This window comes from Mirounga angustirostris, unplaced genomic scaffold, assembly GCF_029215605.1.
Source record: "Mirounga angustirostris isolate CCGP_5_RB_7025 unplaced genomic scaffold, mMirAng1.0.hap1 SCAF_9, whole genome shotgun sequence".
NCBI lineage: Eukaryota > Metazoa > Chordata > Mammalia > Carnivora > Phocidae > Mirounga > Mirounga angustirostris.
Window position 1 is genome coordinate 38,208,211 of NW_026991717.1, and position 1,153,433 is coordinate 39,361,643.

General features: G+C 45.5%; 9 protein-coding genes, 6 long non-coding RNA genes and 1 other non-coding gene across 43 annotated transcripts; 3 read left to right on the plus strand and 13 right to left on the minus strand.

Annotated features, from left to right (window-relative positions):
• Positions 1 to 109,423: 109,423 nt before the first annotated feature.
• Positions 109,424 to 113,138, minus strand: LOC135361557 (uncharacterized). The gene is made up of 2 exons (XR_010404976.1): positions 112,495 to 113,138; positions 109,424 to 111,183 (listed from the first exon to the last, which is right to left on the minus strand). It is a non-coding gene; the product is annotated as an uncharacterized LOC135361557 (long non-coding RNA).
• A 238-nt stretch (positions 113,139 to 113,376) lies between these two features.
• LOC123862547 (U6 spliceosomal RNA) lies at positions 113,377 to 113,483 on the plus strand. Its single transcript, XR_006795251.1, has one exon. It is a non-coding gene; the product is annotated as a U6 spliceosomal RNA (small nuclear RNA).
• Positions 113,484 to 118,239: 4,756 nt separating this feature from the next.
• Positions 118,240 to 145,355, minus strand: SKOR1 (SKI family transcriptional corepressor 1). 2 transcript variants are annotated; one of them, XM_064570248.1, is made up of 9 exons: positions 145,244 to 145,355; positions 124,982 to 127,181; positions 123,783 to 123,870; positions 122,757 to 122,864; positions 122,142 to 122,213; positions 120,660 to 120,734; positions 120,352 to 120,426; positions 119,774 to 119,839; positions 118,240 to 118,993 (listed from the first exon to the last, which is right to left on the minus strand). In XM_064570248.1, exons 2-9 carry the CDS (start codon positions 127,169 to 127,171, stop codon positions 118,899 to 118,901), a joined length of 2,769 nt encoding a protein of 922 aa, XP_064426318.1. In that variant the 5' UTR covers positions 127,172 to 127,181; positions 145,244 to 145,355; the 3' UTR covers positions 118,240 to 118,898. The 2 variants fall into 2 exon arrangements, with proteins under 2 accessions (XP_064426318.1, XP_045757844.1); XM_045901888.3 differs by lacking the exon at positions 145,244 to 145,355 and adding an exon at positions 127,402 to 129,137.
• MAP2K5 (mitogen-activated protein kinase kinase 5) lies at positions 145,329 to 391,324 on the minus strand. Of its 16 annotated transcripts, XM_045899805.3 has the most exons (23): positions 390,474 to 391,320; positions 384,062 to 384,110; positions 369,330 to 369,397; positions 354,234 to 354,303; positions 350,239 to 350,279; positions 349,227 to 349,294; positions 342,561 to 342,609; positions 335,480 to 335,544; positions 309,676 to 309,715; positions 299,831 to 299,899; positions 299,652 to 299,733; positions 289,539 to 289,600; positions 284,254 to 284,302; positions 259,414 to 259,487; positions 258,386 to 258,436; positions 249,050 to 249,121; positions 229,237 to 229,266; positions 209,140 to 209,166; positions 208,796 to 208,828; positions 185,369 to 185,430; positions 182,357 to 182,402; positions 176,038 to 176,088; positions 145,777 to 146,229 (listed from the first exon to the last, which is right to left on the minus strand). In XM_045899805.3, exons 1-23 carry the CDS (start codon positions 390,606 to 390,608, stop codon positions 146,125 to 146,127), a joined length of 1,398 nt encoding a protein of 465 aa, XP_045755761.1. In that variant the 5' UTR covers positions 390,609 to 391,320; the 3' UTR covers positions 145,777 to 146,124. The 16 variants fall into 16 exon arrangements, with proteins under 16 accessions (XP_064426325.1, XP_045755761.1, XP_064426320.1 ...); XM_064570255.1 differs by lacking the exons at positions 145,777 to 146,229; positions 176,038 to 176,088 and adding an exon at positions 145,329 to 145,456 and having other exon boundaries at positions 390,474 to 391,319; XM_064570250.1 differs by lacking the exon at positions 229,237 to 229,266 and having other exon boundaries at positions 390,474 to 391,322.
• Positions 378,020 to 378,511, minus strand: LOC123861061 (cytochrome c oxidase subunit 6B1-like). The gene has a single exon (XM_045899810.3). It carries the CDS (start codon positions 378,433 to 378,435, stop codon positions 378,175 to 378,177), a length of 261 nt encoding a protein of 86 aa, XP_045755766.1. The 5' UTR covers positions 378,436 to 378,511; the 3' UTR covers positions 378,020 to 378,174.
• A 15,768-nt stretch (positions 391,325 to 407,092) lies between the features above and the next one.
• CUNH15orf61 (chromosome unknown C15orf61 homolog) lies at positions 407,093 to 415,923 on the minus strand. Of its 3 annotated transcripts, none has more exons than XM_054513455.2 (3): positions 415,531 to 415,923; positions 410,631 to 410,751; positions 407,093 to 410,532 (listed from the first exon to the last, which is right to left on the minus strand). In XM_054513455.2, exons 1-3 carry the CDS (start codon positions 415,874 to 415,876, stop codon positions 410,418 to 410,420), a joined length of 582 nt encoding a protein of 193 aa, XP_054369430.1. In that variant the 5' UTR covers positions 415,877 to 415,923; the 3' UTR covers positions 407,093 to 410,417. The 3 variants fall into 3 exon arrangements, with proteins under 3 accessions (XP_054369430.1, XP_045755767.1, XP_054369431.1); XM_045899811.3 differs by having other exon boundaries at positions 410,622 to 410,751; XM_054513456.2 differs by lacking the exon at positions 410,631 to 410,751 and having other exon boundaries at positions 415,531 to 415,920.
• Positions 415,924 to 415,997: 74 nt separating this feature from the next.
• On the plus strand, positions 415,998 to 537,903 carry LOC123861064 (uncharacterized). 4 transcript variants are annotated; one of them, XR_010404977.1, is made up of 5 exons: positions 415,998 to 416,132; positions 420,523 to 420,666; positions 503,699 to 503,860; positions 535,208 to 535,448; positions 537,220 to 537,903. It is a non-coding gene; the product is annotated as an uncharacterized LOC123861064 (long non-coding RNA). The 4 variants fall into 4 exon arrangements; XR_008508008.2 differs by lacking the exons at positions 503,699 to 503,860; positions 535,208 to 535,448; positions 537,220 to 537,903 and adding exons at positions 433,518 to 433,600; positions 438,692 to 438,771; positions 439,336 to 443,408 and having other exon boundaries at positions 415,999 to 416,132; XR_008508010.2 differs by lacking the exons at positions 503,699 to 503,860; positions 535,208 to 535,448; positions 537,220 to 537,903 and adding exons at positions 438,692 to 438,771; positions 439,336 to 443,408 and having other exon boundaries at positions 416,000 to 416,132.
• LOC135361470 (IQ domain-containing protein H-like) lies at positions 534,305 to 565,543 on the minus strand. Its single transcript, XM_064570265.1, has 5 exons — positions 565,426 to 565,543; positions 550,429 to 550,508; positions 548,123 to 548,161; positions 535,157 to 535,708; positions 534,305 to 534,436 (listed from the first exon to the last, which is right to left on the minus strand). Exons 1-5 carry the CDS (start codon positions 565,541 to 565,543, stop codon positions 534,305 to 534,307), a joined length of 921 nt encoding a protein of 306 aa, XP_064426335.1.
• A 7,366-nt stretch (positions 565,544 to 572,909) lies between these two features.
• On the minus strand, positions 572,910 to 634,705 carry LOC123861063 (IQ domain-containing protein H). The gene is made up of 6 exons (XM_064569719.1): positions 634,609 to 634,705; positions 625,757 to 625,879; positions 624,278 to 624,372; positions 615,467 to 615,584; positions 599,369 to 599,485; positions 572,910 to 573,035 (listed from the first exon to the last, which is right to left on the minus strand). Exons 1-6 carry the CDS (start codon positions 634,657 to 634,659, stop codon positions 572,910 to 572,912), a joined length of 630 nt encoding a protein of 209 aa, XP_064425789.1. The 5' UTR covers positions 634,660 to 634,705.
• A 138-nt stretch (positions 634,706 to 634,843) lies between these two features.
• AAGAB (alpha and gamma adaptin binding protein) lies at positions 634,844 to 688,995 on the plus strand. Of its 2 annotated transcripts, XM_045899814.3 has the most exons (10): positions 634,844 to 635,000; positions 652,216 to 652,406; positions 652,548 to 652,644; positions 652,982 to 653,071; positions 655,996 to 656,079; positions 680,631 to 680,713; positions 681,582 to 681,678; positions 685,934 to 686,038; positions 686,505 to 686,554; positions 687,223 to 688,995. In XM_045899814.3, exons 1-10 carry the CDS (start codon positions 634,928 to 634,930, stop codon positions 687,298 to 687,300), a joined length of 948 nt encoding a protein of 315 aa, XP_045755770.1. In that variant the 5' UTR covers positions 634,844 to 634,927; the 3' UTR covers positions 687,301 to 688,995. The 2 variants fall into 2 exon arrangements, with proteins under 2 accessions (XP_045755770.1, XP_045755771.1); XM_045899815.3 differs by lacking the exon at positions 652,982 to 653,071.
• On the minus strand, positions 661,207 to 662,286 carry LOC135361558 (uncharacterized). The gene is made up of 3 exons (XR_010404979.1): positions 662,151 to 662,286; positions 661,784 to 661,867; positions 661,207 to 661,465 (listed from the first exon to the last, which is right to left on the minus strand). It is a non-coding gene; the product is annotated as an uncharacterized LOC135361558 (long non-coding RNA).
• On the minus strand, positions 663,780 to 664,909 carry LOC135361559 (uncharacterized). Its single transcript, XR_010404980.1, has 3 exons — positions 664,795 to 664,909; positions 664,007 to 664,173; positions 663,780 to 663,911 (listed from the first exon to the last, which is right to left on the minus strand). It is a non-coding gene; the product is annotated as an uncharacterized LOC135361559 (long non-coding RNA).
• A 5,592-nt stretch (positions 688,996 to 694,587) lies between the features above and the next one.
• On the minus strand, positions 694,588 to 965,918 carry SMAD3 (SMAD family member 3). Of its 5 annotated transcripts, XM_054513459.2 has the most exons (11): positions 965,765 to 965,918; positions 953,583 to 953,700; positions 857,877 to 858,165; positions 719,082 to 719,275; positions 718,770 to 718,901; positions 717,350 to 717,424; positions 714,526 to 714,576; positions 705,934 to 706,146; positions 703,807 to 703,944; positions 701,283 to 701,427; positions 694,588 to 698,823 (listed from the first exon to the last, which is right to left on the minus strand). In XM_054513459.2, the coding sequence occupies exons 3-11, from the start codon at positions 857,882 to 857,884 to the stop codon at positions 698,700 to 698,702; spliced, it is 1,080 nt and encodes a 359-aa protein (XP_054369434.1). In that variant the 5' UTR covers positions 857,885 to 858,165; positions 953,583 to 953,700; positions 965,765 to 965,918; the 3' UTR covers positions 694,588 to 698,699. The 5 variants fall into 5 exon arrangements, with proteins under 5 accessions (XP_054369434.1, XP_045755773.1, XP_064426332.1 ...); XM_045899817.3 differs by lacking the exons at positions 857,877 to 858,165; positions 953,583 to 953,700; positions 965,765 to 965,918 and adding an exon at positions 808,896 to 809,667; XM_064570262.1 differs by lacking the exons at positions 717,350 to 717,424; positions 857,877 to 858,165; positions 953,583 to 953,700; positions 965,765 to 965,918 and adding an exon at positions 808,896 to 809,668.
• Positions 965,919 to 1,027,557: 61,639 nt separating this feature from the next.
• SMAD6 (SMAD family member 6) lies at positions 1,027,558 to 1,104,211 on the minus strand. 2 transcript variants are annotated; one of them, XM_045899819.3, is made up of 4 exons: positions 1,101,418 to 1,104,069; positions 1,093,822 to 1,093,878; positions 1,089,984 to 1,090,061; positions 1,027,558 to 1,029,364 (listed from the first exon to the last, which is right to left on the minus strand). In XM_045899819.3, the coding sequence occupies exons 1-4, from the start codon at positions 1,102,229 to 1,102,231 to the stop codon at positions 1,028,823 to 1,028,825; spliced, it is 1,491 nt and encodes a 496-aa protein (XP_045755775.1). In that variant the 5' UTR covers positions 1,102,232 to 1,104,069; the 3' UTR covers positions 1,027,558 to 1,028,822. The 2 variants fall into 2 exon arrangements, with proteins under 2 accessions (XP_045755775.1, XP_045755776.1); XM_045899820.3 differs by lacking the exon at positions 1,089,984 to 1,090,061 and having other exon boundaries at positions 1,101,418 to 1,104,211.
• A 1,725-nt stretch (positions 1,104,212 to 1,105,936) lies between these two features.
• Positions 1,105,937 to 1,111,123, minus strand: LOC135361561 (uncharacterized). Its single transcript, XR_010404982.1, has 3 exons — positions 1,109,152 to 1,111,123; positions 1,108,716 to 1,108,963; positions 1,105,937 to 1,106,990 (listed from the first exon to the last, which is right to left on the minus strand). It is a non-coding gene; the product is annotated as an uncharacterized LOC135361561 (long non-coding RNA).
• A 60-nt stretch (positions 1,111,124 to 1,111,183) lies between these two features.
• Positions 1,111,184 to 1,135,921, minus strand: LOC135361560 (uncharacterized). The gene is made up of 6 exons (XR_010404981.1): positions 1,135,771 to 1,135,921; positions 1,132,869 to 1,132,975; positions 1,130,868 to 1,132,739; positions 1,127,582 to 1,127,683; positions 1,112,964 to 1,113,132; positions 1,111,184 to 1,111,899 (listed from the first exon to the last, which is right to left on the minus strand). It is a non-coding gene; the product is annotated as an uncharacterized LOC135361560 (long non-coding RNA).
• Positions 1,135,922 to 1,153,433: the final 17,512 nt, after the last annotated feature.

The following is a 1,153,433-nucleotide window of genomic DNA, read 5'->3' on the forward strand; positions in this document are numbered from 1 at the left end:
GCAGACACGACCAAACAATCACAGCACTCTTTCTCACCGAACCAGCCTACTCCCACACAAGCCTCAGTTCATCTCCCTGGGCAGCCGCCACAGCTCAAGCAAAACAATTGTGATGAAACCTATTTCCTATCCTTGTGTGATGGGAAGTATGTTGGACAGCTAGTCAGAAGACCTGGGTTCTGGTTTCACCTCTGCCATTGACTCACTGGACTATCTACAAGGCTGTTTACCCTTGTAGACCTGTTTCTTCATCTGTTAAATGAAGTGGTTGGGCAGGTGATTAATTGGTTTCCAACTTCCAGTCAAGGCTGAGTGGCGTGGTGATTTGGGTGAGGAGGTTGGAAGAGTAGGGAAAAGGAAGGGGGGGTCCCTAAGTTAGCAGGGATCATGCCAAACCTGACGGCCGCGTTGCAATATGCAGGAGGGATTAGACCAAGCAGGTCTAATCAGCAAAGGCATGGAGGTGAGAAAGGACTGAACAGGGAAAGGACCATAAAAATGAATAATGATCTCATAGCTTCCCGTGCTAGCCGCATGCATTCACTCTCTCAGTGAATGCTTCCTGCATCCAACCGTGTGTCAGGCATTGTTGTAGGTGCTGAGACCCTGCTGTGAATAAAAGACACATGCAGAGCCATAGGGCTGTAAGCTGAGTGTGTCCCCAAACTGAAGCAGAGAGAGGACAGGGAGCAGCTTGCCGTGTGGCCCCTCCAGAGGCGTAAGGACATGCGTTTTAATGGCTGAGTGAGTACCTAACTGCTCTCAGCATTTGTGGAGAAGGTGAGGGAGGCATTTCATGTAAAAGGCATTTTGTAAACTGTAAAATCCTCCACAGATGTTGTCTACCAATCACAACTATAACTAATAACAACAATAGGATAAGGTGCTAATGGTGGAATTTCAGGCAAGGGCCCTCAAGTGGCGGAAAGCCCGGAAAACCCTCTGGAAACCAACTCATCGGAGTAAAGCCAACATTGACCCTTGCTCCCTGACCTTCCACCTTCAATGTTTTGACCCAGTTTAGGCTTCCCTCTTAAAAGCACGTAGAAATATTTCCTCACTGTAATTATAGGCAAAGCGCAGGATCTGTGTTGTAAGTAGAACTGGTAGAAAAGGGCCAATTAACCAAGGCACATAATTGAAGGGTAGATAAATATATCCGGTAGCAGATGAAGCCCCTTCCTATTGGATACTATTCCCAGTATCCAAGGGCAAAGATAGGACTGTGCTTCATTTAGACCAGAGATGTTGAGCACTTTATTATTAAGGGTTCCTGTCAAGAAGTGAGGTGTGTGTCAACGTGGGCATTGGGGACTTCCGGTTCCTCCACAGACTGAGTCCACAAGCTCCAGTCCCCACCCGGAGGCTTTCCACGCTGCCAGCAGTGGTTCCATTGAAAAAGTCTGCTAATCATGACATTGGAGGGAACATTTGGAGCAGAGACACTGTGACTCCTGTCACTGAGTGGGACAATGAAAAGTTCAAAAATAGTAGTATCCACTGGTGGAAAAACCAATAAACATATAATTTCCAGGTAATTACTATCATATAATTAGCTCTCTGCTTTTATATGTCCCAGCGGAAACTGGGTTGGGGAGCAACTATCTCACTGTTTAATAATCACAGTACATTCCATGGCAAGATGAAGACTTTGTGTCCAACAAAAATTAAGGGCCAGAGAGCACCAAGACTGGCTGAGTCCAGGCCCAATTCATACCAACTGGTGAGCCAGGTTCTTGGGGCGATACAAAATGGACTCTCGACTAGGCATCAGAAGAACTGGTTTTCATTCCAGTTCTGCCGCTGGTTCTACATCCTTCTACTCTGTACAATGACGGTGTCAGACTAACTCATGCATTCTTATCACACCCAGAGGAGTGACGATTGGTTTGGGGGGAGGTGAAAAAAAATCTTAGCTTTTACAAGGGTTTATGGCTCTCCAAAGCTCAGCCCTATCAAGCAAAATCTTATTCCTTAGTGTTCAATTGATTTCTCTCATCGGGTTTTCTTTGGCATCAAATGAACAGCATTGACATGAAGTTCATGGAAGATGCACAAAACCCATGCAAGATCAGTGCTGTGCAACTATGGTGGACGGAAGGCTGTGTTTGGGAGACTTCCTCTCCGTCACTTGCTTCATCAATAAGTACTGTCGCAAGAAATGGCTCGTGTGTGCTTACTGGCTGCCATTAGCTGCCTTGTGGGTATTGGTCATGCTTATTTCAGACCTTTTGTGTGTGACTTAGGCTTTGAGAATCAAATAAAAATAGTTTATATTTTACCATTTCATTCCAGTAAGTTATTTGATCCATCAATAATTATGTCAAGTACTGAAAAGAAAAAAATGTCAACAATATCTGAAAGACTCTCTGGCCAAGCGTACACACACACACAGTGCATAAATGGATATACAGTATATCTGTCGTATTAAAATTTTATGGGGCAGTGATTAGCATAAAAACAGTCTTGTCAGACTTTTGGGAAGGTAACAACAGGTTGAGAACACTGCATTAGATGATTTTTTAAAAAGATTTTATTGATTTATTTGAGAAAGAAAGAGAGCATGAGCAGAGGAGAGGAATAGAGGGAGAAGGAGAAGACTCCCTGCTGAGCAGGAAGCCTGATGTGGGGCTCCATCCCAGGGTCCTGGGGTCATGACCTGAGCCAAAGGCAGGTGCTTAACTCTCTGAGCCACCCAGGCACCGCTGCACTAGATGATTCTAAGAGTTCTTGCATCTACGAGATTGTGCAGGTCCATGTTTGAAAATTGCCCTGTGAGTTGGTATTCACCCCGCATAGCAAAGTCATCTATGTCTTATGAATTTAGGAAGGTTCCTTAACCACTCTGAGCCTTAAATTTCTCATCTGCGGAGAAGGAATGCATACATGCATGAATAAATAGCAACATCTTCCTTCCAGGGGAAGAGAAGTAAACCAGTTTAGCCAGTGTCTTAATTTGTGTTCTCCTAAAAGTAGAGCCTGAGATAAGGACCCAAGTGCCGGCAGTTTGGCGGGGAGATGATCCCAGGAAGCAGGAGTGAAGGAATGAGAAGAGTAAGACAGGGAACAGGAGAAAGCCAGTAAAGGGTGTAAGTCGGTTACTGCTGTGGGCAGGTGGGCTTCAATCCCACTGGAGAATGTCTGAAGAATCACACAGGATGCATCTCAGAAATGCTCCTTCGAAGGATGGGAGGCTGGGGCATTTAAGCCCTGATTGTCATCCTCTATGGCAAAGGGTTAACCCTCATGATATTGACGCCTATGAACTTTGTGGCTGCCCTACAGTTAGGTTGAGTGAGTTTCTGCAGCTTTGGAGAAAGATCTTAGGCAGAAAAAGGGATGAGGCTGCCTGAGGTGGGGAGCATTGTAGATGTGCATGGAAATATTCACTAGGGCTGCAGTGGAGGCACGGGGTACCCAGAACCTCTGCCACTGCACAACAAAATATGTATTAAAGAGTAGTCTTTCCCATAATATCCATCCGTGCATCCGTGCACGCACCATCCATGCATCCCTCCATTCATACACCCATGCACCCGTGCATGCATCCATGCATCCATCCATGTACCCATCTGTCCCTCCATCCATTCATTGTGATCCTTCCTTTATTTTTTTTTTTAAAGATTTTATTTATTTATTTGAGAAAGAGAGAATGAGAGAGAGCACATGAGAGGGGGGAGGGTCAGAGGGAGAAGCAGACTCCCTGCCGAGCAGGGAGCCCGATGCGGGACTCGATCCCAGGACTCCAGGATCATGACCTGAGCCGAAGGCAGTCGCTTAACCAACTGAGCCACCCAGGCACCCGTGATCTTTCCTTTATAAAAAAAAAAAAGGAACCACCAACATGTGCTAAGACTGTGGGCAAGTCATTCCCTCTTTCTGGGATTGCCTTCTCCGAAAAAAAAAAAAAAAAGGAAAGATGGCTGGGATGGCCGATCTTACAGCCACCTGTCAGCCTTGTCTTCCAAACTCTAATAAAAACAAGGGTTGGAAAGGCAGGCGGAGTTTGGATTGTTAGCAGCCCACCACAGCTGGAGAGATGAAGCAAAGATGTGTTCTGGTGAGGCTGGCTGGTTGTCCAGAGAGGAAACACCCTGGTGCAGGTCCTTCACTCCAGAACCTGGTCCTCCACACCAGAGCTTCAGACGCTTGATTATGGAATCTGGGTGTGACTGGGCCCCGGAGATGGAGATGAAGATTGTCAAGAGAATCGGGACCTTTCATGGGCTGATCAGCACATTCTCTCTGTACAGGTGAGCTCTATGGGAAGTTAGATGCTACACACCGGCCTACCTGGGGAGTCTGGATTCAGAGTCCTGGGAGGGAGCAGGTGGTCTTCATGGCAGATGTCACTGAGCCATGAGAGTCTGATGTATCCACTCCCCCTTTGAGGGCAGGCTCACAGGGGGACTTATGGTGAGCCTACTTTCTCTCCTGACCCGTGTTGAGACACATGGCCAAATTCTGCTCCCTGAGTCCTCTCACCCTGGCTGTCCATATTCCTCCTGGGAGTTCTTACAACTCCGAGATTGAGTACAATGCAATCAATTTTCAAGTAAGTTCCTTAACTGAAATCGCATTCCAGTTCTGCTTCCCGGGAATGTCATCAAAGCGCTGTGGCTGGAGTCCCTGGGGCACTCAGCCCTTTCCTTCACCTACCACGCATGGCTTTAGAGTGGCCGATGGCATCCATCACCCACCATCCATCATGTGTAGGTTTTTCTAGTTTGGCCCTCAGACAGTGTGTTGGCTTACCACCCCCTGCTCAGACACACACCCTACCCAGATCTATTCTAGGTCCTGCTCACGCCCCGAGGTCTTCCTCTGTGGTTGTACCTCCCACCCTCTTTTGCCAGTTCACTTCTAGTTGGCGGGAGATTGGGGACAGGAAGAGATATGGGGCAGATCTTACTCTTTGCCTCTCTCTCCCTGTGGTGATGGCCTGTCCTGGGCAGTGGCTGCTTCCCTCCATGGATATAGCTCCTGATGGGCAGCCCCTTCTTTCAGGGTGAGCCCATCCTGGGGATCCAAGAACACTATTTATTTCTCTTGTCCCTTCAGGAGTAAAGATGGTACCAGCTTCCCTCCTTCCCTCCCTCAGATGCTAGCCTCTGAGTGCCTCAACATCCCTTTGTTGTTCCCTAAACTCTGCTGATATCTAAGTATCTCTTTCTGTCCAGTGTTTTCATTTGAACCACCTGGGGTGAATTCTACTTCTTGCTAGGACCCTGATCATTACAGAGGTTATCCTTATTCTCAGAGTCTTGGCAGGCACCCATAATCATTTCCCTTATATTTGCAAGAAGGGCTTTATGTTTTCACGCGACAACATGTGTTAGTGTAAAAGCGAAAGCAATTGACATTGACAGGTTTAGAAACCCTGGACAAGTAGAAAGTGTCTCGCGAAATGTCTCAGCCGGACAGCAGTAGCACATTAAGAAGGAGACAGCTATGACCATCAGTGACTTTCTCAATGACAAACCATGGAGGGTGTGCCTGTCCTGCAAGTAACCCCATCACATTTCACTTTATGAGAATATGGAGGTATCAGGTTTAGAAATTAAATAGCTTATCAAATTTTAACTCTCAATCATGGATATTAAAGTTATTAATTATTAAAATTCTAATCATGCATTAAGGTACTTTAAACATTTAAAAATACACTGAGCTTCTAACAAATTAAATTTTACATAAAGGACATTGGTTGAAATGAACGGAAGCTGATTTCTCTGGGCCTCCCTTCTCCCTTTAGTTCAGCAGAACAACTTTTCTTCTCCTTCTTACTCGTTTAAAAAGACTAAGATTCCATGATCCCATGTAGATTCATTCTGCCCAGCAAAGTATCAGAGACTCACCTTCTTAGCCTTTCTTCAACTTATTTGACAAGCAACACTGTTGCATAGAAAGTAGGTGTGGAACCCACCGAAGGGAGGACTTTGTCCCACGCCCAGGTCTGCTTCGAGTCCCGAAAGCCCCGTCTGGTACCCTGACCACAAGAATCTCACCCCTCTTCTCCTTGTCAACACTCAGAATTTAAACCACACAGTTTGGCATCTGACTACATGTATTTTGTTCTCTAAATTGAACATTGCTGGGGCGCCTGAATGGCTCAGATGGTTGGGCATCTACCTTTGGCTCAGGTCATGATCTCCGGGTCCTGGGACTGAGCCCTGCATTGGGCTCCCTGCTCAGCAGGGAGTCTGCTTCTCCCTCTCCCTCTGCTTCTCCCCCTGCTCATGCTTGCTTGCTCTCTCTCTCTCTCTCAAGTAATAAATAAAATCATTAAAAAATAAAATAAATAAATTAAACATTGCTGGTAAGGCTAAAGTCCTCTTGGAGTTCCTGACACAGTACCTTCTTCACCATCTCTGCCTCCCCAGGGTAAACTATTATTATCAGTTTGGTGTGTAAATTATATATATATATATTTTTTTTCATATAAATGATTTCATATATATTTATCTCTATATAATTTCATAATCTATATTAAAATTTATATGTAATTTATATATTTCATATATAAAATATAATTTCCTAATTTAGGAAACTTAAGAGAGAAAAGGTATCATACGGGAAATATCTTTATTGAAACTATACAGGGGCTCCTGGGATGGAGCCCCGCATCCAACTCCCTCCTCCACGGGAAGCCTGCTTCTCCCTCTCCCACTCCCCCTGCTTGTGTTCCCTCTCTCGCTGTGTCTCTCTCTGTCAAATAAATAAATAAAATCTTAAAAAAAAAAAAAGAAACTATACAGCCTTTAAGCAAATAGAGAGCTCATGGTACCCCAGTAGCTCCCAGCTACTTTCACTTTTCTGGTTTAGTCTCTGAGTACCAAGGGCTTTCAGGCACTTCCAGGGCAGTGGACACACTTCGTGCCAGAAGGATCAATGTGTAAGAAGGAAAGGTCCTTGGAGAGCACTCCCAACTCCCATCCTCCAGATGGGTGTATCAAGGCCCAGAGAGGAAGAAATGAACTTCTAAGGCAACCCAGCTGGGTAGTGGCAGGCCTGGGTTCGAAACCCAGACTTCCAGGTTCCCAGTCCACACCCTCATGCCCAGTGTCTGCTTTCCCTTTGGGAACTTTCCCACACACCGACCTGTGTGCAATCTCTCAGAAGTGATCATTTAACACTGAGTCCACTCTTGTACATACACTGTGCCCATTGCAGCGGATGTGGGAAACCATGACATTGAAGGATATTGTAGGGACGTTGTTCATTCATTCACTTCTCCCGGTGTTCACAGAGCACCTTCTCTATGCCAGGAGCTGGGATAGGTGACATGGGGATACAGAGCTGTGTCAGACCTGGCCCTGCTCTTCAGGAGCTCACAGCCTAATTGAGGACATATAAGAGCTGAAGTGACACTTCTTAAGTGCCAAGTGCCACGGGAGAGGTAGAGAAGGCAGGGAAAGCTCAGACGCCATGGCACCTGAGAGTGCGGAGTCAGAGAAGGCTTCTTGGAAGAGGGGACATCTGAGTGGGCCTTGAGGGATGATTAGGTTAGATGAGGGGCGATAAGTGAAAGGAACTCCAGGCATAGCAAAGTACTGTGGAAGAAGGGCACGGAGGTCTTCAAGGAAAAGGTGGAGCTCAGGTTTCACGAGGATGCTTATAAAGGGTGCTGGGGCTTAAGTTTAGCTCACTCGCTTTGCAATCATGAGGCACACATCTTGTTGACTTCCTGAGAGTATATGCCCCCAGGGGAAAGACAGCTGGCCTCATTTCTCTGCATCCTCTTGGTGCCTGGCAAAGTCATGCATGCATTATATTATCATGGTTTATATTACGGTAATAATGAGAATATACAACATTATATTAAATGTGTATATTATATGTGTATATACACACACCCACTATATTATATACACATACATATATTTAGAAGGGAGGAGAGAGGGAGATGTGAGGAGGGAAAGTGGGGAGTAAGCAAACAAACAGGCAAGTAAATTGCCTCCCCCTGTCACTTACTCTTTACCCTTCCCTGGGGATATTGTGTTTCCTCGTTCTAAGAGTCTAAATAAATTGTCGACTCAGTCTTGTGTGGTAATGTGCTTGCGTCACAAGTGATTTGACTCCGTGCTCTAGTATGGTAATCACTATTTATTACTTCTTAGAAGTTACAAACAGCTTTGCTATTCTCGCCCCCAAGAGGAATGTGTGACTGTCACAAATCCCCCCAGGAACCAGAAACAAACACAAAAATCATATTCATAGGGAGGTAGAAACATCCTCTCTAAAGCTTAATGACAATTAAAACAATATGAAATATCCCTCTTCCCCCTCAAATTAGCAAAACTTTTAAGTGAATGAGAATATGCATGAACATGATTGAGTGATTCCAATTCACAGGAATCAAGCATGTTTTGAGAATCTTAAAATGTTCACCCCCACCCCCACCCTGCACAGTGATGAACACTTCCATGGACTTATCCAAAGGAAGAAATCTGAAATGTGGCAGAGAATTAAATATAAGGGTGTTCGCTTCAGTATTATTTATCATTGGGGGAAATTAGAAATAATAGAAATGTCCAATTTGAAGGCCTTGATTAAGTAAATTACAACACCTCCCCCCTCTCAGCGGAGTATCATGCAGGCCCTCCAATGGATGTGTTTGTGAAAGAGGTTTTGTTTTTTTTTTTTTAAGATTTTATTTATTTATTTGACAGAGAGAGACACAGCTAGAGAGGGAACACAAGCAGGGGGAGTGGGAGAGGGAGAAGCAAGCTTCCCGCAGAGCAGGGAGCCCGATGCGGGGCTCGATCCCAGGACCCCGGGATCATGACCTGAGCCGAAGGCAGACGCCCAACGACTGAGCCACCCAGGCGCCCCTCGTGAACGAGTTTTTAATGGCATAAAAATTCATGTACGTGCGTGTGTGTTTGTGTTGGTTTGTTGATCTGTAAATACTTCTCTGTGTGTGTTTTTTTTCCCTAAAAACAATGACTTTTTTTACATAGCAATAATCCAAATCAGGAAATTAACAATGAGATGATGCCATTACTTAATCCACAGACATAAACATTCCACCACCATCCCAGTAATATCCCCTAGAGCAAAAGGGAAGAATGTTTCTTCTGCTCCAGGACATTGTCCGGGATTACACGTGGCATTTGGTTGTTATGTCTCTTTAGCCTGCCTCAGTCTGGAACAGTGCTTCACTCTTTTCTTATCTTTTATGATTCTCGTACCTTCAAACAGCACAGGTCAGATATTTCGTAGAATGTCCCTCGACATAGGTTTGTCTGATGTTTCCTCATGATTAGATTCCAGCTATGCATTTTGTCGGAAACAGGACAGAGGTAACGGTGTGTCCTTATCAAATCAGGAGGCACGTGGCTTCTTGTCACATTACCGGTGATGTTAACTTTGATCACTTGATTGAGGTGGTGACTGTCAAGCTTACTACTTTTCCCTTTCAAATTAATCAGCACCTTGTAGGGAGATGCTTTGAGACAATGTTAAGTAACTTGTTTCTTGTTAAATTTTTACCCACCGGTTTTAGCCTCTGTTGATGACTCTTGTTTGACAATTATTACCAAGGTGGTTGCCAAACGGTAGCTTTCGGATTCCATCAATCCTTCCTTCCTTTCTCTCCCACTTGCTTATTTATTAATTTTTCATATCAGCCTCAATTCTTATTTTATTTTTCTTCTATGAGTTATTATTTGTTTTATCATTATTTATTTTCATGCTCAAATTGTTCCAGATTTGCCCAGTGGGAGCCCCTTCAACTCATTCCTATGTCCTTTTGATAGAACCCCATCGGGTTCTTTTTTTTATTTTTTTTTTGGCACTTCCATACTATTTTATGCAATAGTATGTTCCAGTCTTATCTTGTACTGTCCATGCTTCAGTCCTGCAATCAGTCATTTCTCCAAAGCAGTTTTTTTTTTTTTAAAGATTTTATTTATTTATTTGAGACAGAGAGAATGAGAGACAGCATGAGAGGGAGGAGGGTCAGAGGGAGAAGCAGACTCCCTGCCAAGCAGGGAGCCCGATGCGGGACTCGATCCCGGGACTCCAGGATCATGACCTGAGCCGAAGGCAGTTGCTTAACCAACTGAGCCACCCAGGCGCCCCTCTCCAAAGCAGTTTTGATTAAGTTTAGTGGATAATAGTATTTAGAAACCAAAATTTGGGCCATGATTATACTCTCTGCTACTAAAGTGTGATTGCCCTTAGGCCCTGTCAGTAATCACAGCTAGGAAATACACACACACACATACTTATACTCACATATCTGAAAAAATATTTTTAATACAATATCAAGTGCAAAAACAGACTTATATATATACTATATATATAATATATAAAAAATCTATAAATAAATATATAATTATATAATAATAAATTGTTAAATATTATATATATAATTCTGTGTTTTTGTACTTGATATTGTGTATATATATGTATATGTATATATATATATATGTGTATATATATATATATATATATATGGCAGACTGAGTCCACGCCCAGCCTTAGAAAAAATAGTAGGAAAAGATACATGTTTAAAAATGAGTAGGGGCTCTCTTTATGATCCAAAAGTGTGAGCAATCTCTGCAGGACTGAAAGCAGACAGAATTGGACTCGAGGGGAAGGCATCAATAACTACAGTGGAAGTGAACCTCCTAGAAGAATGGGAGAAACACCAAGATGTTCCATGTCTAGAGGTGATGAGAGAGAGCTGTAAACAAGAGAGTACCCATGGGAAGTTGAGAGGGGGGATGATTTGGGAAACTGTAGCAGGAGAAGCCAGGCCTACCCACTTATTTTTCTCCATGTATCCTGGGTGTATGAACTTTGGGGGTAGGTTTTGGGGTTAAGGAGAAAAGACCATGTACTGAGTGGCTGTCAAAGTCTGGAAGGAATGAGAAACATCCAAGCCTAGAAGACCGGCTGCCGAGGCTCCCACCCAGCAGCAGGTCCTGCCCATCATCATGGTCTGGAGTGCAAGTCCCAACAGCTGTTTTGCCACTCCGTAATAGCAAACCGCTCAACCAGAGGCAGCCATCAGCCTTATAAGACATTGCAACTGCAAAAATGAAGAATTGCTAAATGTTTGAGGTGTGCAATATTCTTTTTTTTTTTTTTTATATGACAGAGAGAGACACAGCAAGAGAGGGAACACAAGCAGGGGGAGTGGAGGAGGGAGAAGCAGGCTTCCCGCGGAGCAGGGAGCCCGATGTGGGGCTCGATCCCAGGACCCTGGGATCATGACCTAAGCCGAAGGCAGACGCTTAACCATCTGAGCTCCTGGTTAAGTGACTGCCTTCGGCTCAGGTCATGATCCTGGAGTCCCTGGCGCCCCGAGGTGTGCAATATTCTAAAAAAGAGATTCCCCAGGCACCTGGGTGGCTCAGTGGGTGAGGCGTCTGCCTTCGGCTCAGGTCATGACCCCAGAGTCTTGGGATTGAGCTCCTCATTGGGCTCCCTGCTCAGCAGGAAGTCTGCTTCTCCCTTCTCCTCCAGCTACTCTCTCTCTCTCTCCATCAAATAAATAAATAAATAAAATCTTTTTTTAAAAAAGAGAGAGATCCTAGATGTAAGAAACAGATAAATATACATCTGAGGGAAGAGAGTTAATAGGGTAACCAGAATTAGACTTAAAAATAAATATAATTTGGGACTCCTTGCTGGCTTAGTCTGCATAGCATGTGACTCTTGATCTCGGGGTCGTGAGTTCAAGCCCCACACTGGGTGTAGAGATTATTTAAAAATAAAATCTTAAGAGAAAATGTAAATATGGGGCGCCTGGATGCCTCAGTCGGTTAAGCATCCAACTCTTGATTTCAGCTCAGGTCATGATCTCAGGGTTGTGAGTTCAAGCCCCAGTCATATTACATTTAGGGCCCATCCTACTCCAGTATGATCTCATCTTAACTGGATTACCCCCGAGTTTAAGATTCTTTCTCTCCTCTCCCTCTGCCTCTCTCTTTCTCACTCTCTAAAAAAAGAAAGAAAGAAAGAAACCACAAATGTAATTCTAATGCTCAGAGATAAGGGAGAGTATTTCATTCATGAAACAGGAATGACTGGTTGTAAAAAAGAAACAATTAGAGATCTTGAATAAAAGATAGAATTATTGAAACTGAAAAACAGATGGGCTACTAGCATAATGAACATGGTCAAAGAGTGAATCAGGGAACTGGAAGATGAGTCCTAAGAGTTCTTTTGTAGAATGCAGCACTTTTATTTTTTATTTATTTATTTATTTATTTTTAAAGATTTTATTTATTTATTTGAGACAGAGAGAATGAGAGAGACAGAGAGCACACGAGAGGGGGGAGGGTCAGAGGGAGAAGCAGGCTCCCTGCCGAGCAGGGAGCCCGATGCGGGACTCGATCCAGGGACTCCAGGATCATGACCTGAGCCGAAGGCAGTCACTTAACCAACTGAGCCACCCAGGCGCCCTAGAATGCAGCACATTTAATAGAGAAGGGGCACCCGGCTGGCTCAGTCAGTAGAGCATGCAGCTCTTGCTCTCAGGGTTGTGAGTTCAAGCCCCACGATGGGCATAGAGCCTACTTAAAACACACACACACACAAAGTAATAGAGATGGTTAGTAAAAAGAAAACTTAGAGATATGGGGGATAGACTCAGAAGTGCTAATATTATCTAATAAGAGTTCCAGAAATATCTGGCAGAGATAATAGGATATAGTATTTAAAGAAATAATAACCAGAGATTTCCCAGAATTAAAAAAAAAAAGTAAATCTTCATATTGAAGAGATCAACCAGCTACCAATAGGATAATTTTTTTTAACCCACATCTGGATTCATCATAGTGAAATTTCAGAACATCAAGGATAAGGAAAAAATTCCAAGTTAAACACTCATAGAAAAAAATCAAATTTACCTACTATAAAAAAAAAAAATTGGCTGTTGAGATCCAGTGGACAGTCCTGGTAAGAGAGAGAATGGAGAATCGCCATGTGAGCTGGTTCTAGAAGTGACACCTATGACTTCTGCTCACATTCTACCGGCCAAAGCTCAGTCATAGGGCCATATCTAATGGCTAGAAAGTCCAAGAAATGTAGCTTTGTGGTGTGCCTAGGAGGAAGGTGGAAACAAATTTGTTTATCAGTTACTTAGTCTTTAACACAGAAATTAACCAACTGTGAATTTAATGAATCCATGTAGAACTCTGAACCCAACTGAGATTGTACATTATTTTCAAACACAATTAGATTATCTACAAAAATGGTCTAAATACTAGGCTGTACAGTAAGTCTCCATAATTTTTAAAAATTAATGTAATACAAAACATTTTTTGATGACACAGAAATAAAATTAGATGTATAAAGATAGTAGAAACTTACACATGCCTAGAAATTTAAAACAGAGGTCTAAATAATTCATGGGTTGAAGAAAAATCATAATAAAGTGAGAATTAAGTGCAGTACTACTTTGGGAAGTAAAGTGGTTTTTGGGGCACTGGGTGGCTCAGTCAGTTAAGCGTCTGCCTTCAGCTCAGATCATGATCCCAGGGTCCTGGGATTGAGCCCCGCATCAGGCTCCCTGCTCAGCAGGGAGTCTGCTTTTCTCTCACTCTGCTGCTCTCCTCCAGCCCCCGCTAATGCTCTCTCTCTCTTTCTCTCTCAAATAAATAAGTAAAATCTTTAAAAGAAAAAAAACTAAGTGGTTTTCAGGGGAATACATAGATTTACATGTAGTTATTATAAAACAAGAAATGCTAATGATGAATGAATCTAGCTTTTGTATTAGGACAGCTGTAACGAATTACCTCAAACTGAGTGGCTTAAAACAATGATTTCTCGCCTTATAGTTCTAGAGGAGAGAAGATGGAAACAAAGGTGTTGGCAGGGCCATGCTCTCGCTGAAGGCCCTCAGGGAGAATCCTTCCTTGCCTAACCTTTAGTGATTGCAGGCAAGCTTTCACACTCCTTGGCTTGTAGACACATCATTCCACTCTGTGCTTCCGTCATCACATGGCCTTCTTCCCATGTGTCTGCCTCTGGGTCCAAATTTCTTTTTTCTTCTACAACACCAGTCATATTAGATTTAAGGCCCATTCTACTCCAGTATGATCTCATCTTAACTGGATTACAACCGCTAAAATACTATTTCTAAATATGGTCACATTTATAGGTTGGACATCAATTTGGGGGGGGCACTATTCAACCCTGTCCAGCTTCCAATAAAAAATGAATTGAGGGGCACCTGGCTGGCTCAGTGGGAAGAGTACATGACTCTTGATTTCAGGGTCATGAGTTCAAGCCCCAAATCGGGCATAGAGATTACTTGAATAAATAAATGAACTTTAAAACAAACAAATAAGTAGAAAAAAAAAACCCTTGCAAAATATAAAGAAAATAGAATAAATGAAAATAGTAAAGACTGAAGTAAAAAGCAATAAAATAGGCAGGGAAAATGTTGATTAATAAATAAAAAATGATTCCTTAAAAAGACTTAAATAGGCAAACTTTTTCAAAGTTAATCAAGTGAAACATAGGGAGGAAGGCAAATTAACATTATGCAGACTGACCAAATCGTCAAACTACAAACTCAGAAGAGATTTTAAATTTATAAAAGGCTACTAAACAACATTATTCAAATAAATATGAAACCCAGATGAAATGGAAGCAGGAAAACATAAATTATCAGCCATTAAAGAAATTAAAACAATAGGGGCACCTGGGTGGCTCAGTTGGGCACCTGAGAGGCTCTGTCTTCAGCTCAGGTTGTGATCCCAGAGTCCTGGGATTGAGCCCAAGTTCTGGCTCCCTGCTCAGCAGGAAGTCTGCTTCTCCTTCTGCCTCTGCCCCTATCCCCCCACCTTGGACTTGCTCTCTCACGCTCTCTCTCTCAAATAAATAAATAAAATCTTAAAAAAAAAAAAAAAAGAAATTAAAACAATCGTCAAAGATCTATCTACTAAGAAGATAACTGGTCCATGTCCATATGGTGAAACTTATGGTTTCACCATAAGTGAACTTTTCTGTATAACACAGGGAATTTTCATCTTCTATAAACGTTTTCAGAGAAAAGAGAAAGAAAGGAGGCTAGTCATCTTATTTTCTTGGTGAATGTTCTGTGTGAACTTGAGAAAAACGTTTATCCTACTATGTTGGATGAAGTAGTCTACAGATGTCAATATGCCCAACTGATGGTGGTGTTGAGTTCAAGTATGTCCTTAACTGATTTTCTGCCTGCTGAATCTGTCCTTTTCTGACAGAGGAGTGTTGAAATCTCTAACTATGGTAGTGGATTCATCTATTTCTCCTGGCAGTTCTGTTTTGGCCTCGTATGGCTTGATGCTCTATTGTTCGGCACATACATCGCAAGAATTGTTATGTCTTCTTGGAAAATTGACCATTTTATCATTATGTAATGCCCCTCTTTATCTCTGATAACATTCCTACTTTGAAGTCAGCTCTGTCTGAAATTAATATAGATACTCCTGCTTTCTTTTTGATTCGTGTTTGCATGGTGTATTTTTCCTCTATCCATTTACTTTTAATCTGTATGTGTCTTTATATTTTATATACAGACATATATCTGTATATGTCTTTATACTTTTAATCTGTATGTATCTTTATATTTTATAATCTGTATGTGTCCTTATAGACAACATGTAGTTGGATCGTGTTTTTTGATCTACTCTGACAATACCTGTCTTTAGAAAGAAAGAAAGAAAGAAAGAAAGAAAGAAAGAAAGAAAGAAAGAAAGAAAGAAAGAAAGAAAGAAAAGAGAAAAATAGTGTGGAACTGGCATAAAGGGTAGACATATAAATCAGTGGAATAGAATTGAGAATTCAATTTTTTTAATATGGTGTGAGGTAAGATTCAAACTTCGTTCTTTTGCATGTGGATATTCGGTTTTCCCACCGCAATTTGTTGAAGACTCTCTTTTCCCATTGAATGGAATTCACACCCTTTAAAAATCAGTATGGGTTAAAAATCAAAAATGGGTTTAGTCCTGGATTCTCAATTGTCCCACAGTCCTTAGATATTCTGTTATGGGTTTTTTTCCTTGTGTTCTTTGCTTTTCAGGTTTCAAGGATTCTATTGCTATATCCTCTGCCTCAGAGATTCTTTCTTCAGCCATGTCCAGTCTACCAATGATCCCATTAAAGTCATTCTTTATTTCTGTTACAGTGGTTTGGTTTTGTTTATTTTACCTCCAGCATTTCTGTTTGGTTCTTTCTTAGGATTTCCATTTCTCTACTTACATTGCCCATGTGTTCTCACATGCTGCTTGCTTTACTTTACCTATTAGAGCCCTTAGCATATTAGTCATAGGTGTTTTAAATTCCCAGTCTGATAATTCCAACATCTCTGCCACGTCCGGTTCTGAAGCTTCCTCTGTCTCTTTAAAGTTTGGTGTGCTTTGTAATTTTTTTCTCAATGGCTGGACATGACACACCAGGTAAAAGGTAATGTTTTAGTAATCATGAAGCAAAATTATTTTTCAATTGCAATATAATATACTCTGTACAAGGAAAAAAGTATGGAAGAAAGACTGAAAGGAAATGTACCACGTTGTTGAACAGTGGTTTGCTCTGAGGGATGTGCTCATGGGTGATTTTATTTTCAGCTTTTCTTTTCTCTGTTTTCTGTACTTTACACATTTTCTGGAATGGCCATGTGTTAACTTTATAATTAGCCATGAAACATGGAAAAGAGATATAAAGGTCCTTTTAAAAAACCCACTGTCAAATTCAATCTTTAAAGAACAGTGTGCTTCCTCCCCTTTTCCCTGACATTTAGAGACAATATAAAACACTCTGAAGCACCATTTAATCCTATTACTCTTCTGGACCTCTCACAAACCAGGGGATGATCCTTTTGGCTCTTTAAAATAAATCTCCCAAGGTCATGGGGCTTGTCTATAACAGAGGGGGCTGAAACTCCCAGGCCAACGCCCCTCCCTCTGCACCATCTGGCACCTCCGGGTTTCATTAAAGACTGCATGAGCTAGCCAAAAAGCCAAATGTTCAAATTCATCTTCTTTCTAAGGGAATATTACTCCCTTTTAGAATTGCTCCACTCATAAGTTACTGCCCCTTCTCTGGGCCTCAGTTTCCCTCTCTGTGAAATGAGGGCATTGTGGTGTCCCAGCAGATTTCAGGTTCTTAAGGCAACCTGTGACCCCCTCCACCACCACCCCCCATCCCCACCCCGCCGCTGCCTTCCCTGCTGCCTCGAGAGTTCTGCTTCTTTCTGCTGGTTCTGCAATGGTCCTGGGAAAGCCAGTTCCCATCCTGTTTCTGCCACAAACCTATCTGCTGAGTGTCCTTGAGCAAGTCAGTGCTGTGGGGGATCTCCGTTCTCCCATGTGTACAAGGAGGGTTTGGGTCCAGACCAGATTTTCACATTCTGGGTGTTGCAACCCTAGAGTCCTGGGGAGGGTAAGGTGAGCGGCCCTCTATGTGTCTGTTTTACAAATTGGGGTTTGGGGTAAGATTTCTTTTGAAACAAGGATGTGTTGCTACAAACCTATTTGAAAACCAGTGGGCCAGGAGACTTTGCAATCCCTTTTCCAGGGCTCACATTCTATTTCTCCAAGAAAAAGAGTGGCAGAACACTGAGTACCAGGGTAAAAGAGTGGGGAGGGAAGACTCCCCTGGGCTCCGCCAGCCTGCCTTCTCCCCAGCAGGGGCTGAGCTATTAGGAGCAGAAGAAGCAAAGATGGATACTACTAGATGGTGTTAGGATCGTGATGCTCAGATAACTCAGCCCACCCAGCCACTTCTCCCTCTTCCCCCCCTCCTCCACCGGCTCTCTCCATCACCTAGGCAACCAGGCGGGGCCTGGGCCTGCAGTTCCTCCTTCCCCCTCCCTCCCACCCACTCAATCTGCAGGCCGCATTGCCACCCCTCTGTCTGCCCACAGCTTCTCTGGGTCTGGAGAGGAAAGTTCCACCTTCAGGGGCTGCCTTTTGTGAGCATGGAAACCATATTCCAAGCAGGAGGCCCCTAACTCCCAAAATAAGCCTGGTTTGCATGCTGAATTTGACTGTTTTCCTGGCAGGCGTGTTGCAAGCAAAGGGTCCGACCTTGCCAGGGCAGCTTGTGCAGAACGCTGGGAGGTCTGCAATGGGGCTCATTGGTGCGGGGGCAGGGAGACCAGGGTCTCCGGGAGTGGGGGCGGAGCAGAGGCCTTGGCAGCCCCTGGTGGTTCTCTGCTCCAGGTGGGAGGTCAGGGACAAAGGGTCCTGGGGTTTAATTTACTGCAAGTTATCTCTGCCTCCAGCCAGCCAGAACTGGGGGTCAGTGTGGGAGTCCGGCCCAGCTCTTGATAATAGTTAAATGGGGGCAAATGGGGTGGGGGGAAGACTGGGGAGTTGGAAGCGAGAGACAGGAGGCTTTGTAGAGGGAACTCAATGGAATTTGTCCATGAAAAGTCCCGGGTTCAATTAGGGGAGTGAACTGGAGTTCTGAATCCTAAAGAGAAAGCACTAAGCTGGACCAAAGCTCAGCCATAAGGGGTAGCAAGACCCTAGCAAGTCCCAGCTACAGGGCATCTTCAACAATTAAATGTGGATGAGAGAAGGTGTGTGGACTAGAGCAAAGGTCAAATATTAATAGGAATTGGAGCTAATAAATTCAGCAAAGTTGCAGGGTACAAGATCGATATGCAAAAAATCAGTTTTATTTCTGTACACTAGCAATTAACAACCCCAAAGGAAATTAAGAAAACAATTCCATTTATAATAGCATTGAAGAAAAAAAATAAGAGGGTACATTGGAGCTCTCTGTACTTCCTGCTCAATTTTTCTGTAAACCTAAAACTGCCCCACAAAATAGTCCATTAATTTGAAAAAAATTCGGAATAAATCATAACCAAGGAGATGCAAAGCATACACTGTAAACATTGCTGAAAGAAAATAAAGATCTAAATAAATGGGAAAACATTTCAGGTTCATGGATCTGAAGACTTAATATTGTTAAAGAAATCGTATGCAAAGCAATCTGTAAATTCAATGTCATCCCTATCAAAGTCCCAAAGGCTTTTTTGCAGAAATGGACAAGGTGATCCTAAAATTCATATGGAATTGCTAGGGACTGCAAGCAGCCAAAGCAATCTTGAAAAAGAACTAAATTGGAGGACTCACCCTTCCTGATTTCAAAACTTACTACAAAGCTACAGTAATCAAAACAGTATGGAACTGGGGTGTGGGGCTGGCTCAGTTGGTAGAACGTGTGACTCTTTTATTTATTTTATTTTTTTTGAACATGTCACACTTGATCTCAGGGTCATGAGCTCAAGCCCCAGGTTGGGCATAGAGTTTCCTTAAAAAAAAAAAAGGAAAGAAAAAGAAGAAAGAAAGAAAGAAAGAAAGAAAGAAAGAAAGAAAGAAAGAAAGAAAGAAAGAAAGAAAGAAAGAAAGAAAAGGAAGGAAGAAAGAAAGAAAGGAAGAAAGAAAGAAGAAAGAGAGAGAGAAAGAAAGAAAGAAAGAAAGAAAGAAACAAAGAAAGAAAGAAAGAAAAGAGAAAAATAGTGTGGAAATGGCATAAAGGGTAGACATATAAATCAGTGGAATAGAATTGAGAATCCAGGACTAAACCCATTTTTGATTTTTAACCCATATTGATTTTTAAAGGGTGTGAATTCCATTCAATGGGAAAAGAGAGTCTTCAACAAATTGCAGTGGGAAAACCGAATATCCACATGCAAAAGAACGAAGTTTGAATCTTACCTCACACCATATTAAAAAATAAGCTCAGGGCACCTGGGTGGCTCAGTTGGTTAAGCATCTGCTTTCAATTCAGGTCATGATCCCAGGGTCCTGGGAGAAACCCTGCATTGGGCTCCCTGCTTAGTGGGGGTCTGCTTCTCCCTCTCCCTCTACCCCTCCCTCCCGCTCATGCTCTCTCTCTCACTCTCAAATAAACAAATAAATAATCTAAAAAAATTAGCTGAAAATGAATCAAAGACCTAAATGTGAGAGCTAAAACATAAAATTTAGGGCATGTGGGTGGCTCAGTTGGTTAAGCATCTGCCTTTGGCTCAGGTCATGATCCCAGGGTCCTGGGATCAAGTCCTGCATCAGGCTTCCTGCTCAGCATGGAGTCTGCTTCTCCCTCTCCCACTACCCCTGCCTCGTGCTTGTGCTCTCTCTCTCTATCTCTCTCACAAATAAATACATAAAATTTTAAAAAATAAAACATAACACTTAGGAGGAGGTAAATCTCCATAACCTCAGATTTGGTGGTGGCTTTTTAAAAAATGACACCCAAAACACAAAGAATAAAAGAAAAAAGTGATAAATTGGACTTTGTGAACATTAAAAACTTTTGTGCCTCAAAAGACACTACCAAGAGAGTACAAAACAGTTCATAGAATGAGACAAAATATTTGCAAATTGTATATCTGATAAGGGACTTGTATCCAGAATATATTAAAAACTCCTACGACTCATCAACAAAAAGACAAACCAATTAAAAAATGGGCAAATGATTTGAATAGACATGTCTCTAAAGAAAATACACAATGGCCAATAAGAACATGAAAAGATGCTCAAGATCGTCAGTCATTAGGGAAATGCAAATCAAAACTGTGGTAAGATACCACTTCACAACTTCTAGGATAGCTGTAATTTTTATTTTATTTTTATTTATGTTTTTTTAAGATTTTATTTATTTATTCATGAGAGACAGAGAGAGAGAGAGAGAGAGAGGCAGAGGGAGAAGCAGGCTTCCCGCAGAGCAGGGAGCCCAGTGCGGGACTCGATCCCAGGACCCTGAGATCATGACCTGAGCTGAAGGCAGACGCTTAACCTTCTGAGCCACCCAGGCACCCAGGATAGCTGTAATTTTTAAAACATAAAAAATAAATATTGACAAGGATGTGGAAAAATCAGAATACTTGTCCATTGCTGGGGGGCATGTAAAATGGTGCAGCCACTATAGAAAACACTTTGGCACTTCCTCAGTAACTTAAACATATGACACAATCATTCCTCTGCTGGGTGTATAACTAAAAGAACTGAAAACAGGTGTTCAAACAAAACCTTGCACACAACTGCTCATGGCAGCATTATTCACAACAGCCAAAAGGTAGGAACCATTCAAATGTCCATCAATGGATAAACAAATTGTGGCATATCCATACATGAAATATTATTCATCCACAAAAAGGAATGAAGTACTGATATTCTGCTACATCAAGGATGAACCTTCAAAGCATTATGCTAAGTGAAAGAAGCCAGCCACAAAAGACAATGTATTGTATGATCTCATTCATATGAAATATCCAGAAGAGACAAATCCACAGACACAAAAAGTAGATTAGTGGTTGCCATGGACTGGGGTAAGAGGGTAACAAGTGATTGTTTAATGGACAGGAAGTTTCCCTTTGGGGTAATGAGAATGTTCTGGCACTTCATAGTGGTGAATGTTGCACAGCCCTGTGAATGTACCAAATGTCACTGACGGTAAATTTCACACTGTACATATTTTACAATAATAATAAATGTTCAATGGATTATTTTCCAAAAGAAAATGTACTCCCTAAAATTTTTGCTCACCTCTCCAAAAACAAATAACTTGTTTTATTTATTTATTTTTTTTAAAGATTTTATTTATTTATTTGAGAGAGAGAGAATGAGAGACAGAGAGCACGAGAGGGAAGAGGGTCAGAGGGAGAAGCAGACCCCCCGCTGAGCAGGGAGCCCGATGCGGGACTCGATCCCGGGACTCCAGGATCACGACCTGAGCCAAAGGCAGTCGCTTAACCAACTGAGCCACCCAGGTGCCCCACAAATAACTTGTTTTAATCAAAGCACTGTTTTGTTCAAGTATGAGCTTATGCAGAAACTCCGTATCTGAAACAGACAACAGAAGAGGCTTGGGGCAAAGGGGAGAGAGCTGTGCCCTTTTCATACCATATGGAAGTCTCTAGGCAACTGGACAGCTTCTGAAATGCCTTTCCGCCTTGGTCTTCTGAACTGGAGGGGCTTGGCAAATGCATATTGACAGAATGCTCTGCAGAGGCCACCAGGATTAAAGGGTCCTGGATTGGTGACCATGCCAAGGTCTCAGCTCTGGTCTAAGTCCGCTATGGGGTTCTGGCCAGAGCCTGCTGAGCCTAGCACTGGATGGAATTCTTTGAAAAGGTGGCAAAATGAACAGGTAGTGAAATCCCAGAAAAGGTCTGGATAGGGAGTAGGTAGGTGTGGTGCGTGAGTTGGGGGCTCTGGAACCAATCTGCTGAGCTTTGATTCCTGCATCCATACTTATTAGCCATTTCCCGGAGGGTAAGTTTTCCAATGGTCTGTCCATCAGAAATGAATAATACTATGTATGGCGTGATGGTAGTATGAGCATTAAATGCATTAACTGGAGTAAAGTGCCCAGAACAATGCCTGGCACATAGAAAGCCCTCAATAATTAACCTTATTTTCATTCCAGAACTAGAGTGGTCACTTTCGTCATCTGACTCAACACAGTCAACCCTATGGTGACTGAGAATCTCTCACCCAGGAGGGTCCGAGATGGTCCTGGACCACAACTTGCCCTTCCTCCTGGTTTCTCCTATAACACACATGGCTGAGGCAAACTGAGGTGTTATCTCCAAATTGTCTGCATAATTCCATTGTTTCGAGTGTGTTTCGAACAGCTGGTCTTAACCCACTGGTCTTGAAACGAACTGAGAGGGTTGTGAGCAGTTACAAACATTTCAAGAAACAAAAAATAAAAGAATAGAGGGCGCCTGGGTGGCTCAGTTGGTTAGGCGACTGCCTTCGGCTCAGGTCATGATCCTGGAGTCCCTGGATCGAGTCCCGCATCGGGCTCCCTGCTCGGCAGGGAGTCTGCTTCTCCCTCTGACCCTCCCCCCTCTCATGTGCTCTCTCTCTCATTCTCTCTCCATCAAATAAATAAATAAAATCTTAAAAAAAAAAGAATAGAATGGAAAACAAAGTGCATCGTAGATAATTAGGGTTAAGTATTAAGTATTGTTTGCTGAAGCTTGTTGCAGCGTGTTGTGCGCGTGCGAGCGCGCTCCTGCGCACCTGTGTACTGGGCTGTGCTATGCATTCCTTAATAAGGGTTGCAGTAAAAAAAGTGTGAAGGCCATGATCTGGTAACACCCAAGGACTTTCCCAAAAGCCGCTGAGCTGAGCGGAGAAGGGCTGCCTGCCCTGGGACTGCAGATCTGATTTGGTGGGCAGGACTGAATGATCTCAGGCATTTGCCCATCCCCCAGCAAAGCTGGACCAGGGACCTGCACGGAGGACTGGAGTCAGGAAAGCGGGAAGATGCTTTAACTGGAAGGTGGGGAGATGCAAAGGGTGGGAAAGGTGCCCTGAATCTTGAATTAAGTCATTGGAACTCGAAAGACCCCCGCCCCACCCTTGCCCCCCCTAAACACACTCTGGGATCGTTTAAGCACAAACCAAGGCATTTAGCTGTCTCTTCCAGCATATTTTGTATTTTCCAGGGTACCGTATTCCCCAGAACTGTTTTGTGGCTGCAGAAGTACCCCCCTTTTTCTTAATGACCCATGCAGACTCACTTCAGAAGCACTGCTCCCCTTAACCCCTCCCCTCTCACATGTCACCTGCTCCCTGTTTCAGTTCCTCCTGGTAGCCTCGGCCCTATGCCGACTTCTCCTTCCCCCGACTCCAGCGTGGAAGACTAGCACCCCCTCTCTACATACTAACTTAGGAGAGAAGGTTTAGACTCTTCAGAGGCCTGGAATCATTGCTATAGCCTGGGCAAGGGCTGCCAGCTTTGTGGAAGGTGGCTTCTGGAGACTTCCCAGCTGGGGATGTGTCCTGAGAAAGGGGGTGAGGTGGGCAAGGTGAGTTAGAAGTGGTGTTGAGGGACTCCTGGGTGGCTCAGTTGGTTAAGTGTCTGCTTTCGGCTCATGTCATGATCTCGGGGTCCTGGGATGGAGCCCCACGTGTGGTGTCAGTCTCCCTGCTCAGCGGGGAGACTGCTTCTTTCCTCTGCCTGCCACTCCCCCTGCTTGTGCTCTCTCTCTGTGTCTCTGGCAAATAAATAAAATCTTTTTAAAAAGAAGTGATCTTGAAAAAGTGGGCAGATGATACACCTAGACTACCCTTTAGTATTGCTTAATCCAGGATTAAGTGGATGGGAGGTGAAGTTGCCTTCCTGTGCTTGGGACTGCAAAGCCCTGCTCTCCCTCCAGTCTCACTTGGGTCCCTGGCTGGACCAGTGTGGCAATTCTCTGAAGCTAGGACATCAAAAGCCAAAAGGAAGGAGACTTGACCTCAGCTGGGGAGGGGTAGGTTTGGGATTCGGTTTTCAAAGACCATTATGTGCCTCATGGCAGTTCATCAAATTGGAGACTTTAAATCCAGTCCTTATAACAACACAGGTGTAGCCTCTGTGGACTGCGCCTTCGCTGTGAATTCCCTGTAAGCCATGACCACAACCAAGGTCTGTGGACTAGACACTTTGGATCTTTAAGTTCCATCTTCACCTGCAAAAGGGTTCTAATAATGTCTTTCCTAAAGGGCTGTGAGGATAAAATAAATACCCTGGTACAATGACTAAAGCAAATAAGCATGCGGCAGATCAAGCAGTTCTTACAAACATCCTTACGATATTGCATTCTGTAACCTGGTTGAAAAATTCATGAAAGCACACAAATCGAAACCACCCATGACCCAACGATGCTTAAGAGGGAAACTACACAAAGACTCACAAGACCCCCCTCTCAACTTCCCAGATTAACAATTTGCTGTGTATTCTTCTTTATTTTTTCCCTCGAGTTTAGATGGACCCACCCATGGATCACTCTCTCTCTTCATGCGTTTTTTATAATACAGAAATTGAATCATGTTATTTATCTGTCTGATTTTTCAATTTGCTTTTTCACTTAATATATCATGAACGATGTATGGGCACAGCCATTTCCTTACTCTGCACATCTGTCTTTTTAGTTTTTTTTTCAGTCTAATGGGCAAAAAATAGCATTTCGTTGTTTTCTGTTGCATTTCTCTGACTCAAGTAAGATTCAAGCATTACCTAATGTCTTTTGGAGATTTGTGTTTTCTTCTTTGTGAATTGCCTATTCAAACCTTAACCTATTTTTTTACTGGGCTTTTCAAATTTTTTCTTTTCTTTCTTTTTTTTAAGATTTTATTTATTTACTTATCAGAGAGAGAGACAGAGACAGAGAGACAGGGCACAAGCAGGGGGAGTGGCAGAGGCAGAAGGAGAAGCAGGCTTCCCTCTGAGCAAGGAGCCCGATGCAGGACTCGATCCCAGGACCCTGAGATCATGACCTGAGCCGAAGGCAGACACTTAACCGACTGAGCCACCTAGGCGTCTCTCAAATTTTTTCTTATTAATTTGTAGAGTGCTCTTTGTATAGGAAGGACATTTACCTTTTGTCTGTCACATGTGTTGTTTTCCCCACTCTGTCGTTCACCCTCTGACTTCACTTATGGTATCTTTTGCCATTGCAAAATTTAAAATATTTTACATGGTCACATATGTTCACTTTTCCTTTATGGATTCTGGATTTATTTGGAGTTTTCTTAGGAAGCCTTTCTTTTTTGGCTTTCCTGGGCCCACAGCTATGTTCTCCATCCTTTCCCAGGGACAGCTGGCAATGAATGTCCTCACTGAGCCCTGCTGGTCCCTCATGCCAGCACTTTGGGTTCCTTATCTATTAACACGGTGTAATAATGTCTGGTGCTGGGAAAAGTTACATTGTTTCGGAAGAACATGGAGAAAGGAAAGAGTGAGGAGCCCAGACAGTCTGAGAAGGTGGTGAAAGTGGGGAGGGAGCAGGTGGAGCTGAAGGGTTGAGGAGCAGAGACGAGGAGGAATCCCGTGACCTTGACTCCAGCACCTAAAAGCCACCCTAGCTGATAACTCTGCGTAGGAATTTTAAAGCCCACAGCGTCCTAGAAAGGAATTTCGTTTCACTTTTGCTCAAAAGCCATTCCATTCTTTACAAGCACTGCATAGTGGCTGGTCCCCACACCTGGGAGGCAATATAAAAACCTCCTGCCAGACTCGAAGTGAAAGGAAAAGAAATTGGAAAATAGAACCTCAGCTCAAAAGTATGTCTCCTCTTGAGTGAATTTTAATATATATTCCAGGCCCCGTAGATCAAATGCTTAACATTTAAAAAAGATGGAGGTCAAGAAAGGAAGGATACTTTGGTTAGAGTGAGCCTGTGTTCCTCACCTTGCAACAGTTCACCTTCCTGAATAAACAAACAGAAACAGCCACATACACGAGAGAGCACCCACTCTCTCTCCTTTAAAAGCCCTGGCGGCAAACGGGACTTGGTTTAGGGGCTCATGCAGCTCTGATGTCTGGAGCATTGGCTAATGGCGCCAGGCAGCCATTGCCCCTGACCCCAGGGCCTCTGCCATTACCATGCCTACAGCCTCACTCTACCTTGGGACTTCCGGCCACTGCCCTCTCTTTGCACCTCTGTAGGCTTCTGCCTCCTCCCCTGCTTCCTCGGCATGAGGTGCTCTCTTGAGACTCACACTCAAACACTCCAAGAGAGAGGGTCTGAGGGGTTCAGGGAATTGAAAGGTGTCTCGCTGGTGACTGGTCAATCCACGGCTGGCTGTCCTTGAGTTTGTCGCCCACTCCTGCTCCATGGTGGTGGGGCCAAGCAGCCAGCTTTCCTCAAAAGGAGCCCCATGTGGGCACCTAGGTCCCCCAAAAAAGTAAGAGGCTTTCCAAGACCCACTCCTAGCAGCACAGCCAGCTGCAAGATTTGATGTCTGGCTCCCCGGTGTAGTGTAGATGAGCAGCAGTTAATAATGAAGAAGGGAAACGGAAGATGAGAAAGCACTCTCAATCACTAGCCAAACATTATTTTTATGTATTTCTTGTTTTGGCAGCTCGGTTTTATTGCAGGGAAGCTCAGGAGGAACGGGGACGTGAGGGTCCCTGCAGGAACTCCCACTGCTGAGCAGGAAGGCCAGGTCCCTGTCTGTCTGGAAGCCAGAAGAGGATCAGCATCATGCCCCCTTCAGGCCATTGGGCAGGCTGGGACCTGGGCCTTCACGAAGGCTGAGGTGGGCCTTCCTGTTTTCCTCCAGGGGCTCCAGCAGCGTCTCCCCTGTGCTCAGAGTCAATTCACACCTTCTTGCTGGGCGGGTCAGGGTCAGCCTGAGCTCCTCCCAGCTCACTGAAGACTGGAGTGACCAAATTAGAGCAGTCTTCACAGGTCATGTCCACGGACAACTGGTGCTTCCTCAAAATCCTGATTCGTGAGCTACGGAGTTGTCTCAGGACCACCAAGAACTCTGATGTGGGGGGCCTCCCACCCTCAAGTCAAACATTATTAATCAACCAATATTTATTAACATTTCAATACATTTCAACAACATCAATCACTTTTTTTTTTAAGTTTTATTTACTTATTTATTTGACAGAGAGAGAGCAAAGGTAGGGGAGAGCGGCAGGCAGAGGGAGAGGGAGAAGCAGTCTCCTCACTGAGTGGGGAGCCCGATGCGGGGCTCGATCCCAGGACCCCGGATCATGACCTGAGCCAAAGGCAGACGCTTAACCGACTGAGCCACCCAGACACCCCCAACATCGATCACTTTCTAAGCAATAAGATGTGGTTGCTAAAAGCCTACACTGAGGGAACAGGCTAAAAATTATAATAGAAAATGTATAACTGAGATATAAGCCCTCACGAAGCTACCAACTTGTACCCTTCGGTTACCCCAGTCTTGCCCTGTTCTGCAGTACTGAATAATACTTGAGGTTCAGAATAAACCGGCACCATGGACATGATCGGCTGGTTCTAAAGACGACTCAGTGCTTAAGAACAGCTGAAGTTTTTAAAAAATTTTTTTTATTGTTATGTTAATCACCATAGATTACATCATTAGTTTTTTTTTTTTTTAAGATTTTATTTAGGGCGCCTGGGTGGCTCAGATGGTTAAGCGTCTGCCTTCGGCTCAGGTCATGATCTCAGGGTCCTGGGATCGAGTCCCGCATCGGGCTTCCTGCTCCTTGGGAGCCTGCTTCTCCCTCTGCCTCTCTCTCTCTCTCTCTGTCTCTCATGAATAAATAAATAAAATCTTTAAAAAAAAAATTTTATTTATTTATTTGAGAGAGAGAGAGTGAGAGACAGAGAGCATGAGAGGGAGGAGGGTCAGAAGGAGAAGCAGACTCCCCGCCGAGCAGGGAGCCCGATGCGGGACTCGATCCCGGGACTCGATCCCAGAACTCCAGGATCATGACCTGAGCCGAAGGCAGTCGCTTAACCAACTGAGCCACCCAGGCGCCCTACATCATTAGTTTTAGATGTAGTGTTCCATGATTCATTGTTTGTGCATAACACCCAGTGCTCCATGCAGAACGTGCCCTCTTTAATACCTATCACCAGGCTAACCCATCCTCCTACCCCCCTCCCCTCTAGAACCCTCAGTTTGTTTTTCAGAGTCCATTGTCTCTCATGGTTCATATCCTGCTCCGATTTCCCCCCCTTCATCCCTCCTCTCCTGCTATCTTCTTTTTTTTTTTTTCATAACATATATTGCATTATTTTTGTCGGAGGTACAGATCTGTGATTCAACAGTCTTGCACAATTCACAGCGCTCACCATAGCACATACCCTCCCCAGTGTCTATCACCCAGCCACCCCATCCCTCCCCCCCTCCCCCCACTCCAGCAACCCTCAGTTTTGAAGTTTTTGATTACTGATCTGTCATTACCCATTCATGCCACCGCCAAAAGTCATCTACTGGCCAGTTTGTATAATCTTTGGGCGGACGTCAGGCTTTCAATGCTTTTTCATAGTCTATCCCAAGCACTCTTGGGACTGCACATTAGGCCAAGGGCTCCAGCCCTAGATATGAAAACACATATTCCTGGTCCGCACCCGGCACCTTCCTGACTGACTACAGCGTCTGCTGTTGAAATAGTACCTACTGGTGGCTACACTGTCCCTGTGGGCCAGGACAGCTGCTGAAGCCTTGAGGGGTAGCCAGGCTAGGAAAGGAACAGCACTTCCAGATCAATCCTCCAGGCAGGTTTGGCAGCCGCTGACCTGGGTGGCTCCCGCTCAGGCTCTCTCCTTTTTGTTCCCCTTAAATTTTTACAAAGTTGTTTTTGTTGCTATTGTTGAAATTCCAGGAGGGAGCATTAAAGGGAAGCAGGAGCAACCTGTGGGCTGGAGGGGTGAAACCGAGAGTAATAACTGTCCCCTTGTCCCCTGTCCCCTTCGGGAGCAAGGTCAAGGCTGGGCCAGCCTCCTTCTCCCCGACTCTTCCTCTCTCTGCTAACTTAACCCTGCAAGCCTCCTTCCAGAACTACCTGGGAGGTCCTGGGTGTTGCTTTTATGAGGGAAGCAAGGTTCCTTCCATACCTACAGGCAGGCATTGGCCGGAGAATTCAACTCAGGATATTTAAACAACCATTACTTGAGATTTTTCTAAACTCAATCTTCTATCTATTTGGATGCTCAGCAATCTTTCAGATTATGCGATGGTATTTTATCCAGGATCATTGTTAAAAACAGCCATAACTAACAATTCTACATCATTTCTGAGCTATGTGTGTCACTCAAGACCCCTGCAAGGGGATCTCTTGATTTGAGGAGAGATTAAAAAGGAACCATAGTTGGGGCACCTGGGTGGCTCAGTCATTAAGCGTCTGCCTTCGGCTCAGGTCATGATCCCAGGGTCCTGGAATCGAGCCCCACATCGGGCTCCCTGCTCAGCGGGGAGCCTGCTTCTCCCTCTGCCTCTGCCTGCAGCTCTCTCTGCTTGTGCTCTCTCTCTGACAAAGAAATAAATAAAACATTTTTTTTTTAAAAAAGGAACCATAGTTGATTCTTGAATGACATGGGGTTTTGGGGCTCTCACCCCCCACACAGTCAGAAATCCACAGATAACTTTTGACCTCCCAACCCAAAACTTAACTACTATTGACCAGAAGCCTGACTGACGACGTAAACAGTTAACATATATGTTGTAGGTTATATGAATTATATACTGTATTCTTAAATAAAGTAAGCTAGAGAAAAGAAACTGCTATTAAGAAAATCATAAGGAAGAGAAAATATATTTCCAGTGCTGTGCTGTATTTGTGGGAAAAAATCCACGCAGTTCAAGCCCATGTTGTTCAAGGGTTAACTATATTTGCAGAAGTATGAGGGCAGAGTTTAGGGAAATTACTGGGGGCAGAGCTGCACCCTGGGGCTAGCAAGGTGGGAAGAAGTTACCACCCCCTGGACCCAGCGGGGGTGGGGAGGAGGTGGTGACCAGGACCCAGACGGGGATGTGTACAGAGAGGTAGGGCACAAAGCCAAGCCATGGTGACCCAGCAGAGAGGAAATCAAGGAAATATATCCCTTTCTTCACTTTCCTCAGACCCAGCTACCTCCAGTATTTCCCATTTGCCAGAACCTACCAGAAGCCTGAGTGCAAGAGATACAGCCCACAGGGGCAGTCTCCTGGGGCATAAGATAGGGCAGAAAAGATGAGGGGTGGATATAAAGGGTCGAGAGAAGATGTCCAGTGCTTCTGTTATTAATGACAACAATATTAATCACATTAATATTATTTTATTAATGCAAGAACAACAATATTAATAATAGCTTTCATTTGAGCCCTGCTTTGTGCCCTTCACACCAATTTTGCCTTTTACAAATAAAGCAATGATGGTTCACAGGTTACGATGTCTTCAGTGTCCCTGTAGAACAGAAGTCGAGATTACGCTTTGAGAAGGAAACTGTTGAGAATGAAAACAAAGAAGGATGATCTCAGCCACCTAGGGGTATATCAGTTATCCATCGTTGTTCACAAATTATGCCTAAACTTAGTAGTGTAAAATAATAAACATTTATTATTTCACATAGTGTCTGTGGGTCAGGAGCAGCTTGGTTGGGAGGTTCTAGCTCAGGGTTTCTGGTGAGATTGTCGAGAGGTTGGCCAGGCCGCAGTCATCTGAGGCTCGATTTGGGCTGAAGGATCCACTCCCGGTGTGGCTCACTCTCACCTTGCAAGATGGCGCTGGGTTCTGGCAAGAGGCTCCAGTTCCTCACTGAGGACACTGAGGACACTGCAGTTGGCTTCTCCCCAAGTGAGTGGTCCTGGTGACCAAAGCAGGGAGGAGCCCCAGTGCCTTATTATGACCTAGTCTCACAAGTCACACACCGTCCCGTCTGCCACACACTACTGGTCAGAAACAAGTCACAAGGAGGAGGTGGGGAGGAGTGGGGGTGATGCAAATCCATCCCTTCAAGAGAAGATTCATAAAGAATTGGGGAACAGGGCGCCTGGGTGGCTCAGCCGTTAAGCGTCTGCCTTCGGCTCAGGTCATGGTCCCAGGGTCCTGGGATCGAGTCCCGCATCGGGCTCCCTGCTTGGCGGGAAGCCTGCTTCTCCCTCTCCCACTCCCCCTGCTTGTGTTCCTGCTCTCGCTGTCTCTCTGTCAAATAAATAAATAAAATCTTTAAAAAAAAAAAAAGAATTGGGGGACATATTTTAAAATCACCATTCATCGCAATAACAATATCTCAGGTGTCCTGGTTATATAATTGAAGAGTTTGGGGAAGACCTGACCGCCAAGGAAGTGAAATCTCCCAGGCATGCTCTGTGTTCAGTCTGAAGGAAGTGCAAGTTCACAGGAGGGGGCTTGTTTCCAAGGCATCAGGAAAAGATGGCCCAGGAAATGAGCGTGAGTACCTCACTATACCTAAAGAATCGCTTCCATTTTATATCAATTCATGCTAATTCTGGATACCCCTCAGTGTCTTCTGAGGGTAGCTAACGTGAGGTGGGCCTGAGCATTTCCACACCTGCAAAGCTGTGGAGAATGAGACCCACGGAAGGAGAGAGCCACGCTGCAGGGTAATCACCACTTTGCGTGGTATCTGTATCTTGCTTTGCTTTTGTCATTGCGGAGCCCCTTCTAGAAAAATCCATGTCCTTTTTGCTTCTTTGCACCCCTGACAGCAAGATGATCACCTGTGAAAATTCAGCCAGGGTTCTGGCTCTGCTGCATTGGCTCACTCTGGCACGGACTGATCTGGAAACAGCGTCTCAATAGGAGCCAGTCATGTTTCTGTCAGTACACAGAGGACATAGACTCTGTCAGCTTGGACTAAACGATCTTCCTTAGGGAGAAAACAAGATGCAGGACGTGCAGACCCGTATATCGAGTATGTTACTTCTTGTGATTGAAAGAGAAAGAAAAAACATATTTATCTTTGCGTGAATTTACACAAAACCAGTGAAAGGGTAAATAAAAATGGGTGCCTCCTGGAGAAAGGGAATAGGGTAGACGGGGATGAAAGTGAGACTTTGCAGTGTATACTTTTTTACATTATTTAGATTTTTAAGCCATACAAATGTATTGTCTACTCAATAAAATAGAATAAACCAAAACAAAATAAAACTTTAAAGATTAAAAAGGGGAAAAAACATCCCTGCGAGGAAATCCTCAGCATTGAGTGTTAAGAATAGATCTCTCTCTTTGGGTGTTCATTGACTTCCTGCTGTTGGAAAAGGCAAGATGTCTAAATTACTATGTTTCTTTTTTGCCTGAGTTGTCTGGTGGGGCAGAGCAAAATTTAATGCTTTGCTACAGTGTCTTTCACTTATATAGATTTCTTTTTTTTTTTTTAAGATTTTATTTATTTATTTGACAGAGAGAGACACAGCGAGAGAGGGAACACAAGCAGGGGGAGTGGGAGAGGGAGAAGCAGGCTTCCCGCGGAGCAGGGAGCCCGATGCGGGGCTCGATCCCAGGACCCTGGGATCATGACCTGAGCCGAGGACAGATGCTTAAAGACTGAGCCACCCAGGCGCCCTAGATTTCTAATATAAATCTACCCGCCTTCCTGCCCAGTCCCAATGCTTACCTGGCCTTTGTTAGTTCATTTGCTTTTCTGGCTTTCATAGTAGGCCCACTCTGATCCTTTCTGAGGCAAAAAGAGTAGAAGGGAGAGAGTAAGCATAAAATACTTGATTTAAGAAGACCAGAAAGAGGGCACTCGCACTTTTTTTTTTTAAGTAGACGCCATGCTGGGCTCAACACAGGACTTGAACTCACGACTGTGAGGTTGAGACCTGAGCTGAGATCAAGAGTTGGATGCTTCACCGACTGAGCCGCCCAGGTGCCCCTTGCTCATCTTTGATAAAAGTTTAAAATGACACAATCATTTCAGAATGTAATTTGGAAGTGTCACCTAATTTGGTAAATGTACATGTCTTTGATTCAACAGTTATTCTGCGAATCTGACTTACAAAAACACTTGCAAACGTGTGTAAGACGTAAGTACAAAAGGCACTCATTGTTCATTACAAATATTAATGAAAAATTATAACCAATCTAAATGTCCATCAATAGGAGAGTGGATAAGTAAATTCTGAGAAAAGGTGCAATAGCTAAAAGGAGTAAGCTAAAGCTGTGTTTATTGACATGCAAGAATGATCAAGTATGGAACCATCCGTAGAACAGCAGTTCTTGAACTTTTTGGTCTTGGGACTTTTTTATACTCTTATAAATTAATGAGGATCCCAAAGAATTTTTGTTGTATAGGTTTCAATCAGTTTATTAGTATTCACCATATTAGAAATTAAAACTAAGAAATTTAAAAAATGTACATATTCATTTATTTAAAGTAATACTAATGAGCAGCACCTGGCTGGCTCAGTCAGTAGAATGGGCAACTCTTGATCTCGGGGTAGTGAATTCGAGTTCCACGTTGAGTGTAGAGCTTACTTAAATAAATAAGAACTTAAAAAAATAAAGTAACGAAAATGAACTCATTACATGTTTACGTAAGTCACATCCTTTTTGTGAACATGAACTATATCGAGACATAATTTAGTGAGAAAGCTGGCATTGTCTCACACTGTTGCAAAAGTATTTAATGTCTGCCTTAATAGAAGATAGCTATATTCTCACCCTCTCCCTCTGCCCCTCCCTCTCTCTCTCTCCCACTCTCTAATAAAGAAAAAATAGGAGATAGCTGTATTCTCAGATCTGCTTCTGCATTCAATCTGTTGTGATATGTTGTGTTGGTTGAAGTACAGGAAAAAAATCCAGCCTCACACATATGTGATTGGAAAAGGGAAGATTACTTTAATAGCCTTTTCAGATCATTGTGGATATTCTCCTTGGATAGTTCACCTAAATTCAGCAAGTGATGATTTCTCAAAGGTTAGTTGCAGTGTGGATTCTGAAACCCTATCAGTGAGCTTTTCCTACTCTGTTACATTAAAATCCATTGGTCTGTCTTCCACTTTGAATGATTATTTCATCCCGCACATGATTTTGTAACATTGGTCACTTGAAAAAGATCAGTTCACGGAGTTATACAGATCTTTCTAATATTGACCATTTTATTAATAACATCAAAAATCACATTTGTTACTATCACCACTGATCTCATCACTCAAGTCTTTAAGGGTTGGAAAGCTATCCAGCCTCAAGATAACACATAGAAGTCCTAGAGCACCCTTTGAGAACCGCCGATGTTGTGAATAATACCTTTTTTGTTTAAAAAAAAATCTAACTTTTGCTTGAAAGTTTGAATTTCATCATTAGTAATAAACACTGTCAGTTTCCCCAGAAGTGGCAGGCTCATTTCATCCCTTTTGGAGAAAATGTCTGAAAAATTCTCCAACGTGAATCACCCTCGATGGCCTGTTAGTTATTATTTCAAGTAAAAATGGTGTCCCATGAAAAAACCCAGTTGAATTCAGTTTGCAAGTCAAACAATTGCAGATGCCCTTCTCCCTAGCCGGTCATTGTACTATGGAATGCGGCTGAGGGGCTGAGGGTGGACTTCTCATCGCTTTCTACAGAATCTTTTTTTTTTTTTTTTAAAGATTTTATTTATTTATTTGTGAGAGAGAGAATGAGAGACAGAGAGCACGAGAGGGAAGAGGGTCAAAGGGAGAAGCAGACTCGCTGCCGAGCAGGGAGCCCGATGCGGGACTCGATCCAGGGACTCCAGGATCATGACCTGAGCCGAAGGCAGTCGCTTAACCAACAGAGCCACCCAGGCGCCCACAAGTATGTATTTCTTAAGTAATTAAAAACACTAAAGAAAAAGATTAAATTAAATTTAAATTATAAACAACAATTACAACACACTCGGAGAACGTAGAACACCGGTAGAACTATTTTCACATGGAAAATATGAAGAGATTAGATACATAAAGCAGGGCTTAAATGATTAAAAAACAAAACACGACAAAACAGAAACCTCACCCTGAGAAATACCTCATTTCCCACAGCACTGGAGGAAGGAAGTGCCACTGTGTGTGAACGTTGAAGGCACCCACCAAACCCAGGTAGCCGAAATGAGTGAGCCTGCTGATACCTTTAGATGCAGTTTGAAAATAAATCTAAAACACATTCTCTCTGGAAGGCAACAGGATTAGCCTCAAAGAGTGATTTGACACTTTGGAAAGTTCACCGCTTCCTTCCCAGAGGAAGGAGGAAATCAGGCACAGGACCCAGGGCCTACAAAGGAGCTGGCGTGTTTCTCTTCGGTGGGTGCTGTACGCCTCCCAGCCCTGTGCCCTCCTCCTTCCAGACTGAGCCCCAGTCACCTTGACAGAGCAGGTCCGGGGCCCTTCTGATCTCCTTTCCTCTGCCCCCTGCCCCAACCTCTTGGTGTCAAAACACTATGATATGAGTCATCCAAGCCCTAGCATAAACGAATCTCCATTACCCCGCTCTCTCCCTCCCTGGGTGCCTTTGCTGGTGAAACTGATCTCTGATGGCGATAGACAAGGTGGGCTCCCATACGAGGCAGTTTAGGTTCATCAGAAACTGGTGGGGAAGGCTCCAAAGTGGAAATCTCTTCCCCGGGCTTCTGAAATCCTGCTCCGTGAGTGGCTGCCTTAAGCAAAGCTGCTCCTTGGTTGTGCTGGGTGACATCAAAGAAGTGACTACCCCTTGGGGCGCCTGGGTGGCTCAGTCGTTAAGCGGCTGCCTTCAGCTCAGGTGGTGGTCCCAGGGTCCTGGAATCGAGCCCCACATCAGGCTCCCTGCTCGGCGGAGAGCCTGCTTCTCCCTCTCCCTCTCTCTGCTGCTCTGCCTACTTGTGCTGTCTCTCTCTGTGTTAAACAAATAAATAAAAATCTTTAAAAATAATAATAAAAAAGAAGTGACTACCCCTTTCTGGGCTCTGTAAACGGAGTGGGTTGCACTTAGGGACCTCCAAGGCGGCCACTGCTCTGGAATTCTGGGACTGAGCTCCTTTAATGCAGGGTGGCGGTCACTCAGGAGGCTTTGGGAACAGGCATCTTGTTTTCAGTTCCTAAATTAAAAGAAGATCCCAAGGAAGCTTCACACACTGTTCCCTGCAGTCAGCCCCCCGCCCCTCCTTCTCTTCCTCATGACCTGTGTCTCCAGGGGGAAGATCAAACAAAGAGGTTGCAGAGGTTGGTGGAATGCTGTGTTTGGTTAAGTCCCAGGCTGGATGTGATTACAAAGGTCTGTGACTGGGGAGACGTGATGGGGAATGTGGAGGGAGGGATTCAGATCTTGGAGAACCAGCTCCTGCACACCCCCCACTCCCGTGCACACAACACATGTACACGTGACCCTCCCCACACAACTGGGAGTTGCTGAAGTCCGTGTTCAAACGCCCACCTAGTGTGCACCCCCCACCTCCTTCAGAAGTCTTCTTATAGGGATTTGCTTTCTCCACAAGGGCTGTTGGAAGAGTGGAAAACTTCCACAACATAAAGGGATAGAGAAGTGACTTCCTGCTATGGTTGTGTCTCAGTGTCTGTGTTCCTACGCCTGTGAGCTTGTCAAGGGCGAGAGTCTTTGCTGGCTCCTCTCCCTACCCCTCTCCGTCCTCATTGCGCCCTGCACGTTTTTGATGCCTCAGAAGATGTTCTTCCATGGATGGATGCATGGATAAATGAACGAATGGAAAAATGAATGCTTCCACTAAGGTCGGAAAAAATGTTTTTAAAGGTAATGGGTTATTCCCCATCAGGTGTCACCACGTCATTCATCTTGTCTCTATTTCCTTCGCCATCATTCGCAAAAGACCAGCCCTGGAGGACTGTTCACGTGAGCTAAAGAACACAAGAAAGCCCGTGTGCTGGTACTTTTAGCTGTGTGATACTAAGATCACCCTAGCCCTCTCTGGACCTGATTCAACTCAAAAACAAGGTTCAAAATACCAGCCTTGAGACTATGGGGAAGCTATGAGACTCCCAGGGAGTGAGCACCATTTGTAAACTGTGAAGTGCATTGCAGCCCTAATTACCACCAAACCCTTATCCTAGGTCTGCTTTAGGGAGATCTAGGTGAGGACAACTCCCTCCACGCTCTCCAAGCAGAGAAATAGCTAGAAGGACAGAGTATCTTATCCACACAGCCATTGGACAAATCCATTCACTGGGCAACTTCCTCTGTGCATCTTCTTAACCAAGGCTACTGTATTAGATGATGTGGATGCCGAGCTGAAGCTGGTGAGCAGCTCAGCAGCCACCTGGGCCGTTGGTTTGGCCTCAATCCCCAGTCAAAGCAGCTCTTTGAGAGGCAAGGCCAGGTCAAGGCCTTCACGGAGAGCCAGGAGAACAGTCTCCAGGGCCTGGCTGGTCTATTTATTCCTTCATCCACTCATTCATCCCAAATTTTTGAGAGCCAACCATGGGCAAGGCCTTGTGCTGGGTGCAAACATGCAGCAGGGAGAAGCAGGGACACAGCTCCTCCCTCCATGGGGCGTCCATCAGCTCAGGACCTGCCGGCCATAGCGGTCTTGGACAAGCTCCTTTCCCTCTCCGGGCTGAACTAGACCATCCCTAAGGGCCTCTCCAAGCTGGAGCGCCTGCATATCTAAGGCAGAGCTCCCGCCCTCCAGCAGCAGAAACTCTAGTGATGCCCCCTGGGCCCGAATATCCCTCTGTGGGATCTTCTGCACAGCATAAAGTATCAGTGTTACAGTACACAATGGGATTTGTTCCCTTAAAAGAAACATATAATGAAAAGGAAGTTTAAAAAAAAAATTCTAAACTTGGCAGGGTCACCTGGGTGGCTCAGTTGGCTAAGCTTCCGACTCTTGACTTGGCTCAGGGTCATGAGATCGAGCCCTGCATCGGGCTCCATGCTCAGTAGAGAGTCTGCTTGAGATACTCTCCCTCTCCCTCTTGCTTGCTCTCTCTAAAAAAATTTTTTTAAAAATTTGAACTTGGCAGTAAAATAACCAACCCTAGATTCTTCATGGGGAGGGCACCATGATCCCAGATCCCCCATGTTTAGGATCAAAGTATTCAGGGCCTAGCTACAAGGGACGTCTGCCCCAGTGGCCTGAGCACAGTGTTACCAGCCCGTGCTGCACAGGACATCCTGGGAAAGCTGACAGCAAGAGACAACACTCTCATCACTAAAGGGACCTCGGCAAGGAGCAGTCACTACCGTGGAGTGTCTCCAAACCCAGGAGACAAGTAATGGTGTCCTTCAGTCCTGGCCCCATGCTGGGTTCCCAAGCCAGAGGTGTTAGGGGAGAGGCCGGAGCAACTGCAGGCTGGACCCTTTGGATCAGGATGAAGTAGCGAGAGTGAGTGGCCAGGCAGTAAATTCGGCCAAGGCGAGCCACCAGGCCCAGCCGTAGCCCCTTGCCATCATCTCCTCTGTAACTAGCAACATTCTGAAGAATGCTTGGGCAGATGTTGTGAGAGGTGTACAGCTTCCATTTCTCTTTGCAAAGACACCAGGAACAGAGTTGGCTTTGAACCCAACTGTGGCCTCTGGGGGTCTGTGGCTTGATGGTGGTGGTGGTGGGCTTCCCTCCCTCTGCACCCCCTGTCCCATTCCTCTTATCTATACAATGAGTAAGAGAGTGGAGTCTCAAATCCATCCCTGCTTGTCCTGAAAGGCCATGATCTTAACCTCTATGGTACAGGGTCACTGGGGGACATGATCTTCAGGCCCCCTCCTCTCTGTGCCTCTCTCCAGCACCCCCAGCCCCCGATGGCCAGGGTCCTCTTGGTAAGCAGAGGCTTCCCATTAGGAGGGAGGAGGCAGACAATGAGCCCATTCAGACTGGAGTTTTGTGGATTTACTGTGCTCCCCATTCAGGCCATGAGTGCACTCTAGGAAGGGGAGATGGAGCAGGAATGATGTTTAAGAAAAATGGCCTAATTAGCCATGTGACCTTGGGTTACTTACTCAGCCTCAATGAGCCCCAGTATCTTCATCCATACCATGGGAATAATTCCATCTTTGCCTTGTGGTTGTAATGATTAAATGTAGAAAATGCCCAGAAGATAATAGGAATCTATATATTTAGAATCTTAGTCAAAACAAAAGAGAGATTTGGGTTTTATTTGCTGACTTCCTTCTCTTCCATCATAAGACCCACCACACTGATTTTAAGCTTCCTGAATTTACTCATGGAAGGAGGGGCTCTGTCTTTCTTTGGTGAGTGATTTTTAACAAGGTTGCCCATTTTTAACAAGGTAGCAGTAATGAGGGTTTGTGAAAAGATGTCAGGGATAACAGGACTCTTAGAGGCCCCCCACTTGTAGCCCAAGCCTGAAAAGAATCTGAGGGCAGAAGGAGAAGGGGACCTGGATTAGAACAGCCTGTATGGTTTCATCAAAGCTCCCCACACCATTGGTCTGTGTTTCTCTAAATTTCTACCAAAGAACTCTTTATAGTTGCAGAGAGGAATGTGTACTGCCAAGAGGTTTAGATATGCATATGGAATTGGCTTTCTGCCAGTAGGAAATTTCTTAGAACACATTTGTGTTCTCATAAAAATTCCTGCAGATTTTATATTCTACGCCAAAATATATATGTATTTAATTTAAAAATTTTTTTAAAACTGTGTTTCCTCCACCCCCATAAAATCTTCAAACTGGTGCTTCTAGAAGATGCAGTGTGCTCAGCCTTTGGTTTCAGGCTCTGCCTGTATCTGCCACAGGTCCCCTTCCATGGCTGCGCAGTCCCAGTTCGACAGCATGGCTCAGGGACTTTAGTTGACCCTACCATCCCTCTTAGCTCCTAATACCCACCCTGGCCTGCTCCACGGCATAAATCAAACACAGCCAGTGTTAGCAAGACCAGCCACAAAATGAAAAGCCTGAGCCACTGGGGAGAAGATGGGGCTTGAGGGACCGAGGAGGCATGGGTGCCATATTGGTCAGAGGTCTTAGCTGGTAAGCCACAGAAATGGACTCTGGGTAATTTGCTCTGCAAGCACTTCACCTGAAGATTTGAGACAACAGAGAACTGAAGGAAAATCCGCAGCAGCCCCAGGCTCCAGAAAAACCCAGAGGAGGACACCAGGAACAGAGTTGGCTTTGAACCCAACTGTGGCCTCTGGGGGTCTGTGGCTTGATGGTGGTGGTGGTGGGCTTCCCTCCCTCTGCAGCCCCTGTCCCATTCCTCTTATCTATACAATGAGTAAGAGAGTGGAGTTCCAGGAAATCTGGGAAGCAGACCCCAGAGGGAAGTCATCAGAACTAAGATAAATGAGCCCCAAACACTTTCGGTGTCTGTATCATTTGCTCAAGATCCAACTTCCTAGGAGGAGTATCTGGCGGCATCACTGGGATGACACGGCTCATCTTCTGGCCAGGGGAGGTGGGGTCCCTGATGGGCTGTCCCACCAAAACTACGTCAAATGAAAGAGGGGTCAGTTGCTAAGGCAAAATTGTGCTGTCACCAGAAAAGTGGGCATCGGCTGCTGAGCAGGAGCAATTCATGGGTCTTCACTGCAGACCCTCCAACGTGACTCCAAAGCCAGCCTGGCTGTCCCACAGGGACTCACAGGTCATCTCTAGGGAGAGTGTGCCATCACGTGCTGCTGCTGGGGGTTCTTTTCTCAGGACACAGAGCTCTCGCCTTGAGCAAGAAGGTCCAGCATAAGGCACAAAGCCCCCAAGGAGTAGAAAAGCCCATCTGGAGAGAACTTCATCCTCATCAGGATGACCCACAATCAGAACCAGAGCCATTCAAAGGAACAGGTTGCAGTAAGAGCGGGGAGGGGACGTGCCCACAAAAGGAGAACCCAGGAAAAGAGGCCTCGGTTCCTGCAGGCAGCCTCACCACCTTCAGCCTCCCCATCTTGGCCAGAGGTAGGTGCTGGCCTCAAAGTCTTTACTCGAGAAGTCTCTCTTGAGCCAGGCCTGGCTTGCCAGCCAGAGTCTTCTTTCTGCAATGTCAAAAGAAAAAACAAGGAAAGAGAGAAAATAAACAGCAACAGCTCACATACAATCTACAAATCACACATGTTAGCAAACATTCAAGTCGTGCAGCACTACACGGAATAAAACATTAAAGTCTGTAAAATGACTCTTGCACTCCACTCCCCACCAACGCCCCAACATGCGCCCCATTGAATGGAACCTCCAAGTACCTGCTTCCCCCTTCTCAGTGGACAGCGAAGAGAAGCCCCTGGACTGAAGGAACAGAGGACACAGGGCAGGGACATTCCCACGGCGGTTCTAGACCCGAAGCCAGGGCTGAGAGCTGGGGCCCTGCACACAGCAGCTGCCATCCTCTGGGCACGCTGGCAAATAAGGAAGTGGTGGAAAGGGAGGAGGCAGGGAGGCACAAAGCTGAAGTTAAAGTTCCCCTTTACTTCCCCATTCCACCCATCTTACTCCCCCTGCCCCCCACCCAGAGGTAATAACTGTTACTAGCCCTTCGATACTTGTTTACTTATATATGGCAGATAATCAGGTGAGAAATTAACTGAGTGTTCTTTTCCCGTAGGCTCTTTATGAAAGAACAAGAGAGTATTTTGCTTCTCCTCCTCTCAAGAAGGCCAGTCGGGTGGTGCCCTGGAGGACCAGGGCTTCCCCGTTGTCCTGTCCCATAGAAAGGAAACCCTGCAGGGCGGGAGTTTTGTTGACTTTGTTCTGGTTTCTCCAGCACTTAGAGCAGAGCTTTGGCTGTGGTAAGTGCTCAGTACACTTTTGAATGAATGATGTCTTCCCTCTTCTTGGATGCCAATGAGATTCCTATTTAACAACACCCCCTCCTTCTGATTCAATCAAGTTTGAGTGAGTTCACTGTTCTTTCCAATCAACGACCACCAGCTGGAGCCCCTGGTCTTGGTCGTGCACTCTGGGATAGGGAAGCACATTACAGCACTGGAAAAACAGGGCTAAACTTTTTAGGTTTGGAGTCAGTGCCCCTACCTTTGTGTTCCTGCCCAGCCGCTAGCGTGGGCACCCAGAGAAGTGTCGTGGATGCTGTGGGGCATTTTTTTTTTTTTTTTTAAGATTTATTTGACAGAGAGAGGGAGAGAGAGCACAAGCAGAGGGAGCTGGAGAGGGAGAAGCAGGCTCCCCACTGAGCAGGGAGCCCAAAGCAGGGTCCCATCCCAGGACCCTGGGATCATGACCAGAGCCGAAGGCAGACGCTTAGGGGACTGAGCCACCCAGGCGCTCTGTGCTCCTTCAGGGCTGAAGTGGTGTTCCCCCAGCAGCTGGAAGTGTTGGGAGCCTGACAGTGCTCAGCTGAGTCCCCCGGAGGCTGGAAAGGACCACCTCTCTGATGGTGACCTCCTTTTCCTGGGGCAGCCCAAAGGCTGCCTCCATGCTGGAATATAAAGGCTCGGTCCCCTCTCATCAGCAGGGGACACCTCTGCAGAGCTGCCCCAGCTCCCGAGCAACCTGTGGGATTGTCTGAAGCCTATATAATGGTGCATCACAGTCCAACCTCCTTCTCCACCCAGTCCTGCCTTCTTCACTCTCCCCTTCCCCCACTCCCCCCCCTCCCCGGGGGTGCTGCTCCTGAGAGCACTTCCCAGCAACCTTCCTGCATGCCAATCCTCTCCGAGCCTGCTTCCCCAGAACCCAATACCTAACAAGAGGCCCCCTGAGCTCTCTGTTCCCAGGCTCCTTAGCTATACCACACATTAAAGAATGTAGGCTTTGAAGTCAGAGTTAGATTTTAATCCTAGAACCACCACTTGCCAGCTCTGTGTTTGGGGGCAATTTATTTAACCTCTCTGAGACCTAGTTGCCTCATCTATAAAATGAGATAGAGAAGACATCTCTGGAGCCCGGGGTCTCATCCCCTCCAGCTGCCTGTGAAGAGAAGCTGCAGCTGCGGGCTCAGTTTCATGCAGGCTCAGACTCACTTGTGCTGGCCATGTCCCACCAGGTGTCCCTTACATTCGTTACTTTGGAGGGGGTGTCCCCAGGCCCACTGATTCTCTCTACGCTGCACTGACGCGTCTTGGCCCTAAATCTGGGTAGGATTTATTTCCCACCCTCTAGAGTGAATGCATCGTACTTATCCCTTCTTGCTCATTCGGTCTCATTAACAGAACGTCATTGATAATGGTCCACTACGGCGACGTTCTGCAGAATCGCCCAGTGTTCTAGGTCCCTTCAGACTACATCAGGATGGAAGGCAGAGAGTTAACGTGGCCCTGATGCAAGACACCAGCGGGTCCTGCCCCCGCTCCATGTGATGTGAACTGTTCTCGATTCTCCTTTCTGATACAGGGAAGGAGGCAATAAAGAGATCACGATCATGCACCACGTCCTGGAGGCCATGTCAATCTGCTCCAGCAAAGATAGCATACTTAGCACAACAACAACAATCGGGGCTACTACTTAGTTAAAGTTGTGGTCATTTATGCTCATCAGCCATTATATACAGTTTTGTAGTGGCCAGGCTGGGCAATTACAAGGGGAGGTGACGGAATCCACCACCTCTGCATTCTTTCTTCCTGGAGAGTGGCACTGAGTTCTACCATCACCCCTGGGACACAGTCATGTATCTGTCCTGGCCAGGCAGACGGGCAGTTTTAGACACTTCCAGTTGGATTTCCTTGCTATACTGGCTCTTATTCTATAGGTCGAGGAACCAATAGCGGGGTTCTACCAACTACCAAGTATGTCCATTCCCACTATTCACTGGGGCACAGGGATATAAGCACAGTGCACCCATGGACCCCAGTGAATTCACTGTGAGCATGCCTCCGTTCTTACCTGGCTCCCGTACCCCTCACTCCGATGGTGCAGGGGTAGGACATCACGGCACTTGGGGTCACCAAATATCAGTGTCAGTTCCGACCCTGTGGCCAACAATTCTTCAAGTTCCTTGCTAGTCCCCCTTTCTCATCCTCAGTTACACGAGTAATGACCATGGATTCTTTTGGAAAAGGACTGGCAGAGATACCACCAAATACATTCGCTGTAATGTTGCAGGTCTTCGGTCAATGGCTCAGGTCCAGAAATAGGGCAGGGAATCACAACCTTTTACGGGAGGCGGCTGTCTTAGCCCCCTGATCATCCATCCTTGATTTCTTCTCATCATCTCAAGTCGGCAATACACTGTTGGCCACCCATCTATCTTACCTCTAGGAACACTGTGTTCTATTACAGTCTCCAGAGCCTCTGTGGGTCAGGCCCTCCTGACTGCCACGCTGATTTTGCTGCTTATTGCCATAATCACGCCCACCTGGGTTCTAAAGTTTAGGCACCACCACCTGACCTCTATTACTTGGGGATCCCATAATCCCTGTGGGTATCAGGGAGCCCAGTTCTGCAACAGCATCTCCTACTGTCCGGAAAGCTGGTGCCCCCCTCACCAGCTCATTCCTTATTGCCTCAATGAAGAGAGTGTTCTCCAGGGCCTCCCCCAGAACAGCGGGCCAGTGGGTCTTCCCAGCCCTGGGTGCTACAAACACTCTAGCTTGCCCACTGCTCTGAGCCCTTTGAATTCTTCCGCCTCTAACATTTCTACTTCACGTGGAACACTGCTTTTCCTAATCTTCTAAAATCCATCTTGAAAGTGTGTTAGCACTGTCCCCTGGGTTCCTTGCCAGGCGTTAAATCCTGCATGACAGGAGAATACTTTCATATCAACACCTGCTCTTATCCAGCTTTATTTTCCTCTTCTCTTGATCTGGCCCCTCAGGATTCAGTTCTGTGCCTACTTCCTGCCTGGAGGTATCTGCCAGATCCGGTAGCTCCTTCAGGGAATAGTCCCTCTCCTCCCTTAGCAGGCCCTGCACACTTGGGATTTGACTCTTGGTGTCCATCAGATAGTCAGAAGGGAGGTGGAGGCCAGTTCTGAGGGAGATGAGCATTATCTTGTAGGGCACCTGCCTCATTTAAAACTGCATGTGATCTCCCAAAAAGAGGGACCACTCTTTGTCAACAAGAAATGAGCCACTTCTGCAGGCCCAGTGGGTTCAGAGAAATCTGAGTTTAAGATTCTCAACTGCAGGGGCACCTGGGTGGTACAGTCGGTTGAGCGTCGGAGTCTTGGTTTCTGCTCAGGTCGTGATCTCAGGGTCATGAGATCAAGCCCTGCGTCGGGCTCCACACTGAACATAGAGTCTGCTTGAGTTTCTCTCTCCCTCTCCCTCTGCCCCTCCCATTCATGCTCTCTCTCTCTGTCTCTCAAATAAATAAATAAATCTTAAAAAAAAAAAAAAAAGATTCTCAACTGCATCTACTCCTATATCCCCAACCCGAGTATCGGGATCCCACCTCTTTGCTAACAGGCTCTCATCTTGGTACACAAGGCCTGAGAATTCCACCTTGTCTGGAGCTCTGCTACTCTTAGCATGAAGTCCTCAGCCTGGCCCTCCTGTTGTGGGAGGGATTTCCTTAAATGTTGCCCCGGAGGCCCTCTGGCTTGTACCTGGGTGATTTTTCACTTTGAGACGGTCATTATCCGTCTTTGGAAAAATCTATGGGCTCAGCTACAGTCATTCATTTCCATAGTGCTTCTACTCACCACTTCCGTCAGTGGCACTAGCCCCTGTGACTGTCTCCACCCGTATCTCAGCCCAGACCCCCGGCAGTGAGTTTTAATAATCATGAAGTTAGAGCATGCCAGGCACTAACCTGCCTTCTACACCAGTGATGGGCTCTTCACTGACACCCGGAGGGCAAACGGCCCCTTTCCCACTTCCCACTTCCACTTCCTGGGACCACTTCTAGCACCAGCTGTCCTGGTTTAGGTTCCCTGAAAGCAGACGCTGAGATGGAGCAGTGTCTGCAGAAGGTTCATCAGGCAGTACTCCTAGTAGACACACCAGAGATGGCCTGTAAGCAAGCGAGAGGACAGGATTGGGAAGGAGAAAGCTGACCCCCAGGGTGGGTGCAGCTGGGACCTCAGCTGATCCTACAGGGAGCTCTGAGCGGGGATGGCCCTTCAGAGGGTCCCAAAGTGAGGCAAGGAGGCTGGGCCTTTATAGTCCCACATTAGCCAGTCATGGGCTGCCCTCTGAGGCTGGGCCTCACCTTGGTGGAGGCAGCAACTTGCGGCCAAGGACAGGTCCCAGCGAGGGAAGGAGCTGAGACATGCGTAGCCAATATTCCCAGCAGCTGGGAAGAGGTGTGAGGGCCCTGAAGGGGGACCCGGGAGGAATGCTGCCATTACCACCAGAGTACCCATTTCATAGAGTTCTTGCGAGAACTGAATGAGATAAAACATGCTAAGAGCTTAGCAATATTCCAGGCACTTAAAAAAAAAGGGCCTATGATCGTTGTTATTTATGATAATAATTATAGTTGTGATTTGTATAATACTATTAGGCTGAACCGTATACATCGCCAACCTTTAACCACATTTGACCTATAAATATGGAGTTTCATATGGCTCATCCTTGTAATGAATAAGAACAGTTAATCTCTGGGGCGCCTGGGTGGCTCAGTTGGTTAAGCAACTGCCTTCGGCTCAGGTCATGATCCTGGAGTCCCGGGATCAAGTTCCGCATCGGGCTCCCTGCTCGGCGGGGGGTCTGCTTCTCCCTCTGACCCTCTTCCCTCTCGTGCTCTCTGTCTCTCATTCTCTCTCTCTCAAATAAATAAATAAAATCTTTAAAAAAAAAAAAAGAACAGTTAATCTTACGCTTGTTCTACATATCTTATAGGATTGAGGATCAACTCGAGATGGCACATGTAAAAATGCTTTATAAAGGGGCGCCTGGTGGCTCAGTGGGTTAAGCGTCTGCCTTCGGCTCAGGTCATGATCCCAGGGTCCTGCGATCGAGCCCCGCATCAGGCTCTCTGCTCAGTGGGGAGCCTGCTTCTCCTTCTCCCTCTGCTGCTCCCCCAGCTTGTGCTCACTCTCTCTCTCTCTCAAATAAATAAATAAATAAATAAAATCTTTTAAAAAAATGCTTTATAAAGTGAAAAGTTCTGTTAAAATGTTGACACACTAGATTATTCATATTATCTATTATTCTACTGCAACATCTAATAGAATGGCTATATTCAGCCTTCCCCATGATAAATAAACTGTTTTACTCCATTAAATACTCCAATTACAATTACTTTGAACCCTACTGGCCCACACGAGAGCTCAGTGCCTGCAGAGTGCCCGGAGCTATTTTGGAGAGCTCCTCAGTGCTGGGCTATCCCAGCCCCAGAGCTTCCCCTCCAGCCTCCTAAATAGGTCCCACACCCTCTAGGACTCCCACCCCGGGAGACATGTAGAGTCGATCCTCTATGGGTGGCTGCTACCCCTGTGCTCCCAGTCTGGCCTTGTCTTAGCCACTCAACTCCAAGCATAGCTAGGGCTCTTTTCTCAATGCATCATCCTTAACAGAAATCAGGTCTGGCTTCTAGCAGGAGCTTATAAGATTTAGGGGCCATAGAAGAAGAGTAAAATAGAGCAATACTCACAACCTTGATTCGTGTGGTTTTTCTCAGATCCCGCAGATCCCACCCTGGTCCCCAGGTGATCTCCTAGGGCCGCCTACCCACCCAGCCCCAGCTTGCTCCACATGGCAGGGTCCATCTCAGCTCCATCTCTAGAGTTGCATGGAGCATGTCTTCCCTCACAGGGCAGACTCTACCTTCTTAAAACAGAAAAGAGAGAGAGAGAGAGAGAGACTTCTCTGTCATCCCAAAGGCCCACATCCTGAGTCCTCAATTTCTGCCCCAGGACAGTCTTCCTCTTGGGATGACTGGCAATGGGAACTTTCCTTTGGTGGAATTTACCCCCCTCTTAAGGTCATGGTCTTGCTCTCTGTGAATGGCAGGACGATACAGAAATATAGAATGGTCCAAGATCAGTCCAGGCTAGGATATTGAGTATATATGACATGTGTCCAGCCCAGCCTGGTCCAGGCCCTTTTCACAGTTTCTCTTCCAAGAGACAATCATATCTGAATGTACTTTCTGCAGTCCTCTAGATTGGAGTCCCCAAATCTTTCAAAACATCTGGGCAAAGTACCCACAGTTCCTTAAAGAACAAGCAAGAGTTTATTGTCCAGTGTACTCTTGACTAAGACAGAACTGAGAAACTTTTGTCTACCCTCAACACACCCAAAGGAGCACAGTATTAGCTGCCTGCCAGCTACATACACCACATACACAAGACCCCAGCTGCCGTGAGCTTCTCAACCAGTGGGGGTGAAAGACATTACCTCGTCAACCCATCAGTAGAGCCCTGGTTGAAGGGACAAGGGCCCATCCATATGATGGGAGGTTGGGACAGACTGAGCATGCTCGCCTTTTATTCGGTACTGCTAGGGAGCTGTGGTCTACAGCTTTTGTAATGGCTCCCAGTGATCCCCACCTCCAGGTATTTACACCCTTGTGCAATCCCCTCCTCATGAGTGCATGTGTGTGGTGGCCGGGACAGAGGTGGGGGGCAGCTAGACCTAATGCTGCCCCTGTTCTCCTAACAACTCAATTATGCAAAGTAAGGGACATTGCTTCCAAGATTAGGCTCTAAAAACCCAGGACTTCCAACTTGCTTGCTCTCTTCCTTCTCAGCACACTGCTGCACTGGAATGCCCATGTAGCCAGGTCCAACAGCCCCCAAGGAACTGAATCTTGCCAACAACCACATGAGTGAGCTTGGAATCGGATGCCAGTGAGCCTTGAGATGACTGTGGACCATAGCAGCACCTTGAGGACAGCCTGTGAGGGACCCTGAGCAGATGACCCAGGTTAGCAGCACCCACACTCCTGACCCACAGAAACAGAGATAGAAATGTGGTTGTGGCCAGCCACTAAGTTTGAGGGAAATTTGTTATATAATTAAGATAGGGATCATCTTCAAGATATATTCTTTTTTTATTGTTATGTTAATCACCATACATTACATCATTAGTTTTTGATGTACTGTTCCATGATTCATTGTTTGTGCATAACACCCAGTGCTCCATGCAGAACATGCCCTCTTTAATACCCATCACCAGGCTAACCCATCCTCCCACCCCCCCTCCCCTCTAGAACTCTCAGTTTGTTTTTCAGAATCCATCGTCTCTCATGGTTCGTCTCCCCCTCCGATTTCCCCCCTTCATTCTTCCCCTCCTGCTATCTTCTTCTTTTTTTTCTCTTAACATATATTGCATTATTTGTTTCAGAGGTACAGATCTGAGATTCAACAGTTTCAAGATATATTCTTTTTTTTTTTTTAAGATTTTATTTATTTATTTGAGACAGAGAGAATGAGAGAGAGAGAGAGCACATGAGAGGGGGGAGAGTCAGAGGGAGAAGCAGACTCCCTGCCGAGCAGGGAGCCCGATGCGGGACTCGATCCAGGGACTCCAGGATCATGATCTGAGCCGAAGGCAGTCGCTTAACCAACTGAGCCACCCAGGTGCCCCTCAAGATATATTCTTAAGTAGAGAAGTCAAGATGCAGAAAAATGTGTATAATACATCATTATTTGTATAAAAGGGGGGAAGTAAATCCCTATTTGTGTGTCTGTGTCATCCATATATATGTGTATCCATATATATTTATTTGCTTCTACATGTATAGAATATCCCTGAATACATTATAATCATAATTCAGGTTGCTTCCAGAGAGGCGACCTGGTGGTTGGGGGAGGGAGAATTTCCACCGTATTCCTTTTTTATCTTGACTTTGTATCATGTGAAAGGGTTGACTATTCAAAAATAAGCACAATAGGGGCACCTGGGTGGTGCATTCGGTTAAGCGTCTGACTCTTGATTTCAGCTCAGGTCATGATCTCAGGGTCTTGAGATCGAGCCCTGCGTTGGGCTCCGCGCTGGATGTGGAGTCTGCTTGAGGTTCTCTCTCTCCCCCTCTGCCCCTCCCCCCTTAAAAATATATAAATAAGCACAATACACATTAAAAGAATATAAAAGAATCAGTCAATAAACCACCTAGGAAAAAGAAGCTGAAGATAAAACTTTTTTAAAGCACTAAGTAAGTCTCAAACTGAGACACTTTGTGGATTTGTGCCTGCCTTCTAGTCCCCATATCCGAGTGCTGTCAACTCTACTTCCCACCTCTCCCCATCTCTCCTGTTCCTGCCCTGCACCAAGCCACAGGCATCTTGGACCCGGACTCTTGTAAAGGCTCCATAACCATTCTCCCTGCCCCCACTCCTGCCTCCTTTCCTGATCATGCAGCCTCTAGAGGGATACCGGAAAATTAAAAGATCAAGTCACTCCCCTTCTTCAAACTGGAGTTTTCAGACCAAATTTTCACTTTCTCTTTTAACATATTTGGCATAAGGGATGGCTTCCAATTTTAGAAATGCTCCTGAAAAAACAAAGGGAGAGAAGAACTAATACATATCAGGTGCTTACGTAAAGCAGACTTTGTATATATATACTGTGCTGTTTCCTCTTCGTAACAGCCCTATAGTGGGGGCACAATTGCTGTCCCCATTTTACAGATGAGGAGAGTCAAGGTCAAGAGGCTCAGTACGTGTCCATGGGAATTGTCTGCTCAGTATTCCTTCTTCTGGAATTACCTCCCCTCGGCTCCATCCACTTGCTTTATTGAAAGAGCTGCCATCATCTGCAAATGTCCTGCCTCCTGACCACAGCTGATTGGCTCAAGGGCAGGCCTCTGGCTCCGGGTGGGCAGCAGAGCCCTCCCTAACCTGAGGGATTCCTTCTCCGGCTGCTAACAGCTGCAGAGAGACTGGTGAGCTAGAGCTGGACAGGGGCCTGTGCCGACCATCACTCTCCTCCGAGGAGATGCCGACCTGTGGTTTGGACCAGGGAACCTGGATACTCCTTCCACTTCAGCCCTGAAATTGAGTTTGTCACTTTTCCTGTGCCTCAGTATCCATGTCTGCAAAATAACAGGGTAGGGACGAGTGGGGTGGTTTGGATTGGACCCTGACTCGCTGTTTGAACTTGGGAATTCTGTTTCCCAACTTTGGGCCTCAGTTTCTGCCACTGTAAAGTGAGAGTTGGGCATGGTAGTGGGGAGGTGGGGAGTGGTTGAGGTGATCTCTGGAAGCATTTTCCAGTTCAAAAAAAATCACAGGGTTATCCCGTCAGGGGTAAGAGGCTGCCTCCCTTCTCGGTAGGAGATAGATCTTTCCCCCTAAGTTTTTGGCCAAGCCCCTCCTGGCCTTTTTAATGAGAGGGCGGTGGACCTTCTGATCGGGGACTTCTGACTCAGAGGGGGCCTAGCTCACCCAGAACAAATGAACCACAGAGACGAAAACCATCTGTGGTATGGTGGAGATCCTGCCAAAGGCCCCTTAGCAGCCTGCCTCTTGCCAAGACCCAAGCCCCCCCCCCCCCCGCAACCCTCTCGGCACCCCTTCTCCCCCCAGATTTGATTAAATGTTACATTTCCCATCATGCACTTGGCCCTCCTGCTTAGAGGTTACTAGCTGCTGCTCTTAAGAGTTCTTTATACAACTCCACTTGGGCTCCCGGCCACCAAATTCTTCCTGCTCATGCATTACTTAGATTAGCTAAGGATGTTGGCATTCAGAGCCGAACTCCAGCATTTATCTCAGAAGGCGGCCTCATGACTGTTATTTCAATGCGGCACTTCTCGGCAGGGATTGTTCTTTGTGATGTGAGGTGTTCTATAGGCTCTAAGTCTGCATATTTTTACAGTGAGTGGGCTCAGAGCACATTCCACTGTTGACCTCACACATGCAATCGGTCTAGGGTCTAGGAGATGAGGCAACAGATCCCAACCACTTTTGTTCCCTGGCTCTTCTTCAGAGGACCCCACCTTGCCTCTCCGCTGAGGTAGAGCCTGCCTCGTGTCCTCCCCTGCTCAGGATGCTGAGAGGCCCTCACACTTGTATGACACTCGACAGTTTAGGAAACATTCACTGGTACTGCTCATCCTTCTGGTACAGATGAGGAGACTGGGTCTCACGGAGGAGACCTTTGTCAGCTCTAACACAAAGCACAAAATGGTCATTATTTTCACTAAGCAGTCAAACTTCTTAGCTTTGAGTCTAGGGCTTTCTCTACTGTACCACAACTGCCTATTGTTTTTAAAAAGGAAAGCAACTTTGAGAAATGGATGCCCTCACCAAGAGGGCCCATGCCAGATGTTAAGGCAAGGCTGAGCTGCTGTAATGACAAGATCTGATAGAGCCATGGCCCATGGAGCAAAAGGATTAATTTTTGCTCACACAGTCTGCCAAGCCCCAGGTTCCTTCCAAGCTGTTGCTTTCGGCCATCTCCAGGGCCTGTTTATGGTCTCCATGACTGAAGCTGGGTTTGCAGCCAGCTGGTTCCAGGGTTTCAGCTGGTGGGAACAGAAAAGAGGAAAAGACATTCCATGATCTTAAGGCCTGAGTCCCCAAATGTCATACGTCATGACCACTCACACTCCACTGGAGAGAATCTGGTCACATGGCCACCCTTAACTACAAAGGGTGCTGGGAGATAGAATCTAGCCATGTGCCCGGGAAGGAAGGGAGCTGGATTTGGCTAGGTAACCAGCACAACTTCCCACACAAAGCTTTGAAAACCTGCAACCTTTGTACTCTCCTTGACCCGCACCCAAGAAAATAGCTCTTTCTCTCTCTCTTCTCTGTCTCTCTCACCAGCCTCTCTTGTACCTGAAAACCAACCATTTAAGGGCCACCTTCAGGTTTTGAAGGCCCTTTGGTCTTCTACCGATCAGTATTTGAGTATTTTTTCATTCTTTCAGTTACCATCCATCCTCTATACTGAGTACCTAATAGCATCATCTTTTTTTTAAAAGATTTTATTTATTTGTTGAGAAAGAGAGAGAGAGTGAGAGAGTAGGGGGAGGGACAAAGGAAGAGGGAGAGAGAGAATCCCAAGCAGACTCCATGCCCAGCGCAGAGCCCAATGAGGGGCTCAATCCCATGACCCTGAGATTGTAACCTGAGCCGAAATCAAGAGTCGGACGTTCAACCGACTGAGCCACCCAGGTGCCCCAGCATCATCATTAATCCTCAAAATACCTCCATTAAGAGAGTCCCTTTATCCTCCTTTTATAAGAGAAGAAACTGAGACTCTGGAAAATGGAGTGTGTGATCCAAAGTAGAGTCAGAATTTGAACCTGGTTCTGTCTGACTCCAAAGCCCAAACTCTTCCTGCCACATCATAATGATCGCAGACTTATGGATTTTCTTTGTAACTATAGCTTTCCTTTTTTTTTTTAAGATTTTATTTATTTATTTGACAGAGAGAGAGAAAGAGAGAACACAAGTAGGCAGAAAGGCAGGCAGAGGGAGAGGGAGAAGCAGACTGTCCACTGAGCAGGGAGCTGGACACGGGGCTCAATCCCAGGACCCCGGGATCATGACCTGACCTGAAGGCAGCCACTTAACTGACTGAGCCACCCAGGTGCCCCTATACCTTTTTTTTTTTTTTATCCAGAACTACCTTCTGAAGATTGGGTGCTGGTCTAAAAGCAAGGTCTGCGGGACCCCAGGAGACAGGTCGGTGAGGGTTCGAAGCCTCACTGTAGGCCTCCTGCATTGTCACTGGAATGGTGTCCCCCCCACCATCCCAGGGGAGTTGCACATTGGGAGCATCTTTTCTTTCAGGACTATGTGGCAGTTGCCATCTGGAAACTCTCCAAGGTTGTGACCCAGACTCTTCACATTAAAAAACAATTCTTAGCAAAACCAAGGCACATGTTTTGGTTCCAGATATTGTTTTATAGAAAAGACTAATCTAATAAGAAAAAATTTTTTTTCAGAATCCTTGGAAAAGCCCACTTCTCTCATAATCCGTGGACCAACATGATTTTCCTTGTGTTTTGGGGCAATCTTGTAATTAACTTCTGGGATATCAATCCTGAGCCCAGTGGTAAGGAGGGGCAGTGTGTTTAATGTCTGGATGTGACAAACTTATTCTCTGTCCACATCAGTCAGCACAGGCAGAGAGTCCCCAGTTCTAGAATAGAGGAACACGACAGTTACCTAGAATGAGGCCCATGCAACACTCTCCTTTTTTTCCTCACAGTATACACACCCCCACCTTGGGCTCATTCACTGGCTTGTCACCACTGTACCTCTGGGATGTTCAGGAGGCCCCAACATTTTTCTTTCAACCAAACTGACATCTTTTTCCTGAAAACGTTCATCTGCTGGCCCTGCTGTTCCCTCTTTCATCATCTAAGGCAAATCTAATTCCTTTCCCATGTGACAGCTCTTTACAAATCTCAAGATAAAGCCCTGTTTCCAGAGGCTTCTCTTCCTCTGGGTGAACATCTTAGGTCCTTTAACCATTTCCTGGATAACACCTCTGAGTTTCCTAACCCCACAAACAGCTTCTCTATCCACTTTCCATTTTACCCATTTTCCTTATATTGGACAGGAATCTTTTCATTAGCTGGTAAAAGAAATCTAATTCAAATCAAGGACTAACAAGCAAAAGGGGAGGGGTTGAGAATTTATTGGTTCACAAAGATGAAAATTCCAGGAAATGGATCTTTGCCTTCAGGCATGGCTGGATCCAGGAACTCAAAACAATGTTATCAGGATTCAGTTTCATTTTATCCCTTTCTTAACTCTACTTTCTTCTGTGTTGTCTTCATTCTCAAACATAAGCTTTCAAAGCAGTGAGTCATCATAACTCTAGGCTAACATTCTTCTAGTTTTGCACTCTCAGTGGAATGGCTGCATTTCTTTCCCTGTGGTTACAACTGAAGTCCCAGACTTTTTTGGGTCTTATTTGCAGGCCTGGGTTGCTTGTGTTTCCTTGAAGCCAGAGGATAAGATAGATCACTCAGAACCATGTAGACTGAGAGGAGGGAAGGAAGACTCCCCAAAGGAAAATTCCATTGCTATTATCAGAAAAATGGGAGTAAATGTTAGACAGGAAAAAAAAAAAATGGAAACAGATATCTACTCCATCATCCTTACCCTCTTAGCTATATCTGCTTCACTGTCTTATCTTTCTATCCACCAGAGTGCTCAGCACAGCGGGGGCCAAGAATTGCTTGCTGAACGGGCAAGTCCTGTGCAGAGAAGGCTAGCTCTATGCAAAGAAAGAAGATTACTCCAATGGGAGGCAAGTTACTCAGTAAATCTTTATTGAATGCATATTCTGTGCCTAGGCACTGCTCTAGATGAATGAGCAAAACAGACAAAGCTCTTACTCCCAAGAACCTTACCTTCTAGTGGGGAGTGGGAGGAGAGACAATAGCGATAATAAGCAAAGGAAGATATAAATATATAAAATGGCAGGAGAGGCAAAATTCTGACCCGTGTTACAACGTGGATGAAACTAGAAGACATTATGCTAAGTGAAATAAGCCAGACACCGAAGGACAAATATTGTATGATTTCACTTACATGAGGTCTGTAAGATTAGTCAAATTCGTAGAGACAGAAAGTAGAATGGTGGTTGCCAGGGGCTGGGGGCGGGAAGGAGGAGTGGAGAGCTAGTGGTTAATGAGCACAGAGTTTCAGCTGGGGAAGGTGAAAAAGTTCTGGAGGTGGATGGTGGTGGTGGTTGCACAGCTATGTGAACGCACTTAATGCCACCAAATTGTACACTTTAAAATGGTTAAAGTGGTAAATTTCACATTATGTGCATTTTACCAGATTTTTTTTTTAAAGGCAAGTGATAGGGGCACCCTTCTGGCTCAGTGAGTGGAGCATGCGACTCTTGATCTTGGTGTCATGAGTTCGAGCCCCATCTTGGGCATAGAGATTACTTAAAAATAAAATGATTAAAAAAAAAAAAGGCAGGTGATAAAAAATGCTGCAAAGAAGCAAAAGCAGGTAAAGTAGAAGGGGAAATGTTGTGGAGAAGAGGGGAAGTGTTATTTGTAAGCGAAGTGTCAGAAAAGGTCTTTCTGATCAGCCCGTGTTGAAGCTGGAGTCCGGAAGGAGGCAGGGGTGCCCCACTGACTATGGGGGCACAGGGAGAACGTGCCAGGTGGAGGCAATGGTAACTGCAAAGACCTTGAGGCAGCAGTGATGGGCTTGGTAAGAACAAGGAGGAGGCTAGTGTGGCTGGGGTCCTGGGAATAGGGCAGAGCAGCAGGGACTGAGGTCCAGGGGCAGCTGGGGTCAGATCCTGCAGGGCCTTGAAGGCCATTGTAAGAGCTTTGAGTTTGGGGCACCTGGGTGGCTCAGTTGCTTAAGCATCTGACTCTTGGTTTCCACTCGGGTCATGATCTCCAGGTGTCAGGCTCCCTGCTCAGCAGGAAGTCGGCTTGAGATTCTCTCTCTCCCTCTCCCTCTGCCCCTCCCACTGCTTGCGTGCTCGTTCTCTCTCTCTCTCTTTCTCAAATAAATAAATTAATTTAAAAAAAAACAGCTTTGGGCTTTACTTTAAGGAATTGAGAAGCCATAGAAAGGTATGAATGGCAGCACATATACTAAAAAAAGTGTCAAACATGTAAAAGTAGGGAAAGCAGGATAATGCATAACTATCACCTGGATTTAACAATTAACATTTTGCCATGTTTGCTTCATTTTTTTCTTTTTGCTGAGTTTCTTAAAAGCAAATTTTCAGACATCATGATATTTCATCATAATTAAATGTGCATCCCTAGAAAATTAAAGACATTTCCTACACAACCATGACACCATGCTCATCCCTAACAAAATGGATGATTCTTTCATATTGATATTCAAATTTCACCAAGTGCCCCAAAATGTCTTTTTAAAGTTGGTTTGTGTAACTCAGGATCACATATCGCATTATGTCTCCTAAATTTTTCCATCAAGGACAGTCTCTCACCCTATCCCAGCTTCCTTCTTCATCACACTTCGACTACCAGAGAGGTTAGGGCAGCATCCTATGGAATATCCACATTCTGGTATCGTGACTTACATTTTAAAGGACCCCACTGGCTTGTGTATGGATAATAGACTTTAAGGGACAAGGATGGAATGCCCTTGGGGGGCATTGCCATAAGAAAAAACTCTTAGCTCACAAGGACAAGAGTGCAAGAATGGAATCCATAGGGGGAAAGAGTTGTCAACATTCTGGGAGGATGAAAACCTGATAGAAGAATCTAGTCTGTCTTCCCAGAGTAAAAGCTGACTCCTAAGAGACTGTACTTCAGTGATACCATGAGAAGCGAGCCAGAATGGCTCAGGGACTGGGGGCACCTGGTAATGCAGAAGGCGAAGAGGAGGCTAAAAACAAGAGGCTTGGTTGATAATGACACTTAGGGGTTTCCTCCAAAAAACACTCTCCCTGCTCTGTCTCCTTCAGTGAGGCCCACCTGTTGACAACCTTCTCTATGAAAACAGAACTTCCATGAAGCTTTTCAGTGTCTTCAGTAAGAATAGGAAAGCCTCCAACACTATAAAGACAGAATAAAACTAAAGGAAAACGGGACCTTGGAGGAAACAAGGACAATGCAGGCAGCAGAATAAAACTTACAAATAAAAAAGTCCCATCCATACTTGATATCCTCAGAAGAGCACCAGAAGATACTGTGAACATGTAAAAAGAGCATGATGCTATAAAAAGCAACAGAGAACAAGACAGAGCTTCGAGAAATCAAAAGTATGGTAATTAGTGGGGCACCTGGGTGGCTCAGTTGGTTAAGCACCGGACACATCCAAAAATAAAAAGATAAAGGCAGAAGATAGAAAGAAAAAAAATTTTTTTTAAGATTTTATTTATTTATTTGTCAGAGAGAGAGCACAAGCAGGGGGAGTGGAAGTGGGAGAAGCAGGCTCCCCACTGAGCAAGGAGCCCGATGCGGGGCTCGATCCCAGGATCCTGGTCATGACTGGAGCCGAAGGCAGATGCTTAATGGACTGAGCCACCCAGGCATCCCAAGAAAATTTTTTAATTAAGGGACAATCCAAGAGATCTAAAAGCCAAGGAATTGGAGTTTCAGAAAGAAAGAACAAAGAAAATGGAGGGGGGGAAATTTCGAAAGAAATATTACAAAGAACCTTCTCAGAACTGAAGGTCATGAATATCCAAATTGAAAGGGTCCGCTGAGTGCCTGGCATAATAACTAGAAATTTTAGAACATTAGGAATAAAGAGAGGAGCATGAAAACTTCTAGAGAAGAAAAAAGATTGCATACAAAGAATTAAGAACCAAAAAGTATCAGACTTCTAACAAGCTGTATGTCTCAAAATATTGAGAAAAAAAAATGATTTCTAATCTAGAATTCTACACTCCGCAAAGCTATCATTCAAGAGTGATGGTAGATTAAAGACATTTTCATATACACCAAACTTCGCAATTCTATCTCCCATGTATCCTTTCTCAGAAAGCTTCTAGAGGATGTGCTCTAGCAAAATGAGGAAGTAAGTCAGAGAAGACCTGGGATCTGGGAAAAAGAGATCTGACACAGGGGCGCCTGGGTGGCTCAATCGTTAAGCGTCTGCCTTCGGCTCGGGTCATGATCCCAGGGTCCTGGGATCGAGCCCCGCATCGGGCTCCCTGCTCCGCGGGAAGCCTGCTTCTCCCTCTCCCGCTCCCCCTGCTTCTGTTCCCTCTCTCACTGTGTCTCTCTCTGTCAAATAAATAAAATCTTAAAAAAAAAAAAAAAAGAGAGATCTGACACAGAAAAGGGATCAAGTGGAGAGGGGAAGCTCTAGGAGAAGAGCTGAGGCCAAACCAGGAGGAGGCTAGAGGGTGAGGAGAGACTCTGGTAAAACAATGGCGCTGAAAAAAAGAGGCATTGACACATTATCTGTGTAACCATGTAGAAAACTGTCTGAGAGGCTGTTGAAGGTCAAAGAAACCACTCGAATGAAAGAATGAAAGACTTATCACTGTCAGATAAAAATAAAACCTACATGAGAAAGGAAATGTCACATGGTATACAACTTGACTCAGTAAAGAACACTATTTACTCGGTCATAATAAGCAAACATTGAATACTGATTTCACTGATAATTACAATAGGACTTGATTAGGATGGCTTACGAGGATAAATAACTATAGAGAGAGGAGCTGTTTAAGAAAGGTGAATTTTTATCTAGCACAACAGAAAGTGAATAGGTAATGCCTAAAATTACACACCAAGAAAATGAAGGAGCAGAAGTTTAAGCAATTAGAACAGGTGTCAACAAATGATATCCCACAGGCCAAATCTGCCTCTGTAAATAAGGTTGAACTGGGATATGTCCACACCCACTCATTTACCTATTGCCTAGGGCTATTTTCTAGCTCTGAGGAGAGCTGAGCAGTTGCAACAGGCTGCCCCGCCCACAAAGCTGAAAGTGTTTCCTGTGTGGCCCTTACGGAAAAAGGTTGCACTTTTACAGAAAAAGTAAACCCCTGATGTGGAATAATGGAGATAAATACATAAAGAAAGAGCCGGAAGGGTTAAAAATGGTTGTTCTCGGATGTTATCTTCTTGTTATAAGTCTTCAAATATTAGTTGGTTTTTTAAACTATGTGCATGACTACTTTTGATGAAAATTTTAAAATTACTGTTTTTAGGGCGCCTGGGTGGCTCAGTCGTTGAGCGTCTGCCTTCGGCTCAGGTCATGATCCCAGGGTCCTGGGATCGAGTCCCACATCCGGCTCCCTGCTCGGCGGGAAGCCTGCTTCTCCTTCTCCCACTCCCCCTGCTTGTGTTCCTGCTCTCGCTATCTCTCTCTCTGTCAAATAAATAAATAATCTTTAAAAAAAATAAAAAATTAAAAAATAAAATAAATAAAATTGTTTTTAAGGAGTTGTCCTGATGCCCCAGAGGGAGGCACTGGGCTGACTTCAGGGTTCATGCCTGAGCCTTGCCCTGCTGTCTGCTGCTCTTTGCCAGCCACCATCCCATCTAAATGGAGCTGAGTGAGTCAGAGCTGCCTGGCTGGAGTTTCACAGGACCTGGAACCAATTCCTGATAGCAGACTTGGAAGGAGCTGCTCTGAGACAGACTCCTGACTCAAGCCATCATTCGGTGTTGTCAGTATCATTAATGAGGGGCAACGTAATAGCGCCGTGGTTTCAGCCACTGTGAGTTCTACTATGAGTTGCCTAGCTTCATAAAATCCAGGCTCCCCCTCGAATTTGCCTCTGAGCTGCGCAAGTTCTTTAATCTCACCATGCCTCAGTTTTGTCAGTGATAAATGGGACTCATGAGAGCTCCTTATGGGGTTGTTGTGAGCTTCATTCAACTAATGCATGTGGAAACACTCGGCACGGCAGCAGGCACATAGAAGCCTACTGAATGTTCGCTCTTAGGACTCCCGCTTCCACAGATGACGCAGATGAGGTCCAGAGAGGCAACGTGGCACACACTATGTCACACAGCAGATTGGGAGCAGAGCTAGGACCAGCGCTTGGGAACTCTCTGCAATACTCTCTCCCGGCACCACCCTAAGCTGCTTCTATGTGCAGAAAGCATCTCTGGAAAGATACGCAAGAGATGAACAGCAGTGGTTACCTAGGGGTGGGTGGGGCCAGAGTGGAAGGGGGAGCTTATTTTCACTTGAAAATTTTCCAACCACGGGACTGTATCCCTAACACAAAAACCAGGAGACACATAGATTAACTAAATACGTGAGATTGATAAGGCCTTTTTCATGGTGGAGATCCAATCAGATAGCAGAAGAGAAAGTCTTTTCTACACCAAAGTGGTGTCTGGAAGTAAAAGGTTATTGCTAGCCATCGTGGTGCTTTTTAGTAAAAGGAGACTTTGCTCTGGAGTTGGGACACAAGCTGTGGGAAGGGGCATACATTTCACCAGCCAGGGTTTCCTCTTTGAAGGCAGAATGGGTTTCCTTGGCCACCGGTGAAGCCATCTTGGAGTGCAATGGAAATTTCCACTTTGGCACCTTGCAAATGAAAGGCCCCTTTTCCCCCCAGACTGGCAGTCCCACATGCAACACTTTGCATCCAGGCCCCCAGTTGGACAACTCTTCTGGAAAACATGATTAAGCCTGCAAAACCTGGGGGTTTTATTGGGGTTGACAGTGAGGGCCACAGTTTGTTTTTCAAGGGAGGGAACTAAGTCCCGAAATAGCTGAGCCTGAGATGGCAGGCGGCTGGTAAGGAGCAGGAGGCTCCGGGGCAACGCTCCCAGGCCATGTTGACTTTGGACGGGCTGCTTGAGCATTGTAAACAATTGCAGAAATGATTTCCTACCCTGGCAAAAGTCTTGTTTGGACAAGGGGCTCCACCCCCTTCTTTAAAAGGCAGTTTTATCATTTGTTTGCAAAAATGCTCAATCCCCTCTTTCTTTTCTTGTTCCCTCTGTGGCTCTGGTCTCCCCCAGAGCCAGATGAAAAATCTTTGTGTTTCTTTAATGTTAACCAAACCCCCATTCCTCCTTTTTAAACTGTTCCAGGTCTGTTGGACAAATACTCCCCAGCAACAGGACTTACAAGGGTCTGTTAAGGATTTTGTTAGGCTGGAGTCTTTAGCCAGAGTGACTTAAAATATTTTTTTTTCTCCTTGTTTATTACATTTTAAACTCCTAGCACAATAAAAGCTGCACACAAGGATTGGGAAAGCAATAAAAATGCAACTCATAATGTCTTGGCCTGAACTAGCTAATGCTCCATCTAGACACTGGTGTAACAGATTTGGTCTCACACACCCTCCCAAGATGTCAGACTAGGAAATAAAATGGGTTGTCTATAAGGAAGAAAGCCGAGGACCCGACTGTGAGCCTGTCGGATTGCTGGCCAGGGTGAGGCTTCTGAGAGGCTGGGAGATAGACTGCACATTCTGGAAATCAGCCAGAATACTGAGTCGTTCAGAAAGAAGGAATACTCTGTTCCTGACCACCCAGGGATGAGGGCAACCACAGACCAGATGAGGAGTGTGATATGCTAACCTACATACCGCCTGTCACCTAGCTCCAAATGGGAGAGGATGAAAAGAAGAAGAAAGAATAGGGAGGAGGTAGGGGAGGGAGGGAGAGAGAGAAAGGGGACAGGAGGTAAGGGGCTTGTGGAGGAGAGGCCCACAGTCCCAGCTAGAACAGAAGCTGGCTCAAACTGGGTAAATGAGGGGAATTCAATGAAGGGAAAATTGACAAGGTTTAGGCAAGAATTGAGGGCAGCCAAAAGGGACGGAGCCACACCCCAGAGCTAACAATGGCAAGGAGCTGTCCCATCCCCAGGCTGGAAGGGCCCCCCTCCAAAGATGTCACTCAAGAAGTAACGTTCTTCTCATTCATTCTATCAACAGGAAATCTATCACTCTATTTGAAGACATGAAAAAAAACAACCAAAAGATGAATCCAAATTAAGAATTTACATAGGAAGAAACTGAGGTTTAAAAAGACTCATGGTAGGCATTATATCTATTTAAACATACAATTACACATTTAAAACTACAATGATTATGTTGCCCAGGAAAATAATACAATTGTTAGAGTTAAAAAAAAAAAAATCCACCCTACAAAATGTTTTGTTGTTGTTACTGTTTCTTGTTGTTGATAATAGGTTATGGGAGGAAAAAAAGTCCCCAAATTGTCATAACAAAGGAGATGGGTGGAAATAGAAGAAAAAGAAATGGACGTTTGTTTGTTTTTTAAAGATTTTATTCATTTTTGCAAGAGAGAGAGAGAGAGAGAGCCCATGCATGAGATGGGGGAGGGTCAGAGGGAGAAGCAGACTCCCCACCGAGCAGGGAGCCCAATGTGGGGCTCGACCCCAGGACCCTGGATCATGACTTGAGCCAAAGGCAGATGCTTCACCAACTGAGCTACCTAGGCACCCTGTTTTTTTTTTTACTGTAGTAAAATATACACAACATAAAATTTACCATTGTAGCCGTTTTTAAATGTATACTTCCGTGGCATTAAGTGCATTTACTTTGCGGTGCGACCATCACCACCATCCATCCACAGAACCTTTTCATCTTCCCCAGCTGAAACTTTATATGCATTAAACAGTAGCTCCCCACTCCCCCTCCTCCCAGCCCTGGCAACCACCACTCTACTCTCCGTCTCTGTGTACTTGACTCCTTTAGGAATCTCATATAAGGGGACTCCTACAGCATGTGTCCTTTTCTGACTGGCTTCTTTCATTTAGCATAATGTCTTCAAGGTTTATCCATGTTGTGGCGTGTCTCCGAATTTCCTTCAGTTTTGAGGCTGAAGAATATTCCATTCCATATACGTCCCACATTTTGCTTACTTAATCATCTGTTGATGGACACTTGGGTTGCTTCTATCACTTGGCTACTTTAAATAATGCTGCTATGAAAATGGGTGTTCAAATATCTGTTCAAGTCCCTGCTTTTGCTCACTTCTTTTGGATATATACCTAGAACTGGGATTACTGGATCATCTGATAATTATTTATTTAATTTTTTGAAGACTTGCCAGACCATTGCCACAGCAGCTGCAAGGGAAATTGTTTAAATCACTGATGTCCTTATTTTTCTTAGGAGAGAGAAAATGGCATTGTTTCTTTTCTGAAAATGATAAATTGAGAAATATCGGTTAAACATATTTAAAATGACAAAGATAACTACCAGGAGAACTAAAAACAGTCTGACTATCTTCCAAATTGCCCGAAAGCAACAAACAGAAACAGACCACACAGAAGCATAAATATTACCGAAGTAGACTAAATCTATCTGTTATAGGGATGAATAAAACTAGTATAATCTCACTTTTCACAAGAAAATGAAAGCCAGTTATATGTTATCAACAAGACAGAGGCCTAAAACAAAAGAACCGGAAAGGTTGAAATTAACTCAGGAACAAACATATTGCAGGTAAACACAAAAAGTACGCAAGAGTTCTGTTAATAATAATAGGCTGACATCAAAAAGAATCATGAAGCCTTGCCATTTGCAACAATGTGGATGGAACTAGAGTATTATGCTAAGGGAAGTAAGTCAATCAGAGAAAGACAAACACCATATGATTTCACTTATATATGGAAGTTAAGAAACAAAATGGATGAACATTTGAGAGGGGGGAGAAAGAGAGAGAGGAAACAAATCATGAGATACTGTTCAAGATAAGAGAACAAACAGGGTTGATGGAGGAAGGTGGGTGGGGGATGGAAGAGATGGCTGATGGATATTAAGGAGGGAACTTGTGATGAGCACTGGGTGTTGTATGTAAACGATAAGCCACTGAACTCTATTCCAGAAACCAGTATTAAATTGTATGTCAACTAACTAGAATTTAAATTAAAAAAATAATAATTAACCGGCTGAATTCAAGCCAATAAGCATTTTAACAAATAATAGCATTGAAATACATAAAGTAAAAATATAAAAATTATAAGGACTAATTAATATAATACAATACTGAAATAAATACAGAAATAGAATTGTAATAAGATGCTTTCACTGACTTCTCTCAGACCTTGACAAACCACATAGACAAAAAGTTATGATTCTGACATTCTGAGTAACATATTTAATAATGCTGATAATAGATAGCTATCTAACTGACTAGACGGGTAAATAGGTAGATAAAGCATATATATATCTCTATATATAGAATCTGAATCTAGAGACTCTATCTTATTTTCAAACCTCCAAGAAACATTTATAAAATTTGAGAGTACAATAGGCCATAAAGAGAATGATTTGCCAAAAAATGGAGGGGTGCCTGGATGGTTCAATCAGTAGAAAATGCAATTCTTGATCTCGGGATTGTGAGTTCAAGCCCCACGTTGGGTGTAGAGCTTACTTAAAAAAAACAAAATCTTAAAACAAAAACAAAAACAAATGGAGATAGAATCAGTCACATCCTTTGACTATAGTGCACCAAAACTGTCAATGAATAATAAAAATAGAACAAAAATTAGAAAACCATCTCTTCAGTGACTTTTTAAGCTTCTGAATCAAAGAAGAAATCGAAACAGTAACTGTAAAATATTTAGAAAATAAAGAAAACACTATATATAAAAATCTATGACCTTGAAACAGGCTCAGTGATAGATGCCAGGCACAAAAGGCAATGTACTGTACGATTCCATTTATATAAAATATCCAGAACAGGCAAATCCATAGAGACAGAAAGTAGATGAGTGGTTGCCCAGAGCTGGGGGAGGGAACATGGGGAGTGGCTATTTAATGGATGTGGGTGTTCTCTTGGGGGAGATGAAAATGTTCTGGAACTAGATAGTGGTGATGGCTGTACAACAGTGAAAATGTACTAAATGCTATTGAATTGTACACTTTACAATGGCTTAAATGATAAATCGCATGTCAATGTATATTTCACCACAATGGGAAAAAAAAAAATCTATGGAAAGAAGGATTTATGTTTCCATCGATGGTAGACTGGAAAATGCCGACCAAACTGAGGACAGTTTGAAAATCTGGACAGAATATGAAATATATCTGATTGGAGGATTGAGGATTTTACAAGGCAATGAAAAAATGACAGGGTCAAAATTCAGAAAAAAGAAATCTAGAATTTGCCTTTCCATAGTGGGCATCAGATGGGTCCACAAGATGCCGTTGAGAGGTAGAGAAGCTGAGTGCAGTATCTAACAGCCTTTTGGGGCTGGGGATAAAAACTGGAGTCTGTTCTGACACCAACTGGTCTACTGCAATACAGTTCAGATGATGACAGCCTGGAATTTGCACTAAAGTCCATTTCAGACACCAGCCACACTTTGGGGGTCCCCAGGCCACCTGCATTTCTGACCACCTGGCTATGTATTCAAGGGTTCCCATGACTCCTTTAGGCTCAATATTTTCTTTTCTTTTTAAGCTTTTATTTTTAAATAATCTCAACACCCATCATGGGCCTCGAACTCATGACCCTAAGATCAAGAGTTGCACGCTCCACCGACTGAGCCAGCCAGGTGTCCCAGGTTCAATATTTTCACTCTACCTATGATTGCAGTTCTATTATAAAAGAGCAGCCAATGAAAAGACACAGAGGCAAGGTATGGGAAGTTCCCAAACACTGTGCTTCTGTGCCCCCTCCCCGTGGCATCAGCACATTTCACTCTCCCAACTCATCAGTGTGTTCACCAACCAGGATGCTCCAGAGAGCTTCAGTGTCTCGAGGTTTTGTTGGGGTTTCATTAAATAGGCATGCTCACTGAATCGCTAGCCATCAATCTGCAGGCTCCATCTTCTCCCTGAAGGTTGGGAGGTTAGGCTGACATCACAGCTCAAGTCAGTCCCTGTCCAAAGCTATCAAAAGGGCTCAGCAGGATTCAGCTCACTAGCATAAACTCAGGTGTGATCCAAGGGGCTCATGAATAACAAAGACATTCTGACCACTTGGGAAATTCCAAGGGTTTAGAAGCTCTGTTCCAGGAATTCAGGATAAAGAAGAGGCATATTCTTTCTTATAAATTCAGGGCACTCTCGGGTCTTTGGCCATGGTTTCCTTATAACAAAATGATCGACCCTGTCAGTACCTACATTTGGTATAACATTTATATAACATATACAAAACAATAGCCCAACATGATTATACCTAACATTTGGAGGAGCCATTGTGGGATAGGGATGAGAGGCTTTTAACTCAATTTCCCAATACATCTGACTGTCAAGATCAGCATTATAATTTTGCCAACGTTATATCATTATCACACTTATGGTAGATGTAACCAGAAAAATAAGAGTTAAAAGATATCGGCATATCACTAGAGTCCCCTTCGTTCAGGTACTAATCGGTAGCCCAGTCCATCATCATATCGTATGACCAAAATGCATTCCAATGCAATATCACTCAGGTTTGGAGGTTTCCATTTGATCTTGTCAGGTTCCAAAAGAGTGGTCTCAGCCATGTTGGCTTGCCCTTTCAGGCATCTGGTATAATCAAGGTAAGAGTCAATGATGTATCTCTTGCTCTGTGCCTCTTACGAGGTGTTAATGTAATACTCAATTTCCCTCATTGCATAACACATTCATTCATTCCTTTGCCCTCAGCTACTAATTCCTCTTTCCATTTATACCCAAGTCTTTCCACCTTTGGAAGGGATGGTAGGCTTGACCACTGTGCTGGTCTAAACCACAGGCAATCATGCTAGTCTAGCAAGTACCTCCCACTCCCCATTCCAATTCCCTGTTAAACTATGACTCTGAGGAGGAGACCTGTCTGCCCATTGTTGGACATCATGGGCTGTAGAGCATGTTCCTTGGTCTGAAGAAACGTGACCTGGGGTCCAGACTGATGGGATGTCTTCAGTTCCAGTTTTTCTGTAGCACTCTGAGCTGAGTATGCAAAGCCCAGCCCAAGTGAGTGTTTGCACTTGCCAGGACCCATTTGCAGCCTCCCCGGGGCCACCAGCGTCAGTCCCACTTGGCACCAATGTTGAGGGCGTTCTCCCCAGGAAATCTTCCCCACAGCCATCTGCAGTCTCTGCCTCTCTTGTTGGCAGATGGAACAGTTCTTACTGGCATGCTCACCTCAGAGGGTACAAAAGGAATAGGTCTAAATTCAGCCCATATCTGCATTGTTGCAGCCTCCCATCTCCATTTATTTCACGGACCCACGTGGCTACCTCACATGAGCACACCCAGATAGCTACTCACTGACTCCGATGACCTTCTGATCCTGAAAGGGAGTTCTTCTAATGGTGTTCAAATTGTGTTTTCTTAGACTCCGTATTTGTCTGCTGGGCACGCATTAATCTCAGGGCCAAACTGACAGCCCCAATTGTTTACATCTCGCCTGCGACCTGGATCCCATAATCTGAAGCCCTCCTTATCTCACTCTGACACGCCACACCAACATCCCCTGCCCCGAACCACCCAGGGCCAGGGACCAGACAACTAGGGACAGCCCCTGTACCCCGAAGCTCATCTGAACTGTTCAAACTAGCCAACCCGAAGCCAGTCACCCTGCCTTGCCTCACCTTCCCCATGGAACCTCTAATAAAGGCTGTGGCCTGTGCCTTCCCTTCCTTCCTCTCTGCCTCTTGACCAGCACTCATGCTTCTCCATATAGCCCTATGTGGTCTAACACGCCCCTCTCAGGATATGTAAGTGATGAAAATCTTTCAGTGGCCTTAGCCTCCAAGTGTCATTACTCAGTCACTTTTATAAATTACAACCCAGCACAAATAAGATGGACACTGACATATTCTACTTTAATGCACCCCTCACATTCCCTCAGTTGGTTAAGCATCTGCCTTTGGCTGAGATCATGATCCCAGCGTCCTGGGATTGAGTCCCTCGTAGGGCTCTCTGCTCATTGGGGAGTCTGCTTCTCCCTCTGTCCCCTCCCCCAGCTTGTGTGCATTCTCTCTCTCTCTCTCACAAAATAAATGAGATCTTTAAAAAAAAAAAAAATCCCATGGTGGCTTCCACAGGGCTGTGCCCCAAGGGGGCTATCCCTCTATTTTATTTTTTTTTTAAGATTTATTTTTTAAAGGAATCTCTATACCCAATGTGGGGCTCCAACTTACAACCCTGAGATTAAGCGTCGTGTGCTCTACCAACTGAGCTAACCAGGCACCCTAAACATCCCTTTAATAAGCCAGTTTCTCGTTGCCCTTCTGCCTGATCATATGGCTAGGCCATTGATCACTGCCCCAATGAGTTAGTAAAAACTCAAACAGAGGGGCAAACAGCATGTAACTCAGTCCACTGAGCTGATTTGTTGTTCTTTTTTTTGTTTGTTTTAAGTTTTATTTATTTATTTGAGAGGAAGAGAGAGCTTGTGGGGGCAGTGTGGGGGGGAGATGAGCCAGAGGAAGAGAATCTCAAGCAGACTCCCCACTGAGTGCAGAGCCTGAGGCAGGGCTTGATCACCAGACCCTGAGATCTGACAGGAGTCAGAGTAGGAGACAAGAGTCTGTCACTTAACTGACTGAGCCACCCAGACCTCCCTGAGCTGATTTGTTTTTAACTGTTTTTAATCAGAGTGGCACCTTCCAAACAGGATGTTGTCCATTCACCTTGGAACTTCCATCCATAAACCAAGAAGCTCTTTGTCGGTTAACAGAGAGCTTGTTCACTGCTTAGGCACTGTCCATGTTGAAATAGGTTCCGACAGCTCCTCATATGGTTCCAAAGTCAGTCTTAGGGCAAGAGTCTACCTGTTTGTGATTATGCCAAGTAACTGTATTCCCTCAGAACTTCATCAACCAAATAGAAATTCTAGATATGAAAAATACCATAATCGTAATGTATGGGGATTAACATAAGAATAAAAAAAAAGAAAAAGAAAAATACCATAATCAACAAATAAGAACTCAGTGTATGGAATTCATGGCAGAGGAGACAAAGCTGAGGAGAGAATTAATGTACTAAAAAAACAGAACTGAAGAAATATCCAGATTGCATGGAGAGTCAAAATTCAATAAAATATAGAAATAAAACAAACAATATAGAGAAGTTCTAATAGACATGTAATTGGAGTCCCATACATAAAGGAGAAAGAAATCACACAGAAATGTATCTGAAGAGACAATGGCTGAGAAGATTCTAGAACTGATTAAAGATACCAAGTCACAGATGCAAGAATCATACAAACTCCCAAGAAGATGTGAAATAGAAAACCACAACTAGACAAACCACAAACTCAGACACAAAGAAAATGTTAGAATAGAAAATAGACAGATTTTGGGCGCCTGGGTGGCTCAGTTGGTTAAGCGACTGCCTTCGGCTCAGGTCATGATCCTGGAGTCCCTGGATCGAGTCCCGCATCGGGCTCCCTGCTCAGCAGGGAGCCTGCTTCTCCCTCTGAACCTCCCCCCTCTCATGTGCTCTCTGTCTCTCTCATTCTCTCTGTCTCAAAAAAAAAAATATATATATATATTAAAAAAAAAAAGAAAATAGACAGATTTTGGGAGTGCCTGGGTGGCTCAGTCGATTAAGCATCTGCCTTTAGCTCAGGTCATGATCTCAGGGTCCTGGGATCAAGTCCCACATTGGGTTCCCTGCTCAGCGGGGAGCCCACTTCTCCCTCTGTCCTTCCCTCCACTCATGCTCTCACTGTCTCTCTTTCTCAAATAAATAAATAAAATTTTTTACAAAAAAGAAAGAAAGAAAATAGCTTTCCTCTGAAGGAGCAGTATTAGAATGACATATAAAATCTCAAAGAAAACACTGAAGTCCAAAATACAATGTGATGATATCATCAGAGAACTGAAATACTACACCCAACAGAAACACACTTTAAGACTGAAGATGAAGTAAAAACATTTTCAGACAAATAAAAATTCAGAGACTTCATCACCAGCAGATTTGATTCAAAGGGAACCCAAAAGGGTGTTCCTCAGGCAAATGGAAAAAAGATATCGGATGGAAATACAGAAATGCAGGAAGAAATGAAGAGCAACAAAACAAGCAGAAAAATAGATAAGTCTAGTTGACTACTGATTGCTAAGAAGAAGAAAAAGAAAAAGGAGAAGGAGGAGGAGGAGGAGGAGGAGAAGATCTTGTGAAGTTTGAAATATATATGGAATTAAAATGCATTTAAAAAATCACATTGGGGCATCTGAGTGGCTCAGTTGGTTAAGCGTCTGCCTTTGGCTCAGGTCATGATCCCAGGGTCCTGGGATCAAGTCCCGCATCAGGGTCGCTGTTGAGCAAAGAGCCTGCATCTCCCTCTGCTTCTGCCTCTCTCTCTGTCTCTCATGAATAAATAAACAAAATCTTTATTTAAAAAAAAATCACATTAGCTGGGCAAGATGATAAATGGACTTAAATTCCTTACATTATCTGGGAAGAAGGTAAAACTATCAACTAATATTAGACTTTGGTACATTACTGATTCATTTAATCATTGGGGTAACCACTAATAAGATAATAAAAAAGGATATAAATTTCAAGTTAATAAAAGGTAGAAATAGAGGGGCGCCTGGGTGCCTCAGTTCTTAAGCGTCTGCCTTCAGCTCAGGTCATGATCCCGGGGTTCTGGGATCGAGCCCTGCATTGGGCTCCCTGCTCCGCTGGAAGCCTGCTTCTCTCTCTCCCACTCCCCCTGCTTGTGTTCCCTCTCTTGCTGTGTCTCTCTCTGTCAAATAAATAAATAAAATCTTAAAAAAAAAAAAAGATTCTCTCTCCAAAAAAAAAAAAAGGTAGAAATAGAATGAAAGAATATATCACCCTAACATAGACAAATAAACCAATAAATAGATATTTATTTGGTCACCTAATTTATAGCTAAGGTAACATGGCAGTACATTGGGGAAAGAAAATATTTTACTATATGGTGCCATGATAATTGGATGTTTATATGGAAAAAAGAATTTTGTTCCCTATCTCAGGTCACACATGAAAAATAATTCCAACTGACTGCAGAACTAAATTTAAATGGAAAAACAAAAGCACTTTTAGAAAGAAACATAAGAGAACATCTTCACAACCTTATATAATGTAAGGAGTTTTTATTTATTTTATTTTTATTTTAAAGATTTATTTATTTATTTGAGAGAGAGAGAGAATGGGGGAGGGGCAGAGGGAGAAGGAGAGAGAATCCCAAGCAGACTCCACGCTGAGTGTAGAGTGCCATGCGGGGCTCAATCTTACCATTCTAAGATCATGACCTGCGCCGAGACTGAGAGTTGGATACTCAACTGACTGAACCACCCAGTTGCCCCTGTAAAGATTTTTCAAAATGGGACCAAAATACTGGGCACCTGGGAGGCTCAGTCAGTTAAGTGTCTGACTCTTGATCTCAACTCAGGTCTTAATCTTACGGTCATGAGCTCAAGCTTCGCACTGGGCTCCACACTGGCTGTGGAGCCTACTTAAAAAAAAAAAAATAGGACCAAAATAATGGGCTGATATATAGGAAGAAAGGATAGATGGGACTATATTAAGAATGAAAGTGGTTGCTAGTCAAAAGATGGTAAAATGGCAAACCACAGTGTGTAAGAAGATCTTTTTAACAACAAAGGATGTTTTTGGTTTTTTTGTTTGTTTGGGGTTTTTTTTTGTTTTGTTTTGTTTTTAAAGATTTTATTTATTTATTTGAGAGAGAGAGAATGAGAGAGAGCACGTGAGAGGGGGGAGGGTCAGAGGGAGAAGCAGACTCCCTGCCGAGCAGGGAGCCCGATGTGGGACTCGATCCAGGGACTCCAGGATCATGACCCTGAGCCGAAGGCAGTCGCTTACCAACTGAGCCACCCAGGCGCCCTGTTTGTTTGTTTTTTTAAAGATTTTATTTATTTATTTGACAGAGAGAGACACAGCAAGAGAGGGAACACAAGCAGGGGGAGTGGGAGAGAGAGAAGCAGGCTTCCCGCGGAGCAGGGAGCCCGATGTGGGACTCGATCCCAGAACCCTGGGATCATGACCTGAGCCGAAGGCAGACGCTTAACGACTGAGCCACCCAGGCGCCCAAACGAAGGACGTTTTTATGTGGCCAGAATAGATTTAAAACCCCTACGAAGCAACAACAAAATGACAGAAGATGGACAACCACTTCACAATAAATCATATTCCAATGGCCAATAGACACAGAAGTGGTATTCAACTTCACTAGTCACTAAGGAAATGCAGATTAAAATCCTATTTCAAACTACCTCCAGAATTGAGTAGAAAAATGGAAAAAAGATCAGATAATAGCAGGTGTTGACAAAGATGTAGAGCAAACAGAACTCTCAGAAACTGCTGGTAAGAGTGTAAACTGATGTATGGGAAAAATGTTTGTCAGTATCTAGTAAAGCTGAAAATAAGGACCCAGTAATTCTTGGTATATATATCAAACAGAAATGTTTTCTTTTAAAGATTTATTTATTTGAGAGAGAGAGAGAGACCTGGGGGAGGGTGGGGACGGGGGGGAGGAGGGACAGAAAGAGAGGGAGAGAGGATCTCAAACAGACTCTGCCCTACTCAGGGCTCGATCTCACGACCCTGAGATCACAACCTGAACTGAAACCAAGAGTCAGCGCTTAATGCACCACCCAGGCGTCCCAATATATCCAACAGAAATGTTTAATGTTCACCTAACAGATACAGAATGTTCATAAAGGCACTATTCATATACCCTCAAACTATGGAAACTAGCCAAATGTCCATCACCAATAGTACAGATAAATAAAACATGGCATACTCACACAAAGAATTTTTTACAACAATGAAAATTAACAAACATGCAACAAGATCGTTATGAACTGAATTGTGCCCCCCACAAATTCGTATGTTGAAGTCCTAACCCCCAATGTTACTATATTTGGAGGTAAGGTCTTTAAAGAGTTCAGTGAGGTCATAAAGGGGTGGGATCCTCTTCCAATAGAATCGGTGTCCTTATGAGAAGAGGAAGAGATGCCAAGGATGCACAGGAACAGGAGACAGTGAGAATGTGTTGTCTGCAAGTCAAGGAGAGGAGCCTCAGGAGAAATCAAACCTGCCAAATCTTGATCTTGAACTTCCAGGCTCCAGAGCTGTGAGAGGATAAATTTCCGTTGTCGAAGCAACCCAGAATATAGTATTTCGTTATGGCAGTCCTAGCAAGCTAATACATCATGGATATAACACATTTTGTTTTTCCATTATCAGTTGGTGGCATTTGTGTTGTTTCCACTTTGGGGCTATTATGAATGATGCTGCTATGAACATTTATGTACAAGTTTTTGAGTGAACATATGTTTCCATTTCTCTTGAATATATTTTGAAGTGTGTGCTGGGTCATGTGGTAACTCTGTGTCTCAACAAATTAAATGTTTAAAAGTATAAAGGAATCCATAAAGATAAGAGCAGAAACTCATGCAACAAAAAAATAAAATACATAGGATGATCAAAGTCAAAGGACAGTTCTGGGTTTACATTAATAAAATGTAAAAGCCCTTAGGAAAACCAATAAAAGAAAGAAGGCATTAATTACCAGTATTAAGAATGAGAAAAGGACAGAGCTACAGATCCTACAGACGTTATAAAGATAATAAGATGATGAACCACCAATGTCTTCAAATACATTGAAAATCTGAGTTTGAGAAAGATGCTACAGAACCACAACTTACAAAAACCAACAAAAGAAGGAATAGAAAATCTAAATAGTACTATGTCTATTAAATGAATGGAATTCATAATTTAAATCTTCCAACAAGAAAACTCTAGTCCCAGATGGCTTCACTGGCAAATTCTAATAAATATTTAAGAAAGAAAAATATCGTGATTACACATACTCTTTCAGAAAATAGAAAAGAGGAAACATACCCAAGCTCAAATTATGAGGCCAGCAAAACCTTGTTACTAAAACTTACCATGGATGGGGATGCTTGGGTGGCTCAGTCAGTTAAGTGTCTGCCTTGGGATCAGGTCACGATCCCAGGATCCTGGGATCGAGTCCTGCATCGGGCTCCTTGCTGAGCTGGGAACCTTCTTCTCCCCCTGCTTGTGCTCTCTCTCTCTCACTCTGACAAATAAATAAATAAATCTTTTAAAAAAAAAAAAAGCCTACCAAGGATATTAGAAGAAAGGAAATACGTAAGTCAATCTTGCTAATGAATACAGATGCAAATAAAGTCCAAAACAAAATAACAGCAAAGTGAATTCAACCATATATTAAAAAGATAATGCACCCTCAAAGTTTGTGTTATTCTAAGAATGCAGGGTTGGCATAAATTTGAAATTAATCATTTAAACTTACGATATGAACAGAATAAAGGAGATGAATCATATAATCAAATGATAGATTTTTCAATTTAAAAAGTAAATTAAATTCAAAATTAAAAATTTTAAAAAGTAATGAAAGTCAACCTCCACTGATGGTCAGCCCACACGTAGACTCTTAGGTACTTCCCTTAATTTAATCCAATCTCCCGCTCTTCCTAACTTCCCCATTCTTCCACTGCGACCTGAACCTCAGGATCGCCCTCAGCAATATGCCCTCAATAAACAATAAATCTTGTCTGCAAACATTCATTTTCCCTCCTTGCTTTCACTGAAATCTGGTTCTGCCTGAGAACATCACTCTTCTTAGAGCCCTCTCATGCAGCAGCTGGGCTTTCTCCTATCCCCCAGAGATCACAAGCCCAGGGGTGGGCTAGGGGTCCTCCTTGCTCTTCTTTGACTTTTCTAGACTAGTTATCTGTCTTTTTCTCTACAAAACCACTGTTTCCTTGAAGTCTGTGTCCTTAGACTATACCAGCCCCTATTCTTATTGAAGCCTTCTACCAGCTGGCAGGCTACTGTCCCTCACTCATTGAGGAGTTTCTTTTTTAAGATTTATTTATTTATTTGAGAGAGTGAGAGAGAGAGGAGGAAGAAGAGCAGAAGAGAGGGAGAGAATCTCAAGCAAACTCCCCGCTGAGCGTGGAGCCCACACGGGGTTCGATGTCGAGACCTCGAGATCACGACCTGAGCCGAAACCAAGAGTTGGGGCGTAAGTGACTGAGCCACCCAGGTGCCCCTCATTGAAGATTTTAGAGCCTGGCTCTCAGCCTCTCCCTTCACCATTAGTACTTCAACATTCTTTGTGACTTCAACCATCATCCGTCAAAGACTACACAACACTCTAGCTTTTCAGGTTCTGTATTGCTTGTCTATTACAAGAGCTACATTTTGACTATGGGTTTATATGTGCCAGGTTCTAAACTATTCTAAACACTTCACATGTATCAACTCATTTAATCTTCACAATAAGCACAATTATTATTTCCATTTCACAGATTAGGAACCAAATCATAGGGAATTAATAACTTTGCCTCAAGGTCACCCAGTAAGTAAGTGACATGCCTGGGGTTCAAACACAAGACTTAGGCAGCCAGGCCTTATCTACAAGATACTATCAAGTGTAGACCAACTAGTTGGGGCAGAATCAGAGAAAACAAGCTATATGTTTAACAACAGGGGCTGGTTAAATAAACCGATAGAATCTTACGTAGCCACTAAAATGATGATATAGATCTATATTTACAATACTGAAAGCCATTCATAATGTGACTGAAAAAAGCAAGCTGGAAAACAGTGTAATAAATCTGCACATGAACGTTTATAGCAGCTTTATTCACAACTGCCAAAAACTGGAAGCAATCAAGATGTCCTTCCAAAGGTGAATGGATAAACAAACTGTGGTACATTCATACAATGGAATATTATTCAGCATTAAAAAGAAATGAGGGCGCCTGGGTGGCTCAGTTGGTTGGGCGACTGCCTTCGGCTCAGGTCATGATCCTGGAGTCCAGGGATCGAGTCCCACATCAGGCTCCCTGCTCAGCGGGGAGTCTGCTTCTCCCTCTGACCCTCCTCCCTCTCATGCTCTCTGTCTCTCTCTCATTGTCTCTCTCGCAAATAAATAAAATCTTAAAAAATAAAAAAAAAAATAAATGAGCTATTAGGGGCACCTGGGTGGCTCACTCGTTAAGCGTCTGCCTTCGGCTCAGGTCATGATCCCAGGGTCCTGGGATCGAGCCCCGCATCGGGCTTCCTGCTCCGCGGGAAGCCTGCTTCTCCCTCTCCCACTCCCCCTGTTTGTGTCCCCACTCTCACTGTGTCTTTCTCTGTCAAATAAATAAATAAAATCTTGAAAAAAAAAAAAAAAGAAAAGAAATGAGCTATTAATCCATGAAAAGACATGGAGGAACCTTGAAAGCATACTGTTTAGTAAAAGAAGGCAGTCTGACTTAAGGAAGCCAGCCCTTAAGGAAGGGCTACTTACTGTATGACTAACTATATGACATTCTGGAAAAGGCATAACTAGAGGGACAGTAAAAACATCAGTGGTTGCACCAGGTCCCATGGGGAGTGATGAATAGGTTGAGCCCAGGGGATTTTTAGGGCAGTGAAACTATTCTGTATGATTCTGTAATGGGGGACACATGACATTATGCATTGTTTTAAAGATTTATTTATTTACTTGAGAGAGAGGCAGAGAGAGCACACAAGCACAGTGAGGCAGAGGGAGAGAATCTCCAACAGACTCCCCGCTGAGCACGGAGCCCAGCTGCAGGGCTCCATCCCATGACCCCAAGATCATGACCTGAGCTGAAATCAAGAGCCCCGGGGTTAACCCACTGAGCCACCCAGGCACCCCGTGACATCATGCATTTATCAAAACTTTGAACTTTACAGCACAAAGAGGAAAGCTTAATTAAGCTATGGGCTTTATTAATAATAGTTTATCTGTATTGGTCCATCAATTGTGATGAATGTACCACCCTAACGCTAGTCGTTAATAATAGGAAAACTGTGAGGGTGGGAACAGTAGGTACATGGGGACAGGGGGTACATGGGAAGGAACTCTGCTCTATCTCAATTTTCTGTAAACCTAAAACTGCTCTAAAAACTAAAGTCTATTCATTTAAAAACAACAGTACAATTGCACGATCCCTTTCATGTTAATATACATGTGTGTTTTGTGCATAGGGACGTCTGGAAGGACATAATCAAAATTAATAGCAGTTGTCCCAGAGTGGTAGGATGCACGGAAATCTTTTTCCTAGTTCTACTTGTCCTATTTTCTTAACAAAAGCACGCATTAATTTCTTATAAAGGAGTAAAGTGAGGCCGTGGGGGCCTCCGGGCCAGAGCCCAGCGCGCCCGGAGCCAGGGCTGCCAAGCCGGGGCGCCGTGGAGAATGCAGCTCGCAGCCGCCCGGGGCCCACGCCATCCTCTGCATCTGCTTCGCCCACCGCGTCCCTCGGCCTTTTCCGAGTCGGGTCGGGGAGGTTAGGAAAAGGAAGAGCGAATTCCTCCGGTGCAATCGCGTTTGCCCGCGCGCCGGGCGCTTAGGCCGGGAGGGCCCGGGAGGGGCTCCGTGGGGCTCGGCCCGGGGCCGCGGACGCGCTGCGCAGCTCGCGGGGCGCGGCCGGCCGCCCGCCGGGCTTTCAGTGGGCTGGAATGTTCCCGCGGCGCCGCGTACTTTGTTCTGGGGCTGGGGGAGGGTGCAGCGGGGGCAGAACTCCAGGGCCCCTGGGACTTGGAGGACAGCCAGCTTTCCGTTCCCAGGGTGCCTTCCCCGGGGGTGGGGTGGGGAGTGGAGGGAGAGGAGCTGTCGAGTTCCCAGGCTGGCCAGCTGCGGGGCACCGACGGAACCCCTAGACTCCGGCTCCAGCCCTGCCACCCACTAGCCTCATGCTTCTGGGGTCAGGTCTCAATCTCTCTGGGCCTCACTTTCCTCATCTACAAAATGGAGATGATTAGCAATAATAATAATAATGGCGCACAGTTAGTGCCTGGCACTATTGTAAAGCGCTCTGCAAGTGCTCATGCCTCATAACTACCCTTTGAGATAGGTACTGTTAATAGAATACCGTAATTATCCTATTAGTAGAGTAGGAGGGTCCCGGGAATAGGCAAAGGCCCTTCGGACAGCTCAGATGCTCTGGCCCAGCCTCCTTCCAGATACTGAAATGTGCACCATTATTGGTTTCACTTTTTTTTTTTTTTTAAGATTTTATTTATTTATCTGTCAGAGGGAGAGAGAGCACAATCATGGGAAGCAGCAGGCAGAGGGGGAAGCAGGTTCTGCACAGAGCAAGGAGCCAGCTGAGCCACCTAGGTATCCCTTACTATTTTCACTTTAAAAATGAGGGAAGAGGGACACCTGGGCGGCTCAGTCGTTAAGCGTCTGCCTTCAGCTCAGGTCATGATCCCAGGGTCCTGGGATCAAGCCCCACGTCCTGCTCCCTGCTCAGTGGGGAGTCTGCTTCTCCCTCTGCCTCTCCCCCCTGCTCCTGCTCTCTCTCTCTGTCTCTCTCAAATAAATAAATAAAATAATTTTTTTTTTTTTAAATGAAGAAAGAGAAGCTTAGGGAGGTTAAGTAACTTGCCCAAGGGCACACAGCTCCTAAGTGGCCTTCCTGGATGCAAACACAGGCAGACCGGCAGAAAGCCTCCACTCTTTTTTTTTTTTTAATTTTTTTTTTTTTTAAGATTTTATTTATTTGACAGAGACAGACACAGTGAGAGAAGGAACACAAGCAGGGGGAGTGGGAGAGGGAGAAGTAGGCCCCCCGCCGAGCAGGGAGCCTGAAGCGGGACTCTATCCCAGGACCCAGGGATCATGACCCAAGCCGAAGGCAGACGCTTAATGACTGAGCCACCCAGGCGCCCTGAAAGCCTCCACTCTTAACCTCTACAGACACTGCCTCCCTACTGCCAGTCTCAGAAGGCTCTTAAAATCTGTTTATTTAGACATACTGCAATCCATGCAACAATCTGAAGGAAGCATTACTAATAATAATTACTTCTAAGTAATGATAATTATCACCAACCGAGGGCTGTAATTCTCACAACACCCTATGAGGTAAGTGCCATTATTATTAATCTCATTTTAGGGATGAAAGAATTGAGGCCCTGGAAGGTCACTCTAGTTCTAGGAGACGGAACTCATTCATCCTGAACCCAGAGCTCCACAAAAGCTTAGCTCTTCGCTACTTTCCAAGTATTATATAGGGAGACTGACTCCTCCAGACTCTGAACATAGAGGCTAGCTTGGAAGGACAGTGCTTCCTTCTGCAAATGTTGGGAGAGGCAACTTTGCCTGGTAATCTGAGGAGCTGTGGAGAGTGTCATGAGTCTCAGAGGATACCTAACACCAGCTAGAGAGCTGTTCCTCTCTCCTGGGTTTGCTAGTTCAGGAGCCCAGCTGCCTAGTGCCTGGAACCACCTCCACCCAGAATCCATAGCAGGATCGGTCCGTTTTGTGACTGAACTGCATAAACTCAATTTGTTTGAAGTTTGCTATCTAATGTTTTTTTTTTTAATTTTTTTTTTTTTATTTGACAGAGACACAGCGAGAGAGGGAATACAAGCAGGGGGAGTGGGAGAGGGAGAAGCAGACTCCCTGCGGAGCAGGGGGCCCGATGCGGGGCTCCATCCCAGGACTCCGGCATCACGACCCGAGCCGAAGGCAGACGCCTAACGACTGAGCCACTCAGGTGCCCCGCTATCTAATGTTTTAAACCAAATCATTCACAGCGTTTTTGATAAATAAGACTTAGTATTTGTTAATGGGGGTCAATAGGTGAGCTATTTTATTTTCTTATGTTTTGAGCTCTTTTATTTATTAACAACTATGTTTTCTCATTAAATGAAACAGAAAATTCCATCCCTTGACTATGTTCTTGCCATGATCTGCATCCTTGATTTTCTCTTTATTAGGAGGAATTTTCAAAAATTTGTTTAAGGGGCGCCTGGGTGGCTCAGTCGGTTAAGTGTCCAACCCTGCGTGAGGCTCCTCGTTGGGCATAGAGCCTGCTTAAGATTCTCTCTCTTCCTCCCCTGCTCTTTCTCACACTCTCTCTCTCCAAAAAAAAAAAAAAAAAAAAACTTGTTTAAGTGGCCTGAGAAAGAGAGGAAGATTTTGAATCTCGTTCCTGGGAGGGGAATGAAATCTGCTGGGTTTCCTTGGTAGTCACCCCACCTCACCATAGCCCTCGAGAATTAGGGGGATACACAGCTATGGATGACCCTTAGTTCTATCACATCACAAATGACTACTGAAAACACTCTCCCTCTCTGCCTGCACTCCACTCCCCCCCCACCCCCCTTGGCTGTCTGTGGACTGGCGTCACATCCGACTCAGGAGAAGTGGGAGGGACCGCTTGAGAAAAACTAGTGACTGTATCATTTTTCTTATTGAGGAAAGTCTAAAAATATGCACAAAGAAGCATGTATTCTGTGACTTGAATCTGAAATTTCATTATATGGCATGTGTGTGATGATCTTGGCGTCTGTTAACATTGTGGTAAAAAAGTGCCTTCTGATTGGCTTGATTCTAAGAAAAAGACGTCAGAACGGGCTCTACATAACTCTCTGCACACAATCACTGCAGGGTCCTCAGGAGCTGCGAAAGAGAGAGGGATGGCTGAGTGGAAGAATGAGTGGTGGATGAGAGATGAATCTGTCTGTGGATGAGTGTGAATGGCTGGACAGCCATGCTTGGATGGACAGGGGAGGGGAGGGAGGCAACTGCATTTGCTGGGTTCCAAAGGTCCTAGGCCCACCACAGCACTGACCATACCACTCCAGAGGTATTTGTCTACCCACTGGTCTTCCCCATGAGGAGATTTAGAGCTCCTTGAAGGCAAGAAGATAATTCTTTTTTTTTTTTTAATTTTATTTATTTATTTGACAGAGAGAGAAACAGCGAGAGAGGGAACACAAGCAGGGGCAAGTGGGAGAGGAGAAGCAGGTTTCCCACCGAGCAGGGAGCCTGATGCGGGGCTCGATCCCAGGACCCTGGGATCATGACCCGAGCCGAAGGCAGACGCTTAACGACTGAGCCACCCAGGCACCCCCAAGAAGATAATTCTATCCTTTTTTGCTTCCTGGGCCCCTACCAGAGTGTGTGGTACATTCATGGAGGCAGTAGTTAGGATGTAGTCTTGGCCACTGTTACATGCAGCATCCCACCTGCATGAGGAGTACAGCCCACAGAAGGGCAGGCACCATGTCCTCTTCAAAGACAGGTCCTGATAGTTGTAACTATCACCCTGGCTCACATCACATAGGCCAGAACTTAGTCATATGGCCACACCTTACCGAAAGGATGCCTAGAAAATTTGTCTTATTCGGGGTGGCCTTGGGTCCATTTATTTATTTTTATTTATTTATTTTTTAAGTAGGCCCCCCACCCAGCATGGAGCCCAACAGGGGGCTTGAACTCATGTCCTTGAGATCAAGACCTGAGCTGAGATCCAGTTGGAAACTTAACCAACAGAGACACCCAGGCTCCCCACCTTCTGCCCATTTAAAAACCAGAGGTTTTAAAACTAGCAGAAACGGATATTGGAAGGCAATTAGTCTCCCTCTGCCACCTAACTGAGCAGCACATTCTTATTTGTTAAATGAATAAAAAGACATAAATGAATCTGACATTGCAAGTCTATTCTGAGAAGAAAAGCATGTGGAATCACATAGTTAAGTGAAAAAAGCCAAGTAGGATTGGCAGATATAGTAGGCAATTATTGCTGTCCTTCTTTACCAAGAGACATTTTGTTGAGAGCGACAGTGGGCCCAGATTAGATATTCCGCTTCGCAGACTCTCTCCACGTGGCCATGTGATGCCATGTGGCCAATGAGATATAAATGGAAGACAGCTGGGAGACCTCGGAGAACATTTCGCTTTAATACAGGCATACTTTCCCCTCATTATTCCTACTTCTTGGTTTCTGAAGTGCAGATATGAGAGTGCATCAGCCAACTCATGAGACAACCCGCGAGGAAGCGAAAGCCACACATTAAGCGTAAGGGAGAGGAAAGAGGGGCATGGCCAGACATCGTTGCTTCCATGACCACGCTGACGCTCTCGTGCCCATGGGGCCCGACCATGCCTGCCCACCTCCAGACTTCTCGCTCACGAGAAATGGAAACTCCAACCTGGTTAAGCTAGGATAGTGGCCTTCTGTTGGATGCAACCTGACCGATGCATATATATATGCTGATTGCATCGAGTATCTCCAGAAGGATACTCAAGAAACCAGAGTCATAACTGCTTTCTCCTTCCAGGGGAAGTCAGGAGTTGGAGGACTGGGGACAAGAAACTTATTTTTCATTTATAGGCTCCTAATTTTGAATGTTGAATTGTTGGCATTTACGTACTCAACCAAAAAGTGTTGAAGTGACAACTTACAATGAGGAAAGTCAAAAGACATTGTTCATTCATGAATTTGATGGCTCAGGAAATACGATGTCCAGCAGTCATATGATTGTATCACTTTGTTACATTGTCGTCAGTGGTACAATTGTCCCAGGACATTAATCACAAGGGGTGGTTCAAGAACTGAATTTTGAAAATTATTTATTTGTTACAAATAGATTTCCATATGTATGCCGCATGTCAATAAAAGTGGGACTGGGGGGGCTTCTTTTGGCTTGTTTTATCTAAATCAGAGAGACCTAGTTGTCTTCAAGTTTAATCGTATCTCTAATGTATCTATTAAACTAGGTGGTGAGTATACTGTTCCTTGTCTTATCACTCACTGTATATCTTTGATTGGAATATTTTCTAATTTGAAATTAATTAATTATGAAAACTCAGGGTGCATTCAAATATAACCAAACGCTCTCAGTCCCTTGAATTACAATGCTCTTTCTTGAGAAACAGAAACAGGGCTGATATAGAACTACCGAAATAGCTTTCATGACCCACAATATATCTTATCTCAGCCTCAGCTAGTGGAGATTACCCCGGCCAGTGGCATCAAAGAGCGGTGGGGATTATGAATGATCCCGGTGTCTGGGAATCATGATTCTTAGGTTTACTTTCATTTTCTTCTTCATTTTATCTATAGATAAATTCTTAATAGGGAAGGAGGCAGGGGGGACGAATCAAACTGGAAGACTACATCCACCTCTAGCAGGCACACAAAAGAGCATGACCCTACTATCATTTCTATTAGGAGCCACATGGCAGTGATGATGACCAAATCGAAACCAAGCTAATGGTGCAAAGGCGACATGTCGTATTCATAGTCACATAGATACATATGATTGAATTCTGTGACAATTTTAAACAGTAGAAGAAGATTAACTCATGTTTATTCTGCAACAGCACGTACTTGTTCCTTTCCTAATATTATCTATGCTACAAAGACATGGAAAAAATAAAATTTATTAGGGGACGTATTTTTAATTTAAATACAGTTTCATATTTTAAAAATTAAGTTGTTTATATTTATGTACTTTCCCTTATAGAATGACAAAGTGTTTAAATGTCCTTTAAAGGGCTGATTTTACCACTCATATGTTTATAAAATGCTTTTGTAAATATCATGCCAAAGAAAGTATGAGGGTTATTTATTCTACTTCTCTACAAAATGTTTAACATTCCTCAAAAACGGGTTATGTCCATGAGACTGTGCTTGTACGTGAATGTTATTCACTATGTATGTCATGGGGGTAAAAAAGGTTGAGAAACAAAAGAAAAATCCCACATTATCAACAAATTCTAATAAAACTAATAATAAGATCAGCTGTAATTCAAAAGGGTCACTGAAGAAGATCAAAACTGGACTTCTGAGTATCAGTATGTGTGATAAATTCATATGTGTGATTTATTTATATTTATTTTGTGCCAAGTCCAAGATCCTTAGCATGCTACCCCTTAAGTAAAAAAAAAAGGGGGGGGGAGAATTCTGTATCATCTCATTTGAAGGTGACTTGCTAAGGGACAGATACAAAGAAATATATTTTTTTAAACACTGATATTTTGTTATGCTATAAATAGATTTGATAACAAAAATGTGTGGGTCTTTTTGAAATAAAAACATATTTTTAAAAACTTAAACTCTATAGTAGAATTTAAAAATAGGATATCTAGCTTCCAAATCACAGCAAGATAAAAGCAAACAAAACACAGTCTGCATAATAAAAGACAGGAAAAAAGTAATTAGAATGATAAACAAGTATGACTCCTAAGCAAGATTACCAAAACCAAAATACATAATCTAAACAATACGTGTAAATGACTTAAATCCTCTATTAGAAGACAAAGACTCACAGTTGGGGTTAAAAAATCAATCAGGGTGCCTGGGTGGCTCAGTTGGTTAAGCGTCTGCCTTTGGCTCAGGTCATGATCCTAGGGTCCTAGGATTGAGCCCCGCATCAGGCTCCCTGCTCAGCGGGAAGCCTGCTTCTCCCTCTCACACTCCCCCTGCTTGTGTTCCCTCTCTCGCTGTGCCTCTCTGTCAAATAAATAAATAAAATCTTTTTTAAAAAAAATCAATCATATACCTCTTATAAGAGACATACCCAAACCAAAATGATGCAAAAAAGGTCACAAGGACACACAATGCAAACATTTAAACCTAACTTTATGGAAGTTAGAAAGGCAACCCTGTTACTTAATTTTCAGTGTTGGGGGTGGTGGTGGTAAACAGCTTCTAGTAGGACGCCAGACCATAATGATTCAATATGGACTAGATTAGCAAAATGTTCATGCTAATCCTCTCCCTCCCTCCAGACTGCCCTATTCTCCTCTATGTGCCCAGGAACCCAGCGTGTGTGTTATGTGTGCATGCTGGTGGAAGGGGTGAGGAGAAGGGTGCTGCTCACTTTTATCTTTTGCACTATAACCCCAACTAGGATACATACCCTTGGGGCCAGAGAGTGCCATAATTGCCAAGCAGACTATTCCAGAATAGACTGGTGGGCCCCCAGGACACCAGACCAAGAGCTATTGTCATAGCTGTTAAGAATGAAGATCATGGGGCGCCTGGGTGGTTCAGTTGGCTAAGCAGCCAACTCTTGATTTTGGCTCAGATTGTGATCTCAGGATCCCGTGTCGGGGTCCCTACTCAGTGGGGAGGCTGCTTGAGGATTCTCTCCCTCTCCATCTACCCCTTCCCCTGCTCACATTCTCTCTAAAATAAATAAGTCTTAAAAAAAAAAGAAAGAAAGAATGAAGATCATGGAAGGATGGGTTGGGAAGGGTTGTTCTTAAGGGCAGAACAGTTCTGGATGTTACTCAGCCCCATTTTATCCCTGCTTTGATAGGTCCCACAAATACTGATGCAGAGCCTCACCTTCCAGGAAGGATGGTCTTATTTCCTCTGTGCTATACTTTGCTCCTCAAAGTCATGCAGGGACCCAGATGGGCAAGGAAGCTCTGCTATCTTCAATATATGGTTTTCCAGATTGCTCCAGTTGTGATCATTTCTGATGAGGAAGGCAAGGAGGATAAAGCACAGAGCAAGTATCTTTAAGAATATAAAATTGGAAATTGCAGTCACTTTCACTCACATCCCATTGAGATGAGAACTTAGCCCTGTGGCCACAAGTAGGTAGGGGGGGCTTGCAGGAAGCTGGGAAATGTAGCTCCTAGCTGAGTGGCCCAGGGTCCAGGAAAAAGGAGAAAACAATTCAGTAGCAACCATCAATTGGCCAAAATTATCATCAGTGGTCCATGCAAGTCCCCTCACTTGTTTCCATTCATTCATTCATTCATTCATTCACTCTCTTTTAGAGTCATTTCACACACCCTCTTATATACGTTGACAACCACTCTATTGTGTCTAAAGTACATGCTTTTGTTTCTATTTCTGACAAATATTTATTTTTGTTTTGTACACACGTATTTTCTTTCAAGTCAATTTTATTGAAGTAAAATTTACATTCAGTAATAGTTAACTGATCTTTGACAAAGGAGAAAAGGCAATTCAATGGAAGAAGATAGTCTTTTCAACAAATGGTGCTGAAACTACTAGAAGTCCATATGCAAATAAATAAAGCAGGAATCTAGACACAGACTTTCCACCTTTCACAAAAATTAACTCAGGGTCACCTGGGTGGCTCAGTCAGTTAAGCATCTGACTTCAGCTCAGGCCATGATCTCAGGGTCCTGGGAACGAGCCCCAAGTCAGGCTCCGTGCTAAGCGGGTAGTCAGCTTCTCCCTCTCCTTCTGCACCTCCCCCCACTCATGCTTTCTCTCTCAACTAAATAAAGTCTTTTTAAAAACTTAAAAAAAAATTATCTCATGATTGGTCATAGACCTAAATGTAAAGTACAAAACTATAAAACTTCTAGAGGAAGACAAGAGAAAATCTAGATAACTGTGGATTTAGCAAAGAATTTTTAGATATAACACCAAAAACATGATTGGTTGATTGATTTTTAAAGATTTATTTATTTATTTTAGGGAGAGAGCGCACACCCAAGTGTGCTCATGAGTGGGGAGAGGGGCAGAGGGGGAGATTCTTCAAGCAGACTCCCCACTGAGCAGAGTTGGGCTCAGGCTCAATCCCACGACCCATGAGATCATGACCTGAGCTGAAACCAAGAGTCAGTCAATTAACTGACTGAGCCACCCCGGTGTCCCTAAAAACATGATTTATTAAAGAAAAATTGATTGGTTGGACTTTATTACAATTAAAAACTTTTGCTCTGCACAAAATACTATTAAGAGAATGAAAAAGTCACAGACTGAGAGAATATATTTACAAAACACATATGTGATATGGGACTTATATCCAAAATACACAAAGAACTCCTAAAACTGAATGGTAAAAAACTAAGCAACCGAATTTTAAAATGGCAAACAGAAATGTCTGAACAGACACTTCACCAAGAAGATAAACAGATGGCAGATAAGCATACAAAAAGATGCTCAATATCATTTGTCATTAAGGAGCTGCAGATTAAAACTATGAGATATATTCGTAAGTATATACTTAACTTTATAAGAAATTGCCAAACTGTATTCCAAAGTGATGAACCATTTTGCTTTCTCACCAACAATGTATGAGTTCCAGTTGCTTTGCATTGTCAACAGTAGTTGGTATTGTCAGATTTTTTGATTTGAGCCATTTTGTGATGTAGCAGTATGTCATTATGGTTTTCATTTGCAATTCTTAATGACTAAGCATATTAAGAATCTTTGTATGTACTTATTTGCCATTCATAGATCTTATTTGATGAAGTGTTTAAATCTTTTGTTCATTTTTTTTTTAAAGATTTTATTTATTTATTTGAGAGAGAGAGAAGGAGAGACAGAGAGCATGAGAGGGAGGAGGGTCAGAGGGTGAAGCAGACTCCCTGCCGAGCAGGGAGCCCGATGCGGGACTCGATCCTGGGACTCCAGGATCATGACCTGAGCTGAAGGCAGTCGCTTAACCAACTGAGCCACCCAGGTGCCCAAATCTTTTGTTCATTTTTTAAGTGTGTTGTTTGTTTCATTTCTTAGTGAGTTGTGCAGGTTTTTTTTAGATGTTTTGTGTATAAGTCAATATCAGTCAGGGTCCAGTCAGGAGAATTATTAACAGGAGATTGAAATAATGGAGAATTGGCTTGTAAGAGTCAAAGAGAATTCGGACGAATAGCAAATACAGGGTCGGCCACGACTGGCAGGGCTGAGATCTAGTTGCCTGAGAAGAACCTCCAGACCTGTTGGAAAGAGCATAGCACGGCTCACCGGATGGTGAAAGAGACACTGAGATGGCTCACCAGGGGGAGTCTACCCTTTGGGGGTGGAGGATATTGTCCACAGGGAGGTGCCATACCCTGGAACCTGATGCAAAGTCACCTGAGGGGTGCTGGAGGAAGTGGCTCACAGTCAGCTTCACTTGCCAGTGGCACACCACTTGAGAAGGTGTTGAGAGAAGCTTCTAGCAGCTGGGCCCTGCTGGTTGCCCTATGCTATCAAATCTGGGAGCTGGGGAAGCTGCCCTCTGCAGGAGTCCGGTTCAAGAGAGCCTGCATTCTGCAGGACACTGGAAACAGAAGAGAAAATTCCTTCCTCTGTCAGAGTCCCTCCAGCACCCCCTACTGGCACAACATCATTCCAAATGGCACAGGTGAAATATCCACCCGTCCCACCTCCAGGGTCACAGAGCAGGCAAAGAAGGGTGGATTTGGAAATGCCAAGTAATAAGCTGTTGACTGGCACAAAATCCTTTATCATATGTGTGTTTCTCCAGGCTGTGGCTTACCTTTTATTTCTTAACAGTGTCTTTTGAAAAGCAGATGTTTGGGTTTTTTTTTTTAAGTGGTTTTTTTTTTTTTTATTAGAGAGGCTGAGAATGAGTGATGGGGAGAGAGAGAGAGAGTGTGAGAAGCAGACTCCCGTCGAGGAGGGAGCCTGATGTGGGGCTCGATCCCCGGACCCAGAGATCATGACCTGAGCCAAAGGCAGACACTTAATCAACTGAGCCACTCAGACGCCCCTGATGATTTTAATTCTTGATAATTCTCTTCATATGCCTGTTTGGGTTACCACTTTTATAAATTGCCTATTGACAAACTTTGCCCATTGTTCTATAGGACCTGTTACCTTTTGCTTACTTCAGATTTAATCTGTACTTCTTTTTCTAGTTTCCTAAAATGGAAGCTTAGATCATTGATTTTAGATCTTTTCTAATGCATGCATCAGTGCTATAAATTTCTCTCTGAGCATTGCTTTTGCTGCATCATACAATTTTTGATTAGTGGTATATTCATTTTTATAGAGTTACTCTCAAATTTCTCTTGAGACTTCTTCTTTGACCCAGGGGTCATTTATAAGTGTGTTGTTTAATGTCCAAGTATCTTGGGACTTCCCAGCTATCTCTGTTATTGATTTCTAGTTTACTTCTGTTGTGGTCTGAGAGCAGACATTGTATGATTTCTATTTTTTAAGTTTGTCAAGTGTGTTTTATGGCCCAGAGTGTGGTCTATCTTGGTGAGTGTTCCATGTGAGCTTGAGAAGAATGTGTATTCTGGCATTGGATGAAGTCGTTTATAGATATCAGTTCTATCCACTTGATTGATGATGCTGCATTCCACTGTGTCCTTACTGATTTTCTGCCTGGTAGATCTGTCTATTTCTGAGAGAGGGATGTTGAAGTCTTTAACTAGGAGAGTGGATTCTTCTCTTTCTTCTAGCAGTTCCATCTGTTTCACCCCATATATATTGACACTCTATTGTTAGGCACATACATATTAAGGATTGTTTCATCTTCCTGGAGAATTGATCCATCTATTGTTATATAATGCCTCTCTTTATCCCTGAAAACCTTTCTTGCTCTGTAGTCTTATCTGGTTGAAATGAATATAGCTACGCCAGCTTTCTCTTGATTAATGTTATCGTGGCATATCTTTCTCCATTCCCTTACTTTTAATCTATATATGTCTTTTTATTTACAGTGGGTTTTTCCATAGATGACATAATTGGGTCACATTTTTTCATCCACTCTGATAATCTGTCTTCTAGTTGGTATATTTAGACCATTGACATTTAAAACGATTATGATATACTATAATTGGATTAATATCTACCATATGTATTACTGTTCTCTATATGTTATCCCTGTCCTTTGTTCCTATTTTTGTCATGTACTCTTTTTCTGCCTTTTGTGGTTTTAACTGAGCAATTTATATGATTCTACTTTCTCTCCTTTCTTAGCATATCAGTTATACTTCTTTTTTTTTATTTTACTTTTTTAGTGGTTTCCCTAGAGTTTGCTATATATATTTACAACTAATCCAAGTTCACTTTCAAAAGACACTACAGTTTCATGGAACTGCAAGTACTTTATAATACCCAAGCATTCTTAATTCCTTCATCCCATGCGTTGTGTCATTGCTGTCTTTCATTTCACTTACACATAAGCTATAATCATTGAACACATTGTTGCTATTATTATCTTAAGCAAACTGTTACGTATTAGGTCAATTCAGAATAAAAAATAAATAGGGGCACCTAGGTGGCTCAGTTGTTAAGCGTCTGCCTTCAGCTCAGGTCATGATCCCGGGGTCCTGAGATCGAGTTGGGCTCCCTACTCAGCCGGAAGCCTGCTTCTCCCTCTCCCACTCCCCCTGCTTGTGTTCCCTCTCTTGCTGAGTCTCTCTCTGTCAAATAAATAAATAAAATCTTAAAAAAATAAAAAATAAAAAATAAATAAAAGTGTTTCTTCTGCCTTCACTTATTCCTTCTCTAACACTCTTCTTCCTTTCTTTACATGGATCCAACTTTTTGACCAAGACATTTTCCTTCTCTGTGAAGAACTTCTTTTAAAATGTCTTGCAAGGCAGGTTTACTGGCAACAAATTCCCCTCATTTTTGGTCTGAGAAAGTATTTCTCCCTCACTTTTGAAGGATAATTTCCCAGGATACAGAATTCTACGTTAACAGGGTTTTTTCTCAATATTTGAAATATTTCACTACACTCTGTTCTTATCTGCACGGTTTCTGAGAAGAAGTTGAATGTAATTATTTTTTTTTAAAGATTTTATTTTTATTTATTTATTTTAGAGAGAGAGCATGAGCAGGGGAAGGGGCAGAGGAGGAGGGAGAGGGACAAGCAGACTTTGCGCTAAGCACAGAGTCCAATGTGGGGCTCCAGCTCACGACCATGAGACCGTGACTTGAGCCAAAACCAAGAGTCAGATGCTTAACTGACTGAGCCACCCAGGCGCCTCTCCAATGTCATTCTTATCTTTGCTCCATCATAGGTAAGCTGTGTTCCCCCCTGGCTTCTTTTAAGACTTTATCATTGATTTTTTTGCAGTTTGAATATGATATGCTTATTGTGGGGTTTTTAGGGGGTGGGGGTGGATTTATCCTACTCGGTGTTCTCTGAGCTTCCTGGATCTGTGTTTTGGTGTCTGACATTAATGTCAGGAAATTTTCAGTCATTATTACTTCAACCATTTCTTTTGTTTCTTTCTCTCATTGTCTAGTATTCCCATTATGTATATGTTACACCTTTTGTAGTTCTCCACAGTCCTTGGATATCCCATTTCGTTTTTGCAGTCATTTTTTCCTTCACTTTTCAGTTCTGGAGGTTTCTACTGACATATCCTGCAGCTCAGCAATTCCTTCCTCAGCCACGTCCAGTCTATTAATGAGTATATCAAAGGCATTCTTCATTTCTGCTACAATGTTTTTTATCTCTACCATTTCCTTTTGATTCTTTCTTAGAATTTCCATCTCTCTGCTTAGATGACACTTCTGTTCTTGCATGTTGTCTATTTCATCCATCCGTGCCCTTAGCATGTTCATTATAGTTATTTCAAGACCTAGTCTGATCATTGAAACATCTCTGCCAGATTCGAGTCAGCTTCTCATGCTTGTTCTGTCTCTTCAAACTGTGTTTTTGCCTTTGAGTACTCATTGCAATTTTCTATTGAAAGCCAGACATGATGTGCTGGATAAAAGGACCTGTAGTAAGTGGTGTGGTGGTATAAGGTATATGCGGGGGAGGAGGAACCTCGGAGCCAACGATGAGTTCTGAGTCTTTTAGTATAAGGTATATGCGGGGGAAGAGGAACGTCGGAGCCAACGATGAGTTCTGAGTCTTTTAGTGAGCCTGTACTTTGCACTGAACTTCATAAGTGCTCCCCAGTTTTTTCCCCTCTTTAAGTGGAACAGGGTGGCTAAAGCTGGCTGGAGATGGGTATTTCCCTTCTTCCATGTTGGTTAGGGTCTGATAAAATCACAGCAAGCCAGGCTCAGGAAAAATAGTTTCTCCTGAGGGCCCGTGTTAAGAACAAAGTCCTCTGGCATATTTCAAAATGGTTACTTTTCCCCTCCTCCTGCTATAAGTGTGAATAGATCTGTCTCTGACACTTGCTGTGAGAACCTGGTAGAGCTTCTGGAGGTAAAGTTCACAACAGTTTGGTGCCTCTCTCAGACTGGGCACCCTTGGAGTTCCTAAACCTCAGACTTGTTCACACTGGCCCTCCAGAAATCTAAGAAGTACAGTTTTCCCACCTAGCACTGGTTCCCCTCCCTACCATGCAGGGAGGTTCCTGCTCTGGTAAGTTGTGAGCATCCATCTGTCTGTATCTCCAATTTTTGGAGCAGTGGTTTGCCCTGTGTCCTCAATTCTTTGGCAGATCTAAGAACAGTTGTTTATTTTCAGTTTGTTCTATTTTTACTTGTTAGGAGAAAGCGTAGACTTCCAAGCTCCTTACTTGCTGGACCAGAAACTAGAAGTCTCTCTTTTGCTTATTGGTTTGCATGAGTTACTTGTATGTTCTATTTTTTTTTTTTTTGTATATTCTATGTATTAATTCCTTATCATTTTTATTTATTTATTTTTAAATGCCTTATCCTTTTTAGATTTACAAATATCTTCTCCCATTCTATCAAGTATTGTCCGTGGTATCCTCTCTTGAACAGAAGTCCTTAATCTTGACATCATCGAATAAATCATTTTTTTCCTTCTGGTTTGAGCTTTTGAAGTTTTTTTTTTTTAAAGATTTTATTTATTTATTTGAGAGAGAGAGTGAGAGAGAGAAAGAGCACAAGAGGGGGAGCGGGAGAGGGAGAAGCAGACTCCCTGCTGAGCAGGTAGCCTGATGCGGGACTCGATCCAGGGACTCCAGGATCATGACCTGAGCCGAAGGCAGTCGTTTAACCAACTGAGCCACCCAGGCGCCCAAGCTTTTGAAGTTTTATATAAAGAGTCCTTCTTCCAACACAGGTCCCAAAGATGCTCTCTTATATTTTCTTCTATTAGAGTTTTATTTTTATATTGAGGTCTTTTGTAATTCAGAGTGTATCTTTTTATTTGGTGTCAGGCAGGGATCCCATTTATTTTCTCCATGTAGTCAGCTGGTTTAATCTGTCTCTTCTTTATTGATTTGTGATGCCTCTCACACATATACTCCTGGTCTGACTTTGAGTTTTCCATTGTGTTCCATGATCTATTGGTCTGTTTTTGTGCCAAAACAATGTTGTTGTTTTGCTTTGTTCAGCTTCGTATGTGGCTTTGTAGTGTGCTGTCCTTTGCTTTTCTTTTGCAAGGTTGACTGAGTCCTGTTTGTCCCTATACATTTTAGAATGAGTTTGCCAACTTCCTGGAAAACACACCTGGAGTTTTTATTGGGATTTCACTGCACATGTAGATTAACTCACGAAGAACTGATGCCTGTGTAATAGTAAGGTGTTCTATCTAAGAGTGTGAGATTTCCCTCCATTTATTCAGGTTGGTTTCTATGTCCTTTATTAAAGTTTAAAGTTCTCTCTGTAGGTTTCTTGTATATTCTTAGTCAAGTTCATTCCTAGACATTGTACATGCTGTTTTGATCCCTTTCTCCCAGAAGTTGGTTACTGCTGGTGGAGAGAAATGTTATGGATTTCTTTTCTTTTCTTTTTTTTTTTAGATTTTATTTATTTGAGAAAGCGAGAATGAGAGAGAGAACGCATGAGAAGGAGAAGGGTCAGAGGGAGAAGCAGACTCCCCACCGAGCAGGGAGCCCAACGTGGGACCCGATCCCGGGACTCCAGGATCATGACCCGAGCCGAAGGCAGTAGCCCAACCAACTGAGCCACCCAGGCGCCCCCTTTAATTTTTTTTAAGATTTATTTATTTATTGGAGAGGGGGAGAGAGAGAGGTGGGGGGAGGTCACAGAGGGAGAGGGAAAGAATCTCAAGCAGACTCCTCACAGAGTGCCAAGCCCCACAGGGAGCTTGATTTCACAACCCTGAGACCATGACCTGAGCTGAAATCAAGAGTCCAACGCTTAGCCAACTGAGCCACCCAGGTGCCCCAAGGATTTCTTTTTTTAGGTTAATCTCGTATCTAGTGATTTGACTGAACTCTTTTAATAGGTTTAACAATCTGTCTGTTGATTCTCTTTGCGTTTCAAGGAAAATGAAAATACTATCTTTATATAATAATCGTTTTTATCTCTTCTCATCCTTATATCTCTTATTCCTTCTTCCCTGATCCTTTTGTCAGGAATGTCCATTATTAGGTACCGAATAGTAGCACTATAGTTGGATTCCGTATTTCATTCCAGATCTTAAAGAGAATGCATTTAACGTCTCTTCAATAAACAAACGTTTGCCTTAAGCTTTTGCCATATAAGTTTCACCAGGGGCACCTGGGTGGCTCAGTTGGTTAAGCGTCTGCCTTCAGCTCAGGTCATGATCTCGGAGTCCTGGGATTGAGCCCGTCAGGCTCCCTGCTCAGCAGGGAGTCTGCTTCTCCCCCTCTCTCTGCCTGCCATCCCCCCTGCTTATACTCCCTCTGCCAAATAAAAAAATAAAATCTTAAAAAAAAATACTATATTAAAAAAACCCTTCACCAAGTTAAGGATGTCTCTCCTATATCCATAAATGAGTGATGAACTTTATCATATGTTTTTTCTTCATCAGTGAATTGAGATAATTGTATGGTATTTGTCCTTTATTCATGGGGTGATTTCTGATGTAGAGCCAACTCGGAATTCCTGGAATAAATCCTACTTGATCAAAATGTATGTTTTAAATATATAATTGGATTAGTCAGCTGATATTTTATTTGGGATTTTTATATTTACATCATAGGTGAAAGGAGCCTCTTCTTTTCACTGATTGCTTTGAATCCAGATTACAATGGTTTCATAAAATGATCGGGGCAGCATTTGCTCTTTTCTGGTTTTCTGGAGAAACTTGCATAAGATAGGAATTAACTGTTCCTTGAGAGTTTGGCACAACTCCAGAAATTCATCAACTTTTATTACCGTGACCCCGCCAGCCCCACTGTTCTAGTGTTTACCACATATTTTGAAGAAGATGGTTTAAATTAACGAAAACAGGGGTGCCTGGGTGGCTCAGTCAGTTAAGGTCTGGCTCTTGGCTTCGACTCAGGTCGTGATCTTGGGGTTGTGGGATCAAGCCCCTGTTGGGCTCCATGCTCAGCGTGCAGTCTGCGAGCTTCTCCCTCTCCCTCTTCCCCACCCCCTGCCCATGTGAATAAATCTTTAAAAAAATAAAACAAGTTAATGAATACAAGTCTTACTTTCCCCAGGTGGCTGCACACAGTAGAGAAAATACACACAGCCCCTAAGAATAGTGGCACCACATACGGGGTTGAACGTCTCGGCCCAACTGTCAACCCTGTCGGTCTCTGTAGATAAAAGGGCTGCATCTTTTCCTCAAGTCCCTCCATCCTCAGCCCTCCTCAGCCCTCCTCAGCCCTCACCACATAGCTTTGAATTCAGCCTCCTGTTTTATTGACAAAAGGAAACCCCGAGGGCCTAGTTCCCTTGAATCACATCTACCTGCTCACAGTGACTGCCTGTCCACATCCAGTCATACCTCTTTCCCCCAGTCTCAGAACATTGTGCCCTTCTGAGTCCAAGGCATCCCTACGAATGTGCCCCCTTGCCCCCTCCCTTTCTCCCAGGAACCGCACTCTTTTAGACAATCCCTCTCTCTCCTGAAATTCCAACTCTCTCTCCCTACAGGGCTTCTTCTCCTTGGTCCAACAACATAATCAAATCTCACCCATCCCCAAAAAAATCCCTCCTTTGTGTGCTGTAGGACCAGCATTCTCACACGCTGCAGGTGGGAGTGTAAATTGGCAAGATCTTTCTGGGAAGCAATTTGGTAACCCGAATCAAAAGGCTGAAAAATATTTGCACCCTTTGTCCCAGTAATCCTGCCTCTAGAAATCCATCTAAGGAAGTAATCAGAAATGCTGACAAGGAGAGATGTTTAAAGATGTTAATCTCACTGTTATTTTAACAGCAAAAACTGGAAACAATCTAAAGGTTCAACAACAGGGGATGGGTCCAACAAATTGAACTTAAATATAATGCCATTTTGTGCAATCACTAAAACTATAATTTTTAAAGGCTGGTTGACATGAGAAACTGTCCATGAAAAAATAAGTGAAAACAGCAGTGTCTGAACAATATATATGGTCTGGTGCTGAATTTGTTATATAGAGAATCAGCTAACACGCCTGGAATGTTAGCTATTGTATACATTCTCTCAATCTTCACAACGTTCCTGAACAGTTAATACTGTTATCCATGTTTTGTAGAGAAAGAAACCAACCAGAAAGAAAAACATCAATATCTTGGGGGGGGGGGGGGCAGGGGAGGAACATTACTGATGAATGTTATTTTTTCATTCCCTTCCGTATTTTCCAGTACTTTAACAAGGAGGTGTTCCTTTTTGTCAAACAGAAATACTGAATCATTCTTCTTCTTTCTGTGTTATATATGCTTTATACGTAGAGTAGTGAATAATTTCAATGATACAGAGAAAATGAAAATCCTCCTCCCACTCCTGTTATGTCAACCACCAGAGACAGCCACTGTGGACAGTCTGGCTTTTGTATTTATATTTGCTGTGAAAATGTGTATGTAGACACATATATACTGAGAAAAAGCAAACGTGATCATCCTACCATGTCAATACACAACACTGCACAAGCTGACTGGTCCCAGCAGCTGCATTTGGCTCTCTGCCCCAGAGGTGCCCAGGGCCCCTTTCTGCAGGAGGCTCACGTTTAATTTTGCCAAGGGGAAAAATGGACTGTTCCCTGCCGCCCTAAGGGCTCCAGGTTTGGGGCCTGGAGAACTGGGTTCCTGTCCCAATCCTGCTATTTGTGAGCTGTGCGACCAGAGGAGAATCACTTTTTCTCTCTGGGAGCCTGTTTCTCCCTCTTTCCGAGGGAGTAACCGTTTTGCCTTGCTCACTTTAAGGGGCCATCGTGATGCTCCGAAGTGCTGATGGTGAAGTGCTGTGCCCAGAGCTTAGGGTTCCCCACATCTTTTTTTTTTTTTAATTTATTTATTAGAGATAGAGTGAGAGAGCGAGCGCAAGAGGGGCAAGGGTTAGAGGGAGAAGCAGACTCCCCGCCGAGCAGGGAGCCCGATGTGGGACTCGATCCCGGGACTCCAGGATCATGACCTGAGCCGAAGGCAGTCGCTTAACCAACTGAGCCACCCAGGTACCCAGGGTTCCCCACATCTTACTCTCCTCCCTATTTCCCAGCGGCAGGGAATCTTCAATGTGTCTCCAGTGGAGAAGGGGGCCAGAGGGCCGCGAGAGGGAAGAGAGAGACCTTGTCACCAGACAAGCACTGGAGGCCTAGAGACTCCAGGCTGGCTTTTGAGCTCTCTCCAGCTCACTCAAGAGTCTTGGGATAGGCATCAGCGGAGGAGGACTCTCTGGGTGCGGGAGCACAAAGGGGGCGCCTGGAGTGAGGTGAGGGGAGGGGGAAAGCAGTAGAAGAAGCTGGGGAAAGCGCTGGAGGCCTGAAAACGCTGCGTGGCGTCCACCTCAAAGCGCATTCTAGAGGCTCTGTAGGAGCTAGCCGGTGCGGAAGTCACGGCCCTCCTCCGCGGAGCCGCCGCCCTCTGGTGGCGGCGTGCAACAGTTACAGCTGCTCTCTCGGCCCCACCTCCCTGCGCAAGGCTCGAGGGTTGAGTTGCCACTCAGGCATCCTGCGAACAAGAGGCCCTTAGCGAGCTTCCACAGGAGACCCGAAACCTGCCAAAGGGGAACTCAGGCTTGGGTGATCCAGGACTGGAACGTGGGACTCTGGACAGCCCTACCAACTGATGCTTCCAGCAACCTCTGGTGATTGTAAAAGCAAAAGGCACCAGACAATGAAGATTTTATTCAGGCTATTGCAATAGACAGAATGTTCATTGGTGAGGACCATCCCAAAGAAAAGGGAGGGGCCTGGGGTTTTAGAAAAGTAGGTAAACAAGGGAGTCATCAGCAAGTCTTATGGGAGTAGTCAGAAAGGAGGGAGATGGTTCTCTGTGTGTCTGTGTGTCTCTGACTCCGGGGCACCCACTCAGTTACCTTTCCCCACCCAGCTTCCTCTCTCTCCCACGATCTCCACTCCCCTGCAACTTCAGCTGGCCCCTGACCCCTCATGGCCATCCCAGCCCCTGAGCCTGCTCAGCCTCCTGCCATAGAGCCTGTCAGTTAACTGCAGGTTCATCTGAATCTTTGAAGACACAAAAGACAGGCCCTGTTTTCAAGCCAGACCATGAGTCATCAACTGCAGCCCGCCTATGCCCTGCCTGGCCTCTGGCAGGCGGCCCACCCCAGCCCCTCAACTGGAGGTGGGGGGCTTCCATGATCTGCTTCTCACAGGGGCTGGGGCACGACAGTAGCCTTTGCAAGGGTCAGGAGCATGGCATCGAGCCTAAAGGAAATGAGAAGTGAATTAAAAAGACTTGGCATGTGTCATGGAATGCCATGCTAGGTGTACCGCTGGACCTCGGGGCGTGTGGACCCATTGCTCAGACTTTGCACAGCCTGGTCTTCTCACTCTCCTGACGCCCTCTGCACACCACTGCCATGACAGGCTACGGGCTGGATCTTGGGCCATCAGAGTTGGGGGAGGGACAGCCTGACCCAAGTCCAAATATCCTGGAGAAGTGGGCTCTGATCGGCATGTTCAGGTACCCACCCGACAATAATAATGTGCCCGTCTTTCCATTGAACAAAATGGCTTTCTGGTAACTGGGGAAGGGGACAGGTGGGGCACTGGAGGTAAAGGGACAGCAATGCTAGAATGAACGTCCTTACTGTACTTCTCTGCTATTTCATGTTTACCTCTCTGCTCAGGCTCTTCTTTCACCCTGACTGCCCATACCTCACCCACAACCCCTTCAGCAGGCTGGCTCTTCCCCTCCTTGGAGACTCCAGTTGGCGTCACCTCCAACTGGAAGCACCTCCTGTCCCTCCCCTCCCCCGCAGCACCCCTTCTTTCTTGCTTCCATCCCACCAGCTCCTCCCAGCTCTGAAGTTACTGGAAAGACTCAGCCTGTCTTACCCTGAGAGCCTGGGACATGGAAGTTTCTGTAACTGATTCCTGGATGAACCCAAGTTGAGGGCTTGGGTTCAGCACTGGGGTTGATTTTTCAGAAGTGGATCCCAGGACTGCCTTTCCCATGTTTCTCACATGACGCAGGGTATCCAGGGGGTTAGCCTGAGTTTCCATTCGCACTTCACCACATGCTCGTTGGACAAGTCACCTAACCTCCTAGTTTCCTAACTCCCTCAGTTTCTTCATCTGTAAAATGGGAATACTGGTAGTACCTACTTCAAAGAGCTGTTGCGAGGGACCAGTTAGATACTGCTTACCACAATTCCCGGGACAGTACGTGCTCATTATTTTATTTTTATTACTATTACTATCATCATGTGCCCCTCCCCCCACAGAACTCAGTGCTGCCCCCAGTGGCTGTGCGGAGGATGCCGCTATCGAGCCCTTCGAGATGCATAAAACAATCATCACACCATCAATAAAACAAAGGCTTAGACTTTAACCTCACTGGGATTTTGTAACAAAGGTACATATTTTAAATTTTTTGGAATTTGATAATAAAAAATATATCAAGCAGTCTAACACACTTTGGTGTATTTTTCCAGTCTTTTTTTCTTAAGAATGTTAAATGTAGTTATAATCACACTGTACATACATATATGAATTCTATTGCCCATCAGTAGCATTATATTATGCTTGCTGTGTTGTCATAGATAATGCTGAATACACCATTTCTCAACTTTTCAGGAAAGGACAAAGGATAATCTAAAAAGGTAAAACCTTTCATTTGTACAGATACAAAATGAACATGTTAAACATTGTATTTAACAGGTTATAAATCAGAGACCCAGGAAGATGACAACCAGTTTAAAGGAAAATGCAGGGGTGCCTGGTTGGCTCAGTCAGCAGAGCATGTGACTCGATCTCAGGGTCATGAGTTCAAGCCCCAGTTTGGGGTTGGAGCCTACTTGATTAAAAAACAAACTTGTGGGGTGCCTGGTTTGGACAAGTTGGTTAAGCGTGGGACTCTTGATCTCAGCTCAGGTCTCCATCTCAGGATTGTGAGTTCAAGCCGCACATTGGGCTCCACACTGGGCAGAGCCTACTTAAGACAATCTCAGGTAGGAATATACCAGATCCAGCTGGTCAGGCTACCCACCATGACTGCCAGGAGGGAACAGTTCACTTACAAAAGTGGGGTAGAAAGGGAATCCACTCTCTCAAGCAAAAAAAAAAAAAAAAAACCAATGTGGATAATACCATCCTATTTGAGAGTAATAATAACATATGCTAAAGTGTATATAGAAAAATGTACAGGAATATATACCAAACTGGTAACAGTCTTTATCTCTGGAAGGTAAAGCTATGAAGGATTTTCATTACCTTCTGGGCTTTTGCGCAACATTTGAATTATTTACCATGAACTTGTATTATTTTTATAATTTTTAAAATAAAAAAGGAAATGGCAGTTTCACATGCCACACGTTAAGCCTCTCTGGATGATTTCAGATATTCACTTAGCACTTTTCCTGAAAGAAGTACTCAAATACATACACCCAACTGCCTGAAACATAAATCAAAATCAAGAATTCAAGGAAATTGGGGCACCTGGGTGGCTCAGTCAGTTAAGCATCCGACTCTTGATTTTGGCTCCGGTCATGATCTCAGGGTCGTGAGATCGAGCCCTACCATGGGCTCCAGCGTGGAGCCTGCTTAAGATTCTCTCTCTCCCTCTCTCCCTCTGCCCACCCTCCCCCTGCCCGCTTGCACACGCTTTCTCTCTCTCTCAAAAAAAAAAAAAGAACTTAAGGAACTGCAGTGTGGCTGATTGTATTTTTCAAAGATGACCACGCCAACATATATATATATGTATGTATGTATGTATATGTATATATATATGTACATGTGTGCATATGTGTGAGCATCCCACATGTTCATCTTACAGAGTGATATTGACACATTTCTGTTGAATTTAGGAGGATGTTTGTAATGGCCCCAACCACTGGATACAGCAGAAGTGACTGAATGATTTCTGAGGTTTGGTCATGAAAGGCAGTATGGCTTCCCCTTGGCTCGTGAGCTCTCTCTCTCTCTCTCTCTCTCTCAGGGTATGCTGGCCCTTGGAACTCAGCCCCTATATTGTGAGGAAGGCCAGACTACACGAGAGGCCATGTGTGGGAGTTCTGTCCGATAGCTCCAGCCAGGTCCCCAGCTGGGTGACATCACCAAGCATAGGTGAGTAAGCCCTCAGATGATGAAGCCAAGCTAGAGACTCAAGCTTTTAAGTCTTCCTGCTGAGGCCTCAGACACTGCAGAGGAGAGACAAGCCTTCCTCACTGTAATCTGTCTGAATTCCCAATGCACAGAAACTGCAAGAGACAGTAAGGGGTTGCTGTTTGAAGCTATTCAGTTTTGGGGTAATTTGTGCGGCCGTAGTAACTGGAACATGCGGTATATGTGGAGGCCACTTAAATATACAGAATTCAACTTAAATAATTATCAGCAGTGTTAACATGTGAACATGAAATTCATAACCAATGTTTGAAAAAAGAAGACCTATGGGGGCACCTGGGTGGCTCGGTCGGTTGGTGCCTTCTACTCAAGTCATGATCCCGGGATCCTGGGATGGAGCCCCACATCAGCCTCCCTACTCAGTGAGGAGCCTCCTTCTCCCTCTCCCACTCCCCCTGCTTGTGCACGTGCTTGCTTTCTCTCTCGGTATGTCAAATAAATGAATAAAATCTTTTTTAAAAAAGAAGACCTATGTAGTCTTTGAGAAGAGAGATATGGTCATCTGAGCCTCTGAGGGAGAGGCATGCAAGCGGGGAAGCTCCTCACCTTATCTGGTAAGGGAGGCAGAAATGACGGATGTATCTGGAATCTGACAGAGAAATGTAGATTCAAAGAAATGTTTTACAATCTTGAAGGTGTCGAAGGATTAAAACAACAGGCTGTATGCTTTCCAAATCACAGAAGATAAAAAACAAATGAATCATGGTGCGTATCACAGAAGGCAAAAAAACCCCAAAACAACAACAAAAAGAAACACAAAAAAGAGAAGACATAGGCCAAAATATGAAAACAAAGCCCAAACATGAAAAGAAGACACAACATGCCAGAATGAAAATACAAAGGTATTATGCTCTCCTGATGGAAAGCCAAAGGCCCTCCAAGTGGATTAATATGAGTGACTGACTACAATGCATCTGTACGATTGTGTGTGAAGTCCAGCTATTGGAAACTGTCCTGTTGGTGGCGCCCGCGCAGTAGACAACCTCGCCTTCCCGACCGCCCCTCGCCAGTCCCGCTCTGCTCCCGGCCTTCTAGGTGCGCCGTGCCCGGCTCCAGATGGACGTGGGCAGACGCATCTCATGGAAGGGCGCAGCGAGGACAGTGACAGCCTCCGAGAGCTGTCCCTCCGGGACAGGAGGTGCTGCCCCGCGGTCCGGCTGGAGCAACAGTGAGGGAGGGTCACGCCTTCCTCCTACAGGCTTTCTGTCCAGAGGTTCTGGGTCAGTTTGGAAGGCAGGGCACACACGGGCCACAGATCGTGCCACTCTGCCTGGCCCCACTGGCACGTCATTAGGGAAAATTCCTCCCAGACTCCTGCCAACAGTTTGGCACTTTTTCTGGAAGGTTCTCGGTTTGTTTTTTGTTTTTTTCTTTTCTTTTTCTGTGTCTTAATTAGCTTTTAAATTGGAAAGTTTGGAGATGGTATACCAAGGAAGGTTGGCCTAATTCCATCTACATCAACTCGAAAATCCTACTATCTGTCATTGGTAATAGCAGAAGCTTTTTTGGAGAAATGGGTGTGTTAACATCAGGTGCTATGCTACAAGCTAGGAGGACAATAAGGAAGAAAGCCTGGCGCCTTGTCCTGGGGAGGCGCTCAGGGTCTGGTGAGGGGGTGCTGGGGAGGCAAACAAGTAAACGACTAACTTTAATACAAAGCAGAAGAAAATAAGCGCTAAATATAGGAACTGGGTGGCAAGAAGAGGGGGAGGGAGCCATGAATGCTGATGGAGGAATGAGAGGAGGCTTTATGGCCAGTTTGCAGGGCCTCGCTCTGCACTGCAACAATAAACTATAGAGGGCAGAAACTACCCACACACCCGAAGTGCTGTCAGCCCGCAGAGCCTGGCCCATCCAGGGGTAGCCGAGCCACTCTGAGGGGAAGAAGCTGTGACCCTCGGCAGGGGTATGGGGAGAGGCCACATGAAACGGGTCACACTGGGTCCTAGGGAAAGCAGCGGCCCAGGATGAGGCATCATCACGTGGGAACCCCCAGCCCCGGGGACAACCTGTGCGGTTACCTACAGTGAAATGTGGCTGATGATCGGAAGGGGTGAGCTGTGGGCATTTTCTCAGTCCCAAGTTGGGGAGGGGGCGGTTGAGTTCAGCCCCAGGAAATGTGGCTGGGTGGGTGGGTAGGTCGCAGCTAAAACGGAAGAAAAAACTAGCATTTATTGAGTGCCTTCTAAGTGTCAGCATTACAGAACACTCTAATCTTTGTAACTCTGCAAGTATTTACTGAGCACCTACTGTGTGCCAAATAGTATTTCAGACATTGGAGATAGAGTGGTAAATAAAATGAAAATCCTGGGACGCCTGGGTGGCTTAGTTGGTTAAGCATCTGCCTTTTGCCCATGTCATTATCCCAGGGTCCTGTTTCGAGCCCTGCTTCAGGCTCCCTGCTCAGCAGGGAGTCTGCTTGTCCCTCTCCCTCTGCCCTCCCCGTTTGTTCTCTCTCTCGCACGCGCGCATGCATGCTCATGCTCTCTCTCAAATAAATAAATAAAATCTTTTTAAAAAAACTAAAAAAAGAAAATTCTGCTCCTCCTGCACAAATAAACTAATATTTGACATAATTTCAGTGATAAATACCTATCACCAGTATTAAGCACTAAAAAGAAAAATAAAGGGAAACAGAATGAAAGGAGGTGCTATGGTCAAAAAGTGGTCAGGGAAGACCTCCTGGAGCAGGTGACATTGAGCAGAGACCTGAATTAGTGAGAGAAAGAGCCTTAGGACATTTAATGGGGCTTCCCCTGTCTAAAGATGGAGAAACAACCCTCAGAGAGGGGCAGTGGCTTTCCCTAGATTACAAAAGTCCTAAGATTTCTCTAGGGGAGGATGTTCCTCCTGAGATTCCGGGCTCAGGTGTTGTACTCTGAGACAGCGCCGCCTTCAGACCCTCTATTTACATACCGCTGTGGTCTCACAGACCCTTACCCCAACCCACTTGGTACCGGGTCAGCCCATGGGTTCCTTTCCTCACCCCTTTCCTTTTCTCCTTCTCCCCCCTCCCCTCCTTCTTCTCTCTCTCTCCCCCACCTCCTTCTCCTTCTTGTTTTTAGAGTTTTTTTGTCAATATACACTGAATGGTACCTAAACATAAAGGGTCAGGTGGATGAATAATTAGAGGGAGAACGCCTGAGTGGCCAGCACCCAAGCGAAGAAATGGGATGTTGCTGTCACCCCAGAAGCCCTGGTGTGTCCCTTCCCACTTCCCTGTCCTTTATAGCAATCCCTTCCTTGCTTTTCTTACCATTTCACCATCTACCTGTGTATCCCTAAACAATATAGTTTTGTCATCACAACTTTGAACTTTATATAAATGGTATGATTCTATACATGTCTTTTGTGCCTTGCTTCTCTCCCTCAGCATCAAGTTTACAGGTTCCTCCCTGTCACTGAGGGTGCTGGTCTGCAGGGACTGCTGTAACCAAGTACCACAGACACGTGACAGAAACAACAGGAACATAGCTTTTCACAGATCGGGAGGTTAGAAGTCCAAGGTCAAGCATTAGGAGGGTGGCCTCCTTCCGAAGGTCGTGACACAAGGATCTCTTCCAGGGCTCTTTCCTCAGCTTGTAGGTGGCTGCCTTCTTCCTGAGTCTTCACACTCTCTTCACATCCAGGGGTGGACTTGTCACTGTCTGAATTTCCTCTTTGTATAAGGACATCTTCATATTGGCTTAGGGCCCACCCATATGACTTCACCTATGTGAAGACCCCGTCTCCAAATATGGCCACACTCTGAAGTATGGGGGTTAGGACTTGTACATAAGAATTGGGGAGGGATACATTTCAGCCCATGACCCGGAATGTAACATAGTTCACTCATTTTCATAAGCATGATTTTCAGTCCTGCAAAGCATGAGGACAGCATGAAATACTGATCCAATCTCCCGAGGATTGGCACTTGACTGGGGCCATTACAGATAATGCTGCTTTGAACATTCTTTTGCCTGTAACTTGGTGCGCATGTACAAGAGTTTCTGCAGGCTTTACAGCTAGCAATGGAACAATGGAGTCATGGAGGAAAGTTTGTCTTCAGCTTTAGAAGCTATGCAAACAGTTTTCCAAAGTGGTTGCACCAGTTTCTCCTCGATCCAGCCCCAGACTCTCCCATCTTCATCGCTCTACTTCCTCAGCCACACTTGGTATCCTCAGACTTGTCTGCGTTAACTGGGCGGTGGTCTATTTTGCATTTCCCTGATGACTAGGGGGATTGCGTATGCTTCTGCATGGGGCATCTGAAGCTCCCATTTTGTGAAATGCCCATCCAAGTTTTACTGGTTTTAACTTATCTTTTTAATCTCTTAATCTCTTCACTTTCTACGACGCTCATGGCAATTTTATTTTAAAGGCACAGTTACCACTTTCTTGCCACTGGACTTTGGTTCGTCCTATCTGAGTCACCCCACAAATTTGTAATAACTTGACTCTAGGAGAGCAAGGCTGGGAACTTCATCCCTTCCTTCTCAGAAGTCTCTGGGCTCTTCATGCAAACATTCCCACTCTCTCCTCCAACTTCCCCCCTCCACCTGTGGACAGAGCTTCACCCCCAATTGCAGGTTCTCTTCCTACTTGATCTGTTGCTCTGCTGTGCACACAAGGTTATGATAATTGAATGAGATGATGTGCAGATGTCCAACATGGTCCCTGGAATCCTGCATGCTCTTAGAAAATGTTACTTCCTTTCCCTCTTCTTGATGCTTTGCAGGAAAGGAAGTAGAGTAACAATTACTGACTGCTACCTGAGTGCCGAGAGGTATGCCAAGGACCACTCACTGCCCGTTCATTATCATTCTCTTCTTTCTTAGTTACAAATCTTATTTAGGGCAGTAATATGCATCCTTTGCTTTTCCTGCCTTTCTCTTTCCTGATGCCTGGAACTTGGAGCTCCAGCAGCCATTTTGGACCATGAGTTGTTGCCCTAAATGGTAAAAGAGCCAGCTCTGGAGCCATCCAAGCAGACCTTGAAAGACATCTTGTCTCATGCGACAGAGAAATTAACCTCTGTCACCTTAAAGCAATAGTGATTTGGTTTTCTGGGCGCCTGGGTGGTTCAGTTGGTTAAGCGACTGCCTTCAGCTCAGGTCATGATCCCAGGGTCCTGGGATCGAGTCCCGCATCGGGCTCCCTGCTCTGAGGGGAGCCTGCTTCTCCCTCTCCCACTCCCCCTGCTTGTGTTCCCTCTCTCTCTGTGTCTCTCTCTGTCAAATAAATAAATAAAATCTTTAAAAAAAAATAGTGATTTGGTTTTCTATTATATGAGGCAGAACCTAAGTCTGATACTTAGGAAAAGCACATTTTTTTTTTGCTTGAGCTAAATTTTCCTGCTTAAAATTATTTTTGCTGGTAAGTAAATGATAGTATCTTTAAGTCTCTCCACTCAAATTTATATTTTTCAAACAGCCCATTGGGTCAGTATTTTCACACTGATATGAGTAATTGAGACATGGCATCTCAAATAGCCAAGAAGTTAGTATTCCCTATGATAAAAAGTATTCCTTACTCTTTAAAAGAAGTTGTCTTGGGGCGCCTGGGTGGCTTAGCTGGTTAAGCGTCTGCCTTCTGCTCAGGTCATGATCCCGGGGTCCTGGGATCGAGCCCCGCATCGGGATCCCTGCTCGGCGGGGAGCCTGCTTCTGCCTCTCCCTCTGCTCCCCTGCTGCTGCGCTCTTGATTGCTCTCTCTCTACCTCAAATAAATAAATACAATCTTAAAAAAAATAGGAAGTGGTGTACACATGCGTATGCACACCCATACACACACACTAATGAGGCAGCCATGTGTGATGTAAGGGCGAACACTATGGATTCTGATTGTAAGGCCTTGGATGATTCACTTGATCTTTCTGAGCCCGTTTCCTCATCTGAACATGGCGGCCTATAACACGCCTGTATTATAGGCCATTTTGAGGACAAAATGAGAGAAATGGATATAAAAATGCCCACCAGAAACGAAGCGCTCAGTAAATGGTAAAGAAGGTGGGTGTGGTTTAATTTTTTTTTAAAGATTTTATTTATTTATTTATTTATTTATTTATTTATTTATTTATTTATTTGACACAGAGAGAGAGACAGCAAGGGAGGGAACACAAGCAGGGGGAGTGGGAGAGGGAGAAGGAGGCTTCCTGCCGAGCAGGGAGCCCGATACGGGGCTCGATCCCAGGACTCTGGGATCATGACCTGAGCCCAAGGCAGACACTTAACCATCTGAGCCACCCAGACACCCCGTGTTTTAATTTTTGACAATAGGCTAATTTGGGGCAAAGAAGACTGATCTGTCCCTTAGGCAGAAGACCTTACTCCTTACTCCAGTCACTTGAGTCACCCTCCAGCCAGGCTCCCGGGGGAGAGGCCACCGACGCCCTGACCCCGAGGCCCTGGCCTGGGGTGGGTGCTGGGGGCCCCCCACCTCCCCAAAGGCAGCAACATTCGGCAGCAGTGAAGCCCGGAAGAGCTGGGTGTAAGTACAGACTCAGTTTCAGTTTTTATTTAAAGATCCTAATTTCTGGACGTTTATTTGGGGGATTACAGTGGTGGCTTAAGCTCCTTTAAGACATTCTAAGTTGAAGTCTTTCCTTCACTTGGCTGCTGAAGTTTAATTCAGTCTAATTATTTCATATGGCACCGACTATAATAGTTTCATAATTTCTAGTATATTAAGCACTTAATATGTTGTGTCATTTGAAATCACATATTAAATTCAGCAAAGCACATTTTAATGAGAGTTAAGTGGTGTGAAAATATTAATACAATGTGATGGTTCATCTTGGCGCTCATACTTTGTAGGTCTGTTCCCGATGCACAGATGCCTCGCTCACCAGGTAAGGGAAGCATTTAACTACCTGAGGCTGGGATGGGTGTCTGGCGAGACAGCAGTCATACCTTTCGCCATCTAGCACTTTACAGTGGGATTTCCCGTTGGGCCTCAAGACCCTATAAAGCAAGTAGGGAAATCCTTACTTCCATCTTTTTTTTTTTTTTAAGATTTTATTTATTTGAGAGAGAGAGAATGAGAGACAGAGAGCACGAGAGGGAAGAGGGTTAGAGGGAGGAGCAGACCCCCTGCTGAGCAGGGAGCCCGATGTGGGACTCGATCCCGGGACTCCAGGATCATGACCTGAGCCAAAGGCAGACGCTTAATGACTGAGCCACCCAGGCGCCCTCCTTACTTCCATCTTGAGAGGAGGAAACCGAGGCTCACTGCTGGCCCTCGTCAATATGGCCCTTCTTGGCTCAGAGAAGGTACACCTCCCTGTGCTGTCAGTATGACTTGGGCTGGGGCAGGGGGGTGGGGGGCCGGGTGGGGTCTGGACTCAAGGGAGGGCAGCCAGCATCCGGAGGACTTGTGACTTCTCCTCCCATCTGCAACCCCACATGGAGAAACTGACAGAACCAGGAAGTTGGCAGCCTTCATACTTGGACTTGGAGATTCTCCTTGCACCCTCTTTCCTAGTGTCCCTTCCACACCCTCAACCTAAGCACCCTGTGATCTTAGGCTACCCTGGGAATGCCAGAGAAGAGGGTCTTGAACTAATCACAATGAACCCTTCAGACAGCCACAGCTCAGCATAAGGATGCTTCAAAGGCAGGAGTTAAGGCAGAGAGAGAGAGAGCCTCCCAGAGCCTCCAATGGGACTCCTTTATTCCATCTGGGTGCTAAGTTAGCCCTTGGAGCCAGAGAGATTTGGGAGCAAATTCCAGTGTCACTGACTCGCTGTGACACTTTCCTCTCCAGGCCTAGGTTTTCCCCATCAGCAAAAGAGGAGCAACGCTCCCTTGTGCTTATCTCTGCGACATGAGAAGGAAAGAGAACATCAGAAGAAAGGGCAAGGGTTCACGCTAAGCTGAGTGAACAGGAGTGAGTGAGTCAACATTCTGTTTCCCCTCCCAGAGACACAGCTGCAACCAGGGCCTGCTACTATCAGACCCAAAGCACTGACGCCCTCTGAGTGAAGACAGTCCTCATCACAGCTGAGAAAAGGAGGGGTGGGGGAGAAAGCGAAGAAAAGGAGCACTACGACAAAAATGTTACTGTAGCAAAGAAACAGTCCCTGCAGTAGCTTTAAAAAGAGAAGCTATTTTCACTTTTTAAAAGGTTTGATTTATCCAGACAGTTACAAAATTAAGGAAAGAAGACCAAAGAAGAGTAAGGAAGTGGTTATACACTGGATATTTTTTTTTTTTTTTAAGATTTCTTTATTGGGGCACCTGGGTGGCTCAGTCATTAAGCGTCTGCCTTTGGCTCAGGTCATGATTCCAGGTTCTGGAATCGAGCCCCGCATCGGGCTCCTTGCTCCACGGGAAGCCTGCACTCCCTCTCCCACTCCCCCTGCTTGTGTTCCTTCTCTCACTGTGTCTCTCTCTGTCAAATAAATAAATAAAATCTTAAAAAAAAAATAAAGATTTCTTTATTTTAGAAAGAGAGAACACAAGCAGGAGGGGCAGAGGGAGAGGGACAGAGAATCTCAAGCAGACTCCATGCTGAGTGCAGATATCCACCCCACGACCCGAGACCACGACCTCAGCTGGAACCAAGAGTCAGATGCTTAACTGACTACGCCACCCAAGCGAACCTACACTGAGTATTTGCATACCGACCATGAACTTCCCACATACCCAGGGCCTATTCCAAACACTGCCCATGAAGCTACTCCTCTAAGGTGCTCAGGCCATTTCACATCAGCCCTGCCGTTGCTGTTCAAACAGCCCTGCTAGGCTCACAGCAGAGTCACCATCCTACAGGTGGGGAAATAGCCAGATATTTACAAAGCTCCAGGCGCCAAAAAAGAGATCTGGGGGAGAGTGAAAAGTGTGGCCTGGGCTGTGGTCCCCCCACTCCCTCCAAATGCAAGCTGGGAAGGGGCAGGATTCCAGGGCAGCACTGAGGTCAGGCATCTGGGATGGATTAGAGCTGCTCTGACCACAGCAGGGGCCAAGCCAGAAGAGCAAGGGCTCCCAGCACACAGGGATTAGGAGGCTTGGAAGGAGAAACTCCCTCTGGCCACAGCTGACCCTGCCTTTTCCCTGAGGCCACCCTCTGAGCTGTCAGCAAACACAGATCTTCTTATACCTGTCCCCCACCCCCACCCCAGCCCTGGCTTTCTTTATTGGGAGGCAAAGAAGGAAATATGAAAAAACTCATTTACACTGGAGTGTTTAGGTGGGAGAGCATACTTCAAAAGAGATCTTCCAAGAACAAGGTTTCAGTCAGAGCAGGCATTGCTCAAAGGGATTTCTAGGGCCTGAGGGGTGGATCCTTCTCCACACTCAGACGCCCTGCAGCCCCATTCTGTGTCTGGGGCCTTAGAAGCTTCTGGGCCAGGCCTGTGAACTCAGCACTTCCCTGCCCTACAATTCTGGGTAACACCTGGATACCACCAACGCCCATTTGTCCCCAGGGTCCCCAGCACAGAGGAGGCCACGGCTTCTTCTCCACATCCCTGCTTCTTCCTCCCTCTGGTGGGGTTGATGCGAATCCCTGGCTCTTCTTACTTCAAATGAATGACATATGGAAACACTCAATGCTCCCAGACTTCAGGGGAAATACTATAATAATGTTAGAGAATCCTAAGATCTCATGTCTTCACCAATATGTTTTCAATATGAAACAGCCCATTTCTTCATTGATCAAAGTTTAAAGTTGGCTCTGATCTCTCCCACTCGGAGTGGTGTGAAGCTCCACCTGACAGGTTTGGGGGAACCACTCTGCATCTCTTGAGGTCCTGCAGCGTAGGACATTCAGGGAAGACTGTCGGGACTCAGGCCACCTCAGGTCTCGGAGTAGAGGGAAGACAACAGCTCTGAGAACTAGCAGGAACTGGCTTCCCCTGAAGCTCTGAGACCACCAACCCATGCAGACATGTACTTGTTGCCTTTTAGTGTCCATCCCCTTGGGGTCTCTGGGGGCAGGATCCCCTTGCTTCTCTCCGCACTAAGTCCCTCCATCCATCTGTCCTCCAGCTTCATGTCACATCCAATCCATCTCTGCCCCTCTCATCCCCACCCTCACGCTTCCTCCACACTGGGCCTTCAGGATTCAGGGATGAGTGCTGCAGGGTTCCGCCGGTCCCAGACCCTCGGTCTGCGGCAGCCCCTGTCGGCTGTTCTCGGGGTCTTCCATGACCCAAGGATGAGCAGAATTCTCCACCCTTCTAAAATAGAAAACAAAAAGGGTGGAATGTTTCCATCTTTCTAATTATAGTCCAAAAAAGTCCTTCAGTTACCCAGTTACCAAAAAAAAAAAAAAAAAAAGGAAAGAAATCACAGCATATCAAAGCTGAGAGAGATAGCAAAGATCATCTCTAGGACAGTTTCGTCACTTTGCAGAAGCTAAAACAGGACCAGAGAGGTCCAGGGAGTTGGGCAAGGTCACAAAAACAGATGCAGGAAGGAATGGAAGCAAGAACTCAGATGTCCCTCCTCTGTGCTCAATAAGAAAAACAGACCAAAAAAACCCCACCTCTGGCTCAAAATAACACATGCCCGTGTAGCCAGAAATGGTGAACAACTTGGTCCATCTCCTGCTGGTTTTTGCAATAAGGCAGTTATGAACCCACGAGATGTACCTGTCACTGTGACACGTGTGCGCATGGACTGCGCCGAAAAGGCTCTTCTTCTAAATAAATGAATAAAAACGTGGATGCTAATTGAAGATTAGCATCATCTCCCATCAACGCTAATACGCTTTTTGGTTATTTGCAATTCCCTTTTGTAAATCTGAGGGAAACATCATTGCCCAAATTAGCTCTTTTCACTCAATAAAGGCCATATTAGCATTCTGAGGTTTGTGTTTGCTTACTGCTTATTTAGAGAGAGGTCAGATGAGAAGTTGGGCAGCCTGCACCTGATTTCCATTTCACTGAAAACAGGTGGGGGAGGGGCTCCAAAGTCCCCAAGGGTCAGGCCAGGTGCTCCCTAGCTGTGGCTTGAATCAGGCTCACAGCTGAGCCAGAGCAGGCCCTCGGGGCACCAACTACCTCCACAGTGGCCTCTCCTGCCTGAAGGACTTGCCCAGATGCGTGAAACTGACTCAGGTGGCTCCGAGGTCTTCCTCTGCCTGGTACTGCCTGTCCTGTCCTCTCAGGACTGCATCCATATCAAGTGACAGCTCAAATGTCCCCTCCCCTCCTGCCCACCTTCATGCCCCAGTCACTATCTATCCCCCAGGTTCTTCCCTTCCAGTCCGTCTCAGCACTGAACTGAGAATGCTCTGACACGTTGGCCTGGCTCCCTTTGCTGGAACCCAAGCGCCCTGCTTGTTGGCCCCGCAGCCCCGGCGCTGACGTCATAGGGGCTTGGTATTTGGTGAAGGAATGAAGGCAGGAAGGAAAGTCTGAGCTGATAAGGCCTTGGGAGCATTGTCTAGGTAAGAGAAAGGGGAGGTGCCACTCCTGGTCCCAAATATTTCCTCGCTCGAGTTCCCCTGGGAAGAGGAAATGATCGGGTTTTGCAACCAGACTTGCCTCCAGAGCTCAACTTCTTTCGCAACTGGCAGGACAATTTTGGCCTTGATTAACCAACCAGAGCTTGTTTTCTAACCTGCAAATCGAGGGGAAGGACACGGGTCGGGTTAAGGGCCCGGCCCAGTGCTGGACCAAAGCACGGTGACCTTTCCCAGGATGCCACACCCCGAGTCACACTATGGAGAGCCTGGGCCCCAAAGCATACCCCCCGCCCTTGGCTCCAAGCACGGGGCGCGGGTCCCGAGCACCCCAGGGGAAGCAGCGGCGCACCGTGGCCCACCCCGCCGCGCTGCAGCCCTCGGCCACCCTGCCCAGCCCCTTCCGGTTCACGGTCCGTGGTTCCAACTCTCGCCGGGGTCACGGGTCCCGGAGCGGGGACGACCCGACCGGCCGCTCGCAGCCGCTTCGGGGCCCCGGACCCCGAAGTTCATCATGGTCCCTCCCCTCCCCCCTCGCCCCCAGCCAAAGGCCCTGGCTCCGCCCCCGTTGTGTCAGGGGCCACTGCGCCACCGCGTTCGCGGAGGAGCCCGGCGCGCGACCCCTGGGGGCCCAATCCGGCCGGCGCGGAACAGGCGCGCGAGCCGCGCGCACCACGTGACCGAACGTGCTCCCGGCGCCCTCCGGGGGCGCGCAGAGGTCGGGCGGCCCGAGGGCCAATTTCCCATGGTCCCTTCATTTGCATACACAACGTTGGGAGGTTAGGGACACAATTAGACTTAATTTGGCCGTAATCACAAAGATACCATTACTGTATGTACGAGATACAAACAGTCATAATGCCTTGAATATTTGGGGTTTTGAACAGCGCGCAGCATAGTCACCATAACTGTAAAAGTATCGCGGTTCCTAGCTTTATATACTATCTGAGAAAGCTCGGGAATCGTGCTCGCTTCGGCAGCACATATACTAAAATTGGAACGATACAGAGAAGATTAGCATGGCCCCTGCGCAAGGATGACACGCAAATTCGTGAAGCGTTCCATATTTTGCACCAGAGTTTACCTACCCCTGGGTGCAAACACTTTGAACCTACAGGTTTTATCTTTCCTTTCACACAAAGGAAGCTGTAGTCCCAGGAGATAGAATGAGAGGAGGTGGGGCTTAGATTCTCCCTTTGCCCTGCTTTTTACGCCTGACCCCAGGCTTTGATCTTTCCCGGTGTTGCCCCTGCTTCCCCCTGCACTATCCTGAGTCCTACGGAACCTTACACTTAAGGAAACGGATTTGCCAAAGTTAACCCGCTTCAGGTCCAAAACATAACAGGACCCTAGTGCTCAAATAGACCCGAGGGGACTGTAACAGGACACGTAACAAGCAAGACTCCTCATGCTGCCTCTGAATCTTAAAAACATAATAATGCCCACTCCTTCTTAAGCATCTACCATGTGCCAGGGGCTTCCAATAGCTCAGTATTCCTGACAGCCCTGCCTTGTGAGTACTATTGTCAGCATTTTACAGGAGACCCCGGGAGGTAAAGCACCCTGGCCATGATCATATAATTAGTAAGTGGCTGCCGCAAGGCCCGACGAGACCTTTGGAGGCACAGGCCCGGAAAAGATCGGGACCCTGCCCCCATGTAATGATTGCAAAAAGTACAGTCCTACTTAGTAAGATGGGAAGCGGAGGAAAGTCCAGTAAAGTTCAGATTTCCTGCGCTGACTTTATCAATGTGTTTTGAAATAGAGGTTTCTTTCCGGGAGAAAAAATGTTGGTGCACATGCTTTGCTGGTGCCTGAGCACACTCGTAGTGGGCCCCCCGGTCTCTGCAGCCGCTGGGAGAGCAGCTGGTCTGCCTCCAGGGGCCGCACACCTCCCAGGCTCTGGGCTCCCCACAGTTCGGGCAGGCAGCAGACGCCTAGCCCCAGAGCCGCCCCAAGGCAGCGGAGGGTCCTCTCCCGGCGGGCGCTCGGAGCTGCCAAGCAGCGTTCCATCAGGGATCCATTTCTGTTCCCTTCAGTGAGGTGAAATGATCCTTTCCAGGTAACAGCCGAGAATGGGGGTCTGTGGGACCTCTCGTTGCACCTTCTCCTCGGCTCACGGCCTCCAGTGCATGGAGTCGGAGGACAAGCTTTGGTTTTCCTTTCTTCCCCCAAACATGCCTGGTTCTTAGGAGGAACTTGGGTAATTGGATGAGCAGTTTTCAAAGTCTCCTTCTGAGATGCCAAACAAGGAAAGGACCAATGTTGGCGTGACTCACTCTCCTTCTAAAGAAACTTGTTATTCCACTTGGTATGACCCCTGGTCTTGGAGCAGAGATGAGGAAAGACAGGCAAGTCTTTGTCCTGGAAAAGCCAGAGACCTGGCTGATTTTCCTGGCTCTGCTCAGTTCTGTGAAGTAGATACCCTCTCCCGCCTTCTGTTACAGATGGGGAAGCTGAGGCACAGAGAGATTCAACAACTTGCCTAATGTCACACAACTAGTAAATAACAGAGAAGGGGTTGAGACCCAGGAAATCTGCCTAGAGAGCTTGTGCTCTTAACCAAACACTACACCACCTTGGATGGTAGAGAGTGAGAGATAAAGCTGTTTAGAATGAATGGAAAGAGCATAGGGGTCCAGTTCTGCTTTTGCTGGTGTTCTGAATTCAAGGGCAGGGGTTGTATTTTTGCAAAGGTTCAAGGTTATACTTTAGATCAGGGTAGCTGGAAATAAGTGGACAGGTATGTGCATGGTGAACTTGCAAAATGTGAAGGAGTGAAGGAGCACCCTCTTTGGGACACAGCTGGAAGAGGAAGAAAGTTTTCCTAGGCTGACAATCTCTTACCAGACACCTGCCCCCCCAAATAATCCTATTGATGAAGGGTCATCTGAGCAATAAACTTGTGCTTTATTAATATAAAGCAAATGAGCTCAATTGCCTCCCAATAGCTGTTGTCCAGAAGCACCTAGGGACTCCTCCCCTCGGACATTTCTAGCACCCAGAGGAACCAGAGTTGGAATCCCTTCCTTGAGACATCTGTTGAGCTACTGGGATGCACTGGGCCCTGTGTTGGAGATCACAAGGAAGAGCAAGACGTGGCCCCTGTTGCCAGGGTACTTACAGTCCTAGGGGAAACAGACACACACAACCAAGGAGAACTCAGAGACATGAACACCCCCTGAGTTTCATTAACCAAGTGCCACAGGAATGAAGAGGTTAGTCCCAGGAATCCAGAGATCTTCCAGCTGTTTTTGTTTTGTTTTGTTTGTTTTGCCGACAGGTCACCCAGATTTGCAGGATAGACGGAGTTGGGGATTTCCTCCCAGGGGGGTGAAAAGTCAAGCCATGTTTGCCTGCTTCTTTCTTAATCCCCAGACCCTGGACTCCAGAGCCGGACCTCTTGTGGGCACCTCCCGAAGCCAGGAGTGTGAAACCGAACACCTCGGCGGAACACCCAGGAGAATGTTCTGTGCTCCACAGCCCTCTAGCAATTCCCCAAACCCCACTTTTTCTCCCTAAGACAAGTCTCCCTAGTCTGGGGCCTTCGGACGTTGGCTGTCGTACCTAAATTGTGTCGCAAGGTGGCAACGTTGTGGCGAGAAATAGACTTTTTAAAAAATCCTGGGTTGTTTTTTTCCCCAAAGCATATTTTCCCTATTAATGTTTCATTTAACTTAATTAGAATCTGGTAAACTAATTAAAGTAGCTACGAGCCCCGCAATCAGCAATAATTCGTATAATTATTGATAATTACATCCATACCAATCGTTCGGTTATTAACATTTGGGGGAGAACAAACCACTTCTGAAGGGACGAGGAACCCAGGAGGGGTTTGCGACAAAGCTTTCTGGGTCGGATCCGCCTACACCTCCAATCTGCAGGGATTCCGGCCCAGATGGGGCGCCCTTTCGGAAGAGCCCCAGCTGCCTACGGCCTTTCTCCCTCCCCCACCCCTCCACTTCGGGGGAATTCAGAAAGGGAAGGTGAAAGGAATATTTGCTGGGCTCCTCTGTGTGGGCCGCGGCCACGGAACTTCCTGCCCGGGTAGTGCCTGTCATTCCCGTTTCCCCGAGAAGGAAGTGCGGCTTCCAAAGGCGTGGCCATGCCAGGGGGTAAAGGCTCGTGCTCTCCAAAACACCTGCTCTTGCGCGCATCCGCCCGCCGCTCGGCCCCCGCACGCCCTGAGCACGCAAGTCCCTTCCTCTCCGCCCTCAGTGTCACCGTTGGTGCAGTGGGGAACTGATCTGGTTCATTCCACCCTAGGAAACGCTCGCGCGTAGGGTGTTCCTGCTGGGACACCGCGCCTCCCGAGGTGACTTCTTCCCCGGGCGACACCTCACGGCTTAGCCGGAGCCCTCACCGCCGTTATTTCTGTCGTGTCCTCTCTGTGACTGGCCCTCGGAATATCCCGGGACTGGAGGAGGGCTGTGAGCCCCAGCCTCCGGGGACCCGCCTCCTGCCTCCGCCGCGTGCGCGCGCGGGCTCCTCGCCCGCGCCCCATCCCCTCGGCCCGCCGCGCGCCCCCTGCTCGCCGCCCCGCCCCGGGCCCTCCAGACGCCCCGCCACCAAGCTTCCTGGCCCGCGCAGCCCAGAGCTCCCAGGCCCGAGGGGCTGGCCCCGCGGCGGGGGGCCGGAGAAGCGCACGGAGATCCCCGGGATGTCGGAGGGCCTCGACCGGCGGCCCTGCGCTCCGCTCCGCTCCCCTCCAGAGCGCTTCCCCGCGCGCCGGGGCAGGAGGCCCGAGGGTTATTCTATGTGGGCCAAAACGGAGGCCTAGAGGAATAAGGGGAGCGACACAGCACCCTTGCGAGTCAGCCGAGGAGGTGAAACTGGAAGCCAGGACCGAATGAGCCCCAGTACCCGGCGCTTTCCCGCTCCGAGCACACTCTTCCCCCCCCCCCCCTGCCCGAAAAAGTGCGCTGCAGTTTCCATCCTTTACCTGTAGCCTAACCAGCAGGTGCGCTGTGGAAACTGAGGCCGATGAGAGGCCTGCAGCAAGCTGAGGCCTCATCAACCGCGGCCAGGAACCTACCCCTGTCACACACACCCTGACACCCCTCATCCCCCAGTGGAGACGACCTGATTCCAGCACAGGGGGGCCTCACCTGGCTCCTTGCGCTGCTCCATGTCCGCGCACACTCTCGGACTGAAACGGACAGAACATTAAAAACTGCCAGCTCCCTCCGTGGGGGTAGAGGAGGGACAGGCAGGAGGACATCTGTGCACGAGCACGGAATCACGCCCTTCCCTTCCAGGCGTGCCCAGCCGAGGTCCCCCCGACGTACCTCGTCCCCCGCCCCCGGCCCACCCCAGCTCCCCCGGGCCAGGTGGGCGGTGCCCGTGCCTCCCGGCAATTCTGCTTGAACCTAGGCTTCCGGGCGGCGTCCCGTCCCTGAGAGAACGCTGGGGGTGACTTCCCGGTGGGGCAGGCGTGGAAGTGGGCACGACTAAACCCTCGGCCCTGGCGAGAGCTCCAGGGAAGAGTCGGAGACCATGGCACCCAGGAGGCCGCCGTAGTCCTCCTATCCCGGGCCGAGAGGCTCTAGGGAGGGTCCCAAACGCGGGGAGAGGGTGGCCTGGGGGGCAAACTCGGTGTGCCTGAAGGACTGGGAGAGAGGTCGGGGCGCTCGCTGCTGCCCACCCGAGCCCGGTGATTCTCAGCCCGGGCGCCCCAGAACTCGCGCCTGAGGTCCTGGAGCCCCACCTGTTGCGCAGCCCTCAGCCCGCCGCCGCCCACGTTCCCCCCACCCCCGCACTCCCACCTCCACAGCCCCAGGAAGTGACAGGTTTCTTTTTTTATTAAAAACAAAACAAAAGTCACGGATACAGGGTGGTCTCCCCAAACAGGCTCAAGGTGGTCTCCATCTCGTGAGTCAGTTGTTGCCCTTTTTAAAGTGCTGTTACATCAAGAGGTTAACAAGAAAAAAAAAAAAAATAGACAAAACAAAACCCAAAGGGGAATGCAAAATGGGACTGGAAGTAGGTCCAGGAGAAGGAAGCAAAATAATTTACAGCATAAATCAAACGGAACCCAATACTGAACCAAGAGAGACTCACAGTACATTTATATCCATTGCACATAGCCACTTTGTCATTAGGAACAAGTTTCAGAAGTGGACGGGACGGGGGAGCCGCGGGGCCAGCGCCCGCGAAGTTGCTACAGTGTGTACACAACTGGGGATCCGAGGCTGTGTGGGGCGGGGGAGGCCCCCCCTTTCCCCTTTCTTACCCCCTTCGGTCCAGTTAACCCCATGAGGTCCGATGCCCTGGAGTTCAACCGTGGGGCGAGGTGGTATTTACACTTGGAAACGGAGAAGGGGCCCTGGGCCGAGGCGCCCTGGCGGAGGGCGGGCGGGCGGGAGGCTGTATGTACATCGGTCGTATCCGAATGGCTTGTTCCTCGCTCTCGGCCGCCGCGGCCGCGGGTATTTACAAGAAGAGAGCAGCATGGCTTGAGGGCGCGTGGGCGCGGCCGGGCCGGCCCTAGGGCAAGAGCGGGGGCTTGAAGGAGCAGTTGCCCGTGCAATGGCGGGGCGTCAGCATCTTGCAGGAGAAGTGGTGCAGGGCGTCGTGGGCTTCTGGAAAGACAGTCCGGCGGGCCAGGTTGAGCACCTCGCTTGCCTAGCCTCGCCCGCGCGGCCTACCGGCTCCGTCCACTCGCCCCGCCCTTCCCCTGCCCTCCTGGAGTCTCACCCACCCCCTTCTGGCTCAGGGGTTCTCAAGTGAACGGATCAGAAAAAGGTAGGCGGGTAAGCGAGAGAACCTGGCGATTTAGAACCACTGCGCTGGTGCAGTAGCCCCATTATGCAGAAGAGGAAACTGAGGCACAGAAAGAGGGAAGTCAATCTGCCCACGGCCAGATTTGGATCCCACGGCAGATTTCCCAATGCCCAGGGCTCAAGGGGTTCTTTCTCCCTATTCTATCGTTCTAGAATTATTTCCCCATTAAAAAAAATCGCCATTTCGGGCGCCTGGGTGGCTCAGTTGGTTAAGCGACTGCCTTCGGCTCAGGTCATGATCCTGGAGTCCCAGGATCGAGTCCCGCGTCGGGCTCCCTGCTCGGCAGGGAGTCTGCTTCTCCCTCTGACCCTCCTCCCTCTCATGCTCTCTATCTCTCATTCTCTCTCTCTCAAATAAATAAATAAAATCTTTAAAAAAAAAAATCCCCATTTCCCTCCTCTTGGCTTCTGATCTAGGTAGACCTGGTCTTCCCCTCTCACTGGCCCCTCCATTTACTCATCCATTCATTAGCTCATTCACCATCCACTCACTCATCCGCCATCATTCATTCACTCATTCATTCAGTGGCACAGCCAGAGCCTGGCAACAGTCCTATCTTTGTTCCCCAGCATCCGCACCTTTTAATTTCTGCTGGATGGCATAGCGCGCCTTCCGCTCTTGGTCGAGTTCGTTACACAGTGTGTCTGGAAGACATGGGGAGGGGCCGGTGAGGAAATGAGACCACCCTCCAGCCGGCCAGGGTCATAGCCCGGGCCTCACCCTCTCCCCAGCGCTCAGCCCCTCGAAGAAACAAATCCGGGAGACCGAGGGAGGGAGCATCAATGCCCCAAACTGCAGCCTGGAGGAGGGAGGAAAAGGCCTGGGATGGCGCTTAAAGGCAGACGGATCTAACCAAAATTAAAGCAAACTTAGGCATTACTTCCCAGGTAATTTTACGCCTCGATTTTTAATTTAGAAACCACGGAAATTGCCGCGATAAGAAGTTCAATCACTCCATGTAATGATGCCTGCAAGCCGTTTGCTGGGCTCGCTTGCCATTCTGAGGCTAATCAGAGTATACAAAGGATATTAAATAAAAAAAATAATTGTTAAATTACCTTCAATTTAAATCCAAATGACTGAGCCAACATTGCGGCTCCTGCCAGACGAGAGGCAGTTACGGCCCGTGCACGCGCTCACCTGACTCGCGTCTTACCTCTGACGATTTGCAGCTGCTGCACCATTTCTTCTCGATAAGCCAATTCCCTCTTCATTTGATCCTGAAAATTATCTGTGCAAATTGATTAAGTGGGGGCTGTGCGTCACAGCTCCCTCGGCCCCATTTCCCCACTCCCCATTCCCGCCCCCACCCCTTCGGTCTCGGGCCTGGCGGGAAGCCCCGGAAAAGCAGGGTTCGGCGGCTGGTGCGGGGCGCGCAGCCGCGGCTGCCTGGCCTGGGCTCCGGGCGCGCACGAAGAAGGCTCTCGTGCTGAGTTAGGGTGAGGTGGGTCGGGGTGGGGGTACCTTTGAGACTCTGAAATTCTCGCTCCAGTTTCTTGCGGAGCTCCATTTGCTCCAGGAGCAGTTTTTGCAATTCGTCTGTGAGGGGGCGAGAGTGGGAGGTAAAGGAGGGTGCGCGGGACTCAGGCGTCCCCCACCCCCCAACTACCAGCACCAAGGTTCTGCAGGTCCTGCCCTAGCCGGGAGACCCTGAGATGGGAGTTGTGGAGTGGTGGGGCCAGGAGGTAGAGGCCCTCTACACTGTTTTCCCATTTGCTTCCAAAGGATTGGGGCGAGGAAACAAGTTGCCCAGGGGAATTAAATTCAGGATGGTGGAAGCCATATTGGGCTTCTAGGCCCTGGCTCCAGGCGCTAACCAGCATGGCATCTGCTTTAAGTTGTTCCCAACTCCCTAACCTTAGAGGCTGGCCCAGGACTTGATTTACCCCTCCAAATGACACACCTAATCCCTCTCTTCAATTATACGAGCTGGGTGAATCTGGTCAAAGACTTGGACCCCTGCCCTGAAAAATACCTGTACGCACAACAGCTTGTTCACAATTTCAGGGGGTCCCAGGCCCCCAAATCCATACTAAGAGCTCTTATATAAAGGACCAATGATGTTGAAGGTAATTGCATATCCTTTATAATCTGTGACTAGGAAGAGTGAAAGACCACCAATTCTTCTTCCCCTTCCCACACCACTTTCCAAGCCCATCCCTGGGCTGGTTGAGGGCAGTGTGGTGGATAGCAGGTGGATGTGGAAAGCCCCGTCCGTGCCCTCAGAACCAGCTACAGAGAGATGGCAGGGGCTGCCCTGACCATGGAGCTATTGGGATCTGGGTCCTCCTCCTGGGGAGTCTCTCTGAGAAATCCCACCCTGAGCAGGTGCTGAGGAAACACAGAAATGGGAGGTAGAGGAGCAAAGTGGGGTCAGAGGCTCCCGTCCTCTGTGTCTCAAGGCACGCACTCCCCCTGCAGGTGGAGCAGCAACCCCAGGATCCCATTCTGAAAGCAGGCTCTATCCTCACCCCATTTAGGGCACGCTGTGTGTGTGTGTGGCGGGGGTGGTGGTGGTGGTGGTGGTTATGCATTAATTCCAGGAAAAAATTAACCTCTCAGACATTCCTAAAATAAATGCCTTCTTGCAATCTTGCTTTTCAGAAAAAGTCCTGTTTTCCAGTGAGGTTGGGAGACCCAGATTGCCCTATCTGTCACATGCATCAAGTTCTGAGGATCATTACTCATTGCTCTCTTTCACTGGGCTTTTCAGATAGGCCAGCCTTGGGAATCCAAACTTCTAATGAACCTCTAGGGGTTTGGTTCACTTTCCCCACTCCCTCCCACCCCACACCTCTGTGCCAGCATCATGTGCCCAGAGGATTATCCTTTCCACTCAATGAAAATTGATTCCCCAAGAACCCTGTCTTCCCACACACTCCCCTACAAGAATGGTTCATCTCCCCCCAAGCAGGGTGTAGCCCCATTTCACAGATTTAACCTCACCTCTGGCCAGGTTCTCGATATCTTTCTCCACTAGCTGAGTTCCTGTGATATCCAGGGTGAGCCCATCTTCACCTGGGATACAAGGGCAGGTAAGAGGGGTTCTATCCTGGGAGAGGCCTTGGGAGGGGAAGGGTGAGCTGCTGGGAACAGTGCTAAGTCAGGGAGCTGCTCCAGATCTTCTGCCTTTAGAAGAGACAGTTACAGGCATCGAGTACCATCTACCTTCCAAGCTATCATTTTAGGGGTGTGGCCCTCGTTTTACAAAGTGACCCACTGAAGAAGGACAATGGACTCAGGGAAGGTAGGCTATCTTAGGGCCGGACCTGCCCTCTGACTTGCTTCATGTGGGTGATGGTGTCTCTTATTTCCTTTTAGCACAGCCCCTTCTCTTACCCGGAAGAGCCCCGAACCCACTAAGGAGGAAAGCAACTCAGAAAACCTAGCCTGCACCTCTCGCGCGCGCTGTTTAAATATGTATCAGCCAGCCGCACGAGAGGACCAGCAGCCGCTTACGCTCGATCGAAAACCCCTTTCGCAAGCAGAAACGGTGGGCACCTGGGCGACCTGGGCCCCAGCTTCCGGGTGGGGTTGGTGCGCGAGGGTCCTAGGGCTCACCTCGGTCTGTATTTGCGGGACTTGGTTGGGAGATACTCCTTTGGTCTGGATAGGATTTCCTCGTTTCCAAATCGTCGGCGGTCGAGTGATTGTCTTCCTTATCTGGTTCTTAAAGGCAATAAACCGAGTTTCAAGGAGAAGCAAAGAAACCGTGACCCCGATACGGCCAGAGCTGCCACGGTCGGGGCGCCCGAGCCCTAATTAAAAGCGTTGTGGCCGCCGCTGGTTCCCGGCTGTGCGCCTGGGCTTGCACCCTCAGGCTTTGGGCCGGGCACCCCCTCCCCCGCGCGCGGTCTGCTCATCTCGCGCTCCACGCCCCCTCCCCAGCCCCTCGGAAAAGAACAAGACGAGCAGCCGAGCCCACCAGGGACGAGCGACCTACATCGCGCGCAGATACTGGGGCACCGCGAGCGCGCGTGGCCGCCGGGTCTGCCTGCGCCGCTCCCGCCGAGAACGCGGCCCAGGCGGCGACCCGCGCAGGGTGGCGGCAGGGGAGACATCCTTTCGGGCTCGGCCTGCCCGGATTTCCGAGGCCCTCCGCCCCTCCTCTTCGAGCCACTGGGGCCTGGCGCACGTGAAGGGCTCCCCCCGGTTGGGCCGCAGCTACCCGGCGCTTCAGGGGTGTCCAAGCGCGCAGCCGAGCGCCCGCACCCTCCGCCCTAACCCGGCCTGCCGAGCAGGACGTCGAGGCCAAAACAATTGCTGAATAAATGAGAGGACTTGAAAGAGGTGCCAGGCGCGATTTTAAAAAGGATTGAAGCCAGTGTGTGAGGTGCACGTGAGCGTGTGTATGTGTGGTGGGCCGGGAGGTTTGTTGAGTGACCAAACGATGGAAGTTATTGGGAGTTCTTACTTAGCTTCCTTTTCCTTTATTTTTCTTTCCCTCTCTCGCTTTCTCTGCCTCTCTTTTTTTCTCCTCTCGTCTTCCCTCGCAGGACCGCCCCCCCCCCGCCCGCCCCGGCCCTCCGCCCGCGGTTCCCACGTCACATTGGCCAGCGACCTCGGCAGGGGGGCTGGGGGCGTTACCGTGGGCCTCGGGGGTGCAGAGGTAGGAGGCCGCGGGCCCCAGCGCCGCCGCGCTCTTCACATGCTCGTCCCGCTCTGGCGCGTACACCTGCGGCGGCCGAAAATGACAGGCGGTTAGGGGGGCGCTTGAAGCGGCTCGGGGGCCGTTCGGCCCTGCGCCGCGGCCGAGAGGGAGAGCTGAGAGGGGAGGTCAGCTAGCCCGGGGGACCCGAGCGCCCCCGGCGGCTATGAGGCACGCGGCGCAGCCTGGCGCCCTCGGAGGCCGCATCACCGTTGTAGTTTCAGGGTCATTATTAGCGTCCTCGATAAATTATCAGAAAGACAAAGCGGCTCTCAAGCCCAAGTACTGTTCACAGCGGGCCACCCCCCCTCTTCGCCCATCTCCTTTTCGGCATCTTCCACCAGCCCTCACCCAGTTCCCCCATAAATGACGCCTTTCGCATCCAGCTAATGATTCGTGTTTTAATGGACCTAATGGAAATGTACAAGTATGCGCACCCACTTTCAAATGGCCAACGAATTCGGCTTAGTTGCACAGCCCCGACCCGAACCCGTGGCCCAGCCAACCTGGGAGCCCCTCTCCCGCCCCGCAAGCCGTCTGGACAGCTGCCTACCAGGAACCCTGCGGTTCCCAAGGCCGGAGTTCAAAGGGACTCAGAAAACTACGCGTTGGGGTGGAGGAAGACTCCGGCACCGGTCCTGCTGGGGCCCCGCTTGAGGGAGACGCCGTCCTCTCCTCTCCCCATCAGCTTGTCTTCCCCGGGGCCCTGATCCGCATCTGGGTGCGTGTGCCATGGCCCAGCCCCGCACGCACTTTTCTCTGGCGTTGGGTCCCTTTCTCTGCTCCGCGTTCTTTCTCCAGACCCCTTTTATTTCTCTCTTTCTGTCTTTGTTGCTGAAGGTCTCTGCCTGTCTCCACCGCCCCTCCCCCCACCCAACAAAAAACGTAGCACACCCGTTTCTCAGGCCTGCTGCGCCCCCACACACCCCCGGATTTTCCGAAACCCTCACTCAGAGGTCCCGGCAAGGCCCGCAGCGCTACCGAAGCTGGGCCTACCCAGAGCAGCTGGGGCCTGCCGCTCGAACGCCGGCTCCGAACACAATTCCCGTCCCTAACTTGGCCAGTGCCTGCCCCACATCCCCGAGGTGCCGAGGGGTAAGCGGGGAGGCGCCACCAGCGAGGCGGGTGCGGGGCTCACCTTGGCCGGCGCGGGGCCCCCCAGCGGCCCGCAAGGCTCTCGCAGCTCATAGCCGCCGCTCGGCGGGCTCCTCTCAGGTCTCCGCACCCCGTCGTCGGCCGCCAGGTCCCCAAATGTTGACCGGCTGGCTGCTGGCAGCCCTGGGCGGCGCCGGGGACGGGGGCTGCCGCTGTCTGGGGAGTCTGTGGGACCGTCGGCGCCCGAGGAGGTGGTAGACGGGGGCCCGGCGGGCTGGTCGGCGTCCGGGCCGCCTCCCGCGCTGGGCGCACTGGGTACGCCCGGCTCGGCGTCGTCTGGAGCGCACTCATCGTCGGGGAAGCGGTTGGACTCCACGTCCACCTCGGGCTCGTCGGCAGTGTCCACGTCGGGCGAGGCGGAGTGGTAGCTGGAGCTGCCCTCGCTCAGAAAGTCTGGGCTCACGTAGCCGCCGCCGGCCCCCGCGCCCGGCCCCGGCCCCCGAGCAGGCCCGGCGCCGTACGCGTCGCGGGCGCTACCGTAGAGCTTGGCGATGCTCTCGGCGTCCTTGACCACAGGTCGGAAGGCCGACACGTAGGAGCCTTTGCGGGCGGGCGGAGGTGGCGGGGGCAGTGGGGCCAGAGGCGGCGGCAGCGCCTCGTCAGCGCCTTCCTCGTCCAGCGGCCCGCGGGACAGCGCGCTAGGACAGCGCTCCTCTGCGCCCAGGCCGCCCTCCTTGGCCGGCTCGGCACCGTCCAGCGACTCAGGGCCGCCGCCGCCGGCAGCCGCCGCCGCCGCCGCCGCCGCCGCCGCCACGGCGGCCGCCACGGCCTTGGCTTGGCTCTGCGCAGCTGGATAGGGCGGCACCGGGAGGCTGCCTGCCGCCGGCCAGAACATGGGAAACGTCGGGTACACGGTGGCGGCGGCGGCCGCTGCAGCCACGGCCGCTGCGTCCTTGGCTGCCCCAGAGGGCTGGTGACCCCAGAACATGGCGCCGCCGCCCGGGCCAGGGCCTGACCCGGGGGGCAAGTGGCCGGATCCGGGCCCGCCCGCGCCTCCGCCAGGGCCCGCGCCCGCGCCGCTCCCGGTGCCTGGGCCTCCCTTGGGCTCGCCCGCGCCTAGCACCGGGTCGTCCTTTTTGGGGCAGAGGCCGAAGGCCGTGGGGAAGCCATAGGGATGAGGGAAAAGCGGCGGGGGCAGTTTCTGCAAGAGGCCAAAGCCCTTGCTGGGCACAGGGATCACGGGGTAGCTGCGTACGCCGGCGCCGCCACCAGGCCCTCCAGGGCCCGGCGGGCCGCCGGCTCCCGCCGCTAGACCAAGTCCCCGCTGCGGATGGGGAGGAGGCGGCCCAGGAGGCCCGGTGGCCTCGTCTTCGCCACAGCGCAGGGTTTTGTGGGGCGGCGGGCCTGGGGCCATCTCTGCCCCGCAGCCCGGGCCGCCCCCGGCGCCAGCACCCCCCTTCCCCTGCCCACCCGACCCGCCATTAGCGCTGCCGCCGCCTCCTTGCAGCGAGAAAGTCCGCTTGCGGGTGCCTCCGTTGAACATGGCCTTGACGTCCTCCCAAGCGTGGCTCAGTTCGTCTGTGGCCGACTTGTCACTGAGTTTGAGATGACGGCGCCACGAGTTGAAGTTGGCGGCGTCGGGCTGCGTGTACTTGGCGTCGGGTGTGCGATGCGAGTGGAAGATGAACTTGTTGGGCGAGAAGTACATGCTGCAGTAGCCGCACTTGATGCACTTGGCACGCGAGCTGTTGTAACGCGCGGGGATGAAGCTGCCACGCGAGCCCCACGCGCACTCGTGCACCACATCGAAGGCGAAGTTCTCGGGCAGCTTGGGTGGCTTATGCTCTCCCAGGAACGACTTGCACAGGCGCTCGGCCTCGCGCTTCGTGATCATACCGCAGCGGCGCGAGGAGATCGGCATGGCCCCGGCCCGACGCAGAATCTCCAGCTGCACTGGCGTGCACTGCACGCACGTGATGCCCAGGGCCACCCGGCGGTTGTGGATCTCATTGTAGCTGTAGTTCTTGAGGAGAGTGTTGGAGATCTGCGCCAGGCAAAGGCGCTCCTGGCCGTCGATGACCAGAGACACGATAGGCACCCCGTACAGCGACGTCTCGCCCACCTGGTTGGGTTTGAGAGCGCTGGAGCCCGAGTAGGGTTGCAGCTCCTGCTTCGAATTGGGTGAGGAGTTGCCCTCGCGCCCCGGCCCCAGCTGAGTGGTGAGAGCCTCCATGCCGCCGCTCCTGCGAAACAGAGAAAGTAGAGAGCAGATGAGCCATTTTCAGCGCCACCGTGGCTCGGCCCGCCCAGCGGGGTGCGCCGAGTTGGGCGCGCGGGGAAACTTGGCTATGGGGAGTCCAAGCTCATTCGTCCCCTGGACGGGAGCCTTTTGTTATTCAGACTCGTGCTGGCGCCACAGCAAAAGCCCCCGGGGTTTGGGGGAGAAGAAGGGGTAATTGAGACCTCAAGAATGCCCCGGCAGCTAGGAACCCAATTTTGTTTTCGGATTGTGGAGGAAGTGGGGCCCAGAGACGGAGAGTGACTTGCCCAAGGCCACACAGCAAAGCCATTGCCTAACCCAGGCTTCCCAACGTCCAGATCCGTGCGCCTTTGGCTACCCTCGCAGCCTGCCCTACCCGCCCGGGTCCTGAAGCCCGGACTTCGGGGACAGGCTGCCCCTCTGCTCAGTCGCGCATGCACGCGGGCGGGCGGGGGAGGCGCTGGGAGGGGTACGGACAGGGGAGGGGCGGTCACTGCCCATCTCCAGACAGCAGGGGGCGGGGGGGGCAAGGAGAAGGAGGAGGGTCTCGAGGCCGTGGGCGGGGGGAGGCGGGGGGAAGGAGGCTGAGACGACCGCTGTTCGCGGTGCTGAACCCGGCTCTCCAAAGCACTCTGCGCGCGCCTAGCCCCAGGGCGGCCCCCACCGCACCCAGTTCCGTGCCAAGCCGGTTCCCCGGAATAACAGCACTGGTTTCCACAAATCCGAGCTTCTCCTCTCACGCCCTGAGCCTCGCTTTCGTTGAGCAGAAAGATTCCGGCTGGAAATACAAACCGTTTTTTTCCCCAGCCATCAGTGGAACCAGGGTCACGCAGTTCCTAACCACATTTTCTGCATTTTTAGCTGCGTTCCGGACCAAAGCCGGTTTCCATCCGGGTTAGCGCGTGGGGACAGAGGGGTTCTCGAGGAAGTTTCTCAGGAGCCACTTCTTTGCTTCTAACAGCCCATTCCCTAAGTTTTCCTCCTTCTTCAGATATGCCTTTCCTGCTCAGGCTAAGTGCAGTCTCTCCGGGCTCTGGGCTTCCTCTTTTGGGGGCGTCTCCTCTCTGAGTATACTTCAAGCCGGGCTGTCCCAGTTCATACGGGTTGAGAAGAATCCTGGCCGGTGTCCGAAGCCACAAGGCTCCAGGTCAAAAGTTGCTGCCGGTCCCACGCTTTGATCTCTGGCCCAGGCAGGGAGGCAGCCTCTCCCGAGGACCTCAGCAGCGGGAGGACCCAGGGACTGATGTTTGGGGCCCTCTAGGTCGCCTGGCCCTGCCACGTGTCCTCAGACACCAAAGGCTCTCATCTGGCCCACGGCTGCAGGCGCTCCTGAGGCCCAGGCAGCTCAACCCCGTGGGCCCCTCCCCTAAACTCGTCAGGAAAGGCAAATCCATTTTCAGAGGGGCAGCTCCTGCGAGACACGGGATCCGTGTTCAAAAGCCTTCATTGAAGAGACTGGGCTCCTCTTCTGTCTGTCTCTTCCCCTCCCTGTTTGTCTAGGTGCCCCCTCATCTGTCGATCTTATCTGTCCCTGAGCTGCCTGTCTCTCCCAGCTCGCTCCTCTTTCTCCCATCTGTCTTCATACCTTCTTCAAGTATCAAGCTATTTATCTGTTATCTGTCTGTTTCATCTTCATCTCCGCGGATCGAATTGAAACAAGTTGACCCTCCTTTCACGTTGAAGTCCCTTGTAACATCTTAGGAGGCAAAAACACTGTCCTAACTCCCCAGCCGACGCAAGCCCTGCACCCCCCTGAAGAGCTCTCAGGTGGGCTTGGGGAGGTGACGGGGGGGGGAGGGCTCCGCGGCTCTGGGAAATGACGATGTCTTCTCGGTTTCCCGAAACCTGCAAGTGTGCCCTGCCCGCATGCAGTGAAGGGTGCTCCTCAGGGCAGAGCGCGTCCTCTCCAAGCTGCGGGTCTGGGGGCCCCGCGGGCTTTTCCGGAGTGGAGGGGGCTCTGGGCCCCAGAGCCAGGAGAAGGGGGGCCCTAGGAAAGGAGCCGAATTTCGAGGGCCAGAGCGGAAAGCCCGGGCAATGAGCTGTACGCAGCGGCCAGGAGCAGCCGCCAGGGCTGCTTGCGGGGCCCTCTCCGGCTCCTGGGGCTTGAGGGGTGAGCTTGGAGAGGGCGACGAGGCGGGAGGCGGACAGCAGTGGGAGTGAGGCGATGGAGTCTTTAGGTATAATAATAAAAACAACAGCCGCTAGAACCCAAATCGGAACTAAACGAAAAAAGCTGTAGGGGCAGGGCGCGGGGGCTGCGGGCGACCGGACGCGGGTACTCACCGTGCGGCGGCGGCTGGAGCCGGGCGAGCGGTGAGAGGAGGTGCGCGGCGGGCGGAGCGGCGGGCGGGAGTCCGGGATCCGCCGGGCTCTCCGGGTGACGGCGCGGCCCCTCCCCGCGCGCGCGCACAGCCGCGCTCCCGGGCTCCTCGCGCTCACACCCGCGGCCCCGCTGGCCCCTCCCGCGCGGCGCCAGCTCTCAGCGGGCGCGGGACGCCAGGGCCCCTTGAGCGAAGACTTGTGCCCGGCGCCGCTGCCCCCGAGGCCCCGGACGGGCCCGGAGCCGAGGCCGAAGCCTGGAGCGCATGGCGCGGCGACGGGCACGGCGCGATCACAGCCCGAGTGGCGAGGCCGGCGCGGAGCGGGCGCGCCTGACAGCTGCGAGCCGGGGCGCCACACCCACCGCCCGCGCAGTCACTCGCGCCCTCCCGGGGTCCTCTAGCCCGCGGGCCACGCGCCGCGCCCGCCGCCTCCTGCAGCTCCCGGGTCTGCGCGCCCCAGGTAAGCGGCCGCACACCTGCGCCCTGCGCCCGGCACCTGCGGCCCACGCTCGCCAGAGGGGACAGGAGGGAGGAAGGGCCTGGGGCCGCAAAGTTTGCCTCCCTGAACGAAGTGGGGAGGGCCCAGCTCTCCGCGCCGAAGGGCCAGGAGTTGTCTGGGCCAAGGCCGGTTGACCGGGCTGAGGAAGGCTCTGGAAGAAGGGGCGTGAGGAAGGGCATCGCACTTTGGGGCCAAAGCAGTGGATCCCGAGAGTGGCCCCGGGGAGCCAGTTGGGTAACCAGCGGCCAGCTGGGGCAGAGATAAGGGTGTGGGCTATGGGGGCTGGGTAGCTGGGAAGGGGCAGAATCAACTTTCCCCACCGCTTCTGATTTGGTTGGAAGGCGTCAGGACAGCTCCAGCCTGGGGAGGGGCGACTCCTTCACTAAGCAGTGGAATTGGATTTGGGCCACCCCTCCCCCCCTTGATTGCCTCCCTCCACCAAGAGCGACCTGCCCAGGGTAGGCACTAAGTCATCGCTGGGAGATACCCGGGGTCAACTACTTTCTAGGTGGCTGCTAGAATCTTCTCCAGCTCTCCTGCTACCTCAGTTTCTCCGAGGTAGGGATTTAGCCCCCTGATGCTACAGACACCCCTTGGCATCTTCTTTCTTTGCAAAGCTCCATTTCTCTCCACCCTTCTCTCCCCTCTCTGCCTGTAGGTTTCTGTCTTCACTATTCTTTCCCCACACTACCCCTTTGGGTCACCGTGTTCTCCCTTTCAATCTCCGTCTCGACTTCATTCGAGTTACCAGTCTCACCCCCTCCCTATTTGTTCATACCCGGGCGCCCCCTCGAACCCCCCCATGGCATTAAGTGTCCTTAATGGACACGTTAATTAAACTGTAATTAATCATACTGTCCAGCCTAAGTTTGAACAATTACCCTAATCAAACAGAAGTTAATAATGGCAGGGATGGCCCGGGGCGCGGCGGGCCGCCCGGGCAGGGGACGCAGCGGCCACTGCGGCTTCCGACGTTGGCAGCAGCGGCTAGCGCAGCCCGCCCTTGGAACCCGAACGGCGCCATAAATCTTCCGCGGCCAGCGGCGCGGGGTCGCCCTCGCCCCCGCCCCCTCGTTTTCCCTTTCTCTCTGGGTTACAGGCCCTCTCCCCTCCTGCATTCCGCCTCCTCTGGGGTTCGTCACTCCTCCTTCATCAGTCCACTTCTCTCCTCTCGTTTTTCTCTTCTCCCCTGGCTCGCAGGGACCCTGGGAGAATCCTCTGGGGGAGCGAACGGATGGCCCAGGCCTTGCCCTTGGAGAGAGGGGGCCCGGCCTGACTCGTTTGTCACCTCCTCCCCTTGGCTAACGTGTTATCTGAAGCCTCAAAAACTACCCCCAAGTTTAAGGGTTCTGTCTGCTCTGCGGGGTCCCTTCTAGAGTGGCCTCTTGCTCTTTCACCTCCCTCGGTTTCCATCTTTCTCTCTCTTGGACCTCCTTGCCTTTCTCTCTTTTCTCTCAGAATCTGCTCAGTCCTTTTCTCTGCCTCTGTTCCCTCCATTAATGTGTCTTTCCTAGGCTTTGCTTCTGTCCCGCTCTAACTCTACCTCTCTTTACCCTCCCCCGCCCCGTTACACTTCCCTCCGAGGTAAACAGGAACCCATTTTCCATCCCAGTCCGAAAGCCACCCCCACCCTCCACCTGCTCATCCCCCTTCCCTCTGCCCGGCCTCCCCCATCCCATAATTACAATCCCGTTCGGTAATTATTCTTAGGCTCCTAATGATTTTTTAAAAGGCATCTCAGAATTCGGTGTGGTAGTGACAACGATCGCAGAGCCAGGACGCCCCCGGGGTAGTGGGGAGGTGGGAGTGGAAAGAGGAGGGGCAAAGCCTGCCTGTCCTGCCTCTATTGTACTGTGAGGGCCAACAGCGCCTCCGGGCCGACCTCTAGGGCGTTTCCGGCAGCCGGGCCCCAGGGCCCCCGGGGACTTCTCAGACAAAAGTTCCCTCCCCGGGTTGTGGCACTGAGGCGGTGCAGGGGTCGCGCCTGCGTCTCCGTTCAGCACCAAGCTGCGGACAGCTCCCTGCACCCAAGACTGGCTTCACAGACCCACCCAACGCTCCATCCAGGATCTGAGCTGGAGAAAGACGGCAGGCGCGTGGAGAGAGGCTGGGGAGGTGACATCGCTCTCTTGGGGGGTAGTGGTCTCCAGTGAGCGGGTCTCGGGGGTCGGGTCTGGGCTCTTCTCTGGACCAGCATCCGGTTGGTTAGTATCACCATGAACCGCATTTTACAGTTGCACAGCCGGTTCTCACAGTGGCCGTGGGAATAGGTAGGGATCATTTATTCCCATTTTACAGGCAGGAAACTGAAGGTCAGGAAGTGAAAGCCAACCCACCCAGATTCCCCAGGCAATAAGGGACGCAGACTGATTTCCCAGACGCCAAATGTAACTTGCACGCTGCTGGGAGAACCTCACTTAGTGATGGGAAGATAAGGGATGTGCAGGACCGCGCAGCTCAGGAGGAGCTTTTATTATCACACAACACGTCGTGCAGAGGAAACAGGCCTAGCAATGCCAGGTCACTTGCTCAGGTTCAGGCAGCCAGTGCGGGGCAGCGCTGGGGACTTGAACTCGGGCTCAGACGGGGGAGGATGGGACCCGTCTTCCTCAGAGGGAGCTGTGGATCCTGCAGCCCAGTGCAGAGTCTGGGAAGCCCGCAGCACTCAATGCCCTTGGTCTTTCTGACCCCCATTAGCGCGGATTCTCTCTTTTATCCATCGCGGGGTGGCACTGAGGTCGGAGGGCCGGACTCCGATCACGTGCTCCCCCACCCCCCCACCCCCGCCGGATCCGCTCTGCCTCCGCGTCCCGGGCGTCGCGTCCACGCGGCCTGGTGCCCGGGAGCCCATTCCAGCTCCGGCAAGGGCTGGGGCTGGGCGGCCGCGCCTTCTCCACAAACACATATCTTTTACCAGTTGAATTAACGGCAGTTTTCGTCAGTTAATTAGGTTTAATTTACATAATTAGTACAGTATAAAGAGGATTGGGGATAATCATGGGGTACGTAGCGCTTACTGTGTAAACACGTATTCTGAATTAAAAATCAGATGTAATTAAGGCGCGCAGGCCCTGTTTAGGCAGGGTTTTAATTGTAATGAATTTCTAATTAACACTCAATGATTGCCAAATGCAAAGGGCTGTAAAATTTTCTTGTAGTTTTGCTAATTTATTGTTTACTTAATATCTGGATATTAATCCGACGGCCAGATAGACCCGAACCCCGCCCGGCGGCCTCAGCCCGAGCCAGTGAAGGTGGCTGGGCGGGGCCTGCTGGGCCGCAGTCGGAGAGCAGTTACCAGAACCAGCGTAACTGTGCTCGGAGCTACCCGCCCACCTCGCTCTGGGTGCGGCCGGGAGGCCTGAGGCTCCGGGAGGGCTGGGACTTGCCAGAGGCTGCACACTCTGGGTTTCTGTCGCCCAGACCTGGCTCTTTGGAATCAGAGGCCAGGCCAGCACTCCTCCCAGCGGAAGCCTCCCAGCTCCTGGTCATCGGAAAGAGCAAGGGAAGTTGAGGCCCAGAGCCAGTTGTTCTGTTCACCACTTGAGTGACGTGGACCTTCACTTGGCTTCAGTATCTGTCTGCATCTATAGGATGGGCACACTGTCCAGCACCTATTGAGAGCGAAGGATTGACCCACTCAGGAGGCTCATCTCTCTTCTGGAGCCCTGGGGGGGTGGGGAGTGGGACCTAAGCACCTGGGCTAATGTAGATTCCGGAGCCAAGAGGCTTTGGGAAAAGTTCAAAGGTCATAAGGCCTGGTTTTGCTCATCCTGGGGTTTGCTCTGCACTTGGGGAAGCAAGTTAGGCTGGGATGGCCTGAGTGGGGAGCCCAGGACCAGATTTCTTTGCCTCAACCAGACATAGAAGCCTCCAAGACCTGAGCAGAGGTATATGGAAAGAGGGTGGGTGGGCAAGTAGCTGGGCTGGCCCCAGGGCTCCCTCTCCCTCCAGATCTCTAGTTTGGGTCCCTGCTCATATCCCAGCTACCCTCCCCTCCAATGGCTCCCCTCTGGTCAGCGCCAGCTTAGCCACAAGCCTCTTTCCAAGGTCCTTAGCATGGGGAGACTGTGGGCACGCAGAAACTTCCTACCAACTGGAAGAAATACACCAAGAAAATTCAATGGCATCTAGAGACTTCTGACCCACAGAGCAGACTGGCTTCACTTCTGTTTCCAGTGTCTGCCTTTCAGAAGTCTCAGAATGCTCTCCTGGACACAACACTGGGCCTCCTCTAAGTCTGCCTCCTTCCCTGGGCCCGCATCCCTCTGTCTCGTACTGTTTTGTTTTCATCATTAGATTGCTCACCAATTAATACTTCCCAAGTAGTTATTTATTTGTGAGTATTTTCTGAATCTCTCCCTGGAATGTTTTATTTGCTATTGTATTCCCAGGGGGCCTAAAACAGGGTCTAGCATACAGTAGGTACTCACCATATTTGTTGATTGAATGAGTGAACAGCATTTTAGCGTAAAGGCTGTGAGCCCCAGCCCAAGTCCCAGTTGACTTGCTGGCCATAATGACTGAACGGTACCCTTGGTGTCTAGTGGCCAATTGGTTCTTCAAGAGTAGAAGGTTCTGTGCTCCCTGGTGATGTCTAGGAGGTCCTGGGATTCCCACCATCCTCACAGGTTCAGGCAAGATTCCTCAGGTAGAGCCCCCAAAGGCTTGCTCTCTTGAAAGGTGGGAATAGGGGTGCCCAGGTGGCTCAGTCGGCTAACTATTGGTTTCAGCTCAGGTCAGGGTCCTGAGATCAGCCCTGCCTCCTGAGATCAAGCCCCACCTTGGCCACCTCGCTCAGGGTAGAGTCTGCTTGAAATTCTCTTTCCTTCTCCCTTTGCCCTTTCCCCAGCACACACTCTCTCTCTCTCATTCGCTCTCCTAAATAAATAAATAAATAATAAAATCTTTTCAAAAAAGAAGGTGGGGATAGGTACTGGCAGGCAGGTGGGGGAACAGCTGGTGGGCTTGCTGAGCTCTCCTTGGTTGTAAGGGGCTTCCTTCCCAGGGCCTCTTTCCACTCAGCGTGGATGGGGAGGGCTGGAAAGAGGATGGACTCTGGAGCCAGCAAGACCTGGGTTCAAATCCCAGTTCTGCTCTGAGTCTTCAAACCCGCATCAATGGAGTAGTCATAAGGGTGTTACGGCGATGTTATAATGATTAAATAAGCTGCTGGGTGTATGGCACATACCCAGATCTGGGGCTAGAGGGAGGTGCCTAGGGTGCGAAATTTAAGGAGACATTTTCTTTCTGGGTCCTGAAAATCCTTCCCGTAGTCTCAGCCTGCACAAAGCACGTGACAGAGTGGATGCTCAGCATACGTGAGTTTTCCCCTCCTCGACAGCCTCAGATCACTTCCAGACAGCTGCCTGAGCATTGGTGGAGTCCAGGGTGCTGGGACAGGTCAAGATTTACTAAGGTGTAATTCACATACCACACAATTCACCTATTTAGAGTGTACAATTCAATGGTTTTTGTATATTCAAAGAGTTATGCAACCATCAATTTTAGAACATATTTATCACCCCAAAGAAAAATCTTGTACCCATTAGCGATCACTCCACAGCTCCCCACCCTCCCAGCCCTAAGCAACCACTACTTTCTGCTTCTATATATTTGCCAATTCTCAACATTTCATCTAAATGGAAACACACCATGTCTTTTGTGTCTGGCATCTTTCATGTCACATAATGTTTTTAAGGTTCATCCATGTTGTAGCTTGGATCAGTGCTTTATCCTTTTTTATTGTCAAATAATATTCCTTTGTATTGGTATCCTTTATTTTGTTTATCTGTTCATCCATTGATGAATATTTGGGTTGTTTCCATTTCTTGGCTATTATAAATGAGGCTGGTATGAACATTCATGTGCAAGTAATTTGTGTGGTTGTATGTTTTAGTTGTGTGTGTGTGTGTGGTTGTATTTTTTAATTTCTCTTGAATATACATCTAGGGGTAGAATTGCTGGGTCATTTAATAACTCTACACTTAACCTTTTAAGAAACCATCAGACTTTTTCCAAAGCACTGCAATTTTACATTCTACCAGCAATATATGAGGATTCTGGTTTTTCCACATCCTTGACAACACTTATCATCAGCTCTCTCTTTTAAAAAAGATTTTATTTATTCATTTATTTATTTATTTAGGGCATGCCAACATGTGTGTCAGGGGTGGGGAAGGGCAGAGGGAGAGAGAGAATCTCAAGCAGACTCCCTACTAAGCACAAAGACCTGATACAATCTCACGACTCTGAGATCAGGGCCCTGAGATCACCACCTGAACATTAATTGGCACCCTACTGGCTTTCCTGGTTGGGAGAAATGATTATCCTTCTTTCCCCAGGAGAGATGGGGCCTCCCCAGAGAAGGGCTCCATCAGCCTCCTCCCTCTGCAGATGCAGATGGATGTTCACCATAGTTACTCAAGAATTAAGAACCAGTCATTCTGAGTCAAAACCAAGAGTCAGATGCTCCACCGACTGGACCACCAGGTGCCCCATCGTCTCTTTTTTTTTTCTATAACAATAGCTATCTTTGTGGGTGTGAAATAGTATCTCATTGTGGTTTTGACTTGTATTTCTCTAGTGACTAATGATTTTGAGCATCTTTTCATGTGCTTATTAGCCATTTGTACATCTTCTTTGGAGACATGTTTGTTCAAATCCTTTCCCCACTTTTTCAATTGGGTTATCTTAGTTTTATTATTGAGTTGAAAGAGTTCTTTTTTTAAAGATTTTATTTATTTGAGAGAGAGAGAAGGAGAGAGAGAGAACACATGAGAGGGGATAGGGTCAGAGGACGAAGCAGACTCCCTGCCGAGCAGGGAGCCCGATGCGGGACTCGATCCAGGGACTTCAGGATCATGACCTGAGCCGAAGGCAGTCGCTTAACCAACTGAGCCACCCAGGCGCCCGAGTTGAAAGAGTTCTTAATATATTCTAGGTACAAGTCTCTTGTCAGATACAGGTTTGGCAAATATATTCTGTGAGTTGTCTTTCCCCCTTTCTTAAGGGTGTCCTTTAAAGCACCAAAGTTTTAATTTTTGATGACACCCTATTTACTTATTTATTTTTTAAGATTTTTATTTATTTGACAGAGAGAGAGAGAAAGCGAGAGAGGGAATGCAAGCAGGGGGAGTGGGAGAGGGAGAAGCAGGCTTCCCACTGAGCAGGGAGCCCGCTGCAGGGCTTGATCCCAGGACCCTGGGATCATGACCCGAGGCAAAGGCAGACACCTAATGACTGAGCCAGCCAGGCGCCCCAATGACACCCAATTTATTGATTTTATTTTTTCCTGCTTGTGCTTTTGGTATCATATCTGAGAGCTTTGCCAAACCCAAGGTCGTAAGATTTACACCTAACATTTTCTTCTAAGCTTTATAGTTTTAGCTTTTACATTTAGGGCCATGATCGATTTAGAGGTAATTTTTGTGCATGATGTGAGGTAGGGATCTAAATTCATTCTTTCGCATATGGATATCCAGTTGTCTCAGCACCATTTGTTGAAAAGATGACTCTCTCCCCATTAAATTGTCTTGGCACCCTACTGGCTTTTCTGGTTGGGAGAAATGATTATCCTTCTTTCCCCAGGAGAGATGGGGCCTCCCCAGAGGAGGGCCCCCTCAGCCTCCTCCCTCTGCAGATGCAGATGGAGTTCACCATAGTTACTCAAGAATTAAGAACCAGTCATTCTCCAGCAAATATCATGGAGGCTTTCCCCCTTTCCCACTGATAATTCACTTCCCCAGCTGCCTTCTGGTGTCTGTGGAATGTGCCTCTTCTACTACACCGGCCTGGGATGGAGTGACTACGGGGTGTTCTGTCTCTCTGTTACTCTCTTGGAGTAAGAGTCCTAAGAGAACATAGCCCGCATCTTACAGGGGGCAGTTGTTCCTGAGGGAGCAGCTTGCACTTTAGGCAGGTATGGGTGTAAATCTTAGGGCTACTACTTCCTGGCCATGTGGCTTTGGGCAAATCACTTTGCCTCTCTGCACCTCAGCTTTCTCGACTGTGAAATGGCATCATTGGATTGGCATCATAGGATTATTGGGAGAACTAACTGAGATGAGATAAGCCAAGGGCCCAGCACCGAGCCTGGCATATGGTGGGGGCTCAAGTTTCCTTAGCTGGTACCACTGGAAGTGGGAAAGTGCCCTGCTCCCAACAGCACGGCTGCCCCCCCAGCCCTCATCCTCTGGTCCTTTGCCCTGCTTTATTTCTTCACAGCAATTGCTCTCACCTGAAGTTATGGTATTCTTTCTTGTCTGTCTGCCCTGCCGGAACGTGAGCTCCAGAGTGCAGGGACTTGCCTTGTTCCTCACTGTGTCCCCAGCTCCTGGCACACACGAGGTGCTGAGGAAGTATTTGATGAATAACAGTGTCTGCAGTGCCTGCAGTGGGTACTGCTGAGGATCCAGGGAAGCCCCGGGGCGTTCCCCGTGCCAGCTGGTGCCCAGGATGGCTGAGGTCCTGTAAGGGCCCAGCCTCCAAGGCTCAAGGAGGGGAGTGGAGCTGGAGGTCCGAGGGAGCCTGGCTCTTGAAGGATGGGTGTTGGTGGTGCTGGGTGCATGGTGCTGGGAGAGAGCGTGAGGGTGCAGGTGGGTCAACGGGGAGGACCACTGAGGACGGCAGCCTAGAACCTGGGCTTTGTAAACTGTCAAGGGATATATACATGGGTTTGTTCCAAAGGCATTTGGGCAGCCTGGGCTGGAAATGAAGAGGAGACATTGTTTTAGTTTCTGCTGCTGCTCTAACAAATGAGCACACTGTTTTAAAACAGCAGATTTATTATTTTACAATTCCGGAGGTCACAAGTTAGAAGTGGGTCTCCCTGGGCTAGAAGCAAGGAGCTAGCAGGGTTGTGTTCCTCCTGGAGACTCTAGGGAAAATCCGTTTCCTTGCCTTTTCCAACTTCCAGAGGCCACTTATATCCCTCGGCTCCTGGCTCCTTCCTCCATCTTCAAAGCCAGCAGCCTAACAGCCTCAAATCTCTGACTCCGCTTCTCTCCTGCCTCCTCTTCTGCTCTCAGGGGCCCCCATGATCACACTGGGCTGACCTGGACAATCCAGGATAATCTTAACTTAAGATTAGAGGACAGGTGATTAGCAACCTTAATTTCCCTTAGCCATGTAACATAATATATCCATCATTTCTGGATATTAGGATGTGAATTTCTTTGGGGGGGCGGTTCTCTTATTTTGCCTCCTACAGATGGAGGGAGGCAGACAAAAAGTGGGGAGTCACAGGGACTGAGGAGTGGCTGTGTGGGGGTGTAAGTGGGGTGGGGGGAGGGGCATGACCTACCTGTCCTGGTCAGCATCAAGGATGACTTAATAATGACATCAACAACCCATGAGGTGGTACTGTCATTACCCCATTTGACCAATGAGGGAACTGAGGCTCAGAGGGGCTAGGCATCCTGCCCAGGGCCACACAGTCCGTCAGTGGAAGAGCCAGGACTTGGGTCCAGGTTTGTGTGACTCCAAGCCCATTTCTTTCATTGCTACATTCCACCATCTCCCCCACTGGATTGCCAAAAAGGGACCCTGGAGGCCCCAGGAGAGGAGAAGGGCTTCATTTGCGCGTCAGAAGACTCACACCGAAGGCTGCCTCTCCCACTGCCTTGCTGACTAAGGGATTTAAAATATATATTTTTAATTATTATAAAAATAAGGAAACTGAAGAGCACCTACGCCCCATGGCTCCACAGCATTAGGATCTTGTTCCCAGAGGCAGGAGGACGAGGCCTCCTCACTGAGTTCGCTGTAGCCCCACCCTTCCCCCCCATGTATTTATCTACACGTCCCCCCCCACCCCACCCCAGCATCTCTCCTGAATGCTTGTGCTGCCCCAGCTCCTGCCTTCCTGGGCCCTCACTGGAATGAGGCAGATGGATGGTGTAAGAAAACAAATCAGGACAGCACAGCGAGGCCGGGCAGTGACCGGGGCTCTGGGGGCATAGGTGGACAAGTGTGCCCATCCCCCCCACCCTACCCCTCCCTCCCCAGAACTGCATTTCAGTCTTGGAGGATGAGTCGGAGTTAGGAGGCAAAGGGGTGGCTGGGAAAGGTGTCGGGCTGAGAGAACTGCCTATGCAAAGGCTTGGCTCATTCGGGGAGCAGAGCATCACCTCCTGTGATGGAAGCTGGGAGCGGGAGACAGAGGGGGGCTAATCATGCTCCGCCCTTGCAGGGGTGCTGGGAGGGCCAGAGGAGGTGAGGCTGCAGGCAGCCTGCCGGGCCCAGTGGATGCTGCAAGAAGTATTATTTCTTTTCTTTCTCAGAACGAAAGTGATCTGACCTGGGCACTCTGGGTACCCGTTTCCTCTTTCTCCATTCTGCCACCCTTGCTGCTTTTCCCAGTGTGTACCCCCACTGACTTCCCTACTACCACCCTCCCCCCCAAAAAAGGGGGGGATAAAAAGCACATCCCTGGGAAGAACCTGTGGCACAGCCTGACTCCCCCGACTTGAATGCCTTTAACTAAGTCTGTGGACAGGAGAGACTTTTTAATCCCTTGCAAGTGAATGCAAACTGTTAGGGAGATAAATACAGGACAGGGCTGCCGATGGACTGTTGGGCTCAAAGGAGGGAGATTTGTCTCACTTTAGAAGAGGGACCTGGAGGGCTCAGCCCCATCGACTCGTTCATTGTGCTCTTATCTGCCAGAGACGTGGTGACACCACAGCAATTAAGACAAACTTTAGTCTGTAAGTTCGTGCCTGCAAATCTCTGGCTTCAAAACGAGACAAATGATAACGCCAAGGGAGGAAACAAAGTCTTTTTCAGACTGTCCGAAGCCACAGCCAATATTTGTAGTTGTTCAGCACAAAACTTGTCATTCCGAGGCCCGGGCACCCCCGCCCCACACCGGAAGCCTCTCTCCAGGTCGCCACGCGGCCTCCCGCGGAGGAGCCCCGCCCGGCCAGCTGAGGGGGGCCTCCCCGTTTCCGATCTGCCCACCGGAAAGGAAGCGCCCCCAACCCAGCCCCACCACTGAAGGCTGGCTGACTTCCTCCCACTCTCCTTCTGCTGCCCCCACTCCACGCGAGCAGCCAGTGCCCACGAAGGGCCAGGCTCGGGGACTTGGCCCTGAACCATCCTCTGCCTGCCCCGGGCTCCCCCGCCGGCCCCTCCCCACATCGCCACACACCCCTCGGGGCTGCTGCTGGCCGCGTCCCACCTGCTTGTAGTGAAAACACCCTGACCCTCCGCGTGCAAGTTAGGACCTGGTCCAGAACAGTCTTGGGAGTCCACCTGCCCCAGTACCGCATCAGAAACTGCTGGCTCCCTGCTTGCCCTCCTGGCCAGCTTGCCTGGCACGCCCCCCACCGCCGCCCCCCCCCCAGGACGCAGGGCCCCGTGTTCTGTCCCCCCTACTCCCCGCTACACTGAGAACAGAGGCTCCCATCTTGATAGGGCCCAGACTTAGCTAAAGGATGAAGCTCTCATGGGGAACGTGGGCGGCAGTCAGTGGGACAGGGGCCGCCTTTGAGGCAGCGTCATGGCCTCGCTGGGCTCCCCCTGCCAATGTGGAGGTGGCTGACCATCCCCTTCCCACCGACCTGTGTGACCGAGAGGGTCCCGTCTGCCCAGCACTCCTGGGACCCCACGCTGAGGTTATACTCTGGCCTTCAGTCTTGAGTGTGTATAGATCTGGAAGCATATGTTCAGCAGGAGCACAAGGCTCTAGGACCTTGACCTCCAGGCAGGGCCCCTGCAGCCTTCCCTAGCCAGGTTAGAGTACTCAGCCCACCTGGCACTTGCCTACCATCCCCCCTGAGCAGGGCCCCAGGCTGGAGGCTCTGGGTCAGACTGGTCTGGGCCACAAGGACTCTGTCTAACCACACCTGGGGAACAAGGGTCCCACTTTCCTCCCTCTGTCCCCAGGGCCTTTTTGAAGGATCTCCAAAGCTCTGGGATTCTGTAACCTTTATTTCCCATTTGGGAAAAACCAAAGGACAGAACTGGGAAGGGACAGTGGGCTGAGTGCCAAGGGGCCTCCATGCCTCCAAGCCAGGGCAGTACCTGCTCCCCTGTGTGACCTGGGGGCCCCGTGAGGACGCTCCTGTCCTAGAAACGCTCCCCTTCAGCTCCCCCTGAAGTTCTGAGAGGACGGGAGCTGCATCTCACGGGGTTCACGTCTCCAGGAGGCTCTGGTTAGGAGGCAGACGGGCTTTACTGTGGGTTGGAGCATGAGGCCAGGACAGGATAGTGACAAGTCCTGGGAGAGGGAGCTGCTCCAGGGGCCTGGGGCCCAAATGCCCCCTCCTTCCATTCTGTCAGCCCTCCCTGCCACACCTTGGAGCGCCTTGCCCCTGCCAGCCCTGGCCAGGCCCTGCGGAGAGAGGAGTAGGACTCATCCCTGCTCTGGGGGGGGCTCACAGTCTGTACCCAGAGAAGGGAATAAAGAAGCTTCCAAGAAGAGGTGCCATTTGAGATGCCTGATGGGACATGTGGGGGAAGATGGGTGGGGTGGCATTCTGGGCAGAGGAAGAGCTCACTCCTGCCCTTTGTGTTCCAGGTCTCAGCCCTCCCGTGGCCCCTGAGCAGAAGAGGGTCTTGCTCTCCAGCCGGGGGCGGGGGGGGGGGGTCTTTGCAGGAGAACTCCTCAGTAATTGCCCAGTTCCCCATCTTTCCAAGACTTTGAATAGAAGGAAACTTAGACCTTGGGGGCCACCCCAAAGCAGGGGCTTTCAACATGGGTTCCATGAGTGAGTGGGCTCCAGGGGTTCCAAACCTAGTTGTGAACAAAACCCCATGTGTGTGCATGTGGGTGCACATAATTCTGGGGCAAAGTGTGTCACTTCTGTGGGATGCTCATGGGGGTAAACCCTGCTCCAGAACATCAGGGCTGGGAGAAGTCGCAGGGCTCCTTGAAATTGACGCCTGCATCTACTAATGAGGAAACTGATGCTCAAGATGGACACATGCCCAGTCCGAGGTCAACCTGGAAGCCAGACCCGGTCTACAGTGTGCCCTCTGGAGCAGTGTCTCCCAGTATCATTGGGGGGCGCTCTGCCTGTGTGTCCCGGGGGCTGGTCACAGAGCAGATCCCTGGGCCCCATTCCCACAGATACTGACACGGCATCTTTGCACACCAGTGTGTGCGTGTGCAATTCTGTGCTAGACAGAGGATGGGGCACGTGTGTGCAAGTTCACAAGCACATATGTATGTTTGGGAAGCTGACTTCTGGAGCTGTGGTTAAAGGTGGGGTTCGGAGTTCCAAAGCAACCTTTGCTACTTACTCGCTGGGAGACCTCGGGCCATGTCTCTTGGTCTCTCTGTGCTTCAGTTTCTCCATTTGTAAAATGGGCAGATTACTACTACCACCTACCTCATGGCATTGCTGTGAAGATGAGAGTCGAAGTGAGCCCTCAGCACGGGGCTGGCCTGGAATACCTGCTCGTTTGCGCTCCCTCCCCTGGCTTGGGATTTGGGGATGACAGGCTTGCTGGGTGCAGCTTCTTGAAGCAAGGGTAAGCATTACATCTGGGTGGTGGCTGCCTCACATTCTGGGGTAGGCAGACCCCTCTGGGGAGGCCCCGAGCTCTCCCCGCTCCCTGAGTGCCTCTTCTCCGGGGAGTCCGCGCTCCATGCTCCTTGCAGCCCTCCCTGCCCTGAGCCCTGACTTGATGGCCTGGGCCTCATCCAACTCTGCGACCTTCCCAGCCCCAGGCAACAGCACCTGCTCAGTAAGAAGACGAGCGCGCTGTTGGAGGCCGAGGGGGCAGCTGGAAACCTGTACCACCTGGAAAAGTGTTACTAAAAGCAGGAGGACTCCAATCCTGCGGGAGAAAACAAAATGATGCCTCACGGAGGGCGGCTCCTTCCTGGGCAACAGTCCGAGCCCAGGCTGGGACTCACAGCCCCGCCACCTCAGCCATTCAGCCAACAAACATTTATTGGGCACCTGCCGGGCCGGGCTCTGTTCTTAGCACGGGGGTTACCGTGTGAAGAAAACAGACCAGAATCCCCGCCCTTGTGGGGAGTGTACATAGGGGACAGGAAGCGAGAAGACAGAAGACAGATGGTGAAAGGAGTGGTTTGTCACATGGTAACAAATGCAGTAAGGAAAACGTGTAGGTAGGGAGGTGTGGAGGCTGCAACTTTAAACAATGGTCCGGTCAGAACTCACTGATATCTGAACACAGATCTGACGGGTGTAGAAGTGAGCCACGTGGCTACGTGGGTGACAGGGCTCCCACCCCAAGTACAGAGGCCTGTGTTAGTTGGCATGATACCTGGCTGCCAGTAACAGATCAGCAAAGGAATTGTGTTCTAGCTCAATGCAGCATGAGCTGCATCCCTCCACGTGGTGACTCAAGGATTCAGGCTCCCTCCATTTGAGGCTCAGCCTTCCCCAGCCTTCCAGCACAGCCAGGAGAAAGTAGAGTGGAGAAGGCACATCTGCACCTTATGCTTCTTGGCCTGGAAGCAACGGACCATCTGCTCTGTCCTTCCATTGACAAGCACTAGTCACATGGCCCCCTTAAATGCAAGGGGGTCTGGGGGATGTCCTCCTGGGCTGGGCACTGACTTCCCGCAACCGCCCTTCACGATGGAGGGAGTGTGAACCTCCTGGCGTCGGCTAGATGTCTCTGCCGTGGCCCTCAGTGGGCAGTGTGCCTGAGTGTTCAAGGGTCAGTGAAGATGCCATGTGGCTGGAGGGAGCTGGGAGTGATAGGAGTTGAGGTCAGAAAATAATGGGGGCAGAATGTAAGGTCATACAGGCCTACACACAGGCCTATTGTTGGGTCTTCGGCTTGTCCCCCGAGCCAGTGGAGCTCCGCTGGAGGTTCTGAGCAGGAAGGGACCATGACCACCTGGCTTTAACTGGCTCCCTCTAGTGGCCGTGGAGAAGAGAATGCGGGGGCAGGGCGGGAGTGGGGAGCCTGGTGGGAGGCTGTTGCGGTGGTCCAGGCGAGGGGCCTTGGAAGAAGACAGGAGTGGTGGAATCAATACATTTTGAACGTAAAGACAACAGGTCTTCGAGGTGGGACAGATGTGGGGTGTGAAGGAGAAAGGAGTCAAGGCCGAGTGCCAGTACGTTAGCTTGGGCACTGGGAGGATCTCCCATCTCCACCACTTACTGAGACGGGAGAGCGGTGGCATCAGAAGTTTGCTTTTGGATATGTGGAGATGCCACTTAGACCTGCAAGTGGAAACCCAAGCCTCTGTGAGCCTCAGTTCGTCACCTGTAAAATGGGCGTGACCACACTTACCTGGCAGGATTACCAGAGGGCGGCTGTGAATGGCCGTGATGAGTGAGGTTCGCAGGTGTGGGGTCAAAGGCAGTGAGAGGCAGCTTGCTGTGGAGGAGCCGGAGGTGTGGTGTGGGAGTGGGAGCTGGGAGAAGGGCCTCAGAACCGCTTGGGGCCTTTTCCAGTTCCTCACCTGCTGCTCCAGGACAGATCACTGTGTCGGAGTGGGCGCTGCTGTCGGGATAGACAAACGCTAGTCCAGCACGGAGCATACAACAGGGATTCTGAGGTCCTGGATCTACTGCTGGCTCAGCTATTCCTTGCCATGGGACTTGGTTCGGGGACCTGCAGGCCTCGGTCTTTCGTCTGTCAAATGGGCTGGGCTGGGGTCCTCCTTACGGCACATCCGGAAGCACTGGGGTGCTTGCCGGTGCCTGGGGAAGGGCAGCTCGGGCACTGCCATCCATCCTTGCTGAGGGGAGGTCCCGCCCCATCCCCACCTCCGGGGGGGTAAGACGCTCCCCACACAGCACAACCCTCATGGGGGGAGGCAGTCACGTAGCAGTAATACTTTTATTCCCATCAGTGATGCTGATGGGGCCTGACCCTTTACAAAGAAAAATGTTAGGAAAAAAGAAGGAGAGGGGCACCAAAGCCTCTGTTCTCGATACCCCCACTCCTCTGCCCAACCCCCGTCAGTGCCTCCAGACGAGAGGGGGCAGGGGCTGGCCACTCTGGAGGGCTCCCTGGGCTAGGCCATCTGCCAGCAGAGTCGAAGGTGAGAGGAGGGCAGCTGGGCCCAGCAAAGCTCTTCTGGTGCAGACGGCAAACAGAAAGGGGGCGCAATGGGTGGGTTGTCCCCTTGGTGACCAGTCCTGGGCTGTCAGCACCCCTCTGTGGCGTCACGGGGACCCCTGCTGGCTCCGCCTCTCCTCCAGCGCCCTGCACACCCACATGGACACCACGGCGGCGTTTCCGTCATTGAACTGCATGATGAATGGATGGCCCTGTGGGGGGGAGGGGAGGAGAGGCTGTGACACACATTCCCCAGACTCTGCACTTCATTACACTTGCCAAGGCCTGTTCTCGGCTTGGACCTTCTTTCTTCTCCCCCACTCGCCCTGCGAGGGAAGGAGGACACCATCAACCCATTTCACAGCCACTCTGCATAGCTCAGATTCTGTCCCATGCTTGACCACCTTCTCCTGAGAGCCCCGCCAGCCCACGGGTGAGGGCCTGTCGTCTCTTCACGCCGCCGGGGCCCTCCTCACCCTGCACCACTCCAACAGCGGGCTGGCCAACGCCTGGCCCCTGGGTTGCCAGCGCCCCAGTCCAGCTGCTGTCCACAGATCAGAGAACCATCTCCTCCGAGGCTACATCACTCCCTTCCGGGGTTCTTCTTTATCTAACGCTCTCTGAATAAGTCACCATGTCCGAGTGGAGGGAAGGCACACATCGCAGGAGAAGGAGGGACATACTGATGGGTGCAGATCCACTCTGGTTCCTGGTGACCAGGTTGGGGCTGGACTTTGGAGGGGCCGGGACTGTCTCCATGTGGCCTGTCTCGGGCTCTAACCTACTTAGCCCATAAGGCAGGCTATGTTATATTTAGCCAGTCCCCTCCCCTGCGGTCCTGAAGAATCAAGATTCCCATTCACAGTCTTTGGGTCTCCTGGGAGTTCCCAGGGAAGGTCAGAAAAAAGCAGGGGCAGTCAGAGTCACCCTGACCACAGGTCAAAGGGGAAAGGGAAACTGAAAAGCATTCTCTTCCCTCCTCCTCACCAAGTGGCTTCTCGGCTGAGAAATGCACACATGGCAGCTTCCTCCTCTACCAGAAACGTAGTCTGAGACTCAGGGAGCCACAGTGGGTGAGTGTGGGGTGGGGGGTCTCTCTGCTTCCTTCCCTTCCCCCCACCTCCTTCCAGCTCCAGCTTCCCTGAACCCTCAGCTTTTTTTTTTTTTTTTTTTTTTAAGATTTACTTATTTGAGAAAGAGAGAGAGAGAGTGAGCATGTGGAGAGGGAGAAAAATCTTCAAGTAGATCGCCTGCTGAGCGCCAGAGCCTGACACAGAGCTTGATCCCATCACCCATGAGATCATGAGCTGAGCCAAAACCGAAAGTCGGATGCTCAACTGACTGAGCCACCCCAGTGCCAGTGCACCTCCAGCTTTCTGATCCCTTCTTGGGCTCCGTCTCACCTCCCTTCTGGTGTGAGCTGGGCTCCCAGCACTGCTTTCCCAATATACCCCAGTCTTGACCAGCAGCTCTGGGGGATAGCCAGCCACTGGCCACCTGCTCGCAGCTCCAAGCTGCCTCAAAATGAGTTTATCACATGGCAGGAGGGATGTGGGCCCGGGGCTCGCATGCCCTGGGTGCCCAGATCCCAGTGTCTGCAGGAGCGGTCCAAGACCAGGCCAGGGTAGGTAATGAGGCTGCTTGGTCAGACCTGATGTGTTTCTGGGGATAGGAAGGAAAACCATCCAGGCTTCCTTACCCTGGACTCCTGCTGCATCCCCTTACCTGGCTTTCTCAATTCAGGCAAGGAAAGCCATTCCCAGGAGCATCCTGCATGGTCTAGCTCAGAGGCATACAGAACACTGGAGGAGAGCAGGGAGGGAATAAGCTCAGCTTAGGGGGTGCCAAGGCCTCGACTCACCGAGGCCATCATGGAGCTAGGCCTGGAGCCCATCTGGGCACCTCCTGTGATCTGCTCATGGCATTCCACGGGGCTCCTAACACACCTGTGGGACTACTGGGGGGAGCAGGTGCCCCTCGCAGACTGCCACTGGGTAAGGGGGGTTGGAGGCCAGGTTGGGTTGGTGTCTTGCAGGAAGCTGGGTTGGGGGATGGGGCAGGAGAGACCCAGGAGGGCCTCATCTTGACTCCCATACGCAGTTCTCCCCCCTTATATGTGTCTACCCTACACCTGCCTTCCTAAATCGCTGCCTACATAGAGGGAATTCTTCCTAAAGTCCGAGCGTGCATATTTCCTTTTCAGGAGGCTCAGGAGAGGCGACCTTGCGCCCTTGTGAAGAACAAAGGGAGAAGCTGTGCTCAGAAGCCGATGGGCCGCCTCCCCCCAAGCCCGGGGTAGCACAGTGTCACTTTCCCAGAATGCCCGGTGACTTTGGGGCCCATATGCTGCATCTCTGTTATCATCTGTTCAGGAGCAAGCAGAGCGGAACTGCAGGAGGGGAGAGTGGAGGCATTCCTCCAGTTATGGGAAGGCTGATGGCTGCACTGCAGGGAAGCATTGTGCCCAAGTGCCCTGGGAGGCTCTAGGAGGAGAGGGTCAGCATCCACTGCTCTGGCGGAGACTCTGCCCCCTTTCCTGCCCTCCTTGGCTGGGAGGTGACTCTCCTGTCCTGCGTGTCCCTGATGCTTTACACCTGCCTGAAGGGAGGGACCTGGACAAGTGGTCTTGTCCCCAGCTATTGTTGATTGGCTCCGGAGAGAGGAGTGGGGGAATCATAGAGGGGCGCAGAGAGTGGACAGAGACAGATAGATACAGGAGGGAGACCCCAGCCTCTCTAGGCAGCGGGGCCTGTGAGGTGTGAACTTGGGGGCCATTGGCGGTGTGGCCCATGGTATGACTGAACATACCGAGAGAGCCAGCATGCAAGGAGGGAGAGCATAGAGAGCAGCCGAGTGGGGCAGCAGCGGACCCCCAGGGCCATGATCCCTGGGCCTGGCAGCAGCTCTGCCTGCAGGGCCCGTGAGCACTGCCGGGGGACAGGCCCCACGTCAGAGGTGGGCACTAGACTCTCCACTTTACACATGAGGAAACGCAGGCCGCAGGCTCATGGCTGACCTGCCTGGGCTCCCAGGGCCGAGGCTGGATCACTAGTCTCTGTAACCCAAGCCCACGGCCCGGGCCTCTCCCGGACTGAGTGGGAAGCGGACAGAAGTGGGAGAATCAATAACCAGATCGCAATTCCCCTCACCTTTATTTTTGCCCCATGATTCAGGCCCTTCCGGACAGAGGTGACACGGACGCTGTGAGCCTGCATTGCCCCAGGTCCTGACTTCTGTCAGCGCCGTGCTTTGGACACTCTGGGCGAATGCCCGCTCTGTCATGGTGGCAGGTCACTCTCCCTCGACGCCCCCTACCCTCATCAGCCTGTATGGGAAGCAGGGCATGTATACCATCATCCCATTTTCCAGAAGAGGACACTGAGGCCCAGGGAGGGAAGCGACCAGATAACAGTGCTGGGGACAAACTCAAGTCTCCTGGTTTCTAGACTGTGCATTCTCAGGGCTGGACTGTGTCCCCTGGGACCCTGGCAGGATGTGTTGTTCTCCCCTTCCTCTCTAGACAGCGACACTCCTCCAGCCTGGACATGCACGGTACAAGAACCCCTCACGAGTTTAATAAGTAAACAAGCAAAATCCGACAGACGATTCTAGAGAAAGCATGAGAATCACTCAGCCACTCCAAGGTGCCTGGGTTCCCAGGAGGCTCCGGACAGGCCTGAGCAGATGCCGGAGATGGATGGAAACTACACCCTACATAACACTAATACAGAGCCCAGCACCACGGAGGAGTGCTGTGTGCCAGGCACTTGCCGAGGGCTTTGTCCTGATTTTCCCAAGGAATCCCCATGCTCACTCTGGAGGCACACACAGCCATGTGTGTCTACCTTCCAGATGAGGAAACAGACACTTGGGGCCCTGTCCAGGGTCGTCAAAGCAAGTGGCTGGGCTGGACCCCAACATGGGGCCTTTGACTCCAAATGCTCTCCTGCACCTGCAACCAGACAGCTGACTTGGCAGGCCTCTCTTCGGGTCTCCACGAGGCCCTGGAGGGTTCGAGCCTCCTGCAGCGCTTGGGTGAAGTGCCCGTCCCTCCCCAGGAAGAGGAATCCAGACGTGGACACGCCCTCGTAGCCCCCATCATGCTGCAAGGAACAGAGAGGGTGTGCTGGGCTCCACCCGCAGCTGGACGCCCCCCTGCAGCTTGTCAAGAGCATCCCAGCCCGCCCCACGGTGGCTGCCCCGGGTCCCCGGGCCTCTGTCCTCCAGCCAGAAAGTGTGTTCGCAGCCACTCTGCCGAGGCTGGAGCTGCTGCTGACCTCGCTGGCCTCACCACCCGGCAGTGGGAGCCGCTCTCCTTTGCTGCATTCTCTCAGTTGCAGCAATTGCAACAATTAAACCGGCAAGGCTTGAAGGAGTAGGGTCCACAAACTTCGCCACAGAAGGTGGAGACACAATGAGGGGAAAAGGATGGGACTGCAAGAGGCAGGAGGGCTCCAAAGTGGGACGCGGGGGAACACGAGAGGGATGAGTCCACAGCTGCTGAAGACGGTTGTGGTCGCCTGGGGCAGCCACGGCCATGTGGGGCTAAGCGGCAGACCGCGCTAGCACAAGGAGGGGCCCTTGTGGAGACTGAGAACCTGGGAGGAGGAAGTGCAGTTCTCCCTCCCCTTCATCTGGGCAAAGTGACCGGCAGTTCGCTAGAGTGGGACTCTCCTCTGTAATAATGTCTCTAATTTTTTCCCATCCATTTCATCGTGACAAGATGCCTTCCTGACCAAAAGAGTCCCTCCCACGTGGGCAGCGCTCTACCCTCTACCGGGGGTGGGGGAGACAGGGAGATGGGGGGTTAGTGCACCCACTGTGCAGGCAGGAAACAGAGCTCCGGGCCCGCTGTAGTGCTAAGCGCTGCCCGAGGCTCACGGTCTGGATTGCTCATGCTCTGCCCTTTAGTTGGGTTTTGACTTTCTTCCCAAATGGGAATTGACCTACTTGGGGTCTGCATACTTCCTTCTCTTGCATAACTTCCTAAAGAATATCATGCATCTGCATCATTAATAATCTACAGATGTGGCTGCCAGGCTGGCACATAGTAGGCCCTCAATTACCTGTGGCAGGACAAAGCCATCTGCGCATTCTGTATGTCTGCAGCTACTCACCAAGCACCTGCTGTGTGCCTTCCGGCTGCCAGATATCTGCCTGTGGCCTCGAACCCTCCCAGCACCCCTAGTTTATAGACAAAAGGAACTGAGGTGCCAAGAAATGGGACCTGGGGCAAGGCCATAGAGCTAGAAAGTGGCAGACTTAGGGTTTGAATCTAAGACTCTCTTTTGTCATGGAGGACATCAACTACTGTGTTCTCTGAGGTCAGGCACAGTGAGTTCTAAAGTTCCACTTTCGGGGAGCCTGGATGGCTCAGTCCGTTAAGCGCCTGACTCTTGATTTTGACTCAGAACACGATCTCAGGGTCGTGGGATGGAGCCCTCTGTTGGACTCCGTGCTCAGCAGGGTGTCTACTTGAGGATTCTCTCCCTCTGTCCCTCCCCCCACCTGCATGCATGCTCACTCTAAAATAAGTAAATCTTTAAAAAAATTAATTTCTACTCTTTAAAAAGAGTATCCTTGTATATCATAGGTATACAAATTATTTTTTTAAAAAGATTTATTTATTTGTGAGAGAGTGCATGAGCAAGCGTGGGGTGGGGAGAGGGAGAGGGAAAGAATATCTTTAGCAGATTCCGAGCTCAGCTTGGAACCCGATGTGGGGCTTGATTCACAACCCTGAGATCATGACCTGAGCTGAAACCAAAAGCTGGACGCTTGGCGCACCTGGGTGGCTCAGTTGGTTAAGTGTCTGCCTTTGGCTCAGGTCAGGATCCCAGGGTCCTGGGATTGAACCTCATGTCGGGCTCCCTGCTCAGTGGAGAGCCTGCTTCTCCCTCTCCCTCTGCCTGCCGCTCTGCCTACTTGAGCTCTATCTCTCTGTCAAATAAATAAATAAAATCTTAAAAGAAAAAAAAAAGAGTTGGATGCTTAACCGACTGAGCCATCCAGGTGCCCCCTCAACAAGTGATTTTTAACTGTTAACTGCAGTTAGGGTGACAAAAAGGCGTATCTTTGTCCTCCCTTGTTCAAAGTCCTATGTGTTAGGCACTCCTATTCAAATAGTTTATTTAAAATCAGTAACTCTAAGTATTATTATCTCCATGAGCCCCAGGCCACCAGGCACTCCTCTCCCACCAAGGAAGCTGCAAAGGCCTAGCACGCTTGCATTTTAGCCGAGTCAAAAACAAGTGAAGAGTCCAATAGGCTGTTCACACGAGCTGGCAGGGCAGTCCTGTGATTAGGTGGTGCCTGTAAGGGGTGACCTGAGAGGTCGAAGGGTCCCCAGTGTCAACGCTCTGCCCACCACTCCACGTTTCCCTGCTGGGCCGGCGAGCCTTGCCTGAAGGCTCTCCGCACGTCCCCTATAGGGTTCCAGCCCTAGTGGCAGGGCTAACACTTCAGCTCCTTCTCAGCAATAACGGAGGAGTGGGAGGACTGGAAGGGACCGCAGAGACCAGCAGAGCCACAGGATGTGAGGTGTGTTGGGGCTTCTACATGTTTGATTCAAGTTGTCAAGAAATATTCTAACTATATGTGTAAAAACCTAATTAAAAACTAATGTACATACTCATCTGCTTAACTCAACATGTCACACAGAATACTGGCAATCGTTACCCTGCACAGTGATATTAACTTATTTTTTGCAGCTCTTGGAGCAAAGTCAGTCCTGCTTGTTAGATCTGTGCATGTTATTGAACTTCTTCTCTGTGGGGGGGGACAGATAGGAGGGCTGTTCTGGCGCACAGCCATTTGAAAGAACTCAGGGCTGCGATGTGCACTCACACCGTAAGGACACAGAACATGGTGAGTGCCACACGGGAGCCAGGTGCACTGAGCCCATGAAGTCCGTCTGCCCAGTGGCTGCTCCGTGATGCCCAGCCAGGGCTCTGAGGGTCAAGGCTGCTCTGAGTTTCTGATGGTGTCCGTTCCAGCAAGCTCTGAGGACTTCTTGTCTGACCTACAGATTTACCATAAGCAACTCATGGGAACAGTTGCTAGTTACTGTCAGTGACTAAACTTTGAAAATAAAAGTTTTCTGCTATTCCCTTTGCAAAGCTTCTCTATGGGTTTTACAGATGCCTGAGCTGAGCAGGCAATGGGGTAAGTCAGGATTTCCTTGACTCTGTGTTACTGAGACAACAGCAGAGGGAAGCTGAATGCTTATGGAGATACGACTGTAACTCTCCCCTACGAGCCCAGCTCTTGGATTCTGTGTCCTTCAAGAGAGGGCTCATAAATGACTTTATAAAGAAGTGTCCACAATGAATACTAATACATTCGTGCTAAAAAGAAAACACCCTTTTTTCCTATCTTAATATTAAGGTGCTGCGTTAATGTTACATAATAGAAAACATTCCACGGCTTAAGGTTCAAAACTGCTAATTGAATCCCTACTTACCTAGGTCAGTCAGATCGGAGAGCGAACTGACTTATAAAAGGATGCACAGATGCCCAACGTCTGCTAATCTCTGACAAGTGGCAGGGCGCAGGCAGCCTTTATAATATTAATTACATGACATGAGAAGTCATAATCACCCCTGGGGTCAACTCTGCCTTCCAGGCTAGGTGTGCCAGGCTGGTCACCAGGTGGAGCTGGGGAAGGAGGTGGCTGGAGGGGAGCCCCCACGAGTGGGGACTCAGCAGGGAGAAGCTGAGGCCCCTCCATGAAAATCCTCCTCTCTGTCCTGTGTGGGGTAATGCAAGGAGCCCCACACAGAGTCAGCAAACCTTCCTGGTGCTATCCCAGAGTGATGGCTTGGGAAGGGCCATGACTGCCTCACTGTAAAGGAGAGAATACTCCAGGGGGCACCTCCATTCCCCAGGCTTCATCACTCTTCATGCAAGGACTTCTGTTGTTATTATACTCCTGAGCTCTGCCCCCAGGGAGGAGCAACACAGGGAGGAAGGATGGAGCAGGATGAGCTCAGGGGTCTCCTGCCCACGGGGAGGGCGCGTTCTGGCCCGCATTCTGGCCTGCCCTCTTGTGCGGAAGGCCTGAGGTTGCTCACTCCTGGGACTCAGGAAATTCCCAGCAAGACAACGCGGGCCACAAGGTAAGCGTGTCCTTTAATCTAGTTCTTTATAGAAATAAAGCTGATATTTGCTTTCTATCATTTCCTGAGTCTTGTTTCTCAGCTGGTTTTGAACATGGGGACAATGTTTGCTGATCTCAGTCCCACTGAATACCACTGCAGTCTCCTCCTCTTGGCGGGGGGGGGTTGTAAGGACCAAACGAGACCACCAGCCCACAGACAAGGCTTCTCACACACAGGTGGGCAGTGTGAGGGGTGGTTATTACTCCTCCACATAGAACACTTTGGGGGTGCAACAGTAAGATGAGGGTGCGAGGCTTGTCTCTGTGCCACTAGTGTGGAACCTGCCTGTCTACCTAGCTTGGCTTTCTAGAATGTGCTTTCTTGGCCTCTGATTTCTAAAGCCTTTCCCTGGGTGGGGGTGGAGGGGGTTCCTTCTAGCCCTTCATTTTCTTTTAAGACCTCAGAAACAGTCTGCAGCTGTGACATGCCACTTTAATCAACCTTCCTGAGTTTATTCTTTACAATTGCTACAGAAATAGATGTTTCTCCCCAAATATTCAATTATTAGCAGCAAATTGCTTACCTCTAGCCATCCTAGACTGTACACAGGCATCTAAGGGGGTCAAGGAGCTCTCCACCTTTCATCTGAGCAGATCTATGTGCTCCTACACAGAGTAATTGGTCAGAAAATGGCCCATCGAGAGAACAAGATATTTCTAGAGGTCTCTGTGAGTCATTCTAGGGCTTGTGCAGTGTGGTGCAGGGAGGGGGCACAGGGTGACTTCAGAGGGCCACGGTAAGGGGGCTACACATGTGGGATGCCAGCATTCATGAGTCTGCGCCAGAGGAAGCTGCCCTGTGTGAGTGGCAGAATGGTGCCTCTTGACCACTTAAGGGAGGGGGGCTGCCTGGCAGGGAACTCAGATGGGACCGGGGAGGATGCTGGCTCCTCCAGGCAGTCTCGGGGTGGGCAGATGCCCAGAGGAGTCGGGATCAGAGGGTGCCAGAGGCAGAATGGGGGTCTTGCTTCAATAATGCTGAGAACTCTTGCCTGACAGGCTGACTCTGCAGCATGTCCAAGTAGTGAATATGGGGCCAGTTACCAATGTCCAGATGGTCAAGGTTCGTCTTGTGGGGTGATGGCTGTATGGTGGTGGAGGTTTAAAGATGCAATGCTCAGAAGGATGGATTTTCTCTCCTGCCTTTTTTTTTTTTTTAATTACCTCTGAAGTTTTGATATTTGAGCTTGGAGACATTTGCTGTATGTGTGCATGTGCTCATGTGTGTGGGTATACGTGAGACTGTGAGTGTATGAAAGGCAGGGGGTAGGCAATGAGAACAGCACAATTTCTGGCACACAGTGGGAGCTCAGTATGTTTGCTGAATACAATAGAATGGAGTGATTCTGACAGTGAGTCAATGAAGAGATGATGAGAGACTAAGGCAGTCTAACAGCCTTCCTTCTACATGGCCCTCGCCATGGCAGATAAAATGGAAGTTTTAAAAAGCATGGCTGGACTCATAAGAAAGAAGAGGAATCCATAAGTGTTACCAAGGAAGAGGGAGCTGAAAACCAGAATTAGTGAGTGGGAGTCTTGTGGCTTTACAGGGATTACTGGTTCCAGGAATGCAGTCCTAGAAAGTATGAAGAACTAAGCAGAAATAGGACACAAGGTCCCTCAGGGAGCTGACCCTGAGACCCTGAACAAAGCTGGGTTTATAGAAGGGGTAAGCTATAAAAAGTCTGCCCATCAGCAAAGGGGACCATAAGGTGGCTCTGAGGAGAGATGCCTAAGAAATACAAAAACAGGGTAGAGCCCTGCGCAGTTTAGGACCCAGTGTACTACCTCTGTAGTCGGAGATCCTCAGGCTGATAAACTAATATATGTTGATCTTGATCTAGTGTTACTCTGGAATGTCTGTCAGAAGCATACAAAAAACCATTCTGAGACAATCCTTCTGAAATGTAACCATTTCCACAGTAATAAACCCCAGTCAGTATGAACTTACAGTAAAAATTCCAAAACATGTAAGGATATAATTCACCATGGACAAGAATGAGCAGACAAGATACACACAGGAAGATGAGAGTTCTCAGAACTGAGATAATCGAAAAATAATTGGGAGGGAAAATGTAAAAAAGTGTACATTTGAGAAGATTAAAGACATAAGAAGAAAGTGAAGTACTAAGAAAAGAACAAGATATGATGAAAAAGAGAACACAGAGATTTGAAAAAGAATTTAATGTAACTTGTAGAAAATAAAACAGTCACTGGAAAAAAAACAAAAGAAATTGTGTATGGATGAGCCAAACAGCAGACTGCATACAGCTGAAGAGAGACTTAGTAAACTAGAAGAATAGCCTGAGAAGATCACCCAGAACAGAGTAGAGAGAAAATTTTCTTTTAATGTGAAAGAGAAAGGCCCAGAAGAAACACCGAGACAGACTGAACACACTGGGGAGGGGTGATATCTAGAGACAAGAGCTGAGCATTTTGAGAACTGATGAAAGATGCGAAGTCTCAGATTAAAGAATCACAATGATCTCCAAATAGAATAAATATAATGAAATCTACACCTAGACAAATGGTAGGGAAAGTACAGAGTACCAAGGACAGAGATGTACTGCCTACAAAGGGAGGTGCAGATTCTCACCAGCAAGAGTAGAACAAAAGCTCAGTGGTTCTGCCACCCACAGACACTCCCTGACAGAACTCTTAATGGAGGAAGCACAATCCAATAGCAACAAGGAATAAACAATTGGTAAACCCACGCATAAACCTAAACAAGTGCTGATTATATATAAAAGGATGATGATAGTAACGACTGATTCTGAGGATCTGAAAACAAGGTGAAAATGAAATCCTGGACTGTGAGGACATGAAGAAGGGATGGATGAGATGCTCATAAGGTCCTTATTCTGGGGGGAGAAGGGCTGTGGCAGAGAGTGCTGGTTGCCTCTCAATATCTCTTCTTTCTTCCTCCTTACTGATACAAATCCTGATTCTAAGGAGGAACACTGTTACCCAGCAAAGCAACTGCACGCCCTGCCTCCCTTGCAGCTAGTTTTGGCCAATGCCGTGTGAGCACATATACTGTGTGCCAATGTCCTGAAAAGAAGGGCAAGCTTTTCTACTGCCCTTTCTCACTGCTGCTGGCTGGAGCTCAAATGCCCCTTGGCTGGTAAACGGAAGGAGCTACTGCACTAGTCTGGGCACCCTACTCCTGCCTTCTTTTACATGAGGGGAAACACCTTGTGATCTTCTCTAAGCTGCTTTTCTTTTTTGATCATATGTGATTTAAATAAATTCTACCTAATATGAAGGTAAGACATGGAGTCTAAGGCTGCATATTGTTTGGGAGGGTATATTTATTAACTAACCTTAGGCTTTGCTAAATTAGATGAAAAATTTAAGGATAATCCATGAGAGGCCAGAAATAGAATATAATTCCTACACCAATGGAAAGAATAAAAGGGAAGAAAAATAATTAACCCAACAGAATAGAGAAAGAAAAAGTAAAAAGAAAAATATTGTAGAGAGAAAGCACAAAAAAGGATAGTAGAAAAATATTCAAATATACCAATAAGCAATAAATATGTAATTAAGCTAATCAATTAAAAGAAAGTTGGATGAAATTTAAAACACCAACCACAAAACACAGAAATTCATTTACAAGAACACAGAAATGGTGAGAGCAAAGGAAAAGTAAAACACGTAGTAGACAAATACGAACCAAAAGACAGTGCAGGTTTATTAACAGCAGACAAAAAGAAAAATGACAGCAAAATATATTCCAGATTGAGGGCATTCACGTAAAGGTAAAAGAAACACTTTGAAATGAAGATAAAGTCTTTTGGCACAGGTACCTAACATCACTGCATAAAGCAAACACAGACAGAACTGTAAGGAGAAATTAACAAAGCCACACTAATCGAGGAAGATCTGAACACAGCTCTCTTAGTGACTAAGAGAGAAAGCGGGTAGAAAATTAGGCCACAAAATATTTGGGTCACACAATTGACAAGTTTGATCTACAGGATGTTAAAAGGATACTGCATTCAGCAATGAGGGAATACACCCACATTCCTTTCAAGCAAAGAGAACACCGGGAGAAAAGCCAACCATGTAATAAGGGAACTTCAACAAATACCGATCTGATACTGCACCAACCATGAATGCTGACCAAGATGCATGGAAAGCAGGTAACAATCAAAAGACAGCAAAACACCTGAGTGCAAATAAAAAAAAAAATACTTCTAGGGGCACCTGGGTGGCTCAGTCATTAAGCGTCTGCCTTTGGCTCAGGTCATGATCCCAGGGTCCTGGGATCGAGCCCCGCATCAGGCTCCCTGCTCCGTGGGGAGTCTGCTTCTCCCTCTCCCACTCCCCCTGCTTGTGTGTTCCCTCTCTTGCTGTGTCTCTCTCTGTCAAATAAATAAATAAAAAATCTTTAAAAAGAAAATACTTCTAAACAATTCATGGGTCAAAAAAGAAATCGTAATTGAAATTAGAAATTGCTTAGAACTGAGTGACAGTAAAAACACTACATATAAATATTTATGGAATACAGCATAAAATAATATTTAAAAGGCAGTTTACAGCATTATATGGGTATATGGGGGGAAGATTGGAAGTTTATGAGCTAAGTGTCAACAGAATATAAACAAATTGTAAACAGAACAAAAAATAAATCCAAAGAAAACACAAGAACACAAAGGGATTAGACAGAAAGGTATCAAAGAGATGGTCAATTCAATAAAATAGTGGTCCTTTAAAAAATTATTAAAGCAGACTAGCCTCTGACAAAACTGATAAGGACAAAGCACACATCACTAGGGATGAAAATAGGATACATAGCCGCAAATCCAGAAAACAAAATAACGACATTCCATATGAATGTTATGAGGCCAACATATTTGAAAATGCAGAGTGATGACCCCACAGCAGACAGAGTGGGTGGGGGGATACAGACAGATATATGGTGGGGGCAGTGGGAAAGATGGTAAGGGTGGTAACTGGGAGGTGCCCAAGAGCCCTGATCAGACATCACCTCGCTACGTGAGCCCCGGGTTCTGAGCCCTGGTATCCCACTTCCAACTTTTAAAAGAACTTCCTATTCCATTGTCTCATCTTATTTCAAGAAGCATCCAATTAAGTGAGGGCTGCTACTTCTTAAAATCCATCTTAGTAACTAAGCAACTGGGGTACCTGGGGCGCCTTCAGCTCAGGTCATGATCCTGGGGTCCTAGGATTGAGCCTGGTGTCAGGCTCCCTGCTCAGCAGCGAGTCTGCTTCTCCCTCTCCCTCTGCACACAACACACCTTCGCCGGAGTGGGCGCGCTCTCTCTCTCAAATAAATAAATAAATAAATAAATAAATAAATAAATAAACTAATTAATAAAATCTTTAAAAAGGGGGATAAACAACCCTCTGCATGAAGACTGAACCTAAAGGGGACATTTTCTGGTGCTACCAAATCAACAAAAAACACAGAGGAAAGAAAATTGCTAAAGACACTGGATGTCGAAATTCTGGGTACACAACTAACTGAAGTGCCATCTTTTTTACTGTTTTCAGCTGTGATGTCCCCGACTTCACTGAGCCTCACTCAATTCATTGGAATGGGTTACTACTGTGGTGAGTGTGGGGGAGCTCAGGGGACTGGTTGGGGCAACGGTTTTGGAAAATTTGAAGTCAGAGCATAACAAAGGCCAAAGCTGTCAGGCCTAGTCTACAAAATACAGGATTGAAAACGACCAGTTAACTCTAGCATTTCTGCTATCAGCAACCAATGGTTTCCATTAGAAACTGCCCCTCTTTTTCTTTTTTAAAGGATTGCCACAAAAAAGGAGCAGCCACTTGAAAATTCTGATCATTCTGTGTCCCAGCAGCAAATAAAGATCATCAATACAACCCACTTTTAGCCTTGAGCAATATTTTCTAAAACAAAACACAAAGAACCTGTGGTACTTAACTTTTCTGTTACTGATTTACTGTGGTTTGCAAGGTAATGTTGAAGAAAATTAAACGTACGGAAGCCTGAAATGCGTTTTCTGTGGCGGTGAACAGTGTGGCCTGTGTTTTCTGAGGCAGTGTCGTTGGTCATGTGCACAATGAATGACTAAGGGAGCACACTTCATCTGGTTACAAATAAGCTGGCGGTCCTCACTGCAGAGCCCTTTGAAACCAAGCCTGTTTTCACTGGTAAGAGGGACAAAGTTACTTAGTTACAAGTTTGCTTCTCCTGACACTTACGCTCCAGTTTTCAATCAAATCCAGTATAGATGTATGGAAAGGCTTCTGGCTACCTGACCCTAGATCTGGTTTTTAGAGCCTGAGCACTGCCTTTGGCATAGTCATGGCTTATTCGGTCCCTTCAGAAAATAGCAAAACTTCCACACTTTGAAGTCTACCCTAATTACTGATTCAAGAGCAAAGCGGTCATATTGTTCCAGACGCGGACATTGACATGCAACATTATCAAGTGGTGTATTTCCTACTTAGACAAAGGGCCTTGTTTTCAAATCCGGGAGCACTTGACATATCAACAGGCCACTATAATTTGACACCCTTATTTAAGATGAAGAATCTGCAAGTTCAACGAAAACTTGATCACTTTTAGCTCGTCACTCAAGCCTTTATTCAAGCCAGTTTTCTTGTATTGCAGACTTAGTGCTAACAAGCTTAGTATCCGGTTTCCCAATCTAAAGCACAAAAGAAATAGTCAAAGCGTAGAGGAAGAGGTGAGGGCTAAGTGTTGAAGGGAAGAACGAGGACAGGTAAGAAGCAAGTAAGAGTAAGAAGTGCCAGGGATTAGCAGCACTAACACAACAAAAACGGAAAGCCAGCTTGGGGTCAATCAGGGCAGGGACAAACGGCCTTACACATGTTAATATCGGGAGACACTGGTGCAGCAGAATACAACAAAGGAACAATGTTCATAGTGACAACCTAAAGACATTCTTTTAAAAAACTACATCTTGGGGCGCCTGGGTGGCTCAGTTGTTGGGCATCTGCCTTCGGCTCAGGTCATGATGCCAGGGTCCTGGGATGAAGCCCCACATCAAGCTCCCTGCTCAGTGGAAAGCCTGCTTCTCCCTCTCCCACCCCCCCTGCCTGTGTTCCCTCTCTCGCTGTGTCTCTCTGTCAAATAAATAAAGTCTTTAAAAAAATAAATAAAAAGCTAAATCTTGATGTACATATCTGTTTTTTTTAATTCATATTGGTATGGAGTTGCGAATATTTACTTATTTATTTATTTTTAATTATGTTATGTAGGAAAGAAATGTAGAACACACTGTAATCTATTTTTTTAAAGTTTTGATTTTATAAAGAATAAGCTTCAGTTATCTGGATAGTTTCCTTATATGGAGCAGCTCATTCACCAACAGAAGGTGCGGTGCTGCTCTCTGAGCTTTAGAATGTCAGTGTTAAACATGGCGAAAGCTCTCACTCTGCCCAGCGCCTTCCTTCAGGGTGTGATGTCACAGGGCAGATGAGCCCTCAGATCATCTGAATTCAGTGAAGACATATGGGGCCACTCAGGGCCCAAGTTTATCTCCGCTGCCTTCGCAGAGAGTTTGATTACTTCTAAGATTTATGGTCAAAGCGGAGGGAAAAGAGAAATACTTCACAAGAGCAGATTTATAACCTCATCTTGTTTTTTAATAACATTAGGGATGACATCCTATGACAGAATCTTGGAATGACTGCCGGGCAACTTGGAAACTCAGTGGGAAGTTTTATATTTTGGGGGTTTGGAGCATTTTGTTCTTAGAAAGGTCAGGTAGGAAAGGACCAGGGAAATGAGCCAGGGAGACGGTCAAGAGAGTGAGTGTCAGCTGGTTTAATTTTCTGTGTCAACTGTGAAAATTAGATAAACAATGACAAACCAGGCTTTTTAAATGAACTTGTCACTTCTGGTTTTCTTGATACATGGTAACATTTTTCAAGTCCTGGTAGCCCTAAAGACAGATTTAACCCCTGAGAGGTTTATGTGTAAGTGTTCTGAAGTCCGCACATCTGAAAACAAAAGGTTCAGTCCAACTCTGTAACCCTTGAAAAAAAACTAATTATCTTTGAAACTTAAATACTCTTCTCCTAACAATTAAGGGGACTTTGCTACAGCCAAAAGGTTCAGCCCTTTCAGGACAGTCTCAGGAACTTCGGCTTTTTTTCTTTCCATCATCTTCTTGGCTTCCCAGACCAGTTCAGCCCATTCAACATGGTCCCTTGGTCATCTGACTTCTGTTCTAGGTGATACTGTCTACCTTGAGCCAGTGCTGGTCTCTCCTCCCGCTAACTCAGGGGAGCACAGACACTGCCCCTGCTCCCCTGCTCTGTTGTCATGAAGACGTCGGATAAAATAACTGCCCTTCTTTGGGCTTTGTAGACTTACTTATTGTAAGTCTACACTTCTGTGGTGACATGCTCCCTTGTGGTGGTGGTGGGGGGGGACACCAGCGAGGCGTTTTAATAGCTGCCCTTATTGGCTCCACTATAAGGATATTTATTCAAAGATAACCCAGTTTGAATATGTTGATTTGGAGAGAGAAATACAGATATTTATTTATAGATACCAGCATTTGAGTGGGGTTTTTCATTCCACAAAGTGCTTTCAAGCTCATTATCTAAATCCCAATGTTGCAACACACCCCCATGAAGTAGCGGGACGGCATCACTGTTACCCCCTCCAATTTGTGGATTCAAAAATTAGGTTCAGAGTTAAGTGACTGGGTTAAGGTAGAGCAGGGATTTGAACCAGACGTCAGCTCCAAAGCCTGTGCCTTTTGTTAGAATATGCTATAGCAGTAACATAATTGGGACCGTGGTGAGCTCTTACCCGGGCCAGGCACTGATCAGTTGCTCTCATGTACGTTACCGCATGCCACCTCCCGCTGAAGAAGTAGATGCCAGCCTGTTTATTAACGAGGACAACGGAGCTCCGAGGCGGTAAGGACTGCTGGGGGCTGAAGTCTCAGGGCTGGCTTGACCCCAGGTGCTCGGATGTCCCGGGTCACTCTTTCCCCACACCCTACAGCTGGTAGAACCTGCACCCCCTTAACAAAGTACAGACACCATGGTCTGCCCTGGATCAAAGTATGAAATTGGTGATTTTCAGTCCTCCAATCCCAGTCTTGGCTTCATTCCTAAATTCCAATGTCCTTTTCTGATGTAGAAGAGTCTCCTTTTCCAGGGTCGCAAGTTCAAAATCACCTCTGCTATCAGCTAACCGCTGAGAAGAAAAATCACCGGATTAAACCAACTCATAGGAAGGTGAGGATAACTAGCAAGTGCACCCGGACTACGTGTGTTTGAAGAGAGGGCGCTTGCTCAGCACAAGTGCATCTCTGACCTCTTGGGAGGGCACAAGCACTAGTGGGAGAGGCTCTGTCTGTGCCCACACAGGGGGCTCTCCTTCTCTGCACTGCAGCTGTCCCCCCAGCTCTGTGAACTTTGTCTTCCATCAAATAAGGAGAAGAGAAGCAACCTCTCAGGGAGGCTGAGCGTGAGGCTCCCAGCACGGAGACAGGTGTGCAGTCACGATTATCCATGACTGAAACGCGGCAGTGCTTATCATACTTCTTTTTTTATACCACCTAACATATGTTTAATGCTAAGTGTAGAAGACACTAGACCAGCTCCCCTGACAGTGGCACACCTCGTGGGTGGATAGGCAAGAGAGAATTAGGGAGAATTAGGGACCTTGCCAATTCTCCAGTAAGGAAGAATGTATTAAGGACCCTCAACTCTCATCAAGCAGCCCCTCCCCTGAGCCTCGGGCCTCAAGCCCCGACTCGCTCCCTCATTTAAACCAAGAACGAGCAGACTTCCCTGGGTTCAGAATTCCGTGTAACTAAAACACAAAATAGAAAAGAGGCATCCCAACTGTTGCACTCGCGCTCAGCCTATAGACAAGACAGCAGTGCCCTCAGACAGCATTTCAAATACAGTTTATTAGTGTGTGATATGAAAAGGGTATTTTTATTGCATGATATAATGCAATGGGACCTTGGGCGCTCTGTGGAAAGACCTCACACTCAGAAGTGTAATGAACCCGTAGTCCCAAAAACATTATACTGTACATTAACCTATCATTAATGGCACATTAGGGCTAGGGGCATTGCACGCTTGCTGGTCAGGGCTCCATCAGGACAGTGGTGAGAAAACCACACAGTCTTCCCAGGCTTAAAACAAATAGAGAAAATAAATATTCCTGATGTCTACAGGCAGCTTTAAAGGAAGTTCAATCCCAGCTCTGCCTTGTAATTTCCAAGCCTGCTTTTCTCAGAGAGGAAGATACAACAACTAAACAAAAGAAGAAAACAGCCCTCTTGCAGTTTACCCCCAGCTACTGGCTATGCAAGCTCCATGCTGGCTCGGCAAGGCCACGATCAGATGGGCGCTTTTGTTAGCAGAAAAGCTGCCCAAAGGACAGCTTGGATCCTGGATCCTTGGGCTGGGATTCCAGACCAGAGAGGCAGAAGACGCCTTGGAGGTGGTATGTCCACCACTCTTGCTTTCTAGATGGGGCAGTCAAGGCTCAAAAACATGACGAAGGAAGAGACAACCTACCCAACAGAAAGAGGGGCAAAGTATGTGAAAAATATCACAACTGGCCGATAAATGCAAGAAAAAAAAGTGTTCAACTTCCTACTTAATAAAATAATGCAAATTAAAACGACTATCACTGATCAGATTGGCAATGATTCAAGTCTGGTAATTCAGCATCAGGACAGGCAAGGGGGAGCTGGAATTCCCATATGCAGCATACAAAGATGTGTATAGAGATGGTCGCCTTCTTAACAGCAAAGATCTGGAAATGGTCCAGAAGTTCTATGACAGGGTCCTGGTTAAACACATATGGTACATTCATATTATGGATTACCATGCAGCCATTAAAAAGAACGAGGTAGACTTTTATAGGATATGGAAAGATTCTATAGATATAGTAAGTGAAAACACAAGGTGTGGAACAGTAACATCAGAAACTACTACTAACAGTGTTTAACTCTGGAGAGCGGGGCTGGGGCCGTGGGAGGGGTTGGGAGAACACGAACGTCTTATCACATATCCCGCTGTGCTACTGGAAATTATAACCATGACTTAAAAACTAGTTTCAGAAAAGAAATGATGAGGATAGGAGCAAATATTTTCAGGAACGTCTTATTTTCCAACTCCTACGCTATCTGCTTTATATGCTTCACCTTATCTGGATTTTCACAGAAACAGTCACTATTACCCTCCCTGCCATGAAATGGGGATTGAAGTCTTGAGGGGTGAAATAATTTGTTCAAGGTGACCCTCTTTTCATCTACCTTCAATAACGAAACAGAGTATTTGTAAAATAGAGAAATTCTGCCCAACTCTGGTGCGGCCCCCAGCCATCTTCCTGAGCTGGGACAGTTTGCCTAACCCAGTGGTGATCCAGGACGTGGGGGAGAAGGCAAGGAGAAGAGGCTGTTCACTTAGGCGGAGGTCCAGTCAAATTTCTGGAAATATCTTATCCCCATACCATAAAGGGCGGTGGATAGCGACCCTAGGGCTACACAGTGTTCAAGTAAATAATGCTTGGCAGCCAGGGCTCAAACACATGAAGGGAAGTACTGCCCTAATTAAACATGAACTAACTTCAAAGGAAACCCAGTTGCTGTTCCATGGAGAGGCAGCTGCCTCAGACCAACAGAGTTGCAAGGTGACAGTCGGGGCCCGGAAGTCTCTGGGCAGCCCCACAACTCAGGATGGTCTGTGTCAAGTTACCCATTGGTGCAGAAAGTTTGCTCTGTTTTCTCATCCCTCTGTCCTTCCCAGTAACAGTCTTGCGATTTTTGGATAACTAACTTTGCAGCGATATTTTAAAATGCTAGATTTTATTTGTCCTAGGGTCTGCTGGCACATGCTGTAATTAAAATGTTGATTAGTAAACAGTTTAAATATATGACAGACAATGCAGTTAAAGCCTACAGTTAGGTCAATATGTGATTTAGATTTGCCATTTAAAAAATCTCATTTAAATTTTGCATACATTAATCACTACCACACTTCAAGGTTCTGATATCCACCTGACTACAATATTAAAATAAAACTTGCTGCCCCAGGGAAATCCTACTTATTCTTAATTGTTTCGAGGCTTTGATGGGCTTTTAATCTAAGATTAATTTATGCAATTTTAAATAACTCTTCTTATGATTAATAAGCTTGAAAATTAAAAGGAGTCTAAAGCAATTATAATGAGCATTTGGTCATAACCTCATTAGAAGAAGGAGTGAAGGATACAGCTCTGGAATTCTTACAAGACTACAATTTAAGGTTACTTTTAGAGAAGTCAAACATAGTTCCTGAAATTGCAAAGGCAGGTTAGCAAAGGTCAGTGTTAAAATGACGGCTAGCTAGATTAGCATACTAATGATTTTCCCTGATGGTGACAGAAAGGACACTGAAAAGAAGCTGCAGAAAGAGAGACAAATGACATGCTGCCAAGAAGCTACAGGCTCTGAATTCAGTTTTCTCTTCTTCTGGCTGGAGACCTTCATGGAATTTCAGAAAGAGCCAGAGGGTTAGGACATTCCTACTGAGAAGCTGGTTCCAGCCAGAGTCTGGTCCATGTGGAGCAGGCAGAGACCAGCACTGGGTGGTCCATCTGCCTGTGGAGGGGTAGCCTCACCAAGATCCTGCGCTGCTCAGGAACCAACAACAGCTTCGTGCACCCACGGTCCTCACGGGTGTGCAAAGCCCTCCTAGATCAGACCCACCCCGCCCAGCTAACCTCACTCCCTTCGTTCCCAGCGGTCTTCTTCGCTTTGGCCAGAAGGCAAAGGGTTCCTCACCGTCCCGTGCTTCCTCTGCTCTCAGCTTGTGCTTTTCCTTCTTCCAGAAACCTTTCCCTCTTGTTATTAGCAGTGATGGTGATGATAGCGACCACCATATATTGAGCGCTCATCTTATGCCAACCACCGTGCCAGGCATGTAACATACTTTTATCTCACTTAAATCTCCAGCTTTGTGGGACTCCGTTTCTAAGAGTAAGGAACATGAGGCTGAGAGAGGGCCATGCCTGACTTCGAACAGCTAGCGAAGGAGGGGTGGAGGGATGGGAGGGGTTGGCCTCCCCTGAGCTCTCACACCAGGCAAGTCAGCAGCACACAGCCCATCCTGCCCTCTCTGAATGTCTCCTGTGGATGTGTCTCATATGCTCCTCCATGACACAACTGTTTCTTATATTCTTTTTGAATCCATCACAACACCTCAGAGATACAGAGAACAAATACTTGTTGATTAACTGTTTCACAATAATTCCCTCCAACAAGATGCTCATTACATTCTACTGATAACAGAAGACAAAAAATTAAGCTTTCTAATGACTGGGGAGGAAAATTCACAGGGGTCTGTCCACCCCCCAAGAAATTACCAATTCACTGGACACTTGCTGTGAACATCCAACACACATTTACTTCATTCTAACTCACAGTCAGCTCCACTAAACACATTAGTCTTCCAAGAAGCTACTAGTTGGAAATGCCCAGAATATTAGATGGACGAGGAAATCACGACCCAAAGAGGCTAAGTGATTTAGTGCTTCACCTGTGTCTAGCACTTTACAGTTTATAAGTACACTTTCACAAAACTCTCACCTTGTTTAAATAAAAACAACAATACTTTAAGATTGGTATCACCACCCCCATTTTACAGATGAAGAAGCTCAGATAAGCTACCTAACTGTTGACTCCCCAGTTACCGAGAGGCAGAGCCTGTACTTGAAATCAGATCAATGTTCTTTCCAGTTTACCATGTTGCTTCTTGTCCACGTTCACGACAGACTCATTTTCAAGATCTAGAGCCCATCTTTGGCCTCTCCAGACTTCACAGACTGAGGACAGAATGTCTGCTCGCTGTCTGGCAACAAATCTTTCCACCTTTCCAATTCTACCATAACGGTTATAGAAGTGAGCAAGGTCATGGCTCCATGCTTGTGCTCCTGCTGTTCCGCTCCCCGGAATGCCGACATTGGACAGACACTTGTGTGCTGTCTTCCCAGCCTCAGGTTCCCTTCTACCTTCTTGACGGACCCTGATCTCCATCTGGCTTCCTATTCTGTGTGACCTAACTACTTTGTTCACATGTCTCCTAAGGCACTCACGGTTTGGCTTCTCTTTCATTAAGTTCTTACCCCCAACTGGTTTTATTGAGATATAACTGACATATAACAATGTATAAGTTTTAGGTGTACGGCATAATGATTTGACTTACATATATTGCGAAATGATTACCATAATAAGTTTAGTTAACATCCATCTTTTAAAAAAATATCCATCATCTTATATAAATAAAAAAGAGCAAAAGAAAAAATGGTTTTTTTTCCTTGTGATGAGAACCCTTAGGATTTACCCTCTTAGGAACTTTCAAATATGCCATACAGCGGTGTTAACTATAGCTATCATGTTGTCTGTTCTATCCCTAGTACTTATTTATCTTTTTGTACCTTTTGTACACACATTTATCTTATACCTTTCTGACCACTCTCATCTAATCCCCCGTACCAAAAATCTATTTTCTATGGGTGTTTTGTTTAAGATTCCACATACAAGTGAGATCATACAGTATTTGCATTTCTGTCTGACTTATTTCACTTACTATAGTCCCCTCAAGGTCCATGCATGTTGTTGCTAATGACAGGATTTCCTTTTTATGGCTGGATAATATTCCATTGTACATATATACTATATCTTCTTTACCCATTCATCAGTCAATGACCCTTAGGCTGTTTCTGGACTTGGCTATGTAGATAATGCCATAAACATGGGGTGTGCAGATATCTCTGACATAGTGTTTTCATGTCCTTTGGATATATTCTCAGAAGTGGAACTGCTGGATCATATTGTTTATTTTTAATTTTCTGAGGAACCTCCATACTGTTTTCCACCGTGGCTGTACCAGTTTGCATCCCCATCAACAGTGCAAGAGGGTTGCTTTTTCTCCACATCCTTGCCAATACTTGTCATCTCTTACCATTTTGGTGAGAGCCATTCTGACAGGTGTGAGGTGACAGCTCATTGTGATTTTAATTTGCATTTCCCTGAGGGTCAGTGATGTTGAGCATCTTTTCATGTACCTGTTGGCCATTCGTATATCTTCTCTGAAAAAAAGTCTATTCAGGTCCTTTGTCCATTTTAATTGGATTGTTTGGTTCTTGCTATTGAATTGTATGAGTTCTCTATATTATTTTGGATGTTATCTCCTTATCAGATATATGGTTTGCAAATATTTTTCCCATTCTGAAGGTTGCCTTTCATTTAGTTCTTTTTGACCATCTATAAATAGATTACTGAACTGCTCCTTGGTGTCTTGTATCAGGCCAGCTGTACCCCTGGTTATTTAAATGCCCCACTTCCACACTGCATTGTAAGCTCCTCTGATCAGCCTCTGTGTTCCCTGCAGCTGTGTAACTCAAGTGGTTGGTCTGGGAACTACTTGCTACTGGCTTGCTACAAGATAAGGAACTACGCCACAATGTCAGTCGGCACGCAGCTTCCTTCACTGACAAAGTTTTCCTACAAACAAACGTCAGCTGAATTAAACAGAAGCTTTGAGTCATGCTTGATTTATATTCTGGCACAAACTCCTTATCTTGTGTTCAAGAAACAGTTCAGATGCTACTACTAGTCCACGGTCCATATTTGAGTAGCACTAAATACAGCATCTAGCAATATATTCTGCACATAGAATGGGCTCAGTAAGTTTGCCCAGTCAAAAGAAATTTCTCCCAAACTCAAGAACAGTATGTATCTCTTGGAAGTTGCTTCTTTCTGCAACCATGATGGTAGAACTGAAAAGGTTTGAAAAGGTCCTCGGTTTCTGCAAGAGGTTGACAACACCAGAAAACAATGATAACGCATAGATTCTCACAGCTTCCCCTCAGATAACCAACTAGCAGACTAAGTGTGAATTTTCTCTCTTCCCGTTCGGTTTGCTTGCACTGAGGTCCAGGCTTCAGCCAGGCACCTGCTGCTGTGTGCAGCCACCAGCTCCTTGCCTCAACCATGGCCCGGCAGCTGCAGGACGAGGCCAAGGTCGGGGGGGGGGGGGGGACCATAAGGAGTGAGCTGAGCAATCATCCCAGAGGGGCATTTTGGCTTCACAAGCACACTGCTGAAATCCTACGTGTTTCTTTGCAGGCTATTTGTGCTTAGTTTTATTTTTGACTGCAAGAAACAGTTTGACTTCACTGAAATTCTCACAGCCACTATCCCCTGTCCACTGTGCACCAGCAGATACAGCTTTAAGGCAGGATGGTCCCATGTCCATCCTGGCTGTGTGGCTCCAGGCAAATCAATTAACCTTTCTAAGCCCTGGTTTAACACATCAGTTAAATGGGAATAAGAATAACCCTTGTAGTGTTTGTGTGAAGGTCAAGTGAGTAATTTATATGAAAGAACTCTGTAAACTCATGTGTTTAAAAAATGGTATTTGTTTAGATTAATTTCTCTCTCTACAATAAATCTGCCTTTTTTAAATGTTAAAGAGCAGAAGCCTTTCTGAATTTATCTGTAGCTCCAAGATGCATGCAATCCTCCTTCCAACTGCTTTCAGGTAAGTTCAGAGAAAATAAGTTGTAGTATGGATTCTGGCTAGTGCGTATATTAGAGGGTCTGCTACTTTCCCTTACGATTCAAGCTGTGTTCCACGTTGTGTGCAGAAAGTAATAAGCGCACGTAAGTAAATGTTCTGCGAGGTCTGCCTTACTTGTCACCGGTTCACAAAGCCTCCCCAGAAAACCCTGGCCGGAAGAAATCTTGCCTTCTGCAGAAAACATTTTACCCGTTAAATTCATATCATTTCAATTCAATAACTATTTAGCGAGCATTCTACGTGAGGCTAGGGACTGGGCTAGATGCTAAGGATACTCAGGTAAATAAGACATGATGTCGTCTTCCAGAAACTCGTAGTCTTGCTTATGGACTGTTACCAGTTGGGTAAACAAGTTCCTGCCACAAAGGGTGAAAAGTGCACTAACAGAGGGACTTGCCAGGAGGAAGGATGCCGTACGACAGCAAGTCAGGAGCCCTACAGAGGCAGGCCTGGGAAGCTTCACAGAGGCTGTCCAGTTAACACTCATTTCCCATCGAAAGCTACTTGTAATCCTCAGCAAGTTTTGGGGAGCTCTTGCAGTGACTGGAACTGCAGGAATTCACCACGTGGACGCAAGGAAAGAGCACGAGCGAAGACACGACCACGCGAGAATGCCCCATGCACCTGGGCGCTGTGAGAGCATTAGAGCGCAGGGCTCGTGCGAAGGAGCCCCGTGAGGTGAAGCGGGGCAGGTGTAGGCGAGGGAGGGCCTTGGCCAGTCTCACATTCTATCCAGTGCGTGGCTGTTATATCCCCATCTTCCCGGCTAGACTGTACGCTGGCTGAGGTCAGGAATCAGGGCTGCTATACGCTTCCTCGGCATCAGGCGGGATGCTCTGCGCTGAGCAGATGCTCGACAATTAAAAACGGCGAGAGCACACTTGGGATGCTCAAGGTGTGTTCTCGCCATCAAACAGGAGTAGAACGGGCTTCTGAAATCCGTGTCCGTACCAGACGTGCAGTGGGTTACGATTTCGCCAGCCCTCTAAACCTACCCTTCTGCCTTTCTTTGGTACTTAACCCACTTTCCACATGACATGGTGCCGATGCCTGCACAGGAGAGCTGGACTATTCCCACAGGCAGGAAGGACAGTGTGCCTAGCCCCAGCTCTGCTGACCTCCCTGACGGGGACGAGACGCCTGCTTTGGGGAAAGAACTTTCCAGCCTGGGAGCTGGTGCCTCGGGCCCTGCACACACCAGCATTGCAGGGTTGCCGATTTGCCTTCCGAGAGTTAGAGCCAGGGTATTCCAGAGGCAAGGCTGTGGCTTAAAAAAAAAAAAAAAATCATGTTTAATTTAAAAATTAGAAACTGGAGCAGGCTGTGAGCACAGGGGTTGATTGAAACAAAATTTAAATTCCTGTCAAGCCCATTTAAACACGGGGGCCCTTCATAGACAATTAGCTGCTCCCTGTGAATGCTGAATAAACTCAGGCCTGGTCACTGCGAGAAGACAGGCACCTACTGTGAGGCACTGGAAAAAAAATTAACTAAAATCAGGCTGTATGAAATATTTCGCCTTTCAGTATATCACAGGGGTTTGAAAGTGTAAACAAGACAAAAATCGATTCCTTGGTGCCCTCAAATCAATCCCCCAAAATGGTTAGGGCATCTGTTTCTGCTAAATTTTGTTTACATCGGCAGATTTGCCTTAATTGCAGTTGTTTATCTCTCATCGTCCCTGGGGCCCTAATCTCCCGATTACTAATACTTAACACTCATTTCACATCTAAAGCTACTTCTAATCCTCAACAGGTTTTGGGGGCTCTTAAAATTATTGAAGTCACAGAGGCGGGAGACACAGCCTCTTTGTGAAAGGGACATTTTCTTATCTGCTACCAGCTGGGCCCAATCATCACCAGGGATGGTGACAACAAAGGTGCTAAAAGGCTCTTCCACAATCACTGTTGCTCCACTGGGGATTCAGAGGATAAAAAAGGGCTTTGATGGAAAAATCCGAACAAGAGGCGAGAGCAGTCCAGCCAAATAAAGTTACTGTCATAATCAAATGCTGTCAATCACCATGGAAATCCAATTAAAAATGTTTCAGCACAGCCCTCTTAAGTGGAAAAATGTACCCTATTTATACAAATTTTTGTCAACTCCACACCAGTCCCACAATTAGAAAGTCCTGCTATTAATTGAATCCCCCTTCCCCCCACCAAGTTTAAAAAGAGACGCAGGCCACCCAGAAGCCTTCTGAGGGAGGTGAGACACACGTAGGCTACTGGTACACAATTGAGAGTTAATCGGGTTACATTTGAAAATTCCATTTTTATTTGTGCCAAGGGAACCTCTGCACTAATAAACGGATGCTACCAAGCCTCCTACTTCAGAATCAGTGACCATTTACATTGAGAGAACAGAGAAACGGTAAACCAGGATACTGGAAAGAAACTAGTCCATGCTCTGGCAAATGTCTCTCGGTAGACCAAGACCTAATGTTTAATTCTAATCTTGAAAATTAAATAGAGGACAGAAGGCCCAAATGTCTCTACTGCCTTTAGGCAGTCTCTAAATGGCCACGTGAACCTCAAATTATCTGCAGGCCGATCTGGCCCCCCAAATAACTCTGTGTCTACAAAAGGCCTCACTGAAACCACGAGACTCCCGATCCCCAAAGGTCTCTCTCAAAACTGCTACAAATTAAAAAGCAAACAACCCATTAAACAAATCCAGCTGGTTTCAACTGTAAATAGGAGGCTTCTAATATTTTTCCAGCCCTTGAAATTCCTGGTTAGACTCATTAATTATTGATAAGAACTGCATCTATTTATTGGAGTGTACTCCCAGGAAAACAAGTTCGCTGCCTTCAACAGCAATTCCCAAATCACAGAGACTAGGCTTCAGATCTTTTTATATTTCCCCCACAAATGGCTAAATGTCTCTGGTCTTTTTCAGCTTAATCCATTATTCCCAAGAGCTAGGGGTTGTGGGGGCATGCATCCGATATGCTGATAGATAAAGACTGTGGGCCGCCCCCTGCCGTCAACCTAACCAAGCAAAGTAGGTGCTGGCCAGGTGATCTCCTCTAGGTCTTGGCTCTCTGATACCTCTTGTTTTGGAATTAAATGTCGGAGGTGAATTTGCAAGTGGTCAGAACACATGCCAAAGATCACAAGTGCTGCTGAGTAGCACCAGCTTAACAATGTCTTGCTCTTCCCATATCCCATCCCAAGGTGGGGTGGCCAGAACCCTGGTGCCTGTTCTGACTGGTCACACCCATGTTGTACTGGTTGTTAAATAAATTGAATGTTATCCCTGCAAACACTGCAACATCCCCAAATGCCTTTATTTTGGCACCAAATTATTTTACCCAGATCACCTCTGGGTTGAGTCAAACAAAACCCTTTAATTGGACCATGCATTCTAGTGTGGTCAGCCTAACTTATATTGTACGTTACAATGTCCAGAGATGGCTTGTTCCTGGGTCAGTTTCCTCATCTTTGCTGTGTGAGTTCTTGGAGAACAAGGGACATATCCTGTTTGTCTATCCATTTGATGTCCAGTACAGGGTTTCACTGAACTGGATGAGAGAGACTGGCACATGCAAAAAGAGTAAGTGATAGTGAGTTCTCTTCTCTTCTTGTAATTAGATCAGAGACTCGCCTGAATGTCAGTTGTACAGAATGATGCCAGACACTGAATTAGAAGAGCACGATCCTCCTTCAAGGCACTTACAATCTAGTTGGAGAAAAAAGGCATTAAACTAGTGAGTTTCAACTCCAGCTGCTCCTTGTAATCACCTGGAGAACTTTAAAAATCAAAACAGTGCCTGCTCCCTGGCCCAAGCACCAAAAATTCTTTAATCTGGGCTGGGATCCAGGCACTTTTTTGCCTTTTATTTTTAACCTACTTGGTTGATTCTGATGAGTTGCCAGCATTAGGAACCACTGTACTACATGGACCAATTTGTGACTAGAAGACAAACACGTAATTTTGTGTAGTTAAGTGCTGTTCCAAGTTAGTGACGGTAAATTCTGGAGTGCCTCAGAGAAGGGGGCAAGCCCTGTGATGGGGAGGAGGATGGAGACCTCTGAGGACGGGGGTGGGGGGGTAATTCCAAACTGAGGCCACCACCCAAATAAAAGAAACTGCCAACGGGCTGAGTGGTGTCAAATGAGGAACTAATGTGCAACACACTCCCAAGACCCAGCTTAGCCCCCTGGGAATATGGCGAGACACCGCAGAGCAACCCCAGTGATCCACTTTACTGCGTCCAGGATAACCAAACTATTTTTGCGGTCAAGGCACCACAGCCTCATTGTGCTGTGAAATGCGATGCTGGGGAGATGACAGTAGGCCCAGGAAAACAAGAAAGACGCATTGCAGGCAGGAGTTCAAAAAACCGCAATCTTAAACAGGCAAATCATCACCATATTAAGAGATCTGACCTGACTGATGGAGGAAAAAAGTTATCCTTAACTGAGAAATTAAAACTGTTAGATCACCATGATCAAGGAGTGACAGATTTTATCTATCTGTATCTCTCTTGCTATGCGCGTGTATATAAATACGCACAAAGACACACACACACATTTATCTGCTAAAGTCTCGTGAAAAGATTAAGCAGTCACGTCTGTGGAAAAACAAAGCTTGTTTTCTGGGGTTATAATCTCTCTGTTCTTGCTGAAGTGCTAACGTGTCATCAAAAATTCAAATTAAAGCTGTCTGATTTAGTGTGATCTCAAGCATCCAGGCAGTGATTCTGCCGCTGTAATTATGTGCAATTAAAAAGCTAAAATCAACTTCTGACTAGTGGATTCCTATTTATAAACAGACACAAACAGATGATTTTAATGGCCTTCAGAACTTGAAAATAATAATAATAAAAAAAATAATTCCATGGTTGTCAATTGGACCGTCTGTGGAGCCCCCAGGCTTCTGCGATGCCATCTGTGCCTGAAGGAAATACTTAGCTGAAGTTACAACCCCAGCCAGGGATTCTCCCTGCAAATTCTGGGTGCCTTAGCTAATGAGCTGATTTGTAACTCCAGATGAATAACCAAAAGCAAAAATGATGTCTGCAGGAATGGGTGGCCAGACACACATAGGAGGCTGGCCCTAAGGGTCTGTTTTAAAACATGCTCTTTAAGACACAGGTGATAGCTAGATGTTGTAAACGACAACCAAGTTCATAATTACTCATTAAATCGTTAGTATCTTAAAAAGTTTAGATTGCAAGTAGAGTGGGTCCATGAACACTATGCAAGGGGGCTGCTGAAATGTGCCGTTCCTCCTATTTGTGTTTAGGATACAAGCAAGCTCTGGATCAAAAGAAACTGAAACTCACCTTTGGTCCATTTAGTAGATTGTGGTGATAATGTTGAACTTTATCTGAGCCCTGCGCTCCCAGAAAGAAATACAAGATGAGAAATCTCCCCACTCATTTGTTAGCCACAAAGGACCACCCAGCTTTCAAAGAGAAAAGACCCTTTTCCATCCTTCCTCCTGCCTTCCATAAGACTGGTTGATGACTTCCTTGTTTACCTGCCTCCATAACCTTGGCCTACTCCCTTTGACACATTCCTCATTAATAAACATTCTCCATATTGCAACAGCCTGAATAAAATCATTTTTTTTTTTTTTAAGTAGGCTCCATGCCCTGCGTGGAGCCCAGGGTGTGGCTTGAACTCACGACCCTGAGATCAAGACTGGAACTGAGATCAAGAATCGGAGGCTCAATGCACTGAGCCACCCAGATGCCCCTAAAATCTTCTTAACTGTCTAGTGCATTCTGTCTATCCCAGTGATCAAAAGGTTTGGGTCTAACAATGGCAAATGAAACCATTTGGTATAAATCCAAAAGTTACACTGGAATTGAAGTGCTGGAGAGACAAAAATCTAACCTGGTGATTTCTTCAATTTCTAATGCCCAGTTGATCACATCCCCTGATTAAGTGAAAGAACAACCAGCCAAACTATCTGAAAATGTAATTACAATCAGGTTTGGGTACACAGAAAAGCTACCAGTGACAATTTAATAGAGAGGAGTTAAACAAGTTAACAAGTAATTAAATGTTTAAACATTTTTCTGGAGCAGTTTGGTGTTTATTAGCCCCCAAACAATACCACCTCTTATACATGAAGCCTCTTCTGAGAAATGAGATGCCTTCAAGTTTGCAGCTGCTGGGATTTAGATGAAGGGAAAAAAATCTAAAAGCACTATTTTGATTGTAACTGACATCCCTCCCCCAAGATCCACACCTGCTTTTTAGATTTCGAGTCCCAAGATTTGCTTGCTTTCTAAGCAAAATGTCAAATTCTGCCCTCTGTGTTTCTTCTTAGTAGCCTGAATGGAAAACCAAAAAAACCAAACCTGAGAAGATACTGAACGAGGACGCCCTACTCTGGAATGTACCAGGAAATGCACAAAATAACAGGCATTATTAGAACCTAAGGAGAAATCCCATGTTTTTAAACAATTACTAAAACAGTATAGTAATAGCATAAAGACAATTTCTGCGCCAGCTTGTTTCTTTGAAATTCTCTCTGCCACTGAACAGCTAGAACAGATAATAACTATTAGTAAATCAAACTCCTCTGCAATATCCAGCTGTGCCTCACGCATTTACATACAGATAGAATGGGTATATGTTTTTAATATGTATGTGATCCGTACTTTTACCACAGCTGAAGTGCATGCTACAAAGGAGGAGGAGAATGGGAATCAGATCAGCATGAGATAATAAAGTGGCCTAGATAAAGTATTAGCCAGCGATTGATCTCAAACCGGGATGCTGCTTCTTCTGACCTGATTACTTACTATGCATAGATTCCATTAAATAGAGCTTAGACATGGGAAGCTTCTGGAAATACTCTAAATGCATAGAAGGATCTACAGCACTCTGAACCCAAATTGTAACTGCGGAGGGGTGCCCACGGCCCATACCCTCCCTGCCTGAGTCAAGGCCCACATTCAGGATAGGCTGGGAGGTTAATGGGCCACCTGCCAGCTGGTGGGCGGCCCTGCTGAGTCCCACAGGGAGGGCCTTTCCCTTCCCTCCCCTGCGCCAGGCCAGCACCCTCTGAGTGAATGCCTCCCTCCTGAGCTGCTCATCTGGTCCTGGCTGCACTGCACTATCTAACAGAATGAAAAGGCAGTGAGGGGGCTTCACAATCATTCAGGGTCATGGTCCTGTTTGAAAAACTGATGACAGCCCCGGATTCCTCTTTTCAGAAAAGAATGCAAATCTCCACCTGCATACACGACGTTGGATGTAATTTCAGGGGCTCTAACAGACTTCCTTAAGTCAGGGACCCGAGGTCAAGGACTGGTGATCTCGTCCATCCCCTCCGTTTTGCAGATGAAGACACTCAAAGCTGGCAGGGAATGGGGAGCTACTGACAGGGGAAGGGAAGTGTGGCAGCTTCCCTGCTAAAGCCCAGCCTGACCTTAGCTACCAGAGAACCCTGCAGGAAGACTCACTGGGCAGAAGGAATTCTCTGTGGCTTACATGAGCAAGGGTCTACCCAATAATGTTCCTCACCGTATTCTCTATTCAAGAACATAACAATTTGAATAGCAAAGCCAGATCTGAATGTCTCCATCTCAAGCCGTCTGTCTCTGAATTTAGGAGTCTGATTTTTATTTTTTTGCATCCTTCAATTGAATTATTGACATTCTGGGAAAAGGTCTCCATCACCCTTGGTTTTATCATCTTCTCCCTCCTTGCCATGCTCTCGCCAATCCTTTCTGACGGGCAGCAGCTGTCCCCTACTCCACAGAAGCCGAGACATCTCCGCTGCGTTGTCTGAAGCCTGCTGAACATTCTGCCTGCCATCTCCACAGGGCTTCCACAGCCTGGAAACTTTTTTAAGTTTCTGAGTCCTACTTCACAGAGCTGGGGTGGTGCTGACATAGGTCTTTCCTGCGATTTACACCAGGGTGATTTAAAAGTGGGTTCTTTAACAATGGACTCATTTTATTAGGAGAAGAAAGAGTGTGTGTGGGGTGTCAGCATGTTGGATGTTCTTGGCCACCTGCGTGGCTGGATTTCCTTTGTTGGGTTTAATGCTGACTCCCGATTTATGCAATAGCTCTCAAAGGACTGAAGGATGAAGGGTTTGCCTATATTTGAATGGGAGTCCACTAATGAAAAAAGGGGTGGGTGGGTGTGTTGCTTTCATTTCAGGTCCAAGTTTTCAGACTTGGACTAGGGTTTCTTCTCTAAGAAGAAAGGGTTTCTCCTATAAGAAGTGGAAATTTTTAACAGATCACCTAGCTGGTGGTGAACATGTTGCCTATCTGAACTCCCCCTTTGTGGGTCTGGGACTCCACCAGGCCAATGTCAAAAGGATTTCTGTTCCAAAAGGCACTAGAGGTCTCACACTGCTCTGAAAGTCTGGAGCCTTTATACACTCATGCTTTGCCCAGCCTGTTTCCTTTGCTTGGAATGTCCCCTTGAAAACTCTCTACTAAAATTCAGTCCAGGGGCGCCTGGGTGGCTCAGATGGTTAAGCGTCTGCCTTCGGCTCAGGTCATGATCCCAGGGTCCTGGGATCGAGTCCCACATCGGGCTCCTGACTCAGTGGGGAGTCTGCTTCTCCCTCTCCCTCTGCCTCTCCCACTGCTCATGCTCTCTCTCTCTCTCTCTCTGTATCTCTGTGTCTCAAATGAATAAATAAAATCTTAAAAAAAAAAAAAAAAAAAGATAAAATTCAGTCCATCCTCCAAAGACCCTTTTCAAATGCTACCTTCTCCAGGTAGCTTTTTCCATTTCCCCCAGTGAATCCCCACAGAACTCTGTAGTTCTGAGTTACTTTATTTTAGCAATTTGCATACTTGCTGTATTCTCTGCAGGACTGTATGAATGTGGCTTATTCTTCCTTGTATCTTCTGTTGAGTCTAGCACAGGACTTTGTACATCACGGTCTATAAATATCTGCTGAACTGAATTGTTTATCTGGTTCTGAGATTTCCCAAGATGATGTGGATGCTACTGATGAGACTTCTGAATGAGTTCTTTATGTAGCTTAATGGCTACATGCCAGAAACATGTATCAGTTCACATGAACCCTGGACTCCCCAAAATGTGAGCGTTAAGGGAATTTCTTGGTCCAGCTTTAAAATACTTCCACTTAGAACACAAAAACTGATAACCATCTCAGGAACAACCACACAAGGTAGAATCAAACAACTAAACACCTAGATGAGTCCTAACACTGGGATTTTAGTGACTTCAAGAATCTAAACTTGAGTTTTACATTTCATCTTTAAGACTGACATGGTCAAAAATCACAAAGATGATGGTTTTAAGACTGGGCTATTCTGGATATAAGGTAACCACACCAGATAAAAAGACAAAAACTGCTTGCATGCCCACTGTGCGCATGGCCCACCCCTCCCTGCAGTCTGATTTACTTAGGCAGGGCTTGCTGTGTTCACCGGTGGTCACAGCCACACCAGAGTTCCCTGGTGATGAATCTGTAACTCTCAGTGTTTCCACCCAGGTCCATTTCTGATTTCCTTCCTTTGGTTTGGACAGTCCTGTAGGCCTCACAGTCGACGTGGCCCGGGCTGTGCAGACCACCACATCAGTGCCCTGCTGGCTGGTGCTATGGTGCTAGGGAGATAAACTGCTCTTTTTTGTGAAAGGCAGGCCCTCATGCACAGTGACAAATGTCCTCTCCAGTTCATGCATTCCAGAGGATGTTCTCAGCTTCCAGATGGGAGTACCATCAAATAGGTTGTAGGCGGAGAGGGAAAAGGAAAAATTAAAGCCATTAATAGGCAGGAAGAAATAAAGAAGCTGGTTCCTTAAGACTGGGCTCCTTGGACGTGACTCAGGTTCCTCAAGCCAGGTACAACCTACTTTCTTTCCCATCCCCTATTTGGCTCAATACTGTGGTCAGAGGCAGGCAGGGCCCTACCCTCTTGACCCCAGGAGCCTCACACACGTTCCAGGTTCTCTGCCTCCTCACGGAGCCCCTTCTAAGCCAGGGTGCCTCATTAGGTACAGCCAGCGCTGTACCTAAGGGGATATGTTCATTTAAATCCAACTGCGAGCAGTACTAAAAATGTTAAATTAACTATACGATGGTGCTTCCTGTGACTGAATTTTTCACTGTACTTTACTGATTTATTGATATTTATTAATTAAAAATGTGGGACAGCACATACCAGGGTGTACAGCTATAAAGAGAGATATCGAACTATGTATCGCTTGTCTCCCCACCGCCACCCCCCCCCAGCCTTATATACACTTCCTTCTCAGGCACTGAAAGTGCTCACCCTTTAGCCTTGTCTTTATGCCTTACCACCCCGGAGTTGTGTTCCTTACTAAGACATACATCCATATGCATTTATGGGTGTATGTGCGTTCCGCAGTGTTTTATTTATACGTGGCCAACTCATTGCAGCACTGAAACATGCATTTACAAACAGGTATCTGTTTTATGAAACCCTATTCCTTTGTTTTAATAGCTGAGCTATCCAGCCATAGCATAATAATGTACAAGGTAAATGGGTTTCCATCTCTAGAACCTGTTCCAAGTTTTCTCAAATGTGACTAACTGCAAGAATTTCCCAACCATCAAAGAGACGCCACTGCCAAAAGACCAGTTTATTCCAGACATGAAACCTGCACAGTTATAAATTGCAGAGGTTTTTAGGGGTGAACTTTAACTTGAAACTACCCTGAAAATGGAGATTTGCTCCAGGGGTAACGCGAGGGAGAAAGCTACCTTCCTGGAAAGCACTCATGATGCAAAAGGGAAACATCCTGTTATTTTATACTCCGGGATGAAATCTGTATTGTACAGAAGAAGTTTGGGTACTTAGGGTGTTTATTAGGATGGTGTACAACAGATGAACACCTCTGAGCTGGTACCTGTAAAATGCTTATTGTTTAAAGTGGTGAAAGAAAATTGGTCGGGATGTGCTCTGAGTGCAATAATCTAAAGACAGGGAATGGTATATACACAAAACATGAAAAGAACAGACTATAATTATTATTTACTAATGCTCGATCCTGGCATTCTTCTAACAGCTTGTGCATTGTCAAATCAACAATCTGCACTAAATAAATGACCATTTGGGAATTGCTAGGGATCGTCTCTGTTCCTCTCCCTGCTCGACTAAAAACTGTCATTTGCAATCAAAGAAAGCAGCCTTGGAGCTGAGAACACAGCACCCGCAGCCTTATAGTTGTCTCTTTCTGAGGAAAGACCAAAGATTCACATTAACTTGATCTTTTGCAGCCAATCTAATTTCATTCTGCATGAGTCCAAGAGGACTCCACGTCACGTTCAGAATCTCCTGCAGGACTGTGCTAAAAACTTAAAATGCTGACTCACTTTTCTGTTACCAATCCTCTGGATTCTGAGAGGCTGTAACAGCAAATGAGGACAAGGAGTAACCCAGATTAACTTGTGACCCTTGAGTGTGAGGCGAAGGAAGAGAGTTCTGGCTTAAGTTTCAAAACGATGGTGGGTTTTTAAAAAGTAAAAACTACTATCTGAGCTTCAAAAACACCTACCCAAATGGAGTAAGTAATTCGGCCTCTCTAGAGCCTGTGGATGTTTTAAATGCCATTCTGGTTCTTTTAACAGAATGTTAAGCACAGATAGATGACTAGAGAATGCTCATGTAACTAAAAAAATGTACTTACCATCAGGTCCTCAGGTGCTGGTCTTTCTTTTGGTTGTTTTCGCATGCTGTAAGAGGAAGAAAAGCTCATCATTACCTAGATCACTTATGGATTTGTGCTATACTTTCCACTATGGACTATTTTCCCTGGAATCGGAATGATTTCAAATTCATCATGTTCAGTTCTTGGCCAAAGTATCAGCATATATTCCCTTTCTTTTATTTGGGCCTTTAATTAATCAGATTTGGGGGGAATCTCATGAATCAGAAACACAATTGGGGGGGTTGTTATTCTCGCACTACAGATGAAGAATGAATTTAAATTTACCTAATTCCATTTTTGAAATAAATGTGGGAGAAAAAAAGGAGCAATATTTCTTCCTGACTCAGTTTTCAATTTATTTCAAACTTAAATCTAGGGAACAATAGACTTCTTTTTTGGTAACTGGGATAAGGTAATAATAAGAAAAGAAACATGACTATCAGGTCAAATGAGAAAACATTTTATTCCTTCATTACGACTCTGAATAACAAGTAATACATAAAAGAGGTTAGGAATCTAGATAATGCTACAAAATTACAAATGGGCTGTTACATTAGCTCAACTTTTATTTATTCTGGCTATGATGCAAGTTGATATTCATTAAACAGCTGGGGAGGAGTTAAGTTTGTTTAAGCTGCTTAAAGACTCATATTCCTCATACAAAATATTTCTTGTCTTACATGCAATAAGTATCATCAGTAGCTGTATCATGTACAAAGCTACATGATGAAGCACTCACATGGGGGACTGATGTGACTATGAGTAGCTACCTATTTGGTGGCCGTATCTATACGAAACTCAAGAGTGTCTATGGGATGAAGTCATGAAAAGAGACTGCTTCTTCTGTTACTTCAAAATCACACAGATGCTTTTTCTTTATACAAGGCAACCTCTAACAAGCACGAGGAAAACCCGTCATATGATCCCTGCATTTGCTGACAGTATTTTTTTTTTTTTTAAGTAGAGACTTAATGATCATTTGGTAAATAAGAACCATAGTTATGAACCATTAATGACATCGAGGACATTTGCCTTCCCTATAAATAACCATATGCACCTCTCAAATACTGCATCCATTAGCAAGTAATTCAAGCTGTCTTGCCAGTGGAGTTGGTAACAGTCCTAATCTGACATTCCAAAGTAGCTGTATCTCTTGGGAAAACAAGGCTATTACCCACTATCATTTCTGTTTCGGCTTGACATCTGTGGAAATTTCAACACAGGTTATCCCTCCCCCTGTCTCCATAAAACTTTTACATAGCAGCTGATTAATTTTTTGGACAGAAGGAAGGCAAGGCCTTATCTGTTTTTCCCTGTCTGCCCAGAACCTGCCCCACCTCCAAGTGGGTCTCAGGCCACACAGTGAGCTGCAAAGCCATCCCGTCACAAATCCCACAGCGTCGGGCGGGTGATGCCCAAACCAGTGTTCCGGGCAGCTTAGGAATGGCACCATTTATTTTTCAATTTCTGCATTTCAAAATGGGGCATTCCCATGATGTGCTTCTGAGTGTTTCTAGGAATTCCATGTAAAGGAAATTAAGAGAGATTAATACGAATTTCTGGATAATGGCTCTATATTGTTGATGAGCTCAGGATTCCAGTGTTCAACCGATATATATATGGTTTTTCCAACATGGCATGCTTTGGAAATAAAATGTCTGCAGGGTAAAAATAGTTTTTAAAAGCTACAGAATATTATATAAGTATTTTAAATAAATAGAAACAGTGTTAATAAAATTTTTAAAGTCAAGGGGAAAAAAATCTCTTCCTCACATATTTTTCCATGGAGTATAAACCATATGAGACATTTTTATTAAGAGGTAACATATTACACTTAGTCAAAAAGGTGATAAAGCTTGACATTTATATTAAGGAATATTTCTTGGCTTCACTTTAGTGCAATCATCAGATGGATCATGGTGGGGAGGGGAAGGGGACAGTGCACAACCAGTTTGGTTTAGCAAGGACTCCCGATTGCACCATTTCAAGGCACCACAGGAACGAAGGGTTCATTTTCCACCACTGAATGTGACTCTAAAGGGGTGATGAAATGGAATTTGGTGGATGAGGGGAAGGAATGTAGAGGTGGTTATAAGAAAGTTCCAGAATGTCCAGAACAGTTTCTGGCTAGTTCTGTCTCCTGCTTTGTGGTGATCATTGCTAGGCTCCCAATTTCCTTCTCTCTCTCCATCTCCTTCTCTATGCTAGGGCGAGGGAGAGGGCAGGAGGGCAGTGGAGCAATGAGGCCGTCCATGGCCACCTGGGTGCTGCTGGGTGGGGAAGAGGCAGGTGGATGATGTGAAAGGGGGAACCTTGTTCTACTGAGGGGGAAAAGGCAGAGGGCTGGCAAAGAAAAATGCCTGTTTCCTCAGGTGTAAAATGACCCGGGGTTGCCTGGAGGCTATGAGGGCCCATTTGGTCTGAATCCTGTGGTTCTTCCCAGTTCTTTAATGGTTCAAGTGGGCCTAATGGAACCCTGTTTTCATAGCCTTTCAAACATCAAAATTCACTGAAATGGACACCAGTATTGTGTTTAACATATAACCAAAGATAAAAGTTATTTACTGAAAACCCAATGGATTAATAAACTATGCTGCTTCCACTAAGTGACAGACAGTTTTATGGGTAACTGGAGGTTACATTAATAAAAATAAGCTTCATATGTCTGTTCAATAGGGGCTATAAAACTGTGTATTTCTTAAAAAAAAAATTTGATAGCAACAGTATCTGTGCTCGAAGAAGTAGCCCGATTCTCAGCAGTTTATTAAAACAGGAAAAAAGCCTCTAAAGTACATTTACGACCCTTTGTGTAAATAACGTTTACATAATTTAAACAATTTCTTCAGATTTGCTGCCCCATCTGCCCAAGGCCCCGAAGTCCCTCCCGTCTCCAAGAGGAAGCAGGGAGAGCCATAAGGTCTCACGGAGCCGCAGAGTTAATGGCATGTATCATTTACATTGAGGGCATGGCATGTTTGCAAACGGGCTCACCACTGAGTGATGAAATGTACAAATGGCTCGGAGAACTCTCCAACCGGAAGGACGGGCGAATCCTGGGATGGAGGAAAAACAAGTCACCAAAAGTCACAGCAATTCCTTTTCTTCCTTTATATGCACCCCCCCCCCCCACCGTCCCCCAAGGAGCAGGATAAAGATGAATCTATAGCAAGGATTCACCACCATGTGGAAAGGAAAATAAGGCCTCATCCAATTAAAAAGGCTGTCTACACCCTCTCCCACATGTTTACGTAAAAATGCCAAATTTAAAGCCACACACATTTTACAATGGTGAGAAACACGAGAGCCAAGAGGGAGGGGAGGTGAAAACAGGACAATGATAGCCACAGGGTAGGAAAGAAGGTACGAAAGTGTAAATGAGAAATTAATGATTATTTAAGTAACACACAAATGGTCTTGTAATTAACAAAGAGCTGTGAAATTATTCTTGTGTTGACCTTTGTTTCTTTTACTGGATTTGCTATTTATTTACATTTGTTTGTATATTCAACTGCTCTTAACTGCTTGCTGAATCATTTGGGTCAGGTTCGTTTTGTTTTTGTTTTTTATTTTAATAGAAAGGCTTTTATGGGGGAAGCTGTTTCCTAAAAAGGAAGTTTAGCCTGTTTGCCAGTCTGGGCAAACTTGTCATGTGAGAGAGGCAGTGAATTAAGGACACAATGAAAAACTCCCACCTTGACCACCAAACAGAACTGGGGTGGAGGTGGGAGCCACTTAAAAGAGCAGGAAACAACACGGCCACAAATGACAACCACTGAGTAACACAGGGAGCAAACCCCATTACCATTTGCAAAGGAAGGCTTTAAGAATTTAGGAGTTTTTCCAAGAATGACAGAGAGCGCCACTGTGTTTATAGTGTAGCGGCTCAGGATGTAATGAAATTACACTGCAGAGTACTTTAACAGTCATCTCATTAGACCTCCAGTTGGAACAAGACAGCCACATAACGTAGGCAGCTGCAAATGACTCCATTCCCATCTATTCTCATTTGCTATTAAAAATACCTTTCGGCGGCTTTTTTCCTCTCTGACATCCCTACACAAAGTGCCCTGCAAAGTATGATACATGCACCTATTTAAATTAACAAAGGAATGACTTATTTTAATCTCACTGTGCTTTGGAGTGCTTTGGCCATTTGGATGAGCAATATATCATTACATACAACCTTCCAGCGCTGCAGGCAAGAAACTCAGAGCATGCAGCATTTGGTGGGAGCCAAACAATTTCTCTAGCACACAACTGTGTCAAATGCATGCATGTATTCATTATTGAGAACGAGAGGAAATAGCTTTGATGTAGTGGAAAAAAGAAGATGATAAAAGCACCTCTGCAATATGCGTGTCATTATCAATGGTGGCAGATAGATACAATTGCACAGCCTCCTATGTGATTAGTAAATATACATATAATTGCTGTGGCCAATTATCAGAAAAATGAGATCGGTAATTACAAGACAGAAAATTAACTAGAACTCTTATTAAGGCTTTGTTTCCAATTCAAACAATTGGAAACTGCTGGAAAATACAATTAAATCAAAAGGAACTGAGGTGGTCAAAGCAGCCAAAAAAAAAAAAAAAAAAAAAAAATCCCAAAGAGGTTAAAAGAAACTGAATGTGAACAAAATGATCCTTAGACTTTGCCTATCTGCCTCTTTGAATTTACTCTATTCATCTAGAGCAGGAGAAGGTTAGTAATCATGAACTTAAAATTCTCATCAGTAGAGAAAGGCTTCCAAGAAGAAAGGAAAACAAAGGAAAATGGGAGTGAAATAAAATCTTGCCAAGTTCAAAGGATTACATGCAGGCATTACACAGAGAGGACATGAAAAACAGGGGGCTGATGAAACCGTCCACTCAGAAGAAACAGGCATGCGATAATATGACGAGTCCTCGATAAAGGTACTATAAAATGGTCACAGAAGTCCCATTGGTTTGAAGAGCAAAAATAAAACATGATATCAATTTCAGCCCGGCCTGTTTTAGGAAAGCCATATATATATCACTGTGCCTGCAAGATTCTACAAGGCCCAGTTAAAAAAAAATGACATTTCACTGTCTCAGAAACTATTAGTAAAAAAATGGTTCAAAGTCTGAGGTGCCAAAACTATGGACTCTGATCAAGTAGTTAGTCCTCCAAGTTATCATTTCCGAAATTCTTTTGGAGGCTCTAGTACTGGAAGTGTCTGAGTAGTAGTTGATTTAAAATGCAACGTTTAGGAAGATAAAAGCCTACTGCCTTAATGTGGCTGAATATTTACTAAGATGGTTAAAATTCTGGACCGGTTTTCTACAAAGATCCTAGTATAAAACATGATGCTAATGTGGGCCTCATTTCAAAGTATGATACCAAGAGTAAATTAATGAATTATAGACTAGGCAACTTGATGAAGATGTCATTTTAACATGGATGAGAAACAAAACGAGGCAATGTGACATCTTTGCATGGGTAGTTAATTTTATTTAAGACCTGATATTGTAGCCTGTTAAGTTCCTCATAATATAAAACTAAGGAACACTGGGTGGTACCCATGAATAATTTATTTCACTTTGAAAATGCCAGCCCAAGTCGACTTTACAGAACCGCAGAGAGTGGAGTCTCATCTCAGGGGTGCCTGGGAAGAATCACTCATCAGAGATGTGGGGGAAATTCTAATCTTAATGCATAATGCCAGATATTTCTTTTCCTTTTAAAATCCGTGTCTCTTGCATACCTCAAAGGAGAATTTTCTGAGACACAGAAGACTGACTGGTGGGGGGCAAGGGGGAGGTGGTCAGAATGTCACACATAAACATGGGGCGGAGGGGTGAGCAAAGGAGTCCTTCAAGAGCCTCCCATTCCACAAAAGCACGCAGGCTGTTAACACTCCAAAAGAAAACAAATGAAGAGACCTGACGGTGTTCACCACACTGGGAGGATTTTAAAGAATACTTTTCTCATTTTTAAGCAAGTAAAATCAGAAGTTTGTTTAGGAGAGCATTGTAGAACACCTCCGAGAACCTGCCTGTTTCTTGATGGAATTCAAATCTGCGCGAAGGAGGGAGGGAGGCTGAGTGGAGCTGTCCCAGTTTCCCCCGCAGCTCCCAGGGAGGGGGAAGCATCCAGTTACCGCTGGGTTAGAGGGAGCCTGAGGACCGTGTCAAGGGGTTCAGGGATCTAGTAAAGTCCTTGCTGCTACTCATCACAAACGTGTTCTGTGAAACATGGGTTCAGGGAAGATGAACAAATACATTTCAAAAATATAAACACGAGCTGGAGAAGCAGTTACACTAGTAAACTCTCAGGCCTGGCTGAAACCGACTCTCAACTCTTAATAAAAGTCACTCTTTTTAAGACCCTAGGTGCCATACTTCACCTTAAGGGCTTTTTTTGGGGATGCTTTTCTGTTGAGCTTTCTAAGCACAGAGGTATGGAATGAAACAGTGGACACAACCTTAACCAGAAGCCTTAACCTGAGATCCTAGTCCCAAATCAACTTTAGAGTCCTGCTAAAAGGACACAAGCTGGATCTTGTTATCGAGCCGGCAACTGTTACATAAAAACAGCTGCCGTAAACCATTGCAGTAAGCAATTCTGGTCATCAAGGAGGACAGTCTCCAAGTCTCAGAGGTTTCAGTAACTACCTGGTCAGCCCCTTTTGCTAAACAACTGGAACACAAGCACGTGGCATGCTAGAGAACAGCGAAGGACAATGGGAAAAAAGTTTGAGTGATGCCTTTGCCTTGTGAATAATGAACAGTTCAGGAAGGTCAACCCATTACAACTGAAACTGTTTAATTATTAATTATGCACAATCTATGAGCAAAAGGACAAGTTCAGAATGTTTAATGTATGCTAACTTCAACTGGACTCTCTCTGGGTATTTTGTTATTAGCACTTGTCAGCAAGGTACTCAGGCATAAAAAAAGGCAAGCAGCAGAAAATCTGAGAGCGTGTGTGTGTGTGTGTGTACCTACACACTCAAAGAGCAGGGGAGGGGAGGAGGGAGAAGGAAGGCTGATTCCAATCACTGCTGTTGCTAGTTCACTTGCAGACTAACTACGCCAATAAACACACTTTGTGACCTTGAGAGCAGGCAGATAGGCTGGGTACTCCAGATACAGAAAATACAGATGAGGCAAACGCTTTTGAAATCAGTTACTTAAAAGAGAGATCATTATTTCAAAGGCTTAGTTTTTTTGTTTTAAACTATGATGTTTCTTGGCTTTGGAAAGACCCAGGACAATGTTTGTGCATGTACGTGCACCCACATGTGCAGCACATGCATGAGTGCATGGAAAATGGGTAGAATCTGAATTCAGCGGATTATATCAATGTCAATTTCCTGGTTGTGATATTGTACTATACTTATAAGCTATTAACACTGGGGGAAACTGGGTGAAGGGTAAACAGGCTCTCTCCATAGTAATATTATTTTTAAATTATTATTATTGGTTGTTTTTTTTTTAGAGAGGGAGAGGGGAGGGGGAGAGGGAGAGGGAGAGAGAGAATCTTAAGCAAGCTGCATGCCCAGTGTGGAGCTTGATGCGGGGCTCGATCTCACGACCCTGAGATCCTTATCTGAGCCACAATCAAGAGTCAGATGTTTAACCAACTGAGCCATACAGGCGCCCCTCTCCATATTATTTCTTACAACTGCATATGAATCTCAAATGATGTTGAAATAGGAAGTTTAAAAAGAAAAAGGTAAGGAACTATTTTTAAAAACTCTGATGAGGTCCAGATTCTTGGCGAGCTTAGCTTTGTGTAAGGGGAAATGCTCATATAACTACTCGATAGAATAAAGTTAAGGGAACTTTGTCTGAAAAAATATACCTGCGTATTTAACGTTTGCCTTTAATTCCTAATTACAGATAATAACAAAACCTGACAAGGATATGGTAGTTAATTCAAACATTGATAGGGCATAGACATAAAGTGCTATATAATAAAGATGATAGTCATTCATTGCTTATTTACTGGTTTGTTCATTGAGTAATTTTCTTGACCACCTACCATGCCAAAGGCTCTGAGCCTGGCATTGTGGGATGATTAATAATTAATCCATAACCTTAAAGAATTTGTGTACTATTCAGGGGGACAAGATGTGTACCACTAATAAACAGCCCTGCAAGATGGAGGAAATGGCCAAGTAAGAGCTGGGCATTCGGGCTGTATTGGGGGGCACCACGTTTGGCTGGTACACATGAGTTCATAAAGGAGTGACAGAGAACAGAGTATGAGTCTGGAGGGCTGTAAGAGACCTCCTTTGCCTTCCTACCTTCTTCCTTCCTCACTTCCAGAGAGCACCTTGGGAGGGGGATGGGAAGGTACCTTGAACATTTTCATCTATGTCCTGTTCCCTTCTCTTTGTACAAAACAGAAATTCCTTCAAACCAAGATTTTATACTTACTAGCAATGAAAGAAGGAAGACAGAAGAAGGGCAACTTCTCAAAAATCTCTAGGTGTTGGCCACACTGGCGAATTCTAAAAGTCAGTTGTGATGTGATTAGATTAAACCAGCCTGGCAAGTTAAAAAGAATATGGCAAGCCTTCTAACATTTTTTAATAGCTTATTTCCAGATTTCATGGTGTCAAGCCATCAAGTCAACAGGTAGTTAAAATCAGAGAATCACCTAGAGTCTGATCAGTATCGAGTTAATGCGCTAACATTTTAAAAATAAAATTTCTAATTCGAGTCTGATGTTCCTTTGGCTTGGCCCAAGGATTTTGGTTCCCACACACTGGGATTCACACTAATTGCCACAGCTCTTTTAGACTGCTCCACTTTTGTCCACAGTGTTGGGATCAAAGGTCGTTTGTAATTCCAGTGGCTTCATGTCAGGCAGAACAGCATTTTGCCTTGTTAGACCCCAAACTGGTTTTTGATTCTCCACTGTTCACTACCTTAAAATAGCACTTTTGTGAGACAACTGCAGAATCCATAGGACAAATCTCCTCTTGACTGAGGAGGAAACCTGGTTAGTTGGGGAAAAAAAAGGAAAAATACACACACACACACACACAAACTGTACCCTCCCCTTTAAAGATCTCCACAGAGGGGCGCCTGGGTGGCTCAGTCATTAAGCGTCTGCCTTTGGCTCAGGTCATGGTCCAAGGGTCCTGGGATCGAGCCCCACATCGGGATCCCTGTTCTGCGGGAAGCCTGCTTCTTCCTCTCTCACTCCCTCTGCTTGTGTTCCCTCTCTCGATGTGTCTCTCTCTGTCAAATAAATAAATCTTAAAAAAAAAATAAAGATCTCCACAGAAACTAATCTACAAACCAAAAATCTATCTGTCCAAAGTGCAATCCAATGGTAGATCTTGGGAAATTAGCTCAGTTTTAATATTTTGAAGGTCCTCAGTGTTTCTAACTGTAGGTTGCTGCTCTAACAGACTGTAGTGGGGGTGGGGTGGATGGGGAGAAGGCAGTCACATCTTGTCAGAGAGAGAAAGGTGGGAACTAGATGGACAGGTGCTCCAGGTCAGCCAGAGAATGAGACAACAGCTTAAAATATAAGTGAAACATAATTACACATCAGAGTTGTACAAGTTCAGACAGTGCTTCTTAAATCACTCACTTAAAAATGTGGTTACTCTGTGAGGAAACGATCAGCATTTTGACATTATGTGTATTTTTGATTTCACAATGCAGACAGAACTGACCGAATCTTTGGGGTGTTAGGAGGGACAGTGCTGGGAATGAGGGTGTGAATTTAGGAAGGCTTGCAGATGGACGTCATCAGAACAGAAAGCCTTTGACCCTTCTCAGCTGGAGACCAGAAAGCCCTCCTTTTACTCATCCCACTCCACATCAAGCCCTGAGCAGAGAAAGTGAAAGATGATTCAATTTCCACACTGGGTCACCCCATACTCTGGGTTGCCAGATGTGACAAATTACATGTGTGGGCACTTTGGTTTGAAGTTCTGTCCACTGGGTCTGGGCTGACAGTAGCAGCTCATTTAACTTGTCTCAGAAGGACCTGGAACCAGGGGCAAAAGGCCTGAATTTTTGCCACTTAAACACCCATCTGACCTATAAACCCTTAAATCAAGGGAGAACCAGCTGTTAGCCAAATGAACATCACAACCAGATGGCTTATAAAAAAACACAAAATATAAATGAACAGGTCTAAAGGAATCTGTCTGTAGGTAATTGGGACTGAAGATTTCTATGAAGAGTTTTCCTGTTTTTTTCTCCTAAACATGTAGAAGTTCTTCAGTACTGAGATAAAAAGAAGAGGAAAAAAAACTTTGTCATTAATATCAAAACTAACCCATCATTTAGTCTACAGTTTGTTGGTCACTTAAAAGATTTATATTTACTTAGAGATTTTCTAGACCTATGGCAAAGATCATGGTGTTTTATTAAATTCCTTGAAAAGAGGTAGAGAACTGGAACGTGGATTAATCTTTGAAACCATATTTACAGTTGCTTTCTCTCTGAAGCTAATGAACACATTTTTCTCTCTCTCTTTTTTTTTTAAAGATTTATTTATTTGAGAGAGCGAGAAAGTACATGAGAGGGGGGAGGGTTAGAGGGAGAAGCAGGCTCCTCGCCGAGCAGGGAGCCTGATGCGGGACTCGATCCAGGGACTCCAGGATCATGACCTGAGCCGAAGGCAGTCGCTCAACCAACTGAGCCACCCAGGCGCCCCATTTTTTTCTCTTTTTATCTATGTCACTTGTTGGTCATAGGCTATAGGTCACCGTATCATTTAGAGGTGTCCATATGAACAGTACACACACACACACACACACACACACACTTGCATACTAACATCCACATATACCTCCCTTTTTCACGGTGTGGGTAGAACAGCAAAACATGCCTGTCTCATACCAAAGGGATTGCATTTACAAAAGTAAAACCAGTTATTGTCCTCTCTGTAGCCTCCCAATGCATTTCCATTGCTTTTCCATAAAACATTGCTGCAAATAATCAAGCATGACCATTGACATCCACAAGATTGAGTTTTAGGAACCATTAAATGAGCTCACCCTCGTGGGAAGCCTCCTGCTCAGGCTGGTCTAAAGGTAATTATTCAGCAATTCCTACCTGTGGTTTTACCTTGTCCCTATACAGTGTTTGAATTTCATATGCTGGTAAGGTCAATTTTTTTTCCTCAGGAAAAGTCCAGCTACACATGTTTGATCCAGGACTTAAATTATAATGTTAATATACACACTTCACCAGGTTCTATGTGCAGAAGTGCTGATTAAAAGCCATCTTAGATTAAAGGGAGATCATAAACTATATTAAACAAAAACGAAAGAGGAAAAATCTCAGGGAGAATAATAACCCTTAACAGATTCCGAAATGAAAGGAATTACTCCACCTCTTTCCATAGGTAAGGGGTTAACACAGAGATATCTGAACTACATGCACACACCGTTCAAGGGCAAGAACCTGGCAGGTCCGTGTCCTGAAAAATCAACAAGCCATAACACTATCAAGTCAGACTCTGAGAACTCACTGAAATCCAAAGACCACATCGTCACACTGTATGTCCTCCTGATGTTCACTCGACTGTTAGTTAAAATAATTACCGCCATTTGCCACCTGCACTGCAAGCTACGGAGAAGGGGAAAAACAGAACTTCCCGGGGCTGCACAGTGCAGGAGTGCGGGTGGTATTTGCTTACCTATTTTTATAAACAAATTCAGAGGCGATGTGAGCTGTGATTCAAAGGCTGAAAATTATATGTGAAATTGTGCTCTACCTGGTTCCAAGCAATAAACTCAGAGAGAAGGGAATTTAAAGCTGGGTAAAGAAGATCGCGCATCCGTTTAAAATTAGTCAATATGAGAGGAACAAAGAGAGGGAGACAGGGAGGGAAGAAGGGGGAGGAAGTGAAAAAAAAAATAGAACTACATACTGTGAAATGAACAAGTTCAGTTAGAATGTTCATCAGGATTTGGAAAATCATAATGCCATCTGCTACTCTGGACCTCAGAACATCAGGGATCTCGTGGGCCCAGACGCTTCCATTTCCAGGAGGAAGGAAGGAACTCATACTCCCTGGAACGTTGCCTCCGTTCTGGAATGGAGGCAACACCCCAGCCGACCGGTTTGGAATCTCTTTTGAGAACATTTGCACTGTTCACATATGCGTTTTCCCTGGTTTAGGGAAAATGAACGGCAGGCAAAATGATTACAGCAACTCGGCAGTGAGGCGGAGCGGTGCCCCAGCCCGAGCTGCTGGGTAGCTGACCCTGGCATCCAGCTTGGGCTCAGGGTGTGCAGGTCCCATCATGGTGGATTAAATGAGCATTGTCCTACGGCTGGATAAGACTTCACAATAGAGCAACACATGTTAAATGACAGCAGCCAAAATTGGCCCCACCAGGCAACTGCCCATTCACAGAACACTATTCATAGGCCTCCACCACCAAGAAATTAATTCATTAATAATACATCAGGCTTCATGGACAATTCAAAGAAAACAACACAAAACTACTTGTTCAATGACTGCCTAAAGATGCAAAATTTTTCCTGGTTAAAAAAACAAACAAAACCCAAATCTAATTGACTTGCTGAAATCTAAATCATAGTGATGTTTATGCTAATATTTTGGTTAGTAAACAAGAAGAAATGGAGAAGGTCTATCCACTGAATTCACTCAGTGCCACGAGGAAATAATAAAAATACAGATTTTTCTTCAGCATTAGCTAATAAAATCTGAATTTATATAAACTGTGTATTTAAAAAAAATTTTTTTTCCATTTAAATGACTTTGTACATCCTTCAGACTATCAGGAAAAATTTTGCTTTTAACTTGTTTCTTCTGTTACATTTTTTAAACTCACTTTCTTTCTCCTCCCTCCTGACAACTCATAAATATGAATTAAATATAATTATAAATGAACAGAACATTAACTTTTGGATTACTGCTGGGTTTTGGTAGAATGTTAATGTCATTTCTAAAGAAACAGTTATTACCAATAGAAAAAGTAATTACTAAAGGACTCATGGCCTTAATGCTAACCTATTTTCAATCTTCAAACCAGCCAAACTGCATTAATTTAAACATACTGGACTTTTCAAAGAAGGTATTAGATTTCTAAAGGTTGCCTTACATAAAAGAGAAGTATCAGTTTTCAGGGTCCCAATTATATATTCCCAACACTATGGGATACAGGTCTAGTTCACAATATCGCTGGAGGACAAGACTATTGTGTATCCACTTGTATTAACTTACCAAGTTACTAATGCCTCGGTCATTAACTCATACAAGTTACAAGCATCATGGAATTGTGTATCAACACTCATGTACTTGAGTCCTAAGAGTGTTAGCCCCTGCGGTCAGAAGCTCGGGCCTGCACAGGTCGTCAGAGAGCTCAGGCCAGGGAGTCTTGTCTCAGGGTAAACTGCCCACAATTTTGTGTCCCGAAAGGAAAAGGCCAGCCTTTGGATGCTGGGAGCAGGAGAGATGGGCATGTTCTTTTTACTTTTTGCTAACTTCAGAAGCCAGAATTATGGCAAAGTCCCCCAGGCAAAAGAAAAAAAAAAAGAAAAGATATTATTTCCTCTGGGGTTGGCTAATACCACTTTTTGAATTCCAGGGAGGTTTCTTTAGGCAACCACTTTCACCCCCACTGGCCACCCCCAGAGAGCACCTGCTATGTCCATAGCCCAGTAGCTTCTCACTTAGCCAGCTCCCAGTAACCTGTCTGGGAATGAGTGATTCTGCAAGAATGATTTTTTTTTAAGATGACAGAGGGTTTAAGAGCCAAATCTTTTGTATATATAAATCTTTCTAAAAGGAGCCAAGCTCCTTTCTGCCAATTTAAACAGATATGCAGAATAGAATTCAATTTTTTCTTAAAGACCCGGAGTCATTCTTTTTTTTTTTTTTTTTAAAGATTTTATTTATTTATTTATTAGAGAGCGAGCGAGAGAGAAACAGCATGAGAGAGGAGAGGGTCAGAGGGAGAAGCAGGCTCCCTGCTGAGCGGGGAGCCCGATGCGGGTCTTGATCCCAGGACCCTGGGATCATGACCTGAGCCGAAGGCAGTCGCTTAACCAACTGAGCCACCCAGGTGCCCAGACCCGGAGTCATTCTTAGAGACAGCGAAACTTAACTGTGTTGCAATAGATCTATGCCCTTGGGGCATGTCTGCAATGCTTTCTAAGTTGTTTTCTTTTATAGCTTTTAAAATAATCTCTCCTTTTGATGCCAGAATGTTCAGCTGTCACTTTTTGCTTCCATCAAGGTCAGTCATAGGGTAGTAAGTGGAAAGAGCCATACCCTTTGACTGCCACTCAGTTTCCTCATCTGTAAAATGGAGTGTTAGGGGAAGCAACATGTTTCCTTGGGGAAACATCTTGTAAATCATAGAAGTTAAGCCTAGACTTCTGAATTTCGATAAAGGACCATGTAAATTAGCTAAGTACCTTCTCTTCGTATACTCTCTTACTTTTTTTGGATTTGTTTTTCTGCAATCTTGAAAAAACAAGTAGTAAGTTCTTACAATTATGCATACACTTCATTCAACAAATATTTGTAAGTGACCACTACACGTGAGGTGCAGCAGTATGAAGATAGAAATGAAAAGCCTAGGAACTTAGAGTCTAGTTGATAAACTATGTATAATTGGGTCTGGAACAGGAATTAATAATACAGTTTTTTTTTTTTTTAAGATTTTATTTATTTATTTGTCAGAGAGAGAGAGCGCACAAGCAGGGGGAGCGGCAGACAGAGGGAGAAGCAGGCTCCCCCTGAGCAGGGAGCCTGATGCAGGGCTTGATCCTCGGACCCTGGTATCATAATCTGAGCCGAAGGCAGACGCTAACCGACTGAGCCACTCAGGCATCCCTAATAATACAGTTTTTGAATGAGGTTTGCGGTATCATCCTATGAACAGAATGCTAATCATCTTCTTCCCGTAAACATGCCTTTCCCTCTGTGTGACCCATGTCAGCGAGGGCCTGACTGCCCAAGCCACGTGCTTCATCTCTGACCCCACCTCTCTGTGCTCCCCTACAGCCAATTACTCGCAAAAGTCAGTTTATTCTATCTCCTAAATACTCTTCAAACATGCTCAGGCTAATTAAAAGCCCTCGTAATCTCCGATCAGAACTATGGCTTCCTAACTGCCCTTCCCAAACATCTTCCACAACCCTGTCAGTGATTTTCCTGAAACAGAAATCTCGTTCCGTTGATCCCATTTAAAACTTTCAGAGCCCTCTCCCCGAAAGTGCCTTCAGGCGCATTGCGTAGAGATCCTCTGAAATGTGGCCCTTGTCTCATCTCTGGATACTTTGCCAAGCACTGCAGCCATGCCGAACTCTGTAGGGGCTTCCGGATCTGAGACTAACTGTTAGTGGCCCTTTGGAGTCCCATTCTCTGTAAAAGACCTCTGGTACATTATCATCTCCTCTATCATCAGCCGTCTTGTCTGTAGTTCCCAGCACCCTGTCCACACTTTTATTAGAGGAGTTATATAGATACAAACATCATTAAAAGCCTTATCATAAATACCTATTTATGTGAGTCGTTAAAATGAGACTCAGTGTGGTCCTCTGAGAGCTCAGTCCAGCAAGTCTCATACCACTTATACTACCTCCAATTTAGTTTAAAGTGATCTGTTTATATCTGACTGTTTACTAGTCCGCCTCGTGGACTAGAGCAGAAACATTTTAATGGCGGCAACTGCATCCCTATCCCCAATACCTAGCTCTGGGATTAATACAGGTTTACAGAATGACTGTTTGGGATATAATCAGTGGTTTTCATACTATAATCTTCGAACTTTAAGAACTTTTATGAGGGTGCCAAGGGTGGGGGTAGGGATAGGGTCGAGGTCTAAGCCTCCCACCCTCTGATGAAATTAAAATGGCTTTAAAGTCCAAAAAAATAAATTTAAAACTTTTGTGTGCCAAAGAAGACCAAGAAAGTGAAATGACAATCCACTGGATGGGAGGAGATATTTAGAGTCTTGTATCCAGAATACCTAAAGAATTGTTACAACTCAATGAGACAAATAATCCAATTTAAAAATGGACAATGGAATTGAACAGACCTTTCTCCAAAGAAGATATTCAAATGGCTAATCAACATATGAATATATGTTGAACATCACTAATTACGAGGGAAATGAGAACCAGAACCACAAGGAGAGACTGCTTCACATCCACCAGGATGACTATAATTAAAAAAACCCCCAGAAAACGCAAGTGCTGGCAAGGGTGTGGAGAAATTTGAACCCTCATGAACTGCCGCTGGGAACAGAACATAGCACAGTTGCCATGAAATACAGTTTGGAAGTTAATCAAAAAATTAAACAGAATTTTCCTGTGACCCAGCAATTCCACTCCCAGGTACATATACGAGAGAGCTGAAAACATATGTCCATGTAAAAACTTGCACATGGATGTTCATAACATCATTATTCGTAATAGCCAAAAAGCAGAAACAGCCCAGTGTTCATCAACTGATAAATAAACAGAATGTGGAATAGCCATACAATGGAACATTACTTGGCCATAAAGAGGAACAAAATACTGACAAACGGCTACAACATGGAAGAAAACATGTTAAATGAAAGAAACCAAACATACAAAACCAGATAGTATATGGTCCAATTTATATGAAATGTCCACAACAGGGAAATTCACAGGGATAGAAAGCAGATTAATTAGTGGTTGCCAGGGATTGGACGGGACAGAGGAATTATAAGTGACTGCTAACAGGTACTGGGTTTCTTTTTGGAGTGATGGAAATGTTCTGGAACTGAGTTGTGTACTTTAAAGGGTGAATTTTATGTCATGTAAATTATTATTTCAATAAAAAATTTTTCAAAGAAGCAGAGAGAAATGAATTTCTCTAGGCTGGTCTCTGTTCTTAGCTGCTGTGTTATAGAACAGAGGCCCTTTTCTGCTAGATAGCATGGACCTCAGTAGAAGAAAAGACAAACTTAGACCACATTCTGTTTTGTGTAGGACTAGCCCTGCCAGAAAAATCTGTTTTTTAGTTTACTCCAAGGAGCATTTACTGAGCCCCTGCTTGGGCCATTATCTCTACCAGGTGTTGGGACAAATCCCTGTGCTGGATGACTCCATGATCTAGTGGAAGACAAACTCATGAACTAAATTTGATTCCGTATGATAAAAACTGTAATAAAGCTTTTGTAACCAACGCTATGCTGGATGCTGCCTAGCATTGGACAGGAGCGTGGTAGGATGGAAGAGTGGGAAGGTAACAGGGACAGCTTCAAAGAGGAGATGACATTTGAGCTGAGCTTTGGAGGATGCTTAGGGCATGGACCAAGTGAAAAGGTAGAGGAGGTCATTCCAAGCAGGGGGAGGGGCACCACCACATGTGTGAAAGAGTGGGGCAACTCTGAAGGTCACTGGCTGACCCACAGTGAGGCCGAAAAAAATATGGGTGAGAGTCTCAAATGCCGTGCTAAGAAGTTTAGATATTATCACTGGAAGGTTTGAGAGGTTAAGATCTGTATTGTTTTTTTTTTTAATGTATAAATTATTTACTTATTTATTTTTATTATGTTATGTTAATCACCATATATTACATCATTAGTTTTTTTTTTTTTTAAAGATTTTATTTATTTATTTGAGAGAATGAAAGAGAGCACATGAGAGGGGGGAGGGTCAGAGGGAGAAGCAGACTCCCTGCCGAGCAGGGAGCCTGATGTGGGACTCGATCCAGGGACTCCAGGATCATGACCTGAGCCGAAGGCAGTCGCTTAACCAACTGAGCCACCCAGGCGCCCTACATCATTAGTTTTTGATGTAGTGTTCCAGGATTCATTGTTTGCGTAAAACACCCAGTGCTCCATTCAATATGTGCCCTCGTTAATACCCATCACCAGGCTAACCCATCCCCCCACTCCCCTCCCCTCTAGAACCCTCAGTTTGTTTCTCAGAGTCCATAGTCTCTCATGGTTCATCTCCCCCTCCAATTTCCCCCCCTTCATTTTTCCCTTCCTACTATCTTCTTTTTTCCTAAAAAGATAATTCCATGGAGATGGAGTGGTAGGAGAAAAAAGACAGAAAAGCTTAGAAGCTTTTTAATAATGTGCTTTCGAAAGCAGACTCTTCCCTCCTTTCCTTCCCTCTTTCCTGGTCCTCAATCTTCTCATCCCCTTCTTCGTGTGTCACCCTCTGCTAGAACAGAGATGTTAGTTGCCTCTTGGTTTGCCCGGTTCATGTCCAAGTGTCTAGCCGTGTGATTAACCTCTACCCTCTTCCGTCAAGTGGGTGCTGGCAATCAAACGCTGTTTTCTTTTAGCACTGGACATGTTTGCCGGCATTTCTAGAAACTATTAGATGAGCCTCATCTAAGTGAAGAGTTCTTGTGAGTTCAGGTGTTTGGTGGGGTGGATGACTGTCCCCATTCATAAGGACTCTTTCTTTTTTCTTAAGTAGGCTCCAAGCCCGGCATGGAGCCCAACGCAGAGCCCAGACACATGACCCTGAGGTCAAGAGGTGAGCTGAGCGCACCTGGGTGGTTCAGTTGGTTAAGCGACTGCCTTCGGCTCAGGTCATGATCCTGGAGTCCCGGGATCGAGTCCCACATCGGGCTCCCTGCTCAGCGGGGAGTCTGCTTCTCCCTCTGACCCTCCTCCCTCTCATGCTGTCTCTCATTCTCTCTCTCGCAAATAAATAAAAAATCTTAAAAAAAAAAAAAAAAGAGGTGAGCTGAGATCAAGAGCCAGACACTCAACGACTGAGCCACCCAGGTGCCCCTTATAAGGACTCTTTTTAATGCCACTATAATGATGTGCACATGCGAGTCAGGCAGCTAAGTAAAGAGTGGAGGCTGTCATGTCTTCATTAAAATTTATGGTTAGACAGAGTCCTAAGAACTCAGTGAAGGCACAGACTTCTTATAAATGGAGGTTTGTAATGATGGGCTATTAATTATTACTGTTATTATTATTTTTGGCAACAGTCTGTTCCCATCTTAAGCTTTACTTGACTCTTTATGGACAACCCCATAGCAACACCCACACCCCCTCCAGTTCTTGCCTATCACTCAGCTGGCCATTTGTTCCCATCCTCACTGTGGCCTTCTTGTCCAGCCCCCCTTCCTAGCCACAGACCTTACAAGGGAAAACATCACCTCCCCTACTTCCCACCTGGAGGCACACAAGTCTCCTTTTTAGAGCTGTGGCTTGCCACCACTCTGACTCTTGGCCTGTTGCAGTGATTCTACTTCCTTGATGGCATCCTTTGACACACAAACATTTTACATTTTGATGAAGTACAGTTTTTTTCCTTGCTTATGCTCTTGGGTGTCGTATCTAAGAAACTGTGACCTAAAATCACGGTCCTGAAGATTTACATCTATGCTTCCTTTTAGGAGTTTCATAGTTTTAGCTCTTACATGTAGGTCTTTGAACTCTTTTGAATTAATTTTTATGTATGATGTGATCAGGAGGGGTCCAAATTCATGCTTTTGCATGTGGATATCCAACTGTCCCAGCATCATTTGTTGAAAAAATGATTCTTCCACCATTGAATGGTCTTGGCGTCCTTGCTGGAAAACAACTGAGCATGGATATATGGGTTTATCTCTGGATTCTCAGTTCTATTCCATATGTCTGTCCTTACGCCAGCACTATACTATCATGTTTATGGCAATTTTGGGGTTTGAGGTCAGGAAGCATGAATCCTCCAACTCTCTTTTTTTCCCCCCAAGACTGTTTTGGCTATTCCAAGTTCCTTGCATTTCCCTATGCATTTTGGGATCAGTTCATCCATTTCTGCAAGAGCCCACTGGGATTTTGACAGATACTGTACTGAATCTGCAGATCAATTTGGGGGGTACTGCCACCTTAACAATATTAAGGCTTCCATTCCCTGAACATGGGATGTTTTTCCATTTATTTAGGTCTTAAATTTCTTTCAATAATGTTTTGTAGTTTTCCACTTTCATTAAATATCTTCCTAAGTCTTTTATTCTCTTTGATTCTTTTGATAACTTGAATTGTTTTAATTTCATTTTGAATTACAAGTGTACAGAAATACAATTGATTTTGGGGCACCTGGGTGGCTCAGTTAGTTGAGCGCCTGACTCTTGTTTCGGCTCAAGTCATGATCTCATGGGTCATGAGATCAAGCCCAGCATTGGGTTCCACACTCAGGAGGGAGTCTTCTTGAAGATTCTCTCCTTCTGCCCCTCCCTCATTCATGTGCATTCATGTGCGCACTCTCTAAAATAAATAAATCTAAAAAAAAAAAAGAAATATAATTGATTTTTGTGTGTTCTTGTATCCTACAACCCTGCTGAACTCATTTATCAACAGTTTTTCATGTGTGTATTTTCTAGTGTTTTCTGTATATAATATCATGTCATCTATAATACAGTTTTGTTTCTTCCTCTTCAACCTGGATGTCTTTTTTTTCTTGACTAATTTTCCTTTGTAGAGTCTCTATACAAAGTCAAAGAGTAGTGGTGAGAGCGAACATCTTTGTCTTTTCCTGATCTTAGTTGGGGGTGGGGGTGGGGTTAGCTCTCTGGCAGTGTACTGTTTCTATATATTTGTATTTTCCTTCTATCTTCTTCCTCCTGAGCCCCTTGGTTCCTTGGCCAGCTGTCCATTTAGTATCCATACTCTGTCTATGCCACTGTCCTCTATCAAAGCCCTGCTCTGCATTCATCTTCTTCAGAAAGCCTTCTTGGAGTAAGCAGAAGGGATAAACTCTACAGCAGACCCACCCAGATGTTCTACATAGAGTGCTATGCCATGACATTCCTAAGACCAAGTCCTTTTTCCTTTCTATTCACAGCAGGGAAGAACAGTCAGTGTATCTCAGAATTATTGAGGTAGCACCTTCAACAATCAAGCCTATTGTTTGTCTACACACCTGGCCCAATTACAGCCCATTACTGACCACTAAAAGTTTGTGCTTCTATTTCAGAATATAAATTTTGGAATTTCACAAATCTTGTAGTTTTTAAAAAATTTTTTTACTTGAGTACAGTTTACACACAATGTTATATTAGTTTCAGGTGTACAATACAGTGATTTGACAACTCTATACGTTATGTTATGCTCACCACAAGTGTAGCTACCATCTGTCACCTACAATGCTATCACAGTACCACTGAATATATTCCCTATGCTATAGCTTTCATCCCTGTGACTTATTCACTCCATAACTGGAGGCCTGTACCTTCCAGGGCTCTTCACCAATTTTGTCTCCCCCCCGCCCGCCCCGCCCAAGCTCTGGCAACCACCAGTTTGTTCTCTGTATCGAGGAGTCTGTTTCCACTTTTATTTATTTGTTTTGTGATTTTAGAGTCCACATATAAGTGAAATCATATAGTATTTGTCTTTTACTGCCTATTTCACTTAGTATGATACCCTCTAGGTCCATCCATGTTGTCACAAATGGCAAGATCTTATTCTTTTTTATGGCCGAGCAACATTCCACTGTGTGCGCGCACACACACATACACATCTTCTTTATCTATTCATCTATCAATGGACACTTGGGTTCTTTGATATCTTGGCTATAATAAATAATGCTGCAATGAACACAGGCACGCACACACCTTTTCACATTAGTGTTTTTGTTTTCTTTGGGTAAATATGCAGTAGTGGAATTAGTGGATCATATGGTAGTTCTATTTTTAAATTTTTGAGGAACCTCCATACTGTTTTCCACAGTGGCTGTACCAATTTGTATTCCCACCAATAGTGCATGAGGGTTCCCTTTTCTCTATATCCTCACCAATACTTGTTATTTCTTGTCTTCTTGATTCTAGCCATTCTGACAGGTGTAAGGTGATAGCTCATTGTGGTTTTGATTTGCATTTCCCTGATGATTAGTGATGTTGAGCATCTTTTCATGTGTCTGTTGGCCTTGTAGTTCTAAGAAATCAAACCTTTCATGTAGAAGATATTTTTGATCAGGTATAAGCATGACTTAAAAGAATTCACTTTTTACTAGTAAAGTGAATAAACAGAAGTCTAAATCAGGGATTTGCTAATTGTCTTGCTGAGCACCTACAGATGTTAGATAGGAATTTATTTTTAGCCATAATATGTTTGAAACATATATATATATGTATGTATATATATATATGTATATACACATATATATATATACACTGAAGTAATAATCCATTTTTCTGGTTGTCATATTTTAGACAATCTGAATATTCTGAAACACATCTGTGAACTTAAAAATGATTCACAAGAAGGATTCAAACCATTCTGCCTGACATTTACTTTTTTCGTTTCCTGACCTGGGAAGCTCCTAGTCATCCTTTAAGACCTAGCTTAAATGCCACCTATCCTGAGGGGCCTCTCCTAATCACCCCCAGAACAAACCCTGGGTCCCTGGGTTCTATAGACGCACCCTACACTGAACCACACTATTCATTTCCATGTCCATATCTTTTCCAAGGCTGTGAATGCCTTAGGGGCAGGCTCAAGGGTGAGGTTCTCACTTCCATCACTGCAATTCCTAGCACTGATGTCTGATGTCCACTAGTTGACTCCAGCCAGCCTGGGATTTGGTGACCCAGAAATCATTGTTGTATCCCCACCTGCCACACCAATGTGGCCAATCCTTTGTTGCCAGCCAAGCTGGAACCCTAGGCACTGGGGAGAGTGTTAAATGGCTATGCAGCTTCCTGAGTGCCAGCACATTGTATTGGCTCAGGACGTGGGACTGTGCTTCTGCCTTTCTACTTTCACTTACACACCTAGTTTGCAGTTGGCCTGGGTACCTTGCCAGAAACCCAGTTTCTTTCTAGGCTTGGAGGCTGTCCTCACCATGGTCTGCTCAACTTGGGCTATCAAAGAGCAGGAACTTTTGATAACTATCTGCTGAATGACTGCACACAAGCCCACCCATTTTACTTCATTAAAGAGAGGCACAAGCCTCTATCTTTCTTTTCAGATGAGCTTTGACCTTACACATACTAGTTGGGTTTCTGATTTCATTTGGTACCTGCTAGTTTTACTAGGGTCACTATCAGGAGAGCAAAGACTGAAGACAAATGGTTAGATCACTGGGGTAGCAGGTAGTCACTGTCAAGAATGAAGAGTGACCAAAGAAACCAGAGGTGATTACAAGAGAGAACATGGGAAAGCACCAAGAGGAGCCACGTAAGTCTATTTGGCCTCAGAACAAATGATTTTATACACCTCAAGAGGCCCAAGCATATCACTGAGTGCCAAGGTCAAACACAGGCAAAGGGTTGGTAAAATTCAGTGAAAAAATAAGGTAAGCCCCACACAGTTTTATAGCCCTAGAGGGCATCAATACATCAAAGTTTAGTTCACTATCATGTTAGTTCACTATCAAGTTTAGTTCACATCAAAGTTTAGTTCACTGTCACTAACAAGGACCTGAGTCAACAAGAAAAGGTTAAATGATATTCATTACACACTGTCAACAGGCTGCTAAAACAGGCTGTTTTAGAAACACTTCTTTCCTAAAATGAAAATTTCTCATTGATGTCAGAGCTTAAAGTGGTAAATCTCAGTTATCTAGACAGTAGGGGCTGTCTTATTCCCCACAGATATTGGATGGCTACGGCATCACGGCATACATAGACACTTATCACTTAACAACTAATCAAGTATTCAAATCACAGGTATTTGGGGCCTAGAGAGGGCCTGATTATATAACAGTTTTAAAATAAGAAGTTCTTTTGAGAGAAGCAAGTCTGAGGCATTGACAATATCATTAAGATATCACTCATATCCTGAGTTAGCCTGATCTAAGCCAGAAAAACTCTGCCTACCAAAATTAAACTGGATTGCCCTGATTTCTGATTGGAGCTTCTCTTATTACCTTGACTATCCTTCCAGTTCCTGATCTGCAGTCCAAATTTCATGTTCATGGTTCTTACTCGTGTTTAACTTTTGGTGTCTTCTGTCTGGACATCTGGTAGCTAGCTGGCTTTGTTCCATGATTTTACTTCCTGACTCCCGCCCTGGCTCTGACATTCACCTTTAGCCACTCCAGGGCTGGCTCCTGCCCACCTGGCCTTGTTTTATTACTTCTTCACTGTTTACCTGGCCATGCAAGAGGTCAAGCTGGGTATGCACATAATAATGAAGTATGTTACCCTGTGCTTTACTTAGCTATTTTATATACGACTCTGAATACATCCATCTTGTTTGAACTAGGCTCCTTTAGGGGTGGTACTTTTTCATCTGACTTATCTCGAACAGTACACACTACCACTGGATACACATTTCAAAATGGGGCATATCCCACACTCAAGGAGTAACATGGCTCAAATCCTAGCTGGTTATATTCACACAGGAAAAGAAGCCCTAAAAGTCAGGTACAAATGAAGATAGATGACTCACAGCCCTCTGGGATCTAAAAGGGCAGATTAGCCCCGAAACACATTACAGAAGAGGTTCTCAAACCTGAATGTGCAGAGAGCTACCTAGGAAGCTGGTAAAATGTAGATTCCTGGGCTCCACACCTAGAAAGCCTAATTCAGTGATCTGGATCCAAGAATCTGATGCAGTTAGCCCCAAGACCACTCTTTGAAAACACTGTACCACAGCAATGAGAAGTCTGACAAACATGAGACAGGCACAGTAATTTACATCCCCCTCCCCATCCTTTCTTTCTTAGAAGCCCTTATGCCCTTTGCATAAAGGCAAGTCATCTGGACAATTGTTTCCTAATACTCATCACTGAACAGCAGCTCAGTTCCAAGATCAATTTATGTTTGTTTTAGTAAATGCAATGTGAATTTCCCAAGTTTCCATAAGGAAGAATATTTTAATATGTCTTTCGGATAAGTGGGAAGAGGTGTCTAAGTGATATTTTTCTCTCAACTGAGGAAGAAATGCTATGAAGAAAAACATACTGTTGAAGTTACATGCTCTTGTCCTCCCCACATACCTACCCGCCTTAGAACATCTCCTTAGGATAATTTCAAAAGTCTCAGGATGTTGCCCAAATCAAGCAAGTAAAAGATCTTCAATTTAATAGCAATCACTGCTATTTTAAATAAGGAATGGAAATATCTATTTGATCCAGAAAAGCTCCCCGGCAATACATATACTGCTGGTGAGGAGTATCTGTACCTGAATGTTCTGATACCCAGGAGCCTGGCAGACCAGCAACAGTAGAGTCCAGAAAACTCGGCAGGCTGTGCATTTGACCGGGTAGGCCAAGTTTCCCTGGGCCTGGCCCTAAGAAACCCTGGAGGGGGACCTCAGGAAAATCAGTTTAATTGGGAGGGTTCTGATGGGGATAGGATGCTTTTGGATTCTAAGATGACAGAAGATATTGATGAGCTATTAGATCCAGGGGGCCTGTCTGATATTTGAGATAATGCGACCTCCATTTGTTTCAAGACGATGCCTTCATTTTTGTACTAACATGGTTTATGGCTTGCAGGGGATATATGGACTGGCGGATGCAACCATTAAGGATGTTAGAGCCCCATTCTTACTATTATTGTGATATGTGTGTGCATTTGTTTTTTTCCCTGGAGGATCTTTATTTTTTCTCCCAAATCTCATAACTGGTTATACAGATGTTTAATTGAGAGGAATAATTATGAATTACGATTTGTTTTTTTCTTTCAAACTTTCCTATCTGAATCATTTATCGCCTTCATTACAAGTGTTTTAAATATTGTAAAATTAAAGTTTAAAAAATAAACATTGCTGGTAGGCAAGCCCAAGCCCAGAAAAAGTCAGTTTTTAAAAAACATTAATGGTTCCTCATTGAGAGCTTCATGCACTATAAGCCTTATGTTCTGCTAATTTAGAGAAAAACAGACTTTAAATTCAGAATAAGGAGTAGAAAAAGTAGATTGAGAAAGAAAAGCAGGTAGATTAATTCCATGAAGGCAAAGGACAATGGAACTCAATGGATAAGGATGATCAGAGGTAGGATGACTTAAAATGTGAGGATTCTTGTTAAAAGCACAAGAAGTTAGGAATGTATTCTAGGGGAAAATGGCTAATTAGGAAATTAAAGCTAAACTGTTGACCTAGAGCTCTGGAACATTGTTATCACCCTGCTATGCTTTGGGTAAATAAAGCAAGGAAGACAAATTTTATCCAGCTTATGTCTGCTGTTCAACTCTGACCCTTGTCTACTGGAATGACTTTAAATATCTGCTACGGAAAACAAAAAAATGATACCACTTTAATTTCCGGCTCCATCCCCATCTGGCTAGGGAGATGATGAATTAATATTATCCTGTTTTGTCTTTAGGGCTTCCGATACCCCTGAGGACCAGCCTGTGGGACAGTCTGTTTGGGCAGGGATTCTGGGCCAGAATCAGAAGACTGGGATTCAGGACAAGGCCAGTCCACGTAACACAGCTCAGAGCCATACAACACAACTGGCTCCGAGGATGTTGGGCATTGTGCTTCATTAGGAAACAAAATATAAGCTTTCCACACCATTAGGAATGACTTTAGGAGTGAAAGCACATAAGACGATGCCTCACCTCATCAACAATGCACTGCAGAAGCTGGAGAGGCTGCAATGGGAAAGAAGAAAGGAAAAAGTATTAGCCTCTATGCAATATCTTTACAGTGGAGTGGAAAGAAAAAATCATTAATGCAATAAAATATAGCAAGATTAATCAACAACAGCAAACTCTTATAAAAACATTGATGCTCAGGATGTTCTATTATTTCTAATGGTACCTAATCTAATACAGGCAGTTAAAGGTTTGCATTTTCTTCAAAATGCAATTTGCTAAGTTTAAAACAAGGCATTCAAGCATGCAAAGGAAGCAGCCATCAGGAAAAAGAAAAGTGAATTTTTTTCTGAACTCATAAAGCTTACCATTAAAGATCCCTGGTTTTTCTGAATCTGAAAAAAGGCAATATGTAATTAGCATGTCATAATCAAAATGACTCACTTGGACACATTATGATCACTGAGAGAAAATTATTGCATTGCTGGTGGCAATTTGTGGGCATGTGTTAACACAATTTACATAATGAAAATACACAAATGTTAATAGCTCGCTTCTCATTTATAGGCAAAAGTCAGCAGAATGTTAATTTCACACAACACTTTTTAGTACCCTCCAGGTTGTATTAGAATAGGGAGAAAAACCATAATCCATTTCAAAAGGCTGTTTACGATTCAGATATAAATAATGTTTTATATTGCTAGATTGTGAACACTGGGCTTAATGTTGCAATCATTGCTAATGTTATGAAGCTCACTCTTTTTAAATTAAAAACCGATTTATTTAAAATTGAAATTAAATCATAGTCAGAAATTAGAATTTTGGATTCCTGCCAGTGTCTGCTCACAATCCCCTATTTTGTGAAGAAAACTTTAATTATGTGGTTGAAGTATTTGTCTTTAACTCCAGAGTGGGGTGAAGACTCCACCTTTTCCAAAGTTCCTTCAGCCTGCTTCCTGGGAAGCAATACTCTCTGGGAAAATCAAATTCATGCAAGTTTTACACAGTTTTTCAGGGAATAAAAAGCAGAGACAAGTGAATGCCTACTCCTAATCAACATTGTGAAGGCAGGTTGCTCACACATCTAACATGGATAAGTCATCTCTCTTAGAAAGTTAGTAAAATGTGACACCAAATTAATAACACACCCAGTGTGTTACCGAAGTACTAAACACTTCAACCCCCCCACCCCCACACAAATGACTGCAGTTATCACAAACTCATGAAAACGGAGTCCCAGGTACTAAATTTCCTAAGAAGGAAAATTTCAGGAACCAAATACGGTATTGATGGGTCAGTTGTTTGCTGAGATAACTGAGCTCCAACCAGCTAGTAAAATATAGGGAATATAGTAATAGGACAGTTGATCAATGAACAATGCAGGGGTTAGGGATGCCAACATCTGTGCAGTTGAAAATCCATATATAACTTTTGACTCCCCAGATACTAACAGCCTACCGTTGACCTAAAGTGTTACCGATAACATGAACAGTCGATTAACACATATTTTACATGGTATATGTATTACATGCTGTATTCTTATAATAAAGTAATTTAGAGAAAAAGTGCTATTAAGAAAATCACAGGGAGAGAAAATACATTTATAGTTATACACTGTATTTATCCAAAAAATCTGCATATAAGTAGACCCATGCAGTTCAAACCCATGTTGTTCAAGAGTCAACTGTATTTTTTAAATTAAAAAAATTTTAATGGTATTTTAAAAAGTTCTTCCATGGGGCCCCTGGGTGGCTCAGTCAGTTGGGCATCTGGCTTTGGCTCAGGTCATGGTCTCGGGTCCTGGTATCCAGTCCCGCGTCAGGCTCTGCGCTTAGGGGAGAGTCTGCTTCTCCCTCTCCCTCTTGTGCTCTCTCTCTCAAATAAATAAATATTTTAAAAAAGAAATAAAATAAAAAATAAAAACTTCTTCCATGTATATTTGATCTGCACAACCACCCTGAGGTTGGCAAGGATGATCATTTCTTTTTTTTTAAAGATTTTATTTATTTATTTATTTATTTATTTATTTATTTATTTATTTATTTTTAAAGATTTTATTTATTTATTTGACAGAGAGAGAGAGACAGCGAGAGCAGGAACACAAGCAGGGGGAGTGGGAGAGAGAGGAGCAGGCTTCCCACCGAAGAGGGAGCCTGATGTGGGGCTTGATCCCAGGACCCTGGGATCATGACCTGAGCCGAAGGCAGACGCATAACGACTGAGTCACCCAGGCGCCCCAGATTTTATTTATTTATTTATTTTAGAAAGAGGAACAGAAGGGGAGGGAGAGGGAAAGGGAGAGTAATCTCAGATTCCTCATTGGGCGAGTAGCCCTAAGCACGGGGCTCAATCTCATCACCCTGAGATCACGACCTGAGCCAAAACCAAGAGTTGGTCGCTTAACTGACTGAACCACCCAGGTGCCCCAGGGATGATCACTTCTATCCTCTGATGGGAAGACTGGCCTCCCAGAGGATGGGGCAGGCCCAAGGCCACAGGAACAGTGATGCCAGCGTTTCTCCTGTGCTCCTTTCTTTCCAGCGTCTGTATTATATCTGTTGACAGTCACAGCATTATTTAAAAACAACTGGATTTGTATGTATTTATACTTGGTGTGGTAAAGTTGATAAATCACCAATTTTTGGCGGGTTCCTCTGAATTAGACTGCAAGCTTCTCAAGGGCAAAAACTATGTTTTCATGTTTCTTTTGCATCCATATGGCTTATCAGCAGACCCTTCACCTAGTGCCTGAGTGTTTTAAAAGCACTTTCCTGTGTATTATCCCAACTGAACATGGTGCCTACTCACCCCTGCTCTCCCTGGTCACCACTCCCTGAAACCTCTGTCCCATGCTGACTAGCTGGTAGTCTACTTGGATAGTTCCCACTTAATGCTATGCTGAATCACTGCTCCTTCCTCTAGTCAATGAGTACTTCTGCGTGATACTCTCATGGTAAAGATTTAGTTTAAAAAGGAAGACGGGTTAACCACCCCGGAGTGGTTAAGGATTTTGGTAACAAGCCACACCACCTTTCAAAAATCTTGAAAGGCCCAGGTCACTTCTACGATAGGAGATCCCTTTGGTGTTTGCTTTTATTTTTTCCAGGTACACATGCATACTATTCCCCCACCCTCCATTCTTCTCAAGATATATCTACTTCAACAGGAGAGGTACTTGTAACAAACCAAGAATCAGAAATCCATTTCTGGCAAAGAGAATGTTTTTCACAAATTTCCAACAGTCAGGGGAATTACAACATTCTCTGAGGAAAAACATGAGGCAAACGTTCTAAGTGAGATGTTTCAAAATAAATTCAGGAATAAATTGTACAACATCGTTTCCAGCAACACATAAGTTGTGTGAAATGAGCTCAGGGGAGAACATTTCCTCATGAACCGAGCGAGCTCTTAGAGGTCTCCACTTTGCCCTATTCTGTGGGTAAAAGAAACCATGGTTTAAGACAACTTAAAATTTTACCGTTTTAATGCTTTCTCTTTACTATGAGACAGAGAGAAACAACAACATCAAAGTCTTTTTTATGATCTTATAACTATACTATTTTTCCCAGGTTCTTAAAGAGAGATGTTGTTACCAGGTTTTATTACACGGCTTTGATAGCTACATATTATATGAAATCATCTTCATAAATTTTGTATTAAGGTAGCAGTGCTAGTACCTGAAATTGATTCAAAATGCTTAAGATACTCAATTACTTTTTAACACTGTTACACAACACAGTGACTTATATCTTCTATTTCACAAGAACTTGATGATGCAACATCATTGTAATTGATTCATTTTCTCAATTAAATAAAGCTACTGTGCTTTTCTTTATATGAATGCCACATAGACAATAGAGTTAGATATATTCTTTTCTTTCTCTGTCTCAGATATATTGCCTTAAAGGTTATATTCTGTTCCTCTGTTTAATTCCACCGAAAATTTAATGCCACAGTCATATTTTTCAAATTCTGAACTGCCATGGACTCGACTGTATTTATATTAGGCCTATTTTTCACTGCTAAACTCTTTGTTGTTTACCTTTTTCAAGATCACATTGCTGGACAGGCACAGTGCCCATAAAACAGACCGCAACAAAGTCAACCTCTAGTCATTGCCTCTGCTTTTGCACACAGTTCAGGAAAGAGTGAAGCCCCTCATTTTACAGCACATTAAAAGTGGTACTAAGGGTACTCGATAGAAAATGTTAGCTTTGTGAATGTCTCTCTTTATTCTAGGTCTGCCTTCCAAATGCTTCGCTGCGAGAGCAGAGTTCAGAAGAACACAATAACATTGTTAGGGCTGATGAACTGCCTGTCCCTCACAACATATGAAATGCCGTTTGTAACTAACTCGTCCAAGTCCAGAGTCCTGCCGGCCCACTTTCCTGAGTTGGGTTTCCTATGTGTAACTAGTACTCTGGGACAATGAACAGAACAATAACTGCTCCGATCATTACACTTTGCTAATCAGTCTCCAGAACTAGTAGCATTTGATAAACTAATTAGATGACCCTCTTCTGTCTTCTGGGCACAGCTTTTTTTTTTTTTTTTTTCTTCTTTTCCCAGCCCTTAGCTACAAGACTTTAAGTGACACTAAGCGGGGACAGTTAAGCCTCAGTCTGATGTAAGACAGATCTTCATGTGTTTAAACGGGGAGGACTGACTTTATAACAGGCAGGCCTAAGTATAAGTTATGGGGTGTTCTTGCTGTAACACTTATCATTTATTTCCTTGCAAGGACCATGTAGTTGGCAATTTCAAAAGCTCCTATAACACGACTAATGACTTTGGAAAATGATCCTTGAGAGGAAACTGCCAATGCGAAAGTTTGCTTGTGGGGCCTCAACTTTGTAAAGTCCACGACTGGTGAGAAATAGCAACTCTGGGAGCCCCACGTTCCATTTCCATCTCTGTGGAGGCGCTTTTTACACACAATGGAAAAGACTCTGCCACCAGCCCTTTTACATTATGTGCAGAAGCACAATCAGAAAACTAAAATGATCCACCTATGTAACTGCGAGAAGACACTGGCTAGACCTTTCATTTTCTCTTTTACTCTCTGAAATTATGGCTTGCCCTGCAGCCCTTGTCAGAGAGATTTATGCGTGACCGAGGTCAGGTCTTCCAATATCAGTTGACAAATTTTCTCTTTACATATTTACTGCTTTTCAAGCTTGTGTTATTTTCTCTTAAGTAGAAAAAAGAAATATGAAATTAAATGATATGGTTGGCATTTTTTAAGTACACCAGGGGCGCGTGTGCGCGCGGACTGGCACCGTTCCATGTTCAACTCTATTCTTACTGTACACTTGTTTTATGTTTTAGCAACAATAGCTATTTTTTTTTAAAGATTTTATTTATTTATTTGAGAGAGAGAGAATGAGAGAGAGTGAGTACGTGAGAGGGGGGAGGGTCAGAGGGAGAAGCAGACTCCCCGCCGAGCAGGGAGCCCGATGTGGGACTCGATCCCGGGACTCCAGGATCATGACCTGAGCCGAAGGCAGTCGCTTAACCAACTGAGCCACCCAGGTGCCCCAACAATAGCTATTTTGCAGACTCTCTTCTCAAATCAGATGCATTAAGCTTAACCCTGCCTAATATAAACCAGGATTATGGTAAACTGAGACTTTTATATTACAAATGAAGAATAATAACCTAAAATTTTTTTTCTTAATGAAAAGTAGCTGCAGGGATGGTCTACTTCAATCTACTCATTTTGCTATTAGGGATACTGCGGTTTAGAGGGGCGCAGTGTCCAAGGTCACAGATACAGCCTGGCCTAGACCTGACTGCTGACTCAGGAGGCTGTCTGGTGTGGAGAAAATGCATATACGCTGGAGTCAGAAAGACCCTCGGAATTCCAGTCAGACCCCCATCGCCTCAGAAGCTGGTACTGGCATTCGATCTAATTTTATCTGGCATGGTGCTGGGTGCTAAAACTTAGGGACACACCACCTCCAATCAGTTACAACTTGCAAAACTGAAGTGCCCAAATCTCAAAAAGGCTTCAACAAGAGAAAAGAAAAATTATTTCCACATGACCACAAGCTAAACACATACTGCTTAGCACCACTACCTTACTGTAAGATTTCCTAAACAAAGGACTGCTTAAAAAAAAAAAAAAAAAAAGAGTAGAACAAAATGTACCCTATCTAACCATAAATGAGAATTCTGATAAACTGATATTTTTAGATATTGAATGCAGGATGAGACAAAATAAATGAATAATATATAATTACTAATAATATAAAATGAACAAGTATAATTCACTTGTGCCATTGTATCTCTCCTGTTTATCAGCCTTTGTCCTTGTTCAAGTTCTTATCATGCCTGTAAGTCTATTAGCATATCTTATATAAAACAAAAGGAAAAAATAAGTCACGAGAATTAAACAACTAAGGACTTAAAACAAAAATAAGTGGCAAGAAGATTTAGCAAGGAGCTACTCAACGGGATATGAGAGAGTCACTAGGATTCCCACCTTCTAAGATCTACTCATGGCACCTTCTCTCTGCTGCCTTCAGGAATGACCAGTTTTGAAAAGCTAAAACTAGATATCCCTGAATTTCACAAACAGCTGGGTGGGACAGAAAGGCTCTAAGATGCCTAGAGGAGGGCTCAGCTCAGATGGGACCAGACAGAAAATCATCAAAGCCATAAATTAGATCACTTGGCTCTTACTGCTTCCCGAGTATCAAGGACAATGCATTTTCACACAAAACATAGCAGCTGGAGCATCAAGGTACAGTATAACATTATTCATTTGCTGGGTCTGCCAGTCAGTGAGCAGGAAAGAAAGGACCTGATTGCCAGTCTCCACTCTTTTATCCCTTGTGTATTTAAAATCGACATAGCTCATGTCCCATTCCACATAGGTATATAGGAACCCTAGTAAATCATCCTCTGGGCAAATGTGAATTTAATATTTAGACCTGAATTTTGTGAGAAAAGCAGGGGCTCAGAAACACAATTTAAAATGATCCATGTGAATTATAAAATTAACCTTCTCCCTAATGTCTCTAGGCCTGGCCAAGATGTCCATTAAGCACTTTCCTTTCAGATAAGATTAGGAGATTTTCCCTTTCAAAGAAGATACATTTGTTGTATCAAACTTTTCTCTTTTCTTTGTTCCAAAAAAGGGTGGTCTTATTTCAGAGTCTAGCTTAGAACATCAGTTATGTGTGTATGTGGGGGGAGGCAGCAGGGAGAGATGTGGCTTTTTTGTGGCTTTATGGTCAAACAAATCTGCTGTAGCAAAAGATTTTTAAGGTGTCAAAATGTCTCACAGGGTTTTTTTCTGGAGCTCTCATTTAGTCTGTTACCTCTATTAGCTTCAATCCTCCACATGCCATAGAATACAGAACGATGTTAGAGGTCACCTGGTCCAACTCCTTGCTCCATGTGGAAATTCACTTTATGATATTCCTGACAGGCAGGTATCCTGTGTTTGCTTGAAGACTTCCAGAGATGGGATTCCAATGATTCTATCCTGGGTGGCTTAAATTGTTAGAAGGTTCTTTCTTTTTATGAGTTCAAATATGTCCTCCTGTGAGATGTGCCCATGGTCTGGAGCTGTAGTGATTATGTCTAGTGATGGCAATTCACATATCTGAAGATGGTTGTTTCTCCACCATGTTTTCTTTCCTGAGTGAACGCCCTGTTTTCCTCCTCTGATCATTTGCTATGATTGGTTGTCTTCTATTCTTCCCCCTTCAATTAATAATGACACTCAAATCCCATTTCCCTGCCCCTAAATAGCCCATGTGCTTCCCCCACCAGCTACTTCATCATCAGCTTTATGGGTGGGGCATGTGGTTCAGGCTTAAAGGAGTCAGCATCATCTAAATCCCCCACGCTTGGGGAGCTAAGCTGATCCAATCAAACTGAAGCCTAGGGCCTCCGGTTGCCTATAGGAAAGAGAGACCTGCTCTTCCCTTCTCATTGGGAAGCCGGTAGCCCTGGAATTCCAAGAGCCAGTCTTTTTTTTTTTTTTTTAAGATTTTATTTATTTATTGGAGAGAGAGAGAGTGAGAGAGAGCACATGAGAGGGGGGAGGGTCAGAGGGAGAAGCAGACTCCCCACCGAGCAGGGAGCCCGACATGGGACTCAATCCTGGGACTTCAGGATCATGACCTGAGCCGAAGGCAGTCACTTAACCAACTGAGCCACCCAGGCGCCCACCAAGAGCCAGTCTTGGTCTGTGAAGGAAGAAGCCCACCAAGAACAGAGCCAAAAGTGACTTGTTGGATCAAGTTCTACCGAAAACCAGCAATACTTGATTTTTGGCCATGCAGTTCAATCAAGTCCCCTTGCAGTTGAGGCAACTTGAGTTTGCTGTTACCTGAACTGGAAAGCTGCCTGGAGGGGTAGGCAGGGTTTCACATTCTCCACACTGTGATGGCTTTCTTGGAATGTGATGCCATGGGCGCGTGTCCTCATAAAGCAGGACACCCACACCCGCACGTATACCTCACATTGACTGGCTCAGTCACCTCGTTCTGGACATTATACACCATTCAGTAGAAGAAACTCCTGGAGGCTCTAAGTCCATTCATGTTTTTGATAGCCATCACATCGTTGGCTCAATGGAGGGAAACACGGAAGTTTATAAATCTTGGACTGAAAAAGAATTACTTCTTTCCTATACTCTTCTATCTCTTATGTGTTTCATACTGACAGAGTATTCGAGAGTCAAAATGAGTACATGATTCAACCAAGTGAAGAATCTAGACAAGTCTGATTTCTACCTGTTGCCCCTCCCCTGCAACAGATAGGAAATACATAATCAGCCTTTTGGCTCTGGAGAGGCCTGTCCAACACTGAAGTTGAATCATAGACTCTTGGGGCCTGGAAGAATCTTAAAAGTTTTTTAGTCTGACCCACCTCTCTCTGATCCCTGAATCCCTTCTTCATGACGCTCCTGGCTGACGGGCCTTCTGCCAGGATGCATACAATGATGGAGAGCTTATGTCTTCTGACTGTCCATTCTACCTCTCATTCCAGTTCTATGCTCCTGACAGTACAGATCCATGTCTTTTCTTACATAAGAACCCTCCAGTATCTTAAGACAACTCTTTGGAAGCTTTTATCCTTTGGGTATTAATGCTGGCAGGACAGAGTGGAAATACGGACACAGAAGAAAAGGGGACAAAATTATTAATCTAAAGCCTAAAAATGTGTATTGATTCTTAGTTCCTTCTAATTCTAAAATCTGCTATGCCGACATGTAAAAAAGTCAAGTCAGACTAAATCACTAACTCATTGATTCGTATACCTTTATCAAGTATATACCAGGCACTGTACTGGAGTCTAGGGCCTAGAAGATGGACAAGCCACAATTGCTGGTCCACAAAAATGAGGGATTTATTTAAGGTCACTGAAAATTAGTGACAGAGCTAAGACTTAAGCATAGAGCTTGTATTCTCCTCTAAATGCCACTCAATATTTGGACAAAATACAATTTGTTAGATTCAAGGTGCTGTAGATTTCTAAGACAGTGTCCCCCCAAAAAGGGATGTTTTCAGGCATTTTAAGGAATTCTTTCTTTGTGGGCTAAGACTCTACATATTGCTGCCTTTTTTTTTTTTTTGCTACGATGTATTTGACAACATTGTTTGGCCTGCTGAGATTTTGCGATAAGCGGCAACTGCTGCCAATACATGTTTCATATGGAATTAGGAAGGAAAGATTCTTGAAATACAGTCACATGTAACCATGTTAACTCACATGTGTCTTACTGGCTTGACTGTGAATGAGATTCAAAACAGGACTTAAAGAAAAGAAGTCATGGATCTAGAATGAACTGAACAAAGCTTGATTTCTGTTTCAGAGTTGTAGGGCACACCTCTCATACTTTGATACAAGTGAAATCCAGTTCAGTGGAGTCCAAGAGCGTACCTGGGGAGACGGTGATGAGAAAGGTAGCTGAAGGTGTGGAAAAGAGGGGGACACTGCTCATACCAGATAAAGGAGACCACAGAAGGATCTGGGACAGCGTTTTTCAGACTCTGTGTTTACCAAAGTTCACATAAGATATTACTTAGACATATTAACAAAAATTAACAGAGCAAACCAGAACTGCTCTGGTATTTGTGTGTGCATGCATGTGTGTGTGTGTCCAGGAGTAAGTTCCCACCGACTTCATGTCCTGTCTTCCCATCATTCTGCAAATCACTGACCTAGCACACCTCTATCCTTTTCCAGATGAGAAAACTGAGATCTGTGTGTGGGGTGGGGTGGGGTGGGGGGATAAACCATAATCTGACAATGATTTAACTTGTCACCTGCTGGGTGTGTCACTTGTTGCCTCCGGATCCTCTCTGCCCTGAGTCAGTGAGCGTTTACGGCTGCCTCGCTATGGTGGCAAAGGGCTGTCCAAAGAGCAGGGGCTGGAGGAAGGCTTTTAGTCGGCAACTTTCTCTTGTTTACTGTATTTTTACCACATTAGAACCAGGACTACACTCACGGTCTCCTCATGCCCAGAATGGTGCTCTTTGCAACCTGTTTCTGAACAGAAAACAAGACAAGCTTCATTACCCTCTTTGATCTTTCTTTCCTCCTCTGGCCTCCTTTCCTCATAAGACCATTCTATTCTCCAGCTTTTCTTTCCCTCTCCCCATGGCAGTCACTACCTACAGACTTTGACAGAGTCCACACTTGGTTCTGCTTGGTTGCCTCAGTTTCCCATAATGTGTTGGAGCTGACACCCTGACTGTGTGCATACACAGACAACTGCCTCCCTTCCTAGCTCCTAGCAGCCCTTGGGACCCTCTTTCCACCTGGTGTGTCCCGGGCAATCTCCAGTCCTAAATCGAATCAGCTCTTTGCTCCTTTTAGACAACTCACTGAGTTTTCAATGAACTTAGCTTGTCCATTTTATTGGCACTAAAGAGGGTTGGGTTCTTAGCATCATTAGCATTTTAGCTGAGGAAGAATTCCCAAGCCGCCCCTGGGCATTAATCCAGAACTGCTAAACATCTAAAAAGTAATCTGTGCTCAAACAAAACTTGGGCGGGTCTGCCCCCTTTTTAACTTAGAGCCCCAAATCTACCCAAGTTTTCTATACTGAAAATAGTGATAAGTAAAACACTGGAGTACAGTAAAAGCTGATGTCTTTGTTGCTGCTGTTACCGCTGCTGAGGACCACATTGCCCCCAGAGATCTGTACCCATCAGCAATTAACTGGCAGACAGGGAGCATCCTGGGACAGTAACTTCCAACTCTGCAGACACACCAGTTCGAGGCAGTACTTGAGTGGATGGTTTTGTAAAATAAAAATGGCCATCTGGGCTCTTTCTCCCCGCACCATCCCTCTAGAGTGGGAACCAGTCTGAGCGTGTGGCTAAATACCTGGTAATCATGAGGGAGTCACCAAATGGCTATTGGAATCCCATTTCCTCCTCTATAAAATAAAAGAGTTGGAGGAGATCACTGTAAGATCTTGTCACATTCTGAAATTCTCTGATCCCATGAAGTAGCAGAAGAGCACGAATAAAAACCAAAGGGGAAACAGTGCAAGGGCTCCCAGACCACAGACCCCGAGGGGGACAGAAGATGGCAAAGTGGCCACCTGAAAGCCAGATTGGGCGCCAAGTTCATGACTTCAAACTTCAATTCTATTTCTGGGCTAAGCTGATGATTTAAAAATCGTAAAAGAATCAGGGTCCCCAGTTACTGAACTAAAAACGACTAGGTTCTGTATATAATTCTATATATTATGATTGTGATTGTGAATGATAAATTGTAAGTCGAAAAAGAAAGACTGTAAAGGAAGGCTCTTGTGGGATCAGAAAAGTAATTCATTTTAGTCCTACCTGGTGTGAGACATGAGACATGGTCATATATTTTCAGAGTTACATAGGTAAATCCCTAAAGTACTTTCTGGAAATATAAATAATACTAATATTACCTTGCTCTTGTTTACCCTCTTATGTTTTTCAAAGTGTCCTCTTAGGCATTAGCTCATCTGAGCATGACAGCTCCCCACCTCTGAAAGTCTAGAAAATGTCCTGTGATGTGCCAAGTACCTTGGGGGCAGAGATCTTAAAATGTAATGATTTCCAGCCTCAGACTGGCTCCCAGTCATCTCAAAGGGATTCACGAAAATTCTCAACCCCGATTTCATTACCTGGTCTCTGCTGCACTTGCTACCTCCATCCTGACATACCACTTCTCTCCTCTACCACTCTGCCCTCCCAGTTCTTCCTTCCCTCCCAGTGCTGCTTTAAAAGTCACCTAGGGAAATTCCTAAACTGGTAGGAAGACAGAAGGAACAGCAGTACTGTACCCTACTGAATTGAAGTCCTGGAAGGCTACTGTATACAACATGCTGCTTCAGACCTTTACCTTTTACCAGATGAGTCTCCTTCTGGCTAGAATGCCTGGAAAGTTCTTTCCCACCCTTTTAGCCTCAGAGCCTCAGCTCCAGCATCACCTGCTCTGTGAAACCTTCGCAGCTTTCTAAAGTGACCTCTTCCTCTTGAGGCCACTGCATACCACATCCTGTAGGGTTCCTTTTGCATCAACTGCCATGTGTTTGTTTTGTATTTTTCTTTCCACTAGACTAGACTCTTTGAGGGCAGGGACCACATCTGTTTCATGTCTGTACTTCCGGTGTTCAGCATAGTGCCAGGGCAGAGTACCTGTGATGATAAATACGTGTCAAACTGAACTGAGATGTATGCCATACAATAATTTAGTAGGAGTTGCTATAAAATCAAACCAACATGGGGTTAGTGTTTTAAAAAAGACAGGGTTCACTAGCTTAGCTGGCTAACTGCATATACCTCAAATGAGGTATTAACGAGTAATTTATCTTTAATGAAAAATGTCATGTTTCTAAGCTACCCACATTTTGGGAGTTCTTTTTATTCCATTTCTGCTCTATTTTAAAGACATACTAGGAACCCACTTCCTACCTTTGCAATAGGCTAAGCAAATACCATTATGAGATCTCTTGATAAGCATGAGATAGATAATGAGAGAAGAATCTGACATTGGCAGTTTCAAAATTCCTGGGGAGAAGCAAATGTATATAAGTGAACATCTTCCTTAAATTTTAAAGGAATTAAATTTTACCTTTGCCTTTCTTTTTTTTTTTTTTAAGAGAGGGAGAGAGAGAGAGAGAATGGGTGTGGGGGGGCAGAGGGAGAGAGAGAATCTTAAGCAGACTCCACGCCCAGCATTGAGCCCGACATGGGGCTCGATCTCACAACCCTGAGATCATGACTTGAGCCGAAATCAAGAGTTGAATGCTCACCCGGCTGAGCCACTCAGGCGCCCCTCACCTCTGCCTTTTATGGAACATGAAATCTTTTTTTTTTTTAAGATTTTATTTATTCATTTGAGAGAGACAGACAGAAAGAGCACAAGCAGGGGGAGAGGCAGAGGGAGCGGGAGAAGCAGGCTCCCCACTGAGCAGGGAGCCCGATGCAGGGCTCGATCCCAGGACCCTGGGATCATGACCCCAGCCGAAGGCAGATGCTTAACCATCTGGGCCACCCAGGCACCCCTGGAACATGAAATCTGACTTTGTATGACTTTAAACATTACTATACGTTATTATTTATTTATGTATTGTTTTCATGGGGCTTGAACTCATGACTCTGAGATACAGACATGAGCTGAAATCAAGAGTCAGGACACCCACCCGACTGAGCCACACAGGAGCCCCTAAATTTTAGTATACTTTAAATGTCTATATCCTAAATAATGAGAATGAAAATAAATAATGATTTAAAACATGTAGGCTAGAAATCTGTTTAGCAAAAAAACTGCACACACATTGCTCTTTTAGACTTTTGCTAATTACAGGTGAGTACCTGAAGTTTAGGGTAATTACCTACTGCTGGTTTTTTCCCTGTGACTAGACACCTCACACAAAAAACTGGATACATATGATTCTGTAGAATCCTTGATGTTCTGAACTTCAAAAAACTCATGTAACAAAGGATAAATTCCAAATACCTCTTTTCAAAGAAGGTCAACTTTTTAGGTATTATTTTGCAATTCTAGGTTGCTCTCGTCATGATCAATACATTAGTACATAAATATTAAAAGCTATGATCTGAATTTAACATTGAATATAAAACAATATTAAATTATCAAAATTAGGACTAGTAGTAGCATAGTCAAAGGCTTTTAAAACATGAATAAAATTAGGTATAAAAACTAGAATTTCAGCACTAGCTTTAGAAAAGTGTTTAATATTTTAAAATAGTTTTAAGAACATATGCTTTCTACTCCATTATGAGACAAATGCTCTATCCAGAGCACAATTTATTACTACAGAATAAATGAATGTTTAAAAGACAGTCTGTCAATTGAAAAAAAAAACACACACACATTAAAATAGCAGGTTTCCAAGCCAAGTTAAATAAAATATTTTCTCCTTGACAAGCTGCTTACATTTAAATGAAAACAGGGCAAATTTGGTCAATAATATGGATTGTATATAATAAAAAGGACCTTAGATCATGTTAATACAAGGATCAGAAAGCAGTAAGTTCAATTAAACCCACCCAATTACTTAGCAAACTTTCAGATACAGCAAATAAATTAATCTGTTTTAAATGAAAGTGCTCAGATAAGTAGGTTTTTGACCTGAGTAAGTTTCACTAGCAGCAATCACAGCAAAGCAAGAATCTGCTCAAGCAAGGCAAAGCCCCCAAATCAAACAAATGGTATTAGTAATCAAAAAGCATTTGCAAAACGTATTTCCTTGGCTAGTAGCAGAGGGTTCTGAGTAAACGCCACCTACAGCTTCCCTCATACTTTGACAGATAGTGCACAGGGGATGAACACACATTCCTTTTACCCACAAACAACCAGGGTATTCTGCTTTTAAAAACAGGGTATTTCATTTCTGTACCATCTTATGAAAAAGCCTGTTGTTATACTATTAAGAATGCATGTCTTTCACTTAAAATCCTCTATTATCCACTTACGTTGAACTTGTACTGGGATTTAAGAATGCCTCTTTACTGAGACAAGTAATATGTCATCATTTTGTTCAGCTAACAGGCCTGACAGACCTTGTCTCCTTGAGTTAAGAACAGTAGATCTCTTTCGTACATTGGTGACAAAAGCTAGCAGAATAAATGAGAATTAGCCAATTGGTAGTAAAGGTTTTTAATCCCAAAGATCCAGACTTTCCTTCTACCTTAGCCTTAATTATTCTATTTGGCCAGATGATGGTATGTTCTTTTCAAGAAAAAGGATCTCTAGATATTACAATAATTTATTTGAATGCCATTCTTATGTATTTTTAACAAATAACGTCGCCATTCATTATATCTCTTATGTTTTTGATCCTTTTTACTACTTATCATCTTCTTTATTTGAAGCAGATTTTTAACAGATAATCTTGATCGTTACAACAATATCTTGCTCGCATTTTATTCAAATAATTCTTAAAAACAGCTTAAAAAGCCGTTTGGAATAACATCAAGCTTGCCATCAATCAAATGAAAAAATTCCGCTGGCGGTTGTATAAACATCAGATCAAGTCTGATGTCTTCAAGGATTTCAGAGTGAACCATAAAAAACTCCATTAACTTCTGACAAAGAATGCAAATTAATCACAACATGGGGTGAAATGAAATTAAAGGCTCTTTTCTAATCAATGACAAGGCGGGATGAAATATTTGTTACTCTCTCTGCACTCAGACTGCCTGGGATGTTTGCGCTTCCCTCGCGAAGCCCCAAATGTAAGGTGTGAGTACAGATTCACCCGCAGTTGCCGTACAACCCTCCTGCCCCCCCAGAGCTATCTGCTTACAAGTCGTGGAGATTCACAAAACACACTAATCATCTGAATCTCAGGTGCATCCAATTTGTTATTCACACTCTCCCATGCCAGTGAAAAGCCTGGCGCAGACAGATGCACCAGGAACCCTAAATGACAGTTTTGGCCTCCAGAAGTACGATCACTACAACAAAATCTAGTACAGCCTCCAGGTGAAATGTCTGGAGCTCCATATGGAGCAGGGAAAATTAACAACAAGATGAAAATCACTGCAGCAGCGGGGAGTCGGAATTTTTGAAAAAAAAAAAATGAAATTTAAAGATGAAGAAAGAGAAGTAATAAATTAATGGGGTGTGAAAACATTCAAAGCTTTACAATACCAGGGGCACTATTTGCTCAGATTTTTTCCCTTTTTTTAACTTCAGGTCATTTTGATGTAATTTATTAACCAAGATCAGGAATTGTAGCCAAAAGAACAACAACATTTTTATACATACAAAAGTACTTTAAGTACATTTATATCTGTATTACCTTCACTTTCCTGTGGCATCCTGCTCACCAAATTTCCAAATGCCAGAGCTGACACACCCCCTGAGAAGTCTCCTTAATGGACTTACTATCATCCTAATGCAGGGCACTATTGTAAAGTTTGAATGAAGGATGACAATTTGTAGCAGGCAATCTTTTTCATTTCTCCTAAATTATGGTGTCATTAAACAAACCATTGCCCACCATCATGTTTTTTAAGCCTTTTAAGTCAACTGAATTTGGATCTACATGATTAACTATACACAGCTCCAGTCCTTGTCCAGACCTGCACCTCTTTCCAGATTACTGTTAATGCTAAATTATTCAAGAAATGAAGATACTTTTTTGGTTGCGAGACATTTAAAAACACAATTTATCATGATCCTACTGCTTCACAGGCACCCAGAATTTAATGGTACTGGGGTCAGGGAGAGCTCTGGAGCCCTGTGGACCCTCCCGTCCCTCTGCTAAACACACAGTAGGAAAAGCAAAAGGGCTCTAGGGAATGGCCTTGTCATCATCTACCATGGCATGGCCCCTGGTGTTTGGCATTTCTCATCCACATAAGAGGCCTCCTGGAGTGGAGAAGGCAAACCAGGAGGAGGCCTTGGAGGGGCTCAGTGGGCAGAAGAAGAGTGGTACGAACAGCCAACCACATTCAGAGTCCACAGAGCCCAGGCATTTGGTTTCGTTGCCTGCAAGTTCTGGGTCTAACTGCACCCACTCAGCCCTGAGGCAAGGGGCCTCACCTGTCCAGGCCTCCGTCTGCTCACCTGGAGGTTGGGAATAACAGCCTCTGAGGGTGGGATGTACAGTCTGAATCAGGTAACAGGCCGTGATCTGAAGCTCGATGTCTGAAAGGTGCTAGATGGATCCAAGACATCGCTGTTGTTCTATCGTAAGTTGTAGCGATACAGCTGTGTACTTACAGTGGCTCCTAAACTTTTGTTCTATACAGTCCAAAACTGCATGCCAATGAGGCTATGCAACTTTGAGGCCTAAAGGAAAGGAAACTAGACAGTGCTTCCCAGTAACAAGTAAAAACCTAACGCACAAAACAATGAAGTTCCTACAGAATGATTATCTCCACAAAAATCCAGTCCTCTAATCTTTATGTTGGTCCCCGGCCACCAACTCTCCGTGATACCTTCCTGACACCCTTCCCTCACCTGCATCCCCACTGGATACACACTGTGTCGCCGGTGGGAAGAGGGGCCGTTAACGACATTGTCAGCAGCACTGACACTGGGCCGGTGGAGGGACAAATCTCCAAGCGTGCCTCTCCTCCCTGCTTTCTGCTTTGCTCAGTTTATGCTCTGCTCCAGCTATAGCTTGCAGGTTGCCAAGCACATCCTTTTGTGAACTTTGGCTGACGATTAGAAATTCTGTTCTGTGCTACGGCCCAACATCAGGGCCAGTGGGTTGGCCCTTGGTACTTTTCAAGTGTTTCAGAGCACATTTGCAGACTTGCTCTAATCAGATAGGAAAGGTAGGTATCAGGAACCGCATTCTAGATTTAAGGAAACTAAAGCCCCAAGGAGTTACAAAGCAAGAATTTAAGGCCTATGGTGACCACAGTTTGTGGGAGAGTTGGGTCCCTATTCTCATCTTTTGCCTCCTGGTCCGGAGTTCTGTCCAATAGGCCGGTCTTCTCAACTTGCCATTAGTGAAAAGCTCAGATCTGGTGCCCTGATCAGACTTTGAGTTCAAAGTAGCAGTGTGTTGGGATTGTCCCCAGCCCTGGACAGAAGGGATGCAAAACTATGTGATCATGAGGATCTATGAAAGGCTTTCACGTGTTCAAGGACCAGACCAGCAGGTGACAATTAGGATGAAGCAGTCAGTCCTTAGCTTGGTAAACAGAACCCTGCTTTGACTGGATGGCTGTTTATAAAGTAGTGAGTTTCCTATCACTTGAGGTATTCAAGCAGAGTGTGGATATCTGTTTCCAGAAATATGGTACAGAGGTTTGATTTGATGATGTCTGTGATTCACTCCTGCCTACTGCACTTGGGATTCCACAGAACCAACCCCACTGCAGTTCAACACTGAGCAAATCAACCATTCCGTATGCCCCATTTATGAGGGGATGCCATCTCACAGAGTAGCTTGGGGTTCAAATGAGATACAATGGGCCAAAAAGAAGATTTTATTCATAATCCAGCGTCTGGAATACTATGAAAATGAACATTGTTCCTCATGTACTTTCAGGACAAAGTGAAGGGCAGGAAAGACACCGATACGGTACCCTTTCCCAGTCTCCAGTCTGTCGTACAACACGAGTAAAATAAATGCCAAGTCCACCAAACGTCATTGCTGATTCTAGCCAACGAAGCACAGAAACTTCTGTTGAAAGATCTGGGAAATAAGCCTAATGGCATCAAAGCTGCTTCTATTATTTCAAATAAAAGTCCCAGTTTGGTGACAATATTCTATCACGATTCAGGGAATATGGCTTTATCCCCACTCTGGCATAAAGGTTATTGCTAACTAGGGAGTCCAGCACGTTAGAATTTTCCAGCTTCCACTTGACTGATCAAGTAAATGTATACTTAAACATTCGAGAAAACAGAATTGCAAAGGTGTACAGCCTCTTCCCAAATCTGACCAGAGCATCCAAATGCTTCATTTGTCAAACACGACAGCAATCCGTTTCTTAGACTCATCACTTACCAAATCTCACTGGTTAATACTCGACACATGAGGAATCTAAAGAATATAGCTATGTTCTCAATCTCTGGCACTTTTATGAGATGGCTTACAAGTTTTCTACTAAGGCTTCTTTGAGAGATACACTGTAACAGGGTTTCTGCATTTACAAAATTTTAGGGGATTGTATAAATTGGCCAAACAGTGAATTGTTTAAAAATTACTGACAGAATAAGAGGCTTACCAAGATAAATATTCTAATGAGCTATAAATCCTGAAAATGTGATTTTAATTTGATGGGCTACCTAGAGCTAAGCAGCAAGACTGTATATCCTAAAATCTGACTAAATGCTAGCATGCATGCCAAGCGATTACATTTTAGATTTTCTCTTTAAGGAAAAGATTATGTTTAAACAAAGAAGCCCACAAATTTGACAAGTGAGTGTAACACTCTTGAACCTAATAACTTAGATGATTTCTCTCCCACTCATCTGATGGCTTTAACTGTAAAAGAAAAAGGATACAAAAGACACATTTCAGCAAATGAAGGGTCTTTAAATGTCCACATGGGTACCAGGAGAATTCACTTAAAACAGCTTATAAAGATGGTAGAGTGAATGAGCCCCATCCTATTATTCAATAACCATGTTTGTGATGCATCTGCATAATCTAACCATGCATAAATTAGTATGTGTAATACAACACTTATTTGCATAATAATAGCAAGTTAATAGATGCTTAAAGAGCAGAGACCAACACCACCTTTAAATCAGACATGCCTCCAGGCACTTTGGCCTGTACAGACCAAGATGCCAGAAAAACAGGGAGCACCAACCAGAGGAAAACAGTCAATCCATGCATTTTTCATCCCTCTAGACATTTCACTTATTTTGCCCCCTGCACACTGGGGAATCATTTTCAAACCACAAAACAGCTTTATATTTTAAGTGCTAATACCCTTCTAAATAAAAATCTTAAAGAAATTATAAAGATTATCATCAGCAATGGTAATATAATGGACAGTTTGTTTTCTTACAAATGTGGATAGGAATGGGCAAATTTTTTAAAAATTAGTGTTTTCAGAATCACACCCCCATAAAATCAGGGGCCTGACTATTTGCTTAGCAAAAATAATGATCTAGATCGGGTATTGTCACCCTTCATCTCAACCCTTTATTTGAAATAATTTTAACTGAAACCAAAAGCTCAAACAGTGTATCAAGAAAAGGCTGTGCCTCTCCTCTAACCTCAGTATGAGCACATGGCACTGGGCTAGGATAAGGAAAAACATCACCAATGTCACACAAAGGAAGAGCATGATGATGCCTTTCAACCTTTAACAAAGAGAAAAAAAAAATCTGGAGTTTAAAAAAAATCAAAAATCAATAGAGACTTCTAAATGACTCTTTTAAGATATCACTTTTCAATTTAACAGGACAGATTTATTTGTATGTGGCTCAAATGTTCACAATTGCTCCCTGCACCTTCATACATAGGAATGAATGTCACAGTGGCAAACGGCAGTAATGAACAATCTTACCTGAGGATATGGAAACCTCCCAAGAGCAAGCTGGGAAAGGAAATAATATTTGTCTAGTTATAGATTTGCATGCAGGGCAGATCTCCTTAAGACAGACAAGTACTAAACTTCAGAACTATACCCAGCAAATATAAAAAGCTCTCAACCCCGGATGCAGGAACTAAACTACTGCTGTAATTACAGTAAAAGTTGCATTTAGAATGGACATTTTCAATGGGCAATACTGCATCCCTGATTAAATATTTTAATTTTAACAACTAAACATTACCATTATGTGGTTTCTCTTAGGAACATTCTCAGCTCTATGGGCATTATTCACATTTACCTGTGTGCGACAGTTTTCATTTAGACAGAGATATAAAACCAGAGCAGACCGTATTGTTCCCAGCCCACAGTTCTGTAGAGTTTTTAGTAACAAGTACATAGGCATTGTTGTAGGAAATGGGGAATGGGCCATATGAAATAGAAAATTTTGCCACTATTTTCATCTATTTATTTGTTTTTTCATTCATTTTTCTATCCACAGAAAAAAAAGAGTTACCACTAGTAGAAAAGTGGCTATTTCAAGGCTGCGAAGTCAGAACTATAGGTCTAAGTCTGAAATCAGGAACGTGGATCTTTGGAAAGCTTCCAATTTTGCTTGATTCGTAAACTGCCATGTGTTTCTAGGCCAGTCACTTAATTTTGGTCTTGGAATTCTCACCTGTTAAAACTCAATGATTCAACCAGGAATAGAGTTGATATAAAGTAATAAGATAAAATTTACCAAATATACCGTAACATATTTTAAGAAAATAGCAGCAAAACTTTGAAACTTCGTAATGTAGCCTATCCTCAGGCCAGAAATCCTTTATATGTATTTGTAACTACTTTCAAAGTAGAATTGCTGTATCAGGGAACTTTGAAGCTGGAATGAATCCAAAAGAGCATCAATCCACTTCACAGATTAGAACCCAAGAGTGCCATTGAAGAAGTTCCCACACATTTCATCAGGAGAAGCCTGGGGCCTGACCCTAAGCCTTGCAACTTAATCCAGTGTTCTTTCCAGAGTTTCACATTGCTTTTCTACATCTTGAGAAGTTGTGCGTTTATTTCAAAAACAAGGACACTATGGAAACATTGCTGAACTCTTTTTTAGAATCATTTCAAATAACAAAAGAACACCTATTTCATTTTATTAGAACTGCATTTTATCTTGGCCTTAAAATTATACACCTCAGCTTTTTGATCATGTAAATTATTTGTTGACTAAGGTTTGAACGGCCTGTGGGTATTACCAAAACCCAAAGCCACCTTTGAAGAATAAATATTTTGTTCCTTAATAAGGATAGACATGAAGATACTGAGTTAATTTTTAAAGATTTAAAACCAGTCAGAGCAAAGCAATGTAATAAGGAATAAACCATATGACTTTGTAAGGTGACTACTTTGAAAAGGCCAACACTCATTTGGATGTATATTTATATATGTATGTGTGTTTTGCAATGCCTAGTCAGTTTCATTACCTTGTACTCATTCTTATATACTCAGAGTTCATTGATTTTCAAGGTACGAAGTTATACTACCATTATTTCACTTAGTATCATTAATCAAGGGATTAGTATAAAGTACAGATAGCAAAAACATCACAAGATGGCAGGATGGAAAGAGAGTGTGGATGTTAATCAAATGCCCTCTCAGGTTCATGTGATTATGTTTGTTGTCTACACACTGTTTTAAATTAGGAAGGGGAGAGACTCAGCTCTCCACTCCCTCTACTCTAATCCTACCCAATACAGGCAATCCATTTGCCTTATATTTTGTAAATACAGTGTGTTTCTGGCCAACGAGAGTGTGCACATTGATTCAGGGGGAGCTGCTGTGGTCTACACGGCAGTAATGATAGGCTAAGCGTTTGCACCATTACATTGACCTGACCGGCAGTGACAGCTCAAGAAAAGCTGTCACCTATCATCACACTCATCGGTGGATGACAAGTTTTGCACATCCTTCCATTTGGAATTATCAAACTACCAAGAGGAGGATCTCTCATCTAAAAAAGCTAACAACTTAATGACTAGTAGACAACATTTAGAGTATTTTATCTCAAGCCATTCTATAGGCCCTGTGCCACTCACTCGGGTATACGGTTCACGTACCACTGAGGACTGTGGAAGAATTCTGTCCACATGGCTTACCGGCAGAAGAACTTGCCCACGACACACACAGTTAAAATCTAAGTTAGCTGGCTGGTACCGATATGGGACGCTGGTTTTTGCTGAAGAACTAAATAAGCAATGATAAAAGGAAGGCTTAAAAAAGAAGTGGCGTAAAATGAAAAATATGAATTCTTTCCACTTGAACACAAAGCCTCAAATTCTCGACTTATTATTGTTCTATGGAGAGGCCAGGCTACAGTCAACTTGGGAATGTGCACTCATCTACTTGGTGCCCCCTGTCATAACTGGTACGATGTACTAAGGATGGCTGCTATCATTCCTCTACCCTGTAATATACCACCATGCACACAGAGAGAAAATTCAGTGCAGGCTGGTCAGCTGGGAGCCTCTCTGTACCAGTCTGCTTGGAACCAGGTGGCTGGCAGTGCTTGAACTGGTGAACTCATCATTCCCGGGCCTGGCTTTGCTTTGTGTGTACTTTCCTGACATCCTATGAAATCTCAGTCCTGTCAACTACATTCCTGGGAGAACTGCTCTAAGGCATCTTGCAGCTCTGACCTCTTTGGAGCCAGAGGACACAGGATGGTTCCTCGTCCTTGACCAGAGCGGCACAACCGTTATTTCCTCTCTCTCGCAGCCTGTCACCACCGCGCTGCTCCAGCAGGAGGCCAAGGATTCCAGTTCTGCACCAGCGCAAACTGGCAGCAGCACCAGTAGGCTGGCACCAGAAGCAGTCATTTTAAGGCCCCGGGAGAGGAAGCTGCCTTCCACGTACGTCCCTGTCGCTCTAGGTTTAACGTAACTGTGGTGTTTTTGCTCCCCGCTATTTGTCTTGTGGCAAAATAGAAGGAAATATATAGCCAGGCCCCAGAACCTTTTTATCAAGTTCAATTAGGAGAAGGGAAGAAAGGAAAAGGTCTCTTAGCAGATATGGCTGCATGAAGAACAGGCTCCTCACGAGGCTGTCAAAAGTCAAAATAAACACTGAACCCTTATGAGGAAGAGGGAACACATACGCTGTGAGTGAATATTTCAGAGACAGACGGACCTGGGGCCATTCTGTATCTTTTACCCCTACTGGTCTATTAATCTACTTGCATTTCCCCAGTTTTTATTGTCAAGGTATTATAAATTAGGAAACTTACAAAAGAGAGTATGTAATCTTCTCTGAAATGGCCTGCAGATATGTCACTGTACTAAATGTGTTTCAGATTTAATGAAGCTTTAATGTCCTTTTTAATTTTGCCTGTTTCTGTATCACCAGGGGTCGGGCAAGGCAATCAGCACTCAAGAGGGTGGTTTGGTTTAAAACTAGGAAAAAACTCATTTGCTTATGAGTTGCACTGTATTTTCTTAATTAAATTTACTGAGTAAAATGGTTTAAGTTCAGCCAACCAATGACCTTTGTATGTAGATTTAGATTTATAAATAGGTTAACAGTTAAAGGAAAGGGGAAAAAAAAAAGAATCACAACAAACCAAACAGATTAGGACTAAGCCAATAGAAATCTTTGCTCTCTTTATCATCTTTACAAAAGAAGCATTTAAATATAGGCAGCTTAAGTCCAGTTAAAAAAAAAAAAGTATATTGAAAAATGTGGATGCACATAAGCGCCAGCAATTCATCAAATGACTCTCACATCCTTTTCATTCCCAGGAGGGGAGCGGCCTGTGTTGTAAAAGATTTGGAAAAGCTTTATTTATTTTGGGGGGGGGGGTGGTGGTGGAGGGAGAGATGGGGGAGGGAGAGGATTCTATTTAATGTTAAAGAAAAAAGTGCATTTTGAGTCCAAATACTTAAGATTCAGCAAACTGCTAAATACTCTGTTCGTTGTGGGAAATTCACTATGTAAAAGGAAGAAAAAGAATGCTCTGAAAACATTTACCATCGGGAATACATTTTAATAACAGTAAATCACTAACATTTCACTGTAAAACTAAAACTGTTCCTTAGTGTCATCTTACTGATCTTTGATTTGTCCAATCATAACCTATGAAATACTCTTGAGTTAGCCTCATTTGAATATGTTGGATTTTATAATTTAAATAATAAATATGTGTATGGGGGTGTGATCATAACGACTGCCAAATGCATAGCAACTGCATAATAGAAACATCTATATTTTAACAAAAAGAAGATATTTATTTACAAAGCAACAAAAATGGCTTCTGTTGGTAACACGAATAATTATGGTCATGAAGTCACAAATGATAAAGAGAAAAAATACACTGTAGCAAGAAAGCAAGTGGGGAATACAAATTCAGAATATGTTTTTGGTGAATCAAGTTTCTTAGAATATCAACAATGTGCTAATAGTTTTAAATTTACAGTTATACTGAAGAGCCCTGGATTTTTTTTTTTTTTATTCTTAATTTAGACATACTCTGTGTTTCTCGGCATAACTGCAAATTGAAAATAAGCATTTTCAATATAGCCAGTGATCTAGCTGAAGGAGGACTTTATAGCCTGAAATGTTCTAAAATTTGTTCTTAATTACCTTGTGCACATTTTACACAATTAAATTTCCATCTAAGGATCTTGCATTTAGATTGTGCACTGCAGTTAAACCTTCATTTTATAGAAATGCAGCAGTCACTTTGGAACATTCAGACACGGGGAAACTTTAAAAAATCAGACTTAACTACTGGATTACATAAAATTCCCTAGGTGAGATTTCATCCCAAGACCAATTTACACAGTCCTAGAGAGAGAGTTTAAATCATCTGAAACTATGCTGGTGAAGAACCATAATAAATATTAAATACCTCAAGATCTACCCTAAGATTTGACTTTTCTTCCCATGTATCAATTTCACTATCCCCTTACTGAATGGTTTAAAAACAATCCAAAGGATATAACAGCAATTTACCAGTGTTAAAGTGCTTTGGAGGTTAAACTGACAACAAAGAACAGAGAAACACAAAGCGTCTTGAAGTAGGGTTTCAATTAAATGTGGAGGATTTAGTAATGCAGGACCAAAAAAAAAAGAGTTACAAATTAATTTAATCTTCTGCCTATAGTTTGCAGCTGCACTCCAAAGTGTCTAGGGCTTAAGAACAAAGCCTTAAAAGGCCTCGGAGTGAGGAAAGCTTCAATTTTTAATGTATAACGCCATTAGCTGATAACTTGTGGAATCTGCGACCCCTGCGGAGGGGCATAAGTGCGAGTAACAGAGACTGATGAAGTGACATATTTGTTCGTGTCTAGAACTATGAGGAAGAGGGTTATTACTAACACCATCAGGCCCAACAGAAATATGCCCTAATAACCTTAGGGACCCTCCACGTTATCAGTTATCCCTACATCAAATATATTAAAATCAAAACCTAATTCACTTTAATTAAAGACAATTAGTTTGTTTTACTATTATTGTTTTAACTTGTGTGATATTATAATACACTGCAAATTAAAGATGGGATAATAAATGTAATGAAAGCGCCAAACTAGGTACACCTTTCCACCCTGCTTGGAGAAATAAGCGTACCATTGGTGTCTATTTTAAGGAAATGCATGGACGCCATCATTAAAAGTGGTGCAGAAACATTTCACTCTATGATGAAATACAGTGGGACCCTGCATATCTCTTCCCTATTCAATTTATACTTTTCACATAACACTTTCCTATAAACTGTAAGGATTTCCTTAACACAAACAGAATTATGGCCCAATGGAGGCACCAGAAGCTTAATTAATTTGCCCAAGGTCATACTGCAGGTTGGTGGCAAAGCTTGTTAAATCACTAAGAACTGTGGGCTCTACAGATGTTTTTGGCAATGGCAAAGGACCCTGTCTGCAAAGGCCTCAGAGACTTCCAGTGCAGTGGGTGAACCACGACAAATAACTCATTACGGCTGTACAAAAGTGCTAAGTGCTCCTGAGAGCTCGCAAATAACATGTTTTCTTTGTGTCGAAAGAGCCTAAATGTGAGGCTCCCATCAGGAGGGCTTCTTAACATGTGCCAGTATTTAAAAAAGAACTACTCATCCTCACTCGAGTCCATGGATAAAAAGTAAATTTATTTTAACTGAAGGAGGTCAAACGCGGTAACACAAAGAAATAAATCAAGTCCTTCCCCATCATTCGGAAGGTCCTCCATTCTATCCCACAGATTACTAGTAATAGTGGAGAAAAGACAGCATTACAAATAAATGTTTCCAATAGAGTGTGGTGGTTTTTTTTTTTTTTAATTAGAAATGGGCTTATTACAGTGGACACTTAAATGGAGAGAGGGCAACGGTAATTCACAAGTACAATATCCTAGTGCTGTTCCATTAATTGCTTTATTTGTTTCACGGTTAAAAATGATTGCTTGCTGTAGCCTAACCGTGGATGCTGAAGAGCATGATACATTGAGGTCTCAACCTGGGCAAACTGTACCTAAACTTACACTTTATTGCAGCTTAGTTCACAGTCTTCACCTAATAGAGGGGCATATCCCAGTGCAGCAGCAGGATAAATCACCCTGGAATATTACTCCGGCGAAGTTTAGCTGTGACTGCAGCATATGTGCTTTCGAGCCACTGAAGCAAAGGCCCATAAAATACACTAATTACTGGAAGTTATGGTCACTGAGTGATTGATAGCGCTCTGCAAGGCAGCTTCCTCATTTTCAGCTCTTCTGACGGGCTCGTCCGCCACATAGCAATTATTAATTCATGACCCACCCCTCGGGCACCAGTACCTTTACTTCTAATTCTCCTGCTACCAGACTACTGCTACGGCTGGACACTGTCTTTCTTCATTCTGATGGCTGGGTAAGGATGATAAAAAGGAGATTTCATGCTAAATGCTATTGTTTTGAATCTTTAAACGTTGCTCGGTCCTTCTCACCCTGCTGTCCCAACACATAAATTCTCCTTCCTCTCCCACAATGCTATTTCACTTGCATCGTTTTCTTTCAGACTGTGTGTGTTTGTATATGTGTGTGTATATATCTATCAACCTATCTATACTACACTGGAGCAAAAACTTTGAATAATTTTTTGCATGAATATTACCGTTTAAATGCAATACACAATTTCAACTTGGCCATAGTAAATATGAAGCAGCTGATTAAAAAAAGAAAACCCTCTCTATTTGAAGAGACCCACTTTTGTAGTGGGTCAGAGGATTGTTCAATCAGAGGATTGTTCCAAGTTGATTTCCACCGGTATCTTTACTCAGAACAATGCTAATTGGGTAATATAAATCTCTAAAAGTCACTGAGAAACAACTGCAAAGGTCTCTTTTGATGGTGTCTTGTGCACTGAAAGGAAATTCAGTGAGAAACTCTAAATTAAAAAGAGATAACGTCCAGTCATGATGGCTGAAAGCAAACAATTTACTTTTCTAATAGAAAAATGAACTTCAAATTTTTGCACAACTCAAAATGCAATACTGGAGGCAGTTTCTCTATCTGGATTCTAAGATGGTGTAACAACAGATGAACAAATGGAAGTCCGGGTTACCTATCCTTTCAGGACTTGGTTCAAATTACTACTCCTTTTCTGCTGGGAGTTAATCCCAGAACACAATTTTGAAGACAAAATTCCTATCACTCCCTGTCCATACCATTCACTGGGCAGCGGAGCACATCCTAGCTGGTGACATTTCCTAGTGTTCTACATCTTCCTGTGTCTCTAAGGCCTGGTAAATTTTGAGTTTTGTTTAAGGGCAGACTCTTAAGTCATATACTTTTGTGTTCTTCATGACACCAGAAATGGTATTTTGCAGTCGGCTGACAATAAGCATTTGTTGATTATGATAAACCCCCTGATGGTGAGGTCTTCTAGAGCTTACCCAACCTGGCAGTGCATGTTAGTTGTTTCTATGCTATGATACCTTTTTTTTTTTTTTTAATGTAGGCTCCACACCCAGCATGGAGCCCAACGCGGGGCATGAACTCATGACCCTGAGATCAAGATCTGAGCTGAGATCAAGAGTCGGACGCTTAACTGACTGAGCCACCCAGGTGCCCCTCTGCGCTGCACTACTTTAATGAACATAGTATACAAACTCTTCAGTAATGTGGGTTGATAGTTTTAACTGACAAGGCCCTCTTACACATCACTGCTTAGAATAATCACTTTGACATATTTAAGCATTATGATTAATTTAAATGGCTTATTTCTTATTAAAGACTTAGGGGTTGCAAGCAGGGAAAAAGACTGGAGTTAACTGTCCTTCAATCCATCTCGTGTACTTTCAATAACCATTTTAATCTTCACAGTGAGAATTAAGAAATGACACCCTTTCAATATGTTTGTATAATGCTGACCTGTGTCCTCTAACAGTACACAACTTCAATCATGGTAACAGTCCCTGCAAACCTAGCTCTGGGTATGGGGCAGGGCATGGGGGGGTGTTTCTCCATTTCTAAATTGCTCACTGGAGTCATGCAGCTGTGAGTAGCTGAGAAAACATCAGTGCTGGGGTATAGTCCACTGGTTCAACCAACTCTACACTTCTGTTTCTAGACATTTCAAAGTCAAGGGAGTCATCATTGGGTAGTATTCTCATACTTCTAGCATCTGTATGCTGCTCCTAGGAGAGAGAGAGAGAGAGATGGAGTGCCCACTCCCACCAAGGTGCCATGCATGCAGGTGAAATCATCTTGGATCTTCCATTCTTTTTTTTTTTTTTTTTTTAATATTTTATTTATTTATCTGACAGAGAGAGACACAGCAAGAGAGGGAACACAACCAGGGGGAGTGGGAGAGGGAGAAGCAGGCTTCCTGCCGAGCAGGGAGCCCGATGCGGGGCTCGATCCCAGGACCCTGGGATCATGACCTGAGCTGAAGGCAGCCGCTTAACTGACTGAGCCACCCAGGTGCCCCTTGGATCTTCCATTCTTAACCACCATCTGGCTGCACCCTCACCGGAGCCCCTGTGGATACTGCGTCTAATGGCTGAGCCCTAAGATTCTTGACCCATAGAATCCTGTAAATAAAGGGTTGTGATGTTAAGCCACTAATGTTAGGTGCTTTATTAAGAGTAATAGATAACTGAAATGCTTTCCTTGACATCGATGTTAGCCCTCCCTCTCATCTGCCCAGTCCTATGCACTTCCATTGCACTTTTATTTATCTTTCTACCTACTAGTCAAAGAGCTCCTGAGGGCAAAGTTGGTATCCTTACTGCCAACACAGAATAGCATTACATAAATATTTACCGATTAGATGGAATTCTCACCTACGCACTTCCTAACAGAGCAGATACACTGGAGATTAGGTTAATTTTTGTATTTCTTTAGAAACATAAACTAAGGGGCGCCTGGGTGGCTCAGTCAGTTAAGCGTCTGCCTTTGGCTCAGGTCATGGTCCCAGGGTCCTGGGATCGAGCCCCACGTCGGGTCTCTGCTCAGCAGGACCCTGCTTCTCTCTCTCCCTGCTGCTCCCCATGCTTGTACTCTCTTTCTCTCTCTCTGTCAAATAAATAAATAAAATCTTTAAAAAAAAAAAGAAAGAAACGTAAATGAGGTATTAGTTTCTGAAAACCAATGGTACCTGTACACTCTGAAATATGGTAACGCTGAAGCAGCTATAGGGAGAGGGTCACGGTGTCGGTAGGAAGCCTGGGAAAAGCAGTCTTTTTTTTTTTTTTTTTAAGATTTTATTTATTTATTTATTCATGAGACAGAGAGAGAGAGAGAGACAGAGGCAGAGGGAGAAGCAGGCTCCCCGTGGAGCAGGGAGCCTGATGCGGGACTCGATCCCAGGACCCTGGGATCATGACCCGAGCCGAAGGCAGACGCTTAACCAACTGAGCCATCCAGGCGTCCCTGGGAAAAGCAGTCTTGACTGACAAGCAGAATCACAATAAACCAGTCCTTTCCTTTATCTAATTTCCTGCTCATTTACGTTTACCATTTCTCTCTTCTCTTCCCAAACTACTTGATCTGCTTATTCTCTATAGCATAATGAGAGCAGCAGAGTCAGGGGACATGACTGCCGCTGCCTGGCCAAGTCACTTAACCTTTCTAAAGAAGTCCTTTAATTTCTCTAGATTTCAGTTTCCTTACTTGCAAAATGGGAGCTTTGATGCTTATATGGTGGAACAATCTTGGGGTGCCTCAAAATACTGATTTTTCAGTCATTTCCCATCACAGTGTAGGGGAGCCTAAATGAGGTAATATCAAGTGGTTCTGTTAAGTGTTAGGTACATGCAAAGTGTTATGTTGTCACCCTTCTTGTGAGAATGACACGGAGCAAGAAGACATCAACAACTGCAAAAAGAGGACAGAGCACCAGACTTGACAGCAGAAGTCCTAGATTCCAGTCCTCTTCTGCACAGGACTGGCTGCGTGCTGTCACCGTGGGCAGGTCCCCTCCCTCCCCTGGCCCCCAGCTTCCTCACCGGTACGAGGAGATATCTGATTTAACAAGTTCTAAAGACTCTCTTCTAGTTAAAAAACATGCTAATCTCTAAGTACAAGATAAGGTGTGTAAAAGAATTGAGTACATACATGCTATAAAAATGTTGGAAGTTTTTATTAGCCAGTTCAAAACCAAAGTATGTGCTATGGTCTGTAGGATCTTCAAGAGGATTTTTAAAGCGATTTCCAGGTCCCTGGATTTGAGTATTGACACAATTCTAGGATCAGTGCTTTTTACCACTGGACATCTCAAGGGAGCGGCCGTGGTTCCCTAAATTATCACTCACAGAATTTAGAGTTGACAGATGTCACTAGAAGACTGGCCCTTATCATTTAGATCTCAATTTAAGAGATCTTAATTTACACACCACACCACGCAGTTACTCCTATCATATAACACTGCTTGTTTCTGTCTAATGACTTGCTGTTGTCAAACACCTTCTTTAAAACGGAGGTTCCATGAAGGGATTTTATCAGTTTCATTCACAGCCATGTTCCCAGTGACTAGCATGGTGCTTGCCACATACTAGACACTCAGTAAAAATTCTGAGTGATTAATGAATAAATGACTGCACCTTATCTAACCTCATCCCTGTTTCTTCTACAAAGCATTTCTTCTTAAGAAATAAAACAAAACAAAAACTTGAGACATGGCATGTGGTTATTCAGTCACTATGTAAATGTGGCATTTTTATCCCTAAAGGGATTCCACTGTAGAGTAGGGAAGGATATAGGGATCTATCCATTAGAATTTTCTTCTTTATATTGAATAGAAAACCATGAGTTTTTTGGGTTTTTTTTTGGTCATGTTAGCTTCAGAAAGTTCAGCCTGCCAGTCATCGAGCAGCAGCTTGCCCCTTTTGACAATCCTTCAAACATCTGAATATGGGTTGTCAAATGCTTGCTTTGTCTTCTCTTTATTTCTTTATTCTTCACATGAAGACTTTGTTGACTTAATGTTTTTTTAGATGTCCAAATCATGTGTGTTTGTGTGCACACAAACACACAATTTGGACATGTGCTGTTGGAAAAACTTTCAAACCAGTCTGAAATCCATCAAAATAATAAAATGCTTAGCTGGGACTGCTAGCACCTGTTCCATCTTGTTTTGTCAATCTCATGGTTGTTCAGATAGCTCCGAGCACAAAGCCAGCTCAACAATGCCTCATTCAGCGAGAAACACTCACTTTGTCTGCCAGTTGCACATTCACTGAGATCACTGACAACCTTGGAAAATGCACATTTAGGCATGGTAATCTGAGACAGCTGGATCCCTTCACAAACCTTGCAGCGGACTGAACTAGTCAATCCATCATCTCCCAAAGGTCATTTTAATGGCTCCTTTTTGCAGTAAGTTGCAAAAAGTTTTAGATTTAAAAAATGACAATGGAAAAAACCAAGTTAAGACAGAATTACAGAAAGGGGAGTTAGAGCAGGGGAATGAGTGGTGGAAACTGTTACATGCTCTTTTTCTCAACATTCTTCAACGGAAGGGAAGGAGGCCCATGACAAGGACTCCAGACCATACTCCTGCCCACTTTTCTATACAGTCTCCACTGAAATTTCCTTGTTGTTTGGACGCTTCAGCTTTGATCCTTTTGCCTTCTGACGGTTTTCAGCAGAAACTTCTGATCAACAGGTAAGATGTTTCACTAGATGGAGCAGCAGACCAAATATATGATAAGATTCAACTTCCACTCATGTTCTTAACAATAATTATAAAGAAAGGAGAGGAGAAAATGTCAGTATTTAAGTAAAGCACAGCAAAGGCCAAGTTTTATGGTCTAGAGAAGCTGACAGCAGCTGCTCATAGGGTACCCAGAGCCATCCGTCACCCCTCAGACCAGGTTCATAATCACCAAGGGCTAGAAAAGCAAACAAAGCCGCAGCTGTAGACGACTAGAGACAGCTGTGTCTCTGGGTGTTTTTATGTAGGGGGTGGGGGCAGGGATGGGTTCTTCCATATAGTTAGGGGCAGGAACCGAGTCTGGATAATGTTCCATAATTTCTGTCACTTGGCAAAACCACCTAATACATAGATGAGGATGTTATTTCAAAGAGAGGCTTACTCTCAAAATAACTCTATAGGGTGGTTATTATTAAATGAAAGTGTTTAGAGAAGAGCCTAGAATACTGAAAGTTCCTGCTTTCAAAATGTGTTTATTATTGTTTATCGTCTGCCTCCCTCATGTTGTAGGTTCAACAAGGAAAGGGAACGTGCGTTTTATTTACGAGTGTACCCAAAGCACTTCGTAAAGTATGTGGAGCATAAAAGGTGCTCAATAAATATTTGAGGAATGAATGAATTCTAAAGTTATCTTCATTTTACAGATAAGAAAGTGACACTTGGCGTAGCAAAATGACTGGGCCGAAATCACACTGATTGCAAGTGGTGGTGTGAACGTATCTAGTTAATCCAAAGTCTGCGCATGTTAAGAGTTCAAGAATTAGGATGGCAGCCTTTGAATCTGAAAATCTTCTCATAGAATGAAAATTACGCACTCTTCATCAGACCTCCAGAGGCTTCTGTCAGGGGTACTGGGCTGCGTGATCTATGCCACTTTGTTAATACTTTTATTTTCATTATAGAGCTTTCTGTGTTTGCTTATAAATGGAAATTACATTTCATTTTCTTGGTATCTAATGAGTCTTATCTAGCATCCATTAAAAAATATATATATATATACATATATATAAAACCAATATGTTAAAAATGGGATATGTTCACAGTTTTTAACATTTCCATAAAACAAGGTGGTTCTATCCAACTATTTTTACCTTTAAAAAACAAACAAGATTTACTTATTTTAGGGGTGGTGCAGAGAGAGAGAGAGCCTTAAGCAGACTCCCCGCTAGCACAGAGTTGGATGCAGGACTCAATCTCATGACCTGAACTGAAACCAAGAGTCAGACATTTAACTGACTGTGCCACCCAGGCACCCCAACTATTTTTACTTTCTATGCTAAATTTTCCTCGGGAAAAATTCTATTGTAGATTATCTATAGAAAATTCAAAAATTTTACCATTCCCCAGTAAAAACTCCGTTTCTCTGGGCAAAACCATTGGCACGTATCATTTAGAAAAAAAAGTTAGGTTTTGTTTTTTGGGTTTTTTTGTTTGTTTGTTTATAGGAATACTAAAGAGGAGGGCAATCTCAAACAACATATAAATATTTATCTCGTTATAAAATTAAAATGAAAACATTTTCTCTGGTGATTTCTTCCCGTTTCATCTACTCTTTCTTCCTGAAACTTCTGTTTTTCACATTAGACTTCCTGACCTGGTTCTCGAATTTTCATTTCTGTTTGTTCTTGTTGTTCTCTGAAAGTTCCTTTGTTACAGCAGCCTCTTCTTGTCTCCTGAATGCAGTATTTTCTCTTACCCCTCTGAGAATCCTACAGGAGCTCATCTGAATTCTTCTTCACTGCATAGTTTCCAAGGCCCTCCAAGTTGCTTTTTTTCCCAGTTATTTTAGGTCTCTGTCCTAAAGGCCTTTCTCACATGTCTTGCTAAGGGTAAGGCACTAAAAATCTGTCCTAAAGGCCTTTCTCACATGTCTTGCCAAGGGTAAGGCACTGTGCTCATTGGTGGAGCTTGATGACTGACATAACATGATGTAACATGAACCCCCAATGTCTGGATCTTTAAGACTTCTTGGTCAGATTTCCTTAGCCAAAGTCTCTTCTGCCTGAAAGGTAATCTTGGCCGCCGGTGTCCTAGGAACAGGGTGTGTTAGGAAGGCTGGGAGGTCTCAACATTTATCATTCACTTAATGCCTCTGTACTTCAGGAATGAGACACAGTCTTCTACAGTGCCAGCTATCACTATTTTACTCTTTCCAAAAAAGACCTCTACTTTCTTGTGTTGAGGTTGAGGAGTGACAACTGTGCACACATGCTGAGTTACCTGAAGAATCTGTGGGTCAAATGGATTTAAAAATAATTCTCTTCTCTTTGGTCCCACCTTCATGTCTAGTTCCAGATAGCTGGTACCACCAATTCCCGAGTCTTTTTGATGTTCTACAGGAAGTGGGGTGCTTGTCACTTTCTTTACAGCCAGCTTAGGATTTCAGCATTCTCAGCACTGCTAGGTAGTTTGCCACTGTCCATCTGTTTCCCCACACCCAAAATTTGGTTGTTGTAGTCTCCTTTCCCTTTTGCTTTGTCTTCATGGTAGTATGTCTTTTTTTTTTTTTAATCCCTTTATGGTTATTTTTAGTGGAGTTTAAGTGAAAGTGGAGGGTACGGCATGTTCTGTGTTCCATGCTTTAACCTAATTAGTGGCCTTTTTGAAACAAATAGAAGTATTTCAAGAGGTAATTCCTTTTATTTTTTATTTTAAAGATTTTATTTATTTATTTGACAAAGAGAGACACAGTGAGAGAGGGAACACAAGCAGAGGGCATGGGAGAGGGAGAAGCAGGCTTCCCGCAGAGCAGGGAGCCCGATGCGGTGCTCGATCCCAGGGCCCTGGGATCATGACCTGAGCTGAAGGCAGACGCTTAACAACTGAGCCACCCAGGTGCCCCAAAGTAATTCCTTTTAAAGAGAGGGGATGATGGCTTAATTTTCTCATTGTGACCTTTAGCCAGAAGCTCTGAAGTAAAGCTTCCATCTAAAGATGAGGACCCTGAGGCCCAGAGATTCAATGACTTATCCAAGGATCTACTGTTTATACTGACAGAGGTGGAATTTGAATCTAGGTCTCTACTCCGGCAAAAGAAAACTCTTCTCCACATGCAAGACATTTGTGATCTATTCAGCAAACATTTATGTGTGCTTATGTTAAAGACTCCATCAAACTTCAAACTCTGATCTTTATTTTCAGAAATGGCTTTAAAACTATTAGAAAAGTATGAAAAAACGGAGCCAAAAAGATTTCTTGAGTGCCCACTTAGGGACAGTGGAATTGTGCTAGAGATTGTAGGGGGTTTTGAGAGTATCAGATTTGAATGCTGTCATAAGGAACTCTGACATGCCTAGAAATTATTATAGCACAAGGTGGAAAAGGCAGATGCCACAAGGAAGATGTAGATGAAGGTCAGAAGAAGAAGGTATTATTTTTTGCTGGAGAGATCAGAGCAGGCATCATGAAGGATGGGTATTTTAACTGTATCTTGGGGAGATGAAGAAAAATGATATTCCACGTAGAGTGAACACCGTATTTTTGTTTATTTATTTATTTATTTATTTTTAACTTGGTAAAGGATTTATTTTTAACTTGGTAAAGGTGATTCTAAAACTCACAAGAAAAACTCTCTTTATCAAAACAATAGAACTCATAAAAATCTTCAGAAGATGGGTGTTACTTTGATGACAATGACCTTGTGTGGCTCTCTGAATATGTTCTTCACCTATCTAGAGACGTTTTTCTAAGCCATGGACCTTGCTTTCATCATTTAACACATCATTCAAACCACTTCAATAAAACAGGGATCATGCTGAAGAGGGATCTCAGAGGACTAGATGACACTCCAATTAACCAAGCACATCGAGCCAGATTGTTCTATGCCTCAGACTCAAGAGACTGGCAGAGAGAGGAGGCAAACAAAGGCAGAAAGAGCGAGGACCCAAGTGAAAAGAGCAAAATGCATGTGTTAAAGATGGGCTTTCAGTCTGACTCCTGCAGAAAAACCTGTCAGAAGATTATACACCACCAACCTTAATAAGGTTTATAATAACTTGCCAGATAGAATCACAAACCAGAACATGTACTTGTAGAGCATACTCAGTGAGAATAAGAACATTATAGGACTGGCCTGGTGCCTTTTTAAATGTGTATGCATTGCTCTGGGTACTGCAAGTGCAAGGCTGGAAGAGGGTGTATGCTGTCTTCTTTTTTGACCCAAGGAGGGCCAATGGAAAAAGCCAGCTTTTGCAAAAATGTCGTGACTTAAATGACCCAAGAATATGAATGGAATAATTAATTAGTGAAAACAACAGTGGGGCTTCTCTCCTCAAGCCATTCTGTGGGAAGAGAGATACACACTGGGCTGCCTGTGAAATTAAGAAATTGTGCCCAAAAATGTTTTGGGTATACTCCTCTCCCCTAAGGATTAGATAACATCATCAAACTTGGTAAAACAAATCTCTTATTATGGACCAATTTTCATTTTAAAGTCTAGCCCTGAAGTCTTGAATGGCAACTGCCAGGGTGAATTGTCCGAAAAATCACCGAGTTAACTGAATCATCACGAGCTTCCTAGAAGAGTCAAATATTCTGGGAAGCAAGATTAGTTCTCCTAGTTTGTCCTAGTTTAGTTCAGGAATTTTGTATCTTTGTCAGTGTGTCTTACTTCTTTTTTTCTTTTCTTCTTCTTCTTCTTCTTTTTTTTTTTTTTTTCATTTCCACTGATTTCTGTCATGAAACTTCAAGGAAGAAGGGCAATTCTACGTGGATTCTTTTTCCCATTACAAAGTGAGGCCATACAAACCCTGCACATGGTAAGGGACTTTATTTGGCTTCATAACTAAACCACATGAGGAGAACTACAACACATTTAAAGATCTGAGTTGAAAACCATAAACAAAAAAACACAGAAAAGGGGCCAAATTCTTCTCATCTAGTAAAACTGCCATGCTCTAGTGAAGCTGAATAATCTCATTTTTTCCCTTCTTAAGGGTAATCTCCATGTTTATGTTATTTCTGCCAACTCCAAATACTACATACAGCTGACAAAATCCTCAAAGAGACCCATCTTATCCCACAGGGACGCTGAACGGAGAGGAGATGGGGCAGTTCTGGCCCTGGATAAAAGTAGTCTGATATTAAAGATTCTTTGCTTAAGGCACAAATGTACCTGTCTGTGACATTTTTAATGGCACATTTTAGTGGCATGTAGCATCATCTTTTATGAACAAGTGTGTGAGAGGCCTTGTTATGACCCCCATGGGGACTGTGACAGCACATTAACGAGGGGAGAGCAGTATGGAGAAGGCAAGCAAAGGTGAACCTCGCTATTTTAGGAGTTTAAAACAATGAAGGCAACTTCTGATTCCTGCATCACCAAACCTCAGGGAAGGATTGAGAGTTTATGGGACTTGCAGGGGGCAGAGGTAGAAAGGATAGAAAACTCTAGTTCCCGTTTCGTCTCTAGTTCATTCTTGTGTAATTTCAGAAAAATTCCTTTGCTCAGTTTCCTGTATTTTTATCTCATCTGTTTCTTTACCACCAGTACCCTAGGGGAATAAAATGACTCAAAACACCTTGAGGAAGGTACCCACACAAATAGGAAGTGAAATGGCCTAGGGGAGACCTTGCAGGCTCTGACACTAGATCTCTCCTGAAGTGTTCACAGAGATCTACCTTAGAATGTGCTCGGTGATGAGGAGGAGTTCTTCCCTCTTTTTCTTCTTTCTCCCAGTGGCAAACTCTTCAAGACCAACCCAGCTCAACTGTCAACTCCTTTGAGAAATCCTGCCTCTCCCCTAGCCCTGGGGCTCAGGGTCCTCTGGAAACAGCTTTACTGAAGATGCTGCTCTTCACCTCATGTTATGTCACACTAAGGTATATCATCATCCAAGTCACTCAGCTCTAGAGTTGATGTAGAAAGTTAAAGAAAGATAATAGACTGCTTAGAGTCATAGAATGTTAGTCTGGAAAGGGGCTTAGAGATCATTATCTTACAGAGGAAGAAATGAGGCCCAGTGAGGGACACTGGCTTGCACAGGACACCTAGAAAACCAGTAGCAAAGGTGAAATTGCTCTCTCTGTCTTTCATTCCCAATCTGGGATTCTTATCTCTATACCACGTACTTCTCAAATGTTCTACATTCCATCTGGTCGTTTATTAAATGCATTCAATGACAATGATTTAAACATGCAAAGGAAATTTATGTAACGGCAAGGCCTGAGCTCCACAAATCAAAAGTACTAGTTTCCTCCGAAACAAGTTACCTGAACAAGCCCTTCAGGATTCTGTTGGGAAATTCTGTTATGGCTTCTGTCTGCCGTTATTGCTAACCTCTCAGCTGATGCACACATATTATATTTCCTCTTAGATTCTCTTTTATGAAGAAGCAGAAGAATATGGTTTAACAAACACTGACTACTTTATTTTTGCTTTCTATAGTGCGGGTGAATTGAGTCTAAAGATATTTCCTTATAAATTCAACTGCATTCATGCATTACAAAAATCACAGAGAAAGTATTTGACCCCAAAAAAGGTGATAAAATCATGATTGCAACTCTGTCTGTGATCTTATTTAAGGAATCCTTTCTAGTTTTTAAAAAGCCCTCCTTTCTCTGAATCAATGTATGTGAGAAACAAATCTTGAAGTACTGGTGAGTATCCAGATTCTATACTAGTATAATTCAGCCAGATGTCCTTTTTTTTTTTAATTTTATTTTCTTATGTTATGTCAATCACCTTCTTTTTTTTTTTTTTTAAAGATTTTATTTATTTATTTGAGACAGAGAGAATGAGAGAGAGAGAGCACATGAGAGGGGGGAGGGTCAGAGGGAGAAGCAGGCTCCCCGCCAAGCAGGGAGCCCGATGCGGGACTCGATCCAGGGACTCCAGGATCATGACCTGAGCTGAAGGCAGTCGCTTAACCAACTGAGCCACCCAGGCGCCCGTCAATCACCTTCTAATGGAAACTGTATACATTTCCTTACAGATCAATAGTCATTGTACAGAAACCTTAGCACGGAGTTCTACCGGGGCTACATGTAGCGCACTAAGATGAAGTCCATTCTAAATACAGCTCTAAAGAGTAAAGACATTAAAACTGTGCTAAATACATACCCTTCATCCTCCCCCAGATCATATCATGCCCCATTCCCCAACACACGAAATGACTATATTGGAGCAAGGTGGTTTCTTCTTTCTAAACATACAGTACTTATACATCCAAATGAGTAGGGCTATATTCTTTAAAGTAATCACCTTTGGAAGTCATATATGCTTTCCAACAAGGCCACCATTACACAGAACTTCTCTGGAATCTTTCTTTTATTATAATGCAGGCTCTCCAGATTTAGTGTGCATAAGGATCACCAGGGAACATGTTAATAATGCAGATTCTTAGAGATTTGGATTTAACTAGTTTTAGAAGGAGTCTGGGAACCTATATTTTTAAGAAGCTCTCCAGGAAAGTTTTATACAGGTGATGTGTGAGAAACAGCACCTCGGAATAGTCTGCACAAGCCATTCAAGGATATCAAAAGGATTCTGGAGTTAAACTTGGTGTACACATACACATAACACATTGGAGGTTTATTATTATTTTTTTCAAAATCTTCATTCTTCCTGGTATTAGGGCAGATATACATAGAAGCATCTATTTGCAAACAACATACCTCCATGAAAGAGATTCCTAAACTCCAGACATCAGAATGGATTCCATACTGCTCCCCTGAAATTCTTTCAGGCTGTAAGAAAACAGAAGCTGGTGAGTTGATGTGAGCTACTCCAGGAAACACTAACATGAGCTCAGCTAAGGCAGAGAGCCACCAACATTTTGTGGCACTTTATGAAGCACAAAACAATTGTGTGTGTGTGTGTGTGTGTATGCATAGGTGTATTATACAGGTAACATACAGAAACGATATAGGTAATACGGATAGATACCATCTCACTGAATCCTCACAAAGTCCCTGTGAGGAAAACTTTATTATCTCTGTTTTACAGATAAAGAATATGGAGGCTCAGATTGGTGAAATCATTTAGGCAAAGTCCTCATGAGCTGAGACTTGGACCCAGGTCCTCTCCCTCCAAATTCAGTGGTCTCAGCTGTGAAGTGACAAACTACACAACATTATATAATGTTATCACTTATTTGCACTTTAAAAAAAAAATATTTTATTTATTTATTTGACAGAGAGAGACACAGTGAGAGAGGGAACACAAGCAGGGGGAGAGGGAGAAGCAGGCTTCCCGCCAAGCAGGGAGCCCGATGCGGGGCTCAATCCCAGGACCCTGAGATCATGACCTGAGCCGAAGGCAGATGCCCAATGACTGAGCCACCCAGGCGCCCCTTATTTGCACTTTTGAGAGATGGGTCTGGATCACTAGGGATTCTATTTTTATTTTTTTAACTTTTCATTTGGAAATAGTTTCAAACTTACAGGAAAGTTGAAAAGCTAAGATTAATACAAAAGACATCCGTATTTCCTTTGTCCAGATTCACCTATGGTTCAACATTTTATTCCATTTATCAGGGTTTCTTTTGATATGAACCGTAGAACAGTTTGAAAGGTCCATTTGGGACAACTGGTTCTCCATTCAAGACGTGTAGCAAATACCTGGTTTAGAAAGCCACAACATGCACACTCTCTACTTCAACATGAATAGTTTCATAGTGAAGTGGGTGCTGTCTGGTGTCTCTATCCCACCAGGATCTAGCATTCAGTATCGTACTTCACAGAATCTTTTGAATGAACACAGGAGCACACGAATAAGAGAAACCGAAGTCTCACGGCGTTGGAATGGTCGCTCAAGGTTACAGAGCTAGACGTGGCAGGGCTGGGATCATAACCCATGCCTCCTGGCCCTCAGGGCACCATTCTGTTCATGGGTCCACCCCTGGAGTTCCTGGTGGCCACCGCTGGCATCAGCCTTCGGGAGCTTTCATGGGAGCCCTGAAGAGTACCTGGGGCCAGGATCAGCCTGGTCCACTGCACATGGGGGAAGTAGGCATCCACCACTCACCAGCAGGGGATATGCCAGGGGAGTGGAAGATGTAAACCTGGTGCTCTCAGGTGATTGGCACAGTCCTACATCCCGGTGAGTTGGCTTAGCTGGGACCCAGAACTTTGTGATCTACTTTCTGCCCACACCTATCAGGCTACCTCAATATACTTATTGCCTTCTCCTGGGACCACTTGCCCTAACATTACATAAAGCCCTGTCCTGAGGTAGCAGGATGGATCGTCTTATTTCCCTTCCTTTATTTATTTCTTTAATTTATAAAACCACTTTCCCACCAAGAACAATTCTTCCCAAGGGCCAAATGTCATGTGACCATCTCTCCCAGTTGCTATAGACACAGTCATTCCAATTCCCTAGTACTTTTACGTTCAAATCCCCTACACCATCATTTTGAAGTTCTTGTTCATGCATGAATGAACCCATTATCCAATTCCACTTAGTTCAATAGGTACTAGGATGAAAGCAGCCAATTAGTTACAGGAGTATCATCATCATCAACACCATCATCATCATCATCAACAACAAGACTACTGCGTGCATTTACTGAAGAATTTCCATATGCTTGGCATTAAGTGCTGTTCATGCATGTCTCATTTCAGATTCATAAACACCCATATTAGATTGGTACTATTACCATCCCCTTTTAACAGATAAGGAAAAGGAGGCATAGAGAGGTTTAGTTTGCACCCACTATATAAGGACAGTAATAGCTATCACGTAATGACCAACGAGTATACGCCAGACACTGGACTAGATACTTTGCATCCTCTACGCCTTGGGACAATCTTGCAAAGTTAGATATTATTGCCCTTGTTTTACAGGTGTAAAAAAAAAGATTAAGTGACTTGCTGAAGTCTAGAGCTGTGGGTCAGCATTAGGTGTATTTGTTTAGGAACACAGCCAGGATTCAAACCCAGGTATGTCTGAATGCAAAATCAGGGTTCTTCTAGTGTGTCACACTGTCCCCAGAACTAGAAGTCAGAAGAGCCACACACTAATCTCGATCTGGTCAGTATTTCTCAAAATACAGCCTTCAGTATTCATTTAAAAAAATAATTTCTCTGGGTGACTCTTTGGTATACTCAGCCTCAGTCCCTAAACATTTCCACATTCCCTGCAGAGGCAATGACCTGTCTTACTCCTCTCTGCTTAGTGAACGTTGCTTTTATAAAGGCCCTGCTCATGGACTACCTGTTTGGTGAAATGTTCCTCTACTTCTCAGGAAGAATTACAAATTCTTGCCTCTGTCCTTCATGAAAATGTTGGTTGTATCTTTAATATTAATTCATTACACTGTGATGTAACCATCCGATTACTAGCCTGTTTCTCCTAAGAGGCCAAGAGAGTGTCTTATTCATCTCATACCTAGTACCACGGCTGACACACAGCTGGTAAGCAGTCAAGGTATTTTGCCTTGAAGGGATGCAATACATGTTTACTGCACATTTGGTTTAAAGCATGTATCAATTATTAAGTCCCCTGGAGTGTTCTACTAATATAACTTCCCCAGTAATATTGCTATCCATGCCCATCAAGAACATCCAGCAAACATGAAAATCCTAAAATCTGCCAGAATTCTTAAAGAAATAACCAAATGTTGCCTTCTTCCCTGTTTCTTCTCTCCTTACTCTCTCCTTTTCTTCATTCCCCTAGCTGACAGTTATCACTATCTAGCACTCATGCAGAGTACAGGAGTACACAACAAGCAAACAAATGCAAGTGGAGCCCAGATACAAAATATTTTGGCAGGATCAACAATAAGATTAAATATTAAATTCATAATATTTGCCCACTGAACTATCAAAACAAATGTAAACTGGAAGCTGAAAATAAAGCATAAAAAAATCAGGGTACCTGGGTGGCTCAGTTGGTTGAGCATCTGACTCTTGGTTTTGGCTCAGGTCATGATCTCAGGGTCATGAGACTGAGCCCCATGTCAGGCTCCATGCTGGGTGTTGAGCCTGCTTAAGATTCTCTCTCTTCCTCTCTCCCTCTGCCTGCCCTCCCCCTGCCAGCTCGTGCATGCTTTCTCTCTCTCTCTCAAATAAAATAAATCAATCTTTAAAAAAATAAAGCATGAAAAAATTAAATTAAAAAGAAAAAAATAAAGTGATAATGGTCACAGGTGGCAAATAAGAGGGCTCCTTAAGGACGAGATTCTGATAACCTCTCATTGGAGAAATAGTTCTTGCAATAAGCTAATAAAATGAGATCACTGTTGTGATGCTGTGCTCAAGCATGAATGCTCAGTGAAAGTAGGTAGCCAGCTCTACGGGTCTACCTGAAGAACTGGTACAGTAGATAAAGACTGGGAAATGCGCCCAGGCCCCTGAAACAGACACAGGCACAAGATGAGCCCCAATCCACTCTGAATTTAGGGAGCCAGGACTTGATGGCCCGAGGCTGCACAATTCAAATCTGTTCTCACACTTGAAGCCAAGGTGGCCTGCCCTGTCCTCTCCCGTCTAAAACAAAACAAAACAAAACAAAACAAAACAAAACAAAACAGAAAACCAACCACCAGGTACCACGTTACTGACAGAAGATCTGTGATGGACATTTTGCAGTTAAAAATCAAAAGCTGGGTTACTTTCTGACATGGCAGCAGTCACCAGTGTGGAAAGCTAAATAAGAGGAATAACATGACTCCCGTCTCAAGCACCTCTGTACTGAGGTTTAAGTGTAGGGAGGGAAGATTCTGGTCTGTTCTTAATGAGAACAGTAGGGAGTGGTGATGGAATAAAAAGCAGAGTTTATAGAGGATCTGAAAGGGCAGTAGCTCCAAGCTGCACAATGCACTCCTTCCAGCTACACTCTGTGACTTGTTATTTATCCAGGACCCCTGTTTAGCTGGACTCCCTCCAGAACTGTCTAGGTACAACAGGATTCACTTGTCAAAAGCAGGAAGATAGCAAGGGACATCCCTTATCTCTTCTGATAAAGAATTTCTGCTCAGGGTTACACAACTCAAAAAATTAACAAAGTATGCACAAATACTTGAGGTTAGTAAATAATCAAAATATATATTACAAACAATGGGGAATTCTTTTTTTTTTTTTTTTAAGTTGGCAAGATCCCTGTGGGTAGTAAAGCATACTAGTCAGACCAGGGTTCTGGAGTCATACTGCTCTAGCTTAATCTATCTTCCACGTCATGAATTCTCTCTTCTGCTATATCCCATATGCTACCAAGTAGTGAGTTTTTACATTTTAATCTAGTAGTTTTGCTTGAGATTTTCTCCATCTACTATGTCACTTTTAAAATCTGTGATCTGAAGTCTGTGTGTATCTGTTGTTCCTTCTGGTTCTTCTTCATGTTGTCTTGTTTCCTTGTGTGCCTGGTTTCTGTTGACTACTTGCCAGGTTTTGCTCTTGAAAGCATTTTGGAGAGATTCTCTGGGGCTTAAGGTAGATGTGCCTACCTCAAACCAGGTTCTTAGCATGAAGCTCCTTTTCCAACTCAGGCCATGAATATAAATACTTGGTGCAAATCTGTGTCAGAGTTAGTCTATGGCCGCAACTTTCCCCCTTTTCCTTTTCCCTTGCTTCTCTGCTTGGCTCTGAGAGGCCTTCTTTTTTGTTCCTTGGGACTGGGGGAGGAGGAGGAGCAGCATCTTTGGCTCTGGTTCACTCTTCACACTGAGGGCGAGCCCTTCAGATTTCTAACATGATATGGAGAAAATCTCCTCTGAGATCGATAGAGAAGATCTCCTCCTCCTCTGAGACCCTCTGCCTTAGGAGGACCCCCAGAGCATTCACAGCTGTGGTGCTCCAACATTCTGCTTTCCCCTCTGTTGCAGGATTCCATCTGAAAATTGTCCTGGGGGATCCCCTTTGTCTTTTTAGCTCTTCAGTGAATTTGAGATGAATTTTAAAGTATTTTACCTAGCATTTTTCAATTGAAGAGGTGGTCCAAATAGCCCAACCTGCTGTTACCAGAAACTAGAAGGTGGTGTCCTAATTAAATCTTGACTCTCACTACTTGGTCCACTTGAGACCCTGGGATGAATTCACTTCACCTTCAGTTTCATTATCTGTAAAATGAAGACAATAATAATATGTATACTTCATGGGGCTGTGTGAAGATTAAGTGAATCCACTCGATGTGCTTGATTCAGTACCTGTCACATGGGAATGCTCAGTAAATGCCAGCTTCCTTCTGATCACCAACACTGCTATGACCATCACTGCATGAACATGGCCAATGTCGCTGTATTATGTCATCTGTATAGGTTTCATTCTGGGTAAAGGTAATTTCCCAGGACAAGAACAGCCCAGGTGGGAAAAATGTTCAGGAGATAAGAACAGTCATTTTGATGCACTTTCTTTTTAAAAGACTTTATTTATTTGAGAGAGAGCGAGAGAGTGTGTGTGCGCATGAGCAGGGGGAGGGGCAGAGGCAGAGAATCTCAAGCAGACTCCATGCTGAGCATAGAGCCCAACGCAGGGCTCCATCTCACGACCCTGAGATCATGACCTGAGCTGAAATCAAGAGTAAGACACTTCGCTGACTGGGCTACCCAGGTGCCTCTTGATGGACTTTCTGATCACAAAGCACAAATATTTGGGTAAGATTTTAATTTTAAAACTATTCATAATAATGTCAAACTTTTATATTTGATCAAAATATTATAATAATAAACAAACCACAATGACTGAACAATGGGTTGAAGTTTTAGGGACTTCTAGGTTTAAAATAGACTAAAATTTTTAGTAATTAGAATATCTGAGAAATGGTTTAATGTGAGCCCCCAAAGCCTTCTCAATTTCTCTTGTAATCCTGTGGGATGAGGTCTTTTTAAAATGTAGCTGAAAATCTTTCTTGCTTTGGCTTACAGTGTCTACCAAACCTAAATATCTGCCCCTAAAATATAGTATGTTCTTGGACTTGCCACTCCACTTTCCGATCTTGTTGGTCAATGAGGAGGTTGGACCAGATGAGTTTCCAAGTCTCCTACAAGTTCCACCCCTTAACATGCCCATAAGTTGTTAATTAGTATTATTTTTTCATGACTTAGAATCTTAAGAAAGCTGCCCTGTCTTTGTCCTAGTTACCATTTTCCTATACCTTATACTTTAGATTACAGAAGAATGAAAGTGAGATTGCACATGCAGGGCTATTTCTTTGCTTTACTTTCTTTTCAATATTTGGCAGCCTAGTTGACTGTGTTTGCGTAATTTGGGGGTCTTCTATACCTTATAATGCAACTGAGATACTTAATATGAAAAGTTAAATAAATGCTCTGCTTATAATTAGTAAATAAGTCATTCTGGGAAGGCAGCTTTCATGAACTAAATCATTCATTTAGCCCTGTGTGAAGGACCAGATATAGAGAATGAGAGAATAAACTCTGCCTCCCCGAAGATCACAACCTAGATTGGGAGAGACACAGACATAATTTGGACATAGTGAGAGGCACAGCAGTTAAAAGTTTAGTCTCTGCAGACTGATGACTTAGGTCTGAATCCTGACTCCGCCACTTACTATATGTATGAACTTGAGTAAGTTACTTAACTTTTCTAGCCCTGTTTTTTCAGCTGTAAGATGAGAATGATATTACTTACCTCATAGAGTTGTTGTAAGGATTTAAAGCATTTATATATGTAAAAGTTTAAAAGGGTGACTGGTGCATGGGGTTAAATATTAGCTATTATGAGGGTATCATACCAGCTGACCTCTAACTGTATATTCCCACAACTTGTTATTTGTCCTCTGCCCCACATCCCGACCCCAACAATGTCACATTATCTTGTATTTCTAAGTCTTTGCTCATCTCTCCATAGTGATCTCTTTTAGTAAGTAATCCTTTTCACCTACTGTTAAATCATCAAATTCGTACACTGTATCCCTTCTTACTTGAGTGGTTCTGCCGTAACCTGGCTAATAGCATGGAAGGTGCCCAGTAAATACTGGTTGATTAACCGAAGGTACTCAGTGTCAGATACAGCTTTCACTGGCATAGACCAGAGGCTGGCAAACTTTCTCTGTACACGGCCAGAGCATAAATATATCTCCCTCTGTGGGCCATATGGTCTCTGCTGCAACTGTCACAGCGACTCCACTCTGCCCCTGGAGCGCCAAAGCAGCCAGAGACAATACGCAAACAAAAGGGCGTGGCCACGTTCCAATAAAACTTCCGTTTCTTACCTAATTTTTTAATTTTGAAATACTTATTGATTCACAAGTTGAAAAAAATATATACAGGGAAGTTCTGTGCACCCTTCACCCCTCAATGGAAGTTCTATAATACAATACCATGGTATCTCAGGCAGAGATTAAGACCCGTAACAGAATGATGTTATTTCCATCTTCTCCTACTCCCAACCTCTGATCTCACACCAATCAGGTAAGTATGTGGCCAACGAGAGTCTGCTGAATTGAGCGAAGCTCACTATCGGCCTGTCACTCTGGGCTTTCTAGGTCTCTTACGCTTTTTACAGCTTGAACTATAAAGCTGATGACTAGAATTCACTCACCCAAGAAGCAAAGCAATTTTAGCTGTGCCAATCTGAGCTAACATTTCATAATTTTAATCCTCACATATTCAATTAACAGATGGACACATCACATTCATCCATTAACCAAAAGGAAAAAAGGTAATTTCTTTAATGTACACCTGGGAAAGACAACTGTAATCTAGATTTGTACATTCAAACATAATGCAATTTCATTATTAGAGCAATTTAAAGCTACTAAAAACATGATGGGTAGATGAAAAGTTGTTTCATTTATAGTAGTTTTGTTTATTTTTAAATCACAGTGGTCCATAATTCTTTCATAGACTGAAATTGTGGCATTTGGTAGGGATTTATTAATTGTAAAAGTGGCTCACCAATCTCAGCTAACCTGGTGGGGCCAAGAGGGTGATTATGTTTTATATAAACAAATATGATGGCTTTAGAGGTTAATTTTTTTTCACATTACCTAGAAAAAGGAGAAAGAATGAATTTTCTTTAAAAATCAGGCAAGACAAAAATGAACTATTCTGGTATCTCAATAAGAAAAAAAAAAAGGGCTTGTACTGTTCTGAGAATAATATCCAGAGTTCCATCCATATTAACATCTTTTTATCAAGATAATATATAAACTGAGATTAAGAGCCAGGGTTCCATCCATGCTAAATATTGTTTAACTTCCTATAAAGACTATTGGAAGTAAAACAGACTAACTGAATAAATCCAGAATGCTCATTTAAAAAAAAAAAAAAGGCCTTCAGGTGTTAAAACAAAACTTGGTTCCAAAAATGACACTTGATAACCTCCCTACTTGTCTCTCCTGACCACCCACTATTGAAGTGACTGTGGAAACTAATAAACAAAAGATTTGTGCCCCAAATAACTTCCCTTACTTAAAAGGTAGGAAAAAGAAAAGGTCGAAGCCAAGTCTACACTGGGTCTTTGAAACAGTTCTATGCTTCTAATTTTTATATGTGGTGAATTTATTTCAGAGGAATTAATAAGTTATCTTACGACAGGCATGAACCCAACAAGTGTACAGAAAAAAGATGTACAAGTTCAAAAGAAAATTTCCTGCCTAACCTTTACGTTCAGAGATCCATAAGTAAGAGTTGGTTGTGTCAAAAATTTAATTTTGATCAGGTGACAAAGCGTGTTTGTATTCCTAGGAAAAATAACCAATCTTATTGACTGATATTTTGGGATACTTGAGGGTTAATTAAATAAGCAATGTGGGAAAGTGGTCAATGTGCTATAAGGTGCAATTTTTCTGTAGGATTAAACTTCAAAACTCAGCAATTTCACACTCGAACCAACTAGTTAAGTCAACTAAGCAGATAAGTTGGCAGCTCCTGTAAAAACCCCAATGCCTTTTAGAAGGATTTAAAAATCGGATCATGACTGGATTGACTTTGTAATTTATGATCTGTTAGGATAAAGCTGTTGAATTAATTCAAGAATTCTACATTACCAAGTACATAAAGATAAAGATGTTGGTTTTAAATGTTATTTTTGCATAAGTTTACTTACCGCCATATAAGCATTTGTTCCAACATACGTCTTGGCTATAGAATTCACCAGCTATGAGACAAAACAGTCTGTTAGAACAATATAAAGATAATGTGGAAATAAAATGGGCAATTATTCCTCATTTAACCTACAATCATCATTTCTATAAATCAACTAAAAATTATGTAAAAGGGAACAAATTTATCTACAAAGGCATTAAAAATGATTAAATCTCTCTTTTCTTTTGAATGTGATTTCCAATTTAAACAAGCACAGCATTACAGTTTATAGCAGATAACCTTAAACAATTCACTTAAGCAGGATGCTTATCGCTTTAGTACCCCAAACCCGCCTGATATAAAAAGTCAATTTGAAGTAGAATTTGAACACACTCATTTTTTAGTCAGATGGCTCAGGATATGAATGAAGCCTGTGCATTACGAGAATGGAATGAACACTAAATACGCTGGAGGGATAACAGACTTTGACAGCCCATAATACAACGATGACCTTCGCTTTGGTCTTCGTGTTTGGCTGGGAGTAAAGGTGGCTGCAATTCAAATCAACATCACAGCACGCTCATGGGTCACTATCACCGGGGTTCTCAGGGGAGGCCCAAAATGGAAATTAATTAAAATTTGTGCTGCACATTGTAATGGCCCTCCACCATTGTTGCTCCCAATATTAATTTTTATTGTGGGCCAGTTGGGCTCCCCAGGCACAGCTCCCACTCTGCCCTCCCTTTTGTCTGGTCAAAACGCTTTCATATCAAAGCTGCATATCAATGAAGTTTGCTATTCGTAAGTAGTAATTACAATATCAGCAGTTTTTACTGTCATTAAACAATGAACAATCATATTCTGATGAAGGAAACTCGCTCGGAGATTAAAAATGAGTAACAGACTCCCAGACGAGGAGAAGATGCAGAGGTCTGTTTGTCTGGCAGCTAGGTGATTTTTCAATCCAAAAAGTAGACTGAAAATAAAAAGTGAATGTTGCAGAAAGGAGAGCAAACGGGGGGGGGGGGGGGGGGGGGGGAAGAGACCTACCTGAGTGCTAACTCCAAAATCGCACAGCTTGACCTGTCCTCTTGTGTTTACTAGCATATTGGAGGGCTTCACATCTAAAAAGGGACCAGAAAAGTCCACGTGACTAATTCCGGATCTATAGCGCCATGTTTTAAAAAAAGCACACATGCACACCATACCATATTGCAGAAATGACATCATCTGTTCAACCCGGAATTCTAATCACAAATTTAACGCAAAGCATTTTATCTGGAGGCAAAATGCAAGGTCCTAACTCCTTTACTTCCAACTATTTCTGGTTTCTATGGAAGCAAGGGTTCATTTCAAGTGAAAGTCAAATAAAATCTTGGCTTCCCACAACAGTAAATACATCCATCATCCTATCACCAGGCTTTCAGGAGAAGTAGGTGGATTAGAAAATGTAATCTTCTTGCAAAGAATTTGCACAAAAAGGTTTAGCTTTGCTGTCGATGTGAAACTATTCCTCCCACTTAAGAAGCAGTAAGGCCAAAAGGAAGCCAACAAGAAAAAAATCATTCCTATGCTGCTGGTAACAGGTCATATCTGAATGAAAAAGGACAAAAAGAATGCAGTCTTGTTATCTTACTGGTTTTATGTGACAAACGCTGTTTCTTAGAAATTGGTCTAAAAGGCATGTGGATGTGTGTGCATATATGCACGTATTGATCTTTGTTTCATTTCTCCTTCTCTTCCCTTACATCACTTTTGACTGCTGTTATAGTTAACAAAAGAAGTGACATAGCTTTTGCCAAGGCAGTCGGTTGCAAATAATGACACAAAGGGTTTCTGTGAAGCATCGTCAGTGACAACAATGAGCCATTTCAGGAATTCAGGGAGCCCACAAAAACCATCCGAGCAGGACAAGAGCGCGCCACTGTTGATGGTACAGAATAGCACCTGCTTCAATGTCTTATCTTCAATGGCAAAAGTGGTCTGGAACAGACAACTTGTTATATTTAATATAGCCGTAACCTGAATTACCCCCAAACTGAACAAGAGACTCAATTTTTTATGCGACATTAAAAAATATGTGAGTTAATCCACCCCGACCTTCCATTTTGCAAAAGGTACACCAACAAAAGTATCTTGCCAATAGCAGGTACTTAATTTAAACTTCAAGTTCAAACTCAGTAACCAACAACTATTGAAGCCTACTTCCTATGTGATAGGTGATGTGCCAGGCACTTTCTCATACATGTGCTCATTTCACGTTGCCTGACTGACACGAGAATGTAAATGCCAAGAACGCAGGGACTTTGTTTCTTTTATTGACTACTGTATTCCCAGCCCCTAGAAGAGTTTCAGGGCTGTAAGTGCTTAATAAATATTTGTTGAACAGGGGCACCTGGGTGGCTCAGTTGGTTAAGCGACTGCCTTCGGCTCAGGTCATGATCCTGGAGTCCCTGGATCGAGTCCCGCATCGGGCTCCCTGCTCGGCAGGGAGTCTGCTTCTCCCTCTGACCCTCCTCCCTCTCATGTTCTCTGTCTCTCATTGTCTCTCTCGCAAATAAATAAAATCTCAAGAAAAAAAAAAAATTTAAATATTTGTTGAACAGATGAGAGAATAAACGAATGGAAACCATACACACAAAGTATGATTTGATGTTGATCATTGTTTCAGTGATCAGGGGTAGGCTATAGAACAGGTCTCAGCAGCAGCATGCCCTTCACACAAGACATACTATATACTTCCTTTAGGGGCACTCTCTGGATACAAGTTAGGATGCCTAGGCTGGTATACGTTCTTTTACCAGCTAGTCTCTCCGTCTCCAACTTTCCTCAATTTGAATTATAAATCTTATATCACCATCATATTAAAATTACCATGTTTACTACGTCATCTCTCTCCTCGATGAGGAAATAAAATAGTCCCTGACCTCTGCTAACCTAAACGTGAACTCCGAGTTAGCCCGATACATAGGTATTGTAGATAGCCAGAGTAGATACTCAATAAATGTTTGGTGAACTGAAAGAAATGTTAGACTCCACATAGGCTGGTCTTATTTTCCAAATCCAATTCTCATTATAGGCCCTCAACTTTGAGTATTTTTCTTTTGGACAACCTGCTCTTTTATATATTGACAGCTTTAAACCACTCTTAAGCTACCACATCAGGTGGAGACAGTTAATAAGCAAATATTTTGAGCTCCCGGAAGAAGGAGCTGCCTGGAAATCACGAGGTACGCCAAAATTAACAAATCTTTAGCTTTAATCAGATACACTTTTGACTCAGGTCAATCAATAGAGAGAGGAGCAATAAAACGACAGAATTGCTAGATTATACTCTAAAAGGCAAGGTGTAAATAAGAACTTCATTGAATTTTTCAGCTCTCCAACATCTTTTTTAATTTACATGCAAGCTTGCTCTGTGACTTTTGCACATTCACCTCCCAGCCTAGTTCTTCTCAGGGAAAATTTCATCTATGAAAGTAGTAAACATCCACTCATCCTCATATCCTTTGTATTCCACCTGGGCTGTTCTGATCATTGTCTCAGAAGAAAGAAAACACCCCATCACCAAGCCCTTGTTCATGCTGTGTGTTCCTCTCTCCCTCCTGCCTGTCCCTAGGTTGAGAAACCCTTCTGCAACATTTCCTGAATGAATCCTGCCTATACTTCAACTCAAATACCCCGCCTCCCTGTTGCCTTAACTACTCAGGCCAAGAAAGTCTCGGCTTCCTTTGACCTGCTAACGCATTTACTGTCTGTGCCATTTCTTTGGAACTAAGTATGTCACACGGTTTGACTAGCAGTTATTTACCATATTTACTGGTGTAGGTATTACCACCCCAAGTAATAAGTTCACAGGGTAGGAATATGCTTCACACATCATTGTGTGTATTCTGACAACTGTACCTTGTTCACTGGTTAATGGCTTTTTAAACAATATGCTAAATTTGCTAATAGAAGTACCTCCAGCCCCTGCCCAGTAGTATCTTGAGACAACATTTGAACATAAGAGACCTCTTTAACATAACATAATAAAATTTAAAAAAAAAAATCAAAGAAAAAAAATAAATAAAAAGAGACCTCTTTAAACAAAAACAATGGATTCAGGCTAGGAGACAGAGGACCGGCATTTTGGTCCTTTTGGCCCAGCCACAAACTTGGCATGTGAATTTCACAAGGCAGGTGACGTTTTAGTTTCTTCCACTGCAGGGAGACAATAATAGCCACTGTGTCAATTTTAAAGAACTGTGAGGATTAGATGAGATAATGAATGTAAAATTGCTTTTAAACTGCCAAACACTCCATAACTATAAGGTATTATTATCTACTGGTAATCAATGAAACTGTTATACAACAAAAAGTGGTATATTTTGGTATATTTAGGAAGTAATTTGTTGTTGTTGCAGCAAATTTTAGCTGTATTTCAGTAAAATACTAGCTAAAATAAGGTAATTCCCAAAGTGCAATAAGTAGAACTATAAAAACAATTTAATGTTCATGAGGAGGCATTTTTGTCAGACCATGTGCACATATTCCTCAACAAGGCTACTGGTCTCCCTGTATTTATGCTTCCTCTACCACAGTCTGTGTTGAACACAGCAGCTAAAGTGATCCTTTTATTTATTTTTAAAAATTTTTTAGAGTTATCCTTGTAAAGCTAAATCAGACCATGTCATTTTTCTGCCTAAAACCTCCAAGGGCTTCCCAGCTCAACACAAAAGCAGCCCTCACAATAGTCTATGAGGCCATCTCTGAGCTGGTCCCCACTAGCCCTGTGCTCACACCCTTCCTATTCTTTTCTCTGCCCAGTCTGCTTCAATTCACTGGCCTCCTTGCTAGACATGCTCCTGCTTTGGAGTTCCATATCCCTGGAATACTCTGCTCCCATATATATGCATAGCTTGCTCCTTCATTTCTTTTTTTTTTTTTTTAAGATTTTATTTATTTATTTGAGAGAGAGAGAATGAGAGACAGAGAGCATGAGAGGGAGGAGGGTCAGAGGGAGCAGCAGACTCCCTGCCGAGCAGGGATCCCGATGCGGGACTCGATCCCGGGACTCCAGGATCATGACCTGAGCCGAAGGCATCGCTCAACCAACTGAGCCACCCAGGCGCCCCTCCTTCATTTCTTTTAGGTTTCTATTCAAATGTAATCTTGATAAGAGAAGGCTTCCCCAGTCACCCAGTAGGAACAGCAGTACCTTCCCATCACAGATGTCTATATAAATCTGTTGGCTCAGTTGTCCACTCTTGAAGGGAACCTCCACAAATGCAGGGACTTATCTGTTTTGTTCACTACTATATCTAGAATGGTGTCTGGTAGTGACAAGAAACCATATTTGTTGAACAAATGGTTAATGAATGATATCTCTTCTAAACAGATGGGGAAATGTGCTCATCCAGAGAATTTGACCCGAGAAGGAGCTGAATCTTCCCCACTTAATGGCATATACTTCAGAATGAATACAGTTCACTATTAATGAACACATTTTTAAATGACATTTTTCATTCTGGAAAGAATCCATAGTCATTCAAAAACATGTATTCAACAAGTATTTACTGACACCTTAGTATGTGCCAGATATAATGGTAGGTGATGTGGAGAGAAACATGAGTAAGACCTTGTCTCTGCCCTTCAGGCAAATGCAGGCCAGGGACCTGCTGGCATATTTTTTTTTTTTAACCAAAATACAGCACGTGAGATTTCAGGATAACAACACTGGTTATGTATAATTGAAATGGAATTCTCTTCCTGAATAATTGGCATGCTTCCTATAATAAAAACAATGAGAATCATGCAACTAAAGAGCTTCCCAAACTTGGCTGTGCATTTAAAAACAACAAAAACCAAACCAAAACAAAAACCAAAAGCCAACTTTTGAGTTCCACCTCAGATCTACTGAATTAGAAGCCAAACTAACAAAGCCTGGTCTTCAGACCAGCATTTAGAAAAGATTAACATAACTTCCTGTATTGCTTCTGATTTAACTACTGTCCAGTTAAAAATATCTGAAGAGAAATTTCTTCTCTTATTTTACTTTTTAAAATCAATTTATTCATTTAAAACACCAATTTTATTGCAATCATTTTGAACGTATAGTTTGATGAGTCTGACAAATGTATACATCCATGTATCCACACCACAATCAAGATATGAAACATGTATGTGACCCCAGAAAGTTCTCTGTGCCCTTTCATAGTCAACTCCTCCCTGACCTCTGGCAACCACTGACAAGTTTCTGTTTTTGCCTTTTCTACATACATTATGAATCCTATAATAATTGGTGAGTGTTTAGATGGTATATCTACCATTAATATTCAAAGTTGATATGCTGAAGACAGTACGCAGTTGGGTCTTGTTTTTTTTAACTAGTCTGACAATTTGTGCTTTTAATTGGAGAATTTAGACCATTTACATTTAATGTAATTACTGATATGGCTGAGTTCAACCTTACCATCTCATTATTTGTCCCATCTGTTCTTTGTTTCTCTTTTTCTTTTCTCCTTGCTTTCTTTTGGATTAGTTGGGTTCTTTTTATCATTCCACTGATCTCTACTATGGACTTCTAAGCCAGAGGTTGACAAACCTTTTCTGTAAAAAAACATATTTCAGGCTTTGAGGGCCATATGGTTTTTGTTATAACTACTCAATTTTACTGCTGTAGTGCAAAAGCAATTATAGGCAATACATAAATTAATGGGTATGGCTGTGTTCCAATAAAATTTTGTTTATAAAAATAGGCAGTGAGCAAATGGCCTGTGGGCTAAGGTTTGCCAGCCCGTTTGAAGCTTTTTTTTTTTTTTTAACGGTTGTTTTAGGATTTACAGTATGTTTCTTTAACTTCTCAGTTTACTTTCAAGTAATATTTGGTGTTTCATTTGTAATGTAAGAACTTACAACAATACACTTCCATTTTCTTCCTCCCATCCTTTGTGTTACTATCACATATCTTTTCTCTACATATGCTATAAGCTCCACACTACACTGTCTTTAATTTTGCTTTAATCTTTTAAATTTAAAAGTGAGAAAAATTTATATATGTCTACATTTTTACCATTTCTAGTGCTATTTATCCCTTTGTGTAGGCCTAATCATCCATTTGGTATCATTTTCCTTCTGCCTCAATAACTTCAACATTTTTTTTTATAATGTTGGTCTATTGGCAATAAGTAAAATTTTCTTCTCTGCTTTGTTTGCCTGAGGAAGTCTTATTTTGCTGTTATTTTTGAAAAGTATATTTACTAAACATAGAATTTTGGATTGATAAGGTTGCCCCCTACACACACAACATTTTAAGGATGTCTTTCCATTATCTTGTAGTTTGCATAGCTTCAGACAAGAAGTCTGCCATCATTCTTCTTCTTCCTTCTTCCTCTTCTTCTTTGTTCTACTTATTTTGTTTTCTCTAAATATTTTAAAGATTTTTTAAATCACTGGTTTTTAAATTTTTTATTCTGTTGCACTTTGGTATGGTTTTGTGTTTATCCTGTAGGGTTTGTTGAACTTCTTAGATCCACAGGCTTATGGGTTTCATCAAATTAGGAAGGTCTGGAGTCTTTATTTTTTTCAAATTATTTGTTGTTCCTTTTTCTCTCTCCTTTCCTTCTGAGACTCCAGTTACACATATATCCTAGACTTCCTGATACTGTCTCAAAGGTCACTGAGCCTGTGCGAATTTTTTTTTTTTTTTGGTCTCTCTTTTCTTTCTAGTATTTTTGGATATTTTCTGTATTTCTAACATCAATATAATTGATTTTTTTTTTCTGTAGTGTCTACTCCACTGTTAAATCTATCATGTGAAATTTTTATTTCAGATATTTTATTTTTCATCTCTAGATGTTCCACTTGATTCTTTATGAACTTCCATTTCTCTCCTCATAGTGCTCATGTTTCCCTTGAGATCCTTGAATATACTTGTAATGTTTATAACAACTGTTCTAAAGTCCTTATCTGCTAAGTCCATTATCTCATGGTGTGTGTGTGGGGGGGTGAGGGGTCCTGTTCATATTGATTTTTTTTCCTCTCTTGGTTATGATCTTTCATCCATTATCAGAAAAATTCTTTGTTCACCTACTAATTCTTATTTGGATGCCAGATATTGTGAATCTTACATTGTTAAATTTTGAACTTATTGTAATCCTTTAAAGAGTGTCAAACTTGATACTGGCAGGTAGTTAACTTATATGCAGATAGCCAGATCATTTTGAAGCTTATTTTTGAGTCTTTATTCATGGAGAGCCTAGAGTAACCACTACTGTAGGGCTAGTTTAGTCCCACTATTTACCCTTCTAAAAAGTCTCTTTTGAATACTCCAATGTATTCAACAAGGTCTCTCCACTCTGGCTAACTCGAATTAAAAAAATTCCCAACCCTGTAAAAGCTTTGGGAATTGTTTAGCTTATAGTTCCCCAGAAATATTCTTTCCCAGACAGTAGTTCTTTGTCTAGCTTTGTAAGACTTCACCTATGAATGCAGAGGTTGATATTTGGCTAAAGACTTAAGGAGACTCTAATACAGCATAATTCCTGCCTCTTTAGGGCTCTGCCCTGTAACTTCTAGCCATTTTGGCTTTCTTGATCTCCAAACTCTGTCTCTTCAGCTCAGTAAGGCCTCTGGGCTCTGTCTGGGTCCCCTCTCCCCATGCTGCAGTCCAAAAACTGTGTCAAGGCAGAAAGCTTGGGTGATTACAGAGTTCACTTCATCTGTTACCTTTTCTCAGGGATCATAGTCCTGAAATGTTTGTAATGAACAGATGTTTAATAAATTTTGTCCAGTTTCCTAGTTGTTTTTGGTGGATGACAAGTCCCATACCAGTGATTGCTTCCTGGGCAGAAGTGGGAATATCTCTTTATTTTAAAATTCTTGTCATTTATCTTTTGTTCATTGTTTTGACCTGATATCATAAGCTGCCTAAAATCTTTTTTTTAAGTTTATTATTATTATTATTTTTTAGTAATCTCTACACCCAATGTGGGGCTCCAACTCACAACCCCAAGATCAAGAGTCACATGCTCTTCTGACTGAGCCAGGCAAGCGCCCCTCAAATCCTTTTTTGAAATAGGGTATAATATTAAGGCTCTATTTAGTTAAGCTAAATCTTAATTCATTTGGCAGAATTTGAAGCAAATGGGATTTCATTTTTTTTAATCATAAAACTTCATTTATTTATTTTGTGATTTTAGGATTTATTTATTTTTTTGTTATTGATATAAATTTTTTAATTAACATATAATGTATTATTTGTTTCAGGGGTATTGGTCTGTGATTCATCAGTCTTACACAATACACAGCACTCACCACAACACATACACAAATGGGATCTCTTTTAAACGTTGGAATGAGTATGGCTCCTTCAATTTAAGTTTTACTTCATCTAAATAAAATAGTCCAATATATATATTCCTAGTATATAGCCACCGAACTTATTACTTCCAAGTTTTCATTTAAAACATGCAAATTCTACAACTCTTGAGACCCACTCCAGGAATACTGAAGTGTTTTTTTCTGGTTTGTTTTCAACTTCACTCCAAGCCATAAACATGACAGATTAGGCAGAAAGTTTCTTTTAAGGAGTATTTATGCTTATTTTAATGCAGTCTCAAGTTATGGAAAACAAACAGCAATTGAAAGCATATAGTTTTTTATTCAGCTTACTTAAAAACACCATAGCCCTTCTTCTATAAGCAAAGCACAAAAAAGATGAGTCATTAAAGTAACTGATTATAAATGGCAATCATCAGGGCAGATGTAAGTCATTTTGGTTTAATCAGGCCATTAATTATTAGGGTTTATCAATTAGTTTTATTGAAGGCAAGGGAGCTTAAATGAATAGTAGGGCATTGATTTTAACTGAGACATTTTCTCAAAGAAAATACAAATGAAGTGTGCAAAATTACAGGTCCTCTTCATACCACTAAAAAGAAATAAGCTTCATCTAATGTAAAACATAAGGCTTTCGTGAAAAACCAAATTAACTCTAACGCTGTTTGCATTACATATAAAATATGTTTTGGTGTTCCCTAACTCGCAGCAGTCTGATTTTAATCTATCTTGGCCAAGAGGTCAATATCATATTGGAGAAACTGAGATAAAGGTACAATGCAAAGTGACCCATTTTTAAATCAGGTATTTCTTATCTTTTTTCATTTTAGAAAAAAATTTAGTCATTTTATGCAGATAGATTTTTATGAGATTTGGAATGGATTTCTGTGGTCAGATCCTGTCAGAGGAAACAGAGATGACACGGAAAGTGTGCAACTGTACATGTGTGCATGTGCTCAGGTACATATGATGTATAAGATTATGGGTGATATCTGATCTTCTTACACTGACAAGGTTGTTAGGAAAACTGAGTGGGACTGCGTGCTTAGCAGTGCCTGTAACAGAGCTGGACCTCAACATATAAGCTAAAAGTAGAGAGTTTTCTACAGGAGCCTCTAACTGAATAAAAGTCAGCCTGAAAGTGTCTTTAAAAATTAAGGAGGGGCGCCTGGGTGGCTCAGTCGTTAAGCGTCTGCCTTCGGCTCAGGTCATGATCCCAGGGTCCTGGGATTGAGCCCCACATCGGGCTCCCTGCTCATCGGGAAGCCTGCTTCTCCCTCCCCCACTTCCCGTGCTTGTGTTCCCTCTCTTGCTGTGTCTCTGTCAAATAAATAAATAAAATCTTAAAAAAAAAATTAAGCATAAACTTACCACATAACCTTTGTGGTCACTTTCCTACTCTTTTTTTAAGAGATTTTAATTTTAATTTATCATTTAGATTTTGTTTATTTGAGAGAGGGAGAGAGAGAGAGAGAGAGAGAGAACACAAGCAGGGAGGGAGGGGCAGGAGAAGGAGAAGGAGACTCCCCGCTGAGCCAGGAGCCCGATGCAGGGCTCAATCCCAGACCCTGAGATCATAACCTGAGCTGAAGGCAGGTGCTTAACCGACTGAGCCACCCAGGCACCCCATATTTTATTTATCTGAAAGAGAGTCAGAGAGAGAGCATGAGCAGGGGAGGAGCAGAGGGAGAGAGACAAGCAGACTCCATGCTGAGCATGGAGCTTGATGTGGGGCTCAATCCCATGACCCTGAGATCACGACCTGAGCCGAAATCAAGAGTTGGATATTTAACCAACTGAGCCACCAAGGTGCCTCTCTTTCCTATTCTATCCTTAACAAAATATGAAACATCAGTTAACTACAATGATCATAAACTATGGATCAATAGTAAAATGGTTATTCCTTCTCAAAAGTGGTATGTACCAGATGACCTGATTCACTGATTACAAATATTTAAAGATAGTAACCACCTGCACATATCTACTCAAGAGATATGAAAACAGAGAACCAAATAAAGACTTGTATATGAATAACAGCATTATAATAGCCCCAAACTAGATACAATCCAAATGTCTACTAGCAAATGGGTGGATAAAATGTGATCTATCCATACAACAGATTATTATTCAGCAATAAAAAGGAAAGGATGACATATGATACCATATGATACCACCAACCTCAAAAACATTATGCTAAGTGAAAGAAGTGAGATAGCAAAGATTTTATATTGAGGTGCCTGGCTGGCTCAGTTGGTAGAGCATGCAACTCTTGATCTCAGGGTCATGAGTTCGAGCCCCATGTTGGGGATAGAGTTTACTTAAAAAAAAAAAATCTTATATTGTATGATTCTGTTTTTATAAAATGTCCAGAAAAGGCAAATCTATAAAGTCAGAAAATAGATCAGTGGTTCCCTGGGGCTGGGAGCAGGGACTGATTGCAAATGGGCATGAGGACTTTTTTGGGGTGGTGGAAATGTTCCAAAATGGATTATGGGGATAGTTGCACAATTCTGTAACTTACTAAAAATCCCTGAATCATACACTTAAAATGGGTGAGTTTTATGATATGTAAGTTACAGATCAATAAAACTGCTTAAAAAACCAGCCTCAAAACACAATTTGACTTACTCTCCACAGTGTGTCAGGTGCTTTGTGGTCACCGTGGTCACTCTCCTACTCTACTGATAACAAAATATGAAACATCAGTTAATTACAATGATCATATACTATACACCAATGGCAAAATGGTTATTCCCTCTCAAAACTGGTATCACTAGAAGGCCTGATTGTGATGATAAATATTTAAAGACACGAATTTTTAAGTGTCACTTCTGTGTGTTTTAAGACTATTTCCCCAAATGACTAAGGCTATGTATACAAAATGTGAAAACAACTGGTTCAAACATGAAAAATTTGGTCAACCAACCCTGGTTGCCTCAAAGACCTCCAGAAACTGCTCTGATTTTCAGGCTGGACTGACTCATTTTTTTTTTTTTTTTACTGACTTGACCAAATTGACTGTGGAAATTGGTATCATGTTGAGACAACCCATGTTGCCACCCATAACCGCCTCATGCAGGAAACTATCTTGACACATGCTGCATCAATTAGCCATTAAACAATCCACAAAAACAGCATCAAGCTGAAGCCTGCTAATAAAGACCGGAGCCCACAAGAGCATGTGCTTTCTGCAGCTCTTCACAAAAGGCCCTGCCGCCCACAGCCCAGCCCCAGCTCCCAACACAATCAGGGGTCAGAGTGGGAGGCTACCCTCAGTCACAAAACGGCTGGGTGCCAAGGGGGCTGTTCAAAACAGATAAATAAAAGCACTTCCACTAAACTATAGTTGGAGTTCCCCAATGTGCTTTGTATAGGGATCTACGTGTCAATTTTCTGGTAAGATTAGCTCCAAAGAAAATGTTGACTTTGTACAAGCTACCACGTTTTCTCCTGTCAGAAAAAGAAAACCACACAAATCGAGGATTCCCTTTTTGCTGTGATCTATTCATATCAAGTGCTGATGGTATCTGCTACTTCTGTTCCCTTTTGGTATCTGTTCTTGTTTTATACTTAAAATATTTAATTTGCTCTATGCTTTCATGTGTAAGCTTCACTTTTAGAAATACGCATGGTTACAATTTACGTGGTCTCAGTTTTGAAATATGGTACGTGGCTCTGTTGTGGATGACATGAGAGCAGAAATAAACTTCTCTTCAACTTCTTCCCTCCATAAAGCAATTACACGGTTTTGCCTGCATGCCAGGAAGCCACTCTCAGTTTGCCAGGAGCCAGAGGACACATTAGCAGGTCTCCCCTCCTGGTACCCTCTCCTAGCACTGTTCCAAGGGTGCTGCAGGAACCTCCTTTCATTATGTTTAATTGTCTTATGAAAAGACAACAACTAATGTATCTATCTAGTTATTTCTTGGGGACTGCATTCTAATGAATGAGAACAGCAGGTACAATATAGACTATGCCGACATTCTGCATTACAAATTCATCTGTGCACAACAGGAACGCACATAAGAGAAAACCACAATGCAATATAAAAGTTATTCTAATCACTCCATCACGTAATAAAGGGTAGGTCATCCAAAGATTCTTGCAAAGCCTTAAATAAAATTAAGCAGTATAATTAGCTATCTGAAATGGCAGCTATTATCTAGAGTCTCATGATTCCGTTCAGAATGGAGACAACAAACCTGGTTTTCCCCTTCATGTATGAGAAAGGCAAGAGACACGCAGCATTTACAAGGCTGGTACCAAGGGCAAAACGGCTGTTGCCTTCCCTCAATCCTTTCACAGTAAGTAAAAGAGGTTCCCTTCTAGCATAGTGTATTTTAGATTCCTACCTAGCAATATGTACATATTCTGGTCAGTGTGTAAGAAAGAGCAGGTGTGGAAGAACAAGCTCCTGAGACTCGGAAGGGACATATATCCTGCCCCAGCTCTGGAGGAACCTACTTCCCCATATCTAAGACACCACGAATTCTAAGACTCCTACTGACTACAAAAGCTTTTCAGTGAAAAAGGAAAGAAAGCAATGGAATACTACATTAAATGCATAAATAAACTGTAAGATGCATTTTGATTGTAGACTTCACTTGAGGCAGCATGTCCACAAGACCAACTCTAGTAAATTGTTTAAAAGAAATTAAAAATTCTAGGGGTGCCTAGGTGACTCAGTCGGTTGAGCGACCAACTCTTAAATTTGAGCCCCATGTCAGGCTCTGCACTGAGTGGAGCCTGCTTGAGATTCTCTCTCCCTTTCCCTCTGCCCCTCCCTCCCCTAAAAAAAAAAAAAAAAGAAAAGAAATAAAAATTCTAGCAGCTAATACCTCTGTGGTACTTGTATATGTCAAACACTGAGCTAAATGCATTATCATCATATGCATTATTAACTCATTTAGTTCTCATTATAACCATTGAGATAAATATTAGCTCCATTTTACAGATGAATAAATTGAGGCTCAAATTAATAAAATTACTTGCCTAGGGCTACACAACTAGAGTCTCCAATCCTAACTCTTTTTTTTTTTTAAGATTTTGATTTATTTATTTGAGAGAGAGACAGAGAGCACATGTGGGGGGGGAAGGGCAGAGGGAGAGGGAAAGAGACAAGCAGACTCCTCTCTGAGCAAGGAGCCTGATGGGGGGCTTGATCCCAAGACCCTGAGATCAGGACCCAAGCCAAAGTCAGATGCTTAACTGACTGAGCCACCCAGGTACCCCTCTAATCCTAAGTCTTAAGCCTTAACAAACTGTACTACATTTATAAGATATACTGCAACTGAATTTATCGGCTGGACTATTATCCCAGCTTTGGCACTGAATAGCTGGCTGATCTTCAGATGTTTTATTTTAGATTTTTCCACTTCTCACAGAAAAGCAGAGAAGGAGGAAAGTCTGGGGAAAGTTCTAACTATTCTCCCACATAGCGTCTTGCTGCTTTTCTTGTGAAGCGTTATTTGAACTATACAATAGCTATTATGTACGAGGCACAGTGCTGTGACCTCAAAGAGTAAGGAACTGATCCAAGGTCACGTAGCAAAGTTGAATTAAGAGGCAGAAGCAGAACTTAAACCTGGGTCTGACACTAAAACCAGAGCTCTTCCATTAGACCACCAACCCAATTGCCTTTTTTCTGACTAAATTCTTTAGCCTTATTCAGCCTTAGTTTCTTTCTTTCTTTCTTTCTTTCTTTCTTTTTTAAGATTTTATTTATTTATCCCAGCGAGAGAGGGAATCCAAGCAGGGGGAGTGGGAGAGAGAGAAGCAGGCTCCCCGCTGAGCAGGGAGCCCGATGCGGGGCTCGATTCCAGGACCCTGAGATCATGACCTGAGCCAAAGGCAGACGCCCAATGACTGAGCCATCCAGGTGCCCTGAGCCTTAGTTTCTTCATCTAAAAATGGGGATACAATGATACTTTTCTTGCAAGGCTATCACGAAGTTCGAATGAAATAATATACACAAAAGATCTAATACAGTAGTATATGAAGGCATTCGGTGAATGATAATTATTGTTGCACGCAGTCCAGAGGGAACTTAATACTCCAACAGCAAAATAATGGACTTGACTTCCATGGGACTGATCACCTCAAACTAGGTCTTTGGAGAAAAGAATAGGTGTGAAGAGGTCTTGTAACTGCTCAACATTCTGGAAGAGTGTTCTGAGGATAAATCTCTTACTTTAATACTAGAAAGGGCAAACAAAAAGGATAACTTCCAATGAAGCTACATAAAACTACAGTACAATTTTTTTCTCATAGAAAAAATTCCCGGAGAAAAACATTATTCCCAAAAAGCTATGATTCAGTTTATTCATTTCATAAACAGGTGGTGGCATACAATCAGTACCACACATTAACTGTGGCCTCCATCCTCTCACCAACAGAAATGACCATCACACAGGTGTTCTCCGTCTTCCTCTGATAAGCTACTAAACTTCATGGTCTGCCTACAAGACAAAGCTATGATCAGAGCTGCCTGAGGGGCTTGGTGAATCAAACATGCATCAGGCCTCAGACAGAGTGCATCCTGCTGGGTGGTTGGACAGGGCTCACCATAAAGGCCAGGGGCTCCCTTTAGGGTACTATAAAAACCTGTGAATCAAAATACATAGGGATCGAATAATTGACACTAAATCCCAACCCCCAGCAAGGTAGAAGGACTTTAGGGGAGGTGACAGTGGGACTAACAACCCTCTCCCACTTGTATTCCTTCTCTGTATGGCACATGATCTCTTCTCTTTCCTCGAAGGCTTCCGAGGCTGCTCATTTCAGAAAGGGAGGGGGAAGTGGCCTGCATGGTATTTCCCCTCGGTTCTTCATCCTGTTAGAGATGTCCTAACAGGGATGACTCTGCTATGATAAATCCTATCACAGATGCACAGGAGAAAGAAAAACTAAGTCCAGAACAACTCTCTTTGATTAAGTAGACCACCCACACAGACAACTATAGAAAGATCACATATTTCTTCTAATTAAGCTTTTTATTTTCAGATCATTATAGATCGACATGCAGTTTAAGACACAACACAGAGATATCCTTATACCTTCTATCCATGGTAACATTTTGTAAAACTACAGTACAATATCACAGATGGGGTCCTGACACTGACGTAATCAAGACAGAGAACGTGTCCGTCATCACACTCTTTTCTAGCCGCACTACTTCTCTCTGGCCCCGAACATTCTCCTCAGCTCCTGGTAACCACTAATCTCTTCTCCATTTCTATAATTTGTCATTTGAAAAATATTATAAAAATGGAATCATACTGTATGTAACTTTTTGTGCCTGGCTTTTTTTCACTCAGCATAATTCTCTGGAGATTCCTTTTTACTGCTGAGTAGTATTATACAGTATAAATGTACAGCATTTAATTATTCACTCACTGATGGACATCTGGGTTGGTTCCAGTTTTGGGCTATTATGAATAAAGCTGCTATGAACATTTGTGTACAGGTTTTTGTGTAAGCCTAAGTGTTCACTTCTTTGGGATAAATGCTCAGGAGTGCCACTGCTGGGTTGGGTGGTAGTTGCATATTTAAATTTTTAAGAAATGCCAAACTGTTTTCCATTGGGGCTATATTATTTTATATTCCTATCAGCAATGTGTTAGTGATCTAATTTCTTTGCATCCTTGGCAGCATTTGGTGTTATCTCTATTTTTAAATTTTAGCCATTCTAGTAGGTATGTAGTAATATTTCATTGTGGTTTTAGTTTGGCTAACGATGCTGAACATCCTTTCATGTGCTTATTTGCCATTTGTATATCCTCTTCAGTGCAATGTGTCTTCATGTCTTTTTTACTGTTGAGTTTTCAGGGTTCTTTATACATTCTAGACACATATTCTTTTAAAAGAATACGTTTAAGTAATGTCATATGGGGTTTCCTGTCTTTTGAAGATCATTGCCACAAATACAGAAATTCCCAGTGATTACCCGTGGCAAAGAGAATGAATGACCAACGTGGGGAAGGAGGCTTAATTTGTAGAGACGTTCATTTGTGTGGATTGTCAGAGCTGGAGAAAAACCAACAACCCACAGTCTTTAAGCTAGTTTGTTTACCTCAGTTAATGGGCTAAGTCTTTCTTTTTCTCAAAAACACAAATGTTCGTGAGTTATGATCTACTACAGCATTGGCATGTGATTAATATTCACAGCTAAAGGACAGTATTTAAATGATTTAAAAACAGGAGCCAAGGTAACTGTGCTTCTGTCACTAGCACTCACTTAACACAACTGCCCCTCCAGACACATGTGACTGAAGCAGTCACAGAGCTCAGGGAAGGAGCCTCCACACCGTGGCTCTCTCAGCCTCTCAGGTTCAACATAAACACAGCTGAAGAGGATTCCTTTCTAAATGACTTGGGTTGCTCAAACACCAAGCAGTTCTTTTAAAAAAAAAAAACAGCTGTGTCTGCCTGTCCAGATAGCAAAAATATGGCTTAGGTCAAAAGCTCATTGTAACCTATGAGAAAGCACACACGGAGTACATCTCTACAAAAGAGGCTGCTATGAAAGTTTTGCGCACATTTTTCCTAAGTTACTTAAAATTAACCAGGTTAGTTTTCAACTTTATCCAGCAAATGATCATTCCCTAATTCGTTTCTGCCAAAAATCCCAACTTCACTATCCACTAAGGTATTAACACTGCCACCTTGACATCAACATTTCTTTCCTAAGGAATTCAAAGGTTTTACTTCTACCATCTCATTTTCTTCTCTCATTTAATAAATAGAATAATTTGAGGATGTAATACAAATATTCTTCTAACATTTTTTAGATCTTAAAGTTTACACCAATCTCGTGTAAAAGGCATTCGCAAATATATATAACATTTACCTGCCTATACTCTTTTGGATTACCAGCCTCCAATTCTCTTCCAAATTCCTTCCTTAAAAAGAATACCCTTGCATGGAACCTTCTTGTACCTTTTTCGGCAACTTCCTGTGAATCTATAATTATTTCAAAATAAAGAGATTTAAAAAAATTTTTTTTTTCCATCTGTATTGTGTCTCAACATGTTCTTTTTATAATTCTTTGTTAGTGAAAATACTTCATTTCAGTATACTTTATAGTCGAAAAACCCTTTCCCCTTAAAGATGTCTTTTGATTTTATTATACCAGTCTGGTTTAGAAAGCACCTATTTTCTTTTTTTATCTTTTTAAGATTTTATTTATTTCAGAGAGAGAGAGCTTGGGCACGAGCTTGAGCATAAGTGGGGGTGGGGTGCAGAGGGATAAGCAGACTCCCCACTAAGCAGAAAGCCTGACATGGGCCTTGATCCCAGGACCCTGGGATCATGACCTAAGCCAAAGGCAGAAGCTTAACCAATTGAGCCATTCAGGTGCCCCCAAATCATCCATTTTCTTAGCTAAGTCACACTGCTTTAATTCTCAATTATTTGTTTGCATTTCACAGTATCTCATCTTCAGTTCTAAACGATTTCATACTTCCTGGAATACCCCACTTTGAACACAAAATAGTCTAAACAAATCAAGCACTTAGGGCAGTGTCTGCTACAGAGTAATGCTTCATAAATATTCATTATTATTACTATTACTACTCCTACTATTATTTTCATAGCATAATTCACTCTCGGGGATTCCCGATCTTTTCTTTTTTTCTCCCATATACCTCTCTGATTAGCCTTATTCCCTTACCTCACTAGCCTGTCATACTTCCGTCTGTCCCGGATCACAGAATATGGAATCCTGGTGCTTGAAGGAACTTGAGTGATCACCTAGCGATCCCTTCAATGTATATAAGAGGAAACTGAGGCCCAGAGAGCAGGAGAGATCTGCCTTTCCAGGGTCACACAACGAGGCAGTCAATCAGTGTGACTGAACTGAGAATTCAAACAAAGCTTTATTCCTTCTTAGAAATTAAGCTTTTTAAGTTGTTTAAATTGGGCCAAGTCAGTGCTGTATACTTGAAGTTCTTTACTAATATATAAGAGAAAAAAATGGCTTAACTAAGGAAAGAAAATTTTGTCCAATTTCCAGATGCTCCCAATTCCTGGTCAACGACAACAGCTACTTTTAAGTTTCTCTCTCTCTCTCTTTCTCTGACATTGCAAATGTCTTTTAAATCATCAGGGATTTTTTTTTTTCAACCTACTGATTTGCTAGACCAAACATAGATAGGATTTTTCAGGAACCATGAGGTATGGTGATAATGACAGAATCACCGAAACTCTTTGAAAGAATGGTTTGCCTTTCTGGCAGGGGAAACTTCTTTCTAAAGTACTGTTTCCACCACACTGATGAGAAGAGAATTCCTTCTTTCTCTTCCTTTTTTTTTTTTTAAAGTCTGATTCACTGCAGTAAAATTCACACTTTCCAGGTGTATAGATCTATGTTTGTTTGTTTGTTTGTTTTCATATTTTATTTATTTGAGAGCAAAGCAAGAGAGATCACAGAGGGAGAGGGAGAAGAAGACTCCCCACCGAGCAGGGAGCCCAATGTGGGGCTCGATCCCAGGACCCTGGGATCATGACCTGACCTGAAGGCAGATGCTTAACTGACTGAGCCACGTAGGCGCCCTAGATCTGTGTGTTCTAACAAATGTGTACAGTTGTGTAACCACCACCAAAATCAAGATATAGAACATTTCTAACACTCCTCAAAATTCCCTCACAGCTTTATAGTCAACCTGCCCTCCACCCTTTGGCAACCACCCATGCATTTTCTATCCATATAGTTTTACCATTTCCAGAATGTCGTACAAGTGGAATACACAAGAGGTAGCCCCTTGAGACTGATTGCTTTCACCTTGCATAAAGTCTTTGATATTCGTCAGTAGTTCGTTCCCTATTATTACTGAGTAGTATCCCATTGTATGGATTAACTACAGCTTGTTTATTCATTGTCTAAAAGACATCTGGGTTGTCTCCAGTTTGGGGGGGACTGTGAATCAAGCCACTGGGAGTGAGACTGCTGGCTCATGTTGCAGGAAAGTGTCAAACTGTTTCCCCAAGCATCTGTACCATTTCATGTCCCTGCTAGCAATGCAGGAGAGTTTCTGTTACTCCATATTCTTGCCGGCACTTATATTGTCTCTTTTTTCTTTAATTTTAGTGAAGGGCTCCCTTTTAACAGAAAAAAGTAGCAGGAAATATTTTTCTGCACACTGAACTATTCACTGCTGAAACTTCAAGCAACCCTGCCTCCTTTCTTTCTCTTAATACCCGCAAGCAGTCCATTAGGAAAGTCTATTGATTCTACACTTAAAATATGTCCAGAATCTGACCACATCTCCCTATCTTCAAAACTGCCTCCCTGATCTGAGCCTCTGTAACTCACCTGGATTACTGCAACAGTTCCCAACTGGCCTCCTTGCTGTTCTGTGAACACTCCAGACATATCCTACCTGGTGTCTTCTGCTCTATTCCCCCATATACCTACTTGACCAGCTCCTCTCCTCCTCCAAGCCTCTGCTTCAGGCTCATCTTCTCTCTGAGGCCTACCCAGAGAACACTGCAACCTACCCTTTGGCTGCCCCAAGCTTGATCTACTTTTTCTTTTCTCCATATTACTAACCATCTTCTAACACACTGTATTTACTTTTTTATGTTTATTATTTATGGGTTGTTTGCCAACCCTGTTCTACCCCTGCTAGAATGAGTTCCATGAGTGTAGGAATCTTTTTTTTTTTTTTTTTTCTTATACTAATGTATTCCAAGTACTTAGAGCAGTGTCTGGAACATACCTGGTATTAAATAAATAGTTGCTAAATGACTGAACCAACAACATGACTTTGGAATCTAAGGTAGCACCAATTAGATCTGTGTGAGGCCAGATTTATAATAAGTAAAGCCAGGGGCAGAAGATAACATGTTGAAACCACAAGACTTAGTTTCTCTAAACACAAATCTATTTGCATAGCATTTGCCTTCAGAATAACATAAAAAATATATAGGGGCGCCTGGGTGGCTCAGTCGGCTAAGCGCCTGACTCTTGGTTTCAGCTCAGGTCATGAACTCGGGGTCTGAGATCAAGCCCGGTGTCAGGCTCTGCGCTCAGTGCAGACTCTACGTGAGATTCAATCCTTCTCCCTCTGCCCTTCCCCTGGCACGTGTCACGTGTGCTCTCTCTCTCAAATAAATACATAAAGTATTTTTAAAAATTTAAAAAATATATTTATCTATAATACAAAAACATTAAAAAACTCTCCTATTAGAGAAAGCAGATGAAACGAACCAGGTTCATATATACAAAAAATGTCTTGGGACACCAACTATCTAGGTTTTTTTCTTTCTAAAAACTTCTCCATCTGTGTAAGATTGCCCAAGCCGGATTGCCAATTTTATTTTCTTAATCTAAGCTCTATTCTCATTACCCTTCCATTTCTATTTTTTATCCTCAGGGAAAGAGAGAGCAGTTACTGCCAGGGCATTCTCACATCTTCCAAAGAAATGACACAGGTGTTAATCTTGTATTTATGTTTGATGTGGGTAATAATGGCTATGGCTGGAGCTGCAGGTTTATTAATATGCAGGGCTCTCACCTCATTAGTGGCGATGTGTGTTTTGAAGTTAAGCTGCAATGTTTGCTGTAATGTCAAATCTGGTCTGCCAGACTTTTTCACTGTTCATTTTCTTTGTTTTTACCCAGTCAGTACATGCTATGCTTACAGGGCTCACACATGTGCTATTTAATAAAGACAATTTTCCATAGTAGTTAATCCTGGTAGAACTTTCAAACATTTTTAATAATTATGTCCTCATGTGATACCACATGTCTATCTTAGAGAAAAGGTTTTCATAATTTTTGACCCGGTAATGCAAAGAATAATAAACTCTCTTCCTGGCTTAATCTGGAAGTGATATGTGCTTAAACTGGATAAAGTGATTAATGCATAGTTATTATATAATAAAAACTTGTGCTCATTATTAGCATTTGCATATATATCTCAACCAAATCTTTACAAGAACAAAATAAACAACAGTAAAACCTTACTGATGGGGCACCTGTCTGGTTCAGCTGGTTAAGTGTCTGCCTTTGGCTCAGGTCATGATCTCAGGGTCCTGGGACTGAGTCCCACACTGGGCTCCCCACTCAGCAGGAAGTCTGCTTGTCCTTCTCTCTCTCCCTCTGCCCCCCCCATGCTCTCTCTAATAAAATCTTAAAAAAAAAAATAAAATTTTAAAAACCTTATTGAATATAATATTTGATAATCCATTATGAACAGCAACTGTTATACTTTAATTCATAAAAAAAAGTCCAGTGGACATAATACATATCAAAGGAACAAACCTGTGCCAGACTAACAAGCCTTGTGGGATGGGTGGTCTCACTGCGCTGCTCAGAGTTCGTTCCACTCTACGGTCCTCACTGAATATGCGCTGCAGGAAAGACTCTTAATTTTTACCAGCTTGTCTGGAAGTCATTAACTGTGTTTTATAAATTCCAAAAGATACTATTTATGCATTTATGTTTTACGGCTAAAAATCCAGGACCACAGTATTCCAAGGAAGCCATTTAAATGTGAGAAACAGTATTTTTCTCTTCTCATTAGGTAACTGAACGCATCTCCGTTTCTTCATCTTTTAAAATTTGTGTTCATAAGTACAAGACCCTGGCTCTAGGGGCAGCATTTGTAGGGAAAGAAATGATGATCGAAGAACACAGGTACTTAGACTAAGACAAAGGAGAAAGAAACTTAGATCACTCATGAGCATTTCTCTGCACCATCTTCCGTTTACTCTGTTCTCACAGTACCTGTAGCGCCCCCCCAAACCCGGCCCCTACCCCCGCAGAAGGACCACTGCCTTTGATTTGACAATGTGACACATATTCAGCTAGAATTCCCATCATCATTCATTTAGAGAAAGTAAAAATGAGTACATGGGCTTTTAAGAAGGTACAGCAACAAGCCTATATAGCAAAAGTGTATAAACAAGTATATTACCTATTTAATTGCCTTAGCTGAACTTGGAAGCTCTGATCTTTAATTGCCTGATTGAACTGATCTAAAAAGCTATAATTTTTTAATCAGGGAGAAAATTAAATAGCTTTTTGGTAAATAAAAAGGCATCTTTAATCTTATTTTTATGGAATCCAAGTTATTAAATATGGACAAAACCTCTAAAATATTAAGTTAAGTTAACAACTACTCAATCTAGAGTAAATTTCTCATTACAATGCTTCACAAAAGTCTTCAGGGACACCTGGCTTCTTCCACTCTTCAAATAAAAACACATGCTTTTAAATCCAGAAGGTAAAAGTTTCCATGAATAACCAGGAAACTCTAAAGCTAAGCATATAAATATATTTAATGAGGTGTATTACCACAGCATATTATTTCTTTAGTCGAATACTCATAATTACTGGGGAATAATTGTTCACCTGCACTATAATTCATTAGTCTTTCCATCTGACAGATGCAGATGCACATTGACTCACTGGTATTTATTTAAAACCCAAATCCCTTGGGAGGGTTTGTTGTACCACTATCCCCACTCAGCCCCTCACGGATATCTTCCCTTAACTAGGAGCATTTTACAATGGGTGATGCTTTAGGAATTCAGCTGGCCAGCAAAGACTGAGAAGAGAAGTACAAGTTCAGGATTCCTTTTTGAAAACTTTATGTCCTCAATCAGGAAAGCCACTAAGGCCACCAAGGTATGTGAAGCACTCTCTTAAGGAACAGTGTATGATGATATCTGAAATGTTAGTAAAAGGAAGGGACGCAATTGTATAGAAAGTGAAGGCTTCCGCAGTAACTGACCAAAGAACCTTTTCTTAGCTTAAGCTGCATCCAGAGCTGGGATGGACCTACTTGCCTCTGAGAGGCTCTGGTCGACCACACTTGCCCACAGTGATTACAGATGGTTGTTCTGGGAATCTGACGTACACCCTGTACTTTATTTTTAGATCCCAGGCATAAATCCACTTGAAACATGTATATCAAGATCCCACTTCAAAGAAAAATTCAATTTTTTCTCCAAAACGAAGAGTAAGACTAAAACCAATGATTGCAAAGAAGAAAAAATAAAAACAACTGCAGAATAACTAAACAGTATTTCCCTATCCACTATGGTTTTAAGTGCTTCTAAGATTGCTCACAGAAAGTTATGACTAGGGAGAATTCACTATAAGCCAGAAGTATGGTGTATTCCCAGAGTATAGGATGATCCTAAGGATCACTTTAATAGTAACATCTGCATTTCCATGGCAAGGTCCTTTTAATGAAGGCTTTGCTATTGAGAATTGATGTCTTCCTTGAGTTCCTTTGTCAAAAGGATAGCAGATGTCCATAAAAATCAATAAAATGACAAGAACTGACCACTGTGTTAACTCCTATTAAAATGGCCATTACCACTTCATGGGTTGGTGAGTGTGGGGAGGTAGGAGTACAGGGAAGAGAAGCAATACAGGTCATATTATGTTAAATACCATTCTCTCTCTAAAAAAAAAAAAGACAAAGAAAAAGAAAAAAAAAAAAAGAAATACCATTCTCTCTTAACCTTGGTCGTGAAAATGCTCCATTCTTTTCTCACCTACCAGATGCGTTCACATGATGACTTCTCCCCAGGAAGAGTAACACTAACACAGCTCACTCCCCCTATGTCTACATTTTGCACCAACTATACTCTAGAAATAGACTGGACGAGCTTTAAGGGAAAATTTGGTTCCTGATTCCATTTAATCCACATAAACACCTTCAAGAACTACAAGTTTTACTTGCCAAAGTCACACCTCCTCTTCAAAAGAGGACGAGGGATTTAAGAAGAAATCTGAAATCACTAGGATATTAAAACCACACAACAAAAAACAACCCCTAGGGACCAATGTGTTACTACAGTTGAAGGCATCAGTTGTTTACGTGCTCTCTCAAAGCTTATACCTTTTTTAAAAAAAACTTTCCTTTAATCACATCCAATGTGTATGTTGTTGCATTCCCCAAATGTGCATAAAGTGGGGCTGAGCAGATGTGTTAAAATCAACCAGTACTGTTAGTAATAGGAGGCCCTGAAGTTACTTTGCTATAGTCTGTTTCTCACTTAATAATTTGCTCCAAATGAATTCATGCATTTTGGGAACACTGAAAAATTCAAAGGGAGGTTCCTTTCACAACATTCAAGTTACCTGATTATTCTTCTCCAGTGTTCTGTTAATAGACTGGGAGACTAATTTTTGATGCATTCACCAACTCCTTATTTAAAGCTTTACTTTCAAGGTATGTGAAGCAATCTTTTAAGGACCAGTGTATGGTGATATCTGAAGCATTAATAAGGGATGCAATTGTATAAAAAGTGAAGGCTTTGCAGTAATTAGAGTTAAGGATTAAAAATCAGATCCTGTTATTTTCAAATACTATGAAATACCTTTTTACATGTTTGGTAAATATCCACAAAAATACCATGCCTATAATCTAAATCAGAGTAGCTGAAGGAGAAAATAAGCAAAATATTTATAAAGCAGGCATCTTTTTGACTACCAAATATATCAGCTGGCTTAAATATCAGATCATTTATTTTATTTAAAAAGCAAGGTATCTGGAGAGCTCCCCACCCAACCTCACAAATTAATTCAGAGCTCGTAAGCACAGTACATACCTCTATGTAAAATCTTTAAACTCCACAAATAGGTAAGGCCTTTAACAACCTAAATTTAAGAAAGAGAAACAGTCCAATGATGATTTTTTATCAGAAATTTTCCACATTTAAACATATAATCATTATCAACCATAATTCTTCCTTTAAAACTCTGAAAACCAATAAGTGTTTATTACATATCTCCCATTTCTGTGCCAGGCTCTTTGAGGATGCCAAATGTGTAAACTACAGCCCTCCTTCCTTTAATGGGCTTACAATGTTCTGAAGATAAGCCACGATGAATGAAAAAAAGGAAGGTATGTGCATGTAACATGACCTGGAAGTATATCTACTAAGTTCGCAGTGGTGGTGTGGGCAGGGAGGAAAGGCTTTCCCTTCTTATACTTTTGTATGTGGATTTTTTTTTTTTAAGTCGTGACATTTGTGACTAAGGAAAGACATTTTTTAAAAGCTAACTAATGAAGACAATGGGTGGAACAGAGATTGCTTTTCCTGCCCATAATCAGGAAGGCTTTACCAAAGTGCTGAGCTCTAAGTAACAGATTCAACTGATGTGAAGGAAAGAGAAGAAGGTGTTCAGGACAAGGTAAAAATATACTGTCCAAGTGCTGGGGCCATATACTCTTCAAAAGATCAAGGTCAGGAAAGACAAAGAAATGCTGAGAGACTGCTCTGGGTTAACAGAGACCAGAGACATGACAACTAAATACAATATATAATCTTAGACTGGATGCTGGACCAGGAATGTTTATTCTTTTGGTCTAGAAAGGGTATTCCTGGACAACTGGCAAAATCTAAGTTAGGACTGCTGATTAGATAGCAGTACTGTACCAATCAATGCTCATTTCCTGATTTTGATCAGTATACAGCAATGATGTTAGAAAATGTCCTTGTTCTTAGGAAATATACACCTGAAGTATTTAGGGGTAAAGGGCCATTGATGTCTGCGACGTACTCTCAAATGTTTCAGGAAAAAAACACATACCAAATGTGGTTAACTGGTAACAACTGGGGAATCTGGAGGAAGCATCTTTCAACTTTTCTGTAAGTTTAAAATAATTTTTAAAAAATATTTCCAAAAAATGTTTTAAATGATATTCAGGTAGGAAAGATCAAAGTATATCAAGATGAGCAGCCTCACAAGCCAAGCTGGTGGATGCAGGCATATGTATGGAGTCATGTAGAAAACATTGAAAGCGCAGGTCAAAAAAATAAAGGGAGAAAATACAAACATTCGAATTAGAATGGGTTTTTGATTGAACAGCCTGTGTTAAGAATAATCAGTCAAATAAGATTCTGAAAAAAAGATGTTTCTAAGACCCTAAGTACATGGGTTACAAGTGCTGCCTTCTATGTGAGAAGTTTAATCACTAAACACTTTAACAATCTTTACATAGAAATGGTTGCAAAAGGGGATGCACATGTTTTTATTCATACCCACTGATGCTGTATGCACATGACTGTGAACTTGCCAATTTCAAGGTTGACTATTCATAATTATGTATCATATACAATGAATGAACCACTATCACTCAAAATTTACTTCCAGAATTTAGAAGTGCCCACCATTACAGAAAATTTTAGATGAGTCAGGACTATAAAAACAAGGAAACCTGCCATTATGAGGAATAACTGAGTGATTTACATATTTATTTTGAAAATGATGAAAAGAAGGTTGGGGCTAAATCTGGAAGGATTTTAGTTGATCAATTAAGACTAAGAGCAATACTAAAAAGAGAAATGCAAAGAGAGAAAACCAATTTCCAAATACTAAAGATTTAGAAGAAGGTAAAATCTATATCAGTTAATGCTGAGCAGAGATTAACATATTTTAATTCTTTTCTTAGAGGGGGATGTACTCCTGAAAGATTTGCTAGCAAGGTATGATCATTTCCACAGTAAGCTTATATGTTTTAAGAGAAGAGAATACATTTTTATAGCAAATTATTTTTTCTAGGATTTGGAATAAGTGGCATTACAATAAAACACATATGTTCTAGACAGTAAGATAGTAAAAAAAACAAAAAGAAAAGAAAAGAAAAAATCAAACTAGTAATAATGATAACCAACAGAGGAAGGAAACAGGCAAAAATATTGCCTTAAAAATCAATAATGAAAACAATTTTCTCTTTGGGTAGTAGGATGAGGCCATCTTATTTAGCATGGAAGTAATCACCTCCGAGTTCTGAAATTAGGGTTAAACTTCTCAATTTATAACCTTACTTGCATATTATAAAACCTTCCCATTAAAGATGGTTCACCATTAAAAATTGGCCCCACGAAAAATGAATAACCAGAAAACACACAAGGGGAAGGCAATCCATATATTCAGATTATCAGGCAGAAAAAAAAGTAAAACAAATACTGATTTTGTAATACTTACTAAAATTACAAATCTTATTAGAGCTTCAAAAAGAATGTACGGTTCTTCCAACTTTGTCAAAATAGATTACGTTTTCCTTTAGAAGCATATAAAAAGCAGTGTACAGAAATCTGTCCATTGAAACTCTAGAGGGTATTATTGGTATTCAGTAGGCTAGGTTTCACAACAATGACTTGACAAAGCCTTGACACTGAATGTACTTGTATCTGCTGTCAATCACTCACTCCTTGACATGTCAAGTGCACATCCTTTCAGCGACAACTTCAATCAACATTAGCACTCAAAATACAGCACACAGTGTCACTGCTTCAGAAATGAGAGGAAAAACAAAACGTGCAAGCATGGCAGGGAATGGCAGGAAGGCATTCCTCTTTCTAGGAGACCACATTCAAATGGAAAGTGGATAAAAATCACTGAGCAAGTTGAAAGGCTGAAATCAGCCAGTTTATGTGAATACTTTTTTTTCCTGGGAAAATATTCTCTTGCCATATACCCTATGAGAGAAAATTCAAACAACACATCATATAAGTTGACAAGGGTCCATCCTGTAATGAACCTTGAATCTTTGGACGTCAACAGCATGCCAGGTTATTAGAACCTGGGATATAAAGCTAATTGGGAGGAGGAAGAGATGCCTAGATGTCGTTCTATGACATGAAAGGAATCTGAAGCAACTGTGTCACTCCACTCCTTTCTCATATACTTCTCTTTTTTTTCTCTTTTTTTTTTTCTCTTTAACCTTGTTCTCCTTTTCAGGCCTTCCTCTCCTTTTTTCTCATTCTCTTAGGAAAGCAGAGTGAAAGCATGGGGCTTGGGGTAAAACAGCGCTGGGTTCAAATCTTCACTGATTAGTTATAGATAACTTTAATTTTTCTAAACCTCATCTTGCACATGTATAAAATATGATCAATAACCTACAATCTACAGAGTTTGCTATAAAGATTAAATGACATAATATTTATACATAAAACACTTCATCAACATTGGCACAACGAGGTAGTCAATATACACCTATTTCTCTCCTCTCTCCTCTGATTCTGTTGCTTCTGACGTGGCAAAGAGCACCCATATGCTTTTCGGCCCCATGGAGAGAACTCAAGGGAACAATGTTGATCTGTCTTCAGAACAGTAGAGGAGAGATGACCTACAAACATCAATTTGCTAGTCTTATTTTGATTGGGGGAATCCTTCCACTCGTGTTTGTCAGCTGCAACAAAGACTTATCCAAGTTTGTAATCTAATCAAATTACATTAAAAAAATATGCTTTGGAAGCATTATATAAGCTTAGGCCCCAGCAGAGTTTATAAAAAGTGGCAGGTGAAGAGCAAAATTATCAAAAGCATTTCTTTTACTCTGGCCACAGGCAGTTTTCATTACTATGACCTGATGAGCCATAAAAGCTAAAGAAATTGGACACATTTTAGGGGGGGGAAACCCTAATTTTTAAAAAAATGTAAGGGCAAATGTAACTAATGCTTTGGGCTGGCACTTATTTTAAGTGCCTTTCACTGAAATAATTTTTGTCATACTTTTGATTAACCAATAGGTAACCCTGGTATTTGAAGCCCGATTATTATTATTATTTTTGCTGACTCCATTCACTTTGCAGGATTCTCACTCCAGTAGAATTGAAAAGACCAATGGCCTTGTGTGGATGCTCTACACAAGATGGAGGTAAGATTTATGAAGTCCAGGAAGAGCACACTTCTCTGACTGAAGGAAGCAGATTCCTATTTTAGCCAAGTTCAACACATAATTGAGTATATAGAACTCATATACTTTTCTTTTTCAATTGGTATTCTAGCCTTTTTTTGCCCTGTATTATACGTGTTATTAAACTTTAGAGCCAAGAACTGCCAAAAGCCACAAAGCATTCATTCCCCTCTGAGATTAAAAGAGGAAATGAAACATTTTTATTTTCATCTAAAATAGTGATTTAAGTACTCAAATTTCATACTAAACTAATCTACCTAAACATGTAGATTAGAAGCTACTTAGCAATAGCATCAGAAAAGAAAGTTCTCATCACCCTGGGCAGTTCACACTAATAATTAGAAAGAAAAAAGGAAAGCTGTGAATTACAATGAACTAAGACTAAATAAGTGTCCATGTTGGATTAAAGGATTTGAGTTGTCAGTTTGATGTATAATGAATGTGAAAAAGAGCCATTTAATTAAATGGTACATGGTATAATCGCTTTGTTCTGCATTAAACTGCTTAAGTTATCAGAGTGCCTTTAGTTTAGCAACTGTTTACCATTACACCACCCCATGACTTCTCTTAGACACTGTTTAGCCTGCATTATTCCAAATTTCAAATCTGGAGCTTATATAGTAATGTTAGTCTAGTTGAAATATTTCATCAATTTATATATGAATGCAGAAAACAGGAAAACTGCTTTTAATCACAAAGGGAATAAATTCCTAGATATCGCTGGTAAAAAAATTAAAAACCACACAAAAAGTCTGCAGAAATCTTTAAGAATAAAGTAGTGTTTTCTTATAAATAGTTTTATTTTAATAATTTGGCTTGAAAAGTATTTTCTAATCATAAGCCTATAACTACAAAATATTCCCCAAACAGCTTTCTTGCTGAAGAACCTGGAAATGTTACTGGTTAGCAAGTGTACTACAGTCTCTGTAAACACATGAAAGCAGAATAGGTCACAGGTCACAGGCCCCATAAGCCTGAAGCATGTCATGTGACTATGTTGTTACTGTGGGTTGGTCTATGAAAAGAAGAAAATGCAAAAATGACAAAAGAAGAGAGTTGAGAAGGCCCTGGCAGTCAACAGGGATTGGAAAAAAAAGAAAACAACATCATGAGGATATAAGGGGAACAGATTTGACTAGAAAGATTCAATCACCCCAATTTCATAAGGTTGAAGCCATATATACTCACTGCTATTGCAATTCTTCCAAGGACATGCTCTGGAATTTTTCTATATACATCCAAGGATCCCCCTGTAGAGACAGATATGTTGCATTATTATAAATAAAACTACCAGAACACTGCATTGGGCTCCTCCTCTGCGCATTCACTGTGAGAATATTTTTTTTCTTCTCTTCCTCTTACATTGTGCATTGGATATCTAAGGTCAAATTGGTTTTTAGTCCAATTTTACTTATAACATAATATCACACTACCAGATGAAGCATAACTAGATATTTCCATTTTATTTCCAAGTGTATTACATACATGTAAAAACTGAAAGAAACTAGTCAAGGGTAGGCCATGCCTCTCCACTTTATGTAAAATTAAATACATACACAAAACTAAAGATAAACAGGTCAACCACATTTAGGTATCTACCTTGTGTAACAGTTTTCTCAAATGTAAACCAGGACTCTGTCTTAGAATTTTCAAATTAACTAAACAAAAGGCAGTGAATATAAGGTCCAAAATACACATAAAAAACTAATAAAGTAAAATAGTAATATTAACATCTATCTAAATGAATGTTATCCTTCAAATTAAGACAAGAAATCAACCTATTCCAAAGATACTCGGTTCAAAATGGTTTGGATTTTATTTGTTTTAAAAATTCTCTTTGATACCACTTCAAAAACCACTTTATGAACTAAAAAAGAAAAACCAATCTCCTTGTATCATAGTATTTTTCACTAAAATGGTATTCACTAACATCCTTCATCTTTACTAAATCCAGCTTTTAGCAGTTCCAAAAACCGAAACCATTAGACTGTAAACAGAAGGACAGAGCCACATTGTTTACTGGTTTTAAGTTTTCATCAACCTAAAAATGGGCATAACTAGCAGACAGTAGCTATTTGATAAATATCTGTCAAATGAATCAACAGATAAACTAAAGTCCACGTAAACTTCACCAGATAGGTATAGTTGCTCTGAAAGCAGTTTCAAAACAAGGAACCACAGCAATAGTAACATTGCTGAGACTAATTTGCACAGCTTTCCCAGGTAACTATTTTAAAGGAACCAATATTCACTTGGAAGTATAAATTTGGGTATGGTTGTCACATTTTTCAATCTCACACAAGTAATGTAAGAATTTCAGAAAGATATGCAAAGAACCACTACTTCACTCATATTAACAATATAATTCTATGAGAGCTATAAAACAGTATGCAATAACCTTTCTTTGAGTCAAGTTGAGGTGTAGTCTTTCCGTTCTTTTTTTTTTTTTTCAGATTTTATTTATTTATTTGAGAGAGAGAGAGGGAACACAAGCAGGAGGAGGGGGAGAAGGAGAAGGAGAAGGAGACTCCCTGCTGAGCAAGAAGCCCGATGCGGGGCTCAATCCTAGGACCCCGGAATCATGACCTGAGCGGAAGGCAGAAGCTTAACTGCTTGAGCCACCCAGGCATCCCTAGTCTTTCAGTTCTATAAAGGAATTATCCAGAATATTTGAGAAATAATGTCCATTTCAATCAGAGGCTAAAAATTCATATTTAATCACTTTACTACTAGATGATTTGTAAGTATGCCTCATATGATACTAAAATGGAGGGGCGCCTGGGTGGCTCAGTTGGTTAAGCGACTGCCTTCAGCTCAGGTCATGATCCTGGAGTCCCGGGATCGAGTCCCGCATGGGGCTCCCTGCTCAGCGGGGAGTCTGCTTCTCCCTCTGGCCCTCCCCTCTCTCATGCTCTCTCTATCTCATTCTCTCTCTCAAATAAATAAATAAAATCTTTAAAAAAAATAAAAAAATTAAAAAAAATTAAATAAAATGGAGCGTGTTATTCTTTTGAAATGAAGGTAAGTGCATTTCACAAATATGAATATTTTTATGTGTCAAGTTTTCCTAAAGCTGAACATCAGAAAAAAATTATTTTTCCTATAAAAACAAATGATATCTATTGCATACATATAAAGCTACTGACTTTGGATTTATCCTGTTTAACGCAGAAAAATCACTTCTTTAGGTAACTCTGACGTGTAGTTTCCAGATTCTTACAATAAGCTGGAAAACCACTAAATGGTATAACTTTATGCTTTGGCTCTGGGTGCTACCCGGAAGATAATGAAAAAAAGACACTTCTGCAATGAACTGAACCATCTTTATTTACTAAAATAGCACTTTTATTATAGATGCAATAAAAGTGAAAATACAGTAAGAAAACATTTCCTGTTCTCATTGATCTTTCAAATGAATTGGCAATTGCAAGAATAAACAGTCAAGAAGATCAAGCTTTACGTGCTGGTATTTGGAAGACTGACAAATGCAGTGTACTGGACCAATCCCTTGTGAAGTGAAGGGAAGCTTGAGTGGCTCAACAGTAGGACGTGCAAATCCATTCACATACACTAGTAAGAAGTCCTGAGATTTTTTTTTTTACATAAGATGTAAATCAGGGTTTAATTAGCTAAACAGACAATCAATAGTCAATAAGCTAAATGGAAACGCCAAAGATTACATTACTACCCTTATTGGTAGAACAAGCCAAAAAATAATCTCATTTTGAGGTAGTTCACTGGTTTTTGTAAATATCCATTTGATTTCGGTTATATCCCACTCTCCTTAGCCACCCACATGAGTAAATCTTTATATACTGGCTTTGTGTCATCATCCTGTCCTTGACATAATCATTAGAGATAACTCAAAGGCAAAAAAAAAAAAAAAAAAAAAGGATCTGGCAGATCCACTCAGAATCAAGAGTTCCTATTAAGCTTAAATACGTTCTCTTTGTGCGATTATGTAATTCTCAGGCTAAAGATGAAAGATTTTCAGTTGAACTGGTACTGAGTTTTACTATCACTTCTATCTTACAGGCCTATCCCAAAAAGGCAATTCTTAGACTCATTAAGTCACCCAACATTAGTGCTAGAGGGACATTAAAGATCAGTCCAATGACTTTATTTGACAAATGGGAAAAACTGAGTCCCAGAAAGGTAAGTTTTCTAGTCATAGCCATGAGTCAGCTGATTGGTAGAGCTCAGGTAAGGTCTCATCAGCCTTTGAAGTCCTAGAACTGCAAACATTTAAAAGGTTTCCCCATAACATCATAGAGCTTAAGAATCACATGTGAACTTTTTTACAGTTTAATATAATGTGATATTACCATTACTCAGATAGTTTAATCTTAGTTGAGACATTGGTATTCAAGGCATTTAGAAACTCATTTCTATGTTGCACAGTTGGTTTGAACCTTTTATTCATGATTCTAAGGGGACATCACTGGTTTGCTCTCTGTGACCTGTCATTTCTCTGTGTTCCCTGGCCTCAGACCACCCCTCGCCAGTCATTTCATTGCACACCACTATCCACCATAGGAACCAGGAGAAGAGTGCTAAAAATAGATTAGCAAAAAACCCCATCTCAACTGCCAAACCATATACTTCTCTTGATGAATTAGGGCTATCATTTTCATGGAACTAAGCCAAAAGGATTCATGGCATAAGGTCTGTGCTTAACCTAATATGGGGCTAAAATATAGTGTCTTGCATGTAGGATAAACACAAATATGTAGTAAATGAACTTCTCAAGAAGCAACAATACTGTCATATTCATCCCAAAATTTTCCTTAAAATGGCCATGATTATTATCAATACTAATTAAATTAAAATCTGGAACTATAAGCAAAAATTTCAGAAGAAGCCCTTTTAGCTTCTGTTAGATGAAAAAATAAAGAACCCTTTCTTTCAAGTACTCAAGGGAGTACTTGATCCTCCCTTTCTTTCTCTACAACATGGGTTTTTGGGGAAAAAATGTTATTCCCAAGATGGCAATCCAAAGCCATAGGCATATATTCTGAGATGCTATATTTGAGCATTTCTGAGGACATTGTTTTACTCAATGAGAAGGCATATCACGTCACTCCCTTATTTGAATCCTTCCAATGGCACCCTAATTCAGACTGATACACAACTTCCTTACATGGCCTACACAATCTAGCTTCTGCTTACTTCTCTGGCCCCTTGTCCAGCCCCAGGGCCTCTCATCACTACTCACTAGTCACTCTGGCCTTCTTGAGGGGCCTTGATTATATCAAGTTTGCTCCCACCTTGATGCATTTATACTAGATACTACGTCTTCCTCGAAGATGTTCCCCATGACCTTCCCTGAGTGGTTCATTGACATTAAAGTCTCTGCTAAAATGTCACTCCCATAAAAAAGCCATCCTTGCCCATCCTCTCTAGCTCCTCCTCTCCTATAGTCATCATCTGCCCTGCTTTATATTCTAATGAGACTTCTCCCTCTCAGAGAATGTACTGTGTGTTTCTTCTCAGCCTCCTGTTCTAGAATTTAAATGCCATAATGACAGGAACTAAGTCCTATTCACTACTGTATTCCCAGGTTTAGAACAGTGTCTGAAGGAAAGTGCTCAATAAATATTTGGAAATAAAGGACTAATATGAGGTTAAAATAGTGAGAATCTACACTAAAGGAAAAGTACTAGGGTTGGGAGAAAGTTGTCAAGAAGTTTAACTGCAATGGGAAGGGAAGAGAAGAAATGATAGAGGGCGGTACATAGTTTTTGGTCCATATATTTTTGGGGTACATTTTGCTGTGTTATAGAGAAGGAAGATCCAAAAGAGAGAGGTTGACTGGTGGAGAGAAATCCACTGAGTGGATGCGCATGTGGAGGGACTGACCTCGTGCAGCCCTTCATGTGCAGGGAGGGTCAGGTGGGTTCACGTGTGGCTAGGCTACAGGTGGAAGCACAAGGAAATGTGAGAGCTCACATCTGAAAGTCTACGTGATCTCTGAGGGAGAAAGGAGGAGGTCAGATCTGGGAAAGGGTAATAAAATTTTAGGATAGTTGATGTGGTAAATAACAGAAAGATGGGAACTGGAGAACAATCTGCAAAAAGTGGGAAATTTTAGTGTTCAGGGACTGATTAGCATGGAGTAAAGGGAAGCTGCCAAGGAGCAGTAAGAGAGGGGCTTTAGGCAGCTCAAGTCTAGAAAGGAGTCATCTCAAAAAAGACAGTTAAATATAGACTGTAAAGTGAATGTTTTAAGGTAAAGACTTAAAGTATTAAAAATATGTCATCTTTGGGGTGCCTGGGTAGCTCAGTCGGTTAAGTGTCTGACTCTTGGTTTTGGCTCAGGTCATGATCTCAGGGTCATGAGATCGAGCCCCACATAGGGCTCTGCGCTCATCCTGGAGTCTGCTGGAGATTATCTCTCTCCCTCTTCCTCTGCTCCTCTCTCTGCTCTCTCTCTCTCTTTCTCTAAAATAAATATATAAAATCTTTTAAGAAATAAAAGGGAGTCCTTCAGACTGAAGGAATTTCAGAGGAAAGTTACTAGACAGTAACTCAAATCCACACAAAGAAATACAGTACACTGGTAGAGGTTACTATATAGGTAAATACAAAAGACAAGATACATGTATTTTTTATTTGTAAGTCTTTTTCTCCTATCTGATTTAAAAGAGAACTGCAGGAGCACCTGGATGGCTCTGTCATTGGGCGTCTGCCTTTGGCTCAGGTCATAATCCCAGGGTCCTGGGATTGAGCCCCGCATCGGGCTCCCTGCTCAGCCTGGAGTCTGCTTCTCCCTCCCCCCTCCCCCTGCCTGTGTTCCCTCTCTTGCTGTGTGTCTCTGTCAAGTGAATAAAATCTTTTAAAAAAATAAATAAATAAAAAAGAGAACTGCAAAAAACAGTAAGTATAAATCTGCATTAATAAGCATACAACTTATAAAGATGTAACTTACATGGCAATAACAGTATAAAGGAGAGGGAAAGAATGGAGCTATATAGAAGCAGTGTTTTTATATACTTGAAAAAAAGTTGATATCGATTGGAACTAAGTTGTTACAAGTTAAAATGTTAATAATAATCTCTAGGAAATCCAAAAATATAACTCAAAAAATATAGTAAAAGAAACCACAAGAGAATTTAAGCAATACATTAAAAAATATCTATTTAACATAAAATAAAGCAGTAATGGAGAAACAAAGGAACATAAAAGATGTAAGATGTAAAGAAAACAAGTAGTAAAATGGCAGATATGAATCCTACCTTGCTGGTAATTATATTAAAGATTTAGTTATTATTTGGGGGTGGCAGGGCAGAGGGAGAGGGAGAGAGAATCCCAAGCACACTCCACACTGAGCACAGAGTCTGACATGGGTCTCCATCTCATGACCCCAAGATCACGACCTGAGCCAAAACCAACAGTCAGACACTTAACTGACTGCACCACCCACGCACTCCTGATAATTATATTAAATGTAAATGAATTAAATACTGACAGATTGGCAGAACAGATTAAAAAAATGACCCAACTCTATGTCTACAAGAGATGCACTTTAGATTCAAAGATTCAAATAGGTTGAAGGCCAAATAGCAAAAGATATAATAAGCAAATAAGAATCAACAGAGAGCTGGGATGACCACACTAATATTAGACAAAATAGACTTTTAGACAAATACAGTGACTAGAGACAAAAACATTTTATAACGATAGAAGAGTCAATCCATCGTGAAGATATAACAATTATAAACACATACGCACCTAACAACAGAATAACAAAATATTTAAGGGGACATCTTGGGGATTGGATTATTCTCTTCTTTTGTTCATATATTTCTATAGTTCTTTTTAAGACTCTTCTCTTAAAGATTTATTTATTTATTTGAGAGAGAGAGAGAGAGCATGGAGGGGAGGGTCAAAGGGAGAGGGAGAGAATCTTAAGCAGACTCCCTCCTAAGCACAGAGCCTGACGTGGGGCTCAATCTCACAACCCTGAGATCATGAGCTGAGTTGAAATCAGGAATCGGATGGCTTAACCAACTGAGCCACCCAGGCGCCCGCATGATCATTTCAACAAACACAGAAAAACCACCTGACAAAATCTAATGCCTTTTCATGATAAAAATACTCAACAAACTTGGAAGAGAAGGGGACTTTGACAACCCAATAAAGGACATCTACTAAAAACCCACAACTAATACCACACTTAATAGTGAAAGACTAAAAGCTTTCCCTCTAAGATCAGGAGCAAAATAAAGATGTCCGCCCTCACCACTTCTACCTGACACTGTACTGAAGGCCGTAGCCAGGGTAGTTAAGCAAGGAAGAGAAATAAAAAGCATCCAGATTGGAAAGAAGAAGTAAAACTACATCTATTTGCAGGTGTCATGATCTATATAGAAAACCCTAAGGAATCTACGAAAACCTATTAGGGTTAAGAAACAAGTTTAGCAAGGTAGCAGGATACAAGAACAATATACAAAACTCATTTATATTTCTATACACTAGCAATGAACAATTAAAAATGAAATTAAAAGTTCAACATATAATAGTATCAAAGAATATTTAGGAATAAGTTTAACAAAATAACTGCAAAACCTGAACACCGGAAACTATAAAACACTGAAAAAAATTAAAGAGGATATGAATAAATGGAAAGACAGTCTGTGTTCATGGAGTGAAAGACTTAATATTGCTAAGTTGGCAGTACTCCCCAGATTGATCTATAGATTCACTGCAAGCTGTATCAAAATCCTATCTGGACCTTTTTTGGTGTGTGTGCAAATTTAGCAAGCTGATTACAAAATTCATATGAAAATGCAAAGGACCCAGAATGGCCAAAATCACCAAGAAAGAATAAAGTCAGAGTGCTCACACTTCTTAATTTAAAGCTTACCACAAAGCATCTAGAATAATAAAGTAAAAGCAAGCAAGTGCAGTCTGGTACTGCCACAAGGATGGGCAAATAGATCAATGGAATAGAATCAAAAGCCCAGAAATATATTTCATGGTCAATAAGTTTTTGACAAGAGTGCCAAGAAAATTCAATGGGAAAGAATAATCTTCTTAACAAATGGTGCTAGGACAACTGGATATTCACATGCAAAAGAATGGATTTGGACTCTATACCATATACAAAAGTAACTCAAAATGGATCAAAAACTTAAATGTAAGAGTGAAAATTATAAAGTTCTTAGAAGAAAGCAGGTATAAATTTTCAACAGTTTCTCACATATGACATCTAAAGCACAACAACCAAAGAAAAAACAGACGAACTGAACTTCATCAAATTTTAAAACTTTTGTGCTTCAAAGGACACTATCAAGAAAATTAAAAGACAACTCACAGAATGGAAGAAAATATTTGCAAATCACACATCTGATAAGAGTCTAGTATCCAGAATATAAAAAGAATTCTTACAAACTCAACAATAAGAACACAAGTAACCCATGTAAAGATAGACAAAGGATTTGAATACACATTTCTGCAAGGAAGATATACAAATGGCCAATAAGCACATGGAAATACTGTCAACGTCATCAGTCATTAAGAAATCTAAATCAGGGGCGCCCAGGTGGCTCAGTCGTTAAGCATCTGCCTTCGGCTCAGGTTGTGATCCCAGGGTCCTGGGATCGAGCCCCGCATCAGGCTCCCTGCCCCGTGAGAAGCCTGCTTCTCCCTCTCCCACTCCCCCGGCTTGTGTTCCCTCTTTCGCTGTGTCTCTCTCTGTCAAATAAATAAATAAAATCTTAAAAAAAAAAAAAAAAAGAAATCTAAATCAAAACTAAAGAGATACCATTTCTCACCAGGCTATAATAAAAAAAAACACAGTAACAAGTGTTGGCAAAGATGTTGAGGATTTGGAACCCTCATACATTGCAGGTGTAAAGGCAAACTGGTGTGAAATAGAATGGAACAGTTTGGCAGTTCCTCAAAAAATTGCACATAGAGTTACCATATGACCCAGCAATTTAACTTCTAGATATAGACACTTAAGAGAACTGAAAACGTATGTCCACACGAAAACTTGTACACAAATGCACAGAGCAGCACTATTCATAACAGCCCAAAAGTGGAAACATCCCAAGTGCCCATTAACTGATGAATGAATGAAGAAAATGTGGTATGTCCATGCAATGGATTATTATTTGGCCATAAAAAGGAATAAAGTACTGATACATGCTACAACATGGATAAACCTTAAGAACATTATGCTAAGTATAAGAAGCCAGACACAAAGGCCACATACTGCATGATTCCGTTTACATAAAAAGTCAAAAATAAGGAAATCTAGAGACACAAAGTAGATTAGTTGTTGCCACAGATTAGTGGAATTAGGGAAGAGCGAGCGGCTGCTAAAGGCTAAGGAGTTTGTTTCTGGGGTGATTAAAAATGTTTTGGAATTAGTGATGATGAGGTTGCACAACCTTGTGAATATACTCAAAACCACTGAATTGTATACATCAAAACGGTGATTTTTTGGTGATTAAATATGCCATCTCAATAAATACATATTTTAATGAAACTGAATTTAGAACACATGATATACCTTATTATATTATCAAGGTACCAATGTTGGCTTATTAAAAAGTCTTGCAAGGCATGAACTAGTTGCTTTAGTAATATACTGAGAATCCCCCAGATGAACTAAGTATATTAAAAAAATGTTGAGTTTTAATGAGCTAGACATTGAAAAACTGATATGTAAAATCTAAAGATTGCTTTGATTTAAAATGGGTAACAATGATGACATCATTTCAGGGATAGGGTACCAAGAAATCTGCATTTTGCCAAAATATTCAGATCAAGAAAGAGTTAGCAACATAGAAATGAATGAAAAATACAGATGAAAGGAAAGGGCTAGAGTCCAAAGAAAACTAAACGCATCTTGGCTAAACAGCTGTGTTGAAAAACAATTTCTTATCTTGCAATTAAGAACCGATTTCTTTCTAAAAGACACAGGACATTGGGTTAATAGATTTCTTTAAAAGAAAATCTGTTTTGGCTATTGAAACATTAGAAGAACAGAACATCTGTAAGGACAGACTGTATGGAAGAATCAAATATCAAACCACTGATTAGACCAGCATTTAATCTGTTCTATTTAAATTTTCAATAAAAGTAAATGAAATTACATTCTTGAAATTAGACCTCAGCTGTAAATATTTAACACCAGGAACCTCTAACACTGAGATGTTTAGAGTATAAAGGAGGTAATTATTAGTATATTTTAATTATTTTTAATTCTACTTGACATCTATATCAGAACCAGGTTTTAAAGTACTCTACCTTCCGAATCATTTTTAAAATATTATAATAGGGAAAACTCACCATCCATGAATTCTGTACATATTGAAATCCTGTTTTCTACGAAAAACGCACCATAAAACCCTATGATATATGATGAATCACACTGTAACAAAAATAAGACAAAGGTAGTTAAAAACAAACAAACCTGCAAGCCAATACCGTAAGATGCTTTATGAGAAAAAATGACCAAGAAAAATTACCTTATAAAGAATTTCCAATTCAGACATAATTTGCTTCTGAAGTTCCAGTGTAATATCTAGCAGTATGACCTAAATACAGAAAGGAATCAACATTTACACATATATTCACCTTTAAATTAAATATAGCTATACTCACTATGAAATATAAAAAGGAAAAAATATGGTGTTTCCTCTTTTCATTGCCCCCTTTTTATCCTCTCCACTACTCTAACCCTCAGGAATACAAACTGTACCCACATCTGCCTAACCCTTTGTATTGGGGGAGGTGGTATAGAAGTGATTGATGGGACCAAGGAAAAAGCCAGGTCTCAAAGGTCAGTATTATTGGCTTTAAAAGTCAGTTAAGTTATAACACCCTTAATTTATATACCCTATTTTGGCCACACTGGTTATTTCCAGAAAAGGAAGAAAGGAATGACCCTGAAACCGTTAAAAAAAAATTGTCTTGTAATTCAGACACTAGGTGATAAGCAGAGAGGATGATGAGTAAAAATGACATTTAAAGTAGGTTTTTTAGCTATGAGAGAAATATGGAGTTTTAAAAATACATCATCTTTTTATATTTTTCAAAGTCATGTTTCTTTGCTAATACTATAATAAAATGCTGGAGCTTGAAGGAGCCACAGAAATGATTTCATCTAATTCTCTTGATTTAAAGGAGGAAAGCAAGGTGCTGAGAAGCCACATAGCCTGGCAATGTCAAGGTCCCTCCCTGACTCCCAGATACCTCTTAGAATGTCCTGGTGGTTTATGGTTTTTCCTTAAAGCATCAACCACTGAGGAAGATTGGTAACATGGAAATGTAAAACAATTTACAAACTTACTTAGAATAAGTTCTAGTTTATTTCAAACACTTGTTTCTTAGGAAAGGAGACTGTCAACTGTTCAAATTTTACTTAACAGTTCAGTGAAGCCAATTCAAGGGAAATTGTTTTTACTTAAAAAAGACAGCGCTGTGGGGTGCCTGGGTGGCTCAGTCGTTAAGCATCTGCCTTCGGCTCAGGTCATGATCCCAGAATCCTGGGATCGAGCCCCACATCGGGCTCCCTGCTTTGCAGGGAGCCTGCTTCTCCCTCTCCTTCCCGCTTGTACTCTCTCACTGTCTCTCCTCTCTCTCTCTCTCAAATAAATAAATAAAATCTTAAAAAAAAAAACAGTGCTGAGAATAAAACAGGTGAAAGATAATTTTTAAGATTTGTGGCAGAGTTTCTGACTCTAGACATTTCTAGATAAAAACTTAACATTCACGATTACCATGATAGTGCAGTTATACACCATGCAACACTGAAACAGATTTTGTATTACAACCTCAGAATATATGCACTCACAGTGGGAAAAAAAAAACCCATAAATTATGAATTGCAAACTGCTGACAGAGCAAGGAAAGAAAAGGATAATTTTAAAACACGTTTTATAGTACTGACATCCATTTGGGGGAGGGGAAAGTGAGGGGGGAAAAGGCATGGCCAGTTTCTATCAAGAGTTTTTGCTTTAGGGTTATTTATAAAAGCTCTCACTAAACTAGATTGTAAGTGTAATACAAAACTGCCGAGAAACATTTAAACATTTCTCTAGATCAATAGTCATTTGCCAACAATATTCACTAACATTTTTGTTCCTGTATAAAACTTAGTGACAAAATAAATTCATCTAGTGTTGTTTCAATTCCATGCCATAAAATATCAGAACTATTCACACCACTATGTCAAGTGTAGGGACTCTTTCACCCCAAAAATCTACGAAAAGGAATGAACTTATTATTTACCTCAGACCAGTTGTTCTCAACCCTAGCATATTATTATTACTTTTATATAAAGGTATTTATATCAATACATGAGGGTACTTTAAACAAATCCTGGTGCACAGGCCTTACCCCAGAAGAATGGAATCAATTGTGGGTTGGGCCCACGTCTTGATATTCTTAAAAAACGCTCCACCTGATTTCTAACCCACAGTAAGTAAGGTTGAGAACCACTTATCTAAGTTTTCGAAAATGTCATTTATTCAGTACTCTGTATGATTACTAAGATATACTGCATCTCCAGGCCCCCAATCCAGAAACGGCAGGATTCCACATAGTGAGCCAACACCTTGCAATTAACCCCAAACTACTGGCTGTAAACATATCATTCCCTTGATCGAGAACCTTAATTAGGGGCACCTGGGTGGCTCAGTCGTTAAGCGTCTGCCTTCGGCTCAGGTCATGATCCCAGGGTCCTGGGATCGAGCCCCGCATTGGGCTCCCTGCTCCGCGGGAAGCCTGCTTCTCCCTCTCCCACTCCCCCTGCTTGTGTTCCCTCTCTCGCTGTCTCTCACTCTCTCTGTCAAAATAAATAAATAAAATCTTTAAAAAAAAAAGAACCTTAATTAGGTGTCCATGGCCTAACATAACATTAAAACTATAGCACAACATTCAAAGAATCCTTCCACAATCTAGTTATTCCAACTCCTTTTCCCACTGCTCCCCACTGCAAACCCAATTCTCATGTGAAGCCAGATGATATGAAAGGCAGCTACGCTCACCACCATACCACCAATTCAGACACTAGGTGCTTTGTCCTGGTGATCCACACACAGGTCCTGTGCTTTCCCCACTTTCAGTCTTCGCTCTTGATGTTCCCTCCACTGGAGGTATGCTTCCTCACTCCACCCACAGTTACTAATCATAAAACCTTTCTTATCTTTTGGACCCAGCTTGAATGACACCACCACCACCTCCATGAAGCCAGCCCCAAAGCCCTCTATCAGAATTTATCTCTAATTTTTTTTTTTTAAGATTTTATTTATTTGACAGAGAGAGACATAGCGAGAGCAGGAACACAAGCAGGGGGAGTGGGAGAGGGAGAAGCAGGTTTCCTGCTGAGCAGGGAGCCCGATGTGGGGCTCGATCCCAGGACCCTGGGATCATGACCCGAGCTGAAGGCAGATGCTTAACGACTGAGCCACCCAGGCGCCCCCAGAATTTATCTCTAGCTCTGGCCCTTGACAATGAATGCCCCTTCTCACATTCTACCTTGGCATTCATGCCTATCTCCCTCCTAAAACCACAAGCCTAGAGAGTAAAGTGGTTGTAAGCCCCACGAAGGAAAGCACTGGGTCTTGGGCATCTTTCTCTGGTCCCCCTGCCCCTACAGCCAGCACCCAGCACAGGGTCTTTCTTACAGCAGTGCCCATTAAGTGATGTGGGATTTAATTAAAGTGCTCCTTACAACCATAATCCTCTAAATAAGAAGCTGTTTCTACACAGGAAGGAGGTGGATTGCTTGATTTCTACAACTGAATTTAACACTGAAGACATAAACACCAAAATAAATAAAAGTGCCACACTGACCTAAAATGTAGCAAGTAATACTGTATTTGTGGGGCCAATCCACTGCATTCTAGTGGGTCTTGATCATTCCCGGTATTTGTTATGGGCCAGAATAGCGGAGATTCCATAATGGTGCAAAAGTGAACAAAGTGATTTCTGGAACTTAAGAGGGAAAGTAAAATTCACCTTAAAATAACTCTACTGAAATGCTCTTCTATTTTCTGGGAGACTTGGCACTCTAGGTAGAAGGTTAAGTCTCCTTCCCTTGGGCATTCCTGGGAGTGAGCTTTTAAACTGCTAAAAATAAGTCCAATTCCTTATTTGAAAGCAATGGAAAAAAGCATGGCAAATTCTAATTTTCTTTTTAAAGTACAAGGAAAGTATGGACTCTCTGAGTCTTCATTATTATTGTGATTTTTTTTTCCCTCCTTAGGAAAAGCTCAATTTTTCAAACTGGAAAGGATCTGCACATGAAGCATTTCAGGAAGAAAGGGTTAAGTGAGAAACTGAAATACCTGGGTGCATTTCTGCTGCTCTCCACTACACCTCCAGGACAAATAAGGATGAGTTGTCAAGTTAAATATAAGCAGTCAAGTGACTGAATTATAATTTACTCTGTGCTCAATTTAAATTAGTGTGAGGCTATTAAAATATACAATATAAATACGGCAATTCATCACAAGCTGTCATGGATGACTTCATTTATTTGCTGGAGTGGCATACACTCCACTAAAGGGAAGGAAAGCAAAATCACAGGTCAAATTAAGCTTCTATTCTGTTTTAATTCGCTTATTTAATCTGTGGCGACATAATTGTCTTTTACAGTATGTACAACTCAGAAAGGAAATTTGGGAGGATTACAGTCAGTATATAAATGATTAATCAAATGGTCCATTTAAATGCTAGTTTAAAAGCAGGAGAAACCCAAAGCAGTCAAAGAATGATAATCAGCACATGCTATATACAAGCTAAGAAATTTCCTCTTAGGTGACTTTTTCCCAATTAGAAAATAAAAAATATTAGGAAATCTGTTAGGCTGTACTTCAAAAGATTTTATAGAATACATTTATGATACAAAAAGGGTTCTGTTTGCCAAGATGGTTAACATTATTTTTATTTGTTTTCTGCTCTACTTGTTTGCAACTATCTTGCTTACCTCCACCCCCGTCCCCCAATAAAGTGAGTTAGAAACACATTTCATGAATTACAGTCATTATCAAATGGTTATCTTTAGTTAGCATTTTTCAAAATGTTCTCTTGAAGGTAGAAATTTTTCTAAATTCACTGGTATAAAATAAAAATCCAAGATATTTCTGTTCTTCCCCAAATTCAACTTGCTTATTAAAATATCTGGTGATGTTTTCCCACCTTTGAAGTTTGAAAGGGGAAACACTAAAATATTCTTTTGTTATTCTAAAAAAAGTAAGAACATTTAGAAGTACAAAAAATAGAAATATTTTGAGTAGGAAAAGAAAAGTAATGGATTTTCAAGGACTCTCATCTAATTACTCCCACAGACATTCAAAGTGTTGGTCCAACTGACCACTTGGCTTGGAAAATTAAATTTCCCTCATCATTCTATGCAGGCGTCAGAGCCCTGCAGGTGATTCTGTTTAGACAAGGACTGTGATTTGCTGCTCTTCACAATCCCTCTGTGACATGAGGTAGCCCCGTTCCACAGCTGAGGTCACAGAGAGGTTCAAGTGACATGCTTGAAGTCACACAAAAGTCAGGAGAGGGTCAGGAAAAGATCAAATGCACTTCTAACTCTTAACCTTTCATTTCACCCTTTAGTATAAAAAAAAAAAGCTAAGAACTACTCAGGGTGAGAGCAATGGTCCATACAAAGAACACTATGGTTTCTTTTGTATGTGAGCTGAACCTGCTTTCAAGATGCTGCTTCAGAAGATGAATGAATGAAGAACAAACGGAAGAACCAAACTTATTTATTTAGTCATTCAACAAATTATGTGTTGAACATCTAGTTATTACATGCAATCCTCTAAGCCCAAATGCAAGGTTCTGCATGATTCAATGAGTAAGACAAGAAGATAAATAAGATCTGTTCTCTACTTACAAAGAGATTTGAATGTAAGGAGAGAAATGCACATGTATATTAATAGCAAAATACAAGGCAGTATGTGAGAACATCCGTAAGAAACACATACAGAGAATTCTAGAGAGGTTCAAAGGAGAAAGTGAGTGAGTGAGTGATAGACCATATGTGACAGGATTTATCTACGTAAGTTCAATAGAGGAGTGGGCTTTGGAGCTGACCCTTGAAGGGTGTTAAGAATTTTGATAGGTAGAGACATGGGTGAAGGCATTCTAATTAGAGAAAAATATGTGAATCAAAGTGTTCAAGTGTGAAAGTACCTGGGTTCAGATAAAGCAAAGAGTTCAACTTAAAAGAAGCATGGCATTCAGACACATAAGATAATGCTATAAAAAGTAGCTGATGACATACTGTGCAAGATCTTGAGTTTCATCCTGTAGAGTTTTTAGTTTAGTTGGGAGTAATATAGAGCCTTTGAAGATTTTTAAAAGGGAAGAGATGTGACCAGAACTATGCTTTAGGAAGCCAAATCTAAGGACAGTGAGCAGCAATATAGTACACAGGTTGAGAGCATGAACTTGGGGCAAGACTTTCCTGACTTCAAATCCTAGTTCTATTAGTTGTGAGACCTTCAGCAAGCTATTTATTAATTAACTCATAATTAAATGAGGAGAGGGTATGTAGAGTGCTTATTAGCACAGTATAAATGATCAATAAATAGCAACTTCCGTTTCTGAGAGAACACTTTAAACTCTGTTCAAAGTCTGACAAGAGACAAAACAAGCATCTGGACTGGAGAGGTGACAAGAAAGGAATAGATCCAAAATAAAACCAAACCAAACCCAGAAAAATTAACAGGTGTCCAGACGTTGACAACAGTTAAAACAGGATAATGATCCTTGAGAGATGGAAAACAAATAAGAGGAGCCCTATGATTTGTCTAGCTTACTGACTAGAGAGTGTGCAGGCTCCTGGACAGGCTGGGAATTCCAGGCAAAGCTCAGCCATCTCCCTATGTTGAGGAGATGGAACTGGGGGTCTGAGGAAGCCAAGGCAGCAAGAGCTCCCTGGCAGAAGACCAAAGGGATTCTCTTTCTCCCTCTTCCCCTTCCCCAACTTGCTCACTCTCTTTCTCTCCTAAATAAAAACAAATCTTTAAAAAAAATAAGAAAATATAACCCAAAATGAGGAGAAAAAGCAATCAGTCAAAACTGACTCCAAATGACGCATATGATGGAATTAATAAACAAAACCATGAATTCAGTTAATTATATTCCACATATTCCATAACTACATTACATATATTCAGGAAGATAGAAGGAAAATTGAGCATGTTAAGTAAAGACATGGAAGATGTAAAAAAGACCCATAAACTTCTAGGGACAAAAAGTTCAGTGTCTGAAATGAAAAATACAATGGACGAAATTAATAGATTAAACAATGCAGATGAAAACTTGAGTATTTGACAATAGAAACTACCCAAAAATGAACCATTAGAGAGAAAAAAAGACTAAAGCAAACAACAGAGCATCATTCTGCTGCAGGACAACTTCAAGTAACCTAATACATATGCAATTTAAGTTCCGAAGTTGGGGGAGGAGGGAGATAATGGCTAAAATTTTCCCAAATTTGGATGAAAGCTAAAAATCCACAGAGCCAAGAATCTCAACAAATCCTAAGTGTATGAATCAAGAAGAAAATTACATAAAAGCTCATTATCATCAAACTGCATAAGACTAGTGATAAAAAAAAAAATCCTAAAAGCAGCCAGAGAAGTCAGTTCTAATGTGCAAAATAATAAAGATTTTAAATGACAGTAAGCTTTTCATTGGAAAGAACACAAACCAGAAAACTGTGAAACAAAATCTTTCAAATGTTGAAAGAAAAGGGTGATCAACCTAGAATTCTCCATCTGGTGAAAACATCTTCCAAAAATGAAAGATCAAATATACATTTTTCAGACATGCAAAAGCTAAAAGAATTCATTACCAGAAGACTCATGCGCTATAAGAAATGTAAAAGAAGAGAGTCCTTCAGGCAAAAGAAAAGTGGTACCAGATGAAAGTCTCAATCTACACAATTGAATGAAGAGCACTGGGGTTGGTAAAAACAAGAGTAAATATAAAAGAAATCTTAACTTACTTTTGAAATGTCTTTAAAAGACAAATAATTGTCTAAATAAAAAATAATAACAATGCATTTTGGGGTTCATAACATATGAGAAACTAAAATGTATGATAAAAACAAACAGGTTGAGGATGAGGGAAATGAAAAGTATACTATTACAAAGTTCTCATACTATAGATACTGGTACAATATTACTTGAAGGTAGACTATGATAAATTAAAGATATATACTATAAACTCTGAAGCAACCACTCAAGAAAAAGGACATAAAGACAGAATAGAAAATTAAGAGCAAGATGACAGAACTGAATCCAGCCACAGCAATAATCACATGAAATGTTAATGGTCTAAATGCCCCAATTAAAAAGCAGAAATTATTAGAATGGATTAAAATACAAGACCCAACTGCATTCTGGCTACAAGAAATTTATCTCAAATAAAAAGACACAACAGGTTAAAAGTAAAAGGCTCTATCATGTTAACATAAGCTCCAGTAGCTGTCTATATTAATATCAGACAATGTAGATTTCAGAGCAAAGAATATTACCATGGCTAAAGAAGGGTCACTTTTGTAATGAAACAATAAAGGTGGCAATTCATCAAGAAGACATAATAATCCTAAATACATCTAATAGATCTTCAAAAAACATGAAGAAAAAAAATGATAGAACTGCAAGGAAAAAAAATAGACAAACCCACAATTATTGCTGAAGATTTCAACACCCATCTTTCAATAGTTGACTGAACAAGCAGATAAAAAACAGTAAATATACAGAAATTTTGAACACTGTCAGTCAGCTTGATCTAATTGACACTTATACAACACCCTATACAACATTTTTTTCACGTGCACAGGAAACACCAAAATAATTAATGTTTTGGGCCATAAAACAAATCTCAATACATTTAAAATAATTCCAATTATACAAAGTATGTTCTCTGACCACAACAGACTTAAATTAGAAATCAATAATGAAAAGATATCTGGAAAATCTCCAAATATTTGGAAACTAAATAACACACTTTAAGATTTTTATTTTTGTATTTTAAAAGATTTTATTTATTTATTTGACAGAGAGAGAGAGAGAGAGAGCACAAGCAGGGGGAGGAGGAGAGGGAGAAGAAGGCTCCCTGCTGAGCAGGGAGCCTGATGTGGGACTCGATCCCGGGAGCCTGGGATCATGACCTGAGCTGAAGGCAGATGGTTAACCATCTGAGCCACCGAGGCACCCCACTTTAAGATTTAATTTAAAAAAAAACAACTGCCTGTTTTGAAGAAATGTGCCATTTCTTTCTCTCAGAGCATGACTATTAAATAAGTAACATGGTTTTTGCCTTGGCTGCTAAGAAGCTCAGGGCTAAACAAGAAATTTATTTTTATTTAAGATTTATTCATTCATTTTAGAGAGAGAAAGAGAAAGAGCACGAGCAGGAGGGGCAGAGGGAGAGGGAGAGAATCTCAAGCAGACTCCATGTGGAGCGTGGAGCCTGATGTGGGGCTTGATCTCAAGACCCTGAGATCATGACATGAGCCAAAACCAAGAGTCAGATGCTTAACCAACTGAGCCACCTAGGCACCACTAATTGTATCTACTCTTAAATCATTCATTCATTTAACTCAGATGAAGTTTAAACACAACAATCATACCTACTCTTAAATCATTCATTCAACTCAGTTTAAGCATCTAGTATGTCTTACAAATTTTATAGAATCTAGGGATATAAAGTGATTACAGTATAGTCCTCGTTCTAAAGCTCAGTTTTATGGTCAGGTCTTAGTACAAAGTATATTTGTAAACACCTACTGTTTTCATTTATTCAAAGTCTCTAACAGCTTTTTTTTTAATGTGTCCTTTCTTTAAAATTGCTTTTAATCGTATCTAGAATTAGCTGGTAGCACCTTGCCATACCCAACTAAATAATCATGCACAAGAATTTTAATATTAGCCTAGGTTAAACATAATTCAAAATGTATGAAATTATGAGAAATTATAATGCACTTGCAAGGCCAAATAGTTGTTTTTTAGATTATTTATAGGCATGCTCCCTTCTCTACAAGTGAATAACCTGAAGTTGACTTTCTTTAAATCTATTACCGGCAACAATCTAAGAGTTATGATATCTAAAGGAACAAATAATAGATAGGAAAGCAGTGCTTGAGGTGGTGAAGGTACCCTCTGAGAGAGGAGGGGCTGAATATCACAACAGGACCATAGCTTCCATAACCTACCATTCAAAACTTAAACTATTTTATCTCCTCTTTCACGATACCTCTGACTCAAGCTAACAGGGGAAGAGAAAGTAGTGAGCATCAAGAATTTCAGGAACTTCATAAAATTTATCCAGCACTTACCTTAACAGCTAATATTTTCCCACTTGGGACATGATATGCTCTATGGGAAGAAAAAAATAACAAAATCACTTGAGATACTAAACAACCTACAGAATGGTTAAGGACATAAATGTGAATCTGAACATATCTGCAGTGATGGGATATATACTTTCAAAGAACACTAATAACATTAGTAGTTCATATTTCTATTGAGCTTCATGGTTTAGACAGTGATTCATTATACATTACCTTAATAACCCTCTGAGGTAATGCTGGTACTATTATCGTCCTCTTACAGATGGAGAGCGCTGGTGTACAGAGAAGCTAAGCAGCCTTCCCAATGGCACCAAGTCAGTAAGTGGCAGAACTAGACCTCAAACCCAGACCTCTTCTGACTCCAGACCCTTACAACTGACCAGCACTGTGTGTGGGGAGGAATCTTCTATAAGTCTTCTGCTAAGTACTGTATAGAGTCATATAAAGTGGGAGGTTTTCCTTTTGTTGACTTCAATGATAGAACAGATAAATTATATCCCTACATTTCATCAAAACAATATCAAAACACGTGGAATTAGCTATGGCTTAAGATATAAATTCATATAAGAAATCACAGACTTGGGGCACCTGGGTGGCTCAGTCGTTAAGCGTCTGCCTTCAGCTCAGGTCATGATCCCAGGGTCCTGGGATCGAGCCCCACATCGGGCTCCCTGCTCCGCGGGAAGCCTGCTTCTCCCTCTCCCATTCCCCCTGCTTGTATTCCCTCTCTCGCTGTGTCTCTCTCTGTCAAATAAATAAATAAAATCTTTAAAAAAAAAAAAAAAAGAAAGAAATCACAGACTTATCAGGCTCAAGTATGTGGTTCACCTTTTCCTAAAGCTGGCATCTCTCAATAGTAAAAAAGCTTTAGAAAAGAGACAAGCTCAAATGATCAGATACAGTGAAATAACTAGTTTAAATCAAGGATTAGAAATACATTCTTTTATGAAAAAGAGTAAGAGAACAAGGTTTGCAGAAATAAGATACCATTACTTCTCATTAAGACCTTTTGTGTTTAAATGACATGTGGCCTTCCACACACGTTCTACAAGGCCTGTACATTCTGACCATTATCCGGGGACAATCTGTCTTATATAAAAATGTCTAAACAAACCACAAAAAATAAACAAGCACTGCTATTGCAAGTCTATAAAAGTATAGACTTGCACATCAGCCAAAATCAGAGTGTTCTTCCTCTCACCCAGCTGTGTTAAGATGTGATTGGATAGGGAAGATGTGGGGGAATGAAAGTTAGCTTCTTGGGAATTCCCTGACTTTACCTGCCAAGTTGCAAAATACATTTATCAGGCTCCCAATGATGACTTGGCATTGAGTCAGTAGGAAAAACTGCCCATTTCTTAAGATAAAAACAAAACATCTATTCTCCTACGATAAAACGAAAACATCATCTCTGTTGTTTTGGCAGAAATATCTGTGTGGTTGCTCTGACAAATTTTTTAACAGCTTTGTTGAGGTGCGGTTATATATGTAAAATTCACTTGTTTTAAGTATGATTTTTTAGCAAATTTACAGAGTTTTTGCAATCGCTGACAAGTGTTTTTTAAGTGACTGACTTATAGAAATGGTTTAGTTATTAAGGACCTGCAAGTATTTTTCACATATGAAATGTTATAAATTCAGGTAAGACTAGAAAAAAACATATATATGTATGTACATATCTATAAATATTAGTGTTATAAGAAATTTGTTCTGCTTTTCCTATTTGAATAGACAAAGGTCAAGTCAACTATGGAAGGTAAACTTAGCCTTTAACAATTAATTGTAAAGAAATTCAAGTATATCATATTTAAAGAAAGGCAAGATTATAAAAATTAAGTGGCAACTGTTCATTTTACTGTTTTGTTTTTTTTTTTAAGATTTTATTTATTTATTTATTTGACATAGAGAGACACAGTGAGAGAGGGAACATAAGCAGGGGGAGTGGGAGAGGGAGAAGCAGGCTCCTGGCTGAGCAGAGAGCCTGATGTGGGGCTTGATCCCAGAACCCCGGGATCATGACCTGAGCCGAAGGCAGATGCTTAACGACTGAGCCACCCAGGCGCCCTACTGAAGTTTTTTTAATCTGTAAGATGTCTAAAGACTTTCTGTAATATCAACCTCCCTAGTATATATAAATACTATTACAGTTATAAAACTTCAATTATTTAAAAAATTTTTACACTTTATATAAAGTGGTATACATTTTATAAGTGGAACCCCTATATTATACCAGTTTTAGAACAAATTACCATTTAATTTACTATGTATGTTAATATCACACTTTTACAATGTGAAACTACATTTCAGGTCATGATATGATTCATGATATATCTGAACTCATATAATATACTGGTATATAATGACTAACACTATTTTTCTCACTGCCTGACAGAGTTGTTAGACTAAGATAATCTGAAATGTAATTTGAAGGAAATTAATAACCTTATTCTATGTAAATATAGTTAATATAATATGTAAGATTTAATGATATATTATTTTTCCCCTGTACACCATAAATTCTTCCAATTTCAACTTTTAAAAATTCTGTATATTAGAATTCCTAACCAAGGACTGAAATATGAAGATAAAACAGTTGAAATCATACAAAAGGATTCAAAATTTGCAAAAAGAATAGTGGTTGTTATTTTGGACAACAAAACACCTGGACGTTTGAAATCAACAGTGGTGATAAGGAGATGACTAGAAGATGGTCTAATGTGTATACCATACTGGACAGTTTGGCAACTTAATAAGCTTGTCAAGAAAGCTTTTCCAAAAGAAAGGTCTCCTATTTCCAAGTGAATCAAAAGGGAGAGGCTTGATGATTTAATTATGATGCACGCTAATTCATCCGTGGAAGTTTGGGTTCGATTTCGAGCAATAAAGATGCTGTGAGGTTTGGTTTACAGTACAATGACAGTGCTGGTTTAACATTTAATTATCAAGGAGAAGTGGATGACAAAGGCAAGGCCAGGCATGAGTCGAATGTGTCCCTTAACTTTGCAAATGGCATCCTACCTGGAGAAAAGGAATTTGTTTACTTTCAACGGATACTGCATCTCAATTGTCTTGACCTTCCCCAACACAATTAACTATAAAGTGATTAATGAAGTTTGAATGGAGGCTCTGGTTACACCAAAAGACAACTATACACTTCTGCATTGTCTTAATTAACAGCTAACACTTCAAATTAGTTTATTGTTGCCACAGTAATTACCTGTTCCAATGAGTGCATGAAGGAAGCATTTTTATGTGATATTTTTAGTGCTGAGCCCTTGAGTGTTCTGCTTTGTTTGTGACCAGCACAGACCTTCTGGGAATAGTCCCAGCCTTTAAAATTGAGCACACAACATATACACTTCAGGATGGTGTGAACCAGTAGCCTGGTATAAATTTTTTGAGTACTTAAAATAACAAGGAGATGAGTAGAAGACAGGAACACTTACTACCCATACTTTCTTAAATTATTTTTTCATTTGGAACAATAGGTTTTAGATGACTGGACAAAAAGTCGGTATCAACCTTTAATTTTTGTACAGAATCAGATAATTTATTGAGCTTGTAGGTCATACAGAGAATTGTCTAATCTAATCCCTTCTTTTTACATTGGAAATACCCAAAGGCCAGGCTTAAAAAACTTGTCCAAACTTACAGCCAATGACAAGGCCAAGACTGTAACCTTGGCACAATACATATATTTTAGGACCTTAAGGAAATATATGGTGATGTTTAAGTTTTCTTAACTGCATTCCAGGGCAGGGAAACTTGTAATTCAAAACTTGCAAGGGTGCTACCTATTTCCATCAGGCTAAGGACCAACACATCTGAATCTTTCCCGGCAAAGAAGCATTCTGCAAGCACTGCTATCTATCATGGGAGGCACAAGAGCAAAGGATGTAGGCTCTTAAGTCATTGACCGGGTTCTGATCCCAGCTCTGCCACCACTTTTTTTTAAGTTTTTATTTAAATTCCAGTTAGTTAACACACAGGGTAATATTAGTTTCAAGCATACAATACAGTGATTCAACATTTCCAAACAACACCCGGTGCTCATCACGAGTGCACTCCTTAATCGCCATCATCTATTTAACCCACCCCCTTACCTACCTCCCCTCTGATAACTTATTAGTTTGTTCTCTACAGTTAAGAGTCTGTTTCTTGGTTTGCCTCTCTTCCCCCTCCACTTTTGTTCATTTCTTTTGTTTCTTAAATTCCACATGAGTGAAATCATAAGGCATTTGTCTTTCTCTGACTTATTTTCTTAGCATAATACTCTCTAGCTCCATCCATGTTGTTGCAAATGGCAAGATATCATTCTTCTTTATGGCTGAGTAATATTCCATTATGTATATATACCACATCTTCTTTATGCATTCATTAATCAATGGACGCTTGGGCTGTTTCCATATCTTGGCTACTATAAATAATGATGCTATAAACATCAGGTGCAGGTATCCCGTTGGATTACTATTTTCGTATTCCTTGGGTAGGTACCTAGTAGTGTGATTGCTATATTGTAGGGTAGTTCTGTTTTTAACTTTTCAAGGAACCTCCATACTGTCTCCCATAGTGGCTACACCAGTTTGCATTCCCACCAACAGTGCAAGAGGGCTCCTTTTTCTCTACATCCTTGCCAAAACTTGTTGTTTCTTGTATTGATTTTAGCCATTCCAACAGGTGTGAGGTGGTATCTCATCGTGGTTTTGATTTGCATTTCCCTGATGGTGAGTGATGTTGAGCTTTTTATGTGTCTCTTGGCCATCTGGATGTCTTCTTTGGAAAAATGTTCATGTCTTCTGTCCATTTTTAAACTGGATCATTTGTTTTTGGGATGTTGAGTTGTATAAGTTCTTTATATATTTTGGATACTAACCCTTTATCGGATATGTCATTTGCAAATATCTTTTCCCATACCACAGGTTGCCTTTTAGTTTTTGTTGATTGTGTCCTTCACTGTACAGAAGCTTTTAATTTTGATGTAGTCTCAATAGTTTATTTTTGTTTTTGTTTCCCTTGCCAAAGGAGACAAATCTAGAAAAATATCGCTACAGCCAATGTCAGAAAAATTACTGCCTGTGCTCTCTTCAAGGATCTTATGTCCTTAATCCATTTTGAGTTTATTTTTGTGTATGGTTAAAGGGAAGGGTCCAGTTTCATTTTTTTGCATGTTCCAGCTCTACCACGTCTTAATGCTAATCTGAATTGTTGGAAAACCTCACTGTGTCTCAAGTCTGGATAGGGGATATCGGTCCTTATGCTATAGAGTTGTGAGGATTCAATGAGATAACGTAGGTAGAGCACTGAGGACAGGGCCTGGCACACAGTAAGCATGCATAAAATGTCAGAGTCCTGGGAAGTTTTCAGGGTAGCTAGGTGGTTTACAAGTAAAACCTGCTAAAACTGACTGAAAGAGTCCTCTCTATGCTTTAAGAGTCAGGCTGTGTGCTCTACAAATGAAGGCTAATAAAGCTTTAATAATGAAGATGGGCAAAAGGCTGCACTGCATCATTTTCAATTAAGAAATGCAAGTTGTATTATTTCATGATGAACCAACTTGTTTAAGACAAAAAATCAGTCATCTGAAACACTATGGCTATACCGAGATGCAAGGTCTAGATTTCTTACTGTTTTTAGCTCTTGTCCACTACCAAAAGGTACAGACAGGTGTGGTAAGTGCTGCATTTGGTGTTCATCTCAGCAGAAACACCACCTGACAATCGCTGTTGCTAAATGAGAAGCCTAATTTTCATTCTCCTTGGTTTAACAGGAAAGCTATTATTAACTACTATTAATATAAGCTACCCTTTAAAAAAATCTATATACCTTCTTTCAACATACACCCTCATAGATGATAATTATATAATTATAATGAAAATTTGAGGCCTCTCCGAGTCTTCAGATGTCAGTATCACCATCCTAGCATACACTGCAGAAAGATTGTTTATATCTATCTTCTGTACTGGGCAGCAAACACCACCATGTCTTAATCATCTTTGGGTTTTTTTTTAAGATCTTATCTATTTATTTGACAGAGAGAGAGACACAGCGAGAGTGAACACAGCAGGGGGAGTGGGAGAGGGAGAAGCAGGCTTTCCGCCGAGCAGGGAGCCCGATGCGGGGCTCGATCCCAGGACCCTGGGATCATGACCTGAGCCGAAGGCAGACGCTTAACGAGTGAGCCACCCAGGTGCCCCTAATAGCTCATTTATTTTTATTTTTATTTATTTTTTAAGATTTTATTTATTTGCGAGAGAGACAATGAGAGAGAGACAGAGAGCATGAGAGGGAGGAGGGTCAGAGGGAGAAGCAGACTCCCCGCTGAGCAGGGAGCCTGATGTGGGACTCGATCCCACTGGGGGATCGAGATTCTGGGATCATGACCTGAGCCGAAGGCAGATGCCTAACGACTGAGCCACCCAGGCGCCCATTAATCATCTTTGTATTCTTTACACTTTGCACAAGTCCTAGCATGGTAGGTGCTCCATACTTAATAAATGTCCAACAAATGAATACTACTTCTGGGTGGAAAGAAAATCTATCACTTGGATAGAGCTTTACAAAGAAACTCTACATGCATTTAATTAATTGATCCTATAATCTTATGAGGAGAAATTATTTTTCCCCAGCTTTGAGATATCATTTGACATATAATACAAGTAGAAGTCATTATCATCATCCCCACTTCATGGGTAGATTTCCAACTGCTGAATCAAAAGTCCTTATAAGGATACCATGAGCTGGCCCTTGGTTACTTACTGATCTCTGCTTCTGCCAGTCTCCCTTACCCACAGTACTCGCTCTGCTCCTCCAAACTGCCTCAGGCCCTTTGCACATACTCCTCAGGCCTGGAACACTCTTCCTTCAAAATCCATTTGGTTTGTTCCGTCACTTCCTTCAGGTCCAAAGTTACTTCTTTGACTATCCTACATAAAACAGCTCATTCTCTCTTTACTCTTCATAGAATTTATCAACACCTAACCCAGTTTATTAATTTATTATCTGTCTGCTACCATTAGAAAGCAAGCTCCATGAAAACAGGCACTTTCGGTTTTTTATTCACTACTTACCTCCAGTGCTTAAAACTGTGCTGGGCACATTTTATAAATATTTGTTGATGACTGGATACATTTCCTTAATTGGTATAGGTCTAGCTTTTTTTTTTAAATTTTCTTTAGGCAGTTTAAAGTTTGATACTCTTCTATCCAAAAGCCTTCTGTGGCTTTGTATTAGCCAGCAAATTGGGTACAGCAAAATTTCAACAACAGTAATAAAAGCTGAAGGGCAACAGTGTCCTTAAAAGACAGAGAAAATATTTGTCTCAGTTAAACTGTCACTCAAGAGTGAGGGCAAAATAAACACATCTTCGGAAATGAATATAAATGTGTGTGTGTGTGTGTAGGCAGAGAAAGAGAGAGAAAGATAAATAGGGGACGAAAGAGGGTTAGTTTATTACTGAGAGAGTATGATTCGAACTTAATTTTAAAATCCTTACTCTGGCTGCAGGTTACCACAAAAAAGGAGGAGAAACCAGAGAGAGAGGAAAGAGTACACAGAAAGCCATTACAGTAGTCTATGCAAGAAGTGGTGAAATGAACCCAGGTAGTAACTGTGGATATGGAAAGGGGGAAAAAGATACAAAAGACTTTGGCCAGAGAGAATTTATAAAATATGGGGATGAGCAAAATAAACCTAAAATTTCAAGCTGATAGAATTATAGTATTTATTCACAGAAATAGAGGAACTTTACCCAGTCAACCTTACACTATATAATCCTGTACTTTTTAGCTCCATGAGAGTCAACAGGATTTGTGGGTAAGTTTGGTGGATGGTCTGTGAGGAAATGAAGGATCAAGAATGAATGCAAAGTTTCTGTCATAAGCAACTTGTAGAATAGGGTTTCCATTTACCAAGATTGGAAAAACTGTAGAAGGAGCAGCTTTCAGAAGAAATCAAGAGTTCAATTTTGGGCAATTTTGAAAGCCCTAAAAGACATCCAACTGGTACTTAGATAGGAGTTTGAAGTTTAGGACAGAGGACTGGGTAGGAGATATCCTTTTGGGTTTCACCAACATATAGATGATATGTAAAGCCATGGAACTGCAAAAACTCTCTTAGGAATTAAATTAAGTAGAAACAAGGTCTGAGGACTGAACATGAGGCACTCCAAATTCAGAAGTCAGAAAGATGAGAAAAAAACAGTAAAGGCGATGAAACAGTACAGACAGTAAGCCAGCAACAGAACCCAGAGGATGGTGTCCCTGGGGCCCTGAATGTTGGTGTTACCTCCCACATTGCAAGTGCAGTACCTTGCCCAGAGTAGGTATTCAAAAAACCACATGACTGATTTCAAAGCAATACTTGGGGACAAATGCAATTAATTCTATTATGTGCTCTTTGAAATTTTAAAGATGGGTCTAGTACAATATATACAAGGCTAAAAGGGTAGACTTACCGTCATCTAAATCCTAATGAGAATTTGTTAAAAGATAAATCAGTCCGGGGAATAAAGTGAATTTCTATAAGAATTTTTAAAAGTGTGTAAAGAAAAATTTCAAAACAAAATGTTAAAAAGTCCTATATTCACATAAGGACATAAGGGAGAAACAACCTGTGTTCACATTCCAACATCTGGACTCCCACACAAATTTATGTCATGCATAAGATCAACTGCATCTGTATTTTACAATGTTTACTAAAATTATTTATGCTTAGAATTTTAAGTTCTAGGAGAACAAAAAAATATGAATCATCCCAGCTGACTCCTGTTCACAAAATAAATAACCTAGAGCTGATCATATATTTTCTGATAAAGCTTGTATAATCTCATACAATTAAAGTAGGCATCTAGTTTCTATGGCACTATTCTGCATATTAATTTCTATATACTCTCTAATCAAATTATTTTAAATTGCGAGCAGAAAAAAATTATCATAGGGAGTATCTGTGCTTCTCTACCAATTGTGAGGTAGAATGTAAGTTAAGAATCGAGGGGCTGACCTAAGATCTGATGGTAAATATTTCAAAGTTCAGTAAAACTGATAATATATGTTATAAATGCAGATTTCTTGGCAAAATGGTCATCAGAATGAGTAGGGAAACACTTTTCCCTTTTTTCCCCTCTTGGAACAAGGATCCCAAGCATGCACAATAACTTTTAATCACAATGGCAAAACAAGAACTGTACTGCCCCGGTCCTGTGAAGGAGAGAGGCACTTCTTTCCTACACCACGTGGAATAAATGCCATTGATGTAAGTTCTACTTCTCACATAACATACTTCAGAGAAGGTTGGTGAAAAGGGGAACACAAATACTCTGTGAATTATTTATAGAGTGCTATCAGTTGTTGGAAAATTCTCTAAATGGATGGGAAACCTAAGAAAACAATCCGGTCGTTAAAATGGTGAAAGTAATACTTAGGATTTGGCTTAAGAAGTAACCAGTAATCAAAAAGGGATGGTCTTATTTTAGGTAAGCAAGAAAGAAGAGGATGTTTATCTGTGTTGCTCCCCGGATCTCTTAGAGGATAGGTAAAAGGCGAGAAAGAAAGTGAGTATATAGGCTGTTTTAAATAAATAAAAGCTACAAATGCATTTGCTGTTACTAGCTCGCCTCAGACCTAGTTATGCCTTTTCTAAACAATAAAATCGGATTCTGTGTTTTTCAGGCAAAGATTTCACAGCTTGTGCGATATACTGGATTCCCTGCTTCTCTGTTCTTTGAATGCCATAGAGATTTCCAGGACTCCCATCAGAGGCAGGGCAGAATAGAGGAGACAAGGTGAAAGAGAAACCTCTCTGTGGTCTCAGTCATTATGACAAAAAGTATGACTGGGAGGAGACAAACCATTGTCTAAAATGAAATTTTTGGGGGGCGCCAGGGTGGCTCAGTCGTTAAGCATCTGCCTTCGGCTCAGGTCATGATCCGAGGATACTGGGATCGAGCCCCGCATCAGGCTCCCTACTCCACAGGAAGCCTGCTTCTCCCTCTCCCACTCCCCCTGCTTGTGTTCCCTCTCTCGCTGTCTCTCTCTGTCAAATAAATAAATAAAATCTTAAAAAAATAAAATAAAATAAAATGAAAATTTTTTTATTAGTTGTCCATTTTAATGATCTATGCAACTCTTAATTCTCATTAGCATAAAAAGTTAGAGTTGGCCATATTCAGATTTAATTACTGAATCTATTTCTTTATTTAAAAAATTGGTATCTGTTAAAGCCAATACCATACCTCTTATATCTTAGTCAATGTGAGATCATCAGTTTCCATACTTACAGATACTGTTTCCTTGCTTGTTATGTGATATTTTATTCATTGACCAAAAAAAAAGTAACTCTGATTTTATGTAAATTTAGAATAAAAATGGAAGTCTTTTTCCAACTCAGAAGTTTTTCCATCTCAAACTCTTAATAGCCAGGCGCCTAGGTAGCTCAGTCGGTTGAGCGTCCAACTCTTGATTTCGGCTCAGGTCATGAGGTCACAGGTTGGGTTGTGCACTGGATGTGGAACCTGCTTAAGATTCTCTCTCTCCCTCTGCCCCTCCCCCGCTCATGCTCACTCTCTCTCCCCTAAAAAAAAAAAAATCTAATAAATAAATAAATAAAATAAGGAACTGAGCGTTGATTGTACTACATTATGCCAAAAGATTATAAGGCTGAATGATTCTGCAGCCCACACTAAACAAGTGAAAAACACTTCTTTGCCTTCACAAAAGCCAAGTGCATAAATGCATGTGAGTATATACATAAATACAAAAACTTCTTGTTACCTTGTGAGATTAATTTTTAACAGCTCTGGGTATCATCTTTTAATTCAGTGACACGTTTTCAGTAAACACATGTAAATTAGCTGTGGTTCAGTTAATGAAAATTTTGTTTTATTGCTTGATCTTTTTAGAGATCTGTTCTCATGGTAGACTTCTTTGGGGATAGATTTTACCAATATGTCACATACTAAAATAGCCATCCACAGGAAAAAAAGAATCAAATAGTTTCAGGGAAATCAACACTGACAATTGTTGTCTTCCATAATAGATAAACACATTAGCCAGGCTCTAGCTGTTAAAATAGGAAATCCAAAGTAAACAGCAGTTGTAAAAAGAAGCTTTTATGTAAACTGTACTAGTTCAAATAGCAGTCTACGCCAACCTTCCTTCTGCCTAAAACCCATTACAAATGCTTGACTACTGATTTTAAAATAATTTGTGGTTAAGCAACACAGCCCCCAAGACTGTGTAAGTATCAAATCAAACATGTTATTAGGTTATAGATATTAACAACTGTTTCAAGATGCTGATCATCCATAGGGCATACTAGTTGCTAACCAGGATATGGGGAACCTGGCAGGGCTGGAAAGAGTTCTAGTCAGAGAAAAGCTACTGGGACCCTACATTTGGTCCTTTCTTATTCTAATTACTCTGGTTATATACCCTTTCTGCTCCCACACCTGCCTCAGTTAATGTTGTCACCACTGCCTCCATATTTCTTCCATAAGTTGATGCGGCCTGGTTCAAGCCTTTAACACTCCCCACATCAACTAGAGTAATGTCTTTTCATATATGGTCTAAATAGCTTAGAGATCGAGGAAGCCACAGTCACAGTGATCTCTTGATCAAAGGTTCAGAAAGAATGTGATAGGCAAAACAGAGAGGCAAGAAATATAAAGCCAAATGATGACAATGAAAGAAATATAGGACTGAGGCAATACGCATGGGAAAAAATAGGAACACCTTGAGGATTAACTACCTGGGACAACTCTCCCCTGAAATGACTTGATTATAATGTAGTATCTGTGCAGCATGGTTTCTTTGTGGAAACTAACAATAAATCCCTTTCCAAAAGCAGATACAAAAATGGATATTTCAGAAAACCTCTATAAACTAGTAATATTCTACTGTGCTTTATAGTTTGTACTTTTCATACAGAAGCGATTTGATTTGCACAAAAGTTTCTTATTCTTAAGCTCAATGGGGTTAAGAACTGCTTCAAGATTCTGATAAGCACTGGAGGATTCAAGTCCTTTGAAGTCAAATCCAATATGCGCCCCAATAAGCCTGAATGAACGCAAATGCGTTGCTTCTAGATCCTCTAACTCAAGTTATCTTCAAGGTTCTCTGGATATGGTCTGTTTTGATTTTTAAAAAGCAATAGGGAAAATCGATTGAATGACTCACTTTTCAGAGCTGCATTAACTTTTTCAGGCCACTGGGGTACTATTTACTAAATTACCTCTCCTAGAACACTAAATAGTACCCTAGTGGGTCAAAGAGTAAATGCACCTCTGAAAAGTGAGCCATTTATTCCCTTCTTCCCTGTAGTACCAGATGCAATATGTCCCCTATGACAGAAATATTAACCTGTTTCCATTAAAAACTCAAGAAATTGTCCCACACTAGAGAAAATGAGTATGAGGACACTTCCCAAAGCAAAAATCTCTCTTTATAACCCTGTCCACAATACTGTTGAAAAGTCAACATGTACTTATATAACAATACTTGTTTTTTATTCACTAGAGATTGATTTTTAATCAAGACCTCAAAAAATATATAAATTAGAAGCTGATGGTTTTCAGCAGAGAGATGCATAGGGTATCATGATAGCTAGTTTTATCTTGTACTTCAGTATTTTAGAAAATCAGCTCAAGCACTCATCTTGCTTATGAAATAAGATCTACATCACCAACAGCTGTTCTTTCACATATCTCATTACATTACAGGTTATCCCTTTGCCAGAAAAAAAAAAAAATCCCTTGAATAGCAAGTAAGTATATTATTACTTGTAATCTCTATAAAGACCAAAGCCTCTGAATACATTTTTGAGTTGCTTTAGCAATAGCTATTGAGTGCTTTCACACTTGTGAGATACCTCGACAAAGCAAGACTTTAGGTTTTCAGCACTGTTAGTCCCTTACTCTTCTGGAAGATGGCTATGCAATGAAAACAAGACAACTTTAATTTAAGAATCATCCAGCTTCTAATTAAACTGCCATAGGCAGCTGGCTGGATAAGTTTTAATCAGTTTCAATCACCTATTGATTGGTATACTGAAGCCTAAAAAATTAAAAGTAAAAGATGATTGGGGAATTGTCCCATCTCAGAACAACAGTAGAGGCCTCTGTAAATAACTCCTCTTTTAACCATCAGCTAAATGAACACTTCAATACTGCAGTACAAAGTCTTCTGCAAAATTACTTTAACTAACAAGCAGAAATTTATCAGCTTCAGCCAAAATCAATGCTGAAATCAATTTGAACACTGGTTGTGTCTAAAGGGGCTCATTGGCAATTTAGGGAAATTACACCATGTAAATGCCTGTGCTTTAATTGAACAGTTTCATCAACTAGGCTGTGATTGCTGTCCATTCATTTATTTACTTTCGCTGCAGCTACCATTTGTCAGGCTGGAGAGAGGCACTTTATCTTCATTTTGTGCACTTTTGTGTATAACAGACTTCATGAAACGGGCCTATCATGACTAGGGTCAAAACAAACCTGAAGGGACTTTTCCTTTCACATAAAAACTGAACAACACCCAAACTACCATCATACCTTCCACCATCCAGGGACAGTCATCTTTAAACCCAGTAACAAGAAGGAATTTGAGTGACTTCCCTGCACATGGCACTGTGTTTCTGTATTGAGAAGCTACGTTTTGGGCCAAAGAAGGAAAAGCGTTTGGATTCTAAATTCAATTCGACCACATTCTTTCTGAGGTATCTTTAGTGACTTCCAAAAATATATAAACTGTATTAGATCATTCTCTTCAAACATGAAGCAACATTGTGTTTTATAAAGTCCTTTGAGATTAGTCAAGAGAAAGTGCTATTCTCAAATCCATTCAAGAGACTAAGGCTTAAAGATGTCACATAGACTTTTAAAGATTAAGGGGAGGAGAAAGGGAGAGGAGTCTGTGTGGGAGGAGAAAAACAAACTTCCTTGTAAAGACCAGCAGCCAGAGACACCAACAAGGTCCTAAAAATGATTTAAATGCACACACACAAATGCACTCATAAAATCACGGACAAGAAAAAACCCAAAGATATAATTTCTGGAGAATCCTACGCTGAAATGACTCAAATTTGGAAAGCATTCACATTTTTGACATTGGGTTAATTCAGATTACAAGTTCTAGGGAAGGAGAGAAGAAAGAAGACAGCGGTTCATTCACATGGGTCATCTGTAAGGTACATGTGTCTGATGCATAAAGTAAGTACAATTGTAGTATATTTGTTAGAATACGCCAGCAGAAATTCTTAGGCTTGCACATTCTTAGTTCTTCATAGAACCAAATGGAATTATTCACAAGGAACGGCACCAGGAAGGGACTAATGGATAAGAAAGGATAAGAAAGTTTCAGTGGTGGGTGCCTGGGTGGCTCAGTTGGTTAAGCGACTGCCTTTGGCTCGGGTCATGATCCCAGGGTCCTGGAATCGAGTCCCACATCGGGCTCCCTGCTCCGCGGGAGGCCTGCTTCTCCCTCTCCCACTCCCCCTGCTTGTGTTCCCTCTCTTGCTGTGTCTCTCTCTGTCAAATAAATAAATAAAATCTAAAAAAAAAAAAAAAAAGAAAGTTTCAGTGGTGATTCTATCCCCATCTTGTTTTGAATCCTCAGGGAAATCCATTGAGTTTGGTGCTTCAGTCTCTTCACAGGGTCAAATGAGGACAGTGACAACTATTCTACCCAGCTATATTTCAGTGCTGCAGGGGGCTAAGCCGGGCATGTGATGGTGGCCTGGTTTGGAAACAGAAGTGCAACCACTATGATTCTGAGCACCTCCTGTGCTTGAGTATGATGGAGGCAGGCAGGGCCTTGAAACCTTCTACTGGGGCTGTAAGGGATGCAGGGAAACTTCCCATTTGTCCTTTTAGTAAGTGACCCCAGCTGTTGTACACCACACTCACTAGGAATTACCTTCAGTAAAAGTTAGAAGGGAGAAGAAATAAATCGTGTCCAGAAACTTAACTCAGTACATGTTCGTGGTAAAAATTCATTCTGGAATTTAATCCCATGTATGCTTTTCTCTGCCACTCTAAAGTTTCACTGGCTATCCATCTTGTTGCTGAGACAATGTAAAAATATATTTTATTCACAGTTTTTAGATAACTTTTCTGAAATTTTAATTATGGTTTAATCGAGTTTTATGTTTATTGACTAAGTATATTGTTACATTTTGCTGCTGTAGTTAGCAGTTGTAATAGAATCAGAATGTTTGAGAACCTTATACAATATGTATTTTCCAAATACACTAAGCTTGTTAAAATGCTATATTGATTGTGTCCTAAAGCAAGTTCTAATTTTGTCTGAACATTTTTCACTTCGTTATTTGAATTCAACAAACAAAAACCATGAAATCTGCTTTTAGCAATAATAACTGAACATTATTTTTCTTTCTTTTGCAACACCGACAAGGAAAAGTATAGAAATTTTAGGGTTAAGAGGATAACGTAATACAAAGTCACACTTAAGAAACAAATTAATGTTTAAAGAAACTTTATGCTTAACTCTCACAACCAAAGCATCTATTGCTACTTCCCTTCTAATTTGGTCATCTGTTCCTCCGATTTAGCGTTAGTGCACAAATCAGAACCGAAACATGTTTCACTCTGGTAAGGTGGTCATTTAACAGAAACACGGTCTCTTACATCTAACTAACCAACAACAGAGCAATGAGGGAAAAAAAAAACAAAACTGTGGCAGAAAGTTATACACATTAAATGCCTTTTGGACTTTACAGTGAATTATTTTCCCAAAAAAGCAATTTAAGTAAATACCCTAGATGCTATGGTGTACAAATATTTGCTTGTGCTATATGCCAACCAAGAGACTACATTTTTCTAACACATCAGATACTGTAAAATACCAAAAAAAAAAAAAAAAAATTTTTTTTAATGTGTTTTATAAATCAAGAAATGTACCACCTCCACTAGCATAACCATACAATTAATCTAGGGATTCAATTATTAAATTCTAAGTTTTTGATAAGGAAAGAGACCCAAAGGTAGAATAACAACTAATGATGCAACAGCACTATCAGCCCAGAAATGATTGTTTTAAAACATCTATTAAAAAGCCTCTAAAATTAACTAGAGATGGTAAATCACTGACTTTCAGAATTATATGTTTATATCTTATATCCAAAAATAATTTGGATTAAAAATTAGGAAACTCAGAGACTGAATGGCAAATAGAAAACCCCTGGCTTGGGGCACCTAGGTGGCTCAGTTGGTTGAATATCTGACTCTTCATTTCAGCTCAGGTCATGATCACAGGGTCTTGAGATCAAGCCCCATGTCGGGCTCTGCACCCAGCACAGTCTATTTGTCCCTCCCCCCCACCCCCCGAGTCCCTCCCCACGACTCGTGCTCAGGGGCTCTCTCTCTCCCTCTCTCAAGTAAATAAACAAATAAAATCTTAAAAAAAAAAGAAAACCCCTGGTCTGAGTTCTAGTCTTCTAAAAACAGTATATATTTAAGATGCATGACTCGATGTTTTGATACTGAGTTCTAGGCTTGATCTGACCTTGGGCATGCCCTTAACTCTTCCAAGCTTTAGCTTTCTCACTGGTAGAAAGGGGGTAACCTTCTTAAAAAGGATTCAGCAAGGTCTGACAGATCCAGCATGATCAAGCCTCTGCCCATGTCTCTGCTCTCCCCTGAGCTCCACTCTACTATGGCCACACTGGCCTAGACACGACATGTTCATGCCCATCTTTGGGCTTTCACCAGAGTGGTTCCTCCTGCCTGGAAGGTTCTTCTCCCAGATTTCCCCACAACTGACTCCTTGCTGTCCTTTAGGTCTGAGCTTAAATATCGCCTCTTCAGAGAAGCCTTATTGAGCAACTATTTTACATTCTTTACAGCACCTGCTAGGTCTGATATCATCCTACTTGCAATCACTTCCTTGATTACTGTCTGTGTGCCCCATGAGTGTGAGCTCCGGGAGCACAGGGAACTTGTCTTATTCACTGCTGGCCTGCAAGTGCTCAGAGCAGTCCTTGGCACAGAGTGACAGTAAGTACCCTAGACCCTAGAACAACATGGGGGGTAGGGGCACTGAGCCCTGTGCAGTCAAAAATCTGCATATAATTTCTGACTCCCTGAAAACTTAACCACCAATAGCCCACTGTTGACTAGAAGCCTCACCAATACATGAACAGTTGATTAACATATTTTGTATGTCACATGTATTTATATTATATTCTTACAATAAAGTAAGCTAAAGAAAAGAAAATGTTATGAGAATCATAAGGAAGAGAAAATACATTTACAGTGCTGTACTGTATTTACTGAAAAAAAAATCCACATATAATGTGGATCCGTGCAATTCAAAACTGTGTTGTTCAAGGGCCAACTGTATTTATTCAATGAATCAATGAATATACAATAAGACAAACTTTTAAAGAACAAAACCAAGCACCATGTGATATAATATTTTTACAGCAGGTGAATGCTGAATTAATTCTGGAATGTTAGCCTTGGGAGTGACATCACGTCACATCAGTCACATCACGTCCAGGTCTAAGTGGAAATTCTTTTCTCAGTGGTTCTGAACACCAGCCATATTGTTCTGCTTAAGGTAAGAGGGTTCACACCTCCCAGAGCCACGCAGCAACAGAAAACACTCGGTGTCCATCCCTAGGCTGTGAAGAGTCTGCCCTTGCAGGTTAATTCCTAAATTGCTGACCAGGTTCCTGTAATAGGTGCGGTGCAATGCAGGTGAGGATGCCCACCCAGATTCACGGGACACAACTCTCCTCCAGGGAGGACAGTCCAGTGGGAAGAACAGGAGGACGAGTACATCACTCACTCTAACCAAAAGTAGACTGTCAGAGATAGTCCAGATGAGCAATTTGAGGCTAGCCTTCAGAAACACACAGAGCAAACCTATTCCTCAGTCGACAGGAATGCTTTTCTGACTTTTTGAAAAGTCAGCTGTCATGGAGGTTCTTAATCTCCTCTTCTTCAGGTAAAAGCTGGCCAATTCCTTCAACCACTTCTCAACTCAAATACCAGTTCCTCCATGAGGCCCTGACCTGATTCTTCCTGAGGAAAGAGCTAACACTCACCACCCCTTCCATAGCCCACCACACGGGGCCTGCATACAGGCCACACATACAGATATGCACTCTAGACTGTGAAGTCCCATACTTACTTCTTCATCCATCTGGACACGGTCCGACAAGAGCCAGGCTGCCCCCACCAGCCAGCAGGGTGCCATCCACACAGCATGTACTCAGAATGAGACTGTTCAACAAATGTATAAAGGAGGATTGGAGAGGCACCATTCCCAGGCCCCCTGACAATTCTCCTCATGCCTCTCTGGCTGGTCTCTGAACTGTCCACATCTCTCTGTAGAAACTCAGTACCCAGAACTAGACACACGAATCCGAAAGTGGCATGCTACAGGATGAAGTCAAATCCCAATGTTGTACCCTCCTGATGAAGCCAGAGAAAGGAAAACTAGATCTCCTCCACCCTAAAAAAACACAAGTGTGCTAATGTTTATCTGGTCACAATCACTTCTGGTTGGGGACTTCCAATTTCTCTACAAAGAAACATTTTTACTAAAATAAAATATTAGAAAGAAGTCTTGCCACTTTAAAACTATTTTTCCCTACAAGGAGATGGTGTTGAAATACTTCGATTCAGCAAATTCTTACTTGAAATATTACCATAATGTATTGATTTTTACCAGACTCAATTGACTGAAAAGTTGTTTGTATAGCAATATTGGCCAAACCAATATACTAGAACAATTTTGTTACCCATAGTAATCAAGTGCATTTCTGAAGTCTAATTATACTGTCATAAAAATAAAGCCAAGATACCCTTTTCCAAGCAATAAAACAACAGGGGCTATAAAACAGGAAGAAGAAAAGGCTAAATAAATGAGATTTTTTAAAATTAAATTTAGTGTCTTTTAAGAACACCTCTGCCTCCTCTTCCTTCCCTTAAGCCAAGGTTAGCAGAAAATGATCAATACTTCAATCTCAATAAACTATTTCAATAATAGTTAATTCAGGTGGAAACAGAGTCTGAAAATCTCTGCTCAGTGACCTGTAACATCCTGTCATGTTGGTTGTATGCCAATAATCCATCATTGCCATAATGGATATGAGCACATGTGAAGTTATAGGAACATAGAATGGGGGGAGCAAAGGTGGGAAAGGTGTAGAGAATCACAAGCTCAGGTTCATTCTTTAGACTTTAATCAATACAATATACATTATTCTATGAAACAAACCTCTAACTGTGAATGCTGAGAGAGCGAAAGAGGGAAACATAATTAATTTTATTTGACAAACACTCACTGATTTTCTGAAAATATTAATATCCTTGCTTGTCACATGATACTTTAACACAATCCAGCCATACGTAAGTATTTAATTTTGCATTAAGATGATATCTTGTTTGCTTGTTTAAAATATGATCTTGGCTGCAAGGAAAAGGCTCTTCATTTGATTGGAAATTTAAAGTTAAAATAAATCAAACAATCATGCTGGCTCTTGGGTCAATATCAAAACCACTTAAAAACTACTCTTAATTTACAAGATGTACCTCAGGGAAAAAATATAAAGGAGTGGGGTCACTGATGCAGTGGGCAGAGAAGCAGGGGTCAGACCTACTGCTGATTTGGTTTGGCGCCTTCAGATTGGCCAGTGAAAGAGAAGTGAGAGCTTCCTGGGTACTATGTGGTTCCCAATATTTTCATCAAGGACTCTTCTTTATTATGTTTTTCCCCTCAGGAATCCCATGTTTGGGCATATTTTGTTTACTAAACAGCATTTAATTAGACAGCAATTCATGTGTTTTCTCATTTTACATAACTGACCACCAGAGCTTCTAATTTTCATTAAATACCTCATGTTACTGTAATGAGTTGATATAATTCCAGCTCCAAAACCACAAATGCAATGTTTTATTTGGACTCTACAACCGTATTACAAGGGCAGAATACAACTTAATAGTTCATGTGATCTCAGTCACTCTCTCCAAGGACCATTCTCACCCTTCTGCCCAACAAATATCTCATAAAATGGATAAGACAAAAGAGAGAAGGAGAGACCAACCCTTTGAGAATTATTATCCCATCCCTCTTCTTGTTGTCTCTGGATGAGTCAAATTAATTCTTAAATAATGGTTTATATCCAATCTTCAAAACACCATGTCGGCAGCATTTAAGCTATGCATTATATCACTGAGAAAATCCTACCCCAAATCCAGGTTTGACCGTTAATGTACTGTAGGAAGGAACTGGAGGCAGAAAATTCATTACTGTTTTCAAACACTTACACACTAGAATACATGACCAAAAAGCTGACAAAGCTGACTAATTTGTATTAAAGAAAAAAATAAAAGATGATCCTTACATACTTATTGGCTAACTGACTTATTAGCATGACTTAAGTCCTAAGAGTTAAATATTACTTTATTTCTGGACCCAGAGCTTAAGCAACTCCATCTAACAATGCCCCCAGGGAGCAAAGAACCTGAGTGACTGGCCTTCATTATCACAGAATGTTTCCAAAGTAAGTGGGCCTGTTAATTACTTTCATTTCAATGTGACATACTATCCAAAAAAAGAGGACAGTAACTAGTATGTTGGGTTAATGGATACTAAGTACTCAGTTTTAACACCTGAAAGAAAATTAATCATTCAAATACATGCCCTTAGTTTAGAAATTCCTATTCGTCTAGGTGAATGTTCTAAAACAATTATGCAGGCTCTAAACCTAGCTAGATATGGGGAGAATCCAATTAAAGAGCCCTACTAAAACCTGCTTGGGAAAAAAACCCCACTTGCCTCATTCTCATTTCAGCCAACATGTATAAAGCATCTTATTCTATCCTTAGGACTGGGCTGAGTACACTAGAAAATACAAGGAAACACAATGGACTCTGCTTGACCTTGAGAAACAACACCGCCTGGGGGAAAAATGCAGAGAGAAGAGGAGAGACGCTAGAATTCTGGCTTTGCCACTGAGTGGCCACATGACTGTGAGTCCTAGCTGTTTCCAGTGTTAAAATGGGCTTAACATTTTACTAGGTGTCCTAGAACAATCTGAAAATAAACTATGATAAAAGAGAAAAATACTCTGGAACTTCTAAAAAATCACTATATGTAAGATACAATAAATCATGACACAACTAGTAAATAGCAGGAAACATAGAAGTATACTAAGTACCATAATATAATACAGAATTTCTTAAAGTTAGTTAAACACAACTCTAACACAGTTCAACATCTGTGAGATGTTTGTAGATGTTCCTCAAAAAAAAAAAAAAAAAAGAGCCCCATGGTCAAGTAAGTATAGGGGACACAGGGCTTAATGATTTTTCTATTATTAGTACTACCATTAAGAGTAGCTAACATTTGGGCGCCTGGGTGGCTCAGTTGGTTAAGCGACTGCCTTCGGCTCAGGTCATGATCCTGGAGTCCCTGGATCGAGTCCTGCATCCGGCTCCCTGCTCGGCAGGGAGTCTGCTTCTCCCTCTGACCCTCCCCCTCTCATGCTCTCTCTCTCTCTCTCTCATTCTTTCTCTCAAATAAAAAAAAAAAAAAAAAAGAGTAGCTAACATTTGGTTAGGCAGTCATAGTGCTGTGCCTTTTCTATGCAACATCTCATTTAACCTCACAACAACCTTATGAGATGTTATTATCTCCATTTTACACATGGGCAAACTGAGGCAGAAGACATTATGTAACTTTCCCCAGGTCACACAGCTAGAGGTAGATGCAGGATACACTTAACCATAACACATATTGTTCTCTACTTTCTCAAGGTTTCTGAAATTCACTGTGAATCTCTTAGAGGGGGACAGAATATGTGTCTTTCCTGAATTTGGGTTTTTTTTGGAGCAACATGAAGCATTTTGGGAAATGGAGCAATAATGAAAGTGCATTCATTTTCTTTTCCTAAATTATTCTTCTTCCTAGGCATAAGGTCTACTTTAGTCTAAAGTATTTCCTTTATAATCCATTTCGCCCAAATTAGTAATCCAAGAAATACCAACTTAAAATTACCTGCCTAGGTCATTATCATAATACAGAGAATAACTCAGCAGGGGACTATGCACAGCATCCACAATACCACTTGGTTTAAATGTTTGGGCCCAGAATTTCATACTGTATAACTGGGGAGATATCCAGGCTTAAAGGGCAAAAATGTGATCAACTATTAAATAATATATATTGCAGTTACACATGATGTCCTATCCCTTGAAATTCACAACATCCCATCAAGTAAAGCAAATAAGAAAGAAATATTAAACTTTTGCTTTGCATTTATTAGCTTTATTATACTTTATAAGAAAAAAATTAAATAGGCCCATTAGGCATTTTTGTTACCAATGAGTGGATTTTCCAATATTTTCTTCATCTAGTTTATGTAGCATAGCCTATAATGTAATCATTTTGTTTGAAAAAAATCACAATTTTTATAGTCAACACCATTAAGGTAAATAAACTTAGTGTAGGATAAAGTCAATCATAACACATCAGACAGTTTTATAGAGACTTTAGTAAAGTGGATTCTCATTTCTTGATGATTATACCATTTTTTTTTGTGAGTGTGCTGAACTAAAAGCCACGGATATAAGAACAATATAACTGAAGCCCAAGCAGAAATGGAGACCAATATGAATGACAAGTGGTTATGCAATTTGGTTATCTTTACATTCTCTCCTTTTAAGAATCACCTAAACAATAAGATCAATGAAATGTCTTCTTTGTATAAGAAATATACTATGTAAAATAAAGTCCTAAAATGATCATGTTACTGCCACTCACCCTCTAAAAACAACCACTGTCAAAAACATATTAAATCTTACAACATGCGGGGCACCTGGGTTGCTCAGTCAGTTGAGTGTCCAACTCTTGAATTCAGTTCAGGTCAAGATCTCAGAGTGGTGGGATCGAGCCCCAGGTTGGGCTCAGCGCTCAGTGGAGAGTCTGCTTAGGGATTCTCTTTCTCCCTCTCTCTCTGCCCCTCCCCCTGCTTGTGTGTGAGCACACATGCACACTCTTTCTCTCAAATAAATAAATCTTTTTTTAAAAAATAAAAAGTTAAAACTCTTCCAACAATCATACTGAGCACTAGCAATGGTAGATAAATGAGATCAGGATAAGTTGCATGTTAACACAGCATTCCAGCAGTTAAAGAACTTGTGCTAAAGATGTGTAAGATAATGTGGCCCTGATGAAAGGAGAACTTCTAGCCATGCTTCTTAGCTAAAAACAAGAACAAGGCAAACAGGGAGTTACTGTTTAATGGGCACAGGTTTCAGATTTGTGAGATGAAAAGAGTTCTGGAGATGGACGGTGTTGAAGGTTGCATAACAGTATGAATGTGCCTAATGCCACTGAACTGAAGGCTTAAAAATAGTGAAGATACTAAATTTTATGTTAAATGTTCCTCACCATAATTAAACAAATAATAAAACATTAACATGATCTAGGGCGCCTGGGTGGTGCAGTCGGTTAAGTGTCTGACTCTTGGTTTTGGCTCACGTCATGATTTCAGGGTCGTGAGATTGAGCCCTGCATCGGGCTCCACACTCAGCGCAGAGACTGCTTTTTTTTTTTTTTCAGAGTCTGCTTAAGACTCTCTCTCCCTCTCCCTCTACCCCGCCCCCCCCTCTAAAATAAATAAACCTTTAAAAAGACAAACAGAAAAAACATTAACATGATTTTATGCTGTAATTTTTCCTTGGTAGATGGGCATGTTATTTCTATTTCTCTGCAACCTCCCCTTTTTGTTATTAACCTATGTTTTAAAAGAAAAGATTAAAATCTTAACATCTGGGATATTATTTCTAATAAAAATCATCTGCTGGAGTTTGGTGGTCTTATGTTTCCCCCCTGCTAGAATAAACCAGGACAGTAAATTCACAAAAGGACTTCAAATTAAAAATATGAACATGCTTGAGAGTTAAACATCTGGTTAAACAGAACACATGAATCGGCTAGGCGTCTAAAGAAATGATTTTGGATTCCATCTGAAGTCAATAAAAGGAATCCAGAGAGTTGAAGAGTTGCTAGAAATCTTTCCTGTTTTATTATATCTGGCTATAAGCATAAAAGCATTAGTAAAAGCAAGGTTGAGGCTTTGAAAATTGCTCCCTCACAGGGAACTCAAGAGAAGCAAATCAGAGTATGCAGGTTCCTTCTTCTTTCCTTTCAAAGGGCATCTGAACCCAAGAACCTTCAGAACAGGGTAAAAATTCAAGTCAGATAAGAGTAAGAAGGAGAAGAGTAAGATGAAGAAATGTTTTTTATGCAGTACTGGCGCTGCTTGGGAAGGAATGCTAGTATATCCAGGGAAAGACAAGAGTGACTCAAACCCATCCGATGTATTAGGCATAAGAACATTTTAAGGGCATGGCCTAAGGAATATGTAAGCAATATGCTGTTATTTAATTCTCTGAATTATCACAGTGGAAGCACTTAACTTTAAGACCAACTACTCACAGTACCCAGACACAAGAGAGGGAACAGAAACAGGGGAAGTGGGAGAGGGAGAAGCAGGCTTCCCATGGAGCAGGGAGCCCGATGCAGGGCTCGATCCCAGCACCCTGGGATCACGACCCGAGCCGAAGGCAGACACTTAACGACTGAGCCACCCAGGCGCCCCTGAACGTAAGTTCTTAAAGGACTAAACTCAGGAGAACAGACTCACATCCTGGCTCTACCTGCAGAGAAGACCGAAGCCCTGAGTGGGTGAATGGGTCAGCTGACTGAGAAGAAGCTTCTAACCCCGAGAAACCTAATTCTATGCCAAGCCTGCATCTGTGTGTGGAAGATGTTCTGGGATTTTAGGATGTGACCCTTCATGGTCACAGGGCAATAGGGCAATTTTTATCTATAGTCATGTGGTTAGCAAACACTTAAACTTCTAAGAACATTAGTAACCAATTATAAATTGTTTCACAACTTTGAAGATATGTATTAATATCAACATTAAAACATCTAAGGTAAAAACACAATCATAATGTGATGCAGAGTTAGTGTATATGTGGAAAACAGCTCTCTGGAGGAAAGCTTTATTATTCCCTCAGGGCTTTCTTACAGAGTATGGATTTTTTAATTCCTAGTGGAATATTTTTCATACACCATTGCAGACTATTAAGTACCAGATATTACATTATGTAGTTTAAACTTTGCACTACTGCATGAGAAAGACTTCCCTGTCGAGAGAACTATTTTTTACGGTTAGCATTTTTTAATATGAAAATGAACACTCCTTTAGGGTAAGATCACTGCTACTGGAATTTGGGAGAATTTTATAACTTAACATATTCATCAATGTGTAGAAATTCTCTCAGGGGACTCGGGTGAGGAGAGAAGGAAATATAAGAGGAAGAAGGCTTGTTAATAACTTATGGTGTCAACACAGGGCAAAGCAATGGTATTTATAAGGGCTGTCTTCCACTGGGTGCAGCTGTAAAAGGGCAGGGGACTAGCACAGGGTGCCAGCAAGTTTAAAAAAAAAAAAATGGTGTGAAAGAGTGAAGGAAAAAAATGCATTAAACTTCAGGCCAGTTAAAGGTACGCTTGCTAATGGTGGACTATTAACTGCTCACCCAGGAGAGATGGAGACGCAGAAATATTAAAAAGGCAATATAAATGCACTTTTCCAAGCAATTCCTGAGAAAATAGATGCCTTGCAGAATTTTGGAGTCAAAAGTGGAAATAAAATCTAAGTGCTGGTCATTTAAAAATCTTTGCCACGGAGAACTTGAGTACTCACATTTGGCTAAAGTGGATAGAAAGTTTAAATGAAATCGACTACTCACTTGTAGACTGTGCCTCCGTTGCCATGGCCAAGAGTGTCTCGATACCGTATGTCTTGTTCATTCATCTCCACGAGAAAGGAAGAAAAACAAAAAGGGTGTCATGCTGTGGATGGAAATGTCAAGGAAAAGCAACTCTGGGCCATAAACAACAAGCAGTCTGGGTCATTTCAAGTTCAGCTGCAAGAACGAGAAGATCAATACAACATTTGCTGTCCAATTTATAAAAGACGATACCAAGGGACAAAGTGATGGAAAGTTTAATGACAATTTGTTTGCCTGGGTCATTTCATTAAAGTTTGATAAAAGGTGTCAAAATGGAATGATATAACATAGCTCAAAAGGGTCAGGTCAGAGATACTGATAAGAACACAGTCTCCAGTACTACACATAACCAATGCCAATAGCACATAACCAAAGTCAAACTTGGGAAGACAACACACACACACACACGCGCCCGGTAATCTAATGCACAATCTGTAAATAAATCAGTCAGGTGACCCCATAGCTAACATTAAACAAACTAACTGAATAATGTTAATGATTTTCCTAAAGGAGATACAGCTTTTCTTTGGAAACAGTAAATTAGTATACAGCGGTAACTGGGTAGAAATAATATTATGCTGATGGAAAAGTGCCAAATGAGTGCACTTTCAAATGCACACACAAATATCGTAATGCATAAAGGGAAAACATATAAGCATGTGATTCCTATAAACTAAAGTCATTTTCATAATTTAATATGTTAAACAGCATGCACATTTTCCCTGGTTCTGTAAAACTATTACACCACAAATACTACTCTCGTTTGTATCCTGAATAGGAGTCAATTATTTTAGTGCCCACAAAATAATGTTTTAGAGTTTTAAAGAACTCCCTAAATTATTTATCAAATGACTTTAAGACCAGTCAGATTACATTTGATGCATTCAGTAATTTTCTACACACTGGTCCAGTTGCTTAAAAATTAACTGCCAACTTTATTCACTAAATGGATTCAATAAAAGTGTTATTTTCCATATAGCTAAAGCTTGGGAAAAGCCATAGTAAGCCGTGGGAAAAAAAAAAAATCAATTTCCAGGGAATTGCACTGCCTTGCATGGGCAGAAAATGGATGGAGTTTTTAATTCAATATCACCTGGAAAAAAATAGTTTGCTTTCAGACCATTATAGTAAAGCTTTAAATATTTTGCTCTAAACATCCACCAATTGAATAAAGCAAGCCTCCATTTATCAAGGGAAATATTTTTCTTCTATACATTTCTGAGGTTGAAGCTTCAGAGAGCTGTGATAATTAGGAGTACAGCGCAGGTACCAGAAACAGCTTCCTTTCCAAGCCATTCTGCCAAGCCCTAAAAGAATATTGACAGATTAATGTGTAAAGGCCAATTCAACACCCAATTTAATTGTAGTACAACCTGATTGATGCAATTTGCAATCAGCTAATTACTGTCTTTAGGGTCAGAGGTAAAATGATAGACAAGTCAGAAAAACTGGCAACTATTTTCCTCTTTGAGGGAAATTTTGTTCTTCATTACCTTTATATTACTAATGCAGAAAAAAGAAACCATATTTTAACCTATATAAAAGATGGAGCATGAAGAAAAGAAAACTTCATTACTCTGGACCAAATAATAAATTTTAAAACAGCAGGAAGAAGAGCAGCATACGAAATAACTTGAGATGCTAAGGTAGCAGAGCTGTTACTGGGTTTACTTGGATCAATGGGTATGAAGGACACACATGTAAATTGCAGTATCTATTTGCCAGTACGAATAGGCTAATTCCTTCAAAGCATTTCTCAAGGCAGTCTGAACAGCACTCTAAACCTCATTTGTACCATTAGCTTGCCTAACAAGCTGCACCCTTATCAGGGCCCAAAGTAAATTTCTAGGAGAACAAACCTTGAAGAGTATATATAGGATTCAGGCTCTAGAAGGACCACACTCTGAGACTGCACCCCTTCCACCACACCATCAGGGCCTTCCAGATAAAAGAACCAGTAGTTTCCTCTCAGAAAAATACACATGCCGAGACATATTGTTATTACACATTCCAACAGCACACTGGGATGGACCTAGGCCTTTGCAGGAAGTTGGAGGAAGAGAAGGCAAAGGACTAGGTATGGCATGTCTCTGAGCAGCTTCAACCATTATAATCCTGACATTGTAGTTTTTTGTTTTTTTTTTTACCTCTAATACCCAGGAGGTTGAGAAGTGCAGCAGCCATCCACCCCACATCCCCAGCATTCCAACCTGACCAGGAGTGGTAGGCATCCAACAGGGAACAGGTTGAGAGAGGTTGTATATTGTGTGTCTGTGTGTGTGTGTGCGCGCGCGCGAGCACATCCATGTGCATATGCTAAGCACTGGGTAAGCAAATTCAAGGATAGAAATTTGGACTCCCTCAGACAATAAGACTGTAAGAGCCTCATAAAGATAAAAGTGGTTTTGGAGTGAAAATTCTAAAACCATCTCACTTAAAAAGACAGTATCCATAAAAAGGTAGTTAAAGTGTTTCTACAATGTTTTAAAGTTTTATAGACCTTTGTCCGGCCTCTGAAGTGACTGATAGATTTTTATATTAAAAAAATCAGATTCTTTTCCTTTTTGCTCATTTGGATTTTCTAATTTTTATATAGTATGCAAATATTATTCACGTAAAAAAACATTTAAAAGGAAAACCATCAGAGCCAAGCTCTTGAACGGATTACAACCAACCTTTTGAGAATCTCTAATCTCCAATCAAAATGGGTTACTTTAATTGATTTTAACTATGAAAAAATCACTAACAGGATCAATTAACAGGTGAAAACATTGTTGCCTTTTTTCTTTAGATAAGCATATTAATTCAACTTTTCTAAATGAAGCACAGAAAGAGTGTTCATTTTGATACAAAAGTGGGATTTATATGCCTACAGCATACAATATTTAAATATTACAGTTGGGATCAAGTATCACAAAAATCACAGAACTGTACAGCATTTCAAATGCACAGCCCAACTAGGTCACAAAACTAGTCAATAACAACTAGTCAAGGTTAGAACTCAGTCCTTCAGTATTCTCTGCTCAGTGCCATTATCTTAGCAGCTGATGTCCTGGCTAAGTATGGAGGGACATTCTCTCCCATCAGGCTCACTGGCCCACAGGAAGGAAAATAACCAACGGAAGGGCACTAACAAGTTAAAAGCAATTTCATTAGCTGCGGTTTTTGTTTTTAAAAAGAGAAATGTTTCAAAGATCACATAGCTCTTTATAGAGAAAAGAGGTGCAATAACATTTTTATTCAATAGAGATACTGAATTATTTTTAAATATAGCTATTTCCTTGTTTTGACTAAAAAAAAAAAACAAAAACAAATAAGGGGCGCCTGGGTGGCTCAGTTGTTAAGCATCTGCCTTCGGCTCAGGTCATGATCCCAGGGTCCTGGGATTGAGCCCCGCATCAGGCTCCTTGCTCAGCCAGGAGCCTGCTTCTCCCTCTCCCACTCCCCCTGCTTGTGTTCCCTCTCTCACTGTGTCTCTCTGTCAAATAAATAAAATCTTTAAAAAAAAAAAGCAAATAAAAGGCAGAATACTAGATGTGAGAGAAGAAAAAGAAAAAGCCATTAGAGTTACAATTACATGTCAAATGAAAGACAGCAAATGACCTGGGAGAAATGACAGGCACTGGGGCTCTGCTCCTGCTGAAGGAGTCAGGGGCTGGGAAAGAAACATGGACTAGACAGGACAACCCACGGGTCATGTCCATGTGGGTAGGTAGGGGAGAGGGTCATGCAGTGTGGACTTCCATACAGTCTCATTTATGTTTTAGTCTTCATATGGGATGGAAGATGAACCATAAGAATCTAAGAGTTTTATATAGTGATCTTAATACAGCTTTTAAAGCTAATTTTACAGTAGAATTCCTATTTTTCCTCCTCCTCCTTTTTTTTTTTTGGACCACAAAAAGTTTTCCTAAAGGCATCTGAAGTTCTCAAAATAACCAAACATGCAGCAGGATCAGAATTAGTTCTAGGATCTGTGGCTTCTCAGTACATTTAATACTTGATTTATCGGGAATAGGAAAACAGTGTTACAAAATCTAAAACACAGAAAGAGGGAAAACAACTTCAGAGATGCAAAGGTCAAAGTCATTCATCCTTGGAGTAACTGTGTACTTTTTTAATCCTTTAAATTGACCCACTGGGCCATTTCTAATCAGTTTCAAATCAAGGGCCAATGTTAAAGAGATGATACTGTACTAAAACTGAAGTAGGAAAAACACATCACAAAAACACACCAGTGGCACTGATTTATAGCTCTCAATGAAACATGCCTAAAATAGCTTATGATTTGGCTTTTTTTAAGCTAGAAAAAAAGGAATCTTCCATCATTAAGTGGTAAAAGAAAACAATGTCTCCATTCCAAGGACTAAATGTTAAACTTTAAAACGTGCTTGATTTAATATAATAGTAATGAAATTAATGGGAAAAATGAAATGGAATTCAATTATGGATCAGCAAAGAAAATATTCTTTGTTTATTGCCTGCCTGTGTTAAGAAGAATCAGTACCTATCGCTTATAAATCATTAAAATAAAAATGCTCAATTAATCCTTATTTTATATGGAAAGGTCTGACAGAAACTAGTCCTATCACTAGACCTTTGCTTCACAAATCGAAGCAATAATGGTTTCAGAAAGCAGTCACACTCTATGAGCAGACAATTGGAGAGATTTAGTAAATCCCACTTTATAGAGCAGAGACTAATCGGAAAACACAAGCCAGTCAAATGTTTCTTATGAACTGTTGACACTATATCAATGCTGAATCAATTGGTGGCATTTACTCTGAGTGACAGAAAAGAAATAAATATTTATATCACATAACCTATATCAATGAACCCAGGCAGAAAGCTATTTCTAACCTGTCAATATTTGATTATCTTGAAGAATCATGTCCCTTTCTTTTAATGATTAATATGAATTCCTTATTAAATCTAAGTGGAGGATAGTGGAAAGGCAAATCATTATTAATGCTTGAGAGCATAAACCACTAAAATAAAAAACTATGCTCAAGTGTTAAAGTATCGTTAAATGTGACTTACATCTTCCATATCAAGTGGTGTCCGTGTTCAGCCCAGAAATTTGACACCTCAGCTGTGCACGTTACCTCACTGCAGAGTGATCTTGCTCACTCTTTAGTTACCCTAGAGCACCACGGAACTGAGAAATTAGTACAAGGAGTAGGTATTATGAGGACTTCCAAAGGTGGGTTTTTCTGTTTTGTTTGTTCTTGTGAATGAAAGTAAATACAATAAAGGCTGCTCCTTGACAGAAAGAAAATGTCACACTGTTTAACACAGGGGTTATCCCATTCCCAAGGGAAAACAATAAACTATCTTTAAGTGTCAAAAATCATTGTTGTGACAATCTTCCACCACTGAGAACCTCATAACTGAGACCACTACGATATTTGTGGTACTAGGTCTGTTGTCAAAACAGTAGGAACATTTCAGAACGCTTATTTTTTTGCACTAGAAATAAACTGTTTTTCATCTTTGAAAGAGGAATCTATGACAGGTTATTTTCCATTGCCTGGGCTGAACAAATGTAGTTAAAGCTTCTTAATTTATGTCAATTTTGAAATATATTTTCCAGTTAAAGAAAGCAAGTGACTCATACATAAGTTACAATTAGTAACTAGAACGCAAACGTGCTGAAGAGACATAAACATCCCAGGCTCAATGTTTCTGCTTTTCGTCAGGTTTTGTCTCGTACTGGCTCTGAACACGTTCGGGGCACTAGGCGCATTTGTGGACCTCAATCCAAAGAAACCTCTGGCTGCTTGAAGTCAAAAGTATTAGGTAAACACTCTCTAAAATTTTGAGGCCGTCAAGATGACACATACAATACCAGGTTCTCATTAGCTATAAACAGAATACCTAAGGACTAGAATTCACACACTGGATGACGATCAGATGTCAGAACCAGATCAACCTATTTTTTCCAACTGTATTCAAGCAACTGTGCTAAAGAAGCAGGGCTTCAAGAAGCACTACCCACCAGTCACCACTGTAAGGCATGCGCATCTATTAGGCCACAAAGTTACAGGTGATATTAAAGGACAAGCACGAGGACCCAGCTTTGTCTTCTTGACGGGCTCCGCTACAAGTACTTGATTCATGAAATGCCAATGAGCCTTGGAGAGGTCAGCGTGTGAAGGCACTGAATAAGCATCTGAGATAATTAAGATTTCAGCCTTCGAAACATGGACGGGAAGTGAACAGCAGTTAAGAAAATCAATAAGAGTCTTTTATTTGCAGTGACACAGATGTCTCAGTCAATAGAGCCTAATAGGCAGGCTTGATCGCAACGGACAGGCGCCTGCCTCCAAGGCTATCAAAGGGCTTCCTCTATAACAAACATTAAAACGCATTTATGTTGCTATTGAAGAATCGAGGACCCTGTAGGTAGCTTAATTTGCCAGTGTATGTTTAAAAGCACTATACTATTGCAGATGTGTCCATTTACTTGAATCAAAATTAGTGAGAAATACGTGGCCTGCAGGCCCGTCTGTCCCTCTCTGGCTGGGGTAGGTCATTTGGCTTTAGAGGGCCAGTTGACCGGGCAAACCAAACCAAGGGCTTCTCAAGCCAAGGAATTTTAAATGCCAAAGGTCAGCTGTTACTCTGTTTCCCTAAAAAGCCAGCGTTCCTTTCGGGACAAAAGAAGGAGCCAAGGTAAGAAAGGAACGGTTTTTCCTCTTCTCCTCAAAGATAATGAAAGCAGCAGACACCTCCCGAAGCAGGGCCATTTCGACAACCCATGGGTTGACACACTTGTTCAGAACTGATTAACTTTTTTTAGACTGAGATGGCAGCAGGGTGTGTGCATGGTACTTCAATCTGCTGGGAGTGAAACCCATTAGCACAGTTTGAAAAACGTGCTGCAAATTGTTCTGCCAATCAAATTAAGCCACTGTAATTCATTTATGACAGGGACACGTTCGCGGGCTCTTTATCTGTTTATTAAGTTTATGGATACAAAAACTGGACAGTAACAAGTTACTGCTACGTGAAAATCTTAATATGTAATGACACCTACCTGGCCATTGGCTAATATTTTTTTCAGTTCAGCAGAAGACTTCTTTAAGCTGAAAAGGGAAGACATGATTTTTAATGGCAAGATCATGGACACCTTGGAACACCATTCAGAATTTTGCACTAAAATACGCCTTTGTTTTAGGTGTAGACATGGACTACACTCTTTACAACCTTCTTTCTACATAAAATTTTTTCCAAAGTAACTGGCCTGATGGAAAAGGTATTAATAAAATCCTGAAACCCTAAAGCAACAAAGAAGCCTACAGTCACCATGAAGCAGACTACCTTATGGATTACTTCAGTGACCTTTTTTTGGCTATTAGTCCTGCTGCCTTTGGGTAGCCTTTCAGTGGCTATTTTATGTGGACTCTGTCATCTGCTAAATACAAAGTACTTAATGATGCATTCTTTGGATGTTTACAGAAACAAGAAAAGAGAACTTCAAAAGATAAAACAGATAGTTTAAGTCCTGATCTTTTACTACAGTTAAGAGTTATAATTCAGCTTGCTGAGAAGCAAATGTGCAGCAGAAATCAATTCTGGGACTCACTAGCTGTGTGAACTGGGACAAGTCCGTTACTCATCCTCTCTGAACTGCAATGTAAAATGGGGGAAATATCAACTTTATAGGGTAATCAAGAAAATTAAATATTACAAAAAGCTCATGCACATAGTAGATACTAAATAAATTTCAGCTGCCTTCTCTTTCCTTTTCTGTCCTATAAGTGGGAGAGCCGGCTTCCACAGTTATTTAAGAAATATGAAAATGTTCTTCTCTGGACATATATGGCTATGTAAACACCTATGGAAAAGTGGCCAGGGGATGCTCTGAAGCCCTTCTAGCTTTAAAATGAGTTAGACCCGAAGATATCCACCCAGTTAGCAGAGTGGTGTACAAAATAGCACCTCATCTCATCAATGTTCTAATTGGAAATTTAAAGCTTGTTAACTCTATTCTTTATCTACTCAAACCCTCTACCCATCTACCAAATTAGCTCTCCTCCCTTGTGTTAGTGATCTGTGTAGATGCCTTTCTCCCCACCACACCCACCCTAAGACTGGGAGATCCCCAAGAACATGGACCACATCTTGATCTCCTCTATACACTCCCTTCCCTTCCCATCCTTGAACGTAGCCCAGTGACTTGGCCTGTGCTAAGTGTTCGGTAAATGGTGGTCGTGGTTCTGGTTGTGATTTATCATACAGCAGTCACAGGCACACATACACACACATGCATTTGGTACCTTTAGTAAGTTATAATCAAGAAAGATCTCAGACTTCAAGTTTGACCATACTTGCTATTTCAAGTTATGATCATTCTTCTTTCTAAATATTTCTTAAACTCCTGCTATGGTCAAATGCAAACTATGGAGCCCCAGTCCCTACTTTCTACAGATTTTATAAAACATGCCCTCCACCAAGGATTCTAAACTTTTTTTTTTTAAGATTTTATTTATTTATTTGAGAGAGAGAACGAGCGAGTGAGAGAGAGAGCATGAGCAGGGTGAGGGGCAGATGGAGAAGCAGACCCCTTGCTGAGGAGGGAGCCTGACTCAGGGCTTGATCCCAGGACTCCGGGATCATGGCCCGAGCCAAAGGCAGACACTTAACCCACTGAGCCACCCAGGCACCCCAGGATTCTAAACTTTAATAATGTCCTCCCAAGTTGAAGAATTCATGTACTAAAGTGGCAGTTAAGAATTATGTAGAACAAGGGGCTCCTGGATGGCTCAGTTAGTTAAGCGGCTGCCTTCAGCTAGGGTTCTGATCTCAGGGTCCTGGGATAGAGCCCCATGTAGGGGTCCCTGCTTAGCACGGAGTCTGCTTCTCCCTCTCCCTCTGCCCCTCTCCCCAACTCATTCTCTCTCTTTCTCAAATAAATGAAATCTTAAAAAAAAAAAAAAAGAATTTTGTAGAATGAGACTGAAGTAGAAACACATATCAAAAAATAAACTGCCAAAATCAGTCCAGTTAAGAAAATAATAATAGCAGCTATCATTTATTGGATGATACCATGTGCCAGGCATGGTGCTAAATGCTATTACTTATTTTCCTGATTTAATCCTCACAGTAACTATAGTCCTGTGGGAATAATTTATTAAGGAAACTCAGGTTCAGACCTCCTCAGTCTGTCTCTCTTACACACACACACACACACACACACAGAGTTTTTTCCTTGGAAACATTTAGATCCTTGTATTCCCACAGATGACTCCCAATTTAACAGTTACGATTATTGTAAAAACAGAAATAACCAAACAATGCCCAGGCAAGACTTCTCCACAGATACCCATAACGTCATACAACTTGAAATAATAACATTTTGATTCATTGCATTTACAAAACACCTTTCATCCAAGAAACAAAGTGTGGTTCCTTAATACAGCTTCATCAATCTTTCTAACACTGGAGGTAGATAGATGAAAAGTTTAATCATCCTGATTTTACAGAAGGAGAAAGCCACAATATTTAGGAAAGGCCTTGACTTGGCAGTGGGACTTGAATTCAGTAATTATGGCTTAGCAACACCATGTGGCTTAGTAAGCTCAGTCTAATAAACAATCATCCACCTAAGGCAAAGACCAATTCATACTTTGAGAGTAACCGAGGAGAATGCTGATTTCATTCATTATGCAACGTCTGACTACCACTTGGTCTCATTAAAAGAAAAATTCTGGGGGTGCCTGGTTGGCTCAATCAGTTAAGCGTCTGCCTTCAGCTCAGGTCATGATCCCAGAATTCTGGGATTGAGCCCTGCGTCAAGCTCCCCACTCAGCAGGGAGTCTGCTTCTCCCTCTGCCCCTCACCCTGCTTGTGCTCTTTCTCTCAAATAAATAAATAAAAAACTTAAAAAAAAAAGAAAAGAAAAATTCTAGCAATTTTCTTTGTTCCTCAGTTTATTCAATATTTTGTTTATTTGTAATGGTCACAGTGACTTGGGCTATCCAAAAATTAAAAAAAAAACAAAAAACCATTTTAAAATTTAAATGTGATGTTATTGTAAATCTGCTATGACACTTTTCTTTAAGAAGACACTGAGACATCTAAAGAAGAGGAAACGGGTGAGGGGACAAGAAATAATGTATCAGAGAGGCTTGAATGAGTTGGGAGAATTTAAATCAGAGACAAGACTTAGAGGGAATATAAATTTGTTCACCCACTCATTCACTCAAGCATTACTGACTATCTCCTATGTGCCAAGCATCATATTGGGAATTGGGAATTCAATAATGAATATGCTACAGTCATGGCCCTCAGAGTAGAGAATCTATCGGGGACAGAAGCGATTGTAATACAATGTGCTAACTGCCACAGTAAAAGCAGGCACCAGGGGATTAGGGAAATTCATAGAGTAGATACCTGGTATGGACTAGGAGGTGGGCAATCATCAGAAGAAGGTAACAGCTTGGTTCCTCAAAGATGACCAAGGCTGGCCAGACTGGAGATGAAAGAGGGAACAAAAAAAAGGAAGAAAAGCAGGAAGGGCCAGGAGTAAGAGAAAACATGATCCACTGAGGGCACCATGCATTCATCAGCAAAGCTAGAACATCAGGTAGGAAGGGGCAGAGTGGGCAGGGGGCCTACATGTGAGAGGCTGTTGCTCACCTGCAGCCAAGGTTGCATGCTGTCCTGAAGGTTCTGAGGAGCAATGAGCAGCTATAAAGGGTAATGTTGGGCTCAGCATGCGTGTCAGCAAGATCGCTGTGGCTGCAGTGTAGAGGAGGGACTGTACAGGGCAAGACTGGAGGGAGGAAACCAGCAGGTGACTGCCACAGTCATCTACAGAGCCTGAACTGCCTCGGCAGCATCGGGGCAGCTTGCCAGTGGATGGACTCCAGTGGGACTCAGAGGGACATACGTAGGGACTGACAGGTGTGGCGCTGAGGGAGGCCCAGGAAGCAGTGAAGAATGCCTGGCAAGTTAGCAACTGGGTGGGTGTGGGAGAATTTGCCAAGACAGGAAATCTACAAGAAGTACGTTTGGAGGGAAGACGACGGGAAGAGCTACCTAGAAGAAGGAACAGCTCTGTTCTTGAGGGCTAAATGAAATCTTTATGAGTGGGCGCTAAAGGGAGACCCATCTCAGCTCATGACAAAGAGTGTTCTAAGACAGCGCTCTGTGAAAATGGACAGGCTGCCATGGCCAATAAAGTGCATTCATGCTGTAAGGGATATTCACGAAGGGCCTGGATGACCATTTGGCAAAGGGTGGGGAATCAAGCACCAAAACAGCAGGATTAGATGGGTGCTTCTCTGACTCGTTCCCCACAGCAGAGGGTCTTTTATAAACACAGCTGGCCACGGCACTCTCCTGAAAGCCATCTGATAGTTCACCAATGCCAATACGCCAAGAGGAAAACTCAAACAACAAGGCCCTGCCGATCTGACTGGTCTACCTCCTTCTCTCCTATCACTCCAATGGTCTCCTCCCCTCTCTCCACACCCCCCAAACCAGCACCCTTCCCTGGGGTCCAGCCAGACTGGCCTACTTATGAACATACTGAGCTCCTTTTCCACCACAGGGCCTTCCGTGATGCTCTCCCCTCCCTCTGAAATGCCCTTCGCTGGCTCTTGACATGGCTAGGCCCTTCCCACGCTTCAGGCCTTGACAGAATGTCACTCTCCTCCCAAGAAGTCTTCCCTGAGCATGCTGTCCAAATCTAAACATATTCCTGCCCAGTGTTCTCTCCCTTCAAAACCTGCTTGCTTCCCTCATAACACTAATTATAAAGTGTGATTGTTTGTATATTGGTTTGTTTTGTTTTGTTTTTCTGTATGTCCACTAGATAGCAAGCTCTAGAGGATAAGAACCACATTGTATTTCTAGTGCATAGAACAGCACCTACTGAATAGGTAGCACTCAATAAATACTTTTGATTAGTTATCAACATGGGACACAGAACATGGCCAACCTAGGGTGGCATATTAAAATCTATGGTAGGTCTCTTTCAAACTGAACTCCTCCCATAACAGAAGTCACTACTGGAGGAAACCACCATCACTAGCTGGCAGGCTGTCACTTCCCTAAGGAAAGACGCTGCAACAAAAGGTTAAGAACCACTAGATCAGACAGTCTTCAAATTTCTATCCAACCCAAAAATTTTATGATACTCTGTGAATATACACAGCAATTCTTTAAAAACCAAACTAATTTATTCATGCTATTAAAGCTAAATCTCAGAGAACTGAAAAGTTATCCTTGCCCCTTCTCTGCCTTACCATTTTTTTCAACTCTATCCTCCTTTTAAACCACGATGAAATGGGACCTAAAATACCAGAGAAGGGCTCAGGATGAGTCTGTCTGAGTAACAACTTTTCTGAAAGTAGTGGTAAAAATTAAATGCCGGGCCTTCCTTGAGCTGAGTGTAACAAGTGACCCCAGCCCAGTGCCTCCACTCTGTGGGGCACGGCTCACAGGCCCAACAAGCGTGAAGAGAGAAGCTGCAAAGTATCACATGGCAGGGCCAAGCCCTAGAATGAGGACTAAGAGACCTACCCCTCGTGCCCACAGGACAGATGAGCCTCCGGTGAATAACCAGGCTAAGTGTATTTTAAGACAGAGTAAATTGCTTAAGAAGGAGACACACTTTAAAAGTCGTGTGTTCACAGCAGGAAAGCTGGTGAGTAGATAGACTGACCCTATAGTAAAGTAATCGAGGAAGTGACTTCTGTGGGGGGAGACAGGAGAGTAAAAAGAGAGTCAGAAGGAGAGACTTTAAATTACCTCCAGGAAAGCCCTCTGGCAAAAGAACCAAGACTCTGGGTTAAGGAGGGGCAGGGAAGGAAGAGAAGAAACCCAAACTACATCTCAGTCAATAAAGGGCAATACTGGTTACAGCCCTAAACCCAGAAAAGCCTGGGCACAGAATGGAAGGGTGGCTCAGTGCTGGCTTTTCAGTCACCAGCATGAATACTCACACACAGAGCATCACCTCCACAGTGTCATCTTCACGTACAGTCATGTGATGTTTACTGGCTGAATAACCTCATGGATAACCAAAATGACCCAGAATGCTATCGGCTTAAGCAGGCCACTCCTTCTACCTGAGGATGTGATAATCTGGAAGTAAATTCTCAAGCTTGTCAGAGGAACACTTTGAAAAGGCTCTCAAATCTTTAGTACCCCATGCCAGTGTGGGGTACCGTTAGCATGAATTAACGAAGATTATCTTCCTTCTATAAGTAGCTTCAATCTTCGGTATGACCAAAGATATAAGAAGAGCAACATGGTGGGTCAATCTAAATTTCCCTACTTCACTCTTCCCTTGCCTCTTTCCGGTGAACATGTCAGGGGATAACAGTAGTGCCAGAAGATGGGCAAGCAAGAAAAAAATAATGAGCATTATACAATTTACGAACCAGATCAAGGCATGAAAAGCACTGAAGTCAAAGGCACTGAATTTTCTGTACAATTTGGAGACTGAAGGAATACCCATTCCACAGACCAACATTAATAGTTTAAAATGTCTCATTCCATTCTTCCTCAGTGAGGCCTTTTCTCTCTAGTCAACACATAGCTATGGTTACCCAACTGGTCAAATTTCTTCTCAGCCACATACACATTCGCCTGGTCCTACAGAAACGATGGGTCATCCCACAGGCCTCTTCCCCACCCCCACGCTATAGAGAAGCACGCTTACGGGCACACTTCACTAGCTTGCCCTCACCTATTGCTTGGAAGTGAATCAGAGACTGCTGGGCTGCCGTGTTGAGAGGGTCCAGCCCGGGTATTCACCTACAAGGAAAGAAAGAATCTCGATCAGTCTTGTATTCTGAGGACACAGTTCCAATTAACCTATAATTTGCCACAAATTTCTCATTTCACTATGAAGGTTAATTAGCTTGTTGCTAGATAGACCCACGGTTGGCGTCTATTCAGTATATAGGTTACAGAACTGTACAACCCGTATATTACATAATACACTTTTCCTGTCATTATTCAAATACTTAAACAGCATTGAAAAAAGGAGAGCTAAATGGGAAAATTTCAATTCACTGTCCAGAACTGAATTCAGTTCACTGTTTTGTTTTGTTTCGTATACAAAACAATATGTCCAAAAAAGAACATTAAGAATAAACAGAGGTTAATGGTGAACCTCAAGTTTTCATATCCTTCCAGCTCTAAAGCCAAACAGAACACTAGAATGTTCCTTATTCACCGAAAAACGAGGTCCAAATAATTAATTATAAAATGCTTGAATCTAAATACAATAGCTTTTCTTTCAAATGTAAAGCTATAAGCAGAAATCCAGAATTCAAAAGACACAGAACAATGAAAAGTAGATAAGTAGATATGTTTCTGGCATAAATATGTCAAAAGAAGAGGAGAGTATTCTGTGTGCAATATGCTTATGTGCTTAATCACTGAAATGTAGTCTATATTTTCATCCAAATATATTGTTGCGGACACCAGTACCTAAAATCTTCCTGAAGAAACAGACCAACAAAAAATTCCAAATAATAAAAAAATATGGTACCAAAACCCTTCTATCCAAATATGTACATATACTGAGCAAATACTACAGATGAATCCCCCTCCACATCCTGTTTAAAAAAAAAAAAAAAAAAGAATCGCTTGTCAGAGCTTGAGAAAGTGCAGTTTTATTTGACATTTCAATAAGTGGAACACAGCATTACAAATCCATCTAACTTTACTGAAACAATTATTGAAATTCGTACCTTCAGGCCATGTATGTTCCGTTCCCCAGGAGGCTTGCAGGCTGAAACAGTAATTGACTAAATTGTAGAACACATCAGGGCCATTTACAAATTTGCTCAAAATGAATCGTTTAAAAAGAAATGAGGGTGACACCAAAATTAGCAGAGAGAAATGATTGAAAAGTGGCTCCCAAGACCCAAAGTGGGAATTATGAACCAGGGTTTTTAACTTGCAGGAGTGAGCATTTATAAATGCAAAGAGCTTTCTGACACTACCTCATATAAATTCCAATTTCTGCTTAAAACATATAAAAATCAAGTTAACAGAGCTAAAATGATTAGATTCCTTTCATAATTCAAATTTCTGCAATCTTTCCTCAACTCTATTACATTGTATATCTGCTATCACTTAAACTACTTTGAAAATATCTAGGTTTTTGGGGGAGGGCGGGTAGTAGGAAAAGAGTATTTTAATGCCAGAAAGATGGTTAGAGATTCTAAACTGGAATATTCAAGTTTGAATACCAGTTTGCACAGCAATAAGTAGTCAAATTTATTAAAATACAGAGATATCACTAATTTTACTATATTTTTTGCAAATCTTGACATCTTCTAATATTTAAGTCTAAAGATAAAGCAGTGCCAGGAAAAATAATATTAATTTCCTGACACCACCCTGAGTTACAGGGTAGTACTTTTCCAATTCAGCAAATGCTTCTTCATCAAATGTTGAAAATACAAATGTTTCCAGCCCATTTTATAGGCTGCTTCCATCTGAAAACTACAGTGCCCTACAGATCGTATGTTAAGGGGCTATCAATTGTGATTGATTGTTTGGGGAAGGATATATTTGACTTTTTTCTCCTCTCTCAGATGTACGTGTATTCTTCCTCTGTTTCTGACAACAAGAAATAAAACTGTTTAATAATGAGAAGATGTGGGTAATAATTACAAGGCATATCAGTTGCTTTAATTTTATATATTTTGAGTATATTCAAATTTATTGTTATTTCCTAGAAAATACCTCTAAACCTTAATAAAGAACTTTTGTTTTTCCTAAAATACATTAAAATTAGGACTCCAAATCTTCTTTCTGTAAAATGGAAATTAACTTTTTGAACAAAACCAAAGTCACATACATTTGATGCCTGGTCCTTGAGGGGCCATTACTTCCTAAGACAACACTTCAGAGTATTTCCACTTAAGTACCCAGTACATTCATAAACTTCATTTAATAAGAAAGTGGCTAACCAAGGAATTAGAGACAGGCATCAACTCTTACCTCTTACCTTAACATCTGCCTCATTACTCAATTGGCTTCTCAAACCTTTATGATTGGAAATCTAAAAAGTATTAAAAAAAACCCAGTAACCTCGTATTTCCTAAAGTTATGGAGCCAGAAGTTACATAAAGCTAGTAAGTTTTCATACTTATTAATACGTAACATGTCTTTTAACTACAGAGAGCAAAGCCATGGGGTGGGAGTTACCATCCAAGGCAAATGTCTTACCTGGAATGAGGAGAACATCTGATGTTAGAACAAAATCATTTTCTCCTACCTTTCTCACTTGGTTCAGTCTAGAGATTCTTTTCAGCAGGGGACCTGACCAAAGAAACTAAGGTCTGGGAGCCTCTAACCAACCTATTAACCCAGGCAACCTGCCCAATACATCTATATCCTTGTATAAGTTTACATAATCTCATTTATGTATATAAAATATAGATAAGTAAACAAAAAGCAAGACTACAAAAAACTAAAAAGAGTTATACAGGGGTGCCTGGGTGGTTCAATCAGTTGAGATTCTGACTCTTGATTTCTGCTCAGGTCGTGATCTCAGGGTTGTGAGATCAAGCCCCACATCTGCTCCTCTCCCTCTCCCTCTGCCCCTCCCCCCATTCACACATGCACAAGCACGCTCCCGCTCTCTCTCACTCTCTCCCTCCCTCTAAAATAAATAAATCTTTAAAAATGAATAAATAAAATAAAAATAGTTTTACAATAACATCCAAGAAACCATAGAGATGGGGGGGCTGAGTCTCATATTTTAAAAAATTCAAATCTGGCTTGGAAGAACTTTATTAATAATTTATTGGAGCCTGATAGGTCTGTTCTAGGACTACATGTGACAATCACATCTCACATACCATCTTCTTTTAAGTATCTTCTCCCTATAATATACCTCTACACTCCTACCAACCCCTCCAGACTACCCCCAAGCACACTCCATGAATATTTTCATTTATATGCCCTTCCACTTTAAGCAAATTATAATTTAAACAAAATTCTTATTCAAAGTGTATACTAACCACTTATAGGCTGTTGTGGACTCTGAAGTTACTTAACCTCTCTGAACCTGCATATTCTCATCTATACAATGGAATCAATAGGCAGAAATATCAGGAGAATGAGAAATGATAACAGTTAAAGCAATATTAATGCCCACAGAGCAGATGTCTAAAACCGGTCGTTACTCCCATGAGAGGCAGCACAATGGTATGGACAAGAAGACTGCAAAGGACTGCTCAGAAAATAAAAGAAAAAAGACAAAATTGGAAAAAATTTTTGGATGAAGAAAAGTAAATCTTTTATTGGGGGGAGGGCCACAACCCACAGCATCAGAACTAATTTTCCAGGTCACTTGTATTAGAGTTTGCTACAACAACAGACTTGTAGGGAAACAATGAATGGAAATTTTCAGCTGGTAAAAAAAAAAGTATTCTTTGTGGAGAAACAATTTTGAAACTTGCCCAAACTCTCCCACCATTGAAGATAACAAGAAATGATCTGCATCCCTTGTTATTGGTCTAATGTATAGAAATGGCAACATTTGCTTTTCTTTTTTTCTTTTTCTATTTTGTTTTTAGTCTTCAGATACAACAAAATTGGATTAATTATAATTTTTGTTTCAGACACACTATCAATGGCCCAATTTTATTTACCTACTTAGCTCTTTGATACATTATTAATAATGTACTAAGTACTCCCAATCCCACTGTCCACCTTAATGCTAGAAAGGCATTACTCTTGAACCCAGACCTTCTTGTGGGCTAGCCGAGTCAGCTGCCCTTGGAGACTTGATTAGTGTAAATAAGAATCTACTGGTTAATTGAGCCACTCAACTTCAGAGAGTTACAGGTAATGAAAGTCTAAACCGTTTAATTGAAAAACCCATACCATGATTATTTGTACAGTATCAGTTAACAAAGGTAAGTTTAACTTTTAATGATTTCAATTAAGTTATTTCTAGACAAGTTACAACATTTCCTTATCTGCTCCATCAGTTAGAAAATATGAATTCCAAGTGTGGCAATGTATAGTGAGGGAAAGACTTAACGGTTTATGTTAAATGGTTGAGTTGTTCTTTTTTACTAATCTTCAAATTTTGAGGGAACATTTATATACAGTTGATCAATCGTATCTGATACAATGCTAGTTCTGCCCACCTAAAAGGGAAAAGGAATATTATTTGACTACGTGATTCACCAAAACTTACCCATAAGCTAATATTTTTGGAGACTTGACAATTCCCATTTATGAAGATTTTCCATTATCTGGAAAATGTCATCTCCAAAAACCAAGCACCAAACATTATCAATTCTCTCCTAAAACTGTGCAGTAAATCTTCGCCTCTGTACCAGCTGAAAGCTTTCTCCTCAACAGCAGCTTTGGCTACCATCATGAGTCACAATTTATAAATATCCAAAATTAAAGTCATTCATTTGCCTTGGTTTAGGAACCATGTGGACCCCCAAAGAGTTCTTTAAGCGAATGTAAGTACGTACTTCAAAAACAAAAAACAATCTAGTTAGTTTAATTTACTCCAGTAAATTAGATATTTTATCTGGTATAGCTATAATGTAGCCTGCAATCCCCACAATGATGGAATACTGCTTTTGTTTTTTCAAATTAAGAGCTAAACATCATGTTATGTGCATTTAAACCTTTGGAAAACATAACTGTTGATGAAACAGTTTACTGAAATAATCATTGTTGATTAGAATTTGTTTAACATTACCTCTTGGAAATATCTGCAGAGGCTCTATTAACTGTCCATTTACTTGCTGTTCCATTACTGTGGAATAATACTGCAAAGAGATTATAGAAAGAGATTACTCAGTAATGTATGAATACTGGAACAGACACTTATGGGTTGTTTAATTCATAGTACTTTTGTAAATTGCTGGTATACACATATCAGCCTCGAGAATACTTTTTCCTATTTGTACATAAAAATGACTATAATGATATATTCAGGATTGAAAGTCCAGTATAATGTTATCCTCCACACTGTCATTTATCTTTAAAAGTAAAAATGTTGATTAAGATTTTAGTATTTAATCTCTAGAAATATTTTGAAAATGACATGTATTAAAAATAACACAAAGCTTTTTAGTGGAAATTTCTCAAATTGCCTCTTGTTCTTTTCTCTGGGTTTTGCAAAGCAAAATGAAAACACTTAACATTTAGCTTGGGCCTATGTACCAGGTAATAGATCAAACATTATACATATTTGTGTATGAAATGTACAGATAATGGAAATCTAAATCATAGAGACTGTGGAACAAGCAAACAAGATATGATCCATCCAAAGATGACAGGATTAATATGATAAAAAGACAGGTCAGTTTTAAGCAAACATCTTTTATACTTCACTTTTATAAACACGTTAGTAAGGAGCAAATTTCATTTTAAAACTCTGGGCACAAAAAATGAAGTTCCAAATGAAAAAGCTTTCATGCTCCTTCATAAACACAAATTCATTCACCAGGTTGTATTATGGTCTGATACCCATTTTTCCTTAATTTGCTAAGTGGCGAACATACGTCCACCTAACCTGGAGATGGCTTCTGTGCCCTCACTTCTTTTAACACTTGACAAACAACAAAGTGATGCTCTTGGTGGAAAAATATCAATGATGAAAACCACCAATTTTGTGTTTTGAGGCACTGTCACACGCACAGAGCAGAACTCTCCTTTAGTTCTTGCTATTTCTATATTTAAAACACGTATTATCTAACCGCCACCTTTCTGGAAATTCTTCCTTGATAATCACTATTTGCCGACATTCCAAAAAAGTCTTTTTTTAGAAGATACAGACATACATCTTCCTAATGCCTTTATGCATATTAAAATTATCACAAAATCAAGGGGGGTTTTTTTGTTTGTTTTTAGAAATAAAGGGGAGCTATGTAATTCTACATCGTCTTGGGAATTACAAACTAACAGTCTAAGGCTCTTTGTCCTAAAAACAAATCAAGTGGATTTTTGATAGCTATGGACTGATACGAGTGTACCGCACTCTCCAAGGGCTTCCAAACTGTAAAGGAAACTGATCCTCTCCTTCTATGGACGTAGAAGCCTATATACATACGGCATAAACATGTGTGACACACTCTGGAATACATACTAAGCCGAATGTCTTTCAGGAGACTATATTCCTTAAAACCACAGAAATACACTGCTCGCCATTACTCAAACAGTGATGACAAGTAAATGAAATATCCATCATGTAGGCTGTCAACCTTTTGGGACAGCAATAACTGTTAACAAGTAGTCTGGAAAAATTGTCCGAAAATGACTTGTCCTCAGCACACAAGTATTCGAGGTTTCCATGGAAAATTAAGATGCCAGTGGCTATTTGGAACATTGCTCAGGTATTCTTTTTAATGGGAAATTTGCCGGTTATTGATCCACAGCATGTACCCCCTTGGTTCTGGAAGGCTGCAAGCAACTTTCCAATCAGTGGCTGTCAAAAAAATTACTGCCTTTTTATACTGATACAAGACAACAGCCGTGGTGGTGTTCTCCTCTAGTTAATGCTTTTCTTTAATTAACTGCTATGTACAATAGGTTAGTCATTTCAGTTTCTACTTCACTACAGTCCTAGAAATCAAAACAAATAAAATATCCCTATGTTTTATCTAACAAATTAATTATAGAGTTGTCTGAAACTGGTGCTTGGGGTCAAGTTTGAAAACAAATAACCTCAAATGTAAAGGGTCAGCACAGGAGCAATGCATTTTTTCCTACTATAAAACCTTGCATGCATGAAATTGACCTGTTTTCCAACTTTATTTATTTACCTCACAAAATAAATAAATGTGGTTTCCCTTTCATTTCAGATCTGTGCCAAATCAACTGGCAAACTATATCTGCTTTTATAATCATTGTACAATTTTTTTTAGCCATCTATCAACATCTCTTTATGCTACCATTAACACGGTCACAGTAATGACATTAAGTGTGCCACTTGCCAGTATCTCTAAAGCAAGCAGTTAGCATTTGTCTTTTGCTTTCTACAATTCTTCCAAATCCAAGGGACCTTTTTTTTTTCCTGCTGAAATACTGGGCTTGATCTCTGTTTGTATTACCAGAGAATCTTGTGATCCATATAGCAAAGGGTGGTAATTAATAAACCCATGGCTTGGGCCCACTCTAGGCAAGTGGCTCTGACGAGCAGGCCGTGTGCGGGCCGGCTGGCTGCCAACGAGGCACCAGACCCAGGAGCTCAGGCTGCTGCATATGTAGCGCTCTCTGTGGAGTAGGGATACAGCGTGAGGCCACGCAGCCTTCCTGGCACACAGCAGTCCTGACAGGCCACAGGCCTGTATCACCCAGTGAGACAAGCAAGGAACGTGGGGAGTTAGAGGAAGGACCCCAGTGCGGGGGCCCGAGCACTGGCCATTCCGCAGCACACAAGCTCAATGAGGAACCCCTGGCTGCCCCTCGGGTTACTCCTGTAAAATGAAGATGCTACACAGCCAGAGGAGCACCATGAGACTCACGGGAGGGACAGAAGTGAGCCCCGAAGCTGCAGAGCAAGCTGTTTCTAGATCCCGGTAGTCTCTCAGTGTTTTTAGAAATTCTCTCTTTAAAGAGAGTCTTTCCAATTTTGTCCTAAATAGTGATAAAATAAGCAATAATGACTTCCACTAGCCCAAAACAAACTGGAGAAAACAAACAAAAACCTCAATCTTGTATGCCAAGATACTTAACATGGCTTGGACAGAAAAGTGACCAAGTGACCATGATAAATTAATGGGGCCATAATTTGAAGCTATCCAAATAATTGCCCAAACGCAATCTCAATAATCCTATCCCGGCTTTTATTATCCCTAACATGGAGCCCTGCACACAGTAGGGGTTCAATAAATATTTACTGACTGAAATGGGGCCTAATTCTGATTCTGCTACCTATTACGTAGCCAGTCCACTGAACTTCACCGAGCCCAGTTTCCTCCAAATGAGAGTAAAGCTAGCTAGTCTATTACATAGGGTTGCCGTGAAATCAGCCTGCAGCAACAGTGTTTGTGAAGGCACTTTGTAAACTGTAATGCATTACTGGTGGTTGAAAAATTAAAAAGTGAACCTCCTACCACTAAAACAACAGCACTTTCTGAATAGGAGTCTTCCCATATTTAAAAATACAAAAATCGTTAGGTACAAAAAATACAAAATATCGTGCTCAGACTGAATACATAAGCAGCAGTAATAAAATGTGTTTTCCGCTGGTATTCCTGGCAGAATCTGTTATATGCAGTAATTGCAGCAATAATCAATAAGCTAACTGAGTAAAAGATTAATCAGTTTTGTGATTGCTAATGGAATCTCCAGTACCAGACTCAGATTAGTTTCAGAGTCCCTCTGAGATGTTCTTCAAAATCCTTAAACAATTTTAATAAGGATGTGACAAAGTTTAGCACAGTTATCCAAAAATCTAATTAATTTGAAACAGAGGGCCAGATTCAATGAGGGGATAGCAAGTACAATTCTTGGCTTGTTTTGTTTGCAAGTTTATCAGTGTTCCTATTTGTTATGAACCTAATTCTAATTCTAACAGCACAATTCAATCAATAATTACATTTTTTTCTTCATGGAAATCTGCCATATAAAAAACTTGAGTTCTAAAACAGCACAGTTTAATTTTACAAGGTACCAGTTCTCCATTAAGAGAGAAAAGAGAGACAGAGAGATACACACACACACACACACACAACTACTTACTACCTACTGTGTACTAGGCTCACTACTAGCTATTTGTTTATTCACTTAATTTCTCACAATCCTATCCTATTCTGCAAGTATAATTCACAGATGAAGCAAACAGTTTATCAGTGAACCAAAAAAAAAAAAAAAACAACTTCTTTAATTCTAGTCCATGTACTCAGAACATAACTCTGTAAGAGTCAAAAGGTAAGTTATCTCTTATTTCTCAGACCTCAAAACGTTTAAATAAACCAGGCTACTGGGCAGCCTGCTGAGCTGGTGGGAGCATGGCTTCTTCAGTCAGACCCTGTGTAGGTTAGGCCATGTCACCGATCTTTCACAGACTAGGGACGCATGGCACCGCACTGATAGGTGACCTCCCCCCTCCTTCTTCAGCGCCCCCCTCTGGTTTTCCTCCTCCCTCCCTGACCATTCTACGCAGTTTCCTGTAAGTGGTTGTTTCCTCACCCCTTCTTTAAATGTTGGAGCTCCCCATGGTTTTTCATCAACCTTCTCTTCTTATTTTATACTCTCCTTGAGTTAACTTCAGCCACTTCAAAGGTTTCAATTACCAGAGGAGTCATTGAGACTAATTAGGAGCTGATGAATCACAAATCTTTATTTCCAGCCCAGATTTCTCTCCTAAGATTCGGAACATACCCAACTGGTTGTCCAGAGGCCCCTCAAATTCAACAGGTTTCTACCTCTCTCACCCCTCCCTCATGCCCTAGACCCATCTTCCGCCACCCAGGCTCACTGTTTCAGTGAATGACATCACAATGACCTAGTTTCCCAAGCCAGAGAGCTGGAAGGACGCCAAACCACTCTTCCCTTCTTTCCCACACTCAGCCAATCACCAGTTTTATTAACTCTACATTTTTCCAGCTTCTCAATTCCTTCAAGCTAGGGCCCTCCATGATATAGTCCACCTTCCTTCCCAACCCCATCTCATACCCTCTCCTGCCCCCCTGTCCATACCACTGAATCACAGGGAGCTCCTCCTGAACACACCAGTCATCTTTACACCAGAGCTTTGACATACTGTTCTCTCTGCCCAAAACATCCTTCCCAGTCCCTTTGTCCTACCTTATTCCATCTAGACACTACTCTCTTCAGGAAGCCTTCTCTGTTCCCGAAGCTACATCAGGTACTCCTTCTTATGCTCACAGAGCACCTAACGTTTGAGCATATTATAGCATTTATCACTCTGCCGGTAATTATGAGCTTTCATATCCTCCCACACTGAACACTGGACCATGGGCCCCTTGAAGGAATGAACTATATGTTCATTATACCTGTGCAACCCAGCACAGCACTTGGCCACATAGTTGCTATCCCATAAATATTTAACTGTATGAATCTGGCTGTACAAATAAGTATGCACATCAGTGTGTGAGTGATCTCAGGTCCTAGTTCTACATTTACTAGCTCTGTAACCTTGAGAAAGGCATGCAATTTGTATCTCAGTAATCTCAGCTATGAAAATGGGGAATATAGGGACTCCTGGGAGGCTGTTGGTTAACTGTCGGACTCTTGATCTCAGCTCAGGTCTTGATCTCAGGGTCGTGAGATCAAGCCCTGCATTGGGCTCCACGCTATTTTAAAAAAAAAAAAAACTGGGGAAAATGCCTGCTTTCGTCACCTCATAAAGGTATTAAGAAGATCAAAATCATCAGGGCGCCTGGGTGGCTGCTTTTGTCTCGGGTCATGATCCCAGAGTCCTGGGATCAAGCCCCGCATCAGGCTCCTTGCTCAGCAGGAAGCCTGCTTCTCCCTCTCCCTCTGCCTGCCACACCCCCTGCTTGTGCTCTCTCTCTCACTCTCTCTCTCTGTGTGCCAAATAAATAAATAAAAAATCTTAAAAAAAAAAAAAGATCAAAATCAAAGGAGCTGGTATAAGGGAAACCTTCTATAAAGTACTTGAAAAAAATCTTGAAATAGGGCACAGGGCTATGAATCTCCCACTTCCAAGCAACATTATATAGAAGAGAAGGGTTCATAACAAGAGGGTAATATAGAAACCCCTAAATAAGGTCACTTTTAGACCAAATACAGAGGTAGAATTTAACTGTTTATCAAAACTCAGTTCCCTTCCCATTCCCTCAATTACTACAGTACTACAAACAATAAAATAATTAAAAGGGTATTATAAGGAATATTGTCTATTTTTCTTCTGGAAGTTCATCAAGGGCAGGGGCCCTGTCTTGTGTATTTTATTATCTTGTATGGCAGAGGTATTAAAGTGGAGTCTATATGAGTCTTAGGAGAGCCTTCAAATTCCTGAAATTACATGTGAAATGCTGCATTGTGTGAATTTTCTGGGAAAAGAATAAACAACTTTCCTCACATTTTCAAAAAGACCTGCCACCCTAAAAACCTAAGAAATCACTGCTGTACAGTGCCCAGCACTGGGCCTTACACATAATAGTGCTCCACAAATATTTAAGGGAAGGAGGCAGGTAAGAGCTGATGGAAACATGGTAACTACTCTAATTGCTAGTACCTTCTAACTTTCTCTGGCAAGTCTTACATATCAAATCGCATCAAATCAGGTTTATTTATTCTTCTTCTATACACATAACAGGACAGTTGCCTAAACCTCTCCTTAACATGCCTCCTAACAGACTTAATACAGTGTTTCCAACTTATAAGGAATAAGCATGCTGGTTTTTTCCTACTAATGATAAAATTTTCAAATTCCTGTTCAGTCAATATTGCAAGCATACCCCATTATAAGAAGCCCAGTCAGTAATTACAGCAATAATCAATAACCTAACCAACTATTTGCAGTCCATCGTTAATTTATTAGTTTTCCCAGTGAAGAACCCAACAATCTGAACTCTGTTAAATGGCTCCAAATTCAATTAGAACACTGCTTAGTGTGTCCTCAGTTATGCTTTCTTTCGACTATTTCTTATACTTTACAATGAGAGGCTTTTGCTTCTATGACGCTGACCTCTTACACACGCAACTGCTCCCGTAGTCAAAAACAACATATAAAGCAAATCTATTTTGAATACCAAATTAATATCTGCATTTACTTATCTGGTTTCAGATCCCCCCACTTCTCCAATAACTCACTGCCCCTACCTTGAGGTACTACAGAGTGCACATGCTCTTGCTTGAATGTCTCTAGACCAAGGATCCACATACGGTCATGGATTGATTTGAGAAAGAAAAATCACAGTGAAAAGTCTTCCACTGAAAAGGTCAACAGGGAACCACCCTGGGGCCTGTTTATAGGCTAATGTTATTGGCTAGATGTATTTATTAATGATTTGGAAGTGAAAAAGACAGTAAGTTGGCCGTGCTTAACGATAACACTATTTGGATAGTAAGACCGTAAGGGCGTTAGGGAGCTCCAGATGGTCTTAATACAGGTTTGGGCAGCCAAAGGCAAATGAACTTCAACTTGGCTAAGTGCAAGGTAATGTGTGTTGGTGGAAGGGGTTTAAATTTGTATTCAGCAATGGGTCCAAAGCTTGTAGGATCCTCTCGGCTGAAGCTTTCAGAGTCATCACCATGGTTAGGTTAGCTTGGGGCAGTGTCTACACTGACCTTGCATCTGATTTCTAGGCGGCAGCAATTCTGTTATACTTCTAAAGGAGAAGTAGTCCCCCCTTATCCGTGGTTTTGCTTTCCATGGCTTCAGTTACCCGTGGTTAAAGGCAGTCTGGAAACAAATGATCCTCCTTCTGACACGTCATCAGAAGGTCAACAGTAGCCTAACACAGTCACAATGCCTATGTCACTCACCTCACTTCATCTCACATAGGCATTTTATCAGCTCTCAGCATCACAAGAAGGGTGAGTATAGTACAATAAGGTATTTTGAGAGAGAAAGACCACATTCACATTACTTTTATTGCAGTATATTGTTATAACTGTTCTATCTTATTATTTTGTTAATCACTTGCTGTGCCTAATTTATAAATGAAACTTTACCACAGGTATGTATGTATAGGAAAACACATGGCATATATAGGGCTCGGTACTATCCATGGTTACAGGCATGCACTGTGGGGAATCCTGGAACTTATCCCCCACAGGAAAGGGGGGACTGCTGCAGTAGCTTCAGGGAACCTGCCACTTAAATAAAATAGGACCATCAGGCCATGCAGAGAGCAGGCCAAATGTGACATTCCCTTACGTTCTATTTAGCTATTTCCAATAGTGCTTGATAAAGATCCAACCTACTGCTCAACTTCTATTAAAAAAGGAATAAATAAAAAGGCAATGAGGAAAGAGTAAAGAACATATAAGTAATAGAAAAACATATATTTAGAAAGAAGCACTTGTTTTGAAATTTTCTATTACTTCAATTTATGCCTTCTTGGACATATTTCCTAGGTTGATAATTTACTGAATTTCTCTAACTTTATTGTATTGTAGTATATTTACATTCACCTTTCAGATATATGTAGAAAATACCCCTCTCGTTTCCAGTAAGACTGGCCTAAGAGAACAGAGGCTCACTAAGAGCTGCCAACAAGTGCCCAACAACCTGGTTATGCCCCACAGCAATCCTACTGCTGGAGGTCCAACATTTCCCTGCAGCCCACATCTCCTCTGAAGACAAGCTCCTAGCCATAGTCCCTATGGGGCTAACTGAGGTACCACACATGGCTCGACTGCCTCATGCCAACTGCCTCAACGTAGGACCCCAGAGGACCCAGCCTCCAGGCTACACTGAGCCCTCCATAGAGATGGAGCTCAACTGGAAGCACAGCCACGTTAATGACAAAATACTGGTGGTCCAAAGCACCCCAGAGTGCCCCGGTGTCACCTGCCTGAGGCCTGCTTGTGCTTATCTCCTCCTTTGCTTCCATGAGCCACAAAATAAACCCTCTGTTCTGATGCAAACTTTACTATGCTTCTGCTCCTTACAAGCAAAGATGCCCCAAGATATTTCACAACAAGGGCTAAATATGGGTCTACCACATTTTTGTCACTATTTCACGGGCATCCAAATGTCCAAGGCAACACAGAGAAGGGAATTAAAACAACCTGCCTCTGAAAAAAATGTTTTATTCTTTGACTAGGATGAGAAAACAAAATAAAAACTTTACTTACAGCTTAGAGCATGTGATTATTTGAGTTAAAAAAAAAAAAAAAGAGTGATTTCCCAAACCATTTATTTATTTCCTTCAGCTTACCTCTCCTTGTGCCATTTTTCCACCCTGCCAGAAGAGAATATACTTCATTATCAGCTGTTCAGGTGAACTGCACTGAGCTGATTTTGCCACATACAAAGTAAGTTCATAGGTGAACCTATTTAATATGGAGCACATTTAAAAGCACCATATGGAAAATGAGCTTCCAATCTCTTGCTCTTTGATGAAAACTTCCTAATAGCAAAGGCCCTGGGGCTGTTAAATATTCAACTCCTAAGTAGGCAACAAATTCTGTGGTAAAACTCAGTCTTGTAGATAAGGACAAACACCTTCACAATTTCAAAGGCCCAGGGTTGCTCATTCAGGTAAGCATCTGACTCTTGATTTTGGCTCAGATGATGATCTTAGGATCCTGAGATGTGGCCCTGTGTCACGCTCCATGCTTAGCACAGAGTTTGCTGAGATTCTCTCCTTCTCCATCTCCCTCTGCCCCTCCCCTCACTCACAGGCTCTCTGTCTCTCAAATAAATAAATAAATAAATAAATAAATAAATAAATAAATAAAATATTTAAAGTTTCAAAAACCCACAAAGTATTTTTTACATTCTTATTCACATTCAGGTACACTAACACTCTAGTCAACAGCATTATTTTTTTATATCAGAAAAAAGGAGTATTTGCAAAGCTTCCTCAGCAGGACCTCAATAGATGCCAAAACAAAAACATCATTTCAAACCACCAGAAGTAAAGAGACTGGGAGTCAAAAGATGTAGGACCGTGTCCAGGCCTTTCCATTCATTGGCAACGTGACCTCTGACTGAATCTGCCCTCTGAGGGCCTCAGTTTCCTTATCTATAAAATGAAACTGCTGGACAAGACTTCTAAGGCTTCCTTCCAACTCTACTTGAGTACCTGTATGATTTTAGAGGCAATCTCCAAGTTATGTGTACTAGGATAAAGCTAATCATATTCCAATTTACAAGGTGCTACAGAGGTCAAGGAGTATCTTCCCTCATGGTACCCAACATGTAAAAAGTTACACAATGGTCAAGTATACCAAAGGGAATACTTATCCTCCACTAAAACACAAGGTCTCTGCCATAATGGGAGGCATTACAGTTAAACTCATCCCATACTCTTCTGGCAATGTGTAAAAATGGTATAAAGGCAGAGAATGGGCAAAATGAAGAAAATTATTCTTGTTAATACTGTGTTCCACTCACACAAGCCTCTCAGGATCGAGAGAACCAGGTGTAATAAATCCTGTACTAGACACGGGATTTAGCAGAAACAAATATGAATCCATTTACAAAAGCAAGATGTACTGCTGAGTTTCTTAATGAAAGGTCACCCAAAAGCCGAGGTTAACATTAAAATAACCCCTCCTATAACTCGGTCTCAGTGATAGATAAAGCTTATGATTAATCAATAAACAAGGCCCAGCCCTGTTGTTTGGTGCTGAAAGGAAATGAAGCCAGCACTGCTAGACAATGAACACAAAAAGACAGGAGGAGAAAAACAACACACCATCTTTAATCTTCCAAGAAAATGAGAGGGGGAAACAAGAACATCAACAGAAATGTAAACTATATTAAGGGAATATTTAACAGGGTCCTTTAAATAATTAGCAATGATCAGGTATTTAGTTTTCAGAATATGTAGGTTGGGTGTACTTTTTTTTTTTCTAATAAAGCATTTCAGATTCTAATTAAAAAAATACTTTATGGAGGAATGAAAAAGATACAATAGTGTCAGAGGAAAAGCCATGATCCCAGAAGTGGAATATTCTAACAACATAACTTACAAGAAACTACGCTATAAAAACAGATTGTTGATTAACACAAACTCATAACAAAACGCAGAGAGCGATCACAATGGTGCTGTAATAACACTTGGCTGCTGGATTCTCTCAATACATTAAGTATCTCCTTGGAGACCAAATTACTTTACATTTTCTTAAAAGACAATTTATTATAGCTTTGTTTTCTTCTCGTTATCTCTTAAAAATATATCTAATGAAGAAAAGAATACAATTTCTAAATAACTTACATAAAACAGTACTAATGTGTGACAACAGACTTTGGTTTAATATGTTGGTTATTATCTAACAGCACACGACAACTTACTGTCATGACAAATCCCTACTACGACGCGATATCCACGTGTCACATGTATCAAAAGCCACTGTATGCCATTATTATTATTATGGCACACATAAAATTAACAGCCTAAGGCTGCTAGCAATTTAAATAATTGATAAGTTTTCAATTAAAAAGGCAACATTTTCAGGTCTAATACGAAAATCTATTTAAATTACTGATAAAAACTTATGTTTCTGTTGGCCCAAAGCCAGAAAATACTTGCGTTCAAGGGGGAAAACAGTAATTCTGCAAGTTGCAACTCAGACGTTGCATATTTTCTTCTTAATTTTATGCAGAGATCCAGGCTGTTTATTCATTTAACCTTTGTAATCAATGGAAAAGAATGATTAAGGGATTTCCAGTAAAAGTGTCTCTAGTTTTGCTTTCCCCATATGGATTCTAAAGAAATAATAAGGGGACTGCAAATTTATTAAATTTGACATGAGAAACTAAGCTATTTTTTACAGTAAATACAGGGTTACCTGTCAGTATCTCGGTATCTCAGTATCTTCCCCACCCCACCACCCAGATCCTGGATTCAAAAAGTTTTCAGTCAAAATGAACCTAAAAAATAAAGACCATGCAGCTTTTTCATAATAGATCAGCAACTAAAGGCGATCAACCACAATCTATGTGAGATTAGGTCCAAATGGTTCTCCTTATGGCAAAACTGGAACCCTGAGGAATTTTAATCATAAGCACCAAGACAGATCAGGGGCGCCTGGGTGGCTCAGTGGGGAACATGCTTCTTCTCCTCCCTCTGCCCCTCCCCCCAACCCCGCTCATGCTCTCAAATAAATAAAGTTTTTTAAAAAGAGCCAAGACAGATCAAAATGACAGCCAACCAATTTTATGTGTGCTTTTTGAGGAGGAGATTCCCCTACTCTTTACTTTTTAAATGTTTATTCAGAGCCTGACTCTACATAAACAACGGGTATATGATGGTAGGGCTATCTCAACAGGTAAGAGGAAAAAGAAATCCATTTAGGCTTTAAATGACTTAAAGCTTGTTATCTCTCGCCGAGATATTTTCATTTAAAAAGATTTTGCTCAAACATTCAGAATCAGAAGAGTGGAACTAAGTTAAAATTCTTGGGGATTTCAGGTTCCCATCTATAAATATTTAAGTGAATTAATGAGAAAGCCTGGACCTGATCAGACCACAATGTATAGACCACTGCCAATTCATAAAAAAAGGCTTCACCATCCACTGCAAATTGATAAAAGTAAAGAATATCAATTCACTATGCGGTACACCTGAAACTAACATAATATGTCGACTGTACTTCAATTTTTTAAAATGAGGTAGGAAAAGAATGTAGTGAGTTTTACATAAAACTAACTTTACTCACTTTATTTTTTTTAATTTTTAAGTAGTTTCTACCCCCAACGTGGGGCTCAAACCCACAACCCTGAGATCAAGAGTCGCACACTCCACTGACCGAGAGCCAGCTAGGTACTCCTAAATCTACTCACTCTAATGGTCACCTTTCCTTTTGAGATTATGTACTGCCCATCATTTTTAATCTTTAAATGACTCTCACTGTTTTTCTTTGTTAGTAAAATAATAGTGAACAGTAGGTAATTTTTATTATTTACTTATTTTATTAACGTGTTTATTTGGCAAAATAAAATGTCACAATGCCTATGTCCTCCAATCTAAAAGTGAAAATTGATTAATGCGTGAAAGCCACATATTTGGGGATCAATGAGCTAGATGATCTCTTTTCAGACTAAAAAGTGGTCCTATTGAAATCTCAGAAACTTGTCAGTTTAAAGACAATTACATAACTCTTAATGTATTTTCCTACAACACAAAAATGAACACTGCATTTGAGAAAAGAAACATAAATCATAGGGAATATATACTACAGATATCTCAACTGAGGTATTACATACACACAAATCACCCAGAATGTACTGATGGTGATGACACAGACAACTCCCCAGACACTCCTTAATGTGCAAGGAGGTAGATGGGAGAGAAACAGCAAAAACAGCTTGGATAGCACTGGCTATCACACCAGGAGTGGCTGAACTTAACTCCATGCTCACATTCACACTAGCCCCAAGACCTTGGGCGTATCTCTTAGCCATGGCTTCCTCATCTAAAACATCGGGATGATAAAATCTACCTCACCGAGTCATTATTAAAACCACAGAAAATTAGATACCTTTCGCATCTAGTATATATATATATATAGTAGTCACTTAGAAACGCGAATGATTATTATCACTATGATGACACGCATTAACATTTCTCAAAAAGCATAATTTGTCAGAACTTCCCAAAAGCACGTTTTTGAAAGCACAACTTTGTGTGTGGCTATGTCAGAGACATAATAAAAGTACAGTGATGTCTAAGTAATGTACTCTCTGCAGTGGATGTATGTTGAAAAACTAGAATCCATCTGTGTGTGTGTGTGCTTCCTAAAAATAAGCATCTCACACTCCCAGGAGAGTTAGGCAATCTATCAATACTAGTGCTAGACCTTTCAGCAGACAATCCTCCTCTGCCTTTCAAGGTACTGATGAGCCCTGCTCTAAATTCTCAGTGCACAAAGACTCTCAAATAAGTTAATGGGAAGTCAATGGGAAATTGACTTTTCCTACTCTCTGCTGGTCTGAATGCAACGCTCTGTTAATCATGCCATCCTTCTTGTTCTCTTTCCTCCTACCCTAAATTAAAACTATTGGCGGAAACCCTTACAGATATTTCAGTTTTCATTACAATGAAACAATATCCTGGTTGAAGCTGAGGTCCATCAGAAACCTACGGATGTTGTGTTGGCTATGAATGGCGATGGGGACCAGCAGGGGCCCTGAGTCCATCATTTCCACCATCATACCACTTTGCATTTGTATAGAACTTTTAACTTCTCAAAGGGCTTTCACATCTATTATCCCATTTGATCACTACAATGATCCTATGCAGTAGAAAGGACAAGTGGTATTATCCACAATGGACAGATGAGGCAGCCATAGCACAGAAAGGTTAAGTGATCTGCCTAAGGCCAGCGACCAGAGGAGAGCTGAGTCAGAGACCTGAGTCCAGGGCTCTCTCTCTACCCAGCCCCTAGAAAAGGTTTTGTAAACAGATTACAAACTCGGATAGAAGAAAATAAAATGAATAAGAAGAAATAAAACTCAATGAGAGGACAGCACAAATCAGGGCTCAGGGAAGTTACACCTCTTCATCATAGTTGGATTTGTCAGGCTAAGTATTAAAGTTTTAGATATGTACCCTTTTGTCTTATCTTGCTTATCTACTTTAGTCCCAGATAAACGGCTAAGGCAAATTTCCACTGAAATTTGAAACACAAAAGAAAAGTCATTTCAGGATATAGTCAAATCACTCTGAAACAGTAAGTAACCCTGCAGTTCATTTCAGGGTGGAAAAAAAGGGGGTGGTTAGTGCATAAAATAACCGAGAGTACATTTTAAAATCGCGTATCCATACTAAGCCTGCAGCTACATTATAACTACAGTCTGTTTGGAAGGGTGAAAGAGATCTCCAGTTGAAAGTAGATTTTGAAAAATTTTTTAGAGCCCAGGGGTTCATTTTTAATGAGCCGTTACTTTAAGTACTGCATAAAAAATACAGGAAATTGATAGTCCATTTAGTCTGCACCATACCTAATGCAAAAGTCATTAAGACGCATTATTCTTAATGTTCATGATATGATCAGTAAGTGTCTTTTGAAAAGAACGCCCTTAACTTTAACGTAAGGAAATCCTTGAAACCCTTATGCATCCTACAGAAGAATGTTATGGTAGCTGTGATTTATTTTTATATCTTCAGCATGCCGAGAAACAGTGCCCACGATTACATTAACACATTACAATAGTCCTCATTTGTGATAGACTTACATAGGACAGCATGGCCTTCATTTCTTCATCGCTCCTCACTGTAATTCGGTCACCATCTTCATCTTCATCTGTTTCAAAGGCAACATAGTGCGAGTGGTGAGATTTGCAGTTTTTAAATGCACAAAAATCATGTCAGCTGGGAACATAACACAACTTCTTTTCACAACTTGAGAGCCAAATCTTCAACACCATATTTTTGAGGATGTCGAGGTTATTGGTTTGTTGTTTTGTTGGGATTTTTGTTGTTCAGAATATGAACAGTCCCGATAAAGAGCCAAAAATTTCAGGGACAGCTGAAAATTAAAATACTGCTTATGTCGAGCCTGACATGTATCTAGGTTAATGTGTCACTGGAGTGTGAAGAAACAGATTTGGTGTGAAGAACGTTAAACACTGAAGGAGGCCAGTCTTGTTCTACCATCAGTACTTTCCTTCTTTCCCACGCAGCACCCTATCCTTTATTTGTCTAGTCTTCCTCTCTCCCAGACAAGCTATCGTGTCACAGTGGCATGATCAAAATGGCCCACATGTATTGAACATGACTACACACAAAGTACCATGATTCCATGCTTCATATACCATACCTCCTTAAGAACCACGCAACGATCCTATGATGTGGACAGTGTGACTTGATTATTACTATTCCCTTTTCACTGAAGAACAGGGAGCCTATATAAGGTTAACTTACAAAGCAACTCTAACACAGTTATCCCCATAACCCATTCTTATCTGGTAGCTCGCTTGCTCTTTCTGAACAGTTTCATTTCTATTGGGTAGTCTGACTATAATAAGCTTCATATGGCTATTCATGTGATTTTGGAAAAAATCTGATAGTCTTAAAACTGGAGGATAATTAGACTTTACAAAATACACAACCAGAATGTATACATTTGAATAAGTGTATCATCAAAGCGGCCACATCCAGAAACTTATTTCCATGATGCTTCTCCTGTTCAAAATAGTTTTGAAATACCTCTTTGAAAACTGCTTTAAGATCCCAAAGATAGCATGAAAACATCAGATCTCATTTTTTTGAAAGATTTTTTTTTTTTGAAGTAAACTCTATACCCAAAGTGGGACTCGAACTCACAATGCTGAGATCAAGAGTCACATGTTTTACCAATGGAGCCAGCCAGATGCTCCTATCAGATCTCATTTTTAACCCCAAATGGAACTGCCTGCCTGGTCACTCACCTACGCTATCTGCAGGCAGGACTCAGAATGACTTTTGTTTATTTCTAAATATTTAGTTAGTTATTTCATCCCTCTAAAAATAAAGATCTGTCAACAAAACAGCCTATGTGATAGATTCTAAATATATGGCTGAAAGAAAAATGCCAAAAACATTTTGAGCAATATAGGGTTGTTGGAAGAAGTACACAGCCTCCCAGGGGACAACTTGGAAGGGGCAGGCTCTCTCTCAATTTGGATGCCTCAGCTCTGATGCACTTGTTAAACAATCAGTGTTGTTATTTATTTATTTATTTATTTGAGGGGGTCATTCTTGAGTATCTAATTGCTCATTTGATCAGATGCGGAGAACCTGATTCCAGGCCTGGAGAAACAGACAAATCTCAGGTCATGAAGAGAATAAGCTTACACGACATGCTCTGGGGACTCTTACTGAAAATACAGGGGGAGTTCAGCTCATGGATCTTCGCCCACCACACCCCAGCGGCCCTCCCTCCCATCCAGCTGCAGTTCTGAAGATGTCCCCCTGCTCAGTGGCCAGGCCATGGAAACCCTAGGAGGGAGCTTGTATTCTCTCCTAATTAGCCCATTTCAGAGCAAAATGCTACTTTCTCTCCCAGCAGCCAATAGCAATCTATCTGACAGCATGATAGAAACCAGCAGTTGAGCCAGCCCTGCTCAGTGACCAAGCCAACTGCTCTCACTGGGGTTTCTCTCCAAAGCATTTGTTCCTGGATCCTGGATCATGTCACTCCCAAAGAGTTCCCGAACTCAATGCAAATCAGTATCATCAAGTCACACTATTTAAATATCTATATAAATAAGAGCTGTCCAGAGTCACTACTGTACTATTCTACTAAGAGCTCCCTGTTCTCAGTATAAAAGGCACATAGTAGTCACTTTCAGTAACACGAAGACAGCAGAGGCCTAAGAATATTACATATATAAGGGACTATATAGGAATCTAGCTCTTTCTTTCTTTCTAGGTGTAGACACTATAAAGTCAAATTGGAGAAGAAAAAGAAATGCCATTCTAGTTTTGGAAACAAAAGGGAGTGTCTACGTAAGTTCTGGAAACCAGTATTTTCAAGGGTAAGTAAAAAACTTTTCTTACAAATGCAGGAAACAGGGAAAAAACAGATACAGTATAAAGAGATATAATGTTACATACTAGCACACATGAAAACACTTTACATTTTTATTTTAAAAGCAAGTCAAATTCTCTGTTTAGATGTGGGCTACAATGATTTGTTCTTCATAAAGTCATGAACTTGGTAAAATTTCCAGCCTGAATAAAGTAGCTTTTTGTAACTCTCACTTCTACACCAGAACTAGCTACAGAGACAGTGGCTACAAAGGAATTGTTTATGTTCAAATTTCAAAATACACAAGACCCCAATAAGATATCATTCTCATGGGATGAGGAAGTGTTTGGAGTTTAATAAAACAGGTGAAAACCCTTCTTAGAATTTGTGAAGAGAGGGCACAGATTCCAGAAAAATCATTTAAATCGCCGTCTCTCTCAATCAGGAACAACACAATAGTAAGAGTTCTCTAAGCTCTCAAAGCCAGAGCTTGAACCTTTAAGGTTTCTTAAAACAGAAGATTTGGAATTCCATGAAATCTCTGAGGGATTATTTCAGGAAAAAAACAAAAACAAAATAAAACACCTGTGATGGAAGTCAGCTACCAGAATAATTTCTTGTCTAGCAGTTCCATGAAAAGCAGCTATGAAACACTATCAGGACACTTGGCTTTAAGTGGACAGAAAACTGAGGCCAAAAGGCCCGAATAGCCAACCTAGTGGTAAAGTCTTGATGCTGTTCCATAGGGGTCTGACTCCAAGAGAAAGATTTTGGTTAAGTTGAAGGAGGCATTGTAATAAAGCCTGGGGATAAAATCAGACTTACACGACACAGTGATTAATGTTCTTATGGATTATTAAGAGACTCCATTTTATGTAGGTATTGGTTTTCTTTACAAATTGCTCTTTGGGGGACTGATAGACTCTTTGCTATTTGTGATCAGTAGTTTTAATGAAGACTCCTGTTCTTGTCAAAGAGGAGACTGAGTTGGAAAAGTAATCACACCTATGAGAAGACTGATGATTCTGGCCAAAACACAAAACCCAAGCTATCTATCCCTGTGATGACAGTCAAACCATTTGCCTTGACACTTAAGTGAGAATACACTTCTCTGTAAAGACAATAAATTCCAAAGACATCCAGATGGCCAAGAGACACATGAAAAGATGCTCACCATCACTCATCATCAGGGAAATGCAAATCAAAACCATGATCTGCTATCACCTCATGCCTGTCAGAATGGCTATCATCAAAAAGAGAAGAGATAACAAGTGTTGGCGAGGATGTGGAGAAAAGGGACACCTTGCGCACTGTTGGTGGGAATGTAAATTGGCGCAGCCACTGTGGAAAATAGTATGGAGGTTCCTCAAAAAATTAAAAACATAACTATCATGTGATCTAGCAATTCTATTTCTGGGCATCTATCCAAAGGAAACCAAATCACTCTCTCAAAGAGATATGTGAACCTCCATGTTCACTGCAGCATTATTCACAATAGCCAAGATACCACTTACGTGTCTACCAACAGATGAATGGCTAAAGATGTGCTATACACATACATACAGTAGAATATTACTCAGCCAAGAAAAAGAAAGGCATCTGCTATTTGCAACAACTTGGATGAACCCTGAGGAGGGCATTATACTAAGTAAAGTAAGTTAGAAAAAGACAAATACTGTATGATACCACTTATATGGGAAATTTAAAAAGGCCAAACTTAGGGGCACCTGGGTGATGCAGTTGGTTAAGCATCTGACTCTTGGTTTTGGCTAAGGTTGTGATCTCAGGGTCGTGAGATCAGGCCCTGCATCAGGCTCTGTGCTCAATGCACAGAATCTCCTCAGGACTCTCTCCCTCTCCATCTGTCCCTCCCACCCCCCAAAACAAATAAATAAATCTTAAAAAAAAAAAAAAAAGGCTAAACTTAGAGAAACAGAGTTTGACTATCAGGGGCTGGGGTGGGGGAAAATGGGGAGCTTTTGCCGAAGGGTATAAATTTCTAGTTCCAAGGTCTGGGGATCTAATGTAGAGCATGGTGATTATAACTAGTAACACTGTAACATACTTTTTTAAAGATTTATTTATCTGTCTTAGAGAGAGAGAGAGAGCATGTGCACACATGCACGCATTCACAGGAGGGCAGAGAAAGGGGGAGAGAGTCTTAAAGCCGACTCTGTGCTGAACACGGAGCTCGATGCAAGGCTCAACCCCACGACCCCGAGATCAAGACCTGAGCTGAAACCAAGATCTGACATTTAAAGGATGACCTGAGCTGAAACAAAGATATGACATTTAAAGGACTGTGCCACCCAGGAGCCCCAACACTGTACATATATTTGAATATTGCTGAAAGTAAATCTTAAATGTTTTGACCACAAAAAAAGAAATGGTAATTATATAACAGGATAGTGGTGTTAGCTAATGCTAGGTGGAAATCGGCTTGGAATATACAATTGTATAAAATCAGAAGATTGTACACCTTAAATTTACACAATGTTGGGTGGGGTGGGAGGGATGGAGTGACTGGGTGATGGACACTGGGGAGGGTGTGTGCTCTGGTAAGCGCTGTGAATTGTGCAAGACTGTTGAATCTCAGATCTGTACCTCTGAAACAAATAATGCAATATATGTTAAGAAAAAAAAAAAGAAGAAGAAGAAGAAGGTAGCGGGAGGGTAAGAATGAAGCGGGGGAAATCGGAGGGGTAGACGAACCATGAGAGACGATAGACTCTGAAAAACAAACTGAGGGTTCTAGAGGGGAGGGGGGCGGGAGGATGGGTTAGCCTGGTGGTGGGTATTGAGGAGGGCACATTCTGCATGGAGCACTGGGTGTTGTGCACAAACAATGAATCATGGAACACTTCATCTAAAACTAATGATGTAATGTATGGGGATTAACATAAGAATAAAATTTAAAAAAAAATTTACACAATGTTATATGTCAATTATATACCAAAAAAGCTGCAAAAAACGTCTTAAAATAAAAACAATGAGGGGCATCTGGGTGGCTCAGTCGGCTGAGCATCCAGCACTTGGTTTCAGCTCAGGTCATGATCTCAGGGTCGTGGGATCAAGCCCCAAGTCAGGTTGGATAGTCTGGTTGAGATTCTCTCCCTCCCCCTCTGTCCCTCCCCCTACTCATAAGTGCTTTCCCTCTCTCTCTCTCTCAAATAAATAAATTGATAAATAATCTTTAAAATAAAGACAATGAATTGACAGGTATTAGAAGTACTGAAGGATAAAGTAGAAAGACATACCAAGCAATTTAGTGTAACAGTAATTTAAAATACTTCTCTGTTAAAAGTTGGATACACAGAGCCAGTCTGGCTGATTCTGGCTATTTGCCTATCAAACTGGATTAGCTATAAAATGAACACTAAATGGAACTGTAAATCATAAAAACTTACTAAAGTGGCACAAAGAGTTTCAAGGTTATAAATATGTTGTTGAAGAACACCAGAAAGTAGTGGTACTAAGTAAAGAGAAATAGAAAAAATAATTTGAACTTTTGTCTTATACATAGAGGTTCTTTACCATCTGACCAAAAAAGCATTACTAGATATGACCAAGGGGGGAGGGTGCGGTGCATGCAATAGATCTGATACACTGGTTCACAATGAGAATTCCAGACTTCTCTAGTTGCCTGGAGCATAGTAATATGATTTTCCAGCACATTAGGGAAGCAAAAGTAGAACCAGAAAGTCTATGTACTGGCTGGATTTTGTTAATGTCACTTAAAATGGAGGAAAAAATCCTAGCAAGATACCGAATAGAGTGCAGCAGATGGTAAACAAATATTATGAAGCAATCTTCACAAAATCTGCAGTGTGTCACAAATATACAAAATGGCAGAGTTTGGGAAAAGAGAATCATAACAGGCCATATGTTGTTAGCAATTTTGTTTGAAGCAACATGCAATCCGAAAGAGAAACCAAGACGAGGAACATAAAGGCCCAACAGAGGAGAGGCAGCCTCAGGTAAGGGGAGGTCAGAATGGCAAGCACAGTACCTATCAGGGTAAACAGTACTCAACCAGCAGACGCCAGGGAGCTCTCAGCCAAACAGCACCCACTGCAGCGACAGGGCTCAAGTGGGCTTTCGAGAGAAACAATCTAGCTTCTACAAAGAGCAACAGAAAGTTAAGGCAATATATTATGTCATTTGTCACGTTCCTTCAGCGCCAGGTGAGTCAATTAGGACTACAGCAAAGGCTTTTTCCCAAGACAAGAGGAAAGAAATGCAAACACAACTGTAGAGGTTAGAAAGACATTCAACAAGAAATTATCCAGAAAGGCTGTCAAGTTTATAGAGCCCTTCTTAGGTATGACAGCTAAGATCTGGAAAGGACTAGCAGTCCCAGTTTCTTTTCTTTCTTTTTTTTTTTTTTAAGATTTTATTTATTTATTAGAGAGCGAGAGAGAGAGAAACAGCGTGAGAGGGGAGAGGGTCAGAGGGAGAAGCAGGCTCCCCGCTGAGCCGGGAGCCCAATGTGGGACTCGATCCTAGGACCCTGGGATCATAACCTGAGCCGAAGGCAGTCGTTTAACCAACTGAGCCACCCAGGCGCCCCGCAGTCCCAGTTTCTATGGCCAAATCTTCTCGGCCATGAATTTTAATCGTGCTCCATGCCCCTGCCTCCTGATTCCTTCTTCACTTCTTTGCTCCCTTCCTCTCTCCAACAAATATGAAAATGCCCACTATAAAAGCATTGCCCCCTTGGAGCTTACACTCGAGACTGAAGGGATGAGGTGGTGGGCTCCACAGGTATCTGGGGAAAGGTGTTCCAGGCAGAAGGAACAGCTAATACAAAGTCCTTGACGTAGAATCCCTGGCATGTTCAAGACACTGAAAGAAAGGCAGAGTAGCTACCACAGCATGAGCGGTGGGAGAGAAAGAGAAGAGTTCAGAGAAGCAGCTCTGTTGCAGAGTTGGGGGCAGATGAGAAAAATGCAGGACCTTGTAGGACATTTTAAGGACTTGGCTCTTACTCCTGAGTAAGATGGAAACCACTGGAGGGTGCTGAGTGTTGTGATCTCACTTCTAAAGGATCACTTTGGCTGCTGTGTGCAGAACAGGCTGTGTGGAGGCGAAAGCAGAAACAGGGAGACCAGTTAGGAGACCACCATCACAGACCAGGTAAGAGGTGATGGTGGCCTAAACCAAGCTGAGATTCTGAGCAGTCATCATATGCTGGATATATTTTAATGCCAGAGCTAATGGGATTTTCTGATGGATGAGATAGAGAAGGCTTGTCCTTCATTCCTTCAACTATCCATGCGTTCCAGAAACATACTGAGTGTCTACTATGTGCCAGGTACTATGATAGGGTTTCTAGAGACTCAAGAATGAGCAGTATTGTCTAGTGCCCTCAAGGAACAACTAGTCTGGTTCTTGAATAAAGGACTTGAACTTCTTAATTCGCATGCAAAATAACAAGACTACTAATGAGCAGCTGTTCTCATAAGACTAAAAAGGATCTGGACTTTGTGCATGGATGATACTGCAAACCAAAATTTTAATAAATTAAAACTCTCTTCAAATAGTCTCAAATTCTAGGATGCATAATTAACTCTTACCTGTTAAATAACTTTTAGACTGTATACTATTGTGAGATACAATTTTTCATTAACCCACCTAGTTTTACTTATAAGCAACCACTTATCTTTTACACACACTACAGTTTAAGAAAATGAAATTTCATTTTCTCCAAATAATTTATGATTTCCAAATATTTTATAATTTAGACTGTTCTCCAAAGCAAAAAGGGGTTCTCACCCAACTATTCTTAAGGACACTGTCTTTGCTGTTTGGACATGAAGGGTATCTTCTACAGGTATTTCTCCAGTAATCAGCTATATTGATTTTCTATACTGTAAGAATTTATGACTTATGGGTGCCTGGGTGGCTCAGTCGGTTAAGTGTCTGCCTTCAGCTCAGGTCATGATCCCAGGGTCCTGGGATTGAGCCCCACATCGGGCTCTCTGCTCAGAGGGGAGCCTGCTTCTCCCTCTCCTACTCCCCCTACTTGTGTTCCCTCTCTCTCTGTGTCTCTCTCTGTCAAATAAATAAATAAATAAAATCTTTAAAAAAAAAAAGAAAGAATTTACAACTTATATAATTTGTAATTTTGCTTTAAATGGTCATACTATGCCAAATTTAAAATGATGAACTGGGGGCACCTGGCTGGCTCAACTGGTAGAATGTGTGACTCTTGATCTTGGGGTTATGAATTCGAGCCCCATGTTGGGTGTAAAGATTACTTAAAAATAAAATCTTTAAAAAAAACGATGAGCTGGTTTTAAAATTTCCACCCAAAATAATCTTCCAGAAGTTCATAAAACAACTGAAATGAGAAGCATAAAATGATCATGGTTGAAGAAAAACATAAGTAAAATAAAGATTTATCCTACAACCCTATCTTTTTTTTTTTTTTCCACTTTTCCAACGAGTATTTATTATTAGTTAAGCCATGATTCAGAATCCCAGGGTGGGGATCACCATGCACCCAGGTCCCCCTTCACCTCCCTGGGAGAAGGAGGGAGGACAGAGGAGAGGTGGGTAAAGCCAGTTCAGATCTTCCCAGGAAATGTGTCTTCTGCCCGCCGGTCGTCCCAGGCTGACACCCAGGATATGGGGCAGAGGGACTTGTACACACGACGGTACCATTCGCACACGGAGACATCACCCCCTTTAGCAGTCATTGCCTTCTCACAGCGGGGGAAGTCCACGTAGTTCTGCCAGCAGTTCCTGGTCTGGTTCTGGTTGGGGAAGCGGCTGTCAAAAGGGGCAGTCTGGTAGTTCTTGATTTTGGTCTTGATGTCTTCTGCCATGGTGCTGATTCTAAATACACCACAGCAACACCTCGCAGCTCAATGTGACCCTCAGCACCTACAACCCTATCTTATGAACCAAAACTCAGAGGCACAACTTGACAAGTGTGAAGATACTTATGAAGGCTACAGACCAAAATATGGGAAGTCAGAGTGCCATGGGAAAGTGGGACCACGTGGTATTTACAGGTATAAGTCAGCACTTGTCTACATAGACTTACAGTGCATCTTTCAAGTCGCCAGTAAGAACTTACCACCCAGTGCCTCCAGCCCAATAGTCACTCTGCAGCAGTCACCTGTCTAGACACAATCCAGGAAGAGGAGTACATGTGACAGATATGCACAGGAAACTCATTAGTGGGCACAGCTGATTTGTGTCGCCCCGTGTGTTGGTGTACTCATTAATCTGTTAATGAAACTGTGGAAATCAGCAGGGGTCTCTGGGCCTGTGTGAATGTCAAGCTCCTACAGAACATGTAGGGCCCACACATGCAAACATTCAAGCCTTTTTATGGTAATGGAATTTAGCTTCGTCTCAGGAGTGTTCTCACATCTGGGGAAAGACAAATTATTCAGTAACTGGTACAGAGTCAGCTGTCTATGTGCTTGAAAAATAAACTTGGATTCCTCACCTGACTCCTCCTTTCACCAAAATAGACTGGAGATGGTACAAATATTTAAAATCTTCTGACATTTGTAATAAAAATGCAGGCACTTTTCAGAAAAAAAACCCCACACTAATACACATATGAACGTACGTATTTATATACATACCTAACGTGTGTGTGCTTAACCCTATTAAAGTAGAGCAAAAAAGAATATGGATGAATGCTTTTTCAATATCTGGAATGTGGAAGACCTTCCTAAGAATGACGAAAACCCAGAGGTCACAAGGGCAATATGATAAATCTCACCATGTAAAAACTTCACCTTCTCCATGGAAAAAAAAGGAAGAGGGAAAAAGACCAAAGCAAGCTGAAAGCAGTAAACTAGACAAAAATAGCTCTAACATGTAAGACAAAGCCCCAGTTTTCTTAATATTGGAAAGCCCTTAAATCAATTTGAAACCTACAACCTAAAAGGAAAATGGGCAAAGGTGACAAAATGGTTCACAGAAATTAAATACAAATAACCAAAATACACATAAAAAGATACTCAAGCTCATTTATAATTGATACAAAATAAAACAATAACATAGTAATCTCTTCCACCTTTCAAACTGACATTGACTAGGAAGTTTGCTAATAAAAAAAATACCCAGAGTTGGTGAGGGTAGAGAGAAATGGGCATTCTCAAACATTGTTGGTGGGAGTGTAAATTGGTTCTACCCTTTAGAGAGCAACATGGTAATAGCTATTAAAATGTAAAATAGGGGTACTCTTTGTCTCAGTAGTTCCAACTCCTGGGAATTTACCCTACAAATATATTTCCACAATGTGGAAAGATATAAGGCGATGCCACTGACTGCAGCATCTTTTCTAATAGTAAAAAACTGCTAACAACTTAAGATTAGTCTATCAATAGGTTAAATATATTAAGCCATGGCCATAAAATGAGGTATAATGTAGTCATCTGAAGGACTGAAGTTGATTTGTGCATGCTGATGTTGGAAAGAGGTCCAATATATACTATAAATGGAGGCAAGGGAAATTAGTTGCAGTATAGTATATATTACATACAGAGAAAACTTCCATAAGGATACAGAAGAAACTGTTAAATGGTGAACTAGAGAAATGGGGACTTTTAGTTTTCCTTTCAATTTTATGCTGCTTAAATTCTTTTTTAAAATCACCTATACCTTCTTAATTAAAAAAGATATCAAACACTAGATATTGGAAAATATTGTTATTTGCACTCAAATTATAAGGGGAAAAGGACCAAAAAGGGGTAACATGAAAAAGGTCTAGGGCCGTCAGTCCAAGAGGTGAATTCAGCATAAATGCGTCTGCCTCCCCTCATCCAGCCTAACTCCCCTCGGAAACATTATTCCCAGGAACAGAAACCGGAAAGAATAGAGTCACTGTAGACCCTCTGCCTTCTCAGGACAGAGGGCTTAGTCAAGTGTGGGAATTTGAATTTGGAGCCTGACTGGTCCACCACCAGCCAGTTTATATCCCGTGCCTGGACAACAGCACAAATAATCCAAAAAAGCAAATGATTTACTTGGCTTTAGGTCACATTAATTTTAAAATTCTCATCTGAATATGGACACACAACATTCCATTTTATTCAGCAAGGATGTTCCCACAAGGCACTAAGCTAAGTACTAAGAAGAGAACAAGAATGAAATAAAACATGGTACCTGTCATCAAGTCATTCAAAATCTAGTGAAGAAGGGAAAAACGCACACAGCTCATCAGAAGGCAGGCCCAACGCTCTAGCAAAGGTGTGGAGAGAGATTAACCCCATCTGGGCGGGGGTGGGGTGGGGGGGTGGGGGGGTGGTGTCAGAGGCCTCAGCCAATAGACAGCACTTCTCAGAACTGCAGAATCTGTACCATTACCTTTCTCCTCCTTTCCACTTATCAACTCATTTCCTTGATAAATTTGACAACACCCTTTCTCTTGTTGCTTAATTCATATCACTAAATACAATACCATCTCTTTTGCAAAAAAAAATCAACTCATGTTACGTATACTTTTCAATATTAAATATATTACCATAAATACATCTTTGTTCAAAGTTTTAACTGGGAGTTGTTCCATCATGGCTATACACTACTGAAATAGCTCAAAAATGTCAGCAAATTAGCTTACAAACTACACTTTTCCAAATATTTCCTCTACATAGATTCCATTTATTAGTTCAGATCTTTGGGTCAGAACACAAAGTCATCCTAGAACAATCATGAAAAAAGCCAGGCTAGGATTTTAATCTAAGCTAAAGAAACAAAGACTATTACTATTTTGTCTATGTTTTGGGGTTTTATTTTTGGTTTTGGTTTTGCCTAGAACTGGTCAAGACACAGATAGGTATAGAGCTGCTACCCTCTTCTCGGTAAAGAAGGAACAACATTTCTGAGAACTTAAACCAAGGTATTTAAACATTTTTTCTCTTAGTGTTAGATATACTTTTCAGTATTAAATATATTACCATAAATATTTCTTTGATTAAAGTGTTATTTATTCAAGAGCTGTTCCATAAGCCATGAAAACCATACTTAACAAACTTCATAGGCTTTTAACATACTTGGTTATAAAGAGTGCATGTTTCACAGTCAAAAACAACTATGTTTTAATCTGGTTCCACCACATTGATGACTTTGGTAATCATTTCCTGTTTCTGAGCCTCAGTTTCCCAAAGGTATAATTTTCCTACCTCACAGAGTTTTTGTAAGGATCAGCAACAATCTAGGTAAATCATCGAGTCTGCTGCCAGGCAAAGAGCAAGCCATCAATAAATGACAGCTAGAATAATCGATGTTATTACTATGAATCCTAACTCTGGAAGCCAGTGGGGCACAGGTACATCAAGCCACTTTGTGGGACCCAGAGGGCAAGAAGTAGGACGTAGAAAGTAAGCTTCTTTTCTGCTACATTTATGAACAATCAGAATAAGTGACTTCAAGAATGATTACAACTTGCAGAACAGTGTCAAAGTGGATGAGAATGTATACATGCCCTGGAGTCTACATGAGAAAGTCCACTTCACCACTCACTAGACTTTGAGCAAGCTGCTCAGAGGAGATGTCCTTTCCTCAACTAAAATGGAGCTAATAACCATAAGAGACACTTAATCATAGGCAACAGACTGAGGGTTGCTGGAGGGGAGGGGGGTGAGGGGATGGGGTAACCGGGTCATTGGCATTAAGGAGGGCATGTGATAGAATGAGCACTGGGTGTTATATACAACTGATGAATCACTGACCTCTACCTCTGAAACTAATAAGACACTATATGTTAATTAATTGAATTTCGATAAAATTTAATTTAATTTAAAAAAAATAAAAACAAAAACAAAACAATCCTTTGAAGTACTTCAAGGGGATCTTGCGAAGGTTAAATTAAATGAGATAACCATGGAATGTTCTTAGTACAGCACCTGGCAACAGTGACAGATGTTTACTATCGGCCTGTCCATGAAACCCTTGGCGCCACCAGGGACTTCCCAAAAAGGGTCTGAAGAGCTTGCAACACTAATATGTACTTCAGATACATGTACCATTTTTCAACAGTATATAGACTCCAATGTGGTTAATAAAATACTAATTATTTTAAGAGTTCTATGCAAGTGACTTTTAAATATATGGAATGATTGTCGAAAATATTCAAATAATAGAGAAAGAGAGAAAGGAAAAAGTGTGCTCATTTAGCCAACCATGCCCCATTCTAACCCTGAAGTCCACTTTCCAGGGGGAACCACTGCAAGGCACTGTGGTGGGCACTCTTCAGATCCTTGTCTCTCAATATAGACACGAAGCAGGGAGGCACAGGGATTAGCTATGTTACAAAATGGGGTCATACCATACATACTATTTGTTTATTCAACAATGTATCATGGAAATCTATTCCCATGCCAATGCATTAAATCCTTACTCATTCTTTTTAGCTGCTGTTCAATTGGTTGCTGCTTCAGATAATGGATAACTTATGAATCCACTATTCTAGGCATTTAGCTTTCCTCTAATTTTCTCCGATTAAAAATAATTCCACAATGAATATTTTGTTTGAAGGGCATTCAACACATGGGCAGGTATCTCTGTTGAAAAGCTTCCTAAATGTGAAGCTGCTGAATCAAAGGTTTTGCACATTTTATATTTTGGTAATAATACTGGTAATATATTGTCAAATTGTCCTCCTAAGAGAACATAAATAAAAGAGAGGACACTGTACTCACTGTCATTAACCATCTGCTTAAAAACCAAGAACAACAAATAAACTATAATGTGGAGAAACCGTACATTTTCTCAGGGAAAAAGGGCTCTCACCTTCAAAAGAAAAGACAGGAACCACAACTAAAAATCCTACTCTATCCTTCTCAACACCAGAGCCCCTTTCTATGAACTAAACCCTCATCTTAACATTCCCAAACCCTAACATCCCCTGCAATGACCTGGCTCATGTCAAAACTAGTTTTCTAGTCCATCCTGCCCCTCCCAATCCCCAAGCCAACTGCGGGGGGGGGGGCGGGGGGGGGCGGAGGAAGGGGTGGGAAGGAGGAAGGACTCAAGACCTGAAGGGGTACTGTCATCATGTACCAGCCACACCAAGCCCCACTAAAACAGAATTATTCCATGCAATGCTCACTTAAAGTTCTAGTCTGTTGCTGTTTTAAAGCAGCAATGGATTACAATTTCTTAATCAATAATCACTGGCCTACAGGTAGTTTACACGTTTCATTTTGTCCCACAATATTATTACACTGAGGAGCAAGAGCAGATAAAGGTCATGTTGGTAATTAAAGCTATATTATAGAAATATGCACACCCAAGATATGATTAAATAAGAAAATATTACTCAGTTCAGTATCATCATTAAACTTGCATTAATTTATAAATATTTAAATGTACCATATGATGATCATAAATAATCTGTTTTTGTCAGTTTCTAAAGTAATGCAGCCCATAAACCCTTTGAAAAATTACTGCAGAAAGGAATAGTCAAGAAAGTATATAAGCCAGACTTACATTCAAATGCTGTGGTTGTTGCTTCAGGCAGAACCTGGCCTATCACATCCTAAACAAAGAAAGAATAAAGAAACACAATTAGCCATCTTCTTTATTGCTAACATGTGGCAAATCCTAGAGGAAATATGAGAACCTGAAAAAGATTTTTGAAATGTTGGCATAAACTATAAAAACATTAGCTCATAATCACACTTAGCCCAGCGATGTAAGCCCAGAGTTTAAATCTCTATTTGGGGACTGGGGCGGGGGAGGTGGTTCTTTACCAAATCTAGTCTGTATTTTTTTTTTTTTTTAAGATTTTATTTATTTTTTGACAGACAGAGACACAGCGAGAGAGGGAACACAAGCAGGGGGAGTGGGAGAGGGAGAAGCAGGCTTTCCGCTGAGCGGGGAGCCCAACGTGGGGCTCGATCCCAGGACCCTGGGATCATGACCTGAGCGGAAGGCAGACGCTTAACGCCTGAGCCACCCAGGTGCCCCTCTAGTCTGTATTAATATCATAATCTTTCACTCTTGATTCAACAGCGTATACACACTGTGTATTTAAAAAACACACAGTTTGTTCTATGGAAGGCTGTGGAATATACTACCAATAGAAAGGTGTTTAGGAGTCAGACTAGGCTGGGTTTGAATCTCAGCTCTCTACTTACTAGCTGTGTGACTGCAAACAAATTACTTAACCTCTCTGAGCCTCTATTTGATTATCCTCCAATATGGGTCTAGTAATACTCACAGAGGTAATGCAATTAAATAATAAGCAGAAGTTAGCCTAGCACATTGTAGACAACAAATGTAGTTTCTGATAGTAACTAGCAACATCTCGCCTTGTATTCATAGTGCAGAGAGTTAAAAAAAACAATTTTCCATGATATATTATTCCAATGATGATATTAACCTATAGCACTACATTTGATACAATTTTTATCAACCTTTACTCTTAAGCAACTGGAAAACATACATTTAATGACACCAGACGAGTTAATCTAGCCTACAAAAAAAATTTTGTTTAAGGTATATAATCTGATATCCATGTTTAAATGAACCCATAAAGTTGCAATCTTGAAAATCAGTCTACAGAGACAGCTTAGTTAGAGAGGCATGGAACATCTTCAAGAAATAGCCAGTTCTGGGAAAAGTGACCCTCCATACGTCCAGCTTAACCCAAATGGTCTGCAAACCTCACTGCTCTCGGGGAGCTCTGCCACAGCGTCCCTCCTGGACTCTGCCAGGAACTGGCACCAGGCAGCCGGCTGACAAAGCGGCTTGCAGTAGTTCTCAGCAGGGAGCCCACAGCCCTTCCAAGTGGGGCACTTAGCAGAGTGGCGGCTGCAACTTCCTTCCAAAGGCAGTTCTTTAGAAGCTTTTGCTGCAGTGGAAATTTGCATAATAGCCTTGCCTCTACAGTGCCTTTTTTTTTTCCTGAAAAATAAATCTGTGCATATAAAATTGATCAAAGAGAGCTATCTGAGGCAGCCCTCACTCATTAGAGCCAAAGGAGGTGATTTTTTTCCTTCTGATTCTAGTCTTAGCAAATGAAACATCAACTCTGAGGAAGTAGTTCTAAAAAATTTTAGTGTTAAAGAAATCCTACACACTTATAGGCAGAAAGTATTTATTGCCAGGTAAATGGAAACTGTAGAGCGAGTATGGAATATACTATACAGGCAGCTAGCGTAAAGCCTGACTATGTGGACTAGAGCCGAACTGCTAAGGCTGGACCTTGGCTCTGCCATTCAGTAGCTGAGTGACTGAGTCTCTCTGCGCCTCAGTTTCCTTCCGTGTAAAATGAGATCGTAACTGTACTTACCTCATAGGACTAAATGAGTTCAGATTTGTAAAGTGCGTAGAAGAGTGTCTAGCACGCGGTAAGCGCCACATGAGTGTCTATTAAATAAAACAAGTCACTGATGACTGGAACGTCACAAAGCTTACCTCACAACGAAACCCTAAATTTCAGCACCCAAGGATGGGTGGATGGTCATTCATTCACCTACGTCATCCTTTGATAGCCTTTACTGAGGACCTTTTCTAGCTGGGTGTGTAGTTAAAAACAAGCTGGGGGACTCCACCCTCAACCCTCCAAGTTGAGGTTACCTCTGGTTACTTCAAGGGAACTCTGACCACCTCAATCTTGAGATGTGAACTCTATAGTAATCGCAACCTAATTTAGGATCCTTCCTACTTATGAATAGCAGAATCCATCAAGCAGCAAATTTCTAATGACTAGCTGAAAACCTTGCTTGGCAGCAATGGCATCCTTTGCGCATCAACATAATCAAGGAGCCACATAGGTTTTACACCTAATGTGGGGAAAAGGAGAAAGAAAAAGCAAACTTGCTTGAGAGAATCATGAGAACCATGTGAACACAACCAACAATCTTATTTTGTTAAAGCAAATAAAGTGGGGCTTATCATAATGCCAAAGAGCTAAAAAGCTTCAAAATTAGTTAATACCTACTGGTTATTTCTAAGCAGGGCACATTTAATAATTTTACATAAATTTTCCAGTTATATTTTAAGTGACTTATTCCCCCCCCAAAAAAACACCTGTCTTATTCCCAAAATAACATTTACCTAAAGAAGGTTTCAAAAGAAAACTTAAATTTAAATATCTTAATGGTGATCATTTCTTGATCCTTTTCTTCTCTGTGCTTTTAATAAATCCATCAACTATATGATGGGCCAAAAGTATAACTAAGCATCTACAACAGGCCAGGAGCATAAAGATCACAAAGCGGTAGGCTATAGAAGAATAAGATTTAGAAAGATGCTAGTCTGGTCAGAGATAAAGACAAACCTAAAAGAGTAACAAAATAGAGCACTTATAGTATGATAAGAGCAAACAAAAGACATAAATAGCAAATAAGTATTTGCTAACTCAGGAGCAGGAAAAAATCAAAGACTCAGTTTAGACAAAAATTTCACAGATGAGAGGAAATCTGAGCTGGGACTTGGGAGACAGGATTGATAATAGCAAGAAGAATAAGAGGAACATTCTCTCCTCCCACTGAGTAGTTGAGATCTCCTGCACAATCTTCCCAAAACTGGGGGCTGTGTCTACAAGGAACAGAACACAGAACAGAAAGCTGAAAAACAGATCACCAAATGTCTCTGCCCTCGGAGACCAGCCAGTCTCTAATTATTCAAATGCAGGACAAAGACCCAGAGAGGCCGAGTGACTTCTCAAGGGTCTCCCAGCCATTTGATGGAGCTGTGACAAGAGCTCTCAACTGCAACCCCACATCCAAAACATGCTCAGGTACAGATGACTCAGTGACCACAAACTGCTTCTGGCTTCTGTTTCTGGTGTGGCCCAAAATGAGCTGTGTGGCTTTAGCACTTTCCCCCTCTGGGGTTCATGCTCCCTCATTTGAAAACTGGGGTGAAGTTATATTAGATGAAGGGGATGCTTCCAGATTTCAATGGGCTTTAAATTTTAAGGCTCTAAGCCAAAGATGCTGATGTATCTGTGGTTTTTGCCAATTTCTTGATGAAAATGAGGTGACCCTAGAGAAGAGATCACAGGTGTCCACCAGGATCTGGGCGTGCAGTTCATAGAGCCTGCTATTAGGAGCATAAGAGATAGCACAGCACCCATTGCTAAGAGACCTTCATCAGGCCTTCCTGCAAAGCATGCTCCACCTGGGCTTACCTGTGCATGCGCATGTGAGAAGACACATGGCACTCTGAGCTCTAGATGGTGGGACCATTTGTGCAAAGTTTGCTTTAAGGCCAGTCAGCCTGGAGCCAAGGAATCATTGAGAGATGCTTGAGAAGCAGAAGACCCAGGCCCTGTCCCTTATGTTATAACAACAATACTTATAAAGCACTTACTACATTCCAGATTGTTCTAAGTGCTTTATGTATATCAACTCTAGTAGTCCTCATACTCTATCAGGTGGGCACGATTTTTATCTCCCACTCTCCACTTTTTTTTTTTTTTTACAGATGAAGAACTGAGACACAGAAGACACTTGCCCAAAGTGAGTCTGGTAAGGCTTGCAATTTAAACCCAGGGAGTCTGGCCCAGAGTTTGTGTTTTTAAACATCTCACCATTCTATTTTTTTTTTTTTAAATAGTTTATTTATTTGAGAGAGAGACAGCGAGAGAGGGAACACAAGCAGGGGCAGGGGAGAGGGAAAAGCAGGCTCCCCACTGAGCAGGGAGCCCGATGTGGGGCTCGATCCCAGGACCCTGGGATCACGACCTGAGCCGAAGACAAACGCTTAACTGACTGAGCCACCCAGGTGCCCCTGCACCATTCTATTTTAAATAATACCTTCTGTTATTTCAAATGAGCAAAGTGAAAGAAAGCTCACATCTTTCTCATCACAGGCATGATCCCACTTAATCTTTGCAAGTCTTGAAAACAGGTATAGTCCCTATTTTACAAGTAAGGAAACTAAGGCTAAAAGAGGCAGAGTGACTTGCCTAGTTAGTGGGACTGCCTGCAATTAAACCCATGTTTCTAGATTCAAAACCCAGGAGCCTGGTCCACAAAACCATAACTGCATGCATCTTCTTTGAAGCTCCCTTTGAAATATTTGAACAAATATTTCGGGGGGCGCCTGGGGTGGCTCAGTTGTTAGGCTTCTGCCTTCGGCTCGGGTCATGGTCCCAGGGTCCTGGGATCGAGCCCCACATCGGGCTCTCTGCTTGGCGGGGAGGCCTGCTTCTCCCTCTCCCACTCCCCCTGATTCTGTTCCCTCTCTTGCTGTGTCTCTCTCTGTCAAATAAATAAATAAAATCTTAAAAAAAAAATTTTTTTTTCAAGATGCTATGGAGCTCCAGAGACAGAGGGGAGACAGAAAAGTCCATCTCCTCCAGAAGTTTACCATTTCAGTGGAAGAGATAGACAGACAAAACTGACAAAACCTGTGACCTCTGCTGGAGCAAAGCTGTGGGAACACAGAGGATGGGCACATAACCAAGATTAAGGTAGAGGAAAAGTGAAGCTGGGCTCTGAATGGCAGGTAGGAGTTGGCCAGCTGAAGAAAGGGGCTGAGTGGAGACAGCCTGGAAGAACTCAAGGTTAGTTCTATGTACCTGGAGCACATGATCCTCCCAGGGGTGTGGTGAGAGATGGAGCTGGTGCCAGGTAGGCACAAGCCAATCCACGTGGGCCTAGAGGACTGTGCTAAAAAGTTTGGGCCTTGTCATGAGGGAGGAAATCTATATGTATGTGAGTGTGTGAACTCAAAGGGAAGGGCAACATCTGGTGTACAAGATTGGAAGCTGCTGGCTCACTCCAGCTTCGGGACTCCTGGCCCAGACACCTGAAAATCTGTTATGTTCTGCGTGGTCAGTAAAATCTAGAATTCAAAATGTAGGTACAGGAATCAAATTTTGATTGAGTCACCTACGACTACCAAAAAAAAATCACATCAGAAATCTCCCTCCTCCCAAGAACCTCTGCTCCGCCCCATCTTATCTTGCAGGTAAGATACACCACAGATTTGGTACCTGCAACATGCTTCTGGGTATGTCAGTTCTGCTTTTCATACCTCAATCATTCAATATATAAAATGGGCACAATGCACTCTGGCTATCTCAAATGTGTGCTAAGAGATGAGAAGTGGCAGCGCAGCATGTGGGAAAAAATTACTAAGTAAGGAAATCTGAGTTCTGGTACTGACTCTCCCACTCAGGAGCAACACAGTTTTGGAAAAGCCATTCCGCCTCACTGCTCCTCAGTAACTATCTCAAAAAAGGTAAGAGGTCTCAACAGGCCACCGCCAAAATTACACTCTGCTCTTACATCCCATGATTTTATTTGAAATATGTTCCGAGTATCCTGAGAGTAATGACACAGCATTGATTCCAAGATGTACCCTTTCCCTCAACGCTAGCATCTCTGAAATTGGGCTACTTTTGTATAATGTGCAGCAGGTCACAGTTAAACGGGCAGTATTTTTTCTGAATGGTACATAAAATAGTATCTTTAAAAAATGACACCTTAGGTTTGCTGAAACATGGCAAATTCAAGCTGCCTAGTTTCCCTTTCTCCAGGAGTCAACAAGTTCAGGGAACTCGGTAGAAAGGCATGGCTGGAATCTGGCCAGGGACATTCTGAGAAACACTTCGGGGAAAAAAACTTCTAGACTCAGCTTTTTGCATCCAGTTGGTTGCTTCTGTGTGTACGTCCCAGTCCAGGCTGTGAGCTCCTTGAGGGCAGGGGTTCAATCTGATTCATCTCTATTTCCCCAGGGCCCTGCACAATTGCCAGATTTCAGTACATGCCATTAATCAATGCCGGCGTTGAAGCAATAAAACTGCCCTCACAGGAGGCCAGCAATGGCCACCGCCACTAGCTCGGGCCACCAGGCTCAGACTCAGTGGATAAGGTGCTGACTACCCCACAAATCCCTGCGCCCTCCTCAATGGGATTTGAAGACTGAGATTACCACTCACCAGCACATCCCTGAAGAGTAACTGCGGCCCGGAGTGCACGGTCCAGTCCACCGCGCCACTATTTGGAATCTTGATACGAATCACCAGCACCTGGTTCTCCATGGCATGGAAGGGGCCAAGGGCCAGCCACAGCATTACACGTTACAGGGACTCACATCCTGGGGTAGGAAGTACCCCCTGGATCCTGGTTAAGCGAGGGCTCCAAGAGGTGACAAGGGGACCGAGGGGAGGAGGACGGGGCGGGGGGCAGTAAAGAGAGAAGGAGGGGTCTGGAAGGCGCCCGCAGGCACCGAGCCAGACCCAGGCTGTAAGGGGTCGCAGCTGCCTCCCTGTGAGCGTGGACGGAGCAGGAGGAAGGGGCCGGTAGGAACTAGCGGAGGTTAGAAGGTTCTGGAGTTGGAAAACTGGGCGAAACGGGATCGTGAAGCTCTCTGCCGTCTGCGTGGGCGTGAGGATCCGACCCCGTTTTAGGGAGGCAGAGCGGCAGGTGTCCACTCCTCCTTAGTGGGGAGTGGAGGGTCCCCGACTGGACGGGACTCAGTCGGGAGCTGTTTGGAAGGAGCCCCGGAGCCCCCAGACCACGAGAAAGCTGAGGAGGGCCTTCCGCGGGAGGGTCGGGAGCCAGTCCTGTTCCCCACCCCGACTGGGAGGGCGCGGCGCGCACGGGCTCAAACCCGGCCGCCCCAGGCCGAACGTTCCGGCTGCGGCGGCAGCGGCGGCGGCAGGAGGAGGAGGAAGGCGCGGCGAGGGCACTGTTACTCCGGAACCAAAACGCACGGCACCGGAACCCGGGAGCCGGCGAGAGGGACCCGCCTCCCGCGGCGCCATGTTGGAAGAGGGCAGCTCCCGGCCAGCCCCGCCCCCGCGGGGAGTGCGCGCAAAGTGCGGGGACCCGCATGAGGGCCGGCGGGGCTTGCCTAGTCGGGAGACCTCCGTCGTCCTGTGGCCGCCCGCGGCGACCGAGTGGCGGTCCTTGCCTTTCCCGACCCTCGTTAAAGGCGGCCAGGTGAAACCATCTAACAAACGAAGGACGAAACTGAACTGGGACTGGGTCCGCCAAAAGCCAATTGACGACACAAAATTGCGTACCGTTTGCGGCAGCCCCAGGAAGAAGTGCAGCGCTCCTTTATCCCTACTTTGTCAAGCCGTCTACCTTGACGGGGTTTGTGCATCAAATTAGCAAGAGCAAGGCAAGAACTAAAAAAGTGCTTGTCTTTTTCTCTTCCTTCTCCCACGCCACACATGCGGAAGGTCATCGTCTTCCTCTCGTATTAGCCACGAGTGTATGAATTCTTTTTGTTTTACCCCACGATTGCCCTGAAATGGTAAACATCCCTCTGTTCAAAAGCCACAGTTAAGAAAACCAGGGAAGAGTTCAACTGCCAGGGGACAGCTGCAGTAGTGGCATCATGTTCTATTATTAAATCGTTGCAGAAAATATCCGGTCTCGTCCATAAATTTTCAACTAGATAGCAATGTTTACGCAATCGGTGAAACCTCAGGCCAGTAGCAATAACCCTGGGTTGTTTTTAAATGCCTTGTTAACCTCATTTTAAAGTGCATAATTGTGTTGATCTATGGTCCCTAGATAAAAGTTTGTTTACAAATTGCAACGTGTAGGTTGGTCCATAATCTGCTAATAAAGGGGCACATGTCGCTTTACTTTTGGGTGCTGAATTTTGTATAAACTTCGTGGGAGAGGAGTGGCAGTTTCCCCCTAACACTCAGTTTATTTACGCGCGAGAAAAAAAAATTTAAATGTTGATTAGTTTCAGTATAATACCAAAAAATTTTGTGCATAGTTTTCTCTGTCTGAATTTCTTTTAAATTTAATTTGAAAGTCCGTGTAGGAGATAAATTATCTCTTTTTAGTTATTGTAGATTAATAGCTTAGGTAGAAATTCATTTAATCAGATGCTCCAGATATTCTGAAATTGCCCTTTTCCACCTGCACCTCAGTCCCGTGAAAGTAAACAGTGTGCCCAAGGTCCCCATGTACGTTTCATTGAAAGTTCATTTCCTATTATTTGAGAAAATAGACCACAAAACTAGAAATTTTCTTTTTTTTTTTTAAGATTTTATTTATTTATTTGAGACAGAATGAGAGAGACAGAGAGCACATGAGAGGGGGGAGGGTCAGTGGGAGAAGCAGGCTCCCTGCCGAGCAGGGAGCCCGATGCGGGACTCGATCCCGGGACTCCAGGATCATGACCTGAGCCGAAGGCAGTCGCTTAACCAACTGAGCCACCCAGGTGCCCCAAAACTAGAAATTTTCTATGAACCTATCATTTGTTAAACAGCTTTTTAATTCATAGTACTATGGGGAAAACCAACTCAATTTGTACTTTCAATTTTTCTGGATAGGTGTGTACCCAGAAGTGGAATTGCTGGATCATATAGTAATTCTATTTTTAATATTTTGAGGAACCACCATGCTGTTTTCCACAATGACTGCACCATTTTGCATTCCCACCAGCAATGCACGAGGGTTCCAATTTCTCCACACCTTCACCAACACTTGCTATCTTCTGTATTTTTTATATTAGCCATCCTATTGGATGTTAGGTGGTATCTCACTGTGGTTTCAATGTGCATTTCCCTAGTGATTGGTGATGTTGAGCATCTTCTCATATGCCTGTTGTCCATTTATATATCTTCTTTGGGGAACCGTCTATTTAATTCCTTTGCCCATTTTTAAAAAAAGATTTATTTATTTGTTTGAGAGAGAGAGCAAGATCATGAGCAGGAGGGGCAGAGAGTGGGAGAGAGAATCTCAAGCAGAGCCCATGCTGAGTGCTGAGTGCAGAACCCAACACAGGGCTCTGTCTCACAGTGCTGAGATCATGACCCCAGCCAAAACCAAGAGTTGGACACTTAACTGACTACACCACTTAGGCTCCCCTCTTTGCCCAGTTTTAAAGCGGGTTATTTATGGTTGTTGTTGTAAAGTGATATTTTTTTAAATGAGGAAAATCCATTTTGCTATTGTAAATCACAGAGGTTTTCTTTAATCTCTTCCCCCCCCCTTTTTTTATTCTTATGTTAATCCCTATACATTACATCATTAGTTTTAGATGAAGTGTTCCATGATTGATTGTTTGTGCACAACACCCAGTGCTCCATGCAGAATGTGCCCTCCTCAATACCCACCACCAGGCTAACCCATCCTCCCACCCCCCTCCCCTCTAGAACCCTCAGTTTGTTTTTCAGAGTCCATCATCTCTCATGGTTCGTCTACCCCTCCGATTTCCCCCGCTGCATTCTTCCCCTCCTGCTACCTTCTTCTTCTTCTTTTTTTTTATCTTAACATATATTGCATTATTTGTTTCAGAGGTACAGACCTGAGATTCAACAGTCTTGCACAATTCACAGCGCTTACCAGAGCACATACCCTCCCCAGTGTCTATCACCCAGTCACCCCATCCCTCCCACCCCACCCCCCACTCCAACAACACTCAGTTTGTTTCCTGAGATTAAGAATTCCTCATATCAGTGAGATCATATGATACATGTCTTTCTCTGTTTGACTTATTTCACTCAACATAATACCCTCCAGTTCCATCCATGCCGTTGCAAATGGCAAGATGTCATTCCTTTTGATGGCTGCATAATATTCCATTGTATGTATATACCACATCTTCTTTATCCATTCATCTGTCGATGGACATCTTGGCTCTTTCCACAGTTTGGCTATTGTGGACATTGCTGCTATAAACATCGGGGTGCACGTACCCCTTCGGATCCCTACTTTTGTATCTTTGGGGTAAATACCCAGCAGTGCAATTGCTGGATCATATGGTAGCTCTATTTTCAACTTTTTGAGGAACCTCCATACAGTTTTCCAGAGTGGCTGCACCAGCTTGCATTCCCACCAACAGTGTAGGAGGGTTCCCCTTTCTCCGCATCCCCGCCAACATCTGTCGTTTCCTGACTTGTTAATTTTAGCCATTCTGACTGGTGTGAGGTGGTATCTCATTGAGGTTTTGATTTGGATTTCCCTGATGCTGAGCGATATTGAGCACTTTTTCATGTGTCTGTTGGCCATTTGGATGTCTTCTTTGGAGAAATGTCTGTTCATGTCTTCTGCCCATTTCTTGATTGGATTCTTTGTTCTTTGGGTGTTGAGTTTGATGAGTTCTTTATAGATTTTGGATACTAGCCCTTTATCTGATATGTCATTTGCAAATATCTTCTCCCATTCTGTCGGTTGTCTTTTGGTTTTGTTAACTGTTTCCTTTGCTTTGCAAAAGCTTTTTATCTTGCTGAAGTCCCAATAGTTCATTTTTGCCCTTGCTTCCCTTGCCTTTGGCGATGTTTCTAGGAAGAAGTTGCTTCGGCTGAGGTCAAAGAGGTTGCTGCCTGTGTTCTCCTTTAGGATTTTGATGGACTCCTGTCTCACATGGAGGTCTTTCAACCATTTGGAGTCTATTTTTGTGTGTGGTGTAAGGAAATGGTCCAGTTTCATTCTTCTGCATGTGGCTATCCAATTTTCCCAACACCATTTGTTGAAGAGACTGTCTTTGTTCCATTGGACAGTCTTTCCTGCTTTGTCGAAGATTAGTTGACCATAGAGTTGAGGGTCCATTTCTGGGCTCTCTATTCTGTTCCATTGATCTATGTGTCTGTTTTTGTGCCAGTATCATGCTGTCTTGATGATGACAGCTTTGTAATAGAGCTTGAAGTCCAGAATTGTAATGCCGCCAGCTTTGCTTTTCTTTTTCAACATTCCTCTGGCTATGCGGGGTCTTTTCTGGTTCCATACAAATTTTAGGATTATTTGTTCCATTTCTTTGAAAAAAGTGGGTGGTATTTTGATGGGGATTGCATTGAATGTGTAGATTGCTCTAGGTAGCATTGACATCTTCACAATATTTGTTCTTCCAATCCATGAGCATGGAATGTTTTTCCATTTCTTTGTGTCTTCCTCAATTTCTTTCATGAGTATTTTATAGTTTCCTGAGTACAGATCCTTTGTCTCTTTGGTTAGATTTATTCCTAGGTATCTTATGGTTTTGGGTGCAATTGTAAATGGGATCGACTCCTTAATTTCTCTTTCTTCTGTCTTGTTGTTGGTGTATAGGAATGCCACTGACTTCTGTGCATTGATTTTATATCCTGCCACTTTACTGAATTCCTGTATGAGTTCTAGCAGTTTTGGGGTGGAGTCTTTTGGGTTTTCCACATAAAGTATCATATCATCTGCAAAGAGTGAGAGTTTGACTTCTTCTTTGCCAATTTGGATGCCTTTGATTTCTTTTTGTTGTCTGATTGCTGTGGCTAGGACTTCCAATACTATGTTGAATAGCAGTGGTGATAGTGGACATCCCTGCCGTGTTCCTGACCTTAGGGGGAAAGCTCTCAGTTTTTCCCCACTGAGAATAATATTTGCTGTGGGTTTTTCATACATGGCTTTTATGATATTGAGGTATGTACCCTCTATCCCTATACTCTGAAGAGTTTTGATCAAGAAAGGATGCTGTACTTTGTCAAAAGCTTTTTCTGCATCTATTGAGAGGATCATATGATTCTTGTTCTTTCTTTTGTTAATGTATTGTATCACATTGATTGATTTGCGGATGTTGAACCAACCTTGCAGCCCAGGGATAAATCCCACTTGGTCGTGGTGAATAATCCTTTTAATGTACTGTTGGATCCTATTGGCTAGTATTTTGGTGAGAATTTTTGCATCCATGTTCATCAGGGATATTGGTCTGTAATTCTCCTTTTTGATGGGGTCTTTGTCTGGTTTTGGGATCAAGGTAATGCTGGCCTCATAAAATGAGTTTGGAAGTTTTCCTTCCGTTTCTATTTTTTGGAACAGTTTCAGAAGAATAGGTATTAATTCTTCTTGAAATGTTTGGTAGAATTCCCCTGGGAAGCCATCTGGCCCTGGGCTTTTGTTTTTTGGGAGATTTTTGATGACTGCTTCAATTTCCTTAGTGGTTATAGGTCTGTTCAGGTTTTCTATTTCATCCTGGTTCAGTTTTGGTAGTTGATACATCTCTAGGAATGCCTCCATTTCTTCCAGATTATCTAATTTGCTGGCATAGAGTTGCTCATAATATGTTCTTATAATTGTTTGTATTTCTTTGGTGTTCATTATGATCTCTCCTCTTTCATTCATGATTTTGTTGATTTGGGTCATTTCTCTTCTCTTTTTAATAAGTCTGGCCAGGGGTTTATCAATCTTGTTAATTCTTTCAAAGAACCAGCTCCTAGTTTTGTTGATCTGTTCTACTGTTCTTTTAGTTTCTATTTCATTGATTTCTGCTCTGATCTTTATTATTTCTCTTCTCCTGCTGGGTTTAGGCTTTATTTGCTGTTCTTTCTCCAGCTCCTTTAGGTGTAGGGTTAGGTTGTGTACTTGAGACCTTTCTTGTTTCTTGAGAAAGGCTTGTATTGCTATATACTTTCCTCTTAGGACTGCCTTTGCTGCATCCCAAAGATTTTGAACAGTTGTGTTTTCATTTTCATTGGTTTCCATGTATTTTTTTAATTCTTCTTTAATTTCCTGGTTGACCCATTCATTCTTCAGTAGGATGCTCTTTAGCCTCCATGTATTTGAGTTCTTTCCGACTTTCCTCTTGTGATTGAGTCCTAGTTTCAAAGCATTGTGGTCTGAAAATAGGCAGGGAATGATCCCAATCTTTTGGTACCAGTTGAGACCTGATTTATGACCTAGGATGTGATCTATTCTGGAGAATGTTCCATGGGCACTAGAGAAGAATGTGTATTCCGTTGCTTCGGGATGGAATGTTCTGAATATGTCTGTGAAGTCCATTTGGTCCAGTGTGTCATTTAAAGTCTTTATTTCCTTGTTGATCTTTTGCTTAGACGATATGTCCATTTCAGTGAGGGGGATGTTAAAGTCCCCCACTATTATTGTATTGTTGTCGATGTGTTTCTTTGCTTTTGTTATTAATTGCCTTATATAATTGGCTGCTCCCATGTTAGGGGCATAGATATTTACGATTGTTAGATCTTCTTGTTGGATAGATCCTTTAAGTATGATATAGTGTCCTTCCTCATCTCTTATTACAGTCTTTGGTTTAAAATCTAATTTGTCTGATATAAGGATTGCCACCCCAGCTTTCTGTTGGTGTCCATTAGCATGGTAAATGGTTGTCCACCCCCTCACTTTCAATCTGGGGGTGTCTTTGGTTCTAAAATGAGTCTCTTGCAGACAGCATATCGATGGGTCTTGTTTTTTAATCCAGTCTGTTAGCCTGTGTCTTTTGATTGGGGCATTTAGCCCATTTACATTCAGGGTAACTATTGAAAGATAGGAATTTAGTGCCATTGTATTGCCTGTAAGGTGACTGTTACTGTATATTGTCTGTGTTCCTTTCTGGTCTATGTTGCTTTTAGGCTCTCTCTTTGCTTAGAGGACCCCTTTCAATATTTCTTGTAGGGCTGGTTTTGTGTTTGCAAATTCTTTTAGTTTTTGTTTGTCCTGGAAGCTTTTTATTTCTCCTTCAATTTTCAATGACAGCCTAGCTGGATATAGTATTCTTGGCTGCATATTTTTCTCATTTAGTGCTCTGAATATATCCTGCCAGTCCTTTCTGGCCTGCCAGGTCTCTGTGGATAGGTCTGTTGCCAATCTAATGTTTCTACCCTTGTAGGTTACATATCTCTTCTCCCGAGCTGCTTTCAGGATTTTCTCTTTGTCTATGAGACTCGTAAGTTTTACTATTAGATGTTGGGGAGTTGACCTATTTTTATTGATTTTGAGAGGGGTTCTCTGTGCTTCCTGGATTTTCATGCCTGTTTCTTTCCCCAAATTAGGGAAGTTCTCTGCTATAATTTGCTCCATTATACCTTCTGGCCCTCTCTCTCTTTCTTCTTCTTCTGGGATCCCAATTATTCTAATGTTGTTTCGTCTTATGGTATCGCTTATCTCTCGAATTCTGCCCTCGTGATCCAGTAGTTGTTTATCTCTCTTTTTCTCAGCTTCTTTATTTTCCATCATTTCATCTTCTATATTACTGATTCTCTCTTCTGCCTCATTTATTCTAGCACTTAGCGCCCCCATTTTTTATTGCACCTCATTAATAGCCTTTTTGATTTCTACTTGGTTGGATTTTAGCTCTTTTACTTCTCCAGAAAGGGTTTCTCTAATAACTTCCACATTTTTTTCAAGCCCAGCTAGTATCTTTAAAGTGATGATTCTGAACTCTAGATCTGACATCATACTTATGTCCATATTGAGTAGGTCCCTGGCAGTCGGTACTACCTCTTGTTCTTTTTGTTGAGGTGATTTTTTCCATCTCGTCATTTTGTGCAGAGGAGAATAGATTAATGAGAGAACAAAATGCTAGCAGAGTAACCACGTCCCCAGAAAATATACTCTAAACAAATCAGAAAAGACCTGAAGCAGTGGGATAAGAAAGGGAAAGAGAGAGAAAAGAAAAAGAAAAAAAAAAAAAAAAGAAAAAGATAAAGATAAAAACAAAAACAAACAAAACAAAACAACAACAACAAAAGAAAAACCAGAATGTGATCAAATATGATCTATATGGTATATAGATCAGTGCCACACACTAGATTTGGGGTGTATTTTGGTCTTTTAGAAGAAAGTGCCTCCCAAAATTTTAAAGAAAGAAAAACATATATGTACAAAAATAAGGGTTGATATGATGAAGGGATGGAATATGACTATAAAAATGGAAATTATAAAAAATTTTATAAAAGGAATTGATAAGAAGTTGTTTGAAAAAAGAAAGAAGAGGATTTAAAAAAAGAAAAAACTAAAAGAAAAAAAAGGGAGAGGATGTGATCAGGCAGGGGAATAGAAAACAGCATATACTAGAGATTTAGGGTATATTTTAATCTGTTAGAAGAAACTATCTCAAAATTTTAAAGAGAGAACAACTTATATATATAAGCCAAAAATATGGGTAACTACTATGAAGGGATAGAATAGGACTCTAAAAATGCAAAATAAAATTTTTTTTTTAAAAAAAGGGATTGATAAGATGTTGGTTGAAAAAGGGAAAAAGAAAAATTCAAAAAGAAATAAAAAGACTAAAAAGACAGTTAAAAAAAAATTAACTTTAAAAGACTAAAGAATCATGGTAAAAAAGCCGTGAATTCTATGTGCAGTAGTCCCCTAGCGCTGGAGTTCTGCCGTTCTCATTGATCGGTAAATTTGGTCTTGGCTGGCTGTTCTCGCTGATCTTCTGGGGAGGGGCCTGTTGCCGTGGTTTCCCAATGTCATGTCCCTAGCACCTAAAATAGTACCTGGCACACAGCAGGCACTTTAATAATATCTGTTGAGTGAATGAATGGATTTTGAAGGCAAGGTGGATTGAGTGATAGGAATGCAACTGCCATGTACATTTCTTGCCTATCATAAGCCTCACTTGCTCCTTTGCTTTGCTACCACCACCATCAAGAATAACAACCATTATGGACTCCCAGTGAACTACAAATTTTATAGCAAATATTGATTCCCTCCTATGCTCGAGAATTCCACTTATCTCCTTCAGGGCCTACTGTGGCCCTTATATATAACACTCAAATAGTTGCTGACTAATTTTGATTTAAAAGAATATGACATGGGGCGCCTAGGTGGCTCAGTCGGTTAAGCGTCCCACTCCTGATTTCAGCTCAGATCATGATCTCAGGGTCATGAGATCAAGCCCCATGTTGGGTTCTGCGCTGGGGGTGGAGTCTGCTTAAGATTCTCTCTCTCTCTCTCCCCCTCTGCCCCTCCCCCCTCACATGTGTACACACACACTCTCTCTCTCTCTCTCTCTAAAAAAATAAATAAAATAAATAAAAGAATATGATTAGAACAGAGGATGAAAACTCTTAACTTCCCAGTGGAGAAACCTAGCAGACACCATCTTAAACAAGTGATCAAGGTTAACTTCCCCAGTAATAGGTCATGTTGGTATCATGTGCTCTCTAATATGAGGCAGTAAGAAGGGCAGTTGACCTCTGTGGTCTTCTCCCCAAAACTCATAGCCCCGATCTAATCATGAGAAAAACATCAGACAAACCCAAATTGAGGGACATTCTACAAGGTACCTGACAAGTACTCCTTAAAACTGTCAAGGTTGGGGCACGTGGGTGGCTCAGTTGGTGGGGTCATGATCCCGGAGTCCCAGGATTGAGCCCCATGTCAGGCTCTCTGCTCAGCAGGGAGTCTGCTTCTCCCTGTGACTCTCCTCCCTCTCATGCGCTCTCTCTCTCTCTCTCTCTCTCACTTTCTCTCTCTCTCAAATAAATAAATAAAATCTTAAAAAAAATCCTGTCAAGGTCATAAAACACAAAAAACAAAGAAACTGTCACAGACCTGGGAAGACTAAGAAGACACAATGACTGAATACATTGTGAGACCCTCAGTGGAATCCTGGAACAGGAAAAGAACAATAATGAAAAACTGGTGAAGTCCGCAGTTCAGTTAGTAATAATGCACCAATGTTGACTTCTTTGACTTCTTAGTTTTGACAACTAAGTTATGTAAGGGGCTAACATTAGGGAAATCTGGGTGAGGTATCATATATAGGAACTCTGTAATACCTTTGCAATTTTTCTGTAAATCTAAAATTATTTCATGGGCACCTGGGTGGCTCAGTCAGTTAAGCATCTGCCTTTGGCTTAGGTCTTGATCTCAGGGTCTTGGGATGGAGTCCTGCATCAGATTCCCTGCTCAGCGGGGAGTCTACTTCTCCCTCTGCTCCTCCCCCAGCTTATGCTGTCTCTCTCTCTCACTCAAATAAATAAAAAGTCTTTTAAAAAAAAATAAAATTATTTCAAAAAAATTTTTTTACAGTAAGCTGTGTTTCTACACACAGCAATAATGTATTGGAAATTTTAATTGTAAAAAGATATAATTGTACAATTTATAATAGCAATAACAACTAAAAAATAAACATTTTCTTCATGTTGCCTAATATCCTTTAGTTTTTAAAAAAGAAGAATATGAAGAGGCATGAACAAAAATGAGCACAGATAAACCCCTGAACATCCATTATGTGACAAAATTGTCCTATGCATTATAGGTTCAGACGATGGACTCTGTAGACAGACTGCAGGGGTTGGACTAACACTCACCATGTGTGACCTTGGGTAAAACTTCTTGGTTTCCACAACTAAAACATAGGCATGCCTAACTCACTGGGTTGTTAAGAGAGGATTAAGTGAGTTAATATGTATAGAGTGCATAGTCTAGGACCTGGCACAAATAAATGCTATGTAAGTGTTCGATAAACTCCTTATTGTATACATGAAGACAGTTAAGATTTAGAAAGCTCTAATTTTTCTCTGTCATTTAACTGGTAATGGTATGACAAGAACTTAAACCATATATTTTATCTTCAGAACAAGGTCTTCTGTATTACACACAGTAGAACAGCAATAAACACCAAATAAATAGCATGATTGGGAATCAGAGATAGGCATGCAAGAATGAAGTACAATTTCAGAATTAAAGGAAACTTACAAAATCACCAATCCAGTTCTCAGTCTAATTCAAGAATTCTCTCCATGTCTACCTAAGGAATTGTCACACAGCCTCTCTGAACATATCCAACAGCAGGACTCACTGCCTCAAGAGGTAGCCCATTTCATGTTTGGCCAAGTCAATTGAAATGTTCTTGTCTCCTAGTTACCAACATATTGTTTATAGTTCTATTTAAATGAGTAAGTCTAACTGATCCTAGTACTTTCTGTTTAATGTTTCACTTCATTTACTTCTGCATATCATTTCATTTGACTTTAAAATGAGAAGACAGACAGCACCTTTTGAAATGCCTCAAAAGGATATTACAAGATTCAAGTCTTTCGTTTTTCAGAATACATAGAACAGTGTACGTTAATTCATTACATGTGAGGTATTTCAAAACTTGTTGCTGTTCTTGCAAATAATTCATATTATCTCCAGGTACGTATCCTTTTCTTGAAGCTCTTAAAGATGAAAACAAGTTTTATTTATTTTTATTTAATTTTTATTTTTAAAGATTTTATTTATTTATTTGCGAGAGAGAGAATGAAAGACAGAGAGCATGAGAGGGAGGAGGGTCAGAGGGAGAAGCAGACTCCCCGCTGAGCAGGGAGCCCGATGCGGGACTCGATCCCAGGACTCCAGGATCATGACCTGAGCCGAAGGCAGACGCTTAACCGACTGAGCCACCCAGGCGCCCGACAAGTTTTATTTTTAATTTTGAATATCACACATTCATTCCACACAAAGTCTTCATTATATGATAAATGTTGTGAACACAAAATTAGTAAGATGTAGTTCTCATCCAGTTATGTACAGAAGCTGTTTTTTTTTTTCCCCCAGTATGGCTTGAACGGACCCTGTACATAGATTCAGAACTGCTAGATTTTGTTGACAAGTAAAATTACTAAAATTTGCCTTCAACGTGATCAATGCAAAAGTATTTGGAGGATGAATGAATGACTATTGATTTTTAAATGTAATCTAAAATTAGGTGACACTATTTAGATTTATATGCCAACTTTAAAATTCTTGGTTCCTTCATTTATAAATCTGGAGAACTGAAAGCATAAGAAACTATAATTTTGGCTTCATCTCACAGAAAGGGCCTTAATATCATGTGTAAAGAAAGGTTATGAGATAATCTCCTATCTTCATGGACTTTCATTCACTTCTTAAATCTTTTTTTTTTCCTTTAAGATTTTATTTATTTATTTGACAGAGAGATAGAGCCAGAGAGCACAAGTGGAGAGAATGGCAGAGGGAGAGGGAGAAGCAGGCTCCCCACTTTAGCAGGGAGCCTGATGCGGGGCTCGATCCCAGGACCCCGGGACCATGACCCAAGCCGAAGGCAGACGCTCAACCATCTGAGCCACCCAGGCGCCCCTCATTCACTTCTTAAACGTATTTATTTTTTGAAATAGAAATATCCATTTTTATTAAGTGGAGTTAAAATTAAAAAAATTTTTAATCTATTTACTGGAGTATTGATTTTCATTTGTATTTTTTTTATTCCTCCTTTAGGGTAGACAACTTTTTTAGGTCTGATTTTAAATTATGCACTTATATGAAAATAGAGCAAAATGAATCACTTTGTGGTTAATAAATTCAATGTTCTCTTTACAGACAGATTGTTATAAAATTACTGATATATTCTAGCAGAAACAGTAAAGGTTATGTCAAGTAACTACTAAAAAAATCATACTACATAGTGTTAATGATGTTACCTTAACATACCAGCTTCAGGGGCTGCATAATTGTTTCTGCCAACCCATAAATTTTTGAGTAACAACAAAATTATTGTGATTTTTCTTACTAAATAATTCATACATTACAAAGCATGTATGTAACAAGGTCCATGAATCACTAAAACATATAATGATCATATATCTAATGACATATCTCTTTTCATAAGATGAATTCAAATAGATTTATGTATTTAGGTTAACTAAAAAATACTGAGTTTATAAGGTTCATAATTCTATCATCAACAACAATACGAAAACTTCAAATCTCTAAGAAGTACAGCTCCCATGATTTGCTTTTAAAAACTGGAAGCTTTTGTTTATCAAAATCCTTGTGTTTAAGCTACTTTTCATGAAGTTTTACTGCTTTTAAATTGATACTATAAATATCACTGAAGATAAAGTAATAATATAATGGAGTAGTACAACGTTCATAAACTGTATTTAAAATGATATAAGTGCAACTAAAATAGCTATAAGCAATACTGTATAACACCTCATACTAGTAGTAGCTAATATTCTTTACCCAGCAACTAGGATCTAAAAGAGGATATTTTCATTTACTAACATTTTACATGTTTTTCTTTGGTCTCATCTTAAATAATCTCAAACCAAGTACATCTTTTTAAAACAACACATCTCTTGGGGCGCCTGGGTGGCTCAGTCGTTAAGCGTCTGCCTTCGGCTCAGATCATGGTCCCAGGGTCCTGGGATCAAGCCCCACATCGGGCTCTCTGCTCAGCGGGAAACGTGCTTCTCCCTCTCCTACTCCCCCTGCTTGTGTTCCCTCTCTCGCTGTGTCTCTCTCTGTCAAATAAATAAAATCTTTAAAAAAAAATCTCTTTGTGCATGTGTATATGTATTTTTATATTGAAGAATAATTGACCTACAACATTGTATTAGTTTCAGGATACAAGTATATAATGAAGATATAAAAGTATATCCTTAATGCTACTAAAAATGATCCCAAATGAGATTTCATCTACTTAATTAAAACTAGGTTTCACAATTAAAATTTTTTAAATTCTAAGACTGCAATGTCTAAAATGATACTAACATGTTTTACCTCTTATAATCTCTAACATGTTTCTAAACTCAATTATTTTCTATAGAAATCATGTAATCAGTTGTATTTCATTGCAGTAATATTAAATCCTTTACTAAATTTTAAAAATTATTTTTATTTGCAGTAAAATACATATAAAACAAAATTTACCATGTTAATAATTTTTTAAAAATGATTTTATTTATGTATTTATTTATTTGAGAAAGAGAGAGAGTGCATACTTGGGGAGGAGCCGGAGTCAGGGGTAGAATCTCAGGCAGACCCGGCGCTGAACAGAGCCGGCTGTGGGGCTGGATCCCACCACCAGAGATCATGACCTGAGCCTAAACCAAGTCTGAATGAACCACCCAGCCACTGCACCATGTTAACCATTTTTAAGTGTATAGTTCAGTGGTATCAAGTACAGTCACATTATCATTCACGTTATTATACAACCATTGGTACCATCTGTCTGAGATCTTTTTTCATCTTGCAAAATTGAAACCATATCGCATTAAATACTAACGGCCCATTTCCCCTCTCCCCATTACTAATTTTTTAAGTTTCATTGAGAGATAATTCACATGCCACACAGTCGTCCATTGAGAATGTACCATTCAATGGTTTGAGTATAGTCGCAGTGTCGTGAACCACCACCACAATTTTAGAACAGTTTCATCACCCAAAAAAGAAAATCCATACCCATGACATGTCACTGCCCATTTCCTCCCAACCTCCCCATCCCTAGACCATCACTAATTCACTTTGGCTCTGTAGATTTGCCTGTTCTGGGGGGCGCCTGGGTGGCTCAGTCGTTAAGCGTCTGCCTTCGGCTCAGGTCATGATCCCGGGGTCCTGGGATCGAGCCCCGCATCAGGCTCCCTGCTCTGCAGGAAACCTGCTTCTCCCTCTTCTACTCCCCCTGCTTGTGTTCCCTCTCTCACTGTGTCTCTCTCTGTCAAATAAATAAATAAAATCTTAAAAAAAAAAAAAAAGATTTGCCTGTTCTGGACATTTCATATAAATGAAATCATGTAATATGTGGTCTTTTATGACTGCCTTCTTTCACTTAGCATGATGTGTTCTAGCTTTATCAATCCTATCATGTGTATGGGTCCATCATTCCTTTTTTTGACTGAATTTCATTGTGTGAACATGCCACATTTTATTTATTCATTCATCAACTGGTAGCTATTTGGGTTGTTTCCATTTTGGGGCTAAAATGAACAATGCTGCTATGAACATTTTCATACAAGTTTTTGTGTGAACATATGTTTTCAGTTCTCTACAGTATATACCTAGGAATAGAATTGCTGGGTCATATGTTAAGTTCATGCTTAATATTTTGAGGAACTGCCGAACTTTCCCAAAGTTGTTACATCATTTTACACTCCCACTGATAATGCATGAGGGTTCCAATTTTTCCACATCCTTGGCAATACTTGGTATCATCTGCCTTTGTGACTATAGCCATCGTAGGAGGTATGAAGTGGTATCTCATTGTGGTTTTGATTTGAGTTTCCCAGCAGTTAATGTTGAACATCTTTTCATGTGCTTAGTAGCAAAAATTTATATAACTTATTTGGAGAAATATCTGTTCAAATCTATTTTTCAATTGGGTTTTTGAGTTATAAGAGTTCTTTATATATTCTAGCTACAAGTCCCCTATCAGATACATGATTTGCAAATATTTTCTCCCATACCATCAGCTGGTTTTTCATTTTCTTGATAGTATCCTTTGAAGCATGAAAGTTTTTAATTTTGTTGAAGTCCTACTTATTTTCAGTTTTCATTTCCCTTTACTAACTTATCCTTTCCCCAATTAGGAGAATTTTATAGCAGGCTTTACACAAAATTAATTTCTTTACTAGAAAACTAACCGAAACTTTGGAAACACACTAAAAACAGTCTGGATTTATTTTATCCCAGTTGTATTAAAGGTATTCTGAATTAGCAGAATAGAATTCCTAGAAGTAGCTGGATGGCCAAACTTATGTCAGTGGAAACTATTTTAGCCACATTTTCGTTTAAAGAAGAAATTTTTTCTCAACATCTCTTCTCTAATTTATATTACAAAAATACTCTGTGGACCACGGTCACTATTAATAACACTTCTTACTGTTGGGAAAGCTCTTGTGAAACATTTGTCAAGCATATAAAATAGTATAAAAGTGAAATATAGTAATTAAGATTTGTGTTCTATCAATTGTGTAGCTAAAGTAATTTTTCATTACTAACGCAAGATTTAATAAGTATAAGTAGTTAAAGATTCTGACTTGGCACTAGTCATTAGCATGTGATTGAACTAGTAAAAAAATCAGTTAAAGCTGTGTTGATTACCACCTTATCTTTGAAAGGCAATTAAAGACCTCAATCATTGCAACAAGATTTGATTGTGCAGCCTTTATTGGACATTGATCTTTCAGCAAAGTGCAGTTACATTTTCCATTAATTTACAGTAACACAGTTTAACTTTGATACCCTAGACTGTTGACCCAGGTAAGATGTAATGCTAAATACTTGTTTAGGTTAAGATGCCCTCAAACATCATTACTGTCTGAATGGTAAGTGCTGAAAAAAAGATACCCGATCTACCAGCTTTAGGATAAGGTTTCTGTTATCTGCATTAGCTTTTAAATGAAATGAAACCAAGATCCTGTCTTGATGTCACCCCACCCATTTAAACATCATTCATTCTTTAAAAGAATTAAGAGATACTTCATGAAGCATTATAGATGTTCTTGCTTAGAGTTTTGAGTGAATATAAATATAAATGACAAGAAATAAAATGTACACTGTAAAAGAAATATGTATGGCTTTTAATAATTAAAAATGTTTCATTTTTTTACTGAAGTCAACAATTAGCAAAATCTTAGTGACCAAATATGTGTGATAAAAGAAATAGCTATTTGTCATTTTGGTATGATAAGACATTAGCACTGAGAAACTAGGGATTTTTATATTAGCCACCTCATCCATGCCAATTCTTATTGTATCTTTATGGTGGTTCACAGTTCACATAGGAACTAAAAATTTTGACCAGAAATTTCTTCCAATACTTGATAACTGATTTGCATAGAAGTAACAATAGAAGATTTCTAAAATTTTATACTAACACTCATCTTCATTAAAAAATAGTTTTGCCTGGATTTTTTTTTAAGACAAAATCCCATCAAAGAAGTATTGGCAGAAAAGCTGTGTTTGGTTGTTTCATCAACTAAGAATATTCCTAATATCCAGAATGGCAGGGTCAACTTGGAACCCTGCTTGCCATCTCAGGCATTATCAGCTCTCAAGCAGGCAACCATACAATGCCTCAATTTGTCTCCTCCTTTCTTTCTCTCCCTTATTTTTAAAATCCTTCCGTTAATGAAGTTCTTTACATATAAATACATATGGAATGGAAGAATGAGGACTACAAAACCAGCTTTTACTGAAATAAAACTGACATTTGCTTACAAGTATATTTATCATACATTTTAAAGTAGAAAGGTTCCTTGTTTTGTTCTTCTCAGATTATAGGTGGAAAAAACTAAGACACAAAGGAGTAGAGTTATTAGCTTGAGGTCAAAAAGTAATACAGGACTGACACTAAAATAGAATCAATCTCCTGACTTCTAGCATTTATACTTTATCCCTTTTAGACCACAATGCTTCCATGTCATATTCAACTTTAAAGGAAAAACTTAAACCATTACTGTTCAATGGGGAGCATTTTTAGACTAAAAGGTTCACTGTTAAGACTTAATGAATCCAATGAATGGTATTTTAATATTTGAACTATGCCCTTAGCCATCGTTGAGTTCATCCTTCACCATGATCAACTCCATGAGAGCAAGAGGTCTATTGATTTTCATGTAATACAAGAAAATATTACATTTGCTTAATTGTTACACAGCGAGCGCATGAGACAAGAAATCAAGGCTCTATTTAATGCTGCAAGCAGCAGAGAATTACAGAGATCAATAGGGTAGTTTGTCAAAGATCTTCTCCAAGGAGACTTACCTATCACCATATGGACAAGAAGTCACACTGACTGTAGCTATTGAAAAACAGGTAAGCAGAGTCAGCAGTACAAATTATCAGAAATCAAACAGGCCAGTGTGAAAAGAAGTGCAACTCTACTGAAAAGCTGTATTTATAGTCTAGTAATTAAAAACCATTTTATCGGCCTTGTGCTGGGACCAAACCTTTACAGCAAGTATTGACAAGACCAGCAGCAGTGAATGAGCAGTATTTGACTTAAAACTTATGAGCTATAGTTATTTAACTTTGCCCATTACAGGGGAAATCAGTTCTAGCCTTCCTTGCAAAATGCTAATAGTCAGTTTTATTATTAATGAAGCTTAATGTAACACTATCTCCTTCGTGTAAGCCATTCATTTAACTAGTGTCAAGTATATTCTTCTGGACTAAATATGAGTACTTCTTTGATTAAAGTGTTATTTAGAATTGCATTTAGACAAGTGAACACTACATATATTTGAAGAACAGCTCACTTTATGCAGCTCATTTAAAACAACTACCTTTAAAGAAGTCAGTTTGTATTACTTTATTCTGGTATTTTCACCTCAGTCACTGCCACTCACTTTCTCTAAGGATTGGCCAGAAGCAAGCACCCAAATGCTGTATTTTATAAAATATTTTGCTACAATAATGTGTGAATGTTGCAGAGTATCAGCAACACATTAACATAAAATGATATATAATGTATGTTTGTAATTATGGGAGAGATCATAAATCTTAAACACCCATTGGTTTAGAAATTAAATAGTTCTACTTAGTTCTCCCTAAATTACTCCAAATTTCTGAAATTTACCATTCATCTGGGTATTTTGTAACTACCCCCAAGGATAAATTTTTTTTAATGACTTTGCCTTCAAAAATGCAATTAACTTAATAAAATCTTAACACAAAACTGCTATCAGGTCTTTAAAATTTCAGCCCATTTCCCATCACCAAGAAGTGTATGGATATTGTACCATTTCAGCTAACTGCTTTTATAAACAGTCACCAAATTTATTCTTCTGGGTCTTTCTAGATCTTAATTGTTCTTACAGCTTTATCAGCATGCTATTTTAACTTTTAGTAGGTCTTAATTTCATTTGTCTTGCTACATTTACATTAACCAGAGTCATTATTTTTTAGAAAGTAGTATGGTATTGGATGTTTAGGCAGTAAGAAGTTTCAACATTACATTTAGACCTCTCATCTAGGTAAATGGCACAAGGGCTTTAAGACATTCCCACTGAAAATCCTGGCAGCTGAATAGTTTAGATTTCAGATTACAATTAGAATCCACCTGGAATTGCCAATGGTATTATCTCCACATATATCCTGAAATCCTCTACTTCTTTTTCCAGTGTCCTATAAAAGATCCATTTTCTCCTCAAAGAATCGACTTGAATTGTTAATACCTAACTATAGAATATATGTATGTTATAATCATTTTTTATCTGTAATTTACCCAATTCTAGGAAAAAAAATTGGTATATGCTTCATGCATCTGTAGTTCCCATTGGCTAAACAGAGCACGCAATATATAACAATGTATGAAAAGCTTTGCCTCTTGAGGGCAATGATTCATCTTAAAGAACCCGACACCGTAGAAAGAAAAAGGTGTTTACAAAAGTTTTGTTTTAAAGGGTCAAAAATGGGGCGCCTGGGTGGCTCAGTCGTTGAGCTTCTGCCTTCGGTTCAGGTCATGGTCCCGGAGTCCTGGGATCGAGTCCCACATCGGGCTCCCTGCTCTGCGGGAAGCCTACTCCCCTTGCTTGTGTTCCCTCTCTCGCTGTGTCTCTGCCAAGTAAATACAATCTTTAAAAAAAAAAAAAAAGGGTCAAAAATAAACATTGCATATACACACAAGAGAAAATCCACTGATATTTATGTTCTCCGATGCACACCTTCAATACCTGGCACCTTCATCTTCTTTATTTAGAAAATAAATTGTTATTGGTCCATAACTGGTATGTACAGTCTCTGTGACTCTAGCAAATAACCAGGAGCCAAGTCCATATAATAAGGTTGGAATACCTAGAAAACAAATGAATATGTTATTAATGAACATCAATGCTTATTAATCATGCATCCATGTATTTGTCATGGTACAAATCACAGAGCACTCTTCTGCAATGTCAACAAATTGTAAAGTTATGAAAATATAAAGATATGAGTACAGACTGATTCTAATTATCTAAGAGCTCAATTTCATCAGTTTGTGGAATATGGAAACAACTGTGTGAGCCTAGAGATTTTTAAAACTATAGATAAGGCTGGTTTAAGTTTTAATTCAAGGCACTTTAGGCACTAATTCGTCACTTCCAAGTAATTATGAAGTAATTCTTTTTTTTTTTTGAAAGATTTTATTTATTAATTTGACAGAGAGAGACAGAGAGAGAGAGGGAACACAAGCAGGGGGACTGGGAGTTGGAGAAGCAGGCTTCCTGCTGAGCAGGGAGCCCGATGTGGGGCTCGATCCCAGGACCCTGGGATCATGACCTGAGCCGAAGGCAGACGCTTAATGACTGAGCCACCCAGACGTCCCAATTATGAAGTAATTCTATATACTTTTCACAAATAAGCAAATAGAATATTCATTAATTTAGTTGTAGATGCTCCGGATTGGTGGCCTTAAGCTCAAATTACTAGGTCAACTTTACTGTGCTTTACATCAAACAGTAACACTGATGGCTAAAGTAATTTTTTGTACAACTTAAAAGAAACGGGGTCAAACAGCTGTCTTCGAAACCTAAGGAAAACCGTAATTCTAAGGAAGATTTTAGTATAACAGGTATGAGAAATATTCCCATGAGTATTTTTACAACTGATTTGAAAACAATCTTGTTTCAACCTATTTGAAATAGGTATACAGTAGGCTCCAACAACATGTTTCTTCTTTGGAATATTTCCATTTGATAAGATTTTGCTGTTACAGTTGATATTAGTTGCCATTTGCGATACAGGAAACTAAACATATACTAACCAGAGATAATGGATTAAGCACTCATGCATATGGCACTATATTGGACACAAAATAAACTTTCACAGCTCCTATCTTTTTTAAAGCAACTATTTAAAATCAGTGAGTATTAACATACTAAAAACATGTATAAAACCACAGGCATATGAATCAATAATAAATATTGTATGCTCTACAGAAGTATTAATTTTATTGTTCTTGTGTAGGAGTTGGACAGAAAAATGACAATTTAAAAGAACAGCTGTACATTTGGGAAATCCCTCTTTCTAGTTAATAGGGAAATCACATGCTCAGGACTGATCCTATTGCTAGATTTTTTAATTTTTCTGCAAGAATATATTTGCTGTATTATGCTTGTTTTGAGTGTGTAAGTGCATTGGACTACTTTGTGCTTTTTCCCTGAAGCTGCATTCCAAGCACTGTGATGCCAGAGATTAATCAGGAGAAGCATCACTAGCTGGCAATGAGAACAGGCAAAAATGCCCATTCAGGCTGGCACCCCTCTATTTTTAGGAATATACTGGGTCACAGTTTGTCACCATCACAGGGTTCCCTGGAACTCTCACGAAATCTTTGACAGTATATTTGCCTTCTTTGCCTTGGTAATACCCAAAAGAATCTCTAAATGCTTCAAGGGAATGTCACAAAAAAGCCACAAAAACTAGCATCATAAAGCTACTTATCAAAAAGAAAAAAAAAAGAAAAGGGAGTATGGGTAGGGAAGTAGACAAGAAAACAGGCAGGAGTGAAGAGTAGAGGGAGAAGTTGAAATAAAAAATAAATTTAAAATACAGTATCACAACTTGAAAGCTGAAAATCAATGGAGGAAGAACAAAATAGGTTCTAGAAACAATTATTAATTTTCTAAATATACTGACAGTAAAATATATAAAATATGCCTTTTTAAAAAATAAAATATGCCTTTTAAACCAATGCTAAGGATATAAATTTAAGGAATGGCTGGTGAAACTGAAATCTTGTTTTACAGTACTTATCAGTTTTCAGTTAAAATATTGACACGTTTTAAAAACCACACAAATCAATGATCAATATTTTTTCAGCTAAAATGGGAGAACTGACCAAAGATTACTAGCTTATAATAACTACATTATCTCTTTTAAGAAACAGCTAGGAACCACTATCAGTGATGCTGTTTGATAGGGGATTGTGCTGTAATACAGGAGTCAGAAATTGTCTATTTCTTTTTTCCTGCAGTTTACTTAATGTAGTCAGGCTAAAATGAGATTTGCTACTTAAACAATTTAAACATAAAAAAATAATTTTCTTTATCTATAGCACATATGCTATAAAGTCTATAAAATTCCATGAGAAATTATTTTTTCCCCAGACTGAAACATAACATCAAAATGAACATGAATGTCAGTTCTTTGCGTAATAATTCATTTTGAGTCAGCTGAACAGTAGGTAAACCACTGTCAAATTAAGCACTTAAAAAAAATTAGAACTTCTTAGCAAGTCTCCAATTACCCATTCATTCCAATGGTAAGTTGCTTTTCTTAAATCTCAATCTACTTCCCAGCAGGATACCCAGACTGATAAACCATCAGTAAAATGTCAGCTTCCATTGAAGGGAAGGCAGAGGAGAAAGGGAACAAATGGTACAAGAAAAATCTTTATTATTTATAAAATGGAAAAATGAATTACTCTGATAATTACTAATTTAGAAGGGAATAAGAGGAATAAGATCCTAAGTACTTTTATTAATAGAATAGGTATTTGATGATCCAGAGGGGGCATCACAGAACCGGACAGAATCTATTATCTAATTCCCTACCTTAAGACAAAAATACAAAATAAACATTACCAAACTGGTGAATACATTGCTCTTTAAAAAGTCCAGAAAAGGGGCGCCTGGGTGGCTCAGTCGTTAAGCGTCTGCCTTCGGCTCAGGTCATGATCCCAGGGTCCTGGGATCGAGTCCCACATCGGGCTCCCTGCTCGGCAGGAAGCCTGCTTCTCCCTCTCCCACTCCCCCTGCTTGTGTTCCCTCTCTCGCTCTCTCTCTGTCAAATAAATAAGTAAAATCTTAAAAAAAAAAAAAAAAAAAAAGTCCAGAAAAAAATTCCCTTTACCAGTAAAAGCCAATTCGTATTAAAGCATGCATGAGCAGAAACTTTTCCCTTTTTTAACTTAAAACTCTTATTCCGGTTTGGGCAGGATTTTTAGAATTTCCAAAGACCATTAAATCACTCTTCAGCCTTCTCTTCCACATAAAAAAACTACAACTGTTGTTTCTTTCCACAAAATGTGTCACTTCTTTGTGTGAGAATGTTCTGGGTATCCTACTTTTCTTTGGATTTCTTTGCATGTATATTTAAAAGAGAAGCCCCTAGTCATTAAGGTGTTCTTAAAGTATTAAGTTTCAAATGAAAACTTTCTTTAAAAGGCATTTGGCTCATGGTTTACCTATTATCCTCCAATTATACTTTTCCTAACCTGTTACTCTTTACATTTGGGATGAATGGCTGATTCTGAAAATGCTAAAATAAACTTCTTCCTGAAACTATTCATCATTCTAGTCTTTGGAATCGAATCTTCTAAGTGAGCTTACCCTTCAACTTCAACCTCAAAATTAGAGGGTATGCTCTATGTAGTCCATCAGCCAAATGGACAAATTTTTAAAGAATTACACATTGCTAATTAATTATCTTCTCCTTGGGTGGACTGAACCCAGAACAGTCCCAGTAGACCAATGGTTCAAAAATCTCATGACTGACGTGAGTTACTATAAGCAAAAATACATAAATACCATACTTAAATTAATAAGCCATCAGATTATATAATACCAATGCAGGTGCACAGGGGTTTAGCTTTCACTCTGGTTTAAAAAAACCGGTTGGGTAACATGGTTCAGCTCCCACGTCTAGATTTTGAATTACTAAAATCTGGATCAATGTGATATTACCTATTAATAGGTTCAAAACATCTTGAGGCCTCTCGATAAAGATACAAACGATATACTTATGTCAATGTTCATGCCTCTTCCCTCATTAGCCAAAAGAAAATAAGCATCCAGGAAGAGTAAATGCTCTCCGAATTAGAATATTCCCATGAAAACACAGAAATATTAAAGAGGCAGAATATTTTGGTACCTTTTAGGCCTAGCACCTTAGGAAGCTGCTATGACCGGTGAAAACCTTTAGTGCTTTTAGTTAAACGCACTTGCTGGGATTTCATATAAAGAAAACAATGAAACTCAGAAAGTAGTTCCAGTTTTTACAATACCGAACGCACCCAAGAAAATGATGGTCATGGGAACGAATCCTGCCATGCAGTAAGACATTTCTTAACTTCAGAGCCACTTTGCAGTGGGGTCGTTTCCTTACACCCTCATTCTTACTGCCCACTGTGGGGGTCCGGGTCCTCCCAGTCAAGAGCTGCAGCAGGTGAGGATGGCATGAAGGTCTCCTCCCCAGGGGTGACGCAGTGTGGTCCCTGGATATAGGTCTGGGATAAAGCCCGACTTTTCTGGGAATGACTCAGTAGCAACTACTCAGCCCCGACAAGCATGTACGGGGAGGGATTGGGGGGGGTGGGGGAATCCAAAACACTAGGGCCAAGGCCAGTCCTAGAACGCCGCAGAGCGGGTGAGACGCGGGGGCAGGGCCTGGGAAACCCAACAGCGCGGGCCGAAGCGTGGCGAGCGCGTGCGCCCGGGCGAGCCTGCGCGGGGCCGAGGCGGGGCTCCCCGGCGCTGTCGCGGCCTGACCTTGGGGCCGGGGTCTCGGCGTCTGAGCGACGTTCGTCAGCGTGCTTTGCAAACAGTGATCCCACTGTCAGCGGGACGTGCTTCACAGGCCCGGGCCACTCACCCAGGTTGACGACCTTGAGCGCCGTGAAGAACCGATCCTGCCCGGCCAGGTCCTGCCAGGGGGCCTTGGAGCAGTGGTACTTGATGTAGGGGAAGCAGCCGGTACGCAGGACGTGGTAGTTGGCGTCGTGCACGGGCCAGTTGAAGTGCGAGAGGCCGAACTGGTCGTTGCGGACGGCGCTGTAGGGCACGCAGAAGGAGGTCCAGTGCGGCAGGCGTCGCTGCAGCAGGTGCCGCGTCAGCACCTCCGAGGCGCGGGGCTTCGGGCGGGAGGCGGCGCCCGAGGCCCAAGGCCGACACAGCAGCAGCCGGAGCGCGGCCTCGTGGGCCCTCCGCAGGGGCTCCATGGCCGGCCTCGCTCGCGTCCCCGCCCCTCGGCGGCCGTGGGGCGCGCGCCGCTGGGGGCGGGGCCGCCGGAGCGCGCGCGCGCCCGCGCCCCGGGGCGAGCCGCGGGGACGCCCAGTGGGCGCCGCGCCAGTGCGCGAGAGCGCCCCGGGGCGCAGCGGCGCGTGCGCACGAAGGTCTCGCGGTCTCCCGCGAGGGGGCCGAGGGGCGGGCGGAGGGCCCGGCCGGGGTAGTCCGAGGGTCAGCCGCGCAGAGGAGGTAATTAAATCGTCACATGTGACCTCATGTAGGCGTTAACAACCCTGGGGCGCCGGGGGCTGGGAGCCGGGGTGGGGATTCGGGGGGGTTATCGGTAGGGGTGTGAGGAAAATTAAGGCTTAAAATAAATAACCTCCGTAGTGAGTGGCAGAACTGACACCCAGAGCTCTCTTCTAAGCCTTGGGCTCGAGTGAGATGCTTACATGGCGTTGCTGAGGAGACACTTGAGAAGGTGCCTTTGGGGAAGCGAGTTAAACGCAGAGTCCACAGATTTGCACTGGCTGGTAAAGTCGGGAAGCACTTTTATGTTTAGGTCTTCTCTGTCATGTTCACTGTTTAGGGTAAGCCCCAGATAGTTAATAAAAAAGTTTATAAATTCTAAAAACAATAAAATTTTAAAGTTTTTAAAAATGTCCCACATCCCTCCGTGCATTGCCCAGATGCGCACCTCTACCTCCCTCCTAAGCTCGGTGAATGTCAGACCAGGGGTCTTTTAGTTATAAGCCTTTATAATCCTCAGCCACCCATTATCAGTCTATTACTTTAGGAAAACCTTTTCTCAAACTTCATAGCCACTTGAGGTAATATTTTATATACACCTGCTTTCTAAAGAAGCATTTCTTCCTATTTGTCCTAAACTTGCCTTGTTTGGAGAAGCCATACATAAATAAGATGATATGTCTGGAAAGCATTATATGTAAATGAGAGAATTAGGTGTAAGCATCACACACCAACTAATTTTTGAAAGTCGAGGGAGGGATGTAGGATAATGTGACCAGTTTTTACATTTTTCAGTTTTTAATGACTCATTCAACAAACATTAAGTACCTGTTACCATGTGCCAAATTTTGAGGGGACTTGTAGTCCTGCACATAATTTGAACTTTACCTTATAGGATTCCCTATTAGATAAAAGTTTTTAAAAAGATTTTAGATGGAGGCATGATGTGGTTAGACTTGCAAGAGAAATGGCTGAAGGGAGGCTAAGACAGGAGTCAGGGAGGCGATTTAGTACTGTGATTTTCAAATTAAATTTTGAGAAGTATTGGAGTCTTTTTCACACAAAATCTGTCACAGAACCCCAACATACAAAGTAGATGAAAACTTGTGTTTTTTTATTAAACATAAGTTCAAAATTTTAATATTAACTTTATAGGTAAATTTTTTTTAAAAAAGAGGCGTGTTGTTTTTGTTTTGTTTTTTTTTTAACAGACAAGGAATTTATTAAACATAAGTTCAAAATTTTAATATTAACTTCATAGGTAAATTTTTTTAAAAAAAGAGGTGTGTTGTTTTTGTTTTGTTTTGTTTTGTTTTTAACAGACAAGGAATTTATCAGAAGGAAATTGGGTAGCTAAAGTAATAAATGGGAAGTTGGCAGAACCACGTTCAGAAAATGGGAAGGAACCAAGGGAGTCTGTGGGCGGCAGAGACCAACAGAAACTAGTCTGGTTAGGGTGCCGTGATGGCCTCACTGCCACTGAAGTCTTGACTCTGCTCTTTTATGCTGGAAAACTTCCGAAGTTGGGGGTTATGGACAACAGTTGCAGTTAGGACAGCTACAAGCAGCCTCAGGACAGTTTCTTATTCTTCTGTTTTGATTGTACACTATCAAGAATATCCTGATCCATCCAGAAAAGTAGATACAAATTAGAATGGTCTTAATGATTTGCGTTGAAATCTTGGACATATGCTTCAAGTATAAAGATGGCAGGAGGAGATTAATTCTGAGATCTACACTCAGATGATTTAACCTCAAATTAACGTGTAGGCAGTTTGCAGTGTGTTAAATTTTGGCATTATATCCCTTAGCAGTATGAAAATCAATTTTAAAAAGTGAAATTTGAATCAAACATTTGTGGAACCTGAAGTATGTCTGAGAAACTCTAGGTTCTGTGGCATCTATAAGATACCATGACTATCTCTGTCTTCTATTCTAAGGTAGGAAATTACTTCAAAGAAAGCAGATAGATAGTGGATCACACTCAGGTATTAAGGAGTTTTTGAATGAAATATTTTCTTAACCTAAAAATACAGAGCTGGAAAACATGACTTCTAGCTATCTCTTCTGACTTTAAGATTATAACAGTGCCACCACCATAACTGAAATAAGATCATTTCTTAAAAATCCACAACTCAGATCAGTTCCAATTCTTGATGGCTGTGAAACAAAGGGGCTTAGAAATTGGCATTCAAAAGCATAAGTCAATGTTTAAAAAACATTGTGTCCAATAATTAAGAATTAATGCCATAAACACATAAACACTTAGTTTTACACAATACATGGAGAAATGGCATACCCCTTTAGAAGGAACCCCTTAAAAATAACTATGAAGAGTGATGCTGTGTATAGCATTTAGCTTGTGTATGGATATGATATTACTCCTAGAAAGAAGGGATTTAGCCTTATTTTTGTCTTAAAGGCACCTAGGATGCTATAGGTGTTCAGAACATGCTAAAAATTAGTTCTTGGGGTGCCTGGGTGGCTCAGTCAGTTAAGCATCTGCCTTCTGCTCAGGTCATAATCTCAGGGTCCTGGGATGGATCCCAGGCTCAGCCAGGAGTCTGCTTGTCTCCCTCTCCCTCTGCCCCTCCCCCCGCCCCTGCTCCTGCTCTCTCTCTCATAAATATATAAAATCTTTTAAAAAATGAGTTCTTCAAAATTGATAAATTGGAATATATTAAAATTAAGAATTTCTGTTCATTAAAAGGCACTATTAAGAGAATCGAAAAGTAATCCATAGTGTGGGAAAAGTATTTGCAATACCTATCTCTGACAAAGCACTTGGTATCTAGAACAAATCATTTAAAAAAGACAGTCCAGTAGAAAGATGGACAAAATATTTGAATGGACTCTTCAGAAAGCAATATCCAGATGTCCAATAAACATGGGAAAAATTGCTTAATTTCAATAATCATCAAAAAAATGGAAATTAAAACCACAATGTAGTACCATTACACACCTACCAAAGTAGCCGAAGTAGAAAAGATGGAAAGTTCTAAATGTTGGTGAGGATATGCAGCAATTAGAACTTTTATATACTGCTGGCAACCAATTTGGAAAAAATTTTGGCAGTATATATTCAGCTGCATATGTAATGTATGTAATGTTATGATCAGCCATGTCACTCTTGGATATATATTTGTATTAGTAAGGCTGCCATAACAAAATACCACAAATTGGCTGCCTAAACAACAGAAATTTGTTATTCACAGTTCTGGAGACTAGGAAGTCTAAGATCAGGGTGCTGGCTGATTGGATTTTTCTTGGACAGAGTTCTCTTCCTGGCTTATAGCTCCTTCTTAGTATATCCTCTCATGGCAGACAGAGCTAATTCTGGTGTCTGCCTTTTTCTCTTCTGACAAGAGCACCAGCCCTATCAGATTAGGGTCCCACTCTTATGACTTCATTTAACTTTTATCACTTTTTCAGGGACCCTATCTCCAACTACTGTCACATCGGGTGTTAAGGGCTTCAATATGTGAATATTGAGGGGATGCAAACATTCAGCCGTAACAATGCCCCACAGAAATTGTGTGCACATATTCTCCAAAAGACATGTAGTAGAATATTCATAACACTATTCATATTTGTGATATTCAACCTGGAAATTACTCACATGCCTGTCAATAATAGAGCAGATAGACAAATTGTGGCATTCACTTGATGGAATACTATATAACAATGAGAAGGAATGGTCCATAATTGCACACAGCAAGCATGAATCTCATGAACATAAGGAAGAGTGAAAGAAGTCAGACTCTAAAGTACTTATAATATGATTTCATTTCCATGAGTTATGAAAACTGGCCAAAATTCATCTTTGCTGTTAGGAGGCAGGATAGTGATCACCCTTACAGGGGTGGAGATCTAGGGGAGTCAGGACTAGGAGGATGAGGGGACATCTTGGGGATTGGATTATTCTCTTCTTTTGTTCATATATTTCTATAGTTCTTTTTAAGACTCTTTTTTTTTAAAAGATTTTATTTATTTATTTGAGAGAGAGCAAGAGAGAGGGAGAGAGAGAGAGAGCGTGAGCAGGGGGGAGGTGCAGAGGGAAAAGCAGACTCCCGGACGATTAGGGAACTCCCACATGAGGCTTGATCCCAGGATGCTGGGATCATAACCTGAACCAAAGGCAGACATTTAACTGACTGAGCTACCCAGGTGCCCCAAGACGTTTTTTCTTAGAGTAATTTTAGGCTCACAGAAAAATTAAGAGGAAGATAAAGAGATTTCTCATATATCCTCTGCCCCACACATGCATAGCCTTCCCCATTATCAACATCCCCACCAGCGTGATAGATTCGTTATGACTGATGAACCTGTGATTGATCTGGTCCCTAGTTAAATGGCTGTAGTCAATTTGTGAAAAAAAATTTCTTTTAAGTAGGTTCCACGCCCAGCATGGAGCCCAATACAGAGCTTGAACTCATGACACTGAGATCAGGACCTGAGCTGAGATCAAGATTCGGACGCTTAATCAACTAAGCAACCCAGGTGCCCCGAAAATTCTTCTAACTGAACATGTATGGTATGTGCATTTTCTGTATGTATATTATACTTCAATTAAAAGCTTGAAAAAGAATAAATTCTACAGGTAGTATTACATATTAACACAGCCTATTATCAGTGTTTATTAAGAAATACATATAGAGAACATAAATAATGGGCATGACCCAAACGTGACCTTGTACATATATAGAATATTTATTCTCACATTGTTTTTTAGCACCTTGCTGTGAGATTATGATTTACTCATATATTTCTAATGGTGTGATTTAAAAGAAAGTAAAGTAGACATGTAGATTTTAATTCACTGCTGTTCTCAGAGGGAGAACTATAGGCAAGATAGTGGGTGCATATGTCAGCCAGTTAGTAAAAGATAAAGGAATTATGAAAAAGGGATATAAATGTTTACATTTAGGATTTCATTGACAAATTCCACTTTGAGGCTTAAGGACTTTTGGTTCAAGGAAAGAAGGACTATGGAGATGATGCTGCCTGATTCATATTCCAGTGTGCTTTGGAACTTAAAAACAGATACCCCCAAAGAGCCACTGACCAGGCTCTCCTAGGAACCCAAATCTCTTTAATGGCTCAGCGCCCTCTAAGCCAAGCTCAGCACCAGAGGAGGTGGCTTGAGTTACCCCTACAGCTGGATGAATGCTCATTAATTCTCCCCACTCCCATTAGTGGTGAACTTTGCTTGCTGCTCCATTCCTGTATCCTTGTGTCGGCCCTGGCAAGGACAGTATACATTGGCTTTATGCAAAATTATCCTCATGGAGGTACTGAGTTATGGCAGAAGTCATTAGGAAAGGAAAGAACTGCTGTATACTTACCTAGATCTTGAGTCCTGTGGGAAACTGATTGATGTTCTGAAAGCCTCCAAGGAGTTGGCTGGCAGCTGGGGCTGCTGCTACAAAGAGTGGCAGGAAGCATTACCCTGGTAAAACATGTTACTGTGAACACAGAGGGTAGAGAGATCTCATCTAAACTGCATGTTGTGTCTAAACTACTCTCAAGCTCTCCCCCCACTGGAATGCAAACTTCCTAAGGCCAGGGACTTATGCCTGTTTTGTTAATCTTTGTGATTCTAGCACCTAGGACAGTACTTGCAATATGGTAGGTACTCAACATCTTGAAAAAATGAAAAAAAAAAAAAAAAGTGAGCAAAGTGAATACAATTAGTATGTTTGAGGGATGTTAGAGAAAAATTGTAATATGTAGGGTAAGTGGTTTTAATTTAATTACAATTTTAATTTTGGTAGTTAGAGAAATTAAACTATAGAATAGATAAGAAACTTACCCAAGATCATATACTAGAATCAAGAATCAAAATTCTGACCTTCCAACTTTCTGTGAACTTTTCATTAGGAAACATTTCTATTTCCTTCTCCTGCGGTGGATGCTAGAATCCAGTGGCACGGAGACATATTTGTGACTTTTTGAAACCAGATAGCGATTTATGCTAATAGAGAACACAATCCATTTTATGGGCATGTTCCCAATATTGCAAATCCTATCTAGTCAGTTTGGGGAAGCATTTGAAAACATGGCCAAATAAATTTACCTTGTCATATGGGTCATAGTTATGGTCCCAGCCTTGTAAAATGAACTTTGTTTTACTAACAGATACATGCATGAAAAGCATATGACATTTTTTAACACAAATCATATCTTCATACTGAATTCCAAAGATGTTTTGGCTTTACTGATGATCTTCATTCGACAGTGGCTTTTAGCACTTCAGCTGAAGTCTTTATGCCCCCTCCCTAGTCTCCCTGTCAAGTAGTTAATGATCTATAAACAAATACTGAGATGCCCTAAGGGGGCTCTCCATTTAAAGGGGCCCTGAATAATTTGATAATAGAAATACAGTAGTCCACCCACTGATTTATTTATTTGTCAGTTTATATTTTTGAAGTGATGTTCCACTGGTATTTCAGATGGGAGAAGTTTTTAATTTTCTGTGCAGTTAATATTAAATTTTAATCCAATTTTTCCTTTCAGGAGAAAACTTCCAAAAATGTTAATTTACATTTGCAGTTTCCATTGTGTGAAATACTTTTTTATTTGTGTGTGCTTAGGTGTGTACATTTCAGTTCCATAAGCTAAAAGTGGCTGCAGAGGGTAATAATACCAGCAAAATGGTATCTACCAGTTCCTGAGTGTTTCTTCCTGCTAGGTAGTTTACACCTATTTTCTCATTTAAACAACACTCCAAAGCAGGGCTTCATTTACCTCAATTTCAGGCTGAGAAAACTGAGTATCAGAAGTTAGAGAAGTTAAGATAGTTAACTGCAGTCACAGAGCAGGCAGCTGGGATTTGAACCTTCATTGACGGTATGCAAAATCTCATACTTTGAACATAGTTACAGAGTCAGGTGATGCCAGACTCAGCGTAAATGTTGCTGACACAAGTGAACATCCCTTAGATGTTGCATTATCAGGAAATAGCATTGTACCAAAATATGGCCCTTCTAGCCTAGAAGTCTATCTGCCTCAAAGGAAATTTGGGGGCCTACATGATGACTCCAAAAAAAATAAAAAGGTTTTCAAAACTAGATCACTTTGCAAAATTTGTTGTAAAACAACTATTTCTATGTATATTGAAAATACTTCTAAAATATCTTGAAAATTTAAAACCTGCCAGGATGTTTGGGCACCATCAACAAAGATCCCAACTCTAAGCCAGTTATCGGGCTCTGAAAATTGGGTTTTATTTGGGGACCATGAGTAAAGCATATATGGAAATGTGTTGAACTATTTTTTACAACTTCTTGGTTAGTCTAAAATTTTATTCAAATTAAAAAGTTTAGTTTTAAAAACTTTGCATCTGGCCATAATTTGAATGGGTATGAGTAATACCACCACTATGCATAATAGGCACATTTAGTCCAAGCCAGCATTTCAGTGAACCACAACTTGTAGTTCAGCTTTTTTTTTTTTAATTCCTTGTTGCTATTTCTAATAAAGCAAGATGTTAAAGCTAACTACATGCTCTATTAATTATATGAAGGTGAACTTGAGTCATATTTGTTACTGAAGATGATTAATAATTACCAGCTCTACACACGTTTCTGGTGCATTTCAGTAAATAAACAGGGTACATTGTTGGGTAGTAATTGATTAATTAGCACATTCATCCTACACAGCTCAGTGGTCTAAGGATGCTGAGTTTGAGATATTGCTCATAATTATTACAAGAAACAAATCTGTTCCATTTTTCAGTTTATTTCTTCTGTATGCTAAGATTTTTTTTTCTAAATCGAATGTTTAATGGTTCAAAACCTTATAGGTTTTATTCAGATAAATCAACTCATGAAGAATTGCTAGTCATAATCTCCAGAATCTTGTTTTTGTGTGAACTAGGGTGAAAACTTTTACAAGGCTAATGTTAACATTAGATCTTGCTGTTAAACTGGATCAAATACTGTAAATATAGGGCACTTCCCCACCATGCAGGAAATGCTCATTGAGCACCTATGTGCAACAGGGGTACTGGAATCTCATTTGCTTCCCAACCACATCAAATAAGCTCAGGATTGCAAGTGTCATCAGGTTGGCACTTCGCAGCACCAAGCAAATACGCTGTGTAATCTTCAGAGAAGTATAACAGCATGTATTGTTTGCTGATTTGACTACGCAGTAATTTAGGATTTTTTTCCCCCTAATTTATTGAGCCAGCATGTAGTTGAAAGAGCTTTGGATGGGGAGTCAGGAATCCTGGGTTCTGTTTTATCTGTATTCTTTCTTGAAGAAGCTGTGTGATTCTGGGCACATCACTACTCCCTTCTCTAAGCATGGATCGCTCATCTGTAAAATGACATTGTCAACCAGGGACGATGAGGTACATGAGGAGCCTAAGCTGCAGAGACAGACAGAGCTAGGTTTGAGTCTGGACCCCCTATTACTGGTTTTATTATTTTAGGGAAATTATTTATTTAACCTCTTTGAATTTCTGCTCTGTTTACTTTGAGTTTTTTGTAAGGATCAAGGGAGATATGAAAATAGTTTATAAACTATAAAGTACCTGTGAATATAGGGCATTGTTAATATTATTATTATTTTTTAAAGATTTTATTTATTTATTCATGAGAGACAGAGAGAGAGAGACAGAGGCAGAGGGAGAAGCAGGCTCCCCGCGGAGCAGGGAGCCCGATGCGGGACTCGATCCAGGGACTCCAGGATCATGACCTGAGCCGAAGGCAGTCGCTTAACCAACTGAGCCACCCAGGTGCCCCTGGCATTGTTAATATTATTAATAACTATCTTACCTCATTGACCTTAATTTGTATTTGAAGGATGCATCAGAGTGCCCATGTACTGGCCTAACAATAGGGGTTATTAACATCCTTTATGCCGTTAATAAAATCACATTGGATAGGAATTTCTGATATGTCTTCATAGTTTATTGCCAAATGAAAAATACAGTCTGCAAAACAGTATGTCTGGTATAATCCTATTAAAAATTATACATACAAAGATAAAAGACTCTATATAATAGGAACTCAATATATATTTGATAAAGAAACAAATACAATATATGTATTAATTGAGCATCTCTTACTAGTGATAGGTGTACTGTTCTAGGAGTGGGGCTATATCTTTACACTTACAATCCATTTGGTGAGACAGATAATAAAAAATAAACCTATTTTGTAATACCACTTATGGTTAAGTGCTCTAAAGAAAAATAAAGCAGAGAAGAGGATAGAGAGTAAGGATGGGTGCTACATTAGGCAGGGTCTCCCTGGTCTACTGACAGTCGAGCAGAGACTGAATACAGTAAGTAAACCAGGCAGACTTCTGGGAGAAGAGTGTGCCAGGCAGAAGGCATGGCAAATCCAGAGGCCCTACGTAGGAATAATAGTAGATGTCCCCCCAGATTTAACAGTAGTTCTCTTTGGGTGAAATAATTGTTGATTTTTTAAAAAAGACTTTATTTTTAAGTAATCTCATAACCCCGAGATTAGGAGTCTCATACTGTAACAACTGAGCCAGGAGGCGCCCCCCCCCGCCACTTTTTTAAATGTTGATTTTTAAATTTCTTCCCTGCACATTCCTGTTTTTCAAAAGTTTTTTTTTTTAATTATTTGTTTAAGAAGCCATGTGATACTTATTTTTTTATCATGAGCGTATGTTTCTGTAATTAGAAAAATTTAAAAACGCTACAGGTATCCTGAAAGACAAAGTCATCTTAAGAAAAATGTTTATAAGTAGTTTTCAAACCTTACATCATCTGTAAGTTTTTGTTTTCATGGTTTTGGTACCAAGAATCTAAGTTGTTAGTGAGAATAACGGAAGCAGGTGAACTTTATTTATTTTAAAGATTTATTTTAACCATAACAATCATTGTGGGCTTCATAAAGGGATAGATAATCATCGTACTCTCAGCTCCTTGTTCTAGCTCTTGTGTGTGGATGGCAGAACACAAGCCTGACCTAACCACTTATAGACATGGCCCAGGAAACAGTGCATTTTAGGAGGTCTTTAAAATATGGGATTAAAGGTGCCAGGTGAAATTAGTTTCAGGGTTTTATGTCTCATTTATGCAGTTCATCAGGGACTACATCTGCTGTACAGCAAAATGGAGTGTGGCAAAATACATCATCCATCTCTTTCTGAGTCCAGGTACAAATTAAAGAAAAGCTCAGAGGCTGTACTCCAACTCTCCATACTATCCCTGCAAAGCAGATGTAAAAAGGAGATATGCTTTGGGCTTACAGAAACAAAAATGCACATTTGAAGCTTTGATTCTCATTTCTATCCCATCTATTTGCACCAAGATCCTCTAGTACAGAAGGTATACATTAAATCAGTTCGGATAAAATGCTTTCAAAATAAAATGTGTCCATTACTATAGGTGAGAAGCAATACCGGAGAAGAGTGCAAGCAAAAACCCAAAGAATGAAAGACATGATCCCAGTCTAAAGGATATATTTGGCTTGCTATTGTCTTTAGCCTAAATAATTTCTTCTGAGAGAAAACTGTTTGCATCTCAAGAAACTATCATAAAATTATAACATTTGTAACTATTTAAAATCACAGCCATTTTGGACAGTAAATAGGGAAACAAAAGAGGCTGTACAAAGTTAGAAAATATTATCCATGATTTCCAGTAAATGGAAGAAGAAAGCTACAAGTCACGTCCTTGTGTGGTATATATGTGGTTTTGCCCTTTTGATACTTTGATGATGCTTGGCATAGAATTCTTAGAGTTGGCAAGAAGTTTAAATATCAGTTCAACTTTATTTTATATATAAAAAAATGAGGACTAGAGAGGAGAAGTTACTTGTCCATTAAGGAAAGTGCTGGAACTAAAACCCATTAAGACTTTTAAATCTGGGGCCTCTGGGTGGCTCAGTTGTTAGGCATCTGCCTTCGGCTCAGGTCATGATCCCAGGGTCCTGGGATCGAGCCTTCCATTGGGCTCCCTGCTCCACGGGGAGCCTGCTTTTCCCTCTCTCCCTGCTTGTGTTCCTTCTCTCACTGTCTCTTTCTCTGTGTCCAATAAATAAAATCTTAAAAAAAAAAAGATTTTTAAATCTAAAGTAAATGGGGTGTGTGTGTGTGTGTGTTCCATACCTGTTTAGAAAAACTGCAAATGCCACCTAATCGCTGTATGTCCCTCCAAATATTTGTAGGTAAACAGAAGCATTTACCCTTTCATGCATCTCTGTTTGCATGAGCAGATACAGCACTAAAGTCTTAGTCTGGTGTGAATTCTCAAATATTCAGACTAAGGGTATTAAGCTTAGAATGAAACTTGCAATCGTTACATGCCATTACTATCTGGTGACAGCTTTGGGAGCTTTGAGGAGGGAGATAGTTACGACATTTCCACTCCATGCCCCTAAGTTCATTATCACTTTTGATAGCAAAACTTATAACGAAGACCTTCATATATTTTTCTTCCCCAGACTCCCCCAAATTAAGTTTTGTTTCATTTGCTTCATTAATTGAAAACAGGTTCATTATAAAATAGAAAATACAGAAAGAAGAAAACTCTACCATTAAGAAGTAGCCACTGTTAACATTTTGGGGGCTATCTTTATAGTTAGTTGTGTGTGTGTATGTGTATGTATGTGCACGTGCACACACATATATGTACATATTTTTAAAAAGTTATAACTGGAGTCCTAGTCTTCATGCTGTTTTAAAATGTGCTTCTTGGGAGCACCTGCGTAGCTCAGTCAGTTGGGCGTCTCACTCTTGATTTTGGCTCAGGTCATGATCTCAGGGTTGTGAGGTCAAGCCCCACATCAGGCTCTGTGCTCAGTGCAGAGTCTGTCCTTCTCCATCTGCTCCTCCCCTCCTTCACTCCCCCTTTCTGTCTTTCTCTCTCTAAAATACATAAAATCTTAGAAAGAGAAAAAAATAAAATATGCTTCTTAATAATTAAATATCATTTCATTTTCTTATATTCTCCTAATTTCATGATTTTTTAAAAAGCTTTTTGAGGTATAATTGACCTTCAAACAGTGCACATATTTAAGGTGTATAGTTTGATAAGTTTTGACATATGTATACATCCAAGAGACCATTTTCACAATCAACATAGTGAAGCTATCCATCACCCCCAGAATTTTCCTTCTGCTCCTTTGTAATCTTCCTGTTCCTCCTCACCACCTCGCCCCCAGCTTCCCACCCCTAGGCAACCACCGATTTGCCTTTTGTCACTATAGTTTGTATTTTTATTTTTTAATTTAATTTATTTTATTTTTTTAAAAGATTTTTATTTATTTTTTGACAGAGAGAGAGACAGCGAGAGAGGGAACACAAGCAGTGGGAGTGGGAGAGGGAGAAGCAGGCTTCCAGTGTAGCAGGAAGCCCGATGTGGGGCTCGATCCCAGGACCCTGGGATCATGACCTGAGCCGAAGGCAGACGCTAAACGGCTGAGCCACCCAGGTGCCCCTATAGTTTGTATTTATAAATGGATATGTACTCTTTTTTGTTTGGATTTTTTCATTCAGCACAAATAGATTAAGATTCATTCCTGTCTTTGATTTTATCAACAACTTGTTCCTTTTTATTGCTGAGTAGTATTCCATTGTAAGGATATCCCATAATTTATGCATCTACATGTTGGTGGACATTTGCGTTGTTTCTAGTTTGGGGCTATTACAAATAAATTTGCTATGACGATTCATGTATAAGTCTTTGAATGGACATACACTTTTTTCTCTCTTGGGTAAATAATGCCTAGGAGTGGAATGGCTATATCATACAGTAGTTATAGTAACCTGTGATTTTCTAAGTGGCTATATAGAGGTCTTTATATAGCTATTCCATAATTTTCTTATTTTAATTTTTTTTTGAGAGGGAGAGCACGTGTTCATGTGTGCATGCAGGGGTAGGGATGAGGGGAGGGGCAGAGGGAGAGGGAGAGAGAGAATCTTTAGCAGGCTCCATGCCCAGTGTGGAGCCTGACTCAGGGCTCAATCTCACGACCCTGAGATCATGACCTGAACCAAAATTAAGGGTCGGATTCTTAACCAACTGAGCCACCCAGGCACCCCCTGTAATTTTTAAGTAATACCTTATTGTTAAATGTTTAAACCTTTCTGATTTTTCATTGTTGTTGCAAATGAGCCTAGTTTTTTGGCTTCAAAATGTGGCTATGGATATTCAACTTAAAAAGAAGATGAGTAGAAAGACATTGTAAAGGAAACCTAGAAGTCATGTGTTGTTAGATCATTTTAAATATTTCAGTGATTGCAAAATAAGTATTTTGTGTCCTCTGCTGGGAAGCAAACAGCATGAATCTTTAAATGAACCAGAATTTGAATTTGAATTTGAAGTTATTTTACAACCAATGGAAGTTCTGCTGTTTTGTTGTTAAGTTTATGGGACCATGATTTTTTTTTTTTTTTAAGATTTTATTTATTTATTTGATAGAGAGAGTGAGGGAGCACAAGCAGGGGGAACAGTAGAGGGAGAGGGAGAAGCAGGCTCCCCGCCAAGCAGGGAGCCCGATGTGGGGCTCGATCCCAGGACCCTGGGATCATGACCTGAGCCTAAGGCAGACGCTTAACCATCTGAGCCACCCAGGTGCCCCATGGGACCATGATTTTATCATAACATTCCTTATGAGGAGACTGCAATAAATTTGGGTGTGGCCTTGCTTTCTGAGAGCGATAATTAGCTATCTAGTATACTTTATAACATTTTGTTAAATAAAAAAATTCTTAAAATGTATTTTACTTATTTTCTCTCTTACATACATGTATATGATATATATGGTAGCCACTGTAGGGGTAAAACAAAATGTTTACAGAATGGCAAAGAAATGCTTGGGAAGAAAAACCAACGTCAAACCCCACCCCCAAACCCAAAATGCTATTTTATGCATAGATGCCAAAGCTATATTTTTCTGTGCTATGTTTAGGTTCTTTTTATAACCAAACAAAAGTTGTTTCTACCAACAGATTTTTAAACAGCAGGGACATGCTTATTATTTACTGTTTTGGTATCTTTCCCTCATTTACATAAATACCCCAGCAACCAGCAGTTTAAAACTAATAAAAGCCAGGGTCCTCCATCAAGTGCAATAAAGTTTCACAACCATGAGTTAGACTCTTGGTGAAAACTAAACCTATATATGTGGTTATGAAGGGTTTTTTTTTTTTTGAAAGTATAATCACATTTCAAAGTTAGAACTTCCATTTGAAGTAGCAGTGCAGTAATAATACTTAAACATTTATGTAGAATGCTTCTTCTTGGAAACGCTCTCCCAACATTGGCCAGTTAATCTCTACTGCTTCCCCAAGGAGCAGGTATTACTGTCATTTTTCTAGTTAGAAAATTGAGGAAGGTATGATCAGCCCAGAAAGAGTGAGGGCTGGGGAGACAAGTTTTGGGCCCTTATTATTCTGTGACTCTTTGGGATGCAACTCCTAATAGAATGCATCCAGTTTCTGTTCCACTTTGATAAAATCATCAGTAAAACAAAGATGTACATAGTAGTTCAATCTACCTCAGGCTTATAGATACAGCCCTTACCCTCCTGAGGCTCGCCTTTTGGAAAGAATGGGATACAGAAAGGATTTGGAAGATCCACAGCACATTTCATCTGCATTTGCAATGGACTGGACCAAACTTTTTCCAGTGAGAAAAGCAGTCATATGCTTCCCCCCAGCCACAACTTCCATTCTCCCATTATCTTAGCAATTTATAGTTTTCCAGATAAGATTTACTATGATCAGTACATTTAAAGAGTTGAACAAATCTGTTATGCACATTGAAGCCAGAGGAACAGTAAAAGGAAACTAGTGAACATTTACATTTTTGGAAACATAATGTATGCTTGAGAAATTCTGAAAGATAAACATTTAAATGTTAAAATACTTATTACCTTCCCCATAGGGACAGTGTTGGGAGTTAATGAGATAACAAATGTAAAGTGCTTTGAGCTCTTTAGAAGAAAGGTGCCAGATGCATACAAATGATTATTAATTGTTAAAGCTATGGGATGGTTACTAATATATTACTTATGATAAAATATATATTTTTATACCTGAAAAATAGGATGCTTGCAATTCTTAGGATGATATAGCTGAAATAATGCTCCATCTTTATCCAAGTTATTCTCTGTCTTGTTGGAAGTCCTTTCTTAACCCTTTCCCAGTTTCTTGACCTTATACCCCTTTTCAAACAAACTACGGGGCATGACTTCCCAGCTTCCAAACTCTCCTGCACCTTCCTATTGTCAGTCCTCCACCGAAGTCTTACAGATCCAGCACCATGGGAGAATTCCACTGACACCACCTTCTCTTCTGATTTCTTTGATTACATAATTGTGATGCCTCATGATACTGTCAGTTGTGCAAGTTGATTTTATTAGCAGGAAGCATAAGTGAAATTGTCTCTTAAGCAACACTAGAATTTGTTATAAAAAAGTGCAAGTCTCTTGTGTGATCTGGGATAAGTGGAATCTGAACTTTCTACTTTACACAACATGCTAGAATTTGTGGTAAAAGAGCAAAGCCCCAATTTCATTTGGTCTTGAGACATACGCTGAGATACCTCCACTAAATCTTAGTGGAGGTATGTATGTAAATGGGACATTGGGTTGTTGGACAGGTGCAATAAAAGCAACATAAGGTTGGGTTGTTGGACGGGTGCAATAAAATAATGTAGATAAAGCTTCTAGTACGGTATATACTTAGCCCATAAGAAGTGTTCATTAAAGGTTAACATAAGTAGGTTACAGAAGATAAGTAAGTAGATAGCCGTTTGTCATTAAATATCACCTATTTGGTTTCTTTAAAATCAATATAAAATGGGTAATATGTAAAGGGACATCCTGTTATCAACAAATATTTCATTTTCCTATTTAGAATGGTAAAAGCTCAATTTTTGTTTAGGATACTTTATACATTGTGCACATATATGTGATTTTTTTTCAAACTTACCTTAGTTTACCAGTAGCGCAGTATCTTTGCTACATATATGTGCTAAAAGATAATGGACTATGCTTCTTTTCAAATGTTCTGTAATTAAAACATTTCACTAATTTAATCTGGTCCTCTGGCTTCTTCCACTTAATTACTTGAAGTGATTGTTTTATTATACCAAATTTTTTCCTTTCATTTTGAGGCTGTAGGTTTTTAGGTAGAGAACCTTACTCCCGATTATTTTCTGAATCTGAATATAAGGCCTCAATTTGGAAACAGGCATTCTGTGGTGTATGCTAATGAGAGATGCAAAGAAGCAAAGTGCATTGTTTGAGAAAACCAATCATGGTGGGTTAAAAAAAAACAAAAGTACAGGAGAGTGAACTCATTTTACTATTGCCAGCAGCTTGAGGCTTGAGAGTGCTAATCAAAATGCACATACAAAACTTCCCTCATAGATTTAACAGTTTTGTACTGTTAAGGGGGTTCTCACCATGTGAAAGATGCACTGCTGTGCTGAACAAAACAGAGACAGTTTTCTTTTAAAGTCCAGAGCAGATGAGAGCCATAAGGAGACAGAGGGTTTCATTTACTCTCAGGACACGATTGTGCCAATGAACTAATGAGTCTCTTGGACCTTATGTTGCTCTGGCTTCAATTGAGGCGAGACTCTAATGGGCATGTAGTACTTCCTATCCGTCAAGTGTCTGGACAATGGGCCCCTCATATGGATTAGAATGATCTGGCAAGAAAAAGAGGTCATCGTTGTACCTAGCACAGGCAGGAAACCTGGCTAATTAATGTATTTCCAACTATAGCAAAACAAAAGCTGACACACACAAAGATGTTGACTTTATTGCAGGAACTCTTAGCTTGTGGCTGAGGCACTGTTAAAAATTACTGAAATTCCATACATAAAACCATACTCCTAGTTTCCCCAACACATTCAAATATTTTTAAAGATACAAAGGTTATTCTTTAAAACAACTATGTGATTTTGGTGTTGTGACTTGCATATTTCACCCTTCTGTAAAGCTGGATGATTCTGAAATATTTTGAACAATTGAGAAGCGAATGCTAAGAGTTAGTGTCAGTGCTGCATAATTTTAACAATTTGTACTTTAAAGGGTACTGTTGAATTATGATTGTAAAAGTCCTACTGCCATGTTAAATGGAGAATTTGAGATTACAAATGTGTATTAAAGCTAGAGGGCTCGAGTTACGCTGTATATTAAACTAAGAGCAGATACTGCCACCTAGATAAATTCTGATGCTTTGGTTAACTAGATGTTGGCTTACCTTACTTTTTGAGAAATGGCAACAACAAACAATAGTGGCTTGGGACAAAAAAAAAAAAAAATACAATGAATGATAAAGGGTCACTTTAAAAATCCATGTAAATGTAATTTTCTTGGGGAAAAGAAGACCTATTTTGCCAAATAGCAATGATTAAGCCTTTATTCCATTTCTTAAATGCAGAAGACTAATTACTCTTAGAAACAGGAGGAGAAAACTTCATAAGGCATGAACAAAAGCTCCATAATCCTGAAGTTCATAAAGAGGTAGGTGCAGAAGTGATATCAGTAACTTGTAACTTTCTTGTGAGATTATTTCTTCCTGAGTTCTGGAAGAAGAAGCGATTGTTCGACACTCTCAAGTAAAAGCACAGATAGGTTTTAATTTAATAAGCAAAATAAGATCACTTAATAAATTTTTTTTAAAAAAGAGCATTCATTACATTATGATCTGTTTGATACATCTAGCAAACAAAGCAAACTAACTCCACTCCCCACTTTTATTCCTAACAGCAAAAAGAATGTTGCCTTTTTTTGACTCCAGATTAGAATCCAAAATCAGCAATGTATTCCAGGAACATTCATTTATCAGGTTTAGAGAGGTTTTTATCATCTTTGGACTGTTTTAGCTCTTCTTCAAATCTTATTTTGTTTTCCTCTGTTACTCCTAGAATGGCTTCAATGTCGTCAATGGCCGTCTATAAATGAACAATAAAAATAATATTCATTACTTAAAGACCTCTTACAACTCTTTCCCCCACCCCAATTATTTGCTCCATTTTGGAATTGAGTATAATTTAGACCAGTTAAACTCAAGGCGTGTTTTGCCAACTAACACCCATCTACAAATTGTGTCATCAGTCCTGAAATGAGTAAAAAAATTGAGAGTAAGAACTTGGAAACCTTTATAGAAATTTTTATGGCTGCTAAATCAAATGAAAAAAATGGGCTATTTTATACGTCTTTAATTTTTTTCATTTCATTTTTCTAGTAATTCATTTTTGTTGTATTTTACAAAAGTACTGATCCATGATAGGTTGGAAAAAAACAAAACTTCACCACAGATAATTTGAGAAGCACTGATCTAGTCATCCTAAAATGAGGGCTGATGGGAGTATTGACTTCCATTGGTTTTTCCATTAGGTAGAAAAATGGCACTTTTCTCTTTTATTTTATTTAGCTATTTTTTTATTGAGGTAGTCTTCAAATACCTTAAAGTGAAAACCCTTACAAAGAGTTCAACTCAGTGGTTTTTAGTATATTCACAAGAAACCGTCATTACTATGTAATTCCAGAACATTTTCATCACCCCAGATAGAAACTCTATGCCCATTAGCTGCCTTTCCTTATTTTCTCCCTCCCCTAACTCCTGACAACTGCTAATCTACTCTCTGTCTCTATGGATTTGCCTACTCTGGACATTTAATATAAACGGAATCATACAATATGTGGCCTTTTGTGTCTGGCCTCCTTCACTTAACATAATGTTTTCAAGGTTCATTTGTGTTGTAGCATGGATCAGAACTACATTTCCTTTTTATGTCTGAATAATATTCCATTTTATCTATTATCTATTTTTACTTTGGTTGTTTACACTTTAGGTATCATGTCTAAGAAGGCGTTGCTAGCTACAAGGTCATGAAGATTTATTTATATCTGTGTTTTCTTCTAAGAGTTTTATAGTTGTGGCTCTTACATTTAGGTCTTTGATCCATTTTTATTTAGTTTTTATATATGTTGTAGAGTAGAGGTACAACTTCATTCACTTGTATGGGGATATTTGTTTTCTCCAGCACCATTTGTTAAAAAGACAATTTTTTTTCCCATCCAATTGTTTTGGCACTCTTGTTGAAAATCAATTGACTATAAATGTATGGGTTTATTTTGGACTCTCAATTTTATTCCATTGATCTATGTCTATTCTTATGCCAGTACCACACTGTCTTGATTACTGTAGTTTTGTAGTTAAGTTTCATTTATTTATTTTTTTAAAGATTTTATTTATTTCTTTTAGAGATAGGGAGACAGAGGGAGAGCACGAGCCAGAGGGAGGAGCGGAGGGAGAGGGATAAGCAGACTCTGTGCCATGTGTGGAGCCCAACACAGGGCTCAAACCCATGACCCTGAGATCCTGACCTGAGACGAAATCAAGATCAGATGCTTAACTGACTGAGCCACCCAGACACCCCATTGTAGTAAAGTTTTAAAGTTGAGAAGCATAATTCCTCTTTGTTGTTCTTTTTCAATATTATTTTGCTTATTCTGGATCCTTTGCATTTCCACAGGAGTTGTAGGATCATCTTGTAAATTTCTGCAATAAAGCCAGCTGGGATGCTGATAGGAATTGGTGTTGAATCCATAGATCAATCTGGGGAGTATTATTGCCATCTAACAATATTAAGTCTTTCACTCCATTTATTTAGATCTTCTTTCTTTTATGATGGACAGATCTTGTACTTCTGTTAAATTTATTCCTAAGTATTTTTATTCTTTTTGATGCTATTGTAAATGGAATTTTTAAAAACATTTAAAAAATTTAAATTTTAAATTTTAAAAATTATTTTTTTAAAGATTTTATTTATTTACTTAGAGAGAGAGCATGAGAGAAAGTGTGAGAGAGAGCAAGAGCACAAGCAGGGGGGAGGGGCAGAGGGAGAAGCAGACCCCTCTCTGAGCAGGGAGCACAACGTGGGACTCCATCCCAGGACCCTGGGATCATGACCTGAGCCAAAGGCAGACGCTTAACTGACTGAGCCACCCAGGCGCCCCCCAACAATTTATTTTTGGATCGTTCATTGCTAGTGTATAGAAATACGATGTTTCTATATTGATGTTGGGTCTTGCAACCTTTCTCAACTTGTTTATCAGCTCTAACAGGTTGTTTCTGGGTTCTTTAGGATTTCCTAAATACAAGATCATGTTATTTGTGAATAGAGATAGTTTTACTTCTTTCTTTCCAGTCTGGATGCCTTTTTATTTCTTTTTCTTGCTGAATTGCTCTGGCTAGAACCTCTAGTACAGTGATGAATAGAAGTGGTGAGAGAAGACATCCTTGTCTTGCTCCCGATCTTAGGTGGAAAGCTTTTAGTCTTGCACCATGAACTATGATGTTAGCTATGGGTTTTTGTTAATGCCCTTAACAGGTTGAGGAAGTTCCCTTCTATTCCTAGGTTGAGTGTGTTTAGGAAATGGTGTTAGATTTTGTTAAATGCTTTATCTGCACTACCTTCCATTTTTATTCAGTCTTCGTAAATCCTTCTTTACAAATTGAAAATACTTACTAGAATGTCACTAGGGTGGTAGACAGAAAATATTACTAAAAATGAATCTAGAGGCGCCTGGGTGGACATAATTCAGTCCATAGCACCATTTGATTCTGGTTATTAGTTATATTTGGATAGACTAAACTGATCATGTGCATATAGCTCAGAATTTTGCACATCGCAGTAACTGATGAAATTATGCTAGCTGACAATAACTTAGAATATAAATGAAGAGATAGATCCTTTAGGACCAGTGAAAATCAATGCAACACTGGGCCTATTTTTCATTGAGTCTGCTTAGTCCTGTTGTAGGAAAAGCAATGGTCATTCTTCCAACTCATAAAATCACATTGAAGAGGAAAGCATTATCATTATTATTACTGTTACTAGAGAGACCAGGCCCTAGTACAAGGAAGATACATTCAAAATTTACATTTTTTACAACAGCTTTTGTTGGGCTTTCCAATTAAGAGAAAGATCACATGCGGTTCCATTTGAGTCCTTTGAGTTACTTGACCTGTTCAAACATGATGAAGGCCCATGCTGGGAATCAGATGCAGATTTTGGTGATCAATACCAAGTGTTCACAAAAACAGATGCAATGATCAATGGAACAGAATAGAAAACCCAGAAATGGACCCACAACTATATGGTCATCTAATCTTCAACAAAGCAGGAAAGAATATCCAATGGGAAAAAGACAATCTCTTCAACAAATGGTGTTGGGAATACTGGACAGCAACATGCAGAAGAATGAAACTGGACCACTTTCTTACACCATACACAAAAATAAATCCAAAATGGATGAAAGGCCTAAATGTGAGACAGGAAACCATCAGAATCCTAGAGGAGAACACAGGTAGCAACCTCTTTGACCTCAGCCGTAGCAGCATCTTCCTAGACATGTCATCAGAGGCAAGGGAAACAAAAGCAAAAACGAACTATTGGGACTTCATCAAGATAAAAAGCTTCTGCACAGTGAAGGAAACAATCAACAAAAGTAAAAGACAACCTATGGAATGGGAGAAGATAGTTACAAATGACATATCTGATAAAGGGGTAGTATCCAAAATCTATAAAGAACTTGTCAAACCCAACACCCCAAAAAAGAAATAATCCAGTTAAGAAATGAGCAGAAGACATGAACAGACATTTTTCCAAAGAAAACATCCAGATGGCCAACAGACACATGAAAAGATGTTCAACATCACTGATCATCAGGGAAATACAAATCAAAACCACAATGAGATTCCACCTCACACCTGTTAGAATGGCTAAAATTAACAACACAGGAAACAACAGATGTTGGTGAGGATGGGGAACCCTCTAACACTGTTGATGGGAATGCAAACTGGTGCAGCCACCCTGGAAAATAGTATGGAGTTTCCTCAGAAAGTTAAAAGAGAACTACTCTGTGATCCAGCAATTGTACGACTAGGTGTTTACCCAAAGGATACAAAAATACTGACTTAAAGGGACATATGCACCCTGATGTTTATAGCAGCATTATCAACAACAGCCAAACTATAGAAAGAGCCCAGATATCCATCAACAGATGAATGGATAAAGAAGATGCGGTTTATATATATACAATGGAATATTACTCAGCCATCAAAAAGAAATCTTGCCATTTGTAATGACGTGGTTGGAGCTAGAGTGTATTATGCTAAGTGAAATAAGTCAGAGACAAATACCATAAGATTTCACTCATATGTGGAATTTAAGAAACAAGATAGATGAACATATGGGAAGGGGCACAAAAAAGAGAGAGGGAGAGAGGGAAGCAAACCATAAGAGACTCTTAACCGATAGAGAACAAACTGAAGGTCGATGGAGGGAGGCGGGTGGGGGATGGGCTAGATGAGTGATGGGTATTAAGGAGGGCACTTGTGTGATGAGCACTGGGTGTTAAATGTAAGTGATGAATCAATAAATTCTATACCTGAAACCAATTTTACACTATATGTTAACTAGCTAGAATTTAAATAAAAAATTGAAATTAAAAAAATACCAAATGTTCATCTCTGGCCTGGGTTTCAAAAACTCTTGTGTGGATCTTGCTCCTGTTTTCTTGCTCTTGTTCATATTTCTACAGTTTGGAGACTTCTGATCAATTACATACAACTGGCTTTCATAGACCAACATCTTTAAAGGCCATTTGGAAGCTTCAGACAGGTTAGTGATAAAATTTCTGCCCCACTTTGGAGAAACAGGGTGGGGTACATGGCCCATGTATATGCTGAGGGCTTTTTCTGTTTCTCTCTACTACACATTATCCTTCCTGGGGCCTCAGAACTCCTCTGGTTCTAGAAACGAGGCTTCCCCAGGAATCCTTGGCCAGACACTGCATTATCTGAAATGTAACTAGGTTACATTCAGGATTTTTGGTGGTGACAGTCTCTGTTTTGGTTTCATTGTGACACTTCAGCTTCACCTCTGATCTCAGAGAGCCGTGTTGTCTTGTAAACTGGGTTTGAAAATGGCAGCAACTTAAAACAAGTCTACTATATTTCAAAGAAAAAATTTCAAACTATTAAATTTAACTAACAGGTTCAGTGGGAACCTTATAATATTGACCCTGTACATTATAAGATATGTACTGCTTCACAATTAAAAAAAAATGGTTTAGCACTTGTTTACAATACAGCATGAGGTATTTTCAGTCCTTGTATAGAAATTAACCAGAATCGTTAGTTAATTAACACCTCACCTTAAAATTGGTCTCGCCTTGCATATTAGGTGCTGATATTTCTTGATGGATGATGAAGAGATTTCGAGCAAAGGTCATGAGGACCCCCTGGAGATCTTCACCGATTGTTCTGTTAATGATATCCAAACAAATGAGTTTACCAACGATTCCCCTCACATGCTTAAAAACAATCACCCTCTCATTTGTGCCTGTCTGGTGGTGGAATTTAATGAGTATTTTCAATCTCACAAGGTGGCAATCTTCAGGGAGATATGAAAGATGAGGCTCCATTTTAACTTGTCAACAAAGAGGATTTGTGTAATAAATATTTTTTATTAATCAACTTAGCAGAATATAAGAATAGCTTCAGTCATTCCTAGCAAAAGGCTACCACTGAGCTAGGACGATAGTATTAGCTCATTTAAAAAATTGTTGAAATCAGCTTATAAGAGAATTGTTGCTAAATATAATTCACACCTAACGATTTTCTTGCCTACAGAGATATTTGCACCTCAGTATTCTGGAGACTGGGGCTTATTTTCTATTTCATGTATACAAGCAGTTCCTGTTATTTATGAGTATGCTCCATCCATGTTCCTAGGAGAATGTGTCCCATTCCTGAACAGCCAGCTTTATAAAGCTTTATAAAGCTGAACACACACTTGAAGGTTTCAGAGACAACACTGTGGCCAGTGAACATTCCCAAACAACAGATTGTTGTAAGTTTTAGCTTTGCAAAACTTTGCAAAACTGCAGGGTTTATCTTCTAGTTATTTTGTGAACTTTCTGTATCAAAGGGGAAAAAATGGATTAAATGAATGGATTGATTTTTAAGAATTGTTCTGTCTTGAGGGTATGAAACTAAAGAGCTGCCTCTTAAGGTAACTGCAAAGAACTTTGGGTTACTTCCTTCCCTGTTGTTGCCTGTAAAATAAGTCATTTCGGAGTGTAAGGCTTAAATGCTTTTGGAATGGCTACCTTCCAGCCTGATTGGGCTTTCCCATAGGTCAGGCTGGGAGCAGAAAGCTTCCCAGGCCCCAGGCAGGAGACTGTTTGTCCTGCCACTGGCGGTGTGACTTTGGGGAGAAAGCTACTTAAGCTCTCTGGGTTCTTCATTACTTTTTTTCTGAAATGAAGGGATTGGATTGGATTAATGTTTCCAAACTTCTGGAGTTACAGTCCCCAGTCCAAGGACTGCCCACCCTTACTTCTCATAGTTACTGAACATTAGTATCTATTGCCTCTTTTAAGAGAATAATAGCCAAAGGCAACTTCAGTCAATAATTTTTAAAAGTGATTTGTACTTTATTGCCACATAATCAATATGTCAGTATGTATTGGACCCTGGTGCTTTTTTTTTTCCCTTAAAGATTTTATTTTATTTTATTTATTTATTTATTTATTTATTTATTTATTTATTTATTTATTTAACAGAGAGAGCCAGAGAGTACAAGCAGGGGGAGTGGCAGAGGGAGAAGGAGAAGCAGGCTCTCACCTGAGCAAGGAGCCCAATGTGGGGCTTAATTCCAGGACCCCAGGATCAGACCTGAGCTGGAGATAGTAGCTTAACCAACTGAGCCACCCAGGTGCCCTAGACCCTGGTGCTTCTTAAAACAGCAGATTCCTAGGGTCTACCTCAGATCAACAAAATCAGATTCTTTGGGTTTGGGATCCAGGAATGTATAGTTTCACTGAAATCCTCAGTTGATTCATATATATGTGTGTGTGTGTGTATGTGTGTGTGTGTGTGTAAATGAATCCACCACCATATGTGTGTGTATATATATATATGATTGAGGCCCATACTTAAAAAAATTAGTGTGTTTGTGTGTGTGTGTATGATCCTGGGTCCACACATGGATTCATGCCCCCCTTGTCATCTCTCCTCAGCTTCCTGGGGTCCATGGTCCCCAGGTTGTGAACCAAGAGGCTGGATGGACTCTAAGTCCTCTACCCTATTAATTCATTTCTAGAATTTCCTTCATTTTTCCTTCCTTGAAATTTTTTCCTGAATTCTGCTAGTCCCAGAAATCTGCCAGTATAAATGGAGCCAGTATGAAGTGATCCCGGCAAAGCCACACCACAGAATTCTGGTCTGTAAGGTCAACCCTCTTGGAGCCCTCCCCTTTGCTGAAGAGGTAGCTGACTAACATCTTCGCCTGATGTGAACTGATGGTAACAAAGCCAAACAAAGCCCAGCCAGCTCATGAAAAGCCTCTCCTTAAAGCTCTAGAGAAAACCAACACAAACAACACAAAGAAGAAAAGTTTATATTAGCTCATCTTTTCTCGTTCAATATGAATTCTAGAAAACAAAGACTCTGTCTGGTCATTGTCTATTAAATCATCTGTTCTCAACCTCCATGTGCATGTGTTAGTGCAATTCCTGATGTACTAACTGTAATTCCACCCGTTTATCGCACAGTCAAGAAAGTACAGCTGCATGCAAGTAAGAATTTTGGGGATAATCCCGAATCCTACCTAATACTCAGAAGAAGTAAATTAATAAAGTTGGTACAAACTTGCACAGGTAGTGATGCAGTTCACAGAAGGATGAGAATCTCTTCCATAATAGGGTTCCCTACATAAGGTGGCCATATGGTATTGGAAAAGCACACCAGATTCAGGGTCCAGAGACACAAGCTACTGTGTGATACCGGTAAACCACAGCCCTGCTTGAAGACCCAGTTTCCTTTCTACACCATGAGAGTCTGTTAATCCTCAGGGTCCTTCCTTGCTTCAACATTCTCTGGTTCTGTGGCTGCAGGAAGGGATGAGAAGGATGATCTAGGAAATAGTAGACAAGGCTCCAGAGTCTTCAAGAGACCCATGTCAATCAACAGTGCCCTTTCTGTAGGATATGTGAGTAGCAGTACCATCTAGAAGGTACACCATTAGGAGTATTGCCACCAGCAAAGCTAGCCTGCGGGTCAAGGCATTCCTGCTTCAAATCTCAGGAGCAGGATTAAGGATGGTTGGGTGAGCTCCTCTTTGTCACCAGTCTAATTATTCATTCTGTAGGCTTCAGCATCAAACCGACTTTGCTGCTCCATCAGTTTGATGATTAGGGAGTTACTTTTTCACGTAAGTCTCAGAAGTCTCCCAAATTCCCTGATGTTGTCTTCTTGCCTGTCTCCTCTGTGCCCAAGTACCCACTTGGATAAGTCTTCCTGTGGCCCCTACTGTGGGAAATCGGCCTCTGCCCTGTTAACATTAATTATCCCTGTCTCACCTGTCAGTTCTAGGACACAAATTCTTCTCCTGAAAGTCAGCCTCTGCTGGGTTCTGCTTCATGCCGACAGGCTTTCTTCGTGCCATCCCCTTGCTGGCCTGGGTCTGTAAAAGCAGCCTCTTTTTTGAGCTCCTATAGTTGTGCTCCCCACAACTAACTCTCTGGATATCCTTTCACTCTTTGTAATTGACCTTTCCTGATGCTGTGAGCTGGTTGCTCCTTGGGATGATCTCCTGGCACCTGAACTCCCTGGGTATGTGGTTCCCTGGCTGCTCTTGTCCCTCCACCTGAAGGGTCCTGTCCCTCTCAGCCTGATTCCAAGCACATGAGGGGTTGTGTCTTTCCAGTCCTGGCCCAGCTTGTTCTTTGCAGTTTACCTTTCATGCCAGCCAGTACTGGTAAGGTAGGGTTCATGTTTCTGTGTTCTCATTTCTAGTTCTTGTACTTAACTAACCCATCTGTCTGAATTCCTGGGCTTAGACATGTACTTGGACCTGGAACTTTACCTGCTTAATTAGACTCTTAATTCTGGAAAATACAAAGTTCCTATCCCCCAGCTTGCCAACTTTAAATCCACTGACTGCTTGGTTCTCCCAGTCTCGGTAACTGCCTGGTGGCCTATGTCCTGCCACAGCCCTGGGCATATTAACTCATTTACTTATTTACTGACTGTCCACCCACCACCACATCAGCTTCATGAGAGCAGGGACTTGTCTTTTGGTTCAGTGCTATATGCCTAACACTTAGAACTGTTCCTGGCACACTGATAAAATGCTTTTGAATTTTCTGATAGTGAGGGTAGGGCAGGGAGGGGGTTGAGGGATAGAACATCACTGGGAAGCAAAGGGTAGCTCATTCCCTGCACATGCACAGAGGTGTCCCTGGCTCTATTCTCCTCCTGGATGTGAATATCCAGGCAGAGAAGATGAATGTGTACTTGTTGGGGTGCTCTGTCTCATTCCTGTTGCTCTCCTGGCAGTATAAAAAAAGAGTGGGGAAGAGAGCCTAAAATAAGCAGTGAAGGGACTCTTCTGACAACCCAGTAAATTTTACATGTTTATGGGGTCTTGGGGAAAGGTGGGTACTGGAGGGGATGACTCAGCCAACCAGCTCTCCACCCAAGTGAAGAGAAGCATTTAAGACTGTAAACACTAGATTAAAGTGTTAGCCACATTAGGGCTACAAAGGGGGAAGAAACCAAAACATTTGCATGAGTTCAAAGGGATGGATGAGGCTGAATATGACTGCACTGAGGATGGCCTGTTGTAACAGACAATGCTGTGGTAAAACAAAGGACGGCACTTTGGAAAGGGGAGTTGAGACCTGTCCTGTGCATATCTTTGCCCATTTCAGTGTGCAGCTCTTGGGACCAGTTTCTAGGGGACTGAGCACCTAGGGGGAACTGAGGCTGCTCAGGACATTGATGCTTAGTAGAGGAATTGGCTCTTATTTGGTGTTTCATGAGACCAGATCTTAGTGTGTATAATCCTTTCAATGTGAGGCCGCAGTGTCTACACTAGTGTGGAAATCAGAAGGACAAGAAATACAGGGCAGAAACGGTTTCTCAGTAAGTTAAGATAATTTAAAGATGTCTAACGGCCATATTCCAAGATATGAAATAAGATTATGTTTCTAAAGTATGAATCCTAGATCAGAAGACAAATTTGCTAGCTCTCCAGATTATGCTGGGGAGAAATTTGCAGGAAATAGGAAACAGAGCAGCCTCCTGAGTGCTGCTAGCAGGACTCTTCTTAGCATATACATGCATCAGGGCTGAAATTGGAGCTGAGGAGGAGCTATAGACCCTGCCTTTTGGGGGAGCATCTTGCCAAGTCACCAGAGCACTTTTCTAAGCATGCCAGAATGACAACTGCCCTTCTACAATATGGATGTTGGAGCTGGTTCCTCCTCAGTCAGATTTATTGTGCCTTGTATGTGTATGTGTTTCGGTGTAGTATGTTGTTGGAACTAGCCTCTTTCCCATCAATTTTGGATAATTAATCAGTTATATTTATGAACTCCCACTGACACATCTAAAGTCATTTTATGAAATACTTAAAGATCTAAATAAAACAAGATAGACTTCCAATAAATCAGGATGCTGATTAAAATGCATGAGAAGCATCATTCTTATTGGTTGTTATAGTCTATTTTTGTAGCTTATCGCATCTCATAGATGCACTTCATACTCACAACATTCCCAACTTGTCTCTCTTCAGGTGTTCATATAATATAAAAATAGTTCCTTGTCTGTCCTAGAAAATTTGAATGGGGAGAAAAATAGCATATTATCTTAGAAGCAAAGAAAACATACTGCACTAAGACCACTGAGACTGATTGGAATTAAAATCCAGAGCTACCTTCAAATATTATGAAAAGCACGTTTGGAAAAAGCTGTCTCCAGAATATGGAGTAGATATGATCTGGGATGGTGTTGTTGCTGTTGTTAATTGAAATATAATTTATATATAACATTGTGTAAGTTTAAGGTATACAAAGACCTCGATATGATACATTTATATATTGTGATATAATTACCACTGTAGCCTTAGCTAACACTTCTATCACGTTTTATAATTATCATTTCTTTTTTGTGGTGAGGACATGTAAGATCTAGTCGCTTTGCAGTTTTGAAGTATTTAATACAGTATTGTTGACTATATGACTATGCTGTGCATTAGATCCCCAGAACTTATTTATCAACTAGTTGCAAATTTGTACTCTTTAACAGTATCTCTGCAATTTCTCTACTTCCCAGTCTGATAACCGCCATTCAACTCAGTTTCTGAGCTCAGCTTTTTTAGTTCCAAATATAAGTGATATCATACACTGTCTTTGTTTGGCTTATCTCACTTAGCATAATGCCCTCAAGGTCCACCCATCTTGTTGCAAATGGCAGGATTTCCTTCATTCTCATGACTGAATGATATTCCATCATATATATATCTATCACATTTTCCTTATCCATTCATCCATCAGTGGACACTTAAGCTGTTTCCATGGCTTGGCTATTGTGAATAATGCTGCAATGAACATGGGGGTACAGATATCTCTTTGAGATACTGATTTGGTTTCCTTCAGATATATGCCCAGATGTGGAATTGCTGGATCATATGGTGGTTGTATTTTCAATTTTTTGAGGGACCCCTACACTGTTTTCCACAGGGGCTGAGCCAATTTGTATTCCCACCAACATTCCCAAGGGTCCCCTTTTCTCCATATCTGCACCAAAACTTGTTATCTCTTGTCTAGGCCAGTGTTTTTTTGAAATACGATCCTCAGAACACCTGCATCAGAATCATCAAGTGTGCTTGTTAAAAAGGCATTTTCATAGGCATCATCCAAACTCAAGATCTTTGGGAGAGAATCTGCCTTTTAGCTCACTTCCGGGGTGATTCTCCTGCAAATCAAAATCTGAAAACCACTATTCTGAGAGCAATGGGTAAAAATACAGAGGGAAGCAATTTGTTGTGTGGAAAATAATTTGTATTTCAATGGAAAACTGTATGTGGTCTATGGCACACCCTATTGCCTTGATTCTGTGGGAGATATTTACAACTCTGTAAGTCCTAAGTGACTGAGAGACAAATTCTCTCCAGTCTGGGAAAGGTTCAGTTGATTTTCCTCACCTGCTCCCCTTGTGAAAAAAACAGTTTTCTCTCCATTTGCATATCCATTTCAGTATTCCTGACCTATAAAGGTGTCTGGGTTTTTTGGATTCTTTTTTATACTGGTTATAACATCTGTCTAATTTCTCTGTTTAGTAAAATACCATGTTTTTATTTTTTGCATCTGTATGAGAGGCATGATTTTATCTTTTTTTGAAAACTATTCTTTAAATAGTTTTTTCCAAATAAACAAAAAGTTAACACTGGAGTTGTCCAGTAGTGGAAATGGCTGCCCTGTGAAGTAGTGAACTCCTCATCATGGGAAGTCCAAAAAAGAACTATTTTTGAGATTTGATAAAAGAAATTACATGCCAGAATTAAGACTGCTTATTGACTCCTCATTTTGTCAGGAAACATGGGCATTAGGACAGACATTGGATTACAACAGCTGGCTGCACATTAGAAGCATCTGAGTGCTTTAAAAAATATAATGCCTCAGCCCTACCTCCAGAAATACTGGAGTGGGCTTTTGAAGTACAGTGTCACGCTGAGCCATATTTGAGCCTCAGGCAAAGGAAAAATTAGTATGTTTTAATTTAAAATTATGATATTTTGTTGGCCATGGATTTTTTTGGCATTAATTTTGATTTTTCAGACAATGCATTACAATATTTTTATCTTTATTACCGAGTATTTTTTGTGCTCCCTTAAATTCTGTGCTCTGAGTACGGGTCTCACTTGCCTCATCCTAATCCCAGGCCTGCTTGGGCATCTGTACTTCTTAAAGCTCCTCACTTGGGTCAGTCTAATGGGCAGCCAGAGTTGAGAACCACTGACTAGATGATCTGTAAGGTATCCTGCATCTGTTTCCGTGCTGCCCAATATGGTAGCCACTAGCCACATGGGACTACTGAGAACTTGAAATATGAGTAGTCCAAAGGCTGGGTATAAAAAAATGTAAAATATGTCATTAATAACTTTTATACTGATCACACATTGAAATGATACTAGTTTTCTGTTTGGGGAGCATCCTTTTCTTGATACTGATTTCTGAATCAATCAGCTAGGCTACGTGATGCTGCAATAATTTAAAAAAAACGACTCAATTCTTAGTTGTTTGGAGAGCATCCTTTTCTTGATACTGATTTCTGAATCAATCAGCTAGGCTACGTGATGCTGCAGTAATTTAAAAAAACCGACTCAATTCTTAGTTGTTTATAACAACAAATGTGTGGTTCTTGCTTGTACCCCATTTCCTACATGAGCTGGCATGGGTCTCTGGTCACTGTTGGTACACCCAGGGACCCAGGCAAAGGGAGCTCTGTCTCAGTGTGCTTCCATGATTTCTAAAGCAGGAAAAAGGACATGACGACTCATGAAGTGGTTCTTGAAGGCTTCTGCATAGAAAGGACATGTATCACTTCTGCTCATAGTTCACAGGCCCAAGTAAGTTACATGGCCATAGTTGACTTCAGGGAGAGCGCTGAGGAAGTATAAGCCTGGTATGTGCCTAGAAGGAGGAGAATCAGAACATTTGTGAAAAGTCCTAATGATCACCACTGTGGCAGTACCCTGGCCTGAGGAAATGATCACTGGTGGTTGTGGAGCTATTTAGGACCATGGCACACTGCCTATGTGTGTGTGAGACCAGCCCTGCCCCACACTGTCGCCGGCAGTAAACATGACACTTTTCTCCACATGGCTTTTCATTACAACTTCATTTCATTAGGAAACCAGTGGGGGTATTCTGTCGCATTACAGAAATACCAAGAACGAGACCCACCAAATTGCTTACAAACTCCGGAATGCTTCCTTCCAATATTCAGCAAGGAAAGTACACTCGTGAGATGTTGTTATTTCCCTTTTATCCCCTTCAGAGTTTGGACGAGAAACAGTGGAAATTCTGTGATCATAATGGGAAGAAAGAGAACAAGGACTTTGGAGGATTCTTTTGGTAATATTGACAATGATGTATTATTAACGTTGCTTCTTTTTCTGGAAAGAGCACCCACATTAAATTTGACCAAGAATGGCAGCTGGTAGCAGAGGATACACTCGTCTTTTTAGACTTAGCATAACTCATGGAGGCAATAATGGTTTAGAGAAGTTAAGTATTAAGCACAGCTTTCCCCCCCTCTTTTGTAAGGTAGAGAGAGTTGGGGGCTACAGAGAAGTTTGTGCTCCTTTAGCTGAAGAATACATAAGGGGTGCCTAGATGGAATATTTATTTGAAATTATTCCCAGTATTCCTGGACTGGATTGGTAATAATATTTTAGAAATACAAATAGTTCTTAGGGGGGGAAATATACATAGAGGACACCCTTGGTGTAAGAGAAAGAATCATGTTTGACTTTATGGATTCAAATGTTAGTTCCACAAAGTGCCTGGCTATGTGATCTTGGGAAAGTGCTGACACTCTTTGAGCTTAAATTCCCCAGTGTCATCTGGCAGAAATAATAGCTTCTTACAGAAGAGATGGGAAAGTTGAGGTGGTAATGAAGTTAGTGCTTCGCTTGGTGGCCAGCACAGAGTGGGTGCTCTGCAGATGCCGATTTATCACCTGCCTCTTCAGGAAAAGGCAGTTAAGAGAACAAGAGGACAGTTCAGACCAGGAATGGATCTTGGGATCGGAAAAGTCGAGAACCCGTATCAGGAAAACTGGAGCAAGGATATTGTTGGAGAATTTCCAATGACTCCTTTACCTCACCTTAGAGTTTTAGGACGTCATGTTTTTCTTTTCTTTTCTTTTTTTTTAAAGGTTTTTTTTTTTTTTTTTTTTGAGAGAGAGAGACTGAGAGAGAGCACATGAGAGGGGGGAGGGTCGGGAGGGTCAGAGGGAGAAGCAGACTACCCGCCGAGCAGGGAGCCCGATGTGGGACTCGATCCGGGGACTCCAGGATCATGACCTGAGCCGAAGGCAGTCGCTTAACCAACTGAGCCACCCAGGCGCCCAGGACATCATGTTTTTCATCTCTGACTCTTTTCTTGTACTTTTTTCTTTTTCTTTCTCTTTGTCCGCACCTCCCCCTTTTGGTAGATTCTTTCTGCGTTTGGATTTTATCCTCTCTGTTTTCTTCTTCATATTGTTCTGTCCCTGCATTGCCCCCGGTCCATATTTCTCTTTCTTCCCCATTTCCACTCTCGCCCTTTGTGGGGTGGGTAGCACAAGCGACCTAGAGACAGAGCCAGTCATGTTGTGGGCGCCTCTCTGCTCCTTTCTGGCATTCTCCTCACCTTCAGTGGAGCCCCTCCCCCTGCACCATCCGCTGTTCCCCTGGGGTCATAGCAGTCTGTTTTTTGTACTAAAATTTGTTCTCAGAAATGAATCTGGTCGACTGAGAGCCACAATGGTGTAAGTAACGTATAAAATCTGGTGCTTTATTTTTCCCAGAAATACTGGAAACTTCAATCAGGTAGAAAGCCTTTAGCCAAAGAAATAAATCTCTAATAATAATTTCAGGAAATAGAAAAATTATGGAGGATATTTTCTTCTGGGCAGGAGACTTTCCCTGCCAAATATGCCTATTCACAGTGCTTGTTCTGCTTTGATATTTTAGAAGAAAATGAAATAAAATAGATTCTGAGAAAGCTAACATTAGATTTAGCCACCTTCTGGCATATGGAAGTGTTTCGGTCTAATCAGTTTGGGGCTAAAAACTATTTAATTCCAAAAGGATTCTGTAGAGCAGATGTAACAATTAATTTCAGGTAAATCAGTTCAATCTGGCTTTTTCATTCTGTCTTATATTTTACCAATTTTAACATAATTTGTAAGGGAATATGAGCTCCTTTATATTTGTTTGCAAACAGCATGAATCAATCTAACCCAAGAGCCTTATGCATTCTGGTGGTGCCCTGCAGTGTGGTGGGATTGCCCAGTGGTAGCTGGGCCATTCTATTCACTGTTGGCCTTGTGCCTAAGGTCTACATGCTTTTCAAGAGCCTATAAAAGAACTGATCCCTAAAAAATTGTATTTGTTCTCAAGTACGAGGAATGAAAATTAATAAATGTAGAACTGAATGTCTGCAAATTAAAACATTTGATCACTTGGTTGTTGCTCAATTCTGTCATTATCTACAAATGACTTTTAATATGAGAGGTGACTATATTTTAATATGTGTGCTGTCATGTGGAATTGGTCTTCCACAACTAAGAGTGCATGGGTCTCTTAGCCTTCAGTGTCAGAGATTTGAAAATCTGAATCAAACTGCAAAATCACAAAACTTCCTCAGAGTAACAGGAGTCTCTAGGCACAAAATGGAGGTTCTCATTTAGGTAGGAGATATTACATCCCGTTTGCCCTCATCCAGCTACATTAAGGATGAAGCAGCTGGAAAGGAACCATCAGTATCATTTAGGTAGGAGATATTACATCCCGTTTGCCCTCATCCAGCTACATTAAGGATGAAGCAGCTGGAAAGGAACCATCAGTATCATTGACAATAGACCAAACATGGGAACAACTGTTTTTTTGTTTTTGTTTTTGTTTTTGTTTTTAATCAGAACTCCTCCTGGGAAGAAACTACTATATGGAGGTTGAAGGATGCCATGGACTGAATTGCGTGTCCCCTCAGATTCATATGTTGAAGCCCTAACCCCCATGTGACTGTATTGGAAATAGGGCCTTTAAGGAGGTGATTAAGGTTAAGTGAGGTCATAAGGATGGGGCCCTGTTCCAATAGATCTGGTGTCCTTATAAGAGAGGTTACAGAGATACCAGAGATCTCTCTCTCTCCCTCCGCCATGTTGGGGCACAGCAAGAAAGTGGGCATCTGCAAGCCGGAAAGAGTGTTCTCACCAGGAACCAAATTGGCTGGGTACCTTCTCCTTGGACCTCCCAACCTCCAGAAAGGTGAGAAATACATTTCTGTTGTTTAAGCCACCCAGTCTGTGGTGTTTTGTTATGGCAGCTCAAGCAGACTGAGACAGAGGATATTCATTTATAAGCAGCTCTGAGGTCAGGCAACTCAGGACATGCTTCAGGATCAAGAGATGGTCCCCCAAATGTCTCCTAAGTCAGGTGAGCTACAGGGCTTTTGCTTTACCAAGGTGGGACCGAGCTGAACTTCCCAGGACCAAGAGCCACCCCCCTGTGGAGCTGCCTCAGGCAGCACTCAGCCTTCCTCTAAATACAGGTTAAACTAATGTTTCAAAAATATCTGTCTGAAGGGACACTGAATTACTAGCTGCCTAGATCACCCCACCTTGGCCAACCATCAGCTGCATACCTCAATGTCATAGCCAATGCCATGGGCCTTACACATTTGCAGGAAAACATAGTGGAAAACCAGCGAGAGATTGTTGTGCTTCAGTTGGGTAGTCATCACTGCATAGCGAATGCTTGCCGATGCCTAGAAAAGACCACAACTGCATATACGACTCTTTATAAGATATGTAAGTAAGCTCTTAACTTTAGAAAAGTTGTAGGTTAACAGGAAAGTTGTGAAGATAATACAGAGGGTTCCTGTCCCCCTCTTGTTGACATTGTGGTACGTTTGTCCCAGGAGGAAACAAATTGCCTCATTACTGTTAACTGAAGTCTGTTCTTTATTTGGATTTCATTAGTTTTTCCTAAATCCCTTTTTCTGTCCCATGATCCCATCCAGGATACCACATTGTATTTAGTTGTCATGTCCACTTCGGTTCTTTTGGGCTGTGACGACTTCTCAGACTTTCCTTGTTTTTGATGATCTTGACAGTTTTGAGGAGTACAGATCAGGTATTTTATAGAAGATCCTCTTTTGGTATTGTCTGATGGTTTTCTCCTGACTAGACTGGTGTAACATGTTTTTTGAGAAGAGGACGCCATAGGATCACTTCATATCAAGGGTATATGTATCAACATTACTTACCATCGACGATGCCAATTTTGATCTCACCAAGGTCGTCTTTGCCAGGTTTCTCACTATAAAGTTACTTTTACCTGTTTCTGTACTATACTCTTTGGAAACAAGTCACTAGGGGAGTCTGCCTTCTTGAGAGAACCAATGTTAGAATTTTGATGCCAGTTGCTTTCTTTGTTTGAGAAAGTGCCATTCTTTATCTTGCTTGCCTATCAGTGGGAGCTATCCCGAAGAGACTGGTCATGTTAGGCCTGAAGCATTTCAATTATAGTATTTCCTAAAAACATTTAAAATTGAGTACATACAAAAGAAAGTATTGGATCCTGGCAATTTTGTAGCATGTCCTTTGTGAGATGTGATGTTTGTCTTTGAAAATCAGCTACATTTATCCTTGGAGAACTGGAAATTTGGAGAACAGCATGTAGGGCTGTGGCCAACCTTAGGGCATAGAAAGTGAAGGTACCTGGCACAGATTTTGAACTTTGGAGGTCCTTGGGTGCGGGGGCAACCAGATGCTTGCCCTTGTGCAGTGATTTGGAACAGGAGAAGGAAAAGGAGGTGCTGTTGGTCCACAACTGGCTGCAAGGATCATAATGGCCTGACATTGTCTGTTGTGAAACGTCAAGGCTTGCCCTCTCTATCTCTGAGATAATGCAAGGAACTAGGGCTGACTGAGTGCCCAACAGAAGATGAACATGTTTTCCCTGTCCATATAACATGTAAGCATATACACACTCTTTCTCTCTCTCTCTCTATCAGATTTCACATTCACCTTCTGTGACATATTTCCCCACATATATTGTCTTTTCCTTCAACACTTGCAGAAAATACTGTATCTGATGGTAATGTTTTCAGTACTATTAAGCCTGTTCTTCCCACGTATAGGCAGAGTCCACATCTATAAAAATATTAGGCTCCCACAGGCTAATGCATCTTGAGTTGTACATCTCCATTAGTATTGTCCCATTTGTAGCCACTGGGCATTTTATTTGTGCCGAAAAAAATCTACTGAACCCTCACATGCCTCACAATTTTACCTTGTGATCACTCTGACCTATCATGGATTGTTCCCCTGGCTGCTTCCCTGACATGACGGGAGTTCTCTGAAGAAGGCAGGCACTGTTTGGCTTCCGAATCCCCAGGCTGGATGTGATGCCCCACAGAGCAGGCATTCAGTGCTTCCTGAACGGAAGAATGGATGGATGCATGCATGTAGTAAGGTACGTCTATAGCACTTCCCTCTGACTGAAGAGACTCTTCCAGTGTAATTCAGGGGATGTCCAGTCAGTGAGTGCTTTGGGGCAGAAGCAGGAAATCCCCGGACAATGACAGCTCAGGGCGGTCGTTCCAAGCCTGGCCCCCAGTAGGCTATCTTTTGGAGGACAGTGTAGCTCTGGTGGACATGGTAGAGTTATTAGTGGGGTAATAAGAACTGGCTAAGAGAAGTGCTGGCTCAGCTGTTCAGTCAGTCTGGAGGAGCGTGACCACCAGGCCTGCGCACCCTCTCATGGCAGGCTGCGCCATGTTCCTGCCTTCACAATGAAGGCCCAGAAGCCTGAGCTTTTGCATATGGAAGAGAACTGTAAATACTCTGGAATTCCATTGTGGTTACTGAGCATGTAATTGCGTGGTGATTACCATGAATTCACAAGATAGTTCCAAGGTTATTTTTGTCTTTTAAACTTGTCTTATGCTGCCATAGGATATAAACTAGCAAGCCCAAGACTAGGCCCCAGTCAGTGAGGGAGAGAGGTAGGCAGGCCTCTGGCAGCAGGAGCCAGCTCATCGCTGTGTATCTTGGCTCCAAAGCTCACTGTCTAGTATTGCTGGACAACAAATAAGGACAGGCCATCCTGAGGTGTCTTCTCTACAGAGACAAACTGCAGTTCCCCCTTCTCCCAGACCTGGGATTAAAATTCATAAAGAGTCTGAAAGAAAAGCCAGGATATTTGCTGTATGTCTCCAAGCTATGTCTTTTCCATTACCATTGCCATCCTACTCCAGAGCTTTATGGCATGGACAGCTGCTTCTCCTTCCTACTTGGGAGGCGGGAATGCAAGCAGAATTCTGTGGTGGAAAAGTTATATGGAGTCAGAAAGACTGAAGTTCAAAACCTGAATGACCTTGAATGTGTCATTTAACTGCTCTGACTTTTGGTGATTAAATAAGCACGTAGCATAGCACCTGGCACCTGATAAATGGTAGCTATAAATATTGTTGCTCTTTCTTTGAAAGCGTCTACAGGGCTCGGAGCATTTTGGACCTCCACTAAATGTAATTTCCTAGGCTGTTCCTTCCCCCCGCTGGTACCTGGGATTCTAAGCATTACCACAAGATTGTTTCTCAGACCCAGGTTGGTCAGTGCTCAGAACTCTTCAGTGTCTCCTCCCTGCCTTCAAGATGAAATCCAGACACCTGGCTTTGTGTGCAGACTCTCCCACACCGGTTCAGGGGATTGCTCCAACCATTTCTCCCACTTCGTCCTTCCCAAATTCTCTGCCCCAGCCCACCTGGTTCATTGCTAGCTCCTCACAGACCATGGGCTCTCTTCAGCCTTTGTCTCTTCTGCTGAGGAGGTCTCCTTTCCCTCATCACTTAGTGACTGCCCTAGTCTATGAGGCCAGGCCAAATTCCCTCTTTCTAGTAAGTGTCCCCTGTCTCTGCCAGTCCCAGTCCACAGTCCTTTCTCCTACGAACTCCAGGAGCAGGTTGAGGGGCTATCACTCAATGGTGCTGAAATGAGGCCTTGTGGTTTTCCTTGTGTATGTGCTATCTACTTTGTATTTCTTTTTAACTCCTCGAGGACAGGGACTTTGTCAAATGTCTTTGTATCCCTGATGCTTGGTGAAATTCCTGGCTTATGTTAACTGCTTAGTAAATGTGTTATAATAATGCCAATGAAGATGAACATACGTGATACACCTACTCTTCTTAGACTTAAGTAACTCCACAGTTTCTACAGGGAAAAACTGTTGATAGTCTAGGGTTGTCTTTTATTCAGTCTGATAGCACAGGTATGACAGTGTTGTCGTGAGGATTAGATGAGTATCTAAAGACCTTAGAACAGTGCCTGGCACAGAGGGAACAGTAAAAAAATGTTAGCGCTTATTATCATTTGTTAAAATAATTTCACAAAGAAGTTATTTAAAATAAAAACCAACCAACCAACCAACTTTTTCATCAGAAAGGGCCTTGAATCAGAATGCTTGAGTTTTGCTACTTATTTAACTTTATGACGTGGGCAGCTCACTTAACTTTGCATAGCCTCAGTTTCCTAATCTGTAAAATGGTTATGATAATTCCTGCCTTATCTATTCCTTGAGGTCATCATGGGGATCAAATAAGCTCATGCCAATTTAAAGGATAAAACATTATGCAAATAGAAAACATGTTTTTAAAAGGTTGATTTGTATAATCAACTCTCTTCTGATGGTATAAAATCCATTTAGGTTTGCCAAGGAAATCGCAACCTAAATGGATTTTACAGCAGGAGAAGACTCCTCCGTGACCATCTGTCCCATTCAGTGCTGCATCTTGGCCTAGCTCAGAGCAGATTAGAAGCATAATGGCAGTATGCCTGGAAACAACCTCATCTCAGAGGGAGACGAAGCTTCCTTTGGAAGAAGAGCTTTCTCTATGGCCTCAACCAGAGACTTCTTTAGGGATGAGCTTAAGCTGTACTCTGGGGCCAAATCACTGACTCTCAGCCAGTGCCAGGCAGGTTACTCTGAACAGTGGTCAGACACACAGGCTTTAAAGTCTGGCAGGCCTGGGCTTAAATTCTGGCTTCCACTTTTGCTTGCTGAGGGACCTTCCACAAGGTGCTTGACATTTCTTAACCTCAGTCTTCTTATCTAAAAATGAGCATAATAGCCTGGGCGGCACAGCCTGGATGGCTCAGTCAGCTAAGCATCTGACTCTTGATTTTGGCTCAGGTCTTGATCTCAGGGTCGTGGGATTAAGCCCCAAGTTGGGCTTCATGCTGGGTGTGGAGCCTGCTTAAAATTCTCTCTCCCGGGCGCCTGGGTGGCTCAGTCTTTAAGAGTCTGCCTTCGGCTCAGGTCATGATCCCAGGGTCCTGGGATGGAGCCCCGCATCGGGCTCCCTGCTCAGGGGGAAGCCTGCTTCTCTCTCTCCCACTTACCCTGCTGTGTTCTCTCTCTGGCTGTCTCTCTCTGTCAAATAAATAAATAAAATCTTTAAAAAAAAAAGAGATTCTCTCTCCCTCCCTCTGCCCGCACCCCACTCCCCCCCTCAACACAGCACATGCTCTCCCTTAAAAAAAAAAGGTGAGTATAATAACAACACCTGCCTAGTATATTGGGTTGTATAAAGATTCATGTAAAGCACTTTGTTACAGTACCTGGTGTAGAATAAAGGCTTAACACATTTTGGATGTTATTATCATGTTATTATATGTATTAGAGTTATTTGTTGGCCTGTCTGTGTCTTCTGATAAACTTGGAGCTCTTTGCTGCTTATCCTTACATCCTTTGTGCTTAGGAGAGTACCTGACACAGTTTAGGTGTTGAGTAAGTCTGCTGAATTTACTTCTAGTTGGTGCTTGTCAAAAGTATTAACTGATAGCTAAAGTGATGGCTGATGAGGACTTAGGATGAGACTTCTCACAACAATATTACTTATTTCTAAAAGATTTTGCAGGAAAAAACCTTTTAATGAAAGACTGCAGTAGGGAGGGATGGGCCCTTGCTGTGTCCCCTTACAGGAGACAGTGAGATGCCCCCCTCAGCACCCCACTGTACATGAGGCTGCCTGGGCTAGGCTTGATACAGAGAGAGACCTATTTAACAGGCCCCATGAAATCGAATCCCTCAAGAGACCTTGGCAGTCACTTAGCCCTCCTTTATTTTACAAACGAGGATACTGAGGCAGAGAGCGATCAGAATTTATGATCTGTAACTTTCAGACCAGTGCTCTTCACTCCAAATTCCCACTGGCTACATTTGGAATGTGTGGACATTTCAGAGGCTAGCCTTTTCTGGTAAAACGGGGAAAAAAATAGAAGAGAAAATATTATTGGTAGAAGAAATCACAATCTAACAAGAATGCTTCAAGCCAAATAAAGGAAGCTCGAGATACTCCTTTTCACTGGAGAATATAATTTTGCTTCAGCCACAATTTAAATTGATTTAGTTCGGAGCACCAGCACTTGAAGTGTGGAGCATATTCTATTTTCGCCATGATGCTTGTTTTGACAGTGATGCATTTCAGTTGACATAGTTGAAATCCTTATGTAATAAATCTCTGCCTGAAAATTAATCATGTTTATAGTATTCTGAGAATTAATAACACCCATTGCTCAAATCATTAACTTAAAAAGGAGCTTCCAAAATCTGTTCTCGGCAGTGAGGGACCACAAATAAATGAATGTTTGATAAAATAATCCAAGTAGCAGTTTAACAAGCGTAAACTTGAATGTGGTCGCAATAACACAGAACTATTGTTTAAAGGTTGGCAGAGGCTGATGAGGTTCTTATTTCAGTTATGAAGCAGGCATCCACATGCATAATGAACTGCTCTCTGAATTATTAATGTGTTGCTTATTTAGCCTCATCTGTCTAGAAGATAACGTATCCTAACTCTAATGAGTGATTGGTTTTGTACATAATTACAGTAGCAGCAGTGGGGAAATGTGTGCCTTCAAAGAAGGAGTTCTAAAAATAAAGTCATCACATAAACTCTGTTGTTGTGGCATTCTATCAAAATCAAACCCGAAGCATTTGAGAATTCATAATAAATTACAGGAGACAGAATCATTATTAACATCATAATTTAACACAAAAGGTTTTACTTAATCATTCATTACAGATCGTGTGCTGTTAAAATGCTTATAAATGACGTGGGTTGTTTTAAGATGTTTGCAGGTATGGTCCCTTTTGGCCGCTCGCCCACCTGTAGTGCGGAGGGTCCACAGAGAGAGAGGAGGAGTAAAAACAATCGAAAAGGATAGTGCTTTATCCTCATTCTGACAGAATGTTAATTAAAAGTTTAAAATGTTGTTAGGTAACTCGTTTGCTTTTCTAAAACATGCATGTCTGGGACTCATCTGACTTGGTTTCTGACTTCAAGTGGTTAATTGTGGAGGACACTGGGGCAGAAGGCCATGAACTTGGCTCGACTGGCTCTAGATGACAGTTCTTTGCCACCTGTTTCTGACTTGGGACAAGACCTCTTTGTAGAGCCCAGAAGAGTCTTTGCTTCCCCCCTGCACAGCAGATTATTTAAAGGAATAGGCTCAAAGCAGAAGCATTTTGTAGGCATTAGTCCTGAATGCGCCCTCTTTATCATTGTGGGTACGTCAGTGCCTTTCCTTTTTCTTCAGTCTTCAAAGGGGGCTGTCAGCTGACTGATTATAAACCTGATGGCATCACAGCCTATTCACACCTGTTCAGGAAGCTTTGGTTTGGTTGTAAATTGCATTGTGTGTGCAAGTATGGATGCTTCTTTTAAAAATGGCCTATCCCGTGTGTACGCATGCATGGGAGCCCGCGCATGCACACATGCACAGTGGCACCAGGGTGAGAACATCATTTATCTTTCTAAAGCCACAAGCACTTTCAATTTATCCGTACATCAGAAAACCTGCATAGCTTTCCTTTAGTAGTGACTGTAGAGACATTTGAATTATTGAAGATCATAATGCTTCCCTCTTGAGTGTAGGCAATTCCTAGAAGTGTTTAAGACTCTTGATCACAGGAGAATTCCCGTATGTTGCCTGTAGCTAGGATTGAAACCTATAGGCAAGATGGGGAAAATGGGAGAGTGCTTCTAATTCAGAGTACAACTTCTGCTTATAGCCTTCTGAAGCAACATACTTCAATGTAGCAAATTGTCTTGGAAAGTCTTGAATTGAATACTAACTCAGCTTCCAGCTTCCTTTTAGAAATGGTATGGAGTTAGGTTTGCTAGGCCACAAGGCTCAAGTTTTACTGCTGTCCCTCCATCCAGCATTGAACTTAGAGTCCTGTAGGTCCCTTTAGTGAGGATGGGGGCCACAGGTGGAGTTGGACCTGGTTGATTCTCAGCGAGGTCCTGGGACCTAATTAAAAGGGACCTGTTCTCCCCCGTCCAACTCTGCTTCTCTCTCTTTTTTAAAAAAGATTTATTTATTTATTTGAGAGAGAGAGAGAGAGAGCATGCAGGCAGGGGGAGGGGCAGAGGGAGAGGGAGAGAGAGAATCTTCAGTAGGCTCCAGGCCCAGCACAGGGCCCGATGTGGGGCTCAATCTCACAACCGTGACACGAGTGGAAATCAAGAGTCGGATGCTTAACCGACTGAGCCACCCAGGCGCCCTCCCCCCCTTTTTTAAAAAAGATTTATGATGTATTTATTTATTTGAGAGAGAGAGCATGCACACAGGGGGAAGGGCAAAGGGAGAGGGAGAGACCAACTCTGCTTCTCAATAAGCAAAGAGATCAAGGGAATTCCAAAGAGGCTCAGCAGAGAGGCAGGAGATACTGCTCTGAAAAAGTATCTCTAGGGTGCTAGTGTGGGTCCTATTAACCACTGAAATTCCTCTTTTATCTGTTTGATATATTAGCATCTCAAGTAGATGTTCATTTGCCAAAAGGGTATGAAGCCCACTATAGGAGAGGCGGAAGAAACCCTCTGGCAGCAGTCAGAGCATCTGTAGCCTGAGTCCCTTTCTGCTTCCATATTCCGTGTATATGAAGGGCCATCTGTTCCACTAGACCCTTGTTCTCCCTTCCCAAAACAACCTAGCCCACTGTCTCCATGGAGATTTGTATTTTGTTGCCCTGGGTTCTAAGGTTGGTAAACCTCAACCAGCCCCAAGACTGCTGGCTCCAGCCACCCTAGCAATAGGGCTAGTGATGAGATGGGAGGTTGGGGCCGCAGAAAGAGGCAGATCATGAAGGCCCTCCTTCACGCAGCTGGGAAGTTGGGATTTTCCTGAAGATGACAGGAATCATTTCAAAATCGTAAGTAGGGGAGCAACATGCTCAGATTTGCTTTTCACCTTGACCATCTTGGCTGTATGTATGGTTAGGCTGAGGGGAGGGACAGCAGGCAAGGAATCTTAGTGAAGAGCAAAACTAAGGCAGTGTCTCTGTGGAGGGAGAGAGGGGTCAGAGTCGAAGCTAGCATCAACATGAGTGTTGACTGGATGTGGGGGCGGAGGTGTCCCATCAGCCTCTGGCAGGACCTACCATGAGGAAGTACAGGGGGAGGAGAGATGATGAATGCAGTTTGAGACAGCTTGACCCTGAGGACTCTAGAGAAGTTCTGTAGAATGGTGAATCTGGGAGTCTGGAGCTCAAAAACAAGATTGGAGCTAGAAAAATACAGGTTTTGTCAGAAGTTGCTGGTAGTTGAAGAACTTGTCCAGGGCTTGGAGATGAGAAGAAATGGAAGGAAATGTCCCAAGAGACCCACCCTTGGAAAACCCCATGCTCTTTCATCCCTCCAACACGGTGCCTTTCCTTTCTGGAACACTCTCTCCCCTTTCCTCTGGCCAATACACTTGTACTCCAGAAACCCGTTTTGGAGAGGCTAAGTGACTTGCCTGAGGTTCTTTCTTCTCTCTATACTCAAAGAGTTGGGCACATAGCCAGAGCTCAGGAAGCGGTGGTTGAGTGTTGCTGAACACCATGGGGCATCAGGAAGCATCTGTTGCTTACCGGCACTGAGAGGGCATTAAGGCAGCTCATTTTCTTCTCTTTCTTGGGAACAAAGGGCACTTTCAGGGTGCTCAGACTGCAATCCAGATGGCCGTTGGTCAGGTATAAGGTGAGCTGAGTCAGGGCCAGCTGGTCACTGTATGAGAGGCTGAGGCCTGTTGCCCACACCTGATTAAAACAGGAACCACAGAAGTGAGGGTGAGATCAACAACCTGGAGAGAAAACTCCAACCAACCCTAACCAGCCCAGACCATGTCAGACCCAACCAAACCAGTGCACATGTGACTGAGTGGAGTAGATGTTTTTGCTTCTGTTTCTGCTTCCTTCAACTGAAGGACAGAGCCTCCAATCTGATTCTAATTAGAAGATTGAACATTCTTATGGGAAGTTACAAAAATTAAAACACCCAGCCAAGGTAATCTGTTGGAGATGCCCCATTCCAAAAGGCTCATGGGGACTTTGATTCTCCCCCCTATGGTTTGTCATTTTTAGGAGAAGGAAGATGACACTGGTCTTGACCCAGCCAGTCCTTACCCTGTATGAGTTCCCCAGTTGTGCAGTGTTTTCTGTTGAGAAAAATGAGACTGGACAGAAGCTTCAGAGGATGGGGAACTAAAGAGGAGCAGACAGAGGGGAGAAAGAGGGAGTGAATAGGAGAAAAGGTCAGTTTGCTTTGATTTCAGAAAAAGCAGTGCCAGGAAATCTCACTATGAAACTTTAGGGAAACTCATGATTGGCCTGTAAATCTTAGCGATCCCCCCATTTGTCACGAGTGTGGGAAAGTCATTTTGCCACCCCACGGTGCCACAGTATCCTCAACTGGGAAATGAAAACTGTGGGAACACCCACCATAGCTGAACAGCAGGGCTATTAGAAGAATACTATGATGCAATAAAAATTAAAAGGCTTTGAAAAATAAACATATGTGAGCAATACGTTACTGTAAGCCACTCAATAACTAAGTACGTCCATTAATTCCTTTGACAGATATTTACTGAGCATCTACTATAAACTGGAGATGGCAGAAGTGGGTCATGTGCTACCTCTTTCTTCTCCTGAGGCAGACCATCATCCCTAATTGCCTGTCACCACCCACCCCCACACTGAATACAGAAGCACCCCCAGAATTATCCTCAGTTCAATGCTCAAGGCTAGTGAAGGCAAGTTCAAGGTGATTGTGCCAGTTACTGGAGAGTCAAAGGTAGATGGGCACAGGTCCTGCCGCCAAGGAGGGGAAGACAGATACATACATATTCAGTCATTTACAACACAGTGTAATACATGATATAATAAAGGGAACAAAGTACTACTGAGGCAGAAAGGACAAACTGAGTTTGTCTAGCGAATTTAGGGCTGCATCATGGAGAAGGTGAAATCTGAGCTTTGACAAGCAACACAAATATGACTGGCTCCCATGTATCAAGTCCCAAGTGCCAGGTGCTTCCCAAACATCTCAGATCTTTATAATAACCTAAAAAATAACAGTCCCATGTCATAGATAAAAAAACACAGGTTCAGAGAGATACCTAGGTCCACACAGTCAGGAAGTGGCAGTGCTGGGATTTGAATCCAGTTCTCTCTGGCACCAAGTCCATCCTTTTCCCATTCCCTGCTGGCAGAGACGGCACTGATCTGAGCCCAGTCATTCCTCAACTGTACTAGTTTCCCAGTCACATTAAAAGCTAAAGTTGCAGAGGGTGAAAACATGCCCTTGTTTACTATAATCCATGCCATGAAAGTGTCTTGTGGAGAAAACATGAAGTATTGTATTTCTGGAGTATGCTGTAATTAGCAGTAACGCATTTTCACTGTAGGAAGTTGGAAATGAACACATTTTCATGAAGACTTGATTAAACATTTTTTCCTCTTAGAAGGCCTCCATGTGCCCCACACACCAACTCTATATGTTAAAATACATAGTACATCTGCCCTAGAGTGGACTCCTCTCAAACAAATCTAGCAGTGAGTGACTTGAGTAAGCATTGAATGTAAATGGCATCATTATAAGGATATTAAGAGGTCAAGCTGTCAAGGCCCCTTGCTAAACTGAAGCTAATTTCAGGAGTCATATTTGCACAGTAATGCCCTTTTATAATAGCAAATAAATCACATTTGCAACAATTGTTAAAAACTAACTGCCAAGTATCTGTTGCAGTTGTAAATATCCTATTTGTCAACTTAAATATTTCCTGCTGTATGGCATAAAATGCAAATCAGATGGGGACAGTTACTTTTTCTTAGTAGGAGAAGGTAAACTTGCTGTTCTTGCATGTCAGGCATTTTTTTTTTTTTTTCAGAGCTTCTCTTTTGATGTTTTCATGTCCTTGATAAAAGGGAAATGTATATAACAAACATTAATATTTATGTTAATAATATTAATGTTTTGGGGATGAGGATTTTTTAAAACTTAATTCCAGTATAGTTCACATACAGTGTTACATTAGTTTCAGGTGTACAATATAGTGTGATTCGACGCTTCCATTCATCGCCTGGTGCTCATCATGACCAGTGCACTCGTGGTGATCAGGATTTTAATGGGAAGGCAGCACAGTGTAGAGGAAGAGTGAGAACCAAGGAGTAAGCCTAACTCTGGCCCTCACAAATAGTGTAAATTTGACCAAGTTATTCAAACGCCCTCAATCTCAGTATCCTTGAGTGCGAAAGGAGCAAATGATAATACCTACCACACATACAATACCTACCACACATTTACTTTGAAAACAAAATAAATGCACCTAAAATTGCCTTACAAATGATAAAGTTCAGTACAAATGTTATTTCTGATTACTAAGCATTTCCTTGAGGAGTAGGATCTTAGGAGACACATTTTCAGTTGCCTGTGTGGCTATTAGATTGCCCCATTTAATAACTGTTTTCCCCATCCATGGTCGATGTACTCAAACTCACAACAACTCAGTCCAGTGGGTGGTTAGATTTGGGCAAGGTTGGTATTACTCTGTCTCCATTTGACCAATGAGGATCCTGAGATCAAAAAGTGACTTCATGGTTTGCTTAAGATTATAGAGCATGGGTCAGAACTCTGTTCTTTCTAGAGCCCCAGTACATTTGCTTCCCTAGACTGCCCTAAACCCTTGGTTCACAAAAGAAATAGTAGAACAAATTTCGTTAAGCCTTTTCCTCAACAGCAGGCTTGCCTGAATTGCTCAGATAATTGTTCTGTTCTCCATCTGGTTTTTCCATTGAAGACACCGCCTGAGGCATGTTTGTTTTGAGTATAGGGGTTCCTGTGTCCTCCTGTAGACTGTCAGCCCTTTAGGGGAAGATGATGAGTCTTTGTCTTCCCACAGCATCCTGTGGCTGGGGCAGGGCTTGGCTCACAGTAGGGCACATCACCTCTGATGCCTCATTGTGAACGCCACTCCAACTTTTAAGGAACAGGGTCTAGGTGGGCCTCTAGAAGCTGGTTTCAGATTGCAGTGTAGGAAATATGTACTGAGCATCTCCTCTGTGCCAGCCTCATGTTTTCTCACATACCTCATTTAATCCTATTCTTGATTTTGGATTTCACTGTTAACTTTAGAACCTAATCTCTGTCTGCACTCCATACTGTCTCACAATTTAGATGAGCAGTGATGGTGGCCTATATAAGGGGCACTGTGAGTGGGGACGGAGATAAGTGGATGGATTTTTAAATGTTAAGAAGTGCCTTTGATGTGACTTGCAGGACTTCTAATGACTAGCTTGACAGGTTAATTGATTAGCTATGATGGTGAGGGAAAAACATCACTGGAGGTTAGTGTTGGAAAGACCCTTAAAAATCATCTAATACAATCAGTTTACTTTATAAATGGAGTGAAGTGGTTTGCCCTCGGTTTACAGAGCAGGGTATCAAAGGTGTGGGATGAGAAAACAAGATGCCTCAGCTCCCAGTCATAAATCACTAGTTGATGATTGTTTGACTTCCTGCTGATGTAAAAATCATTTTGTTAAAAATGACTAGAATGCTAGAGACATTTGCATCAAGGCCTTAAAAAGAATACATAACATGAAAATATTCATCTCAGCATTACTTGTAAGATTGAAAAACTGCAGCTGTCCAACATTTGGGTATTGATTAAAAAGATTCTGACACATCCAGGTGATGGGATAGTCTATGATATCATCACAAAAGATAAAAATTATGGATAACTTTTGATGGTGTAGGAAGATACACAAAAATAGCAAGAGAAGGATGTAAAGTCATAAAAGCAACATGACTTCAGCTTTGCAAAAATATTATACATAGAGAAGACTAGATGAGAATATAACAAAATGTTAACAGCCAGTGGTTAATATTAGCAGAATATTAGCAATAAGTGCAAATTATATTTAGACTTTCATGTATGTTCTGGAATATGCTATCTGATATGGTAGCCACTAGCCACTTGTGGTTATTGAGCATTTAAAATGTGCCTGGTTCAGGGGTGCCTGGGTGGCTCAGTCAGTTAAGTGTTTGCCTTTGGCTCAGGTCATGATCCTGGGGTCCTGGTATCAAACCCCACCTTATCGGCTCCCTGCTCAGTGGGGAGTCTGCTTCTCCCTCTCCTGCTGACCCTCCCCTTGATCAATCAGTCTCTCTTGAATGCACACTCTCTCTCTCTCTCATAAATAAATAAAATCTTAAAAAAGAAATGTGGCTGGTTTAAATGGAGATGTGCTCTAAATGTAAAATACTAGATTTTGAAGACTGAGGAGATAAAAAAAGAACATGAAATATCTCATTAGTAATATTTTATACTGATTATATGTTGAAATGATAATATTTTGGTTATGTGGGGTTAAATAAAACACATTATTAAGACTATGTTCGGCTATTTTTTGGTTATATTTTTAAACAAGGCTACTAGAAAATGAAAAATTACATGTGGCTTACATTCTATTTCTATTGGATTGATTGCCGAAAAGCCCGTTGTAAGCTCAGCAAGAGACAGGGCCGGGTGTGGTGCGGGAATACTGCAGGGGCCCCAGCTCTCTGCTGCTCTGACAGGCCCTCCTGCATCAGGAGACCTGGGACAAAGCGGGCAGAACACAGGGCAGGAGGCAATTCAGAAACTATGACAACCTCATCAACCTTCAAAAAAGCATGTGAGAGGCAGAAGACAGGATCAGGCAGCAGCAAGCTTGCCCACAATTGTCCCCTTCCCACGTTCTGCCTCCTGTTTGGGCCACAAGCTTTGGGATGAAAAGGTAACATGCTCCCGTGAGGAAGGTACGGGAGAGAGGCCCAGTATTGAGCCCTTTTTGCCTTGGGTGCTCCACGCAGGTGACGGCTGCCTGGTCGCCCAGCTGCAATGGCCTCTTTCCTGTGACAGGCAGGGTGGATGGGTGGCAGAGCCTACAGATGCAGGCACAGGTACTCAGGCCCACATTGTGTCTGTCTCCACTTGCAAATAAAGTAGCAAAGAGTTTGGACTTGCCAGCCCTCTCTGATGGGCTTCCGGGTCGGTATGGGACTGACAGACTCACTTATACATGAAACATTTGTGGAAAAATCATAGAATTTCAGGGCTTGAAGGATTCATAGATGTTTTGCACATTCATCTTTAGGTTTTCCTGTTCTTTTTCTACATCATCTTCTTTTATTGTAAGGAAAAGAACCTGAGGTCAGGACAAGCTATGTGGCTTGCTGAAAGCCCCACCCTTGATACCCGCATCTGAGGCAAATATCCCTGATCTTTGGCAAGTTGCCTCTCTGGGCCACACTTTCCTCCACTAATCACTGGGGAGGATAGTCCTGACAGGCCCTCCCTCACTTGCGTCCAGCTGCATCTATGAGGCTGACTGGGAATTGTGAAGATTTCTCACCCTGTAGAGAATTCTTTAAAAGGCAGATTCTCCAGCTAAGGCAAGTGGGAGATGAAGCACTGAGAATTCACCTACCACAGGGATGGTATCAGGCCTTTAAAGCAGGGTGTGATACAAGCTTATCCTCAGCAGCCTGTCTTGGTTAAGGCACAGATGCACCACCTCCCATGTAGTCCCAACATGACAGGAAATCCACCACTGGGTTCTTTCTAGAGTGAGACCAAACCCTCTGTCAGACCCATGGGTCCCCATAGCTATGGCTAAGCTAGAGAGGCCAGGTTCCCTCTACCCTTACTGGTTAGGTTAAATACAGAGCCAAGGCCTTACCACTTTGGAGGCCAAAATCCATTGACGTGACATGATCTAACTTATAATTTTAAAGGGTTATTCTGGATGTAGTGGGGAGAAGAGACCACAAGGGGTCAAGGATGGAAAGAGGGAGGCCACTTGGGAGGCCATTGCAATAAACTGGGTGAGAGATGGTGGTAGCTGGGCCGGCATGGTAACAGCAGAGGATGGGAGAAGTGGTCATATTATAGATACACTTCAAAACTGCAACCTAAAGGACTTTGTTGATGGGTTGGATGCAGGGTGTGAAAGAAAGAGGGGTCAAGGATATCTTCAAGACTTTTGCCCTGAGAAAATGAAAGGATGGAATTACCATGTACTGAGTGGGGTAGACTGCTAGAGAAATAGTTTCAAGGGTAATATCAAGATTTCAGGTTTGGGCATTTTGAGTTTGAGATGCTTTTGTTGAATGATCTTCTAGAGGTTTGGATGAGATCTCAGGTACCTTTTCTCCCTTCTCAGCTGTAAAATCAGGAGAATATGCTTGGTCAGGTATAGGGATAAAGCAGAATCTGTCCCTGGTAGGGAGGCATCTTTTTCTCTACTATCACATTTGGGCCTTGGGCTCAAGGCCATCCTTGTCTGAGGAGAGACAAGGTCTACAGACCTTAGTCTACAGGACCTACAGGATATGGAGCCTTCCACAGGGGACGTGCTTCTCACCATGTTTAGGCCAAGATGAAATAAGGTTGAGAAGGATAGAGGCAGCTTGGTAGAGGAAAGAAGTGACTGCCCCTTGAGGGTAGTGGAGTCTAGAGGGGCCTACGCCTTGAGGGTGGCAGGTGGCTTCGCTAGAATAGCAAGAGCACTGGACCAGAGTTACAGGACCTCACTGGGAGTGTTGGCCTGGCCCTTTGCTATGTGACCTTAACTTTCTTCTTTCTGGGCCTCAGCTTCCTTGCATGTTAACACAGACCTATCTGCAATGGTCTCTATCTCTGAGGGGTATTGTGAGGATCCAGTGACTACAAGAGAAACTCTATGAGTCTATTACTATGGGGTCTGGTAGACTCAAATCTGTTTGGACCCTGACTTCTTCCCTGTGTCTCTGCCAGGACAGGCAGAAGAACTCACTTGCTTGGCTCTTGACTTCATTGTTTTTGCCTGCTCCTCAGAGATGGGGACCACTTTAACCTCTTCTCAGATGCTGTTAAAAACAGGCTCTAGAATCCTGGCTATCATACAGAGAATGTATTGCCTCAGGTAGCTACTAAGTGGTATCTCTTCCCATGTTGACCATCAGCAGACAGCACTGAGATCCCCGTTGTGGTAAACAGCATACATGATACTTAATTTTAAAGAATTGGTACATGCACTGTAAGAATTTTCAGTTGGCAAAATATGAATGTGATTATGATATTTGGTAAGAATTGTTTGTATTATATTTTAAAAAATGAATAGGAAGGCCCAGGGGCCTGCAGCATCTTGGCATGTTGCCACCTAGTGGCAGCTGCTGGGATGGCCCAGTCTCTTGGAGAGGCTAAGGAGAGCTGCTGTTGCCCCATATGGGCAGTCACCCTGGGGCCCTGATCAACAATTGAGACTCTTAGTATTCATCTTGGAGGCCTTCCCTCTGTCCCTATTGATCCTATTTATCCTTCTGGCCACGATTTAAACCACAGCTCGACGAGGCTATCTCTGAGCAACCACAGCATCCAATTTCTGTACCACCCACCCTGGACACTGCCTTATATTGGGCATTTGGAGTCTATGAGGCCAGAGGCAGCAGAAAATCTGGGCCCTGCTGCTTGGCGCTCAGGGCCCAGTAGTCCACCATGCCTAGGGCCTCCATGATTTCCAAAGGACTTCAAAATATTTGGATTCTGGAAGAAAAAAAAAGTGATACTGGCTCCCAGATATAAAATGAAAACTACAAAGTAACAATAAATGTTTTTAAAGTATCGACGAAATTTGCATGTTAGTTAAATGCAACACAACTCATACAGTTATCTCTAAATCCTATTCCACAAGAGTGCATTTTAATACATTTACTATGATGTAGGGTGATGGGCTCTCTAAAGCCAAAAATACTCAGGGCCCAGAGAGGTCTTAAACAATTCTGTCCTGCAGACCTGAAATGACCTCTATCATTCCCACGTCCCCATTTTATGGATGAGACTCTGGGAGGTGAACGGACTGGCTCAGGTCCCTCAGTTAGGGGAAGAGCTGGGACCAAAGCCCGGGTTTCCTGAGTTCCGGTCCAGCTCTTTCCATAACACCTAGTCCCCAGCATTTAGAGTCCAGTTGCTTTGCAGTGCCAGAAGCTTCTCTGTGACTTTGCAAGTTCTTTCAGGATGTACAAGAACTGTATTCGAAATTAATTTGGGGATCCAAAATGGAAAACATTTAAACCCTCATCATCAGCAGCTCTTTTGATGTTTTTCACTTTTGTTAAAAAAAAACCCACACACAAGCATTTTAATATACTCTTGCCTTTTCTGCTTCCTTTTCCAAGTTACTTCCACTACTTCTATACATTTATGATCCTCCCTCGATTACTTTCAAGACTGATGGCCTAATATTATTTGTATTAATGTACAGAATTGCATACTCATTTCTTTTTTCTTCTTAAGTATTTCCTTACTTTTTTTTTTTAAAGATTTTATTTATTTATTTGAGAGAGCGAGAATGAGAGAGAGTACATGAGAGGGGGGAGGGTCAGAGGGAGAAGCAGGCTCCTCGCTGAGCAGGGAGCCCGATGCGGGACTCGATCCCGGGACTCCAGGATCATGACCTGAGCCGAAGGCAGTTGCTTAACCAACTGAGCCACCCAGGCGCCCTCCTCCCTTTTTTTTAATCGTGAATTTTTAGAAGACCATTTTCTTATTTTGACATTAGGCACTAAACTATAATAAACATGAAAACCCAATTTTTATAACCTATTACAGGTTTCTAGGACTAGTAATTGTATATGCTTCTTCCATGGCAATTCAATATAATAATCTCATACTGTAGATAGTTATTCTCCTCCTTTAATTTTCACGCTATAAATGTCAGGGGTGGTGAATGATTTGCGTAGCTGAAAAGTATTCCTTTAAAGTTACTACAAATAATCTCCAAAAGGCTTTTGTGTGCGTTTTCAAAGCAGAAAGCTCTTGCTTGGTAGCTCTCACTGGGGAGGATCCCTGTGCCCAGTCATGTGGACACAGAAGGTTGGGGTACAAAGTGAGATGAGGATGAGCACACCGCGCTGGACCTGTCAGGGCAATGAGTTGGCAGCACAGTTTGCCTGTCCTTCCCACTTTCCTTGACATTTGCAGGAAATCAGAATTTTTTTTTTTATAAAGAACAGCCTCTGTTGCAGAATATATAGGCAAAGAAACAGGCAGTCAGAGCTATGGCCTTGGACTTGGTCTAGTCCAGACCCCCTCAAGCCCTGGGCTTGAGGCTGCAAGAGGGGAAGAGACCCGGTCAGGAGCAGAGTTCAGATCAGAGCTCAGAGCTCTTGACTGCAAGTCCAAGGCAAGTTTGTTTACATTTGGGAAATTCCTAAAGAGGAGAATTAGACTGAGAGCAGGGACTCATCTTATTCATATTTGCATCCTGCATAATACCTACCTACCACAGCACTCGTGATGTAAGTGTACACAATAAATCTTTGTTGGATTACTCGATAATACATAACACAGGGGAAAATAACACAGGGAAAAAAAAAATCTTCCCTTTAAAACACAGACAGACACCATGTCCAACCTGTAAGGATGGCTGACACAGTAACAAGTGTTGGCAAAGATATGGAGAAATTGGAAGCCCATACATTGCTAGTGAGATTGTAAAATGGAACAGCCTCTTTAAAAACCGGTTTGGTAGTTTCTCAAAAAGTGAAACTATGGTTGCCAAACAACCCATCGATTCTACTCCTAGGAATATAACCAGAAATGAAAGCATGTATCCGCACAAAAACTTGCACACGAATGTTCGCAGCAACATTATTCACACCAGGCAAAAGGTGGAAGCAACCCAAATGTCCATCAGCTGATGAATAGATAAACAAAATGTGGTATGTCCATAGAATGGGATATTATTTAGCCATTAAAAGGAATGAAGCCCTGATATCTGCTATGACATGGATGAACCTTGAAAACATTATGTTAAGTGAAAGAAGTCACAAAGGATGACCTGCTGGATGATCCATGTTATATGAACTGTCCAGAACAGGGAAATCCACAGAGGCAGAAAATGGTTTTCAGTGGCTGGGGAAAAGAGGGCATGGGAAATGATTTTTCATGGGTTTCAGGATATCTTTTTAGCGGTAAGGGAAATTGTCTAAAATTGGGTAATGGTGATGGTGGTATAACTCTGAATTACTTAGAAACCACTGCAGTGCACATTTTAAAAGGGTGGATTTTATGGCAAAGGATATCTCAGGAAAGCTGTTATACTCACATGCACACACAGAATCTGGTCTCCAGGAGACCCAATTCTTGGAAGGATGCCTACACAACTGTATGGCTACTTGTTGGAATCCAGTCGAGTGTGTAAGTAATGATGGAATGAGGAAGCCTGTGATTAACCACCTTCCAAACTGACCTCTGAATTTATCCAAAGTATTCTTCAAGTCTCTACTTCAAAAAGCTTCTCCAGATGTGGGTGAAAATTATCTGCTTCATACACTAAATCAAAATAGCGCCCAGCAAGGGTTAATACCTTGGCCCAGTAAGCAGTCATGGGCTGGTAGGGATAATGTTTTAGCTTATGTCAAAGAGACTCAATTAGCTCTGAAAACACAATGTCACTTTTCCAAAATGCGGTGCACTTCTGTCTCCTCCCCATGCAGGCCTTCATTTTGTACCAGCTCCTAGACTGAGTGGGGCTGGTCATGGTCAGATCCAGAAGAGAGACAGGGCGGGTCAAGCAAGAGGGCACGTGACACGGGAAAGCTCTGTCCAAGACATGTCCACTTCCCTTCTTCCCTTCTGTTGCTCATTCCAGGGCCCCCCCAGCACCTTAGCCTGCCTTCTGTGGCTTGGGGCTCCCCAGGGACACGTCCTCATCCCCATCAAATTAATCTAATAACCCCATACATCCTGACTAATTTGGTGACAGGAGAGGGCTGGGTGCCAGGTAACATGTTTGTCATCATGGAACCTTTTGGATTTGGCTATCCTGTGAGCTGAGTCTGAATTCCATGACTGTGCCTTTGTTGTCTGTAGACTCTGGAGTTTGAAAGGTTCAGGACCCCATCGAGCCAATTGCCATCTTTTTTTGATAGCTGCAGTGTTTAGAAAGCTGCCTATTTGACCATGTGGAGGATAGACTTCAGGAGGCAGACTGGGGGAAGGAAAAAGGAAGGGAAATTAATGTGTGTTAAGGGTCTACCATGCACAATGCACTTTGGTATTTTCTTACGTCATCCTCACAACCACATTGTGAGGTAAGTACTAACATCCCCATTTTATTGACGTGGAAGTGAAGAAGGCTCAAAGAACCCAGAAACGTGCCACGTTCCGCAGTGAAGCAGCGGGGGCTAGGATTACGCTGTAGGTTTGCTATACTCTGAAGTCCAGGCTGTCTCTCCTGCACTTGATCTTGGACATTTCTCTCCGCCTGGGAGGGAAACAAATGCTTGGTAGGATGTAAGAGAGCACCATGATGGCCGCAGTCACACCCAGAAGCTCCAGCATTTACTAGGTGGCTCCTAATCCAGAGGAAGGCCTGTGATTTACCGTGGGACTTAGGGCAAGCCACTTAACAACTTTCTGCCTCACCGTCCCATTATTTGTCTGTAAAGCACTTGGAGAGCCTCTAGTAAAGGAGCTGTATAAAGACAAAGAAATACTGTCCTTCAGTGTAGGCAGAAAGCCAAGGTTCCTACCCGTGATTAATGAAAGTCCTATGGCACTTCCCAGAAATGTATGGGTGGAGCTTTAGGGCCTTGGGAAAAATTCCAATTGAGTAGTTGCTGACTGAAAGTCACCCTGTAGTTCCACCTGAGTAAGTGTTCCTCAGTCCTGGCTTACCTGTCAGGGCTCTGCTGCTATGTTAGGCCTCAGTTCCACTGAGCTTCCCCCGAGAGGCTGCTTTTAGCTGACCCCCTCTGACACCATTTGTCCCTAGGTTCAGTTTCTAGCAAATGAAAGAAACAGCATTAAGGGAGACCTTCCCTCCTTCCTCCTCCTCATCTCTTCTAAAATTCAAGGCACTGTTTCTTAATATACAGCTTACGCTCAGGAGAATGCACTAGACAGTTCACGGCAGATAAGGGTAAATTTTTAGTTTTGGCTCTACTTATTTTGATAAGTGTGTAGAAAATAATTGTAGAATTCATTTATTCATATTTCCCTCATCAACAAGTGAATAAAAAAATACAAAATATATGCATTGATGTTTCCCCCCGCCAAATCTGAGATAGTGTATTCTTTGGTACACCATAAGTCTTTAATATGAGTAGAAGTTTTATAGATATTTCTTTGAAAAGTGCCTCTTTATATTGAGCCTCTTTATTGATGTTCTCTCGTCCTGCACCCTTCTATTTCTGTAGGGCACTCAGTTGCGGCCCCATGGGGTTCGAAAACTTGCTCTTCCAGTTCAGGGAATTGCTGTATGTTCTTCATGGAGCCATATGTGCCCCTTCTCTGGAATTCCTTTGTATTTCCTGTCTATACTCTCCCTTTGGGGGCTGAATTTTATTATTTCATTTGGACTTGTCCTAACTTAGCCTGATCAAGTTTCAGTGGGTTGGTTTGATATCATTTACATATTAAGACAGTTGTGGAAAGTTATTGAAAAAGGTTAAAAAGCCAGACATAAATGAGTAGGTACTCTAGTCTGGGCTACGGAGGTGGCATGATAGGGGAAGACCCACTCCAACCAAGAAGTGAAGCCGTTCCATTTATTGATTTATAAGGGCTTGGAACAATAGGCAACACAATGAATCTTATGTGTAAGAAAGCAAAATATATGTTTAAAGGAATATACATATTGCTAAAACAGTTCTATTTATGCAAAAGATTCATGTAAGTTTATAAAGGTTTTCAGGGATTTTAAAGGATTTTAAGTGCTGTGTTAGACTGTACTGGTAACAGATGTTCAACGGCGTGCTTAAGTTTTTGTTTTACTGAAAAAGCAATGGATTACTTGATATTTTCTTTTTTAAAAATCATACCAAAGCCACCCTATTTTAAGTATAGCTCTAATTCATTATTTCTAAGAAACATAAATGGTTTAAAATAGCGTAAGGGCTTCTAAAGATAAGTATCTCTATAGTGGAGCTGGAAGATTTTGTTTGCTAAATATTCCCCTTAGAATCCCAGTCTTTTGTGTCACTTCTTGTTCTTTTACTATGAAGACAGATGGTGTCAGTAATTGCCTATATATTTAATTAAGTTAAAAAGCTACATAGTTAAGGTTTTGGCAAAAAGTAGGAAATTTTGTGCTATGAGCAAAGAAAGCAAAGGGAAGCAGAAATTGGTAGCATAAGACACTATTCCTCACCAAATACACATTTTGATATCCATATGTGTTGGAATGTTAGAATGCATTTCATAAATCTCATGGTAAGAACAAAGGCATTTACCCTGAAAGATGAAGCCCGTAATAGAAATCTAGATGGCAGTTCTCTTACATTTTGACTGGCTGGATTGGAATGACTCTAGCTGTTGTCCATATCACGTCTAACTTGGGCCCAATACTTAGTGGTCATGCTGAACTCTTCTGACACTCAGGTTTCTCGTTGGGATTTCTCACCTAGCAGGCTAATCATTGTGAAATTATTATAGGAGGAAAAGCAGTAGCTACTTGTAGAAAGTGGTTTGGAAAACTGACTTAACCATTCTTGTGGTGTCTGTTTTCAAATGTTCCTATCCCACGAATCCACCTTCTAGCTTAATGGCAATATGGTGTTCCCAGCTGTGGTGCTGTGTATGGGCTTGCTCATTTAAACTCTTAAAGCTTAAAAATGGCTACCACAACACTGATTTTATTCCATTTCACTTAGTCATTAACATTTAATGATTACCTTATGTGCAGAACACAAGGATGGAATATATTTTAAAAAATAGGAGATGTGTTTTCTGGCTTTAGCTGTTCAACTCAATTCAACAAGCATATTGAGGATATACAAGAGAAACATACATTTTCTTTGGTGAAGGTGGTTGAGGAGGGGGAGAGACTTACAAAGAAAGTCACCATCAGTTCAGTGCAGAACCACAGTGAGCATCTGCTGTGAGAGAAAGAGCACAAGCTCGTCAGCCAGCTTCGTCATGGTTTGAATCCCAGATTTGCCACTTTGTAGCCCTATGACCTTGAACATATCACTCTAGCCTCAGTTTCCTCATCTGTAAATTTGGGATGATAATCATACCCAGTTGTCAGGGTGTGAGGATTAGGAATACTACATGTAAAATACATAACAGAGTGTCTTGCATGTGACAGAAATTCATCAATATTATCATTAATAATTACTCTGGCCATCAATACTATACCTGTGCTCCGAAAGGCTAGAGAATGAAGTGACAGTTGAAGAGAGATTAGTTAAGGTGGGTTTCCATGAGGAGTTGGATTTTTTTTTTTTTTTAAGATTTTATTTATTTATTTGACAGAGAGAGAGACAGCTAGAGAGGGAACACAAGCAGGGGGAGTGGGAGAGGGAGAAGCAGGCTTCCTGCTGAGCAGGGAGCCCGATGCGGGGCTCGATCCCAGGACCCTGGAATCATGACCTGAGCTGAAGGCAGGCACTTAACGACTGAGCCACCCAGGGGCCCCGAGGAGTTGGATTTTGAAACATTTTGAAAGAAGGAAAGTTGTATACGGACAGAAAAGAAAGGAAAGGCAAGTTGTAGGAATGAAGGGGCATGTGGGAGGCAGGATGAGAATGCATTTATAGAACATGGATGCCACCAAGCTGGTCAGCTTGCTTGCTTGGAGAGTACTTTGGACATGATCAATGAGAAAAGCAATTAGTGCCACATGGTGGGAGGGGGAAGATTCAGGATTCAGTTTTAAGAAACAGGTTAAGGCCTAGAGCAAATTACCTTGTACTTCGTCAACCCAACATTATTGTACTGGTAAAATTAAGTTAAAATGAACGTTAAGGACAACTTCGAAAGGGAAAATTTACCACATGAAAAGTCTTGACCTCAAGTGACAGCTGGAAGCTAGGAAAGGGCCACTCAGCTTTAGTTTTGTGATGGGTGGACAAGCTCTTAAACACATGTACGTGGAGAACCTTCTGGTCTTTCTTAGCATTGGCAGGAAGCCTTTTCCTTTGCTCCTACCTGCTGCCCTTCTGAGTCCTGCAGAGATGTGGTACCTCCTAAGAAGTGCAGGATGCAGTGTGAGTGCCCGGATTTGCCCTGCCCTGCCAGTGTTTCTGGTGATTAAAGTTAGTTAAAGACCTCAAAGTCTGGAGAGAAGTGTCTGGGCTTCATTTGAAAGGAAGCAAGGATCTCCATGGTGAGAGTGGACATCCGAAGTCCTGGATGGGACGACTAGATTTAAACAGAGGAACTGGGTCTATTATATGTAGACCAACCAAAGTTCTACCCAAGAGCCAATGTTTAGGCTTGGGTTCAATCTTTCTAAAGTTCTACCCAAGAGCCAATGTTTAGGCTTGGGTTCAATCTTTCTAAAGGTTAAGGTTTACAGTATAAGAGGGTTAACCCAACATTTAAGGACAGTCACATATGGTAATATTACATATAGCAAAATTGGCCGCTAGTTTACCTGCACTATCAGTGTTAAGAAACAGAACTGTAATTTTTACTGTAAAATTTACTGTCATCATTGCCTTTGTGCTTATTGTAGAAGCCATCATCATTATTATTACTTGTATATTACAGGTCTCTTTCATTGACATGAAGATGTAGACCTTTTAAAGGGACAGGTCTTTTACTTAAATGCTTCAAAACCCTTTGGGATCTATTTTCCCTTCACTAGGTATTAACTTGTGATTAACAATGTGCCTATTATAGCATTAAAAAACTCTGAATAATAGGCACTGCTGTTTATAGCAAAGGCCTATTAAATTTTAATTTAGATATAGACTGTTAACCTTCTTATATATAAATAAAATACCTTCCCTAAAGAGAAAAGTAAATCTCATTGAGGTCCCTTGGTGAATACCTTGTATATCTTGAAAACAGAGATAGGGAGATCTTGCAAACGAGAGTACTAGAGGGGGACTCAGAGAGAAGTATTCATTCATTCATTTAATAAATATTTATTGTGGAGCTATTATATGCTAGATGTGGTGCTAGGTGCTGGGTATACAGCAATGAATAAGAAGGAATTATGATATTTCTGTAGACTTTGGTTTTTCTACTCTCTGAAATAAATATATTCATTTTTGATGCTTATATATCACTTTGAGATGATGATAATGCTCACTGACTTTTAAAAATAATGCTAATTCCATTCAGATTCCACTCACAAGTTGAGAACCTGCTGAGGGCTCAGGTGACAGCTTTACATGTGATTGTGCCGTTTGATTTAATAAGAACAGCACCTTATATCAGCTCAGCCTCTCAGAACATCCTGTGGGAAGGAGGGCAGGAATTCACCATTTGTCACGGGAAAAACAAGGCTCCGAGAGGTCCAGTGAGTTGTCTAAAGTATCACAACTGGCTAAAGGACAGATTGGGCCAAAACCTATCACTTGTCATGATGAAAATACTTTCAGCTATCTCTTTTTTTCTCTTCTAGGCTGATATATTTGTATTAGACACTCTTAGGGACAGTTTTCAGAATGCGTGGGATATTCTCTGATAGACGTCAGGGTCTCCGTTTCTGTCTTTCCTCACAATTTGCATTGACAACAAGTCCCACTTCCTTCTGTGGCTACCTTTTATATCTGGAAAGGGCCATGACTAGTTTGCCTGGGGCTGTTTTTCATCTAAACTCTTTTCTTAAGCATTGGATTTCCCTTTTCTTTTTCTTTTTTAAAGATTTATTTATTTTAGGTGGGTGGAAGGGGCAGAGGGAGAGGGAGAGAGAGTCTCAAACTCTGTGCTGAGCATAGAGCCCACCACAGGACTCGATCCTATGACCCTGAGACTGTGACCCCAGCCAAAATTAAGAGCTCTTAACCCACTGAGCCACCCAGGTGCCCTTCCTTTCCCCTTTTTAAAAGAAGTAATAACTATCAATGATCACAATACGGATGAAAGTTCACAATTATTTAAAAGCCAACAAGTTTTTAATCTGGAAATTTCAATAGAAACCATCTTTGCCAATCTATCTGTTTAGTGACTTTCTATAAAGAAAAGGAATTGGAGAGTGATATATAAATGCATACTTATAAGAGGCAAGTCAGATACAATGTTTGTAAAATTTAGATCCTCACTTTTACCCCATATGTGTTTGTGCTTTTCTACCCCCAACCTTCACAGTATCTTTCCCACTTGGAATGCACTCTTTCTTATCTTTCTTCAAATCCTAATTATCTTTCAGCTCAAATCCCACCTATTCTGTACAAACCTTTCTTGATTGCTCCAAACAGAAGGCAGTTAAACTGACATTACCTTTTTGCTGTCTCTTTTATTGTTCTATGTTGTTGTCACTTACGTTTTTACTTGTAATTCATTTTTCAAGTCTGTCTCTCCCACTAGATTGTGAACTCCCTAAGGGCAGGCCTCCACTTCTTTTGCATCTTTGCAGCCTTTGTAGCACCTACTAAAATGGCTTGTACATAATGGATGCTCAATAAATACTAGCTCTTTATTTTAGAATTTCCCAGAATTGAATTAGTAAGCTCAACAGATCTGGATATTCTAGAAGCTCCAAGAGTCCATCAATCAACTGGCTATCACGTGACTATCATTGTGTTAGATATCAGGAAGAGGTAAAAAATGCAAGGTCCAGTGTATTTTCTACAGGATTTACAAATTTCACGAAGGCAATATTTATGCCTAGGAACCAGTAAGAGTAAAAAACAATTGTGTGTGTGTGTGTATCAGATGAAACTGGGTGATGGATGTGAAATTAGCTTCCTCATGACAGGGAAAAGGTCTTGTTTATATCTCTGTTCCTTCAGATGCTAGCATAGGGCCAGAGTAAGCCCTTGGAAATTATTTGTTTAATGAACATGTCAGTCTGTCTTCAATCTGAAGCCTTTGGTAGGTGTTTCATGCCCCTCCTGGAACCCAGTGGATACTGCCCATCAAAGACCCTGGCTCCAGGACCCATTAGGGTAATACTTGCTGCTCTTTGTTTAAGGGTTGGATCCCTCCATGGTAATATGGCACAGAGCCCCTCCTCTCATCCTCATGTGGGAAGGCCAGATCTCCAATGTGGCTACCTTGTAGCTCCTTGTATTCTGCATGGAGTCTTGGAAAGCCTAGAATTTCCCCATTCCCAGGGTCCTGGAATCTTGGACATAAATCCACTGGCAGGAGTGGTTTTGTACTATGTTCTTACCACCTCCATTTCCCAGGGACTGGCCTTTTTCCTTTTTTTTAGAAAAACTGAAGTATAGTTGGCATATGATACTGATTAGTTTCAGGTGTACAAGATAGTGATTTGACTTTTATATACATTACTAAATGCTCACCATGATAAGCCTGGTTACCATCTGTCACTATACAAAGTTATTATAATGTTATTGACTGCATTCCCTATTCTGTACTTTACATCCCTGTGACTTATTTACTGGTCCTTTTTTCTTTTATTCCCAATGACCCTGTGTTCTGGCTAATGTTCTCAATATTTAAATGCTATATTTCCAAAACTTTTCCTCCATTCTACTACCTTAGAACCTCACTCTCATCTCTTTAAGGCTGAACAGGATTTTCCACACTCTTATCTGGAGTTGATTCACAATTGTGGGCCTGTCCTTGGCGCACCAGTGTCATTTTATCTCTCTCTTTTTTGGCTCCCAGTCCCCTTTGCTTTTACTATGATAAGTTGTGGGGGCTCAGCTGGGACCAGAGAGCAAGAGTGTGAGATGGATGCGGTCACCTCAGTTTTCTGCCTCCCATGTCTATTGCAGGACATGTGTGTATGTAAGGTCATGTCTGTGAAAGTGCTTTGTAAGCTATTACATTCTATACAAATTTGTGATTATCATTATTCACATATTTTTTCTGATTACAAATATAATAATGCTTACTTTTGAAAATGCAAATGCAGAAAGCCCAAAGAACAAAATAGAAGAAATCACTCTGTGTTAGTTTTCTATTGCTGCTGTAATAAGTTGCCATAAACTTAGTCGCTTAAAGTCAAGTCTCACTGAGCTAAAATCAAGGGCTCAGCAGGGCTTTATTCCTCCTGGAGGTCCTAGAGGAGCATCTGTTTTCTTGCCTTGTCTATCTTCCAGAGGCTCTCTGCATTCCCTGGCTCACTGTCACTTCCTCTGTTTTCAAAGCTAGCAGAACCCTTGTGATTACATGGGCCACCTGCATAATCCAGGCTGATCTTCCCCTCTCAAGATCCTTAAGTTAATCACATAGTTACGTTACCACATATGGTAACAGTCACAGGCTTCAGGGCTTAGGACATAGACATCTTTGGGGGCCATTATTCTGCCTACCACACCTCAATCCTCCAATCCAGAATTAATTGTAACTTCTTAGTGTATATCTTTAGGTTCGTTTTGCTCTGCATGTATGTGTTTTTTTTTTCTCTTTATTAAATGGTTATTGTGTTGCATATATTGTTTTGTAATCTACGTTTTACCTTTATATTTTTTTAAGATTTATTTATTTGAGAAAAAGAGAGAGAGCACGAGCAGGAGGGGTAGAGGGAGAGAGAATCTCAAGTGACTCCGTACTGAGTGTGGAGCTTGAAACAGGCCTGATCTCACTCCTGAGATCATGATCTGAGCCGAAACCAGGAGTTGGATGCTCAGCCGACTGCGCCATCCAGGTCCTCCCGCTTTCAACTATTCTATAAACAGCTTCCTGTTAAATATTCTTCAAAAGCTTGAGTTTTACTGTTTTCATGACATTCGATTTTATTGCTCTATCATAATTTGCTAAACACATTCTCTATTATTGGAATTTAGGCTATTTGAAAATTTTTGCTGTCCTTAATAATGTTCTGATTAATATATGCATACATAGACCTTTGTGGTCAGTTCCTTGGATATTTCTAAAAAGCAGGTTCCTGGGGCTCCTGGGTGGCTCAGTCGTTAAGCGTTTGCCTTCGGCTCAGGTCATGGTCCCAGGGTCCTGGGATCGAGCCCCGCATCGGGCTCTCTGCTCAGCGGGAGGCCTGCTTCTCCCTCTCCCACTCCCCCTGCTTGTGTTCCCTCTCTCACTGTGTCTCTCTCTGTCAAAAAAAAAAAAAAAAAAAGCAGATTCCTCTTCTTCTTATATTAATTTTGAGTACGAAAGTAAGTACCATGAAGATATTACTGAAATACATAATTTTTGAATGGGAAGTCTTCTAATAAGTCAAACAAGCTAACCTACTCATTTCATAACTGAGAAAACTGAGGATAAGAGCAAGTGGTAAGTTAAAGTAATACCGTAATTTAGAAAAAGAACTAGATTCAGCTATTTGAAACTTTAGCCTGACAAAGAGTATTGCAAATAAAACACAAATGACAGGGTTCTGTGTCCAAGTACAGGAGGTGTACGGGTGGAGCACAGATGTGGCAGGTGAAGAAGACAGCAGGATTGGTGGGGAAGTTGGTACACTGAACAAACAAATAAATTGACTGAACAAAGAAGCAAATATATTGAGGATCAAGAGACTCAGGTTTCTCACTGTTGGAGAAGGTACTTATTTTTAAGTGTGGCAAAGGGGAAGTCTAGAAAGAATCCTGAAGCACTGGACTGGCATTAGAGATACTGGCAGAAATGCATGGTTTTAAAATCTCTACACTGATAGATACAGGAATAGTTATAGATGCATTCATTTGTGGGTGTGGGTGTGTATGGTACACATATAATACATATACTTCTGAGCTCTGTCCACTGAGAGTGACCAGAAGCAGTGACACTTCAGTCGCAATGACAGTACTAAGCCCAGATCTTAATACATCTTCTACTATAAGAACCCAAGGCCCTTGGGTTGATCCTAGGTCCATGGCAGAGAAAATGTAAGATGAACCTGGAATATCTCTTTGTGATAGAAAGTAAGACAGTGCTCAAAGAATGATGGGGACATGTCCAAAGGACACAAGAGTCACCCTGAAGTTCTCCTAGTAGTCAAATCTGGAACACTGTGAGCATCAAAATGATGAAAACATCAAAATACAACTGAAGAAAGTAGAAACTCACACATCAAACTGGTATAAATACATATATGCATATATACATAAATGAAAGATGGAGAAGGAAAAAACTCTTGTTTGCAGTAGATTGCCAGTTAATAAATGTAGAAAACATGATAGAAATAGAGTTACCATTTATCACAGTGATGGCAGACCTAGGAGAAAACTGGCAATGGTTGCTAAGTTTCGTGGGTGGAAATTTGATGAGGAATAAAATATTGGCATACTCTTGGAACACCTTTCTACAAAGTATTACTAATCACTGAAAAAGGAAAAAATAATGATTTTATGGTGGAGAAACATGGCTGGAAAAAGGAAGGAAAATTCACAAATGACAATCTAGAAGAACATATTTGTTTGTTTGTTTTAATTTTTTATTTACTTTTTTGACAGAGAGACAGAGAAAGAGCACAAGTAGGCAGAGTGGCAGGCAGAGAGAGAGGGAGAAGCAGGCTCTCCCCCGAGCAGGGAGCTGGACGTGGGGCTCAATCCCAGGACGCTGGGATCATGACCTGAGCTGAAGGCAGCGGCTTAACCGACTGAGCCACCCAGGCACCCCTAGAAGGACGTATCTGTAACTTGTATAACAATCAAAGGATAAGAGTTGCTTATGTACTAAAAGTTCCACAAATCAACATTTGTATTATAGTCCAATTTAAGTGGGGTAAAAGATACGATAAGGCAATTAAGACAAAATATATAAAGAGGCAACAAACATGAGGAGATGTGCATCATCACGAAAAATCAAAGAAATACTGAGGAAAACAAGATAACATTTTTTCCCCTATTAGACTGGCAAAAATGAGATGATAATATGCCAGTATCTCCATTGGTACCACAAAGCATGCTAACTAGGAAGGAAATTAAGGTGCTTTCTGAAGTGATGTTACTTGCAGAATGGCTAGAGTATGCCAGTGATTTTGCAAAAAAAAAAATTTTATTATATATATTACACTTCTTATAAATAAAAATTTAATATGCTTATATATTTTTATTTATATTATTTATACTTTTATTATATATAATTATATATCATTTTATATATATTTTTATATTGTATTATTATATTTTATTATATATATATATATATATACATCCGTATACACACACACAGAGTTAATCTACTTCCCTTGCCAATGTAAAAACACCCTTTGGTGTACTCACTGAACACTTCCTCTAATGTTTTCTATTGAAAATTGTAACACAGATGACTGTATATTCAAATATTAACAGGAAGGGACAAGGAGAGGTCATAATATGATAAAATCACAGATATATGGGTTAATATTTGTTTATCTCATCCAACAAATGATGCCTGAATTCATTCTCTAAAAGTCTTGGCACCACATCTAGTACTTGCTAGAATACCTCTGTTTTTCCTTCCTTCCCTCCCTCCTTCCTTCAACACATATTTACTGAACACCTACTTTGGGCCAGGGCAGAAATAGTGCTGAGAATTGAGTGGGGAGCAAAAAGAGACATGGTACATCTCTTTGGGGGGCTTACAGTCTACAGAGGGAGGTAGCTGTAATCAGATAATCATATAAATAAGTTTAAAATTGTAACTTTAAAATTGTAAGCTAAAGTGGTGGGAAGGAGAGGTACTTGGTGATATAAGAACTCAAAACAGGGAGACTAAGCTTTGTCAGGGAGGTCAGGGAAGGCTTCCTTAAGAAAGTGTGGCTTGAGCTGGAATATGTTGGGTGGGAGGGGTGTTAACTAGGTGAAAAAGAAGAGGCAAGAGCATTTTAGGCAGAGGGGCAGCACATACAAAGGCCCTGTGGCAGGAGATAGTATGATGAGTAAGGGGGACTGAGAGAGGCCATTGTGGTTGGAAGAGAGAAAAAGAGGGGAGTTAGGTGAGAAAAGGCTGACAGGGCACATGGGACCAGCCAAGGTAAGGGTGGAACCTTAATCCCTGAAGCCCAGAAGAGTAGTTAAGCCCAGAGACGGGACCAGTCCTGTGTTTGAAGATCCCTCTCCCTGCCATGCAATTTTCCCCATACCAAACTTGAATAAATAAAAACCACAAGTCAACAGTCCCCATAGTTCCATCCTCATACCACCCCAGGGATCACAGATTAAATCCTCCTTGCTCATGAAGCCTCCCCTGCTTCCCTGCCACCCAGCTCTTTCACCAGAGGACATTGTTTCTGTCCTCCCTCTACCCCAGGTAGATTTCTGGATGCCCTTCAGTTTGTCCTTTCTCTCTCAATGTGTGGGTCTGAGAAAGGAATGCAGAACTGATCGAGGGCCCAGGAAGGCAAATGGAAAATGATTATTGAGCAAGCTGAAAGCCGCCCAAAACATAAACTCTCACTTTGAAACCATCATCTGACTGAAATGGAGAATCATAAAACTGAGAATAATGAATATGAAACAACTAAAGTACATTTGCAATGTTGGACGGCCAGAGGATATCAGGAGAGCGAGGGCAGAGGCCATTTCACCCTGTCGACAGAGGTCTGGTCACCCAGCACTTACAGAGGTAGAACTGAACATTTTAAAAACTGAGTCCTGTGAAGTCATTACTGAATCTAAGCATTATGATTTTGCGGGGGGGGGGGGGGGTGCAGGCTGTGAGAAGCAAAGCAAAAAAGACTAAAGTTTTCTGGACCATTTATATCAGAGCCACACAGGTGCATATGAAGAATCTTACAGATGAAATATTGAATAAATAAAAGCATGTTATACAATAATAATATATAGTATGTTATGATCTATAAAAAGTTTTAAGACATGCAAAATGAAACTATCATCTATGGGTTTCTCCGCGTGTTATCAAAGCGTAAAGGTATGGAAGGGAATCAGAGCCGCAGCTGTAAGCCGGTGGCTGCCTCCGGAGAAGGAGGGGCCACATTACGAGGATTGGCAAGGAGTGAGCAGGACTGGAGGTGGTGTTGGCACCACTTTATTTCTTAAGCTGACTGGGGGCACGTGATGTTTATTACATTATTACTATGGCCTTTTTATATTGATGAAATATGTCCATCCCAATACATTTTTAAGAAGAAAAAATGGATAACCCAAGTTGCTGGTGAACTACTGATAAGAAAAGGAACAGAAACAAGGACTCTCTTAACGTCTTTCTAGTGACTGATGTTCTATTTAAGCTCAAGTTTTAGACAAGTTCAATCCCTGGATGGCATAAAATAGCCTCACGATAAGACATGGGCAGGACAGAGTCGGGGGTGGGGTGGGAGGGATGGGGTGACTGGGTGATAGACACTGGGGAGGGTATGTGCTCTGGTAAGCGCTGTGAATTGTGCAAGACTGTTGAATCTCAGATCTGTACTTCTGAAACAAATAATGCAATATATGTTAAGAAAAAAAAGAAGAAGAAGAAGAAGGTAGCAGGAGGGGAAGAATGAAGGGGGGGAAATCGGAGGGGTAGACGAACCATTTGAGACGATGGACTCTGAAAAACAAACTGAGGGTTCTAGAGGGTCGGGGGGTGGGAGGATGGGTTAGCCTGGTGATGGGTATTGAGGAGGGCACATTCTGCATGGAGCACTGGGTGTTATGCACAAACAATGAATCATGGAACACTTCATCTAAAACTAATGATGTAATGTATGGGGATTAACATAAGAATAAAAAAAAGAAAAAAAAAAAAAGACATGGGCAGGACACAGGACCCATCAACGGAGCTATGCGGGATGAGTTGCAGTCACTGAAACTCCAGCAGTACCCGAACAAGAAGATCCTGGGCACAGACCCCATAAATGCTGAATTTACAGAGGCAGCTCATCCGAGGAGCACTGCATCTGAGCAACTGCCTGGTACTCCCTGTTGTACAGGGACAGACAGTATGGAGTCTTTATATATTTTAGCATTTCTTTTTTTTTTTTATAAAAATTTTATTTATTTATTCATGAGAGACAGAGAGAGAGAGAGAGAGGCAGAGGGAGAAGCAGGCTCCCAAGGAGCAGGGAGCCAGACGCGGGACTCGATCCCAGGACTCTGGGATCATGACCCGAGCCGAAGGCAGACGCTTAACCATCTGAGCCACCCAGGCGCCCTATATTTTAGTATTTCACGTGGCATCAACTTACCTGCTGTTCCAAGGTGGTTGGATCAATAAATGTCACCAGGTCTATAGAAAAGTAACCAACCACATTTCTCATTTTACAAACATTTCCAATTTTGAGGCACAAAGAACTGAGAACTTGGGGATCCACCGAGGTCTGAGGCATGGTAGTACCAGTAGAGATGAAGGGGCCTTCTGCATGAAGCTGGTCCCCCGTGGACAGCACTCTGATTTCTCCATTGGGCTCGATCAGCATGTCCACTGTCAGGCTGGTGACGCTTTCTGTAGGTGGGAATGCTTCCATCGTGCCTCCTGGTGGGAAAAGCATGGAGTAGGTGAAAATGTGCTCATGAGACTGTGTCCACTCAGCACAAGAGGAAAAAGCCCAGGCTTTGGCAGATGGACGTGAGCTCAGATCCTGCATCTGCCATGTCTTGTGAGACTTTGGGCAAGTAGTTGCAGTTCTCTGAACTTCCTTTTTCATCATCTATAAAATGGGCATAATAAAACCTACCTCACCAGATTGTTGTGAATCTTAGAGATACTGTGTCTATAGTATTTAATCCAGTACTTGGCATATACTAGGACTCAATGAATGTCAGTTTTCATTCACCATAAAGACACCATAAATTCATCAAGGTTGTGCCTATTCATAACATAAACAATGGACTTAAGGACCATAGGCAAATCCCTCAGCGGGGAATGAACTGCCCATCGTCTGCGTTTATACCTTGACGACAAGTGCTCTTTCTGTTCAGCTTCCCTGCTTTTTGAAGTTTCAGCAGGTTAGGACTTTTATCAAGAATAAGAGAACACTGACTATTATGTCAAAGGACTCCTACACAACGCCAACTGTCAAGCATTTTTTTAAATATAGAGTGCAGGAGATGCAGCCATTCTTGAAGAAGGGTCCCTGCTGATAATGAGAGCTTTATAATTTATCATACTTTACCTTTTGCTCTGAATAACAGAAATCACAGAGGCAAACCTGATGCTCAGCCACAGCAACAATATGAGCCCTGGCTAATTTTGTGAGTTAGCTTAGGGATGTCCACAAAACTTACATGGCCCTGATATTTTGTTGTAGGCCTAACATAAATCTTACTGTATACACACCTTTTATAGAAAAAATTTTTAGCATTATTTATAAAGAATAAGATAGCATAACTTAAAAGTAAAAACAACGAAGTGTTCCCTAGACAGGGCGGCCTCTGGAGCCTGAGAGTATTAAGATAAACTTGGTGCATATTTCACCAAATTGCTAGGATATGACCTCTGCCCACAGGCTTTGAACAGCATATATGGTTAGATCCTGAGATTTTAGCAGTTCTCAAATGCAGCCATCTGTTACTTTATACAAAAGGCAGTTTCCTTAAGTGTCTATAAATTTGTTTGGAGCCGGCCCTAAGGAAAGCTGAGTTTCGGAAGGAAAACTAATTTATCTATTTAGTTAGTATGAGATGTGCTTTTCTTTAAATGGGGCCTACTAGTGTGTGCTGCACCTAAATATGAGTTGTTGGGAAATTAGCAAGGTAAATGCAACAAAACACCAAATCTACAAAAACAAACACAAATACCAGTTTCGTCTCTGAGTGAATTAACTTTGTGGCTTTATCCATCACCTGTATTTTGAAAGATTGTGCCTCAGTGGAAACACATTATCCTTTATACTTACAAGATTACTTGAGTTTTTTTGTTTTGTTTTATCTTTGTTTTTGTGTGTGTGTGTGTGTTTGTTTGTTTTTTTACTTCAAAGTAGCTTATTTGTACTGTCTTCTCAGCATTATGACCATGGCTTTTTCATTCTTAACTTTTTTTCCTTTCAAAGCAATTAATTCCTCTTTTTAAAAAGTATATTGCCTTTGATGGTAGTCCTGTGACAAGGTAGAAACCGAATGTGTAGCACGTTTTATAGCCATAAGCACACCTGAGAGAGCAGAAGGGAAATTAAACAGGCAAGAGTGGAAGGTGGTGAGAGATGTGGCACGAGAGTCAGGAAACCTGGGGGGATGGCCCGGCTTCAGTGAGCATTTATGCAGGGCCTGCTGTGTGCATTGGGCTCAGAGCCAGGCAGAGGTTTGGAAACACATGACTTCCTAGAACTGGGTTTTTGAGACGTGTTAGCATTGTAGGGTCTAACTATGTTCCCATTCACTACATATTTGTTGTGTGGTTTTGCCCTCGTGACTTCCTAGCTTTGAGCCTCTCTCTCTGTCTATAAAATTGGCTTAATAAAGCTTGTTGTGCTTCCCATAAATAGTTACCGTGTTTACAACATGGTTGAAAGAGAGGAAGAAAGCGTACAGATGAGCAGGAGGTCGAGGCACAGCCTAAGCTTGTGGTTATACAGCTCAGGTGAGACAGTGGCTGGGAAAACGCTTTCTAAGCTACCCAAAGCTCCCACGACAATAACGAGATTAGAGGACGGTCTGCAGGCTGACCTTGGAAGATTTGGAAACTCCTAAGTCCTGTCCTGGATGCACCTGGAGATCTTCAGGGTCTCCCTCTCCTAACGAAAAGAATCCCTTATTCTTGACCATTTTTGTTGTAGGTACCTTATTTTCTCCCACTTATGCATATGGGGCTGACTTTGTTATTTTACTTTTCTGTCAGTGGGTGCATGTGGAAATTTGTAGAATCCCACGAGTTTAGATTTGAGGACACACACTGGAGATCATGCCTCATCCCCCCTCTCCCTGCACCAGTGAACCCCTTTACATCATGCTTGCTAGATGGCTGACCATCCAACCCGTAGCTTGACTAGTTCATTGACCTGGTGTTCGCTACTCCCTCCCACTCCACACCGCTCACCCCATGCTTTCCAACAAGCCACGCATCTGTCCTTTCTGGTGCTCTCCTATACACTGAGCTAGGATGTGCTCCTTGATAAATACACCCGCTGGATCCTGCCAGGACTCCCGGAACAACACAGAGGTAGCCTCTTATTGGCTCTGCTATGTATTCACAGGGCGATTTGGGGTGAGTTACTTAATCTTTTGTACCTCTGTTTCCCCTTCTGTAAAACAAGGGTGATAATGGTACCCACCTGATAGGATTCTTGGGGGGGATATGCCTTCTTCATATATTCTTCGTAGGTGCATATGCCTAGAATAGTGTCTGGCACATGATAAACACTCCCTGGTGCTCATCATGTTATCTCCCCTGTGCTGTGATCAGCGCTGTGTGGTTGCTATTGCTCTTATCTGACATCATGTTACAATGTTATCATATATTAGTGCTAATATAATTGATAAGGGAAATCTGTGTCCTAAGATGCCCGACCGAGCCAGCGAGAGAGAGTCCCAGTCCTTGCCCTGGGGCTCTTCCGGGTCCTTCTCCCTGCCCCGCTTCACACGCCAGAAGTGCCAAGTATGCGGAAATAGAGGTATATAAATTACCCCCCTTGTTTGTGCTCAGGGCTCAGACCTTTGGAGATCACTCTCCTTTGAGCCCTCCTGTGTTAAGTAAACCTCCTACCCTCCAAGATCTCCAAGTGCCGCTTCGTTCTTCCGTCGGGCGATCCAGTCTAGGTTCCATAACATTATCACTTTTATTATCACCTGACAGCGGTGAATAGAGTGTGAATAGATATATTCTGTGGCCTGTTATACTAGCCTCCTCGTGTCCTTCATGTGGGTAAGCAGGTAAGAATATCTGCCTTAGGTTGTAACCTCCTAAGAGTGAGGAGTCTTGCATGGGCATGTGCCCCACAGGGACCTCTGCAACTGGGGACAAGCATCACTCCCTTCATTCCGCCCCTCATCCACAGACCTCCTCATGTCCTTAGAGGGTAAAGGGTGAATTAGGAGGATGAAAAGGACAGTGGAGGACCCTTACTTAGAAATTCTGCCTTCAGAACTGGAGGTGAGACCATTTCTGCTGTCTCACAAAAGAAAAGGGGAAATGAACATGTATTAAGGACCCATGTTGAGGCTGCGTGGTAGAAACGTTCACATCTGTACTGCATTGAATCCTCCCAGCAACCCGGTAAGGTAGGATAAGGTAGGGTAAGGGAGGGAACTGGGCCTCCGAGAGTTTTAGAACCTTGTTCAAGGTCAGGGATGAGCTCCATAATCAGGTCATCAGATTCCAAAGCCCACCTGTCAGGGGAAGTCTGAGGTGCAAACACGGGGCCGAATCTTGAGCTATGTCTGCCATGCTTGCTTTACATCATGCTTGTTAGATGGCTGACCATCCAACCCGTAGCTTGACTAGTTCATTGACCTGGTGTTCGCTACTCCCTCCCACTCCACACCGCTCACTCCATGCTTTCCAACAAGCCATGCATCTGTCCTTTCTGGTGCTCTCCTATACACTGAGCTAGGATGTCTTTCCTTGATAAATACACCCGCTGGATCCTGCCAGGATCCTGCCAGCTCCTATTTATGTAAGAGGCTGAGTGCAAGTTAAATATTTAGACAAAGTTTAAAAGAGGGAAAAAAGTCTGCTTATAGGGGCACTTATGTAAACCAACACAAGAGATGCAAGGTATTTAAATCAGCACGAGGTTGACCCAAAACTGGAATTCAAGGTTGTATGGACCAATCCTCAGTAGAAACTTTACAGTCTTATTTACCTTGACTGAGAAATGTTTGGAGGAATTTCCTCCACGTCGGGAACCGTTTCTCATTGACTGGCTGTGCGTGCTGTGCTAAAATGCCCGCTAGCTCCTCGGAGATCTTCACCAAAGCTGGCTCCTGCAGAAACAAATTAAATAGAACCACAAGCAATTTTACTACAGAAATGAAAACTGCTTGTGGAGTGATTAAAAACCAGGCCTCCAACAGGCAAAAAAAATGTGGTTACTGTTTACCCAGAGTCAGAAAGCCATTTTGAAATTTTTCTCTAATTTTCCAAGCATTTCAGTTTTCATATTTCAATGTGATTTGTCCCCTAAATATTGCTGCTAGTCGTGCCTATTGTCTCCGAAGGGCAGCCTTCTGTCTGGACATCAGGAAATCCAGCTGCAGACCCACTGCTGCTGACCAGCTGAGTGTCCTTGGGCAATGGGCCTCTCCACTCTGGGCCTCAGTTTCCTTTTATTGTAAGTAGGGGTTCATTACCTTGTCCCTAAGATCCTTCAGCCTGGAACATTTTTTTATTCTATGACACTAACTGGGCTAACTCTGGGAGAAATTATGGAGTTGGAAGGGTCTTTCTTTGGCACCTCCATCTTTTTAAGCTGTGTCCTTTCCCCCTTATTGGGGAGCCTCCACATCCTAGAGCCATGGGATCAAAGCCTTAAACTTCAGGATGATGCTGTAAAGGTGGGATTATAGGTGGGAGCAGGTTGGAAGAGTGAGATGGGGAGGGGGGCTATCATTCCCCACTAGGTCACAGCCTCATCTGACTAGACCGAAGACAAGCCCCCCTACCATTATCAGACAACCCAAACCACAGCCCTTGTCAAAATGAAAACAGCCAGAAATCCCCTAAAGAATAAGATGCCTAACTTTTTGATATAAAAAGCCTCAGGTTGCCAGGGCCCCCTTTTTTTTCTGGATAGTCTTAGTAGACTCTAAAAATTTTCAAATAGAAGCCACCTCTTCAGATTTTATTTCTGGCAGAAGTAGGGCAGGGCACTAGATATAAAACCATTTGATGGGCAGTATTCATATTCAAAATATGGCACACTGACAAGAAAAACTCGGGCTTCCTTGGGGTTGCTGGGGACCCTCTGGATCTACGTGTGAGTGCTCAGTAATTTGGAAGAATTGGAAAAGAACCCACTGCTTTGGTGAGTGAGGTTGAAAGGAATCTTAGAAGTAATCTGTATACTCATTTATTTTCAACTTCCCTGACATTAAAAAAGTGCCTGTCCTGCCCCCACTGCCCCCCACCCCCAGCTCCTCGGGATATCTGTTTCATTCCGGGTCCAGAAAATCTATAATAGAAGACAGATGTCTGAGAATATACTCTAGGCAGGTCCAAATCATCTGAATAATTTCCGAAATATTCAGAAAATCCTGGTGGGAGAGTCTCATTAGTTAGCCTAGTAAGTGCTTGACATACAAAACAAAAATGCCAATGAGAAAGAGAGTGCCTGGCCAGCATGTTCAGGATGAATCGCTGTGCATCGGCTGGAGGTCTGTTCAAAAGGGTTGGGGAAGCTGGCTCAGGCCATGAACCTTTGCCCTGGGAGGTGGAACATATTTACGACCACTGGGCTGTACACTGTAAAATGTTAAAGACGGTAAATTTTATGTTATATATATTTACCACAATAAAAGCAATGGGAGGAAAAATGACAAAATGTCAGGCCTTCGTTTTAAGTAGCTGCACTAGGGGAAAAGGGTGTCTGTGTGTTTTAGGGGGTGGAGATGGAGCGGAGTCAGTGAAGGAATAGGTGGAAACCTTGCTATCTAAATCTTGAAACTAGATCTCCATCAACTTGAGGATCAAGCTGAGACTCCCCAGACAACACATGAAGAGGGGCCACTGTGACTTGGCCTGTGATTCCTAATGTAGCCTCACCACTCTCCTCTCCAGCTCCCAGCCTCGCCCCAACCTCCCCTGGTTAAGTGTCTTTCCTCAGCCTGCCTTCCTCTACTTCCTCCCCTGGCTGCCTCCTCCTGCTTCTGAGTTAGTCCCGGTCACACCTCCCCCAGGAAACCTTCTGGGTCACCAACTGGGTATCCTTTCTCTGTCTCTCCAGCTCCGTGGGGGCTCCCTCATGGTGAGTGGCTTTTGAGGTCATTTGCCCCAGTGCTCTGCACAGGGAACACTAAATGTGGAATGAATCATGGACCCAGCCTCAAACAGCTGAAGTTCCAGAATAAGGGAAAATGTGAAACCTCTCAACAGGCCTCCCTCCTTGATGCCTCAGAACCACCTGGGGGGATGACCACTTAAGAACCACCAATGCTTCCTGGGTGGATTTTATGGGATTCCCTGCCTCTGAGGGGCATTGGGAAGATAAATGAGGTGACATTTATGAAGTGCCACCTCGGATGCAACACGCTATGAGAGGGCCAATAATTAACTGGTAGGGCGGAGGCTTGTGTGAGGCATCTGGACACTGTGCCAAGCGGCCGCCGCCGCCTCTGCTCACACAGCCAGCCGTTCTGCCCGATCCGCAGCATTTACACTGTGCACAGAGCCACAGCAAGGGGGTAAATTTCCTAGAGGAAAGTCTGCTGCAGGAATCTGGAGGATGAATCGCGTCCCGTCATGAGAAGTACACAGCTAAAGGCACTGGTGGGGTGATGTTCGCTAGGGGATGCTGGGGCACATGGAGGCAGCTTGGGGCCATGATTAACTCTCTAAGAAAAAGATACGGGTTGGAATAAGGGGGAGGTATTAACTATTCCATAAATTTATTTAGAAAGCTTCTTTTTTTTTTAGACTTCAACTTATTTATTATTATTATTTTTAAGACTCCATTCATTTACTTGAGAGAGAGAATGAGAGAGAGCACATGAGGGGGGGAGGGTCAGAGGGAGAAGCAGACACCCCGCTGAGCAGGGAGCCCGATGTGGGACTCGATCCCGGGACTCCAGGATCATGACCTGAGCCGAAGGCAGCCGCCCAACCAACTGAGCCACCCAGGCGCCCGACTTCAACTTATTTTATTTTATTTTTTTTTTGATGTAGTGTTCCATGATTCATTGTTTGCGTATAACACCCAGTGCTCCATTCAGTACGTGCCCTCTTTAATACCTATCACCAGGCTAACTCATCCTCCCACCCCCCTCCCCTCTAGAACCCTTGGTTTGTTTCTCAGGGTCCATAGTCTCTCATGGTTCGTCTCCCCCTCTGATTTCCCCCCCTTCATTTTTCCCTTCCTGCTATCTTCTTCTTCTTCTTTTTTTTTTTTTAACATATAATGTATTATTTGTTTCAGAGGTACAGGTCTGTGATTCAACAGTCTTACACAATTCAGAGCGCTCACCATAGCACATACCCTCCCCAGTGTCTATCACCCAGCCACCCCATCCCTCCCACCCCCCACCACTCCAGCAACCCTTAGTTTGTTTCTTGAGATTAAGAATTCCTCATATCAGTGAGATCATATGATACATGTCTTTCTCTGATTGACTTATTTCGCTCAGCATAATACCCTCCAGTTCCATCCACGTCGCTGCAAATGGCAAGATTTCATTCCTTTTGATGGCTGCATAATATTCCATTGTATATATATACACCACATCTTCCTTATCCATTCATCTGTCGATGGACATCTTGGCTCTTTCCATAGTTAGGATCCAACAGTACTTTAAAGGATTATTCACCACGACCAAGTGGGATTTATCCCTGGGCTGCAAGGTTGGTTCAACATCCACAAATCAATCAATATGATACAATACATTAATAAAAGAAAGAACAAGAACCATATGATCCTCTCAATAGATGTAGAAAAAGCATTTGACAAAGTACAGCATCCTTTCTTGATCAAAACTCTTCAGAGTATAGGGATAGAGGGTACATACCTCAATATCATAAAAGCCATCTATGAAAAGCCCACAACAAATATCATTCTCAATGGGGAAAAACTGAGAGCTTTCCCCCTAAGGTCAGGAACGCGGCAGGGATGTCCACTATCACCACTGCTATTCAACACAGTACTAGAGGTCCTAGCCTCAGCAGTCAGACAACAAAAAGAAATAAAAGGCATCTGAATCGGCAAAGAAGAAGTCAAACTCTCACTCTTTGCAGATGATATGATACTTTATGTGGAAAACCCCAAAGACTCCACCCCAAAACTGCTAGAACTCATACAGGAATTCAGTAAAGTGCCAGGATATAAAATCAATGCACAGAAATCCTATACACCAACAACAAGACAGAAGAAAGAGAAATTAAGGAGTTGATCCCATTTACAATTGCACCCAAAACCATAAGATACCTAGGAATAAATCTAACCAAAGAGGCAAAGGATCTGTACTCAGAAAACTATAAAATACTCATGAAAGAAATTGAGGAAGACACAAAGAAATGGAAAAACGTTCCATGCTCATGGATCGGAAGAACAAATATTGTGAAGATGTCAATGCTACCTAGAGCAATCTACACATTTAATGCAATCCCCATCCAAATACCATCTACTTTTTTCAAAGAAATGGAACAAATAATCCTAAAATTTGTATGGAACCAGAAAAGACCCCGCATAGCCAGAGGAATATTGAAAAAGAAAAGCAAAGCTGGTGGCATCACAATTCCGTACTTCAAGCTCTATTTTGAAAGCTTCTGATGGGAAACAGGAGGAGTATACTAAGAACGGCCTTAGTACCAATGCAAAGAGAATTGTCACCCCACCCCTACCACACTGAACCAAACCGTACAAGCCCAGAAGGACCTGCAGCTCACATATTCAAGAAAAGGCAGCAAACTGACGTTCCATATAAGAGCTCTGTTTTATCTCCGCCACTCCCACAAACAACACTCCACAGCACAGTTTCTGCTGGGGGCTCGGAAGCTGCCTGTGCACGGGTGGGTGAGGCCAGAGCTCAGAGCCAGGTGCAGAGGACTCCATCAGAGCTGTGGCAAGACAACCTAAGAGCACCCTCTTCTTGGGAGCAACAAGGGCTCAATGGCCACAAAGGGCCGTCTGACATCAGATGCCAGTTCTCAGTGTTGGAGGGGCAGTTTCTGTTCTCTAGTGTGTATCGTTTTGCACAGTTCAAACACAATTACCACACCTTTACAGGCAGATGCTGGTAAGGGAAGATCTGTAGCAATTCAGGCTTATTCCCTTCAAAATGAACTCGAGGACACCCAGGCACCTGAGCACACCTATGCGCATAACCACGTCGGACAAACACCTAGGTTCATGGGAATGGTCAAAATCATATACGTAAAATACTTCCCTTTGTCAGAGTAGGCTCACACTCATGAGCTCTTTCGGTCCCTACAGTAACACTCTGAGGTAGGCCTGCACGGTATCCTGTCCCCTGCTTTACAAATGGGAGGTGGAGGCTCCTAGAATGAAGAGGCTTGTGTTGTCAGATTCTGTTACTGGGTGATGTTTAACACATGACTAAAGACAGAAAAAAATGGGAGATTGTGGGAATAAGTGCTAGTTTGCTTTCTTTGCCCCCTTTTTGCCCTCCCAAAGTGTGTCTCTATAGGAGTGTGTGTGTGTGTATTTATGCATATACATAAGATGTCTGTTACAAGCCAGCAATGGGGGGGCGGGCATCTTCTCCATCCTACAAGCTTGTGAAGTGAGTAGTTAGAAGGTTTCACTTCAGTCAGTCACATCAAGGTGGTAGACTACCCAGGCAGTGCTTCAGAGGTCCCATCACCCATGCGCAGTAGATTATTTAGAGCTAACAACTCTGGGGGTGTGGGAAGGAAAGTATGTACCTTGTGGGTGACAAATGGATGTTAGAAAAATCCACTTTAATTTTTGGGAAAAAAATCAGAATTCCAGCTTTTTCTTCCATCATGACTGCGCTGGCTCTGCCAACACACATTAGCTGCTGGCCTCTGTGGAGTGAGAGCTCTAGAGCGGCTCCCATCCAGGAGAAACTTCGGCCCCATCTTTGCCACTGCACAGGCTTGTCACCCTTTCTTCAGTGCCCACATGTACCCCCAGAGTGCACTGATGATAGTCAGTAATCATGACCTTGGGAGGTTCCAAGATACCTGCAGAGCACAGGGCCCAGGGCCTCCTTCTGCCCGACGAAGGCAACCTAGAGAGTCTTGTCTATCAAGCATGGACCTTGCCTCTCAGCCCACTCTCTTTTTCTATCAAGAAAGTATAAATTTGAAGGGAGAGATATTTGACTGAAGGAAATTCATGATCTCTCAGGGGAAGCCACTAGCATATCCAATTTAATACTGCCCTCAATGACTAAAGCTACTTCAAACTCCAGAGAGTTAACTTTCCCAGGTAAATTCTGGGTGTGTGTGTGTGTGTGTGTGTGTGTGTGTTGGGGAGGATGGGAGAGGAGAAAGAAGGAATACAAATTAGAATGCTCTAAATATCAATCCCACCAAAACTCACTTTACTTTAGAAGCTTCTTTGCTAGATCTGCAGTGGTAGATTAAGGAAAATAACTTCTTGGCTAATCACCTCCAATCTCTCACATCACACATTGGTGGTGTTCAAAAGAGAAACCAAGGGACCCGCTTTATGAAGATTTCTGATATCCCTAAATGCAGGAATGGAGGGTGGCATAAGGTCAGAAGGGCAGGACAGCGACCTGAAAAGCTAAGCAAGACTGTCAGTGTTGAAAGGGGCCATATGGATCGTCTAAGTCAAATGCCTCATATCACAGAGAGGGGATGGGACCCTGCACTCGCTCAGTGAGACTGCAGCTCTCTGGCTGCCTCTGACTCCCGGGTGAGTCTTCTTCACCAGCCCTGCTGCCTCCTTCAGAGAGTAAAGTGTGGGCACCATGAAAGGTGCTCAGGATTTGAATTGGCTGGTGGCACAAAGATGGAGAGAAGGGAGGGATTCCAAATTTGAGGGCGAACGTAGAAAGGTTGCTTTGCTGTGCACAGGATGCATTTACCACGGTAGTCATTTTTTAGGTAAAATAATAGCTCTCACTTACTGAAAGCTTACCATGTGGCAGGCCTGCACCAGAGATTTTTTATATTTATGATCTCAAAGCCAGTCGGAGTAGATATTATCATTGCCATTTCATGTCACACAGCCATGAAGTAGCAAACTGGGATTCAAATCCAGTTGCTACCAGTATGCCATAGTGCAATGGGATCTGTTTCTGTAACTACTATCAGCGGGCATCAATAGTCAGTCTGGGTCAGATTAGATCATCCACATGTGACGCTAAGGCTGTGCTGTCAAATGAATGAAAAAGTGGCAGAGTGGACATCTGTTGTGGACCACCCAGCAACTTTGTCCCCTTGTTCAGGGTAACGATGTCCCAAACTCCCTTCAGGAACTGCCCCTACCTCATTCTTAGCTGTACAAGTTGATTGAGAGTGGCTCACCCTCAACTGCAATGTTCTTTCTTCCTCCTATTGTCTTGATCAAGGACAAGCTCCAGGAGCTACTGGCAGCCGTCTTGCAGCCCTGCGGACAGCCAGCCAGAGGGTGGAGTAGACATTATGGGCAATGAGGAGGAGAGATGGAGAGTCACCGGGTCCCAGGTGGTATTGAGCCACTGGATTAAGCCTTGTCCAAAGTCAGTCTAATCCTTGGATTTTCAGTTAGCTGAGATAGTCAAGCCATTTTGAGTTGGATTTTCTGTTACTTGAACGTTTAAACATTTTAAGCAGATACAAATGGGTGGGCCAAACCGTGTGCCCACAATCTGTGCTGGGCAAACGTTCTGATCGTCTGTGCTTTGGTTACTCTCATTCTGCAACCAGTAGTGAAGTTTTCACTCATTTCTCTCCATTAAGATCATTAGGAACAGTCCCTCTTTAGAGTGCAAAAATATGCTGAGAAGATGAAGGAAAAATGAAAATGTCTTCAGCAAGTCATAAACTACTTCCCACACCTACTTAAAGTTTAAGAACTGCTTTAATACTCCATGTTTAATTGTTAATTGAGAATTTAAAAATCAAAAATGCCAACTTTGCCTTCGATGAGATGGAAAATTATGCTGCTGTAGAAGGTAACATAATGTAAAACAGCCAACATTACCAAGGCACACAAATGTTTTTGGTATGTAAAATTGCTTTGTAAAATATTTGCTCCATCTGCTGAAAGCGGCAAAGACAATTTTCCCTTGATAGCTAATGGCCCATTTCGGCTGTGTGGCAAGTGATTCGCTGCGGTGGCGGCTCTCATTAAACAGAATGGTGAAAATGCGGTATATAATTCCATACTTATGTAGCGTTATCCACTCGATGCTTCTCGAGGAGTCTGTCCCTCATTATGTAGGCCTCCACGTTGTACCAACATGCAGGCCTAGCAGTTGATTTGACTGGAGAAGCGTTTTGTCCAACTGAGGCACATATGTTGTGCCTCCATTCCAAAGCTCAGCACAACTGCTTCAACCCGACCAGAAACACTAGAGAGGTTCCTTCCCTTTCAACTTTCCAGCACTTAAACTGCTGTTTCTTTTTCCCCTCCTGATAGGGGGCCGTGGTGTTCTTTCTAGGCTCACCCTGTTGTGCTGCATGCTGGGGGTTTCAATAGATCAAGATTAAGCGTTTCTTGAAATTCTTAATTGAACTTTGCACACACACAAAAGCAGGAAATTTGTCCCCCCCCTCACCTAGGGCCCACACTGCCATCCTAAAAAACCAACAAACACTGCCCTTGGTTCCTGGTGCACGTCTGTGATCTCTCTCTCTTTTTTTTTTTTTTTAAAGATTTTATTTATTTATTTGACACAGAGATAGACAGAAGAGCACAAGCAGAGGGAGTGGCAGAGGGAGAGGGAGAAGCAGGCTCTGCACTGAGCAGGGAACCCGATGCGGGACTCGATCCCAGGACCCTGAGATCATGACCTGAGCTGAAGGCAGACGCTTAACCATCTGAGCCACCCAGGCGCCCTGTGATCTCTCTCTTTAAAGGAGTTGTTTACACTACGCTCTGAATTACTCCAACATCTGCTAAAGGAACAATTAAAAATAAATAATCCAGGGTGGTTTAAAAAAAGAAGAATATGTTCATGGTTTGGGAATGGTATTAAAAAGTAGTTACAGCTGCAAGTGGCAGATTTTTAAAAAATATTTTTAATGTGGGAAAATGGGTTTAAAGGGAATGGTATGAAATAGGAGTGACATCAAGTAAATACATGAGTGCTTTAAAGATGATGCCGTCTTTCAAAGCAAAAACCATGCAATTTCAAAATCAACCGCCAGTGGAAACGGCCATAATTATTATTACTGGTAATAGGTCTCTTTCTTACCAGTTAGAGAAATAGCGTTGGTTGAGAAAACTGCATGTGCTAAAAAAAGCTCTTTAACTAGAAATTGAAAACAAAAGAAAACACATGTGCCCTTTGGACTCTGATTTTTCATTCAAGTGGTAGAAGAGGGGGTGAATTTGTGGAATGAAATGAGACACCATCAGGAGGATTTTTATTTTAATTTTATACAAAAGGAACGGGCAAGCAATTTACTTTTCTTAATCAGAGTGAAGAGGCGTACCTTCTTTGGTATTTCCACGTGTACGGATGGATATACTTGAGGCAGATATGGTAGCCTTATGTATTTATTATTGTTCTTTCTACAGACCATGCTGGTGAAAATACCAGGGTAATAAATCAGTGAATTCCAAAAGTGAGGATTTTTTGTTGGGTCTGGTACAATGATAGGAAAGTCCGAGTCTTCTCAAGGGCATCCCTCTCTCACCTGGCGGTACGGAGGACAGACGACCAGAAGCAAATGGTGCAGTCGTAGGCAGAGTAAAACTCATTCTGAATCTTTTCCAAATACCCGTGCCTGCTCTGTGTTTTTCAGCAAAGCAGATATTTCCAAAAGAACTCCAAGGGGGACTTCCCGGATGTGAAAACACTAACCAATTCTCGTTTCTCTCAACTTTTGCTTTATTCCTTCCTTCCACGCTGTTATTGCGAAAAACTGGCAGTTAAATTCAATTGATTCAAAATATTCCGGATCCATATGGCCGCCAACCCTGGAGCTGAGGCGGCCATAGCGCCTCACTGCTGTTCTCAAACATTTGCCTCTCCCCCAGTCCCCAGATGGTGGGAGTAGCATTTAAACCTCCTTTTCTCTGCCTTGTACAATAGACCTTGGCACCATTTCAACTGTTTACTCCGGTAATTAACAGCTCTGATACCACAACAATTACAACTCCTACACTCTCACCACAATAATGCTATGAATTAGTGAGAGCTAATGGCTGGAAGGTAGAGTGTTTCCAGACTGTGAGATCTGTGCATTTTTAGAATAAAATAAAAGGTACAAACAGCACGCTTGCAGTAGACAATGATTACCTAGTAATTAGTTTACACAAAGCTTCCTATTTAATGGCAAAACGCTGTAATTAACGTGTGACAGAAAATCAAAGGGTACTTTGTAAGCATATGAAAAATTAACACTGCAGGCCCATAGCTTTATGTACTGATTAGAAGCATATTAAATCAATAGGACACACAAACCAACAGCTTGTATGGCTGGTTATTATAGGTCCTCGGAAGGGGGACCTGGCTTTCATTTACTCGGAGAGGCAATTTCCCTTCTCCTGTCATCTTCCTCAGGCCCCAGTGAAGTACCTCAAATCCATTCCTGGCAGCTTCGTGAAAATAACCATTGAACTGGAAGAAAACATTCTAAGTCATTCTCAGAGATAAGGAAAAATATGTAAATGATTAAAGCTTTCCAATGATTGTGGTGACGTGCTGATACACTAATTAGAAAAGACACCAACCGGAACCAGAAAATGAAGCAACTGGGTCTCAAGCTTGTGGTCAGAGTAAGCTCTACTTTATCAGGTCAATGCCTCTTTATTCAACATGTAGAAAATGAATATAACTGGAATTATCTTCTATTTTTCAAATGATAAGCAACCAGACTGCTGCCAAGGTTTATTCTTTTAAAGGCATTATCTGGTACATCACTGGGTAGGCACAATTGGGTCAATATTGTATATCTTCAACAGCCACAATCCTATAGAATGATAATTGATGCACAGAATAATATTCTGGAAGCCTACAAGAGGCTAAAGGACCTTCTGAATCACCAAAGGGAGATTAAGATGTATATACTTGTTCAATGTCACAGGCACTTTAATTGTAGTACAATTTTATGGTAATATTGATAATAACAGGTAGCATTTCTTCAAGGCTTATTGTGTGCTAAGTACATTGCTAGCCAATTTACAAGGGTATCTTATTTAATTTTAACCCCCCCCCCCCCACGAGGCAGGTACTAATGTTACCCTCTTTACAGATGAGGAGGTAGAGACCTGGAGAGCGAGAAAGTGATTGTCATGGCTCCCCCCCAGTAACCTTGATGTGCTTGGGCTACAGAACCCCGCAGAGCCAGACCACCTCCTGCTTATCCTGAACGTTCACTTATTCAGACTAGTCTATTCCAACACTCATTCAGCTTAAGAGGGAGTTTACCACGCCAACCTGGAACAGGAGACTAAAAAAACACAAACAAAATATGTGGTTGCGTATCCAAAAAATAAGGTGTGAAATGCCCACCATATTTTTATTGCTACATTTGATCCTGAAGTTTGGCTACTCTGAGCTTTGTGAGAATTTATTTACAGGCTTACTGAAATGATCACGCTACTGTATTAAGTTGAGGAAGGCATTGAAAGTTGGACACCCCCGTGAACGATCAAAGGGTGATATCTAAAATTAACTCTCATCGCCCAACAACATATATGGGTATGTGAGACGGTTGCTTTGCAAAAAACTGGATCCTAGGGACTTCCCCAGGAGGGCTTCAGCTCCTCTGTAGCTCTCTGGTGTGCCCTCCTACCTCTCCGCCCTGCTGCCTTTGGGGGAAATTCCAGTACAAAGGCTACTGTGTTTGGGAATGTTTGTATTTCCCCCATCTCTGTAGAAAGCAGAAAACCTGTCCCTCAGGGCAGTGGGTCACAATGGCAGAGACCTGGGGGAGAACACTGCTCTGGGATTTTCAAACAAGGGGTCTTTTCTAAATGGCCTCACCTCAATGTGGCAAGAACACTGGGCCAGGGGAGTGGATGTGGGTTCCAGGTTAGGCACCATCATTTATAAGCTACATGAACTTGGGCAAGTCACTTAACTACCTAAAGCATTGGCTTCTCCATCTGTAAACAGAATAACAATACTTATCAACGTGGTGTGGAGGTAAATGAGTAGAAACCTCAGGGTTTTTATGAGATTGAATGAAACAGTTCCTGTAAAGGGCTGAAAGGTTTGGCACCACCCAGCTGTTCTACAATGCTAATTATTATTGTTATTATTATTGAGAAATGCAGGGCAATGTCAAGACTATAACAGTGTATATTCATATATCTAAGAAAATGCCTCATCTCATGTATAGGCCAGTATTCTGGCAGTTACTAAATACATAAAGATAATCTAAGAAGTCAAGATTTTAATATATAAAAATAAACAAATATAAAAAACAAATAATCATTCATATGGAATTTAATGACTAGGGAAAATGATTACCCTAGATTTTTCCTTCAGCTAGGAAACCTAGATTTTTTCTTAATACCAAGATGCTGTGTTTTTGATATAAAAGACAAACAATAAATAAGGACGTGAAAAAAGGATCCCTTGCTAGTAACCAAGTAATAGCAATTAGAAGATAACATTTTGACATCTAAAATAAAAGTGCAAACAGTTCATCATATCCAGTGCTGGTAAGATGGTGGCAAAACTTGTATGCTCGTTCTCTACTAGCAGCCTTGGAAATTGGTACTACCTTCTTAGAAAGTAATGGGGCAGCATGTAACAAGAGCCATAAAGCATTCTACTCCCGAGTCTTTCTCTGCAGGAAATAATTCAGCAGAAGTAAAAAGAGATGTACACAAAAACCAAAAATAAAAACAAATCTTTTTGTCCTCACTCTTCCCCCTGCCCCCAAAAAGTGGGAAAGAATATAAATTTTCAAGTTAGTTGAATGGTTTAATATGTTAGAGTAAATCAATACAAGGGAATATTATATAGCCATTGATTGTGACAACTACCTGTAAACATGGAGGATGTTTAGGATCCGATGTTTAAATAGCATATATGCTATTGTTGTAGCTATAAGAAATAAATGTAGCACACTTGAAAATTAATACACAAAAATGAAAACAATTAAGTTTGGGAAAAGTGATGATGTACTTATTTGTTTAAATATTTCCTTAATCTTATTATATTATCATTTAGCTTTTCTAAAAAATTATGTAGTTACAGGGTAATGGTTCTTTGGAGTCACCTAATATACCTGCTGAATTCCACATAAGCACCAAGCTCAGCCATCCTACAGCAGCTCTGTGACCCAGAGGCAAGGGCATCTCAAGAGATGGAGGTCTTCACAATAGAGACATGGAGTTCTAAGGCACTGACTAGGTAGGTGATGGTTCTCCTCTGTAATTTTGTTTGCTGATTTCGTTCTACAAGGAAGCAAAACAACTACTATGGTTTATTCTACTTTTTCTTGGCGTGGATGCCTTGAATTCATATTTTTAATTTTAATTTTAATTTTAATTTTAAGTAGCCTCCATCCCCAATGTAGGGCTTGAACTCATGACCCTGAGATCAAGAGTTGCATGTTCTACCTACTGAGCCAGCCAGGTGCCCCTGTATTTTTAATATTTTTAAAAATAGATTGTTTTCCTTGGTGATCCCCAAATTAATTTCAGACGTCTAACAAAGTACACAAAAGTACAAGTAAACATAAAACTGCTCTTGGGGGGGTGCCTGGGTGGCTCAGTCGTTAAGTGTCTGCCTTTGGCTCAGGTCATGATTCCAGGGTCCTGGGATCGAGTCCCACATCGGGCTCCCTGCTCTGCGGGAAGCCTGCTTCTCCCTCTCCCTTTGCCCCTCTTCCCTGCTTGTGGTCTCTCTCTCTCTCTCAAATAAATAAATAAAATAAAATAAAATAAACCTGCTCTTGGATGGGCTAAAATAGCAATATTTTGTAGTAGCATTCAAGAGGCAGTTCAATTTCCTTTTCCTCCCTTCTCTCCTAAGTAAGCCCTTGGCATCCTATACTGTCCATCCAGGGAAACAGAGGCCAAAAGAAGGGCTGCACAGAGAAATCCAAAATTGAACTGGCTTAGCTCTTTACATGGAGAAACTGTTCTGGAAAGACCTTTTCTTGCAAAGCAGCATTGCCAGTAGCATCTCTGCCACCAGGCCAGTCTCCCAGGAGTGAGGGAGGGAAGATGCACCCTTTAAAAAAGGAAAGAAAGAAAAAGAACCACAAGAAGGATGGGTACCGCAGCAAATGTCTACCTGGGTCTCCCTACACTGTCTTGGGTGAGAGTGGCCAGGAAGGCTTTTCCCCTACAAGCGTGCCCTTTGTTTAAGCCTTTATTCCTACTAAGAAAAAAGAAATAGCCCCCACTGGGGAGTGGGGTGTTTGGAGTGTGTGCAAAACGGCAAGTGTGTGGATTCATTAAACCTTAACAAGCATTCAGTAGTTAAGTAAGTGAAGTTTACGGGGACCTGTTGGGGGAAGTAGGTTTTGTCAGTTGACAGGATGAAGAGAGAAAAGTTGATACCAAACCACCATGAAAACAAAACGAGAGTTGTGCCCTTTTGCTGCTGTGGCCATCATGTAACATTACGCTTTTCCTAAGATCACTTACATGTCTATACTGATTTTTTTTTTTTAAATGTGACTACAGCTTTTCCAGCATTTGTTGACTCCACAACTTTGTTTCGAGTCTCAATTGCAAACAGTCAAATAACTCTGGCTCTAAATTAGATAAGTAGAAAAAAAAAGATGATCTTTGTATTAGATCCTTGAGTCTACACTGACTCATGCCTACATCTAAAACCAATATCTGCATAAGATGAAGGAGAATCTCAAAACAGTTCAAACTCCCATAAACAGCACTGTTTTTAATCTGTTGCCTACAACATACCAATGAGAAAAATCATGGTATCGTGTCATAAAGTGCTATGCAAATGATGCTATTTGTAAGTATTAACATAATTTAGTGCTTACAGTCATATTCTCATTTCTAATAATTCTCCCAGAATGGAGTCTTTCTCTGGACTCTTAGCCTGCAGGATAGTCTTTCATCAAGAAGCTGAAATTTTTAATAACCTGCCAGCATATGTTTTGTATGTGCCAGGCTAGGCTTGATGACACAACATCTTCATTATCAAAAGAAACAGGTCTACAAACTGTAATAGGACGTTAAAACATGCCTGTGCTCATAAAGTAATGCTTTGATGTCTAAATGTGCACCATTACCATGGTCTTCTGGAACAAAGGATAATTCCAATCCTAAATTCTCAATAGCTGCACTCAGTGGAGATGGCAGTTCACTTCTATTCTGAATACAATTTCACTTTGAAGGCAAAAGAATGTCAATAGTCTCCTACAAAAAAAAAAAAAAAAAAAAAAAGCTCTTCGGAACCACTTTACTTTTCGTTTTTATTTTTGGCTTCTAACTACATCCTGGCTAAGCACAGTCCCTCACAGTATTAAAAAGATTTCTGAATAATTATTTTTTCCTTGTTAAGTTAAAAAAATGATGTAGATAATTAATTATTCAAGAGTTTCACATTTAATAATATTAACACTAACGCCAAATGTATTTGGTGACAATTTTAAACGGTGTAGTTGAAAGTAATTGAAATTAAATAACGTGTAGTCAGGCTTTTAAGTGCAATTCAGCCACATGTTATTATTCTAACCATTTTTTAAACCTAAAAGTCAAACATTTTAAGTTTATCATAGTCTAGTACCAGGGAATTATTTAAAAATGATTAGCTTGAAATATTAAGAAAAATACCTCACACACGAACATTTTGATTTTTTTTAAATAAAAAAGTCTTATTTTCATGGTTTAATCTTAGCTATTTTGCTTTAAAAAGAAAATTGAAATAAATATACAATATGAAATAAAATCCAGTTTAACGAGAACACAAGAGAAATCTCTATGGGCCTCAGAATTAAATACACTTTCCTTGTTTTATTTTTTTTTCTAGAAGAGTAATTCACTTTGGTATCCTTTAAATAATATGTAAAAATCTGGCCATGACAGGTAGTGCGTTTAGTCCATTCACTGAAGGAGGGGGAAGAAAAGCCCGGAATAGATCATGGGGAGAACAGTAACATTTATCAAAGGGAACTCTCTCTTCTGACTGTTCTCTAGATTTATTCATCATTTCATTTCCACAAGAATAATGTGGTTCTCTCTTGTGCGCCCCTCCCTTTCCATCACTTGTGTCTTGATTCATATACTGTTGTAGTGGGATGCTCAAAGCAGATGCAACTTACTGCCCAGCCCACCGCTATGTATGTTGGCAGGGAAGGAATCAGTTAAGGGAATTTGCACCCACATTTTCCTATCAGTTATGCTTTCATTATTACGTCAGCCAAAATAGAGATTTGACATTCAGAGAAGCCAGGAAGGTCTAGGCCTCTGGATGAAAAGTGAGGCAGCTTTAAGAATGGTGGGTTTAACTGATACATGAAGCCATTAAAATTACTTTAATTATTAAGCAAGTTTAGAACAGACTAAGAAGTTGTACAATTCATCCTTCCACCAGTATGCGTGGAAAAACCTATATACATCCACTCATGTGTTAAGGCTTCCTTCCTATTATTTAGCTTTTGCTGGGAGATTTTCTGGCTGAGATGTATTATTTTCTCAACATCTCATAGGGACCAGCGGTTACATAAATTTCCTTGAACTGTCTTCAAAAACATATGACTGCTGACAGAATGCTTTTATACATTAGCTTCCAGGTGACAACCATTCACTACTAGAATTTGTCTCTCATAATAAAACACAGCCAGCTTAATAACAACAGTTGTTAGAAGCACATGATCGAGACTCACTTAGACCAAAAGATGAGATTTGTAATGCTATTTGAATATGGTAAAAAAAATTACTTCCTAATTATCATCATCAACTTGAAGATGTGACTGAAGACTTTTAGGGCCCAAAGAAGGGACATTTAAAATAACCTAATCATACAGGCTTCCAGTTATGAATATAACTGGAATGAATAAGTCATGGGGGTGAAAGTGACAGCATAGGGAATGTAGCCAATGGTATTGTCATAGTGCTGTATGGTGACAGATGGTGGCTACGCTTGTGGTGAGTACCGTCTAATGCATAGAGCTGTCGAATCACTGTTTGTACACCTGAAACTAATGTAACATTGTGCAACTCTACTCAAATTTAAGAAAATTTTAAAAATATGTTAGAAATAATATTAAAGTAACTTGATCAAGCCCATTCACTTTGTATATGAGGACTGAGGCCCAAGAAAGTCAAAATGACTGGCCTAAGATCTCACTGCTGACAGATGATGCAGCTGAGTCTAGAAGAAAGTGCTTTCACTGCCCAGCTGAGCCTTTTTCATCATCTGCTAACTGCGAACAGACACCACGGGCTTATGTCAGCACTGAACTCACTTGTGCCCATTTCTTCCTCCAGTTCTCGTGGCCGTATCTGCCCCTCTCCTGTAGGAACCACTTGTAACACTGTAGGTGGGAAGGAATGTCACAAAATGCAGTCCCGTTTCCTCCAAACTCATAGTCCATTTTAAAGAGCCAGCGTTGGATTTCCAGGTGATCTATGACCAGCTGACCCAGCTGTTCTAGCATCTGTAGGGCCCAAGACACAGCAACATTTAATATGGCTCGTTTTCTAGATTCCTTCTTATTGCATTAACTTACTTGTACTTCTTAGGTGTATTCAAATGGTCTGTTCGTTTGGTTATCTTCTAATTATTAGGACAGATTAGAAGTTTTAAGTGATATATATATATATATATATATATATATATATATATATATATATATACATATATATATATGATGTGAAGAAACCACTAACCCCTGGGACCAAAGGTATGTTTAAAAGTATAGTCTTACTTTGAGAAATTCTGAAATTATCATTTTGCTGGTTTTTGAAGGCAAAAGAATCTCTGAATATTTGTAATTGAATCTTGGTGTTGTTTTGTTTCTGTTTTAGAGCGTTATGTGTTTAAGGGTTTTATTTATTTGAGAGAGAGCGAGAGAGAGAGAGAGAGAGAGAGAGCACAAGCGGGGTGAGGGGCGGAGGGAGAAGCAGACTCCCCACTGAGCAGGGAGCCCGATGCGGGGCTCCATCCTGGGACTCCGGGATCATGACCTGAGCCAAAGGCAGATGTTTAACTGACTGAGCCACCCAGGCACCGCTAGAGCTTTATGTGTTTACTTATTGATTTTTCTTTTTTTTTTTAAAGATTTTATTTATTTGACAGAGAGAGACACAGCGAGAGAGGGAACACAAGCAGGGGGGAGTGGGAGAGGGAGAAGCAGGCTTCCCGCTGAGCAGGGAGCCCGATGTGGGGCTTGATCCCAGGACCCTGGGATCATGACCTGAGCCGAAGGCAGACACTTAATGACTGAGCCACCCAGGCGCCCCACACTTATTGATTTTTCAAATGCTTTTTTTTAAAATATAGTTTCAAGACCATAATGAGTTATAGTCTTGAAAACTTTAACTGTTTGGAGCTTTGCTGAGTTTCTAAATGTTATAACCTATAAAGGTTTAATTGTTTCCTCATTAACATACATGAAATGCACTTGTTTGGTCAATTGGCCAGGTATGTCATACGTATTATGTGAACAAGACAGATAAAGGAGATAAAACATTAATGAAAACAACTATGTTTTATTTGAAACAGTATTCCAGCAAGAACTGGGCTCAATCCCATGGAAATGGAAGGGATAGAAGTTGAAGCTTTATTATCATAAGGATAGCAACATCTAACATTACTGAACTCTCCATAGGAGCTGGGCATTTGGCTAGGCTCTTTATATGATTTTCTCTTATAATTCGCAAATATGAAGCAGGCATCATTATTAGTTCCATTTTCTATATGAATAACTGAGACTCAGCTGATTTATTATTATTATTATTATTATTATTAAAGATTTTATTTATTTATTTGAGAGAGAGAGCATGAGCAGGGTGAGAGGCAGAGGGGGAAGAAGAGGGAGAAGCAGACTCCCCACTGAGCAGGGAGCCCGAGGCAGCGCTCAGTCTCAGGATCCTAGGATCCTAACCTGAGCTGGAGGGTGATACTTAACCAACTGAGCCACCCAGGTGCCCCGAGACTCAGCTAATTTAAATAACTTGCCCACAATCACGGATCACCTGGTGTTAAGTGGAAAAACAGAGACTCCACCCAGGATGCTCTGATTCCAGCACCTAAGTTCATTCCTTCTCCTCCATGCTGCCTACCTCAGCCTGCAGAGAGGTGGAGGAGGAGGGTGAGATGGAGAAAGAAGTCAGAAGAGGAGCAAGAGAAGCAATTTTCCTTGTAGTCAATTAAGCCACTTAGGATAAATTTGAATCAGGCAAAAGTCTATAGCCCAGATTACTTGATTATAAGTAATACTCTACTAGTAGAGCCTTGGAGAAAAACAACCCATTAGATCACAGAATGATTTTTTGTCTGGTCTTCCCGTCAGAAGGTTGTGGTCTGTATTACCCAGAAAGAAACACAATAGTACTGAGCATTCTCTCTCTTGAGCTCTCTTGACTATGGTTCTCTGTACTTGGGGAGGTCTCTGTGACATTCTCTTCTCTTTGGATGAGTTTTTGCTCACCAAATGGAACTTTAATTTTTGGTTTTTTAACCAAAGAGTGTGAAAGGACTTAAGATTGTAGTTCTGTTGAAGTCTGGAGCTAGAAGGTTAAAATTATTTTGATTAAAGACACAATCTGTTCTCTTGTGTTGTGTCTTTTCAGCAAATCTTCCTGGGGGTGTTACACTACACAGCAGTATGGAAGTGATATCAAAATGGGCATACTTGGGATCCCCAGAAGCCCCATGCCACCGTGGGGTATTCAATTAGGGTGGAAATGGAATTGTCTTAGCTCCCTAATTATCAAGTAGTGTCTGTAGATAATTTGGTGTTTAAATGACAAGTACTCTTGTCTGCATACCATATGGCTATGAGCATAGCCTAGGAAGGTTTTGTAATGTGCCTTCCAGAGTTACATCCCTTCTTTCTCTAATGTGTTGAGAAGACAGATTCTATATTTAATCATACTTTGCTGTATCATGATCGCACTTTGCAGAAGTAGAAATGGTCTCTGACTGTTAATATCTGATGAAATTCTCTTGCTAATGTAAGGAAAGGTGTTCCAGCCTTTTTAGTGTTCTGGCCTTCATAGCCTTTTTCACTGTATGTTCAGATATATTGTATATCTGGAGGTTTCAACTACTAACAGAATTATTATCTGTGTCTTCCAAATCCTATTATTTGTTGCTTCTGAGAATCCTATAAATGGGTGTCTGTTGATGGATCCCCTACAGTAATGAAGAGGATCAATAGTATTGTAAAGACTGCACCACTGGAAAGAATTATGTGCTATCTTTAAGTGAAAATTGAACAGTGCTTTAAAAATAGCATCGCCAGTTTTGATTATTTAACTGAAGCTGTCAATACTTTATACAGAGCACATGTCAGAAAGAGAGCTTGCATGGTTACTTTATGGATCAAAAGAGGAAATGCTCACTGGGCTCATGCTAGATTTAAAAAATAAACAAATAAATTACTTAATCATAAACCAAATGACTTTATGCTATTTCCAAACATTTATCAATTTTCTATTTGAGTCTATCTGTTCAAAAGAGGTAATATATTTTTTAATTGCCATTCATTTTATACTAGTGTAGAGCAGAAGTAGAAAAATGTCAACTGCTAAAATCCAGCTGATAGTTGGGAATATTTATTCACCTAAATTAAAATAATCACGGCTTTCTTTCACCGGCTTTAAGTTTATGATGCACATCGGTAAAAAGTCAGTGTTATTGATTCATCACCATCTGCAAATTCAAAATGCTGACACACTCAGATAGATTAGGTAGGGCAGTCACTATCTGGAAAAATCTCAATGGAGTACTTTAATTCTTTTTTTTTTTTTAAAGATTTTATTTATTTATTTATTTGAGAGAGGGAATGAGATAGAGAGCATGAGAGGGGGGAAGGTCAGAGAGAGAGGCAGACTCCCTGCTGAGCAGGGAGCCCGATGTGGGACTCGATCCCGGGACTCCAGGATCATGACCTGAGCCGAAGGCAGTCGCTTAACCAACTGAGCCACCCAGGCATCCGGAGTACTTTAATTCTTGATGACCTCAGACATAACGTTTTCAAACAAGTGGAGTGGAAGTCAGTGATAACTTGGTTTATTGTGATACAATTTGCACATGCCATAGATTAAATGACATCCCTCAAATCCAAGTTGTCTACGAGGAGGTTTTCAATCCTGCTTCTGAATACCAGCATAAGAGGGAGGTTTTACTGCATTCCACAGTGAACTGTATACAGTTCTAAAACATTTCCTAGCAAAGATGGCCTGAGTTCTCTGTCAGTCAAGATGAAAGCAAGACGTCATATAAATTTTGCACATACATTTTAAAGTTTTGAAGACTGTTTCATGTAATGTACATGTGTAAAATTATAGTTTTATAGTGCATTTCACTTGTCTCAAGTCTCTCAGCTGAGTATTCCACTGGGAAGCAGAGTCAAGCGATCCACTTTGTTACCTTCAAATTCCAGTGGAGACTAATGGCGGTGAACAGTGGGGCACACCAGTTTAGGGGGAGCCTCTCTCTCACTCACTAAAATTGCCTGTGCTTTTTCCAGACTCTGCCATCTTTAAGAGCAACTTCCTTCATGAGCCCATGTATTACCCAAGAACACTCTAGCAAGACTGAAACATTTTAGGGCAATTTAATAAGTTAACAATACCTTCAAACTAGTCTCTGAGAAGTACGGTTTGTTGAAAGGCTTGATTCTGGGGGCTTGGAGGCTATGACATATAGAACATCATGATCGGGGCGCCTGGGTGGCTCAGTTGGTTAAGCAACTGCCTTCGGCTCAGGTCATGATCCTGGAATCCCAGGATCGAGTCCCGCATCGGGCTCCTTGCTCAGCAGGGAGTCTGCTTCTCCCTCTGACCCTCCCCCCTCTCATGCTCTCTCTCTCTATCTCATTCTCTCTCAAATAAATAAATAAAATCTTTAAAAAAAAAAAAAAAGAACATCATGATCAAGTGACTGAGGGAAGAAGGAGGATCCCTAAGTATCGTCCCTCATAAACTGCTTCATTGAGCACAGTTGTTTAGGTTCCTGAGAACTGGGTGCCTGCGGTAGTTGTGATTGGCTAGGAGTAATGGTTAAGAAATCTACTGAAACAGAGGTGAGGAAATGTTAACAGCCATTTGTCTTTTTATTTCTTTCTTGTGAAAAAAGGTAGTGGTTAAATGGGAGAACACGTGCCAGAGCTGACTTAAAGATCATTTCTAGTGACTAATATTATAGTTCTCTAAATAGTTAGGATCCTAACTGTCTGCTGGAGGAATGCACAGCCAGAGACCTGGTCCAAAGCAAAGACACAGATGCAGGTAGTTTTATTCTGGATCCATTTCCTGTCCTCTTTCTGGGATTTTCCTCCTACTCCCTTTATGGCCCCTTCCTGAGAGCCAAGGATGTCTGCAGCTCTCTGCTGTAGGACCTCCACAACCTGACTCGGCAGAAAGGCTCGCTCACTGGGGTTTTCCAAACCTGCTCCTTTTCACCAAAACTGCCTCTCGCGTTTCCTAGGGTCCTCCTAAATGACTGGCTAGCTAATATGATGATCAATTAATCCATTTTAAGGTGATAAATACTACGAGCGGATTAGTACATGGACAGGGCCTTCAATGGCTTAACACAAATGAGTAAATATCTTGAGTAATCCCCGCAATTTCTGCAAGGCCAACAGGAAGAGCCTTTGAAACATGAAGGCCTCAAGTAGATCCCATCAAATAACTTAAGCATTCCATATATTCTTCATCGGGTAGGGCTGGCCTCAGAAGCCCTGAAGTTCCCACAAGGTCAAGAGGGTGTGACATACTTGAACAGAGCCTCACTCTGTCCGCCCCACATACCTGTTGGTGATGATAGATGCCATACACTCCAGGAGGGACTGGCACATTGGCGCTCTCAAAGACCCATTTGCTTCCAGACTTGCTACTGTAAAGATGAGCTATTTCAGGCTCTGGACCCAGGATGGGTAAGTTTAACATATCCGCCACGGCCAAATCATCTCTGTGGAGGAGCCCGCTGACAATGTAGGCCTCTTTTCCTTGGATGAGATTTTTTATTCTCTTGATCGCCTTGGGACTGTACATCAGGTAAGTGGCCAGGCACATATGATGCTTCTGGGGGGAGACCATATCGTTCTTGTTAAAAGGTGTTCTTTTCTAGTCCATATGCCTAATTTATAACATTGCACACAATAAATGCATTATTAATAGCAGGCTGGGTTATGACCTATCCTGTTGTTTAGCAGTTTAAATTGATAAAAGCTGTTGGGGTGAGGCTCCATAATCGCTCACATCTTTAGTGTGTTGGAAATAGGCTCACTGGGAATAGAACTAATTACTACACATCTGTATTTATTTGATCCATGTGGAATTATCCTTCTGTCAGAAGGAAAAGAGGCTGGCGGCCTTTGGAAAATAGTGATTCATCTCTGCAACACTTCTGGCATGGTTTAACACTAAAGCGTCTGGAAAATCAATACAAAAAATGAAGAAAAAAGCCTTACAGTATGCTTGACTATATGGGACTCTCAATCCGGCAACTCTTCAAGTGACTGGTGAGGCAAAGGGCACTCAATACTCTCTTTCCAAAGTTCAACCACCAAGTCCATTTTAGAAAATATATACTTTTATAATTATTGTTTTGGTTTTTAGAAAACACTCTGGAAAGGATTCATGGGTAGAAAATATTTGAAAACTTCAGCAAGACTTAAATTTATTTTCCAATGGAAAATTCTTTTTATTTTTGACTATTTTTTTTTTTATTTTGACTATTTAGACCTCACTCAGTAATACATGTGACTGCTCATTCAATAAAATAAACAATTCTGGCATGTCTAGGAGGGGCGGAGGACAGAGCCAATTGGTCAGCACATACCAAAACCAGTACAAGCATGTCTCTGCGTTCAAGGAGTGGGAACACAAATGAGTACAGTCAATGGATAATCAATACAAGGCAGAGAAGGGCCATAAAGAGTTACAGAGGGCTGGGAGTCATGGAGGAGGGGGGCAGAGGCCATGTGCTGGTGGGGACATGGAGATGGCAAATTACTCATTCTCCTTGGACCTCAGTTTCCTCATCTGTAAAATGAGTATAATAATAGTACCCATCTCATAGGCATGCTGTGAGGATTCAGTGAGATAAATGCATGGAAAGCACTTATATAATAAGCACATAATGAATGTTAGTTCATATTATTATTATGAAAGAGTTTGGGGTTGAGGTGAATTTTGAAGGATAAGGGAGGATTTAATCAGGTGAGGATGGGCATAGGAAAGACATTAGCCAAGGATGGAATATGAGAACCCAAGATTGCTCATTTCCTCTAGAGAGGAGGGCATCATGGCACGTGAGAAGGTGTGCTAGGGACTTTGGGAGTGCTGGCTTAGAATCCAGCTCTATCACTTATAAGCTACTTGAACCTGGGCAAGTGACTTATACTCCCTCTGCCTAAGTTTCTCTATCTGTTTTTGTTTTTTTTTTTTTAAAGATTTTATTTATTTATTTGACAGAGAGAGAGATAGCAAGAGCAGGAACACAAGCAGGGGGAGTGGGAGAGGGAGAAGCAGGCTTCCCGCGGAGCAGGGAGCCCAATGCGGGGCTCGATCCCAGGACCCTGGGATCATGACCTGAGCCGAAGGCAGACGCTTAACGACTGAGCGGGGCTCAATCCCAGGACACTGGGATCATGACCTGAGCTGAGCTGAAGGCAGACGCTTAACGACTGAGCCACCCAGGCGCCCCTGTTTTTTTTTAAAGATATATTTATTTTATTTTAGAGAGAGAGTGAGAGCAAGTTGGGGGAGGAGCAGAGGGAGAGACTCCCCAGGCAGACTCCCTGCTGAAGCCAGATTCAGGTCTCAATCTCATGACCCATGAGATCATGACCTGAGCCGAAACCAAGAGTCGGATGTTCAACTGACCGAGCCACCCAGAACGCCCCAGTTTCTCCATCTGTTAAGGGGAAATAAAAATACCTCTTTGCTGGGTTTCTCTAAGGCTAAAATAAGATCATGAATGTAATACACCTGTTATAATGCATGGCATTGAGTTGATATTCAATAAATGGTACTAATTATTATTACAGAGAAAAACTCTTTTAAAATAAAGTCATTAAAAATGCCATGCAAATTATATAATGCAAGGTGCCAGGGTCTTAAAGGAGTTAAGGGATTTTGCAGATTCGCACCTACTTCCCCAGTTCTGGTCAAAATTATCTACTCAACATGGCATAAAAATGTGGAGAAAAGCTACACAATTGTTTCCGGGAATGTTAGCAGCACCAGTTTGCGTTAGAAGATGTAATGATGAGTATGGGAGAAAGAGAGCGAGGAGAGCCCCTGGGTTTCAGTCCTGCCTGAATTTGTAACTTGCAAGGTGATTTAGAAAACTCGACCTTTCTGAGCCTCAGCCCCCATATTCAAATGATGCATTGACTAGAAGTCTCTGGGGTCTTTCCAGCTCTGAAATAACTTTCCCTTTCAAACCAGAGCTCTTCTGGGCTTAATGTTTAATGGGTACAGAAATTCTGCTTGAGATGTTGAAAAAGTTTTGCAAATGGATGATGCGATGATTGCACAACAGTGGGAATGTACTTAAAGCCCCTGAACTGCACACCTAACATGATTGAAATGGTAAATTTTATGTTATGTGTATTTTGCCCACAGTTAGAAAAAAGGACAAAAAACAGAGCCCCTCTGAGAAGAGGATTTATATAATTTACACTATAGGGCCCTTCTTCCAGGGCAAGTGTTCTATTCTAAGCTCTTAGATCTATGTCATATGCCTTTTCTACCATTATTTAAATCCATTTTCAACACCTACTTTGGAGAATGCAATTCTGGGAAACCCAGTGCTCTACCACACAATGGCTGGTACCACCTCTTGAGTTTGTGTTTCCCATCTGGTTAATCACCATCTTTTCTCCTTGTTTATCTCACCCCTTTCCTTGCCCCACAAATTATTCCAATGAGGAAAGGTAAAAAAAATTAAGTGTTGGGGAGAACTGGGGACTTGAGTCATAATATATGTAACATGGTGAGCTTTACAGGGTACCTAGAAGAATGCTTTAAGGTGGCAGTGCTCTCAGTGTCAAGGTCACAAGGCCAAAGCCTCTGACACTATTCTCTTGTTTGATCCATAGAACACTGTACCAATGAACAGCTCCTCTTTTGGAGGTGAGGAAACGGAGGCTCAAGTGACTTGCCCAAAGTCACACAGGTAGCAAACAGCAGAGGCAAGATTGAAACCCGGGGATTGGCACAGTTTCATGCTGCAATTACCACAACTTCTCCCATTCTCCAGACTGAGTAGTGAAGGTCTGGTGAGTTTATGAGGTGTGATGAGGGGGTGGCAGATGCAGTGATAGAACCTAATATTAGAGTTCTGAGCCACTTCCAGCCAGGTTGGGGTTCTGGCTCCTCTCTTGGTGAGCACGCAGCCGGACTCTGGTTTATAGTCATCTGTGGGCCTGCCTTGTTCTTCAGGCAAGATGGTCCCATAGTATTGTGTTCGATATGTGTTTCGTAAAGATTTGAATACGAGTGAGTGATGGCACAGAACACGTTACTGACCGCAGGTCTTGTATGACCATTGAGAGAAAATAATGATCATCAGATCCAGGCAGCAGATTAGCATAGATGACAAAAGTCTAAAATGTTCCTAGTTCCATAACATTATACATACATTTGATTTATCACCACTAATTTTTTTTTGGACCTGAAACAAAAAGTAGTTGTTTGGGATGTCTTCGTAAACATTAAAATGTTCACAACCAGACATGATGACTTTATAAGAGCACTTTTTACCATTACAGATTCAGGCATCACATAGTAACTTGGAGAGATGTACAAACAGATTTTTGGCATGCTTTAAAAAAATCTCCTCAAAGCCATCCAGTTGAATGAAAATCAGCACTGATACAATCTCTCAAACCCATTAAAAGGAAATAAAGCAATAACTAAACATGAGCGGGAACTGATGTGAAAGTGAGAGTTTAATTTTTGTATTTTAAAAAGTTGATTGCCTATGAGTGATTAATTACTCAAATAATTTAAATTTAAACTATGAGAAGTATTAAGCACTTAAAATATTCCCTACTCGTTTCTACTCACCAAGACACAGACCTAACTATGAATGTGACTCAGTGCATCTGTTAGTACCAACTGCCTATCTCTTGCTTAGAAGCTGAAGAGTGGACTGCAGGGCACCTGTCTCAAGTAACAGGATTGTAGAGCTGGAAGGGTCTTTGAAATGCCCTTAGCCATCACCTGATTGTATAGATGAAGATCAGAGGACCAGAAAGGTAAAGGGAGCTGCCCAAGCCACAGGGGCATCCAGGAGCAACGCAATCATTCCAATTCATGATAGTGTTCTGGGGTTGGACAGATTTTAGTTTAGACTCTGACCCCACCAAGAACTTTGGACTAGAAAATGAGACTTGGTTTCCTCAGCCATAGAAAGAGATTGATCATTTCTGTGTTGTTGGCATTGTTCTGAGGACCAAATGAGAAAATGTGTGCTAAGCATTTAAGAAATGTTACTTGTGCATTCACCTTCCTGTTCCCAAATTAGCGCCCCTTTCCCATTCCATGCCTCTTCGATGTATATGGACTTTTCAGATGTGCAGAAACTCCTTATCAGCAGCTACCAGGCATTAGCTCCATTTTCTGGCTGGATAAAATCGGGAAATTAACTACACAGTAATGATAGTTTTTTCTTCCTTGCTTTCTAATGTCCACTCTGACCCTGCCACTGAGGCCAGGGGATAGCTAGAGAGCACCAAGCAATCCTTGCCCTGATGGAGGATATTGGGAGGTTCCTAAGAGCATAAAGAAATGGTGATGATTTGTCCCCTGTCTTTTCTCTTGTTCACCCTGCCCCTGTATCCTCCTCCATAGCCAAGCAGTGCCCATGAAACAGAGCTAGGTAGAGAGCTTGGGGGGAACATTGAGGTGGCCAGTTGTGAAAAAATAAAATGTTTATCTTGGAAGAAGAGAGTAAATCCTGATGACAATTCACTGAGTATACTAGCAAAGCAGAAATGTTATAGCAAACATACTCAGCCCTGGCAGGCCTTTTTTTTTGGGGGGGGTCAAAACATGGTGCATCTGAAGGGTTAATGGGTAGCAACAACACATAGCTAGTAAAGCATGCCCTCGGTTTCTTTGCCAATAAATAGAGCATAGATTTTGGTGCATCCCACTTGTGCGTGGAGAGAGCTATCTTTAGCAGCAAATTCAGACCCTTAATTATACAAAAAAAAGTCTCCTCAAAATTGTGTAGTCCATTAGGTATTAAAATGTTGGTTGTTTAAAATGGAAAGCTTAATTCTTGTTAAAACAGAGAAATTCATTTCTTTTTTTTTTTTTTTAAGATTTTATTTATTTGACAGAGAGAGAGACTGCGAGAGAGGGAACACAAGCAGGGGGAATGGGAGAGGGAGAAGCAGGCTCTCCGCTGAGCAGGGAGCCCGATGCGGGGCTCAATCCCAGGACCCTGGGATCATGACCTGAGCCGAAGGCAGACGCCTAACGACTGAGCCACCCAGGTGCCCCGAGAAATTCATTTCAAGCCATCTCTTGCGCTTGTGACTCCATGAATTTCCCAAAAGCTCTTATGTGGGAATGGAGTTCCATTTAGAATTCATCCCATTCATTAAAAATCAGTACAAGTTAAAAAAAAAAATCTGAACCTCATTCATTATGAACCCTGTGATGTGGTAAATCAGGCCAAATTCCCTTGAGGAAACAAGTCCAGGGAGTAACAAAGAATAGCAGTGTGGAAATCAGAAAACAGGGGCCCTGGTCGAGGTTCTGTCCCTAACAAGCTTGGTGACCATGGGTGGGCCCAGCCTTTCTCTGTCTTGGCGTCCACCACACAAAATTAAGGAAAAGGAACTATAGATGTTATAAATTTACCTACTTGATGGTACCACCCAATCACTGCAATTAGGCTTCAGCTATAGAGAAACTGGGCAAGAGTAGCTCAACTAAGTCTGCAAGTTAAACTGGGATATTTATTTCCTACAGTCCAACTAGTAGTCTAATCAGTAAAGCTGTTAAACTTGCAATAATATTTCACTGATGTGTACCAGAGCGTTGCAAGTTATAAAATTTCCAATTTAATTTTACTGCATCCCTGAAGCTGTAGTAATTAGAAGACAGACTCACAGGGAAGATGTTTATAGCTTCAGGGGTGATAATTTTGAACCTGTCCTGCAGGTCACTTCTGTCCTCAAGGTTCCCCGATTTGACAGCTGCCTGTAGACTCAGGATTTTATTGTAATACCGCAGTAATTCGTCGTTCATCTGAATGGAGCAGATGTAGATGACGCTCACATTGGCATCTAAAAACAACAGGCACAATGTTAATTACTGGTATAAAGGTAAATGACATTCTGAACTCTGGCATCAGATTGATGTTGCACAGTTTAAAATAAAGAGCATATCCAAAAGCCACACTGAAGTTAATTTAGATTGGTTTTGTACAGATCTTCGCCATTTAACTGGCTTTTTTGCATTTTAGCATTTCTCTAAAGAAAAGATAAGTAACACCACCACCAAAAAATAAGACACAATGATTCCTTCAGAAGGAGGTACTTCTGTGTACTGTGAGGTACTATGGAAATGTGCTTTCAAATAATACATAGGGATTTAGCCCCAGAACTACCATTAACATCAATGGGAATTGCACAGTGCTTTAAAAATTTATCCCATTAACTTCAGTAAATTATAAAACAGAGCTATTAACTTTAGAAAGCTGATGAAGCTGCGATTTCTTATTCTGCCTGGACTTGGCAGGGCCAATTCAGGGAACATCCTGTCCAAATAAATGGTCTGATTATGACCAAAGCAATGATTATTTCAGGAAACCAACCTTTTCCCTACTCCATTCCCAAAGAGGAGTATATTACTTAAATAGGACATCTAGTGATTCTTGGTTTAAAGGAAACGCTGTCTTAATTTAACTGTCTTTCTTAAGTTGTGCTTCTTAGTATGTACATAGGAAGAAATCCTAATTAAATATCCCACCCAAATGGGATAGTGAGATGAGATTACCCACTGCAGGGTTTTAATATTTTAAGGACTCGGGACAGGGAATCAGCAGCCACTGGAGTCATTCATTCATTCATAAAATAACTGGTTGATCGGTAGGGGCAAAGCACTTGGCTAGACATGGAGGGAAATGAGGAGTCAAAGCAGCTGGGATAATGCCCATGAGGAGCAACCATTTCATGGGCACAAACAGCCTTCAAACAAGGTGGAGAGCGGCGGACCCAGTGAAGCACATGGAACAGGTGCTTCAGGAAGGTCGGGGGAGGCAGAACTGTAAAATATTTCCTTGGTCAGGTAGGGCTCAGAGAGGATTTGAGGACTCCTCTGTTCAGTTTGACAAGAGTATATAGAACACGGACTGATTAAATTCCAGCTCAGCTGCCTGGGAACATTGGGCACAGTATTTAACCTTTGTAAGCATCAGTTCTTCATCTCCAAAATGGAGAAGAAAATCACCTGGGACATAGAGTTTTGAAGCGTATTAAATGAAAGGATACCTGTAAAGCACCTGGTGCAGTATCTGGCACATAGTAGGTAGTCAGTAAACAATACAGCTGCAGGAATCTGCGGCACGGCCCACCCTGACTAGGGGAGCCGACAGTGATTCCACACCCTGCCCTCCACGCTTGTGCTCCCTTTAACAGCACCCCCAAGATTCAACATGATGTAGTATCCTTGGGCATTTCATCCTACTGTCTCAAATCTATTAATCTTGTCTCTCCAAACTCTTTAAAGGCAAGGTGTGTGCTCTTTCCTATATTCCACCAAGCCCGGGTACGGTGTGGAGCATGCAGGAGCCACTCAGTAAATACCTGTGGATTGACCGGAGGGATGTGGGAGGATGGAAGGATTTGGGAAGTAGAGAATCTCACACAATCAGTGAGATCAATGGCCCGTGGGAGAAATCCTCCCCCTGGAGAAGTGGTGTCCTCCAAACTGGCCCCGTGCTGAGTGGCCCCATGCTGAGCCAAGAGGAGGCACTCCATAAATGTAAATATGTAAGTGGACCCTATTTGATTTTGAAACCAAATTGTCACATAAACCTTAAAATAAATTAACTGAGGAGACAGTAAATAACTTGTATCCAGTTGCTGAATGACCAAATTATTTATCCCAAACTTTGGGTTTGCAAGAGGAGACTAGTGTCTTACTAAACTTAAGGGTACCTCACAGCCCTCCTTCTGAAGGAATCATTGTGTCTATTTTTTTAGTGGTAGTGTTATTTATCTCTTCTTTAGAGAAACGCTGAAGTGCAAAAAAGCTGGTTAAATGGCGAAGATCTGTACAAAACCAATCTAAATTAACTTCAGTGTGGCTTTTGGATATGGTCTTTATTTGCTTTTAAAAACCAAACTAGGATTTTTTTTAAGTATTAAAAAAAGACATAAAAACAAACAACAAAAGTAAAGACTCCACAGCTGAAGAAAACTAAATTTTTCTTGGGAAGCAGTTTCTAGGTTACAAATAACAACAAATCATATTGCTCATCTCACCCTCCCTGTGCATTTCTGGCAAAGGAATACATATCACTAACACGAATATCCAATATTTGTTTGTGCATCTGCAAATGTTCAAAATTAATTGACAGGTAATTTTGGAAAGCAATTAATATGAAGACAAAGATTGCTTTGATCGCCAGTCAATAGTCAATAATGGTCACTCTCTTGCTTAACTCCTCTAGGAATTGAAAATACTGGTAGCCATTGGGGTCTCCACCTGACAACCTGACTTCACCGCCAATATCCAAATGACAGGTCTTACCAACCTAATCAGATTCTCTTTGTTTTCCCTGAATAAGCAAAAAGTCAACACACTTCACTAGGAATTAATGGAATTAAAAAAAAAAAAAAGATAATCATTTATTCTTACATAAAATTACTATTTTTCCTAGTTTCTTCATATTTTTTTTAAAAATTTCACAAGCAAGTACTTTTTCTACCTTCTAACTACCGTTTCTAAACTTCCATTACATCTCTTGAAGAGGTTTTGGGATCAGATTGCTATATCATGAAGACAGTGTACCAAAAAAAGGCATTTGGTTCATAGTCTCTCAGAAAAGTTCATATTAGTGAAATTTTCCATTGCAGGTAAGACATAGACTGAACTATTGAATTATTTAAAACAGAAACCTCATATTTTCAAATGTTTTCTAATAATGAGACTCTTTTGTAAAGAAATTCTTTGGTGATGGTTTGTGCTATATATAGACGGGTATATAAAAAGCTAAAGAAAAAAATTAATTCAAATAAATTAGAGCAAAGTCTGCCCTCTGCTGCACTTCAGTGGTTTCCACTCAGTCAGGTTTTTAGTTGAAATAGCTCAGCACTAACAAATCAATCTCAAGTCATTAAAAAAAAATTTTTTTGGTAACTCTGAAAAACGATATTAGTGCCTACATAATAGATTAAAGCAATTACACTATTATTATTTTAGGACACTGTAAATTTCTAGTACTGATGTATTTTTGTTACCAAATGGCATTTATAAAATAATAATGATGCTGAAATATATATGAATCATGTAAAGTATGTCATTCCGGGGAGCCAGCTGAGTTGGTCATTGATAATTTAAAATTCTTCCTTGTTTTGCTTAAATAAAGGCCATAGCGGTTATATTTTCGCAAAACAAAGAAGTTGTTATTCAGTAACTAATAAAAACCTAATTTTTGTTTACCCTGAATTTCTGGCCAGTAGCTTCTAAACTGATTCAGTATTAGTGCTTAGCCTTTGCGACCTTGTGTTAAGCCTAACCTGAACCTTGGTCTTGAGCAGCACCAACCAAGGCATTATTGTGTTCTCTCCTGGCCCAAGTTGGTGTCTGATTTAGAACTGACCAAGCCAGTATCAGAGCCTGACCTTTACAAGGAAATATCTACCACCTGAGGTCTATATTTCTAAGAATTCCATCTCCTAGGCACCTCCTGTTTTCTAATAACTAGATGATATGTATTTAAATAAAATCTTCTTTAAAAAGAAAAAAACCTATCTTCACATTCCCCTTAGTCTTATAGTGAAAACAATTCTTTTCATTTCCGATACCACCTTCCACTTACTCCCCAGATAACATAATAGACAATATTGATACAGATATAAAATGTTGGCTTCCCTCACTGCTGGAGTCGGGAAATGAAGAGGATTTGGGGCTATAGGAGAGAAATCCTCAGAATTTAGAAAAAGCAACCCAAATAAATTAGTTAAAAATGTCATTTTTTAATTCAAGTCAACGCCACTATAAATCTGTTCTTTAAAACCAAACATTTAATTTGCCCCACCGGTAGATTAGAAATCCACACTTTTTCCTTGCAGGGGAAAAAATAAGCAAAAATTAAACATTTTTATCAACATCCTCTGATAAACATTCCCAAGAGTCATTTGTGTGAAAGTATTTACTATACCTAAGATGTCACACAGCCTCCCCAGCTGCATGTTCTGCTGTGTGTTGAAGTCGTCAATATTTTGCCTCACAGGCAGAGAATATCCTAAAAGGTAAACAAGACGTCAAAACGCAGAAAGAGCAAGTCAGTATGGCAAAATGGCACACTAGGATTTTCAGGGGTCACATTCCACATTTCTAGGCAAGAATTTTCTCAGAAGCATCTTGCAGACACAGTCTAACTCCTAAGAATGAGATCCTTGCTTCTCAGGAGACTAAGCATTATTCTGGAAGATTTTCTAAGCAGCATATTCTGCAAAAGAAGAGTTTGTATTTTTCAATACCAGCAAAACCACTGGGAACCAAGATTATAAAAACATGGGGAGAATGTCTGACATTGAACATGAATGTTCAAAACAACATTGAAGAAAATTATGCTCAGGGTTTAAAAAACAAACAAACAAACTGTATTGGCTCTTTTTAACTTATGCTTCCTGTGTGGCATTTTGAAGATGTGTCCCCAGAATCATTCTAAACTAACACACGGATTTCAGGGAAACCCCTTGCTGTCAGGAATATGTATTTAGGTAATTCTGAATACTAAAGAAATATGCTTCTGCTCACCCAGTCAAAAGAAATTTTAACCTTTAGAGGGCAATAAAGGTTAATGCAGTTACTTTGTCAGTACTGATAGAAGTCCTGCAGTTTGCCTTCGTGTCCACTGGAAACAGAGCAGAAGGAAAATGCGTGTGGATTACTCTTGTACAAAACTAAAAGAAGAAACAGCGGCAACTCTTCCTGCTGGCATTACAGGGGTTAAAAAAAAATAAGTGGATCAAAGCATGAACTTAAAAGGCACACATACTCACAGGCAGGTATAATTGCTTATATGAAATTCAGCAACTGTTGGTGCAACTTTTTTTTTTTTTGAGTAAAATTGCTTTTCACATTTTGAAGAGATGCTTCAATGCCTCCTTGTGGTTAGTGAGCCCAAACACATGTTTCAAGTTAAACTGCTTTAGATAAAGTGATTTTAAATATTACATCTTTGAGATGTGACACAGATTTCCTTTTCAGCATAAGGAAAACTATAGCAATTCAGGCAACAGGGCTTCAGATCAAATGCACTCTGATAATTGGCTCTTTGCTTTGATGTCAGTGTTTAAACACTAGACGTCGTCTGGAAATTAAATGAGCTTACAATTCATCTTAAAGTCTCCCTTTTGCTTTATGCAGATGAACTTAAGAACTACAGAGGCAGAAGGACAAATAGCTTGTTCGAGTTATTTTTGAAAAATTATTAATTTCTAAAATAGGTTGGGGACCCCTTCCACATATGAAAGTGTAGATCGCTGCAGACAATGCCGTCTTGATGCGTGATTGCAGTACTGGGACTCTTAGGATTTTGCATATGTATAATTCTATCTATATTCAGATAAATATTTAGGAAGATGTCTTGTGAATAACTTCTATATCCAAACTATAAGAAGGCAGGAAAAATGCCTAAAGAATAAAGTATGATTAAGAAAAATGCCGGAGAGCATTCCACGGATGCATTTCCTTTCAAAAGTAAAGATAAAAGGCAGTGTGAGATGTCTCATTAAGATGATGTCCAATTTAAAATATAAAGGATGTCTGATCACTTTGTTGCCGCATGTGAGTAAGTCTGTGTTTCAATCAAGTGCTGGAGGTCAGTTTTCCAACAAATTACTTGGTACCTCTGTTACCACTGATCAAGGACGCATATGAAATGTCTGTGCAGAATTATGACAGAACTGGTTACTCAGTTAACCCTACAAATACACCCATTTTAAAGAACTGAATGTTAGCAATCTCAGAACACTGTTACAGAGGCTCACATGAAGTAACAGATATGAAGACATTTTGTAAACTGTGAAGTGCTGTACAAACATAAGGTATTTTAATGTTATGGGGTATATGTGCTTCCAAAGCCCATAACAAGAAAAAATCCTGTGGCAAGCCACAGACCATTCTACATGAACAAGGTACAATGCAGTGAACATTGCCATCAGCAGAGCAGAAGTTGGGAGTCAATTTTTTTAAAAAGTCAGATTTATTATGTTTCATACACCCACAAACGTACGTGTTGACATCCAGGTGAAAAGATGCTCATCAATGCTGGCAGTACATATATTAAATCCAATAGTGACTTAACCACTAAGCTATTGGCAAGGATGTTGTGGCCTTGGGGAACTCAGCAGACCTGCCCAGTGACAATGAACCATCACATTTCAGAATATAATCTGCAGAGACACGGGTACTTCAGAGGTCAGATAGAAACACAGGGTGAGTTTTTGAGACACCATCTACTTCAACCCTGTTATGTTATAGATAAGAAAAACCAGGGTAAGTGCCTTGTCTCTTGTCCAAGATCACATAAACCTACAAATTACTATACAGTTCGGATAGGACATATTTAGCTCTTGCATATATGTGGTTGCATAAAAGAAGAGTGAGGCAAGACTCTCCAAATATGAGCAGAGAACCCTAGAAGGGACAAAGAGCCTCTGCCTCTTTTCTCAGCTTTATTTCCAATTGTTGCAGCAGGCAGAATAATGGCCCTCCAAAGATGTCCATGTCCTCATCCCGGCAACCTGCGAATATGTTAGGTTACATGGCAAAGGGAAATAAAGTTGCAAATGGAATTAAGGTTGCTAATCAGCTGACCTTTAAATAAGGGGATTATCCTGGATTATTTGGCTAGACCCAGTGTAATGACAAGGGTCCTTAAAAGTGGAAGAGGGAGGCAAGAGAGGAGAGAATTAGAGAAGGTGTGACTATAGAAGAAAGGCACATAGAGATGCTTGTTGCTGGCTTTAAAGATGGAGAAAGGGGGCCAAGGGCTCTCCTCATTCACACCTTTGTGGGCAGCTTCTAGAAGCTGGAAAGGGTAAAGAAGTGATTCTCCCCTAGAACTTCTAGAAGGAGTGCGGTCCTGCTGACACCTTGATTTTTAGCCCCTCTCAGACTTCTGAACTACAGAATTACTGCTCTAAGATAATACACTTCTATTGTTTAAGCCACTAAGCTTTTGGGAACTTGTTAAAGGGTGATAGAAAATGGATACGAGGGGTGCCTGGGTGGCTTAGTCGTTAAACGTCTGCCTTCGGCTCAGGTCATGATCCCAGGGTCCTGGGATCAGCCCCACGTTGGGCTCCCTACTCCGCGGGAAACCTGCTTCTCCTTCTCCCACTCCCCCTGCTTGTGTTCCTGCTCTCGCTGTGTCTCTCTCTGTCAAATAAATAAATAAAATCTTAAAAAAAAAAAAAGAAAGAAAATGGATACGATGCCTACCTTCCATCTTCTTCTTTCAACTTCTATAAAATGGGGTCTCTGATCTGGAGAACTTGTGGGAATTCAAAGAATGGTGAGTGGGACCTGTAGCTCTTTCTAGGTCCTCATCAGCCTAGGAGAAAACAGCACTGGCATAAAGGGGCACTCTTTCTTCCTTACCACTTGAGAGAGGGACCCAGCCTCTTTCCTTATGGCCATCCCCATCACATGCGAAAATAGTCCATCTTTTCTCAAAATGTTACAGCTTCTGCTTCACATCAAAGGAGGATACCCGAGAGATGCCTCTGTGAAGTTATCCAACTACCTTTGCTGTTCTGCCAAACCAAGGATGCTCACCAGTGGTTACTCGTTACCATTCCTCCACCTCCATCTCTGCATTTTTCTCCTCTCTCATCCCTATCTCCACTCCCACGCAAACTCCTATCAGATGATACACTTCTCTTGTTTAAGCCACTAAGCTTTTGGGAACTTGTTGCCAAGTTCCACCCAGGAACTAATTGCCTCTTTGCACCCAGGAAACTAGCTCTGCTGGATTGGCTTTTCCTTTGCAGAAACCACAGAAACCCATGAGCAAGGCCTTGCTCACAGTGACTGTGCCTCCTTGGGGCTGGTATGTGACAGGCCCCTGTTTTTGCATTGGAGCACATATTCTGGAACAGCCTGCTCATCACCCTGTGATTGATTTCTAGTTCCCTTTGTCCCCTGGTCCTATTCCTTACAGGGTACCTAAGGCAGAGAAGAGGTTAACAATGGGCTTCTGGTTACCAAGAAGTTGTCATTTATCTGATCACCTTGGCCTAAGATGGTAGTCAACCAGGCCTCAATCTGATGGACTGGAGCAGTAGGTCTCAACTATTTGCCCGTTTTGAAACACGTGCTGTGTGATATTCACATGCATCCCCCACTCCTAGGGGCCAACACCGGGTAACGACAGCAGTAGCTATCACTTCGACCCTTTCCCTTCCATCCAAGAAAGCATACTGGATAGAAGCTGAGCCAAGTGACATCATTATAGAGGCGATCTTGAATTACTCCAATTCATAAAAAAGTTAATGTTACCCAACTTTGGTACTCTAATCATAAAAATTTTCAGGGAACATGTGACATATGTCACAACTGATTGCCCATCAGCATACTGCAGTCATCCAGAGAAATGTGATCGAGGCATTATGGTTATACCTAGGTTTTAATTACTTGTGCAACTGTGAAAGCACAAGCTACTGAGATCAAAGATTAAGAGATAGTAAGAGAGACACCTATCTGGGTTCTTTATGTACGTATGTGGTATACGCAGTGCCAGTTTGATGAAAATAAAACTGACCATTGTTTTGGGGGGTGCTGCTGAGGGGGATTAGGGAATTTTGTGATGGGGATGTAGAAGACACAGGAGGTGCTGAAGTATTTGTTGAGTGTTGAAAATATTCTCAAACTAAACTGGCCAAATGGATTCTGTACGGTTCTGGAAAGAGTAAAGACTTGGGGCGCCTGGGTAATACAGTCTGTTGAGTGTCCAACTCTTGGTGTCAGCTCAGGTCACGATCTCAGGGTTGTGAGATCAAGCTCTGTTTTGGGCTCCACACTCACTCAGCGGGGAGTCTGCTTGGGATTCTCTCCCTCCCTCTGCTCGCGCACTCTCTCTCTCTCAAATAAATAAATCTTTAAAAAAGAGAGAGAGAGGAAGGAAGACTTTCTCTTATTCGAACTTTTTATCAGTGACTTTATTATTGCAGGGAGCTAAGGCCAGTGATTCTCAAAGCAATGTCTAGAGACTATAGAAGGTCCTGAGACCCTTTTAGGGAGTCTGGAAGGTCGAAACTATTTTCAAAATAATACTAAGATGATAACCTTTTTCACAAAATGCAAAAAAATTATTGATAGGATTTCAAATTCCACATTGTAACTAACATAAGAATTCCCATCCACTGTTGAGTTTTGGTATAAAATCAAAGAAGAATATACGCAATTGTCTGAAAAGGCTAAAAAATGTATAAAACAGTTTTCCCTTTTCCAAATACTTCTCTCCGTCGGGCCATGTTTTCTTCATATGCTTCAATCAAAACAACATATTGCAACAGATTGAATACAGAAATAGATATGAGAATCCAACCATGTTCTATTAAGAGATTTGCTAACTTGTCAACCAACACAGCTCTTTTCATTATATTTTTTTGTTTGGGAAAATAAAGGTTTTTTAACAAAAATATGTTATTTAGGTTACATTGGTAACCGATTTATTGTTGTTATTTTAGATTTTATTTTATTTTTTTTTATTTGACAGAGAGAGAGCACAAGCAGGGGGAGTGGAAGAGGAAGAAGCAGGCTCCCCACTGAGCAGGGAGCCCGATGCAAGACTCGATCCCATGACCCTGAGATCATAACCTGAGCCAAAGGCAGACGTTTAACCAACTGAGCCACCCAGGCACCCCTATTGTTGTTTTAAAGTAAATTAAATATTTTTAAAGTTTCTCAATTTTAGTTTCCAGTACAGTATATATTGATAGATACAACCTATGGAAACAATGCTTATTAGGGTTCTCAATAGTTGTTACAAGTATAAGTTTGAGAACAGCTGAACAAACATTTTAACATTTTTTATGACAATGAAGGCGATGACGGAGAGTATAGTTTTATCTTAGAAAATGCAAGACTCTTTATACCATATCCTAATACTAATCCATTTCATGAAGAGCTCATGAGCTCTTCTGCTGCTTCTGCACTTCATGGTGCAACATCAGATAGCTCAAGGCCAACTGTGTAACTTAATATTACAGGGTCATGGGGCCAACTCTGGTCTAACCAATTAAGGAGTGTTGATTTGAATTACTTGGATGAATATAACATCGATGAATACGGTGTGTTTTCATTTTAATTCAGGCTGAAAAGGAATTGGACAGTTTAAGTGCACTTTGTTTCTGATCTCAAAGGATGTGTATATTTTGGGGAACTGTATCTGGGAGATCTTGGCAGTACCTCTGTCTCAAGGATCTAGTATAACAATGCCATAACTGAACTGTGGATTCCATAGCTAACTTGCCAAAATACATGTTGAAGACCATGAAGATTTGACTGAAAGTCCCAATTTCTTAGCCCTAAGAACAAAGTCTCTCACGTCTTTGAGTTGTCAACCCAAAAATGAGAAAGCAGAAAGATGTCAGTGTGCTTGGAGACATAGTAAGAATGTGATTTCAGAGGTAACACTCTTGGCTGCGGTCCTCCGCCCTTGCCCCTGTTCACAAAGGGAGGTGACATCTGGTTCTTATCTTTCCATAAAAGGGAGTGGGGTTAGGGAGCTACTGTCTCATGGACATTTGGGATAGGGTCAGTTATACACAAAAGTAAGTTTTCCTATTTTTAAGGCCTCCGTGATAGTACAGAGAAGTAGAAAAATGTTGTTTTTTCACGACATTCACAACAACAGAATCCACAACTTTATGGAAGGGAGTATCTTGGAGACTACTAATGGTGTTTGCTCCAAGGATAATTTGCTGAAGTAATGCACAGAGGGGGGAAAAATGATGCTGAACTATATAGATTCCTTTTAGCCATTAAATCAACTGGCAATGAAATAAAAGATTACATAGAGAAAAGAGAAAATCCCAATAATTCCTTATTTTTATTTTAAAAGAGGAAGAGAAGTAAGAGAGGAAACTCATCACTGGGGGTTTAATTGGCTGGCGGTGCCTCATATACCTGCTCCACACTTGGCCTATCTCATTTAATGCCAATATATTTTAAAATGTCACTGAGTTTAAGTGTAGAACCAAATGATGCACTGTAATAAAGAAGCACAGGGGTTAAATTAAAAGTGGAGGAAATAACTTGGCCAGAGAAACTGGAAGCAGAATTAGTTCCTAGGTTTTATTTAGACCTCTGATTTTTCTAGAGGTATTAGGATTCTTTGTTGCAGTTCTTTCTTATTTGACTGATAGATTTTGCTTAAAATAGACCCTAGTATTCTATTCCTGCTATGAACCATAGTAGATTATTTTGTTATATTTTTGTATTTCATTGTATTTCATTAATAAAAATGATAAAAACATCTAATATCCAATAAAGAGATTAGCCTATATACTCTGAAAAGGATGAGGTTTTTTTCTATCATCTTATGAAATTACAAGGCTGATCAGTTTCTTTGGACAATGAATCAACAGCATCCCACCTCTCCTGTTTGTTAAAAAGAGCTAAAACTTTGTTACATCTAGGAATACTACCCAAAATACGTAACAGTCAATCAAGTTTTAATCCTTTCAAAGAGGTTACCCTGCAATGTGTAATTGTCTTAATGTTCATATTATCAAGCCATAACTTGAACATGATAAATATTTTGTGGTCAAAGGCATTACTGAAAACATTACTGTGGTCCTCTATGTGATCATCAGTTTGGAGAATGCAATTATTCTTGTGTGTGCAAAACTGCATAAACAAATAACCAAATGCCTATAACTGCAATATACTGTACAGTTATCAGCTACTAATCTTTCATTTTTAGGGTTCAAACAAGTTAGTGCAGCCCTAATTGGCTAGTGACATGGTGTAATTATTTCTAGGGCTAATTTTACACCAGAATTGATTGCAAATCTCCTGTAGAAAGAGAAAAAGGACAAGGCTGTGATTTGTATTAAATGCCTACCTGAACCTTACATGTCTACCAACTGATTTTGATTAGTGAATCCCTCTCAACTCTGAAAACAAAATTACTATATTGAATAGGTTTTGGGGGACATGTGTTTAGAGGAAAAAAGGGCTTTACTTTTATCTACTTTTGTTTTCATGAATTGTCCCTAGTGCAGGAGACAAAGTAGGCATGTTGTGACTAGCTAAAATCTTCAAGAATTCACAGGGAAAGTGGTGCACACAAAAAAGGTATACCATAATCATTTTTTAAAGAAAGCTATGGTTTGAGAATTATGTCTGTGGAATAAGTATGAGGTGACAGGTTAACGTTATTTAAACCTAAATTTAATTTAATAGCCACAGGTTATTTTATAAAACCTAAAGCATAGGTTATAGAAACAAATACTATTTGATCAGAGCCCATGTATTATTCTCTTGTGAAAATGTGTAATTGGGCTTTTTAAATGGTCAGTTGAGAAAAATATATATGCTTAGTCTTATCTCTTGGAAGATATATGATTAGCAATTATTCTTTAAAATGGATTATTACGTTGTTAAACAAAAATTACTACAATAGGGAAGACTTTCAGATTTATTATGTGTTTATTTAAGCTGAGAATATGTATTCTAGAAGAAAACTAGTTTTAATATCAGATCTAAAATAATGCAATTCTAGTTTTTGACCAGGTTATTTTTCTACCTAATCTATATCCAGCAAACCCTTTTGGAATTTTAAAACATTTTCATTTAAAATTATTCTTTATTACCCACTTTAGATTACTGCCCGTTATTTTCAAAATATTACCTCTTTGGACAAAGGCTCTTTTCTATCAGACTTTTCTGCATGGCTGACTGCACTGGGGTTTTGAAGGGTGACAGGTGGAAGGAAGGAGTTTGTGGAAATTGTGCCTGTGATACCTTCATGCTGTCAACATTGCAAAGTGGGGGTCTTGTCCTATTTCTAGTTTTGAATAAAATAGAGAACACAAAACAAAATTTCCCACATAATACCAGGTCAGGGCCACAATTAGTTGCAGAAGCAAAAGGCTCTTGCACCTTAGTCCAAGGGACTCGGGTCTGTTAATTGTGTCTGCAATTAGCCTCTCTGGTGGTAATCAATTACAAGTGCAATTTCTGAGTGTGAACTAATTTTGTGTGCAAAACTAGTCCCACCAAAACAAAACCCAACTTGGAATGAAATTCAGATCTGTCTTACCTCACTTACATCCTAAGAAGGAATTAATTTCTTCTGTGAGCCATAAAAAGACCCAAACTAAAAGGCTCTATGCAGCTCTAACATATTTTCTTAACTTTTCTGTAAGCGCTCTAGATTCTAGGAAAGTTTGCATTAATTTATTACTACTAATGTTTTACTAATTTAAAAGATAATATATAATAATTTTAGTGTTTATTTTTTTTCATATTACTGTTTAAATGTGTTATGCTCTATACTATGCCTAAGTACACACACACATATACTCACAGAGGGGCACAAATAAATTGCAATCTAGAATTCTATTACTATAGATCACTTAATGCATCGCTCTACTTAAAAGGCCTTAACAAAGAGCCAATATGTAATATGAAGATTTGATACCAAGTCAGCTTGAGAAATTTGGTCTCACCAAGGAAATTTTTAGCATACTAGGTAGATTAAAAAGCAAAACAAAACAAAACTAATAAGCAAGCAAACAAACCCACACATTTTGACAGCAGCTCGTATTTTAAAGGAACTTCCAGTGCAGACTTCTGAGATTCCCAATGTCATTTTGGCATACCTATTTTACTACTGTGTTGCAGACAACAGCTTTTAAGTTCCCCAATTCATAAATGTAATTAAATAATTACATTAGTGCTAATTAACATGAAACTGCAGATTATTTAAGCACAAAAAACACTATTCAACTTCTTAATTATTCTTGTTCACACAGCATTTCTTTTTGCTCAGGCGCCCTAGGTGCAAATAAAGCATCCCATCTGCTCGTAATTAGAACTAAATAATTTCAGAGAATGTAGCTTATCATTTTGACTGCACATTTGATTAAAAACAGTGTACAAGCAATATCCTGGCTTATTGGTGTAACAGCAACAACACACGCAAGCCTGTGTTCTTCTATCATTAAAGAAGATCGAAAACATTATCTGTTATTTCAGGGGGAAAAATACAACTTTTTAGTTCATTTCATACAGATGAAAGCGAATTACAGCAAATCACCTCTCCACTGAATAGCAGCCCCCACATAATGACTTTATTTGCTTAATCCCCAAATTAAACGCCGTTTCGAGCGAGGGCCCTGTGTTATTACTCTCATCATGTCGAGAACATTTTCCTGCCGAGACCAATTTGAATAAAACAAGGGGCCTTCCTTGAACTCAATCAAGGAGCCATAATGTGGTGGGTAATAGAGGTTGCTGATAGATTTGCAGGCAAAAGTGTTATACCTAATGATGGGATATGGATAATAGTCCTCCTGGAGGTCCTGATGCGATTCCAGTTGGCTGCCAGATGCTAAAAATCAAGAAGAGCATTGATCAGTGACAGGAAGCTGTAGTGGATTCATCTAGTCAAACTTCAGCTGTTTTTCCACTGTACAGTTAAGCCAGGCATAAATTATATTAATTGATTTAATTACATACTTAAAACATCTTCCCCAATTAATTTAATTAGGTGGCTACATGATGCTACTGGCAGGGGAAGATTAGAGGCAGCTCACTTAATTAACAGAATATGAATGAAAAAAAGAGAAAGCAAACATAAATGAAATTGTGAGCACTAATTAAAAGGCTGTCTGCAAACTTAAATACTTTCTGACAAAGTGGTGACAGCAATGTAGACGAGAGAAGATTTTTTTTTCCTAGCAAATTAAAGTGCCAGAAGGTATATATAGGGAGAAAAGGTAGTGCAGTTAAAACATTGATCTTCTGACAGAACGACAATAGTCAAAGTGAAGGGACTTTTTTTTTTCTAGAAAAAAATTTTTTTTCTATAGAAAAAAATTGCAATAGATTTTACAGGTGCAAAAGCCAGATTCCTGATTAGGGCTAAAATATGATGTACAAACACATGTAGGGTTTGTGCATCATACACGAAGAGCGGAAGGCGAGTGAGGCTGACGAGGAGGGTAGTTGGAGAGAGAAAGGGAAGATAAAGAGACAACTTACTGCAATCACTCAAGCAAGAAATGTCTAGAAAAAGAGGTCTGCCTTAACAGCTGGTAGCCTTGTGTACCTTGGCTCGGATACGGAAATTCTCCAGGTGTCTCTCACGTGATTCCTTCAGGATCTTCTTCACTCGGGTCTTATGGCAATGTAAGAGCCACGCAATGGAAATCACACCCGATGCCCACTTCTGCTGGCGATAGATGAGGAAGAATTTTCTTGCCTTGAAGCATTTCCATGTGGCTTGGATCTTGTTGGCAGCCTCTGACCTTCCATCTTGGCCCTTGTACCTTTGCCCTGGAAGATTTAACATCATCTGGATACGAAGTGGGTTCTCTAACAGTGAGAGAAAGTCGTATCTGGTAAGTTTATTCTTCAGCTCAAACTCCGGAAGGAAGGCTACCAAATTGTTCCCTTTTATTTTAACTTCTGGTATTGCATAGTCCCTGATAAACTTCTCGATGTGTTCCAAGAGGGAAAAAATACTTCCCCAAGATAAATTAAAATGTTCCTTGAATGCTAAGAAGTCTGGGGCTGTCTTGTCTATGACACCATTATAAATAAAAAAATCAAAATCCCATGGTGATTTCACAATTCTTGAAGGTGTTGTGACTTTCATGATCTGTGAAAGGAAAGTGTCACAAGAGATGAAATAGGATTGCAATCTATTTTAAATGAGTGGTCAAGACACGCACTATCACATTGTCACTTATCAATGCTGGGAAGATGTGGATCCCAGTTTTGACTTACATACACGGCATAATTGGAAAGTCTGGCTAGTATATATCATGAAACTCATCACCAGAAGAATATCTTAGAGATCACTCAAAGCTATTATCTTTTTAATAAAAGTGTTATAAAATCACTCAAGGAACTGATCATATAAAAGTTTACTCTGATATGGTCAGCTGACCCCATAATCTCTGTGATCTACTTTTTACACATGTATGAATGGAAGCATGTCACTGCCTTCTCATTCATTTGTAAGTTATTCACCAGTCCTGAAAAACAGGGTGAAATTTTTCTTTGCAGTCTGTACAATAACTTCAAATATGCTCATCAAAGCTGTCCCATTTCTCCTGACTTTCTAACAGGCCATCAGTTTCCAGCATTTCCAATTCTTCTGCCACTTTCTGTTAATATCCAAGAGTGATTTTTACAAGGAGCGTTATGCTATGTGTGATCACCCTTGCCACTCTCTACGTTTCTCTTGACATATGTTCTTTTATTTTTAAATCTGGTATCTTCTTAGGGGACATACCTGGACTTGTCCCCAGACAGAGAGAATCTGAAGTCTCATAATGAATAAAACTAAAGAAGCATTGGCTTTTTCATTTTGCTTCTCTCCATACTGATCGAAATTTTAAGACATATAAACATATCACATTTATTTTTAAATGTCAAGAAGGTTCTCTAAGAATGGGATGATGGATAGTTTTCTTCCTTATACTTTTCTGCATGAAAAAAAATGGAATAAATGTGATTTAAAAATAAAATCAGAAGAGGTTTGGATGACAACAGCAATATATATCATACATATCCCTTAAAAAAAAAGAAAGAAAAGGAAATTGTGTTGTGTCTGTGTCTGGTCTGAAATCACTACATTTCATCATTGAAACCTGTTGCACTAGAAAAATAAACATCTGCCCCATGGTCTAAATGTTCTTAATGGCCTGGGGCAGGGGGAGGGCATAGCTATTTCACACCCTGCCTTCTCCTCTGTAAGCCAGGTATCAGCTTACTGTACTGATTGCTTCTTGCTTAGGGATTTAAGGAACAGATTGTGTTCAGCATGTCAGCATTTACAGATGTATAAGCCCATCTTTACCAAACTGCAGGATTATATTGCTCTCTGCATTTTGAAGAGTTTTCAGAGAACTCAAAGAAAAAGACCCAAGTAATTAATCAATAACTACTGTGCCACAGTACTGTATTGAGTATTACTGTTAGATTGTTCATGGTTTGTCTTTACTAAACAAGTATTAACTGACATTTATTAACAAATTCAAGGCAGAAAGCTATCTAAAAGAAAAGTAAGCTGAGAGATGATTTACAATTAAAGGACAATAAGCAAACACATTTTTTTTTTTTAATAAAGAAAAGAAAACCATCAAATTCTTTTTCTTTCCTCAGGTTCCAGGCAGTGGAATAGTTAGACTGTCATCTCAAGTAAAAATGCAAAAAAGCAAGTGTTAAGTCCAAGAGGGGGAATTTCCTTGAATTTTAGAGGCTGACTTTCAACAGCAGTAAGCTTTTGTCTACTCTTAAGAGTTGTTATAGGCATAGGAATGATGGGAAAAGACTTCTTGCCAAGACTCTCACCCTTTCTGATCTTAACGCACCAAGTAAGGATACAAACTGTCTGGTGGATGAAGACGAATTCCTTCGTCTTGGATGGGCAAGAGAGAGTTGGAGAAGTAATGTGTCCTGTAGCAGACATCAGTGCTGGTGGGAGGAGCCACAATGGATGGAAGACAAGTGGCACTTGTCCCAACAGAAATGGCCCGTGGTCGCATTTCTGCCTCCCTTCAAGAATGGAGTCTGATGGTGGGAAGGTTAGAATTCAGAGAAGAATGACCAGGCTTCCTGAGTGAGGAACAGACATGTATAGTCAACACCAATGGACATGTCTGCAGCTGGCTGGTCCCGCCAGTCACATGTTGGACCCTGTTGACAAGACTCTGAGACTTCTCGAAAAAGTGCATCCCCGGACAGGAGGTTTGCCGGGCAATCTGGTTTCGTTGGAGCTATGAAAATTATTTTGAAATTCCTTCTCTTTACAGAGACTCCAGTGAAATTGGGGCCATCAGTGAAAATGGAGCGACCTTGGGAGAAGATTTTGAAAGGAGAGGCCTCTCAGGTCACTCTCAGGCAGTACCTTCCAAAGGCATAGGCCTAAGGCATCCATGTACAGCAGCAAATGCCTTTCAGACCTTTGGAAAGAATAGCCCTGGCATGGGGATGGGGTTCCAGAGTTTAACCATGGCTGTTTTAGAACAAAGGGATTATACCTCCCTACCTTCTTGGATGATATTCTGGTAAAGACATGTTCTCAAAGGAAACACACTCTTGGACATCAAATAGACCACTCAGGCACGGGGAAGCTATGGGTTTGGAGTCAGCTAAAGCATCATTGTAGTACATCTGTCACAGAGAATGCCACACTTGGGAGCACTTCATACTTAGAGCTGGAAAAGACATGTCTCTCAAGAGAAAGCCTTCCCAAATTAAAGCAGTGCATCAGCATTGTGGGATCCATTGAGCAGGTAAAGACAAAGCTGCTTCACAGCCTGCTAGGAATAAGAGCCCTGATTAAAGGTCATGCCATGCTTCAGATTCCAGTTCCTTCTGTTACTCTTTCTTTTCTATTTATCTCCATGAACTTGTCTACAGTTAAATAATTGCCTGCCATCTTTCCCTCCTTCTACCTTCCTTCTTTCTATTCCTTCCTTCTATTCTTTCCTTCCTGCCTCTTTCCCTCCCTTCCTACTTTTGTTTTTGTTTTTGTTTTGTTTTGTTTTGTTTAAGGTATGCTGTCCTCCCAATGTGATGTTACTGCCCCAATAGCAATATTGTTTTCCTTCTAGTGGGAATGGCTCTCTGTTCTGCCATCCACATTGTCTCCTGGTCCTTCCTGAGACCCTGGTCACACCTTCGCCAGAGGCCAAACCCGTGGCCATGGCCTAATTATTAGCATCCTGCTCTAACTAACTGAATCAACTAGCTGGGAAATGCTCTTTATCATTTGCAAAGTGTTATTACTAATTAGGTAATTTTGAGAGTTTCTGGAGCCGTTATTGAGGAAAAATTCTAAATTTAAAACAAACAGGAAGGCAGGATGATGATTACATATGTCAGTAAGTCACAGGGGTGAAGCAAAAATGATAGGCCCGGTATTAGCTCCTGAACTTCAGAAATAACTGCCACAAAGAAGAACTCTAGGAAAAAGGGGTGTGTATTTCTAAGCTGAATGTCTTTATGAGAAATGTTCTTTTCACACATGTGGACAGCATGCGGATGTAGGATTAAACCATAGCTGAGGATCCCTAAATGAGATATGACCAAGATCTCCTGGTGGTAAATAATCAAGTATTTGGGATAATCCAAATGGATATCATTTTTAGAGAAGGATTTGCCTAGAAAGACACACTAAATTGCTTTTGAATCCATAAGCTGATGTTCCCTTTCTCGAACACTCACACATATCTGTTAGTAATTAGCTTTGGCAATTCTGTTGTGTGAAAACGAATAAATTCCTCCCGCCATTATGGCTCTAAGTGAGTGCTTAGATTCAGAGTAGGAATGAAGTGACCCTCAGAGATGGAACGTGCATTATTCCCTGAAAACCAGAGATGCCACTTGTCTGGCCTCCTCTTTAATCTTTGTCAAGGGTCTGAAATGTGTTAAGTTTTGTACAGAACAGATATCGTTACCTCAGATGGCTAGCATTATTTGAAAGATATAAACAATATTCAGAGAAAGTAGCTGACCCAATCAGGATTTAGGGATTCAGCAGAATTATAGTACTGAATTTTAGAGCGTGATGGATCTTGAAGGTCACTGGCCTTGCCTTTTTACTGAACAAGCTATTATGGACTCAGGGAAATGAGCCTTGGCCCTGAGGTCTGACTAACCTGGGTTCAAGTCCAAGCTCTGCCACTATCTGCTACATACTCTTGGACAAGTTATCATCTGCTATGGATTGAATGTTTTGTGACCCTACAACATTCATAAGTGGAAGCCCTGGTCCCCGATGTGATGGTATTTGGAGGTGGGGCCCTTGAGAGGTAATTAGGTCATGAGGGTGGAGGCTTCCTGATGAGATTAGTGCCCTTAGAAGAAGAGACACAAGAGAGATGATCTCTCTATCATGTGAAGATACAGCGAGAAGGTAGCTCCTTGCAAACCAGGAAGAGGGACCTCACCAGAACCCAACCATACTCGCATCCTGATCTTGTGCTTCCAGCCTCCAGAACTGTGAGAAATAAATATTTGCTGTTTAAGCCACCCAGCCTATTGTATTTTGCTATGACAGTCCAAGTTAAAACAACATCCTCTCTACACTTAAATGTTTCTCATCTCTAAAAATGAGGGATCCCCACAGAGTTGCTATGAAGATCATAGCATGTGTAAAGAACCTTTCACAGTGCCTCACCTCCAGTCCCTGTGGTTATCACCGTAGATAGGAAACTGAGACTCAGAGGTTAAGTGATTTGCCCAAGATCACACAGCTAGTTGCCCTTTGGCTCCCCCCATAACATCCATGCCCACAGCCCTAACTGTCCAGAACTCCCCATATGGCCCCATACCAAGGTGTGCTCTCCTTGTTCAACCTTCCTTTTACCACCTCCTACATCAGAGCCAACCTGGCCCTGACCTGCTGTTTCCTTCTTATTTGGAAAGCAGTCTGTTAAACTAACCCCCATGAACATGCTAATGAACCATGGCATGGTAGGAAAGGGATGGATTTGAAGTGAGAAGACCTAGGATCTAGGCTGTTACCACCTTACTACATGGCCTTGGGAAGTCACTTCTCCTGTGGGATATTAGCGGATCATTCAGAGTGCTTCTGATTTTGACACCCTATGTCTCTCTGACTTAAAGTGTCACCCCTTAAGAAATGCTACGTGTTGTTTAATAAACTCCTGGAGCTAGCAGAGCTAGCAAATCGAAGGCACATGTCTCCAATAGCATCACCTCATGTACCATGAAAAAGACCTGGGGATTTTTTCCCCCTTTTCTCTTTTTTAAATAGGAAGCTTTTTCTAGAAACTTGAACACCACAGTTGAAGAATAGCCGTTTATACCAACTACATGTAAAGGTAGTCATGGGGAGAGAACCCCAAAGAGATATTCCAGCATTTCAGGGTCTGCAAATCAACAAAACAGTTCTCAGTTCATAGGACCTAGAAACTGCATTTAAGCTGTAAGTGTCAATTAAAAGTGAGAGTCAGAGTCCCTAAGCTTTATAAAGAGGATAAAAGGCAAAAATAGAGAACTCACTGAGCAGAGACATATAAAGGAAGAGAACTGTGTATAAAGGCCACTCAGATCAACAGCAATTTTCTAGGGCTAATTTCTGCAATTGCTTTGAAAGGTATCTTTATTCAAATGAGTCTCCCTGAATTCTGAAACACTTTCTAAGGAGAGAAAAAAAAAATTCCCATCCCTAGATGTATTCTTCTGGAACAAAAACACTCATTGGATCAAATTCTGGTTGGAGATCAAACAGAACAAAATCGGGAAGATTTTTAAGAGGGATGGACTATATTTTCAGCCAAATGTGATATTTCCTTTTCTAGAGATCTATCTAAGTTTATTGCTGCAATGATTTCATCTTTTCTGCTAACTTTATAATATTTTCTGAGAGAATGCGACATAGTGAAGGACGGCCACTTGGAACAATCATGACTGATGGGTGGAACCTGCCTGGGGTCCGTACTGGGAACCTGGCAGGCGGAGTGTGAAAAGCAGCCTGGATTCCTAAATTTCTGAGAAAAGGCACATCATCATGTTCTCCACGTGGTAAAGGAAGAAGAGCAAGCCTCCAAAAGGACCTCAGTTATCACCAAAGTAAAGTTTGACGTTATGGTTTTCCTGAGGAAAATGTGTGTATAGCAAGTCTGTTGATCCCAGATGGCTAAGGAATACTTGCAAAATTCTTACAACATCCCACCTTGTCACCTTCTCTAAACCTACATATGGATGCTGCTTTATTTTCATTTGTAGCACTTATCACTGCCTGACCGTTATATTAAATATCTGCTTTTCTTACTAGAACATAAGTCCCAAGAGGGCAAAGACTTGGTTTGTTTTGTTCACTGCTACATCCCCAAGGTCTAGTACCCTGCCTGGCACATGATTAAAGGTCAATGGAGATTAGTTGAATGAATGTATGAATGAAGCTGATAGCCACTTAGGTTTACAGCACAAAACTCTTCTATGATCATACAAGTTATTTGCAAACTCATAGCTTGAGTTTTGACGCACTACTAGACTACTGAAAATGTCCATACCCTAAGGAATTCTACTGCGAGGAAGTAGCTTAAATACAAAGATGTATGTACAAATGGGGAAGATGTTCATGGCAGTTTTATTTATAACAGGAAATGATTTATTTATTAATAATTAGAATAGTTATTAATAATCTGACATTTATAATTTAATATCAAACAATAGGATAATAGCTAAGAAAATTATGGTATATCTTCAAGACAGATTATTATGTAGCCATTCAAAATGTTTTATGAAGACTTTTAAGTCCTATATATAAAGGCTTATGATAAATTGTTAGGGGAAAAGAGATGGGTCAGGGTTGAATATATTGAATGATACAACAGAGGGCCATGCCAAAGTTTAAATACGCCAAAGGGATATGATATTATGGGATTTTGTGTGTGTGTGTGTGTGTGTGTGTGCCTTTCTCCTTTCTGAACCTTCCAAATTTTCTATGAAGGATCAGGTCATAGTTTGATGAATGAAAAAGATAAAGTAAAAATAATTAAGATTATTTGGTCTCACTGATAACTTAAACTTTTTTCTGGTGTATATAAGTAAAATTGTTAGTCCATGCAATAGAAGTGTACACTTAGATGCCATGAAGATAGATAAAGACAATTTTGTGAGTATTTTTTCTCAATTACTTCTTACAAGAAAAAAAATATTGTTTTGCACATAAAACTGTATAATTTTCATTCACTTTGAAAGTTTCATGTCAAAAATGCATAGGTGAGGGTGGCATTTGCTAATGAATTAGAGAAAACAGAAATGGTTTTAAATGATGCCACAGGTTTCTGGTTTGGGATTTTCTTTCTTTTCTTCCTTTAAGAAGGTAAATTAAATAAGGTTTCATGAGGGAAAGTGAATCTAAAAGAGGAAAGAACAGCCCTAGATTTCCTTCTGAATCTCATCTTGTATCTTCAGGCTGTAGAACTCGAATTCTTGCCAAAGTACCACCTGCCCTCTCCGTGACCCTTTAGGACAGGACAAGAAAGGAGACTGCATTGTGCTGGGCACAAAGCCCACCAGGGAGGCATTCTCTGCTCTTCAAGAAGTAGGCTGATTTGGAAAAATGTCTATGCATGTCCTCTGCCCATTTTTTAATTGAATTATTTGGTTTTTTGATGTTAGTTGCATAAGTTCTTTATATATTTCGCATACTAGCCCCCTATCGGATAGATCATTCACAAATATCTTCTCCCTTCAATAGGTTGCCTTTTTGTTTTGTTGATGGTTTTCTTTGCTGTGCAAAAGCTTTTTATTTTTGTGTAGTCACAATGGTTTAATTTTGGTTTTGTTTCCCTTGCCAGAGGAGACATATATCTAGAAAAATGTTTCTATGGCTGGTGTCAAAGAAATTACTGCCTATGTTTTCTTCTAGAAGACATACAGATGGCCAACAGACACATGAAACAATGCTCAACATCACTAATCATCAGGGAAATGCACCTAAGAGCTGCAATGAGATATCACCTCACACCTGTCAGAATGGCTAAAATTAAAAATACAAGAAATAACAACTGTTGGTGAGGATGTGGAGAAAAAGGAACCCTCTTGCACTGCTGGTGGGAATGCAGACTGTGCAGCCACCGTGGTAAACAGTATGGAATTTCCTCAAAAAATTTAAAAATATAATTACCACATTATCCAGTAATTCCACTACTGGGTATTTACCCCAAAAAACCAAAACCACAACTTGAAAAGATACATGCCCCCCAATGCCTATAGCAACATTATTTATAATAGTCAAGATAATGGAAGGAGCCCAAGTGTCCACCCACAGATGAATGGATAAAGATGTGGTATATATATATATATACAGAATGGAATATTGCTGGACCATAAAAAAAGAATGAGATCTTGCCATTTGCAACAATGGGGTCTTGCTCTAGAGGGTATAATGCTAAGTGAAATAAGTCAGTCAGAGAAAAACCAGTACCATATGATTTCATTTGTATGTAGAATTTTAGAAAGAAAACAAATGAACAAAGAAAAAAAAGACACAAACAAAAAACCAGATTCTTAAATACAGAGAACAAACTTGTGGTTGCCAGAGGGGAGGTGTGTGTGTGGGGGGTTGGGGGTTGGGTGAAACAGGTGAAGGGGATTAAGGGTACACTTGTGATGAGCACTGAGTAACGTATAGCATTGTTGAATCATTCTATCGTAGACCTGAAACTAATGTAATGTTAATCACACTTCAATAAACGTAAAGCAGTGGGCTTATTCCCTTTAGTAGATAGGTCACATGAAAGCTGAAACTGCCGCTAGATACCACCTGGTGGTTTTCAAAGTATATATATTTTCAAACCTGGAACACTGTTCAGAAACAATACAATCTGATGGTAAAGAGGGCCACAGTTAACACAGCTGCTGTGGGTTTGAGGGGTCTAGAGCCCCACCTCCTGGGAACTTCCCCTTTTTTCCTTTTCCTGGGGGTCTTGGGGTGAGCGTTGGAGGGGTCATGGAAGTTTTGTAAAAAATCGAGCTGGTCTGCAGATGGGGGGAAATGAGACTGGACACAGTGGTGTCACTGTCACATATGTTGCCTCATTAAAATAGTTCAACTGACTCAACTGTATAAAATAATCACGATTCTATAACATAAGGATAAAGAGTAATATGCTGGGGAAATACTAAAGAAAGTAACAGTGTAAGAATGACTAAGAAAAGCAAGACCCCAAAATTGACATTAAAAGGTTATCACCCAAACCTGTTCTTTCTATAGCAAAGAAGATTTTACAGCAAGAGGTATATCTTTCGAAATAGGATTTTCTTTTGTTTCTTCTTTGAAATTTGAAAAAGTTTTGAAAATACAGAAAATTATAGAAGAATAATATAAAAAACTGCCATGGGCGCATGTTAATCTTTTGTCTTCTTTGCTTTATGTGTATTATATATATATTACACGTTTATATGTATATGTATATTATATATATATCTGTCTGTGGCTCATAAATGTAAGAAAGCAAGCTACAAAAGCCCAGTGGTTTAAACCGGAGGAATCTACATGAGGATGAATTAGATAACATTAGATAATACAGAATATATATAATGTATATATGATATATATATCTCTCTGAAGCAAAGGAGACAAAAATATATATTTAAATCTTTTACATTTAAAAATATAGTTTATTTTATATATTTATAATTATTTATAAGATTTAGATATATTTCTATTATTTATATATGTGTTGAAATTTTAAAAAACAACACATAAGGTAGAATTGAAATCCTCTAATTCTTTTTAGCTCTTTCTTCTCCCTCCCCCATTTCCAGAAGCAGAACACACTCATGAATTTAACCTGGACCCTTACGTCCAATAAATATATTTGTTTGCTTGTTTTACCCATAAAAGAGATTTTTATTATCAAAATATTAATTGAAATTAAGTGGATCTTACCATATTTGTTATCATATTTATTATCATACTATTATATGTTAACATATTTATTAAAATTATTATGTTAACATACTTATTATCAAAATATTAATTGAAATTAAGTGGATCTTTTTTTTAAAGATTTTATTTATTTATTTGAGAGAGAGAGAATGAGAGAGAGAGCATATGAGAGGCGGGAGGGTCGAGGGAGCAGACTCCCCACTAAGCAGGGAGCCCGATGCAGGACTCGATTCCGGGACTCCAGGATCATGACCTGAGCCGAAGGCAGTTGCTTAACCAACTGAGCCACCCAGGTGCCCAAATTAAGTGGATCTTAACATAGTTGTTAACATGTCTGCCTTGAGATAATAAAAAGATGTATTTGCTGAGAGAGACAATTTTAGCAACTTTAACCAGGTAAATTAGAGCCCTGAAAATACAGGCCTTAGATTTCTTGAAATAACTACGAAGTCCACCACTGTGTATTATCTTATATTCCTTGGATCCTTGTGCAGAGCCTGACTGACTCCACTTTATCCTTCCACTTCTTGAGTCTTGGTTATTTGGTTAATGAGCTAGAAGACAGAACAGTCTCTTAAAGTCAGGGCCACTGAAAGCAGACATGACAGCTGACGTGACAAGCACTGTCCTGAATGTGAAGGAAACAAATGAAGAACGACTAGAAATGGGTTCTCTGCATACGTGATACTGGGGAGAGAAAATGTTAGATTACATCAGGGAGGCAGAGATATGGGATCTTTTAGAAAGATTTCTACCAAAAACTATTGAAAGTTTAAAAACTCTCTAATGCGTTGGGGCTTTGGCAGCCACATGGCCCAGTTCTGTATGCTGGCTCTGTCTCTTACTAGGTGCATGACCTTAACTTCTCCGTAATTGGTTCCTTCCAGGAAAATGGGAATAATAATAGTACCTACTGCTCAGAGATATTGTCAGATGAGGTGAGCTAATCCATGTAAAGCATAGGAACAGTGGTCGGCACATGTGTGTAAGATGTGTGTAAGGTGCTAGTTAGGAGTAGTAGTGGTAGTGGTTGGGGTAGTTAGTAGTAGTTACCATCATAGTAGTGGTAACATTTGGAAAACTAGCGCATGTGGAAGAGTTCATAACCTTGTGTGTAGGAGGGTGGACTCTGGAGCCTCATTCTGTCATCTGGATCCTCCGCACCCTTTCACCAACTATGTGGGCCTGGGGACAATGACAGTACAGAGGTTCTAGAGCTGCTGTGAGCATTCAGTGGATGTGGAAGGTGCCTAGTGCCATGTTCTAAGAACATGCTCAACCAACTTTTGCTGTTCTAAATATTCCTGATACATCATGCCTAGTGTTCTTAAAGCACATCCTATTTTTAAAGTGTAGAAGCAAGCTCACAATTTCCCTGTAGCAAGAAGTCAAGGGAAGCTGAAGGAAGGTTCTGATTGCATTGATTAGTTTATCCAGGAGCAATCTGTCTCAGTTCAGAAGGACTGTATGTGATCATTGCTGTAAGTACAGCTCTGTCTAGTCACAGCTCTGCAGAAGTACAAGGAGACCCAGAAGATGGGCTCTTTTTCCTTGGAAAGGGGTGGCTAAGCTCCCTCTGAAATTCTTTCTGATAAGACCCTTGAAGGAAGGGGGGCCTAGAAGATGTTGTTTAAAAATAGGCCAGTGAGGGTCACCTGGGTGGCTCAGTCGTTAAGCGTCTGCCTTCAGCTCAGGTCATGATCCCAGGGTCCTGGGATCGAGCCCCGCATCGGGCTCCCTGCTCTGAGGGAAGCCTGCTTCTCCCTCTCCCACTCCCCCTTCTTGTGTTCCCTCTTTCGCTGTCTCTGTCAAATAAGTAAATAAAATCTTTAAAAAAAAACAGGCCAGTGAATTCTGATAACAAGTGCTTTATAATTCCAAAGCATTTCCACACACATTAACAGAGCTAATAGAACAAATCTATGAGAGTTATTATCCCCATTTGACAGATGAGGAAAAGTGAGGCACTCAGAATTTAAGTGACCTGCTCAAAACTCCTCTATTAGTAAGAGAAGAATCCAGCTCTTTCCTGCTTCAAGTTCAGAACTTTGCTGACTCACGCATGACCCAGTGGAAGGTTCTTTGCTGGCACGTACTTGTCGGTGGGAACGATTTCATTCCCCCAATGTGTTTGTTACCTTATTGGTTTTAGGCAGCTTAGTCCTAAGTCCCATCCCCTTACCAATGACCTCATATATGCAGTGTGTATGCACGTGCACGTGTGTATGAACGCACACTTACACACACGTATGCCCATGCTGGGGGCTAAGTGAATTTTTTTTCACATTTTATTTATTTTCAAGTGGACTTTTAAAAGATGAGAATCGTAGATTGAGGTTGAAGACCATTGTGATTCAGCCAGATTTTGAGTATGCTAAATCACTTCTCTGGATTGAAGCCTGAGAAGTAATTCAGTCCTAACTGAAGGGGGGTAGGGAAGGTTTTTCACTTTAAGCAAACCATTTTTTTTTTTTTCTGAAGACATGATCTAATTTCTTTTATAAAAGAAGAGCAGAACTTTTGTTGCAGTCTCCAGCTGTCAACCGGCCTCTCATACTTTTGCCCTGAAGCAAAAGGAAGGGACATCAGGTGACAAACCCCAAATTTCAACTAGTCACACAAATTACAGACCTTCCTATCATGAAGTCCTCTTGACCTTTTGCGTTTCCCCTACAATGAAGAATGAGACACAGTTTAAATCAAAATGACTCTCATGGGCAATTTTACAAAACAAATAGAAGCACAGAGCCTCCCCCCCCCCACTTCCCTCCCCCAGGTCCCCCCGCTGGGCCAGCCTGTTCCTTCTTTCCATGCAGGCAGGAGCTAATAATTAGAAAGACCTTTTCCACCCCAGACAACGCTGCCTTGCTTGCCAAGAGCCCTGTTTGATCTGAAGAGAGAGTTTGACGAAGTAAATATTTACCAAAACAGCTATAGTCAGATGCCAAGTCCTGCATCTAGGGTACACTGAGAGAAGTATTTCCAAGAAGGGGCTTCTCCGTGTGGCACCACACCGCCCGGTGGATGCTGATCCAGGTCTGTTCTAGCTCTGTCAGTGTTTCTGTGAGCCTTTTCACTTCCACGCTAGGACACTTCACGGAGTGTATGAATAATTACATTTACCATTGAAGAGTCAATTCAGAAATGTACCAGTTCGAGACCACAGGAAAGAGTCTTTAAATATTACTGCCTCAGCACTAGGGGAAAGCTTTGTGAAGTCAACAGAGAGGAAATTAAAGGCAGGGTTAATTAGCCCTCCAGAAGTGTCTTTATTAAAATAATTTTTTTTTTTCTGTGATAGATTGATTAGCGCAGAAAACCTAGTCATGTTTGTATTACCTGTAGATCTGTTGTCTATAACACTGTGGGACTGGAGAGCTCAAACGTGGTGAGAAGCAAAACAGGTGCCCCCGCCTGTTCCCATTATGCACATTAGCCCGTGGCCTTCGCACAGCCTGTTAAACAGCTGAATTTGAAACAATCGTGGTGCAGGCCAAACACTAGCCCGAAGGCCTGTCTGTCTAGGGATTTGGCCATTTACACTGATTTTTTTTTTTTACCCACATTTTTCATGAAACACAAATATTTGCCATGGCAACTGGGGTGTCACATGACACGCTGCTACATAAACAGCTTGGAACTCTCTTAAGGGGACACAGCCCATCAGTGCTGCAAATACAGGGAAAGCATCTCGAGGAAGATTTGGGCGTTAAGAAGAAGGTGTGGGGGGTGCCTGGGTGGCTCAGTCGTTAAGCGTCTGCCTTCGGCTCAGGTCATGATCCCAGGGTCCTGGGAGAAGAAGGTCTGGGAAGAGCAGGTAACAGTCTACTACATAGAGACTGTAGGATTCATTTCTTCTCTGCCACTCTTCCATTTCCCTCTCTTCCTTGCTTTTTTTTTTTTAATGGGAGCAGCTGTAAATAGGACCACATAGGGTAAGCCCTGAAAAAGACACTGCTAGCTCTCCTTTTTTCTGGCGAAAAGTTTCAATTAGCACAACTCTGTGGCTTATAAACCTAAAGCAAGCTTCAAAAGTCCAGCACATTTAAACCTGGAAAATCTCCATGAGGATTAATTATGTTGTACCGTGAGGTCCTAATGTTAGAGAATACAGAATTTCTTCCCTTTCCTCATTAGGATATCTGTGCAAAACTGGAGAGCTTGCTTTTTACCCTATGCTTAAAGACAAATGAAGTAGGGTAAAATCTCATAAGAACATACCCTATACAACACGAATTTGGATATAAAGCAATAGCTATCATATTCCAGATTCCTAGACTCTTGACCCAGTTAGTGGTATAGGTTGGCCCACTCATTTAGTTAATCTCACAATAATGCGACATGATTGAATTTTTTAAGATCCCGTGGATAAGGGCGCCTGGGTGGCTCAGTTGGTTAAGCGACTGCCTTCGGCTCAGGTCATGATCCTGGAGTCCCTGGATCGAGTCCCGCATCGGGCTCCCTGCTTGGCAGGGAGTCTGCTTCTCCCTCTGACCCTCCTCCCTCTCATGCTCTCTCTCATTCTCCCTCTCTCAAATAAAAAAAAAAAAAAAAAAAAAAAGACCCTGCGGATAATGTCATGGTAGAATCTACTTGTACAGCAATCCCCCTTTAAAAATCAAATGCATCCCAGCAGCCAAAATAGTATTTATTTCCATATGAAAGGTACAACTCTATAATATGGTGTATTACTAAAAATCTCACTGAGAATACTGTAAATAACAATTTTCTTCTGTTAGAAGCATGAGGGGTGCCTGGGTGACTCAGTTGGTTAAGCATCTGCCTTCAGCTCAGGTCATGATCTCAGGATCCCGGGATCGAGCCCAGTATCAGGCTCCCTACTCAGTGGGGAGTCTGCTTCTCCCTCTACCCCTGCCCCCTGCTCATGCTCTCTCTCAAATAAATAAATAATCTTAAAAAAAAAGGAGTATGAATACCTTTGATCTTTGTTTCTTAGAAGAGAACTTCTTTGCTTCCACTGGAATCAGCTGTGGTTTCTGAAGTGTAGCGAAAGGGGCTGTGGATGGAGGTGGTGCATTGTTACCTCTTCCAGAAAAAGGCTGAGTCACTGGGTGGATGCTATTGGGTTTGCCACTTGAAAGTCAAATGGCTCTATCACTATTCACTATTGTCTTGCCTGTATCAATTCAATGAAACATTTGTGATCGTTGATTTCAAAAGGAAAGCAAAAAGCATGGGAGGGCAACTGTTCCATCAGAATATAAGGTCAGCTCATTTTGTGCACACTGCCCAGACAAAAAGGTACATTTTAAAATCAGGCACATTAGAGAGTAATATTGGTTATATAAAAACGTTTTGTGGGTGCCTGGGTGGCTCAGTTGGTTAAGCATCTGCCTTTAGCTCAGGTCATGATCTCAGGGTCCTGGGAGTCTGCTTATCCCTCTCCCTCTGCCCCTCCCCCTGCTTGTGTTCTCTCTCTCAAATAAATAAGTAAATTCTTAAAAAAAATGTTTCACTATAAGATCTCTTCAAATAGCCATATTCCCAAGTTCATCTAATAGGGAAGTTAATACAACTACACATGGTGGACTATTCTATTGTGTGGTCAGTAAAAATGATGATTCCGAAGAATTTAAATGGTTTGGGGAAATAATACAAGTGAAAAAAATACAGTAAATATCATTTTTGAAATTAATTAAATCTCAAAGCAACAGTGTTTAGAGAGCACATCTGGTCCATAGGTGGGTAGGCCTATCGGATATCAATGCTTGGGAGATAAACCGCTTCTCCCCTGTTGCCTGGCAGCAAATCCAACTGCCCTTTACAAATAGCTCAAGTCTGACATTCTCAGGGGTGAAAAATCCTTACTCTACTCTTTACAAAAAAGAAAACAAATATAATTTATTTAAATAGTAAATTGAGTCAAAGGAGTGGGGCTTCTTTCAACTCCCTTAGTCCAACCCCTTTTCTGTCCATTTTGTAACAGCCATCTTAGGAAGAATGGACAGATACTGATCAAATACAGCACATTAGTACACAATTTGGAATCCCACTTTGAGTTCTCGGCTCTTTCACATTGCCTCAAGTTGGCTGCAAGCAATCTCTTTGGCCATTTCTTAAAAAGTAGCAGGAATTCCAGAGTCTAAATCACTAAAATTCATCTCCACAAAAGGCATTTGTTGGTTGCCTCTGACCAACCTGGTTTGACCTGGTTTTCTGTTTTCTTGGCTTTCAGGAAGCCTCCCTGCCATCCCCTTCCTGGAGCCTGGCAGTTGGCTAGAGTGTATGGAAACTCCATCTTAGGCCTACAAGTTTTGCCTTGACTTCTATGCTCTCCTGCCCTGTTGTTCACTTGGACTATGCCCTCCCACTTCTGAAGGCCAGTCCACACCCTGGACTTCGGCTGCTTGAAATCCACAGATTCACCCGTAAAGCCATGTTATTCCCAGTGTCTGCAGGCTCAGTATACTGTTGTTAAACTATCAGGTTCCTGCAGATGAGTGAGATTTATGGTTAAGTTCTCATGTTGAAACAAAACAGCAGCTGACAAGTTTTTGAGTAGGCATAATTTTGAAAGGATTTAGTAAAATTTTAATGAAATCTGGTAGATAAAGATCTAAAAGATTTGTAATTTCATATGGGTAATCCACAGTTAATGGTATATCTAAAATTTTTTAGAAGTTTTTCTTAGTTACCTGCAAAAATTCTGTCACTGAATTATAATTGCATGTAGCCTTAAATTTTGTGGGACACATGCATTTGAAGAACGTGCATCTCTAACAAAATTGTATCATAAGGTACTGCCTATATTTTGCTACTCAATTTTCCTTCTGGAAAGATCTGTATGATAATTAGAGTTAATGTCAGGGGAAAAAAATCTTGTCTTTCTGGACAACCCTGTATGCCTCTATGGTAGTTGCTGATATCTACCTGCACAATAGCCTTTCTTTCTTGCTAATTTTAAAACGTCATTTTTTTTCAATATGCCCAACTCCAAGGGATGCCAGATTTAGCAAACAAAATGTTTAGAGGACACACAGTTACATTTTAATTTTAAACAACAAATAATGTTTTAGCATAAGTATGGCCCAAATAGTAAATATATTTAATATCCAACAAAGAATTTTCATGAATGGATTGTACCAAGCATAACTTATTATATAAGAAGTCAGTATAGTATGTCCCAAATCCTAACCCTAACCCTAAACCTAACCCTATCCCTAGACATTCACTTTCCCAGCCTTTCTTAGAGCTAACAGTAGCCATGTGACCAGTGAGATAAAAGGGGAAGTCCATCCAGGGGCTTCTGGGAAGAGACTGGTAACCACTGTTTTCCCTTCTTCCTGCCTCGAATGTGTACGTTAAGGCCCAGATATGCAGGAGCCATCATAGAGCCAGGAGGTGGCAAGCATGAGGTTGAAATGAAACATCCAAAGAAAATAAAGCAGAAAGAGCTGTTTCGATTTTTTTGATGAGTACCACCAGCTGCCTACTTCCTGATTTCTTAAGAGTGAGACAAATGAACTCCTCATTGGTTAAGCCACTGGTAGTTAGGTTTTCTGATATTTGCAGTCCCATACATTCCTGGCTGGTGCCCCTTTCTCCCTCCCTCCTTGTCCCCATTCCATTCTTTGTCTTATTGTGTGTGCTAGGGCTTTGAGGACATGTTCAACGATGGTGGCAGTAGTTGTCGTTCTTGAACTATCTCTGCTTTTAATGGAAAGATGGAATGATCCTAAAGTTTGCCTACTAAGAATATTGGATCTGGGGTTTTGGCTGAAGGCAATAATCAGGGTCAGAAAATCTTCTTATACTTCTACTCTGCTCAGAGGTTTTTTCCCCCTATTGTTAATGTTGAGTCGCATTACATGATTTTTAAATTTTCACACATACAGAGATGATCATAGGATTTTTCTTTTTTAATCTGTTAACATGGCGAATTATATTGTTCAATTTTTCTAATATTGACACTTCCTCACATTCTTCCTCATCATGATGAAGGTAAAAAAAAACCCCCATACTGCTAACTTTTATTTAGAATGTTTGCCTCTATATTCCTGAGATCGAGCCATAATATTTTTCTCTTGCACTGTCCTCATCCTGTTTTGGTACCAAAGTTGTAGTAGCTTCATAAAATCAGTTGGCAAGCTTTTCTTCTTTTCTTTCTCTATGGAGTAGTTTAAGATAAGGATCACTGATCTTTTAAGTTGGTAAATCTTGCCTATAAAAGGCCTGAGGCCCTTTTTCCTCTGGTATATTTTTGTGAGCAGACATGTGTGCACATGTCCACATGTCTTGTTTAAGACAGATATATTTTTGACTACCAGTTCAAATGACCTAATGGTATTGTTTTCTCTAAGTTTCCTACCTTTTCTTGAATTAATTTTGGCAATTATTCTCCTTTCATTTAAAAAAAATTGGCATAAAACTATATACTATAATTTTTTAAAAATTCTATGTATCTTTTTTCATTTTAATATTATTTGTGCCTTCTCTTTTTTTAAATTTCAGCTTTATTGAGGTATAACTGACATATAATTTACCTATAAAATTGTAAAGTATTTAAAGTGTACAGTGTGGGGAGTTGATATATGTATACATTATGGAAGGATTCCCTCCCATCTAGTTAATTAACACATCCATCATCTCACATACTTATCTTTTTTTAATTAATGAGAACATTTAAGTTCAGCTCTCTTAGCAAATGTCAATTATTTACATTAGATCTTCAGACATAATTCATTCTATAGCTGAAAGTTTATACCCTTTTACCAACCTCTACCCACCTCTCAGTCCCTGGCAATCACTTTTCTACTCTGTTTCTATAAATTTGACTTTTAAAAAATTCCACATATAAGTGATACCATGTAGCACTTGTCTTTCTCTGACTGGCTTATTTCACTCAGCATAATACCCTCGAGGTTCATCCATGTTGTCTCAAATGGCAGGATTTCCTTCTTTTTTAAGGCTGAATAATATTTTATATTTATAAAATAATTTTATTCTAATAAAATAATATATATGTTTATTATAAACATATATAACATATAAAATATATATTATATATAAAATATATGACATAAAATATATTATATATATAAAATATATATTATACATCTATAAAATATATACTATATATAAAATATATATATAAAATATATATATGTCACATTTCCTTTTTCCTTTCATCCATCTACAGACATGTAAATAGTGTCGATACCTTGGCTATTATGAATAATACTATAGTGAACATGGGAATACAGATATCTCTTGAGATAATGATTTTGTTTCCTTTGGTTGTAAGTGGGATTGCTGATCAGATGGTAATTCTATTTTTAATTTCTGGAGAAACCTCCCTACTATTTCCCCTGGTAACTTTACTAGTTTACATTTTCACCAACAGTACACAATGATTCCCTTTTCTCCACCACCTGCTCTGCCTTTGTTCTCTTGTCTTTATGATGATTGCCATTCTGACAGGTGTGAGGTGCTATCTCATTGTGGTTGTGATTTGCATTTCCTTGATGATTAGTGATACTGAGCACCTTTTCATGTCCCTGTTGGCCCTTTGTCTTCTTTGGAAAAATATCTGTTCAGGTCCTTTGCCCATTTTAATTGGGTTATTTGGGTTTTTTGCTATTGGGTTGTATGAATTTCTTAATATATTTTGTGTATTAACCTTTTATTGGATTTGTGCATTGCAAATATTTTAGCCCATTCCAAAAGTTGCCTTTTCATTTTGTTGGTGGTTTCTTTTGCCACACAGAAGCTTTTTAGTTTGATATAGACTCACTTTTTTATTTTGGCTTTTGTTGTGTTTGCTCTTGGTTTCAAATCCAAAAAATCATAGAGCTTATCCCTGTGCTTTCTTTTAGGAGTTTTATGGTTTCAGGTCTTATATTGAGGTCTTTAATCCATTTTTGAATTAATTTTTGTGTATGGTATAAGATTGTGGTCCAGTTTCATTTTTTTAAATGTGGCTGTCCAGTTTTCCCAATACCATTTGTTGATGAGATTATCCTTTTCCCATTATGTATTCTTGGATCCTTTGTCGAAACTTAATTGACCATTAAGACATGGTTTTATTTCTGGGCTCTCTATTCTGTTCCGTTGATCTAGGTGTCTGTTTTTAATGCCAATACCATACTGTTTTGATTACTAAAGCTTTGTAATATTGTTTGGAATCAGGAAGTGTGACGTCTCTAGTTTTCTTCTTTGTTAAGGTTGCCTTCCCTATTCAGGGTTTCTTGTGGTTCCACATAAATATTAGGATTGTTTCTTCTATTTCTGTAAAAAATGCCATTAGAATTTTAATAGGGATTGCATCAAGTCTATAGTTAGCTTTGGGTGGTATAGCGTTTTAACAAAATTAGTTCTTCTAGGGTGCCTGGGTGGCTCAGTTGTTAAGCATCTGCCTTTGGCTCAGGTCATGATCCCGGGGCCCTGGGATTGAGCCCCTCATCGGGCTCCCTGCTCTGCAGGAAGCCTGCTTCTCCCTCTCCCACTCCCCCTGCTTGTGTTCCCTTTCTCTCTGTGTCTCACTCTGTCAAATAAATAAAAAAATCTTAAAAATAAATAAATAAAAATAAAAAGTTCAAAATTAGTTCTTCTAATTCATGAACACAGAATCTGTTTCCATTTATTTCTGTCCTCTTCAATTTCCTTCATGAATATTTTATAGTTTTCAGTATACAGATCTTTCACCTGCTTCGTTAAACTTATTCCTAAGTATTTTATTTATGCTATTGTAAATGGTATTGTTTTCTTAATTTCTTTTTCTGATAATTCATTGTTAGTGTATAGAAATGCAACTAATTTTTGTATATTGATTTTGTATCCTACAACTTTACTGAGTTCATTTATTACTTCTAACCATTTTTTGGTGGTGTCTTTAGGGTTTTCTATACAGAATATATCATTTGCAGAGACAATTTTACTTCTTCCCTTCTGATTAAATACATTTTATTTCTTTTTCTTGTCTAATTTCTCTGGCTAGGACTTCCAGAACTATGTTGAATAAAAGTGGCAAGAGTGGACATCCTTATCTTGTCTCTGATCTTAAGGAACTTCTAGCTTTTCATTATAGAGTATAATGTTAGCTGTGGGCTGTCATATATGGCTTTTATTATCTTGAAGTAAATTTCTTTTATATCCAATTTATTGAGAGTTTTTATCATGAAAGGATGTTGAATTTTGTCAAATGCTTTTTTTGTATCCATTAAGTTGATCACATGATTTTTATCCTTCATTTTGTTAATGTGGTATATTACACTTATTGATTAGCATATGTTGAACCATCCTTGCATCCAGGAATAAATCTCAATCGATCATGGTGTATGGTCCTTTAAGTGTGTTGTAAAATTGAGTTTGCTAATATTTTATTGAGGATTTTTTGCATTTTCCTTTATCAGGAATGTTGACCTGTAATTTTATTTTCTTGTCTGCTTTGGTATGAGGATAATACTGGCCTTATAAAATGAGTTTGGAAGTGCTCCTCTTCTATTTTTTGAAGGAATTTGAGAAGGATTGGTAAAAATTTTTCTTTAAATGCTTGGTAGAATTCACCAGTGAAGCCTTCTGATCCTGGACTTTTCTTTCCTGGGAAGTTTTTGATTACTCATTCAATCTCCTTACTAGTAATTGGTCTCTTCAGATTCTCTATTTCTTCATGATTCAAACTTGGTAAGTTTATGTTTCTAGGAATTTATCCATTTCTTCTAAGTTATCTAATTTTTGGTGTATAATCGTTCATAGTAATTTCTTTTTTAAAAAAAAATTTGCTTATTTCTTTGAGAGAGAGAGAGAGAGAGCATGAGTGGGGAGAGGGGCAGAGGGAGAGGGAGGAGCAGACTCCCCACTGAGTGCAGAGCCCAATGCGGGGCTCAAACCCAGGACCTTGATATCATGACCTAAACTGAACTCAGATACTTGACCAAGTGAGCCACCCAGGCGCCCCTGTTCATAGTAATTTCTTATGATCTTTAGTATTTCTACGTCATCACTTGTAATGTCTCCTCTTTCATTTCTGATTTTATTTGAATCTTCTCTCTTTTTTCTTAGTTTGTCTAGCTAGAGGTTTGTCAATTTTGTTTATCTTTTCAAAAAAACCAGCTCTTCATTTCATTGATATTTTCTCTTGTCTTTCTAGTCTCTGTTTATTTCCACTCTGATCTTTGTTATTTCCTTCATTATAACTTTGGGCTTAGTTTGTTCTTCTTTTTCTAGTTCTTTGAGGTATGAAGTTAGGTTGCTTATTTGAGGTTTTTCTGTTTTCTAAGTGTAGGTGTTTATGCTATAAACTTCTCTCTTAGAACTGCCTTTTTTTGCATCCCATAAGTTATGTTGTGTTTCAATTTCTATTTGTCTCAAGATATTTTTTTATTGCCTTTTGATTTCTTCTTGACCTATTGATTATTCAGGAGCATGTTGTTTAATCAGCACATATTTGTGAATTTTCCACTTTTTCTCTGGTAATTTATTTCTTGTTTCATACTATTCTGGTTAGACAAGAAGCATGGCATGATTTCATTTATCTTAAATATATATACACATATATATATTTTTTAAAGAATTTATTTATTTACTTGAGAGAAAGAGAGAGAGAGAACACAGAGGGAGAGGGAGAAGCAGACCCCCACTGAGCCAGGAGCCCGATGTGGGGCTCGATCCCAGGACCCTAGGATCATGACCCAAGCCGAAGGCAGATGCCTGACCAACTGAGACACCCAGGTGCCGCAGGCATTTTTCAATTATCTTAAATATATTAAGACTTGTTTTAATTTGTATTTCCCTAGTAACTAATGATGTTATGCATGCTTTTACTTATCTATCTACCATCCATATATCTTCTTTGGTAAAATTTCTCTTTTAATCCTTTGTTTATTAGGTTATTGGATTGCTTGTTTCCTTATTGAGTTTTGAGAGTTTTTTTAATATATTCTGGACAAAAATTTTTTATCGGGTATGTGTATTGAAATATGAATTCCCAATCTGTAGCTTTTCTTTTCATTTTCTTAATATTGTCTTTCAAAGAGTAGAAGTTTTAAATTTTGATAAAGTCCAATGTGTTAATTTTTTACTCTTATGAATTTGTGGTATTTAAGAAATCCAAGGAAACAAAAGTTTTCGCCCTTTGTTTTCTTCTAAAAGTTCTTAGTTTTAGACTTTACATTTATTTCTATGATCCATTTTGAGTAAATTTTTATATGTGGTGCAAGGTATGGGTCAAAGTTCTCTATATATCTATCTTCAATTGTTCCAGCACCATTTGTTGAAAAAGACTATCCTTTCTCCATTGAATTGCCTTTGCATCCTTGTTGAAAATCAATTGACCATGTATGTGTAGGGCTACTCCTGAACTCTCTATTCTGCTCTATGGATCTCTGTATTTATCCTTTTGCTAATAGCACATTGTTCTGATATCTATAACTTTATACTAACTCAGAGAACTTGAATCCTCCAATGTTACTTTTCTTTTTCAAAATTATTTTGGCTATTGTACCATGTTTGCTTTTCCATATAAATTTTAGAATTGGCCTGTGAGGTTCCACAAAAATATTCTATTGATCTTGATTTGGATTGCACTGAGTTTACAGACAACTTTGGGATGATTAACTAACAATATTGAGTCTTCAAATCCATGAACATGGCTTACCTTTCCATTTATTTAGGTCTGTTTGAATTTTTTTTTCATTAACATTTTGGAGTTTTCAGTATACACTATCTTGCACATAATTTTTTAGTTTCCTGCCTAAGTAATTATTTGGTATCATTTTAATGGCATTGTTTTTGTTGTTGTTGTTTTAAGTAAAGTGTACACCAAACATGGGGCTCAAACTCATAACCCTGAGATCAAGAGTCACATGCTCAATTGACTGAGCCAGCCAGGCATCCTGGTATTGTTTTTAAAAATTCAATTTCCAATTATTAATTTCTATTATATAGAAATTCAATTAATTTATATATATATATTTTTAAAGATTTTATTTATTTATTTAATTGACAGAGAGAGAGAGTGAGACAGCAAGAGAGGGAACACAAGCAGGGGGAGTGGGAGAGGGAGAAGCAGGGTTCCCGCCAAGCAGGGAGCCCGATGCGGGGCTCGATCCCAGGACCCTGGGATCATGACCTGAGCCAAAGGCAGTCGCTTAATCAACTGAGCCACCCAGGCACCCCTTAATTTTTATATATTAATCTGGTATCCTGAAACCAGGCTGAACTTTATTCTATTATCTTTTTTGGTAGATCTTTCAAATTTTCTATGTAGTAATCATTCTGTTTATATAGAGAGACAGTTTAATTTCTTTACTTTCTATTCTTTTCTTACCTCATTGTATTGGCTAGGACCTTCCATACAATGTTGAATAGCTGTGGTAAGAGTGGACATCCTTGCCTTTTTCCTGATCTTATAGAGAAAGCAGTTGGTCTTTCACTATTAAGTATGATTTTAGCTGTAGATGCTCTATATGAGGCTGAGAAAATTCCCTTTTATTTTTAGTTTCCTTAGTTTTTTTTTTAAATGTATTATTGTTTCATGGATGTTGCATTTTATTTTATTTTTATGTATTGAGATGGAGATGGTCATATGGCTCTTCTTTAGTCTCTTGAATATGATGATTTACACTGATTGATTTTTTAAATGTTGAAACAGTCTTGCATTCTTAGGATAAACCCTACATTGTCATGATATATTATTCTTTTTTTATATTGTGGGATTCAGTTTGCTAATATTCTGTGAAGGATTTTTACATCTCTTTTCATGTAGAATAACAGATTATGGTTTTCTTGTCTTCTAATGTCTTTGTCTGGTTGTGATATCAGGGTAATGCTGGCTTTATGAAATGGTCTGAAGACTGTTTTCTCTTATTCTATTTTCTAGAAGAATTTGTGTAGAATTTGTAATACTTCTTTCTTAATTGTTTGGTAGAACTCACCAGGGATGCCATCTGGAACTAGTGTTTTCTTTCTGAGAAAGTTTTGAGTACAAATTAAATTTCCTTAATAGATAAGGACTAGTTAGTTTCTTATTGAGTGAGCTTTGGTAGTATCTGTCTTTCAAAGAGTTAGTCCATTAGTCTAAGTTGTCCAATTTATGGTCATAAGGCTATTTACAATGTTCTCATATCATCCTTTAAATGTCTATAGGATTTGTAATGATGTCTCCTCTTTCATTTGTGGTATTGGTAGTTTGTGCCTTATCTCTTTTTATCTTTGGTAGTCCTTCGTTAGGCTAGAGGTTTACCAATTTTGTTGATATTCTCCAAGAAACAGATTTTGATTTCAACAAGTTTCTCTATTTTTATCTATTTTTAATTTCAATTCTTTTTACTTGCATTTCTATTATTTCCTTCTTTCTGCTTTTCTTTTTCTAGTTTCTTAAATTTGGGGCTTAGATAATTAATTTCAGATCTATCTTGCTTTCTAATATAAACATCTAATGCTATGATTTTCTATATAAATACTACTTAGATAAAATAGATAAAATAATACTAAATAAAACAAAATAAATATAAAATAAAATAGATAAAATAATACTATTTTATAGCATTATTGCTATATTTAATACTAAATAAAAATAAGTATAAAATAAAATAAATATAAAATAAAATAGGTAAAATAATACTATTTTTATCTATTTTCAATTTCATTGCCCTTTACTTTCATTTCTATTATTTCCTTCTTTCTGCTTTTCTTTTTCTAGTTTCTTAAAGTTGGGACTTAGATAATTTCAGATCTATCTTATTTTCTAATATAAACATCTAATGCTATAATTTTTATATAAATACTACTTCAGCTGCATTCTATAAATTTTGATATATTGTGTTGTTATTTTCATTCAGTTCAAAAGATTTTTAAATAACCTTGTGATTTCCTCTTTGACCACTGGGTTACTTAAAAGTATGTTCTTTAATTTGCAAGTATTTGGGAAATTTTCCAGATAGTTTTCTCTAATTCATTTCTCATTTAACTATGTTATGGTCAGAGAACTATTTTGTATAATTTCAGTTCTTTTAAATTTGTTAAGATTTTTTTTATGGTCCAGAATATTGCCTATTTTGTTGAAAGTTCCATATGCATTTGAAATGAATGAGCATTCTGCTATTTATTTTAATTCCTTAGATATGTTAAAATAGTTTGATAATGTTCAAGTCATCTATATTGTTATTGATTTTTGCTTCAAGTATTTTGAATCTCTGTTCTTAGGTACATACACAGGATTGTTATGTCTTTTTTCTGAACTGGCCCTTTTATCATTGATATCCTTCTTTATCCTTGTCATTGTGTCTTGTTTGTCTGATATTAATACAGGCAATCTAGATTTTTTGGATTATTTTTTGCATGGTGTATTTTTTTCCCCATCTGTCTCCTTTTTATTAATTTTAAATTTACACTAAATTGATGCCTTTTCCTATCATTTATTTTTGACTTTAAAAAAAAACTTTAAATTTGGACTACTTTTAGATTTACAGAAAATTGCTGTATACCCTCATTTAATTTCCCCTAATGTTAACAACTTTCATTCCATGGTACATTTGTCAAAACTAAGAAACCATCATTGGTATATCACTATTAACTAAATTCCAGTGTTCATTCAGATATCACTAGTTTTTATATTGTCCTTTTACTCTTCCAAGATCTGATCGGGATATCATAGTGTATTAGGTTATCATGTCTTCTTAGTCTCCTCTGGTCTGTGACAGTTTCTCGGTCTTTCCTTATTTTTCATGACCTTAATAGTTTTGAGGAGTATTAGTATTTTGTAGAATTTCATCAGTTGGGGTTTATCTGATGTCTTTCTCATAGTTAGACTGGGGTTATGGGGTTTTAGGCAGAATACCACAGAGGTGAAGTCCCCTCTGTATCACATCATATCAGAGGACATAGGCTATCGACATGGCATCCCTGGTGATATTAACCATGGTCATTTGGTTAAGGTAGGGTTTGCCAGGTCTGAACTGTAAATTTTCTATTTTTCCCCTTTCTATACTCTGTTATTGGCATATGAGTCAGTTAATCCAGTGCACTTTCAGCTTAATTCATAGTAGCCCCAAGCTGGAAACAAACCACATATCCTTCAATAGGTGAATGGTTTAACATCTGTGCTACATTCATATTATGAAGTACTAGTCAGCGATAACAAGGAACAAACTATTGATATAAACAACAATCTGGATGAATCTTCCAAGAATTATGCTGAGCAACAAAAACCAATTCCAAAAGGTTACACGATGCATGCGTCCATTTATTTAACATATTTAAAATGATCAAATTATAGAAATGGAGACCAAACTGTTGTTGGCAGGGATTGTTGAAGGGGTGTGGGTGGGAGAGGAGTGTGTGTGGCTATAAAAGGACAACATGAGATATCCTCCTGGTGAGAAAAATATCCTGTATGTTGGCTGTGTCGATATCCCAGTTGTGATATTGCACTAGAGTTTTGCCATACATTATTATTGAGGAAAACTGACTTAAAAGTGCAAGGGATCTCTCTGTATTATTTCTTGCAACTCTATGTGAATCTACAATGATCTCAAAATCAAAAGTTCCATTAAAAAAGGACACCAGTAGGAGAATGAAATGCCAAAACAGAGTAGGAAAAATTATTTGCAATACATATAACTGATAAAAGATTAGAATCCAGAATGTATAGATAATTCCTATAAATAACCCAGAAAAAGAAAGAAAACCCATTTTTCAAAAAATAGGTTAAAGTCTTAAATCACATTTTAAAAGAAGATACTCAAAGGATGAATACACCTACCAAAACCTGCTCAACTTTATTGGTCATCAGGGAAGTGAAGATTAAACCCACAAAGAGATACCACAACAAACTCATCAGGAGAGCCAAAATTTTTAGAAGACATGAAACTGAAATCAAGTGTTGACAAAGATATATATTATCTGGAACTCACATGTACTGCTAGTAGGAAAATAAATCAGCATTAACCACCTTGGAAAATCGTTTGGCAAGATCTACTAAATCTGAGCATATGTATACCCTATGACAAAGCAATTCTACTTTTTGATATGTATCCAGCAGAAATGCATATGTGTATGCATTAAAAGACATGTATGAGAATGTTCGTAGTAGTAGTATTCCTAATGGCCCTATACTATAAACCATGAAATTCCCATCAACAGAATGGATACAAAATTGGGGCACATTCATACATAATTCATTCATACATTTATACATATTTATCCATAATGTCTCTGTTTCCCTCCTATCCATCAGCCAGTCATCATGGCTCTACCTCCAAAATTCTACCTGAATTTTTTCACTTCTCTTCATATCCTCTGACACCTCCTCAAATCCACTGTCATTTCTCATATGGTTTATAGACATAGCCTTTAACTAACCTTCTTGTTTCCACTCATGCTTCCCTATGATTCATTAGCTGTAAAGCAGTCAGAATGGTCTTATTAAAATATAAATCAGATCACTTCATCCTCTTGTTTAAACCTTTTAGTGGGCTCTTGTTGTACTTAGTTAAATCCAACTCTTCATCATGGTTTGAAAGGCTGCCATGCTAGTTCTGCTGTAGTGAAAGATGTTTACAGAGAAAGATCCTAAAATACATAGAGTGGTTTAAACAAATTAAGAGTTTATTCTCTCTCACACAAGAGTTGGAAGGAAGACAGTCCCAGGTTGGTAGGGCAGCTCTGCCAGACTCGGAGATGGAACACAGAGTTCCACCTATGGCTCTCACGTGCTTGCCTATCACATCTGCCTCCCAGCTAGCCAGAGGGGAAAGGAAAGGGGGAGACCGTGCTCCTTTCCTCTTATGGGCTCAGCCCAGAAGTTTCCCTTCCTACTTCCGCTTCCATCCTCTTTGTCCAGAACCTGGTCACAGGGCACACCTAGCTGAAAGGAAGCCTGGGAAATGTTGTCTTTAGCTAAGCTGACATGTGCCCACGCACGACTCCATTACTGTGGAAGTAGGGAAGAATGAATATTGAGGACAACTCGTAGTCTCCACTCCAGGCTATGTCATATCATTCCTCTCTATTTTCCAGCCTCATCTCCTCCCTTCTCTCCCTGGCTTTTGGCTCTCCAGCCACACCAGCCTTGCTCGTTCCTTCCTTAGTCCTTAGGCCCTTGTATCTGTGCTGGCCTATATCTGGAATGCTTTTCCTTAGATCTTTACCTGACTGGCTTCTTCTGATCCTTTGTACCTCAACTCAAGCCTCATACATCTTCTGAGAGGTATTCTCTGACCCTTCCCTTAGAAGCAAAGTGACCACCTCCTTACCATTCTCTCATTCATATTGTTTAATCTCTAGCACTGACCACTAGCTCAAATTCTCATTTACTCACCTGCTTATTATCTGTTTCTGCCACTGGAATGTAAGCACCATGGGGGCAGAAATGTTGTCTGACTTATTCTCTGTTTGATCCCCAGCCCTTAAAAGCTACCTTTGATAAAGCAAGCATTCAACAAATATTTGTTGAACAGATGAGTTCATTTAGCCCAAAGCCCTTCATTTTATAACTGGGGAAGCTGGAGCCCAGAGAAAGTAAATGGCTTGCCTGGGCTTCTGCAAGTAGTTAGTAGAATCACAGGTTGACACTTTTCTTGAACACCCTATTTCATCCAGGCTCTTCTTTGAAGTCTCTTACATCGCCCCTCCACAACTGTTCCTTTGAACACCTGTAGCACTAGACTTTAACATCTATTGGGTTTTTATTCTATGCTTCTTTGTATTGTTATTTATCTTTGTTCTATCTGTCTTGTTTTCCCAACCAAGCTGCAAGCCCCTTGAAAATACCAACCTTCTGACACAACAGGCTGTGCGTAGGTATTCAACAAAGAGACTAAAGTTACTTTATTCAGTCAAGTGAAACTTAGAACCGTTACAGCTTTCATCTTGTCCTAACCTTGAAGATAAACGTTGGATACTGGAAGACTAGATTTAGGTGGGAAGTAATTCCTGAGTATCCCCAGCTAAGCATACAGGCAGGGCTGTCTTACCGGCAGCTGGGATCTTACGTGCTTCATCAAAATTATGCAGAGGAGCTGCTCTTGGTATAATGGGTGGGTTCTGAAAGGTAATCCTTGCTGTTGGTGGAATCAGTCCTCGTTCAATCATACTTAAAATCCCTGGGAAAGAAGGTTAGAATATGATTTTAACTCCAAGCATTTCTACAAAGTCTGAGATCTAGACGAATAGTCTTCTTATTTGTGAGAGCACATCTAGTGCCTTAATCCTTTGCATGAAGAAACCATTATAGTACTCGTTCGTTTAAGCCTAATATTCTAACCCAAGATAAAATGGCATTTCCCATAGAGGTTTTATGAAATAAACTTGTATTAAGGTAATTTCGGAGTGGGGCGCCTGGGTGGCTCAGTTGTTAAGCGTCTGCCTTAGGCTCAGGTCATGATCCCAGCGTCCTGGGATCGAGCCCAGCATCAGGCTCCCTGCTCCACGGGAAGCCTGCTTCTGCCTCTCCCACTCCCCCTGCTTGTGTTCCTGCTCTCGCTATCTCTCTCTCTCTCTGTCAAATAAATAAATAAAATCTTTGAAAAAAAAAAGATAATTTCGGGGTGCCTGCATGGCTCAGCCAGTTAAGCGTCTGCCTTCAGCTTAGGTCATGATCCCAGGGTCCTGGAATCGAGCCCCAAATCAGGCTCCTTGCTCAGCGGGGAGCCTGCTTCTCTCTGCCTGCCGCGCCCCCCGCAGCTCGTGTTCTCTCTCTCTCCCCTGACAAATAAATAAATAAAATCTTAAAAAAAAAAAATTTCATTTTAAGGTAGAAATATAATTTCAGTGCAAACTAAAACTTCTTTATACTTAACATTTTCAACGATTGATAATATTGTTATTCTTTTTAAAATTCAGAGAAATCAAGTACACGGTCTTCATACTAAGGAGAGGTTTTGTTCTGAAAGAAAAAAATCTATGTGCTTGTATCTATTCTCCTGTTGTTACAATGAGTCATATTTTATAAAAGAAAGTTATTTTTAGGGGTGCCTGGGTGGCTCAGTTGGTTAAGCAGCTGACTCTTGATTTTGGCTCACGTCATGATCTCAGGGTCGTGAGATTGAGCCTGGTATTGGGCTCTGTGCTGGGAGTGAAACCTGCTTAAGATTCTCTCTCTCCCCTTCCCTCTGCCCTTCACATTCCGCTCTCAATCTCTCTCTCTAAAAACAAAACAAAACAAAACAAAACAACAACAACAAAAGAAAGTTATTTTTAGACATTTCTCATGTCACCAAAAGATGTGATTGCTCAAATAGATGAATTTAGTGTAACTGGGCAACATGGATAGTATTAACGAACCTAATTTACAATCCCTAGAACTCATACTATGTCAGCATGGCTGGTACCAGGGCTTTTTTTTTTTTTTTAAGATTTTATTTATTTATTTGACAGAGAAGACACAGCGAGAGAGGGAACACAAGCAGGGGGAGTGGCAGAGGGAGAAGCAGGCTTCCCCCTGAGCAGGGAGCCCGATGCAGGGCGATCCCAGGACGCTGGGATCATGACCTGAGCCAAAGACAGACACTTAAAGACTGAGCCACCCAGGTGTCCCTGGTACCAGGGCTTTTGAAGGATAAGAGACCATTAAATAAATAAATGAATCAATGAATAATTGAGCAAAGCCTTCTGTCAGGGCAATGCTTTCATTAAGGTGGATCTAGTGTGCTGAAGCCAGAAACCCAGAAACTCAGGGAGGATGTGAAATAAACTTGTGATAGGGCTTCAGCTTCTTGTTGCTCTCATGTAATAGGAAGAAAAGTAAGGAACTCTGGGTCTCAAGGATATCCTCGTCTGCAAGCTATGTACCGAGTTGAACTAAGTTGAAGAGGTTGACACAGATTCTAAGGGGAACAAATATGGTTTCTGTTTGCCTGAGGACCTCGATGACGATGTTATGTTGTTATTAAGAATGCTAAAGTCTAGTGTTACACGAATTCAGAGAAAGGATCACTGAGGGATTGGGGAGCTGGAGAACACTTGACTGTAAAACAATGATTCCAAAGAGAAATCTTCAGTTTGCTTACTGCAGAATCATTTCGGGGGGAGAATTTCTTATTAAAAATGAAGACTTCTGAGCCCTCTCTTGGGCCTATCCAAACTTCTGAGGTCAGGGTCTGGGAATCTGTATTATTGAAGCTTCCAGGACATAACAGTAATCTACATTTTTAGTAAACCCTCCAGGTCAATCTTTTGTACTTTTAAATTTAAGAACTGCTCATCCATGGGGCGCCTGGGTGACTCAGTTGGTTAAGCGACTGCCTTCGGCTCAGGTCATGATCCTGGAGTGCCAGGATCGAGTCCCGCATCGGGCTCCCTGCTCGGCAGGGAGTCTGCTTCTCCCTCTGACCCTCCCCCCTCTCATGTACTCGCTCTCTCTCATTCTCTCTCTCTCAAATAAATAAATAAAATCTTAAAAAAAAAAAAAAAAGAACTGCTCATCCAGAGTACAACTCTTTACGCCCCATTTGAAATTAGGACTTCAGGATTTAATTTTTCTAACACTAGATTTAACTACCTTAAAATATTAAGAGTAATTCCGTGTCCTCACAACTATTTTCCACTCTTAAATATCAAATCCCATTTCCAAGAACTCTGCCTGACTTGCAGATGTGAAAAACAGAGCTCCTTCTAATTCAGTATATTTTCATTACTGCACTCAGAGAGAATCCCAAAGAATGTAAGCATGATTTTAACCTTTGCTTTAGTACTGGTTGGAGCAATTGACTTAATTTTAGATAACACATGTGTGTACATTTACCATTGGAAGGAAAAAGTTAAGACTTTGGGATAAGCAAAAGAGGCTGGGTATCTTTTCATTGAAATGCTGGAACCTCTGGAAGTTATCTGACCCTATAATCACCTGTGTTTTTGATGAGTCTATTTTACAATTCTCTAGAGATTAAGGTTAATATATAGAAAACTGAAAGCAGTGCAAATATTTCTTGTTTTATACGCATGCAAATAAACTCTGTCGCACAGAGGGATGATGCTTCCGTCACCCCCAAAAAGCCAGTCATGTGTCCATTTGCAAGTTTATTTCACTATTCTTGATTTGTTTGGATTCTCCTAGGAACCAGTTGTAACATCCTACTGATTCCCTCATTTAATCAATGAGTTCAATAAAATCTTTGATGTCTCCATTTTATAGTTGTATAAGAGTCATGGTTTTGCTTTAAAATATATCTGGCCTTTAATAATCTTGGAGATCTCACCAAGATGAGCAGAAGATTCACCTGAAATTGTCAGAAACGATGCACCGCACAAGGAACCAAGTCCAGGCATATATTTTCTTAGCACCCCCAGGCGAATTCAAAGTGGCAATAGAACTTTATTGTCTGTTTTTCTGATTTTAGTATTACTCCCTATTAATTTTTTGTTTTGTTTTTCTTTTTGGTTCACGTATGGCTAAGTTATTCCTTATTGGTAGCTACAGTGACTGGGAATTTGGTGATCTCCATAAATGGATTAATGTCTTATAGAGATCTAATTCCCTGTGGAGTGAGGGGACAATAGAGAATATAGTTTGTTAGTCTTTTGCTTGTCCACTTGTGTATTTTGAGCTCAAATCAACTAGGAATGTCATGCCTGCAAAGAAGGTGGTATCTGGACCAGTAGGTGTGTTTCTGTGTTTATTTTTCATCTGTAGCTGAAATTGTAGAGTTGAAGCTATAAGCTCTGTTTGTATCTGTATTTTTATGTATCTGTAATTCAGAAAGGCCTTTATCTCTCATTCTGAATGTAGAATGTTTTCCTGTCTCCAGATGGTATTAATAAATTAGACTGTAAAGTCTCAAATTAAAGGAGCTCTGTTCAGATGGACTTACAGAGAGAAATAAGTGCTTATGTAAATTGAATATTCTTAAGATTTCTAGGAAATAAGGAAATCAAACTTCTAATCCTTTAAATGTGCTCCCCCTCATCTCCCAAACTGAGAAACTCTCATTGAGTCTCTTTACTTTTGATGGCAATATAGTTACTTGGATAGTTTCAATAAAAATCTGTTCTCCTTTTACTAAGATATAATTGGAAAAATCACTTACACAACAAAGACTTTGTCTGGAATTTCATATTTAAGAGTGATACTTACTAATCACGAATGACAAGTCACTTTTAAAGAACTAAGGTTGACTTTATGGAGCCAATGCTTACAAAGTCTTCCAGAAAACCTGGCCTGGTACATGGCTTATAGGGTTTCCATTCTTGCAGGTGGTAGGAAGGTCATGTCCAGGCCCAAGAACCTTCCTCTAGAAAAGAGGAAATTACCCAAATTTATAGGTCCCGTAGTTGAAATGTGGTGGGCAGAGTTTCTTGGGCTTGATTTCCTAGCCTTAAGATAGCAAAAAATAGAAGATTTTAGAAGTTCAATCTGAGATTCCTTATGAAAATTTCCAGCAGAGCAAACTTAAGATAACCTATTCTTGCTGCACCTGTGTAAATAATCAGGCCAAACCTAATGAGACTAGCCTTATTTTTTGACTTTTTTTTCTTTTTTGGAAATCTTTTTAATCAAAATGGTGGAAGACTGTAAGAATATTTTTGTTTAAGTTTTGGAAAAAGCAAAAGAGATTACTGGATACCTTTTGAATGGAATGCTGAAGCCTTCAGGGATTATCTGGACCTAGTTTTTGACAGAGTTATTTCACAACTCTGTAGAGATTAAGGTTAATTTGTAAAAAACAAAACAAAACAAAAAAACTGATACGAATGCAAGTAATTCTTTTTTTTTTTTAAAGATTTTATTTATTTATTTGAGACAGAATGAGAGAGAGAGAGAGCGAGCACATGAGAGGGGAGAGGGTCAAAGGAAGAAGGAAGCTCGCTGCCGAGCAGGGAGCCCGATGCGGGACTCGATCCAGGGACTCCAGGATCATGACCTGAGCCGAAGGCAGTCGCTTAACCAACTGAGCCAACCAGGCACCCTAATGCAAGTAATTCTTATCTATAGACTTGAAAATAAATTCTGCCTGGTGAAGGGACACTCTTCCTTCCCACAGAAAGGTCAATTTTGCATCTAATTGCAAATTTATTTTAATATTCCTGAGCTATAAATATGTGTCCTTTGGATTCTCTTTTAAACCAGTTGTGACATTCTACAGATCTCTCTCTCTCTCTCTTTTTTTTTTAAAGATTTATTTATTTGAGAGAGAGAGTGAGCACAAGTGGGGGGAGGGGCAGAGGGAAAGAGTCTTTAAGCAGACTCCCCGTTGAGCGTGGAGCCTGACCCAAGTCTTGATTTCAAGACCCAAGAGATCGTGACCTGAGCCAAAACCAAGAGTTGGACACTAAACCAACTGAGCCACCCAGGGACCCCTACAGATCTCTTTTTTAATCAACGTGTTAAATAAATAAAATATTTGACATGCGTTCATTTTAAATTTGTATGAGATCCATGATTTTACCTGTCTTGGGAAATTATCCCTTAACACCATTATCTCATTAAACTTTCATAACACTCTTACTTTCCAGTGGAATGGATTAGGGAATAGACGTTCATTCATTCAATGGATATTTGTTAAGTGCCTATTACGTGGCAGGAGCTATTCTGGAGGCTAGGGATGCAGTGATGAGCCAGAGAGAACTCACAGAGCCTCTAGGAGGGTTGAAGATGTTAAATAAAGTCACAATAATTGAGTCACAAATTGTGATCATCTATGAAGGAAAAGACAGATGCTTAAGGAAGTGATTTTTCTGGGTTTCCAGGCAGAGATAGAGGCACTTGTGAAGGTCCATATGAAAATGTGCTTGGCCTGGAGAGGAGCAGGGGAAGGGCATGTGCTGGAGGGTAGAGAAAGCAGTTAGCAGAGAATGGAGGGAAGGTCCAAGTCAGGCCTGCCTTGTTTGTAGAGTCTGGAGTTGATTAATCAATCAAGACCAGAGAGCAACTGGCCAGAGGTCACACACAGCCTCAAAGTTTGGTTTGTGTACTGTGAGACATATCTTAACCATTAAGAAGAAGAGAAAAGAAAAGAAAAAGAAAAAAGCTTGCTTTCTTTTTTGGATGTAACAAGATAATTCGAGAAAAAGTCAGGAAGCTCATCCTACATTTTCCAAAACAACTCTCTCTTCTGGGTGTTGTTAATCCTTCACCTCTGGCTGGACTTGTGTGAACCTGAGATGACATTAAGGGCATCAGGAACATGTAAAAATCTAGACACTGTGTCCACATTTCTGTGGCTTGAGCTTTCCTGACATTTCTATTACCTTGCACAGTACCAGACATATGGTGCGTACTCAATAAATATATGTTGACTAATTGGCTGATTAATTACAAATATTATGGCAGGCCATGTGTTTTCTGGTGGATCACTGAGGGATGAAAATGTGATTTTTTTCCTGGGTCAAGTTGCCATGGTTCTAGATTCACCTTTGTTTTGCAGCAATTTTTTTCATTATGTCTATTGCTAAAGTGGACACTGATTGATTGATTCATTCATTCATTCATTCACTATTTCATTCATCTTAATTTGATCCAGGAAGAATAGAAGATGGTACTTAAGCAAGAACTCTGCTGGAGTCATTCCGTATTCCCAGGGAGTAAATATGTAAACTAAGTAAAATCATATGTCACAAAGATCTCCGAACAACAATGGTTTATAACTAGAAAAGTAATAGTTACAGTTGTGAGCTTCACACATTAAGGGACATATAATGATGCTGGGTTCTCCTGAGTTCTGCTGTTCTTCCTCCAGTAGGTCAGTAGACAGCAGACAGGATGGAGAAGTTTATATCTCCAAGGACCAAGAGAACCTTTGGGAACACTTTAGGTCCAAACTATTCCAGACAACAGATAGAAAGTAAGATGGGAATAATTAAAGACCATGTCACTTGGTTATATTTGAGATACAAAAGGGGATCCACTTAGGCATTTTTCAACACTTCAGCCAATTAAATTAAATAGCAGAGAGAAACACTCAGTCCTTAGTCATTCATTTACTTATTCATTCAACCAACATGGTTCTGGATACTAGGGATACTGAGGTGAAGATGATATGACCTTTTGTTTAAAAACTAGAAATCCGCTGGTTTCACGAACACTAGAATTTAGACTGAGACACGCATGGTTTAAATGCCATTTACAATAATTCTGGCTTCATATTTTCGTATAATAGTATATTGAAATAAATTTTTTAAATGCTACCAGAATAGCATCAGAAACTATCTGCTCAGAAACTTGAAAAATTCTAATAATACCACATAAACACAATAATAATTTTAACACGTAATAACACCAACATCTCAATCAATATTAAATCTGTAAGATGATGGGTTTTAGAGGTGGAAGGGACTTTAGTTATTGTCTAGTCCAACCTTCTGATTTACAGAGGAGCAAACTCATGCCAGAGTGAAGACCCCAACTTGTCTGAGGTCACCTAGGAGAATAAGTGGCTGAGCCCGAATCCAAACTCAGGCCCCCTACCCCACCTCAATGCTCTTTCCCGTAGATTCCTAAGCACATAAAACGGTCGTTGAATCACTAACCTTTCCTGGCATCTGCTTGTAGGACAGGTATGGGCGTGAAGTAGGGATCCGTGCGATGAGAGGCTGGTAGAACTGTGAGGTTGGATATGGTAGACCCTTTTATTAACTTCTGAACCTTCACCTAGACAATCAAAAATTTGTTTTCAGCAGACAGTTTTGCTTTCAAAAGGAACACAGTTTTCTTCTTGTAAACAATAAATAAGATTATGAATAGTTTCATTAAGTTTTAGTAAAGTAGCGATAGCAGCTCCAGTTTTATTGCTCATGAGTACCCTGTTGCTACTGTCTACTGTCAGGAGTTGGTGTAATTTAAAATAGTTAATTAAATCCAATTAACATGTTGTGATTTCCACTATGCAAAGTCACTATAGTAGTTCATAAAGGAACTATTAAGATTTTGTTCAATTTTAATGACTACGATATAAAAGTGCTAAATCTTGACAGAAGAGGTTTTGAATACAGCAAAGTTTTGTACAGGCGAATTTCCTAGGAAATACATATTAGAGTTGTGAGAGTAAAAAAACAAAACCAAAAACAAGCGAACTGGGAGAATTTCAAGATAGACGTATCAAGGGCATCTGGGTGGCTCAGTCGGTTAAGTGTCAACTATTGATTTCAGCTTAGATGAAGTCATGATCTCAGGGTTGTGAGATGGAGCCCCACTTAAGATTCTCCCCCTCCCTCTAAAACAAAGCAAACAAAAGGTTAAAAAAAGGTAAATGTATCAGTCAACATTAATAGGTTAAAAATGAACTTTGAGTGGACTCTTGAAAATCTCAGATAGAGTTAAAGACCTGATATCTAGATCAGTTACAGTAGATGATTACCTTTTCTAAAGTCATTAAATGCTTTTATTATAGTTATGAAATATGAATTGTTTCTATTAAATGGTTTCTAGCTTTTAAAGACTAATATGTATTGCATATAAATCACATTTAATTGTATAGCTCAAGTACACTATTTTTACCTTTATTAGAAGACGTTATGAATTACCTGGGCCCTCCCAGCAGGGAAGATGTAGCTGTTTGGTATTTATATACTGATTTAAATTTTCACATCATTTTCCAAACATTAATTAATCTGCATAACTTCTAAAGGAACTAGGTAACAATTTGCTCTTTAACTAATAAAGAACCAAGACTGAAAGGCTAGTAGATTTGTTTCAGGTCACACAGTATACTAGAAATACACAGATTATTCAATTTTAAGATTAATCTGATTTTACATTAGTGAAATTTGCCATTGGACTCCGTTGTACCATACCTTATTGCTCCTCAAGTTCATGGGAAAGGAAAGGGAAATTCATCAAGAGTTGAGTGGGGGAGAAAAATCACTTCCCCAAATAAGTATCTATTGGCTAAAAAAATGTCTGTGTGAACAAAGGATGTGGGGCTTAAGGGAAATTGTAAACAGCTACCATCCTGTGAACACCAAACATTTGGTGAGGACAGTTTAAAATAACTATAAGTAGGGTTTTTTAAAAGGAAAGAGTAGACAGCAAAATCTCCTGCCTTCCAGGTGAGTTGGAAGAGGAAAGGGGAGTGCCATGGGCCTTGCCTTTTTTAAAAAAATATTTATTTATTTACTTGAGAGAAAAAGAGAGAGTACAAGCAGGGGGAGGGGCAAAAGGCGAGGGGGAAGCAGACTCCCTGCTGAGCAGGGAGCCCAACATGGGGCTTGATCCCAGGATCCTGGGATCATGACCTGAGCGAAAAGCAGACGCTTAACTGACTGAGCCACCCAGGCACCCCTCCATGGGCCTTGCCTTAATGACAGCTAGGAGTTCATGTGCATGTCGTGTTATTATGGAAATTCCATCTTGCTGATCCACCGTGGTCTCTTTCTCATCCTCAGCTCTTCTCGCCTCACCTCACCTCACCTTACCTCACCTCACCTCACCTCACCTCACCTCACCTCACCCCCAGACCGGGGTGGCCTCCAGGATCTCCTGATCACCCAAGGTACTGTACTGCAGGCCTGGCATGTGCATAGCTGATTTTCAGTAGCAAAAAGGGAAGGGTCTCCACTTGTCTGATTGATATCAGGGGCAGGGAGGCAAAGGTAAATCGGAGGAAGAGAGAAAGATTCCACTTAAATAAAATTGCCCAGCATTGCGAAGATGTAAAGTACAGGTTTGGCAGTTTCAGGGCACAGAGCATCATTTATCTGGATTTTCTGAAAGCCTTTGACAAAGTACACCTGCCAACCTGCTCTTGAAAGCCAAAGTAGCAGGATCTGACATAAAACACAATGCCAAGTGTGACACAAAGGAGAGGGTGGAAGGCAGATGATATTGGGATCCTGTCAGGCAGCCAGCTGGTTTCTTTAATTGTTTCAGTTGCATCTATCTCAACAATGTAAAAGCCAGACCCAGTGTACGTGTGTGTGCGTGTGTGTGCAGGGGCATGGAGAAGAGGGTTACACTTGGGGGTTCACACCCTCTTGAGATTACAGAAATAAATCCCACATGCCGTGTCACTGGGTGTGCAACATGAACCCACTCTGCCGTCCTGCTCCCGTGGTAAGACAACCACCTCTGCATTTGCTTGCTTGGAGGGAGAAGGCATGGAACAACCTTGAACACTTACTGAGCACTTACCATATAACACTAACTTTAATACGATGGGCGTTAAGTTTCATGAGGAATGGACACGCTCGGGGCAATGGGAGTGCAGAAGAGGGAGTCATTGACTCTGTGCTGGTGTTGCAGAGGGCTTCACAGTGACTGCACCCGAGCTGTGTGTTAGAATCTCTCAGGGAGCTTTTTAAAAATACTGCTGCCTGGGCCCCAACTCTGGGCAAATAAATCCGAATAGCTGGGCTGGAGCCTGGTCCTCAGTATTTTTATAATGCTCCCTGGGTGATTCTGATGTACAGCCAAGGTTGGGATGGACTGCAGTAAGTGATATTTAAATTGTGTCTTAAAGGAAGCATTGAATTATGTATCACGTGGAGAAGAGGATGCAATTATAGAGAGAAAGAATGGTGGCGACAAAGCATAACAGCATACAGAAGGATGAAGACTTCAGGGAAGGTGAGGCTCTTGGTGTGGCTGGAGTATGGTGTGTGTGTACCAGGAGGGTGGGGCAGGGGACAAAACTGAACGGTAGGTTAACAAAAATGAAAGAAACCAGTGCCAATTGCCTAACAGAAGTGAATATCATCTGCTTCTGGCTTCTCCTTTATGTCATGCTTTATATTTTAGTCTGGAACCATGCTGTGTAGTTTGTATAAGTGATATGGACTATCATAGAAATAGAACAGTGTTCTTTATATCTGGTGTGTCATGACTATTTCCAAAACTCTATCGCTTTATGCCTAAACCTTCTGTAACAGCTTAATTGTTTTTTTCAAAATTTAAAAAATATAGAAAAGCTTAAAAAAGAAAACAGCAATCACATTCCTGCCAGCCAGAATTAATTATTGTTAACATCTTGGTATATTTGCTTCTAGTGTTTTCAAATAGAAAAACCATCCTATTTTATGATTCTGGTAAAAAATGATATTTGCTCTTTATAAAGATTCCAATTAGTGCAGAAAAACAAAAACATGAAGGTTTAAGAAACCATGCCAAATATCATTAGGTGATCCATTATCCCTGACATCTTTGGAATGATTAATATATCATTTTACAAAAATAAGATTTATATTACATTATTAAACTTAATTTTTGACATGAATTTAATAGGAGGGGAAAAGACTGAATTAAACTTAACAAATTATGAAACCTCAAGTCAATATTTCTTTACCACAAGATTCCTACGAGTTGAAAAAGATTCCTCTGCAAGGGTTGGCAGTTTTTGTTTTTTGTTTTTTGTTTTTTTTAAAGGGCCAGACAGTAAATACTTTAGGCTGTTCTGGTCTGTTGTTAGAGCTGGAAAGTAGCATAGACAATATGTAAACAAATGATGGCACTATGTTCTAATGAAACTTTATGTACAGAAACAGGTGGTCCGCCCCCAGGCACTAGTTTGTAGACTCCTGCCCTATAGTTAAATAAAGGTGATTATGAAAAAACATTTAGGTTTTTTTAAATCACGTTGTAAATTTGAATAATATACCCCCATCTTCAAAAGATGAGAACGTTAGAACTCTCTTGCTACGCCCATCCCCTCTCCCTCAGCTCCCAATTTTTTATTATATTATTGTTTTTATGTTGTCCAGATTTATAATATCCGCATTCTGTTTTGAAACCATAATTGCTAGGATTGTTTGGTAGTCATCCTACGTATAAATGGATCCAGTGTCATGGCTTCTCTATGCTTAAATTCTTGTTTTGATTGACTTTTTTTTTTTTAAGATTTTTATTTATTTATCTATTTTTAAAATTTTATTTACAATCAATTAGCATATAGTGTATTATTAGTTTCAGGGGTAGAAATTAGTGACATCAGTTGCATAGAACACCCAGTGCTCATTACATCAAGTGCCCTCCTTCATGCCCATCACCCAATTATCCCATCCCCCACCCACCTCCCCTCCAGCAACCCTCAGTTTGTTTTCTATAGTTAAGAGTCTGTTATGGTTCATCTATTTATTTTTGAGAGAGAGAGAACAGGGGGAGGGACAGAGGGAAAGGACAGAGAGAGAATCCTCAAGCCAGCTCTCTGTGGAGCACGGAGCCCAATGCAGGGATCGATTTCAGGACCCTGAGATCATGACCTGAGCCGAAATCAAGAGTCAGATGCTCAACCAGCTGAGTCACCCAGGCTCCCCTATTTTGATTGATTTCTTAGTTGCTTGCCTTTGGTTATCAAGCAGTCCTTTCCAACAAGTGTTCATGGGTATTTATATTTAAATGATATCTGGGGTCATCCTTTCTTTTCTCAAAACTTTGAAGACACTGACCCATTGTCTTCTACAATGAATGTTGTGAAATTTGATGCCAGCCTGATTCCTCACCCTTTGTTGGTGATTTTTCTTTCTGCCTGGATGTTTGAAACATTCTTTGTTTTTGAAGTCCAGGTGTTTAGCTAGAAAATACTTGCTGCAATACTCTAAATCAAATTTTCCTGGGATTCAGTGCTTTCTTTCCACCTGTAGATTTCATTTGTTCTTCACTTCTGGAAATTTTTCTTTCATTATATCGTTGGATACAGCTTCTCTTTCACTTGCTGGGTTCTCTGTTTTAGAGACACCTAGTGTCATTAAATGTTGGCTCATCTTTATATTTCATGTTGTGGTACCAAACTATTCGTTCTCTCCTGGTTCATTTTAGAATAGAATGCTTTTAGCTGAGCATAGGGCTATCCAGTCCAAACTACATTTCCAGTGGCTAAATGTGGACACGTGACTAGCTTCAGACCAGTAAGATGTAAGCAGCAGTGATAAGTGTAACCTCTGGGCCATCTCCTTAGAATGCCTGCCCTAGACTCTCTTTATCCTTCCTATGGGCTGAAACATGGGTGTAGAGAGGAGTCAGCTTCAACCACTGGAATGAGAGTGTCTGTAACCACAGGAATGAGATGAGACAGCATCCAGACAGAAGGAACCTTCTCTCGGTTATGCTCCCTATCATGGAGAAGAGCTGTCCTGCCAACTTTAGACTTCTCACCTGTGGACTGTTTTGTGAGTGAGAAATAAACTGGTCTATTTATGGCATTATATTTTCAGATTTCTTTGTTACAGCAGCTTAGCCTGTAACAAACTACTATTCATATCTATTAGCTTCTAATTAATTTCCTTTGTCTTTTTCCTTTGTCTTTTCTGTGCTTACAGTCTTTTCTCCATGCCCATATTTCAGTGTTCAGCAGTGTCTGTTCTGTTCTTCCTATTTATAGTTTATTTATTAGTTCCATAAAGTATTTTGGTATTCAATTTGTTTCCTTATGTCTGCAACCTCCCTTTTTATCTCATTCTGCTATTTTATCATCTCATGGCTGAGCTCTAGTTTTACGTAATTTATGTTCCTATCAAGCTGCGCTATAATGTGAAGAAATTGTGAGAAAATTCCTTCTGTTCCTTGAGTTATATTTTTTTCCGGGTTAGGCTTTGTCTTTTGCAGCCCATGGTTGTCTTTTCCTCTCCCCTCCCTCTCTTTTGTTAGCTCTGGGTGAAATACTGGCCTTTATATAATAAATCAGTATAGTGGCCATATCATTCCTTTCCCCTTTGTACGTTCTTGGGCAGCTCTGCCCCGACAATCTGCTTGCTCTGTGGTAGCGTCTCCTTCCCTGTTGTCTGCTACCAGTGTGTTATCTTTCCCAGCAACATGTGAGAACTGGGTATTCTGGGTGTTCTCCACCTTTCTGTTATCTGAGGGCTTGGGTCAGGGAAGCCTCCGTTTTAGGATACATGTAGTCTTTGTTAAAATACATAGGCTCTCCTCCCACTCTTGAGATTTTGATGAACATCCTATATCAGAGTTTGCTCTACTTAGTCCTCCCTCCCTCCCTCTAGCCCCAGGAGTTTTGGGTCATTTCAATAGAATCCTGAAGACATCACTTCTCTCTGGAGGAATTAGACATATTATTATTTGCTTTCCAATTTCACCTCTTTCTTCCAAGTCCCCTTGTCAAAAGAGAAAAAAGATAAGGATGCCTGCTTGATCGTCTTCTCTCCAGATTTTGTAGTATTTCTGAGACTCTCAATATTTCTGAGGGGCAGGGAGGGGTGAGGTTTGGAGCTATGTCACACCCCTCTACTCTGTTCCAGAATCTTCTGTTTGGTGAATTTAAACCTGCATGGCCATATTCTACAACCCTGCATGACCAATTCTGCCCCAGCCCTCCTCCCCATATAGTGGATGGCATACTAAAGATCAGGAAGGGAAAATAGCTAGGACACACAACCAATCTGCCTAATAGAGGCAGAACTAAAAGGGCACATCACTGCTTCATGGCCCAGTGCTTTTTACTACATTTTCTTGCTTCCTGAGTTCTTGAACCCTTCAAGCCAAACAGCTCAGGTCACCAGCTCTACTCCTGTCCTCATGGTAAAGCCCCATCACTCTGGTCCCTTTCTCAGTGTCATTTCACATAGATACAGTAGGAGCTTCACTTTGTCTCAGACTAAGGATTAGCAGCAGTCTTGGAGCTAGAAGAAAAACTCCCTTGGGGGCGCCTGGGTGGCTTAGTTGGTTAAGCGACTGCCTTTGGCTCAGGTCATGATCCTGGAGTCCCTGGATCGAGTCCCACATCGGGCTCCCCACTCAGTGAGGAGCCTGCTTCTCCCTCTGACCCTCCCCTCTCTCATGTGCTCCCTCTCTCTCATTCTCTCTGTCTCAAATAAATAAATAAATCTTAAAAAAAAAAAAAAAAAACTCCCTTGGGAGGCATCTGTAGCATAAGCGCAAAACTCATGGGCTTGGAGCACTGGATTTCAGTCCTAACTCTGTCATTTAATGTGCTGGAGTAAGTCATTTAACTTCTCTGAGTCTCAGTTGTATCTTCTGTAAAATAGGGATATTCTTAGCTACAGGGCAGCTGAATTTTATGTAAAGGATTTGTTCCTAGAGGCATTTCATAATTCTGAACTCACAGAGTTGAGACAGTCTGACAAAGAATGGCAGCTACGGCAGCGACTTCTGCATGGCTTCCAATGTACTACACAACCAGAAACTACATTTCCCAGCCTCCTTTGCAGCTTGATAGGTTTTTGTGACAGGATTCTGGCCAGTGGTATAGCAATCATAGTGACTTTACTGGTTGGAATACAGACATGATGGTAGGAGCCTAGCAGCCATCTTAGCCACCTTAGATACAGATAGAAAATGCAGAGATGCCTGACGTTGTAGAGCAGCTATATCAGCCATAAACTGTGTGACGTGAGAGAACATCACTGCTGTGTTTAATCTACTGTTATTTGTTACATTTGTGGAATTTATATCCTAATAATATAGGGTATTTTTATTTACTCAGATGGTGTTTCTTTGTGGAAACTCCAGCATAAATATATCTTCAATTCACTCAGACTGCACCAGCTTTGAAAAAAGTGAAATTTTATTTTTTTAAATTTAGGGGGATTTGAATTATTTCAAACTTTGTGTATACAGCAATAATTTGTTATTATTATCTTACGTCATGGAATTTCAAATTTATATAATCCAATTTTGCATAAAACTCGACATCACTGGTCTTCCATAAGGCCGTTGTGAGGAATTACTGAATTAATATATAGAGATGCACAATATAAACTTTTTTCATATCAGAAATTGGGGCTTTTTTTACATAAACATTTTATTAAAGGATAACATTAATTTTTGAAAAGGCACAAATCATAAGGTTGATACATTTTCACAAAGCAGACACTGGGAAACCAGCATCCAGAACAAGAAGTAGAGCATTGCAAGCACCCCCAAGGCCTCTCTTATGCTCCTTGTCATTCACTCTGATAGCCCAAAGGTAACCACTATTCTGAATTCCACTCCCAGCTATTATTTTTCTGTTCTTGAATTTACATAAAAGGATTATTACAGTATGTATCCTTTTGTATCTAGCTTCTTACCTTTATTTTTATTTTTATATTTTTAAAGATTTTATTTATTTATTTGAGAGAGAGAGAGCATGAAAGGGGGGAGGGTCAGAGGGAGAAGCAGACTCCCTGCCGAGCAGGGAGCCTGATGCAGGACTCGATCCAGGGACTCCAGGATCATGACCTGAGCCGAAGGCAGTCGCTTAACCAACTGAGCCACCCAGGCGTCCATGAATTTTAATTTTAAAGACACAAGTTGAAGTAACAACAACAAAAGGTTGATATACCACGTAAACAGAAAGCAAAAGGAAGAGGAGTGGCTATGTTAGTATCAGACAAAATAGACTTTAAGACAAAGACTGGTATCAAAGAGAAAGACAAATAAAAGGGTCAATTAGGCAAGAAAACATAAAAATCATAAACACGTATGTCTTTAATAACACTAACACAAAATACATGAAACAAAAATCATCAGAACTAAAGGAAGAAATAGACAAATCTTCAATCAGAGTTGAAGGTTTAGAAATCTCTGCTGAGTAATTTGTAGAACAAAGAGATTTTAAGAAATTAGTAAGAATATAGAAGGTCTCAATATTACCATCAGCCACCTTGACCTAATTGATATTTATAGAACACTACAACCAACAACTGTAGGATACACATTCTTTTCAAATGTACATGAAACATTCACCAAAATGAATTATATCCTGGACCATAAAATCAGTCTCAATCAACTTTCAAAAGATTTAAATCTTACAGAGTATGTTCTCTGACCCTCTCTGATAGAATTAAATCAGAATTCATTAAGAATGAGAAAGCTAAGACCACACCCTTCTATATAACTCATGAGTCAAAGAAAATCACTAGGGGAGTTTTGAACTGAATGATAATAAAAAAAGCAACATATCAAAATTTTGGGGACACAGCTAGAACACTGCTAAGAGAGGAATTTATCAGTCTAAATGTTTACATTAGAGCAGAAGAAAGGCCAAAAATTAATCATCTGATTCTACCTTAAAAAGCTTTAAAATAAAAAAGAGAGTAAAATAAACTCAAAATAAATAGGAGGGCAAGAATAAAAGCAGATAAGAGGAGAAATCAAGAAATAGAAAACAAATAATAGAGAAAAAAATAGAGAAACAAAACCAAAAGTTTAATCAAATTGGTAAATCCTAGTAAGAGTGACAGAGAAAAAGCAAAAGCAGAAATTACCAATATTGAAGGTAAAAGAGAAAGGAAAGGATGTAGAGGAAGGGAAGGAAGGAAGGGAAGGGAAGAAGGAAGGAAGGAAGGAAGGAAGGAAGGAAGGAAGGAAGGAAGGAAAAGGCACATAGAGGGTTACAGTTCTCAGAACTGGAAGGGATCTTTTTTTTTTTTTTTTAAGATTTTTTATTTATTTGCGAGAGAGAGAGAGAATGAGAGACAGAGAGCATGAGAGGGAGGAGGGTCAGAGGGAGAAGCAGACTCCCAGCTGAGCAGGGAGCCCAATGCGGGACTCGATCCTGGGACTCCAGGATCATGACCTGAGCCGAAGGCAGTCGCCTAACCAACTGAGCCACCCAGGCGCCCCATAGAACTGGAAGGGATCTTAAGGATGATTCCAGGGTAGTCAGTAGCAGAAGTGACCATGGCATTGTGAACAGACTCAAAGAGTGAGGTGAGTAGAGACAACCTTGGAGGAGACACCAGAGGAAATATTATTTTGAACACACAGAAGTCTGAGGTGTGAGCATATGCACACCTCAAAGCCCCATACAGCACATCACCCAAAAAAGGTGGAGTTTGTCATGATGTCCCAAAGCCTCCAAGAAAATACTAAATTCCAGTAAAATACGACTAAGAAAGGAAAATATGTAGTATCGTCTAAACACTTTTCCATTGAAAATAGTTAAAATACAGCACTTAAGCAAAACTTCCTGAAATGCCTTCCTCTGAATATAGTTCTATGAGCTATTCTGCAGAAATGGGTTGGAGGAGGTTTGAGCAACACTGCTCACCACATGGGCCGCCCTCGTCCTGAAGATTCATGGTGCACTCCAGCGAGGCAGTGACTCTAGGCAGCCTAACGGTGTGAAAGTCAGCCTGACTCTCTTCAGCGTCACGTTTCCTGTTTTTATGGGGCCACAAAACTCTCCTTTCATGGAACACCTATTCACGTTCCAAGGAACCAGTATTCTTTGGAATACATTTTGGAAAAAAAACTGACCAAAGGGTTAGTATAAAGCTAACAACTGTAATAGCTGTGATTCATTACTATGAGACCATTCTGCAAAGTGAAAAGATAAGGGATAACTTGGTTTTACTTAAAATGTTTCTTCGAAGGAGCTTGAAACACTGGACTCAGGGTGTTTTCGATAGATTCAAATAGAAGTCTAATTACTTCTTGTTGCTATTTTTCCTCTGTAAATTTAATAGCATTTCTCTGTAGCATCCCAGTAGAAATTTAAACATTCTGGGAAAGCGATTACAAGAGAACAATAAAGCACTGGGATTTCATCTACACGTCTGTTACATCTCATACAAGAAAAAAGAATGACTTGAGTTGCTCACCCTTGTGACTTTTGCATAGAATATTATACCATACCACTGCTCAAACATTGTCACAAGATATGAAAAGACAGCAACCGGAGGGCCTCTGGGTTCTCTGCCATTTTTCTTCTGTAAACTTAGGGCTGCGTATTACAAATTGATACTTAGATAGAATCGATCATCTCAACCTTCACTGGGGGCTTATGAAAGGAAGTGAGTTTAAATGGTGCTCCTTTCAGTGAAAACCTAAGAAAGACTTTGTGAATGGGTTTATCACATATTATAATTATTTTTGCACTTGCGATTCATCGCAGTAGTCTAGAACAGTGTGCCAGTCTCTAGGCATTGCTGTTTAAATACCGGCCAAGGTCACAAGTGGGAGGGAGTTCGGTCCTCATTTACCTCATACCAGCAGCTGGGTTGGCATGCAGCTGCAGAACCCCTGGGGGCTCTCTTTATTTAATTTGCCATCCCTTCCTGAGCAGTACTGAGACTTTCACTTCAACGACTCTGCTGGGCTTTGCCATAATTTCTATGGTGTATCAGTAAACTCTGCCAGAGAGATGCCCAAGCAAACCTGAGAGCAGGGTAGGAGCGTGTCCAGTTCAGGTATTTTTGCTTAAGTCAATGATGGCATTAACCCCACATACAAATTCAGCCTGTTTAAAAAATACAACATTATTCATTAGTAGAGAAACTGATTTGTAAGGAAAAGTATTCAGTCATCTTAATAATGTGTGTGTGTGGGCGCCTGGGTGGCTCAGTTGGTTAAGCGACTGCCTTCAGCTCGGGTCATGATCCCGGAGTCCCAGGATCGAGTCCCGCATCGGGCTTCCTGCTCGGCAGGGAGTCTGCTTCTCCCTCTGACCCTCTCCCCTCTCATGCTGTTTCTCTCTCTCTCAAATAAATAAATAAAATCTTAAAAAAAAAAATAATGTGTGTGTGTGTGTGTGTGTGTAAGACCCTGTCCTTTTCACAATTTCTTTTGGGATAATTTTCCTAGACTCTGAATCAGACTGTCAAAAGTAAATACAGGCCCAAATTCTGAGTAAGCCACATATTAATTATAAGGCTTGGTCATAAATCTATTCCCTGGGTTTCTTATCTGTAAAATGGGAGTGGTGATCTCTCTGACACACTCTGAGTATTAAAAGTGGTAACACGTAAAAGTCACTAGGACGAGGTCAGGTACACAATAGGTACTCTATAGATGCTTTATGAAATGCATAACTGCAAAAAGAAAAAAATCAACACCTTCTGTGACTTTTGTTTCCACAATCAGAAGAGAAAACAGTTTCACCTGGTCTGCTTTTCCGTTTTTCACATCTTGGTGGTGGTCAGAAAAGGGAAAGGAAGAGAACCAAAGGAAACTGATTTTGCTTGGAATCAGAATGATAGGTTGTCAGAACTGGAAGAAATCTTAGGGATGGTGTGATCCGATGCCCTAAATTTACCAATGAACAAACTAAGGCCCGAGGATTCTAAGCGCTTTGCCCCCAGATCACATAGAAGTTAAATGGCCGATCCAGGATTGGGGTCCAATATAAACACGGACTTTTCTTATAATGAGGACTGTTAATATTGTGTGAAGCTATGGTGGTTTAAAAAAATCTTCCTTTGGCTAACTTGAAAAATAGTTCTCCTTTTACAGGTTTCTTATTATTTTTTTCTTTTTTTTTTAACATATTACTTTACTTTTAATCCATCAGGAGTTTTCTTTGGTTTCGGATATAAAGTTAGGACTTAACTGAATACTCTCTTCCCAAATCGTTAGTCCAGAGACTTGGCACCACACATCTCACCAGCCCTCCCTTTCCCCCTGACTTACAGTATCACCTTCCCTACCTTCAAAATTATTTTTTACACTAAGGTCAATATCCATGCTCATTTCTTATTCCATTGATCTGTTAATTTTTCTACCCATAGGATGCTGTTACAATTATGTTAATGTTATCATATGTTTTAACAAGTTGTCTGAAAAATTTACCTTCATTAATCTTCTTTAGAAAAAAAAAAACCCTGAAGCTTTTGCCCATTTATTTTTCAAGATCATGAACACTGGCAAGTTGAAGAGAATTAATATTCCACATAGACCAAATAAAACCCATAAGAATTTTGATTGAAATTACATTCGATATAAATATTAATTTGGAAACAACTGGCACTTATTATAATCATTTTTCCTCTTTGGGAATATGATGTATCTTTTTATTTATTCAACTGTTCTTTGATGTGGCTCAGTAAATTCGAGGCATAGCATGTCAAGCTTTAAAAGCACACAATGATGATCTAGGGAAGGGAAAATAAATTCTACCTGAAGTGGTTTAGGGAGGTATTTTTTATGGCCAAAAAGAGGAGTGCTCTACAAATGCAGCCAAATGAGGTACATGGTATTTCATTATTTAAATTAACTTGACACAGCCTAGCTCAATTACACAGGTCCTTACCAAGTTGTTATTCATAGTCATTAACCACATATGCATCAACCAACAATAAGTTTATATTGGGTTCTTACCAGATCTGGCACCATGTTTGATGTTGATGATATGTTCCCTGTCCTCAAAGGAGTTTACGGTCTAATTGAAGTAAGTTTCCATCTTTAAAAGTACCAGCTCTAGAGAGTAGGTCTTTTTTTTTTTTTTAAGATTTTATTTATTTATTTGAGAGAGAGAGTACGAGTGAGTTGGGGGGAGGGACAGAGGGAGAGGAAAGAGCAGACTCCCTGATGAGTGGGGAGCCCAACTTGGGGCTTGATCCCAGGACCCTGGGATCATGACCTGAGCCAAAGGCAGATGCTCAACTGACTGAGCCACCCAGGTGCCCTGAGAGTAGATCTTAAATGTTCTCACAACACACACACTCACAGAAGAGGTAATTATGTGAGGTGATGGATGATACCATTTCACAGTATAGTATATACGTGTATCAAATCATCACATTGGACACCTTAAACTTATACAACATTATTTGTCAATTCTATCTCAATAAGCCTGGGGGTGGAGCAGGAGAGTACCAGCTCTTCTTCTTGTTCTAATCCTTGAGTTAATATAGCCTCTTACTATGTAGTTTGATCTTTTACTTCTATTCCCAGACCAAGGCAAAGAAATTTCTCAAGCAAATTCCTTGGTCATCAAGGGAGCAGTTTTTGGCTGGGTCCCAGATCTACTCCTCAGGTGTAGGTCAAAGTCATCATCCTCAAAGCTACCTGGGGTACCATAGACAGATTGGCTGAGTTTGAATTATGACTTGTAGCTGTGTGACTTTGGGCAAATTATTTAGCCACTTTGCCTCTGTTTCCCCAAATATAAAATGGAAGTGGTAATCATATTTAACTTGTAGGGTTACTGTGAAGATTACATGAGCTAATTTGTTTATATTGTACTTACTACCATGCCCAGCATGGAGAAGCACTCAGAAATACTGGCTGTCACTTAAAATGCAGTTTCCCTGGCAGGTAATACATTTCAGCTTAATGCAGCCCAGAGCAAAAGCACAGCTAGGTGTCCTGCAAGTGTTCAAGATTAGAAAATGGGATTTTGTGGGGGAATGATCTTCCCTTCTATGGAAGCTTAGGTCCTACACTTGAAGCTGTGGGTAAATGGAATAATTAACCCACGTCTGTGGGAAAATGGTGGCATCTTCCCTTGGGATTTCAATGTTTTAGATTAGATGATAATTCTATAATTAGAGGGTTACAGTCTTAAAAATCCTTGGCAGAAAGAGTCAATCCTCTTCCCCCCTAAATTATGGTTATATTAAATGAATCCAATATTAAGTATCCAGTATATCTTTAAGTGGGTCAAGAGGAGGAGGTTGGGATAATGTTTTCTGGGGTGGTCAGCTACCTCTCTTGGGTCAATGCCTGTTTTCACTTTACAATGTCTCCTGATAACGTTCTACACGGATCAGCCCCTTTTTGGCTAGAAATGGAAAACGGTATTTTGAAACTCAGAATTTTCTTAGCATATTAAACGTGAGATTTTAGTATGACTGAACCTAACCACTGGCTACATCTGGGCCTCTCACTAGCCAGGCATGGGGAAAGGAGAATTCCTTTGCTCTAAGTGGCCCCAATGGCTTGAGAAACTGTCCATCGCTGAGTAGCTCGCCTGGGATCTCCCTGGGAGATAGGGAAGCAGGGTATCTCACCAAGAAATCCCCAAGGATCTTTTGCATTTCTGGTTCCTTCCCACCTCTCTTCTCATCTTTCACTTTCTCCTCCTGATGCCTCATGCCTCCTATTTCTTCCAGCCAGGGTCCCTCTCCTGCTCTGGGTGCTACAATGACTCAGATAGGAAGAAAGAGTAGTAACAAGGAGATGTGTTCCCCCACCCCTATCCCCAACTCTGAGCCTTAAGCCAGCAAAATGAGTACATGATCAATGCAGTCAGCTCCATGCCCAAGTTGCTTTAAAAGACCCAGGCCCCAGATAGGAAGGTAGTGTAACTAAAGTTATCAGAGAAACTAGGCGCCAACTGAAGGTATAATTTCCTTTTATAGCAGGAAGTTAGTAAAAAGGAAGGCAGTGGTTAAAATCATAGGCTCTAATATCAGATAGGCCTGGATTTGAATCTGGGCTGTCCCACTCACTAGTTGCACGACTGAAGCAAGAAATGTAGTTTCTCTATGCCTCAGTTTCTTTATCAGTTAGATGGGAGTCATATCACTCACTCCACTGGGATCGATGTGGGCATGGATATAAGAAGCTCAGCGCAGTGCAGCATAATTCACGGAGTCAAGTCCAAGCAAATCGTAGCTATTTATTATAAAAAGTTGAATCAGAACGTCAACATTTCTCAGTGTCCATAAAGCACTCCATGGGGATGTATTCATATCCCTTTGGCAGGAGTAGCTTCACAGATGGTTGCATCAGACTATAAATGTGTGATGCTTCTCACCATGAAGATCGTCCAACTAATTACCCTCAGTCAGTTTCCCTGTTCACTAAGCAGCCTTCTAACGGGGCCTTCCGTATCGCTTTCTAAAAAGGAAACGATGTGCTCACCAGCTCAGGCTGACTGCAACATTCAGGCTTGTCTGACAATTACAGCTCTCCTTAGAATAAACACAATGGCATCCAGTTTATACGTCAGTCTCTTATGAGCTCAGCTGCACCCAAGAGATGGATCCAAGTCTGACAGAATGAAATCTCTAACTGTAAAGTGGAGGGTCGTACCCTGGGTTGCACCAAATTAGTAGCACTCCTGGGCTCTCTAAGCTGCAAATTGCCGACCTGTGACACAGGTATAGACTGGAGGTCACCTGCCCGGCCCCAGTGGACTTACTTTTGTGACTCCTGTTCTAAGGATAAGAACACTTTGGACGTGTTCTTAGGATTTTTTACTTCTTGCGAAAGAGCAAAAAAGGAAGAAAAAAGCGTATCCCCTGAACACCACTTTTCCTTTTTTTTTCCTGTTTAGCGTAAACAGAGAAGTTGGGAAACACACCCATATTTTAGAAAACACTCTGATGAAGATAGTCCCCCAGGCTATTTCTTTGCATGAGCAGTTGGGACCACAATGAGTTGGTAAGCGGGTGAGATTTGGCGGGGTGGGGAGGAGGGTGTCTTTACACTGTCCAGTGCTGAGGCTGGCAATTGGCAATGAGGAAGGGGGGCTGTGGAGAAGGGGTGCAAGGTGGAGGGGAGGGGAGGGCAGACAGCATTTGCGAGGAGCCAGTCAGCTCTCTGCTCCACCTGGCTCTCTTGCCTCCACCAATCTTGCCCCAGATCCTGCTTTGGACTAACATTGGAGGGAGAGGGGACATATGGGGATTAGGGATGGAGTTCCAGTACAGTCCTGGATAGCAGTGGGGAAGTATTTTCAGCATCTGGGAGAAAGCCCAGCCATCCAGCTAGATTGGCAGCTCTGGGTGGCCATTCATATGACAGGGACAGAGTTGTAATGGAAACGGTCAGGGGGAAGGTTGCCTGCAGAACTCTAAATAGTCCGTTTCAGGAACATTGAACAAGTTCAAGAGATAATGCCAGATAATGCTATTCAAGAAATCTTTATCACCAAAGAGAGAGGAAATAAAGTTTAATAACCAATGAGGACATCAAGGGAGAGAGATCGTTCAGGAGAATTCTAAAGCTGCCATTCGGTGAGAGCATCTGGAGAAGTGATCTAATTTCAGAAACTGTCTGCCTTCAGTCTTTCTTTTTATGATCCAGGCTGAGATCACACAATTAGATTTCAGTTAGCCCATTCAAGGCCAACCACCAATTGGCCTTACCTGTCCAGCCACATCTTTTGGTTTTTTTCCCTTTATAAAAAGATGATTAGGCAAAGCTCCACGCCACTCCTGGTTACTCCCTCTTCTCCACCTCTGCCTTTGCTTGATAGCTTCCAGAGCTTCCAACGCAGGCCCCTCTTCTCTCAGCCATGCCCACCAGCTTCTCCAAGGCCTATCTTGACTCATGCACACCCCCCGCCACCCTGGGGGCAGTTATACCCATCATTACTCTGTCTCCCCGAGAGGCTGGCAGTTCCCCAAGGCACCAACGCAGCACTGATCTGGGAGTCGCCGAAGAGCTGTGGCCACAACGACAATGACTATGACCCGGAACAAGCCAGTTTGTCTTCTCAGGATACAGATGGGGAATCTCAGTCCTTAGAGACTGAATTTTGTTCCCATGACAGCGAGGCTATGTTACAGCAGCGGTGGGGCCCCATTCGCGCCCACGTCCTCCGAGTCTCCTCTCGGTCTACGGTTCTTTCCGCTGAAGAGCTCACAGCTGCTTCCAGACCTCATGGTTGCCAGCCATAAACAGATTTATTCAGGCTATCATTGCAGATAGAGATGGAAATCAAAGGACTACATAAGTTGGATATTTTGGTGGCATATTGTCCCAACGTCACAGCCTAATGAGAAGGATCGCCTCCAGATAAATATCTTCTGGACTTGCATTACACATTTGATGCAGAGCGGATGATTTTAAAGAAAGTATAGGGTGAATTACTCTAGTCTGTGGGTACTTACTTCTGTTGTACCAGTGAGGTGTTTTTTTTTTTTTTTAAGATTTTATTTATTTATTTCTTTGAGAGAGAGAGAGAAACAGCATGAGAGGGGAGAGGGTCAGAGGGAGAAGCAGGCTCCCTGCTGAGCCGGGAGCCCGATGCGGGACTCGATCCCAGGACTCCGGGATCATGACCTGAGCCGAAGGCAGTCGCTTAACCAACTGAGCCACCCAGGCGCCCAACCAGTGAGGTTTTAAAAGGCTAGGAATGTATACTTGAATTCAAGTACAGTTTAAGGTACAATGGGTTAGAATATTGGAACACAGCAATTGTATTTATTCATCTCAAGTACCTCTCGGTGGATAATTAACCTGGGCTGTGATAAAAACAATTCTATTAGGCCCATTTCTCTTGTGGCTGATGCCACTGTGCCACTTGCTATAGTATTTTTCCTTTGTTTCATTCTAAACCAAACGCTACTATAATAATGCAAGTATTACCGCTTACGTAGCAGTTCCATTTTCCTCCGTGCAATGGAAAAGCCACCATGGTTAGAGGAAAGCAGGAAGTTTATATTTTCACTCATGAAGATGTAGTTCTTATGAAAATCTGCAGTGACAGTCTAGATATATCCATGGTAGGTTTCCTGTACCATCCACTAAGAGAGTTTTTTATCCATAAACAATACAGAGTCTTTAGGATACTCCTCTGTTCTGATACTTCACACTTTGCCCCACACTGGATATTTGTGAGAAAGAGAAGGAAATCTATCACAGGGAGTTCTAATTTGGGGGAGGGGTATCATGAGCCCCTTTGGGAGTCTGGTGACACCTACAGACCCCTTCCTAGAATAATGTTTTCATAAATGCATGAAACAGTATACATTGGAACCAAGTATATTGAAATACAGTTCTAGCCATGGACCCCTGATGCCCTAAACCTATCACAGAGCTGACTCAGGCTCCACCAGCTACGTAATTTTTGGCTCCTCAAAGTGCGATTATGAGGTTAGAAACATAGCCTCCTCCTTACCAAAACTCAAGCCCAAAACCCAAGTCACAAAGTGCAAAGGCATTGGATCACATCCGGGGGCAAGGCTAGCTGGTTAGCAGGTGGCCGCTGACCTGGGATGATGGCAGGGCAGTGAAAGGCTCTCTTCCTGCATCCCTCAATCCCCCTCCTCCCTGTCCACTCATGCTTCAAATCCCTTAATAGAGTCTAACTCCTTTGGTTTAATTAAATAGAGGATTTACTCTTGTTAAAAAACAAAAACCCATGGGAGAAGTAATACTCCATGCCAAAGATTTTCAGATTTATTTTCAGGAGTAGAAGCTATTTTTCAAATGCAACCTTAAATAGAATGCTGATATGTAAATAAATGCAAATTTTTAAAGAGTTTAGTATAATTCTATGTGTTGAATTACATACACAAATAAGCATATATATTTTATGTAAATCAACACTGGAAACAATGAGGTTGTCTTGATGAAGGCAAATTATGAAATCAAGAGTTACAGATAATAACTACCATCTTGCATCCATCTCAGCATACAATTTATTTCTGTATTTTCTTCTTGCATGCACAAGATGGAGAACATTCTGAAGTCAATGGATAAGGAATTTCAAATAGCTAACAATTTATGGTGTTTATAATCTCAGGAGTTCCCTCAATTAAAATGCTCCAGAAGCTTTAAAGAATAGTAGGAATTTTTTGTTTCAAAATGGAATCATTAACAATATCTAACAACTGCTCGTATCCCTTGGTAATTGAGGATTAGTTGATGAGTACTTAATTTAGGGAGATTTGTCCAGTGGATTTCATAAATACTTTGAATCCTAACTCCCCTTACCTACTTCATAACCTTAGGTGAGTAGCTTAATCTTAGTCTCAGTTTTCTCATGTGTAAAATGGTTATAAAAATAGCACATATGTTATAGGTATAAGGGTTAAATATGAGAGTGTACATAAAGCACTTAGCGTAGCATCTGGCACAGTTTAGCAAGTGCTCTTATTTTTGAGGGGCCCAGTGACCAGAAGTACTTTTCAACTGTATATAACAGTTGTAACATTGTAACATTGTCCTATAACATTGTAAGATGTTCGTTCCATCATGTCCATTGAAATTTCTTCTTGGGTATCTCGGCACCCTCCTGTTTTGGATAGTCACTCAACTGCAAAACAAGCTAATTTTGTTTTGCGTGTTGAGTCCAAATTTTAAGAGGATGCTTTATTGCTGACCTTTCATGTACAGCTGTAAGCAAACTCACATGGCGGCCCTGCATTGCCAGATGAAGATCGTACAGCACATTTCCAACCAGGTAAGAACCAACCCAAGCCTAAAATGAGCAACGAGATGATCTATAATGCTGTATTCCCACCACGCAAGGTGTATTATTGTAATTGTACCATTCACTATTACGCTGCCAAACATGAGCTCCAGAGAACTTGCCTGGCTTTGAATGCATGGTGGCACACGTTTGTTGTAACGCTAATACCAGTGGAATGCTTAGTAGGGGCTAGGCGCTGATTTAAGACCTTGACGTGTATTTGCTGACTTAACCTTCACTTATTTATTTGTGTGACTATTATAGGAGCGTATATGAGCATATCTGAATTTCAAAATATGACCAGTACAAAGATACACCCTATCTAATAAAAGACACCTTTCTGGGAATTCAAATGTGTGTGTGTGTGTACGCATGCCCACGCACTCCAAGAATTAACCTAACAGTGCAAACTAACCCATTGATTGTATCTAGTATGTATGAAAATTTGGTACTTAACCTAAGTATGTCTGTGTTTTCTTTGTTACACTTTAAAATGGCTCAAATATTTATCAAAAAAAAGTTAAATATGAATTAAATGCTTGCAGTCTCCCGGAAACTCACCAGAGTTCTCCGTAACAGTTTGAAAACGAGAGCATTAAGCCTTATTACTCATTTATACTGGAGTGTGAAAGGAGCCAAATCAGATCCTTCCCCAGGGGCCCAGGTGTGAAGAAGTGGAAGGAAGTATGAGATTTCTAGTATTAGCTCATTTTTCCCAAAGCCAGGAGCCTTATTAGGTACCTATTATGTGCCAGCAATGTTATATTACCTATAATTCCCAGAACCCCCTTGCCTAATGGGCACCACTATTCTGACTCTGTAGAAGAGGGAACTGAGGATTTGAGATTGCATTTGCTTGGCTGGGGTTGCATAACTGCAAGATGGCAGATAGGACCCAAACTGAGCCACTCAATCCTTCCCACCCCACCAGACCGCCTCCAACCCAGCCTCCCCGTTTTATAACCCTGGAAGATGGGAATGAGCGAGGTGGAGTAACTTGCTCTTGGAAACAGCTAGTTGGTGGCAAGGCTGTTGCAGGAATCCAGGAGCAAGGGTGTTTCACTAGGAAGATTCTCTCGGATGGCCCAGTGGGAGGATGCCCCGTGCAACCAGGGTGACCGTGGCCAGCAACATCGTTTCTTCACTTCTAGACTCGGCATCAGGTCACTTAGTTTCAATCAGAGACTGGATGCGGGAGGAGACAGACCAGTCCTCTCCTGAGCACCTATTATGTGTAAAACACTACTTGGGGCAGGGGAAAGTCTGAAAAACAGGCAAACAGAACGGACAGCAAGGCCCCTGCCCTCATATCAGGGTGGGAAAGAAGGCATCATCATAGGAAATATTAAATAGAATCCTTGGAAGGTTTTTCAGTAATATTTTGGCTCTCTCCTTCAACCGCTACGGTAATGTAAGCTTTAAATGACAGTATAAAACATGGCACGATACAATCCGCGAAAATTGCCACTGGTCACAACTAGTATTTTCAGAGCCCTTATTTGTACCAGGACCTTTGCTAAGTGCTTTGACTTCTCTCATTTAAATCTCGATACAATCCTATGAGATACTCTTACTATGGACATTTTACACGTGAAACAACGCAGGCTCTTTCTGGGAGGTCCCTCATCGGGCAAGATTCACACCAGGCCGTGGAGTCTGAGCCAGACTCCCTACGCTGAGAGCTAGCGAGTGCTGGGAGTTCGGCACAGGGCTGGGGGGTCTGGGAAGGCGTGCAGCATCTCAGCACAGAAACTCAGGAAACATTCTCAAGAAGTTTGGAAACTCCCTACCGGCGGATTTTTTGTGAACGTTACCCGATGAGGGCAAAGCCTCTAATAGCCTCTTCCCGCTCCCAGAGTCCTAGTGGGCTTTTGTGAGAGAGCCCGGGAGCAGCCAAGGTCAATTGTCTCATCACTTTCTTCGGCTTTGCCAGGACTCAAAACCCAGGCAACCACCTACCAAGGTGATGTACCAGCCCCATTCTCCAGCACCACCACCGGTGCCATACTGGAGGCGTGCATTTGAGGAATCAGGAAGAACATGAGAAGTCCTTGTTTTCTGGAAAACTCTCTCTAAGCGACCTGACGAGAAGGCTCTCTTGAGCCACGGAAGTGGGGGTGCTGTCTGTGCGTGCCAACACGGTGCTTGGGTAATGACTGTGTGTCATAAATAGGAGATGGCATTTCTGAATGTCTTTAAAAGCGATTTTCCTTTTGTTCCACTAATTTAATTTACCAAATGGTCCTGGGAAAAGGGAGGGGGACCAAGATGCTGACTCCACGTTTCCTGGAAAATCCACATTTTCTTTCTAAACTGCTCTCAAAGAAATTCCATCTGACTGTTGTCTGCTGGCTCCCTCAGACTCTCCCTCTGTCAAAATTCTGACCCGGCAGGTGTGAGAAAGAAGAGCTGCAGAACTTGAGTGAATACCCACATCTGTTTTTGGAAAAAAGGAACAGAAGCAGCACAGAAGGAAGTAAAAGAGATAATTGCTGGCTTGAACTACAATGCATTTTCCTTGTGGGCAGAGGGCCAGCTTGCAGCAGGCAGACTAGGCAGGCCCATCTTATTGGAATTCAGGGGTGGGCCTCCGTTCTTGTCCGGAGACAGCTGTAAACCAGCGGCCCATAGCATTGCAATCAGGCACCGAGTTTTGTCAAGGAATGCTGATACGTACAGAAGCAGCTTTGTCTGCTTCAACTGCACCCCTGCCTAGTGAAATGACAGTCAATCTCTGATTCCAGATGACAAGAACTGGAGAAAAACTTAAAACAAATGGCGACCTTTCAAAAGATTAATTTGTTTACCAACAAAATGTTCCCTCTTTGTCATCCGAGATGGGGGTGACCTTCACTTTCCCATATCTAGGCTGAAAGGATGCTGACTATAGTCATCTGTTAACTCCGTCTCAGCAATTATTCCCTTTTTTATTTTTAGTGACAAGAAGGGTTTATTAATTCACTCTGCTTCTTGTTATGGTTTATAAATGCAACAAGCTCATTCTGAATTACTGCAGTGTAACATCAATTTGTTTAAATCTAATTCTGCTCCCATTGCCAAATTACGTTGTGACTCTAATTGTGGCCATATGCATGGACTTAAAACACAATCATGTTTTGAAATCGTCCTTCTTTCTCCCCCCACCACCCCCCGGCCCCGACCTTCCCCCTTTATTCTGGTGCTGCTTCTAATCATTTGACATGAACACAATTGCCTCACTTTTCATTACTTTATCATCCCAGAAATGAATGTACTTTCACGAGAGAGATTACTATGTACAGCCCAAGTGAAACAGTAAAGAATGAAACTATGATTTGTGAAGTGTGGTTGCTACCCAACTAAGTTAGTGAAAAACACCGCATAACATATGACTCATAAAATCGAGAGATCATAATAGTATTAAATTCAACCTCATGAATAAATAAAAGATTCTAAGTTTACATTGCATTATATATTTATTTATTTGGAAAGTGGGACCAAAGGACTGGTATAATTCTACAGCAACTCATAGGTTGCCAACAAGAAAAATGGTTTTATGATTCTTTTCTAGGTCATAACAGTTATAATCAGACTTATTTGTGCAGCGATTCAAAGCAATGTTTTGTTTGGCTATTGTGTTATGCATTCATAATTGTTCTTTTAAAATTCATGCTAACAGATACATGTTTCAAGCCTCGTAAGAAACCTTTTTATGTAAACGAAAGAAATCAAAGTCAAATTTTCTGTGGATCTTCGAATGTGTTGCATCAGAAAGTCTAACTGGAGCTAGATGGCAGTGAGGAAGTGTGAACCTGATGTATCAGGGATTTCTTCCTCTTGTCTCCCCATACCTGTGAGGCTCTGCTCTAAAACCTATTAGATCACTGTTGTTGTTGTTGTTGTTGTTGTTGGATAATTTGGCAGATTTACTATATTGGAAAAAATCATTAGTGAGTTTCACTTTTAGTACTTTTTTTATAAATTGATTTTACCTATAGTTACAGGATATAAAATTCTGAAGGCACGTGGGGTGGGGTGTGTGTGCATGCGTGCACGCGTGTCTGGGGTATATGTGCTTTCAGTGCTCTAAAATCTCTGCACCAGCCCCTTATGATCAGGAAGGATACACCTCTTCATAAAATGGAGAAAATATCAGTTTCTAGGAACTAATCATGTAAATCAGCTACATATTCAAATTTGCTCTGTCAAAAATGTCGAAGATCATTTACAAGCTGTTCAAGTTTCATAAGAAGGAGGGAAGCACATGGCCCTCAGCAGCCAAATTATAATCCCCTTTGAGTGTTTAGAGTATTTCTAAAAAGCGATTAGCCTTGATGCTGCTTTTCTAATTAACTATACATCACAACACTAGACATATTGCTTCCGCGTGGGGAAGTGCTTTCAGAAACATTCTTATAAGTGGTAAATCACAACTGTGTCTGTTCCCAAATGCTCTATGTGATTGTTTAAAACCAATACCTGAATATTTCTCGAACAGGGCTCTTGGCACAGTGTTTTCATTTTGTAAATCCAAAACGGAATTGCTGATTTTCCATTACGACCATCATATATACATACAGCAACGTGAGATGATAGGATCAGCTATTTTGATTGAAATGCTAATAGCTTGAGCAAAATGTATATAATGTCCATACATTTTAAAGGGCTCTGATGTAGATTTTCATGGAGTCAGCTTAATGGGAAAAAAGGATCTTCAATACAATAAATGAGTGTATATTATCTATGTATCATGCAAGGCCAAGCGCTTTCCCAAACCCTCTGCATTTGAAGTACATGGGCACAATATCCAAAGCACTCGTCCTCCTGGGAATTAGCAAAAAATATAACAAATGACTAAGGTTCTGCCCCAGATTTTGGATATAACTTTGAATTCCTATCTATGTCTGAATCTTCACTCCCATTCCTTAAAGCCAACCAGAATCCTCTCTAAATCTAGAGGTGTGTCTTTTTAAACTTCGATACTCATCAGGAAAAGTTTGCTGGAAATGCTGTTGTTGCCTTGGGCTACAAAGCCCCAGCATTCCACCAGTTACGCCAATATTAATTCTAGATTGAAGGGGGGAAAGCAACAACAACAAAAGAGAAATCTGCTTCTGTCTGTGCAGCCAGAGAAATAATATTTTTATTTCAAGGGCTTTGGGCTCATGGGACGCAGACAAAAACCCTTTCCCATTATTCACAGTGACATTTTAAATAAAGTTTCAGCAGGAATAAAAATATCTAACTTTCTGGTTATTTCTTAGGCTATAGAAGTATTTCTATGATAGAGTGCACTTAGGCCAAACCTATTAGAATAACATAAAGCACATAGAAAGAAAGTAAAAAATATTATTTCAGGGTTACATGAATGAAGCAGGTAGATGAAAATGTCTGTGTAGGAAATTTAGAAGATTAATCCAAGAGACTATTCTGATTAGAAATGGTTTTGCAATTTAATTCTAAAATTCATCTTGTTTTTTAGTTTTGATCTCCCCAAAGCATACATTTAAGAACTTTTGAGAGAAGCCAAAGGTTTAAAATGTATTTACAAACATACAGGTGTCACCTCAGTGATTGTTTTCAGTATTAGAAATAATCTCAAGTCAAATAATTTCTCAATTAAAATGAAGCACTACTTTTGAATCTCCTAAGAAAACCCCACAACACAGAAAGTACAGTCCTTGCTTTGGGAGACTTAGCAGCCAGTCAATGGTAAATATAGGCACAGACTCTGAGATCACTTAATGCCAATCTCCATTTGATCATTCTTCCCTCCCATCAAATTTTGCTGACATAAAGAATGATTCCATGCTTGCTTCAGATTTAGAATAATATTCTTAAATTTGGTATACTGGATGATTATATGCATTGAAGCCGATTACCGTACTGTTTTCTTTTGATTTTTCTAGCGGTAAGCCTACTGTCAAAGAAATAAAATATTTAACATTTCTCTCTTCATTCCTTTTGTTGTTAAATTATTTCATCCTTGTTAAAATGATGATACCAGATTATTTAGGAACATCAGATAAAACAGAGAAATTTGAACGAGCTACAAATAGATCTTTTAAAAATGGTTTACGTTTTTAATCATTCGTAATTATAAACAGAATGAAAGCCATTCCATTTCATCTCCCCCAAATTCTAAGGATCAGAATCATTACTTAAAATGTACATTGTATCTTATAAAAGATATGACTTTTGGTTCTTAAAAAATATTAAGAGCTCTTTAAAACAAGTCATTACTTACACAGGCTTTTCTCTGATTAATATATGGCAAACTGATTCCATAGTTCGCATTTACGGCAGCTCTGTGGTGGATGTTTTCAGGATCCTGCATGATTTTTACGTTCAACCCTATCTTTTGCTGAAACAAAGAAACAATGAAACTTTCATGTTGAATGAACAAAAATGCTTACTAACATTTTATATCCTCAAAGGAGTGTGAAGTTCTTTGAAAATCATTATTTTAGTATAATTCTTCTGACAAAAATTTATATATATGTATGTATATATGTATATATATATATTTGGTTTTATTTAGGCTGCTAATTGGTCTCTTTTATTCACAGAAAAGGAACTTTTTGTAGATTTTCCTCCATGTATCCTATTGCTCATACAAATATATCCTTGCATCCCACTCATTTCCTCCAAAATAATACCAGAAGCCAACCAAGGTGGACAAAGGACCAGAATACCTGGTCTCGATTTATTTTTAACTTTCCAGGTCAAGGATTTTGCCAATGAAATCTATACTACAAACACACAGGTAGAGGGCTCCCTTGGTCTGTTAATGTGGCCATTTTCCTCAAGGGACATTTACAGGTAAATCTCACTTTGGACTTGGTGAATTTACCACAATGCATTTATTAACTCCTTCACAGAGATTTTGCTATCTATAGGAAAAACATGTGCTGTCATTAGAAAAAAATATAAAAGCATGTCGTTTGAACCACGTGTTCCTCATTTTAAATAATTCAAATTAGTTACTGCTGAGATGCCGAACTATACACCACCAGCGAAGACAGCACGGTGATGGTGGAAGAGGGGAGAGACCTAGCTAGGTTCCCATTTTGCCCTCCTCTGGACTGCCGGCATGTTACCTTGGGTAAGTCACTCTCCTTCTTTGAAAGTCAGTTTCTTTACTTGCACAATGCAGCAATTAGACTTGAGGGTCTCTTGAAGAACTATTCACCTCACCCCTACCCTCCAAATGCCACCCTACCCACCCCCAACACCCCTCCCCCCCACACCCTCCCCTGCTTTGGCATTCTATGATGTGATGCTAAAAGGTAAGGTGACACTTAAGGAATATGACATCACAACCTTTTCTGAGGTCTTGTGACTTTTTACTGTGATATAATTCACATACTATAAAATTCACACCTTTAAAAGTACGCGAGTCAGTGGTTTTTCGCATATTCACAAAGTTGTGCAACCATCACCCCAGATTTCAGAACATTTTCATCACCCCCCAAAAAAACCTCACACCCATTAACAATCACTCCCCATTTGCTCTTCCTTCCAGCCCCTGGCAACTACTGGTCTACTTTCTGCCTCTTAGATGTGCCCATTCTGGGCATTTCATATAAATGGATTCCTAAAATACATGGTCCTTGTGACTTTTTAGAAAGGAGGTGTTGTGAGCAATTTAAAAAATATTTTTCCTTTCAATTGAGTGTCTTAGTTCTGGGAGTGATCCGGTGCAATTGTTAAAATGGTCATAGACACTGGGAAGAATCATTCATGATCCAGCTATTTCTTTGATCATAAGCATTCATAAATGCGGCTGTGCCTAAGGTCAGAGTGAAGGGGAAGCCTACAATACCACCTATGGTATGTATACTGTCCAGATAAGTTATTTCTTAACACAGCCTCCAAACCTCTCTTCTGTGTTTTTTTAAATAGCAGTTTTTAAGCCAAATCTCTAAATAATGGCACTCAGCTGTCCACTTTATTTAACCCATGCAGGGATACAGGTTGCCAAGAAAGCCTATCTATTTCCTTCTCCCAGAAGTATGTGGGGTTGCAAAAGCAACGTTGTGTTAATTATAAATGGCTTTCCTTCTGTGAGGAACCCACACTCACAGCAACACTCCGGGGCTTTTGCGTGGAAGCCGAGTGCCACTTTTATTGAAATTAGTACCTGAACATAATTTTTTCCTTCTTTTTTTTTTTTTAAAGATTTTATTTATTTATTTGAGAGAGAGAGAATGAGAGACAGAGAGCATGAGAGGGAGGAGGGTCAGAGGGAGAAGCAGACCCCCCACCGAGCAGGGAGCCCGATGCGGGACCCGATCCAGGGACTCCAGGATCACGACCTGAGCCGAAGGCAGTCGCTTAACCAACTGAACCACCCAGGTGCCCCTAATTTTTTCCTTCTTAATTAAACTTTCAGAATAATTTCCATCCTACCAAGGATTAGGAAATTGCTAATATGTATTCTATTGACTGGATGTGGTTTCTGTAATTAGAGTGTTTTTTTGAATGTGAACCCTGGATACAGCTGATGGTAAAAGCTTCATCTAGCATGTCTAAGCTTTGTTAGAACTTTTTAATTCATTGGCTCGGTGGACCATAGCAGTTTTCTTAGTTTTATCCTCCATCAACTTCGTGTGGGCTACGGTACGGCTGTAGGGAGGAAATCATCAAGTACAGAATCATTATTAAAAGTGGCATCAAGGGCGCCTGGGGTGGCTCAGTCGGTTGAGCGACTGCCTTCGGCTCAGGTCATGATCCTGGAGTCCCGGGATCGAGTCCCGCATTGGGCTCCCTGCTCGGCAGGGAGTCTGCTTCTCCCTCTCCCACTCCTCCTGCTTGTGTTCCTTTCTCGCTGTGTCTCTCTGTGTCAAATAAATAAAATCTTTAAAAAAAAAAATGGCATCAAAATCCAGTTCTCTGCTCATTGTTACATTTCTGGGGCACTGGACGTAGATCTTCATGTACAGGAATCCAAATGTAAATAGAAATCCCAAGGAAATGACCGTTGTAATATCAGTTATGTATTAGTTAGCTTCTAAAAGCAATGGGAGGGGCGCCTGGGTGACTCAGTTGGTTGAGCGACTGCCTTCGGCTCAGGTCATGATCCTGGAGTCCAGGGATCGAGTCCCGCGTTGGGCTCCCTGCTCAGCGGGGGGTCTGCTTCTCCCTCTGACCCTCTTCCCTCTCGTGCTCTCTGTCTCTCATTCTCTCTCTCTCAAAAAATAAATAAAAATCTTTAAAAAATAAATAAATAAATAAATAAAATAAAAAATAAAAGCAATGGGAGAGGTCCTTTAAAATGATTAATATTCTAATATTTACTATTTTGGCACTGACACATGTGTATACCAAAATAATAACACTAAATTTCCCTTTTAAAAAACCTAAAAGGGCCTACATTTAAATAATAACGTATCAAATGGTTTTGCTATAAATCACTACCAAACACATTCATAACCTAAACTTGTTTCACAAACCACCTATTGAACTATATAGGAAAACACTTAAAAGCATAAGCTGCATTATCAGACCCAGTAATAAGATCTTCTCAAGAAAAACAGTTGTCAATTTAAAAAAGAAAAGCAAAATTCGTTATTCCATTAAGCAGAAGAGCAAGCCCTGGAAGATCATTTTCACCAACAGCAAGATAAATATAAAAAATAATTTCAGAAATTTGTCTCAAATTGATCAAGAAAAGGCAGCCATCTATTTAATCTATCTTGAGTCACTAAACAATCCAAATTTGGAATTCTCTCCTTCTGATAGTAATTACAAGCAGATATATCAAATGTGACTCTCATTTAGACTTTGGTTTTGTAAGAACAAAAGTTATTATCAGAGCCAATTACTGTTTTACCTACATGGCCGCACAGAAGCAGGGAGCTCAATTTTCATCTCATCAGTGATTTTGTGGTATTTATTTTATTACTATGCCCACAAAGCTATCTAAGAAGGAAATAGCTTATGCTATTAAAACAAGGGTTTAAACATAAGAGGCTAAGGTTTTTTTTCGAAGAAGTTCTGAATTAAAAACACTAGGCAGCATGTGATACCAGCTCCCCAGACATGGGCAGGCCATAAAATGACCTACATCTGAGCAGTAGATCCCACACAGAGTAATCAAAATTGAAATGCTTCACAAACAAAGTTGAGACGGGCTATTTACTAAGTTACAGTATTCATCAGCATAACATTATTCTCAACAGTGTTTGCCCCAAGTAATGCCTTCTAAAGTGTATATTGCTTAATATCATATTCCCACTGGTTAAAGACCTCTACTGTTTAATCTTAAAACCAGAAGAAAAAAAAAAGAATCCAGTCACCTTTAACACTCTGATTCTTTCAACCATTATTATATTTAATGGAAAGAACAATAGACCTTGAATCGTGGTTCAAGCCATGTGATGTAGATTTCTCATTTGTAAAGCTAGGTAATAATACCTACCTTCACAGGGTTGTTTGTGAGGGAAATTACTAAAGTACGGTAAGTATTTTGCAATAATAAAGAACTACTCAGGAGCCTACTGGCTAAAACACAATGACTGTAATGGATGGAAACAATACAAATATATAAAAACCCCGAGTTCTTAATATTTTCCCCTCTTTTGAAAAAACCTACTTGATAAAATTGGTACATTAATTTGAAAGTAAATAAAGGAAAAGAATCAAGCATTTATCCCGCTTTTCCTGAAAAATCTATTTTTCAGATGCACCAAAGAGTCAGTAAGGGACAGTTCTTCATAGAAGCCAATAAATGCAGAAGGAAGGGTGGAATTATAAAAATCGCTGCTTTGCACTCCCTAATGAAATAATGTATTTAGGCAAACATCAATGGTCACTAATACCATTCAGGGAATTTTATAAATCGAGGGGCGCCTGGGTGGCTCAGTCGGTAAGTGTCTGCCTTCGGCTGAGGTCATGATCCCAGGGTCCTGGGATCGAGCCCTGCATCGGGCTCCCTGCTCTGCGGGAAGCCTGCTTCTCCCTCTCCTACTCCCCCCTGCTTGTGTTCCCTCTCTCTGTCTCTCTCTGTCAAATAAATAAATAAACCTTTAAAAAAGGGGGGGCGGTAGATGGAGCCAGTAATACTCAGACCCACTGATCAATCTTAACATCTTTAGAGGAGAAAAAGAAATTGCCTCCCGATATCCTCTAAGGGGAAGTACACAGCACCACCTATGACCTATTTCTGCCCAAAAGATGTTACCTGAATCTGGTCAAGCTTCTAGATAAAACCACCAGTTTACAAGAAATACTAGGGACAGAGGAAAACATAAAATGACACCATGAGATTGCAATCAGCCAAATTCAAACAGTGAAGAAAAGCCTATCTGACCAATGACCTGGTTTCTCCAGCCAATAAGTGACATTTTTTTTTAAATGAGGGGGAAATGTCGTAGATAAAATGAGATGCAAATGCACTGTGTGGACCTTGTTTACATCCTAATTCAAACATTAGAACAACAACTTTAAGACAATTGGGGGAAACGGAACAGTGCCTGGGAATTCTATAGTATTAATGCATTGTTAAATGTGTTAGATGTGATAATAGTTATGTTTTTCTTAAGTCCTTATCTGAAGTGCTTATGGGTGAAATGATACAATGTCTGGGATTTGCTTTAAAAGATTTCACCAAAAAAGGGGAGGGAAGAGACGAAATAAGAATTATAAAATTATGGTAACTATGGATGTTGGTTACATGGATTTCGGTCTATATTTTGGTGTCCATTCAAAAAACAACTTCTTTAGTAAAAAGTCCTATTTAAAATTAAAGGGTGATGGGGTGCCTGTGTGGCTCAGTCATTAAGCATCTGCCTCAGGTCATGATCCCAGGGTCCTGGGATCGAGTCCCACATCGGGCTCCCTGCTCAATGGGAAGCCTGCTTCTCCCTCTCTCACTCCCCCTGCTTGTGTTCCCTCTCTTGCTGTCTCTCTTTCTCTGTCAAATGAATAAAATCTTTAAAATAAAATTAAAGGGTGATTATTAGCTAACTATTTACTGTTTTGTTATAGTTTCAACTCGAGCACTCTATGCTCTATGGCAGCCCCTCTTACCTCCCTGTGAAGGCTGGAGGGACTGACAATCATAGCGCCACTTAAACTCCAAGCTGTTTTGAGATTGCCCAGCTGCTGCCTAACTGCCTCAGGCTCACAAAACCTTAAGATTTAACTACTTCTGGTCAGATGTGCCCCTCCTGTTTTCTGATTCCTGTAGGAGCTGAACTGTAGACTATGAGAAACGTTGGGGGAGAGAGCTAGCATTTCTTCAGCTTCCATTTTGTGTCAGGCACCATAATAGGTGGGTACTATCCTGATGCAACTGCTTTAGTCTTTAAAAGGCCAAGAGAGGGAGGCGCCTGGGTCAGTCAGTTGAGCATCTGACTCTTGATTTCAGTTCAAGTCCTGATCTTGGGGTCATGGGATCGAGCCCCACGTTGGCCTCTGTGCTCAGTGTGGAGTCTGCTTGTCCCTCTCCCTCTGCTCCTCCTCCTGCTCCCTCTCTCTCTCAAATAAACAAAATCTTAAGAAAAGGACAAGAGGGAGTACGTGATATTACTACTACTTTAACAATGAGAATAATTGGTTGAGGGACTTCTCAAAGTCCTACAAACCCAAGCGAGGAGACAGGATTTGATTTATGTCTCTGACTTCAAAACCTCTTTCCATCATAGCATGCTGCCACATTATAAAGAAATGTTAGTTGATACTCTCTTGATGCAACTTCCTTCCTGTCTCTCAGATCCATTACTCTTGCTCTAATCCTCACAGGCACTGCTTTGGTCCAGGCCCTCCTTGATTATTATGTAGACCTCTGTAATGGCCATTATGTGGTCTCCTTCCTGCCAATCCATCTTTTGCATAACCTCTAGAAAGACTGAATCTCTGATCACTAATTAAGATATGCCTCTTACCTCTTTAAAATCCCCCGAGTTTCCCTTAGGGTGGCATGATCTGGCCTTCTCTTCTCCATTCCCTCGTGACTGCTCCGTGCCCAGCCAGCCTGTCTTCACATACATGTTCTCTCCACCCCTGCAAGTGAGCATGCTGTTTCCTCTGTGGGAATGTCATCTTCTCCCCTCTTCAGTGTCTTCTGGGCACACTTTTACTGTCAAACTTGAGCTCAGATCAGGCTCAAGTTCCTCTGGGAGACCTCCCCTAACATCCATCTCTTTCTCTACTCCCAACAAAAGCCATTCATTCATTCATTCATTCCAACATTTATTAAGAGCCTGCTAGGTGTTGGTGAACAAGAAACAGTCGCTGTCCACATGGATCTTACATTCTTGAAGGAATGTGAAGAATCAGATAATAACCATGTGAGCACATGTATAATTTAATTTCAGATTGCCATAAGTGGGATAGAGAATAATGGGAGGCTTCCTTGGATATGGTGGTCAAGGACAGCCTCTCTGAGGAGATGACAGTTAAATTGTGACCTGAGTGAAAAAACTATGCTAGTCATGCAAAGATCCGGGGATGGTTGAAGAATGAGAAATTGATGGTTAATGAAAAGGGATAACCGCAAAAGCCAAAGCTTTGATAAGAGACTGAGCTTGACAGGAGGAGGGACACTTCTTCCACTATGAAAAAGGAGAAGACCTAAAATATAAATCCAGGCATAGAAAAATTAATGAACTTGGTAATGGGAAGGTTAGGACTAAGTTTGTCTGTGACTGAAAACTGGAAGAATATTACTTCAACAAGACAATTTATTCTTCTCATGTATATGAAGTCCAGAGACAGGCTGTTCAGGGTTGGTCTGGAAATCCATGAAGTTGCTAGGGATCAGGCTCCTTCTAGCTCAGTATTCCTGCTATCTCTGATATATGGGCCTTCTCCTCTGGGTCTATGTTTGCTAATAGAGTCTCAACCCTCCCAGCTTCATTCCAGGCAGCAGGATAAATGAAGGGGAAGAAAAGGGTCAAAGAGTGCAAGCCAGGTAGCTTTTAAGGAAGTTTCCAGAAAACTGCCCACAATACCTCCCCTTACATTTCATTGGCCGGTACTTGGTCCTATGTCCAACTGCAAGGGAGTCTGGGAAATGTAGTCTTTATTGAGAAGCTTATATCTGGCTAAAACTCAGCTACTCAGAAAAGCTAGTGGGGTCCAGTCCTTTTCCCCTTTCTTTTCTGCCTTTCTCAAACTGTTGCCTTTTGTCTTTATGCTTGTCACCTCATGGTTGCAAGACAATTGCTACAACTCCAGATGTCATGTCTGTGTTCAAGACAGAAGGAAAGGGGAAAGAGGAGAAGGGACATGCTAGTTGTGACTCTACCCTTTCATCGGGAAAGCGAAACCTTCCCTAGAACCAATCCCCAGTAGACTGCCGCTCCAGTAAGTCCTGGACAGAACTGGGACACGTGGTCATACTTAGCTGCAAGGAAGGCTCAGAAATGAGAGATCGTCCTCATGGCGTGATGCCATCCTGAACAAAACCACAGTTGTTAGTGATGCAGAAGGGAGGATGGGTATCAGGCAGGGAAGCAACAACAATTTCTGCCATAAGCACACAACCTAACCTAGCTAACGAGGAAAAGGACAATAAGGCAAAAGTGATAAATAGTGAAATAATGAGAGGTCACTGAAGGTCCTTAAAGTGTTGAAGAATTCTTACAAGAACATGCTATGTGAGCGGGCAGACTAGGACACAGAGGTCAGAGACAACTGTACTTGAAACAGATTTGAGAGATGATGTACTTATGGGTTATAACAAAGCCCAGGCATTTGGCATACCCCCCCCCCAACCCTACCAGAGCATGTTTTCTAAACCTCTATGAAAGCACTCTTCATCCTGCAGAATGCCTGTCTACAGACTCTGAGCTTCCTATAGCACAGAGATACGTATGTCTCCCACCTCACACATAGAACATTAAAATTAAAATATTTGAGGAAATAGCTTACCAGTGATGAAAGGCATTTTTTTTTTTTAGTTTTACTATGTTTGTGTTATTACTGCATGCCTCAGTGACAGAGTCATCAGAAGACAGCAGTAACGTGTGCCAAAGGTGACGTTCTGTCCAATTTTTATGGCACATGGGCCAATTGCTAATTCTCTGGCCTCCCTCCCTTTGCTATGAACTACCCTGATGAGTTGGGAATGATGGCTCTCCTGTGTGCCCAGAAGTTAGTATTTCCTGGTAAGACATGGAGCAAGGCATGAGAAATTTGGAATGCCACCTTTGAAATGTTACTGAGGCATGGAATACCATATAATAAAATTTGGGTAGTCTTTGCACTTGTAATAAGTAACTTAAGTTTCTGGAGAAGGTGCCATGAGTTATAAATATGTAGCTAATCGATTCTTCCCATAGAAACAATATTCTCAGAAGATATAGTCCTGGGGCGCCTGGGTGGCTCAGTCATTAAGCATCTGCCTCAGGTCATGATCCCAGGGTCCTGGGATCCAGCCCCACATTGGGCTCCCTGCTCCGCGGGAAGCCTGCTTCTCCCTCTCCCACTCCCCCTGCTTGTGTTCCCTCTCTCGCTGTGTCTCTCTCTGTCAAATAAATAAATAAAATCTTAAAAAAAAAAGATATAGTCCTAAGGGCCTATTTTTGATGCCTACTTTTGATAGAAATAGCCCCAAATACCACACTTAATCATCTGTCCCATTAGCTATAGCTTTTGTACATTGTAAAGTATAAACCTCTTTAAAATGTATGTGTAAGCCAATTGAATAGTAACTGGTTACAGTAAAACAGTATTGCATATGTTCAAGTATCCTAATGTATTATAAATAATTCTAATGTGGCTTCATAATTGCTACATTAACATTATTGTAACAAATCAGAAAGTGAAAAAGGTCACCTTAATCAGGTGCGTTGATTGAGAAGTTTCTCTGGGAAAGTTTGGAGGGACATACCTGAGGATAATTCTGGGGATAGTTAGGGCCATTTGTGAACCAAATCAGGAGTCTATCCTTTTTTTGTTTGTTTGTTTTTTTGTTGTTGTAAATTTCCCTGTAGTAAACACAGGAAGGGAGCTCAAGTTTTTGTATTTTTTAACAATGGTGAGGAAAGGCCAGAACTTTGAGGTCAAATACACCTGCGTTTGAATGCCAGTTCTGCCGTCACTTTGGTTTAAATTAGAATCATCTCCCACCTTCCATTTCCTTATCTGTGAAACAGGGATGATTAATTCCTTTCCCCCAAATGTTATGAGGATGAGCTAGGATTTCATCATCATGGCCCACACAGGCTCCTAAATGGTCCCCCCGCTGCTGCCCTTCCCCTTCTACCTCATAGCAGGAAAAGACCCTAGTGGCTTCCCGTCTCACTCAGAGAGGTATCCGAAGTCCTCACAATGGTCCACCACATCTCGCCCCCTCCCACATTTCCTACTTCCCTCCCCCTGCATATTCCCCTCCAGGTTCTTTGCTCTTTATGATGTGGGAAACAAAGGCACAAGAAACAACTAAATTTCCTTACTGCCTACAGCCCATTGACTAGTCCTTGAGACAGGCAGAGTGACCTTCCTCTAGGAACTCAGCTGCTTCCATGTTGATACTTTGCTAAGGGCAAAAGGCAATCCTAACTTAACATCCCAACCTCCAGGATCCTATAAGTCTGCTTTAACATATAAAAATTCCTTTGGAAACTTCCTTTTTCTCTACCACCCCCCCAAGATATATGTCAGTAATCATCGTCCAAGCATATGACCTACTGATACACATCTGAAGGTCTCATGACTAAAGATTTACTAGACAGTAATAAATGACCTTTTCCTAACAACAACTAGCTCCTCAAGGTCCTGGAAACCTTGCTTCCAAAATTCCTTAAAGACTTACGCTATCCCTAACTCCCTCCCAACTTGAAAATATATAATGGGCCACCCCTCACAATCCCAGTGCAGCTCTTTCTGCCCATTGGTGCTGTCCCTTTGCTTTAATGATATCACCATTTTGCACCAAAGACATCTTGAGAATTCTCTCTTGACCGTTTGCTCCAAACCCCAACATTTCCACATCATTTGTATTCCAGTACAGGGTCTTTACGTGTTCTGTTTCCTCTGTCTGGAATGCTCTTCCCCTCCAAATAGCCAGACATTTCGTCACGTCCATCAGATTTCTGCTCAAGTGTCACCTTACAAGGGAGACCATCAAACACTCCTATGTTCCTTCCCCAGGTTTCTCTCACCAACTAACATATTACATATGTATTTACTTTGCAAATCATTTTTCTTTTCCTAAGAAATGCCCGACCCCAACTAGAATGTAAACTCCATGAGACCAGAGAGGTTTGGCTGATGCCTAAAGTGTCTGTCACATATTTGGTACATAATTAAGGTTGCCAAGTATTCATCAGCAAATAGTAAGAATGAACACTTGTATAACACCCACATATGGGGCACTGTTATAAACATTTACATCTGTTAACTCATTTATCCTTACAGCAGCTCTATGAGGTAGGGACTATCCTTATGCCCATTTTGCAGACGAGGAACTGAGGCACAGACAGAGAGGTTAAGGAACAGGTAGGACGTGGTGGGGCCAGGATGTGAACCCATACTTCTAACCATGATGTTGTCATCTCTTGAGAGCCTACTTTGGGCTGGGCACCAATGACAGCAATGAAATGAACAGAGTCTCTCTGCTTTGGATTATTAGAGCTTTAAGAAAAAATAATCAAATGCAATGAATAGATCTTAGCAGATTCAGGTTTGGGTAAAGGATTCGTAAAAGCCATCTGAGGATCAATTGGGGAAATTTGAGTATGACCTGAGTATTTATTATATTCACAAGTTATTGTTCCTTTTTTTGGTGTGATAATGTTATTATGGGCACATTGGAATATGCTCATTTTAAAAGATGCATGTTAAAGCATTGAGGGGTGAGATGTCATTAGGTCTGTATTTTAAAACACTTCAATAAAAAGCCATGGAGAAGGAGCGGTATTTTTTTAACCCGCTGCTCTTGGGAGAAGACAAAGCTCACGGCGGGGTCGGCTCACGGAGGCGCTCTCTTCTGCCTGCTCTGCTCTGTGGCAGGCTAACTACCACCTCATGGGCCACCCACCACTATGTGAGGCAGGACTCACAGCAACAGTCTGGGAAGCAACCCTTACCTGCTCTTTTTCCTGCTTTCATCTCTCACCATATTATTCTTCATAATGTCCAAAGTCCTCAAAACTTTCATTTTGATCCAAGTTTGAAAATCATTTTCTGAATTTGATCCAAATTCACAAAATCGGAGCCTTCCCATCTTAGACACAGATTTGCACGTTGCCACGTTGTATTAGATCACAGTATTTTTTTTTATGTTTGACTGCTAAGGAATCCATTTTATGGAATTAGTATAGGGAATAGTTCTCAAGCAGTGGGTTGGGTTTATCTTCCCTGCTCCACAAACATACCAACTGTATCACGTTTGTAAGTAGGTCCTTTGGTCTAAACAGTGTAGGAATTGGCTTACCAGATACAACAAGAAAATCAAATACTCTCTTGCCCTATAAACCTATAAACTTTTTCTCCTTCTCTTCTTCCCCCTACTTCCTCCTTTGTTGTTTTTATTTCAAATCCTTTCCTTATCTGTTATGAGTACAGGTGTGCCTATAGTCCAAGGAGCCCCAGAGAGGGATTGAGCTGGTGCTGAGGTAGAACAAATGTATACACTGTGAAGAACAGTCATCACAATATGGCTTTTTCAAATGTAAAAGAAAATAATTTTTTTTACAGTATTACTGACTATATTCCCTATGCTGTACTTTTCATCTCTGTGACTTACCAACTTTTTAAAAATATATTTATTTATTTGAGAATGAGAGAGAGAAAGCACGAGCAGGGAGCAGGGAGGGAAATGGACAAGCAGACTCACTGCTGAGCAGGAAGCCCAATGCAGGTCTCAATCCCATGACCTGAGCTAAATGCAAATGCTTAACAAACCCAGGCAGCCGGACTTACTTACTTTTTATAACTGCAAGTTTGTATCACTTAGTCTCCTCTATTTCACCCATCCCCCATCCACCTCCCCTGTGGCAACCACAGTCTGGTATTTCTTCAGTTGTTTGGTTTTTTAGATTCTACATGTAAATGAAATCATATAATATCTGCCTTTCTCTGACTTATTTCACTTGGCGTAACACCCTCGAGGCCCATCCATGCTGTCATAAATGGCAAGATCTCATTCTTGTTTAGGGATGAGTAATATTCCACCGTGTGTGTGTGTGTGTGTGTGTGTATCCATTCTTTATCCATTCATCGATGGACACTGGGGCTGCTTCCATGTCTTGGCTATTGTAAATAATGCTGCAATAAACATAGGGATGCATGTATCTTTTTGAATGAGTGTTGTCATTTTCTTTAGGTAAATACCCAATAGTGGAATTACTAGATCATATGGTATTTCTATTTTTAATTTTTTGAGGAACCTCCATACAGCTTTCCGCAGTGGTTATACCAATTTACATTCTCACAAAACATTACATGAGGGCTCTCTTTCTTCCACATCCTCGCCAACACTTGTTGTTTCTTCTCTTTGTGATTCTAGCCATTCTGATAGATGCGAGGTGATATTGTGGTTTTGATTTGCATTTCCCTAATGATGAGTGATGTTGATCATTTTTGTGTGTGTCTGTTGGTCATCTGTATGTCTTCTTTGGTAAAATGTCTAATCAGGCGCTCTGCCCATTTTTTAATGTTTTTATGGAATGCCCATTTTTTTAGTGTTTAATTGTATAATTAAGTACTTAATACTAATAAGTATAATTATTAGTATAATGTATAAATAAATGTATAAATAAATACTTAAATAACCCCTTACCATTTGCAAATATCTTTTCCCATTCAGTAGGTTGCCTTGGTGTTTTGTTGATGGTTTCTTTGGCTGTGCAAAAGCTTTTTATTCTGGTGTAATCCAAATAGCTTATTTTTGCTTCTGTTTCCCTTGCTTAAGGAGACATATCTAGGAAAATGTTGCTAAGGCCAATGTCAAAGAGATTACTGCCTGGTTTCTTCTAGGAGTTATATGGTTTCAGGTCTCACATTTAGGCCACTAATCCATTTTGAGTTTATTTTTGTGTATGGTGTGAGAAAATGGTCCAGTTTCATTTGTGTGCATGTAGCTGTCCAAAGAATTCTTTTTTTAAAAAAAAAAGATTTTATTTATTTGACAGAGAGAGACACAGCGAGAGAGGGAACACAAGCAGGGGGAGTGGCAGAGGGAGAAGCAGGCTTCCCGCCGAGCAGGGAGTCCAACGCGGGGCTCGATCCCAGGACCCCAGGACCATGACCTGAGCCGAAGGCAGACGCCCAACAACAGAGCCACCCAGGTGCCCCCAAAGAATTCTTAATTATGACTTTTAATTACAATTGAGCAATTCCTAATGGTTTGTCATGTAAGTTTTTGGTGTGAAATGGAATTCCAAAAATAGTTATCTACTTTGGAGAAAGAGAGCTGCAAGAAGCGACTGGGGTTTACCTAGCTGAACAGGTTGGCAGTGGGCAATTAAAGGTGGTGATATCCCAGTTGGATGTCACTGCGACTTCATAATACAAGCTCTGAAGTTGGTGGAGCAGGCTTGCAGGAACAGCTGCCAGAACAGCACTGTCTGTCAGTGAGTTTACAGAGCAAAATCAGGGCTATCGTGTGTGTCCGCGGTTATGCATTTTTAAGCAGATGTCACTGATATTAGAAATAAAACAACGATAGGGATCTAGGCCCTGAGGGAAAGCCAGGGCAGGAAACAGTCTGTGCCCCTTTTAAATGGAGCTCACCCATGCTCAGAGTATTTAAAAGAATTCTGGGGTTGTATTCAGCACATAAGATTTCTTATCGTTGTGATCGTTTGCCAGGATTCAAAACTCTTTCGGGAAGGTAAATTTCTGGGCCACAGTTTTATTTTTTTCTGAAATAATAATAGCAGCTATACATTCTAAAGAGTCCTAATTTCAGATATTTTGTTTCCTTGTTCCCACAAACCAGAGAGCTCTAACCTTCTACTTGTGGACCAGCAGTGACCCTCCTGAGATTCTGGAGGAAAAAAAAATTTCACGGATGCAGAGACTTAATAGGAAGGGTGGGGAGACATTTAAGCTCCCTTTCTCACGGTGTAAGAGAACGTGAGTTCTGAGAATGGGGACCTGGCGTCATTCGTCCCCATGTGCCTCTGACAGTGCTTTTGGCACATAGTAAATACTCCACAGATGTGGCCGGACAGACTCCGTGTAGGACGGACAGTGTAGAAGTAGGAGCGGGCTGCTAGGGGAAGGTCGTGGAGCCAGGACTGACTGGACATGGGGGTGGGCCCTGTGGTCTCGTATCTTCATTCAACAAACATTTATCGAGAGTCCCCTGGGAATATACAGCAGTGAACAGACTGACATGGCTCCTGCCCTCATTCAATTTATATTCTACTGGGAAAACAGACATTTAAAAAAATCTAGTTACAGATTTTGTCAAGTGTGATGGAGGAAAAATACGGGTGGCACCGTTACCCATTAATGAGGGTACAGTGTGACGGCTGCATAAATCAGTGAATATACAAAAAGCCACTGAATGTCCACTTAAAAAGGGTGAATTTTATGGTATATTAATTATACCTCAACAAAGCTATTATCTAAAAAGGGCCACCTCAGTGGTTATCCCTGTATTTCTGGGTACATAATCCTGCCTCTGACACTTACTAGCTGTGTCCTCTTGGGCAATTTCTTTAACATTTCTGAATCTTGGCTTCTTCATCAGTGAAATGAAGACAACAAGAGCACGTCACTCTAGGATCGTTCTGAAGGTGAATCAAGTTAGCGCTCCTCAAGCCCTGATGGGAGGTGAGCTGTTCCCACTTTTGGGGAATCAGGAACAGGAATCCGATTGCCAAGAGCACCCAGCAGGCGAAATCAGTAACCTCTTGAGCTCTAGCCCTTGCCACCTGGAAACTTTCCTTGGAGGGCTCTGTTCAAAAATTCTAGCTGTGCATGTGGAAGCATTGCAGTCACTGGTTTATCTGAGGTGTGATTATTGCTAATTTAAAAACGTGAATGCACTGTGGTTTGGTATATTTTGCTTTCTGAAGAAAGCTCTTGTGTGGTAGAAACTGACCGTGCCATGAACATATCTGAAACAACAGTGGCATGTTCCCTCATTTAGAACACAAAGTAAATTTCCTGCCTTTACTCTAAAAAAGTTTTTTTTTTCTAACAGCTTTATTGAGACATAATTCATATCCCTTAAATTTACCCTTTTAAAGTGTACAGTTCAAAGGTATTCAGGAGATCCACAGAATTGTGCAACCATTGCCACTATCAAATTCCAGAACATTTCACCATCCCGAAAAGACACCTGATAAGCATCAGAGGTCCCTCCCCAGTCTCCCCTCCGCCCAGCCTCCCCAACCACTCATCCCCTTTCTGTCTTTATGGATGTCTCTATTCCTACCTTTATTCTCGGACAGGCATGTGGAAATGTACCGTGCTGTCTTTGGGTTTGCCAAAGTCTACCCTCAGATTCTAGAGGGAAAATAAATGATTTCTGATCAATTACAGCTGGAAGCAACCTAAGTTTAAAAAAAGAAAAAAAATTTTAAATTGAATTTATCTTCACAGATTGTAATTTTAAAACAATGCTTCCTAGTTCAGTTAGATTTTACAGGAACTATTCCATTGGTAATTACAATAAACCAACTTTAGCCTTTTTACCACTATTAATCTGCACTTGTTTTATTAAGCATAAGAACTTCTGAGTCTGATAATGACCACTATAGCACGAATAAAAAGCTTTACGTTTGGCTGAGGTTATATGACCCACAACTGACAGAATTACTACACTATAAACATTTCTTGGTAGAGAAAAATACAGCATATTTTATTTTGTAAAGCCAAATCACAGAATAGCCGATGTTAAATAAATTCAAAATGCTGGTCTCTAAGCAGTTAGCACTTATGTTCCTTAAACTTCTATTTTATAGAGCTGCAAAGACTAAGGATCAAAGGCCGGTTAAAAGTCTTCCTTATTAAGCAGAGGGCAGCTCCATGGGAGAGCAGTGTAAAAACAAAATAAAATTGTAAGAACGACTGTGTGTGTAATGTATGTCTTAAAACTTCTCATTGGAAAGCAGATCCCTGTTCTTTAAAATGGTCAACGTAATTAAGATCATTTAAACTCAACCACAATGACTCAATCTCTTGACTCTACTGTGATGCCCACATCTGTGAAATTATCGTTAAAAAGCAGTTTGTGGGCTCCTGGTTTCATTTCAACATGTAAAGAGCTTGGAAGGTATTGTGAGGATGAGGGTGATAAGAAAAAGCTGAAGAAATGGAAAAGCAATTCTTCTTAGATCTATCAGAGAATTGAAGTCACAGGAAAACTACTGCCCTGAAAACTGGAGAGACACAGAGACAGACAGACCTGGATAAAGCTTCAGAGAGGGAGTCTACTGCTGGAGCTGGTATTGGCAAGAACAGTTAAACTCCACTCAACAAATTGCCAGAGGCTCAGTGTGCCTTAGCTTGAGTGTTATAAATTCTGAGGGGTCAAGGCTTGGTGGGGGGTGGGGGGTAGGAGGGGGCATACTTTCCTGAGTTTTACCTCTAGAAGCCCCACCATGTTCTTGCTGTGAGGCCTGAAGAAAATCCCTTGCTGCCTCTAGCAGTGGGGAGGGAACAGAAACCATTTCAGACTAATCCCAGAGGGTTCTGTTCTTCGTTCTGTTCTCTGTATTAAAGGCCAGCTCTCAAGGAAAATTATTATCTGACCTGAGGAAGGGCAATTAGCTAACTCCAACCCCGTCCAGGCTTCCTGCCTCACCTAAGAGGGGGAATAGCCAAGACAAACTTGTGAAGGTAACAGTCTGGGGGCACAGAGCCATGGGAAGATGGGGGGCCTGATCAAGGAGCACTGAATGTTTCCCCCAGCACACTACATCTGCAGGCTTCAGTATAACAGAGGATCGCAGATGAGAGGACTTCAAGGCTCAGACCTACTTAGGAAGAAGTTTCTAGGGAAACCCAAAGACCACAGGGGACACAAAGGCAAAGACAGCTGAGGAAATTGAAGCCTCAGACACCTACAGTAAACACAACCCAACTCCTAGCCAGATAAAGGCCTACTTACCTCATTTCCTATGACCCAATACATCATGTCCAGCTTTCAAAAAAAAGACAAAGCTATAAGGCAAGAAAAAAGTCTGAAGAGACAAAGCAAGCATCAGAATCAGATACGAGGACAGGAGGTTTTGGAATTATCAGACCAGGAATTTAAAATCAGTGTGATTAATTAAGCTACGACTCTAGTGGAAAAAAGTAGCCCCATCATGCAAGAGCAGATATGTAATAATGTAAGTAGAGATATTGAAACTCAAAGAATATAAAGGAAATGTTAGAAATCAAAAACACCATAAGAAATGAAGAATGCTTTTGATGGGCTTATTAATGAACTGGACACAGCCAAGGAAAGAATCCATGAGCTTGAAGAAACATCAATAGAACCTCCCAAACTGAAATGCAAAGAGAAAGAGGAATGAACAAAACAGTGTCCGGGAACTGTGGGACAATTATAAAAGGTATAACATACACATAATGAGAATATCAGAAAAAGAAAAAGGAACAGAAGACATACTTGAGTAATGATGAGAATTTTCCAATGACAGATATTAAACCACAGATGCAGGGAGCTCAGAGAATACCAAGCTGGGATAAATTCTAAAAAACCATACCTAGGCATATCCTATTCAAACTATGAAAAACTAAAAACAAACAGGAAATCTTAAAAGAAGGCAAAGAAAAACCCAACTTACCTATGGAAGAGAGATATAAATTGTATCAGACATCTCTTCATAAACCATACAGGCAAGAAGAGAGAAGAGTGAACTATTTGAATTATGGAAAGAACCCACCAACCTGGAATTCTGTGTCCAGTGAGATTATGCTTCAAAGGCAAAGGGGAAATAAAGACCTCTTCAGATAAACAAACACTAAGGGAATTTGTCACCAGAGACCTCTCTTGTAAGAAATGTCACAAGAAGCTCTACAGAGAGAAGGAACAATATAGACCAATAAAGGGATACACAAAGCAAAAAGAAAATCCAGGGGCCTCACCATTATGTCCTTCCTTGGGTCCCAGGGCCCCTAACTGGCCTGCCTTCTTTCTAAGTCTTCCTAAGTTTGTTTTGTATATAATATCCAGGCTTTACAGCTGTATTTATCAGAAGGAATAGGGGCAAGTATGTCTACACCATCTTCCTTTCACTTCTGCGCATTATGTATCTAGAAGTAAGTTTGAACTGAGGGATGCCTGGGTGGCTCAGTCAGTTGGGTGTTTGCCTTCAGCTTGGGTCATGATCCCGGAGTCCTGGGATCGAATCTCACATCCAGCTCCCTGCTCAGCGGGGAGCCTGCTTCTCCCTCTGCCTGCCGCTCCTCCTGCTTGTGCGCTCTCTCTCTCTGGCAAATAAATAAATAAAGTCTTAAAAAAAAAGTGAGTTTGAACTGAGATACAATTTTGCATCCTGCTTTCTCCCCCTCAATATATACTGTGAGGATTTTTCCATGTCATTAAAATTTCTCAGACAGTATTAATTTTAAACTTTTTAAAAAGATTTTATTTATTTATTAGAGAGAGCACACAAGCAGGGGAGGAGGGTAGAGGAGGAGCAGAGGGAGAGGGAAAAGCAGACTCCCCACTGAACAGGAAGCCTGAGGCAGGGCTCGATCCCAGGACCCCGGGATCATGACCTGAACCAAAGGCAGACACTGAACCGACTGAGCCACCCAGGCACCCCTCGGACAGTATCAGTTTTAATAGCTAGCTATGCAATGCACACATAGATGTGCTATAGACTGAATCATGCTTTAACTGTTAACATTGAAGGTATTTCCACATTTATTGCTATAAAATAGAACAATGAAGTGAACAAACTTATACAGAGATCCACGTGTCTCTCTTATTTCCTAGAAGTTCCTAGAAGTACAACAGCTAAATTAAAAAATGACAATTGTACAAAGCTTCTCACACCTGTTGAAAAATTGCCTTTAAGGACTTTGGTCCAACTTATTCCTTCAGTGGTAGAATCAAAGTATTCCCCTCCTACTGCCACCTCATCAGCCCTGAGTATGAGGATGGTTTAAATGATCTGTTGTGCTAATTTGTAAAGAAAATATAATATATTGTTTACACTGCATTTCTCTGGCTTCCCCATGAGATTAAACATTTTTCACATATTTACTGCTTATCTGCATTTCTTTCTCTGTGAGTAGTCTGTTGATGTCCTTCTATGTCAAGTTTTTGTTTTTTGTTTTGTATTGGCAGGAGCTCTTTTTTAAAAGACTATTAGCAATTTTTGTGTCCTATCTGTTGCAGATGTTTTCCCAGTTTGTTTTTCATTTTATACTGCTTTCTTAAAAAATTTATTTTTGGTTTAAAAAAATTTCAAACCCACAGAGAAATGGAAAGAACAGTTAACCTCCACAAACCCTTCACACAGACCACCAGGCGTTCCCATCTTGTTCCCTGTGCTTCACCTCTCCCTGTGACTAGGATATAGTCATAGTCTACACAAGTGGGATTCATGTACCGCCATGTAACAGCCCACAATGGTTGGGCTCTGGGATGCTTCTTCAACTGAGGAAAATGTACCTTCTGATGGACACTCACCATGCAATACAAACCTCTTCTTTCCCTCTCACTGATGCTCACTATTATCTATTTGCTTTGTTCTTTCTCCCCCTTCTCAAACACTGGCACAACAGAATATAAAATGAAGATTTCCATGCAGTTCTGATCGTGTGGGTACAGATGGTCGTCACCCTCCCAGTGTCAGTAACAAAGCATGGTCGTTAAGAGCAGTGTGAGCACATATTATGAGCAATAAAATCCTTGAAAGCCAATCATGTGAGAGGAAGAAAGACACTTTGACATAGAAGAATCACTGCCAAAGTGGGATAGTAATGGAACATATTTTGAAAACAATACAAAAGCTCTTTGAGCTCTTTGGAGAAAATAGACCACTCTTGATAATGTCCTCATTGTTGTTTTCTGCATGACGGCGGGGGACATCTTGCATTTGCTGGCATCAGTTGTTATCACTTTGTGTCCCTCCTGGTTTTTGTTTCTACTGGACAAAATGACCAGATTTTCCCTTCTTGCTGAAAAGAAAACCATCTTTTGTGAAAATTAGACTTCTTGGTTTTCAGGTGGCCATGGTGCTGGAGAGCGCTCGATCACACACAGGTGACTGGACTTGAGTCTGGGTCTCACCACCAACACCAGTGCGACCCGGGCCTGCTGTGACCCTCAGGATGCACATCTTTAAAAGGAAAGGTTAAATATTTGCCTCATAGGGTAAAATAAAGTCCTTTGCAAACTGTCAAGTGTTATGAAGCTGTTGGTGACAATGATGAAATTCACAATAATGATGAAAATGAAGATGATGATTGTATCTGGCCTGTTCTAAATCATTTTTTAAGGTATATCCAGGGATAGTATTGGAATTCACTTGGCATGAACTCTCCTGATTTCCTGGGTTGCCATAGTTGGAATGAAGCCCCGTATCTCTGAACAATGTTGATTCTCAGTCTACCGTAGCAACTGTGCTTGCTGTCAAGGGAATAATGGGGATCCACCGTCCTTATTATATAGCACCCCTCTCAGAGCTGCTTCTCTGGACTCCTGGCCTCTGACACTCCAGCACACTCATGGTATAAGCAGACGGTGGCAGTGGCCTGACTGCCAGGTCCCACTTGTGGCTCATTCCTAGTGCAAGAGGCTTACTCCAACCCTTCATAGCAATGGGGGAGCTGAATTTCCAGGACCAGGCTCTTGATCATACAGAGGCAGACCCTCTATGTGGCCAAAAGAATACTGATTCCAGGGAGTTATGCTTGTCCCGGGGATTCTAAGCACAAATTATCTGCATTAGGAATAACCAAGACTCTTTTTTTTTTTTTTAAAAGATTTTATTTATTTATCAGAGAGCGAGAGACAGAGGCAGGCAGAGGGAGAAGCAGGCTTCTTGCTCAGCAAGGAGCCCGATGCGGGACTCGATCCCAGGACCCTGGGATCATGACCTGAGCCGAAGGCAGATGCTTAACCGACTGAGCCACCCAGGCGTCCCTAACCAAGACTCTTTGTTAAAATGCCAATTCCAGACCATCCGGGGGCTGGCAAAGGAGGATTGCAAACCAAAGTTTAAGAACCGTCGTTCTAGACCTGTGGTCTCTCAAACAGGATGCCCACATCTCAGGCGATCCGTAAAAGAATGCCATTGGTGGGTGAGGAGAGTATAAGAACTTCTATTTACACCAAATAAGAAATATGTAAAAGAAGAAATAAAAATAAGAAGTTACTTTGTGCTACTATTTAATATTCAGCTTGTCCCTGGATCCCTCCTGTGGTCATGTTCCCTGCGGTTCTGGAGGCCTCCTGGGAGTGGAGATTCCAAACCACAAGGGCATGAACAGTAAGGTCTGTGTGATGTTTTTTGACAGCGTTAGAATGTTCTGGAGTTTACTCGTAGAGTGAGTTCATGGATTCTATTCATTAATTTTCACTCAAGCCTGAGAAAATGGACAGGTGTCTTAAAAAGATTCCTGCAAAAAAACAGACTGTATTTTGAAGCCAGTGAAAATGGGCATCAGTGAAAAATAAAATGCCGGAATGGACACCTACTCATAGCCTGAGCTTTTCTTCAGCCACGCTAGAGAGCAAAAATGATGATAAACCAATCAAACTCATGAAGAGTCCACGAAATCTCCACCCCCAACCACCAACTTAAAAATTATCCAGAAGACTAACTGAACTATGGATTCCCATTCAACCAGCATCCATGCTGAATCTCCATGAAGCATAGAGTGTGTTTCGGGTTATTAGCTACAGCCAGTATAAAGCCATTGTGATTAATAAGAGAAAGCAACCAGAACATTATAATTAATAACCTTTTTTAGCAAAAGACAGTTTCGTGCTGTTAATAAAGTAAAATATTTTAAACTATTTAATCTTCTTTGTCTCATTATTTAAATGTTTCTTTGTCCGTGTATTGTATAATGTGTTCACTCCCTAGGATAAGTATACAATTATAAATAAATACATGTTGGGCGCCTGGGTGGCTCAGTTGGTTAAGCGACTGCCTTCGGCTCAGGTCATGATCCTGGAGTCCCTGGATCGAGTCCCGCATCGGGCTCCCTGCTCGGCAGGGAGTCTGCTTCTCCCTCTGACCCTCCCCCCTCTCATGCTCTCTGTCTCTCATTCTCTCTCTCGCAAATAAATAAAATCTTAAAAAAAAAAATAATAATAATAATAAATAAATAAATAAATACATGTTATGGATGCATGCCCCAATTTTTAAAAAAATTTTTTATTATGTTAATCACCATACATTACATCATTAGTTTTAGATGTAGTGTTCCATGATTCATTGTGCATAACACCCAGTGCTCCATGCAGAACGTGCCCTCTTTAATACCCATCACCAGGCTAACCCATCCTTCCAGCTCCCTCCCCTCTAGAACCCTCAGTTTGTTTTTCAGAGTCCATCGTCTCCCATGGTTCGTCTCCCCCTCTGATTTCCCCCCCTTCATTCTTCCCCTCCTGCTATCTTCTTCTTCTTTTTTTTCTTAACATATATTGCATTATTTGTTTCAGAGGTACAGATCTGAGATTCAACAGTCTTGCACAATTCACAGCGCTTACCAGAGCACATACCCTCCCCAGTGTCTATCACCCAGTCACCCCATCCCTCCCACCCCACCCCCCACTCCAGCAACCCTCAGTTTGTTTCCTGAGATTAAGAATGCCTCATATCAGTGAGGTCATATGATACATGTCTTTCTCTGATTGACTTATTTCGCTCAGCATAAAACCCTCCAGTTCCATCCACGTCGTTGCAAATGGCAAGATCTCATTCCTTTTGATGGCTGCATAATATTCCATTGTGTGTGTATACACACATTTTCTTTATCCATTCATCTGTTGATGGACATCTTCATGCCCCAATTTTTAAACTAACAGCCATGTGGCATAAAAGGCCAGGTCCAGCTTATTCCAACTCAAGACTTTGATAATCTAAGTCTCCTCCTCTGGCCCCCTGAGCAATGTTGAGATAAGCAACCTGTCCCTCAGTGAGTCCTGCCATCAATAATGAAAACCACCTTCTTACTTGGGTATTAGAAGGACTTTTGTCATGGAACCTCAGAAGAAAAATGCAATGGATTGGCCAGTCACACTACCCCCAAGCATAAGAACCTGCAGGAATTCTGGGTTGTGCAAACAGCTTTGCATAGAAAACTCCCAACAGAACGTAGACTCTGAGGCCAAATCTATTCATGACAGTCTCTTGGGAACCCCTGCAAGTGCAGAGTCCGGTGTGACTATCAACCCGGAAATACACCGGTCACAGACAACAGTCCCTGATCTCCTGACTCTCCTGTTTTCCATTTCCATCTCCTGCTGCTGCTTAGCTTCCTCCCTGAGCCACTTCCTGCGACTCCCAGGACCTGCCTGCTTACTTTAAAGTCGCTTAGCCAGGTAAACTTACTAGGCAGGACCCATTTGGACTTTTCTCCAGTTTTTGACCTGGCTCCTATCATTTCATTTTCAAGTTGCATGTGCTACTTTAGCAGCATCCATTCACAGCCATGATGGAGATACTCCCCCAGGCTTGCAAGGCTCTACAAACTTGCCAGGCTCCTACCTTCCTGCTGGGAGGCCAGTGATCTTAATATTGTCTTGAATAGGAGAGAAAGGATCCAAGAACTACTTCTGGTAGCCAGCTCCATGCCCCAGTGAATAGTGAAGTCTTCCTTCACTCTTCCAGAGCCTAATAAGGGGCAAGGACACTCCTTGGCAAGGGAGAAGAACTGTAGAAGAAAGGTCTTTGCCTGAACCTTTCTGCTTGGTTCTCTGAGGCTATAATTGCCTCATAGTTTGTTCTTTTCAGCTATCATAACTTACAAATATTTCCTTTAGGAGTTGAATTTTGGATACCTTTTACTAAAAAAAAATAGTAACACCAAAACTAGGACTCTGAAGTAATTGTCATGGTGTCAAGTATTAGAAGGCAAGAAGAGTAACCTGGGATAAACTTCATTAAAGTTCAAATGCTGCCACTAACTTCTTATACAAAACTACTAAAATTCGTAGCATGGATATGAACAAAGCCAAGAAGATTTTATCTTTATGGTCATCTGACCTGAGTGGGAAAAGTTATTTTTTTATTGTACTTATTTTGGACCCCAAAATGGCTCTTTTACTTACCACTTGGAAGCATGAGAAGAATATAAATTATCGTCATCAATAGGAGTCGTTAACACATGATGGTTTACAACATTTAAATACTTCTCAATGTGAATCTGTTACAGAAAAGTTAAAGTTTAGGCCATTATAGTGGACTTAAGATACTCAGCTAATTTACTTTATTTCATTAGGATAACGCTTTGAATTGTGTAATTAAGCCAAAAGACACAACATGCTATGCGTTTATTGCATGCCTAAACTATCATTGGGCATCTCGAGGCTAAATGACTTTAACTATCCCAAAAAGCATAAACAATTGAGGCTCAGATCTTGAATGACCTGTAGCACTCTTCACAAATTAAACTATGCACAATAGTCAGTAAATCGCTTAGCCAGGTAAGCTTACTAGGCAGGATGGATATGGAGTAATGTCTTTCCTTTATAGGGATTTCAAGCATCCGGGGCAAGAATGTGGCCTTTAGGTAACAGATTATTTAAAATGGCCAACCCAAAGACTCCAGCTGGGTGCAGCCCTCTCACTGTCAGGTAATCTAGGACAATGGTGGGCCAGTTTGACGAGGCAACAAAACACGCGCCATCTCTCACAGTCTGAGGAGCTGGGCTGTGAAGCTGACAATGTGGGAGAGTGAAAGTCTGAGGCCAGAGCAGGGACAGTGACAGTTCGAGGTCTCGAAGATGGAGATGGTCCTTATTTGGACCCATGTGCTAATAGATCCTTGTATTTGAGAGAGAAAGAGCAGGGGGGAGGGGTAGAGAGAGAGGGAGAGAGAGAATCTCAAGCAGACTCCCCGCTGAGCACGGAGCCTGACATGGGGCTCGATCCCACGACCCTGAGATCAGGACCTGAGCTGAAATCAAGAGTCAGATGCTTAACCATCTGAGCCACCCAGGCGCCCCTAGATCCTTGTTTTATAAATAAATATTATCCTGGTCTAAAAATTATCTGCTCTTCAACCCATCTATAATGATGAAGTCCCTGTGTACTTTATTTCTCTCTTCCAAAATTGGTACATCTCTTTAGCTCTACCTACTGGATCACAATATCACAAAAATTACTAATCTAAAAATACTTAAGCTATTTAGGGAAAAATAAACTCTTATTCTTCAGCACCCCAGTGAATCTGATAGAAACTCTCTGCAGTGTATTGCTTTGAATCATTTTTTTGTCAGGCATATTTTTGGACTAATGGTTATTTTAAAAATTCTTAATTCTTTTTATCAAGCCATACATTAGGGGTTGTCACTGCATAATCTTACATTCCCAACACCTTAAATTCTTTGTGGAATGTGACAGGATGCCAACCAATCAGTTAATAATCACGATTTTAATAAAAGGAACAGAATGAGAAAGCTGCTGACCAACCTAAGTCCATCTTTGTTATAGAATTACACAGGTCCTGTGAAAACCATAGTCCTTTTCTTCTAGAGGAATCTTTGTCTCCTTCCAGCACTTTATTTAATATCTAAAGCTCTACTTACTCTTAACCCCATTTCAGTCCTTTTGATTGCAGTTTCAAGATTCTGAATGTTTAGAGCCTCTCCTTTTTCCTCAAGTGGGAAATTTGTTAATTTCTCCTTTAACTGATAAAGGTCTTCATGGACCTGTAGGTATAAAAAATATAAAATATTGAAAGAATACATACAGAGTTCACCTGAAACATTTATTTTAAAGATATGCAATTTGCTTGAATTGCTAGAGACAATCAAATAGATTTTATGATATTCACTGAAAAGGACTGTCTTCATGGTTTTAAGATATTCTTTATTAGAATGTTGCATTATTGTCTTTCAGATTTTAAAAAACTAAGCTTTCATACAATTTTGTATTTTTCCTTCCCCTCATTAGAAACAAGTCCAAGATAAAACTACAACTCAAATTGCTTCTGCTTCTCAGCTAGTAAAAAGTATGAGCTGATATGAAGTTTGCACCAAACTCGGATTTCTACTCACTGGTTAAGAGGTAAGAAATCAGAAAATGAGAGGTTTTAGTGAAAGCAGAGCCTTTCAGGGGTGCCTCAGTGGCTCCGTCGGTTACGTGTCCAAATCGTGGTTTCAGCTCAGGTCGTGATCTCAGGGTCGTGAGATCGAGCCCCATGTTGGGCTCCATGCTTAGCATGGAGTCTGCTGAAATTTCTCTCTCTTCCCCTCTCTCTGCCCTGCCCTGTTCTCTCTCTCTCTCTCTCTCAGCAAGCAAGCAAGCAAGCAAGCAGAGCCTTTCAAAAGGGAATTGTAAATAGGTTGACAGAGCCCCTTGGTTTTCCATTCTGGCTGGATCTTCCCCACGTACTACTCTGAAGAAGCAGTTCTGTAGGCGTGTGGCCTTGATTCTGTTTCACATAGTCAGAAATGAAAATGGACGGTGAAGGAATAGCAACATACGTCATCACTTCAACATTTTCCTTCAATCTGTATTTTCCTTGGGAATGATGAACGCCTCTCCAATGTCCACCACCCTCAATAAATTGGGTGCTATGAGATTAGACACCACAAGATTCTTTGTATTCATATCAGAAACCAAACTTCAATAGATAAATACAGATGGCACCAATTATTGTATGGGTTGCTGCCACAAGGAAAACATTTTGTTATGCAAATTTATGAACCTAACACCTGTTTCAGCAATAGTCACACCAATAACAATCTGCAGACTGGGTTGCTAAAGGCATTTTGAAACGGTTACCTTTTCTCTGTTAGTATAACTGGGCATATACATTGATCCAGCCTGTGTTATCGATTACTTTGGAAAATTCCCATGGAGCCAAGTATTCAAAAGATCAGAATTTGCATCTTTTCACTGATGGGCATCACAGTCTGGTAGACACATCTGGTCATTTGTACTCTGCACAAATTGTCACGGAAAGCCTTCAGGGCTCACAGATTGAAATCGGAACACACCTACTGTTTGTGTGTAGGCCCTAAGGATGAAGAGGTACTTCTTTCGATTATTTTGTCCAAGTTACTGCTGCAAGCTGATTTACCATCTATTGTCTAAAGGCATTTGCAAAGTACAGAGAGTCAGTTCAAGGACAAGCCCCACTTTCCAGACCCACATTTCCTGGTTCTTCCTTAGAAGGCACTACATTTCCTTTTTGTAGCTCTAGTATTTGTAGTATTTGTAACTTCACATATCATTCTGTAATTATGCCTGTCAACAGCTGGGGGGAGTGAAACTGTCCTGGATTATTTATCATGGAACCAAAGGGCTGCTTTCTTCATCTGCTCTGTGTGGGCAATTACACTTCTACTCAGAGTTATGAGATAATATGAAATCGGTTTAGTGCATAGTATGGGCCCAGTAAAAGGCAAATGGACATAATTCCTTGCTCTATCACTGGTCGCATGATGTCCATGCACACCATTATGTTTTTTCTGATTTCTTTACCACAAAAAAAAAAAAAAAAAAAAAAAAATTCTACCTCATAGAATTGTTGATTAAAAATAAAGCAATGTGTGTGTGAAAATGAACGAAGGTAGGCTTTGGAACCAGGAAGATATGAACTAGAATCCTATTTCTTCCTTTACAGAGCTTGACACATTTACGTAGTTTTTGAGAGTCTTTGGTGCTTTTATCAAAGGGGGCTAAACAGCTACCTGTTGGAATAGTGGCAAGAATAAAATGAATTCAAGTACAGAAAGTGTTTCGTACAGGGCCAGCCACATAGGAGGACACTGAACAAATGTTAATTCTCTTCTTCTGAATTGTCAAGCCCAGTGAAACTCTTTGCACATAACTGGCACTTAATAAATGTTCATTGATTTGAATTGCTCTCTTAATCTTCCTCAAGAGTTTATTTTCTTGCCAGATATTTTCTTCTCCCCTCTCAATAACCACCCATCTGTTTGTATAGTAATTACAATAGAGACAAGTATTGTAGGAAATGTGTCATCAGACTTGGGTAGGAGCAAAGATTAAGTTCTAAATCTCTGTTCTTTCTTCAAATAGATCCAGTCTAACATATTGAAATTTTACATGTCCCTCATCATCTCTGTGATTATCAAATGCATTGCTTTCCATATATTTCCTAGTTGGAGGAGGATTATTATTTTGACAGTTTGGGGACAGGGCTGCTTAATAAGAGGCCCTTGAAAGATTTAATGCAGTGAAGATTTGCTCTAGAATTTAGAAGTGTAGCCATGCAACCAGATTCCATGTTGTCAAAAGCAGTTCCATAATTGCATTTTATTCATCTCTGCTAAAGATAGAGTTTGGCTGACTCATTCTCAAAGTGTGAACTTTGCCCACTTGCCCCTTCATTTTATGTTGTATGCTCCTGGCAAACCAGACGGAGGAGTAGATAAGGAAGATAGCAATGATATCAAGCATTGATTAGTTCCAATATTTCCAAGGTTGGTGTTAACATAAAATGGTTGGATTTTGGAAATAGGATTTCCAATACTATTTAAAAAGCTAATTTCGATTGCAAGACTAGATTATCCTTGTTGCACAAACATTTGTTTAAGAGTTGGGTCAAGCAAGCATTTTAAAAGATGTATTAAAAAGATATCACATGATCATTATTAAAGTAGAAACACAAAGCTTGTAAGAGTTATTAATAAAAGAAGCACCGGAGCGCCTGGGTGGCTCAGTTAGTTAAGCGTCTGCCTTCGGCTCAGGTCATGATCCCAGAGTCCTGGGATCGAGCCCCGCATCGGGCTCCCTGCTCCGCGGGAAGCCTGCTTCTCCCTCTCCCACTCCCCCTGCTTGTGTTCCCTCTCTTGCTGTGTCTCTCTCTGTCAAATAAATAAATAAAATCCCTAAAAAAGAAAAGAAAGCACTAAGGAAACCTCCCGGACTCACGACCCCACTTCTTCAAGACTGTTTGACAAACACGCCATAACTTGTTTCAGGAGCAACACACACAAGGTCTCTCCCCTTGGGCAAGTTACTTTAGTTCTTCGTACCTTAGTTTCTTCCTCTGTAAACTGGGGCTAAATATGATACCTGCCTAGCAGAGTTACCACAGAGTGTCTCACTGTCAATAAAGTTGGCTACTATTTCAATTACAATGATGATTATTATCAGTATAGTTAGAACCCCACTGTTCTGATCAGTGGAGGAAAGATCCAGCTGAAACCATAAAAGGTCTGAATGATAGACTTAAAAGTGAAAGAAGTTAAGTATTTAACAAAAGGCCTCCTAGTAGAACTCTGTGTAGAGATAGTAATCACATGTCCTGAACCAAAAATGAGAACATGGGCTTTGGTACGTGATCAGACAGTGGAACAGAATATTCACAGAACTGTCCTGGGAAATCTAGACATACAAAGCACATGTTTTCATAATAAGTCACGCAATGAGTTTATAATTAGAACACTGATTATTTGTATTTAAAGATTTTTTTCTCAAGTATTTTAGATATTTTATCAAAATATTATCAATTTGTATCATCTATTGTTCTTTCTAAATAATAGTGCATGTTAGTCCAGCTCCCTTCAGTTTTGAATAGGATGAACATTATTGGAGACTGAATTAATGAGTAGATCATTATCCAGTCATCCAGGATTAATGGACCTAATCCTGTGCTAGGTAAAATGGGATATCCAAAAGATCCACTTTTAACAGGGAAACAAAGCATACCTTATTTGCCCTATAGCATCACCCATAAAGTTTTAGTTAAGAATGGAGTAGGCCACAGGGCGCCTGGGTGGCTCAGTTGGTTAAGCGACTGCCTTCGGCTCAGGTCATGATCCTGGAGTCCTGGGATCGAGTCCCGCATCGGGCTCCCTGCTCGGCAGGAAGCCTGCTTCTCCTTCTGACCCTACCCCCTCTCATGCTCTCTCTCTCTCTCTCTCATTCTGTCTCTCAAATAAATAAATAAAATCTTTAAAAAAAAAAAAAAGAATGGAGTAGGCCTGGTTTTTATATATATATATATTTTATTTATTTATTTGACACAGAGAGAGAGAGAGAGAGAGATATCACAAGGTGGGGGGGGGGTGCAGGGCAGAGGGAGAGGGAGAAGCAGCCTCCTGGCTGAGCAGGGAGCCTGATGCAGGGCTTGATCCCAGGACCCTGGGATTATGACCTGAGCCAAAGGCAGACACTTAACCGACTGAGCCACCCAGGCGCCCCAGGACTGAGCCTGGTTAAAAAAGATAGGCTAAAATTAATTTTTTCCTTTTCTTCCAGTAAAAAGTAGGTTACTCTTAAAAAGACAAAGAAATGAACAGAAAACTAAGTAATATTAAAAGAGACCAGATCTAATAACAACTCACATCTATTGAGTGTTACACATTATGTTACCCAATATTTTGACCCTTACAAGACTCCTAAGAGGGAGTTCATATTATCATCTTTATTTTTACTTGAGGGAATCTGAGGTTTAAAGTGGTTAAGTACCCTGTGCCAGGTAAGATAGCAGGTTAATTGGTGGACTATTTGAATCCAGGCAGTCTGAATCCAGAGCCTTCATGTTTAACCATTAACCAGTATGTGCATAATATCTACAAATATACAAACATGTATTTATAAATCTACAAAGCTAAATGTTGGTGAAAATTCAGTGGAAAAGGCAGGATTTAAATATTGAGAGGAGCAAAAAGGGGCAAGGGAAGACTTTCTTTTTTATATCAGGTTGACAGACTGAAAGGGTTTGAGAAGATTGCTTGCATTTTCTACGTATACGGGTCTACCCACAATACTCATCTTTGATCTGTTTCTTTTCCATAATGTGAAATAATAATAGTCCTTATCAGATAGCTTTGTTGTAGGGGATTAAATGAATCAAAATATGCACGGCACTTAGAACTATGCACAATACCCAGAAAATACTGTTAGCTTTGATTATTGGGATTTTTCTTGAAAATCATATTACAGTTTATATTTTACAGTACTATCTAAGGTAGAAGGTCTCAGAATTGAGCATGCATCAGAGTTATCTTCAAGGGCTATAAAAACAGATCGCTGGGCTCCTACCCCCAGAACTCCTGATTTAGTAGGTCTGAAATGAGATCTGAGAATTTGCATTTCTCACGAGTTCTCAGCCAGTGCTGAAGATACTGGTCCTGAGGCCACTCTTTGAGACTCACTGGTCTAAAGTTGCTTACTGTATCTGATTGAAACACAGGCCTGATTTAGGGTGAAGCAGGTAGAGATTTGAAGTACCTCTGTTTTCTGGCAACTTTGCATGTATATGTATAAATATTATATATAATACATATAAATTTATAATATAATTATATATCACACATATAAATTGATAGAAACAATTTGGTTGTCTAGGCTGATAATAAAGGAAGGTCACTTTATGATAAAAAGAAATTATGTAGCTTTGGGGAATTGGGTCAATTTAGAGTCCAAGGTGGACTAATTCAAGCTATGTATCCTACAGAAGAGAAAACTTAGGCCCAGAGAGGTGAAATGATTAGCCTAAAGTTACCCACCTGGGAGAATGTCATTGCCAAGGTCAGACCTCAGTATTCTGACTCCCCACAAAGTGCTTTCCACTAGATGTACTGCTTATCGGTAGCATGTTTGAAGGACATAAATCATCACCCCAGGCAGCAGTGGAATCCATGCTGTGTGCCGGAGAGTAGTGCTGTATGCTCATAAATACTCCGGACTTGGTGAGAAAGTAGGGAAAGTCTTCCTCATTTCCTTGTTATATATATTCTCCATATTACCAGGGAGAATGTTCTACTGTATCTAGAGATCAGCATCAATAATCAGGTTGACACGTAGGCTTGCTTTCTCTACATGGCCCTCCAATTACTGTGTACAGAATAACCCTTTTTAGCATATGGGGGTGTTGATCAGCATGGATATGACTGTTCTTAGCTCTCCTGTTCCCTGTTATAACCCAATGACAACAGACACTGATACTGTAATGTTGTATCCTAGGTTGATCAAACAGCTAGCTTTGGATCCTACTCTGAAGTGAAAAGCCTTCCGGCTTTTCAGTCGATACCCTATTCTACACTATTCCAAACCACAAGGGGAGCAGCCCTGGGAAAAGAATTCTCTCAAGGGAAAGCATGAAATTAGGTGTGAGAATTCTCCCCAGATTCCATTCTCTTTTTTAGAGATGTTCCAGGTCTGAAGAAATAGAGAAAACTAAGGAGTAACCTAATTGTTTCTGCAGTCAACGCGAAGTATACTGTGGGGGAAAACTTGCTGTTTCTGGGTAGGAGTCTCCATTAGTGTTCCAATTATTTGGAGCCTATAAACATGGGCCCTGGATTTAGAGGGGGTATAAGTAGTAAAGAATCAACCTTTCCCAATGAGAGTTCTGACCTTTGCCCTTGGATATCAGGAGGTGATCTCTAGGGCCCTGGAGTGTCCTGCTTGATAGGTGTCTTTGCTTGGGGGCTTTGGTCACCAGACAGTCTAACAATGTAATTTATGCTGGGGGCCTTGAGCCACACCGTATCTGTTCCAACCTCTAGAGGAACTAGGGACTGAAGGCATTAGTGTGACCTCTGGGAATGGTCAGATATGAAAGGTCAGAACATGGGCAGTGTGTGATTGAGTCCCAGTAAAAGCTCTGGACATCGAAGTCTTAGGCGAGCTTCCCTAGTTGGCAATACTCCGTGTATATTGTTACACATCATGGCTGGGAAGGAGATAAAACCATCAATGACTCCATGGGGAGAGGATGACTGGAAGCTCCATCTGGATTCCTTTTGGATGCTGCCCTATGCATGCCTTTCCTTGGCTGGCTTTAATTTGTATCCTTTCGATGTTATAACACTAATTGTAAGCATAGCACTTTGCTGAATTCTGTGTTGCTCTAGCAAATTAGCCAGTGTGAAGGTGGTCAGGGCCCCCAAATTTGTAGACAGCAGGCCTGGAGTGAAGTTGATTCTGGGGACTTCTGAACTTAGGCTGGAGTAGAAATGAGGCCAGTTTTATGGGGACTGGTCCCTCAGATTTTGCAGTTTGCTAAATTCATTAGGGTGCTAGTGACAGGATAACAGAAAGTGAGATAAGAAGATTTGGGTATTATTCATAGTGGGGAACTCTATGAAATTGGTGAGTTTAGACATTTGTATTTTGGAAAAGATGCATTTAAGGGGCGCCTGCGTGGCTCAGCCGGTTAAGCGTCTGCCTTCGGCTCAGGTTATGATCCCAGGGTCCTAGAATTGAGTCCCAGATGGGGCTCCTTGCTCAGCAGGGAGCCTGCTTCTCCCTCTGCCTGCTGCTCCCCTCCTGCTTGTTCTCCCTCTCTCTCTCTCAGACAAATAAATAAATAAAATCTTTAAAAAAGAAAAAAAAGATGCATTTAAAGAAGTCTCTCCTAGATGGGAGGTTAAGAGACCAATCTCCTGGCAGGAAAATCCATTGCAGATCTGAGTGAGAGTCCGAATAGAGTGAATTTAGGCAAATTACTTCAAGCCTTAGATAAATGGAGCTAAATACAAGTTAAAAGTGATGATTTATGCAGAAATGTTTTAAAACTACCATATGTAAATGTGAAAGAACAAAATTTTTGTGGGAAAAATCTAAGTATAATGGTCACAAACTGAGTTATACTGAAGTTAAGACTTTTTTTTTTTTGAGTCATTTCCCTGAGTTTTTTGGGCACATTTCTATATTCAAAATTTTAACTTGATAGGCAATCCAAGTTATCTTTAATATATTTTCCTGTGTGTGTTCCCAAGCAAGGGACTTTTATTTAATTCATTTATTTATTTGAGATATAATCGACATATAACATTATATTTCAGGTATACAACATAATTATTCAATATTTGTATAAACTGCAAAAATGAGCACAAGTTAACATCCATAACCATACATAGTTATAATTTTTTTATGATGAGAACTTTTAGGATGTATTCTCTTAGCAACTTTCAAATGTAACAGTACAGTATTACTAACTACAGTCACCGTGCTGTATATTACATCCCCCAAACTTAATTATTTGCAAGGTACTTTGAGATCCAAAAAATTTAGGTGCTTAAGAAAAGTGGTTTACATATTTCAACTTCTCCCCAGATTTCTTACCATTTCCCCAAAGTGTCTGACTTGTATTTCCCCCATATCACGGGTTCAAATTTTTCAGAACATAACATCTTAAAATGGTGCCTCAGTGTGAGATGGATTTTCGGAAATCAAGGTTCTGGGGTGAGGTGTATGGTTTTGGAGTTTTACCAGAGGCGGAACGGTCGAGCTTCTGGGGCGCAACCTCCAGGGTAAGGCACGGGGGGCGCGTTAGGTTCGTGGCCGAGGTCCGGGTGGGCATATTTGGGGGTTCTCGGAGGGGCAGTGCCCTCCTCACGCTGGTGGCAGTCTGGGGGCGGCGCTCCTAAAAGGTGGGCGCGAGCGGATCGGCGCTGCTGGGCCTCGCTCGGAAGTGTCTTAGCAGCGCCCGGAACGGCCCGTTTCCCACCTGGATTAGGATGGTTCCGATGGGGTCGTAGTTTTCAGTCTCCCGTGCCATGGCCGGGGCCGGGGAGGGCTACCTCCCGGAGGAGGAGCGGTCTCCAGGCGCCGAGGCCAGGGGCGGAGAGCGCTCGTCCCCATGGCAACCCCACGCGCAGCCCGGCCTGTTCTACGTCGGGGGCGGAGAGGGGGTGTGGGAGGAGTCAGGGTAGCCGGCTCCTCCCGTCAACGCGCCCTTCCTTGCGCGTCTCCCCCGCGCGCCGGCGGCCGTGGTGCAGCCCGAGGCGGAAGCGGCGCTGGGACGGAACTGGCTCGCGGGCGCAGCTATGGCTGCGGGCGTCCCCTGTGCGCTTGTCACCAGCTGTTCTTCCACCTTCTCCGGAGACCGGCTGGTCCAGCGTGAGTAGCGGGGCTCCTGGGCCGACGTCCAAAACACCCGAGTCTGGGCGGGCGGTGGCCTCAGAACCGCGGTTTCCCTCTCGGCCTTTGTCGCCGCTACGGGCCCTGGGCTTGTCCTCTCTTGGGCGGGGGCCACAGCTCCTCGGGTGCCGCTCAGACCCGGTCCGGGTGTCCAGGCCCCGCAGCTGTCTTCCCCCTAGCTCTCACACTCATTGCTTGTCTGCCCTCCCGGCGCGCTGTTGCTTTTCTTGCAGCTTTTTCTGCAAAGTAGGACTCATCCCTGCCCCGCCCAGCTCATGGGTTGTTGCGGGCTCCTTGGGGATGAACCCAAAGGCGCTCTGGACATTGTACCGAGTTAGCCGGGTGTAAGGTGCAGAAAGCTGGTTGCGGTCCCTGCTCCTGAGGTGGAGACTCGGTTTCCTTTTGGCTCTCCCTTGATATACATGAGTTAGCCTTGTCCCCTCCACTCCAGTTCTCTGCCTTGCTTTCCTCCTGAGGCGTAGGCTCTCGGGCAACATTAGCTTTTGGGTGTTTCTGGGCCCAGTGTCTTGGCCTCTGGACCTTCATGGTGGCTGTCAAACTATAACTCTTAAAAGAAACCTTAGGCAAGACCAGTATAGTAGACAGAGCATGGGACTGGGTCCTAGGCTCAACTCTTTCGGTAAAGGATTCTGTGAAGTTGATTGGAACCCAAGACACCTGTTTTAAATGCATGGCATTGAGTCAGAGCAGTGACTCTCAGCTGTGTGATAGTAAGCACACTTAACCTCCACCCTTCAGTTTTCTTATCTGTGAGATGGTGATGATTTTCACAGGATTGTTGTGCTTAACCCAGAGGCTGGCATAGAGTCAGCATTCGATAAATGGTAGTCATTATTATTAAAGCATATTATCTCTCTAACCCCCAGTTTCCTGGTCCTAAAAATGGGGCATATGAGCCTATCTCAGGATTATTTGAGGGACAGGTGACATTTTGAAAACACTTTGTAAACTGTAAAGCATCGCACAGCTATATATATTTTTTCTGTACCTGTCAAATGACAGAATTAGGACATCCCTCCAACACAAATATTCTGTTAACTTAGTTATCATTTGTGAGCACTTAAAAAGTTCTTTGCCAGGGTAGAAATTTAATTATAGCACTTACTAAATAAAGTAACTGCTCTATGCCTTTTTCTTACCCCTTAGTAGTGCTCCTTCCCATTTATTCCCTTTCTTTTTTTTTTTTTTTTTAAAGATTTTATTTATTTATTTGAGAGAGAGAGTGAGAGAGAGAAAGAGCACAAGAGGGGGAGCGGGAGAGGGAGAAGCAGACTCCCTGCCGAGCAGGGAGCCCGATGCGGGACTCGATCCCGGGACTCCAGGATCATGACCTGAGCCGAAGGCAGTCGCTTAACCAACTGAGCCACCCAGGCGCCCTCCCTTTCTTTTCTTTTTAAAAGATTGTTTCATTGTAAAAGTAGTGCATTAAGTAATATTTAGCTTATCAAGAAAAGAGAATGTCAGCCATGGTCTCATCACCCAAACACAAATACTGTGAACATTTCTGTGCATTTCCTTCAGTCTTTTTCCCAGTACTTATGTTAAAAAAAAATTGTAATTGCATTTCACACCTAATTTTTAGCCTACGATTTTATATATAATTTTTGTTTTATTCATTGTTTTTATATTTTGTATATAAAAATTTAAAATATTTTTATTTTTAAATGTATAAATATATGCAAGTATGATTAACACATTTATAAAATGTATAAAATACTTTATATTTAAATTTTACATATACTGTTTTGTGTATATATATATATTTTTTGGGGGGGTGGGGAAGAGAGAGAGAATCATAAGCAGGCTCCATGCTCAGCACAGAGCCCTGGGTGTGGAGGGGTTTGATCTCACGACCCTTAGATCATGACCTGAGCTGAAATCAAGAGTCGGACGCTTAACTGACTGAACCAGCCAGGTGCCCTTATGTATAATTTTTATCCTGATATTTTTCATTTAACATTACATAATTTATGATGTAATATAAATTACTTTCCATCATATATTTCCTCTAGTGAACATAAAATTTGCTCAAGATTCTTAAAATCCTTGGTGTATTTAACTTTATAAAATAATTACATGCATTTGGATTTCCATTACTGATATATAAAAGTCCTTTCAAAGCCAATCTCAGAAATATTTGTTAAGTATTCTGATGGCTGTGGTACTCCCCTTGTGCGATTTAAGGATCAGAATTGTCAGACATGGTCACTTCCTTGAAGGAGCTGATGACCTATAGTTGGCAAATAGTAACACTGTATTTCTTTAAAGTACATTAGCATCCTTATGGTAAAATTAATTCTGTAAAATAATCCACTTTGTTTCTATATGTAAAATCCCTCTTAGATACATCAAAAGCCAACTTTTGTGTTTATTAAAATTAGGTGGCCTTTCCTTTGTGATTCCATTAATGCTGTGTAGGGAAAAAATAAGAGCAGTTAGTGAAGACATTACTTGTAAGGAGAAGTGAACTGTAACAGAGGGCTTTATCCTTTCTTCCCAGGTTATTGATAGGGAAAGGGTAGGTAGCACTAGACTGCAGTATTTGCTGAGCATTCGTTCTGTTTTATTATAATTAAAGATTGCATTAAATTAATCATGAATTGAGTCTAATTTTGATGTAAGAGATAAAGATGACCATAATGAATGATGTTTGTCAAGTGTTCTGTGATATTAGGCCACAGTATGATTTTGAATTGAATCTGATGTTTTTTGGGAAGGTTTGGTTTCATTTCATTCATCAGGAAGAGGAACTTTAAGGTTTCTCCAGTTTCTTTCAGCATCTGATCTGTTTTACTGCTTTTACCCAGTAGGAAATATTTCATAATCAAATAACCAAGTTTGTTATAAATACACATGAACTAAAAATCAACAGGCCTCTGCTATGGATAAAGTGCATGCATGGATTTTGTGAAAAACTTTTTCATTTTGTCACTCAAAGGCCTTATTTTCAGTATTCTGGGTGGGTGTCTGACATCAGATAAAAGGGCATTACAGACTTACATTGTAGACTTTCTTTTTTTTTTTATTAGCATATAATGTATTATTTGTTTCAGGGGTACAGGTCTGGGATTCATCAGTCTTACACAATTACACTGTAGACTTTTAAAGGGAAATGAAGGCTCAGGATGCTGGAGGGCCTCAGGAAAGGCTGCATGTGGTATGAGAGCAAGTGACTGTATTCCAGGGCCAGACCTCTTTCCACCTCATATATATTCATATGAAGATTTCACTTTTGTTCTGGAAAAGAGTATTCTGATATTAAGCACAGAGCTGGTCTCTGTGCCAGTTAGTGTAGCTAAAATGACAAGGTACTCTTCCTGCCCTTAAGAGGGACGTAGTAAAAGTATGTGCGCCACTAGTGAAAGTATTAAAATGTAAATACCTAAGTTGTAACATTTTACTCTACTTTCATAGAAGGAACTTTATTTTTCTACTTAATTTTAACTCCAGTATAGTTAACATACCATATTTATGTTAATTTCAGGTATACAGTATAGTGATTTAATAATTCTGTACATTACTCAGTACTCATGAAGATAAGTGTACTCTTGGGGCACCTGGGTGGCTCAGTCGGTTAAGCATCTGACTCTTGATTTTGGCTCAGGTCATGGTTTCAGGGTCTTGAGACTGAGCCTCTTCCTCGGGCTCAGCCCAGAGTCTGCTTGAGGATTCTCTCTCCCTCGCCCTCCACCCCTCCCCCTTCTCGTGCTGGAACACTCTCTCAAATAAAATCTTTAAAAAAAAAAAAAAAAGATAAGTGTACTCTTAATCCCCTTCACCTATGTGACCCATCCCCTCACACACTTCACTCTGGTAACCATCTGTTTGTTTTCTATAAGTTAAGAGTCTATTTTTTGGTTTATCTTTTTTTCTTTATTGTTTTGTTTCTTAAATACTGTGTATGAATGAAATCATATAGTATTTGTCTTTCTTTGACTTATTTCACTTAGCATTAGACCCTCTAGATCCATCCATATTATCACAAATGGCAAGATTGCATTCATTTTTATGGATGAATAATATTCCATTGTATATAAATTCACCGCATCTTCTTTACCCACTCATCTATCAGTGGACACTTGGGCAGCTTCCATAGTTTGGCTGTTGTTGTTAATGCTGCGATAAACATAGGGATGCGTGTATCTTTTTGAATTAGCATTTTTGTTTTCTTCCGTTAAATATCCAGTAGTGGAATTACTGGATCTTACGGTAATTTTTAATTTTTTGAGGACTCAAGACTTTTTTCTACTCCTAGAAGGAGCTGTAGATAGAAAAGTCCCTGGAGACTTGCTTGATGATGTTGAAGCGTGTAATGCCAACTCAGCAACTGTAAGCCATTCAGGTTCTACATCTGAACATTTGGAGCAAAATTATTTCTTTCAGTGAAATGTGGGAATTTGGAGATCTTACAATCATAGCAAACATTTGTATGTGTATCAGTACTCTTCTCAAACGTGTTCTCACGTCTTTTAATTTGGTTCTTGTATCCCTGTGAAGTCATGAAGTCAGGTTATCTCCATTTTATAAATGAAGAAATTGTGGCTTGGAAATACCAGGTGACTTGCCCAAAGTGCTCAAGTACTAAGTGTTGGAGCATATGTTAACATCCAGGATTGGTATGCATGGAATACATGAATGAAATGTGTTGGAATTCCTTAGCAATCAGAACTATTTAAATTTAAGATGGTGGCATTGGTGTAAGAAATGATAAGGAAGATTAACCCCTAAAAGAGGGTTTTAAAATAGGGTGTTTTAAATAGAGGGTTTTGCATTTCCATTTAGGAGGATTGGAGTCTTAATTCTGAGTGAAGAAAAAAAATATCTTTGTCCAGAGGACCTATATTTTAAAAAGAGCATTATGTATGCCCAATAGTTTTGAACAGTGTCTGGATTTTTATTTTCTCAATTGAGTGTACTCAAAGTAGAGGCATATTATATATTGGTCACTCCTATGCAGGATTAACATTAAAAATAGAAAGTTGTTCAAGACCATCTCTACCATCCCTTCTAGATGTAAAATTCTATGTTACCATGTTACTTATTTTTATGTTAGATTGTATGGTGCTTCTTACCTCTGGCATTCTTAATTTTTGTGTGTGCATTTTTTTTTAAAACTGCCCCCCCCTTTTTTGTAGTATAATATCACATTCAGCCTGTTTACATTAATATAATCCACCAATCTTACTCAGATTTCCCCAGTTTGACTTTTACTCATTTGTGTGTGTGTATGTATTCTACACAATTTTGTCACCTGTGGTTTGTGTATCTACCACCACAGTCAAGATACTGAATACCACAGGGATACCTTGTGTTGCTCTTTTATAACCACACCCACCTCTCGTCCAGGTTATGCCCCCAGTCTTTATCCCTAACCCTGGCAACCACTACTATCCTCCATTTCCAAAATGTTATCATTTCAAAAATGTTATACAGGGGTGCCTGGGTGGCTCAGTCGGTTAAGCATCTGCCTTCAGCTCAGGTTGTGATCCCAGGGTTCTGGGATCGAGCCCCGCATCAGGCTCCCTGCTCAGCAAAGAGCCTACCTCTCCCTCTGCCTGCCTCTCTGCCTACTTGTGCTCTCCATCTCTCTGTCAAATAAATAAGTAAAATCTTTAAAAAAATTTTTTTTAAATGTTACACAATTGGAACCATAGAGTAGATTTAACTTTTGGGGATTGGGTCCCCCCCCCCCCCCCCCCCCCCGCTCAGCATAATTCCCTAGAGATTCATCTATAGTGTGTGTCAGTAATGCCTTTTGACTGCTGAGCAGTGTTCCATGGTAAGGATGTGCCACAATTTATTTACCTGTTGATGCACTTCTGGGCTCGTTCCAGTCTTTGGTTCCTGGTCCTGTTTTTGTATAAAGTTTTATTGGCATACAGCCGTGACCATTTGTTTATATTTTGTCTGTAGCTACTTTGCAGAGTTGAATAGTTGGACCACAGACCATATGGCCCACAGCCTAAAATATTTCCTGTCTGGCCCTTTATTGAAAAAGTTTGACAACCTGTATTCTGAGCATGTGTACTAACGTGTACTAATCTGTTTAACTGTTAGAACGTTTGAATGCTATTGTTACGATCATTCTTCTCATTTTGCAAAGAAATTGCAACACAGAGAAATTAAGTAATCTGCTAAAGGCCAAATAGCTGAACCAGGTTTTCAACCCAGGCAGTCTGGCTCTAGGAACTGCCTCTTAACCAGTCCTGCTCTCAGTTAACTCAAGATAGGGGAACTGAAAACGGGAAAGGCACCAGAGAGGCGGCAGCTGAGCTAAGGGGGTTCTCTTTGAAGGCTGAAGGGATAAGAGGATTTAGCCTGTGGTCCTTTGCTTTCTTAGGAGAATAATGCTTGGAACAGAGCTAAAACTTCTCACTAATTTGAATTTAGCAAGTCCACATAAGACTTTCTACATTTTTCCAGGATTTAACCAAGGCTCAGGCCCCAGGTCCTGGTCACCTGGTTTCCACAGCTCCCCGGCAACTGGAAAATCAGTACAGCATTGTTTTCCTCTGCTTTTCTCCCAGGGATTTGCAGTTAAGTAGGGACCTGGTCCTAGAGAAACCTCCCTGGACTAGGGGGAGGTGAAAATTCTTTCCCTCATTTTAGATGGGAAGACTATGCCCAGCTGAGATTTGGGTCTCCCTTTAGGACAACTATCTTGATTTTCCCAGGATTGAGGATTTCTTTTTAATTGAAATATAGTTCACATATATTAGTTTCAGGTATACGACCTCATGATTTGACAGTTATAAGCATTACAAAATGCTCACCACAATGGTGTAGTTACCATCTGTCACCATAAAAAATTATTGCAATATTACTGACTATATTCCCTATGCTGTACTTTCTGTCCCGGTGACATTTATTTGAAAACTGGAAGTTTGTGCTTCTTAATCTCCTTCACCTATTTCGCCTATCTCCCCAAACCCCTCCCCTCTGGCAACCACCAATTTGTTCTCATATTTATGAGTCTGTTTCTGTTTTTGTTGTTTTGGTTTTTAGATTCCACATAGAAGTGAAATCATACAGTATTTGTCTTTCTCTGACTAATTTCCCATAGCCTAATAGCCTCTAGATCCATCCATGTCACATTTTAAAGTTGTAGTAGACACTCCACTTTTGGATTGGAGAATTTGACTTTTTGTGTTTGGAATTCAGATGCACTTAGCCATGGAAACAGTGCTCTAGTCCTTAGTCCTTAAAACTGCAGAACCAGGTAGCTCAATTATATATGATGGGTAAACTAGGCTTTGGGGAATTACACAAGCAAAACCAGCCATCACTTATGACATCGTTTCTTTGGGAAATGCTCATTCTTCTTCAAGACCGGGTGTTTGTTTCTTGGCCTATCAGACCCCTGTCCTTACAGAAGGATCATAAAGTAATTTACTAAGGAGAACATTCTTATTTCAAAGGTAGGGGCTTATCGTACAGCTTAGCAGACCCACATTGTCCAACAGGGAAGAGGATAAAAGCTTGGATTTTTTAAATTTGTATTTTCTGTAGCTGCTTTAGTATTCTGAGTAGAGCCTTTTACTCTGGGAATGAGTTATAATTTTTGCTTAAGCAAAGTTGTCTATTTTGTTGTGGTAGGACGACTCTGCCTTTGATTTGATTATATATTTCCAAGGCTTTATTTTCTTCAAAGGAAGAATGATTGGGCTAACAAGATCTTCCACGAACAGTTTAAGGTTGTCATCACAGAATGATACAATAAGTGGCCAGACTAAAGCAGTGATTTCAGCTGGTAGTGGGATAGAGGATTGTTTTTAGCTATGATAATATATTTTTAAATTTTCAATTAACAGTAAAAGAGGGCTTAAGATTTTTTATCTTGAATAAAAGAGGGATGTTAAGTCTTCAACCTAAGGAGGAAAAAGATTAAATACAAGTTCATATTCTCTCCAGACCCAAAGGAGCTTACAGAATGTGCCCATGTTATCCTTCTAGTGTGAGCATACACGTGTGTGTGTGAGTGAGAGAAATCCAAGCTTAACGAAGTTGTGATCTTCCAAGGTTGTTCAGCCCATAAACACTGGGGAGCCAAGATTCAAGTGTAGTTCTTTTATATATATGAAACATCATGAATTTCTTGACAGCCAGAACTACATGTATCCATAGTGGAGGTAGGGATAGGAGAAATTACAGTAAAATATTTTGCTACTAAGATGAGAACTTTTATGGCTTAAATTAAGTGTATACTTTTTCCTTCATGGTAGTTAGAGCTTTAGTAGATGAACTATGATAGGTTAAATAATTAAATTAAGACACCTTTATTGGTGTCCAGTTCGTTTCTTTGTGGACTAGAGAATTTGACTTTTTGGGTGAGGTTATTGTTGATGAGGGAAATGATTATAAGGTGTTTGCCTTCCCAACAAATGGCATTCCAATAAAGAGGGTGGAGAGTACACGGAGACACACCAGTGGAAAAGTATTATGCATTAACCCACCTTGCACAGAACCATGTATGATACAGAGAGCCTTGTATCGTCCTGGACAATTCTAAGTGCATCCAGACTCAGACCTTTACTTCTGGGCCATTCAGCTGCTTGTTGTTGCTTCAGCAAAAGTAAAAACATCTAGAAAGTATGTAGTGGTCATTTGGTTTAAACAACTTGCCCCGTGTATTTCCTCAGCAAATAGTGACGCTTCATAAATAATGAAATCTGATATAGAACCATTTTTTAAAAGGTTAAGGTATGAAAATCGTTTTGAATATGTCCGGGAGGAACGATAATCTGGACATGACATTGTATTTGTGTTGGAGCTGGTGCACACAGATACCATACCACAAATACATCTTTAATAATTACTCACCCAGAAAGCAAGATTGACATAGGTTAAGACAAAGAGGACAGTTGTGAAACCCGGAGAGCCTGTGTGATGTTGTAGGTTCAGTAACAAATCACCTATTTAGGGTTTAATTTTCCACACTGACCTGAAGGCTGGTTCTACGTGGAGATGGGGAAAAGTATTATCAACCTTGGATCAAAATCCAAATCTGTATGCTCAGAGCAGGGAAATGTGTGATCATTTGGTAATAAACAGCTGAGCTAAGAAAATTGCCATTCTGTCTGAATTCCACTGGGGTTGTTCAGGGGTTTTGGCGGGGGGGAAGACTTTTTGTGAATTGAGCACTGAGTTCTACCCTTTTCCTGGCTATTTTGACTTTAAGCAAGTTAACTTTCTTCCCACAAATAATTTACAGTATTTTTACCTTTGCCATCATTGTTCTGTCTCTAAAACATCATGTGCCTCAGTCACCTACCTCCTCAGTAAAATGAGGACATCTTCCAGCTTCCATGATCTTTTTAGCAGCTTTATTGGAATATAATTTAAATATCATAAAATCCACTTAGTTTTGGTGCAGAACATTTCTATCATTCTAGAAGGAAACTTTGTGCCTATTTGCAGTCACTCCGCATTCCCACCCCCCAGTTCTAGGCAACCACTTATGTACTTTGTCTTCACAGATTTGCCTTTTGTGGACATTTTATTTAAAAGGAATCCTGTAATAGGTAGTCTCTTGTGTCTGCCTTCTTTTACTTAGCTTAACATTTTTGAGATTCATCCATATTATAGCATGTACTTCATATGCCATTATATGGACGTACCACACTTCATTCATCAATGGATAGACATTGAGTTGTTTACACTTTTTGCCTATTACAAGTAATGCAGTTATGGAAATTCAAAGCAACTGCTGTGCTATTTTAAGAAACTGCCAAACTGTTTTCCAGAGTGGCTGTACCATTTTATGTTCCCATCAGCAATCTATGGGGGTTCCAGTTTCTCCTCATCTTCTACAGCACTTGTTATTGTTTGTATTTTCCATTATAGCCAATCTAATGGGTGTGAAGTAGTATGTCACTATGGTTTTGATTTGCATTTCCCTAATGACTAATAATGTTGAGAATCATTTCATGTGCATATTGTCCATTCATATATCTACTTTGGTGAAATGTCCATTCAGATCTTTGCCCATTTTTAAGTTGGGTTTTTTGTCGTCTTATTAATGAGTTGTAAGAGTACTTTATATATTCTGGATATAGGTCACGTATATAATTCACATATATTTTCTCCCATTCTATGACTTGTCTTTTGGTTTTCTTGATGGTATCTTTGGAAATGCAAACGTTTTGAATTTTGATGGCATCCGCTCTGTCATTGTGTTCTTTTCCCATGATCCTTTGATCATGTGTTGCCCAATCATTTTACCCTTCTTGAAGGAACTTTTAAGCCCCGGGACATTGGTTGTATTAGCTTTATGGTGTTCTCCAATGGATCAGGCTTATTTTCAGTATTTGAACACAGGAGCTACAGAGTAGTTGTTGTTCATTAAACTTACTCTGTTTTGGAAAATTCATCTCAGACATGCTTACCTTCTTTCAGAGTAAATTAGCATCTGCTGCAGATACTTTTGTCATCCTGAGCAGACATTGATATTTTTTGTGAGGTTTGAAAAATTAATATTTGAATGTGAAAAGTATTTTCATTTCATAATGGTCCTGTTTAGGCTTATGTATTCTTTTTTTCCAGAAAACCACCATTCATAAATTACTTTCAAAGCATCTAAGGTTAATTGCCAAATAATTTTTATGGTTAAAATAACTAAGACACTTGAGACAGATTTTATCAGAGAGAGATTTGAGGAGGTTGTAATGCCTGGCTAGTTTCAGTTCTGTGAGAAAGAATAAAACCAACTTTGCATTCCAGAACTTGTATTCTGTTTTGTAAATACAGCTAAGTCAGTTCCGTAAGTTCCACAAGGTCAGGGTTTCTGAGCCTTAGCACTGTTGACATTTTGGGCCAGGTAATCCTTTGTCGTGTAGGTGCTGTCCTGTGCATTGTAGGATGTTTAGCAACATTCTTAGCCTCTGCCCACTAGATGCCAGTAGCATCTCCCGACTTGTGACAACCAAAAATGTCTCCAGATGTTGACATGTCCCCTGGAAGGGCATAATCACCCGTCCTACCCCCCCATAAAGAACCGCAGCTTTAGATGTATATCTAGAACTGTGATTTTGAATGAATAATAGTAATAGAATTCAAAGAAGTCCCTCTGCCGTATCTCTAGGTAGGAATTGTCCGTGGGCCGTGCCGCCAGGGTTGATAAGATGGTCTTTGGGTGTAGCCCGTAGGACTTAGAGGCTGGTGATTCCTCCTTGGCCCTCATGAAACACTTCTCCATATACACTCTCTCCCCTTCCCGCCAGCTTCTTCCTGGTCTTTTGTGCACGTTTGTCGCACTGCGTTGTGAGGTCTTCTGAGGGCAGGCACAGACCATGTAGTATTTGCCCCGCCCCCCACCTCCCCCACCCCCAGTTATTTTGAGATGAAGCTGTGGTGACCGATTCCAGATGGTTACAGGGAGAAAGTAAACTTCAGGAAAAGGAGGAGGACTGAGTTAGATTTCCTCTGCTGCAACTTTGAAACTTTCCCACTGTGATATAAAAAGCCCCAGTGCAGGAGGAGATGTGAATTTCCAGGGCGACCAGAGAGGAGTGTGAGCGGAAAAGGTAATTAAGCGTTGTAAGCAGACCAGAATCGCTGTACTCTTGTTCCAGCCGTGCTCTGTTGCCCTGACCCGGCGATTCTAACGTCCGCCACTGAATACGGCCCCCGCCAGCCCGCGCTCCTTCACACTGCAGCGGACACTGCATAGCGTGCACCCGGAGGCTGCAGGACGCTCGCTCAGAGAATCGCGGATAAGAATTTCCCCACGTTCGTCTGTGTAAAGCCCCGACCCTAAGGTTGCAGCTTGAACCTTTCAGCTGTGGTGGCCCTGTGGTGGCCCTTTCCGTCGCTGCAGTCAGATCTGCCCGTGGTACTTGGGGAATAACCTGCTACTTGGCAGCACCCACCTTGGAGGGCATTCTCATGAACTCGTGGCTCTAAAATCCTAACGAGTTGCAACAGTGTGGACCCATTATGATTTTTAAAGATCCCTCTCTGCCTTTCCTTGCTGGCTAAGGAAAACTCTGGCTTTCATATTTTTTTCCTAAATCACATTTTACTCATTTCTTTTCTTTCATAATGCCTCCTTTCCCCTTCAGCTGACGTCAGACTCTACTGCCTCCTATAATTCTCCTAATTGCTCTCTCTAATGTTTCAGTCTGTGCCTTAACAATGGAAAAGAAAATTTGAGAAGGCCTCTTTTGGGAAGGGAGGGGCCAGAGCAGCTTAAGGAGGTGGCGATTTCCTAATTCCACTTTCTCTTACCAGCTCCCCTCAGTGCATCTCTGACCTAGCCTCTTGTCCCTAGGCAAAAACTTGACCTGGGGAGGAGGAAAGGGACGTTATTGAGGGCTACTCTGTGTCCAGTGCCTGTCTGCACCTTCTCACGCACTATTTCATTTAATCTGCAAGAAGCCATTTGAGAAGTGTGTGTGTGTGTGTGTGTGTGTGTGTGTGTCCGTCCCCTTTTACCACTGAGGAAATGAGACACAGAGGGGTTAATTTGTCGTTCTCAAAGAGGGCCAGCGTTCAGATGCAGGTCTGTCTGATCCCAAGTCTGAGCTGTCTCTGTTTTATGGCCTCTTTTGTTGCGGTTAGTACTGCCAGCACAGAGTGGAGGTCCCCAGAAGACTGGATACCGTGGAAGACCCTTGTATCTAGGGTGGGAGGTGATGATAACCTCACTGTAAAGGCAGCTTCAGTTCAGTGAGAAAGAATAAAACCGGGCGAGTACTGATCTCCGGAAGGAAGGATCATCTTGATTCGGAGTGGCAGCTCTCATTTCCCTCTGGACACAGAAAATATGATTTAACCACTGGACAACTTCTCTTCACAAAGAATGACATGATTAGTTAGGGGAACATTAATTCTGCTGGTATCAAAAGTGTCCTTAATTCTATGACTGAAGAAGATAGGAATAATCCAAAGTAGTATCAATGCACTTCATTTAGAATGGACTTTTTTTGGGGCGCCTGGGCTGCCTCAGTCGGTTAAGCGGCCGACTCTTGATCTCAGCTCAGGTCTTGATCTCACGGTTGTGAGTTCAAGCCCTACACTGGGCCTGTGGAGCCTACTTAAAACACACACACACACACATACACACCACAATAGAATGGACTTGTTTTGTCTTTTTTGGTTGGAGTGGATAGGTGAGGGGTAAGGTAAGGGTAGAGTGTGTGTGAGAGAGAGAGATTGAAAATGGATATTTTCAGTGTTCTGGAAATTCACCTTGGAACTTCAGTTTGCTTCCTAATTCACGCCAAGGAGAGTATCACCTCTTACTGATTCTGAACTAAAAAAAGCTAATGCCTCCTTCCATGTGATTGCTTACCAGTTTTACACTCTGTGAGGGAGGCAACATTACAACGGACAGAAGAAGCATGAAGCGGGCGTGAAGACAGAGGAGTGGTTGGGTTGCTGAACTGACATGCTTCCTTGGCATGCAGCTTTCTTCAGCTCTCTTGAATTGTTCTTGTCACTCACTTGCCATGTGGGACTCTTGGGGAAATAAGTTCATGAAAGAAGTGAGAAATAAATAGGAGTTGCTGGAGAATTGATGGCTATGTATAACAGTTTCTCAAACAGGGAAAGAGCTTTATACTTGCACTTAAAACCGGGGGAAAGGTTTATACTTGCTACTGGAACTGGGTTGACATTTAACTTCTCATCTGAAAACGTTACAGATTAACTATGTTAAGCTGTGAGACCAAGTTTGTGGTAACAGACTGGCAATTAATCATTTAGTATTTGTCTCTTAGAAAATGATGTATTGCAGCTCCACCACCTGGCTGCCAACAGTGCAATGAGACAGGCCAACATCCACCAGGAGGAGGGAGAAGCTGCTCTTGATTTTACTTGTGCATCATTTTGACTACATCAAAAGTCAGCTTGGGAAAGGGCAAAGAAGGGCAAAAGAACATTGTAGGGTTTTCTAGGAAGTCTGGCAAAAAACCCGTACAGGATCACTATGACTCAGCTTGGGACATATAAATACCCCCAACCCATACACAGTTTTTGAATGGGTTAATTGTGTTTTGGCTCGTATATTCTGGTGCCCTTATTCTGGCTGTTCTTTTTGATTTTCCTAAAAGAGCAGGGGATACTGTAGGCCCATAGGTTAGTTTTGGCTTGTGACCATTGGACACTTGAGTGTAATCTAGCTCAGATGCTAAACATCACGAGCACTGGTGTAGAAGGAAAAAATGCTGGTGACCTGAATTTCATTTTAGGCTCTTCTCCTTCAGGCAAGTGGCTTCTTTTTTTTTGGCCCTCAGTGTTCCCATCTGTGAAATGAGTAAACAATCCTGGCTGATCTCCAGAAACTCTTAGTCATGTGCATAAGCATTTGAGCAATTTTATTTTAATCTGGAAAAGAATAAATGTGTTAGACGTTTGAAACCAAATAGAAAAGATGAGCGAGAAAAGCTATATTTAGTGTAGACATTTACATTTTTTAAATTAAAATGTACATTATGATATTGATGACAAGAAGAATGAGACCAGTCACTCTTCTCTAGTTGTGAGATGGCACAGATGTGATAATAAAGTCCATATACAGCCTTGCCGAAAGTCTCTGATTAGACATAAAATTTTAAAAATAAAAGAATCTGATAAGTAAATTGAGCTATCAAGTTATTCTAGGGAGCACAAGGAGTAAGAAAAAAAACACACGCGCAGCTACAAAAACACCAAAAGGTGGAATTCGTTTTCCCAGCTTACTGATTCTGTTCTCATCTAGGTTTAGAGAAAAGAGAAATTGCTTCTTTCTGTGTGTTCAGTAAATATCTTCCTCATTTGAAAATCAGAGACAATATAAAATTTTTAAGAGCTCTGAGTAACACATATTGGTTTGTTGTCTTGTATTCTACACATTGATTAATAAAACCAACTACCCTTAATGGATCTAAATATCTTAAATTGCAGCTAGTAAGTAGATGACACCTTCATGGACTTTATTTTTTCATGTTCGTTGAAGATAGTATTTCAGAAAAGCATAACTGAAATTTTCTTCCAGTTTTTAACAGTGCCACCAATTTAGGAACTATCAAGAACTGGTTGTGATGATGGTAGGAGTCCTCGTCCCATGCTCCCTGTACTTTGCCCCTTAACACATTTTACCTTTTGTGTTTGTGCTTCCCCACTTTAAAAAAAAACATTTAATTTGTTATTTTAAAAAATTACCCATGAATGAAGAAAACTGATTTCATCTGGTGGCTCCTCCTACCCTTAAAAAAAAAAAATCGGTTTATACATTTTTTGCTACTTCCCTTGGTTTAGTTTGCCTTCTACCATATGTGCTTTTATCGGCATATTGCTTTGCCACCTGCTTGAAGTTTGGAAGACTAGCTTTGAATGCAACATAGACTTTGATCTAGGAGGGTTTTTTTTCTTTTTCCTATGAGACATTTACATGAAAACAGAATCTTTGGTTGTCATACTTTATCTGTTCTTCCTGCTTATTTCCTACCTGAACTTGTCGTAATGCTCCATGAAGGACACTGTAGCTGGTTGCTATGGAATTGATTGATAATTAGTAAAAGATTACTTTAGGTAGAAATTAAGCAGCAAGAACTGTTGATTTCTTAAAGAGACAAGATAAACTCAGATTTTCAAATATGGGCACAGATCTCATGGTAATTAAAAAGTAACAATTGTGGTTGTGGTGAAAAATTTTAAGAAAGTTAGTTTCACAATACACGGTATGTCAAATGTAATCTTAAATCTATTTTAAATTTAGTTTTCTATTTTAATTTTAAAAAGGGGTTTTGTTTTCAGACTGGTTCCTCCTAGTAACCACATGATCAAAGTTTACCAATGAAAAGCATGCATATGTCACATACACACTTTATATGTTATTATACATTATTCCTAGCAGTCTTTTGGACTAAGTAATTTCCCCATATCTTTTTATTGAGCAAAAACTATGGCAGTGTTCTGGAATCGAAAGTTTAGCTTCTAGTTTTCTGTGTCCTGCTAATTGTGATTTGGAGGGATATTTTCTATGTTCATCTTTGTTTGTGTCGAAAAGGAGTTTGTGGCCATTTTACCATATATTCTTACAATAACCCAGTTTTAGTGGCATGTTATTTTACTTCTCTAAGCTTACTTTCCACATCTGTGTAAAATGGAGGTTGTGGGTATGGATGTGAGAGATGGGAGTTTAGGTTAGAACAATTTCTAATGTTTTTCCACTTCTGAATATTTTATGGCATTATGGAAGCAGACTGCTTCAGTGGTTCCGTGACCTCATCTCTATTTGTTCTTCATTGACTTGGCTTTTACTGTAAGAATTTTGTTAGTTATAGCCATGCTGCACATGGGTTTCTGAAAGATTTAGGCATATTCTAAATAATTAAATTTGCTTGGCTGTTTTGTATTTAAATTATGCCAGAAGTGTCTTATCAAACAAAAATTGGAGTTGGCTTTCAAAGAATCTGAACAAGGCTGAATATAAATGGAATTGGGGTCATTTTCAGTATCCATTCTTTTATATCATTAGTTGAATTAATGTATAAGCATTTGGCCCAAGGAAGATGTGTAGCTTTTATTTTATTAATGGCTTAGCCTTACTGCTACCTTCCTTGTAGCTTGCAATAAGGACAGAATAGTTACAGATTCTTGAAGATTCTTGTAAGCTTCCATCTCACATGAAGTATGTAAGCAATAAAATAAATGTAAGCTGTTATTCGTTCTCTTCTTCTTGCTCTTTTCTGGGTGTTTGGTTACATGACTATTTTGTCTTCTATCTAATCTAGTCACAGTCGTTTTTGTGTTCTTAAAAAACAAAAGCCAATGAGTTAAATTATGTCACCATTACTTTTACAGTCAAATGATTGAAAAGAAAATACCCTGATAAATGGGAGACCTTTTGAAATCCTTAACAAAGAGAAGTAGGTGAAGCACCATATTAATCTGGTAATCTTTTTTTTTTTTTTTTTTTTAAGATTCACCCATTAATTTGAGAGAAAGAGCAAGAGAGCGAGTGGTAGGAGGGGCAGAGGGAGAGAACCTTCAAGCAGACTCCCCGCTGAATGTGGAGCCTGACGTGGGACTCGACCCCATGACCCATGTGATAATGACCTGAGCTGAAACCAGAGTCAGAAGCCCAACCGGCTGAGCCACCCAGGCACCCCAGTCTGGTATCTTTTTGAGAGACTTGACCAGTGTGTATCGGTGCTGCACTTTCCATGGTAACATTGTGTCCTTTGTTTAGATATCCTGGGAACAGAAGATCTTATTGTGGAAGTGACTGCTGATGATGCTGTGAGGTTTTATCCCTGGACCATTGATAATAAATACTATTCAGCAGATATCAATCTGTGTGTGGTGCCAAACAAATTTCTCATCACTGCAGAAATCGCGGAGTCTGTCCAAGCATTTGTGGTTTACTTCGACAGCACACAAGTAAGATTTGGTTCGCCAGGGACCTTGAGTAAGAAATTACTTGGTACTCTCTTCCCGTCCCCCCTCCCCCCAGCCTTTTCCATGAGTTCTCTTACGGTCTCTTCTTCTGGTTGTTTGTATGTTTGTTTTTCCTCCCTCTAGAAATCTGGTCTTGATGGTGTTTCCTCATGGCTTCCATTGGCAGAAGCATGGTTACCTGAGGTCATGATCCTGGTCTGTGACAGAGTGTGTGAAAATGGTAAGGCATGCCGACGGGACCATGGTGGGTATACACAATTGCTGTCCCTTGGTAAACAGAATATACTTTTGTTTTCTTAACTTAGAACAGTACGTCTTCTGTGATTATATTACTTTACAGAAGTATTTTTAGCTATTTCTCTTTGGAATCTTGCAATATTTACACTTTATTTTTTTAAGAATGGACACTTTGGGTTTGAGAAATCATTTTCTTTATATTTATTTTGGATGCCTTTAGAATAACTTACATTAAGGGTAACACTGAGATTTATGGAGAGTATTGCAGCAATATTCTGTTTTAAAAATTTTTTACTTATGAAGATTCTTTTGCACATTAGGTGTAAACCGACAAAAAGCTCAAGAATGGTGTATCAAACATGGTTTTGAATTGGTAGAACTTAGTCCAGAAGAGTTGCCTGAGGAGGATGGTAAGTATTTATGTGTCAGGAGAAACATGGCGTTTGGGTTCAGATATGAAGGAGTATTTTAATCCAGGGAAGAAGAATCCAAGTGAAATTCAAAAAAAATTTTTTCCTCATCTGTTTGAAGAGATTTGTGCAAAACCCGTTGGTGTGGTCTTACTATTAATCCATTTTTTTGGCTTTACCACATGTTAGGACTTTTCAAATATTGTTTGTTTTTCTTATAGATAAAGGTAGAAGATTTCTACCTTAAATCTTAGTTGTTTCCTCAATCTCTTATCCTTTGTCCGCTGCCAAAAAAAGAGGGTTTGATGTATACACTAAATAGTTAAAGTTTATGTTCCTTATTTTGAATTTCTCACATCCTGAGGCTGAATTCCCAGGAACCTTAAGGGGCATATCAGCCCTATTTTTATGTCCTCTGGACATGTGGAACCAAAAATAGACCCAGAATGCCCCCCACCCCCGGGTAGCTCTTCACTTAACTGCCTTCTGTGATACTCTGGACCTTCTGTTTCTTCCTCCACTCCTCTTCTCAGCTTCTTTCCTTCCGTATACACCAGTGCTAGGTGCCGTGGGACCTACCAAGAGAAGACAGGTTTTGGGCCACCAAAACCTTATAGTCCAGTACAAGAGAGAAATAGATACATGAACAATTGAATTGCTGAGTGGAATGTCATAAATATTTAAAAAAAATATATTGGTGCTGTGGTATTTCAGAGATGGGAGAGATTATTTCTGTTTAGAAATTCCCAGATTGTGGTGGCATCGTAACTGTTCACATGTCACTTGCTCCATGAGGTAGCAGTGGGAAAGGCACTGGGCTTGTAGTGAGGGGACCGGTAGGGACGTGGCGTTGAGAGGATGCCAGTTGTTGCAAAAGGCATTCTAAGAGACAACCAATCTGAATTAAAGTACATAGATAGGGTGTAAGTAATTGTTCTATGAAACCTAATTTTTTTTTTTTTTTAAGAAAGGGATTAAGAAATCTCTTTTTATATTCTGGCTTATTTAGAATTTTTCCAAAATGTTACCTTTGGGAATAAAACCCTGCCAGAGAAGAAGAGGATAAAAAGGCTGATTTTTCTCCCTGTACATTTTTAATAATAATTGAAAATTAACAAGTACAATTTCTCTTCCCATATCTTTCAGGTCCCCTAAACTTGGGCCTTGTTTTGTGTAGGTGAGCATGTACATAACTGCTTATTTCTGACACTAGAATTTTATCTTCTTCCTGTTGTCCTGCAGAGTGCACATTTGAGTCATTTATTTAAATCTGTTTTTATTTTGTAGTTTCTTCTCCCTTACACCACTACACATCTCCTTGCTCCTTGTCTGAACAATGTTCTTGCATTAATTCCGCTTAATATTAAAATAGATTTTGACATATCTTTAGATGAAGTAATGAAATCCTCCCCAGAATTCTTAAAAAGAAACTGTAAGCTTTGTATGCATGTATCCTAACACCAGTATGAGACTTTCTGCTTGTTTGGATTAGATTTCATCTTACTGGTGCTAGCTCTTTATTTCAGACCATATTTTTGGTTTCTGGTTCTGTCATCTGAAGTGTTAGTTATCCTTTTAAGAACTGAATCACTCATAGTTCAGGTAAACATGCCTTTTATTTCTTCATTTAAACATTGATGGTGATAAAACTCATCTTTGTATTTCCAGTTTAATCCGTGCCATATTTCTGTTAGGTTGGTAGGTTGATATTCTTCAGATGATCCATCCACACCTCAGTCAGTACTGAGTGTCTGCTGTCCCTTGGGCACCGTGTTAGGCGGTGAGTCCCACCTGGAGGGGGCGGTTTCATCAGCAAATCGGCAGTTCCAGCGCCTCTTTCCTCTGGAGAGGTGTGCAGAGTGGCGTCAGCCCCACTTTTCTTTGAGAATAGCATACATGATTTGCCCTTGATCAAATAGCTAACAAGTAATAGAGCCTGAGTTCTCCCTCTCCCTCTGCTGCTCCCCCTGCTTCTTCGAGCTCTCTCTCTCTCTCTGTAAGATAAATAAAATACTAAAAAAAAAAAAAGAGAGAGCGAGCCTGAGTTCCAGTTCAGATTTTCTGACTTCTAATTCTGTGCCCGGCCAGGCCCCTAGGTTCTATGTGGATTGTGCTCCATAAGCTCTTAGGAGACTTTCTCCTTCAGCCACGTGAAAACTACTTCTGCCATCATTTACCATATCCAGTCATAACACTCATTTCCATCGTATACATATCTACAAACTAAGAATGTCAGCTTATTAGTATGCTAACTGGGATTACTGCCCTGTTATTTTGAGTAGTATCAGTTCAATTCCAGAAGCAAAATAGTACCAATACTAACCCAGCCAAACTAAGTTGTTGGTTTTTATTTTTAATGACCCTTGCCTGTCTCTACACCTATGGTTATAGTAATTTTACTTCTCTTAAACTATCTTCCTCTAATCAAGAAATTGTTCTCTGAATACCTGTTTTAAACAATAATTGTTATTTTATGATTCCCAGAAGAAAGTAGGGCATTTACAGCATTTTATGGCATACCAAGAGGACAATTCTTGCCTTCGGGAAACTCATTCTCCATAAATAGCCAGAATTGGTGTTTCCAATGCTATGCCAGGATTGTGTAATTAACAGGAACTAACATTTTCAGGAGAGTATGAGTAGATTCCGTCGGTGAGGTGATAGAGATGACTTTATCATAGAAACCTTTTATAAAGTGCATTTATTTCATTGTTTTACTTGCTAGGATATACTTATCAAGAGCTCTGAGCTCTGTATTTTTTTCTTTACTAAGTAAGTTACAATGTGAAGTACCAACTAAATACGTAAGATAACTAAGCCACAGTTATTTAAAAGTATGGCTTGGGGGATATACATACATACACATATATATGTATATGTGTATAAATGTGTGTATAATATATCTGTTTCCCCTCTCTGATTAGATGACTTCCCAGAATCTACAGGAGTAAAGCGAATCGTTCAAGCCTTGAATGCAAATGTGTGGTCCAATGTAGTGATGAAGAATGGTAAGTAACTTGGGACTAAAAATCCTAAGAATTTTTTTTTCCCGTTCCTTGTAGGTTTTAAATTATTTGTATATCTGTGGAACCATTAGGCTGATATAAAATCTATAGATTTGTTCAATTTTAAGTTCCTAGCTGAAGGAAGAGCCAAAAGTAACATTTCTAAGAATTTATAATGTATGTTTAATAGTTAATTCAGTAAGAATTCAGGAACTTAGTGCTTGCTTATAATAAGCCTAGCATTGTCATGGGGCGCCTGGATGGCTCAGTCAGTTAAGCATCTGCCTTCGTCTTGGGTCGTGATCCTGGGGTCCTGGGACTGAGTCCTGCATTGGGCTCTCTACTCAGTGAGGAGTCTGCTTCTCCCTCTATCCAACTCCCCCCCCCCCCCCCCGCCCACTGCTCATGCTTGTACTCTCTGTCTCTCTCTCTCTGAAATAAATAAAATCTTTAAGAAAAAATAAACCTAGCATTGTCTTTGGGTTTGAGAAATACCCCTAGAATTGTAAAACATGAACCCTATCCCTAAGGAGCTCATAGTCCAGCTATGGAATCAAAGTGTGCCCTTTTAACATGCTAGGTAACCATGCAAGGCAGTCTTTGATGAGTGCAGAAAGACAGATGCAAGTAGTAAACACATAGAGGTCAGAGATGTGGTCGTTGCTGTGGGCATGAGTATATAGAAAGAACATCAAGGTGAAAGCAGGTCTTGGCTGTAGTGTCCATGGGATGGTCAAGATTTGGATAGTTGAAGGGGGAGAGTGACAAGCAGGGGAGGAAGCAGGGCATCAAGAATAATGGTGGTATGTCCCAGGGTCACTTTAGTAGTTGGAGCTAGCTTAGAAGAGAGAGGCGTGAATGCTAGGCAGGAGAATCGACTTTTTCTGATAGGAATTGGTGAGTCACTAGAGCTATTTTACCTAGAGAGTGAGGCAAAGAAGTTGGCATCTTTCAAAGGTTAATGTCATGGTGGTGTGCAGGTGAGTGTGCAGGTAGACCTAAAGTCAGGGAGACCAGGCAGCAGCCCGAGAGTGAGGTAGTGGGGCCTGAGCTGACATGGTGGCAAGTGGCCATGGGACGGGAAGCCAGAGCTAAGATGCAGTGAGAAGGGGGTGGGCTGGTTGGTGCACGTTAGCCCCTTACTATTGGTATCGGTTTAATGAGGCTGCGAGAGCAAAGTACTGCACACTGGGAGCTTAGAAGGACAAGTGGTAGTTATTGTCTCCAAGCTCTAGAAGTCAGGTGTGTGAAATCAAGGTGTCCGCAGGGCCGTGCTCCCTCTGAAGGTGCCAGGGAGGGATCTGTTTAGTTCTCTCTTCTGGCTTCCGGCAGTTCTTTGGCTCGTGATAGCATACCTCCAGTCTTCACATGGCCTTCTCCCCATGTGCCTGTCTGTTCACATTTCTTTTTTGTATAAGGACAATAGTCATACTGGGGCGCCTGGGTGGCTCAGGTCATGATCCCAGGATCCTGGGATTGAATCCTGCATTGGGCTCCTTGCTCAGCGGGGAGCCTGCTTCTCCCTCTGCCTGCCGCTCCCCCTGCTTGTGCTCTCTCTCTCTGACAAATAAATAAATAAAATCTTTAAAAAAAAAAAATAAAAGACAGTAGTCATATTGAATTAAGGGCCCACCCTACTTCAGTGTGACTTCATCTTAACTAATTATACCTGCAAATAAGGTATCATTCTATTTCCAAATAAGGTAACATGCTGAGGTATTGGGAGTTAGAACTTCCACCTGTGAATTTGGTGGGGTATACAGTTCATCCCATAACATAGTCCTTTAGGAATTGCCGATTGTGTGGTCTTTTTCTGTCTTGTAGCACTTGGCTGTCTCAACAAGTATGCCGTGGTAGGTGAAACACTACAGAAAGGAATGAGAAAAGTCCTGTTTACACTGAGCTTACCCCATCTCCCCCCTGAGATAAAAGAGTCAAGTGGAAGATCAGTTTTATAGAAGTAGAATACTTCATCTCAGTTTTTGGTTGGCCCTTGAGTGTTAAGTGAGATTGGGGCTCTTTTGCTTGCCTGAGATCCGACCCATGTCATCCTTGGGGAAGCTCCTTCTGGTATGGTAAGCTACTCCTTCCCCTTTTCTTCCCTTCTGTCCTTCCTCTCCCCCACTTTATTCTTTCTAGGGGGAATCTAATGTGTCTGTTGCATTGAATTGCAAAGATAGATTTTATTCTTTTACAGTAGCAGTTAAAATAAGGCCCTGCTAGATTTAGATTTTAGCCTATGTTGTCATCTCCCTGTTACCAAAACAAACTCAGATTGAGGCTTGGTCCGTCTCATTCATTCATTGAGCAAATCCTTGTTGAGCATTTATTATGGGTATTGCTGTACATGAACTTCACTGTAAAAATATGTTTAAGGTATGGTACATAAACTGGATCAATTTGGAATAAAATTCTATTCAGTGGTGCCTGTGAAATTTATGAGAACTATTTTCAGAGAAGCTTATTTGGCTTCAATCACTTTTTGAAAAATCTGCCCCCTCTGCCCCCCGCCACCCCGTCAGTTCATACATTCAGGAAGCACTGCCTTGCAATTTACATTTATGGCTATACATTTAGAGGCAGGACTGAACACACTTTACTACTTTGGAATTATGATCAAAGGTGTTTTCTGAAAAAATGCTGTTCTACTTGTTTTAGACACTAAACAGTGTTCTTAAGAGAATTGCAGAGCAAGGAGGCGTACTGTGGGTATTTCCTGACTCTTTGCCCTGAGTGTCTCTAACCTTCTTTTTTCTTCAGTGTTGGGACACTGATTTGCGATTAACAGAAACCCAAAATACTGCCATTAGCTTAATTAAATGTTTAAGAGGATCCTGAACTATGTGCTATGAAGGAAACTTAACTTCTCTCTAGGAGGAGCCCTAGATGTGGAAATACTGTGACATTTGGATACAACCCAGGTCTTAGGCAGCGTCAAGGACGTCCTTGTGTAGCCCCACATCTTAGATTAGAGACCAAGCTCTGTGGGGATATGGGCTGGGTCATGTTACTCTTCCAGAGTGACCTACTTCCCGTGCTCTTTGCAGAGCCTTGCTTTGCTGGTGGTCTGAGGACCTGGGGAACTGCTCCTTCCTCCCAGCAGGCTTTTGTGAATGTCTGCCAGCAGGTGCTCAAACTGGTTAAATTTGGTTTTGGGGCATCTCCTCCTCTAGATCTTCTTCTCTTTCTCCCTCACTCCTTTCTCTTTTTCTTCTTTTGTTTTTCTCTTCTTTTAAAAAATGGAGGTTAAATACACGTAGCATAAAATGTACTCTGTTAACCATTAAGGCATTGAGTACATTCACATTGTTGTGCAGCCGTCACTGCTGAGTTTTTTAAACCAAAAAATTGTTTAAATCAAAAAGGTGGTTGACAGAGAAGGATATTAGAGGTATTCTTTTTTCTTTCTTTCTTTCTTTTTTTTTTTTTATTGGAAGTTCATCCAGTTATTTTAGTGAAGGAATAAATGTTTACACAAGATTTTAGATCTTGTGCCCTTGAAGATAGGGGCCAGTAAAGAAAATTTCTCGTTCGTGAACATAGATGCCATGACTTTAATAAAAAGAATAGCATTTAACTGCTGTAATATGTGGCCTTGCACATTATTATGTTGTAATGAAATGTCTCCTTTACTGCTGTTTTTCTGAAGAACCAAGTGACAGTTTCCAGTCCTAACACTGTCACTCACAGCTACGTGACCTTACCCGGAGCGTTTCTCTCAGAGGGGAGGGGCAGCTGCAGTATATTGTTAAGTGCCTTAGGATTTCAAATATGCAGCCCTGGCTGAAACTACTGACATAAATGATTGTCATCTAGTTCTAACTTGTAAGAGTCCATGCCTAATCCACGGGAGTATATCAGGCATTCTGAAATTGGTATTAGCCCTGATGGACTTGCTTTCTCCCATTCCTAAATTGTGTGGTGTTTGCAAGTCACTCCTCTGACTTACAAAGCTGGAGGCAAAAGACAGGACTGCCCAGTGTAGAGTCACCTAGAGGCAAAGGCAAAAATCATGGGCAGGGCCTTTCATCCATCCTCGGCGCCTGTTTCTGGTAGGGGCTAGTATTATGGTGAAGTCACCAGTATTTGCATTACATAATCCACCTGCAGATCTGAAAGAAATAATACAGCCTTTTTTTTTTTTTTTAAGGGTGTCTTTTTTTTTTTTTTTTTAATTTTATTTTATTACGTTAGTCACCATACAATATGTCATTAGTTTTTGATGTGGTGATCCATGATTCATTGTTTGCGTATAACACCCAGTGCTCCATGCAGTACGCGCCCTCTTTAATACCCATCACCAGGCTAACCCATCCCCCCACCCCCCTCCCCTCTAAAATCCTCAGTTTGTTTCTCAGAGTCCATAGTCTCTCATGGTTCATCTCTCCCTCCGATTTCCCCCCCTTCATTTTTCCCTTCCTTCTCCTAATGTCCTTCATGCTGCTGCTTATGTTCCACAAATAAGTGAAACCATAGGACAATTGACTTTCTCTGCTTGACTTATTTCACTTAGCGTAATCTCCTCCAGTCCCATCCATGTTGATGTAAAAGTTGGGTATTCATCCTTTCTGATGGCTGAGTAATATTCCATTGTATATATGGACCACATCTTCTTTATCCATTCATCTGTTGAAGGGCATCTTGGCTCTTTCCACAGTTTGGCTATTGTGGACATTGCTGCTGTGAACATTGGGGTGCATATGGCCCTTCTTTTCACTACATCTGTGTCTTTGGGGTAAATACCCAGTAGTGCAATTGCTGGGTCATAGGGTAGCTCTATTTCTAATTTTTTGAGGAACCTGCACACTGTTTTCCAAAGTGGCTCTACCAACTTGCGTTCCCACCAGCAGTGTAAGAGAGTTCCCCTTTCTCCACAACTTCTCCAACACTTGTTTCTTTCCCTGTCCATTTTTGCCATTCTAACTGGTGTAAGGTGGTATCTCAGTGTGGTTTTAATTTGAATTTCCCTGATGGCTAATGATGATGAACATTTTTTCATGTGTCTGTTAGCCATTTGTATGTCTTCTTCAGAGAAGTGTCTGTTTATGTCTTCTACCCATTTTTTGACTTGATTATTCATTTTTGGGGTGTTGAGTTTGAGAAATTTGTTATAGATCTTGGATACCAGCCCTTTATCTGTAGTGTCATTTGCAAATATCTTCTCCCATTCTGTGGGTTGCCTCCTTGTTTTGTTGACTGTTTCCTTTGCTGTGCAGAAGCTTTTTATCTTGAAGTCCCAAAAGTTCATTTTTGCTTTTGTTTCACTAGCTTTTGGAGATGTACCTTGAAAGAAGTTGCTGTGGCCGATGTCAAAGAGGTTATTGCCTGTGTTCTCCTCTAGGATTTTGATGGATTCCTGTCGCACATTGAGATCTTTCATCCATTTCAACTGTAGAAAGAGAAATTAGAGAAACGATTCCATTTACAATAGCACCAAAAACCATAAGATACCTCGGAATAAACCTAACCAAAGAGGTAAAGGATCTGTACTCTAGGAACTACAGAACACTCATGAAAGAAATTGAAGAAGACACAATAATACAGCCTTTTTAAGTAGCTAATTGTCTAGGAGCGTAATTGAGACCCTAGGTGTATCTGGGCCATTTGAGTTTTTCTTCTGTCGACCACACTTCTCTCTCTGGTCCACAATTTAAATCCAGTTTCAAGTGTTTATTCATGCATTTAAAAAAATTTTATTTAGTCTTACCATGTGCCAGGCACTGTTCTGCATGCTTGGAATGCATCAGTGAAGAAAATGAACAAAAATTTCTGTCCTTGTGGAGTTTTCATTCTGGTGGGAGGCAGTAGTCAGTAGACAACACAATTAATAAATTGCACAGTATGTTAAGAAGATGTTAAGTGATACGGAAAGAAAAATAAAGCAGGTTTGGGGGGGGGTGTTGAGAATGCCAGATAGACTGCAGTATTAAATCGGGTGGTCAGGGTTGGTCTCCTTGAGAGCTCGAGATGTGAGGAAGGAGATGAATTGCTTCACCATGTGGCTATCCAGGAGAAGAGCAGAGCAGGCATAGGGAATAGCTAGCTACAGCAAAGGCCCTAAGGGGAAAGCATACCTGATGTGTTTGAAGCATATCCAGGAACACACAGTGGCTAAGGCGAGAAGGGCAGAGAAAGTGGAGAACCAGATTATTTAAGGCTTTGTAAGCCATCAGAGTAACCTTCACATTTACTTCAAGTCAGGTGGGAGCTGTTGCAGGTCATTGAGTAGAAGAGTGACATGATCTGACTTTAGGTCTAAAAGGATCACTCTGGCTGCTAGGTGAAGAATAGGTGATGGAGGTGAGGAGGAGCCAGGAAGATCTCTTAGGAGGCCATTGCAATACTCCAGGTGAGAGAGAGTGGTGGCCCAGATCACAGTGGTAGCAATGGAAGACGTAAGAACAGGTCAAATTCTGGATATATTTTGAGGTGGAGCTAGCATGATTTCCTGATGGTTTGGATATGAGATATGAGAGAAAGAGAGCAGTCAAGGATTCCAGGATCTGGACCTGAGCAATTTGAAGGGTAGGTTGCCATCAATCACAATGAAGAAGCTGCAGATGAAGCAGACTTTGAGGGGCAAGGTGACATATGAGTAATTCAGCTTTGGACCTGTTAACTTTGAGATGGCACTAGACTTCCAAGTGGAAATGTCAAGTAGCTCGTTGGATAGATGTGTGGAGTTTCAGAAGAGAGGCAAATGCATGGCATTTAAAACCATGAGCCTGGATGAGATCACCAAAGGAGTAAGTGCAGTAAATAAAGTGGACCAAGGACTCAGCCCAGGGACATTCCAATATCAGGAGAAGAGAAGGAACCAGCAAAGGAGACTGACAAAGAATGACCAGCAAGGTAGAAAAACCAAGAGTCCTAGGATCAAGCAGAGTGTTATTAAGATGGAAGGAACGGTCAGCTATGCCAAATGCTGCTAATAGGTGAAGTAAGATGAGAACTGAGAATTGACCTCTGGATTTAGCAATGTGGGGTCTCACTGGTGACACCGATGACTACAGCCTCTCCATAATCTCAGTTTCATCCATCCCATTCTCTGAACGCTACCTCATTTTCCAGCACACTCCCTTCCTACAGTGCCTCAATCCAACTATTTTTCAACTCCACTGGGACCTCAAAACTGTCACCTTTTTACTGACCCTCTCCCCACTGATTTTCTCTTTCCCTTTCCAGTTATAGCTATTGGTAATGATAAAGTCTTAGGGCATGCCTGGGAATGCATGGCCGAAGTAGAGTAGAGGACAGCATCGGTAAAAGAAATTTAGTGAACTGAGAGATTCTTGGAAGGATCATCTCTATGTCTATTGAACTTGCTAGGAATTCAGGCAGAAATAGTATTGGAGAAAATGACAGTGAGCCAGTAATTAAACTTATGAAGAAATGAGGGGAGAATGGTGGGGGTGGGGGTGTCTGTTGGATGATGGTAGCGAAGTTTTTAGACACCTGCCATAGTCTTTGTGAAAATATCAGTAGACTTTTATATTTAGGGAGATTTTAGGAGTAATTTAATCCATTGATTCTCAGCTGAGACCCACCGTGGGTATGGGAGTGCATATCAAATGCTACACACTCCCTCTCAGGATACTTGCCTGGCTCCCAGTGACAATTACTTTATTGTCTCTATTACCAGTTGGTTGATAGGATGACAGATCTCTCAACTACATTGGATTAAAAACTGTAAGGAACTTTTGAGCTAGTCTCTTCTCTCCATATAGGCATGGCTTTGATAGTGTCTTTGCCAGATGACCATCCATCCTTTTTGGTTAAATGCTTCAAATAGCAGGTACTTCAGTACTTTGTGAAATAGTCCTAGAAGCAATTCACTGCGTAGAGAAATCAAAGAACTGTTTTGTTACTTACTAGCAGATAGAGAATCTTTTTATGCTGGTAGTGTGGGGGGAAAGGACACTCACTTTACCTTGTCATAGAGCTGAGAATAATGGTGACAGTTTTCTCTCTGGATGATGATGTATTTTCCCTGTTTCTTGCTGTTACTGGCTTTCCTTTTGATCACTCTTCTTCCTAGTCTTCGTAGGAGGTGAAGAAAAGTTCCAACGGAATTGAAAAAAATTTCCCTCGGGGCTACTGAAGTAATGAAGGGGATGGGAAGAATGGAGAGTCAAGTAGTCCAAAGTAGTCAGTTTGGAAAAACCAAAGCTGAGCAGGGATTTAACTGGCATCTGTAGTATAGGATATGTATAGGGTGGATACAGACTTGATTTCCCAAATCCCAGGCTATTATAACTTAGATTTCAGACAAAATGAAAGCATTATTGAGCATGGCAGGAGCTAGTTTATAGAGTACATTACACTAAGAGATGATCCAAGCAGAAAATAGATTATGTTCCAAAAGGGGCTGCAATGAATTCTCATGAATGGCAGTTGTACCTAATTCATGTAGGGAAGGTACTTTGCCTGAACTTTTAAGGCTCATATCTTGGAGAGCAATCATGTTTTTCTTCCCAGTGTTTTTCTATGCAGTATTGTTTTCTACCAAGTCTTAAACTGGGTGGGTTGACTCATGTTCTTGAATTTGGTAGAATTTAATAAAGGGCATTGTTTATTTGGTATGATAGTGTACGTGGATTAGCCAAGTGAAGGCGTTTAAGACGTAGAATCTCCATGCATGCTTCTGGTGGGACATCTTCCTTTTACAGATGGGGAAAGTGAGGGCTCAGGGAGGAAGGGTGACTTGGCCATACTCACACAGTGAGTCAGTAGCTAAGGTAGGACCAGACGGCAGATCTCCTGACCAGGGTTGTTGTGCGTTTTTCCATTACAGTGTGTTGATTTACATTATTGGCTGGTTAGAGAAATGAATGCAGAGTGGTTAAATAATTTACCCATGCTGCATAGGAAATTATTGGCAGAGGCAGATGAGTTCATTCCCTACAGAGCCCCCTCAGCCTAGGTGTTCTGGCATGAGTAAGATTTTAATAAGACAGACTGGAAGTAGTGATCATATCCGAGATTTGGACTTTTTTGCTTATTGCATTTAAAATAAATCCTTTCAAAAAAAGTCCTTTTAATTTAATTTTAGAGTTTTAATTTATTTTAAATTTTATGTTTTTATTGAAATATAGTTGACACACAATGTTATCAGTCTTAGGTGTACAACACAGTGATTCAACAAGTCTGTACTTCATGCTGTGCTCACCACAGGTGTGGCTTCCATCTGTCACCATGCAATACTATTGCAAGACCACTGACTGTAGTCTCTGTGCTGTGCCTCATATCCCCACGATTATTCATTCCGTGACTGGAAGCCTGTACCTCCCACTCCTCTTCACCCATTTCCCCCAGCCCTGATACCCCCACGACCATCAGTCTGTTCTCTACTTACGAGTCTGTTTTTGCTTTTTGTTTGTTTTGTTTTTTAGATTCCACATTTAAGTGAAATCATATGGTGTTTGTCTTTTTCTTTCTCACTTGTTTCACTCAGCATAATACCTTCTAGGTCCATTCATGTTGTCACAAATGGCAAGATCTTATCTTTTTTACGGCCGAGAAGTATTCCACTGTGTTTACATACATTTTCTTTATCCATTCATCTGTCAGCGGACACTTGGGTTGCTTCCATATCTTGGTTATTGTAAGTAATGCTGCAGTAGACATGGGGGTGCATGTACCTTTTCAAATTAGTGCTTTTATATTCTTTGGGTAAGTACCCAGTAATGGAATTACTGGATCATACAGTATTTTTACTTTTAATTTTTTGAGGAACCTCCATACTGTTTTCCACAGTGGCTGCACCAGTTTACATTCTCACCAACAGTACACGAGGGTTCCCTTTTCTCCACATCCTAGCCAACACTTTTTTGTTTTTTTGATTCTAGCCAGTCTGACAGATGTAAGGTGATATTTCATTGTGGTTTTGATTTGCATTTCTCTGATTAGTGCATTGGTGATATTGAGCATCTTTTCATGCATCTGTTGGATTGCAAAAATGTCTGCCCATTTTCAATCAGATAATTTGTTTTTTTTTTGGTGTTGAGTTGTGTAAATTACATATTTTGGATATTAACTCCTTACAGATAGGTCATTTGCAGATACCTTCTGCCAGTTAGTAGGTTGCCCTTTTTCTTTTTTGGTGGTTTCCTTTACTGTGCAAAAGCTTTTTATTTTGGTGTAGTCCCAGTAGTTTATTTTTGCTTTTTTTCCCCTTGTCTGAAGAGACCCATCTAGAAAAATGTTGCTAAGGCTAATGTCAAAGAGATTACTGCCTATGTTTTCTTCTAGGAGTTTTATGGCTTCAGGTCTCACATTCAGGTCATTAATCCATTTTGAGTTTATTTTTGTGTATGGTTGAAAAAATGGTCCAGTTTCATTCCTTTTTATGTAGCTGTCCAGTTTTCCCAACACCGTTTATTGAAGAAACTGTCTTTTCCCCGTTGTATAGTCTTGCCTCCTTTGTTGCAGATTAATTGGCCATATGAGCCTGGCTTTATTTCTGGGCTCTCTGTTTTTTCCTATTGATCTATGGGTTTATTTTTGTGCCAGTACCGTATTGTTTTGATTACTACAGCTTTGTTGTATATCTTGAAATCTGAGGTTGTGATACCTACAGCGTTGTTCTTTCTCAAGATTTCTTTGGATGTTTGGGGTCTTTTGTGGTTCCATATACATTTTAGGATTATTTTGTTCTAGTTCTGTGACAAATGCTGATGGTAATTTGATAGGGATTGTACTGAATCTATAAGTAGCTTTGGGTAGTATGGACATTTTAACAATATTAATTCTTACAATCCATGGGCATGGAGCATCTTTCCATTTCTTTGTGTTGTCTTTAATTTCTTTCATCAGTGTTTTATAGTTTTCAGAGTATAAGCCTTTTACCTCCTTGGTTAAGTTTATTCCTAGGTTTGTTTGTTTGTTTGTTTGGTGCAAGTATAAATAGAATTTCTTTCTTAATTTCTGTGTCTGCTACTTGTTTTAGTGTGGAGAAGTGCAACCAACTTCTGTATATTAATTTTGTATCCTGCAACTTTACTGGATTCATTTATTACTTCTGATAGTTTTATTAGTGGAGTCTTTAGGGTTTTCTATGTATGGGATCATGTCATCTGCAGATAGTGACAGTTTAACTTTTTCCTTGCCAATTTGGATGCCTTTTATTTCTTGTCTGTTTGCTGTGGCTAGGACTTCTAGAAGTATATTGAATAAAAGTGATGTGTATGGATATCCTTGTCTTGTTCCTGATCTTAGATGAAAAGCTCTCAGTTTTTCACCATTGAGTAGGATGTTAGCTATGGGTTTTTCACATACAGCCTTTATTATGTCGAGGTATGTTCTCTCTATATCCACTTTGTTGAGAGTTTTTATCATGAATGATGTTGAATTTTGTCAAATGCTTTTTCTGCATCTGTTGAGATGATCATATGATTTTTATTTTTCATTTAGTTAATGTATATGTCAATCACATTGATTGATTTGCAGATATTGAACTTGCATCCCTGGGATAAATCCCACTTCATTGTGGTAAATGATCCTTTTAATGTATTGTTGAATTCAGTTTGCTAATATTTTGTTGAGGATTTTTGCATCTATATTCATCAGGGATATTGGCCTATAGTTCTCTATTTGTGTGGTGTCTTTGTCTGGTTTTGGTATCAGGGTAATGCTTGCCTTGTAGAATGTATTCTGTATTCGGAAGCTTTCCTTCCCCTTCTATTTTTTGGAATAGTTTGAGGAGAATAGGTATTAACTTTAAATGTTTGGTAGAACTTGCCTGTTAATCCATCTGGTCCTGGACTTTTCTTTGTTGGGAGTTTTTTTGATTACCCATTCAATTTCATTTCTAGTAAGTAATTGGTTTGTTCAAATTTTCTATTTCTTCCTGATTCAGTTTTGGAAGATTGTATATTTCTAGGAATTTATCCCTTTTTCTAGGTTGTCCAGTTTGTTGGCATATAATTTTTCATAATAGTCTTTTAATAATCCTTTGTGTTTCTGTGGTGTTAGTTGTTATTTCCCCTTTCATTTCTGATTTTATTTATATGGGTCTCCTCTCTTTTTTTCTTGGTAAGTCTGGCTTATCAATTTTTTTTAATCTTTTCAAAGAACCAGCTCTCAGTTTCATAGATTTTTTTTTTTCTATTGTTTTTTTAGAATCCTAATTCATTTATTCCTGCACTGATCTTTATTATTTCCTTCCTTCTCCTACCTTTGGGCTTAATTTGTTCTTTTTTTCCTAGTTCCTTTGTGTGTAAGGTTAGATTGAGATTTCTCTTGTTTCTTGAGGTAGGCCTGTATTGCTATAAATTTCTCTAAGGGAAATTTTGCTTAGAGGGATGCTTTCGCTGCATCCCAAAGATTTTGGACCATTGTGTTTTCATTTTTATTTGTCTCCATGTATTCTTTTAATTTCCTCTTTGATTATTTCTTCATTGACCCTTTGGCTGTTTAGTAAGCATGTTTTTTAGCTTCTACATGTTTGTGATTTTTTTCCAGTGTCTTTTTTTTCTTGTAATCGATTTCTAGTTTCATATTGTTGTGGTCAGAAAAGATACATGATATTCAATCTTAAGTTTATTGAGACTTGGGTGCCTGAGTGGCTCCAGTCATTAAGCATCTGCCTTTGGCTCAGGTCATGATCCCAGGGTCCTGAGATAGAGCCCCACGTCGGGCTCCCTGCAGCCCCGCATCAGGCTCCCTCAGCTCCGCAGGAAGCCTGCTTCTCCCTCTCCCACTCCCCCTGCTTGTGTTCCCTCTCTTGCTGTCTCTCTCTCGTCAAATAAATAAAATCTTAAAAAAAAAAAAAGTTTATTGAGACTTGTTTTGTGGCCTAACATATGATCTATCCTAGAGAATGTTCCATGTGAACTTGAAAAGAATGTATTCTGTCATTTTTGGATGGAGTGTTTTATATATATCTGTTAAATCCATCTGGTCTAATGTGTCTTTCAAAGACACCATTTCTTTATTGATTGTCTGCCTGGATGATCTACCCATTAATGTAACCAGGGTGCTAAAGTCCCCCTCTATTATTGTAGTACTGTTAGTTTCTCCCTTTATGTCTGTTAATATTTGCTTTATGTATTTAGGTGCTCCAATGTTGGTGCATAGATATTTACAATTGTTATATTCTCGTTGGATTTAAAATAAATCCCTTTTGAAAGACTGTCTGAAATGGTGTTGATACCACCTCTATTCCATTGTTCTGCACTTAACCCAAAGTTTAAAGCTCCAGATAGTTAATGTAATAAATACACATTACTTGTGAGTGAAAGATAGTGTATTTTAAATTATTTAGCATCTCAAGAGATTATTCTCTTCAATTTGAGTTAAAACTCTTATGTAGACAGAAGAAGCTCAGTTAATGTGTTTTTGTTACTTAATTTCATATTGTAAAAGCAAACAGGTAAAATTATACTACTAAAATTGTAGACAAATTATTATTTTAGAAAGAGATTTGAAAGTCTTCCTAATATAAGACATAACTTCTGGGTTATCTCATAGTAACCTAGTTTTATATTCTTGGGTCTACCAATGTCTTGTTTCATAAACTAAGGTATGCATTCTTAATGGGGCATTGTTGCCCCCAAAGGGGTGAAAATTGATTCTTGGGGGGGAGGCAAAAAAATTACTCATGTATAAAGCACAGATATATATATATATAATATGTAAACATATATACAGTATATCTGTGTTATTAATATTTCAATGGGGAGGGTGTGTCATGGTTAGGAAAAAAATGTCTAAAAAGGCCCTGAGTAGAGTGCATCTTTGTCCCTAGTTCTTGGCACATAACTCCTAAGGTAATATAATCAATCAATGTTTGGTTTTTGTCCTGGCTCCTGAAACAGCTCCAGAGCTATAAAGGTGAAGGGAGCATCTTTTGATATTCAAGAACAAGCCCCTTTCAACCACACCTGAGTTTATGTTAATGAAATGAACTTTGGAAAGCCCCTAAAGATGGGGGCTGGTTTTAAGGGAACCAACCTTGTGATGAGGGAGGGTTGGAACCTTTAGCCCCGCCCCCTGACCCCTGGGGCTGAAGGTTGAATTAGGCACCAGCAGCCGAAGATTTAATCAGCCATTCCTGTGTAATGGAACCTCCCTGAAAACCCTAAACAACCTTCCAGGTTGGTGAATACCTCGAGGCACTAGGAAGATAACACACCCTTACATGTTACCCCGGGCCTCTCTTCCATTTGGCTGTTCCTGAGTTATATTTTTGTATTGTAAATTGGTAATTTAGTAAGTAAACTGTTTTCTGGCATTCTGTGAGCCATTCTAGCAAATTATTGAACTTGAGGGAGGGGTCGTGGGAACTCCCAATTTGTAGCCAGTTGGAGTACAGGTGACAATCTGAGACTTGCAGTTGGTGTCTGAAGCGGTCGGGAAAGGAGGGCAGCCTTGTGAGGTTGAGCCCTTAACCTGAGGGGTCTGCACTGACTCTAGGCCAGTAGGGTCAGAATTATAAATTGTAGGACACCCATTTGGTGTCCTGTGAGGATTGGAGAGTTGTGTGGTGTGGAGAAACCCACACGACTGGTGTCCGAAGTGTTGGTTATGAGTAGAGAAGGAAACGGAAGTTTTCCCCTTAGGGGCCGTGATGAAAATGGTTGAGAAACAGTGAGCTGAAGGCTATATTGTAAGCTCTTCCTTAGAGGGAATCCCCAGATACCACTGTATTCATTGTAAAAGGTCAAACTTCTAGGGACGTCAGAGTTTCCACCATATGCATTAAAGGTGTGACTTGCAATGGTCCAGGAAATGAAGTGGTTAGGACTGCCTTTGCAGTTGGGCTGTGCTTTTTTAGATCTCTCTTTCCACATCAGCTTGCTCACTGCGTAACCTTTCCTGTACTGTCTTGCCTCACATTTCCTCAACCTGAAAGCCTGGCTGTGGCTCAAGAAAAGGGATGTGGAAAAAAATCTCAGCTGCCTACTTGAGTTACCCTCAGTCCCTGTCAGAGCTGGGCTCATGGCTGTAGGGGCCTACCATGTGGGTCTTTTGTTTATAATTTGATAATATCCCCTTATGAGCATCAGGAAAGGAAAACCTGAGGGTCTGTACTTTGTGCCAAATGTGACAGATTTTAAAAGTTGTCCCCTCCTCATCTGGGTGGCTCAGTCCTTTAAGCATCTGACTTGGTTTCAGCGCTGGCCATGATCTCAGGGTTGTGGGATTGAGCCCTATGTTGGGCTCCATGTGCAGCGTGGAGTCTGCTTGAAACTCTCTCTCTCTCTCTCTCTCTCCCTCTGCTCCTCCTCTCTGTCTCTGTCTCTCTCTCTCAAGTCAAATAAATAAAATCTTGAAGGAAAAAAAAAAGTTGACCCCTCCTACCCCTTTTCTGGTCTCTAGTGAGATTGCCTTCTCTTTCCATTTGTCTGATACATCAGAAGGCCTGGTGGCAGAGTACTTTGTTATCACTGGAAGATCTGGGTATCATACTCAGTGCTGTGCCTGGAACTTGGGAGGCACTTGTTAAATAAGACTTGGTTTTAAGGGCAGGGAAAAGAAGATGGTTAGTAGAAGACTGAGTTGTTTTGTTTTTCAGATGAAGTTGTTGCTTATTGTTTCACATAAGAAGGTAGCATTATACACAGTGTCCTTGTGTCAAGTTTCAGTTTAGTGTTACCCCGAGGCCCCCATCCCGGACTTTGTCTCAGCACTGATGAGGGCCATGGGGGGGGTTAGCCTGGACTTGTGGCTCTTGGGTGTTCAGTGGTCTTTTTACAACAAATACCACCACTGAGTGAAGGGCAAGGAAGGGAGATTTTGTGATCTTTTACTGTTACTAATCAGTGAAGGAGGGATTACACTGAACAAATATTAGAGTTGTGACTTTGATCCCCCAGTGGTAAACAGTAATTGTAGAGATTGGATTTCAAAAGCTCTGAGAATTTATTTTCAGTTTATCTATTATAGTTTAATCTCTAATGATGCAGGTGGGTAAGGAGTAAGTGGAATTTTGATAATGGAAACAACAATTCTTTTGTTTAATAGTTTTCTATGTTCCCATTATAAATGAAAAGAATTATTCATCTATTAATGTATGTCCCCCTGAATTTACTTGGTAACAAGATACCAAAGTAGAAATCCCAGATTCTAGTTTAAGGACCAGTTGGAACTGATGTGCAGAGCAGTGGCGAGAAATAAGTACCAAAAACACAAGGTTTATCTGGCTGCCTGATTATCTAGCCTACTCTCCTGAGAAAGTAGATGGCTAATACCTTTAGTATATTTTTTTTTTTTTGAAGAGAGAGTAAAAATGATTAAATAAAAATTTAGTCATTAAATTTAATGTTAACAGAAAATAAAACACCATCAAATTAACGAGAGGAAGAATGGTTAATGAAGAGGGTTTTAGTGGGGTTTGTCTCTGCCTTGGTCATCTTGAGAAAATGGCATCATGTCTCTGGATGCCAGTTTCCTCATCTCTAGGGTAGGGTAGAATTATACCAGCTTCACATTCTGTGGAACTGCGTTTCTTGAGTCACACTGAGTTGCTCCTCTTTTTGTCCCATGCCTAATATTGTGGAACTTTTGAAGGAATGATTTGAATAATCCCTTACACTTGTCTGTGAATGTTGTGGTCAAAAATAAAATAAATAGATCTCTATTCGTGTGTGTGTGTGTGTTGAAGGCATGATTTGATGGAAGAGATCGTGTTGTAAGAGAAAAAGGAGAAGAGGGAATTGTGAACAATTAGAGAAAATGGAAGGGAATAAATGAGTCGAGTGATTAGACTTCGTTTTTAAAAAAATCACCCCCCCCAATTGTCCATAAGCAAATGAAAGGTGGAGGATCTCTTCAGGTTTGTCACCCTGGAGGCAGGGCCTCCTTCTGCGGCCAACTTGCAAAACATTTTTGGTAGTTTTCCTTTGGAATTTTTAGAGCTGGTTACGAACCACATAAGAAAAGTCATCTTTTTCTTTATGGTAACATCTTGTTTACTTGTTCTTATTATTCCTCACCTTAGTTCTGAATGAAAAAAAACCATCAAAATCAAAAAGACTTAATTCTAAACATTCCTTTGAGGATTTTTTAAGAGTGTGCTTTAGGCTCTGGAGATACGACTACAGTGGAGCCATTATTAGAATTATGTGAAGCTTTCCTTTAGAACTTTGGAAAAGATAGCACTCATTCTGCTGTTTAGTTCAGTTTATTAAGAATTTGTGTGTATGCATGCATAGAAAAAAAGACCAGGAGGACATATGCCAAAGGATTGATTGGCATCTTTCATGATTTCGTTTTCTTCTTTACACTTTTCTCTATTTTCCCACATTTTCTACAATGAACATTTCATTTACAATCAGGAAAAAGGGAAAAAGCGTAGTCTGGTGACTTTGTGGTCATGTTTGTTATATCTTCAAGCATGGGCAGAAACCGTTCTTGACTTGGGAGCAGCTGCCCCAGGTGTCACAGGGAGAGCACAGAGTCACTTTTGTGGATTCAGAGCCCGGGCTGCTGTCGGCTACGGTGCATCACGGTTTTGTCTTTTCAAGCAGTAGTTTCTTAGAATAATTCTTTTTGATTTCAAAAAGGTTCCTTTCAGTATGTCAAGCAGAAGTGGAATATGTTAAAAATGTGTAGACTTATTTCCCAAATAGTAGTGAAATCGTTTCTGATGGAGTACGTGCTTAAAATAAATTTTTATGCAAATTGTATGGTGTGACTTAAAAATATCATTCAGAAAATAGACACAGTTTCTCTGTGTAAATTGAACTGTCTTAGTTGCGGTGTAAGTTTGGTCATGTGTATCACATGGTGGGAAAGAAAATATTTTGTGGGGAGAGAAAAGGGATGTAAAGAAAACTTAAAATATGGGGAACACTTGAACTTCTTAAGATGATGCCAAATAATTGCTGCTTTAAAGAAATAAAAGCTGAGGGCGCCTGGGTGGCTCAGTTGGTTAGGCGACTGCCTTCAGCTCAGGTCATGATCCTGGAGTCCTGGGATCGAGTCCCGCATCGGGCTCCCTGCTCGGCAGGGAGTCTGCTTCTCCCTCTGACCCTCCTCCCTCTCATGCTCTCTGTCTCTCATTCTCTCTCTCTCAAATAAATAAATAAAATCTTTAAAAAAAAAAAAAAGAAATAAAAGCTGCATATGAAGACAGAAAATATTTACTGGGTCATCTAAGACATCTTGGGGGTATGGCCCTGGAGGTTCTTAATATTGTAGCCATGTGTATACATTTGAAGTAAACACTCCTCTGTTCAGCTAATGCATGCAGCCTCTGTCTGAGTCACATCAAGCTGTCAGATTTTGCAGCATTCTTCGTATATTTAGTACTATGCTAAAATTTCCCTTTTGGCCCAGGTTTTCAGTTCTCCAAGTGTCTCATGTAATGTTCACACAATTGCTGTGTGAAGTACATTTTATGTTTTGTATAATAATACTGTGCTTTTAGATTTATGAAAAGTTATCCAGGGTGCCTGGGTGGCTCAGTTGGTTAAGCGACTGCCTTCGGCTCAGGTCATGATCCTGGAGTCCCGGGATCGAGTCCCACATCGGGCTCCCTGCTCGGAAGGGGGTCTGCTTCTCCCTCTGACCCTCCTCCCTCTCAGGCTCTCTGTCTCTCATTCTCTCTCTCTCAAATAAATAAATAAAATCTTTAAAAAAAAAAAAGTTATCCAAACAGTGTCATATATATGAAATTTTCTGGAAACTTCTTATTAAAAGATAAATATATAAATAGAAGCTCCACCCCAAAGCACTTCAAATCTTTATTCTAGTGCTATAGCTTTGCTTCTGACACTTCTGGAAGAATTCTGTGCTAATGACCGGCAGCAGCAGATTTTTTCATGATACCATACTTTTGAAAATCTAGTATTCCACAGGTGCCAATTTAGTAGTCTGAAACTGAATTAGATGTTTTTAGGACCAGAGTTTAATGTACTTAGCTGTGCCTTCCAGAATAATGTATTTTATTACATTATTAACACTTAATAATGAAAGAGAGCCCGCACTTCTGTTACTGGAAAAACGTTGGGCTTGGGGTAATTTTCAATTTCTGGAGCTCTGAAGATTCAGAAGAATCAGTTCAGTAGGTAGATTAATTTATTCCTTCCTCATCTAGTATTTTGTAGCATCAGTAAAACCAGAGATGCTAACGCCAATTTCGATAGCTACCTGCTAAAGTAATACATTCTTCTTAATAGGGATGATATTTCCATGCCCTGAGTCCTGGGGAGAAAAGTCTGGCAAAAAAAAAAAGATTTATGTAGTCCTGTCCTATGAGAAGAATAGTTTTACAGTGGGCGCACATGGGCAGAATTTTGCTGAACACGTTTTAAACTAGTTTCTTCAAAACCGTAGGTGTATAAACTATCATCCAAGTTTTTTTGAGCCACATGAATGTGCAAGCAAGCCGCTATGGATGAACAAAAATGAATTGTTTTTCTAATTGTGAAAATTGGTATGTTTCTAACCTCCTTAAAATATAAGCAGTGGAACATAGTGGACAGTCAGTTTGACTACGTTTCTCCATTGTTTATAAGAAAATTCTGAGCAAAAGTCCTTCTAGCTTATTATAATTAGCCTGAAACCTGATTATAAACTCGTAGTCACCTGTGAACCTTAAAAGGATTAGGAAATTTAAGATTCTTGTTTTTTATTTAGTAATTAAAAAAAAAAGCCCAGCAGATCAAAGTTACTGTAAGCGAGGTGAAAGAGTGTCTTTTCATAAAATCACAGACTTCTAGAGCAAAAAGGACCTGAACAACCACGAATAGTACCCCTCTTATTTTATAGAGCAGAAAATTGAGACGCAGAAAGATTGATGAATTTGCCCAGGGTCACACTAGTAGGCAGAGCCAGGAGTGAAATCCAGGCTTTCTGACCTGTAGCCCAGTTCTCTTCCCACTATTCAGACTTTTTCATCATCTTACTCATTATTAGAAGTGGGGCATTCACTTTTTTTATTGTGATAAAATACACATAGCATATAATCATTACGTTAAAAAAAGATCTCTTTGAGTAGGTAAACACATGAACATGGAACCAAAGTCCAAAGGCATACAGAGGTTCATAATCTGCAGTGCTCAGTCTAGCTCCCCTAACTTCTGTCCATTCCAGACCCCTCCTTGGAAGCAGCCAATTATAGTGGCTGGAAGTGAGGAATTTTAAATAGACGGTTTTGATCTAATGACTTGTCTAAATTGACACAATATTGCATTATTCTTCCCGGATTGCAACCTGGCCTGCCAAGTTTAGGTAATGCCCAACGGGAAAAACATAAGCCGTGGAATTGGAATATGGAGATATTTGTGAATTGGATTTGAAAATTACCCCAAGCCCAACGTTTTTCCAGTAATAGAAGTGCGGGCTCTCTTACAGCAGTACTCTGTGACTTGGATAATGCCCTTCGTGCAGAGAGCCTCAGGTAGACTATAAGAGCTCTCATGACATGGAAAATCCCTGTCGGAGTATTGAACTACATACAACAGCTTTAAGATTAGAACAGTGGCCAAAAAGACGGAATTATGCTGATGTTTAAATAAACATCCAGAGGCTCCGTACAGCCAGCCGTCAGTGTGAGACCCCACGTGGATCTACCTCTCTTGGCCCCTGAGCCTCCACTGCCTACTTGTGACACCTTAGTGCTTGGTGCTGGGATGGGCGCACCCGAGTATTTGGCCTGGAACGTTCCTGGCAGAGTGAGCAAATTGGATAAGGAGGTGAAAGGGGTCCCGGGGGTACAGGGGCCCCATTGGCCCTGCTGCCACTGTTGGGGTATGGTGTGAGAAAAGCAGGGGTTTTTGGCGCGTGCAGCTGCCTGCGTGGTGAGAGGTCAGGCTGGGGAAAGCTGTGGGCCTCTGCCTGGTATGCCACGGTCGGGGCTTCGTCCCCGTGTTAGAAGACAAATCTCGAAGGACAGAGACCGCAAGTGTTTCTCTTCTTTCACGACCTCTGTGTGACTGTGTGACAACAGGTTTTACCTGACAGGGGAGAGGACGCAGGAAATTATAGGTGGTTTAAAGACCTGAGGATGGGTTCAGGGAAGAGAGGGAGGGAAGAAAGACAAGGGGAAGGAAGTTGTCTTTTTGAGAGAGAAGTTCTTTGACTTGTATACCATTAGACTCTTGGAGTGTGGGTTTCACATTCTACTCTAAGGCAGTGATTTTTTTTTTTCCCCAAATTTACCTGATCCTCAGATTATCCTGGAATACTTGCTAAAAGTTCAGCTTCCAGGGCACCTGGCTGGCTCAGTCAGAAGAGCATGCTACTTTTTTTTCACCCCCCAACTAATACCATCTTTAGTGAAGTTAGAAGTGGTTTTTTTTTAATTTTTATTTAAATTCAATTAACATATAGTATATTATTCATTTCAGAGGTAGAGTTCAGTGATTCATCAGTTGCATATAACACCCAGTGCTCATTACATCACGTGCTCTCCTTAATGCCCATCATCCAGTTACATCATCCCCCACTCACCTCCCCTCCAGCAACCCTCAGTTTTGTTCCCTGTAGTTAAGAGTCCTTTATGGTTTGCCTTCCTCTCTTTTTATCTTATTTTATTTTTCCTTCCCTTCCCCTATGTTCATCTGTTTTGTTTCTTAAATTCCACATGAGTAAAATAATATGGTATTTGTCCCTCTCTGACTTATTTCGCTTAGCATAATATCCTTTAGTTTCATCCACGTCATTGCAAATGGCAAGATTTCATTCTTTTTGATGGCTGAGTAATATTCCATCATATACCACATCTTCTCTATCCATTCATTTGTTGATGGACATCTGGGCTCTTTCCATATTTTGGCTATTGTGGACATTGTTGCTATAAACATTGGGGTGTGTATGCCCCTTCGAATCACTATGTTTATATCCTCTATTTTTAACTTTTTGAGGAACCTCCATACTGTTTTCCAGAGTGGCTGCACCAGTTTGCATTCCCATCAACAGTATAAGAGGGTTCCCCTTTCTCCGCATCCTCACAAACATCTGTTGTTTCCTGACTTGTTAATTTTAGCCATTCTGACCAGTGTGAGGTGGTATCTCATTCTGGTTTTGATTTGTATTTCCCTGGTGCCGAGTGATGTTGAGCATTTTTTTCATGTGTCTGTTGGACATCTGAATGTCTTCTTTGGAGAAATGTTTATTCATGTCTTCTGCCCATTTCTTTTTTTTTTTTTTTTAAAGATTTTATTTATTTATTTGACAGAGAAAGACACAGCGAGAGAGGGAACACAAACGGGGAGTGGGAGAGGGAGAAGCAGACTCCCCGCCGAGCAGGGAGCCTGATGCGGGACTCGATCCCGGGACTCCAGGATCATGACCTGAGCCGAAGGCAGTCGCTTAACCAACTGAGCCACCCAGGCGCCCTGCCCATTTCTTGATTTGATTATTTATATGGGGGTTGAGTTTGATAAGTTCTTTATAGATTTTGAATACCAGCCCTTTATCTGATTAGTCATTTGCAAATATCTTCTCCCATTCTGTCGGTTGTCTTTTAGTTTTGTTGACTGTTCCTTTGCTGTGCAAAAGCTTTTTATCCTGATGAAGTCCCAATATTGGCTCGACTTTGCTTTTGTTTCCCTTGCCTCTGGAGACGCATCTAGCAAGAAGTTGCTGCGGCTGAGATCAAAGAGGTTGCTGCCAGTGTTCTCCTCAAGGATTTTGATGGATTCCTGCCTCACATTTAGGTCTTTCATCCATTTTGAGTCTCTTTTTGTGTATGGTGTAAGGAAATGGTCCAGTTTCATTCTTATGCAGGTGGCTGTCCAATTTTCCCAACACCATTTGTTAAAGAGACGGTTTGTTTTCCATTGGCTATTCTTTCCTGCTTTGTCGAAGATTAGTTGACCATAGAGTTGAGGGTCCATTTCTGGGTTCTCTATTCTGTTCTATTGATCTGTTTCTGTTTTTATGTCCGTACCATGCTGTCTTGATGATGACAGCTTTGTAATACAGCTTGAAGTCCGGAATTGTGATGCCTCCAGCTTTGCTTTTCTTTTTCAGTGTTACTTTGGCTATTCAGGGTCTTTTCTGATTCCATACAAATTTTAGGATTGTTTGTTCCAGCTCTGTGAAAAATGCTGATGTATTTTGATAGGGATTGCATTGAATGTGTAGACTGCTCTAGGTAGCATAGACATTTTAACAATATTAGTTCTTCCAACCCATGAGCATGGAATGTTTTTCCATTTCTTTATGTCTTCCTCAATTTCTTTCATAAGTGTTCTATAGTTTGCTGAGTATAGTTCCTTTACCTCTTTGGTTAGATTTATTCCTAGGTATCTTATGGTTTTAGTTATAATTGTAAATGGGATCGATTCCTTGATTTCTCTTTCCTCTGCTTCATTGTTAATGTATAGAAATGCGACTGACTTCTGTGCATTGATTTTATATCCTGTGACTTTGCTTATATATATAATTCCTGTATCAGAGCAATTTTTTGTGGAGTCTTTTAGGTTTTCTATGTAAAGTATCATGTCATCTTGAAGAGTGAAAGTTTGACTTCTTTGCTGATTTGGATGCCTTTTATTTCTTTTTGTTTGATGAGCATGCCATTCTTGATCTCAGGGGTTGACTCTCGATCTTGGGTTTGTGAGTTTGAGCCTTGCACTGGGTGTAGAGATTACTAAAAATAAATAAATCAACTTGAAAAAAGATAAAAACTAAAAGGAAAGTTCAGCTTCCTTGGCATCTGCCCCAGAGATTCTGGCTCAGTGAGTCTGAGATAGGGTCCTTGAATACCAGGCCAGTTTTAGTAGGTGTTCCAGGTGGTTCTGAGGAACCCAGTGATCAGGACTGATGCTTGTACTGTCATCAGTTCTAGATGTTCTGCTCCAGATTTGTCCTCCATTCTAAGTACAAACATTGAGAGGGCCTTAACTGCAAATGGTTCATCCATCACAAAATTAAAGCTTTGTTTAAAAAAATCATGCATGTTCCTTTTCCCCTGATAATGATGCCTTTGTGTTGATTTTTAAAAAATGTTTCTGGACATTTAAAATACTGTTTAAAACACCAGAATATTGGTTCATAGTGACTACTGAAACATGAACGCTGTAGGGGCACCTGGGTGGCTCAGTCCGTTGAGTGTCTGTCTTCGGCTCTGGTCATGATCCCAGGGTCCTGGGATTGAGCCCCACGTCGGGCTCCCTGCTCAGTGGGGAGTGTCTGCTTGTCCCTCTCCCTCTGCCCTCTCCACCGCTCGTGTTCTCTCTCTTGCTCTCTCTCTCTCAAATAAATAAAGTTAAAAAAAAAAAAAGAAGAAAAGAAACATGAGTGTTGTTAACCTTTGCAAAAGAACCACTGAGTGGTCTTGTTTGTTGTAATGGCCCTGCCATTATATTTGACCCGTGTCTGTGAGTTTTTACATTATTCAGATTTGAGAGAATGTGGTAATTGTGAGTGACTTTTTTTTTTAAGAAGTTTTTATTCAAAAAAATTCATATTTTCAAATAGTAATTATAAAGAAAATGTAAGTATGAGTAAGTTATATAAATTCCTGATGTCTGACAGTAACAGTTTCTATACTTAAAACTTTTATAATGAGGAAATAGCCATTGTTTCTTCATCACAGTCATTTTAACATTTTAAAATGTAAATAACAAATTTCAGTGATTGTATTGTTTTCTTTTCAGATAGGAACCAAGGCTTTAGCCTTCTTAGCTCATTGGCTGGAGCAAACCATAGCATTGGGTCAGCAGAGACGTGTCTCTCAGAGGTAAAGATTCTTCCTGGATCCTTTCAATGCTTTGGTTTTAATTTCTCCTTGTCATTATGAGTCTTTATACCGTTTGTCATTTTTTCCTTTCCATTTAAGAGGCAGCAGACAATAGTAAACCAAGGATAAAAAGAGAATCTAAAACAGTCCTCTTGTGCCTGGTACCTGTTGAGAGAAGGCTAGTTCAGCATTAAAGCAGTAAGCCCTTTCAAGATGTTTGCAATTTGGGCTGTTCCATGGGGTTTTTTTTGTTTTGTTTTGTTTTTGCTAGAGTGCTTTAAAAGATGTGCTAGGATTTCCTTGAGACATGAAGTTGCCTCCCGATCTTCATAAAATAAAATCGATGGTTCTTTTTCAGTACTTCCTATGTCCAAGGCTCTGTACCCATCTGACGCAGGGCCCCTGCCCTCAGTGGGCTTCGTAGTCTGACTTTGACCTTCTGTCCTCAAGGATTTTGGTTCAAGTGTACCTTGGTCAGCATGTTGGAACCAAGAGCAAATTACACAGTGCCATATTGTCTTCCCAGGCATCTTTCTCATCAGTCTTGAGCTCTTTGTGATATGCTTATGTTCATTTTCACATTTTGAATAAAACATGGCTCTTAAAGCAAACAAAAGACATGTTTTAATAGCCAACAGCAGAATCAAAACACTTTCTAGTTTTTCCTCAAGGGCAAATAACCCTGAGTTAGTGAATTTGTAGCCTCTTTTTTTTATGTGACATTGATCCTTCTTCCATCTCTCCTTGTCTCTAGCTCCTATTACTGCTTCTCTAAAGCCAACCAGGGAGTGGAAGTGTGAATCTTTTTGGCTTTAGTTCCAAAATAGCCTACTATTAAATTATTGCTTGTGTGTATTTTCCTCAACAGCGGCCCCGTTTGCCAGCAGCAGCTAGGACTGAAGCTCTCTTGGACCATCGGGGTGGTGCATCTAACACAACAGATGCTCAGGCTGATAGCATCGTGGGTAAGTTCCTCCTTTAGCTGCCAGGAGACAGCTCTGTGGAACTTGGAAGAGGTACGGGGCATAAATCATCTAGGGAGAAATTGACTTTACACATGAACAAAGGAAGAAAATTGATAGTGTACCCCAAGCGAATGTGAGCCTTAGAGATGGCTATCAGAAAAGGAGGGAGAATAACCACATAAGCAATCTGTGGGTACCATTTTCTCTCCGATTCTCTTAGTGTAGGATCTTGATTCAGATCATCTTAACTGAGACAGACAGAACCAGGTGGTGAGACAGCTTTATATCTCCATATTCCAGTTTTTTTCATAGTATTTAACAGTTGGTAGAATTGATGGTAACAAGAATAATACAACTTTATAAGCCCTTTCACATCCTTTGAAAATTCTTTTATATCTACTTTCTCGTGTTTGGTAATGAAGTTTGGCAGAGAACTTATTTTATAGAGATGAAGCCGAGGCCCAGAGCAGTTTAATAACTTGCCCAAGGGCATCTAACAAGAAGGTCCCGGAACTGAGACTAGAATCCATTCTGATGTCCAAAAGCCAAGAAATGTAGTTGACAGTAACTGTAAATGTCCTTTTGTTGGGGAATTACTGACATCTCTGCTTTCTCTTTATGTCACAGAGGACCCACGTGCAGGGTTTTCAAAACTCTTTTGCTGATTAGAAGAGAGTCCATGTAGAAAACTTAAGTGTTTGGTAACAGACACATATTAAGAAGGAAAAATTACATATAATCTCTTTTCTCTCTAGTATATTCAACCTTGTCTTCTCACTTGGGTCCCTCTTACTGGCTTTAGACCTGCTGAAGTCTCTGCCATGAAAACAAACCAGTAACCACACTGAAGGAGGGAGGGAAGACAAGAACTAACCTAAATAACTTGGGGAAACAGCATTCTGACTGGATACCAGGAGGCCCCAAACAGAAACAACTGAACAGGAATAGTGAATTCTGCTTAATACATTTGATTGTCATAGGGGTATGGTTTAGAAATTCTGAAATTATGTATATTTTGTGTATATCATGGTTGAAAAAATAAAGTATAGAGAATGAGAGCTAGGTTTCTCACTGAGAAAGAAGCCATGTAAGGAAAGGAGAAGGCTGGGATGAACCCTTGGTACTGGGCTAGAGCTCAAGGTATTAGCGTGATGACATACTTTTATAGTTAGAGCAATAAATGGAGATGTTCGTGTACATGTTAGTATGCATGCGTATATATATATTTCCTACCTATTTCCACTGAGAGGGCCTGGAAGCACCCACACTCCCAATAGCAGTTGAACACCCTTAGCATTTAGATCTTGGTTTTTAAATACCATTTGCCAATAAAAGGATCCAGGGCCACTTGGAGGAAGTGATTGATTCTAGGGCCGGGGCAGGAAAAACTCAGGATGATGAACCTAGAGCCATCTCATGGGGCCAGAAAGTAAGGAAGGGACGGGGGCGTGTTGAAGGGGCAGCAAACCAACCTTGCAGAGAGCTTCCAGTGGCCAACGCTGGAGCAGTTTGACCAGCGAGAATGAATTTAGTATTGGGCTGCAACCCATAGAACAAAATATCTGTGACTCCAGGCGAACAGAAGAAATAACTGGGGAAGAAAGGGCTGCTCTTCCTTACAGAAGAATTCTCATTAATACACGTAGAAGGAGTGAGGGAAAGAAAAATCCTTGGCAGCCACACACCACAGTAATAATAGTTGTTGTGATCAGGATCCACTGATGGATGTGAAAATTAGTAGATGAAAGTTTGAGAAGAAACATGACATCTGCATCATCTAAAGTAGCCCTCCCAAGATATTTACTTAGTACAAAAAGGAAGATAGTAACTTTGCCCTGGAGAAACCCAGCAGGTAGCCTTTCAGTGGTGGTGAAGCTCACCAGCAATAAGGTGCACTGACATCACATGCCCCCTGATAAGGGCACCGGAAGAGCTCATCATGCTTGTGGTCTCCGTGCCAGGGGTGCGTAACCTCAGTCTCCTAGGAAAACATCTGACAAACCCATATTGAGGGACAGACAGTCTACAGAATAACCGACCAGTACTCTTCAAAAGTGTCAAAGCCATGACAGACAGGAAAGACTAAGGAATGGTCACATGTTGAAGAAGCAGACAGAGATCTGGCAGCTGAATTCTGTGTAAGCTTCTGGAACAGGATGTTAGTGAGAAAACTGACAAAGTTGGAATGAAGTCTGTAGTTTAGTTAATAGCACTTCCTAACTTTTTTTTTTTTTTTTTTGAGAGAGAGAGAGAGAGCATGAGAGGGGGGAGGGTCAGAGGGAGAAGCAGACTCCCTGCCGAGCAGGGAGCCCGATGCGGGACTCGATCCTGGGACTCCAGGATCATGACCTGAGCCGAAGGCAGTTGCTTAACCAACTGAGCCACCCAGGCACCCAGCACTTCCTAACTTCTTGATGTGTGTTCATTGTACTGTGGTTAGATAAGAGGTTAACGGTAGGGGATGAAGGTGGAACCCTACTGTTTTTGCACCTTTTTTGTAATACTAAAATTATTTCAAAATTAAAAAAAAAAAGGCAAAACCAAACCAACAAGGGTAAAACACTTGTCAACCCCACGTCTCCCTCTTCTCTTTATTGAACTTCTTTCCATCCCTGACCTCCCATTACTCTTCAGCCCACTCCCACCTAGCTTTTGCCCCACTTGCCACTAAAACAGTTCACCACCGACCTCCAGGCCACCGAAGTTGATAGACATTTCCCAGTCCTCATCTTGACCTCTTGGCAGCATTCAATATGATGAACCAGTCCCTTTTTAAAACATTTCTTCTTGCTCACCCAACAATTTTCCTGGTTTTCTTCTGACTTCTCTGGCTATTCCTTTTCTTTCGCTGGTAGATGACCCTCCTTTATAAATCCACCTTTAAAGATTGCCATTCCTCAGTGCTCCATCTAAACTCCTCTGCCAAATGTATATTGAAGCATGAAGTGATTCTGTCCAGTTCAGTTACCATGTATACACAGATAAATCACAAATTTTTATCTCTAGCCCTGTCTATCAACTGCCTACATGAAATGTCCACTGAACCAAAGCAAATTTATGAGCTAAAATGCATTCTTAATACCAAATTATCTGTATAGCATTGTAGTAGATGCAAAGAATTAGAAGCTGTCCTTGTCTTCAAGCGGCTTATACCCTAAAACTGTAGAGACAGGCCTTGCAGTATAATGCTTACAGTCGTGGACTTGGAGTCCTGGACAACTGGGTTCAAATCATGGTTCTTCCAGTCGTGGTGAGATAATCTTGAGTAAGTTATTTAGCCTCTGTGGGCCCTAGTTTCCCTTTCTGTGAAATAAAATTTTTCCTCAGAATACCTTTGCAAAAATGAAATGGAATCATGGGGCCTCTGGGTGGCTCAGTCAGTTAAGCATCCAACTCTTGATTTTGGCTCAGGTCGGGATCTTGGGCTCGTGGGATCAAGCCCCCCCATCGGGCTCTGTGCTCGGCAGGGAGTCTGCTTGAGGATTCTCTCCCCGCCTCGCCCTCTCCCCGTCTCCCGGCTCACGTGCACGCTCTCCCTTTGTCTAAAATAAAAAGTATAGGATGAATTCTAGGGAAGGAGACTTGTGAGCTGGGCTGGCTAGGGAAGACTTCCTGGAGGTGTTCAGCATGGAGTGGAGAGTAAGAATTCTGATTAAAAACAAATTGTGATAAAGAGGTAAGAGGCTGTGGTAGAAATAATAAAGGATTTGTAGTAAGAAAATAGGAATTGACTCTACTTCTGAGTAGCTGTAATTTTAGATGAGTGCATTTTTACACTTGGCCCCTTCATGTGTAAATTTCAGACATCGATATCTGTCCTAACCACCTTATATAGTGGCTGTCAGTAATAGATATGAAAATATTTGGTTGTACAGGAAAATACGGTATAAATTCCAGACATCCGTTGTTGATCGGTGCACCTCAGTGGAGAGGGTGGCCTTTAGAGTTGGAAACACCTAAGTCTGAATCTGCATTCACACTAGCTGTGACCTTGAGCGAGTCACTTGAACTCAGAGCTCTACGTTTCTCATCTCTAAAATGAAACCATATTCTTTGCCTCAGTGTAATGTTGTAAGGATCAAGTAAGTTACTCTTCTTTCGTGAAGGCCCGCTAGCAGCCGAGCAGCTTTCCCACACGTGGAGTACTCATTCAGTGATGACTCCCGTCAAAGCTAGGATCCATTGCCTTAGGACTGTGTATTTAGCACACATAGAAGTCATATCTGGCAAATAATGTGACAAATCCTTTTTTCAGATCCCATGTTAGATCTGGATATTCAAGAATTGGCCAGTCTTACTACTGGCGGAGGAGATTTGGAGAATTTTGAAAGACTGTTTTCAAAGTTAAAGGAAATGAAAGGTAATTGGCTCCATCATGTCTAACACGTCCCCTTCTTGGTGCTCCTCTCTTTTATGTGGTAGGATTTTGTTTTGTAACGGCTGATTGGATTCCCTGCTCTGGTCTCAGCTGTCTGGAGACACTTGGTGCCTGGGGGACTGTGTCATCCTCTGTTGGTAGAAATTCCCCAGGGAAAGTTTTCCTCTTTCTTCACTCTCTTTCCTCTTACTGTCCCTTCTTCTTTTGCCTCTCTCGGTTTCTTTCAGTGTGTCTCATTAACCTGGAATCAGTAAGATCCCTGCCAATTTACTCACATCATACCCGTGTGGAAAATCGGGAAGACTTAAACTCCCTAACAGCTGTAATGACTGCACCATAAGCATTTGTCTTTGAAATCCATCTCCCATCTTCTAGCGTTAGAACATCCATACACTCCAGACTCTCCTGTGCTATTAGATGAATTTCTTAAGATTTATTTTCTCCCTAGACAAGGCTGCGACGCTTCCTCACGAGCAAAGAAAGTTGCATGCAGAAAAGGTGAGACGACCAGTCAGGTATTTATTGAGTATCTATGAAAAGGTCCGATGCTGTTAGAATTATGTATCACACTTGTTGACTTCTAGACTTGTTTCAGTGTGAACTTTCCATTGGATAGTAACTTGGAACGAATTGGATGTTTACACAGTAGTAATATAATTGCTGTAGTCAAACCAAGATTTTTCAAATGTATGTTGAGTGACATGGAAATTTCATTGAGACTCAGGATGTTTGCCTTCCTAACTGTTGGGCTGGAAAACCCTTAGTCATTTTGTTTTGTATTGTTTTGTTATTACCAACACAACACATGTTCTTGGCAGGAAATGTATGTGGTTTATGGTATTTCATTGTATGAATGTGTCCTAATTTATTCATTTCCCTTTCGGACATTTAGGTCATGTGCATTTTTTGCTTCTATAAATAGTGAAGCTGTGCATAACCTTACACATCCACCACCTTTGTATGTAACTCTGATTTCATCTTTAGTATAAATTCTAGAAGTGGAAGTCCTGGGTCAGGGTAGTCAAGGGTTTGGATACATGGGGCGGGAGAACTGGAGGGCAGGGGGTAGAATTTTAGGCCTTGATCAGTTCAGCATATTGACTAACTCATGACACAAGCTGCAGGGTAGCTCTTACCTAAAATGTGTTGCATGCTTCTCTCCACAGGTGGCCAAAGCCTTCTGGATGGCAATTGGGGGAGACAGAGATGAAATTGAAGGCCTTTCATCTGATGAAGAACACTAAATTATTTGCGCTAGGGTTTGACAGCCTCAGACACTTCCCTGCTTCACCCTGTTCTGTTTGGCTTAACTTCCCATCATCCTGTTGGCCACCTGACTTAGTTCTAGGGCCACCTTACTTATAGTTTCTCGTAGGGTATAGTAGGGGTTTTGTCCCTCAGTATAGTGTAAGGGAGCGAGGAGGATAATGACGACAAGGAGTGAGAGTTTTTCAAGGACACTGTCTCTAGGGACGGGAGTGAAACAAGGCTCAGAGGTCTGTGTGATTTGCCCCAGTTGCAGAAGGACCACGCCATTCCCAGCCCACCTTTTCCAGAGTGTCCTCTGTGGTCACACCCGATTCCTGCAGATCAGGAGCTGGTCCACCTTTCCTTGGGCTTCTGGATTTTCGCTTTCAGGGAGCTTGGCACCCTGAGCTTTGGTGCTTTTGATGGTAGGAAAGGAAGTTGCTGCAAATTTAATTTGTGCCACCGGGTAGGTGGGGCCAGAGTCCGTGGCCCTCGGCTTAGTCTCGCGCTAAAAACGCCTCTGGGCATTTCATCTGAAAGAGTGTCTCAGCTCACGCTAGAAACTGCTGAGAAACGAGGGTGAATTTTTAGACAATGCTAGAGGAGGCCAAGGTGTCCTACTCCGGTAGGGATAAAACAAACTCATCTACTAAGTTGCTGTTTGGGAGTGGGGTGGGAGGTTTGTGTTTGAGAGAGAGAAAGAAACTTCAGGAATTCCCTGTTCTGGGCCATTGAGGCAGTATGTGATCGTATCTGGAGGCTTTTACATTAGTCCTGCCAGGAGGAAACTCGTCTTCCTTAGAGCATATCAGAGCTGTGTCGTCACACTTTACCCTCAAAACAAGGTAGTTTCCCCCCCCTTTGTCTCTGAATGCCCAACAGATCACTGCTAACGTGGTCACACCGCAGGGTGGGCAAGCGGGGAAAGGATGTGAAAGGTTAGGCGATGAAGCTCTGAGGGCCTGTGTGACTTCCAGGGCTGGGAGTCGGGGGTCACCCACAGGAAGGTCCACCTCCAAAGGAAGGGTGGGAACTACAGTAAATAAAAATCCCTATTTCTGTGTTTGTAGACACTTGGTAATGCATGCCATTGACCTTCACTGTGGTAGCCACGGCCACGGTTCTAGACTGGCGCATGGTGCCCCAGCTGGCACACAGGCTGACAGCCGCTCCTGGCCTTGCCTGGACTGGGAAATCCTTAGGTCACCAGCAGAAACAAGTTTTAGACCCCCCAGCGCCGCCTTCTAAGCACTGCGGAAGGAATGGCAGGAGGAGTGGAATGCTCCAGGTCCTGGGCCAGGGCAGCCACCAGGAGGGAAGGCTTCAGTGACTGGAGCATTAAGGAAGAGCCATCATCAAAGGCAACATTGGCAGTTCTCTGGCTTGGTGACCTTTCCCCCCCCCTCTTTTTTTTCCTCTCCTCTTTTAACTATTCTGAAGATCTTTGAGACTATAGTTGACCACCATACCATCGTTGTTTCTTTGAGGTGACTGCATTAGCTGTTGATTAAGAATGCAAGGGAAGTTGGCTCTGGGGTTGCAAAATGAAAGGCAGAATGTTCTTCTTAAAACATGAAGGGTTCCAAAAAGTATATCAGGTCACATGGAGGGAAGACAGACTAGAAAAAGCTGTGAATGTGATTTTGTGGATTAAACAAAGCCAGGTGATTAAAAGATGATTTATTTATAAAGTCTGCTAATGTGTGATTCTATTGTTTCTTAGTAGGGGATGTGTTGGGGGAAGCCTTACTTGACATTAGGCATAAATAGTAATTGGAGTTTGTCAAACTCACAATTTTGGAATCTACCACATATAAGTATAACATCAACTGACCTTTTCAAGACCTCAGCTTTTGGGGCGCCTGGGTGGCTCAGTCGGGTAAGTGTCTGCCTTCGGCTCAGGTCATGATCCCGGGGTCCTGGGATCGAGCCCCGCATCGGGCTCCCCGCTCGGCGGGGAGTCAGCTTCTCCCTCTGCCCCTCCCCCCACTTGTGCACGTATGCACACGCATGCACACACTCTCTCTCTCTCTCTCTCTCTCTCTCTCTCAAAAACTTAAAAAAGACCTCAGCTTTCTGGGGCTGTTGGCCCCTTCCAGGGGATACAGGGGATAAAGTGTCCAGGGCTTGTCTCCTAAAGGCCCATGTTAAGAAGAGTGAGCGTGAGCTAGTAGTGCCATAAAAGTTGCATTCTACCTGGGCGCCTGGGGGGCTCGGGCACCTGTGTCTGACTCTTGATTTCAGCTCAGGTCATGATCACAGGGTTGTGAGATCAAGCCCTGCGTTGAGCTCTGCACTGGGCGAGGGTCCTGCTTAAGATTTTCTCTTTCCCTCTGCCCCTCCCCACTCCTCTCCTCTCCTCAAAAAAAAAAAAAAAAAAAAGTCTCATGTGACCTATGTACGTGCCGACACAAGTTACTGTGGACTGTCTGTCTGAGATTTAAAGTGAGACTCGGGTTTTTTCCCCTCCATTTCTCTATCTGTGTAACACAGAGTTGGGCACATAGTAGGCCCTGAATTTTGGCTTCGATTTGCATATGCTAGTTTGATGAAACTGATGACAAAGTTTGAAGCTCCACGAGTTGGAAGGTAGGGAGAGACAAAAATAAATCTTTTTTTTCCCCTCAGAAAATCATGTGTTATGTAATAATTTTAGAGTGATGAAGACATAGATATTTTTATAATTTTAAAATATGTTACCCTGCCAGAGTATGAGAAGATTGACAGAACCAGTTTGCTTTCTCTCTATTTATAGAACTTGGCCACATCTAATTCAGAGAAGCAAGAGATTCAGGGACGCTAGACTTGGACGGCTGAATAATATGGGATGTGGTTCAAGGACCATCGAGCATGTCAGGCCATCACTGCAGACTCCCTGTAACTCGTGAAATGGGACATATGGCTACCTTCTTGTTCCCCACTGTGGAGAGGAGGGGAATAAACATCTTCACTGTGGCCTGTCGGATTTTTTTCACCTTAGGCCAGTCCCATAACAATGGCCATCGAGAGAGCACGTGGAGTGCCCCTGGCCCTGCGCTGGCCTGCCATGGAAAAGCAGTCTTAGAAGAATCACTGTCTAAGGGTAAGCTGAGTGCTCCCTGAACTATTCTGAGTGCTTGCTGATGCAAAGCTAAATTTAGCAAACATGTGTCCAGTGTGGTCAGAGGTTCTGATTCATTGAACGTTCTGATTGATGGAGACAGAGCTTCAGAGAATTGTGTAATGAGGTAGAGTCCTTCACTCCCCCAACCCCAAATTTAAAGCGGTCAAACAATTCAGGTATGGCATTCCGTCATTAAATACCAAATCTTACTGGAGGACTTGAGTTGGAGAAAGTGAAAAATCCAGTCAAGTGTACTGCCTTCATGCAGGATCAGTTGGAGAACACCCTAACGATGAACTTTCCCGGAATTTGTATGTCTCCTAAAAGCAGGCCGAGTGTGCAGGGCCAAGTTCACGTTCTGACTTAGGTTCCACTTAGGGTTTAGTGTAGTGATCTATCCTTGCATCTCTGGCATAGAAGCTGTTGCAGAAAAGGTCTTAAAAATTCTCAGTTTCATATTTTTGGCACTACCTGGCCTGTTATTAATATCATGAGTCTTGCTCTTAATGTCGAGCTGTTTATCCAGAGTTTAGTGTGTGTGTTTGCCAAATTCTAGACTAGGAGGCATCTTGCTCGATTCTGAGGTGTTTCTCTGACGTGCAGTGAAGAATTAAGAAGAGAGGTAATAGTAACCACGTGGGCCTTTTGTGGGAACACCACTGAGCCCCATTTCAGCTTTTAATGATTTGTGGTTCTACCTTGTTTCCTGTTGGAAAAGTATTGATTCAGAACCTGGACATCATAGTTATTACCGCATCTTTAGAACACAGGTTTGGGAAGAAAAATTTTTCCTCTAAAATGCTGTTATGTCTGTAACTGTTGATAGTTCCAAACCCTCTCTCCCCACAAGCACAAATCTGGGGGGCATAAACAGTCACATAAAGCGGTTCATGACCAGCCTCCCTGGTTCTCTCCTGTGAAGGAGGTGACCAATCATTGCCTCTGCCTTTTCTCTTATCAACCAGGTGGCTTTAATGCTACAAAAATGTGGGCTAAGTGAGGTCTGGGGTAGGAAACGGCACAGTTTAGGAGACCATCCTCTTCATCTGAAGCCCAAGGACACGGTCTGCACCAAATCCTGCCACTCTGGAAACCTCTCAGGATGTCGTCAGTGGGGAAGTTAGGAGGCTTCAGGTTGGAGTTGAGGAAGAGCAACCGTAACGCATTCCTTTACCCAGGTGAGAGCTGAAACTGGATTCAGGGTCCAGCACTGATGGTGAGCCTTCTTGGCGCCAGGCTGCGCCAGGCGTGGCAGAGACCACAGGCTTGGGTAAGGCCGCAGGTTCTCTCTGGAAGCACCTCGTCCAACCCAGGTGACGGTAGGGGGCCAGCAAGATGAGGCCACAAAGGTAGGATGTTGGGCAGCAGGCGAAGTGCTGTGCCCAGCCTCGATTGCTGTGGGAAGGAGAGAGCAGAGCAGGCTGGGGAGAGCGGAAAGCACGGCTTGGAGCGCTGCTCTCAAGCCTGAGTCCGTGCTGGAGTCACCTGTCGGGCCGCGCCCCGGAGTTGCTGGTTCACTAGGTCCTGAGCGGGGCCTGAGAAAGTATGTTTTGACCAGCCCGGGTGCTTACTGATGCTCTGGCCAGGGTCCACACTTTGAGACCCACTGACGTAGAGGAAGTGATGCTTAAATTGAGCCAGGGCTAGGGTATGAATTGGGGCAGATGGGTGAGCGGAGGCAGCAAATTCTCAGTGGAAGTTGCGGCATGGACAGAGGTATGGAGAGAAAGCAAGGGGTTATGTTGGGAAAACCCACATAGTCCAGCTGGAGAAACAGTGGTAAATAAGGATGGAGTGGAATTGGGAGAAAACCTTGAAATACTACTTCGTGGAGCCAGTGCCTACTTGGGAGGTAATCAAGGAGCCCAACGGGTTTGGAGCGGAAAAGACATCTAACCATAATTACATTGCTGCGAAATCTAGCAGCAGTGGTCGCCCAAACTAATTGATTAGCACCACCTGCCAGGACAGCTGTGTTGAGAAGGATTCTGAGGCTGAGAACAGACCCAGCACTGGGATTCGTGGTGTTTTTGCCATGAGTAGAGAAATGGAAGGGTGGTAATTTCACTATGTGCCATCCCCAGACTAGAGGGGGGACATGTTAGGAGAACATCAGAATACCTGAGATAAACAGTAATCCGGAACTGATGAGTGGTGTTCCTTCGAGCATATGTAAGGACTTATATAGGGTAGCACAGTGGAAGCAAATGTAAAAGATATTGCTAAGGTAGAATCTGCTAGATATGGGCAGTAACGGATTCATTTATTCAGCAAAAATTGGTGGCCCGAAGGCAGGGGTACAGGAAGATATAAACGTTGCTCACTGGGAACCCAGAGCCTAGAGGGGAAAGCGAACAAAGTCCCCACACAGTTGGGCCCCCTGGCCATACATCGTGGGAGACTTTCTAGAGGCGATGTCTGACCTAGTCCCAAAGCGTTGGTGAAAGTGCTGCAGAGACCTGCTGGGGTGTCAGGCAGGCCCAGGGGCGGCGAGCATGGGCTGGGGAAGAGGGCTCGGCACGGAGGGGAGTCTGTACGGAGCTGCAGCGCCTGTCGGCTGCCGGGTTGCAGACCGTAATAGCTGTGACAGCCTGATAGCGGCCATGTGATGAGAGCCCAGGGGTCCCTGAGAAAGGCTTTGGTGCTTGTGCTGTGGCCCGGGGGGTGGGAGGGCGTCTGAGGTCATGCGGGTCACAGGGCAGTGTGGATGATGCCTTTCCCGGAAGGCGGGGGCCAGGAGCTGTTGAGCTGGTGTGGTTGTCTGGGTGCTAAGGACCTAAAGTACAGGGCAGGGAGCGTGGACAAGCAGGACTGGGTGGCTGTGGGGGTGAGGGAGTGCGGGGTGATTGTGGTTTCTGGGGTGTAGGCCAGAGGAGAGGGAGGTGGTTTAACGAGGGCAGTGATGAATCCCACTTTTACGATCGTGCGAGGTACTGTGGCACGTCCATGCGCCAGTAGGCTGTTGGATACACGTCTAAAACTTGGGATTGATGTCTGGGCTATAAATACTGACTTGGGAGTCATTAGCATTAATGGAGCTTGAAATCATGTGGGGAGGTGAGATCACTCAGGAAGGAATGTCAAGAGTGCATACAGTGGTCTGGGAACACCGACCCGCAAGGAGTAGGCGCAGGCCCAAGAGAGAAGATTGCATAGGAGGCCCAGGACAGTCAGGGAGTGGGGCCTTCCCGAAAGGGGGGCTTGGTCAACGGGATGGCGAGCACGGGAGAGAGATGCATAGAACCGCTCGGGACTTGGAGGATGGGGGAGAGGGACGGGGGGGCAGGCTAATAAAAGTGGGGAATCCCCAAAAAGTGCCAGCTTGAGCGATGTGGAAGAGAACTTGGGTTGGGGCTGTTGTGGTTTGGATCCCATTTACTAGGCAGCTGGAACTTAAAATTGTGGATCTGAAGGAACAAGGTTGGGTTAGAGATGGGGATTTGGGTCATTTGCTGAGAAATATACTGGCTAAATCTTTGGGGAAGACCGGGACAGGACGGTAGAACTAATAATTCTGAAAGTAGGAATTTGATGCAGGCTGTGGGGGCCCAATCTCTAGGCCCAGAGGAGCCGCCCTGTGAAATCAGCCTCCCAACTGCTAGGGGAGGTGTTTGGGGAGTTCCTTAGCAGGAAAATACTAGAGGAACGGCCCAGTTAAAGGATTACTCTAGCCCCATGACATCCTCCTTGCTCCCCTCACAAAAATTGTTTATTCATTTTAATCTTGTTTCTTAATCCACATTATCTGGGGTCAGTGAAGATTCAACCAAATAGTCTTTTTCTCCTTGGGAGTTTTCACAGGCACTGACAAAGTGTGAAAACCTCCTTCTGTAGGAATCTAAAACTACCTCCACGCCTCTGGGAGGATGAACGTGGCGGCACTCATTTTCCTGTACTTGAAGGTCTTTGACAAGCGACTGGATGCCCAATGTCCACACGGGCACAGCACATAGGACTGGTGCTTAGACGTGGGAAGCGACTTAGACGTGGGAAGCGAGGGGGAGGCGCCTGGTGTCGCTGGAGGGCAGGCTGGCCCTGCAGAGTACCCTGGGTAAGTGAAAGAGGCTGTTGCAGAATGGGGGTGCTGGAGACATTGCTGAAGCCCCTGGAATCCCTCGGGGCTCCCTTTAAAATCTTCTCCCCACCCCGCAAGAAGAGATTGAGCTCCTGTGCCAGGAGCTTTCCAATGAAAAGTTTATTAGAAGGGCACTTACAGGGGAAAGAGAGGACATAGATCTTTAACAATAGGGGTACAATGCTTAAACAGGTGCTCTGCTCTTAAGATACAAAAGTTAGAAAAATCTAAAACACTATAAATACATACATGCTTTTTACAAAGGTATTCAAAGGTCAGGCTGGCTGAGAAGTGAAGGCCATCAGCATCCTCCACACTCTGTTCCCCCCACCCCAATACACATCACCAGAGAGAGTCCGGAACAGCCTCGTTGCAACAGCAGCAGGGAGGTGAGTGAAGAAGGGGAGGGAGGGGGCTCAGGCTCCATCCCTGGGGGGGAGAGCCTGCAGGTGACTCCGAGCTGCCTGTTTGTACATGCTGCCACATGCTTAGCCAGCCCCCCGGGGGGGGGGGGGGCGGTGGCTGCTTCTGGATGCTGAGCCGCTGGGCCCCTGACTCTTCCCAGCCACGGTCCTGGGGAGGAGAGACCTTTCCAACTTTCTTCAAAAAAATTAAATAGTTCTCTGTCTTGAATGGTTTTAAGAAATTATTACATAAATATAAAAACACCAGAATGCTAGAGTGTACATCAGCATAAAAAAAATCAATTACAGAATCACTGAGAGCGTCTCTCAATCCAGTTTACACGATCGGCGAGTTGATGGGCGAGCTGTGTTTCTGGAAAGTTGCCTGCATGTCATTTCCCCACTGCCTGCCGTCGGAGCCCCAGCCTCTTGTGTACGTGTTTTGCTTTCCCACCCTCTGGGGAAGTAGTTGATGCTCCTTAAAAGGATGATCTAGGAGGGAACATTCATGCCACAAAAAATGGTACAACGCAGCTGTGTTGCGGTTTTCTTCTAGTAAAGTGGGGACACATGTAGATCTTGGGGCCAACTCTGCCACTTAAAAAGTCACACAGTCCAGAACTAAACAACTCAGGCCCGCTCTTGCTACGGGTAATCCCCTTGGAAACCGTCCTGGGAACAGTCCCAGATTCCTTTTCCTCCCTCATCCTTTTAAGGATGACAGAGAGGGGCCGCAGGTGAGCTCAGGACCCAGGCTGAACCCTATCTGCCTTCTCCCCAGACTACATATATGCATGCATGACATGCACACGCTACTTAAAGCCTTTTCCTGCGGTTTGAGTAAAAGCCCTTAGCCCTGGAATAGGTCCAAACTCTAGGAAGCCAAGAGAAGATGGAGAAAAAAACTAAGCACGAGATATGGGCTACAGCTCATTCCAATACATTAATGATTTAAAAAATCACCACGGTCAATAAAAAAAAATACAACACAGACAACATAAGGACGATGGGAAAGTCTGCCAGCAGCCTTGCCCTTGCGTGTGTGTGTGCTTCCTAAGAGAAGAGTCAAAGTCCCCGCTCCTGACTCTCGGCTTGTCTCAAAATGTCAGATCGTCTACAGCCCGCCAGGAAGGTGGCCAACTGAGATGATGGTCCAGCACAGGCCGTAACCCGAAGCCGCTGGGGCAGCCACCCACTTTGTGCTGGAAGGACCCAAGTTACTAAATAAAATTGGGGCGGGGGGAGGGAAGGGAAGTTGGCTCCTGGGGGCAGGGCGCAGCCAAGGATCTCAGGCCCAGGGCTAGCTCCTCGGGGTCAGGGGCAGCCCCAGCCCCAGGGTGAAGGTGACTGGGCAGGGAGCCCCGCCAACGACACTTAAAACTGCCCTCCACCCCACCTAGACTGCCCTATTTTCTCTTGCCCCTTCAATTGTCCTTTAAAAGGTTCTTTTTAATGTGTAAATGCCATTCCTACAACAGGATTTTCAAACCAAGAACCAGCTTTGTGACTTGAAGGATGCTAATAGGACACAGCACCCCCCCCTCCCCCCAAGAACACAGCTGCAGCCTCTCTGATGGGAAGGGCACCACGTCCTCACCTCTGGGTCTGACTGAATCTCTTCCTCTTACATCCTCCTCCAGGAGTCTAGTCTATAAAGAAGAGGGGCCAAGTAAGCTTTTGGAGAAACAAAACTGAAACTTCATGCCTCCTAAAAGGAGCCCTCAGCCCTGAGCATCAAGGGGGCCGAGACACCATCCGGGCACAGCCACCGGATGGCCCAGACTGGGCTGTACCTGAAGCTAGTCCCCAAGAAACGGGAGGACAGCTGGGTGCCCGAGGAAGGCCTCGGAGGAGAGGAAGCCGGTGGAGAACGCAGGCCCTCAGAAACCGCTGTCCTGGCTTCTGGGGGAGGGCACGACGGCACCAGCGGAGGCCACAGTGGAACACGCCCCCCCCGAGTCTCAGCCCTGACCAGGAGCGTGCGTGCACATCCGGGAGGTTCAGACGGCTTGCTGGAAGCAGCAGGGCGCAGAGCGTTTCACAGCAGGCCAACTCCGGACCTGCAGAAGCTGACCCTCTCGGGGGGAGAGCGGCTGTGTGGGGTCTCTGGGTTCTGTGTCCACAGCCCCACGAAAAGACCAGCATAGGTCTGGCACGGGGCTCCTCCCCTCTCTTCCTGTGTCCTCGGGGAGCCTGGAGAGCAGCTCTCCTACCTCGAAACCATAAGGCTAGAGCTGCAGAGGCATTAGGATCCTGCCGGGGAGGCACCGGGAGGCCCCCAGCGTCTCCATAAGGCATCAGAAATGCCGTCACATTTGAGATTCATACCTGCCAGTAGACATTTTCTCCCCTTCACCGGGAATAAGACAGGACTTCCATGGGAAATCCCTTTTCCTGGTAGAAATCCATGCAAAAAAAGATGGGATAAAGTCATTTCATACAAAAACGAGGAATAAAGTACCAATTGCAAGCGGCAATGTTGTCTGCTGTATTCGGCAAAAGGCCAGTCGAAAAGGAGGGCTTTTTTTCCAGTTAAAATAATTTATAACAGTTTCCTCACTAATTGCCACCGGGAGCAGTACTTCTTCTACAACACAACTGCTAGAGTTGTCACTGAGGATCCGCCGCCGCGAGCTAGATAATCGTACGTCCCAGGGGAAAGATGGCCGACCTCTGCGCACCAAGCCTCCAATTTTCAAAGGTGTAAAAAAAAAAAAATTTAATAGCCCTTTTCATTTGTCTATGTTGGCCTGAGATTTTTCCCTTCTGGTGAATTTGCTTCTGTTAATTTCAGTTTCCAGAAGTGCTGGCAGGTGTCTTCTCAACAAAACCTGGAAAAGCTTCACCTTGAGAGAGAGCTTGCTGGGCCCCTCACGCTGGTTTCCCAATGTGCCAACCCGGGATTTTTTTTTTTTTTAATATAAACATTCAAATGAGCATCCGATAAAGCTCATTCAATTAATGCAACTATGTAAACCAAGAGAGCCGGATGCATGAGAATAGCAAGCGCGCTCTTCCAGAGGACTGGAGACCCACACAGCGGAGGGCAGCCTCAGCTCAGGCGCCGCTGACGCCGCGGCTGCCTCCTGCTTCACGTGACTGCACGTCAATCTCGGAGATTGACATGAGAAGAGAAACCATACACTGCGCACGCGCCGAGCCTCGGCGGGCCCCCCAACCGTCAGAGTGAGAAAGGACAAGTTTACGAGACGAGGTGTCCCACCAACTCCCCCCCCCCCCCCGGCCCCGTGTGCATGTTCTGAACACACTGGCTCACCCTTCTCAGTACGCTCCGAGAGGAGAGGGACAGGCGAGCCCCCCTCCCCTCGCCAATCCGGCTCCTGGGGTGACGGCCTGCTGGAGGCTGGGGCTCAGGAATGCCCCGCTGAAGCGTTTGTTACAAGTGCCAGAGGGCTAGGCTCCAGGTCCGCTCCCGCCCCTCCCGCCCCTGCAGGCTCCACCCTACCTAGAACACCCAAGGTGAGTTTCACACTCCAGTCCGGAACCGATGGCCATTTCCTGTTGGACAGTGACATCCCAGACTGCTGTCATTAAAAGAGAAGGGGGCTGGGAGGAGGGGGCAGGTGGGGGCCAAAGGGCAAATGGGTTCGGCAGACACAGCTGTTCAGAAAATCCATCTCTGGATTTGCTTTTGCGTTTTGGAAAACAGGTTGGGGCCGCTTTGATTGGAGGGAGAAAAATTTCTTCTTCGTTGACAATGGTGAGTTGAGTTCCAATTTTCTCCACCTCTTACGCGGCCTTTTCCCCCCAAGCCCGCCCTCCCCCCACCCTCCCCCTTCACACCCAACGTCTCTAAGACACACTGGAACAGCGGATGCTTGGGGAGCCCATCTGGGTGAGGACCTTGTCAAGCCACTGCAAAGGCCCATTTAGGTGCAGCTCGATCCAGCAGGGGGTGCTGGTCACAGTCTGTCTCCTGCAAGATACAGGGAGAGGGGTGGGGTGGGAGACTTCAAAAATGTCCAGAAGGACACACCTACAAGTCAGAATATCTTTTCCTGCTTTGGTGAAAGTCTTCTTCCCAGAGCCAGAGATAGGTCCGTGGCGCCTTGCTAGACCCAGCTCTAGAGGAGGTCCCAATAAATGGCTGAGACTGCCAGGCCAAACTCCTCCAACTAGGAAGAGCCTTGAGTAAGTCAGGTTCTCCTCATGGGGAAGGAGATAGCCCTTCAAGGGCTAAACATGTGAGGCAAATTCCAGGGTATCCCACTTGCCCACCTGTTTCTGGGACAGGCCCCCCCAGTGAAGAACTTCCAGCCTGAGCAAAGGTCTCCCAGGGTCCCATCTGCCGTGAATGGGCAGCCGCATCTCCAGCCCCAGGCCCAGTCCCGGCAGGCCATGATGACGTGTGTCTGTCTGATGGAGGGTGTTGTTTGCAAAGCGCCGACAGAATCCACATGCCATCAGTTCCCAATGTGCTGATATAATTCCCATCTATGGCCTTATTTTGGAAAATCTTACGAGCAGAGCGAGCCATGGAACAATTACTGGAAAAAACCAAGGCACACCACACGTTTCTTTTCCCCAAAGCACTGGCTGGCTGATGACGCAGCCCGCAGGCGAGCTCCCAACGGCCTGCAGTGAGCAAAGACTATCTGCCCCGGCCGGGGGCGCTGGTACAGGCTGGAGGCGGGAGGCCTGCGCCCGGGGCCCTCGCCGCTTTTGGCCATCTCACAGGAGGGACGAAACCTTACTCTCTCTGGCACAGAGGCAGAAGGAGGGCAAGACTGTTCTGGGAAGGGGCCGCACCCGCCCGTTAGGCTGCTCTGTGGGGCTGCCAGGTGGCAGGGACGTGGTGGGCCGCCCAGGACCCAGCGTGTTGGCAGCATGTCCCGAGTGGTGACACAGGGCCCCCAGGGAAAGGCTTCCGCCACCGAGGGGCTTCTTCCCAGCACTCGGAGCTGGAGGGCCACGGTGCTGTGCCAGCTTGAGGGCTGCTCACTCAAGACCACTGCCCGCCTTGCTTGGCCTACGCTGGGCCCAGGTGGAGGTTTCTAGATGGCCTCGTGGACCCCGGGGTGCCTCTCTGACCCGTGGTGCCTGAGTGCAGTCCTCTGGACTGAAGTCTGGGTGTAGGAAAAAGCAAAAGGACCTCTCTCTGGCTCTTTTCCAATGGGGTCCATCTAAGTATTTCCCTTCCCCACTAAAAGAAAAATACTAATTTTAAAACATTTTACTCTGGACCCGTAACTGGTTTCAGCCAGGGCCAAAAGGTGGGCTAAAATCTCTCTCGGGCTGGGCCTTTGGGCCTGGGCTCATCGCCTCAGGCCATCATAACTGGGCTGTAAGTTCTCAGTTGGTCACTCATCCTGGATTTCAGAGAGACCCCCACAGACCAAGGTGCTGTGTTCCCTGGTCCTGTGGGGCAGACACAGGGCAGAGCAGCTAAAATACCGTAAAGAGAAGAGGACTTTACGGGCCGAAATACTCTAATGAGAATCTGACTTTCCATAAGTCATGCTCATCTGGATTTCATTACAAACGGTGGCCCAGAGCCAATATTGAAATGGGTTTGGCCTGGGTGCAGAATGACTACAAAACAAAATGGATTCCAAACATCTGGAAAAATGAAGAGAAGCGGGGAGTCACTTGCAAAGCGCTGGCCCCAGCTGACATGTGGGCACCTCTGCGTCTGGCGCGGAAGCCGGAGGCAGGAGGGGGACATGGCCCTGGCCCTTGCACACATCCTGTCTAGGTGTGGAAAGAAAAGGGACCAGATTCGCTAAACCCAAACCAGAATGTTCTGAGAGATTCGACAGCACTGACCAGGTAGACCCGACCAGTGCCATGTTTAAACCAATATCTGAAATTCTGAAAAAACGCTTTCTTAGCAAGTAAACTGTTCCTTTATGACTTCCCAAATCTTCTCCCATCCGCCTCTCAATTTTAATACCGGAGAGCCTCAGGGTCACCCAGGGGCGGAGCCCCAGAGGAGGGAAGAACAGGATGAAGACAACTCCCTGGAGAGGGTCGTCCTAAAACCATCTGCCCAAAATGAACAACGAGGAAGCAGCCAAGAGGCACAGTTCTAGGCTCAGCTTTTCCGCTAACGATGTGACTTCAGGCAAGTCACTTTCCCTCCCTGGGCCTTGGTCCCCTCATCCATGCACCGGGGGTGATGCCAGCGTCCCCGCCCAGGGTGGTGGTGAGGAAGAACTAGAACATGTGTGTTTATGGTGTTTGAGAAACCAAAGTGCCTGGCTCTTCCTTATCCAGTGTGGCTCGGGCCCTCCCGGCCTGCCAGGCCACGGCCACTGATCCTTGGCCTCTGCTCTTTGGGGCGAGGGTGGCCTAGCTCATCTCTGAGGGGCCCCTGCTCTGCTGTTTGAGTCATGTGCACTCAGGTCCCCATGATATGTGGCACCCAGACCTGACCTGTATTCTGCTCCCCAGCCTTTGACGAAGCTCATGCGGATGGTACACATCCGCGTCAACTGGTAGACCGCCTCGAAGCCCTGGTTGACGGACTGAGCCAGGAGGGCGGCAAACTCCTGGTTGTTGAAGATCTTCAGGTTGCACCCTGCCAAGAGAACAAAAACAGCACTCGTGGGGACAGAGGCATACGTGTCCAGTGCCCCACTCCTGGCTGAAGCCACCCCTGGGTCATCCAGAATGGCATACCTCACCGGGCTCAAGTGGCACACAGTTTTCCGTGCACTAGCCCCACACTCGACACTCAGCACCACGCTAGGGACAGGCCCCCTCGGTCCCTGCCCTAAGCCATCCTCACCTCAATGGAGAGGTGTGGCTGACACACACGGGTGGATTCAACACTGGCCTGTAAGCTCCAGCTCCTGGAGCCAGGGAACTCAGAGGAAGACTCTAAAGTAGGCTACCAACAACAAGAGAGATGGTTTGGAGAGCTGGGCCTTGCCCTGGGCAAGAGGGCCAAGGCAGGACTCCAGGGACCAGAGAGAGAAGGTGCCCAAGCCAGAATGCCCACGGCTGTGGGAGGCATGGCTGACCGCCTGGGGAGCAGGAGCCCTTGACATCAGACGGAGGGGAAGCAGGCCAGAGGAAGGGCTCCTTCCTCAGCCTGTCGCTCCAACAGGACGCTCGGCAGAGGGTCCCAGGGTACCTTCCACCCAGGCTTCCCTGGTGAAGCCACCTGGGACCAGGAAGGAGCACGAGACTGGGGCCACATTTTGGCCTTTGGGCACAGGGCTGGGTCAGGGTGACATTTGCAGCAAAGTGAAGACGTGTGTCTAACTCTCCAGGCAGTAAAACCAGAGACAGGCCCAAATAAAGTTTATAATAAATCTTCCTGAAGTCCTACCGCCCGGGTGCCAGGAATGTGTCAGTCAGAAAAAGAAAGACAACAGCACATGCTGGGAATACCCAGAAGGTGAGCTAAGGCGACGTTTATTAACGGGCCAACACTGGACTCCTAATCTTGCCGTGTGACTCTGGGCTGGTCACTTTCTCTTTGGAAGCCCGGCCTCTGAGGTCCTCCCAGCTCTGATGGTCTATGAGCTAACAAACCCCACCACGGCCCCCTCACCAAAAAGGTGGGGGAAGGGCTGGGGACGGGAGTGGTCACAATGCCAGGAACACAACCGGGCTTCGGGTTCTCATCTTCTCCAAGGGAAGTGTGGTGACCCTGGGGCAGCAAGAAGCGCAGGAGCACTAGACTCGGGGGCCACACGGCCCCGTGGCTCATCCCGGCTCAGCCACTGCCCAGCTGTGTGCCTTGGGGCAGGTGGCTCAACCTCTCTGAACTCGTCTCCTCGCCTGAGGAGCCAGGATAATTGGAGAGGGCTAAGTGAGAGCAAAGCTATTGATGTCTTCTGTAAACGCGACCACACAATGCGCAGGAAACCGAGAGCGCTGTTCATTCAGACCTTCTGCCTTCCTAGGCTGGCCCTGCCCAGAGCCCACGGCTCCGCTAGAGCATCTGCTACTGAGACGAGGAAACGCGTGCCGCGCACAGTACCCGCCGGTCCCAGCCCGCGCTCGGCCAGCAGCACGGCCTGGCGCTGCGTGCCGGGGCCAAGCGGGCTCGGCCGGGGCTCTGGGCCTTGGTTTTGTAAGTCCAGAGGCCCGGACGGGGCCCGTCTCTGCCCGTGTTGCTGCATGGCCGTGGCCCTCTCCACGCCACCCTCTGGGGTGCAGCCAGACAGCCTTTCTTGGAGCACGGGTGGGATTCATCAGCTCCACTCAGAAAACCCGCAAGAGCTCCCCAGAGTGAAAGCACAACTTTCTCACGGCCTCCTGTGGCCTGGCCCCATCATGCTTTCTAAACATTTCCTGTCTCTTACACGGCATCTCCAGCCAGTGCCACCGTATGTGCCCTACCCTCCGTCACCTCCGGGCTCTGGCCCGTATTGTTCCCTCTGCTTGGAATGCCCTTCAAGGTCCCACGCGCCCCCGCCGGTCACCCTGTGTCGAATGCCGACCAGCCTGCAATGCCTGCGTGCCTCCTCCATGGAGCCTTCCCTGATCCATCCCAAGGGTTCAATGAGTTTTGCTCCCTGGCTCCGAGAGCACCTTATCCGTGCTGCTTGCCTGGTACTTAGTACCCTTCCTTGTATTAAACCCATTCGTGTCTTTGTCTTGTGCCCTCAGCTGGCCTGCAAGGCCTGTGGGGACAGCAGCAGGGCCTCCCGGAGCCCTCCGTCTCCCTCAAGCACCTGGCGCGGCGCCCACATGCCGTGCGAGTTCGTGGAGCGAAGGGGGAAAGCACAGCGCCTGAGCCCCTGTGTGCCCAAGGCAACGAGCAGGGACGCACGGATCAGAGGCAGGCCCGCCGGAGGCTGCCGCTGCCCCCCGCAGGGTCAAGGAGAGCGCAGCAGGGCAGGCAGACGCGGAAAAGACCCGAGCGAGGCACCGCCAGGCCGCCGGTGGCAGCACGGAGGAGCAGAAGAGGAAGGAGAACCCGCCCGGCGGCCCAGGCGCGTACCTGGGGGGATCTTGCAGACAGTGGCCGGGTGCCAGCCGTAGCGCTGGTTACAGTTGGGAGACTGCACAAAGATGGCGCTGTCGCTGAGGCACTCTGCGAAGACCTCCCCTCCGATGTAGTACAGCCGCACGCCGCGCCCTAGGGAGATGTGGGTCAGACTGGCCCGGCGGGACCAGCGGAGGCTCGCGAGGGGGACAGCTGCAGCCGGGCTCCGACGGGCTGCTGCTCTGCGTCTCACCAGGCCAGCGGGACCCAGGGCCCAAGCTTAAACCCGCACAGGGGACGTGGGGGCGGCACTGGGTCCCTGACGCTGGAGGTGGCGGATGACGAGGCGAAGGGGCACGGGGTAAGTCTGCCTAACAGCCTCCGCCGCGGACGAGCCGTCGGCCAGCATCAAGTTACTCAGCCCCTGAGCCTCAGTTTCTCCGCCTGGGAGATGGGGCGATGGTAACACGCGCCTCACAGGGTGGCTGAGGCGCACACGGCGAGCGCCCGCCAAGCGTGAGCGGCTACCGCGGCCACTGCCATGGACACGCAGCAGACCCGCAGAGCTCCTCCTGAGCAGACTCCCAGGAGCCCTTGAGGACAGCGATGGCTTCATGCCACCCCCGTACGTTCTCTCCCCCGTGCATTTTTCTACAACATTCCACAGGTTTATGTCATTCACTTTTCCTCCATCTCTTAAAAATCTATTCCACATGGACAGAAATTATTTTTAATTGGCTCTGCGGTCCGAGCAAGCAGTTACGTAAACACTCTGACGATGAGTTCTGCTCTCGGCCGGGGAGGTTCTCTTCTCCTGCACAGGAAGGCCTCTGTTGCCTTCTGGGGAAGAGGCTCCGAGGGCTGGAGGACGGAGCCAGATTCTACAGGCACGGCGTCCAGCGGGGTAGAAACCAGGGGGTCTCTGGGAATTCTGCCTCCTCAACCCGCCATGGCCCCAGTGCCCCTTTCTCCTTGGGGGGTGCTACAAGACCCAGTGTCACAGACATGCGGGGTACGGGCAGACTTGGGGTCCACAAGGAGGGGCCGCTGGGTTATGTCCGTCAAGAGCAGAGGCAGAGGCGGGAAGACCCCAACGGAAAGAACAAAAATGTGTTTTGTTTTGGTAATTTGGGAACTATTTTTAAAATGTAAAGGAGCATAAGGAGAATAGGTAAACACCTATGGATGCCACCCAGGATCAGTATCTTTTTTAAAGTAAAACAAATGGGGAGGCTGTCTGGGAAGGCTGCAGGCTCAGTGGCAGGGGGCTGTTTGTCACCAACTAGGTCACATGGTGTGGCCTCTGCAAGGCTCTGCTGTCCCCTGGGCAGCAGGTTATTCCCTGGAGAACGAGCACCCAGGCCCAGACCCATGGCTTCCAAACTTTTCTTCTCTTAACCATAAAATCCTCTCCTCAAATGAAATCGTCCATGAAAATCCAAGATATAGTAAGAACAAGATCAAGGGTGCTCTGGTTCACTTAGGACCAGACCCCCTGCTGTCCTGCCCAGCTCCGGAGTTTGCCCTGGAGCCAACCCCCGGGGGCTCTGGGCTGACAGGACCCTATTACACCGTCTCCAAGTGTGGAGATGGCCTTCTGATGGACTCAGGATCTCAAAATTATGAATATCCAAGTGACACACACACAGCTCCTTCTTCCCTAAGCCAAGTGGTCTCCTACTACGTTCTGGATGTTAGAAGGCAGAATGTTAGCACCAGGGCTGGTCTGGCAGCCTAGAATAGTTGTATATGAAATTAACAAATAAAAGATCGTTCGTTAAAAACGGACACCGCCTACCTATCCCCTATCAGTACTTTAGGGGTATGTTTATTAAGATACATATGTTGCCCTTTTCATAGATTTGCCATTCTTGTCCCCTCAAGTTGAGTGTTTTCCTCCATGGCTTTCCCCTCTTCAGACTTAATCTGTGTTTCTGAATGGGAATGACCAAGCAATGTGAACTCTTCTGGTCTGGCCCCTAAAGGGGGCAATACAGAGTTTGGGGGCTGGCTGGGGGAGTGGGTCCTCTCCCCAGGTCCCAGGAGGTGCGGCACAGCAGGGGCAGGTCGGTTCTGGGCAGAGGCTGCTGGGGCTGCTGGGCAGGGGCAGGAGGGGTGGATGGGGAGACGGGGCGCCCTTACCGATGTGCCTCCGCGTGAGCTCCACGGCTGCGTTCCTGTTGACGTTGGAGAGCAGCCCCAGGCAGAAGCGCTCCGAGTTGGAGGGGTCGGTGAAGCCATCCACTGTCATGGAGGGCTGCGAGGCGTGGAATGTCTCCCCAACGCGCTGGTTCAGCTCATAGTAGGAGATGGAGCACCAGAAGGCCGGCTCGCAGTAGGTGACAGGCTGCAGGTCTGGGGAGACAGGCCAGGCTACTGGGTCAAGGGCCCCCAGGTCGCCTGCTGCTCAGCGAGCTCCCCTGGATGCTCCGTAAGGCTGTTTCTGTACCCCTCCGAGGGTTATGATCCCCGAAGCTCGTGCCTTGCATTAAACTTGCAGGATCCAATGCTCTAGTGTTTGGAAAAGCCTTCCACTAGCCTGGCCGCTTTCATTTAGTCTTAGCTCACAGAGGCCCTGTCTGTCTGGCTGGCCTTGGGTTGGAGCGGTCTTCAAGGAGGGCCAGGCACCACCCAGCACCTGGGCAAGCCCGCTGGACAGGCCTGGCAGGTTCCCCGGGGGCGCCATGCCACCCACGCGGCCACCCCCCGGAGTCCCATGGTGATCTCGGCCTCCCAAAGGGCTTTCAGCTTTCGGCTCTGCCTGGTCTCGGGCCCTCCTAGCCTGTGGAGCGGCAGCGACGGAGCCTGTAAAATGACAAGGCTGGCGCAGCCCAGGGGCCTGCACAGGGCGCTGGGCCTCCGACCACACAGGCTCGGCCCACAGAGTGAACCAGGTCCACGGCTCTTACTAGAGAAACTATCTTCCAAATGTCTCCACATGCTGTCTGTCCAGGTGGCTAAGATGCCAAGTCACCGAAAAGAAATTCTCAGTGGCACACATCCGTCTCTCCCGCCCAAGCCGGGACAGGGACACATGGCCCCAGACAGTGCCGGCTATCTTTGAGGGAGCAGAAGAGCCCCTGGGTGAAAACCACTGCCTTCGAGGGTCAGCCAAGTCATGGAGTGCAAGCTTCAACGCCAGGCGGCCTGGAAGGCACTCGGCGCTGGGGCACGGACCAGCTGCGCGACTGTGAGCAAACCAGGGCAGCTCGGAGCTTCAGCCTCCACATGGCTCCCGGCAGCCACGGGGCGGGGAGCCCTCTTTACCTCGGCCGCTATCTGCGGATGGACCGGGAGGAACCACGAAGTGCGGGGCACGCCTCAAGCACTCGCTACGTGGTGCTGACGATTAGAACTGATGATGTACGTGAACCTGAGTACGTCCTGCTCCTGTCCTGGCCTCCGCTGCAGGGGAGGCAAAGCGCCCTTTCCTCTCTTCCCAGGGGAGAGGGAGGGGAAGATGAGGGAAGGCAGGGGATCGAAGCTACTTTTAATGGGGGAGGGAGGAGTGACGGGGCAGGGGCGACCAGGGCTTGTGGCCTGTGTCCCGGAGGTTGGGTTGAGCCACACGGGCCACATCCAGCTCTGGCGTCACTCGATGCTTCGACATTCCAATGAGATAAGCTATATTCTAAACAATGTGGTCACTAAAATGTGAGCTATGTTGCTTTGGAGACCTTAAAAAAAAAAGCCCAAGAAATCCAAGTATAATCCAAGCACTCAAAGGGGTCAGGCAACGTGTCTGAGGCCAGAGGTGCTGAGCAGGGGCTGCGGAGCACCAGCGCCCAGGGGCAGGTTCTGCTGGCCTTGCTGTGTGAGCCTTCCTGGCCTGGAGAGTGACTGTAGTTTTCCTGGGACACATCTAGCGCAGACCATCCAGGTCACTGTGCAGCTGGCGTGGGTCAGCCTGGAGAGGCAGCTAGGGCTGATCTGCGCTGGCCCTGGCTTCCCTGGTAAAGTACAGAACAGAGTCCTCACCCCAAATTACAAAGCCTTCCAGCACCCCCTGGGCTTAGTCCAGACAGGAGAGAGAGCGCTTGGCTCCCAGGAACCCTGGCACAGCCTACCCATCAAAGGAAGAAAAGCCACAGGCCACCCATCGGGTAACACGGTGCCAGAACCACTCAGGGGAAATGTGGGCTTTGAGGCATCTCAGAATCAGAGACAGGCTTGGGGTCCTAACCCAAGAGGCCCCCCAAGCAGATCTGAGCCCTTATCCAAACATCCCTGCAACTTACAGATACACACTGGACAGTGTGGTGGAAAACGCTGGACTCGGAAGCCTGACACATAATTAAGGAGATGCTAGTTTGGGGAGTTGGGGGGAGAGCAGTGCAGTCAGGCCAAGGCAAAGTCTGAAGGGTACGGATGAGCTGGCCTGTGTTCAGAAGCAGGACTGACCCGGAGCAGTGCCCCCAGCCACGTATTCACAAGTCTCCACAAACAACTAAAAGTCCTGCCTTTCACCTCTGTCCCTCCTGGCACCTCTCAGCTGCTTCCTCAAGGAACTTCTGCAAGGGGGTGCTGCAGACCAAAATGTATGGTCACCACCTCTGGGTTCTGCCTTAAATGGCAACCTATTTTTTAAACAGCATGTATGTCCTCATTTTTTTTCCCACCCCAAAGACTTATCCACACCATGGTTAAGTACAAGAGAAACAGTCAGGACTCGGGAAAGGAGAACATTATAAACAGGATAACCATGGGCTATAGCTACTGACAGAGCACTCAGCTTGGCTCTGAGCTTCCTAGCAGACAAGGCAAAAAGGGAGCATCTTATGCTACATGGCTCTGGTTGTGAACAGATAATGCTTACAAGTTCTGCAGGGGAACAAAGCTTGTCCTGGCCCTAAGTCTCAAAAGAAATCTTTTAAGGAATCAGGTGGCAACCTCTCCTCCCACATCCGTCAGGCCAGCCAGCCTGAATTCCAAGAGTCTTCCAACAAACGAAGAGGCCATTTTGCATAAGGTTGCTTCTTGAAAAGGACCTGAAGACATGCCACTCAGAGGCTCCTCTGGGAGGACGACTCTACAGGGCTAAGGGCACTTGACTCCCTGACAGTGGTTTTGCTTCTTCAGGCCAAAGACTCGGCACACCCGGCAGGCTAGACAATGGCACGTGCCCAAGGCCGCCCCCTGCACACTGCCCTGCTCCCGGCTAGACTGCTGAGTCTGTGCTAATCGCCCTTCCCAGAGTAGAGGTGTTGGAGACGCAGGAACCTCCAGCTCGCGCTGCCCTCCGCCCCCTGCCCCCACCAGCGTGGTATCGGCCAGGCTTCTCGAGTGGCGGGGGGGCACTTAATTCACGGCTGGCCCCCTGCCAGCCTAACGGTGCTGGCTGGCTTGGGTTTCGAGCCCTATTCCAAGCTGGCGTAGACTTTCTGTTTTGTTTAAGGAAAAGAAAACAGAATAAAACCCAGAAGGCAACACTTGGATTAAGGGATGCCTATTAAAAACATGTGTAAGAGATCCAAATCCGGTAAAGGAAAAGGAGGGGGGACAGAAGGGGGAAATCAACTTTCTACTATGAATCAAAAGCGGGGGGTGGGCAAAACATTGAAGTTGCAAAGGCTGAAGGTCAGGATGTGAATGAACTGCCTTCACCTGGGCCCACCTCACCTGTGGCAGGCAGCGTGACCTCCCGTCCCGGAGACACCACACTCCAGTCCCCAGGGACCCCCACGGTCCCCGCTGCCAGTCCCCCCCCCCCCACCGACCCCAGGTCACGGCTGTGAAACTGTCCCTCACAGCTCTTTCCTTTTGAGCCCCTGCTGTCCTCAAGGGTTAGTTTCTGTGGGCCCGGGACGGCGGAGTCGTCGCACCCAGGGCCCCAGTTCCAACCTATCTCACTGAGGACAACGACAAAACAAGGTGTGCAGGGAAAGCAGCCCGCGCTCTTTCAGCCTGGGGGCAGCTTGCTGCAGCTGAGACCAGATGCACAGTCTAAGGGAGACCCTCAGGCTGGCGACTGCCTTGCTGGCGTCGGGGGCGGCGGGGGGGGGGCGCCTGTAATTTCTGAAGCTCACGGAGAGCAGAGCCCGAGGAGGCCCTAGCAAGAGCTTTGTGCAGCAACACGAGGACCGCTGCAACCAGGCAGGGCTGCACCCTGGAGCCCCGCCTCTTTCAGGGGAGAAGCAGTGTCTCCCCGCTGCCCCCAACTTCCCCCCCCCCCCCCCCCCCCGTTCCCAGCAGGAGCGGAAGCACCTCATCCAACTGCAAGCACTCCCTGGTACCTCTTCTCCCTCGGTCAAGGCCCCGCCCCAAAGCAAGAACAACTTACTCACTGGCAGAGCCAGCTCCTTATCCTTTTCCTTTTTCCACTTCCCTCCTCCTTCCCCTCCATTTGGCCCAATCCTTGACTTCAATGCTTAGGAAAGCCCAGGTGACTCATCTAGCAGGCACGTCACCTGCTCACACCCCTTTCCCCAAAAGGAAGACAGAGCTGCCGGGGCTCCCCCTCTGACAAGGGGCTGAGCTGGCAGGCAGTCACTCATCTGGGCCCCGCCCCATAAGTGGCAGGAGCCCCAGTCCCTTGCCTGGAGGGGGAAGGAAATGAGGAGCGAGCCAGAGGTCCTCTGTTTTCTCTCTTCCCGCATAATTTCTTTGCAGGAAATAATCCGATGTCCTGAGATGTCCCCATCCTCCTCTGCCGTCATCTTGCCTTTTATTTGCCCTGCCCATACCACTGCCTGACCTCAGCCCCCACCTCTCCCCGCAAGTGCTCCGAGGGTGCCCCTGAACTCCCGACGTCACCTCAGAGCCTCTCGTTCCACCTGCGCACTGGCCTCCCACCCCCTCTGGCTGCTGGGGCCCAGCCCTCCCTTGACCCTTGGTCTCTTCCCCAACCTCCTCCTTCCCAGGGGGGCCCCCTCAGTCCCTCTCTGGACTTCTTTCCTTCTCCCTTCTCCAGCTGGGTTTCCCTCTCCCAATTCATCCACTCCCAGGACTTCAGCATTTCCAGGGTGTGATCCTACAGACGGTCGACAGGTTGTAAGAGCAAAGTGTTTCAGCGGCGCTCAGATCCGTAGGCCAAATGCTCAATCCCGTGGGCCTCCCTTCTACAGGACTGCTCTGAGGCCTTACCACGTGAGTGCCCTGGGTGCCCAGGGGGCTACGGCACAAGCTTTCCAAACTCAGGCGATGACAAAACCCTGCCTCCCTGACCCCACTTGGGGAAAGGCTGCCCACAGGCTAACGGCTTCCAGTTCGGCACGGCCGGCCCCGGTGTCCCTCCTGGACACAGTTAGGCATCGGCAACTCATTGCCACCTTCCCACCCGAGCCATCCCAGCTTCTGGACGTCCTACCTCACCATCTTCCCAGTTAAAGCTGGTCAATAAGCGCCTGCTGATTCAGGCCCGTGGCCCTCTCTCAATGCCCCTCCCAGCATAGCTCCAAAGCATTCATCTTGGTCTCCTGCAGTTTAACAGCTTTCTAAGGGTGGGTTTTTCTTTTGAAATTTGGGGGGGCTGGGGTTTGGCCACCAGCCATTTCCCCTAGACTTCAACTTCTATATAGTGGCCAGGTTAATCTTTATGAAGCTGTCATCAGAGAACCAACCAAACACCCTTCCTCCGGTGACCTCATTCACAGGCAAGAAGGGAATCACAGAGTGTGGCATTCAGGGCTCTTGGCTCAGTGCCCCACAGCCTTGTCAGCCTCATCTGCCCCCTCATCCCAACCAACCACAACAGCGGCTGTCCTCTGAGCTCACTCTCCCTTCATGCCCTTCCCTCTACCTGCGGTGTCCTTCCCTCCTTCTCCACCTCCCAGTGTCCCACCTGTCCTTCTGGGGCCAACTCACACCTGTCACCATGACTCTGAGGTCTTCCTGCCTGATCTGGCACTTTCCTCCTTGGCCTCTATAATTCCCCTTGACACCTAGCATAATGCCTCACGGCGGGGGGGGGGGGGGGGGGGGGGGCGGGACACAGACCCCTCCCGCCACTCCCATCAGACCGTGAATGCCCATGTGGACCCCCAGCGTCAGTACATACTAGGAACACAGCAGAGCTGACTGACTGAATGAGTTCCATAGGGACACCGGCCAGCCTGGAGGCAGGTCCCCACTGGGATGTCACCATTGCCCCCTCTGGACCCTCCGGCTACTTCAAGTGCACCTACCTCGTGTTTTGTAATCACGTTTACTCCTGCCTTATTGATCCCCCACAAGCCATAGCATCTTGATGGCGGGGTCTGTGATTCCTCCTTGAACCCCCCCACCTGGACTGGCAGGAAGGTCCTGGGGCATCAGCGAGGAAGGAAGAGACAAGCTGGCGGGCAGGGCTCCCACCCAGGCTCTTCAACCGGAGAACGGCCCTCAACGACAGTAAGTACCCTTCTAGAGCTTTGTTCCGAGGAGCTGGTGGTGACGGGGATGCTGGTCTACGTGACGCAGTAAGACAATGTCCTGCTGCAGACATAAGCACATGCTCTGGAACCCGAAGGCCTGAGTTCAAAGCTTCTCCATGTACTGATGGCGCTCCTTGGCAGGAGTGAGGTGACCAGCCTGCTCCTTGGCCTCCTAATTAGGAAGGTGGAAAATCATACCACCACCACCTTACGCAGCGGTTATGAACCCTGGGTTAACACGCACGAAGCGCTCCGAACAGCACTAAGTTGTCAAGAAATGTTTGCCATCCTCATCACCACCGTCCATCCCCTTCCAGCGAGGATGCCAGGAGTCTGAGATTTTCTGGGTAGGGATGAAGCCAACAGTGTTGAAGGGGTGAAGGTGGAGGGGGGTGCAGGGGCCCCGCAAGCAGAGAGGAAGCCCTGATGTCTCACCGCGAGTCCCGCCCGACTCATCAGCTGACTCGTCCCCCCCCCATTCAGGTGTTGCCACAGACTGGCACCCACTCTCCGCCCCCCAGGCTCAGGAGCTATTCCTTCCTTTGGAGAAATGATCTAAGCATTCTCAGCCCTCAGACAAGGGGCCTGAGGAATGGGGCAGCAGGGAGGGAGAACTGAGTCAATGGAACACCCCTGCCCCAGGTCCAAGTTCAAAAGCCATGCTGTTGTCCTGGTCCACACAATCTAGAAGGGAATTCCCAGCAAGCTGCCACCTGGGACAACTTTCATTCCGAACCACTGAGTCAGGCAGCATGGCTTCCAAGGCAGGGGCCTGCCCCGGAGTCTGTGCACTCACTGGGCTGCCTTGGCCAAGGGGCGGGGGGAGTAAAACGGCCCCCAAATGAAATTCAAACCAGCTAACCTTGAAAGCTGGAAACCCAGAGACGAGTTCACAGTCCTGGCCTTTCATTTCTCAAGTGTTAACACAGCTTCTAGCCTTCAGAGTTTGTTTTTAATAACTCAATCGGTCCTTTCACATCAGGAATGTGACCTTCCCTCTGCAAAGCCCAACACCCACAGTGATATTATTTTACAAAGATGTTAGAACAGATTCACCCAAAGTCACATTTCACACTGCCCACTTGTCAGCCTGTATGAAAGGGGTTTCAGGCATCTCCCGATGTTCTAAATGCTTTTCTTCATCCTGTGCTATCAGTCAAGGACTGGAAGCAACTGGAATAAAAGCCAGACCAACCTCCATCCCCTGATTCACCGAACTTGGATATTAAGTCTTTCTCTTCCTGAGCCACAAATCAAACCCCAGCAGTCAAGGCCCAAATGGAAATCAAACTCACATTTTCCCAAAACCACCAGACCAACACATTAAAAAAAAAAAAAAAAATCCCCTCAATAAAAACAGAGTGGATGTTTCATTTGTCCTGAGCCCTTCAGCAGGCTCCACGCCGGAGCTGAGGGGCGCTCCTGGAGCCCAGAAGCCACAGAAATGATGGTCCAGTTGCTCCAACACATCACGAGACAAGGCAAGATGATAGAGGAGGCATCTAAACACAGAAATGCGTTTACAAAATAGCAAAAAGAATGGAAAAAAAAATGGACACTGTGATGGGCACTGGCCAGACAAAAATACACAGGCCGAATCCACAAGCATCAGAAGGACCATAACAAAACAAAACCAGCGTGGGAGGGTGGGGGGATGATGGCAATTGCGCTTTTCCCCCCGATTTCCTTGTATCTTGCTGTGTCAAAGAAAAGGTACATGGGATGCCTGGGTGGCTAAGCCAGGTAAGGATCTGCCTTCGGCTCAGGTCACGATCCCAGAGTCCTGGGATCGAGCCCCGCATCGGGCTCCCTGCTCAGTGCGAAGCCTGCTTCTCGCTCTGTCCCTCCCCCTGCTTGTGCTCTCTTTCTCTCTCATTCTGTCTCTCTGACAAAGAAATAAAATCTTTTAAAAACTAAGCTTTAAAAAAATAAATAAAATTAAAAAGTACGTAATTTTAAGATGAAATACTCAGATAAAATCCAAAGTGTCTCTTGAAACCAGTCAACAGAAGTCAGGGGGCTGGAGTCCGCACTGCTGTCCGTGGCTTTGCATCAAACCACACACGGATGCTTGGCTGACCACAGCTTCTCGGCTCCTGAGCACAAGGTTTGGGGGATTTTCATTCACTCACGTCTGACTGCCACCCAGAGGAAACACAAACCCGGCACATGGTCGTCTTTTTCCTGCCACCTCTGCTCTTAGGTTACCCTGTTCTGTGGGTGACCCCAAAATCACTGTAACCAGAAACCTGATGGGCTGAGCTCAGCTGATGGAGGGGGGGTGCAGGGAGAGCCTCGCTGTCAGGGCCCCCTCCCCACACCGGCCACCAGCCAAGGCTGCAGCTAGAGGGGGTGACAGTCCCATGGATGAGGAGCTACTTACCCAAATTATTGTGTGCTGGGGACATCGGATTCGGGGATAGGTTTGGAGAACCTGCGAGGTGAGACACAATCGTAAGAACTAATAGAACATTCTTGGCTTGGAGAGCCAAATTCCTGAACGCCTACATCAAGATGGGGCAGCTCAATGGAGCAGGAAGATAACCCTGGGGTGAGCCTCCAAGGCCCAGGAGGAGCCCTGACCCCGTGGTCCTTGCTCGACTTTCCATCCCTGGGTCTCCATCTTTACCTGTGGCACAAACGGATAATCGGATAACCTCAGAGGTCTCTCCCAGGACTTGATGGCGTGAGGGTCCTGACCAAGCCCGCAGCACAGGGCACAGACCTCCCTGGCAGTTATGCCCCCAGGAAAACGAGACAGGCAGGGAAGGCTCGCTCCCCAGTCTTGCTCAAAGGCCCCAGCAGCGAAGCTGCGCCCTCCTGCCCATCCCAAATCTAGCCCCTTCCCCAGGTCTCAGGAAACTCAGCAAGCTGCCTCAGGAATCCCACAACTCTGCAACCAGACCGACATCTGACGTGAGGCATGACACTGCCGTGGGAAAATGTCCAAACCTACCCAAAGCTTCCTGCCCTGCTACTTCTCTCCACCCCTCGCTCCCAGAAAAGAGAAAACCACCTGGCATCAGCCTTCAGAAATACCAAGCGGCGCCTCTCCACAGAGCAACTTGGCTCATCCCTCCATCCCGCACCCAGAGGCCTGGCGGGTCAGTGACTCAGGAACAGCCCCGTGGGGGGCGCTCTCCCCTGACCCGCCAGTCTGCCCACACAGGTGCCCTGAGCTGTTAAGGGCGGTCTGTTCCTGCTCCCCAACTCAGCTGTAACCTCCTTGAGGGGGAGGGATGAGCCATGGGCTTCTTTTCCTCCTCCTGAACCCAATCCATCAGGGGATATGGAAGAGTCTTGGAAGAGGCAGAGCTTCCAAATTGGCCCCGGAGTCCAGGCATGCTCCCAATGTATCAGCTGTGGGGTTTTAGCAAAGTGGTTTAACCTCTTTGAGCCTTGATATCTTTCCCCCCTTTAGGTGTAAATGGGATAATACCCTCCACTGTGTGATTTGTAGACGTGAAGGGGGGTCCTGCGTCTACAAATGGCTACATGATGACCGGCACACAGCAGGCACTCAATAAATGCTCGTTTCCTGTTTTGTGGCAGCCCATCTGGGGTAGGCACGTTAGGGGAGCCACAGGGCTGGACCCCAGCTAGGACACTATCACATCTTAGCTGCCAAGACAGCAACTCGATTGGTTTCCCAGTGGACAATTTTGAGTCAAGAACAGAGGAGAAGCAGGAGACCCCACCCACCCACCCACTGGCTGGGGGGTCCCTAAAGCCCAATGTCCACCTCTGACAGATCACTGACGGCCCCAACAGGGCCTCACAAATGCGCTGATGGGGGGAGAGGAAGAAAGAAGAGGGGACAGAGAGAATGGGGGCAGAAAGGAGAGCGGGGAGGGAGCGAGAAACGAGAGCCGAAGGGGACAGGGGGCTGGCTGCTCATTCAGTACTCGGACCCTCTCCTTTGGTGTGTTTTCTTTGACAACAGTAATGGGTCCATGAACAGGAAGAACAGCAAGGAGGGGAGAGAAAGGAGCGAGAAGCCAGGCAGCATCTGGGGAGATGCTGCTCGGCCGCCCTGCGTCCCGCACCAGCGTTCAGAGCTGCAGAGTTGCAGGCCTGCCCCGGCCACTTGGCATCGAACACAGGGAGGCCTTCGATGCATTCCAGCTGGGTTCGCGCCGTCCGCCCCTCGCGGGGGGGGGGTGGGGGGTGGGGAGAGGTGTGTGTGCTCACCCCCACGTGCCACGACGCCCAGGCTGGGTATCAAGCAGCTAGGTCTACAGTGAACGGGCAAGTCTCCTCCGGGCTTCTTGCAGGAACCGCACACCCTCTTCTGGGCTGCGTGCCAGGGTGGGTGGCTCTGCCTCGTGCAGGGCGCCGTGTGGACCAGGCATGCCCGCTCTCATCGGGACGGAACATCTGCTCGGTTCCCTCCTCCTCCTCCTCCCCCCGAACCACACACAACGAGTGCACATTCTATGTGGCAGCTGGGGTTCAATTCAAGCAGCCGCTGGTTTGGAGCCCATTTGGTCCCAAGACAAATGACGTGGGAACATCTGGAGATGGGGCTGGAGACAACGGGGCTGGAGACAACGGGGCTGGAGACAACGGGGCTGGGTCCCTCATGGCAGGAATACATCGATCACGTTTGGTCACTACACACAAAGAGATGCTGCACGGCCTCCCCCGGCAAAGACCCTGCCTCCATGCGGGCTCTCCTGACCGGGCTCGGGGGATCGAGCCCACCCACCAGCTGACTGCCAGCAGCATCCCCCAGGGGGGACAGACCCTGCTTAAAGCCCGCGGGGGTTCCCGGCCACACCGGAAGCCCCGAATGAGGGTCTTCCTGCCTCTCCACACTCTCCAGCCACACCGTCCCCAGGAGGCACCGGGCTGTCCTGCCCACGAGCCCCATGACTCTGCCTGGCATACCTTTTGCCTGCCCCGATGGCTTGGCCAACACCTACCCATCTCCAAGACTCAAGGGACACCTACACTGTGAGGCGCTTCTCCACCCCAACACCTCCTCCCCAGGCGGCCCTCCCTTGTGCTCGATGGCATGGGGGGGGTGCGTCCTCCGTCAGGGCATATAACTGCCAGTTGTCTCCCTCCCCAACTGGGAGCAGCTCAGGCTCCTCCTCTATCCCCAGCGCCTGGCACAGCGCCGGGCACGTGGGGGCTGCTCTATAAATGGGATGGAGGGATGGATAGAGGGAAGGCAGGTGCTCGGTTAGGATTGAGCCTCTGACCTGCATCCATGCTGTGGTTCATCTGGTGGTCACTGGTCTCTCCATCTTCACTCAGGTAGCCAGGGGGTGGGGTTTCTGGGAATCAGAAGGAAGGCGGTTCATTAAACGGCCTCCACAGTTTGGCTCGGAGACCCTGCTGCACGCATCACACGTCCACGCCAGCGTCAGGTGCTGGAGGAACTCTGGGCCGCAGAGCAATGGCACTGGCTCCTGGATCCAGTGGTCCCCACGCCCTCCGACCCCCGGCTCCTCGGCTGGATGGCGACCACCTCTGTTCACGCGGCCCAGACTGACATGCCCGTTCCTAGAGCCTCTGCCAGGCTAACTGCTCCTCACCCTGGAAGGTCAGGTGTAAGCCCACCCCCCTCCAAGGAGGCCGTGGACTTGCCTCACCCTTGCCCATCTCTGTCCTCCCAAGGGCAGCTCCTTCATGCTGCCCTTTGGCTCTGCTATCTACCCCTGCTCGGACACCTTGTTCTTTGTCATCCCTTTAGGCGACGTCCTGGCTTCCGCAGGGGGCTGCAAGTTCAATGACAGCAATAACTGTGATCTATTTCTCTGAATGACCCCAGACGGTGACTTAGCTCTCTAAGGTTTGCTCAGTGAACACAGTGACCTACCCCCAGGGACCAGCGCCACCTGTGAAGGGCCTGGAGAGGCTGGGTCCGTAAAGGGCGCTCTCTGAATGCTCTGCCCCTGCGCACAGGTCTGTGGTCAACCTCAAGCACCGGCGAATTCACTCAGGGTGAGAGGCTCATCCAGATCAGAGCACTCTCGGAAAGACAGGCGGCAGTATTCCTGCCACTGGGACCAGCCCAAGTGCCGCCGAGCAGTTTTCCTGGACGCCCCACTGCTGGTGATTCACACATTATTTGCATGTAAATGAGGGGCTTCTAAAAGCATTTGCACTCTGACGGCTGAGCCCACTTTCTCCCCCCGTGCAGGAAAAACTCCACGCGGGCCTCAGCTCCCACCCCGGCTGCAGCCCACCCCCCAACCAGGCTTACTTACTTAGGGGCCGGTTCTCCGCACTGGCTGCCCGGCCCTTGGCTCCCCCACGGCTCTGCAGGCCCCCAGACCGTCGGGGGATCCTGCCCAAACTCCAGCCTCGGCCGCGAGGGCGGTGAGAGAAACACAGCGCTGCAATTTCCGCTTCCAAAATAAATGACTGCACCGAGCCCGGGCGGAAGGGTCACGCCGCCGCTCCTCCGTGCCAAGAAAAGCATCATTAGTGAGCGGGGAGCCAAGGCCACGGGTCCTCTCCCAACGGGGGTGCGGTTCTGAGTCAGGGGCCCTCGGGCCAGCGCTGTGTGCGGAGGGGGGACGGGCCCGAGGGGGGCCAGGAGAGCCGCGGGGGGACCGGTGTCGGGGCCTCCCGGAGGCCTGCACGCCCGCCCCCCCCCCCGCCCCCCGCGCCTACCTGGAATATTGCTCTGGGGCTCGATGCCCGCGGGGAAGTTAGTGTTCTCAGGGATGGAATGGCTGTAGTCGTCCAGCGGGGGGAACTCGGCCGGGATCTCTGTGTGGCGTGGGACCAGCACAGGAGGTAGAACTGTCCAGAAGAGCAGAGGCGGGTCAGTGTCAAGGCTGGGCTGGCACCCAAGCCCTCCAAGCGCCGCCGGCACGCATGCAAGGCGGACCCAGCCCCCCCCCCCCTGCACACCCCCAGCCCCAGGAAGGGGAAGGAGAGGACGGGCAGGTAGCTGGGGAGCCCGGGACAGGTGGCGCCTACCTGGGGTCTCTACCCTCTGGTAGTGGTAGGGATTCACGCAGACCTCGTCCTTCTTCATGTTGAAGGCGAACTCACACAGCTCCATGGCCCGCAGCTCATGGTGGCTGTGTAGGTCGGGCCATCGCCACAGGCGGCAGTAGATGACATGGGGGAGCCCCTTGCGATGGGACACCTGCAGGCGGCCATCCAGGGACCTGTCCGGACGGGGGAGGGGTGGAGAGGAACAAGGCAGCGGATTTGGCTTGGGTTCTCCCCGAGACGGGCGAGCTTGCAGGCACAGCCTCAGCGAGCCCTCGCCCCACCCCTCGTTTCTCTGAGCCGCACAGGGCCTGGGCATCAGAGAATCCTGTTAGGGCTGGCAGGGGTCCCAGGAGAGGATCACAGCGGCCCACCAAGGAAGGCCGAGGGCCTCCCCGGGCTGGCAGTGTAGACCCTGACTGCACCAGGCCCTGGGGTGAGTTCTCCAGCCCTCCGCCCTCCATATGAAGGGAATGGCACTTGACTCATGCTCTGGGCAGGCCCACGGGCAGAGGGGCTCAGGGCTGAGCAAGGAAATGAGTTCCTGGGGTATGTGCGTGCGTGAGGACCACAGTGATGCTGTGAAGTGACAAAGCGCAGTCGCATCTATCCCCTCCCAACACTCAGGCCCCCCCCCACCCCGCCATGAGAAAACAGGAAGAACCTCTCTCCCTTTTTGTTGGTATTTGTGACAAGGCAGGGAGGGAAAGAGGGCAACTGAAGGGCTTGTAAATGGTAAGAGCCTACAGTGCCAACCTCGTAGGAATCTCTTTCAGGCGGAGGGTGGCACCCAGGTATCACCATCCACAGCGCGCCCCTAGCTAGAGCCAAGGCCTGAGGGCTGATGCCGGAGCTGAGTAGGAACAGAGCTTCCAACTCTACACCAGGCTGAGTTCTGCAACTGTCCCCAGCCTGGCTGGACCAAACACCACAGCCAAGGACAGGGCCCTGTTCCTGGGCAAACAATGTCTTCTGTGGTGACCTGGCGCCCCCACCTCTCAGGCCAGGCCAAAGTGTGGTCCCTGACCAGCAGCACGGGGCCACGGAAGTTTGTTAAAAAGGAAGAGTCTCCGAGGCTTCCCCAACCTACTAAGTCAGAATCTTCCTCTTTATAAACCCCCCAGGTGATGTGCATGACAAGAAAGGCAGAGGGGTGGTACCGGGCCTGACCCCTGGGAGCTCAGGAGTGGCAGGCGTACTCTCAGCCAAGAGTAAGACAGGGAGGTGGGAGGCTTATGAAGACGACGTCCAGTGTCAGACAGGTGAGGAGATCCTGTGCACACAGTTCTTTATTTAACAAATCTTTTATGAGCTCCTACTATGTGTGGCACAAGGGACACAGTGGGGAGGGAAGAGATGTCATAGTCAAACAGACCAAGAGTGGTCCCTGCTCCCATGGGGCTTCCAGTCCAACGGACAAGACCAATATTAATAAAATCATCATCACAAACTATGCAAGTATTCTGAAGGAAAAGTGCAGGGAGCCACGTGACCCCGGGGACCTTGCTTTACTGAAGGGCTGGACAGGGTGCATCTGAGGTGGTGTTGGTTGGCCTGAGAGTCTAAAGGACAAGTAAGAACTAACCAGGCAAAGGCGCATAGGAGAAGGGCATTCCACATAGGGGGAAGGTCATGTGCAAAGGCCCTGTGAATGGTGGAAAATATGGTAAGGAAGAAGAACAGAAGGAAGGCCAGAGTGACTGGGGAGGAGAGAGGGAGAAAACTGGGTATGAGATGAGGGAGGGGAGCGGGCAGGGCTGACTCTGCAGGGCCTTGGGAGCCATGATAAAAGGTTCTGCCTTTTTCCTAAAAGCCATAGGGAATCCCTGAGACGTTCAGCTGAGTGTGTGCACATGTGTGCGTGCGCGAGACGGCCCCCGTGAGAATCTCGGCAGCCCGGCCAAGACCGGGGACCGTAGGGGTGGACAGCGAGCGGAGGTGCACACGAACACGGAGGTACACAAGGGCAGGACGACTCTGCCTACAAGAAGGCCCAGGTTAGGATCCCACCGGTCAGTGGGTGCCACTTTTCCCTTAATAGCTGGGTGGGGCCAGTGGAGAAGCATTTGCAAGCTCTCCCTCCCCTCAGCCCCCACCCAGGAGGGCACCCATCCGCCTGAACAAACAGAACTGATAGGCCCTCTGTGTGGGAGGGCCTAGCCAGATGCAGCCAGAAGCACCAACAGAAGAAAAAGAAACAGAAATCCAGTCAAACTCTCTAAGGCCCTGGCCTGAGAATGGGGAAGGGACAAAGGTCAGAGCAAGACTTAGTTACAGGGATTGACAGGGAGCTGCTGACGAAGGGCCTCTCAAAGGATGTAATTACTTCCCTCCCATGGGGCCCCGAACCAAGGAACCCCTCCAGCCAAAAAACAGTAATTACCAGGCAGGGCAAGAGAGGACAGCCTGGGACTCGCCCTCCCCACCTCCCCACCCCCCCACCCACCCCACCCCCGCCCCAGGCAGAGGAGGAGGACTACAGGATATGGAGTCATTCGGCCTGGGGTCAACAAGGGGTTCTCCTCTCCCAGCTGGGAGACCCTGGGCAAGTCATGAGGTCTCTGGGACCCTCAGCTCCTTCATCTGGAAAATGCAAACATCTCCCGCCCCGCCCCCCCCACCCCCACCCCCAGCTCAGTGCCCACTGGAAGCGCTTTGTGAAGCACCACCCAGCGAGCGTTTTTACTCCACATGACAGCAGTCCTGGGTCAATGGGGTCAGTTATGGGGCTGAGGAGGAGAGAAAGGGAGGGTGGGAAGGCATGAGTGGGGACAGGATTACTCAGCTGCTCCCATTCTCTTGCAAAGCCACCCAGTGCCTGCAGATGAGGACCGCAGCCACAGTCACTCTTCAGTGTTTGAAGAAAGCCACAGCTGAGAGCCAGCTGGACACTGTGGTGGTCTCTTTAGGGGGAGGCCCTGGAGAAAGGCTCAGGTGGGCAATGAGGGAGGGCTGGGGCCATGGAGGGGGCCCCTCACCCCCCCGCACCTGGCTGATCGAAGGGGGTGACCTTCTTGTTTTAAAAATAACAATAATGGAGGGCAAGAGTGGGGGTGGTGGAGCACAACACAAGGGAAGGGTCTCAGTTTCCACGGGGCAGACGGCCCAAGAGAGTGAGTATAAGGCCGAGCTCCTGACAACTCTGTACCAGGCTGGAGCCTTTAGGAAGGGAAGGGGGGAGGGGACAGGATGCTCTGGGCGCTCCTGATGAGGAGGGACCCTCACACACCGCCCCAACATCGGAAACCCCCAGAACCAGGACACTCGAGCCGGACCTCACTCCACAGAGATTGGAGTGGACCCAGGACCTCACACCTGCTCAGACACCTGCAAGGGGGTAAAGGACATGGAGTGGGCAGACATGGGACGGCCACGCAGACGTGCAGCTCTGACACGATACAGGTGACGGGGCCAAGGTCTGCGCGTGGGGTGGGCTGTGATGGGGTCATTACGGGTTTCTGCAGGTGAGGGATGGGAAGGGACATCGAGGTGGCAGAGGAGGACAGGTGTATTGTATCTGTAGGTTAAGAACTTCAGTTTGCCAATTCCTCATCCATTCCTTTCTGCATTTCATGGGCTGTGTCCTCTCGAGGATAAAGTGCTTGGCTGTCTCCCCGAAGAATTATGGCACAGAAGGTTCCAGGCAGAGAGGATGGTAGGGGGAGAAAGGAGAAAGAGAGTAAAGGGGAGGGGATATGGGAGTGGGTAGAAGGTAGTGGAGGGAAGAAAGAGAGGAGAAAGGGAGGGGTGAGGAACAGATGAAGGCGGAGGGAGGGGAGGAGGGAGGGAAAGAAATGTCCTTCCATCAAATACAACAAACTGAAAGGATGCGTCTATCTCTGTCCTGCCCAAGATAACAAGTAGGAGAAGTGCACAGACAAACATGGAAAGGTGGCCAAATGGGAACAGACTTCAGAGTGGACTGAGCAGAAACCAAACCATCTATCAAAGGAAGCCAACAAAAGTGATTCCATTTGTGCCTCAGAACCTGGGAAAGACTCAGGAATTGGAGGCACCATGCACTTCTCAAGATGAGACCGAAAATTGGAGGATGGGTTGAAAGTCTATGGAAGAGACAGTCAGATCAGCTCTCCTCCCTGAGCCCCTCAAACAGGACCTCCCCCGTCCTGAGACAGGTCTGCTCTCTGCAGAAAATGAGCCGGAGAGCAGGGCTCTGGATGGGACCACGAGGGCACAGCTAGGGTCAGGCGAGGGCTGGAAACAGGATGTCGTGAACCATCTCTTGCTCACTCAGTACCCAGGACAGTGACAGGCAGGCACGTGCCCCCCACCCCCACCCACTGGAGAAATTAAACAGCCCAGCCCATAAGACACGCGGTACTGACATTTGGGGAACCCCCAGCAAAAGGGCCCTGTTCCTGCCAGCTCACCCTGCAGGGAGGCTCACCTGCCAATGCCAAACACAGAGCATTCAATCTGCTTTTTACGGCTTCACTTGTAAATATGAATGCACAGCCAGAATCCTCAGCCATTTAAAGAAAGCCTCTAGCAGAAGGCACAGGGACAGAAATAAGTCGGGGAGAAAAAGGAAGTCTCAGACAATGCAAGGAGCAGAGAAACTTTCAAACAAAATGAAACAAAAACTACTCTCAGGGAGACAAGATATTGCAATCCTAAAACTGGAACATTTACAAACTATTATAAAAAAAAAAACACTTAAAGGGGCGCCTGGGTGGCTCAGTTGGTTAAGCGCGTTACTCCTGATTTCGGCTCAGGTCATGATCTCATAGGTTGTGGGATCCAGCCCCCTGTCTGATGGGTTTCTCACTCTCCCTTTGCCCCTCCCCCCCACCCCGCCCTCTCTCTCCACTTCTCAAAAACAAAAACCCAGAAAAACCTCTTGGAAATAAAATAATAATAATACATAGATAATATATAATAAGTTAAAAATTCTAGAGAGACCGGAGGTTTTCAACTATATACATGATCTATCAATTAAGTTTTTAAAAATCAAGGGAAGCCCAGTAACCAAGGCAGTGTGGTAACGGCAAAACCACTGAGAAACATACCAATGGAGCCTAATGGAGCCCAGAAATAGTCACGTGTATAAGGACAGCTGATGTTCAACAAAGGACCAAAGACAGTTTAGTAGAGAGAGGATTGTCTGTTCAACAGTGCCAGGACGACCGGATATCCATATGCAAGACAAATGACGTTCAACCTACACCTTGCACCCTATACAAAAATTAATGGAAATGGGTCCTAATACAGAGCCTGAAACTACAACTACAGGAAGGAATCTTTGTGGCCTTGGGCTGGGAACACGTGGCTGAGATACCGCGACATCAGAAACACATTCTGCTAAACAAGAAAGTTGGCCAACTGGACTTTCATCAAAATGTAAGCTCCTCGTCTTTGAATAACATCGTTGAGAGAATAAAAAGCCACAGGTTGGGAGAAAATATCTGCAAAGCCTCCATCTGATAAAGGACCTGCTTCTGGAATATATCAAGAACCCCGAAAACTCAATATTAAGAAAACAAACAACCCAACTATAAAAACAAAAACAAAAAAACAGGTAAAGGGTTTGAACAGACGTGCCACAAAAAGATATAAAAATGGTAAATGAGGCACATGAAGTGATGCTCGACACCACTAGTCATTAGGGACGTGCACATTGAAACCACGATGAGACACCACTTCATAATTGCTCGGACGGCTACAATTAAGGACCGTGCCACACTCTGGTGAGGGCAGGGAGCGCCTCAAACTTCAGACGTTGCTGGTGGGCACATGTAATAGTGTAACTACTTCGGAAAAACAGTTTGGGAGTTCAAAACCTAAACCTCCCAGATGATCCACCCATTCCACTAGGTGCTTCCCCAAGAGCAGTGAAAGCATCTGCCCATTAGAAGACTTGTGTATGAACGTTCATAGCAGCTTTACCAGTAATAGCCCCGAACTGGAAATTACCCCGTTTCTCAACAGGTGAATGGACAACTGGGATATATCCACGCAAAGGAACACTACTCAGCAGTAAAAACGAATGACCTATCGATAGACACAACATGGACGAATCTAAAAACAGTTACGCCGAGAGAAGGAAGTCAGACAGGATTCTGTTTCTGTCACATTACGGAGTAACTTAAAGGAAAAAGGCAAACACCTCTAGAGTGGCAGAAAGCAGATCAGTGGCTGCCTGGGGGTGGGGTGAAGGATTGGCGGGGGGCAGATTAGGAGTTAGAGGCTATGTAGACTATTTCCACAGCCTGGGTGGCTTCGCGGGTGTAGACAGATGGCAACATTTCTCAAACTGTTCACTTTAAATAGCAGTTTGTTGTATGTTGATTACACCATTATTAAAAAAAAAAAAAAAAAAAAAAAAGGCAAGAGCTTTGGGGCTTTGGACTCGGATAAACCTGGATTCAAAGACTGACCGTGCTCGAGAACTGTATAAACTTCATCAAATTGCCTCAGGTCTTGGTCTTCATTTTTTACCATCTGAAATGTAAGCCCCTTCATTCGATTGCTGGAGAGACCCGTGGATCCTCGGCGCAGAAAGCCTTTGGCAGAGTTAGAAACAGTCAATGTGTCCTACTGTCAACTATTATTTATGGCTCATTATTTCCTCCATCACCGGGACAGCGCCTGGCAAAGCAGGGTGCACAGAAACACCAGCCCCCTCCCAAGGCTTGTGAGGACAGTACAGCAGTATGTCCAAGACGCCAGGCTCCTCGCCTGGATCACACAGCAGTCTGCATCGGGCTGCCGCTAGAGACTAGCCTTCTTGGCTGCCAGGCTGGGCCCCGATGGCAGGGAGGTGGTCACGCTCTCCAGCCCACGAGCACGTGACCACCAGCCTGGCTTGGCAGGATTTTCCAGAAGTCATCTGGTCCATGCCCCTGCTTCGGGGCCATTCACCACTTCTCGTGCATCGGCAGCTACTCCTCTTGGTTCAGAGTCTGGGCTGCCCGGAGCCAGCCCTGGCGATGTTCCTTCTCCCTCATTCCCTCCCTCCGTCCCACTCGAAATCCTCACCGATGCTTACCACAGTCGGAATAGGGAATCAGGAGTTTCAGCCGCTGGATCTAATTTAGCTGATGTGTCCAGTACACACCCTCCTAAGCTCACAGGGCACCGGGCCCATGTGAAGTAAACCCAATAAATAGGTCTTAATTCTGAGCCGATGTTACCATGAACATGCTCTGTTGCAGAAGAGGGTCTATTTATGGCCTGCTCTGCTCCCTGACCCAGCCCTTCCTTGTAGCCCAAAACCAGTGGCTGGGGCTGACAGCACAGTCCCAGGAACAGGCCTCTGGGCCTCCTCCCCATTTATGATGGAGATCTCTTCCCACACCCAGTGGCTTCCTGATGAGAGACCTCCAAGTCTTTCTGCAGCAACCCTCTCCAGCTCCTCTGACAGAGATTTAATCCTTAAATATATTCTTCACCAACCGAACCATTTCCTGTGGCAGGAAATTAGGTTTCCTCCCATTGGCTCCAAGTGGGACCCGTGAAGTGTCCCAAAATGGTGGCGGGAGCCACAGCCAAGGATGTGGACATGCCAGAGCCCAGAGCCGACAGTAAGGTAGAGCTGGCCAGAGTGCTCCCGGGCGATGGGGTGGGGCTGGGCCCACCGCCTGCCACAGGCCATTCACATCCTCCATTACCAGTGATCTGTGACCGACAGCCATCTGGGGGCCAGCATGAAGTACCGGAGGATTTGGACACGGGGATCCAGCAGAAGACTGGGAGCAGAGCATGTAGGTTCCAGAAACACGCCAAGATCTATTCAGCATGAGCCATGAGCCAGTGAAGTAAACGTGAGAATACAAAATATGGCAACACTCCAGTCTACCCTGCCTCCACCTAGCTCAGAACTGAAGGGGCTTGTCCAAGTCCTATAACTGCGCAAGGCGGGCCCGGGATTCAAACCCAGGCCAGCACTGAGAAGTAGAGAGAAGGGAGGGTAAACAGGGCTTTTTCTGCTGTCCCACGCTGCATGCCTATCGGGGAAACAGACCTCTTACCAACCAACAAATACTGACCGAACACCTCCCACAGGCCAGGCAGGAGCCAAAGAAGTGAATAAAAAGGAAATTCGTTAACGCTATCCTATTTTGGTCGAAACCGATTTTATTTAACACACACAATACTGACCTTTCTAGCTCCTTTCAGAGATAAGCTCTCTTTCTTGACTTGCCTACTGAGTAGAGATAGTAACACAAGTGACAGAAGTTACTACTACTAGTACATGCCAGGCACCGTGTTGGTCTCTCGATGACTGTGGCAGGTTGAATTCGTCACCTTCTCTGCATGCTTGCCCTTAGCTGGATGGCTCCCCTGCTTCTCCTAATATGGGTATAGTGTACTTCCTAGGCTTTTGACTTCAGGCTAGGCTACGGACTAGCTATGGCCCAGGGAATGTGAGCAAAAAGGTCAAGAGTCACTGTGTGTTTCTGCTTATCCTCTTGCACCTCACTTCGAGAAGAGCTTCCCCCAGAGAAGCTGCTGCCCCTCCACCTGGGCCCAGGATCTAACACAGGGGGAGCAGAATATGCCAAACCTGCACCAGGCGTCAAGCCCAGGTGAGCCACAGAAGCCCGAGTCAGCACCAAAATGGCTGTTTTAAGCTGCTGAGCTTTTGGAGTGTTTGTTACTCATCACTAGCTGACTGATACACCACCACGGGTCTTCCAGATAAACCTGCAAGTATCATTATTATCACATCCTGATATCACACTGACAAGGTTTTCCAAATTTGCTGAGGCCCCTGGGTTAATATAAAGTGAAGTCAGATGATATGATGCTCTTCTCCTTAACTCTAAATGGGGCATCACGGCTACTTCCTGACCTTGAAGAGGACACAGAGATAAGACTTAACCATTTCAGAAGGACTTAGTTTTTGCTTGTGGAGGAACACCTACCTACAGGCTTTCAGAGTTGATTTGTATTAAACGGGAACTTACCACATTTTCTCAACTACTGCTCATTTTTTGAAGTGGTTCAACTAGCACATTAACCCAAAACCCAAACCTTTGGCATCCACTTTACCTCAATTTATTCTCTATCTTTATGTTTCCCCCCTAATATCTGCTATATCTTAGTGTAAGAGAAAGGGGTTATTTCCCATCTTGGGGTTACCAGTTAATACCACAAACCCACACCCACACTTCCCTGAACACAGATGCTGCAGCTGATAGGTCCGGTCCGTGTGCTCTGAATGTGGGCTGCATTCCCCTCCCAAGCTGTGGGATGAGGCCTCACCTCCCTCCCTTGGACAACGATCAAGCCAGCCACTATCTATGGGTCCACTCATGTGCAATAAAACTTTCACACAACACTTTATTGAGCTTTGCAGTCTATGTGGGTTTTCTTTTCCTGGTACAAAATAAAAGCAAAGCTTGCTTGAGTAACTTCAGGTTTGGGTTAGGTGCTCACTCAGCATACCATCTAAGAAGGCAGAAAAAATTCTGAGACTTCACAAGGCGCCAAGCACTGGTTCCATTCAGGCTTTGGGCCAGAGTGGTCTGCCTGACAGCCCTCACTCTCTGCTGCCCCTTACCGTGCCAACATCAGAACGTGCCTTCCTCCCTTCCGTACCACGGATGGCCCAGGAATGATGTGATAGAGTAGCAAACGTGGAAAGCCCAGAAAACACTCCTGCTGAGAGGGTCAACGGATCTGGGGGTTCACCCAGGATCCATTCCCTTTGGTAAACACAGCTAAAACCAAAGCATCCTTTGCTCTGGGCAGAATTTCTGCCTGGCCGGGAGCAGGGGGGCCAGGCGGAGGGGGGTTTGTGCCCAGTCTCCTGGCTGTGGGGGACAAACCACAGAGGCCTGACATTCAGGGAACAAAGTGTCCTGGGTCAGCTGAAGCTCTGGTTAAGTCAATGTCTGCTGGAAAACCCACTGTGGAGAACTACCCACGGCGGGGGCTTGAGAGTAATCTTGTCCAGTCCCTTCCTCTGGTGGCTGAGGAAACAGAATGATGGATTGAGCACCTCCAGGCCACCCAGCATATGAACACAGAGTGAGGAGGTAGCTCCCCCCAAGCAGGGTTTCCCTGGAGCCAGGCTCCCCCCTTATGTGCTGATGAAGTCCGTAACATGTACGAGTCTGCTTTCCTGCCTTGGGAATCCCATTGCGCTGAAATGTGGTCTTTTTGTTGTACTGCATCTGAAGGGGCCCGACGGTCTCCCTTTCCGGGAGGACTCACGTTCAAACATGGGACTGAGCCATGGCTGACTCTGGGGAAGGACGTAGGCTCCACCTCTTGTCCTACTGCTACAACTTGCGGACGCTTGAAATTACACAAACATAAAAAAGTTACAAACAAAAAAAATCGAGCTGTCCACTGAATACATTGTTACCAGACACTTGCAAAGTTGTCTTGGGTGGTTGGAGTTTAAAGGGAAAAAAAAAACCAAAACATTTCCGACATCAGCCTGTTCTTGTCATTTGGTGCCAAGAAGGAAGCTGGTGAAGTGTGTGCTGGGGTAGGTTCTGGATAACTGAGGTTTCGTTATGAGCTCTGCCACAGGGACCACACGCTCTCGCCCAGTTTCATGTGTTCTCAGCAAGTTCTCAGCAAGTCCCCTCCCTTCCCCCAGAAAGTAGAAGACCATTTTTTAATGTTCCAGTTTAGATTGGCCTGGGAGGAGCTCAATGCAGGATTTCACAACCCTTCATACCACTTCCACCAAGAACAACTCAATTTCCATCAGAACTTGCAAATGGATAATGGCTGGTGCTTCAGGCTGCCAAATTTGGTGACAGCCCCATAAAGGCCCAGGCCCAGGCCCCCTGTGCCTCCTCCTCTTTACTCCTCTGCCCCATATGTAGGGGCCCCCCTCTCCCTGCTAGCCTTCTGGGGCAGGCTGCTCAGGTCCAGGACGAGGACCCCAGACAGATGAGCCCTGAGAGTGAGCCCTAGAGGTTGAAAGAGCCTCCTGGGCAGACCCTCAAGGGAGGAACACCTCATCCTGCGTCTGCAAGGGGCTGGACCTGATGGGAAACACATGAAGATCATGGGGGACCTCAGGGCTTCCTTCCTCCCCAGGGGCCAGGTTGCATACTTCCTGGGGAAAAAAACCAGAAGGCTGGTGTGTGGAGAAAGCTCAGCTTAATTATGATCATCTGTAAAGCACACATAGACCAAGAACTTTTCCACATGCGGCTATAAAGCGAGCCCCACTGCTGATCAACCTCAGCTCTGATTCTTTGGAGAGAGAGAGAGAGAGAGAGAGAGAGAGAGAGTGTGTGTGTGTGTGTGTGTGTGCGTGTCAGGGGGCGGGACTGTTCTCTGTACCTGTAGGGTATTTGGCAGCATTCCTGGCCTCTGCCCGTAGATGCCACTCCCAATCCCAACTGTGATAACCAATAGTGTCTCCAGACATTGCCCCATGCCCCTTGGGGGCAAATTCACTCCTCTGGGTCCCTGGAGAACCTGTGGGTTAAGGAAGTTCTCCAGCACAGGTCAGGGGTGAGGGACAGAAGCAATCTTTACCTCCGAGCAGGTGTCTCCCTGCTACTTCTTCCTCATTATCTCACTGGATACAGGGGTCCTGTGTGGTGGGGTATCCTCACTCTTACTTTACAGGTAAAAGATTCATGTGATGTTGGGGGGCTTGCCCAGAGCAGCAAAAAGCAGTGCCTGGCCTTGAATCTGGGTGTCACACCCCAAACCCAGTTCCCCATGATCTCAAAACGCAGTGTTCACTGTATTAGAATTGTCAGATTCTCCTTGGGCCCTCGTCAGACAACTGTCCTTGTCCCCTCCCTTCCCCCATGCAAAGAAAGCCGTTAAATCTCAGAGGAGGAGGAGGAGGAGGAGGAGGTTGCTTTTGAAATCTTTCTATTTAACAGCTTTGGTGTTTGAAAACTTTTTTTTTTTTTTTCTTCCAAGCACCAGCTTGATGGGGGCTGCTTTTCCTTGAGTATCAGCAGGATCAGAGAGACTTTAGGTCATAGATGGAAGACACCAGAGATCAGGGTTGGTCTCTGGTTACTGGAAGAAGTGGAAAGAAGAGTTCTCAAGCTTCACAGAAGTTTCTGGATGGCCATTTCACTCTGCCAGTTAACATTCACTCAGAGTAGAATTAAGCCTGAAGATCATTTGTTTATTTTTAAAGAGATCACTCAGGATACTCAGAGCCCTTAGCACTGTTTTGATGGGCTTACGGCAAAAAGCACACTTCAGCCCAGCTTTTAGTACAACACCCACCCCCAAAGCTCACCTCATAAAATACAGGGAGCTTGAACCGGAATCCTAAATCCAGGTGTGTTTAGAAACCTCTTCCTCATTCTACTGGGCGCTCCTGGCCTCGGGCCTCCTAGAGCCCTGCTGTGCCGCAGGGCCGTTCACATGACCAACACTTAGAGGCTCGGTTTCCAAACTGCTTTTGGGAAATGGATGGATTTGTATTTTCAATTCAGGGGAAAACAAAATAAAATGCCAGGCTATACCCACAAGGCAGAAGCAACCAGAACAGAAAGGATTCCTTCGCTCTGACAATGGGATGCTCTAGGTGGGGAAACAAAAATGAGCAGTTAGGGAAAGAAATGTTTTTACTAGTCTCAAAAGTCTAACCTTGGAGGAAAGACAAACAGAAAAGAAAAAAGAGAACTATTAGAGAATTATCTTGGCTTGGGCTCTTTTCTCTGCAGAAGGTAGGGTGGGGAAGGGGGCTGAAATACAGATCTTGACCTTCTGCTAATAAATGCCTTAAGACTGAGAAATATCGGGGCGCCTGGGTGGCTCAGTCAGTGAAGCATCTGACTCTTGGTTTCGGCTCAGGTCAAGATCTCAGGGTCCTGAGATGGAACCCCATGGTGGGCTCCCTGCTCAGCAGGGAGATTGCTTCTCCTTCTGCCGCCCTCCCCTGCCCCCCATGCTCCCACACACTCTCTCAAAAAAAAAAAAAAAAGACTGAGAAATATCTTTGCTCCTTAAAAAATAAAAAGGGCAGGGTACCAGAAAGTCACCTCCCCTGACAACTGCTATTTCTCTTATCTGCCAGTGAACTTCAATATTAGCTCACTTCACTAAACAAACAATTCTTATTACAGGACTCTTAGTCATTCTGTTTTTCACTTTCTTCCACAAAGCAGAAACCAGTAAGGTCTGAGTATCCTCTCTAGGCTGTCTTTTCCCAGACCCAGTTCCCAGCCTCCCACCTCCTGCCCCATCAGGTTTGCATGAATAGAGCACCGTGAATCACTTCCTGTGGGCAGACTGCACGTTTAGTGGTGGGATTTTCTTTTCTTCTTTTTTTTTTTTTTGGAGAAGATTCTCACAGACATTTGGGGTTAAACAAGTGGAACCAGGCGATGGTGATGATAACTGGCTGCCTTGTCCTATCAAAATACATCAAAGTTTCCAAAGACTTATAGAAAATGTCAGGCTGGTGTTTGTGTCTAGGGCATGGGGGGGGAGTGCAGAGGTGAAGAGGGCAAATAAGGAGGTTTTGTGTTAATTGCACAGTTTTGACTTCCTTAATTAATTAAGAGAGGCCCCAAAGCCTTTATAATCCTTATACCTTTCAGGTCAGCCACTGTCGGGGAGCTGGAAGTAAGGGGCGGGGTAAGAGGAATGATCACATTTCTAGAAAAAGTCAGTTTAAGGACCGTGAGATTAAATAGCTACCTTTGCATGTAGAAAACACAGCATTTGCAGGCCGCCAGTCTCTGACCTTCCCCACACACTCTCCTCCTTTCTGGAACACTGCTTTACAGGCTTACATAAGCAGTTTCCATCTAACCGGTAACAAAGGATGGGTGTCCGTACATTCTGGGCATCGGTATCTTGAGGACAGTTAAGCAACCAATTAGCATTCCTTTCTGTCTAAGGGGACAGACTTCCTATTGTACCTTAACAAAAGGTTCTGGTTCATTGGGGGCAATTTCACCTAAGACAGCAAGAACCCCTAAGGTCAGGATGATAAGAATTCCCAGTCAACAAGGGAGGACTTCCGAGAGCCAGGCACGCACTTATAATGTCCAAGTGGCAACAATGTGCCACGAGATGGCTCTTGACTGAAAGCTGCATCCCAGGCAGGAACACAGGCTCCCAGGTGAGGCTCCCTCCGTTGGGTCCCGGGCACTTAGCACTCTCGCCATACTCAGCCCACCCAGTCCTAGCCAAGATTTGCACGGGACCCACCCATGCACCCACCCCCTCGTTAGACCCCCGTCTGCAGACAGACAGAGGTTTTGAGGCCTGATCTATAGGGAGAGAAATTCAAAGTGCTTAACCCATCGGAACAGCAAAAGTAACCCATTGCAGGTACAGCATGTGAACCTGGGGCCTCTGCGTCCCTGAGCCAGAAATCTGCAGCCAGTGGCCACATGCCACTGTGACATCTGGTTCCGGAGACCCTCTTCGGCCCTCTGACCAGCCTCATTATGCCTCTAGCTCAAAACGTAGCCCGTTCTGTGGCTCCTTCTGCAGAATGCCCTCTCCCTGACCTCCTCCCTCGAAGTCACAGTCCCCGCCCTCCCATGTTCACCTGACTCATCAGCACCTAGCACCAATGGCCTGGTGGATGAAGTAACTTCCAGGTGTTTCTGGCTTCCCCTCCCAACTAAGACAGGAGCTCCTTGAGGGCAAGGAGACCCAACTTAGCTTTCCCTGCAGGCCGGACGGAGCCCAGGGCTTGCATATTACATTGGCTCACAAGGTAGGTCACGGCAGTGGAATTGTTCATCTGTGCATCCACAAGCAGAAGATGCGGGAAACAAAAACCTCAGGCCGCACCCCACCCAGCCTTACGAAGCCGATCAAGACACCAAGCCTCAGAGTGCAGGGATCAGGGATCCATAGCGGCACATGACTGCCAGAGACCCAATCTCAGAAACGTTCTCTAAGCCATTAGCTGCTCTTGAGAGGCGCAGGTCGAACTGCAAGGGAGGACAAGGGATGATGACCATGGGTGCAGTTATGCTGAGCCTGTGGGAAAGTGTGAGAAGCTAACATGCAGTTACTGAGTGAGGAAGTTCCTCCCACTTCACCTGCCGCACCAGAGAGCGACGAGGTCATCTGCGGCTGACTGTAGGCAGTCATGAGTTAGAAGGCTTTGCACTACATTTCCTTAACAAATATGTGTTGAATGCGGATTTTACCAGCCTTAGATGTCCCAGAAGAGAAAGCACGCGGACCCGTAGGGTGGGAGGCGGTGGGGACTGGGGCGTTTGCAGCCATGCTGCTGAATAAGCTAGAACGCGATGGGGTCCATCGACCTCTGGTGGCCCCCTGCTTTCTAAGCACCGACACCCCACAGACCCGCGGCATGCACTCACTCGCAGCGGAAAGTAGCTGCAAGGTGGCCGTGCCTGAACTTGCCATTCCTTTACCTCCTCGAGGCACGCAGGCCTTGGACGAACCACAGCTGAATCACCAGTGGAAGCAGAGTAAATATGCGATCAAGAGGACTCCCACCAAAATGCCTTTCTTCTCTACCAGAAGGGGGACCCCCAGGGGAGAGGGTGAGACTTTGACTCTTTCTGCAAGGGGGGGAAGCAAAACGGACAAGAAACCCCCAGGGTCAGAGCAGTACAGCCGGCCTGGGCAGTCACAGCTGTGATGTGACAGGAAGGAATTAAGTGGCTATCCACCAATGTCCTGAGAGGAAAGGTGAGGGAGTCGTGGTGTGGTGAGTATGAGGGGCTGCAGAGGGGCTCACGTCTGGGGCTGGCCTGGGTGGAGAGCGACCCGGACACGGGAGTGTCCTGTGCTATCTTCCAGGCTCAGGAACCACAGGACCGTGGAGCTGAGGGTGAGGGGTGGGGAAGGCTCTAGGGGTCAGCCACTTCACAGCCAGCGCCCCCCCCCCTCCAGCTCCCCCACACACGAGGACACCGAGGATCGGGAGGGGGCAGTCTCTGAGCCAAAGCCCGTGTCTTTCTTCTGGTTTAGGAATCCATGAACTCTCTGGGACCCAAAATGGAAATCACAGCTGCGGGCTGACAAAGCAGCTAATTCCACAACAAAGGGCAGGGCGCCCACCCAGAGCAGGGAGGCTAGCTGTGCAGGGGGGCTGCATTCTCGCCCTTCTCACCCTCCACAGGGCCCCCAGGGCCCCCACAGCCAGCATTTCAAGTCAGCCGGGGCCCATCACCCTGGGCTCTGGAAACGTCTCCAGCTCTCTCCTCCTTCCTTGGCAGGACAACCCTGCCATGGGGCCTGGATTGTTTGGTAACAATAGAGGGGACATTAAACAGGAGATGAATGAAGACGGGAAGTGAATCACTGACATCTCAAACAGGCTCCTTGGAAGGAGCAGGGCAGAGGGAGGGGCCGCAGGAGCCCGGGGCTACTCCCGGGGCCTCATGGAGTGGGGGAGGGGGGGAAGGTTCCTGGGAGTTCTCTTCTTGCCCCACAGTAGGGTGCCCTCACCCTCTGCCTGCCTGTGACCAGGGAGCTGCTTCAGGCATCAAGTTCCTGAATCACCCTCTTGAGGGACCCCAGTGTTCTCTGTCCCCTCCATCAGGCACACCGGTCTCCACACACCCACCCCACTTCATCCCCACACCCCTTAAAAAATCTGAACCTGAGAAGAGGTGGCTGCCGGCTCTCCCAGCAGGGGGAATGGGCTGGGCTCAGAGCATTAATTACGTAAATGGGAATGTTCCACACACACACACACACACACACACACAATGACTGAGCATGAATTCAGAGCATTAATTACATAAATGGGAATGTTCTACACACACACACACACAATGACTGAGCATGAATTCAGATTGCATCTAAGTGTCTGAAGGAAATGTCTTCTCCTGCCCTTCCCCTTCACCTCCCTTGACCCCTGGGTCTGCCCTGATTCCCACCCAGCCCTGTGCCATGCCACAGCCACCCCCCAGCACCATCTCTCACCTCCAGGCCTCACCTCCACACACTGACCACCTGCCCTGGGCCTGAATAGCACCTTTCCAGTCTAGTCTCTGCCAGGATCCTGCCCTGTTTTAAGAGTGTGGGCAGGTTGTGCATATGCATGCTCACTGTTACTCTGAGCATCCACAGGGAAAGGGCTCGATCAGCCAGTCTGTGTTTGCTGAGGGCCTGCTTTGTGCAAGGCACCTGGTGAGTGCCTCAGTTTTCTTAACTGTGCAAAGGATCAAGAACTAATGGACCAAACCAGAAAACATTTAAGCTTCTGTGTGCAAGAAGAGCAGGGGAAAGGGCACTCCACAGTTTGGGCAAATCTGCCCTAATTTTTGTTTTCCAGGCATTTTTTTTTCCCATTTCATTTCATTTTGCTTTTCCCACCCCTGCCTCACCATCATGAAAGCAACATCGACCAGTTGCTTTCTATAAGCAAGTTCTGTGCTGAGCACTTTATATGTATACACTTTAATCCCACTTTCCAAAAGACACTGAAGTTCAGAGAGGTTAAGATTCTCCCACAAGGTCACACAGCAAGCAAGAGAACAGAATTAAACTCTCAACTCCAAACATGAAAGCCCAGGGTCTGCCCACTGTGTCCTGTTGTTGGTCTGCACATCTACTTGCCTTGAAGGGGGACAGGCAGAAACAGGATGACACTGGGAAATAGGACCTGGATTCCAACTCTGGCTCCTCTCTGAAGCCTGCATGATCCTAGGCCAGTTTCCTGGGAGAAAGGGGCAATCCAGGAAGACTGTCAAGGGGTTCATGTGAGAGGCTACATGTAGGTTTTGCCTACGCTAAATGCTAGGCAACTTAGGATGTCACCTATCACCTTTCACTCGTGTGCCAGAAAATACTCCCCGACGAGGCTGATCATCCACCCCTGAATTTTTAACTTATTCCTGGAACGAGTTGGTGACAAGGCTCAGGAGACTGTAAGATACAAGAATATTCTAGAAACATCATCTGGGGACAATTTATGTGGCCTTTTTTTTTTTTTTTTTTTAATAGTACGAGCAGCTTTTAGCACAGGCTGAGAGATTAATAACTTCCTTCCCAAGTCTCCCAAATTTTGCCAAGTGTTCCTAAAACTCCTACCCTCACAGATTCAGGTCTTAGGCAGTTGTCTGGGTCCCCCAAGTCCCAGTTCCACTACTAGGGACTACATGTCAGTTATTCCCACTCTCTGAGCCTCAGTACTCATCTGCAAAATGGGGTCACTGCTCTGACAATCTGTCTGTTACTAAGAGGCTCACTGGCTTTTCACACACACAGACGACCCCTCAGTGAAATTCTCCCAAAAGAAATGACAAAGAGAGCACACTTCCAACTCCCCAGAAACACTGTTCTGCTCCAGCACCTGTTGGGGGCTGCCCAAATGCCCAAACAAGGTTGTGCTGGGGGAACACAGCTGCCATGGTGCACTCCCGCCCCCACGAGGGCCGGCGGCTCTGTGAGGATGAGGGAATCCCGGAATGGACTTCCTGCCCGCACTCCACCCTCTCTCACACACGCGATGCTCTGGGCAGGAACCACAGAGTTGCAGAAATCACAAATGCCCGACCACAGAAGAACTGAGGGCAGGGAAGTCCTCTCCACTGTAAAGTTCTATAGAGCTAGAAGACGAGGTCAGGCCCTTAGAAGACCGTGGAAGGCAACTCTTCAACCTTTCTGCAAATCTGGCCCAGTCCCGAGGCTGCAAGCACGGCGGGCCCACCACACATAGGATGTGTGGCCACTAACTGTTGATGGGACCTCAAAAGCGAGGCTGCTCCTGGCCGTGACATGAAGTCCTTCTGTGCTCTCCAAGTCCTGCTCCGTCATCACTAAATCCTGACAGGGTTAGTGAATTAAGCGAAAATTCAGGGCCAAAGGAATTCCGTACAAATACTTGGAATTTCCAAAGCATACTTAATACAACAATACTCCTCCATCAGAAACTTGAAAAACAAAAACAAAACACAAGCATACACATTATTATCCTTTACTTCTGATAGTCTTAGCTGAAATTCTTTGCTTATTCAAACATTAAGATCAAAACTCCTGTTTTCATCTGTACAATGAAATATCACCTGGCCGTATAAGGGAATTCACGCTTGCGACCGGCAAAAACACGGAGGAATCTGAAAATAACGATGCTATGTGAAAGAAAGCAGACCCCTCCCCAAGAAAAGAGTACATCTCATACGATTCCATCAGTTAAAATTTTAGGAAATTAAAAGTAATGTACAGTGACAGAAAGATCGGTGATCGCCTCGGGCGATCTATAAAAGTGTGACAGCCATACGCCCTAAAGATCTCACAGAGAAAGGAGTTATGGCCTATCTGCTACTTCAGTGTCTCAACTACTCCATTACTCCCGTGCAAACGTATGCAGATTCCTTAGTTGATGTGAAAAGTACCACTCTGGGCTAACACTGCTCCTAACAACTGTTCACCAATGGAAAGCCCCGAAGGGCACCAAATTTCAGGTTGGCATTAGAGAATCAGTCGTACCCAGAGACCCTCGCCCCTTCTGCAGGGGTGTGGGGGCTGGGGCCCAGAGACCTGGCTGTTCTGCCTGGAGGTCTGGTCTGGCCAGGAACCATCCGGTGAGTAAAGGGACGTGCCAGGGAGAATGAGCAGGTTGTTGAGGCGCAGGAGGAAACTGCTGGGTGTGCCAGATGCTGAGCTCTCTCCTGCACATGGGTTCATGTCCCCAGGTTCCAGGTCAACATGGCAGGCCCATCCGATGAGCCACATGGGCCCTTTCACGAGCGTCGCAAGGCTATTGTGTAAGCTCTTGCAAAAACTGCCTTTACAATTTAAAGTCCCTATAGCTTTGCTGTTATTTAGCACGGTGGTTTGCAAAGGTCTTCAGACGCCGGCGGCCTCTACATTCACTCAGGCCTCTGGACTCCCTTATCCCAGCCTCCTATTCCAAAACAAGCCAGATGTCTAATTCTCGGTCCACCAAGCAGCCTGAGATTCGGGGGTTGGAGGGGTGCATATCAGGGAACATCATTTAGAAGCCTCTTATCTAGGACACGGAACAGAAAAAGAACTGAACATACTCAAGACTGACCCAGGGGGGTGGGGGGAAGCAAAAGTGGGGGGCAGCATTAACAAGGTGAAAATAGGGTGTCACCAGTCCTGAAGGAAATGCCTTCCAACCCGTTGGTGATTTGTCCTCAAAGTCTGCAGAAAGACCTAATTTATTGCCAACCCAGCCCCGGGTCGAGTGTTTCTAGTACAATTCCACGCAAACCATGGAGGCTCAGTAAACGTTCACAGATGGTGATGAATTCCTACTTCTGGCCAAGTACACAGGGCAAAAAAACACCCCTAGCTATTAAACATTTGAATGCTGATCGTCCTGAAACAATGGGGAAAAAAGACACATGGAAGAATGAACACACAAAAGGAAATGAAAAAATCAAATAGGTTAGCACACAGGGTAAGAGAGCAGTGGAAGCTGATTACCTGGTCTAGGACCTGGCTTCTCACTGCCCAGCTGTGCGGCCTTGAGCAAGTTACTTAAGCTCTCTGTGCCTTAGTTGCCTCAGATTATCCTAGCAGTCGCTATTATCTCCAATTTGAAATTCACAGTGCAGGAGACTGGAAAATGTGAGTGATGTTTCCACAACACCAAGGGCAGACTCTCCAAGAGCTGCTACCTCTCCCCAACCCCCCACTCCCGGGTGAACAGTCTTTTTTCAGTCAGAGCTCAACTGTCTTTTCTGGGGGGCTCCTGGCCGCAAATTCATCTGTCAGGGGGTAGAAATAAGCCGGTACCTGCTGGGCGTCCATCAGACATAAGAGCCACAAACCAGAATGGGGATGAGGTCCAGGAGTTTAGCGGGTATGCAGCAGGTAGTCTCAAGACATCAGACTTTCTGGCAATGAAAGGCCAGCTGAGAGGTCCTCTAACCCCACAAGCACAGGATGCAGAGCTCCGTTAGAAAGTTCCGCCATGGGGCACCTGGGTGGCTCAGTTGGTTAAGCGACTGCCTTCGGCTCAGGTCATGATCCTGGAGTCCCGGGATCGAGTCCCACATCGGGCTCCCTGCTCGGCGGGGAGTCTGCTTCTCCCTCTGACCCTCCCCCGTCTCATGTACTCGCTCTCTCTCATTCTCTCTCTCTCAAATAAATAAATAAAATCTTTAAAAAAAAAAAAAAAGAAAGTTCCGCCATGTATAACACCGAACACGGTCTGTTCCTCAGTGACTTATGCCTCCCGGTCCTAGTACGACCTTCCAGGATCACGCAGAACAAGTGTCCCCTGGCTGGGATCCCTTTGCTCCAGCTTCTACATCTCCAGTTCTTTCCTTAGATGTGGACCCCCTCCTCCCGTGTTAAGTTCGCATTCATCCCAGTTCTAATCTCAGGGGGAGAGGCATGGAATCACAACAGTGCATGATACAGAGTCCATTGGCATGAGTAAGACACCGCTCATCCCCAAACATTAAACAGAGAATACAGCCTAACAGAGAAAGTGCTCTGAACATAACAGGTGCTCAATAAATATTTACTGTGCAAATGAAATGCTCAGTGGAAGCCAAGTCAAGCTCCTCTCCCCTCTTCCCCACCTCGCTTGTGGCCAATCTGGGCAATTTCCATAAGAAACTTCCCGTTGCCGGAATTCAGAGACACAGAAGACCGCCACCAGTTAATTGGTCTAGGCCGGAGGTCACAAACAGGCGGCAGCCTACAGATGTTGCGCTTGGCCTGCACCGTGTTTTTAAGATGTTTTCATTAGTTGCCATCTTTTCAAAGCTGGGAGGTTTCATATGTAAATGTAGATCTGGGGTATCTCTGGGGAAAAAAAAAAAATCAGAAGATCTGGGAACGCTTGGCCACTGGCTGATGCTGGGTCACCAAAGCCCCCAGTGACTGGAAATGAAGGCTCTGTCCTGCTCCGTCTTGTCACGCCAGGCACCATTTCCTGCTCTCTGCCTGTCCTCCTGAGCACTGGAAGCATCACTCCTCATCAAACAAAATGGAACCTGGAAGGACAGCGACTGGCCTCTGCAGGCCAACCACATACCCGTTTGCTTGGGACAACTCCATTCACACCTACAGCGCTGGTGACATGAGTGACAGCGTCCCCCTTCACTCCCAGAGGCCAGGCTGGGGTAGCAAGTTATACGGCTGCTCTGGGCCTCCACCAGCTCCACACCAGTCTGGCTCACCTTGAGGATTCTGTACCCAGAGCCCTCGGAAGGAAGGCCACTTGCTCTCTGTACAGCTTCCTACCCTGAAGATTTCAAGCTTCCAGTGGAGTTCACGCCCCAAACCAGGCCACCTTCAAACCCTCTGCGGAGCTCACACGGAGCTTCCTGATGGCTCTCTCGAGGCTGTGGCAGTGGTCAGGCCCACAAAGTGCCTCCCCTGGCCAGTGCCCTTGGGGTGGGCAGAGGTCAGGAAGAAGCATAGGAAGAAGACGGGAGAAAAGAGAAAGAAAGGAGTCTAATTACCAATCCCACCTCTGGAAACCATTCCTCTTGCCTGAAGTCAAAGGGAGAACTAAGGCCACCACACCGTTCCCCCCCACTTTCAGGAGTGGGGCACTAAAGAAGAAGAGAGGATGGTAGCTTTTATGAAGAGACAAGTCATCCATTCATATTTATTGTCCCTTCCAGAACCTTGCACCCTCTTGGATCAAACCCACTGACTTGTCAGGGCCAAGCGCACAGTTTACCCTGTGCCTGCAGACAGACAGACCTCCCCAACCTTGAGTTGAGTGAAGTTGGGTCAGGGTTCAAAAAAAAAAATCTAGCTCCCCAACATTTTGGGGGCCTTTTAGTGTAGCCCCCGAGTACCTCGCTTTAGAAGGGATGCTTGACGAAGGCACTGGGACAGGAAAAGCAGGTAATGTGAGCCGCCTTTCATACCAAACACTAAGACCCAGCCAGCTGGGACCTGCTGGTGCTGCTGCATTCCTGAGGATTTCCTAATACACCTGAATTCCAGCCTGGGCTAACTCGGAGGCTTTACATTTAACCCTAAAATCAAAGCATTCCCTGCCCCGTCTTTAAAGGGTTAAAGGCCAGGGCCTGAACGATTTCACTGAGGGAGAAAGCTAGCAGAACAGCTCCCTCCCCATAATAAATCTTGACATTTTATAGAAAAACCTGACATAACTAGATATCCTGGGGGCATGTGAGGCTTTTTTTTCCCCCTAATGTGAGCAGACAGAAGAAAACCTGGTTCTTAAAGTCCTTAAGGTACAACGTGAATTTAGATTTAGAAGTTAGATCTTCTTTTCTTCCGAAGTGAGAATATCACAAGAATCTGTTTCCAGGCTTCCTTTGGTATCGGTCTCAGACAAGGCCAAGCCCACTCTACTGGGCGGTGGGAGAGCTCACAGAAGACACAATTTGTGTCTAAATGGGTTCCTGACACTTGGATCTCTCAAAGGTAACTCTGTAAATAGGCCCCGTGAAGGGCTTCTGCTTTGAAGTGGGCAATCGGCCACAGTTGTTTAAACACGGACTACACTTCCACAAAAAGGATAAAGAGAAAACACACCAAAAGAAATGATAGGTTACATCTTTCCCGATCGAGTCAACCAACAGCTTTGATTTGGAGGGTTAACAGGATGGAGTTTTTAACCATCTTGCAAGGGAAGGGAGGAGTCGAAGGGTATTTATACATTCTCAGCTGGCTTTGGCCAGGGCTGCTTTTATTGATCTAGACAAACACAAATTATGATGCCTGATAGGACTTGTATATACAAATAGCCATCTGAAAACAGTCACAGGCCTAATTGAAGGAGACAGCAAAAAAAAAATCAAAGGACGGACAAATGGAGGAATAACAACAACAAAAAAACCCCAAAAAACCCTGACCCACACAGCACCATTCTAACTGCCCGGAGAGGCTGGGCGGGTGGGGGGGTTTCCTCTGAGGGGAGGTGAGTGTTTCCTTATGCAGATGAGTTCGCTTCCCTTGGGTGCAATTGTCCCAGGGAGCCGTTGAGTGAGGCCATGACTGGAAAGAAGGAACAGCAATCCTGCCAGCAGGCTCCCCCTGCACAGTCTGCTGCAATGGCAGGCCCGGCCCTGATGTCATGCGGGGACCGGAACAGAGCAGAGGGCCGTGAGTAACAACTCGGCCTCACTCACCCAGGGGGTTTCCTACGGCAACGGTGGTTTCCTAACACCCCAAGCATCCACATCCCCACCCGGAGCAGGATGAAGCCTGAAGGTCTTCGACAGATCTCTGGCCAGAACCCCGTGGACCAACAGGGAGGCCAGCCCACACTGGAGAGCATACTGGTCCCCATCCACGGGGCTTCCCGGCCTGGCGGGCCCGGAGCTGCCCCTTCCAAGGTGTAGGCACCAAGTGAGAATTTGGGAGGTCACGGGGTGGAAGGCGGGGAATCTGACGACAGACAGCACAGCCCTTCCTAGGAGAGGTCTGACTTCCCGAGAGCTCCCATTTTCTCTGTCACGAAGAAGAAAGCGCTAGCTCCCAGAAAGGAGAAATCCGAGGAGAGAATCATACTTCACAAGCTTGTTCCAGACTCGTGAAGAAGCAAGACATTTTGACCCATCATTCTGGTCCCCACGGGCGTTGTGGCCAGATTACCAAGAAAAATGTGACTGGACAGAAATCACCCCAAACAAAACTGGTAATGGCTAATATCACACACCCGAAACATTTGCTGGAGATAAAAAGTGGATTGAAGAAGCCTATCTTGTTGGTCACAATGAAAAACTGCAAAATCCACCTGGGGAAAAAAAACAAAGCTCAGAGAAAAAAAGCTCAACATAAAAGTCAAAGTAGCTAAAACTGCAGGCAGTGAAAGTCATGGACTAAAAACTGATGAAAAAAATTCAATAACTCAAATCATGAAACATTTTCCCCAGGAAAATTGGACTTGGTGGCAAAACAAAACAAAACAAGAAAGAGAGAGAGAAAATCCAAAATGGCATACATTAAAATCAGTACCAATAAGAGAGCAAACAAAAAGAGAAGAAAGTTTTGTTGTGAAATGCACATGGAAACGAACGGATGCTAATGAAAATAACTTCAGCTTAAACAAACAAAAGGAAGAATTTTGGCACAGTTTCACTGTGGTACACACAAAAGGGCTAAGATATTAAAGTGACTTGCAGTCAGTTGAAAATGGTAAAACGAGACATGTCCGAGACCTTTTCAGGAGAGATGTCAAAGGTCAAGCCCAGGAGAACGCCTCCTAGTTTCCCTGAAGAGGAAGCAGGACCCCTCCCTCCCCTCTGGTGGGCACTTGTCACCGTGCCCGGATGGGGGAGCCACGGACCACCATGCTGGAGGATTAGACCCCAGCATGAAGAGTAGACATGGTAGCAAAAACGCCTTCAGCCACCAGGAGATGGCCTTCTGGTCCCAGCAGTACACTGACCTGACCCTGGGCGGGTGACTAGCTCTCTCATCTTGGGGACACACACACAGGCTGAGGGCCTGCTGGCTAGGAAACCCTAAGAGACCATGGGGCTGGCCCCCCTTGGAAGGCCCAGTGACTTCCAGTTCTCCATACTGGGGAGAGGTTGGGGGGTACCTCTGTTGGGGTGGAGCTCACGGTAGGAGGGCAGTGAAGGATTTTAATCGTTACTCCTCTGTATGTTCCAAATTCTCTACAGTAAGCCTATGTTACAGTTGTGACCAAGGTGAGGGGGAGAGGTGGGGAGGTGGGGAAGCATTACAGAAAAAAGCCAAAACACCTGCTCTAAGAATAACGGACTCTGGCATGTATTTACGCCCATGAAAGGTCCCGATGACCCTGGGAGCTCAGGATGGCACAAGCTCAAACTGATAATTAAGCATGGGGGTGGGGTCAAGTTTTAAGTCAAAGGCAGTGGATGCATAATTTTGGAATTTCAATTTGGGAACAAGTGGGTTTATTTTCTCAGAAGTCACATTCCCCTGGCCTTGGGTATTCATGCTTCTTCTTCCCAAATAGTGATCATTTGCTTTGGTGGTTCAAACACATTCCAAAGGGGGTAACTGGACTTTGTAAACAGTAGGCTACAAAATCCTGGCTGGGAAGGACACACACCAATTTCAGGAGAGTAAATACCTGTGAGGAGGGAGGAAGACAAATAGGAAGAGAGCAGGGGTAACAGGAGGCCTTCAGCAGAGTCTTATTTTTCTTAGTAAAGAAATAAGACATAACAGATATCTGAAGTCAATATGGAAAAACACTGGCATTTGTTAACTCCAGTGGAAAGTGGGCAAGTTCTAATTTACCTGTAACTTGAATGTTTCACATCCGTAGGCTACAATGAAAGTACCCACACAAAACCCCAACAATAGACCAAGGCCGGGAATTGCTCCTGGTGTCTTGGAGAGGACTTCTGAGCTAGCACAGACCCAGCTGAGAAAATCCAAGTTCACAGTCCTGTGGTATGTAAACACTTAGGACATTCTTGGCCTGAGAGTATATACAGCAACATATTAACTTGTCTTTGTCTCCTAAAATTTTTGTTATCATAGGGGGGAAAAAAGGTTTTTTTTAAAAAAAACAAATGAGTGGAAGGGAAAAAGAAAGCTATTATTTAAAGAGGGCCTACTTAGTACCAGGATCAGCTCATCTACTCTTGACTGTGAAGAAGGGTGCTGTGACCCCTTCTTTTCCCTGGGGGAAGGGAGCTTCTAAAGGGCAAAGGTTACAGAGGCCCCAGTGGTTGAGAGGCTGTAGGCTGGCCCGGGGCTGCCTCCGGACTTCTGGCACAGGGAGGGGGCCCCCGGTGAGAGGGACTCACCAGAGCCACTTGCTCTCCTCTCCCCACCCGCTCCTGCCCCCCTCACAGTGTTCCATGGGACGGCCAGAACCCAGACGGCCAGCCCTTGGGACAGACAAGGAGCCTTCCCAAACACAGCCCTTCCCTGCCATCTCTCCCTGCCCTTCCAGAACCAGGCCAGCTCTGTTCCCGGCACCTCCCCAGCTTATACGCCGCTCTCCCAAGACAGGACCACCCGGCACGCATCTCCCCCGGCAGGACCCTGGGAGGGTCTGAAGGGCGGATGGCTTGGGCTCCCTCCAGTCCCTTCCTGTCTCACTACCCCATTCAACTTGGCCTCTACAGTCTTCGGTTTCCTCATCTGTAAAAGAAAAGAGGTGTGGCCCCACCTCCCGTGGTCAGTGGGAGTAGGAGATGCTCTTAGAACAGGGCCTGGCACCGTGCCGTGCCAATATTTACCATCTCTATCATGGTCCTTAACACCCGCACGGAAAGACGGTTTTTCTCAAGCCCTGGACTTCAGACTTTTCGACGGGAGGGGTCGTGCCGTTAGTAACTTCACCCCTCCCCACAGCACCTGGCATCACAGGGCGAGTGAAGGAAGCCCCAGAGGCTGGGCTGGGGTTAAGTGTCCACCCAGGAGACAGAGCTGTGCCACTTGAAGGAAGGGTTCCTCCCAGCCCTTGAAGAAATCCTGTTCGTGAGGAAAATGATGGAGCAGGGCCGGGAACTCCCACAGTGGCTTTGCAGAACGTTCTGCCAGTTCCAGGTCTCTGCGTGTAACACACGCGCACGAGTGGGGGAGAGGACATCACGGGGCTTCACCTCCCGTGGGTCGGGGGAAGAGCATTTCACAAAAGGCCTCCGACGGCCCGACGGCATCTCAAAGCCCCGGCTCATCTGGCGGAGGGAGCCTCAGGAAGAGCTCCCGCTGCAAACAGCTCCACACTGACACATATTCCCTGCTAATTAACCACAGGCCAACTCTCCTCACACAACAGCACATCCTCCGTGTGCAGCTCTGGGGCTCAGCTGGGGGTGAGCCTGGCGAGTAACCAGGCTCCATAAAGTGTGCCACGTGGTAAGCACCAGCCCGTCTGCACCCTGAGTGCGGGGCAGAGGGGGACTCGGACCGGATCACCTCCAGTCTCACGGGGAGCACCGCTTGGGGCATGAGCTCATCTCGGGGCTCAACTGAGTGAAAGGCTCAAGCTGACCAGCACCTGGGAAGCGGGGGGAGTCGGTGGCGGCTGGAGCGTCAGATCACGGGCTCTGGTCCCAGCTCGGGGCTTCCTGCTGTGTGACTTCAGGCAAGTCGCTTACACTCTCAGTTGCCTCATTCAGAAACCAAGGTTAGAACAGATCATTCTGAAGTCCCTGCCACTTTTCAGATTGTTGGAAAAGTACTTTCTTCCGGGGAATATTTGAGTCGGTCTTACTTTCCCAAAATCACAGACTTGAGTGAAAATCAAAGCCACTCTTGGGTGCCACCCCCCCCACCCGACACACACACCCATCTGCTTCTGTTAGGGTTTGTGAGTTGGGCCCTGAAAAGTCCTCCCAACCCTGTTCTAATTTGTAGTTAATTACAAGGAACTGCACTTACATTCACTTTTGGGTTCACAAATGGAAAATACTAATGACTCTGTAAATTAATTTCAGATTTGGCTCCATAATTTCTGGCAATAAGATCATACTTTGTTTTCCTTCTCATTGTTTTTAGAAGTGAACGGAAACTCAGCCCACCCCCCCCAAAATACATTAAAAATTCCAATTAAGTTTTTCTAAAAAAAAAAAAAAAAAAAAAAAAAAAACCAGAAAAGAAAAGGAAAAAGCAATATATATTGGCATCTGGGGCAAACTTATGTGACAGTGTGGAAGATTAGGGCTGTAAGCCGGGAAGTACGCCAACGGGCCAAAGGGGACATGGTTTTCCTCGGGCAAGAACACGGGTTACAGGTCCGGGAGGGCTTTTCACATCCCCACCAGCAGCTCAGCAAATGCAGTCAAGTTCACCCTTCCAAAAAATCAGACTGTCACGGCGACCTGCCCCGCGAGGGGGCAGTGCCCCCACAGCAGGCAGGCCCTGGTCTCTGCCACTTTGACGGGGCTACTGTGTTGTGTCCTGCGTGTGACACTAGGTAGGCCATAAGCAAGCTGGACAAGGGTTCCGAGGGAGTGACCAGGAGGGTGAGGAGGCGCAGAACAGGGGTCAAAGGAGGAGCAGATGAAGACGCGGGCAATGCTTTGCAGGGAGGAGAGAAGTCCGAGTGGACAGGGCAGAATATCCTAAAGGGCAGAAGACTTAATAGTGGGCTGTCCTGAAGGGTGGAGAGCTTACAGGCAAGCGGATTTCTGCTCAACTCGAGGAGTTTATTAGAAGGAAAAGTACAGGGCACTGCCTTAGGGTGACGAGTGGAGGGTGTCGGCAGCTCGCAGATAGTAACAAGCCCACCTCACATCGAAGCCACGCTTCCCGGTTATTCAGTACTAGGAGGCATGGCTCCTCATCCGAGGAGGCAACTTCTGCAAAGGCAACAACCCAAAGGCAAAAACCCAAACCTACTCGAAAGTTCATCCTCCTCAGTACGGAAATGGGAACTCAGAGGTCATGCAGGTAATAAGCGCAGGTGCAGGGACCTGAACCCAGACCTTCTACCCAGTGCTCTTTCCCTCTCATTCCTCCTATTCCAGAGTCTTGGAACCCCTGCCTCTTGGATCAGAAGGCTAGGCTTGGGGGTCCTGTCCCCTCGGCCCCCCATGGGAGGCATCAGGTGCCCACCCTGGTCTAGCTCCATCTTGCCTGTGGAGGGATTCCCAAGGGGGGCCAAACACCATGCAGTGTGCATGCCCCCTTGATTTTCCATCTCAGACAAGGGCAAACAGTGAGGTGGGTCCTCTCCAAGCCCCCTGGCAAGGGTGGTGGGGACAGAGGCATTTACCTAGCAAGTGCTAAATTCTAAGCATGCCACTTTCTGTAAGGTACGGTAAAGGTCAGGCTGAGGTTCCCAGCATGGGAACTTGCCATTCACACACTGAGAAGAGATGCATTCTCATGTACCTATCAGTCCATATGGCTGATCTCTCTAGGACTTGGTTTCCCCCTCTATAAAGTCAACACCTTGCTAGTTATTCTCCAAGATCACTTTGTGTCACGAAGTCCCATGTCTCTAAAGTATAGGATCTCTCAGGCAGCCATCAGTGTGGACTGGGTTCTCTGCAGGTCTGCTTAGGCTGTCGGTTCCAAGGAAGAGGACAGCTCCAGGTGCCCCCAGTTCAGGGAGAGCACACTCCATGCATGCCCTGCCTAACAAGGGAAGAGGGGCAGATCAGAGGTGGAGAGATACGCTGAGGGGGCACACACGCTTGATCTCTCTCACACGAATACAGCATTCTTAGCCAGGTAGGAGTCCCAAAGCATCATCATCTCCTGGGCAGGCTAGTTGCTGAGGAGGGTGGACCGGCTGGCCCTGTCCCCACCTTACGGTTGGTAAACCTGACGACTAGACAAGGCTTCACAAGAAATACCGGCAAGTGGGGCTTCACATCAGGACCAGTACGGGACCCCAGTGACAGAGAAGCAGTCAAGTGGCTATGGAGAGTGGTGGGACTCTGAAGAGTTGGGGGACTTCAGAAAGTATCGTCTCTGTGCCTTGGTTTCCCCCTCTTTACAACAGGCCTGGGAGGACTCTCCAGTTCCCGGCATACACCAGACATCAGCCATGATTCAACACCCAGTCACTGTGATTGCTGTGATTGAAAATAAAACCAAACAAGCACACTTAAAAACAAAAATCAGAGCATGTAGCTCAATGCCTGACAAATAGAAGGAGCTCGATGCCTGACTACTGGGTAGATAGACAGGCAGACAGATGGACGAATGAATCCAAACCCCTTAGTTCTGAGGGCTTCTATCTTCCGCTCAGCAGCCTTCATAGAGATCTGCACTCTTAGCCTCAACGTCCTGCGCTGGGCAGTGGGGATAATGTGAGTGCTTCTGAGGGCTGCTGTGAGGTCCCCCCATGCTGATGACCAGGATCCTCAGAGGTAAAGGGAGCATCACAAGATAACACCCAATAATTCTTGCCCAAAGCATATATTCAGTAAATATTTGGTAAACGAGTGAGTAACTGCATGAGCACACACATGCCTTCCAAAACTTACTCAACACCAGCCTCCCCGAATTCTTGGGAGCTCCCCAGGCTGCTTGGAGGCTCGTGAAGTGCATGGCGTTCTCAGCTGGTAGGGAGAGCAGGGCCCAGCTCACTGGCTTCTACCACAGCTGCCCATCACCAGCTTGCCACATCCCGCCCACTAACTGTCACCAGCCCTGCCCCCAACAGCGGAACAGGGTGCCTTTCCAGCAGAACCTGTCGGAAAGAATTAGAAAGAATGCTGCTTTTACACATATCACTTCAACCAAAGCAGGCCCAGGCCTTCTGAACGGGCATCCTGAAGCCCCTGCTGAACAGGCCAGCCTCGGTGCCCCTCCTGGGCCTCTGTGCTCTCCTGGAGTACTCAGCCTACATATCATGCAGTGTGCAAGTTCTCCGCTCTCTGCGGAGGGGGAGGAGGACCGGTGAATGGAAGGCTCTGAAGTCAGCAGGCCCAAATTCCAACTCCACCTCTGACCATGACCTCAGGTAAGTTGCTTGGCCTCCCTGAGCCTCTTTCCTCCCTCATTTGTAAAACGCATCCAATACCAACCACACAAGACTGCTTTGAGGCTTAAATGGCATAACAAAGGTAGGGAGTCTAGCACAGGGCCTGGGACACAGCAGACGCTCAGCAAATGCAAGTCGTTCTGCTCCTTGGTGGAGAGAAGACCTGACTATCGCCCCCTCTGCTCCCTCACTGGCACTGGAATCAAGCAAGTCACGGCCACCGTGAGCGCACCTTCTCCCTCCAAAATGCCGGTGACATCAGCGGGCCTAATAAACACATCCTAGAGCTACGCTGTCCATGATGACGGCTGCCAGCCACAGGTGGCCACGGGACACTCGAAACGTGGACGGTCCAAAATGAGATGTGCTCTGAGTGTGGGGAACACATTAACGTCAGAGGCTTAGGAGGGCTTTAAAAAAGAACATCAGATAGCTCATTCACAGGTTTTATACTGAGTACATGCTGAAACGAAGGATTTTTGACATATACTGCGTTAAATAAAGTACTACTGGAAGTTAATTTCACCTTTTTCCTTCTACACACAGCTACCAGAAGATTTCCAGTTGCGCATTCGCTCAACTATATTTCTATAACACAGCACTGCTCTAGGACAGTAATCAATCGATAGTTATTGTTATAGACCCTATTCTCTCCCCACAAACACGGATTCCTTCTAGAGAGAGGACCCCGTTTGCTCTTACTTTTTTTTCTCCTAGCATTTAACACACAGTGCACACCAAAATACTCTCAGGGAGCTTTAAGATTTTAGAAGTGACCACATGGTCACTCTGCACCAGGAACCAGGTCGATGTATGAAAAGCATACACTGGCTCATTTAATTCTTCAGAGAACCCAGGCAGTTAATTCCACTCCCCGTATTTTATAGGTAAGGAAACTGAGGCACAGAAAGGTTGAGTGATTTGCCTGAGGCCACTGGACGCTCAGGGTCAGCTGGGAGCCCAACCTCAAGTCTAGGCTCCTCGTCATTGTCCATGAAACGAGCACACAATCCACACTCTTTGTCCGTGTGAGGCCGGGAAATCATGCACATCCTAGAAGACCTCTAGCCCCAACAATGTTCTGTTTTCCATTCCCACCCCTACTGCCAAAGACTTTCCCAGCAAGTCAGAAATGACACACCACCAAACCAAGTCCATGTATAACCATGTCCACGTCTGGCCCAGGCTCGGTTAGCTCACAATTAGTCACATTTTAAAAAGGCTGAGTGGTAGAGAAGGTGGATTCTGTTTTATGCCTGTGAACTTCCTGGCCTGGGTACAGGCGGGAACCTGCAGACATAAAGATCCAGTGAACACCAAAGGGCCTAATAAGGCTGAGTATTCCCGAGTTGCAGAAGCTCAACTCCTCCAGACTCCATTAAAGACCACCTCCTTGGGGCGCCTGGGTGATTCACTGGGTTAAGCGTCTGACTACAGTTCAGGTCATGATCCCAGGGTCCCGGGATAGAGCCCCACGTTGAGCTCCCTGCTCAGCAGGGAGCCTGCTTCTCCCTCTCCCTCTGCTCCTCCCCACTGCTTGTGCGTGCTCTCTCTAGCTCTCTCGCTCACTCTTTAAAAAAAAGAAATTGTATAAAAACCACCTCCCCGCCACTCTCAGCCCACAGTGTCCTCTGGGCTCTGGCCGTCCACTCCGGCCCAGGCACAGGCTTCTGTAGCCCCTGGTGGGGAAAGGCCCTGAGCTGGATGCTGAACAGGCTGCCCGTAAGTGTGTGGTTGGATGAGTGGGTGAGGAGATGGATGTATAAGTGAACCCTGTAAGGGAACAGAAGACACAGCCCTGTGTCTTAAGTAACTCAAAGGATGGGGTACAGAGGACGGGGCAATGAGAGCACTGGGCGCAAGCTGCCCCCGACTACCTGCCAAATGAGTCCTGAAGGGGACGGAGGAGGAGTGACGGTCCTCTCTGGTCTACCCTGTGCCATCACGGTGTGAAGGCTATCTGCAGGTCAGGCTCAGGGAACGGGGCGGGGGCAGTCAATTTGGGAAGGCTTCCAGGAGGAGGAGGCGCCTGCATGAGGAGCAGGGCTCAGACAAGACTGGAGGACATTCCGATGGTTGGCTGTGTCAAGCTGGTCACTTAACCTCTCAACCTCTCGGTTTCCTTTTTTAAAAAGGGGGAGGGATGGCAGGAGAGAGGGAGGAGAAAGAGAAAAACAGAACTCCTGGTAGACAGGTCACATTTGACCTCAGACAGGGTAAATATTTACTCATGCCTTCATGAGCCTGGCTCTAGGTTTGAGCCACCTGGGTTTGTGCTGGTGTCTGGTCCTGATTTGAGGCCCGAGGTGGCCAGTGTTTAGCCCGTGGCACAGAGTCCGGCCCTACACCTTGTCTGTCTGCGGGCTAAATGGGTCCCGTTTGAAGGCAGTGGAAAAAGTGACCACTATGACGACCCCGCTGCTCATGCCAAGACACCAGGGAGCCACAGCACGTGATCTGCCCTCCCCCCGCCCTGTGCAGGGACACCCCACTGTCTGCGGGGAGTGTTCATCTTACCCTCGCGCCCCCCCCCATTCCTCGGAGGGAGAAACGGACACGCAGCAAAGCTGCACAAATCTCATGAACTTACCCAGAAGGGAGACTCGCCCCAGCCCCGCGAGACTCCATCGTCCACTCTCCCACACTAACCACGGAGCTGAGGAGAACACTCATGTGCCCAGCAAATATTTACTGAGGGCCTACTGTGTGCCAGGTACTGTCCCGGGCAGCGGGACAGAGGACACGGGGATACAGCCATGGACAGGACAAGGAAGGTCCCTGTCCTTGGGGACCTGTTGTTCCATATGGAGACTGGCCCTAAACACACAAGATCATTCCAGGAGGTCACAGAGGTCTGAGGTAGGAGGTTTAAGCAGGGCCACTTTAGCATGAAGGTCCGTAAGAATCACCATGAAGCACATTTAAAATACATATTCCCATACGGTACCCCAGGGGTCCCATTAGAAGTGGAGGGAGAAGGCAGGAAACTCACATCTTCAGTAGCGGGCCAGGAGGGGGGAGGCCCCAGGCTCTGGCCTCGCTCTGCCCCATGGAGCCCAGGGGACAAGAATGACCACGTGTGCCTCAACCTCCTCATCCTTAAAAAGAGCATCGTGACAGGGGCCTGGGCTACCTCGCAGGGCGGCGCTGAGACACAAAGAAGGCTGGGAAGGTAAACCGTCAAGGGCTGAACAAAGGGGAGTTGTGTACATTCTTAGATCACACTCCCCCTAAGAGAGGACACAGGAGAGGACCAGCAAGCGAACCCCGGGGACCCAGGGGCTCCTGTCAAATGTGCAACTGCTCAGCGACAAACACCCCCACATGGAACCCACCGAGCCAAGGAAGAGAACTCTTACTCAAGCACAGTTGCTCAACAAGGGCCGGGCTGTGTGGGTTTCCATGCAGTCAGCCCATCCTGTGCGAACCCAGCGTGTGGGCTCTCTGGTTAGGCGAGCGGCTGTGAGAGATGACCCCACGGCCTGCGGCTCGGGCCCACGGGTTGCTCTTGGGGTCAAGCGCGCTTCATCCAGCAGTGACCTAACCCCCAGCGCCAGTTAGCTCAGCAGCCTCTCCTGTTATGTGAGGCACCAGCTCACATTTCAGGCCGTTTGCTCCCCTGGGCATGACTCAGAGAGTCAGTTGTCTTAAAAAAAAAAAAAAAATGCTTTTCATATTTCAAATCAAAAATAAATACCACGCACTCTGGACGCCAGCCATCGCAGATGTCTCTCTGTTGAGCTATTAAAGCGAAAAGGCCCGGGGAAGATGAAAAAGTGGTTAATTCAGATCATCCTGTCCCCACGGCCTTTGTCGATGCCGGGAGGCAAGAGGCCAGGTCGCAGGGCTGATTTCTGGCGCAGGCCGTCACGGTGAGGTCAGGGGTTCACGCGTTCATTGGGACCGGAGAAGGTGAAAAGCAAATGCTCTGCAGGGCGATCCTACTAGAAAATAGCATGTGGATCTAGGCAGAGATGAGCAACATCTCCAGCTACAGCAGGTCTCAATCCCTGTAGCAGGAAGGCGGGTCAGAAGGTGTGAGGCGGGCAGGGCCGTGCAAGCCTGTCCAGCAGGGAGAGGCCCTGCTCCACAGGCCCTCGTGAGCCCAGCCACCATTAGGGCTCCTGGCACTTGCTTCCCAGCATCCCCTCCCCCACCCCACCCCCATCCAGACCCACCCACACCTCTGACCATTTGGCTTCCTGGGTGGGGTGCCCACAAGGAGAGAACGCCCTGGTTATAACCCCACAGTGGTTATACTTTCCAACAAATAAACTAGTGGCTTGATTTGTGTTCCAGCTTCTTGCAGGTTAGTGGGAGCTGGGAGTTCTGACTCCGGGCCTGACCAAAAAAAAAAGAGGTTTCTGAATTGGAAAGGCCAGGCCCAGCTCCCAGGTAAATTCCCGAAGGTCGGGGCCATCTTCTGGCCTCCAATCTCCCCCTGGCTGCCCCCACATCCCATCTTTCCTTCCAACCCCTCCAGATGCATCCTCTTCTGGGCACCAGACTGTGAGGTTTTTCAAGGAGCTCCAAGGCCACACCTAGACAAATACATTTGAAGGCTGAAGTTAAACTGAAACTTTACCTTCAGCTGTTTTCTCCAAAGATAACAGATTCTTTTTCTAAAGACCCAGGAGCCTCCAAGCCCCTGGGGCCCACATGAGGAAGGGAGTTCCCATGGCAGAGGTCAGCGAGCTGGGTGAGCTGCCGAGGTGGACGGTCAGCTGGGTTGCCGAGACACCCCAGGACAGCCACCAGCAATTTCTCCTTCCAAAGGAACAAAAGCCTTAAAATAAAAGCAACCTATTTTCCAAGGATTTGTTGTCAGTCTTAGTCGGTGGGGTCTCTGAAAAGTTGATAAACAGGATACACTCTTTTCCCTGTTTCTAGACTTTCTGGACACTCTGGGATGTAGGTATTATACTTTCTAGATTAGCAGTTGGACCCATCACTTTAAATTTAGAGGTCCTCCACCTGAAAAGAAGTCCGAGGCTTGCAGAAAAACATTGAGTGTATCATTTAGAAATATAATTAAAAGACTATTTCAAAATAAGTTTATCCCATTTCCCAACTTTGTGGCATCCTATAGGTCAGAGTGCCTTATGGACGGGACACCAAGCTATAACAGAGTGTTGGAAGGAGGTGATGATACCATCATAATGGGGATGGCAACTGTTTAATGAGCATTTACAGTATGCCTGGAATTGTAAACCTCTTACACGTGTTGCAATTTAATCTTTAAAACAAATGCAGGGAGCTATTTCATCCCTACTTTAGAGATGAAGAAACAGATGCTCAGAAAGTTCAAGTATTTGCTGGTCCAGGATTTGAACCCTGGTCTGTATAACCCTAAAGCCCCATGCTTCTCCACCCTCCCGAACGGTCTCAGATCAGGGGAACATCACACTGCAGTGTTTTTCTCTCCATGAAAAAACTCTCCCGGTCCACGAAGTGATTACTTTTTTAAGATTACCAGATAAATCCTGCCTTGAAAACAAGTTTAAGAATCCTAGCTACCTGCATGACCCTTCAAGTCTCCTCATCTCTCTGGACGTCAGTATTTTTGGCTATGAAACTAGTATATATTTCCTGAGGCCTCTTTTGGCTTTAACAAAAGGCACCCCCCTCACCCCCACAAGAGATCACCAACATCCATAAATCCTCCAACAGGAAACAGGCCAAAGGATTACCGTGAGGAAAATAGTGCTAGCTTACTCACTCCCAAACCCTGATGAGGACACCAACGGCAACGAGCCACCCCCAGCTAGACGGGGTCTGGGAAAATGACAGAAGAGCAGATGCACACAGCACCCTCCAGGCTACCCGAAGGGCCCCTGAAGCTTTCAGATCAATTTCTCTTCTCTAAGAAAGAGAGGGAAAAAAAAAAAAAAAAGTATAACCTTCAGTTTCCTTATTTGTAAAGTGAAAATCTCTCATTTGGTCATTAGACAAAGGACTGCTACATGAATCCACTGAAATATTAATCACAAATGTGCTTTGACGAATGAATGGATGGACGGACAGATGGACTCTGGAGTCAGGCAGATCTGGGTCCTAACTCTCGCTCTGCCATTTACCGGTTCTAAGTGGTCAAGTCAACTTAACCTCTGTGGTACTCCGTTTCCTCAGCTGTAGAGTTCAGACCTTAGAGCAGTGCTAGAACCTTCTGTCACGATGAAAATGACCTCTTCTGTGTTGGCTCACGTGGTAGCCACTAGCCGCATGTGGCTGCAGAGGACCTGAAATGTGGCTAATATGACTGAGGAACTGGATTCTAAATTTTAACTACCTGAAATTTAAACAGCCCCGTGTGGGTAGCGGCCACAGGATTACGTAACACCGCTTTCTACCGTGGTGATACGAACTACGTAAGATAACATTTATAAACTGCCTTGCACAACAAGTCCTAGAGGGAAAAAAATCCATGAAGATGTAGAAGTCCTACCAGTGGAGGTTTTTGTTTTGTTTTGTTTTTTAAAGCACATCAAGAAATGGGGGCGCTAGAAGCAGACAGAGAGATACACAGACATTTTAGCAAGACCTCAAGAGATGGGATATTCTGCTGGAGTCATTCCTTTAAGTGCATGAACGAAATGGCTCAAAGTCTCCTGTATTATTTACAAATGCCCTTGTCAGCAGATCCAGAGAGAGCCGTTTTAGGCCAACCTGGGTTTTTATAAGCCTAGACACCCCAGTACGAACTGCCCCATGAGCAAACTCTCACTCCTCAACAAAACCTTCCATCCTAACGGGCAGCCACCCCCAGCCCAGCTGCAGCCTCGCCGGGGCCTCCAGGGAGCTGCCCACCCAGCCCCGGGCAGGACAGAGCCAGCAGGCACACCCTGGCGGGGACGCGCTCACAGTGGGAGACAGCTGTCCCCAGAACCTAGCTAGGGTCACAAGGCAGGCTGGCAGCGGCCCGGGTCGGGAGTGCCCCCCAGCACTCACTGGCAGCCGGCCTGCGTCACAGCCCGACAGGAAACGAGGAGAAGACAACACGGGCCGCGTGGAAATCCCCACCGGGCTCCAGGCCAGAGAGTGACTCAGTGGGGCTGGCCGGTGAGCTGCCCTCTCCCACCCCTCGGCCAGGGCCCAGGGGGCTGGGCTGCCGTCTCTGCATGGACTAAGACACCAAAGTGCTTCACCAGTATTAATTACGGTCACAGATACCACCACGCCCTGCCTGAAAACATGCCAGGCAGAGGCCCAACATACCATAGGTGGGGGTTCGAGGCCCTTCTACAAGAGCATAATGTGCTTTCTCGAAAGGGAGGTCTGAGTTCAAGTCCCGAAGCTGCCACGAAGCCTAAGAGATCCACTTAAACTTTTGCAGCCTGATTCCTTCCTGTAAGAGCAAGGCGCACCCCCGGAATGAGGCTCCCATCCTCCCCACGCGGCATTCCCAGGCAACCCCGTTCTGCAGTACCTCCTGCCTCCTCCCAGCCCCTCTGCCCTCCCCTACACCACCCTGTGGCAGGTAGAGTCTTAGCCCTGTGACGTGAATCATCCTAAATGTGAACATTTTGCCAGGCCTCCCCTCAGATATGAACGAACTTCACCAGGACAGAGGCCATGCCTTACACCGTCTTCAAAGTGAGTTTGATAGAGGAGTCTCCAAAATCCTTCCTGTATTGACCCAAAGAGATGGCATCTGTCCAACTCTGCCACGGCTAGGCTACCAGAGGCTCCCACCATCTCCATTCCTTGCTGCCCCATGCTCTTTTTCTTTCCCCCCTAAAATATGCCCAGGATATTCCAGGGGCTCATGGCTAATATGAAGCAAAAAGAAGTAACAAAGTTAAAAAAAAAAAAAAAATTCCTAGTGAGATGCAAGAGGCTCACTAAATCCAAAGTCTTGACCCTTTGAAATTACACCGAAAATCTGACCTGTGTTATTTCATTTTAATAATACCAACTCGCCCTGACTTTTTACTTTCAGAAGCTCTCGGAGGCAATTTTACCTTTGGACTATAAACTTCTTACAAAATAATCCGTTTGCCCCATTCCCCCGACTGTGTACTGGTCTGAATTTTATGGATGTCTTTGGCAAGTCTCAGATACAACTCGGCCAGGGTTCCGTGCGTCTACTTAAAGCACAATCCCGTTCAGCTCGGGCCATGAAGCACTCGAGGGGCCCCCCCACCTCACCGGGTCATCCCTTGCCCAGGCCCCCATGGAGCCCATCCCGTGGCTCCCTCCCCACACGGATGAGCCACTGGCAGGAGTCACCCATGCCCTGGGCTCTCACATCTTCACCTGCCATTCACTGTGGGATTCTGCATGGGCTTCTGTCCCCAGCACTCTACCCTGACCTCCAGGTTACAAAACCCAAAACATGTGCTTTTCATGCGTTACCACCCTGGATCCTCTGCAGCATCTACTGTTCACATTCTCGGTGTCCCCGTATACGGTCTCCCTTCTCCTCTCTCCCCATCCCCTAAATGTTGCTGTTCCTCAGCCGCTGGCCTGGACCTTCTCATCCTGCCCTTACATGCTCCTCAACCCGGTGCATCCACATGACAACTTCCAAATGTATATCTCAGCTCAGACCTCTGCCCTGAACCCCACACTCATCCACCCAGCTGCCTGGGTTATGTCATATACAACAGGCGCTCCATAAATGCTTGCTGCTATGCAGCATTTAGTGAGGACCCCTCTGTGCATGGCTCTGTTCTAGGCAAACGGGAGAGGCGTGTCCCTGGGCTCAAGGGGAAAACAGTGCTGGACATTAAGCAGAACTCTTTTGGTGGCTTTTTGTGACAGATGGATCTATTCCCCCAAATTCTAGTCTGGTATAAAGGTGACCTGACTGTAGGCCAGAGTTTGCTGGCCCCAGTCCCACCCTCGCTCAGCAATAGGGTATTACCTTCTGGCAAATATCAAAGACCACCAGTAATCAGGCAAAACAAGAACTGACATTTATTAGCAGAGAATATAGTAGGTTTGCTTTACCCTAACCCTCATAGGGAATGCTCTAAATAGGAAAGCTCCATCCATATCTTGGTCCCCTCTCAGCTGGGCTAGACCTCACCGGGTTCCTCCATGGCAATTCTCACAGTGGACATGGTACGTGCTCAGTGCCCCCTATTGCATCGAGGGCACCCAGCCCCATGTCAGGCACGTGGTCGGCATCCACCACAGGCCTGCTGAAAGAATGGATTTCAGATTCTCAACAAGGAGTTCTAACTATAAATTATCTACATGTGGTGCTTAGGACTATTTGCTTTCTCGGGTGCCTGGGTGGCTCAGTTGGTTAAGCGACTGTCTTCAGCTTGGGTCATGATCCTGGAGTCCCAGGATCGAGTCCCGCATCGGACTCCCCGCTTGGCGGGGAGTCAGTTCTCCCTCTGACCCTCCCTCCCCTCATGCTCTCTCTGTCTCATTCTTAGTCTCTCTAATGAATAAATAAAATCTTTAAAAAAAAAAAAAAGGGAGTATTTGCTTTCTCTACTATCATTAAAACATTACCATTTGATCCTGTTTCCAGGTGTTTCTAAGCTAACAGGAACTCTCTAAAGAAAGTCTGAAGATCTGTGCTCGAGAAACCACATCTCTCACATGAGCTTGGAGGGGTTCCCAGCAGGCAGGGAAACATCCTTACACCTACCAGAGTCTCACACCCAGCACCACCTGTTCCAGCTCCACTTGGGGCCCTGGTGACTTCCTAGTGATCCAAAGGGGACATCCACTCTGAGCAATGAGTGTGGCCTGGGGCGGGGACTCGGGGGCCTGAACAGGAGGGCTGTCCGCCTCCCCCATCACCACTCCTATGCTGGGCATATGGCTTTCTCCTCTATGAATGAAGGAACTGGACTTATGAGGTCTGAGGCCCCTCCCGGTTCTGACAACAGTTCTCTTCCACCTTCTGGGTCTGACCGAACAAAACCGTGCCACCCAGTCCCTCGGGGGCAGAACTCAGCATCACCACCTGAGCGAGGCCAGAGAAAAGGTGGGAAAGCACCTGGGTTTGAGGTCAAAAGACCTGAGCCTGTATCCTAATCAGCATACTCTGCCTGTGGGGTGCCATCCACTGTATGCACCCAAAATGGCTTATTACTCTTCCTGGTGACTCCATTAGACACACCAGCCACGGCCCAAGACCTCAGGGCGCCAACCCTCCAGAAGGGGAGAAAGACACAGCTACACAGTGTGGGTTTAGGTGTTGGGGAGATGAAGGGCCCCGGAGAACTGGGTGGGATAGCCCAGAAAGGCTTCCCAAAGGAAGCAAGCATGGGGATTTCCAAGCAACTTACAACATTTTTCAAGATAAACATTGTATTTATCCGCTTTCTCACCTCCTGACCTTTGCCTTCCAAATCGGACGTGCCATCATCCCTAGTCACAAGATTTTTCTAGACCGTGAAGCAGAAAGCTGGCTGGGTCACTTCCCCAGAGCTGCGAAGCCATCTGCCCAGCTCACTGAACACATGTCCATTGCCTCTGTGCCTCATGGGTACACCCCTGTCACCCAAGGTCTTCCTCAGCGGCTGCTCCTACCTAGAGGAGGAGCTCCCATGGGCTCTAAGGAACAGAGCCTCTCCTCCTCAGCAGCCTCTCCTCTTCTGATTTCCCAGGGCACCTAACTTTCAAAACGACTTGCGGGACTGTTAGGAATGATAGCGCTAATCATGGCAGGCTCCCCTTGGCCACGTGCTTCTCCAGCCTGGCACTTGCTTGACACGTCACGTCAGGTCAAAAAGCACGCCCACAGGAGATGGTACTGCCATCTGTAAAAAGCAGATTTTACCCCACCGGAGCAGGATGCACCCAAGATTCAAAAGCTTAGGTCCCTCATCTGAGTCCACATGGTTAGTCTGTAGGGAAGATTCTAAGCCGCCTTGCATGGTTCAGATCTGCATCCTAGGGCAACATTTCCGCTCACTCTGTGCCAGGCACAGCAGATGAGGAGATGCATATAGCAGGGCTGTGTCTTCGAGGCCATCACATCAACCCTCATGCCCTGATGGACCTCAGAACAGCCCTCAGGCACCTGGGGATGACCTTGGCCCCTAGCAGTTGCTCCAAAGAGACCTGCTGAAGGAAACTGAATAGGAGACGCTAGAGAGCAGTGTCCACAATCCTCCAGGTAGACTCCCCTGTAAACTGTGCCTCCCAGCTCAAGGCTTTTTTTTTTAAATTTAATTTTATTATGTTAGTTACCATACAATACATCATTAGTTTTGTGGTGATCCACGATTCATTGCTTTCGTATAACACCCAGTGCTCCATGCAGTACGTGCCCTCCTTAATACCCATCACCAGGCTAACACATCCCCCCCCACTCCCCTCAGTTTGTTTCTCAGAGTCCATAGTCTCTCATGGTTCATCTTTCCCTCCAATTCTCCCCCCCTTCATTTTTCCCTTCCTTCTCCTAATGTCCTCCATGCTATTCCTTATGTTCCACAAATAAGTGAAACCATATGATAATTCACTTTCTCTGAAAAGAGTCAAGCAGAGAAGGCTTCTTCTGCATTTGCTTCTCCCTCTGCTCAGGCTGTTCCTCATCCACCTCTTCTCCCAGGGACTCCTACTCACCCTTTGGGCTTCAGCCCAAATGTCACTTCCTCAGGGTAGCCTTCCCTGACTACCACTCCCTCCCCAAATGGAATCAGGTCTCTCTCCAGCTCCCTGTCCTCATTCAAGGCCTGCAATGTGACATTTGTGACTGCTGGGCTCCCCAGACTGCAAGCGTCCTGTAGAAAGGTAGGTGCTGCCTCTGTTCACCACTGAATCCACAGCCTGGCAAAATGTGAGCTGTCAATAAAATACGCTGAATGAATGGACAAAGGCATTCATGCCATTAAATCTTATTTCAGCCTCATCATCACTCCAGGAGGGAGACTAACCAGACATCATCATCGCCCCACTTTACTGATGAGGCAACTGTGGCTCAGAGGACATAAGTCTGTCACCTGGGGTCAGGGACAAGGTCAAGACTGTGGCAAAAGTACCTCAAAGGGGACCACGGGTTTTTCTTGTTGGATTCTTTGGCAACCAGCTCTGATCAGGCACACAGATTTGGATAGCCACGTACATGGAAACAAGTGAATGAGCTCCGAAACAACTTGGTGGGGGTGGTGGGGGTGCTGTTAAGCATCACATTTCCATCATAGCAGATTCTGGAGGGAGGCCACATCTGTTTGCATTTGGGTCTATTCTACCTGCTCTGTTCTGAGAACACAGCTAAGTGCTAGAGGGATACAAAGAAATCCATAGGTGTGGGTGCGACTTCACTTCTGGGAAGAAAAAGAAGACTTTCCTATTGTCTCACCAGGCAGATAATGAAGTGCTAAGGTGTTCCCAGAGGCACTCTGGGCCGGGCCGCTGGAGTCCCAGGAATTCTAAGCTTGTTCATGCAACTTGATACACATTTGCTCAAGGGCTGGGGCAGAGCACTAGACCAGGAGTCAGAGACCTGGTTTCTAAGCCCACCTCTGACCCTGACCACCTGGTGACCCTGAGCAATTCAGTGTCCCTGTGGGCAGAGCAGGGTTAACAGCACCTACCCTGCCTTCTCCACAAGGCTGTGGCCAGACTCCAGCAAGAGGGTGGGTGTAAGATGCTCTTGGTACGATACAGGCAGTAAGCAGACATCCATAGTATTATCCCATTACAAGGCTGCTCCTGGCCCAGGGCCGATGGTGTAGAAGGTGATCCCAGGGGCCTGCTTACTCACAGCCTCCCCCATGGAGGCCAATGTAACTTTAAAGGGAACTAACTGCGTTTACCTGTCAGAAAGAAGGCTGGCCTCTCCACCTGCGCAATTAAATACTGGGGGCCAGCAGGTGGAAAAGGAAGGAGGGAACAAAGTCAAAGCTAGGATTCCCTGGGCTGGAGCCACATCTCTGCATGCCATGAGTTGTGTGACTCAGAGCAAGTGGTTTAGTCCTCTGAGCCTCTACTTCCCTATCTGTAAGTTGTGGAATAAGGATAACCTCCCTAGAGGTTGGCATTCAGATTTAAAAAAAAAAAAAAAAAAAAAAAAGGATTCTACTGAAAAATAGTAGAGCCCTTTATTGGGAATGGGATGGAGAAGGCCACTGCAATACTATGAATATATTTTTTCATTTGTACTTGGTCTTTGTCCAGGGCTCCAGCTCCAGGGTTCCTAAAACCCTTGCTTTTTGTGTGATAGCAGCAATGAAGAGATCATTTGTTATGTTAATGAAGGTGACTTGGGGGCCCCACCCAAGGGCACTTTGCCAGGAGGACCAAACTTGTGAGTAGAGGGTTAGAACTTCCATTCCTACCCCCCTGTCACCTCCCAGGAGGGGAGAGAGGCTGGAGGTTGAATCAGCCAATGGCCAATGACTTAGTCAATCCTCAGTGTGCAAGCCTCCGTAATAACCCAACAGGACTGGGGAGAGTGATGCGCCTGGGGGTGAGGGCACGAAGCTGCTTGCCCTTTCCCCATACCTCGCCCTATGTATCTCTTCATCTGGCTGTTGATTCATATCCTTTAATAAACTGCTAAAGGTGTTTCCCTGAGTTCTGTGAGCTGCTCTAGCAAATTCAAGAACATAAGAGGAGGTCATTGGAAGCTCCAATCTGTAGCCAATTGGCCAGAAGCACAGATTAACAGCCTGGGGCTTGTGACTGGCATCTGAAGTAGCGGGGGTGGGGGGTGGGGGTGGGGTGTAGTCTTGTAGGACTGAGCCCTTCACCTGTGGAAATGATACTATCTCTGGGTAGGTAGTGTCAGAATGGAGTTGAATTCTCGGGCACCAGTCAAGGTGTGTGTGGGCGGGGGGGGGGGTGGGCAGGAGGAACCACCCCTATGTTAAAAATTGGGTCCGGGAACCCTAACAGAGCCACCCCACATGACATATGTAGTCAGTTAAAGGTGGCTGGTTCCTTGCCCCCAGGGAAGGAGCCGATCTGGGTGGGCCTCTTTGTAGAGTGGTCATCCCCATACCCAGCACAACCACAGGTCGTAACTCCAACTCCGATGAAGCAATGCCACCTCCCCTCTCCGCAAAGTCACTGCCATCAATGTCCTCATCTATCTCTGTTTTTATTCACTCTACTTCTGAGAATTACCTCACATTTTTTTGGAATAAGGTAGATTATGAAAAATCCACTGAAAACATTGACCAACATTACAAAACTTCAGTCATCATGACTAGCATGAAGATGGACATAGCGATCAACAGACTAGAATGGAGAGTCCAGAAATGAACGCTCACTGATTCTCAACAAAGGTGCCAGACAATTCAGTAGGGGAAAGACCAGTCTTTTCAAACAGTGCTTGAGCAACTGGATATCCATATGCAAAAGAATAAAGTTGGACCCCTACCATACACCACATACAAAAATTAAATCAAAATGAATCAAAGACCTAAACATAAGAGCTAAAATGATAAAACTCTTAGAAGAAAACAAGGGAGTTGATTTTTGTGACCTTGAGTTAGACAGTGGTTTCCTAGAAAAGACACCAAAAACAAAAAACAAATTTAGCTTCATCGGAATTAAAAACATCTGTGTTTCGAAGGACAACACTGTAGAAGTGAGAATACAACCCACAAGATGAGAGAAAATATTTGCTAACCATCTATCTGATAAGGGGACTTGTACTCAGAATATACACGGACTCTTACAACAACAGAAAGACAGCCCAATTCAAAAATGGGCAAAGGGGGACGCCTGGGTGGCTCAGTCAGTTAAGCGTCCAACTCTTGATTTTGGCTCAGGTTATGATCTCAGGGTCCTGGGATGGAGCCCTGCAGTGGGCTCTGGGCTCAGCAGGGAGTCTGCTTGAGGATTCTCTCTCTCTCATTCTCTCTGTCTCCCCCCCACCCTTCCCCCCCAATGATGCGCGTGCGCACGCATGCTCTAAAATAAATAAATAAATCTTTTTAAAAATGGGCAAAGGCTCTGAAAAGGCATTTATCTCAAGAAGACGGTCAATGGCCAATAAGAACATGAAGAGAGACTCAGTATCATTAGCCATTAGGGAAATACAAATCAAGACCACAATGAGATACTACTTCAAACCCAGCAGGGTAGCTAAAATAAAGGAGACAGACAATAACAGGTGTTGGAGAAATCAGATCCCTCATAACTTGTTGGCGGGATCATAATATGGCGTGGCCGCTTTGAAAGAGAATTTGGCAATGCCCGGAAGAGTTAAACACAAAGTTACCAAACGATTCAGCAATTCTATACTTTGATATCTACTATGTATCTAATGAAAACCACACCAAAATTTATACACAAATGTTCACGGCAGCATTAGTCGTAATAGCCAAAACGTACAAATGGCGCAAATGTCCATTAACTGAAGAAACAAATGGATACACAAAATGTGGTACATCCAGACAATGAAATATTATTTGGCCATGAATATGAACCAAGTACCAACACATGCTACAACATGAACTTCGAAAACATCATGGTAAGTGAGAGAAGACAGTCACCAAAGACCACATATCATAGGACTCCATTTATAAGAAATGTCCATGCAAGGCATATCCACAGAGGCAGAAAGTAGATTGGGTTTCCAGAGCTCGGGGAGGGACGTGAGGGGTGACTACTAATGGGTATGAACTTTCCAGGTGATGAGCATATTCTAAAATTAAATCATAGTGACGGTTGCAGAGCTTTCTTAGTACGCTAAAACCAACGAACTGTACATCTTAGGAGTGTATTTTATGGTGTATCAATCATTTGTTAAAAAGACTGTCTTTTTTTAAAGTTTGAAGTTTGAGTAAATAAATTCTGGAGTTGTGTTCCTAGTAATGTGCTGATGTTGGTTTCTTCCTTTTGACAAATGCACCATGGGAATGGGAGATGTTAACATTCAGGAAATCTGGATGAGGGGTACACGGGAACTTTGTGTCATTTGCAATTTTTCTGCAAATCTACTACTCCTCCAAAATAAAGTTCCTTTTTATAAAAAAAAGGCTGATCATGTAGAGTTCACAATTATGTAATTATTTAATTAGGCTTGCATGACTGTGGTTTACCTTCCCCTATGGACCATAGCAGCTCAGGGGCAGGGCCAGCGCACCGGGGGGTCTACACCACTGATGCTCAAGGAACCGTAGGCAGAAGGGCTGAAGTCATGACAAACACGGTCCTTTTCCCCCTCACTCCTTTCAATCCTCAGCACGACACTGTGAGGTAAATACTGTCACCCAGGGAAAGGGCCAGCCAGAGGTACTGTTCGTTAGCATCCGATCTGTCCCCCTCACCCCATCTCATTCTGTTTACATACACACACTTCTGTTTTGCCAAACCCACCAACCTGTAAATCCCAATCTTTCCTGCTGTAGGTGGGGGTCATGGGAAACCCAGCCGGGCATTTCCTCACCCTCCCTCCCCTGGCAGAGGTGGTAACTCGAGCGTTCCATGGATCCTCGCACACACCTTGATTGGAGCCCTTGGACCTCCACATCTTTATCAGTCTTATCCCCCAACTAGCGTAGAACTCCAAGGGCAGAGGCAGGATCTTTATTCCTCCACCCCCAAGGTCTTACGGATATACACCCAAGCCACGAATGAGGTCACGAATCCATTCACTAACTGCCAATCTAGACGAGCTCACAAAGCACATGGCAGCACCATCCCCAAAAGAAATGTGTTGATTTCAGGCCGAGAGCCCCTAAAAACAAAACAAAACAAAACAAAACAAAACAAAACAAAACACCCAACCCCCTCGTGGTCTTCTCTTTCTTGCACGGCCCTGGCTGGTGGGTCGGGGTTCTGTTTCTCTGAGAAGCACTGGGTGGGTTTCCCCGCTCCGACTAGCCTGGGAACTGTGGCTTCTTGCTCTCCGGGGACACGGGTGGCCAGGCACTGGGCCGTGGAGGGAGAGCCGGCTCGCCTTCGCAGGCTCCACCGGGCAGATGGCAGCCCAGCTTCCTGTGGGGCCACGGCCCGCTTACATCACCGAGAGGCCGGCCGCACGCGGGGGGCAAGCGGGTGTTGCAATGGCAGGCAGCACGCGGGGTCATGTGAAGTTCAGCTCCGGGGCTCTCGCAGGTCATCGGGTTTTACTCATCCCCTGTCCATTGAGCATGTTTCTCCCCCTCTCACTTTCCTTTCTCTGTGTGCGTGTGTGTTTTAATTATTCGATGGCTCTTGGCTTGCTTTCCTAACCCCAAATTAACATTTCCCCCAGCTACTGAGAAACTAGGCATTCCACCCACTGGAAAGCAGTCAAAGAGGCCAGCGAGAATTCCAGCTCCGTGCGTGACCCTTAAGGACGCGGTCCGGATCCAGTCGCCAAGGAGGAGAATCAGAGAGCGAGACGCAGCACGAGAGCAGAAAACTCCCAGCAGCCACACGGGCCGCTCCTACCTTCCACCCATTTTACAGATGACAATCACAAGGCCCAGAGCAGCGCAGCGACTGACACAAGGTCACCCGGCCCCAGTCAGAGCAAAATGACTCAATTTTTCAAGACTGCCCCTGCAACGCCTGTGTCAGTCCAGGCCAGCATTCCCCCACCAAAAGCATTCCCCCACACAAAGATTTTTACAGTGGAAATGGTATCTTACAAATTAACAAGCCACGGGCACGTGCTCATCACCCAGCGCTAGAAATTCCAAAGTGCTTATTCATCCCGTGCATTCATTTGCAAAGTATTTATTAAGTGACCCACTCTAGGCTCAGAGGACACGAAGGTAAATAAGGACCGGTCCTTCTGCCTTCAAGGAGAACCCCGCGGTGAGACACAGACCAGCCCGTGGAAAATAAACCTATTTCAAACGAGCCTTGATTTATGTAACATTCATTAAGTAATAGCACTTGGATCTTTATAATTTTATCCTTACCTCCAGGTCAGTGAAATCTCTAGATTTCCACTCTTTTTAGGTCTTCCCAAGTGAAAATGAAACACAACCGTCTATTTTCAGTATATTAAGTCATAAACCACAAGGCATACACAGGGCCCAAAGCTCAGTTTAGAACCAGTACGGTCCAGAGAACAGAACCCACAGAAGGCAGAGACCCCCCACTTCCTGTGGGGTCCAGAGGAGCAACATGCAGTTGGGTGACCTGGACACCAGCACCCCGCCAACCTCTAACCCAGAGACCGGCCCCACAGAGCTCCTGTTCTCAAGAGGTTCGCCGTCTAGGATAGCGAAGACAGACCCAGAAACATATGATTTTTTGACATATCATGGTGCCTGCTGAGAACGAAGTGTGTTCTAGTGATGGTGGGACATTCTGGGCTCAGCATGAGGCAAAGCACGGGGGTAAGAAATGGCTTGGGGCAGGGCGGGGGCAGGGGGAAGGGATAGATAGGACTCAAGTCAGAGTGGGGATTCTTGACCATCTGGGGCAAAGAGGGATCATTCTGAATTCCAGTGATTTTCAAAGACCCCTCCTACAATGTCATACTTGAAATCATGGACTCCGCAGACAACATGAGTGTTCACATGGATCCTGATCGTTTGCATCCAATATGCAACCTAACAGCACCTTCAGCTGCCAAGTGGGAAAACTCCTTACCAGAGCCACCGAGGGCAAGGCTGGGGGAGGGGTGGGACACATGGCAGAAATCCCAGGGGACAAGCCAAGTCATCCCGAAGGCTCCTGAAGCTAGGGATGGATTCTAGGCAGGGAGGCGCCAGGGCAAGATCTGCCCTTTAGGAAGATTACCTCGGGCACACGGGGAGAGCAGATCCAAAGGGGTGGGAGGAGAGGCTCAGTCATCCAGGTGAGGGAGGGTGACTCTCCATACCAGATGGCAGTGTCACGGAAGCCTCATGCCCCAGATAATCCTCCCTTCCAAAAACTAAACTAAGCCAAGCTCACCCACTCATTTTCAACAACTGCCATCCTCTTCACACCCAAGGCTCATCCTTCCTGCCTCCATTCTCAGGCCACATCCACATGGGGAGGGGGGAGGCTGGGGGGGTGGAACATGGCACGGGACACACGACTGTGGGGCAGGGGTGGGAGCAAGGGTCCTGAGGAGGCCCTGTCAGCGCCATAACCACAGCCAGACAGGCAATGATTGGGCTGCGCAAACCAATGTGACCTTGACAGGTGGGAGGGGCCGGGGAAACCTGCTCTCCTCCGAGGCATGATTTTTCTGCCTTTTGCTGCTTCGTTGGCCTCACCTGCGGTGGCCACAAACTGCATCAGCCAAGTAGGAGGATGTGGTGACAAGACTCTCCCCTCCTCTGGCACCTTGGAGAGCAAAGAGCTGATAAATCTCACACGGGGCAGAAGGACAGGTGGCTGGAGAAGTATGACCGGTGTGGGAGGTGGGGAGACATCTGGACTTCGGGGCTCTGAAGAGCCATGCCCCTCTACCCACATAAAGCTCCCTCTCTCCTGGTCTCCTGGCATGGTCATGGCCACGGTGCCTGAAGTTCCCACCATTTGTCATTCCTCTGGCATCCAAAGCCCAAAAGTCTGACTACACCAAACGCTTCATTCACGCATGAGTCATTAAAACCTATTTCTTTTAAATCCACGTAGTAAACATTAACTGAGGGCCTACCCATGCCAGGTCCTGTGCTGGGCCTCGGGTAGGGGAGGAGGATGACTAAGGCCTGGGGACCTCAGGCTGGAGGAGTAGACATAGACACGGAAGCCAAATTGTGCAGACGGGGCCTTATGAATCTGGCTAAGGAGACCGGCCTCTACTTGGGCCCACTGGGACGTTCCTGAAGAGTCTTAAACCACCGGGGAATGATATGTTTTGATGCCATCATTTTGCATCCCCTGGGGTTATAAACACTATGTCATTAGCACCTTTAACACCTTAGTGCGGATTAGGTAATCAGACAAAGTGTCACCTTGCAAAAGACAGAGACGTGGAACGGAGAGGTTCTGATGCCAGAGGAGAGATGCCAGGAGGCGCGGGCACTCCGTGGCCTCTCCCTGGGGACTGGAGAGTAGGGGACAGGCCCCAGGGGAACCAAGGTGCCAGGGCCACGGCAGCTCAAGCAAAAGCGGACACAGACACGTCCTCCACATACAATTCATGCCTGCAAATATTTACCCAGCTCCTCAGTCCTGGGCCCTGGGGCATGATGGAGAACAAAAGAGATGGTCCCTGCCCTTGAGGGGCAGACAGACAGTAAACAAATAACCACACAGACTTAGAACTACAAGCTGGGATAAGGGCTATGAAGGAAAAGAACAGGGAGCTATAAGAGAGTATATCAGGGGATAGAATTTAAATAGAGGGGGAAACAGTGAGGGCTCTCTTAGGAGAGGATAGTTAAGCTAAGACCTGACTCACATTACCTGAAAACTGTGGGGAAGAGCATTTCAGGCAGAAGGAAGAGCACGTGCCAAGGCCCTGAGGAAGGAAATGTAAATAAAGGCCAGACTGGGGGGAGGGAGGAGAGCTGAGCTGGAGGTGGAGGCCTGACAGGCAGGTGAAGCCAGATGCACAGCCTCATTAAGGATTCAGACCCTTACCCTCAAGACAGTAGGGAGCCCGAGGGGTTTTAGTAGATGTACCAGGTGATAGGATGTGGGTTTTATAGAGATCTCTCTGGCTGCCAGCAGAAAGCAGGAGGCAGGCAGAGAGACCAGTTAGGAGGAAGGCTAGGCCAGAGATACCCTGATTCGGATGAGGCGGCCACAGTCAAGATGGAGGAGCGGATGGATGTAGATACCCTGGAGGCAAAACCGACAGGGCTCGGTGATGGGCAGGATGATGAGCAAGAAGAGAAAGATGGGGACAGGGGTGACTTCCCCAGGTGTGGCTCAGGCAACTCGGTGGATGGTGATCCTTTTGCTGAGAAAAGGGGAGACTGGAGGAGGCTGAGCAGACGGCAGGGAGGAGGAGGGCAGATCGACACTTAGATCTGGGATGTGCTTGAGCAAGGCCTGGAGAGGCGGCCCAGCAGACATGACAGCCGGGGCATTCTCGGGCCCTCAATGCAGCCTCCGGCAGAGATGGGTCCCTGGTGGTCGAAAATCCTGTGGGATCTCCGGCCAGGCCATCCTGGTAAGAGAATTTCTTGGCACCTGAGCCCAGAGGAGACACATTCTCGTTTTTTCCTCCTGTGTGCTGTCAGAGAGAAAGGCTTTCCCTTTTCTGGAAGTGTCAAAAATGCAGCACAGGAACCTCCTTCAGCTGCCAGGGTGACTAATATTTATCACTGGTATATACAGTAGCCATTCTTCAAGGCCATGAAATTCAGCCACAGGCCTCTCAAGGGCCCTGCCCAGGCTCAGCCATGCCTCGGCATTCCACAAGGCTGAATAATACCCCTCACTCCCCAAAGGGGCTCTGCGTACCTTACCCCGGAGGCTCCTCAGTGCCCCGGACTCACTGCCTCCAGGCCGGGGCCCAGCGACTCCACTACAGCGTGGAGGGAAGCTGGGCCCTCACCCTGCCCACCCTGCTGGCCCTGGTTCCCACTGCAGGGCTTCTCTCCCTGGAGACAGCAGGGGAAGGACGGGGAGGGCAGGAACTTCCCAAGCCCCTCGGCCAACCCTTTTGCTTTCAGGAGCAAACGGAGGAGCAAAGAAATCAAGTCGATTTGGCCAAGGTCGAGCAGCAGGGCTGAGACAGAAACTCCAGGCCAGGGCGCTCTCTCTCTCTCCGGGCAGCAGGGCTGGAGCGGCTGAGATGGCATGTGGGCAGCTTGCCAGTGAGACCGCTGGGGGAGAGCAGCAAGCAGCTCAGGATAAACGGCCACTGGGACATCCCGTGAGATGAAACTCTCAAACAAGACCGCTCATAGGATGCCACACCGTCTGTCCTCGCCCAGCAGTCTCAAATGAGAAGCAGACAGCAGTGCTAAAAGGGAAGGCAGAATCAGGGCTTGGGAGACCGACCAGAGTCTTCTGGGAACACGGGGGCGGGGGGGGAGGGGCTCCTCGGAGGAGGTTTTCTGCAAGATCCCAGCTCTGAACAGAAACGGTTTCATTCAGACAACACAGTGGATGAATTTATCTACACCAAGGTCTCTGTGAAGGGAGGCCCACAGAGGAAGTCCTTTCTCGTGTGACAATGACCATCGAGGAAACAGGATAACAAGATAGCACGGAATATGGCGATCCCGTGTCAACTTTGCCATTTGTGCCAAGCCTCTGGCCAAGGCTACATGCCCGTGACACCTGCCAGCACAGAGGGGGCTAATGGGAAATCCACTGGAGAAAGGGTACTGCCCACACTCAGTGTGAATTGTATCACTGAATGTGTGCAGAACAACGTCAAGTCCCCACAAAGAGGGCCTTCACTCCTTCTCAGTCCCAGATACCCCGCAATTCAGGAATACGGAAGGGTGACCACAAAACGCTGAAGGACAGGACGGAGAGGACAGCTTCTAAAAGGCAGTCCTTTCTTCCCAGAAGCTCCGTCTTCTAGACTCAGACACATTGGTTGGCATCTAACCCATGACTTCATGTATACACGGACCGCCTCCTGAGAACTGGCAGCCACGTGTTCACTGAGCGAGCTGCACACCCAAGCGTCGTGCCGCACGGGAGTTACAAAAGCTGAAGAATACGCAGGCCCTGCCCTGCCTGCCCTGCCTGCCCTGCCAAAGCTGCGAGCTGGCAAAATGGGGCGGGGGGAGAAGGGTGAAAATCCTGAAATCCGATCTTATCTATTTCCCTGCCTTTGAGCACCCCCACCACCAAACCAGCACAGGCAGGCCCCTTTGAAAGTCGGGGCCTGTTACACTGCTCAGCTCCTGGCCCCTTCCCGTCTTCCAGACTTTCCGCCTCCCCTTCTGGGCTGTCACCCCAACCACCCTTAAATGTCAACACCTCTGCAAAGGGGTTACAAAAATTCTGCCACCTTACATGGTGCAAACAGCCTCTCCCATTAGTCAAAGCGAGTGTTTATGGAGATCCAGCAATAAGCGAGGCACAGGAGAAAAAAAAAAAAAAAAAAAAGAGGTCCGGCGTGATCACTCGAGGGGACATCAAAGCTGCAAGGGCCAACCCAGAAACAGTAAGGTTGGAGAGAAACCCTCCTGATTGTTTTGGCTGAGTTCCAGCCACACGGGAGAGGGGATCCCACCCCACCGCCCTCTCTGCCACACAGCTCCATGACCACCAGCGTCGGAACTGGAAAGGGTTAGCCAAGCCAAGGAAACTGAGGCCCAAGGATGGTGAATGGATCCCAGGGGTCCTGGACTCGGGGTCAGCGGCATACACCTGCTCTCCACTTACCTTCAGGCCCCGAGCTGGACCCAGAACTAATGTCAAGGCCGCATGTTATTGACAACCTACAAGACCATTAATAACTCACGTCTGCACTGTGCTTTGCGACTTTCCAAAACTCTCTCCTGATCATCATGGTAGTAGCCTTTGATATAGGCCGGGTAGATCTTACTGTCCTCACTCTGTAGGATAAGAGAGTGAGTGCCAAGGAGGCTGAGAGCCATGTCTGACGCCACATGGAACAGGAAGATAGGCCTTGCAGGATCTTAACTAACACGCTTCTATAAGCTGGTGGGGTGGGGGTGGGGTAATAAAAAACGAGACTAAGACACAGCTCCCGTACAGGGAAGTTGGCCCTCACATCTTGGTAGATGAATGACACAGACGCAAGTTACCTATCACAAACAGGGCCACATTCAAACATATTTACGGAGCATGTACTATGCGCCAGACCCAGGAAGTAATTCAGAAGACCATTCAGAGAAAGGGGAGGTGGTCACAGTGAGCTGGGATAGATAGTCAAGGAAAATGCAACAGAGGAGGTGGGGCTTGCTCCCGGTTTTAAAGACAGAAAGGTACAGAGAAGTCTGGGAATGCATCCCAGGAAACATACGGGCGAGCCAAAGCAAGGCAGTGGGTATGCGTACAGCAGGCTGGGGAGGAGCTGTGATGAGCCTCATCTGGAAGGGACAGAGGCCCACAGAGAAGGCAAAGCCACAGAGTGGTCGGCTCTGGAGGACTTGAAGTACCAGGCCTAGGGGACCACATAACCTGCCTATAGGTGGCGGGTGGCGGGTTCTTCCCAGCCCATCCAAGACCACGGCCTGCTACAGACCCCCCAGGACCACAGAGTCCAGATTTCCACCTATTTCACAGAACAGAACCTGTAGATCCTTGGTTCCATCACACACAGTCCGCGCCTGTGTACCCACACACAAGCCAGCCAGGGCTGGCCCTGAACGAGCTCTTCGGGCAAACACAAAATTCCTGTAGATAAGGAAAGAGCTGAACATTCACAAATCCATTTGTGCTCAAGATAATGTGGGTGTAAGGCATACTTTCAAAAGGGCCACATTTCACACATTTTAAGTGGTTTTCACACATTTCTGTGCAAGGGTATGATGCTGTGTGTATGAGCATAACACATTTCAAAAGGGAAAAAACTGGGTAAATCTGACTCATCCTACTCCCCTGGCTTTCTCCTCTCTCGAACACATTCTCTCTCTCTCTCTCTCTCTCTCTCTCTCTCTCTCTCACACACACACACACACACACACACCATTTCCCCAGCACTCCAATCTGAACAGCACAGTGGGCCTGGGGGCCCGCAGGATTCATTGGGTCAATTGCGCTCCCTCTCAGCATGTGGCCTTCGGGTGACCCGTGAAAAACACAATTACACTGTGAACTTCTGGAGGGCAGGGACTGGGTTTTCCCCACACTGCCCTAAAGCAGATGCCTCCCAACCCTGCCCATTTGACGGCAGAAATAAATGCCCCTGCACTCCGAGTCCTGCGGCCCACGACGGAGGCTCCCCTGAAAAGGACCACAGATGCCACCACCCTCCCCCAACCTCAGCCACAGAGCGGTGTGGGCATCAGTTCAATTATTTCATTCAGCCCCTCCCACTCTTCGGTCTCTTCAGTCACCTCAGGAAGAGCCTCGACAACTAACAAAAGCACATGAACATCCATCCCCTGGCTTGGGTGCCCCCCCAACTCCGTGACATGGGAGGGGCCAGGAGAGTCGTCAGGCTACTTTGCGAAGGTCATGTCCATCGCTAACACTGACCCACTGGTCTTGTTATTGCTTGTCCCTGGATCCTACCGAGAGAAAAACTAAACTCCCAAGATTCTGAAACTTTATGCACCTCCTCCTCAGGACTAAATCTACATTTAATTCAACTACTGTTCAGTCTCCTAAATGGTATCGCCATCATCCTCATCCTCCCTACGTGGCCAGGTGGGTATGCCAGAGCTTGACCTAAGAGAAGGCAGACTGATCCACTACATAACCGGGGAGGGGGGGACCCTCTTGCTACATTTGAAACCTTCTCTGACATCCAAGCATTTAAACAGCTCATTGACTTCCATACATAAATATTACCATAAGCTACAGTTTCATTTACCCTGTGCTGGGGCCAAGAGGAGTTGAAAGCAGAGCGAGCACAAATTAGGTACTGGAAAGTTTCTTATTTCCTGTAGTGTCAGATGTTCACAGTCAAAAAGAAAAGAAGAAGCGGTGTCACGTGCTCATTGAACATCGAATGTATGTGTTTACACATAATTGGTTCCTTTTGCTAAATGTTGCAATTGAGTAGCACAACTGGAATTGTTCTAGACATACACACAGGGACACAGCCCAGGTCTTTGGCTACTTCCACTGAACAGCCCCAGGGCCTCCTGACAGCTGAGCTAATGCAGGGACTCTCCCACCAGCACGGGACAGGTTCCCCAGGTACTCAAGAAAGCACAAAACACCAGGTGGAACAGAGTGGAACCTTTGCAGACAAGAATGTACCCAGGGATGGAAAGGAGTACCCACTTCCCCACTGTAATTCTCCTAATGGAAAGCGACAAGGCTGGAATCCAAATCCTAACTCTGGTAACTTGTTCTGTGTGCCCTTGAGTAAGGGACTAGTCCTTTCTGGGTCCCTGGTTTCTCATAAAGGTGGAACCTGAATCAGAAAGCCCCAAGCTTATTTCAGCTTCAGTGTCCACAAAAATGACCCCTTTCTCTCGCATTCAACGCAAGCACAGGAGAACCCAAGTTGGTGAGAGGGACACCATGAGAGGAATACACTTTTACAAAATTACATATTGTGCATAAATGCACATAGCAAAAATATGCCGTCTTAAGGGGTACAACTGAGTAGCATTCAGTTCATGCACAATGTTTGCAACCATTACATTTATTCAGTCCCGGAACATTTTCATCACCCCAAAGGAAAGCCTGTACCCATTAAATAGTCATTCCCCATTTCCCCCTGCTGGACCCCCCGTGGCCATGAATCTGCTTTCTAGCTCCATGGGTTTGCCCATTCTGGATATCTCATATCAGTGGAATCATAAGATACATGGTCTTACAGGCCTGGCTTCTTTCCCTCAGCAGCATTTTTTCAAGGCCCATCATCTGTGTCGTGGCACATACTTTATTTCTTGGCTGAAAAATATTTCATTGTATAGAGAAATAGGCCTTTAATTGCTAAGTCATTCACAAACTTCAGTACCACGAATGAGTAGTAGTAATTAAATGAGATAATCTATATAAGGTCGTGGGAACACAGTGCATGCTCAATGAGCATGAGTTTCACGTTTATTGTCACTGTCACCATCCCTAACAACTCCTCCTAGCACGTCTTGCTGGCGTCGGGGGGGACACCACGTCTCATTGGGAATCCGTGGCCTGGATGCTCCCTGAGGCCATACCTAGGTCCCAACTTCTCGGGGGTACGTGAATCAAAACGTTCTGCACACGTATCAGATCTTCCCCCAGCTCTCCCACCTCTGGGAACCCCTTCTGAGACTGGAGGAGAAGGCAGTAACAATCGTCAGCCGGCAGAACAGTGGGACTCCTCTTTTAAGCAATCTTGCAATGCAAACTCAACCAAAATAGAACAGTGTTGGGGAGATAGTGTAATTCTTCATTTTTCAAAATGACCCACAACAGGATTCCTTTAAATGGTTTTCCTGTCACGCTTAAGACATAATTCAATTTACACAATCAATGTTTCAGCAATATACCTTCTCCATAAAACAGTACGGGGCCATCAAGAGTTTGGGTTCCAATCCTGGAGGGCAAGGGCGGTCAACAGATAGCAGGAACTGATGTTTGCTTCTCCCTCCATGTAATTAGCATGTTCCATCTGGAGACAGAAGTCCTGAGTCCTTATTTCACTTCCCAGCCCCGAGACTTGGAACAAGAACAGCCACCTCGGAACATCAGTTTACTCTTGGGGAACACAAAAGGTGCACCCACTTTCCCTGAGGCCGGTGGGAGAATCCAAAGTGCCCCACATCCAAAGAGATGTGAATTATCATTATCCACAGAACTCACTCCCAGGACCCCGTCTGTATTTGTAAAGCCTGTCAAAACACCGACCCACCCTCATGGGGAGCTTGAACTTCTTCTACACGGGTCCCCTCACAGAACCGAGATGATCTCCCCTCCCAGGGAGGCCCTCCCGCCATCTCCATCCAGGTCTCCCAGCTCAGCAGCCTGGGCCCTCAGGGCACCACTGGGATGTGTGGGCCCCGGATGCCCACTTCCACCTGCCTTAGGGGACTGGGGAGGCCTCCACAACCAAAGCAATCCTCCCCAAGTGCTCTGTGGCCAGTTCTCTCCCAACTCCCAAAGCTTGTTTTCTTTAATTAGCTCACTGTGGCAGGAGAAAAACGCGGCCCCACCCTCGAAATGAGCAGATCTGGGCCTCAAATGTACTCTGTGGTTTGCCTCTGTGCTGCCAAGCTGTTAGCCAGGGAGTAACAAGCTACTGGGGCTCAGGAGGCAGGGGGTGGTGAGAAACCCCTGCCACAGTAAGATGGGCCTTTCTCTTCCCAACATCTGACATTTGTCAACCGCGAGGCTGGGTTGTACCCCTTCCTGAGTCCCTGAAACCTGCCATTGCGGTTCCAGTGAGGGGACAATTCCAAATGCTGTGGGTTTTCTTGCTCTCTCTCCCTCCCCATCCCTTCTTCCTTCTTTTATAACCTGCTCATGGGGCAGTTCATGCTGCATCCAAGTCTGTTCCTCTCATCTCACAGAGGAAGAACTGAGGCCTAAGCAAAGCAACTGCTTCTTCATCTCTCATGACAATAGTAAGCAAGATTTCAGTAAGCATGGAAGATTCACCGGAGAGCTCTTCCTAACACAGCACCTCAAATTTAAGCTTATGAAAGACTTCTTCACGTGTCCCCTCCACTGGGCCTCATGCTGTAGGGCAGGCAGACCCATCATCACTCCGTTCTACAGATGAAGCAAGTGAGGCTTGGTGGAGAAGGGACTGTCACTGGTCACATGACGAAGGGTGAGAGGACAAGGACCCAGACCTTCAAACTGCAAACACTGTAATTTTCCCCTCATTCCAGTAACTTCTGGAACACAAGGTCTGAAGAGCTGCTTAGAAGTCTGAGGCAAAGTTTCCATAGGCATTTGTACTCGTAGACTCTCTGAGGTTAGAACCTGAATGCTGGGGTCTCCAGATACTACTACTTTGGTCCTAGCACCTATAGGGATTGTTTCTTCCTCCCCTGCACTCATTTAATACCCTACGAGGTAGTTACCATTATCCCCATTTTACGGATGGGACAACCAAGGCTCCAACAACCTGCCCAAGATGGAGGAACTACTTAAGAAGTGAAAACAAGGGGCGCCTGGGTGGCTCAGTCGTTAAGCGTCTGCCTTCAGCTCAGATCATGATCCCAGGGTCCTGGGGTCGAGCCCCACATTGGGCTCTCTGCTCCGCAGGAAGCCTGCTTCTCCCTCTCCCACTCCCCCTGCTTGTGTTCCCTCTCTCACTGTGTCTCTCTCTGTCAAATAAATAAATAGAGGAAAAATATTAAAAAAAAAAAAAAAGTGAAAACAAGAGTTGACCCAAGAATTGGCCACCAAGAGGCTCACACTCTTAACAGCTACGTAACAATGGAGAGACTGAGGATCACCTGATGAGGAAACAGATCCAGTAAGAAATGACTTGCCCAAGGAGACCAAACCAGAGCTGGATTCAACTGGGGGCCTCTCTCAACCCATTGCTGGCTCATGCCTCTACACTAAGCAGCTCAAAATTCACAGTGAATGCACAGTAGGCCCCAAAACGCCTCCAACAAGACTCTGTGTAGGGCCTCTGGAGTTCCCCAGCTGCGATCTCTATCAACAGATGCACCATCACCTGGAACAGCCTAGAATCTTCCGAGCAAGTGTCAATACTCACTTGTATATATGTCTGTATGTTGTTTCTTGGCCCTGCGACCACGAGAGTATGTGGAGGCCAGGGATCTAGCAAAGGGCCTGTATGTGCAAGACCAGCTTGAGACCTCCAGGCCCGGGATGCCAGCCAACACGGGCTATGTAATTTGTGGGCCCCAGGACAAAATGAAAATGTGCAGCCCTTTGGGCAAAAAGCAGGAAGAAAGTAACATTAATGTTATTAAAAGAGAGAACTTTTTCCTTTCCTTCCACAGTCTCTGTCCCGACTTGTTACGGTGGTTTATTTTATTTGCTATTTAATATCATTCTAAGAAAAGTGAAAGTTTTAAATTATCAGCATGTATCTTATCACTCCTGTTTAGGTTATGCAATGCAGTTTTAAATACAGACATCAGAGCATTTTTACTAGGATGTGAAATCACTGAAATTACACAATTTGTACTTCGTGGCTTGGACACACATACACACTATGACTTTACCAGAATAATAGCCACACTGCCTAAACTTAACCTGTTTTTATTTCACTTTTTGGTATGTGCACATCCTACCAACACTCTACCCTCTGCTTACTGAGGAGTGAGGAAGGCTGAAAGGAAAAGGCATTATGGGCTGCCTTAGCTTTCCTTCTGCTACGTCATCATTTTCAGCATGAGCGGCTGGCTAATATGGGGAATATCACAAGTAACAAGGCGTAGGAGAGGATTTCTTGGTCATTAATGTTTCTTAGAAGGATATGGCCTTCTTTCTCAAGTTCTGGTTCCAATGGAAAGCGTCAGGACTTTCTGTCCTGGCAGAAAGGGCAGAAAGGAACATTGTGCACACATATCTCTTCTACTCAAGCGCATGCTCCACGGTCTCATCGGACGTTGCTTACAAAACCCTAGCTCAAAGAAAATCAAGAATTTCCAGATGCTGATGACAGACACTGGCCCAAGCACAGGGCCCTCCTGAGTGGGCACACACCACGTGCCCATGAAGCTGGCCTTGAAACCAGCCACGCCCATGTCAAGGACAGACTCAAGACACGCTCCCCCGGCCGTCCTTTCCTGGGCTGGCTGGTTAGTCTAAAGCCAAATTAGCTCAAGTCCCCATACCCAGAGGCCCTGCGTCCCAGAAATGTTGGTTCAGGGCTTCAATACCGAAACATAAAAAGTGGTCTGGATTAAAATGCTTACCCACCTCAGCACCTGACGGGCTGGGAGACTTCACAGGCATTTTTTCACCTTTCTGGGGCTGCCATACTGTGTGACAATTCCTTTGTCAACACAGTATAATAGGTTGGGTGAGCAATCTGCCATCTTTTTATCTGGTCAACACCAAGGAAAGGGAAGAAGGGACCATTTACCAGCTCTTAGCCAGGTGACAAACGCTGAGCTAAGCTCTGTACATGCATTAACTCAATCTTATAACAACCCTAAGAGATAGGCATCATTATCCCCATTTTACTGCTGGAGAAACTGAGGCTCAAAGAAGTGACGTGACTTGCCCAAGACCTGCCCATCCAGTCAGCTCAGGCTGACTTTTCTGGACTTATCCCCACCCCGCTGAGGTTCCTTGTGATATTGTGATTTATAATAAGAAATATACATTTGGTCTTTGTCCACCGTTCCTGGCACATAGCTCCTAAAATCCTTGCAATTTCCTAGATGAGAGCCTCAAGGGCATCTTTTGTTATATTTTGTTATAATTCCTGAAATAGCTCCAGAGCAATGAAGGTGAAATGAGTATCTTTTGTTATTCATAACAAGCCCTTTTCAACCACAGCTGGGTTTCTGTAAGCGAGGGGACTTCTGGAAAGTCCCTAAGGATGGACAGTTGGGTACCAGGGAAACCAACCGTGTGATCAGAAGGTTGGAACTTTCAGTCCCAGCTCCCCACCTCTGGGAATAGGAGAGGGGCTGAAGATTGAGTTCAATCACTGATGACCAATGGCTTAATCAATCATGCCTATGCAGTGAAGTCACCATGAAACCCCCGAAGGATGGGGTTCAGAGAATTTCCTGGTTGGGGAGCCCAGGGAGATGCCAGGAGAGCTGTGCTTCCAGAGCACATGAAGGCCCTTCCTCCCTATCTTGCCCCGTGCATCTCTTCCATCTCGCTGTTCCTGACTTGTATCCTTCTATAAACCGGTAAAATGTTTTCCTGAGTTCTGTGAGCCACTCTAGCAAATTAACTGAGTCCTGGAAGGGGTTGATGGGAACCCCTAATCCACAGCCCAGGGGTCGGAGCAGGTGTCAACCTGGACTTGGGGTGGGTATCTGTAGTGAGGTGGGTATCTGTAGTGGGGTGGGGGGTGGAGGACGGTCTTGTGGGACTGAGCCCTTACCCTGTGGCATCTGATGCCGTCCCCAGGTAGTGTCAGAATCGAGTTACACTGGAGGGAAGACATTCAGCTAGTGTCCAAAGAATCTGAGAACTGCTCAGTGTGGGGAAATCACGCGTGCATGCTCACACACACACGGCAACCAGAAGCATCACAAGTAAAATACCCTGTATGAGACTAGAGGAGACACACAGCAGGGTTTTCCAAACATCCCCTTCCCCCCAATGCAGCCCTGCCCCCTGCCCAGAGGCTGGGGGAGCTGGCTTAGAACTCAAGTGCATTTAAATCCAGCAGAGGAAAGAAAAAAAGAAAACAATTCTGACTCCAAAAGTTCTGGTACATCAAGTCGATGGCCACCTGCTAGCATTTAAATAAAGAATTAAAGCAAAGGCTTCTTTGAGACACCTGTTAAGTGTATGTGGCCACATCCTTACCTAGGTTAGTGCAGCCCAGTGAGCTTCCCTAAGTGCCTGTAAAGCAGATCTCGGGTAATTACGATCCTCGGCTCATCCCTGGCTGCATTAGCAATAACGTATACTTATTGAGTTAAAAGCTCAGGTCCTGCCTCCACCACAGTTATTTAGTCATTAAGACCTGCCCCAGCAGGCCCGGAGTTCCAGGTTATCACACCCCACACTGCCCTGCCACAGCCTTCTCCTCAGGGTAGCAATTTTGAGCAGAGCTGGAACAATAAGACTGTTTTGTGCTGAGTCGACCATAGAAGGCAGCTGGGGAAGTGCCCTCGCCCTGCCCGGAGGGGATGATGCCACCTGCTCGCCTCCAGATGCAGGCCGACCGAGAGCGACTGGCGCTCTCCTCCCAGGGGCTTCACTCCCCATTTTGAGGTCACCTCTAGTTGCAAACCCACACAGCAGGGTCACAGTTGTTCGCTGGAGGGTGGCACATCTTCTGCCCTGCCCGGGGCTCAGGCTGACTTCTCTGGGTCCTTCCCACCGAGGACCGCCCCACGCCGGCCACTCACTGTCCTAACTGCCCACCCAGAGGGCCTTCCACAGAATGGGCGGGAAACCATCTGGAAAAGTGCCGGCCATGCCCGGCTCAACAAGGCACACGGGTGTCAAGCAAAGTGCCCCGGACCAGAGACCACACCATCTGGGCTCAGACTCCTTGCCTGTTTAACCTCAGGTAAACCACTTGACGTCTCTGAGCCTCAGGCCCTCAGCCATTAAGTGAGGATGGCACAAAAGCCTGAGGCGGGATGGTGGCTGGTCCTCGTCATGTTGGTCCCAGAGGTTTCTCCTGGGTGCTGCCAGAGGCAGGACGATGGGAAGGACTGGCTACCTTTGCTTCTTCCAGGTAACCAGCCTCCCAACCAGCTCCCATCGGCTTGTCTCTTCCACCCACACACTGGACCTGGGGGCCCAGTGGATCGCCACACGTCAGCAGAACCTTTACCTTGTTCCTCTTTCCCTTCTTAGCAGGAGCGACTCCGTGAATGGCTCTGAGGCAGAGTGGGCCTCTGTCTGTCCCCTCAGGGGTTCGCTCACATCCTTCCTCTTCAGCTAGCTGAGCTTGGTTACTTCTCATAAGACTCCCTACTTGGTAGGGTTGTGGGAGGAGTTCGAGAGAAAGACGCGTGGAAGCCCCCGGCCTGGTGCCTCCCTACAGGTCGTAACAGGATGACGGGGCCCCCAGATGCCTACCCTCGCTGACAGACTAAATACTCAGATTTAGTACTTCCCGCCTCGGGACTGGAAGGGGAGGCCTACAGGGGTGGCAAGGCTGACCCTGGCAGAGATGTGGACCCTGAAGGCTTTCCGCTCATGGGGCCCACTAAAGTTCAAGGCAGAGGTCATGTCCATCGGCCCGCCTGATCTTCACCAGGGTTATCCAGGGAGACAAGGCGGAGATTTTACAGGTAAAGACAGTGCAGCTCAGAAAGGTTAAGTGGGCTGCCCAGGAGCACCCAGCCAGCACAGGAAGCCAGGGGGTCCTGGTCTGAGACCAGGGTTCTTTCCACTCCACCAAGTTTCTAGACAAAAGGGACAAGAAGGGGTAAGCACAGGGTCAGGTTAGAACACTAATAAAAGCAGGGTGGGGCACGGAAGCTGGACTCCACTCAAGCCTCAGTCCAAGATTCCTACAGACTAGAAGCTCGCTCCTCAGTTTCCTAAGGGCTCATCATGGACTTTCAGACCCCACACCTCAAGTGCTGGCACCAAGGCCCATTTTCTATGCTGCAGAAGCTGGCTAGTCTTGCCACGCTTCCTCTGCACAGCTCCGGAAGACCCACATATAGGGAACATCATGCCCGTGATTTCGTTTAATCCTCATACTACCGCCATGGTTTGCTATTTCTAGCCGCCGAACAAAAGAGGAAAGAGGAACCACAAGGAGGTTAAGGGCAAGGGTGAGGCGTGACCCCAGAAGCGTAGGGCACTGGAGTCTTGTGCCTCTGTCACACCACACTGCCCTGGATAAAGAGGCCCAACCGCCAGCACCCTCAGCATCCTGCACCGCCCCCCCCTTCAGTGAGGTGTGGCCTGTAACCGTGGTTCTCAAACTATTATGGGCATCGGCAACCCACCCCCCCATGAGAGCTTTTAAAGCACAGATTGTAGGGCCTACCCACAGGGTTTCTGATTCAGGAGGTCTGGGTGGGGCCTGAGACTGCATTTCTAGCAGGTTCCCTGGTAATGCTGATGCTCCTGGTGGGGGCCCCACACTTCAAGAACCACTGACTTATCCTTATTTCAAGCACTCCCTCAACAGCTGGGGAATGGGCAGCGGTACAGCGGTGCATCCACTGGAGTTAACATGCATCATTACGAAGACCATGGAAAAACACGGGGAAATGCTTCTGACGGTATTAAGTTAGAAAAGGAAGCGTGCACCCGGGCTGGCCTGGATCCCGTCTGCCCTCTGATCCATTTCCCAGCCTCTCGTGTTCTGCTCTGTATCCCCCAGGGCCGACCCCTGACTTTCCAGGCCCCACATCAGGGGCATCTGGTGGGGCATCTGGTGGGGCATCTGGTGGGGTTTGGGCAGCAGCAGGAACTCAGGAGACCGGAGGGTGGGAGGAGGGGAGAGGCCAGGGCATTTGTCCCCTCTCCCCCAACCTTGGCTGGGCACTTTGAGAGGCAGCTGTGTCTGCTCTAGGTAGGCCACCGGTGACCCTGACCCTGGGCTTTGGGAACACTACCTTCTCCCTTTGTCCCTCCAGCCCAAAGGGGTAGTGGCTTCCTGCCACAAAGCTCTGGGTCACCTCGCCTTCCCATGTTTGGCTTCTCAGCTCCTTTATCACCCGTGTAACCAAGGCCCCGTATTAAATTCCCTCTGTGGTAAATACTGGATGGAATTCCTGCTTTCCTGGTTTGACGGACTGACACACTCTGATGATGGCCACATTAAATAAATATATATATATACGGATGGACAATTCTAGAAAATATGGAAAAATTAAGATGTAAAAGTAGGAAGGTTTTTCTCCCCCAACATGTTAGAAGTGTGTTGTCTATTTATTATAAATATATAAAGCTGGTACCAAGCATACGACTTAAAAGAAAACCAGGTGAGTCTTTATGAGAAAAAGGTAGGGAAGCCATGCATCCATGTCAACAAATCTAAGGAAACCAATCCCTGGACTTTCATTTCTTTTTTTTTTTTTTTAAAGATTTTATTTATTTATTTGAGAGAGAGAGAGCACAAGAGGGGGGAGTGGGAGAGGGAGAAGCAGACTCCCTGCCGAGCAGGGAGCCCGATGCGGGACTCGATCCTGGGACTCCAGGATCATGACCTGAGCTGAAGGCAGTCGCTTAACCAACTGAGCCACCCAGGTGCCCCTTTAGACTTTCATTTCTAAGCGCACCTTAATTTGGAGAAACCATGGCCATAGCCACAATGATACCAGAAGTTCCCCTGAAAGTACCGGTGGTTATCCAGGGGTGAGTGACTCACTGGTGGAAGAGGTCACATCACAGTGCCACAGCACTGGATCGCCAGCCTCCGTGGCAGGGCAGGTCACCAGGCAACACCCCAAACCACCTTCAGGCCTTGTTATCAGGGAGCAGCTCCCATCCCAGGTCAGCCTCTGGCCTAGAACCTCCTGGGAAAGCCCTTCAGAGCGGACAGGGGCCCGGAGACCGGGGGCCAGGAATCACACATGAGGATGTTCAAAAACTGGGAAGATTCTGCTCAGCCCTGTCCTAGGCAGCATGGTGCAGTTCTGGGGGGAGTGGCGGTATCTTATTTTCACACCATTCTGGAGTATTCCTCTCCCAAGAGAGAGAAAAGTCAAAAGAAACAGACTCCGTGAAACCAGATGGTAACGATGTAAGAAATCCTGGATTCCTGCACTGGAACCAACAGTCTCCCTCACTGAGCTCAAGACCGAACCCTGTGGCAGATAATCCAATGCTCAAGTGGGGAAGGAGAGTCTTAACCTTGGATGAAGCACAGTTTGGTGGTCTGTTGATAATATTTTAGCCTAGTAGCACCGCACAAAATGGACCGGAGGCTTACCACTAGGATCCTAGGGCTACTTCCAACCCCAAGCCAAAGAGGATTGAAAGTGCTAGAGGGATGGGGAATGCAGTGGAGAGAAGCATCGAGGCTCTTTAAGAGAAACCTAAGTCTACTTTCCAAGACCCTGAGTGGACCGTCTCAACAGCTGAACCTTGCTTACCATCAAGCACACTAAGGAAACTAGGATTCAGCTGACGATGGTTCACATCAGACGAGGATAAGTGTTAGCGCCCTGCCCCGATCTCCCACCCGTGCTCCTCTCCCCAAGAAGCTGACATCAGAGGCCTCCCACATTCTTTCATGGGTGTTAATGGACTTTACCTTGTAAGATAACTAACTACTCAGGGAAATTCTTGAGCGTGTAAACGAACAAGAAAAACGACCCCAGGTTCATACAAAGCACAAGCAAACGAACAAAACACCCGGGCCTGGGATCAAGAAACCTGGTCCGAACTCTGGCTTTGCTGCTAATTCACTACGATCTTGGGCTACTCATCACACCATTCAGGGCCTCAGTTTCCCCATCTGTCAATGAGGGGGTTGGACTAGAGGACCTGTCAAGTCGCTTCTAACCAGGAGAACAACTGTTATATGACCCATACTGTGGCAGGGACTCAAGGTTTTGAAGGACATACTGAGGATCCCCCGGTTGGGGTTCAAAGTGTTGAAGTCACTGTCCCAGGAGCGCACAGCTACTAAGTAGCAGAGCTGGGGTTTTCAACAAATGTCAGACTCCAGACTCCTCGATCTTCCTACCACACCAGGAAAGGCCATGATCCAAACCGCCATATTCCCGGACATGCCCTTTGAAGTTCACCTCTTGAATCCGAATGCCCCTCCTTGAGCAGGGTGAACCCCAGTTTCAGCCAATTCTGTGCAGCCTGTCACCACGCCCTCAAGGGGCCCTTCACTTGACCTGGGTGTGCCTCTTTCTCACGAGCTGTTCTGGGCTTCCATGCGGGGCAGGGCGTGCTCAAGCAGGGCCTCCAAGAGTGGCTCACGCTCAGGAACCAGGACCCTGCATGGCTTCTCAGACAAGAAGAGCCAAGCCTACTGCCTCCAATCACTAGCTACACTACCCACAGCTCCACTGGACTCTCACTTTCCCCTCCAGGGCATTCAGCCAGTGACACCCACTTACCACTGGGCCACTTGCTGGCTGGTGCCCTGGGCCAAGTCGCTCAGTGCCCCCAGCTCTCCATTTGCTCATTTAGACTTGCATCTATTTCCAGGGACTGTCACAGAGGTGAGATGAATTCATGTATGTGAATGTGCTTTGTACACTTCAAAATACTGTGCATAGGGTAGGTCATGGTGGTGGTGTCCCCTTCCCTGTGACAGCAGCTGAAAAAGAATCCATTACCCTCATATTTATTTCTGAGGCCACACAGTACTGTCAAAGAACCACTGACAGAGGACGAGAGGCAGAGCCTGTCTCCGCTCCTGCACTCACATGTAAATTGTCCCTGGTCACCTACAAAATAGGGGTAAGATCCCCTGCCCTGTCTCCACCCAAGGCTGTCTCAAGACAGAACAGTGGGAAACTGCTCTGCAAGCCCTCAAAGTATGCTAGCCATCATCCCACCATGAGGTTGGACATGAAAGGGGTCACAGAAGAAAACGTGGCTCGTGGCTCGTTTTCCTGCTATTCACAATCCCCAAGAGGCCTTGAGGGAAAACGAGAATTTGTTGAAAAAAGCAGCCATGATCGTAGCCTGGCTTCTTCAGAACCAACAGCCCAAAGCAGCCATCCTCCCCCACACACCCCCCAGTTATAAAAAAAAAAAAAAAAAAAAGCCCACTTTGCAAAAGAAAACCATTGGGTGTGCTCACACTCAGGACTGCTCACTTTATGGGGGGTCTCCCGGAAACTGCACGGGTCCGGGGCTGAGGGGCTCTGGGGGAAGGGCCCTCCCTTCTCGCTTGTCTGAGCTCTGTCCAGAGCAAGGGGACCCTGACAAATGGGTGAGGTCAGGCCCGGCCACGCCACATGCTCCCAGGTGCAGACTGCCCGCAGGAGCGGCTTCCTTCCTCACCCCAGAGCAGCTGCTCCCTCCGTTGGGGGGGGGGGGGGGCAGCTCTGAAATGGTCTTCCCAGCAGCACCGAACTGGGAGAGGTGTGAAAAAGCAGCAAAACACCCGGTTTCCTCCGCTGCCAGCACCCCTCCTCCACACACACACACACACACACACACACACACACACAGCCGTGGACAGCTCTGCTGCTTTTGGGGGTTTTCTCCCCAGCTTCTCCTGCTCACCTTCCTCCCTTCCCCATGTTTCCCCAGCTGACAAGCAAAGCTATGAAAGAAGAAGAACGTGACCCACCCTATCCCCAGATCCACCAGGAGAGGCCACTTCCGCTCAGCAGCAGCTAAACCTAGTGTGCCCCACCAAAAATTAGTTCCAGGCTTGGGGCTCTGGGAGTTCTGACTTCCAGAGCAGAGTCATCCACATGGGCAAATGGGGAACAGAGAAAACCCGACCCCGGCCAGAATGATACACAGATGATTCTTCCTGCAGCAGAGGAGGTAATGGGGGATAAACTAATAAAGGCATATCCCCCCCCACCCAGGCTCAAGGTTTCTATTTTTATTCTAGATGAGCTCGAGTAATCACATCTGAGCTGCCAGTCAGCTGGTCAGAGGAACTCTAAGAACTCTGACCTAAACCATGGCTTCCAAAGGGCCTGGCCTGCTCCACCCATTTGAGGCAGGGTTGGCCTCACAGCCAAACAATTTCAAAGCACAGAGACCATAAACACAAAATTAAAAGGTGAAGTAACAAGGGAGGGAGATGTTTACTGGAAACTTAAATTCTGCTGCCCAGAAAATATAGGTCTTTTTTTAAACACACACACACACACACACATATATAATGCCTCTTCCACCCACCTTAAGAAATATGTACTTTGCTCTATATATAACTTTCTTATCTGCCCCCGATTACACTCAACTCGTGACCATGAAGCCTGGAATAACTACCCACAGAGAAATAACAGCCTTGGCCACAGCCAGGGCCTAACAAAGCCAGTCCCGCATTTACGGACAGTCACACCACTTGCTCACAGGACAAACGTGAGTTTTCTGATGCACGGATAATCATTCCCCATCCATACCTGAAACACAGCCACCGCCGAGAGTGTGCCAAGAGCAAGAGTATTACACGGTAGTTCTGAGTCCAGCAAAGAAAGGCTTTCCAACTGAAACTATGCAGAAAATTAAGGTGGGCAGATGGTGGTCATCAAAGCAGGGGTCTGGCAAAGAGCACCCCTCCCTCGTGGGAAGAGTTTTGAAAATGCTAAAGGAAAATTTACTCTTGAAAGCAAAGAACACTGATGGGGCAAGAACAGAAGTCACTCCGGCTAGCAAGGGGGTGCCCATCAGGCTGCTGCCCCCAAACCGTCAACATCATGTTGAAAGCGGGGGGATCTGCACAACAGTGGGGTAGGTGTGTCTCCCTTTCACTGGCTCAGACTCACATTCCTTGATGCCTCTGTCCCATCCCCGCCTCCTTCTGAACCCCTAGGTACTCACCACGTAACCACAGCCCTGCACTTGGGTATCAAGGCTCCAGGGAGACTGCAGGCTCTTTGGAGACAAGTGCCCTATTTCCCATTTCTCTGGGTGTCTTGCTCAGCTTCATAAATATTTGTTGACTGATGCACTCCCCACTCATCTCAAAAATGGCAACTTACATCTGGCCCGTGTGTCCCCACCTGCATCTCAAACGTTGTCATCTTAGAACCTCCTGGAACCGCACCCCCCCAACTTTGTGAAACTCTTTGGAGTTGATCAGGACTGACAAGTTCTTTCTCCCGTGGCTCACTTCATACCAACTTTAGGAGGCACCTTTGCATTCTGAACCACCACCTGAAAGAGATTCACATTTCCTCCTTTCCTCTTTTGGGCGCTTTCCATTAATGTTGAACCCGGACAGCTGTGCCCCATCAGATTTCTTAGGCCGCAGGGATGGATGCCCTGCAGGGAAACAGTAACAACCAGGCACAGATGGGAGTGTTTAAATGTTACAGCTGATGAAGTTGTGGATGCTCTCAACCAAGGTCAGGACCACCGCCACTGAAGCACAGGAAACAACAGCCTACATGTTTCCATAGCCCCTGGAATCCACCGGGGCGTTGCCAAGGGTCTGACAACGAAGGTAAGCCAACGTTGGCCAAGGCTTCTGATTGCGTTTCTTGAAAAAAGTGTGGGTGTGTGTAATGGCCTGTCTCATCCATTTGGGCTCCACCCCCACGCTGGCTCCGCCCCCCACGCTGGCTCCACCCCCCGCTCAGGGCTCAGGGGTTCCTGAGCAGAAATAACCAACTACAGACGGTTCTGCTACTTCGGAGATGTTGAGAAACCACTGACCCAGAGATACGAGAGAAATGGAGCTCTAAACCTCAGGGTATCGGCAGCTGTGATTGCCAAACCAACACGCTTCTAGAATCTAGAACTTTGCTGAGTGCATGGGCTTTTGGTTTATTTTTTAAGCAACCACGATCACTTCCACCCCACCCCACCCCAGGACAGATGCCGGTAACACCGAACCACAGCTTTACATAAGATCTAGGGCTGTGATTCTCCATCCTGGCTACACACCACAATCACCAGGAGAACTTTAAAATACTGATTCCCAGGCCCCACCTGCAAAATTTCTGAATTCACTGATCTGAGGTACGGTCTGGGCATCAGTGTTTATAAAGCTTCCAGGACTAAGGACCTTCTACAATGAGCCTGACAACCAAATGTGAATCGTTCTGAAGCAGGAGTCCCAGTTACCACAGCTCACCTTGAACCTCAGATCTTTTTCCATTCTGTCTTCTGGGGGCCCCCATCTCTAGCCCCCACAGCGATTGTACAGTGATCCCGAAACTATCTGAATGAGTAACAGAGCAAGTCATTTCTTTGAATGCAAGCTCAAGAATTAGAATTTTACAGTGGAAGAAACTTTAAAATCCTGGTAAGCCAACGCCTTTGGTCTGTAAAGGAGGAAAGCAGGGGCCAGGCTAGTCAAGTGACTCACCCAAAGTCACCAAGCTGGCTTACTAGGGCCTTCTGCCTCTAGGTCTCTCTCCTGACAGCACAGAGCAGCCCCTAGGAGACAGACTCTTGACAAAAGCAGCGTCGAGGGAAGGCCCTTGTTGTTCACTTATCGGATGCTTTCAGATGCCATCGTCAAGTTCATCTCTGGAAGGTTCCAAGCCTGAGTGGTCTTGAAACAGCTTGAGGACAAAAGGATGCTTCTCTCTAAAGATTCCTGAGTGCGTTAGTCAAATTGTAATCCTCAAAGAATATACTTGCTGGCTGGGGTTCATGAAAAAAGCCATTAGCAAAGAGGATCTTACTGCAGTTTTTTTTTTTTTTTAATTTATTTATTTGAGAGAGAGAATGAGAGAGAGAGAGCACATGAGAGGGGGGAGGGTCAGAGGCAGAAGCAGGCTCCCTGCCGAGCAGGGAGCCGGATGCGGGACTCCATCCCGGGACTCCAGGATCATGACCTGAGCCGAAGGCAGTCGCTTAACCAACGGAGCCACCCAGGCGCCCTTACTGCAGTTTTGAAAGGGCACTCTGTTGAGCTGAGCGGTGGGCCTGACTGACCGAGAGCCAGTGGTGGATTCTGGTTTTTTGTGGATACGAGAGAGTTGATTGTCGGTTTAAAATCTCTAACCAACCTGCGAACACGTTTCCCTTCCTTCCTGTATTTTTATGGCACCGCGGGTGGAATGCAGCTGGTGCCTAGACGCACAGGAAGCGTGTGCTTCAGACTAAATGGGAATTCCTCTCTGCCTGCGGACCATTATCCCCTGGCCCAGGAGCAAGGAGGAGATCCTCATCAGGTGGGCCTCATTCCACCACAAGCCTGGAAGCTTCGGAAAGGGAGAAGTATGCATGACCTGTCCAAATCAACAGTGCATTTACAACTCCTGGAGCCTCAGCGTCTGGTCCCACCACCACGTAAAGATGCTCAGTAAATTTCTGGGGAGTTCAACAATGACTATGATGGAATTAAATAAGATCATTAAGGAATGGACCACCTCTGAAGGTAGAGCATCGGATGAAAACTTAGATTCGTCCCCTAGGAAAACAAGTGCATCAAGAAAACAGCAAATGGGTGCCTGGGTGTTGCAGTCAGTTAAGCGTCCAACTCTTGGTTTTAGCTCAGGTCGTGATCTCAGGGTCCCGAGATAGAGCCCCAAGTCGAGCTCCGGGCTCACCGGAGCTGCTTGAGATTCTCTCTCCCTCTGCCTCTCCTCCACATGTGCATGCAGGCACTCACGCTTGCTCGCTCTCTCAAAAATAAATAGGGGCACCTGGGTGGTTCAGTCAGCTGGGCATCTGCCTTTAGCTTAGGTCATAATCTCGGGGTCCTGGGATCTAGCCCGGTGTCGGGCTCCCGGATTAGTGGGGAGTCTGCTTCTCCCTCTGCCCCTCCGTGCCTCCCATCCCCACTCATGCTCGCTTGTGCTCTCTCTCTCTCATATAAATAAAATCTTAAAAAATAATAATAAAAAAGAAATCTTAAAAAAAAAAAAGAAAACAGCAAAAGGCCAGAAGCCAAGGAAGAGAGGAGTCAGAAAATATTACAGCTGATTTATAGCTTTGAGATTCTCTAAAGCCTGTCATTTTGTAGCTGCAAAGACCAATACCCAGAGGAGCCAGGCTGACTTTCCCGAATTCCCAAAGCCAATCTCCACCAGGGAGTGGCCGAGGGCCCCTCAGCCTCACGGAAGCAACAGGACCCAGAGACTGCATTTCTTCCATTTGCACCTCTATTTTCTAGAGGATTCGACACTTCATTGAACCTGTGGCTCCGAGAGGAATGAAGATGAAAACCAGTGTAGGTTGTGGGAGGAGGACAGAAAGGGAAGGCATAGGTCCCGATTCCAGGTGTGGCTGGGACGTTCTGGTGCTGATGTCCAGAGCGCAGCAGCACGGAGGGTCTCTAGCCATGGAGAGACACAGAGCTGGGGGGCACCCCCACCGTGAAACCCAGGGAGAGGAGCAGCATGCAGGGCAGTTTTGATCCAGCCCAACTGGGGTAGCATGCGGTCCAGCCTGTGGTTTGATTCTTTTCATTACTGAAGTGAAGGCCGATAGGCAAAAAATAAAAAATGCAACTAAAAACATGGTGGCCAAAAGATGACATTCAAAAGGATTCTTGGATCAAAGTCCCTTTGTGAGTACTGTTATTTTACCCTCCTCCTAACGGTAACCACTTCCCACATGAGTCCCAGTAAGGCAACCGTGCAGCCCACAAAAGAGATAGAAATATGACCACACTTCCCTCTTATAAACAGGCGATGGTAAACATCTGAGACCACTGGTCCACAGCCGTGGTTAAACAAAGGGTTGGGGGCACCCTGAGATAGCAGTCAGGCCCTCCAGCTCCCCACATACTGACTCTCCCTCTGTGAGTAGGGAACTCGGGCCATTAACTTCAGAACCAAAGCTGATCAAACAGATCCAGCCTCACAATGGAACAACTCGGTTCGGCTTCACGCCCAGCCTCACCTGGCCATGACTCCTGGAAACTCGGGAATTTTCAAGGAAAAGTAGCTGCTTTAGTTCCAGGCCTATGCTCAAAGGTGCCTCTCTGCGGGGGTGGGGGGTGTGTGTGGCACGGACCGTGTTAACAGGGCAGGAGGACTACGTCCCGTGTTTACTGAAGTGTGCAACACCCCCAACCCCCACCTCGTGGATCAGCAGTGGTGCTAGGTTCTCTCTTTTTTAACAATAAAAGCAAAAACGGCAACTCTTTCAATCAAGCAAGAAAAACAGGCAAACCTCAAGCAAACATCTTTAATTAGCTTTGAGATGTTCCCCGGGGTCCCAAGTTATCCCAGCATCTAGATCAATAGGAAAATGAAACAGGAGGCCTTGGGACAGGCTCTTGTGGTGTTTTTTTTTTTGTTTTTTGTTTTTTTTTCTGAATTGAAATGAAAACGCATTTGCCAACCTGAAGTTAGTTATTAGCTTTCTGTGACAGGAAGACTCCAGGGTATTCCATTTCCGCAGAAAGTTCCATCAGAAAACAACCAAAAAATTACATGAATCAGCCAGCACTTTGTTTTTAACCGCTACAATATTTATAGAATTCTCGTTTCTTCATCTATATGCTTTCAGAGAAAGTTTCCAGCAGATTCAAAGCCAGTGAGACTCACAAAGACACTAAGCGTGCCATTAAATTGCACATGGTTTTGAAGCTAGAATACCACAAGAACCTTTAGAAAATTTCCCCTGGGGGCAGGAGGCTCTCAGCTCTGTACCCTGCCCCCACTCCATACCCAAGGGCAAGTTTCTGCCTTCATTTTGTCAACAGGAAAACAAGACTGGAGGGGTGGAGACAGAAGTCTGAACTGCTTAAAGCCACCTGGCTTGGGTCACAAGATGCCACCCTCAGGCACAGCGTTCAGAGGCCTCAAGGGTCTTCCCTGTGAGTCACACATCCATGTCTCCCTGAACCCCAATTTCACACCTCTTCCAAAGACGCTGCATGGCAGACGGCCACAATCCACTGGCTAGAGGCTCCACACACAATTACATAACTGTTTCTCCATCTCCTCTCGACTCTAAGCTCTGTGGGGGCAGGGACTGGTCTCCCAATGGTTTTCCACCACAACCTCAGAATTAGCAAGCCATCAGGTGAGTGCTGAGGAATCCACTCAGAGAAGAAGGTAAGCAGTAATCAACAAGTACTGGCTGAAATTTACCAAGTGCCTAGCAGGTACTAAGTACAGTAATGAGTCAAAGAAATAGTCTGCATCCTTGACTTCAAGAGGCTTCTCACAATCCATGACTGGTCCCATGACAGCACGTGACACGGCACTAGCCAATGAGATCCCAGGAGGCTCTTCCTGGAGAGACCCCACCCCCACCCCCACCCCACCCCTGCCAAGGAGAAGCAGCCTTTTCTGCCCCCTGGATGTGTAAGGAGGGTAGTGTCTGGAGTAGCTGTGGTCATCACTGGACCCAGAGGGGTGGAGCTTGAAGGTAGAAACCCTCAGGCTGAAGATGGCAGAGCCGAAAGATGGAAGGCTCCCAAGTCCTTACTGATGCCTGAAACCTCCCTGCCCCCAAACCTCGTAAAGAGAATACACCTCCACACTGTTGAAGGTGTCAGTTGGGTTTCAGGTGACTTGCAGCCCAAAGTATCCTAATGCAGTGAGGCTGGCCCAGATACGGAATACAGGCTATGGGATGGACCAGAGAGGGAAGGACCCACTGGCTTTAGGGCAGCAACAGGCAGGAGGGGCCGAGGGCCTCCGCTACGGACGAGAGGGTGGGATGGTCAGGAATGCTGGCAACAGATTCCAGCCTTACCCACGAGATGGCCTGGTCGTCTCCATGGAGCCCAGGGCCCGGTTCCCACGATGCGTCTCCGAAGAACCGGAACATAAATAATTAATACTCCCTGCCCATACTCACCCACACACATGCCTCCTTGTGTTTGTGGGGTAGAGAAAGGGCGGGAGGGGGGTGAGAACGCATCTTGTTCTATTTATAAGACACGGCGTAGCCACAGAGGATGACGAGCAGAGCTCCACAGGATCAGCTCAAGTTCTCCAAGAAAGTGCCGCCAAGTTTGGCTTGAATTTACACTTCCCTTTTCTCAGCCTGGGACCGCTCCTCTCTGTCACTCCAGTGGCTCTCCTTGGAGCTCCTCAGACAGGGCCTCCCCTACAACAGCCGTTTGCTTGGAGAACAGAGAGGACTCCTCAAGTCCATCTCCAGACTTCCAACAAGTTATCCGGGGCAAGAGCGGATCACAGGAACAAATCCTGAGAACATAAAGTGGCAGTGGAATGGCTCATAGCCCTTCCATGTTCTCTACAGAATTCCACTGGCCAGAGGGGTTATTTGGGGCCACGTGCTCCACAGAGGCCCTGGCACATTCCATGCATTTACCACAATCAAAGAGAAAGAAAAGGCATGCTTGCTGTTATTTTTAATTCCTTCCTCAATGCCTTCCAAAATTCTTTAGCAGAAGGATTATCCACTAAACTTGCACCAGCCACCGGCCAGTGGGATCCTCAAGGCCTCTAAAATGGGAACAGGGGAGCGGGAGAGGTCAGCTTCCAGAAGAAGTCTCTGCTCCTGGCCATTAAATATCATCTCAGTTTCACTGGGCCTGAGGGCCTCTCCTGGGCTTTGAAGGGACACAGCCTGTAGAGGATGCAGACATTCTAGAGCCAGGTGAATGCCTTATGGTCTCCCCGCTGCCACCCCCACCTCCGCCCTCTGTCCCCTTCCCTCCAGAGTAGCCATCAGCAGAGCCCAACATTCCCTAACTCCAGCTCTTAAGGAAGCTCTAGTGCTAACTTCACTGTGATTATTTCTAAGGCCTCATCCCATTTTCAAATATTATGTTGCCAACTTGCTAAATGACCTCAGGCAAAGTCACTTCACCTGGACTCGCAGTAAGTAACTCAGACAGTCCCTTACCCTTTAGCAGTACTGTATGAACTGGCTGACCTAATGCTCCCAGTTCCCTTGGCAGGTGGCGTAACAGCTGCCACAGAGGCAAGGGCAGCTCAGGCTGCCTATTTACCCAGGTTTGGCTGGACAGTCCTGCCTTATGCTCACTTTCTGGCCCTAATTAATAACAGCACTGCCCCTTTTCACTCTTAGAAGTGTCCTTAGAAGTTTGTTCAATAAATTCTATCATCACCCTGGATTCTAGAAAGGCTAGAGCTTCTGAGGCAAATCCAGCTCCATCTCTTATCACGAGACCTAAAGCAACTTACCTAGGCAATCACCTGGACCTGCTTACGAGGCTGAAAATGGTAAGAATGCTAGCCCCTTCTTGGGGAGCCGGGGAGGGGGGGCAGACAGCCAGGGTCAGGAACCAGGGATCTGAGCTCAGATTCCTGCTCTGCCGCTGACCCCTCAAAGCCTCAGGCCCCTCCTCTGTGATCGTGAGTAACCCATCCTTCCCTGAGTACTGCAGATGGGGGAAGAAGACCAACCAGTTGATCGGTGGCCCATGCTAGCGTCTGGCATACTGTCAGCACTCAGTTCATGCTGTCCCACCCCCAGGTGAGAGGGCTCAGGTGACTAGCCCCAGGTCGACACAGCTGAGTCAAATCCTCAGGCAAGGCCCAGCGCATCAGCTCACTGAAGCTTCTGGCACCAGGCCCCAGAGCATGCACGCTCTGAGTGCATACTCCAATTGAATCGTGCACATCCTCTGTGATTTTTCTCTAAGGCCTTTGTGAAAACCTGGGTGTGAGCTTGCAAGCCTCAGTCGGTCTCTGTCAGAAAGCATCTTTAGCAATACGACAGAGCTGAGCTTCATAAAGAAATAGGAAGTGACACTAATATTTTCCAGTCTGCAAGTGCTTTGAATGCATAGCTCATTCACATAAATAACGTCAATAATCCTACCGAGGAAGGTCTTATTGTTCCCATTTTACTGATGAAGAAAAGAGGCTCAAAGAAGCGAGGTGATGTGTCCGCGTTACCAAAGCAGTGAGTGCAGGAGCAGGAGTTTGAACATGCATCTCCCGAACATAAACCCAGGCTCTCCACTGTCGTATGCTGTCCCTTCAGAAGCAGGGCTCTATGGGCATTTTCAAAAATGGTCCATGAACCGTAGCAGTCCATGAACACGAAACTTTATCTTCTGAAAACCTGTCAGCTTCCATTGACAACACCAACAGAAAGCTGACTCTAACCAGATACGGTAAGTTGTACCCAATCTCTAAATGGTCAGCGTGCTTTCTGCTTGCTCTCAGGGCTAACAGACATAAGCAACACTGGGGAACCTGGCTGGCTCAGTCGGAAGAGCCTGTGACTCTCGATCTCGGGGTTGTGAGTTCGAGCCCCATGCTGGATGCAGAGATGACTAAGAAGCATAAATAAACTTTAAAAAAAGAAAAGAAATGAACAACACTGACTTAAGTAAATGATGTTGCTCTCTTATTAGGGAATATAATCTGTTTTTTAAAGACACTTAGACAGCATTCTATGAGTCTGCAGGAGTGAACGGAGGCATGCTTGCTGACTGCAGTGTGGTCAGGTCATCAAGGAAGAAACGAAAGAACCCTGTCCGGGGACATTCCACCTAAGGCGCTGTGCCGGCCACAGGCGAAGCCAAGGGGGACGTGGAGATCTGGTCTGGAGGCCTTTGCTTGAAGGGACCAGGCACCGCTCGGCTCACTTTCCCAAGGAATACATGGCAAGAGGTGGCCATGACTCACCAGCTAATTACCTGAACACTTGGGCTCCCAGAGCCCTCCTGGCTGAATAGCTAGTCTTCTCCCCTGACGGGGAACAAAACACTATTTTCACCCCGGCCCAGACATAGCCTAAAGCTGTCCACATGGTGGTGTAAGGGATTATGACTCTGACCTGGATAACTCAGGCAGAAAAGCTGCTGTTACTGGCTGTCGGGTGGGGGAGGAAATGAAGTCCCAATACAGCGGTGGCTTTGGCCCCTACTTGAAAATCCCCGAGGTGCTCAAAGAGCAAGGTCCAAACGCCAAGCCTGACCTCCGGAAGCCTTCCCTCTCTGGCCACACCCCCCTCCACGGCCGGGCCACACCCCCCTCCACGTCGGCGCCACTCCGAAATATCCTTCCGCACTCCCTCTGGCCAGTGAGCCCGGCAGCCTTTGCCACACGTGCATGCTCTATCCATCCATCGAGGTCCTGCTGGAGTACCACCTCCTCTGGGAAGCCTCCTACCTTCCCCCCAAAAAGAGAGCTGCTCTTCCTCGGGGCTCCCAAATCAACACTTGTGTGACCTTTACTAGAGTGTCTGTCCCACAAGCCCACCATAACTGTGGTTCGTGGGACCCTTTCTGCCTCTATGCAGCTCAGAGATAGGACCTCACCTCTACGTCTCCATATCCCCTGAGGCCCAACACAACATCAGTGCCCAGTAAATGCATCACAAATAAATGCACCAGCCGGCGTCCCGCTCTCCGCTCCACTCCCTTCTGAGACAGGCAGCTACCATACGTGTTGCCTTCTCCCTGATCTGTAATCCACTCCGATCCAGGTTCAAGGTGAAGGGAATCCCGAGAGTCTTGTCCATACAGTGGTACCACCTAGGCTGGGTCTCAGTCGTGGCTCCACAACAGAGAGAAGGTGCTAGAAACAGGCCTGCTTCACCACTGGTGGGTGCCAAGCAGAGGACATGCAAAGGCCCACATGCCATATGTCATATTCGAAAGATAGAAATCAAGGTAACAAACTGATAAATAGAATATATTCTATCCTCCCACCTTGACAACCTTGGAAGTCCAGCTTTGCATTTAGAGTTCCCTGACCCCTTGGTTTCACAGTGGAATTCGGACATTCAGGGAGAACCGGGCCCAAATGGCAGCCTACCCCCTGGCACCATCACACACACTCAGAGGGGCTTCATGCGCACCCATACAGATACCACAAACGTGAATTCCATCCGACTCCTCCAACCCCCTGCCCTGCACGCCTTGTCAGAACCTTAGGCCTACGGGTGCACACGCATCCATGGCCGAGGCAGTATGCCCTTCCTTGGGCAGATGGATCTAGGAGAGGCCCACACAGGACTTGGAAACAGTCTTGAGACCACCGGGGCAGGAAACTGAAGGGTCAGGACCCAAAGCACAGCCTGGAAGGAGGAGATGCAGGCTCTAGATGGGCCACCCTGTTGGCCCTACGGCTCTGCCACATGAGAAAGAGCACACCCAGAAGGAGGGCCAAAGCCCAGCCCTGTAGGCATGAGTCCTCTCTTGTGCACACCTAAGGGCAGTGAAGGGTACCACCACCCGCGTCTAGGTTATTTCGGAGCCATGGTCAGCTGGTGCTGACCATCCTTACTTGACCACCAAGCCAACTGGTGAGGGACCGGAACTTGGGACCAGAACTTGGGACCGGAACTGCTTTCCAACCAGGTCTCAAAAAAACACCAGCAACAATAAACATCATGCACTTCCACACACTTACGGGCAGGCTATCGGTGACAAGGGCATGAGTCACCGTGTTTCTTCTTCAGGGGCCTGTCCATCCCCCGCCCCAGGAGAACTGATTCATCAAAGTTTGTTTTCAATACTATTATTTTTAGTCAGCCAAACAATTTTTTAAATGACAATAAAGTAGGGGTGGGGGAGGGCAGAACCACCCAAGAATATGAATTGTTTCTCTTCCAGTGGCTCGCCTAGCCCTCAATCAACAAGTGGCATGCTTAGGTGCCCTTGCTACGTGCTGGAGGTGGATTCTGTTACTATGTAAACTGAGGTTCTCCAAATGGTGAGCTCTGAGAGCAAGGGCGGGGGGTCCCCTGCTGGAATCAACTGACACTATCTGTCAAATATCCCCCTTGAAAGGGAAAGATGAGTGTTTACTGAGCACCTACTATGGGCCGTGAGCTGCAAATATGGGCCAAGGGCTTGATGTCTCATCTCATTTTGGTTGATTTACGGCGGTCCCATCCCCATTTTACAGATAAGGAAACGGGTTCAGTACATTGAAGCAAATGTACCCAAGGTTGCCATAGAGCCAGCAACTGGCAGACTCAGACCCTGGCTCGTCAGACTCCAGTGCCCTTTGCTCTTTCTTCATTACCATGCTTTTCCTGTCCACCCACGCCCCCACCCCTGCTCTCCAGGTAATATTTTAAGAATCTGTTTGGTTAGAGATAAATGGCTATGTGCAAAATTTAAAGGGATAGCAGGAGAAACTAACTCACCCTGTCCTCCCATGCACACAGAGAAATAAGGCTCACCTTGAGTCTGAATTCAACACAGGTCAGAGACTTTTCAATGGGAAAGATTTGAAGCAAAAGGAAAAACCCAATTTCCATTGTCAGGGCCTGCTTTCAGCCACTTGTAACTACTCAGAAAGTCTTTTCTGGATCCTATTACTCCACAGTTGGGCCTAGCCCAGAGGTGATTTTTTAAGGAAAAAATGCCTTTTGGCATTTTTGAGCTGTGACAGTGTAAAAACAGATCTTTAAAAAACACACACCCAAAAAGCATCACTATTTTCAAGAGTCCAGTCTAAAAGAAAAAAAAAAAAATGACACCTCAGAGCTACAACTTGGCTTGGCAATCGGTGATGCAACAAGGAACAGCAAAAGCGACCAGATTTATAGCTCTGGAGGTTTCAAAGGTATCTTAAACAGTACTCTCATCCTCAACTGTGAGCAAAGCAGTAGGAGAAAAAGTTGCCTGATGTCAGCATGGAGGGCCAGGGGATACAGAAAAAGTACTTTTTCGGGGGGAAACTCACTTTTCATTCCCTAGCTGGGGTTTCAACTTGTAACCTCCATGCTGCCTAACAAAAGGCACAATGCTTTCAAAATCAAGTATAGCCTTTCTTTATATAGATGCTTGAAAATAAATAAAGGAGGCTTCCTGGGTAAGCTCTGACATATGAGCAAACATTTTCCACAGGTATCCTTTATAATGCCTACCTCTTAACATTTCGCCATTTTTAGGCGTCTGTGGTCATTAGTGTAAGTAAACTTCCTGCTCTGAGAATGGCCAAAAATAGCAACAAAAGAAGAAAAATTGCTGCATCTTAAGACACACAGCCTTCATGTCTTTATCCTCGAATTCAGTCATTTTTATATTCCTTGGTAGTTAAATTTCAGGGATTTAGACTCACAGGGTTAAGGGAGAGGCAGGGAGCAGAGAAGGGCAACATAATCAAAATTGAGACTGGATGATAGTTTTATTACTTTCATTTGTATAAATTATCTGGCACGAGACTGACAGGCTCTCAGGATATTAATAATTAAGAAAGACCTGTGATATATTATTCAACGGAATGCATGCAAATGGGAGCTCCTGAAATGTTTGCATGAAAACCACGTTAGTGTTAGAAAGGCCCTCCAATAAGGCTTAGCTCACCTGTGAACTGAGAACATCTGAGGCCTAGAGATGTTAAGCAATTTGCCCCAGGTCACCCAGCCAATCCTAAACAGAGCTAAGTCTAGAACCTAACCCAGGTCTGCTGACTCCTGCCTCCAAAATAACCCCCCAAAGCCCTGTTTATAACGAATTTTTCTTTGACAGCATTTATGGGGAGAAAAAGCCTGCTAAACAAACTTTAGCCTAGTCCAGAATTAGCCAAACTTCTTAATTAATAGGCTTCTACTGTGTTTTCATTTTCAACTGGGTCTGTCAAAACTGCGCAGTATGCCACTGCGGCAGGCTCCAGTTTACAGCAGGGGCCTCGGATAATCACCAGCGGATAGTGTGACTTGTACCACAGATTTGTTATTTCTAAAACCGTTAATTAAATCAAAACAAAGAGTAATGTTACACACTCACGCACACACGCGCACACACGCAAATTACCCTTGTCGAGAGTCAGTAAACTGTAGAGCTTGAGGGATTCGGCTCTCTAGCATCAAGAAAACAGCATTTACAAATTCACTAGGGAGAACACCTAGGGCGTTATTACAAATGCAAAGAACCCATGCTGGCAGCCGGCTGACTAGAAGCTACCAGAGGGTAGGAATGGTGCCTGTCTTCTTCACTATGTCACCCCTGCCACCTAGCACGGGGTTTGGCTCCAGGTAGGGACAATGCAGGAAAGCAGAAAAATGAACGGGACGAGTTCTCTGGCGATCTTTGTTCTGAAACTTGGCATAGAGGAAAATGAGAAACCAAATTTCAGCGGGGTGGGCTTCATATGGCCATTTCCAACTGTTTCCAGGGACCACTGTGCTTGAAGGTGGAGACATTGAAGGCTCCATGGCCAGGAACCTCTCAATGGTCACTGGATGAGTCCCCGCCCTCTCTGGGGGAGGAGTTGGTACCATCCAGCACAGCACAAGCCATTCCTGTCTGCACAAGCTGGGAAAACCTCCCAGGCCCAGGCTGCCTTCGGGAGCAACCTTCCTGGGTGCTTCTCCTCCCAGCCAACTAATACTATCAGATGTGGATTTGGGGAAGGGGGTGGAGTTATTCTCTCTCTCTTTTTTTTAATAGTTCAATACCTCAATGCAGAGAACAAAAGTTAATTAGGACTAATCATGAGCCCTGTTGATTGAGAAAGCTGCAACCCATTTCAGAGAACTTAACAGCACGCATAGGAGGCTGGGGGAGAAGTGGATAAAAAAGACGGGAGAAGGGCGCCTGGGTGGCTCAGATGGTTGGGCGTCTGCCTTCGGCTCGGGTCATGATCCCAGGGTCCTGGGATCGAGTCCCACATTGGGCTCCCGGCTCGGCGGGGAGCCTGCTTCTCCCTCTGACCCTCTCCCCTCTCATGCTGTTTCTCGCTCGCTCGCTCAAAAATAAATAAAATCTTAAAAAAAAAAAAAAGACGGGGGAATAAGGTAGTGGGAATAAAGTCTGATTTCAATTTTTAAAGCCAGCGCTGCTTGGTCCTATTTCTTTCATAAAGGAGCTCACGCAGAACAATGGCTGTATTGTGCATTACGTGGCATTAAAATCCCCTAATAAATTAACAAGTGAAAATTAATGGTCGCTCAGTCCATTAAATCATGTTAATTTTATTTCCATTAAAATAATACAGCAATTACAAGTTTACATTATTAAACCAATATTTATTTTTCAAAAACTCATTTTAATTGGATTCTTGATGTGATAAGCTTGAGCCACATTCTCTCCATTTCATGAGCTTCTTGCATTTCTCATCAGAACTAAATGACTACCATACGTATTGGCTGACTTTTTTCCATGATTAAAATGTTCATTGGAGACTTGACATCCTGGCGAAGATTTTTTTTAAATAGATCATTCAAAGCTCTTATGTCCACGCAGAAACTCAGGCTTACAGGATTTAGTTCAGCCAAGTGTTAACCAGAGACCCAGAAAGCTAGGTCACACCAAAATGCTGAAATTCTAAGTATCCACAATCATCAACAAGTTACCCCGTTTTTACTGACACTCTTTGTTATATTCTGAGCTAATATATCTAAAGTCACTGTTCCCACGGAGGAAACCTGAATTTCAAGTTTGCAATACTAAATTACTTTTTACTTCAAGGACAGAACGTTGTAAGCAGAGTAAATACCGCACACAGGTCACTGGCCCTTCCATGCAGGCCATGAAGTAACATTTTTACAACAGTACTCAGTTTAGCAAAAGACAGAAGAAGATAAAGACATCCTCATTCTTGTAGACTGGTATCACCACATACCCAAAAGTTCACATGATCATGTTTGTAGTCCAGAAACTTCCTTTGGATAATAAATCCTTGCATTGACCCCTCCCTCCTCTCCCCACCCCCTCCCATAGAATTAAACGGTCTGTCCCCATATCCCTGGGCGCTTTGTCCATCCCTCGGCTGTACCTCATTTCCTGTACCTTTGGCCAAGTCCGTCTCCCCCTCTGGACAGGGAGCTCCTTGAGAACCGGTGTCCTGCCTTGCTCATGGTACTAGATATTTAACAAATGAGTGAATAATTTAGTTATGAATGAGTGATAAACACAGAAGGCTAAAAACATAACACTTATATCTGTCAAACTCCCTGGTTTACAAAACATTTCCATAGGCCTTCTATCATCCTGATTTCGCAGGTGCAGACATGAAGGCTCTGAGACATTAAAGGGAACTCCTAAATCCATCCAGATATGAAAATGGCAAGATCCAGGACTTGAATTCTGGGCTTTTTCTGGCAAAACCAGATGGCTGCCATTATTTTGTTTTCTAACAATGACTTCCACAATATTTAAAAGACACATTTTAGTCCCCACCCCCACCCTTAAATTACTCCATGCTAGAACTCATTTTTCTTCTGATGGGGCGCGGAATAAAAAAGAAATAGCAGTTAGACCCTCAAATAATGCCTTGTCAATGTTTCCCTTACTGAAATGGAAGCTCCTCACAGGTAGGAGCCATCTCAAATTTACCTTTGCATCCTCTCCCATTGCCCGGAATATTGACTCAGACCTGGAAGGGGGCCAAGAACTATCAATGAATCAACAAGATCCAACCCCGTAACCTCTGATCAGGAACTGTGAGCAAAGGGCTGTCTGCAACATGCATTGGCCTAAACATTTAACTCCTGGGTGCAAGCGGCAAGTTCCAAGGTTCCAAATGTCAAGGGAACATCAAGTGGCTCTTAGGTTCAGCCGGAGCTCGGAGCCAGCTCCCGGTCAGCTACCGGGGTCTGCGGGGTCCCTCCTCTTCCCAGCTCCCTGTGTGAAACTCCCTTAATCAAGGTTAACCAGAGAAAGGAGTGGATGGACCACCTCCCCGGCAGCCAGAAGTGGACTTACTTTCCGTGGGCTACACCAGAATGGTGCTCTGAGCCGCAGCGAGAGAGGTGGGTGGACAGGAGATAGGGAGGTCAAGAGGGTATTAAAAAGAAGCCACTCCTGCAGCCCTCGTAATAGGTCTGCCCCCAGACGTCTGAGAAAGGAGCCTTCAAGATGACGATCTTTTTCCTTTCTCCCGAGGGTGAGAGTAGACTGGTGAAGTCCAGGTGGCTAACAGCAGGAGGCCACGGTCAAAGAACAGATTCACAAAGGAAGAGGAGATGGAATGTGTCAGACCTGGCGTCTGGTTCAATTCCCCGTTTTCCTCTGGACGTTGACACAAGAAAGCCCGAATTCCCTTCCAAACCAACCAGACTGGAAGCTTGGTCCAGCTCCCAACAACCGGGCCAAGGCATGGAGCCCGTCACTGGAAGCGCAGGTTACCAGTGTCCTTCAGAGCAGTCATTCTTAAGTGTGCCTGGCCCCTGATTACTGACCTAGCATGCGCACACCTTCTCTTCCTCTCCACAGTAAATGCTGGGGCTCCATGCTTACCAACTGGCAGGGAAGATGCTCGCTGCTTTACTTAGATACTCAGGCAGGTGACACGTAAGATGCTGTTATACAACGTGTCGAAGTTCTGCCCAGACTGCCAGACCTCAGAGTATCCTGATAGCCTCTCTGCTGGTGTATCTAAATCAAGCTCTTACCACTTCCTTGGCACAGGTCTCTTTCACATTCTTGGTATCGGTAAGCCTGTAACGCTCCAGCTCTCCTGATCACTGAGACAGGTTAGAGCCGGCGTAACACCCACAAGCATGCAGTCTGGAAGACCCTAGGACACGGCTGTCCTTGCCAAAGGTTGCTGTTGCTGATCACGATTACGTACTAGCCAAAGCACGCTTGTCACATCTCCCCAGACTGAGGTCTCCTGAAACCCCAGGGTAGTTTTAACCACTCAGTGCCCCATCCCCCACACACCATGGGATAACTAGGTTAAACATCCCTTGGTTAACTTTCCAAAGCCCTCGTTATACAAGGTAGTGTAGAGAGAGCAGACAATTGGACAAACACCACCACACTCTTTGGGGCTTAGCAGACACTGATAGCACTAACATGGAGGCCAGCTAGACACCTCCCCAAGACGTGGCCTTTAGTTTCCTGCCCACGACCAAAACAGTGGCAGCCGTTGCCAAGGGAGACAAGGTGACCCAGAGGCGTGGGCACAAAATCCAGGGATGGAAATCCATTTTGTCTGGATCCATCCAAGCAACTGGGCTTCCCTGAGAAAAGGTTGAAAACAAAATCTACCTTCGTATTCGGCCCTTGCCAAGGCAGGTGGAAGATGCCCCATTCCTATCAGAGTCATGGGAAGGCCAGACGCAAGTTAGCTTGAACTCTCAGAAATGTCCAAAGCGTTCCTATGCCTCAAGCTGTGGAGGACTTTGGAAGAGGAAAAGGCAGGCCCCAGCTAAGTTTCCCTAGAGGGCAAACCCCTACCAAGGCAAGAGAAAGCAAGGGCTCTCCTCCAAGCAGTCACCAACCCAAAGACAGAACATCAGCAACCTTACCAACAGAGATCCACGGCTGCCCCCATCCCAAGCTAACTGCGCTCTAGCATTCAGCAAAGAATGCATTCAAAACTTTCGAAGTAGAGAGCAGTGCACAGTACAAAAAGGAGCACAAGTGGTGGAGTCCCAAGTCCACCAGGCCAAACCTTTTCACTTTCCTCCTCCAGTTTTCTCAACTTTAAAAAGGAGATAAATCTGCAGTCTGACAGCCTTATCTATTTTCCAGGAGTTTCTTTCTTTCTTGATCGCATTAAAACCATGTGAAAGTGCTCTGTAAACTATAAAACACTTGATGCAGCTGCTCATTTTGTAACTGATGCCTTTCTTTCTTTTTTTTTTTTTTTCTGTTTCAAAGCACAAAGCACTTGTCCTCAATGCACCCAGACAGGTAAGAAGGCACGTTTTGTACACCCCTCCCCAGATGGGAGAAGTATGACAGTCATTCACCCTACCCCTGCCCCCCCAACAACCAAAGGAATAAAGAAGAATTCAGAACCAGAGCTGGGCCCAGAATCCAAGGCTCACGACCCCATCACATCATACCACCTCCTCTGAAGTCAATTCTGGCTCCTGATCACACGCCCAGGGCGCACTTCCCAGACGACACACCACCTTCCCTCCCCTTTATTGACTGGATCCACCCAGTTAAAAAAAATATATTACTTTTTTAAGTCAGCACTCCCACCATATGTGGCATTTATTTCCAGAGGAGGCCTGTTCTGGGTTCCTGTGGACAGATGTTGCTTTGTGCCTGCCTCACAGGGCTGGTAGGCCATGTACAGCTGCCCCAAGCAGGTGGCCAAGGATGCAGTCCACTCCTGGCCCGGCAGCAAAACCGACATTCTCTCTGGGGCTCAGGCGGTGCAGACCCTCTACTCATTCCTCTGCAGCCTGGGACCCCCAAGGACATCCCACCCCTGTGTGCACACATACTCCCTTTGGTGCAGAGTCAGACTTTAAAGGGGGCCCAGAGGGAGAGACGGGAGGCTAAGGTGTACCCCCCCGCCAACACCCCCCCCCCCAATTCCCAGCCAGGGGCAGCAAAACTAAGAGAAGGCCCTGGGGAGTGGAGAAAAGTCACTGACCCCTTCTATCAGCCATCTGTGAGCTCCCGCCTGACCCAGCTAGCGCGAAGCGGAGGAGAAAGGAGGTCCAGACAGATGGCAAAGCGCTTTGGGAAGGAGGGCTCTGCAGGAATGCGAGGCCCACTTTGGGGTGCGTTTTGTTATCTGATCAGCTCCAAGCTCGCTCTCTCCTACATCAGCCTGCAATCTCAGGCTGAAAGCCAGGCAAAAAATCGTCGGGGGAAGGGGGGAAGGGGAGAAGAGAAGACCCTAACCTCTGCCACTTGTCTCTCATTTGAAAGCACTGCGCTGCAACTAAAGTGCGTGTGTGCCGAGGGGGCGGGAGACTGGCACAACGGAGTCTAAAAATACTCGGTAAAAATGCTAATCCCGAAGGCAAAGAGAGAGCGAAGAAGGAATCTGTCAATCACGAGGTTCCCGCTCCTCACCCACAACCCCAGCTGTACGGACTGCATTCCTGTTGCGGAGGAAAGAAGTGGGGGGACAGGACTGAAGGAAAGAAAGGGAGGGACACCACCACCTCCACGAGCGCGGGCCGCGGGGGCGGGAGGCGGCGGCGGAGGAGGGGCTCCGGCCCGCGGAGCTGAACAAAGCGGGCCTCAACTTCTAGCCCGCAGCTCCCCGGAGTGGGGGCGGCCAATTCCAGCAGCAACCCCTTTCCCGGAGGTGAAAAATGAATGTGAGGTCTGGAAGTGAGAGTGCCCCGTGGCAGCCCCAGGCTCTGAATCTTTGCAAATCCACAGAAGGTTTTGTTTGGGGTTCCCCCCGCCCGGCCCCTTCCGGACCGCGCTCCCACTGCCCCCCCTTACACACACACACACACACACACACACACACACACACCAGCCCTCTCGCTCCAACCCACCCGGCCGGCCCCGCCGCGCCAGGGGGCTGGGCGGGCGCGCCCCCCGGGTCGCTAGGGCCCCCCACCTGGGGATGGTGATGCACTTGGTGTTGACGTTCTGCGTGGTGATGGCCTTCTCCAGTTCGTCCAGCTGCCCCGTCTTCTTGAGCTTCTTGACCAAACTCTTCACCGCCTTCTCGCACCACTTCTCCTCCTGCCCGTTCTGCTCGCCCTTCTTCCAGCCCAGCAGGCGCTTCACGATCGGGGGGGTGAAGGGCAGGATGGACGACATGGCTGGGGAGGGCGCGCGGGCGGCGAGGGGCGCCCCCGGCGGGGCTGGGCGCGGCGGGGCGCCGGGGGCGCAGAGGAGAGCTCGGCCGCCCAAACTTCGCCTCAACTCCTGGCGAACTTGCCCGTGCTCCGGGCCGGGCCGCGGCGCTGCAGCCAGCGGGGCTCGGCGCGCGGCCCTGCGCCCCGAGCGGCTCCCGCGGCGGCAAGGAGGGCGGCGAGGAGGTTGGGGGGAGGCGGGCGGGCGGACGACAGCGGCGCCGGGTCGGGAAGGCCCCGAACGCGGGGCGGAGGCGGCGGCCGCGAGACTCAGAGTGGCAGAAGAAAGTTTGGGTTTCCGCACCGGGTAGCTGTTTGGGTGCCGCCTCCAGGAAGGAAAGTCCAACCCCCAGCCAAACTTTGCTCGCCTAGCTCGCTTTGATGCGCAGATCCCTCCGCCTCGGCAGCCTCGCCTCCCCGCTTCCCTCCTCCTTCCCGGCTCGCTCGCTCGCTCGCTGGGCCGGCCCGGGGCGTGCGCCGCGCTCCCGCTCCCGCTCCCGCTCCCTCTGCCGCTCCCGCCCGCTCCCAGTCTGTGTTTCATGCAAATCCGCGTGCAGCCTCCTTTCCAAGCGCTGTCACCGCCCCCTCGCCGCCGGGGCTCCCCGCCTCCTCCCCCGCGCCCCGCCGCCTCCATCCCCGGGCGCCTTGCCCACCCCCGGCCTCCGGGAGGGCGCCCGGCCTTCCCCCGCCCGGCGCAGAGCAGGCCCACGTGGGCGACCCGGGCCGGCGGCGGCCCAGGCTGGTGCGCGCAGGACCCCGCGCGGCCCGGACCTCGAGGCCGGCGGACGCCGGGAAGAAGTCGTGGGAATCGAGCAGCGAGAGGGGAGGGCCGGGCTCCCGCCGTGGCGTCCACTCTCGGCACCCACACTCAGGAAGCTCGGTTGCAGCGGCGGGCTGGAGAGGGCCAGACTGGCAGCGAGCGAGCGCCGTCCGGCCAGAGGCCGGCGGTGCACCCTTGGGGGGCACCCGGGTCCCAGAAAGGGCGCACGGAACGCTGAGGCCCAGGAAGTCGGGGCGCGCTCTTGGATGCGCGCGGGGTGTTCCCGGGCAGGGGCCTTGGCGGCGCCGGAGCCTCGGGAGCTGGGGTTTTTTTGTTGTTGATTTTTTGTTTATTGTTTTTTTATTCTCTCATCGGTGAGATCACACCGGCTGAGAGCCCGGAGCCTGTGTGCGAAGGAGAGAGTTGGGATGGGGGGGAGGGGGGCTCTCAGAAGAGGGGATTTGGAGATCCCAGAGGCTCCCTGGATAATAGCCGGAGCCAGGGGTCCCTTGGGCCTTGTGAATCAAGTCCCTGACAGAAAATGGGCCTCAAAGACATCTTTACGTTCTTGAAGGAATGAATGGGGGCGCTTTAGAATTTATCTTGGGGGAGGGGAAATTACATTACTGAGTGTTTGCAATCTTATGATACAAAAAAATCCGAAATTCGACACCCCCAAAACTAGGAGAGAGCTTTGTTTCCAAAGCTGCGAACTCGCAAAAAGTGGGGCAGAGGGGGAGTACTCGGGAGGTTTCTATATTCAAACTTAGGCTTGGTGGGAAGCAAACCCCAGGATATTGGGGTACCTGGGGATTGTCTCCCCACCAGCAGAATTAGGGGCTTCTACGCACAAACTCCGTAGCGACTGTCAGGAGTCACTCCAGACCCTCAGGTCGTTTCTCCTGCTGCCCCTCGCCTGCCAGGCCTCTAGCCCGGTGTCTACAGCCTTTGTTTGTTTTTAACAGCAGGAAACCCCCCTGGTGAGAAAGACATTATCCGCTAGCGGGTGGGGAGTTACAAAGCTCTGTGAGGTGTGGCCCAATCCACAAAATCAGCCCAGTAGCAGCAGGGGTCCCTGCCTTAGAGAGAAGGGCCTCCCACAGGCCTGTCAGCTGCTTCGATGGAGGGCTGTGGCCTCCACACTCCCCTCCTAACTCACCCTGCCACTTGGCCCTGAGAACCCCTGAACCCCAAGTGGGGCTTTCCCTTTCCTGGCTAGACCTCGGGTCACCTGCAGCCCCTGTAGTGTGACGTTTCACTCCCTTCTTCCCAGCCCTCATCAAAAGAAGGAAGGAAGGAAGGAAGAAAAGGAAACAGCACTCAACATGGATTGATGGCTTTCTTCATTCCCGGTAACCCAAATGCTGCCCTCTGCTTTAATCCTCAGAATGGCCCCCGAGGTAGACGTCCCTGTGCCTCCCATTTAAAGGTGAGGCACCCGAGGCACCTGGCCATTACAATACTTACTCAGGATTCCAGGGGCGGGGGGGGGGGGGGGGGGGGTTGGAATTTGAACCCAGGGCTCTGTGAGGCCGAAGTCCACATTCTTGCCTGTGCATTCAGCTCGCTGCCTTCCAGAGTCCTGGCCGGCAAAGGTGACATCACTGATAGAGCTCTTTGCAAAACAAAAGTTCTTGAGGCAGGTGCACTATTGTGGCAGCACGAGGAATGTTTGCTCCCCTATTGAATAGGGCCAGAAATAGCTTTCCTTTCAACCTCACGTGGTAGTTGTGGGAATCTCCTGGGAAAAACTTTGCGGAACAGTCAAGTGCTCTGAAGGGCTAGAACCACACCTTGGGGCCCCAGGGGCTGATGCCACCAAGAGTGGTGTGCGGTTAAGCGAGAACAGTTCTGTTAGACATGCATCTGTGGGATGCCTCTGGGTTGCAGCCCTCCTCCTCATTTCTGGGAAGGCTGCAAAGGAAGATGAAGGCCCCTGAGGGAGCTCACAGCCTAGAGAAGCACCAAGGCATGGGAGGCGTGTGTCTGGGAGAAAGGGCCCCTACAGGCATCACCCCCCATTGTAAAATATTAATTTTAACCTGAATATCAAATCATGCAGTTGGGACTGTTGTGAGGCAGTCAGATGAAGTAAGAGGACCTCAAGCTCCATCAGTGACTTGACCTGACTTTCTGTCCTGGCTCCCTTCACCTCACTGAGCATCTCCTCTCAGCTGTAAGAACGGAGCAAACAGTTGTTATTGTGCAGAGTAGTGAATCTAGAAAGAGCATGAAAAGTGCCCTCCTGCGATACGAGTATCTCATTTCACACAGGCAGAAGCCACGTCTCGTAGAGGTAGGGGATGTGCTCCACGGAGGTCAGGAGCCAAAGAGATCCAAAAATTAAATGGAGTGGAAGGGCCTGGTGTGTCCCTAACCCTCTAAAATCGGGGCATGGGAAGAGCTCCTTTTCAGCCCTCCCATTTTCCCGAGGGGAGGAAATAACTAGTCAGCAGCTAGTTAGTGTGGCTGAACGACGCTTTCTTGCACTTCCTTCACATGCCGTCATCCGTGTGACAGGGACAGCTGTGCATGCAGAAAAACAGGGCCAGACCCACGTGTGAGTCCAGCAAAGGCCGTTTCTGGCCTAGTCCTTTCTCCTCTGGGCTTAGTCTCTCCACAAGAAGAGTCGAGGGACTAAGCCCATTTTCAACCAAGCAGTGAGGAGGGCTGAGGAATGGATTCCTCCCTCCGGGGCCAAGAGGACCCTGTGTGCTCCTGTGACTCTGGGTGGTGAATGGGTGGGCGGCTCCGGATGGATAGGAACTCTGTTCTGGTGCCTGGTCTCCTGGGGCCCAGCCAGGCCAGCTTTTGCAGAGGTTGTCCTTGGAAGGGAAACATGAGCCCAGTTAATTTTTCATCACCATAAGTGCAAAGTTCAAGAGAGGTGGGATGGGGCCGGAGGCAGCGACTCTGTTTCCCAGTCCTATCAGGAATTGCCTCGCAAATGGACTTGCCAAAGGGTTCTCATGTATTTGGAGTGGGTCCCAGGTAGAACACTGGAGAGAAACAAACACATGACTTCAATTCTGATTATTTTTTTCCATTAGCTTAAGGGTGTTTAATCAACAAGTGGCAAATCTAGAAAGAGCTTTAAAATTGTCCCGTCTTCATGTTACACAGATGTAAAGTGACATCTGGTGAAGGGAGGTGATTGGCAGTAGGGATCTAAGTCAGAGTCGAGGCAGGACTAGAACTCTCATCGGAGTGGCCTCCCCTGAGAGAGTGCCTCGGTCTGTGGCTCTGTGCAGCACCTTACACATGGGAACCCACCCATGGCACCAGACAGAGCTGGGTTTAATTTCCAGCTGGTTCAGCTTTCAGCTCTGTGACTTTGGGCAAGTCTCTTACCTCTCTGTATGTCAGTTTCCTTTTCCATAAAATGGAAATAATACACCTACCTCGGAGGTTTCTGGAAGAAATCCAATAACCCATGTTAAGAGCTTGCTACAAACACACAGTACGCTCCACACACAGTATGGATATGGCTGGTGCTTACCACAGAGTACTCTGCACAAATTAGAAGCATCGAGTTCTGTGTACACAAAGCAAATGGATGGATCTTAAAAACAGTTCCAAGTGCAAATAGTAACACTGAGGATGAGATAAGTAACATAATGCTACTTATGCAGAAAATTCCATACACACAAAACAACTGTGGACATTTTTTTTTTTTAAGATTTCATTTATTTGACAGAGAGAGACACAGCGAGAGAGGGAACACAAGCAGGGGGAGTGGGAGAGGGAGAAGCAGGCCTCCCGCCGAGCAGGGAGCCCGAAGTGGGGCTCAATCCCAGGACCCCAGGATCATGACCTGAGCCGTAGGCAGACGCTTAATGACTAAGCCACCCAGGTGCCCCATTTTGAAAGATGTCTTAAAAAGATACACATTGCACCACTTCACACTCATTAGTATGGGTATTATTTTTAAAAAAGAAACAGAAAATAGCAAGTGTTGGAGTAGATGTGGAGGAACTGGAACCCTTGTGCATTGCTGACAGGAATGTAAAATGCGGCAGCCACTGTGGTGAACAGTATTCTGGTTCCCAAAAACAAAAACAACAAACAACTACACAAAGAATTACCATTTGATCAAGCAATTCCACTTCTAGGTTTACACTCAAAAGAAGCAAAAGCAGGGACCCCAACAGCTTTTTGTACAGTGTTTATAGCAGCATTATTCATGATAGCCAAAGGTGGAAGCAACTCTAGTATCTACTAACAGAGAAACGGATAAATGAAATGTGCTACTTACATACAACGGAATATTATCCAGCCTTAACAAGTTTCCAGAACCTTCCAGCCCAGTGATCATGATATCTCACATTGGAGAGCACAGTCAAAATTATTTCCCATGTCCCACCTCGTAGCCACGCCTAGGAACACGCCGACTCAGGGGTGGCTCCATCTGACAGCATAGGGAACTGACGGTCAGGGGGACTAACGCCATTTGTGGGTCTGCTCTACGCCAGGCTCTGGGCCCTGGACCTCAAGGACAGGGTCTTGTTTGAAGTTCTCGCAGTTGCCACAAGATGGTTGTCACTGAGGCCACTTCACAGAGCACAGGGACACCTGGAGCTCTGCTGCTGTTACCCAAATGGGACTGCTGACCCCAGCCTGCCGGCCCAGCACCACCCCTCTGTCCCCGGAGCCCCCCGCGGGGTTCCTGGTGTTGATGACAGAGTGCCTCTGGGAGCAGAGCCAGTGGCTAAAGGAACTGGTGCAGACACTGGCCAAGGAAGGTACTGGGAGGACCAGGTCTGACTTGGGGGAATCTGGGTGAGGACATTGGACTTAGGGTTAGGAACGGTCACCTGCAGCTGTGTGCACACAGAGGTGTGGGGCCAGGGCTGCGAGGGAGGACAGGAAGGGCCTGCAGGCAGGTGGCTGGAGCCCAGGGCAGGGTTCACAGAGCTATTCTGAGTTCTGCAAGAGTTCCTTCCCAGCATTCAGAAATTGCAGGAGTTGGGGGAGGATGTGTGTGTGTGTGTGTGTGTGTGTTCAACTTGACCACTGTGTATATCCTGGTGTGTTGGTCAATCTGTATACACAGGTGTTGTTGAGATGTGTGTGTGTGTGTGTGTGTGTCTGCCCATGCCTCTGAGATCTGTCTTGTTTGGATCACAGTATTTCCCAGAGTCCAGCTTTATATGTGTAAGTGAAACAGGTATATGTTTTATTAGTTTTCTCCCTGGGCCCATGTGTTTTTGTGTTTGCATCTTGTATGTGTGTATGTTTGTAGAGGTCACTGTGTTTTCCCTTTCCTTTTTTCTGGGGTAGTAAGAGTCACAAACACAGCCTTGGCTTCAGCCCAGGATCTTCCTCAGTCCAGGGTTCAGTTTACAATGTGAACCTAAAAACTAGTAGTTGGAAAATTGCTGGTTCATTTTAATTGCATTTATTTTTAAAAGCACACACACACACATACACACACACGCACACACACACGGACAGCCACCAGTGTGCCAAAATGAAAACATAGTTCCATAAAGGCAGTGAGATTGTATGCCTTCAAATTATTTTTAATATAATGGCATGCTATTTATATATTTAAAATGAATAGCATTTACCACATCAAAGCTATACCTCAATTTTTAAAAAGATTTAAAAGAGAAAGAGAAAACGTGTAGGATGACAGGGGAGTCGGGTGAGGACTGTAAGTTCTGGAAAGTGGAAGGGAACAAGGCAGTGGGTCTTTGGACAGTCTATCAGGTCTGAGACAGCTGCGCATGCTCCTGGGGGTCCGGGGACCCATCAGTGCTTCTTTGTAGTCAGGCCATGGGTATGTGAAAGGAGAAGCAGAGTCCTTACTTCTCAGAACACACACCTAGAACACTCTGCACCTTCTGCACCTTATATACGACTCAGCATCTGAAAACAAACATCCTATGGCTGACTCAGACTTTGAAGGAATGAAATAGAAGTTAAAGAAACAAAGAAAAGCTGTCCCTCTTCCAAGAGATTCAACCTAACTGAAAGGAGGGTAGATGACTTTGGTAGTGTGCTTTGTTATAGAAATCAAATGTTTGCATGGTAGGGACATTTTTCAAGCTTTGTAACGGCATCAGTAATGAAGGCTATCTGCAATAAGAAAGCAATGAAGTTCTGACCCACACTAGGGCATGGATGAGTTTGAAAACACAATGCTAAGTGAAAGAAGGAGTTACAGAAGACCACATGTTGTATGAATCCCTTTCTATGGAATGCCCAGAATAGGCTGATCCACAGAGACAGAAAGTGGATTACTACTGGTTGCCCTGGGGGCCAGCGGAGGGGTGGGGAGGGGTGCAGAGTTTCCTTCTAGGGTAATGAAAGTGCTCTAAAATCAATGGAGGTGAGGTTGCACAACTCTTTGAATATACTAAACACCCGTGAATTGTTCATTTTGAAATGGGTAGGTTGTACAATATGCAAATTGTATCTCAAAGATATTTTTAAAGATAGCAATAAAGGGGGCACCTGGGTGGCTCAGTCAGCTAAGCGTCTGCCTTCAGCTCAGGTCACGATCCCGGGGTCCTGGGATCGAGCCCCACATCGGGCTCCCTGCTCAGTGGGGAGTCAGTTTTTCCCCTGCCTCTGCCCCTGCTCGTGCTCTCTCTCTCTCTCAAATAAATTAATAAAATCATTAAGAAAAAGAAAAAAAAGATAGCAATAAAGGCTAACCCAGATTGAGGTCTTATAAGTGGTAGGCCCTGTTCTAAACACTTTACATGGATGACATTAACTCATATAGGTTTTACAACTGTCCTTGGTGTGATTATCACCCCCATTCCAGAAAGAGGACGCTGAGACATGGCCAGGGGGCATCGGTGAGTGGCCTCCCTTAGACAATCCAGGCACCCTGCCAGACAGACCTGAAGACAAACCACAACCACTAACTAGAAACAGCCATTCTACAGTCACCTGCTTCTTCGTTGAATATATCATGAACATCTCTCTATGTCAATAAATAGACACTGACTTCATTCTTTTGAGTGAATGAGGAGCCTTCTATCACACGGATCTATCATAATGTATCACACCCATTTCCCATGATTGGGCATCTAGGTTGCTCCCAATTTTATTTGGTATTAAGGAAAGTGCGGCTTTAAACGTTCTGGGGCATGTGCTTTGTGTACATCTCCGATTATTTTCTTAGAGTAAGTCCCTAGAAGGAGAATTACGACTTTTGATGCCATTACTAAAGGGCTCCTGCAAAGCTACTGGACTGGCTTATCCACACCACACCAGCTTTATGAAGTGAATCCTGAACAGATTCCTTCCTTACTGTCTTACTCAATGCCAGTAGTTCCATTCAAGGGGGGCCACGCTTTGCTTTAGCTGTGACTTTTTTTTGTTTTCCTCTAAAATCAACCAATGAAAAGAGGTCCCTGCTGAAAGAAAGACCTCTGGGCGCAGAGCAGAGAGCTGCCTGCAGAGGTAAGGAATCACAGCTCTCGTTGTTGGCAGGTGCATAAAGATACATTTTTCAGACCTCTTCCCCTGTTCTCCCATAGGGGTTTATGTTCCCCAGAGTCAGATGCTTGCCTTTTTCCCTTTACCGTCTCTCCCTGGGTGATTGTATTCACTCTGGAGTCTTACCTAACATTAATGCACTAACTCCCAAGTCTAAGTGATCTCTATTTTATGTTCTTTTTCATACAAAGTCTATGAAATCTGCTGCGTATTTTATACTTCCATCTCACTTTGGACTGGCCACATTTCAAGTGCCCAGTAGCCACATGTGGCCAGTGGCTGCCTGTTGGAAAACACAGGTCTAGACAACAGAGTCCACAGTCCTTTGTATGGAGTGATGTGACCCAGCCCATGGCGGCCTCTATCCCTCTCCCTGTGCCCCACATCACATCCTCTCTCCAGGAATCACAAATATTCCCGATTCTTTCATGCCACTGTGCCTTTGCTCAGGCCATTCCTTCTTGCCTTCGGGGTCCTTTCCATTCCTTCGCTCTCCACATGCCACCTCTTCAACTAGATGAACCTCCTCCTCATCCTTGACCTCAACCTTGACTAGGTTCAAGCCCTTCATGAAGCCTTTAGTCCTCTGACTCCCAGGGTAGAACTGAGTCCCCACTCAACCCTGTTCAGATCTCCATGCTAATACCTAGAACCCGTGAGTCCATTTATTTATTTAACTGACCCATCACACTAGATTTTAAACCCCTTAATGTCAAGGACCTTGTCTTGTTTTCCCATCCCCAGCACCGGTGCCTGAGAACACTGAAAGTGCCTAATAAATATTTGGTGGATGAGTTCATTAATAATCAAAAAACTGAGGACCAGAAGGATTAAGTGATGTGCTTAAGGTCTCATAACTAAAATGTGACCTCTTGACTTATATGGTAGGCTCTCAACCCAGTGCTCATTTGGCCAATGGGCTAAGGGCCGTCAGAAAGCCTCCTCTTCAGGGTATGCATGCAAGATCTTAGGTGAAGATTGGTTTGAGGAGTCAGTTGCTAAAGTCCAGGCAACCAGAACCACAATCCTGCTATCTCTGGCATGGATTCAGCTTTAGCTGCACTATATTTGACTGTCCTCAAATAATTACTAGGAAATGACAGGGACCAAAAGAAACCTAGGAGTGGGGTGCAGGACGATACACAGCTGTCGATCAGGGCTGACTTGACTCACAGAGGAAGAGGATGGCTGTGAGTGGGGGACGCGTTTCCTCTGAGCTGCTTAGAGCCTGGCTAACTGGCAGAACAGATGGCCCGCAGTGCCGGCAGGTGAGGGGCGTCTGGCTCCATCAATGGACCTGCTCCCTACTTGAGGCCAGTCACACCTGCACCTTCAACGTCCTTATCTGTGAAAGGAAGGAATCAGACTGGACTTGGGTACCCTAAAGACACGACTCTAAGCACCCTCCTTTGCACGCCCCACGGCGGATATTGCCGGTGGATTACTGAGTTCTTTTTTGCCTGGGGATCCTTCTTTACGCTCTGCCTCACATCTGTCATTCTCTCGGTCGAAGCCTGTTTGCCTTTGAGACTCTTCTAGCTCTGACCTTCTAATTCCACCATAGACACATTCCTCTGGTCTTTGGGAATCCCCTAACTGGATTCAAATGACTGTGGGAGGGTAACACCTCGCGTTCTTGTCAGCTTTCATCACAACCTCTTCTCAGGGCCTGAACCTGCCAAGGCCACCCAGGAGGCCCAGGAGAGAAGCTAGGAGAGGAGGTGGTGGCGGGAGAGGAAGTCGAGAGCGCACCGGGACGTCAAAACACACGAGTCCACTTTCTTTGGTGAGCACATCAGGCCTGTTGCCTGAGCATCCACGGTGGGCACCCTGGTTCAGGGGGCTTTGTGGAAGAAATATGCCACAAGAGAAGCCAGCTCTCTGCCCTTGGGTAGCACGCAGTTTAATTTGGGAGCCAGAAAGTAAGAGCTCTGTTCCCCGTGACTTGAATAGACAGAGTGGGAACTCATCTATGTAATTAATGGATGTGCCCCCAAATGTCCAGGACAGTGCCTGGCACAAAGTAGTCTCTCGAGAAGTATTTGAATGAATGAATGAATGAAAAATGAATATACACACACACTAACAAAGAGACGCTCTCTGTCCTTGAAGCTTCACTGGGAGGGGTGCCTTTGAGCTCCCAGCCCGTGCGGACTCCTGTTTGCATCGTTCCCTCCCACATCTCCTTCGATTTTTTTTCAAGAGAGGCCACGTTACCTTAGCTTAATGTCTGAAAACACACACAATTCGGCACTCCCCCTCAAATTCAAACCCCACTTTCTGTGGTTCGGGTGTGTGTTACACATTCATTAAGCGTATTTTTGCCACTGTTGTTTTTTAAGCAGAGCTGGGTCCGTTGTTTGTAGGAAGCGTTATGCAGACAACGCATCGTCGATTGGGGCTGCATCAGGAGATCCGATAATCCCTTCGTGAAACCCCATCTTCCGTAAAGGTGGGGTTCCCGGCCCCACCTTCTAGCCTTTCCGTTCGGGGTTAGGAGCTGATGCATCTGTGGGAACCTTGTCCACAGGGGTCAGTCCGCATCAGGAATCAGTCCTCACCTGGCCAGATGAGGAAACTCCAAACACAGATATTAATTATGAAAGGGAAAGATGTGTTTTTATTTTGCTATCCCTTCAAACTGGAGTTAAGTAAGGTTGCTGAGCCCATCCACGCATGTGGATGTGTGGGTGCATCCATGCTGCAGGGGGGCGGGGGGCACTGACACTGCCCACAGCCAAGCACGTACTGCTTGGTTTCAGTCCTCTTCCAGGAAGTGGTCAAGCCTCAACCAATCTAGAAGATGTGTGCTGAGCACCCACTATGCATGAGGCCCCTCGGCAGACTGGGTGGCCCAGGAGGAAGAGCCAGTATGTGCGTTGGCCACTGGCAAAGCCCCCCGCCCCCTCCCCTTCCTGACCTGCTCCCAGGCCAAGGAGAAAATTCCAGCTTCCTCACATCTATCCAGGATTCTGCAGTCAGAATCTCTAGAAGGAGTCTATTTTGAGTTCAGCACACATGGATGGGTGGCACTTATTCAGGGTTAGAACTGAACAGTGAGAACTGTTTTTGTTTGAGTTTCATACAAGAAACCTAGATCTCTCCATGGCATCCCAGGGTCTTCTCCCAGCCCCTTCTAGTGACAGTCCCTGTGGGAGTGCAGACGTGACCAGACACGTTCTCCAGGGCGAGGCCCACACAGTGAAACTACCACAGCTTCTCCAGCCCCATTCTGTTAGTCTAAAGCAGGCAAGGGATTCCCCTGACCACACTCCCCAGGGACTGCGGTTCCAGGGCCCCAGACAGAAGCCATACACAGTGCCCATGTTCCCTGGGACCAACACCATTATGTCCAGGGACTAGAAGTGGTGTCCTAGCAACATTCTGCTAAACCCAGAATCTGCTGATCCAGGAGTCAGGGACTAAGGCTCCTTTCCCAGCTCTGCCAGGATTTCCACTGAGCTCCTACATTTAAGAGTCCTTTCCAAACGCAAATTGTCAATTTCTGTGGCTTATGATTGACAAGAGCATCATAGAGCTTCCCTGAGAGTCACACTCTCACCTATACCATGAGGTAATAAACACACCCGAGGGAGTAGGTGGGAAAGCCTTTGGAAAGCTACATGGTGGTGGGCCAAGATAAACAGCTTCAGCCTCTTCTCTCTTGTCCCCGCCCACCCGACTCCGTGCCTCCTTCACAGCGATGATGAGCGCGCTGGGCCAGCCACCAAGCTGAGTGATGCACATCCTCATTTACGTGCCAGCTCCTTAAGTCCCTCCCCTGACCCCGGGGACCTCCGATGAAAGGTCCAGCTCCAGAAGTTGAACAAATCCAGGTAAATGTGGGGAAAAGCATCAGGGGTTGATTCCAGCACTGGTTTTGCAAAAGGCTAGAGACCAAAGCAGAGCTCCTCTCCTCCATGGGTGTGTCTTCCTCTTTCCTCAGAAGGGCCAGTGGGGAATGATAGAGGCCATGGAAGACGGAGTCCCAGTCCTTGCTGCTCACTCTCCCTCCTCCCCAGGCACAGCTGGGTTCTCCCTGTGCTCCAGTGGGACCCATCGCCCAGGGCCAAAGTGCTCCCCCCAGACCTGAGATAGAGAATAGGGTGCCAAGAAAAATAGGTTTGGGATTTCTCTGACCTGGGTCTAAAACTCCACCTCCCCATTCATCTTACCAGGTTAAGACACAGCTCCAGTGTGAACTAATTTCCCCATCTCTGGGCTATGCTATGGCAAATAACTTACTCATGAGTAATGTGGCCATGTTTGTGCAGAGTTTATTTAGATAAGAAAAACAACCCCAGGCCTCATGGGAGGGACTGCTCAGCACTGCAGAGCCAACCCTGTTTCCTGGGCCTGCCTGGGAGGGCCAGGCCCTCAGGCTGCTGGAGTGGCCTTGGAGGGCTCCTGGAGAGCCTGCCTGCCCCAGATACCTCTGGTTCCTGCCACAGGGAGTAAAGGTGGAGGAAGGAGCGGAGGATGGTGGACAGGAAGGCTGGGAGTTGGCTCCTGAGTGAGCTCTGTCACTCCACAGTCGTGTGGCCTCGGGTAAGATACTTCCACCCTCCGTGCCTGAGTGACCCCCTCCTTGAAAAGGGTGGGATGGGGGTAATAATACAGCATCTGGGGTGCATCTGGGTGCAGTTGGTTGGGCGTCCAACTCTTGGTTTCGGCTCAGGTCATGATCAGCGTCGTGGAACTGAGTCCCACGTTGGGCTCCGTGCTCATCGGGGAGTCCGCTTGTCCCTCTCCCTCTGCCCTTCCCCCCCCTTTCTCTTATAAGTAAATAAAATCTTTTAAAAAAAAGTACCAGCATGCCCCACAGAATGGTTGAGGAGATTGAGAGATCATGTAAGGGAAAGTACCTTGGAAACTGCAGAGAGCAATGCACAGGCTAGTTATTAATTAATGCCTGGCTTAAGGCCGTGTTTTCAGGCCACACACACCTGTGGAGTGGGCACCATGCCGAGAGGTGAAGGCCCGCGTCCAGGTCCCAAATCTGCCGCCCACTAGTCATGTGACCTCAAGTCTCTTTACCTTCCTGAGCCTCTGAATGCCCCCCCTGTGAAGTGGGGATCATCATTCCTCACTGGGTAATCCTCAAGGCTCCGCCATGCCTGGTTTAAAGGGAAAGACAGATATGAAAGTGGTTTGTGAACTGCAGAATGGTGCCAAGCTCTCCAAAAGGTTATTTGTCAGTCAATTCATCAACAAATACTTCTTGAGCTGGACACTGAGGATCCAGAAGAGAAGTGTCCAGCCGGAGAAAGGAAGAAGGCACCTGCACGCCAGGAGTGAATGAAACACGCAAAGCAGGGCGAGGGGCAGACTGGCTTGGGCTGGAGGGTGGGGGGTCCCTCATTTCCTCCCAGTTGACACAGGCTGATCGTACCTGGAAAACCTTGTGAGTGCTGCCCTGACCCTGTTACTTGCCCTTAAACTTTTTTAAAAAGCAGAACCCAATTTTCAAGTGAAGAGTGAAACAGAACCCCATGTCAGAACGCATGAAAACACATCTGCTCTGGCTGAAACGGGTGGGGGCCCAGAGCCAGAACCAGCCAGCACCCTCCCCCCTATGTCCCATCCACTCAACCCATCTCTTTCCCCAGTCCCGCTCCTCAGCAGCCCTGGGGCACCACCTACGAGTGCTGAGCATCTACGGCTCTACCATCACAGCCTCGTCTGTGAGGTGTGCACACGAGGACGCACTTGCATGCATATTCACGAAACATCGTTCCTGATGAGGAACACTGGAAACAACCTCAATGTCCGTCAACAAGAGGAAGGGTAAACAGATGGTGTTATATGTATGCAATGTAATTAACTTTGCTCCAGTGAAACTGAATGAATGAGAGCTACACATATCAACCAAGATTCGTCTCATAAATGTACTATTGAGCTCAAAAAGCAGGTAGCAGATTATGTTATGACGTTAATATGTTATTATATATTGTTGGTATAAAATCTGAAAATATACAAAATGATATTGTATATGCTCAGTGATCCATGACATGTAGTTAGAGTATGAAAATGTGCATGGAAAATAATGACGCTTCCAGAGAAAAACATAGGAGAACATCTTCATGACAAAGCCAAGGTTTCTTAAGATACAAAAAGAACTAACCATAAAAAAATTGATGACATTGAAAAAATTGATCAATTGGACTTCATTAAAATGAAGAACTGTTTGTAAAAAGAGACAATGAAGAGATATTTAAAAGCAACACAGAGAGTAGGAAAGGACCTTAGCCACATTATACAACAAACTCCTACAAGTCCATAAGAAAAAGATGATTCGATTTTTTTAAAAAATTGACCTGGAACAGACCCTATATAGAAGAGAATAACCAGAGGCCACAAAGCGTTTGAAAAAGTTCAACATTATTAATCATCAGGAAAATGTGAATTAAAACATAATGCTGGGGGGTGCCTGGGTGGCTCAGATGGTTAAGCGTCTGCCTTCGGCTCAGGTCATGGTCCCGGAGTCCTGGGATCGAGTCCCACATCGGGCTCCCCGCTCTGCGGGAAGTCTGCTTCTCCCTCTGCCTCTCTCTCCCTCTCTCATGAATAAATAAATAAAATCTTAAAAAAAAAAAACAACAACATAATGCTGGGGCGCCTGGGTGGCTCAGTCATTAAGCGGCTGCCTTTGGCTCAGGTCATGATCCCGGGGTTCTGGGATCAAGCCCCGCATCGGGCTCCCCGCTCCGCGGGAAGCCTGCTTCTCCCTCTCCCACTCCCCCTGCTTGTGTTGCTTCTCTCTCTCTCTCTCTGTCAAATAAATAAATAAAATCTTAAAAAAACAAAAACAAAAACATAATGCTATGCCACACTGATCAGGATGGCTAAAATTTTAAACACTGACAACACCAAGTATTACCAAGGATATGGATTGACCAGAACTCCCATACATTGCTGGTGGGAATGCATACTGATGCAGCCACCTTGGAAAATTGTTTGCATCAGTTACTGAATGTGTGTAAACATCCCCCAGAAATTCTATGCCTGGTTATATACCCAACAGAAATGAGTGACTGGGTCCATCAAAAGACGTGTGCGAGAATCCTTATATAGCCATGATATCCTCAAAATGGAAATAACCCAGATGCCCATCATCAGTAGAATGGATAAATTACAGTGGAGTCATACAATATTACACAACAGCAGAGAACGAACTGTGCTATACACAATAATCTTGTAGGTGAATCCTATAGGTGAAATAAGCCAGATGCAAAACAGGAGATACTACAGATCATTCATATGAAGGACAAAGCCAGCAAAACTAACCTGTGTGATAGAGGTCAGCCTAGTGGTACTTTGGAGAGGTATCACAGTGAAGGAGCATAAAGGAACTTTCTGGAGTCCTGGAAATGTTCCATCTTTTGATCCAAGTGGTGGTTACACAGGCATATTCACTTGTAAAAGTCATCAAGATATATGCTTAAGATTTGTGCATTTAATGGAAAACAGTATGGAGGTTCCTCAAAAAATTAAAATCGAACTACCCTATGATCCAGTAATCACACTACTGGGTATTTACCAAAAAGATACAAAAACACTAGTTCAGAGGGATGCACGCACCCCTATGTTTATTACAGCATTATATATATATATATATATATACACAAGCGAATATTATTCGGCCATAAAAAAGAATAAAATCTCACCATTTGCAATGACCTGGTTGGAACTGAAGAGTATAATGCAAAGTGAAATAAGTCAGTCAGAGAAAGACAAATACCATATGCTGTCACTCATATGTGGAATTTAAGAAACAGAACAAACGAACAAATGAAAAAAAGAGAGAGAGACAAATCAAGACTCTTAACTCTAGAGAACAAATTGATGGCTACCAGTGGGGAGGTGGGTGGGGGATGGGGGAAATAGTGAATGAGGTTTAAAGAGTACACTTACCACGATCAAAAAAGATTTGTGTACTTAATGCAAGTGATACATTAACAACTTACAAAACAAACAGACATGTACAGGGAGTGAAAATGGCCCGTTCAGGATAAGTATGACATTGAGAAGTGTTTCTTCCGCAGGGAGGGAGAAACCACCACAAACAGCTTCATGCAGAAGGGAGGCTTTTACCTGGACCTTAAAAATACAGATGGGGGCAGAGTTGTTTCCAGAGTACAGACTGGACAGTGAGAAAGCACAAGACAGACTTAGTGAACAGAGAGAAAGAGGCTGGAGAATGGGATGTAGGGCAGGGCTGAGCAGAGGGGACAGTTGCGAGGTGGAAATAGGCCAAATGTGGGTCTGGTGGTCTCAGTGCAAAGCCCAGCTCCACTACAGGCAAGCTCAGTGACTTTGGGGGTGGTCACCTCACCTCTGAGTCTCAGGGCCTCCTTTTGTAAGATGGGATTGCTGGGAAATAACGCACACAAGCTGCCTAGTGTGGCAGCCAGCATATGGTCCTCCAGACCCAGGAGTGCTCCCATCATGATCACTGCATTTGGGAACTCTAACAAGATACTATGATGGGGTGCTTGCTGTCTTTATCTCAGCTGACACCCCAAACGCCTGAAATAATACAATAGGTGCCAAGGACGCCCCCATCATAAAGCAAGGGCCTGGGCCATCTGTGTGGGACAAGCTAAGAGATCATGGAACGTTCTGAGCACCTCCATGGTAACAAAGAGCGGAATTGAAAGAGAACAGTTGTGAAAAGTTCTTTGAAGAGAGTTGAATGTGTGTCCTGTGTGCCTGGGACACACAGGAGAAGGGAGGAGGCTCTTTAAGAGGGGACATGGAGAGATGGTTACGTGACTGCAGAGTTTGGGGGATGCAGGGACTGGTGATGGGTGACACGTGTCTGTGTCATTGAAAGTTGAGAAGCTGGTTGGACAGGCTAGAGCAGGGAGAGAGGGGCTACTATGGAAGAGAGCATCGCACATCGCACTGTGGTCCGGTCAAGGCCAGCCCGATTGGGTCTCCTATGGGATTTCCCTGCAGATGACACCCGGAAGTGGGGAGGGACTCTAACAGAGCCCTGATCAGCAGAGAGCCAAGTGCTGGGGGGTCCTAAGTAGCAGAGGGGAGCAGAGGGGAGCAGCCCACAGCAGGGCACCCTGCAAAAGACGCTGGGGCACTAGGGCAACACCACATCAGTCTTGGATGACCTTTCCTGCCCCCCACCTCTTCTGCACCCCGTGTCTGCCCTGCAGCTGGCCCAAGCAGTGACCAGGGTGGCGGCAGACAGCAAAGAAAGCCAAGCTGTGGCAGTGGCCTCCACTGCCCCGGGTCAAGCCTATAGCAGGCCTGAGCGATGGGAGGGAAGAGCTGCAATTAGATCAGAGCTGATATTTTTGATATTAAACTAGACTAGATTTCCTATCTACTGAAGTGAGTCTGTCTTGAAGACTGGAAAGGGCCTAGATAAGCTACAAGACCTGCCTGAGACTGTATTGTGGGGTGGGAAGAAAGACAGTAGTCTAAAAAGGACACAGGGGGATAAAAGGTAAAACTGACTTCTGTCTTGCACGGTGGATCCAGCTGGAGCCATAAAATGGTTGTGTGTGGGTAAGAGTGCCTGGCACATCCTAGGTGCACCTACTCTTTCCCCCCCGACCACACGAGGGGCCGCTTCCCAGGTGATGCAGGCCCCACTCCAAGCCCAAGAAGTGCCTCCCACCCCCGGGAAAGCCTTTGCTCGAGGCTGGAGGCCAACAGGGGAAAAACTCTGCAAGATGTTGCCTCATCCTCCAAAACTTACACTTGCCCCACTGCGTCTGCTGAGTGTTCCTGCCTATTCCAGCCAGAGCCCCAAATGGCTGCTCTGCGAAGGCCCCCGGGGCCGCTTCCGAGCCGCTGTCAGAGGCTGCGACCTCACTTCCTTGGCCGTGCGGGAGGCTGGGCGGACAGGAGGCCAGCAGCTCCGGTTCCACGAGGGCCTGGCTGAGAGCACTGTGCCGAGAGTCCAACACCCGTGCACTCGTTTGAAGCTAAATGCACAGAAGAAATCCCCCGGTCCAGGAGAGTTGGGGGAAGTGATGTTCTATTGGCTCAGCTTTCTGGTTGAGTAAAAGGGAGGAAAGGAGCTGCCCTTTATTGGGCGCCTCCTGTATATGAGACCCTGTAGTAAGCGCTTTCCTCGGGCTGCCTTCCACTCCCGAGGACAACCATGTGAGATGGACACTGTTATTCCCATTTTACAGATGCAAAGGAGGGACGCCCTGGAAGTGAGACAATATCCCATGTTCTTTCCACAGCATCACACCACTCTGGATATGGTCACATTCTCACATGAGTTGTAAATTCAGCAGTTTCAAATATTTGTTATTTTCTGGCACAGAATATTGAATGGAGTATTATTACAGTGTTAAGAGCCAAAGGCTGGGGTCAGCCTGCCCCGATTCCACTGCTTGTGAGCTGTGCACCCACAGAAGCATTGGTTAACTTCTCTGAACCCAGGTTCCTTACCTGGAACGATGAAGAATAATAGCACCTTCTCCATCACATGTGAAGATGACATGTGATCATGCATGGGGAACACTCAGTCCGGGACTCGGCCTGTCGTACACGCTCAGTAATCATGACTTGTGACTACACTTGTCGCAACCTAGTGATGGTTTGGGACAGACCAGGGTACCCCATGTGGACAGATGATTAGGACTCTGAGCTTCAAAGCTTAGATGATATCCAAAGTCACCCGTGGTCACTAAAACAGCCCTAATCCATGGCCTGTGTCTTGACCTCCCGTGGATTTCCGAGCATTTGCCAACACACAGGGCAAGGCAGGGAGCCATGTGCACAGATGAAGAAGGATGTGGAGGTGGTCAGTGCTGCAGGCTAAGAAAACGCTGGTTGTGTGTGTCCTCTCTGCTCTGTACCCTGGGGAGCAGTTTGCAGGAGTGTGAAGAGGTGGCTTCTTGGAATAGACAGAAATTTATAGAAGGCCCCATAGGCAAGAAGTGCTCCCCCACTCCTCTGCTCTAAGCCATGAGAGACTCCCTCTGCCCTCCAGAAAAAGTCCTTAACATAGTTTCACTTCATATTACATTTTTTTCTAGCTCCTTCTCAATTTGATTCCTTGAAGCATTTCCCTGTATGTCCCTACCCTCTTCCCTCTGCCCAGGCCCTAAACATACTCACACTTGCACACTGCAAGTCCAGTTCTCCCCCAGGTTAGGCTGCGGGCTCCCCCCCATTCTCAAGTGAAAATCAGCCCATATCGGGGCATCTGGACAATTGCCACCCCGGACTTTGGGAACAATAGCAAATCCGCAAGCCAGCAGAGGAACCTAGCTCATTCCGAGTAAAAATAACCTGTCAAATCAATTACAGTGGCAGAACCAATTAGGGTGACCGCAGGGGAATAAATATGCAGTGTTTAACTTAATCATCTTTCTGTTCCAGCGGCTCTCCGGCAGGGCTGCATGACTAAGGCAAATGACTATTATGTAACTGATATTTTTATTCTTTGCCCCTTCTTTTCTGAGAGACAAGCCATTAAATCTTGTTTTGCTTCAAAGTGGAAAAAAAAAAGACAAAGGCAAAAAAGATTGTCTCTGCACTGGCATGAATAAGAAGAAAGTCTAGAGCCTTCTATGGTGAATCCCTACCTGTAAAGCCACTCATTAGCAATGTGATCTAGGCAAGTCACCTCTCTTCTGTGATTCCCCATCTTTGAAGGAAGGGATCCAGAATGGTGATCACCAAGGGCCGTCCTTACAAAGTTGGGCTTCCTATTAACTAGGACAATTTTGACTCTCAAGTCCAGCATACTTGCCACAATTGCATCTCACTGATCTTTGAGTCTCCCTGTTGCTCCTTGTCCAGCATCTGTGTGCTCAGGTGCTCCATAAATACTTGCTAAATGGAATTAACTGGCTCATTCTTTATGTCAACGTTTCCTAGGTCTAGAACACTTCCTAGGCACTGGAAGATAAGTAGCCAAGTGGTAGAGAGAAGAACATCCTCCATTTGAGGGAGGCTAGGTGTGTCTCTGAGAGATGCCAGTCTTGGGTTAGATGCATGTCACAGGCAGTAGATACTCAGAGAAGAGGGATATTTCTAACCTTAGGATGGTCATGAAGCGCTTCCTGGAGGAGGTGAAATTTGGGTTGGGCCCTGAGTGCTAACAGATGAGTTAGATGAAAGACACTCTAGGGGAATCTACAGGAATGGCCTATGCAGAAGTGGGGAGGGAGAGAGCCTGACAGCGGTGAGGATTTCTGTTGGAAAACAAAAGAAAATAAGGTATCTTGGAACTAGACTATGAAAAACTTCGGAATCTGGGGTAGGGAGGGTGGGTCAGTATCCCGGACTCATTGGGAAAGGAAGGTAGGATGGAATCTGTTAGGAACATCACCTTCTCTGGCCAGTGGTTGAACTGGCCATTCTGAATAGTGAGAGATGAACACTGGGCTCAGCCTCTGGGAACAGTCTAGAGGTCTAGAATCTGGGGAAAGGGCCAGAGGCTTGTTATTTTGTTCTGCATATCATACTAAGGCCCTAAATCCACCTACCTTGCCCAAGTGTATACTCACTACATTTCAGGGCTGGAGGAGATTTAAAGATCAATTATTACAGCAGACTCTGTCAATACCCTCCCCCTACCTCCTCAGCAATCACCCCCACACGGAAGGCTGCTTACTTCCATACCTACGGGCATGGTAGGCGAGTGTGGGGCAAAGCCCTAAGTGCCCAAAAGCCCATGCCCCTGGAAACAGCCCTCTATTTCAGGATCAGGGATCAGGATGTGGTAGATAAATTGCCAGCTTCCTCACCACTTGGGCAGGAGAACGCTGAGGTGTGCTCTAACTTTGGCTCCTTCGGACCCCAATGGGATTGACCCCCAGTTGCCCACGGTGATGACCTGCTCAACAACACACCCTGCATGGGCTTCCTTCCCTCTCCGCCTCCCTTCCACACCCCTTGACCTGGGTTTCCAGGGATCACCTCCCAGATAAACTACTTACATTTGACTCTGTGACTCAAGGTCAGCTTCTGGGGAAACCAAAGCAAAACAATGAATGAACCTCCTCATTTTATAGCTGGGGAAACTGAGGCCCAAGGGGAGGTAATCTGCTCATGATTCAGGGTGAAAGCCTGGGCCTGCAGGCCCCCAGTCCAGTGCCCGACCCACTAGACCAGACATGTCTTAGATGAGTCCTCCCTCCCCTCTGCTTCCCCAACCAAGGCTCCCTGAAGTCAGAAGTTAGCAGCAGAAATTCTTCTATTCCTGTTTAAATAGGAAGCAAAAGGCCTCCTCAAAGGGGAAGAGGTGAAGGTCCAAGGCGTCCAGATGTGGCCCCCATTATCTTGGAAAGTGTGCTTTTATCTCTGTGGTAACCAGGGCCACCACCCCCTTTATCTGATTTCAGTAAAGCAGCCACATCCTTTGGTTCCAACTGCTGGGGTTTAAACGGCATGTTTGCAAAACGGAGTTATTAGCCCTTAAAAAAAAAAGGAGGAGGTGGGTGGTTTTATGCCCCCCCCCCCCCCCCAGGGAAAGGGACATAATAAAGCTTGGGGTCTTTCCATAATCAACATCAAAGAATTGTGATATCCACAGAAATGACTTTAGGGAAAGCCAGATAATTCCACATGAAGATAGCAACCAGGAAAAGGAATGTAGATGGATAGAGTGGTGCCTTTTAAAAGCAAGCAAAGACATCTTATAATGGTGAAGCTGTTTATTGTCAGTGAAAGGAATCTAAGGGGACTATCACTGAGGAACAAAGACATTTTCTGTCTCTTTAAATAACTCAAGGCAGCTTGACATCTTAGTCAACAGAAGGAACAAAGATATTGTGTGTTCAGGGAAAGGAAACTCTTTTTCTCTTGAAAAGAAAGCAGATTTTATCACCTAGCTCTGGAGAAGTTTGAAGAATCTAAGCACAATTTGACATTTTTCCAGGTTCAATAAACACAGCTTTGATGTGCTAACAACCCTAATGAAGCTGGCCAGTTAAATGAGCCAACCTTTAGGCTACGGATAGATTGTTATGACAGTTTGCCTTTCTGAGTATGGACTATTGAACTGCAGAGCCCTCGAACAAATCATTTTGTGTCTACCTTCCTGTGGAGCATGTGTGAAGGGCTAATTGTAAATCCGTTCATCCTTTCACTCAGAAAATTCATTATTCGTATTATATGGTTGAAGAAAAAGGATACATGCAGATAATGGATTAAATTGGCCACACTTGGGGCCGCCTGGGTGGCTCAGTCAGTTAAGCATCTGCCTTCAACTCAGGTCATGATCTCGGGGTCCTGGGATGGAGTCCTGCATCGGGTTCCCTACTCAGTGGGGAGTCTGCTTCTCCCTCTCCCTCTGCCCCTCCCCTCTGTTCATGCTCGCTCTCTCTCAAATAAATAAATAAAATCTTAAAAAAAAAATTTGTCACACTTGTAATACATAAGGGTGAAAAAGTGCCCCAGAGCATCAGTGTTGCAGGCAGGGCAGGGAAGAATCACTGTGGCTAGGGGAGGGAAAGAGATGATTTCACTGAGTATCTTTTTCTCTGGCCCTCATAGGTTTTGAGAAGAATTTGAGTAAGAGTTTGAATAAATTGGTAGGAAGGTAGCCAAGGCCAAAGCCAAGGTAGCCTGGCTGGGGCAGATGGTAGATGACGTGGACTTGTTGAAGACGAAGCTGGAAAGATAACCCGGGTCCCCACTTGATGTATGCAAAGAAGTCTAAGCTTTTTCCTAAAGGCAATAGGGAACTTGTGAATGCTCAGGATCATGTTGGGGAAGAAAATTGAGCTCAAGATGGTTGCCTACTTACTCCAAAGGGCAGGGTCTCTGGTGGGGTGTTGCTATGATGAGTTGCTTATGAAATCCATTCACACATATGGCTCATTCTTGGGGTGAGGGGCAGAGGAGAGAGAAAGGAAGAGAGTACATTACCAAAGATGTCAAATTACAAAGTGGAAGAGAAATTTTTCAATTGGATCAGATAGCAAGGACACACTCTCCTTGCTGGGAACCGAGCCCCTAGATGGTATCCAGGTCTGGTGCACACCAGGGGATCATTTGAGCTGGTGTGAAGATCCTGCTGGGTCTTCATGATAATCCGTAGACACTTAACATTTATATAGCTCGTCCACAAAACTTCTGCTTCAAGTTGGACCTCAGCCTGTCACTCGATTAATTTTTTTTTCCAACCACCCTCCAAAAGCTCTCAGAGAGAGTAAAACTTCAGCAAGATCTCTTGCAGTTCTGAATAATTTGGGTTTTTCCCCTTCCGCTTCTCTGAGACCGGGCTTTGGAAACATGTGGGTTTCAGTCAATACTCTATTAAGCAGAAAGCTCAAGGAGTGGGGGATGCAGGGTAATGACATTTTCTGGGTACTGGAGGAAACTGCTGATAAAACTCAGTTTGTTTCAGTCTTCTTTGTGGCTGCTAGTTATTAAAAAATGTCTGAGTCCACTTTTTCTGCCCTCCCTTTGTGATTAAATGGATCCTTGCTGAAGAGGGTTCTTGTAGACCACAGAGGAGTAGTGTGGTCATCAATAACCACAGGCAGGGGCCAGAGAAGGGGATGGAAAGGAGAAAGACATGGGTCAACCACCCCCAACCATGTGGCCGCAGGGCACCATGGGAACAGAGGTCAGCTGCCGTCACATCCCTCATCCCTCCCTCCCTCCCCAGCAGTCTCCTCCCATCACACAACCCAGCAGAGGAAGCAGGGTCAGAATCATGGCACAATCTTTTCTCTTGCCTCCTGTTTACCTGACTTTCACAAGGGATAGACAGATGTTGGGAGAAATACTGTGAAGGGGATTCATTTTAAATGGCATCTTCCAGGGGAGGGGAGGACCTAGGGGTCTCGCCCCCACCCCCCACCCTGGGTCAAATAGTGTATCAGCAAGAATGCCATCCATAAGCCGGAAGAGTTCATTTCTTAGCCCGGCTCTGTTCTTCATTACCTGGGTGGCCTTGGGCAAGTGGCTTCTCCTCTCTGGGCCTCACCACCTGCCTCTATAGAGTGAGGGGTCTGGGCTATGTTCTGCAGGGTCCCTTCCCTGCAGCGGTAAGATCAGGATAATAATGCCTTTCCTGTTCATCTCAAGGAGGCATGGGGAGATCAGAATTTTTAAAAGGATTGAAAATACTTGGTAAGTTGGATAGCCCTCTGTGATCGGGAGAGGTAAGCCTCTAGGAGAGGCTCCCTGCAGCAGTCAGGAACTTCCCGAAGCAAACCAGGGGTTGGTGTGATCAGATTGGAGGGCAGGGACCACAGAGAGACCCACGGCCTCGGGCGGGGAGAGGGAAGTAAGTGGGCAGCCTTGCCTCCCAGTGTGTCCCTCCAGGCAAGACCGCCACTCCACCCACAGTCCCAGTGCCCAATAGGACTCATCCCCTCCCTGACCCTTTGCCTGGCTCATGCCCTGGCACACTGGGAGTCCTTCCCCTGCTCCTGGGATTCTTCTGCCTGGCTTCTTAGGACATCCCCGACTCTGCCCAGGTAAGAAACTGAGCCACCTCCAGGAAGAGGTTCGGTAATGGGCCCCAAGTCCTCTGGCAAGTCAGTGCCCTAACAAGGTGCTGGTCCCTAGTATTGTAGGACAGGCACAGACTCTGAATGCAGAGGGCTCTGACTGCTGCTCAGCCAATTCCCTGACCAGCTGTGTGACCACAGGCAAGCTCTGTGACTTCTCTGGACCTCATTTTCCGACAAATCTGGGAGGCCTTCTGTATGCTTCTCGGGAGGTCCCCCCTGAGTTGTGGCCCCCTTTGCCCACAGCAGTGAGCTTAACAGCACCCCTGATATCGGGCAATGCCAGATGCAGCTGGAGCTGTGAAGGGCCCTGTTTTTCAGATGGCTTCCAACAAAAGCTCTGAAGACCCATCCTTTCCCACCACACCCACCAGCAGCAGACCCTGTCTGCACGACTGGGGCCTCACTGAAGTCCACCCTGACCCCCATACAGCTCCCCTTTGCTCCCCCAGTCTTTGACCTTGAGGGGCCTGGGGCAGATCCACAACGCTGGGACCTCAAAGCTCCTCAGAGGTGCAGGGAAGTTTTCAGGAAGTACAACTTGGAGGGAGCTCGGCTTTGGCCAAGAGGGTTGCGGTTTGGTCCCCTGAGCTTGGGGTTTAGCTGAACCTTAAGACACATTTGGCATCTGTGAGAAATCTCTGCTCTGTGTCCCCAGCTGCAGGACAATGGGGGCCATTTATAACTTTGCACATGGAATGAGAACATCTGGTTCAAATCACACACACACACACACACACACACACGAACAAGAACACATTACAGTAGAGACAATCACTCTAAACTGAATGTATGCCCCCGCCTCTCAAGTCAAGGACTATGGGAAACAATAAATAACACACAATCTCTGTCCAGGAGGAATGGTAGAGATCATCTGATCTACACCTCTCAGTTTAAGGTTAGGAAATCTGAGATGGCAAGTAACTGGTCTAAGGTCACATGGCAAGTGAGAGACAGTGGTGAGACCCGAATCCATGTGTCCTAGCTTCTAAGCTAAAGCCTTTCCCCAGCTCTGCATGCATGCACTCCTCCCCGAGGAGAAGAAAGCAGGCCCTCTGCCATTTTGAGTCTTGAGGAGACAGGAGCACCCTCTCCCACCAAGAGGACAGAGAGCTCAGGGTCCCCAGCCAGCCAATGGCCTTTTATCACATGCAGCCAGGCTATCAGGGCAGCCAGTCCTGACACTCAGCCGAGAGGGGGACCCCTGAGTCATGGAATCTACAGGGCCGCTCCATGACCAGCCAGGCAGGGCCACAAAGCCCAGGGCACTCAAGGCCTGGTGCAGGTGGGCACAGGTGTGTACACACACAGCACCAGGTGGGGGCAGGGGGCAGGGGGACTGTGCATATCCGGCGGAGGGCTGATGGTTGTGTCACTGCCCCATGCTGCCTTGCCCTCGAGTGTGCACTTCTGCTGAAAACTTTTCCCTATTTAGTTCTGGATTTCTCTGTTTCTCCCTCTTTCCAGGGTCCCTCCATTTGGGTTCTGCTGCCCAAGGTGCCTAGGAGGATTTCCTAGGTACGGACACCCCTACCCTACCATGCCCTTCTTCTTCACTGGGGATCAGTTTTCTGTATCCCTGGAGGAAGAGAAATAGCCCTTCATAGCTACCCCTTCCCTGTCTTCTGGGAAGACTGTCCCCCCCCCCACCCCTTGACCTTAGCATACCCCTTGGCGAGTAGAGGAAGGTTGATTGGATATGGGGTATGAGGGCCACAGAGCGATCAGGGGTAACACCTGCACATTATACCTGAACAGCTGGAAGGATGAGTTGCCATTGGCTGAAATGGGGAAGAGGTGGGTGACAGAGTTTGGGGCAGTGACGATCAGGAGTTCCATGTTAGGTATATTTTGTTCCTGGGCCCTGTTGGGAAATCCAGGTGGGAATTCTTAGAAGGCAGTTGGACACATGAACTTGGGGTTCAGAAGGGAGGTCTGATTGTGGCGAGAAATTTGGGAGAAATAGATGATATATAAAGCCACATAATATATAAAGACCTAGGTATGAGTGTTGTCACTTTACCCGTGTTCTCGGACATGGGGTAACAAGAGAACCTTCACAACGTTGCTGTTGTGGGGATGAAATGGGATGGTGAGTGTTAGGTGCCTAGCTTGATATTTCGCTATTCCAGATGGGTTCGGGGAGGTCAGGAAGGAAAGGTGACTGTGGGCAGCTGCAGAGCCCTTGGGAAGGGGAGGTTGCAGGTAGATTATTAATGGTACAGCCCAACCCCACCTCCTCAGAGATCAGGGTCACCCTCTCTGCAGAGATCAGATCCCCAGGGGCCCTCTGGACCTTGACCCTTTAATCCAGGCTGTCTTACCTATGTGTACTCCATTCAGCCAGCACCCAACTACAGGGGGCCTGGATATCCCAGCCCCGTCAAGACAAAACCCGGGACCTGTTTGCCTTGTGTTCACCTTGCTCCAGCTACATTCTGGTGGTTCCCTTGCTCCTGACTGCCAGGAGCTTTCTGTTACCCTGCCTGGCATGCTTGCATTGGATATGGCCACAGATCTGGTGCCTTCTACCCCTGCACCACCCCATTCTATCCCCATAACAGTCCTACTAGGAAGGTTCTCATTACCCTACTTCAGAAGGAGGGTGAAGGGACAATACTCACTCCCTGTCATCTCATCCAGTCCCATGGCCTCCAATATCATCTATACCAAGGGCTCACCAATTTTTCTTCTCAACCTGACCTTTCTCCTGGACTCCAAACTCTTATATCTAAATGCCATCTTGGTTCCTGATTCTGTAGAACATCTAGAGGGATCAGAGAGCCAGAAAGAGATCTGCTAACCTCATTGTCTCCCCTGGAGGGGTCATTTTTTTTCCTCCTTAGAATGTGAAAGCTGGAAAAGAGCCCAGCGGCCATCTGGTCAACCTCTTCCATTTTTATAGATGAGGAAACTGAGTCCCAAGAGAGGAAGTGACTTGCCTAAGGTCACATTCAGGATCAAGTATTAGGGCTCCATGTGCTGCCCGGAATGTTGGGAGAGCAGAGCTCGACTCAAACACTCTATCTGACCTCAGCATCCTCCTGTTTGAAATCCTTCAGTGGCTTTGTCACAATTGCTTTATTGCTTTGTCACAATAAAGTCGAAATTCCTTGGAAGGACAGATAAGTCCCTGCTACCTCCACCAGCCACATTTCCTACCACTCCCAGGGACCCACTCCTACCAAATCACTAGCGTGTCCCTGGAAAGGCTTTAGTGTTCCTTGACACCTGCAGACCTTTACACAGACTCATCTCTGCCTAAATACCCTCCACGTTCTTCACTTGGGTAGCCCTTACTCAATCTTTGTTCCAGCTGAGATGTTCCATCCTTCAAGAAACCTCTAAAAGCCTCCCTTCAGCCTGGCCCAGGCTCTCTCTCAGAGTCCCCACAGCACCTTGTCACCACATGGCATTGTGTTTGTCTGGTTTTTAGCTTCTCTACATCTCTAGGTTTGGTAAAGTTCACACCTTAAAGTGCAAAGGAAATGATGGGGTCAATCACAGGTGGTGCTGTTTTAGGATTAAACCAGTAAAGATGATGCCTCCCACCCCCACCAAACTCCAGAGAGGACTTGGGAGCAACAGATTTGGAATCAAGCAGGCCCAGGCTCAAATCCCAGCTCAGCCAGTTCTTAGCTGTGGGACCCATGATTCCTTATTCATAAAATGAGGTAGTAATCATTAGTTGGGGCCAGTCCTGGAACAGAGCTAGTAGTGGGAGGAACATAATGTGGAACCCAGTGTGTGCTCACGAGAAAAGAAAGAGGCAGTAGCAAGTAGGAAGATCAGGCTTCGTGTGCAAAGGTTAGGGTTACCAAGCCTTTCCTCAAAGTGCCTTACCCCGCCCATGGTCTAGACTCTCTGCCCCTTTTGTCTCCTCTGTCTCCATCTGTCAGTGTCTCTACATTACAGCCTTACTCACCTCTTAGCCTTTGGCTCCTGGAAGACTCCCTGACCTCCCCCCCGCCACCACCACTGTTGGAGACCTGAGTCATAAAGATGGCAGAGGGGCACCCACCTGGGTAGGGGCTGTGGCTTTCAGGAGAGGAGTCTTGTGACTCTGGCAGGGAGGCCCCATGAGAGACCCCTGGGGATTGTCCCACCCTTTACTGGTCACCAGTGGTCTTGTCACGAGTCTGCTGACTGTGCCTCTGGATCCAGACCCTAGGGTCCTCCTGCCTCTAATCTGGCATCTTCTGAGTGGAAACACTGGCCATCTCTCACTGGGCCTTGGCCTTTAGCATCCTCTCCAGGGCAGTAGACCCAAGCCCAGACCACATTTTGGCCTCACTAGTTTTAACTGGGAGATGACTGCCCACAGGGCCGCCTGCCTCACCACTGGCCCAAGGCAGGGCAGCCCCTCCACCACCAGTCCTTGGGGCTCTGTAGAGCCTCACTTCTTCTGTGAAAGCTTTTCCATACTCTGAGTCCTTACCCAACGCCCTTCTTTGAACTCTTAAAGCCTTGCCCTTTTCTGTCCTAGGTACAATTTGCACTCATCATCTTGGTCCAGAGTTATATACTTCACAAATCAATCTTTTTTTTTTTACATAGTATGGTGAAAAAGAAGGCATTCTTTGTAGTCAACAAATCGCAGGTCTGCTGAGGGACTAAGGCAAATGAATTCACCTTTCTGGGCCTCAGTTTTTGCATCTGTAAAATGGGATAATAGTAACCTTTCTTATGGGGCTAATTGTCAGGATTAGATGTGTTATCACATCAAGGGCCTAGCTGAGAGTCCACCTCAAGCTAAGTGATCAATAAGTGCAGTATTGCTATTATTTGGGGAGGCAGAGATTCAGACAGCTTGCTTTAAGTGTGCTCTACCACTTGCCAGTTTGGGGATCTTAAGCAAACTTCTCAAACTTTATAAGCTTTGGTTTCCTCATCTGTGAAATTAGTCCCTCATCTGTGACTAATTGTGTCTATTTTTAGAGGTAAGGACACCAAGGCACAGAGAGGTCGAGAGACTTGCCCCGGATTTCACAGCTAGCAGGTGTTAGGTGCAGCATACGAAGGCTCTGGAGCCTGCTCACTTGGCCAATACCGCAGAATGGTGTAACGGAGGCCCCACCACGAGGAAGTGGGGAGGAAGGAGCTGCCATTTCTGCTGGGGGAGTCAGGCGGGTGGGAAAGCTTTCAATAGAAAGTGAAAATTGCTCTGGTTCTGAAAAAATAGTGTATGTGGCTAAGCTGAGAATGAGGTTAGAGAGTCATCCCAGAAGGTTACAGGACGGTGTGAATGCGTGTAAGCCCACAGAATGGTACACTTCAAAATGGCTGATGTGGCAATTAGTTGAGTAATTAATTAAAAATAAAAATTTAACTTATAACTTATTAAAAATAATTGCCTACAGTGATATGTAGTCTCTGTGAACATGTAGGAAATAGAGATCCTCAAGAACAGAGTAAGTCAAATTATCTGTTATTCCACCATTCAGCTATAAATGTTATCTTATTTTTTTAAAGATTTTTATTTATTTGCTTGAGAGAGTCAGAGAGAGCATGAGCAGGGGGAGGGGCAGAAGGAGAGAGAGAGGGAGAAGCAGGCTCTCCACTGAGCAGGGAGTCCAATGTGGGGTTCGATCCCAGGACCCCAAGATCATGACCTGAGCTGAAGTCAGAGGCTTAACCAACCGAGCCACCCAGGCACCCCTATAAATAATGTTATTTTAATGCATAACTCTCCAGGATTGTTTTTCTATATATGTCTCAATTGTTATTTCCTAAAGATGGGAGCTTATTATATTTCTATACATGTAGTTTTAGAACTTAACTTTTTCTATTCACTACATTATACAATTTACATGTCATTAAATTAAAAAGAAAGACAGAAAGGGAGAAAGAAAGAAAGTCATCCCAGGTGGGAGGACTGGCATAAGCAAACGCATGGGGGGATGACAGTGCAAAGCGAGTCTGGAAAAAGTGAGGAGTCCAGAGTAGCAGGAATGCAAATTATAAAGAGGGGTATAGTGGAAATAAAACCCGGATAGGTTGCTTGGAACTTGAGACTAGAGGGCCTGAAAGGAAAAATAAAATGATTTATGTCAGAAAATATGGGCTAAAGGAAGATACTACACCTTATCAGAAAACTTAGCTGAGGTTGCTTGTAGCCAAGGCAAAAAGAGCAACACAAAGGAAAAGAGCTTCACATGTTACAAAGGGTTAAAGAAGCATATGCTCTGGAGCCTGACTCCAGAGTTTGAGTCCTGCCTCTGCCGTGTATTAGTTATGTTGCTTTGGCCAATTAGTTAACCTCTTTGTGGATTCAGTTCCTCTATTTATAAAACAGGACAAATGGTAGTGCCTACTTCATACAGCCGTCAAAAGAATGAAATGAGCGAATACACATAAAGTACTTAGAACAGAGCCTGAGACATTGTAAACTCCCAAAAAAAGTTAGAAATCATTGTTATCAATACTTTTTCCTGGCTGAATTATAAGATGAATTTATCTTGAGGTTTCCTTCTGCAAAGAGCTCGGAGCAACATAGGAGATAGCACTCTCAGTAAAAATGTGACGGCAACCATGGCTGGTCTCAGTAAGCCTGTGTCGGACATCTCCTGGAAAAAAGCCGAGGGCAAGCAAAGGGCTCTAAGAGAGAGCCGGTGCCCCCATCCCATCCAGGCCCAGAGCTTCCCCACTGCCTGATGTGCTCCAGGAACGCCCTTGGAAAATGCCGAGAAAGGATTTGCACCCCCTTCCTGCTTGCCCTCTCCCTCCCTGTTCGGCTCATCCTCTTGGCCTGGCTTTCTGCCCGAGTCGTTTCCTGTTTGCTGAACATTTATCTCCTGTGCATTCATGCTTTTTTCTCGTATCATCCCTCTGCCTGTAATACTTCTTCCTTCCAGAATCCTCCTGGCAAACTCATGCATGCCCTTCAAAACTCACTTCCATTCTCTGGCACTCCCTGACTCTCCAAAGCTGTCCTCTGCTCCTGGAGGACCCTGCACCACCCTGTCTTCTGGGATGCACGATGGCAATGATGTTGATAAAGATGGTGATGAAGGCAGTGGTAGTGATGAAGATGCTGTTCCCTTCACCAACCTCTTCGAATGAGCTCAGCACCTGGCTAATTGCTTCACAAGCATTGCTTCGATTAATTTTTACAACCACCCTATAAGGAAGTTGCTATCTGCATCCCCATTTTATAGAAAAGGACACTAAGGCATAGAATGGCTACGTAAGTTCCTCGAGCCACACACGGAGCAGCCAAAAAGCTGGGATTCATACACGGGGAATGTTTGGAACCACTTCTCTGTATTATTATTTCTGTCTTTATTGTCACGAGCCATACTCATTGATGATGGGTCTGTTTCCTTTGTGCTCGCATCCTCATGGCCTAGGACCACACCTGACACCCAGTGAGTGTTGAAGAAATATCCTCCACAGTTGAGTCTGGCAGTTGCCTTCAGTTGAAAGGAGTCAAGCCTCATTCCAAAGGCCTCTTCCTCCCTACTGGACCTCCCAACCACCCCACCCAGTCCCCTTAGGGCTTTATGCCTCTCTAGGGGCACTTTTGATCCCACGGCACACCCATGCTGAGAATTCTTCCAGAGTGCCCACTAGCAGCCGCCATATGGTGAAGTCCTACTGTGTGCTGATCAGCATGCTGGGGACTTTGATACCTTATCCCATTCAACCTGCACACAGTTTAAGGAGGTGGGCATATCTAGCCTCACTTCACAGACAAGGGAGCCAAGGTTCCAAGCTGGTAAGGGACCATGCTGGGGTTTGAGGCCATCACTCTCTGGCTCCATAAGCCCTCATTCTTCCTTCCACATTTCCTTACAGCATCTCCTGCCACCTTGGATTTCCCTCTCCCAAGTCCTCAGCTCCGACCTTGGCACACAGTAGGCCTGCAATAAATATTTGCTGAATCAAAATGAACCGAATTAGGGTGTGGGTGGTCCAAGAAAAATGTGCCACGACTCAGGCATTTCAAGTGAAATGCATAGTTTCCAAACTCGAGCATGGAGGAGCCCGCTATTTTTGGATGGCCTTGCACAAATGTTGTGTAGGCTTCTTTTTTGCTACTAAATGTCCCTGCATTAGTCTCCTAGTTTCATTCTCCTGCCTGGGCTGGGGAGGATTATGCAACCAGAGCCTAGGAATGAGTCATCCCCGGCTCAGCTGCCAAACTGTCCACAATTGCCATGATATGGTACAGTCTTTTTTTTTTTTTTTTCCAGACTATTTGTGGGTGGTTTTGTTTAACTTTTACAGTCTTTCTTTCTTTCCTTCTAATTTTGCTTCTCCCTGTCTTTTTCTTTGAAGGGCTGGGCTAGGGATATGGAAGGCCTTTAAAACTGGGGCCACTCTGTAACTGCTGGTCCGTCTACCCTCTATGAAATTCACACAGGGAGGAAAACCCTTCTGGTGATGATATCATGAGGAGCTGACCTGCAGAGGAATGTGGACAGATGGGGGTTTCCCTTTGCTGGACCAGCTGCTGCCGCCCCCCACCCCACCCCACTCCCTGCCTGCTGGGAAACTAGCAGAATTGGCCTTCAGCACCCCATTCTGTGACTGTGCCCTTCACACTCCTTACATGGGCCTGTTTCCTGGATTCGAGGAGGCTGGCTGTTTACTTACAGCAGGACCGGGCGGCCTTGAGCCCGGGCAGCTCTGGGGCCAGCCCCCAGCACTCCCAGGAGGAGAAGGCTGACCCGGCTGCAGGGGCGGCAGCTGTGGGCCACACAGGAGGGCAAGGCCCAGCACTCAAGGTGACTGATAGGTATGTGGCATTATGTGCCAGTTACAGTGCTGGGCAGCCCAGCAGAAAGGGCGAGCTGATGTCCAGCTATCTAAGTGCTTTCATATACCAGCTAACCAGGCAGTGTGAACCAAGGCAAGGTTGGACTTGGAGGTGAAGCAGCAGATGCACAGGTGGGGGTAGGGAGGGGTTCAGGAGAAATCATTAGGAGCTTCTTGATAAGCTACTATGCCCCTGGCCGTATGTGTAATACTTGACCATTTCCAGAGCACTTTCTAGCCAGGCTCTCAAATGATGCTGCAGAACAGGTAGGTGCCCAGCAATCCAAGGCAGGAGGAGCCAGCCCTGTGGGCCCCTTCCCCTGCTCTCTCAGGAAGAGACAGAGGTCGGCGTGTTTGGAAACTACACAGGAGAGTGGAAAGAGCCCTGGATGGGAAGGGAGAGGAGTCGGGCTTGGAGGCCTCACAGCCCCTGCTGTGAGCACGTAAGCAAATCTCTTCACCTTGAAACCTCAGCTTCCCCACTTTCAAGACGTGGATAATAATACAATTGAGAAATAAGCTAACAGTGGTTTTATAAAATTTGTGCTGTCATTCTTCTGTCTAACACTCCCCAGTGGCTTCTCATCTGAGTTGGAGAAAAATCCAGAGGCCTGCACTGACTCAGGAGGCCCAGCATGATCTGTCCCACTGCTCTGACCTGATCTCCCACCCCAGCCCTGTTCCACCCTGGTTTTCCAAACACCCCAGGCTCATCCCCACCTCAGGGCCTTTGCATCAGCTGTCTGCTTTGCCTGAGCACTGTTTCCCCAAGTGTCTGTACAGTACCCCCTAGCGTCCCAAATTCTTGTTTGAACATTAGCATTTCAGTGAGGACTTCCAAGAACTCCCTAAAATGGTATCAGTTCTTCCCTGCCACACACTGCCTCCTCAAGCCACTAAAATATTAGCTTTAGGAGGGCAGGACTTTTTCTGTTTCGTCCTCTGCTGTAACCCCAGGGCCCAGAATAATGCCTGGGGGCACATAGTAGATGCTCAATAAATAGTCCCTGAATGAATGAAGCCAGAAATGAATAAAGAGGTCTTTAGTACTATTATCCTACAGCCAAAGAGCCAGGCCCGGTTTTATCCTGACCCCACTAAGGCCAAAGCCTTGGGCTCTTCGAAGCCATGATCTCATAGAAAAAGCTACATGCTCCTCTCTCTCTCAGCTCTTCTGAAACCCCAGTTTGATAACACAGGGCATCAGTTTATCATGTAGTGGATGATTGCATCTTGAACATCGTGCTAATGGCTTGCTAGGGAGAAAATGGGCACTTAGCCTGTCATCAGAACCAAATGGGGTGAGAGAAGCTTCTTCAGATGCCCAATTTCCTAAAGAGAGGAACAGTCAGTTTGCAAGAAATAGGCCAGTCTGTTATGACCAGCAGGGGTGGCAAGCCCAGTCCCCCTCCTGTCTGTCTGTGGACCAAATGGAGGAACAGGTTTGGAGCAGGGCTATGTCTCGCTCCTTAGACTTGACTGCCAAGCTCCCTGGAGCTGCAGCTGGCTGGGAGAATGCCATTGACCCTCCGACCGCAAATCCCAGGAGTGAGTCCCTCCCACCGCAAATCCCAGGAGTGAGTTCCTCCGGGATCCTTTTTAAAGCTGATTGTTCCCTAAGTGATAGCGTTTTTTAATCTCTTCCTTTTGAAGACAGAATCCTTTTTCCTTACAAGGAAAGGCTAGCTAATTCTCCCAGGAAAGTGTTGTTTACCTTTGATGCAAATGTTTGTATTATATTATAGGTGATTATATTTTGGTAACCGATATACTTCACCGCAATGTTGTTGGTTTTTTTCTAGATAGAAAAGGTAAGCTGGATATATTTGTAATTCCTAAATTTTAAAATGCTTCCCTGTTCTTTTTTATTCTCACAAACGTCCACCACTCCTACCTTTGCTAGGTGTTTTGAAGAGTCCAGGTATAGGTCAGGTATACCTGAAAGCTAGAAAAATAGAAATGTTCCTCTCCCCAATGTTTACTGTGCCCTTGCCGAACAGAAAGCCAGCTGAGGCCCTTCAGGCAGCCAACATCAATACTGGGGTGAGCTGAGGCCAGAGTGCCAGCCAGAGAACAGGCAGGGAGCCCAGACTTGGTCCTCCAGCAAAAGCTGAGTTGGACCAGCCTGGGACTCTGCCAGAAAGGGGGCCACCAGCTTTAGGATCTGAGTCTGCAGAGGCTGAAGAGGAAGCAAGCCCAGAAAAGTGAGCTGTTAAATCTATCTAGGTGGAAGGCCCAAGCTCCTTGCCTCTGTGTGTCTCAGAGGCACAGCTCAGCAACCTTAGAATCAGCAAACAGAACCCGGGGCGGGTATTTGCATCTAACAGAGGCCCAGCCCCCCGTGATGACACGGAGCCTCCTGATTCTGATGCCACTTGTGAACACGAGATGTAAATGTTATTACTGTATACCTGAATGGATTGCTATCTGTGCTATTTTGAAAAGCAGCATAGTTAAGGCCCGTATCAGTAATAATAATACTTCCTTGAGCACTTTCTGTGTAACAAGCATGGTTCCAAGTGCTTTACATAAATTAGATCATTTGTTCTTTAAAAGAAAAAAAAAACCCATTTTAAAGCTGAGAAAACTGAGGCAGATGGAAAATAGGTGAGTTGCTCCAGGTGGAGCAGGGCTATGAAGACAAGCACTCTCACTTTATAGTAAGTTTTCTCAACCTTGGCCCTTTTGACTTGTGAGGACAGATAATTCAGACAATTCTTTGTTGGGGTTCTGTCCTGTGCACTCTAGAATGCTCAGCAGCAACCCAGACATCAACTCACTAGATGGCAGTGGTACCCCCCCACCCCCCACCCCGGGTGTGACGATTCACAGTGTGTTCCGTTCACTGCTGAGCCCTGCCTAACGGAGCCAAACTGGACGGTGCCGGCTGTGTTATGGGAGATGCGCCGCAGGACATTCACTTGGACAGGCGACCGAAGTGTAGAGCGCCAGACAGCGTGGACGAGGGGCTAGCTTTCTTTGCTGCATTCTGGTCTTGAATCCCAGGCTCTTTCCTAGTGTTTCTCTGTGAAATCTAGCATGAGGGGTTTGCCTTTTCCTGCCTTGTGAGGCCGGTGAGTCTGGCAATGGCTTTGGCCCAAGTCCGAGCAGGACCGTTTGTCCCTACTTCTAGCACGTTCTTCCTACCACATGCTGCCCTGTGAGGAACGTGTGCCCTCTGTAGGCCTCCCCTCCCTGAGAAGGAATCCACTCCCTCAAACTCCATTTTACTGTTTGAAAACTGAAGCTGAGTGGCAGGTGGTAGCTTTCCCAGAGGCACACAGATCGTTGGTAATAGAACAAGGACAAAATTCCAGGTCTCTGGATCGCCCCCTTTGGATCCTGTTGGCGGTTCTTCTCGGAATATTGAAAGAAAGGCCAGAAGCTGATCTTTAAGGATCGAGGCACATGTATTTATTGAGGTCCTACTGTGTGTGGTGGGGGGGGGGGGGGCGTGGCAAGAGTCATGCTGGGAGGTGCGATTCACAAACTCTGAGCTCAGGGAGATTACAGAGTGGTTAGCCAGAAGCTAAGCAATTATCTACAGATGAAATGAGAGGAGGAAGGAGGGAGGGAGTAGGGAGGTGCCACCAGGTGTTGGCAAAAAGGTTCCGGTTCAGAGTCCACGGAGCTCCGAATCTGAACCCGGCTTCTGTGCTTTGCAGCACAGGTGGAAGGACAGGGTCCAGGAAAAGGTGATGCCCCCATTTGAGCCCTGCTGATCTGAAAGGCTGTCCAGGGGCTGTCCAGGGGCAAGCCAACTGGCTAGGCCGGAAGCTGGGGCTGAACTCTGAACTTGAGAGGGAGACTGGCGGGTTTGCCGTCAAGGTAAAGACAGGGCTGGAGCCAGGGAGCCAGGGAGCTGGCGCAGGGAGGGTGTGTGGAGCGGGGAGAAGCCCGAGGACGGGGAGGCTGCAGGGTGGCTGAGAAGGAGCAGCTGGAGCGGGAGGAGGAAAGCTGGGGTGTCCTGCCATGAGGATGGAGGAGGACCACCAGCCCTTAGGAACAAGGGGGCGCTCAGGGCTCTTGCCAGAAAAAGTCAGTAGCAGAAGCTGGAATACAGTGGGCAGAGAGGTGAGTGGGATGTGAGTACGGACTCCACCTTTGAGGAGCTTCCCCATGGAAGCAAGGAGACAGGGCTGGAGCTTGAGGGAAAGGCACACTCTCACTTTCAAGTTGCTGGCATCTTGACTGACCATCAGAGGAACTGGAAGATGGGGGAAGCCCCGAGACGTTTCCCCACAGAGCTGCCAGAGACTGCTTCCTCAGTCGCTACCCCGATCTGCACACCTGGGGTGTGAGCACTTCTTGGCCCACCTGCTGTTGCCCAGCGAGGACGACGGGCCACCAACGAAAGCTGCCCTGGGGTTCTCCGTGTGCTGGAGGGAATTCAGATTCAAGGCTCTGTGGGCTCTGAAACCTTTTTGCCAGGCCCTCGTCCAAGGCATCTCAAATCTTCCCAGTGAAGAACCCCTCTTGGCACCCGGGAAGGAGCGCATACCCCAGGGATCAGGGGCCCAAAGGGAATACGGAGCAGCCACTGAAAGCCCAGGGTTTCTCTGAGGACTCGTGTTTTAGCTTCGAGATCCATGCAATTTTGCCTGCTACTCTGTGAGGGGCTTGTGTGTTCTGGACTTTAAAAGTGACATTCCAAATTGCTTACCTGCCTTGCCCCTCAAGGAAGATGTGCCTGCCTTGTCCCATGGTGCTCCAGCCAGAGCAGGGGTCTGACCCCTCGGCCTCTATGCCCCCACATCTGCACCCACCCAGGTGCACACACACACACACACACACATACCTTACAGTGGAGGAGACTGAGGCTCAGAGAGGGGAGGTCATGCCCAAGGTCACACAGCAAGTGCAAAAACTAGAATCTAGGTCCATGGACTCCCTATCCAGTGCTCCTCCTACCCAACTCTGTTGCCGAGGGAATCAAGGGTGGCATAGCTTTATTGGGGGTCGTGAATTTCACACCTGATTTTGGCAGATGAAATGAGAAATGGGTAGCAGGAAGTTTAAGGTAGAAAATAAGTCGTTTAATTATCTGGGCCCCACAACTAGGTTCTGATGCTTTTAAGACTCGACACTATTGTTAGAATTAACAGCCACATTCCAGGGAGGGTGTAACAGACTTTAAGAAGGCCTTTCGACTCCAAATTATCTTCTCTATTCTGGCATTAAAAACTGTGAAAGCCACCTTTCAGTTAAGCATGGCCTTTTCCCCCTAGGTCATTATTATGGGCTGAATATGTACCCCCCCCAAATTCATACGTTGAAGTACTGACTCTCAGTACTTCAGAATGTGACCTTATTTGGAGATGGGGTCTTGGCAGAAGTAACCAAGCTAAAAATGAGGTCATGGGCAGGATGGGGGGAGCTAATCCAATATGACTGGTATCCCAATAGGAAGAGATTTGGGCACAGAGATACACCAGGGGAAGACCAGGTGAAGAAGTACAGGGAGGAAGCGGCCATCTACAAGCCAAACAGAGAGGCATGGCACAGATCCTTTCTTCCAGCCCTTAGACCACCTTGACCTCTGACTTCCAACCTCTACAACTGAGGGATAATACATTTCTGTAGTTTAAGCCACTAGGAAACTAATACAATCAGGCTTGTGATCCTCTGGAGGAAAGCACAGCCAGATTCCTTTAGCAGAAAAGTATAATCTCTTAGCAAGGGGAGCTTCTGTTTCTGAGCTCAAGTTTTTGCTAGATGCCTCACACGTGGCATATCATTTCCTCTTCACTGAAGAGATAATAACAACAAAAATTACAGCTCATCTTTATGGAGCATTTGCTATATATCGTGCTATGTGTCGGGCAGTTGTTAATGTTCTACATTGAATACTCCCTATCAGGAGATCTGAGGCACTACTGTTTCCATTTTATAGATGAGGACACTGAGTCCCACTGAGGTCAAGTGCCTAGTCCAGGGCACTGAGCTAACAGGAAGTGGGTGATCAGAATTAGAATCCACTTTCCACCCACCTTTTCTATACTTTCAAGGTGAACGAGCTTCCCCAGGACTCTCCTCCTGAGTGGATGGAGGGGAGTTGCCCCCCGGGCACAGCTGGTTAAGGAGGGAAGAGGAGAGATGAGCCCCCTCCCTGGTGCCTGAAACCCTGCACCTCTGACCTCCGGGCAGCCCTCCTCCCTCATCCCCCCTGCAAGTCCGCTGGGCTTGGCCACAGTCGGGGCTGACGTCAGCCGGCTGGAAATTCCTTTGCCCAGTGATCAAGGCTTGCAGAACAAAAGCTCCCACCGCAGGAAAAAACTTCCTGCTCAGCCCCTAGCGAGAGGCTCGGGTTTCAACCACACAGCCGGTGAAGTCATCAGTCTCGGGCCAGGGGCAGAGGGGCTCCAGAGGGCACGGAGCAGCTGGGCGGAAGGCCTCTGCTGTCTTCCCCTCCAGGCCGCAGGGGCCGGCTCAGCGGGGCCAATATTCTCTTGTGGCCGGCGGGCCAGGGCTGCGGCCGGGCCTTGTCAGAGCCCTTTCCCATCTCTGACCTCAGCCAGGCCTCTCCTCACGACTGTGTCCATATCCATTTGCCAGTGGGGAAGCTGAGCCCCAGAGAAGGGATGTCAGGGGCTTAAAGATATTCAGCATATTAGATTCGCATGGGAGGACTTGAACCCAGTCCTCGAATTCTTTTTTTTTTTTTTTAAAGATTTTATTTATTTATTTGAGACAGAGAGAATGAGAGAGAGAGAGCACATGAGAGGGGGGAGGGTCAGAGGCAGAAGCGGGCTCCCTGCCGAGCAGAGAGCCCGATGCGGGACTCGATCCCGGGACTCCAGGATCATGACCTGAGCTGAAGGCAGTCGCTTAACCGACTGAGCCACCCAGGCGCCCCAGTCCTCAAATTCTTAAGAGGAGCTGAGACCTTTGGAAACTAAGCAAAGGGGGAAAGACCAGTCCTCTGACAAATACCTGAGTGAGAAGGAGATAAAGCTCGGTCCTCAGCCATCCGCCTGCCCCCGCTGGAGCGCTGAGTGCTGGGTGGGAGAACATTTGCACATGGGCCCATCAGCGACCTGGGCACATCAGATGGCCACCACGTGCGGGCCAGCCTGCACGCTGCGTGTGCCCAGGTAACTTACTGAAGTCTGCTCCGCAAGGTGGGGCGCACGATCATGGCAAAGGGAGGAAGTGACCGGAGAAAAAATGGACATAAAGCATCTGGAGACATGAAAGACATTGCCATAACAATAATGCTCCCTCAGAGTCCAGCACCAGCTAGGAACGCGCTGGGGCAGCCCAGAGCTCCATCCACATCTGCCAGTCCCGTTCTGCCACTTTCCATGAAATTTTGTTTCATCTTCGTGTTGGCTCCGCGACACTGTGGCGTAGACACCAGGATCCACAAGCCCCCCTCTCTTTGGGATCTGGATCCCTCCCCTGGCCACCTAAGAAGTTCCTGAGGCCATGTCTGTACTGAGTGGCTCTGCCCCATGGTCACAGGTGATCAAATTAGGAGTGTGGGCAGGTGACTCAAGCTGGGCCCATCATGTTCTCTTTTCTTGAGAATTTAGAACTGGGATGTCCTATCAAGGGAGGATCAGAAGAGTAAGGTGTGGAAGTGGAGAGAGAGAGGGGGACATAGGGAGAGAGGGAGAGAGAATGAATGACTAACGCAGCCGGTACGCTGAGGGCAGGAGAGTGGGTGGTGGTGGAGTTCTGGACTGGCTGCTTCCACTCAGGGGTCCCCACACTTGCCTACATCCTTAATAATAATACATTCTGGTTTTGCCTAAGCTGGCTTTGGTTTGTCTCTGTCACTTTGCATCCAAGGACTCTCCTAAGTAAGTTCCATGATGGCAAGGACCCGGTCTTATTCTCTAGTACATGCCAGGACCTGGCACATAAAATGTGCTCAGTATGTATTTGTTGAATGCATAAAAAGCTGAGGTTCAGATAAGTTAACTGATTAGGACCCAAGTCACACAGGAAGTAACAGGTGGGATGTGAACTGGGTCTTCCAGCCTCACAGCATGTGCTTTTTCTGATAGACCACTGCCTTTTACCAATTGTTATTATTCTTCTGGTAAAATCACAGGCAGTCAGAGCTGGAGTGGATCTGCGAGGTTAATAAGTCTGACTTTGTTTCACAGATAGGAAACTGGGGCCCAGGGAGGGGAAGTGGCAGATGTCTCTTGAATCCCATGCCACCTCCTAACCCCCCGCGGAGCCTGCTCGGTGTTAGATCACTTAAGTACTTTCATACCTGCTGAATAGCAGCCACTGGAGACCCCCCAGAGCCCCCTCTCTTTGGGACCCCTGGGCCTCCTGTTACACACACGCAAAGCCCCATAGGGGTTTCTGGGCCCGTGGTCATTACCCGTGTTGCTCTGTTAAGTATTGTGAATATCAGCGCTATACCTCCCTAGTGTGATCTGAGGAGTTCTGGCCACTGTCTCTCCCTTAAAGACAGCTGTCCCTTCTGCCTCCCATCATAGCTGAAATCCCACCGTTCAGAGACAGTTCATGTATCCATTCATCCTTTCATTCCACAAATATTTACTGATGCCCTTCTGTGCCAGGCTTTCAGTCCCCAGGAGCTCTCGTTCCCCACAACCTAAAATGCAAATACCCATGGGGAGGGAGGAATCTAAAGTCCTTATGGTCCTCCCCATGGCACAGGGATGATTTGGCAGCAAGCTGGGATTACCCGCTAGGCTGGCTAAACCACCCGAAAAAGGCCAGTAGCGACAGGGAGACTAAAACGAGAAAGCAAGAGTGAGAGAGAAAATACAGAAATAAGCAGTTGTATTTGCAGCCTACAAGTAAGTTTTGTGGCCTATCAAAAGGTGATTTATACGATCTGAAGAGAGAACCCAGATTATAAGTTTTGTGGCATATCAAAACACCAACTTTTTAAAAAGATTTTATTTATTTATTTGAGAGAGACCATGAGCACGAGTGCTCATGAGTTGGGGGAGGGGGGCAGAGGAAGAGGGAGAAGCAGACTCCCTGCTGAGCAGGGAGCCCGATGCCGGACTCCTGGACTCGATCCCAGGACCCTGAGATCATGATCTGAGCTGAAAGCAGATGCTTAACTGACTGAGCCACCCAGGCACCCCAAAACACCAACTTTTATTTTATGGATTGGTGATGTTATTTTGATCTATTTATCTTGGAGGTAGGCAGCATCATGTGCATCAGGGCTTGGGGCCATCTAAGGATCTGAATCTGGTCGAGCTGGCAGGCCACTGGGAGCAAATGCCATGACCTCAGATACAGGATGTGTGCTTGAGTTGGGTTGAAGTTCTAGGAGTAGCAGTGAGGAATCTAAGATGTATTTAGGACTTCCGCATGCCAGATCCCATCCCAGCTACTTTGTTGTGTGGCATCTCATCACACCGCAAACCAGACTAAGCCATTTTAGGTTGTGTTTTTCTGTTTTTCAGATGGAGAAAGCTGAGATTCAGTATTGCTAAGTAATTTTCACAAGATGACCTCACTAATAATTACCATAGCTGGGATTTTCACCTGGATCTGGCCTTGGGTAAATATCTGTTGAATGAATGATTTTTTGGCTCCAAAGTCCATGCCCTTTCTACTACAATTGAGAGAAAATGATGGGGAAGTCCCCTCCCCACCCCCAGTAATAATAGCTGACACTTATATAGCACTTGCTATGTACTAGGCACTGTTCCAAGCACATCTATCTATCTATCTATCTATCTATCTATCTATCTATCTATCTATCTATCTATCTATCTAGAGATTCATCTAAATCTCACTTGGTAGACAAGGAAACCAAGGCACAGAGGTTAAATCACTTGCTGGGTACATGGTAGAGCCAGCATTTAATCTGGCTATCTGGCTCCCACGTCTGTGCTCTGAACCTCCCTGAACTCTCCTGCCTGCTTCCCTCAGCTCTACCAACACAGCGTTTTGCTCTTTTATTTTGACTAGTTTGAGAAATGTGTGCTGATACCTTAAAGCTGGTTTGTTTGCATTTTTCTCATTTCTGGTGGAGTTATGTACTTTTTCACATTTTGATCTACCATCTGTACTTCCTGTATAAACTGTCTGTTCATCTCTTTTGCTGCTTTCTGAGTGGAATCTGGGCACTGATTTTAGCTTTTTGTGAAAAAGCAAAATTTAATATATTTTCGATGTATCAGTGGTTTATTTTTTTCCAGGCTGTTATTTTCCTCTTGTGATTATCCTGTGTTTTATTCAACAAAAATCTCCTATTCTTTAACTTGAAAATCTTTTTAGTTTCTGGGGATGGATTCTTTTCCAATGTGATAACCATGGAATTCCAGATTCTTGGGGTTGTTTAATGGTTTTTCAGAGATGCACAAAATCTCATCTGCAATTTATTGTGGGAAACAGTATAAGGTGTAACTCTTCTCTGTATTCATTACAATTCTCTACCAAACATTTATTATATAGTAATTCCTTTCGCCATTGTCGGATTACTTGAAGTTTTACTACTCATTGGATTGATTTTGGATCATTTCCTTGCTTCCACTAATTTTCCCCCATTGTTACCATATGGTTTGGATAATTGTCACTTTGTAATATGTTAGGAAATCTGGTAGGGTAAATTTACTATCATACCCTTTAAAAGGGAAGCTGTAGTCTTTTTAACTATTAAATCTGGTAACTGAACATCACTACTCATTTATCAAGTTCTTATAAAGTATCCCTTGGGATCCTTAATCGGTGGTGCATTAAAGTTATCTGGAATTCAAGAGAAATGTTGGCTTTGCTGTTTGTGATCCTCTCGCCTGGAGTGGACAGGCTGTCCATTTATTGTTGCCTTCCTTTATTTCTCTCAACAGAGTTCTAGAACCTTCTTTGAAGAGCACTTATGGCTTGAAGTAAACTGGTGTTCAGGTATTGAATGTTTGATGTTAAATGAAGCTAACACCCTTTCCTGTGCATTTTCTATCTATTCAGCACTGGTCCATGGGCCAGAATGGGTGCTCTTGGTGCATGGGATGGTTTCATGACTTGGAAACTGGGGCCTCGGGTTGGAATGTGGCAGCTGGATGGCTGCAGACAGTGGAAGGAAGGTTCCCTGGGGGCTGGAGCCATGGGTGGGCACACCCTTGGGGCCCATGGGAGTCCTGCAAGAGGGAGGCACCCACTGGGGAGTGAGGCCACATGACTGTCACAGAGGGCCTGTGCAGGGGGTGGGGGTGGAGAGCTGGAGAACTGCTTGATCCTGGCCTTGAAGTTAGACTCTTGATGTTAGCTCCAGATGCGATGATTTACACAATCAGCGGGTCCTTCTGAGAGCCTGTGGGCTACAGGGATGACATCCTCCGAATCTCTCTTACGCTCTTACCCCAAATGCCCTGCAGCATCTCAAAGTTCGTTTCAGGAGGAGGCGGGAGTCTAACTGTTCTTTAGTGCCTGTGATACATACCAAATCCTGTGCTTGAACTTCTGTTCTTGCTCTCTTGTGTAGTATCCACTGTAGCCTAATGAGGGAAGGGCCATTACACCAGTTTTGAGAGGAGGAAGCTAAGGCTGCAAGAGGTTAAGGGCAAAGCCCAAAAGCACACAGCTACTAACTTCTAGACCCTGCAGTTGAACTCAGTGTTGCCTTCAAAATCCATATTCCTTCCATTCACCATCCTGTTTTTTAAATCGTGCAGGCACTCAGTGAGTGGCTGCATCACTTAGCAAGGAGTGAAACACGGGCGAATCCCGAGTCTTGGCCAGGTCATTCATGCATGTGCCCATTCGTCCCCTCGTACGCCCCGTAAGCATTTGTCATGTGTCAGTTGTGCAGGCCACTTCTCCCAGGTGAAGTCATCCACTCCCTGGCTTCACCCAGCAATGACTCTCCCATCTGTCCTTCCTACCCAGACTTCTTCCCCACACTTCACACCTGCACCGCCACCTTGCTGTGGGTGCATGTACAGGCTGTCTCATGTTCACACGTCAGGAGGAACTGCCCATTTCTCCTTCATCTCTCCACACCTGTTGTGTTCCTTCTCAGTGAGCAAGGCTACCATCCATCCTCCCTCTTGTTCATTCCATATTTCCAATTTTTCACGAAGCCTTACTGATTTTCTCCCCAAATATGGCTCAATATGTGTCTTCCTCCCTGCCTCAACAACCACCCCATTGGGCTGAATCCTGCCCAGTTGGTGTGAGTCTGCCCCTTGGCTACCTTCCCCGCAGCTTGACCTGATTTGGCATCCCTTGTGTTTCCGGTGGACCTTTCTGAGCTGTGACTGTACACCTTCCGAAGCTGAGAAATACAAATCCAAATTGGACTTTTGGGACACCTGGGTGGCTCAGTCATTAAGCGTCTGCCTTCAGCTCAGGTCAGGATCCCAGGGTCTTGGGATCGAGCCCCGCATTGGACTCCCTGCTCAGCTGGGAGCCTGCTTCTCCCTCTGCCTGCCGCTCCCCCTGCTTGTGCGGGCAAATAAATAAAATCTTTTTTAAAAACCCAACAAATTGGACTTTTGTGCAGCCATGTCAATCCCTTCCAAGGGGGAACTGGCCCACTACTGCCACCTGCTCAAAGGGCAACCGTGTTTTGGGCCCCAGCCCCTGATTGGACCAGGGGTCATCTGGCTGGCTGGCTGGCTGGCCAGCAACGTGTGAGATGGCATAGGGTAAAAGAGGCATGTTGGGTCAAGCAGATTCCCTTGAGAGAATGTGAGCAAAGAAGTATTAAGAGCGTGGAGAAGTCAGCAGTGGAAACAGACTAAAAAGTCATGAAACAGAGCTGGCTCTGGAGAAACCACTCTTCAGCTCTTGGGCAATGCAGAGCGAGCATTAGAAGAGGAAGAGGGTCAGCACAGAGAGGAGGATGGAGTAACGCCCAGCGCTCAGGAGCGGTGAAAAAGGAAGCTGTGTCTCCGAAATGGGATTCTTGACATGGAATTCCTTTAGCTTTAGGGAAAACTCCCCACATAGTCCTTATTTTCTTGTTTTGCTACAGACCAGCAAAGATCACAGTGGGATGTTGGGGGTCCCCCAGTCTGGCTGACATCAAACAAACCCTCTTTCAGACGGGCGGGGGGGGGGGGCGGGGGGGATGGCGCTCGAGAGAGAGAGGCGGCGGAAGTCTTGCAGAACTAGAGAAACAGCCTCAGATCTTCCCTCTGGGGAATCCAGACAATAGCAGCAGCTGCCTCCTTTCAGCTGCGATCTCCCCGCGCACGTGGCGAGGCACGGAAGCTCCATTTCAATATTTAGACTTCGGTGCTGTGGAAGTCCGTGGTGTTTGTTATGCCGGTGTTTGGTGTTTGGAGAAGCACATTGTCTCAAAGGCTGCGATGCCTGGTGCTCACAGGTTGGCCCATTGTCTCTCGAAGCCCCGCCAGTCTGAGATCACAGGCCTGTTCCTGCAGGCACTCTTTCTGGTAAGGCCCCAGGAGGTTGAGGTTGACCTAATTCCCTGCCGGAAGCTGGTTCCCTGACTCCGGGGGTCAGGTGCCAGGGCCGGCCCCGTCAGTGTCTAGAGAAGGGGTTCACAAGCATGGGGATCAGACCCTGGGTATTTGTAAACTGGCTCCATCCCTTACCAGCTGTGTGAACCTGGGTAAGTCAGTATCTCTATGCCTCAGTCTCCTTATCTGTAAAATGGGGATAGGAATAGTATCTACTTCATTGAGTTTTATCATGATCAAAGAAATGTAGTAGGTTGATCTATATGAAATTGTCATAAACTGGCTTATCCCAATACAATTGTGACTAAGGCATAACTGCTTAATAAATGTTAGCTAAAAGTATATGAAAGTATATGAACATTTATGATTATTTCAGCCCTTCTTGGACAGCGAGGAGCAACCATTTTTGATCAGGCCTTGCCCAGACCAGTACAGAGAAGCAGGTGGTGCTGAGGCCCACTTTTGGGCTGTAGGCACCAGGAGACTGTGGGTTTTCCTCTAGTAATAGGTCCGGCTCTGCGCTACTTGGCTGTGTTTCTTCCCCTATGAGCTTCTTCCTCTGACAAAAGTCTTGACATCGGATGAACTCATAAAACCCCTTCTAGCTCTGATTATCTGATTCTGAGCGTCCTCAGAGCATAGCAGCCTCCCTCCCCCTTTCAATTCTGAGCTCTTTGTCCCTGACACTTGTTTGCCACTTGCAAATTAACAGCTTTAGGACCTAGTCTCCCATTTGCCCCTGGGTTACTGTTATGTCTAGATAGCCTGTGGCAGCCTCTGTAGCCTGTGACAACACATCAAGGCCATGGTTCCTTTTGTTGCCCAAAGTACTACATAGGCCACCTCCAGCTTCACTATAAGAAATATAGGCTTTTTCACTTCACCTTCCCAAATGATAACAGTGACTATCCCTTCTTTACCACAGTCTGTATATCAGGCATTGTTCCAGGTGCTCATAGGTATTAAGCCATTTAAACCCTCACAACAGCTCCATAAAGCAGGGACTGTGATCCCCGTCTTACTGCCGAGGAAACTGAGGGACAAAGTATCTCGCCCAAGGTCACGTTGCCAGCAAGTGGCAGAACTGGGATTTAGACCAGCATGCATGTTCTCGGCCACAAACTCTGCTCTCATGGTGGTCTCTAGAAATTTTCTACCTGTTCCACACACCCCTCTTGCTGTCACTTGCCACCTGATCCAACAGTCTGGCTCCAGAATCTTGTCCCACTTGGTGACTCATTTCTAGCCGGTCACACCCTTAAAATCTTGAGAGGTACAGTGTACAGCAGGTTGTACTTACAGGCGCCACCCTTGATCTTTCTGAAGTGTTGACAAAGGATGTCACAGTCATACCCTCCTCTGACTTCATCTTTAGACCATGATTTCCTGAGAGATAGCTGCATTTGATCTTCACTCAGAAGCCATTTCATAATTTTAGCATTGTTTGCTATCTGAAGAGCTGGGAATCTTCACAAACCCCAAGGCCTCTCTCTCTCTCTCTCTCTTTTTTTTTTTTTTAAGGAAGTTTTCCTTCAGCTTATGTCTCTCCTCTAACATTTTAACTATAAGCAGCAGGAAATCAGGCAACACCTTCCAGAGTGTGGGTGGAAGTCGCCTTAGCCCAATTACCCAGTTCATTTGCATATAACTGCAGGTACAGTGCTGCTAAACTTTCTCCAACTACAAATCAAGAATCCCCCTTCCTCCAATTTCCAAGAACATGCTCCTCACTTGCCTGTAAGTCCCCACAAATAGCCTTCTCAAGGTCCTCCCATCTCCATCCAGCTCATCACTCAATTCCAAAAACACTCAAATTTTGAGTTTTTCTTTGATGGCCTTGGCCCATTTCCAGACACGGAAACCATTATTAGTTATCTACTGCTTTGTAACAAGTTACCATAAAACTGATCCACTTAAACAAAAGCCACTTACCATCTCATGTGATTTCTGAAGTTCAGGAGTCTGGAGTTGCTTAGTTAGGTGGTTCTAGCTCAGGATCTTCCATGAGGTTCCGGTCTATTTGTTGTCTAGGGCTGCAGTCATAAAGATTCGTGGTCATGAAGATGGGGAATTCACTCCTAATATGGTGTCTTTCATATGGCTGTTGGCTAAAGTTTCAATTCCTCACTGGCTCTTGTCAGTAGGCCACAGTTCCTTGGCACATGGGCCTTTCCACAGGGCTGCTTGGTATGCCATCTGGCTTCACCCAAGACAAGTGATTCTAAAGAGAGAAACCAAGATGGAAGCCACAATGGCTTTTTATTGTCTAGTCTCTGAATTCACACACTACCACTTCCTCATTATTTTACTGGTCATACAGACCAATCCAGATACACAAAGACTAGCAAGGACATGGACACCAGTTAAGTGAGGATCAGTGGAGCCTTCTTGGATACTGGCTACCAATGGTTTTATAACGCTAAAACATTGAATGCATTCCCCTAAGACCTAGAATAGGACATGGATGTGTATGCTAACTACTTCTATTCAACATCATAGTGGAGTTTCTAGCCAATACAACGAGGCAAGAAAAAGAAATAAAATGCATTCAGATTGGAAAGGAAGAATTGAAATTGTTCATTTGCAGATGACACAATCATCTGGGCAGAAAATTATAAGGAATCTACAAAAAAGCTACTAGAACAAATAAGTGAATTTAGGAAATTCACAGAATACAGGGTTAATGTTTTTTATAATCAATTATACTTTTATATATTAGCAATGAGTGATTGGGAATTAAAATTTTTTAAAAACCCAAAAATATGGTTTAATGAAAAGAAGCACATTTATCTGCAGCTGAGTAGTTTTGTCAGCCTGCTTCCTGCCAGTAGAATTTGAGGAGTCCAAATGGCCTCTTTTCATTTTGTACTATCTCTGTCCCTTTCAGCCTAAACTGGCAGTATTTCTGCTGATATAATTCTTTTAGAACTTTGTGTGTCATCAAAAATAAGAAATCCTCAGGGATACATTTGACAAAGATGTGCAAGACTTATAAACTGAAAACCAGATAGCATTGCTGATAGAAATTCAAGGTGACTTAAATAAATGGAGATTATTTTTGTGGATCAGAAGTCTCAGTATTATTAAGGTGTCAGTTCTCCCAAAGTTGATCTATAGACACAATGCTATTCCAGACAAACCGTAGCTGTACTCTTTTTTGTAGGAACTGGCAAGCCAACTCTAAAGAAGACCTATAATAGCCCAAACAATTTTGAAGAAAAAAGATGTTGAAATTATACTCGTCAATTTCCAAATCGATAAAGTTACAGTAATCAACACAGTTTGGTATTGGTGTCAAGAATGAAGAGTCCAGGAATAGACCCACATATACAGGTCATTTGATTTTTTTAAACAATCTTATTGAGGTATAATTCATTTGTCATATAATTCACCATTTAAAGTGTACAACTCATTGGTTTTTAGTATAGTCATAGATGTGCAAACATCACCACAATCTACTTATAGAATAGGCTCATCCCCCTCCGCCACAGAAATCCCATACCTATTAGCTGTCACTCCCCCTTCTCCTCCACCACCACTCAATGCCCAGCTCTAAGCAACCACAAATCTACCTTCTGTTCCTATAGATTTGCTTATTCTGGACACTAGATATAAATGGAATCATACAATATGTGGTCTTTTGTGACTGAATTCTTTCACTTAACATAACGTTGTCAAGGTTCATCCATGTTGGAGCATGTATCAATACTTCCTTTTTATTGCCAAATCACACTTTATTGCAAGGATACACTACATTTCATTTATCTTTCTATCACTAATAGACATTTGGGTTGTTGACACTTTGAGGAATAATGCTGCTATGAACATTCATGTATGAATCTGTATGGGGATGTATGTCTTCATTTCTCTCTGGTATATACCTGGGAAGGGAGTTGCTGGGTCACATGGTAACTCTGTGTCTAACCTTCTGAGGAACTGCCGGATGGTTTTCCAGAGCAGCTGCGCCATTGTGCATCCCCACCAGCAATGCAGGGGAGTTCCACCTTCTCTGCTTTCTCACCAACACTTGTTATTGTCCATCTTTTTTACTGCAGCCATCCTAGTTGGTGTGCATGTTTGTCATATATATATATATATATATATATATATATATATATATATATATATATTCTCTCACCACACAAACAGATGTAACTATGTGGGGAGATCTATATGTGTGTGTATGTATGTATATGTGTATATGTATATATATGCATATATATGTACGTATATATATATACTACACACATACACAATGGAATATTATTCAGCCTTTAAAAAAAAAAGGAAACCCTGTTATTTGTGACAATGTGGATGAACCTGGAGGACATTATGCTAAATGAAAAAGCCAAGCACAGAAAGACAAATACTGCACAGTCTCATTTATATGTGAACTCTAACAAAGTGAAATATGTAGAAGCAGAGAGTAGAAAGGTAGAAGGGTGGTTACCATGGGCAGGGAGGAGGGAAAATGGGGAGATGTTGGTCAAGGGACGCAAAGTAGCAGTTAGATAGAATGAATAAGTCCAGAGATCTAATGTAGAGCATGGTGACTATAGTCAATCATACTGTATTAAATACTGGAATACTGTATCGCTAAGAGTAGATTTTAGATCTCTCACCACATTTAAAAAAGGTAACTACATAAAGAGATGATATATGAACTATCTTGACTATAGTAATCATTCAGTGTGCGTATGTGTGTGTGTGTGTATATGTATGTACATAAACAGTCAGAAACATATACATATAAGAACATCATGATGTATGACTTCACTGTATACAATCATTTAAAAATAAAATAATTTTAGGGGCACCTGGGTGGCGTCCAGCTTTTGGTTTCAGCTCAAGTCACGATCTTGGGTTGTGAGATCAAGCCCGTGTGGGGCTCCATGCTCAGCATAGTCTGCTTAAGACTCTCTCTCCCTCTCCCTCTGCTCCTCCCCCCAGCATTCGCTCTCTCTCTTTCTCTCTCAAATAAACAAATAAATCTTTCAAAAAATAATTTTAAAAATAGATAAAACTGGTTCACAGTGAAGTGTTTAACATACACCTACCATATAGTCCAGCTATGCCATTCCTAGGTGCTTACCCAAAGGAAACAAAAATATGTCCACAAAAAGACATGTACATGAATGTTCATGAAATATTATACTCATGAGTCTAATTATCATGAAGTCTATTTCACAAGTAGTTAATGAGGTCCTTCTAAAATAACATTATTTATTAGGCATTTGTGCTCCTATGGATCCTTAGCTTAACATGGCTATTTTCTCCAACCTATGATTGCTGGCTGAAACTCATAGAATACATTAAAGTATAATGTGAGCAAAACCAATATAACTACACTAAGAGAAATCAAAATGAAATGGAAAATTCAATCATGATCCACTTTTTCTTGACAAATCAATTCATGTATTTTTCCTTCTTCCCATCTGGTACTTGTCTGCATGCATAAAACATTTCTCATAGTTGTAAAACTCCAGTTTTGCATTTGGCTTTTGAAAAACAATTGTAATACTATAAACTATTTTCCATATTGCTACTTAGTCCTCACAATGACTTTTAAATGACCGTGTTGTTTACTTTGTGGGTCTACCACTCTTTAATATGTCCCCTATTGCTGGACATCTATAGGTTTTAAAAAAAATATCCTACTAGAAAAAATGTAGTTAATACCTTCATGTATAAAACATTTTCTTTCTTTCTTTCTTTCTTTCTTTTTTTTTTTTTTTTTTGGATTACTTCCTTGGGATAAATTCCTAGAAGTGGGATTATTGGATCAAACCATATGAACATTTCCATAGCTCTCAAAATATGCTGCTAAATGGATTTCCATTCATTCATTCAGCAAATATTTATTGAGCACTTTCTTCTTGCCAGACATTGACTAAGTATTAGGATTACAATAGTGAGGAAGAATATAGTCTGCATTCATAAGCCCTACTTCTAGCTGGGGAGACAGACTCAATCAGGTCATCACACAGATGGATAAAATTATAGCCACGCTAAGCATTACTAAGGAGACAGGCATGGGGTTGTAAAAGTATTTCATGGTGGAACCCTACTTTGGCTGGTGGTTAATGGAAGGATTTCCTAAGGAAAAAGTGATTGAGCTAAGGACTTAGGGATGACTAGGAGCTAATTAAAGCAAATGGGAGGAAAGAATAGCATTCTGGACAGAGGGAACGGCATGTACGAATGGGTTTTGGCCAAGTTAAGAAGACCACAATAGCTGGAGCTCAACAAGCTGGTGGCACCAGGGGCAAGACCCAGGCAGGGCCTGTGGGTCCTGCAAAGGCATTGGTCTTTATTCTGAGAGCAATGGGACCATCTTGAATTGGATGTGTGCTTCGAAATACTCACTCTGGCTGCAGTCCGTGATGGGAGGGAGTTTGAGCAGGGAGATGGGGTACCAACGGGCAGCTGTTGCAGTGGTTGAGACGGAAGATGGTAGTTGCTTAGATGAAGAGAGTAGGAATAGAAATGGAGAGAAGTGGGCACAAGTAGGAAATATTGAGGAGGTAAAATTGACAAGACTTAGTCATAGATCTGACTTAAGATGTGTGGGGGAAGGGGAAGGAGAAGGAAATAAGAAGAACAACAGCTAGATTTCTGGCATGAGGAACAGGATGAATGTAGTGCCGATCACAGATACAGGGAATGATGGAAGTGGACCAGAACTGGGGTAGGGGGTTGTACATAAGGAGTTCAAGGTGTCTTTGAGATAGGCAAGAGGAGCTTTCAATTGGCGGTGGGACCATGGGTCTGAAAACAAGACCAGAGTTTGGGTCAGAGCCATGAACTTATGAATTGGCCACGTATGGATAGGGACAAAAGCCACAGGTGTGGACGAGCTTGCCAAAGGAGAAAGATTGAGGGTGAATGAGGTCTAGACCAAGTGAGTAAGGAACTCCCACCTTCATGGCCAGGTGGAGGAAGACAACTAGCCAAGAAGACTGAAAGAGATATGGGAGGAAAACCAGGAGGACATGATGTCACAGAAGCCAAGGGAAGAATATTACAGGAAGGAGAGAGGGGTCACCAGTGTCAAGTACTGCCAGGAAGTCCCAGAAAATGGATTCAGATCAATGGTGGACCTTGGCAAGACCTTTAATGATGGTGACAAACAGAAGGGAGAAATGGCTAGGACATAAGGACAGGGGGATGGCATGTCCATACACCCCCTTCCGGAAGGGTGGCTGAGACCGGGATGTAGGAGGACAGCTGGAAGAAGTGGAGTGAGAGCTTGAGGGAGGGTTTTCAGTTTTGTATTTCTTTCCAGAAAGGAGGACTTGTGTGTATGTTGAATGCCAATGGGAAAACTCAGGTTGAGAGCAAGTGGGTAAATGTCAAGAGAGAAGTGACCATTGATAACCCAGTCCCTGAGTAGGTGAGAGGGGATAAGGTCCAAAACACTGGTGGAGGGATTGGCTTTGGCAGGAGAAGGAACACCTCCTTTCTTGTAACAGGGCTGTACCCATTTATAAAACCTCCAAGGAGGACTTAGAAGGGCCCAGCATTTGATTTAATGCTCTGTTGCTGTGGTCCTGAAATTATGAATAATTTTTGAACAAGAGATCCCACATTTTCAGTTTATACCAGGCCTGCAGATCATATAGCTTGGTCCTGCTTCCAACAATATCAGAGCTATTACTTTTCCCCAGACCTCACCAGAATGGAATATAATCATCTAAACCTTTTTGTTATGGCTGCTAATTTAATAGGTGGAAATGTGCACCTCAGTTGTTTTAATTTGCATTTCTTTGACTACTGGCCAGGTTGACTGTTTCCTCATGCCTGTTTACTAACCAAATTCCTTTTTGTGTTAACCGGCCTATGTCCTTCGCCCATTTATGGTGTTTTCAAATGCCATAAAACAGTTTCCTATGTGGGAATGAAGCACGAATTGATCAAAATGTATGGAGAAAGAGTTTGCAATAGAAACAGTATGGGGATCCAAGAAGGAAGACCCAGGCCAGGGGCGCCTTGGGAAGCAAAGATCCTCCCTGTCGATGCAGTCCCACTGGTATGAGTCCATGGCAGTCTTTCAACCAAGCATCTTCACATCCAGGCGTTTCTTCAGTCCCCTGCCAGAATGTGGGAACTCACCACGCTGTGCTTTGCCTGGGTTGTTCCTCCTGCCTGGAGTGCCCTTTTCCCCTTGACTTCCCCATCACTAGACTCACAGCATTCTATTCATGTTGCTATTCAAACATATCTACATCACATTTTACTGTAATTATTTGTCTTCTCTCTGTTTCCCCTTCTGGGCCATGAGCTACAGATGATCTTTCCTCCCCACAATGCCTCGCATGGTATCTGCACACACCAGGTGCTCAGCTTCTATGGGCAAGTGAATGAAATCAACTGATGAGTGGTTTGTATACAAAGCTCTCTGGACTGATTGCTTCTCCTTCCCAATTCTTTTACCCTTGACCACATCTGAGCAGCATGTCCCACCTGGGACACCAACTTTAAGGACTAAAGAACAAGGTCCCTAGCTAGGAAGGGAATGAGGACACTGTCATCGGATATTTGAAAGATGGCTGGTTTCTCATCATGGTAGAGGGGCAGGTGGGTGGGACATCAGAACTTGCATATGCTCAAATCCAGCTCTGTCACTAGCTGTGTAATTAGGGCAAGTGACTTAACTCCCCAGTCTTTGTATCCATCAAAAGGGACTGGCTTATTTCACAGGGTGTTGGGAGAATGAAATGAGATGAACTATGAACGATCACATAGCCCAGCACCTGGAGTGGAGTAGATGCTCATTCATCCAGAGCTGATTTAGAAGACTCCCTGTAGATACCTCTACAGTGGTACCAGTGGGTGGGAGATACAAGAAAAAAGATTCCAGCTACAACTTTCCAACAGTCAGGGCTAACCAAAGATGGAAAGGGCTTGTTGGAGGAGAGAAGCTCCCTGTCAGTAGAGATATGAACATAAAGATGGATAATGTAAGGGGAATTCAGGCATCGTGTTACAGATTAGACTAAGTCATTATTAGGTGCCATCCAACCTTGAGGAGCTTGGATTCTGTGACTGATAATGGAAAGTCCACCATAGTAGATATCTACAGGATGCCCTCAAGCATCTATTCTCCTTCTTCTGCTTTCTTAAAAGGTCCATAGCCTCCTCACCAAGTCAATCAGTTCATTTTATTCCACAGTCACAGAAACTGCTCCAGAAATAGGCATTTCAAGCCGAGAAGATACAAAGAGATGTTTGCTTGAGGCTCTGGAGAAGTACTGTACTCTTTCATCTAGGTACTACCAAACACAGCAAAAGAGAACGTGAACAAGAGATAGGGAGGAAGAGTTAGAAAGAGGGAGAGCGAGAATTAGTCTTAGCATAGGGTTGTCAGAAAAAATACAAGACACCTTCTGAAATCTGAATTTTAGATAAACAAATAATTTTTTAGTTAAATATGTCCCAAATATTGCATGAGACATATCTATACTAAAGGAAAGTATTCATTGTTAATCTGAAACTTAACTAGACATTCTGTCATTTTTTCCTGCTAATTCTGACAACCCAGTGTGTCCATGGAGGGCAAAAAAGAGAGACCAGAAAGAAACTGGATCCCTGTGATATTTTTGAGCCACTGGATCAAGCCTTGCCTGAAGCCCAAACTTTTGAAATTTTCAGGTACACAAACCAATAAATTGTCTTTATTATTTAACTAGATTTGAGACTAGTTTCAGTCCTCAGGACCTTCCTTGTCCTAATGGGTTTATCAAAAGCTGAAAGTTTGATCTTATTGGGATGCAGATCTTGTTAGGAGAAGGCTTGCTTGGCACTCTTAGTCTGGCTCCCCTACTCAGGAACTTCTGCAGGGCTCTATCCCTTCTTGTGATGTTAATTTTATGTGTCAACTTGACAGGGCCATGGGGTGCCCAGATATTTGGTTAAACGTTATTCTGTGTGTGTCTGTATGGGTGTTTTCAGATGAGATGAACATTTGAATCAGTAGACTACATAAAGCAGATTGTGCTCCCCAATGTGAGTGGATCTCATCCAATCCACTGAAGGCCTGAATAGAACAAAAGGGCAGGGTACATGAGAATTTGCTCTCTGTGCTTGCCATTAAGCTGGTGATTGGTCTTCTGCCTTCAGATTTGGACACAGACTGGAGCTCACATCATGGGCTCTTCCAGTTCTTAGGCTTTTGGACTCACACTGAAACTATACCATAGGCTCTCCTGGGTCTCCAGCTTGCTGCCTGCAGATCATGAGACTGCTTAGCTTCCATAACCACATGAGCCAATTCTTTATTATACATATAATATTGTGTGTGTGTGTGCACGTGTGAGCATATACACACACATACATATATATCTCCTGTTCATTCATATCTAGAGAGAGATACACACACACATATTTTCCTATGAATTCTGTTCCTTTGGAGAACCCAGACTAGCTAATACACTCCTCTACTCAGACAAGCATCCCTACAGACACTCACTAGGCTAACTCGGTCTTTATTTTTAGAATGAGACCTTTATGAGAAGCACAGTTTTGTCTTCAGCTTCATTTCCCCCCCACCCGAAGCGGTCTGAGCTGAAGCCAGCTCCCTCCGAGAAGTCGTTACCACCCGGTGGGTGCTGCAGCCTCAGCCCTGAACACAGACTGGCCAGTGTCTGCTTGGCTCCGGGGCAGTGAGGAGCTGCCTCGGGACCGACAGAAAACTGACCAGCTTGTTTTGCTTTGGGACCAGAAGAAACCAGCTCCTTTTAATTCTCAATGGCCAGGCTTGGAAATCTAACTTGCCAGAAGAGAGGAAGGGGGCAGAAAAGCAGTCCTCTGGGGGAGGTTCTGGCCAGGACATTCAAAAGGCAGGATTTTGCTGGAAACTATGCTCCCTAGCCAAGACCAGGTGGAAAGATCAATTTGGGCTTTATGAATTAGTCCCTTCATTTTTCTGGGTCTGCTTTTCCTCATCTGTAGAACATTTGGGGCCATCAGGCTGTGTCGTGGATATATCAGCGCCCAGGGCCCAAGAAAATGATATGGGGTCCCAGTTACTTGGGCTTGGGCCTGACGCAGGGGCGGGGTAAGGGCAGGGGGAACAAGCCAGGCGTGAAGCAGGCGCAAGTACAAGAATAATGGCCACAACTTTGAAATCAGCGTGACTGCTTTCAACGGCCCCGGACCCACCTCCCTCCATGTCTGACCTACCTTGCCCAGTTCCTAACGCTCAACTCCATTTACACCCCACAGATCTTGCGTTTGGTATCGAAACACGTTCGCTGCAACATCTTACATCCTCCAAGGATGCTGATTTAGATCTGCTCTTTGGCCCTTCCTGCTTAGATCCTCCTCAGGTAAGATACCCCAACCCTTCCTGCTTAGATCCTCCTCAGGTAAGATACCCCAACCCTGAAGTATTAGTTAGGTATTGCTGCTGTGAAAAATAGACCCAAACATATCATGGGTGAACAGAAAAAAAGTTTATTTCAGTCTAGGGCACTTCTAACCTGGGTCCAGGTGTGGTGAACGTGGGGACACCCTTGTCCATGAAGTCATTGGAGACGTTGGCTGATGGTGGCCATGCCATCTTTAAAATGGCTTCCAAAGTCATGCCGGGGGATCACTGTCAGTTGACGAACAGTGAGAGTGTGGAAGGCTTTTATTGGTCAGGTCTGGAAAGAGCACCCCTCTGTCACTCTTCATTGATCAGAACCATTTTGCATGGCCTCATCCAACTCCAAGGATGGAGTCTAGCTGTGAGCCCAGGAAGAAGAGGCAGTGGGCTTGGTGAACAGCTAGCCAGTCTCTGCCAAGCCCAACTTCAGCCCACTGGCATCTCTGGCAGCCTGGGCTCATGGCCCACCTTGGCTCAGATTCTGGGCCCAGCCTAGGGTTCCTGAAACTCCTCTGACTGGAAATGGGAGTGGTTTGGGATTTGGGGAAATGCCATTTCTATCTCGGATGGATTAAGTGGAAGGATGTGGAGCAGTGAGCTAGGCAGCATGTGGCACCTTCACCACGGTCACAAATCACCATCATGAACCATATGCCCCCCAGGCCTATGGAATCTGTCTTTCCCTGCACGGGGAGGACAGTCGTGGGGACAAGCTGGCTGGTGAGCACGCCAGAAGGAAGTGTTTTTCAGTCCCATGGCTCTGACATTTCCTGGGAAACCTGTGTGTGTGTGTGTGTGTGTGTGTGTGACCACACAAAATAATCACAACAATGCAGAGGTATTATTATCCCCATGTGACAGGTGAGAAAATTGAGGCTCAGAGAAACTGGTTTTTCTAGGTGCAGATTGTAAGCCAGGGTTTGGAAACAGGTCATCAGGCTCCATATCCCAAACTTCTTTCCCTATGTCATGCTCTTTCGCTCCTTCTGTCTCTCACGTGTCCTCTCGTCTAACCAAATGCCACCTCCCCGTCAAGCCTATTGCTCCTCTCTCAGAATCCCTGTTGTCCCTCATGTGTGTCTCTTTGGAGTCTGCCTTGTGATAGGATCCTTTTGTATATCTTGTTCCCTTGTAAGCCTCTTGAGGGCAGAGACAATGCCAAATTCACCTCTGAACCCCTCCCTCCTGAAAGCAACCCATGTATACTTATCCATCCAGTGAATGAATACTTTAGTCAGAGAATTCTTGAATTCAGTTAAATGGAAAATCTAGCCAACCATGAAAGAAAGATCAAAGGACAATTTATAGTAAACGACATACACTCGCTCCTGTATTTTGTCTTCACACCCTGTTCCCTTCTCTCATCTCCTGGTTTTCCCGGGCTGCCTTCCATCAGGCGTGGCTCATTCACTCTGGCTAGAGAATTTCCTAACATTCTGTTTATTATTACTAGTAGTAGTGGTAGTACTATTACTATGAATAGCTGCAATTTATAGAGCCAATGAATGGTATCATCCATGAATAAAGGGCCTGTGTAGCCCCGAGGCCCGAGCACAGGTCCCACTTTCTATATGTTTTCTTTTTTTTTTTCTTTTTAAAGATTTATTTATTTATTTGAGAGAGAGAGCAGGGGAAGGGGCAGGGGGAAGAGGGAGACAAGCAGACTCCCTGCTAAGCGGGGAAGCCCATGCAGGGCTCGATCCCAGGACCATGAGATCACGACCTGAGCCAAAATCAAGAGTCAGACACTTAACCGACTGAGCCACCCAGGTGCCCCTCCCTGTATACATTCAATATGCATTTTGCAGATAAATGAATAAACTTGTTTACTGCCAAGTATTGGGTCAGATTCTCGTAATTTATTACCTTTAATTTTCAAAGTCACCTAGCAAGGAAATTATTCTAAGTATTTTTTTTATAGATAAGGAAACTGAGGCGCAGGGAGACTAAGTAATTTGCCCAAGGTCACACAGGTAAAATGCCACCAAGCCCAGGTGCCAGCCAAGGACCATCAGCCCTGAGAATCCACCTTCGTGTTCTCCGATCCCACTGCCTCCTGGTGCCCTTTAAATGCTGCATCCCCCTCTCGTTCTTTCCTTTACCTACTCACTCAGGAAATATTTCTGGACTTCTGTTTGTAGTGGGTAATGCCACATAGGGATGAACAGGGCAGCCAGAGTTTGTGCCCTAATGGAGCAGTGGTCAAGACAGATGGCAACCCAGTGAATGCCCAGCTAGATGCCCACTTTAAAGTATGGTAAGTGCCATGAGGGGAAAGAGGAGAATGCCATGAGGGACTTCCTTGGCTCACATGGCCAGGAAAAGCCTCTCGGAAGCTTGGACTTGATGGATGAGGAATAGCAAGGAGCCAGCTTCTTGGTGAAGAGAGGGTGTTCCAGCCAGGGGGAACAGTAGTGGGGTAGGCCCTGAGGCAAGAAAGTGGTGGGCACAGAGAGAAATGGAGAGAAGGCCAGAGTGGCCAGCTGGGGTACGGAGGATCATGGATGCAAATGAGCTGTAAGCAACAGATGATGGCAGGGCCACTGGGCAAGAAGCCCGGATTGTACTGAGTGCCATGGTGGACCCCAGAAGACTTTTAAGCAGGAACACCACTGCACAGTGAGTAGACCGGCTGGAGACCAGAGTGGAAAGGGGAAGGAGGCCATTGCAATAGTCCAACAAAGAGAACAAGGTGGTTTGAACCGGGGACCAGAAGTGAAGGTGCAGAGCAGGGCTCACTGATGGAACTTTTGCAGAGGGGTCGGATTTCCATGTGTGGCTGGGGCCTGGGTTCAATCCAGTCAACACGAACAGGAGGGGGCATGGACTAGGCTTTCCAAGTCTTCTGGTGAAGAGACTCAAGTTTATCCCATCAAGTCAAAGCAGTTGAGTTTGCATCTGGAGCATGTGTGATAGAAGGATACTCAAGTGAGGGCCGGTTCTGCCTGTGAAGGTATGATCATTACAGAGTAAGAGCATGGCTCTAGGCTGGGTAAGGCCACCATGTCCCATCAGAGGGAAAGACAGATCAGCGGTCTGCCCCTCAGGATGAGCCAGACCAGGACGAAATGTTGGAAGGAGGTAAAAAACAACAACAACAACAAAAAAAAACTGTGGCCCTTGGGGCATGGGGAGTGGGGTCCAGAAACCCAGGCAGAGTGCAGCCAATGTCAGGAAGCAGGCAGTGCCTGCAATGTGGAGATAGGCAGTGAGTTAGGGGACAGAAAGCCCAGCCCAGGGGTCGCTGGCTGAACAGGGTTAAGATGGTGCTCAGTGGAACCTACAGAATTGGAAAGCTTTTCATGATTCACTTTCCACCATGAGAAAGGTGTAAGATTATTTTCTTCTCTGCCTTCTTTCCCATAAATTCCTCAGTGGATCCCCCAAATGCCAGTTATAGTTGGGGGAGGACTTGTGAGAGATGCCTTCATTTAATTTCAAGGTTTGGCCAAATCCACTGGATTTGCCCAGCTGTTGGGTGAGATCGACTTTCTGTGGCTTCGTAGTCTTTGGGTTCCAGTTCAGTGAAAATAATAGTGGGACTTCTTCAATCAATGTCTGCCCTCAACCTCCCTCTCTACACCCTACCCGTACACTGCTCCCTGACTCTGCCTGCACCCACAACCCCAGCTCTGGGTGGGATACATTCTCCCCGCCAGGGTCCCCCTGCCTGGCCTCCTTCCAGGGCCAGAGAAGGGTCCCGGACACATACCACACACTCTGAGTCCTCCATGGTTGAGAAGGCAGGTCCCACTAGCCCACGCTCTCCCTCCTGAGGAAACCAGGCCCTTTGAGCAAACCTGTGATGGGGCCACCTATTTCCCTCTCTTTTTAAAAATAAGCACTCCCTGTGGCTCCGGTTGGCCCTCACCCTGGCGAGGTGAGTCCCTTCCAAAAATCTATGTCAGAGCATCCTTTGTAACACTCGGGGAAGAGAGCCGGCAGGAAAAAAAAAGGCTTCTATTTATCCGGATGTTTGACATCCAGAGAAGGAATATTATTGTTTCTCCAGTCAAATACTGGGGCTCCACTGAAAAATATTTTCAGTCCGCCAGACTGAAGTCCAGTGTCTTTGCTAACCGTCGCCAGTACTCACAAGCCCAGGGTGTCAGAGACACAGCCGTCCCTCTCAGGCCACCACATTCCTGTCGGATGCTCTGAATGTGGCCTAGCTGGTCCTGGTCATGGAGGCAGCCACTGTGTCATTCTCCCATCCTACTAGGCTAGGGTTAGGGCACTGCCCGGGTAGGGGTGGAGTTAGGCCAAGGAACCGCTGTGACTTGGAGGTCACAGAAATGATGTGGCTGAAATCTTACCACCAGCCAGTAACCTCCAGGTACAGAAGCCTGCCTGGGATAGAGCACACAGAGCCCACCTAGTCCCTCCCTCTGCCTCTCTACATTAAAAACATCATTTTGGGGTTGGGGGGACATTTGCTTTTTTTTTAATGTGATACATAGTCATTAAAACAAATTTGGAAAACATGGCAAGCAAAAGTAAAAAATGAAAATCACCCAATTTCCCTTCTCCCGGAGAGAATAAATGTGTCCATTACATCTTATATCATTTAAGCATGAGTTTTATGCATGACATATATATTTTTTAAAAACACTAAAATGACTTGCTTTTTAATAAATAACTTGCTTTCTTCACCTAGTAGTCTACCGTGACTATCTCTCCCTTTTATTAAATACTTTTTTAACACATTAACAGCTACATGGTATTTTATTCGACTGATGCACCACAATTTTTTAGGCAATCCTCAATTAATGGCTATTAGGTCGTTTCCATTCTTTTGCGACTATAAACAACACCATGATGAACATCCGTGAGGCTAACTCTCTGGTTGATTATTTGTACAGACTGATGATCAGAGCTGCCATGTTTTTAGTGTGCATTCTCCCTTATCTGGAAACAGATCTAGCTTAGCCAATGTACATAACTGCACTTGTCAGGGGTAGAATTCATACCCAGGGCTGTCTGGCTCCACATCTAGATCTCCAAATGGCCATTCCCCTTGTCCTATTAGGTTGACGCTTCAGAACGATGAGGAACATGGTAGGACCAGTTACGTCCATGAGCACAATCCACTGATGCACTTCATTAGCTGTGAAATGAGTTCCCTGGTCAGAAATAATGCTGTGTGAAATGTTACGACAGTAAATAAGATCTTCTGTAAACCCATGGATGGTGGTGTGGGCAGAAGCACTGTGGACAGGGAAGACAAATCCATATCCAGAATAATCACCTATCCCAGTTAAAAAAAAAAAAAAAAAAAAAGTACTTCCAAAATGTAAGTGGTCCAATGTAATTGACCTGTCAGCAGGTATTTGGCTTGTCTCTCCAGAGAGTGGTGCCACCTTGGGAGCTCTGGGTTGGTCTCTGCTGTTGGTAGGTAGGTTGGGTATTCAACAGTGACTGTAGCCAGATTGGTCTAGGTGAATAGAAGTCCACGTTGCTGGGTCCAGGTAAAACCTACATCCGTGCCCTCATGGCTGCTTTGTTTATGAGCCCAATGACATACACAGAATGGGTCATCTCACTGACCATATTACTAAAATCATGTTGTGCTGAGATCATTCTTTGATGAGCATTCACCTAGGACACAAATGCCTTCACCTCTAAGACCTTTTGGAGAGCTCCTTGTCATCAAATTTCCAATTGTGTTCTTCCAAGTCTCTGACCAAACCATTAGCCGTGTCCATGAAGGAACATACTCGAAAGTTCTCACACTGGGAGGATATGCCTCCACCACTGTCCTTGAGGGGCATCCCTGAGTGCAGCTATGGTGCTAGAGAGCTACCACCGGTTGTCTCTCACCCAAGGATCTCTTTCCACCAGCCCTTCAGGTGTGGGATTCCTAATGAACTCCCTAATCACAATTATAATACTGCAGAACTCTTTTATACAAAGTGCCCAAATCCCTCAGATTTGTATCTGGGAATAGCCACTCAATGATGCACGCGTCGGGTTGCTTTCTCAGCCTTGTCTTGGTGGTCCAGGGGCATGGACCATGTCTACTGACCCCCTTACCTAAGAGTGAGTTTTTTTTCCATCTGGGCATGCTCCCCCAAGGGTGGCAGGGACAAATGTACTTCCCTGTCCTTGTAGTATCCAGCTCCCAACACCCAGACCACTTAGCACAGAGCTGAGGTTCCTCATGTCTTTCGCCTGAGCCATATAGAGCCAGGTATGAAAATCAAGCCCTGTAAGAAAAGGCCACAACCCTAACTCCACTAACTTAAGGATAGTGGGTTGTTTTAGTTAGTGTGGCTGAGGGAGTTGTCACAATATATCAAATTTTCTCAGTTCTAAGCACAAATCCCACGCTTGACTGTAACAATTCTGAAATGGGTATGTCTTAGAGTCAAAGTGTACATTTCCTGGAGGCTGCCCCGCCTCCACACAAAACAAAACAAAGATATTTATATCAGTGGTCTATCTCTCTCAGTCAAGGTCATTCTTGACACGGAGGTATTAAGCAAAATGATAGTCAACCTCCAGGGATGGGTGAAATCATCTAAGGAGGTAGGGGGAGGGGAGAGGAAAAGAAGTAGGAAATGAAATAAAATAAAAAATTATTAGTATTCCTCTAATATCAGGTAACAATCATTGAATGCTTGCTGTGTGCAAGGCACTGTGCATATATTAGCAACTTCAGTTCTGATGATAACCTTGTGAGGTAGGCATTGCTACCATCAGCAGCATCCCCATTTTTCCAGTGAGGAAACTGAGGAAAGTTGCCCAGAGCCTACAGCTAGTTATTGGTAGAGGTGGGACCTCAACTCAGGCAGTTCTGGCTCCAGAGACCTCTCTCTTAATGTCCACACTACGCCCATCGCAGGAGTAGGCACTCAATCAGGCACTTGCCAAGTTGTGTTCAAAAAGCACCAGACTGGACTCCCAGGATTTATCCAGCAGAGCTCTTAGTTGCAAGCAACAGAAACTGACTTCTCTCTTTAAGAAGGAAAGGGATTTCTTGAGAGGCTATCAGTCCAGGCATCAATGAGCAGCAGTTGCTAAGCCCATGAGCAGAAATGTTGAGAACGTGTCAACCCCTGGTCAATCTCATCATCATGAAAAGATGGACATCTGGACATTTATATGTCCTGATATGATGCCAAAATAATGAACCTGAATCTGATTACGCCTCTGATATAACTACCAGTTTCCAAGAAATGGAGAGGCCAGAGGAAATACTAAACAAAACTATGAGACAGCAGTCAGCCAAGACCAGAGGTTGAAAATGCTCTTAAAGAATTGACCCTAATTCTTCAGGAAATAAGAGGCACAAACCAAAAAAAAGGAAGGAAAACTTTTCTAAATGGAAAGACATTTAGGGGCATGTTAGCCAAATCCAACAGGTGGATATTGTTTGGGTTCTGATTTGAATAAACCATCCATAGAAATACTTTTTTTCCCAGACAATTAGGGAAAACTGAGCATGGTCTGGATATTAAATAGTAAAGAATCACTGTTGGTGGTGTTGGGTGGCATAGTGGTAATGTAGCTGGATGTGTGGGTTTTCTTTTTTTTTTTTAAGATTTTATTTATCTATTTGAGAGAGAGAGAGACAGCAAGAGAGGGAACACAAGCAGGGGGAGTGGGAGAGGGAGAAGCAGGCTTCCCGTGGAGCAGGGAGCCCGATGTGGGACTCGATCCCAGGACCCTGGGATCATGACCTGAGCCAAAGGCAGACACTTAACGACTGAGCCACCCAGGTGCCCCTGGATGTGTGGGTTTTAAGTTCATAGTTAGAGATACATGCTAAAGTATTTAGGAATGAAATGATAGGATGTCTGGACGTTGCTTTAAAATATATTTTGTAGAATCTTCACCTTCAAGGAACAGGAGAACATTTCCTTAATTCTTTAATGGTGGGCTGCGTAAAGGGACTTCCTTCCAAAGAGTCCAGTACAGAAAGGGAGGAGATTCGTAACTCAACAGTAGAGAAACCTAACGAATACCACGTCAGCGGGTAATCAATGCCAACCTCAACAACGATAAATCATGTCGATGGTATGTACATTTCATATGGTATGATGAAAAGTCGCACTTGATTTCTGTGATTTTTCCTCCCCCAAACCCATAACCCCGGTATAATCATGAGAGAAACAGTAGACAAATTCCAACGAGGGGGGCATCTCACAATAGAGCTGACCAGTGCTCCTCAAAGCTATCAAGGTCATCAAAAACAAGGGAAGTCTGTGAAAGAAAAATGTTCTCTACTCACAACACCTCTGATACCAAATGTGTGGATGTTCCGCACGAAACAATTCTCCAATGTTCTATGGACACCAATGACTGGCGGTCCTACAATTTAATTCTGACACCACCCAGAGTTAACACAGATGCCACAGGTTAAGGGCTCAGCCCCACCAAACTGCCCCCACTTCAGACACCAATCACAAGGAGTGGATGTCCATGTTACTCACATTTCTGTCTGACTTGGCTACAAATTGAGGGTTCCTACTACCTTCTCCTCAGGTTTGATAATTTGCTATAACAGCTCACAGCACTTAGGGAACGCTTACATTTACCAGTGGCATTATAAAGGATATTATAAGGAGTACAGAGGGACAGACAGTTGAAGAGGTACACAGAAATAAAATCCAGAAGGATCCTGAAGCAAAGGTACTTGGGTCCCTCCCATACCAACATCGGAGCGCACGGATGTGTTTATCAACCTGGAAGCTCTCTGAACTCCATAATTTAGGGATTTTTATGGAGGCTTTAGCAGGTGGGCATGATCCATTAGTAAGTCCGTCTCCAGCCCCTCTCCTCGCCCCAGAGGATGGGGGTATGGAGGGACCAAAATTCCTACCCTCCAATCTTGCCCTGGTCTTTCTGGCAACCAGTCCCCATCCAGAAGCTAGTGGCCCAAGGCCCCCAGCCACAGTCTTCTGGTCAGCATACAAAGGTGCTCATCACTCAGGACTGTTCCAAGGGTCTTAAAGCTCTTATATCAGGAACCATAGATGAAGACTAAATATTATAGCCCAAGGTACTCCTATCACTCAAAGAGCGTAAGGGTTTTAGGAGCTCAGTATCAGGAACCAGGGACAAGACCAAATATATATTTCTTCCTATATCACATTGTCACAGTACAGTGCCCTTACTATGATATGATGGAAATAGCCCTTTGCTTCTGTGATCCTCCCCCAAGCCCATAGCCCCAATCGAATCCTGAGAAAAACAGTAGACAAGTACCCAGAACGGGGCATCCTACAATATACCTGATGAGCACTCCTCAAAACTGTCAAGATCGTCAAAAAACAAGGGAGTCTGTGAAACTCTCACAGCCCAGAGGAGCCTAAGAAGACCCAACAACTAAATGGGATGTGGTCTCTGGCCTGGGATCCTAGACAGGCAAAGGGCATTAGGTAAAAACTAAGGCAATCTGATAAAGGATGCACTTTATTTAATAATAACCTATCAGCATTGGTTCATTACTTGTAACAAATGTACCACACTAATATCAGTAATAAGAGAAGTTGGGTATGGGATGGGGTTTGTGGGAATTTGTAGAACCATCTGCTCAAATTTTCTGTAAATCTAAAACTCTTCTGAAAAGTAAATTTGCCATGAACATTTTTTGAGGAAAAATACATTTGGGGATTCTACAGGAGGAAAGATGAAGAAGAATGGCAGAATGGCAGTGAATTTTGAAGCTTGGTGAGGGGTACGTGGGGGGTCTTTGTACTGTTCTACTTTCATATATCTTTGAAAGTTTCTGAAATGAAAAGTTTATATTTTAAGAATATTGAGAGCCTCCCCTGTCCTCCAGGTGGGTTGAGGCATCACCCTGGTGGGAAATATCACCCACATGAGGGGCCAGAAGTGGCCAGGGGGACACTGGGGCCCACACCACCAACGTCATCAGCCCTGCCTCTGCCTTGGGGCACTCGATCTTACTGCAACTGCCCCAGCTCTGTGGCCACCGAGAATATCCTTGTCCCCTCTTTCTTTGTGTCACCAGCTTGAGTATAAACCGGGACAGGTACATCTAACTGGTCCAACCTTGTTCACGTATCTCAAGGGAGGCTGGGATTGTGGGTTACTGGCATTTCTGGCTTCTGTGGTGGGAGGTGGGCTCGGCCTGCAAGCCAGATTCAGTATGGCAGGAGTTCCCCAAGCAGAGGGAGGGGTCCACCGCTGGGGACCACACCTTCCCTCACTGCCTTGCTACACTGGGCTGCGACAGCTGGGGGCTTCTCCTTCTGGCCCATCCTCATGCCCTCTGAGTTTAACACCCAGCCAGGCTCCTGGGAGGCTTTCATTCGAAAGTGAGTGAATGAGAAGAGGTAGTTGTAGAAATGTTCTTGCCTCTTAGGGAGAAGGTAGTAAGATCCTAGGGTTGTGAAGCCAGGTTTCTAGCCCAGAACCTGCATGCTACTGGCTGTGTGCTTTTTTTTTTTTTTTTTAAGATTTTATTTATTTATTTGACACAGAGAGAGAGTACAAGCAGGGGGAGCGGCAGGCAGAGGGAGAGAGAGAAGCAGACTCCCCACTGAGCAAGGATCCCAACATGGGACTTGATCCCAGGACCCTGGGATCATGACCTGAGCAGAAGGCAGATGCTTAACCGACTGAGCCACCCGGGTGCCCCTGGCTGTGTGCTTTTCAGGGAGTCACTCTCCTTCTTTGAGGCTGCCTTCCTTCCTTCTGCAATGAGGGAGGTGGCATTATAAAGGATATTGCAATGAGGGAGGTGGACCCAATGGCCTTCTTGCTTGTCTATTCTTCAGCCTATGTCAAGGACACAGTCTGGACAAAGAGTCCATCCCACGGCTGACCTGGTGACTCCCTGTGGGGACCCAGCCCTCTTTAATGCAGAAGGGGGAGGCGGGCATCTGCCACAAACTGGCAATGTGACCTTCAGAAGGGTCTTGAAGACACGGAGGACTCTTTCCAACCCTCAGTTTCCCCATCTGTAAGATGGGGGCAGGGAGGGCTGGTGACCAATTCCCCAGGGACTTTCCCTGCTCTGGGCCTCTGTCATTATGAAGCCCACCTGTGAAGGCCTCAGTCACAGACGTCCTGGTTCAGGGACATCTGGAGAGAGAGCCCTGGAAGAAGAGCTGGGTCATGGAGCTCTTTGCTCAGGATCTCGGGTCTGAGGCTGGCCCCTCTTGACACAGGGGACTGGCTCTGTGGGAACGCAAGAAAGCCGGAGTGGATGACACATGCTGTCTCTCCAGAGGGAGGGAGCCTGAGAGAGAAGCAAATCCGGCAACATAAATCAAATGAGGTGTAAAATTGTTCCGAGCCACGCTTCGTAAAGCTGCTGCAACATGTCGTTAATAGCAGCCTCAGAGCTGGAGACACGCGGGCCGGCACCTGGCGGGCGGGTGGGGTGGCAATTAGTCCAGGAGTGATGATGGGGACTCACCCTTCATGTGGAGGGTGCCGTTGACCCACTCTGGCCCTCATTCCTTCTCTGGCAGGACCCAAGGAAGGGGGCTGAGGGACAGCCACCTCTGGCCTGCCTGCCCTTACCAGCCCCTCCTCCTCGAATTCTCCCCTGGGAAGCTCCCCATGGGCACCTTACAGGCACAAGGGGACCTGAGGTCACCCCCCCCCACAGCTCCTTCTTCTCAGCAAGGACAGTCAGCAAGCCATCGGCTGCCCCGGACATGGCCAGGGCCAAGGCGCCCAGCTGGTCGCTAGGCCAAGGTCAGTGGGCTGCAAACCCTCTCTGTGCTCAGGCCACCATCAACGACACAAGGAGCCTCCTCTGGAGATTTGGGACCCGTCAGTGGTCCCCAGACCTAGATTTCCAGGGTGAAGTTTCTTTTGCCAAGTGAAGACATTTAAAAAGATAACAAACTATAATCTATTGTTAGTGTTATGAAGGCATATTAATCATAGGCAATTATGATCAGCATAATCACGTCCCTAAAATCCACTGCATCGTTTCCTCACATCACCGTGAGCTGTGAAGACTCTGCAGGCAAAAGCAGAGATCAGTGGTTCGACCAGGGGCTTGCGGGGGACCGGGAATCAGGTTGTTGCTGTGCATGAGGCACTCACGGCCCAGGCTTGCTCAGGAGGGGCCGTCTAGAAAGAGGTGTGTGTTTAGGCGTGCAGCTCTCCTCACCTCCCATCCCGCATTGAAGCTGCAACTCTTAACAGAACTTACTCGGACAGACTCCCTCCAAGTGGAACGATGTTTCCAGATTTCTAGGAATCTGAGCCTGGCATGAAAGGACGTATTTTTCAGGGGTGGCTGGTCTGGGCCCCAGACGCTGCCTTCTCTGAGTAATGAGGACAGTGGCGTTAGCAAGGTAACCTCCTTGTTATACAGTTTTTGCAGTTTGGGTTCCCTGAAAGTGGTCAGAGGTGAAGTTTGGGGTATAAGATGTTATGAGGGGTCAACATATGTGAGAGGAAAAAGGGGGGAAGGAGTGGGCAGAGGTGAACCTCGATGTAGGTCTGAGGATGCAGGTTCGGCCAGTGCCCAACAGAGTATCCCTTGTGGACCCAAATGCCCGGGTCTTTGTGCCCTCCCCCTGCTCAGTCCCTGGCTGCAGGCTGCTCTGGGAAGGCCCCGGCCTTGGGTGAGGCGGGTATCTGCAGCTGAGCCCAGCTGAAGGGGCTGACCACTGACCACATTTCTGGCAGCATCCCAGGAGAAGTGGGCACAGTCATCTCCGTATCCCCCAGAATAGTCAGGGTTTTTTTTTTTTAAGATTTTATTTATTTATTTGAGGGAGAGAGAGAGAGAGAGAAAGCACAAGCGATGGGGAGGGGGCAGAGGAAGAGAGAGCAGACTTCCCGCTGAGCAGGGAGCCTAACGTGGGACTCGATCCAGGATCCCGAGATCATGAACTGAGCCGAAGACAGATGCTTAACTGATTGAGCCATCCAGGTGCCCCCAGAATAGTCAGTTTTCAAAGCACTTTCACATCTCTGGATTCTTACAACCACCTTGGGAGGCAGGCAGGACAGGGGTACTTAACCCCCTCTACAGATGGGCAAACTGAGCCACATATCAGGTAAGATGGTGCTGAGCAGGTCCTCGAACCCAGGTCCTTAGAGTCGTCTTCTAGTGCCTCTATGACCAAGAATAAGGGCTCAGTGATAATAATAATCGTTACGGTAGATGTTAACAGTATTACTGATTAACCACTAGGTGAATGGCTAGACATTGTAGCATGAACTTTGCTTATCAGTTCATTTAAACTCCCCAACAGTCCTATGAGCTGACTTCTAGTATTATACCCATTTCATGGACAAGTAAACTGAGGCTCAGACAGGTGAAGACTCTTGCCCAAGGTTGCTCAGCTAGTAAAGCAGGGTCACAGACTTAGATCCAGGTTTATCTGCCTCCAGAGCCTGTAGGACCCATGCTCTTAAACACCACAGCTGATCTGAGCTCCCAGCCCTTCCGGGGGGGCTCAGAGAGGGGTCAGGCTGGTGCTCCAGGTGTGGGCAGGGTAGATGGAAGAGCCCTGAAGGCAGACACCACTTCCTGAGGGAGGCAGTGCTCTGGACGGGGGGCTGGAGCCCCTGCTTGTCCCAGTTGTGTGGCCTGGAGCCAGTCCCTTCCACTCAGGTCCTCTGGGAAAAGGAGGGTCGAGCCTATGTGCATCCTGATGGATCTTCCCGAAAACTTCTAACCATCTGGGTGTCTACTTTGGACTCCTATCTGGAGCCACCCATGGCTTTGTAGACCTGCTTCTGTAGGAAGCCCCCTGGATGCCCTGGGCCCTCAGCACTCCCAGTTCCGTGTCTGTAGGTTGGCTTGGCCTGTGTAGATTATATCTGCCCCACATGGTGAGACGTCAGTCTCGGTGACACTCTTAGAAGTGTCACTTCTAAGGGCCATCTCTCCCTTCCCCATCACACTTGTTGTCTACAAAGCACAACCAGCCCCGGGTTGGGCAAACACCACCTCTTCCAGCCCTCCTTACTCCTGGGCCCTGGGGAGCCCTTTGGCTCAGGAAGATACCACGGAGACTCCTGGAGACACAAAGCTGGGGAGGGAGGGGAAGAGGAGGCAGCAAGGGGGAGGCAGGGAGTGGGGTACACATGGCCGGGGGCGGGGCACAGGAGGGCTACAGAGCTCCACGTTCCTCAGGGAACCCTCTCCAGGAAATTTCATGCTCCAGCAAGAACTCATAAAATCAAAGATGTGCTTCCATATGCAATAATTTACCCAGAACAAGTGATGAAAGCTTCCCTCCCATTAATCAGTGGGCAAGAGGCTAATTGATTTACAGACGTGTGGCCTGTGCAGCACTCCAGGGGTGATGTGTGGTGTGAGTGTGGCTCGGACATCATACGCGCTCCAGCTTGGCATTTAAGACCCTCCCTGGGCAGGGCCAGACCTTGGTCTCCCTACCCTGACCTGCCTACGCCACGCTTCTGCATCTTAGCCCGCTGCGCCCCAACTTCTAATATGTTCTCGGAGCTGCTGCTGTAAAAACCAGAGCCAGGGGTTAGGACCGTTCCAGGCAGGTTCTGGCTGCGTCAAACCAGTCACAACAGGCCCAAACCACTTCTAACCAGTGCAAGCCAGTCCTGGCTCATTCTGATTCTGACCAGATCAGGAGAAACACTGGTCCTAACGTGATCTGACTGGATCACACTAATTTAGACCTTTTTTATTTTTTAGGATTTTATTTATTTATTTGAGAGAGAGAGCACAAGTCGGGGGAGCAGCAGAGGGAGAGGGAGAAGCAGGCTCCCCACTGAGCAGGGAGCCGGACACGAGACTCAATCTCCAAGGACCCTGGGATCATGACTGAGCTGAAGGCAGACACGTAACCGACTGAGCCACCCAGGCGCCCTAACTTAGACCTTTTAAAATTGATTCAGGCTAAATGTAACTGGATCAAACGAGTTCTACTCAGATCAGAGAAATGCTGACTGGTTCCAACGTGGCCCGGGTCTTCTATTCTGAGACAGTCGCCATTGAAACCAGCCCCTTTCTTGGCCTCCTCTGGGAAGGTGGACCCTACTGGCCATTCTTGAAGAAAAAGCGGGTTGGTTATAGGTTTGGTTCTGAGACAGTCTAGAGAAGGAGTTTGTTTATTTTATTAATAACTCTATGCACAGTCTCCCGAGTGCTTTTGCACACACTGGTTTGACCCCCACAAGAAGTGTCCGAGCCAGGAGTTCATATCCTGTGCCCATCGGACTTCTAGAATCCCAACCCTGCTCTTGCCAGCTTCCTGGCTTGGTTTCTCTGCTCTGAGCTCAGTTTCCTCCCATGTAAAATGGAGAGAGTAGAAGTGTCTACTCCGTTGTTGCGATAAAGATCGAGACAGATAATCTCTGTCAAAGCACCTGGAGCAATGTTATAGCCCACAGCAAGCACACAAGAAATATTAGCTCTTTTTTAAAATGATGATTGTTGGAACTGCATAATTACCACTGGCTGTTGTCATGCAAATGGGAAATGAGGGGGACTTGTCCTGGCTGTGTCTCACTTGGACCCTGGCCCTGTTGGGCCTCGACCTCCTGGTTGCCTCTCCTAGAGAGTTCATAGGAAGTTAGAGACCTGATTACCACAGGTGCTCCCCACTCTCACCTGCCAGGTGAGACGCAGGCTGTCCTGCGATGGGGTTTTCCAATACTGCTCCTGGGAAGTGTCACTTCTAAATTGCTTTTGGACACCTATAGAGGTCTCCTCTTTACTGAGACTTCCTACAGATGAGTGAACTCCCCGGAGACAGAGAAAATGGAGCTGGCTTTCAAGCCACATCTGCCAAGCTGGGCGTGTGGGCTGAGAGGGGTCTCCCCTTGGGCTGAGGAGAGAGGCCTGGGCTGAAGATTCAGCTCCTGGGGTGTCCCTGTCCCCCCTCCAGGGCTCTGTCCACTGAGGGAGGACTAACTGAAGGGGTGGGGTCCTTTGGGGGACTCCCCACGGGTTCTGGGGAACTGGTTATTTGGACCTCTTGATCTATTCTGACAGGGGTCGTGGCTGAGGGTGGGGAGAAGTGTGGAAGGCTCTTCACCCCAGGAAGCATCCAGCTCCTGTGATTGGGCCTGGAAACCTTCCGCTCCTCCCCCCATCCCCATCCTTCTCTCTCAGAAACAAATTATACACACACCACTAAACACTCAAAAACTAACAATTTATAGAAATTAGTTTGCTGAGGGTTCACTGTGTTCCAGGCCTGTCCGCATTCTGTCATTTACTATCACAAGGACCCTATGAAAGGGGTCATCTGGCCCCCACACAGAGAAGGGAGGGCAGGATTGAGCTCGCTTCCCCCGCACCCCCACACTTTTCCTTAACCCTGAGCTCTCCCCCTTAGCTGGCCCTCCTGGGGCTCACAGGGGCCTGAGTCCAGAGAAAACAGCAAAATGTGGCCCCTGGTCCTCTTACGGGTTCCTCCTCTGCACCGCCCAGGAGCTCCTGCAGGGCAGGGGGTTACCAGGGAGGCAGGCACTGCGGACCTGCTCCAGATGGGTTGTCGGGTGCAGGAGCAGAAGGACGGAGACACAAGCCGATGGTGGTGGGACAGGACAGGACAGGTGTGGCTCAGAAACCGCCCAAATCCTTAACTGAGAAGGGAGTCCAAGGCCACCCCCACAGCAGCGCTTGGCCACCTGGCCTTGACTTGCACACCACTTCTGCCGAGAAGCTCGCCCCCTGCCACAGCGAGCAGTCAGCACCACCACAGCTGCGGGGACTGCCCTTAGTAGGGCAAGGGCCAGAAGGAGCAAGATTCATTATGTGACCTTTCCACGGCACGTGCGTGCACAGCGATCGAGGGGGGGGGCATCCCACTGAAGTCCTATAACCACCCCAGGACGTAAATGCTCTCCTAGCTCCCTTTTTCAGCTTAAAAACGAATGCACTGCGGTCAGCTACCAATGTAGCACAAGTCACCATCCTAACCATTCTTAAGTGTAGTCTTCAGGAGTGTTAGCTGCATTCACACTGTCCTGCGACCAGTCTTCAGGACGCTTTCATCTCGCAAAACAATCTTGGCCCAAGCAGTGCCCCAACTACTTCCCGTCCCTCCGAGGGTGACCACCCCAGGCCCTCCCGCAAGAGGAATCATACAGTACTTGTCTTTTTGTGATGCCTAGCTCAGTTTTAAAGCAAGGAAATGGGGGTTCAGAGAGACTAAGCCACTTACCCACTGCCACCAGGTAGTCAGCGACACAGCCAGGCTAGGAACTCAGACCCTCCATCCACATGGGCCCACGCGGCCCCTCTAACTCGGCTGGCCTCTTCCCAAGCCGTCCCTACTCCAGATGGAAGAGCCCGAGGCCCTTCAGGGTCACAGGTGGGAGGGTAGTCCTGGGAAGCCCAGCCACCTGGCTCCAGGCCTAGAAACACCTCCAGGAGGGTTGGTTTTCATGACCACGCCCTAGAATTCGGCAGGAACCTAGTCAGCCAGGAGGGGGAGGGGAGGGGCCCGAAATCTTTCTCAGCTGCTCCCTCAGGCCCCGCTTGCTTTTCTAGACCCTTCACCTGGTGGCGTGGGGGGGCTGAGACAGCCTCTCAGAAGAGGGCATCGCGAGACTGGATTCTCTCAAGTCTCTGCTCAACACTCACTGTTCATTCTGAGCCACGGATCTTGGTGGGTAGCCACCTGCCAGTATGTCTCGGCCCAGGGGAGTCAGGGATGTCAGGGAGCCAGGGAAGCCCTGGCCTCAAAGACCTCCCTGAACTGGGACGAGGGCTGTCAGCTGAACACAGGGGAGGTGGGGCTAGATGAGCACTCCGTGACAGGCACAGTGAAAGGGCTAAGGGAGTCTGCAGGCAGAGGTCCTCTCCAGGTGGGGCAGGCAGGGAGGCCTTCTCAGAGGAGGTGGCACTGAGTCAGGAGGATCTAGATGGGGTTGTAGGGAGGTGCAGCCCAAATGGTCGAAACAGCTAGAGCATAGGCACAGAGGCCTGCAAGCGCCTTGTCCCCACAGTTAGGGCAGGGAACAGCTCCTCACCGCGTCTCACAAAGGAAGAAAGTGGGGGAGCCCTGTCCCCTGATTGGCCTCAGTCTTCTGCTTTCCCCAGAACACAGACTGCACAAAGGTGCTCCCTCTCCAGAACTGAAGGCATCCCGCCCTGGGGAGAAAGAACACTGAGGGTGCCTAGAGCCCCTTCCAGGTGCACAGAGCAGGTCTCAGAAAGTGCCGTCGTCGTGACTTCTATTTGAGAAGGAAGGGGGACAGGCCAGGTGATGCTCCTGTTTGTACACAGTGCTGGCTGTGAGTCACCTGGGATTTCCAGAGTAAGTCAGGAGGTTGAGGGAGGGCCAGGGATAGGTATGTGGAAAGAGGAGAAGAAAAATAGTACACTAACATGTAGAGGAGGGAGAGAGCACCCCCTATTGTGAGGAATCCGTGAAGTGGTTAAGGAGGTGGCAGCATTTGCTAAGATGGCCTTTGAAGACCAGGAAGGTTCTGAGAAGTAGCTATGGAGAGGAGTGGCGAGGCAGGGCAGGCACCCCAGGAGGAGGGGACCGCACGGGCAAAGGCCCAGGGGTGGGACGGTGGGGGCCACACACAGGGCCAAACGTGCACTTTGGCTGAAACATGAGTGAAGGGGAGTCTGGGAGTTGCATTGGGTGATGAGCCAAAGGGCCAGGTCACGGACACTCTGCAGCTGGGCTCTCTCGGGAAGGCCGTGAAGAGCCTTTAGGAGCGTTTGAAGAGAGAACTCTAGGAAGTGCTGGTGAGCTCCGATGACACACTGGAGCCAGAGAGGAGACCGTGACGGGGTCCCTCAGCCGTAACAAGAGACGGACCTACAGTGGGGTTGAGGGAAGCAGAGAAGAATGAGACAGGGCTTGTCAACAGGGCATTCCACAGAGACACAGGACTTCTGGTCCACCCTCCTGTCTCAGATGGGAAACCGACAAGACTTGCCCCAGGTCACCCAGCTGGTTAGGCCCTTGACCTCCATGCACTGCCCCAGGGATGGAAGCCCTCCACCGACTGCTGCCTGGAGGGCTGTGTGGGGAAGGATCCGGAACCGGAGAGAAAGAGGGATATGACTGATTAGTGATGTCCGCCACAGGCAAGGGACTGGAGAAGTGTGGCCCCCGGCACCCGCTCCTATCTCTGCGCTCACACCCCGGGGTGAATAGATCTGCCCACCCTCGCTGACCCCACGGCCGCAGGGACCGGCGAGATGGTGTGTGGGAACATGTTTTGAAGACTATCAAGACTGCGTCAGTGGGACGGGTTGTTTTTATGGTAATGCATGCCTCACTTAGTCACCCTGAGCCTGGTGCCAGAAAAAACACACAGCCCCCCAATATCCTCGACAGCTTTCCCCCACCAAATGTCCCCAGCCTGTTGCCTTGCTTGTTGACTAAGGCGGGCTTAGTCACAGGTGGCTGCACAGGGGCTGCATTTGAGGAGCATATGGAGGGATGACATACTTCACAACCACAGACCGATGGCGCTGTGAGTCACCAGCTCTTGGGCACATGGAATGGAGGGCGAGGCCCCTTCCATGATGGGCAAGGCCTGAGCCTGCTAGAACGTGCGGCCACGTTAACCACAACTGCCACATCTTGTCAGATCCCAGCTGCAGCTCAGCATGGGTTTCCCTCTGTCCCCGAACTCCCGTGTGTCAGGATGGATCGAGGCACAGCCTCCTGTTTGTACTCCTGAGTGATGTCCCCTGACCTGCTCATTTGCTGCCAGGACAGTGGACCCCAAGGTAGACGTACCCCCAGTCGGGTGGAATTCACCGAGATTTTCTTTCCGCAGAGATTTTATGCAGAAGTGATTGGGGAAGCAGAGACGAGACCAGACTCACAGCCCTGTGACCCTGGCTCTGCCACTTACTGCCTGTGGGACCTCGGGCAAGTCACTTAACATCTCTGCCTCAGTTTCCTCATCTGTAAAATGGGGATAAAATTATCTGTCCTGCCTAACTCCCTGGGAAAGGTAGGAAAGAACTCTGAAATGAACTTCTGTTCTTATAGGACTTCCAAGTTGGGAAAGACCTTTCATCTCCACGTCCATATTTGAGCCTCAGAAGGCTCCCATGGGGCAGGCAGGGCAAGTGTTTGTGTTATCCCCATTTCACAGATGAGCACATGTGGAGGCCCAGAGTCACATGGCCAGGTGGGGGCGGAGCCTGGGCTTGATTCCAGGTCCTTGTGCTCTGGTCACCCCAATGCCCACCCAAGGAGGATAGTCACCAGGATGCGGTCACAGGTCGGTAAAAGCATTGCAGAGACAACCAGATAGTAGAAAGGGGGGATGAGATCAAATGAGAGCCCCTGGTCCAGGTGCTCAGGTGAGGGAGTGGTGGGGACACCCTGCCCCAGAGCTCCATGTCAGGTGCCAGGAGGCATGCCGTTCCTGAAAGGGGAAGCCCTCCTGCTGCGGGGACCCTGCCCAGCCTCCCCATCCCCCACACCGTCACTCTCAGCTCCACACGGTCCCTCTTCTCCATTTATCACTCACACGGCAGGTCCCCAATTGTGGTCAGACACCCAGCACCTGCCACTGGGCTGGGTACGCAGGAGCCGCCAGGAAAGGTTTGTGCAATTGAGGAAATCGCCCCCCCATTTCTGGGCCTCAGTTTCTACCCCTGTGGGGTGGGGTTGATGGCAACTGCCCCCCCAGCATCAAAGTGAAGACATGGAGACTCGGGGGCTTCTCAGACTGACAAGATGAGTGAATGTGAAGTTCAAGGTGATCTGTACCCATGCACCCCCCTTAGCTATCTTCTCTGAATTCTCCCCAAACCCAAGCCAGGACCCACATTCCCAGAGGCCCCCACTCTTTACCTGAGTGGTGAGTTTTCTCCCCCATGCCTAGACGACAAGCTCCTGGGGGCAGGAACTCAGCGCAGGGAGCCTTCCCCGAGATCATACATGGCCAGGTGGCTGTCACCTACACAGGCCTCTGGGCTTCCCTGGCTCAGGCCATTTTACCTGGGCCTGAACCCCTTGAAAGTGCAGAAATGTGTGGGTGTGTACACAGATGCTTGTGTGGGACTTCCAGAAAGGGAGGCCCGCTGCTCTCACTACAGTCTTTGAGGGACCCAGCACCCCAAAGTGTCAGAACTACTGCTCCATCCTCCTGTCACTTGCCTCATTACACGAGACGGTTCCTTGTGTCTGTGACCCCAAACAGACCACGGCTCCTGACTTCATGTCATGAGCCCCACCCCGGGCCTGTCACACAGTGTTGCTCAGTGCACATCAGTGAGCCCAGCACCAAGTTGGGAGCTGAATAAATGGGGGTCTGTCTGCCCCCAAGAGTGGCCGTGTCAATCCCCTTAGTGATCTTTCAGTCTTGTGCCTGATGTGGGATGGGCTGCCTGACTCCCATACTCTCTCTCAGGTCTCTTTGAGCCCCCCAAAAGATCACATTTATTGAGTACCTGCTGAGAGCCCAGCACTCATCCACATATGTTGCTACTGGATCCTCACAATTCTGTGAGGTGGATCAGTCAGGAAAGCTAGATTATGCTGCAGTAACAAAGAAGCCTCACATTCCCATGGCCAACACCAGGTTTGTCTCTTGTTTATGACTTTGCATGGCTGGGATTTCTGAGCCACATCAGCCTTGTTCTCACGCTGAGGCCCAGACTGAAGGAGTAGCCGCCATCTGAAACACCACTGACCACACCAGCAGAGGGAGGAAGGCTCTGGAGGGTCCTACGTCAGGGATAACATGGTCAAACTCAAAAATATACACGTCACGGGGTGCCTGGGTGGCTCAGTCGGTTAAGCGTCCGACTCTCGGGTTCGGCTCAGGCTGTGATCTCATGGGTCGTGGAGTGGAGCCCTGTGTCGGCTCCATGCTCAGCAGGGAATCTGCTTGCGATTCTCTCCCTCTGCCCCTCCCCCAACTCGCACATGCACTCTCTTTCTCTCCCTCTCAAATAAATAAATAAATCTTTTAAAAATATATACACGCATCACTTTTGCTCTTAAGTCATCAGCCAGGACTAGTCACATGGCCCCAACCACACAGGTGATGAGAAACACCTGGGAACAGGACAACAGCACCAATCCTCCCCATCTTACATCTGTGGACACAGCAGTTGGAACTCTACCCAAGGGCGTGCAAGGGAGCAGCAGGGCTGGGAGCTGGTACATTCATGGCTGCTCCAAAGCCCAGCCCGTCCTCTGATACCATCCTGCCCCTGCACGGGGCTGCCCAGGGTCCAGGAGCAGCCTGGGGCTGACTGAAGGCTCTCCGGCGGGGGGGGGGGGGGGGGGGGGGGCGGGCAGGATGGGGTCAGTAGGCCCTCAGACTCAAATTCCTGGTGGGGCCACTGCAATTTGTGGCATGTGGAAGGAATGATGGATGGCAAGGTGTCCCAGACCCACGCTTGGCCATATCCTTTGCAGAGAAGACATATCTGTCTGTCAAAGATGTGCTGTTTCTCCCTGATGCCCACCTAGAGTCTCACAGTCCAGCTGGGGAGCTGGGATGGCACGGATGATAACCAAAACTCCATCTGTCATGGGGGCTAGACAAGAGGAATGAGTCAAGATGGGAGGTTAGACACCCATATCTACTTTGGCTGCCTCCTCAGTCCTCACCACAAAAACCAGAAAGAGTGACTTTTTTAAAAGTATAAAGATTGGGAGAACAGGAGAAGAAACAATGGCAACAGAATATTGGAAGACAGAATGCCAAGGAACTGGAATACTAACATGGCAGTGGGGAGAGCCAAGAGCCAACCTGGCTTATATTGCAGAGTTTTTAGAAGGTTCAGGAACTGGAGCCTCCAGAACCTCAGAGGAGGCCACCCAAGAGAGAGGGGTCAGAGCCTGTATGATGTGAGGGGAGCATCTGTGTGGTACGAGGCATGGCAGCTCCACAGAGTGTTGGGGACCACGTGGGGTGAGGAGGGCACCCCACTGCGGGCAGCCCGGTGGAGCAGTGGGGGAGCCAACCCGGGGGAGGAAGGTGGCTGCAGGGACCCACGGAGGGGTGTCAGAGCTTGGGTGGGGGTGTGCGGCATCCTGAGGGTGTGGTGTCAGAGGTGGGAGGTTGGGTACATTTGGAGGATAGATCAGATGTGTGCATTTATTAAAGATAGTAGGAGAGGGGTTCCTCACTATCAGAAAACGAGTTACAAATGTGGAAGGGAGGGGACTAAATGGTACTAGTGGTGACTGGAACTAGAAGTCACAGGTAAAACTCACGGTTTTCAAGATGGATGGATAGATGATGAATGGATGGATAGATGATGGATAGAGAGATAGAAACATGCATATATTGATATAAACATGTAAATGTGTGTATAAATATATACATATTCCCTAGCTCTAACCACTGAGAGCACCTGGAAGCAGCGACATCCCAAGAGCATCAAGCACACCTAGTGCCCAGATCTTGGCTTCTAAATACCACTGTGCTTTTGGGGAACCAGTGCTCCCCAGAGAGGTGGCTGATTCCAGAACCTGGGGCAGAGAAAGTACAAGATGAGCACAAAACATCTTGTGGTGCCAGAAAGCAAGGAAGTGCTCAAAGAATGTTGGGGATGTGTCCAAAGGACACAGGCGCCACTCCGAAGGTGAGCCACTAGGCAAATCTGGGACAATTTGAGCACCCGATTCTGTAATGTTGGTAACAGATTACAACCCAGTGAATCCCATAAGAAACCATGAGTTCATACTCCTATACTGCTATTATTTCGTACAAACAAGGACATACTTTTATAGGAGGTACACCCTAAAGAATTTGGTGGGCGTGGGCTATCATTGCAGCAACTTACTCTTAACGGTTCAGGGCAAAAATTACCTGTATTGCACGTGCAAGTTTCATTTATGTATGATACTGTTTCAAAATGAAAAAAAATAAAATAAAAAGAAGACAATCAAGTAAGTAACAAAAAGTGGAAAAGGCCTTTCTTGGCTCTGTGGCTTTGAGAAAACTTTTTTAAGGCATCTGTCTTTTTTGGTGCAAGGGCGCCCTCTTGTGGTGCTCTCCGCACAATGCAGCACTCGGCAACTAGGTGGGGTCTGGGAGTTCCCTACTCTTCCCAGTGGTCAGGGTCCTCAGAGGTCATCTCATCCAGCTCCAGGCCTCCGGCCAGGGTTTCTCCTCACCCACACCATAAAGATCCCTGTGCCATCTGCTTTCAAAGTTCCTGATGGGTCCTTTTCTGGCCCAGATGCTGGGATGCTGGGAACTACCCTGAGGACTGGACCCCTTGGAGGTTCTCTGGACAGACAGAGGAGCCTGGAACCAGCCTGCTGAGGGGAGAGGCCAGAGACAAGGGCTGTAGAAGACAGAGCCCAGCTGGAAAGCCAGAGGCTGCCCCTCACTGTCCCCTTGGCCTTGGGCACATCACCGCCCAACTCTCAAAATCACTTCCTTTTTTCTGCACACGTGCAGTTTAGAGACCATGAAACTTGTCCAGACTTCATGGAAGCTAACAAGATAAAATAATAGAGCCTAGGTCTTGATAAATGTGTAAACACACATCCAAGGCTGCCTGGGAAAGGCCTGATCTACACTTGCTTCCCAGCACAATTACTAATGACCCCTCTTTCTCTCTGATAGATCACTTGGTTACTACTAAGGATAAATAATCTCCCAAGTGGGTGATAAATGATATGGCCCCTTGCCACCTGGGGGCTTACATCTTCATGTATTTTTGAAAGCCCTCAGGATTCTAAGCCTTTGTGCTTTCTTCCCACCCCTTCCACTTTGGATGTGATACTTGTAGGAGCAACGGATATGAACTCATTTTAGCATCACCCTTAGCAAATCACAGATAGCAAATTCCATTCTGAGTTGGGAGCTAAGCCCATCTTAGGTAGATGGGCACTTGGTTGGCTGGCAGGGAACTGGCTCTTTCTCCAGAAATCCAGGAGTCTTGGCAGGTAGGTGAGCCCCAGGGGCCTGAGCAGTGAGGTTACAGGTGATTTGTTGGAAAAAATATTTAATATATTTTTGTGGTGGAAGACAATGAAAGATCTCTCTCCCTCTCCCTGGGAAGGGGAGCCCAAACCTTTGGGTTCCAGGATTGGGGAGAGGGGGGCAGAGCGACTTTTCTATGTTTCAGAGGCTGTCACAGGGTTTGGTCCATCCTGGGAGTGGATCTGGCATTTCCCCAGGGACGGGGGGTGGCGTGGGAGAGCCTTGAGGGTCAGAGAGTTGGTAAGCGGTACTAAGTGGTACCTGGAAGGTGATGGGAGCCTCTCCATGCTCTGCTGAGGGTGGAGGTGAGGGTTGTAAGTTTAAAGTACGGTCCTATGCCTGCTCCCCTATATAGGCAGGGCCTTGCTGGGCTGGTGGTGGGGGTCGGGGGACTGGACAGGGTCTTTGGGCACAGCCAGCAGAGTAGAGCATGTCAGCAGCCAGCCCCATACAGCAGGGGACACAGGAAAAAGACCAGGCCCCATGCAATCGTCTGCAGAGGAAGGGGCAGTGGCAACGTCAACAGCCACACCAGGCCTCGGGCCAGGCCCTGCCCAATGTTCCGGGAAACCATGTGACCAGACTTCCTGTAAGATCTAAGAAGGGAGTGGGGGGAAAAAATAGGATGCTGTAGAAATACACAAAAGTGGCCCTTATAACCACAGCACAGGGGGCATGTGGATTCAGGCTGAGCTTGATTTAGGAAAATAAAGAACTGACATGTCTTAGACCCAAGTATAGACGAGACCTCAGGCCCGTCACAGAAACTGAGTGAGTTCCTCAAAGAGGGTCCAGGGCTCATAGGAAGCTGGAGCTGGGTGCAGCAGATACTTGGTGTTTAATTTTTCTTTACTGGTATTTTTTAAAAGTACATTTATTGTGAAAAGGGCATAAATTCTAGAAAACAAGTAATATGAATGTTCATATAATAAGAGGTAATTGTACCATGGACCCCCTTAAGCGGAACCTTCCATGGCCAAAGGCTTACGACATGATCTCAAACCCTGTAGAGAACTGCTATTATCCAAATTTTCTGGCTGGGGAACCTGAACCTCCATGGGGCGGGGGGGCTGGCAGGAAGGAGGCAGCGACTCTGAGCTCTTGTAGATGGTAGGCACTGGGGCCGGGATTTGTCTGCCTGTGTTCTGGCTCCTACACACCACCATCTCTGGGAGGAGCTGTATTCCCTCTGTGCCACTCATTCCCTGGGCATCTCCGGGATTCAGGCCCTGGTGTGGTAGGCAGGACCCAGCCTGTGGGGAAATTGGAGAAAGGGGACCATGGAGAGAGGTCTGGGTGGCGGCTACCCTGTGGAGGTGTGTGGTGGTGGCCTGGGGACCGCCGATAGTTGGCAAGGCCTGCAGTCAGGAAGACAAGCTGGACATAGGATAGGAGGGGCCTGAGGACAAGCTGGGCCCACCAGGCACCTCTGTGTGCTTGGCCTGACCCCAAACTCTGGGCTCCATTTTGCAAATCATGCCAACTTAAACCCCACAAGGAAGGGGATTCTGGGAAAGACAGTTCTGAGCATTATGGGGGAGCAGAGGTGCCAAGTTGACACCCCACCTCAGCACAGCAATCCTAAGGCCTCACCTTGCCTCCGGGGGGGCACTGAAGTTGGGAAGGTAGTGTGGTGGCTACATGTTTTTGGCCGGCCATCTCTCTGGGCCACTACCTGCCCCTCTCACATGGTGAACGCAGACACGGGGCAGCCTGGGGACCCCTCCTGCCCAGGGCCTGGAGCCAAAGCCGATGACCTGGGGGTGGGGGTGACTGTGAGAAATGTCTCCACAGTGGCTTCTTTGGTCTTTGGCTCCAACGGTCAGAAGGAAAAGGGGGCAGGGAGGCCGGGAACCTGTAGACTTGCTATAGGACGCTGGGCAAGCATGCCCCCCTCCCCTCCCCGTACCAGTTTCCTGCATTCTCTCTCCTCCACCTTGCTACAGAGCCTCCTTTCCCCACAGCCCCACCCCGGCATGAGCGAGTGGGGCCTGGAGGGACAGAGCAGGGGGACCCCACCTAGAGCTGGCCCTGCCTTGGGGGTGTCTGCTTTCTCAGAGCTGGGTCTGCTCCTGCGGCCTGTGCTTTCTCTTCCCGGGGAGAAGCCCAAGACCATCGCCCCTCTCTGACACCCATCCCTCCCGGCCCCGAACACCCTCCCAACCTCCCTGTGGAATTCGCCAGTTGGGAGAAGGATCTTTCCCACATGGCCTGTGGCGGGAGGCCCTGAGTGGGGTGCAGAGTGCTAGGAGCAAGACGTAAAGACCCAAGAGGCTGTGGGCACATTTCTTTCTAAGCGTAGGACGTGAGTTCATGCCCGGGTTGTGCCTCCCACCACCCCCAGGCTGTGGGCAGGACGGGAGCAGCACGGTGCTGGGCGCCCAGTGGCCACACAGCTGAGTCCCGAGGGGTGGCAGATGGGGCTGCACAGGCAGGGGAAAGGGTAGAAGGAGCCCAGGCGGTCCGGCGGGTCTGAGAGCGTTCCAGAGAGTTCTTGGGGAAGCTACTGGCAAACGGTAAGTGTTCCACGCAAAGTGAAGATCCGGGCTCTGAGCGGGGAGTGGACCTGAGGACATGAAAGGCCTCGAAAGAGAAGCCGGGTGGACAAGAGATGAACAGTAGTGACCGGTGAATGTCGTGTTGTCCCTTACACAGTTTTTCTCAGCCCATCTTCCTCACATCCCTGGAAGCAAGTCTTACCGTGTCCTCATCCCTGCTTTCAAGACCATCCACCACAAACCCCTCCTCTTACAGAGAAGGAAACTGAGGCACGGAAGGGCGGTGATCCCCGAAGGCCCCCCCCACGGCAGCACCAGGACACCACCACTCGCTGGGCCTTGTGATGTGGGGGGCGGGGGGTGCCCCGGGAAAGGCAGGAGCTGGGGATTCTCCAGAGGGGCCCAGTGGCCATGCCTGAGGAAGATGGGACGTGGGTTGGGAGGCAAGGCGGGTGTTTGACAAAACAAAAATTCCAAGGCAATCCCGCCCGAGCTCCGGAGCTAAATGCTGGGTGTGTAGCCTTCCGGGGAGTGGGGGAGGTAGAGCGGCCTGCAGGGTCTGGCGGCAGGGCTGGGGGGCTGGCCTGGGCTCGGACAACAACTCCGACATTGGGTGAGCGCTCTCTCTGGGCCAGACCTCATCACAGGCCGCCCTCTCCCCCACACAGACCTGATCAGCTCCGTGCTACGGTTCAGAACACAAGGCTCTGAGAAGTGAGTCCCTTCCCCGCGGTCACAGGAGGAAGTGATAGAGCCATTACTCAAGCCACGGTCTTCTGCATCCAACACCGTATTCTTTCTGAACACGATCTGTGGTTAATGAGAATGGCTGATGACTAGGAGCCAGGTACAGTGCCAGGAGTTTTATCTGGATTATCTTTTATCTATATGACCCCCCTTACTTTAGGGAGTAGGAATCTCAGGACCAGAGAGGTTCAGTGTCATGCCCTAGATCTTCCTGGACTCCAAAGCCCCATACTCTTTCCTCTATAGCTTGTTTCCCAAAGTGTGTTCCATGGGATGTCCTCAGGTGTCCTGGAAGGGGGTGGGGCAGCTGTTGGTGGACAGACATCTTGGGAAACATGGAGTTAAGCAGTTATCTTTACATTTGGATTACCCAGAGCAGCGTGAATAATCTAATCTATTTTGTGAATCTCTGACAGTGAAAACCGGTATGCCCCAACATAATTTGTCCACAGTCCCCCTTTATCACAAAACACTGCATTAGTTAGGAATGTGTTGAGCTGCAAGAGAACTACCTTCCCCCATTAGTGGCCGGGACCCAGTATGGAAATAGGCAGCCAGGGCCGGTGTGGAGGCTCAGACATGGCACTGGAAACCACGCCGAAACCCCTTCTAGCTTCCAGCTCTGCCATCCTTAACATGGAGCTTCCATCTCCATGGTTGCAAAATGGCGCACTCCAGGCAGGAAGAAGGAGAAAGGCAAAGAGCAAAGGTGAGTCTGAACCTTTATACCCTGGAAGTTTCCCCCAGCAGACTTCTGCTTACATCAGTGGCCAGACATGTGTCACATGACCACCCTGACTGCAAGGGAGCCGGGAAGAGTAACTTTAAGGGGAACATTGTCACCGGGATGGGTGACACCTCCTAGGTCTATGGCTAAGGAAAATTGGATACCATAAAACTCCTCCTGGGACTGGCATTCTGTGAACCTGCTTTGGAGAATGCTGCTTACCCTCATGCCACTTCCCCTTATTTTTCAGTGAAAAGTCAACTCATTCCCCAAGACCCTTCCTAGTTAGGGGAGCTTCTCCCCTTCCAAAACCCTTGGATTCCCCCACTCCCCACCCCTTTTCAGCACACAGCAGGTTGTGCTGGAGTGAGGAACAGGGATGTTGATCTCCACTAGGATGTGTTCCCTACCAGGTGCTGGAGGGCAAGGACATACCCCCTAGCGCTTGTATCTAGCCCCTGGGCAAGCCGTGGCCACACATATCTAAGACCTACACAAATGGCGTGCAGAGGCAGAAAGTGGTTCAGGACGCCTTACTTGATGAGTTGAGGCTGGTACCAACTTGAACAAACATGAACAGAAAAGCAGTCTTCTTAATAAGGACCCGGTGGGGGCGGGGGAAGCTTTTGGGGAACACAGGGCTGGGATGTAGTCAGGGTTTAGCAAGGGATGGAGCAGAGTCTGGAAGGGCATGGGGATTCCAGGCAGCCTCTCTCCCCGGGGACTGCTCCATCTGCCTGCTCTGCAACCTGGCCTTTTCTGCTCCTCTATCCAGGGGGCCGATGCCATGCTCAGTTCCCAGTGAGATCGGCCTTTGGCCCAATTCCCAAGCCAGGAGAAAGGCTCTGAGTGGCCGGGCATTCATGGGTTAGGTGTCACCCTGGTCCAAGCAGCTGTGCCCCTCAGCGGCTGGGAGGGGGCAGGTAGGGCTCATGTCATACAGTGGGTGGGAGGGACAGTTACAGCAGATACCCCAAGATGTGGCTACTCAGTTTAGGGTGTTGGAATATATTGGGGGTCAACACATTTCCACCTGAGGGCTAAATCCAGCCCACCAGCATTTCCATAAATAAGGTGTTATTAGAACACATCTATGCTCATTTGCATACCTATTGTCCTTGGCTGCTTTTCTGCCACAAGTACAGAGCTGAGTGGTTGTGACAGAGACTGTGCAGCCTGCAGAGCCCCCTATTTATTATCTGGCCCTTTGAAGATTTATTTATTTATCTGAGAGAGAGAGAGCAAGTGGGGGGGGGTGCAAAGGGAGAGGAAGAGGGAGTCTTAAGCAGACTCCATGTTAAGTGCAGAGCCCGATGTGACCCTGAGATCACAACCTGAGCAGAAACCAAGAATTGGATGCTCAACCAACTGCACCACCCAGGCACCCCTTATCTGGCCCTTTAGAGACAAGTTTGCCAAACCCTGTGTTGCAAGGAGGAAATGTGTCGGTTAGGACCTTGTGGGCAACTTGAGGGCAAGAATGTATCACTCAGATCTGCATCCCCAAAGGCTGCAGCAAAGGTAGCTGGGTGAGGGAAGGAAAGAAGGAGGGAGGAAAGGAAGGAAGGCAGCAAGCAAGCAAGCACAGAGGGAGAGAGAGCAGGAGGGAGAGAAAGAAGGAAGGAAGAAGGGAAGGGGGAGAGAGGGAGGGAAGGAAGAAGAGAGGGCAGGGAAGAGGGGAGGAGGGAAGGGAAGAAGGAAGGAGGCAGGCAGGAGGGAGGCAGAGAGGAAAGGAGGGAGGAAGAGGGAGGGAAGGCAGGGAGGAAGGGCAAAGGCAGAAGCCGGTGGCCTTGCCATTCTCAGACCATTTCTCGCGTTGGAGCAGAGCAAGGGACATTGGGAAGGGGGTTTCTCGCTCCTCCTGCGCTCAGCCCCGCATCTGTTCTTAATTGAGGCGTAGTGGTACAAGCCTGATTGGGAATAGCAGGTGCTGGGACGTGGTGAACATTAGGGAATAGTCACTTGGCGGGCTCCGGAGCTGCCAAAAACGAAAGTGTGCCGATAGGCCAGATGTTCACTCATTACCATCCGCTCCTCCTCAGAAACGTTTACTGGGAACATTTGTTTGTTGAGGAAACACAGCTGTTCCTAGGGAAATGGGTTTCCCTCCTTTGGGCAGAGGAGTGGGGGAGGCGACTGTTGGGGGAGGGACACTGGGGAAGCCTTGGGTGGGTGGCAGTTAAGAGTTGCCACCCTGTCAAGGGCAGGGGTCTGTGAGGACAGGACCTCAGAGACTGGTAAGGCCTAGTACACCCATAGTGACTTCCTCCACACCCCTGTGAAAGTTCATTTGCCCCATTTCTCAGAGAGGGAAGCAGAGGTTGAGAGAGGCCACGTGACTCAGCCAAGACCACAGAGCTAATCAGTGGCCAATCCCAGCCGGGAACCTGGCCTCTGTTCTCTAAGACTACGGCTCTTGCACATGCCCATGTCTGGTCCTCTTCAGCTGTCTGGGACCCGTCTCTTTGCAGCTCAGTCTTAGACACTTCATTTCCAGGCCTGTGTTTCTGTCCCTCTGTCTCGTTTTAAATTTCCTGTCTCTGCATCACCCACTCCCTGTCCCTGGGCCTCTGTGTTTTCCATCTGCTGTCACCTGTCTCCTTCTCTGCCTTCTCAGGCTCTCATCGGCATCTGTGGGTGAGTGGCTCTGTGTTTCATTCTTCCCATCCATCTCTCTCCCTGCTTCTTCCTCTCCATCTGTCTTTCTTTGTGCCCAAGCCACCTCAGTGATGTCTATAATATCTCAGGGTTCGAAGCAGTATCCATGGATCTTGCCTCCTTTAGTTCTCTCTCTCTCTGGCATCTCCTTCTGTATATTTAGGATATTGTTTTTCAAGCTGTATGTCATTACCATAGGGAGGTCATAATATCAATTTACTAGATTGTGACTAGCAATGAAACAAACAAAAAAGAATAGAAAATAGAAAATTGCAGGGGGCGCCTGGGTGACTCAGTCCGTTAAGTGGGGGACTCTTGATTTCAGCTCAGGTCAAGATCTCAGGGTCATAAGATTGAGTCCGCATTGGGCTCTGTGCTGGGGGTGAGCCTGCTTAAAATTCTCTTTCTCTCTCTCCCTCTGCCCCTCCTTCCTCTCTAAAATAACTTTTTTTAAAAAAATTCAGACTATCTTTTGAATTATTTCAGTTCTCTACATGACTATGTAATGGTTTCAAATGTAAAATGTGTCACAGTGAGATTTGGTAAACAAAAAATCTTCAAAAACCACTGGGTAGGGGCACCTGAGTGGCTCAGTGGGTTAAGCATCTGACTTCGACTCATGTCATGATCTCAGGGTCCTGGGATGGAGTCCTGAGTCGGGCTCTCTGCTCAGTGGAAAGTCTGCTTCTCCTTCTTCCTCTGCTGCTCCCCCTGCTTGTGTTCTCTCTCTCAAATAAGTAAAATCTTAAAAAAAAAAACAAAAAACAAAACCACTGAGTGGAGGTTCTTTGGCTGTAAGTGCAGAAATCTCTGACCCAAGAAGTTCAAGAAGGAATTTATTTATTTTTTTGTTTTATTTATTTGACAGAGAGAAAGAGACAGTGAGAGAGGGAATACAAGCAGGGGGAGTGGGAGAGGGAGAAGCAGGCTCCTGGCTGAGCAGGGAGCCCAATGCGGGGCTTGATCCCAGGAACCTGGGATCATGACTTGAGCCGAAGGCAGACACTTAAGGACTGAGCCACCCAGGCGCCCCTCAAGAAGGACTTTATTATCACCACTACAAGAAGTCCGGAGGCTGCCAGGCAGCATCCTCAGGAGTCAGGCACTTTCCTTTCTCCTTTTGCTCTCAGCCATCCTCAGCGAGCCAGCTCACTGTCCTCACGTTCATAAGGCAGCTACTGGGGCTCCATCCACCCCCTGCCAGGTCCAGCAGAGGATGAGGGGACTGTCTGGTCCCCTACATCCCTTTTCAGAGGCCAGGAACCTTTCTTCTCATGTCTCATTGGCCAGTACACCCACCCCTTAACCAATCACTGGTAAAGGAGACAGGCTCACTGTGATTGGCTTAGACTACTTAGGAGGGGGTCTCTTTCCTCAGCCACTGACTGCACAGTGGAGGGTAGTGGTCAGGGGCCCTGAGCCTTCTCCCACCAGGAAGAAGTCTGCATAATGGACTGCTCCCCATATCTGCCCTAGTCTCTCACTGTCCCCTCTGGGTGCCCACCTCAGTTTCATTCCTAGTCCCTCTTTAGATCCATCCCGAGGGGAGGCCACGGGGTACAGTTTAGGTCTCTGTATTAGCTTCTGTGCTTGCTGTAACAAATTACCACCAACTTGGTGGCTTGAAACAACAGACATTTATTCTCTCACAATTCTGGAGACCAGAAGCCCCCAGTCAAGGTTTCAGCCAGCCTAGGCTGTACTCCCTCTGAAAGCTCTAGGGGAGAGTCCATCCTTGCTCTTCCACCTTCCCAGATCCCCAGGCGTTCCTTGGCCTGTGGCTGCAACCTCCTATGTCTGCCTCCATCTGCATATGCCTGTCCCCTTTTCCCCCTGGCTCTCTCCCCTGTGCGTCTTTTATAAGGACACATGTGACTGGGTTTCAGTCCCACCTGGATAATGCAGGATGACCTCATCTTGAGATCCTTAACTTAATTAGATCTGCAAAGACCCTTTTCCTCAAATAAGATCACATTCACAGCTTCCTGGGTACGGACATGTCTTTGGGGGCCACTGTTGAGCCCACTATGGAGCCTCTGTCCACCCCAGGCCAGCCCGGGCTCTTGGAGGGGCAGGGCCTGGAGTCACAGTCTCTCTCCCACTTGGCTACCGTGAGACCTTGACCTCTGAGCTGCAGTGCCCTCTGTCAAATACAGACCTGAATACTGATGCAAAAAGACCTGACAAATATCAGGAGGCAACGTGTTTTCCTATTGTTTCTTGTCCTGTGAGAGAAAAAGCAGGTTAGCTTCTCCCACCTGGTCTCTGGGGAACTAGGTCTTTTTGGAAACTGGGCTGAGGTAGTGGGGTCTGGAGAGGTGTTAGGAAAGACCCCCAGATCTCCCATGAGAGTCATTGGACCTGGCCAACCTCCCTCTCCCAGTTGTTCCCTTGAGTCAAAGCAGGAAGTCTCTAGAAAGCTCTCAGAGAAGGCTGCACCTGTTACCTGGGAGGGGCTAACCTGGCCACAACCACAGCTATGGTAAGAAAGAGTTCCTGCCCCTCAGCTCTACCTGGCACCTGACAGTTCCCCATGGGCCCCCACACATCAGACTCTGAGAGCAATCCTCATGGTGCAGGTATAGTGACTGAAGTATATTCATTCATTCAACAAATATTTGATTGAGCATCTATTATGTGCCTATCAGGCACTGTGCCAGGCCCTGGGGCTTCACCAGGGAACAAGACAAACATCCCTGCCCTTATGGAGTTGACATGTAGCAGAGAGGTTAAGTGACTCGCCGAAGGCCACACGGAGCTCAATGACCAGACCAGGCCCAGGCCTGGGTCCCTATCCTGTTCGTCAGTGGATGGCTCACTGGCCTTCCAGGAAGTCCCATGGGAGGGTGAGGTTAAGGGCAACAAAGTTGGAAGGATATGTAATAAAGAGTTTGGCTGGCCTGTGTCCCCTGTCCCTGGCAAGTAATTTCTAATCCCTTGGTATTTCCCATGGTATTTCTTTTTTTTTTTTAAAGATTTTATTTATTTATTTGACAGAGAGAGACACAGCAAGAGAGGGAACACAAGCAGGTGGAGTGGAGAGGGAGAAGCAGGCTTCCCACTGAGCAGAGAGCCCAATGCGGGGCTCGATCCCAGGACCCTGGGATCATGACCTGAGCCGAAGGCAGACACTTAACCGACTGAGCCACCCAGGCGCCCCTCCCATGGTATTTCTTATTACTCATGATTGGCCCCCCAGACCTTGCCTGATTGTTTATGCTAATGAGGTGATTCATGGTGGGCCTCTCCACAGTTTATGCTAATGACTCAGATTAGGGGCTGGCTATATCAGAAAGACCAACCACATCAGTAGAGGGTTGGAGCTCTGAGTCATGTGATATCAGCCTGACCTCGGAGGGGGCACCTGAGATTGAGTTCAAGCACGTGACCAATCAATCAATCAATCATGTCTGCATAATGAAGCCTCGACTCTGGACACCAAGCTTGGGTGATCTGCTCCAACTGGTAACAGTGCTGAGGGTAATACATCCCTGAGGATGACAGCAGCTTTGCATTTGGGTCCCTCCCAGACCTCGCCCTATGTGTCTCTGCCTTTGGCCAATTCAGATTTGTAAACTTTTGCTAAAATAAAACTGTAATCATCAAAAAGACAAATACTGTATAATTCCACTTGTATGAGGCACCTAAGAATAGTCAAATTCATAGAGACAGAAAGTAGAGGGTGGTTCCCAGGAGCTGGGGAAAGAGAACAGTGGGGAGTTGTTTCATGGATATATTGAGTTTAGGTTTGCAACATGAGATTTCTGGAGACTGGTTGCTGAGCAATGTGAATGTATGTAACACCAATGAACTTAAAAATGGTTAAGATGGTAAATTTTATGTTATGCATATTTTACAATTTTTTTAAAAAAACATAATCATAAATATAGTGCTTTCCTGAGTTCTATGAGTCTTCCTAGCAAATGATCAAGCTGAGGCTGGTCATGGAAACTCTGGGAATTCCTGAATTTGTAGCTAGCTGGTCAGAGTGAGGGGCCCTGAGCCTTCTCCCACAAGGAAGAAGAGGGAGAAGTTTGCGCACTGGACAGACTGCCCCCCACATCTGCCGTAGTCTCTCACTGTCCCCTCCGCCTGGGTTTCCGTCCTAGTCCCTCTTTAGATCCATCCCAAGGGGAGGCCACAGGGTACAGTTTAGGTCTCTGTATTAGCTTCTGTGCTTACTGTAACAAATTACCACCAACTTGGTGGCTTAAAACAACAGACATTTATTCTCTCACAGTTCTGGAGGCCAGAAGCCCAAAGTCAAGGTGTCGGCCAGCCTAGGTAGCCCAAGGGATCCTTGAACTTACAGCGGGCATCTGGAGTGAGAGCCTTGTCAAGGATTGTGCCCTTAACCTATGAAGTCTGGCCCAATTCCTCAAGGGGAGGTTGAAAGTGGGAGCTGGCTGGTGGGCCAAATGGCTTTTGGAATCCCATCCAGCCTTGAGTTTCTGTGATTCCTCCATGAAGACTCCCAGCCCTCAAAGCATCCATCTTCCATTGCCTGTTCCACTTGCTCATGGCCTGGCTCTCTCCCTCTGGTTTCCTTTTCAGGGTGTGTGTGTGTGTGTGTGTGTGTGTGTGTGTTCCTCCAGGCCTAGAACTACACTTTCTACTACTGCATTGCTTCTACTACCAAAGAGTTTCTTTGAACAGCCTTTCCTCCTTCCCAGGTGAAGGGCTGGCCTCTTTGAGGGGCACATGGTCAGCGCTCACTGCTGTCCCTCCAGATTCCAAGTTTGTGTCCTTGAGTTTGTTCTGGAATGTTCTCTGGAGGTAGCTCTAGCTGTAGACTACAGGCAGAAGGTAAGCTGTTCAACTGGAAGACAGCACAATGACTAACGAAACCAAACACTGCCACGGCTATACCCCTACCCTGGGTCCCGAGTCCACCAGAAGGGATCAGCCCTCCTTCCCAAGGATGACCTCACCGCCCTGGGGATGTGGACTGTTTAATTAGAACACCTTCAATTGGAAACACTCATCCATTTATGGCAAAAACAGCGACAGGCTTTTAAGGACATGCCATAAGTTTTACAGTTATTGGATTTTTCAACTTGTTTACAAAAGCAATATTGTTAGATGGCCAACGGCCAGGCCCAGTTGTTTTTCCTCCTGTGCCTTCTGACAACAGGAAAGCATATTATCTCCCCCAGCCAGCTCCCAGGAGGTGTGTGGAGCTGCATTCCATTTTGCTATCTGTTTAATTATCCATTCAGCCGGGCTTATGCTAAAGCTTTTTCTCGTTTGTTCACAGCCAGATCTGTTCTGGAATGCAGCAAAGAGCTCCTTTCCCATTCCTCTACCCCCTGCAGCAGTTCCTGCAAGCAGTTTCACTCCAAGAAAATGCTAACCCCTTAAGAACAGGTTCTTTTGGAACCATGGATCCAAAGGGGGACACAGGACAGCCTTAGTGACCTTGACACTCAGCCTAACCCCTCTGTCATGGGCTCCTCCTTGTTCAGAGAAAGTAGATTACTTTAGAAGAGGGGTTCCCAAAATAGGTTGCTGGGCACCAAGAGCCCCTGGGGAGATTTTAAAAATAAAAAATAAAGATTGCCATGGCTTGCCCTTTCAGACTTTGATTTAGAGGGTCTGGGTCCTCAAATCGGAGTTTTAAAAGCTCCCCAAGTGATTCTGATAACCTAGCAGCTGCGCCCTCTGGCCTTGATGTTCTCTGCCTGCCTTTGACCTTGAGGTTCTGGATGTGCTCTCCCAGTGGAGGGGGGAGGGAGGGGACCAAACCTTCCTTCTGCTTTGCATACCAGCACCAAGCAGGAGCTCCACACCTGCTCACACCTGCTGCAAAGTCATCTTGGAGAAACATCCAGGTTGGACAGAGCTCCAGAATCTTCGAGTGGGTATAAATAAATGGGGCATATGAGCTGCCGCAAGGGTGATGTGATCATGGAGTGAGGACGGTCGCAACCTGCTAGGGCTTAACCTCTCCATGGCACCTAATGGTCAAATACACTCACTCATCCCTTTTCCCCCTTCCTCCTTACAGTATCTGTGTGGGAGCCAGGGCAAGCCCATTCGACAGCTGCAGGGATTGAGGATCCAAGACAGGAAGACAGGATGGAGTGATTTGAAAAAGGTCACAGGGCTGCCAAGTGGCAGAATTCCCCCTCAGATCCAATCCCAAGTCCACAGCCCCACGGACCACCTTTATCATAATACACTTACTAGCACATAGGCCTTCATCTTTCCCACAGTGCGGCCATAGACACGACACGACTTGATGTGACTAACGGAGGTAAGTGGGGGAAGTTTGAAGTCCTCAACCCATAATCAAGGAGACTGAAGCTCCAAGAAGCTAACGTGGCCACAGTGCTGTACCCCTTATAAGCCAGGAGCTATAAGAAGGAAGAGTGTCAAGTTGGGTAGGGGGTGCATAGCAGAAAGAGTCTAATGTTTGATTGGACTGTTGCTCTTACAAGCTGTGACCCTGGGCAAGGTATTTAAACTTTCAGTTTTGTCCTATTAAAAAACAAAATTCAACTGAGTAGATTTTAAAGATCTCACTGGCTTTCTTCAATGATTCATGAATCGAGCAGCATCCAATCTAGCAGACAGAAAGGAGCGGGGGTCTATCTATCAGGCAGATTAGTTGCTAATGCTGATCAGGTAATTCCTGATTGACTGGTTTAGGATTCCACTTCTGGGAAAGACAAAACTTTAATTAAGTCTCGGTTTGTTTATGAGGAGCTTAGCATCAGTGACTCCACTTTGGGCCTGTTGTCTTGTTTTTAAGAATTCTATGTTAACGAACAGTTTTCTAAACGTAAAATAACCACTTTATTATAAATATAAGGATGCACAAATATCAAAAAGATTTTATTTAACTAATTAATGAGGGAACCAATAAGGTATGAAAAACAGGTTCTAAGGAGAATCCAAAGAACACACATACAGACAATCTGAAATGGATTTACAAATAGTGCAAAACTGGGCAATATCCTCAGGGCAATAGTCATTTGCATTCCAACAGACACAATTTATTTGCATGTCTATGCAAATAAATAACCAAAATAATGCAAAGAATCATTTGCATTATTATCAGTTTTCTACAACTTAGCTGTAAAATAGCTCAGACAATATAAAATGTACAGATTGCCCAAAAAGGCATACTATTCAAGACACCCGGTAACCTTTTTTTGCTCCTGTCAAAGACTTCCACAGTTTTTCCTAACTTGGGAAAATCAGATGATCCAAAGGGCTGTTGCAAGCATTAAATGAGACGGCAAAAGTTTACTGCCCAGTGTGAAGTAGATGCCCAGTTAAGTTCCTTCCTCTCCTTACCCAGGTAAGGCTCTTCCCTTCTAGAATGGCTTCCCGATTACCCAAGCCCATGGGTTTTTACTCCCCTGAGTCTGGCACAGAGGAAAGGAATGGGGCCTTGATGTCACCCAGACCCAGGGTCTGGTCCTAGCTCTACCACATCCCCTGGGCAAGTCATTTCTCTGCTCCTTAGGCCTCAGTTTACCACCAGTAAAAATGAGTAGCTGGACAAGTGACCTCCAAATGCTCTTCAGCCCTCTAAATCTTGACTTCACATTGGTTGTTACAGCACAACGAGAACCGTGGGTTTTCTGAGACCAATTCATGGCACAGTGAACAAATATGGACTTTGGGGTCAGCAGATGGATGTTTGAATCCCAGCTTAGCATCTAACTATCTGTGTGCCGTTGAAAACGTGGCTTAACATCTCTGAACCTACATGGCTTATCTGTAGATGAGGTCACAACAGAGGCCCAAAGGGTTAGGGACATGGCTAAGGATAGGGGAGAGAGAACTCGGTCCTCAGAGAGGGCCAGCAATGGGCAGGGAGAGGTCACAGGAGATAACGCTCACTTTGGCAGCAATGCCAAGATGGGCTTCTAGGAGGAGGTGACCTTTGAGTGAGCACGGCAAGATTCAGACTCGAGAGAGTACTTAACAGGCACAGAGGCTACTTATACAAAGCCATGGAGTCTGGAAGGCAAGGCCTGTGCTAAGAAACAGCTCATTGTTTAGTCTGACAAGGACCCAGGGTACCTGGAGGGGTACAGGTCAGGACAGGGATGTGGGATTTTGATTGCCAAGGGCTTTCACTGATGGGCAAAGGAGTTTGGATTTCACCATTGGATAGTAGGGTGCCAGGGGAGGCGGCCATGGGACTCCAGCAGGTAATACCCTGGAGAGGTGCACCTGCCCACTTTGTATCCTCTCCAATGTCTAGCATGGAGAGGGGCACCTAGAAGCATACATGAGTCCCTGGGGATCTTATGAACGTGCCAATTCTGATTAAATAGGTCTGGCACTGGACCACAACTCTGCATTTCTAACCAGCTCCCAGGTGATGCTGATGTCTCTGGCCCATGGGCCACGCTTTGAATGACAGTTGCATCAAGTGTGCCCTCAAAGCCTATGGGTAACCTCAGGATCAGCAAATGACAACACTGTTGGGAAACTGGGGCTTGGGCTGGATACCGTTCTCTCCTTTTTCCTCCTAGTTAGTCTCCAGGCCCCGGATCCCCAAAGCCAGACTTCCTGTGCCCGGCTGCCTGGGACTCAACCCCCAACGCACCGCCCTACCTGGGCTGCCCCTTCCAGGCACTAGAGGGGCTGAAGGTCTCACTTTCCACCGCTCTCACCTTAACTTACAAGTCCCATTCCCTGTAGGCTCTAGGAAGTGAGATGGATGGGAGCGCTTTTAGCTAACCCTTCCAGGGAAGCTCATGGAGCAGGTAGCCATTCAGCTAAGCCTGGAAGGATGCCAGCAAGTGGCAGGGGTCATCCTGCTGAACTAGCCCGGACCAAGATGTTAATGGCTGACAAAAACCTGTTGTCCTTGCCTCCCAGAACACATGCTTGACTTCTGCCTGGGGCTTTGGGTGCCTCAGACCAAAAGAGTCAATCCAATGTTGGGCATCATGGAAGGCTTTAGGATGAGAGCACATCACGCAGGTACCTCTCACCAGGACTCAGCTTGGATCATCCTCCTCCAGGCCCCTCTCCTCAGTTCCCAGAGTACCCCATGCTCTTCCATTATCATCCCTCCATGGCCTGCTTCCCCTGCTACACTTGGGAACTCCATGAAGAGAGGTAACTTGGCATTTCCGGCGCCAGCACCTGCTCCACGAGAAATGAATGAGCAACTATATGTATGTACAGATAGGTGGTTCTCAATGTGGCGATTTTGCCCCCAGGCACATTTGGCAATGTCTGGAGACATTTTTGGTTGGCACATCTGTGGTGTTGGGTGGGGCGTGGGGTAAGAGAAGATGGCTGGCGTCTGGAGGCCAAGGATGCTTGCTGTAAATAGCCTCCTGTTCAGAGGACAGCCTCCACACAAAGGATTCCCCAGCCCCAAATGCCAATAGTGTTAAGGTGGAGAAATCTTGGTGTGGGGGAAGGGCAGTGAGTACAAACAGGATACTTCTGGGGGACAGTCATGGGGGCACTGATAGAGTCCACTATAGAAACTGAGACCCAAAGGGGGTGAAGTGACTTTCTCTGGGTCACACCACAAGGTAGCAATAGCCTGAAATGAGAAACCTGCCTTTGGACTCATTCTGCCACCACACCCGTCACCCCCTTTTTCTTCACCCATGTTGCCACATCTCAAAGTCATCCTTGCCCTGCCTCCCTGACACCGTTTACCAAGAACACTTCAGTAGCAGAGGTGAATGTGTCTTGGAAGACAGCAGATGGTTTAAATCTCTGAGACTCTGAGCCTTCACGGACAGAAAGACTCTGAGTCCTTTTCCCCAGACCCGCATTTATGGAAACATGCCCACTCAAGAAATTTAAGAAAAATGTGTATGGTAACAAGTAGAGGCAGGCAACAGCTAGTAATAAGACACCTTGGGATGTTCATTATGCTGGATTTCCGGACAGTTAAGTTGGTTAATGCATTTCCCTTTGGCTTGCGGAGCAGGCTCGGTGACTGTTGACAATGCAGCGGCCACCTTGTTACACATTACAGCTTAACTGCCTCGGTGACACTAGTGAAGTCCTCTCCAGGTAAGACCCTGATTCATGAACAGCAGCGTGGAGGAGACAGATGACTCTGTGCCCACCATTCGGGCTGCTGAGGGCCTCACTCTAACACTCGCGCACCCTCAGATGCACACAGGGCCCCCCAAACAAGCAGTTACATACATGCAGGTGAAAGTAATTTCCTCAATTATTTCCTGCGGTTAATTAATTAATTCCTGTAATTATTTCCTATAAGGTTTGGGCATGGGGAAAATCATAGTGTGCTCTCTGCATGGAGAGTTTCTTTTAAGGAGCTACAACCAGTAGCATGGCCCAGGGAGGGAGTGGCAGAGAGGGGAAGGGGGATGGTTTGGGGCACTGAGCATCATGAAAACCCAGCCAGGGCTGCAATTCTATAGAATGAGCCTGCCTTTCAGTTTCCTTGTCTGTCACAGGGGGGGCTAACAGCCATCCTTCCATCCACCTTCTCCTTCTTCCTTTAACAGACACTCATTAAGGGGCACCTGGGTGGCTCAGTCTGTTAAGCAGCTGACTCTTGATTTTGGCTCGGTCATGATCTCAGAGTCCTGGGATCGAGCCCTGTGTTGGGCTCCACGCTCAGTGGGGAGTCTGCTTGAGGATTCTCTCTCCCTCTCCCTCTGCCCCTCCCCCCCAATCTCTCTCTCCCTCAAATAAATAAATCTTAAAAAAAACCCAAAACACTCATTAAAGTCCTGGCATGTGCAGACTCTGGGCTAGGCACTGGAAATACAACTGGAAGAGAAAGAGAAAGAGGAGGGGTGGGAGGGGCCGAGGATGACAAGTTGGGTGAGCATCAGGTGGGAATATTATTCAGTTAGGACAGGCCCCACCTGTGAATTCATGGCCTTCCCCAGTGGCCCATGACCTGCCCCCTCTCCCCCAGTCCCCAGCCTCCCTCCCCCAGATAGCAACCAAAGCCAACTCCCTCACCTCCGAAGATCCCTGCCTCCAGGGATGTCACCTTCTCCTGGATCTGAGGCATCCTTCACACCTCACACACCCCTTTTCCACTATCTGCATGGTCCCCCCCTCTCCCTCATGGTTGTTGAGCTTTCTACCATGTTCTTATTCTGCTGGTTAATTTTCACAGGGGTTTGCCTTGGCTCAAAAGCTGAGCTGTACCACCTCACCCCATCAGGATGGCTATTATCAAAAAGCTAGAAAACAAAAGAGGTGGCGGAGAGATTGGAACCCTCACGCACTGTGGAAAACAGTACGGCAGTTCTTCAAAAAGTTAACCATAGGGGGCGCCTGGGGGGCTCAGTCAGTCAAGCATCCCACTCTTGATTTCAGCTCAGGTCATGATCTCAGGGTCGTGGGATCGAGCCCCTCAATCGGGGCTCAGCAGGGAGTCTGCTTGAGATTCTCTCTCTCCTCTCCCTCTGCCCCTTCCCCCCCGCTAAAGTAAGTAAATAAATAGAACCTTTAAATAAAAAAATTAAACATAGAATTACCATTTGATCCAACAAGTCCACCTCTGGTATATATACACAAAAGAAGCAAAAGAGGGGTCTCAAATGGATATGGGTACACCCATGTTCCTAGCAGTGCTCACGATAGCTATAAGGTGGAAACAACCCAAACATCCATCGGTGGATGATGGATGAATAGAATGCGGTCTCTATGTACAACGGAACATTGTTCAGCCTGAAAAAGGAATGAAATTCTGACCCATGCTACAACACAATGGACCTCAAAGGCATCATGCTAAAGCCAAATCAGCTGGACACAAAAGAACAAATATAATTAAGATTCCACTTATATGAAGTACCCAGAATAATGTTGGTTATCAGGAGCTGGGAGACGGGGAGAACGGGGAGCTAGTGTTGAATGGGGACAGAGTTTCAGTTTGGGAAGATGAAAAAGTTCTGGAGATGGATGGTGGTGATGATTGCACAACATGCCTATATGCCCCTGAACTGTACACTTGGGTGGTTAAAATGATCCATTTTGTGTGTATTTTACCACGATAAAAAAAAAATCACCTATGTTTCAATTTTAAAAAGAGAAAGAATGAAATCTAAGCTGTGAGCTCCTTGGGGCTGGGCCTGTATTTTTTTACTCCTTTGGTTTCTGTTCAGTGATACTAACAAAAGCAATGGCTGTACGGAGAGAAGAGGAAGGAGGGAGGGAGCGCATTGCTGGGTCAGGGGTCCACTAGGACCAGAGATGGGAGCTGCAGTTCTCTGCCCCCATGGCAGGTGTCTCCTGCAGGTCCTTCTTCTGGAAGCAGGCACTGTAATCACAAACCCCAGGCCTCCACATATCTGACCAGGCTTTCCCTGCTCCATTCCTGCAACCTGGAAGGCCCTGTCACTTGCCACTCCCCCATGTTCCTGTGCTAAAATCACACTGGACAACCTTGTTCCCAAGTTGTGCCTATTCTCACTACCTCTCTGTGCCTTTGCTCAGGCCATCTTTTGTCTGGGAAGTCTAGCCTCATCCTTCAGGCTCAGTTCAGACCCACCGGCTTTCCCTGAGCTCCTCCAGAGCTCCTGCTCCCCACTCGGGGCCCCCAGAGTACCCTGCTGTCCCTTCCCCGAGTCAGCACCGAACACCCAGATCTGTAATTGTAATCGCGGGCATCTCCAGCTGGTGGGCCGGCTCGACAGTGGGGCACTCACCCCTGATGGGACCTTTCCCCTTCTTCCCACCTTGCTTGCAGAGCCCCCGTTTTGTTCAGCTGATCCCCTTCTGCCTGGTCCTGGGAGTGAGGGCAGCCTCTGCCCCAGGGAGATGGGGCCTTTTTAGTCTACACTCATCCCTGTACCCCATTCCCCTCACCAGTACTGTTGCTGGGGAGCGATCATGTGATCTAATTCTGGCCAAAGAAATGGGAAGGAAAATGGGGGCGGGGGTGAAGCCCCACTCCTCACTCAATACATCATTTCAGGCCAGTTTCTGGCTCTTCCAGCCCCCATCTTCTCATCTATGAAATGGGGATGTGAAGAACAGGAAGAACAGTGTTCTCATTAGATCCTGGTGAAGGTGATGAGAGGCTAAGGTCCAGCACTGATGTCTGCCTGCCTCACACACAGTAAACACTGGGGGCTGTCCTGGCTGGTCAGCAGCTCATGCACTGCTGTTCTGACACATGGGCTTTGGACTGGCTCCCCCAACACCCAGTGCCACCCTGTGTCTCCTCAGTAGAGCCAGCCTCCGTACCTTACCTCCCAGGGCTTAGGACACTGGCTTGGTGAACTGCCTCGTGCCCACCCTCAAGGCCCAGGACTCCTCCCTATGTCTCTGGGTCAGTCCACCCTGATGCCTTCCTGCTACCACGGCTCCACAGCATTTGCTGCATTTGCTGCAGAGGCCGTGTCCCATCTGCCTGGACTGCCCTTCCTTCTGCTTCTGCTTCCACACTCCACTCCCTTTCAGGCAGCTTGGACCATTCCCCCCATTCCGTCCTGAGACAGGTCAGGGATGCTCATTTCCACGGTGTGGTCCTTCAGCACTGTATGGGTATCCTAGGGCTGTTGCAACAAATAACCACACGCTTGGTGGCTTACAACAACAGAAATTTATTCTAGAGGCCAGAAGTCCGAAATCAAGGTGACAGCATGGCCACATCCCCTCCTCCTTGTCTCGTTCAGCTCTGTTCACCCCGGTCATTTCTCGGCATGTGACAGCATCCCTCCAGTCCCTCAGACTTGTTCTGGCCTTCTCCTCTCTGTGTCTCTGTGTGTCTTTTGTCTCCATGAGAACACTTTCCTTCAATGTAGGGCCCGCCCTATCCAGTATGATCTCATCTCAAGCCTTACCTTCAGTACATCTACAAAGACCCTATTTCCAGTGAATTTGGGGGACATGCTCTTCAACCCACTGTAAGTGGCAAGATCCAGACCCAGGGAGGAAAGCGAAAGACAGCAGTGGCTTTCCCCACCCAGACATAGGGGTTTCTCCTTCTGGAGCCAGCTGTCACACGTGAGCCAACATTTCAGCCCCTGTAACCACTCAGGCCCCTGGTAGTCGGCGGTCACTGCTACAATCTGCCGATAGGTTACATCATACCCCCGCTTCCATCTCACCTACAGACTGTTGGTATGTTCTGTCTGTCAAAGCACACACTGTAAATAAAGCCAATTCCATCTGGGGACTGGTGGTACAGTAAAGGGAAAAGGGAAAGAATTAAACAAATAAAGGCAAAATCTTCATCATCCACCAAACAATATGCAAAAACCAGGGCATTCCTCCGGACCATCGATAAATAATCCAGACCACAAAAATAATCTATTAGACAGCTTATGTAATGGTAGCATGTGAAAGACTGTGGAACTTTCTAAAATTAATTTTCTTCATTTTGGTTTATTAAAATTGCACTCATCTATCTCCCCTGTTAAATATTTTATTTTTTCATATTAATGGCTGCAATTTCAGCTTGTGCCTGTTTCTGTCATTAACACTGTACAAACTTAATATCATTAGTAGTTTTTCCCTTAATTATGTGACTAGAGAAGAAAAACATCAAAGTTTCCGTGAAATTGGAATAGTATATCTAAATTGCCTCATGTTTATTTTAACATTAACAGTAAATGAAGCTAATGGGCTTTTATATTATTAAAAGCACTCATTTGTGTCCTGCCTGTTCTAATATATAACAAAGCTTTAAAAGATGTTAAATAATTAGTTATTTAATAGGGATGGGTGGAATAGTCAAACGGAAGGAAATGTTGAGGGTAACCAATGCGCACGGGTTGAGGGGTCTGTCCCTTTTCGGGCTTTCAAACGGGATTCCCTCTCCCCAGGATCCCTACCCCACTGTAAAGTGAGAGCTCTAATTTATAACTACCCTGGAGAGTTAAAGCAACAAAATCTATCGCCGCAGCCCTGCAGAGGACACACATGTGGGGGGTGGGCAATAATATTTGTAATTATTTCTGGGCAATCTCCATTCATAATTCAATACCTGCCCAGGGCCCGTGTGAGGCTGGGGCTCAGAGGTCCTCTCTGGGAGGGAGACCTGCCTTCTCCCCTTACAGCCTCCTCACCTCCTAGCAGGATCTCCTCGGCTTCAGGGGCTGCTGATGCATGTAGGCATTCAGCTGCGTTAGGAGCCCAGCAAAACCCAGGGAAGGACTCTGACCTGTGGTTCTGAAAGAGGTGCCAGACTGTCATCACTCTCCTGCTCAAACACCTGCAATGGCTCCCATGGCCTGCTCTGTCAAGGCCAACCTCCTTCTTGGCACTCGAGGCCCTACCTCTCCGCACTAGCTTCCATCCTTCCCAACATCTGTATTCTGTTCCAGCAGCTGGCTTCCTCAGCGGGCCCAGCACAGGCCAAGTTGTCCTGTCTCCTCACCTCTGCTCATGGGGTTGCCCATACCCAACGCCACAGTCACCCTTCCTTTTGTTTCTTCAAAGTCAAGTCATTCCTTACAGTTCAAATTCTAGATCCTCCATCAGGCCTCTCCTGGTCCCTTTGGCTCCTGATTTCCTAGAGCTGGGGTTCTCAAACCTGAGTGTGCTCAGAATCCTGGAGAGGGCTTGTTAGCACACAGGTCACTGGGCACCACCTTCTCCCAGGTCCCGGTTGGTTCCATAGGTCTCAATTTCTAACAAGCTCCCAGGGGATGTTGACTGATGATGCTGCTGGTCTGGGGACCACGCTGTGAAAACCACTGGAGCATATGCAGTCCCTCCAGACCAATTAGGCACTGTTCTTGTACTCACTCGAAAGGTTCTCTGATAGTGGCCACTGTCTCCTCAAATGGACAGCAAGCTCCTTGAGGGTAGGGGCACTGGGATACTTGTCTATATCCCTCAAAACACCACCAGCTCAAGGATGGGCTCGTGTTGTATGGGACAATGACTCCCGATGAACCAATTGATTAGTTGGAGTTTCATTCAATCCTTAGAGAAATCTCCATCGTACAGGTGAGGAAGCTGAGGCTTTTAGAAATGAAGTAAGTTGCTGATGGTCACACAGATCTTAGGTGACAAATTTGAACCCAAGTGCACCTCCAGAGCTCTGGCCAATCCTTCTTAGTTGAGTGATTTCACACATGAGGATTTGGAGGACAAGGTACCCTTGTTGGGAGACCAGATGCTCCTGTCACTGCTGCGTAAGGAGCTTGGGCTTCTAAAACAATTATATCTAGTTGGGGTGGGAGGAATTGAGATAATTTCTCCTCCATGGATTTAGTGATCCTTTAGTGTGGGGAAGATACACATGGTAAATAAGCTGCCTTCCAGCCAATGGCTGCACTGTCCCCTTAATTTTAGGTGCAGTCTCAGAATCCTTAATTGATTGGCACTTCTAATGCAAGATGATATATATTTGCCATTTACAATGTTCTCTGCTACACAGTTGAGAAAACAGAGATTCCAGAGAAGACATGCAGCGTGGCCAACAGCAAATTAGTGATGTGCATTAGTTATCTCTTGTGCATAACAAATTAGCCCCAAATTCAGCAGCTTAAAATAACATTTATTGACTCATAGTTTCTATGTGACATGAATTTGGGGTCAGCTTATCTGGGCAGTTCTGGCTCAGGGTCTCTTGTGAGGTTGCAGTCAGGATGTTGGCAGGAGCTGCCTGTCATCTAAGTCTTGACTAGAGCTGGAGGATCTGCTTCCAAGGAAGCTCTTTCACTGAGCTGTTGGCTAAAGGTCTAAGTTCATCATAGGCTGATCGAGTGTCCTCACAACATGGTGTCCCCCAGAGCGAGCAATCCAAAAGAAAAAACAATGAGGGATTTATAGGGCCTTTTATGACCTGGTCTCTGAAATCACACATCATCACTTCCACTTTATCCTATTTGTAAGAAACAAGCCACTAAGTACAGTCCACATTCAAGGAGAAGAGAATTAGTTTCCATCTCCTGGAGGGAGGAATATCAAAGAATTTATGGACACCACATGCTGGAAAAGGGTCTAGAACTCAGTGTCCAATTTTTTTCAGTTGTGAAATAAATTGTGCAAACATACTTAATTCTACATATACAGTGTAAAGCATAATTATAAAATGAGCCCCTGAGCAGTCACCACCCAGATTACTAGACCTAGAACTTCATCAGCATCCCAGAACTCCTGTGTGCTCCTTGTGATTTCAACTGCTTTCCTCCCAATATGTAACCACTAGTCTGATTTCTGTGATTTTTATTTTCTTGCCTTTCTTTATAATTTTATTACCAATTGTGAGTCACCAAACAATGTAGTTGCTTTTCCTGTTTTTTAAACAGCGTGTCAACTGAATCCTACTGTAATGATTCTTTTGTGTCTCCTTTTGCTCATCATTAGGTGTGAGTTTCACCCATGTTTTTGCATGTAACTATTTTATTCACTTTTTGTTGTACAGAAGACTTCTTACCTTTAATAGTTCTTTTTGCCTTAGAGACCATCCTGTTTGACGTAAATATAGCTATACCTGCTTTCTTTTGATATTTGCATGATATGTTTTCTTCCACCCATTTGGATGGATCCTTGCACTTTAGATGTTTTCCTAGTAATTTTAAGTGCAGTCTGGAAATCTTCAGTTTTTTAACTGGAACATTTGTTCTGCTCACATTTGATGTAATTTCTGACATTCTTGGATTTATTTCTGCTACATTACTTTGTGCTTTCTATTTGCTCCATTCTACTGTGTTTCTTTTACTCTCCTTTCTTGTATTTTTTTGTATTAATGTTTTTTTACCATTCGGAATTGTTCCTTCAGTTAGTTCCAAAAGGTATATTCTCTGTTTTTATTCTTTTAATAGTTAACCTGGAAATTACAACAACCTGTATTCAAAAATGATCAATAGCTAACATTAATCAGTACATCCTCCTGGACTATATAAAGATGTTAGAATACTTTAAATCCATTTGACCCCTGACTTCTATGTTGGTGTTTTCATATGTTAAATTCTATCTTTTTAAAAATCCCAAATAACACTATTATTATAGCTTAAAGCTGTTAATTCTATTTAGTCTACCTATATAGCTACAGGCTTCTATGCTCTTCATCTGTTCATACATTTTATTCTTCAATCCAGGATAACTATCTTTCTCCCTTTAGTACAACCTTGCCATTCATTGCCTTTGATGAGGTTCTGCTAATGGCAAATTTTTTTCTTCTTATTTTTTATCTGAAAAGGCTTAATTTTATTTTATTCTTGAAAGACATTTTTACTGACCACAGAATTCTAAGTTGATGGTTGTTTTTTATCGACAATGTGCTAAAATAGTCTACTATCTTCTGGTTCCCACAGTTGCTATTGAAAGTCAGATGCTAATCTACATTTTTCTTTTTAATAGATTGTAACCTGTTTTCCTCCTTGGGGAAAGTGTAAAGCATAATTATAAAATTTTTAAAGCTCTGGCAGCTTTAAAAATCTTTTCCTTGTCCTTGGTGTTCTTCAGTTTCACTCTGTGGAATCTACATGTGCATTTTATTTATTTAAACTTCATTTATTTAACCTTTCATTAAGTGTCTCAAAACGATGGATCAATATCTTTCTTTAGGTCTGGAAATTCTTAGCCATTATTTCGTAAATTATTGCCTCTGCCCCGTTCTCTTAAGCTTCTCCTTCTGGAAATCTGATTTGATGCAGATTAGATCTTACTATTTTATCTCCCAGATTTCTTAACTTCTCTTTCATAGTCCCCATCTCCTTTTCCTCTTTGCTGCATTCATCCACTTCTCTGATTCTCTCTTCAGCTGTGTCTAGTCTGCTATTATACAGATTCACTGAGTGTTCACTTCAATTAAGTTTTTCTTTTCTAAATGTAATATTTCCTTCTTTTTATAATCTGTTAGATCTCCCTCTTTTTTAAACATTTTCCTGTTCCCTGCAGATATTATCATCCTTGTCTTTTTACTCCTTTTAAATAGTAAGCACCATTGTTTTATATTCTGTATCTGATAAACCCAGTATCTGAAATCTTGCAGATCTGTTTCTGCTGTTTCTTCGGGTTCTCATTTCCAGTGCCTTGCTTCCTTGTGTACTTGGTTATTTTTTGTCTGAGTTGTTCATTTTCCTTGGAAAATTATTTTTGGTCATTCTTTGAAAACTCGGATGAAAAGATCTGTGTTTACTTCTGCCAGGTACCTTAAAGGCACTACCAGTCCAAGACTACTTTACATTCAGTTCATGGCTACAGTTATTCCAACTTTTCAGGTGCTGTGGATTTGGGCTACAAATCCACTTTTCACAAATAGCTCTTTCCTCCCCACCCCGCCCTCCTCAGAACCAAGGCAACTTTTCTCGTAGTCCCTGGGGGTGGGAGGGATCAGGCAGTTTTTCTTCTGGTTCATACACTGAGGGTTTCCCTTGGGAGTTCCATCTTTATGAGGGAGGACATCCTATTAGACTCTCCATCTTTGCTGAGCCCTGGGTTTTATATTCTCTCCCCCAAATCCTTGGCAATGTCAAAACTGAAGCTCAAGTTTGCTGGTTGGGCAAATGCCCACAAGACACAAGGCAGCATTCTCAGAGCCCCTGCTTTCAATTAGCTTTTGGCCCTGTAGCTTCTTACTATCTTGTCAGCTCTTTAATGTCTTTAAGAAGGTATTTTTTTCACTTTATTCAGCATATCTAGTTGTTTCTACCCTGAGAGTTGATCTAAAGGACCCAAACTGCCATATTCCTGGAAATAGAGTCTGCTCTTTGCTTTCTCCACACCCCTGGATTAGCATGTTTTCTCAACTGGAGAAACCAAAACAGGAAGTAGGATGGTCCAATCCAGTGGGTGGTGGGGATGAGTGGTGGCTGTTGGGCAAAAAGTCCTGCTGAGGATGGTAGAGGTTCCTAGCTCACTAAATGTGAGCCCTGCCCATGCACCTGAGTAACTGGTCTGTGTTCTCCAGGGAGGACGGTCCTGATTCTCCTAACCTCACACTATTTTGTCAAGGTCCTGGGAGACTTTTAAGCAGGAGGATGACATAGTCAGATATTACTCCAAGAAAAGTGGCTGTGGTTGCTATGTGGAGTTGGAGACAGTGTAAATTTAGATGGAGTAGTCTAGAGGCTGTTGCAGTGGTTAGGATGAGAGACGATGGCAGCTTGGACGGAGCTCAGGGAAGGGGAAGAAGTGGAAGATTGATTGATATCAGGGGGTGCCATCAATGAGCATCATGCTGTTGGCATGGTTGCTCCAATTTCTTGGACTTGATACAGTGAAGACTGTAGCTTTTAAGAGATGCAGCTCTTCTATTTTTTAAAAGATGTATTTATTTATGCGTATTTATTTTAGAGAGAGAGAGCATGAGTGGGAGGGGCAGAGGGAGATGGAGAGAGAATCTCAAGCAGACTGCATGTTGAGTGTAGAGCCATGCTGAGATGTGGGGCTTGTTCTCACAACCCCGAGATCACAACCTGAGCTGAAACCAAGAGTCAGTTGCTCAACCAACTGCACCACCCAGGAGCCCCAAGAGATGCAGCTCTTCTTAAGTCTCAATTGACATGAATGGCCAGGAGGCAACTTGATTCCAATGAACCCATCCTGTGACCACACTGAGTTAACTGAGGATGCAACGCCCCTTCTTTAAACAGGCATGCCAGATTGACAACCACAAAAACCGTGGGGAGACTGAGGCATCCAACCATCTCCAGGTGTGCACAGGGCCCTTCTTCATTTTGATTCCCTTGCACCCACTCGTCTTACTTCCTGGCATAAATGCCCATTCCCAGGTAAAGAGGATTACAAAGAGGGAGCAAGAGGAGGGAAAAATAAATAGAGAGATAATAAAGGCAGGATAAGAGAATTATAAAAAGTCAAAATTAGAATGAGAATAAGATGATAAAAATTTTTTTAAAAACAAATACTAAAAGGAACTCAAGAGTTGAAAATAGTGAGTTTATGGATAATAAAATCAATTGAATTTTTAAAAATAAGATATTAGAACCTGGGAAATAAAATTTATTCAGCCATAAAAAGAATGAAATCCTGCCATTTGCACCAACACAGATGGAACTGGAGAGTATTATGCTAAGCAAGATAAGTCAGAGAAAGACAACTACCATACGATTTCACTCCTATGTGGAACTTAAGAAACCAAACAAACAAAGAAAAAAGAAACAAAAAAACCAGACTCAAATACAGAGAACAAACTGGTTGCCAGAGGGTAGGTGGGTGGGGGAAGGGCGACATAGGTGAAGGGGATTAAGAGTACACTTAACCATGATGAGCACCGAGTAAGGTATAGAATTGCTGAATCACTATATTGTACACCTGAAACATGTTAATGTTAATGATACTTTAATTTAAAAAAAAAAAAAGATAAAATTAGGAAACAAAAAGGAAAAATCCAATGAATGTAAGGCCTAACAGCTCCTGGGGAGAATGAGTGGGCCTGGTCCATAAGGTTCCTACTCTTTCTGCCTCTCAACACCCTCAGCTGCAGCAAAAAGAGGGAGCATGTGATGGAGAGGTTGTTGTGAGAAGGTGGGGAAGCCCCAGTCTGAGAGGCAAGAGAGGTGGGTCCTGGCTGGGTCTGACTGCATCCCTGCAGGGCCCATGTCAGCCCCTTATAGCCAGACCTCAGTCTCCTCAACTATCCAGAGCGTACAGAGAACCAACTTGATATGCGTGGGGTTCCTTCTGCTCTGATGTTCTGGGATGGGGAAGGGGCACCAGCAGGAAGCAGGAGACAGGATCTTTGTTTTGTGGCTTCTTAGGGGAAGCACTGAATCTGGAGTATGAAGTCCTGGGTTTGATTCTCTAAGGCTCCAGAACATAGCAGAAAGTGGAAAATGAGAGGTGTTCAGCAGGCAGCAGGGCCGGGGGTGGGGCGGGGCAGAGGAGGTGGGGGAGTGCTTCTCCCTCCCAAGTGCCCAGACCATGGCCATCCATGTAAGTTACCCCACCGTGGGGAAGTCCATCCATATGCTGTGGCATGAGCAGCGTCCCAGAGCAGGGCTTCTTCAGCTTCTCACTATCTGTCTCCCTGGGCACTCAGCTCCTTGAAGGCAGGCCCTTGTCTTATGCAGGTCTGTATCCCACCCCCTGCACAGACCTTGCTAAGACACTGCTCAGTGTCTGTAAGAGGGATAAAGATAATAAAAACGATAATTCTACCTCTTACCAATGCTTACCAGGTGCCTCGCTAATGAATGGGTCCATTTAATCCTCATGACAGCCCTATAAGTAGTAGTACCCATTTTACAGATGGGTAAACTAAGACCAAGAACACTGAACCCTGAAATACCTTGCCCAAGGTCACCCAGCTAGGGAGGAAATAACCTGGGGTTTAGATCTCACAGACCAAATGGTATAGGTATGATTTGGAGAGGTTATCTTGAGCCCCACAGAAGGAGGCAGCCATAGTGTGGCCAGAGCATGGATGCGGCAACCTTACTACATTGTTGGGGGTGGGGAGCCAGTTCTCCAAAGTGCTAGCTCATCCCTCTGAGGTCTCCTGTTCATTGGTGCAGAAGCAAATGGAATCTTCTATAACAGAAGAGAATAGCCACTTCAGTATAAGACCCAAGGAAGAAACAGCCAAGGGACTAGTGTCCCTGGCAAAAGGAGATAGAAATTTCCCTGTGGGGAAGGAGCTTTGAGCCTGGAGGACTGCATAGCCTCCTAAGGGGCCTTACCCCCCTTCCAGTGCATTATTCTCACCATCTTCCTCCCCAGTGTCTTCTGAGACACGGTATCCCCAGAGCTCCCACCCCTTCTCTGTCTCCAGGCACTCAGGATGCGTCCAAGCTTGCTTCTGCACCCCCTCTCTCCCTCCAGCCTCTTGCTGGGCATCCCACCAGACCCAAGCGCTTTCTGGATCCTTAGGACTCCCTCATTAGTATGGTTAGGATCCCACATCTCAACCTCAAGTCCTGGACCAGCGGAGTTGACAGGAAGAACTAGTTCCCTCTGTGTTTAAGGCAAACCTCTGGTGGAGGCTGCTGGTTCTGCCTGTAATTGTCTCCTCATTAACCCATGAGGACACTGCAGCCTCCCTACAAGGATGTGGACCTGACCCCACCTCCACACAGGCTCCAACAGACGAACCAAATTCCAATGCTCCCCTGCACTTTCCTCTCTGCCTCCTCTGAATGTCACAACTTCCTCCTTCTGGGCTCCCCAGGTGATGAGCTGCAGGGTGTCCCTGCTGTAGTTCCTCTCAGGACTCCCCTCACATCCTCTCCCTGCTGAAATTATTTCTGGTCCTCTCAGCCGTAACCTTTGACCTGACAGAGGCCTATGAGGCCAAGCTGGCCCCAGCCTTTGGGAGACACAAGGAGGGAGGACAGGTACCCAAGAGAAGCCAGAGAGAGGTCTGGAACGGAGCCTGGTGAGCTAGGGAGGCCAAGTATAGGAACTGGCGCCCTGACCACACCACTGATTCATTCATTCAACAGTCCCTGGGGGGCTGCGACATGCCGGGCACTGGGCGGACACAGGGAAAGAACCAGGCAGATGTGGGACTTCCCCTAAAGGAGCATATGGTGTAGTGACAGTTGGTACGCTGAGCAATCACAAGCCCCATGGTCAGAGCTGGGGCCAAGCCACTCCTCCTTCCTTAGTCTCTGTTCCTCGTTTCTAAAATGGGCACACCACTACCCACCTCCCGGGCAGGTGCACTGGTCAAAGGAGACAAAATACAGAAACTCTCCCATAGGGTGGCAGGTGCAGGTGGCATTTTCCAAACAAAAGGTTGAGTCTCAAGAACAGGGTGCAAGGAATTTAGTGAGTCGCGAACAATTTCTTTTACAAAAGAAATGAAATAAAAACATTATATGCATCATATGTAATAAGGGTATTATATCTGTGAAACTTCCACCTTCGTTGTAAGGGTATGTGTATATATACGCTGGGTCGTGTGGGAAAATGTATTATTTTTCAAAGAAGGTTGAAGGCCACTGACCTAGCGGTTCTGAGAGGGACTTTGGGATGGCAGGGCTCTAGTTCAAATCCCAGCTCTACCACTTATGACACCGTGATGGAGACACCTGCCTTCTCGTCCGACCCTCACGGGAGATGGCACATGTGAACCAACTGCTCAGAACAGCACCCAGGACATCACAGCATCTCAGAATATCAGTACCTGGTCTTTATGTTAGTATTGTCTCTACATCACAAGGCCTCAAGTAAGGGCTAATTGTCTCTGATTTAAAACAAGTAAAAAAAAAAAAGAGCTAGTATTTTTGTTGCTGGGTTTTTCTCTGTCAATAACCTACATTTTTAGGCATCAGTGCACCAGGCACCAACCTCATGTCCTCACAGCAGCTCTGTGAGGTGAGTTCGGTCATTATTTCCATTTTACAGCTGAGGGAACAGAGGAGTGGGAGGTTCAGATTTTTTTTTAAGATTTTACTTATTTGAGAGGGACAGATAGTGATAGAGATAGTGAGAGAGAGCACAAGTGGGGAGGAGAGGGAGAAGCAGGCTCCTGCGGAGCTCAATCCCAGGACCCTGGGACCATGACCAGAGCTGAAGGCAGATCCTTAACCAACTGAGCCACCCAGGCAGCCCAGGAGGTTCAGATTTAGTGTGCCTCTGGCAAGGGGGCCAACCAAACAGACTCGGTGCCCAGCACCAGAGGCACAGCCAGCCCTGGTTGCCTGCCTCCTCCCACCCCAAGGCACCCCCAGGGGCTCCAATTTTGAGGCTCCTGGGCCGGCCCTCCCTGCTGGACCTAGCTCTCCGCTGCCCGCTCTGCAGGTGCCCTGGGCCTGGCCACTCTGCGCATTTCCTCTTGCTAGAACACTCCCGCTGTTTCTTATTTAAAACCCCTGCCCCTCAGGGTTCCCAGACAGAGGCCACCCTGAGTAGGGGCAGCAGCTGGGGAGCCAGTCACAGGCGAGCGGGGGGGTGCCGGGGCCAGGCCTGGGGCTGAGGCTGGGGCCTGCTGGCCTGGCTTCAGCCTCCAGTGGCCAGGAGAACAGGGCCCAGCTCTGCCTTGGTCTCTGGAACCGAGAAAGCCCCAGAAAGGGAGGTCTTCCCCACCCCCCACTGGAGCCCCCAACTCAGGAGCTGACCCCTCCTCGCCCAGAAGTCGTGAGCCGGCGCAGAGGCCAGGGGGTGGGCGCAAGGTGCCCGTGTTGCCCAAGCGGGGCACGCAGGCAGCATCCCAGAGCCGTGTCAGCCACCGGCTCCCACCACATCGATCATCCAGTCCTTAAGACATATTAAAATGGATTTAAAAAGACATTTTGCATTTTCTCTCCTTAACACCCACGTTATTGCCACACATCGGCTTTTGTTTTAATTAAAATCGGTTTTGAAATCCTCCATGAAACTTCAGTGGGATTGTTAAAGGCGGCAATTTCCTTATCGGCAGTGCGTCCCCACAACATACTGTAATAGTTATTTTGCAACAAAGCACAAGTCTTATTAATTTAGCTCAATCAAATCAGCACCACGTTAATTTATGGGGCTGTAAAAATCTGGCAGTGCTGCTCTAGATCAAGGAACTTAGGGCAGCAAGACACCAAGTGGGATGTTTATTTTGTACAATGGTCCCTAACTGCATTTCTGTGATTTAAAAGCTTTCCGAGGCGTGCGATGATAATATTACATGCATATAGAATTGTGTGTTTGCTATGCCTCATTACTCCCCACAGAGACCCAAAATCATTTGGTATTCAACTCCTACCTAAAATATTTCCTTTTACATACAAATATTTTGTCTGCTTTAAATGGCTTCTCTATGTTAAAATTTTTTTTCCAGGGCTGTGGAGCAAGATCATTCCCTACGTGGGATTCTATTTTGGTCCAGGATTGATCTTTAGTGGTGGTGACTAAGTAGGTATTCGGCTCCCCCCGCCCCCCCGCCTTTACTCTGGCCAGTCCCTCCAAGGTGGTTTTGGTGGGGTTAATTTTGCCTTTTCTGCCCTTTTTTCTCCCCCTCCCTTCCAGATTCCCGCTTCCGGGTTTACTTTTACTAATGTCTTCTTTGGTGACTAGGAATGCTTCTCTCTCACTCGTGTCTTAACAAGGCTTCACGATAATAGTGATAATGATTTACCAGGAGACGCAGCTTAGCAGCCAGCAGAGAATTTGAAAGGCAGGGTGGGGTGGGGAACTGCAGCAGATGTGAGGTGGACATCAGGAGATGGAGGCTCAGAGAGAGCAAGTGACCTGCCCGAGGTCACACAGCAAGTTAGGAAGTGCACTAGACATTGGGACTCAACCTGGATGCTCTGAGCCCTAATTTTCCATCAGTTGAATGAGGACCATATGAATTAGAGGGATGTCACTCACGTGATAGGCCTAGCACAGGGCTTGGCACAGAGTGGGTGCTCTAGGTATCAACAGGCTGCCGTTCCTCCTCCCTGCCTGCCTCCCGTTAATGCTAGGCCGGGCCCAGTTTGTCAAGCACCTGACTCTGAATTGCAAAGATGGATTCTCTGCAGGTGCAAACAAGAACAACTGACATCTCAAACACTTGCATCTGCCAAGCTGTTCTCAGTGAACAAGATGCTTCCATCAACTCCAGGAGGGCACATGCTTGCTCTGGGGATACAGACTGGCCACCGAAATATGATGTAAGCATTAACTAAAGGGTTCAAGACAACCTGTCTCAAGACAGGCAGGCATGAACCCCCATTTAGTGGTTGAGAAGACCGAGAATAGCAGAGAGTTTCGAGGGCTGCCCTAGGGTCAATCAATGGTGGGAGGGTGAAGGTCACTGCCCTTTCTAGCACACTGGTTGTGTATGGCACCCTGGTTAGTCTTCAGGGGCCCAGGAAGATGGTGGCTAATGTTTGGGGACAGCATTTGAGAAGCCTCAGAAGGCACCCCTTGCTCCCTTCCTGGCTGTAGCTAAGCCTTCAAAAGAACTATCCTCTGGGTTAAGCCTTGCCTTTTCCCCACACATGTGTATTTGCTTTAATTATATAACCCACACTGTCCAGTTACGTTCCTTCTGTGTCCTGTTAGTGAGAATGAGTTCCTAGTTAGTCTAGAAACAGGAGAGCTCTCATTGCCTGGCAGGGAGCTTTGCCTTGGAGGTGGAGATTCTGATGTGTGACTCCCAGATGCCATCACATCTTTAGTGACAACAATGTGGGACTTACTACCTCCGAGGTCATTAACATCCACACCATTGTTGGGCAAAGCCCTCGTTGGAAATTCACCCTTCTTGTGTGGAACCCAAACCAGCATCTTCAGTAAAGCATTATGACATCATTAGGAATGGCCCAGCGTCCTCTCTGACCTGCCAGTGCTGGGAGGTTCCAGAGCCACCAGGAGATGGAGGTGTCTCAGTGATGCTGGGTAGCAACTCAGCACCACATAAGTTAGTGGAGGCGAGAGAGCGGTCTCTGGGGCTACGAGGGTAGAGGAGCAGAGGTGAAGTTACCAGAGATGAGAGGGCAGAAGGGGTGTCCAGGTCTAGGCCAGATGTGGAGTGCTGCTGTGCATGGCCTTGAGGCCTCTGGTGAGGAAGAGGGCCAGAAAAGTCAGAGCCAAGAAGCTGGGGTCTAGGCAAATGCAAACCCTTTGGCTAAGTTCCAGAAAAAGACCACTGCAATGGGAAGGTGAGATGTGAGCTAAGAGTCTGCTGGATCAAGTTTCAGAAGAGGCTTCACCACTGGGCAGGGATCACCATTGACCTCATTCAACAAGTACTTTGGGAGACGTGCTGTGTGCCCAGCACCGGGGTGGGCTCTGAAGACAAGAGGAAGCAGAAAGCGTTCCCGATGCCGGCCCTGTTCTCCCAAGGATGCTGTCGGCCACAAGCACGCAGGCTCTGGGCTGGCCCGCCATCTCGGAGAGAGAATGTCCTCATTTCCTGCTGTGTTTGCTTTCTCCTTACTTTGGGAGCTGGGTCCAGGAGGAAATGAAAATGTTTGCAGAGAAGGCTGCTCTTTGGACCTCCTAGCTCAGCCCCTGCAAACAAATGCTAAGCCTGTGCAAGGCCAGGCCCCATGGTTGAACCAGTCTGAGAGGTATCAGTTGCCACAGAAAAGAGGCAGCAAGCAACTTGGTTGCTTGCAAAATGGCTTCTCTCAGACAAGGCCACAGCTAGATCACAGAGTGTCTTTGTGTGAATTTGAAGAAGGCGACCTCTAAGGGCAGACACCGCCCCAGAGGACCTCAGACTGTCACATGGATTTACAGCTCCTGGGGCTGGGCACACTTGTGCAGTGAACAACTTGTACAACTGTAGTTGGTGGCTTTGCCCCAGACCCCAACTGCATGGTCAAAGCCACCAGGCCCTTTTCAGTCATTAATTACGAGAGGATGCAGGCCTAGGCTCCCCCTACACCTACGGATCCCCCCAGATCTAAACTAAAACTCTCCCCAAAAGATGAAGGAGGCTGTGCTGTAACAAACCCCCGTCCTTCCCACACAACAACCAGCTGGCTCAGGCACCAGCTCCACACCCACGACCTCCTCCATCACTGCATCCTTCCTTTCGAGGAGGGACAGGTAGATGGGGCAGGGGGAGGGGGAGAGAGCCCCAAAACTGCTTCCTCCCCACCAAGCCAGCGCCAGGCCCCTCCCCTCTTCTCGCGGTCCTTTAAGAAGGCTTTCTAAAGAAGAGGAACCTTCCGTGGTAGCAGATGGCGGATAAGTAGGAATGGTAAATAGTTTTAATTACTGCATAATGTAAGTGAGACAATAAAGGGGAGACAGTGGAAGCAAGCTGCTGCCGCCGAGGCCCTGAAACTGTTGTGGGGCCCAATTTGTCTGGCATGTGCTGTTCTCAGTCTTGGGAGGGCTTTAAAGAGAACGCCGAAAATATTAATTGCCTGCCTCACTGGCCCATCCATCTTCACAACCGAGTAACACGCTTTTTTAATTTCAGGGGAATCGTTTTCAAATGGGAATCATGCAAATGAGTATTTTAGCTATTCATTTGTTTTACTGCGAGCGCTTTGTGAGCAAATGGCCTACAGCTTGCAATGAATTAACAGACACGGGCACTGGAGACCGATTTTTAATACAAAGTCTTGACTCGGAGACGACCCCGACCAGCAGCACAGAAAATGTTGGCATAGCAACTTTGGGCATTTTCATGCAAATTGGCTTCTATATAGATGATACGAATGCAATGTTTTCCTTCAACTAATCATCATAAAATTAGTTTCACTATATTTAAATGCCTCCACTTAATGCATTATATCCATATGCATGAAATTGCCTCTGCTAATGCAGTACATAAAATGCCAAAGATACAATGAATAGCCAAATTGCAAGCAGTTATGTTATCTCCCATAAAAACGGCTCCCCTCCCCCCTTCTTTTTTTGTGAGTGTGGGTGTTATTGAATGTGTGGGCGCCAAAGGCATCTATCACAAATTGCTATTAACACAGATACACGCACACACACACACACACACACACCCCAAAGTCCTCTTCAGTTAAGTAACATTAAGGTTGTAACCCAATCGAACAAAAGCCGGAGGAGCCGGGGCTGGGCCGGTCGTGCTCACCTGGGCTGGCTGCCCTCCCTCACACTGTCTGCAACCAGAGGAGATGGTGGAGTGCAGAGCATGGCCCTGCCTTGGGGTTAGCTCCAGAGGGGGTGGTTTCATGTCATGCCCCTGTCACCCACTGAATAGGGAGGCCCAAGAGAGAGAGACACCTCTGAGCTAATCAGGAACCAAGAGGTCAACCGGAAATCAAAGATGGAGCCACTGTGGGTGAGAAAAGGCCCCTTGGAAGACTGGCCCTGGCAGCCTGGAGAGATGAGAACTCTGGCAGAACACAGTCAAAGTCAATAACTGAGGAAGGACCGGGGAGGAAGGAAGAAAGAGATGCCCACCGAATCTGGGTTTCAGCTGTTATCCAACCGAAGCCCTATGTTCTGGGTGCTCGGCTTGGAATTGCACGTCCTCCATGTCATGTCATCCTTACTACAGGGAAAAGTCAACATGATCGTCGTCGTTGGTCTTATGGACTCTGAAATGAGTCCGAAAGAAATTTGGGAACACGTCCAAAGTCACATGAGCAGTAGGTAGAAGAAGGAGGATTTAAACCCAGGTCTCTCTCCGGCCAAAGCCCCACCTTCCTCTGTGCCAGGTTGCCCCCTGCAGGTGGCATCAAGTAATGACGGGAATGGGTTCCATCACCCTTTTTGCTCCAAGAGGAGCTGTCCTCTCTCCATGCAAGCTAGGGGCTGTGGGGGTGGACGGAGACAGTGGTGTGGGGGACTTGCCTTCCACATTGATACTTGATTCTCCTTGAGTATCTGATGAGTCCTCACTATAGATCCCAAATCCCCCCCAGGGTTAGAAGATTCATTTTTCCGTGGACAGAGAGCTGTGCTCCCCAACTTACTATCAGGGCCTCTACCTCCTCCTATCCTGCCAAGGGAGTCAGCATTCTTCTCGGCCCCAGCCTTGGTGGGTTTGAAATCTGACTTCAGTATGTGGATGCTATTCGCATTCAGGGTGGGGGTTATGACAGAGAGAAGCATGAGGTGAAACCCAAAAAATACAAGCCCTTCTTTTCCACCGGGAGATGACATTCCATCTCGGGGAGCTTCCCACTCTCGTTCCCTGGGGCATTTCATGTTTAGCTGGAGCCGGGGTGGCATTTCCTCATAAGAATGCATGAGATCACTGTGGAGATGTAAAAAATTAAAAATAGAATGACCATATGATCTGGCACTTTCACTTCTGTGTGTATACCTAAAAGAAGTGAAAGCAGGGACACGCACAGATGTTCCCACAGCCACGTTCATGGCAGCATTACTCACTATAGACACAGAGTGGAAGCAGCCCAAACGTCCACGAAGGGATGAATGGATAAACAAAATGTGGTTATATACGCACAACGGAATATCATGCAGTCTTACAAAGAGAGGAGAGTCTGACAGGCTACAACAGAGGTAAACCTTGAAGACATGGTGCTCAGTGAAATAAATCAGTCACCAAAAAGACAAACCCTGTATGGATGCCACTTATAGGAGGTACCTAAAATAGTCCAATTCACAGAGACAGAAATGACAATGGAAGGGGCTGGAAGAAGGGAGGACCGGGTGTTAGTATTTAACAGTGATGTAGTTTTGAGTTTGGGAAGATGAGAAGAGCTCTGTGGATGGATGGTGGTAGAGTTGCACACCAGCGTGAATGTACTTAGTGCTGAGCTGCACACTTCAAAATGGTTAAGGTAGTTAACTTTAGGTTATGTTTATTTTCCCACAATTAATAATTTTTTTTTTAAAGAATGCATGAAGTAGGAAGACATCTCTCCCAAGACCTCAAGCATGCCACAGCCTTCAGGGGCCAAACGCTGTGGGCAGCTTGAGGAAGAGGTGAGAAGAGCTCCTCCTGAATGCTCAGGATGGCCCACCTCTCGTGAAGCACGTCTGTGTTCAATACAGGCCTGTTGAATTAAATTAAGTGGTAAAGTGAGGGAGACACTGAAGAGTGACAGGATTAGCAGGGGCAAAGCCATAGCTCAGGAATCCCTCCAGTCTCATTAAGTTGGTCCATTTCCATTTCCTTCTTGTCCTTCTCCCTTGTGTCTTCTATCTTGCCAGTCATCCCACACACACAAATACTCCTATTGCATTCCCTTCCATTGGTCTATTTTGTTCTTGTGTCCCCTCCACAAGTGTTTTTCTCACCACCTGGAATTGTTTATGGCCACCGTGACTTTACAAACACCAAATCGAATTGGCAGGCTTTTTTGCAAATTGAATGATTTATGCAGTGCATTGTTATCCTTACCAATGTTTATCCTGTTATCCTTACCAATGTTTATCCTAAACATCGGTCCTGTGGTTCCACAAGTAACCACCAGGTGGCATGAGTGGGAAAACCCAACCTGTATCGCTAACCGAAAATACCACCTCCGGTGGCTACAGCGAGATTTGCAGGCGCGGTGCCTAGGTGACGATTAACCAACCAGGACTCGAAGCGGGGCACACCTGTATTAAAAAGCCAGCCCTTTCAGTGACTGCAAGTATAAGGGCTCTGAGGATGTCCCACAGCTCCAGCTGCTTCTCAGGTTCCCTCTCACACCTTAGCTCCCAGAAGAACCAGGACTGTGTTATGTCTTCGGTATCACCTGCCTCGAGTGTAGGACTGTGCGCTTCCTCCTTTGTAGTACTGGATGGGCCATTCTCACCCATGGCCTAGACCCCAAGGTCAGATGAAATGTTCCATCTCATTCTGTTTCTACTAGGTTTTCCAGATTCAGGTTTTAAATTCTTTTCTCCTGGAAAACCTCTCGTGGCTTTTATTCCTCCCACGCCTTCCCCAAGGCCACTTCCTGTGCTAGTTTCTGCCATACCTGCCCCTCCCCCTGCTGCCCGTGGGGAGAGCTGGATCTCCTGCTGCCGTGGAAGCCCGTCATCCTTGACCTACAAAGTTGTTACCTCCCCTCGGAGAACTTTCTTTGGCAACTAATAGGAGTCTCCTAGTTGATTAGCAGTTAGGACCCAAAGAAATGATGACTACTAGGAATTAGTGGGGATTCACCAAGAAAAGGCATATATATGCTCAGCTCACCTGGTCTCCCTCTGATGGGATGCTTTTAGACGTAATGCATTTTGATTCCTGCAAAGTATTTTGTAAGTCTCCGTCGTTGGCCTTGTGAACAAAATGGAGAGATGGGGCAAGATGAGAGCTTGGATATGCAGATTCACAGCTGGTTAATCCACCCCACACAAACGATATGGGGCGATCAATCGGAAGGAGGTCACTGGTGAAATGTCATAAGCCCTATCCTTATCTCTCTTCTAGTCTACATTTTACTGCCTTGAATGAAGACTCAAAGTAGACTTTCCTCATTTCCAGGCATTGCAGAAACACTTGAGTGGCAAAATGGAGACTGGAAAAGTACTTAATAGGCTACAAAAAAAAAAAAAAAATAGATTGGATGCAATAAGGTGAAGTTTAACAGACAAAAAAATAAATGTAGGGGCACCTGGGTGGCTCAGTTGGTTAAGCGTCCGACTCTTGATTTCAGTTCAGGTTGTGATCTCACGGTCCTGGGATCGAGCCTCGCGGCAGGCTCTGCGCTCAGCATGGAGTCGGCTTGAGGATTCTCTCTCTCTCTCTCCCTCCGCCCCTCCCCTTGCTCGTGCTCTCTCTCCCTCTCTCTCTCTCAAATAAATAAATCTCTTTTAAAAATGTAGTTTCCCATTTGAGTTCAAACAATCAATTGGCTGAGCATAGGATGGGGGATACTTGATAGCAGTTTCCTGTTTAAAATCCTTGGGGTTTTAGTAATCCATAAACTGACTCCTAAAGATGGGGTACAGCTGCTAAGAGAACTAGGGCAAGCTGAGCTGGTATTAACGCAAGGGTACAGTATGGTGGTGGTGCTAGAGCTGAGGGCTGGGATGAGGGACCAAGTTGGCCGGGATGATGTGTCGTTTGATGTAATGCTTGAGCCACAGAAGGAAACAGAGACGGATCTAGTCCTTGCCTGACAACTCCTTGAGGAAAAGGACCACATCCTGTTGTGTGCATTCCCAATATCTACTATAGCACCTGACAGAAGAGAAGGTACTGGTCACATATGTCAAAAAAATGAATATGTGAAAGATTGGAGGGTTCAAGAGGCTTTCTTTGAAGATTGGAAAGGTTTTGACAGGAAAGAGGGAACCAGGGCCCAACGGTGCTAGGGGCCCAGGGTCTCTCTAGTACCCTGAATCCCCTTTCCTGTGAGCCCACCCACAAACCTATACATGACAGTCCATTCCTAGGATTCCAATTATAAGTGATTTGCATATCCTATAGTGGAAGGAGATATCTACTCCTGGGTCCGAATTCTTTCCCTCCCACTTGTGTGAGCCTGGGCAAATTAACTTCTCTGCACCTCTTTCTCTAACTGCCAAACAGAAGCAAAATACTGCCTCCTTTATAGAGTTGTTGTGAGAATTAAAATAAACGGTGTATATAAGGAACCTGGTACATAATAAGGACTCGAAAAAAGTTGTGTAGAACGAATTAATTTTCCCTGAACATGTCTCCTGCACCCACTGGTTTCCCCCTAATAACAAATATCCCTCTGCCCACTAAATTCTGTTCTCCAGGTGCAGAGCCTCCTCCTCTTGAGACCTCCTGACATCACCCAACGGCGATTTTCCTTCTCTCTTCTGGTTCTGCACCCTGTTCCCCAATTTCCCCGGGGAACCACCTGCAGGGACAGGCATCTGCAGGGACAGGCACCTGCAGGCACAGCCATCTGGGTCTGCTCAACATCACAGTGCTGGAAGCTGGACCGGGCAGTGGGGAGTCAGGAAGAGCAGCCTCACTGGGGACTCTGGAGACCCGAATGCTAGCCCTGACTGCTAGAGAACTGGGCATTTCCAGGTCTCAAGGAAGGTTCTCCAGAATGTCCCTCACACACGGTGATTCTCTGTAATACTCTGGCTCCATGGCATTCTCAGTAACTACAAGATAAAGACGGCTCCTGGCAGAAGGGGATACCGATGTGGCAGCCATTTTTACCTCCTGAAGAAGACTCAGGGGCTTGGAGACAATGACATGCTGCCCCCTTCCATCATATTTGTCTATTTCCTTAACTGGTGAGGATATCTGGTTCTTTAACTCCTTCAGGATGCATTGATGGCCATGTCAGAAAAATGCCCTCTGAGGCTCCTTGAACCTCTTGCTTGTTTTCTCAGAAGTAGACGTGCCCTAGTGCCCTAGCTGGGGGCCTCTAACTCCTGGGGGACCTGGGGGGGAAGCTCCCTTCCCTCTCTGGTCTGGGCCTTATTTTCTCCATCTATAAAATGGAAGGATGTGGGTTAAAGGAGCTCAGAGGTCCTACCAGCAACGATGGCACAATTATTTATTTTAGTGTGGCCATACCCCCAATAATTGAGACTGAAATATCAAAACAAGATCTAGGGTTAGTAAACAAAGCTTATTAAATGGAACCTCCAGCAATTATTCTTCCAATCTCAATCAAGAGACCCAAATAATCTGGCTTCTCAATTTGCAATTTCCTTGAATTCCTGCTGTTGATTAGTTCGGGTAGCCAGTTAATGGAGTCTGGCACACCAAACCCATTCATTTTGTTTTCTTAGAGGCAGGCTCCCATCTTGGAAATTTGAACCAGGAGGTAATGGCTTTTGATGTATTGTCAACAGGAAAGTTGGGAGTTCTCACACGGTGTCCTCACCACCTGGGATCCCACAAGGACAATGACATTAAGAATGAGGATGAAGAAGGATGGGGCAGGGGTGCCCAGCCCTCATGGGACTCGAGTAGAGTGGATGTCTGGTGAGACAAGGCAGGTAGCGACAGAGCCCATAGGCAAGCCGGCTGAGATCTGGGGTGTCCAGTGGTGTCCATCACAGGAGAGCAGAGGGGTCAATAAGAGGCCTTCACAATTGGGTACTGAGGGCCGGCACCAGAGAGGAAGTGGAAATCCTAATTCCAGGGACCACGTTAACTTGCCACCGCAGAAAGCTGGCAGATGTCAGAGACAGGAGCAAAGGCTCAGGACCCAGCTGGCTCAGAGTATGTCCATCCATTCGATAGTATTTCCTGAGGACCTACTCTACGCCCACTACTGTTCTAGGCATCGTGGGTACAGCCATGAAAGAAGACGGAAGAGCCTTGCCCCCATGGAACTAACTCCAGGGGAGGATTCCAAGTAACAAATAATCACATCACACAATGTCTGGTAGAAATCGGCAAGAACCATTAAAAAGTAGCGCAGAGAAAAGGAATGGAGAGTGATGGGAGCTGCTATTTAGATAGGGCAGTCAGGGAAGGCTTCCCCAAGGAGGTGACGGGAAGCAAAGACTTGAATGAAGCAAGGAATGAGCCATGTGCATACCAAATCACTTTCACCAAAAGCTGCTCTTGTCACCATGGGTGACAGAGCTGCTAGGATACCATTCAAGCTGTGAGTGCTGTAGAAAATCCAGCTAATTGTGACCTGAGCAGACAGCATTAATTTAATTCACTGAAGAAGGGATGGGGTAGGCAGCCCAGGGCTGGAATAGAGGGTTCAAGGGGCCTTCAGGCCCAGGCTCCTCCCCTCTTTCTGCTCCACCGTCCTTAGCATGTGGCTTTTGTCCTCAAGGTCATGAGGCAGCTGGTCACTTCCAGGCACAGAGTGCAAGTTCAAGACATGATGGGGGAAGAGAGGGCAAAAAGATCTAAAAGGACATCAGCCGATTCTGTCCCCATTAGCCCCAGCCAACGACTTCTGCTGTGTCCTAACGGCCAGAACTGGGTCATGTGGCCACCTCGGCACCAGTCATTGGGAGGGAGAAGGGGCTTGTAGGTGTGACCCAGGCCCACCCAACAGCACCATCCACCCTGGGTCACTTTCTTAGGGCCTCCCTTCATGGAGGGCAGCTCTATGATGGCTTTTACCCAGAGTCACCTGAGAAGCCCATCTTTACTCTGATGAGTAACAGCTCTGTAGGGAATCAGGAAAACCCAGCACTGGTTCTAGTTCTGCCACAAACTTGCTGTGTGACCTTGGGCCCGTTGCTTCTAGTCTCTGGGTCTTGCTGGAACAACCAGGAGTCTACTCTCTGCATTCATGGTCTAAAGTCCCAAAGGCCACTCTCATCTCTGCCACCATAAATTCTACCACATAGAACCCCTAAAAACCCAGCTGGATCCTAGAGGGGCACACAGAATGGTCATTCTACCAAAGGAGACGCAAGTTCTAAGAGGCAAACCCAGCCACAGGGCCAGGACTACAGTGAGGCGAGTGAGGCACTTGCCTACAGGCATACAAGGAGGTGCTGAAGAATGGAGGCATCAAGATATACAATATTTTAATGCAACATTTTTTAAACCAAAGTTAATCCCCCAAAATCCATGTTGAACAAAATATAAAATTTTTAAATAAAGACAAGATCAATATTACTGATTTTTCCTTTTGCTTCAGACTCCAGTATGGCTCAGCATGGTGTGGCCTTGTTATTGACCCTGGTTTATTAAAAATGTTGAAATTTTATCAACTTTTTGCATTGATTTTGGCTTTTAGAAATCTATTCTGTTAAACTATTATTTGATTACTGAGTATTTTGCCACCCCCTTAAATTTTGCACCCAATGCAAATCCTTCTCCGGCCTCTTACCCTGCCCTGCCAGCTTTAAGGAGCCTGAAGGGAGCCTGTTGCTGGACAGGATCCAGTCTGCCCAGCCAGGCATTCACCCTGTCTGGGAACTTCGGGGTCACACAGTGGGCACGTGCAATTTTTAGCGCTTTGCCATGAAGTGTTTGGATTAAAGGTCCTGGTATTTCTTTAATAAGAAAAACAGGCTGTAGCCATTAAAAATTTAGTCCCACAAATAGCTCCTAGGAGCTCCTCTCTAAGGTGCTGTATTTATTTAATCATGGTAAACTTGGGCCAAATCCTCTCCTGGGGCTGCCAGCACCTGCTTCTATACCCTGAGGAATGTGTCACTAGGACCATGCTATTCATACAAAATCCCTCTGCCTTTGGCTCCCCTGGCCCGCTGGCTCACAGGGAGATAAAACACCTTGGCCTCATTACTAAGATGGCTAATTGCGAACTGATTTAATTAAAGTATACAGATATTTCCCCAAGTTAGTTACATTTCATATCACTCCATTAGGAGTAATTGGCTGGAATGAGAAGCTGCAGAAAGGGAGGCTGGCCAGGTGGGTGGGGAGCAGGAAGCCCCCTGGTCTGTGGAAGGCTTGCTGCCTATAGGGATGGTCCAAAGGCGTGCCTGGAGGGACAGGGTCACTGAGACGCACTTCCACTCCGCAGCCTACTGGGGACGTCCCTGGGTCATTTTAACCACAGGCACCAGATTGCTCACAGCCTAGGCCAGGAACCTGGGTTTCAAGCCCATTCCATACTCATGTGTTCTGTGACCTGGAGCAGTCACCTCACTTAGTTGAGCCTCAGCTTCTTCCCCTGTAAAATGGGAATAATAGTAATGCCTGCCTCGAGTGGTTGGCACCAGATTAAATGGAACAGGCTTGGAAAGTCATTAGCATAGTACCTGGCATATAGTTGATGCTTAACAAATAATATTATTTGGGTCCAGGAGCGTGGTTACGGAATGAAGCAGTATGGACAGGAGAAGAAGCATCTGTCTCAGTCAGAAACTTTGGGCTCTGGTCTCAGGTATGCCCCTCATTTCCTGTGCAATCTTGGGCAGGTTGCTTCTTTCCCTGGGATCTTAGTTTACTCTTCTGGCCAATTAAGGAAAGGAGGTAGAGACTAGATCCATTCTCCCCTTCTTCCTTACAACCACATTCCTGATTGGGGCAACCATGACCAGCTACAACATCCATGTTTCCCAACCTCCCTTATAGATAGGGCCAGACCCATGAATTCTGGTCAATGAAGTGAAAGCCAAAGTTGTCCCCTTCTTGGGTGGGGTTCCCAAGAAGTCTCCTTTAAAAGGGGCCAACTCTGCTGGCCAGCCCGCTTCCTCTCCTTCCTTCTTTCTCCCACCTAGAATGTGATCCTGATGGTTGGAGCTCTGGTAGCTATCTTGTGACCAAGAGGTAACCTTCAGTGGGGAAGCCCCTTGCAGATCCCCCTGGCCAAGCAGAAAGATAGAAGATGCCAGAGACTCTGATGACATCTTGCAGTTGTTGCCCCAGCCATGACCACCCTGGATTTCACAGTACCTAAGAGAAAAATAGACCTGATCTTTTGTGTTTTGTTTTTGTTTTTGTTAAGCCTTAGCCTTTTGGGGTCTTGATGACTTGCTGCCAAATGCCATTCCTAACTGATACAGGGTTTCCTGCTCTATCCGAATATTAAAGCTTGATCTCTGAGCAAATCAGAACTGCCTGCCCATCCTCTTTCCACACCAGGAGGGATCCCTCAGCATGCAGCAATGTCACTTCACCCCAACCCCGACTCCAGCCCCAATCTGCCCACCCACTTTAGGATCCTCATTACACAGCCAAGATCCCCATATTCCTAGCCTACACATCTCAAAATTTGAGGAGATAAAGTAGCCTCTTCTCACAGAGAGATCAGATCCCCAATCTACAGATTTTCAAGCCCCTACAGAGTCCATTTGCTCACTGCTATGGCAGGAGTGGCCAGTCTGGGGACAGCTGACAGCTCTGGTGTACTGGAAACTGCAACGATTCACTGCTGAAATCACTGGTTTTAAGCCCTGTTCTGTCCCTTACTGATTGGGTGACTACTAGAGACTGAATGTGCCCCCCACCCCAAATTCACATGTTGAAACCTAATGCCCCCTGTGTGGGGATTAGGAGGTGGAGACTTTGAGAGGTGATTAGGTCATGAGGGTGGGGCCCTCACGAATGGGATTTGTGCCCTCATAAAAGAGGCCCAAGAGAGCTCCCTTGCTGTCTCTACCTTATGAGGTTATAGGAGACTGCCATCTATGAGGAAGCAGGTCTCACTAGACACCGAATCTGCCAGTGCCTTGAGCTTGGACTTTTCAGCCTCCGAAACTGTACAGAATAAATTTGTGTGGTTTCTAAGCTACACAGCCTAGGGTATTTTGCTATAGCGGTACAGCAGCCTAAATGGACTAAGACAGTGACCTTTGGAAAGTCACTAAGTCTTTCTGGACCTTGGTTTTCTCCTCTATAAAGTGGGCATATAATAGCATGCCATTCTGGAGGGGATGGGATGAAGAAATGAAGTGTGTGCGAGAGGCACTGTAAATCACAGTAACAGTACGCTCACTGGGACTTCTTATTGTCAGAGACTGTTTTTCGAGCCAACCCACAAGTCTTTCCTGTAGGCATGGGGGGAGGAATCCCTCACCACACAGCTAAAGAGTAGAGGTGCTGGGACTTAAGTCCAGCTGTCTGAGTCCAAAAACTTCTACAGTCTCCCTACACAGAGGTGAAGAGCTGTGGCCAAATCCAGCCACACCTGATTTTAAAGATAAAGTCTTCCTGGACCACAGACACACTCCTTTGTGTACATCTTGTCTCTGGCTGCTTCTGCACTCCAGTGGCAGAGTTGAAGAGCTGCGTGGCTCACAAAACTCAAAATATTTCCTACCTGGGCCTTTTCAGACAAAGTTCTTGAAGGCTAATCTATAGTCCTGTTTGCCCATTGTCTGGCCACCAGTGAACACCTCTTCTGGGCCTGACGTTGAGGATCCTGATGATGGAGAGACATGTCCCATGTGAGTCTGGTTACATCCCAGGTTACCATGAGGCTGTCCCCACTTTGCAGATGAGACCTCCCCAGGTCCCCGACAGAGTTGTGGCTAAAATGGACCAAACTCCCACCTGGCACCTCACTCTGTCCCCAAGCCCACCTCCTGGGAGCTCCAGGAGCTCTGCAGGCTCCATAAGAGGGCCCCGGGATCCACATCAGGACACAAGGAGAGAAACGGATAGAGGATGTGGAGGGAATCCATCTCCCTCTCCTGGTGTCTCTTTCTATCCCCTCTACCAACTCCCACTTGTCAGAAAGTCAGGGCAAGGAAGGGCACCTGGGTAGCTCAGTCAGTTAAGCATCTGCCTTCGGCTCAGGTCATGATGCTGGGGTCCTGGGATTGAGTCCCACATCAGGCTCCTTGCTCAGCCCGGAGCCTGCTTCTCCCTCTGCCTGCTGCTCCCCCTGCTTGTGCTCTCTCTCTCTCAAATAAATAAATAAAATGTTAAAAAAAAAAAAAAGCAAGTCAAGGCAAATTGCTCCCCCTCTCCACTCCCTCCTCCATCCACAGAAGTCACCTCCACTCAACAGACAGGCTGGGTGCTGGCCCTGTGCTCTGCATGGACACCTAATCTACCAGCCTCTGCCCTTCCTCGGCCTCCCAACCTGCTGTCCCTTCCAGATGGGGTCAGAGTAGCAGGCCATCCACCTTGCTCACCACAGAAACCCCCAGAGCCCTTCCTGGCCCCTCTGCTCCCCCACCCCAGACCTTGCTGGTATGTTTACTTAAGGCTGAATTCTATATCTGGAAGTTCATTAATTTTTTTGTGGGTGCCAAAATGCAGATCATTTGTGCTTATCCTCAACTAAATAAGTCAGGTCATAAGAGGTAATGCCATGGGTAGTGGAATGTAAACAAACACATTCTACCTCAATAAACATGCTAATTTCCAGCTATAATATTCACAAGTAAAAGATCCATCACGCCGACCCTATTTGGCAAAGGCAGCGGGCCTCATCCGTCAACGAAGGAGGCTCCCGCCAGTTCTCTGCAGGAGGGAAATAGTACAACTTAACTTGCTTGATGACGCCCTCGGGGGGAAACATGAGCCTCATAAATGAGTCTGGAAATGTGATAAAAGGATAATCTTGCATAAATGAGCCTATATCATCATTACCTGCACCGACCAAGGCCAGACGCAGGCTTTGAGTGATGGAGTCACATTTCATATAAATTAAGGCCAAGGAGTTGGGGCACCCGACCAGCGGGAGCTCTCTGTCCTTGCTGTGTCCCACTGCCCACCCTTGCCCGAGGCTGCCATACGGGAGGCATGGGGGGCGCCAAGCGGGGCTTTCAGTGCTGGCCAGGGCTGGGGTGTTGGGATGGGAAGGGCAAGGACTTACCCAGCCCCTACCTGAACACGAGGATACCCTTGACAAGTGGTGACATGAGAGCAGGTCTTGGGCCTTCCTCCCACCTCACAGAGAAATTAAGGACTCTACTATTTTATTCGCTCAATTTAGTGGACACCTATTAAAGGCCAAGGCAATGAGATAGGCAGTTGGAAAATCAAAGTAAGATGAAGCCCTCACTTATAAGAATTCGCCGTGGGCTCAGTGAGGCAAAGCAAGTCCTCCCAGCCTGCTGGGTCTGTGGTCAAGTGTGGAAGGTACTCAGAGGATGGAAGGACCCAGGGGCCTGGTTAAGGCAGGGAAGGTCAGGCCCATGGTGTCTAAAGGATGGCAGGACACTCTCAGGGAGTGGTGAAGAGCCAGGCCTGTCCCCTCCTTGCTGCCCCTCCCCAGGGCCCACAGGGACACTGGCCCTGGCTCACCGGAGTTGTGCAGCTCCTACTGAGCTCCTCTGCCCCACCTGTGAGGGCTTTTAGCAAGAGACAGAAAGACAGGAGACAAATCCATAGGACATGTGCACCATCTTGGAAAAGATCTGGGAGAGATCATGACGATCCTTCTTGATCCTCCCTTGCCCCCTCTCCCTGTGATATGGTGGGTGCCCCACCCAGGTCCCCTCCACACGTGGCTGAGGCACCCATCCCCTGCTGCCGGGAGTGTTGGCAGCCATAGCTCTCAGCCACCCTCTTCTGCAGAGAATTGTCTTTGGCCAAACCTCCCACCTCCTGGGAGGTGATCCCTGCCTATCCCTCTGACATCAGACAAGGTGACCCAGGGATACAGAGGCTGGCCCCCATGACTGACGGCCTTGTCAGGGCTCATGCTCTGAGGTGAGCTCCCACTCTGATCGATCAGGCTGAGGCTGGACTCCAGCTGAGACTACATCCTTGCTGCCCCATCCTGCTCCCCTCCCCCCACCTTCTCCCAAGAACATGCCCCTCACCCCTGATGAACAGCACGCATCCAAATCTCGGTCTCGGGCTCTGCTTTGAGGTAGCCTGACCCAGGTATTCCATCTTCCCTCAAAGGAGGACCTGGACACAGCCCACCACAAGGCAGTGAAGGAGGGGCAGTACTCCGGTTATGACAAACATGCTGGGGGGCTCAGACAGGGAGAAGCTAACTATGCCTCCGGAGGTCAAGGAGGGCACCTCAGAGAAGGGGCACCCCAGCTTCTCTGGGTTTGGTCCTGCATCCGCGAGGTGGGAGAGGCAGGAAGGGGCTTCTAGGCAGAGGGAACAGCACGGCCTTTCATTTCCAAAGCACATTCCTGGATCACTTCATGGCAAATAGAAGCAAGCCTGTAACATGGAAAGGGCCTGCTTTGGAAGCCCCCAGAACCACCACCAGGGGTGAGGGGTGGCTAGGCCCGGTAAATGCTTATTGCAGGAATGGGTGAACATATACAAGCGAGTGAGTAAAATCATTCTGAATGTTCCTCCAGTGGATGGTATTTTCTCCATCCTGACATTTTCCCTGTGGTGCCTGCTCCCTCACTAGACCAGAAAATCCTTTACAACACGGGCTGGGGCTGGGCATCAAGAGTGTCTCCATGAGGCCTAGCTCTGCTTCTTGCACAGAAATGGATGCTCAGGAAATATTTATTCCATGGCCTTGAACTGTTGACCTGAGAGGAGAAGGGGACCATCAAGAGCAGAGGGTGTTTAGATGTATAAAGACCTTCATACATTCATTCATGCATTCATTCACCAAACAACTTTGTGATGAGGTAGTAAAATCAGTGAATCAGAAATAGGGAAGAGGGGACATTATTGTGCTCCTACGGTGTGCAGAAATTGTACTAGGTGCTTTCATATGCTGCACTTAAACTTCACGATAACCTGGAATTATTACTGCCCATTTTACAGATGGTGAAACCAAGTGGGAGCAAATGTGTAATTGACATCTAGGTGTGCCCAGGTCCAGAGCCCGTGGTCTTTCCCTCCTCTCTCCCTCCCTTCATCTCCATGGGAGGATATTCTAAAATCAAAGTTGCAGAGGTCTGGAATGGGTTAACCAGATCTTTTCTGAAGGCAAAATATCTGGAAGACCTCTGGGTATCTCTTTCAGCAGAGAATCACCCGACTCAGGCCACCTGGATCCAAGGAGCCCCGATGGGCAGCAGATCCCCCCACCCCACCTCCCAGGCCAAGGCCAGCTCTCCTGAGGTGCATCCAAACACCTGTAACAGAGAGAAAGTCATGCTTCGAGGGATCGTATGATTCAGAACCGGCTTTAGGGTTAATTTTTTTGAAGGGAAAAAAGAAAGGTATAAACACTGTTGAAAAACTGAGCTGACAAGCTCAGGGGAAACCCGAGCCACAGAAGTCTTAGTCAAAAGTGCTGGCTGAGAAATCGCTGGGCCCTGCCAAGCCCAGGGAAGGGAAGCTTGCACATTCCCGGGCTGCATGTTTCAAATACTTTCCGCGGTTTCGCCAGTGGAGGGCCAGGAGAGAGGAATCTGTCATTACCAACTTGGGTCTGCAAAACAGCTTGGCTGGCAGGGAGCAGTAAAATCGCAGGAGGCAGGAGGCGGAAAACCTGACTCATGAGCTTCAGGGACAGGGGAATGTGCAGGAGGGAGGGGGTGAGAGGCAACGGACCGCAGACCCGAAGGGCAGGCGCGGATCCTTTGACTCATAATGCATTCTCGCCGGGTAACCACCGTGACTGCCCCTTCCCGGTGGGGTGAGAGCCTCGTGCAGTTTCCCAAATGTTCATCGGTGCAAACATTTGTGGAGCACCTACTAGGTGCCAGGCACCATGCTGCATACCCAACAGGACAGACAACCGTGGAAGTTAACAGAGAGGGCACAATATGCCCACTTTCCAAACGAGGAAACTGAGAGCCAAAAAAGGCCGAGGAATTGCCCCCATACCACACAGCAGATGGCCAAAACATTAGTCCATCCTTGGTGTGCTGAGGGCCTACTAAGTGTGGGGCACTGGGTCAAGGATGGGTGCCTTAAAGATGGAGGTGATAAGGCCTTTTCGGTGAAGGGCTCAAAGTCTTAGAGATTTGAACCATTTGGTGTTTTTTCAAGATACATTTCTATGTGCTACCAAAGTTTTCTTATGAAACCATGTGTGGGAGGAGGGGCGAGGACGATTTGGAGACCTGACAACATGGAGGGGAGGGTGGGGGGCGGGAAGTGATGGCAGAAAGAGCCCCGGGGGGACTAGCCATGAGGCTTGGCTTCTTGGTTCAGCCTACTGCTAACATGCTATGTGACCCAGGGAAAGTCATTTCAGTCCCCTTGATTTCTGAAGAGGACACTACCAGTGCCTGGCCACCCTCCCTTTTGGAAGTACTGTTCACCACGCACCGTTGCCTTCCTGCTAGTGGCTTCTAATTGCCACCCTCTGTCACTCGGCCTGAAGACCTCTTCCAGTGGCAAGAGGGTGCTGCGCCCAAGGTGGGGCAGGCCAGAAATGGGGGAGCTCATGCCTGAGGAACAGCCCTCAACAGAAGAGTGACAGGAGTTGGGGGGTGAAGACTGGCCTTCCTGTCCCTTTGAATAGGACAACTCTGTTGGCACATGTTCGCAGCCTCCCGCCGCCCCCAGGGGTACTCTGTTCATCAAGAACCCTGTGTTCTATCTGTTCTATCCCTTCCTTCCACTTCTCACGTCCCTACTGGTGCTTCCCGAGACCACCTCCTAAATAAACGACTTGCACTCAAATCCTGTTTCAGGCTCCTTTCCTGGGAGGAGCCAAACTAAAATACATTCCTCAGTTGTAAAGGAGGAATCCAGCCCAGAAGAGTTGTAGCCATCATCTGCAACAACCCCATTATGGTGTAGACGGAGGGATTGAGGTCCCCAAGGAGAAGCTGCTGTCTGACTGGTGGTGACTTTCGCCACCTCTTCCCCAGATCTCAAGAAAGCAGCCTGCTGAGCCTCACTGGCCCGCCTCCAGCCAGGGGCAAGGCCTAGGAGGTGAGGCCCAGGGTCAGGGAGAGCACAGAGGTGGGGGCACCAATGTGGGGGTTCTCCCAGGCAAATAAACCCCTGTTGACCCCTACCCACAGCCTACGCTGCTCCTTGGGGTGCCCTGAGGGGAGGGGCCCCGTGAAGAGAACCAGAGAGGGGGTGGGCAGTAGCAGGGCCTGAGGGCCATGCCCCCTCACTGGGCTCCTCGTCCTGGCTGCCACCCACCTCCCCAGCCCCCTTCCCCCTGCCTCCACTTTGTCCCATGCACCCAGATGAAACCACACGAGATGCCCTCTGCTCTCCTGCCTTCAGCCCTCTCACCTTCCCTTCAGCTAGAATGTGCTTCCCTCCCTCTCCACCAGCCAACTCCTCCTCTTCGAAGCAGATCAGCCTTCTTCAATTCTATGTAGCCTTCTTGAACATCTGCCCTGTTCTGGCCTCCAGGAGTCCCCTGCTCATTCCCTTCCATGGGGTCTGGGACGCCCTCCAGCACCGCAACCAGGACGTGGTCTATGGGGAACCACTGTTGATGAGTCTGCGTTATGCCTTCCCAAAGGTCTCTGAGGGCAGGACTCACGCTCATTTTCTTTTTATCCTCAGATCCTGGCTCTGACAGCTCTACAAATGCCTGCTGAATGAATAAGAGTAGGAAAATCACTCAAAGCTTGTTGAGACCCCAGAATCATTGTCATTTCCCCACCTACAAGGAGCCTGATGGGGCCACCAAAGGCCAGGGATTTGGGACCACAGATTGGAGCCTCAGAGAGTCAATTATGCCACCACTGCATAGATCCAGAGGCTTCCATTCAGAGCTAGAGATACACAGTGAAGTGGCCCTGTGACAGGTCCCTTCTTGGGACAGTTCTATACAAGTGTGGTGGTTTTCAAAGCTTTCCTAGCTGTGGAGTTCAAACAAAATCCTTCCTAAAAGTCCAGCATATAAACAGTTGCCCTGGGTGAAGTGGGGGGACATGTGTGGATGGAGTCCTCTCAACAACACCCTATCCTTGAGGCAAACCACTCCGAGAGCACCCTGGGGCTCCACAGAGCTATTTAGAAGCCACTGGCCACATGGGGAGAGCTGGGTTCCACTCTGCTACTCCCAGGCTGTGCGACCCTGGGCCAGTCACTGCACCGGGCCTCAATTTTCCAGGCCTCAATTTTCTCATGCCCATGACGGAGAAGACAGTGTCTCCCTCACAGGGCCGCTGAGAAGCTCAAAGCTCTGGTAGCTCTGCACCTTATTATGGTCATACATAAAATTTACTGTCAGGGGGCCCAGAAGGACAAGAGAAATCTTATGTCATTTTGAAACAGGCACTCTTGGAGGCACTCAGCCCTGGTATGCAGAACAGACACATGGCTGCAAGACTCATGGTTGCCTTTTTTCTTGGGGCTTCAGGCCCCTGCGTGCTCACGGGGCACCTCTTTGCCCCAGACCTCATTACCCAGCCAGCTGGGGCCCTCGAACAGGCATTGTTTCTCGTCCCTGGGTGCAGAGCTGGAACACGTGAGCATGGAAAATTCCTCCCCTCGCTGCTTCACCAGCCAAACCTCAGTCCCAGCCCGGGATGCGGACCCCTAAAGGGAAATGGAGGCAGAGTGTTCTGGCTCCAGGAATCAGCTAATGGAACCTTGTTAATTACTATGTAAATTACTTTAATAGCCTGGATCCCCCCCAGACAATTGTTTAGGGGCTTGAGACTCTAGACTGGGGAGACGGGGTCTCAGGTGAGGGGAAGGAGCAGCCTTTCCTTGGCCCAAAGAGCTCCCATGTATGGTTTCCCATGGGGTGGGAGTAGAGGCACAGATGGGGAACCGGAGGAGAGGATGACCTCACGTCTGACCGTGGCCCATGAGGATCCTGAGAATGACACTGACATGCAGGAATCAAGTCCATCCTTGAAGGTTGGCACTAAAAAGGCCCCCAGATGATCTCTGATCCACCCTCACACCCTCTCTGCATCCAGGGAGAACAGAGGCCCAGAGCAGGTGAGTGACTGGTCCAAAGGCAAACCGCAAGGTGATGGCCAGGCAGGGGCTAGAATGCCAGTCTCCCATCTCCAGCCCAGAGCTTCTCAAACTGGCACCTGTGGATGAGCTGGACCTGGGTGTCTTGCCTGAAACATCATATAGTGAGACTTTTCCAATTTATAGAGGGAAGTTAAGGGAGGCATTTTCTTGATTTTAAGTTCTTGATTTAAGTTCTACATGTAGTTTTTTTTTTTAAAGATACACTATCCTACAGACATGATAGGTAGTTATATTTTCTTCCATAAATGTGCTCTTGTACCATGGAACGAAGTACGTCAAAATGTCACAGCATTCTATGAAGGGTACCATGACTTTAAGATTCTCTGACCTGGGGTGCCTGGGTGGCTCAGTTGGTTAAGCAGCTGCCTTCGGCTCAGGTCATGATCCCAGGGTCCTGGGATCAAACCCCGCATCGGGCTCCCTGCTCATCGGAGAGCCTGCTTCTCCCTCTCCCTCTGCCTGCCACTCTGCCCACTTGTGCTCTCTATCTCTCTGTCAAATAAATAAATAAAATCTTTAAAAAAAAAAAAAAAAAGATTCTCTGACCTGAAGAGAACCCTCATTCCTGAAGCACTTCTTCTCATCTCGATTTTCCAGATAAGGGAAGAGACACAGAGAGATGCTAATGACTTCTGCTGGACCAGCACTCTTTCCACTGTGCTATTTGTGAGGAGTATGTGTAAACCAAGAGTGAATAAGTGCCAGGAGGTGGAAAGCGTGAAATGAGATGGTGCTATGTATCTGGTGTGGCACCTGGCACTCGCCTTCTCCCTCTTTGTCTCCATCTCTCTTTCCAAGATATCGATGTAAATATTTTTAAATTAGGATCAGGCACGGGGGTCTGGGGTATGTCACTAGGTAAATACAGTAGGCCATCAAAGCTTCCCCTGGCACCCAGTGCCTTCCCAGCACCTCCAGGGCAGTATATCCAACCAGAGGCCCTCAGTGGTCCAGCAAGACCAAAAGCCCAAAGCCTCTCCCTCACATGTCCTGCAGGCCCAGCTCTGAGCTATGCTTGGCACTGGCTGTCGGCCTCCCTCTGCCAATCCCCAATCCTCCTATCAGCACCCCCAACTCCAGAGGCCTTCCCACTGCCCCCAGAACCTGGTTTCCTTGGTTCTCAATGCCTCTGTGGAGGACACAGGTGCCTCAGGTAGGGCCACCTGAGACTTGGTCTCTGCCCTTGGGAAGGAGGGAATGATACTGTCCCCACCTCGACCATGTGAGGGGAAATGCACGGGGGCTATGACGCTCTTCCAGCAGCAGAGATTGTTAATGTTTGTGACAGGTATAAAGGTACACATGTGGATGTTGGTATATAGAATATGCCAGGCTCTCCGGGAGGTGTCTGATGATCCCCTGCTGGGGCTACCATCTCCTCCTCCCTTCTTCGCCTCAGAGGTCATTTCCTTAGAGAAACCCTTTTCCCTCCACTTCTCAGAGGGGTTGTCATGGCCTGTTCATCTGCCTGTCCCTGCACTTGGCTGAGCTCTAGGAAGGGAGGAGCCACATCTCATTTACCTGGCTCTGAACTAGTTTTGGCTACAAGTAAGAGAATCCAACCAAAGCTATTTAATCAAAAAGGGGACTCTGCTGGAAGGCCATGAATGTGCTTTAGGAGGGGCCCAAGGAGATGGCAGCTGGCCTCAGAAAGGGCCAAAATCAGAAACAGGTCACTCTCCACACTTCCCCTTCCTCTCTTGCCCCTTTTTCCTTCTCCTCTCCATTAGGATTTTCTTTTTGTTTTTAAGGATTATAAATTTATTTGAGAGAGAGAGAGTACAAGCAGCGGGAAGGGCAGAGAGACTCTCAAGCAGACTCCCTGCTGAGCCGATGTGGGGCTCGATCTCATGACCCTGAGATCATGACTTGAGCCAAAATCAAGAGTCCAAGGCTTAACCGACTGAGCCACCTGGCGCCCCTCCATTACAATTTTCTAATGAAAGTTTTTTGCTCAGCCCCTAAAATGTTAGATATACCATTACCCAAGTGAGAAAGGGTCCACTCTGCAGAATTTTAAAGTAACTGGTCAAAAGCTGCTTGAATAAACCTAAGGCCCTCACCTTAAGCCCTATCCACATAGAGGTTATGAAATGGTGGGAGTCAGAAGTTTAGGAGTTTGAGAAGGAGGATGACTTTGGAGCTGGTCTGTATGGTGTGTGTTCTTACCACCAAAACCAAGAAATGATAAAGGCTGCTAACCTTAAAAATCAAACTGCCTGTTAGTTGACCAGAAAACGATAGGTTTATTCGGGAATAGCAGAGAACTGCAATCCGAACACGCCAAGCGTAGCAAAAGCACAGGTACAACTACAGAACAAAGGGGAGGAACACTCTTTTATAGCGGAAGGGGCGAGGTTGGAAGGCTGTTGTAAACAAAGAGCCCATTGGAGAAGACTGGGAGTTGGAAGTATAGTGGCTTCTCATTGGCTAAGGGGAGACAGTCTCTCATTGGCTGGGCTCTGGGGAGGGGAGGGAAGCCTTTCTTCCTCCCAGGAGGCTGGCTTCCTGTTGGATTTTCGATTGGCAGTGAGCGGTAGGGCTTGTGAGCTCCGCCTGCCCAACCTCCTGTCTCCGTTTTAGCGAGTTTCCCCTTATGAATGTTCACGAAGCGAATACTGATGGAGCGCTTATGGTGTGCCATGCCCCCTGCTAAGCACTATACGTCGGTGATCGCGCTAAGCCCTCCCAACAGACATCTGAGGGAGGGTCTATTAAGTATCCCCCATTTTACAGACGAGAACACCGAGGCCTGGGAAGGTTAAGTTACTTGCCTAGGAAGTTTCGGAGCGTGGATCCAAGCCCCTGCCCGACTCCCAAGCCGCGAGTTATACTGTGTCCTGTGTCAGCCCGTGGCTGTGGCACACGTCATCCTTGTGTGTGTGTGTTAGGCACCACTATGACCGTGCTGACGTAGGTGTGCACATGCGCCTGGGCCCCCGGCTGTTACACGCACGTGCATGTGTGCGCGCCGGCGCACTGGCCGCGCGGGGGACCGAAGAGGGGGGCCGCGTCACACTTGCGCACACTTCTGGGTCTGGCTCCTTCATCTCCCACGCAGTGCTCGTGAAACTTGACCCGGCCGCTGCTCTTTGGTGACCATTTTTCTTAATGAAAAATTCAGTGAGCGGAGGAAGGGTTGCCGAGCACTGGGGAGCCCTTGCACGCTTGGCGCCTCTGGCAGATGAAGCCCCAGGGAGAGGGGCAGCCCCCACAGCGCTCACTGTTCCCGCATCAGGGGGCTCTTGGGGTGAACCGCAGCCACGGCACAGGGAGCAGTTAGGGGCTCCAAAAGACCCGGGACATGGCGGCAGCTACCTTCCCTTGGCCTTTGTCACAGATCAGGCAGGCACCCCCCCCAAACACCCCCAGCCTTGTTTCTAGGCGCCTCCTCTATACTAACGCCAGAGCTGCCTTCTAAACACCCACTCCATCCTGATCACAGCCCTGCTCCACAAACCTCCATGGCTCCCTTCTACACTAAACATAAAATCCCACGCCTGCGCCTGGCTTTCCTCCAGCACCCAGGCCCAATCTGCCTTTACAGAAAATCCTTTGAGGTGGGTGCCAGGGCCGGCACCAGGTGAGGGGAGAGATGCCCTCACGCTGCGGGTCCAGCCTGCCCCACTTTCCCTGCATATGCTCCGCCATCCTCTGCACAGGAGTGGGCATATCCACGGACTCCTCAGAACTGAACTATAGGTGCTGCAGGAAATTCAACTCAGATTCTGAGCGCCAGCTTAGGGCTGTGCCCCTCCACCTCTGTCCTGTCATAGCACCCCATTTTGAAAGTACCTCACTGTCCCAAAGTCTGATGTGCTAAAGTCACAGAGCCAGCGAATAGTGGAACAAGAGCAGTGACAACGACTATGGAGTGAGGACCTACTGTGTGCCAAGCCTCATATTAGGGCCTCCATCTCTTACTTTGTTAACCCTTGGGTCAACCCAGAGAGGTCAGTCCCAATTGTTCGCTGATTCCATATTTACGAATTCGCCAGCTCAATGAGATATATTTTTACCCCCAATCAATACTTGTGCTTTCAGGGTTGTTGGCAGACACGAGCAAAGTGGCAAAAAATTTGAGTGACCCTATTCACATGGTCCCAGATGAAGTCCAACAAGGTGACGCTCTGCCTTATTGTCTCAGCTCACACTGCAAACAAGTGGCCTTTCTGTGGTCTATTTAGAGCCACACTTTTCACATTTTTATGCTTTTTGTTGGAGATTTCACTATTTAAGGTGGCCCCAAACGTAGTGCCAAAGTTCTGTCTAGTATTCCTAGGTGCAAAAAGGCTATCGTGTGCCTCACAGGGAAAATCAGCATATTAGATAAGCTTCCTTTTGTTAATGAATCAACCATTTATATTAAATAAGGTGTCTAAACAGAAACACACATAAAACAAGGTTATGTATTGATCAATCGATGGAAATGCAACCAGAGGCTCACAGAAAACTAACCCTGTATTCTCCATGGGATAAGGGCTCAATATTTGCTAGTTCATTGTTCCCTGCTGCTTTCAAGAACATGGCTACCACAAATAATGACTATCTTTGTCCTTTGCCGGTGAAGAAACTATTGGCTCAGAGAGGTTAAGTCACCCACCTGAGCTTCCACAGCTAGTGAGGGCCAGGCCATTCTGAGAGGAGTCACACTTAAGTGCCTCCTCCACTCGGTTCCTTCAGGAGGTGTGGGGTGAATGCTGGTGGCCTGGGACATAAGTGGGGAATAAAGGGTGAGGGGAGGCCAATTTGGTATTAAATAGTATTATCTAAAGTTCTTTTTCATTTATCTCGCAATCCTTATAATTGGATACAAGTGAAAGCCAGGGTTTTGGGCGAGTCAGTCCTTAACACCTCTCAAATTCTCCTGCTAATTCCCCCTTTTAATAAAGGAAAACAGTTGTCAGGTGCACAATGGGTAGCAGGGAGGAGGGCCTGCCTAGAATTTAAGTAACAATTATCTTTATACTTGCCTTCAAATAGAGTACTTGCCATAAATAATGGCTCTTTTTTTAAAAGATTTTATTTACTTATTTGAGAGAGAGGGAGCGCAAGCAGGGGTGAGGGGTATAGGGAGAAGGAGAAGCAGACTCCCCACTGAGCAGAGAGCCCGACACGGGACTCGATCCCAGGACCCTGGGATCAGGACCTGAGCCAAAGGCAGACACTTAACTGACTGAGCCACCCAGGTTCCCATAAATATTGGCTCTTAATAATAGTTTTTAACTTTCAACAAAGTGATAGAAAATTTCTTTTCAAATAGATTCAGTTAAGTAAAGATGTGAATCAAGGAAAATGTTGAGTAAATAAGTGTAAGAAAAATCCTGAAGGTGGCCTGTAGTGGTTTCTAAATGAAGCAAAATCCAGGAAGGTAATATGTGAATGATTGATGTTTCAGGGGTGTTGGCAACATTCTATTTCTTGATCTTGATGCCAAATACACAAACATTTATTAAAAGTTTTAATGGTTTAAACCACAGGGGCTTAAACCAACAACAAATTTATTATTTTACACTTCTGGAGGTGAGAAGTACAAAACAGGTCAGTAGGGCCGTGTCCTTCTGGAGGCCAGAAGAGAATCTGTTTCCCAGTCTTTTCCAGCTTCCAGAGGCTGCCTGCACTCCCGGGCTTGTGGCCTCTTCTCCTACCTCCAGAGTCAACATCAAATCTCTCTCTCCTGCCTCCTTCTTTCCTTTATAAGGATGCCTGAGATTACATTGGGCCCACCTGGATAATGCAGGCTACTCTGCACATCTGCAAAGTCCTTTTTGACATGAAAGGTAACATATTCACAGATTCTGCGTTTAGGATGTGGGTACCTGTTGGGGTCTTTATTCTGCCTACCACGCGTGGTAGTGTGAGTGCATGGAGGTGCATGCAGGGAGAGTGACAGCGTGTGAATGTGCGTGCCCAGAAGCACGTGTGTGTGGGGGGAAGGGTGTGTACAGAACCCGCAGAGTTGGGCACTTAGTAACTACGGCTCCTCCAAGCTCACAGCATTCCAGCACAGCCAAGCATGCAGCTGCCATCTGCCACTGTCCTCTCGAAGCCTCTCTTTGCAGCCCAGCTGCAGCCAGTGAGGTAGCCTCTTCCCTCCCAGCTGGGACCAGGGGAGAGGCAAGGGCTGGGGATCCCATGATGGGGATGGGCAGTGCTGGCATGCCCAGGGCCCCTGTGAAGACACGGATGGGGTGGGGAAGGTGGCCCCAGCAATCACCCTGTTCAATTGCTCTTTAAAGGAGCTCCTCCTCACAAACCTAGGGCAGGGTCATCATCTTTCTTCACAGTGAGTTATTTGGTCACATTTCTGGGCACCATTGCTGTCCCCAGCCTGCTTTGGCTGGGCTTGAGGGTTCTACAAACTGCAAATCCATCTGCCTTCATAACTGCACCATTTATTTTCAAAACCGAGGTGCCCCTTGGAAATTGTTAGTAATTGCAAAACACAATAGCAGCAAGCTATCATTGACGTGCTGCCTCCGTCAGGGTGCTAAACCCTTCACACACATTATACACATCTTAACCCTTGCACAGACCCCACAAGGGAGGCATTTTACAGGTCAGGAATCCAAAGCTCACAAAGGTTAAGTGGCTTGCCCAAGATTCTGAAGCAAGTGAACATAGAAGCTAGGATCTGGGTGCAGGCCCTAAAGGTCACCCATAATGCCTTGTTTCTGGGAAGGGCATGCCTGGGGACCCATTCCTTTGCTTAGGCTTGGCTCTCCTGGAAGTTCTCCTCCAAAACTCCCCGTGCCCTGGGGAGGGGAGGAAAAGTTGCCCAGGTCTGGAGTTGTGCCTCCATCACTTTAGCCCCAGAACTCTTGCTGACAGGCATCAGCCCCTTCAGGCCATGGGCCCAGGGCCTTGGAGAGGGAACCAGCCTGAGGGATTGGTCTCCAGCCATCTTTCAAGGATATGAACTAAATCTCAGGCTAGAGATTTTTACACCTAATTTCCCTTCCTCAAAAACAAAGAAATCAACATATAAAATATAATTGCCAAAGTGTCTAAAATGCTACAGTCCAAACACTCCCACAAAAGTCTCACAATGAAGGTTATGTCAAAAAGACACAAGAGCCAACTCAAAGAGCTCCAAATGGGCAGAGCTGGGACAATTTAAGCAAGAAAATAAAAAAGTATCAGATTATAACCCAATGTATAAAATACATATCCATGAGTCCATAGTGCTATAAATCAATGATTGAATAAATAAATGAGGGAGACAAGACAAATCTCTGGTACAAAAGAATTCCAAATAATTTATGCAGATGCTCCACACTCAGGGAAGAAGAACACAAGACCCTGAGCCTTAAGTGCAGGTTGTGCATAATGGCTTCCTCCCAAAGAGCATGGTTGAGAAACAGAGAGAAGAGTAGCTTACCGTGGAGACAGCTGACAACACCACCTCAGCCATGGGATCAAGGCCAACATCAAGAGTGTATGTTGATAAGTATGATGAGAAGGGCGCTTTACTTCTGTGGTCTTCTCCCCAAAACTCATAACCCCAGTCTAAGCATGAGAAAAACAGCAAAGTCCAATAGAGCCGTACCTGACCAGTGCTCCTCAAAACTGTCAAGGTCATCAAAAACAAGAAGTCTGAAAAACTGTCACCACCAAGAGGAGCCTAAGGAGACTTGTAAATGTAGTGTGACAGCCTGGATGAGATCCTGGAAAAGAAAAAAGTAGGTAAAAACGGAGGAAATGTGAATGAGGTAGGGACTTTAGTTAATACAAATGCACCAATATTGGTTCATTAATGATAATAAATGTACCATACTAATGTACAATGTCAGTAAGAGGGGGAGCTGGGTGAGGAGGTACATGGAAGCTCTCTGTACTATCTTTGCAATTTTTCTGTCAATATAAAGCTATTCTAATATTAAAAATTTATTTTTAAATAACATTAAATTGTTATTTAATATATACATTAAATTGTTAGCAACTTACGGTATTTATTATCTGAGCATTAAAAGTAACAAAAAGAATAAGAATTTTGGTATATATTCATGTACTTTAATCAATTTCTTAGCCACATTTGTTTCTAATATCATGTCACTGGTACTTCTTTAAAGAATATGCGTTTTTTTAAAAACTATGTTCTCTTTCTCCCCTCCTCAAAGAATTGCTATAATCATCTTCAAAGTTATATTTTATGATTAATAAGATGGGAATTGTTGATACGCTTTGTAGACTCTTCTCTGTAGATTACAATTATTTTTAATTTAAATTTTAGTTAACATACAGTGCAATATTGGTTTCTAGAGTAGAATTCAGTGGTTCATCACTTACATACAACACCCAGTGCTCATCACAAGTGCCCTCCTTAATGCGCATCAGTCATCTAGGTCAGCCTCCACCCACCTCCCTCCATCACCCCTCAGCTTGTTCTCTATCGTTAAGAGTCACTTATGGTTTGTTTCCCTCTCTCCTTTTTTAATTTTCCCCCTTTCCATATGTTCATCTGTTTTCTTTCTTAAATTCCACGTATGAGTGAGATCATATGGTATTTGTCTTTCTCTGACTGACTGACTTCACTTAGCATAATACTCTCTAGCCCCAACCACACTGTTGCAAATGGCAAGATTTCATTCTTTTTGATGGCTGCATAATATTCCACTATATATTTTATATATATATATATATACCACATCTTCTTTATCCATTCATCAGTCGATGGACATTTGGGCTCTTTCCATAGTTTGGCTGTTGTTGAAATCACAATATTTTTAATAAGAATGTCATTTCTCTGCAGAGATGCCTGGGAAGCTCTGAGCAAATTCTGTCAAATGGAGGATATTCTCACTTCTAATTTCTTTAGATAGGAATAGTTACCTATTTCAGCCCAAATATTTTCACAGGTAATGTCTTTTTAACCTTTTTAACCTAAAGATAAAGAATATCTTTCTTTAATACTATGAGAAGATAAAACTCACCACATAACTTCACTTTGTAGTTCTTTTTAATATTTTGCCAATTGTAAATGCTGCAAAATGTCAGCCTTCCATCTTCCCTTCAATTCAAGCACAAAATATAAATTTGCCCAATTAAAAATAGGAGCTCCATCAAAACATTCTTCCCACAAGTCAAAGAAAAACTACTGAATTTCTAAATTAAATCTTGGCCACCCATTTGAGCTCCTATCAGCTAATTTATTCAACAACTCCCTCGCTTTTGAGGGATAAATGTAAACGTTTTCCAGTGTGAAATCACTGAAATTTGCTCAAAGCTTTGTCTATAATACCTAAAATTTAATACAAGTTTTAAAAGTTACTGTTTTCTTTTGGCACGCTTGTGGAACATTGTGATTAAAGACTTTTAGTTTCTTTTGAACAAAATTTAGAGGACTCATTTACAAAATTCCACTGTAAACACTTAAAATGATTTACAAAGTAATTCTCCAAAGCCTCAAACATTTAAAAATCTGACTGATGGCAGACAGCAAAAAACAAAACACATCTTGCTATGCAGTGCCATGCCAAATCATATTGGATGACTGAAGCAAAAGGAAAAATCGATAATCCTGATCCTGTCTATTCAAAATGTTGATATTTTGGGCGCCTGGGTGGCTCAGTTGGTTGAGTGACTGCCTTCGGCTCAGGTCATGATCCTGGAGTCCCAGGATCGAGTCCCGCATTGGCTCCCTGCTCAGCGGGGAGTCTGCTTCTCCCTCTCCCGCTCCCCTCTCTTGTGCTCTCTCTCTCTCTCATTCTCTCTCTCAAATAAAAAAAAATGTTGATATTTTGTTCACATGGATTTTTGCTTTAATTTTGATTTTTAAAATATTGCATTAAAATACTATTTTCTTGACTACTATATTTTTTGATACCCACCCCCCTTACACTTTACACCAGAGGTGGATGCCTTCTTCCCCTAGCCCCTAGTCCTGGCCCTGCTGCCATATTGAAACATGTTTCATATTAAATATAATCTTTGCCACAAAAATATTGCAGTGTAATTACTCTTTATGTGTGTGTGTACAGACAAATAAGTACAATTTCTATTTCAATTGATATACCATTGCAGCTTATTTTATCCCTATTTTCAAATATGTGCACCAGCACCAATTCCAAGTTCATTTCTGCTCCATGAATTTCCTAATTGGATGTGAATATTGTTTTTACCATGCTGCTGTGTTCTACCAAAATTTATGTGCAAGCACAAATAACTCTATCTTCAATGCTGAACTTTGTAAACAAATGCGCAAGACCGTTTACAACAATGTGAGATGTTTCGCCTTCCCCAGAATGAACTCACAAAAACTTACTTTGATTCCACTATGGAAATAAGCTGAGTTTCTATATAAAGCACTCGATGACCTTGATTTAAAACTGCTGAAGGCCAGTATGTTTGGTTGCCAGGAGCAGAGGCCCCGCCGAACTAGCTCAAACTGGGGACTTTGTGATGGGAATGGTCCCACTAGTAAAGATCCTGGGTGCCTGGTGGCATCAAGGACCAGCTGTGTCAGCATCGGGTGGCCTGCCCCCATAATTCTTTTATCCAAAGGAAGGAAATGAAACTAATTTGTTTAAATTGCTGTTTGCGGAATCTCCCAGGGCATTATTCCTAAGGCAGCCAGCATCCAAATCTCTCCTTTCCCACTGAATCCAGTGCAGGGTAAATATGACAGAGCCACCAGGAAGCACATATACAGTTCAGAGTGATGACCCCTAATTCTCTCAGCCAATCGCAAGAAAAAGCAGCCCTTAGATACAAAACACAGTTGTAGGGATCATAAGGCAGGAGGGTTCACATCCCAACCCGGCAGGAACTCCTGCTCTGATGAGGCAAGGAGGGAAGGGACATTTATTAAGCATCTATTATGGGTGAGAGGCATTAGCTGTTATGACTTGTTTAATACCTGTGAAGAAGGTGCTTATTCCTTTTTATCCATTAGGAAACAGGTTTCCTAATTCATTTAGAAACTAAGAGACTAGATCTCCTTTCTGTGAAATTTAAGAACTGGCAAAACTAACCGATGGTGACAAAAGTCGAAGAATCGTGACCTCTGGGGGCAGGGGTGGTACTGACCAGGAAGAGGACACAGGAGACCTCCTAGGGTGCTGGGCATGTTCTAGATCTTGGATACAGTGGTAGTTAAATTTGCAAAATGTCACTGAGCTGTACATGTAAGATTGGAATGCATGGTGCACTTCATCACATGTATATTAAACTTCACATAAAAATAAAAGAGATCAGTATATAAAATTCTGAGGCCAGTCTTCACAGGCCATACGCATGCAATGAATGGTTGTTCACCCGTCATTCTCCCACAGTGTGAGCAGATGGGGGAGCTTTGTCAAAGCTGGGTTCTCACTGTCTTGGGGCTCAATGGGTTGGAGATTCAAACTAGTTTACATTTCTGAAGCAAATAGAAAGTAGTATAAAAAAGAGAGAGAGAGAGAACAGCAAGAGAAAGAATCTCTCTCATAGCTTTGGTGCTTCCTTTGGAAATGATAGTCCTACAAGGAAGGATTTTATTGTTCTAGGAGGTCTGAACAGCGCTGAGCTGCAGCCTCAAAAACACTGACAAGGCAATGAGAGGGTGGGGATCAGATCCCGGGGACCCTGCTCCTCTCTGGTTCATGGGTCCTCGTGCTCCCCATATGTGTTTCTGAGCCAGGGCGTGATGTTACCTACTCAAACTGAAGTTACATTCAATTTTTGTCACAGATATTCCTAAACTGGGGTGGGGAGCAGAAGGCCCAGACAGGAGCCCAGAGGAGAGGAAAAGACGACACCGTAGACCATTTTTAGAGACTGCACATTTGTCTGAGGTAAATTAAACAGTAACACAGAGCAGAGCTGTTGAACCCTCTCTTCTGTGCCAGGCATTCAGTGCCCTTGATTTCATCTTATCCTCACGGCAGTCCTGCAGGTTAGCATTATTATTCCACTTTTACAAGAGAGGAGATTAAGGCTCAGAGAAGTTCAGTGACGTACCCAGAGCCACACAGCAAAGATCTATTTTCCTCCTCGCCTGCTCCCCCCACCACTGAGTCATTCTCCCCAGTGCGGTCAGAATAATCTTTATCATCCTGCCTCCCCATTTCAAATGTTTCAATGCGCTCCCGATGCTACTGTAGACAGACCACATCCTCACCCTGGGATCCGGCCCCTATCTCTGTCCCATTACTTGGTCACTTGCTTCTGCCACCTGGCCCCCCAAAAATGTGTGCTTCCTCTTACCACAGTACTCTCAGCCTGTGCTGTCCCCTCTGCCCAGAATGTCCTAGCCTGCCCCCTTCCCCTAGGAGACCCCTCATTGTTCCCAGCTCAGCCCAAGTGTCATCTTCTCAGGGAAGCCTTCCCTCGGCTCTCTCAGTCCCATGCTGTATCCACGCTCAGAGAATCCTGCGTACTTTTCTCACATCGCTTACCACAATTTGTGAGTATACATTTGTGTGACTATTAGTTAGTCTCCTTCCCCCACTAGAACGTAAGCTCCCTGGATCTGCTTGGCTCACCTGTATCCACAGAGCCTACCGGTGTGCCTCGCACCTTGAGGGTTCTCCAGAATTTGATGAGTGGCTGGCTGGAGGATGGACAGATGATGGCTGGGGCAGAGAAAGTATTCCAACCCAAATCCATTTGACCATAGCACCCTGCTCTCTCTACTCCATTTCACCAAGTCTGCAGTCCTAGGATCTTCATTAAGACTAAGTAAAACCAACACGGTTAACGCTACAAGAGATCTCAAAGACTTCCAGCCACCAGTCCAGGGAAAGGAAATAACTTGCCAAGGTCACACAACAGAGTGGCCCCGGAAAGACTCAAACCCAGGCCTCCTTATTACTAAAAAGAATAATAGGGGTATTCAGATTCCTCAGGAATGATTTGTGAATGTGGTATTTTGAGACCTTGCATGTTTAGAACTATTCTTTTGCCTATTTATGTTCATCTGGACCTAAAAATCCATGGTTTGTACTTTTTTCCCTTGAGCTTCTTGAAAATGTTCCATTGTTGTCCTTCTTCATATGTTTCTATGAAGAAGTCTGATGCCAAACTGATTTCCTTTCCATGGGAAGGAGTTGGTCTTTTCAAATTCAGGGCCCAGAGGATTTGTTTCTTTATCCCCAAAGTCTAATGTCTTGGAGGTGACCGTTCCAGGTCTATTTCCCCAGGTACAGAGTTAGCCCTTTGAACAGAGGAATTCAGATCTTATTTCATTTCCAGAGAGTATTATGGTATTATGGTTTTAATTTTTTGTTCTGTTTACTTGTCTTTTTTTCTTTCCTTCTTTCTTTAGGGGCTCTAATTATATACAAGTTGACACTTCTCTGCCTGCCTTCTCCAGATAGCAGTTTCTCTTTGGTGTTATTAAATCTCTTTATTTCATCTTGGCATTCTTAGCTGTTTTCATCCCTCTCCTATTATATTGTTCGGTCAAATCTGTTCTCCCCTGGGCACCTTGCAATGCGTTTCATTTCTGAGATTATGTTCTTTCCTATTTCTTCCCTGAATTTAGTAAGCACTCATTTTGCATCTACTGTTTCTGTTTTGCCCACTTCCTGTCTGAGCTTTCAAATTTATGATTTGAGGTAGGGTTGTTGTTTTTTTTTTCCTCCTATCTGCAAATATTTGTTTAAGGAATGTAGAAATATTACCACCATATAAGTCCCTTTACCCTCCTTTCTTTATATTATAGCTGTCTTACATATCAGATCTACATTGAAAATGTTACCAGAAAAGTCATAATTTTTGCTTTCAACTGTCAACCATATTTTAGAGAACTCAAGAGAAGGTGAACAGTCATTTACCCAGATATTTGCCATTTCTGTTGTTTGTCCTTCATCCCTGATGTTCCAAGTTTCCTATGGTATCATCTCCCTTCCATCTGAAGAACTTCGTTTAGTATTTATTTTAGAACAGGTATGCTGACGACAAGTCAGGGTGTTCTTTAATCGTTTTTGCTCTCCTTCGCCATTGGTTTTGGAGAGAATTTTATCAGCTGAAAATATCTTGACTCTCATTTTCTGTTTTATTGTAGGTTTATGTAGATGTTGGCTTCCATTTTCTACTTTAAATATCTGATCTTTTTCTTGAGCAGGACTTACAGGTGGTTCTATGTAGACAAGGGTAAAGCACCTGAGAGGCTCTCTCAGTTTTAGTTCAAGAGTGTCCTCTTCTGTTTGTAAAGTCAAGTGGTTTTAATAGGTTTCCTTTGTTTCTATAGAGCCTTTAATTTCTGCCCGTCGCTTCCTTATTTTCCTTCACCATTAACTATCCAGAAGATTCCTCTCTCTCCAAGTCATCTCTCTCCCACAAAAATGACTCCTTGTAAGACTGCCACCTTTGGTCTCATACTCTCAAGCCCCTTTATTCAGTTCCCCAATAGACAGCACTCTGATCCTTCAGTATTTCTCCGCTCAGGCGAGACTCTCATTTTCCAGGGGTGGTTTTGTCTAAGCTCTACTACCGTTAGACCTTGCTGCAGTCTCCTCTTTTCCTTGTGGTATCCACCCGACTCTACCCTAGCAAAGCCTCTGGAGCTGGCTCTGTTGGCTTTAAATGCTTTTTCTGCATTGATGGATATATGCTCCTGTGGTCTTTCTTCTTTGGATTGTTAATAGAATGGATTACATTGACTCATCTTCAGCGCCCTGCATTCCTAAGACCATTCATTTTTTTATGTATTGCAGGATTCAATCTGTTAATATTTTGTCAAGAATTTTTGCATTTATGTTCATGAGGGATATTGATCTGTAGTTTTCTTTTCCTGTACTATCTGTCTGGTTTGGGCATCAGGATTAAATTAGACTCATAAAATGAATTGGGAAGTGTTCCCTTCTATTTTCTGGAAGAGGTTATATGTCAAAAGATGGGTTTGAGTTCTTCCTTAAACACTTGGTTGAATTTGCCAGTGAAATCTTTTGGGTCTGGGGCGCCTGGGTGGCTCAGTTGGTTAAGCGACTGCCTTCGGCTCAGGTCATGATCCTGGAGTCCCTGGATCGAGTCCCGCATCGGGCTCCCTGCTCGGCAGGGAGCCTGCTTCTCCCTCTGACCCTCCCCCCTCTCATGTGCTCTCTCTCTCTCTCTCATTCTCTCTGTCTCAAATAAATAAATAAAATCTTTAAAAAAAAAAAAAGAAATCTTTTGGGCCTGGAATTCTCTTTTTCAGATGGTTTTTAACTATAAATTCAATTTCTTTAATAAATATAGTTATTTATTTCTTCTTGGATGAGTTTTTAGTGGTTTGTGGCTTTTGAGGATTTAGTTCATTTTATCTAAGTTGTCCATTTATTTTATAAAGTTGTTCATATTATTATTCCCTTATTAGTCTTTTGATGTGTGTGACGTCTGTTGCGATAATTCATTTCTCATTCCTGATACTGATAATATGTGTATTCTCTCTTTTTTTTTCTTAGTCAGTCTACCTAGAACTTTGTCAATTTTATTCATTTTTTTCAAAGAATCAGCTTTTTATTTCATTGTTTTTCTCTATTGTTTTCTTATTTTCAATTTCATTTAAATTTGCTTTTGTCTTTATTATTTTCTTCCTTCTGCTTGCTTTGGGTTTATATTTCTCTTCTTGTTCTAGTTTCTGAAGGTGAAAGCTGAGATTGTTGATTTGGGATCTTTCCTCTTTTCTAATATAACCATTTAATGCTATCAATTTCCCTGTAAGCATTTTTGAAGCTGCATCTCACAATTTTGGTATGTTTTCTTTTTATTCACTTCAGGATATTTTCTAATTACCATAACACTTTCCTTTTGACCCATGAGTTATTTAAAAGTGTGTTTTTTAAGTTCAAAGTCTTTAGAGATTTTCCAGTTATTGCTCTGCTATAAAATTCTAGTTTGATTTTGTTGTGATCAAATAACATACTTTGTATGATTTCAATTATTTTTAAATTGTTAAGACTTGTTTTATGACAAAATGTGGTCTTCTTTGATGTAGGTTCTTTGCACACTTGGAAAGAATTTGTTTTCAACTGGTTTTTGATTGAATGTCCTATCACCATCAATTAGTTCCAGTTGGTTTATGGCTCAGCTCTTGTATATGCTTGCTATTTTCTGTTTACCTGTTCTGTTAATTACTGAGCAAGGAATAGTGAAGTCTCCAACTCTAACTGTGGAGTTTTCCACTTTTCCTTTCAGTTTAATCAGGTTCTGCCCCTTCTATTCTGAAGTCCTGTTATTAGGTGCATACACACTTAGGATTGTTATGCCTTCTTGATGAACTGGCCCTTTTATTGTTATGTCATGCATCCCTTTATCCCTAGTAATTTTCTTTGCTCTGAAGACTACTTTGTCCGATATTAATATAGTCACTCCAGCTTTCTTTTGATTGGTGTTGCATGATGTATCTTAATCTTTTTTAACTGCTTTATTGAGATATAATTTATGTATCATAAATTCACCTATTTAAAGAGTAGTGCTCTGGGGTGCCTGGGTGGCTCAGATGGTTAAGCATCTGCCTTCGGCTCAGGTCATGATCCCAGGGACCTGGGATCGAGCCCCACATCAGGCTCCCTGCTCAGTGCAGAGCCTGCTTCTCCCTCTCCCACTGCCATTCCCTCCGCTTGTGCTCTCTAGCTCTGTCTATCTCTCTGTCAAATAAATAAAACCTTTTTAAAAAAATAAAAAATAAAGAGTACTGCTCAATGTTTTTAGTATCTATGTCTTAGTCTTTTAACCTATCTATATCATTATATCAATATAATTATAGGCAGCATATAGTTGTATCTGATCATTTGATCAGTTTTGATACTCTCATTCTTTTGTCATACAATCACTTTTTTAATTATTTTAAACAAACCACACATAATTATTTTATATTCTATAACAGATAATTTCAGTATCTTCAGTCAGTGTTGCTGTTGGTCTGATTCAGCAATGTTGTTTTCTGCTGACTCTTATTTCATGTAGCTTATTTTCTCTTTTGTTTAATGATTTTTTAAATTTTTATTTTGTATGACCTCCTGTTCCTTGGAAGTTTATGTGTGAGAATTCTTTGAAGCCTAGATTTAAACTGCGTTTCTCCAGGGAGCACTTGCAATTGCTTCATCAGGCATCTGGGGAATACTTTAAACTGCATTTTTACTTAGATTTTTTTTTTTTTGAGCAGGGGAATGCAGGGGCAATAGGCAGGGTGAATTCTGGTACCACACCCACTTGAAACTGGGCTTGTCCTAGAGATTCTCAGGAAAGACCCTTCTTTCTTCTGCTCCAACTCCAGTGAAGACAGAGGCAGACAAATCTCTGTGGACACTTTTCCCCCCTAGTTAACTAGCCCTCTGGGATCCTAGCTTTAGGCAGAGGTCTTCTTAACTATTTCCTACCTTGCTTGGGTCCCAGGAATTATCTTCTATGCCATGAGCTGTATAGCCTGTTAAACCCAGACTTTGGGTTACCAGGAATAGGCAGATATCCTTTGGGCAAATGCTAACTCCAAAACGTATTTACCTCTACAGACTCAAGATTTCTTGATGCTTCTGAACACTGACATTTCCCTTATTTTTTGTCATCTAAGCAATGTTGTTAAAACTATATTTTAGGGGCGCCTGGGTGGCTCAGTCGGTTGAGCGACTGCCTTCGGCTCAGGTCATGATCCTGGAGTCCTGGGATCGAGTCCCGCATTGAGCTCCCGGCTCGGCGGGGAGCCTGCTTCTCCCTCTGACCCTCCCCCCTCTCATGCTGTTTCTCTCTCGCTCGCTCTCTAATAAATAAATAAATAAAATCTTAAAAAAAAACAAAACTATATTTTAAAAAAATTTATCCAGCATTTTAGATGTTTTGTCCTAGGGGATATTTCTCTACATATCTACCGGAAATGGCATCTTTGATTTCTGATAGGGGAATTCATCCAGATCATAATGATTGTGATAGCTAATGAACTTAGTTTTACTTTTCCCACCTAATTTCATATTTACTACTGATTATATTTTTCCTCCCTTTCTCTCCTTTCCCTTTTCTGGCTCGGTCAAATTTCTCTTTATTCCTTATACCAAAGTCCACAACCACCATCATGGTCACTTGTTTATTTAGAAATTCTACCCTCTTTTCTATTTTGCTGCTGGTTTTGCCTGTTCACATCCCCCTATCCTTTTAGAAGATCTTTAGAATACTTTTATCCTCTAAGCTACAAAACATCCTTTCCCCTCCATGGATTTGCTGACAGTTTAGATCACCACTGTCCAAAAGAACTTTCTGCAATGGTGGAAATGTTCTATATCTGCCCTGACCCAGTACAGTAGCCACTAGCCATGCATGGTCATTGAATGCTTGAAAAATGGTGGGTACAACTGAAGAACTGAATATTTGATTTTATTTAATTTTAATTAATTTAAATGTAAGGAGCCACATGTGACTAGTGGCTACCATACTGGACAGTGCAAACTTCCATACTTCATTTCTGACTCTTTTTTTTTTTTTAAGGTTTATTTATTTGAGAGAGAGAGAGCACGAGCAGAGGGAGAGGGAGAAGCAGACCTCCCACTGAGCAGGGAGCCCGATGCGGGGCTCGATCCCAGGACCCCGGGATCATGACCTGAGCTGAAGGCAGATGCCCAACGACTGAGCCATGCAGGCGCCCCCATTTCTGACTCTTAATAGGTCTTCCCTTATAGCATGGCCTTTCAAGAATCCGTACTTAAAACAAATTAATCATGTCATCATTCATTCAGACTTAGCTAACATATATGTTCCTTCCTACTGTTTCCTGTATACTTTTTCATCCCCTATCTTTTTTTTCATCCCCTATTTTAAGATCTTTCTTCTAACCCAGATTCCATTTGGTTTGAGAATTTCCCTGCATATTTTGTTCGGTCCCTATGTGCCCCAAAAATGCCCTGACAGGATTAATGGTATCTTGACTAGAATGAAGACTCTTGGATCACAAATCTTTTCCCTAATAGCGTGTGGATATTTTGCTGTCCAATATTGCAGATCCAAAGGTTAACGTTAGCTTAATTCTCTTTGGAAGCTACCTCATCTCACCTGTATGAACCTGTACATATTTCTTTTTTGAGCCCTCATTTTACTTGGATGGAGGACACCCAATCTTAGTGAAGGCTATACCTCAGTTCTTGGGTAGGGGTGGGAATTATGTAGTACTGAGGTGGGGGAGGAAGAACATGAGGGAGATCCAGTTCTTCGTCATCTGTCTTGCTGTTCTTCCCTAAGACATCTAGACATCAGACACTGGTGCCCACTGATGATGCACAGTCTCCTTCTAGGCTCCACCTCAGCCTCTCTGGCACCCCCTGCCCTCTGTGCCTTGTCTGTGCCATACTCTTGGGCACATCAGAAACACATGCCTGAGTCCACCCCACTGCAGGTTATGGGAATCCCTCCTGGGCACCCAGAAACCTTTTGCTGCTCCTGGCAATTCTGTGAGGCCGCATCAGGCCCATCTGCCTGGGTGTACCCATTGGACAACTTCCATTTCCACTCCATTACCTGTTGTGGTGCAAGGAGGTCCAGGCTCCTCCCACATCTTTGGCTGCACCAGGGGCCCAAGGCCTCTCCCTGCTTGGATCCTGAGACCTAACTGGGGGATCCCTCCTCTTTTCTCACTTCCCCCATGATTCCTCTCCCTCCCCAGCTCATGGAATCTTTCTTTATTTGGGCGGAGGGGCAAATAGGGAGTGAGTAGCCAAGAGTGGACTGAAATCCAAATGTTCAGACATCTAAGACAGGCTCCTTCCAAGCCTGCAGTGAGTGTTCACACAGGAGAATGCATCCTGCCTGTGCAGAAATGCCTGGGAACGCTTCAAAACAGAGACTCACCTGTTAGGTGAGGAATACTCGATAAAAGCTGATGGGATGAGGTTGAGGCCACCCAGGGAGGAGGTCTGCAGTGCATTCCCACTCTTCATGCATGGTTGAGTCCCCGCTGTAGGCCAGACACCGATCACTGGTTGGCCCATTAGCCAGGGTGCTGTGAGAGGTGGGGCTGGGGAAGAGGTGAAGGATAAGGGATAAATGAGCATGCCCCCAGCATACTGCCTAGCAAGGCCACCTCACAATGATGTGATGCCAGATTCCATGTTCAGAGCTTTCCATGCCTTCCCTTATTGAATCCTCACATCACCTTTTAGAGAACAAATGAGAAATTCTTATTCCCTCCCATTTTATAGATGGGGAGATTGAGGCTTCAAGCGATTGGGTAACTTGCCCAAGGTCGCACAGCAAGTAACTGGAGGAGCTGGATTCAAATCAGCTCAAAAGTTGAGCCCCCAACCTCCATACTACATAGCCTCTTCCGCACCAGTTCAGGGGGATGATACCCACTTGACAGATGAGGGAAACGCCTTAAGGAGGAAAGGAACTTGCTCGAGTTAGTGAAAGAGCCACATCTGAGCCCAACAGTAAAGCCTGGGCTATTTAACTGCAGTGTCCCCGCCTACCAGGGGCTTCTAGGCTAATGGGAAGACAGATCCCCGTGTTCCTGCCCTGGGGTTGCGGCCACCGGGTAGGTGTAGTGCCTGTCCTGGCCAGCAGAGGTCAGCCTTTCAGGGTGGGCAATAGCAGGGCACGGCCGCCGGGACACTCCTAGGCGCCAGGCAGTGTGCACAACCCAGCACTGGGAAAAACAAAGTCCAGCTCCTGGCCTTGTGGAGGTACCAGGTGTGTCACGCTGAGAGGACACGGCCAGCCAGAGTGCCACCTACACCTCACACTTCCTCACCTGCACCGCGAGCGCCCCTACTCCACAGTGCGCGCCTTCACTTGGGAGCGCAAGTGCCAAAGCCCCGCTGAGTGGGCAGCGGCGAGTGGCTCCACCCTCTGGCCATCGTTGATTGGACTGGAGCTGGACACGTGACACCGGCTGGGCCAATCAGTCTCTCTGCTGGGTTTCCGGAGGCGCACACTGTCCCTCCTGGCGGCGGTGGGCGCTGATGGCTGTCTCCCCGAGCCCCGCCGGTGAGGTGGGGCTGGCCTGTGGGGGCCCGTGAGGACGCCCCTGTCAGCTCTCTGACAGGGCAGCATAGTTAACCAGTGGCTTCAGCAGCTGCCCTTCAGGCCTTAAAGACCAGCAAGTCCAACTGCCTCATATTACATGTGGGGAAACTGAGGCTCAGAGGGAGGTGACAAGGTCAAGGTGAAGGCCGGGGGAGGAAATGGCCACCTCCACAGTTGGATGTGAACAGGAGTCAACAGAATTACCCCTGAGAAAGAGGCGCGCGCGCCACACACGCACTCACACCAGCTCTACGACAGAGAGGGGTTTCCTCACCCTCGCGCACAACGCCCGCCTCTCCACCCCAGGCACACAGCCGGGTCACGTGCCTGCAGGGGCGGTGCTCCCCCCCCGGCGGTGACTGAGCACGCAGGGCTAGGGAGAAGACCCTTTCCACGCAGGGCAGGACCCCGCCCGCAGGCCCCCTGGCCAGAGGACCCCCCGCCCCCCGCCTTGGTCTTGCCCAACTTTCTTTCTTTTTTTTTTTTAAGATTTATTTATTTATTTGACAGAGAGAGACAGCGAGAGAGGGAGCACAAGCACGGGAAGTGGGGGAGGGAGAAGCAGGCTTCCCGCCAAGCAGGGAGCCCAATGTGGGGCTCGATCCCAGGACCCTGAGATCATGACCTGAGCCGAAGGCAGTCGCTTAACCAACTGAGCCACCAGGCGCCCCTTGCCCAACTTTCTTAGAAGTGCTCTACACTCAAAAATACTGCCCCTTCCATCTGCCTGCCTCCTTCCCTGCCTCCTCCCTCCCCCCGCCCCCCACCCCGGGTCAGATCGGCATGCTCTGCTGCTCTCTCAGCCTCCCCAGCACCCTGCCCTTCCTCTCACAGATATGTCCTCTAATAAACCTCTTGCACATCTAATCCTACCCTGGCATCTGCTTCTCAGAGAACCTGGATTAATTTCAGTCCTTACCCTGCAGCCACACTGTGGCGCCGGAAGTGATGGGACATTGGTGAGCCACACACCAACTGGGACAGTGGCCCAGCAGGTGCCTGCCTGTCCTCACCATGCCCAGGACCCATTACCCCCTAACACCCTGATTCAAGGAATTCACCCCTCCTGGGACACACGCACCACCTCCCCCTTCAGCTTCTAAAGCCCCTCCTCTCTCAGACAATCCCAGTTCTGAGACTCTTCCCTCACACAGAGGTGAATGTGTGGGACTGAGGCAAACTAGAAGGCTAGCAGAAAGAGATAGTTGCATATTTGTTGATGGCTGTGTTTTATTATCCAGAAGTTTATCAAGCACTTACTATGTGCAAAGCACAGTGACAGCAGAGTATTCCAGAAACTGCACAGGATTTGGAGACACTTGGAAAGCAGGGACTGAGTTTGAGCGTTCCCACTCAAAGTTGTGTGACCTTGAGTGAGTTACTTAGCGTCTCTGACTCCCTGTTTCCTCATCTATTAATGGGTTGTGTGAGAATGTCATGTTACAGTGCAGAACACATTGATAATCGCAGACTTCTACAAATAGCCAGAAGTATTAACTATTAGGGCTACAGTTACTACTGTCTTTGAAGGAAAGAGCCAGGCCAGTGGGGTCTAACTCTTAATTTGGGGCATGCAGAAACCAGTCTCCCATACACAGCTCAGCAGCTGGAGCCTATGTACTGGGTAGCCATTTGCCTTCTGAAGGTTAGGACCCAACAAGAGTCTGACCTAAGTCTCATGTCTTTCTCCTCTACCACCAGACCTCCTTCCACAAGAGCAGCCCTATTGGCTAAAACCTAGGGTACAAGGGAGGGGGACTCCTCGTGGGAGTCAGGGCACTGCAGAGGACAGCCTGGATGCCAGTGGGGAGGGTTCAGTGTTTGAAATGACTCAGTTACGAAGCAGACATGGAGCCATTCCCAGGGAGGGGCTAGAGAACTGGACATCTTCGACCTGAGTTACCTAGGGAAACTCTCTACGTCCAGGGAGACAGGTGTAGACAAAGTTACCAGGATATTCAGGGGAAGGAGAGCTCAGACCTAATTGGAAAAATCCAGGAAGTCTTTCTGGGGGAGATAGCATTTGGCAACTTTTGAAAGATGCTGTGGGGACCAAAGGAGAGGGTAGGACACTCTTGGGAAAAGGACCAGTGTAAAGAGAGACTAGGAGATGGGAAAGGATCGAATAGTTCACCTGAAGTGGGACAGGAAAGAAAGAAAACAAGTAAAAATGAGGCCATAGGGGAGACCAAGAAGGGACCTTTAGGAGGAACCTAAATGCCCTGGCCAGGAGTTTGATATTTACCCCGGTTAGCAGAGGGGTAACAAGATGAGATTTTGAGCAGAGGAGTAATGCTCTCCATGTGTATTAGCAAAATGGGCAACCCAGGCCCGCCCCAGGAAGGTTTTGGCAGTATTTGCCTTTGTTTTAAAGGTTTATTTATTCATTTGAGAAAGAGAGAGAGAGAGAGGATGGGGGGAGGGGCAGAGGGAGAGAGAGGGGAGAGAAGCAGACCCCCACTGAGTGAGGAGCCCGTTTTCCTTTGTTTTAAATGGCCCTACCCCTCTGTCCGTGATTTTATCAGGGACTGAGAGTCAGGGAAGCTCTGCATTTTGTGTATCCCAAGCCTGACACATCCTCTGTGTACCATTCAATACACAGCCGCACTCTCAGAGGGCCAGGCAAGGAGCCAAGCCTGGTCCCAGGTTGCATGGACCATGATGGCCACCAGAGGGCGCCTCTGCCATCCCCGCAAAGAGCCTGGACTGGGCTTAAGACCTGCCTCATTTTACATGTGGGGAAACCGAGGCTCAGAGAGCCAGGGGTGGGGGAGGGGGACATGATTAAGGTGAAAGGAGGAGAGAGTAGCCACCTCAACAGTTGAACGTGAACAGATGGCTCTTAAACTGCAATTTGAAAGTCAAGAGAATGAAGACTGAGAAAGCAGCACCCCCTGCCTCCCCCCACCAGTCCACACAGATCCATACTGCCACTGCTCCGGAAAGGGTTTTCCTCACCACCTGGCACAACGCCTGCCTTGCAACCATTAGACACTTACTCTTTTGAATAAAATACCCATGTCCTACCGATCTCTGTATAAACATATACGCCCCTCCAAGGGTGATAGATGGCATCCTGGGGCCCTGAAGTGGGAGGTCTGCACTAGATACTGGGGTCCTGGCTACAGCCCCAGGGACTCACTGCAACTAGGAGTGGGAAGGTCCACCTCCTTTTCTCAGAATGTCGCCTTGCTCCTCCCCATGGCTGGACAGCCCCTTCTCTACCTCTCCTGGTAATGAGATCCCCTTCACCCTTCAACCTTTTATGTAACTCCCACTTGAAACTTTCCCGTGTCTCTCCACCCTGTTCTCCACAGCTTTCGGGACCCGCCCCCGCCAGCCCTCTACCCACCCTGATTCAGATGTCTCGGCCTCTAGCCGCCCCTCATTGTAAGCCCCTCATTGGCACACCAGGCACTTGGCTCAGAGCCTCCCTCGACCCCCCACACCCAGCTGCTGCTAAATGTCTCCCCACTTCTCTCTGATGGAGGGGGACACCATGGTCCCAGAGATTTGGGACTGCAATCAGGAGACCTATGTTTTCATCCCCGCTCTACCACCAACTGGTGTGGTTAAGTCCCTCCCCATCTCTGAGGTCTTCCTAACACTCCTCTGCCCACGAGAGGAAAGGCCAAACACCTCTGGGATCCCTTCCCACTCATATGTTCTGAATCTGAGGTTTAACTTCCAATGGCCCTTCAGAGAAATGTCAGGTCCTCTTAGCAGAAAATGTCCAAGGCCTAGAGTGTGGACCTCCCACCATCGTGGGACTGCCATCTCCTAGTCCTTGGCCTATCTTCTCGAAAGAACAGGGGACAGGAGCTCCTCAGTATGTGGAAAAGAATTACACACATGTGTGGGGACCATGCAGCCATGAGGCTGCTATTATAGACAATGCTCTCAAATTCAGCCCACAAAAGGGGAGAAGTGTTCCTTTCCAAGAATTACTAATTTTTTTTGATGCTTAGAAAGCCTTGGAGATGCTATAGAATCAGTTTTAATGGTGGACCTTGAATGGTAACAGGCAAGAGTCTTCAAATTTCACTTGTCAGCATCTGTATCTTGGGCTGACTTGGCCTGGAAGGCCCTGAACCTTCACCCTGCTCAAGCCCCCAACTCTTTCTGGACCTGCTCAGGCTCCTCCCTCTTGGCAGAAGCCCTGGGTGTCATGGCCACAGTCTTTTAAAAAATAAACACAGGGCAGGCTGCGGCTGAATTATGTGTTCTGGCTGGTAACTTGCAGGGGCCCCAGGACTTTCCAGCCTTTGTCTACAAGGGGCTGGGTTGAGGGGTGGGAGGTGAGGGTGGGGTCTCTGGAGGCCTGCCAGTCACCAGCCTGAGGGTCTGCATTTGGGAGGCCTCCAGAAGACGTGGAGGCAAAGGGAGCTGAGCCTAGCCTTGCAGGACAGCAGAGCCTTGATGAAGCTGGAGCTCATAGGCATACCAGCTGCCCAGGCCCCAAACTGTTCCTCCCCCAACTCTTCTTCTCCTCTCCTCTTCCCTTCAAGCCACAGACGTTTTTAGGGAGGGTGGGATGGCCCACGGCCTGTGTGGAGTGCTGACCAGGGAGTCAGGTGGTCCAAAGCTAGTTCCCATCCCTGTTGGCAGACAAGTTGCTTTCCCATTGGTAAAGTAGAGACAAGCATTGCTGCCCCACCAAGCTCTTCAGAATTCCCATATCTTTCAGGCTTCTGAGCCTTTGCAGACACTGCTCCCCCCTGCCCAGACTCCCCTCTTTCCAGGCTCCCAGTGGCACATATCTGCCGTCCTAATTTTTGTTCTCTCCAGCACACCTTGCTCACTCTGTGCACCTTTGTGCTCAGTGTGAGTGTGGGGGTGAGCAACCTCTCTGAGGCCCCCCACAAAACTGCCTTGAGCCAGAGAGGTTCCTTACAGAGTTATTTGCAATAGAATGAGGTTAGAATTTAAATGTCCACAATTAGGATATAGTAATAACAATAATGACAATGTCTAACACCCACTGAGTACTTGCCATGCCTGGGACCACAATGAACACTCACAAGGAATTTACAAAGTAGACACACATAGTATCTCCATTTTACAGATGAGGACATGGAGGAAGAGCTTAGCTAGGATATGATATACTCATTGAGTGACATATTATATGATCACTTAAAATTATGATGATGTGCTGAAGTATGTTAGAATGTTCAAGGGGGTACATGTACATGTATGTATATATACATATGAAGATACGTTTAAAACAGACAAAAATAAAATGTAAATTAAAGAAGAAAGTTGAATGGAAATACACCCAAATGTTCACAGTGGCTTACTCTGGACCTTTAGTTATATCTATTTTCTTCTTTGTGCCTCCCTGTAATTTCCACACTTTTGACAATAAGCAGACGTTCTTTTAAATCATGAAATGAGAGGCGCCTGGCTGGCTCAGCCCGTAGAGCTTGCGACTCTTGGTTTCAGGGTCGTGAGTTCTAGCCCCACGTTGGGTGTAGAGATTGCTTAAAAATAAAATCTTAGGGACGCCTGGGTGGCTCAGTCGTTAAGCGTCTGCCTTCGTTCGGCTCAGGTCATGATCCCAGGGTCCTGGGATCAAGCCCCATATCGGGATCCCTGCTCGGTGGGAAGCCTGCTTCTCCCTCTCCCACCTCCCCCGCCCCCGCTTGTGTTCCCTCTCTCGCTGTGTCTCTCTCTGTCAAATACATAAATAAAATCTTAAAAAAAATAAAAATAAAAAAATAAAATCTTAAATAAATCGTGAAATGAAACAGACATAATATAACAGAGATAATATATTGTCTGTAAGCAATTTAAAGAGTAACAATTCTTTTAAAAAAAAAAAAAGAGTAGGGCGCCTGGGTGGCTCAGATGGTTAAGCTTCTGCCTTTGGCTAGGGTCATGGTCCCAGGGTCCTGGGATTGAGTCCTGAATCGGGCTCCCTGCTCCTTGGGAGCCTGCTTCTCTCTCTGCCTCTCTCTCTCTCTCTCTCTCTCTCTCATGAATAAATAAATAAAATCTTTAAAAAAAAAAAAGAGTAGCATTCTGATTTGAATTAGATCTGAAGAGAAGGCAAGGGATAAAGAAACTTTGATCATGAAGGGGCTTTTCCAAGCTCCCCTCTGACTTGGTTTCCTGGGCCAAATGTGGTTTTATCCTCATAAGATTCATTTATTAACTCATTCATTCATTCATTCCCTCACTCTTTCTTCATTTCCTCATCCATCGGGTGCTAGGCATGTGGGGAGAGATACAGAGTTAATCGGGCTTATTTCTGGCCCTTGCTGAGCTCAGAGTGGAAGATGCTAAGGGCCTGAGCAGGGCAGGACAGGGGACGGTGGTCACCAGGCAGGAGGCCAGGGGTCCAGGGGCAGAAAGGACAGCATGGAAGGGGGTTAAAGAGCATCCAGGATGGGAACAAGGTTCTAGCTTGGGCAGCACATGGTGGTGGAGCCCCTTGGGGCCACCCTATTCACCGCTGTATCTCCAGCATCCAGTGGCTTGAGACGAATGAATGAATGAACAAATAAGACAAATGAGCAACTGAAGGAACACCTGAACCTTTATCCCAGACAAGGGATTAACGTCTCCAATTTATAATGAACTTCGAAAAGTAGAAAGGAGAAACCAATAGCCTCCTAGAAAAATGGGTTAAAAATATTACCAGACAATTCACAGGAAAAGAAATGCAAATGGCCCTGAACCGTAGGAAAGATGATCAACACGCTCAAATAAAAGAAATGCAAATGGAAACGAGTCTGAGATACCATTTCCCACCTATCAGATTGGCAGAAATCCAGAAGTTTGGCAACACGTCTGCTTGGGAGGCAGTGAGGGAAACCATCACCCTCCTCCACAGCTGGTGACAACGTGCCATGGTGTAACCCCTTGGCAGAGGAATGTGGCCAAAGCTAGCAAAAATGCGCATATTTGACTTGTGACTCAGGAATCCCGTTGTTGTAAACCACCTCGGGCAGGTGTCCCGAAACACTGGAAGCACAAGGCTTTTTACTGCCATTCTATTTGTGACAGCACAAGACAGGAAACAAGGAAAATGTCCATCAGCAGGGGGCTGTGCTTATCAGCACAATGGAGGAGTCTGCCGTGAAGAACAAGGAAGATCGGACGGACACCTGCGGGCAAGATCTCGGGCGAGATGTTCCGTGAATGAAGCAAGGTGGAGGCAAGCGTGACTGCGAGTTCTTGTGTTAACATTCCTCTGAGCAAAGGAGGGAGGGATATGGATTATACATGTACGTACACAGGTATTACATATAAGACACACGTAGACACCAATGTAATTTAAATTTTTTTTAAATTAATTTTTAAAAAATTAATACTTAGGCAGAGGGGGGAGTGGGTGAAGGGGACACAAATAAAAGTTAGACCTCTCTGAATATTCTTTATTGTGTCCAATCGACTTTGGAACCATAAACAAAATTGAAACATTTTAAATCAATTCATAAAAGCAGAGAGCAAAATGAAGCAAATGAATCTATGCATGGACTTAGTGATAGAATCGCAAAGAGAAGAACTATTCCGGGTGACTTCCAAGCAAAGTGACTTAAAGACACACAACACACACACCAGTCACAGTGTGTGGACCCTATTTCACCCCCATTCAAACAAACAAGTTGTAAAAAAAAGAAAGAAAGAGAAAAAGAAATTATGGCATTCAGAAGGCAATCAGGGCAACATGAACACTGACTACCGATTAGATATTTGATGCTCTTAAGTATGATGATGGCCCACATGTTATGAGTGATAGGGTATTGTGGCTTTTTTTTTTTTTTAAAGAATCCTTATCTCTTAGAGGTAATATTGAATATTTGTGAAAGAAATGATAAGATGTCTGGGATTTCTTCAGATATGGTTTGGTCACTGTTGGGCTGGGGAGGGGGGATGAAGCAAGGTAAGGCATGAGTGGGTCCCTGCTAAAGCCTGTTGACTGAGTGCAGGTGCGGGGCAGAGCCCAGAGCCACCTCCCCCCACTCCCTGCCTGAGCGCTGCTCTGAGGGACCTCATCCCAGCGTGTGGGGGCCGTGGAGGGGACACAGTCCCTTCCCTGGAGGACCCTTAGTCTAATCTCACTCCAAGAGCTCCCCAGTTGTGGAATGAAACCCAGACTCATTCTTGTGGTTTTTAAGCATGCCCACCTCCCCAGTTTGTGGATCCTCTGTAACATCCGCGTTTCTTAAAGACGAAGTCACAGAAGGCAACTGTGTTTTAACTACTTCTGAATATGTGGAGCACAGAAAGACAAGGTGGGTCCAACCTTGTCAGGGGAAGGCCCAGATGTGGCAACTGAGGGAGGTTTGGGGTTAAAAAGGGAGAAAAAACTTTTCAAGGAAGACTTTCTCAATGACCCAGCAGGGTGATTCAATGTCACTGACAGGCTGTAGGGGGCGCTAGAAGAACGTAAGCATCCGTGGGCCGAGCAACAACGCAACTCAAGCGTTGGGGAAGATTCTGGAAGTTCTCAGTCTCCCCAGGGGCACGTATGGCATTTCATCTGTAAAAGCCAAATGGTAGTCACACCTGCCTCTCGTGGTTATTCGAAAGATCAAGTGTGATCACACAGATGAAACAATACAAAGGAGTTAGGGGCAAAAAAGATGCCTGAAGCCAGAACTACCAAATGGCATTGGGTCGTGAGACATGTTTCTGTTCTAAGCCAGTTCTTGCAATGTAGCGGAAGGAGAACCTGGACTCAGAGAACTCTGGTTTCAATTTTGTCTGCATTACCATAGAGCTGTGTGGCCTTGGGTGGGTCACTGCCCCTCTCTGAGCATACAGTTTCACACCTGCAAAATGGGCAAAGCACCTCCCTCAGTTGCCGAGGATTCAGTGAGAGAAACTGGTTGGTGTGTCTGCTGCCCACTGAGCACAGGCCATGGGAGGGCTAGGTGGAGAAAGTGAAGTGAACAGGAAGTGAGCTGGTCTCCTGGTCCCATGGTGAGGAGGCTGCCAGGAGCTCCAGGCTTCAGGAGGCTCTGAGCCAGCAGTGTGACCGCAGTATGGACTATGTCGGCAAAATTGGGCCTCAGCCCTGGCGGCAGGGGTGTGGGGGGGAGAGATGCTCAAAAACCACAGAGGCCCCCGGGCACCAACGCTACACATCTGACCACAACTCAAGGCCTGGTTGTGCTGCCTACAAACTAGGGGACACTAGTCAAGTGCCTTTACTTCTCTGTACCTCGCTTTCCTCTTCTATAATGTGGGGGATACGATGCAAGCCTCACAGGGCTCAATGTGTGTGTGCAGCTGGCTCAGAAGTTAGCATGTCCCCAGCAGCCTCTCCCCCAGTCCAGCTTTGCCCCCCAGCTGCTCCCATCCCAGGGACTTTGGGGGTGCAGAATCTGAGAGTAGGGAGAAAGGTAGAAACCCTGCATAATGAATTGGTTCCTTTCTCCAGGACAGGGAGGGAAAGGAATCTAACCAAAGTCTCCTAGTAAATTGGAAGCAGAGCCAGGCTGCTTCCTAGAGGGGGTGGCATTCTGGAAAGCAAAGAGCCTTCCTGCACTTACTAGGGTTTCAATGTCTGATTCTGTGTCCTTGTACCTCATCCTGTGACTTCTGGTGTGTTTCCCTTACCTTCAGCCAGAGCACCCACATTTTCTGGGTTCCCAGGGTGTGGTGTCTTTGACCTCCTAGGGAGACTTTATGCCAAACACCGGACATTCCTGTCATCAAGGGACCAGAAAGAGGGGAGGCTTCGGGCTGCTCTAAGGTCTGGGGAGAAGCCAGGAGCTTCCAATGGAAAGTCAATGCCAGTGTCCCGAGACCCCAGCCTGAGGAGCATCATGCTAGGTGAGTGCGTAGACAGGAGGGGGTGGGAGAGAAGAAGCCTCAGAAGACTCAACGTAGCGGAGGAAAAACTAGAAAGCTTTAGGAGAAATCATCCTAAGTTCTCGGGAAGCCAGCTGCATAGCAATGGGAGCCTAGTGGGGTCAGGGGCCCCCTCTCTTTTAAAAGAGCTGCTAGAAGTCTTTGGGCAAATTCCTGGAGGCTGCTTCTTCAAAATATCTTTCAGTGACACCAACATATTTATAGGTGAAATAATGTGATATCTGGGATTTGGTTTGTAATAATCCATTTGCCAGGAGGGGGTGAAAGGTTTCTGTGAAAGCAAAGTGGCCATGGGCTAATGGTGGTGGAAGAGGGTGACGGGGACACGGGCGTTCCTTGTACTATGCTCTTTACTTTTGTACACATTTGACGTTTTCCATAACAAAAAGTTCCTATGTCCAGAACCAGCCCTTTCTCTGCAGCTTGACGCTCACTGCCCTGGTCCCCTGGCCTGGATGGTGGTGATCACCTCTCACAGGTCAGCCTGCTTTAGCCCTGCCCCTCCAGCCTATTCTCAACACGGCCGCCAGAGGGAGCCTGCTACACGGTGCAAGTCTCCAGGCTCAAACCCTCCAGAGTGGCCCCATCTCACTCCGTGTACCCCAAATCGGCACTCCATCTCACCTGTGTTACCCCTCGGGCTCTTCTCCAACCACGCTGGCCTCTCCTCAGCCTCCCACAGTCTTCTCCATGACCTTTAGGGCCTTATGTGCCGGGGGTGTTGGGGGGAGGTCTGTTGTGACCAGACCTCATCCACCCCTCGCTACGCCATACATCATGATATTGCATGGGACATAACTGTACTTCAAACAGTGTATGTGTTGTCTATCTGAAATTGAAGCCTAGCTGGACATCCTGTTTGATACCTGGCAACCCCATCCCTAACAGTCTATGAGCTCCTACAAAAGAACCATGTCATTCTCTTAACATCCCCAAGTACCCCCTCCTAGCAGACAGTCACCAAAAAAGCACCCTCTGGGCTGATGCAGCCCCTTGCCCAGTTGCAAGGATTTCAGGTCCACTCGCTTCAGTGGTAAGGTGTCCTTTTGTAGTGCACAACCTGCCCAACCATTCATGGTAGCCTCACCAGTGGCCAGAGAAGCAGGTGCTTCCAGAATGACAGAGGCTGAACCCGCCCTCCCAGCTTTTCCTCTCCCCAGCAGCGGGCAGGGACTGGGAGGGAGTGACCGTGCCAGGGCCTAGACCGGCAGCCCCCTCTGGGTGCTTTTGGCTTTGGGCCTATCTGGGATGGTCTGAATCCTTGCAGTAGCCTGTGGGGGTGGGTAGAGGGGCCCCGTGCCAGGCGCCGGCGGCCCCCCCCTGTCCTGAGGGTGCCCACTTGAACCATTCCAAGTAAACATTTGACCAGCCCAGCCCCGGCCATCATCCCACGCCAACACTTGGCCCTTGTTCCTGGACAGGCCCCTCTGTGTCCCGTCCTTTGTGGCTGACATTTCAGCTGGGCCCTGGAGGGGCTGGGGTGACCCCGTGCCCCATCCTCATTCTGCACACAGGCCCTAGGGAGGTGGTCCCTCCGAGGCAGGCACTCCGCGGAGGAGTCCCAGCAGACGAGCCGTCGCCAGGCTGGGCCGGCCACCCCCTTGAACAGCCCACGTGGGCTGCAGAGCTTGGAGCCCAGAGGTCTGACTGCAGAGCCATGGGGCCGCCAGCTGACTCGGCTGCTTTGTTCCAGGCCTGGAGTGGTCTGAGCGCAGCTGAGGACTGTGACTCCTTCTTTGCTGAGAAGCCACAGATAACACAGGCGACAGGGCCTGATAAAGCGTCTGTCAGAGGCTTCCTCCCAGACAGGCCCCGCTGTTCCCGCCGGCCCCAAGGGCCCCTGTAGCCCAAGCCTGTCTCCAGAGGTCAGCCCCTCTCCGGGCTCTCAGCCTTCCCTGCCAGAGGCTGAGGGACAGGCTGGCAGACCCCTCCCCACTCATATCTTCAGTCTGACTCTCCAAAGTTCCTAAGGCCTCTGGGCCCAAGAGCAGAATAAACTAATCCTCTGATTTATTCCCATGAAGAGAATGTCAAGGAATGTGACTCTCTCAATGGAATTCCAGACCATGGCTCCTGGGGATTTAGGGGGGGATGGGAGTTGGGGATCTGGAATCTCTTCCTAGAGCCCCTCAAATGACATCCTGAGTCATCTCTTTCATGTCACAAGAGCCTACTCTATGATAGGATCTATGATGGGGAGCGGGCGCACAGGAATAAAGACATGGTCCAAGACCACTGGAGCTTCCAGGAAGAGGGGACAGGAAGATCGACCCCACCCTGACCTGACCTGGGCCTGCACCCCAGGCCTACAAAGGAGCCTGGCCTGGAGCAGGAGGTGTATAAGGGGGTACCTAGCCAGCCTTGGAGGTACTGGGGTCCTGAGGCGAGACTCAGTGCCAAAGGGCTGGAGAGCTGAGACCCGAGGCACACATGAGCAAGGAGTCTCCAGCCCGATGGAGGCCCCGCCCTGGGGAGGATCCAGGTTGGCTGCTAGGGGAGTTGGAAGACACCTTTCCCAAGGCCCAGAGAATAGGATTTCGGAAGCCAGGCCTCACAGGTCCCGAGCACTGTTCAGGTGGGCTGTGGGTACTGCCAGGGAAGATGTCCCCCGATAATGGCAGCCTTGCTCCCTGGAACTGCATGGGGACACTGGGCTCCTGGTTGAACCACAGGGAGAGCGTGGGATGCAGGGTTGGGGCTGCCTGCCACGTGATGACCAACCTCTATAAGGCCCTTATGCTCAGTAGACAATGGGAGCCAGAGCCCCCCCCCCCGCCCCGTCCCCGGCCTCTACCTTTCCCCTGCTGTGTGACCCAGGGCAAGCCGCTGGCCCTCTCTGACAAAAGCCCCAAGAGAGAGTCCCAGTCCAGAGCCAGTGTACCTAGAGGGAGAAGGCCTGGGCTGCCTCCTTTCCCCACGGAGGAGGGATGTCTTGCCTGCTCTGCTTGGAGTCCCGTGGAGAGTGGGGACCCAAGCACTGCCTTTCCCTGAGTAGTGGGGACCCCACACAATTTCCCAGGCAGGCCTCTGGCTCATAAAGGAAGGGCCTGAGTTCCCAGACACGGGTGTCAAGAGAGGCCTCCCGCCCTCCCCGGGCCTCCAGCCGGCTCCCTGTGAACCTCTGCAACCACACAGGCTCAGCCTCAGTGCTCCTTCCTGACACCCCCCCCTCCAGCCCCCCAGATTGACGCTTCCTTCCCGGGCACCCTCGCCTGCTGTCTGCCTCCCTGCCAGAGCACGTCTTCCTCAGTGGTCCGGTCGGTCCGCCCTCAAGCAGGGCACCCGGCCCAGAGGTGACCACAGCAGACACAGCTCCTGCCCTCAAGGAGCTGCCCCCCATGGCCAAAGGCAGACCACAGCCAATCTCACCAGCGCATAGAGAGCCACCAGTGAGTGGTAAGGGTGTGAAGAGACAGAACAGGCTCTGAGCGATCAGGGGACATCAGGCCAGCCAGGGGAGGTCTTTCTGAGGGGGTGACATTGACAGGGACACCTAAAGGCAGGTGAGAAAGGAGAGCAGATCAGTTCCAGTGCTGGCCCTGGGCTGGGACACACTCACCTCTGGAACCTCTCCCTCCCTCAGGCCTCCGCACCTCACCCCCAGGACCCCCAGGAGGACTCAAGCCAAGATCACACAGGCTGAAGACAGGGACAGTCTGTGGTATGTCTATACAAGGCAAAAGAAGGAATGGCATAAAGGCGAGGCGGGCGGGTCCTGGATTGTGGCTCTGAGATGGGAGGGGCCGAGGTGATGGGGTTCACAGCACCTGGCAGAGAAGCCCCCTCTCCATGCCAAGTTGATAATAAAAGTACTCCCCCCGTTAATACTATAGATATGCTTCCTTCCTCTTCGGAGCAGGAGGCAAGTCAGACATCCTGGCTTTTGTTCGGGAGGGGCCCTGTCCCTGTGAGCAGGAGGGGGGAGCTCGGCTGGGGGCACAGGCGCCCAGGCCTTCAGCCTCCCGTCCTTCCCTGTGCTGCCTGGCTCTGCAGCAGACTTCCTGTGTGGCCTTGGGGAAGTCACTGCCCTCTCTGGGCGTGGCACCGTACCTTGGGGGCGGGGTGTAGTACAGCTGTCCCCAGCCAGCTGATCCTGGGGGCATCGGGATGTGGGTGAATGAGAGTTATAGGGGGCTGGGGCTCGGCACTCCATTGCAGGGTGAACCCGGGGTCCTGGGGCTCTTCGCCGGGGACTGTTGCCCATCTCAGAGGGCGGGGGTTGCTCTCAACACTACCTCATAGGCTGCCGGCCTGGAAAGCAGAGTACTTCCCACTCTGGGTCTCTACCACACATTAAACGTGGGGACCTGACCTGCAGCTAGTTGCCACATTCAATAATGATAAAGACTATAAAGATTATAAAGACTATCATCATGAAGCAAAGCACCAGAAAAAAAAAATAAACCAAAAGGCAAAAAGTGAAAAGCAATGCAATCCCATTCCGTCTCTCAGTTGCACCCCACAGCATCATCAGACCCCCACGGAAGCCTGCTCCGTGGCAGGACAGATGAGGCAGGGGCCTGGGGGCCAGAGGGCATTCCTCGTCCCTCAGAGAGCACTGGGGAAGTAGGGAATGTTCCCCGGTGCCTGTCCTGAGACAGGCATGTCTACCTTCTCGCTCTTGGTCACTCTTCACCAGCTCTCTGGGCGGTACATGGGTTTTTTCCTTTTTACCTTCTTACTGAAATAGAACATACAGCGCCATGCACACCGACCTCAAATTGTTCGAGGAACTCAAGTTCAGTGAACTTTTCACATACACATAAGACTGCGTGACACCAACCAGATAATGACAGAAGACACTTCCCCCTTGCAGTCAGCAGCCCCCACGGGGAACTGCCACCCCAGCCTCTCCCAGCACAGATTGCTCTAGCCGTGGTTGAACTTATGAATGGAAGACCACATACCTGTCCTTCGTGTCTGGCTTCTTCCACGCAGCGAAATGCCAGGTTCATCCATGTTGTCGCATCCATCCGTAGTTTGTTAATGTTGTTGTGTGATATTCCATCGTGCGACGATACCGTACCTTATCCAGCCACTCTTCTGCTGAGGGACATTGGGGTTGATCCCCTTTGGGGCTACTGTGACCAACCCCTAGGAACCCCTTAGTGCCTTTGGGCCTATGCGCATTTATTTCCCTTGGTTATGGACCTAGGAGTGTGCCTGCTGGGTCAGAAGGTGAGCGTACACTTGCCTTCACAGCTATTTAGACAGTAGGTGTGTGTGGTCCCATTTTACAGATATGGAGATAGAGGTTCAGAGAATTTAAGCAGCTTATCCAAGCTCATGGAATTACTAAGTAGAGAGGCCTGGTCTGGAAGCCAGAGAGATTTTCCTGACTCCAAATTCTTTTCAGGAGGGGTCAGCTTTCTTGCCGATCTTTTTAATCCTGCTTTCTAGAACAGGTAAAGCAGGTGCGAGGGTGAAGAAAGCCAAATAAAAGGGGAAGGAGAAGGGTGACTCTGATGGCCTGCTCTGCCATTGGCCCCTCGGGATGTCCAGGCCGTCCTGGAAGGCACAGCTCCACCCCGAGCAGACACAGAAGAGGTGGCGGGGGTCTCTGGAGCCACAAAGCCATGCACAGTCCATCCCCTCTGCTCCTCAGTCTCATTTCTTCCTTCTCCCTCCCCATGACTCCAGCCACATCATCCTCCTTATCTTCCCTGAAAATGCCAAGTATGTCCTGCTTCACGGCCTTTCCACCTCAGCTCCCACTGTCGGAACCTCTTGCTCCAGACACCCACATGGCACATCCCCCACTTGGTTGTGGTCTCTGCCCATCACCCAGTGTAAGAGAGCATCGCCATCACATGCTGTCCCTTTACCTTTTAAACTCTCTCTTCACTCTGTCTGACCTAATATCCTGTGTATCTTTGTTTTTTGCCTGTCCTCCATCACAGAATGTGAGCTCCAGAGAGCCCAGGCCTCACCACCTTGCTTTCTGTTCCACCTTCAACAGGCAGAGCAGGCCTGGCACCTGAGAGGCTCTCTGGAAATACTTGTTGAATGAATGAATGAGTGAATGAATGAGTGAGTGAGTGAATGAGTGAATGAATGAGTGAGCGAGTGAATGAATGAGTGAATGAACAAAAGAGTGAACGAATGAATGAGTGAAAGAGTGAGTTAACGAATGAGTGAATGATTGAGTGAATGAATGAATTGGCAAATGAATGAGTAAATGAATGAATGCATGAATAGCAACCCCTTGGAGCAAAATCACAGGCCCAGAGGATACTGTGTTTGCAGTCCCAGAGGCTGATGTTTAAGTCCTGAGATAAGGCTCCCAACAGGGCATTGGTCTAGAGCCCTTGAGTGGGGTGAGGCAGTACCAGTCTGATCATGGTGGCCTCTAGGCCCTGCCACAGCTCAACCGTCACAGCAAATTCTCATGGGAGCCAAACAGACAAGGGCAACAACGTGCATCTGGGCACCTTCTGGGCTGGTGTTGCAGGATAAGGGGAATTTTTGATTCTTGGGTGAGGAGGAGGAGACAATGGCCACAAATCTCCCCAAATGCCTTTTCCCTTGTGGGGGCTCAGAGATCTTTAAAATAGGTGGGTCTGGGAATGATATGAGGGATCCAGAAAAGTCCCTATTTCCCCCATCCCTATCTACCCTTGCTTAGAATACATTCTTCATTCCCCACTGCTACTCGCCGGCCTGGGAAGCCTTTGCCGATTCACATTATGGCTCGGGGCCTCAGTTGCTTCCTTCTACAAAATGGGTGGAAGTTGGCCATGAAGTACAGTGAAGAAACAGCCCTGGAACAGAGGTCTGCTGCCATGAATTCTCATGTCCCAGGACTGCTGTGTGTCTCTGGCAAAGTCTTGCCCTCTCTGGGCTTCAGATTCCCTAAGTGTCAAATGAGGTAACGTGGCAGAACTATCTCCAGGGACTGAAATCCCCGCTCAGGTGTGAGCGAAGTGACTGACCTCCTGTCCTTTTCCCAAGGAAGAGCAAGTTCATCCAGGGAGGCAGGGAGACAGAACCAAGGGAAGAGGAGAAGGACATGAACTATGAACCTGGCCAGGGTCACAGCTTTGCCCTGACCTGCGCTTGCTGGACATTTCCTTTCTGAACCTCACTGAGTGCCTGGGTGAGGTGTGGACAGTCCAGGCAGGTGGGTGGGGAGCTGTGTTCTACTGCTTCTCTTTGTGGAAACAGGGCTCTGAGTTCCAGAAAGTTACCAACATCAGACCACTAGCTAGGAACCGTCTCCCAGAGTTTGTCCAAGCTGCTCACTGCTCTACGACTTGTCTCCCTGTGACACCAAGACGGGGCCAAGGTAAGTCCGCTTTTCACTCCAAGCCACAAAGAGATCCAATTTTCAGATGAAGGAACCGAGATCTTCCCAGGGATCCCACAGACCATTCATTTGGCCATGCATCCTGGGCTTACAACACATCAGCGTCACCTCATTGAAGCTTCACACAGCTCTGCAAGGAACACACCATTATTGCAAGAACGACCACTCACAAAGATCAAGTGACTCGTGCAAGGTCACACAGCCAGGGAGTAACAGGGCCAGAATTAAAACTCAGGTCTAACTCAAGAGCAGCTCTTCATGCTTCCTTCCTGTGGACTAGTGGAAGAAAGGAGCAATCTTGTGCTTCAGGAGCCCAGGAGCTTGAGAGACTATTTCTGCTGGCAAGGGGTGGGGAGGGGGAGCCAGGGCCTCTGCACCTGCTGTTTGCTTGGAACAAAAAGGCTTCCCTTAGAAAATGGCCTTGCTCACTGCCACACCTCACTCAGGTCTCAGGCCAAAGGGCATTTTACCATGAAGACCTTCTTTCTAGGACCACTGAGTCTAAAATAGAACCCCCCCTCCCCCACGATGCCTTTTCCCTTTATACCATAACACCAATCACCATCTGAAGCACTATCTTGTCTGATGTGTCTATTTATTTGTTTATTGTTTGTCTCCCTTGAGAATGGAAGATTTTATCTGTCTTATTTATCACTATAACCCCAAGGCCTAACACAGTGCATGGCACATAGTAGGTGTGCAATCAATATTTGCTGGTGGAAGGCATGCATGATTGAGTGCCTTTTTCCCCAATAAGTGAAAGAAAATGGAGCATCTATTATCTGCTGGGCATGGAGGAGAGGGCAGACCCGTGCACCTCTCGTTTCTTCCATAGCCGTTGTTAACCCATTTCATGGATGGAGGAACTGCGGCTCCCTCCAGCATCAAAGACCCACGGAGGGTGAGTGGCAGATTAAGCAGTCCATCAGGATTAGGGCCTTCGACCCCGCGGCGGTCTGGCTCCAAGCCCAGGGCTCCTTCTAAGCGTGGGGGCAGTGCCCAGAAAAGAGAAGAGATGCCAAAGGCCCCCAGAGCCCTGGCAGCGTGTTGTCGCGGTGTGGCCACCAGGCTCTGGCCTCACGCCTCGCAAGCCACACCCTGGGCCGAGCAGCTCCGAATTCCTCCCGCCCCACCCCCGCCCCCGCCTGGCGCCACCTCCCACCCCCACCCCTGCACCCTCTACCCCCACCCCCACCCTCCCTTGAGCGCGGCCCGGGATCCTGCCCCAGCAGGGCCACCCCGTGGTCAGGACAGGAGAACCGGCCTCGGGCCGCTCGTGGACGCCCCCCAACCCCCGAGGTTCCCCCAGCCCCCTGGCCCGCCCGCCCCGAGCCCCCAGACTCGGGGCGCCCGCAGGCCCCGCGGGTCAGCGGGAACCGGCAATTTCCCGGCCGCCCGCCCCGCCGCCCGCTCTGTACTTAGCCTGATGACGGGTTCCCGCGGCCCTAATAGCGGGGCGGGCGGCGGGTTCAGGGCGGGCGAAGCCGGCCCAGCCGGTCCCGTGCTCAGCTCTCAGGCGGCCGCCGGGCCTGTGTCATCCACCAGGAATTTCTGTTTTCCCCTCCGCGGGGCTGGAAGAAAAAACAATAATTAGGTCACTGGGCAGGCGGCAGAGAGGGTGTGGGACAGGCCAGTGGCGCCCTGTTGGGCAGGGAAAGGGTCTGGGAGGACGATGGGGAAGGAGAGGCCCCCACGGTGGCCCCTGTCCCCTTCCTGCCCTCCCCAGGATGCCAGATGATAGAAGCAAAGGCATTCCTGACCAGCGGCCACTCTCGGGTCCATTCATTGCAGGCATTTACTGGGCATCTCTGTGCACCTAATTCCGTGCTGGGCACTGCGGTCTGAGCGCTGAATAAGAGAGAAGGAAGGACTTGGTCGAAAAGTCCAACCAGCGGCCTGCAGTGATACACAGTGGGAGGCCTGCTGCATAGGGCAGAGGAGTTTTAGGGGACTATGCCTGCCAGACAAGTGGCGGGGGCGGGGGGGGGGGGGTGTTGGGGGGGGGCTGCAGGTAGTTAGGGAATTTCTCCTCCAGGAAGTGGCACCTGCACAGAACCCTGATTGAGGAATAAGGATTGGCCAAGCCAAGTGGAGGGGGAGGCAAGAAAGGTATTGGGGGTGGAAGGAACAGCATGTGCAAATGCTGGGAGGTAGGACAATGCATGTTATGGGACTGAATGTACAGTAGAGAAGCATCGCATGAACGTTTCATTCCGAATGTGACTTCACTGATTAAAGATGCGTATTTTTGGTCCAGTGAGGCCCCTAGACACAAAGCAGCTACTTTGGTGCTCAGCTGAAGACACAGCCACACTGGAGGAAAATTATGTTGGACTTCCTGAGAGGTGCTAGGTCTAGGTACTGTACCTTTGGGCAGGTTAAAAGATTTTCAAGGGTCATTTGGATTTAACACATTGCTTACCTTTTATTCTGACCTTAGGACAGCTCCCTGGGAAAGATGCAGGGCCAGAGCAACCCTATCCGGCTGTGTTGTTCCAAGTATGAGTGATGGGACCAGGGAGGTGGGCAGAATTGGTGCATAGAGGGTTCTTATGAGTCATGGTAGGGAATTTAGACTTTATCTTAAGGGAAATGGGGAACAATGGTGTAAAGCAGGGTGGGAGGGGACAGGATCAGATTTCTGAAAACTAATAGCTGATAATAACCACCATTGATCTAGCTCCCATTATGTGCCAGCAGAGGGCTAACTAAGTGTTTTACACACAGCATCTCACTAAGCCTGATGACAATCTGGTGAGACTGTTTCTTAGTCTCATTTTATAGAAGAGGAAATAGCCAGGGAGGTCATTTGCCCCAGGCCGCCTGCCAATGAAGGGCAGAACCCGAACTGAAACTTGCTAGACTATGTTCTGGGAGCTCTGGTGGGAAAGACGGAGGCTTTGTCCCTATCCTCAAGGAGCTTGTTGTCTGCTGCGGAACATGGGAGCGTGATGTATTGGTCAGAGCCAAGTCAGAGTGGAGTTTACTCTCTCCTAGGATGACCCGGGAGTAAACTGTCCAGGATCGGGACAGTGATCCTACTCCCAGAGGTTGTCTAGGTACCCAGGCCCCTCCTACCTTGTTGTCTGCCATCTTGATGTGTCCAAGTTGGCTCTCCACACTACAGCCACATCCTGGGCAGGGGGAGGGGGAGGGAAGGAGCATGCCCTTTTTCCTTAGGGACCTCACTTCTGTATCTTCACCTCCACTGGCACCTGCAGCTGTATCTGTATCCAAATCCGTATCTCCATAAAAACCTATGTCTGTGTCCATAGATCCACCAATTATCCGCTGTCCAAAGCATCAACTCTACATGTATTGTCTTACAGTGTCCGTGGGTCAGGAGTCTGCATGGCCTAGCTGGCCCTTTGCCTTGTGGTCTCTCATAAGCCCAAATCAAGCTGGCGGCCAGGCCTGCAGTCGTCTGAGCTTGACCAGGGATGGGTCTTTGTCCACGCTCACTCCCGTGCTCATTGGCAGGATTTGCTGCCTCAGGGGTTGCTGGACTGCCCACCCTGCTTCCTCACTGATCTTGCCAGCCTCTCGGGCTGCTGGCCTGAGGCCCCACTCAGGTCCTTGGTGTATGGGCCTCTCTCCTGGGCAGCTGGCTTCATTCAAAGAGAGCAAAAGGTGTCCCAAACGAAAGCCGTGGTCTTTTTGTAACCTAGTATCAGAAGCGGCATTCCATCACTTTTGCTGTATTCTGTTTGCGGGAGGCGGTCACGAAGCCTAGCCCACACCGACAGAGAGGGGATTATCACACAAGGGCATGACTACCGGGAGGCAGGGCCACTGGGGGTCACCTTGGAGGCGCCCCACACTCTGAGCAAAGTCCTCGGACGGAGGGAGCTCCAAATGGAGGGCGATCCTGGGAGAGGTCAGGGAGCGGTGCCACACGCTGGTGCTCTGGGGATTCCTAAGACAGGGCCCCCAGTGTCTGCACACCCTGATTTTTATCTTCCCTGCAGGGCCCGTCTGATGGGGAGGGGGTGGTATTTGCAGCCAGCAGGCGCTGCATTCCAGGGCTGGGTACTTAACATTCCAGAGGAGCGCTCAGCTAATTACTGCCTTGCCTGTCCCAGGCCTGGACCACCCGGCTCCCCCCAACCCGGCTCCCGTGGCTTGGCCAGAAGACTCCAGGAGCTTTGCGCTTGGGTCATCTTGAGAGGCCCAGAGGTGGGCTGGACTTACACGGGGTCACGAGGCAATGAGTCAGTGGCAAGGTCAGGCCTGGAGCCCAGGGCCTTTTCCCCCGTGGCCTGTGGACCAGGGGCAAAGGCAGCAGGGGGCTCGGGGCTGAGCCTTTGGAGGGGAAGGTGGACTAAAGCAGGCCTCAGGAGAAGGGCTACTTCTCTGAGCCCCCATTTCCTTGCCTGTAAAAAGGGGAATTTCCCCAAGATCCCATAACATGTGACAAAGACTGTCTCCTTGGCCAAACCTCAGACAGGTTCCTCTGAGCCTCCTTTCCACTAGGCCTCATCCTGGGGCCTTGTCTTTGGCCCGCCCAGCCCAGTGTTAGCAAGAATCCCCCGACCCTGGACATCTGAACACCCTTTCCTGCCTTCAGTAAGAACCTTGTTAAGTCAGTTTAGTAAGAAGACCCATACCCTTGATGTCAGCTCTTAGTGATGTTCTATCCACTGCCCCCTAAGTCTGCTTGTTGTCTATAAATCCCCAGCTGTCTTTGCTGTGTTCAGAGTGCAGCCCAGTCTCTCTCCCTACTGTGATAGCCTTACCAGCTATCCCAATGTTCCTGAATAAAATCTTCCTTACCCACTGTTTTAATCATTTCAGCCAGTGTCAAAAATAATTTTTCTTGGGGCGCCTGGGTGGCTCAGTCGGTTAAGCGACTGCCTTCGGCTCAGGTCATGATCCTGGAGTCCCGGGATCGAGTCCCGCATCGGGCTCCCTGCTCGGCAGGGAGTCTGCTTCTCCCTCTGACCCTCCTCCCTCTCATGCTCTCTGTCTCTCATTCTCTCTGTCTCAAATAAATAAATAAAATCTTAAAAAAATAAAAAAAATTAAAAAAAAATAATTTTTCTTTAAAACATGCATCTTGTTATACATATTCTAGTCCTTTCCCCATGCAAAGGGGTTCCAGGAGGCACAACATTCCGACCGCTCCCTGGGTGCTGAAAGGGGAGTGTAGGCTTGAGGCAGGCAGTCCATTGTCCCAACACCAGGAACAAGCAAAGGGCTTGGGCAGCAGGAGGCCTTGGGCCTGAGAAAGGCCAGCGGAGCCAGAATTCTCTAGAAGCTCTTCCCACCTTCTACTCTGATAGTTGGGCCCACTCAGCTCTGAGGACTTTACAGCAAACACTGAGGGCCGAGGCAGCAAGATGGCATGAGGAAGGCCTCTGACAGGGGGTCAAGGGAATACGGGGCAGAGGCAGGAATTGAGGGGGACCTTGAAAGCCAAATAGGACTTAGCATGTGGAAGTGGAGGCAGGGCATTTCCAGCGAGGACGCAAGTCTGGCAGAGGCGTGGAAGTGGGGGGCATGAGGAGCTGCAGGCCCAGAGGATGGGACATCACAGAAGCGGGAGATGCCCATGGCGCTGAGGATTCTGGGAGGCTGCTTCGTGGCTCCATTGCCAGCTCCATCCGGGGCTCAGTGTCAGGATCCTCTAGCAAGAGCCACAGGCAGGCAGCCCGGGCTTCTCCTCCACCTAGGGGGATGCTCACCTGCTTTTCTCCTTTTCCCTCAGCATCCAATCCCTGGGGTTCCCTCAACCTCCCTCAAAGAGTGGGAGCTCTATTATAAATCATAAAATTTGTGCATAGGTTCACATACACACGGCACAAATGTGAAACTTCATACTCCCTCCCTATCTCCCCAGCTCCCATTCTCCTCCCTGAGGCAGTCTTGGCTTGTACCTTATATACACTTTTTGTTCTTAACACAAATAGTAGTTTACTACGTTCACGGTAGTACAACTTGCTTCTTTCACTTACTATTGTATCTCGGACTGTTCCATGCCAATCTATGTCATTCTTTTGGCACCTGCATAGTATTCTGTTTTATCAATATATCAACATGTATTTAGTCTCCAAAATGGTAGCAGATTCATACTGGCCCCTAGACTTTTGTCAACAAACATGTATAGAGTGTCTACTAGGGCTCCGGCACTCAGTACATCCTAGAGATACCCCGGGGGTTGCCACCAGTCCATGCAAATTGGAGCTTCCAGGTTCATGGAGGCAACAGGATGACTAGGCATTGCAGACTAGAGTAACAGCAAAAGGGTCATTCCAGGAAAGGATGCTTCTTCATTGGGCTGGGAGAGAGGGAGGTCTCTGAACACTTCAGTGGGCTTTCTTTGAAGGGTAATTTGGATTTAGGTGATAGGACAGGGAAGGATAGCATTCTAGGCCAAGGGAACTGTAGGAGCAAATTGGAAGAGAGGGGACAGCCCGTGGCTTGTCTGTGTGATGAATGAGGACCCAGGGCCTGTGGATGGAGGTGGGATGAGGCTGTTTGGAGCATGAGTCTGGGGAAGCCTTGAATTTCAGGAGAAGGCCACGGTCTGATTCCTCCTATTCTCCCAGATCCTTCTCTGTGGTCACCTCCTCTGGAAAAGGGGCCTCAGGGAAGAGATTGGAAAGAAAAGAGGCCTTTCAGGGAGGAGGCAGGGCAGAGGGAGCTCTAGGCCGGATGGAGCAGTGGCTAGTGATTATTGAGACCTGCGCTGTGCATTTACTTTAATTTAATTAATTTAAGTTAATTTATTTTAATTTTTGCTACATTGACTTTATCTCTGAGCCATTGGAGAATTAGTTGCCAACATCATGGTATTTTCCCCTAAGTATTTCAGCAACTATTTCTTAAGAAGGAGGACATCTTCCTACACAACCCCTACATAGTGATGATACTCAGGACATTTAACATTTTCATACTCTTATCTAATGTTACTGTCCATATGCAAATGTGCCCCATTGTCTCAATAATATCCTTTATAGCTTCCCTGTCCTACCCAGGATCCAATCAAGGACCACGCTTCACATCTCCTATAATCCGGAATCGTTCTCCAGACTTTTTCTTTCTTTAGTCCTTTCATGCCATTGGCCTTTTTTGAAAAGTCCAGGCCAGGTGCTTTGCAGAGTGTCGCTCTGTTCGGTTTGTCTGACATTTCCTCATGACTAGGGTCAGGTTCAATGTTTTCAGCAGGAATCTTGGTACCGTATGCTTCTCAGGTGCATTTGCCCCATGATGAGTTCTATTAAATCTGATCCCTGGGTGGAGTCGGACAGGATTTCCCACACAGCGCATGAGGCATGTCAAGGTCACCTATGCTTCCTTTTGCAAATAAATAACCCAAAGCTCAGAGGGGTCCAGTGACCTCCCCCCTGCGCACACACACACACACAGCTAGAATGGAGGGCTAGGATGCTAACCCCATTCTGACTCTTTTTTCTTTTTAAAGATTTATTTATTTATTTATTTATTTGAGCGCGAGGATGAGTGAGTGGGGGAGGGGCAGAGGGAGAGAATCATCAAGCAGACTCCGTGCTGAGCTGGGAGCCTGACGCGGGGCTGGATCTAACGACCCTGAGATCAGGACCTGAGTGAAAACCAAGAGTACGACGCTTAACCACCTTAGCCACTCAGGCGCCTGCCCCCCATTCTGACTCCTAAACACTGCTCTCTGCTGTCCCTCCTCAAGTAATACATAATCATTATAGATAAATTAGAAAATACAGAAAAGCTGAAAGAAAAATAAAAGAAACCCACTAGGATTCCATTACCTGGAGATTACTTTTGTTAACTTTTCCGTGAATATCTTTCTAGATGTTCGCCCATGTGAATACACACATATAAATATATATTTATTTTTACAAAAATGGGGTCCCCTTGTTGTCCAAGCGGCTGTTTTCATTTAATACAAGACAGCCTCAGAAAGGAAGGCACAGGGCCATGTTTGTCACCTGTTCTCCCTGTCCCTACTGCCTCAAGCCTGCCCCAGCAGTGCCAGAAACTCAACATGCTCTTGAAGGCCCCAAGAAGAGGATTGGGGTAAGTGGGCTTGTTGCGAGGTGGCCCCCAGGCCCCTTGGCTACCAGGACCCTAGGAGGTTGCAGGTGGAAGGTCAGGAGCACAAGGGCCAAGACCACCACCTCTCTGTCTCCACGGCTGGCAGCCCCCCACACAGGGCAGCCTGAGTATCTTTCCTCATATGGGTGTCCCTCCAGTCACTAAAGGTCGCAATTCAACCTGCTTTATGCTTTTAGCATCTCCTGGATGTCATGGGGCAAAACCAAGCCAAGCAGTTGCCTGGTGAAGTGGGTGGGGCCCCACACAAAGCAAGTAGAAACCCAAGCTCTGGTCTTGGCTCTGCCAAAGACCACAGAGTAACCTGCGACAAGTCAAATTCCTCCACTTTCCTCATTCATTCACTCCACAGTCTGCTCTGCACACCTGGACAGGCCCAGGCTGGCTGCTGGGGATTCGAGGTGGCACCATGATGAAAATCCGGGGGGTGAGGGGGCGTGCTGAACTAGAGTCAGGGAAGGGTCCGGGTGCGGGGGCCTGAGCCATGTACTATTGAAGTATTGTAAGAATAAGAATACCAAATTATGAATGTAGACTTGGTTACAGAGAATTTGAGGGGACAGCCACAAGTAAGGAGCCCTGAGGTTGGAATTTCTTTAACTTCTGGGTAAATTCACCTCTGGTAGGAGGGCTTCCAGAGAGTGGACCTTCCCCAGAGGCCTCTGGGCACTAGCTTCTCCCCACCACTGCCCCACTCACAGTCACTCTTCCCGGGCCTCTAGCTGGGACAACATGGACTAATAATCATGGAGGACCCTGGAGCCTTGTCTGCTCTGGACTTTTTTTTTTTTTTTTAAGATTTTATTTATTTATTTGACAGAGACACAGCGAGAGAGGGAACACAAGCAGGGGGAGTGGGAGAGGGAGAAGCAGACTCCCAGCTGAGCAGGGAGCCCGATGCGGGGCTTGATCCCAGGACCCTGGGATCATGACCTGAGCCGAAGGCAGACGCTTAACGACTGAGCCACCCAGGCGCCCCTGCTCTGGACTTTAACGAGAATGTCTTTAGTATAGATCCCCCTCTGTTGGCTCTTGGGGTTTAGGCAATACTCTGACCATCTTTCAGATTCCTTCTCACCACTTCATCAGGAAGGGCTGCCAGTCAGCATGCAAACCTCTTCTACTGTCTATTGAGAGAATTACATGGTTTCCCTCGACTGTCAATGTAATGAACACTGTTGGTGGAGTTCCCAATACTGACCATCCTTGCATTCCTAAAATAAACTCCTATTGGATTATGAGGGACTCTTTTCATTTATTGTTGTGCTAGATTGCTTTTGCTAATATTTTACTTAGAATTCTTATATCTACATTCACAATGAAACCAGTCCTGAGTTTTTTTAAGCTGTCCAGTCTATTGACTGCTAGGCAACTATTAACAAGAATGACTCAGACCTCTGTTCATTTGGAAGAATGTCCGTAATCTATTTAGTGGAAAAACAAATTGTATGTGTCATATAGTACGACTCCATTTCTTTTGAAAACTCTACATTCATAGAATTCAAATGAACGAACTTTAAAAGATTTTCAAAGGGCAGGGATGTCTGGTCCCATTTCTGGAGAGCCTACCGGTCTACACACGGCTAAGCCTATACCCAAGAGTCTTCCTTGAGCCTGCTGGAGCTGCCAAGCCCCTTGCTATTTCTCTTAGGACCCATATCTTCCCATGATCCAGCCCGTGTTGGGTCATCTCTCTCTATCTGACCTTCTAAAGTCATCCGCCCACCCCTGTGGAGGAGGGGGCCAAGCCTATCCCAGGTGTCAGCTTTGCCCTGCATGGCTGTTCAGCAGGAGAACCCAAACAAGGGCAAAGTGAATATGACGGAGAACAGAGGAAAGGTCACGGCCACCTGGGGTCTCGGGGAGGATCATTTCTGCCCCAGGCTATCCAGGCTATCCACTACTCACAGGCAGCCTCAGAGCCTTGGCAGGACATAGAATCAGCCTCCTCTACTAGCCAGCCTGGTCTAGGGGCACGGCTGGGCTTTGCCTGGGCTCCCCCAGGAGGCCACCTCCAGCCCAGTACTGAAAACTTAAAGCCCAACCAGCGGGCTCTTTCTCGAGATGTACAAACTTATTTAACAGAACAGGGTCCAATAAGCCCAGACTCATGGGCTATGCAGGAGGCCCAGCAGAACTCCCAGGCCAGTGACCTTCAAATGCAACCCCTAACAGCAGGTGGATTGAGTGCACAGGAGGTCTACTTTGCCTCTAGAATCAGCCAGCCCAAACTCAAGTTCCTGTCAGCTGTGTGACTCTAGGCAAGTCGCCTAGCCTCTTTGGGCTTCAGTGTTCTCGCCTATCAACTGGAAATAACAAGACCTACCTCACAGTCCTCATAAGGAGCTAAGGAAATCATGCAGGTGAAGCTGCTGGCTCAGGGAGTGGCAGTCATATAAAAATAGATCTCACTGTGCTCCTCCTTATATCAGGTGGGATTATTTTCATTGCAACAGAAACTCACCTACACTAGCTGGAGCAAAAAAAACAAAATGTTGGAGGAAGGGGCAGGGAAGTCCCTGAAAGGAGCCAGCAGTGTCTCCCGGAATCCCAGCACAGGACCCAGTGGGCCTCAGGAAAGGGCGCTGTCGGGGCTGGGAGCCCCGTGGATGCCCAGCCAGGCCCCCTCCCTCTCCTACCTTGCCGCTGTCGGCCGGCTCGGTCCACTCCTCCGGTCAGTAGTGGAAATCAGGTCCGTCAACAGCTCCCGGCCTGACGTGGCCTCTAGATGTGAAGACAGCTGGCCTTAGCTGAGGTCTTTTGGTTCTGATTCCAAATTCTCTGCAGAAGACACTGATTGGCTCCATGTGGGTCAGGTGCTCACCACCTGGGGAGAATCAATGTGGCAAATCCCACTGGAAACGTGTGGTTAATGAGGGTGTGGAGCAGCTCCAGCAAAGGGACAACACGAGGCGCAATGACAACAAATACAGGTGTCTCTTGTATGCTTCAGATTCTACCCACCCGGGACCCCCACCCCACCTCCCAGCACAGAAGCGAAGCAGATGGCCTCTTCCCCAGGCTGGCTGATGTTCTCGGTCTGTGAAACACATACCCACCCTTCCCGCTAACCCGCACAGAGCAGATACCGTGACTGGGAATCCAGATCACAAAGCCTCCAACTTGCCATTCTGCTTTGTAGTCGAGTGTATAAAAACACTTCATTTGGATCGGGTGGGCACGTGCTTCCCAGTGTGTCATGGGCTGCGTGCCCGGAGGCTGCCACCCCCTGAGCCCCTTTGCACCCTGGTTGCCTGCCTACTCCCTGTGCGCGTGTGGGTGAGGAGTCCTACCTGAGTGTTCACCTAGCACTCAGGCTGTCCAGCTCTCTCGGCCACCTCCGCCCACGCCCCAGGTGCATGGAATCCTGGCCTGGCTCCAGTCTGCATGTGGAGCTCTGACCAAGGGGACAGGAAAGGCTGGGAGGTGAGGAAGGGGTGTGCAGGTGGCCAGGGGTGGAGGCCTGGGAAGCCCCAGCGCAGGCCTGAGAAGGCGCCCTGTGCAAGGCCCTTCGTGCAGAATCTCCACAGGACACACGTGTATGCACAGCACCTGACCTCTTGCCGAGGCCTTTCCCAGCCACCAACCAGAACCCTCATTATGCCCTTGAGAAGTGGATCGCCACTTGACAGATGGGGAAACTGAGGCTTCAAGTCAGCCAGCATGTCCAAGGCCGAATTGGAGCTCCATGCCTAGACCCTGTGCCACAGGAGTCTCCCATTCCTCTGCCTCCAAGCCTCGAGCTCGCCCTGTGCTTCATCTTGCCCGCTCCAAGGCGCCATCCTCTGTGGCTCCCTTTCTTCTCCAAGAACACTGACTCCATGGTCCCAACCTGCCACGACACACATAGGTGGGATGTCATCTGTAGGGACGAGAGCTCTCATCCCTCAAGCATGTGGCCCCTGAGGCTTCAGACCCCCTGAATGAACATGACGGCTCTCCTCGAGGGCCGCCCAAGTGCCCACACCAAGCCACCTCCCGGCCTTCGTGTACAGCCTTCCCCTGGCCTGGGGGCCCTCTCCCTGCAGCCCCTCCACTCAGCAGCTCCAGCTCCTCCGTGAGCTCGAGCTCCTCAAGGGTGTCTCAGTTTCTCCCAGGAGGCACTGGGTGGGAGGGAGCCTCCAGAGCAGCAGGAGAGCTGGGAATGGGTGTGCTTGCCCGACAGGAGGCTGGTGGAAATGCAAGTCCCCAGAACCGGCCATGAGGAACCCGTGAATGCCTCTGCAGAGAAGGAATGAGGATCTCTGAAGGCCTGGTGAAGACAGAACCAGCCATGTGCCTCACGTACACAGGCCTCTGGACGTGCCATCCCTTCTCGTGGGAACCTAGACCTCCAGGTTCTAGGGGGGTCCCCAAATCCCCCTCGGTAATGGAATACCCACTTCTTAGCTAGCTGGGCACAAGGCCACCCAGAATAAAGAATATGTTCTCAGTCCCCCTTGCAATTAGATCAGCCATGGGATGAAGCCTTGACAATAGCTTGTAAATGCAGTGTAGACGTCTGGGAGTGTCCCTAATGAGCCGGGTTGCTGGAGCTCTTGCAGCCACTTTGCACCAGGAGGAGAGCATGGGGGGGAAGCTATGCATGTTGGAACAACAAGATAGAAGGAGCCTGAGTGCCTGCTACCGTGGAGCAGCCTAGGAGCCCTGGGCCTTCCACCACCAGATTCCTACTTGGATCAGACATAAGCTTCTATCTTGTTTAAGCTACTGTTATTTTTGTGTTTGTGTTTTGGTTTTGGTGGTGGTGGTTGCTTTTACTCAGAGCCGAGCATAAACCTAACTGATAAAGCCAGCAAACTCCTTGTCAGTCTTCAAAACCCAGCTCAATTGTTACCTCCCTTAGGAAGCCTTCTTAATTCCCAGGTAGGATAAACCACTCCCAGACTTGATCCTTCTCCCGTTTTTATCTTTATCCCTCTGTATTGCAACATACCTATTCAGGTGTCAGTGCTACTCCTAGTTGGTGAGACTGGGAGCTCCTTCAGGTCAAGAACACTGAACTATCCAGCTCAGAATCCCTGGAACCTACTACCTGCTATTCCTAGAAGCAGCAGCAAGGGGAGTCGTGGTGGTATTAGAAGTAATAGTTGTAGTAAAACAATAGATAATATTTGTCAAGGGCTTACGATGAGTGAGGCACTATTTTAAGAGTTTGTGTACATTACCTCATTTAATCCTCATAGGAACTCAATGAGTAGGTATGAGCATTAACCTCATTTTACAGATGTGAAACTGAGGCACAGGGAGGTTGAGTAACTTGCCCAAGGTCACACAGCTAGAAATGGGCAGAGCTGGGACTTAAATCCCAGCAGTCTGACTGGCCAGAGCCCAAACTCATAGTCTGTTGTTCTTATCATAGGAGCTCCATTAGCTTGTCATAGGAGCACCTTCAAAATGGGATGTGAGGAAACCACACAACTCTCCTCCCTCCCCTTCCCTGGCAAGAATAAAACAGGAGAAAAGTGCTTGCCAGTTGACTGGGAACCATGGGAACAGAGCTCAGGGCTCTGGAGAAGGTGAGAAGTCCCAGAGACTCCCAGAAACTAGGCATCTGCCAGGCCACCTGTCTCAGTCACCTCTGCCATGTAACAAAACATCCCACAACTCAGCACTTGAAATGACAGTGCTCTAGTCCCGCTCTCGGTTCTGCCGGTAGGCTGCGTGGAGCCCCAGCTTCATGTGTGATCGGCGTGGCTGCGTTCAGCCGGAAGCTCGGCTGGCCCCAAACGTCCAAGAGGCCTCCTCCCTCAAGGCCCCTGCGCTGGGGTTTCTCCACCCTCCTTCTGCATGCTTCCTTGTCCCTGTCCTTCTGCCCGAGCTTCTTAACATGGCGGCCGACTTCCAAATGAGAGAGAGAAAGCAGAAAGCCCCGGGCCATTTAAGGCTACACCTGGAATGGGCACAGAGGCACTTCCACCACATTCTCTTCATCAAGGAAAGTCATGTGGCAGAGGAGACGGGCAAAAGGGGAAATGTGCAAGAACTTTGCAAAGCCCCTGCTTGCCCTGAGTTGGCTAACGTCCCATCAGCCAAAGCAAATCACAGGGCAGAGTCCAGAGCCAAGGACTGCAGAACATTCTACCCAGGTAGCAGAGCATTGCAGATTTACTGAGCAAAGCATGTGGATACAGGGAGGGGTGAAAAATTGCGAGGTCATAAATATAATCAATCTTCCAACTTTAACTGGCTGATTTATCTTCACTGGGCTAAAAAGTCTGTCCCAAGTTGGTTGGAGTTTGGTTGGAGGAGATGAGCCAGGAAACTCAGCCATTCCAGTTCTGTGACCTTGAGAAAAACATTTGACTTCCACTAAAGTCTCAGTTGCTTCATTTGTGGAAAAGGGAAGAGGGAAGGCCCCTCCCTCCCGTCCCCCACCCCCCCACCGGCCATGGCACAGAATTAGGGTAAACAATTGAAATCTTGGGTCCGCTTAGTTTCCTCATCTGTAAAATGGAGATGACAATGGCCCACATGGACACAGCAAGGACCCAGGGAGTCAGCATCAAGGACTTAGGTCACTGCCAGATACCCAGCAAGTACTGACCTTTGGGAGGAGGTGGCCCTTGTTAGGCACTCCCCCAACACCCCATCCCTTTCCTTCCCGGCACCTGTTAAATCTGAATCTGTACTGAGGTATGCGACTCATTGGCGAAAGTCTTTCTCCCCCACATAAAGCAAAAGCTCCAGGAGGGCAGGCCCCATACTCAGCATGGTATCCCCAGTGCCAGACACAAAGACGGTGCTCACGGAGTATTCATGGAATGAGTGGCTGCATGAACAGGTGGACAAATGGGAGGGAGGGGCATGGATGGAGACCCATTGGAAGGTTTGGCGAGACTGGAAAAGGCTTCATTATGTCTATTTCAAGGTCTACTACCAAGCCCAATCTCTTTCCTTCCACAAATCCTAAATTCATAGGGAACCTGCTCCACCCACTCCTAGACCCCACGTGTGGGGATATACCCTTCTCCTACGAGTTGATCTTTGGGGGTAACAGCCCACTCTGCATTCCCATCCTTTGATGCCCTGAGCCTGAGATCTCTCCTCACAATAGTGGGAAGGATCACATGAGCAAACCACTGATCACTCTCCCTACCCCTCATAACACGCCCCTACCCAGGGAGCTAATGTGGCTACTGTCCCCATTTCACAGAGGAGGAAACTGAGGTTGCTAAGTGACCAAGCAAGTCAGTTCTACACCCCACAGAAATAGCCAAGTAACCCTCCCAGAGCACGAAGGTGAGTGGGCGCTGAGCAGAAGCTTGGGGGTCCACTGCCCTGCCTGAGCCTTCACCCCTGGAGAGAAAGAACCTCAGGCTGGAAGGGCTGACACAGATGGTCATGAGGGGGCTGAGTGTAGGCAAAGTGCCTGCCCCAGCCATCACTCAAACCCGGAGATGCTACACTCACGAAGCCAGCCGACTGGCCCCCTCAGCGGGGACCACAGCCGCCCCTGGGGGTGTCTTGCTTACTTCTGCCTACCACAGTGCTGATGGGCAGTTATGATGGCCTTGGATTATTTAGAAAAAGGAAAGGAGGATTTAATCCATGTCGTTTGGGAGTAACACTGACTTGCCTCCACTGAGCCCTGCAAGTCTCTTCTATGCACATGGAATAGCCCCCACCTCCGAGGTGAGGCTCGTTATTTCTTTTCTTTTTTTTTTTAGATTTATTTATTTATTTGAGAAAGAGGGAGAGAGCATGAGCCGGGGGGAGGGGTAGAAGAAGAGGGAGAGAGAGTCCGGAGCAGACCCTGTGCTGAGCGCAGAGCCCAACGCGGGGCTCGATCTCACAACCCTGAGATCCTGACCTGAGCCGAAACCAGAGTCAGTCGATCAACTGACTGCACCACCCAGGCATCCCTAAGGCTCATTATTTCCATTGGCCAAGTGGGAATCTGAGGCTGGAGATATTGGCCCAAAGTTACCCAACGGGGCAAGCGATAGAAGCTGGGGTATCTTAATAGGCAGTGACCTTGGAACCCTTTCCCACTCAATGGTGCAAACTCAGTTGCCCGGTCTGCCCCCGGGGAGGAAGAGGGAGAGGCCGTCATTCCCTTCCGATGGCATTTTTCTTCTTTCACGATGAGTCTGGCCAACAAAATCTTTCAATATATGCGCTCTCATGGCAGGGGTGTCGAGATGTAGAATCCTCCTTGGTGGATCTCCAGCTCTCGCAGGGGACTCGAGTTCCTCTCTGGAGGCCCCTGGCCTCTGCCACCATCCCCGGGGATCCGGGAGCCCAGCACCTCTGAGGTCAGGCCTCCCTTCTGGCTAAACATGCTGGGTTCGGCCTCCTGGAGCTCCCAGACCCTGTCCTCAGCGGGGAGGCAAAACTGTTCCCCACAGAGCCAGTGGCCTCCAACTTGTCTCTCCCTTTTCTGAGGCCAGTCGCCTCTCTCCTCCCAGGGAGATCAGATGTGCTCGCCTAATGGGGCTGTGGTTTCCCCTCTGGACTCCAAAGCCAAACTCTGTGGAGTCTCTCATATCCCCCAGGCCTGTGAGAAGGAAGGCCGCTGAGCGTGTCCGGGGAAAGGGCTGCATCTGGTCTGCCTTAACCAGTAGCTGCCACTGCCTCGAACCCTGTCGAGGAGCAGGGCCGGATGTGGGGGGACCACGCGGGAGGGCCTAGAGGGACAGAGTGCAGCTCCCCGCCTCCCCCTGGCCGTCTCGACCCTCTCCTGAGGACAGCGAAGCTCCGAAGGCCCTTCGTGACGCTCAAGCCAGATGTCCCACTTCTTAGGGTGGAAGCTGAAGGCTGAGGGGGCTCAGGCAGTCTCGTGGCAGGTCCGAGAGGCACTCGGGGCTTCTGATACCAGTGAAGACTTCTTTCCACTGCCTCGTGCCAGATGCTCAACACCCGGTGGGTCCAGGGCAGGGCCTTCACGAGGGGGACCCTGCGCTTCCTTGTCTGTCCCTCCCACCGCCTCGACACAGCACAGACAGGCCGGTGGCTGCTGGCCGCCCCCCGGGGAGGAAGCAGAAACTGGCATCAGGGGCTCCCAGGACTTCAACATGAGGTGGGAGAAACACCCAACCCGTAAGAAGAAGTGATTCACAGAAGGCACGAGGCTCCCAAGCCACCAACAGAACAAGGATCTCTCTGAACACATGCTTTTTGACCTGCCCACCCCAGGCCCATCTTCACAGACCAGTTGGGCCCACGCTGCCTGAGCTCCTGGCCCGACCTGGTGCTCCCTCCCTCCCACCAGGCCCATGTGTGCCCTGGCGGGTTCTCACAATGGCCTCATTTCACAGAGGAGGGAACCGGGGGCTCCCCTCTCTGAGCATGGGGATGCTGGGTTGGGGGGAGTCTGGTACTCCCTCCAATTACTTCTCTCTACTTCTGAGCCTGAGCCAGGCACATGAGGTCCCCCTCCTGGGATGTGCTGGCTCTGTTTCCTGGTGCTTCCAGACCTTCGTCTTGGGGCTCCACCCGGGGTCCAGCTGGGCCAGGGGCAGAGAGCATAATGGTCATGACCTGATTTTGTTTGTGTGCTTGTTCTTTAGCCCCGAAGAAGTCTTCAGAACAAAGTTTTATATAAATAAGAAAGAGAAGGGGTATGTTTTTGGAGCTGAGTTTTCTCCCACCTCCCCATCCACACCCCGCCACCCTAATGATCTGACCTTTTTTAAATACAATATGTTTAAATAGTGCCGGAAAAAATGTAAACAATGCTCACTCTTTATCTGCACTGCCTGGCAAAAAAGAAAGAGAGAAAGAAAGTGAGAGGAAGGAAGAAAGAAAGAAAACTAGAGACGGGCGCCTGGCTGGCTCAGTCGGAGGAGCGTGAGACTCTGGATCTCGGGGTTGTAAGTTCGAGCCCCACATCGAGTGTAGCGATTACTTAAAGATTGAAAAAACATCTTAAAAAAAGAAAAAGAGAAAGAGAGAAAGGAAGAAAAGGAGGAAGGGAGGGGAGGAAGGGAGGGAGGGAGGCGAATAAAAATGAAAATGTCTCCAAACTCAGGAAAGCACAGATGAGAAGTAAGGGCATCAGGAAACCTTGACAATGCACGGTGCAGACTGCGTCTGGGAGTAGAGAGTTAGGTGCGCTCCCTGCTGCACCGAAGGTTCTTTAAGAAAGTGACGTCCTCAGGGCACACAGCCCAGTCTAACGTTAATTCTCTAAACCTTGGGCTATATATTTTTTATTTTTCCCCATTATGCTTCTGATACGAAATTAGAAATATCGAGAAAGTTGGAGAAGTGAAGTGTCAGTATTCCTACCATCATATTGCAAGCACCTGCACACACACGCGCGATCGTAACATATACACACAATTAGGTACATTACTTTTTTAACTTTATGAAAGACCATCAGCTCCGCATTGAAAGCCCAGCTCTGGGCGAGTCACTTCAGCCCTCTGCAGCCCGGTTTTCTCATCCGTAAAAGCAGGCGATGGGCGCTACCCCGGAGAGCACAAAGAGGAGGTGTGCGGAGCGTCTGGCCCTAGTGAGTGAGCGGATCCGCGATGGTTGCTGTTAGTACGGCTGTTGAGCTGGGCGCTGCCCCCCGCCCCCAGGCTCCCTGTGAGCACGGGGGCACCCCTGAGGGCCCCCACACCGTATTCATTCCACAGCCACGTAGAGGGTATGTGCTATAGGCCAGGCCCTGCACTGGATGACAAGGGCACACAAATGAATGTGACAGGTCTTGTCCTCAGTCCAGAGCTCAGTCCAGGAGAGGGGGCCAGATATACACACCGGCAGGTGAGAACATGGGTGATGACAGGTGCTGTGGGACTCTGCACAGAAGGTGATGGAGCAGCCAGCTCATGAGAGAAAAGGCGGTGTATAGAACCAACACGTGGGAGGGCACTTCAGGCAGAGAAAACAGCATGTGCAAAGGCCCAGAGGCCCCAGAGAACACGGCCCAGCCTGGGGTTAGCAAATCCCCGACTCTGGCTAGCCAGCAGATGTTGATGAGAAACACGGTTCAGGGGTCTGAGCCTTGCATGACATGGGGAGAGGTTTGGGGTTCATTCTTAGACCAACAAGAAGGCTTTTAGTGGCCAGGAGCAGAAAACCCTGACGCAACCAGCTTAGCAAACAGGAGATGTAGGAGCTCATATGTCAAGGAGATGAGAGGAATGGCATCTGGGTTTAGTTAATTCAAGCAGCTCAACCACATCTTCCAGGACCCCATTAATTCCTGCCTCTGCTCTGCCATCTTGCATGTGTCACACTGTTCTGAGACGTGTCCCCTCATGGACCTAAGGTGGCTGCCTTCATTCCAACTTCACATGCAGACACCACAGTGTCCAGAGGTGCTCCATGGAGCTCGCCCGCCAAACCCCATCTCTCTCAATCAATCAAGGAACTCCTTCCAGAATTCCCTTAGCTTCCCTCCACTTACAGGAGGGCCAGGAGGCATCCCGTCCTGTCCCTGAACCAATCTCCATAATGAGCTGAGACCAGAGCCTCCCCTGGGAACCTCCAGTTGTGGGATGAGGAAGACAGAGGAACAGCTTGCTGCTCTGCCAGCAAAGAAGACAGATATTCAGGAGTGGGTGCGGAGGGGGCATCCACAGCGTCTGGTAAAATCCTGAAAGCCCTGGTGCCTCAGTTTCCTCAACGATAAAATGGGAATAACGGTTTCTGCCCCGCAGGGTTACTTTTAAGAATAAAATCGCGTATCTCCTGGAAAGCCCATGCTCAAGTGCCTCAACGTATTAATCCGTCATCAATCTCAGTCATCACTAAATTATCCTTCTCCCTAATCCAGACTCTCATTCTCTAAGTTCAGCTAGGTCCCAGATAGAAACATGTGTAGTATGACAACTGGGGTGGGGGGGGTCCCTTCTTCCCTCTCTGGGCCTCAGGTTGCTCATCTCTGCAATGAGATGATTGGACCAAGTAACCTCTGCATCCTGACCTTTTCAGCCATGACCCTTTGTGCAGTCCACAAGCCACACCAGACTGCTCACTCGTTCTGGAACCCACCATGCTTCCGCTTGCTCAGCCTGTGTTCTCAGTTTAGAAAGGACACCCGTCTTCTGGAGGCTACCTCAAATGCCCCGTGTCGGAAACCCTTCCCACCCTGCACCCCTGAACTCAGCTGAGCCTGCCTCACACTGCACTCCCACCTGCCGGGAGCTGGGGGCACCCACTCCCCGAGGTTGGAAGTGTGATGCATCTCCTGGTGGGAGCCCTGGAGGGGAGCCTGTGTTTGAGGTCTGAGTCTCCCAGTGACCAGCAGGGGGTGGTACCAGCAAAGGGCTCTGTACTGTGTTCCTTCCTTCTTACTAACACCATGAGTGAGCAGGGAATATTTTTTGAGGCCTAACCTTGGGTTGAGGAAGACTTGAGTCACCTCCCGTGGAATGTCTTATTTCATCCTTATAACATCTTATCCATGAGGTAGTTAATATTATCATCCCCACTCTATAGATGAAGGACCTGGGGCTCAGAGAGATTAAGTGACTGGCCCAAGGTCACACAGCAGGTGAGTGATGGAGCCAGAATTGTACCCCATGCCTATCGGGCTCCAGAGGCCCTGTTCCCTAAACAAGAACTTGATGTCTTAGGAAATGGAACCAAATGCCCATCCCCCAGATGTTACCCAGATGATGTTCTTTTCAATTTGTTAAGGTGGGCTCAATGGTCCTGTATGTGGTCTATCTTGGTGAATGTTCCATGTGAACTTGAGAAGAATATGCATTCTGCCATTGTTGGATGATGTTTTCTATAAATTGAATCCAGTTGATTAATGGTGCTGTTTAGTTCAACTATGTCCTTACTGATATTCTTCCCACTGGATCTGTCCATTACTGAGAGAGGGGTGTGAAGTACCCCAAAATAATGGTGATTTGTCTATTTCTCCTTGCAGTTCTTCCGGTGTTTGGCCTCATGTGCTTTGATATTCTCTTATTAGGTGCATGCATGTTAAGGATTATTTTATCTCCTTGAAGAATTTATTCCTTTGTCATGATGCAATGCCCATTTTATCCCTGATCAATTTCCTTGTTTTGAAGTCTGCTTACTCTGAAATGACCGTAGCTGCTCCAGCTTCCTCTGATTAGTGTTAGCATGGTATATCTTTCTCCACTCCTTTTCTTTTCATGTATGTGCCTCTATTTTTAAAGTGGGCTTCGTCCAACTCTTGGTTTCAGCTCAGATCGTGATCTCAGGGTCATGAGACCAAAACCCGCATTGGGATCCACACTCAGTGGGGAGTCTGCTTGAGACTCTCTCTCCCTCTCCCTCCGCCCCTCCCCCATGCTCACTTGCTCTCTCGCTCTCAAATAAATAAATCTTTAAAAAATAAATAAGTCAATAAATAAATAATAAAGCAGGCTTCCTGTAAACAACAGATAGTTGAGTCCTGTTTTTTTTAATTCCTCTGATAGTCTCTGTTTTTTAATTGGTATATTTGCACCATTCATATTTAAGGTGAGACTAATATAGTTGGATTAGTATCGACCACATTTGTAACTGTTTTCTGTTTGATGCACTTGTTTCTTTTCTTAATCTTCCCCTCTATTTCTGCCTTAGCTGGTTTTATGTGATTTCATTTTCTCCCCCTTCTAGTATATCAATTAAATTTCTTTAAAAAATTTTTTAGTTGTTGCCCTAGTGTTTGCAACATATCTTTACAACGAATCTAAGTTTACTTTCAATAGCACAGTACTGCTTCATGGTATCTAATAGTAATATGCTCCCAGTCCCTCCCTCCCATCCCTTGTAATATTGCTGGTATTCATTTCACTTATCCAAAGGCTATAATCACCCAATACTTTTTTTTTGGGGGGGGGGCTACTATTTCTGCCATTTTTTCTTCGAACAGTTATCCATTAGATCAATTAAGAATAAGAAAAATAAGGGGCACCTGGATGGCTCAGTAGATTAAACGTCCGATTCTTGGTTTTTGGCTCAGGTCATGGTCTCGGGGTCATGAGACTGAGCCCTGTGTCAGGCTCCTCGCTCATCGGGGAATCTGCTTAAGACTCTCTTCTGCTCCCTCTGCCTCCCGCTCTGCCCCTCCCTCCACTCCCCCCCCCTCTCTAAAATAAATAAATAAGTAAAATCTTTTAAAAAAAGAATAAGAAAAATAAAAGATTTTATTTGATCTTCATTATCCCTTCTCTGATACTCTCCTTTCTCCATTTAGATCCAAGTTTCCGACCTACATATTTTTCTTCTCTCCAAAGAACTTCTTTTAACATTGCTTGGAAGGCAGGCCTACTGGTGACAGATTCCCTTCGTTTTGGTGACAAGGTGTTCCCATCATGCACAGGTTACACCTATTATAATTGTCCCACGGTTCTCAGATATTCTGTTTCTTTTCCTTTTTTTCCCCCATTCTTTTTTCTCTTTGCATTTCAGTTTGGGAAGTTTCTACTGACATATCTTCATGCTCATTGATTCTTTCCTTGGCCAACCCACTCTGCTCACGGGCCCATCAAAGACATTCTTCATTTTTGTTAGTGTTTTTGATTTTCACATTCCCTTTTGATTCTTTCTTAAAGTTTCTATCTCTCTGCTTACATTATCCATGTGTTCTTGCATGTTATTTCCTTTTTCCACTGGGGTATTAATCATAGTTATTTTAAACCTCCTATCTGTTTAATTCCAAAAGTCTTTGTGATGGCTGAGTCTGATCCCATTATTGGCTTCGTCTCTCCAGAGTGTTCTTCCTTGCCTTTTAGCACGCCTTAGAATTTTTTGTGGAAAGCTAGACGTGCTATATCGGGTTATAGGAACCAAGGCAATTAGGCTTTTAGTATGAGGCTTTATGTTAATTTGGCTAAGAGCTGGACTAGGTTTAAGGTTTGCGGTAGCCGTAGGTGCCAGGGGCTTCGGCGTCCTAGAATTTCCTTGCTTGTTTGCTTCCTGCCCTGTTGTCTTTGGGTTTCCCTAAGAACTTCGTCTGAAAGAAAATCTGTGTCTGGCAGCTCTTTCTGTTGTAATCCACTGTTAGTACACTGAAGACCTGTTGCATTGGTGGTAAATGTGGGAGGGGAAGTGTTCTGTACTCTTTTATCATTAAATCTCGGACTTTTTTGTTGGCCTGAGTCCCTGGGCTGTGACCTTCAGAAGCATATCTTAGCCTTTTTTGTTCCCCTTAAATGACACGGGAAGGCTAGAAAGGGCTGGGATTGTCTAATTGTCCTGCCCCCGATCAGACAAAGCTCTGGGAAAGCAGTTTCTTCTGAAGGGTAGGTCTTTGTTATGGAAAAAGCTCTGGGCATATTTCAAAGTGTTTATTTCTTCTGCCCAAAACAGAAGGGGTTTTTCTCTGATCTTCACCATGTGAACTGGGTAGGGCTCCTGGGGGTAAAGCCCATGAAAGTATGGGCGTGCCTAGGAGTGGGCCAAGTTTGTAACTTTCAACCCAGTCCATACTCAGCTTCCCTCAGGTTATCAAAATTACCATTTAATAGCAACAACGCAATAATAATAACACATTAATAAAGAGAATGGGAGGAAATTTTGGAGACGATGGGGATGTATATGGCATAGATGGTGTTGATGGGTTCATGGATGCATACTTATGTGCAAACTCATTGAGTTGTATATGATAAATATGTACAGCTTCCTGTATGTCAATCATACCTCAAAAATGTGTTTTTAAAATTATCACTGGGGGGGAGGGAGGATAAAAAATGACCACTTAAGTGTTCCTAAGAGTTACTGGCTCTGGTGGCTCTGCTTCAGATGAGCTGATCGTGGTTGATTCTCCGTATTCACCCCTCTCGCCAGGTTTCCGAGGGCCAGTTTGCCCATTGACCCTCATTCTCTGATGCATCTAAAAGCTGTTGACTTTTAGCTTATTCACCTTTCTCTTGTTGTGAGGATGAGAGTGACAATGCATCAGAGCTGAAACCAGAGGTACCCTCCCCCACCCCTTGCTGGCATTTTAACACATCCACCAAATGCCTGCCATCCAATCATGGGACAGAGGGACAGGCAAACTGTGCTGGCAGAGTAAATCCAGGAGCAGCTCAACCCACTACAGGTCCATTCAGCACACTTGCCCTGCTCCTGCAAGAAGGAGGCACCACCCTGGGGAAACTGAGGCCCTAGGGAAAGAGCCATGAGTCATGTCCCCAGGCCCCATCAGCTTTCCCACTCCTCTGCCAGTTCTAGTCTCCTGGATCCCCTTATCTCCTTGAGGGACCAGACGGTAGGGAAGGTAGAAGCATGGGGCTGCAGGGGCTGCAGGGAAGGTAGAAGCATGGGGCTATGGGGAGTGGGTGTGAGACTGAGGTCAGGCTGGCTGGGCAGATCCGCCAAGTGCTAGCTCCACCCTTCACTGACTGACCTTGGGCTGCTCACTGCACTTCTGGGGCCTCAAGACTTTGTCAGCTGGGAAGGGAACAGTACTTTCCACTGTGGAGAGGAGGGAAATGCCTGGCACCGAACCGGGCACATCACAGGTATCCTACAAACACATTTCCTTCTGTCCCCACAGGACCCCCTGTCACCTCCGGAATCCAAGCCAGTCGCCCTGTGTTGGCGCCGAGTGTTCCTCCGTCAGCAACCCCTTTCTTCCAGCCCCGCCCCCCCAGCCCCAGGGCCGCACAGACGAGGGAACAAAGGAAGGCTGAAAGCAAAGAGCTTGTGTTAATGGAGTTATGTGCCAAGTACCGCTCTAAGTCCTTTATGTGTATCCGCTGATTTAATCTACACAACACAAAATGCATCATCTAGGAAATAGTGTCACTCTTATTTCACAGAAAAGGAAAGTTGAGGCACCAAGAAGTCTACAGCAAGACTCACCATCAGTAAATGGCAGAACCCAGGAAGAGAGGGTAGAGGAAGTGAAGATCCCTGACCTTGGGAGGAGGACACTTGGCAGAGGCAGAGTCCCTCCCACTACCCTGGTTCAGCTGTGGTTTTTAAGGACTCGGGCTCCAGGGTTTACTGAGCGGATATTGGTGCTAAATGGGGAGCTGGAGCCCCAAGGGAGCTGGGCTCGGGCTGGTATGGATGCCAGATCCTGTCCTCCTGTCCCCCTCTGTGGCAGTTAGGGGCTTGGGGACATGCCTCGGTGCCCTACCCAGTGCTTCTCCTGTGTGTCTGCTGCTTCTCAAGCTTGAAGATGCGCAGGAACCCCCAGGGATCTTGTTAAAATGCAGATTTGGATTTAGTAAGTTTGGGTCGGGGCTCAAGACTCTGACTGTCTAACGGCTCCTGGGGGATGTTGTTACTGCTGGTCGAGGGACCACGCTTGGAGAAAAAGAATTTGCGAGGCCCCACGTCTCTCCAGCCCAGCTTCCTCCTGTCCCTTCTTGTTTCTCTCACTCTACCTGCCTGGTTCCCTCTGTGTTTCCCAGTTCTGGAGTAAGAGTTCTCCCCACTGCCACCTCTGAGATGGCCCGGCAGCCTCTGACGGGCCCTTAGGAAAAGCTTCCCAGCTACGTAGGGAAAGGTCAGCCTCATAAAGCAGTTACCCAGTGTGGGCCAAGTCTGTGCGTCTGGCCCAGCACCTTCCATCACCCCCAGATCCCAGAACACTGGCTTCTGAGTCCAAAGCAGCACTTGGATCACCTGTAAACTGGAGAAATGATCACAGAACCTGCCCTCACAGGGCAGATGTGGGAATGAAATGAGTTCGCACGTGTAAAGCTGTTAGCCGGGGACCTGGCTCCCACTAAACATTACCTCTTAATTTTTTGAATGAATAACCAGCAGATGTGGATTCGAAGGTGACTTAGAGATCATGAAGCGCAGTAGGCTGCAAACCTGCCCGTGCATCAGAATGGCCTGCAGAGTTTGGTAAAACTCCACCCCCAGAGTTTCTGACTTAGGAGATCTGGGGTAGGGCCTGAGAATCTGCATTTCTGACCAGTTCCCCGGTGGTGCGGATGCTGCTGGTCCAGGAGGCCATGTTGAGATCGTGTCCTATCTGGGACAACTCCTGCCCCTGCCCAATGAGGAGGAGCCTAGAAGCCAAAGAGGGGGGGCTAGGCCGGGTCACCCCGGGAGGCAGGAGCCTTCCCACCAGCCTGGGCTCCACGGATGTCAGCGAGGGGCTCTTGTGAGGCCCGAGGCCCCTCCACAGGCCTCTCCTCCAAGCCTGCCCCCTCTTGTCTCTGGCCCAGCACCCCGGCCCTCAGAAGGCCCCTCCGCCTGCCTTTGTTTGCATTCCTAGAGCCTGCGTCAGCCTGGGCAGTGGGCATGTCTACGCGGGCAGCCTGGTGCAGTCCTGGTGGCTGGCCCCGAGCTCCAGGCCTCCTGGGCCCGGGGCCGCGGTGGCCACGCAGGGCTCACTTAGCAGGCCCGGTGACTCACGCTTCCTCCTGGATTCCGGGAAATGCTTTCCCGCTCCTGCCACCGCCTCCTTTCTCTTGTTAAATGAGAACTTCTCTGCAGACTTCCACGGTAACCTCAGGATGGGGAGGCAGTGGGAAAAGATGGACAAACCCATTCCCCAGAGGGGCCCCAGGAATTCCCATCCCATCTCTCTCTCTCTCTCTCTCTCTCTCTCTCTCTCTCTCTCTCACACACACACACACACACACACTCCCACCCTCTTGCCAGCCCTGGCCTGAGCCCCCAGCCCACCACGGAGCTTTGGTCCAGCCGGGCCAGCCCCAGAAATGCTTGCTTTTATTAAAAAGGAATGGCCTCACAAAGGCATGACTGTAGGAGAGGTTGTAATTTGCCCAAATAAAACTTAATTTGATCCATGAAATAGCTGTGGTTTATTGTGTAATAGATGTGCTATGTGTTTCAATTTAATAGAAGCCAATATAATAGGGGGCCAGCTGGGGCCTCCAGAGTCCAGCCTCTTTCCCACCATGCACAGTAGGGCCACATAGCCCGCCCTGACGGCGGGACCCTCCACCAGATGAGGATGGAGAAGGGCTGCCCACAGACTCCTGGCCCAGACCAGGGAGGCCCGTGAGAGAAAGAGCCCAGGGACAGACAAGTCAGAGTGTTTGAAGGGCGAAAAAAAAAAAAAAAAAAGGAAAGAAATGAAAACCACCCTTTTTCCAAAGCAAGGCTGCAAGTGTGTGAGTCTGAGGAGGGGGCTGGGGAGCTGAGTCACTTTCCTGTCCCCTGCTGGAGTGGGAGGGGCCCCGCCAGGGGCTGTGGGAGAAAGGAAAATGGCATGTCACCTGGAATGTGCTTGGGGGCTGTCCCTCTGAGAAAGCCTTCAGGGATAGTCCCGGGGGCCATGGCCCAGGGACTGCCTTGGCCCCCTGAGCCTTTGCATGCAGCTGCCTGTCCCCAGGCTCAGCACAATGGCAGCACAGGCCAGGGGAGAGAGCCAGGGGTGGGGGGGCCCACTCGGGTCTCGGGAGGCTCCCAGAGAGCGTCCAGCCAGCACCCCCTGACCCCAGCCCGCCCTGGTAGTCCAGACGGAGGCCCAGAGAGGGTACGTGAGCTGCACAAGGTCCGAGAGCCAGGAAACAGCTCAGCTGGCTCTCACTGCATGAATCCTTACGACCTACTGGTGTGGGTCAGGGACAGGGACAGGTAGGGTGGGCTGCCGGGCTGGTCTTCCCTCCCCCCAGGGCCATTGCCCCACTGATGGAGGCCAGTAGGGAAGGGAAAGGGGCAGGAGAAGTGGGAGCTCACCTCTGTCAGTGTCTCCCGTGAGCCTGGGGTCGCTCCACGCATGTCACGTGCATGATCTCATTTAACCCTCCTGACACGATATGGGAGGTATTAGTGACTGGGGTGGGGCTTGTCCAAAATCATAGTTACCCCTGGACCTTCTGAGGCCTCCTGTGGGTGGAGACAGTGTCCCACGAGCAGCCGGGCCCATTCCCCAGTCTTTTCCAGCTCTGGGGGCTCTGATCCTGGGTCCAGGTTGCTCCTGACTCATTCTCCCCATAAAGCTTCTATAAAAAGGCCTTTATGTGGCTCCATGTGATCGTGGACACACCTCTGAGCTCCAGTTTTCTCATTTGTAAAATGACAATAGTTGCATGTCCCCCACAGAGGCTGTTCTGGGGATTAAATGAGGTACCATATAAAAGCATCTAAGCTGCAGCTTGGCATTCGGTAGATACTCATTAAGTCCATCCGTTTCAAACAACTCACCCCGACAACACCATATGCCAGGTATGTTCTGGACATTGGTTTAGGAGAGGGAACCGTCTGGATTTGAATTCTAACTGCCGTTTGCTTGCCGGGTATCCAGACAGGTCATTTAAACTGAGTCTCAGTTTCACCACCTATAAAGTGGGCAGAACACTACCTACTTCACAAGGACGGTGGAATAACTTAATGAGATAATACGTGGCATATAATAGGTACTCAGTAAATGACAGATGCTTTATTATTTCTTACCATCATTATTCCTCTTCTAAACTCTCTTCCGTGGCCTGACCTCCAGTGTGTACGACCCATATGCCTAGCGCAGCGCTGCCCCATGAGCTTGCCTGTGCTCTCCCTGCCCCCCATGGAGGGCTTAGTCTGTCTGCGAACTGGGGTTTCTGTGCTGAGGCTCAGAGAACCCTCTGCATCCCAAGAACCCCCAAAACAAATCGCACATGAATCTGATGACTGAACATAGTAGAAAGCAGTTACCTGGAGACACCTGCAGGACATGGCCTTCTGTTCTTTCAAGAACATGTCACCTGTTTGCCAAACCCACTGTTGGGCTGACACGGGTGGGTCTGCGGGGCATCTGGAAGGGTAGGAGCCTCATTAGTCAGGGGGGTTCCTCTCTGAGAGCCAAATGAGGCGGAGATGTACCCCATCACCTCCTGAGCACTGGGGGCATCCTCCTCTCCTCCCCCCCTGCCCTGCCAACTCCCACCACTGCCTACTGGGCCATGGGGAGGGCAGTTAGAAAGTCATGCTGTGGCCCGGTCTTCTAAAGCCATGACGTGGGGCTTACACAAGATGGAAGCCCTCCAGCACTGTGGCTTCCTCAAGGCCCAGCAGACGTGTGTGTGGGGGGAGGGGGTGTGTGTGTCCATTTTTTCCACAGTGTTTTGTGGAGTTCCCTTAATCTCAGTACCTTGCAGGGTGGGCCACAGGGTCAAGGGAGGGAGTCGAGTGTGGAAATGCACTATTGGATGATAGAAATGTGAGGATTCGCTCATTGTCCTTTCATACAGTCAGATTTCAATTAAGCAGAACCCTGGCAATTATAAATGTTTAATTTAGATTTAATGTCAAATCCCTTGTGGTGCCACATTTATTCTGGAGAATCTGTTTTTATAACTATATAATTTAGATTAAAGTTTAACATGATATAATGAAGCTCATACATGCTCACGACAGAAGATTTGAAAAATGTGGGGAATTTTTTTTTTTTAAGATTTTATTTATTTATTTGACAGAGAGAGAGAACTCAAGCAGGGGGAGTGGGAGAGGGAGAAGCAGGCTTCCCGCGGAGCAGGGAGCCCGATGCGGGGCTCGATCCCAGGACCCCGGGACCATGACCCGAGCCGAAGGCAGTTGCTCAACGACTGAGCCACCCAGGCGCCCCGAAAAATGTGGGAAATTTTAAAAGAGAAAAATGTGCAAATCATCCCTAACTCCACAACCCAGAAATATCCAGTTATATTATATATATATTAAAAAACCCAGAAATATTCATAGTTATATTTTATATATATACATATACATATATATATGCATCAGTACAATAATAACAATGTGTATGCATACATCCGGTGCTTTGTATGAGCCAGGGGCTGAATTCAGTGCTCGCTGCATCATCTATGTATATAAGTAAATGAAGTATCATATTATCTATATCTAGGTTTATCACCTGGGTTTTTTTTTTTCCATTCTGCCTTATACCATGATAACTTTTCCAAATAATTAAAAATAATTCTAAAACATGATATTTTTCTTCATTAAAAAAACACACACTTAAGACTGATGAATCATAGACCTGTACCCCTGAAACAAATACATTATATGTTAACCAAAAAAAAGCACACACGCACACTTATGGCAAATAGTCCAGAAAAATACAAAGTGCAAGGAAAACAAACCCACTTGCACCTTGATCTCCCCTCCCATCCTCCCAGGTGCAATTGCCTTAACAGTTAAGCATGAGTGTGTTTGTTTGTTTGTTAAGATTTATTTATTTATTTATGACAGAGAGAGAGAGAGAGAGAGAGAGAGAGACAGAGAGACAGAGCTGGGGGAGAGAGAGAAAGAATCCGCAAGACTCCCGGAGGAGCACGGAGCCCCATGCTTCGGGGCTTGATCCCAGGACCCTGAAGATCGTGACCTGAGCTGAAACCAAGAGTCGGACGCTCAACTGACTGAGCCACCCAGGCGCCCCGGTTAAGCATGAGTTTTAAAGGCTGTGTGATATTTTGTCCCATAAATGTGCCATCATTTCCGTAGTTCCCTGTTATTGGATATTTTAGAGTTTTTGCTGTCATATTAAAAATATATATATATATATTTCTCAGGGAAGATCCCCAGAGACAGAATTGCTGGAACAAAGGGCATAAACATCTTTAAGGCTTTCGAGCTGTATTGAGAAACTGATTTCTTGAATGCCGCCCCATTTAGAGTGCCATCGGCAGAGAAGAGCATTCATCTTGCTCGTCTCACTTTATCTCAGCCCCATCGAGCACTATTTTTTGACATATATATAGTTTGGGTAAAGCAATACGTGAAAAATACCATCTTGCTATTTCAAACGAATCGTTTGTTTTCTAACGAGGTTACTTACTTTGAAACATAAACATAAACTTAGTCACTTACATTTTTCCTTTTGTTAATTTTCTTTTCAGGTTCACTGCCAATGTTTTTCTTACTGAGGTTTTTAGATTTTCTTTCTTTTTGATTTGCAAGCGCTCTTTACATATTTGTTTTTATTTTAATTCCATCTATGGTATGTTTGGATGTACAGAAGTTCCCAATTTTAAGCAAGCAGATATATACATCTTTTCCATGATAATTTCTTCCCTTACCGCCATGCTTAGAGAGGCCCCTCCCAGCCAGAGATCAAAATCATCAACATTTTATTCTAGTTATTTCATGGCTTCATTGTTTTCACATTTTGCAGTCTCGTCCATCTGGAATTTGTTCTGCTCTCTAGCGCGAGGTGAAGAGGTAGCTTTCTCTTGTGTCCCCGCCCCCGACCCCCGTGCGTGTTCCCAGCACGGCTCACCCTTCCCTAGCACAAGGGGACCTGGGGAAGTGCACGGCCCCAGGCATTCCGCTGTCACCACCGAAGACACATGCTTGCCCCATACCCTGGACTTACACTCACTGTGCCCAGAAACTAACAGGACACAGTTACCACCCTCAAGCAGCTCCCAAACCAGCCACAGACAATTGCCACAAACAGCTTGAATGGGAGGGAAGTCTGGGTGCTGTGTGAGACTCAGCTGTCAGGGTTGACCTGGGCCAGGTGAGGGGGTAGCCATCAGGAGATGGGTCCCAGGGGAAAGGACAGGTCAGCCAAAGCACCGAGGAGTGAAGATATTAAAGGACACAAAGGCAGCCAACAAACAGGTAACACAAAGGGGTCTGGCTGGCTGGGGCTGGGGGGCGGGGAGGAGACAATCCTCACTATATGCCATCTTGTACCACGTGCATGTGCCTCCTAATAAATACATGAAATCTGCCTAAGGATTACTACTTTTAATGAATAGAAAGGAGTTTGACAATCAAGGCAATGGAGCAGGTGAGGGGCATCTAGAAAGAGGGAACAGCATACACAGAAGCTTGGAGTCACAAATCAGCCTGGCCCATTTAGGGAACATTCTTATTTAGGGAACAGGTTCCACCGAGAGGGGGTGGGGGGCTGCAGACCAAGGAGGGCCTTGTACGTCCCATAAGGAGCTGGACCTCGGTGGGCAGCCAACAGGTAGCTTTATGCAGGGGAAGGACTTGGCCAGGGCTACGTTCTAAGAAGATCCCTCTGGCTGAGGCGTAGAGGGGAAGAAAAGGAGTTCCTGGAGGCCTGTGGAGGGACCCATCATGAGACAGTTGTAGCGATGTCAAAGAAAGGTTATGATGTACGAAGAGCCATGGTGGTCTGGGGCTGCCCCTCTCAGTCCCTCCTTGGAGAGAAGTCCAGCCTGTGGGCACCTGGCCGCCAGTCACTTTGGAATCCCACCCACAGGGGAGGATTCTGGGCCCCCTGCGCCCAGGACCCAGTCTCAGAGTGCTTGGCTTCTCTGAGGGTGAAAGCCAAGTGTATAAAAAACCAAGGAGCCCAAAGGCAACCAGACTCTGAATCAAGCACAATCTCAATCCAAACCCTGCCTCAGTCCCTTACCTCCCATGAGACCTTAGGCAAATGACTGAGCTCCTCTGAGTCTCATTTGTCCATACCTGTAAAATGGGAGAGACAGATATATAAAGAGGGTTAGTGAGTGTCCAGTGCGAGTATTCCATTAGATAATGTATGTAAGTTTCCCACACGTGGGAGGGGCTCAGGCCATATAGGTACAGTCCCACTGCCCTAAAGGGGATGAGTGTTTTAAAGGGAGAGTCTAGAAAAGGCACCGCTTACCCCAGAGGACTGTCCAGAATTTCAGGCATAGGAAGGCAGCTTCCATCACAGCTGACAACAGCTCATAAGGGAATCCCGGCCCAGGCCCTGTGTCTGATTGGCCCTTTCTGCTTTCTTTCCATCCCAGGCCCTCCACAAAGCCCTTCATTCTCTTCTACTGGTCCATGTCTCAGACCACATCAATGTGCACATCCATACCTCTAGTTTTCCAAAGCACTTTCTGCTCCTGAGTTCATTTGTTCTTTGCAACCTGTCTGGGGTCTTAGACCCATTTCACAGATGAAGAAACTGAGGCCAGCCTCCCCATATGGGGAGGCAGTATTAGGGAGCCCACTGGTTACTCCAAGCTCCCCCAGCTTGCTAAACCTCCCAACCAGAGCCAGGGCCCCAGCTGACAGGCATGAAATTCTATGGACCAGTGTCCATGAGTCACAGGAAGAATCCCAGCACCTCGGAGGAGGGAAACCTAGCGAGGTACAACCTGAAAAGCACAGAAAAAAGAGGCAGGTAGACCTGGTTACAACCTGCACCACCCCTTGGCTGTGGGACCTTAGGCAACGGCTTGACTTCTCTGAGCTTTTGCTTCTCATCGGTAGGGCAGACATCATCCCACAGATGCCAAGGCATCACGCTGGGGGTGGGCCAGGGCAGACGTCTGGAGGCGCTGGGGTTGGGGCTACCTCACGCTGTTTCTCCTCCATCGTGGTTGGGGAGGAAGGTTCAGAAAATTGGCTAACGAATCAGAGTTGGAGCTGCCTGGCGGGGGATGGCTAACCCAGCAGTGGGGAGACGGAAGGCACTCGCACAAGTGTGGGGGACTGCACAAGGCCCGGCCCGTGGCAGGCGGAGCGGTGGGGGGAGGCTCTGACGTCTAAGGTGCTCCTTTCCCAGGTGCTGGGACTCCTGCTCTTCCTCCATGGCCAGTGAGTTCTAGTCTAGGGCTGATACCGCTCCGTTGGTTTGGGTTTTTTTAAGATTTATTTACTTATTTGAGAGAGAGAGATTTCAAGCGAGTACGAGGAGGGGCAGAGGGAGAGAGAGAAACTTTAGCGGACTTCTCGCTGAGCCTGGAGCCCGACGTGGGGCCCAATCTCACGACGCTGACATCAGGACCTGAGTCACCTTTTCTCCAGTCACACCTATTTGTACCCAGACCTTTCTCTCAGAAGGACCAGGTGCAAGAGTGACAGGGTATTTTTTATAAAATTTAACCAGAATTCAGTTTGAATCCTCCTTTGGCCACACTACCAAGCATAAGGTTGCGTTAATGAGGCTGGCTATTCGGGGAATGTTAAGAAGTAGCATGTCCGGGAATGGTTAGGGTGGAATGGCAACATTCTCAGACCAGGTTTCTATAACCCATCACCCTTCTCATCTTGGTCATTCCCCAGGAGGTGGCGCCGCAGATGAGCCCTTTCTGGGGACAGCCACAATCGATGACCAACCTGCCTTAGTCAGGAGTTTGGACCAAGAGGAGGTGAGGGAAATTGAATGGGGAACTTTGACTCACCAAGACCATCCCTGCGAACAGGAGCGAGCGGGAAAGGTCACCAAACCCCTTGCCTGTCAGCCCCTTATGGAGTGCCTTCTGGGGTAAAAGGCACACCGTAGTCACCCTGTAAATGGCCCCAAGAGCTGAAAGCATGACACGATTCGTTTCAAGGGCCACAATGTTGTAGCTGGAATTGGTGGGCTGATCGGACTGGAACGCCACACCATAACCTGGAAAAGTGTCAACAGCAAGGAGGCACCCGCCCGTAGTCACAAGACAGGGTCAAAGTTTCGGGGACACACCCGCCGCGAGGCAGCCAGGTCAGCTTTTGGCGAGAGTTCCAAGCGTGGCATGCAGCGTAGAAGCAAGGAGTCCCTTACTTGTATGGGTCTCTGAGGGGAGGGGTCTGGCCGAGTTTGGCAGGGTGATAGGTCCAGGCAGCGATCGGGGGGGCGGTCCGGGCAGGGCAGCCACGTGGTCGGTCTCATCAGGCCACACGCTCTCAGCAGGGGCATCTGCAGGAATGACGCACCCAGTTCAATCAGCAGCTCCAACCTCTTCCCACAGTTTGTGATCCCGTGGAGGGGGGGCTTCCATCTACCAGCCTCTGGTTTTCCAAGCAGTAGATGAAACAACCCGGTCATGGGCTCTACCCAGAGGACAGGAAAAAGACACAGAGCTTCATGGATTGGAGTGTTGGCTGGAGCAGTGAGGACGTTGACTTCTGCCCACCGAGCAGAGTGGCAGTGCCCATTTTCGGTTCTGCAGAGCTGGCACCAAGGCGGAATGGCCACGGCAGTCAGTGGCCACCATCGGGACAAACCCAACCCCAGAGCCTTGAGTTTCCTCTGAGAGTTTGTCTGTCTTGGGCTAATTTCCCCAAGAAGGTCAACTTTCCCTTATGGCAGCAGGACCCGCCGAGAGACCTTTTCTTGTTGTCTCTGAATGGATCTGAAGTTGGCACCATGGACTGCAAGAGGGGCCGGGTCATCCTTCTTCCTTAGCCGGTGTGACGCACCCACCCTCTTGTCTCCAAGTGAAGCAGCCAGAGTTCTAAGAACCCCTTTGGTTTCTGCCCACAGCAGTTGTGAATTCCCCTCCTGTCCCCTGGTGTGAGTGCCCATCTGAAACTGCTGCCTGAAAGGAGCAGCTCCTCTGCCCCCCGGGGCGGTCCTAGTCGTAGCTGTTGGCACGGGGAGGAGGTGAGACCAGCCGTAGGCTGGTGAGGAGGTCCCACCCCCGGAGGAGAGTCAGCTGCAACCAGGGCACAGTTTGGGCCACTCTCTGCGCCTCTTCCCGGTGCTCAGCCTGCAACCGCCTCCCCAGTTTCTGCTCATCAACAGGCAGTAAAACAGAGGGTCATTGATTGCCCACTTGGCCATACAATTTGGTCAACATGTTTGCTACTGATTTTCATGGACTTCCCCCAAAATCCCATTCATTGTCTTGTGACGCCCTCATCTTTCCTCTTCCAGCACCCCATCCTCATCACTGTCAAGAACGGTGAGGATCTGAGATTTTACCCTATTTGCAACATAACAAGTTTGCTTGCCCCCTTTCTGGATGCTGGCAGAGGACCCCAGATTCCTGAGTCCGAGACAACAGGTCTCTATTACTCATAGCACAGCTAATAGCATGAGCACCGCGCTTGCCTTGGTTTCCACGTGCAAAGAGAGAAGGTGACAGCTGCACACTCAGCGGGGGGCTTTCTAGGGGAGGAACCCTGAGCTTCAGGAACCCAAACCTTTTAGGACAGTTGGGCAGTCAACACGCCTGCCCTTTGCACAAAGGCGCACCTTCTAAGGCTGTTGGCTGTCATGTATCCTTTAAGAGATAATCTAGAACAAAGGCCTTTGCTTGCAGGATTTCCAGAGAGGCCCATGGAGAATTGTTTCCCAACGCTCCATGCTTTATCATTTGGTCCCTGCGTGGGAGAGGGTATCCTCGCCATTTCATGTATGAGAAGGCCAAAGCCCAGATGAAGCACATGAAATGCCCGAGGTCGTGGAGACTGGGAAAGGGTGGAGGCAGGATTGAAACCTTCGTCTGCAGGCTTTGACTTCTCTCCAGAGCTGGCCCTCCATCCTCAGCAGTAGCAGCTCCAGGGCATAAGGCTTGACGGTGAAAGCAGTAAAATCTCTGTGTTAAAAGATGGTCTTCAGCGGCTCTGTGGATGTCGGATCCCAAGTATCTCCTCCCTCCCCAACCCTGGCAAATTCAAGATCAGACTTACTTCAAAGGCCTGTGTCTTCTTCTGGTCCCTTGGGAGCCCCCATCCACGGCCTAGAAACGGTCACAGAAGATGTCCGATGACACTGCCTGCTTGGGCTGGAGCCAGGCCAGCCAGAGTCCTCCCCCCGCGGAGCACCCCTGGGACTGTCCAGGTTTGGACTCAGACACAATGGGATCCCAAACGTGTGAACTGACAACTCCTCAACTTAAAACCCTCAAGCTGCGTCTCCTTCCCTGCAAACCACGGCGGGGACACCCTTCAGCATGGCTAGAGCTTGGCAGAGATCCTGACTGTGGTCCCAGATGAGGCCCAGTGGCCCCAGGGGTCAGACCTCAGTCCCCTGGAGCCCCAGAGCGAGGAGAGCCCAGGAGCCAGCCAAGGCCCGTCACCAAGGCAGACCCGGCGCCGCTCGGCTTTTTGGGGATCTGATGTGGTTTTTGATGCTCATTGACATTATATTTGGGGCAGCACAAAGCAGAGGATTCTTAAAGAGTCAATATAGTACTGCCAGGGCCAGGAATGGAACCATCCTCACTCCATGGGTACAGGAGGATAGGAAACCAGGCATGGGGGGAGTCCATTTCCAAAGGGTCTACTTCCTATACACATACTTAGAAAACACCAGAATGGGGCACCTGGGTGGCTCAGTCGGTTAGGCACCCGACTCTTGGTTTCGGGTCAGGTCCTGATCTTAGGGTCATGATCTCAGGGTCATGAGATTGAGCCCTGCTTCAGGCTCTGCACTCAGCGGGGAGTCTGCTTATCCCTCCTGCCCCCTCTGCCCCTCCCCTCACTTCTGCATGCTCGCTCGCGCTCTCTCTCTCTCTTTCAAATAAATAAAAATAAATAAATAAAATCCTAAAAAAACCCCACCAAAATGCTGCCCATCTTAGACAATTTTTTTTTAAGATTTTATTTATTTATTTGAGAGAGAGAAAGTGGGAGGACACGCAGGGAGGGGCAGAGGGAGAGGGAGAGAGAGAATCTCAAGCCGACTCCACACTGAGTGCAGCAGAGCTGGTCATGGGGCTCGATCCCACAACCCCGAGATCATGACCTAAGCCAAAGCCAAGAGTCAGATGCTTAACCAACTGAGCCACCCAGGCGCCCCTCATCTTAGACAATTTAAGGAACTTGGCCAACACTGAATGACCTACGGAAGAGACTTTTTCTCTCCTCTACAAAAGATCATGCATGGATATGTTTTTGTTAAAACAATAAGGAAAGCGCATTTAGGGCTGTGTGCACGCATGCAGTGTTGTTTGTGTGTGTGTTTTTCCAGCATTCCTAAAGCTACATTTCGTTCATTGCTCAATGATGAATAGAAAGCGAAACTATTAAAAATAAACATTTCCAATTTGCCGGTTCAAACAAAACTGACCGAAAAAGAAAAAAAAAAAAGCTGGCGACAAACATAATATTTAAAAAATTCAACAAATGCTAGATGTTACTCACTACATGCAGGCCCTATTCTAATTGCTTCACACATATAAACTCATTTAATTTAATCTTCCTAACCATGCTGTGAGGTGGGTACTATTTTTACATCCATTCTAACAAATGACAAAACTGAGGCTCAGAGACTTTAAGTGACTTGCCCAAGGTCACTAAGCTGGAGGCACAGCTGGGCCTGGAGCCCGGGGAGTTGCCTTCAAAGCCTGCAAGCTCAGCAGCTGAGCAAAGTCAAGTTGAGTTCTGCCACTCGCAGGGCAGAGGGTAGGAACACCAGCTCCGGGACCAGAGAGATCAAGGTAGGAATCCTAAGGGGCGCCTGGGTGGCTCAGTCATCGAGGTAGGAATCCTAGTTCTGATACTTACTATCTGTGTGACCTTGGGCAACTTACTTAACTTCTCTGAGCCTCATCTATAAAATAGGGATAAGGATCAGATGAGATGATACAAAGTGCGTAGTATATAGCACATCCCTCAGGAAATGATAACATTATTATTACTATTGCCAAACAAAGTAAGTATTCTGCTACCAGCGACTGAGAGTCGGCCCCAGCCGCCCCTCCTGGGTTGTAAGATTTTGTGGTGCCCAGCAGGGACTCTCTAGAGGCACCAGAGAGCCATCTAGTTTAGACCTTTTGTTTTCGAGGGGAAACGGAGGCCCAAACAGAATGCGGGCCCCCTCATAGCATCACTCAGCCAGGTCTCCTCCAGGCCAGGGAGGTCACATTAAAAGCCATCTACCTCCTCCGCTTGGCCCATAGGCTCCCGGTGGCACAGTCGGAAATTGGAGGCATTTTATCTACACTCCACCAGCTTCACCATGAGCTTCTCTGCAAACGATTAAAATGGCAAATTTTATGTTCTGCTCACTTTGCCACAATAACATAAAAAAAGAGCATGCGGAAGATGGAAACATTCTAGAAGTGGATGGTGGTGATAACTGTATGACAATGCAAATGTACTTAATGCCACTGAACTGTATACTTAAAAATGGTTTAACTAGCCAATTTTATGCTTTATCTGTTGTACCACAAATACAAACAGACAAAACCAAAACTGATCAGCACCTCTACCCTTCTTGCCTCTCAACTGCTTTGCTCAGGCCAGTGTTGGCTTCACCGAAACATTTGCAGCATCGCTAAGAGGCCAGCTCTGGAAGGAGCTCCAGATCATGAGCTTGGCTCCCACTGGCCACTGTCTCGCTGTGTGACCCCGGTTGGCATGCTGTCCCTCGCTGGACCTCAGTTCTGTGATAGTGATGGGACTAGAGGCACTCCAAGGACCTTTCCAGTTTGTTCAGTCTATATTCTAAGCCATCAAAGGAATACCCACCCCCAAACCAGGAATTCTTACTACCACACCCCTGAGAGGGTAGAAATAAGGCTGCAGGACGCGAGCCCCCAGAACCTGGAGCCTGAGGATAAGCGAGGGTTCTCAGGGGTCTGGAAGGAGAAGCCGGCTGGAGTTGTCATAGAGACATAGGAAAATAATAAACACATCCCTCTGGATGCCCACTGGGTCCCTGAGAGTTTATCAAACATGCCCACATCCATTACCTCTGTGACCCTTTGATTCCACAAACATCCAGGGAGTCCATCCTCTGTGCCCAGCATGGGGCTGACCCAGGGCTGTGACGGCAAACGGGACATGAGCTCTCTGGCTTCCAGGAGAGAGGAAAGGGGCAGCAATGTGACCAGAGCTTGGACTGGGCAGGCGGGGTCAGGTCAGGAGGAGAGACGGCTTGGCCAAAGGCGCCGGAGAGAGAGAGATCTGAAATGTGCTGTCTGAAGGGGGTTGGCAAGGTAGAGGTGGGGCAGGGCCACCCAGGCCACTCTAAGAGGGCATTCTCCATCCTGAGGGTATAGGGAGTCATCAGGGAGGTCACCGACCTGCGGACGAGGGGAACCACCAGATTTGGGTGCACAGCATCACTCGGGGTGGAGAGTAGGTTGGAAGAGGCAGGAGAGGGGCAGGAGGCCCAGGGAAGAGGCCGCAGCAGCTGTCTGGGGGAACCCCTGGTGTCCCCGATGACAGATGTCCCAGTGGATCACGTACGTCCTTTCTCACGGAGGAAGCAGAGGTTCGCGCAGGTCAAGTGACTGCCCGATGCCAACAGCAAGTTAAGGGATCTGGATTTGGGTTCTTAATACTTGTTCAGTCCCCAGCCAGAGCTTTCCTTACCAGCCCGAACTACCTTCCAGGCCCCAGATGATACTAGTGAGTTTAATTTGTAAGTGTACTTGCTGAGAGCTTAATACAAGCCAGTTCTGAGTGCCTAACGTGCGTTCATTCATTTGTCCTCCCAACAATCCTGGGAGGTGAGTACTATTATTATTATTCATATGGGGAAACTGAGGCACAGAAAGATTAAGTAACTTACCTCAGATCACATAACTGGTAAGCAGCAGAGTCAGGACTGGGACAAGGCAGCTTCCACCGCTAAGCCCCCTGAACCCTGTGAGTGGGGAGTGGGGGATGGGAGCTTCCAGAACAGGGGTAGGAGGGCATGAGGGGAATTCTGGGAAGGGAACAGAGGTGTGTGCCGGCCGTCCAGAGCACGGATGCAATCTGCCGGACACAGGGAGCCGCCTGACCAGGAGTCCTGAGACCTGAGGTTTAGGCTCAGCTCTGCCCTGAACCTGCTGTGTGACCTCAGGCTACTCATACCCTTCTCTGGGCCTTGGGTTTTGTCACCTGAAGCATGGATCAAGATCTCCAGGCTCACCCCTCTGTTTCTCTCACTCCTAGATCAACCCCTCTACCCCCACACCCACCCCCCCAGGCACTAAAGCAAGGGAGGGACTGGAGATGGGGGTGGGCTGTGGAACGGAGAGAGGGGGCAGTGGAGGGACTCCCTTCTCTAAAAGCCTAGCGGGAGCAGGAAATCCCACCGTCCCCCTTCCAGGCCTGAGCTCGGGTTTGGAGGCAGTGAGCTGCACCCACCCCGGTTCCCAGGGCCTGCAGGGACCAGGCTCCCACCACACTCTCCGGAGACCGGGCCTTGTTTAGAAAGTGTCTCCTTTGGAGCCTGAGTCACCGGATCCCTGGGTGGTCTGGGGGAAACCGCAGAGTTACTGCGAGTACCTAACCGTGACTGGGAGGGGAGGGGGAGGGGGGCCTGCCCCTCTGTGACCTCGGCCCCTCAGCCTCTTGTGTCTGGGACTCGGTTTTCCCACGTAAACTGAGGGGCTGGGAGTCTCAGACCCGCCACCTCTCCATGACACTCATGGCCACCCAAGGACTGAAGGGGGTTGGCCAGGTAGAGGCAGGGCAGGGCCACCCAGGCCACTCTAAGAGGGCATTCTCCATCCCGAGGGTACAGGGAGTCATCAGGGAGGTCACCGACCTGCGGAGGAGGGGCACCACCAGATTTGGGTGCACTGCATCACTCGGGGTGGAGAGTAGGTTGGAAGAGGCAGGAGAGGGGCAGGAGGCCCAGGGAAGAGGCTGCAGGATGGGGCAGGCCTGGGAGCAAAAGAGCTGTGAGGTCGATGGCCCGGGGCCCCGGAACCCAGCGCTCCATGCTGGCCACTCTGCCTGAGGGACAGGCCTGCTCCCGCACAGCCCGTGACAAGCAGCACCCAGGAGGAGCCCGAGCTGGCCTCTGACACAGAGGGCTTATTCCTTCCCAGGGAGCGCGGGCGAATGACAGCGTTCGTGTGAGCATCGGTTTCTCCATCTGTGTGGGGACATGATGGAGACCACGCTCGCCAAGGCGCCGCTGGAGACCAGGGATACGAACAGTTCTTAGCGTGTGGAAAGGGCTCACCAGCAGGGCCTGTTACCAGTCATTGCCTTGACGAGAAACCCAGTGACTCCTCGCCCACCCTCACGTGGAACAGCTCAGCTTGGCTCAGGGCTCGAGAGGAGGACCAAGGCCTGGACCGACGGGACAGCAGAGCACGGGTTGGGCCCCCGGAGGCTCAGGCCTGAGGGTGGCGGTGGAGAGTGAAAGGGCCTGGCAGGGGAACCAGGAGAAAGTTTTCCTTGAAGGACAGCATGGCCCGTGGGGCTTCATTCTAGAATCATTGTCATCTGGCTGAGTGGGCACCCTGAGAATCTGGAATAGGGCAAAAGGACGTCGGTATCTGGTCTGCATAGAGCAGACCCTGTGGTGGGAAGTAGGCAATCTGGGTCATATCCAAACATCCACGATTATGGGATTGAGGTGAGCACTTCCCTGCTCTGGGCCTCAGTTTCCTCATCTATGAAATGGGTGGGAGTGTCAATCCCTGTCCCTCTTGCTCCCTGATAAAGGGGGATTGTGATCATTACTTCCACATCTAGGCATCATGGGGTGACCAGCTGCTTCCTCGGAGAGCAAAGAGTCCCTCTCTAGAGACTGGTGTTGGTGAGCCCTATGCGCTGGAGGGCCCCGGTGCGTGCAGGTAGGTCTCAGCTCACTCATTCCTGCCTGCAGCCTAGCCTTCCTGCTGGGAAGCCCCTACAAAGTGCTTTCTAAAGGCCTGCACAGGGACACCTGGGTGGCTCAGTCGGTTAAGCGCCTGCCTTCCGCTCAGGTCATGATCCCGGGGTCCTGGAATCGAGTCCCACGTTAGGCTCCCTGCTCAGCAGGGAACATGCTTCTCCCTCTGCCTGCCAGTCTCCCCGCTTGTGCTCTCTTTTTCTGACAAATAAATCAAATCTTAAAAAAAAAAAAACAAGGCCCGCACAGACCCTGGCCCACTCAGAAGCCAGGGTCCCACCCCCCACCACCTGTCACCCCAGCTCCGAGTCCTTAATATCTGAAGGCCCGCCTCCCTTTCCAGTCCCAGCCCTGTATTCCCAACAGCTGATATACACGGATGATGGACCAGGAATTGTGTGATGTCCTTATTTCTCCCAATTCGAACCCACTTCTCAGGCAGGAGCAGTGTTAGCCCCATCTTACCCACCTTATGGTAATACTGAGGCCCGATGAGAAGTCTCCAGAGTCACTCTAGGGGCAGACACCAGATTTGAACTCAGGCAACCTGGCTCCAGAGCATGAGTGTCTGAAGACTACCTTCTCCTGCCTCCTAGGTGTTGCATGCAACGGATGCCTCCTGGTCTCTTCCAGGCCCACGGCGTCACCCCTTTGCTCCTGTCCCCTCTGCCACCCTTAGCCTGTCACTTGCTCGTGAGGACCAGAGCCGTAACACCCCCACAGAACCGGCTCCTTGTTCCGTCTTGCACTCCGCTAACTGCCTGAGCCCGAAGTGCCCCCCACACTGACCCCACACCAAGAATACCCCAGTAAGGCAGGCACCCCCGATGGGGACAGGGCCTCAGTGTGGGGCGCCCTGCTGTGTCCGGGGGTTGGCACTGTCAGAAGCACCGGTATGCCTCGGTAAGGGGACAGGATTAGCAGGGGTGGGGACAAGGGTCCATCGGTAAATAACTTTGGGAAGCAAAGTAAAACGGTGCACTCCTCAGAGGATGTGGTGGCCACGATCCCCGCCTCCTGTCATTCACATTCTCCTGTAGCCCCTCCCTCATCATCAGCAAGAACCGTTCAGTGATCCATAGAATATGGCAAAGAGATGCATGTCACTTTCGAGCTAAGGTGATAAAGGATGGCAGCTTCACTCCTGGTCTCTCTCATTCGGATCCTTTGCTCTGGGGGAAGCCATGTCATGAGTAGCCCGGTGGAGAGGCCTGTGGGGTGAGGGACTGAGGCCGCCAGCCAACAGCCACGTGAGTGAGCTTGGACGCGGGTTGTCCGGCTCCTGACAAGCCTCAGATGACTGCAGCCCTGGCCGACAGCTTGACTACAACCTCACGAGACCCTGAACCAGAACCACCCAGCTGAGCGGCTCCTGCATTCTTGAACACAAGAAACTGGGAGAGATAAGAAATGTTAGTTTCAAGCTGCTACGTTTTAGGATAATTTATTACGCAGCGATAGATAATACACATGACTTCTCCGAGCACTTAATATGCTAATGTAAATCTCCAAGAAAGAAGATATACAATGTAACATTCCCCTTAGTTATCTGGCCAAGGAAGCCTTCTTTTTTTTTTTTTTTTTTGAGTTTTCTCAAGAGAGAAAACTGATTTAATATGGCTCTGGTCCTACAATTAAATGTGACTTCTAACCCTGATCTGTTATCAGCTAGTCATTTGCTCTTCCAGAATCTCAACTTTTCCCTTTTATAGAGTAGAAAGAAACGACCTGCCTTTGCATAAATCATAAATACAACCCCAGATGGCCTAGTTCTGAGCTCTTGGGTGAGGGGTGCGAGAGTGGGTTGACTAGGTCTTAAAAGGAGCTTCACCCTGGGGCTTAGGTGGGTTTTCGAAGGTGGCAGGTGGGCCCGAGGCCCAATGTATCTTTCTTCCTCAGGCCATTTCCCCAGAGTGATGAGAATTAGTGTCTTCTTGTAGCTCGTGCACAGTTCAGAGATGGGAGGCATGGACCTGAGCCTCCCCCATCAGACCTGGAAAGCTCCCTGCCCCCACCCCGACACACACCCCCAACCTGTGGACACAGTGCAGCCATGGGCAGGAGGGAACATGAGAACCTTCTCTGGCCTCAACAGTAAACATATGCCCTTCCTCCGTTCTCAATTTATCCCCTCTACTCTTTCCCTGGTAAAAGACTGAAATCAAGTTTCAGGATGCTGGCTGGGTCAGAGACCCACGGAAGCCCTGCATGTCCCTCTTTGTTAAAAAGAAGACATTAAAAAAAAAAAAAAAAAAACCATAATGCGAATACTTTATTATCAATGAGTGACTGGTATTAGCTTTTTGTCTGGGCATTAATATTTCCAAAACCATACACCAAACCCAGGCTTTTCCACCTAGCTCTGCTGTATCATTTTCTTTAAAAAACAAAAAAAAACAAGACAAAACAAAAACAAATAATAATAATGAAGAGGAGGAAGGAGGAAAAGAAAGAAAATATATTTGTATTGAAAGAATTATAAGCCAAAGTGCGTCTTTCTTGTTTTGTCCATATACACACATTGCACCATACATAAATAATTACATTGTAAAAATGACTCCATAATTACAAGTATAATATATATTTCCATATAATATATAAAACTTTATATTAAATCTAGGTAGATGATATTTGGGGGGTGTCGTCCGTGGGGGGCTGCGTCTCTGGGCGCTGGGGCAGGTCGCGGCGGGCCGCTATCTGTGGGTGTTGAGGAGGACCTCGAGCCAGCAGGGGCAGGAGGTGATGAACTGCCGTGAGTAGCAGGGCCCCCAGCCCTTGGCGAAGCTGATGCGGACGCTGTTGGGGTCGTAGGGGCCGTCGGCGGCGTCGGGCTCGGGCCCGTGCTGGAGCAGGCCCGAGCGCTCGAAGTCGAACACCTTGATGGAGTAGCCGGGCGGCACCTTGCGCACGACGAGGGCGCGGCCGCCGGGCGCGTCCAGCGTGGGCGAGTTGACGAAGATGGGGTGCTCGCCGCGGTTGTAGGCCCACACGCCGTCGGGCTCCTTGCTGAGCACGATGCCGAAGCCGATCTTGCTCCGCGTGCGCCGCACCGACTCGCTGCGCTGCTCCAGGTTGAGCTGGCCCAGGCAGAAGCCGCTGCCCTGAGGTAGGTCGTAGAAGATGCTCACGGCCTGGTCGTACACCGCGTAGAGGCGGCCCACACGTGTCCGGTGCTCCCAGTAGGCCACGCTACACCAGTGGCTCGGCTTGGTGGCATCCGGAGACATGCTGGCGTCTGCGGGGCAAGCACAGGGCACGGGGGGCGGTTAATGGGGGGGCAGGTGGGGGGCAGAGGGGAGCAGAGGTGGCGCCGCTCGCTGGAGGGGGCGGGTCGGTGGGGTTTGCGGCGTTCAGCAGACCTGCGGGCACCGACGCCTGCCGGGTTGTCCTCAGGAACTGTAGCTCGCGGGAGAACTGCCCCCGACGCACACGCAAAGGGGAGCCCACAGAGAAGGCAAGTCGCCCACTGCGTGCTCCGGGCTCTGGGTACACAGACATGAACCGCACCCGGCTCCTGCCCGTGGAATTTTCCAAGCTCAAGCTAGCAGGAGAGAGGGACACCCCCCCCCCCGCCCCGCCCCACAACACACACACACACCCAAAGGAGGGGCTGAACACCGAGCACCTACAATGTTCCAGGTGCTGCACACTGCCCTTCTGACTCACTGGGTCCTCCCCTCACTCCCTGACCAGGCCACCTTCTCCTCATTTTACAGCTGAGGATCCAAGACTTGGCGGACACCAGCAGCCTGCCAGAGGCCACACAGCTAGTGCGCAGCCCGGCCTGGGTCTGAGCCCCGCCAGTCCAAGCCTCCACCTGAACAGAGTGGGGTTAAGCTATTAGGGGGCGTAAATCACCACTCAAAGGGGACCCAGGCACAGGAAGACACGGGGGGGGGGGGGTTGGCCCCCAGAAACCCTTCCAGCCCAGAATGCTCCCAGCCTTGGCCTTGAGCATGATGCCTAGTTTCCCAGTAACCCCCACCCTCCACCCCTCAAGGTGGCTCTCTTGGCATTAAGTGCAGATTTTCACCCGAACTGCAGCCCCTTCTGTGAGACAGGGAAGCTGAGGGTCTCCGAATGTTAAAGCAAATTGCCCCGCAAGGGCTCCAGGGATCGCCAGCTCTCCAAGGTGGGTGCGGCTCCTCTCTGAGCCTCAGTTTCCCCATGGACAGCAAAGGGGTGGCCTGGATGACTGGAATTCCCTTCCCCTCCAGCTTGAGGCATGTGTGCATGTCCACAGGTCTGGATGAACAATTTTCTGACACCAGACCGAAGGCCACACAGAGGCCTGGGCAGCCCCATCTTTGCCGCTCCCGTGTGTGGCCAGCTTCTCAGATTCTGAAACCTGGTCTTGCAGAATCTGGTCTTTCCTTTGAGCGCAGAGTTCTGGGAAGCAGGTGGGCATCCGTGACTGCCCCGTGGGGGCACATGTTCCCACACAGCCCTTGGATGGGGCTCATGCACAGAGGGAGCGGTTCTCCCGAGAATGGGATGGGAACACAGTGAGGCATTTCACGGTGTGGCTTCTCCTAGGGAAACTGATCAAAGTCCAACCAAACCCGAGGAAGAAAAAACACTGCTAACAACTTCATTCAGGAGCCTGGGCGAGGTCAGCTGTCTGCCTTCAGCCCAGCCCCGCCTAGAAGCCCCAGAGCGGCAGGGTGACGGGGCCCCTCCGATCCTCCCATGCGCTGGCAGGCCCACCCAGCCACCTAGCAGGAAAGTGTCTTCCCGAAGGGCGTCCTGTAGGCTGCCAACTCCGCTGAGGCCTTGGACTGGGCAGAGCCCCAAAGGGCGTGCCCCTCACCCTCTGCCTGGTGTTGAGGTCCCAGACACAGGTCCCCAGGTCACTCCTGATAATGTATTAATTTGCCTCCAAGTCCCCTCCAGGCCCCTCCTGGTTCTGGCCAGTGTGCAGTGGGGGGGGGGGGGGGGGGGGAGCGGAGAAAAGACACTGGTCCTTGCCCTCAGCTGACTCGCCCCTTGGCCAGCAGGCAGAGAAACAGCTCTAGCTTGGGTGGGCGACCAAGCTGCAGGCAACTAGGCGGGTCCCAGCAGGTGGGCAGCCAAGAACACTGCAAGCTATGGCCCCTCTCTCCATCCATCCATCCATCCATCCATCCACCCATCCGGTACAGGTCTGGGAGTTTCTAAGAGGTAGGAAAGCAGCACGATCCTGGCCCGGCCGTGAAACTCCAGCGCCGGTCTTCTCCTGAGCAGTGAGAGTCCCTTTAGTGTACCAGAAACAGAGAGGGAGGGAAGCAAACACCTGTGCCTGCAGAATGCTGGGTGACAGGAGAGGACACGCATCACTGAGAGCCTTGCATCAGCCAGGCACCTTCTTCCCAACAGACTTGGTTCACCTCTATTACCAGCCCGTTCCACAGGTGAGGAAACTGAGGCCCAGGGAGGTGCCATGAGCTGGTCGAGGGTACACATGAGAGATTGCCAGGGCCAGCCTCAGTGCCAGGCCCACACTCCGGGCGGGGGGGGAGGCCGTCTCCACACTCCGGGTAGACTCCCCGCTGAAGCCCCTGCACTGAACAAGTCCCCTCCCTTCTCTAAGCCTCAGGGTTCCTGTGTGTGACCAGACTGCTCTCACGGTCTGAATCCTAGAGGTGCTCACCCACAAGCCGGTGAGTCACTCCGCCCCCCCACCCCGTGAAAGGCCTTCGCTCCCCGAGGGCGCACCGCAGCTTCACTGAGTGAGGCTTACTGCTATCCCCCCTCTACAGATAAGGCTCAGAGGGCCACTCAGTCATAAAGTGGCAGCTCTGCCCCAGGGTGGAGCCACTCCATCATAAAAGGTGAAGAAGCACTTTGGCAGTCAGAAAAGGGGGGTGGGGAGGAGGGGGAGGAGGGAGGTTGAGAGTAATGGAATTGAGGGCGGGTGGGGGGGATACTTCCTGTCCCCCTCCTCTTAGCACCTTCCACCCCGGCCAAGCCAAATGCCCCTCATCATCTACCCCCACCTCATCAATACCCATGTTCCAGCCTTGCTCTAGCACTCCTCATGGGGATCGGCTCCTGTGCTTGGGAAATGAACCCCACAGAGCTGCCTGGGCCCAGCCTCACCTCCTGCACCCTCTCTGGTTAAGCAAACTGGGTAACACTTCATCACACCTGGGCTCCTGGCCAAGTCTTTCAAATTCCAGAAGATGGATGCTGCCTCTGAGAAGCCCTCTCTGGTTTCTCCCTCCCACGCCCCTGCGGCCCTCAATGCAGTCACTCCCTAGGCCTGAGCAGGTGTCTGTGCTGTTGGTCAGTGCCCCTGGCCGGTCTAAACTTTCCAGTAGGAAGGGGTGGGCCTCCATCCTCTCTACCTCTGTCCCAAGACTGCATGTATCCCTAGGGTGCTCGAAGAACATGCTAAAAGGGAAGGAGGAAGGAACTAAAATTCATCCTAAGGGTAAGCCCACTGCCCTGACCCCCAGCTCCCATTGGATCCTGCCCAACAGGTGGGGCCGGTGGTCTCAGGCCCCAAGGGATGGTGGGCAAGGACTGAGGTCTGAGGTCTCCCAAGAGCGAGCCAGCAAGTGAGCACATCACCATGCTCGGGGCTCCCTGTCCCCACCCAGCTCTTGGGTTCTTAGGGCTCCAGAGCTTGAGGGACCCACTGACATCATCTTGTCCAGGGAGCCCCAACACTTTGGGTTTTCACAAACCAATACATTGTTTAACAGAGGGACTGTGAATATACAGGGTTACTACTGTTTTATTTTGTCATGTACAGACTTATTAAAAACCCCAAGACCATCGACTACCACTAGCACAAAAGAAAGTATAATTTGATAATAATGAAATAGTTAGAACCTAAATCAGGAATGTAAAAGTTAACACAATTAGATTATAAGAAATTTTCTTATCTCTTTCATTGTGGACCAGTGAAAACATAGAACAGAGACTGGCCTGTGAGAACCACTAATTGAATCCAATGTCCTTGTGCCCCAAGGATGGCACCCCAGGGGTCCAGGGGGACTCACCAAAGCACACACAGCAACAGATAGCAGAACTGGGACCAGAACTTGGGACCCTAGAACTCTAATCCAGTGCTTGTCACATGAGCCAAAGGGTTTCAGAGTAAGACGGACCTAAGGCTCTCACCACTGACTGGATGTGTGGCCATGGACCAGCCCCTGAGTGTCCCTAAGTCTCAGTCTCCCCACTTGTAAAATGGACTTATTCATAATCCAGCGTCTCATTTATATGGTCCATCTTTGGATTTTCTGGAAACTCCAGCAGCAGATCAGTTGGGTGCAGAAAGAAGTAGCTGTCTGTTTACCGGCCCCAGGGCTGGCCCTAACCCTTCAAAGGCCAGGCAGGGCTCCTTAGGGGTGTTGGGGGTCATGACCCAGGGTCACCACCATGGGAGGGTACAACAGGATAGTGGATGGCAGCGTCCCTCACTGTACTGATGGGAAGGTTTAGCTTCTAGCCTGGAACCCGAGGTTAAAGAGAGGTGCTCACCAGCACAGGAATGAGGAATGGAGCAAGAATAGCTGAATGTCTAGAACAAAGTCAAGGGCCACTGTGGCTTGGTTTACACACACACACACACACCCGTGTGGATTCGGGTCTCAGGCAGTGTGGCCGATACAAGCTGACCTGCTTGCTCCCTGCAAATGAGAAGGCCGGCCCCCCAAACCTCTGCCCTCCCCCATGGTGGCGGAGCCCCACTCCACCACCGTGCTCCTTGTCCTCAGCCTGGCTGCCGCTCAGGGTGCGAGGGGACAGTCTTTTGCAGAAGATCTTTTTCTCCTCGTGTCTCCAAGGCTGTGGTCCCGCCATCAACCTAATTAGGAACCAGCTCCTTAATTGCAAATAAATACCAGGGAGTCAGACCCGAGTGCACAACATCAAAGATGACCGCGCTCTGACCGAAACTCTTGCTCACTACCCCCTGCTCGGGGCCTGGCCTAGTTCCCAGCCAGACTCTGGGTCCTGGCTCGGAGGGCTCTGGGGTGGGGGGGGTGGTAGGAGAGGAGAGGTGCGGTCTGGCGCTGTGTCTGGGGCAGAGTGGCCCCAGGCTCGGGGGGGGGGGGGTCAGGAGTCCTGCAGTCAGGGGTCCTGCCTCTGGGCCTGCACTGGGCAGTTCATCTTCCTTCTCCGGGCCTCAGGCTTCCCATGTGAATCATGAGCTCAAGATCTCTGTGATTTAGTGAATGTTCACAACAGCTCCACCTGCAGTCACCAAACCAGGCAGATGGCTCAGGTGTCCATCAACGGGAGGATGGGTATTAGGGCCTGAATATTTATGAACCCCTGAAATTGAGATACTGAAATCCTAACCCCCCAGCGCGATAGCCTTTGAAGGTGGGGCCTTTGGGAGGTGATTCGGTCATGAGGGTAGAACCCTCATTAATGGGATTAGTGGCCTTAGAAGAGAGGCCCAGGAGAGCTCCCTCACCTTCTGCCCTCCTGGGGACACAGCAAGAACACGGCCATCTAAGAACCAGGAGCTGGGCCCTCACTAGACACCAACACTGCCAGCACCTTGATCTTGGGCTCCCCAGCCCCAGGAATGGTAAGAAATAAATACATGTTGTTGAAGCTCCCCAGGCTATGGCTTTTTTGTTATAGCAGCCCAAACAGACTAAGGTCATGGAAACACAGAAATAACGGACATCCGTACGATGGAACGCGACTCACGGATAAAAAGGAACGACCTAGGGAAACACACAACACCGTGGGTGAATCTCAAATGTATTGTGCTAAGTGAAAGAAGCCAGACACAGAAGATAGGCTGTTTGTTTCTATTAATAGAACATCCTCGAGTAGACAAAACTAACCTACAGTGATAGAAATCAGAACAGGGTTTACCTCTGGGGAGCGGGAATGACTGGGAGGGGGCGTGAGGGAACATTCTGGAATGATGGACACGTTTGATATCTGGCTCGGTACCGTAGGAACTGGGGTGTACACACCGTCCGAACGCACCACCTATACTCGGAGGAGGGGTGCATTTCCATGTAGGTGCATTTCCAAGGTGCATTCCTTGAAAGAATGAAAATGTGCTGCTAGGTCAGCCCCCTGTGGCTGTCTTGGAGTGGCCTCAGCAGGGCTCTGCGGTGGCCCAGGGGACAGCCGCTGTGTTTCCAGACTAGGCAGGGGTGGCCCAGCCTCCCGGTGGTGCCCACATTCCTGCCACCAGAGGGTGGTGGACGCCTGCGGTGGGCAGGAGGAGACTGGCCCACAATAGGCGCTCTCCCCTACACCGGAGCCAGCCCCTCCAATGGTTGGCATTCCTTCCTCTCGGCCTCTCTGCCCAGTGAGGGTGCTGCGAGCCCAACGTGTAATTTGGGGAGGCGGGGGCTGCTGGGGCACCAAGGGGCCGACTGCAGCCTGGGGGGTGGCGGGAAGAGCTGAAATCCCAAGAAAAGCCTTTAGCTTCTTCGAATCAGCAGTTTTCTGTCAAAACAAAGGGCAGGAACGTTCCTATGTGCTCCCCCGTGGGCTGCACTCTCCAAAAGCCTGAGCACACGCAATGCAGCTTGTTTTTCTCATGATCCCCCCCTTTCCATTTGGCCAAACTGCCTCGGACTGGGCCATCCTGTGAAGGGAACCAGAGATGTGCCCAGATTCAAGTCTCTGGGCCCTCAGGCTCTGAGAGAGAGACAGGAAGGCTCGCAGCATTGGCAGGCTGGGCCCCGCGTCCTCCTGGTCTCCAGGGTCTCGGCCGGGCGGCCCATACTCCTCCGTGTTCAAAGCCTTTGTTGCTGCTTCCCCCCCACTTGGGGCCACAACAGCCTCCCTGCCTCCCCTAGGGCTGGGTGGAAAGGGCTGACCCGGCCACACCTCACATGAGCACAGAGCCGGGGCAGACAGACCCAGACCCCACTGAGGGCTGGGAAGCGAGACTCAGAGGCCCAGAGAGGTGAAGTGACTTGTCCAGGGTCACCCAGTAAGTTGGGGACAGAGCCAGAGAGGAGCCCCAGCGTGTGTGTGTGGGGGGGTGCTGGCTTTTCCAGTCCCCTTTTCGCGGGTCGCACTGGGGCCTCCTGCCCTCCTGGAAAGCTCCTTTCTTCTGTCCCATGTCATGCCTGTGACTTCAAGTTCCCGCCCAACCGGCAGCTTTTTCATCTGCGGCTCCCAGGCCTGGGAGTAATTATGTGGCCCTGCATCTGGTTAACCTAACACCCCTTTAAAAGCCCTGTTTGCCCATTAGATAAGTAGTTTTTGTAATCAAACTTAAGGGGAGAAAAGGAGTTTCCACTTAACCTTCCTTTGTCATTTTAAGCTGCAGAAATGGCTTTGGGTTTTGCAGCAAGTCCAGAGATGCAGCATTAATTAGAGGCTCTTTTTTTTTTTTTTCTTTTGTTAAGGGAGGGGGAGACCAGTCCTTTATCCCCTGGGCTCTGGCAGTAAAAGCAGAGAAGGAATGCGCACGGGGCCATGTCATGTTAATGGTCAACAGCTTAGAACGAGCCTCTCTGCTGAACTCTTTCCAAAAGCAGGGCCCAGCTGACAGGAGTTTCCTCTTATTCGCTCCCACTCGCCCCTCCCCACCCCCCACCTCAGCTCCAGCACCTTTGGCTCTTAGAGGAAGCCCGGCTTCCAAGAGGAAGTTCCTAATCGGTCATTACATCACGGGCGGTCTGGCCACCGCTGCCGCCTGCCCAGGGTCCACCTCAGGGGCTCTCTCGGCTGCTGGTCTCCGGGGCCGAGGGCTGAGCTGGCCACCCCCCTGCAGGCAGTCGGCGGCTGCTCTGCTCGGGGATGGCCTCCCCCCACCCCCCAAGGCAGGGATGAGATGGAAATGCCAAGGCGGAATGACAGCAGGGGAGGAGGGAGGCCAGGAAACAGACAGGCTACAGGGCCCAAACTGACAACTTTGCAGAGGCAAAAACTGAGGCTCGGAAGAGGTCAAGTGACTTGTCAAGGCACGGTGGAAATTCGCCACACGGCCGGGACCCATCGGGTGTCTCCTGCACAGGGCTGGATTTAAGAGCGTGGGCTCAGGAGCACAGCTTCCTGCATGTGAATCTCAGCTCTGCCACTCACCAGCTGTGACATCTTGGGCACACGAGTTTACCTCCCCAGGCCTCAGTTTCCTGATCTGTGAAATGGGGATGCAACCATTGCTTATTTCATCGGGCAGCTGGGATTCATTTCAAGGGCATCAAATAATGCCTGGTTCGAAATAGGCACTCCAGAAATAACAGCTGTTCTTATTTTTCCTGATATTATTAACCACCGTAAATCTTATCTCTATATATTATTTGTATACATTATTTAATAGACTGAGTCAGCTCGTTGGTTCATAAAGGTATTCACATTAGGTAATGATATTTACAAAGATAAGACATGCCAATGGAGTTGAGAATCAAGGGGAAATAGTAGTAGTAGTAATAACAATAATAAAATAAACCAGCCAATAATACTAATAAACCAGCCACCATTTAATGAACCTTTACCAAATGCCAGGCAGAATATGAAGCACTTTAAATGCACTATTTCGACATACTGGCAAGTCACTTTACACTCCCACCACCCCTTTCAGTCATTCCCATTTCAAGATGAAGGAACCGAGGCCCAAATGTCAGGCAATGTGTCCATAGCCCTCAGCTAGGAAGTTGCGAAGCTGGGATTTGAGCTCGACTATCTAGGCTTTGATTAGACAGGGGACTCTGTGTTACTCTCGTGGTTGCCACCTGGAGGAGTAATGCCACAGGACTGCACAATGACCACCCAGCCAGGTCCACTCTGAGCTGGAATGGGAAGGCTCTATAAAGACTGGACATTAAAAGGGGTCCTTGGGGGCGCCTGGGTGGTTCAGTCGGTTAAGGGCCTGACTTCGACTCAGGTCATGATCTCAGGGTGCTGGGATCCCTGCTCAGTGGGGAGTCTGCTTGTCCCTCTCCCTCTCCCTCTGTCCATCCCCCACTCATCATGTGCACGCGCGCTTTCCCTCTCTAATAAATAAAATCTTTAAAAAAAGGGGGAGTCCCTGGATGTGGCAACGTGGGAGGCCACCACCCCACCACATGCCGCCCACCTTACCATTACCAGAGGGCAGTGGGGTTTTCAAAAAGCATGCCTTAGAACAGCTACCAACGGCCCCCTACACAGTCCTGCAAACATATATACTTCTTGAGTTTTTAGTATAGTTTCTCCCACACACTCCCACCACCCCTCCAAAACCCGATGAGCGTTTTCTAGATGTTACAGTGCAGAATGGTGATCTTGGGAAAGGGCTACTAACCCCAGGTGAGTCCCTGAGGGTGGTGGGGAGGGGCCGGGCGCTCGGGCTCTTTATCCATTCTCTCTTTAGAAACTCCCAAGTCCAAGAGATGGAATCATCCCCCTTCTCAGAGGACGGACCCCAGGTTGGAGAGGCCACAAGGCAATGCAGGGTGGGAATCCTGACTGGCTGGCCTCACACTCTCTGTTGGGCCCTCCATGCTGCCTCATCTGCCCTTTCTGCTCTTTGGGGTGGTCCCCAGAGCCTCCGCCCTGGATGGGCTTAGGAGGGAGGGTGTGCAAGGATAGTCGGTGGCCACAGGCCATAACCAGCCTTCTCTAGGGAAAGACCTGTGGGCACTGCAGGAAGGCCTTTCTTCCAGCCTTGGCGGCCTGACCCTGGCCTGCTCGGCCCCACATCGCTGGTGGAACAAAGTAGCAGCCTGGGCTGAGGTGGGCAAGGTTTCCACTCCTTTATCCCGTGCGGTATTCAAACAAGTCCTGAAAAGTGAACTCCTTGTGCACCCCTGACAGAAAACAAGTTCCCACCCGGGCCCGAACACACAGGCCTGCTCAGCCTTCCCCCCACCCCCACCCCCACCCCACTTTCCCTGGGACCTACTACTTCAAGGGGGACAAAGCTGGGGCCCTGCTGCCATCAGCATCCGCCTCGCTCTGCCACCCCGGCGAGATGGTCCAGGCTCCCTGCACCGAGGGAGGAGTGGCTTCCCCCCGGGGTCTCTGTGCCCGGTCCCAGCTCCCTTCTTACAACACTGTGGGAAGCTTCAGCCTCTGAGAGCCACCCTGGGGCTGCCATCAGCCTGGGGGACCAGACAACACCAGAAACACCGTGCACCTGCCTGGACCAGCCTGGCCCTCCTAAAGGAAACCCAGGCACCTAAGCCAGAGACAGAAGACCCCAAGGAAGCAGGGCTGGGACCGAGTCGGGGTGGGGGAGAGAATTCTGGTTCCCTGGGCCTTGCGAGGGAAGGACGGACGGAGAAGTGTCTATGAGGGGAGAGACAGCGATAAGCAGCTTATAAAATCAGCCCACATTTTCGAGAAGGAACCAGTTTCTGCAACAAAAGCCTCTGAACTTTGCTCCCATTCCAAGTCCTCTTTTGTCTTATCACCAAGTCAGACTCTGAATCTGTTTGTTTGTTTTCTTACCCAGAGACCTACTGGGGTGGGGAAGCCTTGCTTTTCATATTGCCCCTGGAAAGATTCTAAAATAACACTCTTTGTGCAAGATCATGAAGCTGGGCACCTCCTGGGTCCCCAGGAAAGAGGTGGAAGTTATGAGAAGGGAAGGGGCCCCCCCAATCCTCCCTGCCTGCAGGTGGGCCCTGTTGATGGCCCAATTCCCAAATTCACACACAAACTGGGCCCCTCCCCGGCCTTCAGGGTTCTCAGTCAGCTGAGATGGGTTTTCTTTTCTTCTTCTTTTTTTTAGATTTTATTTATTTATCTGTGAGAGAGAGAGAGAGAGAGAGAGAGCATGCACAAGATGCGGGACTCAATCCCAGAACCCCAGGACCATGACCTGAGCCAAAGGCAGATGCTTCATGGACTGAACCACCCAGGCGCCCCATAAGCCGGGTTTTCATTTTCAAGCTTTAGTTGCCAACATTCACTGATTCAACCCAACCTTGACTTCCCTGTTGAATCCGAGACCCCAGAGAACAAAATCGGCCCTTTGGGGGTTCAGATGGGGACAGCCTAGGCATGCGGCAGAGGTGCAGGATGCGGTCTGTGGCAGATGGTGGGGTGCTCCAGGGAAGCCCGTCTCCGGGCATGTTCCTGCCCTGCAGGCTCCCGGAGCCGGGAGAATTTGGGGCACCTCTGCTTTTCCTTTCTCTCCCAAATACAATTGGGAGTTTTACTGGAAAACCTCCTGCCCCAGACTTCTGCTTGGACCCAATATAAAGCCATAAAAGCAAAGTACCCCCAAATCACCCTCCATCAGCCTGTCTCAGCTCTCAGGGGCAGGAACCCAGTGCTGGTATAGAAACAGCCTGAGGGATAAGCAGGTGAGGCTCCCCACAGCCTGGACCCCTCAAATCCCTGGCCCTACCACCTTCTGCCATTGGGGTCCCTTAGCTCCCTGTGCAGTGGACACCCTACTCTGCGTGAACTCTGTCCCACCCTACTCTCCCTTGATCTGGCAGCCTCCTGAGACTGCAAGTCTGCAAACTTGCAAAACTGGCACAAATCCAAACAGCTCTGTTACTGTGGGCAGATGCCGACATCTCTGAGAGCCAGGACCAGCGACACACTTTTGGGGATCAATATGAAAACGAAAACGCAGGGCTCCTTGTTCAAAAATTACTCAGGGGGCTCCTGGGTGGCTCAGTCGCTTAAGCGTCCGACTCTTGATCTCAGCTCAGGTCTTGATCTCAGCTAAGGTCCGGGAGTTCAAGCCCCTCTTTGGGCTCCGTGCTGGGGGTGGAGCCTACTTAAAAAAATGATTCAGAATTTCAGGGGTGAAGGCAGTGCACTGAGCTGAGCGGAGGCCCCGCCTGAGCACCGGTCCTTGAGTGAGGCCCGTGGTGCACACCAAGAAGGTGGCCCCGAGGAGTGCTGGTTTCCCTCGCAGAGTGCCTCACTCAAAGGGAGTTCGCGAAGGCCCTCACGACAGTTTCCTCCCCTAAGCCCCAACATCTGTCAGACTCCTGCTCAAACATCAAGACCCCGACATCACCTCCTCTGAAAAGCCTTCCTCAGTCCCCGGGTGTGACCACATCCTGTTTGGTGTTGCCGTCAGGAGCCCGGGGAGACATCTGGGCTGAACCCAACTGAGGGCAATGCCCAGTGCCTTCTAGAACTGCCTCTCCCCATGGAGGGCTGCTGGCAGCCACAGGGACCCGGTGATGCTGCCGTCAGGAGGGCACGCGTCTCCATGCCTGGGATGAGGCTGCCCTCGGCTCTGCCTCTCCTCCCTTGGGCCCTGGCGCCCAGCTCCCGACAGTGGGGTGCCAGATGGATTTTACAGCCGAGAGCTGGGAAGGCAAATCCATGGGTCTCCCCTGGGTTTGAAAAAGGTGAGCAGCCACACCTGTTCCCAGTTGACAGGTGACAACACTGATGCTCAGAGGCCAGGACACTGAGGCAGGGGGGGCGAGGCATCGCTCCGACTTGCTGATCCTCAAGAAGCAGCCTGGCTGATGGAATCCCGGATGAGCTCACTGTGCGCAAGGCTTGTTTCAGTAACCCCCCACCCCCCCAAAATCGCCTACAGTCTACCGTCATCTGTGTTGGCAATGGGGGTGGATTTCACTTCCGCGGCTTGCTAAGTCAATGAGGGTGAAGGGAACAGAGGGCATGGCTCTGAATGGAAGAGCCGAAGAACAGGGCGGGAGGCTGGTTTTCTTGTTTGCATAGCTCTCAAAAATAAGCCTCATCTAACATCAGCCTGTTGTTATTTACCAACAAGACAGTGTCATGTGACCTCTGCAAGTCAAACACACCTGCCTTGATTTTACACTGAAGATGCAGGTTAGGATAAGCACCCCCAAATTAAAGTACCAAAGGCAGGGGTGTTCAAGTCCAAAAATAATCCCCGCATTAAATCCTTTTCTTTAAAATACCCTTTTGCAACACAACGGTACATAAACCACACCTCTTCAGTGAATGCAGAGTCCAGCCTGCTGGGTTTTCTTAAAGTGAGGGTTGCCTGGATCACTCTCGTGTATTTCTAGAACAAACAGGAGGGCTTTGTAATAAGCAAAAAACTAATATTGACCGGACAGATCATTAAGCCACAATTAATACTAATATTTGCCGTAAAGAACGCAATAACCCGAGATTTAAAATGTTCCCTGCAGAAATGGTGCAAAAGGGCTTGGCAGCACGTCTGTGGCCGTGTTACTGTGGGTGCCTGAAGCAGCCTCGGCCCAGGCTCCCAGCTGCCCGTCAAGGGCTGGCTTGTGGGATCCGGGGCGGGAGGTGCAGGGGAGGGAAGGAGCCAGTCAGTCTGTCCATCCCATCAGGCTAGCAGGTGGCCACAGTCCCACAGCCCCGGCCCCACGCTTCAACCCCCAGTCCAATACTGGTTTCCACAGCAGCAGGAGGGCAAGCTTGGCTCCCGCGGCCCCGACAGCCCAAGCCAAGAAAGGTGGCTCTATCCCCCCATCAGTGGTGATGGTGACAGTGGGATGCTATTTTGAAATGTGGAGGGTTTTCCAATTCTCCGAGCCCATTCATAAGTGACCCCGTTTTAGGTTATGAAATCTAAAGCTCAGAGGGGTGGGGTGACTGCCCCCTGGTCCTCAAGGGTTTACAAGGAAGCAGATCAGGGCTTGTCCGGGTTTTCTGAGGCCGATGCGCTCCTTCTAGCCATCAGCTCAGGAACAGTTGTGTATTTCTCAAAGTAATCCTTCAGCCTGTGTCTGAACACACACGGGCTCACACGGCAGGACTCAAGTCACGAGAGCGATGGTCCTGTCAACTGTGCTTCTATCTGGTCTCCCACAGCTAAGAGGGGCATAGGGCTTGTTTGCCATGATCCAGTTCATAATCCTTGATTTCTTCTAGAAAAGACAAGAAGCCCAGGGAGACATCTGAGCTGAACCCAACTGAGGGCCATGCCCAGTGCCTTCTAGAACTGCCTCCCCCTGTGGAGGGCTGCTGGCAGCCATAGGGACCCGAGTGCTAGTGGGAGAAAGGAGTGTCTTTCCTGAGTCATGGGCAGGCACGAAGGGACTCTTGGGGAAGGAGGGTGAATAATCGTGTCTGCACCCCAGCAAAAAGCACACACCTGGCACTGCCGCGTGGGCCCAGCAGAGCTCTGCTGAGGGAGCACCCTGCTTACAGCTGCCGTAGGCATCCCCTGCCATTACTGGGTTGTCACTGAGGCCTCATCTCTGGTCCCTCCCTGGGAATCCAGCTGCTAGTGAGCATCTACTGTCTACAAGCCGCATCTCATTTAACCCGGAGAACGATCCCGGGTATACCCTTACAGACGAGGAAACCGAGGCTCAGGGAGGTTAAGGCCCCTGCCCAAGGTCACACGGCCGATTAGTGGGATTTGAACTCCAGGCAGCCAGACTCCACACCCACTGTTCCCTCCATTCCTCCTCAAAGAGTGTGTCCCAGCGGGCACTCAGCTTCTAGCCTAGACCCAGCTCGGCCAGGCGGCCAGGGCAGTCCCTCTCCCTGCTGTCTCCCACGGGTGTGCCTCGCGCCTCCTGCACCGAGGCTGGCACGGGCCACACGGCCCCCCACCCTTTCCTCGTCCCTTCCAGTGGGCACGAATGGTCCTGCAGGCCGCCAGCGTCTGCATTCCTGGAGTGCATGCCCACACGGGGCCCACTAAGGAGGAGCCGAAGTAATTCAGCCCATAAATCATGGCCATTGTGAATTTCCCTTTTAGCCACAGGCAAAGTCAAACTTTTCCTCCCCCCACTGTAGTTAACCACTCTTTGTTCACTCTATCTCTCGCAGCTCCGCCTGGCTGGGGGCCAGCTCTCAATTATTAATTAATCTGGGAGGCGCAGGTTGCATTCCCGGCCACCTAACCGCTTCCTCCTCGGTCAGTCGGAGCTCACAGGCCAGGCCCACTGAGAGGTATCAAGCCTCACACAACATCCCAGCCCTGTCTTGTGGCCAGAGCTGCAAGAAAGGACGCTGAAAACAGGGGTTAAAAATAACAGCACCAAACCCAAGCCCCCAGAAGTCTTCTTTTCCGGCTCCATCCCAAGCTGGGTGCCACCATTACCCTAAGACCATGGCATGCCTCAGTTTCTCGTCTCTGCCATGGGGAGAAGATGCAAGGCTGCTGTCTGTGTGGGCTTGGGGGCAGGAAGGGGATAACGGTGAGCCCTCCCCTGATAATACTCACTAGCCAGAAAGGGGGACCCCAAGACTTGAAGCTGAGAGGCCAGCAGAGACTGGGCTGGGGAAGGTGTTGCCTCTAATTCCCTCTGCTCTCTTGCTCTACCCTCACTGGAGGAAGAATGACAGGCAGCTGGGTGACAGAAGGCAGGGGACGCTACACTTGAGCTCAGGTTTATTCAAGTCATCCAGACGTCTGCAGAGACGGTGAGGAAGAGGATGGACGTGTGGGGCCGTCTGTGTCTGGGTCAAGTTATTGGGAGGCCTCTGCATGGGTAAACGCCCCAAGAAATCTGGGCACCCACAGAACAAGGTGACCACCCTTGGGGTGAACTTGTAGCCCTCCGTGATAGTGAGATCCGGCTGTGAAATCAGAGCACAGGTCTCCTAAAACCAGTGCCGCATCCTTGGACCAAATAGCATCTTTCATTCCCGACTGGAAGTAATGTGGAAAGGCTCAGGCCAGGGCTGGCTGCCAGAACGCTGATGGTGAGCCATAGCATTAGTGAAGGACAAAAATGGTAGAGGGAACACATCAGATCATAAAAAAAGGATGAACATCCGTTGTTGCTGGAAAGTGCCATCGAGTATCCGATCCTGGTCATCTTCCTCCCTTTCTCCTTCCTCCACTGGCCCCATACACACCCTACCATATGCCAACTTCACCTGGAGTGTCCACAGGCCAGTCAAGCTCTGGGGACAACACCGGAGGCTATGGTCTGGGAAAGACCTTGGAAATCTCACGCTTCATCTACTCCATAACATGTCTGCTTTTGATCTGATAAAGACACATGATTTGTCCCCGGAGTCTTCACATAACATTGACACTCTGAGGAGGAAGGGACACTTTGGGCTTCCCTTACCCTAAGCGCTGAGGCTTTTGGATAAAGCACACATGCTGCCAAGATAAATTATCGTGCACATATAATAAAGTACCATTAATTAGGACTCATAAATCCAGAGTTTGTAATAATTCCAAAAGCAGCTGGGTTGAAGTTAAAAAAAAAAAAGTTTTGATAAACAAATGCAAAATATAAATAAGGTTCAGGAGAACTGTTTATCCTATGAGGACTGTATAAACAACTGGCATACCAATTACAAATCGCGCTTATCTGTTCACTCAAGCACATCTCCAAATGACCTCCAACAGGAAACATTATCCGGTTAGCATCACAGTCCGTGGTATTTGAAAATCACAAAACTTGGTTTCGTAGACAGCCTTTCCATTCGCCCACCATCCAATCTGCCTGCACTGGTGAGGCGTGCCCGAGTTGTCACTGTTCCCTTTCTAGGTATCTGGGAAGCCACCTGGACGGCCGAGCCCCCGGCACCCCCGGGGCCCTTCAGCGAGTGGCCACCCAGGAAGGAGTGGTGGCCCTTGGCTCCAGCCGGCCAACTGGCCACCCAGTTATCTCCGTGCCCATCTTAAAGAAGCAGCACTTCCTAAGGCGTTGGGCCCGGGGACCCAGCCAACTGGGGCAAGTGCGCGTGAGAGCGGGGGGCGGGAGGGCACCCCGTGTCCAAGCCCCTCAGGTGCCCAGAGCAGTAGGTGAACCAAGGTCGGTCGTGGCCTCCTTGGTGATTCACACACAAGCCAGGCTCCATGCTTTCTCCCTGGGAGGCAGCTGCATTTTCCACTCTGGGGCATCGATACTGTCTTCTGGGGAGCAGGCAAGGTGAGAGGCCCGGGAGCGTGGGGTGGCAGGAAGAGGCCCCGGGTGAGGCTGGGAAGCCATCAAGCTGAGAGGGTGTGTTGGTCCTGGCCCGCGAGGGAGAGACTGCAAGGCCCCAGAGAGGCGGGCAGGGGGCCAAGCTGGAAATACCGAGGGCCGCTCCAGCTCCAGCAGTCGGCCTGCCAAGTCGGGGAGGCGGCACTGACGGGGGAATGGCAGGTTCCGGCCGGGCGGGTCCCCAAGGCCACCGAGTCAGGAGCAACCGCCTGTGTCACCGGGCACGTGGGGGCTCGAGCCGTGCCAGGGAGACCCAGAGCCGCCAGTCTCCCTGGGGTGCCTCTGTCCTGGTGCTACCCCGCAGCCTGCCAGCCTAAGGACCCCTGGGGAATGCAGAGCCCCTGTGAGTGGTGCTGACCTTGGGCGGGGAATCAGGCCCGGCCTCCAGGCCAGAAGAGTTTTCTTCTCCCTCCACCTTCTGCCTCCAAGTTCTGGAGGGGTTCCACAGAGCCCCCCACGCCCCGCCCCGAGACCACCGCCCACAGGGGAACTACAGCTACTGGCCTTGTGAGTGTTTCAGACGTCTTCTGGATCACCAAGACCCTGATAGCATCCGCCGGGTGATGGAACCAGCCGAGGAGGGGCTCCCGAGGCTAGCAGGGGCTTCTCTCTACGGAGTCCCTTGCAGGGGACTCAGCTTGTGGGGCAGGGAAGCCAGGCATACTGGTGGGCCCTTTTTCTCTGCTGCCCCAACTCCTCTGCACCTCCCTCTCGGGCTTCAAAAGTTGCTATCAGTTAAGACCAACAAAAACACTGAGGCAGGGGCTTGCACGTGCATGCATCCTGAAACCAGAGAGACATTCTGCCACCGACACCACGGGCTCTGTCATTGACCCACAGATGAAAGATCTTCGTCCAGACTTTTGGGATTTGAGCGGGACTTGGTTCAACCCTTGCCCTCCTCTTGGCCTTTACCGTAAAACCAGCAGATGGACCCACCTACTTACAGAAACCCACCAAGAGGGGCGCCTGGGTGGCTCAGTTGGTTAAGCGACTGCCTTCGGCTCGGGTCATGATCTCAGGGTCCTGGGATCGAACCCCGCATCGGGCTCCCTGCTCCACGGGAAGCCTGCTTTTCCCTCTCCCACTCCCCCTGCTTGTGTTACCTCTCTCACTATCTCTCTCTGTCAATTAAATAAATAAAATCTTTAAAAAAAAAAAGAAAAGAAACCCACCAAGAACCACATCCTAGCAGGTCATTCCTGCCAGTCTGAGCCTCTCTACCTTCTCAAAGCGCCCCCTCCCGACAGCTCCCACCCAGCCACGAGAGCAGCCCTGGCGGGGCGGTGCGGGGGGGGGTTACCGAACATGTGGAGCTCCACCCCAAAACCCTGGAAGCAAATTCCCTGAGGGGAAAGAGTGGGTCGGATGTTTTCAGGAACCACTCATTGTGGGTTTGGGATCCAGCCAACAGAAGTACCACGGAGATGTGAGAAGAGCCCTTGCTGAGGAGGCTGGCTCCTCCCTCATGCTCACTAAGCGCCTACTGTGTGCAAGGGTACAACACAGGGTCCCTGGAGGGACAGGTCCCTCAGTGGCGAAGGACGTGCCGGAGGCTGAAGCGAGGACAAGATGACAGAGATGTCAAAGGAAATCAGAGAGACTCTTGTTTTTGTAAACATCATTCCTTCTGGTCAGTTCCAAGTTATTTAGTGGGCTCTACACACATATTTCTTCCCTCAAACCAAAACAGCCCTCCCTAAGACTTCCAGTCTGAGAGGAGTAAAAGAAACAGCATGAACATTCTTTGCAGCGGGCCTATAGGAGGTGAGCACCCACCTGGGCCTGTAGCTAACTGCAAGCCCGTGCAAGGCCCCACCCCCCTTGAGTTTGGAGGGTCGCGTCCCTGCTCCCAACTCAGGATGGGCTCTGTCACCTGGGGAAGCCACCCACCAGCCCAATGGGTCCTGTGAAGGTCTGGCTGTTGAGGGTAAGGTGGGCATTCCACTCTTGGACTGGTGGAAATTCTGAAAATTAGAGAGTGCCAGGGAACATACTTTCTAAGAGCAACCTCATGCTTATTTCAAAGAGAAACTTGGAGGAAGTGAGGGGCAATCAAAGGATTCTTGGGGAATTGCTAAACGTCAGGGCTACAGACCATTCGGCCCAACGCCCTCCCCTTACAGAAGAGGAAACTGAGGCTCAGAGAGCAGAAATCACTTGCCAGAGGTCAGGCAGCGGGGCCAGGCCTCACAGCTAGGGCTCCCTGTCTCTGAGGAAGGACTCGGTCCTCGGTACCACGGGGCTCAAGGAACAAATAATCCTGATGAGGCCAGCCAACACGAATTATTTTTGCAAAAGGGTCTGTTTGTTTGTTCTTGTGGGTAACAGGGAGAGAGTCCTTCCTCACGCTGCTGTCAGAGCAACCCCCACCTCTGCCTGAGGAGTGACCCGCCCCGGCTGGCCGGCACCACCACAGACTCTCAGGCAAAGGATGTGCGTTGCAAAAATGGGGCAAAGTTTCCTATTCTGAAGATAACATTGTAAGACACAGGAAGTCTGCGAGCAGAGCCTGCGTTTCCAGAAAGGTCTCTGCACACCCGTTCGCAACCACTTCCATTGTACAGGGCTTCTAGAGATTCGAGGCTGGGGGATGGGGAAGGAGGCGTGGGGACAGGACTGGGAAGGGACAGCAGCTACTGCCCATGTTAAGGGTCCAGAGAGGGCTTTCTCATTCCCCAGGCTCACTGGGCCTCCCCACAACGCGGACCCCATCCCGAGGCCCAGCTTCCCACCCTGAAAACTAAAAGGGTTAAAAGAGCCTGTGTTCCTCCTACTTTGTACCCTTGTGTCCAGATTCCCAGGCCCCGCCCCTGGAGTTTCTGATTCATGGGTCTTGGGTGGAGCCCAGGAACCTATGCTTTTTAACAAGATTTAAGAGGCCCCTTTTCTGGCTGATATATCATGATCCCAAGAGTAGAGGGTTCAACAGCCTGGCATGGTAGTGAGAGAGCTGGGTTCCTCGAGGGAGGAATGACAGGGGCAGGAAGGAGACCAAACCAAAGGGACTTCCTAGCATCAGACGGACGTGGCGGTCCCAGCGCCAGGCCAGGAGACCGGCAGGGAAGGCGACACTCTGGAGCCACCGCGGATGGCCCTGACTCAGTGTGTCTGGGTGTGCGCGAGGACAGAGCCTTGGGGCAGGGCGCACCTCCTCGTGAGACTTGGAATCCAGGACCTCGGTTCAAATCCCACCTCTGCAGCTTCCTAGATGTGGGTCTGGGACAAATGGCCTTAGCCTCTCGGGGCCTCAGGTTCCCCATCTGTGAAATGGGATCAAGAGCACCCACAACAAAGAATCATTGGATGGAGACTTCCGTACTAATAGCCTCCGTGTCCTGCAAGCTGACCATGTGCCAGGCACACCTAGTTCCCACCACAACCCTACGAGGTAATGTTGTTAGTGCCCCATTTAACAGACAAGGAGAGAACTGAGGCCTCTTGGCCAATCCAAGGAGGTGCCAAGGTGCATAAACATTCAGTCTGACCTCCCCGTTTCCAGCAGGTGTGCAGCAGGCAGTGAGGCTCTCCACAGACGCTGACTTCCTCCCACGGGCACCTTCTAGAACCTACGCTGTGCAAAATACTGTTCTCCTGGGGTGTCAGGAGACCAGTCGCACCTCTGCCTTTAGAGCTCCAAGTCCAGGGAAGAGAGGATGCAGCTACAAAAGAGCACCATAATGCTCATTTATAAATGAGGGCATGGGGCCAAGAAGGCCCGACCCCCAAATCCATCTAGGGGAGGACAGCTGAGCAGAAGGGGGTGGAAGGGAGGGGAAAGAAAGCATTGCTCTGGGGGTGAGGACTGACCTGGGCCAAGGCACTCGGACAGGGGACGACAAGGCACAAACAGCCTCCCGTGGCCGGATTACACAACACGGAAAGGTTCGTGGAGTAAAAAAGAGCGTAAGAGGTTGGCTAGGGCCAGACCATGCAAGACCTTGAATATATGAATGGGGTTGAGCGCTTGGGTTGTGGTGTGGGCACAGTGAGCCATGGAAAGGTGGTGGGCAAGGAGGGTCAGGGCCCTGACGGTTCCCCACTGTTTCATGGGTGTACACCCCACACCCCAAAAGACCATTTACTCCTTATGGGCAGGAACGCTGGCTACAACTGGGTGTGATTAATACGAGAAGACAGGTAGGTGGATTTTATAAGTGGGAACTCTAGGACCGTACAAAGCACTCAGCGCTGAAGATAGGGAACTTTTTCTCTTGATCTTTATTTGTCAAGCCCATTTAGAGGATAAGACAGACTACTCTAGTTTAAAAAATCCAAGGCGTGAGCAAAGACCTGGTACAGTACAGTGAGACAAGCATCTGTAAATACATATTTATCAACAAGTTTGTAATGTTGTTCACGATTCTGTGTCTCTGTCTACTGGATCTGTCAACTTCTGAAAGTACTGTGTCATCAAGCCCTAATCTTCTGAGGGCTTGTCAAATTCTTTTTTTATTTCTGTCTATCATTGATTTAGAGATTTCAAAGCTACGCTGTTGGTGTATAAAGGTTCTCGGTTATTATATCTTACTGACCGTTTTAGCCTTGATCTAAGTCAGGAATCAGCAAAAGCCAAATCTGGCCCACCACTTGTTCTTATAAATAAAGTTTTACTGGAACACAGATATGCTCACTGTTTCATGCATTGTCTGTGGATGCCACACCAGCAGCGTGGAGAGTGGGACAGAGACGGCAGAACCTGCAAAGCTGAAAATGTTTATTACCTGGCCCTCCGCAGAAAAGTCTGCCAACCCTTGATCAGTGTGTAAAATTTTGCCTCTTGGTTCCTTTTAACGCTCTTCACCTGGAATTCTATCTTCTCCTATTAATACTGTTGTACCTGCTTTCTTTTGGTGTTTATCTTTCCTTTTCCACTTTCTGTAGTTTTGACCTGCTTACATCATTTTGTTTAGGTGTGTCTCTTCTGGAAATCCAGCATATGGTTGAGAGCATTTGTCACATTTACTGTCACTAGCGTCTGGACTTGCCATATGGTTACCCATTTTTGTTTGTTTGTTTAAATCTACCATGTTTTGTTGTTTAGAGTAGTTAATTCCCAGGAGGAAAGTGAGGGGGGGAGGAAGACTTCTGCTCTATCAGTGTATTCTGAATTTTATATAACGAGAATATAACTCTAGGACTTGTGCAATGACACATGATTTTATATTTACCAATAAAAAGGAGTTTGAAAGACCCAAGAGTCATGAACATACAAGGATCCATATGATGAATTCGGTCAACAAAAGTTCCAGTCACACTTTCCTTCCCACCACCTCCCCCCGCAGACACAAAGACGACAACTTTTATATAAATGGAGTTGATCTGATGCGCAGTTTGCTTCAGGGAGGGTCCCGGCCCTCTCTGACTGACCAGAAACTGGGCAACGGCTCCCTGAGGTCACCAGCGGCCCCGGCGGCCGGCCCTCCCACGCTGGCCCCAGCCAGGCCATCTCCACGTTTCCAGAGGGCTCCAGCCCCAGCGCCTGGCCCACTGCACTCCCCGCGGCTCCGCTGTCTTGCCAGCATTTCCTTCAGCTCGGCGAACATTCCGGCATCCAGGGCGTGTGTGCGGAATGCGTGCTTGGGGCGCCCCCAGCATGGAACTGCTAGCCCTGATGTCCTGCCAGCCCCACCCCCAGACCAGCCTTCGGCTCCCTCCAGAAGCAGGAGACCTCCAAGAGACTGTGTGCCAGGCCCTGAGAGGGGTCAGAGTCCAGATGGACCAGCCCCCCAACCCACCCCGCCCCGCCTGGGGAGTCAGGGACAGACCCGTCCGGGGGGGGGGGATGGCCCCCCCACCGCAGGAGCCAGCAGGGATGATGTCCTGGCTTCAGGCTGTGGGCCTCTGCCCCACAGTGCTAAATCATTTGTCCACTGTCTCCTGACTCCACGTGAGTCCCTGTCATTCTGGGTGACTCCTCCTCAAGGAAAGGGTGGCTGGAGGAGGTCCCAGTGGAAAGGGAAGGGGCATTTCCTGCTGTCTCTGACACAGCTGCTGGACACCCAAAGACACCTCTCCTCCCATGTCCTACTCTGGGTATCGAAGTTGGAAGGGGCTGAGGATTTTATAAAAGCATTCCCTGGACACCTGCTGTGCTATATGCTAGACCTTCTCAAGTCCTCCTCCTCCTCCGTGAGATCATCACAACAGTCTGGGAGACAAGGACTACCGCCCACACAGTACAGATGGGGAAACTGAGGCTCAGAGAGACGAAGCAATGTTCCCAGGTCACAGAAGCTAGTTGGCAGCAGAAGCCCTGCCCCAAATCCCAAGAGCCTCAGGACTCTTAGTGGGGGATTTTTCCACTATGCACAGCTGCCTCAAGATAGACATGAAGCAGAACTTCCCTCCCAACTCGGGAGGGTCAAGCCCAGAGCTTCCTGGGAGAAGGAGAAAAGTTTCTTCTAGGGAGAAGAAACAGCCAAAATAGCCATAAGACAAGAACCCCCAGTCCCTCACTCTCACCTCTGTCCAGAGGAGCCAGCTTATGCCTCAAGCCACTCTGCTCCTAATTTGCTGTGTGACTTGAGGCAAGTCGCTTCCCCAGTCTGAGTGTCCATTTCTAGAAAACAAGGGGTTCGGACTACAAGAAACTCTGATGTTCCTTCCAGCTCCATCAGCCCAATTCCACCCATTCCTAAACCTGATTGAGTCTCCACTGGAAGATTCTGCTGTGGTAGGGGACCCCTCCCCTTTGTGGGTATGTGGGATGGAGGGGAGGGCGGACAGAGCAATGGAAAACAAATATTTTCAAGGGATGGGAGTAAACACCGCTGTTGGCATGGCAGAGCCTGTGGAGTTGCTGAACTAGAATCCTGAAACCGTTAAAAATAGGAAAAGAAACGGTACAGTTCACATATTTTGCAAAGCTAAGTTAAATCAACATCTGCAAAAAATATCCCCGTTAAACGGAATAGCAGGATTTCATTAAGTAAATTGCAAGTTGGCAAAAATTCTGAAAGAAAGGGGAAAAGCCACGGGCTGGCCTGTAATTTAAACCTTATTTTAACTGTGACAGCATGACTGCAAAGGGCTCCGTTTCCAAACAAAAGGAAAAAAATAAAATAAAACCCCCCCAAAAAAAAAATTTTTTTTTTTTTTAAAGGGCCTCCTGCACTCCCAGGCACGCCCCTCCCCCTAGCTTCCACGGACTCACAATATTTTCAGTAATTATAACGTTACCTAGTTTTCCCATGGATGTAACAAATGAGGGCCAGAGAGAAGGGGGAGGTGTGGGGAAGAGGGAGGAAAAAGTGAGCACACAGACAAAGTCACCATTGTCACCTCTAATTAGTTTTTTTTTTACCAAAATGGCTTGAAGCCCAGAACTCTGGGAATCTTTTTCTTCCTCCAGGAGGCCTTTCTGTTTAACCCCACTGTGGGTTCCCCTGGCTTGAAGCTCCATAGGGAGGTGGGGGCCAAGGCTCATGCACCAGGGAGGAGGGATTACCCACCCTGTGCTGCCATTCACCCAGCCCCTCACCTGGGCCGGGGCTCCTCCTTCCCTGGGCCTCAGCCCCTGGTCCCTAAAATGCGGAGGGGGGTGTGGCTGCTCGCCCAGGTCAGGGCGGGGAGATGAGTGGTGAGCACCCGCGAAGCCCAGCGATGGGTGTGGGCTCTCCCACCTAGAGCCCAGAGAGCCTTTCTTCAGGGACGCAGACCGTGGCCGTTTCACAGACTGGAAAGCAATCCCGGATCCTGCCCTGTATCCTCCACCCAGCACCCCAGCCTCCTGCTCTGGGGCCCCCTGGGGGGTCGTCCAAGGATGAGCTTAGCAGAAGAATATGCTCATCAGCAAAAGAGACTGGATCGGGAAGGGATCATCTACTTGGTTCCTCAAATGTGTTTTCTTACTTAGCGGTGTGCAATTCTGCCCGTCCCCGCTCCCCCACACAGAATCTCACGGTGAAGCCCAGGATCTAAGGTGCTTTTAAAAGTACAGCTTTTCGGGGCGCCTGGGTGGCTCAGTCGTTAAGCGTCTGCCTTCCGCTCAGATCATGATCCCAGGGTCCTGGGATCGAGCCCCACATCGGGCTCCCTGCTCAGCAGAAGCCTGCTTCTCCCTCTCCCCCTGCTTGTGTTCCCTCTCTCACTGTGTCTCTCTCTGTCAAATAAATAAATAAAATCTTCGGGCACCTGGGTGGCTTAGTCGGTTAAGCGTCTGCCTTCTGCTCAAGTCATGGTCCCAGGGTCCTGGGATCGAGCCCCGCATCGGGCTCCCTGCTCCGCGGGAAGCCTGCTTCTCCCTCTTCCTCTCCCCCTGCTTGTGTTCCCTCTCTCGCTGTGTCTCTCTCTGTCAAATAAATAAATAAAATCTTTAAAAAAAAAAAAAAAAAAGTACAGCTTTTCCACGCCTCATGCTTTGAGGCAGCATCCCAAAAGTTTGAAAAGCCACAGATCCAAGGTGTCACCTCTCCCGGGACAAAAGAGGAAACTGAGGCCTCGCAACAAAGAGTGACCGTGGTCTGTGGGCTTCAGGGCGGGCGTGGCCCTGCACTCATGCTGAGTCCGTGAACCCATGAGGGCCTGCCGGGCACCTTCCTGTGAGCAAACAGGAATTTCTGTCGGACCCCTGGCCTGGTGGTGACTGCTCGACAGGAAAAGTGACCCTCAGGGCTGGGCCATGACCCCCAAACCCTTAAGGAGCTTTTGAAGAGTAAGGACAGTACTGGAACCAATAAAGAGACAGTTCCTTTCTGCACACCACTGATCTGCTGCCGGAGCTTCCAGAAAATCCAAAGACGGACTGAATGAGGCCCAGACAGGGAAAGGGGCTTGCCTAAGGTCACACAGCACGGGAGTGGCAGAGGGGGGATTAGGGATAAGAACAAAGCAGCCCTTCCCTAGCCCCAAGTCTTACCTCCTTGGTAAGATGAGACACACTGCAGCCCCAAACCAAAGAAGCTCCCCTGCCCCCCAAATTCTCCTGCAGGGAGCCTACGGGCTCATCTTGTCCTCTGCACTGTTGTCTCAAATAGACCTTTAACCCTGGCGCTGTTACTCGGTGAATGTGCAATGACATGGGTCTTTTCTCTGAACCTCAGTGAACTCACCTGTAAAATGGGGATTATAATTACTACACTCCTCCCCCCAACCCACGGTGGTAAGGATTAAGGGAGACACTCCGTATAAAATACCCAACTCCGTGCTCAACAGCCAGTAGGCACTTAGCCCGCACCACGCTACAATGCCTGGCAGAAGGCACCCACCGATAACATCACGGCCGAGGGACAGAAAATAAAGCAGGCACATGCATTTACGGAGCTCCTGCCAAGTCCCGCCCATTGTACTTCCCGTGAGGATTCGGGGTGCGCTGCGTGTGTTTGGGGGCAAGCCGAAGGTGGTCAGGGAAGAACTAAGTGTGAACCCCCATCTACCGCAACCGGTAGCGGAGTCCTCCTGCAGGGGGGGCGAGGGCCCGCCCACTCCCCAGGTAGCGTCACCTGCAGCCTGGCAAACTTTGACCTTTTGGCAAGTAGGAGTTTGAGCTCAACCCCTGCCTTTGATTTCAGGAGAGCACAAGCAAGAGGCCAGCCCACTCGGTGAGAGTGGCGGTGGCTGAGGGAGTCCTCAGAACACAACAGAGCCAGATGGAGAGAGACAAGGGGGGCTCTCAGAGGACCAGATAACAATATCACCCGTTTATGGAGCACTTACTATATCCAAGTGTTATTAACTCATTCCCCTGAGGTCAGACTACCATTATCCCGCCTTTTATAGGACAGATGAGCCTGTGACCAGCCATGGGGAGTGGCAAGACTGGCACATGACCCCGGAGCACGAGCTCCCAAGCACCCCCCATGCTGCCTTTTAGGACCCCTGATGATGAAGGTGGGCAGGGCCAGGAAGCGGAGTGAGGAAATGGGAGTCTAGCGTCACCCAGCTGGAGCGCTTTCCCTCAGCAAAACCCTGTCCCCACCAATCTCCCAAAGAGGGATGAAGCCCTTACAAGAAGAGGAGAGAAACATTTTGGAAGTTTCCTCCTCGAGTCTCTGAGGACCTTTGGAATGCAGGTGCCTGAGCTGTGCAAGGTGGGGGCAAGTACCGGATCCCATTAACCATCCTACCATGGTGACAGGCTAGAGGTCCACCCCGGTCGCTCCTGGCCAGGGATCATCGGCAGTTTCGTCGGCAGTTTCGGCCCAGTCCCCAGTACAGTGGGACTTTGAGCAAGTCATTTACTTCCCTTCTTAGAGCCTCAGGTACCCTGTCTGTGGGATGACATCTGGATGACGCCTGCCATCTCAGGCCCATGAAGCAGGACCCTTAGAAAAGGCTGCCCAGGGGTTGGGGAGAGGAGCAGGCATGCGAGGCCCACACCTGCTTGCCCCTGGCGTATGTCAGAGGCTCCCAAGGGAGCCAAGGCAGGAGGAGTAGGGAGGTGGAGAGATGGTGCCCAAGGGGTGCTGCTGAGGGTTCTGGGGCTCCTTGGAGATGCCCAACTCACAGAAGGCCCAACTCTGTCCAGATCCCATAGCTAGGATGACACCAGGACAGGCTGGGGGATGAGGTGGCTGGTACTGGGACCATCCCCTTCTACCCTGGGCATGCCCTATTACAGGACTGCTCACAGCTTCACCACCTCTTGCAGATCTCAGACCCTAAAAGTGCCAGGAAGGTCTGATCAGGCCTTGGGGTCTTTGTTGCAGTGACACGGGAGGCTGGGAAGAGGTGGGAGGGAGCCAAGGGGCTTTAAAACCCGATCCTGAGATCCTGAACAAGCCATCTCCCTTCTCTGGGGCCCAATGACCTCATCTGCAAAATGGCAGTAATTAAACAACCTTTCCAGGGTTTTCTGTTGTAAGAATGCTCTAAGACAACACGCATAAAGTATGGCGCGTGTGCTACATGTCTGGCAAATGCTATGTCATCCCCCGACACCTTCTCCCTGGAGTATCCCTCGCTTGCCTCCTGCCCAGAGTGAAACGTCACCTCCTCCACGAAGCCTTCCCACGCTCTCCTAGGCAATCCCTGCTGGGATCCGTTCAAAGCTTTATTACACATTGCTGGACATAATCTTTAATCATGTACCCACCTCCATTAACTGTGAACTTTTTGAGAGAAGAGGCTAGAGCTGCAGCGGGGAGCAGGGAGTGATGTGAGACCATCTAGCCTAGGTCAAGAATTCAGAGCACAGAGGTGATGGGACGCCCAACAGTGACACAGCAAGCCAGGGCCAGCAGGAGCTTTGAACCCCAGTCTTCTGAGCACCAGCCCACGGCTTCCTCTCCAGAACCCTCCCCACAACGTCTGTCTCTGTCAGAAACCTCACAGGAAAAGCTTCCGGCACCAGCCCCGGCCAACCTGACCCACTTGAGTCTCGTGTATGGCCGAGAGATGCCCTAGGTGTCCCACGACCCAGGTGAGCTTCCTGGGCTTCAATTACCCCAGCTCGAAAATGGGCGATGCCGGTTTGCACCTTAAGTTTTCTTAAGGAGCAAATGAAAAGCTGGGTTGTAAACTGCTTTTTTAAAAAGGCACCATCCAAAAAAAAAAAAAAGAAAAGGGAAAAGAAAAAAAGGCAGCATTAAATGCAAGGGATTTTTATTGTTTATAATCAACTACAATAAAACATACTTTACATAGCAGCTTCCTACGGAAGGAGTAGGAAGAAAAGCAAGCTGGCCATCCAGGGCCTGGCTGAACTTCTAATTGTCAATAAGTCACTGTGTGACTCGGGGAAGTCACTGGTGTCTCTGGGACCGTTTCCTCTTCTCAACAAAACAAAGGTTTGAGCTGGCTGATGGCCAAAGCCCCTCCAGCACGGCTATCCCGGTCCAAGGCCAGCATGGTTCAGGCACTGAGGATACAGACTGCACAAACCAGGAGCTCAAGTTGAGTGCATAAGGCCCTGAGTGAGCTACACATCTTGATGCAACAACCTGCCCGAGACAGGTGCGTGCCACAGCCAGAAAACATGCTGGTCCACCTCCACCCTGGTAGGGCTTCCCCTCCTCCTTGCCCCCAGGCTGGCTTTGCAATCTGCTCTGACCTTGACACACACCTGTCATGTCAGGAAGGCAGTGTGGTCCAGGCACTCGGGAGACCTGGGTTTCAGGCTTAGTTTCTACGAACCTCGGTGTCCTCTTGCGAAACAGGCAGCGACAGACCCCATCCCACCTGCCATCGCATAGCCCGTGCTCAAGAAACACTGGTTGAACAAGCTGAGCTTCTTTGGCGCTCTGCCCACATCCCCTCAGCCCCCACGCAGCCAGGGCATGGCCTAACTTCCTCATGCCGACACCTGCTTCTGCCCGAAGCCACGCCCTGGCCACCGGGGGCTTGCTTTGCCTGACGACTGCGAAGTGCGAAGTGCGAGGAAGGAGCACTCCAGGCCTGGAGGATGAATGCCCCAGCTCCCTCGCCCCTTGGGTGGGATAACTCTGAGGGGGAGCTGGATACTGTCTCCCAAGTTCGCAGCAGGATTCAGCTCCAAGTGCTCACAGAGGTACCTGGCTTCCTCGTGCTGCCCGCACTGCCCCTCCCCACTCTCCTGTGCCGCTTCCTGAGTCCAGCCCGCACCCCCACGAACTGTGCACTCGAATTTTTGTCTCAGGGTCTGCTTCTGGGAACAGCCAAGCTAAGAAAACCCTGCCTGGGCACCACACATATCGTAGCTTGCAGGAGCCGTTTCCAAGCCCAGGCTCCTGGAGAGACAGGAAGTGCCACAGGATCAGGGGCTGGGTCTTCTCTGCTTCGCACTCCCGTGCCAGGCACAGGCCAAGCTCCTGAGAGGTGCCCGTAAGTGCCCATTCGCTGAGTAGTCACCGGCCACACTGAACACTCGCCCTTGTCCTGAGGAGCCCCCACTCTAGCTGGGAGGTGAGACATAAAACAGTTGGTGAAGATACCAAAAAAGAGGTATTTGGTACCAGGGGCGTTCCTAGGCATCTAGGGAAAGGTTATGAGTCACCGACAGATGACCCGGCCAAGGTCACACGGCTCCTGTCTTATTGTGAAAACCGACTACGAGGAGCCCCTCAAGGGCAGGGTTGAGCAGAGCCTCTCTGTGTCCCCCACAGCGGCTCAGAGCATGCCCCGGACGGGCCAGGCACCTGGAAAGGGCCCCTGGTTAATCTTTGAGGAGCGAACATTCAAGGGAGTGCCTATGTGCGCTTCTCATTTATACACATTAACCTCGAAGCACAGCCCCTGGGGCCAAGTGTGGCACGTGGGCTGCAGACCCATGATCCTCCCCGTCTCGCTCAGACGCCGAGCCCAATGTGTCAGCAGGCCCTCACTGGCTCCGCTGTCCCGGCAACTTGGAACCCCTGTGCACACACACAGACTCAACCCCAGCACACGGCGTGGGGCCAGGCCTCCCTCGGCAGGTATCAGCCCAGGCCACCTCCCGGGATTAGAGTCAGAAAGTCCCTAATCCAAGGGGATTCAATGAGACAACTTGTAGCAAAGCACTAAGCACATGGCCCAGCCCTGGGAGGGGCCCCGTGGCCACTCACTGTGTTGGTGACCTCTGGTTGCCTCAACCCAGGAGGGCCTTCAGGAGCTCCTACTCCGATCATTTTTAACCAGGAAGGCATCACGTTAGCACCTGGGGAACCTGGGCACCACGCATGTGTCCTGGGACAAAGATCCAGAGGCTCTATCTAATCCAAGCCTCTCTTTTAACAGAGGAGAAACTAGAGGAGAAACTGAGTCTCAGGGAGGGGCGGTGACTGACCCCGGCTTCCGAAGCAAACACCAAGTCAGGGCATTTGGAAAAGGCCACCTCATCTCTACAGCTCTCTCTACAGCTTTGCAAGGAAACTCCCAGGCCAGTCTCCTTTTCCTGATGATCTCGGCAAAAGTGAGTTGGGATGCAGCAGGGAAGGGGAAAAGCCGGGGGAGGGGCGGGAGCGCGACCCCTCCCCCCAGGAGGCTGGCAATCTAATGAAGTGAAGAGAAAGATTCAGGTGGCAGTTCAAACGCTCACATTTTAAAGATGAAAGTGCGCGATTCAATTAAATGTTTAAGTAGTGTTTTCTCATACTAAATCACTGAAACGTTTGTGCATTCCTTGAATTTCTCAGGGCACTGTTCATTTTTATTTATTGTTGTAACCCAATGCCCTTAGCAGTGTGAATGGTGCTATTCGAAGGAAACTAGTTTTGCAACAGGGAAAGCTGTCCCAGGTCTCTTAAAAGGTTCATTATGTGCGTGGTAATTCAGTTCTATTAATAATCCCGGACTATATAGGCAGGGCTTACTTTCCATTTAGCATTATATTTTCCACAATTCTGTAAACAGCTCCTCCACACAAACCATTTTGATATTCAATTCCTCCCTGTTTTTTTCCCTAACCACCCTTCTCTCTGGGCTTACTCCTTATAAAAAAAAAAAAAGAAGAAGAAAAAAAGGAAAGAAAGAAATCACCAAGCTCACATATTTTTTCAATTAAGCCATGCTTGGTGCCAAAATATATGGATCCCACTAATAGCCATAAGTAATCTTAAGGTCTTTTCCCCAAATATTTTGATTATTTTACAAATCCCCCAAGGAATGTGCTCTTAGGGTGATTTATGGAACCCGGGCGGGATTCATGATGTGGGGAGAGGTGGGGATGCAGGGGGGCAAATTAGGGTCTGGGGGTGGCTGTGTGTGCCCTCCAAACACGGCTTAGTGCTGGGGCAGAGGAGAGGGGGGACCCAAAAGGCTCTGAGGGGGGACTTTCGGCCATGTCTGCAGGGGTGAGAAGGGTGGGTGAGTGGCTCCCACACAGGACAGATGGCTACAGTCAAGCTTCTGAGGAAATGGTGGCCGGAGCAGAAGTGACCATGAGGATAACCTCCGCTGTCTGATGACCCCCGAGTAACCTGCGTTTGCCCTGCATTCCAAGGTGGGGTGTTCTGTTCAACCTCTATCAAATGCACGCCACTCACTTTTCAACTTTTTAATAAGTATACGTGACTAAGGGGGAAAACCAGGTGTCAGGAAAAAAACAAAACCGGAATGAAGAACCTGCTGTGAATAATCTTCAGGTGAAAAAGCAAAGCTAGCAGATGGATGGGAGGGTGCCAGTGGCCCAGTGGGCTGTGTAAACAGCATCTCCAGCCCCCTAGCCATGAAGTCCCTCAAGCAATGGGGAACGCCCCAGAGGACAGGGCCAGGGATCCTCAAAGCCCTGCTGCTGGGATGGGCAGGCTGGGCCCTCCACAGGGTTGCTGAGGAGTCTGGTCAGAGCTTCTTGCTCACCAAGGGGGCCGAAAATAAGGATGGGCTCGTTAGCAGGGGCAGATGAGACCCCAGGGCAGGGGGGCGGTGGGTGTGACAGCAAGGGGCCAGGCCTTGAAAGCCAGAGGCCCAAGGCCCATCTACATGCCACTGGCTGGCTGCATGACCTCAGCAAACCATGCACCCTCTGCCAAGCCTCAGTCTCCCCACTTGCCAAGTGGAGCTAAGAATTTTGTCTTCCTGGCCGGAGCCTCTCATAGAAGATCAATTGGATCCTTGAATTGTTCTTTGTAAACTGAAAACCAGGCCAAAGGAATTTCACATTATTATTATTGTCATACCAATACCTGACACACAAAACATCCAAATGCATTTGCATCTCCCAGAAAGTAGCCTGAATATAACCTTCCCTTATTTATGCTTTAAAACAAGATTAACCCTTCAGAGCCAGTGCCTTCGAATTCTGGTGTCAGCCCCCCAACCCAACTCTGGGGAATTCAATTCTTCACACTTAACTCTGACTCAACTGTCCCATGAATCCCCAGTGGGGAGACACTGGATTCACTAGAGGGTCACCATCATGGTTCATGTCTGGAGGCCAGGCCCCTCTGCGCTTCCTCCCTCTGCTGCTGTCAGATTGAAGCCCATCGCTGATGGGACAGTTTAATCACCATGCCCACCAAGGGCATGAAGTTGGCCGCAGCCAGAAATGGCCAAACCTCAGTTTGACAAAACTCAAGGTACAAAGCACGGGCAGTCACCATCTCAGCCTCCCACGTAGCAAGAGGGTGTCCCCAAAACGACATCGTCCCTGAATGAGCAAACGAGCAGATGCCTCTTCATCAGCAGGTACGCACCAATCCCAACCCCCGGCCCCCCACTGCCAACCCCAGGAACCCCCCATGCCAGCGCAAACCCAGAGAGGAGCTCGGAGCTTCTGTGTCAGCGGCATGAACAATAGGGTGAAGTCAGGGTCCTTGAGGATGTGGAAGAAACAGCTCACCGGGAAGGGAGACCTTTAACTTCCAGAGAACCGCACACGTCCCATCCTATACATTGTCCCACATGCCAGGAGAGAACCCCAGGGTCACGGGGCCTCCTGAATCGCAGGTTTGCTGGGGCCAGAGAACCCCCAGCCTTGCAGACACGTAATAGGACAGGAGTCACCAAAGTTACATGGCTGCTGTGTCCCTTCCTCTCTGCAGGTCCAGCGTTTGCCACGAAACCTCTCACTGTATGAGGGTGCTTGGGGAGGTCCCGGGGGGGGGGGGGGGGAGCAGAGGCTGGTGACCGTATCTTCCCCTGGCTCCCAGCACCTCCTGCTGATTCACAGGGAGCCTCAGCCTCTTATCAGGACCCGCCAGCCAGGCACCAGCACACGTCCCCACTGGCCGCACCTTCCACCCGGAGCAGGCCTTTGTCTCTGGCTCCAAACTGGCTGCAGGAAGTGGGGCGCAAGGGAGGGGTGGGGGTACCACGAGGCCCCGGAGGCCCCGCAAGGGGCCTCCCCACCAGATGCCGTGTGATCCTCTCCTGGAGAGAGAGAAGCAGAGGGTGCAAAGGAGCTCAAGAGATCGTCTCCCACGCACCCACTCACTCTGTGGATGAGCCAGCTGAGACCGCAGAGAGGAAAGGGGACTTGTCCAAGGTCCCACGGCAAGTGGGAGGCAGAGGCTGGGCCTGAGCCCCAGCGGCCCCAGGCTAATTCTCTGTCCTGTGCTAAGCCGCCGCCGCCCCGGGGCTCCGAGCAAGAAGCTTCGTTTTTCTGGCCCTTAGTGCCCTCACCGACGAAATGGGCTTGGCGCTCAGATCTTGAGGCTACAAGTCCAAGATGGCAAAGTGTTTTGCCAAAGTAAAAGTGCCTTACTCCAGGAGGAAGAGCTTCTCTTAGCTTAATCAGAGGGGAAGTGTGGGGAATCAAGTGGAGGAGAACCGGCCAGGAGGGAGAAGGGAGCCACCAAGAGCAGTTTGACTGTGGGGCCCTGGAGGGGAGTGGGGTAGGGTGGCAGTGGGGGAGTCAAGCTGAGGGGCAGAGGTATGCCCGCCTGGGACTGCCAGAGGAGCCTCCAGGGTTGGGGGGGGATGGGGGGCAGGGGTGGGGAGTGGGGGGGCTGGTGCTCAGGACTTGAAAAGCAGGATGTATAGCTGGGGCCTCTCCTCTCTCAAACAAACAATCCACCACCTTATTCAAAACATCGGTGTCCACCGATGGAGAGTGCTGGCTCACCTTATTTCCAGATCCCCTCCTTAGAGAAGAGCCACCAGCCACCTGAGAGAGCCCTGCTGAGGGCTGGGGCAGGACCAGGGCTGGGCAGAGGTCACCCTCGAGGCCCCCATCTTACTGGATGTATGGGGCAAACGTCTTGCCACGTGACACCCTTCCCTGCCTCCGTCCTGTCCACAGACACCCAGATTCTTGGCCAGAGAGCCAGAGGGGCCCTGAGAACAAAGTTCAGGCCCTTAAGAAAATCAAGGCTCAGACAGGGGGGCAACTATCCCGCTTACACAGAAGTGGGGGCACAAAATCAGCACCCTAATGATGGCTCATCCCACTTCCTTGCAGAGATCTGGACCACCCCTTCACCACCTTCTTGGACTTGTCTGTCCCACGGAGCCTTGGTTCGCCCGGCCAGTATTTATGGAGAACGGACACTGTTCTAGGCTCGGGGTAGAGCCAGCTGTGAACAAGACTCAAACCCTACTTCAAAGAGCTCACGCCGGCTTCCGTTGGTAACAAGCTGCTTTTTGTTATTCGACAAATATTCACCGCACGTCTCGTCCTTCCAAGCACTGAACCAGATGCTAGGGATGGAGGTGGCCCGGGCAGCCGTGGCCCTGCCCTCAGCCTGAACTTGTCCTCTGCCCGGGGCTCATGCTCTGGTGGCCTTTCAGGTGTTCACCGCCTTCCCTGTCCCGGTGGATGGGACCATGGACCAGCTCTCGGCTTTTCTGCATGTTCCTGAGTGGCCTGGCCCAAAGGCAGGCCTCAGAGCATCCCCTCAAAAACTGGGAGTGGACTATTTACCAAATGCCTCCCTTCCTCTGGCAGGAAGTCGCTCCCAGCGCAGTGGTTTTTTTTTTTTTTCCAACTCTTTCTGGGCTCACAGTTTGGAAATAGCAAAGGGTTGTGAGTTACAAGATCCGGGCCCTGTCTCTTCCACGGCTGCTGGGGGAGAAAACGGATACGGCCTTTCCGGAGGGCACTCTGACCTTAAATGCGCATGGCCTTTGACCTAGCAGTCCCACTTCTAGGGACTTATCCTAAGGAAGTAACCAGCGATGCACACAGACATATGCATAAGGATGCTCGCCAAGCCACCGTATTTATGATCATAAAAAAAAAAATCGCTGTGACAACCTCCATGTCCAGGCCCAGGGGATTGGTGAGTAAATACTGCACAGCCGTGAGATGGAATACTAAGCACCCATTAAAAGTCACACAGAATATTTGCCGAATTAAGGAAATGTTCTCATGTTGCCAGGCGTCCAGCTATATGCACTCTGTGTGGCTTCCTTCTTTTCATTTGGCAACACATTGTATAGAGCAGATTTCTGCTGCCTGTCTTTGCTGAGAACAAGAAAAATAATATTCCAAGCTAATTAAAAAATAATAATGATTTCCTTTTAGGGTGGCAGGGTTAAGGATAACTTGTGTTTCCTTCATGCTTGTTTTCTAAATGTTCTGCATTGATCATGTGTTACTTTAAAAAAAGGGGGGGGCAAGAAAGAGGAAGTGCTATTGCAATGGGCAGAACTTGGGCCTGGCTCCTTCACTAACGGGCTGTATGAACAAGCCACGGGATGTCTTTGGGAGCCTCCTTCACTCATCTGTATAACAAGGCTGTTGACCGCCAGGAAGACAGTATCTGCTCAGGTCTTCACATGCATCATCTCATTTCATACTCACAAAACCCCTTTCAGGTAGAGACCCATTTTACAGATGCAGAAACTGACTCCATGCCAGCCCAGAGGCCTCTGCGCACCCTCCAAGCCCTACCGCCAGCCACCCCAAGAGAATGCCACCCAAGTCAACCTTGTGGGATTGTCTGGGAGTGGGGGTTTGGGTGGGACCCTGGGAGAAAACTGCCCCACCACAGAGCCCCCAACCATTCTAAGAAAGTGAACCCTCAGCTGCTCCATTCTCACTGCAAACTGCAGGGGACTCTGGGAATCCCACAGGAATAAGGCCCCGCAGGTGGGTCCATCCATCCGCTCAGCCTTCCCTGGGGAGCTGCCACATCCAGGGCAGGGGTGACTCATGGAAGGGCAGGGATAGAAAGTAATAGTGATGTCCTATGTAGAAACTGAGGCCCACGGAGAGAAAGGTCAAGCAGGAGTGTGGCCCACCACATGCAAAAGATGGAGGGGTGGCTGCTGGGGACTGCCAGACCCGCCAGAGCTCCGAGGAAAAGAATTTTGGAGCAGACGATTCAGGCAAGAACTCAGTAAAAGCACCCAAGCCCAGAGGCACAGCCATGTCTTTGCAGAGGCAAAGGCCATGTCTACTGATCCATGGGGCTTCCTTAAGTCAGGCTGGGGGCTCAGGAAGAGACGCTGACTGTGGACAGGGTGAGAAACACCCACGATGACCCTGAGAGCCATGAGGTACCTCGGGCAAGGGGCACAGAGCCATCTGGCCACCCCTGCCCCAGGGGAAGGGTCACCCAGCAAGAGTGCTAGGGGCTGAGTCCCATTCTGTTCGAGGAGCTAGCTGGACACCCCATGGAGCCTCGAGGCCACAAACATCAGGGCTGCAGAGAAGCTTGTGCAGGATCTCGCTGCCTGAGGGGGAGTGGCCCGCCCGAGACCACCAGATACATCCTCAGCCAGGGCCGAGCCTCCTGTGCTATCTACAGGAAGCTGAGAGCACCCAGGGAAAGAGCTTGGCCCTTGACCCCCGTGACAAAGTCCTGTCTGCTAGGGGGTGAAGTTTCCAGGGGCCCCAAGTTGCTTGGAGGGGAATTCACAGAGGGTGGGCGTGGTGTGGGTGGGTCACAGTGTCTGGAGCAGGGGTGTGTGATCAGGGCAGTGAGAGGATGCTGACACCCACAGAGGTGGGCTGAGAAAGAGGAGAAGGGTGTCCCTGGGGTGGGAGGAGCCCCATGGGCCATCACTGCACAAAGGTCCTGGCTGTGAGCCCAAAAAGCCGCCCCAGCCACCCTCAGAATCCCAAGCTTGGAGTTAAAGGGTCACCAGATCTGAGTAAGGGAGGGTTCACTGGCTTACAAGGTATGACGTGCACTGGACAGAGATGGGGGAAGAGCCTCTGCGCCCCTCAGAGGTTGCGGGGGAAACAGGACCCCCCTCTCCCCCAACCTGGCCCCCTCCTCTCAGAGACCCCTCCCCTTAGCTAACGGAGGTCCTGAACACCTGCTTCCCTCAGCAGGGAGTGGCCTCACTGCCTGGCACCCAAGGGTCCAACTCAACCCCTCAGGGACACTGGCTTGCAGAGGTCCCCAGAGGGATGGGTGGCAACAGAATGTCTTGGGGACCCTTATTCAAAATGGACATTCCTTCTGGAATTCCATAGGGGTGATGTTGCATAACACTGAAAATATACCAAGAACCAATGAACTGCACACTTTACCATGGTGAGTTGTATGTTAGGTTAATTTAATGTCAGTTTTTTAAATTACCCCAGAAATGTTCACTGCTGGGCCCTACCCTGGAGATTCTGACTCGGTAGGCCTGGCAATCTGCATTTAACACATGCCCCAGGTAATTACGGTTCCCGGAAAGGACTGGAAACTCTCAACCCCGGGACCCTGGTTTCCATAATGCTGGGCCTGAAAGTTACACATCCTCCTGTCGATCTCGTCTTCATTTTACAGATGGGGAAACTGAGGCCTGGAGCAGGAAAAAGAGCCAAAGCCCTTGCAGGATCCTACTGGAATTCGAACAATCCTTCCCTCACTAAGAGCAGGGTCCACTACAGTGAGGGTCACTGCAAGGCAAAGTCCCTTGGCAGTTCTGCTCAGATGGGTGGAGTGACCCTACCGTTTGGCAGATAAGGGAGGGGAAGCTGGGGGACCTTTCCTGTCTGCTGCCCCGCACAGAGTTCACAGAGCAAAGACGTCCACCATCTCCCCACCTGGCCCTGAAGGAATCAGAAAGCCAGAGGAGATGGAGATTTTTTTTTTATTATTGTTATTTTTTAAATACGAATTCTTTCCAGCCGGAAGGCAGAGGGATGAGGGCCGTTAGAGGCCTCAGGCCGCCGGCACTCAGCCAGCCTCATAAATGTCTGGCAGCTGGAGGGAGACTCAGCTCATTGCTATCGAAATGAGCTCGTTACTGCTAATTTCCCTGGCTCACCAACTGATGTATCCAGTGTGTTCCTGAATGTTCCCAGTGTTTCCTAAGCCACCCTCAAGGGATCTGCTAAGAGTCATGGAGCGTAGGCAGAACTTCAGGGTGGCCTCAGTTTCCCCAACCAAAGTGTGGGCAGAAGAAAAGGGAGCAAAGATAGTTCATTCAACTGTAGCTAGGTCAACTGGAGTTCGGGTCAACCATTCTGCGCCCCCCACCCCCGGCCCCAGGGCGGCTCATTCCTGCAGGTGAAAGGGGAGATGCGAGGTCAGTACAATCTTACTGCTGACACTCAGAATAACCCTCACCACTTACCAAGTACCCACTGTGTTCGCTAGGACAGTACTGGGCACCTGGGATATATTCTCTTTTCATTTACTCAACAACCAAGCAAACAGGGCATTATCATTCTCATTTTACAGACGAAGAAACCAAGACTCAGAAAGGTTATGGAACGTGCCCAAAGTCATACAGCTAGAGAATGGCCAGGCCTTCCTCTAAAGCCAATACTCTGTGAAGCAAGAAGAGGCCAAGCATGGCAGGGAGGACACTCACCCCGCAAACACACAATCTGGGCAGGGTGTGTGAAGGCTCCTCCCTACGGGGAGTTCAAAGAGGAGGGCAAACACTCACTTGTCACCCCACACTGGGGTGACCAGGGAAGGCTTCCTGGAAGAGCCCCACCATTCATGCCCAGGGCTTTGGAAGCTCAAAGGAGGCAGTGACTCACGCTACCCAGGCTGGATGTCCACCTCCCTGGGGCCGGGTCCAGGCAGGGAGCAATGCAGCCCAGAGGAGTGGCAAGAACCCAAGAGAGAACCCAAGGAGCCAGAGCCCCAGCCTACCCCGTGGGCAGGGCCCTCCTCACAGCTGGGGTTCATCTTCCCACCTGGGGGGGCCAGGTGTCCGACTTACCAGCTGCTAAGTCAGTGCGGATAGAAGCCTAGGCTGGAATAGAACGCAGCCATGAAAAAGAGTGTTTATGAAGAGTGTTAATGACACGGGAAAATATTTATATAATGCTGTGGGGGAAAGGCAAGACACAAAATTGTATTTTTTTTAACAGAAAAAGAAATTTAAACAGAATAAGCCAAATATTAACAGTGATTATCTCTGGAGGGTAGGATCATGGTCTGCTTCTCTGCATCTCTTTGTACTTTTCTGTGCTTTCCAAAGTTTCCATAATGAGCCATATGTTTCTCGGGAAAACAAAAGCCACGAGTTTTAAGCTAACCAAAATGATGTCGCTGGCAGCCTTCCCCTGCCCCCTCCCTCACCAAGGGCCCTCCGCGCGGCACCACCTGCCTCCAGGCAAAGGACCAGGGAGCCACACCGGGACACAGACGGCTGGGGTAAGGGCTCTCTCTGCAGGAGGCCCTGTGAGTGGCCATCTGAGACCCCGGGGAGATGGACACATTATGCCAGACGTCCACTGGCCACCTCTAGTGTCCTCAAGGCTGCCAGGTCAAGTGGTCCACACCTGGGTTCTGTCTGTAGCCTAGTGAGGGCCTGCGGTCCCCGGAGGAGCACCCAAGTAGCCTCCAAGACGCCACCTAAGTACGCCCGGCGGCCACCATCTGCCACCTTGCTCAAAAAAAAGGGGCCTGCTCCCTCCGCTCTTCAGTCCATCCTCAGAGCCTGTCCTCTGCACCCACAGGCAGCCAAAGCCCGACACAGAACTGCTCCCTGGGCAAGGCAGGGCTGCCAGAAAACGTTTGGAAGTGTGGGGGTGCAACGCAGAAAAGCGATTCTAATCTGACGGTCCCCAAGGAAGGCGGGAGAGGAAACGTCACCCTCTATGGCACGGTGTCCCCACAGCACGGACATACACACACGAGGCAGGAGCCCGAGCACAGAGAGGGAGCTCCGCAAGGTGGCTGTGTTGTTCTCCTTCCGAACTTCCTGGATGGCTGGGATGCCCGCTTCATGCACCACACCCCCAATGTTCACATGAACCGACAGATTGGTAAGAGTGGCCCATGGGCCATCACCTGGTGTCACGCTCGGAGCCCGAGCCCGGCCACGTCCCCCTGCCACACACATTCAGCTGTGTCCTCGCCAACCTCTCCTGCCTGACCTCCCCTGGCTCCATGGTTCTCTCTGTCCCCCCAAGAATAAGAGCTCCCAGGGGGCAGGGGGGCTGTTTTATTTATCCGTGCCCCTAGCTGGTGATGTAAAAAATCATCCCTCGGTTACATTTTCAACAGAATTGAAGAGGAGGCTTTAAAGACCCATCCTCCTTTTGCAAGACGAAGAGAGCTCTGTGCATGTATGGATGGTGCTGGTGGTTATACAACAACGTGAATGTACTTGAAGTCACTGAACTGGACACTTAAAAATGGTTAAAATGATAAGTTTTATGCTATGTGTATTTTATCACAATTTTTTAAAAAGCCATTCTTTTAATACCAAAAGAGCAAGAGCCCTAGGCCTCTCCTAAGTGGGGTCCTGGCCCCCTCCCGCCTCTCCAGCCACTCAGCCTCCTCCTGGGCCATGGCCTGTTTCAGAAAGGGGGAGGCTGCCGCCCCCCTCACTTCCTTCCGTGTTTATCCAGAGGAGTTCTGGGAAGCCGAGGCTCACCCCAGGCCGCTGGGGCCCAGCTCCAAGGCTCAGCGCCTGCCATAGGGACCTTTTTCCACCTACCCAGGCCCCCAGCTGGCACTGCCCAACTTCCTGGCTCACTTGCTTTTTTTCCCCTCAAGTCATTATAAACCTGTTTACCTTTGGGCTGCACAGGGCCTAGGCTCCAGGCAAATGACCTTAAGTGTCAGCCAAGGAGACAAGCAGCAGGAAAGAAGGGACCCTCCTGGGGGCAATGGAGTCAAGAGGAAAGATGGGACCCCACGCCCTCAACAAAATCCTTCCTTCTCCCTCCAATTCAATACCCATTTACCAAGTGCCTCGCCGTGCCAAGCACCACCATCGGAAATGGACAAGTACCAAGCTAGCGGTGAGAGGGGCAAGCAGACCCCTCGCTCGTTCTTGCACAGAAGTGAACTGCTATCCCTGAGTCTTTGCCATGAGGTGATGGAGGATGGGGTGACCGGTTCTGCTGTGGGGGCCAGGGCAGGCTCCAGAGAGGAGGTGGCATGTGAGCTGGCCCTTGGGAAGGAATAGCAGGAGTTGGCCAGGTGGACAAAAACAGACCGGCAGGGCGTTCCAAGCAGAGGGAACAGCAAGGTGAGGGGGCCATGAAAGAGCCCGGCGTGCAGGCAGTCTGGGGCCGAACTTCGGCCAGCGGGTGGCAGGGAGCCATGGGAGGATGCTGCATTGGGGAAGGTGATGAACAGGGCCGGGCTCCCTGCCTCTCCCAAACACATTCCTGGGCCCAACACAGGGCAGGGGCTCCGGGGTATGTTCCAGGTCACCAGAGGGCCCCCTCTTGGCCTCTGGTGTATTCCTCTCCACGTCTATGCACATGGAGAGCTGGGGGTCCAGGCCAATGAGCCTTGGCCCTGGTTGCCTCTTCCATTCACCTAGGGTGCTTTAAAAAAGTACCAGACGGGGCACCTGGGTGGCTCAGTCGTTAGGCGTCTGCCTTCAGCTCAGGTCATGATCCCAGGGGCCTGGGATCGAGCCCCACATCAGGCACGCTGCTCAGCGGGAAGCCTGCTTCTCCCTCTCCTGCTCCCCCTGCTTGTGTTCCCCTCTCTCGCTGTGTCTCTCTCTGTCAAATAAATAAATAAAAATCTTTAAAAACAATAAATAAAAAAGTACCAGACGTGGAGGGGTCCAACAGAGACTCGGACTGCATTGTTCTGGAGCGGGGCCCAGGCATCAGAATTTTCCAGAGCCGACCCCATGAATCTAACAGGCGCTGCTATCGGTGGCACCCTTATGAGGCCCTGGAAAGACGCTGCCTCCAAACACCTTTTGTGAGTGCTGTACGCATCGGGGTTGAAAAACATAAGCGTTTTGTGTCAGCCCCACTTGGAGTGTAAATCTTAGCTCTCCACCTTAGGGGATACATGACCTAGACAGCGCCATCAGGTAGAACGTAAGATGCCCCTTAGAATTTGAATTTCAGGTACACAACAAATAACTTTTCCCCCAAATACAACGTGGGACGTGCTTCCACTAAAACTTGTTGCTGCTGTGGATCTGAAATTCAACTCTCACTGGAAATCCTGTATTTTTTTTTAAGATTTTATTTATTTATTTGACAGAGAGAGACAGCGAGAGAGGGAACACAAGCAGGGGGAGTGGGAGAGGGACAAGTAGGCTTCCCGCGGAGCAGGGAGCCCGATGCGGGGCTCGATCCCAGGACCCTGGGATTATGACCCAAGCCTAAGGCAGATGCTTAACCAACTGAGCCACCCAGGCATCCCTGTGATCACTTTTTTTTTTTATTTGACAGTGAGAGATACAGCGAGAGGGAACACAAGCAGGGGGAGTGAGAGAGGGAGAAGCAGGCTTCCTGCTGAGCAGAGAGCCCGATGCGGGACTCGATCCCAGGACCCTGGGATCATGACCCGAGCCAAAGGCAGTCGCTTAACCGACTGAGCCACCCAGGCGCCCGATACTTTACTTTTCAAACGCACTTTTCTAACTGAATTTTTTTTTTTTTAAGATTTTTATTTATTTATTTGACAGAGAGAGACACAGCGAGAGGGAACACAAGCAGGGGGAGTGGCAGAGGGAGAAGCAGGAGAGGGAGAAGCAGGCTTCCCGCAGAGCAGGGAGCCCGATGTGGGGCTCGATCCCAGGACCCTGGGACCATGACCTGAGCCGAAGGCAGACGCTTAACGACTGAGCCACCCAGGCGCCCCGGAAATCCTGTATTTTTATTTGCTCACTCTGGCAACCCCTAGACCTAGGGCTACTCAAGGTCTCTGAGTCTCGACTGCCCCGTTCAGATCAGGGAAGCCACCCAGGTGAAGGAAGGCAGTGAGGTGCTTGGCATAAAGCCAGCATGCAGCAGGAGGGAGTTCCCGTTTTTTTCTTTTTTCCATTATGAAAGTTTTCCACCATACACCCAAAGTAGAAGGACTAGTAACAAAAGACTCCCATCTATATCCATGTAGTGGGTGCTACTGCTTGTCTTACCCAGGTTCTCCTTTATCCCCGGCTACTGGGAGGTCGGGGCTGCTAATGGCTCCCAGATGCCCCTTATGGGTAGGATCGTCCTGGTCAGGTGTTTATAGCCCCCCAACATGGGGGGGTGCGTGTGTTTACACACATGCGCATGCTGACGGCCAATGACAGACCCGGGAACAGAAGGCTAACCCCTTGGCTCACGGCACAGCTCCGGCTCCAGAGCTCCCGACGGGTGAGGTCTGAGGCTGGCCTCCAGCTGAGGCCACATCCTTGCTGCCCCATCCTGCCCCCCTCACCCCCTTCTCCTGAAAACATGCCCCCCCATAAGCCACGTCTGTCCACATCCCCCTCGCAGGTTCTGCTTCTCAGAGCCGGACCTAAGCTAGCTCTCACTCAGATTCAACAATGATCGAGATGGCTTCATTCAGCTCCTTTTATCTAGTTATTTGCTTGTTTGTTTTGGCTGAAGTACCTCATATTATTTCCCCTACGTCCTTCATTATGCACCTCTAAAAAATAGGGGCAGTTAGGTTTTGACTTCCTTCCCTGACTTCCCTCCCGAAGGGGGAAGGCTCTTGTGGGGGAAAGAGCCGTAACTGTCAGCACTGCCAAGGGACAGAGACCAGAGGCCAACTGGGCGGGCACCAGGGCAGCCACTCTGGCTCCAGCCCAGCCCTGGACTACGGCATGGCTTTGGTGGCCAGCAAGCCATGGTCACCCCAGGTCCCACCTCTTTTGTGCAGATCGAGAGCTCTGGGACAGTGTCCCAGCATCCTCTTGGGGATGCTGCCAGGGTCTAAGTTTCTCTCTATCCTTAAAGGGGAGGATGGCATGCAACAGCCAACCCAGCTGTGCTCCCCACTGGCCAAAGCCCCTGCCTGCCCTTCTGCCTGGAGCCTGGGCAGGCCCACCGACCTGGAGGCCCAGGTGCGATGGCCCACACTCGCCCAGGCCAAGGAGCCTGCTTGGAGGGAGGCAGCATGGATGGGTAAAAGGGCACACCAGCTTTTTTTCTTTTTTAATGGTAGGAAAATACATAATATGAAATTAACCACCATTTAACCATTTTTAAATGTACACTTCGGTGGCACTGAGTACACTCAGGCCATTTTTCTCACCCCAACAGAAAGTCTGTGCCCATCAGCAGCTCCTCCCCGTCCCACCAGCTTTTGAGTTCAGAGAAAACTTGGGTCCGAGTCCCAGCTCCTTCACTTGCTCCACGTGTGACTCTGGGAGAGAAGTGAAACCTCTCTGAGCCTCAGTTTCTTCATCTGTAAAATGGGATGACTCAGAGAGGCGCCAGGAAAAGCCAAGCAAATAGGCATTAAATGCCGAGCTGCTCCTGGCACTATCCAACCAAGGCCAGGCTGGGTCCTCGATGGCAGAGGACTCGCCTCCTCTCCCTTCCCCTCTGACCCCTGCTTGTACCCTTCAGGTTTCTGGGCTGTCCGCAGTGCTAAGGGGGAAAGGAGGCTGCTTCCCTCTCCTCAAGGCAGAGCAACTGGAACGAACACTAATGGGTTCCAGTGTTTTCCTCAGCCATGCCCAGACCCGGTTCCAAACCAAAGAGTTACAAAGGCCTTTAAACTCCACACTTGGGGTGAGGTCAGCCAAAACCCGCATTTCCAAGCACGGTGCTTTTATACTTTGAAAACAGCCAAACGTGAACTGGCCACTTCTGAGGGTCACAGCGCCTGGCAGCCTCGTGGCTGCCATCACTGATGGCCGCCGCCCCAGCCTCTCCCTCCCTCCCAGCTGTGGAGTCACCTCCCGCTGGGCTGTCTTGCTGGGCTGCCTTTCCCCATTCGAATCAGGGGCGAGGGACTGGATTGGGGAATAAGAGACCCATCCTCTGGTCAGGGTCAGCCCCTGTGTGCGACCCCAGGCAAAGAACCCTCCCCTCTCAGTTCTCTGCAATAAGGACAGGGTTCCCTCGGCTCAGGACTCAGCTCCCTTCCAAAGCTCCCACCCTGTAGTTTGTGTGAATGTCAAGCTCAGAGCTGGAAGGGATCTCACCAGGTCATCTGATCCGGTTCCACTGCTTTCCATTTCACAGACTGAGGCTGTGGCAACTCACCCAAGACGCCACATGTCCTAGTAGGATAAACTCACACTTGACCATCTTAGGGAATGTCATGGGGCGGAAGTGATAATCCTGAGAGTCCAGGGGGAAAAAAAAATCTCCATTTTTTGCAGCTCTTCCTCGGAAACATGGCACCCAATACCAAGCACCGAAGCCATTAAAATCCTGTGCTTATAAAGTCAATATTTAAAAACTGTGTTTCTATATATTATTAATAATTGGAAAATGATTTACAATTTATAAAAGTACCAAGAAATGTGAACTACACTGGTAAAAATTTAACAATGATGTGCAAGATCTGTATTCTCTGGTGAGAGAAATCAAAGACCTAAATATATGTAGAGATATACCATACTCATGGATGGAAAGACTCAATTTCGTCAAGATGTCAATACTGACCAAACTGATGTATAGATTAAATACAATCCCAATCAAAATCCCTTTTTGTAGAAATCAACAACTGATGGTACAATTAATAGAAAAATGCAAATGCTTAGAATAGCCAAAACTCTGAAAAAGAATGAAGCCAGAGGATTCATGCTAACCGTTTTCAAAACTTACTATGAAGCCACAGTAATCAAGATAGCGTGGTACTGGAAACAGGAAAGACGGGTAGAAAATGAAACACAACAGAGTCCAGAAAGAGAACACATGTAAGATCACCCGATCTTTGACAAAGGGGCCAACATGAGTCAAAAGAGGAAGGGCAGTCTTTTCAACAAATGGTACTAGAATAATTGGATTTCCATACACATACACACACACACGCACGTGCACGCACACACACATATACACTCACATGTACACAGAACCTAGGCCCTTATCTCACACCTTATACAAAAATTAATTTATCATGGATTATAAACCTAAATATAAAACCTAAAACTACAAAACTTTTGGAAGAAAACATAGGAGAAAATCTTTATGACCATGGGTGTGGCAGAGTTCTTTATACAACACAAAAAGCATGAAAAGAAACAATTAATAAACTGGACTTCAGCACAATGAAAAACTTCTGTTCTTCAAAAGATTCCATTATGAAAATGAAAAGACAAGCCACAGACTAGGAGAAAGTATTTATAAAACACATATCTTTTAAAGGACAGAGAACCGTAACATATAAAGAACTCTCAAAATTCGATAAGAAAGCCATCAACCAAATAGAAAAAAATGTGCAAAGATCTGAACTGATACTTCACCAAAGATAGATAGCAGATAAGTATATGAAAAGATGTTTAACTTCATAGAAAGATGTGAATTAATACCGCAATGAGATACCACTACACATCTATTAGAATAACTCAAGTAAAAATCGACTGACCCCACCAAGCACTGGTGAGGACAGAGTAACTGGAACTCTCCTACGCTGCTAGTAAGATTGCAAAATGGTACAACCACTTGGGAAAACAGTGGAGCAGTTTTTTTATAAAGTTAAATATTCCTTTAACCATACACCCAGCAATCCCATTCCTAGGTATTTATCCAAGTGAAATGAAAACTTACATTCACACAGAAACCCTAACACACATGTTTATAGAGAGAAATACTGGAAATAACCCAAATGTCCATCCATGAAACAACATGGCTGAATCTCAAAGCATTTTTCTGAGTTAAAGAAAAAAAGTACAAAAGGCTACTTGCTGTATGATTAAATTCGTAGGACATTCTGGAAAAGGCAAAACTATAGAGACAGAAATCAGATCAGGGGTTTCCAGCAGCTGGGGGTAGGGATAAGGGCTGACCACAAAGGGACACCAAGGAACTTTTCGGGGGGATGGAAATGTTCTATATCTTTTAACTGTGTGGCAGCAGTTACATTAACTGTCAAAATTCCTAGAACAGTACACTTTCAAAAAGTTTTTCTGTATACAGATTACATCTCCATAAACCAAAACAAACACTAAACCCTATGCAGTCCCATAAGAGCTTGTCTTGTTTCTCCAACAAGTCGGTGAACTCAGGGACAGAACGAGGGGGTGGTTCCACCCGGAGAAGGGCAGCGGCTTGTCCAAGGACACAAGCTCTGGAGTCAGCCAGATCTGGGTTCAAACCCCACTTCTGCCACTAATTAGCGTGTTGCCCCCCGGGCAAATGACTTCTCCCCTGTGAGCCTCAGTTTGCTCATCTATAAAATGGGATACATAGTAACACAACCTACCTTACTGAAAGGGCATAAGGAACAAGAAACATGTACCCTGTCTGCCACAGGTTTCACCCTCAAATTTTGGCCATTATTATTACTATTTCTACGACAATTGTTATTTCTGTGAAAGAGCCAGGACTGCGTTTCAGGGAATGGCTCCAAACCATGTCTTCCTGCACGAGATGGGCTATGCCAGGGACCAGAGCTACAGCTTCCTGGTCACACCCCTGAGGGACAGAGGCAGACCCACGTCCTGTCCAGAAGGCATTCACACAGTCTGGTCGGGGACAGGGGATAAACTCAAAGCCAAGTCGACTCCCGGCAAGGGGAACAGTATGGAGGTGAAAACCACCGGAGGTTGAGGAAAAAAAAGAGAAGCCACTGTGGGCTGCCCAATCCCTGAAGGCTTCCTGGAAAAGGAAGGCTTTCAGTCAGCCTCAAAGGGCAAAAGAGATGTGATTAAATCAAAGGAAAGGAGCTCTCCGGAAGGGGAGAACCAAAAGATCCCTCCAGCCCTCACGTCCCCCCCAGCCAATCCCTGGCAAAAAGCAGCAGGTAGCCCACAGCCTTGGCACTGCTTTCCAAGCAACAGCCTTGGGCCAAGGGGAGGTGCAGGCATGACAGCAGAAGCTCTGGGCACCATGTGTCAGCCGGGTACCCACATGTGTCCCCCATCTGGGCAGGAGGGTCCGATGGAGGGCTGGCCCGGAATGCTGGGCTTTCACTTTCCCCTCTTCTTTTTTTTTCCCCCCCTGGACCTGAATTTGGGTTTGCCTGGGGAGTGTTTTTGTAAGCCCAAGTGTTTTTCCTGCAGCCGAGGCCCGCCCCCTCCTGCCCCTCCTGGGCCGGAGCTGAGCAGTGGCCAGTGGAACTGCCTGGCTCGGGAAGGCCGCCTTTGATGCGCGCCCCTCTGCAGACTTCAATGTCGCTGTGTGCACGGCCCCTTTAATAAGTTATTTCCGTGGAAAACCCTGGTAACTCGGTCATGAATCAAGCCTATAAACACCTCAAACCCATCAAAGCACCCAAGAAAGGGAGGGGGTGGGCGGGCAGAGAAAAATCTCTTACGGTAACTCACACACTGCTCCCTCAGAAGGGCTCGGCTGCTCTGTTGTCAGAGGCCCCGCTAGGGCAGAGGCAGCCCGCCCAAACAACGACAGGTCACCCCGACGCACGAGGAGCCCAGGCCCCGAAGGACACTGCCTGTCTGTGTGTCCCCGGGACGATGCGAGAGTCCCAGCCCGACGCCCAGCAAGATTTACAGCCCAGAGCGGCAAACCCGCCCGGCGGCTCCCGGGGCACAGGAATGTAATAGTTTGGCTACCGGTGAAAGGCCCGGTTTATTGGAAACACACTTCTTTTCCAATGTTTGGTTTCCTTTCACTCTTTTCTCCTTTTTGTTTTTCCCAGAGTACACCACCCAGGCCCTTCGGAAAGGGCACAGAGCTAAAAATCCTACCCTAGGGGTGAAGCGGGGAGGTAGGGCATGGGACCCGAATCCATTGGGAGCTATGGGGCCAAGGTCAGGCACCACCCTCTCCGGTCTCATCTGTAAAATGGGTGGGATGAACCGAGTGTTCATCCTAGAAGGGTACAACAGCCTGGCAACACCTGGAATAAAGCTGACCACCCATGTAATGCACAGCCCAGTGATCCCACTCCCATCTAGATGTCCTTATGTCCCCAGAAAAGCTCATCCAAGAATCCTTATTGTCGTGTTATGGGTAGGAGCCCAAAACTGGGACTGCCCAGGTGCCTATCAGTAGTCAGATGGATATGTCAGCCTAGGAGAACCATGGTGTGTGCCCATGGAATACTATCCAGCAATGAATGAGGGACCACAGGTATTCACAACAATACGGATGAGCCTCATGAACATTCTGCTACGTCAAAGAGCCCACAGGCTCTGTGGGCTGGTGACTGCCAGAAGCAAGGGATGGAGGATGGTGGTTGAAGGGTACAAAATTCCAGTCATGAGATAAATATTCCTGGGGATATAATGTACAACGTTGTTAAGAGCACTGGACTGTATATTTCAGAGTCGCTAAGGGAGTAGATCTTAAAAGTTCTCATCACAAGAAAAAAAACTGTCACTAGGTGGTTATGAATGTTAACTAAATTTATGTGGTAATCATTTTGTAATATATACATACACCAAGTCATGCTGTACACCTCAAACTAATACAGTGGCCTATGTCTATTATATGTCAATTAAACAAAGGAAAAAAGAAGAGCCCCGAGTATAGGTTTCCATTTGTACCAGCTTCAGAAACAGGAAAATGAGCCTATGGTATTCCAAGTCAGAACAGAGCTGTTACCCATGCAGAGGGGGCGGTAGGGTGGGAAATGACTGGAAAGGGACATGAAAGGGGGCTTTTGAGGTCACATTACATTTCTTGATCTGGGCAATAGTAACACAAATATGCTCAGGGTGGAAAAACCGTTCACTTGTGATATATGTGGTTTTCTGCACACATATTATATACATCAATAAAAAGTTTACATTACACAAATTACATTATACTCTTGGGCCATACAAACCCATCCTCTAAGGATACAGTCAATGCATCCATCAACCAAAAGTATTTCTGGGGCACCCAGCCGTGGCCCACCACAGAGAAAAGTCCGGCTGTCCCCAAAGTGGCATTCAAGGCCCTGCCGTGGGCCTCACTTCTTACTGCCCTGCCAGGGTCACTCCCATTCCCAGAGAAGCATCTTCACATGGCCTTGCCTTTGCCCAGCAGGCCCCGCAACCTGGGGTGCCCTTTCCCCTGTGGCCTGGTGAAACCCTCCACCTGACCTTCGCCCCAGCTCCACTCCCAGCATCCCCTGCAGCCACCCTGGGCAGCTGTGGTCTCCGAGCCTACACTGTTCCCTTAGGAAACAGCATTTACCGTAACTGCCTCTCTAGGAAGTGGCCTTTTTTCCCCCAATCTTTCCAATTAGATTCTAAGTTTCCTGAGAAGGCCCCACCTCGGGAACCTTGTCCTTCGTGCAATTCTATCCAGCATGCTGATACTTGGTTCCCAAGTCACCTCATCACCATTTACAGAAAAACAAATGCACACCAGGCAGCCCACATATGGGACCTCCGTGGTGTCCATGAAGTGTTGCCAGGCCCACTTGTGACAAGTGGAATAAGGCTGCAAAAGGGAGGCTAAAGTGATGTACACTGCAGGTCTGTCTGGCCCCAAAGCCTGGGTCTTCCACCCCTGCCCTGCTGGGTCCCTGAGCAGCCCGTCATCGATACGCGACTCCACACCCTACTTCAAGGTCCAGAAGCAGGCCTGGGCAGAGCTGAGTGGCGCATTTTACTTTTTAGTAAAGCTACTCACTCACACCAAGGAGGCATCAGGGCAACAAGGAGGGCAGAAGGGCTCAGGTGGGGCTGCCTCCAGCCATCCGAGAATCTGCCTTGCTACAGAAGATGAGAGCTACACCCGCCTCGTGGAGAAGCTGATCAGACGTCTGCTCGCCTCTAGCTGAGCGACTCTGAGCAAGTCACTTTAACCACCTCCCACACTCAGTTTTCTTACTCGAAAACTGGAAGTTACAACACCTGTTTTAAGATGCCTTGTGCACCCAGCCCCAGAAGTGATCAAGTATAGGCTGGGGGCCCAGCTACAGAAAAGGCTCCTGCCTTGAGGGGAAGATGGCCTGGATGCTCTAGGTCCCTCTAGATCTGGGTTCTTAGCCCTGGTGGCATATTAGAATCACCTGGGGATTTTTTAAAAATCCTAACGGCCTGTCCCTCCCCGACCATTCCAGAATGCGGTCTGAGCTTTTGAAAAACTCTTCTGGGAACCCTAATGTGCAAAGAGGGTTGAGAACCAATGAGTTAGACCAACTGACCCATTTTACAGATGGAGAAGCCGAACAGAAGCAGTTTCACCAAGAGATGTGGGACGGAGCCAGGAGTGGGAGCTGGGGCTCCTGGCCCCTGGCCCAGGTATGGCGCTACCGTTACGCTTGGAAGGAAGCCCCTGGGGCTCTCTCCGGCCTCTGCCCTGTGAGGAACAGGGCAGGCAGCTAAGACACAGCTGGGCAGCCTGGTAGGAGGAGATGGGCCCTCTCTGCCATCCTCGGCTCCTCTCTCAGGTCAAACAGCAGTGGGGGCCCCAGAGGTAGGGCTCCCCCAACCCAAATCAGGGTTTCCTTGAGCCTGAGACAGACAACATGAGCTGAGAGAGTCCAGGGGTGCGAAGAAGCCATATCCCCATGAAATCTATTTTGTTTTAAACCCTCGGGGCGGCGGGGGGGGCCTTCTGTGAATCCCAGACACAATCCCAGTATCTACTGCACACCAGGCCCTGAGCTCTCTGGGCCTCCCAACCTCTGCCCCCCTGAGAGCAGCCTGGAGTCCCTGCTTTGTAAAGTGTCCCCTCCCCTCCTGCCAGCCTGGGGGTAGGCTGGAGTGACCCTCCACATCCCTCGGCCCAGTAGGGCAGAACCTGAGGCCCAGGCCAGATGTGCACTTTGCAGAAGCCCACACAGCCACTGAGTATAAGGCTGGGCCCCCACATGGCGGCTGGGGAGCATATCTCCTCAGCGCGGACGATAGGACCGAAGAACGTGAGTAGAGACAGGCAGAGGGGTGGGGAGAGACACGGTCTGGGACTTCCTGGGGTACAACACATCCTGATGCGCTGACACGGACAGCCGGTCTACAGAGGTGCCTCTGGGTGCCCCCATTTCAGCCTATTCAGCCCAAGAGCCCAGGGCCAGAGCCAGAACAGGTGTACTCGGCCCCCACCCCCCTCCTAACATTCCTGCTGCCCACAGCTGCCCACCCCCGCCCCCAATGCCAGGCTGTGTGCTGGAGCCCACCTCCCCACCTTCTCCCCCACCTGGCACGGAAGGCCCAACAGCCCAGCGGCTCCCAGCTCTGTCCTGTGCTGGCACAACCCTGGACGACTCCAAGAGATTAAAATGGTTTCCAGGCTCCTATCTCTGAGCTCCTACCTCTCCTTTTTAAAGTCCTGGCAATGATTCACCTTGCAGTCTGGGGCAGCGGCTTTGAGGTCTGCTCCAGACATGAGACCTCTGTTTTTCCAAACCCAGAAGCTTCTACCACAGGGTAAGCGCAGCGTCCCTCCCTCGGGCCAGAGCAGCCCCTGCTTTGCAGGGATGCCACCCGCAAGGCCTTCCCCTCTTCGGCTGAGGCTGCCAGGCCCTGACAGGGGTGGTGTGGGGGAAAGGGTCCATAAACACCAGGAATTCTTTCCACAAAGGGCAACTGGGAAAGCGATGCATCTCTGCTTCCCTTGGCAGTCAAGGGCCATGGAGGGAGAATGTTTAGTATAAAAACATCTGACAAAGTACCTTCAGGATATATTTTCTGCATCAAAGAAGGAGCTCTTGGCAACAGCCACTCTACCCTGACAAGGAAACTTTCGAGTGCGGCTCCTGATTGTTAGAGACGCCCAGGGAAAGCGTGCCACCGGGGACAGGGGAGGGCGAGCCACAGAGCCCGGCAGACAGATGGTTATGATTAGGCTGGAGGCAACCAAGTGCATTTTCTGGAATTTCAGGTCTCCTCAGAAAACCTGCTGGTTCTCCCGGAGATAGAGGCTGCCCGAGGTGTAGTGAGGGGTAGGCACTGGCTGTCTCCAGGTCAAGCCAAACCACCCGGGACAGGAACAGGACTCCCCCTTGGCCCAACAACCCCTCTCAGAAACCTGCCCCCCCTGGCCCCCACCATGCCACCGGTCATTCACGTATTCAGCCAGCAGCCATCCAAGGACCTGGTGAGCGTTGTTCGTGCCAGATCTTGGGTTCCCGGGGGCACAGAAGCAGCACAAGGAGCAAGAACCATGTCAGTCCTGCATCTTCCAGGGGGCAGAAAGGGCACCGTGCCAGACACGGGAAATCCCACAGGGGCCAGACGGCCTGAGTTCTGATCCCACTTCTACTGTTTTCTAGCGCGATGTCCTTGGGTATATTATTCAACGTCTCTGAGCCTCAGTTACTTCTCCTTTAATTTGGCTACTAAAAGTAGCAACCTCACAGCACTGTTGGGAGGATTCCATGAATGAATACAGGCATGGTACTTAGAGAGAGCCTGACACAGAGCTCTGCGTTAACTGTGATTCTCAAATATGTGTTATGATCTTATGTGTTTTCTCTCACTCTGGATCCCTTTGTCCCAGGCAAAAAAAAAAAATCATTTATTCCTTCATTCATTTATTCTACAGTGACCCACGGCTATGGACTAGACCCCATGCTGGATGCCAGACAAGGTCCAGAGCCAAGTATATCCTGGAGTTCCTCTGGCCCCAATGACCACAGTCCCTCTGTTCCAGTCCATTCTTCCGGATTCAGGACAATCTCTCTGGATTCATATTTCCCTATTCCCCCATCTCTCACATATTAACCTTCTAGCCACAAATGAGTTCAGAACACACACCTACTGCACACCTCCCTGCTTCTGCACGAGCCGTCTCTATCCTGTTGTCTTCTTGGTGAACTCCTAGTCATCCTACAAAACCCAACCCAGAATCACTTTCTCCTTGATGCTTACCCTGAACGGCCCATTCCCACCCCAACAGCATCCCCTGCTCTTGATGTTTCTGTGCTGGTGCTGAGCCTCACCCATATCTCCACAGCACTTGAGCACAAGCAATCATTCACCATGCTTTGCTTGCTACCTACCTTTCCTTCTAGACCATTAGCTCCCAAGGGGGAAGGTCCAGGCTTTCTTCACTTTGTATCACCTGCCACTGGCATGCAGTAGGTTCTTAATAAATGATCAATACATTGACTTGTCATCCCAAAGCCTACCATCAGGAAACACACCAGCCCTGGGTTCCTTTGTCAGGGACCCCACAGGGTATAAGGCTGTGTGATCTCGGGCACATCAGTTGCCCTCTCTGGGCCTTGGATTCTTCATCAGTCAAGTGTACCCCTACTCCAGTCCCCAAGTTTTAGGGCTCCAGGGGTGGAGGTGGGGGGTGCAGGACACTGAGCCCCTCCCTCTGCATGGCCTTGTCCCAAGCATAGTTTTGCTTTGGGACAATGATAGGAACCTCAGATACTGCAGGCCAGAAGCCCCAGCTCCGTGCACGACCCCGAGGCCCAGGAGCCGGTACCCTCTGCCCGGAACATAGCATTACCAAGGAGCCCGAGATCAGTGGCCCAACATACAGCTGAGCAAACTGAGACCGGGGAGGTGAGGTGCTTGCCCGAGGTCATACCACAGGGTAAAGCTCCAAGCCAAGCCTGGAAGCCACTCCAGCATGCTGCTCACCATCCTACACTGCTTCCTGGCAAACCAGGTTGGCCAGAAAACACCCCCCCCACAACTGCCTGGTCCTCCCGGAACTGCTGCAGTCCCTGTCACTGCTGCCTTTTGCCCCCTGCCATCTCTACTCCAGCCTCAAACAACCAGCCCAGGAAGAATGGGTCCTTGTGTGACCTGCCCTGGAGTTTTTAAGGAGAGAAGGCTTTTTTTTTTTTTTTCTCCCTTTGGTTGGTCAAAACTAAAAAAAAAAAACACATGGGAGAGGCGTGATGCAAGTTCCAAATGCTGCCCGTGTTGGAACCAGAGGTGAATGGTCCTTTCTACCACCGCCCCCCCGCCCTGACAGAGGGCAAGGAGTCTGGGGCCATTTCTGAATTGGACATGGCAAGCTGCTCCTGACCCGGGAGCTCAGCGTCAGTCCTGGCCCACCACCTCCAGGCCGGAGCCTGACCTGGGGGTTAGGCAGAGCAAGTGTGGGCCACACCCAAAAGCCAGCTCTGAATCCGTGGGGATGGATCTGGGTTCAGGTCTAATTGTGCCAGGGTACCATCTGCCTCAAACCCCAGGTAAGACTTCCTTTCTGCTCTCTAAAACCGAGTGAAACCCTCTTTGCAGCTAAAACTCCCCCGACCCCCGCCCTCCCTCCCGTGCTCCCTCCTAAACCACCCACTTGGCGTACAGCACCCCAGACCTACAGGCCATGAGCACTGTCATGTGACAGCGATGTTATCCAGGCTCTGCCTGTCACCCAGGCTCTGTCTGTCACCCAGGTGTGATCAGTTTGTAAAAACTGAGCTGGACACTTACCTATACACTCTATATTATAATAAAAAGTTTTTAAAAATGTTACCCAGGCCCTGGCCTCCCCCTGCCTCATCTCCCACCAACACCTGGTTGCTTTGCTTCCTAACCCTTCTAAATTCCTTTGCTTTTTCAGCCTCAGGCTGTTTTCACACCTCCAGACCTTGGCACCTGCTATTTCTTCTACCTGGAACACATCGACCCACCCCCAAACCTTGTCCCTTTTGTAGGCTCCTATTTATCCCATAAAACCCAACTTGGATATCACCTCTTCCAGGAAGTCTTTCTGGGCTGCCCCCCGACCACACCAAGAGTCAATCACTAACCTCTTCTTCCTCTAGACTGTCTCTTCTACTACTTCTCATTATCACCGTGTCTTCACCTGTCTGTGAGTACCACGAGGATAGAGATCATGTAATTTGTGTTTCTGAGCTCCCAGCTGTAAGCAGAGCGGCTCCCACGCCGTCGTGGCCACATCTACCATATGCCGTGTGCCAAGCCGTGGCTGATCTTGTAAGGGCCTGCCCCAAAGTCCCAAAGCCAGGAAAGGGCACGGCTGGGACTTGAACCCAGGGCCTAGTGGTGCACAGCCCGTGCTCTTCAGCCGATTTTGCTGAAGAGGCTCAGCACACGCTGACTGAACTGAACTGAGCCCCTTGGAGAACAAGGAGAGCTAGGGTCTCTTAGACAGGAGTGTCTGAGGAGAGCATCTTGGGCCCTAGAAGGAGGAAGCAGCAGGAATCAGTACACCAGTGCTCCTCTCCCAGCTTCGGCAGGCGCTGACGATGAACACCAGACAGCACCAGCCCCACAGGGTACCTGCTCAGAGAGCACAGAGATGAAAGGAGGCGGGTGTCTGGGCAGTGTGGACCCGCCGAGGCTGTGACCTGGCTCCACTTGTTTATGCCCGCTGTGCGGCCCTTGGCCGCTCTCCTACCCTCTCTGAGCCTCTGTTCCCAAACTCTGTCCGTCCACAGAATGCAGGAATCCTAGAGAATGGACTGTGCTCTCGAGAAGCTTACAGTCTGGCTGGTCGAGGAAAGACACCCACATGCAGCTGAGCTCCCAACCCCCCTACGTGAGCCTATGTAGCTCCCTGCCTTTACTGGACCTTTCCCTCTAAAAATGAGGGGCTCCCCCTCACTGGCACAACTCTAAAGAAACAGCATGCTCTGACGACTGAGATACCAGCACGCACATCCAAGGTCAGACAAAGGGACAGCTCAGTCCCTATGACTGGCAGCTTATACCACACCTTGCATACAGTGGGTGCTTAATAAAGTGCTCAGTTATCCAATAGGCACTAGAACAGGATACCAGAGGGGAGTCATTGGTTCCTGAAAGAGCCAGCCCAGTGCTGCACCCCCCAGCCCCATGGCATGGGAGTGAAGCAGGCCTGGCTTCTAAAGCAACACAGCACCTCAGGCTCTCATTTAATGGCCCAACGCTCACTCAGCACCCAGCACGGAGCCTGATCTGGCTGCTCCTCACCCAGGGCCTAATGCTCCTTGTGTGGTGCTCATTCTGTTCTAGCCAAGAGAACCCTGCCCTCCTCCCTCAACCCTCCTCAGAATGCTCATGCCTATGTGGCCCTTTGTCCCTCAATTCCTTGAATTATGGCATATTCTACCTTCACATTGCCAAGAAGGGTTGTCTCCCAGCCACTCACACCTTAGTATGAATTTAACTAGCTAACCTTATTGTCCTCCCCCAAACTAGACTGAAATCAAAGGAACAGGAGAAAGACAGAGGTATTGCCATGGGGGGGCGGGGGCGGATAGCCTGAGGGGACTTTAGATAGTCAAGGGCAGCACCCCAGGCCCCGAGTTAGGCCAGGAATCCAGAGTGTCAAGCTTCTGAAGGCACCCCAAAAGGGCCTTCTAGGCTTTCAAGACTCTGGGCGTCAGTCTTCAGATCTAGTAGAAGCTCTGTATTCTGCCCCTCACTGAGCAATCTTGCTGGAGTCATCTGTCCCCTCTGAGCTTCAGTCTTCTGTTTAGCAGGGATCATGCACCTAGGAGCTACTCAACAGATTAGGTGAGTGTCCTGTCAACCACGCAGCAGGGCGCTGCAACCAGACCCTCTCCTGTCCTGCCGCCCATGTGTCCCTGCCTGCCCCAGCCATGACTGTGCCCAAAATGCCCACCATCCCCCTAAAGTGGCCTCAACAACAGGACAGGAAACTGAAGCAGAGACCTTGGAGCTGGATAAAAATAGGCAGACGGCGCAAGGCAACCGAGTGGGCTCTGTCCTGGGGCTGCAGACATTCTGCTCAAGAGAGGGGCCAGGCTCTCAGGAACAGGGGCCCCTCGGGACTCAGGGAGACAGAAGGGGCTGGGGAAGCTGGCCCGTGTGGGCTCAGGGTGGTCTGCACCACCCTGCCCAGTGGTGACAAGGATGAGCACTGAGCTCTATGCACCCCATCCCTGGTTCTTAAACAGGGCCAGGCTGTCCCCAGGCTCTTTGGATCACACTCCCTTGCCCCCACCCCCCACCAGGGTGTGTCTCTGGGAGGGGGATGGGAGCCCTAGCTGCGGAATGCCAGGCAGGACCCTAAGGGCAGGAGGGCTGGGCAGTCACACCGCTCAGGCTCCCAGCTGGAGCCTGCCACTTACAATTCAGGAATTTGGGCAGCTGGCCCAGCAGGGAGCCTCAGTTTCCCTATAAAATAGGGCGAATCACATCCGTCTCACTGGGTTGCCATAAGGAGTCAATGAGATGGAGGATGACCAGCTCTTAGCAAAGCACTAAGTAGTGAGTGTCAATAAGGTCAACTGTTGTCAGTAGCAGCAGTTATTATCTGTCCTTGAACATCAAACACCCTGGCCAGGCCCAACACATTCTGCCCGTCAGCTTTCTGACCTCACCTCCTGCCCTGCCCTTGGGCAGGCCCCGCATTCCATCCTAGCCGGATGACTCCTGCCTTCATCCACTGAGACCTGTCACCCCTCTGGGCCTTCCCCTCACCCTGCAGCGCCTCCCTCCCCGAGCCTGTCCTCCAGGGTGACAGCTACCGCCGCCCCAAGCCTAGGAGCTCCCAGGAGGCAAGGGCAGTGCCAACCCACTGGTCCTCTGAATCCCACAGGACGAGTAAGCTGGAAGAGCTGACCAGCGAGCCCCCAGAACGGGAGGAGATGAGTGACGTTCCTGGAAGGTGCCTGGGTGACCACACGGGGAACGCTCCACTCGCCTCGTGAGACAACCTCGAACTCCGACCAAAGCCCAGCAGACCCCATTTGATCCCCCCACCCCCACCCCTGAAACCCCAAACTTTCTCCCCAGTTCCCTCAGCCCCTCAGAATTCCAAGCCACTGGACGCCAAATTTTCTCATGCAAACCATGCGGGCCTCGTCCACAGTAAAGAGCAGCGGGGATCTGCTCACTGGCCAGTACCACACAGTGCTCTAGAATGACTAGGTGGTAATCCCAGACGTGGGGCCCCAAAGGCCGCCAAATCTAACAGCCCCCAGGGTCTCTGAACATCCCCTCCAGAAGGTGCTCTCTCCTGGTTCTTGTAGGTGCTCTGGGGTCTGCTCCTTTCTGACTGAGCCACACACCCAGCCAGCTCTGGGAGGACAGAGATCCAAAGAGACTGTATCTGCAAACAGACCCTGACCGTGGAACTCTAAAGCATCTCCGCAAATGGCAGTTTCCACCATTAACCAGGTGAGGGTGGAAGCAGAGAATGTGGAAAAATTACCCATCCATCTAGACGACCCATGCCGATGCAATCCACCTAAATTAAATACATTTTGAGGGCTGGCAGGGGCACAGAATCATGCATTCAGAAATACTGCTAAGCCTCCTGCTTCAAAATTATAGGCACAGAAGAAAAAGAATGGATTAAAATACTAAGTTCTTGTGCTCATTTGGTAAGGTCTTTCAGGGAAAGGCATTATAACCAAGTAGGGGCCAAAAGGCATAGAAGAAAACCCCAATCAGAGGGGCCACCAGAGACCAGAAGGCAAGGGGACCCACTATGGGACCCTGGGCAAGTCACTTCCTGCTCCAGCTTCTCGTTTTCCCATCTTTGAAACAGGCGTACCTGTTTCATCTCCCACGGTTGTGATGGAATACGGAATGAATCGGGAAGGGCTCGGACCTGGGAAATGGCCAGGCAGCCACGTGCAGCCAGCATCGTGTCCCCCTTAGTCATGGGATGAGGATGGCAAGAATCACAGCCAGAACTTCACGCGGGGGAATGGAGGCTTTGGAGGTACATGCAGCCCTTGCAGAAAAGGGGGACAGGACAGCAGTCAGGAGCACAGTGGCATGGTGGCGAATGACTCTGCCACTATGTGACCCGGGGCCAGTACTTTACTGTTCTGAGACCATGCATGTACAGGGCCGGGGCAGCGGACACGGCCAGAAGGAAACACTCCATAAACAGCTATGGTCACTGCTGTCGCCATTATGCCCCAGGCGTGGGGCAGGGGAAGAACAGCTCGGATGCACACAGAGGCTCTCACCCGGGGAGCCAGCCATGCCCACTTGGGAAGAAGCACCACCAGCCTGAGTGGCTGTCACGCCACGCAGCACAGACCCAGGCCACAAGCCCCAGCTGTCTTCCTAGCACACCCATCCGCCATGCTCCCAAAGGGTCCCACAGACCTCTGCACCAGAGTCCCTCCTGGCCCCCGATGACCCCAGGTCACGGCCAACCTCTCGTTTCTTAAGGAAAGCTAGGTTTAGCTATTCTCAGGAATGGGAGGATCCCTGTGGCCAACTTTTCATTGCAGGGGCTTGGGGGACTCCAAACTGGGGTTCTCTCTGCTTCCTAGCCCAGCATCCACCGCTCAGGGAGAGACATGGAAACCACCAGCCTTTGGCAAAATCCTCGCTTGCCAGACCCTCCCCCAAGCTCGTTCTACCCACTCGATTTCCCCCTCTTCTGACCTTCCACGTCTGTCCTTCCCCAGAGTGCGGAGAGGAGGAAAAAGCCACAAAGATAAATGTATACAAACACATGTGTTTTGGAGTCTCTCAGCAGCTGGGACAAGAGGCTCCCCTGCTAAACAGAGGGATGGAGGGTCATGCTAGGCTTTCACCAGGCCCACGAGAGACAAGGTGGAGACAACTGGTGAGCACATGGCCCAGCAAGCACTTTCCAAGTGACCAACTTTAGATCTCACTCGTACAGATCGTTCTTAACCCCAAGGACGCCGGCAACGAAGACAGTGAATCTTCCAATCCAAGAGGTGGGAGGAAATGGGAAAAGAAAAGGAGAGAGGAAATCAAAAAGGCCTCCATCAAGCTCCCCGCCCCCACCTGTCCCCTTCTGTGAAGTTCAACACAACAGCACCGTGCAAGGACAGAAATGCCAACCTGAGAATTCACCCGGGGCGGTGATGAGGGAGTTGGTGGCCTCCATTTCAGTGTAAGACAATGTGGAATCAGATAGATCTACGGAGGAAAGAGAAAGACAACTTAGTCGGCGGTGGGGCACTCCTCTCTTTTCTTCTCTCTCACGCATCTGTGTGTGTGTGTGCGTGTGCACGTGTGTGTGCATGCAAGTGCTTGCAAAGGGCACCGTGTCCCTCCCAGCTTTCTGATGCCACTCTGTAACCTCGTCCCATGATCACACGAGACCAAGCCAGCCCGCCCTGGAACTCCACTGGAAAATGCTGAGTCTTGCAGCCTTGGCACCTGAAAAAGTCTCAACTACTCTGACCACAGAAATAACCCAAGTTCAGGGGACTGAGCAAGTAGCAACTTGGAGCATCCGTGGGTAAGGTTAAATTAAGCCCCTAAACAATTCATAGTTGCTGCGCTTAATTACCACCATTAAAATTCTTAAAGTTGTTCCTTCTTGCTTCCTTCCTTTCTTCCTTCCTTCCTTCCTTCCTCCCGCTGGAGCTGGGGAAGCTCTGTTTTAACAAGTTACCAGCCACCCTCACTCTGTCCCACCTGCACCCCTCTAATTAAGGGCTCAAGCATTTGCTCCCAGATTAACTTTTTTTCCCCTCTTCCTTCCCTCCTCCATTCCTTAATATCCAAACCTGCTCACAGGGCAACTTTCAATGCCTGGACTGTGTTTTTGTTTTGTTTTGTTTTGTTTTGTTTTTTTAAGGCTTTTTTTTTTTTTTAAGTAATTTTAAGTACTTCATATGGTGCACATTATTTGTTTTCCCCTGTCTTCAGTGCAGTGAGTGAGATGGGGAAAGGAAAATCTTTTGCACGTTTTCTCTGGAACACTGAGCTGCTACCCAGACAAGCCGATGCCTTTTTGGGCAGGCGGACTCGCAAAATTTTTCCTCTGCTCCCAGCCACGAGGTGTTGTCCGTGTGAAGGAGTCATAAGGCATGTTCTGTGAGGCTGACAGCTCATCACCTTCTTACCCAGCTCAACCCAGGTCTGGCTCAGCTGGTCCCACCTGGCTCAGGAGAGCCACTCCAAGCTGGGGATTCCTGGGACTAAAACCGTTAGCCAAGGCCCTGGCTAGCTAGAATTCCACTGGATCTGTAGGATTTTTTTTCCCCCTTTTACCACAAGGTTTGGGGAACGGGAAGATGAAACATTAACCAATTTGGGGTTTTTGTTTTGTTTTGTTTGTTTCCCACTTGCCAGATGCTGACTGGGTGTTCTGGGTTTTATTTTGTTTTTTTGGTCTCATGTGATCACAGAGGCTTAGAAGTGAACTGACTTTTTGTTTATGAAAAAGCAACAATGCAAGGAAAAGAAAATAATACAAAAAATAGCTCGGACTATTTATCGGGGCACGAAAAAGTTATCTGCTGGTAAAACGTGCCAGGAGGGAAATAAGGACAGATGGAAAAATCTCTTTAAAATAAAAATAAGACCCACAATGCCCAAGTGGGAACTTCTTAAGAGAGTTTTGCTTTTCAGATCTATTGGTCCCGAAGTGTTCAGCGCCCTGAGTCTTGCTGCTACTTCTTGTCTGAAGTAACATCATCGCAGGCTGAACCTTATTTCTAAGGGAGCCGCTAGAGAGCCCACGTGGACACCTTAGTGAGTGAGGGTCCCCAGAGTGGGAATGGTTTCCACCTTTCAAGGCTCTTGAGGCCCTACTGTGCATTCTTCCAAAGCCTCCCATTTACTGCTTCTAGTGACCCCTGACATTGGAAGCAGCGCAGTGGCTGGTAGAGAAAAGAACACTCCCCACCTTGATCACTGCTCAAGCCCCACGGAGGGACCCTGTCTGGAAGCCAGGGTCCCAGGTTTGAGTCCCACCTCTGCCACCAGTCATAAAAATCAGGGCTCACCAACTTTTTCTGCAAAGGGCCCCCGTCATAAATCAAACTTTCAGCCTTGCGAGCCACAGGATCTCTGTGACAGCAACTCAACTGTGTCGCTGGAGTATAGAAACAGCGAGAGACAATGTGGGAGTGGGGGAACACGGCCATGTTCCAGCAGGACTTTTTGTATGGATGCTAGACTTTGAATTTCATGTCATCTTCACGCGTCAGGAAATAGTACTCTTTTGATTTTTTTTTTAACCATCTAAAAAAGTGCAAACCAACCTTAGCTCACAAGCCATACAAAAACAGGTGGTAGGCCATAGTTTGCAGACTCCTGAGCTGTGTGACCACCAGCGGGTGTCACTTCCTCTTTCTAGGCCTCAGTTGTCCCATTTGTAAAATAACCGAGACACCTGTTGATTTCCAAATGGTCACTCTGCAGGGCCAGGCACTGTCCTGATTTTTGCTGCTTCATCTCAGGCTGACCCGCAATTCCTCAGGGCAATGATCCTTGACATTCAAACAGAGGGGCTACATTTACTGAGAACATTTGGGTTGTTTGGGTTTTTTTTTTCCTCCTTCCTCTAATGGAACTAGGGATCTTCTAAGCGACTAGTGCAATTATGTTGACTCGGGAAATGCTGAGACAGGCCCATGAGGGAGGGATGGAGAACGGCTGAGTCGAACAGGGGGCTGCTTCGTGGGTTTCGGCCTCAGCCCTGCTGCTCATTAGCTGGGGGGCCCTCTTCGTCCCTCAGCCAGATCCCTCATCTGTGAAGTGACAGGGTCCCACCAGATGACCTCTTCGGTTCCCCGGAGAACTAAAAAAAGCTCCTCCATCCACGGGATGACCAGACGTGGGGAGAAACAATGAGGAAGTTGCCATCATTAAACCACTGACTCAAACACCGTCATGGGACAGCCTCTGTCCCCCTTGACCAAAGAGGTCAAACTCCTGAGCGGACCTGGGGGGGCGCTTCTCATTCCACAGGGGGGCCTGGAAAGCAAACTGGCCTGGATGCCTGAGAGTCTGTGTCACTTAGGAGTGACCTCCCAGACGATGCTGACAGAGGCTACTGGGAAGAGGCCCTTACCAAAAACAAAACAAAACCCACTTCTTGTGGTCACTTGGTGGAATGTATTAGCATCACTGCCATGCTAGCTGACTTCGAGAGCCTGAATCCCACGGGAACTGCCTGGGAAACAAACTTGCTCTCCTGATACTGGTAAAGCCGAACTAACTGGCCCCACCCCTGGGATCCTCCACTGGAGGGTACAGCAGGGCCAGAGAACAAGCCATCGCCACTTTCAAAACCACATGCCTCTACTCCAGAATCTGAGCTGCTCGTCTAGCCCCAAGGTTTTCCAGAACACCCGTTCTGCCTCCAAATGGGACCTGCCTAAAACGATGACCAGCTCCACTGAGCGCACAGAGGGGACGGACCATGCCAGCGACTTCCTGCACCGACACACAAGCTGTCTCCATGGTCCCACTGTTGTTTCTGCCCAGGTGAACTTCTTGGCTTAACATGGGGAGAAGCACACCACTCCTCTCCACAGTGACTTCATGCTCTACCTATCTGTCATAGTGCTAATTACTGCAAGCTAAAAGGAGAGCAACCGAGGGCTGGGGAAGGGAGAGAGGAAAAGGGAGAAACACCAACCCATCTCCAATGAGGTGCTTAAGCCAAAACCCATTCATTTCCCACAGGCCCATGTTTAAAGGTCACAGAGAGGTTAATGATGAGCGGAGGAATTTCGAGATGTAAATAGCCCGCTGCAGAGCCTGGGTCTGCTTTGGCCCAAGTGTAGGTGTGTTTGTAAAACTTCGCCCCAGCGCAAAGGCAGCCAGGCCTGCTTTTCGCCCCCTCCTTCCCTCCAGCCCTTCGGCACTGAGGCTGCACCCCCCCCCCCCCCCGCCCCTGGATTGAAAGGGAGCTGGGTGGGAAGGAGGACACACTTACCCAGTGGCTTGTACTCGTCGCGAGGAGACAGCCGAGAATAGGGGGGTGGTGGTGATTCTGGAAGACAGGAGACACAACACGTCACGGCTGGGGCAGGGGAGGTCACACCTGGGGGTTCGACCTGGCTTTTGATGATTGGTGTCCTCAAATAATAAGCCCAGCCCCCAGAAAACTCTTTCCCCACCACCTCTCTTTACCCAACGGGGAAGGCCACAGGCTTGGGGTACAGACCCAGACTCAAGCCCTCATCTGCCCCCTTTGGCTGTGTGACCTCAGGCAAGTTACTACTTCCCTTCTCTGAGCCTGTCTCCTCAGCTCTGAAATAGGGATAATAACCATCAAGACCTGCCAGGTTTGCCAGGAGGGCAAACGAAGATAATATATGTAAAACAGCTCTTGGTACTCTGGAAAAGTACCTGTACAAACACTAACTGTTGTTACAACAAATGAAACATGGGTGCAGTGAGAGTCAGAGCTAGGATACCTGCCTGATAAAACGCAGGATGCTCTGTTAAATTTCAAGTTTGGATACATATGGCATAATTTCTAGTATACGTATGTCCCTCGCCCTGTTTGGGACATACGTATACTAAAAGATTATGTGCTGTTTTTAACAGAAATTCAAATTCAGCTAGGCATTGTCCTTTTATTGGCTAAATTTGGCAACTCTAATCAGAACTGAGTGTGAGAGACACAGAAGCTCCTTTCCAAATAAGCTGCATTATAACTGACATTCTTCGGGGGCAGGGAGGAGGGCAAGACTGGCTAGAGCCCAGGAAGGCAACCCAGCTTCCCAGATGGGAGACCTTAAGCCAGTGACTTCCAGCTAGCTCTCGGCCTCAGTCTCCCACTTTGTAAAGAGAAGGGGTGCACCCCAAGCTCTCCCTGGCCTCCCGGCTCAGACCCTCTGTGATTCCTTATTGTCTATGGTATTTTTCTTTTGGTTTCCTTTCATTTGCCTAAAATACTCCTCCTTAAAAACATGTATTTTGTCTTCAGAAGAATTCCTTAGCCTCTTGCTTTAGGGGAAGTAACAATTTGCTAAACTAAGTAACAATTTGCATGAATGAAATGACCCTTCATTTTCCCTAAATGAAACTAAACACCACCAAATCGCAAAAGAAAACAAACCCTCAGTGGTAGTAAAGCGGTAATAACTATTATTAGGCAGGTATCAGTAATGACACAAGGGGTAATAAGTGTTTTTCGCAATTATAATAAGGCACAATTCGTTGTAGGAGCGTTTGTTTTCCTCTGCACACCCAGTGCAGCTTCACTTCTTCCCCACCCAGCTTCTCCAGCCTGAAATTACTTCAACAAAGTCAAGGCTCTGAGGTCTAGAAACAGGGAATCTTTTGTGGACAGGCGTTTGGGAGAAGGAAAAGTGAATCATGGAAGAGCCACTGGGAGAGAAGCAAACATTTGCTGAATGCCTGTGTCTTTCTCCACACCAGGCATTTTCAACTTCATTTATTGTTAAGTAATTGCATTCTTTTGGATCTTAGGTACAGCGTGGTTAATCACGCTTCTGGGCACTTCTTATTTCATCCTTTCTCAAAAATAAATAAGGTGGCCATTCTCATTCCCATTTTACAGATGAGAAGACTGACTTACCCAGTTTCCCCCCCAGCCAATCATGGTGGAACTGGAATCGGGGCCCAGGCCCTGACTCTGCTCTACATCCCAAGGACACAGGCAACAAGAGGCACCTTGTATTACACCCCTTCACCCCAGTCATCAGTCCATCACGTGCACAGAAAGTGCTCGGTCAACATGTGCGGACAAAGACGATGGTGACCAGGATAATGGAGAGGTGGGGGCCTCTGCAGACAAAGGTGTGGAGAACGAAGACCTAGAGGCTGAAAGGAGTGACCCAAAGGAGCCCCCCAACAAGACTCCAGGAAGGCAACTATTTGCCTTCAGTAGGAGCCACTTGGCCCACTGGTCCACAGGGTCTTGGAGGGGCGAGAGACCAGACCTGAGTGAAGACCGGCCTCTCAGGACAAGAGGCAAAATGCAAGTGGGGCTACAGCTCCACAGGGAAAGAGAACTGAGGCGGGCACTCCCACTGCACAGTGAGCACGGAGGCCCGGCCGGGGGAGGTGACTGCCCCAGGGCCACACAGCAAACTGGTGGGAGAACCAGAGCCACAGCCAGAAGCCAGGTCTCCTGATCCCCAGCCTCATGCCCTGTCCACTCCCCCACTCACTTATCAGAAGGCCTGTAATTCCTGTGTTAGGGTTCCTTCTGCAAAAATCTGATTGGCTGAGGCTCAGGCCACACACGGTGGGGCGCTCTGGACAACTGGCCTCCCAGATCTGTCCCCCAAAAGTGAAACTTGGCAGCAATGGGCAGTGGCGGCTGGAGTCAAGCCACTGTCACCAACCCCAGCATTTCTCCCAGGGGCTGTTTATCTGGGACCCAAAATGTGGAGGGCAAGAAGGGCTATCAAAGTCCCCTCTTGAAGGAGCCGCCCGAGACTCCCACCACCCACGGCCACTCCCGGGCTGGGTGTGTCCTAATGTGAATGAGGCAGAAAGCAAATCTATAAATTTGAAACGTCCCTCACACCAGCTTGTGAGGAACTGCAAAGCTTTTAGGAGGGACTTGACCAGGCCCCCATTTGCTCCAGCAAAATGGTTCGCACAGAACTGCTGAACAACTTCAGAGGCTGGAAGCTGAATGCTAAATTCCATCCTGGGCAAGTTAAAAAGTATGAAGGCTTATGGACTCCACCCCAAGACACAGGGATTTATAATGTCACATGTTCACCCAGCTCAACTGCTCCTTTTAACTGGTTCGGGCACCTGGGGTCCAGCCAGGTAAAGGACCTGTCCAAGAAAGGTCCACAGAAAGGCAGGAGATGTTATTTTACTTCTGCAAAACAAAGTGGAAGGCCAGGTGGGGACCAATACGGAGTTACCTTTTTTTTCAAACAATTGAGTTCTCATTCACATACCCTAAGGTTCACTCTTTTAAAGTGTGTAATTCAGTGTTTTTTAGTATACTGAGAGTTGTGAGACCAACACCACCATGTAATTACTGGACATTTTCCTCACCCCAAAGAAGCCCTGTCCCGTTAGCAGTCAGTCCCTATTCCCTCAACCCCCAAACCCTAGACAACCACAAATCTACTTTCAGTCCCTATGGATCTGCTTATTCTGGACATTTCACACTAATAGGTTTACATAGTATGTGGCCCTTTGTGTCTGGCTTCTTTCCCTTGGCGTATGCTTTCAAGGCTCGCCCGAGCTGCAGCATCCACGAACTCTTTTATGGCTGAATGATATTCCGTTGTATGGCTGGTTAGCCATTCCTCAGCTAATGGACATTTAGACTTTCTCCATTTTTTGACTACTAGGAATAATAATGATGCTATGACCAGTCCTGGGTGACCTTTAACTGGCACCGCCGCTTCACTCCCAACACTTCCCGGCCCCACGGATCTGGGTGAGGGGAGCCCCAGGTCACTAACTCAGGTGGGCAAGGCGGGTACTCAGGTGGGAGACAAAAGGTCAGAAGAGCAAGTGTGGGCTGCCTCCAGGCCCTCTATCCAGTCCCCTCTTAGGAGCCACCTCAGCACTTACAGAAGTTGTATTGATTTTTCAGTAGTAACTTAGATGCTCTAAACTTGAAGGGGAGAGCTCCTAGAACCCTGCGGGCCCCTCTAAAAGAAATGGACATGAGAGAGAGAGAGACATCAGACACTCCAGCCTCAGGCATCAACTGCAGGAATCTCCTCCAACTTCCTTCAGAAGTAAGCAGTCAGCCAGGGGCCGAGCGTACCAGAAGGTTAGTGCTCAGCTCAGCTCAGCTCAGACGGGCCTCTGGTTAGCCCCCAGGGGGTACTTAGCCTTTTGGGATCTAGACCATAATTCTAAAGCCAGGAGAGTTCTCTGCCTCTCCCAGCGCCTGGTAATGTTTCAGTTTGGGACAATGCCTTCCATGCCCCGTCTCTGCAGTCCAGCATCTCCCTTAGGAAAGGATCCACATGCATCCCTGGGCCTCCCAGTCGCCACCCTCCCAGGGGTGGCTGTGGCGGCGGGAGGGGGCCTCCCAAGCAACAGTCCCCTCCACCCCCAGAACCTGAAGGCTCAACCCCCAAGCCCGGGTTGGGAGCCTCGGAAAAGGAGCTCCTGGCGCTTTAAGGCCGGCAGAGCCTAATTGCCCAGATTCCCCCGGCAGCCAGATAAACAGCGCAGCCGGCTGGCGCCAGCAAGAAGCAAACTGCACATTATCACCCCTTCCTCACCTCCAAGGAGGAGCTCCGAGGAGCAGGGCGGGCAGGCCGAGGGGCCGCCAGAGGGGCGGGGCAGGGGCTTGGAAGCCCAACTTGAAATTGATCTCATTTCAAAGGGATAATGCCAGGCCAAATAAAAGGAAAACTTTTTAGCCCATTCTAATTCCTATAGTCCTGGCCTGGGAACCCTGTGTTTTCCTAGGCGGCCTCCTCCAGTCGTTTAGAAGTTCGCTCTTGCTCTGTCTCTTTCCCTGGCGCAATTTGGATAATAGTAATTTACTGAATATAATTACAGAAAAAAAAAAAGTGGTGGAGCAAAGAGCAGGAGATTTATTCCAAAGTTAATAGATACTTTCAGGAGAAAGGAGCTGTATAAACACAGGTTAGAACTGTGATTAAAGTATTTCTCCACATTTCCGTCCACATAGGCACCGAGCTCAGTGAACTGGCTTTTCCCGGGACAGAAAGACACACAAGAGGGAAGGGGAGCTGGGCCTGACTCCCATGGGGACGGAGGTGCTGGACAGAGCCGGGCATAGAGGGAGGACCCCCACTCTCTGAGACAAGCATGGGGGAGAGAGCAGGGCAGGGGAGGCAGGCCTGGGTCCCCTGGAATCTGCCCATCAGACCCCAGGGATTCTGTCCACCGCCTCACTTTACACGTGGGAAAAGAGGCCCAAAGAGGGGAACTGGCCCCACTGTCCCAAAGCAAGCTGATGGATGGGAGCAGGGTTCGCTCTGAGCAGCAGGGATCAGCACTGCCCAGAAAGGGGCCTCCTGGCCACCTGGGCTCCCTGTGGGGGTCCGGTGGGCACTGGGGTGACTGGTAGGGTGCCCCTCAGTTGGCCTGCTGGGTATTCGGGTGTACTCTCCAGCTACGTGCCTGCTCTCCCTGAGTGTGTCTGTCCATCTGTCTGTCTGCCTGCCTGCCCGCCCCACTGCCCCAACCCTCTTCCCCCAGAGCCCTGGAAGGAGCAGTCTCCTTATCAGGATGCGCACGGCTGAGCTCCAGCTATGCACCCGCCCAGCTCCAGGAGCCAGGCTGGCGGCCAGGCAGCAGGGGTGGGGTGGGCAGCAAAGGGCTCCCCAGTTCTCAGTCCCAGCGGCCCAAGCCATCAGGCAGGGGATGAAGCAAGAGGGTCAACCTGGCACCTACTGAAAACTCTTCCCAGACCATCAGTCTTCCCAACTGCCCCAGGGTGGCCTGAATGGGGGGAGGGGGGAGGGCTGGCAAAGAGGAACAGAACAGACACAGCCCCTGCAACAGTGCCTCCTTTTGGGATGAGGGAGGGAGTCAAGTACCAATGCTCAGTCTAGAATTAGATGTGGAGAATATTCCTAGAGCCACCCACTCACCAGTAGGGAGACTGTGAGGGGAGGTTACTCATCCAAGGTCAAGCTTACTAGAGACCCTGGGACCAGGGCTTTGGGACGAACTGTTCCACTGCAGCTGTACCCCCCCCCCCCAAATTGGCCAAACTTGAACCACCACCTAAGTTGGCTTCTAATCCAGGGAGGGAGGGGTGTGCATCCCTTCTGGCTCACACACCTGAGCCTGCCTGGCACCTTGACTCTCAGCTGGCCCTCTCCGCCTCCTCCTCTCTGCCCACCACCTCCTGGAGTCCATCTCCAGATAGAATTATGGAGCTCCTGGAGGGGATCCTGTTACCTACACATCCCACAGCGCTCTGATAGTTCAGACCCAATGACCTGGCCCTTCTTCCCCCGTCTCTGCCCCATCTCCCCAGGGAAGATTATGTTTCTTAAGGGCATGGGTCCTACTCATATTTCTACTCTCCCTGCTATAGCACCCAGCGCCATGCCTGGCACAGAGTAAGTGCTCAACAAATATCTGTGGGCAGACTGACCTGGTAAGAGAGAAAGTAGTTGCCAAGACCTGCTAAAAGCACAGAGCGGGCCCCGCCAATTATCTCCCACGCAACAAAAATGACTGGGGACAGGGCAACCACAAACAGGGCCCCCCTCTCCAGAGTTAGGGAGGAGACAGGGTGGCAGAGAGGAGGAAGCCACTTCCAGGAGAAGCTGTCTGGAAGAGGAACAAGGGGCACACAAAGCCTACCATGGGCCACAGGTCCGGAACTGCCAAAAGCCCTCGAGTCACGCCTGGAGTGACCATGTGGGGACCAGGGCAGCCAGGTCAATGCTGCTTCACCCCCACCCCCACCCCATTAGTGCTCTCTCTTCAGGAACCGCGGAGATACCTGCCTTTCCCCTCTAGCCACTACCCTACATGTGAATAAGACATCTGGGACAAATCCTGGGCCCACCGTCCCCTTCCACACTGGGAGTCCAGAGATCTGTGATCTGACCCTCTATGTGCTCCCAGGCTAGATGCTGACTCTCCAGAGGGGACAGAGACTGGAGGAGTTCAGAGCCCTCCCAGGCCCAACAGCCTTTAATCTTCCAGCAGTCCCACCCCCACAGGAACCCAATGCCACCTGATGCATACACCCCTAAGATGCTATGGGCTGAAATGTGTGAGCCCTGCAGTGCAGAGGTCAGAGCAGGGGAACTGCAAGCTTCTGGGGCCTGCCAGAAGCCTCCACCTGTCCTTACCTCTGCTCCAGAACCCAGGGCCTGCTCAGGTAATCAGGGCTGGGGGTAGGGTGTGTGCGGGAAATCCCAGGAAGAGAACAAAGAAGGGAGGCAGTTCGCAGAGATAAGTAAAATTAATATCTGGCTTCCTCGCCTCCTCCACCTCTAGACCCTCAACTCTAGAAACACTGGACACAGAACTGACAATGAGGAGGACGGCGGGGGCCCTGATATTTGACACCCAAGGGATGCCGGGAGCAATCAGGGCAAGGTGGTCTCCACTCTGAGAGAGCTTTGCTCCAAACTATACAAAGGAACCAGTGTGACAATTTATGAACACTTTTGTCTCTAGACATGAATTGTCTACGCCCAATTTCACAACTTGTATCTACCTGGACATAGGAAAGTACAGCATAGGAATAAGCATATGTACACAAATGCTACAGGCCTGGGCACAGACTGGGGGGGGGAAGGGGGGGCTGGACGACACTCGTGTTCGGCTTCTCCTAGGCCTGCCCTCCTCTTTCACCGTCTATGAAGTTGCAGCCTACGTTGGTCCCTGAAGCTGCAGAGCAAACTCGAATGCACACCCTTGCAAATTTGCCCGAGTCTTAAGAAGAAGGTGCCATTGGACACGTGTGCCCCGATACCCACTTCCCGGGCCGTCCTGCCTCCAGGGGCACCGGCGGGTGCAGCCGCAGATCCGCCCGCCCGCCCGCCCGCCCGCGGTGTCCCGGACCGAAAGGCCTCGGAACGGGGCGGGGAGGGGAAGCCCCGGCCCCGCCGGCGCGCGCGCTCACCTGGCCCGCAGAGCCGGCTGAAGTGGTAGGGGTTGCAGCACACGGTGGGCCCGTCGGCGGCGGCGGCGAAGCTGTGGCAGCCGCACAGGGGCTTCAGCTCCACGGCGTGCTGCAGGTCGGGCCAGCGGAAGAGGCGGCCGAGCAGCAGCTGCGGCGGCGCGGGCTGGCCGCCCAGGCGGAGGTCGGCGCGCGGCACCAGCACGCAGCCGCCCGGCACGCCGCCGCGGGACTCCACCGCCTCCAGCAGCGTGTCCAGCGAGCGCTCCTTGAGCCGCTTCAGCAGCGAGTACGTGACCGTCTTGAGTTCCTGCTCGAGCAGCAGCAGCCGCGAGCGGGCTTCGCGACTCCGCCCGCCGCCCGCCGCCTCCAGGACCGCCCCGGCCAGGGGGTCGCCGGCGTCCCGCGGCGCGCCCGCGGCGTCCCGCTCCGAGAAGAGACAGCAAGTCACCGTCTCGCAGTCACTTTCGGGCAGCCAGCCCGGGCCTCCCGGCCCCGCCACGTCCAGCGGGGAGCCCCCGGCGCCGGCCCCCGGCTCCGACATGGGCCTCGGGGGGCCCCCTGCGCGCCGGCGCCTCCCCGCGCCCTGGGCGCCTCGCTGTCCCACCGCGTCCCGGGGCCGCCGCGGGGCTACCGGGCGGACTTCGGAGCGGCCGCAGCCTCCGCCTTCTCGTGCCCGCGGGGCCGGCTCAGCTCGGCTGCCCAAGCTCCCATCCTCGTCGTCGACGCCGCCGCCGCCGCCGCCTTCCTCCCGGTCGGGGACCACACGACTTCGCCAAAGTCGCCGCACCAGCCCCGAGCGTTTGGACCTGAACATACGATATCCTTTGGCGCCGGGGGTGGGAGGGAGGCGGTCTCCGGTTACCGGGGGTCCGTTCCCTCAGCGAGGCGCCGGCTGCGCGGGCCGCAGCCCCACATGAAGCTCCGCCGCCGGGCGCCGTGCAGATCGCGCACAGCCTGTCGTCGAAGGGGCGCCGCAGGGCTGCAACATGAGGGAGCTCGCCGGGCCGGGACGGCGGGGAACACGCGCGCGCCGAGCCGCAGTCCGCGCGGGGCCAGCGGCTACATGGACCCCGGCGGCCCGGCTACTCAGCAACTCCAGCCCCGGCGCTGGAGGGGGACTGCAGGCGGCGCCCCGCCAGAAAGACCCCGCATGGGCCGGCGAGCCTTCAAAAGTTGCGCGGCTGGTCCATGAGCACAAAGCGCTCGCGCCGAACCCCCCAGGTGTCGAGGCAGCCCTGCTTTTAAAACCCAAGCGCTTAACTACATGGGCTTTTCCTGCAGGATCCGAAAGGCAGGCTTGTTGATACCCTCAGCTTCCTCCTTACTCCCTGCAAACAGAAAAGGAAAAAAAAAAAAAAAAAGGAAAGAAAGAAAAAGAAACCCCAAACAAAACCAAAATCCTGGAATTGCATGCACGAAAAGCCAACTCCGTCTCAGGTCCCAGGCGCTAGATGCACTTGGAGCAAGTTTCTCCTGAACGCGGGTGTCAACACATGAGTGGAAACTGTAAAAATCCCAAAGAGCTGTTGGGAATCCTTAATTAAAAATGCAATCCACCGAGGCAGAGGTCGCTGCCCGCCCCACGCTGCGCTCGGACGCCCGGGGCGCCGCGGCTGCAGAGGTCGTCCCCCTCCCCCCTCCACAAAAAGTGCCTCCCGGTGGCCCCGCGGTCCCTGCGAGGTCTGGCGAGGCAGCGCCCGGCGGCTCTTTCTCTCGGCTCGGCTCCCTCGCTCGCTCCCCCGCTCGGCTCTCTCTCTCTTTTTTGTTCTCCTCAAACGCACACTGAGGGCCCCCGGAGGAGCGCCGCGGAGTCATTGGCTGCCTCCCATCATATGCCAGTCTAGACACTTTGGCGGCTCCGCGGCGCTGATTGTTGCGCAAACAAGGTTTCAAGTTTCTTAACTCTTAAAGGAGAACACGTCCCATTGCAGGGCCCGAGGCTCCGAGGGGCCGGCTCCCGGGGCGGGCCGAGCCCGGGCTCCCGCCCCACGCTCGCCCCGGCACCCCCGCCCCGAGCCTGACAGCGCCCACGGCCCGCTTTCTGGCCCGCGTTGCGCCGCGGGCACAGATACGAGCGAGCACACGCACACGCCCGCGCGCGCGCGCACACACACACACGCGAGTTACACAAACCACGGGTGAGCGGCCGAGGGCTCGGTAGACCCACTGAGACTTGGATGCAAACGGGGCGCTTTGCCTCTCCCTGGCTTGTGCACAAACTTGCAAACACACATTGCACTTCAGAGTTGGTCCAAACCCCCATCCCAGGGAAGGCTCATAAAAATGGGTGTGCGTGTGTGCCTTCCCGGCTTGAGTCCCTTGGGAGCAGGGGGAGGCTCATTTGTTGGGGTAGCAGGATCTTCCGTGATGGCACCAGGTCTCCACACCCCCTGCGCAGTCAGGGGTCGCTCTGCTGGGCCAAATGGGGGACTTGGGACGCTTGGCGCACGGGGACTCCAGGCTTGCCGGAGGTAGGGAGTTGCAGGGGGTGGGGTAAAGGCGGGGAGTGTCTCCTCTCCGACTCTTCACGGTCGCCACGGCCCTCCCTCGGAGCTAGGCGGACCGCCAGCCGTCCCGGGCCCCCTCGAGGCCGGGTGCTTCCTCCTCCCCTTCCCCCAACTGATTCTCTGCACCACCGAGAGGGATGTGGGTAGGGGTCGTGCTTTCCCCCCGCTACGTTTCCCCAAGGAAATGGGGGTGGGTTGGGGGCAGGGTCCCGCCCGAGCGGGCCCGGAGCTGGCTGGAGGGGCGCGGCTGCAGCAGCGGGCCGCCCGGCGCAGGAAGGGTTAAGGCCGCTCCTGCCCCTGGAGCCGGCGCGGCGGGGTACCTCCTCGGGCGCGCTCGCTCGTCCGAGGGTGGCAAAAGTTCAAGCTTGTAAAGTCAGGATTGGTCCCGCGCGGAGGGAAAAAAGGCCTGGTCCCCCCCTCCCCCCCCGGGCGCGGCGCCGATTGGTCCGGCCGTGGGGCGGGCACCGCCCTCTCCCCGGCTCGCGGCGGCCCCGCCCCCGACACGACGCCCCGCCCCTTTCCGGGCAGGAGCCCTGCCCCGCACTGAATGAAAGAAATTCCGCTACTCTCATTGGCCCGGGGCTGGGCGCCATTCCCCCGCGGGGGCCGCGGGGGCCGCGGGGGCGCTGGCGCGCGGGTCTCCCCCGGGGGTGCCCACGTGCGGGGCTGGCCCCTTGAGTGTGCGGCCCTGAGAGTACCCCCGGGCCCTGAGTCTGCGTGAGCGCTGGGGGAAGGGCGGTATATTCTGGAAGGACTCAAAACCATTTGCTGAGCTTTTACCTGGAGCCAGGTACTGTTCGCGCTGCGCTCTCCGAGAGAAGTGGTTGTTCTCTCGAAAGGAGCTTCCTCACCCCCATCCCCTGCTGCTTTGGCCAAATCAAAATAGCTGCCACCTTCTTGTTTGAAAAATGGGGATGACGATGCCTGCCCTGCGTTCTTCACTGGACCGTGAAGATCCTAGGAGATAGTGCATTTTAAGCGCACAAATCCAAGTGAACAGCAAGATGAATTTTCGCAGGTGAATACAACACTTGTGTAACCAACACCCAGAAGCCCCTCTCGTGGTCCCTTTCAGTCATTTCTCGCCCCCCGGGGGGGGGGGGAATACAAAGAGAAACTCAATGCAATGTATTTTCTTTTATCAGGGTAGTTGCTGGTCTGGCTGTGGATTGCAGTAAGGACTCCTATTACGGGCAAGACAATGTTTCAGGCATCATAAGGATTCAGTCATTGAATTCCCGCAACAACCTTGATAGGTTCTATTACTATTTCCATTTTACAGAAGAGGAAACCGAGGCGCAGGAACTTGCCATTTAATTTGCCACTGACATGAAGGTAGTGTTGAGAGTGCATAAACCAGTATGTATGCTCACCCTCAACAGCTAGAGAGTGGTGTGTGGGTCTGTGTTGCCAGAGCACACCCTCCAGGGCAGTGACTTTCAAAATGTGATCCATTGGACCTGCTGAATCAAAGTATGATGGGGTGAGGCCCCAAAGGCCACTTTACACTTTGGGGGGAGATATGGTTGTTACCACTATTTTACAGATAAGGACACTGAGGCACAGAGACTTTAACGTGCACAAGCTTTTAGATAGTTGCAGAGGGGAGATTTGAACCCAACCAACTGGGGGGGGGGCGCTGGTTTGCAGGTATGTGGGAAGCAATGGTAATGGGGCAGCAGGCTGGGGGGGGTTACCTTCCTAGGGAGGGCTACCTTCTTCTCTGGGCGGTAACTCAAAGTTTGGTTTCTGCTCTTGCTCATGCAGAGCTGTGACATTAGAGGTGGGGTGCCATTAGGTGCCTGCTGGATGCCATATGAGGAACACCGAAACCAGAGTCTCATGTTCCTGAGTTCAGTACTGACCTTCCTTAAACCTCCCTTGGCTTTATGAGCCTCTGGGTCTTCGTCTGTAAAATGGGAATAGGAATCATGTTTGAGGCTGTTACCAAAATTAAACGACATGAGGACCCAGAGTCATCCCTCATTACAGGAAGATGCCTCTTAGTGGAGATAGTATCAGGAAGGGAAGGGCCGTGACAGCTCCATTGTCCTTGGATTCCCAGGGCCCATCCGGCCTAGCACCCGCCTGCACTGCCACCACTAGAGGGTGTGTGAGAGGCCGGCAGGGCAGGGCCTATGAGCTAAGGCCTAACTAAGGGCACCCTCCTAGATGGCCCTGTGCAAAACAAGCTCCAGTTCCCTGGGGATGTAGGAGAGGAGGAAAGTGGGCTCCCAGCTGCTGCTCCTCAGGTCTCTGCAGCCACATTTCTCACAAAGCAACTCACAAAGAATGAATCCTAACCCCTCAGCATCAAATCGACCCCCCCCCGTTATTCCAGTATTTTCCCAAAATACCCTGTGCTTTCGCTTTACAATGCTTCTCACCATTCATAACCACACAATTCCATGTCCATTCTCCTCTGCTTCTGGAATGTAAGCCCCACGTGGGGAAAGATGGTGACGCTATGAGGCACCAGGCACCCGCATCAGCACTGAGTGGAGTGGAGTCAGACGCAGGCCATTTGAGACCACCCTGTGCCATCAAGGAAGGTCATTCACACAAGACAGCATCTTGCCCCATTCCTTCTCTCCAGTCCCTAGCCCAGTGCCTGTCACATAGTAGGCACTCATTAAGAATCTGTGAGGTGGTTGAATTCAAATCTCTCACTTAGCCAAGCTTCATGCTCATCATCATCCTGTACCAAACATTTATATGCACTATCTCATCAAATCCCCCCAAAAAACCGACACAGTGAAGAAGTTATCATTCTTACTAGACCTGTTTTGTAGAGAAGGAAACAGAGAGCTTTAGTAATTTGTCTCTGGTCACACAGCCCATAGGTGGCAGAGTTGGGACTTGAACCCAAGCCTCCTTGAGGTGAGTGTTCATCTTCTTAACATCTGATCCTGGAAAAGAAAACGCGGTCCTTTGCCCTTGGGAAGTTTCCGTGTGAGCTGGGAAGACACAAGGCATGAAACAGCAGAAATCATGTAAGGCAGCACTTGCTTCTTGGTGGTGGGAAGAGGCGAGCTCCAGGGGTGACTGTTTAAAGGGCTAGGGATCCTGCAGTAAACAAAACACAAAATTCCTAAGCTCAAGGAGTCTAGTGGGAGGACAGACCATAAACAAAACAATCAGGTATATGGTGTTTTGGAAGGTAAAGGTGCCAAGGTTAAAAATAAGGCAGAGAAGAGGAGAGAGGAATGCCAGGAGAGGGTAGGTGTGGTTCAGAGAAAGTGGTCAGGAAACGCTTCCCTGGGAAGGTGACATTTGAACAAAGTCCTGATTGTGGGGGTTGGGGGGGACCACTATGGCGAAACAATGTTCTAGGCACAGAGAACAGCAAGTACAAGGTTCCGAAGGTGGGAATGTGCCTGGCGTGTTCCAGGACCATCAGAGAGGTGATAATAGGTGAGAAATACTGGGGGACAGATTGAAGGGTCCCACAGGCCATTTAGGGGTCTTTGGCTAGTTCTCTGAACAAGTAGAGCACCCCTAGAGGTTCTGAGAAGGGGAGGGTCATGTTCTGCCTTGTTTTAGCTGGCTCCCTCTAGTGGCCATGTGGAGACCAGACTGTGGGGGGACAGCTGGGAGCAGGGACCTGGTGAGAGGTTGTCCCTGTGGTCCAGGAGAGACCACGCTGGCTTGGGGACAGGCGGTTGGATCCTGGACATATTTGAAGATAGAACCAGCATGATCTGCTGTTACAGATCTGAGTGTGAAAGAACATCTCAACAGTGAACACATGTTATTGACGCTTATTTGCTTAATTTTTAAAATCAATTCACTCTTACTCCGCCTTGTCATAAGCAGTAATATCCATGGAGTCGCAAATGTGCTAGTTATATTTATCACTTTAAATACATAAAATATGTTTGCACATCAACTAAAATTAGCCCGGGGACCACCTGGATACATGCAATGCTGAGGATACCGTTTTAACCAAGTGCTAATCTCACCCACTTTCAGGCTTTTTTGCTTGTTTATTTGCTTGCTTTTTTACTACTTTCTCGCAGAAAGGATGATTTTTTTTCCTGTCTATAATTAGGTCCTGTCTATAATTAGGGGACCCATTACCATAGCCCCTGTGCTTTGAATGCTGGTTTTACTCTGGCCACTCCAAGCAACCTCTGCCCGGGCAGTACAGAGTGGTCGTTCTTCACCATTATTTTGTCAAACCCAACAGACCTGGGTTCAAATCCTCTTCAGCCACCTCTTAGCTGTGTGGCCTTGGGCAACTTCCTCCACCTCCTAGGATAACCCTTCCAACCAGATGCTATGCTCATGCCCAGGTGATAGATTCCAGATGGGGAGCTTGAGACATAAATGGTAATAAAAATATTGGGAGACTGTTTTAAAGATTAAAATGCTTAGCACAGTGTCTGGCACCTAATAAATGCTCAGTAAATGATAGTAGCTGTGATTAGTGAAATGAGCATGGAGTCAGTCTTTACCAGGATAAGCCTGGGTAAACAGGGTTATTAAAACTAGCCTCTGGGAGACTCATCTGTAAAGTGTACCTACCTGCCCGAGGTGGGAGTGAGAGGAGTTAAGTTCTTCCACACAGTAGGACTCAGCAGCCCACCGTGAGAAGTGACCCGGAGAAGGAAGGCCAGCTGTGTAAGGGAACTGAGAGAATCATCCCTTTCCAATGCTACGGAGTACACCCTTTGGGCTGCACCTAATCCTCCACTCTCTAAGCAGCCTTTCACCAGTGCAGAGCAGAAGGGGGCAGGGATGGGGGTGCCTGGGGAGAGCACCTAGTACCAGGTGAAGAGGGTTACTTACCCAAGATCACAGGGCCAACTGCAGGGAGCCAGGAATCCAGTCAAGTTTTTTCTGATTCCCAGGGTTCCTTGCTCCCCTTCCCAATGCTCACGGCCCAAGTGCATATCAGATATGGTGCAGGAAGTAGGAGGGCAGGCTCTGGGGTCAGACTGCATGGCTTCTAATCCTGGTTCTGCCCCTTACAAAGTGGCCTTGGTCCCATTGCTGATGCTTGCTGAATTTCATCTCCCCCTCCGTAATGGCTGTACCTACGTCATAGAGGCCATTGTGAGTATTGACTGAGATTATTGCGCAAAGCATTTAGAGCTGTTACTCTCAGCTCCGTGTGGATGACACGGGAGAGAGGGCTGCGCCTTGAACATTATCAACTTTCAGAAATACAGAATGAATGAATGAATGAATGAATGAATGAATGAATGGGTGAAGCGCTGCAAACCTCATGATCATTAAGAGGGCTGGAGGCGGTTGCGCAGAGGTCAGAGGGAGGACTGTGGATTTACTGCAGGGCAGCTGGGTTACCCCAACCCGTCGGTAATCCACGTCCTTCTCAGGCTGGGCGACTCGGGGGGCTTCTTGAAGTCAAAGAGTGCATTTGACTCAGAGATGTTAGAGAAGGGACATCTGGGTGGCTCAGTCAGTTAGCATCTGACTCTCCATCTCAGCTCAGATCTTGATCTCAGAGTCGTGAGTTCAAGGCCCATGTTGGGCTCCGCGCTGGGTGTGGAGCCTACTTAACAAAAAAAAGTTGGAGAAATTTATTTTTATATTGTAATGTATTCCACATTTAATATTAAAGCTAACCCAGATATATCAAGGAATAGAACGCAAGATTCCCATGAGCTTTTGACAGAGAAGGAAGACTTCCAAAGAATGGCACCATTATCAGGATCAGACCACTGCCCCGACCTGACCCTGAGCCTCCTGGATGAGGCTCACTCCCTCAGCCTTCAGGGGAATACAGGGACCCTCACTGAAGAGATAACGCCCAGGAACAAGGCTCATTTTATACTTCAACAGGTTTCTACTGGGCACTTGCTAGAGGCCAAAGGCATTTTGTGACGATACATACAGTTATGTAATATCCCTCGGGGTCTGGGAATTTATTCAAAGACATGACTGCGTTCAGCCATTCCTCTACACCACCATGGCCAGAGAGAGCCATTCAGGTCCCACCTCATATCCCCCTCCCACCACATGAACCCTGAACAAGAGAGGGTTCTGCTCCTCAGAACGCCCCACAGTTCCCCTGTGTCCTCTGTGACATCCAGTCTTCACACATGCTGATCCTTCTGCTGGAATGCCCTTCCTTCTTTTCCTCTGAACAAACATTTCCTCTCTCTCCCCAGTGAGAGGCCCAAGGCTAGTTTCCTTGCACTGTCCTGGCATTTTGACATCCCTCCTTCCTGGGGCTGGGAATGATTTGTCTGCGTCTGAGAGCCCCTCAAGAGCTCAGCCTGAGTGCTCCTCATCTCTCTACCCCTCGCCGAGCACCCAGGAGGTGCTAGAAATGGGGGGAGTGGGGATTTCATTTTTGATCGATACGGCCAAATAGGCCTCCTCATAGAAGCTTCCCGACATCCCCTCCCTGTAGCAATGCCCACAGCTGTTGACGCTGGGGCTCTGCTTTCTACAGACAGCCTGCAGATGTGCCTGCTCGGGACTGAAATGCTGTATACATACAGTTACATCTGTACCACTCCAAGAGCGGGGAGTTACACTCTCTCACTTCGCTTTGTAAGAAAGCGATTGTGAACCACCTTAACTTTATCAGTAGAGGATCTAGTTAAATAAATGATGGCCTATCATCCTGTTAAAAAGAGGCGGCCTTCAGGATGAAAAGATCAAGATCCCAAATGACCAACAACAATGCGGGCAGGATGCTACAATTTGCACAATATTTTTTTTAAGTATCGTGCGCATATGCATACAATGTCTTTGGGAAGACAGCTGATCAAGGCGGTTGTCTGTGGGGTTGGAGAGGTTGGCTGGGGTTGGAAGCCAGGTGAGATGGAGGTTATTTTTCAACCCCTAACTGTTTGGTTGTTTTGTTTTGCTTGCTCGCTTGTTTTAAGTCATTCTATTAAATAGATATTGCTTACGCACGGTACAAAATCTAAACAAGACCAAAGGTTCAGTCCAAAAGAAGCCTCCCTCTCTTTCCTGCCTCCAGCCCTCCTGGTTTGCCCTCTTTGGTACCTTCTGGAATCTTTGCCCTGTGGACAGAATTACCCACTCAAAAATAATTAAATCCAATATATTTTTTAAAACAACTGAACTGGGGCTCCTGGGTGGTGTATTCAGTTAAGTGTCCGACTCTTGGTTTCAGCTCAGGTTGTGATCTCAGGGCTCTGGGATCGAGCCCCTCATGGGGCTCTGCACTCAAGCGTGGAGTCTGCCTGAATTTCTCTCTCTCCCTCTCCTTCTGTCCCTCTCCCCCTCTCCCCCCACACCACCCTGCTCTGGTGCTCCTGCTCTTTCTCTAAAATAAATAATCTTTCTTAAAAACCTGAATTACGAATATAGTAAACATTGGTTGAAGAAAGGAATAAATCAACAAAAGAATAGTGGTTGAAGAATTAAATACATGTGGGGCACCTGAGTGGCTCAGTGGGTTAAGCATCTGCCTTCGACTCAGGTCATGGTCCCAGGGTCCTGGGATCGAGCCCCGCATCGGGCTCCCTGCTCGGCGGGAAGCCTGCTTATCTCTCTCCCACTCCCCCTGCTTGTGTTGCCTCTTTCACTGTCTCTCTCTCTCTCTCTGTGTGTCAAATAAAATCTTAAAAAAAAAAAAAAAAGAAAGAATTAAATACATGAAACAACTCTATCCAAAGAGGGCCGGACCCAGTGACAGAAAAAATGATAAACACAAGAAGAGATCCAAGTAAGACTTGACCACCACTGGAGAGTGCGTCCTGTCTTGTCCTTGGTTTCCCGTATGTACGTCTTCTCTTCCTAGGCCAACCAAGACACGCCTGATGCTCTTGTTTCCTCCCCGGGGCTAGGCGCCCAGCAGGTGTATGATAAACATTTCTGGCCTCCGTCCCCACGAGCACCAGCCGTGCTCTGTCAGGGAAGGGGCTGAGGGACGCAGTAGCCAGAGCCTGCCTTCCAGAGCCCAGGACTGTGTGCAGGGCTGCGCTGTGACTTCTGTGGGCCCTGGACACTTCCATCTTCATGGCCCCTTCTTCCATTAAAAAAAAAAAAAGGAAATATATTTTACAAGTGTGTTGGTATAAAGACAAATGTAGATTTGTTGTGATATATTTATTAGTAGTCATTTTTTTCTTTCTGATTTCAGACAAAAATCAAAATGAAAACATCTCATCAGTCCCCAGAAATTAGGTCCCTAGGCCCTACGTCTCCTGTGCCTAAAGGAGGAAGTTGGCCCTGGGCCTGTGCCCTGGCCATGGCTGGTGGTCAAGAAGCAGGCTCTGGCTCCAGGGGCAGCCTGGCCCTATCCCAGCCAGCCACACGGGCCCTATCCCTGCTCCCGCCTCACCCACTGGGGCTCTGAAGGCAATCCCTAGGGTTTCCTGGGTTCAATGTGCCCCCTGCCAACATGCAGTGCCGCCATGATGATTAGGTGCTTGATAATCACCCAATATTACTGACTGATCTGTCCCCAGGATGGAGGGAGACCTCTGCAGGTGGATGTCAAGGACACCGACCACAGTCAGATAAAGACAGCTTAAAATTCTAAGTCAGGCCTCTCTGCTTTGGGGTTCTAGGCATTGACTATGCATTAGAATCACCTGGGAGCTTTAGAAGCTACTAAAGCCTGGTCCCCACCCCAGAGCCATTAACAAAATATCTGAAGTGGGGCCAGGGCTTGTTTTTTTGTTTCAAGCTTCCCCCGGGGATTCTAACAGGGGCAGGGCTGAGCATCGAGTGGCGATTCCTGTGGATGGAAGGAGTGAGCTGGAGAATGCTCCGTCTTGTCCAGTAGATGACTTTTCACCCTGACAATGTCCAAGACCACGAACGCTCAGTGGCTGCCGGAGGCAGTGGGGCAGACATCACTTTTCCTATAGACAGTCCCCCCATCTTGAGCATCTTCAGATGGCAGCCAGCCTAGACTCCCCACCGTGGGTGCCCCTTCTGGCCCGGAACATTGCTGGACAGACACACTGACAGCAAAGGACCAGAGCATGGCTCCCGCCTAACAGGAGGGGAATAGCTAAGACCCAAGGACTTTCCCAGCAAGAACTGAGTGGGTTTCCCCAAGGGTGGGCTGTGGGCCCCCTCCACCTGAAGATCCGGCGCAGTCACCCTGCCCTCCTGGGCCACTGAATCAGCATCTCTGGGTTAGGTCAGAAGCTGCATCTTTTACAAGCTCCGAAGGGGATGCCCATGCACAGGAACATTTTTAAGTTAGTTCTACATCTTGATGTAGGAGGGGGTCACGTCGTATACACATCTGTAAAACATCATCAAGGTTGATGCTTAAGGTGCACCTGACAAAAATAGAACAAAAACTGGGGCGCCCAGGTGGCTCAGTCGGTTAAGCGTCCAACTCTTGGTTTTTGGCTCAGGTCATGATCTCAAGGTCGTGAGATCGAGCCCCATGTCAGGCTCCCCGCTCAGCAGGGAGTCTGCTTGAGATTCTCTCCCTCTGTCTCTCTAATAAATAAAATCATAAATAAATAAATAAAAATCATAAATAAATAAAACAAAACCAAAAAAGAACCAGCCTACCATGTGTCTGGAGCTTTGGAATGGGAATCAGGGGAAGCTGCCTGGAGGAGGAGCTCTTTGTGCTAAGCCTAGACATGGAGAGGAGTAGGGAAAAGCGCAGAGGGAGTTGGGAGGCCTATGGGGAAGGGACTTATAGCCATAGAAGCAGGGACGACAGGTAGGAATGGAGACAGGGTTGGTTCTGGGGCCTAGTCAGGCAGCAGCCTCAACCCCACTCAGGGACAGGGTGTCCTCAGAGGCCCACAGGCTGCTGTGGTCAGCATAGGTAGCCCATGTAAACTCGCAACTTGCTTCCAAGTGCACCCAGGTCATTCTCCCCAACAAGACGGCATTGTGTGGGGTTCCAATGCAGGGCAAGAAAAACAGAGAGCCCAATTGTCCCTGTCATAATGGGTATATAATTTATAATAATGTCAGCTATTAAAGGATTTTTAGTAATTAACTGACAGTGGTGTGCTATTTCACTGCATTTTTGCCTGCCATAATGATCTTGAACTTTGCAAGACGGTTTTGAACTTGCTCAAAATAAGCCCCGAATACAAAGAAGGGCGACATCATTCCAAATGAGGGGTAAGAGGGGTTGGACAAAATGGGGCTGTTCTCCTCTCAGGGAGAGGGGTGAGCTGTGTAGAACCAGGGAGATCTGAGGCCCACTGTCTTCCCAGTTAGCTGCACAACCAGTAAAATGCCTGCCAGGCCAGAGTGGTGAGTAAAAAGCAAGTCAGCTCTTTCTTAATAGTGTGTCAAGTTGCATTTTTTTCAATATACCTTGTTTGCATGATACACAGCTAGGAATATTTTTCTCTTCCCCCAAGAAATATACTTCCACTCTCATTTTTCTTGAAACACATGTCTCTGTTGCTTTATCTTTTACTCTTGATTTTTAACAGAGACATAGGAAATATTTCTTTTTCCTATTAATTCCACTAAGAAAGATAAAGCCAGCATGAGCCCAATGATAAATAATAACTGACACCGGGGGGGGGGGCATTAGGGAGTGGTGGGGTCTGTGGCAAATTGGAGAGCCCAGTGTAAGCAAAGCATCTGCTATTCTGGTCCAGACAATCAGGACTGCAAGCCCCTGGCAGAGATTCATAGGTGCCTATGGCAACCTCAGTTCTCCCTCTTTCTCTTGAATAGCAGAACGAGGATTTATTTTCAGCTGGGCAAATTTTATCCTGGGGCAAAAAGACTACCTTGGCCTGAGCAGAGTCACATGATTATCTCCATCCTCCCTTGCACTTGGTATAGCCAGATGACTATTTCTGGCAGGTAACATGTGAGTAGAAGCTTTGTGCAGGGATTCTGGAAAGGCAGTAGAAAGAGAGCCGACTCAGCTGGGAGGCACCGTTGTTTGCCTTTAACCTTTCCTTCTCTGGCCTGGAGTATGAATGTGCTGGCTGGAGCACTAGAAGCCATGATGGGGCATGAAGCAATCTTTGCAAGTGGGAGCTATACACTGTAGACAACAAAGCAGAGAGAAAAACGAGCCTAAGCCCCTAGTAATTAAATCCACAGCCCCAGTCCTGGGCTGCCTATTTATCTCCAGGCTTCTTTCATGGAAGAAACATCTATCTTCCTTAGGCTTCTGTTATTTTGAGTTTTTCTGTTATAATCCACCCAACTTAATCCTAATTAATACAACAATTAATACAACCACTATTACCAAAGAGTCCAATTTTTCAAAGTGAGCCAGGATTATACAGATTTGTATAGGACCTATCTTGATGTCATATAAGTTGGAAACCTTATAAAAAAATATTTAAAATACCAAACAGGCCAAACAAGCCATGTCTGAGCTGCATTCAGCCCAAGCCCCTCTCTGACCTAGCCCATTGATGGTGGGGGTCAGGACTACTGACAAACTGCCAGTCCTCTTTACTGGAAACAGAGGACTGTGCTTCTCCACCAACTTGACTCAATTATGGCCATGTGACTTGCTTTGGCCCATGAAATAGGAGCAGATGTGATGTGAAACACTTCTGGGCAGGTGACTGAAGAGCCAGTGTGGGGTCTCTCATGTTCTGTGCACCCTGCTGCTGTCATTAGAGAGGGGTGTCTCCATGCAGCTTTCTTCAGCTCAATCTTCGAGAGACTTTGAATAACCCACCATGTAGTGCATAAACAAGAAATCAACACAGTTGTCATAAAGCCACTGGGATTCAGGGGCTTTTGTTACCACTGCATTACCTAGCCTCTCCTGATCTGCCATCTGTGCCCTGGGTATCGATCCTGAGTGCGGCAGGAGGGAGGCATTAGGGAGTGGTGGAGTCTGTGGCAAATTGGAGAGTCCAGTGTAGGCAAAGCATCTGCTATTCTGGTCCAGACAATCAGGACTGCAAACCCCTGGCAGAGACTCACAGGGGTCTATGGCAACCTCAGTTCTCCCTCTTTCTCTTGAATAGCAGAACAAGGATTTATTTTCAGCTGGGCAGATTTCATCCTGGGGAATTTTACAAAGTCCTCCATCAGTCTTTCTCCCTGTGGGCGAAATTTCCCTGTCTCTCTAGCCCTCTCATTCTTATTTTTTTCCCATTTATTCTTTCATTCATTCATACATTCATACATCAAACACATGGAGGGAGGGCCTTTTGTGCATCAACTCACTGGGTTGTTTCTCTTGCCAATATCCCTTTGGGCCCTTTCCAACCTCCGTCACATCCAACCCAGCGGTGGAAAGGAACAGGGAGAGAGGGGGAGGAAGTCTTTAGAGGGTAGCCTCTCAAGTCTAGGATTCGTGTCAGGGTTGACTGTTTTTTTTCTTCTTCTATCTGATTCAACCCTTACCACCTCCAGTGAGAAAACCAAGGCTCAGAGATGTTAACTAATTTGCCCAAAGTCACACAGTTAGAAAGCAGTAGACTCAGACTTGAAGCTGGTTATGACGACCTGCAAGGCCTGTGCCCCCCGCCACTCTAGCCCATCTGTAGTAGCTACGGGGCAGCTCCGCAAAGAGCCCATTGCCCACTTCTGACTCTTTCGTCACAGACTGAAAAAGCCTTTGCAATTCTTCATTGAATCTGCTGCAGTGGGTGCAAGCCCAGGGTCAGCAGAGGGAAACAGGGGGGCTTGGCCTGCAGGCTGTGGGAGGCTGAAGGGCTTGCACACGGGCCTGGAGATGGTGGGAGGCAGCTCTGTCCTTTAGGAAGCTTTGAGCTGCAAATAACGGGAAATACAACTCAAAGTGGTTCTAATGATAAGAACTTGTATTATTTCATGCAAAAAAAAAAAAAAAGGGAACCTCGGGTTCTCAGAGCATTTCCACGAGGTCATCAAGGACCTGGTTCTTTCCATCTCTTTGCTTTTCCATCCTCAGTGGGTTGGTTTTGACTGCGGCTGCCTCCCCCATCGTGGCAAGATAGCCGTTGCAGCTCCAGCCATCACAGCAGATACAATGAACAGCTCTCCTGCGGTCTCCTTCCTAAAAGTCAAGACCCTTTTCCCAGAAACTCCTAGCAGATATCCCCTCAAATCTCCTTTGCCAGATCAGGGTCACCGATTGACTTAAGCTACAGGAGTTTCATCTGTTAGGTGGCCAGTTACCTTCCGCTCACCCCTCCCCCACTCGGCCCCCTCTGTGTCCTGGGAGACTGGTGTGCAGGGACCACATCAACACGCAACCTTGCCCTCGGCCTTCAGGTTGGACTTGGCCAACGGGGGACACCAGAAAGTGCTCACAGGCAGGAAGAAGGCGTGGTCAGGGTGCTCATTCCCCTGTGTCCTCCTTGCTGGGTGGTCATGGGTCATCTGCATCTTCTACCAAAGGCCACGGCTCCTGTAAGGCACCCCTCTCCATGCACACTCTCTCCAGGTTCTGGTTCCTGCTCCTGTCCTCAGGGACTTCTCCATCCCAGGGGGTGATAACAGCTGCCCCCCATTGCTAACCCAGGCCCATTCACCACCCCTGTGCAATGCCCAAACCCCTCACACCCCCTTGTAATTAGGCCTTTCTCCACTTCTCTCATTTGCCCATCTGAAGGTGCATTCTCTACTCTTCCCGAGACCTGACTACACTAGGCAGGGGATCAAGCTCCCTTTGAAGCCTTGACTCACTGTCTCCTGAGCCTCTTCCCAGAGGTCTCTATAGCACTGAACACTCAGTCCATCCCGGTAGCTGGCATCTCCCTATCCCCCATGCTGACTTCCCCATCTTTATCAACAGTACCACCAACCATTCAGGCTCCCAGGAACAAAACCTGGGTGTTGACTTCCACTCTCCCATTGCCCTGCCCCCAACCCAATCCGGAACAGTCTTCATTGATCCCGCCTCTACTGGTCTCTCCCATTCCTCACATTTTCCCAATTTCAGGCCTCCATCACGGCTCATCTGCCTCCTGACAACAGCTTCCTAAGTGATCTCCCTGCCTCTGATGCAGGCCACTGCCAGAAGAAACTTCCTCAGTCACATCTCTGATCATGATCATGTTCTCCCACTCCAAACCTGCCCCTACTGCCTGCTAATTAAACTCCAAATGCCGGGGCGCCTGGGTGGCTCAGTCGTTAAGCGTCTGCCTTCGGCTCAGGTCATGATCCCAAGGTCCTGGGATCGAGCCCCGCATCGGGCTCCCTGCTCGGCGGGAAGCCTGCTTCTCCCTCTCCCACTCCCCCACTGCTTGTGTTCCCTCTCTCGCTGTCTCTCACTCTGTCAAATAAATAAATAAAATCTTTAAAAAACAAAACAGAAACTCCAAATGCCTTAACCTGGCCACAAAGCCCTACGCATTTAGGCCCCCACACAGCTTCCCAGCCCTATTTCCTACTGCAGGCATGAACCCCTGGCTACACAGGTTATATCAGTCAGCTACTGCTGGGTACAAAGTCAACTCAAGGCTCAGTCACTTAAAAAGACAATGTATATTATTGCTACCAAGTCCAAGGTCAGCGGGAACTTCTGCTGCTCTGGGCCAGGCACAGCAGATCCTGGCTTGGCCCACTCATGCATCTGCAAGCAACTGACAGGTTGGCTAAGGGCTAGCTGGTCTAGGATGACCTCACGCCCATGTCTGGTTGTTGTCTGGGTGAAAAGAAGTGACTGGGCCACATGTCACTCATCACCCAGCAAACCAGTCTGGTGGGGGTACTAGTTATCTATAGCTGCATAACAAATTACACAGCTAAAAACAACAAACTGGTATTTTCTCACAGTCCCTTGGGGTCAGGAAGCCTAGTACCACTCTGCTGGGTATCTGTGGCTCAAGGAATGTCACAGGGCCAAAGTCAAGGTATCAGCTAGGGCTTCTGCCATCTCAACGCTCCAGGGATGGACCTACTTTTCAGCTCGCTATGTGGATTTGGGTAGGCCTCAGGTCCTGGCTAGCTGTTGGCCAGAGGCTTCATTTTCTTGCCAGATGGGGTCCTCCATAGGACAGAGCACAGCAGCTGGATTCCCTCAAAGCGAGCCAGCAAGAGAACAAGAAAGGGAAAGCAAGATGGAAGTCATGCAGTCTTTTTGCCAGCTAATCTCAGAAACACCAATTCTTCTCTTTTGCTGCATTCTGTCCATTAGAAGGGAGGCATTAGGTCCAGCCAGCACTCGATGGGAGCAGACTACATAGGGCATTCATCTCAGGAGGTGGGGATTACTGGGAGCCATTTTAGAGGCTGCCTGTCGTACCTGAGCTTGGTCATAGACTGGTGGCAGGGTTTCAAAACCACAAGAGTGCCGAAGCGTGTAAGACCTCTCGTGGCCCAGGCTCAGAACGTGTATATGCTTGGCCAAAGCAAGCCATAGGGCCAAGTGCAGATTCAAGACATGGGGGAGACAGACTTCATCTCTTGTTGAGGAGAGCTGCCTAGTTACATTGCAAAGGGGATACGGACAAGGATGGAGAATTGTGTTCATTTTTGCAAAGAACCAAACAGGCTTTCCCACAGTCCTCAAAAATGCTTTGTGCTTTCTAGCCTAAAGGCCATTGGGTACAGTTTCTTCTTCTCATACATCTGAGCCCCGCCTCTGCCTGTTATCATCCTGCCAGTCTTCAAGGACCAACTTATACCCTGTATTAGTTTCCTTTTGCTGCCATAACAAATGACCACAAACTTAGTGGCTTTAAACAACTCAGATTTTATTACTTTACAGTTCAGGGAGTCTGAAGTCCAAAATGGGTGTCACTGAGCTAAAATCAGAGCATTGGCAGGACTGTAAACCTTTCTAGGGGCTCAAGGGAGCTTTTCCATCTTCTAGAGGCAGCCCACATTCCTTGGTTCATATCCCCTTCCCTCATCTTTGGCACCAAGAATGGCTGGTGGAGTCTTTCTCCTCACATCACTTTGACACAAGTTCTCTCTCTCTCTCTCCTTCCATTCATAAGGACCCTTGTGATTACAGTGGGTCCCCAGTGACAAGCCAGGATAATCTCCCCATCTTGAGGTCAGCTGACTAGTAACCTCAAGTCCACCAGCAAGCACAATTCCCCTTTCCATGTAACCTACATATTCACAGGTTCCAGGTACCCCCTACACATGGACGCCTTTGCTGGGGGCCATTCCTCTGCCTACCACCCCCTCCCACAAACACTGATGGCCACAGGATTTTGTTGAGCATGTACTATGTGCCCACCAATGTGCCCAGGGCTCCTTTCCCTGAATGATCCCACCTATTCTCACACCCCTACGAGGAAGGTTCTATCAGTGTTCTCATTTTACAAAGAAGTTAAGTAACTCCCCAGGGCCACCCAGAGAGCACGTGCTGGATATCAGAACTTGAACTCAAGTCTGTTGAGCTCTGAAGCCAGAGTCGCAACCGTGCACTCATGCTGCCTCCTCTGAAGTCACCAGATCCCTTCAACTAGGTGTCCCTCCTCCTCTGTGCTCCCATAACCGAGGAAGGTTGGGCCTCTCTTTTAAGAGATACTCTTCTGAAGTCTCAGTTTTGGGCAGGCCACCTCCCCAGCTCAGGTGTCAAAGTCATAATAGTAATTATTTAATGAAAATCTGCCATGTGCCAGAACCTTCTCATCCATCATTTCTCACACTCACTTCTAAGGCAGGTCTTACTTCCACTTTCCAGGGGAGGAAACGGAGACTCAGGGGAAAGTCGGCCTCAGGGTTCATTAGTGTCAGCACGGGGATTGGAACCCTGGTCTAATCCCAAAGCCTGTTCTTGCTTTGCTAGGCTGCCTCTGCCCTTGGAAATGCCCACTGTTCTCTGTAAGCCAGTTAGAAACCCATCTTTCACTAGCTGGCTTTAAGCTGGACGTGTATGTAGCCCAGTGGTTAAATGGGAGATTCTAGAGCCATGCTGCTAGGGTTCAAATCGCAGCCCTCCTACTTTCTGCCTGGGTCTGCCTCAGTTTCCCCATCTGTAAAATGGATCTATTGATAGCACCTACCTCCTAAGGGCTGTTGGTGAGGAATAAACAAGCTAACGTATCTAACGTGCTTTTGACCGTCACAACCACAAGGTAAGCACTCCCAGGGTTAGTTGTCATCGCGGGTGGGACTGGTCAGCTGGGGCTCATTCAAGGGCTCCTGCCCCAACGTCCATCCTCCACGCCGTCAGCCTCTGCTCCTGACTGACTAGGCAGCTCTCTTCTGTGAAACTTCATCACCCCAGACTACCTACACGGAAGGTTATCTAGAAGAGCAAAATAGATCACTGTTGACAAACCGCTTTGTAAACTGTAGAGGGGAGTGCCCACGTTGGCTATGAATGACCTTTACGAAGGACTCAACAAGCAGGCCAGAAAACCATAGACCCCTTTGGAGGACCCAGGGCGGCGGCCTTCTCAGTGTGGGTCCCAGGGGAACGGAGGGCCAGCAGCTGTCCTATTTCCTCCTCCCCTTCCCTCGCACCCCCCCCATCCATCCTGGGGTGGCCGAGGCTGCAGGAATGCGATGGTATCTTAGCAAACAGACAGTCTGTTCCCAGAGGAGCTGGGCCGCCCCCAGGAGGCCCCACTCTCCCAGCCACAGTAAACACAAGGGTCTGTCCTCATTATCAGCTTGGCTCAGCAGCAGTGGAGACAGTCTGCCCGCTGGAGACTCTCCACGGAGCGATAAGCTGCTGGGCCCCTTGTTGGCTGTCCTCCTGGGGCTGCAGCCGAGCTGCCCGGGAATAGGAATCCCAGAGCTGGCCTGGCTCGGGGCCTAAATACCTCATCCAGGAGTTGGGGGCTGAGGGTCAGGAGCAGGCTGCCTGTGTGGGAAGGATGTCAGTCACTTAGATGACAGAAGCAAAGGACCAGAGTTGTGCCAAGGGGCCAGGGCACATCGTCTGCAAAGCTCTCCATTGCTCTCCAAGACTTCGGAATCCATTCATCACATTGCTTTGGGAGGCCGCTTCATCATCACCATCATCTTCACAGACTATACATATTGGTGCTAGTGCTTCTTCCAGTGTTTTCCAACCCATGCTCCAGTCAATGAATTACCGTGCCGAAAGCACTTAGCTCTGGGCCTGGTGAGGGCTCAGAGAAAGGCAGCTTGCAGGAGGCAGAGCTGGTAGCATTCTCGTAATCTTTCGAGGGCTGCAGGCAACCCCCAGTCCCTTAAAGGAATAACGGCTACTCTTCCCTGGGACGGTCATGTCCACCATGTCCTCAGTTTCTCAACTCACTGAAGGTGGGGAATGCTGGGGTGAACAGCGTCCGCATTGGACGGTGATGCAGACTGGAAGGGCCCAAGTAGGTGACAAGCTTAGAAGGCTGTACAGACAGGACTTGGCATGGCTGGAACCAGTCACAAGCCCTCAGACTCAAAGTCTGATGAGGTTTTTCCATCCTGGCCTCTGCCTGCCCTTGGCCAACCACTGAGGAACCGACAGTGGGTCACTGGTCTGCGTCCTGGATCCTCTCTGGGGTCAGGCAGAGGCAGGTCAAGGTCCTGGGGGTTGAAGATTAGCTGACAGCTTCTCCATAGCACTTTGGAAAGCCGCAGTGAATCAAACTCCAAATAGCCAGAGGCGGCTGTGGACTCGCAGGGTGAGCACTTGGCTGGGAGTCCAACAGCCCTGGGTTCCAACCAACTGCTATTTTCAGGCTAGTGACCTAGGGCTGGGCCCTTATCCTCTCTGGATTTGGTCCCAAGATCTTTATTTCCTTATCCATAAGATAAATCCCCTCCTCCGCCTTGGCTACCTCTTCTGAGAGTTGTTAGGGGAATTCAGTGTAATAGTGCACATCAAACCTCCCCCAGTTTGGAACTCCTGAGTCAAACGTCCTCTCTTACGGATCAGCTGACTTTCAAACCCCTGACCACCATTCAGTGCCCAGCTCAGATGCCTCCTATCCAGGAAGTCCTCCCTGATCTCTGAGCTGGCATAACCATAGCCTCTTTGAACCTGTCATATCTCTCCCGAGGTACCCTCTCCCTCGCATGGGGTCAAAGTTTAGGCCTGATTCCTCGTGGCACCCCCAGGCCCCAGCATAGAGTCCAGACACATTAAGTGCCTGATAAAGTAAATGAATGGGCCACCCAAGTGAAATGGCCACTCTGCCCCCTTCTCTGTCTCCAAGCCTTAGAGAGCACATCTCCTCCTCTCCTTCTGTAAAGATTGGTAAAGACCCCTGAGTGGCAATTCTTCCTGAATGGAGCCACCTCCTACTCTCAGCTCCAGATACTCGTGTGTTCCCTGGACATCCTGGGTCCTCTCCCGACTCCTTGGCCTGGCCTTTGAGGCCCTTCCCAGCCTGGCCTCAGTGTCTGCTTCATTTCTTCTCTGGCCTCTGTTCCCAAGGGTGCCCTCTACTTGGGCCTTGCTCTCTGTTCTGGACATTCACAGAAACATATCTGCTCTGAGCCTATAATCCAGCCACCACCAGCACCGGGCCTTCTGCTGCCTCCTACCTTCTAAACACCCCCTCCCCCCTACCACCACCTCCGCATAGGTACTCTCTCATAGGCAAAGGACCTGCCAGCAGTAGATTTTGGTTTTCACAAATGGGTCCACCATCACCTTCCCCAATAAACTAGCGAGGCCCCTAAAACTCCCCTTCCCCATAGCAACAGGCTCGGTTTCTCAGGGTGGCAGAGGGAAGGGATGGGCACTGAGCGGGAATTTAGAGCATACAGAAAGGTCCCCAAAGTGTCTTGGGTTTTTTCCAGGCCATGTCTTCCTCCCTGAGCCCACTGGAGCATTCCCACTCCCACCATCCACGAATCCATCAGATCCCACATCACAGGGTGCTCCTTTAGTCCGTGGCTATAGCCTTGGGCCTCTGGCTACCTCCCCAGGCATGGCCATGGCCGCTCTGCCATCCACCCCCGAGCACCACCCTATCACCACCATATCCCAAATAGGTACCGAGTGTCCTAGTCTATGCCAGGTTCTGTTCTAGGTCTGGGTGGAGTGGGGTGGTGCACAGCAGTGAACAAAAGGGACATGGTCCCTTCCCTCACAGAGCTTGCATTCTAATGAAGGACATGAGGGAAACAGAGTAAAATAAGTAATAAAGTGAGTAAAATACAGTAAATAAAATGAGTAAAATACAGAGTATTTTAAGTTACTTTTAGTATAGGTAACTTTACTGCCATTGAAAATAAGGGCTTTGGCTAAAAATAAAAGAGCTTCGGGACTGCAGGGTGGAGTTGCTATTTAAACAGTGTGGTCAAGTGGGCCTCCTTGAGAAGGTGACATCTGCTGAAAGAGTTGTAGGAGGCAAGGGGGTAGGCCTTGCGGATCCTGGGGGAAGAGCATTTCCAAGCAGGGAAAACAGCCAATGCAAAGGCCCCTGATTGAATTTATGTTCCCTCCTCTGGGCACCCACATTTTTCATCCCTTTACTTGGCCTTTAACAGAGTTCAAGAGTGTTAGAGGAAGTTTTTTACTTGGTCACCTGTCCTGTCGTACCCGAAGCTCCTTCAGGCAGGGACCCTGTAATGGCCAACTCCATAGTCATCCCACACACCACCCCAACATGGCCAGAAGCACACACACCCAGACATACACACCCACACTTGTACAGAGAGACCCATACACTGAGGCCAGAGAGAAGGGCTCAGTGATTGTCTGCGGAGATGAACTAAATGAAGAGTAAATAATAATTAAGTACACCCAGCCCCACCAAGTTTACAAAGGTCTCCCTTGTGCCTACTCTTTGAGCTGGGAACTGGGTGGTGATTAAAGCGAGGCTCAGAGAGACCAAGGTGAGCAGGCCGGTAATTGGTATTTGCAATACTGGAACCTAGCTCTTCTGATTACCATCCAATGTATGATTTCAGTTCTTAAAAAAAATAGGTCAGACGTGAATATAGTACAAAATTCAAAATATCCATAGAGGCACAGAAGTGTCCCTTTTTCCCTGCCCCTCTCCTCCCCCCTCCCTCCTCCACCCAGCTCCCTCCCTAGAGTTTGAAGGCACTTAACCAGTTTATTCCCAATTTACTTAAATGGGGACTTAGGCTCCCCTCTTTCTGTGAAGAGACTCTGCTTTACAAATATATCTGACAGGATGGAAACAGCCTGGGAGCCCCCGCTCTGGAAGCGTCTCTTCTCTGGTCCTAGAACCTAGGTGATCTGGGGCCAGGATTGGCATCGCCTTGGTTTCCCCAAAACCACAAGCCTCTTGGATAGATGACACAGGCCACTGCATGGCCTGCATCTTAGTCCCTGGGGAAGATCTACTCATCATGAGGAACCCAGTGTCCTCAGAGAGAGGAGACAGGGATGGAGCAAGAAGCAAGGAGGAGGAGGAACGGGCTTGGGAGGGGGAACTGGGCACAGTAGGAAAATGGCACTGTGCTGGAGTGGCCTTAAAATGGGGACCCCATTTAATGACCTCTGTATTCTTCTCCAGTGGTTTTACTGCTGAGGGACTCTAATTCCCCATGAAAATGATGGCGTTGGAGTCCCTGGATGACCACCCTTATGACGCCCTAGCACGATGCCACAGATACAATCAGCTACAACTGTGGAGTGCAGTACATGCCTTCCCTTTACTAGGAGGAGATGAAAATGAGTCAGCAGAGGGCCTGCTGCCAGGATCTTACAGTCTAGGGGAGGACAGATACCCACTCACACCCGTGGGAAGGTGCTCAGGAGCCTGGGTGGAATCAAAGGATGGTGCTTCTCCTGGAATGAGCGAAAGAGAGAGAAGGAATGCACGGGACCCCAGGCCGAGGGGCCAACATATACAAAGAAGAGGGACGCTTAAGAAATGGTAAGAGGAACTTACCAAAGTGGGAGGCAGAGACCAAACAGGAAGAGTCAGAGAGGATCAGAAGCGAAGGGTCTGGATGTCAAGGGGGTGTGTTTGACTTTATCTTACAGGTGGAAGTTTTCAAGCAGAGTTATGACCAGGTCCAATTTGTGTTTTATCCGGATCTCTCACAGTTTGTGAACACAGTAGAGGATGGGTTGGAGGCAGGAGATTTTAGAGGCTTCAGGAGCAGGAACTATCAAGGCTTGACTAAAGTTAGAGCAAAGAGAAATGTATTTATAATGCGTTCTTAAATAGGATGATGGGAACACAGTGTTAATGTTCTTTTTTATATGTCAGTTCATTATGAAAAAGAAATTTTAAAGTTAAAGTCAGTGAATACAAGCTCCAGGAGGGTAAAGATAGCAACAGCTAATAATGAGGATTCTTAGGCACTTAATAATGGTGCTTAATAGGCACTATTCCTAGGATTTTACACGTATACATATATTTAATCCTCACAGCCCTACGAGGTAGGTGTTACTCCCAAATTACTGATGAGGATAATGAAGTACAGAGAAGTTGATTATCTTGCCCAAGGTCACCCAGTCAGTAGGGTGTAAAGTTGGGATTCAGTGGTCACACCCTTAACCAGGGCTTGTTCGCCACGCGGGGCCTGTTCACCACCATATCCCCAGCACCTGGCACACACCAAATCTACTGTAATTTTTCGTTGAATGAATGCAGCCCAGAGAGGTTCAGCAAGTTCTTTCAGGTCACACAGTCCTTCAAGGTGAGGCTCCCACGGGAGCCTGGTTGGCCGGCTCCTGGTCCAGCACTCCTTCCCCAGGCTTGCCACGCCCCTTCTTCTCTCTCCTGTTTGTCGCCAGTCTCCATTCTCAGCTGTCCCAGGGTCACCATGCTGGCAGCAGAGCCTGACTCAGCCAGACCAGCGGAGCCAGGCAGGCGACCACACTCACGGCACCGGGTTGAGGACACAACCCAGGGGGAGGCGGGGCCGCACGTGGGGCGGGGCTACACTGGGCGGGGCCTGTGGCAGGGCGGGGCTGACGCAGGCAGGGGCCGCATCGCCCAGAGAGCTGCAGGAAAGCTCCGCCCCCTGCTAGGGCCGCCCGGGCTCGCTAGCCCGCTACCTGCCGTACGCTCTCCGAGACCCAGCTCTTTGGGACCTGTTTTCCAACCCAAAATGGTAGTGCCCCCGCAAGGGCCTAGGTCGGTGGACCCAGGAGCCTTCCTGCACGAAGCGCCGGATGCCAGGGCCACCCGACCCAAGGTTCTAGGCTCAGGGCCTGGAAATACCCCCCTACTAAAGCCGTGGCCTTCGGGTCTTCAGTTTCCGTGTCTGTAAAGCGTGGCAATTGGTAGGGGCGTGACTTTCCACTGCTTGTGCCTTGGAGGCTTTGGGAGATGAAACAGACCCCTTCCTGCCCACTCTAGCAAGGCTTCCAGTGCTTTTCGAATTGTGATACACAGACAGCATTAGCAGGATCCCCTGAGAACTTGTCAGAAGAGCAAATTCTCAAGTCCCACCCTAGACCAACTGAACTCTGGAGCTTGGGTCCAGCAATCTGGTATAACCAGCCCTCCAGGTGATTCTGCTGCATGCTCAAATTTGAAAGCCATTAATCTGTTATTTCCCTGATTCTGGCTTAAATCACAGCCACCATCTTTCTTGGGCGCAGAATATCATCAGTGGCTCCCTACTGCCATAGAATCAAGCCCAAGCCCTTCTCCTGTGATCCCAGGCTTTTCACAGCTCACGTCCCCACTGCACTCACCCCCTAGAACCACCACCAGCCCCTAGGACCCTCCTAGACAACTCAATAACTTGTCTTCCTTTTTTTTTTGAGAGAGAGAGAGTGTGTGTGAGTGGGAAAAGGAGCAGAGGGAGAGGGACAAGCAGACTCTAAGCTGACCATGCAGCCCAGCATGGGGCTCGATCTCAGGACCCAGAGATCATAACCTGAGCTGAAATCAAGAGTTGGACCCTTAACTGACTGAGCCACCCAGGCGCAGCCCCACCCCCACCCCTCAGAACACATCCTGCATGTGTTTTCAGGCCCTTGTAAATACCTTTCTTTTGACCAAAACTCCAAGTTTCCCCCTTCCAGGAAACTTTCCCAGAATGCCCAACTCTTGATGCCTCTCTCCTGGGAGTCCTCAGTCTTTGCAGTCCTGCTCAGAGATAAGCATTGGTTGGTGTTTGGTTTTGTTATGGGTTAAATTGTACCCCCCCCACCCGCCCCCCCGACCCCCGGCCAAAATTTGTATGTTGAAACCCAACCCCCACCCCGTACCTCAGAATGTCACTCTATTTGAAAATAGGGCTTTTAAATAAGTGATTCACTTAAAATGAGGCTGTCACTGGGGTCCCTAATCCAATATGATTGGTATCCTTATAAAAGAGGAAATTTGGACACACAGACACAGGGGATGTGTGGCCACAGAGAAAAGACCATGTGAGTGACAGCAAGAAGGAGGCTATCTCTAAACCACAGAGAGATGCCACGGAGGAAAGCTACCCTGGGGCACCTTGATCTTAGACTTTCAGCCTCCAGAACTGAGAAGGTTAATTTCTATCGTTTAAGACCCCAGTCTGGTATTTTGTTATGGCCGCCCCAATAGACTAATACAGATTTTCAGGTGGTGAATGGCATTTTTCCCAAGGGGTCCCCCCTTTCTAAATCTTACTCCTCCTCAGGCCACGGTGGCAGGCTCTACCATCACCCCCTCGCATAATCCTGGGCGCTGAACAACAGCCAGTTAGCCGATGGGGATCTCCGGCTCTCCCAGGGAAGCAGTGGGTGGACACAAGCAGACGGAGGCTGTCTACTCCCTCTGTGTCCCAGCCTCACCAATGGCTTCTGTTTCTCAGGGACAGTATGCTTAGCATTAAAGGGGCCCAGACACAAATGTTTTTGCAGGAGACGTAATTTCCAATTAGTGGATTCCACCTCCTCGTGTCCTGCCTCTCACCCCTTCCTCAACTCAAGTCACACTGTGATAGGCACAACATCTGTTAAAAGGACCCACCTAGGAAACAGAAACTGTGGTTCAGTCATGAAAACCTGGGCTCCAGACCTGGCCCCTAATCCGCTGTGTGGCCCTGGCTTAGTCACACCCCTCTCTGGGCTCCAGGCTGGCCTATGAAAGGGAGAGCCTGGATGAACAGACACCAAACACTTCTGGAAGCAGGTAAGAGGCTCCAACTGAGCAGAGCAGAGGGTGGGGTGGGAGGCAAGCAAATCAGGTCGGAGGAGAGAGAAGAAGCTGAAATGTAGAGATCCTCGAAAACCATGCCAGGAGGTAGGAATTTCACGGATAGGCAGTGGGGAGCCATGGCAAGCTTCTGAGCAGTAAGGGGGCCAAGCTGACCCTGGACAATGGCCCATGCCCCTGCCTTCCTAACTTTATTCCTGGCCACACTCCCCTTGTCGACTCCTGACCTTCCTGTTCCTCCTACAACATTCTAAGCCCTTTTCCACCTCGTGGCCTTCACCCTTGCTATTCCCTTTGCTAGGAAAGTAGAAGTCAAAGCAGCAGACACTTCTAGCACTTACTAATGTGCCAGGCACTGTCTAAACACTTCACCTATATTAATTCATTTACTCCTCTCCACAACCCCATAGTTATCCCCATCGTGCAGATGAGCACACGGAGGCAGAGAGAGAAGGGACTTGTCTAAGGCCTCACAGCAGTGGCAGAACTGGACTCTGAAACTCTGGGATTCACTCTGATCCCACTGGAATGGCTCCCTGCTCCCTTCACCACCCACTATAAAGTGGCCCCCATACACACCTCGCCCCTCTTATTTCCTGTGGTTTCATCAGAACATTTGTGCCCCCTGATCTTTTGCATTCCTTTGTTGGTCTCTATTGTCAGAATTGTCCATCACATTGTGAGCTCCAGGGGAGGGGGGGCAGGACTTTCTCTTTTTAATTATTTAAATTCAATTTAGTTAACATATACGGTGTTACTAGTTTCAGGGTAGAATTTAGTGATCCATCACGTGCCCTCCTTAATGCCCATCACCCAGTTACCCCATCCCCCCACCCACCTCTCCCCAGCACTTTCTCTTGTTCACGGCCGCATGCCTAGCTCCCAGCACAGTGCCTGGCACAAAGTAGGGACTCAATAAAGGTTTGTCGAATGACTAAAGGAACAGGGATGTGCGTGTGCGATGGGGAAGCTCAGCTCAAGCTTCAGTGGACCTCTAGCCTTTCCTGAGCCCCCAACCCCAAGAGAAAGGATGCCCCTCCTGCTTCATGTTCCCCATCCCACCTCCCACACACGTGTCTCCCCACTAGACCATTCGCCACCTAAAGACAGCAACTATGTCATGTCGTCTTAATACAAATAACTAACACATTTTGTGAGTATCACGTGTCAGGCATTGTTCCAAGGGTTCAGCATGAACTCACCCCTTCTAAGGATCCTGTGAGGTGTGTCCCGCTGTCCCCATTTCACAGGTAAGGAAACCAGGGCAGAGAGAAGTTAAGTACCTTGCCCACAGTCATAGGCCTAATGAAGAGCAAGTCCAGGATTTGGATTCGGGCCCTCCAGTCAGGGCCCCTTGTCCCCACGCAGCTAGTAGAGCTGCTCTCCCCGGGGGCTCTGGGTGGGTCTGGGGCCCGGCTGGAGCTCTGGCCTCCTCACGGGCTGGCCAGCACCTCTTCCTGACTACACACAGGCCCGCAGGGCCTCGGGGCCTCAGGGCCACTCTCGGAGCATCGGTGCATCTGAAGCCCAAAGATGGAGGCTGTGCCCCTGAATCCACTGGAGTTTCCAGTACAGGCCGAGAGCTGGCAGGGCAGTGGTTTCTGGAATATATTAGCTTCCCATTGCTGCTGTAACAAATGGCCACAGACTTCTTAACACAGATGTCTTACGTTCAGTTCCAGAAGTCAGAAATCTGCCCATGGGTCTCTAAACTCAATAGGTCAGCAACGCTGTGTTCCTCCTGGGCCTGCTAGGGAATAATTCATTTCCTTGCCTTTCCTAGCTCCCAGCGGCCTCCCGCACTCCCTGCTTCAGGACCTCTTCCTCCACCTTCAAAGCCAACAACAGCAGATCAAGTCCTTCTTACAACATGCCGTTCCAGCTCTGTTCCCTTCCTCAGACCTCTCTCTCTCCTCCTGCCTCTGTCTTCCATGCTTCAGGACTCTTGGGATCACCTTGGGCCCATCCAGATAGTTGAAAATAATCTTTCCATCTTAAGATCAGCTGATAGTAACCTTAATTCCACCTGCAACCTGAATTCCTCATCTCCATGTAAACTAACAATTCACAGGTTCTGGGGATTAGGACGTCAACATTTGGGGAAGATGTGTAGGGAGGGGGCCGGCTTGATTCTGCTTACCACACAGGTGTTTCTCAGATTGTTCCTCAAACCTCCCCATCCGTAAATATCCAGGAGATCACTGGAGCATCTCCAAAGACCTGACAGACAGCCTGGGCCCCGGTGTCCTCAAGGCCTCCAGTGCTGGGGCAGGTAGGAGGCAGGGGCCTCCCTCAGAGCAGCCCTCTCCACCTGCAAGGAAGAGAACACAGGGGGGCCGGTCAAGGACTCGCGGTTGACCACTTGGCAAGAAGAAAGTGGCCCCTCAGAGCATTTTCTCCTGTTATCAATAGCTCACCGATCCTGAGCTGGAGGCCATGAAGAGAGTCTTCTCCGCATTGTAAAGGGCAGGAAAGCAAGGCCTGGAGAAATGAGGTCACGTGCCCAGTGTCCTGCATGTCACCCACGTGCACACGCCCTGAATCGTCTGCTCCTTCTCCTGCAACCTCATGTCTCACGATAAGGTACTTGCCCCATCCAGGTGGCCAGTCCTTGAATTCAGATCAACGTGACCCTCCTTGCCTCCACTGTAATGTTTGGCTGGGCAAATTTTAAGAAAAAATCTGACACCTAAGAGAAACTGGAAGGGTTGCATGGGTCATGTCTGCCAAATCTTGGAGGTACATTTTTCCATTCCCCAATGGGGTTTTGTTGTTGTTGTTTTTGTTTTTAAGATTTTATTTATTTGGGGCGCCTGGGTGGCTCAGTCATTAAGCGTCTGCCTTCGGCTCAGGTCATGATCCCAGGGTCCTGGGATCAAGCCCCGCATCGGGCTCCCTGCTCCGCGGGAAGCCTGCTTCTCCTGCTCCCACGCCCCCTGCTTGTGTTCCCTCTCTCGCTGTGTCTCTCTCTGTCAAATAAATAATCTTAAAAAAAAGATTTTATTTATCTGTCAGAGAGAGAGAGAGCACGAGCAGGGGGAGGAGCAGAGGGAGAAAGTCTCCCAGGAGCCTGATGCGGGGCTCGATCCCAGGACCCTGTGATCAGGACTGGAGCAAAAGGCAGAAGCTTAACTGACTGAGCCACGCAGGCGTCCCTCCATTCCCCAATGTTGAGGGACATTTCAGAGAAGCAAGGTGCCACATACGCCAACACAACACTGCCCACACATGTGTGCACATGCACACGCATGCACACACACATACCGCCATTCTCCCAAGAGGCCCAGAAAAGCCTGTGGTCCAGCTGCAGCCAACCGGACTCTTCCTTTCCCGTCTGGATGTTTTTATTTCTTTTTCGTGCCTGACTACACTAGCTACAAACTCTAGTACAATGTTGAAAAAAACGGTGAGAGTGGACAGCTTTGTCCAGTCCCTGATCTTAGGAGGGAAAGCATTCCGTCTTTTATCATGAAGGTAAGCGTGCATTTTTTTATAGATGTCCTTAATCAGGATGAGAAGTTCCCTTCTATTTCTAATTTATCCAGAGTTTTCATTAGGAACGAATGTCAGATTTTGGTTTTGGGCACAGGCACAATTCTGAGCCCTGTAGAGCTCCAGGTACTGTTCTTTCTAGTCTTTAGGGCTTCTTTCCTGGCCACATGTGCTGATCAGTATGCAACTGATTACTAGAGGGAAATGTGACTTTACCCGTGTGGCTCCCTCCTCTCTAGTACCCTTCCCTGGGAACTCTGGCTACTTTGGCTTCCTTGGGCTCCCAGATCCATCTTCTCAACTCAGGTGACTGCTGAGCTCTACGTGGGTCACTGTTCCTTTGCTGTGGCCTGGAAATGCCCTCCAGGCAGTAATCTGGGGCAATCATAGCTCATCTCATTTGTTTTCCATCACTGTCCTAGATTGCCTGATAGCCAACATTTTGACGGATATTGTTTCTTATATTTTGTCTGAATTTCCTCTTATTTTCAGGAGGCAAGGCAAATCCAATTCCTGCTACCTGAAAGTGAAAGTGTCAATAGTCAGAATTGGAAATCAGAATTTGAAATTTAAACCAAAAAAAAAAAAACCAAAACGCTACTAGTTAAAATAGCATTTAAAAATATTCAACACTGATAAATCTGGGCACCTCGTGGCTCAGTTGGTTAAGTGTTCAACTCTTGATCTCAGCCCAAGGTCTTGATCTCAGGGTTGTGAGTTTAAGCCCCACGTTGGGCTCCACACTGGGCATGAAGCCTACCTAAAAAAAAAAGAGAGATAAATCTAACAAAAGATATGCAAGAGCTGTACAGTGAAAATGACAAAATAGTGTGAAGAGGAAATGAAAGCATAGATAAATAAGTGGAAAGATACACCGTCTTCACATATCAGAAAACTCAATATTGCTAAGATGTCAACTCTGTCCAAATTCACATATAGATCCGAAGTAAACCCAGCTGAAATCCCAGAAGGCAATTTTTAGTTGAAATTGACAAGTTGATTCTAAAGTCTATAGGGAAGTGCAAAGGACCTAAAATAGCCAAAACAATTTTGGGAAAAAAAAAAAAAAGCTGGAGGACTCACACTACCTGCCCTCAAGACTTATTATAAGGCTACAGTAACAAGGACAGTGTGGCATCACCCTCAAGATAGCCAAAGAGATCAGGGAAACAGAAGAGAGTCCAGAAATGACCCACACGTAAACGCTCAATTGATTTTTGACAAAAGTTCCAAGATAATTGAGTGGAGAAACAAGAGTCTTTTCAACAAACTGTTCTGAGACTATTGGATATCTATATGCCAAACAAAACAACAAAAATCTTTGCACCAAATATAAAAATTAACTCAAAAAGGATCATAGACTTAAATGTAAAACCTAATACTGTGAAACCTCAGAAGAAAACACAGGAGAAAATCTTCATGGCCTTGGATTAGGCAAAGATTTCTTAGATAAGCACCAAACATGATTGATGCAAGGGAAAAAATAACAAATTGGATTTGATTGATCAATGTAAGAACTTTTGCTCTTGGAAAGGCAGTGGTAAGAGAATAAAAAGATAAGCCACAGACTGGGAGAAAATACTTGCAAATCAGATATTTGATAAAGGACTTGTACCCAGAACATATATAGAACTTCTCATTACCAAAACTTGGTAATGAGAAAATTAACAACCCATTTAAAAAGGGGCAAATGATTTGAACAGATATTTCACCAAAGATATACAGATGTCCAATAAGCAAATGAAAAAATGTTCAATATCAGTCACTGGGGAAATGTAAACTAAAAGCACAATATCATTACACACCTATTAGAATGTCTAAAACCAGAAAGACTAGTTATATCAAGTGTTGATATGGAACAACTAGGATTTTCTCGTGCTGATGGTCAGAATGAAGAGGACCAACCAAATCGGAAAACAGTTTGGCAGTTTCTTATAAAAGTTAAATGTACATCTACCATGTGACTCGGTGTCCCATTCCTAGCTAGGTATTCACCCAAGAGTAATGAAAGCTTTATGTTCAGACAAAGACTATATGTGAATTTTCATAGCTGATTTATTTACAATAGTAAGAAACTGGAAACATCCCAAATGCCCATTAACAGGTGAATGGATAAACAAATTATGGGATATCCATTCGAAGGCATACTACTCCACAATAAAAGGGAAGGAAAGGTTGATGTATACACGCTATGGATGAGTCTCCAAATAATTGCGCTGAGTGCAAGAAGCCTCACACACAAGAACATATATATACGGTCTGAGTCCATTAATATAAAATTCTTGAAAATGGAAACTAATGTATAATGACCTAAAGCAGCTCAGTGGTTGCCTCCTGGGGACTGAGGTGGGAGTGGGGAGAGAAGGAGAGAGGGAAGGATTTACAAAATGGCATGAGGAAACTTTTGGCAGTGATGGACATGTTCATTTTCTTGATTACGGTGATGGTTTCATGAGTGTAAACATGTCAAAACTTATCATGTTGCACACTCTAAGTACGTGCAATTTATTGTATGTCAACCACATCTCAACAGAGCTGTTTTTAAACACGAGAGAAAGAAACACAGAGATCAATCTGACCTGGACTCTGCTTCCAGAACCCTTGTGGGGGGCTGTAACCTAATCAAAGCCTGAGGCTGGATAGGAGAAGCTGGAAGGGCAGAGTTTAGGTCCAGAGCGAGGGTGGGAACAGGGCCGAAGACTCCAGCCTTCAGCATTCCTGAAGTCACCCTCCCACGTGAGAGGCTGGCTCTGCCTTATCTCTAACGGCCTTCTCTCTCCAACATTCTTTCATCCTAAGAAGTTTCCAGCCAAAAAAGACTTCCTGAAATTGGGCAGGGCCTGAGGAGGCAAGAACAATAGCAGAGCCCCACTATGGGACCAGGCGCTCTGCGCACAGGATTGGATTTAACCCTCCCATCACCCTGGAGTGAGCTAGCTATCGTGGTCCCGTTTTGCTAGGAATGAAAACGGAGCCTGAGCAAGGTGACACGGCTGCCCTGAGGGTCGCAGCTGCCCAGACCCCCAGCCACAGAGGGCCTCTGGGGTGTTCACATGCAGGCAGGAGGACCCACGCTTGGCAGCGCCGTTGTGAGCCTTTTCTCAACCCTGGGCACTCTTACTTTGGAGCTCCTGCCCCACTCAATATGAGGCACATTCAGCCCACAGATCCTATAATGAATATGATTTTGACTGCGTCTATTCATTTCATTTGCACTGTTCTTATTGTACTGGGCGGGGGGGGGCAGAACGTGTTCTTTTTCCCAGTTGCAAACATTTTCTTAAGCTCTTGCGTTCTCACGGCAAAGCAGCCCTATTGGCTGGGGGTCTTTTCAGGGTGTGTTGGGGGGGTACTGGTTTTGTGGACGAGGCCTCGAAGACCCAGATGCGGGCGTGCCTGGGTCCTGGGGGCAGGGCCATCCGGAAGCCTGGTTTGCACGCGAGCTGTCTGTGCATATTCTCGCTCCACTGCCATTCCTGCGTGACCTGGGGCACACAATCCCACCTCCCTGAACCTCGGTTGCTTTTTCTGTGAAGTTGGGGTCATGGTACCTACCTGACGCGGTCAAGGACTAGAGCACGTTGGGCTGGACAGGGTTTAAGGTCCTCTGCTGTGTGGAGACCTGCGAGACCTACTTCAGGAACAAGTATCTGAACAAGTGCCAGGAATCCCGTCAGGTCAGCCATTTACCAGCCCCTGGACTCTGGGTGTGTTCCTTTGGAATCATCTTACCTTATCAAGTCACAAGTTCCTGAGTCACCCCCAGCCCCGCAGCCAGCTCCCCGGCTGTCCCCGCCGCCGTGCTTCCTGTAGCCCTCCTCCACCCGCCCCACATTGTTCCCTCCCTGCCCCACCACATCCAGGGACATTTTGTCTCCCTGGGCCTGGCGACTGTGAGCCGCTGGGAACAGGAACTGCACGGAGGCCCCCAGTCATTACTAGGAAGTCCATGTGGAATGGAAGGGGACATGTCAAGCGGCGAGCCTGTCTGCCCAGCCTAGACACCAGCTTCCAGCCACCGCCCTGGACCTCCCATGCCAGGGGGAGATAACAAGATCGGAACAAGGGACACCAGCCTGGCCGTGGGGCCCCCTCTGTGCCTCTATAGTCGGAATGTTCACTCACTCTTCTGGCAGGGTCCTGGATGTGTCGTTAAGGGGGTTCTGGATATGGAGAGGCCCAGGGGCCTAGGGGAGGGGCCAGGCAGCCTGAGCATTAGAGCGGGGAGAAGGGGGGGACATTGGCATCAGTGATTTAGAGCGCATGTGTAAGTGCATTGATATTTTAACCAGAGGTACGGACATACCCATGCATGCCAGCTGAAGGTCAGCCCTGCAGGATCAGGCCCCTCTGCCTACTCAGGTGCCACCCCTTCCAGGAAGCCCTCCCTGATCCTACCACTCAGTATTGGTACTCTTTCCAGGGGCCAGGCTTATGCCTGTCACAGCAGTTGTCACACCACGATCCCCAATACCCATCCCCTCATCTGTCTGTCCCTTGAGATATTCTGGGGAAAAGAGCTCAGGCTGTCTTTTCCATCTCTACCTGAACAAAAGGGGTCGCATTTTTTTTTTTAATGAATAAAAAGCATCCCATAGGTTCAGAACCACTCAGGCCTGGGCTCAAATGCCTCTCCTCTCATAGTTACATGTTCTTTGGGATGTTTGTCAACTGCCTCGTGCCTCAGTTTCCTCCTCCAACACATGGGGTTAATGATGGCTGCCTGAAGCATCCGTTGGAACCATCTGGGTGAAGTGTCTTTCCCTCTCCTTTCACTAACCCTTGGATAAAACTTGAGCCACCCCAGGCACCTGGGTGGCTCAGTTGGTTAAGCGACTGCCTTCGGCTCAGGTCATGATCCTGGAGTCCCGGGATCGAGTCCCGCATCAGGCTCCCTGCTCAGCAGGGAGTCTGCTTCTCCCTCTGACCCTCCACCCTCTCATGCTCTCTCTCTATCATTCTCTCTCTCTCAATAAATAAATAAAAATCTTAAAAAAAAAAAAAACAAAACTCGAGCCACCCCTGCCACAAGCCCAGACAAAGGCGTAGCCTTGGCTTTCTGGATGGAGGTGAAGGATCTCCCGAGAGACCCCACATGAACTTGGCTGCCGCACATCACCCGCCCCGCCCCCACCTTGTGAACGCCGAGGCCTTAAATTGTGCCATTCACTTTCATCGTCATGGGAGTGACTGACATTTACAAAGGGCTCAGGGAGTCACAAGCCCTGATCAAATTTTCACAAGTACCCTGTAACATCAGTAACAGGAGCCTCCCATTGTACAGATGAGAAAATGGAGGCGCCAAGAGTCCCACGGCATGAACTACACAGACATGACTAAGGATGCTTAGAGCTCCTGCCCACACACATTGGCATTTTGACCCAAAGGAAGCCCAGTAAATGGACCGGTGGGATTTCAGGCCAAAGGAGTGGCAGAAAAAACTGAGGGGATGGCAAGGGGGCTTCCCCAGGCTTTTGAAACCTGATCCCACAGGTGCTCAGGCCCTCTCTACCTATAGTCAGACCTGGAAAAGCAAACACACATCGTGCCTTTGCTGACTCCCTGGCCCTGGGAGGATCCCGGAGAAACTTGGCCCAGGGTCTGTACCGAGCTGGCTCTCCACCCTTCATTTTTATAAGTTCAGGCAGGAGAAAAGGCCGGGAGAAAAATCTGCTACTAATAAGGAAATCAATTAGTTGGTGTGCGTGTCACGAAATGTTTCAATAAAGATCTGCCTTTTGGGACTTTTTCCACCCCCTTTAATTTTTTCCCCCAAAGAGACCTGGCTGGGGCCAGAACGCATTTCCAGTGTCCTCCTGTCAGAGAGAGTCGACGCAGCTGCGTCTGGAGCTGATTACCAAAGGGATCTGCCCCGCCACCCTGCTGGCATCATGGGGTCAGCTGGGGTCCCCTCCTCTGCCCAGCCTGCCCACGCCAGGTCCTAATCAACCAGGCTCCAAAGGGGCTTCACGGCCCTCTGACACGCAATGACACGCAGACACACAGTCTCTCCAAATGGCCCACACATAATCATGCACACACACGTCCACATACACACACACAATCTCTCACAATAACATACTCACAGACAGCCCAAACTGCACACAGACCCCCCAACACAACCTACATACATGCATACACACACACACACACAATTGCACACATACTCACACTCACCCCAAACACACACAGATATAGTCACAGCCCCTGTTCTCCACACACATATACAATCACAGACACACAGTCCACACACATGTAGTCTCACAGACACAATTACACCCACGTACTCACCAGCCCCCACATCCAATCACACGCCTAATCACGCGCACACCTAATTGCCCTCAATTTCATGCACAATCACACACCCGTATACTTGAGGTGAGAACCCAAGAATATCTGAGCTAGGACGGATCTTCAAACTCTTCAATTCCAACACCCTTACGACATCAGTAGGGAAACTGAGGCCCAGAGGGAAGGCGTGAATTGCACAGATGGCCCCTCTCTATCCTTACCCACCCAATTAAAGGCATCTTGGGTTGAGAAATAGTGACCAAGGGGTCAGGGCTGAGAGAAGGCACGAGAGAGGAACTCATCTGGAGCCCAGCCCCCAAAGAACTTCAGCCAAATCTTCTAATGAGGAAATGTAAAAATAATAATCAGGAAGGAATTCACAGAGCCCCATAATTCCCCGGACCGCCGCCCAGCCTTGAGAACAGCAGCGGCTAAGTGCAAAGACGGTGGCCTTATTGGGAAGACAGATCAGGCTTCCGGAAACGTGGCCCTGCCATTCACTTTCTGGGTGAACAGGGCAAGGTACTTCATCTCTCAGCTCTAAAATGGGAATGAAGCTGACCTCACAGGGTTGTGGAGAGGGGTAACATGTTAGCGTCTCTGGCGCGTCCAGCACCGTGCCTGGCGTAGTGGCTACTTGCCCAATCCTACTTCCTTTTCCCTCCAGTCCCTTACTCAGGCCACTGTTTGGACAAGTGACCTGGGTGAGTCCCTTCCCTCTCCAGGCTCCGGCCTCCCCATTCAAGGGATCTCTGCTCTCCGCTGAAAGCTAGTGAGCAGAGCGGGCCTAGGTGGTAACCAAGGTGATAGCCTGGAACTTGCCCCTGAGCCCCCAGGCCTCCAGGTTTGAGGGGATCAGGGCTCTTGCCCCTCAGAGAGAAGGCTTGGACGGGAACTCAGCCTTTGTCAGGCCCCGCCTGGTGAGGCTGGTATTTGAAATATTCTTCTGAACGGTTGAGAGACGCTGGGAGGTCTCAGGGCAAGCTGGGAGGAGGGATGCGGTTGCCTAGGAAACCATGTGTTTTCACTTTCCTGAGAGAGGGGAGCCTGAAGAGGAAGGGCCTGGGGTGCACACAAGCAGAGGGGAGTGGGGAGAATGTGTGCCCTTGGGGGGCAAGCTGAGGAGGAAGGAGGAAGCCCGCCCAGAGGAGGCTCAGTGAGAGGCTCCCAGGAAAAGTTTATGGGTCCCAAATGCCTGAGGGCAAGCGGCAGACCCAGAACCACCAGAGCGCTTGCCAAAAATACAGATTCCCAGGCCCTCCCCGGAACTCGCTAAGTGGGAGGGCAGGAGGCTGGACAGGGAGATGGAAATCTGTGTTGTTAACCAGCTCCTGGCCTGGGAACACTGGGAGGATACGGGGGACGGCGGGGGGGGGGCGGGGGGCATCCAATTGGGAAGAAGGAAAATGGGGCCAAGCCTGGCTCCTCTTGGGACCTGGGTGTCTTCATCCAGAAAAATAGGGTGGGAGGAAAGTGGAGCAAATGGAACCACAGACGTCTCCACAGTTTCATTCCCTGGAGGCTGTGACAGGGAGGTAGCAACCTGGGCTTTTGCACAACGTGATCTCGGTGCAAATTCTAGTCGTCTCAGCCAAGTCCTTTGCCTGAGCCACAGTCTGCTTGCCTCTAAGATGGGCATAACACCTATTATTATTATTTATCAATTTAATAAGGCAGTCAAGTAACAGTCAGGTTATATGAACCCTGCTCTCTTGTCCTTGCCTTGGGGTCTAAGAGCCTTCTCAATGTGGCCCTAGCTCACCTTGTCATCTGCAGCTCCCCAGCCACCCCTACACCCTCCTGTGCTCTCTCCAGACTCCTCACATGGGCCTCTAGGTCTCTGCCTGTGCTGGGCTCTCTGCCTTCCTCCTCTCTACCTGCTTGCCTTTAACCACCCCAGACCAGCTCAAACACCCCTCCCCGGGTGTTCCCTGGCTTCTCTCCTCGGCCAGGACTCCATAAGGCCTGCGCTTTCCCCAGCCAAGCTCTTCGCTGCCCCTCAGCTCAGCATCCCCCCTAGCTGACAGAGGGCATTGGCAGCGGGCAAGGGGGCTGTTGAGTGGCTGCATGAAATCTGGGCTCAGACTCACCCTTCATGTATCCCCTGCAAGGCCGACCTCCCTTAGAGTCTCAGACAGCAGGTTACACCACCTCCCCCTCCCCCTCCAGCCCCCCCTCTCCACCAAGAGTCTTCACCTGCAAAGTCCTGGCTTACTCTGCCTGCAGCAGAGAGGGGGCAGAGAGCTGCCTTCCTGTCCTTTTTTTTTTTTTTTTTAAAGATTTTATTTACTCATTTGACAGATAGAGACATAGCGAGAGAGGGAACACAAGCAGGGGGAGCGGAAGAGGGAGAAGCAGGCTTCCCGCTGAGCAGGGAGCCAGATGTGGTACTTGATCCCAGGACCCCGGGATCATGACCTGAGCCGAAGGCAGACGCCTAACGACTGAGCCACCCAGGCGCCCCTCCTGTCCTTTTCTCATGGATGAGGTTCTAGTCCCCCATCACTCAGGGGCTGAAGGTGGTATTTGGGTGGCACCGTAGAGGGGAAGAGTCCTATAAGCTGAGAAGAACAGGGCCTTCTAAGCAGAGCGAGCAACCAGATCTTGACCGGGGGGATGAGGGGGTGGCTTTGGCCCGTCGTGTCCCTCCCGGGGCCCCAGTGTCTCTCCTATAAAATGGGGATGGGGCAATCTCCCAAAAAGGCCCTCCCGGCTCCAAGTTGGCCAGTTCCTCCCACGGCGGCTGCCAAGGGGGTGGGGAGGGCCTTCGGGGCGCCACCGCCAGGGACCCCGCCTCCCCACACCCCCCCCCCCGCCCTCTCGCACACTCTCCCAGGCCCCCTGTGGGGGCGGCCGCGCGGCTCGGCGGGCCGCCCCCACCCCAGCGTCGCCCCCGTGGAGCCCGCAGGGAGCAGCGCGCCAGCGTGGAGCCGGGCGGGGGAGAGGCCGGCCAGCCGGGAGGCCGGGCGGCGGGAGACGGCGCGGAGACAGGGCGCGATAAGGCGGCGGCCGGCGGGCGGCCCCTCCCCGGCCGGCGGGATGACAGAAGCCGCCCTCAAACATCCCGCGGCGCGGGGAGGGCGGCGGGAGGGCGGGGGGGGGTGCTCGGAGGCGCCCCCCTGGCCCCGGTCTCACCCTTGGAGCTCGCGATGGAGCAGCCCTGCCGCCCCACTGCCCGCAGGCTTTCGGGGGGGGGGGACTGGGGGGGGCTGGGTTCCTGGGAGCGGTGCCAGCGGGGTGCAGGGCAGGGGTGGAGGGGGGCTCCTTCTGTCCTGGGGGCTTCCCCAGCCCGAGGGGACGGTGCCGGTCTGGTTACCAGCACTTACTGACCACATACTGTGTGCCCAACAATTATGATCATTATTACCCTTTAAAATGGAAAGACAGAGAGACTGGCGACGCGACTGGGCTAAGCCACCGCCCCCCCCCCCCGCCCCCGCCCCTGCAAGTGTCTCACTCCCTCCTACAACTTCTCGCTCAAACTTCTCTGGAGCCTGCAGTTGCTCAATATACGTCCTTTAATCCTTTCGTATTTGTGTTTTTCTTTCATCCTTTTGTCTCCGTGTTTTCATTCATTAATACTGATTCATTCAACTCTCCCAGGCACTTACTCCAGGCCAGGCACCGCGCCGGCTGCTGCAACGTGCGGAGGCCGCTGCGGAGCTGGCCCCTGCCCCGCACAGTAGCTCGCATTCTGAAGAGAAAGGCACAGAAGGGACACCGTTAAAAACTTAACGACGGCTTGAGGAGGGTTTCAGGAGGGGCATGGTGTGTAGAAAACAGAACTGCCATACTTTGGAGTTGGGGGGGGTGGGGTTCCGGGATGCTTCCTTTCGGAGGAAGGCAGTTTGCCCAGAGATCTGACTGCTGAGTAGACCCTGGGGAAGGGGGGCGAGGGTGTGGGTCATGAGGGAGCCGAAGGGGAGCCCTGCCTAGCGGAGAACCTTGAAGCAAGCCTCTGTTCAGAGCGGAGCCCCAAAACATGAATGGGGAGGAGGCAGAGGGCTTCAGGACCAGGATGATCAAGGTGGTCCATGGTAAGGGTGGCAGTGGGAAGGCAGAGAGCATTAGGAACTTGGGAGCACCTTGACCTGGGGATATTTTTTTTTTTTAAGATTTTATTTATTTGACAGAGAGAGACACAGCGAGAGAGGGAACACAAGCAGGGGGAGTGGGAGAGGGAGAAGCAGGCTTCCCCGCGGAGCAGGGAGCCCGATGCGGGGCTCGATCCCAGGACCCTGGGACCATGACCTGAGCCGAAGGCAGACGCCTAACGACTGAGTCCCCTAGGCGCCACAGCCTGGCGATATTTTTAAGAGTCCTCTGGCCACTGTGTGCTGAATGGACTGAGGGTGGGGACAGAGCAGGAAGACCAGACAGGAGGCTCTGGCAGATGCCCACACAAGAGACACCAGGGGCTTGGCCTCAGTTGGTCCATCTGGCTTCTGCCTCACCCCTCCACTGAACAGCTTTTGACAGGTTCAATTGGTGACTTCCACGTGTGGCCAAATCCACGTGACCCTCTGTGCTTTGGGCCCGGCTTGCTGCTCCCTCTCTGAACTGATGCCTAGAGACACTTAGAGCTGCATAGATCCCCCTTTCCTAGTTTAAAATCACTAAAACACACACTTACACACACAAACTCATATACAACTGCTGTTTTCAGTTAGCTGATTTTAATATACAAGTATCCCGTGGTCATTGAAGAAAAATGAGAGAATGCAGATAAACAAAAACCAAGCAATAGAATTCATCCACAGTCCAGCCCACCTGACAAAGAGGCATTACTGCCAAGGGATCAGGAGTGCAAGCCCAAGTGTCTGCTTAGACCTGAGTTCAGTCTGGCTTCTGTCACATAGCAGCTGTGTGACCTTCAGCAGGTTGCTTAACTTCTCTGAGCCACAGTCTCCTCATTTATAAATGGACACTGTTCTAGAGGTGGAGCACTTAGCCTCATGTCTGACATGCAACAGCCACAAGACCAAAGGCGGTTATGCTGACACTCACTCGGTATGTGGCCTTCCAGACACCACCCCCCATTTTTCAAAACAAATGTAGAGAAAAATAATTCATAGAATTGGACCAAGAAACCTTGGAGTTCCCACCCCATCCAGTTTCTATGATTCTAGCACATTTGATGATGGGTTCTGGGGGCAGCAGTCTTCTTGCCTTCGGGCCTCAGTTTCCCTGGCTGTATTCTTGGCCCAGAGTTGAAGCAGTTGCTCTCAGGAGTCATTTCAATCTGCTGACCAGGACTGGTGGCCTCCAGCACCAGCCGAACTATCTCTGAGCCCTGGCTCCTGGAGATAGGCCAGATATCAGAATCTCTAGACTATTGCAAGCCTTTCCCTTCCCACTTCCCCCTGGCCCCGTGAGCCTCCCCAGACTAAGGCAGCGTTGTGCACCATGGCCGGCCAGCAAGGCAAATAAACCAGCGCATGCACTTCACCCAGCCTTCCGAGCTGAGCCACATGAAATACCAACCATGGGCCAATTACACCAAAATGCTGAGACATAGGCAGTGGGGAGGCTTTCCAGGCCACCGACCCTTAGGGGCTGGGGAAGGAGGAGCATAGAGATTCATCCACTCACTGACTCACTCGCTCACTCATTCACTGGTTCATTCATTCAATAAACTCACAGAGCATTGTCTTCCCACCAGGCAGCGTGCTAGTGCTGGGGAATCAGATGGAGCCAAACAGCCCCAGCTTGCAGGTTGGTCCTGGGCTGGCAATGACATAATTCCCAGAGGGGCTGTCAAGATAAAGCGCTGCAAGGGGAGATCCAGAACAAAGCAGGAGCTGCTTCTGGTTTGCAAAATCAGGAAAGACTGCCCGGAAGCAGTGGCCGTTGCAGCAGGCCTTGAGGGTGGGTAGAGCAGATCTGACAGAAAAGAGAGGTAGGACATCTGTGGCAGAGGGTACTTGAACATGAACAACAGCTGTGATGGGTGACTGATCATTGAAATCACAGAGTGAGTACTGGATAAGCCAAATGGATCAACTTGTCCCACCCCATCATGTGAGATGGGGAAATGGAGGCCCGGGCAGAACCCAAGGGCAGCTTGCATGGCCCTGTTGCACGAGGGACCTGGAAACTTTGCTACAGGTGGTGTAAGTCAGTAGGCTTAGTTGGCTAAAGGCTCGAGGGTCGGGGGCAACTGAAGACAGGCGTTTCAGGGAAAAAAAACAAAACAACAACAACAAAAAAAACCCCCAAAACCTGTCTCTTCCCAAGGGACCTACAAGGAGTCCTCTGGGGTGTGTGTGTGTGTGTGTGTGTTGGGGGAGTGTAGGTGTGGGTGGGTGTTTATGGCCCACTTTTGTTTGGTTAGTTATCCTTCCCAGTATAAGCACCCAGGAACCTGGAGCTTTTTCTACTCCCTGGAACTAGTTTCTCCTTTTAGGTAGCATAGACGGCAGGAAAAACGAGATGCTTGAGCTTCTGCAGGAGAGCGTTAGGGTAGATGTGAGGAAGAACTTTCTGAGGGTGGACCAAGTTGGGCATAGGAACTAAGGCCTAAGAGACCCCACAGGACCTAGTCTCTCTCCGCTTTGAGCTCCGTCTCCTGTGCCACGGTGGTGCCCAGCTGGTACCCCCAAAGGAGCTGTGTGTCCTTGACTCCCATGAGAAGGGCCATAAGCTCTGGGGGCTGTTCTGGAGCCCACAGTGGTTCTGGTCTGGGACCTGGACCCATCTGGGAGTCTCATGAAGACTTGAACCTGCCGCACAGAACTCTCCAGCTGTCTAACTTTTCACGTACTGCTTGAAAGGCCCAAGGCCCATCCGTGGCCCCCAGCATGGTGACAGGAGGCTCGGGAGACTGACAGGCCTACCTTGCGATGCAGGGCCCACTGCTCACCAGCTGTGTGACCTTGAGTTGCTCTGGGCCCCACTTTCCCCACCATGAAAAGGAGGGAAGGGGCACTCTTCCCACAGGGTGTGGCAGGAGATGGATTAACACCCATAAAGCACCAGGGCTGGGCAGAGAGAGTCAGAGGATGTGTGTGCGCGTCCTTCCCTCCCTCTACAGGGCAGGTTCAGACATAGTGAGAGACACACAGGAAAAAGAAACTCCTTCAAAACTCCCCTCCAACGTGGAAGACTGGAGCTTCTGCTTACTCCTCCAGGCTTTCCAACCTTTCTACAAAGAACACACATTAGGTGTATGTAAAAAGGATATCATGACAGGGGAGAAATAGGACCAAAGAGGATTTAGGAACAAGGCTGCCCCCTGAAGCCTAACTAAGTGTAGTGGTCCCCACCCCCCACCCCACCTCCTGTCCTACTCATGACCCCACCCCCCCCCAGCATGCCTTTGTATCTTTGCTCCGCCTGTTTCCTCTACCTGGCACTTCTTTCTGCTCTTTTCCCACCTGAGAAACTCCTACCCATCCGTAAAAGCCCATCCCAAATGTCCCCTCTTCTCTGAGCTGCACAAGCTTGCCAGCACACCAAGTCTGCCCACAGGGCTTTGGTCACATCTCCAGGACCGACTTACCACCTTTCCCCACCATCTGTCCCTCTATTTATTGAGAGCTGGGACCAGGGCTGTCATTGCCCACCTTGTACCTTACCCTGAGTGGTAGCTTTGGGACCTTTGGCAAACGTCAAACGTATGGCTGAACAAATGAGTGAGTTTTTCAGTGTCAAAACTTAGATGATCCCACTGCCCATTCTCATGAGTTTTTGAAAAGATGAGCATAACCTGGCTCCTGATCTTACTATAAAGCCTGTGCTGGACGGGACCAGCCAGGGACTAGAGGAAAAGTCTGTGGGGAGGGGTGAACGGAGCTCTAGCTCAAGGGCACTGATTTTCAACCTTTGTTTCACAACCCCCCCCCACCAGCAAAGAGCCTCGAGAGACAGTTTTTTCTAATCACTCCCCACTACAACATTCTAATAGCCCAGTGATACTATCTACCTGTTTAAGCACCGTATGTATATGGGTGACTGAAGATCTTCTAGATTTTCTCATACCTCCTCTCAGAACCAATTTCTGCCTCCTGCGGTTGGGGTGGGGAGCAATATCGCCCCCGGGAGAATGCCTGCTCCAGGGTGGGTGGTCATGCACATTCTCTCCTCTAGCCTTCCACCCAGCCTGTGAGGCAGGCACCCATGTCCCCATTGTACAGACTTGGAAACTGAGGCACAGGCATTAACTTGCCCAGCTAGTGAGCGACGAGGCCAAGGTGCATGGCTGCCGTGACTTTCAGAACACAGATCCCTTGCCTTGCCAGTTGCCTTAAGGGATACAACAGGCAGCTGGGGGCTGGTAGGGCAGTTAGAGGGTTAGACTCTTCCAGGCAATTCCTGCTTCTGGGCCAGAATGCGTGCCCAAGGTCACAAAGCTCCCCCTCAGAGTAGGGTACAAGATGGGCAGTTTCTTTTCTCCTAAAGTGAGGAAGAGGGCCTCAGCGTATCCTAAGCATCCCCCAGGCTTCGAGCCTCTGAAAGGAGGCTTTAGGGCTCAGGGAACTGCGCAGCCTCCCCCATGCTAGGAGAGGGCCCTGCCGCCAGACTGGAGCTGCTGGGGTCAGGTGGAGGGAGGCGATGCCCAGCCTCTGGCCCCAGAGACGCAGACGTCTGCTCCCGGCTGGCAGCCTCCCAGGGGTGCTCGGCTGGGAGTCTGGCTGGCCCCCCGCTTTCCCCAGGGCCTGATAAACCAGAAAAAAGAAAGCACACTGTGAAGGGAAGGAAGCACCAGCAGACAAAGGAGGGAAGGGCACGCTGATTCCATCGGCTCCAAGCCCTCAGCCACCCTGGCGGGCTGGGCAGGGCAGGACGTGCAGACGGCGGCCTACGGAGCTGGCAGCAGGAGGCTGGGAGCCGGCTGCCCGTGAGCACTGTGCCTGCCCATCCTAATGCCCAGGCTGGCTGGGCTGGGGACTGGGACTGCGCCAGCAGGGACAGGCCCCAGCACACCGGCCCTCCCGTCTCCCTGGAGCCTCCTTGCGATTATCCTCCAATACGAGCGGTATCTTAGAGCCTCTGACTGGGCCCAAGTCTCCCAGCCAGGCAGGCTAGGACCTGGCTCTCCGGCCCCAAATTCCAGCCTCCCATCCACTCCATACCTCACCAAGGCTGCAAAGCCGGATTCGGTTGTCCGAGGCGCCAGAGGACCACTCAGGACATGGCTCCTCACAGCTGGGCCTCTGCAAGGCTCTCGAGGGCAGTCAGCTTTCCCCCTGACTGGGGGACTCCAGGGCCCCTGTCCCTCAACTATGGGTCCTTCCCTGAGGGCTCAAAGGAGAAGGGCTGAGGGAGGGGGAAGAGCAGCTAGACTTTTTTTCTAGTATCAGTAACCAGGAAAGGTATTCTAAAACCTACAGACAGAGGGAGGAAAGGAGTGAAGCCTGGCTGGGCTCTGGCCCTTCCCTGGGGAGCCAGTGGAACAAACAACACCTGTGTGGACTGGGAGTCCGCAGGTGGGGGTTCAGTGCCCAGTTCTGCCACTTACGTCCAGGTGCTCCATCCACAAGATAGGGCAATGCCTCCCTGGCTCACCGGACCTGTGAGAGGAGCAGGGGAGATCGGGGCAGAGACAGACTCTCCACAGGCCTGGGCTCCATCTTGAGGCTCCAGGCTCTCCATGGGCTCAGCCTGAGGTTTTCAGGCTGAGGCTACAGCTCACACACTGACCCTGAGGAGCTTCCACTTCAAAGTCAGAAGGGAGGAACTGGGATGGGTGAAATAGGGAGAGGACAGAGAGCCAGCCTAAGGGGTGTGAGTGAACTGGTCACCACTGTGGGCGACTGGGACTCCCTCCTGTTGGGCCCCTCGGAGGAACTGTGGGGAATGGTCTCAGGATCAGTCCTCTGCAGGTTGGAAGGAGACATAGCCCACCGGTTCTGATCACCCCGGGGCAGAAAACAAACATCAGCGGGGCGGCGAGGCAAGGGGCCATCACTTTACTCCTGTGCAGAGCTCACGGCCTCAGCAAGAGCTGGGGTACAAAGGCGAGCCGAGAGGATATGATTTGGGGTTTGAGAGGTGCCTGACATTACGTGCCACTGAGGCGACCCCCTTCTCAATCAATGGTCCCTGGGCCAGGGGTGCCCAAAGATGGGTCAGACCCAGCGCCTGCCCTCTAGCAGGTAAGGAAGGAGCCCTCACATACTTTCCCCTGCCAAGAGCTAATGACGACCAGAACCACCGTGCGCTCAGCACATTCTGTGGGCAAGGCGCCATCGGCAGCCCTAAGATGATATCATCTCCATTTGATGAGGAACGCACTGAGGTCCAGAGAGGTTAAGAACCTTCCCAAAGTCTCACTTCCAGCCTGAGGCCTTCCCGGTGTTTGTTATGGGCGTGGGAAGTACCGGAGGGCCAGAAAGAAGGGAGGCAGCCTGGAGGGGCTGTGCCGGGTCTGCCCCTCGGACCATTCGCCCTGCCTGCTCTGTCCCCTGTGTCTTCCCACAGTCACCCCACCTGGAGTCCCCAAGAGCATCTCATGAAAGACCCTAGGTCATTTTAAGTGACAGCTCATGAGGCTAGAAGGTCCTCAGGAGCCAGCCGGCTCAACCCCTCTGCCACCCTCCCGCGACAGAGCAGAGGCCCAGGGAGGGCTGTGAGGTGCCCAAGCTCACCCAGCATGGGCTGGAAAGTCAAGAGGGGAGCTCAGGTCTCCTGACTCTGGGTTCAGTGCTCTTCCACGCAGGTAGCCCGCGCTAGAAACTAGCTCTCAAGACTAGAGCTCCCCAGAGTGACTTATGTCCGAATCATTTTTTCTTGCACTATTGCTGAATCTCCTACCTGGGGTGCTCTGGGATCAAAGCAGAGTGCTCCTGGGAGCCTGGAGACCCTCAGCTTGGGCTGGGGGTGACAAGGAGGCAGCAGGGCAGGGTTAATGGAGCCTGGAGATTACACCAGGGAAAGAGCGACAGACGCCTCCCTGCTCCCCTACCACCAAAGTGCCCCCGGGCAGAGCATTGGGCGGAGGACCCCTCGCTCACTGGGACACTGAGGTACTGAAAACAGGATTGGTGCTGGGTCTGGGGGCTTAAGTGGCGAAGGCAGGTCGGGGGGGATCCAAACACAAAACAAACACATAACCGCCCCCAAAGGAAAGGTCCAGAGTCTGAATTTTAAACAGGAAGAACTAGGCGTCAGACTCAGCGGAAGATAACAGGGCCCAGCTGAGCAAAGAAACAACAGAAAAAGAGCTGAAGGAAGCTGGGGGAGGGCCCTCCTGCCCCGAGCCTTGGGCCTTCCCCGCTCTCCCTTGTCCCCAGGATGCTGGGGTGCCAGGGCACGGGGCACTACAGGGGGCCTTCTTGGAGGGCACCAGGGTATGCGGGCCAAGAGCATGGCCGAGGGCGAGGTAGACCAAGGCTGGCTGGAATCCTTGGTCAGATGACTTTCTGAGCCTCTGTTTCCCCCTTTGAGCAACACGACTAAGAATACCTACCTCGAAGTGCAGCGATGACTAAGGAAGACAGGAATGGCCAGGGCCAGGCACACGGTAGGGCCAATATTTATCATCCTAGAGACCCCAGGGTCCATTGGCCCCATGATGAAGGACTCTGTCCTCTTCTGGAAGCACACGGGTTCTTTGTCCTCAACAGGTTCTGACAGCCTGGTAAATCAAAGACAGTCCTTATGGGACCAAAGTCTAACCTGTTCGTTTGCTAGGCTGCCATAACAAAGAAGCACAGACCACATGACTTCAAGAACAGAAGTTTCTGTTCTCCCAACTCTGGAGGCTAGAAGTCCAGGACCACGGGGATCAGCAGGGCTGGTTCCTTCTGCAGCCTCTGTCCTTGGCTAGCAGATGGCCATCCTTCACTTCAGACTGCCTTCTCCCGGTCTTCCCTCCACATGAGTCTGTCCTGATCTCCTTTCCTCACGAGGTCACCAATCTCATTGGATTGGGCTCACCCTAATGACCTCGTTTTTGCCTAATTCCCTCTTTAAAGACCCTACCTCCAAATACAGTCATATTCTACGGCACTGTGGGTTAGGACTTCAACATATAAATTCTGGAGGGACACAAGCCAGCCCATAACACCCACCAAGTCCCCCTCTGCCAAGCTGCCCTGTTCCAGGTTCCAACCCAGAATCCTCTGCTTTGGCACTGGAAGGAGCGAGAACCATCCTGAAGTCCAATTCCTATTTTCTGGTGACACAACAAGGAAAAATATCCATAAAATCCAGGCTCCTGGAATCCGAGTGAAGACAGTATAAAGAGAATAATCTTGAGTCCCTCAAGTGAGGGCACCCAAAAGATGCCACCCTCATGTCTGTGTTCTTTTTTTTTTTCCACGTCTGTGTTCTGCCTGCTCAGAAAACCTGGGGATTGAGGACATTGGGGAGGACCTGGAGGGGGTACAAGCGGACTTACACTTTCTCTGAGTGCCAGACAGAAACCAGCTGGCGTGAATGAGCACTTAGGTGTGGGGGTCCTGCTCAAAACACTGTGTGTACTAACCGGCTTTAGCCTCACAGCAATCCTGTGATATATGTGACAGTTCTTTTTTTTTTTTTTTTTTAAAGATTTTATTTATTTATTTGACAGAGAGAGAAATAGCGAGAGAGGGAACACCAGCAGGGGGAGTGGGAGCGGGAGAAGCAGGCTTCCCGCAGAGCAGGGAGCCCGATGCGGGGCTTGATCCCAGGACCCTGGGACCATGACCTGAGCTGAAGGCAGACGCTTAACGACTGAGCCACCCAGGCGCCCCATATATGTGACAATTCTTATAACCACTTCAGGAAAGGGGATACAGGCCCAGAGAAGTCAAGTGACTGGCCCATTGTCCCATGTGGCAGGGCCAGGAGGAGACGGGTTCCAAGGACTGTGGTCTCCTCAGCAATGCTTTACCCCAGATGAGGTACCATGCACCAAGCCCCAGGCTGGTCATCCGGCCTGGCGCTTCCATCCATCACTGCTGTGAGACCTTGGACCTCAGTGTTTCCACATGCCATGGGACGAGTAAGATCAGATGACCCTCAGGTCCAAGGCAAGCTACCCCTCCTCCTTGCTTCTTCGAGGCCTTCCACAGGTCCAGAACAGACTTTGGCCCCCACGGCCAGGGAACAAAGTCGCCTCTCACGGACCCAGGGTCTGGAGGGCAGAGCAGGGAATGAAGCTAGCCCCAGGCCACATTTGCCTCAATGCGTGGTCCGCTGCTACTCTGCCCATGGGGGGGGGGGGGGGCGCTGGGCTGGAGGGGAAGCACTTTGCCAGCTCAGCAAAGTCATAAAGTCTATTTAGGGGAAACCATCCCAGCTCTGCAAGAGGCCCCAAGAGCAGGCAAAGAAGGGCTTCGGTGCAGGCAGATCTGTGCTTGGGTCCCAGGACCGTGGCCCTTCTCCCTCCCTAGCCACTGCCCCCGTCCCCTCCCAGCCAGGGTTGTCAGGGGACAGACCTCTCCTCGGGAAGGCCTTCTCGGCCTCCTGCTCCATAGCCAGCCTCACCATTCAGGGCAAAGGCCTGGAGGTAGGAACCTTGGGGTGTTACAGCATCTGTCACTGAAACCGCTTGGGCCTGTTGGGGCTAGCTCCCCAAACCACGGTTACCCAGCCACGAATGCTCACAGCCGTGAGGGACGAAGGGTGCTGTAGATAAACATCTATTGGCAGGGTGAAATGTTATTGAAATGTTGGTAAGTGAGAAAAGGAGGAAACTTTAAGTAACAATATATAGAATATCATTCTTTAGTCTTCAACCTATGTATCCATAAAGATATTTTAATGCGCAGGCATAAGAATAAAAAAATAAAAAGGAGCTCCACCAAAATATGAACAGTAGTTTCCCTGGGAGTTGACACCATGGGGTCTGTCCTTCCTTCCTTCCTGGCCTTTACCTCCCCACCCCTCCACCCTACAGTGGATGGACCGATGGAGGGAAGCCCTCCTGGAATAGGGTCTGGGCCTGAGCCACATCCTGTTCTCTGTCCTGTGCCTCAGGTCTGGCCCCGAGCGCCATCCTCCCTGGCCCCCTTATTGGTCCCACACCCTCCCCTCTGGCTCCTGGCTCCTTCATGGAGGTGCTCAGCAAGGAAAGGTGGGAGAAGAGGGGGCACAGCATGGGCCCAGGCATCAGGAGGCTTGGGCTCCGGCCCCCCACTGGGAGCCCCAGCCAGTTCTCTGGGCCTCAGCTTCCTCCTCGGTATAACAAGGGGGCAGAGGATGCGTTCCTATGGTCCTTGAAGAACGAGCATGAAGGGAGCACAGAGCTGTGCTAACAGAGCCTCGGGAGAGGCTCCCCCGTGGACACGGAGGCTGGTCTCGGGCAGATCACCACCCCGTGTCTGGAAGAGAGCTCGTGGTCTGCACTCGGGGGCACGGCTTGCCACTTAACAGTGGGTGACGGTATTTACTTCTCTGGGCCTCAGGCTTCCTCTATGTACAATGGCAGGGCGGTTGAGAGGACTCCAAGTGGCCTGTTTTTATAAAACAACCAGCACAAGAACAACAGTTTGGCTCTGCTTCTGGCCTGGGGGATGGACAGCCGAAGGAGCCAAGGGTAACTGCGGGCTTACGTGGGCCCAAGACTTGACGGATGATACCAGTGTGATCACTGCCTCCCCAGACCTTGCCAGACCTTGCTAAACGGTGGGTGCTTTTGGCAAACAAGACCCAAAGAGGGCAAGTTTCAAGGAGGGAGGGGCAGGCCAGTTTGGCTTCGGTGGCATTGACCTCTGGCTCCACAGACTGGGCAATGTGGCCACTGAATAATAATAGTGGCATTAATAACAACCAACACTTACGAATTACTCCCCTGGGGCCAGGATTGGTACGTGTGCTTTGTGCTTTATTCGAATGAACTCATTTAAACTTCAGGCAAGCCTAGGGGGGAGGTTCACTTACTATCCCTGGTTTGCAAATGAGGAAACTGAGGCACAGGGAGATCAAGTAACATGCCCAAGGCGAGGTGGCTAGCAAGCGGCAGAGCCGGGATTTGAACGCAGGGAGCCAGGCA

Bases quoted from the DNA above. Each gene is read 5' to 3' on its own strand.
- CUNH15orf61 (XM_054513455.2), bottom strand. From the start codon at position 415,876: ATGGAGCCCCTGCGGAGGGCCCACGAGGCCGCGCTCCGGCTGCTGCTG. The intron at 410,752-415,530 runs GTGAGTGGCCCG...TTTGTTTTCTAG, and splicing joins GCTCAAGGTCGTCAACCTGG to GTATTCCAACCTTATTATAT. The intron at 410,533-410,630 runs GTATTGAAGGTG...TTTTTTTTAAAG, and splicing joins AAAGAAGATGAAGGTGCCAG to ATTGTATTTACTTGGCAGAG.
- LOC123861061 (XM_045899810.3), bottom strand. From the start codon at position 378,435: ATGGCAGAAGACATCAAGACCAAAATCAAGAACTACCAGACTGCCCCT.
- SMAD3 (XM_045899817.3), bottom strand. From the start codon at position 809,101: ATGTCGTCCATCCTGCCCTTCACCCCCCCGATCGTGAAGCGCCTGCTG. The intron at 714,577-717,349 runs GTCAGAGGCTCA...CTCACCTCGCAG, and splicing joins GAACCACAGCATGGATGCAG to GTTCTCCAAACCTATCCCCG. The intron at 703,945-705,933 runs GTAAGGGCGCCC...ACATCTCCCTAG, and splicing joins GCTCACGCGGAGGCACATCG to GGCGCGGCGTGCGGCTGTAC.
- LOC135361470 (XM_064570265.1), bottom strand. From the start codon at position 565,543: ATGATTGAACGAGGACTGATTCCACCAACAGCAAGGATTACCTTTCAG. The intron at 550,509-565,425 runs GTAAGACAGCCC...CTCCATCCACAG, and splicing joins ACGTAAGATCCCAGCTGCCG to CCCCTTTCGCTACACTTCAG. The intron at 535,709-548,122 runs GTCTGTAATTTG...TTCCTTTCACAG, and splicing joins GAGGACTTCATGATAGGAAG to ATCATGAAAGTCACAACACC.
- MAP2K5 (XM_045899805.3), bottom strand. From the start codon at position 390,608: ATGCTGTGGCTGGCCCTTGGCCCCTTCCATGCCATGGAGAACCAGGTG. The intron at 342,610-349,226 runs GTGAGGGCAAGC...TTCCCTTTTCAG, and splicing joins GATTCACTTCCAAGCAATAG to CTTAAAGAAGTCTTCTGCTG. The intron at 229,267-249,049 runs GTATGTTGTTTG...TTCCTTTCCCAG, and splicing joins TAGGAATCTCTTTCATGGAG to CTTGCTCTTGGGAGGTTTCC.
- LOC123861063 (XM_064569719.1), bottom strand. From the start codon at position 634,659: ATGGCACGGGAGACTGAAAACTACGACCCCATCGGAACCATCCTAATC. The intron at 625,880-634,608 runs GTGGGAAACGGG...TTATACCTACAG, and splicing joins TCGGAACCATCCTAATCCAG to GTCCATGAAGACCTTTATCA. The intron at 615,585-624,277 runs GTAAGTAAAAGA...TTTTAAACTTAG, and splicing joins TCTTCTCATGCTTCCAAGTG to GTTGCTTCCAGCTGTAATTG.
- AAGAB (XM_045899814.3), top strand. From the start codon at position 634,928: ATGGCTGCGGGCGTCCCCTGTGCGCTTGTCACCAGCTGTTCTTCCACC. The intron at 680,714-681,581 runs GTAAAGATTCTT...TTTCCTCAACAG, and splicing joins CAGAGACGTGTCTCTCAGAG to CGGCCCCGTTTGCCAGCAGC. The intron at 686,039-686,504 runs GTAATTGGCTCC...TTTTCTCCCTAG, and splicing joins AAAGTTAAAGGAAATGAAAG to ACAAGGCTGCGACGCTTCCT.
- SMAD6 (XM_045899819.3), bottom strand. From the start codon at position 1,102,231: ATGTTCAGGTCCAAACGCTCGGGGCTGGTGCGGCGACTTTGGCGAAGT. The intron at 1,090,062-1,093,821 runs GTAAGTGTGTCC...TTTCCTCCGTAG, and splicing joins CGACGAGTACAAGCCACTGG to ATCTATCTGATTCCACATTG. The intron at 1,029,365-1,089,983 runs GTTGGCATTTCT...CTTGCCCCGCAG, and splicing joins CGCCCCGGGTGAATTCTCAG to ACGCCAGCATGTCTCCGGAT.
- SKOR1 (XM_045901888.3), bottom strand. From the start codon at position 127,508: ATGGCTTTGCTGTGTGGCCTTGGGCAAGTCACTCTCCGTCTCTGGGCC. The intron at 122,865-123,782 runs GTAACGCCCCCA...ATTGCCTTTAAG, and splicing joins CTGCACCCCCGAGGCCCACG to AACCAGATAAGGAAGACAAT. The intron at 118,994-119,773 runs GTGCGGATGCTG...CTGTCTTTCCAG, and splicing joins CATCCAGCAGAAATTAAAAG to AAGCCCACGACGCCCTGCAC.